Raw genomic sequence first — 912051 nt, forward strand, 5'->3', positions numbered from 1 at the left:
AATCTGGTTTGAAAAGATGCCTGATATTTTGGAAGTTGAATTCACAAAGCTTAGTGATTAATTGGATATAGATGGGGAAGAGGGGAATTAAAAATATATACAGGATGTATTAGTCATGGTTTTCCAGAAACAAAAGCACTAATAAGAGAGAGAGAGATTATAAGACATTGGCTTACACAATTGTGATGGCTGAAAAGTCACAGTGTCTGTAGCTGGCAAGCTAGAGGCCCAGGAGAGCTGATGTGTAGTTCTGGCCCAAGTCCAAAGTCCTGAGAACCAGGGGAGCAGATGGTCTAGTTTCAGTTTGAAAACCAGCAGGCTCAAGACCCAAGAAGAGCCAGTGTTTCAGTGTTAAGTCCAAAGGCCGGAAAAGAGCAATGTCCCAGCTGAAACAGTCAGGCAGAAGACATTTCCTCTTACTTGGTCTTTTTATTCCATTCAGGTCTTCGAATGATTAGATGAGACCCATCTGCATTATAGAGGGCAATCTGTTTTGTTTCCTATCAATTCAAATGTTAATCTTATGCAGATGCACCCTCATAGACACACCCAGAATAATGTTTGACAAATGTCTGGGCCCCCATGGCCCAGTCAGGCTGACCCATGAAATTGACCTTCACAGAGTGTTCTTTCATTTAACAAATATGCACTCAATGTGTTGAATCGCTACTCTATGCTTTAAATAAATCCTTCTTTCAACATCCTTGAAGAAATTAAATTTTCATCCTTCATCAAAAAAACTTAAAATGAAAGTAATCTTAGAAATTATACTTTCCTACTGCATCATTTATACAAATGAGAAAAATAAGGCTCTAAGCAACATACTTTTATTGGTAAAAGTAGAGGTAAGACTAGAGCCAAGGTCAAGAACAAATGTTCCTTCTATTATACTGCACAGTTCCACATCTCCTTCTAAGTATTTGATTTTAAATCCCAGTCCCAGAAGGAAAAAGAAATTAATAGATACACATCCATACATAAGCCTTGTGGGGTGTTTATCTTGTTACAAATACATACACATAAGCGTTTCTGAACATAGGGAGAGATAAAAGCTTTATTATAGCTTCCAAGCAATAGTAAAACACATTTTAGACATAAAAGACAAGATTCCTATAGATAAAAATGCATCCTTTCCAGTTTTTCATCCATTAGAGAGAAATATAATAAAACATCCAATTTCTTTTCTTGAATGAAGCATTTCAGAAGTTTAATTTTTCTTGCTAGCATCCAAGTAACCCAATGATGTTCATCTAAAAATGAGGCCAAAAGGTATTAAATTCATCAGCATATAAATGACTTTTCTAGGATGTGAAGATGGATCACGGCAAAAGACGTCCACAGTTTCAAATGTTATTACTTACCAAGGAAAATAAATAAAGTTAAGTTTTTCATACTATCATTACAGACTATTTCACTGAACTGTTCTTGATATTATCATATTCTGTTTTATAATATTCCCCCAGAGAAACTAAATATAAAATAATATACATAACTCAATATTCCTCAGAATCACATTTCTTTTTTCACTGTTTCCCTAAACAGTCCTGTTAGAAACAAAATATCATTGGTAATTGATCTACACCAATTGAACACAAGTGGCACCAGCTCAGAGTGAATTTCAAAATGGCTGCCATCTTGTTTCCATTCCACTGGAAATGCAACGCAATCATGAGAGAAATCATACTAGAGATAAACGTCAGTAAATGCTTATATATAATTTTATATGCTTTAATTTTAATACACAGAGAGTTCCAAACTATCATTTTATTATCTTAGGAGCTGTTAATAAAAATATGTTACCAGGCAAAATTATCTCTTATGAATTGACCATAGGTCAACTGTTTATTTATGCACTCATCTAATTATTTAACAAACATCTATTGTTAGGCTAACAAGGGTCAGATGCTGAATTTGGTACTATTAAAGCAGATATTTTAGAAGCTGAACTCACCAAACATACTGACTAATTGGATATGAGTAGAGAAGGAGAAATTATATGAATAAACTATGGCTCCTACCTTAAAATAGAGTACCGTGTGTGGGGAGGTCTAAGCAAATAATACAGTTCAAATATAATAATCTGTGGAAGGAAGGTGAGAAGACAACTATCAACCTGATGAAGACTCATATGACTACTTAAAGGTGATGACATTTGAAGCTTATCTTTATCCAGTAGTGAAGAAAGATGAGGCTATGACTGAGAGTATGAAAAAAAATTAAGGTATAGAGTTATAAAATAACAATATACTTTTTGTTTTAAAACTATAGTTTTAAATAGTAATGTTCAAAAAGAAAACAGTGTGCATGGGCTGGAAAAGTAGGCTGGGACTAATCTATATGCTATGTTGATACATTTAAATACATTTATTCAGCAATGGGGTTAACACTGAAAGTTTTTACACTGCAGTGTGATAAAACCAATTAAGAGTCCTAAAATCAGTAGAAGGAGGAGTGAAAGAGACCTGAGGCAATGATAACAGGCAACAATTATAATAATCTAGGAGACCATTATGAGCAACTGAAGTAAACAATGGAAATGAAGGGGCAGGACCCAGAAGTACAGCTAATTCTCACTACTTGCAAGGTCCATATTTGTAAGTTTGCTTACTCACTAAAATTTATTTGTAACCCCCAAAATGAACACTCATGGCGACTTTTGCAGTCATTTGCAGACATGCCCAGAGTGGTGAAAAATTTGAGTTGCCAAATATGTACATTCCAAGCCGAGGAGAGGAGTTTGTGAGGTTCATCTTCTGTGGTTATCTGGAAGTTTTAGGTAAAATGAATGCATTTCGTTATCAATGCCATCTAAAAAACTGGATTTAAATTACTATTTAAATTCTAAAAAAATTTTAATTGCTACAAATAAAGCTTAAATTGTTGTTTCATTCAACAAATTTTGCTGGGCACATATCATGTGTAAGGCATTATTCTAGACACTGGAGATACAGCAATGAAACATACAGACCCTAACTGCTATCCCCATAGAGATTACATTTTAGCATGCCATGTCTCCCAATAAAGGGAAATGGCATTATCCAAATAAATGTAGGTGAGTCTATGATGCATGAAAGTTAGATAATTAACAGAATGAAATATAAAATAATGAAGGGGTCTCCCAAAACCATGGTAGGGATAAGAAGAGTCTCCAAAAATCACAGTAAAGACTGGTGAGAATGAACTTACAAAAACAAATGAAAGTAACATGTAAGGAACACTTCTGGAAGTTTGTGGCGGATGGAATGGTAGGGAAGGTGGGATTCTACTTGCACATTTGAAAATTATACAAATTTTCAACTGGCATATAAGCCTTTTAAAGTATCAACTATGTATTATATCCCTTTAGCAAACCCTAATAATCCTAAAATAGAGATGAATCCATCTAATGAATTACCTCAAGGGCGTCCCTATATGCCCCTCAAGGATGGCTAAGTAACAAGACTCATAAAGGCTCTTATTTCAGAATCAGAGAGATTCAGTCATCCTAGAGTGGTATGGCCCTGGGGTTGAATTATAGTGTGAAACATGAAAATGCATCTTCAACCTTTAAACTGAGTGACAGCTGAGGATAGATACAAGACTGACAGAACTGTTAATGAATTTTGTAACATGGTTGAGTACCTAGAAATGGCATTATTAATAATATAATGCTATTTGGCAGTTATTGCAATGCATAATGATGGTAACTGATTTGTAGAAATTTATAGACACGTTGTCATGTATTTATGCACACACATGTATATATGTATGTGTGTATATGTATTATTTGATACACAATTTTGTTTGAATGCATTTAATTTTAATCCTGGGAATCTAAGAAGATCAAAGCACTATAAAACACTTTATTAGTTAATTTATAATCTGTTCATCATGAACTTTCAATGGATCAGAGAAAGGCTAAACAAAAGGAGAAATGACATACTAAGCAAATGCTAATATACGTGGTACTGCAAAGTTTATATTTAATTGACTGGAAAAAAAAATTTTCTTGATTGCCTTATTTTTATAAATCTTTAAATAATTAATGCATTATGAATTATTCTTATACATTTAATATAGCAAATTCCAAATAACCTTTACTTCACTTTACCTACAAACTGTGTAGCATATACTTGGAAGATATAAAACTAATTTTTTATAGCATTCAAACTTAACATTTACATGACTATTCTTAATTAATCTGAATTAGTAAGATTTGATGTCATTTCTATTTAGCTGCTAGTTGGCAGGGTTTAATTTTTCCACACATACTGGATACTATTGGATGAATAATTAACTTTTACTAGTCAGCTTCAATAATTTTACCCATTTGAGATACCAAACTATTTTGATTTTTCTTCTCTATAAAAACAGACTATCCAAATTACTTACATCAGAAAAGTAGTTGTCAAAATATTTCAAAAGCATTAAGCTAGATTTTTGATTCTGCAGAGATAGCTGTTAATTTATTCCTACTAAGATATTGAAATCTCAATGCTACCATTTACCTTTTGAAGTATTTGCCAGAAAAACAAAAGTCAAACCCAGAATGAAAATCCACTGTTTTATTTATGAATAAATAATGTGAAAGAAGAGTTTCTGTGTAAGTTAAAAGAAGAAGTTTAAGTTTCTGTGTAAGTTAAAAGAAGGGTTTTAAAAAATATCTCTGAACATCAACCTAATCAAAAGCAGAGACAGTTAGATATTTGAGATATAGACAAGTGAGAAGTCATTTCAAAAGTGATACCAATTAATCTGAGTAAATCTATGGTCTGAATGTTTTTGTACCCTCACAATTCACATGTTAAAAAGCCAGTCACCAAGATGATGGTATTACAAGGTGAGGCCTTTCAGATGTGATTAGGTCATGAGGGCTCCACCCATGTGAATGGGATTAATGAATGCCCTTATAGAAGAGGCATCAGAGTGGGCCGTTCCCCTTTTGCCTAGCGAGGCTCCAACATGGAGGTGCCATCTATGAGGAATCGGCCCTCACCAGACACCAAATCAGCTGGCACCTTGATCTTGGACTATCCAGACTCCAGAATCACAAGCAATAAATTCCGTTGATTATAAAGTACCTAGTCTCAGGTATTCTGTTATAGCAGCCTGAAAAGACTAAGACAGCTACACACTGACCAAAATAGCTAAAATGAAAAGACAGAAAAATACCAAAAGGGTAGGCTAGTGAAAATGTGAATAAATATCCATTTGCAGGTTTTCGTGTGGTCATAAGTTTTCATCTCCTTTTGGTAAATATCAATGAGTGTAGTCAGTGGGTCATATGGTAAGAATATGTCTATTTTTATAGAAAATTACTGAACTGTCTTCCAAAGTGGCTGTATCATTTTGTATTTCTATCAGCAATGAATGAGAGTTCCTGTTGCTCCACACCCTCACCAGCATTTGGCATTGTCATTGCTCTGAATTTTGGACACTCCAATAGATTCATAGTGATATCTCATTGCTATTTTAATATGCATTTCCTTGAGGACATATGATGTGGAGTATCTTTTCATATGCTTGTTTTCCATCTTCATGTCTTCATTGGTGAAGTGTTCATTAAGGTCTTTGGCCCATTTTTTAAATTGGGTTGTTTGTTATTTAATTGTTGAGTTTTAAGTGTTCTTCGTACATTGCGGATAACTGTGGTCTTATGGTTATGTCTTTCACAAATATTTTCTCTCAGTCTGTAGCTTGTCTCTTCATTCCCTTGAATCTATGTACTTTTCAGTGTTTGCATTACATCATTTACTTTGTATTTAGCTGTTTACCTTTTTTTATTGTGGTAAGCATGCATAATATAAAATTTGCCATTTTAACGATTTTTAAAATTTTTTGTTATTATACTTTAAGTTCTGGGGTGCATGTGCAGAATGTGCAGGTTTGTTACATAGGTATACACGTGTCATGGTGGTTTGTTGCACCCATCACCCTGTCATCTACATTAGGTATTTCTCCTAATGCTGTCCCTCCCCTAACACCCCACTCCCCAACAGGCCCCGGTGTGTGATGTTCCCTGCCATGTGTCCATGTGTTCTCATTGTTCAACTCCCACTTATGAGTGAGAACATGCAGTGTTTGGTTTTCTGTTCTTGTGTTAGTTTGCTGAGAACGATGGTTTCCAGCTTCATCCATGTCCCTGCAAAGGACATGAACTCATCCATTTTTATGGTTGCATAGTATTACATGGTGTATATGTGCCACATTTTCTTTATCCAGTCTATCATTGATGGGCATTTGGGTTGGTTCCAAGTCTTTGCTATTGGGAACAGTGCCACAATAAACATACGTGTGCATGTGTCTTTATAGTAGAATGATTTATAATCTTTTGGGTATATACCCAGTAATGGGATTGCTGGGTCAAATGGTATTTCTAGTTCTAGATCCCTGAGGAATCACCACACTGTCTTCCACAATGGTTGAACTAATTTACACTCCCACCAACAGTGTAAAAGCGTTCCTATTACTCTACATCCTCTCTAGCATCTGTTATTTCCTGACTTTGTAATGATCGCCATTCTAACTGGCATGATTTTAACGATTTTTAAACGTATAGTTTGGTGGCATTAAGTACTTTCCCATTGCTATGCAGCCATCACCACTAACCATCTCCAGAATGTTTTCATCATTCAAAACTGAAACTCTATACCCATTAAACAATAACTCCTCATTCACCCTTCTCACCTGGGCCCCTGGAACCACTATTCTACCTTGTGTGTCTATGAATTTGACTATTCTACCTATCTCATATAAGTGGAATCATACCACATTTGTTCTTTGTGTCTGACTTTTTTTATTTAGCATAATGTCTTGAAGGTTTATCCATATTGTAGCAAGTGTCAGAATTTCATTCCTCTTTTAGGCTGAATAATGTTTCATTGTATGCCATCAGTTTTAAATGTCATATAAATTGCCACTACATCAAATCCGTCAGGTCAGACATCCTTGACTAACTGATAACTTGTAAAATACCATAAGCAACCCAACATTCGCCAACAGATGTACAGATGAAGAAAATGTGGTACATATACATATACACAATGGAGTATTATTCAGGCATAAAAAGAATGAAATCCATTATTTGCAAAAACATGGATGAAACTGGAGATCATTATGTTAAGTGAAATAAGCCAGGCACCAAAAGACAAACATCGCATGTTCCCATTTACTTGTGGGGTCTAAAAATCAACATAATTGAACTCATGGACAGAGAAGAAAAGGATGGTTACCTGAGGCTGGGAAGGATAGTGGGGCTCAGGGGAAAGATTGGGATGGTTAATGGGAACAAAAAAAATAGAAAGACTGAATAAGACCTACTATTTGATAGAAGAACAGAGTGACTATAGTCAATAATAACTTAATTGTACATTTTAAATAATTTAAAGAGTATAATTGGATTGTTTGTAACTCAAAGGATAAGTGCTTGAGAGGATGGATACCCCATTCTCCATGATGTGCTTATATCTCATTGCATGCCTGTAATCAAAACATCTCATGTATGCCATAATATATACACCTATATTATTTACATAATCATTAATTATGTACCCACAAAAATTTTTAAAAGGCCAGGTGCGGTGGCTCACGTCTGTAATCCCAGCACTTTGGAAGGCTGAGGCGGGCAGATCATGAGGTCAGGAGATCAAGACCAGCCTGGCCAGCATGGTGAAACCCCATCTCTACTAAAAATACAAAACTTAGCTGGGTGTGGTGGCGCATGCCTGTAATCCCAGCTACTCAGGAGGCTGAGGCAGGAGAATCTCTTGAACCAGGGAGTCAGAGGTTGTAGTGAGCCGAGATCGCACCACTGCACTCCAGCCTTGGCAACAGAGCAAGACTCCGTCTCAAAAAACCAAACCAAAACAAAAAAATTAGAAAACACAACCAAATTGGCCAAAATCCTGTGTAAATAATGTATACCTTCATACTATTATTTAAGATAACTTAGAATGTTCCTTGCCCTCAAGGGTCTCCCTTCCTTACTTCCAACATGTAATTTATTCTACATAGACTATTTTTAAACTCAAATATTCCTGAGAAAGAGTAACCTATTTTAAAAAAAGCATCTTGAGGTGGTTTACATTTACTGCTTTCCTTTACAAGAGAGGCCTTAAGAGGAAGGGAAAGAAAACATTTCTTCTGTTTCTACTACTTTGTGTCATTTAATGCTCAAACCAGGTTAATAAAGTAGGACTGGTTATTTTCCTTTTGAACATGAGGAAACCGAGACAGGTTAAGCAACTGAGACCAGATGAACAACTTGTATGTGGGAAACTGGGTTTTGTTTTCAGGAATAATGCTTTCCTACTATACCATGCTGCCTACCAGGAAGAGACATAATTCATGAAAGAAGGAAAAGAAAGGTAATACGAAAGAACAACTAACTCTATTAACTTCCTAATTTTGTTCAAAACTACCCTGGGCTATCAGTGTAACTGATCTCTTTCACTGGAAATTGTTCTCGGGTGTGAAATGGCTGATGTAAAACATATCAAATCTAATTTAAATATTTAATCTATATTGAACTGTCCCTACCAAAAAAAAACATATATACTTACAGAAAAAAAAAAGCAACTGAATCCTTTTGTAACTGTACAACCATTATGGGAAAAGTGCCTAATTGATTCATCTGAAGAAATCCTCTGCCTCTAGCCATTATGCCCGCAGCACCTCCTATGGATGGGCTCTTTCCTATGAACAAGAGGAAAACAATACCCAGGCTTACGTTTCCTAAGTCATTTCAGTGTTTCAAATTCTTGCTGTCAGTAATTTCTTGTGCAGGCATTAAAAAAATTCATCTTGCTGGTCACTAGGAATGATTTTCAGAGTAGGGAGAGACTAACTGGCCACTATCCTTCAAATACTAGAAGATTCTCATTGAGCTTTCTTTCCCCAGGTGAAATAATTCTTTCATCCTATCTCCTAAAATAACCAGAATTTTCTTAGCATTTAGTAAGAAATGTCAGAAAGCAACAATTCATCTGAAACTATTTAGTATCAGCTCAGATTCATAATTGTCAAATAGATTTGCCAATATCAAACATAAACATAAAATTGGTTTTCTGAGTTTAGTGCAAATTAAGCTAAAATAACCCAAAGTGATATTTATTAAAATAGGAGAAGATGTAGCTATGTTACTCAGATTTTAAAACATATCTTATCATAGTATTTTAATTTTCTGGACTCACTTATAGAAGGAGAGATGCAGATAAAGATAGAGATAGGGAGAGCTAGAGGAAAAATAGAAAGGTGTAGATCATAAATTCAGGCTATTTCTGAAGAAAATATAAAACAGCTGCTAAAATTATTATATGTAGCTAGCACATAAAATATTCACTTGTCACTTATTTTATTGTGTTTTGGAGGTTACCTCATTTTTAACAGCTTTACTGATATATAATTTGCATACCATATAGTTCACCTGTTTAAAGTATATAATTTAATGGATTTTAGTATATTTATAGAGTTGTGCAATCATCACCATTAGCTAATTTTAGAACATTTTCATCACTCCATAAAGAAAATGCATGCCCTTTAGCAATCACTCTCTGTTTCCTCCCTTACTCCTCCATTCATTCCTAGGCAACACTGATCTACTTTCTGTCTCTGTAGATTAGCTTATTCTGAACACTTCTTATAAACGAAATCATGCAATAGTTGGTCTTTTGTGACTGACTTCTTTTACCTAGTGCACTGTTTTTGAGGTTCATTCATATTGTGGCAAATAACAGTATATTATTCTTTTTTATTGTAGAATAATATTCCCTTATATGGCTACATCACATTTTATTTTTCCACTCATCAAGTGATAAGCATTTTGGTTGTTACCACTTTTTTGGCTATTACAAATAATGCTGCTATTTATGTTTGTATATAGTTCTTTGTGTGAACATAAGCTCCCATTTTTCTTGGGTAGATATCTAGGAGTGGAATTGCTGGGTCATATGGTAACTCTATTCTTAACCTTTTGAGGAACTGCTAAACCATTTTCTAAAATGGCTTCGACTTTTATAACACCGTCACAATGTACAAGAGTTCCAGTTTCTCAAATTTTCACTAACAATTGTGTCTGTTTTTATTATAGCCATTCAGTTGATGTGAAGTGGTATCTCATTGGGGTTCTGACTTGCATTTCAGTAATGACTAATGATTTTGAGCATTACTTTGTGTGTTTATCATTTTTATATTTCTTTGGAGAACTGCCTATTCAAATGCTTTGCCCATTTTTAAATTGGTTTGCTTGTTCTATTATTGTAAGAATTCATATATTCTAGATTCAAGTCCCTTATCAGATACATGATGGGCAAATATTTTCTTTTATAGTGTGGGTTGTCTTTTCACCTTCTTGATGGTGCTCTTTGAAGCATAAAAGTCTTAATTTTGATGTTCAATTTACCAATTTTCTATTTTATCACCCATGCTTTGATTTCATTCCTAAGAAATCACTGCCTAACACAGAGATTTACTTTTATTTTAGTTGTAGGACTTACATTTAGGTCTGCAATCACTACTATGAGTTCATTTTTGTGTATGACATTATGTAGGACCCTAAATTCATCTTTTTGTAAATGGATAACCAGTTGTACCAGCACCATTTCTTGAAGAGTATTCTTTCCCCCATTGAATTGACTCACCCCTTTGCCAAAATTCAATTAACCAAAAATATTAGATTAATTTCTACATTATTAATTTTATTCCACTGATCTATGTATTTATCCTGTGTCAGTACCACACTGGCTTGATTATTGTAACTTACTATAGCAGGTTTTCAAGTTGGAAGTATAAGTCCTCCAAGTTCATACACCTTTTTCATGATTGTCTTGGCTAGTCTGATCCCTTGAATTTCCATATGAATTTTAAGATCAGGTTGTCAATTTCTCCAAAAAACAAATAACTAGATGGGATTTTGTTAGGGATTGCATTGAATCTGTAAGAGGTTAACTCTTTGATATCTTTTATTAGATATAAACTATCATGGTTATGATAAATGGCTAATTATTTTGAATTTGATAAAAAGTTAAAGAGATATGGTTGTACTTTATAAGTAGTTGGCAGCAATAACACAGCAATTTCAAAAACATTACAACAAAGTTACATTTAGCGTTTGTGATCATTTTAATATATTAAAAATTGCTTGAGATAAGACCTTCAAAAATCAAAAAAACCTATGGCCATTAAAGGTCTTAAAATTGGTCTGGAATCAACTGTAAAGGAATCACATAAATTCTCAACTCTATAGAATGAAATAAAGCCTTGTATGTGTTTCATTGAAATGTAAACAAGTCACACGATACCTTTGTTGTGGTCTGTTACTCAACAATATAGAAGTCAAGTAATATTAGATTATACAATAGTCTAAGAAAAACCACTTCCCTCTTTGACCTAGTTTCAAAAGCATTTTCTCTTGGCTTTGAAGATGAATAAATATGCTTGTTAAAGTATTAGGTCAGGCCATCCACTCTTAGTAATGGGTTCTATTAATTATCCTTTAGTCTGTGTTAAAGCAATTTTTAAATTTTAGTTGGAAAGAAGATGCTTTATTGTATAAGCCTTTTAATTTCTCATTTACTTACTAAATGATTATATATTGATTGTCCAGGGGATCTTTCAGTATCTTTAGCCTTTGATTATCCTTTTTAATATGAACAGTAACTTTACAGATAATCCCACAGCTAAACAAATATCATGCATTGAGATGCTTGAAAATAATTTTTTGTAGCCCCCCCTTGTTATTTCGTAAAGTTTAAAGACTGGAATGACCATTTTCTTCAATGAAGGCTTTTCAAAAAAATAAGCTATTATTATCCATTACATTTTTAAAGCACCATCATATTTATTATTTTAGCCAGATATAGAAGATAAATTTTTAAATTTTTGCCTTGTAACAGCTAAATGCAAAGTGTTAGCCAGGATCTTTAGTTCCATTAAGACAGAAAATATTGGCGGAGATATTGTGATTACTTTATTTTCAAATTGGTTGGATGATCCTAGCTCCAGATGCACTGGAACTGTTAAGCTGACTGGAGGAAATTAGTAATTTCATGTTCTTTGTCCAGAAAATTGTTCAGTGGTTCCTGAACATCTTAGTACTTGAACTATACCTTAAGTTGATGTGCTAATCTAATAATAAAAATTCTAAGATAAGAATACATTTGCAAATATAGCATACCCCTACTGATATTTTGTAAAATTTATAACTGGTTTTAGAAATGGTTAACTTATCAGTATCTAAAAGATTGTGCCTAAAGAAACTGGCAAGTTGTTTATTCTCTCAGTAGCTTAGTAATGATAATTTTTTTTAATTGAGTTTTATATACGAGGCAGTCGATAATGCTAGTATGAATATCCAAATCATATGTAAACTTATCAGATTATTCACAACTAAAATAAAAATACCAGAAAACTTCAATGACTATTAAAAATTACTTTCTTATGAAAGAGAGTAAATAAACATTTATTAGCATGTATCATTCTTTTGATATATTGTAGAATGAATGCTGTTTTACAAAATATTTAGGTTAGAGGAGTATTACTTCATTAAATTCAACAAAATATATCTTTAGCTTAAATAGTCAGTGATAATTTCTACAGTAATCTTTCAACCTGTTTCCCTCCCACTACTGTTACCTGTTTTTGTGAGTCTTTCACAACCTTATGAGTAAAGGGATGAGATGAGAACACCTATGTTTTAGAGAAGTTACGTAAGTTAATTGAAGTCACACTGCAAACAATGACAAATCCTTGATTCAAATTCAAATAGATCTAACTTAAAAATTACATGAATTTTTTTATTATACCATTACACTACAATTTTCTCTACAGCCAGTAGCAAAAGTGATAGTGGCTACTATCACTGCCACCATCACTACAATCTTGCCTCCTCATTTCTTGAGCTATACATCTAAAGCCTCCCATCAATGTAGCATGCATGTTCTAGGGCAATTTAAAGTAGAATTGGGGCTCCTAGGGGCCAGACCCTAACTTGAAAGTGACTTCAGATCTGTATATAAAAAAGCAATGGATGACAATGTCTGCTCTGTGTAATAAAAGCCTCTGAGAAACAGGAATAAGTCCAAGTAAAATGAACAGGTAAAGACGGTATGACCCAAATGTTCTCAAATGTACCAGCTTTGTGGTCCCTTTGTATCAAAGGTACCTCTGCATCTCATAACTTTTTTCTCATAATTTTTTTCTTATGTCTTAGTTCATTCAGACTGCTGTAACAAAAATTCCTAGTCTTGGTGGTGTATAAAAACAGAAATTTATTTCTCACAGTTCTGCAGGCTGAAAAACGCAAGATCAAGGCATTGGCAGATTAGGTGTCTGGTGAGGGCCTGCTTCCTGGTTCATAGATGGTGCCTTCTCACTGAGTTCTCACATGGTAAAAGGAACATAGGAACTCTCTAGGGTCTCCTTTTTAGGGGCACTAATTCCATTCATGAAGGTTCTGCCCACATAACCTAATCACCTCCCAAAAACCCCACCTCCTGACACCATCATATTGGGAGTTAGCCTTCAACATATGAATTTGGGGAAGACACAAAAATACAATCTGTGGCACCAAACACTCAATGCACATTTATGAGCAGTTCAGATTTTAGTGAAGATTCGGTAGGGAAGATGGAGGAAGACATTTAAATTGTATATTGCCCCAAAACTTTTAAATGCTCCCATTATTTGTCTTCTTTTCCAAATCACTATTAGGATTTTTCTTCTTATCGTCTTTTACCACATGCTACTCAATCTTGTCAATTCTTTTATTTTATCTTCCTAATTTTCCCAGAATCTTCATATACCTCTCCCCTTTAAATTGCTGAAGCTTTCAGCTCTGCCTCAAGAACCACTCCTAAATTGTACCTCAAACTTCATCATACTCACAACAATAAAAATCTTTTAATTTATATTATCCAACCTCCATAAGAGGCAATGAGAGATTATAGTATTTTTTTTTTCGAGATATAGTCTCACTCTGTCACCCAGGCTGGGGGGCAGTGGTGCAATCTCGGCTTACTGCAACCTCCGCCTCCTGGGTTCAAGTGATTCTCCTGCCTCAGCCTCCCAAGTAGCTGGGACTACAGGCACGTGCCACCACGCCCGGCTAATTTTTTTGTATTTCTAGTAGAGGCAGGGTTTCACCGTGTTAGTGACAATGGTCTCAGTCTGCTTGACCTTGTGATCCTCCCACCTCGGCCTCCCGAAGTGCTGGGATTATAGGCATGAGCCACCACGAATAACCTTAGCTATTCCTAATCACTGTGCCTGAACTTGATGTGAACCAACATTATTCCCTATACATGCTATGCCTGTCTCCATGTTAACTTTGGCTGCTTTCACCTCAGTCGGTCTCTCCCCCTCACTTTTTAAATTCTAAACCTCAAGTCTAACTTGACCAAAACTTAGAATAGACTTTGCTTCCAAAAATGCTTTTCAATAACAATCAGTAGAGCCCTATTTATTTAGCATTTCTTATGTACTGAGCAGTACAGTGAATACTTTAGAAATAATCACATTTAAACCTCCAAACAAGTCTGTGAAATGAATACTATTTTTACATCTGTCAATTGGCTTTTTCCTTGTCTTGAATTAAGACTCATGTTGGCGCTCATATCTTCTGGTGGGAAAGAGAGAGTGTGCTCACTAAGCAGCCAGGAACATGTTGCTGAACAACAGAAGAGATGTAGGTAACAATTACTCAAGGCCGACCTTGATCTCATATGGTTTAACGAGACAAAGAAAGTATCGTTGCGCCATATTTAAATTTAATTCGCCGAGGTTTATGCAGTGCCTAGTAACTTCTGCAATGGTGTTACCTGCATAATTATTCCCGATCTTCATAGCAACTCGGTCTGAGAAGCAAATATTGTTATGACCCCATTTTTACAGACAAGGAAAGGAGATGTGGAGAAACTAACCAAAAAACCTGCTCCAAATGTCAGATGTAAGAGGGAAATCTTTATTATATTCCTCCATGCATACTTCACACACTTTGAAGTATGTGAATATATATGCTGACATATATATTGACATGTCATATGTCATATGTCATATGACATATATATTGACATATATGCTGACATATATATTGACATATATGAAGCATGACTATATATATGGTGCATATGCAAACAGTACCACATGTGTATACACGTGTAATTGTGTGTGTCCCAAAGAAATGACGGCAACTGGCTTCTGAGGCTGATTTACTTGATACAGAGACTAATAGTAGCATAACAGTTGCCCCTTCAAAAAGTAAAAAAATCTGGTACAGTGAATTGAGCCAGAAATTTATAACCACAAAATGAAAAATATACTTAACTTCATCATTAAAACTCATATTTTTAGATATAAGCTAGCATTAGTTATGATTGGATTTTGTGTTATTTCAAAAAGTACAATTTTATTTTGATTTGTATGTGGGTAAGTATTGAGACTGTGAGTACCACAATCTTTTCAGAGATAAGGAACTCTAACATTTTTAACAGAGACCTATTAATATTGACTACGCCTCCAAGGTATATGGCAGTGAGAAAAGAAAAATAGGGTGGTAGGTAGTTAGGGAAAAAATGTAAGTAAAGAACAATCAGAATGGTTTGGAAAATTTATGCCAAGATAACATAACATATATTATATAGTTAGACATGTAGATATAGAACCAAGTAAATATGAACTACAAAGCACAGATCATATTTAAGATACAAAAGAACTTTTAATATGTGAGTGATGACAAGTATAACAATAGCTAAATTTAAAAAAAAAATACAATATGCAAAGCACTATATATGCATCATCTCATTTAATCCTTACATTTCTCCGTAAGTTATTATTATTATCATCTGCGTTTTAGAGATGAGAAACTAAGACTTAGGGAGGTTATAAGAATAGCCCAAAGTCACCTAGCTTGTAAGTGGTGTGGGCAGGATTTCCAAAGTATGGCCACCAGTAACAGCATTCTCTCAGACAGAAGGGAAAGTTGAGGGTGGAAGAAAGATTAAACATGAAGCTGCCAATTCAGATGATTTTACAAAGCAAATACATTAGTGTAATTTCAAGCTAAAAAGCTTTAAAGGCCGGGCACAGTGGCTCATGCCTGTAATCTTACCAATTTCAGAGGCCGAGGCGGGGGATCACCCAAGGTCAGGTGTTCGAGACCGGCCTGACCAACATTGAGAAACCCCGTTGCTACTAAAAATACAAAATTAGCCAGGCGTGGTGGCGCATGCCTGTAATCCCGCCTACTCAGGAGGCTGAGGCACGAGAATCTCTTGAATCTGGGAGGCAGAGGTTGCGGTGAGCCGAGATTACACCATTGCACCCCCAGCCTGGGCAACAAGGGCAAAACTCTGTCTCGAAAAAAAAAAAAAAAAAACTTTAAAAATAGAGTAACTTATGGCACCTCATACATTAAAAATTAAGACAGTTCTGTAGCAACAGAAGCAGCTTAGTAAAAAGAATAAAATTATTGACTGTGAAGCAGATAAAACATAATTTAACAAATTTAACAAGTGGTTCTTACGGAGCAAATTATGTGATGAGGATGGAAAGAGAAGGAGAGAGGAGGGGAGGTGCGGGCAGGGGAGAAAATAACTGAAAAATAGAAAAAGACGCTCATCTTAAGGATGGGGTATTGAATTGTCATGGTGAGCAATGAGAAAAAAAAACAGAGAAAGTTTAGATGTCATAAAAATCTTGAACATTTGGGACAGTATTTGAGTTAATTTATTGAGGTAAGGTTTGGAATTTGCTACCTAACCTCTTCTTAGAAAGAACAGAGGAACTTTTTGATGGGGTTGTTTTTTTCTTGTGAATTTGTTTAAGTTCTTTGTAGATTCTGGATATTAGTCCTTTGTCAGATGGGTAGATTGCAAACATTTTCTCCCATTCTGTAGTTTGCCTGTTCACTCTGATGATAGTTTCTTTTGCTGTGCAGAGGCTCTTTATTATTAGTTTAATTAGTTTAATTAGATCCCATTTGTCTATTTTGACTTTTGTTGCCATTGCTTTTGGTGTTTTAGTCATGAACTCTTTGCCCATTCCTATGTCCTGAGTGGTATTGCCTAGGTTTTCTTCTAGGGTTTTTATGGTGTTAGGTCTTACATTTAAGTCTTTAATCCATCTTGAGTTAATTTTTATATATGGTATAAGGAAGAGATCCAGTTTCAGCCTTCTATGTATAGCCAGCCAGTTTTCCCAGCACCATTTATTAAATAGGGAATCCTTTCCCCATTGCTTGTTTTTGTCAGGTTTGTCAAAGATTGGATGGTTCTAGTTGTGTGGTGTTATTTCTGAGGCCTCTGTTCTGTTCCATTGGTCTATATATCTGTTTTGGTACCAGTACCAGGCTGTTTTGGTTACTGTAGCCTTGTAGTATAGTTTGAGGTCAGGTAGTGTGATGCCTCCAGCTTTGTCCTTTTTGCTTAGATTGTCTTGGCTATGCAGGCTCTCTTTTTGTCAAAAAGTGGGCAAAAGACATGAACAGACACTTCTCAAAAGAAGACATTTATGCAGCCAACAGACATATGAAAAAATGCTCATCATCACTGGTCATCAGAGAAATGCAAATCAAAATTACTATGAGATACCATCTCATGCCATTTAGAATGGCGATCATTACAAAGTCAGGAAACAACAGATGCTGGAGAGGATGTGGAGAAATAGGAATGCTCTTACACTGTTGGTGGGAGTGTAAATTAGTTCAACCATTGTGGAAGACAGTGTGGTGATTCCTCAGGGATCTAGAACTAGAAATACCATTTGACCCAGGGATCCCATTACTGGGTATATACCCAAAGGATTATAAATCATGCTACTATAAAGACACATGCACACGTATGTTTATTGAGGCACTATTCACAATAGCAAAGACTTGGAACCAACCCAAATGTCCATCAATTATAGACTGGATTAAGAAAATGTGGCACATATACACCATGGAATACTACGCAGCCATAAAAAAGATGAGTTCATGTCCTTTGCAGGGACATAGATGAAGCTGAAAACCATCATTCTAAGCAAATTATCATTATCACAAGGACAGAAAACCGAACACCACATGTTCTCACTCATAGGTGGGAGCTGAACAACGAGAACACATGGACACAGGGCAGGGAACATCACACACTGGGGCCTGTCGGGGGTTTGGGGGCTGGGGGAGGGATAGCATTAGGAGAAATACCTAATGTAAGTGACGAATTAATGGGTGCATCAAACCAACATGGCACATGTATACCTACGTAGCAAACCTGCACTTTGTGCACATGTACCCTAGAACTTAAAGTATAATTAAAAAAAAAAAAGAAAAATAGAAGTAATGACAGTCAGAAAAAAAGAAAGAACAGAAGAACGTTAAGCAATTTGATCACAATCATTACAAAAGACTTACAGAGATGCTTCTATCACGTTCGCTGTTTCTCAGAGCCTCACCTAAAACTCTTGCTATGCACATCACTGTATTTGATTCCAGAATATTGAAGCCAAGAACTGTGCAATCATGAATAAATGGTAAACATGCTGTGGTGTGTTTGTTTTCCTTTACTCAGGGTTTTCTGTGTGGTGTACGTGGTAGGAGTTACATGATGCCTAGCCAATTGTATTCATTTCATCAGCTGATTACAGGCATCCGTCTCAGGAAAGCTTCCATCCCCTATAGGCTCAACTTTATTATCCAACTCTAAGGCTCAATGAAAAATTCATAAGGACCGTGACAGCACAGAGGTGTGAAATGCAAAATACCAGAGATAAGATAAAATGATTTTAATTCCTTGCTGAATCACAGTATGTCTTATACAATACTGTGTGGCAAGCTGCACACATGATCCAAAACACATCTTTACGGGCTGCGGCACCTCATACTTTAGTTATCACCTCTACAGATATGCAGAGGATAATACCTCACCTAGGCAGAATGCTGCTGACAGGCAGAAGATAATCATGCCTCTGAATAGCTAGTGCACATTCATGCCCAAAGCTCATGCCTAAAACTTTCGTATTTTACTCTGTGAAAAGTTTATTGGACCCTTACTCAGAACTTTTTTGCTGTTATTTTACATAGAATTCTACAAAATTTGGTACAGTGTAAGATTAATTTAAAACAAAATCACAGGTTTTTCCATATGTTAGCTCCCACATATTAATTGGCAAGACATTTAATATTTCCAAGTGTCCATTTTATGAACTGTAAAATGGGTATAAAATAGGTTTATTTTCACAGGGTAGATATGAGGATGTAATCAGCACATCTATGTAAAGTATAAACATAAAACAAGTACCCTAGAGTTTAAATATGGATATTTTTGATAGAAACTGATATCACATTGCAAGCCAACCACCTTATCTGAGACTCAACCAGAGAAAGAGCAATCTTTTTCAATGCCAAATTAAAACTGGCTGTGCTGGAATTATTAAGAGATTGTACATTGATCTCCACAGTGGAAACTTTCTAGGGAATTTTCAAGGGTAAGTCCAATTTATGAGATTGTCTTTTATTACTAGCATTAATATCTCCCAAAGAATTTTAAATGTATAACAATATGAACCTAGTCAGCACAGATATGAACAGCCCTTCTTAATCTTATTGCACTGCCTTATAGCGGAGTTCAAAAATCAGTGTTCTCAAAGATGAATTGAGTCATCAAGAAAGTTTAAGTATACATTCCCTAATGCTCAGACAAAGTAAACAGGAATGTTTAGAAAGAATCTCATCCAAAAAACTAAAAATTTTAAACAGTATTTGTAAAGGAAACTTACAGGTATAAACACTCAGCCAGTAAAACAAAACAAAAACTCAGTCATCCATAACAGAGCTAATTATAATGTCACTGGGTCCATATAGGACCACTCCCTACCCATTCACATATAAAGATGGCTGAATACCCTCTCTTCAGTACCTGGACTCAAGACTACCAAGGTCAGTTTTTGAGGTAGAGGGAGCTACCTAAATGTCTAGACCATTATTTACTCTACAAACTTGTTTTATATCTTCTTATTAATTTGTAAGAGCTCTTAAATATTAAGGATATTAGCCTTTGCTTACAAATTGTAAATACATTTCCAGAGTTTACCCTTTATTTTACACTCGATTTTAACCACACAGAGGTCTTCAATTTTAGTATAATCAAATGTAACAAACTTTTATTTTATGACCCTTGGGTTGCCATCATATGAAGAAAACCTGTTTCCAGCCCAAGATCATTAAAATATCTGCCTATACTTTCTTCTATCCCCTCTGTGGCTTTATTCTCACATTTAAGTCATTATTCCCATTGTCATATATATTTGTACATTATGCAAAGTAAATACATTTCCAATAAAACATTTTAATGTAATTCTTATATTTTTAATCCATGTAGATAAAAGCATGGATTTTCATACTATACCTGGGTAAAACAAATATTCATAATACACTTTCATGTTATTATAAATTATCAGTTGTTTATATCTGCTAAGACAAGTAACCAGTTTGGTATTATGACGAGAAGGAAAAGCAAACTAATACTTACAGAATGCCTACAATGTGCCAAGCACTGTTCTGAGTACATTGTACATGTCATTTTACTTAATCCTCAGGAAGCCATCATTCAGTGAGGATAATAACTTACCCTCAAAGTCACATAGCTGATAAAGTAGAACAATGATTCAAAACGAGTTTGTTCTGACTTCAAAACTCATGTTCTTTCTGCACAGAGACACAGAAGCCTTGCCACATGTCTAAGGGAAACGTGATTATATTTAGTGGTTAATGTTATTTTTTCCAAATGCTAAGTAGCCCATTTAATGCCTTGGATAACAGTTGTAATTATCATCATCATGTTGTATCTAAGTATAGACATTCAGGGAAGATGGTAATATGAATGGCCTTCAACTCCTGGGCAAGGTGAGGGCTAGAAAATGTATTATCCTATTTTTTTCTAATTCAGTTTCCTGAATTTCTAAACCAGAATTTAATAAAGAGGTGATCATGAACATCCACAATAGTTCTAGGCAGTTGGAGAATTTTTTAGTTCTAGTTATAGCTCCCAGTTTACATATACTCAACAGAATAATTAGGACCAAGGCACAAAATGCTTTGTAAAATAAAATAATCAAAGGATAAAGCCAATTCTGTTGCTTTCAAATATAGTCCAACAGAAATATTTATGTTACTGTTACATGCACTATTTCCTACTATTGCCATATCAGTACAAAAAGCTTATAACACTTTATTGCATAAAAAACTTGACCACACACATTGTCCCAGTGATTTCCACAATCATCACATAAGAAGAAAGCACAGCAAGCATTATTTCCCCTGTTTTTACAGGAGTGACAGAAATCACACTCCTTACTTAGATCCCAAACCAGAGAAATGAATGAGCGAATGAGCAGAGACAACTCAGTTTCATGCACTCCTAATTCAGTTTTCCTCGGCATGCAGCACTCCTTAAAAAAAAAAGAAAAAAGAAAAGAAAAAGAGAAGACAAAAAAAAATCTAAGTTTAATTTTAAAATCCAGTGAAAGTCTAATAAAATTAGGTTTTAAAATGATTCAGTTCATTAACATTTGATCGTAGACCTAGCCTATTATAAAAAGAGATATTATAATCTCTGATCCTAGAGCTATTTGACAAAGATCTGTCTCTGGGGCCTGAAAAAAGAATAGATAGATCAGAAAGTCTTCTGGATTCCATTCTAAGCCCAAAATTAAAATTCCTAAAAGACTTATGACTACTTTTCATATCTTCTTGGAAACTGTGTAATTCCACAAACGTTGAGTATGCCTACTAGGTGTAGGGCATTCTGAGGGGGTACTAAGAAAATATAGTGATTAAGTGGGATGCTTAAAAAAACCAATATTCACTATCGATGTCTCCGAGAGTGTGGGGCTAAGGGAATTTGGGAGGAACATACTTATTTCCAAATTTTTATGTAATTAACATGTACTCATTTTGGAATAAGAAATAAATAAAGCAAAATTTATGAAAAAAAGGCTATAGTATAATGTTTTATTTTCTTTAGAATAGGCCTCCCATGTTAAACACTATGCCGCCATGTTGAAAGAGAAGGGGAGCTCAATTGATTAGTTATCATGTGCTGGGCATTTTGTAGATGTTTTAAAACATAACCTTATTTACTTCTCAGCATAATTTTGGGAAGAAAATATTATTATCCTCATTTTACAGATCGAGAAACAAACTCTTATTGAAGTTGTATGATTTGCCTTTGGTCATGCAGCAAAGTTTCAGACCCCACATACAGTATTCTTTTCACATTACCATGATAATTTCCTTTTCAATCCTGCAGACAATATACTTTCTCCTTGCTGAGAATACCAGTCTGATTTATCACTAAAATAGATAATCATGTGAAGTCCCTAACAGCTCCACATTTACTTTTATTTGTGGTTCTCTAATATAGCAAATATCAATTCCTATTGTATTATCTCTAGTCCCAGTAAGCTATTGCACTAACTTCATTATATTCAATCAATTGGTTTGTTGACCAAGTTTTTTAATTTTTTCCATTGGATGAAATGGGAAAAAAATTCTCAACCACTTGTTTTAAACTAATGTAGTTCAAATAATTGCCCTGTATTCCATAATTTGTATTGACTACACACCTAACACAACACAGAAATTGTAGTTTTTATAGCCCAGGTTAAAAGAAGACCATGGAAAAAATGGAAACGAATCAGGCTGAACCTACAGAGTTGCACTCAATGGAAGAAAAATTGTAGAATTACAAATTAGCAAGAGGAAAGGGGTTTTTGTAAGTCAGGATTTAGTCAGGAAAAGTTCTTGATGAAGAATATTGAACTTCAAGATGCTGAAGAGTCCCATATCTGCAAAAAAAAAAAATCTTCTATTTACAGAAAATATAGGTCAAGTGATTAGATATTTATTAGAAATAAAAATGACTTTTATCCATCAGGAAAATGGTTTTGCTTAGAAAGGTTTAGTGATTAGAATTAGGAACAAGAGACAGTTCTGGGATGCCAAAGAGATTGTTTCTTCATGTTGGTACTAGTTACATGGTACGTTGAGTTTGTGTATTTTCTAATATTTCTAAGAAATGTTTTCTAAATTTCTAAATATTTCTAAGAAATGACTTATAACAGTGAAGACTAAAAACATCCTGAATGGTTTTTAAATGGAGGGTTTTTGCATATTTGCTGCACAGATTAAAAAAAGAGACATAATAAGAGTGTAGGTATAATGGATATATACTGTTTTGCAGAAGGAAAGCTCTTTAAATCATTTTGCAAAGAAGAAAAGAAGAGAAATTTCTCTTAGTCCTAGTATTCCATAAGGATTTGACCTGGGATAAGGAGTGATGTAAAGTTCTCATACACAACAGCCCCCTAGTTAACTCTCCTTTCTCCTACACATGCACATCCAGACACTCGCATTTCAAGCCATATCAACCATTCCCGAACACAATTCTTTGCCCCATAAAGAATCACTTTTGAACAAGACTCATGCACTGACATTTCTAAAGGTTAACTATAAGATCATTTTCATTAGCATCATAGCCAACAAGCCAAAAATGGTTTGTAAGGTTATTGCTGACCCATGAAATTATTATTTTTAAAGTTGACTATTTTAACCCCAATTCTATTTAATGCCTATCAGAAAATAATGAAAAATGGTACATTTCACTTTAACAGGAGCTAGTAGTTCTCAAACTGTAGAATTCATAAAGATCATCTTGAACGTTTGTTGAAAACATAGACTTTTGAACTTTACATTGGAGAATCTGATCCAACAGACGTAGAAGGATGGCCCCAGGAATCTATGCTTTTTACAAACATGCCAGGTAATTCTGAAACAGATGATCAGCAGATCACATCTTGAGAAACACTGCCACTATTAGAACCTCAAACAAAACAAGCTCCAGACAAACCTTGCATGGATTCAAAAAGATCACAATCCACACAGTGTGCTGGGACCTGAATAACCACATGGTTTTCATCCTGGAACTCTAACAATCAATGATTTAACTCCAGGCTAGAGTAAAGCAAGGGAAAAAGGCATAACAGGGACAGGTGATTTCACCATGTTCTTTAGTGAATTTTTACATGACATACCCTGGCTGAAGTTGTAAACATTTGTAAAATTTATTGCAGGGCTTTCACAAAGCTTGGTTTGTGAGATACGATGGCTTCTATGAAGAGAGAGGGTACAATTCAGCAAACTTATATAAGACCCTGACCCATCATTGGCTGAGACCCAACAAAGACTGGCTAACTAGCAGGCAAATCCTCAATTCTTAGAAAAGCCTCATCCATGGAAGCTGTGATTCAACCTGTCACAACAAGTGCGCACAAATTACATCTGGACCATCACAGGCTGTCGGTCACGAGGTGGCTTACTAATTTTTCTGAAACCCAAACATCATGCCAGAAGATGTAGCTACATTGTTTACACTCTTTCTTAGGCAATCTTTCTCTGCATTATCATTTTTATCATTAATGTGCTTAGGCTGACAGGAGCCAAAGAAAATTCAAACATAACCCAGAAACAACAGAAATGTGTCATCCTGGAATAGACATGTTGTCTGTCCAGCCTAGGCACCTGCTTCTCATAATGACTAATGCCAGATGTTTTAAGGAAAGATACAAGCTTCTATTACACATCTGCTTTATGCAATTGTGCAATGATATATCACAAGGGAGTTTTCTTTCTCTGACCCTGGGTTAGCCATCAGTTGCAGCCTAGTATTTCAAGATACCAGCTCTTGAACTCATTACCCCAGCATCCTTTACTAAACTATTTCATAACACACACACACACACACACACACACACACACACATATACACACAGAGTATTTGTCCAAAATGCTCCCTTATCAAGAACTCTGTACCAAAGCAATTATACTTGTTAACAACCTTTTCTGGTTTCCATTAAGGAGATGGCTGGACATTTGCTATACGGGCAATGTTTGTTGGTGGCAGTAGGAAAATGAGAACTAACTCATATTTGCTAATACTTGGAAATAAAACTTACTATACCAGTGATTATGAAAGTAGGTATTAGAAAGCCCCCTGAATTCTGGATAGTTAACTGAAAATATTCCAGGTAAAACTACAAAGAACTGGTAACAATTGCAAGATTTACAAACACTAACAAGTTATCTTGAATTATATACTCCTGAAAAAATTCAATAAGCAAGAAGCATATCTATGGTATGTTTGCTCTTTTGTTCAACAGATATTTATCAAATTCCTTTTCTGTGCCATTCCTTGTGTTAAGTGCTGGGGAAAGAGTCATGAGTCTTCCTCTTATATAGTCTTGGCCAATTGGTAGGGAAATAAATAGATAATATAATGGCAAATTGAGATAAATGATATGAAGGAAACCAACACGGTTGTGTTAGAGAAAAACTGCATGTACCTACTATAGAGTGGTCAGGTGAATTTTCTCCAAGAAGTGACTCTTAAACTGAGACTAAAGGATAAGAAAACTAAAATCGTGCCAAGAACTGATGACTGTTCTGGGTAGAGAAAATAATGAGAGTAAGTTTTACGGGTAGAACCAAGTTTGGCACGTTTAAGAACTGAAAGGAAGTCAGTAGGCCTGGAAGTAGGCAAGAATCAGATCTTAGAGGACTTTGTAGGTTATCATAAAAATGTGGGTCTTTATATAAGTGAGAAGGGAAGCCCTTAAAGGGCTTAAAGTGTAGAAATGATACAATTGTTTATACATTTTTAAAATAACACACTGGATGCAAAGAGGGGGAATGTAATGGAGGAGGCAAAGAGAGTGTGGGAGATCTGTTAGAAGAGCAATTCTCTAACTTTAAAGTGCACATGAACATCTGGGGGAATCTTATTAAAATGTATATGATTCTCTAGGTCCAAGGTGGAGCACAAGATTCCACATTTGTAACAAGCTCTCAGGTGATGCAGATGCTTCTGGTCCATGGACCACACTGAATAGCAAAGCATGGGGATCCATCTAAAGGAGTCCAGACTCTTCTCCTTCAAGGTGGTGGCTTGGGCTAGCATGGTAGGAAAGCAATTTGACATATATATTTGAAATATATTTCAGATTAGAAGTGGCAGATTCAATCTAGTTCGCCTCTTAACATTATAACAGTATATTAAGAAAACCTCTAAAACCGGCCAGGTACGGTGGTTCACACCTGTAATCCCAGCACTTTGGGAGGTTGAAGTGGTTGGATCACAAGGTCAGGAGTTCAAGACCAGCCTGACCAACATGGTGAAACCCTATCTCTACTAAAAATATAAAAATTAGCCGGGCGTGGTGGTGCACGCCTGTAATCCCAGCTACTCAGGAGGCTGAGGCAGGAGAATCACTTGAACCTGGGGGGCAGAGGTGGCAGTGAGCCAAAATTGCGCCGCTGCACTCCAGCCTGGGCAACACAGTGAGACTCCAAAAGACCTCTAAAACCAAAATTTCTGAAAATGAAAGGGAATCCTGGAAGTTCTTGTCTCAACATTGGAGACAAGATGGAGATAACAGTGAAAGAATTAAAGACAGAGGTCTTTAATTCCATGAGTAGGCCAGAACCCACATGGTCTCTAGATGGTGAGAGGATCAAGGTGCTGGAGAGGGAAGTAGAGATGGTGCCCAGGACTCTGCCTGTTTTCTGACAGCCGGGGAGTTAGCAGCAGATGCCAGTGAGAGCAGAAGTCCACAGATGGCACAGGAAAGAACCTTCAGCCTCAATGTCCAAAGCTTTAAGCCTTTAAGCCAAGTTCTGTCACATTTCAGCTGTGTGTCTCTGGGGGAAAAAAAATCACTAATCTCTTATGCCTGTTTCCTCATTTAAATAAAATATGATGTAATGAGATCATGCATATGAACACATTTAGCATGGGGCCTATTATAAGAAGGTATTGATAAATAGCAATCTAATCAAACTTACATGTCAATGGGGGATCATTTTCTGCTTCTTCTGAAGTTGTATAAGAATATTGTCTGTTAGATCTAGAAGGGAATGATTTTACATCCTGAATTGCCAGGCATAATAATTTCCTTTCAGTTCGCATCCTGAACTGTGCCCCCATGTAGCTTCAGATTATTTTTGCTTCTGTTAGAGATATTTCCTGACATGGAAGTTGAAAAGCCTGGAAGCAATCCATAAATATCACCTTTACATTCTACAATGGTCCATACTTTTTCCAATTCTACAAAGGTAATTCCCAATTAAATATAACATGGATAAAATGTATTAATATAGGACTTAAATGACTTATTCAGTCATTCTGCCACACCTGAAAGGATCCCTAAAAGGTATCAGACTTTCTTAGGAAAAGAAAAGTCTGGTATTGCCAAAGTAGACTTTTTTCAGGTTCTCACTACAGAGACAATCAAGATTTTTTTCTTGATGGTTTGGTATTAGTCTTCTGCTATTTATTTGTTTGTTATGTCACTTGTACTAAGAAAGAGGCTTACTGCCTTTATCTTTCCTAGTTCAATTTAAAGTCATTCGTCTTTGCCATACTCACAGAGAGCATAAAAAAGTAGCTAGTCCTCAGACTCTGTAACTCAGGTCTGACGTGAAGTTAGGCCACCTCAATTAAGCCTCTTTTGTAATTACCAGCAAATATTAGGTTGGTGCTAAAGTAATTACGGTTTTTGCCCTTTACAAGTGATGGCATTCAAGCAAAGTTCCAGAAGTACCCAAAAGCTGTTTGATCTCCATGTGGATAAAACATGACTCCCCATAAACATGCTCTACATCATTAATTCATAGTGATTGCTGTCTTCCCAGTGATGCAAAAACAATCTTCAGCCTTTCAAAATTATACTTTCAAAGCAATAAGCTGTTTTACTGTGTCATCTTAAAAGCCATGGACTTTATTGCTTTCCCAGGATAGGGAAGGATTTGCAGAGTACATCTTGTACAGCTCAATGAGATGGTTTACTTGTTCAACCCTGTGCCTGAAATGAACCACCAGGAACCTTCTACCAAAATACACTGTATCTACTCCAGTCAAGGCACATGTTATCTCTTTCTCTCTCTCTTCTAGAATAATTCTCGAATTCCAAAAGAAGTCCTCCAAAATTTTCCTTGGCAATTCACGCTGGTAGAAAAGAAGTACTTACTGTGCACACTCTCTTGAGCAACATCTAGGACTATGTCTAAAATATTACATCTACCAGTAATATTCCTCTATAAGAACTTTTCGCAAAATATTTCTGAGTAAGTCTACCCCTTAATGGCACAGAATTCCTCAAACTCACAGGGAATGTCCAGGCACTTTCCACCCCTGCAAGAGAGCACTGTTCTCTTTTACTCACAGCCAAGCCATATCATCAAATAACTGAACATTCTGCCACACAAATTATCCAGATCTTACAAATCATTCGTTCCCTGCACTTCATCACATGATAAATAATGCCAAGTACTTAGGTTTCAAGGATAAAAGATTCTTCAAAGGAATTAACAGTTAGGTATGCATCTCTCACCTGTACTTCTACAATGGCTGCAGGCCCTCCAGTCCAATTCGCTTAAATCCATCCTACATGCTGATCCCAAAGGGAGACTTCCAAGGTACAGATGTGACTATGATACTCAGGCAATGGGAGAGCTTGAAGAATTTAACACCTCAAACCCATTGATGTTCTTGTCTGACTCCCTCACAACCTGTAAAACATTTAAGGCAGAGAATAAATCACACTCATCCCATTAATCCTACAATCTAACAGGAGGCATGATGCTTCGATGCTTGTTGAATGAGTGCCTATTAGTTTTTCAGAGTCACAGATTCCCAAAAATGGTAATCAAGGAAGAAATCAGGGTAAACATAGTAAATGACATAGGTGCCAAGCTATAGACTTTCCGTTATACCCTCTTCCTGTTCCCCAGAGCAGCTGGAGTAATATCTGAAATAGTTTACATCACAACATCCTGCTGCCTCCGGAGCTTTTGAGGTCACCATCACATCCAAAGTGATATGCAGGGAAATCATGTTTCAGACCAACACATTATTACTGAAACAAGGAGAAATCATGCTCCAGGTTTTAAGTAAAATGGAATATTGCTTTCTGAACACAGTTTTACTAAAATGGATTTGAGTACATATCTTCCAGTAACGCTATCTCAACACCCACACTTGCCTCTCTATACCCACCGCACACAGGCACACGCATGTTTTTGATACTATAAATCTTACTCAGACATATGGGGGGTAAAGCTTACTCACCTTTAGTTGCCATTCCTCCTCAGCTACCCCTAACTGCATTATAATCATAGTCATTACTGCCATAATGATAGTAATAATGCTTTGTGCTTCTGCAGCACTTCTCAGATGATCTCAAAGCATGACTGCATCATGACTGTAAAAGTTGAGAACATTTGTCTCCTCTAGAGATAGTGTTTATAATAAGGGCAGGAGCTCACCGACTCACCTGACACCCACAAATCAAAATTATGAGGAAGCATGCACTGATTGTCTCTTTTATTTCACTAGGAAAGGGTGATTTTATTGATACACGTCAAGACAAGTCTCTGGAGGAGCCTATCAAAGAAGAAGACCTATTTCTTATCCAACACTCACTGACCTTATCAAATACATTTTATACTGACAAGGGGGAAGGAAAATTGTAATGCTTCCATGGTTTAAATCTGCAAAGTACCTTTCAAGTTGTGGCAACAAATTGATGGCTCTCCCATCCAGTCTTGGTCTCCAGCCTTAAGCTAAACCTGCTGTATGACTCAAATTTCTCCTCATCTCCATCTCATGTGGTGCTGCCACAGCTCCTCCATTATATCCCACCAAAAAATCTATGGCCATTATTACGAGTATTTTCCTATGATCCCAGAGAATCATTTAGGGAACTCTGAAAAACAGAAGGAACCCAATTCACCCTTCATGGGAACAGACTCATCTGTAAGAAGAGTCCTAAGCCCTGAGAGGCTGAGCTGTTTCTGCCCTAATCTAAATTAGACATTTCTTTCACCCACCCTTCCAGAATAAATTCAGTATCTATCAACGCAAAGCACTAGGAACATTTGTATGCAGAGGTATTGAGGAGCTCATATTCTTTGTAGGCTAATCATGAGAGGGGATAATGGGTCTCCTTGCTGCTATACTGTGACTGCCCACAAGAAGTTTCTTCTCTATGTGGTAGCAGAAAGATGGATTTTTAAATACAGATCAGATGATATTGCTCTCCTGCTCAAAATTCTTTGAGAGCTGCTCATCACACTTAGAAGGATATCTAAATTCTGACCACGGCCTGCACAGGGGTCTCTGGTTCTCTTGCTGCCTGCCTCTCCAATCTCATCTATCTCTCTTCCCTGTGATCCTTCCACTTATTGCATACTGACTTCCTTTCTGCTTCATTAAGACCCAACTCAAGTCTTCTGCACCTGCTGTTCCATCTTCTTGCAACACTCCCCCATACCTTCATATGACACCTCCCTCGTTTCACCCAGCTCTCTCTTCCACTATCATCTGCGCAGAGATGCCTTCCTTGGTGCTTCCTCTAAAACAGTCTCCCAATCCCTGTCAGGGGATCTTTATCTTTATCTTCTAAGCCTACTTTATATTTCTTCATCATATTTTCCCTATCTGACATTATCATACATGTTAGTCTGGTTAATTGATCGCCATTGGTCTTCACTAGAATGTAAGCTTTGTGCAGACTGGTATTTTGTTGTGTTCATCACTGTAACACAAGCACCTAGAAAAATACTTGGCACACAGTGTCTGGTCAATAAACATTTGTTGACAAGTAGTGGAGAGGCTTTCTATACCCACAGTTCATCTAATAATACCATAGGAACTCCTATTTGCTCCCAATACCAGGGATTTTTTCAAGTCTTAAAGATCAGAAAAGCTAAGGGGATGGGGCATACCTACCAAACTCAGGCAAATTGATGAGAACTACGGTTCCAAAGATCATTCCAGGAAACTAGGAGGATCTTTTTAACCCTTATGGAGGTTAAATACACTGTGTTCTATGTGCCTGTGTTTTGACTGCAACCTATTATATGAGGTTAGTTCTATGTGTCCACAGTCATCTTCTGCCCATAATCTCAGGTCTTTTAGACATTAAGCATTATAATTATGATGTTATCACTGGAGACTGGCTGTCCAGTCACCAGGACGCACCCTTTGTTGATGTGTGTTGTCCCATGAATATAGGCCCAGGAACTGTATCTCTTTGTCTCTACATCTGCTCCTTCTATTTCTTTTGAGTCATGCCTTCACATAGCCCAAGAAAGTTTCCCCATGGGAGCAATAACAGGAACTAGATTGTTTTCATAGGGTTTTGTGTCTATCTTGTTAGCCTCCAGGGGTCAAATTTTTGTATCCTGCTTCCTTACAGGGGATTTCAGACTATCAAAACAAGTTAGTGCAACCGAAGAGCTACTCGGTTCAATATGCTAATAGTTTGTATGCCTATCTACAAACACACATAATTCTGCATGTAAAATGTACATGGACAAAAGCTCAAGCCTACCAAAATGAACATGTAAAATTGTGAGATATGCTAAATTGGTGCCTTTGAAATTCTAATGGGTTCAAATAAGTCCTGGAATTTAAAGTCTCATTAATAATTGCCCCTAATTATGTATGAAGCTGTCCCTCCAACAAAGATCTCTCCTTCCTCACCTCATTGCCTGATAAGGACATTGGTTGCCATTGCCAGAAAGCACCACAGTGCCTACTTCATAGCATATGAGAAAACAGGCTGATGGCATAGTCTTTATACCTCTTTTGTACTTTAACAATCATTTAACAGTTGGTGCCATCTCATCGACTGACTATAATACTAATTCAGAAAATGCAGCTTCCAATCACACAAAACAAGCCCTGTTCTCTCTGCAATGTTTCATGTCATCATCTTTCTGAAAAATGAGATAAACTGCTGCACGTCTTACAAAAATGTTTAGCAAAAGTTGTGATTTGAGTTTTCTTTTAAAACTGGCTATGCTAAGTAGGATATCAAAAACTGCTTTTCCGTTTCTGAACCTAAAAATGTCTCCAGAGCCATATAGCCACACACTTATCTGTCTTTTATCTCTCCTCTAAAACATGCACTGAACATCTACTCCGGAGCAGATCCTGCTGGGAATGGAAATATAAGTACTGGTTGAGTATCCCTTACCCAAAATGCCTGGGACCAGAAGTATTTCGGATTTCGGAATTTTTCTGATTTTCAAATATTTGCATTCTCAACAACATCTTTATATTACAGAGCAGAGAATAAGCAAAAACAAAAAACAAACAAACAAAAAAAAAACACAGTGAGTAATGCATATAGGATGTCGTGGAAAACCTGCTGTTGATTGGCGATTCAGCCTGCACAAGTGCCATTTTATTACCCTTTGTAGGCATGCTTGCCTGGGGAATCTGGGCATGCGCAGAAAAGATATAGCGCAGCTGAAGGAAACTGGGAGGGTCTTTTTAACCCTTACGAATGTTAAATACACTGTGTGCTTGCTGTGCCCCTGTGTTTTGACTGCAACCTATTACATGAGGCTAGGTGTGTAATTTTCCATTTGTGGCATCGTTTCAGTGCTCAAAAGTTTTGTGTTTTGTTTTTGTTTTTGAGACGGAGTCTCCCTCTGTCGCCCAGGCTGGAGTGCAGCGGCACGATCTTGGCTCACGGCAACCTCCGCCTCCTGGGTTCAAGTGATTCTCCTGCCTCAGCCTCCCGAGTAGCTGGGACTACACTTGCGTGCCACCACACTCGCTAATTTCCTTGTATTTTTTTAGTACAGACGGGGTTTCGCCATGTTGGCCAGGCTGGTCTCAAACTCCTGACCTCAAGTGATGCGCCCGCCTCAGCCTCCCAAAGTGCTGGGATTACAGGTGTGAGCCACTGCACCCGGCCTGGAGCATTTTGGGTTTCAGATTTCAAGATTAAGTAGGCCCAACCTTTATTAATAAAACATGATCCTTGCCCTGAAGCAATTATCTACTGTAAACTGGAATTATTTGTCTTCAACATCAGCAATAGCTTTCAGGTCCAAAAATGTGTAGTCTATGTAACTTATCCCTATTAATTTCTCTTTTGTGACTCTCAACCAAACCTTTAAATAATGTTACATATTGGCCATGTGGGGTTCCTGCTGTTTCCTTGATCGTTTATTCATAGTCTGTAATTTACAAAGTACTTTTACAGCATTTCATTTAATCCTCACAACCACTTGTGGGGAAGATGTCATAAACCTCATTTTATAGCAGCAGAACCTCAAGGATGCTATGTTGCTTGCCCAAAGTTACACAAGGTCGTAAGGCCAGAAATGGACATTTCTGCCTCCATATCATTGCACTAAAGCTTCTAGTTATCAACTCCAGGATCTCCTTGTAGTCCTGTGATCCAACACTCGTTTAACAAATATTTATTGAGCCTCAATTATGTGCAAAATATTTTGCTACACAAGAATATTCAATCCTTGCCAACGTTCAAGAGAAGTTGTTCATTTTTGTGTTCCCTGAATCTAGAAATAGTCTTCTCTATAATTTCCAGCCAAATACTATTAAATACCATGTGTAGTCTTACTTCTCAAGTATATGCTCACCTCACGTCTGCAGAAAGGGTCACACCTTTCCTCCATACTGTATCAACTTTTAAATGCATTTCTTATTTTGCATAGTGATTATTAGCCATATTCCCTTTCCCCCATGCCACACCTAGAGAAATGAATCAGAGGAGAAAGGGGTAAGTAAAGGAGTAATTCTTTGGCAGTATTTCAGAAGCACAGGTGGATAATCAGCTAGATGCCCTTGGGTCCAGTGGCAAGTGTAGATGACAGGCCATGAATATAGATGGCTTTACTAAAGCCCAGGTTACACAGCTCCTCAATATCCCAGGGAAATAGTTTTGTAATTTCTGCCACTTCTTAGCCAAAGACACTCTCCTCATTATCTCCATCTCACAGTTGCTGTTTATTGAGCTACTTTAAACCCTAGTTCAGAAGGATGGTCCTTAAGATAAAAAAGATGTGAAATGAAAAGCAGATGCTTCAATGTGCTGGGGTCATGTCTGGGTCTGGAAATGGAAACAGAGACAGCAGGTTTTTATATTCTCTTGAGCAAACCCCAGGACATTCTTTAAAATGAAGCAGTCAAAAAATATAAATATTTCCATTAGTCAAAGGATACCAAACCAAGGTTTGTCAACTTAGTGACTGTGAGAACTTCTCCAAGTGGAAATATTTACCAGAAGACTGAGGCAATCATTGTTACCAAGAGCTTTTGTGAGCCATGTGCACCCTTTTCTCTCAATTTTCACACAGGCATATTGTGGCAAGGAAAGGTAAAGAAAACAAAAAAAGAATGAAGTGCGACAGGGGCTGAGAGGGAAAATTTAGGAAGGACGAAAAGGAATGAGCAGAGAGGGTGAGTGGTACAAAAAAGAGTAAGTTTTGAAGTCAGATGGGCATACATGTACATTCTGGCTTTGGGATAATTGATCTAATTGCCCAAAACCAAATGGTCTCACCTGTATAGTGAATATGGTTCTATTTACCTCGAGGGTAAGTGTGAAGAGTAAGCAAGCTGCTGCGAGAAAGATGCCAGCATGGTATGTGACAGAATGAACCTTAATAAAGAGAGGGGGTAGTGGTGATTTAAAGGAAATCTACATGGATATTCCAGAATCTTTTAAATTGACTATGAATTGACTATTAAATTAACTATTCATCCTGATAATTCTATAAAATGTAAATAGGTGAAGTGGCACAAAATAAAAATTAAATTATTTTGAATGCAGTGTGACTCTCAATCCTGGATGCTTATCAAAATCCCTTGTGGACCTTAAAAAAAATTCAGTTTCCGGGCCTCACCTGTACAAATTTGTTTTCAGTAACTCTGAGATAGGACTCAGACATTTGTGTTATATTAAGAGTTCAACATGTATTCCGATGCCCCAACAAGAGAACTGCTGCTATAGACACTACATAAGATGGAATATAAAACATCACTAAGGAAAGAAACACGCATTTCTCCACTTGCATGAATATAGCAACTTTCTAAATCATATTGAAACCTCTAGTTATAAGATCTTCTATTTTCTGCATCTATTTACTCAAACTTCTTCTGTGGTTATATCTACCTGTAAGACCAAGATGTGTCTCATAAGGAAGATCACGGACACAATAAACCCTTTCTCTAGAATGTGTTCCAGTTTCCAACCAATCCTTCGTGGGTCTATATAATATTTATAATCGAATGACTTCCATTTCAAATGTATGGAGAAGCACACCCCTAAGAATGGGGCAGTGACCACAGCATGTGATATCCTCAGGAGTGATGAGGGTAACATGTCACTTAACATTTTGCTTCAATTTATTTGACTGCCTCCATCTGTGCAAGCATTGATTGGTGTAAGAAGAATGAGTTACTTCACTTCAGATGGTTCATTAGGGAATCAAAACTATTGAATGAGAATTTCTTTGTGAATCAAGGCTAAATGATTAATAATGTATCAAACCCCAAAAGAAGACACTTTATTGTCCATGAATGCTTTTAGAATGCAATTTTCATTAAAGATTACAGCTGTGATTATTTAAAATACCCATCATTTCCACCACTCCAAAAAAGAAAACAGTTATAAAACACAAATCTTTTGTTGTTATATCATGAAGTTAAACATTTTGAAAAGCTGCACTTGAAAAACAGCTTATAATGCATTTGCTTTTAGATATGCAACAGAAAAATTGCTCCAAATAAATTTTAAAATGAAATGCCAGAAACTTGGAGAAACGTACTTAGTGGGCCAAGAAAACAAAAGAGTGGATGGTGATGTGAGTCTCCCTTCTCTTTCATCAGGTTTTACTTAGCTAAGATCAGGCATGCAATTGCAGATAAACAAACAAAGGAACTTACATTTAAACATGGCAGATTCCTAAAAGGACTTCTCCACATAAGGGAGAGAGCTCATCTCATCTCAGCGCCTCCCTATCTCTCCTGGATCAACCAGCTGCTCCTCATTGCTTGGGGAGCAAGTTGTGAAGAACGCTGGTTAATTATAATTAAAGTGAAGAAATTCCATTCAGATGTAATCATAAAGGGAAATGACAGAGACACAAAAGAAATGAAGAAATTAAAAAAAAAATTAAACCCACTAAAACCTTGAAGCCCTGAAGTAACCCCAGATTGCAAGAAAAACAGATTGGTCTTTAAAAAAAATCCTTCTGATAGAAAAGTCACATCAACTAAGAAGAATTCTGAGAAAAGAAGGTCACATTGGTAAGAAAACAACAGTCATTTTAAGAGCTTAACAATGTAGAGAAGCATGTGAAAAAAAAAAAGAAGTAAGAAGGATGGCTCTGCAATTCTCTAACATCTTACCTTCTTTAGTATACTGGGGGCTTTTACACAGGTTTTCTTTGACAGATAGTGTTAACAAATAAAAGGACAAGGTGAAATCTCTCTTTTGCTCTCTCTGTTTCTCCCTGTCTCTGTCTCGCTTTTTTTTTTTTAATAGGAAAGGTCCAATGTCTTTTTTACTATGTTCTTAAGACATCTAAATAGAAATATGATCTTCTGAAAGAGATTAATCGTTCATTGAAGTAGTCCTTCATAGATTTTTGACCCTGAAAGGAAATTACAGAAAACAGTCCAGCCCCCACAGGCATCATGATTCAGGCAAGGATGCCATCTAAAACATTTGTGTGGGCTGTGAGTTGAATTTGAGTTGAACTGGTATAATGTGAGTGTAAGGCAAAAGAGTGGCCTGAAGTGGAAACGGAGGAAAAAAAATTGAGGTATCCAAGATATTTGCACTTATTTTCTTGCCAAAGTTACCAAAGCACTGGCCTTCTGTAGGCAGAAGCAGAGACATCTGGGACCCTTCAGCTTCAGCTGTTGTATTCCCAGACCCAAGTCACTGTTTCTAAATTAACATGTGTTACTGGGGGGTAACTTTCTATCATAAATAGCTAGTTGTATTGTTTGGATACTTCAGAACCTAAAACAACATATTCAATGTACATTAGCTAATTAAAGATTAAGACTTTTTAAAACCAGATACCAGAAGTGACTTTTTTCTTTCTTTCTTTCTTTCTTTTTTAAGTGCCCATATAAGAAAAGATTCCAAGTAGGCCTTAATAATAGCATGTTCATGAGCCTCACTATTCAGAGGCCGCATAAAATACGGGAAAGCGCATGAACTTTAAAGTTAGAGAGACCCTACTCCACCACAAGCCATGTGACCTCGGAAATTTAAAAAGCTGACATTTATTGAAAATTTACTATTTGTCAGACACTGTTCTAAGCATCTGATGTATATTAAAACATGTAACCTACATAATAGCTCTAGGATTTAAATATTATTATTATCATAGATGTTAAAACAAAAATACACAGAGGTCATATGGCTAATGAGTGAAAAAGCTAATCTTTGAATCCAGAATGAAAGCTTGTTTTTCGATTCATGCACTCAACCACTATGTTACACCATTCCTCACCATTATTTAATTTCTCTACCTAAGGCTTAATTTTCCTTTTCTTGTCTTGTCTTTCTTTCTTTTTTATTTCAATAGGTTTTTGGGGAACAGGTCGTGTTTGGTTACCTGAATAAGTTTTTTAGTGGTGATTTCTGAGATTCTGAGGCACTCATCACCCGAGCAGTGTACACTGTACCCAATGTGTAGTCTTTTATCCATCACCCCCACCCTTCCTCTTCCAGTCCCCAAAGTCTATTGTATTACTCATGTCTTTGCATCCTCAGAGCTTAGCTCCCATTTATGAGTGAGAAACATATTTTAGGCTGGGCACAGTGGCTCACGCCTGTAATCCCAACACTTTGGGAAGCCGAGGCGGGCGGATCACAAGGTCAGGAGTTCAAGACCAGCCTGGCTAACATGGTGAAACCCCCTTTCTACTAAAAATACAAAAATTAGTTGGGCGTGGTGGGTGCCTGTAATCCCAGCTACTCAGGAGGCTGAGGCAGGAGAATCATTTGAACACGGTAGGCAGATGCTGCAGTGAGCCGAGATCGCACCATTGCACTCCAGCCTGGGCGAAAGGGCGAGACCCCGTCTCAAAAAACAAACAAACAAACAAAAAAACCACATATTTTATTCTTGAGTTACTTCACTTAGAATAATGGTCTCCAATTTCATCCAGGTTGCTGCAAATGCCATTATTTAGTTCCTTTTTATGGTTGAATAGTAGTCCATGGTATAACGCAATTTCTTTATCCACTCATTGATTGATGGGCATATGTGCTGGTTCCATATTTTTGCAACTGCAAATTCTTAAGCCTCAATTTTTCTAATATATGGGAATGGAATGATTGTGATAAAGATTATGTGTATATATATATATATATATCTTAATTGTTTATATAATGCTACTCTTAAGAGGACTTCTAATTCTAGTCATGATGAAACAGTGTAGACTAGATTTATCTTCCTACTTTAAGCAAGTAGAAAATGAGGAGGAAACTTGTGAAACTATGTTATTCAAATGTTTGGGAACTGGTAGCACAGGCCAGGTGATCTCTCAAAGAAGTGAAACAAATAAAGTGGCCCTCTTATTGCCCCCAGCTTACTGCCTGGAGAGTTTCCAGGATGTAGTGCAGAAGCAGAGAGCCAAAATAGAGCTAGAAGTTTTTCTGAATGCAGGAAACAGAGTTTGGAATTCAGGGAAGCTAAAGTAGCTAGAATTAGTGGGAGAAGAATATAGGAAAGGAGAAAGTTGCACAAAGAAAGCCCTCCAGAGATCTGAAGAGGGAGTTTCTGCGAGTTTTGGCTGAGTACTGATGTGCATATATGTAAAAGAAAACTATCCAAGGCCAGGGAATAAAGAAGGCAAACAATTTCAGAAGCTCACATGGGGCTGAAGAAAGTTCGGTTCCAGTTGAACTGAGTGGAAAGACTTTCTAATACATGGAGAATTGGGTAGAGTACTCAGTGTTGTATTGACTTAGAAGTGGGGCTAAATTAGTTTAGACTAAAGGTTGCCTTTAGATCTGCCCTAAAAAACTTAAAAGCAACTCTCAAAAGCATCAAACAAATGACAAGTAATTTATTGCAACCTAGAACAAAGCTAAACAGGATTTAAAGGATAAAACAAAATTTAGCACCCAAGTATGTAAGATTCATAATGTTGGCATCCAGTCAAAAATTACCAGGCATGCCAGTAAGTGAGAAATTATGACCCATTTTTAAGGAAAAAAAAATCTATCAATAAAAATAGACCCAGAAGTAGAAAGATGACAGAATTAGTAGATAAGAATATTGTAACAGCTACTATAAATATCCTCAATATGTTTAAGAAGGTAGAGGGAAAAAATGAGCACGGTGAGGAGAAAAAGGTAATATACAAAAATGACTTGAATCAAACAATTTCTGACATAAAACATGAACTGGATGAAATTAACAACAGATTTGACACTGCAGAAGAAAATATCAGTGAATTTGAAGGCATAGTAACAGAAGATATTCAAGATAAAACACGCAGAGATAAAAGACTAAAACAGTAATAGAGCATAAGTGAATTGTGGGACAAAATTAAGTGGTCTAACATGCAAGAAAGGGGAGGAAAAATATTTTTTAATAATGATAAAAAAAAATTCCACATTGTACTAATCTGTTCTCACACTGCTAATAAAGACATACCCAAGACTGGTTAATTTATAAAAGAAAGCAGTTTAATTGACTCACAGTTCCACATGGCTGGGGAAGCCTCACAAACATGGCAGAAGGAGAACGAGGAGTACAAGTCACTTCTTAGATGGCAGCAGGCAAAAGAGCATGTGTAAAGGAATTCCCCTTTATAAAACTATCAGTCTCTGAGATTTATTCATTATCACAAGAACAGCACTGGAAAGACCCACCCCCATGATTCAATTACTTCCTACTGGGTTCCTCCCACGACATGTGAGAATTATGGGAGCTGCAATTCAATATGAGATTTCAGTGGGGACACAGCCAAACTTTATCACACATTTAATGAAAACTACAAACCCCCAGATTCATGAAGCACAACACACTCCAAGCAAAATAATTATAAAGTCAGTCCAAGTCACATCATATTCAAATTACTGAAAACTGGTAATAAAAATCATCATTTAAAAATCCAGTGAGAAAGAAAATTACATATAGAAGACTGAAGGAAAGAATGGCAGCACACTCCCTTTGGGGAACTACGGAAGGTGAGAAGACAATGAAATGGCACCCTTAACATATTAAAACAAAAGCATTAGCTGGGTGAGGTGGCTCACGCCTGTAATCCCAGCACTTAGGGAGGCTGAGGTGGGCAGATCACAAGGTCAGGAGATCAAGACCATCCTGGCTAACACGGTGAAACTCCGTCTCTACTAAAAATACAAAAATATTAGCCAGGCATGGTGGCAGGCACCTGTAGTCCCAACTACTTAGGAGGCTGAGGCAGGGGAATGGCGTGAACCTGGGAGGCGGAGCTTGCAGTGAGCCGAGATTGTGCCACTGCACTCCAGCCTGGGCAACAGAGTGAGACTCCATCTCAGAAAAAAAAAAAAAAAGCATTGTCAACCAATAAGTCTATATCCAGCAAAAATATATATCAAAAATGAAGGTGAATTAAAGACTTTTTCAGACAACCAAAAGCTGAAATGATGTATTATCAGAAGTTTTTTATGTAGAAGGAAAATGGTGTATATAAATTTGAATCCACAAAAACAGGGAAGAGCACCAGAAATGGCAAAGATGTTAGTAAATATAAAAAACATTTTTTCGCATTTAAAAAATATCTTTGAATGATAATTGACTGTTTAGAATACAAGTAATAACAATATAGTATAGGTTCTATAATGTATGTGGAAATAAAATGTATGATAAGAATAATGTAAAAGGCAGAGGAAAGGGAGTATAGTACAGTAGAGTCTTCATGGTATTATATTATTTGAAGATAACTATGATAAACTAAAGATGTACATTATAAGCCCTAAGAAACAATTTTTTAAGTGTAGTTAATAAGTCAATAGTTGAGTTATTATGGAATTAGAAAACATATTTACTTAATCCCCAGAATGTAGGAAAAGGGAAAAAGAAGAAAGAATAGATAGAAAAGATATAAACTGTTTTCTACAGTTTCCAACAGAAATCAAATTGAAAGGTGGTAGATTTAAATCCAATTGTATCAATAATTATATTCATTATAAGTGGTCATAGTTCTGCCCTTGGGAAAGAAAGAAGCATTTTACTGACCAACAATCAGTGTTTCCATAATAAAGGCTACACGATCACATGATTATAAAATAAAAGTGCATTAAGGCATGCTGTTAACACTGATTTCCCTTTGAGGAAAAGATAGCCATGAGGCATTATATTTATAGACCTTCTCTCCTGAAGTTAGGATGACGTGCAAGTAGAAACATAGCCATACAGAGAGGAAGGTTAGAGGGTAAGCAAACTCTTAACCATGGTGAAATTCAGGCAGAGTGAGATTGTGGGGAGAGAAGAAAAGGGAAAAAAAGTGGGTGCTTGTTAAATGCAGATTTCCAAACCTCAGCATGAGTGATTGAGTCAGTAGATCTCGGATTGTACCTAAAAGTCTGCATCTTTAGCATGTACCTACAGGTAATTAGGTTGAATCACATGGGGGACACTGGTGGAGCAGTTTGGAGAATAGGACCACAGGTCTATGATCAGGCTGCCTTGACTGGACTCAGTTCTACCAATTACTTGCTTGGCACAAGTCACTCAATTTCTGTTTAATAATGAGTAAATAGTGGTATTTCTATTCATTGAGTTACTTTACTTAAAACACTTAGCACAGTGCCTAGCACACAGTCATATTCATGTTAACCATTATTGTTATTCTCATATTTCTGAATAATTTGGATTTTTATATGGATGATATTGTCGTATTATTCAGTGTTATTTCCAAGCCATGTTGGAAGTTGAGACAAAAGGAAAACACCAGTAATGTTGATCTTGTCTTTATTTTTTCATCTTGGACTTTTTTGTTAATTTGATTTTTTAAATATTATTTATTTGGGGGGGTTTTTTTAGAGCCTTGACTCTAGTGCCTCACTTGCCTCACCCTATTCTGGCCCTGTATCACTTGTGTAATTAAAAAATAGGTGGGGAACAGGCATATCTCTCTGATTACATAATTCACTAATCAAATTGAGAGAAACAGGTGTGATCCCACCCTCTGAACAAATGGGAGGCATTAATATCCTGACAGTGAGGATACTTTTTCACTATTCAAGTCATTTCTTTTTTTTTTTGAGATGGAGTCTCACTCTGTCACCCAGGTTGGAGTGCAGTGGCGTGATCTCGGCTCACTGCAAGCTCTGCCTACCAGGTTCACGCCATTCTCCTGCCTCAGCCTCCGGAGTAGCTGGGACTACAGGCGCCCACCACCACGCCCGGCTAATTTTTTTTGTATTTTTTTAGTAGAGACGAGGTTTCACCATGTTAGCCAGGATGGTCTGGATCTCCTGACCTCGTGATCCGCCCACCTCGGCCTCCCAAAGTGCTGGGATTACAGGCATGAGCCACCGCGCCCGGCCTATTCAAGTCATTTCTTATGCCTTCTTTCAAATACTTAGCTTTCCTAAGAGCATTTCTAGAAATAGTTTACTAAGAAATTATTTGCACAACTGTTTAAAAACATCTCACCTACAAAATGACCGCAAACAATAACAATATGGGAACTCATGTTGTACCCAGTTTGCATCAGGTATTGTTCTAAGCACTCCACATATGTGAAATGATTTAATTCTCTCAACAGTCCTACGAAATAAGTAGCATTTTTATCCCCACTTTACAGATGAAGAAACAAAGGTCCTTAGAGGTTATGTGAGTTTCCACAAATCACACAACTAAAAAGTGACAGAGTCAGGATGTAACACTAGGCTTTTTGATTTGATACCTTACTGCTGACCACTACACTGCATGGTCTTTCATCCCCAAACTAAGGAAACAGAGACCTAGGACCACATGACTTTAGTCAGCAGCAAAAACTTCTGGGACCCTTCAACTCCTATGGTTTATATTCCTAGCACTGAATTGCTGTTTCTTTCTTGACCAGTATCATGAGCAGGTAACCACATTAATAGCTGGTTCCACTGCCAAAATATTTGGGAATATAAAGGAATTTTATTCAGTGGTTTATAGTGGAATTGGCTGTTCATTGGCAGAAAGAGACACCCAACACACACACACATACATCCTTTAAGTGTGCATGGGAATTCATTCCACTTGTCAAGAGAGATTTATGTAGAAAGAAAGGACACTTGGATTGCTTAGGCATGGGTCCCTTTTACACATTGTGATATCTTTGCAGTCCTGAAGGCCTCTGACAGCATGTCAATGTGGAAAGCGGTATCTTGTTGAAAGCTTGATGAGTACATCTTATTTATAATGCTAACTAATTCTTGTTGCAGATAATCCTCTTTGAGTGATGTTTACATAGGATACAGAGAAATAACAGGATAAAAATAGTTACTATGAAATTCTCCACAGGCTATAAACAGTTTTAACTTTTGGCAAAAGGACCTTATTATTTACATACTCAGACAAATACAGGTCACACACTCGTCAGATTATTAATGTTCCTCTGCAAATAACTGACATACACAGTGTGTAAATATACCAGCTGAAACCCTTCCTGTGTCTTAATTAAATTCTACCAGTCTTGCTCAGAGTCCTGTGTATTTGGTTTATCTTATGATCATCATTTATATATATCAATAATACTGCAGTCAGAGATCTTTTTTTTGCCTTCTTTCTTCTAAAACAAATGCAGTCAGAAGTAATTTGTTTCTTATGAGAGACAATGCCTAACTCCAAAATCTCAGCATTTCAATTCCTCACCGTCCAAATGACCATAAACTCCAAATAACATCAACTCAAATACCACAATCCTAGTAGAGAACAAAGTGGCAGATTTTTTAACTGAAGTAAGGAGTGCACTTGTTTACATGAAAACAGTTATTTCTCTGTCAAATCCTCATGGTAAGAACAGAATCTCAGCTCAACTTTTTTAGGTCAAATGAAGCACCATATTTATAAATAAAGCTTTCATTCTCTTTTCTCTCTAAGCTGTAAATTCTTTGCAACCTCTGGCATTTGCAGTATGAACATTTGTCTGATTTAGTTGCAAGACAGGGACACTCTGTTATGGAACAAGAAGCACTGCTGCAGTCATCCATATTCCAAAACATTCCTAAAACATAGGTGTCTTATGGGATTTGTGGTAAGTGGAATAATGACTACCCAAAAATGTCCACATGCTCACCCCTGGAACCTGTGGCCATGTTACCTTACAAGGCAAAGGGAATTTTGCAGATGTGATTAGGGTTAAGGGCCTTCAGAAGGTGAGATTATCGTGGCTTATTCAGGTGGGCCCAATTAATCACATAGGTTTTTAAGATAGGAAAACTTTCACCCAGTGAGATTAGTCAGAGGGAGATGCTAACACAGAAGACTGGTCTGAAAAATGCAATGTTGCTGGCTTTAAAATGGGAGGAAGGGGTAGTTTCCCGAGTCTCTAAGGAATTTGTTTCCTTTGTTTGTCTAGTTTCTTTCTAGAAACAGAAAACTGTGAAATCACTTTCTAGAAACTAGACAAAGGAAACAAATTCCTTAGAGACCCCGGAAAGAACTGCAACCCTGCCAACACCTTGATTTTAGCCCAGTGACACCTGTGTCAGACTTCAACCTACAAAGGTGTAAGATTATAAATTGGTGTTGTTTTAGGTCATTGAATTTGTGGTAATTTATTGCAGCAGCAATAGGAAACTAATACAGAGTATTTTGCAGTTAATAGGCAACTCATTCAACTTCACAGGGCATATAACTCCATTTTTGCAAAACGTATTTTTTTAGCATTTATTTCTACCAAGAAAATGCACTGCCTTCTCTTTATAAAAAATCATGTATGCTATTAGAACATAAGGAGTTCATCCATCTTCTATTTTCCAGGAAATAAACTCAAGGAGTATTCTAAGGTACTGAAACCAAAACCACTGAACTTCCGTCCTCAAACTTCAATAATTTCCCATATTTCCTTAAGGTAAAAGATTCTCAGAATTTTATAACAATTAGTAATTTCTGATTTCTCTGAAATCTTGGATTCACCACCAAGTTACAAGGAAAGCAGGTGCAGTGTGGAAAGAGAGGGGAGTGACCCTAAGCCCAGCTCCCAGATGATTTCCTTAGATCCTGGAGTTTCACTCACACCTGGCAGATCACTTTATCATTTATTATTTTCTTATACAAATATTGATTGTGTGTCTATAATGTTCCGAACACTGTGCTGGGGATACAGTGGTGAACATAACAGACAGTGCTTCCATCGCAAGAGCTGGAATTTTTACAGAGTTCCAACAGAGCAATGAGAGTTTACAGAACCATGAGAACTTTCCAGCTAATGAGCACCTGGTAGGGACTCTTACTGTGCTGAGAATGAAGAGCAGTGACTTAGCAACTGTTAAAACTCACTTCAGGGCTGAGTGCAGTGGCTTACGCCTATAATGCCAACACTTTGGGAGGCTGAGGCAGGTGGATCTCTTGAGCCCAAGAGTTTGAGAACAGCCTGGGCAACATGGCAAGATCTCGTCTCTACAAAAAATTTAAAAATTAGCTGGAGCATGGTGGCATGCGCCCATAGTCCCAGCTACTCAGGAGGCTGAGGTAGCAGGATTGCTTGAACCCAGGAGACGGAGGCTGCAGTGAGCTGAGATGGTGCCACTGCACTCCAGCCTGGGAGACAGAGGGAGACCCTGTCTCAATAAGCAAACATACATACAAACAAAAAACAACTCACTTCACCCTCCTGGCAACTTACAGCTTTGTCTCTGACCCTATTCCTAATGGGCTAGAATTACAGAGGTCCTATAACTTTTTTTCTGTTCTCCACCCTACAACATGCCTTCTTTGTGTGCAAGCTCAGAAAGGCCTTTTGCCTAGTTATTCTCGAATTTTAGTGTGTACAAGAATAACCTGGAGTGTTTGTTTAAAATACAAGTCCCTGGACTGTCATCAAGATAGTCTGATTCCATGAGTGTGATGTGAGATCCAGGAGTCAGAATTGTTAAACAAACACTCCAGGTGAAATCTACTGAAATGGCTGCAGATTGCACCTTCACAAAAACTGATTTATGTGCTGAAGTGTTCATAAGCATACAACTAAGAATATTATTACTTTAAAAAAATAATTTTTTGTTTTATTCTGAATTTTTGAAATTTTTATTTATGAGGAGAAAAAATTATGCAACTAATAAATCATCTAGCATTCGAGAGATACTTAGAGATAATCACTGTTAACTTTTGTTCATTTTTTTCCAGTTTATTTTTCCTTATTTGAAGTCATACTGTAAAGGCCTGGGTCTTGCCAATTTCAAGTAAATATAAACAATTTCCCATTGAACTACATTCTTCTTTAAAAATGAGATAGCCTTTCATTAGTCTCCTTTTAGGTTCCTTAGTAAAGTTTATAAATTTTCTTTATGTAGATGATATACATTTCTTGATAACTTTATTCCTAGATATTTTCAAAACTTATTATTAATAACAATTGTTTCCTATTATGTTTTCACATTTTAAAAATACAAGTATGTATTAAACCCACTGATTTGTATACACTTAAGTTTTAACAGGCTACCTTGTTTCATTCTCTTGGTAGTTCTAACAGCTTTTAAGTCCATTCTCTTTAGTTTGCTATATGATCTGCAAATAATGACAATTTTTTCTCCTTCGCTCTAATATTTATGACTCACTGATTTTTTCCTATCTTCTTGCATGTGCTACAACTTTGAAGCAAACACTAAATAATTAATAATAATTAATGGCCTTACATTATTTCTGACTTTAAGGACATCGTTCCAGTCTTTTACCATTAAGTGTCATCTTTTCTACTAATATCAGACTGATCATTTCACTATGTTAAGGAAGTTTTCTACTATGAAAGTTATGAAGACTTTTAAGATCAAGATGAAGTGTTACATCTTATCAAATAATTTTTTGCATCTACTAAGAAAAGGATTTTTTTTCTTCTTGGTTTTAAATATTAATCCATTTCATAATGTTAAGCTACTGCTGTATTTCCAAAAGAGAAGCATTTACTCATTGATTAATTTTTTAGTATAGTTACAGTTTTTATGTGTTAATATTTTAATTAGAATTGCATTCATATTTATAAATGAGATTAATTTGTAGTTTTGCATGTGTATATGCAAATATCCACTACATCTGCAAGGTTTCTTATCAGGTTAATAAAGCAAATTGGGAAGATACTCATCTTATTCTAAGTTTTGTTCCAGAGCATAGATTTATTTACTTATTTATTTGGAGATTTTTTTTAATTGCACTTAAAATACTTTGAGCTTGGTATTTCTGAGAATTTGTTTTTGTTGCCATCTATGTGAACGATAGGTTAACTGAGTATAGAATTCTTAAATCACGTCTTATCCTTCAAAATCTGAAGACTGCCTCCTAGCATTTAATATTGTGAAATAGACATAATCCTTAAATAACTTGTTTCCTCTCCCTGAATGATTGCAGGTACTTTTCCTTTTTTTCTGAAGATTGAAGTATGTTGTAGGTTATGTCTGGGATAGTGTCTTTTTGTTTACTTTGCCTAATTTTATTTGATAAATATTTGTATGCTCAAAATTCTAGTGCTTATCTGAAGAAAATTTTCTTCTCATTTTATAATTATTGATCTGTACTGTTTCTACGATCTTCCTAGGTTGAATTGCTTGGGACTATTCTCCAGTTTTTTAAATATTTTCTCTTATAATGACTATTTAAATTTTTCCAGGAGTTTTGTCAGATTTATTAAACATAGCTGAAGATAGTCATAATAGTGAGTTTTGTTTGTGTGTTTTCACATTCGTTTTCCATGTTTGTTATGACAACTTGAAGTGAACTAGGAATGTGATCTTGTTTCTTATAACTGAAGTGACTGTTGCTACAAAGTTCCAGTTTCGGATGGGTCCCCACTTCATTCAGTAGGCTTTCACAAGCAAGGACAAGGTATAAGCGCCGTAACAGTAGCTCAAGGCATACATCTCAGAGATTTTACTGGAACTGAGATCTATGTAGCACTCCTCATACTTCCTGATTACCCCAGAGCTTAACTGTCCTGAGACAATACCACTCTGAGTGAAGGGCCAACCACCTTGTAAGTCACCATAAGCAATGAAAAGCCTGCTTGAAAAATCTCCTAATACTAACTAGCTTAATCAGCCTCTCTTTTGCCAAAATAAAAGAAAAATAATTATTTGAGGTTCATGGCATTTAAGGCCCCAATTTTCAGTTGTGACAAGGGTTTTTCCTTCTCATTATGGCCCTTTGTTAAATGGGAATGTGAACAGGGAATAAGTTAAATAAATGGATTCAGACCATGCCATCATATGAAAAGAACACTATCATTTTCATTAACACGTCAACACAAAGACAAAAAACAGTAGGAGGTAAAAACAGAGTACTGGAAATCTGTAGGGCAATATCAAATAGTCTAACATAAGTATTATTAAAGTCAAAGAAGGAAAGAAGGGAGAATACAGCATTAAAAATCTTCAAAAGCATGCATATAGCTAACAATGTTCCAAAATCAATGAAAGATAGATCTAATAAATCTACCTTTAGATTATGTTTTATAGTCATCCTGTGTAGAATTCTCTCAGCTTATTAGATCTGCTGAAAGAACAACAGCTCAGAGACTTCTACACAGGATATATATGAAACATAATCTACAACAATATGAAAAGACACACTTAGACACATCATGGTCAAAGTGATGAAAACCAAAGGAAAAAAAAATCCTGATGCAGCCACTGACAAAAATATATAGACATATGAAGGAACAAAGGTAAGAATTACAGTAAATATTTTGTTAGAAATTATGCAAGCTTAAAATTATTAGAGTTATAGCTTTAAAGGACTAAAAAATACAGAAGTAATAACAACAATAGCAAAAAATCTTGACCCAGAGTTTTATGCTCAGAGAAAATAGCTTTCAATAATAAAGGCTTTTTTAGACAAACCAAAGCTGAAATAATTGTAAACAGATGTGTGCTAAAAAATATTTGAGGAAAATAATTCTATCGAAAGGAGTACAATACCAGTTTGAAATATAAATCTACACCAAAAAATTAAAAGCAACAGAAACTCTTAAAGTGCTAATATTTTTGAATGTCCTTAAAAATAATCAACTGTTTTGGGCAAAGGATATGAACAGACACTTCTCAAAAGAAGACATATATGTGGCCAACATATGAAAAAAAAGCTCATCAACACTGGTCACTAGAGAAATGCAAATCAAAACCATAGTGAGATACCATCTCGTGACAGTTAGAATGGCGATCATTACAAAGTCAGGAAATAACAGATGCCGGAGAGGATGTGGAGAAATAGGAACAGTTTTACACTGTTGGTGGGAGTGTAAATTAGTTCAACCATGTTGGAAGACAGTGTGGCGACTCCTCAAGGATCTAGAACCAGAAACACCATTTGACCCACCAATCCCATTACTGGGTATATACCCAAAGGATTATAAATCATTCTACTATAAAGACTCATGCACATCTATGTTTATTCCAGCACTATACACAATAGCAAAGACTTGGAACCAACCCAGATGCCCATCAATGATAGACTGGGTAAAGAAAATGTGGCATATATACACCATGGAATACTATGCAGCCATAATAAAGGATGAGTTCATGTCCTCTGCAAGGACATGGATGAAGCTGGAAACCATCATTCTCAGCAAACTAACACAGGAACTGAAAAGCAAACACTGCATGTTCTCACTCATAAGTGGGAGTTGAACAATGAGAACTCATGGACACAGGGAAGGGAACATCACACACTGGGGCCTAGTGTGGGGTGGGGGGCTGGGGGAGTGATAGCATTAGGAGAAATACCTAATGTAGATGATGGGTTGATGAGTGCAGCAAACCGCCATGGCACATGTATAGCTATGTAACAAACTTGCACGTTCTGCACATGTATCCCAGAACTTAAAGTATAATAAAAAATAAAAATTAAAAAAAATCAACCGTTTAAAGCAAGAATAATGCCTTACAAGGTTCATAACATGCAGAAATAAAATGTATGAAAACAATATCATAAATTATGGGAGAGAAAATGAGGTATATCCTTTAAAGATTTTTACACTTTGTGTGAAATACTGTAATACCGTTTCTATGTGGACTATTATAAATTAAAGTTTATTCTTATCAGGTTTATATTTTAAACTCCAGAGCAATCTTGAAAAAAATTGAAAGAAGTATAAGTAATAAGGCCGATGGGGAGATAATATTGAATAAAAGCAAGGCAGAAAAAGAAGAAAGGGGAAACTAAGGACTAGAGGGGCAACTGGAAAATAACTAGAAGTATAGTAGACTTAAATGTAAACATGTCAGTAATTACATTAAATACAAATGATCTAAATCTAAATTAAAATGCAAAGATTGTTTTTTTTAAACAGCAAGATTAAATTATATTTTATCTATAAGACTCCACTTTATCTGGAAAGACATAGATAGATAAATAATAAAAGGTTGGGAAAGATTATACCATAAAGACATTAATCAAAAAAGTTGGAGTGGCTATAAATAATATCAGACAAAATATACTTTAGCACAAGGCATATTAAGGCAAATATAGGGACATTTTATAATGACATAACAATTATAAATGTGATTGCACCCAATAGCAGAGTTTCAAAATACATAAAACAGAACTGAAAGTACAAAAAGAACAAGGAAAATACACAATTTTACTTGGATATTTTTATGCTCTTCTTATAGTTACTGATAGAACAAGTAAACAGAAATCAGTAAAAATAAGACTTGAATGATACTGTCAACCAACTTGATCAAATTGACATTTATAGGATCCTCCATCCAACAACAGAATAGACATTATTTTCTAGTCACATGAAAAAATCACCTTGATAAACTATACCTTGGGCCTTAAAACAAATCTCAAAAAATTTAAAATAATTGAAATCATACAAAATATAGTTTTTAACCATCTGAAATTGAACCGTATCGATAACAGAAATGTATTTGTAAAATCTCCAAATATTTAAAAATTAAATAAAATTGGTTTCTTATAAGTCTCTCAAATTCATTCTTTTCCTCCTCAAACTTAAGTCTGTTTTGAGGTTGCTATCTCAGAAGATATCACCGTCTTCCCATTTCCAATGCATTAAACTTTTCTACTATTTTAGTTTCATAACCTCCCAATCCTATCCACTAAACACTGACTAATTCATGTGATTCTCCCTCTGAAATTCTTTAGTCCACAATCCTGCTACATTCCCAGTTTATCTTATCTCCTACAGTGGTTGTTCTATCAGCTTTCCAAGTAGCCTTCCTCTTTCATTCACTCCTTCAATCCAATATACTCGCTCAACAATTATTATCCTCCCAAATCAGGGTTTCCAATCAATTGTGTATAATGAAGATATACTATCAAAAATTTTTTTCTGTGGCCAAAAATATTTGGGAAACATAGCAGATTAGATCCACCTTTTTTAGCCTAACAATACATATTGACATATTAAAGTCTATTTAGATTACTGCAGTAAAAATCCTGTGTAACTGTTTAACCTAGCATGTCCCAAATTTATTTGAAATTAAGTTGGTTTTTTCCATAAAATATTTACCAATACCCTCCGAATAAGTGTTTAAAGGAATTTCCTTTGGTGAATACTTTCCTAAATTATTAACATGACTTTACTTTTCCTCTCCTTTAAAAATGTGATGGTTCAAAAATGGCTATGAAATGACATTCAAACTCCATGGTCTAGATGCAAAGACTTTTATGGTCTGGCTTCAACTTCCTTCTTAAGCCTTATCTTCCTTATACCCCTCATCTCTATTCCACCAAAGCCTCCATGACTCAGCCATTCTGGATCAGTGTCCATGACACAAAAATACCAAATACTCTCTACTTCTTTTCTTGCTTTTTCCTCTGTATTCACTTAATTCCACCTACCTGTCCAAATCCAGCCCAAATACAGCATGCCATTAATTTATTCAGTAAATATCAATTAAATATCTACTATGTAATAGGCATTGAGGTCTATTCCAAAAATGTCCCAGTTGGAAATAATCTTTTCCTTCACAATAATCCAATAGTGAGCTTTACCTATGTTACAACTTTGTTTATGTTTTATGTATTTTAAAGCACTTATCAAAAGCTGATTCTCAAATACAGAAGGCACTCTCTTGCCTAAAGCTGACATTTGCTTTACCCTCTCATGGATTACTCCTTCCCCAGATATCTGTGTTGTTCACTTTCTCATTGCTTTCACGTCCTGACTCAAATGGGAACTTCTCAATGAGGCCTTCCCTGACCAGTTTTAAAAATTATACTTTCTTTACTCCCTTTTTAATCTTATTTTTCTCCACAATATTTGCCATATGACATGATGTAAGTTTTATATAGTTTTCATAAACTTCTTAATCACAGGGATTTTAATCTATCTTGTTCATTGCTCTATCTCTAGTATCCAGAGCAAGGCCCACCACTTAGTAGATGTGCTGGCTGATTTTATGTGTCACCTAGGCTAGGCCATAGTAACCAGATATTTGGTCAAACATCAGTCTAGATGTTGCTATGAAGGTATTGAAGGTATTTCTAGATGAGATTAACATTTGTTAAATCAATGTATTTTTTAGTAAAGCAGATGACCCTCCATAATGTGAGTGGGCCTCATTCAATCAGGTGAAGGTCATAAGAGAAAAAGACTGAGGTCCCCTAAAAAAGAGGGAATTCTGCCTTCAGACTGCTTTTATATCCTAGCTGCATCAGCAACTCTTCCTTCGGTCTTCAGCCTGCCCTGTGGGTTTCAAACTTGCCAGCCCCAAAATCCCACTCTCCATATATACATAAAGAGAAGGAGAGAGATCCTATAAAGAGATCTATACAAAGAAAGAGAGAGAGAGGCCACAATCTCATTTGTTGTCTTTCTCTAGACAACCCTGACTAGTACAGTAGGCACTCAGGACATACTTGAATATGAGTAAATTTTATTTATCATTAGTTGTGTACAGCTCCAATTCCCTTTTTAGACTTTAAGCTCCATGAAGGGGCTATAACTTATCCATTTTTCTTTTTATTCAGTACTTAACACTACTATTCATTCATTTAGCATGTATTTGTTGATTATCTTCCCAGTACCAGGCATAGGACCCATGCTACACATATGCCTTGTACTTTCTTATCTCTCTGCCTTTGCTCTTTCTCCCCTCCCCCAAACATTTATTTTATTTCACTCATCTTTTAAAATCCAGCTGAAATATAACATCTATAAATAAGAAGCCATTCTTTCATTCAGAAAACTTTAATTGAAAGTCTATTATGGGTTTTGTTTGTTGAATAAACATACGAGCTTGTATTAGTCCATTTTCATGTTGCTGATATAGACATACCCGAGACTGGGAAGAAAAAGAGGTTTAATTGGACTTACAGTTCCACGTCGCTGGGGAGAACTCAGAATCATGGCGGGATGCAAAAGGCACTTCTTACGTGGCAGCAGCAAAAGAAAATGAGAAAGAAGCAAAAGTGGAAATCCCTGATAAACCCATCAGATCTTGTGAGACTTATTCACTATCACGAGAATAGCACAGGAAAGACCAGCTCCTATGATTTAATTACCTTCCCCTGGGTCCCTCCCACAACTCGTGGGAATCCTGGGAGATACAATTCAAGTTGAGATTTGGGTGGGGACACAGTCAAACTATATCATTCCACCCCTGGCCCCTCCAAATCTCAGGTCCTCATATTTCAAAACCAATCATGCCTTCCCAAAAGTCTCCCAAAGTCTTAACTCATCTCAGCATTAACTCAAAAGTCCACAGTCCAAAGTCTTATCTGAGACAAGGCAAGGCTTATCCACCTATGAGCCTGTAAAATCAAAATCAAGTTAGTTACTTCCTAGATATAATGGGAGTACAGGCATTGGGTAAATTTGGCCATTACACATGGAGGAAAATTGGCCGAAACAAAGGGGCTACCAGCCATACGCAAGTCCAAAATCCATCAGGGCAGTCAAACCTTAAAACTCCAAAATGATCTCCTTTGATGCCAGGTCTCACATCTGGGTCATGCTGATGCAAGAGGCGGGTTCCCATGGTCTTGGGCAGCTCCACCCCTGTGGCTTTGCAGGGTGCAGCCTCCTTCCTGGCTGCTTTCACAGGCTCGTATTGAGTATCTGCGGCTTCTCCAGGTGCACAGTGCAAGCTGTCGATGGATGTACCATTCTGGGATCTGGAGGACGGTGGCCCTCTTCTCACAGATCCACCAGACAGTGCCCCAGTAGGGACTCTGTGTGGGGGCTCTGACCCCACATTTCCCTTCTACACTGCCCTAGCAGAGGTTCTCCGTGAGGGCTCTGCCTCTGCAGCAAACTTTTGCCTGGGCATCCAGGCATTTCAATACATCTTCTGAAATCTAGGCAGAGGTCCCCAAACCTCAATTCTTGACTTCTGTGCACCCACAGGCTAAACACTACGTGGAAGCTGCCAAGGCTAGGGGTTTCCACCCTCTGAAGCCACAGCCTGAGCTGTATGTTGGCCCCTTTCAGCCATGGCTGGAGTGGCTGGGACACAGGGCACCAAGTCCCTAGGCTGCACACAGCATGGGGACCCTGGGCCTGGCCCACGAAACCACTTTTTCCTCCTGAGCTTCTGGGCGTGTGATGATAGGGGCTGCCACGAAGGTCTCTGACTTGGCCTGGAGGCATTTTCCCCATGGTCTAGGGGATTAACATTAGGCTCCTTGCTACTTATGCAAATTTCTGCATCTGCTTGAATTTCTCCTCAAAAAAAAAAATTGGTTTTTCTTTTCTACTGCATTGTCAGGCTGCAAATTTTCTGAACTTTTATGCTCTGTTTCCCTTTTAAAATAGAATGCTTTTAACAGCACCCAAGTCACCTTTTGAATGCTTTCCTGCTTAGAAATTTCTTCTGCCAGATACCCTAACTCATCTCTCTCAAGTTCAAAGTTCCACAAATCTCTAGGGCAGGGGCAAAATGTCACCAGTCTCTTTGCTAAAACATAACAACAGTCACCTCTGCTTCAGTTCCCAACAAGTTCCTCATCTCCATCTGAGACCACCTCAGCCTGGACCTAATTGTTCATATCACTATCAGCATTTTTGTCAAAGCCATTCAACAAGTCTCTAGGAAGTTTCAAACTTCCCCACATTTTCCTGTCTTCTTCTGAGCCCTCCAAACTGTTTCAACCTCTGCCTGTTACCCAGTTCCAAAGTCACTTCCATATTTTCAGGTATCTTTTTGCAACTCCCCATTCTACTGGTACCAATTTACTGTATTAATCCATTTTCATGCTGCTGATAAAGATATACCCAAGACGGGGAACAAAAAGATGTTTAATTGGACTTACAGTTCCACATCGCTGAGGAGGACCCAGAATCATGGCGGGAGGAGAAAGGAACTTCTCAAATGGCGGTGGCAAAAGAAAATGAGAAAGAAGCAAAAGCATAAACCCCTGACAAACCCATCAGATTTTGTTAGACTTATTCATTGTCAGGAGAATAGCACGGGAAAGACCAGCCCCATGATTCAATTACCTCCTCCTGGGTCCCTCCCACAACACGTGGGAATTCTGGAATATACAATTCAAGTTGAGATTTGGATGGGGACACAGCCAAACCATATCAGAGCTCCTCCACAGAAAAGGAGTTACATAAAGACAAAGATGGCATGATTCAGAGAAACAGATTCCTGAAAGTTCAACTTGTTAGGGAGTAAGTATGTTACTAGCAACACAAACACTAAAAATACACAGATCAATTGATTGGAATTGCTTTGGTCATCTCTAAAGTGTAATCATCTGTCAGCCAAAGGACCAGAGCATAGATTCATATGAAATCAAAAGATCAAGTAAATGTAGGCAGTGGGAAGTGCCTCAAATTCATGTCTCATAAGTCTCTTAAATTCATTATTTTCCTCCTCAAACTGAAGTCTATTCTTGGGTTGTTTATGAATTTAAATTCATTTATGAGTACAGCAGGTTGGGGGTAGTAAAGAAAGAAAATGACAAAGGGTTTTCAGAGGAACATTATTTTCACACCTCAACTATATTTTCATCATCCATTAAAGGTGATTAGTTGGCTGGGCACAGTGGCTCATGCCTGCAGTCCCAGCACTTTGGGAGGCTGAGGCGGGTGGATCGCCTGAGGTCAGGAGTTCAAGACCAGCCTGGCCAACATGGTGAAACCCCGTCTCCACTAAAAATACAAATATTAGCCTGGTGTGGTGGTGGGCACCTATAATCCCAGCTACTCAGGAGGCTGAGGCAGGAGAATCATTTGAACCCAGAAGGCAGAGGTTGCAGTGAGCCTAGATCACATCATTTCACTCCAGCCTGAGCAACAGAGCGAAACTCCATCCCAGAAAAAAAAAGTGATCAGTCTAGGTCAACTCCATCTCAAAAAGGAAAAAAGAAGAAAGTTGATTAGTCCAGGTCAAGTGTCAGCACTAAAAAGCTAAATCTTCGGGCATGAAGTGAAAAGGAGTCTTCTTGCCTTGCATTGAAATGATTTATGATGATAACAGATTGACAGACTGAAAAGGTCACTCGTCAGTCAGCCCACCAAACCTCATCTTTCTTCCATGTTGTAATAAACTTCACTTGCGGATCCTGTAGGATAATACATCCATATGCCTTGGATGCTCCAGGAGCTGAAAGGTCATTCTGGACCAGAATTCCTCTCAGTCATGTGTGGGTGCTCCTGGTCTCTCCTCACTTGCATATCACTATATTTAAAGCAACAAGCTGGTAAGTTTCATCTCTTGTTCAACCCGTCAGCCTAAGTCTGATTCATAAATTATATTTTTCCATTTAACAGTCAGAAAAATCTCCTCTTCTTCAATGATAATAAAATCGGTAGACCAGATTCTGCCCTTCACTACTAATGTACAAATCCTGCTGAAGTCAGCAGAACTTAAGGGCATGCAACTTTGGACAGAGTGTGTTCCAACTTTTTTTCCTTGCTGGATTTTTATTACCTGACATCTTTCTGATTCCTCTGGATTGCACAATAAGGGAAGGGTGGCCCAGTTTGGGTAAAATAAAAAATGACCCAAACCACTGACCTAAATCCTGCCTTTGAAATTTAAAATTACATTTACTAGGAAGGAAAACAGTTTTTTGAGTGTGGGTGGTTTTCTTTTTCAAAAACCATTTTCAAATGTTGACCTCCTGAATGTTTTCATACCAGTTTGGATTGGAAAACAGAAGGGTAGGTAAACATTTTTTTAAAGCTTGGTAGGGGGAGGTCATCCTTTTCTGAATTCATTATCTGTAAAGAAGCAGGAAATGCCAAGACCTTTTTTTTTTTTTTTTTTTTTTCAAAAGATTGCCTGGTCACATTGCCAGATTTGACTCCAAAAGCAAATTGTCCATTTTTGTGAAATATTGAGGCTTTTTGTCCTCCTTTCCTTCTAAGGTGAACTCAGGTAGCAGAGAAGTAGAGGTAGGAAAGTTTTGCTTGGGGCTGTGGGATGGAGTTGAGGACAGTTTGTCTTTTGCATAAATAAAGCGGCATATGCATTGTTGCCACATAAGGAACAGGCCACATGGTTTGATGTAATGAATGCTTCAAGACTATCCCATCATAAACCTCACAGCTCTTCTGTTGTACCTGAGATAACTACTTACATCAGTCTTCAGATAAGATGACACCTCTTGAGGCACTTTGAAGATTATCGGGATATGGGACTCTAGGACACTGTAACCTACACCCAATTATTTATCAATTCCCTATCTGAAATCACAGCCCTGACCAAATGGAACATGAAACAGGCAAATTTTAGTAAAGAGAGAGGAAAAAGGAGGAAGGAAAGATGTGAATCAATGCTCTAGAGGAATAAAAGCAGTTAGTCACTATGGGTTTGCCATACCTTTACAAATCTGTACATACATACTTACCCTACTGTGTTCTCATTCTTTGTACACATAGCTAGTCCTTGACCTAAACTGATCTCCTTAAAATTGGGCTCTTTGTCGCATTTACTTTTCTTTCACCACACCTGGCACAGGGCCTGCTAACATGGAAGGCAATATAACACAGTGCTTTGGCTTAAGTCCTTGGCTTGAGTTCAAATTCTGCCCTTCGCAAGCTATGTGACTTTGGGTGAGACACCGTACCTCATTAAGCCTAATCTGTAAAATGGGTATAATAATTTCTTCCTGCAAATTTCCTTCTGAGGATTAAGATATGTTTTAAAGTGTCTTTCACAGTACTTGGTACACAGTACACACTTTATAAAAATTCAATATTATTATACGCTCAAAAATTTTGTGGAATAAATGAATCAGTCAATCAACTAGGAATTAGCAAGGGTTCATCAGGACAGTCTGAGTGTTTGGTCATATGAAGAGTCAGGGAGGGAATGCTTAAAGAAGGCATTAAACAATTGACCACAACTTTTGTTTTTAGCACAATGTCAAAAATTCACTACATTTGGTGGGATATTCGAATACAGTAGAAGTCTCAAAACAGCACTAAAGTAGCAGTAATTTCTAAAGCAATCACTGCTCTAGAAGAGCTGCGTTTCACAATGCCAACATCATGCACTGGTCCCCTTTCAGCCCCTTGTTGCTGATGAAGCAAAACTGTATATGCGCTCTTAAATTTCTACAGAGCAGAGTTGCCCGGCATTCCAGCAAACATTTCCTACATGCTGACATAAAGTTACACCGGGCCTCTGACCTCATTCTGATCATGTCGTAACCTATGCTACTTCATAAAAGCTAGTATTTGTTGAGATCTTCCTATGTATTCAGCACATTTTTAAGCACTTTTACATGAATCGATGTACTTCATCCTTACAACCCTATGATGTACGTACTACCTACCATTACCATCATAATGAGGAAACTGAAGATGAGGAAACAGAGGCACATGGATTCAAACAACTTGGTTAAAGTCACAGAGATAGTAAGAGCTGAATCAGATATTTGAACCCAGAAAGGTGGACTCCAGAGTTCTTAACCACTATGTCATATGCACCACAAGATATACCAGCTCCACCTGCCTATTATGGACATTATCATACCAGTATTTGTATATTACATTGTAGCCAAATACACTTTACACATTGGTGAAAATATGGCTGTATACCTTGGGAGGATCTACACACACCGTGTGAGATCTGCTGGCAGAGACAGTGTCTTACAGGCAAATTCTGCTTAAGTCACAAATATGCCAACAAACCAAGCTGAGGATGTGGGGCAAAAATTGACCATGTCCTCAAGCTTAAAGTCCCAAATGAAATGTGGCCTCTTGAGATCTCAGCCACGATCTCTGTTTCTAGTAAGATGCTGTGGACAGTCTCTTCAACCCATTTTCTGAATTTCCTGCCAGTGGGGAAGGCCTACGAATAGCTTCTGGGCAATTGTGGGACACTGCCAGAGCTTCCTAAAGCCACCAGCTAAACTTGCAAATCTTTGGCAATTCCTTTCTCATGATAGACTTTACTTAAAAATGAAATTGAGCTTAACAGTCAATGAAAGAAAAGGCAGCAATTATTGAGCACAGTAAGCAACATGAGGAATATAAGATCTTCCTTTCAGTTTTTGTTCTAGACCCAGGCTTGTGCACCTGTGTACCCGTAGGTCTATTCAGTGCTGTCAAACACCTATTGTCCTCAGGAATTTTACTCACATACATTTTTATACCTGTGCATGAGCTGGTTTATACTGCTCCCAAATTTGGTTCATTGCTATTGGATTGATTATTTCTAGATGTTAAGATTCAGCAGCAATATCTATTATCCATTTTCTGACCCTGTACAATAGCAAGAGTCAGTAACTCCTATCTAACTGAAATTATAAAAACAGTTGCAATCTTACACTGTATTGCCTCCAAATAAAATGTTAGTTCTGTCCTGGAATAGACAGATTCAATTACATATGTATTAACATTTGGCAAACAGGCCAAGGACTCAACTTTATCTCCAGAATCTTTACTCTTGTAAGCTACCTCTCTCCTCAGCTGGAACAGTCGCGCCCAGTTATGAAGTTGTACATGCTTTGAGATTCACAGGTGAAAGGTTATTTAGTAGTCTTTAGAATATTTGTAATTTTGTATTGCGCCTTTCATCTCTACGCTGTCCCTGCTGACTCATTCATCCTCTCCTCCATTTCTAAATCAGATGAGACCATGGCCCTTAAAAGTGAGGAACATCTCCAATTGCAGATGAAGAACATGGACATCTTACTGGTTCTTCTTTAGTTACATCATCATATTCCAGAGAAACATGCAGCACCGGTAGGACTCATCTGATTATTGAAAAGTGCCAGTTCAAAAATTTCCACACCCTCATTGGGCTACCAGTTAAGGTAGATCTCATTAGGGTTATCAAATATACTGGGAACAGAACTTCCAGTAAAATACGTACCATAAAACTCTGGAATTGTCATTAATCTTCAACTATTCTTATTCTCATGCTGTACCCAAAGAATGGTGACTGGTAAGGAGGAATGTCCATAGACTGTTGCCCCTCCTACAGCTGTATACCCTTAACAAAAACCAGATGGAAAACTGGACCAGGTAAATAAAGACAAAGTCACCCCAAAAGAGGATAGCATTCATCCCAGTTACTGTCAGCTCTTATCTGGATGTTAGTAGTAGTTTCTCAGCTGCCATTCTTGCCCACGCCCAATTCTTTCTTTTCTCATAGACCATTGGTGTTTTTATGACTACTCTATCAGATCATATCCCTCCCCTGCTTAAAGATTTTCAATGGACTCCCCATTACATAAGGGAAGAAAATGCAAATTCTTTCACATGGCACACAAGATGCTTTAAAAGTAGCCTTATCCGAAGGATAAGGATAATGTCCGAAGACATTTCTCAAAAGAAGACTTTTACGCAGCAAACAAACATGTGAAAAAAGCTCATCATCACTGATAATTAGAGAAATGCAAATCAAAACCACAATGAGGTACCATCTCATGCCAGTTAGAATGGCAATCATTAAAAAGTCAGGAAATAACAGATGCTGGAGAGGATGTGGAGAAATAGTAATGCTTTTACACTGTTGGTGGGAGTGTAAATTAGTTCAACCACGGTGGAAGACAGTGTGGCAATTCCTCAAGGATCTAGAACCAGAAGTACAATTTGACCCAGCCATCCCATTACTGGGTATATACCCAAGGGATTATAAATCATTCTACTATAAAGACACATGAACACGTATGTTTACTTGCAGCATTTTTCACAATAGCAAAGACTTGGAACCAACCCAGATGCCCATCAATGATAGACTGGATAAAGAAAATGTGGCTTGTATACACCATGGAATACTATGCAGCCATAATAAAGGATGAGTTCATGTCCTCTGCAAGGACATGGATGAAGCTGGAAACCATCATTCTCAGCAAACTAACACAGGAAGAGAAAAGCAAACACCACATGTTCTCACTCATAAGTGGGAGTTGAACAATGAGAACACATGGACATGGGGAGGGAAATATCACACACTGGGGCCGATTCGGGGGTGGAGGGCTGGGGGAGGAATAGCATTAGGAGAAATACCTAATGTAGATGATGGGTTGATGGGTGCAGCAAACCACCATGGCACGTGTGTATCTATGTGACAAACCTGCATGTTCTGCACATGTATCCCAGAACTTGAAGTATAATTTTAAAAAAATTTTTTTAAAGAAGTAGCCTTATCTACCTCTCCACCTCGTTTGCAGTCTTTTTCCCCTTCCCTCACGTGTTCCAATCATACTCACTTCCTTTAACCTTCTGAATTATGCCCAACTCTTTCCCAAATCAGAATATATACTTCTCCCTCTTCCTAAAACACATCTCTCCCCCAACCCACCCCAACTTTTCTCATGGAAGGTGCCTTGATTTTCAGGATTCTCTTTATTGCCCCTCCTTAGAACAGGTCTTTATTATTATTATTATTTGAATAGTTTTTGGGGTACAGGTGGTTTTTGGTTACATGGATGAGTTCTATAGCGGTGAATTCTAAGATTTTATTTTAGTGCACCCGTGAAACAGGTCTTTTTAAATCTAAATCTCATCCACTTTTCCCTATCACAGCACTCTGTTAAATTTATTTGTTCATTCATTCAACAAATTTATTTTGTGCACTAAGTATGTTCTAAGAACCATTTTAAGCACCATGGATACAACAGTGAGCAAGAGTGAACATTTTAGTCAGAGAAGTAGACAATAAGCAAAATAAGTAGATTGAGTATCAAAAACATTTATAATTCTAGTTTAGAGTGGCCATGGAAAGTCTCACTGAGAGGGTGGCATATGAGAAAAGACGGCAAGGAGGAAAGGAGCCAGCCATATGACTATCTAGGGAGAGAGTATTCCAGGTGGAGGGAGAATCCAGTGCAAAGTCCTGAGGCAAGAGAATGCCTGGAGTGTTTGAGGAAGGCAAACAGCTACAGTGACTAAAGTGGACTGAGTTGGAGGACAATTGTAAGAGATGAGGCGGGAAAAGTGAGATTAGGGTTAGATGGAGTAGGGCCTTGGACACCATAGTAGGTCCTTCAGCTTTCACTCTAAGTGAAACAGGAAACCCTTGGAAGCTTTTGTGTTAAGGGTCATGTGATCTGCCTTGCATTACAGAAGGATCACTCCAGTTGTTCTTTGGGAAAACAATTTGAAGGGAAGAGTCATAGACTGAATGTTTTTGTAAATTCATATATTGAACTTTTAACCCGCAATGTGATCTCACAGAGCCTGTAAGGTGATAAAGGCTAAATGAGGTCAAAATGGTGAAGCCCTGATCTTAAGGACTGGCAGTACCATAAGACAAGGAAACAACATTGGAGCTCTCTTTCTCCCTGAACAACATGCACGGAGGAATGGCCATGTGAGGACAGACACAGCCAGAAGGCAGCCCTCTGCAAACCAGGAAAAGAGCCCTCACCAGAACAACCATTGCTAACACCCTGATCTAGGACTTCCAGCCCCCAGAAGTGTAAGAAAATTCACTTCTATTGTTTAAACCAACCAGTCTATAGTATTTTGTTATGACAGCTTGAACTGACTAAGACAGGGAAAAAGAATGGTAGACCATGTTATCTTCCTAGCATTTAAGCAAATTTATATTATACATATCTGTCATGGTGCATTTGTTTCAGATCTTATCCACTCAACTGTAAGCTCCACAAGACTAGGTTCTGGGTCCCTCTCATTCAGCACTCTGCCTCCAGTTCCTAGTACTGTACCCAGCAGGTCATGGATGCATAATAAATATTTCCTGAATGAGTAACTTGATGAATTTTGGATTTCTCTAAGATAGGCCCATCATTTAGAGCATTTACTTTTACATGAAAAACATTTTGGTTTTTGTTTAATTCGTTTGTTTCTATAGAGCTTTCTATGGATTGATACTATGATACTGTATATTAATCAACTTGCCTCCTTCATTCTTTCCTTCTGCAGCCAATTATTGAGTATCTGCTATAAACCTGGCATTGTGCTAGGGCTGGGATGCAAGAACGAATCCTACTTGCTTACATCAAGGTGTTAGCAGACTTTTGTATTTGTATTATTTAACGTCATACCATTTAATGAGAGCCCAATATGCAAAAGTAGAATATATTTTTATCAAATCCAAATGTCATAATTTCTGGAATATGTTTTACTGGGCTACTTAGCAATCATCTATTAGAACTCAGATGCCACCTATTCAGTATGTCACTTTTGTTGGTAATAGGCTACAGCTTTAAAATTTGCATCACTTTGATAGACTCCTACATTAGTTTTCTAGGGATGCTGTAACAAAGTGCCACAAACTGGGCACAAATTTATTGTCTTGGTTCTAGAGCTAGAAGTTCAAGATCAGGGTGTCAGCAAAGTTGATTTCTTCTAAGCCCAATGAGAAAGAATCTGTTTCTTGCCTCTTCCCAGCTTCTGGTAGCTTGTCTGCAATCTTCGGCCTTCCTCAGCTTATAGAAACACCACACTGATTCCTGCCTTCATCTTCAAATGGAGTTCTCCCTGCGTGTGTGTCTATGTCTTCATTTCCTCTTTTTGTAAAGACACCAGTCATGTTGGATTAGGGTTTTATCCTACTCTGGTATGACCTTATCTTAACTAACTACATTCGCAACAACCCTATTTCCAAAGAAGGTCACATTCTGAGGTACTGGCATTAGGACTTCAACATATGAACTTTTGAAGAAGGCAAACTTAAACTCATAACAACTCTTAATAAGGGAATAAATAAAAAGCTCTTCTCACCTTCAGCTCTTAATTACTACTTATCTTTGATAAGTGTTGGGGTTGAAAGTTGGAAAAAAAAAAGTGGAGTTCTAAATTTTACAACTTTCACCATGGTGTAGCCAAGAAAACACTTTAGTAAGACTCACAGAGCTCTGTCCTAGTCTTATGTATCTAAACGTCTAATTCAGCTATTACTAAGGATTATCAGTGAGTTTCTTTATATAAAGAGACAGGATCAACTTTCGTAACCACTAATGTCCTGACCTGTCCTAGAAGAAAAGAAAAAAGTGTTATTATTTATGATAGGCAGAATACTAAAATTAGCCCCATGATCTCCACTGCTGGTGTTAGTCCTATGATTATATTATGTTGCATGGCAAACAGGAATTTGGCAGTTGCAATTAAGGTTATCAATCTGTTGACTGTATTGTAGAGACCTTTTCCCAATGGGCTTAACCTAACCACATAAGCCCCATAAAGCTGAGAATTTTCTTCAATTGGTAGCTGAAAAGAAAATCAAAGAGATTCAAAGTGTGAGAGGGATTATTTCAGGGAGACATTGCTAGAATGGATTGGGCCACTCAGGCAAGAACTTGAGAATGGCCTCTAAGAACTGAGAAATGTACCCAGCCAACAGCCAGCAAGAAAACAGGGACCTCAGTCCTACAACTGCAAGGCACTCAGTTCTACCAACAACCTGAATGAGTTTGGAAGTGGATTCTTCTACAGAGCCACCAGGTAAGCACCCAGGCTTCTGAAACCTAAGCAGAGAATCCAATCAAATCCAACTACATTTCTGTCCTACAGAACTGTGAGAAAAGAATGGGTGTTGTTTTAAGCCAGTACGCTTATGGTAATATGTTATGCAGTGATAGAAAATTAACACACTATTACCCTGTGATGACAAAAAGAATGGTGAAACCAGGAAGAAATAAAAATGAGGACAGAATGGAGAAAGAGACTAGGTGAAAACTGAGTAGAACAGAGAAAGATAAAAGGAAACAGGCGAGGAAAGAAAGACAGAATGAGATAAGGTATATAAAGTTTTCTTTTAAAGATTTCTACTTGGCCACAGCCAAAATGTGCTTGTATTTGTTTGTTTGTTTGTTTGTTTGTTTGTTTTAGTGTCTGTGTGTTTGGGTGAAGTGGTGATACTAGATTTGACAATCAACCTCACGATACATTGTACAATTAAACTAAAATCTAGATTTATGTTACCAAAGATGATCTAATAAAAAAGAACGAAACAATGTGTACCTTTTGCACATGTGAGGAAAAGAGTAGAGAAAAAAAGGGAGGAAAAGAATAGAGAAAAAAAGGAAGGAAAAGAAAGGAAGAAGAAAGTCAGGGGGAGTAAGGAAAAGGAGAGGAGAAGAGAAGGAAACTACAAAGGAAAACGTTTTTAGATGAATATAAATTCCGTTTTGAAGACTGGACTAAGGTTGTGTGTCAGAGATGAGCACAGTGGTATCAAACTTCTCTTGATGTTCTCCAGAAGCAATAGAGAAATTGCCATTTCTGTTCTGCTTTTTCAGCCTTTTTGAGCTTGACTAGTTCCCTGGCCACCTAAACAGCCTTTAATTCCATCAAAGGAAGCAAAAGCTCCACTGCCATGACATTAAAAAAAAAATAAAAAAATCTTTACCTCATGTAGGTATTTCTGAATCCAATAATTATGAAAACACAAAATCACATCTGTTTGAAAGAGCTCAGTAAGCCAATAGCAATGTTAGACATTTCCAATAAAATTCAGTAATTGAAAATAAGTTTTATTAGGAAAACACCATTTCTGGAGTTTCACTCAGTAAGGCAGAGAAATTACTCAGACAGGGTCAAATCCCAAGGAGATTTTTTTCCCCTTGTGTCCTTAATGGATTTATGGATCCTTTATAGGATGTGGGGACATTTCACATGTCCAGTGACACAGACCGACATCAGCGTATTGAAACAAAAACACAAAGACCAACTTAGTGTAGAATTTATGGTAAAAAGCATACATGGCAGAGCCAAAGTGACTAGGCAATTAAATAGCAGGCACAAAAATATGAACAACTTCTGTGCACAGACTTCTGCAACTAGTTACATGTAAGAGCTTTTGTTTTTTAAAAAATGAGCTGTTAAACACTAAAAAACAAGAGATAAATACACAGGACAAAGATCAACTAACTATACAAGTTGACATCCAAATAATAAATAAGAAGAAAGCAGTTATTCATCTTGTAACTTCTGTTCTGGGCTCTGAAGAAATGCTGATTCTATTTTCTTTGTCTGTGACCAGTAATATTATTTGTAAAGCATTCTCACCAACTTGGTTAAATGAGATCTCTTCTCCAGCCAGAGCTGAAAGACCTCTAATCAAAGTGTGCTTTCAGTAGCTCCTCTTTCTGTGCTCGGGAAATTCTAAATGATTATTGCCATTATTTCCTACATAGATGACTGTTGTATAATTGTCTATTCTCTGTCTTGTGGCCTTGGGAAGACTACTAATGTGATAGTTGATGACCAGCCAAACCCCAAGATTGTAGAGTGGCCCAAAGAGTTGTTTATGCCAATCTTTGGGAGGAAACATGCTACATAATTACAAAATAACATATTTAGATCAGGGGTCAGCAAACTTTTTCTGTAAAGGGCCATAGAGTAAATAGTTTAGGCTTTGTGAGCCAGACAGTCTTCGTTGCAACTATTCAACTCTGCTTCTAGTGTGAAAGTAGCTACAGACAATACCTACATGAATGAGCATGGCTGTGTCCCAGTAAAACTTAAATTAGAACAAAAATTTAAATTTCTTATAATTTTCTTTTGTCAAAAAATATTACTCTGATTTAGGTCTCTTTAAACCACATAAAAATGTAAGAGCCATTCTTAGCTCAGATTCATACAAAAACAGATAGTGGGCTAAAATTGCCAGGAGGGCATAGTTGCCCGTCTCTGATTTAAACTATTTTATATGTTTCCAGAATATATCACATGATTATATTTCTAGATCTAATCCTTGATACAAACATAATAAAAGTTGGTTAAAGTTATATACAATAAATGCCAAATGCACAGTATTGAATTTTGTCAAATATTAATCGAAATTCACCTTTTCTAATATACTGTAATTTTATTTACTTGATGCTCTTAAAGCTTCCAGTCCATGAAGGAAATACAATGCAGAAAACCTAAAAAACCCATATAATTTGACTACCCATCTATTGCAATTGTTTGACACTGAAATACTGTGTACTCTCATAAAATCCTGAGGTTTTATTTTCTGCCAGACAGAAATTATCTCAGAGTTATTTGGTGTTATTTATTTGGCTGAGAAATTATCTCAGAGTTATTTGGTAATCTAGTCATGTACAATAACACAATTACATGTGACCTATAGTCAATAACTGCTCTGCCCTTGGTCCTCTGATATCAGTGATAGTATTAAATAAATAAATCCAAAGAATCTGGTTAAGGTTGATTCCAATTTCAGGCCCTGGGAATAGTTCAGTGGGAATTTTAATGTAGTTTCGCCATTATCCACACGCTATGATTCATGGTTCAAGGCAATACTAGCCATTCTTGACACAGCACTATATCTGTATGTGTGTAAGCTGTTCAGTGTGTATGGCTGCATATTCATCATACTAATGCAAACTAAGGTGATTACTACAGAGCTGTCAAACCCCATTCAATCCTATACATTCATCAACAAGTATTTGCCAACTCCATAATTTATCCAAAGCTTTACAAAATTCCCTTCATGTCTGCTTTCTCTTAACATATCACTACAAGTTCTCTCTTACTTACTGGTCAGTGGATCTGGCAATTACTTTCCCCAAATTATCATTGTTGTCTTACAACATTATTGATGTAAGTTTTCAGGACCTAGTTAGTCTCCAAAGCCAAAAGAGCATGGTTCAAGTGTTTTGTTTTGTTTTTTTAAGATAAATCCTAGCTCTTCAAGCCCTTCCATTCTCAACAATGACATGTACTTTCTTCATGGCTACACAGAACTAATGCTATCATCTTTTGTCTTTTCTCTAATTCATCTCTGATTTATTTATTCTCCCCTTCAACTCATCTTCATTGTCCTTTACTGTCTTGCCATGACTTTCTTTCTTTCATATTTCCCAACCTTTCTTCCTACAAACCCTGATTAGGTACCAGGCCCTTTCACTGCTACCAGAAAGATAAGAATGAATAAGACACAGTTGTATGAGACAGATGGTAACATAAGATGCACAAAGATATAATAAGATGTGGCATTGAGCTCAAAGTCTACTCCCTTCCCTATGCCTGGGATCCCATGATACTGCATTTTCCAGAGGCCCATGCTATATCCCTGTATTAGTCCATTTGCACACTGGTAATAAAGACATACCTGAGACTGGGTAATTTATAAATGAAAGAGGTTTAATTGACTCACAGCTCAGCATGACTGAGGAGGCCTCAGGAAACTTACAATCCTGATGGAAAGGGAAGCAAACACACCCTTCTTCATATCATGGCAGGAGAGAGAAGTGTGGAGCAAAAGGCAGGGAAAAGTCCCTTATAAAACCATCAGATCTTGTGAGAACTCACTCACTATCACGAGAACAGCAGGGAGGTAACCGGCCCCATGATTCAATTACCTCCCACTGGGTGCCTCCTACATCATGTGGGAATTATGGGAACTACAATTCAAGATGAGATTTGATTGGGGACACAGCCAAACCATATCAATCCCCAATCTCTCAAGAGACTTAAAATTCTCCCTTTTCCTTAGCACCTTCTAACTTCAAATATAGTTATGCTTCCCCAAATAAAAAATGGGTTTTACTTTCATTTTCAAGTTTTAATAAAATATATCTAATATTTATAAATATGGAGACAAGTAACAAGTCACTTATCACCTAAGTGAACAAATCTTATTTTATTTTATTCCGTTCAGACTTTAAAAAATAAAATAAAACATTCCAAGTGCCGTTAAAGTATTTTTTGTAGCTCTCCTTGGCCCCATATTTATCTAAAATCTTTGCCAACCCTTCCCCCCAACATGGAACCATTATTTTGAATCCTTTGCATTCAGTTTTTTCATACTTTTACTACATATGTATGGATCTATGTGGTTTTACTAAATGTGCGTGTCTTTAAAAATACAGTGTTTCAGGAGGCCAAGGTGGGCAGATCACTTGGGGCCAGGAGTTTGAGACCAGCCTGGCCAACATGGAAAAACCCTGTCTCTACTAAAAATACAAAAAATTAGCCAGGCATGGTGGTACAGGCCTGTAATTCCAGCTACTCGGGAGGCTGAGGCACAGAATTATTTGAACCTGGGAGGCAGAGGTTGCAGTGAGATCACATTGCTACACTCCAGCCTGGTTGACAGGGTGAGACTCTGTCTCAAAAAAACAGAAACAAAAGAAAACAAAAAATACAGTGTTTGCTTGAGTGCTTTTAAAAGTACATAATGATATCACACTACATGTTCCATTCTGAAACTTGTTTAAATTTGTGTACTAGTTATATATTTGAGATTTATCTATATTGATGCATATTGTTTTCATTCATTCATTTTACCTGGTGAGTATTATTCATCATATGAACACAGCACAAATTATTTCTCTTTCTTCTATTCATGGAGATTTATATTGCTTCTAATTTTCCCTACCAAATATAATATTAAATAGGCATTTCAGTATATGTTTCTTTGCGGACTTAGGTAAAAGTGGAATATCTGAGCCTCAGGCTATGTGCACTTTCAACATCACTAGATGTTGTATATAGTGCCAATTGCCTCTACAGAATAGTTGTCTCAATGTGCTCCCACTATTAGTGTATGAGGCTTTCCCACAGCCTTATAGCAATTGGTACTGTCAGATTTTTCCATTTTTTATTGTCTGATGGGTTTCAACTGTGTCTTATCACCGCTTTCCAATCTGGTTTCTATCCTCATTGAGCTATAAAAACTGTTCTTTCCGTGGAAATCTAATAATCACTTTCTTGCCAAATCACAAAGACTTCACTTGTACCCATCACTCTACTTGACCTCAATTGTATTTGGCATGCTCGTAACCACCAAGTCCAAACTTTTTCTTCCTTTATCTACCATTTCACAGTATTCTGGGGCAGAGGAGGCATTAAGCAAAATGTCCTCTTAGAAGTTCAGATGTGAATCTCATAGACAGATCAGAAAAGTTACTCTTCAAAGAAATGTATTTAATAATAAAGCTGCAAACTTGGAAAGTTAAAAAAAATACAGGTAGCTTTTATAATATGAAACACAGAAAATTAATTTCAAAACAAGTACTCCCCGGTTGTGGGGGTGCAAGAAACAGTGTGAGAACACATTCACGGTAAGCACAACATTTAACCCAACATATAACAAACATTCACAATTCTTTCTCAATTATGTTCAATGTAGTTTATGTATGTGATGCATATTATATTGATAAACTTACTGGTCATCAAAATACAATAAATGTGTTATGTTTTAAAAAATAAAATTTGAATCTATTATAATGTCGAAAGGGGGCTATCAGATTTCCGATGCATCTTTCCTTTCCTGTTTCATGAGCTATAGTTGCTTTTGACTATGCAAGCTAGAACACAAATTTAAAAAATAAAAACATATAGATCTGGACCAGGAACCTTTAAGTAGATCTAAATGGGTAGCCATATGTGAAAAATTATCTAAAATATTGTGTATTGGAACTTATGCACATCTGAAATAGCCATCTCCACTACTCATTTTCCCCCATTGACATCACTGATGACAATAAACAAATATTCATTTAAGGAATGCATTCAACATATACTTACTGAGCACTGACTCGTTGACTATACGAGGTCAGGAGATTGGGCAATGGCTAAGAAAGTCCCTTTCCTCAAACAGTTTAAATTCTAGATCTCTGGAAAAGTAATGCCAGACTCTGATTAGTACCTCCTGTTTTTATAAGTTTTTTGAGGTATGGAGCATTTCAGTTTTGGGAAAAGAGTGGAATAGCTGTCAACGATGGCAAAAATAAAACTCCAAAATGTGATAAGTCTGATATAAAGGAAAGGGTCACCAACATTGTAAACAGATAAGGTCTAGATCTCTCAGTATGGTCTGAGTTTAAAAATCCAGAGTAGTGACACCAACTAACCCTCATGAATAACGTTTTAGTAAAAATGTAAAAATCAGAAAAATCTTTCTTAAAAAGACTATTCTCTGTCCCACACATGTAGTTGACAATTATGAAAGTCTATAACCAAGAAACCTCAAGGGCTGTGATAATTTTATGTGAAATATCCCCTTTAACTGCAAAAAAGTAAAAACCTTACTTCTTTGGTGACTCTCATTAAAGACTGCATTCTGAATGTTTCCAAAACTTTTATTAAGGAAACACCATAGTGTTTCTGTTATAAACATTTGGGTAATTGCTGTGTCAATCTTTAAACAGACAACTCAGTAGAAGCTATGATAATTCAAGTTTGGCAAAAGATCAGTCATTACCTTTTATTTTATTTGGTATGACCTGTGATGATTCTACTAATGGGGGGGCTCTACTCAATTATTAGTTTATGCTGACTATTTAGCTAAATGCTCTATGAAACAAAAAAGCTCTTTTTCACAGGTTTTGACAATTACCACAGAGATGAAGTACCTTCATAGTTCTGTCAAAGTCACTCTAACCAAAGGAGCAGAATTGGGAATAGGGAGGATTACAATATGCTTTTGCTATTCTAGAAATATTGGATTGGTAATCTGGATTGCTGGCAAAACAAAACAAAATACTGACCCTATGCCATTTGCCCTCCAAAAATGATTTCCCAAATGCTGCCAAGTTCTCGAAGAGTAGATTTTGGTCTCACTACCAAGGTAATCTAGTATAAGAAAAACAGTTCATGAAACACCAGTTTTTTCCCTTTGTTTTGTGAGGATACATATATGGATCAAAAAATGCTTGTGTTCCATGTTGAGGTTCTTTGATTCTTAAAAGGAAATATGCTTGGCTAAATTTATGAGCTGAAAGACCAAGTAGCCTATTTTTGGAACACCAGAGAAAAGACCAACTGTGTCAAACCTGAAAAATTATAACTGTCAGTGGATCTTGGCTGTTTGGCAAATATACTTTAAGCATTGAGCATACTGAATCTGAAATTTCAAGAGAAAATTTCCAACTTCATTTCTCATTATAATAGATTTTAAGCATTTCTAGCCAAAACCCAGATATGGATACAGCATCTTAATGCCAAAAACTCTAATTATTGTCTCAACTTGACTTCAAGGACGCCTTGAAAATGATTTTAAAAAAGAAAGATTGAACGTCATCTACTCCTACTGTGAGAAAAATGTAGAGGTATTTTCTTGATGCTCTGGGTAAAAATTCCTTTTGGAAACTCAAGAAATATTTCCCAACATTGAACTATACACAACTAGCTCTGAATAGCTATTTAAAAAATTATGTTCAATTATGTTTCCAAAATTAATTTTTATATAGTCATGGTGGAGTAAAATGTCACTGCAGAGAAGTAAAAAGGCTTTCTTGTCACTATTCAGTGTTCATCAACACACACATGTGACATACATTTTCTTCACATTTAGCAAACAATGAAAATATCTGTACAATAGATTTTATACTTAAGCACGCTGTTAAGGTCTTCATTTTCCACATGAACTAACATAGAAAAGCTTGTAGTCATCAAGTATACTCAATTCTCACATAATCAAATATTTTAAATGATTGTTTCTTTATTAAGCAACCCTTTTTCTTCTAAAACTACCACTGAAAATGTTGTTTTTATCTGCCATTTTAAAACTTCACAAACTTTTTTTTTTAAGTTCTGGGGTACATATGTGCAGGATGTGCAGGTTAGTTGCACAGGTAAACGTGTGCCATGGTGGTTTGCCGCACCTATTAACCCATCACCTAGGTATTGAGCCCAGCATGCATTAGCTGTTTTTCCTGATGCTCTCCTCCCCCAACCTCCACCGACAGGCCTCAGTGTGTGTGTTCCCCTCCCTGTGCCCATGTGTTCACATTGTTCAGTTCCCACTTATAAGTGAGAACATGCAGTGTTTGGTTTTCTGTTCCTGCGTTTAAAACTTCAGAAACTTTATGCATCAAAGCTACTATCCTTCTGATCTACATCATTTCTTTTGTGGGTTGTTTGTCTTGTTACACTTCCTTAATTAAAGATTTTTCCGGCCGGGCGTGGTGGCCCACAACTGTAATTCCAGCACTTTGGGAGGCCGAGGCGGGTGGATCACAAGGTCAGGAGATCAAGACCATCTTGGCTAACATGGTGAAACCCCATCTCTACTAAAAATGCAAAAAATTAGCCGGGCGCAGTGGCGAGCGCCTATAGTCCCAGCTACTCGGGAGGCTGAGGCAGGAGAATGGCGTGAACCCGGGAGGCGGAGCTTGCAGTTAGCCAAGATCGGGCCACTGCACTCCAGCCTGGGCAACAGAGCGAGACTCCGTCTCGAAAAAAAAAAAAAAGAAGATTTTTCCAATACTTGGTCATTTTCTTCCTATTTGGTGACACTCTTAGGAAACTTATCATTTCTCACAATCTTAACTATGATCTCCATGCAAAGGACTTCCAAATACATGTTGTTGACCTTTAATCAAATCTTCATTATTACATATTTCTTTCTTCAAGCCATTCACCTAATGTGTTCAGGGCACTTAGTGTGCACAATTCCCACCACAGGCGCCAGAGACACAAGACAGCACAAAGCAGTGTGGGTCCCTTCAGAACTGTGTGCCAGATGATCTCCTTCCATCCCTCTCAACGCGTTGCAACATTCGTTGTTTAAAACTTATGCTTTTCCATTTCTACTAGCTCTATTTATTCATTAAAGTTTTTGTGAACACTACAATCACTCTCCTATTCATCCAGATGTATAACTGTGTAGTTAACTCAAATATTGGGGAAAATTAGAAGAGAGGACATTTCAGTCTCTACTTCACACATATCTATTCTTTATTTCATATCTGTTCTTTCTTATCATTTGCTAATTGACCCTCCAGCATTCACGGTCTTTACCTCCTAATCTACTCTGTATATAGTTGGCACATTAATTTTAGAATGTCATCTGCATAATGTCACATCCCTGTGCAAAACCCAACATAGAAAACCTTCAGTGGTTCACCATCTATGGCATAAAATCTAAACCTGTCATTTTAGCATTCAAGATACCTTCCAATTTTATATTCCATGAATCGCCATGTACTTCGCGCTATAGCCAGACCACTGTTCTCAAAACATTTTAGTATTTCCACCTTGATATTCAGCACCTACCGAGAATGCCTCTCACCATCTTTTATAGCTGCCTAGGTTTCACTCAATGTAAGATATACCTGTAGTTCCACCTCCCCCTGGATTTTTTCCTTAACTCTTCCAACTAATATTCAACTCTCTCAGAAAGCATGAACTGTTTTTTGTCTTGGCATTCATCATGTTTTAATGATATAGCTTTTTAAAAAAGAATATATTATCTCTGAAATGAAATTCAATTTCCTTAAGGTTAGGACCTTTATATATATTTATATGTATATATACATATAAATATATATATACATGTATATACGGGTATATATGTATATATACATATAAATTTATGTATATATACATATAAATATATATAAATTTATATTATATATAAATTTATATACATATGTAAAATATATGTATATGTTTATATAATATATATTTAACTTACTTTCTCTTACAGTTTCCAATGTTGTGATTTTATTTGTCTAAAGGTTTACATTACAGAATGGCTTGGGCTTTTACAGGTGAAGATGTACCACAGCCTAATCACATCTCCTAAAAGCTGTACGCAAGTGAAGTGTTACACAAGATGTTCAGCTTTTTATGACACAAGTGTTGCTGATAGCAGTGTTTTAATGGGCTCTCCTGCCTGGCAGTATCCCTTCTGTTTGTATTAGGTCTCAAATCAAATAATATAACTCAGTGCCTCCATATGTATCATTCGTGATGACCTAATCAGTAGGCTTTTATGTCAGTTGTAGAAAATTAGGCGTTATTTTCCATCTTTCAGGTTACAGGAAAATTGGCAAGAATTGCATTTTGATTTATGTTCTCTTTGTGAACTACACTTAGACATTTGATTCTATTAACTGAATTAGTATGTGGAAAGCCTTGTGAAAGATTGGCTATTCAGACAAGTTTATAAACATCACTTGCTCCCTGCACAAAGGAGGGCTGGCAAGAGTTATAGCTTAAGGAAAAAAATATCAGATGCATTTACTGTGACTAACGGCACTAACATGGCCCATTCTTGCTCCATTACTGTTTATTGTCTGCTTTCCAACAGTGCTTTGCATTTTCTCTAAAGATTCTGATTCAGGGATGAGCAGAGTGTTCTTCAAACAAGAACATGCTCAATCTGCAGCATGTTGATAGCAAAGTGCTGATGGACATTATTCAAGAATTCTGATATGTCAGGAACTGTACCCCTGTGGCTCATAATGGGAATGAAGCGAGGTTATTAGACTGATTTGCAAGGCCGCACTTCAGTTTTGTCTGACTGACCGTGCCAGGAAAGACAGAGGTCCTCATCCTGTGCCTCGCAATTAATGTGTTTACTATTCCTGTCATTCTGTTAAGCAGCTTGTGCCTGAAAGTCACCGATAATTTTGTGGTCTGAGTACCCTCATCTCCCCGCTACCCTCCATCTTTCCAAGGAAAATCGGTGTTCAGTTGGCCAGGAATGCTTTTGTTTTTGTTTTTGTTTTGCTTTGTTTTCAGATTTGCCCATTATTTTTAATTTTTATTATTTTATTGAAAAGAATGAGACCATGTCCTTTGCAGGGACATGGGTGAAGCTGGAAGACATTACCCTCAACAAACTAACACAGGAACAGAAAACCAAACACCACTTGTTCTCACTTATAAGTGGAAGCCGAACAATGAGAACACAGGGACACAGGGAGGGGAACAATACTCACAGGGGCCTATCCATGGGAGGGTGTGGCAGGGAGAGCATTAGGGAAAAGAGCTAATGCATGCTGGACTTAATACCTAGGTGGTGGGTTGATAGGTGGAGCAAATCACCATGTCACACGTTTGTCTATGTAACAAACCTGCACATCCTGCACATATACTGCAAAACAGGAATGCTTTTGAATGGACGCCAAAGGATTTGTGAAAAGATCACAGTGTTAAGGTCAGCATAATTCTTTAAAAGAAGAGAAATCTAGGCTGGACCAGAACAAAGACAGTTTCTTAGATACGGGTTTTCATCAGTCTTTCATTAATGAAGAACAAGAAACTTTATTAGAAGTTCATTTTTATAGCTTTATTGAGGTATAATTTATATAGCATAAATTCTCCCATTGCAAGTGTACAACTGAATGATTTTTAGAAAATTTATAGAGTTACATACCCATCACTACAATACAGTTTTAGAACATTTCCATTACCCCCAAAAGTCCCTTTGTGCACCTCACTTGCAGCTAATCCTTGTTCCCACCCTGGCCCCCAGTGGCCACTGATCTGCTTTCTGCCTCTATACCTTTGTCTTTTCTGGATATATTATATACATGTAATTCTGTAATACAGAGTCTTATGCATTAGGATTCTTTCACTAAAGAAACTGTGTTACAGCTCACCAGTAATTCACTCCTTTATATTGCTGAGCAGTATTTAATTGTATGTTTACACATTTACCAATTGATAGTCATTTAGATTATTTATAGTTTTCAGCTCTGATGAATAATGCTGCGATGGACATTCATATATATGTCTTGTCTTTATGAGGCTTTTTCACTGAAAATAAGAGTAAAGTTTACCCCAGAAAATTAGTTCTTTTCCTAAATGTCATAATTCTAAACTCTACTGGAATGGTAAAAATCTACAGAAAATAGCAACACCAGAAAGATTTTAAAAGAATGGAAAGTCTGACCTGATTTATAACAATCTGCTGAATTCTTTACCTGACTTTTCTCAACTTTATTCTGGGTCCAGGTTAACTGTATACAGAGAAATGACACAAGGTCAAGTCAAAATGCTAGAAAAGATAGCCTTTATCAAGGGTTATATACTTTTTTCATTCCAGTTTACAATAGTCCAAAGAACACAAAAACTTCTCTGGCATTGACTCATTCAATGCCGTGGATTTCTTGAGACGAACACAACAACAAATTCCCTATTCAGACTTGATTCGCAGTTTAAATGTTTGTTCTAAAAAAAGCTTACTCTATCCTTTTTCATCTCAAAACTGAAGGCTTTTACTACCAATTTATAGATATGGAAATAGTTTCATAGCAGGGAGACTATCCCTGTTATGGAGTGAATGTTGTGTCCCCTCCAAATTTATATGATGAAGCTCTAACCTCCACTGTAATGGTATTAGGACATGGGGCCTTCAGGAGGAAAATAGGCTTAGATGCAGTCAGGAGGGTAGAGTCCACATGATGTGATTAGTGCCCTTATAAGAAGAGACCAGAGAGCTGTTGCTCTCTCTCCAGCAGATGAGAATATAGCAAGAAGACAGCCATCTGCAAGCCAGGAAGACAGCCTTCACCTGATAGCACCTGGCAGTACTGGCACCCTGATCCCAGACTTTCAGTCTCCAGACTGTGAGAAATAAATATCTGCTGTTTGTAAAGACACCCAGTCTATGGTATTTTGTTACAGCAGCCAAAACTGACTTAATGGTCTTCACCCCACTCTTTCTTTCTCAAAACCAAGCTAATGAAATTGTGGAAATTAAAATAAATATCATTTTGTCATTTATTTGTTTCTAGTGTAAATTCTTATCTTGGAAGTGTATAAAATTAAGGAAGATCAAGCAAGGCATTTCACTTGTTTCTGATGGTTTACAAATAATTTTTCAGAGGCTCTTCTTTTGTAATAAACATACTACTGCAGAGTTTTTCACATTAAAGAATGATTTTAATTGCTTCAGTGCCAACATTTTTAATGAGGGCAAACATCCCAGAAATTACAATGTAAATCACTGGGGAAATGTAGTTATCTCTACAAGATGTGTTCAGGGTGATCCCTGAGTGGCAGAGCACTTGGTAAATCGGGGTGCCTCCACAATGCACATAAGTATTCCGGTGTATGCAGCCTTAACTGAGGTCTCTGATAAATCTCTCTTGTTTAATTGGCAGAAGGTGCGTGAGGAAAGAATACACCATGACCACACGGTTTCTGGAACACTCATGAGCACAAACTGTGCTAACCATTGTAACCACAGCAATGACTTTGTCATAAACACTTGTTGTGATAAAATAGAGAAGTATATCAAAAATTCTATACAACCAAATAAAAGCACATAGAATATTATCAAGAGGATTTGTCTCTGGGGCAATCAGTAAACAACCTTAGACTGTGGGAATACCTTTTGTAAAGGCATATGGTCAGAGAGAAAGGATACTAGACAGCATCAGCCATAACCCAGACAAATACCTTTCCAAAAAGTGATTCTAATTACAAAAGACTAATGTCTGTCTACGTTTTAAAAATATTTATCTGAGAAATACAGCTTTTTAAAGGAATTAAATTTTGCTTCCTTTACCACCTTCTTGGTTTTCAGGACAAAATAAATGGTGGCCAGATGCAGTGGCTTAGGCCTGTAATCCTAGCACTTTGGGAGGCCGAAGTGGAAGAATTGCTTGAGTCCAGGAGTTCAAGACCAGCCTGGACAACACGGTGAAACCGTGTCTCTACAAAAAATACAAAAACATTAGCCGGGCATAGTGGCATGTGCCTGAAGTCTCAGCTACCCGGGAGGCTGAGGAGGAAGGATCACCTGACACCTGGAGGTTAAGACTACATTGAGCCATGATCACACCAGCACTCCAGCCTGGGTGCAAAGTAAGACCTCATCTCAAAAATATAAATTTAATAAATAAATGCATGGCATTCTTTTTATGCTCTGCTGATATAGGAACAACAGTTGTTTAGGGCATATTGAATATGAAGTGCCCATGGAATGTCAACTATAAGTATGATATAGTTGGAAATACCAGTGTGGAGCCCAGAAGAAAGATCTGGCTATAGATATACAATGGTAATTCATTCCCACACAGATGCCAAATAAAGTCATGATAGTGTATAAACCGGTAAAAGGATAATTTGCAGATGGAACAGAAAGCTAGGCGAAAATTCTCCTAAATTTGCAAGATAAAAAAACTGCAGAGGAAGAGGAATCTGCGAAGGTTGATAGGATGTTACAGAAGCCAAAGGAAATGAGTGTATAAAGTGAATAGAGGAGGAGGGAGTGGGGCATGAGCAGTGCCAAATGCTACAGAGAGGTCAGGTATGGGAAATCCTAAAATGTCCATTTGATTTAACAGTCAAGAGGTTATTAGTACTCTTTTATTTTTGGTCTACATTTAAGGAGTACAAGTGCAATTTTGTTATGTGGATATATTGCGTGGTGGTGAAGTCTGGGCTTTTAATGTATCCATCACTTGGATAATGGACATTATATTCATTAAGTAATTTCTCATCATCTACCCCAATCCCAGCGCCCACTTTTCCAAGTCCCCAGTGTATATTAGTCCATACTCTATGTCTATATGTTACACCAAAAACATACCTGCACTCATATGTTTATCGCAACATTATTCACAATAGCAAAAATACGGAATTAACCTAAGTGTCCAGCAACGAATTACTGGATAAAGAAAACATGGTGTGTGAGTGTGTGTGTGTGTGATTTCATATATATATATATGATTTTTATATATGTATATGTGTGTGAGATTTCATATATATAAGATTTTTACATATGTGTGTGTGAGATTTCATATATATATGATGTGTGTGTGTGTGTGTGTGTGTGTGTGTGTGCTGGCCAGGCACAGTGGCTCATGCCTATACTCCCAGCACTTTGGGAAGCCAAGGTGGAAGGATTGCTTGAATCCTGGAGCTCAAGACCAGCCTGGGCAACATGGCGAAACCCCATCTCTACAAAAAATACAAAAAAAAAATTAGCCAGGCATAGTGCCATGTGCCTGAAGTCTCAGCTACCCAGGAGGCTGAGAAGGAAAGATCACCTGAGCCCTGGAGGTTGAGACTGGCATTGAGCCATGATCACACCAATGGAATACTATTCAGCCATAAAAATGAAATCATGTCTTTTGCAGCAACACGGATGAAACTGGAGGCCATTATCTTAAGTGAAACAACTTAGAAAGAAAAATATTGCATGTTCTCTCTTATAAATGAGAGCTAAATAGTGTGTATATGTGGACATACAGTGTAGACTGATAGATATTGTTGGTAATCTTAACCAGACCACAGTAGACTGAAAGGTGGAGAGAACAAAGAGATACAACCATTGGGGACTATTCTTTCAAGATGTCTGTCTCTGAGAAGAGGGAAAGTGACAAGTCAATAGTGGGAAGAAGAGAATATATGAAGTTAAAGACACATAGAGTTAATTAGTTATTTAGGTAACTCAATATACTAAAAGAGGTTGGGGTTCTAATGAGAAAGAAGTTGGGGAGGAAACACGGAAGACATAGTTAGAAAAGGAAGTCTCATTGACATATGTTAGATATTCAGGCCATAACTTTAAGCACTAGTGCTCCAGTTCAACAGCTCTCTGTTTTAAGCATGAGGATCCTAGGGATTCTAGCCAGGATATCTAGCAGCTTTCCTTTACTGAGGCAGAGTTCTAACTTTCAAGACCCTCTCACCACAATTGTGTCTATTTCTGCTGTCACCACAATGTGCCTTGGAGCCTTGACTCTGCCCTGACATCTGTCTTTGTCATACTCTGAGGGCAGGGTTGCCAGATAAAATGTAGGATGACCAGTTAAACTCGAATTTCCAATAAACAATAAGTTTTTATTTAGTATAAATATGTCCCATTCAATACTCAAAACAGCTCATAACCCTCTTTCCATTAATCCAAGTATATACCGAGTGCATATGCAGAAGAGTGAGAGAAATGCATAGTGTTTAGTTTTTAAAAAAATGAAAAACACATTTTGCCCCAAGTATTTTTCCCCTTCATTTAAAAGTTAAGTTGTGTATTTCAAAGATAAATCCAAGCCATGTGTCTCAGCTCTTCCCTCTAATAGCAAACTGCTCTGAAAGAACTCACTGTCATATCAAGGACTTTCAGAATGTCATTTTTTATTCCAAACAAGAAAACTATATTTTTCCTAAACACACAAAAACAGTCAGTCTCAAAAATACACACATATGGCTCTAGCTCACTTCTCATGAAATAGAACAATAATCTATTCTCACTTGACTGATTTATATTCATTCTGAAGATACCCATCATCTGATCAGTGTCATCGGCAGCTTAACGTTTATTAAGAAACTATCATGTGCCAGGCACAAGGCTATGTACTTTATAAACGTTAGTTCTCATCTCAATCACCCTGATGTGAACACATTATTAACCCATTTAATAGACAAAGTCATCAAAGTCCCAAGAGGTTAAGTAACATGTGAAGCACATCAAAGGTTAACACAAATTCTGCCTAACACAGAGGCCCACACTCTTTCCATTTTCCTAGATGGTAGCATGTTCCCTTATAGTTAAGAGAAAGCTAAACCATCCCTATTGTCTCGAGGCTGAAGGTCTTAATGAAAGACATAGACAAAAACACAATGACACAGTGCTGAGTAACCCATGTTTAACTCAGTGGAGAACAAGGCACTAAGATGGTACAGGCAAGGATCTAAAAAAAAAAATCAATGTTTTACAAGAAAATAGTTTCTGCAACGTATTTAAAAATTACCCAGATTCTCTTTATTAAGATAACACTTAATACATCCTATCTCTAGTGTTCACAGCTTTTTTGGAGGAGTGGGAGTTCTATATGTCTTATAATTTTTGGATTATGAGGATATAAGAAAAGAAAAAGAGCATTTTGAAAGTATGCATTACAGAAAGTCCAAAGAAAAATGAATCAAAACACAGGTTCTGAATACAGACACTTTGGGTTCCAAACCAAGTTCCACTACTTACTTGCCGATTATTCAATTATGGTCTCTTTACTTTAACTACCCTGTACTTCAGTGTCTTCATCTACAAAATGGACATAATAATACCTATCTTATAGAAATGTTATAATAATTAAATGAGATTATATTTTGAAAATAGTTGGCCTCATTCCTGAGACATAATAAGCACCCCATAACCAATGGTTTTGGTTGTTGCAGAACAATCCAGTAGAACACTTTGACAGCCATCGTACAGTCATGGAGGCCAACGAGGCAACATTTTCAAATAATCACAGTCCATGAATAGGAAAAGGAGAAACCTAGCTAAGAACTTGGCCACACTGGGAAGAAGGGGGATGAAGAGTAACTGCTGGAATTGGCACATAAGGAGACACAAAAGGGCTAGGCAACAAACTGGCTATGTATAACAAAGAAAGACAGCTTACTTGTGTGTTTGTGTGTAATTTTCTGTCAAATATTTCATACAGGAAAAAATAAAGCACCAAAGAAATTATTTTCATTGGATTAGGAAAAATTTTAAATTAAGAGATTCAAAATTTATGTGGCTTTGCTTTAGAAATAACCATTAGTCCATGTACCTCTAGCCTGAAAGCAGCTATATTATTATTACTAATGGGAATCACACATTACAAATTTTTTAAAAGTGGAAAAGACAACTGATTGTCATTTTTTTGTTATTGTTTAATAATAATGGAACTCTTCCTTTGAGAAAAAAACAGCATATTTCTACTTTATTTTTCTGTTTTCTTAGAATAAGAGCCAGCAAACTACATAGCTTGCGACCAAATATGGCCCACTGTCTGTTTTCATAAACAAAGTTTTACTGGAACCTGGCCTCATTCATTTTTCTACATTCATTTTCTACACACTGCATTCATTTTCATGGCTACTTTCGTGCCAGAATCTCAGAGCAGAGCAAACGTAACAGAGGCTGTACAACCCACAAATCCTAAAATATTTAATTTATATGACCCTGCAGAGCAAAAGTGTGCCAACCCCTTTCATACAGTTATGAGGTATTTTGTATTACTATGCTCTGGCTACCGTAATAAAATACCATAGACTAGTTGTCTTAGACAACAGACACTTATTTTCTCCAGAGGCTCTCAGAACTCTCAGATGAGGTTGGCAGCATGGTCGGTTTCCAGTGAGGCCTCTGTTCCTAGCTTGTAGGCAGGGGTGGGGAAACATCTGGCCGTGTTCTCATGATGTGGGAGAGAGCTCTTTAGTGTATCTTCTTATAAGGACACTAATCCTATTGTATCAGGGCCTCATCCTATGACCTCATTTAACCTTAATTACCTCCTTATCGGCCCTAGTTACACTGGGGGTTAGGACTTTAATGTAAAGATTTGAGGAGGATGTAATTCAGTCCATAGCGCATTTCACACCTCCAAACTCTGATTTTAATCTGAAATATCCATGGCCTTTTATCCCCAAATGTACCTTCTAGTGTGCTTTTCTAAATATATCTAGAAAAAAGGTTGAAAAGAAAGTACAGTGGAAAATTTCTTTGTTGACTGTGACTAAAGAGACTATCTAGATACCTTGCCACAAATGGTACCCATACCAAAGCACTTGAACTTGGAGAAAAATAAAGATAAAATGACTTCTGGAAAGCAGGACAAATTTCTCCACTGCAAAACTGAAACACACCCATTAATCCATTCCGCAAATGGTAGTTTCCATCATATGGATGACCTTTTATTTTACTGGGCAAAAAAACAGCAGTAAAGTCCTTCAGGGTAATCTGTGATCAAGTGGGGTTTGAAGATTCAAATAAGCATTGATGGGTCAAAGTCAAATTGTGGGCCTCATCATTCTTGCGCTATTTACAAAAAGGATATAACTCTATTTCTCCAACAACCACGGAGTATTTTAAGAGACACTACCCCATTCATCTTCTGAGTGCTCCTTGAAGCAAAGCGTCCCACATTTTATTTCTATTTTACAAATGAGAAAACTAGGGCAGAGAGCAGTTATACGCTTCTCCCCAGAGAGTATCAATCTCTAGAAGAACTAAAGATATAATAATTTTAACTCCTTTTGTTCTCTATGAGTTCAACCACAAATTAGTATATTCCATACCTCTCCGTGAATAAAAAGGGTCTAATGCTCATTGGATAAAATATCATTCACACTGTAGTCATTGTGTATATTTCCTGCCATGTCAATATGGTGGATGACACTTTCACTTTGGTGCTTTTAAGGACTCCCTTCTTAATTATAGGTACAGAAACATGAACAACCATAAGAAAGAAATTATAAGCCAAATTAGATAATGGACAGAGCACCAAAAGTGTTGGTTTGAGATCCTAGCACCATACTGTCTTATGACATAGAAATAGGCACTAGCACCATCTAGTGAGAGACCAAAGTAACTCATGGATTATTAAGAGGGTTTGTCACCCAGGGGGTTCCTCTCATCGAGAGGTTTCAATTATTTCCAGATCAAAGTTTCTTTGGGCTTTATCTGACTCCTAAATAAGCAAGAATATCCTTATTAAAGTCACTGTAGGAGTGCAAGGGTTGAGCTTGGGTTGCTTGTTGTATTTTATTTTCCTGTGACAGAGTAAAAATGGCAAGGGCTAGAAGAGGTTGAGACCCAGTTGGAATCTATTCACCACCAGCTCTTTGGTTTTACACGAATTACCCAATCTCTCCAATTGTCTGTTTCTTCATCAATATAACGAAGATAATGCCCATTTCATGGGTACTTGGGAAGATTAACGTTATAAAATAAATTTATGTTTCTCTATATGTTGACTCTCAACAAATATTAGTTTTCTCTTTCTCGCAAAGGATTCCTGCGATTTTTTCACATAGCACTTGGTATGCCATAACAAAGCACAAGAGACTGGGTGACTTAAAAAAACACAGATATTTATCTTATCACAGTTCTGGAGGCTTGAAGTCTGAGGTCAAGGGGTCAGCAAGATAGCCTCTTTCTGAGGGCTATGAGGGAAAGATCTATTCCAGGACTGCCTCCTTGGTTTGTAAATGGCTGTCTTCTCCCCATGTCTTTTCACATCATCTTCCCTCTGTATGTACCTGTGTCCCAATGTCTTTTTCTTATAAGCACAACAGTCAAATGGGATTAGGGCCTACCTCATGACCTCATTTTAATTAAATTACCTCTTTAATGATGCTGTCTCAAAATACAGTTAAATTCTTAGGTACTGGGGGTTAGGATTTCAACATATACATTTGGGGGGATTTTGGGGGCACACAATTTAGCTCATAAGAAGCACAGTAAGCAGACATCCATACAGCAAGTTAATAGTAGAGGCAGGATACATCCCAGCCCTGGGCTAGGGTGACATAGCCATGCTGTCCCTGACAGAGGTAAACAGAAAAATAAAGTTTAATGGATCACATGGAATATCCCACTTATTTTTGTTTAAGTCAAACTATACCATCTTTTTCCTCCAGGAAAAAGGTTTCTGCGATTCTATAAGTACGACAATGTATTGTTAAGTACAGCAAGTTCTTAGGTTCCCCAGGTAACTTTGAAGGTGGAATCAAAACATTTGTGCTATCCTCTAAATTGACTGAATCCACCATTCCTCAGTTATTACGCTATTCACCAGTGCTAAACCAACTTTGAGGAACTTCATTTCACTGTTTAGCTGACTCAGGAAGGGCTTTTTGTAATGTCTAGCTAATCTACAGCACAGTTCAAAATCTTCAGCAGCTAAAAAACTGCACTCTCCAGCTTTTATTCTAAAAAAAAAAGTCTGCCAGCACTTTCAAAATGTATTTTGTGAGGTACACAAATGTTAATATAAGAATAGCAAAGATCGTCCACCTCGTTGCTCTCCTATTAAGCAGATTTCCCCTTTACAATCTCCCGCATAAGCAGCCTCTGCACTTGAGGTTTAGAGAAAACAGAACTGCATTGCTTTCTCTGCCTGCTGTACCGTAACTTCAACACCATCCTCCCCTTCCAATCTCCCCACCACAGCTATTCCCATGCCTGGCATCCAATTTTTCTCTGCCTGGACAAAACTTAAAACTCGTAATAAACACAAATAGGAGCTTCAGAATTGCTTATAATAGCACTCCCTAGTTATCATTATCATTATTACCTTCATTTATATTTTGAGTACCTATTTGAGATGTCTTCGGCCGGGCGCGGTGGCTCACGCCTGTAATCCCAGCACTTTGGGAGGCCGAGGCGGGCGGATCACGAGGTCAGGAGATCGAGACCATCCTGGCTAACATGGTGAAACCCCGTCTCTACTAAAAATACAAAAAATTAGCCGGGCGTGGTGGCGGGCGCCTGTAGTCCCAGCTACTCGGGAGGCTGAGGCAGGAGAATGGCGTGAACCCGGGAGGCGGAGCTTGCAGTGAGCTGAGATTGCGCCACTGCACTCCAGCCTGGGCGACAGAGCCAGACTCCGTCTCAAAAAAAAAAAAAAAAAAAAGAAAAAAAAAAAGAAAAAAGAAAAAAAAGAGATGTCTTCATCCACAGAAAGAAAACTCGGTGAAAAGATAGCAGGATCAAACAATACTCGATTGTGAGAATCCAAATAAAAGCGGGTCTGAAAGATCAGGTTTGAATTTTTCTAGTTAAATTGCATATCATATTCAATTTCAAAGCTGGCTTGTGGTATATTTACCCCAGTGTCTCATCCTCAATTTAAACTGTCCATGTTGTGCTGCCATGAACATTTAAGTACAGGGTTCCACATGGGCAACCCAGTAGTGCCATGTTTCAGCTCCAGCTTTGGCACCTCATTCAATCCTCAGTTACCACCTAACCCACTCCCTTAGTTCTCTCCTCTTTCTTCCACTACAAAGCTGATGCCTTGCTCTCCTTCAAGCTGACGTATTCCCATTATACAAATGTTACTGCTTTTACACCCAGCACCTGGATCTTGGTTTCTAATACCATTCTCCAACAATGGAACTGGGGCCGATTCTATGTCTGGAATACGGGGTATACAAGACGAGCCTAGGAGCATTCTGTAGTGTCAGAAAGTAAGGAAGTGCTAAAAATATTTAAAAATAAAAATATTTTTAAAAGGATAGTTTATGTAAAAGGAACTAACCTGAAAGAGCTACAATGGCCAAAGCTGAAACGCTTTTAACAACAAAATATAAAACATAGAATTAGATTATAGCACAAAGTATAAAATATACATGAGTCCATACTGATATAAATAAATGAGTGAATAAATACATGGAGGAAAAAAGACAAATCTTACATGAGGAAAAATTCTAAATAATACATGTAGACACTACATACAAACCTTTCCAGGAGGTGGAATTAACCACCCCCTGCTTTAAGGGTGAGAGCTGGATTTAGTGACTAGCTTACTGAGTATGAAAAGGCAAAAAACATAAACTTATAGTGGAGAAACCCAGAAAACACTAGCTAAAGGGAGTGATCAAGATTAACATCACCAATGAGCATTCATCTTGATACCATATACACACTAATATGACAAGCTGAGAAAGGCATATTACCTCTGTGGTATGTGGCCCTCATACTCATAACCCCAATATAATCATGAGAAAAACAACAGACAAACCCATATTGAAAAACATTCTATAAAATACCTGCACTTCTCTCTTCAAAATTATCAAGGTCACAGAAAGCAAGAAAAGAATGAGAAACTGTCACAGACCAGGGGATACTATAAAAATGTGACAACTAAATGCAACATGGTATCCTGGATTGACTCTGTGTACAGAAAAAGGACACTCTGATGACCAGTGATGATGAGCATTTTTTCATGTGTCTTTTAGCTGCATAAACGTCTTCTTTTGAGAAGTGTCTGTTCATATCCTTCACCCACTTTTTGATGGGGTTGTTTTTTTCTTGTAAATGTGTTTGAGTTCTTTGTAGATTCTGGATATTAGCCCTTTGTCAGATGAGTAGGTTGCAAAAATTTTCTCCCATTCTGTATGTTGCCTATTCACTCTGATGGTAGTTTATTTTGCTGTGCAGAAGCTCTTTAGTTTAATGAGATCCCATTTGTCAATTTTGGCTTTTGTTGCCATTGCTTTTGGTGCTTTAGACATGAAGTCCTTGCCCGTGCCTATGTCCTGAATGGTATTGCCTAGGTTTTCTTCTAGGGTTTTTATGGTTTTAGGTCTAACATTTAAGTCTTTAATCCATCTTGAATTAATTTTTGTATAAGGTGTAAGGAAGGGATCCAGTGTCAGCTTTCTACATATGGCTAGCCAGTTGTCCCAGCACCATTTATTAAATAGGGAATCCTTTCCCCATTGCTTGTTTTTCTCAGGTTTGTCAAAGATCAGATAGTTGTACATATGTGGCATTATTTCTGAGGGCTCTGTTCTGTTCCATTGGTCTATATCTCTGTTTTGGTACCAGTACCATGCTGTTTTAGTTACTGTAGCCTTGTAGTATAATTTGAAGTCAGGTAGTGTGATGTCTCCAGCTTTGTTCTTTTGGCTTACGATTGACTTGGCAATGCGGGCTCTTTTTTGGTTCCATATGAACTTTAAAGTAGTTTTTTCCAGTTCTGTGAAGAAAGTCATTGGTAGCTTGATGGGGATGGCATTGAATCTATAAATTACCTTGGGCAGTATGGCCATTTTCACGATATTGATTCTTCCTACCCATAAGCATGGAATGTTCTTCCATTTATTTGTATCCTCTTTTATTTCATTGAGCAGTGGTCTGTAGTTCTCCTTGAAGAGGTCCTTTGCATCCCTTGTAAGTTGGATTCCTAGGTATTTTATTCTCTTTGAAGCAATTGTGAATAGGAGTTCACTCATGATTTGGCTCTCTGTTTGTCTGTTGTTGGTGTATAAGAATGCTTGTGATTTTTGCACATTGATTTTGTATCCTGAGACTTTGCTGAAGTTGCTTATCAGCTTAAGGAGGTTTTGGGCTGAGATGACAGGGTTTTCTAGATATACAATCATGTCATCTGCAAACAGGGACAATTTGACTTCTTCTTTTCCTAATTGAATACCCTTTATTTCTTTCTCCTGCCTGATTGCCCTGGCCAGAACTTCCAACACTATGTTGAATAGGAGTGTTGAGAGAGGGCATCCCTGTCTTGTGCCAGTTTTCAAAGGGAATGCTTCCAGTTTTTTCCCATTCAGTATGATATTGGCTGTGGGTTTGTCATAAATAGCTTTTATTATTTTGAGATACATCCCATCAATACCTAATTTATTGAGAGTTTTTAGCATGAAGCGTTATTGAATTTTGTCAAAGGCCTTTTCTGTATCTATTGAGATAATCATCATCACTGGCCATCAGAGAAATGCAAATCAAAACCACAATGAGATACCATCTCACACCAGTTAGAATGGCAATCATTAAAAAGTCAGGAAACAACAGGTGCTGGAGAGGATGTGGAGAAATAGGAACACTTTTACACTGTTGGTGGGACTGTAAACTAGTTCAACCCTTGTGGAAGTCAATGTGGTGATTCCTCAGGGATCTAGAACTAGAAATACCATTTGACCCAGCCATCCCATTACTGGGTATATATCCAAAGGATTATAACTCATTCTACTATAAAGACACATGCACACGCATGTTTATTGAGGCACTATTCACAATAGCAAAGACTTGGAACCAACCGAAATGTCCATCAATGATAGACTGGATTAAGAAAATGTGGCACATATACACCATGGAATACTATGCAGCCATAAAAAATGAGGAGTTCATGTCCTTTGTAGGGACACGGATGAAGCTGGAAACCATCATTCTCAGCAAACTATCACAAGGACAAAAAACAAACACTGCATGTTCTCACTCACAGGTGGGAATCGAACAATGAGAACACATGGTCACAGGAAGGGGAACATCACACACCAGGGCCTGTTGTGGGGTGTGGGGTGTGGGGAGGGGGGAGGGATAGCATTAGGAGATATACCTAATGTTAAATGATGAGTTAATGGGTGCAGCACACCAACATGGCACATGTATACATATGTAACAGACCTGCACATTGTGCACATGTACCCTGAAACTTAAAGTATAATAAAAAAAAAAAAAGAAAAAGGACACTCATGGAAAAATTGATACATTCTTAATAAAGGCTGGAGTTTAATTAATAATAATATACAAATGTTAATTTCTTATTTTCAGTCACATGGTTATACAAGATGCTGACATTAGAAGAAAATGAGTGAAGGAAACATAGGATTTCTTTGTACTACCTTTGCAAACTTTCTGTAAGCCTAAGATTACTATAAATGAAAAAGACAATTTTTTAAGAACTTATATGTTACTTTTGCTGCTTAAAATTTTGTTCCCCTAAGACTTTAGTTTACCACTATAGAGTCTCCCTTTATGAAAAGGGTAGTGAAAAGGTAGAAAAAGGAAGAACATTACTAAAATGAAGACACAACCTTGGGGGATAGAAGTATGCTCATCTCTGTATGTTTTATTATAAATAGATAAATAGATGTAGGTCTAGCTGATCATATACCACAAAATTGATACATTTAAAGTATAAAATTTATGGACAAAAACCAATGTTATACTTTTATTATGTATCATAAGATGATACACCATAAAATAGCATAAAATCAACATTTTTAATGTATACAATTCATTGGTTTTTAGTATATTCACAAAGTTGTGCAACCATTACCACTATAATTCCAGAACATCTTTATCATCCCCCCTCAAAAAAAAAAAACAAAAAACCATGCCCATTAGCAGTTAATCCCATTCCCTTTCCCATGGCCTCTCACAATCACTAATCTATTTCCTGTACTGTGGATTTACCTATTCTAAACATTTCATAAAAATGAAATCATACAATATGCTGCCTTATGTGTCCAGCTTCATTCATTTAGCATAACATTTTTAAGAGTCATCCATCTTGAAGCATGAGTCAGTATTTCATTTCTTTTTTTGGCTTAGGAATATTCTATTCTATGGATATACCACAATTTGTTTATCCATTCATCAGTTGATGGGCATTTGGGTGTTTTCTACCTTTTGGAAATTATGAATAATGTTGCAGTGAACATTCTTGTACAAGTTTTTGCGTGAATATATGCTTCCCTTCTCTAGGGTATATTCCTAGGAGTAGGATTACTACATCATATGTTAACTTTATGTTTAAGCTTTTGAGGAACTGCCAAACTGTTTTTCAAAGTGCCTGTACCATTAATGTTCTCAGCAATGCCTTAGGGTTCTCAGCAATGCCTTAGGGTTCCAATTTTTCCATAGCCTTGCTAATACTCTTTTATCTGTCTTTTTTATTATATCTATCCTAGTGAGTGTTAAGTGGTATTTCACTGTGGTTTTGATTTGCACTTCCCTGATGGCTAATAACAGTGAACATCTTTTCATGTACTTACTGGCAATTTCTCCATCTTCTTTAAAGAAATGTCTGTTCAAATCCTTTGTCTGTTCAAATCCTTTTTTAGTTGGGTTGTCTTTTTATTGTCGAATTATAACAGTTCTTTATATATTCCGGATACTAGATCTTTATGAAATATATAATTTGTGAATATTTTCTCATATTCTGTAAGTCCTCTTTTGACTTTCTAGGTAGTGTCCTTTGATGCACAAAAGTTTTTAATTTCAATGAAGTTGAATTTATCTGTTCTTTGATTTCTTGTACTTTTGGCATTATATTTAAGAAATTATTGCCTAATCCAAAGTCATATAGATTTACATCTATGTTTTTTTCCTAATACTTTTATAGTTCTAGCTCTTACATTTAGGGCTCTGATCCATTTTGAATTAAATTTTGTAAATGAGGCTTCTCTACATGGGGTTTCTCTCCATGGTATGTTTCGTTTTCTTTATGTGACATCATGAACAATGATCGAACTTAGAATAAAAATTTCAGGGCTGACATATCTGTGCCACCAGTGTAAGATGGTTCCCCTTCTTTGATTTTCATTTTCTCCCCAGTAATGTGAAGGAGCTGAATATTCTCAGTGGAGACTGTTTCAGTTCTATCTGAGATTTTACAACCTCTAAAATTTGAGGTTAAATTTAAGCAAATGAATCCCTGTTTCCTAAAGTTAAATGCCAAAATTTTGTAGATGAAAAGATATAATGAATTTGCAAAATGAAAAATTAGGTGAGAGAGAGTAGTGGTATAGTTAGACAAAATAGGATTGGCCATAAATGGCCAACTGCAAAGTACATATGGGTTCATTACCCTACTCTGTTTTTTCAAAATAAGTTCCCAAAAAATTTCAATAAAAGAAACTGTTGTTCACTATTGCCACAATTTTGGGTTGCCAAGTAAAAACATTTTTTAAAAAAAAACTGCCATCTATTATCATTATCATTTCATAAAAGTTTGATCTATACCAAATAATAGGAGCAATATTATCTTTATATAAAGAAAATATCCTTAATTTGGGAAAAAATTAGCTTTATGCAAAACCTATTTCCTTGTTCTTGTAATTTTCCCTTGGTCATGAACCAGTACTGTTTCCCAACCTGATGTTTGGGAAGCACTGAATCAGATCATAACTCTGAGGCATTAGAACCACATAGGCTCAGGCGTATGATTTAGTCTACATTTTGATAAACATAAAGAACAATAGCAAGGGTGGGAGGAACTAGGTGTTCTCAGATGGAATCTTGTTGATGCCAAGCTTTCTTACAATAAGCCAGAGGGTGTTGGGCTGTAGGACACCAAGTAAAGCTCCACCTTTATTCACAATTTGTTAATAGCAAATTTTTCATGAAGCACCCATGACTATAGACTAAGTCAAAGTAACTATGAGAGAAGGGAAAAGTAAGAAGAAAAATTATCATATTCTTTTTTGAGCTTTTGTTAGATTTTTTAATTTGAAATTATACATGGGCTTAGATGCATTGTAGTAAGTTTTAATTATATGTCTTTAATTGAAAATTAATAAAAATTGTAGTAATAGACAAAAAATAAAGTACTTTAATGACTTAATGATTAATAGTGATTAATAACTAATGATTTTTTTTCTAATAATAGAAAATAAAGCCTATAAATGATCTCAGTAGAGGTCATTTATAAGATCCAATGTGCTGGAATTGCTCATGTTAGAAACCTCCATGGTATGATAATGTTGGTCTTACAAATGTATTGAGGGAAGGAGAAAAAATTAAAATTGTCAAATCAAAAATTTAAAAAGAAATTAGATTTTTTCTTTTCTTTGACCTCCTAATGATCTCTAGCCAAAGCAAGTCAGTGTCTCCACTGACTCAATAAATTTGAGCGCTTTTTTCTAAGCAAGGTGAACAGATTCATAAATTCTATAAAAGTGAAATTGAACATCTGTTATATAGCATTTTGTACTCAAGAATGAAATGAGCATTATATCAGTACAACTTTGAGCTAATCCTAAATTTCTTTATATTGTTAGCATTTAGTATCAGTTGTTATACATCTTCTGGGTGGTCCTCTGACCTCTCTTCTTCTTATTATTATTCTCTCCTGTATCACCTTTTTGGAATATCAGGTTCTCATGATCTTAACTCACAAAATTTGAATTTACAAAGTACTTATTTTTGAATCATCATGCAGTGTAATCCTGTAAAGTAGATCCTTTGTAACACATACATTTTATAGCCTAGAATTCTGAAATACTGATATATTAATGAGCTTCTTTTTTTTAACTTCCTTCCTTTTTTTCTATCCCCACACATCTTTTGCAGCCAGCTCTCCTCTATTAGAGTTTGGAAGACTTTCAACCAATCAGTCATTCAGAAAATAATACTGGATACCTACTAAGTTCAAGGCATTGTTTGCGCTATATGAACACAGCAATGAACAACAATAATAACAATAAATAAACAAAAACTCATCTATACTCATGGAGTTTACAGTCAAGGGGCCAAGAGAGAAAATTAAGAAATAAAATGAATGTAAGTATATGTTGTGAAGTGTGTGAGAAATGTTACATGCTATATATGGGAAATAAGAAAAGACTGATAATGTGGAGATTAACTGGAAGAGAAATACAACTTAATAATGGGTAGTCAAAGAAGGCCTCCTGGAGAAAAAGGTATTTGAGCCAGTACTTGAATGTCAAGAACAAGAGAGTCAATTGAAGGTCTAGAAAAGGCAGAGGCATCTGCAAGTGCAAGGCCTTGGAACCGGGAGGAGCTCAGCATGTTTAATGAAAAGGGAAAAAGCCATTTTAGCTGAAGTAAGTGGAAGGGGCTGAGGTCAGATGGTTGTCAGGGCCGGATCACAGAGAAGTTTGCAATGGGAAGTCATGGAAGGTTATAAGTCAGAAAAGAGAACCAATCTATCTTTTTAAAAATAGAGACAGCATCTTACTGTGTTGCCCAGGCTGGTCTTGAACTCCTGGGCTCAAGCAGTCCTCCACCTCAGCCTCCCAGAGTGCTGGGATTATAGGCATGAGCGTTTATGCCTGGCTGAACCAACCTATATTTAATGGAATACAAAGAGTTTTAATGTAGTGACATAAAAATCAACACTAATTTAGCCTTCTGATTAGCCCTACTGTGACTTTTATATCCTATATTTGGTTCACAAGCTTTTCTCTTGTACCCAATTCACATCTTGCACCCTGACAACTAGCTTCTCAGGCATGGTCAGGAAGGAAGGATCCCATGAAGAATATTTTCCAGTATTTCCAAAAATATTGCATGAAGGACAGTCTCACTCTCATTTCTTTCTTTATTTTTTTTAGACAGAGTTTCATTCTTGTTGCCCAGGTTGGAGTGCAATGGCATGATCTCGGCTCACCACAACCTCTGCCTCCCGGGTTCGAGTGATTCTCCTGCCTCAGCCTCCCGAGTAGCTGGGATTACAGGCACGCGCCACCACACCCTGCTAATTTTGTATTTTTAGCAGAGACGGGGTTTCTCCATGTTGGTCAGGCTAGTCTCAAACTCCTGACCTCAGGTGATCTGCCTGCCTTGGCCTCCCAAAGTGCTGGGATTACAGGCATGAGCCACACCACACCCGGCACTCTCATTTCTTTCATGCAATATTTTTAAATATGGAATCCGTCCTTAATTTTTTAAACCTTTCAAAGGCTGGAGTCATGCTAACTAAATCCCTATCATTCAGCTCGTGTCCCATACATATTGTGAAGATCCTGACGTGCTGACCAATTCGACACTGACGGGCAGTAGAACTGTCATGATGTTGTACAACTACCATGTTCCCTTGTGAGGCTGGACATCTTTCTCAGCTGTTTAGAGTAGTGCCAAAATACCCACCTCCTCACCCCTCTATCTATTCACATGAGTGAGCAGGTCAAGGAGTTTGGACTTCTGAGCTGACTCCATTTTCTTGGTGCCTAACCCTCCTGGTCTGGCTGTCAGGCTGCTCCCTGAGCTCAAAATTTCCCTTACAAACATAACACACACCTACAGGCACAGGCGAAATCCAGACAGATGACCATTCCAAACTCAAGAATCCCTGATATAAACTGAGTTACTGATCCACTTGCCTTTTCCAAAGTTTATAACAGTCTGCCCTATAAATTTAGCATTATCTGAGTAAATGGTTATTAGAACTTTCCACTATTATGACATAGAAGTAATGACTATATTTTAATTATTTTGTTGCATTAAATTTGAACATGCGACAAAATAGTATTTTATTCAATAGATTTTACAGTATTCAAAAGAGAAGCGTTCCCTAAATTTAGGAACCTGAGAGCAAATATCAGAGTAGTAATTCAATAACAGTGGCCTCGTCAGTCAGAGGGGGTTTCTTTGAGGTCAAGGTTGAGATATTTTGGCAGCAAATGGTATTCAGATGGGTCCACAGATCATAACCTCCTTGACCGTGCTACAGTCACCCTGGATAAAATACTAAAAGTGTGGGGGATGGGACACATATGTAATTATGATACTAGAATGAGCTAATCAGCCTCATCGCAGTTTGTCTTTTTGGGAGAAAGGAACAACTTACTTAACTTCTGAAACATGGTAAGATGGGAGACTTCCACATAATCCAAATGTTTGTCAGAAAATATAAGCATTTGTCTTTTATTTAGCCTCCCACATCCACCCTCCCTTCCCCATTCATACTTTTGCTGAAGCAACAAGTGTCCTTGACCCATACTAAGGCCACTAATATGGCATTGGTTACAGAAATGCAGACAGAAACTATAAGGATAACAGGACCAGTGTTCTTCAAAGCGTGACGAATCCCTTTAGAATCCCATTTGTGACGTGGTGCCCAAATGTCATATGAGACCAACTGAGTCAATCAGAATTTCTGGAGATGGATCCAGGAAGGCTGGGGGAGCATAGGGTTCAGGAAGTTAACCTTACTGACTCTAACAATAGTAAAGTTTGAGAAGTATTAATAGTGGATACTGGCCGGGCGCGGTGGCTCATGCCTGTAATCCCAGCACTTTGGGAGGCCGAGGCGGGCGGATCACGAGGTCAAGAGATCGAGACCATCCTGGCTAACACGGTGAAAACCCGTCTCTACTAAAAATACAAAAAATTAGCCGGGCGTGGTGGCGGGCGCCTATAGTCCCAGCTACTCGGGAGGCTGAGGCAGGAGAATGGCGTGAACCTGGGAGGCAGAGCTTGCAGTGAGCCGAGATTGCGCCACTGCACTCCAGCCTGGGTGACAAAGCGAGACTCCGTCTCAAAAAAAAAAAATAGTGGATACTTTAGCAAAGACAGAGAGAGCCCCAGAGGTGAAGCTGATGTTGGCAGAAGGTGACGAATCTTGGCACAGAAAAAGAATTCAGGTGGCTGGGCACGGTGGCTCACACCTGTAATCCCAGCACTTTGGGAGGCCAAGGAGGGCAGATCGCCTGAGGTCAGGAGTTCAAGACCAGCCTGACCAACATGGAGAAACCCCATCTCTACTAAAAATACAAAATTAGCTGGGTGTGGTGGCACATGCCTGTAATCCCAGCTACTTGGGAAGCTGAGGCCAGAGAATCACTGGAGGTTGTGGTGAGCCAAGATCATGCCATTGCACTCCAGCCTGGGCAACAAGAGCAAAACTCCATAAAAAAATAAAAAAATAAATAAATAAATAAAAAAGAATTCAGGAAGAATTTGGTGTTTGAACTGAGAGGAAAAAATACTAATTTATATCATCTTTTGTTGTGGAAAAGGTCCTTTCCTCACACATGCTTCAGAGCCTGAAGGAGCAACGTATAAGCTGCTAGAGACATGGCCCTTGACTTAGGGCCATGACTTAGGGTCACTCTCACCTTGAGGACTAGAGTTAAATTAGATTCGTACATGCCACAAAAATAGTATTTTAGTCAACAAGTTATGCAATATTCAAAAGAAAAGTTTTCCCTAAATTTAAGAATCTAAGAGCAAATATCAGAATCATAAATCAATAGTAGTTGCCTCATCAATTACAGATGGGTTTCCCTGAGGTCAGGGTTCTCAATAGCAGTGGCCGCATCAATCACAGATGGGTTTTTTTGAGTTCAGGGTTCTCTGTTCCCAAGGTTAGAGTGACTGGAGGAGCATAGGTTAGAAGAGGCATGATGAGCAAAGAAAGACAGAAGAGAAAGAAGGGTAATCTGATAAAAATGAGATGTGTTCTTCTGTGGCCATAAAATGAATAGCTAAGGGGTGCAGGACAGGCTTACATGACACCAATGCACAAAACTACACAGAAAGACTCCTGCCATATGATCAACAAGCACAAAAAATAAAGATACTTTCTCCACTCTAGGGGAGGTAAAAACCAGGTAGAATGACTTTGCTCGGCATAACCATACTGCCTAAAATGAAGGATCTATTTGTTTTGAAAGCAGAAACTATAGCAAGGAAACCCCATGTATCTACAGCAGTGATAATGCCCATCATATAGACGAGGTGAATGAATGTGAGGAGTTTAATTTTTCAGTGTGTATTAATAATTAACCTGCTCATTAGCTTTATTAGACAGAATTAGTCCTGCACTGAAGCAGAGCAACCGCAAGGCAAATTATTAAAATAACTGATGAAACTTTCCTTCTTGACTTTAAAAGATGAAGTTTGGCAGCTCCAGATATTTATGTGTCTAGTATGAGAAAAGAATAGAGTGTTTTTGTCTTGAAGAACTGGAAAGGATGACTGATGCATTAAAATAAAGATGGGATTATTGGAATACAGAAGTAGGGTTTAATTTGGACACTATGAAGAAAAAATATTTTAAAAATAGATACGTTATTTAGCATTGATGGAACAAGTATTCTACCTGGAACATGAGGCCACCACATTGCTGGTCACTACTGTTTTATGCTACATTTGGTAAGAAGACTACAGCAGTGTATGTGTGTGTGAATACATTTATGCAAATTAACATTTTGAAAACTATATTTGACAGGGCTTTAGTCTCCTGAGTCTTACAGATTTAATAAATGAATGAGGCTATCTTTCAAAAAATCAATACTTGAAATTTGACACAAGGAAATTGAGGAAGAATAAAGTTTGCCAAATATAAAAATAAGTGATATTAAAGAGGATTGCATGTAATATTTTATCTTACCTTTTCACTCCCACCCTAAACATATTATCAAATACTTTTAAGGTATTATGAACAATGGCCCAGCTCCTTTTTGATTCTGGGTTATCTTTGCTGATTTACGCCCTGGAATATTAGAGATTAAAAAAATCAAAATATCTCTTTGAAAAATGCCTGGCTCCATTGATTTTGTGGAGAGGCTCTTGCTTGTCTGAATTTAATTTAAATGTAGTTCTTTGTTATTGCTTCAAGAGGACGACAGTCATTTCTAACAAGCACAAATTATTCAGAGCATGACCCCAAATGCTGTATTTCAAATAGCAAAAGAAAACAAGCTATCCTCTAACCTACTTCACATTTCAGGAAGAGAAGCTGTGTGAAAAGAGAGCTGCAAAAGGACAACTTGACCCAGAGAGAGTCACCCTCACCAGGGCCCTCCTCCCGGCTTCACTGGGTCTCTGGATGGGCCAGTTGCACAAATACAAGAAGATCAGGCCAGCATCCTGGAAGTGGGGAGGGGACTTGGTATCACCCTCCTTGGATAGGTGTTTGCCAAGTTCTAGTTAACCCAGTTACAGTAAAGCCATTGTGGACTCTTTAGTGGAGCAAGCCTCAAATCTACATGGCATTCACGATTTTTCGATGGCCCTGGCCACAGCCAGTAACTGCAATTTAGTGGCTTACACATTACCATGAAAGGGGGTGGGCAAAGGCTCAAGAGCAATGGATTTTTACGGCAATAGGAAATAGAACACATTTTGTGCAGTCGCCAACTCCTTTGCATTTCTGAGGATGAAATGCCCCCTAGATCAAAGTGACAAAGTGGTTAGGATATTCACGGGACAGAAGACAAAAGGAGTTCGTTCACTGCCAAAAAGAAAAAAAAAAAGCCTTCTGTTAAGTATTTAGAAGTTTAATAACAGTACTTACATGAGAAGCAGAATGCAAGAGGGCAACCTGAAAGTGTGCACAGTTAAACAGGAGCTAGCCATTTTCCTTCACACAGGCAGGAAGCTTACCTTCATTCACTCGTTCATTCCCCAATATACATTGAGCACCTACTATATGGGACACTGCATTTGGTATTATAAGAAGTACAAATGTGCATAAGTAGAGGCTTTGTTATGCACATTTGTACTTTAAGCCTCTACTCTTAAGAAGATGGTGGACATTCAGGGAAGCTAATGAAGTATATGCACAAATCAAGGTGTCAGACCAACTATATAGCACTTGCAAAGGAGATAGGCAAAAACTGGTTTTGCAATCTTAGCCCAACACAAGCCTCAAGAGGGTAAAAGAGGTTACAGAGGCAAGAAAAGAGACAATTTCTTTGGAGGGATTTGCTAGAATTCTGTGCATTTCACTCTTCACTTGCCCCTACTTTGCAATGGAAAAGTTGAGGGCTACTCCCTCCTTACTTCATGCCAAGTGAAAGATGCTTTAAGAGAACCACTTGGGGAGCTTGGTCTGTTTCTCTTTAGAGTCTGTGGTGGATATGGGTCAAATGCAAGACCTACAATTGAAAAAATCTCCAGGCAAGAAGCTGGATGAAGCTGCTCTGCTCATAGTGTCCAATTTGAAAGCTGTATAGACAGTAAACTGTGCTTCCACTGATGAAAAAAAAAAAAAAAAAACGAGGACACATACATGTTTCTGAATTCTACATGTGGTCCATAGCATATGGGAAACACCTGCCCTAGAGTTGCTGAACAGATAATTTACCCAAGAGGGCTACCTACAGAGAAAATGGATTTAAAAGGAATGGAAAAGGATTAAAGGAATGGAAAACGTAGAAGCCTTCTGCCTGTATTTTAAGGAGATCAGCACACTTAATTCAGTAGTTATAGTATATTAAGGTAGAAAGTCTAAAACTCATTCAGATATGTAAATATACAGTGTTATGAGGGAAAGGTTTTTTTAAGATCACCTAAGACTTGTTAAACACTACTAATGCGTGGCTAAATAAAGTCTGGGCCTAAAGAGGTCCTGTCTATAAGTCCAAGAAGTCAAATGAAAAGTGCAATTTTAAGTTGTCATCCAGATATTTAGATTTCAAGACTCCAGGATTTTGGAAACTTGCAGATTTTGGAAGTTTGAGAAACTATAATTTTTATCTACACATCTAAAATATTAAGAGATGACATGAAGAAAAAAATGCAGACTGAGACTTAATCTAAACAGATTTGGTTCTTTACCATGAAAAACCCTTAGAGTGACACCCTTAAAGAGTGATTCCTACAGGGAATTATAGAAGTCTTTTGTCCTCGGCCTGGCGTGGTGGCTCACACCTGTAATCCCAGCACTTTGGGAGGCAAAGGAGGGCGAATCATTTGAGGTCAGGAGTTTGAGACCAGCCTGGCTAACATGGCGAAACCCGGTCTGTACTAAAAATACAAAAATTAGCTAGGTGTGGCAGTGGCGTGCACCTGTAATCCCAGCTACTTGGGAAGCTGAGGCAGGAGAATTGCTTGAACCCAGGAGGCAGTGGTTGCAGTGAGCCAAGATTGTGCCACTGCACTCCAGCCTGGGTGACAGAGCAAGATTTTTTCTCAAAAAAAAAAAAAAAGAAGAAGTTTCGGTCCTCTTTTTTGGAGTTGCTGAGATGAGATAGAAGAGGGAGCAATTAAGGCATCTTCTCTAGTCTTAGTTCCCCTTCTTAGAATGGAGAGGGGAGGATATTCAGGAAGCAAAGGCCAAACCCTGGCTCCATACCCCAGCTCTGCTTCTTCTTTACCCTTTAGGAAATTCCCCTCCCCACTGTCTTGCTTCTCTACCCCTGCTTGGCCAAACAGGCAATGGCCCCAGGAGTCCTCTCCAGGCTGACGCCACAGTTTGCTGCAGTCCACAGGTAGATAAGGTATAATTCAGAGGTTGTATAGTCTATCCCCCTCTGTTCTGAGGCCCAGAGAAGTTAAGTAGCCCAAATATCTTAGCATACTGGTCAGAGACTGACAGGAGAGTTCTGATCTTCTGCTTCTCCAGCAGAACTCTTTGACTATACTACCTTAAATGGAAGGTATGTAGGAAGGGCCGTGGGGTCACATGTAGCCACAAACACACACACACAGAATAGGTAAACATGCACCTTCCCCATCCCGGATGGTAGTTAGGGGCCACTGTTTCAAGCAATTTTATTTGGTATTAGACAGCACCCCCTGTCCACCCCCCCCACCACACACACAAGTAATTTGGAAACATCAAAGAAAATTACAGAATCATTTCATATATTATAAATCTGTACCATGTGTCATGAATCAAACAATTGATTAAATAAACTGGGAATGTCATGAAAGTCTCATTAACACTCATGTCATCTCTGCCTAGAAAAAAATCAAGTACATTCTAGAAATAAAACATATTTTCTATAATCCCCAATCATCTGCGATTCTTAGTGTACAAATGTATACAATTTATGCAATTACTTGCACACTCAAGACAAATATGTCAGGCAAAGGGCCACGAGATTTTCTGTAGAGGCTGCATCAGAGTTAATTTTGTTCCCTGTGGGGTTCCCATTCCTATAATGGTGCACGAGTCCATGTCTTTCCAGGAACCATTCTGAAATAAGTTTTAAGAGCAGCAAAGTCCTTGCTCTGCAATGTTATTATAATCTCACACCAGTACCTGCAGGCCTTTAGAGACAGGGTCCTTGATCTAAAAACAAAACACTGAACAGGACTGGCTACTAAAGGAGTCTCCTACACTTGTGGGGGGCTGGACTCCTTAACCCATTTATGTCTAGTGTTCCATTACTGGAACGCTAAGCTTGTGGGAGTTACTTATATCCTACTGCTCAAGGTCATTGCCATGGTCTGATTTTTCACACACACAAAAAAATTTGCAACCTCCAGCACAAATGGGTTAATTTGATCACAGAGATTAAACCAAACAGCTCAAACAAAACACCTGGTTCTCTCTCTCTGCTAATTGTTCTTTCAATGGCAAAAAAGCAATTTTTTCCATAACATGAATAATAAAAAAAAATGTACTAATGAGATTTACGTAATATTGGAAAGAAGGATTATGAATAGGTAATTACACTTTTAGGAGATTTACAGATTTCAACCAGTTAAGCCCTGGGGCATGATTATCTCACTAGTCTTGTGCACTGAGAATAAATATAGAATAGAATGGGTGTGACCAGTGAACACTACTTTTTGCCAAAAACTTGTAAAGAACAAGCTGTGGATTCAGAAGGGTATGTACCAAAGGTTGCCTAAATGGATTTCACGCTTATGAAAGGCAAGCGGCCCCTGGCACAGTAAGCTCCCCATGTCAGAGCCATTTGCATTACCTGCCACGTTGCCAGGCTCCCAAACAAACCACATTGTCTCATCCCTGTCCCTGGCCTCCACTTCTCAGAGTACTTCATGTTCTTTCTATTTCACACTGAATCTACTGACCTACCTTTCCCTTGGGCTGCCTCTGTGGCTTGTTCCTTAGCTGTCCCTGGAAATAGATTTAATCTCATCTACTTTCACATGAGCAAAGGGATCCTTCCTGGTCCATGGAAGATTAAACCCACTATCTTGGCTTCAATTACATTGCTCCAAAAGAGAGAGAGAGAGCTAGAAAGGGCACGGGGCACTGCTTGGGAGGAGCACTCATTGAGCAAGAAGAGTGAAAAAAGGAGCAATTGGTCAGGAAGAACCCTTTCATCAACAATGACTAACACTGAATGGGCCCCCACTAAATGCAAGGCTCTATTCTAAGAGCTTTACCTTTATCAACTTATCTAATTCTCTCAACAACCTCATGAGATAGACCCTACTAGAATCCTCATTTGATAGAGTAGGCAATAGAAGTACAGAGAAATAAAGTCAATTATTCCAGATTCGGATGTTGGAGCCAGGATTAGAATGCAGACAGTCCTGCTCAATAATCATGATAAAGCCAATTGAATACTTAATTAGTTCAATTTGTGTTAGTTATGCACCAAGCATTGTATTATAGAGTTATATGTATGATCTCATTTAATCTCTACAACGCCATGAAGTTGGTACTAATATGATGTCCATTGATACATCGTTTTTATTTAACCTCCAAAGTTCAAAACTGTTAAGCAATGGAGCCAGGATCCCAACCAGGGTTAGAATAAAGAAACTATTTTTTCTCCTATTACCAGCTAGTCGCTAGAGATGGAGTGAGATGCTTAAAAAGACATGGAATGCCCTACTATGGGAGATGGTCAAGGAGGCACCAGGCATTTACTCAAATGAGATACCCTTTTAAAGTTATTTCCATATTTCCATACAGCTAGGAATGCATGCTTTACATTCATTTGCATTGGTTTTCATGTCTTTTCTGCACCCTTTTCCTACCAGGTTTCTATTTACTCACCCTGAGGCTGAAAACTACTGGGTTTTCTTTTTCCCTGTTTATTCTCTCACCATATGTAGATGCCATGTTCAATAATTCTTTCTGCTGCTATTGCTGCTACAGCTGAGAAGTTTGAGATGATGGAAGGCCCTGAAAAACAAGTCTGAATTGTCTTCTTACAAAACAGACATTTCCTTGCTTAGTGTTTTCTGCCCAGAGTGAGGAACATGTTGTTCAGACTTGTAATGAACTGGGTGCTCCTATAACAGTAGAACTGCCGCACCCAAGCATCACATCAGGGCTGTTTTCCTGCTCTTCAGATCTGGATCTATAGGGTAATGTGAGGTTCTGGCATACCTGGAACCTTGTGTTCAGTCATAAATTAAGAAGAAATATATTCCACACTGATGAAAAGTCATCAGATTCTAAATCCATTATTGCAATAGAGTCAGTTTCTTTATGAGGGACGACATCATAACAAGTAGAGTGATAATTATTACCTAATATTTATTAAGCATTTACTATGTGCCACTCTACTCAGCACTTTACATTTCTTTCATTTAATTCTCATACACAAAAGAAAATCCAAATATGTACTGAGAACCATCACCAGGTTACAGATGAGGAAATTGAAACTTAGGAGGGTTAAATAACTTGTTGAGAGTAACATAGCTGTGAGGGGTGAAACCAGTACTTAGAAACAACCACTGGACTCTAACAAGCCTCTTAACCACTGTCGCACATGGCCTCCCACCATCTCAATGTGATCAATTAACATAGCATTGCAAAACATGGTGTCTTAGTCCTTTTGAGCTGCTATTACAAGATATCATAAACTGAATGCCTTATATACAAAAAACATTTCTTTCTATTTTTTTTTTTTTTCTTGAGACAGAGTTTTGCTCTTGTTGCCCAGGCTGGAGTGCAGTGGCATGATATAGGCTCACCACAACTTCTGCCTCCCGGGTTCAAGCTATTCTCCTGCCTCAGCCTCCTGAGTAGCTGGGATTACAGGCGCCCACCACCATGCCCGGCTAATTTTTTGTACTTTTAGTAGAGACGGGGGGGTTCACCATGTTGGCCCAGGCTAGTCTTGAACTCCTGACCCAGGTGATCCACCCGCCTCAGCCTCCTAAAGTGGTGGGATTACAGGCATGAGCCACTGTGCCTGGCCAACAGACATTTATTTCTTACAGATCTAGAGGCCGGGCAGTCAAAGGTCAAGGCACTGACATATTCGGTGTCTGTTTCCTGGCTCATAGAAGGTGCCTTATTGCTATGTCCTCACATGGTGGAAGGGTGAACTAGCTCTCTGGGGTCCCTTTTATAAGGGCACTAATTCCATTTAGGAGGTCTCAGTCCTCATAATGTAATTACTTCCTAAAGGTACCACCTCCCAATGCTATCACCTTAGGGGCCAGGATTTCAACACATGAATCTTGGGAGGACGCAAACATTCAGTCCACTGCCATCTCCAAATGCCATCTGAGGTATCTGAATCCATAGCATTTGTCTTGAAGCCCATCTTTCATAGGAACCTCTTCTCTCTTCATATGCTTATTTAATTACAGCTAATCATCCTCAGGAGTACAGTTTGAAGAACTGGAGGCAGGATCTTATTTAAAGTGCAAGAGGTCTTGCTTTAGAACACATTGATTTTGTTGTTGTTTTTGTTAGGAGGAGGCAGTTCAATTTTGTTTTATGTCATTGAGGCTAATCTTGTTAAGGTCTTAGTTTCAGAAACATGGCAAAATTTTTTTTTTAATTTTAGCCACTTTCTTTTTGCATAAAAGTTTTAGGTTTTTTTATGATACTGACACCCAAGACCATGGAAGTAAAATATTTTAAATATTATATATAAAAGGACAAGAGTACATTAGATGAAAGTTTATCCATAAAATTTAAGACTATAAAGACAGATCCAGCTAAATAAAGATGTATACAATCCAGACACAAGACTGACGTAAAATGAAAATACTATGGAAATATTATCCTAAAACTTCCTTAGAAATGAGTTTTCCCATTACTCTTGTTTCCACATGAAAAAAGATAAGGCCCACCGTGTGGAAGTAACTTGTTTAGGATAACATTAGTAATCGGGGCCTGATTTTGTCATCCAGTGTCATGCTTGTTACTTCTTCTCCTCTTGCATTTTTTGTTTCCTATTTAGTTTTCTCCCTGACCCTCTTTCCTCATTCTCTTCACCAAATGCAATCTTTCATTAAAGAGCATGCTGGCTCATTCGGCAAAAGATCTACATTCAAGTTCCACCTCTGCCACAAGCTCCCTGTGGAACAAAGCATCTGCCCTGGTGCTGCCTTGCTGTAACTTTGCTCAGCTGCCTCTCTCTCTCTCATTGATCCCCAAACAAGGGCAATGCCTGCACTGCTGATGGATGTACCCTAGAGCACAGTCTGCATCAACAGGGACAACTGACTCTCTCTCTGAATTTCACAATTCGGGAAGCCCTTGTCTCTCAGCTAGTTACTTTTTTAAGCACCTGGAAATCACAGGCAAGTGATGCAAAATGTTCTCTCGATAACAAGCCAGAGACAAGATTAAATATTGGTCTTTCTCATGAACATTCAGCCAAAAGTCAAACATTACTTTCCCCCTTTACTATGGTGAAGTAAAATATTTGTGTCAGATGTCTCCAGGGCATTTCCTCACTTTAGTTCTTTCTTTACATAGGAAATCCTCAATCTGAACAGATCAATGGTGTTCATCAACCAATGTCATGATTTGAGCAGCCAATACCAGGTACGACCCTAGAAGCTTCTTTTGCCTTCTTCACACACTGGAAGGGCAAAGGGAACTTCTTTGCAAGTACCAGTGAGGAAGAAGGGGGGTTTTGTGCCTTCTGCAGCTATTGGAAGTCTTCTTATACTATCTCAGGCAGTGCCTGCTTCATCCACATCATGTCCCTAACTGCCACTTGGGATGGCATCTGCCAGCAGTTCTCTGAAACAGGTTCAACTAGTAAAATCAGTTAATTGCCAAGCACAGATTGTCATGACCCTGATGCTTCCATTAGAAAAAGGTCAAAACCCTGCCACTGAAAAGAGGTGTCAGAAAACACAGGGAGGTGGTTCTGGTGCAATGATTCCAGCAGCAGACAAGTCTTTTGTTCAACAATTATAGCTTACTTGTCCATGTTATGGATTGGATTGTGTTTGCCCAATATTTGTATGTTGAAATCCTAACCCCCAGCACCTCAGAAAGTGACCTAATTTGGATGGGGTTGTTGCAGATGTAATTAGTTCAGATGAGGTCATACCGGAGTAGGATCAGCCCCAATACAATATGACTGGTGTTCTCACAAGAAGACACAGACACAGGGAGAATGCCATTGCAAAGGGGAAGGTAGAGATCAAAGTGATGCTTCTACAGGCCAAGGAATGCTAAAGAGTGCCAGGAACCACCAGAAGCTAGGAGAGAGGCATGGAATCGATTTCTCCCTTACAGCCTACAAAAGGAACAAGCCCTGCTGACACCTTAATCTTGCACTTCCAGCTTCCAGGACTGTGAGACAATAAATTCATGTTGTTTAAGCCACCCAGTCTGTGGTACTTTGTTATGGGAACCCTGGAAAACGAATACAGACCATATTTCCAAAGTTTTGAGAGACTTAACATAAAGCTCTAGTTATCTGTATATTCCAGGAACACATTATTAGAATAGAAGAAGGTTTGTATAATTCATAATAGTGAATATTTCTCCTTACTGGGTGACACATTGTTTATCTATACCCAACAAATACCATCAATCAAATCTCTCAAAATAAACTAAAAAAAAAAACTCATTGATAAAATCCTGGGTTTTTCTGCACAATTCTTTCCAAAGCAATGTATCATTTCCAAAGTTTAGTTAGGACCAGCTCAGGACTTCCATGAGTCAACTGATATACCTGAGATGCATATTCCTTCCTTCTCCCAGCAAGTGTTACTGTGAATACACAGACAGGCAACAGGGATCCAATAGTGGGCAAAGCAGGTAGCCATTGTCTTCACAATGGCTTATGTTTACCAAGGAAGACAGAAATTGATCAAACAATCACTCACATACATAGAACTATTAACTGTGACAAGTGCAATGAAGAAGTAGCATCATACTTTGCAGGCAGTTACTTCCCCTTGGAACTGTGGGCAGGTACAGCTGGGCTTACTCTGTATTCTACATGTAAAGTTGCAGTACTGTGAGTTTTCTCCCATCAAAAGAAAACACTGAATATTATATTCAGGAACCAAACTACCTGTCAAAAATAATCATATGAATAAAACATGGGCCCATAAAGAAGGAGCTGAAAGGGGTAAAGAAGAGAAGCAGAAAGGCAAGTGGGACATGAAGACAGTTAAAGAAATAGGAAACTCAGGAGAAGACGCTGACATCAGGTTTCTGCACTCAGGATTCAAGAACAAGGGAGTGAGGACATGTTCCTAGTGCTGTGGGCATGGCAGTGGTGAAGGGCACGTGGTCAGGCATGAGACTTTGTGCAGTTAAAAGGCTCTTGCCCAAAATAAAAGCCTACCTTTGTTTGCAGCTCTGTCCTTTTAAACTGGAACATCACTGTTCAGCATGCTCTTTGCTCTATGCAATTGCAAGCACTTTAGCCTGCTGCCAAATGACGTAGCTGGTCACCAGAGAAGCTGCCGAATGCCGCTGAGCAGGGGGAAGAAAATCCATGGAATTAGTCCTGAACGTTGCAAAAGAAGCTGCCCCTCTCAGCTACTGTGTTAAGTCATATTATAATTGTCTCTCGGATCACATGTGAGCTTTTTCCACAGGTGGGATAGAGCCAGGCTTCCCAGTGCCAGCATGGCCCCCCAGGCCTCTACAAACTGGTCTGCAGCTGCTGTGTCACTTGCCCTTGGCAGAATTTAACAAGATAAACTGCTTCCTTGGCATTTAGTTTTACACTTAGCATGGGTTATATTTATACTTTTTGCCTATTGGTGATGACCAACTTGGATGACCCACTTTGAGGTCACCCAAACAACCTAGGCATAACTGATTCAAAAATATCTTTAAAACAATAAATACATCACTGTATGAAAACATGAGCACTTCTATTTTCTGAAACAACTATTTAGAGAACACCTTTACTGATAGCTAGAGGCTATGTGGATGAGAAAATTATACCAGTGGGGTGGAGAGCTCCATCATGAAACAAAAATAAGCTTGCATCACAAAACAGAATTCTACGGCCCTTGATTCAGCCGTGTCTGCTTGAGTTTGCATGATTCAAAATGTAGATGTGGTAGTTAATGTCAAACCATCCTTAGGTAACTAGATGTATCCCTACACTGCCCAGGTGAATAACCTGAGATGAAAGCTAGATATTTGTAATGCTTTTATGTTCAATGGAAGGCTGAAGCATGTTTAGCACATTTAGCATCATGTGTAAAAGTGAGGAGAAGGAATATGATCTGCACAGAAACAAATTATCTGTGAATAAAAGAAAAGTGGAATGTCCTGGGTGTGGAGGTTGGCGGCTGGTTCTCAGAGTCTGGGCCTGGGACCAGCAGCATCAGCCATACCTGGGAACTATTTAGAAAAACAAATTCTCAGGTCTCACACCAGACTTACTGAACGAGAAACTCTCTTGAGGGAGCTCAACAACCCATAGTTTAACAAGCTTTCTAGCGATTCTGATGCACACTCATGTTTGAAAGCATCTGAACTAGGACATGAAGACCCAAGCACAAGCGACAGAAAAGCAAGACAGAGCGCACCGTCTTCCCCTAAGCAGGATTACGAGGGCAGAACTTCAATGTCTCTAAGGAAAGAAACCCTAATCCTGGAGTCTGTAAATTATTAGAGTCTAACAATCTAAACAATTCTGATAAAGAGATGAAAAGTCATTAAAGTAAACTTAAATTGTTTTTCAACTGAATGGGTGACAGACATGATCCCTGTCCTTGTGACATTTGCAGAATTGCTACAAGTTCACTGTAAACAGTGTTTTCATCCCCAAATTCTTAAGTGACTGAAATCAGCCTTAAGCCCAGGCAGCTGAAGTTTTTGTGGTCTGGCAAGTATTTGGTATGACTCTCTTCACCTGAATCTGAGCATTTTCCCTCTGAATCATTCACTGAGTGAGAAGAATTCGAAAAGGAGTTAATAAAATACATTCTTTGTGGTTGGAAATTATAATATCTTCTGATCATAGACTGGCTAAGTCTGTACAAGCAAATGAGATGCAGATAAGAAACATACAACACTTCTACATTGTGTTGTCTTTCTAATTATTGTACATATCTAGAGAAATTTCTAGCAGAGGTCACTGGTCAAAGGGCATGTTGAAGACATTAAAAATTCAAAAAGGGAAAAATGTACTATAATAAAATAAGCTTGAGTATAGAGTGAATGTGGTTTGTCCAACCTAAAGCTAAGTGCCAGAGAGATTTCTTCATCCTCCTTCCCACCCGAAATATTACAAGCAACTCTGAGATATTAACAAGAAAGAGTTTTATGTGACTGGAAGTTTCCTTTTTCTTTTAAACTCTTTCATTTAGCATAGACTAAAATGGCACTGTGTGTTTATAAAAGTGACATCTATTTGCTAGTTCAGTTCCCCCAGGCTAGGAAAGTAAATGGATGTTCTGGCAAAAAGTCGTAACTAACCCTCAAAGTTGGTATGCCAGCCATGCTTGAGAAACACTTTATTTAGTCAGTGTTTCCTATTATGGAAGACGGTGCAAGATTACATTTTGAAAAGACTGGGAATATTCTAATAAAATTTCTTTTTTTGATATGCCTAACTGGTTTTTAAATATTGTTGTGAACCTCATATCTCTCCCACAAATAGACATTTCTAAAGATCCTTCAAAAAAGACAAACAAGGCCAGGCATGGTGGCTCACGCCTGTAATCCCAGCACTTTGGGAGGCCAAGGTGGGCAGATAACGAGGTCAGGAGATCGAGACCATCCTGGCTAACACAGTGAAACCCCATCTCTATTAAAAATACAAAAAATCAGCCAGGTGTGGTGGTGGGCACCTGTAGTCCCAGCTACTCAGGAGGCTGAGGCAGGAGAACGGCTTGAACCCGGGAGGCGGAGCTTGCAGTGAGCCGAGATCGCACCACTGCACTCCAGCCCGGGGGACAGAGTGAGACTCTGTCAAAAAAAAAAAAAAGACAACCAAAGATGTTAGCTTCAGAGCCATCAGATCAATTTAGTTCCAGCATATAGAAATTATTTCACTGAAAAACTAACATTTGCTCAGCCAGGCCCAAGAACCTATGAGTCCATATTCAATTTTCTCTGTACATTCTCCTTCCTTCCTTCATTTCTTCCTTCCCTCTTTCCTTCCTTCTTACCATCCTTCCAAGGATGGCAGGCTATGCTCATATATCTGCCAAAATTTTTGAGGGCATTGAAAAGAAATATACAAAATTAACAATCTAATATTTTCAACCTGCAGCTATAATCCTCCTTTAGTATTGTTCTTATGCTGGCAAAACACAGATAATGCTTTAGATGAGCCTAAATTTTGTAACTTTCCCTACCATCTTATACTCACCACCAAGAATAGACAAAATTGTTCATCACTTGTTTTAAGATAATGCAGTTTTACTCTGGGGTGCCATGTCATTTCTACAGATCATCAACCAAAGTTCTAGTGTAGTTCATTCCCCAGTGCTCTTCAAAGCTATATAATATGGTATGGAAACTAGTTCAGACCTTGCTAGCCTCATAACTGCTACTGATGAGAAGATCTCTAAGAAGCATCAGCCCAGAGGGCTGCTCAGAGGAATTCAAGAATGTGGCTGAAGCTAAATTTCCTCGGGGACTTAAAAAGTTGCTGTTATTTGAGCTGGCACATAGCCACTTTGTTGTGCTCTGCAGCAAGTAGCTTTGCGTAGGGTTAAGAAAGTCAAATTCCTCAAACAGAGGAGGACCCCGGTACCCAGTGAGTCAAGACTACGTCACACACAAACACAGACATATACAGTCTGGAAACCCTGCATTCCTGTAGCACAGTATGTCTCCACCTCAAAAGCATGGTGCTCTTTTGTTTTGTTCTCTTTCTTTCCTTTTCAGCTAAATGGGTTTTGACAGTGATGAGAGCCATGTGGGTGGTTGTCCTTCAGGTTTTGTCAATTGTATAAAACTGACTTGCCATTGTTCACCTTCTTCTAAATTTGCACTTTTCACTATAGGTATGATGTATGTCAAACCTCATTACAATGAAAACCTTTGAAAGATAGACATTTTCATACCTCTTAACTATGATTATGGGTTTTTTTTTTATTTAGGCAATACACAATACAATAGGTTTTCCTTTTAACAAAAGTATCTGGACAATCCTTGGGAGGTAATCTGAAAGAAATTGGTAACTATAAGTAAGGACAAATAATTTTAGAAGAAACCAAGTCTTGTCATTGACATAGCACTTATTTTCTCAATATTATCCCAGAAGTTCTGCTTATCATTTACTGATTTATGTGGAGAAACAACATATGGGAATGTTTCCACGTGAACCTCAATTTGCTTTCTATACCATCTCCTGGTTCCATCTTTTATTTAAACAAATTATTTTACTTGGATAAACTACTTGTTATTCTTATTTTGTTTTGTTTTTACATGAAACGGATAGATTGTCTCTTAATTTCTTTGGCTAATGGGACCCAAATTAATAACACATTCTTCTGAACTTGAAGATATCTATAGCGTCAACAGCATGAGGCCAAATTGGCCAACTGACTCCCTCATGTAAAATGAGGCAGTTGGCCTTTCTGTTCACTATACCCTAAAATCTCTGATCCCCTAAAATTGCTGATACTCCTCTAAGAGGATCAAATATTCACATTTTCCAATATATTTCATGAGTTTTTTCTATAAGGTTCAAACTACTCCATTTAATTCTGTTTAAACCAATTGATTTGTTGACTTAGTTAACAAATACATATTGAGCATTTGTATGTTCCAGGCATTTTGCTAGATGCTGCCCTTAAGAAGTTCATAGTCTATAATTTTACATATTTTATATCTGATACAAATTTATGCTTTTAAAAGCTCCATATACTCTCATGTAGCAATTTCTCCATTTTGTTTATGTGTGTTAGTGTAGACACGCCCAACTAGGTCTAACACCCTTGAAACTACAGATATCTTCAAGTTCAAAAGAACGTTTTATCAATTTTAGACCTATTAGACAAAGAGATTAAGAGACTGTTTCACATAAAAACAAATAAATCAATAATAAAAAATAATTTATCCAAGCACATTAAGGGAATACTATAGCTATTTTTATCACATTTTTCAGGTAAGGTAGAAATCAGTAATTTAAGTGCCTGATTGTGAGTGAAGATGGGTGGAATGAAATCCAAATGAGATGGGAGAAACATATTTTCCTGCAAATTCTTTCTCACTAATTCTTAACCGTATTTGCCTGGAAGTGCTATGTCACAAATCTTTAACCATTACCAATCATTACTTAAATTTGTACAGAAATCTAGTATAAAGTTAGATCAATCAGGCAAATAAATTCAGATTTCATTTCTGATTATATTTTTATCAAATTCGAATAGGCTTCAAACTCCATTAGCTAGATTTACAATTTTTAATCCAATTCCTGTAAGACCCTATAAAATGACCTATGAGTTACCAGTATTTCTAAGTATGCTAGAATATTATATTATCATTGCTTTCTATCCTGTATCTTAGAAAACACAAAGCTATTCATAGGCATAGACATTTTAACTACATCAGATTTAAGAAACACTAGACACATCACCATGCCTCTGAATATCTCCCCAACTGACAGAAAATCATCTTCTGAATTTCTCTATTAAAGATGCCTTTCTTGGGTTTCAGATGCACAGTCATCAAGAATGGCCTGATTACAATAACGATAGCTATTCATTCAGCATCTAGGCTGTTATAGATATTGTGATTTCCCTGTATGTATCTAAAACATCCTTATAAAGTATTATCTCATTTTTTCTAAGATAAAGGAAGTGAAATGAGGGTGGTCACCTAGATGGGATGCAGTGGAGCCAGCATTTAAACCCTATGCTCTTTCACTATGACATCCTGGGTCACTCTATTCAGCCATCATCAGCTTTCAGTAGTCCATTGTAGAATATTTTATTAGATTATTCTTCAAGATGTTTGGAAATAATGCCAGAAATATTTTTAATAGTAGAAAAAAAAACCCAAGTGATGCATCTGGGAAATGGGGCATTTCTCAAGGTGATAATAACTGAGCTTGGTTCTCTAAATAAAGTTATTAGCTAGAAAAAGACACACAACACAAGACTACAAGATTTGGAGAAAAAAATACAATAATAATAGCTAGCATTCACTGAAAACTTACCATGTGCATCCACTGTCCTAAATGCTACCCATATCTTAACTCATTTAAGCCTTTAAGATCAGAGAAATATACCAAATTTGGAGAAATCTCAGGGAAACAAGTAGACAGGAAAATAAGAACATGCCAAGCAAACTCTTCCTACTTCAGGGACACTCCTTTGCCTAGACAGATACCTTGAAAAGTGACCCTGTAACTATCTGGACACATCACACTCTTCTAACCAAGAACCTAGAACCTTAAATAAAGTATATTACCTATATAAGAAGCAGAGACAAATCCAGGTTTGCTGGGCTTAACAGTTATGCAATTTGGGAGTCCCCTCTCTATGAAAAAGAGTACAAAATTGTGGATGCAAAAGTGCTTGTGAAAATACACTGTGTTCATAACTGATTGCTAGTATTTTATGTTTATTTAATTTTACAAGAACATATGATCACATCAATGCACCTCAAGAGCTCCTGTTGAGACTTGGAAGGGGCCCGAGCAAGTGAGGAGTCTAAAGCTTGAGTTTCATTTACTTCACAGTATATCTGCCTCTGACAACAAGCAAGACTGAAGTTAATTCATTTAGCATGATGATGAAAATGAAGTCATCAATGAAGTTGCAAGCTTAGGATATCCTTCACATTAACCACCAGTAGCCCAACTATTTAACTAAAGGAACTTTGTAATATCTGGACTCAGAAACTGAGATAAATGCCATAACCAATCATCCAACCGGAGACTGAGGTACATGTAATCAGGTTCAAAAGTGACTCTAAAGGTACTTGCCTGGCAGCATGACAAAGCGGCATATTATTACACTCCTTATACACTTTCTGAGAAGCAGCAATCACCTCTCCCTCCTAAATGTATCCAAACACATCAGAGCATTAGACAAACAACTCAGACATTTACATTTCCATTCTTGTATATTGACCCAAGGGATAGGGAGGGACAAGGCTTGGTGAGGCAGAGAGCATCCTGTTACACATAACCCACCCAAAAGTACAGAATTCATTTCTTGAATTGCTATGACACCCTGGGCCCCTTTGTTTCTCAATAATAGATGGACTCATTTTTCCTTCCACCTTATAAAAATTCCCTTAGAAGGAATTTAAATGCAGTCTGTGAGCATTAAAACATTCTTTAGTGGGACCACCCATTCATAATGCTACCCTAGAAAAGATAAAGAAAAATGAAATCTAGATATAAGAACCAAAGGGATCAGGTGAACAGGATCTTAATCACTTCCACAGAGAATAAGCTAGTGAAATGATCTAGCATGGTTTTCCCTTCAAAAGCAATCCTGAAATGAAAGAAAAATGTCTTATGTTGGGTGAAACATACATTTTTAGATGGTAGACACAAACTGAATTATTTGCACCCTTAGATTTTTTGAAGGCCAGAGAGATCAAACATTTCCCTGCTGTTTGTTTGATTTGGTCTGAGGTGAAGCCAAGAGATGTGGTGATGGAAGCTTGGAAAAACAATTAAAAAGAAATGTATGCAGTGGTTTTTCTGGGATCCTAATTAACTGGCCCATTTCTAGGTAACATTAGGGAAGTTGTGGGCTGTGATTATTATCTCTTTAAAGTCCTAATTAAAATGTCAAACTGTAAGGTAGAATGTCTTCAAAGCTGCATGTAATTTGATTGTGTTGGCTTATTGGAAAAATGGCCTTGGAAATACAAATAAACCAGCCACTAAAAAGATCCCAGAAGTCCAGGCTTTTTTCCAGAAGTATAATCTGTTGAACCAATAGCATTTTATAACTAACCACTCACCAAGTGGTAGACATCCAAATGTCAAAGCCTGTTTCATAACATGGTAACACATAACATGCTGCAGAAGAATGCCTCTCCATTGCATATTTCGGTTTGAAAAGGGTGTTTGGGGTTAGTTCACCTACAAATGCCTATGTGCTTATCACCCAGACTTAAATGTTCTTACTTGGTGAGCCTCAGAAGTTGCCGGCACCCTACCCACTTTCCAAATTAGTCTGCTAGAGTTTTGTAGCTCTAAAAGAATCCCTGCATACTGTGGCAGACTTCTGTTATTCTGAAGTATCAAAATCTCAGCAGAATGAATTCCCTATCACATCTGTGCATGGGTATTAGAGAAGCTGCCCCTCACTTATAAAACTCAGGCAGATATGACACGTTGAGATGTTAGTAAGAAAAAAAAAGCTGATCAAAAACTGGCTTAAACAACAAAGACACTGGTTGTCACATAGCAAGTACAGCAGTGAATACAATATCTCAATGACATCAAATGACCTACTTTCTTTTGATTTTTCCACATTGCCATTCTCAGACAGTCAGCTGCTCCTCTCATCACACTGTGGTTACATCAGTTCTACGCATCGTCTCCTCATAACCATTTTGAAAGGGAGGAAAACAGGAATGTTGCCTCCCATGCATGTCCTTTTATCCTTTCCTAGAAACCCTTCAGCACACTTGCCACCACACTTCATTCTCCATAGTTGTATCATATGCCCATGCCTAAACCAATCATGTTCTTTCAACGGCAATTACTGTGACTAGAGAGCTAATCAAGACTCATCTCCACTCCCACAGCTAAGGAGGGATTCAGTCTCCCCTGATGTACATGCATGTCATACTGATATTGAAAAACAAATTATAAGTGTATTTGCAAGAAAAAAATGGAAGAAACGCTGGGTAGGACACCAACATTGCCCACCCCAGTAAGTGGTAGATCTACTGCATCAGTGTCAGTAGGTTCCAGGCGTGGGCAGATTTGTATTGACATGTTGATCACAGTCTCTCTTCTATCTCCACTCATGGCAACATGTTTATAAAATACCTAGTCAAGGCCTTTGGCCATGAATAAAAGAAAAAATTATTTCCACCTTGAAATTCCTCTATTCATTCACTTGTTTATTCACAAATATAGATTGAGCAGGCCCTGTACTAGACATAACAAGAACAAGCAAGACATGATCTGTAATAGGAGTCAGCTTATAGTCCAGTGGAGAGACTACATAAAGGCAAATGGGCAGTGTCATATCCCCTTTGATGGGGAATGTACAGTACTCTAAAGTACTTTAATAGTAAAGTATCATAAATGCTTTGATAGCAAAAGTCCTGGGGAACAATATAGATGCACATAGATGTACTTTATCCAGTCTCCTAGATGAAGAGATCACTGAGGTAAGAAACGAAGATACAAGGGTGAGTTGTAAGTAGAAAGACTTAAAAGGAGACTAAAGGAACCCTCCAACCTTGGTGCTTCTCTAATTAACTTCGACTAATTTAGCTAACTTCTCAAGAATACCTATACTGCTAAAACAGGGATTCTTAAATTGGAGTACATGAATGTAATTCAGAAGATGAGTAAACTTAAAGAATAAAAAAAATACATCCTTGTTTTATTAACGCAACTGAAATTTAAGATTTTTTTTTCAATGATAAAAATATTGGCAAATAATCAATCTGTACTACAGGGTCCCAGACTTAGGATTTTACTTATACCGGACTTGTGATTTTTCAACTTTACAATGGTGCAAAAGCAATTTGCATTCAGTAGAAACTATACTTCAGATTTTGAATTTTGATTTTTTCCCCCAGGCTAGCAATACATAGTATGATACTCTGTCATGATTTTGAGCAGCGGTAGCGAGCCTCAGATTCCAGTTGGCCACATGACCATAAGGGTAACCAACTGATACTCTACCATGTACTATGTTCCCAGATGATTTTGCCCAACTGTAGGCTAAGGTAAATATTCACAGCATGTTTAAGGTAGGCTACGCTAAGCTATGATGTTCTGTAGTCTGTCGCATTAAATGCATCTTAAACTTAAGATATTCAAATTATTATGGGTTTATTGGGATATAACCCCATCGTAAGTCAAGGAGCATTTGTATTATCATTACCCATGACTTTGTCAACAATAGAAATCATAGATATTTCATATTAAATTATAGTTGGTGCAGACATGTCAAAAAATATTCAAATGTATTTCCCTTATAAGACTTACCACTAGATATTGTTCTTTAAACCATTAATGTAAATAACATGCTTTTTTAAACATTCGGTTACTGTATTCCAATATAATTGGTTTCATATTTTATTTTCTATTTCTATATATTTTATTTAATTTTATTTTATGCATCTAAAGCAATAGTCAGAGAAGGGGTTGATAGCTCTCAGCAGACTGTTAGGGATGCATTTTTCCCTCAGATCAGACATGAGGGATTTGGAAAAGGTATAAATTTGCTTCTGTTATAATGAACCTGCCCAATTAAATTTTGTGTTTGATTTTCAGCACTGTTAGCTGATGTGGTTTGGCAGTGTCCCCACCCAAATCTCATCTTGAATTGTAGCTCCCATAATTCCCACATGTTGTGTGAGGGGCCTGGTGGGAGGTAATTGAATCCTGGGAGCAGGTCTTCCCCATGGTGTTCTCTTGATAGTGAATAAGTCTTATGAGATCTGATGGTTTTTTAAACGGGAGTTCCCCTACATAAGCTCTCTTGCCTGCCACCATGTAAGATGTGCCTTTGCTTCTCCTTTGCCTTCTGCCATGATTGTGAGGCCTCCCCATCCATGTGGAACTGTGAGTTCATTAAACCTCTTTCCTTTATAAATTATTCAGTCTTGGGTCTGTCTTTATTAGCAGCATGAAAATGAACTAATACCTTATCCCTGTGGAAATAAAATATTCTTTTAGGGAAGCAGTAGAAGCTCTCTGAGTCTGAGTTTGTCATTTTCTTTTTATAAGAGATTCAGTGCTATCAGAAAACCCATTCCACACCAAAGTTCTTATAATCATTGTTACTGCCATAATGGTCAAGTTCAGCAGCTTCTTAGGCAGTTGTCTCAGCAGGCACTTCATCACAATCACTAATAGTGGTAATTTGATTGAATGAATTGCTACTAAATGCCATAGATTACTAGTATATAATTTCAGCATTGTGTTCAAACCCAAGAACATGAAGAAACCAATTTTCAAATCCCATTTTGGAGTGTCTGTTACCTGAGATCACTTGTGGAATCAATTTCTGTATCAGTCAGGGTCCAAGCAGGAGACAGAAACTATATCAGTTATTTGAACTGAAGGAATTTAATATTTAACAAATTAGTTCAGTATAAACTTGTTAACTAACACGGCAAGAATAGAACACTGAGTTATTGTTCAGTAAACTTTGAAACAAAGTACTGTTAGCAAATATTTTACTATATTATTGATAGTAAATATTTTCAACTTTGCAGTCATGTGATGTCAAGTACTGAAAAAGGTCTGCAAAAATATCTCAAGCACTGATCTTAAGTTTTACAACAGTGATGTTATCCCTAGAAGCAATCTGGGGAGGTTCAGAATCTTGCAGCCTCTGGCTACATGACTCCTAAACTGTAATAATCTTGTGGCAAATTTGTTAGTCCTATAAAGACAATGTAGTCCCCAGATAGGAAATGGGTTTGTTTTGGGAAAGGGCTATTATCTTTGCTTCAAAGGTAAACTATAAACGAAGTTCCTCCCAAAATAAGTTTGGCCCACCATCAATGAACAAGGACAGCATGGAGGTTAGAAGCAAGACGGAGTCAGTTAGGTCAGGTATCTTTCACTGTAATACTTGACTCAGTTATAATTTTTGCAAAGGCAGTTTCAGGATAACCCAACTCTGCAAGGGTTGAAAAAACAAAAACAACAAATGACTTCAGCTGTTGTTATGGGAAGGTATTGCTGCTGCAAATGTGAAGTATTGCACAGTGGGAAGACCATGAAAAACAAACAGGAAGAAGAAAATTCCTTCTCCCTTTTCCAGCCTTGCCATCTTCCTGTAGTGTCCCCTTTTGGTAGAACCTAGCAGGGGCTAGCTGGCCATGCTGAAATGTAGTTTACAAAGTCCTAGCCCCAGCATCACAACATGGAGTTTAGACAGGTTGGCTTGGAGCTGAGAAACAACAGCTTTATAACTGGCACACAAGTGGTTCAGGCACTTCACTAAGCTACCAAAGGATACTTAGTGAATAAAAACAAGCCAAGAATGAACTTGCTCAACTTTTTCATGAACTCTGATTACTGAATAACCCCATTAAATAGTCTTCATGAACTGTTCACTTCAGTATAGTTCATTTTTGACTGACCTATGTCCTAAAAGAGTATTGAAAGTATAGTCTCCTTTCTTACCAGTTTAAAAGAAAGTAACTATAACTACTCAGTAAAAGCAATGGTCCCGTTTGGGCCACTTTTGAAAGAGAAAAGGCCACCAAGTCTGAGGCAGGTTCTCCTAGTATTATTATTATCACTTCTGGGCATACACAGATGGTTCCATAATCTCTTCAAAGTCTCCCGGGAAATTAAAAGGAATACTAAATTAATTTAGCATTTTAAATAAAATAGTAATGTTTTTTAATGAAGTGCTTCATTGCTTTGGGTGGCAGAAATGGACTTGAGATGGAAGAGATGATAATTAGTAAGATCTTTTATTTATGGAAACTGGTCCCTCGTCAGAAGGACCACACATTCTTTGCCCTTGGATGATCTCCACTATTAATAATTACAGGGATTCTGAGAAATAAAAGAAAATACAGCACACTCCAGGTTAACACACCATAGTTGGAGGGTTCATCAAATATTCCAAGTTCCAGTTTCCCTAGGATGTTTGCACCAAACAACACAGTGGGCCACATAATATCCGGAATTTTTCTTTCCTGTTCCTGGCATTCTTAGCCTTTGAAAAGCAAAGACACAAAAACCTTTGCGAAACTATATTACCTTGTTTAGAAACTGTCTGACTAGTGCCATTCAATTCCTGATCATTTCCCTATACATTGCATGGTTGTGACATTTTATCTTATTCAATATGGCTTCCTCTGTCAACAAGCATGTACTATGGGTTACTGCTTGGTGCCCAGTGGCTACCATTGTCAAAATGATTACAATATGATTAGGAAAGCAGAATGGAAATATATGAAATACTGGATTTAACAGAATGTTATATGAGATCAATTCTTTCTCAGAATCCTACTTAATAGACTTATTCCTGGAATGAGAGACTAGACTACATCACTCCAAAAGATGACTATCGGTGACCTAAATATGCTATTCCAAAACAGTGCTCTCAAAATATTTTGTGCTAATTATTTTGAGAAACTTATTTTGAGAAGCTCTGAAAACAGAATACAAGTTTCCCTTTTGAAAAGAAATGTATATCTATAAAGGAAATCTCCATGTGTAAGGGTGTCTCTCTCGCTGTACCAAGAGAAGGATGACTTTAAATTATTAGAAACTAATGTCAACAGAGAAGGCACCAACAAAAATCTGTGTAACAAACCTTACCCTTGTTCACCAAGCTTTTCCTGATCATCTCCTCACTACAGCGTCCCCAAATATCCTCCTTTGTTTCAGTTGAAGATGGTATTTCAGCCCGAACTCAAAGCCACTTCTTTAAGATTGACTTATTTTCCCTGAGTATCACCCATGTATAAATGAGGTATACACTCTAACAACCTTCTATAGGCTTTTTCCTTGTTAATCTGTCTTTTGTTACAGGATCTCATTCCAACTAAGAACTCAGAAGGGTAGAGAGAAAATTATTTTTGTCTTCCCCACACTAACAAACAGAAAAAGAAAAATAAGCAGTCACAAGCTGAAGTATGTAGCCCAAGGTTTCCAGTTAAAAATAGAATGTGTAATCTGTCACCGGAATAATTTTTTAATATTTTTTAAAATTGACTTTTTAAAAATAGAATTTAGACTGGGCCTTGAAGAATAAGTAGAATCTAATTCAAGGGAAGTGGGGCTAAGAAAACAGCTGAGCAAAAGCACATAAGCAAAACTAAAAATTCTGACCTAGGTGAGGCAAGGTCTAAATATTTGAGAAAAGAACTGTTAAACTGGTCACGGTGGCTCATGCCTGTAATCCCAGCACTTAGGGAGGCCGAGACAGGCAAATCACTAGGTCAGGAGATCGAGACCATTCTGGACAACATGGAGAAACCCTGTCTCTACTAAAAATATAAAAATTAGCTGGGCATGGTGCTGCATGCTTTTAATCCCAGAGATTTGGGAGGCTGAGGCAGGAGAATCACTTGAACACGGGAGGCAGTGGTTGCAGTGAGCCGAGCTTGTGCCACTGCACTCCAGCCTGGGTGACAGAGTGAGACTCTGTCTCAAAAATAAAAATAAAAATAAAAATAAAATAAATAAATAATAAAAACAAAAAATAAAAAAAAAACTGTTAGCTGCGGAATATACCTGAGACATGGCACTAAAGTATGTTACCAGCAACGAATCTGTGTGGGTCTGTGGCAACCTCAATTCTTGCCTCCTCAGAAGAAACAATTCAACTGAGGGGCATAAGACAGAAGGAGAGACTGAGGCAAGTTTTTACAGAAGGAGTGAAAGTTTATTAAAAAGCTTTCGAGCAGGAATGCAAGGAAGTGAAGTACACTTGGAAGAGGGCCAAGCAGGTGACTTGAGAGAGTCAAGGGCACTGTTTGACCTTTTAACTTGGGGTTTTATATGTTGGCATATTTTGGGGTCTGGCATCCGTTCTCCCCTGATTCTTCCCCTGGGGTGGGCTGTCTGCATGTGCAGTGGCCTGCCAGCACTTGGGAGGTAAGCGTGTGCAGTGTGTTTACTGGAGTTGTACACAGGCTCACTTGAGGTATTCTTCCCTTACCTGTCGAATGTCCCTGCAAGTTCATATACCGGTTAAACTCCACCATGTTTCCTCTTAGTGTGCATGCTTGGGCCCACTCACCCACCTTTTGGGATCTTATCAGGAAGCTACTGATCACCAGTTTCAGGTGTTTCTATTGGGAGATGACCCTTCCCTGGCACCAGTTGTTACCAATTATTATTTTAGAGAGACACATGACAACTGCCTGACCATCACCTGATGGTTGCCTGACATCCCTGGTGAGGTGTGGGGAGCCCTCTTCTGCCCTGTTCATGCCTCATTAGCTACCCACTGTAACAGAACTGTATGAAATAATGTTCATAACAATTCATGAAAGAGTTTGAAGAATTATTTATGTAGGGGCAAAAGGAATTTTTCCTCCCGCTCTGAAGGTTCCAGGCTGCTGAAATGAATCAACTGGCAGATTTACAGGAGAAAAGGCATACACATTTATTATTATGTGTAAGCATAGAAGCCACACAAAATGAGACTCAAAGAAGGGACAGATCGTTGAGTCTTCATGGTGGAGAGGGAAATGGGGGATGTAGACAATTGTGAGGAGTATTTAATGATTTTCAGGGGAAATGAATGGGCCCCAAAAGAAGACAATAGTTTGTAAATGATTCCCTTAGGAACCTTAATGGAACCTACAAATTATAGAATGAGGAGGGACAGAACTGCATTGTTGTTGCAGGACAAAGGTTGTCCTACCATACCGATAAAGTCTCTTGGTTAATCTCTTAGAACTGCCTTCAGAAGAATAGATGAAAAGTCTGTCTGGGCATGGTGATGACTAGTTAATCTTTCCTGGATTTTTAATGAGATTCTTAAGGAGGGTATTTAAGACAATTGCATTTCTTTTGGATAAAATTTCCCCCATCAGATAAGGAAATTCCAGGGAGACAGCCCCTCCCTGCATTAGGCAGGGAGAGGAACAAGAGGTTAGAAGTCCATGGTTCTGAGGCAGCTTCTAAGGTCTTTCAATTTCTTTTAATTCAAAGTGTTCTGCAGGCCAAAGCACCATACTTTTGGATATCATTTGCTAAATCCCAATGTTGGTAAAGCATGAACTTGAAGTGGAACTTCAAAGAGGCAGAGTCAGCCAAGCCGAAAGTGAGGTTTGCCAAGATTGATCATTGATGTGAAAAGATTAATCATAAGTGGTAAGAGGGCAGGCCCTGTAAGGGTTACCACATAGGGGTCTAGTGTAGTGGCCCAAGCATGGGTAGATAATAATCCTACTAGAATAGCAGCCACAGAAATAAAGAGGGAGACTTTGTGAATTGAACAATTGAGGTCACAATGGAAATGACACACCTGTAGTTGATTACTTTAATAACATGTTTCTCAGCATCCTGGATCCCCTTGAGAGACAGGACTAGCTGGATTTCCTAGGCCGACTAAGAATTCCTAAGCCTAGCTGGGGAAGGTGACTGCACCCACCTTTAAACACGGGGCTTGTAACTCAGCTCACACCTGACCACGCAGGTAGTAAAGAGAGCTCACTAAAATACCAATTAGGCTAAAAGCAGGAGGTAAAGAAATAGTCAATCATCTGTCACCTGAGAGCACAGAGGGAGGGACAATGATCAGGATATATAAACCCAGGCATTCGAGCTGGCAGTGGCAACCCCCTTTGGGTCCCCTTCCGTTGTATGGGAGCTCTGTTTTCACTCTATTAAATCTTGCAACTGCACGCTCTTCTGGTCCGTGTTTGTTCCCGCTCCAGCTGAGCTTTCGCTCGCCGTCCACCACTGCTGATCGCTGCTGTCGCAGACCCTCCACTGACTTCCATCCCTCTGGATCCAGCAGGGTGTCCACTGCGCTTCTGATCCAGCAAGGCGTCCACTGCCGCTCCCAATTGGGCTAGAAGCTCGCTATTGTTTCTGCACGGCTAAGTGCCCGGGTTCTGTCCTAATCAAGCTGAACACTAGTCGCAGGGTTCCACGGTTCTCTTCCATGACCCACAGCTTCTAATAGAGCTATAACACTCACTGCATAGCCCACAGTTCCATTCCTTGGAATCTGTGAGGCCAAGAACCCCAGGTCAGAGAACAAAAGGCTTGCCACCATCTTGGGAGCTCCAAGAACAAAGACCCGCCAGTAATACCCTTCTAGTTCATCCAGCTTTGGCACGTCCCTTCCCAGCCTTATATGTGGATGGTGTCAGGATCCAAACAAAGATAGCACCATGCCCCTAGAAGAGGAGGATGAACTCTTTTGAATGTTCCACTGATCCTGCTGATCCATAGGTTTTAGCATTTTTTTCATTATATTCCTATACTGCAAGAATTTTTAATTTTCTGTATATTATGATGTTTTGACATCTTAAAAAAATATATTGGGTGGAGAAGAGGCTGCTTTTTTTCTGGGCCAGCCAACTCAGGAATATAACAAAGGACCCAGCTGGGAGAGTGTCTTTGATATACAAACTAAGCAGTTCAGAGCCACATCTTCTCTATCTAGCCCATACACTCTAGGAGACAACATTCCTCTGTCTTAATCATGCTAGGGCCAGGTGCTAGGTAACTAGGGACCCCTCCTGTAGTTTAGAGCTCACTGAAATTATTCAAAGGAGCCAATCCTAAACTGTTGGCTCTGCCCTGCCCTCCCTTTCCCTTGGAAACCTAAGACTGTGGCCTAAGGACTCCCACTGCGCCTGTTTTCTGCCTCCTTACCACCCTGGTGTTTTTCCCACGTGGCTTTCTGTGGCATATCATACTACTTGTCTCTAGGACCTGTGAGCATAATAAAAAGTAATTCCCCCTGAGCTTGTCCTCTATCTCCCTGTGGCTGCACCTAACTTACCATATCACAAAATAATACAAAACCGTTCCCCCACCCAGTACATATACAGACCTAGCATCTCCTAAAATCTTCCTCTCTTTCTCGTGAACTGAGGAAATGAATATAACTGCTGCTTTATAATTTGATGGGGGAAAAGGGGGCATCTGAAATCATGTCTGACCACTTCATGCTTTCTTCTCAAGCCCCCATCTCATTCAGAATCTTTGGCTCCTTGCACAACAGAACATATTCTTACTTTATCTGACTCCTCTAGTCACTGTGCCTGCAGCTCCTCAAAAACATCTCCACAGATTATATAGATATTCAATGTTTTGGATTTGTCTTGGTCTTAAGCAGTTTGGATATATAAGGCTGCATAATAGATATTTATACTATATCACTATAACCTTGTTTTATTATATTTTTATCTCACTACTTGAAATCTAAAATCTCCAAGGACAAGGACTCCAAGCACTGCATCCAACACAATATTACCATTTTGCATCTCAATAAAAATTACCAAATGAGCTAATCTGTTGCATGTTTATATTCCTTGCTAAGGAGCTGGAGATACACATGTAGACGTCTTGATAAGAAACTCTGAAATCTCTGAACTTTAAAAGGCATGGACTTTGCTAACAGTTGAGTGAAATTTCATAAAAGAGGTTATCTCGTTAACATATGCTAAGAGATAAATTGTATATACACATAAAGTCCGTGGCTTTGAAATAGCACATCTAGAAACAGCTCTAACAGATTTCCTTGAAACACAACTTTGAAGTCAAACAGCGTCCAGTATGAGAAAGATTTCACTCTTTTTTTTAAACAAAATGTCATTTGTTCTTTAGCACAGTAATACCCAAATAGCAATGTATAAGATAGTAAACTCTCATAGGACAAACGCTCAGATTCTTCACATTTAATAGCCATTATCTTTTCCTGTTTGTTTAACCTGGCACAGATCTCCGTGAATTTTCTTTTGGGTCCTTTCATATTATTTCACATGTCTCCTCCCCTGTCATTCTTTAACTCATCTTGTTCCTGATGTCTGCTGCCTCTGCAAACTGCCTACTAAACATACCCAATTTCTCAATTTGTGTGTATTTAGCTGCAAAATTTTATTGTTACTACCTGTGATGATTGTTTAGACAAGCTGAAGATATTAACTCAGTCTGGCTATTAATGTAAAAGCAGCTAAAATTTTTACTAACTTTATTCACCAAACACCCATACTTCTCTGTCTCTAATAAAAAGAAGAAAAAGAAAGACTTGAAATACCTTTGATAATCAGACACTTATAGAAATAATAACTATAAAATAAAATTGGATAAAGTATATCAAAAATGTTTAATTTTATCAAAAGGTATATGTGTGCGTGTGTCATTTTATATCACAAAAACACAAAAAAAGAACAGTTGGAATATCTTAGATATAATGAGGGATGTTTAAGAATAAATAATTTGTTGACAAAAAAAAAAATTCCTGTCCTTTAAATATTTTCCCTAAGCACCTTCAGGTGAATGGCCCTGTGTAGGTCTTATGGAAGATACCCAAAAGTAAAATTCAGGTTCTACCCTAAAGAAGCTGACAATTCAGTGAGAGAAACAAAATAAGCAGAATAAAAATTAAATGAATATGAAAATCTATCACATGGTACATACCTTTTGACTCAGATATGCTACTTCTCAGATATGAACCTAAGTAAAAAGCTATGGATATAACTACAAGGGATTATAGAATAATTTTTGGAATTACTAAACTTAGAAAAACAATGAAAGAATTAATTTTAAAGGGTGGTCACGTACAATAGACTGGCATGTGGCCATTAAAGTGATGTAGAAAATACTGTTTAATAGCATGGAGAAATGTTTGTGGTATAATGGGGGAAAATCAGGCTAAAAATTAGTAAGCTTGATATGATCCTTTTGGTGTCAAAAAATAGATACAAAAGGTCGTATATTAAACTCACAGCATCGCATTTAATAGTGAATATCAGAAACAAAACAGAGATGTCTGCTTTTGTCATTTCTATTCAACATTGTATTAGCAATTCTAGCCAGGGAAAATAGGCAACAAAATTAAATAAAAGGCATCCACATTGAAAAGGAAGGAGGAAAGCTATCTCTATTTTTAGATGACGTGATCTTGTATATAGAAAATCCTCTAGGAATCTACTAAAAACTATTAAAACTAGTCAATTAGTTCAGCAAGTTTCCAAGATACCATGAATATTATTTGTATTTCTATATAGTAGTAATGAATAAGTCAAAAATAAAATCAAGAAAATAATTTGACTTAAAATTGCATCAAAAAGAATAAAATACAAATAACCTTATCAAAGGAAGTGTAAAACTCATGTACTGAAAACCCCAAAACATTATTGAAACAAGTTAAAGGCATAGCTCAATAGAAAAACATTTCATGTTCATGGCTCAGAACATTTAATAGTGTTACAATGGCAATAATACCAAAATTGATCTACAGATTCAATGCAATTCCAATAAAAATACCAGCTGACTTCTTTGCAGAAATTGAAAGCTAATTCTAAAACACATATGGAAAGGCAAGGGTTGCAGAATAGTCAAAACTCTCAAACAAAATTGGAGGATACACACTTCCCAATTTCAAAACTTACAAAGCTACGGTAATTAAGACAGTGTGTTACCAGCGTAGGTGGAATAGAATTTAAAATCCTGAAATAAGTCCTTATATTTATGGCCAATTGATTTTCCAAAAACATGCCAGGGGTTGGAATCCTCCCTCACACCATACACAAAAATTAATTAAAAATGGATCCAAGAAAGACTTAAATGTAAAAGCCTAAACGATAAAGCTCTTAGAGGAAATCATAGATGTAAATCTTCATGACCTTGGATTAGACAATAATTCCATACATAGATATGATACCAAAAGCACAAGCAACAATAAAAAAATAAATAAATTAGATATCTACTCTTTGATTTTTTGTTTGTTTGTTTTCTGTTGTTCTCTCTGTTTCATCTGCCTTATTTTCCTATATATTTTTTAACAGGTTTTAGAATTCCATTTTTTGGATTCAGTTGCGCTGAGTTGAAAGAATAGGGAAAAATACAGCTACTGCATCTTCCCAGAAGCAGAAGTTCTATATATAAGTTTTATTGGGACATCTTTAAAAAGTACCTGAGCTTTTAAAAAATTTTCTGAGGCTCTACTGTAAGCCAGAAATTCTTCCTCACTTTTGGCTGCTACTGCACATTTTTGTGCCTATTTTTGGGTAGAAGGTCTCTTCTCACTTAGAATTATCTGATAGGGGTCTTCATATTCCACCATGTGTCTTAGAGCTGTGGTTTTCTGCCACACTAGAAAAATGCTGTACTCCAATAGGTAATAGAAGCTGTTACCACAGTGATTCTCAAAGTGTGTGTGGGGGGTGGGAAGTAGAAAGTGTGTCTGCAGCACACACTGCAAATAGTGCTTTTTATTTTATTTTATATTATTTTATGTTATTTTATTTTATTTTTTTGAGACAGCATCTGGCTGTTACCTAGGCTGGAGTACAGTGGCACAATTAAGGCTCACTGTAGCCTCGATCTCCTGGGCTCAAGCAATCCTCCCAGCTCAGCCTCTCCAGTAACTGGGACTACAGGTATAAACCACCATGCCCAGCTTATTTTTGTATTTTTCGCAGAGACTGGATTTTGCCATGTTGCTCAGGATGGTCTTAAACTCCTGGACTCAAACAATCCACCTGCCTCAGCCTCCCAAAGTGCTGGGATTACAGGTGTGAGCCACTGCACACAGCCAATAGTGCTTTTTAAAATGAGCCTCTGTATAGTTGGACAAAGCCTTTTGTCTGATCATAATCGTGTCCTAGGATGTTGGCATAGCCCCTGATTAAGATACACTATAAGTTTTTGTCTTGTGGAAGAACCTGGTGGCCCATGTCTATTATCATGAAGTCATGCCCATCCACTTCCTTTGGCCATTGCCTTGAGTCGGGTTATATTGAAGAACCTAAAGCAAAAGTTTGAATTTGGTGTGGAGAGGAAGGAGGGCTGGCAATGGCTTCATGATGGGCAAGTTGAGTCTGGACTTGGTTCAAAGGCATCTAACCTTGGTTAAGATTCCCAGGCCCTGAGAGTTGCGTGGGAAAGTGCAACAGCACCTGTGGACTTTTAAGGATCATGGCCTTCTTAGCAGAAACCAGAATGAAGCCCACATCCCAGAAAAGCCTACTTTGCTAAAGATTCCTTGTATGACATTTGTAATAGGGAAGGAGTCCCAATAATAACTGAGACGGAATTTGCCACCATATCTGTGGTATTGGAACTTGGAATCAAATTTATTTAATGAAAATAAAGCAAAATGTGTCTTGCCCACTTAGCTTTGTAAAATACAATTGAAACCCCTTATAATAGTTTTAAAAACTTTTTTTAACCTAATTCTAGCAAAAGAACAGGAACTCTTGATTCCAGAACAATTATACTTATCCCTTCCCTTTTTTTGTTCTAATTTTTTCGTTTAATTCTAGATCACTATAGTCTTCCATGATAACGATATGCTTATCATTTTAAAAAAACATCTAGCATAAGTCAGCTTTTCTTACAGAGGTAGTATTACACACTGGAACTACATTTAGCCTGGGCCCCAGTGTTCAAAGAAAGTTTATCAAAAGAAACATGAAATTCAAGTGTGATGTTTCCTTCACCTTGCACTGGAATGTCATCGTGACTTTAAAGGTAAAACTTTCTCCTTTTATACACTCTATTCCTTCTGTGGTTTAGGAAATACAGATAAGGTGAAGCTACCTTTATAGTTTCACAAAAACAGTGAACATTATTTGTTCTACCTAAGATTTCTGGCGTACCATGTATTCTTCCTAAGGCAGCATTTTCTATTGCTTTTTGCAGTGTCCTCCTGAGACCTCCTTCCTCCTTTTCCTCTTAAACTGCTTTTTAAGCTATTCTTTCTTGCATTTTCTCCAATTATTTTCTGTTTTTAATTTATAAAACTGTTGGATGCCCAGTAGATACCACAGCTATAAATGCACTCTTGACTTTCAGATCTTTAACTCCAGGCTAAGTCTATCTCTTTAATGTCAAACCTGTATAACTTCTACTACATATGGGAATCTTCCCTAGGATGTATATGTCAGAATTTACTGAGTTCTAAAATGGTCATTTTCCAAGTGAGCCAGCAGCTTAAGCATCACCTGGGGATTTGTTAGAAATTCAAATTCTGGAGCCCCACCCCACACCTAGAGAGTCAGAAACTCTAGGGGTGGTGGCCATCAATCTGTCTATTAAGATCTCCAAGTGACTCTGAGGCACACTAAAGCTTGGGAGAAACTGTTCTAAAGCAATGGTTCTCAAAACTTTGCTGCACATGAGAATCACTTAGGGGGTGTGATGTCAGTATCCCCCAAAATAAATATGTTGAAGCATTAATCCCCAATGCAATGGTATTTGGAGGTGGCCTCTGAAAGGTTATTAGGTTTAGATGAGGTCTCAAGGTTAGAGACCTCATAATGGTATTAGTGTCATCAGAAGAGAGAGACCAGAGCTCTCTCTCTCTCTCTCTCTCTCTCTCTCTCTCTGCTTGTCATATGAGGACACAGAAAGAAGGGAGCTGTCTACAAGCCAGGAAGGGGCCCCTCACCAGGAACTGAATCTTCTGGCACCTTGATCTTGGACTTCCCAGCCTCCAGAATTGTGAAAAATAATGTATGTTGTTTAAGCCACCTAGTGTATGGCATTTTGTTACAGCAGTCTGAGCAGACTAACACAGTGTGTGTGTACATATATACAGAGACACATACATTTATCTACATATAAATACATATATAGCAATCCTTGGTCTATCCTCAGAGATCCTGATTTAATTTCCACTGCACAAACACTGGCTTTTCTTGGTACTTGGAATGCTTGAGTCCACGTCTCAGAACTCCTAGGTTTTCTCATTGGAAGGAGCAGGTCTGTGTTCTGAAACTCACAGATTTTACTGTCCCTCAGAGCAGTATATTACTGTTCATCTCTGCCCCTTATCCTTCACTTTTTTATTTTGAAGGAAGGATGGCTGGAATAAAAAGAATATGGACTTTGAAACCAGACTCCCACATCCTGCTTATATCCCTTGCAAGCTCTACCACTTGCTGGCTTTGTGAGCTTGAACAAGTCACCCAGCCTTCCTTAGCCTCAGTGGCTCATCCAATAAAAGAAAAGAAAAAGACAAAAGAAGAGATAATATCTACACTCTGGATAAGACTAGAATTAATTTTAATTAAATTACAATGAGATATAAAATCCTAGCATGGCACATATAGTTAAGCACATGCCAGTTATCTTTTAAAATAAATAGGCATTTCTCTTAAAGATTATATTGCAGACTTAAAGGTTTCCCCAAACTTTATAATACTAACAAAATAAAACAAGGTAGCTTTTGTCATTTCTGACGCGCATATTGAAGCAATAGAACACAGGGCATTTTTTGTTTTAGAGAATATACTCTTCTCAGTGACACAACGCACAGAATTATCTTCATATTCACTAACACATGATGTTAATCTTGACATCCCAATTACAAAATACCAAGTGAAACAAAACCTAAGGTGATATTTTTAATAAAGAGTTTTAATAAGACGACATGATTGTATATCTAGAAAACCCCATTGTCTCAGCCCAAAATCTCCTTAAGCTGATAAGCAACTTCAGCAAAGTCTCAGGATACAAAATCAATGTACAAAAATCACAAGCATTCTTATACACCAACAACAGACAAACAGAGAGCCAAATCATGAGTGAACTCACATTCACAATTGCTTCAAAGAGAATAAAATACCTAGGAATCCAACTTACAAGGGATGTGAAGGACCTCTTCAAGGAGAACTACAAACCACTGCTCAAGGAAATAAAAGAGGATACAAACAAATGGAAGAACATTCCATGCTCATGGGTAGGAAGAATCAATATCATGAAAATGGCCATACTGCCCAAGGTAATTTACAGATTCAATGCCATCCCCATCAAGCTACCAGTGCCTTTCTTCATAGAATTGGAAAAAACTACTTCAAACTTCATATGGAACCAAAAAAGAGCCCGCATCGCCAAGTCAATCCTAAGCCAAAAGAACAAAGCTGGAGGCATCACACTACCTGACTTCAAACTATACTACAAGGCTACAGTAACCAAAACAGCATGGTACTGGTACCAAAACAGAGATATAGATCAATGGAACAGAACAGAGCCCTCAGAAATAACGCCGCATATCTACAACTATCTGATCTTTGACAAACCTGAGAAAAACAAGCAATGGGGAAAGATTCCCTATTTAATAAATGGTGCTGGGAAAACTGGCTAGCCATATGTAGAAAGCTGAAACTGGATCCCTTCCTTACACCTTATACAAAAATTAATTCAAGATGGATTAAAGACTTAAATGTTAGACCTAAAACCATAAAAACCCTAGAAGAAAACCTAGGCATTACCATTCAGGACATAGGCATGGGCAAGGACTTCATGTCTGAAACACCAAAAGCAATGGCAACAAAAGACAAAATTGACAAATGGGATCTAATCAAACTAAAGAGCTTCTGCACAGCAAAAGAAACTACCATCAGAGTAAACAGGCAACCCACAAAATGGGAGAAAATTTTCACAACCTACTCATCTGACAAAGGGCTAATATCCAGAATCTACAATGAACTCCAACAAATTTACAAGAAAAAAACAAACAACCCCATCAAAAAGTGGGTGAAGGACATGAACAGACACTTCTCAAAAGAAAACATTTATGCAGCCAAAAAACACATGAAAAAATGCTCACCATCACTGGCCATCAGAGAAATGCAAATCAAAACCACAATGAGATATCATCTCACACCAGTTAGAATGGCAATCATTAAAAAGTCAGGAAACAACAGGTGCTGGAGAGGATGTGGAGAAATAGGAACACTTTTACACTGTTGGTGGGACTGTAAACTAGTTCAACCATTGTGGAAGTCAGTGTGGCGATTCCTCAGGGATCTAGAACTAGAAATACCATTTGACCCAGCCATCCCATTACTGGGTATATACCCAAAGGACTATAAATCATGCTGCTATAAAGACACATGCACACGTATGTTTATTGTGGCATTATTCACAATAGCAAAGACCTGGAACCAACCCAAATGTCCAACAATGATAGACTGGATTAAGAAAATGTGGCACATATACACCATGGAATACTATGCAGCCATAAAAAATGATGAGTTCATGTCCTTTGTAGGGACATGGATGAAACTGGAAATCATCATTCTCAGTAAACTATCGCAAGAACAAAAAACCAAACACCACATATTCTCACTCATAGGTGGGAATTGAACAATGAGATCACATGGACACAGGAAGGGGAATATCACACTCTGGGGACTGTTGTGGGGTGGCGGGAGTGGGGAGGGATAGCATTGGGAGATATACCTAATGCTAGATGACGAATTAGTGGGTGCAGCGCACCAGCATGGCACATGTATACATATGTAACTAACCTGCACAATGTGCACATGTACCCTAAAACTTAAAGTATAATAATAAAAAAAAAAGAAAAAAAAAGTCTGAGACATGTTTCAAAAACAAAGCAAAAAATCATGCTTTAAGATAGTCTTGCTCCCTTGGTGAATGGTCCCAAGAAATTATAACTTGTGTTTATATTTCCCCTAAGCTAAGGACAATTTTGAGTCATATTCACTTTCATTTTGCCTTCTCACTTTGCCTCCTCAGAAAGGGACCAGAGATGTGAGGCTACACTTTTAGTAAAAGTATAAATTACTCTCACTTTTATGAAAGACAATTGAGTTTTCTTTTGTAAATTTTTAACAATCAGCTTCTTTGAAGTATAATTTACATACCATAAGATTCATACTATAAGATTCACCAGTTTTAAGTGAGCAATTTGATGAGTTTGGATAAATGTCCACAGTTGTGTAAATACCATACAATCTGGCCAGGCATGGTGGCTCATGCCTATAATCCCAGCATTTTGGGAGGCTTACGCAGAAGGAGCATTTGAGGCCAGGAGTTTGAGACCAGCCTGGACAACATAGATAGACCCCATCCTTATGAAAAATTGTAAAATTAGCTGGATGTAGTGGTGCATGCCTGTAGTCCCAGCTGCCTAGGAGGCTGAGGCAGGAGGATCACGGGATGCCAGAAGTTCAAGGTTACAGTGAGCTGTGATTGTGCCACTGTACTCTAGCCTAGGCAAGAGTAAGATCCAGCCTCAAAAAAAAAGAAAAAATCACACAATCATGATACAGAATATTTCCACTACATAAAAAAGCTTTCTTTCTCCTTCCCAGTTAAACCTCTCCCCCAAACTCCAGACCTCAAAACCCTAGATCTGTTTTCTATCACTACGTCGTTGCCTTTTCTAGAATTTCATATAAATAGAATCATACAGTCTTCTTTGTCTGGCTTTTTCTAGCATAATGCTTTTGAGGACATTTGGTTTGTCTTCAGGTTTTGGCTATCAAGGGTGAAGTTTCTATGAATATTCCTGTACAATTTATTCTGTAGACATATGTTTCTATTTATTTGGACATATAGGACTGGGATTGCTAGATCATATGGTGGGTACATGTTTAACTTTATAAGAAACTGCCAAACTGCTAGCCAAAATTGCTGTGCTGTTTTGATTCTCACCAGGAATATATGAGAATTTCAGTTATTCCATATCCTCACCAACACTTGGTGTTATCAGTATCTTTTATTTTAGTCATTATACTGTACGTGTATAGTATCTAGTTGTGGTTTTATTTTACCTTTCTCTGATGACCAATAATTCATTCACAAGATATGGTATCTCTCCCTTTACTTAGATATTCTTTAATATTTTTCAGTTTAAAGCATATAGGACTGGTGTATTTTATAAATTCATCCCAAAGTATTTATTTTTTTTATACTATTATAAATCATACTACTTGTATGTCTCAATTTCCAATTGCTTATTACTCATAGATTGAAATATAATTTATTTTTGTGTATAGACCAGATATCTATCCTGCAACTTTGCTAAATTCATATTAGTCACTAATATTATTGGATTTTTCCTTAAGGTTTTCTACATAAACAACCATGTAATCTGAAAATAAAGGCAACTTTACTTCTTTCTTCTCACAGCCACACCTAAAAGTCATGTGAACACTTACATAATAACTTCATTTAGCAACTTTTGAAGTTATATCACATTTTAGACAATGTTTTATCAGATTTTTTCCCTGAAAATTAACTAAATATACAATAGAAAGTGGTATTTTTGACATTATACACTCACAAATTTCTTTGACATGACAATTTCTAGTCAAGGAATGGAAATAAATTTATGTCCCTAATTTATATGATCTCCAAATGTTTTGCTTGAATACGTCCACATACATACAAATGTTTTGCTTTTGCATATGCACACAAAGTGAGAGGGATGGAAAGGGAGCATCTTCTACTACTCTTGTCTATACATATTGGGCATGTACTATTTTCACTTGTTTTTCAGTATTTAATCTTTATTTTGCCCTAACAATAGTTTTCTATGCTATAACTTTTCAAAATGTAGTTTGATTGCAAAATAAGCTTGAGCACCAAAGTATTGCAAATTGTTTGCTTCCTACCTGTTCCTGTTCCTATGAGCATTCCCCTAGCAATGCGTTTATCTTGGTAACAGCAGTTACTTCCTGTAACAGAAGTTGCATCCAGTTTTCAGTTTTTCCAATACTTGTAGAGCTAACCTCATCACCCATCACCACCAGCTAAGCAGAGCCCCCTCATTAGAATTCTTAGTTTCAATACTACGGGTCCCTCCTTCCAGCTTCTAGGTTTTACAATTTCCAACTTCCATGCTTTGTTCCCCCAGTCCTAACAATGGTGGCTGCTTCCTGCAGCTGCTACCTCCACGCACCTTCATGTTCTCATTTTTTTCTTTTTCTTTTACACAAGTAATACATTTAGACATAGTTAATAATTCCATAAGTTAAATCATTTCTCTTTAAAAAAAAACTGATGTGCTTTTTTTTTGATGGACTCTGACTGATAAATATTTTCATATTAGGAGATAGATGACCATCATACACAGTAATTGAAGGTTAATTTGGTCATTTCTTTGGCTTACCTGAATGTTGAGCTACTTGCCAATGAGAAATGGATTAATCATGCACTGGCTTATGATTAATCATGTATCATTTGGAGTTGATTGTGGTGAAATGCCAACTGACGCAGGTCCTGAGGAGATCAAGCAGCTGCTGCTCTTCAGCACTATGGGAATAAAGATGACAACAAAGACTGCAGTGTGGAGAGGATTCTCTAAGTACACTGGAACACTCACAGAGTGAAAATGAGGAACACCGTGAATGGATTCTAAGGGTGTTAGACCAAGCAGGCTGCAAAATAATTCAGAAAAGGGTCAAATGTATTGATGAAGCACTTATGAGTGTTTTCATATTTAATGTGTTAGCTGGAAATGGTTCCAACAGTTTACTTTGGTTGAGTGACACTTGGACTCTTTGACAATCTACATTTAATGAGATTAAGATGCTGTAACGTCCCTAGTAAAATGTGGAAGAGCAGACCTAAAGGCTTAAGAAGGTAAGAATGATGGAGTCGATTTATCATTTGTGGCCTTCATTCCCTCCTCCCAACACTCTTCACCCAGCTACATTCACTGAAGAGCTCAAAGGACACTCCCTTTGTATTGATGAGGACAAAACCAAAATCTTGAAAAAGCTCTCTGTTTGCTGTCCTGCGTAAGCTAGTTATGAAAGTGGGAGATGCTGCCATTAAAGATGGACTTCCTGATTTCAGTTGGATCCTGCAGTTGCAGATTTTCACAGGCCAAGTGACATATCAGAACTTAACTGACAAAGACAGTGTGGACATATCACCAGCTTATTCCTTCTGTCCATCATGGTAGAAGGAATGAACTGGTAATATGTTGACATTGTCTTTGTAACCATAACAGGCAGAAGGAATAAACTGGTAACCGGTATATTTTACTGCCATATTATATCACCTGCAGATATCTTTAGGAGGTAAATTGATTACAGTGTATCTCGGAATGAAATACACAGACAGCTTACTAAAAATGTTACTTGATGTATAATAAGAAAAAGTTCAGGTCTGCTAGAAACCGAATGTTAGCTGACACAATGTATTGTCATAGCCTTTCACCTAGTTTTCACATATAAGCCTGGAACCCCTTGATTGAAGGCGAGAGGTTAGGTCCATTTGAGGATAGAGACTGATACATTGCTACATATATATGCTATAAACTTTCCTTCAAGCCTTTTTCAATATGACCTGTAGCCATTTATTAGTTTGATTGTGCTATGGGAAAAAAGAAAAGCCCAGATCTTTTAGGAACTATTAGGCACTGGCTTAACTTCTAGGAACCCTAAGTACCAGTTGGTCCACCTGTCATATTAGAGGTTTAAGGCTGCCATGTCATCGGTGAGTTAAAAGTGGTGTGCTGCAGAAAGATGTAAGTTGGAGATATAAATTTGGATATATATCCTAATGGCTCTAAATACTATCTATATACTAATGGTACTTAGAGCCCTGGTACTCGATGACATCACCAAAAAGTGGTATAGATACAGAAAAGAAGTTCAAGCATTAAGCAAGGAGACATTTCAAATTTTAGGTATTGACAATATGAGAAGGAACTATAAAAAAAGAGATTGAGAGGCAGTGGCCAGAAATACAGTAGGGATAACAGGTGAAGGCGATGTCCGGGAAGCCATGGAAAGAAACGTGTTTCTAAAGGGTGAATAAGCAGCTGTGTGTCACATGCTGCTGATCAGGCAAGTCCAAAAAGGGCTAAGAAATGACAACTGGATTTTAGCAAATTGGTGACCAGGAGTAAAGGCATTTCAGAACAGTGACTAGTGTAGAAGCCTGATTAGAGTAGGTTCAAAGAAATGAGAGGATACATTCAAAACGGCAAGTACAGACAACTTTTTAAAAGAGTTATGCCATAGAGGAAAAAAGAAATAAGGCAACAGCTAGGAGAAGAAGTAGGGTTGAGAGAAGGTTGTTTGTTGTTATTGTTGTAATATGGTAGACATAATAACCTTTTTTTATGCTAAGGAAAATGTTCCAAAAACAAGGGGGGAATATGATAATGCAGAGAGGAGTACTGTTTGACAATAGTTTTGAGTAGGAGAAAGGAATAAAATTTAATGCACAAATAAAAGGGTAAGACTTAGCTTGGAGCACAGAGTTTATCCACAGAAATAGGAGAGATGATAGAAAATATTAGTACAGATTTAGGATATATAAAATTTTAAAAATCTACAAACAAAATTTTTTGTTCCACTGGACACAGTGGTACGTGTTTGTAATCCCATCTACTGCAGAGGCCAAGGCAAAAGGATCACTTGAGCCCAGGGATTTAAGATCAGCCTGGGCGACAGAGAGAGAACTCATCCCCTCCCATCCCCACCTCCAAAAGGTTTGGTTCCTTGAAAATACTTAACTAATAAAACACTGGCAAAGTTTACCAACTGAAGAAAAATAATTATATAACAAGCAAAATTAGGAATACAATAGGGGACATAATTTCTTTAAAAGGCTGCAGAGATTTCCAAGATAATAAAAGAATATCACAACCAACTTTCTGCCAATAAATTTTAAAATAAATTATAGAAAAATGTAACTTAGCAAAATTTTCTAATAAAGAAACAGAACATTAATAGTTCTATAACTGTTTTTTAAAAGTGAATCTGCATTTTAAAATCTTTCCTACTAAATACACTCATACTTAGTGATGAAGTAATTAAACCATTTCCTTTCAGATTAGGAATGAGAGTAAGAAAATAAACTATCACATTTCTATTTATCATTGTACTGGTGAACCTAGCCAAAGCAGTAAGGCAAAAGAAAGAAACAAAAGTTATGAGAATCAGAAAGGAAGTACACATAAATACTTCCAATACCCTGAGAAGCTATTATTGCCTACATGGATAATCTAAACAGAATAAACAGAATATAAAATAATTAATAAGAGGTTACTGGATTTATAAATGAATATACAAAAGTCAATTTCAGTTTTACAATCAGCAGTTAAAAACATTAATTTTTTTAAAAAAATTACTCTAATAGTAACAAAATTATAAATACTTAGAAATGTACAAGACCTGTATGGAGAAAATTGTAACATACTTGAAAGACAGTAAAGACTTCAATAAATAAAGATATACTATATTCATGGTTCAGGAGACTCAATGTCATAAAGATATCTTTTGTTTCCAAATTAATGTACAGTTTCAGTGCAACTTATCAAAATCTCAATGGGTTAGCATGTATATTTGAGTGCGGTGGGGGTGAATGTGCAGCCATGTATATATAATTGAAACCTGATAGCTATTTCAAACATCAGTGTAGAAGTGCAAGGTATAATACCCAAATAGTCTTAAAGAAAAGGACAATAATTGATGATAGATATTAAAGAAAAGATAATAAAAGTTACAACTTTAAAAAATCTTCTAAAGTATTCCACAAGATTTTTTAAAACAACTTTATTGAGGTATCATCGAAGTACAAAAAATGATACATATTTGAAGTGTACAATTGGTTAAATTTTGACATAAGTTTATACTTGTGAAACCACTGCCTTCCAAAAATCTTTTTGTACCCCTTAGTAATGCTTCCTCACCCCATTTCCAGGCACTCGCTCGATCGCTTTGTGTCACTATAGATTTATTTTCATTTTTCTAGAATTTTAAATGAATGGAATTGTACATAATGTTGTGTTTCTGTCTGGCTTTTTTCACTGGAGATATATATATATATATATATTTTTTTTTTGGAATGGAATCTTTTTTTTTTTTAATGGAATCTTGCTCTGTTGCCCAGGCTGGAGTGCAATGGCATAATCAGAGGTCACTGCAGCCTTGAACTCCCGGGCTTAAGCCATCCCCCTGCCTCAGCTTCCTAAGTAGCTAGGACTACAGATGCGTACCACCACACCCAGCTAATTTTTAAATTTTTTGCAGAGACAGGGTCTCACTATGTTGCCCAGGCTGGTCTTGAACTCCTGGCTTCAAGTGTGGATATAATTATTTTAAAACTATCCACATCATAGCAGGTATCAATAGTTCTTTCCTTTTTGTTGTTGAGTAATATTCCCACATCAGATTTAAAATGGCAATCTCCTGAAAATACAGGAAAGCAAAGACCAGGAGGATGACCTCCCATCTTGGAAATTCTCATACCAATGGACCTTCATGAATTTTCCTATGTTGGTCCTGATTTTGCTGCCCTACTTTGGAAAGTTGTGGTTCTAATGAACCATATTCTTCTCAAAGAACCTGTTGCTGAAAACCTTCTTTCCTTTTCACAGATTTTGATTATTTAGCTGAAAAGAGTACATTGTTACAAAACTGTAGCTATGAATGTATTTTCCCTATGGGACATTTAGGCTTTGCTTTATTCTATTTTTATAGATTGTACCCCTGTGCACCAGCTAGCTGATATGAGATGTTGAAGACAATTAAGAGGTTGTGGGTAGGTCAGCTCTTGGTCAAGCTACTACAAGAAATGTAGTTCAAGGGCAAGTTGGCTGATTTTCAGGAAAACAACAAAAGTAGTAAAAATTTCTAATATATATAATTTAATGTGCTCAGAAGCAGTAATTACAGTAACTAAAATTCACTTGAATATTTTCTATGTACTTGGCATTGTTATGAGCTTTACATGTATTGTCTCATTTAATCTTTAAATCCCAATGAGATTGATGGTATTAATTATTCTTATTTTACACAGAGAAAACTGAGGCATGGAGACAGTAAGGTCAGAGAATAAATGTCATAACAGAGCAAAGCCTAGAGACAAAATGACCAAGACATACATATCTTGGTGTGAATTCCAGCCCTGCCACTTAGTAGCGCCTGGTTTCTGTTCCAGTTAAGTAGGTCTCTGTAAAATAAATTTCATAAACTAACAGTACCAGCTCATACGGTTGTCGTATGGCTTAAGTGGTATAATAATGCTTGCAAAGTACTTAGCACAAAGTCAGTAATAAACAGTAGCTGTAATAATAATAATTATTATTATTACAATGCCCAAGCAGTAATGCCTTCAACCATTATTACCCCGAGTCAATTACTCAAAAGTAAATTGTTTTTAAACCTAATAATCAAAAATGAGCTTACATCATTTCTAAATATTGCACATTTTGAAAGCACGGGAATTACTATTAATTCAAATGCACACTGATTTTCTACCAAAAGTGTTGATTTATACTGTATCGCTAAGTGTGTTTCCTGACAACATATTAAGACAACTCCTAATTTTCTTTAAAACACATCCAAAGAGAAACACACCTAATATTTTAATCCAGTGACAAATGTGTTTGCCACATGGGTATTATCTGAGAGTTAGCAATTAAACTCCTTGGTCAACAATCCCTGCTTTACTTTGCTTCGTTCAGCCAACTCCCATTTCTTTCATTTTCCTCAGCACATAATGTGATAAATGTTCCCAATGCAACGTGCTTCACAGGGTAGCTGTGGGGTTGCCAAGGTACACACACAAAAAGTCTCACCAGGCAGAGATGAAAAGGAGTGTAATATAGCAAGGCCGCCTATGACATTCTGGAATTCTTTATGGCTAGGGAAAGCTTGAGGGCTTGCTCTTGAATATGCAGTTAACCTCATTGTGATTTTTAGTGTGTGTCCCTCCCCATATATCTTATCACAACCAAAAATTATAGACTCTTATCTTAGAGAAGTTGGGGACCACCGACTTGCCACATGCCCTTGCATGCCACATGACAAAATTCACCTTGCCAATGCATCTCTCTCCATCCCCATGCCAGCTCAGGATTAGTGCAATGACCTTTCCTAATTAGATGGCACAAATTCCTATCTGGAGTCTTATTCCGAATTGTAGTTACCAGTCATATGACTGTAAGAAAATACTCCAGGCTGTTATCACCAGGCAGCTGGGGGAGAAAACCAAGGTAGCAATCCTGGCTCTACAAAGCCGTCCTTGGCTCTTTGTAGCGCAACAGAACTGGAAATACTGTCTGGCCTTGAGGGAAAATAAAGACAAGAGCTTGGCTGTTACAGTTGTAGTCATCGAGTCCTTCTGAAATACCTATATGGAAGATTATTTTACTGATTTTGTTCTCTTCTTGGAAACAAGCAAGAGTTGGAAGGGGCCTTAGTCTAGACTTACCACTAGTTTGCATTAGGTTCATCATCCCAGTGATCTGCATTTTGGATCCATTGCATCATTTGCCTATCTCTCCTTCAGTAATACCCCCTCCTGCACACACAAACACCAAGACCCCAATACCATCTAACAATACCGTGAGGACCCTTTTGTTTTCCATTCATCATAAGAAGTGTGCTCAACTCTGTACTCCCCTTAAATCTCTAGTTTCCCCATTCGCCCTCCCCTCCCCTTGCACTGAATCCTTTTCACTTAATGACCTTATCCTTCTACTCCACAGAGAAAATCGAAGACTTCCCAATGGAAATCCTACAAAGTTTGTACATTGACGTATATTGTATCCTTCCACGATGAGAAATAGATGGTCTTTATTTGAACGGATAATCCCTCCACCTGTACTATGGATCCGCTAAAAGTCCAGCTTTTTGAAGAACCTAACCTCATGAATTTCCCCATCTCTTTATTTTGTCTTTTTGTCTTCAACCTTTTTTTTTCTCCTGTAACCTCCTTGGCATCAACATTTAAACATCCTCAAGTTTCCCTTCCTCTAAAAAGAAAAAAATCTCCTTCGACTCTTTTTCTCCTATAAGCTACGTCTTTCTACATTTTTAATTCACTGGTACTACTTCTATTGTTGTCTTTCTCTCTTTTTCATTAGCTCCTTGCCTCACCACAAATCCCGTGAAACAGCTCTTGTAATGTCACCAATGACTTCTATGTTATCAAATATAATTGGCTTAGCTCTGCTTACCTGGCTTCTCTATGGTATTCAGCATATTCCTTCCTGCTTGAAACATGCTCTAGTCTTGATTCCAGGAAACTGGTCTGATTTCCTCCTACCGCAGACATTTCCACCTCTTCTCAACTTTCCCAATTCTTTCTGCTCTATCTGACCAGTATATGATGAGTTTTCCAAAACTTAGTTCTAGGTTCTCTTTTCATGTCAAACTCTCCCTAAATGATTTCAACTATTCTACACAACTTCATTTACCAGAAATATGCTAATAAATACAAATTAACTTTGCTGCTAGCCTTCTATGAGGCCCAGAAGTATACTTTCAACTGCACATTCATCTTTATTCACCTTTATTCCAAAGGCATCTTGACTCTAACTTGCCAAACCAATGGGGAAATCTCACTCAATTCTCCAAAAGTGGCTCTTCCAAGTGTTCTGTATCTAAAAGCACTAGTACCTACCCGTTTGTTCATACAAGAAACTAGGGAATTATTCTTGAGACTTTCTTCTCCCTTAACTGCCACATTCAACCAGCCACTGGGTTCTCTCTAATAGGAAGAATCCCTATTTCCCTCCGGTAGTGTTGTCCAAAAGGAACTTCTGGCCCTAGGAGAAAATAATATTGAAATAACACTTCTAGTTTTCATTCCATCAGTCCTCTCCATATCCTCCTCTTTTATGGGGAAAGGGAAGGTATTACCTTATTGGGGAGTTTAGAAGGAGCCTGGCCATTATGTGTTCTCCCTCTTTCTCGGTTCATTCTCCAACAGTCCTGAAAAAGTGTCTCTACAGACTGAGATCTTCCCTTAGAAGTTCATTTTGCATCCTAGGCTTGGACAAAAGGCATTAGGAAAAAATTGGCCACACACTTAAGCTTCCCTGGAAGGATATTGTTCATAGGTCTACTTTTTTCAATTGATTCCAAACTCAAAGGTTAGAGAAAGAAGATAAATTACTGCCCACAGAAGCTCACAGCATTGCTTTTGTCTTCTGGACACCTCTCATGAACACCAATAGTAAAAACCATCTTTACTGTCACTATCTCACTCCAAGCCTGCATCATGGCTCAATAACATTATTAAAATGGCTAGACTGCAAATTTTCTCTTCTCTTCTTCTAGTCCATTCTCTTAGATGCAGCCGGAGTGGCCTTATTAAAACACAAGTGACATCATGTCACTCCCCTGATTAAACCTTCACTTTGTTTCCTATTGCTGTTGGGATGAAAGTTTTAAATGTCCTGCATACAATGCCACATGTCATGCGCCATTTGAAACATTCTTCCTGTTGTTCATTGCAGACTGCTCAAGCGCCGCTTTTTTTGCTAGTTGGTCACCCTTTTCCCTCACTCTTGACCAGGATGATCCCAGCATAGCCCAACAATCTCAGATTAAGCTTCATTTCTCAGAGCTCCAATTAAAAGCAAGAAACCTGTTAACATTATGTACATTTTCTTTAGCGTCTTGTCCTTTTTCTTTGAGGTACTCATCACTATTTTATTTAATGTTAGTATTAATATTATTCATTGCTTCCAATCCCAACTGGTACATTACCGCAGCATTACCATTGCATGAGAGAAAGTAACTGAGGCTCCACTGTGCCAGGCAGCCTTATTCCTACCAGAACAACTCCATGATAACTAAAGGAGAAATGCACCCTGGGAAAAGTGACACAGTTCATTTGGTATCAGTTGTCCGGTGGTGGAATTAATGGACAAAATAGGACTATGCACATACGTATAAAAACAGATCAAAAGTAAGCTTATGAAAAATAGCCATATCATAGAAGTTAACATTTTAATGATATATCTTGTGATATAATAATAAACGATCCATTTATTTTTAATGATTGGAACACTGAGTTGAAAGGGACTTCGAGATACTGCTAATTTTTAAAAGTGATTTATATGGAAGTAATTTATATGGAAATAATTTATAAATAAGCAGCATAGACAATGAAAGAATCTTTAAATTTGACTCCTGGCCCAGTGCGGTGGCTCATGCCTGTAATTCCAGCACTTTGGGAGGCCAGGCAGGTGGATCACCTGAGGTCAGAAGTTTGAGACCAGCATGGCTAACATGGTGAAACCCCGTCTCTACTAATAATACAAAAACTTAGCCGGCATTGTGGCGCACACCTGTAATCCCAGCTACTCGGGAGGCTGTGGCAGGAGAATCACTTGAACCCAGGAAGCAGAGATTGCAGTGAGCCAAGATCATGCCATTGCACTCCAGCCTGGGTGACAAGAGTGAAACTCCGGTTCAAAAAACAAAACAAAACTTTGACTCCTGACTACACCACCTGCTAGCTGTGTGATCTTAGGTAAATTGTTTAACCTCTTTCCTCCTCTATCTCTTTATTTGTTTTAAAGTGATAATAATAACTCAATGTTTGTGAAGAGTAAGAGTAAATTATATTTGTGATGCAACCAGCACAGATGAATATTAAACACAGTAATTTCTAGGTTTGTGAATTACATGAAGTATTTTTATAAATGATAATGCATATTACATTAAACACATAATTTTAATTATATTCAACACACATATAATTGATTTAGGTAATATACACATTCAAATATGTATTCAAAGTACACATGTAATTGATTTAGATATTCAATATATATTCAAGTACAACAAAATTGATCTAGGTAAGACACAGGGATACGATGTTGCTTATTTTGTCAAATATTATGAGAAAATCCATAGAACACTATTACTTTATAAAAAGAAAAGACAGATTAACAGCAAAGAAGTAGATCTTTACATTTAAATTGAATACATTGAGCTTTATGTTATGCATTTCTCCATGGAAGTATGAAAACCTGATCTCAGACTATTACTAGTTTGTGAGCTGCACTTGGAGACTCACAATTAAAGTAGCTATTTAATAAATATTACTTGAATCTAAACCTGTGCCCTAATATCAGAAAATTGAGTGACTAAATCATTGAGGACCAATTCTCGCCTGGGCTCCTTTGTGGGGGAAGTGCGGGGATGGAGTCTCACTCTGTCCCCAGGCTGGAGCGCAGTGGCGCAATCTCGGCTCACTGCAACCTCTGCCTCCCGTGTTCAAGGGATTCTCCTGCCTCAGCCTCCCACGTAGCTACAGGCACAAACCACTACACCAAGCTAATTTTTGTATTTTAAGTAGAGACGGGGTTTCGCCGTGTTGGCCAGGATGGTCTTGAACTTCTGACCTCGTGATCCGCCCGCCTCAGCCTCCCAAAGTGCTGGGATTACAGGCATGAGCCACCGCGCCCGGCCTGCCTGGGCTCTTTAAGGTCTCAAGAGAAGACTCTCCTGTGCTTCATGGTACGTGCAAATCCATAGGCTTAACCTTTCAAGTAAACTGATGCTCATTTTTTTTTTTTTTCTCAGAGTTTCTCTCTTGTTGCCCAGGCTGGAGTGCAATGGCGCAATCTTGGCTCACGGCAACCTCCACCTCCCAGGGTCAAGCTATTCTCCTGCCTCAGCTTCCTGAGTAGCTGGCATTACAGCCACGTGCCACCATGCCTGGCCAATTTTGTATTTTTAGTAGAGATGGAGTTTCTCCATGTTGGTCAGGCTGGTCTGGAACTCCCGACCTCAGGTGATCCGCCCACCTTGGCCTCCCAAAGTGCTGGGATTACAGGTGTTAGCCACCGCGCCTGGCCTGCTCATTGATTTTGATGGTAGAAAAGTATGATTTTCTTTTTATTTGATAAATAATAGTCAGTTTTTCAGTTGTTTGGGAAAATTATAGCTAGGATATTTTATTCTGCCCGACTTTAAAAAATGGTTTGAAGGACTTTTAAAAATATGTATTAAGGTCCTATGTAGTAAAACTGTAAATCTACCTACAGAATGGCTGAATTTCACGACATTTTTTAAAAAACGGCCTGGTGCAGTGGCTCACGCCGGTAATCCCAGCACTTTGAGAGGCTGAGGTGGGCAGATCACAAGGTCAGGAGTTCAAGACCAGCCTGAGCAATATGGTGAAACCCCATCTCTACTAAATATACAAAAATTAGCCAGGCATGGTGGTGCACACCTGTAGTCCCAGCTACTCAGGAGGCTGAGGCAGGAGAATCGCTTGAACCCGGGAGAAGGAGGTTGAGATTGCGCCACTGCCCTCCAGCCTGGGCGACAGAGCGAGACTGTCTCAAACAAACAAACAAAAGGCTCTTTAGTGCTCTCATGGAATATAAATTGTATGACTTTTTGGAAAACAAGCTGGCAATAACACAGTAAAAATTTTAAATTATTTACACTTTCCAAACCATTCTGTCTTTTCATATTTCATATTCCATATTTCAAATATGAAATTTAAATTCCAATGCCCATAAATAAAGTTTTATTAGAACATAGCCGAGCTTATTTATTTATGTATTTTCTACAGTTGCTTTGGTGCTGCAACTGCACACTTAAGTAGCTGTGGCAGAAATTTTGTGGCCCACAGAGCCTAAAATACAGTGCTCTCTCCTTGTCCATCCTTATCCATAGTGGATATGTTCAAAGTCCCCCAGTGGATGCCTGAAACCATGGATAGATAGTACCAAACCCTATATACCCTATTTTTTTCCACACATTCATACTTATAATAAAGTTTAAGTTATAGATCAGGCACAGTAAAAGATTAACAACAATAACTAATAATAAAATAGAACAGTTACAACAATATACTGTAATAAAAGTTAGGTGAATGTGGTCTCTCTCAACATATTTTATCATACTATACTTACCCTTCTTGTGATGATGTGAGTTGATAAAATGCCTGTATGATGAGATGAAGCGAGTGAATGACACAGGCATTTGATATGAGTGGAAACTTCCAGAAATGATTCATAAGATTTAATTTGCATGTTGCTCTAAGTAGTGTGATGTAATCTTGTTCCACCCCACTCTGTCCTGCTGGGATTGCCATTAGTCACTTAGTATCCCTCTAGGTTATCAGATGATTGACCATCATGGCATCCCAGTGTTTGTGTTCAAGTAACCCTTATTTTACTTAATAATGGCCCCAAAGTGCAAGAATTGTGATGTAATATTTTTGGACGTTAGTTGACTGTGGGTCACTGAAACCGCAGAAAGCCTAACTGCAGATAAGAGGCGACTACTGCATTTACTATGTGGCCTTTTACGAAAAAAAATTTTTTTGCTGACCCCTGTCCTAGAAAATAGGGCTATTTCAGGGTGGTCTGCTCAAAAGTTCCTTGCTCCATGCCATGTTGCCCCTCATGTGTATATGGGAAGAAGGTGAAAGGCAACATATAAAAATGTTAACAGAGGAAAATTATCCTTGAGAGAACAGCACCTAGCCCATTTACTTAATATTTTTTGAGTGAGTGAATGCATATGTGACTACTAATGGATATAGAGGGACTCATATGGAATGTTCTTAAGAAGTCCTGTGTCATCTCTCCCTTGCCATTATCTATGGAGAGGTAGCCACTCAATGAAGAAGCCAACAATCACTTGAAGGGGCCTTTGGGTTCTTTACTGTGAGAGAATAATCCTGGCTTAACAATTTCTAGAGTCATGGAATCACAGAGAAAGAATCTTCTCCTATTGCTCTCTGGTTTCTGAGAAGGCTGTCCTGATGCTACTGTGTTAGATAAGCCAGTATGGCCATTGGAATGAACCACGCTCAGGCCAAGGGCCATGAAATAGGAACTTCTGGTATATTAACTTGTGTCTAGACTGGTGCCACTAGTCACATGTGGCTATTTACATTTATTCAAAATAATTAAAATTATGTAAGATTAAAATGTTAACTCTTCAGATAGAACAGACACATTTCAGGTATTCAATAGAACAAGTGACTGGTGCCTTCTATTTTAGACGGGATAGAATACAACATTTTCATCATCATAGAAACTTCTATTGGGCAATGCTGCTCTAGACACTGGCACAACTCTTTCACGCAACTGATGTTGTAGTGCAGGAGTTGAGCATTTTTGCCTTAAGTCATATGTGTGATTCATCAAATTCACTTCCTAACCCAGTATTTTACATCACAGTACATCTCTGAATTTAGAAATCACTGATAGGAGATTGGGCTTCCAAAATTTTATTTTCTAAATTTCAAAAATCTGTGTGTACCTCTCTTGCTTAGGTTTGAGATCCAAAGATGAGGTGCACCTCCATGCCTCACATTAAAAAGACAAGTGGTGATTTTTCATAGAATATAATTCTTATTGTGTAATTTGATATACGAAGGCCTGTGGATGCACATGGCGATCATTTCTTTCTCTACTTCTCTGCAATGTGTTTAAAGCTTTTTGGCTATGAATCAAGTAACTGATGAATGTGTACTGGCTTGCAACTTTATTTATAAGACCGTTCTCTACTCACAGGGCCTTTTATCCAAACCTGAGAGTACTTTACATCTCCTTACTCATTAGAACATCTCATTCTTCTGGATGGGTGACAGGAATTAAATCTGTTCACAGATGGGGAGACCAAGGGGAAAAGTATTACAAGGTCACTTTCTGACATTGGCCATTCTAAGAACTGGATTTACTAAACCAATAATAACTGACCCAGTGCTAATAATGATGCTTTGAACTTTGAAGAACATTCCTCATCTAAACTTTTTATAGGATTTTTTTTCCTGAAACTATTTTCTGAATCTGTAGAAAAGAGTAACTTTTCTTTCTTTTCTTTTTCCCTTCTTTTTCTTTCTTTACTTCGTAATTGTAAAAGTAGTAAATGCTAATTTGAAAACATTTAACAAGTGTAAAGAAGAAAAACTATCCAGGAAACAATTGTTTATTACTTCATTTTTTCATCCAAGTAATATTTGTTGAATGCTTACTACCTGCCAAGTATCACTCTACTTGAAGACAACTTTCTCCTCTGGACCCTCTTGGTACTTACGTTTTTCCCAGTATATAAATCAGAAAGGTAGAACATAGCAGTGGAAAAGCCATGCCCATCAGCATCACACCAACCTGGGTTCAAATTCTGGCTCTGACCCTTACTTGCTGTGTGACTTTGGGTAAGTTACTTAAACACCCTGAGCACAGCGGCTTGGTTCACGCCTGTAATCCCAGCACTTCGGGAGGCCAAGGTGGGCAGATCACCAGTTCAAGACCAACCTGGTCAACATGGTGAAACTCTGTCTCCACTAAAATTACAAAATTAGCCGGGCTTGGTGGCACATGCCTGTAATCCCAGCTATTCGGGAGGCTGAGGCAGGAGAATCGCTTGAACCTGGGAGGTAGAGGTTGCAGTGAGCCGAGATCACGCCATTGCACTCCAGCCTGAGCAACAAGCGTGAAACTCTGGCTCAATAAATAAATAAACTCCCTGAGTTCCACTTTCTTATATGTAAAATCAGTATAGTAATAGCAGATCTACAGGTTTCCTAAAAGAATTCAAATAATCTCTGCTCCACTGGGAAGTATGTAAGTTATTTGGGACACGAGCCCAAGAGCATGAGGTCTTAGCACAGTACCAATGTGGAGCAATACAAATGAGTAGGTTTACTTATTATTACTTTTTTTAAATCATGAAAGGAAGGAAGGCAGGACCAGTGAATTAGGGGATATGGGCCACTGGACTTGGGGCCAAGTTTTTCCAAGATCGAAAAAGGGAAGGCAGATATTTTCTTTCCCAGGCTAAACTTGTAAATTCCCAAGTGTATCACCAACTATAAAGTACTCCACGTTAACACCATTCAGAGCAATGATTGTTAGGTTTTCAAGCAAACTTGTAGACTCAACACAGAAGAAGAGGTATGCAGGGCAAGTAGGGCTGTGTAATCTTAAATTATAGTGAGTTAAATGGGAGCCTTTGAGAAATGACTATGTTTATCCATAGTATTTGCAGGTCTCTCTTGCCAGCTTACATACGGCTGTCACAATGGGAATGAAGGAATCATGGAAGCTTCCATACAGCCTTGCCAATTCTCTTTTTTAGTAGGAAGCTGATTATTCAGTTTGGAAATAAACCCAGATTCCTTGTTTCTCTTTCTGCCTATTTTCCTCCAGTACTTTCTGATCATGTCACTTACAGAAGCTTTGCCAGAGGATAGAAAGGAACACGTTCAGGAAGTATTTAGTCAATGTTTCATTGTTTTCTGGTAACACAGATAAAAGTTATTTGGAAGACTATATTCCAAGACTATCCCTTACTCTTGATAATGCAAATTAGAGATCAATCAAAGCTCCGGTAAGATTATCTTGTTTTCTATGCCAATACTCCACTTTTTAGAAGTGGACATTCAAGGACTAACCATCTCCTTTTTTCCTCATTACCATGGGCAAATTAAAATCCAAATGCAACAAAATTCTCTCAGAGGTTTTATATTTATTTTTAGCTCTACACATTGATCCCAAACTAGTTTAAAAAAAAATAAATTTAACCTTTGAACCGATGAGAACAATTTACAACATATTGAGCAACTTAAGAGTTTTCATTGTGTAAGTCAACAATTAATATATGGTTTAGTTTCCTGCCTTACTAGATTTTATAAAAAGTATAGTTGCTTGAAAATTTTTAAGAACATTATTTTCTAACCACCTTGCCACTATGCAATATTTATTGTTACTGTGGAGATTTTCTTTCCCCCTTAGCCTCAGCTTGAGATCATTTTATGCCCTAAAGCACATCACAGTATGCCCTGGAGCACATCTTGGGAATCAGAAGTGAATCTTTAAATCACCTGATTTCACATCTCAGCAGCTTTGGTTTGGTCAACATCAGTGAAGAGTATACATTGAGGCAGAGGTTAAAAACACAAAGACAAAACTCCAAACTGAATGGAATAAATAACTTGCCTTCAAGTGGAAAAAGTCTATAATTTTGTTGATTGTCTTTCATAAAACCTTTCTCAAAAAAGATGGGCACTTTTATATCCACAAAACAACACCCTCCTCCCACCAAAGTGTTTTTTAAATAATTAGGTACTGTCTTTTTTACATGTGATTTGTCAAATAGAAGAGGTATGCTTCTGGAATCAGCTTCTAAGTGATTTATCATTTCTGCTCTTTATTTGTTCAATGTGAAGATTGCTCAATGCTTTGCATACTGCATGTGAGCCCTTCGGAATCCTTTTAAAAGGCTCAAATATGCAGGTCCAACTGTGGCTAAATATATTTTCATTTTATTCTTAAAATTATAGAAGAATGTATATGACCTTTGGAGAATGACAAAAATTGCTATGTGATCTTCATTATCAGATTAATTAGGAACAGCTTTTTCTGTAAAATGGATTTAGAAATACCCACTCCATAGGATGGTTGTGAAGTCTAACGCGGTTCTCCTATGTACACTTCCCAGAATATTGCAGTTCACGTAAGAGACACTCAAATATTCACTCTGTAAGCAAAATTGAAGTTAGGTGAAGTTAGGTGCCTCTGAGGGAAAGATCTCAAGTTTTTCTGAGGTGTCCAGAAAATGTTGTTTGGTTTTGGTTTTGGTTTTGGTTTGAGGTTCTGCTATATAGCACACATTAGGCTAGGTATTGAGTATTTAATTCTCTCTAGACTACAGCAATAGGGGCTGACTCCCAATTATCTGTTCTACCCACAAATAATTGGCCCAAGCACATAATGATAAATCCAAACATCCTGTCTGTAATGGGTTCAGGAATAACCAATTCTGGCTAAAGACGTATAGAGAAAATTTAGACAAGAGGACACTTGTTAAGAGATTGCCACATGATACAATAATTTTCCTCATACCTCCAGACTTGGCCATTTGGGGGCATAAAGGTTAGCACTAAAGCAACTATCTTGCTACTAGCATGAAATAAAACTCACAAATGGCAGAGGGCACATCCTGATGACATCATTTAATTGCTGAAACAACCAATCCTGGAGTACACCCTACTACTGGCCTTCTTAGGTATAAAATAATAAATGTCCTTGTTTAAGTCAGCTGGTGTTATTTTTATATTACTTGGACTTAACAACAACAAGCAGACAGAAACAAAAACACCATTCTACCTAAAAAGAGTAGCTTCCAAACTATCTCTTTACTTCTACTCTTGCTTCTCATAGTCTATTTTCAGCACAACAGCCAAAGATCCTTTACACTCTTATCTTCCCCTGACTCAAAACCATGTAGTGGCCACCAATAAACCTTAGAATATAATCCAAAATTATTATCAAGGCTTACAGCATCCAATATGATCTGAACCTTTTCACTACGCCAGCATCACCTCTTTCCAGTCTGACCCTCTATAGCTCAGCTAATGTCCACAAAGGTCTTCTTTCTCCTCCTTGAACAGCCATTTCTCATCTCAAAGACTTCATTCTTCTCTCTGCCTGAAATGTGCTTCTCTTAGTTTTATTTCATTCTATTCTCAGTTCAGTTATCTTCTCAGAGGCCTTAATCATCCTATCAACAAAATAGCATGCACGCTCACCTAAACCCAGCTTTTTATTTCATTTGCTACATTATTTACTTTATAGCATATATTACTTCTGCAATTGAATTGAAAGTAATGGCAAAAACCACAATTACTCTTGCACCAAACTAATATGTATTTGTTTACTTGATTTTATCTGTTGTCCACACTAAAATGAAAACTACATGAGAGCAGAGACCCTGTCTACTTTGTTCACCCTTGTGTCTCCAGGGCCTTGTACAGTGTCTGGTGATGTAGTTTGGCTCCATGTCTCCACCCAAATCTCATCTCAAATTGTATTTCCCATGTGTCAGGGAAGGGGCCTAGTGCGAGATAATTAGGTCATGGGGACGGATTTCCCTCTTGCTGTTCTCATAGTAGCGAGTTCTCACAAAATCTGATGGTTTAAAACTGTGTGGCTTCTTCGTGCTCTCTCTCTCCTGCTCTGCCATGGTAAATATGTGTTTGCCTCCCCTTTGCCTTCCACCATGATTGTAAGTTTCCTGAGGCCTCCCAGCCATGCTTCCTGTTAAGCCTGTGGAACTCTGAGTGAACTAAATCTCTTTTCTTTAAAAATTACGCAGTCTCAGGTAGTTCTTTACAGCAGTGTGAAATGGACTAACGCACCTGGCATGTAGTAAATACTCAATCAGTATTTGTTTAATGAATGGAAGGTAGAACTACTGTAGGAATAGGAGTACCTCAAAGCCTGAGATAAATAGAAAAAGGCTGTAAGAAGGAAAGCAGATAGAAAAACAAGACATTCAAAAGAAGCCTTGATGACATAATTAAAAATGGAAAAAGTACAAATAGAAACATGTAATACAAAACAAATGGCTATTAATATCGATGACCAGAGGTCTAGGCCTGAGAAAATAAAAACTAATGGCTATTGCTTTGGTATAACAACAAATCTGAATATAAAGAGGAACATGTGAAACCTAGTAAGCTAGTCTTCATCTTGGTCCAGTGGAGAAGTAAGCTCCACTGGCCCAGGAAGTCAAGAAGACCTGAAAGATCCACAAATGTGAATTTAACTGTAGATAATAAAAAATAAATGTTTGAAATTGCATATGCCATCACTTCTCTCTGGAAGAAAAATATGAAAGTGATATTAACTTCACCTCTAGTAAGCTGCTGAAATTTTAGAGAAGCTTCAAAACATAGCAGAAGCACAACCTCTAAAAAGTACCTCTTTATATACTATTAGGATGATATGTTATTTGGAATAAACATAGAAAAAAATCTGCAAATCCAAAACATAAATAGGATATACAAGGAAAGAGATACGGAGCCACATGAAATGTAAAAAGCAATATTTTCTGTTCACATGACAATATAGCTGAAATTGAGTCTTCAAAAACTTAGAAATTAGTTGTATGGCAGTGAAAAAAAGTGTTAGCTATGACAGGAAGTAGCTAAAACTTGCTTGAAGGGAGTAACAAGATGCCAGAACTTAGAAACACGTATTAAAAATATGTACAAAAAAGGTGTCGAGGAAGAGGTAAATTCAAAAGCTTACAACATTGCAAGATTCCATTGAAATGAGTGGCTGGCAAGAAAAAAGACAAAAGTAAAATTCTCGTGGACTTCAAGCAATATGAAAAAACTAAAGTTGGTTTTAAGGAATTTTTCAATAGTCTTTCTGAAGAGTTGGTGCTCCCAACCAGAGCTCATAATCTATGACTCCACAGTTACATAAAAGTTTACCATTAAATCAAGGACAGCAGTATGATTATAAAGAGATCAAGAGGGGAAATGTATTAAGAATAGTATCTTCAAAAACAAACAAATAAACCTTAGAAAAATGATATTTACCTGCCAGACTCAAGATGAGGGAAAATAATAAAGCCATCTATGCTGACTGAAGGTTCCTTAACTCAATCACTTGGTGCAGAGATCCTGGTTATCCTGGTTAGCCACAAGATTGGAGAATGAATTGTGAACAAAAGATAAGGAAGGCATTGCCAAAGGTAGTGCAGTACTGAAAATTCTAATCTCTTTCTTCCAGTAAGACATTTAAAGTTATTCTGACCCAAATAATAATAATGGCTAACATTTTTGGAGGGCATACTGTCTACCAGACACTGTCTTAAGGATATTACATAAAGCATTTTATCTAACTCTTATAATGACATTATGTTAGTCTCAATAGGATCCTTCAGAAAAACAACAAAATGACAACAGGAATAATTGCATAAAAATGCACCAGAAATCTCAAGTGGCTGTAATAATGTCTAACATGACAGACAGGCTGTAAAAACACACAAGGACAGTCATTTGGGAATGCGTTGCATATACCTGGGGCATAGCTTAGACAGACAAGAGAAATAATTCAGCCTACTAGAAAAGATGGGAATTCTATAACTGGAGATACAAATGATAGTTTTTTCAAGGTAAGTATAATATTTTTTTAAAAGGAAAATAAAAGAAATACTAACAAACATTCGTGATCCGTGTTGTATTTACATTGACTACTAGATATTCCATGGTATATGATTCTGCTCTGAAGGAAGTATCAAAAATTAAGGTAAAGCTAAGCTTACTAAAGCATGCTTTTTCTCTTCTTTGGAAATTTGTATAAACATTAACAAGAAATATAACCTATTTTGTGTATGCTTGTTCTGGAATAAAGGATCATTCTAATCAGGACTTTGGTCTAATGAAGCAACTCTTTGCTGCAAGAGCTGGCAAAACTGAAATGCAACATTACTTCCCAATGATACACAGGAAAATAATACACAGGGTAACACAGGCTTTCAAACTGTGCTAAAAAGGGTACAGAATGTAACCAGGTAGAGACTGGAGGATCATACCTCTGAACACTTGGTAATATGTTGAAAAGACAGTTGTTAAGACCATGATTTAAAAAAAAATTGTATGTATTAAGAAAAGCATAAGGGAGGAGGAAGTGGAGCAAGATTGCTGAATAGAATCCTCCAGTGATTGTCCCTTACTGCATGAACACCAAACTTAACAACTATCCACACAAGAAAGCACCCTCATATGAATAAAAAAAAATCAGGTGAGTAATTACAGTACCTGGTTTTAACATTATATCAGGAAAAAACGGCACTGAAGAGGGTCTTGAATTGCCTACACCACTCCTCCCATATCCGCTGGCATCACAGCATGACATGGAGAGAGAATCTGTGTGCTTGGGGGAGGCAGTGAAGAGACTGTGAGACTTTACATTGCAACTCAGTACTGCCCTGTCCCAGCGGAAAGCAACACAGGGCAGGATTCCACCAGTTCCCATGGAGAGAGCATTTAGACAAATCCTAGCTGGAGGGGAATTATCCATCCCAGAGGTCAGAACCTGAGTTTCCCCTAGCCCCACCACCATGGGCTAAAGTGCTCTGGGGTTCTAAATAAACTGGAAAGACAATCTAGGCAAAAAGGACTGCAATTCCTGGGCAAGTCCTGGTGCTGTGCTGAGCTTAGAGCCGGTGAACTTGGGATGCAGGTGACCCAGTGACACACCAGCTGGGGCAGCCACAGGAGTGCTTGCATCATCCCTGCACCAACTCCAGGTAACTCAGCTTGCAGTTCCAGGAGGAGATGGAAGAGTAAAGACTTTGTCTTGCAACTTGGATACCAATTCAGCCACAATAAAATAAAAGCACCAAGTAGAGTCCTGAAGACCCCATGCTAAGCCATAGCTCCAGGATGACATTTCTAGACCAACCCTGGGCCAGAAGAGAACCAACTGCCCTGAAGGGAAGGACTCAGTCCTGGCAGAGTTCATCACCTGCTGACTAAGAATTCACTACCTGCTGACTAAAAAGCCTTTGGGTCTTGAATAAACATCAGTGGTAGCCAGGCAACAGTCACCATGGGCCTTGGGCAAGACCTAAAACCTGGCTGGCTTTATGTATGACCCAGCATTTTTCCAGCTGTGGTGGCTGTAACCCCTTCTGCTTAGGGAAAGGAGAGGGAAGAATTAAAAAGCCTTTGTCTTGCAGTTTGGGTACCAGCTCAGCCAAAGTAAAATAAAGCACCAAGCAGACACCCAAAGTTTCCAGTTCTAGGCCGTGGCTCCTGGAGGGCATTTCTAGACCCACCTTGGGCCAGAAGGGTATGTGTTATCCTTGTAGGAAAGACCCAGGTCAGGCAAGACTCACCACCTTCTGACTAAAGAGCCCTTGTGCCTTGAATAAACATCAGTGATAACCAGGCAATACTCACCACAGACCTGGGGTGGTGGTGGCCATGGAGAAAGACTCCTGCTTAAGAAAAGGATAGGGAAAAGTAAAGAGGACTCTAGCAACATGGATACCAGTTCCACCCCAGCAAAATAAAGCACTAAGCAGATTCCTAAAGCCCCCAGTCACTGGCCATAGCTCCTGAATGGCATTTCTAAACTCACTTTGGGCCAGAAGGAAACCTGCTGCACTGAAGGAAAAGACTAACTTTTGGCTGAATTAATCACCTGTTGATTAAAGAGCCCTTGGGCCTTGAATAAACATCAGTGGTAGCCAGAAAATAGTCACCACAGGCCTTGGGTGATACTCAGTACTGTGCTGGACTCAGGTGTGACCCAGCATAGTCCTGGTGTTGGTGGCCACAAGGGTGCTTGTTTCACAGCTCCCCCAGATGCAGGCAGCTCAGCATGGAGAGAAAGACTCCATTCACTTGTGAAAAAGTAAGGGAAGAGAATAAGAGACTCTGCCACATAATCTAGGGAATTCTCATGGATCTTACCTAAGACAATCAAGGCACTACCTCTATAAGTCTCCAAGAGTCACGGTGTTACTGGGCTTGGGGTGCCCCCTAATGCGCTTATGGCAATTCCCTTTGAATAGTTGGAAAGTCTTCTCAAGAAAGATGGGTACAAACAACCCCAGACTTTCAAGACTACAATAAACACCTAACCCTTCAGTGCCCAGACACCACTGAACACCCAAAAGCATCAAGACCATTTAGGAAAATATGACAACACCAAACATACTAAAAAAGGCAACTGCAACCAATCCCAAAGTGACAGAGATATGTGACCTTTCAGAAAATTCAGAATGGCTGTTTTGAGGATGCTCAATGAAATCCAAGATAACACAGGGAAGATATTGTCCTATCAGATAAACTTCACAAAGAGATTGCAATAATTAACAAGAATCAAGCAGAAATTTAGAAGCTGAAAAATTCATCTGACAAACTAAAGAATACATTGAGTCACTCAACAGCAGAATTGATCAAGCAAAAGGAAGAATTAGTGAGTTTGAAGACAGGCTATTTGAAAAATATACAGTCAGAGGAGCCAACAGAAAAAGAAAAAAAATATAATGAAGCATGCCTTCAGGCTCTAGAAAATAGCCTCATAGAGGCAAATATGAGTTACTTGCATTAAAGAGGCAGTAGAGAGAGAGAGATCAGGGTAGAAAGTTAATACAAAGAGATAATAATAGAGAACTTTTCAAACCTAGAGAAAGATATCAATATTGAAGTATAAGAAGTTTATGGAATACCAAAAAGATTTAACACAAATAAGACCACCTCAAGACACTTAATAATCAAATTCCCAAGGCTAAGAATAAAGAAAGGATCCTAAAAGCAGCAGGAGAAAATTAAAAAAATATATATATAAAGGACCTCCATCCAATATGTCTGGTAGCAGATTTCTCAATGGAAACCTTACAGGCCATGAGAGAAGTGCATGATGTATTTAAAGTGCTGAAGGAAAAAAACTTTTATCATAGAATAATATATCCATTGAAGATATGCTTCAAACATGAAGGAAAAATAAAGGCTTTCCCAGACAAAAGCTGAGGAATTTTGTCAACACCAGATCTGACCTACAAGAAATGCTAAAGTGAACTATTCAATCTGAAAGCAAAGAACATTAATGAGGACTAAGAAATAATCTGAAAGTACAAAATTTACTGGTAATACTAAGTACACAGACAAATACAGAATATGATAACACTTTAATTGTAATATATAAATTACTCATATCTTGAATAGGAAGTCTAAAAGACAAACCTATCAAAAAATGATAGCTACAACAAATTATAAAGACATATTCAGTATAATAAGATATAAACATAAACAACAAAAAGTTAAAAACTGGGGAGGATGAAGTTAAACTGTAGAGCTTTCATTAGTTTTCTTTTTGCTTGCTTGTTTGTTTTGCAATTAGAGTTGTCATCCATTTAAAATAATGGGTTATAAGATGTTATTTGCAAGCCTCATGGTAACCTCAAATTGAAAAGCCTGCCAAAAAAAAAATTAAAAAGCAAGAAATTAAAACATACCACCAAAAGAAGGAGCTTTCATTAAAAAAAGACAGAAAGAAGGAAGAAGGAAGAAAAGACAACAGAACAACAAGAAAACAAATAACAAAATGATGGGAGTCAGTCCTTACTGATCAATAATAACATAGAATATAAATGATCTAAACTCTCCAAGCAAAAACATAGAGTGGCTAAATGGATAAAGAAATAGGACCCAATGAACTGTTGCCTACAAGAAACACACTTCATATATAAAGACACATATAGATTGAAAATGAAAGGATGAAAAAAGATATTCCATTCAAATGGAAGCCAAAAAGAGCAGGAGTTGCTATACTTACATCAAACAAAACAGACTTCGAGACAGAAACTGTAAGAAGAGACAAGGAAGGTCATTATATAATGGTAATGGGGTGAATTCAGCAAGAGGATGTAACAATCCCAACACTGGAACACCCAGATGTATAAAGCAAATATTATTAGAGCTAAAGAAAGAGGTAGACCTCAATACAATAATAGGTGGATACTTCAGCACCTTGCTTTCAGCATTGGACAGGTTATCCAGACAGAAAGATCAACAAAGAACATTGGACCTAATCCGCAATATTGACCAAATGGATCTAGTAGATATTTACAGAACATTTCATCCAATGGCTGCAGAACACAGATTCTTCTACTTAACACATGAATCATTCTCAAGGATAGAGCATATGTTAGGCCACAAAACAAGTCTTATAACATTTTTTAAAAATTGAAAATATCAATAATATAGTTTAGATATTTGTCACTGCCCAAATCTCATGTTGAATTGTAATTCCTAATGTTGGAGGTGGGGCCTGATGGGAGGTGTTTGGATCATGGGGGCAGATCCCTCATGAATGGCTTGGGCCACCCCCTTGGTGATAAGTGAACTCTTATTCTAAGTTCACATGAGATCTGGTTGTTTTAAAATGTATGGCACTTTCCCACCCACTCTCTCTCTCTCTTGCTTCTGCTTTTGCCATATGATGAACCTGCTCCCCCTCTGCCTTCTGCCAAGATTATAAGCATCCTAAGGTCCCCACCAGAAACTGAGCAGATGCTGGTGCCATGCTTCCTGTATAGCCTGCAGAATCATGGGCTAATTAAACCTCTTTTCTTATAAATTACCCAGTCTTGGGTATTTCTTTATAGCAATGCAAGAATGGCCTAATACAATCAAGTATATTTTCTGACCGCAATAGAACAAAAGTAGAAATCAGTAACAAAAGGAACTTTGGAAACAATATGAACACATGGAAATAAAACAATATACTCCAGAATGACCAGTAAGTCAATGAAGAAATTAAGAGGGAAATTTAAAAATTACTTGAAACAAATAAAAATAGAAACACAACCTACCAAAACTCATGGAATACAGTAAAAGTAGTACTAAGAGGAAAGTTTGTAGCAATAAGTGCCTCCATCAAAAAAGCAATAAAAATTCAAATAAACAACTTAACAATGCATGGTAAATAACTTTAAGTAAAGATTCAGAGCCAAGATGGCTGACTAGACGCAGCCAGGAAGAATATCTCCCACTGAGAGACCAGGACATTGGGAAGATTGACATATTCTAAACATATCTTTGGAGGGAAGGCATCGAGAGTGGACAGAGAGAGGACACAGACCCTAGACTGAAGGGGGGAGGAAGCTGGAAACCCTGCACCCAGCTGCCAAGCACTGAGATTTATTCCTGGTTCCCAACAGCTCCTGGGTGAAGGGGTGAGTTAAGCAGGTAAGAAGTGGCCCACTTATGTCACAGTCCTCCAGAATCCTAGCTACAGGAAACCCCTCACCCTTCATGGACACTTGAGCTGGCAAGCAGAGCTGCTTGAAGAGGAATCAGAACCTCAATCAGAAAGAAAAGCACGTTAGTGAGCAATAATAAATCATCTGAAGGTACAAAACTCACTGGTAACAGCAAGCACACAGAAAAGCACAGAATATTATACCACTGGAATAGTAGTGTGTAAATTACTCTTATCTTAAATAGAAAGACAAAACAATGAACCAATAAAAAATAATAACTATAACTTTTCAAGGTACAGACAACACAAAAAGACAAGGTGAAACAACAAAAAGGTTTAAAGCAGGGTGAAAAGGTGAGAGTTGTTATTGGTTTTCTTTTTCCTTGTTTGTTTGTTTAGGCAATCAGTGTTAAGTTGTCATCAGTTTAAAATAATAGGTTATAAGATGTTATTTGCAAGCCTCATGGTAACCTCAAATCAAAAAGCCTGTAATAGAAAAAAATTAAAAGCAAGAAATTAAAACATACCACCAGAGGAAATAGCTTTTACGAAAAGGAAGACAGGAAGGAAGGAAAGAAGGAAGAAAAGACCACAGAACAACAAGAAAACAAATAACAAAATGACAGGAGTCAGTCCTTACTTATCAATAATAACATTGAATGTAAATGAACTAAATTCTTCCATGAAAAGACACAGAGTGGCTAAATGGATAAAGAAACAAGACCCAGTGATCTGTTGCCTATAAGAAACACACTTCACATACACAGACACATATAGACTAAAAATAAAAGGATGAAAAAAATATATTCCATTCCAATGGAAGCCATAAAACAGCAGGAGTAGCTATAATTATATCAAACAAAATAGACTTTGAGACAAAAACTGTAAGAAGAGACAAAGTAGGTCATCATGTAGTAATAAAGGAGTCAATTCAACAAGAGGATTATTAGAGCCAATGATACATATAGACCATCAATACAGTAATAGCTGGAGGCTTCAACACCTTGCTTTCAGCATTGGACAGATTATCCAGACAGGAAATCAACAAAGAAACACTGGACTTAATCTGCACTATAGAAAAAATAAACCTAATAGATATTTACAGACCAATTCATCCAATGGTTGCAGAATACATTCTTCCCCTAATCACATGGATCATTCTCGAGGATAGACCATATGTTAGGTCACAAAACAAGTCTTAAAACATTCAAAACAACTGAAATAATATCAAGCGTCTTCTCTGACCACAATAAAATTTATAAATCAATAACGAGGAATTTTGAAAACTATACAAACATATGGAATTTAAGCAATATGCTCCTGAATGACCAGTAGGTAAAGGAAGAAATTAAGAGGGAAATACAAAAATTACTTGAAACAAATGAAATATTAAATACAACATATCAAAACTTATGGGGTACAGCAAAAGCAGTACTAAAAGGGAAATTTATAGGTATAAGTGCCTACATCTAAAAATAAGAAAAACTTCAAATAAATAACCTAATGATGCACCTAAAAGAACTACAAAAGCAAGAGCAAACCAAACCCCAAACTAGTAGAAGAAAAGAAGTATTTAAGATTAAAGCACAAATAAATATTATTGAAATGAAGAAAACAATAAAAAATCAATGTAAATGTTTATTTGGAAGGTAAATGAAATTGATAAACCTTTAGCCAGACTAACTAAGAAAAAAACAGAGATGACCCAAATAAATAAAATCAGAGATGAAAAAGGAGACATTACAATGGATGCCCCAGGAATTCAAAGGACCATTAGTGGCTACTATGAGAAACTATCTGCCAATAAATTGGAAAATATAGAGGAAATGAATACGTTCCTAGGCACATACAAACCTACCAAGATTGAACCATGAAGAACTCCATAACCTGATCAGACCAAAAACAAGTAAAGAAATCAAAGCCATAATAAAAATCCAGTAAAGAAAAGCCCCACATGTGGCTGGGTATGGTGTATCATGCCTACAATCTTAGCACTTTGGGAGGCCAAGGTGGATGGATCATTTGAGCCCAGGAATTCTAGACCAGTGTGGGCAACATGTCAAAACTCTGTCTCTACTAAAAATACAAAAACAGCCAGGTGTGGTGACGTGCACCAGTAGTCCCAGCTACTTAGGAGGCTGAGGTGGAAGGATCGCCTGAGCTTGGGTAAATGAGGCTGCAGTGAGCTAAGATCATGTCACTGCACTCCAGCCTGGGCAATGAGATGATCTGAAAAAAAAAAAAAAAAATGAAAGAAAGAAAGAAAAAGAAAAAAAAGAAAAGCCCATGATACAATGGCTTCACTTCTGAATTCTACCAAACATTCAAAGAAATAATACCAACCCTACTCAAATTACTCCTAAAAATAAAGGAGAAGGGAATACTCCCAAACGCATTCTATGAGGCCAGTGTTACCCTGATACCAAAACCAGATAAACACAAAACAACAAAAGAAAACTATAGGCCAACATCTCTGATCAATATTGATGCAAAAATTTTCCACAGAATACTAGGAAACTGAATTCAATAACACATTTTTTAAAAGTCATTCATCATGACCAAGTAAGAGTAATCACAGGACACAAGGATGGTTTAACAAACACAGATCAATCAATGTGATAGACCATATCAACAGAATGAAGAATAAAACCATATGATCATTTCAATTGATGCTAAAAATCATTTGATAAAATTCAACATCCCTTCATGATTAAAAAAAACCCTAAGATTAGAAGGAACATACCTCAATACCATAAAAGCCATAAACAAGAGACCCACAGCTAATATTACACTGAATGAGGAAAATCTGAAAACCTTTCCTCTAAGATCTGGAACATGACAAGGATGTCAACTTTCACCACTGTTATTCAACACATAGTAGTGGATGTCCTACCTAGAGCCATCCGAAAAAAGAAAGAAAGAAAAAGCACCCCAATTGGAAAGGAAGAAGGCAAATTATTCCTGTTTGTAGATAATATGATCTTCTATTTGGAAAAACCTAAAGACTCCACCAAAAAGCTGTTAGACTGATAAACAAATTCAGTAAGTTTGCAGGATACAAATTTAACATACAAAAATCAGCAGCATTTCTATATGCCAACAGTGGACAATGTGAAAAAGAAATAAAAAATGTAATCCCATTTACAATAACTGCAAATAAAATAAGATACATAGGAATAAACTTCTTCAAAGAAGTGAAAGATCTCTGCCATGAAAACTACAAAACATCGATTCAAGAAATTGAAGAGGACAACAACAACAAAAAAAATGGAAAGGCATTTTACAGTCATGGATTGTAAGAATTCAATACTGCTAAAATGTCCACACTACCCAAAGCAACCTACAGATTCAATGCAATCGCTATAAAAATGCCAATAACATTTTTCACATAAATAGAAAAAAAATACAAAAATTTATATAGACCCACAAAAGACCCAGTATAGCCAAAGCCATCTAGAGCAAAAATAACTAAACTGGAGAAATCACTTTACCTGACTTCAAATTATTCTACAGTGCTACAGTAACCAAAACAGCATGGTAGTGACATAAAGACAGACACACAGACCAATGGGACAGAATAAAGAACCCAGAAACGAATCCATATGTCTATTCTGTTGAACTTATTTTCAACAAAGGTACCAAGAACATACATTGGAGTAAAGACAGTCTCTTCAATAAATGGTGCTGGGAAAACTGAATATTCATATGCAGAAGAATGAAACTAGACCCCTATACCATGTACAAAAATCAAATCAAAACGGATTAAAGACTTAAACCTAGGACTTCAAACTATGAAACTATTACATGAAAACTGTGAAGAAACTCTCCAGGACATTGATCTGGGCAAAGACGTCTTGAGAAATACAAGCACAGGCAAACAAAACAAAAATGGACAAATGGGATCATATCAAATCAAAAGGATTCTGCATAGCAAAAGAAACAATCAACAATGTGAAGAGACAACCCATAGAATGAGAGAAAATTTTTGCAAACTATCCATCTGACAAGGGATTAATAACCAGAATATATAAGGTGCTCAAACAAATCTATAGAAAAAAAATCTAATAATCTGATTAAAAAATGGGCAAAAGATACGAATAGACATTACTCAAAAGAAGACATAGAATGGCAAACACGTATATGAAAAGGTGCTCTACATCACTGATCATCAGAGAAATGCAAATCAAAACTACAATGAGATATCTCACCCCAGTTAAAATGGCTTTCATCCAAAAGATAGGCAATAACAAATGCTGATAAGGATGTGGGGAAAGGGGAACTCTTGTATACTGCCGGAGGAAATGTAAAGCAGTAGTACAGCCACTGTGAAGCACAGTATAGATGTTTCTCAAAAAGATAAAAACAGAGCTACTATATTATCCAGCAATCCCACTGCTACGTCTATACCCCAAAGAAAGGAAATCAGTGTATCAAAGCGATATCTGTGCTTCCATGTTTATTGCAGCACTATTCACAATAGCTACGATTTGGAAGCAACTTAAGTGACCATCAACAGATGAAAGGATAAAGAACATGTGGTACATATATACAATAGAGCACTCAGCCATAAAAACGAAAGAGATCTTGTCATTTGCAACAACATGGGTTAACCTGGAGGAAGCTATGTTTATTGAAAAAAGCCAGGCACAAAAAGACAAACTTTGCATGTTTTTACTTATTTGTGGGAAATAAAAATTAAAACAATTGAACTCAGGGAGATAGAGAATAGAATGATGATTACCAGAGGTTGGGAAGGGTAGTAGGAAGTGGTGTGAAATGGGGATGGTTAATGGGTACAAAATTATAGTTAGATAGAATGAGAAAGACCTGGAACTTGATAGCACAACAGGGTGACTACAGTTAGCTATAATTTTTTGTACATTTCAGAATAACTGCAGGAGTAAAATTGGATTGTTCATAACCAGAAAGAAATGATGAATGCTGGAGGTGACTGAAACACCATCTGCCCTGATGTGATTATTACACATTATATGCCAGTGTTAATATATCTCATGCACCCCATAAGTATATACACCTATTATGTACCCATAAAAATTTTAAATGTTAAAATTTTTAAAAAGAAAAAAAGAACAGCACAAGGACTATGAGATATATTCAGAAATTTGTCAGAGTGGCACCTACCTCTCTATCCATAGGCTAGATCCACCTAAAATGAGCACTAAAATTAGCACTGGCTGATGGTCTATGTGAGTTTGGACTGACTGGATGACTAGCTGTGTAACCCGGGGCAATTTATATAACCTCTCTGGAATTCAGTTTTCTCATCTATATAAGCTAGGAATTACATTGCTTGATCAGAGATGCTGCTTCCCATTCAGAAAACAATTCTGAATTGACTTTCAGCAAGAACTGGAAGAGTAACCATTGCAGGAAAGACCATGAAGTAACCAATAGGGGCAAATCTCAGTGAAAAAGTCCAACTGCTGCAAAGATAGACAATTTCAGGACAAAAACTTCTGTGCCACATGGTAGTCCTTTGCAAAAGTGACTTGCTGAATTTCAGAAATTCACTTCAAAAACTATTATGAGATTATATTAGTCAGGGCTCTCTAAAGGGATAGAACTAACAGGATACATGTACATATGAAGGGGAGTTTACTAGGAGAACTGACTCACATATCACAAGGTGAAGTCCCACAATAGGCCGTCTGCAAGCTGAGGAGCAAGGAAGCCAGTCTGAGTCCCAGAACCTCACAAGTAGGGAAGCCAACAGTGCAGCCTTCAGTCCATGGCCAAAGGCCCAAGATCCCCTGGCAAACCACTGGTGTAAGTCCAAGAGTCCAAAAGCTGAAGAACTTGTAGTCTGATGTTTGAGGGCAGGAAGCATCCAGCATGGGAGAAAGATGAAGTCTGGAAGACTCAGCAAGTCTCTCTTTCCAACCTCCCCTGCCTGCTTTATTCTAGCCACACTGGCAGCTGAATAGACGGTACCCACCCAGATTGAGGTTGGGTCTGCCTTGCCCAGTCCACTGACTCAAATGTTAATCTCCTTTGGCAACACTCTCACAGACACACCCAGGAACAATACTTTGCATCCTTCAATCCAATCAAGTTGACACTCAATATTAACCATCACTGAGATGATGAATGTCACAGTCATAGTTTTGAGTACCTGTGAATTTTATGTGTTTATCAGTTTTAAGAATTATCCTCCAAGCCCTAGGATAGTCTTCCCTTAGCCTTAGGTTACCATGATGATATAGCAGCTTGAGCCACCAGTTCTTCTCACAGCAATAACAAGATCTATCCAAGCTTTAACTGTTTTCACACACACCACTGTTTTGGCCTTGAGGTTTACATGTGCACATTATATAGTTTGGATATTTGTCCCTCCAAATCTCATGCTGAAATTTGATCCCCATTGTTGGAGGTGGGGCCTAAAGGGAAGTATTTGGGTTATGAGGGTGAATCCCTCATGAATACCCTGGAGCCATCCTCATTGTAATGAGTGAGCTCTCACTCCGTGAGTTCCTGCAAGAGTTTCCCCCTACCTTTCCAGAGAGCTGGTTGTTGAAAAGAGCCTGGCACCTCCGCCTGCTCTCTCTTACCATGTGATCTCTGCATAGTGTGGCTCCCCTTCTCCTTCTGCAATGAGTGGATGCAGCCTGAAGTCCTCACAACAAGTGGATGCTGGTGCCATGCTTCTTGTACAGTCTAAAGAACCAAATAAACTTTCTTTCTTTATAAATCACCTAGCCTCAGGTATTCCATTATGCAACACAAAGGGTCTAAGATACATGAGATAGGGTCTATCAGCTCCAATCAACTAGATGGCTGAAGAGCAGCTCTAACAAGAAGAATGCTTCCCTGGATAGGTATTGTTTCTGTTTGCCCAACATCCTTTCATTACAGCATCATTTATCTCTAATGGCATGAGGTTGTGAAGTGGCTTCAATGGCAGAACGCTGCTCCCTTAACTTCAGAGTTCATTATTTTTTTTTCTTCTGGGAATTTGAATCTTTATCGCAAACATGCAGTTGCACAAGGCAGTTAAAAGAAGTCCTTCAATTGAGTGCCCTGGAAGGAAATACACAAACTTTCTCTTTGGTTTTCCAGCTCTTCCTTGACTCTATGAGCTACTTTGTGCCTAAGCTAAACAGGGTCAGTTTCACTTGCTTCCAGACAAAGAATCCTGATGCCAAAATGCAAAAGTGGTGGTCTTTCCAATCAAGTTTCGTGAAGGGAAATGTCAAGATTGTGTTGCATTCCCCAGTCATTTGCTAAGGGGGAGAAAAGAGTGACTCAGAACTAGAACAGAAACCATCTGGCTTAACAAATTTTCCTAATGAGAAAACAATTCCAAAAAGAAGAGACTGACTAGAGATCACACAATTAGTAATTGATAGACCCAGATTCAAAACACCTGATGCTTAAGTCTAGTGCTTTTCTCCAACTATCAACATTTTTAATGGATAATCCACAAAAATGAGTAATTATCTAGTAATTGCAGACTCTATTTCTAATATTTTAATATATATATAAAAAACAGTGGTTACTTTGTTTTTCAATGTTTTAACACATTCGTGCAGTTTAAAAATGTATTTTTTTAAATGCAGTGTATGTAGATCTTTCTCCCACACCTGCCCCACCTGTCCTGTCCCTTTCTATCCTAAGGTAACAACATTTATTCATTTCTTGTGTATGCTTCCAGGGTTTTATTATGCAAGTACAAATATATATGTTTCCTTCTTTTTTTTTTTTTCTTCCAAGTCAGGGTCTCATTCTGTTGCCCTGGCTAGAATGCAGTGGTGCAAACATGGCTCACAGCCGCCTCAACCTCCCAGGCTCAAGCAATCCTCCTGCCTCAGCCTTTTGAGTAGCTGGGACCACAGGTATGTGCCACTACACCTGACTACTCTCACTTTGGCCTTCTAAAGTGCTGGGATTACAGGCCTGAGCCACCATGCCCGACCTGTTTCCTCCTTCCTTACACCAAAAGGAGTATACCCTACATACCTTTATGCACCTTACTTTTTTAACAAGAATTTTTATAAATTTTCCACATCATTACATGAAGAACAATCTTACTTTTACAGGTGCATTATTTCCCACTATATGGACATATATTAATTTAAGCCCTCCCCAGTTGATGGATATTTAGGTTATTTTCAGACTTTTGCTGTTCAAACAATACCCTTGTAAATAACATCAGTTCATAGCTAAGCAGTATTTCTGTGGAACAAATTTCCAGAAGTGTATTTCCTGAGTCAAAGCAGATGTATGAATTTAAAATTTTGATAGATACTAACTAAATGCCTGCATAAGGGTTCATGTAGGTTTGTATGCTACACCCATGAATCATCAGACCTGTTTCCCCACAGTTTTGCTAACAGTATGTTAAAAAAAAACAGTAATTGTTCAGTTCAGCTATTTAAGGAAAAGTAATTTAGAAGAGTTAATTTTTTTTAAGTAGTAAAAAAAAAAAATTCTTTAAAGCGGCTTACCTGTAGATTTTCTACCTTGACCATATAACAAAGAGAGTGTAATAAAAAGCTATCCTCTGAAATGACTCGTTGCAGTTAAGAGATGTGTTCTCGGCCGGGCACGGTGGCTCACGCCTGTAATCCCAGCACTTTGGGAGGCCAAGGCGGGCAGATCACGAGGTCAGGAGATGGAGACCATCCTGGCTAACACAGTGAAACCCTGTCTCTACTAAAAATACAAAAAACAATTAGCCGGGCGTGGTGGCGGGCACCTGTAGTCCCAGCTACTCGGGAGGCTGAGGCAGGAGAATGGCGTGAACCCAGGAGGCAGAGATTGTAGTGAGCGGAGATTGTGCTACTGCACTCCAGTCTGGGTGACAGAATGAGACTCCGTCTCAAAAAAACAAAAAAAAAACAAAACAGAGAGAGATTGATGTGGTCTCAGGAAAGGAAGCAGGATGCATTAGGTTAGCTGCAGAAAGCGTTCACCAAACAATAATCTCATTTATGTTTAAGCTGACCAAGTTGAAACTGCTCAATAAACTGGATTATTCAAATATTGGCTCTTCCACTTCCAACTGTTGACCTTAGGCAAGTCATTTAAACTCCTTTTGCCCTATCTTCAAAATGAAGATTCTTGAGATAAAAATATACAAATCACATAAAACAATGTCTGAACACATAAGTGTTCAGTTCATACAGCTATTGTCATATAATTTGCATATCTCTCGGTCATCTTTAATGTGCCTGGGGATATGTGGTAATGAGATTGCCAGGGAGCATAATCTCAAATGCATTTGAAGGTATGGAGGATGAAAAACGAGAAGCAGATAACGTAAGGAACAGGAGGATGTATGATCTGTCCACTGCATTCAAATTCAAATTTAAAAAAAACTATCTTGGCCAAACAAAATAATTCTGCATGCTAATTCTGCCTTGGAGATTGCAATATCAAAAATAATTTCAAGATCCCATTTAGCTTTATCATTCCATGGTTACTGAAATAGTCATTTTAGCCAGTAGTGTCAGCATTCAACCTGGGCTTCACCAGTTAGTCAGCTTTGACTCCCTTCTCCCTTGCTGCCTGTTTATGTGATCGTTCTTTTTTTTTTTTTTTTTTTTTTTTTTTTGAGACAGAGTCTCACTCTGTCACCATGCTGGAGTGCAGCGGCACGATCTCGGCTCACTGCCAAGTTCCGCCTCCCGGGTTCACGTCATTCTCCTGCCTCAGCCTCCGGAGTAGCTGGGACTACAGGCACCCGCCACCACGCCCGGCTAATTTTTTGTATTTTTAGGAGAGATGGGGTTTCACCATGTTATCCAGGATGGTCTTGATCTCCTGACCTTGTGATCCGCCCACCTCGACCTCCCAAAGGGCTGGGATTACAGGTGTGAGCCACTGCGCCCGGCTTATGTGATCGTTCTTATATTCTGTTCATGCCTCCATTCAATGAGTCCTTAGCCCTCTTTCCAACATAACTTCTGGATGCTCCATGTCTCTGCCCACTTCCACATCTGTATTAGTCAAATATTGCTGCAAACCTAGAGTTTTACAACAGTAAAGCTATAATTTTCTTGCTCCCTAGTTTGAGGGTCAGCCAGGGAAGGATCTGCTTCAGTTTGTAGTTGGCTGGGCTGCGGCCTTTGAATCACAGTGCAATTTACATTACACGTCTCTCTTTCTCCCTGTACCAGCAAAAGACAGGAGCACAAGAGAGTGGACAGAAAAATACAATGTCTCTTGGGGTCTGATATCATTTGGATTTGCATCCCTGCCCAAATATCATGTCAAATTGTAATTCTCATTGTTGGAGAAGGGGACTGGTGGGAGGTAATTAAATCCTAGGGGCAGATTGCCCCCTTGCTGTTCCCATGATAGTGAGTTCTCATGAGATCTGATGGTTTAAAAGTATGTGGCACTTCCACCTTTACTCTTTCTCCTGCTGCCATTTGAAGAAGGCTCTTGCTTCCCCCTCACCTTTGGCCATGATTGTAAGTTTAATGAGGCCTCCCAGTCAAGCTTCCTGTTAAGCATGTAGAACTGTGAGTCAATTAAACCCGTTTTCTCCATAAACTACCCAGTTTCAGGTAGTTCTTTACAGCACTGTGAGAACTGATACAGAAAATTGGTACCAGAAGAGTGGGACATTGCTGTAAATACACCTGAAAATGTGGAAGTGACTTTGGAACTGGGTAACAAGCAGAGGGGAACACTTTTGAGGGCTCAGAAGAAGAAAGGAGAATGTGGGAAAGTCTGAAACTTCCTAGAGACCTATTGCATGGTTTTGACCAAAATGCTGACAGTGATATGGACAATGAAGTCCAGGCTGTGGTGGTCTCAGATGGCGATGAGGAACTCACTGGGAACTGGAGTAAAGGCGACCCTTGCTATGTTTTAGCAAAGAGACCGGTCACATTTTGCCCCTGCCCTAGAGATCTGTGGAACTTTGAACTTGAGAGAGATGATTTAGTATACCCAGTAGCAGAAATTTCTAAGCAGCAAAGCATTCAAGAAGTAACCTGGCTGTTTCTAAAATTGTATGCCTTGTATGCCCATATGTGTGAACAAAGAGATGATCTGAAACTGGAACTTATATTTAAAGGGAAGCAGAGCATAAAATTGCAGAAAGTTTGCAGCCCAGCCAAGAGGTAGAAAAGAATAACACATTTCCTTGGAAGAAATTCAAGCCTGCTGCAGAAATTTGCACAAACAATGAGGATCCGAATGTTAATACCCAAGACAATGGGGAAAATGTCTCCAGGGCATGTCAGAGATCCTCACAACAGACCTTTCCATCACAGCCCCAGGGCTTAGTAGGAAAAAAATGGTTTTGAGGGCCAGGCCCAGGGCACAGCTCTTCTGTGCAGCTTCGGGATATGGTGCCCTGGGTCCTAACCTCTCCAGCCCCAGCCATGGCTAAAAGGGGCCAAGGTACAGCTTCAGAGGGTGCAAGCCCCAAGTCTTGGCAGCTCCCACATGGTGTTGGGCCTGCAGGTGGACATAAAACAAGAGTTGATGTTTAGAAATCTCTGCCTAGATTTTGGAGGATGTATGGAAACACCTGGATGTCAAGGCGGAAGTTTGCTGCAGTGGTGGAGTCCTCATGGAGAACCCCTACTAGGGCAGTGTGGATGGGAAATGTGGGGTTGGAGCCCCCACACGGAGTCCCCACTGGGACACTGACTAGTGGAGCTGTGAGAAGAGGGCCACAGTCCTTCAGACCCTAGAATGGTAGGTCTGACACCGTGGACCTGGAAAAGCCACAGGCACTCAACACTAGCCCATGAAAGCAGCCAAAGGGGCTGTAGAGCCACAGGGTTGGAGCTGCCCAAGGCCTTGGGAGCTCACCTCTGGCATCAGTGTGCCCTGGATGTGAGACATAGAGTCAAAGGAGAATATTTTGGAGCTTTAAGATTTAATAACTTCCCTGCTGGGTTTTGAACTTTCATGGTGCCTGTGGGTCCTTCGTTTTCGCCAATTTCTCCTATTTAGAATGTAAGCATCTGCCCAAATGCCTATACCCCCATTATATCTTGGAAGTAACTAACTTGTTTTTGATTTTACAGTCTCATAGGTGGAAGGAACTTACCTTGTTTCAGATGAGACTTTGCATTATGGACTTTTGAATTAATGCTGAAATGAGTTAAGACTGGGGAACTGTTGATAAGAGATAACTGTATTTTGCAATGTGAGAAGGACATAAGACTTGGGAGGGGCCAGGTGTAGAATGATATGGTTAAGATTTGTGTCCCCACCCAAAATCTCATGTCAAATTGTAATTCCAAATGTTGGAGGAGGGGCCTGGTGGAAGGTGATTGCATCATGGGGGAAGATTTTCCCACTTGCTGTTTTCATAATAGTGAGTGAGTTTTCATGAAATCTAATGGTTTAAAAGTGTGTGGCACTTCCTCCTTTGCTCGCTCTTTCTCTCTGTCCTGTTGCCATGGGAAGAAGGTGTTTGCCTCCCCTTCTGCCATGATTGTAAGTTTCCTGAGGCCTCCCTGTCATGCTTCCTGTTAAGCCTGTGGAACTGGGAGTCAATTAAACCTCTTTTCTTCATAAATTACCCAGTCTCAGGTAGTTCTTTATATCAATGTGAGAACAAACTAATACAAGGTGATAGCCTGAAACTGGAACATTGTGACTTCTACCTCTATTTCACTGGTCAAATCAAATCACATGGCCAATTCCAACATCAGTGGGGCTAGGAAACATACTCTATTTATTTTAGAGAAAGGTATTACAAAACCATATGGCAAAAGTTGCAAATATATAATTTGAATGAAAGGGGGACATGAATAATTGTGAACAATGAATGAATCAATATGCCACAGCATATTCTCTTGATTATAATTGTTCCTGTACTTCCCACATCCAAAATACACTTATCCCCTCCCCGAGACATCAACCACAAGGATGGAGAGATGTGGAGTAGACCTAAACCCGAACATAACCCAGAGTCAACCCTAACTCTCAGGTGACCTGCAGCCCGAAATAGTCACTTGGCTAAGCCAGCCTAAATCAGCAGATTTACAAGTGTGAAATAAGTGTTTGTTGTTATAAGACACTGAGTTTGTTACATTACCTAACTAATAAAATGCATTTTCTCATATTTGTTTCTATATTCTTGACATGACTTTATCACTTCCTTAATTTTCTCAAATCCTTCCTATGTCTCAGATTGATCCAAATATTCTTTCAGTGCCTGTTTCTTCATCTCATCTTCATTAATATATACAGAGGCTATGTCACTCATTTTGTGCTTTCAACATTGATCCTCTATATGTTTTTTTTTTGAAAACTTACTATTCAATCATCTTTTAACAAAGACTTTTGAACACCTACTACGTGCCAGAAGCAATAACAGGAACTTTAAAAACAATAATGAAAAGATAATCCATCCTCAAGGATTCTAGAGTTTAATAGGTATAAACAAGGAACAATTAAGAAGCGACATAAATGCTCTAATTTCCAAATTATTACTCTTAGCTCCTTAATTAAATTTGAAGCTAGGGTAAAGAGTTACAGGCAAAGATTATTTTATTCTTTTTTAAAAATTTATTTTTTAATTTATGCATTATAGATGCACATAATTTCAGAGGACATGTGATAATTTAATACATTCATATAATCTGTAAAAATCAAATTAATGTACCTGTGATATCTATCACATTAAATATTTGTCTTTTCTTTATGCTAAAAACATTCGAATTATTCTCTTCTAACTATTTTTAAATGTACAATAGATTATTGAAAACTATGGTCACCCTACTGATCTATCTAACATTTAGGTCTTATTTCTTCTATCAAACTGTGTATTTGTATCCATTAATAAACTTCTCTTCATACACTCCTCCCCACTACCCTTCCCAGTCTCCCATTCTTTCTTGATCCTTTCATAGTACCAAGCACAATGACTTGTCTAGAGTAAGTGTTTAATAAAGAGTTGACTTGTTTTGTTGTTAAATGGCATCACAACCCAATGCATGGCCTTTGTGCTATGTCTAGCAACTGAGTATTTAGTCTATTGTTCCCAATAAACATTTGCATAGTGTGCCAAGCATTGTGCAAGGCCAAGGTGTTCCTGGTTGTCAAGCAGAGCATAGTCTGGGTAAGACAGGCATGTAATTATGACAGCACTTACTGCGCTATATTAAGATTCACGAGAGTACACTATGGGACCAAAGAAGGGTGGCCAACTTCATTTGGGGAAGCAACTTTACAACTTCATAATTATAATTGCAGCTTTAAAACACATAGATATTTTCCAGGCAGAAAAAAGTGGGAAAGACTACTCTAGGTAACAAGAACATCATGTACAAAAGTACAGAGTCAGGAAAAAGCAGATGGGTTTGAAGATTAGCAAAGCATTAAGTATGGATAGAATTTAGGTTGGTTAGGAGTTGGGTGATAAGAGATGAAGCTGCAGCTGAATTGAGAGGATCCTTGTATGAAGCCTAGAGGAGCCGATGAACTGAGATATTATTCTGAGGAGATCAAGAAACAAGTGGGAGTTTTTAAGCCTGGGCGAATTGTAATTGGATATTTTATTTGAGGGTGGCCATCTCATGACAGTGAGGAGATTAGAATAAGGAAAAATAATTTGATTATAGAAAGACCACTTAGGAAACAGTTGAAATGATTCAAGTCCAAAATGATAAAGTCCTGGCTATGATGGGCCTGGCTATGATGGGCCTGGCTATGATGAGGGCTGGACTGGAAAGACATTTTTGCAATAGAGTTCATAGGACCTGCTAAGTCAGTGGATGGAAAATGTAGAGGGGATGAAGATAAAGCAAGTCTGCACTTTGCCTAAGCTGGGAGCCCAATGGGAGTGGTGACCTAAAATAGGAGAAAAGGCAGGTTCCATCTGCAAAGGACAGGGCTCTGAACTTGAGCCTTGCCTGTTCCACCCATTGCTCTGCAATCCTGAGTGAGATACTTCACCTTTCTGAAACACAGTTACACCATCTATAAAATGGAAAAATACTATCTACTTCATGGGATTGTTTTGAGGTTAAACAGAAGTAAAAGATAAAAATGTCTAGCTTACTGCCTGGCCCATAGAAGCTGTTTGATAAATATATTTTGAATAAAGCAAACAGAGAAATAGAATGAATAGCAGAGACTGCGGTTTAAATCTAGCTGGTTATATAACGTTGAGTGTGTTACCTAAACTCCTTGACATTCTGTTTCTTCATTTGTAAAATAGTGAAAATTTGAGCTGCCTCATTGGGTTGTTGGGAAGATTAAACCTGAACACATATGCAGAGCCTGATGTACACTGACAGATCATAGCCACTCAATCAATTTGTATTGAATAGAAGTATGAATTAATTCATATGAGCTTAGTAATCTTGTTTAAAGAAGCAGAAAAATATACACCCCCTTTAGTAAATATTACATACACATGCATACACCTACTCATAAAAGAGGATGTTAAATCTCTTTAAGTGGTAAGTTTCCATTATTTGTAAAGTCAAGTTACTTAGAAAAGGTTATTCTTCAATAATGTAAAAAAAAAATGGCATGCTTCGCTAATCTAATTGTATTGCAAGAAAAACAAAGTCAAGTACACAACGAGATCTTCCTGCAGAGTACAGGTGATCTGCATAACCTTTACCACAAAGAAGTGGTACACAGACTGAAAAAACTTGAGAACCATGATTTTTAAAGAACCCAAGTGCTACCAGCATTGATTGTCTGATTGTGTGTCTTTAATTTGTTGCTGATACTATTCTTGCTTGAATAAATGCATTTTATTTTGTATAATGTGGCTACTGTAGATACTGCTAGCTGCACCACACTCCTGTCTATTCTACTCTCTTTTAGTAATTGAGTCAATTTGTATCCACTCTCCATCATTTCCCCCACCTCCCCACTTTTAGGAACATGGCCTCCCAGCTACAGACTACATTTACCAGCATCCCTTGAAGCTAACTAAGTATGTTCATGTGATGAGATTCTGGGCAACGGAGGAGAAGTGGAATTTATATGTCACTTCCTTGAAGACACCTGCCCTGAACTCTTTCTCCAGCAGCGCTGAGGAGTGCGACATTCAGGAAATGGCAATGCTGCAGTAAGGAAGGAATCTGTACCCTTTAATGACCTAGAGGAGTAGATCCACTTCGCCACCTGGACCGGCCAGACTAATGTGAGAAATACACTTCTATCTATGTAAGCCAGTACATTTGGGGGTTTCTTTGTAATAGCATCTCAACCTCTATCCATGGAATGCAAGGTTTTGTCTTATTTTTCAAGAAAAACAAGTTGTTTCAATGGTAAACTTTGCCTTTAGGACTTCTAGGACAGATGGATTTTTAAATGACACAGTCTGATGTGTCAGGCTGAACTTCCCAAATACCCATTATCATACCAAGGTTATTACCAAGGACCTTTCTGTCATCTTTTATTTGATAATGGTATTTTGATTTTGAATGGCAAGTTCTTATGTGCCAACTGGGTTGATTTTCATTATGATTGTTTTTTGTAATGAAGTAGCAGTTTTTCAATTTCTTTTACTAACCTTGCCAGTGAATGCTTGTCGAATAATACAAAGACTGTTCAAGTTGCCTTATCTCTGTTTTTGGACTTCACCATAAATTAGATTTTAAAAAATGGAGGGTCTCAGAAGAGAATGTCTAAAAAAATAAGAAATGGTTCATCAATTTTTAACTTTGAAATAACAGTATCCATTTTGTATACCATAATTACCAATTTCCATCTGAAAATTTGTTTTGACTAACAGGCAGAATTGGAAATAGAATTTTGTTATATTGTTTTGCCACTCTTGGCAATTGGGAAAAAATAGGATTCAAGATTCTAGTTCCACATACCTTTTGTAATAGGGTACCCTGCATCAGAACTTTTATTGTTGGTGTAATGAGGAGCTATGAGATTGTTTAGATGTCAAAAATAAAGTCAATAAAAAGACATGTAACATAAAAGAATGAGAACACCAGACGATGGTGGAATATAACATAATATAGACAGAACATTTCAAAGTTATCATACATGACCACTTACACAACTTATCTAACCATAGATAGAACTGTCCTGGATCAACTGGCCTGGAAAATAACTACACTGCTAATATTTCAGTCACTACAATTCTCAAATTCAGAGAAGCCAAATCAGTTTCTTCCCCTGGCTTTCCCAGTAACCACTGACAGCTGTTGTGGTGGAAAGAACTCCTGGCTATGACTCAGGAAACTTTATTGCTAGTCCTGGCTTTACCATTTACTAAGCATGAATTTGGACAGGTCAAGTAACGTCTGTGCAGAGTGATTATGAACTTCAGAATAAGATAATCTATGGGAAGTATTTCGGAAAATAAGAATAAGATAATACATGGGAAGTATTTAGGAACTAAAAAGTTTTATGCAAATATACGTGTGTGTGTGTGTGTGTGTGCATGCAAAATAACTCACACTGTAAATTCAAAGCCAAGTATATATTCCTATCTGCTTATATATGAAAATATATACATATGATATATATACATATGAACACAAATATACATATATATACATGACCACATGTGTGTGTGTGTGTGTGTGTGTGTGTGTGTGTAAAAACATATTACCCAAATTAAAAACTTTTACTCCTCAGGATTTATGCCCTGGCTGCTTCTAAAATGACTCGAGGCAGCAGTTATAGATTAACATGCAATGCAAAAGTGCAATGAGAAGCTCTAAAACAAAACAGAGTCTATGTAGATGACATTTAAGGAGTAAGTACTTTTTAGTGGAGCCCTCCTGCTCTTTTTTGATGGCTAAAATCCAAGCATAAAGGGACTTCTATAGTGATAAAATAACAGTTAACTAATAACATATTTGTCACCTGTGAACTCTCACCTTCGCCTCCCCAAATAAAAACTAGAATCATGACAATGACCTATATCTCAGCCTATGGTTTCACCCATATCCCATTCCTCTGTCTCTTGTTCCCTGGGTAATAAAGTTAATAATCCAGTTCCACTAGAGTATTCAGGAAGTACAATCTGGGTGGTAAGTCCCCGAGTGGAATAAAAGGCACACATTATGCTTGCACCCTAAAGTCAGTAGGATTGTTACAAGCAACATTTTATTGACTTTTTTTTCTCAGTGATCATTAATCAAGAGATTAAAGAACAAGATGACAGTAATGAGAATAATCTGTCTTTCCTTTACTGAGGTCCCAATAATTTTCCCTCCTAAAATAATTTTAAGTAAGCTACGTTTTTAAAATACACGTAAGTAAATTAGGAATTAACGTCTTGGTGGGGTGGAGAGTAATACATATACCTTTGATTCATTAGCTCAGATAATAGCATTCTGTTCTGAAAACATCTCTCAATTTCCTTTGATCTTTATTTTAAAACAAACAAATGGAAAGCATTGCATTTTATGACCTTAGTTCTCAACTTGAACACCAAATATATTAGACTATATTTTTACTGGACAGTTTAGTATTGACAAAGCATATTAAGATAACTCTCTATTTCAATTTAAAACTTGCAATCACTAGATTTACATTTGCACTAGCAAAGAATGGCATTTAAGAGATTTGCCTCTCCCCTATCTCTTTCTAAAATGATAATATAAAATGTATTAACAATCTCTGCAAAGATAGCTTGGAAATAAAGAACAAGAGCTGATCACTGAATACCATTCCCATACATTGTTCTAATGCTGTTGTCGTCCTCATCACTTAACCACAGCATCACTCCAGGAGCCCATGCATCTCCAGGCATTAGAAAATGCTCACAACTGAGACACAGGTCTTTCAAAAGCTGAAATGTATTCTCCAGACTAACGTTTCTGTTTTCTAAACTTTACAAGAAAATGGTTTCTAGAGAAGACTGTATTTAATGTTTGCCACCTTAGAACCATAATGTGCCTTTCTTCCAAGGGAAACCTCCAAAAGCAGTCTCTCATTTAGTATTAGATAGTATACTTGCCAAATAGGCTGCAAAGAATGCCAGCCCTGTTTTACAAATGGAGGCCTAAGTGTCATGAGTCCCAGCCTCTCCCCATGCAGAGAGAGCAAGAGGAAGCAGTGGACCCACACTGAAAGCCACACATTCCACCCGTTTCTTAAATGTGCATTTGTGAACTCACATGTCAATAGCAGACTCTTTAAACACGTGGAAACAAATAGAATACATTGGGAACACTGGTCATTGTGATAAGAATTTAACCTGTTTCTCAGAGCAACTGCAACGGGACAAATTGTATGCAAGTAAAAACCATCTCATTGACCCCAGACTCACCTGACCCCTCTTGTCCTCTTGAAGTTCTAAATACCTGCCCAGATTGACGGAAGTCTGCTAGAACAGACTGTGGAGACAGAAGCCCCAAACCCTTAGTCTTTATATGCCCCTCTTCATCTGTTCAGACATCTCTTTTCACTCTGATTGGCTTGTGGTTCTCTCTCACTGCTCCTTGCCTTTGAAATCTTCTCTGGTCAGCAGTTCTTAGGGTTAATCTCTGCAACTTCCCCAGAGCTTCTACGCACATCCTGGGCATGTATGTGTATTTCCAGTGGCCTAAAGTGACAGTCTGTGGTAGATAGCTTCTTCCAACTCCTTTTCCTGGAGACTTGCTTCTCCCTTGTGTGGCTTGTCTTGGCTCTTCTAACAGGCTAAGGGTGGTGATCTATTCTCTTTACCTGCAACTTATAAATCACAATGTGGTTCTGCTTTAGAGGGGTGGTCTGCATGATTGGCATATTAACTGCCAGAAAGAAATCTCAGGTTCCATATTTGAACCTCTACCTCATCTTCTAAGTGAAGTACTACCAAAAAAATATGATTTATATTATTGCCTTTTCTCTTTGTCACCTTCCTACCCAGATTAGCAATATTTTCCTTTCTGAATCTGATTTTTTGTTCCTTTTTTCTTTTGGGTCTTACATAGTTTCCTTTAACACAGTTCACACTATGGGTTGTTTTTTTGAAAAAAAAATTCTTTTATTCTTCATTTCCCACACCATATAGGTTCATATTACAGAATGAGCTTATATGATTTCCAAGGAGTAATAACTAGAATAATTTTGTCATTTCTGCTTCACTTCTTAAGTTCACAAATGAATGCTTAGGTCAGATTCTGTCATAAAAGGCAAAAGGAGTTTCCAAGTTCCTTTCTTTGTGTGAAATTTTATTTATCCATTATTGGGTAAAAGCAAGAGAGGAGGTTAGGAAATCTTCAGCTATGCAAAGAGTTTGCTGTTACAGGATTGTTGAAGTGGTAGATATCCCATATGCCATTTTTGAATGTCACCATGACCATTTCTGATCACCAGAATGAGATAGCATTATTACTTAACATGTAATTGAGATTTACAGCCTTGGTCTATACACAGAGATGGCAAGAACATCTTTCTAAAACCATGTTTAATTGAACTTAACAGATTTCTGCCTAACAGCTAAATATCAGTTTCCCTGAAGTTCTTCGTTTTTGTGAAATTCAATTAGTGATGAGATTTAACATTTTCAGCAATAAATTCATTATATCCTAGGTTTAATCTGTTGAAATCTTGAAACAGACGAATTCATCCCTCCTTCCCAATTTCTCTGGATGGAGGTGTAGTGAATGTCCTCTCAGAATTCTCAAACACTGAGTTATTTTTGAGGCAGAACATTTCCACTGGTTGCCCTTGGGTAGATATGCAGTATTATCACATTACCTTTGAAATCTCTCTAGACTGTGACCCACATTCTCAGCAAGGCAACTGTATATGAACACCTTGTTCTCCATCAACTTTTTTTTTTATTTTTAATGACATCTCCCTTGAGTATCTGGTCACTTTGTAAGGTCTCCTCCATTGAGTTGAGTACATGTGATACATATGTCTGTAAACTGGATGGATATTTTCTTTGCTCAATTTAGAAGTACCAAGAACTTTATTAATATATCCCCATATATTTCAATTGTAAAGTTCACAATATTGTCCTAGAGAATTACATTTATCAGTATTTCTTGTATTTTTTTCTTCTTCCTCCGTACCCCAGTTATACATATGTATATGTGTTTATACATTTATAGTTAAAAATATATTTTCTATCTATCTCTCTAACTCACAATTCAGGCTTTGATAAAAGAAATGCTTCACTTAAATACAAGATCTTGAAATTCCTCATTGCTCTCTGTGGACACAGATCTTGGTGTGCTATCTTTCTTTGTTTTTTTTGTTTTTTTTTTTTTTTTTGAGATAGAATTTCACTCTTGTTGCCCAGGCTGGACTGCAATGGTGCTGTCTCAGTTCACTGCAGCCTCAGCCTCCTGGATTCAAGTGATTCTCCTGCCTTGGTCTCCCAAGTAGCTGGGATTACAGGCATGTGTCACCACGTCCAGCGAATTTATTGTATTTTAAGTAGAGTCGGGGTTTCACCGTGTTAGGCATGATGGTCTCGATCTTCTGACCTCAGATGATATGCCCACCTCAGCCTCCCAAAGTGCTGGCATTACAGGCGTGAGCCACCATGCCCGGCCCAATCTTTCATAATAATATTTTTCACATGGGCTGTCTGAAAAAAATCTTAAGAAGTCATTGTCTCATTGTCTTGTCCTACGATCTCCAGATGCCCAAACCAGTCTTCAGAAGTGAACTTAGCTAATAAAGCCTTCAAATGTTTTGTCTACCCCAAGATACCTTCATTTTAATCAAGAATAAAACTTAATACATTTCTAAATGGCAGGTTTCCAGATACCCTTGATGGGGGTAGGGATACCCTTGATGGGGGTGGGGAAATTGAGGTAGAAATATTGCCAGTGCTTTGAAAGGGACACAATGAAAGAGGCAAAATACTTGCAACTTTAATGACTGAAATTATTCCAATTAGTAATTGTACTTTCATATATTTTTTCTAATATTTACCCTACAAGGTGGGTATTGTTCACAGATAAGGAAGCTGAAGCTCCCAGTTATTATGTGACTTGCTCAGGGTGACAGGGCACAGAAGTGGCTGAGCCAGGTCTGTCAATGCCCATGCCTGACCACCTGTTCCTGCACAAAGACCCTGTTGGAAGGTGTTAAGGAAAAGATAAGTGAAAGCTAAAAATTTCCAAGTATCAGCTACAAGTAATTTGAGATTTTTATAGGAAAAGAAGTTTGGACCAGAAAATGTATCTGGAGAACCTAAAATCTCCCCTCTCAACACTTTCCTAAAATCTGAAAAAAGTGAAAGAGTAAAACAGAAAGAGCAGGGGCTTAAAGTCAGAAAGCACCGGGTCAAAGTCTGCTACTGCCTCTTACACTGCGCCTCATACCTTGAGTAAAAATACATAGTTTTGTATCCATGTTCTCCTATTGAGTAAAAGAATATAATGTCAACTCCATAGGGCTACTATGAGGATTAAATGATGTAACTTAAATGAAAGTCTCAGGATAAGTGTTCTGTTTATAGTGTAAACTCAATAAATGGTCTTTACTTCTCCTTTCATCCATTGTTATAATTTATTTACAACATTTTATTTTATTTTATTTTTTTGAGACAGGGTCTCACTCTGTCACTTAGGCTGGAGTGCAGTGGAATAATCATGGCACACTGTAGCCTCAAACTCCTGGGCTCAAGTCTTAGCCTTAGCCTCCCAAGTAGCTAGGACTACAGGCATGCATCACCATGCCCTACTAATTAAAAAAAATTGTAGGCTCACGCCTGTAATCCCAGCACTTTGGGAGGCAGAGGTGGGTGGATCACGACGTCAGGAAATCGAGACCATCCTGGCTAATATGGTGAAACCCCATCTCTACTAAAAATACAAAAAATTAGCCGGGCGTGGTGGCATGTGCCTGTAGTCCCAGCTACCCAGGAGGCAAAGGCAGGAGAATCACTTGAACCCGGGAGGTGGAGGTTGCAGTGAGCCGATATCACATCACTGCACTCCAGCCTAAGCGACAGAGTGAGACTCTGTCTCAAAAACAAAACAAAACAAAACAAAAACCAAAAAACACATTTATAGACATGGTGTCTCATTTTGCCACCCAGGCAGGTCTCAAACTCACAGCCTCAAGATATACTCCTAATTCAGCCTCCCAAAGCACTGGGATTTGAGGTGTTAGCCACTGCTCCCAGCCTGCAACCTTTAAATAGCTGCAAAGGAAGAGGCTTTTCAAGTCTGTAACTACATATACTTAAATGAGTGCTAGACAACAGCTGTACTACCTTGGTTAAGAGCATCAGTTCTAAATTGTAACTGCTAGTTCAGATCCTGGCTCTTCTCTTTACGAATTTTGTGATCTTGGCCCACTGGCTCAACACTACTGTGTGTCAATATCCTTAGGGAAAATACTGACACTTACTTTGTGAGATTTTCTGAGATTCAATCAAATTCATTAATGAAAGTTAAGTGCTTACTATAGTAGCCAGAACTCAGTAAGTGCTCCATAAATGCTAGCTGTTATTACTAACCAAGCACATAATAGATTTAGAAGAATCATTCTCAACAGGGTTGATCTTGCTCCCAGAGGACATTGAACAATATCTAGAGACATTTTTGGTTGTTACAACTCAGTAGGAAGCTGCTCCTGGAATCTAGATAGTAGAGGTCAGGGATGCTGCTAAACATTGTAAAATATAAAAGACAGCCTACCCCACAAGGAATTATTCAGTCCAAAATGTCAATAAAGCTGAGGCAGAGAAATAATGAGCTAGAAAAATCACCTTTAGTCAACAAAGATCCTGAGATGTTTTCTCCATAGGGCATTAGATACCACTAACCAAATATTGCTGGCAAACAAAATAACCCTATGAAACTGCACCCCATCCAATACCAAGTAAGCTAATGCTGGAAAAAGTCAAAATGATAATTGGATATATGGAAGTATAACACTCTAGTATGTCTTAGAGTTATTTAAAAATACTCCTTTGAAAGAGTAATCTTTATTTCTAATTAGAATCACTTTTCTAAAATTTATTGAATAGAATTCTGAGAGTGATGAGCAAGGATATAAAAAAGCTTTAGAGACTACAGATCCCATCAAAATTAATGCCTGCAAATTATCTAGATTTCTTCTCCCATAGGACCCAGCAAGAAAAAATGGTGTACTTACAATGGATACTGGGTAGGAGAGAAAGTGGCCATGAATTTTCATGCTTCTTTATATTTTCATCCTCCTCAACCTAGCCTAGATAATTTTTGGATGGTGGGATTATTTAAAGAAAGCTAAATGAGAAGGGCTCAAAGTATCTTTTTCCTTGCAGTCCTGATCTCTTAAATTTAGCCAGAGCTCTAGCTGAGAGGATTTCTTATCCATCCTTCCTATGAGCTTCTCTGTATCTCCTCCAGCTTGTGTTGAAGGGAGTATATTGTCCACTTGAAACAAAACCTACTAAGACTAACAGAAACACTTTCTTCATAAAAAAAATAGCCTCTTAAGTCTGAAGAGCCTCTGAAGTCTGAAGTTCCTTAAGGAACACACCATTGACCCTGAACTTCATTACTTGGGAACTGATGGTTGGTTCTCAGGGAACTGCTAAGTAACAGTGAGATCCCTTTCCTTCTTCAGTCCTTGGTATGGAGGTACTGCTCAAACACAGAACAGCGTTCCAGTGATGATACATGAAAAGGTATGACTCCTTTCTTATGCTTGCAGGTGAGACTCACAACAGAGGCTTATACATATACACAGAATGTGCTCACTGTTGTCTGCCATAATGTTAAAGGAGGACTCTGTAATATTCCAATTATAGTGGGCTTAATAACGGTGCCTAAAGAAATCATTCCTGTATTAGTCCATTCTCACACTTCTACAAAGATACTACCCAAGATGGGATAATTTATAAAGAAAAGAGGTTTAATTGACTCACAGTCCCACATAGCTAGGGAGGCCTCAGGAAACTTACAATCATGGTGGAAGGAAAAGTAGGCACTTTCTTCTCAAGGCAGCAGGAAAGAGTATGCGTGTGTGAGCACAGGAAAAACTATCATTTATAAAACCATCAGATCTCGTGAGAATTCACTCACTATTAAGAGAACAGCATGGGGAAACCACCCCCATAATCCAATCACTTCCCTTCCCTGACACTTGGGGATTATAGGTCCCTCCCTCTACATGTGGGGATTACAATTTGAGTTGAGATTTGGGTGTGGACACTGCTAAACCATATCATTCTGCCCCCGGCCCCTCCAAATCTCATGTCCCTTATACATTTCAAAACCAATCATGCCTTCTCAACAGTCCCCCAGTGTCTTAGCTTGTGGGAGTTCAGTCAGGCTGGTGGGAAAAATTTTAAAGATAGTTATAAGAAAAAGACACAAACCTTCTGGAAGGCCAGGGGGGGTTGCATAAGTTCCAGTAATAGATCAGGCTGAAGGCAGTGTAATCCTTACCTTAAGTTAATTGCTTAGGGTGTAGAGTAGTTTATCTAAATAGCTTGTTTACTCCTGTGGTCCTAAAACCATCCTTTGATAACTGCTGGTGCATAACTGCTCTCTGCTTGGGAGGTCAGCAATGTCAATTACCCTCTAGTGGTGTTTACTCAAGACCTTTGTCATTTATGCTGAATAAAGGCGAGGTTCGCTGGCTGATTGGCCGGCCTGTGGCTGCAACTGTTTACAGCACTCTCCTTGGTGTCTGTAGGTGGCCCAGACTCTCAGCTGGACTGACAGGCAAAATATCTGTGTCCGTGTACCTTATTCATCTGTCACTGGGTCAAGGTCTGCGGGACAGACCCCTACAGCTGGTGCTCCGTGTGAGGAATGCTGCGAAGGATCACGACGGGCCCCCCAAAAATGAAGGTGAAAAGGACCACATAGTCAGTGAGTCAGTAAGTCAGTGGTGCCTGCTTGGAATTTCCTAGTTCAGGGGTGGGGGATTGTTCAGGCTGAGGTTTCATCATGGGACAACAGTTATCAGTGCAACAGAAATAGTATATAAAAGTATTGAAACCGCTGCTTAAGGCTAGTGGAGCCAGGGTTTCGCAGGCTCAATTAAGGGACCTAATGAAAACCGTTGTAACCCATAATCCATGGTTCCCAAAAGAAGGCACACTAGATGTAGAGCTCTGGGAACAAGTGGAAACAAATCTTAAACAACATCAGGCATAAGGTCTATGGGTCCCAGTATCATCTTTAACGTAGGGGCCTTAGTAAGGGCGGCTTTGGTCCCACTATACACAGAAGAGCTTAAAAAGGCGAAGGAGGAGGAACTGTCACATACTTTACCACCCCCGAGTCCCTCAGCCCTGCTATCACGGGGGAAAAATAACAAAGAGGAAACAGAGGTCTTGCCTGAACCTCCTCCTCCAATAAATAGGAAAAAAGACAAGAGACACACTCCAGCTATGGGACCTTGCCTTAAGCAAGCGGCATTAGAAGGGGAGCTTTCAGCCTGCCTGGTAGTGCAAGACTGACAAGGCAATCAGCAACATGAAACCATTTCTTTTAACGCTTATAAAGAGCTAAGACAAAGCATTAAAGAAAATGGAGCCACTAGCCCATTTTACAAAAGGAATAATTGAGGACTTGGCAGACAACTTCCGTATGACCCCATGGGACTGGTCAATGCTAGCTAAAACAACTTTGGACCCTAGCCAATACCTCCTTTGGAAGGCAGAATATGATGAGTTGTGCGAAAAACAAGCCAACCAGAATCAGGCAGACAGGCAAGACATAACAGCTGCTATGCTCCAGGGGAGGGGTCCCCATGCCGATGTACAACAACAACTAGATTTTGATCCCCAGGCCTATGCTCAAGTGTCTTTGTGCGCTCTCAGGGCTTGGGACCGAATTCCCAAAAGCGGAGTTCAACAGGGATCTTTTATAAATGTTCGACAAGGGCCTCAGGAGCCATGTGTTGACTTTATCAATCGGTTAACCAAGGCAAATAAGAGACAAATTAGTCACGCCCAGGCCACTGATATCTTATTGGTGCAATCGGCTTTTGAAAATGCTAATGTGGATCGCCAGCAAGCAATGCAGGCAATCAGAGGAAAGGCAGCCACAGTCGGGGAACTTACACAAGCATGTCAGCTGGTGGGAACTGAGACACACAAAGCCAAAATATTGGCTATGGCATTAAGGCCTCCTAAAGTAAAAAGGGAGAGAAGCCAAAATTATTTTCTATGCAGAAAGCCAGGTCATATGAACAAGGAATGCCCCCATAGTAGAGACCAAAGTAACTCAGGAAAGAACCCCCTTCTATATGCCCCCAATGTAAAAAGGGGAAACATTAGGCAAATCAATGCAGGTCAAAATTTGAAAAAAACGGAAACCCCATAAGTAACCAGGTAGGAAACTTCTTGAGGCCCCGCTACAATGGGCAATGCCAGCAGCTTTCCTTGGTCAGATGGAAAGTCCACAGTCCTCTCTCTCAGAGCAGGCACCACTGGGAATGCAGGACTGGACTTGCTCTGCCCCAGTGAATTAGTGCTTAAAGAAGAAGACCCTAAAAGGGTTACAACCGGGATCTGGGGCCCGCTGCCTCTGGGAACAGTGGGATTAGTCCTAGGGTGGTCTAGCCTATCTGGTAAAGGAATTAATGTGCTCACTGGGTAATTGATAGTGATTACCAAGGTGAGATATAGGTTAAGATGGAATGTAAAGGTCTGCATATTCTTCCCCCTGGATCAAAGATAGCTCAGTTACTGATTTTACCATACCAGGTCCCCAAAGCCCACAGAAAGGAAAGGGGAAGGGAAGTTTGGGAAGCACAGGAGACACAGGAGTATATTGGAATCAATTAATCACTGACCAGAGACCCATGATTACCTTAGAAATTAGAAATAAGAATTTTACTGGCTTATTGGACACAAGGGCAGACATTTCAATTATTAGTGATCAAAACTGGCCAGACACTTGGGCTTGGGTCACTCAGAAACAAAAAATTGTCGGCATGGGGGAAGTGCACACAGCCAAGCAGAGAACGTGCCCCCTAACATGTTGCAATTCAGAAGGAAGAAAGGCAATTATGCCACCTCTAATCATGCCCATCCCTGTTAATCTTTGGGGATGGGACCCATTAGCCCAATGGGGGTCACTCTGCAGACCCCTTTCTAACAAGGGCCACTGTTATCATTCTTCCCCTACCCCGATGTGGCTCTCTCAAGATCCTATTTGGGTAGAACAGTGGCCTCTGAAGGGAGAGAAATTACAGAGGGTCCATGAATTAGTTGAAGAGCAATTAAAAGCTGGACATGTGGAACCCTCTAATAGTCCTTGGAATTCGCCCATTTTCCTCATTCCCAAAAAGTCTGGGAAATGGAGACTTTTGCATGACTTACGTGCTGTTAATGTCAATTTGCAACATATGGGACCCCTTCAGCAGGGGCTCCTTTCCCCCATGGTGATTCCTCAAGATTGGCCTACAATCATTATTGACTTATAGGACTGTTTTATATATATATATATATATATATATATATATTCATTATACTTTAAGTTCTAGAGTACATGTGCACAACATGGTTTGACACATAGGTATACATGTGCCACGTTGGTTTGCTGTACCCATCAACTCGTCATTTACATTAGGTATTTCTTCTAATGCTATCCCTCTCCCAGCCCTCCATACCCCAAGAGGCCCTGGTGTGTGATGTTCCCTGCCCTGTGTCCAAGTGATCTCATTGTTCAATTCCCACTTGTGAGTGAGAACATACAGTGTTTGGTTTTCTGTCCTTGAAGGACTGTTTTTATATGATTCCCTTAGCAGAACAGGACAGAGAAAAATTTGCGTTTACAATACCAGCTATCAATAATGAAAGGCCAGCTTGTCAATTTCATTGGAAAGTGCTTCCTCAAGGAATGCTAAATAGTCCTACCATGTGTCAGTATCATGTATATCAAGCTTTGCTACCCAGTAGAAAAGAATTTCCTGATTGCAAGGTTATTCATTTATGGATGATATTCTACTAGCAGCCCCAATGGAGCCAATGCTTTTAAATGTATTTACCTCTGTCATAAAGAATACACAGCTAAAAGGTTTAATCATTGCACCTGAGAAAGTATAGATGTCTTCTCCTTGGAAATATCGTGGGTACATACTAACTTCCCAGTCAGTGAGACCTCAAAATGTTAAATTAAATATTAGCAACTTACACACCTTAAATGATGATCAGAAATTGCTAGGTGATATCAACTAGCTCTGCCCTACTCTGGGTATATCTACAGATAAGCTGCAAAACCTATTTTCTATCTTAAAGGGCAATACAGCCCTAGATTTTCCCAGATATTTAACCCCTGCAGCAAAAAGGGAAATTGAGGAAATAGAACAAACCATCTCTCAGAGGCACCTAGATAGCATAGATCCAGGCTACTCAATTCAACTGTTTATCTTTCCCACCAAACACTCCCCTACAGGGTTAACCACAGACCCCAGGACTGCACTTTCTAGAACGGTTTTTTTGTTTTTGCTCACATACCAGGACTAAAACACTAGTTCCCTATATCCAGTTACTTAGTAAAGTCATCTATTCAGGCCGCAAATGATGCAGTCAGTTGCTAGGTTATGATCCTAACATCATCAGGATTCCTTTAAGTAAAAAGCAGTTAGAAGCAGTATTGCCCTTATCAATGGACTTGCAAATAGCACTCTCTGATTACACAGAACAAATAGACCATGTCCTTCCTGCTGACAAACTCCTTCATTTCTTATCTTGTACTCCTGTGATCTTGCCTACACAAATAGTTCACTCCCCCATACCTAATGCTTTAACACTGTTTACTGATGGATCTGGTAAACATGGAAAGGCGGCAGTCTTTTGGAGACTACATAATTCACTCACTTGATCTGGATTTACTAGCACTCAAAGAGCTGAGACTGGGGCCCTGATATTGGCCTTGGAAACTTTTTCCGCTCAGCCCATCAATATTGTTAGCGACTCTGCCTACTCTATTTATTGCAGAACCTTGCAACAGCCCTAATTAAGTCCACTCTGGAGCCCACCCTGTGTGCTCTTTTTCTTCGACTTCAGCAATTGCTAGATCAATGTATACATCCTATTTTTATCACACATTTTTGAGCCCAGAGTTCATTGGCCTATTGGCTTACGGCAATGATCAAGCAGACCTTCAGGTTATGACATCACTGCTTGACCAAGCCACCCAATCGCATCAATTTTTCCACCAAAATTGGAGAAACTTTTCTAAACAATTTCAACTTACCCAGAGACTAGCTAAACAAATTATCCTGCAATGCCCAGCTCACAGGCGCATCCCCACCTTCAACACGTGTTAACCCTAGAGGACTAGAACCTAATCAGTTATGGTAAACAGATGTTACACACATCCCTGAATTTGGAAAACTAAATACCTACATGTATCCATTGATACCAATTCTCAATTAGTGCCTATGCTTTGCCTGGAGATTCCACCCGATATGTCATTAAACATCTTTTAACTTTTGCATTTACGGGATGGCCCACAAAAATTAAAACTGATAATGGTCCAGTTTATGTCAGCTCACAATTTCAACAATTTTGTCACACGTGGGATATCCAACATTCCACAGGCATCCCATATGACCCCCAAGGACAGGCCATAGTAGAAAGTGCCCACTCCACCCTTAAAAATATGCTCAAAAACAGAAGAGGGGGAGTATGGGTAAAGACCGTGCAACGCGACTAGCGCAAGCCTTATTTACCCTTAATTTTTAAAATTTAGATGACAAATTTCAATCAGCTATAGAAAAGCACTTTGCTAAAACCTCTCAAGACATAAAACCTGCAGTTTTATGGAAACATGTAAACAGTAATATACGGTGTGGTCCAAATGAATTACTAACTTGGGGAAGAGGGTACACTTCTGTCCACACCCCCTCAGGTCCTCTTTAGATTCCAGCATGATGCATCAAACCATACCATGGCATGGCTAGGACCCAACCCGGTACCAGAAATGAAGGAACTGACCTTACAGGACCCACAGCCCTGGATGATGTGGCTTCTGTGGACGACAAAAGCCCCGGACATTACCTGGGGTATGCTGAAGAGGACAACTCAGGAGGCTAAATGAATCCCGCTCCAGACACAGACACCATTCACTTCAGATAATTTGTTCCTTGCTATGCTGTCTGTTGTACATTGCAATTCACATAGGGTATTGTTCCTTTTTAGGCCCTTGCTTTGTCTGCAACCTGTACCTGCTACACTCTATTGGGCTCATACCTTAGATCCGCCTTTCTTTAGTCCTGTCACCTAGGCAGACACCCCCTTCCCAGGCTTTAATAACGTGACTGCTTGGCTAGGAGGGATAGATTTACCCCCAGTGGGGTCCCTCATTAATGGCACACATTGGACTAAGATGCCAGATAACACTAAGTATCACTCTAATATCCTCCCACTATGTGTTAAGTTATAAAGGTTCTAACCCTTACTGTGTACCTGCTCAAACACAAATATGGCTACATCATGGCAAAATAAATGCCTTAACAGTCTTAGTTGCAGGTAGCCTCAAACCGGGTAATTCAATCAATGTTGCTTTCCCAAACATTCCTTCCTGTGCTAAAGAACAAAGCCAGGGACGTAATGAATTCCACTTTAGCTGGGAGGTCTGTCACAGGGGACAAGCCCGTAGCCTCCAGTTACGCAATTATAACATCTTAGACTGGAACTCTCATGGCCATTTGCAGGACAGCCTTACTGATGTCCACATCCATCATGGCATCAATCACAGTTTCATAGCCTTGTTCCATCCCCCTGTGATTTGGGCCAATGGGGGGATGGGATATCCCAGACCCCAAGTAAAGTCCATCCCACCTCAAGACACTTTATGGTGCCTGGGACATCTTAGTACCTCCTTTGACACCTGGCATGGGACATATCATAATTCCAGTAACAACTATACTATAACCTTTATTCATAATCACACTGATCAGTGCCTATTTTGCACTACCCATCCATATGTTTTCCTTATGGGAACTAATATTTCCATTACACCCCAAAACTCTGCATTTGTGACCCAGGTGCAGGAACAGGCTTGGTTTGTCTCATGTATCACTAATTATAATATATCTAATTTAAATATTACTAGTGCCATGGTATTAAGGAGACAATCTGAGGCATTCCTATCAGTCAATTTGACACACGACTGGCAAGGTTCCTCTGCCCTTGCCACCTTAGAATGTACCCTATCCCAGGTCAGACCCAAAAGATTCATAGGCACACTTACAGCCTTTATAGTCTCAGCCATAGTTATCCTAGCAACTGCTAGTGTGGCTGTAGCATCTATTACTGAAACAGTACAAATGCTGTTTTTGTAGATAATTTGGCCAAAAATGTGTCTAATGAACTTCTCTTACAGCAGGGTACAGATCAAAAGATTCCTGCACATCTGCAAGCCCTTGAGGCTGTCTTGGAATATGTGGGGGAGTGACAAGATGCACTGGCATTCTGTCAACCATTAAACTGCGACTGGGAGCATAAACATATCTATGTCAGTTCTCTACCATGGAATCAATCAATGCATAGTTGGGATGAGGTGAAACAATACCTCTGGGGAACCTTTCATTACAATTTAACAGCAGACGTAAAGCAACTTACGATTAAAATTTTAGAATCCCTTCACATGATACATCTACACACCCAACAAACAGCCATATGGAAGAGCATGCAAGATCATCTCTCCTGGTTAGACCCCCGCTCCTGGGGGTCACTCTTTGACTGGAAAAGAATGTTGCTAATTATACTCATGATTGTCTTATGTTATTTGCTAATTCTAGGATACAAAGCTGGAATAAGAGGAAAGACCACTTCGTCTGACAGACCTGTTGCTGCACACATCTGTACCCTTCGGTCAACAGAACCCGATGCAAAGAACAGAAAAGGGAGAGATGTGGGAGTTCAGACAGGCTGGTGGTGTGTCCAGAATTTATTCCTTCTGGTGGGTTCTTGGTCTCGCTGACTTCAAGAATGAAGCCGTGGACCTTTGCTGTGAGTGTTACAGCTCTTAAAGGTGGTGTGGACCCAAAGACTGAGCAGCAGCAAGATTTTTTATGAAGAGCAAAAGAACAAAGCTTCCACAGCATGGAAGAGGACCTGAGCAGGCTACCGCTGCAGGCTGGGATAGCCAGTTTTTATTCCCTTATTTGTCCCCACCCACATCCCGCTGATTGGTCCATTTTACAGAGTGCTGATTGGTGCATTTACAATCCTTTAGCTAGACACAGAGCGCTGATTGGTGAGTTTTTACAGAGTGCCGATTGGTGCATTTACAATCCTTTAGCTAGACACAGAGTGCTGATTGGTGCGTTTTTACAGAGTGCTGATTGGTGCATTTACAATCCTTTAGCTATACACAGAGTGCTGACTGGTGCATTTTTACAGGGTGCTGATTGGTGCATTTACAATCCTTTAGCTAGATAGAAAAGTTCTCCAAGTCCACACCCTACCCAGGAAGTCCAGCTGGCTTCACCTCTCAGTGGGAAAAATTTTAAAGATAGTTATAAGAAAAAGACACAAACCTTCTTGGAAGGCTGGTTGGGGGTTGGTTTGCATAAGCTCCAGTAATAGATCAGGCTGAAGGCAGCCTAATCCTTACCTTGAGTTAATAGTTTAGGGCACAGATACAAAGGAATGTAGAGCATTTATCTAAATAGCTTCTTTACTCATGTGGTCCTAAAATCAACCTTTGATCAACCACAGGTGCATAATTGCTTCTACTCTGGAGGTGGGCAGTGTCAATTACCCTCTAGTGGTGTTTACTCAAGACCTTTGTCATTTAATCTATACTGAATAAATGTGAGGTTTGCTGGCTGATTGGGGCCACAGCTGCAACTCTACAGCACCCTCCTTGGTGTCTGTAGGTGGCCTGGACCCTCAGCTGGACTGACAGGCAAAATATCTGTGTCAGTGTAAGTTATTCATCCATCATTGGGTCAGATCTGCAGGACAGACCCCCACATTAACTCATTCAGCATTAACTCAAAAGTCCAAGTCCAAAGTCTCATCTGAGACAAGGCAAGTCCCTTTAACCTATGAGTCTGTAAAATCAAATACAAGTTAGTTACTTCCAAGATACAGTGGAGGTACACGCGTTGGAAAAATGCTCCCATTCCAAATGGGAAAAATTAGCCAAAACAAAGGAGCTACAGGCCCCATGCAAGTCTGAAATCCAGCAGGGGGCAGTCATTACAACTTAAAGCTCCTAAAAAATCTCTGTTGACTTCATGTCTCACATCCAGGGCATGCTGATGCAAGTGGTAGGCTCCCACAGTCTTGTGCAGCTCCATCCCTGTGGAATATACAGCCCCCCTCCCAGTTACTTTGATGGGCTGGCATTGAGTGTCTGTGGCTTATCCAGGTGCACAGTGCAAGCTGTCAGTGAATCTACCATTCTGGGGCCTGAGGGACTGTGGCCCTCTTCTCACAGCTCCACTAAGCAGTGCCCCAGTGGGGACACTGTGTGGGTGCTCCGACCCCACGTTTCCCTTTCCACACTGCCCTAGCAGAGGTTTACCATGAGGGCTCAACCCCTGCAGCAAACTTCTGCCTGGACTTCTGTAGCAGGTGTTTTCATACATCCTCTGAAATCTAGGCAGAAGTTCCAAAACTTCAATTCTTGACTTCTGTGTACCTGCAGGCCCAACACCATGTGGAAACTGCCAAGGCTTGGGGGTTGCATTCTCTGAAGCAACAGCCTGAGGTGTACATTGTCCCCTTCTAGCCACGGCTGGGATGCAGGGCACCAAGTCCCAAGACTGTACAAAGTAGCAAGGTGCTGTGCCCAGCCCATGAAATCATTTTTCCCACTAGGACTCCAGGCCTGTGATGGGAGGGGCTGCTGCGAAGGTCTCTGACATGCCCTGGAGACATTTTTCCCCATTGTCTTGGCAATTCACATTTGGCTCCTAGTTACTTATGCAAATTACTACAGCAGGCTTGAATTTCTCCCCAGAAAATGGGTTTTTCTTTTCTATCTCATTGTCAGGCTGCAAATTTTCCAAACTGCTATGCTCTGCTTCCATTTTAAACATAAGTTCCAATTTCAGATCATCTCTCTCAAGTTCAAAGTTCCACAGATCTCTAGGGCAGGGGCGAAACGCTGCCAATCTCTTTGCTAAAGCATAGCAAGGGTCACCTTTGCTCCAGTTCCCAATAAGTTCCTCATCTCCATCTGAGACCACCTCAGCCTGGACTTCATTGTCCGTATTACTATCAGCATTTTGTCAAAATCATTCAACAAGTCTCTAGGAAGTTCCAAACTTTCCCACATCTTCTTGTCTTCTTCTGAGCCCTCCAAACTGTTCCAGCCTGTCTGCTACCCAATTCCAAAGTCGCTTCCACATTTTCCAGTATCTTTATAGCAGTGCCCCATTCGTAGTACCAACTTACTGTATTAGTCCATTCTCACACTTCTATAAAGATACTATCCAAGACTAGGTAATTTATAAAGAAAAGAGGTTTAATTGACTCACAGTTCCGCATGGCTGGGCAGGCCTCAGGAAACTTACAATCATGGCAGAAGGAGAAGCAAACACCTTCTTCGCAAGGCAGCAGGAGAGAGTGTACATGTGTAAGCACAAAAAAACCTGCCATTTATAAAACCATCAGATCTTGTGAGAATTCACTATCATGAGAACAACATGGGGGAAGTTGCTTCCATAATCCAATCACTTCCCTTTCCCTTCCTTGAAACATGGGAATTGCAGGTCCCCCACTTGACATGTGTGGATTACAAATTGAGATGAAATTTGGGTGGGACATAGAGCCATACCATATCAATTCTCTAATCCCTGGAACCTGTAAATGTTAACTTATTTGAAAAAAAGGATCTTTGTAGGTATGATTAAGTTAAGGATCTTGAGATTTAGGGCATTATCTTGGATTATCTGTCTGGACCCTAAATAGCATCATAAATGTCCTTGTAAGAGGGGGATCTGACACACAGAGAAGAGTAGAAGGCCATGTGACCACAGAGGCAGAGATGGGAGTAATGCAGCCATAAACCAAAGCTGGCAGCCACCAGAACTTGGAAGAGGCAAGAGGTCGATTCTTCTGTGGAGGTGATAACCTTCATTTCTGTTTGGTGAAACTGATTTTGGACTTCTGGCCTCCAGAACTGTGACAGAATACATTTCTGTGTTTTAACTCATCTAGTTTGTAATTTGTTTCAGAGGCCACAGGATGACTAATACAGTATATTGTTTACGACTGTGGATTCTCTTCTCACAGGCCTATATCACCCAAACCTGAAAAGGGAAAGAAGGACGTGAAGAAAATAATATAGGAGGAAGAAGAATGAAGAAACAGCGGGCAAGAAAAAGAAGAAGACTAGAAAGAGAAGATGAAGCAGGATAAAGTGGAGGAGAAATCACTTTACTGAATGGTAGGTCATATACAAATTATACTGGGGAAAAGTGAAATTTGGCCCCTAAATTCCACATCTACCTACACGGTGAACATTGAGGGTATGCCTAGGTCCTAAGAGGAATTTGTCTTCAATAATCTTCATGAATCATTTAAGAATTTTAATGGTAACTGATGAGAAAAATTTCAGTAAGCTATATTAAAACTGTTAAATGATTTATTTAACAGTTTTGGTCAAAACAGTGACCCCTTATTCATCAAGCACTTAGGGTTGATTTGGCAACACTAAACATCCTTTAAGATTCTGTTCATAACCTACTTCCTCTATAAAATCTTCTTTGACCTCTGTTCTTTCCATTTTCTGAATTTGTATTCCACGTACAGGAAGTATGTCTGTTATTTCTGCTCTTCCAACAACAATAACAACAACAAAAAGCCCAAGGATGCTGCTAAATATCTTAAAAGGTACAAGCAAATAGTTATGATAGTTTTATATCTCCTTCAGCAGTCTGCACAGGGAAGGACTATAATAGAGTCCTTGTGGTGACTGACGGACTAACCACTATTCTGAGGCCAATAATACAGATGGTCTCATCTGTTTCATCTTCTATCTTCTACCTGTGTATCATATTGTGCAATGGTGATTGATATTGAGAATTATATCCCTGAGGCTTGCCAGGTCTAAATCAGAAAAAATAGACTGATAAAATTTATTGTCTTGCTAGTTGAGAAAATCTACTCATACATTTTAGGAAGATTTCCAACTGGAAGAATTAAAGCCAGAATGCATTTCTCATCATCCTAATTTAATGCAATTAACTGCAACCCTCAAGTCCCAAGTATTCAAAGCATCAGAAGAATTGCTTTATTAACCAAAGATTCATAGGTTTAGCCTATAAATATACCTGAAGGTACCTACTTTCTGTTATTTATTTCCCACTGTGTGGCAAGTCTTAGCATAAACGTGGTATAAAACAAGCTTATTTTTTAGTTGATTATACATTACTGGCTTAAAATTGCCCAGAGGAAAGTCTGCATTCATGGGCTTGTTTATATTTTTTATTTTGCTCATTTATATCCAGTGTAACTGAAATTGAAGTTCAGTTCTGTAAACTATCCCACAGTAAGTACTCAGATAACTGCCCACATGCAAAACATTAGGTACACACAGGGCTAAAGAATTTAGTCAAGAGGGCAGGCACAGTGGCTCATGCCTGAATCCCAGCACTTTGGGAGGCCAAGGCAGGCGGACTACTTGAGGTCAGGAGTTCAATACCAGCCTGGCCAACATGGTGAAACCCCATCTCTACTAAAAATACAAAAATTAGACGGGTGTGGTGACACGTGCCTGTAATTCCAGCTACTCGGGAGGCTGAGGTGGGAGAATCGGTTGAACTCAGGAGGTGGAGGTTGCAGTGAGCCCAGATGGTGCCACTGTACTCCAGCCTGGGTGACAGAGTGAGTCTCTGTCTCAAAAAAAAATTTTAGTCAAGGACATACAACTGTTTGTAAGAATCCTTCATGATTTTACATTTAATGTTTATTTTTTTTTTATTTTTTAAGCATAAGAAAACCAAAGGCACATTGTTGGCATTCCTATCACGTCAAAACAATGAATATAAACCACATCATACAATTAAGAATCAGAAATATAGAGAATGGGAATAAATTAACCAAGGAACTCATTAATACACCTCCAAACAGAAAACTAGGACCTAAAATAATGTAAACCTTAGTGAAACAACAGCTGCTCTTATGAAAATCCATATATTCTAATAGTACAGTATTACTGCCTTTCCTACCTTGGAAAAATTACATTATAGTTATGTGGCCCATATTAAGGTTTCTTTGGGCTTTTATAAGTATAAAAGTATTTCAAAAGGATAAGCTTTTGAAACTGGACATTTAGCTATCCACTAAGTCAAGTCCCTTGAGAAAAAGTTCCATTTTTTTCCTCTGGCTCTTTTAGAATGTTCCAAAAGAATGATTCAGAGAAACCATAAATAAAAGAATTATGAACAAAGTCTTAAAATGTAAAGCACCTCCCCGTGTTATCTATATATCTAAACCACGACGCAGTCATGTCAGTCACCCGTCCCATGCATTTCTATTTTGATGACCTGAATTAGACCTGAATAATGAGTGGAACTAAAAGGCCCACACAACATGGAAAGCTTAGCAAGTTCTAAGGAGGGGGAAAGGTCCTTGCTTTGGCTGATTTTACCAGATTCCTTTTTTCTACTTTCCAAAATGAATCCAGTAGGTTGTAGTCTGTTTTTCTGTCTGTTAATGATAGCGTGCTTAAAGTTCTACTAGCACTTTCTGGAACTCTTTAACCTCACTGTCGTCCTGAGAGAACTCTGCCCCTGAAGGGGAAAATAATTTTTCTTCACCCAGGGCCTTTTTCCTTGTATTAATATTAACATCCCATGAGAATATTAGCTCTGGAGGAAAGAATTTGGTGGCAAAATTCCATATTTACTCATGAAATCCACCCCCAACTTCCACTCACACATTTTAATAGGACACTCAAAAGAAAAGCTCCCCATTCCTCCCTCTCTTCCTGGGTACTTCCCTTCAGCTTCATCTGACACCCACAGTTTTTCCCCCCCTTTTTTCTGCTTGAATCAAAAAACACTTTTTACTAGCAGAGCGTTCTTTCAGTAGTGTGTACCCTGTATTTGATAGGGCAGAAAAGTATTTAAATTTTTAAAAAATCACTTGGCACTGGCTGGAGTGTAGAAACAGAAAATGGAGTCAGTTATTGCTTAAGCCCCCAACATCTAACCCCACCTGGCTGCTCTTTGTTCCCTCTCTTGGGTTGCAGAGAAGATAGGCATAGCAAAACCTGACACACCATCATGGCTCCACGAGATTTAAGCAGTGTAGTGTGGTTGACAGCAGCCTTCCAGCCTTCCTTTCCTGGAAATGCTATTTAAAACACCCTCTACGAGAGAGAGAAAAAAACTCATTGGTGTCATTGATTCTTTAAAATAATTTTTAAATGACACTTTGCATATGTAGCTGAGTGACAAAACATACGGATTCTGGAGCAACATATACTGTCTGCATTCAAATTTGGGCCCGATGCTTACCAGTATGTGATCTTGGGTAAGTTACTCAATCTCACTGTCCTGCAATTTCCTCATATAAGATACATTCTTGAATGAGAATGATAATAATACTAACCTCATAGGGTTGTTGTGAGGATTGCGTTAAAATATTTAAAGCTCTTCTGAATACTGTTTGCATATAGCAGATGATACATGTTAGGTACAGAGTATCAACATCCCCTTCTCTGATACATAGGTAGATTTGAAGATATGCTTATAACAATATATCTCTTTCTATGTATCTGAACTGGCATTCAGTAAATATTTGATAAATTAATGCAATCTAACAGAATAAATATGCTAATTCCAGAGTCCAGTTAGCTTTGTCACTCATTGTTCTACAGCTTCTGTGATTTGTTGCTGATTAATAAATAGAGATAGAACCTCAGAGTTTATGGATGAAGTGAATCAGGCCCAGATAGTAAGAAACATTTATGATGAGCCTCTGTGTGCCAGGTTCTGAGGTTGACACTTTTCATGAGCCATTACATATAAGTCTCCTAACAGCTCTTTTAAGGCAGATGCAATTCATTCCTTTATAGAAATAAGAAAAATGAAGCTCAGAAATGTTAAGTAAATTACCCCAAATCGCACAATTCGTAAGTTGTGCAAGAGGTAGGATTCTAATCTTACGCTATTTTTAAGCAAAATATAACATGTAAAAAGGAGGTGGAGGGTGGATTATGCAAGTAAAATGATTTTACAGACAGTTCATTATTGAATAAAACATTGAAAAACAAGGGTATTTTCAAACTGCTGATGAAGACACACCTGAAACTGGGAACAAAAAGAGGTTTAATTGGACTCGTAGTTCCACATGGCTGGAGAGGCCTCAGAATCATGGCGGGAGGTGAAAGGCACTTCTTACATGGTAGCAGCAAGAGAAAAATAAGGAAGAAGCAAAAGCGGAAACCCCTGATAAACCCATTCCGATCTCATGAGACTTATTCACTATCATGAGAATATCACGGGAAAGATAGGCCCCCATGATTGAATTACCTTCCACTGGGTCCCTCCCACAACATGTGGGAATTCTGGGAGGTAGAATACAAGTTGAGATTTTGGTGGGGACACAGCCAAACCGTATCATTCTGCCCCTCGTCCCTCCAAACCTAATACCCTCACATTTCAAAACCAATCATGCCTTCCCAACAGTCCCTGAAAGTCTTAACTCATTTCAGCATTAACCCAAAAGTCCACAGTCCAAAGTCTCATCTGACATAAGGCAAGCCCCTTACACGTATGAGCCTGTAAAATTAAAAGGAAGCTAGTTACTTCCTAGATACAATAGGGGTTCAGGTATTGGGTAAATACAGCCATTGCAAGTCTTAAATCCAGTGGGGCAGTCAAATGTTAAAGCTCCAAAATGATCTCCTTTGACTCCAGGTCTCACATCCAGGTCTCACATCCAGGTCATGCTGATGCAAGAGGTGGGTTGCCATGGTCTTGGGCAGCTCCACTCTGTGGCTTTGCAGGGTACAGCCTCCCTCCTGGCTGCTTTCATGGGCTGGTGTTGAGTGTCTGTGGCTTTTCCAGGCACATGGTGCAAGCTGTTGGTGAAATCTATTATTCTGGATTTTGGAGGATGGTGGCCCTCTTCTCACAGCTCCACTGGACAGTGCCCCAGTAAGGACTCTGTGCGGGGGCTCTGACCCCACATTTCTCTTCTGCACTGCCCTAGCAGAGGTTCTCCATGAGAATCTTGCCCCTGCAGCAAACTTTTGCCTGGGCATCCAGGTGTTTCCACACATCTTCTGAAATCTAGGCAGAGGTTCTCAAACCTCAATTCCTGACTTCTATGTACCCGCAGACTCAACACCACGTGGAAGCTGCCAAGGCTTGGGGCTTCCACCCTCTGAAGCCATAGCCCAACCTGTACACTGGCCCCTTTCAGCCATGGCTGGAGTGGCTGAGACCCAGGGCATCAAGTCCCTAGGCTGCACACAACAAAGGGACCCTGGACCTGGCCCAGGAAACCATATTTTCCTCCTGGGCCTGCAGGCCTGTGATGGGAGGGGCTGCCGAGAAGGTCTCTGACATGGCCTGGAGACATTTTCCCCAGAAAATAGGTTTTTCTTTTCTATTGCATAGTAAGGCTGCAAATTTTCCAAACTTCATGTTCTGCTTCCCTTATAAAACTGCATGACTTTAACAGTACCCAAGTCACCTCTTGAATGCTTTGCTGCTTAGAAATCTCTTCTGCCAGATATCCTGAATCATCTTTCTCAAGTTCAAAGTTCCACAGATCTCTAGGACAGGGGCAAAATGCAGCCAGTCTCTTTGCTAAAACATAACAAGCGTCACCTTTACTCCAGTTCCCAACAAGTTCCTCATCTTCACCTGAGACCACCTCAGCCTGGACCTTTATTGTTCAAATTGCTATCATCATTTTGGGCAAAGCCATTCAACAAGTCTCTAGGAAGTTCTAAACTTTCCCACATTTTCCTGTTTCCTTCTGAGCCCTCCAAACTGTTCCAACCTCTGCCTGTTACCCAGTTCCAAAGTCGCTTCCACATTTTCGGGTATGTTTTCAGCAACTGCCCACTCTACTGGTACCAATTTACTGTATTAGCCCATTTTCATGCTGCTGCTAAAGACATACCCGAGACAGGGAAGAAAAAGAGGTTTAACTGGACTTACAGTTCTGCATGGCTGGGGAGGCCTCAGAATCATGGCAGGAGGCAAAAGGCACTTCTTACATGGCAGCAGCAAGAGAAAAATGAGAAAGAAGCAAAAGCAGAAACCCCTGATAAACCCATTAGCTCTCGTAAGACTTATTCGCTATCAGGAGAACAGCATGGGAAAGACCAGCCCCCATGGTTGAATTACCTCTCCCTGGGTCCCTCCTACAACATGTGGCAGTTCTCAGAGATACAATTCAAGTTAAGATTTCAGTGGGGACACAGCCAAACCGTATCACAAGGCTTATACTTCAAAGATGCTTTGGTCTCTCTTAGCATTAGCTTTGCAGTAGAGATTCAGACTATATATTGTCCACTTTAATCCAGTGCAGAATGTTATCGTATACCGCAACAGTATATTCATAAACTATAGAAATGGAAAGTGACCCAGTTATTCAACTTCCTCAGTTAACAGCAAAGAGGCATGAGAGGTAAATGGCAGGCTCAATGTCACATGGCAAACAGTGACAGACACAGCCAGGATTTCTCTGGACCTAACACTAATCCCCTTACAATAGTCACGATAGCCAACCAGACACTGTGGTTTTAAATCCATCCATTTAGATGTATGTGATCCTAGTTCACCTTAAATAGCCCAATTCCTACTTTAGTATCTAAACCTAAAAAGAGTATTAGTCTAATTCTTAATATTATCTGGGATGACAAAATAAATAAGATTATTCTCTAGCAGTAAAATAGGTAGACTTAATACCTAGGAACTTCTATTTTTAAAATCTGACCAAAATTCCGGTATAGCTGTACCTTGTCAAGGGACAAAGAGAGTTAAATATAGTTTGGGTGGGAGAATAGCTTTTTAAAGAAAAAGTGCTGCTCCTTTTTTTATGAAGACAGGAGTTAAAAGAATCTTATTTTTTTTCTGTTAGATTGCATTCATTCACTAAATATTGACATTTACCCAAACAACTATAATAGCAGAAATGCTACTTCCTTTGCATATTTCCGAGTATTTATTACAGAGCTGGGCTTTTAGTAGTCACCGATTGGTGGTGTCTTTTCCTATGTTTAGTACGTTGGATAACTTCAAAACAAAAGTCACTGATGTTATATCAGCTACTACTGATGTACTGCTATAGAGACAAAGAAGCATATGGTTCTTGACTATTCCAATGCTTGTGTTGTCCAGAACCATGCAGTGTAGTATGCACTTTCTTAGTTATAATGTCATCAGTAACATGAAGTCCAAAGGCATACAGTTTCTTTCATTGTGCATGCACCAGAAGCTTAGAATCAATAGCACTCTTATCAGGCTGACAAGCATCAAGTCGCATTATGGTATCTATACTAAAAAACTGGCACCATCTAACTGTAGCATAGGGCCTAGGAAGCTTTGTTAATATGAGTGACAAGACACATGAAAAGCACATTATCCACTGCTTCAGCAACACTGCATCACCAGACATATCAGCTGAAAAAGCCGAACCTTGGGAAGCTCAAACTTTATGACCTAAACTTCAAAATGTGCCAAACATCACTTTAGTAGAAAGGGTTGTGAATTGCAACGGCAATGTGGAGAGAGAGGAAATAGTAAAGGTAAAGAAACAAAAAGGGACAGAAGTACACAATTCTAAGTGATTTTTATAGCAGACACTTAGCCCAAGTAAGAAAATAAATCGCTAAATGACAAGAAATTGGCATGTGAGCTAAGCAAGTTTCTCAAGCCAAATATCTTAAAATAAAGGATCACTGGTGGGATGAATAGGCAACCAAACCACAATCGGCTTGTACCTTAGCCAAATATTGGCAGGTCGAGAAAGCTCAGCAAAGATTGACCTGCCATATCCTATAGGGGGTGAAGCACAACTTACTGAGGATGATATTGAAAAGTCAACAATCAGGGAACAATTGATGTTATTTATCATTATGAGTCTCTCCACCTTCCCTAAAAACCCACATTGCAAAACCAACTTAGAATTTAAGGGAGCAACGTTACAATCTCAAGGATTTTGTTCCACATTAACCATCCAGTGGATAGTCCTGGGGAAGCATGTGATGATGACAGATATAATCCACAAATATGATGGCCAACACACACTCAGGCCTTCAGCTGTAGACTCGCACAAACACAAAAGAAATAATGGATGCAATGACAGCACAGATACTCTACTAATATCTTTTAAGGCAAAATCAGCATATTTCATGCTCAGTAAATTAGTTGCTAATAGTGGTGACATAGGGATGTTATCTGATTGGTGTGGTTTTCATGCCATTCATGGCACTGAAGGCATGATTTCAACTATCAGGCAGAAGTTCCAACAACAACACGGCGATGTGAATTTAAATGAATACAGTCAAGCTAGCGGTTCTGTGAAGTGCTGAAAGACTGCAAATTTGGCTACCAAAACCAGTTAATAAACACTCTTTGCTCACTGTGGTAAGGAAAGATGGTTGAGAGTATAGATGGAGTTAGCTCAGTTAGTAAATGTATTTTGAACACTTATTGTATGTCAGCCACAGTACTAGGCAAAAGACAATGCCTTTCTTCAAAGAGGTTACTGTCTAGTGAAACATTTTATAATTTAGAAATACAGTAATCATGTTTGTAGCAGCTATACATAATTTAACAAATAAGCTGCTTTCTAGGTACCATTAGTTATGTCTGGCGATTTTCTATGTAGCTTTTAAAGCTTCTGATTCTGGATAAAATATTGATGGAAAGTTAAGATGTTTAACAGGTGATGGTATCAAAATGATAAAACCCCTCATCTTGATTTTGTTTTCTTTTTTTTCTCTGAGACAGGGTCCCACTCTGTTGCCTAGGCTAGAGTGCAGTGGCACAATCACAGCTCACTGCAGCCTTGACCTCCAGGGCTCAAGCGATCCTCTCACCTCAGCTTCTCAAGCAGATGGGACTACAGGCGTGCACCACCATGCCCAACTAATTTTTGTATTTTTTATAGAGATGGAGTTTTTACCAAGTTTCCTGGGCTGGTCTCAAACTCCTGAGCTCAAGCAATCTGCCTCCCTCGGCCTCCCAAAATGCTGGAATTATAGGCGTGAGCCACTGCACTCAGCCAATCTTGGTTCTTATTTATACAAATTTTTCTATATGCTAGACCTCTGGCTACTAATTATAAAATGCATGGCAAATATCAAAGTGGTGATGATTTACCTTGGTCAGACCTTACCAAGACCTACTTGGGTTATCAATGTTACCACATGGGTCCTCACACAAATTATAGGTAACTTGGGAATTAGCTCCCATGATGCTATCAACCGACAGTAATTATTCTGTTGGTAAAAGGCAGTATTGCTTTTGTTAAATTGATCAAACATTTATGTAAAGTCATGGTATTGAGATCAGTATCAGAATGAACAGGGATCTCACTCTGGTGATTGCCACTTTGATAGGCATCAGTTATCACCTTAGGAAAGCAGGTAATTTCATACACATTTGAAAGGACAAAAGAAGATACCTCTCACATCCATGCTTTCAACACTAGGGTTACAGACCACAGGGAGATTTTAACTTATTCTCCTTTAGATTCCTTCTTTTTTTCCAGTTCACTTGTAATGACTCTCCAAGAAGAGCAATAGACACTGGAAAGGTATTGAACATTTAGCCTGAACATCTACTGGCATGAATGTTGCACGGGAAAGTTTTTCTATATCTGCTCTGTGGTACCAGTGTCTACAACTGCACTTTCCTCTAAGAAATACAGTCCCAAAAGGGAAAGGGTAGAGAAATCTGACGTCAATTGTGGGCATTAGTGTGAGAAATAACACATTGTCTACAGCTCAAAAGCAGTGGAATCAAGGTAGCATCAGACAGAAGACGGCAGCCATTGTGGACAGCTGTCTCTCAGTGGCTCCAGAACTGCATTGTTCTCACATAAGATTTGCCTATGAGAAGTTCAGCCCATATCCAGTAACGGTTCTGAGAATCTGAATATCATCTTCATTTAATACCCAACAAATGATACATTTTCACACACATACACACAAGATCTTTGCTTCTGGACAGGAAAGGTTGCCCAAAAACAAAACAAGAATCATTTTGGGGTTGTATGGCTTCACCTTTAGTATTTATCTCAAAAGGGGTCAAGGATAATGCAAGGGTCTTGGCTCTCTTATTTGATATTATCTCAACATATACAACTTTTAGATCCCTCTTCCTTTCCAAAAGTCCAATTTCATTCCTTTTTCTGAGAAGAGCAATAAACAGTGAAATATGAATGAGTAATGAAAGTTTAGCATAGTCAAGTCTAGTCGTACCAACTTCAAATTGTGTATAACTATTATCATTGCTAATTAGGAATTATGAAGTATATGCATACTGAAACATATAGGTCTAGCTAACCAACTTTATCAGCGTACCAAGCAAAGAAATTATACTGAAATTCTTAAAAATCACAAGGTTAAGACTGGTAATATATACTAGAGACTTTTTTAGCCAATTAAATAAGATTTGGCACATAATAGGTCCACAAGAATTTAGCAATGAATGAATAAATGGATAGATGATTGAATTAAGGGAAATAATGCTTTCTTGAGTGGAAGGCCACTAGTGCTGAGGAAACGTAGGAATTGAAGTATGTAATTGTTGGCGTATGTGCCTGTTCAATGATGGGAAGTTTTTCCAAAGTAGGTAACAGCAGGTGGAATAAAATGCATGTGTATATTCATGTAGGCTGTTTTTAAAAGACATTATCTACATTACCACTTGGTACAAATTCCAAACCATAAAATCACTGAAGACACTGTAAACACAGTTTGAGGAGTTATGCTGTTTGCTCCATTTACTTGGTTTTGTTATTTATGCAAGACCTGTACATTTTAGTACTTTAACTGTTGCAATTAGCTGGAAGGGTGGGGAATCCTTAGCAAAGCTTCTAAATGGGACCTATTGCATTGTAGTTACTCAATAAATAAGTACTCTTTCAAAGAAACACCTCCTCTGAAGTCCTTAAAGGAGCTAATGGAGCTGAAAGCCAAGGCTCAAGAACTAGGTGAAGAATGCAGAAGCCTCAGGAGCCGATGCGATCAACTGGAAGAAAGGGTATCAGTGATGGAAGACAAAATGAATGAAATGAAGCGAGAAGGGAAGTTTAGAGAAAAAAGAATAAAAAGAAACAAACAAAGCCTCCAAGAAATATGGGACTATGTGAAAAGACCAAATCTACGTCTGACTGGTGTACCTGAAAGTGACAGGGAGAATGGAACCAAGTTGGAAAACACTCTGCAGGATATTATCCAGGAGAACTTCCCCAATCTAGCAAGGCAGGCCAACGTTCAGATTCAGGAAATACAGAGAACGCAACAAAGATACTCCTCGAGAATAGCAACTCCAAGACACATAATTGTCAGATTCACCAAAGTTGAAATGAAGGGAAAAATGTTAAGGGCAGCCAGAGAGAAACGTCGGGTTACCCACAAAGGGAAGCCCATCAGACTAACAGCGGATCTCTCAGCAGAAACTTTACAAGCCAGAAGAGAGTGGTGGCCAATATTCAACATTCTTAAAGAAAAGAATTTTCAATCCAGAATTTCATATCCAGCCAAACTAAGCTTCATAAGTGAAGGAGAAATAAAATACTTTACAGAGCAAAGTAAAGCAAATGCTGAGAGATTTTGTCACCACCAGGCCTGCCCTAAATAGCTCCTGAAGGAAGCACTAAACATGGAAAGGAACAACCGGTACCGGCCACTGCAAAAACATGCCAAAATGTAAAGACCATTAAGGCTAGGAAGAAACTGCATCAACTAATGAGCAAAATAACCAGCTAACATCATAATGACAGGACCAAATACATACATAATAATATTAATTTTAAATGTAAATGGACTAAATGCTCCAATTAAAAGACACAAACTGGCAAATTGGATAAAGAGTCAAAACCCATCAGTGTGCTGTATTCAGGAAACCCATCTCACGTGCAGAGACACACATAGGCTCAAAATAAAGGGATGGAGGAAGATCTACCAAGCAAATGGAAAACAAAAAAAGGCAGGGGTTGCAATCTTCGTCTCTGATAAAACAGACTTTAAACCAACAAAGATCAAAAGAGACAAAGAAAGCCATTACATAATGGTAAAGGGATCAATTCAACAAGAAGAGCTAACTATCCTAAATATATATGCACCCAATACAGGAGCACCCAGATTCATAAAGCAAGTCCTGAGTGACCTACAAAGAGACTTAGACTCCCAAACAATAGTAATGGGAGACTTTAACACCCCACTGTCAACATTAGACAGATTGAGACAGAAAGTTAACAAGGATACCCAGGAATTGAACTCAGCTCTGCACCAAGCGGACCTAATAGACATCTGCAGAACTCTCCACCCCAAATCAACAGAATATACATTCTTTTCAGCACCACACCAAACCTACTCCAAAACTGACCACATAGTTGGAAGTAAAGCACTCCTCAGCAAATGTAAAAAGAACAGAAATTATAACAAACTGTCTCTCAGACCACAGTGCAATCAAACTAGAACTCAGGACTAAGAAACTCACTCAAAACTGCTCAACTACATGGAAACTGAACAACCTGCTCCTGAATGACTACTGGGTACACAACGAATTGAAGGCAGAAATAAAGATGTTTTTTGAAACCAACAAGAACAAAGACACAACATACCAGAATCTCTGGGACACATTCAAAGCAGTGTGTAGAGGGAAATTTATAGCACTAAATGCCCACAAGAGAAAGCAGGAAAGATCCAAAATTGACACCCTAACGTCACAATTAAAAGAACTAGAAAAGCAAGAGCAAACACATTCAAAAGCTAGCAGAAGGCAAGAAATAACTAAAATCAGAGCACAACTGAAGGAAATAGAGACACAAAAAACCCTTCAAAAATTAATGAATCCAGGAGCTGGTTTTTTGAAAAGATCAACAAAATCAATAGATAGCTAGCAAGACTAATAAAGAAGAAAAGAGAGAAGAATCAAATAGATGCAATAAAAAATGATAAAGGGGATATCACCACTGATCCCACAGAAATACAAACTACCATCAGAGAATACTACAAACACCTCTACGCAAATAAACTAGAAAATCTAGAAGAAATGGGTAAATTCCTTAACACATACACCCTCCCAAGACTAAATCAGGAAGAAGTTGAATCTCTGAATAGACCAATAACAGGCTCTGAAATTGTGGCAATAATCAATAGCTTACCAACCAAAAAAAGTCCAGGACCAGATGGATTCACAGCCGAATTCTACCAGAGGTACAAGGAGGAACTGGTACCATTCCTTCTGAAACTATTCCAATCAATAGAAAAAGAGGGAATCCTCCCTAACTCATTTTATGAGGCCAGCATCATCCTGATACCAAAGCCTGGCAGAGACACAACAAAAAAAGAGAATTTTAGACCACTATCCTTGATGAACATCGATGCAAAAATCCTCAAAAAAACACTGGCAAACCGAATCCAGCAGCACATCAAAAAGCTTATCCACCATGATCAAGTGGGCTTCATCCCTGGGATGCAAGGCTGGTTCAACATATGCAAATCAATAAATGTAATCCAGCATATAAACAGAACCAAAGACAAAAACCACATGATTATCTCAATAGATGCAGAAAAGGCCTTTGACAAAATTCAACAACCCTTCATGCTAAAAACTTTCAATAAATTAGGTATTGATGGGACATATCTCAAAATAAGAAGAGCTATCTATGACAAACCCACAGCCAATATCATACTAAATGGGCAAAAACTGGAAGCATTCCCTTTGAAAACTGGCACAAGACAGGGATGCCCTCTCTCACCACTCCTATTCAACATAGTGTTAGAAGTTCTGGCCAGGGCAATCAGGCAGGAGAAGGAAATAAAGGGTATTCAATTAGGAAAAGAGGAAGTCAAATTGTCCCTGCTTGCAGATGACATGATTGTATATCTAGAAAACCCCACTGTCTCAGCCCAAAATCTCCTTAAGCTGATAAGCAACTTCAGCAAAGTCTCAGGATACAAAATCAATGTGCAAAAATCACAAGCATTCTTATACGCCAATAACAGACAAACAGAGAGCCAAATCATGAGTGAACTCACATTCACAATTGCTTCAAAGAGAATAAAATACCTTGGAATCCAACTTACAAGGGATGTGAAGGACCTCTTCAAGGAGAACTATAAACCACTGCTCAATGAAATAAAAGAGGATAAAAACAAATGGAAGAACATTCCATGCTCATGGGTAGGAAGAATCAATATTGAGAAAATGGCCATACTGCCCAAGGTAATTTATAGATTCAATGCCATCCCCATCAAGCTACCAATGACTTTCTTCACAGAATTGGAAAAAACTACTTTAAAGTTCATATGGAATCAAAAAAGAGCCCGCATCGCCAAGTCAATCCTAAGCCAAAAGAACAAAGCTGGAGGCATCATGCTACCTGACTTCAAACTATACTACAAGGCTACAGTAACCAAAACAGCATGGTACTGGTACCAAAACAGAGATATAGATCAATGGAACAGAACAGAGCCCTCAGAAATAATGCCGCATATCTACAACCATCTGATCTTTGACAAACCTGAGAAAAACAAGCAATGGGGAAAGGATTCCCTATTTAATAAATGGTGCTGGGAAAACTGGCTAGCCATATGTAGAAAGCTGAAACTGGATCCCTTCCTACACCTTATACAGAAATCAATTCAAGATGGATTAAAGACTTACACATTAGACCTAAAACCATAAAAACCCTAGAAGAAAACCTAGGCATTACCATTCAGGACATAGGCACGGGCAAGGACTTCATGTCTAAAACACCAAAAGCAATGGCAACAAAAGCCAAAATTCACAAATGGGATCTAATTAAACTAAAGAGCTTCTGCACAGCAAAAGAAACTACTATCAGAGTAAACAGGCAACCCACAAAATGGGAGAAAATTTTCACAACCTACTCATCTGACAAAGGGCTAATATCCAGAATCTACAATGAACTCAAACAAATTTACAAGGAAAAAACAAACAACCCCATCAAAAAGTGGGCAAAGGACATGAACAGACACTTCTCAAAAGAAGACATTTATGCATCCAAGAAACACATGAAAAAATGGCCATCATCACTGGCCATCAGAGAATTGCAAATCAAAACCACAATGAGATACCATCTCACACCAGTTAGAATGGCGATCCTTAAAAAGTCAGGAAACAACAGGTGCTAGAGAGGATGTGGAGAAATAGGAACACTTTTACACTGTTGGTGGGACTGTAAACTAGTTCAACCATTGTGGAAGTCAGTGTGGTGATTCCTCAGGGATCTAGAACTAGAAATACAGTTTGACCCAGCCATCCCATTACTGGGTATATACCCAAAGGATTATAAATCATGTTGCTATAAAGACACATGCACACGTATGTTCATTGTGGCACTATTCAAAATAGCAAAGACTTGGAACCAACCCAAATGTCCAACAATGATAGTCTGGATTAAGAAAATGTGGCACATACACACCATGGAATACTATGCAGCCATAAAAAAGGATGAGTTCATGTCCTTTGTAGGGACATGGATGAAACTGGAAATCATCATTCTCAGCAAACTATCGCAAGGACAAAAAACCAAACACCGCATGTTCTCACTCATAGGTGGGAATTGAACAATGAGAACACACAGACACAGGAAGGGGAACATCACACTCCGGGGACTGTTGTGGGGTGGGGGGAGGGGGGAGGGAAAGCATTAGGAGATATACCTAATGCTAAATGATGAGTTAATGGGTGCAGCACACCAAGATGGCACATGTATACATATGTAACAAACCTGCACATTGTGCACATGTACCCTAAAAGTTAAAGTATAATAATAAAAAAAAAGAGAGAGAGAGAGAAGATGCAAATAAAACACCAAGCAAAACAAGAGGGAAAGAATATTTTCCCCTAGTAAAAGTAAACTTTCAAACCTAGCTGAAATAAACTTACGGTTAAATATTGTAAAAGCTAAAAAAAAAAAAAAAAAAAAGAAGTCACACACCAAGTGTCTGTGGTCTAATAGTGTAAGACATTATTGATAATTGCAAGAATTGCATTACGAAAAGGATAATAACACAGAGCCCCTTCTAACTGGCACACACCCTTCTGAACACTCTCTATGGATTAACTCTAATGAGCACTCTGAGGTAGGTAATATTATAATTTCTTTTTTCCTGATGAGGAGATTAAACAGCAAGGTAAAAAAGTCTCTAAAGGTAGAAGCTGGACTCAACCCCAGCAGACTCCCCCAGAGTCTGGGATCTTCATACCCTATTGCCTTAGTATCATGATTTGGCTCAACTTGCTGCTCTAAAGGAATTGGTGCTAGCTTTCATTAAAAGTCAAGAGTACCAACCACATGTGGCCTCTTTGAATGTGACTGAGGGGAAAGTGAATCAGCCAGATAAGAAGCTGCTCTCTGGTCTCCTTAAAGCATCAGAGTACAATGTGACCAACAATCAGAGCGGGATGTGACATCTCCAGTGGAAGTGGGAAAAGACAATTGTTTAGGAGCATTTACCACACTTACCACCTCCTGACCAGGGTATCTTGTAGGGATTCAGTATGTATTTCTTTGTATCTGACATTTGACATAAAAGGTTTTATCACCAAAAAAAAAAAAAAATAAACACCTCTGAGTATGACGGAGTGAATTATTTAGTTTGTCAGAAATCAAGAGGAGTTCTTGAAAATATTTAGACATTTTAGAATAGGAAAATTCTGGGTAGGTTTTCATTTAGTCCGTTCCTAAACAATAAGGGGGAGGGGCATCAACTTGATTTCAAACAAATATTTCATATTATCAATTATATTTAAGGGGGGTACCACTGTAAGATAAAAGGCCAAGGTGAGTCATATATGGCTATCAGTTAGTTATCAGTCTTTCAGGGACAACAAGATGGAAAGGTAGAAAAAATCCCTGATCTCAATGTCGAATTGAGGTAAAGCTGGAAGAGATTGAAATGTCAAGGAATCATCAAATTAAAATCTCCCTTCATATGACAATGTCAAAATCTGGAAATGTTACTCTGAAACACAGTGGTTGACTGTGAGCCACTGGTATAGAGAAGAAAAAATGAAATTGCATGTGAAATGTTAATGTGGAATCAATGCCCCAAATCAGGTTGCTCTGAAGTTCCTGGGAGTGAGAGAAAACAGAATTACAACTTGACTCTAAAGACATTTGCAACTTTTATAATCAAATACTATTCTGTCCTTCAAGCCAAACAGAAGAACTATACTATAGGCCCTGATTTAACTGGATGTCTTGATGATGATCCTGATGAATGGGCAGAGTCCTGGCATAGTCTGTTAGAAGGAGGAGGTGGGAAGTAACCTTTAGAAGTTAATCAAGCATCTTTGGAAACGGCTTTAAGACCTTCACTTGGGTGAGCCTCAGGACTGACTCACAGCTCGGATACCTGGGAGAACACATGATATTGGAAACCAAGTTAAAAAAAAATACTCTAGTACTTCACCTGGAAAATAGCCACTTTCATATTTTTGTTTTGGGATAGGCACTAAAACTCAGAGAAGGCTGTTATAAAATGAATGTCAAGGCAGGGTTCTTGAACTTGACCATCGATCAGAATCATCTGGAGGACTTGTTGTAACACGGATCGTTGGAGCCATCACCAAAGTTTCTGAATCGATAGGTCTAGGGATAGCTAGAGAATATGTAATTCTAACAAGCACCCAGATGATACTGCTGCTGCAGGTTTTGAGATCACCCTTTGTGAACCATTGCTTTCAGGAATCGTTGAACAAAAGGATGTGTATCTTCCTCACAAAACTATGATTTACCCTCAGTGGAATCTAGTCCGTGAGTTTACATGCATTTAAAATTAAGAAATGAGCAATGACCACCACTGTTAATTTGGAACAGTCAAACTAACCTCACAAAAGACTTCTCCAATGGAAAAAAATGGGAAACTCTTTCCACGGTACACACTGGCTTTATTGGCTGTGGTCTTGGTCAAAGCACAGAATGAACCTTGGCCAGCAGCATGAGGTCTCTCAAGCTGCAGCTGTTGGGCGGAGGCTGCTCTGCCAGTGACTCTGGGCAGGAAGTGCCTCGTTAGAACTGTTGCATCTATTTTACTCAGGCCAGGGGGCGGAAAAAAGAAAGAAAGAAAAAATCCCTAGGTTTCTCCAAACCTCTCTTAATGCCACCTTCCTAAAGCCACCGTGTTAGATGGCTTTGCTACCCATCACTGTTTCACTTCTGGTAACTAACAGCTTGGGGTTCATTATGATGGGAAGTTTCAAATATGCTAAGTATTATAAATCAAGCCTGTATCTTCACTCACAGTGGAATTAATGACAGCATAAATAAAATGAAAATCCAAAATGACAGACAAGCACAGGGCACCCCGGCTGAAAAACATCAGAAAGCCGATCACTTTGCACCCAGATCCAAACTGCTAGCCAGCAGTCTATAAAGAACATGAAGGATTAGTGCAACGTTCATCAGAAATGTGACTTTATAGTGAACATCAAGTTCAACAGGACTTCTCACAATGCCTCTTTCCAGGACCCTGCATCACATAAAGGATGAAGTGCTACCACAGTTTTTTCCTTCCAGTAAACAGTTTAAAATGTGTGTTATTAAAGGCAACCCAGCTTCCTCTGTGTTCATATCATTTTACAGAACTCCTGCCATCCTTCATTCCCTTATCCAGCTAAGTGCTGAGCAACAATGGACAAACAAAATCTAAACTAGCATAACCACTACCCTAGGGATAACACTGAATAAGAGTTATGCAGTATGATCTGATAATAGCTGGCTTCAAGAGCTAAGAAGAAAAGGGGGGAAAAGCTTGTAAAGGGGATATATTTGAAATTGAAATTTTAAAACAAATGTGCAACTGGACACACATTTTGGGAACTGCTCTTTTGGCTATAAGGTGATGAAGGTGATATGAATAGGTTCTCTGATATATGAAGTACATATAAATACTGTATTAAAAATAGCTGTGTATTATCACACAAGGATGAAGAATAATGATCTCATTTTACCAAGAGAAGCCTTTCACACCTGGTTAATAGACCAGGTCACACCTTAAGAAAAATAACAAAAGTGTTTCATGTATTAATCTCACTAACTCCGCTTGCGACTATCCTGTTATCTTAAAATACATGCACAGGACAAGTGAGCACGACTCTAGCCCACAGGCTGGCCCTAATAAAGGACAGAAAGTTGCTTCTAAAGATCACTGAGGAGAGGACTGGATACCAGAGAAGGATATCAAAGAGAGAGAGACTGGGAGAGATGAAATATTTCCGATAGAAATATAGTATCTCAAGGACAAAGAGATGTACTGTTTCGAAGTACAAATTTTCACACTATTGGCGTAGTGTCTTGTACTTTTGAAAGCCATTTGAATGCTTGGTGGCTTCAAATGATTCACAAGTACACCTGACTCTCAATTTAAAAATTTGTAAGAAAAAAATCAAAAGGAAACTGTGTAATTTAATGGAAAACCTCATATTATCAAAATTAAACTTGGCATTTTTTCAAGCAAGTATGATTTTAAGAAAATATTAAATCGTTATGTAAAGAAGATTGTAAGCTAGTGACTAAGGAACATTTATCCTACTTTCCCTCAGAATATTTTTTTTACTTTTAGATTGTAACATCTGAATTTTTGGTAGTTCAGTATCCACTAGTTTTCTTTTAAAAATATATATATATTGCTTCAAGCCAGTATTCCGATCTTTATTTCCAATTAAGTATACAGCTAAGATGACACAGAGCTCCAATATCTAAGGATAAATTGTAACTTTAATTTTATTTAAATAATACCAGTCAAACTGCTTCACTAAAAGAATAAAAAATGAGAGGGCGACAAGTTGTGGGGTCCTATGGGGCTACAAAAGATAGACTCTGCAGGACAGTCTAGCATATGCCTGTTTGAGAAAAAGAGAGCATTCGTCCAGAGAATGGCAATTGGCAATTGTGTAACTTCAGTTTCCCGAAACATTGCAAGTTATCCTTGTAAGTACAGGTGATAAATATTGCAAGGCTCTGTTTTGACTACAGTAGCATTTCCCACCCCCCAACATTCTCATTTATGTGCTCAAAGACATTAGGTTCTACACTGTAAAAGCTGGAGGCCATCAGATGATACATTGTTTCAAACGTCTTCCTGAAAGGAAGTTAACACGTAGCTATGTTTAGAAATCCACTATATTCCTGTAGAGAGCAAGGTCAAGTTCACATCCACAATCATCACAGGGCTTTGCACCCACGTCAGAATCCAGCTATGTTAGAGAAGATGCCCAACCACAGAAGTATCCCTAGGGTTTTAGCCATAAGAATGGCCAAAGACATATGCAATATAAATCATTTCCTAATTGGCTGCCCCTGAAAAGAAATTCAGGGGCTACAAACCCTAGACTTGGCCCTTACAGTGTGGGTCGAACACTTACTAGACTTCAGCGGTCAACAATAGGGGCTATCCTGGTAAAACACTAAGGATGACTTGTGCTGGGCTTGAATTTAGGTAGGATATGGTCATAGGCATAGCTATAGCAGGAGAAGCCAATAGGGGCAGATGAGGGCCAGATGAGGTTAGAACTAGAAGGTGCAGCTGGTTTCACCAAAGAGCAGATTGGTTTACTTTGTTACTAATCAAAAGCTACGGTGACTTTTCTGAAATTTGCTTGGGGGCTTGGAACCTAAAGTTCTGCTTTTCCATGTAAGCATTTCTTCCAGCCTTAAATTAGACGTGTCGTGTTTTGTAAGGAAATGAAACTAAATGGAATCTTTCGTGGTTTAAATTTCTTTTGTCAAATAGGGATAAGTTGATATGTTTCTATTGCTAAACATTTGAGAACTTAAAAGCTGAAAGATGGAACTATTTTCATATCAAATTTTGGTGCATGAAATGCCTTTATATACAAACTTTCCAAAATTTCCTTTCCAGCTAAGGTTCATAATTTAGTTTTGATCCAAGAAAACCAGATGCTTTCGTGAGAACAGCTTCCTCATTTGAAGGCCATGAAAATCACAAATTTTGTTTTGTTTTAAATTGAGAGAAAACACTGGAACAGTTTGTCTGGGGAGGGGGTGTAAGACTCTTGGAAAATTACTCAAAGATCATTCACATTCTTGGCTACCATAGGATGTGTAGTTGCATTTATAGTAAGAACAAATCCTGAGTAAAACAATTTGAGGTATTTATCTCTTCCTAAAAAAAGAGTTTGCTAAGTAAATGTGCCATCTCCTTATATGTAAGAATTTGGTCCCATTTTAAACACAATGTGTTATCTAACTACAAAATTCAATACAGATTAGAGAAAATGTTAACAACTACTAAATGGCTCTACATGTACTTTGCATATCACTGAACTGAGACTCAAAATGAAAAATGCATTTACCATACTTGAAAGGAGAAAAATGAAGAAAAGTAGCTTCATTTTCCTAGTTAAGTAGGTAGGCATTTTTTATACATGTAAACTTTAAATGCTGTATGCATACTATTTTATTAAGCTATAGATTTTAGCTCTTAAAATAGGTAGGTAAACTATAACAATAAGAAAAGTTAGTGGTTCTGGGAAACTGGGTGCATAAAACGTTATATAACCAACTGGTTTTCAATCTTCCAGTCAGACACTAGTCAAAGAAATAATATGACCTTAGCCAATGGGAAAAACATTAAGCCAGATTTCTCCCAGCTGTGTTTCTCCCCCTGTAGCCTTCAGCAACTTCAATGGAAGTTTAGTGTGTTTAGGGAGAAAGATGGCCAGAAGAATCAAAATTATTAAACCAAAAAGGTCAACCTTCAAATTAAGTATTGGACCAGGCTTACTGCAGAATAAAGTTTATCCTTCCCAATATCCCAGTGCTACAAGCAATATGGTGCACCAGCTACTATTCAAACAGGGCTGATATCACATGTAATTGAGGCTAACCTGCCAAAGGGGTGAGTAAAGGAAAGAAGTTGTTGGCTTTAAAATGCACAAATCAAGCTATTAATGTTTCCTTAGCATTCTTTTTGATTTCCAACTTAAGGGTAGGGTAACTGCAAGAGATAGGAAAAATCCTCAGAGGAGACAGGTCCCTGGATTTAATTCTATATAAACAGGAGGCCAAGGAATTTTGACAAAATTGTTGTTCACAAAAAGTTGACTTTGCCTTTGAAGTTCTAGTGTGTTCCATATTTAAGTCAGACACCTTCATTCATCCAACAGTAGCACAGAGCATTCAATAACATGATATATGGCTTTTTTTTTTTAGATTTAAAAAGTTACTTCATAAGATTCCTCTCCATTCTGTTATAAAATCACTGGCTACTATGTTTTCAAGCATTTCTCAAGTAAATAATTTGAGTTACTTTACATTTTCAGGTCTAATTGGTTTGGTGCAATTTTTTTTAAATGACCATAGATGCACTAATAATGGTTTAGATCAGTTCTTATTGAAGAGAATGGACTGCATGAAGGCCCTACTAATACATAAAAGAAAAAGTTATTTAACTAACATTTATCCATAGGATTTAAATAAAACCTGTTGATTTTCCCTCATATTTTCTTCTCTGCTGGTTATTTAGGACCAAGGAGATAACACACTTTGATGTTGGTCAAACCATCAATGGAAATAAATTCTCAATACTTTAAATATTACCATAGAGTGGTATAGTTTATATGGATCACCAGGACTGTGAGTCACACCACATGGGATACTCCCAATAAATCCTCATAATGCTCATTACTACATTACATTGCTCTGAGAATTCCTGAAGTTAGACAGAAGAAAACCAAATCTGTTGTCTAACCCCAAATTTCTCCAGCTAGCCTGAACAAATCACTCCTGTTTTCATGTAATTCCTAATGCCAAACAAACTTTGCGACATGCATACCTGTTGTTGTATCTCATTTTTTCCTCCTAGCACAATGACTGGCATATAGTAAGCACTCGATAAAAGATTTTTGAAATGCATACATGATAAAAATGCATAGCTATACTCTCAGGTTACATAGCTTGTGTTACACAATTTTTGGATGTCTTCATGTTCTAAAGGAAGAGTTGCATTCAAGTTCATGGAAAGAGGCTGCCATTTTTTTCTTCAGTACCATCAAATATGGTAAGTTAGGACAACATACCTTGAGCGGAAGCATCTTTATGAAATGTGAGAACTCTTAATGAGCAAGTGTACTTTAACAAACACAAAATGTAATGCATATTACAAAGGTATTGCTTTATTGCCCTTGTCTATGCAGAATCCATGACCCAATAGGATTCAGTTCCTGAAAGTTTACTATTACTTAGCATTTAATATAAATCCTTCTCCACTAGGAGATCAGCGTGTAAAGGGAATACGTTCTTAGATACTTTGATGAAAAAAGTTGGGATGGTAGAAGCAGATAGTACTAAATTATACAAGATTATATATAAATCTCATGGACAAAGGAGTTTGGTGCTATGATTTTAGTCACAGTAAACCAAAGATGGTCCAGGATATGACTGAAGTGATCACAGTAGGATATTTGGCCACAAAAAAGACAAATAAATAAATTGTGCTATGAATTCTTTACAGTGCTCTACAGTTCAGATATCATTTATGAATTCTTTATTGCTATTAAAAATGGATGATTGGAAATAATTTTCAGCTACTGTATGTAGTTGTGGACTGTTAAGATGATAGATATAAAAGTCCTGAGCATTTATAAAGTGGACTGTCTAATGTTATATATGCACATCTCTACGACATGTTATAACACATGATAATTTATTAGGGAGAAAGCATTTTTTAAAAAATCAGTTGTATATAAATGCTCCCTGAATCTAAAGTGCTGGCAACTTTTGCCTCAAGGGAAACTCATTTTCCTTCTTTTTAGCCAGTAATTTTTAAAAGGCCTCAATTAGAAATCCAAATTTTGGTTGGGAAAATGTGACTGACCACACTTGAAAAAGGAAAATACAAAGTGAAAAAATATCATTCTTTCTGTGCTAGTATAAGTTGCAAATAAATTAGCTGCACATCATTCATGAGCTGATATTATTTGGATTGGTTTACCATTCACAAGGACCAACAGTATTGTCACTTTTGTCAATGTTTGGCAATACCAAAGAGCCAAAGCTGCAGGTATGTCTGTTAGATAATCTGGGCCAAATTGCTGTAAGAATAGAGATGTTATTATTTGTAACACACTCATGTAAAATAACAGATTACATTTGCTTTTTTAGCTCTCATATTCCTCTTTTTTGGGTTGTGAACTTGTTCCATTCATTGTGGCATCTTCCTTGTTTGAAGCTGAATCTGGAGCAACAGTTCTTTTGGTAAATGCTGGCAAGGTAAGAAGAAAAAGAAAAATAAACCTAGGTGAATATAAAACTGGCCTAAAAAATTAATTTTGCAGAAGGTAGTTAATGTATCATGGTATTTGATCGAGTTTTCTATAATTAAACTTCACATGGACTAACAGACCTCCAACCTAAGAATAAATACACTCAATTTATGACATTTAAAAAAAACACATGAGAATTAAACTTTTTATTTGATTTGAAGAATACCTGAGAGTAAAAAGTGTGTGCTTCGTCAGGATACAATGATATAAACCACACCGGCGTGCACGTGCACACGCACACACACGTGCACACTCGCAAAGAATTTTAGAGGCAGAAATCTTAAGGGCTCCTTTTTATGGAATCCTCTTTATTACAACTTCTAGTCTATTGAAAGTAGACCTGGAGTCTGTGTTTACTGTTCTTTTACTATCTCCTACCCCTCGTCTGAGCTATAGATGCCTATATCCAACTGTCTGTGTGAAATCTTCTCTCCTTATCTCTACTCTCTGATGCCTGCTCATTCCTTACTCTTCTCCAACTTGAAAAATGATATACCCGTCTGCCCAGTTTCTCAAACCATGGTTCCTCTCTTCCTTTGTCCTGTCTGATCCATCCATTCCGTTTAAGAGCGAGCTCTAATGACTCTCCCTATCAATTTCACCTGAGTCCTGATTCACACCATCCCCATTACTCTCATCTCAGCCCCCAAGTCACCATTGTCTCCCTTTCTGTTTTCTTCTTGCTCCCTTACGATCCTTTCTCCACACCACAACCACAGTTACCCTTCTGAAAAGTCAATCAAATTATGTCATTCTCCTGCATGACTCCCTCATCCTGCCCTTAATGGTCGCCCAGTGAACTCAGAATAAAATCCACACATCTGACTGTGGCTGCACCCTCTCACTCACTCGCTCAGTAGCCCCTATCTCTAGGAGACCATAGCCCTTTCTTCTCCGGAGCTTTTGTACTTTTTGCCCCTATCAGGAAGATGCTTCCCATCCAATTTCAACTCAGCTGCTGCTTCTTGCCATTCAGGTTTCAGCTGTAACCTCCTCAGGGAGGCAGATCCTGATCACCAATCTAAAGGAGTGCTCCTGTTCCTGGTACCTTCTATCATTTCACCTTGACAGCACCAATCACCATTTTAAATGATTTGTTTATTTGCTCGCTATTTGTTTCTCCATGACATCACTTTGCCTGTCCTGTTTACTGCTGTATACTCCAGAACTGAACACTGGACATGGTACACAGCCTCCTAGTAAATACTGGTTGAATACAGTTGAGGGATTTTAAGATGACAGCCAACTGGGGATTTTCTAGCTGCTTTCTGGAGCGCCTCTAGAGAGTACCTTGTCAACTTGCAAAAATCAGAATTCAATTATTTAAAAATATCCGGCGTTTAACCGATCAGTAAAAAATACCTGAACCACTGTCACATAAAATAAACCTGTAATCACATAAAATAAACCTGTAAAATGAGAGAGACAGAGAGACTGCACTTTCATAGAATTAAATCCTTTAATGGACAAGAAACAATTTTATTGCCTTTATCAGTGTCCTAGTGTTTTCATTGCCATTAATCTTTGGCATTTTACTCTATAAGGCTGAGGACGGGTTACATACGAAGCATCTTTTCACAGTTAGCTGGGTAGACCTTGAAGTATAACACAGAAGTGAAAACAGTGTGCTATTCTTGCTGTGGATAAATTATTTTCCACCCCACGGACTTAAACTACCATTAGAGGCACCTCAAAACACAAAGTAAGAATACTAACTTTTCTTTTTATAGCAATGTAAACTGAGGTAAGAAAGTGAAATAGTATTTTTAAGCATCTTTCATTAATTTGCTTTTCTAAGAATATCAAATTATCTGTAAGATTCCAACTCCTATACTAATCCTTAGATAACATATTTTCCCCATGAAGAATAACAATTCCTTCCTTTTGGGCTTATTTATTTTAACAAACATTATGTTTTGGAACAGTTTTAGATTTACAGGAAATTTACAATCTGCATTTATTTTTAAAATCTGGTTTGGAGACACCAACTCCACAAAGATGAAACATTTTAGTCTTAAACAACTAGAGATTTCTAGAAGTCATCAGATTACTAGGGACCTCAGTGAAATCTGGTCTGGTCCCAGTCCTGGGATGTGATGGCTGTATCCTGGAGTTGTGTTCCTTTAGTCTAAAAGGAGCTATACATAGTGACTAGTGGTCAGTTACCACTTTTGAAAAGCAAAAATGACAGTTTCAAAAGCTGACATTATGAGTCTCTTACTAAGCCCCCACTGTCTACAGGCTGAAGGTAATGGAATCCAAGTCTTCTAAAAGAGTGTCCTGACTCACGGCCATAACTTCCAGCAAGCCAGGATAAATTTGGTAGTGATCATGCCTTTAAATAATGGATTTCTGTGTTCCTATTTCCAATGGCAATATAAACTTACAATTTATACATTTCTTCCCTTCTTCCTGGCAGAAGGAATCTACCTTTTCTTGAATTGACCTGAACTACACAAAGCTGACATAAATTACTTCTTAAAACAAACTTTCATTAATGCTGGATCACTTCAGAGACCACAAATTATGCAGTATTTTCCCATTTCCTTTGTTTTTTCCATGGTCAATGATTCTATGCTTTAGTTTGGTCACAGTTTGACAGGGCATCTAAGTCAGCAGAATGAATGCCTTAGCATCTGCAGCTTCAACGAAAGGGCCTCACTCAGTACAAACTCTGACTAGAGTAAGGAGCTGACTGTTCTGTGGGCCCAGAAACTCATGTCTGCCTAAGGACCTATGCCTATCCACTCCCTATATCTCTATACAGATCTAAACTGCTCCAAACTCCAAACCCCAGCTTTCATGTTCCACCTGAGACTTAACAAAAAAATTAGACATTTACTAGTCAGACATAAAAGCTGGGGTTTTCTCAGTAACACTTGTCTTTGTAAGAATCATTTTTAGCCAAAGTGTATATACACATATCAAATAATACCAAAGGGTAACATAGAAAAACAGGAGTTTCTTGTCCTACCTCTCTGAATTCCACAATCCTACTCCCCAGAGTCAGCTATGATCACTTCTTCTAGTTTTATTTTCTGTATTTATTTCATTTTTGTAAAACATGGAGAAGCCTATATTGCTATTTTCTGATTTATATTTTTAGACATTATCCACACCCACCCCCTTCTCCTCACCCCATACTCCCAGTATAGTTACATATGAGCTTTTAGTTCTATGACTGTTTACATTATTATGACTAAATATGGCTCATGAAAACATAGTAAGGATACTATGACAACATTTCTCTTCTTGTTCATTTTTTCCTCCTGGGTTTATAAATTGACTCTTGTTTTATTTCTTTTTATTTGCTCTTTCTCTGTGACCATCTTGCTTCTAAGTGCTCAGTTAGATCTGCCATATGTCCACTAGTAGTCTTTTTTAAGTGTTCAATTGTATCAGATATCTATCAGCTTTTTGTTTGTTTCCTGCAAATTTTCTGGATAGAATCTTTCCTTTCTTCCTTCAGTGTGGCAGAATTGAAAAACACGAGTGTCCAGATAAAAAGTAGCTAGAAGAATAAATAAAACAAGACCCACACTGAGGCACATCATCACAAACTCACTGGGGTGAAAGAGAAGATCCTAAAAGTTCCTGGAGTGAGGAGTAGAAAGGATGTGGTAGGGTAGGAAGGGGGTGCAGAAGATGACTTCAAAGGAGTGACAGTCTTTATCTACGAATGAAGGATTTTTTCAACAACAACATTGGATTTTGGAGGATAATTGTTCAATGACTTCAGAGAGAAAATCATTTTCAACTAGAATTTTATATAATGGAATAAATCTACTTTTAGAAATACAAACACTAAAAATATTTACCTCCTTTTCTTTCTTTTTCTTTTTCTTTTTTTTTTTTTTTTTTTTTGTAATGGAGTCTCGCTCTGTCACCCAGGCTGGAGTGCAGTGGCGTGATCTTGGCTCACTGCAACCTCCGCCTCCCGGGTTCAAGCGATTCTCTTGCCTCAGCCTCCCGGGTAGCTAGGACTACAGGCACCCACCACCACGCCCGGCTTATTTTTTGTGTTTTTAGTACAGATGGGGTTTCACCGTGTTAGCCAGGATGGTCTCGATCTCCAGACCTCGCGATCCGCCCACCTCAGCCTCCCACCTCCTTTTCTTTGATGTGCTCTTGAGGTAGGAGGTGGGACTAGACTCCAAGGGCAGGGCTTGGACACCTGCCCAAATTGAGGACTAGCTAAAACGGGTCTCAAGCAGAAGCACCTCCCCATAAGACACGCCCACAAGTGTGCCTGTCAGTTTATCATTGCCACGGCAACACGACACACCTGTCGCCATTTTCCTGGCGACAACCCAACAACCTGGAAGTTACCACCCTCATCCTAGAAATTTCTGCATAAGCTGCTCTTTAATTTGCATATAATTAAAAGTGGTTATAATTATGAGTGCAGAACTGCTTCTGAGCTGCTGCTCTGGGCACACTGCCTATAGGGTAGGCCTGTTTTGCAAGGAGCAGGACCTCTGCTGCTGCTGTACACTGCCGCTTCAATAAAAACTGCTGCTAACACCACCGGCTTGCCCTTGAATTCTTCCCTGGGTGAAGCCAAGGACTAAGCCTCAATTTTGGGGCTTGCTTGTCCTGTATCACTCTCATAAAAGAAAGGAGTGAAACAAGGAAGAGGAAGGTATAGGATATGGGCACACGGGCATCAATATAGGAAAAGAGTGAAGGACAATCTCAGGATGGCCGCTGTGCAGTGGGTGTTTGTTGGGTGGGCCTGGCCACTCCTGGCCTCTTGTTCTGTTTTCTCTGTTCTCTCAAGACTCACATTAATCATCTATTGCCCCTCCTGAATTATTTTCTAAAAAGTTTCTTTTCTATTGTCCCATTCTTTTTCTTTTTCTTCTCCTTTCTTTGTGGTTATTTCACATTGTTTTCCACCTTTCTGATTTTCTTTTCTCTTTATGGCAATCATATTTTAAAATTCTGACACCGCTTAGTCTGTGTCCCTTTTTCATAGTATTTTGCTCTTGTTAAATTTAGTGGATTTAATATTTTCTCTTATCTCTCAAAGGGTATTAATATTAATGATATTCTTTAAAACATCCTCTGTTCCCTGTATTACTCATTTGCCGTAAGTTCTGTTTTCCTCTTTGTTGGTCCCGGCATCTCTTCTTTTTAATTTTTCAATTTAAAGGGAGATTAAAGAAAAATTACAGGACAATTTCTATAACTGAGCTGAAATTTTGCTACAAAAAATGAAGTATTCAGGGTAATCCTAATGTTTCTCACTGCTAATGTGCCCCATTATTAAAAGCAGAAAACTTAAGGCTTATTAGAAAAGCAAATAAGAATGTTTTCTAGAAATAATTATAATTCAATTACTTGAAAGTAATTAATGATAAGGTAGCTATGATTAAATTTTTAAAAGTATTTTTGAAAATATGGGGATAGATCTGGGAAGAAAATCATAAAACAAACTTGTACACGAGAAGAATAGTAAAACATAAGACTTCGGATTAATCAATTAATTAATTTATTTACTAATTAATTAAACTAATGAAGAGTTTTACTTTTTAGGTTAAATTTTTCAGTTAGATTTTACAATATAAACTATAATAAATGTTTTCTTTTTCAAATTATGCTCTTGATGATATTTTTTCCTATTTAACTTTATTTCCTTTTCAGCCAGTGTATATCTATAGAAACCTATAGTTGCTTGTGAGAAATATATCTTAGAGAAATGACCACAATTGGTCATGAAATGCTAGTGTTGAAACCTAAATACAGGTTCTTTCACTGCCTATCATAGTACTAAATACAATTCCAAAAATCTTGATGTTTTCCATTTAATGTCTTCTAACCACTTGCGTCTAGGTGCCTTTCTAGGAAGGCTTATGAAGGTCATAATGGCAAAAGTAACAGCAGTATAACAAAGACCTCTGTTTTCACATCATGGTGCTGTTTATCTCCAGGCTCTTGAATGTCTGACTAATTGGGACACTGTGATGTTTCATGGTGTGAAGTCCCTACTTCCACCTCCATGCTTGTTTATATTAGAAGGACTTGGAGAAAGTTTTCCATTGCTAAATATGAAAGAAAAAAAATTTGGCCTATGTGTATATCAAATTCTGAGGTGCCATAACCAACTTGAGGTCCATATTGAAGGGTGGTTCTTGGCTTATGTAGATACAAAATCACTTGGGAAAATGACTAGGACAGGAAGACAAAATGCTCAGCATTTAGACTAAAATAATCATGAAATAATGAAAAACCACACCACTTATCAGAAATCGATAAATATTTATTCAATGAATCCATGAATATAAACCAGCAAAAATAAGAGTTATCACCTTTGGATTTGACCTACTTCCTAGTAGCTTATTTTGGTATTTTATTTTACAGCAATATAGCTATTTTAAATGACAGAATTATCAAATTTAATGTATAACCCTACAGGCCCATGGTAAACTGAAGAGCAAAATTATTACCTAAATAAAAATCCATTAAATAACATTTGGATCGCAATAGTTTAGATAAATGTGGACTTAACAAAAACAACTTATATGTATATTAATTGAATATTAGTTGAGTATTTACTATTTGCCAACTACTATATAGAGTGCCAAGGAAACAGTGGTGAACAAAACAGGCACTGCTCCTATCCTCAAGGTATAAAGAAAAATTGTAGCACACTGTGGGTGCTCATAACAGAGACTACACTTCAAACTGTGAAGCTTCTTTAAGGAAATTACATATAAGCTGAAACTTGAAGACCACATATAGGAAGGAAGGGAGACGGCAGGGATCGTGGCAGATGGCATTTTGGGCCAATGGACTCATACCTTGTTGATATTGATGATGACATTTATCAAGATTTACGAAATATTCACAGAGTGAAATCTAGCAGTAATAGTATTCTTACTCTTTGTACAAGATTACATATTTCTCAACATTTATATGCAAAGAACTTCAATTTTTTGATAATTTGAATTTTATTATAAAATAACTTTCTTTACTCATTCATCCATAGTTACTGGCAATCTCCAAACGAAAAATTTGCCTAATTAAGATTTTCACCTTGGGTGGTTATTTAAGTTATTCTGAGAAGCGTAAAGTCTAAAAAGGAGGGATTCTACATATTTTTAGTAAACTGTATACTATTATGAATATCCTTGAACATTTTTTGTATGATTCATGAGGATTTTCTCAGACTTATGAATATTACTATCATGTACTGGCCTTAAACTAATTTTCCCATGTGTTGCATTTTCTTAAATCTAACTTAAAAATGGGTACAAGACTTCATTACTTACAGTTCATGTATGAAAATCTTGGACTAGACAGGAAGCGACTGTGATCCTGCCAAGAGGATGAGTGATCTAACCCATGAGTGTGGGAACCTTCCAGAAAGGTTCTGTCACCCTAAGGAAAAAAAGGCACAGCATTTCAATGATTACACAAGGTATGGACCAAGACTCATTTAAATGTACTGAAGCTGAAATTAAATCTTAATATACAAGCTATGTTGTACATGCACAATTTAATATAATTATAATCACTGTAAAAATAAAATATGTGCGTGTTAAGGATAATTTGGAAAAAAGAAGAAATCACCCATTGCTATAGCAACATGACATATTTCTTTCCAGTCTTTTTCCCCCATGAATAGAATTTATAAAACTTTGTGTTTAACTTAAACTTATGCTACAAACATTTTTGAAGTCATTATTTATCCTAACCTTTAGCTTATGAGTTACTCTTATACTATCTAGTGGATATACTATGTTTTACTCAGCCATATTTTATTGGCATTTAGGTGGCTTCCAATGTTTTACTCATATACATAACACTGTGAGAAATATCTTTAAACATATAACCTTTTCCATATTTAGGAGTATTCCTTGTGACAAATTCTTATGAAAAAATACTGGGTCAATAAAAATAATTGGATGTTTTAAAATACATTTAGCTAGACTGCTTTCTAGATTATATTCATCTTCTCACTCATTTAATAAATATTTACTAAATGAAAATGAACCCAGAAAAGGTCCTTCTCCTCATGTATTATATGAATGTGTCCTTCTCCACTTCTTTCAGCTATAACTTTAAATAATTTTACTAATAAAATAGATTTAAAATACGTGTTTAATATACTTTCCTTTGATAAACAGTAAAACTGCACTTTCTTCCCATGAACGCTTCCTACTTATTTACCGTACTTGTGTTTTTTTCCCTTCTTTCACTCATTCATTCATTCACAATAATTTATTGGACACCTACTATGTGCTAGGCTAAGAGAAAGCAAGACACTTGGGTCTACAGTCAGAAAGCCTTCAGGCTTGGAGAAGAGAAAGGTATTAAACAAATACATGATATAATAAAAACTATAAGTGCTACAAAAACAGGTAATAACAGGAAGAACCAAGTTTAGATTTAGGATTCAGATAAGACCTCTCTGGGAGGTGACAGTTAAGGCAATATTTGAAGGTTGAATATGAATACACGAAATCAGCCAGGTGAAAATGTATTGGTGGGGCATGAGAAAGCGGAAGGTGAGGAGAAGGATCAGGGAGGGCAGTCAGGGAATGATGTTCCAGACTCAAGTAAGTGTGGAGGTGAGAAAGAGTTTGGTGTGTCTGAAGAACTGGAGGAAGACCCCACAGCTTAGGTACACTGAGCCTGGGGGAAGCGATTACAGTGAGGACCAGGGCCATGCTCAGGATTTGAAACTCTTTTTTTTTTTTTCTATTTAAGTACAATCAGAAGGCAATCAGGAGTTTAAAGGAGAAGGATGACAAGTTTTGATTTATTTTTATTTTTTTCAAAGATTACTTGGGCCTCTGTTTGGAGAATGAATTGAAGCAGCACAGGATTGAAGGATGAATATCAGTTAAGACCATAACTGAGGATAACAGCAGGGTTCTAGGGAGATGAAAGAATCAAGAAATGTTGGCAAAAATTCCATATCTGTGGGTTAGGTGGCCCAGAAAGGTTTCTCCAAATATGGTCCCAACATGGAGTAAGGCCTCGTGTAACATGACCATCTGATGAATTAGCCATCCTTCTCTATACCAAGTACCGACTTTATATTTTATTTCTGTGTCACATACAATGTACGTAAGTGCAAAAGAAAGGGCAAACATTTTAAAAATATTTTCAACAGGTCCATATATTTTGAGACAAAGGCACGAACATAATTCTCAGGTGGTTCAAGATCACTAGCCTTCATGTTCCAAAGGGAGATGATATAGTTAGGGTATTTTCCCATGCCCCAATCTCATGTTGAAGTGTACTCCCTGGTGTTGGAGATGGGGCCTGCTGGGAGGTGGCTGGGTCATGGAGGCGGATCCCTCATGGCTTGGTGCCATCCTTGCAATAGTGAGGGAGCAACCAGGGAGATCTGGTTGTTTAAGTGTGTGGCACCTCCCCTCACCTCTTGCTGCTGCTTTTGCCATGTGAAGTGCCTGTGCCCGCTTCACCTTCTGCCATGAGTAAAAGTTCCCTGAGGCCTCCCCAAAGCCAAGCAGATGCCGGTACCATGCCTGTACAGCCTGCAGAACCGTGAGCCAATTTCTTTGTAAATTACCCAGGCTCAGGTATTTCTTTACAGCAACACAACATCAGACTAATACAGGAGGTTAGCTAGATTTAAGATGAAGACCCTGAAGTTTTTAACCAAGGGATTTTCAATTTCACTAATTATGGGAATTTCATAAGAAACTCGAAGTCATTCACTGCAGGATCTCTGGAAAGGAAAGGATATACATTATGCCCCAAATGTATTCCAACAACTACTTTAGAATGAGCTGACATTGGGCACCTAGAGGCAGGTAAACTAGCTACTGTAGTTCAGATGTGACATACTACAGGTGTGGCTGAAATTGCAAGATGTATAGATGGAGAAGAGGGTTATGATTTCAACCAATGCTAGAAATCTCCACTGAATCATGGTTTTGATATAAGTCATGGTTTTGAAAGAGAAAAGCATAATAAATGGTTTCCCACTAAAAGATGCTTTGATGATTAGAGGCCAATAAGGGGAAAGCAAACACACACTTTTACTCACTAACACCACACTGAGAAAGACAGTGAGAGGACAGGAGTAGAGACACAGGTTTGAGTATCTTGTTGAAACAGATGGTGTAATGGTGGCCTCAAAATGCGCCTACCAGAGGAAGGATGAATTAAACAAAGATATTTAAATACTATTCATTCTTCCTAAAAGGCATGGTATTAAATTTCTAAAAAAAAGTCAACTGGCATCAAAGCATTGGTTATATATTTTCTATTTAGGGAAAAATAATAATTTAATTTTTTTTTTGTTTATTTTTGAGACACAGTCTCGCTCTGTTGCCCAGGCTGGAGTGCAGTGGCACGATCTTGGCTCACTGCAACCTCTGCCTCCCAGGTTCAAGCGATCCTCCTGCCTCAGCCCCTGCTAGTAGCTGGGATTACAGGCATGTGCCACCATGCCTGGCTAATTTTTGTATTTTTAGTAGAGACGGGGTTTCGCCACGTTGACCAGGCTGGTCTCGAACTCCTGACCTCAGGTGATCCACCTGCCTTGGCCCCCCAAAGTGCTGGGATTACAGGCGTGAGCCACGGCGCCTGGCCTAATTTAAATTTTTAATGATGAAGCCAGTTACTTGGCATATGACAGTCAAAACATGGCACTGACATATTTCATTCTAGCAAATTTAAAAACTATGGAAAAATTCAGGAGAAAAATTATTCAACAAATATTTTAAAATAAAAACTTATTAGCATAATTTAAGGATACAATTTCCCAGGTCTTACTTATAAATATTTGTTTGTATGGAGATCATCTTCGTTGATGATTTTGTTTCCTATTTTTTCATGGGAATTTTCTCTATCATGATCATCATTATCATTATTAGAGTTATATAGTATTTTATTTTACTAATTTCCCATTGTTCAAAATTTACAATTGATTCCAGTATTCTCTGTTATAAATAATCATTTGGTAAACATCTTGGTACAAAAACTTTTGTCCATATTTTTATGTATTTAACATAAATTCCTAGAATTGAAATTACTGAATGATACATTTTAAGGCTTTTAAAAATATCATTTTCATTTCAGTTGAAAAATTTACTGGTAGAGTAATTCATAACATTTACTAAACATATGTTGTTAAAAATTATTTAAAAACTTTTTATGGGTACAGCACAGTTGTATATATTTATGGAGTACATGAGGTATTTTGATACAGGCATACAGAGTGCAATAATCCTGTATTAGTCTGATTTCACACTGTGATAAAGAACTACTGGAGACTGGGTAGTTTATGAAGAAAAAGGGTTTAATTGACTCACTGTTCCGGATGGCTGGGGAGGTGTCAGAAAACTTACGATCATGGCGGAAGGAGAAGGGGAAGTAAGGACCTACTTCACAGGGCACCAGGAGAGAGCGAGCATGGGAAACTGCCACTTTGAAAACCATCAGATCTTGTGAGAACTCCCTCACTATCACAAGAACAGCATGGGGAAAACAACCCCCATGATCCAATTGACCTCCCATTTGGTCCCCGTATACCTAGAAGTGGGATACCTAGCTGGATCATATGGTAGTTCCATTTTTAGTTTTTTGAAACTCCTCCATACTGTTCTCTACAGTGGCTGTACTAATATACATTCCAATCAACAGTGTATGGGGGTTCCCCTTTCTCCACATCCTTGCTAGCATTTGTTATTGCCTGTCTTTTGGGTTAAAAGCCACTTTAACTGAGGTGAGATGATATCTCAGAGTTGTGATTTACATTTCTCAATGATCTTGAGCCCATTTCCTACACCTGTTTGCCATTTGTATATCTTCTTTTGAGAAATGACTACCCAGATCTTTTTCCTGTTTTAAAATCAAATTATTAGATTTTTTTCCCTATGGAGTTGAGTTCCTTATGTATTACAGTTATTAATCCCTTATTAGATGGATAGTTTGCAAAAATTTTCCCCCATTCTGTGGGTTGTCTTTTCATGTGGCTGATTGTTTTTTTTAATGTGCAGAATCTTTTTAACTTTATGTGATCCCAGCTCTCCAGCTTTGGTTGCCTGCACTTCTGGGGTATTCCTCAAAGTCTTTGCACAATCCAATATCCTGGAGAGTTTCTTTATTCTTATAGTAGTTTCATAATTTGAGGTCATCTATGTCTTTAATCCATTTTGATTTGAATTTTATATATGATAAGAGGTATACATTCTAGTTTCATTTGTCTCCACATGAATATTCAGTTTTTACAGTAATATTTATCAAAGAGACTGTCTTTTCCCCAATGTATGTTCTTGGAAACTGTCAAAAATAAGTTCACTGTAAATGTACAGATTTTTTTCTGGGCTCTCTATTCTGTTCCATTGGTCTATGTGTCTGTTTTTATGCCAGCAACATGCTCTTTTGGTTACTATAGCTCTGTAGTATAATTTGAAGTCAGGTAATGTGATTCCTCCAGCTTGGTTCTTTTTGCTCAGGATGGCTTTGGCTATTCTGGGTCTTGTGGTTCTATAAAAATTTTTGGATAGTTTTTTCTATTTCCATGAAGAATGTCATTGATCTTTTCATAGTGATTGCACTGAATTTTTAGATTGCTTTGGGTAGTATGGACATTTTAACAATATTCTTACAATCCATGACCATAAAATATCTTTCCATTTTTTTGTGTGTGTCCTCTTCAATTTCTTATATCAATGTTTTATAGTTTTCATTGTAGAGCTCTTTCACTTCTTTGGTTATGTCTATTCCTGGGTATCTTCTTTGCGGGTATTGTAAATAGGATTCCTTTTTTTGATTTCTTTTTCACATCGTCCACTGTTTGCATATAAAAATGCTACTAATTTTTGTATGTAGATTTTGTATCCTTCAAATTTACTGAATTGGTTTATCAGTTCTAATAGCTTCTCAGTACAAGTAGAAGATCATATCATCAGCAAACAAGAATAATTGACTTCTTCCTTTCCAATTTGGATGCCCCTTATTTCTTTCTCTTCTCTGATTGCTCTAACTAGGACTTCCAAGGCTATGTTTAATAGCTAGTGAAAGCGGGCATCCTTGTCTTGTTACAGATCTTAGAGGAAGGATTTTCAGTTATTCCTCACTCAGTATGATACTAGCTGTGGGCCTGTCATATATAACTTTTATGGTGTTGAGATATGTTCCTTTTAAAATCCCTCTAAAACCTGAGTTTTTTGAGGGTTTTTTTTTTTATCATGAAGGATGTTTATCAAATGCTTTTTCAATATCAATTGAAATGATCATATGGATTTTGTCCTTCATTCTATTGGTATGATGTATGACACTGGTGGATGCGTGTATGTTAAACCATGTTTGCATCCCTGGGCTATTATGAATAATCTTTTTAACAGATTATTGATTTTGGTTTGCTGGTATTTTGTTGAAGATTTTTTTCATCAATGTTCATCAGAGATATTGGCCTGTGGGGTTTTTTTTTTTTTCCTTTTTTTTTAATGTGTCTTCTTCTGGATTTGGTATCAGGGTAATACTGGCCTCATAGAATGAGTTTGGAAGTATTCCCTCCTCCTCTATTCTTTGAAATAGGTTGAGTAAGATTGGTATTAGTTCTTTAAGTGTTTGATAGAATTCAGCAGTGAAGCCATCAGGTCCCAGGCTTTTCTTTGCTGGGAACCTTTTTATTATGGCTTCGATCTCATTACTTGTTACTGGCCTATTCAGGTTTTGGATTATTTTCCATGGTTCAATCTTAGTAGGTTGTATGTATCTAGAATGTATCCATTTTATCTAAGCTTTCCTATTTATTGGCATATAATCACTCATTGAAGTCTCTGATGATCCTCTCTGCAGTATCAGGTGTAAATTAGCCTCCATTTTCCTCTCAGATTTTATTTATTTGGGTCTTTTCTCTGTTTTTCTTATTCTGGGTAAAGGTTTGTCAATTTCATCTTTTTCAAAAAAACAACTTTTTGTTTAGTTGATATTTTGTATTTTTTTCATTTCACTTTCATTTATATCTACTCTGATCTTATTTTTCTTCTACTAATTTTGAGTTTAGTTTTCTCTTGCTTTCTGTTTCTTTAAGATGCATCACTCAGTTTTTCATTTGAAGTTCTTCTGCTTTTTTGATGTAGGCGTTTATTGCTATAAACTTTCCTCTTCGTACTGCTTTTGCTGTACCCCAGAGGTTTTGATATGCTATGCTTCCATTTTCATTTGTTTCAAGTAATTTTTAAATTTCTCTTAGTTTCTTTATTGATCCACTGGTCATTCAAGAGCATACTGTTTAATTTCCATGTGTTTGTATAGCTTCCAAATTGATTTCTAGTTTTATTCCCTTGCAGTCAGAGAAGATACTTGGTTTTTCAATTTTTTTGAATTTTTAAAGAACTGTTTTGTGCCAAAATATGGTCTATCCTTATCAATGATCCATGTGCTGAGGAGAAGAATGTCTTCTGCAACCACTGGATGAAATGTTCTGTACATAACTATTAGGTTCATCTGGTCTATACTACAGATTAAGTCTTATGCTTCTTTGTTGATTTTCTATCTGGACAATCTGTCCAAAGCTGAAAGTGGGCTGTTGAAGTCTTCAGCTTTTATTGTATTGGTATCTTTCTCTCTCTTTAGCTCCAATAATATTGGCTTTATATATCTGGGTATTCCAGTGTTGGGTGCATATATTTTTACAATTGTTATATCCTCTTCCTGAATGCACCCCTTTATCATTATATGATAACCTTGTCTTTTATAGATTTTTGTTTAGAGATCTATTTTTTCTGATATAAGTATAGCTACTCCTGCTGTTTTGGGTTTCTGTTTGCATGAAGTATCTTTTTCCATCCCTTTATTTTTAGTCTACATATGTCTTTATAGGTGAAGTGTGTTTCTTGTAGGCAACAGACCATTGGGTCTTGTTTCCTTTTTCAATCCATTCAGTCATTCTGTGTCTTCTGATTGGAGAATTTAGTCTATTTACATTCACTGTTATTATTGATAAGCAAGAACTTACTCCTGTCATTTTGTTATTCATTTTATGTTTGTTTCCTGGTCTTCTTCTTCCTTTCTGTCTTCCTTTTTGTAAAACTCTGGTAGTATGTTTTAATTTCTTGCTTTTTATTTTTTGTGTATCTGTTGTAGGTTTTTTGATTTAAGGTTATCATGAGGTTTGCAAATAACATAACATGTTATTTTAAACTAATGATAACACTTCAAGAACAAGCAAACTAACAAACAAGCAAAGAGAAAACTAATAAAAACACTTTAACTTCATCCCTCCCACTTTTAAATTTTTGTTGTCTCTATTTTTATCTTACGCCATTTATGCCCTGAAAAGATGTATTTATTTTTATTTTTGATTGGCTTATCTTTTAGTCTTCCTACTGAAGGTATGAGTACTTTATACACTGTAATTACAGTGTTATAATGTTCAGATTTTTCTGTGTACTTACCATTACCAGTGAGTTTTGTACCTTCAGATGATACAGTATTGCTTGTTAATCTCCTTTTACGTCAGATTGAAGGATTCCCATTAGCATTTGTTATAGGACAGGTCTAGTGTTGATAAATACCCTCAGCTTTTGTTTGTCTGGGAAAGTCTTCATTTCCCCTTCACATTTGAAGGATATTTTTCCTGGATATACGATTCTAGCATAAAAGTTGTATTCCTTCAGCAATTTAAATATGTCATGCCTGCCTCTCCTGGCCTGTAAGATTTCCACTGAAAAGTCTGCTGACAGATGTATGGGAGCTATTTGAATGTTATTTGTTTATTTAATCTTGTTGCTTTTAATTTTTTCTCCTAATACTTGACCTTTGGGAGTTATATGTTTTGAGGTAGTCTTATTTGGGTTAAATTTACTTGGTGTTCTATAACCTTCCTGTACTTAAATATTTATATCTTTCGGTAGTTTTGGAAAGTTCTCTGTTATTATTTCTTTGAAAGACTTTCTACTCTAATCTCTCTCTCTCTAGCTCCTCTTTAAGGCCAAAAACTCTTGTGTCTGTCCTTTTGAGGAGAAGACTAAGCTCTATTTTTTAATCTTGCCCAAATTCCTGTCTAAGGGGTCTGGAGAGTTGTGCCCTACAAACTATACATTCTCATCAGATGGGTTTTATTTAATTCTATATATCGTGACTTACTTTCCAATCTGACTCTGGCATAACACTACAATTCAAGGATGAAAATCAAAATATTTTACCCCAAAACATGTTTTTCTGCCATATCTTGAAATGGCCCTGCAAAGCCATCCTTTGTGTGGGAAAATCTGCGTCTGTGAAGAATCTCTATTAACATAGCTAGATCTTTTTCTTCCAGGCCCTCCCAATCCTGAAGAGATTAACTAAAAGCCTAGCACCTTTTAACGACCTGAATAGGAAATACTTGTCATCTATTGTCTCTAAGGGCAGCCACTATAAGACTTCAAAAAGACCTTGGTCTCCACAATCTTTTATCTTTACCTGAATATTTCCTTTCTATTGATCCCAAATCTTTAGATAAACTCAATCAATTGTCAACCAGAAAATGTTTAAATTTACCTATAGCCTGGAAGCACCTGCTTTGAGTTGTCCCACCTTTCTGAACCAAACCAATGTATTTGATTGATGTCTCATGCCTCCCTAAAATACATATACCAAGCTGTACCCCTACCACCTTGGGCACATGTTCTGAGGACCCTCCTAAGGGCTGTGTCATGGGCCATGGCCACTCATATTTGGCTCAGAATAAATCTCTTCAAATATTTTACAAAGTCTGACTCTTTTCATCAACAGAGGCTACTTTCTAGATCTTATAGGTGTACTTCATTTTGTTTTGTCTCCTCTGACTGTATATTTTCAAATAGCCTGTCTTTAAACCCACTAATTGTATCTTCTGCTTGAGCAATTCTGCTTTTGAGTCACTCTGATGCATTCTTCAGTATGTCAATTAAATTTTTTAGCTCCAAAACTTCTGCTTGATTTTTTAATATTATTTCAATCTCTTTGTTAAGTTTATCTAATAGGATTCTAAATTCCTTCTCTGTGTTATCTTGAATTTTGTGGTGCTATTTAAACAGCTATTTTGAATTCTCTGAAAGGTCACATATTTTTGTCACTCCAGTATTGGTCCCTGGTGTGTTATTTAGTTTGTCTGGTGAGAGCATATTTTCATGGATGGTTCTGATGCTGGGGGATATTTGTCGATGTCTGAGCCCTGAAGAGTTGGGTATTTATTGTAGTCTCGGCAGTCTAGGCTTGTTTGGATCCATCCTTTCTGAGAAGGGTTTCCAAGTATTCAAAGGGAATTGAGTGTTGTGATCTCAGTCTTTGGTCCCTGCAGCCATGTCTGCATTAAAGGGCACCTGAAGCCCAGTATCACTGTGACTCTTGCAGACTCATAGAGGTATTGCCTGGTGGTCTTGAATAAGATCCATGAGAATTCCCTGGGTTACCAGGCGGAGTCTCTTTTTCTCTTCCCCTAATTTCTGCCAAATGAATGAAATCTCTCTCTCTCCATGATAAGCTGCCTGGAGATGAGGGAGGGGTGACAGAAACATCCCTGTGATCATCACCACTAGGACTCTGCTGGGTCCATGATGACTAATGCCTGGCTGCTGGTCATGTTCACTCAAGGCCTGTAGCTTCTTCAGTTAGCAGGTGGTGAATCCAGCCATGCTTGTGGCCTTTCCTTCAGAGTGGTGAGCTCTGCCCCAGCCCAGGGCAGATCCAGAAATGCTATCCAGGAGCCAGGGCCCAGAGTTGGAAACTTTATGAATCTACTTGGTGCTCTGTTCTACTGAGGCTGAGCTGACACACAAGCCACAAGACAAAGTTCTTCCTACTTTTCACTCTCCTTTCCTCATGCAGAAAGAGTCTCTCTCTGTGACCACCATAGCCCCAGGCCCATGATAAGTACTGCCTGACTACTACCGATGTTCACTCAAACAACTGTCAACCAGATAATGTTGGGGGCTCTTCATTCAGGTTGCGGTGAATGCTGCTAGGCCTGGGCCTCTCCCTTCAGGGCAACAGGCTCCTACCTGGTCTAGGACTGGTCCAGAAATGTTGTCCAGAAGCCAAGATCTGGAATCAGGGTCCCCACTGTGCCTGAGCTGTTGCCCAAGCTGCAAGACAAAGTCCCCTTTACTCTTCTCTCTCCTTTCCTCAAGCAGGAAAAGTCTTTCCCTGTGACACCTACAGCTGAGAATGTGCTGGGTCACACCTGAAGCTAGCACAGGCCTGGGTCTTACCTAAGACCCATGGCGAGTACTGCCTGGGTACCACTTACGTTTTTTCTTTCTGAGATGGAGTTTCACTTTTGTTGCCCAAGCTGGAGTGCAATGGTGCGACTGCGGCTCACTGCAACTACCACCTCCCGGGTTCAAGCAATTCTGCCTTAGCCTCCTGAGTAGCTGTGATTACAGGTGCACACCACCACACCTGGTTAACTTTTTTGTATTTTTAGTAGAAACAGGGTTTCATCATGTCAGCCAGGCTGGTCTTGAATTCCTGACCTCAGGTGATTTGCACACCTCAGCCTCCCAAAGTGCTGGTATTACAGGTGTGCAAGACCTACGGGCTCTTTAGTCAGCAGGTGATAAATCTTGTCATGACTGGGTCCTTCCTTCAATAAAGCGGGTTCTCTTCTGACCCAGGATCTGTCTAGAAATGTTATCTGGGAGCTATGTCATGGAATGAGGGCTTCAGGACTGTGCCTGGTGCCCTATTCTACTATGGCTAAGCTGGTATCCAAGTTGCAAAACAAAGTCCTCTTTACTCTCCTCCTTTCCCCAACTAAATCTGAAGGAAGGAGTGTCTCCTGGAGCTGCGAGCTGTATTGCCTCAGTTGGGGGAAAGGTGATGCTAGCACTCCCTTGACAGCCCTGGCTGTTGTCTTACTAGGTCACTCCAATGGCTCCAAGCCCAGCATAGTACCAGGCTTGTCCTTGTGGGCTAAACTGCCTCTCAAGTTTATTGAGGATCCCAGAGTGCTTTAGTCCATGGTGATGGGTCTAGCTAGAATTCAGATTCCAACTATCAGGATGCATGATTCCCTTCTGGCTAGTGCTTGTCTAAATGCTCCCTCCATGGGCATGACTAAATTCTGCCTTGTGTTGCTTTCCACTGTGGCAGGGTGGCACTGAGTTCCCATGCAAAGTTCCACAATCACTGTTCTCTCTCTCCCGAAAACACACAGATTCTCTCTCCCACCACATGGCTGCTGCCAGAAGTTGGGGGAGGAGTGGGGAAGTGTAGGCAATTTAAGATAGTCTTTCCTACCCTCTTCAGTGTCTTTTTCCTTGATATGATGTTAGAACCAGGTACTGTGATTGCTCGCCTTAATTTTGATTCATATAGGAGTGCTTTTTTGTCTTGATAGTTGTTCAATTTGGTTTTCCTGAGAGACAGGGGGACAATTGCTGGAGGGTTCTATTTGACCATCTTGCTCTGCCTCCTCCCCCTAATTATTCTTTTAATATCATTAGGAGCTGTAGTAATGTTCTTCTTTCATTCCTAATATTGGCCATTTGTATCTTCTCTTTTTTTTTTCCTAATCAGTCTGGCAAGAGGTTTTTAATTCTTATTGGTTTTTTCAAAGAACCTGCTTTTAGGTAATTTATTTATTTTTTTAATTTCATTGATCTTAAATTTACTATATCCTTGCTTTGACTTACTTTGGGTTTAATTTGCTCTTGGTCTTCTAGTTTTCTACAATGGAAGCATAGACTATTCATTTGAAACATTTTTTCTTTTGTAATATACCCATTTCATGTTACAGATCTCTCTCTGAGCACTTTTTAGATGATCTCACAAATCTGCATAAATTCTGTATTAATTTTTATATAGGTAAAATATTTTCTAATTTTTCTTTTGATTTATTTCTTGACATATCCATGGATTATTTGAAGTATCATGTTTAACTTCTAAATATTTGGGAAATTTTTAGGTATCTTTCTGTTATTAATTTCTAATTTCATTCTGTTGTGGATAGACAATATATATTGTATAATTTCAATCATTTTAACTTTACTGAAATTTGTTTTATTGTTACTGGGGGTCCTTGTTCTTAGAGCTCCCAAGATGGAGGCAAGCCTCTTGTTCTCTGACCTGGGGTTCTTGGCCTCACAGATTCCAAGGAATGGATTCTTGGGCCATGCAGTGAGTGTTATAGCTCTACTAGAAGCCGTGGGTCATGGAAGAGAACCGTGGAACCCAGCAACTAGTGTTCAGCTTGATTAGGATGAACCTGGGCACTGAGCCGTGCAGGAACAATGGCGAGCCTTTATCCCGACTGGGAGTGGCAATGGGCGCCTCTGGATCAGGAGGAGCACAGTGGACACCTTGCCAGATCCAGAGGGGTGGAAGTCAGTGGCAGGTCTGTGACAGCAGCAAACAGCAGTGGTGGACGGTGAGCGAAAGCTCAGCTCGAGCTGTAACAAACACGGACCAGAAGGGCGTGCAGTTGCAAGATTTAATAGAGTGAAAACAGAACTCCCATACAATGGGAGGGGACCCAAAGGGGGTTGCTGTTGCCATCTAGAATGCCTGGGTTTATATCCTGATCATGGTCCCTCCCTCTGTGCTCTCAGGTGATAGACGACTGACTATTTCTTTACTTCCTGCTTTTAGCCTAATTGGTATTTTAGTGAGCTCTCTTTACTACCTGACTGGTCGGGTGTGAGCTAAGTTGCAAGCCCCGTATTTAAAGGTGGATGCGGTCACCTTCCCAGCTAGGCTTAGGGATTCTTAGTCGCCCTAGGAAATCCAGCTAGCCCTGTCTCTCATTATGACTCAGAATATAGTCTACCTTGGGAAATATTCAATGTGTACATGAAAAATATGTGTAATTAGCTGTTGTTGGGGAAGTATTCTATAAATGTCAATTAAATTTACTTGGTTAATAGTATTGTTCAAGTCTTCTGTATCTTTACTGACTTTCTGCCTACTGTTTTATGAATTGCTGAAAAAGGAATGTTGAAATCTCCAACTGTAATTATGGATTTGTCTATTTTTCCTTACAATTCTATCAGTTTTTTCTTCATATATTTTGACACTGTTAATAGGTGAACACACATTTATGACTGTTATTCCTTCCCTTTACAATTGTTGACTTATTCATGATTCAACCACTCACATTTATTTCTTTCACTTTTGGAAAATGAGGAGGTTTAACTCTATTATATCTTTAAGTTCTAATATAAGTCTTCAAAATATTGTCAGAATTTATTATGTTGCCTTGAAACAAAACTAGCCAAGTTAACCCTAAAAGACTACCCTAAAATAAAAATATTTCAAAATGCTTTGAACAATCAACATAACAGAATATGAAAAAAATACTGTCATCTCCTCTAATTCTATACTGATAATTAATTTGTGGAACTTCTATAAAAGTAAATTTTATAAGGTGACCATAAAATGAATGTTTGCGATTCCTAGCTATCTTTGCACCAAAAGCTTAAGTATTAAAAAGGAAATACTTGTTAAAAAGGAACATTCTTTGCAATTCTAATAATCCCAGCTTTTGCTTCTTACCAATTCTTACACACTTAGCACAAGGACCTATTCTCATTGCTGTCCTAAGTCTCAACAAGCTAGTTAGCCAGAATTCTCTGCAAAAGTTCCACTGGGTGAAGGGACTTGCATTTTCTAATATTTTTCCTGGGCTTCTTCCACTTCTCTTTCATAACCCACATTGTAATTGGTTTTTAAAAAGCTGTTCCAACCTGACTAAATGTCTTTGCTAAACTGATCTCTAATGATGAATATTTAATGACACCCACCAAGTATTTTTCTCTCTGGAATATTATAAGTTCAAAGTGTATGAGACAAATGATACATTTAATTTTTTAAAATTTTAATTTGTCCAGCCCTTCCCCTGGAGAGAAGGAACAAACACGTATGTATTTCAGATTCCCTGGCAAAATATTTTCCTGAATTTGTCTCTAGCCTAATAATGCACTGTCCCTCCATTTCTGCCCTATTCTGAATTCCCAATTCTCTATCAGTGCTCAAGAAAACTTAATCTCTTCCTCAGTAAACTACTTTATTCCTATCTGAAAGTTTAATCTGGGCAGATGTTTTACTTAAAGTCTGCCCTCCATGTCTCCAACTGTGTGGCTGCTATTTTACATTTTAACCTCCAAGAGGGTGAGGCTATGATTGTCTCCATCTACCCATCTTTCCATCTACTCATTTTTCCATCTACCCATCCAAATACTCCACAATTTAGCACTGTGCCATCTACACTAAAGAACTCAATAAATGGTCATATGACGATCATTTCTTGACCAAAGTGCAGAAATTAAAGTTTGCTGTGGTGGAAGCTGGGAAACAGGAGATTATTGTTCTCACATTCTCAGTTTCTTGATGTAAAAAAATTATGGGGCTGCACCAGATCATCTCTAAGTCCTCTCAGCACTAACATTTTATGATTCTAATCTATCCAGACAGAAACAGTGAACAACCAGTACTTCTAACTATGCAAACTATGCAAATTTACCATTGGGAATCCAAATTGATAGAACAATATTAAAAACCCAAAGCAGGCCAGACTCAGTGGCTCACACCTGTAATCCCAGCACTTTGAGCGGTGGAAGCTCGCGGATCACCTGAGGTCAGGGGTTGGGGACCAGCCTGGCCAACATGGTGAAACCCCATCTCCACTAAAAATACAAAAATTAGCCAGGCATAGTGGTGCATGCCTGTGATCCCAGCTACTTGGGAGGCTGAGGCAGGAAACTTGCTTGAACCCAGGAGGCAGAGGTTGCAGTGAGCTGAGACTGTGCCACTGCACTCCAGCCTGGGTGACAGAGCGAGATTCCATCTAAAAAAACAAACAAACAAACAAACAAAAAAACCCAACATTCACTTACCCTATTAACAGATTTATGAAAATACTATTCTAGATAAATCCATTTGAATCTTTTTGACTAGTTTTCATAGTAGGACTAATAGCTAATTGATATTTTATTGTATAAAATTATATATTCCTAGTGTGTCAATAATGAAAAGATTTTACTCAATTTTTTTTTCTTTTTACTTACTTCAGACTTGGCTTCACATGACTTTAATCCATTTTCAGAAACCAAATCCACTCATAGTAGATAAAAATTTGCCATAAACAAGCATACTCAAAAAAATGTGCCATTGACATAAGAAATAAAGGCAGGGATGCAAAGATGTTTTTAATGATGGTTCATAGGAATCAGTGCTTAGTTTCTTAGAGTGACTTTATTTATTTATTTTTTTTTTTGAGATGGAGTCTTGCTCTGTCACCCAGGCTGGAGTGCAGTGGCACGATCTCGGCTCACTGCAAGCTCTGCCTCCCAGGTTCACCCCATTCTCCTGCCTCAGCTTCCCAAGTAGCTAGGACTACAGGCGCCCGCCACCAAGCCCAGCTAATTTACTTATTTATTTATTTATTTTTTTGTAATTTTCGTACAGAAAGGGTTTCACCATGTTAGCCAGGATGGTCTCGATCTCCTGACCTCATGATCCACCCACCTCAGCCTCCCGAAGTGCTGGGATTACAGGCATGAGCCACCACACCCGGCCTTAAAGTGACTATTTTAAAGGGAAGAATCATTGTTTGGATGAATATATTATGATGTTTGTTAAAAACTAATAAATTTAATTGGTATTTCTTTTGTTTTTAGTACCTAGAATTTTGAATTAGAGATTATTAAAAATGGCTTCTATAGCTAAATTTCTTCACAATCTTTCTTTTCTTAATATTCTTATTGAGTAAATTATTTGGAAGGGTAAAAGCATGTGGCTTGCTGAAGGAATTGGGTTTGATAAAGTGCAGCTCTAATAGGTTAAAATATTAATTATACTCATCAAAGTACCCAGGTTGATTTCTGAATAAGCACTTTAGATCCATTACAATTTTCAGATTTTATAACAAAGAAAAAAATACCAATTCAACTGGCAACCTTTCGTTTAATTTTTGAAGAGCAGGATGAAATTGACTAGTTAAATATGGCTTGCAGGTTAGTCTTGATCACTTCAAGAGAATAAACATATCTTCATATTTCAGCATGATTTGATTGCCCGTAAGGTTTTAAATGTGTCATGTAAGCATTACTGGAAAAATAACAATTAAATTTTTGTTAGAATTTTAGAAAGGCTGAAACTAGAAAATGATTTTTTAAGAAGTTTTTAAAATCACCAGTTTAACATGTATTGTACACTCACTGTGTGTTCTGGAGTCAAGGCAGTGCTTGCCTTCAAAAGCCCATACAATCTAGTAGAAGAGCATTTCCCAAACATCGGTGTTCACCTATAGTTTTACTACTGTTTTCTCTTACATTTACTTGTTAACCTTGCACTCTAAATCTCTGTATAGGGGAGGCTTAAAAGATGGAGAGAAGCACAGAGCTGTATTTGCATATTAGTTTACATATGACTTCTTATCAAAGCATGGAGTAGTTATTATAAATGAGATAATTGGAGTATTGTAGAGTTAAAGCTCTCTCAAATCCTCCCATGGTTGCCACTATTATTCCTAAGCAATATCTGTAAAAATCAACGTAATAATCCATTAGTCATATATATTTTCAGTCATTAAAATAAAAATGTTTATGCATCACCTACAAACTTGAATTGTACCAGGAATTATACACAGCATGCTTTAGAAGCTACTGTTGTAGAAGATTTAAGATATGTACAGAAATAGCTGACTTGAACAGCCATTAATTGCTGTGAGCAAGGTATAAACAAATCACAAAGATTCAATGAGAGAGAAATGAGTTCAAGGAACAAAACATGTACTTATATCACACACATGCTTACATTGAACAAATATGACAGGGCTTTGGCAAACTGCTTCTGTAGACTCTGCTGAAAGCCATTATTAATGCTTCCTCACCTACCTCATCTTATCCCGTAAAACATCTGTTTGTTTAAAAAGAAACTGTATACTAACTCTTCAACTACAAGTTAAAAATCATGACTTTTCTTTCAAGGGGAAGAAGGATGGGGAATAAACATGCCTTCTGCAATTTTACTAAAAAATTCCAATGTTAATTAAAACCATATATTTAGTATGGGTAAAGGTAATAAATGGGGATGTCTTGGACAAAACCATGCTCCTCTGTGAATTCAAATTAGCAATGCTGTGTTACTGGCTGACTTTTGAACATTCTGTTCTATTTGAAACAGCTGAGACAGGAAGGAAGCCTGTATGTCCTACAGAAACCCAATTAGGCTTGATGAAAGAGAGGCCATGAAATGCTTCTCTTGTCTACCAAGACAGAGAAAATGTTGTGTTAGATTCAGCTTTGAAATGAATTCTAAATATAAGCGTTTAGATCAGGCGTTGTCCAGTTAGCTTGGTCAACTTAAGACAATATTACATTATGCTCTCACAATTGTGGATGTTGGTCCTGCTCAAAATCTTGACAGGCTTCTAGAAAGCTGATCCTTTTTGTCCTGGTGATTGCCACAGGAATAAACAGAGGAGATGGCTCTAGCCTTGGATTGACTGAAAGAGAACCTGACTTGCTCACTTCCTGCTAACCCTTCTTTACACCAGCAGTGTGGTCATGTTGGATGTTTCAGTGCCTTCTTACAACAGCAACAACATAAGAGAAGCCAGCTGCCAACATGGTCTGCTATTCCAACAGTTATTTGTCTGTCAACAGTAATATAGTCAGAATCTACAACTGAAATCCTAATAGTGATCCTCTCCCAAGCTGAGATGTGGATAAATGTTTTCTTGTGCTTTGTCCTTACAAACCTCTTTTCAAAAGACTCCTGAGCATCTTTCTTTCCTCTGAACCCCCAATGCAGTTTATTGGGGCCACTTTTTTGGGGCCACCTTTATAGCATTTAGCCCTTTTCATTTTTGTACCACAGTAATTTGTATGAAGGATTTAAATTCCTAAGGGTTGGTAATGTTTTTTCTTATGATGCCATTCTCCTGAGCTCCTAGCACAGTGCCTTGGTTTGCATTAGAAATCCAATAAATGTTTGATTAATGCTGTGTTTAGAAAAACAACAACAAAAACATGAACATCCTCCAACTACAACAAAAAAGGCAGATATTTTTGTTTCATTTTGTTCACTGATGTGAGTCCCATGCACCTAGAAAGTTCCTGGCACACAGCTGACACTCAATAAATATTTGTTGAATGAATAAGTATTATGACTTTCCAAAGAGCTTGGAGAGTATCTATTTGATTGGCAAATACAGAAAAGGAAACATGTCATATAATGTGTAAAGGAAGAAGTAGATTAGTAATTTCTTCTTCCTCTAGACCAGAGGTTGGAAAACTTTTTCTATAGAGGGCCAGATGGTAAATACTTTAGTCTTTGTGGGCCATATGGTTTCTGTAGCAACTATTCAACTCTACTGTTCAGTGCAAAAGCAGCCAAAGACAATATGTGAATAAATGAGTGTGGTTGTATTCCAATAAAACTTTATTTACAAAAACAGTTCGCAGGCAAGATTGGACCCATAAGCAGTTTGCCAACCTCTGCTCTAGAGCACCTGTGTCTGTTAGAAGTAAGGTAACTAGGTAACTATTCTCTTCTTTAATACCATGCTTTCTGCATCTTTATACATTTGTTCCCCAACCCCACACCCACAGGTACTGTGTTTTGCAACATGGTAGCTGTACAGTATGTTTGTTGCACTAAACTGAGTCTTACACTGATTTCCTGGAACTGTAGTTTTCAGTAGAACCAGTGAACTCAAGTCCCTGTAATTTGCCTTTTCTTTGAATTCTGTCTTAGCAAAGGTGGGTAAAGTTAATAGCTACTGAAATAATGTCTTCTGAAACTGATGGAGTAAGGGGCACATTCTCTCTTGAGTTCCTATTTCTCTTATCTGAAGCATTTTCTTCAGGATGTCAGTGATGTATCAGAGCTGGCTCTTCTGATTATCCATGAAGACAAGAAATGACTAACACAACTTTCTCACTACTCATTTAAGCTCACTCTTCTTTTAAAGCTGCCTCCTCTCTCAGTCTTTTGTAAAAAACTTATTTTAATGAAAGGAATATGAGAAAACGACCATTGGTATCTACAATTGGCAAAAATGTTTTCCTACATTTTCCTTTCCAATGACTACCAAAAATGTTATATTCCCGTGAGTTTTATGTTAAATAACTATATTATTTCAGAACAGGAATCTGTGACATATGGTGATAGTCAATAAATGCATTGCTAAAATGTATCTGTTTTAAAATATTTAAGTAGTATTAATGTGGAACAACACCATCATAAAATGTGTTCTGCAGCTCTATTCTATACTTGCACTATCTACTTGCAAAATTTTCAAATTTGTTTTTCATTTTGCTAAGTGCTGGCCCCTCTTATGAACTAGGCCTGATTCCCTCTTCAGCTGCAAATGTAATTTTAAACAGAACTCCGATGAGATTACTTGCTGAACATGTTAAACATTCATAGCTTTGCCATATGCTGTTATGGAAACTGCATTGATTTATAGCAATTTGGGTGCCACTAGATAGCACTGATTCACCTGATACCAACTCTAAGTGTATTGGGAAATAATGTTTTAAATATTTCATTTGCATCTAGACCTCTGTTGAACTAAGAGGCATGTACTATGTTTATGTATTTTTGGAGAACACTAATTTTTACACATTGAAAATTATTCCTGCATTTGGTGACTTCTAGAAAAAATTAGGTATATAAGCTCTAAATTTATACTGTAATGGCACAGTGGTCAATGACATAAATTACTAAAGCCAGGCAGACTTAGGTTTTCATCCCGATTCAACCATTTAATTATTACTCTACAGCCTTGCTTTCTTCAATGGCATAAGAAGGAAAATAATCACGCCTATCTGAGAGGATTTCTGTGAATCTTAAATATGATAAGGTATATAAGGCATGTAACACCTACAAAAAGAAATGTCTTGTGGTTTGTTCTAAAATATGCTCAATAATCATTAGCTCTCATAGCCTAAACTTTGTATTTCTGTATAGGTTAGTGGCACTCCTTTACATGGTGCAGAAATGCTTGAGTTTGTAGGACCTGACTGGGAATGTTGGAAGATGATTTAGGGAACTTAAAAATTGCCATACGAGACAAGGTCACTACTATAGTGAATTTACGGATCTATTAAAAACAAAGGTAAAAAGGAACAAAGTCACAGGATGCTCTCTTCACAGTAAGGGTATCAATAACCTGTCCTAATTGTGTTAATTTTTATTTGGAAGGGAGGAAGTATAATACTCATTTTAAGCATGCTAAGAAGGAGTTATGGAAATGAACACTGTCTTTATATCCACTGAGCATTCTATCCAATTACATTCAGAGGAGGAAAGACACTTCTTAGAATTAATTATATTTCACTGTAATAAGTGAATATATACAGTGTAATGAATATTCATACATATTCAAGTTTGTAAGAATATAAAAAAGCCAGAAAACCTTTAGCTTTTTTTTAATTGACTTGGAGTGCACGTTTGAATATAGATGGACTCTCTCTGGGTCAGCATTCTCAACAGGGGGCATCTTTGCCCTCCAGGGGACATTTGACAATGTCAGGAGACATTTTTCGATGTTACAACTTGAGATGGGAGATGTTACTGGCATCTAGTGCGTACATTTTAGGGATGCAACTAAATATACTGCAATGCATAAGACTACCTCTACCACAATGAATTAACTGGCCCCAAATATCAAGAATGCCAAGGCTGAGAAACTCTGCTCTAAACTGAGAGCTGCTCAAGGTCAAATGGATTTAAAATCACCCAGATCCCAGATGGATATTGGGTAGGCTCTAGAGAATGTACGCTTTTTGTTAATACGGTTAAGTCTTCCCAGCATCCTGTGCTGGCTCCACGGTAATAAACCAAAAGCTGAAGTATTAATATGGAGTTCATATCCCCTCTAGAAGAAAATGACTAGAATTCCAAAGTACAATATATTATCTGACCTACTGCAGACTTCAGTGTGGAGAGCAGCTAGACTTATACATAGAAGAAGGTGACCATCACACTAAGATTTTGACCAACCAAGTGACCAGGGGTTTCTTGGTTCTTAAGCAGCACCAGTTCCCGTAAACAAGTAACATATCAAGCAGTGATGGCATAGACTTAAGGCTTACTTCCCAGACAAAATGTGATAGGCACAAACTCTGGATTTTTATTCTCCATTTCCACACAATTGAAAGTCTATTTAATATATCAAGGAAAATATTTTCTTTCACAAGTGCCCTTACACAAACACTGCAGAGGCTGCTTAAGAGGTTGTAGCCTTAAACATGGATACTACTTAAAGACTAAAAAAGTATATAAAGAAAATTACTTTGAAACTTTTGGTTCTGTACTTGGTGTCATCTTGGTGATGCTGAAGAGAATTTCTGCGAACCCTGTATTTGGAATATCTTCCATCAGTTCTCTCAGATGAACTGCAGGAATCCTGGAAAAAAAAAAAAAAGCAAAGGGTCTGAACTGGTAGATGAAAGAAAATCAGTGCTTGAAATTAGAGTAAGAAAGAGTCTATATGTAGATAAAAATGAAAATAAATAATTACAAAAATTTAGAGATATATAGGAGAATCACAGGCCACCATAGAGAAAGAAGAAGGCTACACACAGTGGCTCAAACCTGTAATCCCAGCACTTTAGAAGGCCAAGGTGGGAGGATAGCTCTAGTCCAGGAGTTCGAGACCAGCCTGGGCAACATGGTGAAACCTCACCTCTACAAAAAAATACAAAAACTAGTCAGATATGGTGGTGCATGGCTGTAGTCCCAGCTACTCAGGAGGCTGAGGTGGGAGAATGAGGATTGCTTGAGCCCAGGAGGCAGAGGTTGCAGTGAGATTGTGCTACTGCACTACAGCCTGGGTGAAAGAGCAAGGCTCTGTCTAAAAAAAAAAAAAAAAAAAAAAGAAAAAGAAGAAAATTGTCACTGTGGATAAAACCATAAAAATACAATGCATCCTACAGTGGTTACCCGAATTCTTTTAACAACTAGTCCCTATGCCCATCTACAGTGACTGACACCCTTTAGAACAAGGTTCAAATAGCAATGAACTGTCCAAAGATGTCATTAATGACACATGCCACATTTGGATGCTGTGTACTATCACTTGCTTTGGTACTTAGCATCAATATATTCTTGTTTTAAAAAATTGCTACCTGTAAAACTAGAGCCCTTTTACTTCACTTATCCATAAACAACATCCCACCTTTTAACTATTACGTCGCATAGATTTTTAAACTGGAGGATAGCTCCTTTGCTTTTAAAAACATAAAAAGATTCAGGTAATAAAAAAAATCAAGAAAACAAAAATTTCCAGGCCTGCCTTTTTTCTTTTTTTTCCTCTTCATTTCTTGGGGGAAGAAGGAACACAGCAAACAGTCACTATAGACAATTATTTAGACATTTCTATTATTATTTAGGGAGAAATTAGAAAAACAATGAGGACAACTGATTTTGGTATGTAAAAAAAAACACGTACGGATTTAGTGTCCCTCAAAGTCCCAAGAAACCTTAAACTTACTGAGTGTTCAAGCTAGAAGGGGTATTATAATTCCAAAGTTCTCATGCTTAGTACAAAAACAAAACAAAACAAAAACCTCTAAAAAACTAGAGCCCAGGGAAGTTAAGAATGATTTGCCCAGGGCTGGACAATTTGTGGCAGATTGGACTTGGAACTCAATGCTATTCCCTTTCTACCTAATCAAAAATGTAATGTTTAAATATGGAATTATAGAGCTGAAACAATTCTTTTTTATTTTTGAGACGGAGTCTCACTCTGTCACCCAGGCTGGAGTGCAATGGCGCGATCTCAGTGCACTGCAACCTCCGCCGCCCTGGTTCAAGCAATTCTCCTGCCCCAGCCTCCTGAGTATCTGGGATTACAGGCATGTGCCATCACGCCCAGCTTATTTTGTGTTTTTAGTAGAGACGGGCTTTCGCCATGCTGGTCAGGCTGGTCTTGAACTCCTGACCTCAGGTTGTCAGCCCACCTCAGCCTCCCAAAGTGCTGAGATTACAGGCGTGAGCCACTGCGCCCAGCCAACAATTCTTTCAAAATAAATATGACCGCATTTAAACAAGAATAAAGTCAGGCCTATCTAAATAAGATGAGGTCCGTACTCACACTTAAAAGTCATAGGCTATGGTACTATCAAGAAATACGTATATAGGAACCCAGAGATAATATTGTTCAGGTGCCTCATCACATGAATGTGGACATATCTCCTGAGGCATTAGGTGATTTTTGTCTGGTGCATGACTTTGGACCAGAACTTAGGTCTTTGTATTCTTGTTCACGCCACACTGATTTTTAGAAAGTTTAAAGGATTTGAATAAATATAATCCACATCTAATAATCTCAAGGCTTTATGTATTTTCATTTAAGGCTATATCTAGTCATTTTTATTAACTTGATTAAAATCAGCTCTTTTTAATCACATAGAGGGCTTTAGAGTACATGTAGAACGGATTTTAAGCTAAAAGCAGCAGGGCGAAGCAGATGGGCTCTGCTGTTTTACACAGAATTAGATCCCACCTCCAGCTAGTTTATGGGCTCCAAGCTTCAGTGTCCTCATCTATAAAATGGGTGAAAATAACACCCATCTATAGGGTATCTCTGAAGATTAGGAAACATGTACCATAAAGTACTTAGCACCTGCTAAGTATCATGCACTGTGTGCGTAACACTTGCTAATTAACTCTTTCCCTTTTCAAGCTAAACGTTTCAATTTCAATATATTGGGAAGTACAATGCTGAACTCTGAAAAAGACTCTCCCAAAAAATTTTACTATTTAGGCATCTTCATATGTGAGTCTGTATGTATATGAGCTAGACTTGTAGATGATCACTAGCTCATAGGATTAAAAATAATAATAATGAGCCTTTTGGTAATAGTAGAGAATACAACTTTTAAATTGTACTTATGGACATTCTGTTCGTTGTAGACAACTGGGGAAAAAGTGATCTGTCACTGGAGGTTAAAATTTATATTTTTATGCTGGTATAAGACAGGTATCTATTTCTCAGTGACAAGTGCCACCTGTTTCCCATATTTTCTCTTGTCTGCCCTTCATTTACTTGGATAATTTCCGTTAGTTACGAGAAAAAAATGAAAATAATATGGGCATAACATATTGCCTCCTATCACATTGGGTTGTTTAAGAGTAAACAGAAATTGCATTGTTTTGGATACCGGTTTCATAATTCTTTGATAGATATTTAAACTGCAAATATATAATCAAATCTTGAGAAAGAATCAAAACTTAGTAAAACATATTTGAAACACTTGGTTTTGTTCAATTTGGGATAGTCTAGCTTTCTAGATTTGTCAGCTAAACTGGATCTCACTCAAAAATGTTAGTTACTGAACTACCAAAAGATGCTTAATGCAAGGTAATTTTAAGACAGTGTAGACCTTGGGAACCACATTATATCAATGCTTCCAATAAATCAATATGGCATGATCTGGCCATTTTCCTATCCACTGTATCTTCAAATAATATGTCAGATCTAAACAGAACCTAAATATAACATAAGTTATATTTTAAGGCCAATGTGAAATATGATTACGTGGTTGCCAAAAAAAATCCTTCCCATTGTTAGCTTCAGCTATACGAGGTCAATAAATTATAAATCATTAAAATTTTACATTGCATCTGCAGCCCTAAGGCTATATATGACGTTCTCGGGACCAGACCTTGTCTGGCAGGACTGGCAGCAGAGATATTTGTTTTGCATATCTCTTCTATGAGGAATTAAAAAAATTACACAACGTAAATTAACACATGTAACTAATTGGCTTGATAATGAAATGCTTTGTGGTTAGAGGTCTATCAATAAATGGCCATGAAATATGAAATGTGAAATTTACGTGGATTTGAGTTCATATGTCATAGTATAAAGATAAGTTGGGAACTACCATATCTCTAAAACAAACAGTACCCAAATAATTCACAAATTAAAATTGCTAACCAAAAAAGTTATCTATTGTCAGTGTAATGTGTAACTCCCTTTAATTCTTAGGCTTTTCTAAATTATCATTAAAGTTTTAGGGGCCCGACTGAGCTTCTAGTAGTACAGTGAAAGTCTCTATCTTCCTATCTTGTGCTAATACATAAGTTGCATTGTTTTCAATTCTAACTTCACAAATGTCAATAAACCCTGATAAGGTGGTATGTTAAAAGTTCCCAATGTTTTTTGGTCCTTCTTCCTTTTCTATACTTTTCTTTGCACATCAGGAAGATGTCAAGTGTTCTCACTCAGATAAAATACTGAAAGAGACAAGCCAACTCTTTCTCACTCTGAAGTCTTTGAAATCTTCTAGTAGGCTCAGTTTCTCAGGCACAGACTCCAGATGGTCCAAGGCCACTCGGGTACTCTGAAATAGAAAACATAAGGAAACCAAACATTATAAAAAATTGATTAATACTCTCAGAATCCACATACTAAAAATCAGATGCACCACTGTAAGAAGCAGTTCAAACTGTAGATTTAGACAGTCAAATAAGAACATATATAATAGTATTTTCAAGATAAATGTATCTTTTGAAATCAGAAGAATTATTTCCTTTTAAAAAGTATATGAGATGCATTTGCAAGACTGACTCAGATACAAAAATTCTTCCTGGATAATTGCTTTCAACTGATATGCTATGAAACTTTCTATAGACTATTTCATATTAATATTAATTTACAAACCTGCTTCAGTGAACATCAGAAATAGACTATGAGGTAATACTGAGAAATAGATGAATCTGCAGTTACTTATCTATGGAGTATATTAGAAATTCTTAAATGTTGCCATTATAAAGAAGAAAAGAGTTCTCAGCAATTATTTCAGTTAAAAGGGAAAGAGGAGTGGTTCTCAAGATTTGGGAGAAATATCTGAAATTAAACATTTGCTTCAGCGACACAAGATCCTGTTGATCATAAGTCAATAACTTATTACACAGTCTTTAATTAGCTGATCACTGTTACACCCACCTGTGAACATTAAGTGAGAATGATCTGAAAATTATTTCAAAGCAAACATAAAATAAAAAGTTAAATGGTAAAATAATCTTGAGACTAGAGACTGCATATATATTATAGGCATCTCTGTATCCTCAGCTCTGTCACAATGCCAGACATATTAGGTGGGTAACAGGTGCTAGCTCTTAAATTTAAAATGGATTTTAATTGTTCAATGAAATAAACAATAAACCCTATGGTTGACGCATGGGAAGTAAGTGAAGTGTACTGCAAGAACCTAGACATAAATTTGCACAAAGTTGCAGGGAAGTTAGTGGCCCCTCAATATTCCATGTGCTTCCCTACTTCTCCCCTGTGAAAGGTTCTGAACAATGGACTCTGAGAGTGTCACTTCTGGAATGAGACAGTTGAACCTGAGCGTTCCCCCTTCAATCCCAGCCCCTACCATGAGGACCCTGATGGCCACATGCTCCGGAAGGCATAACTACAAGATTAAGATGAGAACTGCCCACCATATTGGATTTCACATGAGTCACACAATAACCTCTACTGTGTTAAGCCATAAGATTTCAGGGTTAGTTATCGATGCATCATATACCATTAATTATCATATATAATACCTACCCTGAGAATTAAATAATGAAATTGTAAGCTAAATAAGTAGTCAACTGGCTCATTTTGTGGAATGGGGAATCTCTCAATTATGAGTATATAAAGATTTTTTTTTTTTCTGAGACAGGGTCTCGCTCTGTTGTCCAGGCTAGAGTGCAAAGGCACATTCACAGCTCACTGCAGTCTCAACCTCCTAGGCTCAAGGGATCCTCTGACCTCAGCCTCTGAGGACCTGGGACTACAGGCACACACTACCACACCCAGCTAATTTTTGTATAATTTTTTGTCAGGAGGAGTTCATTATTTTCTCAGTTAACTTTCCTATTTGAAATCTCCCATCTCCCTGAACAGAGAGATGCTGTTCTCTGCCTGGCATATCCAATCCAGAGCCTCACTGATGCAGTTTCCCCCACAGCATATACTTTATGTCTTTCACGGGGTTCAGGGGTAGAGGCACATATGGAGACAGAGGGCTGACGGTCTAACCCTTCCTTACAGACACTTTCAATGTACCCATCCACCCCCTCCTTCCACAGTAACTGTGCTAATTACTCCAATGCAAAAGGCTTTCCAGAATTCTGCAGGGTGAATGATATTTGATTGCTTTCTATTGCTATCCCCTTGGCAGATCCTTGAGTTTCACCTTTTCTGTTCTGAGTCATTTTACTACTTTTCAATGTTCTGTGACATGGAGTTACAGATGTCTTCTAGTTTTGACAAGCGTAAATCAGTTTTTCTATTTCTTCACATCCTTATTTTTGTAATGAGATTTTTGAGAAGGGCAGAAATACCTTTACTCTGCCATTCCGAAAAGGAAGTCTACGTGCTGTTTCTTCAAGTTCATAAAGTTCTCTTTTTCAAGTTCCACTGAAAGGATTTAGTAGTTTGTTCCTTCTGCTTAACATTTATATTATTGTTAGTCTTTAAGCCACATGTACTCACTTACACTGCCATGCATTTTAAATGACTTCATTTAATTTTTTCATGTGTAGGAAAGATTCATCAAAATGATGTGTTTCTTACTATAAGCCACAACATGTAGGCTTAGGAGGTTGCAGTTTTAGCCACCATATATGCTATATTCATTTAAATAATAAAATTATAGGTTTTCTCAGGAATTATATTGACTCTTGAACAATAAAATACAAAGCAATGCCCTGATGATTTTACATCAAAATTTTATGCATTGCATAAAATCCTCTTCATAAACACGCTCCAATAATATCTGTAGTATTAAAACTTTATTTCCTTTTTTTGTCCCGTAATTTTTCTCATTTTGAAGTGATCTTCTGAACCAAGGTTAAGTAAGTATGTAAAACTCATTTTGTCCTCAAAATAAGTAAATGATCTCTTGCCCTACTGTAAAATGCAGCATGTTAAGTAAATAGTTTTGCTTAAAATTTTCAATCAACCAGGTGACTACATGAAACCACTCTTTTCCTTGCATGTGTTTACATACTATTTTTGACAATTATATTATGGTTTTGGATGTATATTCAAATGGCTATGTTTTTGTGAGTGAATTTTGAAAAACTCCTTGACTCCTTCTTTTCTCAGTGCAGTTATTTTTATTCTCCCCTCCCTTGCCATCCCCCACTGCCCCCATCTCCCTTACCCAATCTTTATACTTTCTCACTATTTATTTCACTTGTGGCTTATTTTATATTCCATTTATGCATTGCTTATAAATATCTTCCTCAATATCAGAAACACTTTCTGGTACACATACCTTTCTTTTCATCCTTATATTCTAGTCAATTAACAACAAATATGTATCTTGGATATCATAGAAAGATCCACAAACATAGATGGCATACTTCCTGTTCTTCAGGAGCATTTAGCTTACCCAGGGGAACAAAAGATGTAATAATTACACAAAGAAAAAAGTTATTTGTACTTACTTTAAGGGAATTGCATGCACAAATGCTGAACTAACTAGGGCATTTGCAACAACAAGATGTGAAGTAATGAAGACAATGAGTCCAATCTTACAGGCGTCTCAGGTCTCATAATTTCATGATTAAGTGATATTTTTTGGGAGAAAAATATATTTTCTGGCTCTTCTCTCTCTCTCTGCATGTATGTGAGTGTACTTAAAACTGCCACTTTGGCATACAAACTCAAGAACATGAATAACATTGCAACTTTTTTTTTTTTTAATTTAAGATTGGCTGGGATTCTGTGATTAGAATCTTGTCACATTACTTAAGATTTCAAAATTATTTTCACCCCAAAGCTCATAGCCAGAGAGACAAGATCCATTAGCAGATGAATAGTTTAAAATAAGAAACTTGCTGTATTTCAGAGATGTCATGAGGACCTATGTCATGTTAATTCCCAGGGCGAAATACTTTGTGCAGAGTCAGGGAAACATTTTGTTTTCTAAGTTGGTTAATTTTTTTCTGGCTTACATTATCTCATGCCTTAAAGGGCATGGACAAGTCCCCACTGTTCAGGGAGCAGGGCCGGACGTGGTGGCTCACGCCTGTAATCCCAACACTTTGGGAGTCCGAGGCGGGCGGATCATGAGGTCAGGAGATTGAGACCATCCTGGTGAACACGGTGAAACCCCGTCTCTACTAAAAATACAAAAAATTAGCTGGGCACGATGGCGGGCGCCTGTAGTCCCAGCTACTTGGGAGGCTGAGGCAGGAGAATGGAGTGAACCTGGGAGGTGGAGCTTGCAGTGAGCCCAGATCACGCCACTGCACTCCAGCCTGGGCGACAGAGCAAGACTCCGTCTCAAAAACAAAAAAAAGGGAGCAAAGTTTATTTCAATAATGTCACCAGCATATGACATGTGCTTAATTTGTCTTTAGTTGTTTTCAAGAATAAATAAATCAGATGCTTACAAAGGGGTTTAAAATTAGAAAACAAAGACAAGTTCACAATTAAGATTCCACTTCATAAAGGGCCAGTACATTGTGTATATTTGGTTTATCTCAGAGGCTAGAAGAGCTGGACTTCCAGGGGCCTAGAAGTGGGGTCAAAGCAGATGATCAGTTAATCTTAATCCTGTTTAGTAGCAAAATGAAAGACTGAACCATGAACACATAATTCAAATCTGAATACACTTCCTAATCCCTCACACCACCATAAGAGATAGGTATGTATTATTGTTATCATCATTATACAGATAAGGCAATTGAGGACCGGAGAGTGTAAATAACTTCCTTGCAGTCAGATGGTGGCAAAGCTGGGATGCAAATCCAAGCAGTCTGAATGCAGAAATGGCAAGGTTCTTATTAGGAAAATATTTTCATGGCAAATTGCCAGCTAAAACGGAGTACATTGCAACTAGAAGCTAAATAGTGAGTGCTTTATGTAAATTCCTAACTTCCCTCTAGCTATCAACTCTTAGCAGCTAGATTTTGAAGATGTGTCCTTGATAGGCTTATTTCTGGAAGAAAAGTTTTAAGATGAAACCATAAAGAATGTCATTTCACTGGTGCTAAAGAGTCTGTACTCAGGACCATGTGTCTAAACACACTTGTGTGCACACACGCGCAAGCACACACGCACACACTCACACACACACACTCACACACACATGGGGTCTGGATAGTGTTTCTGTTGATTATAGGATGTTAAATGTCAGAGGAGTTTTATGACACTAACACTGCCTTTTCTTTTTTTCATAACATTTAACACTAGTGAAGCATACTACCTGGCTACTAAGAGGTGTTTCAAATAAATGTTGGCTGAATGCAGAAAAAGGTAGACTTACCACGTTCTAATAAACCCACTGAATCTTGACCTCTTTATTAAAACCCCAGAAGCACAAGTTTGATGTTTTATGTATTTCCTCTAGACTAAGGGCAAGATCAAGTGGTAGAAGCAATAGTGAAATTCAGAAATCTTCTCTAATAGGCCCTGTGGCTTTTGCACCTACAGATGTGTTTGGCTATCTGTTGACAAGGGCAAAGAGTAAGCTGTCAGTTTTGCCATTCTGAAATCTTCAACAACACCAAACTCATATGAAGTTCAGCTGTCTGTACTGTTCCACAGAACATTTTTCCTTAGTAGTTCCTTTATTTCTGATTGCAGGGAAACCAAATAATATAGTATGACAACATAAGTAGCAGCAATTAGGAATTAAAAGGGGGGAATGCATTGCAATTCTTAGATTCCTGTCTCCTGTAGAGAAAACTTAAGGAACAGATTTAACCATAAATATATTTTAGTATTTATACTGCTCTTTGAAAAAAAAATGCACATTTATTTTCTTATTAACATGTAACAACTACTATTTTCTTATAGTGTTATTGAAATCATATGTGTTTTGAGGTTTAGATGATGAATAAATTAAAGGAGATGATATCTACATTTTTATTTTAAAAATAAATGTGTGAGTTTTTGGCACTGCACACATGTTAAATAAATAAGGCTATGAAGCAGTTTATTTGGGTTCAAAAATGCAATTCTATTTCATTTGGAAACAGATCCACTGCAAAACTTTCCTGACAAATGGCTGAAAGGTGGTAAAAGGACCTGAGTAAACACGTTTCTGGGAGAGGAAGGGTGAGATCATAAAATGGATAGACTGTATGCCTTTTCACTTGCGGTAACTCGATCCAGCACAGCTGTATTGGCTTCATAGGGCCCTGTTTTCCAAACTGTATAAGACACTCACTGGAACCACACCAAACAGTAGCAGAGAATAGGCCACCGAAGTTATGGTGTTGATGCACATTCTTTATGAGCCCCAGTGTTCAAAGTTGTGTGTATTTCTTGGGATATCAGAGGAGTCCTCTATTTCTAGACTGTATTTTATGAGCGGTCTAAAAAATCAGATGCCCACGTAGAAGTGTTTACATGTGTATTGGGGTAAGAGGGTACATAAGGCTTGTTAAGTAAAAATGCTTGTTAAGTTAACATGGCACTATGACATCAGTGTCTACATTTGGGCTAACATCTAAAAGAGTTTTTGTCAACAACAAATTCTATTTGTCTTCATATAACACTATTGTAGTCAAAAGTGGTAGATCTCCTTTAAAAAGCAATGATAAAATTTGAGAACAGGTAACATATCTTCTCTGAAAACTGAGATACAGAAGGCTTTCTAGGTATTTTCCAACTCCTATTCACAGTATTTTTTTTTAAGAGAGGAACTATATGAAATCCAGAACCTGCCATTTCAGATTACTGCTTTCTTATTTCTACATATAACTGAATTATGTTACAGTCAACCCATTATCTTACTATTAGCTTAAAAAGATGTAGTATTTTCTCCAAATGAGTGATTTGGGTTTTTTTTTTTTCCTTTCAATAAGAAAACACCAAGAATGATTTGATGGAGAAGGGAAGACAGAGGAAATAAAGAATCATCTCTTTCCCAGAGGATTCTTGAAATTGTCTTCTTTCATATCATTCTTGCCACTCCCTGATATACAGAAAAAATAACATGCAAAGACAAATGAGGACTAGTTTAATGTTCTCTGTGTGCTGAACAATAAACTAGGCACTTACAACTGTTTTACAAGAAGGAGGGTCTTGAGATCTACAATCTACTTAATTGTAATCACTTCATTTCTTAAAACTGAACATAAAATGTACTCACAAGGGAAAGAAATTTCAGAGCGTTTGCAAAAAAACAATTTTTTTTAAGTGATTGCATGTTAAAATATGAACAAACAGTATAAGCCAAGGTTTCCTGGAAGATACTGTGTTTAGCAATTTTTGCTATGGTGACAGGTAAAGAAACTATGCTTCTAGATACACAGGTCCCAAACACGTGTAACCAGCTGAATGATGAACAGAGGTGGAATATATGCTGCATTGGAAATCAGCATCCCTAATTTGTGGATATTCATAGTTCCAGTAATGTTACTTACTTGTGTTTTGTGATTTTGGGAATATGACTTTGCCCTGCCTTCTAAGCTTCTGTATCTTATTTGCAAAATGGGGATCAATATTAATGGTCTTTATTATTCTACGCCCACAGAACAATACATTCACATTCACTCTCTTACTTGTGACTATCAAGTACTTACTTGTGATAGGCACAAGTAGGAGAGTGAATGTGAATGTGAACTGAAAAGTGTCAAGTACTTTTCAAACAGCAGATTTTTTTTTTAAAGCTGAATCTCTGAGGTACCATCAACTCCAGTAACTTCTAAAAGGTGAAGAGGTCAGTGACCATCTAAAATTAGAGCTAATAAAAACTAGTCAACAGAGCACAAAGCAGAAAAAAGCCAAACTTAATTAAAACTATATCTAACATTTAGAAATGCATTTACTATTCTACAAACATCATCTAAGATGTTAAAGTAATAGAAGTGTAATAGCACAAAAATTACTTTTGTACATACTGTGCCTTCCATGGAGAATGTTCCTTCCAATTTCCTTATCTGGTTAACACTTTTCCCCACAATGCTATGAGCATCTTCAAGCATACAGGAAATGTGAAAGAAATTTACAGAGCTAACCCATATACCCACCACCTAGATTCAACTATTATGTTTTATATTTGCTTTATCATATATCAATCCATCTATCCATCACTCTGTCTATCCTTCGATCTAACTTATTTTTGGGGTGCATTTCGAAGTACATTGCATACATTAATACACATTCCCTCACCTAATTCAGCATGCATATCATCAACTCCACTTCATTATTTTTTTAAATGTAGAATTTGCATGTAACGAAAAGCACAAATCCTAAGTGAACTGGTTAACTTTTACTTTCTTTCGTATGTCAGCTTAGTCATCACTTCCTCAGGGAAGGCTCCCCGGCTTTCTCTGATACTGTGAAACAATCTCTCCATTGGGTCATGAGCCTCACGTTGGCAACACTTACTGGAGCACTAATATAATATTAATTTGTGTGACCTATTAATGCTTGCATTAGCAGTGGGCAATAAGCGTCATGAGAGTAGGGAATATATGTCCCCAGCATTCCACGGAAGTGCCTGACCCAGGAGAGCTATTCAGCAAATGCTACATAAACAAATGAATGAATACTATTTGATGAAGGAAAGCTTTTCACATTTATTCAGTCTGCAAATATTTACTGAATGCCTCAGACACTGTTCTAGAGGTGAAAAGGCAACTCTCTGTCCTCAGGAACAGAAATGGGAGAGAAACTAACATGTTCATAAAATGTGATGTCATAAACACTCTGAAGAAGTGTAAAGCAGGGTAAAGTGGTAGTGAGTGATAGGGTTTCTATTTTAGACACAGGGGTCTGTGACAGCCTCTCTGATGCAATGGTTTTGGAGCAGACTGAGTCATGAGCATTGCCAGAGGAAAGCGACGGGGACAGGATATGTTGCGGGAAGTCAGGGACCTCAAACAGAGGGACCGGCTGGAGCCGTGGCAGAGGAACATAACTTGTGAAGATTTCAAGGACATTTATCAGTTCCCAAATAATACTTTTATAATTCATTACGCCTATCTTTACTTTAATCTCTTAATCCCATTAACTTCGTAAGCTGAGGATGTACGTCACCTCAGGACCACTGTGATAATTGTGTTAACTGTACAAATTGATTGTAAAACATGTGTGTTTGAACAATATGAAATCAGTGCACCTTGAAAGAGAACAGAACAGCAGCAATTTTTAGGGAACAAGGGAAGACAATCATAAGGTCTGACTGCCTGCGGGGTCAGGCAAAACAGCCATATTTTTCTTCTTGCAGAGAGCCTATAAACAGATGTGCAAGTAGGAGAGATATCGCCAAGTTCTTTTCCTAGCAAGGAATATTAATATTAATACCTCGGGGAAGGAATGCATTCCTGGGGGGAGGTCTATAAACGGCCGCTCTGGGAATGTCTGTCTTATGTGGTTGAGATAAGGACTGAGATACGCCCTGGTCTCCTGCAGTATCCTCAGGCTTACTAGAGTGGGGAAAAACTCCACCCTGGTACATTTGTGGTCAGACCGGTTCTCTGCTCTCAAACTCTGTTTTCTGTTGTTTGTTTATCAAGACAATACATGCACCATGCACCGCTGAACATAGACCCTTATCAATGGTTCTGCTTTTTCCCTTTGTCCTGTTCCCTCAGAAGCATGTGATCTTTGTTAGACCCTTATTAGTAGTTCTGCTTTTTGCCCTTTGAAGCATGTGATCTTCGTACCTACTCCCTGTTCTTACACCCCCTCCCCTTTTGAAACCCTTAATAAAAACCTGCTGGTCTGAGACTCAGGGAGCATCACAGTCCTACTGATATGTGATATCACCCCTGGCGGCCCAGCTGTAAAATTTCTCTCTTTGTACTGTCTCTCTTTATTTCTCAGCCGGCTGACACTTATGGAAAATAGAAAGAACCTACTTTGAAATATTGGGGATGGGTTCCCCCAATAAGGATAAACTCAGGGCCAAGGCCCTAAGGAGGGCACCTGTGTGGCACTTTGCAGGAATGAATAGTGAAGAGCCTGGTGTGGCCAGGTAGGAGCTCGCAGCCAGGTGAGGCTAAAGATGTCTGGAGCAAGAGGTTTTAGAGCCTTTTAGGCCACAGTTAAAATTCTGTATTTAATTCTTAATGAGATGGAAGGTCTTTTGAGGGTTTGAGCAGAGGAGTGACATCCTCTCATTTACTCTCTAAATAAATATGAGGATGTCATTTGGAGAGCAGACTGCTAGCCCCTCACCCCTAACCAGGAGAAGGTCTTGTGGAGTTTGGGAGTGCTGTGTGAGGGGAAGATGGGCATCTTACTCCTAGGCTGGGGACTTGCTGAACAGTAGCAGAAACTCTGAGACCCACCTCAGGGTGTCCTTTGCATAGAGCTCTGCGAAAAATTTACAGGGAGAATAGGCCGAATCCCCAGAAGGCCAATGGTACCATACCAAATGCTCCTGATTTACCCCAAACACTCTCTCACCCCAAGAACATGCATTTTGGCTGTAAACTTCTGAAAATGTCATATATGTCCACAAAATGTTTTCTCTAATCATATTTTTATTTGTGGTAACCTTCTGATTAAGGACAGGCAGCAAGACATAGTAAAAAAGATCATTGATAAGAAGAAATCAGGAGATACAAGGTTATAGCTCAGCTTTGACATTACCACTTGTATGAACTTGGGCAAACAATTTAACCCATGGTTCTCAGTGTCTAAGTCAGGAAAATGGGAAAACAGTATCTGAACATCTCTAATAACCTGTTTGGCACTAGCCGTAGTCCACTGTAGCATTAACTTCTTCCTATAGCAGGTTAGGATCTGCTTTTTAAGCTTAAAAGGCTGGAAAGAGTATGGAGAAAAAAAGATTTTATAAAGAAAAAGCAAACTAAGGAAAAAAGTAGATATGGGGTTCTTGGAGTTAATATTTACCCAAGAATACCTATGGAGTGGAAAAACCTTCACTCTTCTATGGCAGAAAGTGAAGCTAATGACTGTGTTAAAAAAAAAAAAAAACAGGAAAAAAGACATTTTTGTTTCCTTGGGTGTTTACCCCATGAAATTACCAACTCCAAATATTTGTCATGGTGTATTTTTAGAAAAGATGCTTCCAAAAGCAGGCAATGAACTTGCTTTTCATTTTTTTCACCTTATAACTGGCCTAACTTAAAAAAAAAATCTCACAATTTTACCCTTATCTAAATACTGCTAATTAACTTCTGGTTTTATTGCCACAAATCTTACTCCATACTTTTGCTTCTCTCCTGAAAGCTTCTATGCCATCATGACTTTATACATGAAGGTCTATCTGTCTGAAATGTTCTCCACACATTGCTTAAATGAGCTCACTGATTCTCCTGCAAGATTGGGCTTGGTCAATACCTCCTGTAACATGACAGTTAAGAGCTTGGGCTCTTGAGGCAGTCTACCTGAGTTTAAACCCTGGGTTAGTCACCTACTGGCTATGTGTCTATAGAAAAGTTCCTGACCCCTCTACACTGGGACTCAGTTTCCTAATTTTGCAGAGCTGTCGTAAGGATCAAATACATTAACACGTGTAAAGTGCTTAGAGCAGGGCTTGGCATGCGGTAAGCACTCAATAAATGTTAGCTATTACTACAATGATAACACTAGTTATTATTCTCTGAGCCTTTCCTCTAAACTCTGGGTTAAGTGCCCATCCTTAGTATTTCCTATGTGTATATGTACCTCCCATCCTGTGTGTAATTATTTTCTAATGTGTGTTTACTTGTCTCTTTCATTACACTGCAAATTCCTTAAAGGCAGGATGATATTTTTACCTATATTTCCAGTGGTGAGTACTTGGTATCACAGATGAATACATTTCAATTTTATTAAATAAAACCTTCTTATCATAAACATACACAAAGATACATTTAGAACTTAGAAATATTGTGGCAAGAAAAATATTGCAAGATTATATTTTAAATGTAGAATTTAAAAATCGACTATCTTTGAGGGACAGAGAATATTTCTCAACAGACTCAAAATTAAAGAAATAATAAAAACAAAAAACAGAACTGAAAGAAGAATGAGAGGATGGTAAAGTTCAGCTAGACAGTATAGACCGAGTTAAAGAGAGGAAGATGAGAACCAAGTCTTCTGTGGACCTAATGACATGGCACAGGAGTGAGTGCTCTGAAGAGCAACATGTTTCCTATGGATGAGTCTATAGGAGCTTGGCCCTGCTGGACAATGATGGGGACACCCAACACAGGGCAGATTCTGAGAAATGCTAATCATTTCCCTGAATCCTGCAAAGCCCTGGCCCCAAGTCCTCAAGACACCCTCAAGTAGGTAATCACATTTGTCTCTTCCATATTTAACCTAGAGCAGAGGGTCCTGATAGAGAGCTCTGATTAGGAATGATCATTGTTCTGGCTAAGGTAGGGTCTAGGTTGATTTATTTAAAAGTGCCTTGGTGAGGTAAACATAATTAATCTTCTCTGTCCTCAAAATAAAGGGCTATTTTCTTTTTTAGAGATGTCCTGTGTTCTCAAAGGGAATGACAAAATAAATTAATCATTTTCCATTACTCCACACACAGCACTTGGATGTCGAAAGACCATGTGAACAGCTAATCCTCCTATATGGATGAATTTCTTGTGACAGGCAGATCAGATCTAAACAGAAATCCGGCAAGGTATTTTATTTTTACCATTGTGGCATTGAGATTTATTTCAAAAATAAGTGAGATCAACTATGCCTATATTTTTAAAGTTTACTTTCATAATTAATCCTTTTTTGAACACTTAGAAACACTCTACTGGCTCTTGTAGCAAAGTGTTTCCCTGACGACTGCTGCCAAAGCAGACAGAAGCAGAGACTATCAGGTATATTTTAAAACCTTCAAAAATCCAGCTGCACTGTCTCAAAGAATCCTCACTGCCAAACCATACTTAGTTAAAAGTACCAATAATCTGAAGTTAGAGCAATATATTTTGACAATTTATCTAAACAGCTAATGTTAAAGGTTAAGTTTAAGTATGTTTGAGATGCTCTATTAGGCTAAATGGCTGAACAAAAAGTATTAAGAGGGTACATATGCAGTACATGTGAGCACAAGTATATATTTTTGAAGTTGGCCTGATGCTGAATCTTCAACCACTGGCTGAGAAAAATGGATCATGAAAACCAGTGGATACAATACAGCTGACAATGTTATTTGGTGAACACATTCATCTAAGATTTGCCACAACCAATTGTTTTCTTGAAACTCCAATAGCTAGAAAGTCCTTCCCTTCCCTGCCCAAATGAAAGCCATGCATTCATTCAAATGGACAACAATGAAGCTTTGTGGCTGGTAGCAAATAGGAAAAAGAGCTGGTCTTGCCAAAACAATTTGAAGTTTTGAACTCAGGCCCCCTCCCCTACTTCATTTTACATATTCAACTAAAATGAATAAGTCCTGCAGCCTTTACCAGACACATTAGTAACTAAAAGTAGCCAAAACCACACAACTTTGGACATTTCAAGTGTGCTATGAAAACTCTAGAAAACATGCAATACTCTGAAAATTAGGCAGGATTTCACAAAAGCTTATTAATAGAACTGGATACAGCATCCAGTCTTTCCTGTACTCAACAAGCATTTACTAGCACCTACTATGTGCAAATCAAATCTACGACATCACTATACCAGACTTTATTCTGCTAAAGCTGACCAGATTCAGCTCAAGAACATTCTTTGGGTTTCTGAATGAAAATAGGTCAATAGAGATAAACGTGTACACTATATCATAATTTTTCATTAGCCATCTTTTTTTCCCATTAAATTGAAAACTCTTAAACATAGGGACTCTCTTAGTTTGGCTGCTAAGTAATAAAATAAGTAATAAAAATACCATAAAGTGGGTAGCTTAAACAACAAACATTTAGTTCTCACAATTCTGGAGGCTGGGAACTCCAAGACCAAGGCTCCAGCAGATCTTGTGTCTGGTGAGGACCTGCTTCCTAGCTTATGTAGACAGCCCCCTTTTTGAGGTGTCCTCACATAGCCAGGAGAGAGATCATCTCTCTAGTATCTTTTGCTTCTTATATGGGCACTAATTCCATCATGCAGGCTCCAACCTCATGACCTCATGACCTAATAATCTGCCAAAGGGCCTACCTACCTTGCCGGCTTGCAAGTTGTGCAAAATATCAGACTCCTCACAGACATACTTTGGGCCATATAATTTAAAAAATGAAGTATTACGTAATAGTGATTATTTAGTTCTTTGATTCTAACATCCTTCTATGTGATTCCATCATTCCTCTATTTTCATATTATTTTAGTTCTTTCTAGCACAGTTAGAAACAATTGATGAATAATGATAAAATAATTTCCAGAATGATAAAATAGCAAAATACTTCAAGAATATGAGATCACCAAGATCTATTATGTATCTGCAAGACAGAATGGGACTTACTATATTTTAAAAATAAGGAAAATCTCTATTTGTGTCTTCATAGAAGATCTTTTTAAAAGGGATAAAAGTTTTTTATTTGATTTTAAGAAAATCAATACTTAAAAAAATTTTAAAACCAAGATTGGGTTCAGTTGACCCTGATAGTAGACTGAGAAGTAAACCACCCTTGAAAAGCTCTCAACCTTTTACCATCATTCTCAGAATCCTCTTCATCCTCTTAGTCTCAAGTTTCTCCTCCCTGTGAGCCTACTCAAACCACTTCTGTGGAGTCTGATAGGACTTCAAACAAGAAGTACTTGTCCCATGCCACCCTCCAGTGCAGTGCCTATAAGAAGGAACCATGCTTCCTACTCAATCCATTGCCTGGAGGAGTTGGTTATCACATGCTGAATGGAGAAATGAATGAAAGGCAATGAGTGTGATGCAACAAAGGATTAACACAAGAGTAGTAAGAGGAAAAATTAGAAAAGGAAGATGAGAGAGCCAGTTTACATAATCTTAATCAATATACCAGCAATTACACTGATTTACCATAAAAATAAACAATAACCACTAATTTGTTTTTAACCGTTTATATAGTTTCCAAAGATAATGGTTTTGTAAATCAGTCAATTTGTTGTAATTTGTTAAAATAAGAGAATTGGTCATTTGGCAAGTTCATGACTGAGCAAACTGGTCCTTGAAGTTAGATCAGACAAATTTTAATGTTAACAAAAGGCTAAAATGAAGCTCCCTTGATCCTTGGACAGTTATGGAAAATAATGTGTGAGAAAGAATCTTACAACTGTTGTTTCAATAGATTAAAAAGAAAAAATACTGGGGAGAGAAGACATGATGCTATCAGTAGAAAAGACATGAAATTAAGTCCGTGTTAATGAGTAGGACAAAATCCAGGAAAGCAGAGTAACACCAGGTTTTAGGGGACACACTAAAGGCACATTCTTGAAGGACATGTTGAAGATGGCATAAATCAGTGATTCTCAACCACAGCTGTACATTACAATCATCTGGCAAGCTTTAAAAAATACTGGGTCCTACCCCGGGTCAACTGAATCTGGGGGTGAGGGTGTGTTGAACTAAAATTACTGGGGTTATTAAATAAGAACTCTAAATCTAAATTTCTTAGAGCCTACATGTAAAATAACTGAGCTGAATTTTGGAGGTAAAATTAACATAACACAGAGTGCTAAGGCACATAACCAGAGTGGCAATACTAGGACAGAATGCAAATGTCCTGATTAATGGGCCAAACCTTTCCAGTCCACACACTGCTGTTGTGGCTGGTAAAGGTAATGCATACACCAGGGATGATTATTTTTAAAATTTAGAAAAGGACTTTCCCATCCATTATCTCATTTGACCTGCTGAGCAAAACTGTCACAAATGCAGGATAAGAATTAGTCCCATTTCCTAGATGATAGGAAACAGGCTTGGAGAGGTTAAGTGAGTCGCCCATGTGAAAAAGCCAGAATTCACAATCAGGTCTTCTAACTCCCATCCAACAGAGTTGGAGAGTATCAGGCTTTTACCTTACCCTGTCACTTAATTCCTACACTTCTGGAACAAACGTACTCTTCTTCAAGCAAAAACTAATGTAGAAGTAGGAGCTTTGAAGTATTTCACAGAAAAATGAGGTTTGAGTTAGAAATGAAAGGGATAAAATGAAAATCAGAAGTTCTTGGAAAAGAAGATGTAAAGGGAGTACTTCATAGAATCCACATATTTTAAGTCAGCGAGTCTATCTATGTTTCAGTGGCTTTCTAAAGCCACTATATAGTTAATGCCTGATAGCAATCAACCAACCATGTCAAGGCCTCTGCTGTGATAGAAAGCATAGGTAGCAGCGAGATGCTAGGAGAGAAAAACATCGCAAAAGCTCCAGAAAATCATTTATGGAAGACCAGCTAGCAAAATAATTAAGAAGTGAGCCTAAAGAGAATAACAATGGACAGGCTATTTTGACAGTTTGGCCTTTTACTGTTTGATGTTCAAATATAATGTAATTGGGGCATATGATAGGATGAAATCATATATTAGTGTTAAATAATTAACAAGAGACCACTTTGGGTATTTATACTAATAGTGCTAATAGAACAAGTTATACTCTCTCCAGCCTTTCATCTGAGATCAAAGTTTAATAAAAGCTCTAAACAAACTTTATAAAATCTTGTGTAAGTGGTATTACAGCTGTTATGCAGATGCATAAAAAAAGGTCAACTGAGGTGTTTAATATCACTGACAAAGCTCAAGATAGAACTAGTAATGCAATCTAGGGGCAGGCCAACTCTTCAACATTCAAAAGGAGGAAAACTAGATCAAAGTTGTTGTATGAAACTCCATTTACCAATGAGCTTAGGGCATATTATAACAATCTTAAATATGGTCCAAAAATGACCATACCCTATTTCTTCTTACCCTGCTCAAGGTAAATATGAGATTTGATTGCAAATTTTCCTCCTCTTCACTTTGTATCATTTACTAGATACTTGCAAAGCGTTCTTTACGCATATCTTCATTACTCTCACCAGTCACAAGTGAAGGATGTGGAATAGAAAGAATGCTGTGTTGCTAATCAGGACATCTGAATTTTAGCCCTAGTTTTGTCACATTTAGAAATTCATAAACTCCTCTGGCCTCTAGACTTCTCTTGAATAGGGTGAGGGGTATTGACAAGGATTTCTAGCATCAAGTTCTAACCTTATCTAAAATGTGAGAACCATGGCAGCAGGAACCTCATCTGCTGTATGCTTTATGACAGTGTTGAGACATGGTAGGGACGTCATAAATATCTCATACATAATATAATATGATTAAACTAGGGTAAGTTGTTTGATAGTAACTACTGGCAACATAGAAATTTTGTGAACACCCCAGATTTTTAATTCCTCCTATATTAGACAAAAGCCTACTAGGGAGAGGAATTTTTCTTTTTTTTTTTGAGACGGAGCTTCGCTCTTTTTGCCCAAGCTAGAGTGCAATGGCACGATCTCGGCTCACTGCAACCTCCGCCTCTCGGGTTCAAGCAATTCTCCTGCCTCAGCCTCCCAAGTAGCTGGAATTACAGGCACACGCCACCACGCCCAGCTAATTTTTTGTATTTTTAGTAGAAACGGGGTTTCACCATGTTAGCCAGGCTAGTCTCGAACTCCTGACCTCAGGTGATCCACCCTCCTCAGCCTCCCAAAGTGCTGGGATTACAGGTGTGAGCCACTGCGCCCAGCTGGGAGAGGAACTTTTAAAGATGATCTAGTCCAGCCCAATCATGAAAAAATAATAATAATAATTGAAATTCAGAGAGGTTAAATAATTTGGCCAGGGTCATGTGCCTGGCTATGGTGAAGACATGACCAGACTCTAGATTTTCTGACTATTAATCAGATACTATTTTTTCTCATATCACTTTCCATCATTTAAAACTAGTCATATAATAATTTTCAGCTAAAGATTGAAGGTAATTTGTTAAAACTAGATGCACAAAATGAAAATTCTCCATATCAGTTTTTCATTAAAGACTATTTAAAATGTGTATAAAATACACTATTCCCCCCACTATATATTGTGAGTGTAATACAAATATCTTATTTTATGGTTAAGTTAGGATCTTAAAAAAATATCAAATATACTATCATTACTCTGAGCTTTCACCCAGATAGGCTCTCTTAAAGAGAGCAGAAAGCATTTCTTATATGTGTTGTATTTTACAGAAAGATACTGCCATTGTGCTTTACAATATACATTCATATTATCTTCACAATATAAAGCAAGAGCTTTTACCCAGAGAATGTGCTGTTCTTAATATTGTTTAGAACAGGCCTATAAAACACATTATCAACCAAGGAAGTTAGAAAGGCAGTATGACTACTTATCGGCATCAAATACAACACTGTCAGTCTGACCTCCAAACACTGAGCCATTCAATAATACTAAATTCATCTGCTGGTGAAGTTGCATTCATTATGCAATTTCTCAGTGATACCTTTCCTATGTTATCATGTTTATGAAAAATTTGACAGGGCTGTAGAAAACAATTTTTATAGGCTGAAAGAAACCTCACATTTTTTAAATTCGTCATCACCTTTTGCCACAACGTTGTACCTCTGCATAAACAGCCCACTTTTTTAGCAGTATTTTCTACATTTGACCATAAACAGTCATGTTTCAGAAGCTTAACCCTTTGAAGATATCCCCATTGTTGGAAAACGTACATAGCTTAATACTAACATAGAATACAGGCTGTGTATTTTGGGACAAGGTGGAGAAAGGAGAATGTCTAGATTGTTTCACCCAAGATCCCTCATGAGAGATTCATGAGGATATTTCCGTTTGCCCTCGATGCGAATATACAGAAGGTAGACTAACATTAGAGCAGTGGGAAACTTGGCAGAACGGGCTAGGACTGGGTTTGTGCAAAACCTTTTTCCGGTTTCAGTTTGAATGGGTTCCCAGGAAGTGTCAAGTCTGAACAAATCCAAAATTTTACAATGTAGCTCAGCCAAAACTGCTGGGATTCACCTGATTCTGGGTCAAAACTGTAACAGAGCACACTGCGTTTTATTTGGTGTAAAGCCAATTGGACTGAACCTTTCAGGCAACTTCAATGAGAGGCTCATAGCCTTGGCAAAACCAAAAATGAACCTAGCTTGATCTTTGGTTTTAAAACAGCAAGTTCTGGCTTTGTAAAGAGATAAACGCAAGTTTTCCTTAGCGTCAAGATTCTTACAAATACTTAGGAGAAGTATTGCAAATAATTAACAGTTATTTGGCCAGATTTACATTATCAAGTCAGTTGTTTCCTGAGTTGTACAGTGGCACTTTAGTAAGTACTCTAACTCATTTGGGTCTATATATTCTTAAGTGCCCTAGAGCACAATTTAGTGTCCTAACAAAGAGTGATGGCTCTTCTTCAGCTTCGGTGCCTGTAGAGTGATTTGCACATGCAGTAGGATGAAGCACAATTAGTGTTAGATCCAGGGTAAAAAGGAAAAATAATTACAAATAAAAACCCCAACAGCAATTGTCTACTCCAACACAGACAGGTGCACTAAGTGTCCATGACATTACTTAGTATGTAATTTCCATAGAGACACATGGGCATCTTCTCACAATCTTGGACACCAAATCTTGAAGTTCAACTAGTGTGTATAGTTCAATGACTCTTTCAGAGATATGCTTCAGACTTCACAGTGTTTTTAAAAGAAAAATCATATTTCTAAGAGTTTTCCAGTGTTTTGTAATATTTCTCAATATAGGCATTTGAGTATATATTTTTCTCTATACAGCTTTAGGTTAGGATTTACCCCATTTTAAGTTGTGTTAGCTCTGTAAGTATGTTTTGAAAATAAGGGAGATAAGATTTTTTAAGTATTTGGGAAGCTGATTAAATGCCAACTAATTGCAACTACTAATTACACATTTGCTCTAATTCAATGGTTTTCAAAATTAAGTTTTAAAGCTATGTATCTCTCTCACACAGATTTTAAGTTATCTAAATGTTTTTAATCATAAGCTTAAGTAGTTGCAAAGGATGACATTTTCTCACAATATTGTAAAGAATGACATTTTCAAATAAAACTCATTCATATAAATAATATAAACTTATCCAGTAAACTTTAAATAACTCAGTAATTTGTCGCCACCATTTATCCACTTATAAAATAAATATGACCCTCGTTAAAAGACAGATTTTTTCTTGTTCCTTTTTTCCCTTTAGTTTATCCTAATATAAAATATACTCATGTTCATAAGTGTTTTTATCATTTTGCCATACTTCATCCTTCTCTGTAATAATGTATATATATGAATATCGAGAAAAATTGGTTTTTAAAATTCCCTGTGACCATAAAGCTCTGTGTTACACATTTTTATAGACTGGATTAGCATTACAATTAATATTAGGTATATTATAAATTTTGAGAAAAATTATTAAATGTGAAATGTAAAAAAAAAAAAAATCCAAAGCTTCCAAAAAGTATATCTCTTAATGGAATGAATATAGCTTCCTCTTCTCCCACACTGAATTAGTTCACATAATCATAGCTAAATGCTAATTTTTGTTTGAATAAGACAGGGTTTCATTTCATTTCTATTCCCATTATTTCTATAGATTTAATCACAAATCTTGTTCACATAAAAAGTACATGAGAATGAAAGTTTTGTTATAACAATGTTACTCAATTCTTGAATGTTTTCCTACTCTTATGGTAAATATTACATAGTGATCTGTCATCAAAATTAATTTTAATAATCTATCAGCCCTACAAAGTTCTCTTTTGACTTTGTTGAAAGCAAAGAACGAGAAACCACCTGACTTACCAAAGGACTATAATGTAGTTATTTAGACCATTTACTTCCTATTTCTGGAAGGCATGCCAAAAAGGCTTTATTTGTCAAGATTTATCATGTAACTGTTTTTCTTTTGTTTAACTCAACATATACAGAAAGGGTTGAGACAAATAAAAATCTTGCTAACTTTAACACTATTCGATTACTGTAATATTTTTGATATATTTATCTTAGCATTAAATATGTTTCCATATAAACCCCAGACCTACAGATTGGCAAAGCCAGTCCTTACTGTCAAACCAATCAGACAAATCACGCTTGCTTTATGGTATAAAAAGAGTCTGACTTCCTTTCTCAATTCAGTGGAATGGTGTTAATGTGTGTCCCTGTGAAAACTGTCTCACTTTTGAATCATAATTCTAAAACAGATACATAGGTAAGGCATGGAGCTCTGCTAGAGTTTGTCACCTGGATGAAATAAAATACTGCTGCCTTTAATGATTTCTTATCTACACTCTCTTAGCTTTGATTTCTGGAGCTATACACTCTTTGATTATAGTAGAGTAGTGGAAGAGGTGAGGTTATTAAATAAAAATGTCTTCACCTCCCTCCCCAATCAACAGTATACATCTAATTCAGAGCACTTCAACCCCAGTATCCCATATATCAAATACAGCTCTTTGTTCTTAACAAAAATATATGTGCAACTAAGAAGGACAAGAAGGCTTACCTCAGGGCCTTTATTAAAGAAGGCCAGCAGGCACAAAAATCTTAAATTACTCCTTTGCTTGGCACCTTAAAGTGCCTGGGAAAATTTGCCTCATGGAACTCGGGATGGGTGAGAAGTAGGCCTGTTTTTGTTGTTGTTGTTGTTGTTTGTGGGAGAGAGTCAATTATGAAAGGTGGGAGAGAGTCAATTATGAAAGGTAAGATGTCATTTCAAAGCAGAGTCATTTTAGGAGAAAGTGTATCTAGAAACTGAAGCTACAAAAACCAATTCTCAGTTAGCTGGGCATGGTGGTGGGCACCTGTAATCCCAGCTACTTGGGAGGCTGAGGCAGGAGAATCACTTGAATGCGGGAGATGGAGGTTGCAGTGAGCTGAGATGGCACTACTGCACCTCCAGCCTGGGTGACAGAGTGAAACTCCATCTCAAAAAAAAAAAAAACACAAATAAAAACAAAACAAAACAAAAATATAAACCAATTCTCTTAAAACTATTTGTGCCTGACTACCTCTTGGAAGATCTTTGTATACTCCCAGGGGCATGCTACCCTAGTTAGAACATGCTGTAATTTACCAGCTCTCTTTGAACATTACTGTTGGGGTCAGGATTAATCATTTTGCAGTAAAAAGCTTTTAAAAAGTTCTACTAACATATTTCAATTCCCTTTAGTTTTTTAATTTTTTTTGGTGAAATATGTCATTGATACAAAATTTTAAGTAAAATATATACATACAGTTTAAAGAAAATGACAATCTGCGGTTTTAATTAGTGCCTCCCTGATTGCTAATGAAAAATGTCTTCTCACATGTTTCTTTTTCAATAGAGATGCTTGCTTATGCCCTTTGCCCTTCTTTTGTCCCTTTTAAAAGCTTGGATACCTTTTTCTAATTGCTTTTTAGGCAATAAGATTTGGACACAAATTAGTAGTCAGTTATATCTGCTACAAATATATCCTATGTGTGGCTCTTCTTTTCACTCTTTTTATGTTGTATTTTTATTTGGTTTACAGAAGTTCTTAATTTTAACATGGTAACTTGAGTCACTTCTTTTATATGACCCATTATTCCAATGCCTTGTTTGCCTTTTTTTTTCTCTTCAGAAATCTCCTTCGGTTCCAGGGTTATGAAAATATTCAACAATTTTTTTGTTCTAAAAATCTTAGGGTTTACCATTCACATTTCGGTTTTCTTTCTTTCTTTCTTTCTTTTTTTAATTATACTTTAAGGTCTGGGGTACATGTGCAGAATATGCAGATTTGTTAACATAGGTACACATGTGCTGTGGTGGTTTGCTGCACCCACCAATCTGTCATTTAGGTTTTAAGCCCCACATGCATTAGATATTTGTCCTAATGCTCTCCCTCCCTTACCCACAACCGACATGCCCTGGTGTGTGATGTTCGCTCCCTGTGTCCATGTGTTCTCATGTTCAACTCCCACTTATGAGTGAGAACAATACATTTTTGCATCTGATATGAGACAGAGGTTCAGTTTAATATTTTTAATACCATCTATGGAAAAGTTCATCCTTACTCCACTGGTATGTGATGCCATTTGTGTCAAACATCAAGTTTTCATATGTACGTATTTCCGTTTCTGGGTTCTCTATTTGATTACACTGACCGACTTATATATTCCTGTGCCAAGACAACACCATTTTAATTTCCATAGCTTTAATACGTTTTGATACATGTTTAAGAAAACTCCCCTTACCTTGTTCTTCTTCAGAAGTTTCTTGGCTAGAGTGTCTTCTCTATAAAGCACTTGTAATTCTTTTTAAAGTTTTTTCTCTTATGTACTTTGAATTTTTTGTTACTTTTGCATTGGTATAGTTTTAATTACATTTTCTCAGTAATTGTTGCTTGGAGTTAGAAGTAAAATATCCTGTTTTTTATCAAAGAAATTGCTAAACTCTGTATTTTTCCATAATTTAACTATGAATTCCTTGGGCATTTTATATAAACAAGAACAGTATTTGCAAATATCAATTTTACTGCACCGGCTAGGACCTTCTGCACAGTGTCTAACAGAAGTTGTGGAATAGCACATCCTTTGTTCCTGGTCATAGAGGAGGACGTCAGCATTTCAGTGCTAAGGTGATTTACCCATAGACTTTTTTCCATATGACCTTTATCAGATTAAGAAAGTTTCCCTCTATTCTTAGTTTAATAGAAGGTTTATGATGATGATGATGGTGGTGGTGGAATCAATGCTTCTTATTCATTTATGGGGATGGTCTTTTCAAATTGTATTTCTCTCTAATCTGTCACTCTGCTACAAATTACATTGATTAATTTTCTAATGTTAAACCAACTTGTTTAACTGAACTGAACTGCTGGAACGAACTCAACTTGTTCATGATGAATTATTCTTTTTAAACATTCCTAAATTTACTTTGCTAATCTTTCGTATACATTTTTGCATTCGTGTTAATGACTAAGGGTCTAAATCCCCTTACTTACTCTCATGCTTGGTTTTAGCATAAACTCTATGCTGACTCAGGATATAAAATGGGCATGTTCCCTCTTTATCTAGTCTCTGGAAGAGTTTTATAAAACTGAAATTATCTGCCCCTAGAACATTCGGTAGAACTTATGTATAAAATTATTTGGGCTTGGTAGCCCTTTTCTGATTAAATTTCAATTGACTAAAAATAGTTGATTAAAATTATTTATTTAAAATTTAGTCATGCTATTTCTTCTTAGTTTTTGAAAATTATATTTTTCTAAGAATTTGTTTATTTCTTCTAATTTATAATTAGAAAATTATTCAGAACACTTTGCTATGTGGTTAAATTCTCCAAGACCTGTAGCTATATCCTTTTCTTCAACCATAATGGACAATGGTCTTTTTTATTATGATTCGTTGGTCAAACAACAGACTTTACTTTGTTAGCCCTATTGCATGTTTTTTTCTATTTCATTAATTTTCAGTCTTTATTTTTCCCTTCTTTTGTTTTCTTTAGGTTTTACTCTTTTAATTTCCTTTTAATATCTTATGTTGGGTGAGAAGCTTATTAATTTTTATCCCTTGATTTTTAACACAGCACTTAAGCCTTTACATTTCATCATAGATAACACTACTGCTATATCTCATACATTTTAACATATTAATATTTTAATCATTCAGTTCCATATATTTTAAAATTTACACTACATTTTTTGACCTGTGAATTGTTTAGAAGTTTGCTTTGTAATTTCTAAAAGCCTATGGTCTATATGGTTATTTTTTGGAATCTTAGAGCTAGATATGACTATGTCACGAAGTTCTGGTCCACGGATATGAACAGAAATGGTATGTGCAACTTCCAGTTTCCACTATTTTCAGTTTCCGCTACAGGGGAGTTACATGCCCTCTCGTTCTTGCATTCTTCTAGTTAGTATGCAAATATAAGGGCAAGAAGTGGCATAGGCATTGGATAATGAGGACAGAGCAACAACATATTGAGGATCATGGTGCAAAAGACAGAAGGAACAAAAAGCTGGAAGGAATATAGAGTTCTAACACCATGGGGACACCACCTGCCAATGGATAGCTTATGTTTGGATTAGCACATGAGATAAATTAATTTTTATGTTACTTAACCCACTCTTATTTTGGGTGTTTCTCCAACTTTAACTAATACAAGGGTATGAGAATCGACATTATCATGCTATTAATGGAAATGAAAATAAAGACAGATTTAAAGGGTGATATGAAAAACTGAATTTATATCACCAAAGTGAATTGCCCTACAATCCCTTTCACTTCTTGAAAGGACCCTTACTGTAGTATATATATTTTCTTTTCTTCCATGACCTCCCACTTACTAAGTTTGCTAGTTCCCTTCTCTACACAAGGGCATGCATTTTGCCTTTGCATGCACTCTGCCTTCTGGCACCAAACTGCCCCTACTCCTAATTTTCCAAGCACATTTCTAAGGTTGGATTCCCTCCAATGTGCACTTTCCCTCTTCCTGCTTGCAGTCTCTTACTACTCCACACCATCCCGCACATTGTCACTACATTTATAGACCCCATCCACTGCACCACGATCCCTCATTAAAAGCCACCAATGGCACCCTATTGGTGTAATACCTGTGCTCCCACTTTCTACCTCCCAACCTTGTAATGCAGATGGCAGAAAATGTAAGGTGATCACAACACTCTTTCTGAAAGAGCAACGAGAAAAAAATCCTTCCCAACAGAATGTTTCAGTAACTAGTACTGACCAGTATGAACTAACATTTGGGAAGGACCTATTTAGATCCTGATATAAAAGATCCCTGATGTAAAAGATATAAAACCCTGATATAAAAAAATCAAGTCTAAACTGCTTGGTTTGTATTTCAGAACGCCAGAATGACTCCTCTTACTCTCTCAAACTGTTATCTATCTCTCTATACATTATCTCCTATGAACCGACAGGGGGAAAAAATGTGAAAAGGCTTTGAAATGGAACAAAAACTTACTAGGTATCTTCAGTGAAGACCTAGTTTTTGCCTAGCACATCTGTCTGGGCTTCCTGATTCTGTGGGATCTCTGTGCTCTTATTGTCTTTCAGTTTTTATAAGTTTATGAGTTGCAGACAACTGATAACAAAAATGCAAATAATTTTTGTTCTCAGACAATAAATTTTGTCTGGTAGGATTCCATTGATCTGCCTTCCTCATTGTAGAAGAAGCCAATTTTGCCTTTATTTAAAATACATTTCAGCACTCTGTAGTGCCTATATATGTGTGGTTCTTTAAACACTCCTTTAAGTCATTTGTAACTTCTTGTTCATTCCCTCATTAATTAATGAGTTAAATAAACACATTTGTCACAAGTTAATTTTATATGTGTATGGGAGTCATGATTTTACCTTAAAAAATCCTTTTAACAAACCCTTTTGTTCAATACTGCCTTAGACTTCGATTACATCTCCAATATGAAAGGGCTTCTGGGGCTCTTTCTACCTCACTACTGATTCTTCATATTTCAGAAATAAATTTAAGCTCCTCTTCATGTCCTCAAACTGCAAAATCTATCATTTTCACAATGAACCCAGATCACAATGATGCAATGATGCCTCAATTCTCTTTACAATGATCTTTTCTTCAAAATAGCTTCTGAAAATGCATTATCTTTTTCATTCATGGACTGTATTTGTTTGGTTTTTATCTTTCATCATTAATTCATTTAAATGAATGTGTCTTCTTTACTCAAATAGAGTACAAATTCCTTGAAGGCATTGATCACAATTTACTTTCCTTTTTTCTTCCTTGGTGTCAACACAATGCCTCATATTGAGCCCAATAAATTTCCACTGCTGAGTCCCATCCTTGGCCCATGAGCAGGGGCTCTCAATCAAAGTTTTTTCCCATGTAATCACTTAGCTTTATTTAGGGAATCAACCCATTCTATTTTGGCTGAAGGTGGTTCCATCCCAGGAAAATTTACATTAACATTTAGTGAAGATGGTTAGAGCTTCTGTGAAACACCAAATAGCATATAGCACTGACCAGGAATTCTAGGAAATAAAGAATACATTGCTGTGCTTCTGGGGAATTTCTCACAACTATTGGACTAATGCTATTTATTCCTGAGCACAGTCTTATGTGAGGTTGAGATACACGCAGTTTGACAGTCATTCTTTCATTCTACAAATGTTTATTGATTGTCTACTATATATCAAACATTTCTGACAGACCCTGGCAACGCATTTGCAAATAAAATGCAGTTTCTAATCCAAGGAGCTTACCTGCTATTAAAGAAAGAGAGGGAAAAGTTGAGGAAGACGGGGAAAAATGGGCATGTGACTGTGACCTAAGCAGATAGATAATTGGTGGCAAGCTAAATCAAGTTTCTTATTATGATGAAAAGGTGATCTTCTTTTCAGGTATTATAACTACTGCACTGCTAAAATCAATCTACTGTAAATACTCCTAATGGAATGGTGAAATTTCAAACATTTGCAGATTGATAGCACCATGATATATGCTCTACATGCAACACCTTCTGTACTGTTAATAACAACTCAACCAAATATGGACCAACAATATTTTTCTAAGTTTTAAGCACTGACTTGGGAGAGAATAATAAATGATCTTGAGATAGCTTTCAGCATATTTGATTTTATGAACTATAAAGTACTTTATCAGTTGAAGAGTCTACCAATTTCATTAAAATCTGTCCCTTAAAATGTCATATGAAATCAAAGGACTTCATAATATTTGATCATTAGCATTATTACCGAGCATTTTAATTTTTATGGTTTTATTTATAATCATTTCAAATTGAAACTATCAAAACACTACTGCTGTTTAAAATCTAGTCCTTTTAATCAATTTTATTTTTCCCATGGTGACTTTTTATTTTTACCTTTATTCTTACGGGAACCTTTAGGTTAGGACATTTATGATTCTATTCCTCTGTACTTTGTTAGTGAAGAGATTAGATAAAAACAATTAACAAATACAAATAATCATTGTTGCTGATATAATTTTCAGTTTTGCATAGTATATAGGTAGAATTCAAATGATTAAATAAGAAGTAACAAGCAATCATGGTAACGATAACATTTGTTTGGTCCTAAATATTTTCACGTGTATTTTCTCTCTTAATTCTTAGAGCAAAATGATAAAATAATTTTAATCACAACCATTTTACAGATGAAGGAAACAAGAAAGAAGTCATTTGCTAAATGTTGCATAAGCGGCATTTTGTACACCAAATCCAGGTCTTCAAACTCAAAAATTACGTTTTTGTCCAGATTTTTTAAAAAAGTATTTAATTCACAGGCCAAATTCTGTTGGCAAGACACTTTCTAAGGGTAAGTAAAATATATGTGGAAGAACACTAAACATTTTATTCACCAACAATGTCATCATACTGAAACTGAGAATAGTGTACTTTCTAAATGGCCCAGTGAAATCTCAGGAAGAAGTTATTTATCCATAGGGTCTGGACATCGTCAATCAAAATCACTTGCTTGCATATTACTAAAATGTGGTCTGTAACCATCTTTCCTCTCTTCATACTCACAAATAAACATTTCATTTTTTATTAACCTTATTATCTAAAGATTTTTTTCCTGCTTGTTAAAAATATAAAAAGAAAAAAAATCACTACGACTAAGATACTTCTAATATTTTATGTATTTTCTTAGCCTTTTTAAATGTAAAATATGCATATTTAATATTTTTATCACTCTTTATATATCTTTATATATCACTTTTTCATATATTAGCACGGCAATATTTACTTTTTTGAAAACCTGGCTGTTTATGGCTGCATAGTATTTCATCAAATACTTGAGAAACAGAAAGGAATAAAATTAAAATCTATAATTCTTATGTAACTGATCACTGTTGTGAGTTTTGCTTACTCTCTTCTGTTCTTTTTTTATATGCCTATATGTCATCATTAAAGTACACACCATTTTATATCTTGAAATTTTTCCATTTAATATTATAAGCCTTTGTATAACCACTGTGGCATGTTGGGTGAAAATTCCATACTCTACAAAACCATAATTTTATTGACAGTAAGTTGGTTTTCTTTTACTTTTTTTTTTGAGACAGAGTCTTGCACTGTTGCACTGGAGTGCAGTGGCATGATCTCGGCTCACGGCAACCTCTGCCTCCCAGGTTCAAGCAATTCTCCTGCTTTAGCCTCCCAAGTAGCTGAGATTACAGGCTCTCACCCCCACACCCGGCTAATTTTTTTAATTTTTAGTAAAGACGGGGTTTTACCATGTTAGCCAGGATGGTCTCGATCTCCTGACCTCATGATCCACCCACCTCGGCCTCCCAAAGTGCTGGGATTACAGGCGTGAGCCACTGTGCCTGGCCAATTTTTGTATTTTTAGTAGAGACAGCGTTTTACCACGTTGGCCAGGCTGGTCTCGAACTCCTGACCTCAAATGATCCACCTGCCTCGGCCTCCCAAAGTGCTGGGATTACAGGCGTGAGCCACCGCTCCTGGCCAAAGATAATTTTTCAATGAATATTGTATGCATGTAGTCTTTACATCTATGAGCTTGAAAAATTATTTCTTAATAGCACATTCCTACAAGTAAGATTATTCAGAAAAAGCTGGCATGCTTGTATTATTCTTTTTGTGACACTGGTGAAAATAATGTTTATAAAAACAATGAATGTTAAAATCTTAGACTTGAAAGAATAAATAGCAACCTGATCTCAGTTTCTTATCAACCAATCCTTTTAGTGATTGTGAAATACAGTAGAAACACCAAGTATTGACTATATTTAATATATTTTTCATAAATTAGTACATCTTGACATCAGAAATACTGAGAGATGTGACCACTTAAGTACGCTCACATTTTTATTTAATTTTTTTTCATTTTAAAGTCTATATCCACATACCTTTTAGATACAGTTTAGCTTGTTTTCCTCTTTGACATCTTAGATGTAGTTTTAGAAATGATTTCTGAAACTGTTTCCTTTGGTGTGCTGTGAAATCCACATCAGGAGACAGCAGTAATTCTGATAAAAGGAGAAAGAAAATGCCCCAACTTACCGTTTCTAATGCAATTACACGGTCCTGCAAAGAAAGCATAATATATAATTATAAAACGAAGGCTGTTTAAAATTGTTTCAAGTTTACTTAATTTACAAGTATTCTATTTACCATCTATTATTAATAATTCATTTTCAAAATGTAAAAATTGAGAACTATTCAGAATGATCTCTAGAACAGAAAAATAGTCATCAAAGAATGACTGTATCTTTTTTCATCTCATTTAGTGCTAGGACTATAGAGTTTAAGAGTAAATGCTACAGTTCTAGTACAGTTAATGAAAGGAATAGAACCTACCATTTTTGTAATGGTAAGATTATTTATAAGATGCAAAATGTTAGATTTGATTATATGAGTCACAACTAGACAAGAGTAGTGATACAGACAAGGAATTAAGCACATATTCTAGCTCTTAATTAGGTTTACAGTGAAAAATGTGGTCTCCACAACAAGGTGAAATTCAGACATATCTTCATCAATTAAAATAAATGAGTAAATCATTATTGAAAACAAAGCAGGAAAATAAATGAGAAAGATATGGCACATGCAGCCAATCCTGAGCCCAGATAGGCCTTCATTGTCTACAGCATCTTAGAATGTTTATAGAAGGACTGGCTTTAAAAGGGGTCATTGATAACGATGCATCAGAAGCTAAATGATTAAGAAAATGTTTGTATTCTCAACTCCATAGTTGTATTCTCAAGTCTTTCCAGAGGTGACATCTATAAACAGGAAGTCTTTACCAAATAAAGACTGACTCTGAGACAAAGCAGAGTGTGAAGATCTAAGAAAATGAAAAACCATCCTTTTTGAGGTGGACCGAGGCCATTTGCCTTTGTTTTCTCTTATTTTAAGAACTGGAGGAGGTCAGGTGCAATGGCTCATGCCTGTAATCCCAGCACTTTGGGAGGCTCAGGTAGACAGATCACATGAGGCCAGGAGTTCGAGACCAGCCTGGCCAACCTGGCAAAACCCTGTCTCTACTAAAAATTAAAAAGTAGCCAGGTGCGGTGCCGCGTGCCCGTAATCCCACCTACTCAGGAGGCTGAGACAGGAGAATCGCTTGAACCCAGGAATCAGAGGTTGCAGTGAACTGAGATCATGCCACTGCACTCCAACCTGGGCAACAGAGCAAGACTACACCTCAAAAAAATAAAAATAAAATAAAAGAACTAGAGGAAATATGTGGAATCTGGATTTTTAAAAATAAAATTAATTAATCATCTAAAGAAGTGTAAAGGTAAATACTGAGTGTCAACTTGACTGTATACACGGATGCAGGGTGTTGATCCTGGGTGTGTCTGTGGGGTGTTACCAAAGGAGATTAGCATTTTAGTCAGTGGGCTGAGGAAGGCAGACCCACCGTTAATCTGGTGGGCACAATCTAATCAGCTGCCAGTGAATATAAAGCAGGCAGAGAAATGTGAAAGGGGAGACTGGCCTAGCCTCCCAGCCTACATCTTTCTCCCGTGCTGGATGCTTCCTGCCGTTGAACACTGTACGTCACGTTCTTCAGTTTTGGGGCTTGGACTGGCTCTCCTTGCTCCTCAGCTTGCAGACAGCCTATTGTGGGACCTTGTGATTGTGCAAGTTAATACTGAATAACTACCCTTTATATATATATAAATATATATATCCTACTAATTCTGTCCCTCTAAGAGAACCCTGACTAATACAAGAAATAAAGAGAGAAAAATGGCGCACAGAATGACTCAGCCCAGGTCTCTTGTGGTCCTGCAGGGACCCACATAGACCTATGACACTTAGAAGCAGAATGAACTTGGCCCCTACTGCATTCTCTCAGTATCACATGAAATAGAGGGCTCACTTATAAAGACTTCTGCAAACTAACTTCCAGCAGTCAGACTGGGAAACAGTTGCACATTTCCACCCTGTAAACATTTGGCTATGTGGGCATGAGTTAAATGAATACATTATGCAAAATTAGCCCAAAGCAGACTGTTTCTAGCAATATAATCTGTTTAATTGCATTTTGTTGGCATAGTTAAGAGGGCCTCACCCTTACCCTCATAATTTTCATAAAATAACTGCTATTTTGTTGGTGACTTGTATATTGTCACATTTGAGCACTTCATAATAAATGCGTATGATGCCTCAAGGGGGCTTTGATCTATTGTTGCCAGGCATCTTATTCATTGTGCATCTGGGACAAAAACCATTCAGCAATACTTTAATATCCTTTGCAGAATGAACAGAACGTCATTAGATGCCTTATACAGACAGAAACAGCCTTTGGGCAGTATCATATTTATATGAACCATCTTGGAAGACTGAAAATATTTACAGCCCTATTTGGGCCTTAAGTTTTCCCTATACCATGGGTTTGTGGGTTGCTATTAGTTAAGATTAACGTATTTTAAAAGCATACCTAGAACTGACTTGAAATAGGCGATTTCATATAATGTCAAAACAGAACAGAATTAAACTGTCTGTCCTAATTCATATCTTAGTGTTTAGCAGAGATAAACTGATAGCATTATAAGTTGTGTATGAGTACCTTCATTTTACTTTTTTATTTTAAAGGAAATACGTGAGTAGTTTATGTGACTATTGACTCAAATGGTCAAGACAACTCCATTTTGTTGAAATACGAAGGTCTATATATATATTTACATTTGTTTTGTTTTGTTTTTGTTTTTGTTTTTTTGGGACAGAGTCTCACTCTGTTGCCCAGGCTGGAGTGCAGTGGCATGATCTCGACTCACTGCAAGCTCCGCCTCCCGAGTTCACACCATTCTCCTGCCTCATCCTCCTGAGTAGCTGGGACTACAGGTGCCCGCCACCACGTCCAGCTAATTTTTTTTATTTTTAGTAGAGACAGGGTTTCACCATGTTAGCCAGGATGGTCTCGATCTCCTGACCTCATGATCCACCCGCCTCAGCCTCCCAAAGTGCAATAAATAAATATATTTGAATCCACTTTAGTTATGTTTGTTTGCCTATAACCTACTCTATTCCAAAATGGTACTGAGACAGCTTTCAATAAAAAAAACTGTATGTCAAAAAAAATGAGGAAATTAGAGAAATAGAAAATTTAGTTCATTAACCTGACTTTCAGTAATTCAATATGCCAATCAACAATAGCTAATAAGATACTAGCCATTGTAGTCAATTACTGATTTTGTCTAAATTATAGTTTTCTGTCTCAATTGTAGGCTGTAAATAAAGAGAAATTACTAGTCTTCATGAACTTCTTATTTGATTTTAAAATTTAAGAAATGCATTTTGAAAACTTAAGTGGTTATGGTTGACACTGTTTTTGGTAAACAAAGTTAGATATATATCTTTATATAAAAAATTATGCTACTGTGTATCATTATTCTCAATGGAAAATAAGCCAACAACAGTGTAGCTTTTCTTTTCTTTTTTTTGGAGACAGGGTCTCCCTCTATCATTCAGGCTACAGCGCAGTGTCACAATCAGAGCTTACTGCAGCCTATACCTTCCATGCTCAATTGATTTTCCCACCTCAGCCTCCCAAGTAGCTGGGAGTATAGGTGTGCACCACCACACCCAGCTAAATTTTTTTTTTACTTTTTGTAGAGATGGGATCTCACTATGTTACCCAGGGTGGTCTTGTACTCCTGGGCTCAAGCAATCCTCCTGCCTCGGCCTCCCCAAATGCTGGGATTACAGGCATGAACCACCACACCTGGGCCAATATTGTCAAAGCTTTGATATGCTTCATGATTAAAAAAGAAAAAGCCAGTATATGTCCTAGAATGAACACATAATTACAACAAAATAAATTATATCTCCATAACCTCTCCCACTTTACCCAGAGCTGCCTTTGTAATTTTTTCCCTTTTTCTTTAATCTATAATTTTCATTTAAACAGATTTAAGTTCAACCTGCAGGTTCATTACTCCACCCAGCCCTCCAAACCACCAATCCCTGAACCCCACTCTCAACACACTCCCAGGGCTTAATCCTGAAAAGAAAAGTAAGCATTGCTAGAACAATGAAAGGGCATTAGGAGGTAGGAGAAGTAGACAAGGGAAGACCACTCCCAGGAAGTAAAGAAGATTACTTCCATGCTATTTCAGATGGTTTTAATAAATCAGTGGCTCTTATTTTTGTAGTAATAGACTTTGAGAGTCTAATAAAACTTGACATTCTCCCTAGGAAAATGTACATTATATGCAACACACATATGTAATTTTATATATACTTTTTGGGGTAATGCAGACTCTCTGAAGCCTACCCATGGGACTCCAAGTCTTTTTTTTTTTGAGATGGAGTCTCACTCTTGTCGCCCAGGCTGGAGTGCAGTGGCACAATCTCGGCTCACTGCAACCTCCACCTCTTGGATTTAAGTGATTCTCCTGTCTCAGGCTCCCGAGTAGCTGGGACTACAAGGCGCGTGCCACCACACCCAGCTAATTTTTTTGTATTTTTAGTAGAGACAGGGTTTCACTGTGTTAGCAAAGATGGTCTTGATCTCCTGACCTCGTGATCTGCCTGCCTCGGCCTCCCAAAGTGCTGGGATTACAGGCGTGAGTCACTGTGCCCAGCCCAAGTCTTTTTACTCCAAATAAAAACACCTAAAATAAGACATAAGAATATCATAAAAATAAATTATTGTATTACACTAAATGTATTTATTTCCTCTTTATGAAACATGTCTAGATAAATAACCTCAGTAACAAAGAAATAAACAATTATAACTATAACTAAGGGCTCTTATAGGGCAGAAGTAAAAATGTAAAATTCTAAGTGGGAGTGAAGGGTTAAACAAAAAACAAAAGAAAATTTTTCTTCAGATACTTGGAAGAAAAGAGTTTTCTGGGAAAAAGCCTGTTTTGTTGCTACTGTTTATATGTGATTGGATAGTCCCTTTTCTATTATTCTTTAGTCCTAAGAAAGGGAAAGTTTATGAAACACCTAAATTGACATAAATATTTTTAAAAATGTTTACTCTTAATGACTGTACATGTAGTCACTGCATAGATATTGAATTACAATGGAGCGGTGCTAATAGCTGTTCTTACCAATAAGTGAATATTACACTTTCTAAGTAAAAATAATGTGGCTAGACATCATGTTTTAATTTGTTCTGGGTTTGAGAGATCAGGTAAGGAGAAGCCATATGATATAGGCTTCCCTCAATATACAAATTATTTTGGGGGAAGCCTAAAGCATGTATACAATAAAAAGATGTAGTTTAACTTTTGAGGTTAATGAGGTTTTGAAACTGCCTTTGCAAAATTATAACTGAGGAAATTATGACAGTGACAGAAATTAAACCTAATTGACTCTATCTTGCTTTTTTCTACCCCTGAAGCTGTCCTTGTTCATTCCTGGGTGTAGGCTGAACTAACTTTGGGAAGGAATTCAGTTCATGGTTTGACTCTGAAACAAAATTGATAATCGCCCTTTCCCGAAAAGACCTGCTTCTTGCCTGGGGTCCAGTCTGCCTTTGCAGGACTAACAAATTAGCTACAAGATTAGAAATTTAGGGCAGGCGCAGTGGCTCACGCCTGTAATTCCAGCACTTTGGGAGGCTGAGGTGGGTGGATCACCTGAGATCAGGAGTCTGAGACGAGCCTGGCTAACATGGTGAAACCCCGTCCCTACTAAAAATACACAAATTAGTCAGGCGTGGTGGCAGGCACCTGTAATCCCAGCTACTAGGGAGGCTGAGGCGGGAGAATCGCTTGAACCCAGGAGGTGGAGGTTGCACTGAGTCGAGATCACACCACTGCACTCCAGCCTGGGCAAAAGGAGTGAAACTCCGTCTCAAAAAAAAAAAAAGAAAAGAAAAGAAAAGAAAAAAGGAAATTACAATTTAGAGGTCATGCAGCCTCTGGCTTCCAGAGTTTGAACCTCCCCAAATTGTTCCTGGTGATAACATCATTATTGCAAAACCTAAGGTCAGTGCTTGAGATAGTTTGCAGACCCTGCACTGGATGGATCAGCTGACACTACCCACACCAGTAATCTGGCCCAACTAGTTCTGCCATCCCACCCAAAAACAGAAGACGTTAAGATAACCTAACTGTAACCCCCTATGATTCCATCTCCAACCTGACCAATCCGCACTCCCCACTTCCCAAGATTTTAAAGGTAATTTGGCAAGCACCTGCTTGCCAAATTATCTTTAAAAACTCTGGTCCCCAAATGCTTGGGGAGACTGATTTGAGTAATAAAACTCCAGTCTCCTGCAGAGCCAGCTCTGCGTGAATTACTCTTTCGCCATCGCAATTCCCCTGTCTTGATAAATAGGCTCTATCTAAGCAGCTGGCAAGGTGAACCCATTGGGTGGATACAGTTTGTAACTAGCCTTAAGCTGTATATATTCATTTGCTATCACAATGAAGTGTATTTTAGAATTGAGGAATGGACCAAGGCAAATTCATTAGTATCACTGGAGATGAGCAAATATTTGTAGGCTGTTAGGAAATGAGCATTAAATGGATCATTTGTTATCAGAATATCTAATCATTAAAAGTTTATTTGATTCAGCTGAGCTAATCAGCCACATCGATTCATCCATCACATCTCAGAGATGAATTAGAAACTTATAGGTCTAAATAATAATAATTCTTCTGCCTCTGGTGAGTACAGTTGAAAAGTGTAGTGACTTTATTTTATCATAATAATGCAGCATTTTCCAAGAATGCTTTAAATATATCATTAGCATATGAAAAAGCATAACACTGGCATAAAAACGTAACAAGAGTCTTCTATCTTTTCCACATCTTAGAAGCTTGAGGAGTATAGAATAATTCTGGCAACTTCTCTGGGACTTAGGGACCATGATGGACATATACTTTTCAAAAAGAAAAACCCACATTGAGGACTCCCTACCATCACTATTGTAAAATACAATGCCTGTCTTCTGGAAGAAAAATCCACTCAGCTTCACCCAAAGAGACCACTGCATGGCGTTCTTCCTTCCAATGTCAACACTGTTTAATCCACACTCACAGTTTACCTGCTACTTCCTAAATAAACCCTATAGAATGAAATACATATATATATATTTTTTCTCCTCAGCATTTCCCCATGACAATCCATTACGTTTTAAAAATTTGTCAGTCATTTTAAATAATTAAAAGAGCTAGAAGTCATTTTATTTGAAATTATTTGAATACATTTAAAATAGTATTCTTTGCCAAACTTTAAGATAATGAAAAGGGAAAGGCTTTGATTAATCATCACACACAAAAGGTCAGCATTTCATACAGTGATTTAAAAAAAAATTCAAACAAAATCAAGATAAAAATCACTATCTCAGTGTAGCAACATCAAACAAAGCTTTAAAATATAGCATAAGTTGGCTTTGAACACACCAAATGCATCTGTGATCTATATATAAAATTGTATGCTATCTATTAAAAGTCAGTGAAAGAAGTTAGTCTATACATCAAATACTCCAGGACGGGTGGCATTGGAGCAGCTTGCACTGGTTTCCCAATCATCCTGTGTTCACTGTAACCATCATTAGATACCTGTAGTCAATTTCTGTTCATTCATTTCACTGGCTGCTTATGTGCCTTTTCAAACAACCTACTTCAGCGTCTAAAATAACACAACACACATATTGAAGAAGAAAAAGAAAAACAGCGAGGCTTAAAGATTTTGTCTGAAAAGTTGTCAAGGAAAAAAAAAAAAACCAACATTTTGACTTAGGAAGAAAAGCCAATTTAAAGTGATATGTCATGTTCTAGCCTACAGGGAAGCCCAGTAATGGTCCTTATTCCCTGATTTTCAACCTGGGTGTGGCAAATCTCTGATAGAACCAGAAGCAGAAACAATCACAGGATTTAAAAACAGACTCAAGGTGGTTGATCCACATTTCCAATATGTTCTGTCATTTACTACCATTGCCTTGACAGAGACCTGAGGGCAGCCAGTTGTTCTTCTGTAGCTTTCTTCTGCTGTGTTCTCTGGTGGGTGTTTTAGTTTGTGGTTTTATTATGAGGAGATTACTGACCATTATACTTCAGTTTTGACATTGTTCAGGAAAGGCTGCGGTTGTATTTATATTGAAGTGGGGTATGTGTATGGGTTTGTGGGGTGAAGAATACAAGTGGGGAAAAGAAAGAAGATGAAGAGAAAGATACAGAAATGGGGGTCTATTGGTTTGTTGGGACAGATTTCAGACTGGAAAATGCAGCCTGAGAGGCAAGGTAGGGTTTTATTTAAAATCCCTATACATACTTCTAGGTAGCTATATGAAACTGACACCAAAAATTCTGAGACTACCCTTTAAATTTCAAATCACGAAGCAAAGCTATGAGCTTTCTTTTCCTTATTTTCCTTTAAAATAATCATTTCAAGATTCTTCCTTTAAAGCACAACGTAATGTGGTACATAGGTGTGTGCTACAGAATATCACTACAGACAAAATGAAGGGCAAGAGACAGAATTACCTTTCTCCAGGGACTGTCAAATCCTCCAGCAGTGAAACTGCTCGTAACAGGTAACAAAGGTGAGTGACATCTGGACTGGAGAACAACTAAAGATTATTTGCAGATAAAATAAAGACTATGATGGTGGCTAGGGGCAATGCAAAGGACAACCAGTGCAATTTCAGTTGCTGACTGTCCCACAAAGAGATGGAGAAAGAGGAATTGAGGAGTACCAGGAGAAGGCCAATAACTCAGAAACCAGCACGCCATATATTTTTCAAGGATTTACATTAAAAAAAAAAAGGACACGACACCAGTTGTGAGGTTAGTCATATATCAATGGAATATGCCCTGAACTCCTATGCAAATCATATTGCAAGAATGATTATGGCATAATTTATGAGCAGGCTTGTGTCATGCAGAACTTGTGGAAAATAAGAGGGTATGCTTTCATTTTCAGGTACACAAAGGGTTGTGTATCTGACTGCCACTGAATATAGTTGGTCTAATGAGACTCCCTGAGGCTGACATCTCCTTTGTTTCCCCGAAGGGCACATATCTCCTAGGCTACTAGGTGAAAAAGTTTACAGAGAAACCCATATAACCACAGAATCCTTCCTCCCACGCCGTGTTCTCCTGAGTCTTTAAATTACAGCACTGGATTGTTGACTATTATGCATGTCACACAGCTGAGTCATTAAATGCTACAAGTAAATAGTCCACCTTTGGAATTAATGACTTACCTTTGGGCCATTCCAGTAATCCACATCATAATTTACATGCAGAGTCATTTACAGGAACTAATGCACAAGGAACATTGTAATGGAGACTCTTTCTTGCCCGCCACTCCCATATTCTTTCTGTGTGCTTCTGTGTTCAGTTACCCCTCAGCATTCTACACTAGAGGGGCTGCTGATGAGGATGATCAACATCGAAGCAGAAAGTCTTAAACTAATACAATGGCGGAGATGGGGTAGCTTTTTCTTGCTTCTTAATTCAGTTTGACTGAGATTAAAACTATTATTAATCTCCATTTCCCAACACACACGCGCAGGTAAGAAGGGAAATGTAGCTAAACAATTTAAAGTAACCAGATTATCTGCCCTCTGATTATCATTGGTACACTCTTCTTTATAAGAACAACGAGGGGAAAAAAAACCCAACAACTAAGTTTTTAGCTGCACTTCTGGGAAGCATACATGAAGGCTGACTTATCCTATATGCACTAAAATAAAGCAGATGTATGTTAACTGTTCAGTCCCAAATATCCTAAATATTCCTACCTATGAAATACTTAACTGCTTTTTCTTCATATTGAGCTTCACTCTGATTTCTCACTGCAGTCTGACTAGCATCTTCCCAAGGTGGAAGTTTAAACAGTAGCTTCGGCTGTTTGAGAGAGATGTGAGTTATGAAAAAGAGTTGGAAAGCTCTATTATCTTAAAGTAATTGAAAATGTTATAAATAGTAATAGCTATAAAAACAGCACTAATTTGACTATAATAATTTCAAACAAATTTCTAAATTTCTGCATTTAGAGAAAATGATATGATGTAGTACTTTTAAAATGGTCCCCCAAATAATTCCTTACCCAAATTAAAGTCACAAATTTTAGGGACATTATTACTTTAAATCTAAAAGATTTTACTTTTCAGGACTATAAATAAAGAGTAGTGATTTAGCTCAAAGCGTCCTCAACCGTATTGCTTTCAAAATCATCCCTGGAAGTAAGTGATCTTAAATTCCAAAGTCTATGAAATGAAGGAATAAATTGGATGAGAGTCTGTTAATAGCCTCACCTGGGCAGTTTTCGCTGGTAATGACAGCTACTCACAACCTTACCTGTGGATAATGGAATGCTGATACAGTGTGGCTGTAGGAGTTCAGAAAAGTCTGATTACTCAAAATTATACTTTCTTTCCATTTACCAAATTATTTCAAATTCTACCAACAGAAATTTATTCTTTGAGGAAAAACTCAAAAAATTATTCTTATTAGACTCTCCCTATGCCAGTTAACAGTTAAACTAGTTCATTCTAAAGCAGGGGTAAGCAAAGTCCAGGCAGGCACCTGTTTTTATAGGCCCATGAACTGAAAGTGGTCTTTACATGTTTATTTGGTTGAAACCAATCAAAACAAGGATAATATTGCATAACATAAAAATACTCTAGACAGGTTGGTCAGCTTACATTCCTATGAAGAGGTAACATTTGAGCTGAAACCTAAAAGAAGGAAATGAGCCAGCCACTGAAAGAGCTAAAAGAAAAGTATTACCGAGAGAGGCAGATGCAGAGATCCTGGGATAGGAATGGGTTTCCTTAATTTTAAGAACAAAAGAGACACTGGTATGTGTTATGGCTATTAATGAAAACATCCCTTTATATTACTAGTACCATAAAAATCAAAACTATTTATTGTAAGTTTAATTGCCAACACTGCATTGGGTACTTTTAACATATTTTCTTTTTATTTATTTATTTGAGATGAAGTCTTGCTCTGTTGCCCAGGCTGGAATGCAGTGGCACAACCTTGGCTCACTGCAACCTCCGCCTCCTGGGTTCAAGCGATTCCCCTGCCTCAGCCTCCTGAGTAGCTGGGACTACAGATGCACATCACCACGCCCGGCTAATTTTTTGTGTTTTAGTAGAGATGAGGTTTTACCATGTTGGCCAGGATGGTCTTGATCTCCTGACCTGGGGATCCACCCTGACCTGTAATCCCAAACTGCTGGGATTACAGGCGTGAGTCATCGTGCCCGGCCCATATGTTCTTATTTTTAATGTTCATGAAAACTTCCAGTAGGAGGATATCATTAATTTCACTCATTTAAAGTCAGGAACATAGACTTCAAACACATTAAGTGTGTTGAAGTCCACGCTGTGATTAAATGTAGGGGGTGGGGGAGGCTCGTCTGTAATCCAGCTCCATCTGACTCAAAACAGTCTATACTAACCACAAAAACAAATTAAAAATTGTGAGAGTGTGCGTGTGTGTATTTTTTCTACTTAACAGCCCAGCAAAATGGAACTAATGGAAATATCATATGCATACAGTGAGGTTTTACGAGCAAATAGACAATAAATTCTTTTTTTTATTAGCATCGGGGTGACTTTGTGGTTTTGCATGGTAGAGGTTAGGGGATGCACTGGGTAACCGCCCTGGAGCCTTTTCCTTAAAGTATGCCAAAACAGACTTCCAGAACCTCATTTTTAACGGGCATTAGGTAACAGTGTAATAAAACATATTATATCAATAAAATTTAATGCCCAAATAAAAAAACATTATTTGTATACATTTTTATATTTATTTCACTATATAATAAAGGGGCTATTATATTGTTGCCATATGTCTTTTCTAAGTAAGTTGCAACTCCTTACTTATTCTGGGTCTGACATCAGGGCAGCTGAGGCACATGGCAGTCAATACCACTGGGGAAACAGCACAAGAAAGGATTGAGGAAAGCAAAGACCTGAACTTAATTAGCTGTAATATTGTGCAGCTAAATAACACCTATATTGTGCTGCTCCCTTAGATTTTTTGGATTTGGACCGCAGGGGTTAGATTCATCACTGAGATCATATCTGGCCTCTGTGCTTCAATCCCTGTTTCAGTCGTGACCAATGTATTGGTTCTTTTCTCACAGTGAAATAAGAACTAGGGATTTCTATTACAACCAGAATGTAGTAAAGGCATGGAATCTCTTGTAGGTACTATTTTCTATTTTACTTTATGGGCAAATACAGAAATATTACTAACAGACATTACATGTTATTTATTAACATGCTAATAAGCCTTCACACATTTAAAAGTAAACATTAAACTTCTAACAAATTAAATCTAGAATAGTACGTGTAATGCAGAGACACTGGAAAAGGAATGCACTTTAGAATCAATTTTTAAAAAGTAAAATAATCAACTGATTATAATAAAAGTAAAAAGTATAAGAGGAGATGCTTATTAGTCATTTTTCCAGCTCATTTTAGTTTTATCACTTTTTGCACAATTTAAAATTTATGGAAAAGTTCTAATGTTGCCTTTAATTTTTTTGCCAGAATATTTTGAACTTGGTTGAAAACTGAAATTGACGAAGAAGGAAAAAAAATGGAAGAAATTGAAAGAAAAAGAGGCCAGGATCCTAAATAAATCAGAACAACAAAAAAAAGAAAGGTGAAGAGATTCTGTTTTTCATTGCTCTTGAGTTAAGTATAGTAGTATAGAAGCCAAGCAAGTTCAAAAACAAGTACTAGTTCTCTCACCGGCTGAGGAAGTATGAGTCTCAGCGACATTATCCATACAATTACAATAGTAGTTACGTACCTTGGAGGATTGTTGCGAGTAATAATTTACATAGATTTAGCAGTTTTACCACAGTGTATGACACAAAGAATTGCTTGGTTTCATGTGTGACTTTTTCCCTCTCCTTTGACACACAGAGCATCACCCTTTGGGCTGATTTAGCACAATCCTGACGGGAATTAGCAAGTGCTAAATATGTATTTGTTAGTAGACTGAAGCATAAAATAAGTGAGTTTTTAAGATCCCAGACTGGGGAAATCCTCTGCAGTGTTTCTGTATATTCTGGAAAATCAGCTAGAGATTGGGTGGGGAGATGGCCTTAGAAGTGAGAACTACAGTTTCTTTTAATCATGTATTATTAGTACTTAGGATCTCAGAGATTTGTTTCATGAGTCAATGAAAATGTGTTTCAACCAGAAAGGTATTATTGCTGAGCATTTATTTCCAAATCTGTTGCACGCTATAGTCATTACTCAGAATATTGCTTTTCACAATTCTCATTGTTATCCAGAGATAGACAATAAAATGGATTAACATAGATATTTGCCCAAAGTTTGAGGTCTGTCTAGGGATGTGCTGTGAGAGGTATAAGCAATATACTGTAAAATATTAAGGGGAATGATCTTGAAGTGATCACTTATGTTCTGCAACACAAATGAGATTGCCCCAAATTACAGGGTGCCCACTGACTCGAGACTGGCAAAAACTCCCAGATAAACTTAAGATTGAAACATCATAATGTGTTGAGATTTGAAAACAACAAAAAAAAAACACAAGAAAACATATACTGCTATCTACATAAGCCCCAATGCCCATGGAGCCCAGAGCTCAGACTCTTGACAGTTGAACCAAGGTATGTTTTCTGGAAGCGTTGCTTTTCCCAAAGTCAACTGTAAAGGGGATAGTTATGAAGATGAGTCTAATCATCTTCCCCCGGTGGGAGGAATTTACCTATTCTGTAAAACACACCCAGGTCACTGTTTTTTTTTTTGTTTTTTTTTTGTTTTTTTTTTTGATGGAGTCTTGCTCTGTTGGCCAGGCTAGAGTGCAATGGCGCAATCTCGGCTCACTGCAACCTCTGCCTCTCAGGTTCAAGCGATTCTCCTGGCTCAGCCTCCCAAGTAGCTGGGATTACAGGTGTGGGCTACCACGCCTGACTAATTTTTTTTTTTTTTTTTCAGTAGAGACGGGGTTTCACCATGTTGGTCAGGCTGGTCTCAAACTCCTGACCTCAGGTGATCCACCCACCTAGGCCTCTCAAAGTGCTGGGATTACAGGCATAAGCCACCTCGCCCAGCCTTTTTTACTACTAACTTTTTAAATTAACTTTCTGTCACAGAGAAATATTTGGGCTTTTGAGCTCAAAGACTATGCTTTGATTTTGCATTTTAACAATGTTTCCAAATGATGTGTGTGTTTTTAGAAGCTTTTTTAGAAGCTTGATTCAAGGAGACTGCTGAGTCTTGAAGTCTTGTGCTTTTCATCCCATTGGATAAACAGAACCAGGCATGTTTTTATATTTCTTTTATTCTCAAACGAAAATGACCTAGTCAATCAACTTCGATATATTCAGACACAAGAATACTTCTTTCGTAGGGTATTCTATTTTCAAGTTTTATACTGTCATAAATTTGGGATTAATATTAAGTTGCAAATTTCAGGTAAAACAGAGTGACAAGGTTTAATGATCACTACAATTTCAGTGGAATCCTTTTTACTGAGAGTGGGTCCCTACTCTCATGAGGTCTCTTGATGTAGTAAATTAAAGTGTGTAAACCTAATTGGCTGAGAACCTGTTTGACCCCAAGGCGGACTGCTAATGCGTTCTTTCTGGTGTAACTTTGTACCAGATTTAAGGTTGGTAAGCCTGTTCACCTTTTGAGAAAATAGAGATTTTAATGAGCTGTTAAGTTACCTCTGCCTGAAAGTGGCAAAGGGTGGCCCAACCTTCCATCCCCACAACACTGTATTTTGTTTTGTTTATGCCATTGCTTAGAACAATTATTTTTAAATGACATTTCAGAAGAAGACATAGAGATACGTAGTTATTTGCCTAAGCTTTGAGGAATGCACCTTGAGAAGAATACATGGGTATGCATTACATTTTGGTTTCCAGAATAATAAAAATTCTGTTATAACTCTCACAAGTCATCTTAGGGATAAGTAGGGACTGTATTACTTTCTAGTTTAATGAAACCTTAAACAGTTAATCCTAATTTATCAATTTATTCAAATTGAGATTTCTAAAAATGTACTTTAGTATCTCCCAAGAAAATGGGAATCTCTGGGGAAATGAATTGCTTCAGTTCTTTCTGAGATCCAGTGAGAGAGCAGAGCATTCCCTGTCACCCTCATCCTTCTAAAGCAATTCCGAGGGAACTCTAAAACGGACTCGCGGCTGCCCCACCCTGCATTTCTACCTGCAATCTCTAAAAGTACTGGTTATGGGCATTCTACAGTTCGGCAGAAAAGACTGACAGCAAAACCACAGAAATTATCCAGCTGGTCGATCAATAGCCCAGTTTCTCACATGGTTTCCTTACCAGGAGGATTAGCCATCTACTGGGTATTGAGAGGTTCATGTACTATCTTGCCAGCTTCCAGGAGGGTAATTTATTTGCTAATGACAGTCACATTCTTTGGTGGCTTTTCCTGCCCGGTTTATCTCCAACAGTTGTGCCTGACAACTCTACACTGGCATTCTTTATATTATAATACCCTAATATTAATATTTACTACACTTGTTCCAAAAGAACCAAGAAGGTATATTCTATTTTTTTCCTCGAAAGACTGTGTTGCCATAGGCTACTCCATAAGTAGCTGAAGTAAATAATGGCTGGGGAAAAGATTATTTTCCCCTTACTGCTCATTTCAAATGCTTTTGCCTAAGCACTATTGAGGTGACAAAAACAAAATCTAACACCTGTCCCTCCACCCCTAAAACAGTACTAAAAAGAAAATCGAACCCTTCAAGTGGGAGATTCCAGACTATTTTTCAAAGCCAACTGATAGAGAAGTTAAAAATGATTATGGGTCATCTGAAAAACAGCATGGCACTAATGATATTTAATATCCTTCAGGTAGAGCTTCTGGAATGTCTCAGAAAAAATCAGTCACTTAAATATATATATTCAAGATTGTACATATTTTTATATATTTTATTATAGATTTATATAATACAATATTATATATAAATCTGTAATTAAAATATATTATATAGTATATGAAATATTCATATACATGTATATATACAAAATCTGTAAACCCACTGTTAGAAATTAACAAGATTGAAAAGGATTCAGTTCATTTCTAATAAAATTTCTAATAATACCAAATAATGTGTTCAAAAATACTTGTGACAACATTTAGATTACAGATCCTACAACTAAAATGCTTCCTTTCTCCTCCTAAAATAATGAGATTGATATTCATATGTAGCCCAATAATCAATTAATTATTGCCACATCATGACTTTTTTTCGATTTTTCATTATATTTAGCAGCTGGCCAAAGACATAATACTACTTTCTTCAGCATAATCTGATGAAAATATGAATTTAAATTTCAGAGTTGATCATGGCAGGGGGGAAGGTAAGAGAAAGGGCAAGGGTAGAAGGTGGCGGAAGAGGGAAGGAGAGGCCCGATGGGGGCAGAGACCTCTGACTTGTTTATTGCTTTATCCCTAAGCATGCAGCATCATGTCTGACACATAGTAGGTGTAAACAGTCACTGTGTGGAATTAATATTTATTGCAACCTGTCAGGCACCAAAGTTTTCACATTTCTTATGGTAGCTAATCCTCTCAAGAGTCCTATGAAATCAGTATTATTATTATCCTTAATTTACAATTTCTATATATTGTGCTGACACAAAGTAACCTACCAATGGCTTAGTATGAAAGGAAAATGAATAGTAAAAATTATGTTCATAATCATCTAGTTTTAACTCATTTCAAATAACATGAAGAGAGATGACTGGAAGTTATCGCATGACTCATTTCAAATAAAATGAAAAGAGAGATGACCAGTAAGTTATCATATGAGTAAGGGCACATGAGTTTTGCAGATACTCTGTTCAGTGACTGTCATAGGTAACACTGTGAAGCTTTCATAACTAAGCATGATACTAACTCTCGGTGTGTGCTGCATTTTAGGATTCAGAAAGCAACATGGGGAAAGGTGAACCAGGTAGACTGGTATTTAAAAAAATAAAAACACTAAACAGCAGCAACACCTACCGCTATTAGCCATCACCAGCAAGGCGTCAAGTCACTGAATGCAATTCAACTAAACTGAGGAAAAATGGATTACCTTGTGTGTCTATTTTAAAGTTTCAGCTGATCTTGAGAGGAATGAAAAAGGGATTTGCTTGTTTCAATGTATCTCAAACTCATATGCAAATAAAACTCTGATACTGCACTACACATTTATAGTCAAAGACAATACTTTAAGAGGAGTAGCACACAATGCAACTGCAAATGAATGTCACACACACACAAAAATAAGGCAGACAATGTTAAGCTCCAATGAAGGATTTTGGTAATTACAAGCTGTATTGTTAAAAATCACTGTCAAATATGTTTGTCTCCATTGTTTGTGATTCCTCTTAAGATTGAAAACGCTCTCCTCCCTGAGGCTCCACTCCCCCTGCCGTTTTATCCTTTTCCACTGCTACTACCACTCATGTGAAATTACTCCTGCGTGTGTGTGTGTGTGTGTGTGTCTGTGTCTGTGTCTATACAGGAATGGCAGAATTTCAATGTCTCTCCCCAAAACATTAAAACAAAAAATGAACTCTAGGACAGGACAGGGATTGGTGTTGTTTTTTAATGGGTGGATCTTGAGGAGACCCAGGAATAGGGGCTATATAAATAAGAGACCAGTAGGGTGGCATTCGTTTGTTTATTTAGTAAACAAAAAATTACTGAGTACCCACTAAGATGAGGCACTGTGCTAAGTAGAGGACATCCGGAAAAGTGAAAGACATGAGAGTTGATTGACAGGTATGACAGGAAATTACAGTTCGTTGAAAGGTAAATTTTTGTTTTGAAACCTAAACCCCATAGCTAAATGGATCCAAGAATTTAACAAATATTTGTTCAGTTCTGTTGATGATCTTTCCCTTGAAATATTATTTTGCTAAACTTCATAACACTATGTGTTCCTGAAATTATTTCCTTTATGTCTTAGATTCCTTTGCAAGATTTTCATCCTTAGCCTGTTGTTTAAATGTTGGTGTTTCCTAGGGTTCTGGCCTAGGATTTCATTTCTCCTCATTCTAAATACTTCCCCTGGGAATTCACATTCGCTATATGACTTTTAGTATCATTCTTATGATATGGACAACAGACATGATGGCATCAAATCCTGCATGTTCAGATCAAACACCTTCTGAGCTCCAGACTCAAATGAACCTCCCTTAACATTACCACCTGGACATTTCAAAATACCAAAAATTGAACTGATCAACTTCCTCCTATATCACTGAAGAGCACAACTATCTGTGAAGCTGCCGAATCGAGAAACCCAAGAATCATTCTTAACTCCTTCCTTTTTACTTCCTAACAACCAATCTCAAAGTTCCATGGACTTTATATTCTAAAACATATTAAGAAGTCACCCACTCCTCTTCATGCTCTCTGCTGCCACCCAATCCAGGTCACCATCATCTCTTGCCGAGAGTCTCACAAATGTCTGCTTAATTGGTCTCCCTGATTTCAATCTTGCCTGCCTCTAATTATTTTTCACGTTACAGCCAGGTATCTATTTAAAATGCAGATGTACCATATTGTTCTCTTATTTCAAACCCTTTTCCAATTTCTCATATACCGAAGGTAAAGTCCAAACTCCTCCACGAGGTCCTTTAGATCTCTGTTTACTTAAAAAATTCTCGTTTTGCTGCCCCTCTCTCAGATGCTACATTCCAACATACTGAACTTTCAGTTCCTTAAACATGAAACTGTGCTCTTTTATCCTAGGCCTTCCCCTATTCTTTCCACTGCTAACTCCTAGTTATCATTCCAACATTGGCTTTCTTTGGGAAGCCTACTTGGATTGCCACCCCACTCCAGTTTAACCTACCTCAATCGTACTTAATTCCCTGTCAGTTCCGCCAACCTACCCTTACCTATGACAAACAAGGACAGATGTTCTTATATGTACCCATAGTCACTTATACTTTTCCTTTAATATGAATTTTGAGGATTTTATTATAAACACTGATTTTTATAGTCTTCACTAATTATAATATAGAGGGTAAGAAGCCATCTAGTACACACAGCTTGCCTTTGTATCCCTAGCACCTAGTACAGTGGTGTGCACAGAATTGGTGCTTGATAAGCGTTTTTTCAATGAGTAAATGGAGTACCTCATTTATAGGAAATTGGAAAGGGTTTAGAGCTCAATAAAACACCCCTTACCCCTAAGGAGAATGACATAAAATGCAGAATGTCTGTTATACATAATTATAAGATGATAATAAGTAAATAAAATTGACTCCAATTTGGATACATGAGGATGTGCTAACACTGTAAATTGGAATTAAATATTTAGCTCTCCCTTCTGGGATCATCTAATCCACACTAAACACTTCTGGAAGACAGTTTTATGATTTTCTATTACAGATGAGAAAATAGGCACAGCAAAGTTAATTGAGTTATCCAAGGTTACCCAGTGAATCAGAAACACAGCCAGGTACTACTGTGTCATTGTAGGATTTCAGCCTATATACTTGAATAGTATTCTTCAAACTATCACCTCTGATAATCATATGTGAATACAGAAACTCAGGAATACAGGCACTTTTCCAAGGATTTTCCTCTAGCCTTTAAAATTAAAGGCTTTCTGTGATATGCTTCTGTACTCTTGTGTATTCCGAGAGTTCCTTCTTTATTCATAATAGAGTGTTAATATCAGGCACTAGTTACCATTACAAAGTGTCAACATTTAACTCTTCTGCTCTGGGACATCATATTACACATTCTCCAACTATAAATGTCCATAGCTAGTTGGTTGGTGCATTCTATTGCACTGGATGGACATTTCAGTAGAAAATGCTGCCAGTATTTAATAAACATTTGAGAAGCAACATAGGCTATTAAAATTAATGAGATTACTAGTTCCAACATTTGCACTGTGAAAGAAAAAACTACTTGTGCTGCCATTTCAAAAGGCCAGACATATACTCAATCAGTATGTTTATGTATGTTATTCTGGGTAAACACAACACACAACCACAATGCCTAAAAAAGACTTTCTCAATATACACATTTAGTGTACAAAGAGCTATGCTTTTTATAACAACAAGCATTGCTGATATTAGTTTCACAGAGATAGGCAGGTCAAGTATACACTTGAGATTCTTCCTCGCCCCAGACTGGACTAACCAATGCTCTTTTTTTTTTTTATACCTGAATATAGTACAAGATGTTAAAATAATCTAATCTGTACAAAACTGCAGCTAACAGGTACCACTTTTACTGGATGTATAAACTATGCTTCCTTTGCATTTTCAGATCAATTATACAATTTTCTCTTAATGGGTATACCATCAGGTAGAAGAATCCCCAATCACAGAACACTTCCCTTGCTCTTTAGACTTTACGTGGCCTATCTTTCATTTGCCAAAAGCAAACATCTTTACCCGTAAAGCACTCAAACCAGCTCATGACATCACTCTCCAGTCTTGCCTTGTAGCTCCAGGCCCATGAAGAACTCTAAATGTCCAAAGTATTTACTGTTCTTAGTCCCCAACCTGACATTAAGTGAATTGGTTCTATCATGGGAATATAACTGATTTATGTTTCCCCTAATAAAGACAGACACTTGAGTTACCCATTTGTAAGTTAGCCCAATGTGAAAAGAAGAGAGAACTTCTGTCAGATGCCAACTTCACATCCATTGCTCATATCACAGAAATGTCAACTAAAATTCGAGTGGAATCTTTCTAACACCATTTTCCAGCCCAACAAATGTGAATAAACCTATAGTGAATTGAGAGGCTGTACAAGGCAATCTTAAGCTCTATTTATGTGTTAATTGTTGGTTATTGGTAGATGACACCCATGGGGTCAGAATACTTTTGACTTTCACTTGAAAATGTAGATTCCATGAATTCATCCTCATTCATCAGCCCTGTTTTGAGGGAAATGACTATGAAAGGATACCGCCTTCATTTCCTAATGCTGCAGTTCCTATTATGCTATACCAAGGAATAAAATTTCCTATTAAAAGTAGCATAGAGGCTGATTTGGCTTCCTGCTTTAGATCAGTGCTCTCAGAGACTTCTAAAGGAAGCAAATTCCAACTTTATAGTTCTGACATTGTCCTTGTCACCCTATTTGCTATACCAGTGTGAATGTGACAATAATAAAGGATAAAAGAGTAAAAAACAAATGTTTTCATACCAAGCATGCTTGCCCTATTTACGAATTTACCTGCAGAGATCCCATTTCTTCATCTTTTCTTTGGGTCTCTTCCAGTAGATCTGTAATAAGAAAGTAAAATACCCATCAAAATACAATGTAAAAAGGAGTTGCCTCTTATCATCAAATGCAATTCAGCCAGTAGCTTGTATAAACTGTTGCCTGAGAAGAGAATTTAATGTTTAAGTGTGAGAAGCCATGTAAAAGAAACACCCTCTGATCCCAACTGATGACATGGCAGAGCACTGGAGCCTGCCAACTCTAAGCTAGCCAAGAAGCCCCGGGATGTCTCTCAGCTTTACCTGACACACCAAAGGATGATATCAAATCAATTAAAAATCTGTAATCATACCAATATTTTAAGAATTTGGTCTCATGCTTATATAACTCAATGCAACACAAAATTTCCTTTAGAAAAAAAGAAAAGCCTTTTTCTTTTGAAAGAAAAATTAAAAACAAACCATTTGCCCTTAAAATAAGCTCCCAAGCCAAGTTCCACCCCTACAGTCAATTTTTATAACCAAATTAAAACACCCTGGAATAATAGGTGTTATTAACTGGAAGTGGAACACCACCTCATCCATAAAGTCTTATTAATTATCATTTCACACTGAGAGGGTGGGATGCATTGAAGCTACATTTGACTAAGAGTTTGGCACCATCCCAGAGAAATTAGTGGTTGGAAGGGAAGGTCGTCAACTGAAGAGAGCTCTGTCTTAATGCATGTATACAGCCATGGTGTCTCAGTGCCCTAAATTAATTTATGAACTTGCTATTAAGAAAACATATTTTCTGACTGCAGCTATACCACCCTGTGCTATGATCTTATTATATCTCACAAACCTAAAGAGGACTAGGCTGAGTCAGAACTTGGATGAAAAAAACACCTACAGCAGTGTATATTAATATGAGTATTTCCTTACTCTCTCATTGATATAGCTTACCAAGAGAGTATGTCACATAAAAGGAAAATATAAGTTACAGAAGTCTAATATGTATCCCAGAAAGGCAAACTCAAACGTTTTACCAAGTGCTATATTAGATATAGCAGGAAACAGTCATATAGTAGAGTGACAAAGTCATGCTGGTGTGTTGTAACTGGGCAGGCAATACACCAAAATTTCAGGAGACCTGGCAGATGACAGAACTGATGGTGATGACCCTTTGAGGCCGCACAGCTAAGAGGGTTACAGATGAGTGGTAAGCAATCTCCTGAAGACACAACATGCTGGGATTAAGGATAAGACATTGTTTCTATTCTGTATGCTATAGAGGAACTGACTTTGGCTCCCAAAACCTCCCTTAATCAGGTACGTCAAAAAAGTAAAAAGAGCAGGCCGGTGTTTTCGGGTGTATTTTTAAAGGGGTTTTGATTGACATATCAGGTTCTTTAGCTATAAGATACAGAAACCAACTTGGTGTGTGGAAGATTGTTTAAGTGCCCTCAATCATTCCTCTTCCTGCATCCTCACTCATTTGCATTGTGGCATTGTAGCTACTTCCATCAAGAGGCCATGCACATCTGCTTCACTTCTTGCATCTGGGCTGGCCTCCTGACTTGATTTGGTGAATAGAATATAGCTGAAGTAACTCTGTTTCAGTCCAGACTGAGGCTTTAAGAGGCCTCACACATTTCCACTTTTTCACTTGGAACCCTGTCACTGACACCAACCTGCTAGATGACAACAGACACATGGTCTAGGACTCTTCCCACTTCTGTCACCCTGCAGGTTGCCCCAGCTGCCAGCCAGCAAATGCCCAGAAGCAGAGTTGCCCAGTTGATCTGAGGATGACTACAGATGACTGAGATGGGAGCCCAACTAAGACCAGACAAACTACCCAGCTGAGCCCAGTGTCAACTCCAATTCACAGAACCAGGAGCTAAATAAATGGAATTTTGGAGTGGTTTGGTACCCGGGACTTGCCAACTGATAGCAATGAGATGCTATTTGAATAACATGTATTTAGAACTTATTAGAAGGATATAGAGGTAACTAATAGATGCACTGGAAAAGAGGATCCCAAATCTGAAGGGAATAACAACTAGAGCAGGTCTGGACGGGTCGAGATGTAGGTAGCATGAGCTAATGAACATTTTATTCTGGGCTCCTCTAAACTTTATGTCATTCCACTCAAGATGAAACTTCATTAAGAGAACAGCTACTGAGCCTAGCTTAGATCTCTTGCCTACTGCTTGGCTAAGGGAAAGTATGGAGTACTTTCATTGTTAATCCCAAAAGGATTGGACTAAGAATAGAAAGAATAGTTTCCAAATGCAAAATTAGGGTTAGAGAAGGAAGGATGGACATCAGACAGGCCAAAACAACAGATTTCTACACCATCTGGTTTCAGTAAACTGTGTCCTTACCCCAATTCTCTTCAATATTGGTGAGATATAAGATCACTGCTGTGTTCCTATGAGGATGTGGCTACTTAGCTCCATTACTTCTGCATATTAGGAGGTTCTCAGAGCTGGGCACTTTGTAATGAATTAGATTGTTTAATGGTGCAGTGTAACTGGAGTGATACATAGTGGGGTTCATCAACCACAAAAGAAAACTAATCTTGTTCCTCCAGAGTCAACTTAGTATGGCAAGTCCAAACACCTTAGATAAAACTTACTGGATCAATAATGAGTGTCAGATCTTTTATGCAGCCAAACACAACTCACTCATCTGATAAAATATAGATGGAAAGAAGTCCAGTCTACTTACAGAACTTCATAAAATTATAGGAACTTAAAAATTATGTTCTCAGTTTTCTCCAAATACATACGGTTCATACTACTCTTCCAACAAATCTGATGCCAATGACAATGCTTGACTTGGGATGGCTGAATAAAAACAACCAAAGAATTCCTAGAATTTTAAATTTTAAATAAATATTCTCCCTGCTGACCATCTTGTATAAAGGGTATAAGCAGACACCTGTTTTGGTTTTTATTTTTTTTTTCTTTGTGCCACATATCTTCCCTTTGAGAACTCCTGTTCCTCTTTTCCACATGATTTCCATGAAACTTTTGGTCAAGAGGCCTAACTAACCTTTCCTGCTGCAGAAGCAGGTCATGGCCCAGGCTAGCAAGTCAGAGCATCTTATCCCCCTGAGCATACGAGCTAAGCAACACCAGAGGTGTCCTTTTAGAGGATTAATGTGGATGCCAGGAAATAAATTTTCTCCTTCTGAGGCCACAGCTTATATTAGCCTGGTGTTTCGAAGTCTGTATTTTCTACTATGTTGAAGAAACTTATTAAGCAATGAGGCTGGCAAAGAAGAAATGAGAGCCAAGAAAGAGAGAATTGCTTGAGGACTACATCCACCCTTGACTGAAGCCTACAAACCTCCTGGACTTCCAATACATAATTCTTCTTCTATTCTTTTTCTTAAATTAGCTTTTGTTGGATTACTGCCATTTTTAAAAGTCTCCAGGGATGTGGTTGTATTGAACCTTCTTATCTCTATTCAGAAACCTAGAAGAACTTTCTAGTCCACCTTAAAATGTTTCATCCTACAACAAATATATGAAGACATGAGACTCAAAGAAATGCAAATGGTTTGGCTGAGATCACCTAGTTAGTACAAAGCCACTTCTAGAGCTTTGCTCTCCTATCATCCTGCTCTGTCTAATCATGCTCTCATTTGTACCTCTCAATACTTAATTGCACCCTTCTTCATACTGATTTAAAAATAAAATACACACTTGTCTGTATTCTTCTGACCTGCTTTAAAAGTTCCCTGATGTCAACAATCAGGGCGTCCGTGACATTTTTTTTTTTTTTTGTTAAGACAGCGTCTCATCCAATGCCCAGACTGGACTGCAGTGGCACGATCTCGGCTCACTGAAACCTCCACCTCCTGGGTTCAAGCGATTCTCCTGCCTCAGCCTCCTGAGTAGCTGGATTACAGGTGCCAGCCAGCACGCCTGGCTACTTTTTACATTTTCAGTAGAGACGGGGTTTTACCATGTTAGACGGGCTGGTCTTGAACTCCTGACCTCAAGTGATCCGCCCGCCTCGGCCTCCCAAAGTGCTGAGATTACAGGTGTGAGCCACTGCCTCTGGCCCATCCATATTTTACATCCATGTTCTCCTTAACTACTGCCTTTCTATCTTTGATATTTAACTTATATCCCCAAAATTGCTCACTCCACCTACACCATTGCTGTATGCCACTGCTCACTCATTAGGTGCATTGTTCAAGCACATGCATTTGGAATGATGAACAGGGTTATTAACCTGTGCTGATGAAATATGGCTACTGGGCATCGCTGAGAAGCACCACTCTATGCAAACAGACAAAACACAAGAGAATATAGGTGAGACCCCTAGATAGTTAAAGTGACTTAATACTGTGATAACAGTGTGATTAGTATCCTTCATTATAATGAACAATCTTGTTGTTTGTTGTTATCAGCATGGAAAGAGCTGAAGGGCTGCTCTGCTCTTCTTATCAGCATCGAAAGAGCTGAAGGGCTGCTCTACTCTTCTTATCAGCACGGAAAGAGCTGAAGGGCTGCTCTGCTCCCTTGCTCACCACTGACATGTTCGTGTTTTCTTTTATTACTCTCTGGTTTGCTGTTCCATACAAATAGCAACTCAACTACCATGTAAATTGCTGTGGTGAAATTTGCTTCCATCAACATTAGTTAATGAAAGATCTTTGGTAAAAAGGGCAGCAGCCCTGTGTATTTTCCTTGGATTGGTTCCAATTTTTTAAATGAGCTGATACTCACTCATTATGACATAAAGTCATTAGAGGGAGAAAAAGCCATATAAAAAAGCAGAACATCATGGATGAGAATTGGATGATCCAGCTGTCCTGTTTTGTTTTGTTTCTGCTTTACATTTCTCTGGCACACTTAGGGTTAATATATCACGACCAAGTTTTTGGCTAAGATAGTTTTATATCTCTTCCTCTGCAGTCTTTGCAATCAGTGATCTGGCTGTTTAAGGAGGTTTGACACTTTTTAATGTTGATTTTGGTTTCTGGTAGCCAAGAAGCAGATAGATTGTTTGTTTATTTTTAAAAGGTGAGTCATGTCCAGGTGTGTATGAGCAATTACACCCATCTAGTAACTTGAACCTTCCTAGGGAGACTGAAGATCAAATTGAGAAATGACTATATTTTTCTTTAACCATTCCTATAAAATGCCTCATCCATATTACAACTAAGCCCAACTGATAATGGAGAGAAAGTATAGAAACAGAGGCTTCTGACACAGCAACATTTATAACAACAGCACTGGACAGAGTAACATTGGCAGCAGAATATGTTGAGTTACTGATTGCAGTTTAGAAAAAAGCATTTAGCTCTGGCTCTTGTAACTTACTATAATTCAGTGCTCCTGTCCAGTGTTACTCTATGTGTCTCGACATTTACCAAACACAATAGATAATGCGAATTCTCAAAATAATTCAATATTTTATTAAAAAGTAAATTTATGATATTTCTATTTGTGAACAGATTCATATATTTAAATATATTCATATATTTGATTCATAATTTCATATAACAAAATTCATCAGATAAAGCAGCACATTACAACCCTTACGAGCCTATAAATGATGGACTTAGCCTTCTATTATTCCATTCCAGATACTCAAGACATTAGCTACATGCCAGAGATAATGGGTCAGTTTCTCTTTTTCTTCCTTAGCTACCCAGTTATTGGAATCATTGACATTTTAGAGACAAGAGAACACAGAAATAATCTAATCCTAGGGTTGCTTTTTTTTTTTCCTAAAGAAGTACAATTCTGTCTTATAAGGGAAATCATATATACTTTCTAATGTAAATTATAAATAGGTAATTTTAAAAGCTGAGAAGGAGCTGCTTTTAAGGAAACAGAAGTGGAGGGCCTGGGGGCCAGCCCACCAAGCTCCTTCCTATCCTTGGGCAGACCCCTGTGGTGGCATGGTGTAGCTGCAAAGCTCCAAATTATCCTCACTGAGAGCTACTGATCTAATCTAGTGTCCTGGGGTTACACAGTGGAGGACTGAGTTCCGAGATCAAATGCCTCTGTCAATGTCACATAGCTAGTTAATGGTGTATCAATCTGAGCCCAGGGCTTTTGAATTGGACCAGGGTCCAGTACTTTTTTTTTCTTTACACAAAAGTGACTGCCCTGCTTTGACTTTCAAGATTTGTATTGAAATGACACAGTATTCCAATGCCTATATATTTTCTAATGCCTCTCCAAACAGAAACAAAAGAAAACTTCATTAAAGCACTTGTGTAACATCGACAATCTGTGGGAAGACCCACAGTTACCAACTGTCCACGTTAAAATTCCTCAGTTTTGGGAGATGACATCCAAAAATATGGCTATGACGGAAAGCAAATACCTAGACACTTGAGAAGGCAGTTGTTTCAGCAAGATATATTCAATATACAGCACACAGAAGATTTCACCAAATCAAACAGCAACACAAAATCTGTTTCAATGAATGACAGTTAGTTTCTCAGCTTAATATAACATTTACCAGCAAACATTTTTCCTATTTTATTATACTAGTAAAGAAAAATTGAATAAAGGTATAACAGTATAACTATATTAGCTCAAATACCCAAACAACAATCAAATGTGTTGGGCTTTCAGTTAATATATGTAAAACATTTAAAATAGTGCTTGGTATATAAGAAGCATTATATACGTATTAGCTCTCAGTATTTTTTTTTTAAATCACCCTTAAATATCTCTGCTAAAATCAGGAAAATGTGCAAAACAAACAGTTGTAATTTAAAACAAACAAGCAAAAAAGGCCTATTAGTAAACTGCTTTTAGACATCATCCATTCTAAGTAGCTACATTATTTAGAACTCTGCCATATCTACTGCCACCCACTGGTACATATCTGGATATACCGCAATGAGTTAAGAGTTTTCTCATCCGGCCTTACCACAGAAAACACACAGGTTAAAATGAAGAACAACATTCAAAAAGTATGGCTATCCCTTGTGGTTTGTGTCAGACACTGAAACAACATGCTGGTCTACAGATGGAGCCCATTTGGTCCAATAAATGAAAGGTTTACAGTTCACTGTCTGTCTTGGGTATGTGGTAAAACATCCAAATACAGGTACTCATGTTTTTCTTTGATGTTAATTCATTTCTGGTGAAACTTTCCACTTCGACAACCTTAGAGATTTAAAACCACTTGCCACAAAACTGTTACAGTACAGAAAATAGCATAATAATCTACCCCATTCCACCTCATTCTTGAGTCTGGCACTGAGAAACATCCTGATATAGAATGAAAGTTCTGACTCAGTCAACTATTAAGTTTTTTGTCATTTCTATTGGTAACATGAGCAGAGAAAGTAAGAACATATTCAGTAGGAAACACATCACTGTTCTAAATTGGCCTATGGGCTGTCTTGGCCAAAATGAGCAAGAGAAGTTTATGATCCATTGTAAACATTATTTCAAGAATAAGTTTCACATGCTGAAATCCAGGCATACAATCATTTTTCTCCCCACATGTACTCTGCATTACATTCACATAATGGGAAGTTTGCTTTCATTTAAATTAATTGGGCTGGGAAAAAGTTTATCCTATGCTCTGTTCTTGTTCTAGACTCATAAGGTCAACTGGGTATACATTTTGGGGCTCAGAGAAGTGCTGGGTATTTGACTTACTCTTTGATCACGTCTTCTTTACAGAAGCTACAAAAGTTTGTGCTGGTTTCTTGAGGTACCTACTACTGAACCAGATCTACGCTTCTCAGGCCTTGTAGATTCCTGGGTCTACTCTAGATCAAAATGAAATTTGAAATTTTTAGTGAATTTTTTTTTCTAGTTTCTGCAATTCTTACATTCTAAGAGTAAAACAGACCTCAGAAGTGGAATAATGGTATGATATAGATCAGTGATGTGCACTTAGTTACAGAGTACAGCTCAATGTCAAACACCAACTGTTTCCTCTGTCAATCCACACACAGACAGTATGTACCCATGTATTTATATCTGGTACATCACAATGTAAATATATCCTGGGCTTAAATAGAGACATTTTATTTCAACTTATTCCTCATAAATATCAGTATTTCCTACCAAATTTGGCCTAGTATATTGATATATTCTCTCAGGGAAGTAAATGATTAGAGATAGTTTTAAGGTATATACGATATACATACAAAACTTTTGACAGTAAAGGAGATACAACTGAAAATTTTGAAAATTTTTGAAATTTAAATCTTCAGTTTTAAACTTGATTGGTCAACAAATCTTAAGCTACTAAAAGAAGTCCAAGTTCAGACATATGGTGTTTAATTGTTGCCCCATCCCCTCCCCACTTTGAGGCCATTTTAAAGATGAATTATTACAGCTCAGCTCTATTCAAAGTGTTTGCATCTTACAAATCCTTTCCTTAAAAACTTAATGTTAAGATTTTTACATAAAAACATTATGTTTTCATTCAGTGAGCTTTTAAAAAAAGCATGGGACTTTCACTAAATTTTAGAAATATTTTTGCTAAACCTCCAGGTGGGCAAATGGCTTAAATCCTCTTTGTCTCAGTCTCCTCATCCACAAAGCTTCAAACATTGAGTGTTATCTCACTTCATGAAGTAGCCATGAGGAAGAAAATGGGATAAGAAAGTGGGAATTAAGGTAGTTAATCAGATATCTGTAATATAAAGATTATCCTTAAATACCCGTGGGTCCAATGTAATCAGAAGACACTGTGAAAAAGACTCAAGTGGTCCTTACTGATTTTGAATATAGAGGAAGGGGAGCATGAGCCAAGGGATGAAGGAAACCTCTAGAAGCTGGAAAAGGCAAGAAAACAGACTCTTCAAGAGCCTTCAGAGAATAAGGCAGCCCAGCTGACATCTTGATTTTAGCACAGTGAGATCCATTTTGATTCCTGACCTCCAGAGGTATGTTATTTTAAGCCACTAAATTTGTGGTAATTCTTTATAGAATTAATAGAAAACTAACACACCTTAGAACTTTCATTAAGTAATAAATTCAACTCTAAGAAAATTTAAGGGTTCATAACATCTACCCTCAATTCTGGTATCTGGTAATCAAAATGTACTATACATGGTATATGGCATGCCACATTCAATGAAAGCCTTGTGAAGAAACCTGTGATTAGGTAGGAACAGTGAAGAGGAGGTCTTTCATGGCAAAACTTGAATGTAACATGTCATAAGCTGTGACTCCAAAATTGTTAGTTTCCTCAGTGAAAGAGTCATGCACACCTGCATTTAGCTCCTCAAAAATTTCTTACTGAGCTGCCTAAAATTATCCCCACTTCTGCACCTATGCTGGAGTGTAATTATGTAGACCAACCTATAAAGTTTAGTCATCCCTATAAAAGGCATGTGCTGATATTAACATTCAAGGTACAGTTTGGTATGTAATACCCCAAGGGTAAGAATTGTTTACCACTATATCCTCAGTGCCTGGCAAATACTATTTCTCTAAGTATTTTTAAAATAATGACAACATCTATAAGAAACTAGTTAATAACTCTCTGACATGCAATATGATGTCATTTACCAGAATGTAGATGCCAATAAATTAGTTTAATATTATACCTTATTAAATTTTTTTCTGGACTGAATTTGAAAATTCAGGTAACAAGCATTTTACAATTCTCCTTCACACAGTGGAAAAGAATGCCAATTCAGGAATCTGCTTCACATATAAAGAGCAAGTCCAGAAAGATACCCAGTGAGTAGGCAGTAATGAGACACAAGAATGATCACCCGCAGCATGGCTTAGAGTAAATCTGTGTTGTACTGAAACAAGGACATGAATCCTCACAGAACTGGGTATTCATCTTGAAATGGTAAGCATGTGTTTACACACCTGAAAATTTCCAAATTTTGATAAGAGACGTAACTCTTGGATTGAAGAACCTATGTGAACCCAAAAGAAGATAAATATAAGGAAATCCACATGAAGATACTTCACAGAGTTCTAAAAACCAAAGGCAAAGAACAAGTCTTGAAAGCAGTAAGACAGAAACAATATCTTACTTATAGAGGGAAACAATTAGAATAATAATAAAATTCTCATTAGAAACCACACAGGCCATTTAAAAAGTCACATTTTTAAAAAATGCTAAAAAACAAAACTGACAACCCAGAATCCTATATCTAGTGAAAATACTGTTTAGGAATAAAGATGAAGGCGAGACATTCCTACGAAGGAAAATTAAGATAATTTATTGTCAGCAGACCTATCCTAAAGAATGACTAAAAGAAATTCTCTAAAAAGAAAGGACATAAGAGAAAGAATATTAGAAGAGGAGAAAAAAAAGAAAGAATACAAACAAAAATACAGGTACATACAATAGATATCTTTTGAATTTTTTAGACTATGTTTGATGGTTGAAGCAAAAATTGTAACAATATCTTATGTGCTCCTAAAAGTATTTAGAGGGAACATTTAAGACTAACAGCAGATCTCTTGGCAGAAACCCTACAAGCCAGAAGAAAGTGGGGGCCAATATTCAACATTCTTAAAGAAAAGAATTTTCAACCCAGAATTTCATATCCAGCCAAACTAAGCTTCATAAGTGAAGGAGAAATAAAATCCTTTACAGACAAACAAATGCTGAGAGATTCTGTCACCACCAGGCCAGCCTTGCAAGAGCTCCTGAAGGAAGCACTAAATATGGAAAGGAAAAACCAGTACCAGCCACTGCAAAAACATACCAAATAGTAAAGACCATCGACACTAGGAAGAAACTGCATCAACTAACAGGCAAAACAAACAGCTAGCATCATAATGACAGGATCAAATTCACACATCACAATATTAACCTTAAATGTAAATGGGCTAAATGTCCCAATTAAAAGACACAGACTGGAAAATTGGATAAAGAGTCAAGACCCATCAGTGTGCTGTATTCAGGAGACCCATCTCACGTACAAAGACACATGTAAGTTCAAAATAAAGGGATGGAGGAATATTTACCAAGCAAATGGAAAGAAAAAAAAAGAGCAGGGGTTGCAATCCTAGTCTCTGATAAAATAGACTTTAAACTAACAAAGATCAAAAAAGACAAAGAAGGGCATTACATAATGGTAAGGGAATCAATGCAACAAGAGCTAATTATCCTAATTATATATGTACCCAATATAGGAGCACCCAGATCCATAAAGCAAATTCTTAGAGACCTACAAAGAGACATAGACTCCCACACAACAGTAGTGGGAGACTTTAACACCCCACTGTCAATACTAGACAGATCAATGAGACAGAAAATTAACAAGGATATTCAGGACTTGAATTCAGCTCTGGACCAAGCAGACCTTACAGACATCTACATAACTCTCCACTCCAAATCAACAGAATGTACATTCTTCTTGGTACCACATCACACTATTTCTAAAACTGACCACATAATTGGAAGTAAAACACTCATCAGCAAATGCAAAATAATGGAAATCATAACAAACAGTGTCTCAAACCACAGTGCAATCAAATTAGAACTCAGGATTAAGAAACTCACTCAAAACCGTACAACTACATGGAAACTAAACAACTTGCTCCTGAATGACTACTGGGTAAATAATGAAATTAAGGCTGAAATAAATAAGTTGTTTGAAACCAATGAGAACAAAGACACAATATACCAGAATCTCTGGGACACAGATAAGCAATGTTTAGAGGGAAATTTATAGCACTAAATGCCCACAAGAGAAAGCAGGAAAGATCTAAAATTGACACCCTAAGATCACAATTAAAAGAACTAGAGAAGCTGGAGCAAACAAATTCAAAAGCTAGCAGAAGGCAAGAAATAACTAAGATCAGAGCAGAACTGAAGGAGATAGAGATATGAAAAACCCTTCAAAAAAAATCAATGAATCCAGGAGCTGGTTTTTTGAAAATACTAACAAAATAGGCCACTATCCAGATTAATAAGGTAGAAAACAGGGGAGAATCAAATAGACACAATAAAAAACAGTGAAGGGGATATCACCACTGATCCCACAGAAATGCAAACTACCATCAGAGAATACTATAAACACCTCTACACAAATAAACTAGAAAATCTACAAGAAATGGATAAATTCCTGGACACATACACCCTCCCAAGACTAAACTAGGAAGAAGCTGAATCCCTGAATAGGCCAATAACAAGTTCTCAAATTGAGGTAGTAGTAGCCTACCAACCAAAAAAAGCCCAGGACCAGACGGATTCACAGCCGAATTCTACCAGAGGTACAAAGAGGAGCTGGTACCATTCCTTCTGAAACTATTCCAAACAACAGAAAAAGAGGGAACCCTCCGTAACTTATTTTATGAGGCCAGCACCATCCTGATACGAAAACCAGGCGGAGACACAACAAAAAAATAAAATTTCAGGCAAATATCCCTGATGAACATTGCAAAAATCCTAAATAAAATAAATACTGGCAAACCGAATCCAGCAGCACATCAATAAGCTTATCCATAATGATCCAGTCTGCTTCATCCCTGGGATGCAAGGCTGGTTCAGCATACACAAATCAATAAATGTAATCATTATGTAAATAGAACCAACAACAAAAGCCACATGATTATCTCAATAGATGCAGAAAAGGCCTTCGACAAAATTCAACAGTGCTTCATGCTAAAAACTCTCAATAAACTAGGTATTGAGAGAACGCATCTCAAAATAATAAGAACGATTTATGACAAACCCACAGCCAATATCATACCGAATGGGCAAAAACTGGAAGCATTCCCTTTGAAAACTGGCACAAGAGAAGGATGCCCTCTCTCACCACTCCTATTCAACATAGTATTGGAAGTTCTGGCCAGGGCAATCAGGCAAGAGAATACCAGAAATACATGGTATTCAAACAGGGAGAGAGGAAGTCAAATTGTCTCTGTTTGCAGATGATATGATTGTTTATTTAAAAAAACCCTGTTGTCGGCCGGGTGAGGTGGCTCATACCTGTAATCCCGGCACTCTGGGAGGCTGAGGAGGGCAGATCACAAGGTCAGGAGATCGAGACCATCTTGGCTAACATGGTGAAACCCCATCTCTACTAAAGATAATACAAAAAAATTAGCCAGGCATGGTGGAGGGCGCCTGTAGTCCCAGCTACTCGGGTGGCTGAGGCAGGAAAATGGTGTGAACCCAGGAGGCGGAGCTTGCAGTGAGCCCAGATCATGCCACTCCACTTGCACTCCAGCCTGGGCGACAGAGCAAGACTCCATCTCGAAAAAAAGAAAAAAGAAAACCCCATCTTCTCAGCCCCAAATCTCCTTAAGCTGATAAGCAACTTCAGCAAAGTCTCAGGATACAAAATCAATGTGCAAAAATCACAAGCATTCCTATACACCAATAATAGACAAACAGAGAGCCAAATCATGAGAGAACTCTCATTCACAATTGCTACAAAGAGAATAAAATATCTAAGAATACAACTTACAAGGGATGTGAAGGACCTCTTCAAGGAGAACCACAAACCACTGCTCAAGGAAATAAGAGAGGACACAAACAAATGGAGAAACATTCCATGCTCATGAATAGGAAGAATCAATATTGTGAAAATGGCCATACTGCCTGAATTAATTTATAGATTCAATGCTATCCCCATCATGCTACCATTGACTTTCTTCACAGAGTTAGAAAAACTACTTTAAATTTCATATGGAACCAAAATATAACTCATATAGCCAAGACAATCCTAAGCAAAAAGAACAAAGTGGGAGGCATCACGCTACCTGACTTCAAACTATACTACAAGGCTACATTAACCAAAACAACATGGTACTGGTACCAACACAGATATATAGACCAATGGAACAGAACAGAGGCCTCAGAAATAACTCTACACATCTACAACCATTTCACCTTTGACAAATAGGACAAAAACAGGCATTGGGGAAAGGATTTCCTATTTAATAAATGGTGTTGGGGTAACTGGCTAGCCATATGCAGAAAACTGAAACTGGACCCCTTCCTTACATATTATACAAAAATTAACTCCAGATGAATTAAAGACTTAAACATAAGACCTAAAACCATAAAAACCCTAGAAGAAAACCTAGGCAATACCATTCAGGACATAGGCATGGGCAAAGACTTCATGACTAAAACACCAAAAGCAATGGCAACAAAAGCCAAAATTGATAAATGGGATCTAATTAAACTAAAGAGCTTCTGCATGGCAAAAGGAACTATCATCAGAGTGAACAGGCAACATACAGAATGGGAGAACATTTTTGCAATCTCTCCATCTGACAAAGGGCTAGTATCCAGAATCTACAAGGAACTTAAACAAATTTATAAGAAAAAAACAAACAACCCCATCAAAAAGTGGGTGAAGGATATGAACAGACACTTCTCAAAGGAAGACATTTATGCAGCCAACAAACATATGAAAAAAAGCTCATCATCACTGGTCATTAGAGAAATGCAAATCAAAACCACAATGAGATACCCATCTCACACCAGTTAGAATGGCAATCATCAAAAAGTCAGGAAACAACAGATCCTGGAGAGGATGTGCAGAAATAGGAACACTTTTACACTGTTGGTGGGAGTGTAAATCTAGTTCAACCATTGTGGAAGACAGTGTGGCAATTCCTCAAGGATCTAGAACCAGAAATATCATTTGACCCAGCAATCCCATTACTGGGTATAAACTCAAAGGATTATAAATCATTCTACTGTTAAGACACATGCACACGTGTTTATTGCAGCACTATTCACAATAGCAAAGACTTGGAACCAACCCAAATGCCCATCAATGATAGACTAGATAAAGAAAATGTGGCACATACACACATGGAATACTATGCAGCCATAAAAAGGATGAGTTCATGTCTTTGCAGGGACATGGATGAAGTGGGAAACTATCATTCTCAGCAAACTAACACAGGAATGGAAAACCAAACACCGTGTGTTCTCACTCATAAGTTGGAATTGAACAATGAGAACACATGGACACAGAGAGGGAAACATCACATACTGGGGCCTGTCAGGGGGTGGGAGGACTAGGGGAAGGATAGCATTAGGAGAAATAACTAATGCAGATGATGGGTTGATGGGTGCAGCAAACCACCATGGCACCTGTATACCTATATAACAAACCTGCATGTTCTTCACATGTATCCCAGAATTTAAAGTACAATTAAAAAAATTAATAAACAGGAAGGGTAAAAAAATATAAACAGAGAAAGTTTCTGTTTCAATTTGATGATATTGTGGTATCACATAGACTGTGATAAGCCAGGTGTATATAATACCCAGAGGAACTACTGAAAGCTTACACAAAGAGTTTTACTCAAAAACACATGATAAATCAAAATGTAATTCTAAAGACTATTCAAATAACCCAAAGGAAGGAAGGTATATTAGTCTGTTCTCACACTGCTAATAAATACATACCTGAGACTGGGTAATTTATAAAGAAAGAGGTTTAATGAACTCACAGTTCCACATGGCTGGGGAGGCCTCACAATCATGGCAGAAGGCAAGGAGGAGCAAAGTCACGTCTTACATGGCAGCAGACAAGAGAGCTTGTGTAGGGGAAGTCCCCTTATAAAACCATCGGATCTCATGAGACTTATTCACTATCACCAGAACAGCATGGGAAAGACCTGTCCCCATGATTTAATTATCTCTCACCGTGTCCCTCCTAGGACAAATGGAAATTATGGAAGCTACAATTCAAGGTGAGAGTTGGGTGGGGACAGAGCCAAACCATATCAGCAGGGAAAAAAAAAAAAAAGAGGCAGAGGAGAGAAAATACAGAACATAGACAGAAAAAAAGGCAGACTTAAATCCTAACACATCAGTAATTATATTATATAAAAATGGTTTAAATATACCAATTAAAAGACGGAGATTGTTAGAGTGAATTAAAGAACATGGCCCGATGTTATGCTATCTACAGAAAACTCACCTAAAGTGTAATGATATAGGTATTATATCATGAAAGTAAAAATATATCATGCAAATATTAGATCAAATTCAAAATTAGAGTTAGAAATCCCAATATTACTCTCTCAAAAACTGACAGAAAAACTTGACAGAAAACCATCAAGAATATGTAGAAGCATAAATATAACAAAAAACCTATAAATAGAAACTAAATAAACCCTTCTAAATAATCCATGAGTCAAAGAAAAGTTTTCAAGGGAGGTTTAAAAATACCAGGAATTGGATAAAAATGAAAACAGCTAGGCGCAGTGGCTCATGCCTGTGATCCCAGAGCTTTGGGAGGCTGAGGCAAGAGGATCACTTGAGCCCGGAAGGTTGAGACCAGCCTGGGAAACACAGTGAGATCCCTTCTCTATAAAAATTTGTAAAAATGATTAGCTGGGTGTAGTGGCTTGCACCTACAGTCCTAGCTACTTGGGAGGCTGAGGCAGAAGGATCACTTGAGCCCAGGAGTTGGTGGCTATGATTCTCAGTGAGCTGGTTGGGCCATTGCACTCTAGTCTGAGTAACAGTGAGACACTGTTACAAAAAAAAAAAAAGGGGGGGCGAAGGAAAAGAAAAAGAAAATATCACAAAAATGTCACATATCAAAATCTGTAGGACAAAGCTGATGCAGTTCTGAGAGGAAAATTTATGAAACTAAATGCATGCATTTGAAAAGAGGAAAAGTCTCAAATGAATACCCTATGCTCCCACCTCAAGAACCTTAAAAAAAAACAAAAAACCTGCAAGCAGAAGTAATAAAGATAAGAACAAAAATCAACGAAATTGAGAACAGGAGACAATAGAGAACAAGAGGAAAAAAGTCAATGAAACAATGAACTGGTTCCTTATAAAGTTCAATAAAATTGACAAACCTTTACCAAGATTGACAGAGAAAGAGAGACGGGGCAGGGAACAAGGGAGGGTGAAGAGAAAACACAATTACCAACATTAGGAATGAAGATATTCCTATAGGTCCTGCTGATATGAGAAGGATTTTAAGGGAAGACTGCAAACAACTTTACAAACATAAATTTGATAATTTAGGAGATATGGAACATAAAGTACCATAACTTACCCAATGTAAAATACCTAATTTAAATAGCCTTGTAACTATTCAGAACAATAGATGTGTAATTTTAAAACTTGCAGAACAAAAATCTCCAGGTCCAATGGTTTCACTAATAACTTTTACCAAATGTTCAAAGAAGAATTGGTACCAGTTTATACAATTTCTTTCAGAAAACAGAAGAAAATGAAATATTTCCCATTTATTTTATTTAGCCTATTTCAATACCAAAAACAATAGACAATTGTCCCTCAAAAAAACAAAGAAAGAAAGAAAAGAAAGAAAAGAAAAAAACCGCAGCTTTCTCCTGAGCATAGAAAAAACATCTTTTTTCAATAATTAGCAAATAGAATTTAGCAACTTATAATAAGAATTATGTAACATGACCATGTTGCACTTATTCTAGGGATACAAAGTTGGTTCAGTATTTGAAAATCAATGTAATCCATCATCTTAACAGGCTGAAGATAAACAAAAATCACAGGATCGTATCAATCAATGAATAACAAGTATTTGACAAAATTCATTGACCATTTATGATAAAAATAAACTCAGAAAAAGGAACTAGAAGGGAATTCCTCAGCTATAAAAAAAAAAACCCCTATGGCTAGCATTATGCTAAATGGTGAAAGACTGAAATGTTTTCCACTTAAGATGAGAAATAAGGCAAGAATACCTACTCTCACAATTCTTATTCATCATAGTACAGGAAGTTCTATAATATAATGAAGGAAAGAAAATAAAGGCATAGAGATTGGAAGCAAAGAAAAAAAGTGTCTGTATTTGCAGATAGCATGGTTGTCATCATGAAAAAAAATCCCAAATAATCTACAAAACAAAACAACAATAAAAGCTCACCTCAAACAACCAACAAGTGAGTTCAGCAAGGTCACAAAATACAAGATAAACATACAAAAATCTATTATATTTCTATACATTAGGAGTGAATGTGTAGACATCAAAATTTAAAATTATTATACCATTTAAAATCACTCCATTTGAAAAGACTCAAAAATGAAATAAGTATAAATTTAACAAAACATGTAAAGAATTTGTTTGCAGAAAACAAAACACTGTCATGAAAGAAATTAAAGGAGACATAAACAAATTATAAGACATACTGTATTCATGGATTAGAAGACTCACATAGTAAAGACGTCAGTTCTCTCCAAATTAATATGCAAGTTCCATACAATTTCTATCAAAATACCAGCAATAATTTTTTGTAGCTAACAACAAGATTATTCTTAAGTCTATATGGAAAGGAAAAGGAACTCAAATAAATAAAACAATTTTTTTAAAATTAAGAATAAATTGGAAGAAATAAGTATACCCAATTTCTAGAGTTATTATGGAGTTAGAGTATCAAGACTGTGGTTTTGGTGGAGGGATATGCTCATAGCTCAATAGAACAGAACAGAAAAGTAATTGAACAGAATAGAAAATCCAAATTATAGAAATGGAGAACAGATCAGTGACTGCCAGGGTTTAAGAATGGAATGAGGGTGGAAGAGAAGTGGATGTGGCTATAAAAAATATAAAAACATAGTAGATCTTCATGTTGATGGAAATGTTCTATATCTTGACAATATCAGTGTCAATACCCTGGTTGTGATAATGTACAATGATTTTATAAGATATTTCCACTGAAGGAGAATAGGTAAAATGATCTTTATGTATTATACGATCTCTCTTATTATTTCTTACTTCATGTGAATCTAACAATAACATCACAAGTTTAATTAAAAAATTCAGAAGTATTTTGGGCACAATGACAGATAATGGATCTTAAATTTTAATTGGTTAATTAATTACTCTTTGAGGTTAACACCTCAACACTTGCCCTTCCTTGTGCAGTTCACTGCAACTACCCTAGTACACAGTCATATTCTTTTTTTTTTTGTTTTTTTTTTTTTTTGAGACGGAGTCTCGCTCTGTCACCCAGGCTGGAGTGCAGTGGCTTGATCTCGGCTCACCGCAAGCTCTGCCTCCCAGGTTCACGCCATTCTCCTGCCTCAGCCTCCTGAGTAGCTGGGATGACAGGCACCCGCCACCACGCCCGGCTAATTTTTTTTGTATTTTTTAGTAGAGACGGGGTTCCACCATGTTAGCCAGGATGGTCTCAATCTCCTGACCTCGTGATCCACCCGCCTTAGCCTCCCAAAGTGCTGGGATTACAGGCATGAGCCACTGCGCCCGGCTGAGTCATATTCTTTCTTCTAGACTACTGCAGTTATCCATATTTCTAAAGCAAAGTATATAGTTAGACACTGTACTACTTTAAAAAAGAAAGAAAAAAAAACTTGGTCATACTAGAAAGCCCCGATGTTAGAATTAATACTCAAACACCTTAAATAATTTATTTTAAATATGTACAAAAAAACCTAAAGGAAATCATACCCAAAGAACTGAGGAAAAGTATGAGAATGATGTCTTGCAAAATGGAAAATTTTAATAAAGAGATCTAAAAAATAACCAAGTAGAAATACTGGATTGAAAAGTAGAGAAACTGAAATTTAAAAATAATTAAAGAGGCTCAGTAGCAGATTTGAGCAGGCAGAAGAAAAAGCCTGAAGATATTTGTGTTTTCTTTCACATACCATGAAATATAGAGGTAGGAGCTACAGGGGTGGAGCAGAGGCTCTACGATGTCATCAGCACCCCAGATTCATTCTTTTTTGTTATCATGTCATCCTCAGAAGACAAGAGACTGAAGAAAAATGAACAGAGACTTAGAGAGCAGTGGGACACCTTGAAGTATACCAACATATGCAAAATGACGCTCCCATAAGGAGAGGAAAAAGAAAGTGGGGAAGAAACATATTTGAAAAGATAATTCCCAAATGAATTATTTGAAACGTAAAAATTCCCAAATTTGATTAAAAACATTAATTTGCACAACTGATAAGTTCAATGAACTTCAAATAGGATAAATTCAAAGACATTCACACCTAGATACATCATAATCAAATTCTCAAAAGCTAGAGAAAAAGAGATAATCTTGAAAGCAGTGAGAGAGAAGTGACTTATCACATAGAAGGGTTTTGTATCAGAAATCAAGGCTAGAAGGCAGTGGATTACATATTCGAAGGGATAAACAGAAAAAAGAGAGGAAAAGAAACTGTCAGTGAAGAACTTTACATGCAGCAAAACTGTCATTCAAAATCACAGAGATATTAACACATTCCCAGGGTCTTTCATGGTGAAATGAAAGTACAGTAGACAATAAGTCAAGTCCACACAAATAAATAAATAGTATCAGTAAAGGTAACTATATAGATAAATATTTTAAAAACAGTATAAATGTATTTTTTCTTTGCTTATTTTAGATATTTACAAATATCTAAACATAGACAAAAGTGTATTTTTTCTTTGTAACTCCTTTTATTTCCCTACCTGATTTACAAGCCAACTATTTAAAGCAATAATTATAAGTCTGAGTTGATACATATACAGTATATGACATAATCTGTATCACAATAACAATACAAAGGAAATGTAAGGTAATAGAATTACAGAAGAGCAAAAAAATTGTATGCTATTGAAATTAACTTGATATTAATCCAAACTAGAATTTTATACATGAAGAAGAAAACTGAAGAATATACATGAAGATGATATATGAAGAAGATTATACATGAAGAAGAAAAATCATTAAGGCAATCCTAGGGCAATCATTAAGAAAAAACTCAAAAATAAAAAAAAAAGACAATACTATGCTGGGAAATCTCTATTAAATATTTACATACTTAATACCTAAATATGTATTTAACAAAAGAGAAGGCAATTATAAAGCAATTGAGGGAAAAAAGACATAAAACAAATACAAACAACTAGCAAAATGGCAGATGTGTTTCCTTGTAAGTATATAAGTCGTGCAATGTTTAATGATAGGGATGTGTTCTGAGAAGTGTGGTGTTCTAAGAAATGTGGTGTTCTGAGAAATGCACTTTTAGGCAATTTCCTCATTTTGCAAACATCGTAGAGCAGGGGTGGCCAATCTTTTGGCTTCCCTGGGCCACACTGGAAGAAGAATTTTCGTGGGCCACACATAAAATTAACACTAATGACAGCTGAAACAAAACAAAAATCACAAAAAAATCTCATAATGTTTTAAGAAAGTTTACAAATTTTGGGGGGACCACATTTAAAGATGTCCTGGGCCACAGGTTGGACAAGATTGTCATAGAGTATATTTACACAAACCTAGATGGTATAGCCTACTGTACAACTAGGCTATACAGTACAGCCTATTGTTCCTAGGCAATGAACATGTTTGTACAGCACGTTACTGTACAGCATGTTACTATATTGAATACCATAAGCAAATGTAACACAATGCTAAGTATTTGTATATTTACAAATATCTAAACATAGACAAGATAATGCATTGTGCTATGACATTATGATGGCTATGACATCACTAGGCAATAGAAATTTTTCAACTCTGTTATTACCTTATGGGAACACTGTCATATATGCAGTCTGTCATTAACCAAAATGTTCTTCAGTGGCACATAACTGTAATTACATTAAATATAAACTCTCCAGTTAAAAAGTGGAGATCGGCAGATTTATAAATGCATATAATTCAACTTTATGCTATCTATAAGAGAAATAGTTTAGATTCGAAGACAAAAGTAGGTTAAAAAAGGATGAAAACAGTAACCAAAGAGAGCTAGAATAGTTATACTAATATCAAACAATACAGACTTTTAGACAAAACTTGTTCTGAGACAAAGGACATAAAATAATAAAAGGGTCAATCAATCAAGACTATATAACAATTATAAGTATATATGCAAATAGCAACAGAGTCTCAAAACACATGACAGAAAAATGGACAGAATTGAGGGTAAAGAACACAACAATAATAGTTGGAGACTGTAACAATACCCCACCTTCAATAATACCCAACTTTCAATATAGGGTAGAACAAATAAACATTTGAAGAAAGATCAGCAAGTAATGAGAAGGCCTGAACAACAGTCTAAACCAACTAGACCTAATAGTCATCTATAGAACACTTTACTCAGCAACAGCAGAATACACATTCTCCCCAAAGGCATACATTCTCCAAGACAAACCATATGATAGGCCATCAATAATGTCTAAATAAATTAAAAGGAGGCTGGGCGTGGTGGCTTATGCTGTAATCCCAGCACTTTGGGAGGCCGAGGTAGGTGGATCACAAGATCAGGAGATTGAGACCATCCTGGCTAACACCATGAAACTCCGTCTCTTCTAAAAATACAAAAAAAATTAGCCAGGCATGGTGGCATGCACCTGTAGTCCTAGCTACTCAGGAGGCTGAGGCAGGAGAATTGCTTGAACCAGGAGACAGAGGTTGCAGTGAGCCGAGATCGTACCACTGCATTCCAGCCTGGGTGACAGAGCAAGACTCCGTCTCAAAAAATAAAAATAAAATAAAATAAATTAAAAGGAATGAAATTATACAAAATATGTCCTCAACACAACAAAATGATTTTAGAAAGTAGTAACAGAAGGAAATTTGGGGAATTCACAAATGCATAGAAACTAAAAAACATACTCCTAAAAATCCTATGGTCAAAGAAGACATCAAAAGTGAAATTAGAACATACTTTGAGAAAAATGAAAACAAAAACACGACATACTAAAATGTATGGGATACAGTGTGCTTATTAAGGAGGACCAGAAACTTCACTTTCCAAAGGGCTTTTAAACTTAATGGGAGGAAGCAATTCTGCCATTTCTGAATGAGGCCTTTCATTTGTCCTGGCTCTGGAGTGTGGCCTCAGCAAATGAGACAATGGCCTTTCTGGCCAGCAGCATTATTCATGATAGCTGAAAGATGGAAACAACCCAACTGTCCATCAAATGATGAATAGATAAACAAAATGTGGTATTTCCATACTATATTGTATCATTTTATTATATGAAATGGTCAGAACAGGCAAATCCATAGAGACAAAAAGTAGATTTGTGGTTGCCAGAGGCTGGAGGGAGGGATATGGGAGTAACTGTTAATAATTATGAGGTTTCTTTCAGGGCTGATAAAAATGTTCTGGAATTAGATACTGATAGCTGCATGACCTTGTGAATGAATACACTAAAATGTACACTTTAAAAAGCTGAATTTTATTTTATGTAAATCGTATCCCAGTTTATTTAGAAAACATGGGAAGACCACTATTCCGTTTATAAATGGAATACGGAGCATGGACTCTGGGATCAGTCACATGGGTCTACAATCTTGTCCATCTACTCCTCCTTCCTCCACTCTAAAATAGACACAATTAATAGCAATCTCTCAATTAATAGCAATTTTCATCATTATTATTTCATCATGCCTGTAAAAAGATACTGCAATTATTATCAATTATGAATATAAATTATGTGTTGGTGATTAGAGAGCCCTGCTTGCCAAGAGAGAAAATAATTGAGTAGAATCCCATACTGCTAGGATAAAGACCAGCAATATTCTCTCAGGCATTGTATTCTGTTCCAAAAAGTGAGATTCTATAGTAATATTGCTTCTCCCTCCCCATACCTTGTAAAGTGGAAATTAAGTCCTTTCTTGCTAATTTGAGTATTTAGGAATCAATTCAGTGAAATGTTGTGAAACGATGAAGCTTTTGTTACATCTCAAAATGAATGTTACAGGTGAAAACAAAAAGTTATTACTAAAACTTTCAAAAAAGCAATATTTTCTAGTTCTATACATTCTACTTCTAAAACATCTCCTGAAATTCTCCCCCAAATTATTATAACAGCATCCTGTTGGTGTTTCCTACCAATGTTTCCCTTACAGTGCCCAGAGTCATGAATCTAAAATAGATATGCTCATGTCCCTCTTTGTTCAAAGACATCCTCTGACTGTGAACTGCTTACAGAAATAGATTCCACCTGTGTTGATACAAGTGATTGATTGGTCATGGTTTGCTGAAGTGTATATGGTCAAGTATTCTAGGGATATGCCTGAGCTGAATGAAAAGACATTCTTGAATTCAGTTTTAATATCCTCGATGGATATGGGAATAGAGGAGAAGAATGAAATGTGGCTAGTGTTTCCCATGCTGAGATAAAGGTCAAACTCCTTAGTACATGCTTTATAAAGGATCTGTCAACAAATTTACTTCCAAGAGTATTATCTTCAGTTATCATTGCAACATCTCCTAGCATTATCTGCAATATCCTTCCTGACCTTCACTACATAGACAATATATAACATTATTCGAATCTCAGCTTAAAACGTATCCTCGGTTAGCTTTTACAAACCATCCCGTGCCCAAACACCACTCATATTCCTGGAGATATTGCTGCTGCTTCTATGTTTCCAGATCGCTTTGTTCCTACTTTTATTATAGTATTTATTCTACTATAGTTCATTGTTATGCATTTGGATCTACCACTATATTCAAACTCTTTGGTAAGTACCATATTCAGGAGATTCTAGTTCAGAATATTGTATATACTTTTTCTGAAAGGTTAGGACTTCTGTTTCAAAAGTAGTTATCTTCTGGCAAAAGTCAGAAGACTCTAGACAGATCTGAAATTCAGATTAAGTTGACAATTAGGACAAAAAAGACAAAACTCATGGCTACACAAACCAGTCAGTAATACTCAAGTTTCTGGACAAGTTTCTACCAAGCCCATTCAAAGTATGCAATATGGTGAAAAACTATCAGAATGGAAGTCAGGAGACCTGGGTTCTCATTCTTTCTCTGCTATTAGTTAGCTAAGTAGATTTTCAAAGATGGAAACTTAATCTTTCTTGGCCATAACGATCATATCAATAAAAAGTGAGGTTCTATTATCTGCTAAATTATTGTAAAGATCTCTGCAGCTCTGAAATTTTAGGCACTGTATCTTTGTAGGTTGCTGCATGGTCTCTAAGTGTTAGCCGTTGTCTCCTAGTTGAATGGCTCAATGTGTATGAGTAATAATTATTCAGAATTAATACACATAACAATTATCTCCCTAAAACTTTTTAGGAATCCAAACAGATTCTTAGTTTAAATAATTATTTTTGTTGTTAGGACTGTTTATAGATAATAAAGACATGTGACAAATTCATTCTCGTTCACCTCGAATATCTATCTGTTTTCTTCTACACCCAGGATAAATACACTTTAGATAATTGCAAATCTTCCCTTTTTGTTCTTCAAATCCTCACAATTACAGTAATTCTTCTATATCTTCTTATTCAGACTCTTTTTAAATTCCAAGAACAAATTAAATTACTCTATCATCTGAAAGCAGAAAAAAGAACAAAGTGGATTTTTTCACAAATGGATTACATAACATGAATATTTTCATTTGTCAGATCACTTTCTTTCCTGTCAGTGTCAAGGCAAAAAAAGGCCAAGAATGTCTTCCAAAAGACAGTTTTCCCCCAAACCAGACATCAGACAGACCTTCCAAAGGGCAGTCAAGCATACTAAATCCAGTTCATGAATATGAAGGTTTGGGATTTTAGTGGTTTTAGTCCCTTTCTATTAATGAGAAGTAAAAATGTGTGTCTCATTTAAACAGAAGGGATTCAAAAACTACCCAACTGGTAATAGAAAAATAAAAGTAAACCAAAACAGTTTCCAATAAAATATTATAGTATAAACTTTAAAAAATTATTTATTTTATTTTTATTATAATTTTATCTTTATAAACTATGAAAATTTTTAAATTAGTGTTTTCTTTGGTGTTGTGTTCCAATAGCAAATGGTTTTCATGGATAATCTCACAGGTCATTGCTTCTTTTAATTAGTAGCTTTTGCTAAACATAAAAAAATCCTCAAGTACTTTTTAACACTGATTACAACTGCCTAGTTCATTAACAAATTGTCATATTAACACTGGCCACATTGTACAGCCTATCTTTAAAGGCTGCTTGTTTCATTTTCATAGATTTTAATTAACTTTTCCTTTCCTATTAGAGTTGACCATTAAGCAGCAACAAAGGTATTTTGCCTTTTTTTGCTTCTGGATATGCAGATTTTGACTGAAAAAGAGATCTGGAAAATGCAAAAAATATAGATACCAAATTAGATGGTGGTGAGACTTGTAGATAGAATCAAAGAAGCCAGGCTCTGTAAACACTACCAGCACATTGATTGAATCAATTTCATGTTGCCACAATACTTCTGGAAGTCTGTAAAATTTCCATCAACAGCTTCTCTTATTTGCATTAGCTGGGAACAGTACATATAATCATAACTGACAGGCTAGAGGGAGTTTAGGCTTATGAAACAGAGAAAGGAAAGGAAAATGCTCATTGTTTAGATTCCCTAAAGTAGAAAATGTTATCTTTGTTTGGGAAACAGAATGTACTGTACTTGCAGTCTAATCCCTAAGGTTTAGGAAGGTCTACAAGTTTAGAACAGACCTCAAAGGTTCTCTCAAACAATGACCTATTTTCCCAACACTTTCATATGTGTGCGTGTGTGTAGAGAGCAGAAAAGCCTGGATCCTGAACACCATGTTATATCATATATAGGTAATGTATATAATATCTGCTCAAATATCACTCTATCCAAAAGGACTTCCCTGATCTAAAATGATCTAAAACAAGACACATACTCTTCCCTTTCATTATTACTCTCTAAACTCTTACCTTGTTTTGATACACACATATATACATATATATACATACTTGTACATATATTTTAATACATATATTTATATAACATATATACGATACACATATATACATATATGTACATATATGTGTGCATCGAATATATGTGTTATATAAATATATGTATGAAAATGAGCTACATGTGTTTATCTTTAGAGAAAGCCTTTGATATTGTTAAATGTGTTATGTACATATTTACGTAAATCTATATCATATAGACATATCTAAAGACAAATACATATAACTCATTTTCAAAATAAGTATGTACTCTAAATAGGTATAAATTGATAAAGACTGAAGCTACATAATAAATATGACCAATTAGTGGGTAACCAAAATACACAAAAAAAGAGAGAGGAAGGAGATGGAGTGAGAAACAAAAGCGAATGTAAAATTAGTAAGAATAATTCAAAAGAAAATATAGGCTGAATTCCAAGAGAAAGACCCCTTTTGGACACAATTTATAACCCTTCATCTTTCAAGGGAAGACTTTAAAGTGTTCACATGCACAAAGCTGGACTGACCATCTACCCTAGGTGTGTTACAATAAATGTAAAAGTCTTGCAAGTTCCTTCACCAAATTCTACATGGATCAAGATACTGTTAATCTTTCAGAGAAGCATTCTGCAACTTAACAAAGTTGGGCATAGTTCCAAAAAGCTTTCAGGAACTTCAGAGTAAGAACACTTAGGTCTAGTACGGCAGGAGCAGGCAAGTTTGAAAAGAAAGGAAGACTCTTTCACAGGCCTAGCCTCTTCTCAAATTTACCAGTAGAAAAGGCTATGGAGCATCAACTAACTTTTTAACTAATAGACTTTCAACACCATTACTTTTTATAGATTATACAATAGCTTCCCCCACCTTCTCCTAAAGTCGATTTCAGTTTTAAGTCCTACCCTCAGATATCCAACCAATCTTTCCACACCACCAGAAGTACTCTCTCTGCTGTCACCTATTACAACTCTCGTCCACGCAGTCTCAGCTCCAGTCCTGCTGGCTTTCTGCTCTTCAAAGAGCCTGTCATTAACATCGCCTCAGGGCCTTTGCTGCAACGAGTTCTTCTGCCTAGAACACACTTTTCATTTAATCTTTCACTTCATTTATGTATCTGCTCAAAGGCCATCTATCAGAAAGGACTTCCTTGATCTAAAACGATGTAAAGTCAGCACCAGCACCCACATGTGTCCCTTCTACCTTACTCTGCTTTGATTTTCTTCATAGTACTTTTTGACATGAAGAACATTATCTATATATTTGTTTAATTGTTTTGTCTTTTCACCTCCACTAGGATGTAAGCACCATAATGTTCTTGAGATACTTGTTCAGGAACTAAATATCTCAGGCACCTAGAAAAGTGCTGGGCACATAGGAAGTGCTCAGTAATACATGCTGAATAAATGACTCAAATTCTATTCTTCCTGCTAATGTAAAATTGAACTTTATACAACACAGACAACATCTCATTTTACACTCTTACTGTCCTCTAACACCAAGCTAGTCTTGCTTAAAATCAATCATTTCCCATTGCTTTTAGACTATAATCTACATTCCCGGCAGGACCCAAAAAGCTTCTCATGGATTCAACTCTGTTTAATTTTCCAGTCTCACCTTTCACCATCCCTTTCCATATTCTAAATTCTGATCACACTAAACTATTTGCAGCTCTTAAATGTATCATGCTCTCTTGAACCTCTAAATCTACATCTGTTTCTTCTGCCTGGAATGCCCTGCCTACCCTGTTTACCCTGGCTAACTCTTACTTGTCCTTCAGGATCCAGCAAAGCTTTCCCACGTGGGGTTAGATACTGTTAGTAATTGCTCTCACAGTCAGTACCCTGTGCCTTGCTTTAACACAGCACTGTCACATTATTTCTAAAAATAATAATGGTTTTCTTATTTACCTGATCTCCCTCCCCTATTAATTGAGAGCTCTTTGGGAACCACCAGGCATCTCTTTGCACTTATTCAACACAGTACCTGGAACCAGTAAACACTTAATAAATATTGACTATAGGAATGCATATTAAAAATGTATATTGAAGATTGAAGTATATTACATTTTTTGAGATTTGAGAGATTTCTGAACTATGACTTGGGACTATTAGAGACATACTAATGATACTGCAAAGACTAAGATTATAAATTTCTACAGTAGAGCTTTCATTTTCAATAAACCACATAATCAAATATTTGTTATATGTAATTTCAAATATAAAGCTGAGATATTTTAAACTCAGTAAAAGCATTTGGATAAGTAAATATTATGTAATTGGGAAGGGCTAGGCATGACTCATTTTTTTTTTCCAAAAAGTAACCTTGGTTAATATTTCAAGATTTGCCTATAAACTGAGCTTCCTTGTCTGTGACTGACTTTGAACCTTTTAAAACCAAAACATTAAGTTAGATATCTTGAAGTTTACTGCATATATATAAGCAATTTTATATTATTAAGATGTGAATTTAGGGATCCCATTATTATGGTTCCCTCTGGCCCCCACCCCCATTCACTGGGTATTTGGGTGTCCATTTTCCCACATGGTGATGGATTTGCACTTTGCTTCATCAGGTCTCCCTTGGGCCAAGAACACATTTTAGCCATAATTATTGGAGCAGTCTGTGGCAGTGGAAAACCAAAGTTAACTGAACCACATGGAAATAAAACCCATGTCATTGGTGTCATTACCAGTACACCCTAACCAACAGAGTTAACCTCAATGTAAACAGCAGGCAAAAATAGCAAAACACTCCATCTTTTGGAGAAATCAGTCCGTTTGGAAAGAATGCAATAAGAAGGAAACACCTGAACTCATTTTTTTTGGACTAAAAGGAGATACAAGTACTGATTTCTTTTTTTTTCTAATTATATATGTATGTGAGTCAAAAAAAAATCACACAGTTGGAAAAAAAAATGTTCACAGTGAAAAACATTCTTCACTCTCCAGTACTCAACACTGACTGCCCATCTCTCAGGTACCCTCAAGAGTCAACTTCTATTACCACTGTCTAAATTTTATTTCCATCTCAGTGTACTTGTTTATGATTATGCTATGTGTGTGTGCATGCATGCAGTCATCTCCCTTTCTTTTAACAAATGGTAGCACGTTATATACCCGTTTTTAAAAATAATATATAAAACTTTCATCTGAAATTTATTCTGCTGAAAGCAGCGCAGTATGAATCATACTTTATCTTTTTTTTTTCCAAATAAATGTCTATTGGTCAAAACCATGTATAGAATTATCAATCTTTCCCCCACTTATTCGAAATAAAATCTTACTGGGAACTAAGCTCTGTATATGTTTGAGTATATATCTAGGAATGCTACTGTTTTTATCATCTGTCTGATTATTTACTACTATCACTAATTTAACATTGTTTTATGTTTTGATAACTTAGAAGAGGTATAAACAGTAACATATCATGTAGTAAGAGACATAGATTGCTAAGTGTGGTACTGTTTTATAAATACTAAAAACTATAATTCATGGAATATTTTCATCAATATTGAACCTTAAATATTAACACATAATATGAGGATCAAACCTTTGGTTTAACAATCAAGTAAAAAGCATGAACACAATATTGGTATTATATGGGAAAACATATTTTCATTCACTCTTAGTAAGAGCATAAATCAGTACCTTATGGGAGAACATGACACAAACCCTACCAAAATTAACAATCCATGTACTCTTTGACTTACCAATTCTACTTCTAGGAATTTATTCCACAGCCATACTTTCACTAGTGCAAAATGACTTACGCATGTTATTATTCACTGCAGTGTTACAGCAAAAACTGAAGGCATCTTAAATTTAAATCAGTAGGGAAACTTGTTAAATAAATTATATTCATACGATGGAGTTTCTACATAGTTATTAAAAAAGAACGAGGAAGTTCATTATACATTAATATAGAGAAATCTCCAAGAAATGGTAAGTAAAAAGCAAGATACTGAACAGCGGGTGGTATGCCATCATCTAGGTAAAAATGAATAGAAAAAAATGCATTCTTATTTACTCATATATGTATAAGTTATGCCTGGAAGGATACATATAAAAATAGGAGCATGCAACAGTGCAGCAAAGGAATAGAACTGAGAGTTCTATGTATTTTTCAGTAAATCTTTTAATGTATCATTTTAGTTTTAAATCTTGGGATTAATGGTAAAACATATTTATTGAGAACCTATTATGTTTGAAAAACTATAAGATAAGGAGTTTTCACTTTTGTTTTAAATTATTCAATTAAGCTTTATTAAACATTCAAAGATTAAAGAGAAAATATTAAGAACCTTACATTGCCATGAATTATTAAAGAAAAAAAAAAGCAAACTAGATGCCAGCATCAAATAACAAAAAAAGGAGATTAAAAAAAATCTAAGGTCATTTTGAGTTTGGAATGAGGAAAAATAATTCATGTACTATAGATTATGGCCAACTTGAAATCAGCAGTAAAATCTAGCAAGATACCTCAATGAACTACATAGATAATTCAATTTAACACAAATGTGTTAAAATATTGTAAATACCACAAATCTTAGATTATGGCTATTTGAAAGTAAAAGAGATGAAAAGGATAGGAGGGAACTCTAGAGAGTATCATCACACAAGCCAAAGAAAAGGGTAAGCCTCCAGTATAGGAATGTGGATAGCAGTGTCAAAGGCTACAGAGATCTTCTTAAATTTAAATCAGTAAGATTAAAAATTATAGCTTCACTCCAAGTATTCCCAAAGTTAAATGATAAAGAATATTAAACATGTTAAACATAAGAGAAACCAGTAAATACTGTTCTTAAAAACTTAGATAGGCCGGGTGTGGTGGCTTACACCTGTAATCCCAGCAGTTTGGGAGGCCAAGGAAGGAAGATCATGAGGTCAGGAGTTCAAGACTAGCCTGGCCAACATGGTGAGACCCTGTCACTACTAAAAATACAAAAATAAGCCAGGCATGGTGGCCCGCGCCTGTAATCCCACCTACTCAGAAGGCTGAGGCAGGAGAATTGCTTGAATCCAGGAGGCTGAAGTTGCAGTGAGCAGAGATCACACCACTGCACTCCAGCCTGAGTGGCAGAGCGAGACTCTGTCTCAAAAAAATAAATAAATAAATAAATAAAAAACCTTAGATATACGAGTACCCGGTAATAGGATAGCAATGCTGTAACAGTAAAGCATGTATGTAGTACGAGCCACAAAAATGTAGTTTGCCTTTTAATTATTCTGAAACATGGTGTTTTTTGTCAAATATTCTTGATAGATTAAGCGTTCTTTCATTGTCTCTGAAGAAATTATGTTAAAAGCATCTCAGAAACCTCAAAATGATTTGGTAAAAGGGGTGAAAGAGAAATGAATGTAGATAGATACACAATGAAAGGATGAAAATGAAGGATTCCAATTCTACTCTAATATTAGGAATAGTATGAACAAATACAATGATCGTGTTAATCTGATCAACATTCTTATATAGAGTCCTTGTTTATTCCATTAGATCTTACCAGATCAGAACATTATAATTCTTATTCACTTGAAAGTGCCATGAATTTTCCATTCAAAGTTAACCAGAATTTCAATTCAAGAATATCAAAGGATAATCACATTATTTGAGAGTACATGAATTACTTAATAATACTACACATCTTGGTAACTGAAAGAAAACAGGTGTATCAAAATGCTAGTAATCAAAACTAATCTGAAGAGGGAAAATAGAGTTAGCAATACTATTAGTGAAATTTAAAATAACATCACATCCTGAGTTGTAGTTGACAATATTGAATTAAACTGAATCCTCCAGGCTAAACCTCCAATAGGTCCAATTACATTTTAAAGTAATTTCTAAAATCCGTAAAGATCTCAGAAACCAGAAAGTGTTTGTTTTTGTTTTTGTTTGTTTTTGTTTTTGTTTTTGTTTTTTTTTCATCTCGCTCTGTCGCCAGGCTGGAGTGCAGTGGCACTATCTCGGCTCACTGCAACCTCCACCTCCCGGGTTCAAGCAATTCTCCTGCCTCAGCCTCCCGAGTAGCTGGGACTACAGGTGCACGCCGCCACACCCGGCTAATTTTTTTTTTTTTTTTGTATTTTAGTAGAGACGGGGGGTTTCACCATGTTCTCCAGGCTGCTCTCGAACTCCTGAGCTCAGGCAATCCGCCCACCTCGGCCTCCCAAAGTGCTAGGATTACAGGCATGAGCCACCACGCCCGGCCCATTGCTCTTCCAAAAGTTTAGAAATAAAAGTACTTGTTAAGTAATGATGGTTTTGATCCCATAGTTATGTTATTTAAATCACTAGGACAAATATACAACAACTGCCGTCCGCTCAAAACTCAAACAATGGAGAGCATTTTTTTTTTTTTTTTTTTTTTTTTTTTTTTGAGACGGAGTCTCGCTCTGTCGCCCAGGCTGGAGTGCAGTGGCGCGATCTCGGCTCACTGCAAGCTCCACCTCCTGGGTTCATGCCATTCTCCCACCTCAGCCTCTCGAGTAGTTGGGACTACAGGCGCCCGCCACCATGGCTGGCTAATTTTTTTTTTTTTTTTGTATTTATGGTAGAGACGGGGTTTCACCATGTTAGCCAGGATGGTCTCGATCTCCTGACCTTGTGATCCACCTGCCTCGGCCTCTCAAAGGGCTGGGATTACAGGCGTGACCCACCGCGCCTGGCCGGAGAACATTTTTAAAATGTAAAATTATTTTTCCAAAATTATTATCCAAATGACGCTTTATAAGAGATGGCCTTTTCTCCATCTCCCTATATGTACATATGCTATTTATACTTCTAAATGTAAATTCTAACTTTGATTCTAATTTTGATGAAGACTCATTATGAACTAAGATAGCAAGCTACCAAGAGATAAGACTAAAGTGAAACAAGGGGCAGAAGACAGCAAATAGGGCTTTCAGGAAACAGAGTTCTTTATGATGGGCAGGTTATATGGAAATATAAATATGTCTATTTACTCACCATAATAAGGAAATTGTAAAGGAAGACATTTAATGATTTATGTAAAAAGATAAATACCATTTAATAAAGAATAGGTGATTACAAAAATATTTTATGCATAATTTTGCATAATAAAATTATCTTTTTCTTATTTGACAAGACTAGATTTTTAAATAACAGAGGGGAAAGAGTCAAGGACAAGGAGAATGACATATAAAAATTAACAAGCAAGATACAAAAAATACACATAAAATTGGAAGAAAAAAATTGAGGTGGTTAAAAAAGAATGAAAAAAAGGGCACCAACTTCCAAATGATAAAATGACTTAGAAGTATTATAGCTCATTTTGTTTCACAGAATTATATTATCATTATCATTACATAACTTCCATATTGTTGAAGCCAGTGGACACTCTTCTATTTGTGTCTTATTTGGGATCTCTGCAGCATTTGATACTGCTGACTACATTCCTATACGCCAGGCTTACCCCCTTCCTTTGGCTCATGTGACAACACTCTCTAGAAGTCCCTCCTATTCTTTTTTATCATTCCTTCTCAGTGTCGTTTGAGAATTCCCCTTCTATGGCTAAATCTCAAATATTACTATTAATATATCTTGGGTTCTGTCCTTTAACTTTTCATTTTAACATCTAGGGTCTCTGTAGATCTGGTTTCAGAATATAATTTGCCTAATTTCTGCTCTCATGTCCTACCTCCAACCATAAAAAACCCTGTCCCACCCAGGTAGCCTGCTTTATGAGACTCTATTTTCATAGTGCTGCTCTTTCTTTCCTGAATGTCTTTGTTCACCTAGATACCTTCTACTAAACCTTTGAAAGTCAAATATCGTGTTATCTCCTCTAAATATTTTTTAATAAATCCCTAGTGTACAATGACTTTTCTCTGTGCTTCTCCAGAAATCTGCTCATGTAATAGCATTCGTCTTGCTTTGAAATCACTAATTTACATGTCTGCTTTCATACTAGACTATAACTCCAGGTCAGACCACATCTTCTTCTTTCCCTAAGAATTATAAAATGCATATAGCAAAGGTTATCAAATGTACAGCTCAATGAATTATCACCAAATATATACCTGTGCAACTATTCCCAGAAAGATTACATCTTATTTGACTTTGTATCATCAGTGACTCACATATAATAAACACTTAATAAATACATGACAAATAGTAACAAATGGTATTGATTGGGTTTGGAGTATGTTAATCATTGCAAGAAATCAGTTCAGTGCTATGATCCAAAAACCAGATTTTAGACACCAAGATCAAATATCACTTATAATGGGGAAACTCTATAGTCACACAAACTAGTAACAGTATAGAAATGAAATTTGCAATAAAAAAATGACATTAAATAACAATCTTGCTAGGAAACCAAAAACATAGAGAGCTTGGCATTAATATCCAGAGAATGATAAGGGTCCACTATGTGATATTAATTTTGCCAGCAGATGATCCTCTTGGCTAGCCAGGTAAATGAGATAGCCGTAGAGTATCTCCAAAAGTAAAACCCAGAGACAGGCAGTCTATCAGCAGCTAAGCAACTCAGCTTCTTAGCAGTGAACATGCGAAAAGGATTGATGCAAATAGAACAGCTACAAATCTGCCTCATGGTGAATGGTTGTGGAAGACTGTAATCCAGAGGGGGCAGGGAAAAGGCTACAAGGCCACAGACAACACAACTCCAAGAATAAATTGCTAAGAAGTGACGGCATTGGGAGGCCAAGGTGGGTGGATCACCTGAGGTCGGAGTTCAAGACCAGCCTGACCAATATAATGAAACCCCGTCTCTACTAAAAATACAAAAATTAGCCAGGCATGGTGGCATGCGCCTATAATCCAAGATACTCGGGAGGCTGAGACAGGAGAATCACTTGAACCCGGGAGGCAGAGTTGCACTGAGCCAAGATGGCGCCATTGCACTCCAGCCTGGGCAACAAGAGTAAAACTCCATCTCAAAAAAATAAACAAATAAATAAATAAGTGACAGCAGCAGAAAGGCCCACCAGTGTACAAGATTGAGAAATAGATTGTCTCGATTTATATCAGCACAGTCTGTGGCCTGGGAGGCTAAACAGCAGAAGCTCAAATACAGAAAGACTATCTAAGCAATAGCAGCAGCTGCTAACCAATGAAACTAAAACCACATCTGTGCTTTACTTAGAAAAGAGTAAAGGTCGCCGGTGGCCTGTTCAATTTCACTCTTGCTGATAGACAGCTGCGTCTCTCATATAATTATTTAACAAAACTTAAAAATTTGCATTCAATTTCAGTATTACATTTTTACTTGCTTGATAGTTCATTCAGTAAGAGCTACAATACAAAGGAAAGATCCTTAAGAGGAATCATCATAGTGACAATGACAATAATAACAGCTAAAATGTATGAGTGCTCACTGTACCTCCAGTCACTGTGCTAAAGGTGTTCTTGCATTTTCTCATTTAATCTTCATGTCATTATATAGAGATGATTATTTTACCCATTTTACAGGGGAGGAGACAAGTTGGGAGAGACTGTTTTTACCACTGGGAAATAGCAAAGTTGGACATCTAATTCAGGTCTCACTTCAGAACCTGCACTTTTCTTGGTTATGCTAAATTACCCAAATTCAACTATTTTTTTTGATATGTGAATTTTTTAAAATCAAGTGTTCCCATTTCTAGTCATGATGAAGGATGTTAACAAGATTCTTAAGACGCAAATAGCAGAAGGGTCACGGAATATGTCCAAATTTACTTTAGTTCTCCCAATATCAGCTGTGATGTTTCAAATTTACCTTGCCATACCTCAGAAAGTACTATACGGAGTCTCAATCCAGGAAAAGTAGAAAATTTAGAATCATCAAGGTGTAACTGTAGTTTTAAAAAATAAACCATTATGACTACTGGTTTTGAATTAGAATAGCAGAGCTATAAGGGCATTTAGAGATCATGTAGTTTAAAAACAAAAAAAGAGAAAGCAGAAATGCAGGGAACAGAAATGATATAATAAAAGTCCCCACTGTCTAGTCTATCACAGAGCAAAGACTAGTGATATTAAGCAGACCATAAGCCAATGATTCTTTCTGTTACATCATATGGTCCCAGTGGAAATCACTCAGTCCTCTAAAGAAAAAAACTTCTGATAGTTGGGCTAGTAATTCTGCAAGCAATAAATTGTATTATAACCACAGAGGAAAACATTTGGAACTAAGTAAACCAGCCCAGTTGCCATATAAAGGATGATTTGGCAATTTGCAGACTTGGGCTCAAGTTCTACTCTCTGATCCATTGGGGCAAATCACTTAACCTATGTGAATATCACCTTTTTTTTTTTTTTTTTTTTTTTTGAGACGGAGTGTTGCTCTGTCACCCAGGCTGGAGTGCAGTGGTGCCGTCTTGGCTCACTGCAAGCTCCACCTCCCGGGTTCACGCCATTCTCCTGCCTCAGCCTCCCCAGCAGCTGGGACTACAGGCGCACGCCGCCACGCCTGGCTAATTTTTCTTTTTGCATTTTTAGTAGAGACGGGGTTTCACCATCTTAGCCAGAATGGTCTCGATCTCCTGACCTCATGATCCGCCGGCCTCGGCCTCCCAAAGTGCTGGGATTACAGGCATGAGCCACCGCGCCCGGCCGTGAATATCATCTTTTAAAGAACATAAGGCGGGGGGTGGACTGGTAATAACTACTCACAAGATTGTTGTAAGCATTAAGTGGAAAATAGGTGAAAGTGCCTAGTGTGACACAAAGTGCTTGTTTTTGGCTGGGAGCATTGGCTCACGCCTGTAACCCAGCACGTGGGGAGACCGAGGCGGATGGATCTCTTGAGCCCAGGAGTCGGAGACCAGCCTGGGCAACATGGTGAGACCCGCCTGGGCAACATGGCGAGACCCTGTCTCCACAAAAATAAAAAATAAACAAACAAACAAAAAGCTTGTTTTCCTTTTCTAAAAGTAAGCATGTAGTGTATTTGGTTAAACTATTAGCTCTATCGGGCTGCATGGGTTCAAATCCCACTTCACTTAATAACCATGTAAGTTAGGGAATTAGTTACCTTCTCTGCACTCTAGCTTTTTCATCTATAAAATGGGGATGGACTATTTTAAAGGATTTAATTAGATAATGCATGTAAAACACTTGGCTTACATCCTAAGACATGGTAAGCATTCTTGAGGAGAATTATCTTGATTCCATTCTGTAACATGCAATAAAGATAAGTATGCAACATTCCCATTTATATCTGTATAAGATACTATGTCAATACTTTTGCTTCAATTTTTTTTCGTTCAATTACCTTTCCATCAATTTTATTCCATATCATTTTTTGAAGATTTAAAGAACGTGTGATCATCAAGCAATTATGATGTTACAACAAACAATCTATTATAACATAAAGAAAACAGAGAGCTACGCATCGTTCTTGATCTTATTTTCGAATTTAAAACAAATCTGAATGTACATTCACCATTCAAGATAATATCAACACACAACATGAACAATTTAGCTAAGGCCTTCTGGCAACAAGATGGCTCTAGCTATGCTAGAAGCCTTCTTACAGTATACGTCTTGAAATGTGGGATAAAACAAATACATAGTTGAATTCACAAGAAGAAAGGAGGTTCCTGGATGCTCAAACAGTCAAATGAAAATGCACAAACAAGTTATTGCTGCAGTAGACTATGAATGGAAACAGGACTGGGGAAGAGCTCCATGAAATGTAAAGATAGGCCGTAACTGCTGGAGTTTTAGATTTTAATATCCACTAAGTGACAGAAAATAAGGGCTTGCATCCATTTTGAATGAGACAGGACACCGGAACTGAGATTCTTATATGAAGCTGGGACCCTCTCTAAAGCCATAGTACCCACACTTTAGCAACCATAACAATCACTTGGAGGGCCTGTTAAAACCCAGGTTCCTCAATCCAGCCCCAGAGATTCTGGTCCAGCAGACCTGGGTATTTGTATCTCTAGTACATTCCCAGGTAATGCTGATGCTACTGGTCGATAAACCAAACTGTGAATAGTGTTGCGCTAGCTAAAGGCTGCATCATTAGTGAAAAGGGTCCTAAAAATTATCTTCCCTGATCCAGGGAGATGATAAGAAACATATTTCTGACAAGGACTCCTCCACTGTGTACTGGTTAAGTGTAAAAATGAACACTGCCCGCATAGCATATGAATGGTAGCCTAAGGAATTAAAACTGAAAAATTGGCCTTGGGTTGGAGATTCCTCTGAGGCATATGGAAAATGTAAACAAAAGACTGTTCTGCAGGAAAACTTTCACAACCCAAATTATGTGAAATCCCCATTTAGATAACTCAAAACCAATAATTAAAAAACACTCAAGGAAATGTTTATGAGCAAGAGTCTACAAAAATAATAGAAAGACTGGTACAACCAAAACTTAAGATAACAGAACAATTGAAAGCACTTATAAAATGTTTTAAATGATTTAAAGACACACAGACACACACATACACACACACACACACACACACACACACACACAAATAGAAAACAGGCCTGGCATGGTGGCTGATGTCTGTAATCCCAGCATTTTGGGAGACTGAAGTGGGTGGATCACCTGAGGTTAGGAGTTCGAGACCAGTCCGGCCACCATGGTGAAACCTCATCTCTACTAAAAATACAAAAAATTAGCCAGGTGTGGTGGTGGGTGCCTATAGTCCCAGCTACTCAGGAGGCTGAGGCAGGAGAATCACTTGAACCTGGGAGGCAGAGGTTGCAGCGAGCTGAGATCATACCACTGCACTCCAGCCTGGGCAACAAGAGCAAAACTCTGTCTCAAGTTAAAAAAAAAAAAAAAAGAAAGAAAATGGAAAACATAAAAAATAACTTCTGGAAATAAAAAATAATAGTCTTAAAAAATAATAGCCTTTGCTACAAAATTTCAATAGGCAGGTTTTAGGTGAGGCATAGGTGGAGAAAAGAATGAGTAGGCCAGGTATGGTGGCTCACGCCTGTAATCCCAGCACTTTGGGAAGTCGAGGCGTGTGGATCACCTGAGGTCAGGAGTTCAAGACCAGCCTAGCCAACGTGGTGAAACCCCATCTCTGCTAAAAATACAAAAATTAGCCGGGCATGGTGGTGGGCTCCTGTAACCCCAGCTATTCGGGAGGGTGAGGAAGAAGAATCACTTGAACTCGGGAGGCGGAGGTTGCAGTGAGCCGAGATCGCACCATTGCACTCCAGCCTGGGTGACAAGAGCAAAACTCCGTCTTAAAAAAACAAAAAACAAAACAAAACAAAAACAAGTGCACTGGGAGAGCAGACCAGGGAAATCAAAGAGAATGCAGTGCAGAGGATGAAAAGATAAAAGGTACTAAAAAGCTATGAAGTTACATTAAGGACAGGATGAGAAATTCCAACAGGTTAGCCACAGTTTTAGTGGTTGACTAAGGAGACAACAGAGAGAAGCAATTTGAGATGCTACATAATGACTAAAAAATCTTCTAGAACTGGAATCCTAGGAATAAAGAATCACAAAGAGAACCAAGCAGAATAAGTAAATAAGTCTATACCAAATACATAAAATAGTAAGACTGCAGAATACCATGGGCAAAAAGATCTTAGGGAAAATAAAAAAGAAAAGATAAGACAATTTATTTGTAAGGGAATTAGAATTTGGCTGACAGAAGATAGCAGCAACAAGAGACTCTAAGATAATAAAGTATCTTTCAAGTGTTAATAAAACGCAACTGTAGTCTTAGGATTCTCTACCCAGGTAAACAATTATGTAATACTGAAGAGAAAATGAAGACATTTCCAAGACAGAGAGTTTACCACTCATTGAAAGAACCAGGAAATGATTTTCAGTCCAAAGGAAACTGATCCTAAGATCCTCTTAATATCTGAGGGTAGAAATATTGAGGCATTGTACACTTTAAGTCAGGTAGATATGCTATAGTTTTAAGAGTGTCTACTAAAATCATACAAATAGTATGTACTTTCGAACATGTAGCAATGTACATACAAATAGTATGTACTTCCAAACACGTAGAGATGAAAAGTGTGCAGAAAATTCAAACAAGTTATTGGTACATACACAAATAGTAAAAGTATAAACACACACAGCATGATATATACCAAATTCAGGATAATTGTCACATCTAAAGTCTGAGGGAAAGGAAAGGAATGTGCTTAGGATCCTAGCAATACACGACACCAACATTTTCATGCAAATAAGGCAAAATGTTACCATCTGCTAAATCTGAGTGGCGCATATATGACCTTCCATCATTTGATTTCTGTATATGTTTAAAATATCTCATAATTTTTTTAAGTTAAGAAGGCAAATAAGTTTAGCTAAGCCAACATAAGAAAAGCTTAGTTAGTTGGAAAATTACTTACCATGAATTCATTTTCCAAAAGAAGTCAAGAGCAGGCTAAATTAGTCAGGTAGCAGGCCCAATAATAGCCAGGTTTAAAAAATGTCTAATATGTATTGTCTTTCCTCTTGAATCTGTTCTATTTGGTTTGTCTAAGATGCTTTGATTGTGTAAGAACTTAAGACAAAAGCTATATATAACAAAACATTGTGTTCTTATACTAATGATAATTGTATCAGTGGTTCAAAAATGGAGGCTAATGAATAAGGGATGATATTAAGTGAGATTTAACACAAATTCTACAGATAGGGCAAAACGTTGTAAAATTATTTGAAGAGCTACAGTAATATACTAACCAGCTTAAAATATACACATTAGAAAATCAGAAAGACTAAAAAGGGGGTACGGTCTAGATTAGTCTTTGAAAATCATTAGCTTTCTTTTTCTCACATGTCAAGCTCCAAATCAGCTATGATATATTTTTGGCTTTGGCTTCAAAGGATCTCTCTAACCTCACCATTTTTTACCGATAACTCAAGTCCACTCCGTTTGTAAGGGGTTTCTTGTTTCTTTTTCCACTCATCAGATGAAAATCATGCTTGTTTTTAGTGACTCATACCTTACCGTATGTTGTTTATTAATTGCAAAACAATTCCTGTTAGTGACTGTTATGATAGCCCCAAGAGAATGAAGGCTAAAATTAGACCTTTTGGCTTTTGGTTTGTTTATGAGCAGGTATATGCAGGCTGTGACCTATCCCCTTTACATCTGCTCATTTCTTATAAAGCAGCAGCATAAGGGCAGGAGTCAGAGAAATGGAATTGCCTCCTTAACTTTTAGAATTGAAGCAGACAGGTATAATGAAGTAAAAGAAAAACATAAATGCACAGATGTGGGATAGGCTTTGTGGAGCTGTTTTTAGCATTCTTTATGTGGCTAAAAATAGGTATATGTACTGGAGTGTTTTTGTTTTCTATGTTTTTTATTTTTAGACAAAAATGGCATCTTCAAAAGTTTTATTTTTCATTGAGATGAACCTCTAAGCTGTCCTCTCCCCTGCCACCCTCCTTTAATTCAAGATGGATTAAAGACTTAAATGTTAGACCTAAAACCTTAAAAACCCTAGAAGAAAACCTAGGCAATACCATTCAGGACATAGGCATGGGCAAGGACTTCATGTCTAAAACACCAAAAGCAATGGCAACAAAAGCCAAAATTCACAAATGGGATCTAATTAAACTAAAGAGCTTCTGCACAGCAAAAGAAACTACCATCAGAGTGAACAGGCAACCTACAAAATGGGAGAAAATTTTCGCAACCTATTCATCTGACAAAGGGCTAATATCCAGAATCTACAATGAACTCAAACAAATTTACAATAAAAAACTAACAACCCCATCAAAAAGTGGGCGAAGGACATGAACAGACACTTCTCAAAAGAAGACATTTATGCAGCCAAAAAACACATGAAAAAAATGCTCACCATCACTGGCCATCAGAGAAATGCAAATCAAAACCACAATGAGATACCATCTCACACCAGTTAGAATGGCGATCATTAAAAAGTCAGGAAACAACAGGTTCTGGAGAGCATGTGGAGAAATAGGAACACTTTTACACTGTTGGTGGGACTGTAAACTAGTTCAACCATTGTGGAAGTCAGTGTGGCGATTCCTCAGGGATCTAGAACTAGAAATACCGTTTGACCCAGCCATCCCATTGCTGGATATATACCCAAAGGACTATAAATCATGCTGCTATAAAGACACATGCACACGTATGTTTATTGCGGCACTATTCACAATAACAAAGACTTGGAACCAACCCAAATGTCCAACAATGACAGACTGGATTAAGAAAATGTGGCACATATACACCATGGAATACTATGCAGCCATAAAAATGATGAGTTCATGTTCTTTGTAGGGACATGGATGAAACTGGAAATCATCATTCTCAGTAAACTATCGCAAGGACAAAAAACCAAACACCGCATGTTCTCACTCATAGGTGGGAATTGAACAATGAGAACACATGGACACAGGAAGGGGAACATCACACTCTGGGGACTGTTGTGGGGTGGGGGAAGGGGGGAGGGATAGCATTGGGAGATATACCTAATGCTAAATGACGAGTTAATGGGTGCAGCACACCAGCATGGCACATGTATACATATGTAACTAACCTGCACATTGTGCACATGTACCCTAAAACTTAAAGTGTAATAATAATAAAATAAATAAATAAACAAACTGAAAACCGAAAAATAAAAAAAAAATTTAAAGCATGGTTTCAGGTTTCATCAGCTCTGGTCAGAAGTATAAATGTTATACCTTATATTTATATTTTACATAAAAATATATATTTGCCAATGTCATAAAGCAAAAAAAAAGGAAATAGGTCCAATTACTATTCCTTTGAATCTTCAATATGTAAAAGCAGTATCATTAAAAAAAGCAAATAACTTAAAATCTTGATACTCTAATTAGCACAAAGTGGATTTTTTAATGTAAAAAAAGTCATTTCCTTCCAGAAGTAGATTTTTCCTTTTATTTTCAGTTGAAATGTAATAATTGTACACACTTATGGGATACAGAGTGATATTTTGATACATGTACACAATATGTAATGAGCAAATCAGGGTAATTTTTGATACATGTACACAATATGTAATGAGCAAATCAGGGTAATTAACATATCCATCATCTTCGACATTTATCCTTTCTTTTTGTGGTGAGCATTCAAAATCCTCTCTTCTAGCTTTTTTGAAAATATACAGTAAGTTATTGTTAAACATATTGACCTGACACTGCTACAGTACTTTACAATTTATTCTTCCCATCTAGCTGTAGCTTTGTCTGTTAACCAACCTCTCCCTATCATCCCCTCCCTCAATCTTCACAGTACCTAATAACCACTATTCTACACACCTACAAACTCAGTTTTTTTTTAGTTCTCACATATGAGTGAGAAGACGCAGTCTTTATCTTTCTGTGCTTGACTTAGTTCATTTAACATAAAGTCCTCTAGGCTCATCCATGTTGCCAGGACTGGCAGGATTTCATTCTTTTTCATGGCTTCTTTTTTATCCCATTGTGCATATATAACACATTTTCTTTATCCATTCATCTGTTGATGGACATTTAGGTTGATTCCATGTCTTAGCTATTATGAATAGAACTGAAATAAACATTGGGGTGCAGGTACCTCTTCGATATACTAATTTTTTCTCCTCTGGATAAATACTCAGTAGTGGGATTGCTTGACTGTAAGGTGGTTCAATTTTTAGTTTTTTTGTGGAACTTCCGTTCTGTTTTCCATAATGGAGGTATTAATTTACATTCCCACTAAGAGTGTACAATAGTTGCCTTTTCTCCACATCCTTGCCAGCATTTGTTATTTTCTGCCTTTTGATGATAAACATTCTAACTGGGATGAGATATTTCACTGTGGTTTTGATTTGCATTTCTCTGATGATTAGTGATGTTGAGCATTTTTTCATGTACTTATTGGCTTCTTGTGTGTCTTCTTTAGAGAAATGTCTACTCAGACCCTTTGCCCATTTTTTAATGATTATTTGTTTTCTGTTGAGTTGTCTGAGTTCTTTACATATTCTGAATATTAGTCCTTGTCAGATAAATGGTTTGCAAATATTTTCTGCCATTCCACAGATTATGTCTTCACTCTGTTGATTATTTCCTTTGCTATGCAGAAAATTTTCAGTTTGATATAGTCCGTTTTGTCTATTTCTGTTTTTGTTGTCTATAGTTTTGAAGTCTTACCCATGAAATCTTTGCCTAGACCAAACTCCTGAAGTATATTCCCTAGGTTTTCTTTCCCTGTAGTAATTTTATAGTTTCAGGCCTTATGTTAAGTCTTTAATCCATTTTGAGTCAATATGTTTTGTATATGGTTAGAGACAGAGGTCTGGTTTTATTCTTTCACATATGGATACCCAGTTTCCCAGAACTCTTTATTAACGAGGCACTTTTGTTAACACTTTATTAACGAGACACATTGTGGAATGTATGTTCTTGGCAACTTTGTTGAAAATCAGTTAGTTGTAAATGTGTGAATTCATTTCCAGTTCTCTATTCTGTTCCATTGGTCTGGGTATTGGTTTTTATACCAATATCACATTATTTTGGTTAATGTAGCTTTGTGGTATATTTTGAAGACAGGGAGTGTTATGCCTCGAGCTTTGTTCTTCTTGCTCAGTAATGCTTTGGCTATTTGAGGTTTTTGGGTTGTTTATGCTTCTATATGAATTTCAGGATTTTTTTTCTATTTTTATGAAGAATATCATTAGTATTTTAATAGGTGTTGCACTGCATCTGTAGATTGCTTTGGGTGGTAAGGTCATTTAAAAATATCAATTCTTGCAATCCATGAGCTTGGGATGTCATTCCATTTTTTGTGTCCTCTTCAATTTCTTTCGTCAGTGTTTTGTAGTTTTGTTATCGAGATCTTTTATCTCCTTGGTTAAATTTATTCCTATAATCTTTCTTTCTTCCGTCCTCTCCTTCCCCTTCCCCTTTTCCTTCCTTCCTTCCTTCTTTCGTTTCTCTTTCTTTCCCTCTCCTTCCTCTCTTTTCCTTCCTTCCTCTTTTTCTTTTTTCTTCCTTCTTTCTTTTTTCTCTTTCTTTCTTTCCTTTCTTTCTCTCTTTCTTCTTTCTTTTTGTTACTCTTGTACAGAAGAAATTTTTACCGTATCAGATTAGTTCTCTCATTCATGCCAATATCAAGTGAGCCTGTATTACTCTTTAAAAAGTCATAAAATACTAAATAGTAACACTGGTATATTGAATAATCAGCCCCAAAGATAGTCAGGTTCTAATTCCTGGAATATGTGAATACATAACTTTACAAGGCAAAAGAGACTTTGCAGATTTTAAGGATCTTGAGATGAAAAAATTAGCATGGGTTATTCAGGAGATCCCTAAATGTAATCACAATTGTCCTTATTAAGAGTGAGACAGGGGAGACTTGACCACATAGAGGAAAATGCAATGTAGTGACAGAAGCAGAGATTGGAGTGAGAATGGAGGAAGGGGCCACAATCCAAGGAACACAGACAACCACTAGAAGCTGAAAAGGGCAGGAGAAAGAATTCTCCCCTCAGAGCTTTCAGAAGCAACCAATCCTGCCAACATCTTAACTTTAGGCCGGTGAAGCCAATTTCAGATTCCTGACTTCAAGAAAATAAACCTAGACCGAGATGGTGAAACTCCGTCTCTACTAAAAGTACAAAAATTAGCTGGATGTGGTGGCGGGCACCTATAATCCCAGCTCCTTGGGAGGCTGAGGCAGGAGAATCACTTGAACCCAGGAGGCAGAGGTTGCAGTGAGCCAAGATGGTGCCACTGCACTCCAGCCTGGGCAACAGAGCAGGACTTCGTCCCCCCATCACCACCCCCAAAATCAAGCATACATTTTATCCACAGTTGAAACCCTCAGGATTTTCTCAGAGATTAATGACTTTTCTTTTATATTCCATACAGTCCTGACAAGATACTTATTAGACCCACAGCGTATTTAGAAAAATAAGTTACACGTGGGTACATGGAGATTCTGGGAAACTGGTAACAGAAAATGCCCTGATTTTTACAAGAAGCAATATCTCAGAATAAGGAAGGGAAGAGACACAGAAAATATTAGAACATAATAGCTTAGAATCAATTGTGCAAGAGCAAACAGTGCTGTATTTCCAGTTAATGGTGAGGACAATTATTGCATTACAGTACAATCATCAAGATTGAGCACAACTGTCCCAAGTCATTAAATAAATGCTCAGCATATTCTGCTTAAGAATGTAAGTGAAAATAAAGAAATGTAAGAACCTTGTTGAAAGACTCTTAGACATGATTAAAATAAATATTCATGCTCAAAGATGTAAGCACGCATCACATGAAGTGTCCACCTATGTACAGTACCTCATTACTAATGCTGTTGGCAGGACATTGTAAGGCCCATTGTAGATGTTCAATTAACATTTGGTGGCTAATTTCATGAATGAATAATACATTAAATATCATTTGTTGTAGATATACTGGTAATAAGGTCAGTAAGTTATATGTTTATTTAGATTGTACACAAGAGAAATATTTAGAAATTATCTATTCACAGGCAGGTTTGGAAGAAGAATAAAATGAGATATTAAAACACTCAGAAAAGCAATTTAGAAAGTTCATTTTTATTTTTAATTAATCATTATTTTCTTTTTTTTTTTTTGGCTCAGAAGGTAGAAAGTCCATTTTTAAAAAGCCTACTTAATGAAGTAAAAACCATGTCTGCTCACTGAGGTTTTTGGTGTTAGATGTAATAGAGCTAGAGCAATAACCTCATTGGGCTATAAAATGAAAGTCCCATACCAGAGATTGTATTCTAATTCCCTTAAAAGTTTTTCAAGTGACCTAACCCATTTATCTCACTCAGGCTGTGTGTGTGTGTATAAAACAGTTTGAAATATCCTCAGCACAGCTCTCTTGAAGGCAGTCTAGCTTCAGGAGTAAGCATACTAGTGAAAAAGCTTAAATTGCAAGAACAGAAAATTCAGAGAACTTTATACTATTACAAACCCATATGGTGGTTTGACAGATCAAACTAACCTCCAAAGGGAAATTTCCATTTGAATAGTAAGTAGATGATTTCAGATATGTGCTTGAAGTTTTATTTAGAAACACAGACTAATGCATCTGTTATCCTAAATAGTGAAATGTGACAAAAAGTCTTTCCTTTCCTATTCTTAGAAACATCCCATATAGCCATTTGTTTATCAGTTTCCTCACTTTTTAAAACACTACTGTACATTTTATTAGCTTGACTGGCATGTCTTTAGATAGAGTGTCAAGTATCAAATTAGAAAATGGACTTTGCAAAATTGGTTACATGCAGTAAAAGCTAAAGAAATGAGAGTGTCTTTTATCATATTTAAACGAATTTCAAACTATGAACTGACATGACTTTAACAAGCCAAATTCCCAACATAATACATAGCTAGAATGGACATCTGCTGTTTTTGCCTGTCCATTTCCCCCTTTCTCCTAAAAAGCGTCCGCACAACTACCCTTCTCCCTCTCTCTCAATATGAAGTTATTATAGGGCTAACTACGCTGTCTTTTTTAGCTTTGGACAAATGACTGAAACCTGGTCAATGAGAGTAACACAATCTTTTGACAACAGGGAATGGTTTAAGGGTAACATACATGATTAGGTAAGTCAAGCAGCAACAGCCCTGGACTTTCACTGGAGCTACTGATAAGTAAGCTCTTGCTAGCTAAGATAGTAGGATGTGAGCCTATAGCTCACATATATATGTATGGGGCCATGTAGTCACTTCTTACAGGCAGCATGGGTGAAAATGAAGTTTAAGTCAAGGGAAGCTTTGAATATAAAAGGGCTGACAGATGGTGGGGTAAGCGTTTTAGATGTTACAAATGAATTTTCTTGTGCCACAGTTAGACTACATTTGTATTTTTAGTTCCTAAGTGAATAAATACCTCCCTTACTCTCCCTTTTTAAACTCAAGCCTGTTTAAGAAAAAAAAAAAAACAGGTTTAACTCACTTCAATCAAGATTTCAGGCCAATACAATAGTTTCTACAATTCACTACTTTCTTTCCAAATGACTTTGCCATTTTATTATTTAGCAACAATTGAAAAAATGGAGCTGTGTCTTCTCAGTAAGGGCTTGATTCTGATACTAGAGATCAGCGATGTGAGTTGTGTGGTCTTTGACAAACTCAGTCTTCTGAGACTGGTTTCTTTATCTGTAAAATATATATAAGAATTTGTATCTTGCAGAGTTGTAGTGAAGATTAACAGTGTGTTAAACATCTAGCAGGTGAACACTTGATAAATTGCATTTTCTTTTCCTTTTTGGAGAAATAGAGGGCTTTTATGTATTTATTTATATTTCACAGGTATGAAAATGACAAAAAGTTCCTCTGAGAAGGAGTTCTCAAATTCAAAAGTTAAAAGTAATCCTTAACACTCCAGTAATATATATTTTTTTCTTTTTAAGGTAGGAATACCCTCTGTTGGGAAACTGATAAACAAAATTTTAGAAATCGGTCACTAATAAAGGATCTAAGTAAAATTATTTCACAAAGTAAAGCCTTTTAAATGTACATTAATATAAGGTGTAGTCTCTATAGGCCTAGGGTTTGCACTGAAGTTTTTCTATGTGGTTTTTATTGTTTGTTGATTTTAATTGGTTTGAGGTTTTTGGCCCTTGTTTTCATCTTTTCTTTTCCATCAGTGACTTACTCAATCTGATTTTCTGTAACTTTTGAGTCACATATTTCTGGGATACTATAGTCCTAGGAATAACATGAGAACTAGGTGCCCTGGTAACAAAACATTTTGAATTGGTTTTAAGTAGAAAAATCTATTTAAGAGAGAATTGAATGTATATAAGTCATGTGGTTTGCTATCCACTGATCCAATAAACTCCATGATGAATTCATGTAGCTTGTAAGTTCCTAAAATCATGCCATCTAACATAAAATTTTAGGATATTTTAATTTTTCTTTTTCCCTTGAAACCCAATCTAGATGACATTATCATATAACCGTTATTTACCCTTCTGCTTTGTTCAATTTTGTTCTAGTAGTGGTCAATGTAGACATATCGGTTATACTAGTGGTTTAAAAGTAGATAAAAATCAACTATCACTGAAATATTCACATACTTTTACAAACTAAGGTGGATACTTCTCTTATGTGGCATTAGAAAAGTAATGAATGAAAATTACAGTCTATAAACTCAAAGCAATTCATTGTAAATTAACCCACTATTTTTAAGAAATCATAAAATTCTGTAAGTAAATTGAATTGAATACTTGTTATCAAGATTAAGTAGTATGATGATGTGGCATAATATTTCATATTTAAAATTTTATAGGCATTAGAGTTTACACTTAGATGTGAGGTAAATTCATTAAAATAGTATTTATGGGTAGTCAGTGTAATGGTTTACATTATGAAAGATTCTTTAGCAGAAAAAGAAGCTCTAAAAAAATACCCCAAAGTCTGCCTTGGCAAGAAATTAAGTCATATGGAAAAAACCACAAGTTACAATAAAAATTCACTTGATACAGTAATATACATTATTCCTTCTGAATTGTATAGGCAAAAAAACTCCAGCTCCCTAAGCCAACAACCAAATATTTCTGTTAAGTTCATATGATTTGTTTTCAGGGCAGAACCTCTGCAAGTTTTTATAGTGTAAGGACTGACCAATATAATGAAAATTAGTTATCCAATCTAGATGCAAAAAGACAAAGCCATATCTCTGTTGTAATACAGAATCACAAAAGTCACCATCAGCGCGCATTGTAATATGTTACCTTATGTAATATGAACAGAAGGTAAACTTACAAACGCTGTCAAAATAATTGTCCATAACATGTTTTATTTGGGCTTCTATTTTTTACCCATGGGCAACTGTAAAAGAAAACATGCAGTGCCTACTTTCTCAAAGGGTAATTTTTATCTTTGTATTAAGAAACTAAAAAATACTCATGCTTTTTCGAGTCAATAATTCCACTTGGAGGAATGTAATCAGAAATGTATAAAATCATATATATGCAAAGACTGTCATTCTATTGTTATTCATAATAACATGATTTTTAAAAGAATTTAAAGCTCATCAACAAATTAGTCACCATCTCCATTGAGAATCTGATGAACACTAAGTAGAGTCTTTAGCCCAGAAATATCCACCTATGCCTATCCACACACATAGGCACAATATAAACATGATATAAAAATTACATTGCCATCTAACTTTGAAAACTATTACGAGACTCAGCAATTGCATGATATATAGGAATAGCTTTTAGAATGATGGAAGGAAGAGAATGCAGTTTTCAGAGAAGTAAAAAAATGCTGTACACTTACTACTGAAATTAAAATGACTGGTCTAAAGAACTTAGCGAGATAGCAGATAAAATTCAAATATTACAGGCTACAAAGAGTCTTACATACCATTAATATGCTTATTTCCATTCTTTATATTCAAAGATAACACTACTACTGTTTGTTTCTATATGTGATTCAGTATCTGCAAAGATCAATGAGTAAAGAAGTGCTAGAAGTCTAATCTTTGATTTGATGTTGTAACTGACTGACAAAGCCTGAAGCAATTTGTATTTTCTCTTGTTCTATCAAAGTGCAAAGTACCAGTCATTTATTCACGTAATACAATTCAATTTCATAAACATTCTCATCAATTCAATTCCATAAACATATCTACTTTGTGCCAGACTTAGGTGTCAGATATTAAAAAGATGAATAAAACACAGAAACTGTATTCCAGGGACCTCACCATATTAAGGACAATTCTTAAGAATTTATTTTCAATAGTTAGAATGTATACTGCATGAAGACACCTTTTTTCCCCCTCAGTGATATATCCAAAGTACCTAGAACAATTACATAATTACTAAGAGAGAGGAAGAATCTGAACTAAGGTTGATCTGACTCTAAAGTCCATATTACTAGCTGATGTGTTATTCAGCTCTTCTGTACTCTGAATTCTTACCAGTCACCTGATTAAAAAGGTGCTGCTTCTATAATGTATAAAATTATATACCTGAAAAGCAATAGCAAGCATATTCCATAATAATTAACACAGAAGAGTCACAAGATAGCTAAATACTATGACAACTATCCTTCAGTATTTTTCTTTTTAGTTTTCTATGTATGCACACATCACTAAATAATACATTGTTTCATTTTCCTGTCTTTTAGTATTGTATACATAGAATTATACTATATGTGTACTTTGTTGACTTGCTATTTACATTCAACATAATACTATTGAGACTTTACCATGTTAGTGAGTTTATATATACTAAGTATATATATTATATAATATACTCTGTATATACTGCATATAGTATATATGTTATATAATATGGTACATATATATCAGTATATTATTGTATATTATATATATGATATATACTATACATTCTAGTGTATTATACAGATTACATATATAATGAAAATTACAATGTTATCCTTGGAGTCCATTATATTATATATAATATATAAAATCTATTATCTATATAATATAACATGCTATATATATTATAGTGCATTCACTATAACAGTTTTTTAGTATTCTGCTCTGTGAATATATCCTAGTTTTTCTATTCTTCCATGAATGGGCATGTGGGTCATTTCCAATTACTCTGCAATTACAAATGGTGACTACTTATGTGCATATCTCCTAGTTCGGGTGTGTAAGCTTCTCACGGGTGTATGTCTGGGAGTGGAATTGCTGAGTCAAGTGGCAAGTGCATACATTCAATTTTTAAAATGATGTGAGTTATTTTCCAATATTCATGCACCAGTTTATAAATACGCACTAAGAATGAGTGAAAGGGCTATTGTTTTAGTGCTTACTACATGTGCATTTAAAAATTAAAAATAGGATGGGGTTTGGGATTCACACCTGTAATCCAGTACTTTGGGAGGCTGGGGTGGGAGGACTGCTTGAGCCCAGGAGTGCAAGAGCAGCCTGGGCAACATAGTGGGACTCCGTTTCTACAAAAAAATAAAAAATTAGCTGGGTATGGTGATGTGTGTCTGTAGTCCCAGCTATTCTGGAGGCTGAGGCAGGAGGATCACGTGAGCCCAGAAGGTCAAGGTTGCCTTGAGCCGTGACTGCCACCACTACACTCCAATCTGGGTGCCAGAGTTAGACCCTGCCTAGAAACAAACAAACTAACAAACAAAAACAAAACAAAACAAACTAGCTTCTTTTGAAACTTTCCTCAAGAGAGATAATATACATTGGCACAGGGGTCCGATATGTCAATAGTAATACTTCCCGTTGTAAATATTTAATATCTCTGTCCTGCTTAAAGCATAAAAGTTGTCACTCACAGTGGCCCCATGATCAAGTTAATACCCCTTGTAGAGCTCACAAGCTCTCCTGTTTCTGTTATGGCCTGCCTTCTTCTCCAGTGTCTTCTGCCACCTCTCTCTGTCTCTCTCTATTGCTTTCCTCCATCTCTCTCATATATGCCAGGGCCAAACTGAAGTTCTTTCATTTCTCCAACAAGATTTCTAATCTTAACAATCAGTTCATCTGCCTCTTGCATCCCTATTCCCACACCTAGGACAAGCAAGACTTCCCACTACGTATTCCCATCCACAGTTTGGACTATGGATTTTAAAAAGTGGGGATCAGACTTATCTCATTCACCACTGTATCTTCTTTGCATAGCTCATTGTCTGGTTCAAACCAGGTCCTCAATAAATAATTAAATAAATGACTACCTGTTTCTAGTTAAAATAAACGTGTGCCCATGGGAGGTGTCCCATCCATTCTTGGTATTAAAAAAATGTGAATCCCTATGTCTAAGTATCAAACCCTGGACCACAATGAATTCATCAAGAGCTATGTACAGGGCCCTCTTGGACCATGGAGTCTTTCCTGGGTATTCATGCCTAAGGTAGGAAGTACCTAAGCCATGCATATCTTCCTTAATATTTGAAATATCAACAATTTCCCACGACTGGAAAGCCATATATGAAGGAGATGAGGCTAGAAATTTGGGTCACTAGGGATCCTGCCTGCTGCGTTACTAAGTTTAGATTACATCCTACAGAAAATGAGAATTGCTATAAGATTTAAGTTTAGGCAAGTCATGATTAATTGGTGTTTAAGATGTACTTGTTAGATTGCTTTCAGAGGAATAACTGCTGAGAAACAAAGATTCTTGCTGGAAAGCCATAATGCCAACTTTGACTTTACACTCACTACATTCTAATAGATGAGTGAGTCTTTAATGTTTTCCTCTTGACAACATTTTTTGGATTGATGCCAGATTCCCGAAGGGCATTTCTGGATGGAAAGTTTTAAAGCAATAAAAATGTTCTCCAAGGACATAAGACTATTTTTAAAAGTTTTGAAAGTGGTACTAATATCAATATAGATGTTTATTGGAGACACAGGTAGAAAACAAGAAAAGCAAAGTAATATTTTGAATATATTTTTCAATATTTTGTATTTCACAATTGGTGAGTTACGCTTAGTAGGTATTTTTTCCAGGTTGTATAAATAAGAAAATGTAACTAACATGTTATTCTCCCTTTATCCTGCTAGTCATTTTTTCCCAACTTCTAATTTGGAGAAGCCAACCTCGCAAGTTTAGTTAATTTTATCTCTGTGTTTTGCCCCCACTTTTCCCTATTCTCCTACAATTGTCACTCACGTGTCTTTTTTTCCATTTCCACAGGTACCACTTCAGCTTACCTCCCGATGCCTGAATTGTAACAAAAGCCTTCCAACAGTTTCCTTCTCTACATTTTCTCTCCTCTCTGGTATATTCCCAACACAGATGTCAGGATAACTTCCCTTATATAATTTTCATCACATTTTCTCTTTCAGATAAGAACCACCAGTTGCTTCCCACTGCCTGGTTTATCAGTGTGCGTTCACCATAATGTTTGTGGTAGGCCACTAATATATGACCTTGCTCCCAGACGACCAGGCCTCCAAATTTATAACTTAGTACAGTGTCTTCTAAAATATCTCCTCTTTTCATAGAAGCCAGTTCTCTCTGATCAATCCCTTTATTTGGCCTGCTCATTCTAGCTACCTATAATGCCTGCTTCTCAAGAGCCTTATAGAAATGTTTCTGGCTTTATCTCATACACCTCTGATCACTTCCGCAATCTGTCCGTGAAAATTCATTGCAATGTTCTCCTTGGAGTCCATACTCAATTATAGATGAGACACTTGCTAAGTGAATTTCTCTTTGATTTTGAATTAGAATAGACCCCACACACAGAATTCAATGCACAGTACATTATAAGATGAATTGACATCATCACTATCACGCAGTCCCAATGCATCCAAATGCCAACTCCACTGGGGGTAAAAAAAGAACAAAAAAAAACCCCAAATAAACAAAAAACTAGGTCCTTCTAGTGTCATCCCAGAACTGAAACATGACCGGGTTATTGCATTTGTTAACTTGTTATATAGTCCTTGAGGCTAAAATTTACGCTGCAAGAACAGTTTCTTCTTGTGTAGAGGATACAGCGCCACACAATAACAATGACTGACATTAGTAGGTTTTCAATAAATTAATCAATCCATCCAGTTAATAAGGAGTATACATTATGTGTCAGGTATTGTCTTATGTAAAGCAGATTTATCAGCGAACAAAGGAACTTAATTCTGGTGACTTGTCAGTTCCCTCCTAAAGGTTGAGCTTCCCTACTGTGAACATTTGAAATCCAAAACACCCTAAAATCTGAACCTTTTTGAACACTGACATGATGCCACAGCGGAAAATTCCACACCTGACTTCGTGATAGGCTGCAGTCAAAATGCAGGTGCACAACACACCGTTTATTCAGTGTCCTCAAGGGAAAAATATAGCTATCTTCAGGCTATGTGTATAAGGTGTATATGAAACATAAATGAATTTTGTGTTTAGATTTGGGTCCCATCCCTGAGATTTCTCATTATGTATATGCAAATATTCCAAAATCCAATTTAAAAAAAAATCCCAAATCTGAAACGCTTCTGGTCCCAAGCATTTTGGTTCAGGGATACTCAAGTGTACTTATTGCTACTTATTTGTTCACTTGTTTTCTGAAATATTCTATGGCTATGACTACATCTTACACTTTTTTGATATTACTCCACAGAATGGGAGCTGTTTGCATACATGGTAGTCAGTGACTATTTGCTAAATAGTTGCATGGAATGTTAGAAAACTAATGACTTAGTAAAACTTATAAATAAGTGAGACTACTGCCCCCTAGCCTAAAATTCATTCCCTGCGCTCACTCAACATCATAGTTCTTTAGGAAGACAAGTTGTTCTATAGCATAAAGATACAACCTATTTAGATAGTCTAAAGATTCTCCTCTGTTTCTCAAATACAGTCAGTTATGCAGCTCTTACTCCAAAATGCCTCTCATTTTCCTGCTTTTTTTTCTTCTACTATTGTTGCCTCCAGGCTTTGCAGAAACACATGTTATTCTCCCCCTAAAATCTGTTCCTCTTCTAGTTTTCTCTCTGCCAGCAATGGCACCACACAGTCTTTTGGTTTTGCACCAGAGAATTAGAGATGAACCCCTCATCTCTAATCTATCACAAGTTTCCTCAGATTTAAACTCTCAAATCAAGATGTTTCTCACCATTTCCATTACTATTGTCCCCAGCTAATATTATATTCTTCCTGGGACTGGAATTAGTCTCCTAAATGGCCTCCCCATTTCCATTTTTCCCCCCAACTCTTCTCCACATTACTGAATTTTCCATTGAAAATACAAATTTGTCCAGGCACGGTGGCTCACACATGTAATCCCAGCACTTTGGGAGGCCAACACGGGCAGATCACCTGAGGTCGGGAGTTCGAGACCAGCCTGACCAACATGGAGAAACCCTGTCTCTACTAAAAATACAAAATTAGCCAGGCGTGGTGGCACATGCCTGTAATCCCAGCTACTAGGAAGGCTAAGGCAGGAGAATCGCTTGAACCCAGGAGGCGGAGGTTGTGGTGAGCCAAGATCGGGCCATTGTACTCCAGCCTGGACATCAAGAGCGAAACTCCGTCTTTAAAAAAAAAAAAAAAAAAGAAAATACAAATCTGTCCATGTATTCCCAGCCTGCTTAAAACCCTGCAATCAGAGCTCTTAGAATAAAACTAAAATTTTTAACATGGTCCATTCTACCCATGGTAAGCAGAATTTTGGCCCCCAAAGATACCCATATCCCTGGAGCCATGTTATGCAAGGGGATATTAAGGTTGTGAATCAGTTGACCTCCAGATATGGCAATTTGTCCTGGATTACCGAGGATGACCTAATGTAATCAGGAAAATCCTTAAAAGTAGAAAGGAGAAGTAGAAGAGCCAGAGAAGGAGATGCGAGGACAGAAAAAAGATGAGACCTTGAAAGGAGAATTCAATCCATCTCATTTTCTCAACTTTCATCTCATTTATAAATTCTATAAAGTTAAGGGCTGCGTTTGCTTTTTTGCCTACCAATGTATCCATTGCAGACACTCAGTAAATAGTTTCTAAATGCATAAAGAAACTATTTGTGATAAGAACTCTTATATTTTTATCAGATAAATTACTGTATTACTTAAATATGCTTATCTTCTTTATAAAAACTGAATGGTGCCCCTAAAAAGAGACCAGGTCTTAAACCGTGAAACCTGTGAATGTTATCCTATCAGTAACATCTTTGCAGATGTGATTAAATTAAGGCCCTTGAAATGAGGTTATCCTGGATTATCCAGTTGGGCACCATATGTCATCCCAAGTGTCCTTATAAAAGAAAAAGAGAGAGAGATGAGACACAGAAAAGAACACAGTGTAACAAGAGAGGCGGGTATGTAGATGTGGCCACAAGTCAAGACATGCCAGCAGTCACCAGATGCTGGAAGAGGCAAGAAAAGAGTTCTCCCTTAGGGTTTTCAGAGGGAGTCAGGTCCTGCTGACACTTTGATTTTGGCTCAGCAAAACTGATTTCAGACTTCTGGCCTCCAAAACCTATGACAGGATACATTTCTGTTCTTTTAAGCCAATATGTTTTTGATAATTTGTTACCACAGCCACAGGAACTAAACGAATACACTCTCCTTTGGATTTCTAATCATCTCTTTCCTTTCTGGAATGCCCTTCCTCCTTCTCTTCATATTTCAATAAATGTTTACTAAATAAAGAACAATGAATGGCCAAATCTTATAGTTCCTCCAAGTGCCATTTCTTTCATAAAGCAATCTCTGAATACTTTAGGCCACGGAAAACTCTCCCATCTGTGTGCAAAGATAATACATGTTATATAATTTTGCAATCTGGGACTTGTAAACCCACTGGTATATTTTTCTTATTATCCCAAAGAAGCAATGCTGTGTTTAATTTTTCCTGGTGTCCCTCAAACTGTGCACAAAGCCCAATCTATGGGCACAGAGGACCTGGAATGCTCTTCCCCCGATGTGCGTAGGGCTCTGTAGTTCACTTCCTTCAGATGCTTGCTCCATTGTCAACTTATCAGAGAGGCCTTTGCTGACCCCTCATCCCTCTACTTTCTTACCGTACTGTATTCTACTCTAGAACACTTTTCATACCACCTGATTTATTTTTTATATACAATGTCTTTTACCCTTCTACAATGAGACAGCGAATTCCAACACGGTAGGGGCAGTGACTAGCATATAGTAGGAATTCAGTAAATGTTTATTGGGTGAATTACTGAATATAAGGAAATGCCTAAATCTTTCTATTGCCATCAGTTGACTAAGTAGTCTGAACACAGGTCATTAAAATGGTAGCTCCTAACATTTCAAATACTATCTCTGAATTTGATCAAGACTCAGAATTTCAACTCCAGTAGCCCCTTTATTAGGTTTTAGAAGTCAATGACTCATTACAAAACCACTTAGGTTAAAAAAAGAAGTCTTTTTCTTTCATTTGGTTACAAGGAAGTATTGAAAGTTGAGATGAGAAGAATAAATTATGGAATGCAGCTCCCTGTCTAATATTTGTATTATTATGTTTCAGACATACATTGCTTAATACAATGTTAAGCAATAACAAATCAACGGTGGAGTGAACTAAAAAAATGGTATTTAACCAAAAAAAATCTGTATTAATATTATATTCTTTATTCTATTTCCACAAATGAGATTCAAATTCATTTTACTTTCAAATAACTAAAATGTTTGATTGTGAAGCTATTGTACAAAAATAATTCAGATAACCCTCATTCTAGCAGATACATACAAGATGTAGCTCAGAAGCTGAGTTCAGACAAAACAATTTTATGCAAAGGCTAACAAACATATGGGATAAGTTACCAAAAGAGAATTGCTGAAACAAGAAACACCAATATGTTCTACTGAGAACAAGGCGGGTATTTACATATGATCCAAATGAGGGGTGTGGAAGAAGAGTAAAATAAAAATTTAAGACCACTGGAATTCTCCCCAGCAATGTGTGCCTGAAGTAAACTCATTGTCTTTACTATAATTAAAAGACAATAAAGTATTCTACGACCTTCTTAAATATGTTTATTGTTGACATTTGTTAGATCCCTTATAATGAAATCTGTGGACCACCCAAATCCTGTTATTCTAATATAATTTGTCTAAAGTTAACACATTATTGAAAATCATATTCTTAGTTTGTACATCTTAGAAACAGCTGATTACCCTCTTTCTGTGATGACTAGTCTTTACCTTGTGGGGTAAAAAAGAGAAATTGAGGAGATAATTCAAACTTCCCCACTCCTTTGAGCAGAATTATAATCTTAAATGGAGCAACAGTTTGTTTTGATGAAGGAGTAAGAAGGTTGACTAGCAATTATTTCACGCTGTCAAATTTGAAGAACAAACAACCAAGTTAAACACAGTCTCTCCAAAAACAAAGGCAAATAACACATAATCAAATTCTTTCTTATAGAAAGTGACTTTTCCATGAACTGAGACCAAAGAAAGCACTCACTGAATGAAATTTATAGTAACCAGAATAACAAAGCATTGTCTCAAACTTTCATCCTTTGGAATATGGAAAAATTCTTATTATTTGACTTTGAAAGAATATTCAGTAATGGAACTTTATTGTAAATGTGAAAGATCTCTCTGTGATTAGTTAGTTCAGCTAGCTAGATCAAAACGCAAATAAGTCTGAATCAGGTATATAGGACACACTCTCATCTTTCTTTTCTAGCACATAAAATATGTCATTAGTGATAGGTAGGACCAAACCAGAGATAAAGGGAAAGCTATTTTTTAATCCATCATCATTATTGCTAAAACAAACAAAATAAAAAGTTCATGATCTATTAATAATGGGTGGATACTACTTCATTCAAATATTATTTTGACTGTCTCATTTTCTATTAATTCTTCAAGCTATTATAAAAGGGCTCTCATTTATTCTTAAAAGCACCATTTCCCTGCCAACTTTTGAGTCCAATGGACATTTTAAATTGCTTCCTAACTTGACCTGTCTGCTACACAGAATACTATGAACCATATCCTCAATTTTTCTATTTTTTCCACAGCAACATCCTCTCCTTTTACCTCTCCAATACCTCATTTCTCTATATGCTTTTCTGATTCTACTTCTTTTACCATCCCCTTCAATGTGAATCCTCTCCAGGGTTCTATCTAAAACTCTCTTCTTATTCTAGACTTAACCTCTAAACAACAACAAATATGAAAACGGCTCTGACAAGTACCCATATAAAAAGAACTCCCAAATTGGCCCTCCCAAAAGAAACCACCCTTTTGCTGATTTTACGATCAAAATTCCAATAGTTTATTAGAAAACTTGGCCCACATATCTTAAGGGTACTTCAAAAACAGCATCTAAATCTAAACTTGTTATTGTCTTCTATTTTCCCAGAGATTGAAGAGCATGAGCTTTGAAGCCAGATAAATATCCAGCTCTGTCACCACCTAGTTACACAGCTTTAATTAATGCATTTACATTCCTTGAGAATTGCTTCCTAGCTACTTTGAAGGGCCATTATTATGAGAATTAAATTTGGTTATATAATGGCCCTTCACAAACATGTTCCCGAGTTTAGTTTTCTCTTTTTTGTAGACCCTCTCCGAGGACCTTACAGTCATTCCAGAAATTTCTACTTCTCTCTGCATCCACAACCAATAGTAACACAATCTAAACCATTAACCATCTTCATATCTCCAGCATTTACCCCTTCTGTATAACTACTGCTCTCATTTTAGGTGGACGCCTCCTCATTCTCTAATGCAACTGCCCATGTATATCCCTGCTTCTAACTGAATCTTTAAACCACTCCTCTGAAATAAAAAATACTGTGACTTCTTGATGTTCCAAGGGCTAATGTTTTATGTTCTTAACATAGGGCCAGCGTGCCCTTTCCACTTGGCCTCCACCTGCCTTTTTCAAGTTTTATCAAGTACCAGTTTCCCTGGTACCATATGCTACAGTCACCAACTACTGATGTTGTATGGCCTGTGCCCTATCAAAGGTACAGAACCTGTCTTTGCGCCTTTTTCCTAGAATCGGATACAGTGCCTGGTAGAAAGTATGCACAGAACAAATGCTTGTTGAATTAAAAGTTTCTACGGCTTAATACTGATTTTTAAAGTATTTATGGCTGCTGAAAGAGTGCTTTCTCAGACCTAATGTGAATGTAATATTAAAATGTCAAGAAAGGATTTTTTTCTCCTTACTCAAGACTAATTATCCCAACAGTGAAAGAAAACTCTATTATAAGTAATTAAAATAGCCGTACCAGAACAGCTTAGTAATACAATTCAATTAAATTAAGCAATATATGTTAGGGACAGACAAAATATTACACAAAGAGAGAGAGAAGGCCGAGGCGGGCGGATCATGAGGTCAGGAGATCGAGACCATCCTGGCTAACATGGTGAAACCCCGTCTCTACTAAAAAATACAAAAAATTAGCCAGGCGTGGTGGCGGGCACCTGTAGTCCCAGCTACTCGGGAGGCTGAGGCAGAAGAATGACGTGAACCCGGGAGGCGGAGCTTGCAGTGAGCCAAGATAGTGCCACTGCACTCCAGCCTGGGCGACAGAGTGAGGCTCCGTTTCAAAAAAAACAAAAAAAAGAAGAGAGAGACAGCCCTACCTTAAACATAAGCTACAAACTGCTATGATTCCATCAGCCTACAGACATTTGAGCAGTAGTTACAGAGGGGACTGACAAGAAGCAGTTTGTCTGAAAGATGGAGGAGACACCTAGAAACACCTCATTCTAAGAAAAGAGGGGATCAAGTTTTGTCCAGTAATACAGCTTTAGCATTAACGAAAATGAATAATTCTTAGTAGAACATGGGATGTGTAATTAGGATTCATTGCCAGTCCAAAGATAAAGGAGAGATATCAGTGACTTAAGAACGAGAGAGACAAGGCTGGTGCTGTGGCTCTCACCTGAAACCCCAGACTTTGAGAGGCCAACGCAGGAAGACTGCTTGAGGCCAGGAATTCAGGACCAGCCTAGGTAACATAGTGAGACCCTGCTTCTGTAAAAAATAAAAAGGCTAGCCAGGCATAGGGGTGCATGCTTGTGGTCCCAACTGTTTGGGAGGCTGAGGCAAGAGGACTGCTTGAGCCCAGAAAGTCAAAGTTGCAGTAAGCCTGGGCAACAGGTGAGACTCCATCTCTAAAACAAACAAACAAACAAAGAAAAAGAGAGAGAGAGAGATGTGAAATAAACTTGAAAGAAATGTTTCATTAAAAGAATTAAAAAGTTATTAGAAAACTTGACCCCCTTTTTTTTTTTTTGAGACAGAGTCTTGCTCTGTCACCCAGGCTGGAATGCGGCAGCACGACCTCAGCTCACTACAACCTCAGCCTCCCAGTTCAGGCAATTCTCCTGCCTCAGCCTCCCGAGTAGCTGGGACTACAGGCACGTGCCACCACGCCTGGCTAATTTTTTGTATTTTTAGTAGAGGCAGGGTTTCACCGTGTTAGCCAGGATGGTCTGGATCTCCTGACCTCGTGATCTGCCTGCCTCAGCCTCCCAAAGTGCTGGGATTACAGGCGTGAGCCACCGCGCCCGGCTGACCCACATATATTAAGGGTACCTCAAAAACAGCATCTAAATCTAAACTTGTTATCCCCTATTATTTTCCCAAAGATCGAAGAGCATGAGTTCAAATCAATCCTCAATCTTTTTAAATCATCAGGAAAATCAGGTGGCAAAAAACAGTGCCTTAAAACCTAATTTAACTGGATAAACCCAAAGAATGCCATGTGGTTCCTTAAGTTTCTAATGCATCAGCAGTGGCACCAGTGAGGAGTACACAGCCCTGTGGGAGATGGTGGCCACACCCATCAATAATGGAGGCCAGCGGCACCACAGCAGTCAGCAGGGACAGCTGGGAGGCCTCTGCAAATGTGGGGTGCAGCACAGCTAAGCAATGAGGCTTAAGAATTGTGGTGGCTGGCCAGGTGCGGTGGTTCACACCTGTAATCCCAACACTTTGGGAGGCCAAGATGGGTGGATCATGAGGTCAGGAGATCAAGACCAGTCTGGCCAACAGGGTGAAACCCCATCTCTACTAAAAATACAAAAATCAGTCGGGTGCAGCGGTGAGTGCCTGTAATCCCAGCTACTCCGGAGGCTCAGGCAGGAGAATCACTTGAACCTGGGAAGCGAAGGTTACAGTGAGCTGAGATCGCGCCACTGCACTCTAACCTGGGCATTAGAGCAAGACTCCATCTCAAAAAAAAAAAAAAAATCGTGGTGGTACATGGAATACACAGCAATATACAGCCAAAAAGGCATTGGTATCCAACAGAGGCAGCAAAACTTGGTGGCAGAAATAAACATACTCCAAGCAAGGATCAGATAGTTCAGCTCACACTAAGTAAAAACAGTGACTAGTGAACTCCCAAATTTCATGTCTATCTGGAATCTCAAAATGGGACTTTATTTGGAGATAGCGTGAGTCAAGGATTTGAAGATGAAATCAGCCTAGATGTAGGGTGAGTCCTAATCCAGGACTGGTGTCCTCACATGAGAAAAGAGAGAGATTTAGATGCAAAGACACAGACATACAGAGAAGAAGGCCATGTGAAGACAAAGGAAGAGAATAGAGTGCTGCAGCTGCAAGCCAAGTAACGCTAAAGATTGCCAGCCACCACCAAAAGCTGAGACAAAGAAGCACTCTTCCCTACAGCCTGCAGAGCAAGCATGGTCCTGCCAACACCTTGATTTCTGAGTTCTAGGCTCCAGAACTGTGAGAGAATAAACTTCTGTTGTTCTAAACCACTCCGTTTGTGGCGCTTTGTTATGGTAGCCCTGGGAAACTGACATACGATGTTTTTTTGCTGATTAGGCACCTGTCATATGCACATTGGAGATAAACGTTTAGGACTCCCCTAAAATACTTGCAGTGGCAGGAGAAAATACTGCTGAATAAGTGGGGCCTGCAAAAGCAAGGAAGGACACAAGCCAGTAAGACATGGGTGTTACACTATCAGGAGAAATATATTCCACTGAGATTTGTCTGCATTTTTCTTCTAATACTTGTTTCTGTTATTTCAAAAAGAAGATAGTGTTGATTTTCTCAGAAATTCCACTGATACGGAATAATCAGAAATCAAAACTCAAATATCAAAAAAGTGATTAGTAATAACCATCATTAATATTAGGCTTTTCTGTTAATATTCAATTCAATGCAACAACAAAATGCATATTAATATAACACTTTTCTTTTAAGGTAATAATTTAACTACTCTATATTTCTATAAAATTAAGTTCATTGGAAAGTAAAAGAATTTGAGTCATGACAACTGGCCTTAATGTTTAATGTGGATTAGTTAGATAATAAAGATACAAAAAAGGCACAATAGCATACATTGCTCATGTTATTTTAATGAAAAAGAACATATTCAACAATATGTTCTGAAATTACTAATTTGCATTTTCTAGGAAAAGAATCCACTCTCATGGAACAAATGAATCATATCTCATTCAATAAAAATGAGAGAAAAATAGCACAGTTTTGAGGAAAGACTACAAACGTTGATAAATGAGACATACTTAATTCTATGTGACCTGGGCCAGATTATCAAAACATTCTGCATCCCAGATTTTTCATCGACAAGTTGAAAGGTCAAGTAGGTTCCTTTTGACTCTAACAAGTCATAACCACGTAAGCTAACTAAATATAATATATAATACTATTTTACCCACTATACAGTAAAACTGAAGAAATAGAAATATACTAAGGGTACATTACCAAATGGTTTTACTTTTTAAAACGGTTTTCATTTCAAAACATAATCACATGTTTTCCATCCAATACATGTTACTGTTTATATTTGATGGAAATGTATTAAGGTATTATACCTGGTGTAGAAGAATGGCTCCTTTCATCAAAAGGTTAATGTTCTAATAGGAGAAATAAGACTCAAAGTTAGCAGCATACATTAAGTCTAAGTGAATGGTAAAAATGAAGATAATTATTATATGGAGTAGGGAAGTATTACTACTTAATGTGTTATGACAATATTATATAAGATGCAGCATCTGAATAGGATATGTAAAATGGAAAGGAATTAAAATAAGCAAAAATCACAGCACCAAAAGCTGGTGAGGATGTGGAGCAAAAGGAACTCTCATTGACTGCTGGTAACAATACAAGGTGATATAGCCATTTTGAAAGATAGTTTGTCAGTTTCTTACAAAATTAAACATATTTTTACCATACAATCCAGCAATCACACTCCTTGATATTTACCCAAATGAACTGAACATTTATGTCTGCACAAAAATCTGCACATGAATGTTTATAGCAGCTTTATTCATAATTGCCCAAACTTGGAAGCAACCAAGGTGTCTTTCACTAGGTGAGTGGATAAATACACTGTGGTAAATCCAGACAATGGAATATGATTCAGCACTAAAAGAATGAGCTATAAAGCCATGAAAAGACATAGAGAAAACTTAAGTGCATATTACTACGTGAAAGAAACTAATGTGAAAAAGGTACATTGTATGATATTTGGAAAAGGCAAAAGTATGGAGACGGTAAAAAGATCAGTGGTTGCCAGGAGTTAGTGGGGAAGGAGGGATAAATAGGTAGAGCTCACAGGATTTTTAGGGCAGTGAAACTATTCTGTAGAATATTATAATGGTAAATGCTTCATTACATATCTGTCAAAACCTACAGAACGTAAAATGCCAAGAATGAACCCTAATGTAAACTATGAACTTTGGATGATGTGTCAATATAGGTTAATCGATTGTAACTAATGTACCACTTTGGTGGGGGATACTGATAATGGGAGAGGCTGTGCTTGTGTGAAGGGAAGTCTCTGTACCTTTCACTTAATTTTATTATGAATGCCCTGAAAAATGAAGTCATTTTTTTTTTTTGAAAAAGCAAAGCTTAGTGGAACAACTTGGGAGAAAATGTATGCTAGGGAAATACAAAGCTATAAACAAAAGCATGGAGTTAGAAAAGGATCATAACTATTAAGGATTCAAGTGAAGTTCAGATTGGGCAAAACATGCAGTTCTGAATCAATAATATAATCTATCTTTAATGAATAGTATGATAAATGATTTGCCTAAATCTGTATATACAACATGTATATGTACACAAACGTTATACATACTTACAAAATGAGATCATACTATACATTCAATACTACATACAATACGTAACTTTTAAAAAATGTGAGTATCTACTCTTAGCATTAACTAATCCTTAATGTTATCGTTAAAAATGGATATACACAAATTTCCATTAAATATATTCATGAATGTATTCAACAAACTTACTGAGTATCTACTGTGTCCAGGGATGCTTTAGATGCACCATAAATTATTTAGCACTCTTATTCTCTACTATGGCCAATTATGTTAATTTTACTTGATTATTATCATAAAACTGAAATGAACATTCAGATATATAAATCTTTCACACTTAAAAAATGTGTTTTTCAAAGAGCAATTTTTTAGAAGTAGAATGCTAGGCCAAAAGGTGCTTTTATTTATAAGAAATATATATATATGTGTGTGTGTGTGTGTGTCTGTGTGTGTATGTGTGTGTGCGTATATATATACACCCTTATAAATACACACACACACACACACACACACACACACACACACACACACACACTGCATTCTAGAAACACTGTATGGAATGCTTAAGAATGCTTATGTCACCACCTCTTACAAACACAATATATTATCACCTTAAAAAATTCCTGTGCCCAAGTTTCTTGCAATCTGCTTTTTTTCTACCTTTTCACTCCATTTTGCTGTTTTGTTCACTTAGCCTGTTTTCTCTATAAGACTTTCTAATCCCATTCTCTAATCCCTCTCATCTGAGGCCTTGCATTCTGTTGAGTACTTCAAATAGTCTAATAATTTTTTTTCTCAGAACCTTACGTACATACATGGTTTTGAAAGCTGTGCTTTTCCTCTGAGTTTTCAGGTAACAGTTTCTTTCCCTGAACTCTAATATTTTTAAAATAGACTCTATATTGACTTTTTTTTTCTTCTTTCTTGATGTTTAAATAAGGCAATGGCTATCAAGACTCAATCATCTAACTTTTGAGACCTACTGTTGCAGTGGTCTCCAACAGGGGAGATTTGACAAGGTGTGAAGACATTTCTGATTGTCACGACTGGGGAGGGGAGGTCGTCTGGTGAATAGCGACCAGGCATGTGGCTAAATAGCCTACAACGTGCAGTATAGCCCCACAAAAACAAGGAACTATACAGCTCAAAATATCAATGGTGCTGAGGCTGAAAAACTGTGTTAAAGGACTAGGTTAGTTGATATTCACTGCTTCACAGCGAATTCACAACATTTTGCCTGCATTAACACAATGCAGTTCTACTGGGGGAGATATTATGCCTGATCACACTGCTTGGTTCTTAGACCCTATAAATAAGCAGAGTATATGGAAAATTATATTTCCCAACTTCCTATTTTCCAAACTTAATTCCGAGCTTCTTCTAGGCTTTACTGTAGATAATATAGCTTAAAATAAGCACATTGTCACAACCAGTTCACCCCTTTGGTCCTGATGAATTATTTTCTACAAATTATTGCTTATAAATTGACAGAGAAATATGGCTATCTCAAAAATCAGCAGCAACTTTGTGGAATGAAAGCTTACCAGTGTAATGTTTTTTTCAGAACTTGGGTCTCTGAGTCAGGAGAGCAGTTGGAGTTTAAGCAAAAGTATCTTTCTACCTCTTTTCTGGGGATCTCTGATTAATGAAGTAAATCCTGATTTGATTTTCCTCAATTCAGTTTCACCTGCCTTATGCAATATCTATCAAGTGGCTTGATAGATATTTTGGTAGAATATTGAGAAAGGCTTCATTAGTGGCTGCAACTAATCTACAATTACAAATCATAGCCTAAACTATGGTTTTCAGTTATCAATAATAATGAATGCACTTAACTAAACTAATATTACTAGCCCTCCTTTGGTACACTTCACTTCTTTATTAAATTAACTTCTACTCCAACCTTTCCCTAAAGGAAAGCATAAGATGGGCAGATAAAAATAAAAGTATACTAATAAAAATAGCATTAATTTTAATTAATAAAGGAAGTCTGTAGAAGAATATCTACATATTTGTAAACTTTTGAAATTGTGAAGGACATAAGAGTGGTAGAAGTTCACCTGTTTATTCATTTTTTCATTCATTAATTCATTCATTCATCCAACTTGAAATTAATTAAACACTAGTTTAAAAAGCAAAGTGTACCAAACACTAATAAATCAACATAAAATGGACACCATACTGCTTGCCTCTGTGACCTTATAATTTTTGTGGGGAGAAAAGGTAACACCTAATTTCAGCAACTAGGGAACAATGTTAAAGTAAAATATAAGCAGGTTTACAGTAAAGTATAGATAGTATCAAATGGGTTTCCCTCATAGATTAGAACTTCTAAAAAAGAATTAAAAGAATTTGAGATCAAAGGCGCCGAGGTAATCTAACTGATGTAAGAAATTACAAAATACTGACCTTAATTATATTAACTGCAACAAATAATGAGTAGAAAAGGTTAAGATTTATATAAACTTGTAGAAGAAGAGGCCTGGCAAGCAGGCAAGATGCTGCAGTTGTTTCCTGAACATGAACAGGAGTGGGGAGAAGAAAATGGGGTGTGCTCCAAAGGCAAGCATAAAGGACTGTGTTTCAAATTGGACCCTTCAATTTTATACCTTCATCCTCCTCCCCACCCCTCCTTAATTTGTGGGGGTACACAAAGAAGTGCATGTGCTACATTTGTCTTCTGAGGTCACTCACAATCTCACTTGTTAAAGAATGCCATATCTAGAGAGCGTGAAAAAATTACAGTTACCTAAAAAATGAAACCTGAAAAAAATAGATACTAATGCAACGGAGAAAATTGCTTGGTGAAAAGAATGCTGAGTGAATAAAAGAGAAAAAAGAGATAAAAAAGGACAAAAAGCAGGAGTCCCTGGAACAGCATTAAGAAAGATGATGCCAGAGCATGACATTCAGGTCACTTACATGGGGATTACTTGCAGGACTTGTTAAACAGTTGATTGATTCTATTGCACCATCTTGGAATAACAAACTCAGAATCTCTTAGGGATGGGGTAAAAAAAAGTCTGCATTTTAAGAAGTCCCCCAAATATTTTATTAACAGTTGGAAACCACTGGAATTGAGGATGGATCTAGTCCTGATGGAAAAGCAATTTTCTGAGGCCTCTGTTCTGGTCCATTGATCTATATATCTGTTCTGGTACCAGTACCATGTTGTTTTGGTTACTGTAGCCTTATAGTATAGTTTGAAGTCAGGTAGCGTGGTGCCTCTAGCTTTGTTCTTTTTACTTAGGATTGTCTTGGCTATGCGGGCTCCTATATGATTCCGTATGAAATTTGAAGTAGTTTTTTCTAATTCTGTGAAGAAAGTCAATGGTAGCTGGATGGGGATAGCATTGAATCTATAAATTACTTTGGGCAGTATGGCCATTTTCATGATATTGATTCTTCCTACCCATGAGCATGGAATGTTTTTCCATTTGTTTGTGTCCTCTCTTATTTCCTTGAGCTGTGATTTGTAGTTCTCCTTGAAGAGGTCCTTTACATCCCCTGTAAGTTGTATTCCTAGCTATTTTATTCTCTTTGTAGCAATTGTGAATAGGAGTTCACTCATGATCTGGCTCTCTGTTTGTCTATTATTGGTGTATAGGAATGCTTGTGATTTTTGCACATTGATTTTGTATCCTGAGATTTTGCTGAAGTTGCTTATCAGCTTAAGGAAAGTTTGGGCTGAGACGATGGGGTTTTCTTAATATACAATCATGTCATCTGCAAACAGAGACAAATTAACTTGCTTTCTTACTATTTGAACACCCTTTATTTCTTTCTCTTGCCTGATTGCCCTGGCCAGAACTTCCAAAACTATGTTGAATACGAGTGGTGAGAAGAGGGCATCCTTGTCTTTTGCCAATTTTCAAAGGAAATGCTTCTAGTTTTTGCCCATTCAGTATGACATTGGTTGCGGGTGTGTCATAAATAGCTCTTATTATTTTGAGACATGTTCCATCAATACCTAGTTTATTAAGAGTTTTTAGCATGAAGCTGTGCTGAATTTTATCAAGGGCCTTTTCTGCATCTATTGAGGAAATTATGTGGATTTTGTCATTGGTTCTGTTTATGTGATGGATTACGTTTATTGATTTGCATATGTTGAGTCAGCCTTGCATGCCAGGGATGAAGCCTGCTTGATCATGGTGGATAAGCTTTTAGATGTGCTGCTGGATTTGGTTTGCCAGTATTTTATTTAGGATTTTTGCATAGATGTTCATCAGGGATACTGGCCTGAAATTTTCTTTTTTTGTTGTGTCTCTGTCAGGTTTTGGTATCAGGATAATGCTGGCCTCATAAAACGAGTTAGGGAGGAGTCCTTCTTTTTCTATTGTTTGGAATAGTTTCACAAGGAATAGTACCAGCTCCTCTTTGTACCTCTGGTAGAATTCAGCTGTGAATCCACCTGGTCCTGGACTTTTTTTGGTTGGTAGGCTGTTAATTACTGCCTCGATTTGAGAATTTGTTATTGGTCTATTCAGGGATTCCACTTCTTCCTGGTTTAGAATTAGGAGGGTGTATATGTCCAGGAATTTTTCCATTTCTTCTAGATTTTCTAGTTTATTTGCATAGAAGTGTTTACAGTACTCTCTGATGGTAGTTTGTATTTTTGTGGGATCAGTGGTGATATCCCCTTTATCATTTTTACTGCATCTATATGATTCTTCTCTCTTCTTTATTAATCTGGCTAGCAGTCTATCAATTTTGGTGATCTTTTCAAAAAACCAGCTCCTGGATTCATTGATTTTTTGAAGAGTTTTCCATGTCTCTATCTCCTTCAGTTCCGCTCTGATCTCAGTTATTTCTTGTCTTCTGCTAGCTTTTGAATTTGTTTGCTCTTGCTTCTCTAGTTCTTTTAATTGTGATGTTACAGTGTCAATTTTAGATCTTTCCAGCTTTCTCTTGTGGGCATTTAGTGCTATAAATTTCCCTCTAAACACTGCTTTAGCTGTGTCCCAGAGATTCTGGTACATCGTGTCTTTGTTCTCATTGGTTTCAAATAACTTAATTATTTCTGCCTTAATTTAGTTATTTACCTAGTAGCCATTCAGGAGCAGGTTGTTCAGTTTCCATATAGTTGTGTTGTTTTGAGTGAGCTTCTTAATCCTGAGTTCTAATTTGATTGCACTGCGGTATGAGACACTGTTTGTTATGATTTCCATTCTTTTGCATTGGCTGAGGAGTGTCTTACTTCCAATTATGCGGTCAATTTTAGAATAAGTGTGATGTGGTGCTGAGAAGAATGTATATTCTATTGATTTGGGGTGGAGAGTTCTGTAGATATCTATTAGGTCTGCTTGGTCCATAACTGAGTTCAAGTCCTGAATATCCTTGTTAATTTTCTGTCTTGTTGATCTAATATTGACAGTGGGGTGTTAAAGTCTCCCACTATTATGGTGTGGGAGCCTGACCATCGGATCTTTGACAAAGCTGACAAAAACAAGCAACGGGGAAAGGATTCCCTGTTTAATAAATGGTGGTGGGAGAACTGGCTAGCCATACGCAGAAAACTGAAACTGGACCCCTTCCTTACACCCTATAAAAAAAATTAAATCAGGCTGGATTAAAGACTTAAATGTAAGACCTAAAACCATAAAAACCCTAGAAGAAAACCTAGTCAATACCATTCAGGACACAGGCATGGGCAAGGACTTCATGACTAAAATACCAAAAGCAATGGCAACAAAAGCCAAAATTGACAAATGGGATCTAATTTAACTAAAGAGCTTCTGCACAGCAAAAGAAACTATCATCAGAGTGAACAGGCAACCTACAGAATAAAAGAACAATTTTTGTAATCTATCCATCTGACAAAGGGCTAATACCCAGAATCTACAAGAAACTTAAACAAATTTACAAGAAAAAAACAACCTCATCAAAAAGTGGGCGAAGGATATGAACAGACATTTCTCAAAAGAAGACATTTATGCAGCCAACAAACATGAAAAAAAGCTAATCATCACAGGTCATTACAGAAATGTAAATCAATACCACAATGAGATACCATCTCACGCCAGGTAGAATTGTCAATCATTAAGAAGTCAGGAAACAACAGATGCTGGAGAGGATGTAGAGAAATAGAAATGCTTTTACAATGTTGGTGGGAGTGTAAATTTATTCAACCATTGTGGAAGACAGTGTGACGATTCCTCAAGGATCTAGAATTAGAAATACCATTTGACCCAGCAATCCCATTACTGGGTATAAACCCAAAGGATTAGAAATCATTCTACTATAAAGACACATGCACACGTATGTTTATTGCAGCACTGTTCATAACAGCAAAGACTTGGAACCAACCCAAATGCCCATCAATGATAGACTGGATTAACAAAATGTGGCACATATACACCATGGAATACTATGCAGCCATAAAAAAGAGGAGTTCATGTCCTTTGCAGAAACATGGATGAAGCTGGAAACCATCATTCTCAGCAAACTAACACAAGAACAGAAAACCTAACATCACACGTTCTCACTCATAAGTGGGAGTTGAACAATGAGAACACATGGACACAAGGGGAACATCACACACCAGGGCCTGTCGGGAGGTGGGTGGTAAGGGAGGGATAGCATTAGGAGAAATACCTAATGTAGATGATGGGTTGATGGGTACAGCAAATCACCATGGCACGTTTATACCTATGTAACAAACCTGCACATTCTGCACATGCACCCCAGAACTTAAAGTTTAATAATAAAAAAAAAAGTTGGAAGGTAGCAGAGGTCAGTTGAAGAGATTTCAGAAAAGAAGTGGTCTCTATAATACAAAAATGCAAGGTGAAGATCAAGTACCAATTGAGAATCTGCAGCAAGTTATCCAGAAGATCTAGCTAAGATAAGTGGTAAGGGTGGCTACACTAAACAGATTTTCTATACAGGCATATAGCCTTATGTTGAAAGAAGATGCCATCTAGGACTTTCATTGCTAGAAAGGAGAAGTCGATGCTTGTCTTCAAAGTTTTAAAGGACAGGCTATCTTGAGAGGGGCTAATGCAGTTGGTGACTTTAAGTTGAAGCCAGTGCTTATTTTCCATTACAAAAATTATAGGGCCCTTAAGAATTATGCTAAATCTCCTCTGCCCATGTCTATAAATTAAAAAACAAACAAAAAAAGCAATTTTCCAAATCTCATCTAAAGAGTGTTTCAAATTGTGAGATATGACCCATTAGGATCATTATATCAATTTAGTGTGTTCAGAAAGTTTCTTCATTTTGTAATGAAACAGAACAGCGAATATAGTATTAAAAGATTATATCCTGGCATTAAGGAAACTATTGTTTCATGAAACCTTTGGGTCAGTCATAAATATGTGTGCAGTGTGTGTGTGTATCCATTGCTACTCACATGTACTAGATAATGACGTATAATGTATTTCTTACAGAAGGTCATGGTCAAAAAAATGTGAAAGCCCCTGCTTTATAGAACATGAATGAACATTCATGGGCAGTAGGAGGCTTGAGGAATTCAGTTTTGACCTCAGGAGGAAGAGATAGGCATTTGTGACTCGTGAATCCCTGCTGGGTGTTATATAGGCTTGCCATGACAAACCAGAAAGTGTCATATTATATGTGACTTGATAGCTTATAAAATCCACTGGCTGGTACTTATTATTTCTGATTCATGTGGCCACGAAGAATACAGTCAGGAAAAAATGGAATATATCTATAGTGACTCTGAAGACCAAGATAGGAAGATGAAGGGCTTGGGAGATACAGTTTTTATTTTGTCGTTTAGCTGAAATTCAGGACATTTAAACAGAGAGGGGGATATGGGAAGTAAAGAACTAGCTACACAGATAATATAGGACAAGAACGACTTAGTTTTCTGAACCAAGGATACAAAGCCAAAATGGATTTCTGGCAGGGAAAAGAAATTTTCTCATCAATCTTGAAAGAGTAAGTAGCACTTGATGGTCCTACTTCCTTCACTTATTCAATTCCTGTAGTTTGGCTTGAAATGGTGTCTCCAATATCATTAGTGACCTAACTGCCAACTGCAATGTCCTTTCTTTTCTCTTAATCTTCATCTTTAACGTTCTTGAAGTATTTTACAAAAACATTGTCTCTTTTCTTGTTCAAACTCCTTTTTGCCTTTTTCTCTTTCTACTCCCCTCCTCCACTTGTTGGCTTCTTTTTTCCTGCTTTCATTCATTCCTACTATGTGAATTAACTCAAATCTCTAATCTTCATCTAAATCTTCATGGGCTTTAACACATCCTTTATAGGCTACAACTGCTCTTCCAGACTTCAGTGTCACAGTGTAGCCACTGTTCTAACTGTTCTGAGAATGGAACTGGTATAAACAATCATGTACCTGACACCAAATCATATATTTTCTCAAAGTATCATAACTCTCAGTCACCGTTTACATGTCTCTTTTTTTTTCTCTCACCCTCTTTAGTTAGATGCCAATTCCTTTTAATTCTTTGTTCACATTGGCTCACATCCAATCCCTTAGGTAATGTAATGTTTCTACCCCTCTTTAAGCTCTTATTGTTTCATATTTCATATCTAGACTCTGACTGTCAAACCCAGGCAGTGGAATGGAGGATACAAGACATTATACAGTGGAATTCAGGAATAAAATATTAAAACTTCCTTATTTATATTTATATAAATTATATTTATATCTCCATCCCTATCTATTTATATCTATCCATCCAATCTCTTCATGTTGCTACCAGAGTGACCTTACTAAAATATAAATTTACTATTGTCACACCCTATGTACATCCATTAATTATGTCTTTTATGGTAATGTGCAGAATCCTTAGCTACATGAATTCATAATCTGGTTACTTTTCTCCACTAATAGCCTAGCCAATCACCATGTGCCATTCTCTATAAGCATATGTATTCCTGTATAATTCTCCTACTCTCTTCCTCTCTGTCCCCTTTCTTTGTCTGCCTAGCATCCTCTTTAGGGGATCCAGTGGGTGAGTATATGACCCAGGCCTTGCCATTCAGAGAACAACCACCTCTGGCCAGAGTGATTGGTTCCCAGGAAGAAAGCTGATAGAAGCTGAGTTAAGGAGAAGTATCCAGGTGACTTCTGTTACAAATTCAGGAAAGAGGCACCTACCCTTTGGGATTGTTTCGCTGGTAGAAAGATAGATGGGTGCTGGTGGTGGTTATCTTTGCCACTACTTGGGAGGAATCTGTCTGAGGAAACACAAAAGAAAATGGAAAAGAGATAAAGCCAGATCCCTGTTTAAAAACCTCTGCTGGCCTTTTGAGTTACACGAGCCAAAGGAAGTAAAGGAAGTCCTTTTTTTTGTTTGTTTTTTGTTTTGCTTCGTTTAGGCTAGTTTGAGTTTATCTTCTTTTTATTGCAACTAAAAGTGACCTACTAATAAGACCTACTCTAGGAAGGCTTTGCTGACCTTCTAGTCAGCTTTACTAAACATCCTTCCACGTTGCATATTGTTGCTCCTCCACTCCCAGCATTCTGGATCTGGTCACAGAGATAGATGAAAACTGTCCTATCAAAAGCCTATCAAACAACAGAGGAAAAACTGTACATCTTTGGCAAAGTCCAAAGTTAATTTTCTATAAGGATGTTCTCCATCAAATTCAATGAGTTACATAGAAGAAAAAAAGGTCAATTGAAAGTGAAGGATCCTCAAGTATTTCTCAATAAACCTAAGTTTATATATATATATCAATAAAAAAAACAACTAATTCAAGCCGACAGCTCCCCTGCTTTCAACATTCTTCTTCCTATAGCTTGAGTTACAGGTTGCTTTAGGCCAACTTCACTGAAAGCAAGGGCATGCCACCAGCATAGAATATGAGAGCCGTGAGTAAAAACAATTAGGACTGAAAAGATTGAACTCCGTTTTGTTTTCTCCACCTGAAAAGTTTATACCCCTCTTAACTATGGTGTTAACTGGAAACTAAATGTAGAAAGTTCTAAGTGGCCTCTGGAGAATATTAAATTTAGCTCTAGTCTATCTAAATCTAATGAGAAGTTTGTGAATAAGCATTCTTAAAACAAAATCAAAAGAAGACCAAATATAAATTTACCATTTTATGAGCAAGAAACAGACCAGAATCAATATTTTTGATTAGTTACTAAATTTCCCTCCTCTAGTCATCACCTGAAATCCAAGATCGCAGTTTTTGCTGGTTGTGGGTACAACTAAGTCACCTGTACAGACCTTTCTTATCCTGGCCTAACCCTAATATGATATAAACAGAGCTGAACCAGATATACTAACAGAATATCTAGTCAGGTTTGACTAGTTGGAAGTCCATTCATTTTCTTAGAATAAATTGCACTTTAAAAAATGGTGGCATGGTGGCCGGGCAGGGTGACTCATCACTATAATCCCAGCACTTTGGGAAGCCAAGGTGGGTGGATCACGAAGTCAGGTTTTCAAGACCAGCCTGGCCAAGATGGTGAAACCCCGTCACTACTAAAAATACAAAAATTAGCCATGCATGGTGGTGGGTGCCTGTAATCCCAGCTACTTGGGAGGCTGAGGCAGGGAACTGCTTGAACCGGGGAGGCAAAAGTTGCAGTGAGCCGAGATTATGCCACTGCGCTCCAGCCTGGGCAATAGAGCCAGACTCTATCTCAAAAAAAAAAATGAAAAAAAAAAATGGTGGCTTGTCATTTTTCCTAAAAGGAAGAAATCTATTTTGGCCTCATATTTAGTCACCACTAGTAAATGGAGATTAAAACTTCTCAGGGGGCTGAGCACGGTGGCTCACGCTTGTAATCCCAGCACTTTGGGAGGCCAAGGTGGGCAGATCACCTAAGGTCAGGAGTTCAAGACATCCTGGTCAACATGGCGAAACTCTGTCTCTACTAAAAATACAAAAATTAGCCAGAAGTGGTGGTGCGCGCCTGTAATCCCAGGTACTCGGGAGGATGAGTGAGGAAAATCGCTTGAACCCAGAGGTAAGAGGTCGTGGCGAGCAGAAATCACACCACTGCACTCCAGCCTGGGCAACAGAGTGAGACTCTGTCTCAAAAACGAAAACAGAAACCACCTCTCAGGGGGATAACATAAAGAAGTAGCTGTATTTAGTGTGTGATTTATACATGTAATTCCCATTAATACTAGAGAACAAACATGTAAAAAGCTTTATAGAAGGAAGAGAGGAGAAAATTTTTGAAAGTTTTTACTAAGGCAACCAAAGATCAATTTTGAACAAGAAAAAGAAATCCTTTGTAACCAAAAAGACTAACAAGGTAACATGTACTGATGTTAGCAGGACACTAAAATGTACCTTTAAAAACCTTTTTTGAAGGCAAGAACTCTTACGTAAACCAAGTTTAAATTCAAGGCTCCATTGAATATCTATCCTACTTCTGTGACAGCGTTAAAAAAAAAGTATAAATAGTAACAGGAGACCTGTGTTACTGTTTATAGTTTTTTTCTAATGCTACTACAGTAAAGTACTTTAGATTGATAATTTAGATCTTCCAGAAACATGAAAAAAATTAAGAGTTAATTGGTTTTTAATTCACCTAGTACAAGTTTTAAAAAGGTAATTTGTCATTTCTGATCTGACATCACTTATGGGCATGGCAACTATGGAAGAATTATGGTAGGGGATATAGAAAATGATAGGGAGAAGAAATTGGTTTTGAGTCTCCTTAGATTGTACATCAACATTCTTTTGTTGTTGTTGTTTGCAGGCTTCACTGCCCTATTCACATTTATGCTTGTCAGCAAATTTCCCTTGGCTACATTCAAAAGGCAGCTGTTCATCCACACTCCTCAATGAATAAATATATCAAAGCCAATTCTTGGCCTGGGGACATGATCTGATTTCTAGAAGAGTTGCCAGCTTCCTTCTTTTAAGAGACTCAGTATACCACTTGGACCCCGGCAGCTTACATACTTATTTATTTTTGAGTTAACTATTACTATATTCCAAAAACAATACTACAAAAGTAGGGTAATCAATGTTGAGATGCCAAGGCTCAAAGAAACAAGTAATGCAATTAGTTAACATCTTAAAATAAGAATGATGCAGATTCCTTCCTAAAAGTTTGTAACAGGTAAAATAAATGTGGTACCTTTATGAGAAGAAGTCTGGTTAATCAAGAATTTGAAACAGGCACAAGCAACTAGCAGAACCTGTCTCATGAGGTCCATCAGTGCTATTTTGAGAAGGGAACACCATGGACAAAATCATATTAGCTACGAAGCTTTTCTACCACCCTAGATGAACAGTTAGCTCTCACAGCAATGCTTAAAGTTACATAATGAGACTGCTGACAGGGGACAGGGAGTAACCAGACTGCACAATGCAACTTTTGTTTCAATGTTAACTGACCCACATGAGCAGAAAGTATAATAAACATGGCCTGTGAATACTAGAGGAAACAAATTTAGAGACATGTTTAGAAAGACAGTAGAAAGAGTATTGTGACAAGTGGTAAAATGTTTTCAAAGGACAAAGTTATTGAAAAATCTAACTTCCCATCAAGGAAGTGGCAAACCTTTTACTAGAAAATAAAATTTGCTAGTTAAGATAAAATTGTAAGGTACAAATAGGTCATAGTTCAGTTGGAGAAGAACATTCTAGAGAGAAAAGTGGCAAGATTTGGTAATAATTTTTTCCTACAGCAGGAAAGCAGTCAAAAAAAAAAACACAGTTTCTAAAATGGCCCTCTCTGTCTCAAAGTAATTTATCTTAACATGCATTAAAATTCATCCTTATTACCTGCTTAAAGGTCTGGGTTTCCAATTGAAGTGTATGTTTCCTGAGTACATGGAGCTTGGCACATAACAAGGGCACCATATATATTTGTTAAATGAATAAAGACATGCATGCATTGGTATGCAAGTAGAAAATCACAGCATTAATGCCATCATTTATGGCTTTCCTTCACTTAACATGCCTTACTGACATCTATAACTCCGTGGTCTACTCAGTTGAGAGTTCGCCCACTTTAAAAGTTTGAAGTTATTACACCAACTAAAATGAAAAGCACTTACTAATCCAAACAATTATGGTATTACTATAAAACCTTAACAATGCATTTATATTTTAACCAATAGCAGAGGCCAGTACCAATCGGTTACAGTGAAAACTAGTGACTCAGGTGTGTACTATTAGCAGCATTTGCTTTTTAAGAATTTCTGTAAAACAATTCTAAATAATGATGACACCCAATTTCCAAGTCAGATGTGCAATTATATGACATACCACCCATACTTACAATTTCTCAATTATTGTGACAGATTTTGTCTACCCATGCCCCCTTATCAGGGGGTTTGGGAGGTCTTTTACTGAAGTACAACCCTAGACTTTCCTGGAATCAAAGGTCATTTAACTGAAATGTTCTCAGAACTGAACAGTATGTGGTAAAGCCTGTGTTGACCAGGGATTGCAGATCTGATGGCATGTGGTAAATGGTTACAAATGGATAGGGAGGTCTTCTGTGTACGCAAAGGTATTAACATTGAATTAGCTAGGTTATACCATCATAAGTTTATTATATCCCCTCTTCCTTTCTTTACCCATATACTCTAAATCTCTCAAAGACAGAACAGAACCTGACTTTGAGATATGAAAAGATTTAAATAACAGGACAGAGCTCACTGCACTTCAAACACGTCACTGTATTTTGTCTCTGTAAAATTTAAAGCCTTTGGCTTCTACATATTACATGAATGAACATGTCAGTGTATATGTTAAAATATTTTTTGCTTATTGTATTATGAGTTCTGAGATATAAATACCATAGGTGATATCAATCTTGAGAAAGTCGTGCCATTTTCTACATGAGACACTTGTCAATGATAAAAAATATAAAGTTAGATCTCTTATCAGATCTTACAACTGCAGTGATAAATCTGGAAGAGTTTATAACTAATATAAATACAGCCTACATCATATTTAGGTACAGACAGACACATGCTAAACAGCAACTCAAAAGAACTACCAGATCATTACCTTGTTGACTGAAAAGCTTCAATGACAACATTGATTACATATGATTTTCAGGTACTATGCTAAGCACAGCCAATTCTCACAATAGTCTTATAAGGTATTGAATGTTATTTTCCATGTTTTATGCATGAGAGGAAACTGAGGGTTAGAAATGTTACTAATATGTAACATTCTCAAAGTCACATAGCAAGTGCTACACTGATTCGGCTATCTTAGCCATTTGGCTATCCTGTCTCTTCAGCACATTCTTCTTATACATACACCCTGAGACATTCAGCAATATTTTATCTACACTACCAATTTTACTCTAAAAAAATTCTACTCAATAGCATTAGCTGAGTCACTGCTTTGTCATAAAAACAAAATTCATATTCTTATCTACTGCCTTACACAGGTCTTTCCACAGACCCTTCAACACATGTACCAGAGGAATCCCATAAAAGCCAATACAGTGCTACATAGTAACCCAGCATCACTGAAGACGTCATTGCTGAATAAAAGTTCATTTGCTTGAAGTTGGGCGTGGCTACTCAATGAAATAGAAATATGGGATTAAGCAATGGAACTAGTAAGCTTTCTGAAAGGAATAGTTTAAAATAAAACGTGCTCCCCCCCCACAGAAAAATCAATAGCATCCATCTTTCCTCCTCTTCTGCTCCATTTTCAACAATGCCATGGCATTATTTGAATGTTTAAAACTAAAAAAATCTACTGGTTTGTTGTACTATTAATTTCATTGCTGGATCACCCCTAGATCTTAAAGCCATCATCAATATACTTCAAGAGTACTTTAAAGATACAGGAGGTCCTGGCAACCACAGTGGAAGCAGGAAGTTGCTCTTAGGTAATGAATCTTTTTAACTGGAGATACAGTTCTGATTGCGATAGAGCCTAAACTGAAGTCTCCCTCTTAAGAATAAAAACAACAAAAATAGTGGAAATTGTTTTCAACGAGAATATTTGTATAGCTGAGATGTCAAATTATTTGTAAGAACTTCAGATGCACATTTTACCTAGACACAATATAAATAAACTGTGCATACAGGTTAGCACTGCCCTTTATACAAATATTCTGAAATTATAATTCTTATCTTTTCATTAAAGCAGGTTTTTGCTAGGCAGTTGGACTTCAAATAAATATATGTATTAAGCAATATAAGTACTTTTTCCTAGAGTGCTTTATGCTTTATAATTCAAAATTTTCATTAATGTTGCCTCTCAACTTCAATTAATGAGATTTTAAAAATGATCAGAATAACCGACAAAATATGAATGCAAAGTGTGTTGTGGAGGGTGAATAAAATTGCTTAATGGACTAAAAAACATCAATTGCTTAATTATACAGAATACATTGAGCTGAAACAATATCACTCAGTTTCTATTAAATCTTCCATCAGCAGAGATAGAAGCTTCCTGGCTGCTTGGAGAAACATTTTTTCCAGATCTAGGAGGACTACACGATTTTCAGATACGAGCAACATGATCTCAGCTGAATGCGTGGGAAACATAGCACTGAGAAAATTTCAAATGACCCTGTATCAGAGTACATTTGTTGAAACACTGATGAAAAATGGGTATGTACATCATTTGTGAGCACAAAAATATTTAGGAAAGTTAGTCTAATTAGTTTATGCCATGAAAAGTGGCTGATTTACATGTTTTATAGTGGCAAATCTGCTTGTTTCTGTTTAGAATAGAAAATATTAAGCACACTTTTAAACCTTTAACTTTAAAGTCTAAAATTGAGTTTATGCCTAAGAAATAACATTGCAGTCTCTAGAGACAGTAATTTACTATCCTTCTTAATTATTGGCTAACTGCAATTTTTTAAAATCAACTATGTTTGAAGAATTATTACTCACTGTGACCTTAGTCTTTGCAAGAGTGAAGACAGACTATCAAAGCCAATCTCTACCTTGTTCACTCAACAATATAAGCCATGTATCCAGCCTTTAATTTGACAGTGTGCAGTTAAATAGAGGATTTGCAACACTGCAAATCAAGAAAAATGGAAAATAAAGAGTTGTCTATGTAACTATATTCTGTAGCTTATAATATAATGATTATTTTTCCATACATAATAATTAGATGGCAGACAATGGGATAACATATCTTTTTTAAAACTGAGGGAGGAAAAATAACACATTAGACATGCTCCTTGAGGTAAAAGTAATCTCATGTAGGTCTTAGGGACCACATTAATATTAGTACTAGCACTTTACAATAGAACTTTCTGCAATGATAGAAATGTCCTATATCTGAGCTACCAAATACAAGAATCATTAAACAAATATGGCTACCAAGTACCTGAAATGTGGCCAGTGCAACTGAGGCACCAAAATTTTCATTTTATTTAACAAATAGTCACACATGGCCAGTTGCTTGTATACTGGAAAAGCAGTTCTAAACTTCTGTTTGTACCATCCTTGACAATGACAGTGTTGAATAATTCTATCACTGTATTATGTTTTGTTACAGTAATAAACAACCCCAATGTGTAATTAGAAATTATTTTTCACCATGCTCCTTGCAGTCTTCACTACAGGCCCCAGGCTGAGAGAGCAGCCTCTCTAGGATATTGTCAGCCTCATGTCAGAGGCAAAGAAAAGAGAAACTGCAGGCTGCAACTGGCTTTAAACATTTCTGTTTAAAGGTAATTCATGTCATGTCCACAAATATTTTATTGGTTAAAACTAGCATGACCTCTCTTGATTTCAATAGGATGGAGGCTAATGTCACATAGCAAAACTGATGTCAACGGGACCAGGCAATATGATCCACCTCCAGGGAGAAGTAGCAAAAGTTTTCAAAACAGTACAATCTACCATAAGAATAAAATTTTGATTTCAGTCAATGAACATATGCTTTGCTTCAAACTGTTTGCCAGATAGGATATAAAATGACCCTAGATCTGATAATTTGCTATTTTCCAGCCACCTTCCAATAATAATAATAACCACAATGATATCAATCACAATAAAAACAGCAGTAACAGAAATTAGAAGAGGAACAATAGCACTAGCACTGACTGAGCCTCTTCTCTGTGCGAGGCACTACCAAAGATGTTATACATAGATGACTGCACTGAATTCTCACAACTCCATGAGGTTGGCATCGTTTCCCTTACCCCCCTACAAGGGAGGAAGCTGAGGCTCAGGCCTGCAGCCAGAGAGCTAGGAAACTGCAGAGCCCAATTATAATCACAGATGGTTCACATAGGATTGGCCTCAAGTCTTGTTCTTGTTCCACAATACAGCACTGGTACCCCAATGCCTGGCATCAGGGTTGCTCTTTATTAATTGTTATACCAGTATTTAGAGGCAGCTCCAGTGCCAAATTTATCTGCTAACTCTTACCCTAAACTGCCCACCCCCTACATCTCTACACTTCCAAAATTCTTAGCAACCCCCAATATAAATATCACCCATATCTGCCCCTGGCAGGAAGATACTAAATCAATTTTCTCACCACCTTTCTTGGAGAATGTGCACTTCTAGGGCTCATTTGCCACCTCACATTGCGGTTCAGCCTAGAATATGGGTTGACATTAATTATGGACAATAATCTAGGTAATACCTAAAAATCAGAAATAGGAGATGCTCTCTGATCTAGATGTCCTAAAAAAGATGGTGAGGGCCTCAAGAAAAGAAAAGAAGGCCTCAAGGCCTTCTGGCAGCGGGTGTCAGAAGCAATAGACAGAGTTCAGGTCAAACTCAACCCTTTGCAGGGCTTGAAAACAACCAAACTCACAGATTCTAAGGAAACCAGTGCATCAGAGAGTTTAGCAAATTAGCTATTTTAACAGTGAGCAAGCTGAGAAAGAGCTATCAGAGGGACATAGCCAGCAAGCTGATATTCTGACTAAAAAAGAGGTCACAAAGCAGAGATAGAATATGAGGGCAAAAAAAAAAAATACTGTATTAATTATTGACCACATAGGACCCTGGCTGAACAACTACTTACAATAGCTCTAAGAGGTGGACATTATTTATCTCCATTTTGCAAATGAGGAAACTGTGGCCATGGAAGGATAAATTGATTGTCCTGGTCACAAAGTGGTAGAGAAAGGATTCAATCAAAGCTAGGTCTATCTGACTTCAGGAATGAATGCTTGACTATACTCCATCACTTGACTACAGTGTGACTGCAGGATACCTCAGTATATCTTAACATTATCAGTGACTCACCCAAACCTTAAAGGAGGTTTACTTTAACAACCGGAAACCAATGAGCAAACACTTCTGCCAGAAGCAAAGGTCTAAAACCTGAGAACACAGTGAAAATCTACAATCCTACAATGGATTTGCTCTAATAGCGTAAACTTTACAAAAAGTCAACTCAAAATAGATTTTAGGTCACTTTAGATCATATCCTGCCACAACAGGATATCCTACTGATCTTTACAAATGCTTGAGTTGACTCCTTTCAACTTTAATTATTAAACATTCTATGTGGAAATAAAGAAAATTTTGAATTTCTGATCCAGAATGCTGATTCTAAGAATTATTTAGGTGTCAAGTGCTTGAAGAAATTTGTCCCCATTTTAACGTGTCATATAGAATACACCTACATTGTGCAAGTAGATTGGGAGCAGTGCTGCTTTACATGACTCGGGGACAGTGGGGTATGTGAAACCTGGCCATAATTTAGAACAGATACACAAGAATTTCCCGATAGCACCAACAGTCAAAACTACCAATATGAGACCCCCTAGGCTAAAGCAAAACAAAATCTAATTAATTGGTGATGGCTAAGAGACATGGAAGTGAATTAACTTGGGAGAAAAGGCATAAGGCAGAGACTGAAAGGGAAAAGAGGAATGCTGGATTTAATTGACTATCCCAGCTTCAGCTCTAACCTCTTTATTGTCAGGCACTTTGGCTTGTGATAGGGGTATAATCAAACTCATGCTACCACACATACATTTTTAGCCTTATGTGGCAAGCAGCAAAAGTAAAAGTTTCAAACTCCATAAAAAGAAAAAGGGGATAATTCACAGGTTAAACATGATGAAAACACGGTAGTAAAGCCGTCTTCCAAATGACCTGAATCACTGTCTAAACAACTGCTCTTTATTCCCTAATCTCTCAGGGAGAAATTTATAGAGACAGGCAGATATAGAAAGATCCTTTTCTGAAAAAAAAATTGTTTTAATTAAGTGGGAGAATTGAATCAAGATGGCTAAGAAAATGCACATTTCTCTGCTTCAGGTCTAAACTCAAAAAATGACAGTTGTGAAATGAAATAAGTTAAAAAAAAATACAGCTATACCAGCACTAGAAACCAGAAAGGACGCCATAGAATGACCAAAGTGTGAAAGATTATTACAACTTTCAAAGCAGATGGAATTATGGAGAAAGAAGGGAGGAGTAAACATTATCCAAAAGAGAGAAGAGAAAATTACCTTTGAGGTATGAGTAATTCCAGGGCTTTTCCAATTGCAAAGTCAAACAGTTATTTAAAAATCAGGAGAGGACAACCACCAGGGTAGTTAATTTTACAACTCTATTAAGCTGGTTCAATCAAGTTTAGTTAAAATGAGCTGCAGAAGGATGTTATGTGGCCCCAGGATAAACCCCTAAGGAATCCTTTTAAATAAAACAATAGTATGAAAAGAATAAAGAAGGTCAAGCATAGATTAGATATCCAAATTCTGCTGACACTGGAAGAAGAAACAAAGATAGGGAAGTGCCTGACTCTAGCCTGTGGGCCAGGACAAAGCCTGAAGCTGCCTTGTGCGAATTGGAGTTCTAACACCAGAGAAACACACTTTCTATGAAACAAAATAAGGCAGGCCTTCCTAATGTCTGTCCTTTAAGAAGTAGGAAAGGACTTGATTCCCAGGAAATCAACAACACTCACAGGCCTCTGGTCATGGGCCCCTTCCCCAGTCAGAACCACTATTTCTTGAAGAATTATCACATCATATTCTGAAATACACATCAAACAGAAATCCAAAAATGATGAGTCAACTTGGGACAAAAACACCATCACTCATTCATTGATTCTACAGATGTCTGTTGAGAGCCTATTGCATAAATAATGGAAACTTTCTTTGGAAGATGTTAGGGATATTGCAATGAACAAAGTACTGTCCTCACAAAGCATATATTCAAGCAGGAAAAGAGAGAGACAAAAAAAAAAAAAAAGACCAAACGCATAAAAACAATAAACCATGAGTCCAAGGAGAAAACTAAAGCAGGGTAAGAGGGACAGAAAGTAACAAATGACGAAGAACAAAATTAACTTCACAAAAGACGGAAGAGGAGAAATAAAATAGAAAAAAGTAAGCACTAATAAACTTCCAGTCAGAATGGCATAGTAAGTTCAGGCTTTGACTGTCCGTCTTTGTTTCAAAAACACACCAAGAATAAGTACTATATAAAAACAAGAAGCCAGAAAGCCATTTCCAGGACCCCAAACAAAGCAAACATCTGCATGAACACAAACCCTCACAGACCTCCAAAGATAAGCATGGCTGGACCTGCTTGGTTCCAGATTCTGACGCAGTGGACAGAGCTTTCAGCTCCCACAAGATATGGAGACCCAAAATGCTCGTTCCAGTAGAGAAAGGGACACAGGACCTTTGGTTAAAGCCAGGAGCTTCAGGTAAGGGTACAGACATTAGAAGGCAGGCTGATGAAAAATGCTGCCTGAGACCATGAGGCTGACTGAAGCTGAAAGGCAGCTACACACCTTAAAAATGGGAACAACAGTGTGACCCACTTATAATAATTGGGCTTAATAATTGGATGTGAATCCAGCCAATAAATTCTCCAAAGAAAGCCAGAGTCAACTATAAAAAATGATTTAGAAATGTGGGATAGAAGTAACTATAAAATTGTTAGGGAGTGGGGAATCCAGAGTAAGAAGGTGAAAACCCAATAGCAATAACTAAACAATAAAAATGAGTTTTTGAACCCAAATTCTAAAATAAAATTTAAAAAATGCTAAAAAGTCAGCCAACAAATCAATACTCAGAAATGAATTTCCTTGAGGCCGGGTGCGGTGGCTCACGCCTGTAATCCCAGCACTTTGGGAGGCCAAGGCAGGAGGATCACGAGGTCAGGAGATCGAGACCATCCTGGCTAACACGGTGAAACCCCGTCTCTACTAAAAATACAAAAAATTAGCTGGGTGTGGTGGTGGGCGCCTGTAGTCCCAGCTACTCGGGAGGCTGAGGCAGGAGAATGGCGTGAACCCAGGAGGCAGAGCTTACAGTGAGCCTAGATTGCACCACTGCACTCCAGCCTGGGCAACAGAGCGAGACTCCATCTCAAAAAAAAAAAAAAAAAAAAGGAAATGAATTTCCTTCAAATTAAAATGAATTTTATATGGTGCTATGACAAAGACTTTTAAAAATAGTATCCCACCCAAAGTATTGATAATGATAATGACACTGATGATGAAAACAACAGTGATGCTGATGATGGTGTCAGTCCTGATGATAATAGTAAACAGTATTTAAAAACTTACTATGTGCCCAACATTATTCTAAGCATTTTATGTGAAGTAACACACTTATTCCTTGCACAATCCCCACAACAGTCTGTGAGGTAAATGTTTAAATGAGTCTGATTCTATCACTGAGGAAACAAAGGCACAGTCAAGTTAAATAATAGTCTAAAGAAACACAGCCACTATGTGAAGAGCTGGAATTCAAACCTAGGCAGGATTACACCAGAGCCTGTAAATTTATCTCTCTGAAAGAAGAAAGAAAATTTGCTAAACATTATGAAAGAATAAGAAATTGTAAAACACAGAGGCATATATAAAACAAAAATTTTTTGGATAAAAGAGAAATATTAGAAAATGAAATAGAAAACTATTGAAATAAAAATATGTGTAACAAATTCTTGGCTGAAGAGTAAATTACAGAATTAGAAAATGACAAGGTTGGGGGATTCATTTTGAATATAGAACAGAAAAGAGAGATTGTTAAAAATAACATGAAACATCAATTATGTCACATGAAGAATAGATTGAGAGGTCCCAATAATTGTACATTAGGAGTCCCTGAGGAAGAGAATAAAGGAAATGCTTGACACAATACAGGTTGAAATAATGGATGAGAATTTTAAAAATTACAGAAAATTTTGAGTTCTCAGATCCCAAGCTGGCCTGAAATAGAAGGTGGGTGATATGGTTTGGCTGTGTCCCCACCCAAAACTCATCTTGAATTTTAGCTCCCATAATTCCCACGTCATGGGAGGGACCCGTGGGAGGTAATTGAATCATAGGGGTGAGCCCTTCCTGTGCTGTTCTCATGATAATGAATAAGTCTCACAAGATGATGCTTTTATAAAAGGAAGTTCCCCTGCACAAGCTCTCTTGCCTGCCACCATGTAAGACATGCCTTCATCCTTCCTCTTCTACCATGATTGTGAGGCCTCCCAGCCATGCAGAACTGTGAGTCAATTAAACCTCTTTTCTTTATAAATTACCCAGTCTAGGGTATGTCTTTATTAGCAGCATGAGAACAGACCAATATCCTGGGAAAATTGGATATCCATATGCAAAAGAGTGAAATGGTATGGAGATTTCTCAAATAACTCGTATGTCTCACCACATACAAAAATTAACTCAAGATGGATCAAAGACTTAAATATAAGACCTGAAAATAAAAATACTAGAAGAAAATCCAGGGAAAACTCTTCTGGACATGGGTCTAGGCAAAGAATTCATGACTAAAACCTCAAAAGTATAAACAACAAAAACAAAAATAGACAAATGGGACTTAATCTATAAGCTTCTGTACAGCATAAGAAAAATCAAAATAGTAAGTAGACAACCTGCAGAATGGGAAAAAATACCTGTAAACTATGCATCTGACAAGGGACTGATTGCCAGATTTACATGAAAGTCAAACAGCTCAACAGAAGAAAAAAAAACAGAAATAACCTCATTAAAAGGGGGCAATGGACATGAATACAGTTTTTAAAAGAAGACATACAAATGGCCAACAAGCATATGAGAAAATGTTCAACAGCACTAATAATCAGAGAATGCAAATTAAAACCACAATAACATACCATCTTACAGTAGTCTGTACGGCTAATTATTAAAAAGTCAAAAAATAGCAATGTTGGCAAGGATGTAGAGAAAAAGGAGCTTTTGGTAGGAATGTAACATAGTACAATCTCTATGAAAAATGGTATGGAGATTTCTCAAAGAACTAAAAATAAGTATGCCATTTGATCCAGCAATTCCATGAGTAGGTATCTATCTGTATGCCATTCTTGCACAGCTACAAAGAAACACCTCAGACTGGATATTTCATAAGAAAAGAAGTTTAACTGGCTCACAGTTCTGCAGGCTGTACAGGAAGCACAGTTCTGCAGGCTATACAGGCATCTGCTTCTGGGGAGGCCTCAGGAAGCTTCTAATCATGACATAAGGTGAAGGGGGAGCTGGCACATTCATGCCAAAAGCAGGAGCAAGAGACAGGAGGGGAGATGCCACATATTTTGAAACCATCAGATCTGGTAAGAACTCACTGACTATCATGAGGATGGCATCAACAGGATGGCACTAAACCATTCATGAGAAATCCACCCCCATGATACAATCACCTCCTACCAGGACTCGCCTCAAACACTGGGGATTACATTTCAACATGAGATTTAAGCAGGGCAAATATCAAAACTATATTACTATCCAAAAGAATCATTATATAAAAAAGATACCTTTACTCATGTGTTTAATTGCTGCACTATTCACAATAGCAAAGATGTGGATTCAACCTGTATCCATCAATGGATGATTGAATAAAGACACAGTGATCTGTCTGTCTGTCTGTCTACCTACTTGCCTATCTACCTACCTACCTATTTATATACATACACACAGGAATACTACTCTGCCGTAAAGAAAAATGAAATCATGTCTTTTGCAGAAACATGGATGGAATGGGAGGCCATTATCTTAAGTGAAATAACTCAGAAACAAAAAGTCAAATACTACATGTTCTCACTTATAAGTGGGAGCTAAATAATGTGTACACATGGACACAGAGTGTGGAATAATAGATACTGGAGATTAGAAAGAGTGTGAGGGGGGTGAGAGATGAGAAATTACTTAATGGATACAATTGTGTATTATTTGGGTGATGGTAACACTAAAGACCCAGAGTCCACTACAGATTATACAGCCATGTAACAAAACTGTACTTATAAATTTATGTACATTTTAAATTTACATAAATTTACATAAATTTTAAAAAGAAATAAAAATAAATGTTGAATCTATTTTAGTACACAAAAAAGGAAAAATGAAATAAGTCATGGAATGTAAGAAATGGAGGATTTTTTATCAGTGAGAGAGATTTTACACATACTTTGTATTCTTTATATAAATTTGATTCAATAGTACTAATTGTTACCTTGATCTGTAAGAAAAGTATCACATTCACTTGTTTTTCTTTCTTTCTTTTAACTTCTGCTAAACCAGAGAATCCTTACTTAAATCAAATGGTCATCAGGGGAATGAGTACAGTCATTTGGTGAGTCTCTAGGACGTTGTAGATAAGTAGATCAAACAGAGATCCAGAAAGAATGCAGGGATATGCTATAGATAAGGACCTTCAGCATTTTGTCAGATGGTAAGTTATCAGATATAACACATTAAAAGCTAGAAAGCTAAACATTTCCACTAAATAAATAAAAGCAAATAGATTTATTAAAGGTAGCCTATTAAATTGATTAAGTCTTTTTGAAATAAATATAGGGAATAAGGCTGACAGGTTTCCTCTTTATAGTTAAAAGGCCTTGGATTGTAGGTAAGATACTAGTGGTGTCAGACAATTTATGTTCTCTGACAGACTTCCTCATCAGTTATACATGTGTCATCATTAATAAAAATATCACAAGACAGACATCTAGGGAAGAGTATCAGGCTAAGATCAATTCAGTCATTCTCAAACCTTGTCTCATATCAAACCATTACATAACATAAACTCATAGACTCTTCTATTCTTTATAAACAATTAAAAGTTAAAATCTCTTTTCTCTGTCAAGGACAAGCCATGGGGAATGAACAGAAATAAACAGGCAATCTACTAATAACAGACACAAAAAATTTAGATATGTGTACAATTCAAACTGAAATTCACCACTCTTTTTGCAAGCTGGGTAAATTGGATGCTTTCCTTTAATGAGCCATGGAGAAAGACTGATTGATTACAGAGGATGTTGCTTTATGGTTTACTGTTCACAATTCACTGATCTCCTTATTGTATTGTCTATATATAGTAATCCGTTTTCTCCTTCTTGGGTTTTTTGTGTATGAGGGGGTGGGGGGTAGTGGGGAACGTAGAGGGGACAGGTGGGGTAGAATTTTATGTCTTCAAAATTATCCTCACATATCAAAACTGACAGGCCTCTGAAGTTTAAAAGCACCTTTCACAATTCCAATTCGGTAAAAGCAAAAACAGAGATTTACACCAAAGAGATGACACATATAAATTCTGACCTTGAAGACTGGGGCCTGCCAATTATAAATTACAGGTTTCTAGGCCTATTTTTCTTGCAATATCAATAGGACATAAAAGCTAGCTACTGGATGTAAAGTAAACAAATCTATACAATTCATTACAAATAAATAAACTCAAGCAAGCTGGGCAAAAATATTTTTAGAAAGTCTTCAGAAGAAGCATAGAAGTCTTCTCTTGTTTCTCTCTGAAATTTACATTATCATTAAACAAATTTTGAGATACCTAACAAGCCAAAAAAAAAAAAAGGTGAACTTAAAGTGAACAGAAAAATGTCTTTTTTTTAAAAAAAATCACAGAATTGCTGATGCTATATTCAGTATATTAAAATACTAGTTGAAATAATCTAATTTCTATAAAATGCAGCCAAAAAGTTAACCAATCAACAAACAAAAGCAACATAGCTAAGTCTGTTTAGGTAGAATATTCAGTTACAACGTGCATGTGTGCGCATGTGTGTGTAGGAATGGAAGCCATAATAATTTTGACCCAAATATATCTTAAAGTTTTGATGTTTTTAACACTTTTCTAGGTCCCTTGATTTTCACTGTCAAATACAGACACATATTCATGCCTATTAGATAAAGACACATATACATATGGTTTATTGTCCCATTTCTTTGAAAATTTCTTTGACTTCTAAATGAGTTGGTTAGGTTTGTTTCATCAGAACAGCCTGTGCTTTCTAAATAACAAATATTTATTTTCTAATTTAAAACTACTATAGCATCTGGGGATAATAATATATTTACATAAAAAATAAGCAAAAGTCGAAAGATAATAGTTTTAAGCATAATCATCCCATTAAAATTTGTGAAATTGAATTAAGTAAAAATTGTCAATGGCAATTTAATTCCAATCTTTTTATAAAAATAATTCATTCTCAAACTTAAGGTTTCAAACTTTTGTCTCTAAGATTTACAACGTTAAGAAAAGTATGTGATGGTTAGAAATCACCTTAGAAAAGACAAGTAAACATTTATGTATAGTAAGACCTATATAAGAGTACTTTCTCATATTTAGAGAGCTTTCTTCCCTGAAATGTATTTTAGGACCGTTAGTAACAATAACAGGAAAATTTATTGTCTTAGCAAAAATGAGAACATTTATATAATTGTAAAGCATTTTAAAACAATTCCATTCTGAAATCATAAAATACGTCTTTGCGGTATTTGTTTGCACTATTAAAGCAAGCCACAGTATTTATTAAAAGAAATATATTATCATTTCTTGCCTCAGTAAAACTATTGTTTCATTAGAGTTGATGAGCATTTTTAAAATGCACTAAAGCAAAGGGATATCACACTCAGAAACGTAAAACCGCTTACAACCTATAATCCTGGTCTACCTTTGGCTTTCTTGAAGGAGATATGAACGCCTTTTCTTTTCTCTTTCTCTCTCTCTCTTTTTTTTTAGCATCAGAATGCTACAAAGATAAGCTTTCATAAAGTCCCAACAATTAATTAATTCAAGAATACGCTATCTTCACTGCAGAAATAATAAATAATGGATTTTGAATCATTGGTCCTTTATAGGAAATTGTACCTCTGATTGGCAAATTTCGAAGCAGCTCAGCAGAGAAAACAAAATAAACAAAAAGAAATAGGCTTCTGAGAAAAAGGCCAATCACCTTTCGTTTCTTAGACAAAAGAATTTTTCAGAGTTTCTTGCATAATAATTCATAGTTTTTTTTTTCATTTGGGAAAATGCACATATTTTTGGTACGGAGAACTGGTAATGAGCAAAGTTTTAATCTGAATACCCGGGTTCCAATGTTGGCTTTGACAAACAACAATTATGTGATCTCTGAACCCAAAGAGATAACAACAAAATAAAGGACAATTTAAAGGATTACTAACAGCAATGGACACTATGCTTAGAGTACAATAAGCAGTCCATGAATAATGTTAATATAATAAATATTCCTGCAAGTATTCACTATCATCATCATTCTTATTATAGAGATTTTAGAGATCACATTATTATAGTGCTTTTCCATTTCTGCTTACTAACAAGTGATCCTTCAGTGTTAAAACTCTGTGACATATCCTGTGATTTCTGCAAAACATATTATGAGGTTCTGAACATATTCAAGGTCAAATGCAAAACATATTTTAAAACAGGTAAGAGAAAATGTGTAAGGGATTTTCTTCTCCTTATAAGAACATTTCTTTATTGAGTTTTAGAAAACCTCTCTACAGTCTTAAATGAAGAAAAATGTGCCTCAAAAATATGTTTATATACACATATATATGCATATGTATATATGTATGTATAACAGTACATGTGTTAATGAAATAGAAAAAAGACCACATTTCAGCCCATCTAACTTGTTTTTACTTTATTTACACCATATATACCGCCACGGAACTAACTCTATTACAGAGAAGACATTAAGGTAAAACAGCTACAAATGGCTTAACCACTAGAGATCTTAATTCATATTTTTCTCTATAAAATAACCCATACATCTTGCTCCAATGCATAAACGCAGCATACAGCTACATTCCATTAAAACCACCTGGATAAACTTATAGGGATCCTACTCTCTATAGCACATTACTTGCATCTTGTTTAAAGTAAGGACCTGTTTCAAGGGTCTAATGGAAATTCTATTCCTATGTAAATAAACTATTAAGAATAGCCATTTTGCTTTAATTGCACAATCACCTCATCCTTTTTAACCTCTCCTATTCCCACACATGAACCTTTTAATTTCAATCATTCATTCTTGATTTCTCTTTTACAGAAAATGTCAAACATATACAAAAGTAGACAATATAATATAAGGCCTTGCTATTCAAAGTGTGTTGATGTACATTTGAGTTCTTTTCTGATTCTTGTTATTATCAACGTTGATTCTAAGAATATTCTTGTACATACCACTGTTAGATGCATGCAACAGATTTTCTTGGGTAAAAACCTAAAAGTAGTATTACTGGAACACACAGTATGTGAGTATTCAACTTTATAAGATGTTTTTTAAGAGAAGTCACAAAAATTGATGCTACGCCAATTCATGAAACCCTGGTGATCCATAACGCTTCAAACACTTGATGCTATAAGATTTAAATCTATACTAACTTGGTGTAAAAATGGGATTTTATTGAATTACTAACTTGAGATTATGTCACATTTCTTCCTAAGATTATTGGGTCTATGTGTCTTCTATGAAATGTCTTTAGCTCATTTTTGATTGAATTTTCATCTTATTGATTTGTAGGAATTCATTTGTTCTTGATAATAATCATAAGTAGGTTATATTTTAGAATTAATATCTGTAATTGGTCTCTTTCCTTTTTTGTTTTTGAAACACATTTTGATGAACAGAAATATTTAATTTTAAGATAGTCAAATCTTTCCATGGGTGAGGCATACTTTTAAATATTTTCCCATATGGATAAAATTTTTCCCTACCCACTTACTGAATAGCCCCTCTATTCCCCCCTCAATGTTCAATGGAAATTGTTATATTTCAGGCCTTTACATCTATTCCTGTGTTGCCAGGATTGTTACTGAATTGTTCATCCATGAACCAATGCCACACTAGTCTTGATAACTAAAACTTCACAAACAGCCATGACATTTATTAGCATGAAATGCTATCTTTGTTCACTTCAGAATTTCTCTAGGCTACTTGTTAATCTACACATTCCTAAATATTTTAGAATCAGTTTGTCAAGTTCTATAATAAGTGTTGCTGGTATTTTTATTAGAAATTTGTATTACTGCTTCTATAGGCTCATTTTCAAAGAGCTGAACATCTCTATGATATACAGTCCTTCTATTCATAAACACAAGGTAGATCACCCTTTATTTACTTTATATTTAAAGTATTTTAAATATTTCAGTAAAGTTTTGTGTAGGTGCACATTACACGTCTTTTGGTAAATAGCTTCCATGGTACTTTATCATGTTTTCCTTTCTGAAGATGGAATTTTTAAACTTACATTTCCTAATTGTCTACTGCTAGTGAACATGTTTTATTGATTTCATATATTGAGTTTTACATTCAGAAACTTGCTAACTTTCATTATTTCTATTAATTTGTAAATTCTTTTTTTTAAAACAAATAATCAGATCATCTCCAAAGCAGGCAGTTTTATTTCCTCCATCCCAATGTTTATACCATAAATATCTTCATCTTAGTTTATTGCACTAGCTGGCAGCTAAGACTAGTGTATGGTTGAATAAAAGTGGTGATAATGAGTACAGCTCCTCAGTTCCTTTTACTTAATTTTTTAAATGCTAGTATCCTCCTATTTAAAAGGATGTTTCAAAGATTTTTTTCCCACAGATATATCACATTTAAAAATTCCCTTAATTTATTAAGATTTTTTGTAACACAAATTTGTGTTGGAATTAATCAGATGTTTTATGCAATTATTACCATAATCATGTGCTGTTTCTCACTTAATTAATTAATGTGGTAAATAACATCAGTTTTCTGATATTAAAATATATTTGCAGATCTGGGACAAAGCCAACCTGACCATTTTACATAATTTTTATACAAGATTAGATATTTACATTTATGATTATGAATGAAATGAGCCTAAAATGCTCACTTCTTGTACTCCTTTTCTGATTTTGGTATCAGAATTATATTGGCCTCACATTTTAGACTATGGGGAGCAAAACTGAAAAAGCATTACATCTAATGGAAGGCTTTTAAAGAAATGCAGTAGATCTATCATCCCATGATGTATAAAAAGTTTACTTCAATATTTCTTCAAACTTGGAGTGTATGTGTAAGGAGTGGAGTACATGCACGTTTCCATCTGCTTCTTGTCTTCATAACCTGTGTCTTATCTACAGATATATTACAGGTAAAAAGGCCAGGCGCAGTGGCTGACACCTGTAATCCCAGCACTTTGAGAGGCTGAGGTGGGCAGACCACCTGAGGTCATTAGGAGTTCAAGACCAGCCTGGCCAACATGGTGAAATGCCGTATCTGCTAAAAAACAAAATTAGCCAGGTGTGGTGGTGAGTGCCTGTGGTGCCAACCTACTCAGGAGGCTGAGGCAGGAGAATCACTTGAACACAGTAGGTGGAGGTGGCAGTGAGCCCAGATGGCGCCACTGCACTCCAGCCTGGGCGACAGAGCAAGACTCCGTCTCAAAAAAAAAAAAAAAAACCAATTAGAAAACTCTTCTCCCACCCAGGTGGTTTTAATAGAATATAGTAAAGTTTAGTGGAAAATATTCAATAAAGAGTGAAAGACAAGTAATGCTACTTAGTTAAAAAAAAAATCACTTAAGGAAGTTGTGAGTTAAAAAGTCATCACCTAGACTTGGCGAAATGTATACCTTACGGTATTAGTTCCAGGTTTTATTATACCTTACGAAAGTGTGTTTCAGCCTAGTGAAAAGGGACTGATCTAGAAATAAATTAAAAGAAAAACATAGCAATATTATTTATCTTATAATAAAGCCAAAAAAACCTCAATTGTAATTGGAGTATTAGATTGGCATTAAAACAAGACATTTAGGACTGTGTGCATAAAAAAAGTTTGAATGTTCAAAAACATGTTTAAGAGACATCTTTCACATGTTTTAGAATTATAGTCCTGAGTACAGAAAACTGCAATAAACTAATTTATACTTTTCAGACTTTCTTGGCTTAAGAAAAGGTTATTTATCACTTCCTATCCAATCTCTACTTTCAACATGGACAGTTGCTCTGTTTTATATATATATATATATATATATATATGCTCAAGGAAACATGACACAGTAGCTGAAGTTAGGAAGAACTGCCCATCTGTTATGCATGAATTCCTGAAGGTAAGCTGAGAGCCCTCATTTCAATTAAAATGAAATGTGAAATGGAACCACATGTATACGGTAGATCCAAACTTTCTATTACTTTTTTCTTACATGTAGCCATTGGGGATAGTCCAAATCTCACTGAAAAAGAAATTCAAAAGCTACCTTAATATAAAAGATCATCTATCAAAAATATCAAACACAGCTTGACATTGCTTAATCTAAAATGTTCTCACTCCATTCCAAAAAAAAAAAGGACCCTAAATCTGTATCAGAATAATCAATTACTTGTTTGGTTTTCTCCCCCCACAAAATGGCAGATTAGAGGCTTTTAGCATGCCTTGGCCACTTGGAAACAGCAAGATAGTGCATAAAGATCAACTATGTGCGCTTTAATTCCAGAAGGAAAATGGGAATCCACTGGAATCCTAAAGGATACCCCAGATCCAGGGGAGAAGAATGCAGACAAACAGCCCCTGTGACTCAAACAGCTGGTAACAGTGAATGAAGTGCCAATACATGAAAAACTTCCCTCTGTGACTCATCTTTCCACTGGGGTCAATGGAGAGCACTTTGTTTCTCCCAAGCCCTGGAGTTAACATGGTGAGAGGCTTAAAGACACTGAGAGGGAAAGACACCTGGAAAAGCTGCAGGCATTTTCCAAGACTCAGGACCAAGAGCACAATGCAATTTTTAATTTGGGTCCATGTTGCGGGAAGTCAGGGACCCCAAACGGAGGGACCGGCTGGAACCGTGGCAGAGGAACATAAATTGTGAAGATTTCATTTTAATATGGACATATATCAGTTCCCAAAATTAATACTTTTATAATTTCTTACACCTGTCTTTACTGCCATCTCTGAACATAAATTGTGAAGATTTCATTTTAATATGGACATTTATCACTTTCCAAATAATACTCTTATAATTTCTTACACCTGTCTTATTTTGATCTCTTAATCTTGTTATATTCATAAGCTGAGGATATATGTCACCTCAGGACCACTGTGATAATTGTATCTAACTGTACAAATTGATTGTAGAACATGTGTGTTTGAACAATATAAAATCGGTGCACCTTGAAAACTAACAGAATAACAGCGATTTTAGGGAACAAGAGAAGACAACCATAAGGTCTGACTGCCTGTGGGGTCAGACAGAATAGAGCCACATTTTTCTTCTTGCAGAGCGCCTATAAACAGACATGCAAGTAGGGAAGATATTGCTAAATTCTTTTCCCAGCAAGGAATATTAATATTTAATACTTTGGGGAAGGAATACATTCCTGGGGGAAGGTCTATAAACAACCGCTCTGGGAGTGACTGTCTTACGCGGCTGAGATAAGGACTGAAATACGCCCTGGTCTCCTGCAGTACCCTCAGGCTTACTAGGGTGGGGAAAAATCCCACCCTGGTGAATTTGAGGTCAAACCGGCTCTCTTCTCTCAAACCCTGTTTTCTGTTAAGATGCTTATCAAGGCAATACATGCACAGCTAAACATAGACCCTTATCAGGAGTTTTTGATTTTGCCTTTTGCCTTATGATCTTTGCTTTGCACTTTGCCTTGTGATCTTTGCTTTGCCCTTTGCCTTGTGACTTTATTGGCCTCAGAAGCATGTGATATTCGTTCTCCTTTTTGCCCTTTGAAGCAGGTGATCTTTGTGAACTACTCCCTGTTTACACCCCCTCCCCTTTTGAAGTCCTTAATAAAAACCTGCTGGTTTTGCAGCTCAGGTGGGCAACACAGTCCTACCAATATGTGATGTCACCCCCAGAGGCCCAGCTGTAAAATTCATCTCTTTGTACTCTTTCTCTTTATTTCTCAGCTAGCCGACACTTAGGGAAAATAGAAAGAACCTACGTTGAAATATTGGGGGTGGGTTCCCCCGATAGGTCCATACAAAGTCAGCCAGTCTGTGTGGCAGCGTAGTTGCACATGCATTTTAGTCTTGAGCCAGAGATTGGAATGCCTGCTCTGGAGCTAGGTAGGAGCCTTCACAGGGAGAACAGAAGTGTGGAAAGTGCCTCAGTAGCAAGCGCTGGAATTCTGCTCTCCCCTGCAGCAGGCTTAGGGATGGGATGAGAGCTGCTACAGCTGTGGTTTCTCCTAGGTGACAAGACTTGCAGGCAGAGCCAGCTTGGGGACCTGGAACTAATCTGCATGTGCCATTGCTAGGTGCCCAAGTATGCTCCCCTCAGATCATGGTAAAGTGATCCACCCTGAAGCAGAAAGCCAGGTATTTGGAGCACCCACTTGCCTAGACCAGCATCCCACCCTTCATGGATATAGATCCTGGTGAGCACGGCCCTCTGCGCTCCATGCCCAGGAAGATCTCCAGGTATTCAGAGTACTCGCTCACCTGGTTCAGCAGCCAGTGCAGCCCCATCCTTCCTGGACATATATCGTAGTATATGAAGACCCTCTCTGCTCCACACGCAGACAAATATCCAGGCATTTCGAGCACCCATTCACCAGGATTAGCAGCTTGAACTGTCCTACCCACACTGTGCAGAAATTGTGGTACAGTAGGACCCTCTGCAGTCCATATCCACACGTATCTCCAAGAATCTGAAGGATGTACTCTCCTAGATTAGAAGTGTAGGCCACCCATCAACACCCCATCACCATGCAGGGAAATTGGGGCTGAGGTTTCCCAGCTTTAACACTAGGCACACCTCTAGTTGCTTGGTGACCAGACAGTGGATTCTCTCCTAGCACTGGTGCTTGTGCTTACCACTGGGGGACCTGTATGCAGGCATACCCAGTGTGGCTCTGTCAATCATGCCCAACAACCCCCACCAGTGCTGAGCAGGGAGCTCAGACCACTGTGCACCCCACGGATCAGCCCATTGCCTGAGACAACAGAGACCCTCTCCCAATAAACAAGAATCAAGTATATACTATATGTATATACCATGCTAGCTACATACAATGCTGGCTATAGTCGGCTCTTGCTCATAAATGCCAAATACTACCTTGTAGGTCAAACTGCACAGCCCAATATAAAATCTGCCAAAAGAAGTACATAGCACTATAAAAGCAAAGCCAAGAGACCCTACCCATGATCCTCTGCATCCACACTCCCTAGTAAGGAAAGGAAAAGGTAAAAAGAAAGAAAAAAAATATTATAGGGCAAGGGAAAAACAGAAAAAAATCCTACCTGCACAAAAATAATTACAAAAAGTAGAACTCTCAGCATCTCCAGATGAGAAAGAACCAGTGAAGGAATACTGGCACCACAAAAAATCTGAATGCAGCGACACCACCAATAGATCACATTAGCTCTCCAGCAATGGTACCTAACCAAAATGGAAACTCAGAAATAACAGATAAGAAAATTCAAAGGCCAGGCATGGTGAGTGATATGGTTTGGCTGTGTCCCACCCAAATCTCAAACTGAATTGTAGTTCCCATAATCCCCACATGTTGTGGGAGGGAGCAGGTGGGAGGTAATTGAATCATGGGGGTGGTTTCCCCCATGTTGTTCTCATGATAGTGAGTGAGTTCTCATGAGGTGATGGTTTTATAAGCATTGTCGTTTCCTCTTCTGGCGTTCATTCTCTTCTCCCTGCCGCCTTATGAAGAAGGTTTCCCCTTTGCCTTCCGCCGTGATTGTAAGTTTCCTGAGGCCTATCCAGCCATGCTGAACTGTGAGTCAATTAAATCTCTTTTCTTTATAAAGTACACAGTCTCAGGCAGTTCTTTATAGCAACAAGAGAACAGTCTAATACAGTGAGTCATCTCTATAATCCCAGCACCCTGGGAGGCCAAGGTGGAAGGATTGCTTGAGGGCAGGATTTTGAGACCAGTCTGGGCAACATAGCAAGGCCCTGTCTCTATGAAAAAAATAAACAAAAATAAGCCAGGCAGGGTGGTGCACACCTGTAGTCCTAGCTACTCAGGAGGCTTAGACAGAAGGATCACTTGAACCTAGGAGATCAAACACACAGTTAGCTATGATCATGCCACTGCACTGCAGCCTGGTTGACAGAGTAAGATCCTCTCCCCCCACAAAAAAATAAAAAAGAAAAAAAGAAAAATAATTCAAAGCATGGATTGCAAGGAAGCTCAAGGAGATCCAAGAAAAGTTTGAAAACCAAACCCAGAAACTTCTAAAGCAATCCAGTAAGTGAAGAAAAAGATAAGCAACTTAAAAAACAATCAGAACTTCTGGAATTGAAAAACTCAAAGAATTTCAAAATGAAAGCTTTATTAATAAACCAGCTGAAGCAGAAGAAAAAAATCACAGCTTGAAAATTGGTGTTTTGAACTAACCCAGTCAGACCAACATAAGGAAAAATGAATTTTAAAACATGAATTAATTCTTTGAGAAATATGGAATTATGTAAAGTGACCAAACCTAGGAATTATTGGCATTCCTGAGTGAAGGAGAAAAAGTAAATAACCTGAGAAACGTATTTGAGGGAATAATTCAACAAACTGTCCCTGTTCTTGCTAGAGAAATATTCACATACAGAAAACCTAGAGAACACTTGAAAGATACTATACAAAATGAATATCATCAAGGAATATAGTCAGCAGGATGTCCAACATTAATGCTAAAGAAAAAGTCTTAAAGGCAGCTAGAGCAAAAGGGCAGATCATGTACAAAGGGAACTCAATCAGGCTAACAGAGGACATCTCAGCAGAAGACTTACAAGCCAGGAGATATTGGGGCCTATGTTCGGCACTCGCAGAGAAAATAAATTCCAGAAAAGAATTTCATTTTCTGCCAAACTAAGTTTCATATGCAAAGGACAAATAATATCTTTTCCAGACAATCAAGTGCTAAGGGAATTTGTTACCACTAGACCAGCCTTTCAAGAGAACCTTGAGGGAGTTCTAAACATGGAAACAAAAGAATGATAGCTAGTTCCCCACCACCTCCACACCAAACACACATGTATACACACAAACACACTCACTTAAGTACATAGCTCACAGACCCTATACAGCAACCATACAATAGAAACTACAAAGCATCCAGCTAACAACTTCACAACAGGATCAAAACCTCAAATATCAATATTAACCTTGAATATAAGTGATCTAAATATCCAACTTTAAAGGCACAGAGTGGCAAGCTGAACAGGACCATCCATCTGCTCTTTTCAAGAGACCCATCTCACAAGTAACAACACCCCTGAGCACAAAATAAAGGACTGGAGAAATAATATTATTTTGCAAATGGAAAACAAAAGAGAGCAGGGATCACAATTCTTATATTAGATGAAAGAGACTTTAAACCAACAGTGTTAAAATGACAAAGAAGGGTGGTACATAAAGACAAAGGGCTCCTTCCAACAAGAAGACTTACCTATCCTATATATATACACACCACCCAACATTGAAGCATCAAGATTAATAAAACAAATATTTCTAGACCTAAGAAAAGACTAAGATAGCCACACAATAATAGTGGTGGACTTCCACAACATGCTGACAGCATTAGACAGATCATCAAAGCAAAAAACTAACAAATTCTAGACTTAAATTCAACACTACCAATTAGACTTAACAGACATCTACAGAATAATACACCTATAAACACACAATACACATTCCTCTCTTCTGCACATGAAACACACTCCAACACTGACCATACGCTCAGCCCTAAAGGAAGTCTCAATAAATTCAAAAAGATTAAAATTATATCAACCATACTCTCTGACCATAGTGGAATAAAAATAGAAATCAATACAAAGAAAATCTCTCAAAACCACACAATTATACGAAAATGAAAAAACTTGCTCCTGAACGACTTTTGGGTAAAAAACAAAATTAAGGTAGAAATAAATAAATTCTTTGAAATAAATAAAAACAGAGACATAACATACCAAAACCTCTGAGATGTAGCAAAAGTAGCATTAAGAGGAAAGTTTATAGTACTAAACACCTACCTCAAAAAGTTAGAAAGATCTCAAATTAACAATCTCACTTCACACCTAGAGGAGCTGGAAAAACAAGAACTAAACCCAAAGCCAGCAGAGAAAAAGAAGTAACTGAAATCAGAACGGAACTGAATGAAATTGAGACCCAAATATCCATACAAAGAACCAACGAAATGAAAAGTTGGTTTTTTGAAAGGATACACAAGATCGGTAGACCACTAACTAGATTAACAAAGGGGAAAAAAATAGAAGATGCAAATAAGCACAATTGGAAAGGACAAAGGTGATATTACAGCCATTCTCACAGAAATACAGAAGATCTTCAGAGAGTATTACAAACACCTCTATGCACGCAAATCAGAAAATCTAGAAGCAAATGAATAAATTCTTGAAAATACAAAATCTCCCAAGATTTAATCAGGAATAAATTGAAACCCTGAACAGAACCATATCGAGTTCCAAAACTGAATCAGTAATGAAAAGTCTACCAACCAAAACAGCCCTGGACCAGATGGATTCACAGGCAAATTCTACCAGATGTACAAGGAAGAGCTGGTACCAGTTCTACTAAAACTATTCTGAAAAATCAAGGAGGAGTAACTCCTTCCTAATGCATTCTACAAAGCCAGCATAGCATCATTCTAATACCAAAACCTGGCAAAGACACAACAAAAAAAATAACTGCAAGTCAATATCTCTGAGAAACACACAGCCAAAAATCCTCAAAAAAATAAAAGCAAACTGAATCCAGGAGCACACCAAAAAGTTAACTCACCAAGAAAAAGAAAGCTTCATTCCTAGGACACAAGGTTCGTTCAACATATGTAAATCAGTAAATGTTATTCACACATAAACAGAATTTTAAAAAAATACGATCATCTCAATAAATGTGGAAAATACTTTCGATGTAATCCAATATCGCTTCATGATAAAAAACCCTCAACAAACTAGGCATCGAAGGAACATACCTCAAAATAGTAAGAACCATTTATGCCAAACTCACAGTCAACATCGTGCAGAATGGGCAAAAATTGGCAGCATTACCTTTTAGAACTGGAACAAGACAAGGATGCCCACTCTCACCACTCCTATTCAACATAGTAATAGAAGTTCTAGCCAAAGCAGTCAGGCAAGAGAAGGAAAGAAAAACCAACCAATTACCAAAAGAGAAAGTCAAACTATGTCTCTTCACTGAGGATTTGATTCTATCCCTAGAAAACTCTAAAGACTTGGCAAAAGGCTACTGGGACTGATAAACCACTTGAGTAAAGTTTTGGGATACAAAACCAATGTGCAAAAATAAGTGGCATTTCTATAATCCAACAACATTCAAGCTGAGAGCCAAATCAAGAACCTAATCCCATTTACAACAGCCATGAAAAAAAAATACCTTGAAATAAATCTAACCAAAGAAGTAAAATATTTCCACAAACAGAACCACAAAACACTGCTGAAATAAATTACAGATGACACAAACCAATGGAAAAACATTCCATGCTCATGAATTGAAAGAATCAATATCATTAAAATGGCCATACTGCCCAAATCAATCTACAGATTCAACGTCATTCCTCTATCAAGCTACCAGTGTCACTTGTTCACATAACTAAAAAAAATTAAATATAAAAAAAATTCTAAAACGCATATGGAACCAAAGCGAAGCCCAAATAGCAAAAATAATCCTAAGCAAAAAGAACAAAGCTGGAGATAGCACATTACCCTATGTCAAACTATACTATAAGGCTGCAGTAACCAAAATAGCATGACACTGGTACAAAACCAGACACATGGAACAATAGAACAGAATAGAAAACCCAGAAATAAAACTGCACTCCTAGCACTATCTAATCTTCAACAAAGTCAACAAAAATTATTAATAGGGAAGAACCCCTATTCAATAAACGATGCTGGAATAGCTAGCTAGGCCATATGCAGAATAATTAACTTGGACTCCTACGTAACATTATATACAAAAATTACCTCAAGATGTATTGAATATTAAAGCATAAGACCTTAAACTATGAGAATCCTAGAAGAAAACCTAGGAAACACGATTCTGAACGTCAACCTTGGGAAGGAATTTATTAGAAGCCCTCAAAAGAAATTGCAACAAAAACAAAATTGATTGGGGACTAAATGAATCAACTTTTGTGCAGCAAAAAGCTATCAACAGATTAAACAGACAATCTATAGAATGGGAGAAGATATTTGCAAACTACGCATCCAACAAAAGTATAATATTCAAACAGCAGACCCCTCAGCAGAAACCCCACAAGCAAAAAGAGACTGGGGGCCAATGTTCAACATTCTTAAAGAAAATAATTTCCAATCCAAAATTTCATATCCAGCCAAACTAAGCTTCATAAGGAGAAATAAAATCATTTTTAGACAAGAAAATGCTTGGGGAATTTGTCACCACTGGCCTGCCTTGCAAGAGCTCCTGAAGGAAGCACTAAATATGGAAAGGAAAAACCATTACCAGTCTCTACAAAAACGTACTGAAGTACACAGACCAATGACACTATGAAGCAACTACACCAACAAGTCTGTAAAATAACCAGCTAGCATCATGATGATAGAATCAAATTCACATATAACAATATTAACCTTAAACGTAAATGGGCTAAATGCTCCAATTAAAAGACACAGAATTGCAAGCTGGATAAACAGTTAAGACCCATTGGTGTGCTCTATTCAAGAGACCCATCTCATGTGCAAAGACACACCTATGCCCAAAATTTAAAAACAAAGGAAAATCTACCAAGCAAATGGAAAACAGAAAAAAGCAAATGTTGCAATCCTAGTTTCTGACAAAACAACCAACAAAGATTCTTGTTTAAACCAACAAAGATTTAAAAAGACAAAGAAGGATATTATATAATGGTAAAGGGTTCAATTCAACAAAAAGATCTAACTAACCTAAATATATCTGCACCCAATGCAGGAGCACCCAGATTCATAAAACAAGTACTTAGAGACCTCCAATGAAACTTAGACTCCAACACAATAATAGTGGGAGATTTTAACACCCCACTGTCAATATTAGACAGATCATCAAGATAGAATTAACAAAGATATTCAGGAGTTGAACCCAGCCATGGATCAAAGGGACCTGATTCTCCACCCAAAAACAACAGAATAAAAGTTCTTCTCAGTACCACATGGTACTTACTCTAAAATCAATCACATAATTGGAAGTAAAGCACTCCTCAGCAAATGCAAAAGAACTGAAATCATAACAAACACTCTCTCAGACCACAGCACAATCAACAAATGGTTCTACCAAGAAGATTTATATGCTCATATGTTCATCACAGGACAATTCACAATAGCAATGACATTGAATCAACCTAGGAGCCTATCAATAGTGGACTGGATAAAGAAAACGAGGTACATACATCCCATGGAATACTATGCAGCCATAAAGAACGAATAATGAAATCATGCCCTTTGAAGCAACATGGAAGTAGCTAAAGGCCATTATCCTAAGCATATGAGTGCAGTAACAGAAAACCAAATACCTCATATTCCCACTTGTAAGTGGGAGCTAAACCATTGTTATTCATGGACATAAAGATGGTAGCAATAGACACTGGAGACTACTCAAGGAGAAAGGAAGGGGAGAAGGGTTGAAAACCTTACTTTTGGGTAGTATGCTCACTACTTTGGTTACAAGATCTATCATATCCCAAACGTCAGCATCATGCAATATAGCCATGCAATAAAAGGGCATATATAACCCTGAATCTAAAATAAAATTTAAAAGAAAAAATAACCAGTCAGAAGTCGAAAAGGTAATACTGAACTCTCCCTCAAAATGAGACTGCACTCATGCATGAAAATAAACAACTGACTACTGAATGCCTAATCTTACCTGATAAAACATCTTACTCTTTAAAAACATAAAAACGTATTAGATTTTTTCCAGGTGCCAAAAATAAAATATATAGTCTGGGAATTAATAACAATTTTTATCCCTCCATTAAAAGCATTAAGTCATTTATTTACTTCTTCTCCTTTTTTCTGATAGTTGCTTCATGTTAATCTGGCTTGACTTTTAACAGAACAAGTTTCCATCTGATTACCTAAGTCTAAATCTCCCTTAGCTCTTTTAGAAGATACATCCTTGCTATGGTCCCAATTTAATATCATTATTCAATATCTATCCTCCACCAAACTGCCTGAGTCTCTAAACTCTATGTAGGATAGAAAAAAATTAAATATTTTATTAATTTTACTTAAAATAGCAACAAAAAATGTTCCCAGATGATAGTAACTCCTTAGTCAGGTCTCAATAATTTCTTCCAACAATTATGCTGACTGGTTTTTGTAGTCTGGTCCAGAATCCATACCGACCTTAACGCTCTGCTCCCTGCTGCATTGTCTTCATTTTGGAAACAGCCTTGCCAACAAGTATAAAGAATGCATAAATTCAGTTATTCACTAGCCTATTCCATGTCCACATAACAAACAAAAATACATGAAATGAACATCCTTTATTCTGACTTATTAAATAGCATGAAGTTTAGCAAGAAGCTCATTGCAATAGTTCCCAAACCTAGATAACTAATGTTATACTAAAACAAATTTTCATGTCTGTTGCATAATTTTCCCCAATTGTTATAACAGATTAAGGCATCACCTAAAAATCTCCTGGAAACCCACATTCACTTTGCTGTGAGTTGATGCCAGCTATTTCAAAACATGGGTCAAAGTTAATTAGAAATAATAACAATGTTACCGTTCTGTCTCTATTTACAGAAAAATAAGTGAGAGGAATCTTTGCTTGCCTCATAGTGCATTTGAATAAATAAATCAGAGAACATTAGTAAATTTATTAGAACTATCTGAAAAGTGTTACTTTGTTATAATTTCACCTATACATTCCCTTACCATCAAGTCTGAATTACACCAAATCCTTTTGGGGGCAGACATTAAATTGGGTACAGGAAAAGAAACCAAGACATAAAGATGAGGGAATCAAATAGTTAAGTTTTTCTAAGCAAACCTAATTAACCCAAATCTGCATCAGGAAACTCTTACATTACCTCACAATACAATATGCACTGGAGATACAATGATGGATAAGAAATGTATCTTTATGGCTAGGCGCAGTGGCACCCAGCACTTTGAGAGGCCGAGGTGGGTGGATCACTTGAGATCAGGAATTCAAGACCAGCCTGGCCAAACATGGTGAAACCCTTATCTACTAAAAATACAAAAAAAAATTAGCAGGGAGGCAGAGGTTGCAGGGAGCTAAGAGTGACCCACTGAAATGCAGCCTGCATGACACAGCGAGATTCCGTCTCAAAAAAAAGAGAAATGCATCTTTATCCTCAAGGAGCTTATAGTCTAAATAGGAGGAGATCAAGCTACATCAAGCTAAAATTGGAAGGAACTGTTAGAAGGAATTGAGAACATGAACCTAAAGAGACCATAAATAGGAAACAAAAGAAGCTGGAGACAAAGAGAGCAAGAACAGTGGCAGGAATTCTAGGTTACCAGAACTACTAGCATTAATATTTTCAAATTAAATTCCACTCAGCTATACAGAAGATACAACTGTATTTAAATAATAAAATTGCTTGAAAATATGCTGAATATATGTTAGACTCAAAATATACACATTAAAAAGACATTAGGTTTTGAAGAGTTTAAACAATACTGTTGTACTCTGTGTGTGTGTGTGTATGTGTATACATATATACATAGACGCACATGTATATTTACAAAATTTGTGTATAACAGGCTTATTATATTAGAGGCCAGGGAAGTTCTTTTTTAATGGATATTACATTAAAATATTTCAAAATAAAATGTATTCTTAATTTATACATCCATGAATTAAAACATATATAATTATACAGTCAATAGATTATCAATTAATTTTAATGATTCACAAACTAATATCTCTTATGGAAACAATATAATAACTTGAGAAAAGGACAATAGAGGGAAAACTACCAAAGTAAATAAGTAGATCTGTGAGTCCCTGCAATACTGGATATAAGGCATGGCAATCTTGAAAATATCAACCATCCATCCTGTTCTAACCCCTTCCACTTGCTATTGTGTTAGGAATGTGGTCTTGTTACTAAGTTGTTCCAAGCTTAGTTACTCAAGAAGACAGTCTGGGCAGGGCGTGGTGGCTCACGCCTGTAATCTCAGCCCTTTGGGAGGCTGAGGTGGGCGGATCACCTGAGGTCAGCAGTTCGAGACCAGCCTGACCAACACGGAGAAACCCTGTCTCTACTTAAAAAAAAAAAAAAAAAAAAAAAAAAAATTAGCTGGGCATGGTGGCACATGCCTGTAATCTCAGCTACTCAGGAGGCAGAGGCAGAAGAATCACTTGAACCAGGAAGACGGAGGTTGCAGTGAGTTGTGATCGCATCATTGTACTCCAGCCTAGGCAAAAACAGTGAAACTCCATCTCAAAAAAAAAAAAAAAGTTTGATACTAACTAGCTAAGAATTTGATGTTAAGTGTAATAGCTTAGAGTTCTCACAATGATAGGTGCTGGCGTGGATAAATTGTCACAAACGCACTTATCCAGGATATTTAAAGAGAAATATAACAACAACAACAAAATCTACATCACGCCATACAGCTGTGTGACAAGAAAATATATTTCTTTTCATATGTATGAAATTTCAAAATGGTGTATAAAGACTCACTTCAAATTTGCTAACAATGAATCCAACTAACTATTTCATATTTAATACCTCATTAAACAACTACTACTTAGTGGCTTCCCCACTCCCTTTACTGAATGACATCTCTTCAGCAAGCATCAACTTTGGAACTCAAAATCATTTCATTATATATGAAAAATCCTAAATAAGATGATTTAATATCTTAGAAAGGTTTTTTCTTCATTAAAAATAAATACCCAATGTTAGAAATATAAATTTAGTTTAAATATTTGCCACGTAAGTTAAAAACACATCAAAAAACACAAACATACTCTTAATAATATCTGTGATAAAATGACAATATTGTAATGTTTTTCCTATTCCTCCATCACAACACAAATCTACCCTAAAAGGTATTAAATAACCTTACAAATTTTTGTATAGTCAATTAGAGCATGCATTGTAACCTATAAATACTTGAAGTAGAATCACATTTTGAAACCAGTATGTTAATTGTATGCTAAAATCCACAGACCAATAAATATAGTTATAAATAATTCTTATGTTCCTGGCCTTTCCAATACATTACAAATAACTTTATTTTCTTTTTCTAAATGTAGCAAAATTTACTTTAAAATTACTACAAACTGACAAAAACAAATGATATTAATCAGAAGTCAATTATCCTTTTAGCGAGAATAATAATGTGGTGATGGGGGGATGGTATCTGGAAAGAAGAGAATGGGTAATCCCAAATTTCAGTTACACCACAATCTTCTCCCCGCTATTGGGGTTAGACTTTCAGGGGAGGATTAATCTCTGAAGTGAGAGAGAGACCTAGGACTATCACCTTACCAGCAGGTCTCAGCAACTAGTCAACAGTTGATTGGGGCTGACTGTTAGGCAGGGAGAGAAAGAAAGAAAGAAAGAAAAGCAAACTGGCTTCTTCTCTCACAAACAATCTAGAATTTCCTAGATTTATAAAATTTCAGCTTTAAAAATATCCAAGTAAAGAAGAATGAAAAGTAACTTATTTACTAAATTTTCATGAATAAAGGGCCAATGGACTAACTGCACACCTCTAGACTTGAACCAAATGAAATTGCAGATTTTGGAGATCAAACAATTCAACCGAAGTTACAAGAAGCTTAAAAATTAGAAGATGATAATTAAAACTAAATAAGTTTTTAAATATCTTATATTTATTACTGAGATATATTAAAATTGTAAAGTGTTCCACACCTACAAATATTTAATAAAATTTTGTAACCATCTTGAATCAGGGAATATCATCCAAAATTACAAAGATATTTTGATAGGATGAAAAGCAAAGAAAATATGCAACACAAATCAAGTAAGCAGGACACTCCCCTCTTGCACACGGACAGGCTGGATGCAAGGGGCACTCCCAAAAATTGTTACACCTGATTACCCAGTTAGATGGATTTTGGGGCAGAAGGTAGAAATTGAGTTTGAGGATTTGACAGTTTGCTGACACAGAAAAATTGTGACTAGTTGTCAGGAAAGGTCAGCATCCAAATCCAGCCAGAAAGATGGATCAGCATATTGTTAAACTGAAAAGAATAATAAAATATTTATAAGAGTTGGTGGAGTGAGCAAAGCAGTAAATGCAGAAGTTTAGTTGGGTAAAACATTTTGCAAGAGTTATATAAAGATCATGGCTCTAAATCATATCCAGAAATCAACTTCCATTGGTCATCTCTATATTAGCTTACCTAAAAATTAAATTAACATGCTGAGTTCAATTATTGAATGGAATGGCTATCATGTTAGATGACATCAAAGGAAGGATGTATACTGTGAATGTTAAAAATACAAGCAGATATAATTAGCATGAAAACTGGAGGTAACAGCAGATTTAGAAGAAGTGCCAAATGGTGTGGTAAATATTGAATGTGGGGAACAGGTAAAATTAAGAATATGCATGGAATGTCCTCCATTATATCTCCTTAGTCAGTGGCATTAATTATTCTTGACTATTTTAAGCAGATTGCAATCTCAGCCAACAACAAATTTTATTCAATAAATATTTAATTTTACTGTTGGGGGCCTTAGGTTTCTAATTATAAAAAGATAGAGTTGGAATAGATCATCTCTAAGAATCCTGCTACATTTACAACATGATTCTTCACAGCAAGACTCCACAGTTTTCTCCAGACCAGCTCACTCTGCACTGGTTTTCCTTTAGATAGAGAAAGTTTGTACATGTGGTGCTTTGGAATTCCCCTGAATCTGTTTTACATAAAGGTTTTGCATCTTTCTCCAGTTAGGGAACATTATATCCCCCGGTCTAAGTCAGTGCTTCTCATACTTTAATGTGCATTTAATTCCACTTAGAAATCTTGTTAAAATGTAGATTCTAATTCAGGAAATCTGAGATGAGACCTGAGAGTCTACATTTCTAAAAAGCTCTCAAGTGACACAAATGCTACTGGCCCATGGACCACACTTTTGAGTAGCAAAGGTCAAAGATATGCTGGAAGTATCAGTGGCTTTGAAAAAAGCAGCATCAGTCTACACAAGCTTTCCTAAAGCCTACAGACCAATACCTTGACTCACATTATAGACAATATCGAGAGGATATTTACCAGTTTCAACCTGTTTTCAAGTCCCCTGTAAAAAGGTATGATTTCCTTTCTACTGCTAGTATTTCAATTTATGGCCATAATTTCATGTATCTCCTGGAAAGAAAATGACATCTACATGTTATTTGTGCAGTAGTTCTGAGAGAACAAAGGTTGTAAACAGGTATGTTCGATTCCAGAAGTGATCGTATTGTATTTGGGATTCACAAAAAATTGACTTTATTCTTTAATGAGACATAGAGTGATCTTTCAAATCTCAATCAAAATCTAATTTTTCCTATATTAAACTTAATTTGAAAATTAAAAATAAACTGCCATAACTATTTGCTTGAAAAAATAAGTCATCAAATATCTTAAAGATATTTCATGAAGCAAGAATTAGAGGCCATACTTCTTTATTTTAAAAAAGAGAACAAAGAAGTTTCCAATACTAAGTTATCTAAAAATAAAAAAGTATCATAAAGAGGCAGTTCCCTATATATGGATATGTTTAAGTGTATCTATAAGTCAGTTGTTTGAAATTCAGAACACAATTTCCCAGTTAATAATGACGCTGTCTCTTAGCTAGATCACCGTGAATAATCAAACTTATAATTTGGTTGAAACTTATGTTTGCCTTGTCGAAACAGATACACATCTGAAAAACTCACCAGTAACTTAAAAGAAAAATACTGCAATTGAATAAGAAACCATTTTCAATTTATCTTGGATGTTAATCCTTCAAAAAGGATGTTTACAATGAGGATGAGTAGGGATAGAGAAGAAAGTTCCATGTTTTCCGTCAAAAGTGTTTTAGGTTCTTCCTGATACATGACATCAGTTTAAAACTTCATCCAAATTTACAAGAACAAAACAAACCCATCAAAAAATGGGTGAAGGATATGAACAGACACTTCTCAAAACAAGACATTTATGTGGCCAACAAACATACGAAAAAAAGCTCATCAACACTGGCCATTAGAGAAATGCAAATCAAAACCACAGTGAGATACCATTTCACGTCAGTTAGAATGGCGATTACTAAAAAGTCAGGAAACAACAGATGCTGGAGAGGATGTGGAGAAATTTTTACGCTGTAGGTGGGAGTGTAAATTAGTTCAACCTTTGTGGAGGACAGTGTGGCAACTCCTCAAGGATCTAGAACCAGGAATACAATTTGACCCACCAATCCCATTATTGGGTATATACCCAAAGGATTATAAATCATTCTACTATAAAGACACATGCACATATATGTTTACTGCAGCACTATTTACAATAGCAAAGACCTGGAACCAACCCAAATGCCCATCAATGATAGACTGGATAAATAAAATGTGGCACATATACACCATGGAATATATGCAGCCATAAAAAAGATTGAGTTCATGTCCTTTGCAGGGACATGGATGGAGCTGGAAGCCATCATTCTCAGCAAACTAACACAGGAACAGAAAACTAAACACTGCATGTTCTCACTCATAAGTGGAAGTTGAACAATGAGAACACATGGACTCAGGGAGGGGAACATCACACACTGGGGCCTGTCAGGGGGTAGGCGGCAAGGGGAAGGAGAGCATTTCATAAATACCTAATGCATGTGGGGCTTCAAACCTAAATGATGGGTTGATAGGTACAGCAAACCATCATGGCACACGTATACCTATGTAACGAACCTGCAGGTTCTGCACATGTATCCCAGAACTCAAAGTAAAATTTAAAAAAAAAAAAAAACTTGTTTTCCTTAAAACAAGAGATTTAGGTTCCATGATTTCTGCACATTAACCATAAATAAGAATACTTTGTTGCTTAAATTATTAAGGTGATCTTATTAGTAATAGCTTATGAATGAGAAGGAAAGAAAAGAAACTACAGTGGAGATGTTTCCAAGAGAAAAACCTGGAATAGAAAAGAAAAAATAAATTTTTTGCAGGGATTGCATTTGTGCCTACGAAAAAGAAGTTGCCCATCATGGGAAAATGTGGAATGAAAGAAATAGAAAAGAAAAAAAAAAAAAAAAAAAACTTTGTTCCATAAAGGAGAAGATATGTTTTGGGAAACATCTGCTCAGAAATTTCTCCATTGGTCTAGAGAGAGTGGTTGGAAACCAAGCAATGTTTCAGAAAGTAGGTATACATTGAGTTTTGAGAAATAATTAGTTTACCATCAGTTGAAGATGAAATGTGAAGCAGAGGAAAAGCACTTCCAAAGAGTCAAGATATGAAATTGCAGGGTGTGGCCAGGCATGGTGGCTCACGCCTGTAATCCCAGCACTTTGGGAGGCCAAGGCAGGCAGATCACTTGAGGTCAGGAGTTTGACCCTAGCCTGGCCAACATGGTGAAACCCCATCTCTACTAAAGATATAAAAAATTAGCCGGGCGTGGTGGTGCACACCTGTAATCCCGGCTACTCGGGAGGCTGAGGCAGGAGAATCGCTTGAACCCAGGAGGCGGAGGTCGCATTGAGCCAAGATCACACCATTGCACTCCAGCCTGGGCAACAAGAGACTCCATCTCAAAAAAAAAAAAAAAGAAAGAAATTGCAGGGTATGTTCAGGTAATATCAAGTAGTTTGGCATTGCTGGTGGTCAAAGTGCCTAGGAAAGTAGCAGTATTAATAGACTTTCAATGGTCCATAAAAGACTTAAAGGTATATATAACATTACCTCTTATGCATCAAAAAAAATTTTTTTGAAATAATTTTATGGAAATATTTTAAGCAGGGGTAAACATCTTCCAATTTCTTTATGAATTAAACTCAAACACACACTCTGGCATCATAGAGAACAGACTGGGTGACAGTAAGACTGGAAACAAGAAATGTGCCCTTCATGGAATGCAGAAAGTCTGAACCTCCGTCCAGTAGCAACTGGAAAAGAAACTAAAAAGCGGTAGAGGAGGTGCATTTTCAAGATTTTCAAGCTATAAGGAAGGTAAATTAGGACCAATTAGTGACTGTTTGGTTACTGGGATGAGAGGGCTGTTAGAAGGAGACCGGAAAGACCTGCAAGTGTCTAGATTGGTTGAGTGAGTAAACAAGGAATAACATAAGACAAGTAGTATATAAAATAAATAATAGACTAAAACACAATACATTTGAGTGACTTATAGGATATCCAAGCAAACATATTTGAGAGACAGTAAGATCTCCAAATCTGAATTCTGAGGAAGAGGTTTCAGAGGTCATAAGCATTTGGATGATACTTAAAACATCAGGGTAGATTAAGTCTCCCAGGGAGAACATGAGATATGAAAAGATAAAGGGGTCTGAAATCTCTTTTTAGGAAACACCAAAATTTAAGGAATAGCGTACAAAGAGCTGATAAAGGAGGTTGGAAAATCTTTAGAAATGCACTTAGTAAGTAGAAAAGAGTGTTGTCAAGAGAGTTCAATGAGAAGAAAGCAGCCATGGCTATCAAGTGTTACAGAGAAACAAAACAGCAAGTGGACTGAAAAGTGACCTTTGTATTTGACAACTAGGATATCATCACTGATCTCAGTGAGAGTAGTTTCATAAAAGCAGTAAAATGACACGTCAGATTTCAGCAGGTTGAAGAAAGAATGGGAGAGTTTAAACAAACAAACAAAAAATGGTGATCAAGATGGTTCTTCAGAGACCTTTAAACAGGAATAAAATAAAGTAGAACCTAGATGGAATATAAAATTCACAGAGCGTTGTTTGTTTGTATTTGCTTGTCTGTGTTGTGACAGAACAGACTTGAGCGTATTAATATGCTGAAGAAAACAGAAGTGTTAAGAACATGAGTGTAAAGGAACAAGTTTCCAGAGGAGGTTAAGAGATAATGCTTAACAGCAAAGATTAAAGATCAGCCTTCAAGTGAAATCCTGTTAGTAGACGGTGTACATCATCTGGATTCAACCTACAGCCTTACTCCTTGATATTAGCAGTTTCTTTGAACTTAAATCATATCAAACTATTAAATGTTAGCAACTGAAATTTAAGAAATTAAAAAAAAAGTTTTCTAAACATTAAAACTAAAGACTTTATAAATCAATGTGGCCTCTCAGAGATATAAAATTTCCTTCTCTGATTTTAGCTTTAATAGAAAACATCTTATCCATGAATTAAAACTATAATGGTTGTTCTCCTTACACAATACAAAGAATTTACAGGTTCTAAAGGGCAGGTAATGGATTTTCTATTTTCATGCCATGATTATGTATCCCAAAATATATCTAACAGTCATTCAATCGAGCACCTCAAACATATCTTTAGAAATATCTGAAATTGGGAATTCTTAATAAAATACTGTTGCCTGCTTTTCATTATTTAAAATCATTATTATTGAAATCACATTTGAGAAACCTCACAATTGATTTTATTCTTAAAATAAGAAGTCATAGCAATTTCTTTATTGTCTATATGTACATTTTGTTTTTAATAACTCAGGCTAATTTTAAAAATGCTGAATAGAAAACAGGCTAACAATTTTAAATAGAAAAATAGAAGATGTTACACTGTAACATCTGTTCCATCTGCTTACCTCAAAATGTGAAGATATGTTAAATCAGATTTTGTATGTCCTTTGTTTTATTTTATTAAACCAGAAGTTTAGGAAAGATTACAAGAAAATTCACTGAACAATGGGTTGATAAGCCAAATGCTGAAAACCAGATACACTTCAACATTTTGGGAGCTATCATTATGGCACTGAGCATAAATATATGTATGTGTGTATATGCACACATATATATAGATACATATATAAACCAGCTTATAAGAAATCTGGGCCCTAAAAATTCTTTCAGAAATTTTTCTTTGACTCTTTTATCCTAGCTTGGCAATATAAATATAAAATATAGACCTTAAAGTTAATGATACCCCATCTTTGGAACTGTGACTTTGTATTATATTAAATTTATCAGCAAATTTCCATTAAATTCTTAAAAATGTTTTAGGAATCATTATTTTTTGCTATTTTAAAAATACTTTATTTCAGTTATTTTATTTTACATTGTTGGACTGGACATAGTACCTACCTCTGAGAGTTAGTGAGAGTAGTTTCTTCTTTCATCCTTTAAACATTGAACAGAGTGTACTACTCCTAGTAGGAATTAGACAGATCCATATTTAAGAAACTATTTACCTAACTATCTAAATATCACCAAGTAGAATCCCTAAACAAATAATATCAAAAAATACATTGTATGTTCCCAAATAGGGAAGATGCCTACCATTTCCCAAGCCCTATGAAGAACATATGAAATTCTTTAAATTAATACTGATCATAATAACCCTCAGAGGTAGGTACTATGTCCATTTTAGAAATGTTTAAGAAACAAACTTAAAGAAGTTAACTTACCCTATAGTATGCAGCAGAACCAATTATCAACCTCATCTACTGAACTCAAAAGACTACGAAAAATGCAAATGCATAGATATTAATCACTGACTTCTTCATTCAGCACTCCTTCAAAAATTAAGGGAGTCATTTGAATGCAGCCTAGTTTTCCTAATGCACGTCTGTTTTCTGTGGCGCATATGGGAAATTTATAATAAAGGTGATTTCTAAGATTAATAGAGATAAATTTAGACCTATCTATATTACCCAAACCCCATTCTGAAAAAAAGTAAATACTAAAGTATCAACGACATTTAAGTTAAGCATTATATAATTTTTCATTTTCTCTTTTGTAAAAATAAAATTTTATTCAAACAATAAGCTGAAATCCTAATGTCATTTCATTCCCATTCTAGATTACTAGAGTAGCAGTAGACCTGAATAGCCTCAAAACAATGCCTAAATTACTCTCAAAGAAAGGTGATAATTGCCATAAAAGGCTTTTAATATTGGATATGGAATCTTGGGAAGAGAATGAGAGGGAGAGAAATAATGTCAGAGCTCTACTTGTGAACATAAAATCCGATAGACCTGATACTCAAACGGAAATTACTTTCTGTCAGAGTACACATTCCTGTCAGAGTACACATTCAGTACAATGCCTTAGGGATACGTCAGCCTCTGCCACAATTTAATCTGTAAGTATCTAAGAATCTCGCCATTCCTTGTCAGCCATGCTGCCAAGATGTGCAGAGCATGAAGTAGTGGGTTCCCTAGGCCCATCTCCAACTCCTCCTATCTCTATTCAAATAAAAAATAGTATCTCCCATTACCACCCATGTACTACAGGCCATGGCCATGAAAGCATTTTCCAAGACGGTGTGTAAAGCCCTACCTTTAAACCATTGCTTAATGTCCTTACTTTAAACCAGGGAGTTTCTTTTTGACTCTCCCAAGGACACAAGTACTGCAAGGGGAGATATATTCATTTCTACTAAAGTATTTCAACTCTTTTCTCTAAATTATGAACAAAATTATTGACATTGTAACTTCATTTAGTATATGCCACCATTTAACATAGGTTTGTATTAATCAGATTATTAGAACCACACCTAGCACCTTAGGCGAGCATGCTACATCACTGATAATACATAGAGAGATTAAACCTGAACAAACGTTTATTTCTACCTCCTTAGTTAAGATGTCTAGAAATCTACAACTTCCCAGATTGCTATCATAGGTGAAGAGAAATTCTGTGATTTATCTGGAAGGTAAACCTTCTTCTACAAGACTGGACTTTCGAATTTTCTCCCAGGAAATGCTAAAATCTAACTCTACTTGAAGGCCTAAAAGAATGGGGGTAGTTCCAAGCAGGGTACTAACTTATGCCTGCAGCGTGTCTCCCTTAGGCAAGGAAGTAGTATATCTTCAAGCAAAGAGATAACAACCTCTACTACAGGGACCAGTAGTACTACAGGGACAGGTAGGTGCTTCTAAGAACACGGAGGGCTTTAAGTGGGGAAGGATGGAAGTGATACTGAAACCTAAGTCCTCCCACAGATTCTTCCAATTCTTGGGTATACGTGGCTTTATCATTCAATACTATAACGCTAGTGAAAGGGAAAGTGTCAAGTTGTGAACTTGAATAATGACATGCTTCAGCAGGCACAGGATCAGACTTTCTGAGTTTAGTCTTTGGGACCACTGCCAAAATAATGCTGAAGGAAAAGTGTATTTCATGAGCCACCCCTACCCCTACTCTCTAATGAGTCCCATATCTCCATATTTACTCACTCAGATGCAAGGTTTTTGGACTAAGCTGATGATTAGCTGGGCTGGTCACTTAGCTTGCAGGAAAGACTCATGGTTCCTGCAACTGTCATAGTACAGGGTGGCAGGGAAGATGCGCGTCATTAATAGGTAATTATCCAATAAACAAGACTAAACTGCAAATAGGAAAGGGGGGATGGTAGAAAATAAATCAAAGAATGATACACATCTATCACGTTATTCATTAACCCCCCCAAGAAAAGCCATATTTCAGAGACCATATATGTTATGCTTAAATATTTTTAAATCAGTAACTTTTCCTTTTGTCTTTCTGAGTAAATGGGCTTAGTCCTAGTCATTCCAACTACCTATCTGAATGGGAATTATGTGATTAGTAACTAAGAGTTTTGTTCTGGGTTAGCAATATAGGATTTTGTGACATAAGGAATTCAAAGAGAAAGAGCAATGTAATATTCAGCTTCTGGTATGCAAAATAGGATTTATCAAGCACAATAGGCTTGTAAACCAGATTATCAACTTCAGAAAATAATATTGTTTCTTTATATCCCATTTTAGCAAATCAAGAGACAAGCTTGTTTAACTGACCATACAGATTTAATATAACGGATACCCAAACAGGAATAGGATATCACATATAGGAGAGTCTGCTCCTTTCAGTCTCAAAGGAGGGCAGGGAAGAGGGAGCAGAACAAGATTGTTTGGCATGTGAATTGATTTTCCCTTCTCTGTGCTCTGCGTGGAGAGGAAGAAGCTCATCAGATTAGCCAGGGTAAAACTGAAGGCAGAGCAGGGGTCTAGCTTCTTGGCCCTTGTTCTAGACTCAGAAAAGAGATTGTCTCTCAGGCTGCTCCTGATGACAAAGTCCTATCACCTTGGCAGGAAGGAAGAAGACTCAAGACTTAATCTGTGGATGAGTCTTTGGTTCCTGTGTAGCCTGCAAGGGAAGTAGAGGCAGCTGAGAGTGTAGCTGGGGCACCTACCAGAGAGGCTGCCGTAACTCTGCTGTGAGGGTATGGAACAGACTCTCCTGAGGAATCACACTGGACACACACCCAGGTCTCAGAAGAGTGAAGATCAAGCTGGCCAGTGCTACAGGGAAGCGCTGCCCAAGATGAAAGGCAGCAGATGTCACTTTATAGTGGCTGCAGACCACAACCAGACAAATGCCAACAGAACAACCAACAACCAAATGGATGGACCTCACTCAGTGGCAGAGGAGCCAGAGGACCCAAATGTTCTCTCCTGCCTCAAAGATGCATAAGCTGTCCTCTTCCTGGGCATCAAGGAGGTTATTTAAGAAACTAAGCTTTCTTGGCCCAAGACAGACTAAAAGAGACCGCTTGAAATTTTAAACTAATTCCAACGTTTAGTTCACTTTTTCCTACTAATTTTCTTTCCTACTCTATCAGTCTTCCCATCTTAAACATGGGACTTCTACGTTTCAATTGTTCAGGCAGAAGCTTTGCCATCATCTTTGACTCTTTTCTTTCTCTCAAACCCCAAAACTACACTCCTCTTGGCTCACCCTGTTCCAGCCACACTGGCTTCCTTGTGGTTCAGCAAACAGGCCGGATACATTGCAGCCACGATGCCTTTGCATGGGTGCTTCTCTCTGGATGGGATGTTCTTCTCCAAGATGTGCACATGAATACATTCTGGTGCTCACATTCTTTCATTCTTGGCTCCCATGGCACTCCCTGAATGGAACCCACTCTGATCTTATTTAAAATTACACTTTGCTTTCACTGGCAGCTCAGCCCCCAAAAGCTCCTTCCCTGTTTTCTCAACATGGCAATTATTACCTTCTAACATACTCTATAATTTATGTATTTGTTTTTGTTTATTGTCTGTCTCCTGCCAATAGAATGTAAGAAACACAGCTACAGGGATTTTTGTGTATTTTATTCACGGTCATATTTCTAGTTTCGAAAATAGAGCCTGACATTGTAGTAGGCACTAAACAAATATTTCTTGAAGGAAAGATTAATCAAAGGTTCAAGGTTTAGGAGGAAAATCAGATTTGTTATAGACCAAATTAAAGAAATTACATTTTCCCTATACATCCATTTGCCCTTGACATTATAGCTGCTCAAAGAGGATTTATTGGTTCCTTGTGTGTGCATTCCTCACCATATTCTTATTGTCACCCTTCCCAGTTTCCCAGTTCAGGCCCTGGACTGAGTGATGTCTAATGAGAGTAAAACCAAAATGATGACATTTGTATAAAAATAGCAGTTAACATTTACTGAATACTTCCTAGATACTATTCAATCACTTTACATGTATCAGTTCATTTGATACAACCACTTACCAGGTAATATTATCAACCTGCAAGAATAAATGAGGCAACTAAAGCACAGAGAGGTTGAGAAAGTTACCCAAGTTGGTATTATGATAGAACTAGGACTCAAATCTAGGCAATGTGACTTTAAAGTGCATGTTTTTAACTTCACCCTGAGGTTTGTGTGTTTCCAGTAGTTGCTTGGATACCTTGCAGCAACTGCCTGCTTATTTTGTGAACTCTGCTATATTAAGAGCTACTTCATAATCAGGAAAAAAAATTCAAGACGTAAGAAACACAAATATATAAAGCAAAACACTAAACAAAATACCTAAGCATAGTAGGGTTTTAAAAATCACATAAATGGCACCAACTAAAAATGTATGCTATAAAAAGATTATGTATGTATATATGTATGTATGTACGTATGTATTTAACCTATTTTTATGGTAAATTTGGAGAGAATGGAATTAATGAAAAATAACAACTTCTAAAGATAGAAAGTAAAAGTACACAGATTGGCAGATGAGGTAGGAAAAAGAAGGCCAGAGATAAAAGGTAGGCAAAATCACTCTTGTGTTAAAAAATGGTAGAACCTTGGAAAAATCACTTAACCTTTCTGGGTCCAATTCTTCATTTGTAATGAGGTTGTTAAGAACAAATAAGTTATAAAAGGACCCTTCTCAGCTCTAAAAACTACGTCTCTAAGTCCAAATTAAGTATTGTCCATAAATTCTATAGCATCTTCCATCAGACTGCATTATCTTTAATACTCCATCCAGTTAACAAGCCTTCAGTTATTTAAGACTTTTAGCAAAATTTATGTTTTCATGGCACATTTAAAGGACTCTCTGCAAAACAATATGTTTTTAAGAACTCATTCAAGTTCTACTCTAATTTAAAATTTTAAAAATCCAAAAGCTTTTAGCTTTTGGAGAAATTAGAATAAAAAAGTGTTTACTATTTTAACTATGTTTCCTATCTGATTTTCTTATAATAGTAATTTCCAATTCAAAAATATTAAAACCAATGTCACTTTTTAAGCTTATTATTGTGAGATAATAAGAAATAATAGAGATCACTTCTATCTTTTGCTCACTTTCTCCCAATGGTGCCATTTTGTTTAACTGCCATTGGATATCACGACTAGAAAATTGTCATTAATACAATCCGCTGGCATTATCTGAATTTCACTAGTTTTTACCCACACTTGTGTGTGTGTATATGTGTATGTGTGTGTGTATTTAGTTTCATGCAATTCTATCATTTTATCACATGTACTGTGAACTCCAACAGAGTCAAAACAACAGTTTCATCACAAAGATCCCTCATCCAACTAATTTATAGCCACAGTTACCTCCCTTCCTCCCTATTTTTCTTTAAAATAAAAGAGAAGCAAAGAAAATTATCTGGGCAATAGCATCTTAATTTAGATTCAACCCACAAAATGGTTATTGATAAAACTTTAAACCACTAGAATTAAGAAACTATTTAGATTAACAAGAAAGATACTTATGTAATGAGAAAAACACACTAGAAATAACATCATTATCTGTTCCTTACCACACAATTAAATTTAGAATGAAAGCATCTCTGGGAAATAATTTCAATTATGTACTCCTAGATCATTAGAAGATTTTACTAAGATTAAATTGGGACTTAAGCAGCCAGTATTCATTTGGAGAGCAACAAAAACCACAGAGTAAACACTCTAGCCAAAGAGTTAATTCTAGCCAAAAGAATATTCAAACTAAATTTTCTAAAAGAAGAAAAGATGCAACATATTGTATATAAAATGGAGGATTTAGTTATTTTTTTAAAAAAGTTTGTGAGTATAAAATAAATGAAATGTCAAAGAGGAAGACGTATACACATTTTCATATTTTCTATATATAAACATGTGTGTAGAATACGTACACATTAGAATTTTAAGGCTCTAATGCAAGTTTTTATGTTTCTTCCACCACATCTGTATGTTAACAAATGCAAAAGAATGTATTTTAACGGAGATTATCAGGACTATTTGTCATAATTGAAAAAATACAGAACTACTTTAGGCCTACATTTTTATGCTTGAAACATGAAGAGGTGTGTTGACTATAATTTTTTTATAAAATTAGGATGGTAATGATATTGATGTCAAAATTTAGCCTAAACTGATTCTGTCTCTCCTTCCTTCAGCCCTTTCCTCCTTCCCTTCTTCCTTATTGCCTTCTTCTTTCTTTCTACCTTTCTCCCTCTTGCCTCGTTTTTTTCCTTTTTTAAACTCTTTTATTGTAGAAATTTTCAAGCCTATTCAAAAACAGAGTAGATCAGTATAATGAGCTGATATATACATTACTCCAATCATCATCAATGCATGACCAATCTTTTTCACCTGTATCCAAAGCCACTTAACCACCCCACTCCAATAAGTCTGAAGCAAATATCAAACCATATCATCCCATCTGTAAATATTTCAGTATATATTTCTAAAATAAAATTATTCTTATATTGTAAACATAACTATAATGCCTTTATCCCACCAAAAAAAAAATCCTTAATAGCATATCATGAAAGAAGTAATCAGTATTCCTATTTCCCAAAATTTTTTAAAGTTTGTCTGTTTGGATTGGAATCATGCAATGCAATTTCATGCACTGAATTGCTTGATAGGCCTCTTAAATCCCTTTTAATCTAGAGTCTCCCTCTAGCTCCTTTTATTCCACTTGTGTGTGTGTGTGTGCTTGTTTTTTGTTTTTTTTTTTTTAGTGGAAAACAGACCTTTGTCATGCAAACTTTTCCAGTCTAAATAGTGACTGAAATGATTCCTATGTATTCGTGAAACCCAGAGCTTTGGTCATATACAGGTTCAGTTTTGTGTGTATAGGTGAGAGAGAATTAGTCAGACTAATTCATAAAGAATGTGGTGGTTTTACAAACATTTGAAAATCTTCAACACTTCCTCCATCAAGAGTTTGAAGAAAAGTGGGGCTGGGAATGGGGGATTCTGAGGAGACCAGTCCTTTCCCCCTGAATGTGGGTAGGCTTTTGACTATTTTGTAACCAATAGAATGCAAGGAAGGGATGTTGTGTGACTTCCCAGGCTAGGTTAGAAAAGGCAATGAGATTTTGCACTGTTACCTGGGACACTTGTGCTTGGAGCCCTGGGGCAGCCATCCTGTGAGGAAGTGGTAACTTACAGAGAGCCATATGTGGATTCTCTTGTAGGCAATGCTAGTCTTCTAGTCATCCCTAGATAAATTCCAGATGGGTGAGTCAATAAATTCTCAGACGAATCAGTTTTTCAGGTGTAGAGTCAGCCCCAGCCTTCAAATCTTCCAAATTTATAGTAATAAAATGGTTAAGTCCTTAAGTTCTGTGATAATTTTTGGTAACAATAATGACAGGTACAGGGATGTTGTGTTGTACCACAAGCAGGTATATATCATCTACATGCTTCTATTTTTGCATTAGCAGCCACTGATGACCATTAGTAAATTAACAAATAAGGAGTTGCAAAATAATGATATTCTGTTTCTATCATAAACTGTTCACTTACTTATTAGTTGGAACTTCTAGAAGAAGAAACTTTCCCTCATCAACTCTTTGGTTACTATAAGACAAAAAAAATCATATAGAAAAAGCAAGACAAATGATTTTTAGTCTTAATCTACCCGTTTTCAAAATAATAAGCTGGTTCCATACCATCTTTCAAGAATGAAGAATGAAATCCTACAAAGAGATCCCTGTACACTTTGCCCAGTTTTCCACAATGGCAATATTTTGCAGATATATTTACAATATCACAATCAGGATATCAACATTGATATGATTCACTGATCTTATTAAGTATTCCTCAGTTTTACTTGTACTCGCGTGTGTGTGTGTGTGTGTGTGTGTGTGTGTGTGTGTAAGTTCTATACAGTGTATCACCTGTGAAGCCTAGGCCTCCATGATTTCAGATAAGAAATCTCCTGTCATTCAAATTGCTGTTGCCCTATTAGTAAGCTGTCATTTATCTCTGCTGTCAATATTTTTTCTGTATCTCCAGTATTCAAAAGTTTAATTATGATGTGGGTCTTTTAGGGTTCATTCAGCTTGGGGTTCACTCAGCTTCTATGATCTCTAGTTTTGTGTCTTCTACCAAAGTTGGAGCTTTCAATCATAATGTCCTCAAATATTCTTTCAGCACAACCTTCTCCTCTCCTTCTGTGAATCTGATGATATAAACATTGAGTCTTTTGTTATTGTCCCTGAGGCTCTGTTCTTTTTTCTTCTTCTTTTTCAATTTATTTTCTCCCTATTGTTCAAATGAGGTGAATTCTTTCCTCCAGTTTGTTGATTCTATCTTCTGTTATCTCATTCTACTACTCAACCCATCCGTGATATTTTTCTTTCTGTTGTTGTATTTCTCATTTCCATAACATCCATTTGGTACTTTTGAATAACTTTTATTTCTTTGTTAAGATTATCCATTTGTGATAGAGATTGCTCAGGAATTTTTATGATTCCTTCTTTAAATCCTTGTTGATATTTCCAGTACCCGATTTATTTCAATGTTGGTGGCAGATGTTTGTTTTATTTATTCTCATGATTCTTGGTACGGCAAGTGATTTTTAAAATCATATTCTAGACATTGTCTGTTATGTTATGAGACTGTGGGTTCTATTTAAATGTTTTATTTAAGCAGGCAATCACTCTGGTTAGGTTTATCATGTGGGTCTTCACCTACCTTTGTAGGCTATGGTTCTAATGATAGTTTAATTTTCAGAGCCCTTGTAGTGCTGTTTTGTTCAGCTTGGTTTATCTGCTGGATATCCCACTGGCCCGTGCTAGAGCTGCCTGAGGAGGGTGAGCCTAGTTTTTGATAGCTTCCTTGGCTTCTGAAATACTAAGACTTTCCAAGTTTACCACGTAAATATTTATACCTGATCAGAACCAACCAATTCTCCAAGGAGTTTTGGGGATTTTTTTCATGGCAAATGGTATTTAAATATCATAATCTTGGTGCTATAGATACACTCATTGATAACTGCACTGGTCTCTGTTTGTGAAGCTGTACATACACATCCAACCCAAAATTTGTTTAAGATAAAATCCAACATGAGGTCATACTGATACAATTCCAATTTACTACTACATGATTTTTACTTAACCTTAGTAATCTATCCATAAATCTCAGTTTTCAATAATACCTATATAATTAATCATTTGATTTATTCCTCAAGACAAACATAATCGTCTAAAATACCACCAATACCACAAGAAAATATGCTTTTTTAAAAATCCAATTTTTTTGCAATCCTTTTTGTCATTAAGGTATAACCCACTAAGGATATATAGCTATCTTGAAATTTCTTCTGTTCAACATTAACTTTGTTTGAAAATTACATAAAATATTTACATTGTTCTAAAGTCAAAAATAGGTATAGTCCCCTCATTTCTTAAATAGTAGCATATAAGTCATTTATCTTATATTATGGTATATCCTGTAGATTAATGTGCCATTTGATGTAGAAATATTTGCATTCCTTTTCATTGCTGCATACTACTACATATTCTGGATGTACCATTTTTTTTCTTCACGTCCCCTAACGATGGACATTTGGGTTATTTCCAGTATTTGCTATTAAAGATAGTGCCGCATAAGAAGCGTTATTTACTGGAATTTTGTATTGTTTCCACTGTATCTTTTGATATACATTCCTAAAAGGAGAATTGAAGAGTCAAAAAAATGCTTATGAAAATTAACTAGATTCTGAGTCACTTTCAGAGGATTGTACCATTTTTACATTCCTACAAGCAATGTTTGAAAGGGTCTATTTCCTCACAGTCCCCAGCCTCACAGACATTGTCATGCATTTGGATTTTTTAATAAGTTGTTTATATATTAGGGATATGGGAATATCACCTCTTGTCTGTGCTAAGACTTGCAAATACTGTTTCCATTTTTTTCGATTATTTTCCATTTTTATTTTATTTTATTATTATTATACTTTAAGTTTTAGGGTACATGTGCACAATGTGCAGGTTAGTTACATATGTATACATGTGCCATGCTGGTGTGCTGCACCCATTATTTGTTTTTTATTTTGCTTATGGTGAAAATTTTTTGCCATTTTAAAAAACTGCTATGCAATCAAATTAGTCAATCCTTACTCCCTGATTGCCTCTGAATTTTAGCTAGTAGTCACGTAAATTTTATCTGTAGCCACATTATAAAAGCATTTGCTTCCTATAGTATTTGAATAATTAAAGTTTTTACATTAAACTTCTGGCCCATTTAAAATTATACTGATGAATGGTGTCAGAATAGATCTAATTTTTATATTTTTCCATATAAATATCCAGTTGTTACAGCACATTTATTAAAAGGTATATCCATCTCCACTGATTTCAAATTCTAGCTTCATTGTAAACTAAATTTCCTTCAGTATTTGGGCCTATTTGGGGAGATTTTCTATTCTGTTCTAGTAGTCCTTCTAGTCAATTTTTTTAAAATTATAAGTTTTAGGCTGGGTGTGGTAGCTCACGCCTGTAATAAAAAAATAAATATAAATAAATAAAATAATAAAATAAAACTCTAAGTTTTATATTATTACTATTATTTTTAGGGTTTTTTTTTTTTGAGACGGAGTTTCGCTCTTGTCATCCAGGCTGACGTGCAATGGCATGACCTCAGCCACTGCAAACTCTGCTTCCCGGGTTCAAGTGATTCTCCTGTCTCAGCCTCCCGAGTAGCTGGGATTACAGGTGCCTGCCACCATGCCCAGCTAATTTTGTATTTTTAGTACAGATGGGGTTTCACTATGTTGGCCAGGCTGGTCTTGAACTCCTGACCTCAGGTGATCCATCTGCCTCAGGCTCCCAAAGTGGTGGGATTACAGGCATGAGCCACTGCACCCAGCCAGTTTTATATTATGTTTTAATATCTGGTAGCATTAACGTTTTCACTTGCTCTTCTTTTTCAGCATTTTGCTGGCTATTCTTGCCTTTTCATTCTTCCAAACGAATTTTATAATCAGCTTTTCAAGATACATTTAATACAAAAAAATCTGACTGTATGTGCATTAAGACTGCTTTACATATAAAAAATAACTTAGAAATAAATGATATTTTATGATGTTTGAGTCTTCCTATTCAAGGAAATAATATGCCTTTCATTTCTTCCAGTATACTTCTATATCTTTCACATGTGTATTTCAGTTTTCCTCATATGGGTTTTGACATTTCTTGTTAAGGCTAATTACACCTAGGTAGTTTATTTTCTTTATCAATAAATGAATGGGGTCTTCTTTTGCATATTATCAGTAGGTTTTTTTCTGATTGGTTCAGTTTTCATTATTAACAGTTTTGATAGTTTGCTTATGAAATGGCATATGAGTAAATTATTGTATTAATATAACAAATCTAAAAACTAGGAGAAAAATTAAGAACAAGAGAGTAGCCAGAAAAGGAATTGTCTTAAAAAAAAAAAAAAAGCCAGCACAACAATTTGTTTTGTACCCTGCTTTTGTACCCTGGACCTTTTGAGGATATGAGGATAGAAACAGATATTCTATACCTACAACTATTTGCAAAATACTGCTATTTGTTAAGGACATGTATTAACAATCTAATAATGAAATCATGCCATAAATTGGTGCAAACATAATTCCCATTACCAAAGGGTATAGAACAGAGGCCAAACAGTTATCTGTTATCCACATCTCCCTTACTAGATATATGTTACTAGATAAGAGATCTTATTGACTGTTTTCTCATGAGAAATATCACAATTACAGTACGATATATTGAGTATAGGAGAGAAGAAAAGTTAAGAAATTCAGATTAAACTCTTGAAAAAGAAACATATTTATTTGCATCTACTTTGCAGCTGACTTTGGTGTCAACTGAATTCATACACGTCTCACCACCTATGAAAATGATAATAACTAAAATATATTGTGAAAACATAACAGTAACTTATCAAATTCATAAAACATAATTTCTTAAATTCTTCCACAAGTTACTCTGGATATTTATAAGTATTAAAGAAATAGATTTACTTTATTTAAATACTTTCATTAAGTACTATACAACTGAATATAAAATAAAGCAAGTGACTTATAATTTAAAGTTCTCCTAAAAAATGACAATCAAATTAACCCCTTGTTGTTTGATCCTACATCAACCTGTCCAAATGGTCTACTAACTGGTCAGGAATTTTATAGTATGTGCATTCTATTGACTTTAATTGGATATTTTCTTGAACAGAATAAAAAAATCAAACGTGATTTTGAATAACAAGAACTGACAATGTGCAAACTCCAGCAAAACATTAACCCAAAACAATTTCAAGACCATAATATGATTTTGGAAATAAACCATCTGATATTCAAATTGTCCAACAGTTTCCTCTAAAGTGATACAAAAAATTATCATCTGAAATCATTAACTTGCACACTCTGGAACATTAAAGTAAATCTTGATAACTTATCAAATACAATGAACATCCATCCTCTTCAGAGAAACAGTATAGCAGCTAAAAACAAAGCAGCTTTTTGGCTTATATGAGAAGCTATCTAATTTTGTTTGTTTTTCTGTTCTCAAGAAATGGTTTTCATTGTTTCTATAGATTGAGTTAAATGTTGGACTGAGGCAATATAACACAATGAATCCACTTAGGAGACCTTTCCAGTAACTACTCTAAAACAATCCTGTATTACTTGCCCTTTTTCTTCCCAATGAAGAAAAAAACCACTCCCTTTAGAATATGGTCTGAAGACTGACATATAAGACTATGTTGTGTGTGTGTGTGTGTGTGTGTGTGTGTGTGTGTGTCTATGTGTCTGTGTGTGCGTGTAACCACACTAATATGATACTTACATAGCATGAATTAACATCATAATAACAATCACTTCCCCTTCAAACATACATAAGAGGCTAGCTTATAAGAGATAATATATGTAAAATTACAGTCGTAACATCTTTATTATTCGCAGTAGTAAATAGCAGTGAGAACTCATGTAGATAGAGAGCACAAGGATGGTTACCAGAGGCTAGAAAGAGCAGTGCAGGGGTTGCAGGGAAAGTGGGAATAGCTAATAGGTACAAAAATATATATTTAGAAAGAATAAGACCTAGTATTTAATAGCACAACAGGGTGACTATAATCAATAATTTAAGTACACATTTAAAAATAACTAAAAGATTATAATTGAATTATCTATAACACAAAGGATAAATGCTTGAAGAAATGGATACCCCATTTACCATAATGCGATTATTGTTTATTATATGCTTGTATCAAAGTATCTCATGTACCCCATAAATATATACACCTACTATGTACCTAAAAATTTTTTTAAATTAAAAAGAATGTAAAAAATAAAAAATTCAAGTGAAAATAATTTCAATGGTGTTTATTGAACTATTTGCATGCCAATTCACTCTTCATTATCTTTTTCTGCTACAAACATAAGTATACGAACTTAATTTGTTCCTTGTAATCTAATTTCAATGACTACATGTGGCTATCCTAGGGAATTAGTACTTAATATCATAATTTAATAATTATCTTTAGAAATAAATTTTCAATTTGAAATTTTAAGAAATTAATATAAGAGGGTAGGAAGATTTGACAATATGAACACTAATGTTCGGATCTGCCTGTAACACAATAAGAAGTTTGAGATGGTAAACTGTAAGAAAAAGGAATACATTCATTCTCTAAAGAGTTCTGTACTGGAGCTTCTTAATCATTTCAATTTGTGCACTCTCAAACAAAAGTATTACATCGAGGCAGGCTGTCCTTAATATTGTCAGGGTACAACTGACAACCTGTGGCCTTCTCATCTCACCCCAGGCTCCATTCAGCACCCTATGTGGCTCAAGCATTGAGTCCAGAAACACTGTACACATCCAACCCCTATTACTCCCTCAGACAACTACACTTCAGCTACCACTTGGGCCCAGAGAGGTGTTCACACTGTCCCTGGAAGGATTGACCTATGGAAGGGTCACAAATATTTCCTGCACGTGGGCTCTGGCAGCTAGGTCGGGGTATTCTGGGGTCCTGGGTACCCAGAGCATGGTTTAGAAAAGAGAGACTGTGGCTATCAGTTGGTAGCCATGTATCCGTAGACCCAGCTATTTATTCCATTTGTAGAAGGGTGCTCTGAAGTGGGAGATCCAAAGCAAGCACTCTGGCAGCCTCATCAAAGGCAGCTGGAGATGACAGTAGTCATCTCGAAGTTCTGCCAATAAGCCTATCTCTTTCAGAAACACATCAGCTATTTTACTGTTAATATAGTGAAACGAGAAATAACCAAGTCAGTAGCTGTGGATGCACTTTTCCTGAGGCTTGCATTTCCCCATTATAACCAGCTTAGGCTGGACCAGAAGCCTCTTCCAAATGCCATAAGCCAACTAACTCTAATCTGTAAAATACTAGGTTCAATCAACCCCATCCTTAGATAATACCCTGACTGATCTGGAAAAGAAAAACCAAAAGTTGAATCTAATCATATCATAGACAATCAAGATAGACACAAGCAGACTACCAAGCTGAATAGCTCCTTGTTACCAATAACAATAAAATAGTTATCAAGAAGGGCACTTTACGTGGGAGGCATTGCAGGTAAAAAGCAGCCTCCCCATTGCTCCTAGCATTATCCTACAAATAAAATGAAACACCACACTTACTCACTGGAAAACATCTGGTAGTTAATATAAAAGACTCTTTATAATCTAATACCAGACCACATTTTCCGCGGTGATCTTTTCTTATTCTTCCTCTCCTGCTTCTAATTTGTTGAAATATACTACGACTTCTGTCTTTGGAAACAATGTTTTATTCTTGCCTCCCTGAATTTCTTCCTATCTCCTGGTCAAGCATGGCCTTTTCAAAGCTCTATGACTTTGTGTGTAGGCTGTTTGTTTGTCTACTTCTTCACCTGGCAAACTCCTATTTAACCCTCAGAGTCCAACTTAAATATTATCTCTTAGTTCCCTGACCCACCCAAGCAGAGATGGTGCCTCCATTATCTGTATATATAGCAATTCATTAATATATATAGCAACACATACAAAGCTGTATTAAAGTAAGTATCTACACTAGTGGACTGTAGCATATTCTAAGAGAGGGACAAGGTCTTATTGTTCTTTAATCTCCCCTGTTTTGCACATAGTAGATTGATTGTTGTGTATCCACTTAAAGCATAACTTTTTAAAAAATAGAATAACTTCTGTTCAGCATTACTTACACGTACTGAGTAAAAAAGAAGGTTGGAAACAATGATAGTGATTTTGTTTTTAATTTTATATAAATTTTATTTATCATTCTGCAACTAGCCTATTTGCACAAAGAATCAAGAGTCAGCAGCATGAAAAATCTTGGTTATTAGAAACTATGTAAAAGCAACTGGAGCCTAGCCATCCAATGCTGCAGTTTCCTATGTTATTTTTCAGTATCTAGTGTTTCTCTCTCGCGCTCTGCTGAGTAGTGAAAAGTTAGGATAATCCAATTCTTTAAATATTATTGATGCACAGGGGATCCAATTTTAATATTTGGAGAAGATAAATCTACTTGGAAGAATATACTGAATATTGTATTCTTTTTCACTATAGCAGAAGTGAGCAGTTATTAAAATGTAAATTTCAGACATCTAATTGTACAATATACCACTCACTAAACAAGGCCATGTTTTCATTAAAGCTTGGATTAAAATTCCAATTGTGCATACACTTGGAATTTTAAAATTTCCTCATGAGTCCACATAGGTTGCATCACCCATTCAAGGCAAAACACACACACACACACACACACACACACACACACATACACACACACACTTAAGGCTACTTTTCTCATTTAGGGTATAAACACCACCATTCTGAGCTGGGAAAGACAGAAGAAAAGTAACAGAAGGGAGGCTGTGGCTAAAAGGCCATTATGTACATAGAGCAGAAAGGTGTGTTTTTGTGTATACGTGAATATACACATGAGTGCATGTATGTGTTTGTCCAACTAATGAAAAGAAGGCATGACTGACGCTGCAAAATTTCTCACTGCCAACCAAAAATCACCTAATATCAGACAAGAACGGATCTAGAAAATTACCCAAGCTCTCTAACAGGCAAACCTCAAACTTCCCACATTGTCTCCACGCTAACGGCAGCTATATTATTTCAAAGCCCCCATGAAACCAACAACCAAGAACTACTCTCCCCATCCATCATACTCTCTGCCCACATCCCATACCCGACAATAATAAAACCACATCCTAAAAGCAGCAGATCAAGACTTAAAGAAAAAAGAAAAAATTTAAGAATAACAGTATTGCCCACTCAAATATCATCTTATCAAAAAAGCAATTTCCACCCTAAACCAACCGAAAGGCACCACAACACTTAGAAAGACATCAATCACATGGAATTATTTTATTTTTATAAAAGTAATTATAGGCCAGGCATGTCTGTAATCCCAGCACTTTGGGAGGCCGTGGTGGGCGGATCACTTGAGCCCAGCAGTCTGGGACTGGCCTGGGCAACATGGTGAAACTCCACATCTGCAAAAAATACAAAAATTAGCTGGAAGTGGTGGTGTGCACCCATGGTCCAAGCTACTCGGAAGGCTGAGATGGGAGGATCAACTGAGCCTGTCAGGTCAAGGCTGCAGTGAGCTGTGACCATACCACTTCCCTTGAGCCTGGGTGACAGAACAAGATCCTGCCTCAGAAAAAAAAAAGGAATTATAATAAAATCTGAAAAACATGAAATTGTGTTTACAATGAATCTTTAGTCAAGACATACAAATAGTCTTCCTACTCTGAAAATAGACCTCAACCATAATTTGAAAAATATATAAAATCTTATTCTCCCATAAGTCAGTAAGGTAGTAAACAAGTGTTTTCTCGAGCTCCTGCTATTTGCTAGGCATTGTTCTATTAGGCCGTGGGTGAACGCATATGCAATTAAAATTTTTAAGATAATTTCAAACACTAATAAATGTAATGAAGAAGTATGAAAATGTGAGAGCAAGTTCAAGTTATTGAAGAAGGCCTCCTTGTGGAGGTGACACAGAAGCCAAGAAAGATGAGAAGGAAAAAAAGCATTTCAAACAGAAGGAGCAAGTGCAAAAGACCCACGGCAAAAAATGAGCCTGATTGAATGGAAATTAGTAAAAAGGAGGGAAAAGGAGTAAGTCATTAGAGATCTTCAAGCAAAAGTGTGCCTTGATCTGCTTTATGTAACAGCCACTTACATGTTAAGTGATCTTGGATGAATTACTAATCTCACTGTACCTGAGTTTCTTCATCTATAAAATGGGGATAGTAATAGCACCTACCTCATAGAGTTGTGATAAGGACTGAATAAGTTAGCATGTTATAGCACTTAGAACAATGCTTGGCAAAAGAAATTGTGAAATGAGTGTTAACCACTTTTTCATTAGCATTAATATCTTCTGTATCATCACCAGTAAAAAATAATCACCTGCTGGCAGATGAAATAAATAATTGGATGAATATAAGAGTGGAGACAGAGAGACCAGCAGCTACCAGGCCACTGCATTAATGTCTGGGCAAATGATGATTTTAAACCAAGATTACAGAATGGGACAGATTCAAAATATATTTCATTAAGTTGATAGGATTATTCAATGAATTAAATATGCAAAGTGAACCAAATAAATTAAATGAGACTCCTAGTTTTTAACAACTTAATTGAGATAAAATTCACACACCATATAATTCATCCATTTAAAGTGTACAACCTGATGGCTTCTGGTATATTCACAGAGGTGTACAACCATCACCACAATCAATTTTAAAACATGTTGTTACCCCAAAAAGAAATACCATATCACCCATCACGTTGACTCTCGTAGTCATGCAGTTATTTATTTCATCTACCAGCCAGAATCACTATTTCTTAATGATGATATAGATAGTACAACCACCAGTATCTAAAGATTTAACTGTTCAGGACATTTCATATAAACAGAACCACATAATATGTGTTCCCTTATGATTGACTTTTCATATGCGTAAAGTTTTCAAGGTGCATCCATGTAGTAAAATTTATTAATACTGCATTTCTTAGTGCTAAATAATAGTCCACTGTATGACTATACCATATTTTATTTATCCATTCGTCAGCTGATGGACATTTGGGTTGTTTATCCTTAAGGCTATTGCAAACATTTGGCTGCTATGTACATGTGTGTACAGGTTTTTGCTTGGCAAATGTTTTCATTTCTCTTGGGCATATTTCTAGGTTATATGTAACTCTATGTTAAACTTTTTAAGTAACTGACAGACTGTTTTCCAAAGTGGCTGCACCATTTCATATTCTCACCAGAAGTGTATACAGGTTCCAATTTCTCTATATCTTCGCCAGCAGTTGTTACTATCTTTTTTATTATAGCTGTCCTGGTGAGTATAAAGTAGTATCTCTTTGAGGCTTTGCTTTCCATTTCGCTGACGGCTAATGTGTTCATTTTCATGTGCTCATTAGCCATTTTACATCTACTATGGAGAACTGTCTATTCAGACCTTTATCCATTTTTTTAATTGGGTTGTTTGTCATTTCATTATTGAGTTACAGGGGCAAAGCAAAGCACCTTAGGCAAAGGCAAGGTTAATTTAGAAAGAAATAATTATCCAATCTAATAGGTATGGTAGTGCACACAAGTTGTTAGCTCTTAAAGGCAGAGACTCTGCTATAATTTACTTTAAATAATATAGTTGTCCCTTTCACGGCACCTAGCAGAATTGAAATCAAATATTTTGAAGAACATATGAAAATACTGGAATACTCCCAAAAAAAGAAGTTCTTCAGTTCTAATAGAAGGCTATAACATTTAAAACTAATTTCCTGTAGAGATTAACAAACGAATTTCACTTCATGGGTCAATTCAAATCAGTTGGCAGAGACTACTTAGAACAGTGTTTTCAGAGTGATAATGAAGCTGTAGCTGACTTAGAACAAATTAAATATAGTAACATCTTCCATGAGCATCAGAAGGGGTAAATGGGGGCATTTGTGATAGAGCACCATCCCAAAGAAGGTTTATATATTTTGAAAATGTAAAAGCAATTAAAGAAGATTGTTAAGGTGCAAAGGTTAAAAAAAAAACTTAAGAGATATTTAGAGTACACATTTAATATCAGAAAATGATCAAATAAAATGCAAAGACTGTGCTTCTACCAAAATATTTACTTGGTGCCACTTTCAGAATCAGAATATTAGAACAAATAGATCATTGATCTAACTCAGTATGTCATTTCACACATACCCAGAGCCTCTATCTACTAATCCCCTTTTTCTTTTTTTTGCTTTTGTTTTGAGACAAGGTCTCACTTTATTGCCCAGGCTGGAGTGCAGTGGCACAATCATGGCTAACTGCAGCCTCGACCTCTCAGGCTCAATGGATTCTCCCACTTCAGCTTCCCTAGTAGCTCTGACTATAGGCATGCACCATCACACTCAGCTAACTTGTGTGTGTGTGTGTGTATGTGTATGTGTGTGTGTATATACGTTTTGTTTGTTTGTTTTGGGTTTTTTGAAGAGATGAAGTTTTTCCATGTTGCCAAGGCTGGTGATCCTCATTTTCATATAACTCAACAAAGACAAAATGGTGAGACTTACTTTTTCATGTAGTTGAAGGTGTGAATGACATGAGGTGTGAATAATATCACCAACAAGTCTTACACGATTCAGTAGTAATGAAAGTCTGTATAAATTATCAATGTCAATTCATTAACTCTAATATAGAGATGATTTCACATTATAGGTATATACATCACATTTCATCTTTTCAGCAAAAGTAAAGTTGCATAACATTTGCTTCTAAATACTACTTTCAAAATGGTGACTCAGAGAAAAATTTAAACAACTAGTTTTAATGACAGACCTCAAATATATATGGCATAAAAAGACAACAGTTTTAGTAATTAAATCATACAGTCTACAAGTTTACAACCATTTTGTATTATACACATATCACATATAGATATTTTACCTCTCTAGGTTTTCAGAAACCGAAAGGACAGTGAGAATTTGGAATACAGAATACACAGTAGCTGCAGGAGTGGAGCCACCATCTCCAAACTACACAAACTTAGTTTCACGTGATCTTGTAGTGATACTGAGTATTTTTTAATTTATCACAGGAAAACAAAAGGATTCTGACAGTCTCTTCTGTGTGAAGTTAGGGATGTGATTGAGAACATTAATCTGTCAGGACTCTGTTTGTGAGGAGAGACAGCAAAGTCCAACAGTTTAAACCAAAACAAGAGGGCATGAAAAGCTGTATCTGATCAAGAAGGGCACTGGCATAAAGCAGGCTAAATGGGTACATGGGCTTAACACCAGCAAACCTCTCATTTGCTTCACGTCTTTGTTTTTTTCTGAGTGTTGGCTTAGTTCTCTGCTATCACTGACAGTTTTCTCTTCTTCACATGAAATACGGTTTCTGACAGAAAAGTTTTATAACCTTTTGATGAAGGAGATGGGCAGGACTTGTTTTCTGGACTTGTTACTCTGTCAGGATTTGGTAAACTGAGGCAATCAGCAGGAACCGGCAGATGGCAATGAAAGTGATTCCTAGGTGCCCTCATTGCTCATTGGCATAAGACATTCCCACCAGTGCAATGACAGTTTACAAATGCCATAGCAATGACCCAGAAGCTACCACCCCATTCCATGGCAACAATGCGGAAGTTACTGCCCCTTTCCTTGGAAGTTCTAAATAACCTGCCCCTTAATTTGCATGTAATTGAAAGTGCCTTTAAATGAGTATAAATACAGTTGTCAAGAGCCCATTCTTTGGACTCATGGTGCAATGCCTATAACTTAGCCCTGTACCCCAAGCAGTAACATTTAATAAAAGACTGCTAACACCTCCAGCTCAGCTAGTCCTAGAATTATTTCCCAGGGAATGCTAAGAACCCTTTTGGGCTAAGCCCCAATTTTAGGGCTCACCTATCCTGTATCAGTTTCAGTGCCATGACCAAAGCTTTAAAAAGATTATCTTTCCTATTTTGAGTTTGAAATTTTTTATCAAGGAGGGACAAGGAAAGGCCCAGACTAGATCACATCTCTTAAACAATCCCTGTGGTAAAATGAGTACTGGGCCAGATGAAGCCTGATTGTAGCTATCCATGTGGGTAACGAAACAGAATTCACTAGAAGAAAGAGGGGACACAGGACTAAAAAGTCACCCCAATGAGTATTTATTACAATTTGCCAATATTAGCATATGAAACAGAGAAGTGAGAAAATGAAGCCAGGAAGAACAATTTGGAATGAAATTATGGCAATCCAGGAACTAAAAGACAAGTATTTGTTTTCAACACATAGTAACTGTGCACCACCACAGCAAGGATAACAGATATGGTCCCTGGCCTTAGAGAATTTAGAGTCTAATGGGAAAGATGGAAAATACATAAATAAATCCATAAGCATATATATGCAAATAAAATTATAGTGCTGTGAAGTAAATTAATAGGTTGCAAAGACAGAAACACAGAAAAGGACCTACTTAGATTGGGTAATGGAGCAAGATCCCTCTGAGGAGGTGACATTTCAACTGAGACCTAAAGGAAGAGGCCAAAGCTATGTGCATAGGGAGGTGGGGGCTACAGGGTAAATGAGATGGGGGCAAAAAAACTACTGTGACACCTGTGAGGCAGAAATCGCCTCAGCATATAAGAGAAACAAAAATAAGGCCAGCATAAAATGTGTCAGAACATAATACTCAAGTTGAAGGGGGAGAATGGGTGAAGCTGGAGAATGGGCAGAAGGGATATTGCAAATCATGGTAAAAAACTGGGATGTTTCCCTAAGTGCATGGTCCATTGAAAGGTTGAAGGACAGTAGTTGAGTGTCACAAAATGAATACTGCAAGCTGCTGAGAGGTGAATGACAGGAAAGGGCCATGATTAAATGTGGATAAGGAGATATTGTGTCATTCCCTGCATTCCCAGCCAAGCCACATTCTACAAAGAAATATCTTCATTATCTATGGATCCAAGGCTTGTTACTTTAACTCTGTAAGTATCAACTTCCCCCTTAATAAAGCAGGAATAAAAATATCTACATCAAACGGAAGATTATCTGAGAAATTATGTAACGCAAGTCTTGGTATATGGTAGGTACTCAGAAAATATTAGGTCTCTTCTCACTTACTTCCTGTGTAGCTAATAAAAGTTCTTCCAAATTCATCAGCAGGTGCTAAGTTTTGAAAAATAAAAAACTAGACCCAGACAACTTGGTCTAGGCAGCGGAAACGAAGTATCTAAGCAATGCAGACAACCTAGTCTGAGTGGAATATAACCTTGACTTGATCAGAATATTTACTAGCCTCTATATTCTAAACCAAAAATCTGAACTATGAATTTAAGAATAAACTCTAAATTCAACAACCATCCAAATTCTCTACCACAATCTATACAACACAGAGAAAACCTAAGTATGAAGGTAAATAAATATCCTTGAATTGTTCATCTTTCTGATTTGCTCGTTATCCTTATCTGTTACCCAGGCCCATAATCGTGTTATTCCCTACCTTTTTAAAAAGTTACGTAGAAAATTTAAGAATTCAAAGAATCTATGAAAAAATTTCTATACATCTTTAATTTCCCTTCTTACATATTGGTATTATGGCTATAAATTGTCTATATTGTAAGATCCCTTAAATAATTTTTACATATAAAAGATTTTTTCATAAATAGGATTAATATTAGAGAATATGAGCTTCAGGTTACATTCATCATCTTGGACTTCCCAAAGAGATCTCGACAACCCTGGCAATCATACTACAGATGATTCTCTTATAAAAAGAATAAGACCAAAAAATGGCCAGTATAAATGATCATCTAGGGCTATTCTGTTCAATATGTTAGCCATGAGCCACATATGACTATTAAACATTTGAAATGTGGCTGGTTGGAATTCAGGTGTGCTCTAAGGGTAAAATACATGCCAGATTTTGGCATCTCAGTTGAAAAACAAAATGTAAAGTATGTCAATAATTTTTCTTATTGATTATATGTTGAAGTGATCATATTTAGGATACAATGGGTTACATAAATACATGATTAAAATTAATTTCACTTTCTTTTTACCTTTTTAATATTTTATTATCAGAAAATTTAAAACTATACATGTAGCTCATGTTTGTCTTGTTATATTTCTTTTATACAGCACAGCTCCATAATGATGTACATTTTAAATTAAATCAACTCTGCATAAATCTGTTATCGAACAAGTCAGGATATAAATAAATAAACAGGTGAATTCATGAATAAGTGGATAAAGTTCATGATATGATATCTCTGGTTAAATGATTTCAAAACGTTGCTTAATAATTGTTTGAGGAAAGTGATAAGCATAAATAATTAGGCAAGTGTTTAAGTTAGTATTACATTTTGTCTGATGAACAAACATGAATTAAATTAAATGATTATGGGTCACATACTGTGCTAGTCATGGAACACCTATATATTTAAGACAAGGCTACTGCTGTCATGTGGTGTATAGTTTTATGGAAGGATATAAACAGTAAAACAAATAAATGCATTAAAATGTTTTTGGTGCTGTGAGAAAGGCATTTAGTAGTTCTCTAAAAGAAATGTAAGAGGGCATTTTTCTTGTTTCAGAGCATGGACACTAATATCCATTTTATCCTTTGGAGCCGAAGATAGCCAAATGTCCTTCAGTGTGTGGGGGTGGCCTGAACCATCAAGGACGTTCAGTTCAAATTATTCACAGTGTCACTAATGAGAAACACCCAGCGTCATGCCATGCTATGAACAGGATCACCACTGTAGAACACAACACAAATATCATAAGTATTTTCTGATGCTGGTTCCTGAACACTGTGGTGACTCCAGAGACTGGCTAAATATTGTGAGACCCCATTCTAAAAATGTAATCAACATAAGATTACACAAAATCATCTCTGTTCTTTGGTGTGTAAAATCCATACACATATACACTAACATATGTATAAGTGATACATGTATACATATTTACATATTACAGACACACACATATAAGTATATATAATATATATATAAATGTAACATGTATCATTAATATATTTTGCCATTTTCAAGCTAAGAAAAAATGTTTATTGAAGCATTTAACAGCTATAAAACAGAATGTTCATATATAAGCTTCTCTTTAAACTTTTTCCTTTACAAATAATTTTGTCACTAAGACAGGAATACCAATTTTGCCATTCTCATCTGATACCCAATTGACAATTAAGCAAACAGAGATGAAGAAGACAAGGAGGAGAAGGAGGAGGACAGCATTCTGTCATCTGGTAGCAGAGGTTACTCTTTATCTTTTTTTTTTTTTTTTTTTTTTTGAGACGGGAGTCTTGCTCTGTCGCCCAGGCTGGAGTGCAATGGCGCGATCTCGGCTCACTGCAAGCTCCGCCTCCCGGGTTCACGCCATTCTCCTGCCTCAGCCTCCCAAGTAGCTGGGACTACAGGCACCCGCCACCATACCTGGCTAATTTTTTGTATTTTTAGTAGAGACGGGGTTTCACCGTGTTAGCCAGGATGGTCTTAATCTCCTGACCTTGTGAGCCGCCCGCCTCGGCCTCCCAAAGTGCTGGGATTACAGGCCTGAGCCACCGCGCCCGGCGCTCTTTATCTTTTAAACATTACTAAGAGTATTGCCAATCTAGAATGGTAGAGTGAGCAAAAGACAGTCCCCATGCAATATAAAAATGCCAGAATCCTTAAAGGTGAAATGAGTCAAACTACTACCAATAGACATTAAGGTAATCACTATTTGATAACAACAACTTTCAAATATGTATGAAACCTATAAACGTGTCATACTTCACTGTCAAACCTGCTCATCGCTTTCACCCAAATCAAAGAAAGATCCTTTAAAGAACTCACATTCTAGAATCGCATTCAGGCTGGAGACAACAGAAATGTTTCAATCAATGCATAAATCTAGGGTAGTGAAGTTATTTGCCTCAAAAATAACAGTGTAGTACCCTTTTCAAAATGTCTTACTACATAAACTTAATTGGCTCTATAAGAAGTGAAAACTTTGAACCATAAATTATAGAGGGAAATCTAGCATAATGGTAGAACAGTGTCCAAAAAGTGATACCCTTTTTGCATTAAAATATTCAGGGCTAATTATGATTTTAGCACTTGTTTTTATCCTTGCTTTGTTCATTGGCCAAACTTAAACACTTCTCATCTCCTTCAATGAAAAGTGGTGCTATTATGTTCCTGGAAGCATGAGCAGGGTTCCTCAAAGCCTAATTTTAAGGTCTTAATTGGCTGAGGCAATGGGAGACCATACAAAGCCCACTTCACAGAGAAGGGCAAGATTGCCAGGTCACTTGAGAACAGACGAAGAGCTAACTGGAAGCTATTGCTGAAACCTTACACAGTGTCCTGGGAAGTTTCAGCAAATAGTAACTTTCGCAGAGTGGAACACAATCATCCATCATCATAAAACAGAACCCAGAGGGGTTGAAGTTAGCTTGTAGAAACAGAACAGTTAAAAGATTAAAACTGTTATCCTCATTTAATAATTGAGTACCATAACAAACCAGACAAGCCTTATGGAGATTGGGTACTGTGATTGGTTCTGTGGTATGCTATTGCTTTCAAATATTTGGCTTCCTCCTGACCCTTAAGTCTCAGGAACCATGTGCTCACAATTAAAGAGGGTTGCTATTTACTAACACTTTTGTTCATTTGGTATTACTAGATCCAAAGTCTACTTTAAAATTTGGAATGCTGAAGAATAATTCATTCATCCATCTGTTTATCCACCCAACATTTGTGGTGTGTTATGGAATAAAAGACACTTAAGACGTTGAATAAAATCATCTCAGCCCTCAATCAGTTCAATACTTAATAATATAATAATAATTAATAATTTATCCAAATAGATACATTATAAGAACAGCCGATCTGGAATTGTTTTAAGTAAGTTACTTCCTTTTTCATCACTCCTAATTACTGGTGACAGCTTCCCAAAACAAACGAAACAGAGAAGACCAAATTTTATTTGTGAAATTCAAGACTCTATAGAAAAAGAAAAGGTAAAAATCTTGAATTAACCTCTGAAAAGCTTTTAGATTATTCTATGTTTACCTTAACGATAAAGACACATACTAGAAAAAGATATCCAATAATAATTTACACATTTGGGGTTGACAGTAGGACTTACTACTGATTTCTATACACTGTCTAGCGTTCAACTGAAAGCTCAGACACTCTTCTTGAAATTTCAGTAAGATGTTTATAAATGTGTTTTACCTTGCTATTACAAAAATATATGAGAGGCTTAATGTTTTTTTCTTTTTCAGGATAGTCCCTATGCTACTTCTGACTGTATACTCTAGCCTCCTTCCCTTGTTGTTTGCTCCTTTGTTCATTCACTCATTACTTAACTAAACAACTATTTATTGGGCACCTACTATATATATATATATATATCATACATTTATATATCATATATATCATATATACATATATCATACATATATATCATACATATATATATATATATATATATATATATATATATATATGTCAGTGTTTGAAAAGAACAAGGAAAACCTCCATCTGCCCCTATTACACACCATGGGTGTCTTATTTCTCAGTTTTTTTCCTCTACTGGCAACTGGAATTCAATTCTCGAGTTTAGGTTTACTCTTTGTCATTCTTGTTTTCCCAATTTTTTTTTTTTTTTTTTGATACAGAGTTTCACTATTGTCACCCAGGCTGTAGTGCAGTGGCACAATCTCGGCTCACTGCAACCTTCACCTCCCAGGTTGAAGTGATTCTCGTGCCTCAGCCTCCCAAGTAGCTGGGATTACAAGTGCCCACCATGACGCCCGGCTAATTTTTGTAGTTTTGTAGAGACGGGGTTTTACCATGTTGGCCAGGCCGGTCTCGAACTCCTGACCTAAAGTGATCTGCCTGCCTCAGCCTCCCACAGTGCTGGGATTACAGAGGTGAGGCACTGCGCCCAGCCCCCAATGCTTTTTCCTGCAGATAATTTACTCCACCTTTACCTCTATTAACTATTCCAGAACACAAGTTCCCTCTATTTCACATTATCCCCAACAAGAATGACCCACAACTGATGAAAATTTAATATCCAAGCAGGAAAAGTTTTCTGACTCCAAGAATTGTAATATGCTAGAATTTTGGTAGAAGAGGAAGTTCATGCTAATTAGAGAAGATTGTAATTCACAAAGTTAAAATCCTGAAAGAAAAATCTCCCTCCGGAAGAAATATGCAGCAGAAAAGATCTCAAACTCTTAAATAACATTAACTCTAATTAATTTATTTATATGGAATAATAAGGCTTTGGTATTTTTCAGCTACACTGGTAGATCTTTCAGAAATCACAAATTGAACAAATGAGATCTGAAAATGCTTTTGTTTCCCAAAACCACATCTTCCCCAGTAAATGCTCTAACCATTCAATTACATTCCTTTACCTTGAATAAGGAACAAGTAGTATAAGGTACTATCTATAAAAACAAATAAGTAACTTTTATAAGATCCTTTTTGTAGGCAACCAGAATATGTCTCACCCTTTCCTTCCCAATATCCAAATCCCCCAAAACAGAGGTACTTGTTACCTTCTCTTGTGGTTTAGAAACCAACAGACATCTCCTATGTCTGATGACCATGACAGCCATGATGTGTCTGATTTAGCCAAGGCTTCAGGAGCTTATAACCTTGTATTAATAGGGAAAATTCCTAACACCAAAAAGCACGAAGAAAATCTTTTCTTGATGACTGATCCCATAACCTGTAATTTATATTCCCTCAGAGTATTTATAGCATTTCATAGTCATGAAAGACAGAAGGCAAGATCCCTTAAGTGGTTGCTTCTTTGAAAGCACCAAACCTACATAAGAAAAGAACTGTAGAACCAACTAGAGCTACTCCATCAACAACCCCTCCCTTTTAAAAAACATGCACCCACATCTATACACTCCTTTTCATAGCTTTATATGTAAATTTTTGTGTAAATTGTCTTTTATCTGAATTAACATTTTAAATTCCGTAAAAGCAGAGAGTGTCCTCTTTCATATATGGAATTCAATGGCATCACACACTCCAAAGACACTAACAGGTAGTCTTTGAAAATAAGTTGCTTTTGGGTTGCCTATGGGTTGCCTGTGCAAGACAAGTGCTTGAATCAGCACCAACTGAACTTAAGGAGAAAAATGTAAGCCATCAAGCCCAATGTGCATTATATAGTCATGGATCTCATTTAATACTTCTGCCTAGCTAATAATATAAATAAGTGGATATTTCAAGGAAAAAGAATTTTAAAAGAAAGAGAATATAGTTTAATGAGTACATAATTATTAATATTTTACAAAATAAACTTTGGAAGTGAGTTGCTGGAAGGTGAACAAAATATTTGAGAACTGGAAATTTTAAAAGGTGGTGGCAATTTCTAAGCGCTCCTGATAGAAAACTGATCTGAGAAAAGATTGCATACAAAATTGTTAATGAAAAATAAACTACATATTTGGGTGGAATTAGAGCTGTGGAAAAGAAATAAGATGATTAGTCACCTGAACATGGTTATGGAGGCATGGAAACTGAAAGACAAGTACAGTACCGCTGTGAAAGAGTTCTGATTGCTTTACACAGAGAAACGTTCCTGAGGCCAAACAACAGTTACCCCTTGTCTAACATCGACCTTATACCAGGACTTCAACAAAAATAAGGTAACAATTCTACCTAGCAGAGAGGGGAATCATGAGGAAGTAGTAGAGTATCTCGCTTTAACGTGAAATAAAGATCAATTTACAATAAAGTAAAAAAAATTAATAAATTTTAAAATTTTGCATTTAGAAGCCTCAGGAAGCTTAGATATCCATGTCACCTCACTCCAGAAGTCAGAGGGAGTTACAGAAGTGGAGAGGCCAAATCTTAATGCAATATTTTGCCAGAAAATATGAAACCAAAAAAGAGACCGAATAACCAAGGCGAAGATTGCATGAGGAAGTCTCCAAAAGCAATTGCAATGAAAACAAACATTGACAAGTTGGACCTAATTAAACTAAAGAGCTTGTGCACAACAAAAGAAACTATCAACAACAGACAAGCTACAGAATAAAAGAAAATATTTGTAAATTATGCATCCAACAAACGTCCAATATCCACAATCTGTAAGGAACTTAAATCAACAAGCAAAAATAAACAACCCCATTAAAAATGGGCAAAGGACATTAACAGATACTTCTCAAAGGAAGACATGCAGCCAACAAGCACATGAAAAAAGTTCAACATCACCAATCATTAAAGAAATGGAAATCAAAACCACAATTAGATACCATCTCACACCAGTCAGAATGTCTATTAAAAAATCAAAAAATAACAGATGTTGGCATGGTTGCAGAGAAAAGAGAATGCTTATACACTGCTGGTGGGAATATCAATTAGCTCAGCCACTGTGGTAAGCAGGCAATTTCTAAAAAAACTTAAAACTACCATTCAACACAGCAATCCCATTACTGGGTACATACCCAAAGGAATATAAATTATTCTACCAAAAGACACATGCATACGTATGTTCACTGCAGCACTATTTACAATAGTAGACATGGAATCAACCTAGATACACATCAGTGGTGGACTGGATCAAAAAAAAAAAAATGTGATAGGTATACACCATGGAATACTATGCAGCCATAAGAAGGAATGAAATCATGTCCTTTGCAGCAACATGTATGCAGCTAGAGGCTGTAATCCTAAATTATCCTAAGATAATTAATGCAGGAACACAAAACCAAATATCACATGTTCCCACTTATTAGTGAGACCTGAACATGGGTACACATGGACACAAAGATGGGCAACAGTAGACACTGGGGCCTACATGAGGGTGGAGGATGGGAGAGGGGTGAGGCTGGAAAAACTACCTATTGGATACTATGTTCACTATCGTGGTAATGAAATCATTTGTATACTAAACCCCAGTGGCACGCTATTTAGTCATATAACAAATCTGCACATGTACCCCTGAACCTAAAAGTTGAAAAAGAAAAAAAAAAGTACATTTTAAATGTTTGCTCCACAAATTCCAAAAGGAGGAGGAAAAGGGTATGCATTGCTATGGGATCTCTGTAAAAAGCATTTTTATTTAATTTGAACCTGAGAAGTTGGAAGATATTCCAAATTCTTATTTATTGATTCTTATTGTTAACGTATTTCAGCCAAAACTTTTTTATTCTCTCTTAATAGATTATGTCTCTGTCTGGATTAAGCGAAGGACCAAAAAAGTGATCATTTGTAGCAGTAATAACTATATATGCAGATATCAATATTGTAGAACATTATAAATATACTAGACCAAAGTTGCATTTTCTAACTAGATGTAACCACATATTAAATAGCTATATTTTTCCTCTTTTAACAGTTTTGTCACTTCCATGCTGCCAACGCGGAGTCACAGAATCTGCAGGTTCACGCTGAGCCCTTTTGGTTAAATGCATCACTGAGGCAATCAGAATCTCCTTTTGCTGCCCTTTAACTGGGAACAGCAAGTTCTGCCCTAGTCCCAGGCTGGGCTGGTGTGTGTGTGTGTGTGTGTGTGTGTGTGTGTGTGTGTGTGTGTGTGTGTGTGTGTGTACCCAGTGTTTAGTCTTTTATCCCTCACCCCCCTCCCATGCTTCTCCCCAAGTCCCCAAAGTCCACTGTATCATTCTTATGCCTTTGTGTCCTCATAGTTTGGCTCCCACTTATAAGTGAGAACATACAATGTTTGCTTTTCCATTCCTGAGTTACTTCACTTAGAATAATGGTCTCCAACACCATCCAGGGTTGCTGTGAATGCCATTATTTCATTGCTTTTTTATGGTTGAGTAGTATTCTATGGTATACATATATATATATATATACCACATTTTCCTTATCCACTCGTTGATTGGTGGTTATTTGGGCTGGTTCTACATTTTTGCAATTGCAAATTGTGCTGCTATAAACATGCATGTGCAAGAGTCTTTTTTTATATAATTTCATAATTTTCATAAATTCCCTCTGGATAGATGCCCCGTAGTAAGACTGCTAGATCAAATCGTAAATCTACTTCTAGTTCTTTAGGTAATATCCGTATTGTTTTTTATTGTGGTTGTACTAGTTTACATTCCCACCAGCAGTATAAAAGTGTTCTCTTTTCATCACATCCGTGCCAACATCTATTTTCTTTTTGATTTTTTAATTATGGCCATTCTTGCAGGAGAAGCTATCACCAAATTTTGCATGAAGAATATTTGCTTGAAGATAGGTATTTAATTGAAATTACATTTACTTCTCCTTTCCTCCCTTAACAAACACCATTATGATAAACACATTTGGTGAAATATTTATGAGGATTGGTGTGTTTAGGGAATATCTCAGAAGACACAGTACATACTGCAGCCATTTTCTTTTCCTTGAACTGTCAAGCTAAACTCAGCATGAACAAAGACAGAAATATTAACGAGTACCCAACAGAGGCCTCACTGATGTGAAATAAGAGATGGTATTACTTAGATATATACCTCTTTGGAGTGTACACATTGAATAGCCACAGTCACAGCAGGCTTGGAAAATAAGAGCAGTCTCTTATTTCAATATGAGCTTACAATTGCACCTTAAGAAAAAATAAGAAAATTAATTTCTGTATTTGTTCATAATCATTGGCATTTCATTGCAACGAAATCATACTATATAGAGGTCTCCCCTTCTAAATATCTTTTAAGAAAGGAATCCTTCCAACTATCATAAACATTTTACTGTCTATTAACCTCATAGTTTCAAAGTATGCATTCTTACACCTTAGCTACATCTTCCCAACTGTAATTTATATCTCTCTTCTCAAGACTGAAAGTGCTTCTTAGTTAAGTTATATTGGGTCATTCTATACTCAGAATGGAAGAGGGTAAAGAGAAATGTTTAATGTAAGGGCAACTCTTGTACCACTGACAGACCCAGCTGAACTTCTAGCTGGAGACATGACTGTTTTAACAGGGAAAAGGAGGAAGAAACTGTGGATCATAAATTATATGTATACCTCTTCTGGCCCCAGTGAACTTTGAAAGCTTTGTAGAGAGACAAATATTTCATGACCACAAAAGTGTAAGTTAGTCAGATGGAATAGTTCTTGGAAATAGTTGTTTCGTGGAATTTATGTAGATGACTACAAAAACTAATTTGTGCTTTTGAAAACTACAGTGTCCATTAATCACTGTGAATTTCAAAAACAATAGAAAGGTGTGGTCTTGAGTGACTGGTTAGAAAGTAGTTATCACTTTCATAGTGGAGGCACAAGAAATGAAAGGTTTGATCTTAGTTTCCTCTTTATGGGAGAGAAAGGTTGCATCCAATAATATTAGAATTAAATTCATTAATTGGACCTTGAGGCTTGATGTTCCTGTGAGCTATTCAAAAAATTATAGGTTATCAAATGATGTGAAAGAAAATTTTAGAAATATTACAGCTATCACAACAAAGGAGTTAATGTCTAACAGTAAAACTATTGTTTCTGGATAAGCATTTCTAATGGTATAGTCATTAAGACAGCCTAAAGGCTTTGAAATTTTGACAATTCTATTTTCTTTCAAACATTCTTAACAAAAAAACTTGATCTCTTTAAAAGTTCAGGGAAGAGGTCCCAACAAAGTGAGGAAAGCCAGGTTGGTTTCAATTTAGAAGGCTCATTGAGGTTGACAGAGTATTGCTGGTTTATTTTGATATGCTATATAGCAGTGCAAACACAAAATCGAGTTTCACAAAGTCTGCTCCCATCTGTAACTGCCTGTCAATCCTGGAGAAATAACCTGCCCCCACTTCCCTCCCAGCCTAAGCTGCCTCAACTATTAAATGGGATTAATAACCTCAGAAGTTTATTTTAAGAGTTACATAAGATAATACATTTAAAACCTGCACATTACCAAACCCTCAAGAAATATTAGGTTCCTTCATTTCCCTAATGGTCATCTCAAGGAATGAAGTAAGTAGTTGAACATTAAGATCTAATGTCACTTGTATAGGACTGTGGGTAGCGACCTTGTCAAAATGTGATATAACTAAAAAATTACTTTAAAATACAGGAACAACAGGGTCAATAGTCTCAATAGGGGAAAAAAAGCAAATCTATAATTTCTCATGGTTAATGTGATGGAACTGTTTATCTGATCTACGAAGGAGAGCATGCACATCAAAATCTCGGTAAATACTATGAGGGAGAACTTCAAGGGCTTTACACTGGACAGATAAAAAGGGAAAAGATTCTTTTGTTGCAAAATATACTAGTTTCAAAAAATCCACTGAAGACAGCTAAGCTAATAAAAAAACATTATCAGACCAGTTTGGTGATAATTTGGAGTTATTCAATTCTTCATATTTGGTCTTGTGTTTTGAAGAAGCAGAAATAAGAATAAATCAATAAGGCTATGTTTTCTTTTTGATTGAAAGAACAGACCTAAGTGTCTAGTTAGAAATTATAGGGGAGTGTAGCTTCTGTTGAAGATACCATAATAAATGGAAAAAAAGAGGTAGGAGGGAAATCTGTGCCATCCATTTATCCATCCACCCATCTATCTACCTGCCCCCACACACAAACATCCATTACATGTTTACTTTCTGTTAAATATAAAACATGGTACCAGATGCAATGAGGAAACAAGAAATTAAAACCTAGTATTAAATAATATATATGCAGATAACCAGAGGAAACAGCAATAAGTGGCAAATGTCACGAAATCCCACCTGAAAGTTTTAACTGCAATGGAGTGGTAAAACAAAAAAATTGCACTAGCAAACATGATAAAAAGGGCTAGAGTTTACATAGAAAGAGAAGAGGAAAAAAATGGTAGGACTTTTGTAACAAAATTGAACTTTATTTGTTTAGCAGTGGGAAAACCACTGAGGTTTCTAAGCTGGAGAGTCATGGGATCAAAGCTGTGTTAAATGAAAATTCATCTGGCAGAACTGATTAAGCAGGTGTGTGTGTGTGTGTGTGTGTGTGTGTGTGTGTGTGTGTGTGGTTTCTCCAATAAAACCTGTTAGGTAGAGGTCAATTGTGGATGTGTTGTAAGTAATTTATCACAAAAAACACAAAACCAAAATCGGTGATTTACTTTTTTGTATTAATTTGAGAGTATTCCAGGTTATTTCTGTAAGATGTCACTCTTACCAAATGCTGTACTAAACAGCAGATTAATGAATGCAGAAACAAATAGCTGGAGCCCAGGGCACAGTGTGACCATGAAACACCAACAAGAGTGTTCCTGCTTGGAAAAATAATCTGTGTTGGACTTTAGCAGGCATATAGGTGAGGACAAGTCCAGCAGAAGACACAGACTACAGGTCAGGAAGATCATTCAAGTAAGATGCTTCTGTAATCCTTGTAGGTACGAAGCAATAAAGAGCTAAATAAGACAAAGGTGGTATCAAGGTTAATTTTATATGTCAACTTGACTGAGCCACAGGGTGCCCAGATATTTGGTTAAAATTTGGAGTACGTCTGTGAGGATGTTTCTAAATGAGATTAACATTTGAATCAGTAGACCGAAAAAAAGCATATTGCCTCCACAATATGAGTGGGCCTCATCTAATCCACTGAAGGTCCCAACAGAGCAAAAACACTGAGCAAAAATCACTCTCCCTCTGCATGAACATCTTCAAACTAGGACATCAATTCTCTCTTGCCTTAAGCTTGAACTCAGACTGGAACTTACACCATCACCTGTCTTGGTTCTTATAGCACTGGACTAAGACTGGAACTATACCATAGGTGCTCTTGGGTCTCTGGCTTGCTGACCACAGATCTTGGGACTTCTCAGTCTTCATAACCACATGGGTCATATGTGTGTGTGTGTGTGTGTGTGTGTGTATTTGTGTGTCTGTGAACATACATAGAAACACACCCTATTGCTACTGTTTCTGGAGAACCCAGACTAATACAGGTGGTCTAAACAGAAAGAAAGGAATGAATATATGACAAACAGCTAAGAAAAACTTTGTAAAGTCACCAGTTGTAGTGGACAAGGAAATGGGAGAATGTATTCTTTTTTTCAAATCATAAATATAAGAGAGATTTTAAACACTTACAGGAAAACTTTCAAGTTAATAAATGTTTTAAAAATTCCCTGAAGATTCAAATGGAAATTTCATGGCTATAAGGCATATATAAGTTTTACATAGAATATGTTGATGTCCTGTATTTTTAAATATTTCCATTTTATATTTCATGACATGCATATGTTTATTTTCAGCAACTACATCTATTATGTAAACCATTCTGGACTCCAGTGTAATCAATAACAAAGAATAATCAAACTTCAAATACTTAAAATTCAATCATAAATTGAAGTTTAGAACCTACTAAAGGTACACTAGGCATCTGAAAATTCAGTCTGTTAGAGGACATAGATAATTTTATTAAATTTACTAAGTGCAGTAACAACATTTTTGTTTGCCCTTTAGTTCCCTTATTTCATGTTTCAGCCAAGTTCTTTCCCACTTCAACGCTTCATAAATGCTGTTCCCTCTGCTGGAATGGCCATGCTCATCATCCCTTACGTGGCTAAGGTCAGGCATCACTTTCTAAGGAAACCCTGACTTCAACATCTCCCTCACCCACAATCTGTGAAGTTAGATCCTCCATATACTCTTAGAGCATAATCTATACTGTTACAAAGGCCAACTACTCTAGTAGACACAGTGTCGATGGCCAACATGAAAATGTTTTAATGTATTTTAAAACAGGAAAAAAGAATATAATAATGAATACAGAATAATAAAACTAGCCTGCGTTGTGTCTTCATACTAACATAATCAAGTTTAATTTTTTAAGGGAGGAAGGGGCCCACGAAAGCGAAAGTCTTTAGGGTCCACAAAAGCCATAATATGTCCCTAGTTACTTTGCATTATTGCTAAGAAATGACACCCTGACTTTTTTTTTAAGCTGGATGATAGTACCTACCTAGGAATTAAATAAAATTATAAATTACTTAAAGCACTTAAACAGTGTCTGGCACATAGCAATAAATGTTAGATGTTATTACTGTTTAAAACAATAACTGAGGGCTGGGCACGGTGGCTCACACCTGTAATCCCAGCACTTTGGGAGGCCGAGGCGGGCAGATCATGAGGTCAAGAGATCGAGACCATCCTGGCCAACATGGTAAAACCCCATCTCTACTAAAAATACAAAACTTAACTGGGTATGGTGGTACACACCTGTAATCCCAGCTACTTGGGAGGGTGAGGCAAGAGAATCACTTGAACGCAGGAGGCAGAGGTTGCAATGAGCTGAGATCGCACCACTGCACTCCAGCCTGGTGACACAGCAAGACCCCATCTCAAAAAAAAAAAAAAAGGAAAAACAGTAACTGAAAACACTATTCATTACATTACATTCAAGAGAATACATTCCTCTTGAATTTAGTTTTCAAAATAAGTTTGCTTCTCCCAAGCAGTTTCTGTGCTCCATTTAAGATAATACGAACCATATGACCTAACAGGTATCCCTCCCAGATGTCAGAAAACTGAGAGCTAAATAAAGTGATAAACCAAAACAACTTCTTCTTGGTGCCTAGGACACTATTTCTCTGTTTCTTATTTTTTTTCCTGTGATTTTATTTTTAGATTTCCATCTATGTCCATTTTAACACTATAGTACAGATTTTAACACTATAGTACAAGTCAAAATAAAAGGATAAAATTTGAAAATATGACTACGTAATATCAAGGGCCTTACAACAGCTTAAGCCAATAAGGACTGTCTCCATTTCGGGTTCACTCATAATCCATGTAACTTCTTTGAATTTTCATAGTATATTTGAAGAAAGAATATCAAATACGTATACATAGGCATAAGGAAATCATACTCATTTTGAAAATACCACGTTTCGCACATTTCCAGAACTATCTCAATATATTTCAAGGTTAATACAGTAAAAGTAATTTATGAATATTCCTAATTTACTGATAAATGTCCAAAAGTGGGTGCACATTTCCAAAGAGGGTCAAGCAGGCTGGAAAATTTCTTGATATACAGGGAATCAAGTAGCAGAGAACGTATTACAGATCTCTAATTTCATTACTTTATTGGTATATTAGTTTTTCATAGATGCTGTAACAAATTCCCACAAACTTAGTGCCTTAAAATGATGCAAATTTATTATGTTACAGTTCTGTACGTTAGAAGTTCAATACGTCTTACTGGGCTAAATCAAGTGTTAGCAAGGGTACCTTCCTTTCTGGAGGCTCTGGGGAAGAATCCATTTCCTTGTCTTTTCCAGGATCTAGAGGCTGCTCATATCCCTTGGTTCATGGTCCCCCTCTTCCATCTTCAATAAGCAATCTTCAGCTGAGTCTTTCTCATATTGAATCCTACTCTGCTTCCCTCTTTCACTTTTAAGGACCATGGGATTATATTGTGTCCCAGATAATACAGGATAATCTCATCTCTAGAACCTTAATTTTTTCCAGCTATAAAATCCCTTTTGCCATGTAAGGTAACATATTCACAGATTCAACCCAGTATCCAACCCTGTTAGGTTGCAGACATCTTTTGGCAGAGGAGGGAGGGAATAGGCAGGCATTATCATTTTGTATGCAACACTATAGAAAAGACAGATAGTACTCATTACAACACACCATCAAAGCAGAAACGCCCTCCCAGAAATCCATATTTGCAACAACAAATAGTCAAAATGTACAGAGTTTCCATCTGCATTTGTTTTAAGGTAGCTCTAATAAAAGGTTTAAAAAAACACACACACAGCAAATACATGCTTTGAATTTAATGAAAGCTACTTAGTAACCTAAAAGCTCAAATCAAATCTATTTTAGCACAAGGAGCTTTGCCTTACTCATCTCAAGTGTGCTCATGATTCAAGTTTAAGGAAGAACAGCTTTGCTACACAAATAATCTATAAAGTGAAGAAACAAGAAAATCTAAGAATTCACATAATATATTTAACATTTCTGAATTTTCCAGAATATATTTCAGAATACACACACATACACACACACACACACACACACACACTGTCTCTCCCCTCAATATTTTGGAAGAGGAAAAATACAAACTTTAAATATTTAAACTCCCCACTCAATCAATACTGGTCTGTTGCCAACTGAATACACATTACTGGAAATATTGAAAATCTTTATCTCTAAAATTAAGTTCATCCAATAGAAGTGTTATAAATTTTAGGCCCATTACACAGAAGTGAAAAAGGGAGGGCTCAGAGATATTTACAGTTAACTAAAGAATAATGAATCATAAGTTTCCACTGCCCATTTACTGACTAAAGACATGAATGTTGATTTCGCATTCAATCACAGTTGACATCTGCACAGATCTGTGTATAGCATCCCTAGGCATATCGTTAATTTAATTCTGGTTCTAGGAATATTTAGCCAATGTAGTTTATCTTCAATCCCTGTTGACCTAGGCTGGATTTCAATTCATAACAGAAAACATATGAGAAACAAAATTACTGTAATGAAACATCTATAAGCAAAAGAAACTAAGAATAAAACATATTTCTTAAAAAATTATGATTTGACTCTAAGAGTGGGCATAATTTTTTAAAAACTATTCTTTCTCAATTGGTTGATAAAAACAATTATAGGCTGGGTGCAGTGGCTCATGCCTGTAATCCCAGCACTTTGGGAGGCCGAGGCGGGTGGATCACAAGGTCAGGCATTTGAGACCAGCCTGGCCAGTATGGTGAAACTCCTTCTCTTCTAATAATACAAAAATTAGCCAGGTGTGGTGGCGCACACCTGTAGTCCCAGCTACTCGGGAGGCTGAGGCAGGAGAATTGCTTGAACCTAGGAGGCGGAGGTTACAGTGAGCCAAGATTGTGCCACCACACTCCAGCCTGGGCGACAGAGCAAGACTCTGTCTGAAAAAAGAAAAAAGAAAAAAAATTATAAAGAAAGCAACAAGAAAATAAAAGAAGGGGTAACTTCATGTTAAATAACTGATGAGTTTTAATAATGTTCTCAATTTATCAATTAAAATCACTGTTATTTTAATTATCTCTAATGATCTACACCATTGAACTTCTGAACAAGCTGGTCACAATGTAAAAATAAGATGCTAAGGCCAGGTGCACTGTTTCATGCCTGTAATCCCAGTAACTCAGGAAAACAAGGTCTAGGATTATTTAAGTCCAGGAGTTTGAGACCAGCCTGGGTAACCTACCAAGACCTCATCTCTATACAAAAATTAAAAAATAAAAACATTAGCCAGGCATGGTGGCATGCACCTGTAATCCCAGCTACTCAGGAGTCTGAGATGGGAGGACTGCTTGAGCCTGAGGGGTCAAGGCCGCGGTGAGCCAAGATGGCGCCACTGCACTCCAGCCTGGGTGACAGAGTGAGACCCCATCTCAATCAATCAATCCGATGATAAATTCAATTTTAAAAAATTAACCAGAGTCCAAATAAATAAATGATATTACATTTAGAAATCATCCCATAAGTTACTTCAGAATGTTTAAATATTACACTCCAATATGGAATAGAAAAAACTTGCTTCTTCCTGTTTTGGGACTAAAGGACACTTCTATGAATATCACGATTCTAAATTATTTCTTCAATAAGACAAATCTGAAAAACTGTGAAATGATTTGCAGAATAAGTGATAGACGAATGAGTGACTGGATGACTAGAAAAATAAACCAATATATAAATAATGTATAAGCACAACATAAAGTCTAAACTACATGTTAGAAAAGATACCTACAGTTCGAGAGTCCCTCCGTTACTTCTGTCCCACAAATAAATTATAAGACATTATCCTCTGTTAACAGCAATTGACCACCAACTGTACAAGCAGCATAGAAATTCGAAGGATGAGCAGGGAAAAGCAGAAAAACCAGTTGAAAAGTTTCTCAGAACACTGGGAATGATGAAACCAAAGGAATAAACCATTAAAAAGTTGAGAACACTATTGATAGATCCAAAATCTATCACATTAGATTAAAATCAGATTTTTAGATAGAAAAAATCTAAGTCATACAGTAGTCTCCCCCCTATTTTTAGATAGAAAAAATCTAAGTCATACAGTTTCAATTTGGTTTCAATCACTGCCTGTCAACTGCAGTCCGAAAATAGGTAAGTACAGTATAATAAGACACCTAGTGACAGAGATCACATTCGAGTACCTTTTATTATACTATATTGTTATAATTGTTCTATTTTATTAATTATTACTAATGTTTTATTGTTTATAATTTATAAATTAAGCTTTATCATAGGTATGTATGTATAGGAAAAAACAGTGCATATAGGGATTGGTACTACCTGCAGTTTCAGGCATCCACTAGGGTGCCTAAGTCCCCACACATAAGAGGAGTCTACTGCATCTCTTTATGCTCACAGCCATGTATATGGCCAGAATAATCAGTGTATAGTGGGCCAGATTCGCCACTAAGGTGGCTCTAATGCTTCGGATATCCATCATATGACAAGTTTTATGCTTTGGAAGCAGGTTGCCAAAAATACTGATTTGGCAATCTGGCTTAAACCACTCCTAAGACTTCTACCAACGCAGGTCATGCCAAAGTTTTACACTGCAAATCCAGCGGCTACTTCTCATCCCTTCTCTCCTTTTCTCCAAATACTCATCCTTTCTTTGAGCATATACAAGGGATAGGGAGATAATGTATCTTTCCTCTACTGCCTACTTCTAGACTATGTATATGTTCATCCTTTTTTTGAGCTTATATAACGCAAAGATTAGACCCAATTACAGATGCTAAGAAGCTACACATCAAAATAAGAAAACCACTACAAAAATTATTGTGATAAGTGAATCTGCCAAATATACTAGCATATTCAAAACACTAAAAAGATCTTAAATGAAGAAATCCCTAACTCTTTTGCCCTTGTTCTTTCCAACACTCACTTCTCTACCTTTACTTTTGACCTCATCCACTCATATCTTCCAGGATCCTGCTATACCAGCTAAACTTCCACCTGTTCAACCTCTCCCATCAACAGCCCCTTCTACTCAACATACATAATCAGGCTCAAGCTTTTCTATGACTAGTAGTACATACAGAATCATACTCTAAAAGTTATAGTCATTCTACTCTTAAAGACTGAGACTATTTTAGACACAAAGTTTTAATATTCTTTTTTTTTGGTATTTTGGTATTTTGAATTTTGTTCACACGTTACATTAGAGACTTAAATTGTAGTATACGATGGGGCTAGAATTAATACTAACAATGTTATTGTGTCCCTAAATGAATCAGGAAGCTCTTAGAGGATACCGTCACGAAATGAATAAAATATAAACTATTTAAATATTGCTACCATAAAATGTAATACATAACTGAAATATTAGAAAAGACAAATACTGTTACCTAATTCCAGAGTGTCATAAACAATATGTAAACCACTCTAATTAAATTACTTAATCAACTTCTGCCAAATATTTGCTGATTTTTATTTTGGTTATACAGAGTTTAATAAGTATCCAATAAATTTCAAAACAGGGAAAAATAAATAAATTTGGGCCAATGGCAAGATATCATCTCTGTCTTTCTAAATCTAAACTTTGGGGAAAAACTATGCTTTCTTTTGGAACAGCGATTTTTTTTTCACTAAATATTAGTATTATGGCTCCCCTATTAACTGTGCTCCTTTAGTGTTCTTTCATTACTTCCCTCATTCATTCAGTTGTGCAACAAATATTTCACACGTCTACTGTGCACCAGGCTCTTTCTAGGCACTGGAGACATAGCATTCAGCAAAACATTAAAAAAGCACTGCCTTCATAGAAACTCTATGCTAGGTGATACATAAAACAAAACACATTTCTCAATTGTGTGCCTGTCAAAAATTCATTAAGGCAAGAAATAAAGTATCTTTGGGCCAGGACAGGCCACACCCACAGCCATTACTAGGGTGAAACTTAAAACTAGTAAAATGTATATACACATACACACACACACACAGATTCATATCTGTATCTGGATAGATGGATAGATAGATAGATAGATAGATAGACAGATAGATAGATAGATAGATAATGATGCATATTTCTTTCACTGTCTACTTTTTGGCTAACACACAGGTGTTAACCAAAAATAATCTGGCATTTGTTCTCTGCTGCAAAGGGCATTATTTTCTGAAGAGCTGGAAGACCATTTTCTTTTTTCTACATCCTCTTACCTGTAGTACTTTCCCTTTTATAACTATTCAGAAAAGATGACTCCCTAACAAAGAAACTTTGACAATGGCTTATTTCACCCTTAGATGTGTATTCTAACAAATGACACATGACAGCAAGGGACAGATTCAGGAAGCCTTGGTACAGTACACGCTGCTGGGAATGACTATTTTCTATACATTGTACTTACAGCATGGGGGCAGTGAGGAATTGGTGAAGGTCCCACCTAATAAAACAAAGCCAGAAGAGTATAGCACCTACCCCAAACTGGAAATACTAAGTAAATCAAATTTTATCTTTAAGGTAAAGGAATTTCAGGCCATGCCAATTTCTAATTATTCCAAGAAGGAAAGCCATGTACACATAATAGCCAAAACTACAACCACCCAGTGCCTGGAAAGCAAGATCAGTCACCTGTTTAAAAAAGAGTCACTATTTCAGTTTCAGGAAAAAATAAGAAAATTGCCTTCTATATTTGTTCATATTCACTAGCATTTTGTACAGCAAGAATACAACTACACTGTAGAAATGTCTCTCCTTCTGAAAACTTTTGAAAAATTCTTTGCAATTTCCACATAAATTTTAGGTTTTAGTAAACCTGATAGTTTCAACATATTCTTATACCTAAATCCTCCCAGCTGAAGTTTGCAGCTCTTTACGCTTGTCTTTGTTACCCCTTATAACTGAAGAATTTCTCAGCGAATAATTACTAAACTTCTAAGAGGTTCCTGACATTAACCCCTTAATAAATTTCCTCTTCTACAGGAATTTCCAAATTCCAAATTTCCAGACTTACAGGCCCAGAATACCCCAAAAGTGTATGACAACTCGGATCTATGAATATAGCAGCACTCAGTGGTGGAAACTCCTTCTCCCAGGGCCTCAGTTAACCTGGCAAACGTCACTTACTATGACATTAAATCACACCAAAAAATATTAACTCTGAGATGGCATTAATTCTAGCAAACAGAAAGTTTATCTGTCATATTTCACTTATAGATAGGTTAACTTTGTTCTACTTAATAGGTAAGTTTCTAAGATGGTAAAGAGAATCACATATAAATTTGTATTAACAATTAACTTTGATGTGTCAGAAATATCTAAACTTAATCAGTAGTTTTGCTGCCTTTCACCTTCTCTATGTGTACCATTATAAAAAAAAAAAAAAGTTTAAATCACTATGCAGATAAATTCTGCAGAAAATCTCTCTTCCTCGTATGTTCCTTATGGAAATCTTGCTTTGTTTTTAAGATCCAAATAAAGTGACATGCCCTAAAAATGTCCCCACAGGGACCTCAGCAGAAGTAATCAAAACTCTTTTTACCAAGAGCATGTTGCTTATATTTCTAGTAATTATTTATAAGTCCTCAACTTTAACAGCATTTGCTTGGTAGCAGATTAAAGTGTTCATTACGTCCAAATCCACCAGGCAGTACTGTTACAATATTTTTCACACACCAGACAAAAGATTAAAATATCTTTTGTGACAAAAGTTTGGGCCTTCACAATACTTCTTTTTTCTTACATTTTTTATTTTAAGAATTAGGTAAAAATGCATACCCTCTTTTTCTCCCACCAAATCAACTAGTTCCTGACTTTCCTCTTTCTCACAATGGCAAAACCACTGAGACCTTCGAATCTCCTGTGAGTCCTCTCTCTTCCTCACCTTGGGCTGGTCCTCCACAATGTCTTTTGCATTTGTTGCCTGTTTTCCAATTCCACTACCAAGGCCCTTCTTCAGTCCCTCTTTTCCTTTTATAGAGAACATATCAATAGGCCTCTAACTGGACACATTGCCATAATCAATGCTAAGAATTTAATAACAGAGCTCCAAAATATGTGAAGCCAAATTCCCCTTACTCTACTGTTTCCACCACTATGATTACAACATTCTAATATATTATATAATGTACCTATTTGTAATATGTATGTCTCCACCCAATAAAACATAAGCTAAATAAGGGTAGGGTTTTCCCCCCCTGCTTTATTCACTGATATATCCTCTGTACCTAGAATAGTGTGTACTTGAAAATGGGCACAAAATATGTATTGAATGAACTAAGGAGTATTTTACTGAAGTAAATGTAAACATCAGCATTTTACTAAGACAGAAGCAGTATGTCTTATCAATTAATTCCTGCACACAGCCAGTAAATGCAGGTATCATATACACAGGAGGAATGCTGTGGCTGAAGAATTTTCTCTTCTCGTCCCAGAAATGAAGAAAAATAAGAAGACAAAGACAAGAAAAGGAGATGGGCTTGGAAATAGTCCAAACTGGATGCAACAGAAGTAGGTTTTTTTCCAATCCTAGGATTAGGATTCCATAAATATAAACAAAGAAAAATGAAAGAACAACACACCTCTCTTCTCACGATGTATTTCATCCAGAAGCTGCTCCTGCCTTTCTATCTGTTGAAAGAGACACTGCAACTCAGATTCCTTGTTTTCAGTCAAATTCCTGAGTTGTTGTCTGCAGAGCATCAGCTGGTGTCGCAGATTTTTCTCTCTGTTTTCTCTCTCTTTCAGTTCCTCACAGAGCCACTGAAGTTTAGTCTAAAAAAATAACATTTATATCTAATGGTTAAAGAAACTCAGAAAAGAGTAGCATTTCAAAACATGAAGAAAAAAATAAGTAACATAATTTGAACAAAATGTAGATAATTACCAAATTTTTGCAAAATTTTAAAATATCCATGTTTAATCTGCATAATGGTCTATAGCAAGTAAAAGTTGGTTCAGAAATTAAGCCATGATATTCGTAGATTTTTAAAAACTATTTTGTGTCATCTTTAGAAACACAAAGTTTGGCCTATTAAACTTTCAATAATATTATGGGTAATCCTCTGATTTGATATACGGGGCAGTCTAGTATAGGAATTTAAAAAACAAATACATCCCAGAATAGAACTACAGACTTTTTATAAAAGAAGTATTCCTTCAGAGAATTTTTTAAAAGATAAAATTCCTAGCATGACTTCTAAAAATGCATATCCCCACTGATCTAGCTAATTAGGCATGAGGAGAGATTCTTTATTGACTAGAAGATATAGAGTTAATGTTTATGCTTCTAAGACACAAGGAAAGTGAATTCTCGCAACTCTACTTCACAGATTCTAACCTCACCTACCTTTTTTCTTTCTTTCTTTCTCTCTCTTACTTTTTTTTTTTTTTTTTTTTGAGACATAATCTCACTCTGTCGCCCAGGATAGAGTACAGTGGCACGATCTTGGCTCACTGTAGCCTTGACCTCCTGGGCTCAAGCAATCCTCCTGCTCAGCCTCCTCAGTAGCTGGGACTACAGGTACACACCACCATGTCTGGCTAACTGTTTTTTGTATTTTTTGTAGAGTTGGGGTTTCGCCATGTTGCCCAGGCTGGTCTCAAACTCCTGAGCTCAAGAAATCCACCTGTCTCAGCCTCCCGAAGTACTAGAACTACTGGCATGAGTGACCACACCCAGCCCTCACCTATCTTTAATATTTAGATATTTAAAACAAGAATAGGAAAAGAAATATTTCTTTCACCTTCAATACAGCAGGATTTCAGTCAAGTCTTAGGACCTTCCTAAGTCAGGCTACCCTCCAATTCCTAGTTATATATGAAATGTATTGTCCGTAGGAAAATCATGCTTTTGAAGATAAAACCTGTATCATAATTATTAATATAAAGTCTCATCAAAAACAAAAGGGGGCCATCATAACAGTTCTTCTTCTGGAATGATGATATATAGAGTTCTGTAGAAACGGTCCCCAGTGAAATAACCATAAGTGCTAAAAATATTTTTTTAAAAATTAATGTTTCTAAATATTGTCCTGTAGCCATACAGCAAATGAAGAAACATTTATTCAAGAAACTCTATTTAACCTCATTAAAGTGGCACTTGAGGCATAACTGACTCCCTCCTTCTACCCTCAGTGTGATAAAAGCTCCACTCCTCATTTCAGAAAAACACTGCCAAGAAAACAGGGTTTTCTCCTTCTCCAGTTCACAGTCAAGGTACATGATAGCATACTGGATGGGCAGATCACCAGGATTTTTCAGCCTTGCAGCTCTGATTTGCATAGGCTAAAATCCTGGCCAAGTGCAGCAGGATGTTGAGAATCCCTTGCTCCCCCAATGTCCCACTGATAGGATGGTTACCCTACCCCAAGCACAGCAGGCTGAGAATACTGGGGTCCCAACTGCCATTTCCCTAGGTCACTTATAACAAAGCTGTATTTATGAATATGCCTGATGAATACAGATTTTCTTGAAATCCTCGAGAAAATACTAGCAAACGGAATCCAGCAACCTATAAAATGAACATCATGATTAATATGGTTTGGCTCTGTGTCTCCACCCAAATCTCATGTCGAATTATAATTTCCAATGTTGGGGGAGGGACCCAGTGGGAGGTGACTGGATCATGTGGGCAGTTTCCCCCTTGCTGTCCTCATGATAGTCAGTGAGTTCTCAGGAGATCTGGTCGTTTAAAGGTGTGTAGCACTTCATCCTTTGCTCTCTCTCTCTTGCCACCATGTGAAGACAAGACATGCTTGCTTCCCTTTCACCCTTCCACCATGATTGTAAGTCTCCTAAGGCCTCCCAAACCAAGCCTCCTGCACAGCCTATAGAACTGTGTGTCAATTAAACCTCTCTTCTTTATAAATTACCCAGTCTCAGGTAGTTCTTTATAACAGTGTGAGAACAAACTAATACAATGATCAAGTGGAAGTTGTCCCAAGAATGCAAGGTTTAAGATAGGAAAATCATTAATGTAATATACCATATTAATACAATTAGGGACAAACGCCATATGATTATATCAAAAGACACAGAAAATGCATATAATAAAGTCAAACATTCCTTCATAATAAAGACACTCAAAAAACTACAAATAGAAGAGAACCTCCTTAATATGATTTTTTAAATATCTATGGAAAACCCACAACTATTATCATACTTAATAGTAAAAGTCTGAATGCTTTCTCACTAAGACCAGAAGCAAGAAAAGGATAACAGCTCTCACCACTGCTATCTAACATTGTATTAGAGGGTTATGAAAAGGCAATTATACAAAAAACAAAAAGAAATAAAAAATATCCAGATTGAAAAGGAAGAAGTGAACATATCTCTATTTGTAGGTAACAGGCTTATGTGTAGGAAAATCCTAGTAATTCCATTAAAAAAACTATTAGAACAAAAAAGTCCAGCATATTGTAATACATAAAATCAATACAAAAATTAATTATATTTCTATATATTAATATTTGCAACGAGCAATCCAAAAATAACATTAAGATAATCATATTTACAATAGCATCAACAAATGAAGTCTTTAGTGATAAACATAAAACTGCAAAACTTATATCTAAAAACTACAAAATGCTTTTTAAAAAACTGAAGTGGGAAGATATCCTACGTAAATGGATTGAAAGCGAATATTATTAAAATAGCAATACATCCCACCTAATCTACAGATTCAACAGGATCCCTTTCAGAATCCCATCTGGCTTCTTTAAAGGAATAGATGAGTTGATCCTATGTTTCATATGGGAATTCAAGGCAAATTTCCAAAATAGCCAAAAAAAGATATTGGAAAAGAAGAATATAGTTGGAGGATTCATACTTATCCATTCCAAAGCTTACTACAAAGCTACAGTAGTCAAGATGGTGTGGTATTGGCATAAGGACAGATATACAGACCGATGGAACAGAAGTGAGAGTCTAGAAATAAACCCATATATAAATGTCAATTGATTTTCAACAAAAGATCCAAAACAATTTCATAGAGAAAAGAATAGTCTTACCAACAAATGGTGCTAGGACTACTAAATATACAAATACAAAAGAATTCATTTATACCCCCTACTTCACACCATATACAAAAATTAACTCAAAAAGGATCACAGATCTAAATGTTAAAGAGCTGAAACTATAAGATTATTGAAAGAAAACACAGGCATAAATCGTTGTGACCTTGGCTTGGCAATAGCTTCCTAGGTGTAACACCAAAAGCAGAAGCCATCAAAGAAAAAAGCTGACAAATTGAACTTCTTTGAAATTAAAATGCTGTGCTTTAAAGGCCACTACCAACAAAGAGAAGAGACAACCTGCTAAGTGGCAGAAAATATTTGCAACTCAATGTCCAATAAGGGAATTGCATGTCAGATTCATAAAGAAGTCAGTAATAAAAAGACAAATGATGCCATTTTTAAAACGTACAAAGGATGTAAATAGATATTTCTCCAACGAAGATATACAAATAGCCAATAAGCACATGAAAAGATGCTGAACATCATTAGCCATCAGGAAAATGTAAATCAAAACCACAGTGAGACTCTACTTCACACCCAGCAGGGTAGCTAAAATCAAAAAGACAGATAATAACAATTGTTTGTGTAGATGTGGAGAAACTGGAACTCTGACATACTGCCGGTGGGAATGCACAGCAGTGCAATTGCTTTAGAAAATAATCTGACAGTTACTTTATGGGTTAAACATAGAGGTACCATATAACCCAGCAGTTCTACTCCCAGGTAAGTATCTAAGAGAAATGAAAAACAAATATCCATGCAAAAACTCAGATAGAAATTACTCGTAGCAGCATTATAATAACAGCCAAAAAATTGAAACAATCCAAATTTCCGTCAAATGATAAACAGATTTAAAAAGTGGAGTATATCCAAACGATGAAATATTATTTGGCCATAAAAAAGTGAGGTCATGATACATGCTAAAATGGATGTATCATAATATGGATGAAACTTGAAAACATTCTGCTAAATGAAAGAAGTCAATCACAAAAGACCACATATTATATGGTTATATTTATGGCCAGGGGCAATGGCTCACGCCTGTAATCCCAGCACTTTGGGAGGCCGAGGTGGGCGGATTACAAGGTCAGGAGTTCGAGACCAGCCTGACCAACATAATGAAACCCTGTCTCTACTAAAAACACAAAAATTGGCCAGGCGTGGTGGAACACGCCTATAATTCCAGCTACTCAGGAGGCTGAGGCAGGAGAATTGCTTGAACCCAGGAGGCAGAGGTTGCAGTGAGCCAAAATCACACCATTGCGCTCCAGCCTAGGCAACAGAGCAAGACTCCATCTCAAATGTCCTGAATAGACAAATCTACAGGGACAGAAAGATTAGTGGCAGACTAGAACCGGTGGTTGGATTTATAGGTGATGGCTAAGGCGTCCTGATTTTCTACTTGAGGTGATGAAAGTGTTCTCAAATTAAATGTGGTGATGACTGCACAATTCTGTAAATACACTAAAAAGCATTAAATGGTGCATTCTAAATTAACGAATTGTACGATATATGAATTATATCTCAATTAAGCTGTTAGTTAAATGGTAGAGAGTAAGTCAAGGCAGAAAAACAAAGCTAAAATTACACCTCTATGAATAAACGAGACCTGGCTACGCAATTTATAGGCCTCTGTCTTGTCTGGATGTCACTGGCTAAATGTAGGAAATCTGCAAATTAAATTGGGCTGTGCACTTCCAATTATGATTGCAGAAATTTAACAAAGCCTACTTCGCTTCTCAATACTCCCTTTGAAACTTTCATGTGAATACAGAACAATAAAAAGCTTCCATAGGACAGAAACCAGGAAACAGGGTCAACTCTTTGCCAGATAAAATATGTACTTTCTATTATAATATTCTACTGAAGCACTAACAAAGAATACAGGAAAAATATGAGATGGTATACCACCATCCTCCTATGACAGTCAAGGCGGCAAATGGGGCTGTTCTCTAGAAAGTGTTTTCTACGTAGAGTATGAAACACCTGCTGAAGGCTGGAAATCAAGAGGTTGTTACAATACTCCAAGCAAGTGAAAATGCAAAGGGAAGAACCAAAGTGTACAATTTTGAGATATGATAGTTCCTCACATGTTATGGTTAAACTAGAGAGAGGAATCAGTAATGGTCAAGACGTATAACCCATAATAGCCAAGTTTCTAACTTACAAAACTGTGAGACAGGCTTTAGGTGTTACCCTGTGTACTCTCAGCTGAGGTGGGCACAAAGAGATACACCTTCTCCTTAACCAAAGGAGAGGGAAGAGTAAAAGGGACTTTGTCTTTCAACATGGGTACCAACTCAAGCCACAGTAAAATAAAGCACCAAGTAGACTCCTAAAGTTCCTGACTCCAGGCCCTAGCTCCCAGGGAGCATTTCTACACTCACCCTAGGCCAGAAAGAAACATGTTGCCCAGAAGAGAAACACACAAGCATGGCTGGCTTCACCTGACTAGAGAGCCCTTGGATCTTTAATAAACATCAGGAGTAGTCAGACAATAGTCACCATAAGCCCTGGGAGAGACTCAGTACTGTGCTGGCTTCAGGTCTGCCCCACCATAGTCCCAGTGGTTGTGGACACAGAGGTGCTTGTTTCAAATCTCCTCCACCTCCAGGCAGTTCAGCACTGAGAGAAACACTGCGTTTGTTTTGATGGAAAGTAGGGAAGAGAAAAAAAGACTCTGCCTGGTAACCCAAGCACTTCGGAGAACATATGGAGGTTCCTCAAAAAACTAAAAATAGAGCTACCATACAATCCAGCAATCCCGTTGCTAGGTGTATACCCAAAAGAAAGGAAATCAGGATAGCGATGTCTGCACTCCCACATTTGTTGTGGCACTAATCACAACGGCCAAGATTTGGATGCAACCTAATTGTCCATCGACAGACAAATGGATAAAGAAAATGTGGTGCATATACACAATGGAGTACTATTCAGCCACACAAAAGGTGAAAACCTGTCATCTGCAACAACATTTATGGAACTTGAGACATTATGTGAAGTGAAATGAGCCAGAAAAAGAAAGACGAACTTCACATGTCTCCCTCATTTCCGGGAACTAAAGATTAAAACAATTGAACTCACTGAGATAGAAAGTAGAATGATGGTTACTAGAGACTGGGAAGGGTAGTGGGAGAGCGAGGCAGTGCATATGGTTAATGAGTATATATAGAATGAGTAATATCTAGTATTTGATATCACAACAGGGTGGTTACAATGAACAATAATTTATCATGCATTTTTAAATAATTAAAAGAATATAATTGGAATATTTGAAACACATAAGAAACAAGTGCTTAAGGTGATAGATATCCCTTTTACAATGATGTGATCATTATACATTGCATGCCTATAGCAAAATATCAACTTTTAGCAGATTACAAATTAAACAACTTTGGCAAACAAAAGAAATATATAAGCAGAGGATAAAATTTAGAAGAGATAAATCTGAAGGAATACATTTTAAAAAATAGTAAAATGAACATGGACTGATAAAAGATATGACATTTACAGTTGACCACAGACTCCACAGGAGTGAAAAAGAAGACAGTTTTTCAACCTCCTGTCAATAGAAAGACAACCTGTTCTAGGAACTAGTCACTATTAGACAACATAGTAGGATTTAATCTGGTTGGTATGCATCATTGATGGCAAATGTGAGTAGTCACAAGCGTAAGGTAGAAAACATCAATAAAAGAAGTGGACAGAAAATATGGAAATGTATATGTTACTCTTAAATCTACTCTAAGAAAATTAACAGTGCAAGCATAATAATAAAATGCAACACTTTTCCCCCATGTTGGAAATGAATAAAGAATGGAGTGGACTGTGTCAAATCATAGTGTAGTTGCCCCTGCTAATGTGGTCAGGTCCATGGTTTTTCTCATCTCCAACTGTTTTCTGCCATATGGGAATGAAACTCTACTTTTTTTTTTATCAGATCTTCTGATGCTTCCCACATAAAACTTCGATATTGTCTTTATGCAATTGTCTGAGTTTTCAAATGTTTGCTACTAATTCAATTTTTAATAACCCATGTGGTCCAAACAAAATCGGTCCCAGCATGATCCTCCAGTAATCTCTTCTAACCCAGTGATTTAACTGCAAATTTAAAAAATCACTTCACGTCTCCTTTTCTCCAATGCTTTTCCACCTACTCCATCCCAGTCTTTCACCTTTGTGTAATTACTACCTATGGTCACTGCTACTCCTAAGAGATGGTAATGGAGAAACAATAAATCTGTTTTGTCCTAACAATAATGCTAATGGTTCTGGGGGAAAAAAAAAAAACAATAACAACAACAACAAAAAATCCCTCACAAAGTATTAGTCAGGTTTGATATGTGTTATGGATTACATTCTGTCCCCTCAGACTTCATATGTTGAAGCTCTCACCCCAAGTGTGACTGTATTTGGAGACGGGGCCTTTAGGGAGAAAATTAAGGTTAAATAAGGTCATAAGAGTGGACTCTATCTGACAGGAATCCTGTCCTTATAAGAAGAGATAGCAGAACTCTCTTTCTCTTCCAGCCTCACAGAAGGAAGGTCACATAAGCACACAAAGAGAAGGTGGCCATCTATGAGCCAGGAAGAGAGGTCTCACCAGAAACCAAACCTGGCACCTTGATCTTGAACTTACAGCCTCCAGAACTGTGAGAAAATAAATTACTGTTCAAATCATTCATTGTGTGGTATTTCGTTATGGCAGCCTGAACAGATTAATATAATATGAACTATGGCTTCAGTCTATTCTTACGAAGACTTTATTCCATTGTCAAACAAAATTTATAGTTAACTATAGTTAGATTTTTTTTTATGAATTGAATCTGTATGCAGAATATATTATTAATCCTACAAAATAAAATATCAACCTATGGAAATTTAATCAATCAATAATCAATTATGAGAATTTCTGTTTGTTGGATAAATACCCAACATCTTCATTAAGTGTCTTGAGGAAGCAGCTTGGAACACAATAAAGAAATAACTTTAACAATTCCCAATAATAATTAGCTGACAAGGCTATTAATCACAGAGCAAAAACCATTCTATTAACCACTCACAGGAGTATTTTACAGATTACATAATAGGATCATTTATTTAACTACATCAACAAGTATTGCTAAATAAACCAAAATAGAGAATAAATTTGTAAATATGTCTTTTTTTTTTTTTTTTTTGAGATGGAGTCTCACTCTGCCGCCCAGGCTGGAGTGCAATGGCACAATCTAGGCTCACTACAACCTTTGCCTCCTGGGTTCAAGTGATTCTTCTGCCTCAGCAACCAAAGTAGCTGGGATTACAGGCTCCCGCTACCACACCTGGCTAATTTTTGTATTTTCAGTAGAGATGGTGGTTTCGTCATGTTGGTCAGGCTGGTCTCGAACTCCCAACCTCAGATGAACTATCCACCTCGGCCTCTCAAAGTGCTGGGATTACAAGTGTGAGCCACCACACCCAGGTAATGGCATTTTTTAAACCTTCGCAGTTGAGTAGTTGATAGCTTCCAATTAGGTGGGAATATTCATAAGTATCTAGTAAAACTACCAAGATGATCTTTCTAATCTGTGAGAATCCTCTACTGAGTCCTAGGGTAATGATATACTAAAGCCACTAAGAAATGACTCAAAGCTAAAAATCAAGGACCACAGAAAATGTAAATAAAAAGATTATAGCTTATAAAGGTAGCAATAATATTAGGACCCAGAATTTTGCTCCTTTAATTACTATGCTTCTTTTCCCAAACCTCTAGAAACAATTTTGAAAGAAAATGTTTGTATAAGAAACAGAGATAAAGAGGATGGCAATTTTTTAGAATGTGGTCAGCCATCTAAACAAGAATTAAATTAGAAATGCAAAAGTCAAATACAAGTCAACCTATAAATATGTAATTTTTTCAGTAATACTTTCTCTACCTTTTCACTAAGTTATAAATATAATCAAGAAAAAAGCAAAATAATCTCCACAGCAATACATATACTTTTGCTCAATTAACTGAATATATTCCATGTAAATAATCTAAAGTGTATTTCCAACAAGTCAGTCAAGATACTGAGTACAGTATTTTCCATTCTATATCAGAAGGATAAAATATTAGATATTTATCCACATCTATCAATAAGAATTAAGTACACTGGGCCTAATACTTCTCACACAATGTTTTAAAAAATCCACATCAATAAAAAAGACAATATTCATAAATGTAAGGTTTATATTCAAGTGTGGATTACACAACCAAGGGAGACAAATGATGGAACAGAGTTCCGAGACCTGAGGTCTAAGCCCTTCGCAGTAACTAATTAGTTTTATGTCCTTAGGTAAAACTAAAAACATCTTGGGCCTCAGTTTCTTCAATCTACAAAATGAGGCAGTCAAACTATGTAATCTCTAAAGCTACATCAGTTAAACAGTGTGGAAAAGCAAATGCTTGTCAATGCCCAGAATATACTATACTATAAAAAGTGTAACTCTTTGGGGTGATATCAAACAACACAATATAAACAAATCTTCTCCCTAAATTTGGAAGTGTATTTCTTACCCATCTAATCTCCAAGTTTATAGCTATTATCAAATAAAACCAGTACTTGGGAATTAATATATTCACTGAAATCTCATCTGCTTGTTGCTTATTTTTCTATAATATTTAAGTTGAGGAAGTGCCTCAACTGGGAAAATGCAGCATGCCCAATATAATTACTCTTTTAAAAAATATTTATTGAACATTTAGCCAGGCATTGTGATAAGTGCTAAAGATGTAATAAGGAACAGGATAAGCACAGATCTTCCCTAGTAACATTTACAGACTAAAGACACAGAAGCGGCCGGGCGCGGTGGCTCACGCCTGTAATCCCAGCACTTTTGGAGGCCGAGGCGGGTGGATCACGAGGTCAGGAGATCGAGACCATCCTGGCTAACACGGTGAAACCCCGTCTCTACTAAAAATACTAAAAATTAGCCGGGCGTGGTGGCGGGTGCCTGTAGTCCCAGCTACTCGGGAGGCTGAGGCAGGAGAATGGCGTGAACCCAGGAGGCGGAGCTTGCAGTGAGCCGAGATCGCGCCACTGCACTCCAGCCTGGGCGACAGAGCGAGACTCCGCCTCAAAAAAAAAAAAAAAAAAAAGACACAGAAGCAAACGGGGAATTTCAATACAATGGGGCAAAGGCCAAGAAGAAAAAGTATAGCTTTATACCATCAAAAAAGTATATAAATTCACCTTTCTGTCTCTTAAGGGAATAAATACTAGATCCAGGAATTAAATGTGTTCTCCTATGAACAACAGTGCACTCAGGATCCTGCCTGATGTGGAAGCACAGCTAATATCAGCTTTTCTTTATTCTCTGTCACAAAACAATAATGTAACATGTGGGCTCAACAGTGATTATCTCTAGTATGTGAGTCCATCCTGAGAGTGCTGGCCTGTGCTAGATTTGACATGTTATCCCTACCGTCTCAATGTGAATATCTTTGGTACTTCTCACTTCTTGCCATGATGTGAACAAAAACTGTGATCTGTGTCTTTGTCCTTGCTTCTCTTGGGGCCTTCCTGTCCAAATAGAAGTTTCTGACTATCAATCTCTCTGGTGGAAACTCTTTCAATACTGCCACGAATTTGCCTATCTGGGACACTACATGATCATTTATTCAGATACCAATCCCTGACTACTTTTGCTAGAAAATCCTGGAAATCTCTTTCTCCATTACCCTAGAATATAACATCTCTCATCACATGTATGCTGTCAACAAAATTACTCCAGTCTGTCCTTTCCTCTGAATGTTTGAACAATTTTCTTAATTCAGACTCTCACTCTATCTCACTGTATGGGAAAAGCTTCTTAACTGGTTTCTCTACCTCAAATCTTACCAACTCTAATCTACCTTTCACCTCACTACCAAAATATAAATATAAGCATGCCATTCTCCTGTTCAAAACTCCTTTGTGATTCTCCATGCAATGTAGGTCTGAATCCAGGATCCTCAAAACGGCAAATAATGCTCTACTGGATGAACTTAATCCCTCTGGAGCCCCATGCCCTGCCATTCTCTGTGTCATACCTTCATATTTTACTATTGGTAAATCATTTGAGTGTTCTTTGCATTCATCAAATTGCTTCTGTACTGTGCCTTTCCTAGAACTTTGTTCTTTGCATGTTTGCTCTTTGCTCTTTACCTGGATGGTTTCAATATTTATCTGGGAAATCAGCCTCCATGGCAGCTTCTGCATACTTCTACTACAGCTCCTACTTGTAAGACTGAAATTATCTGCATATTGTCTGTCTTTCCTAAAGACCAGGACAACGTCCTGTTCTTTTTTTTTTTTTTTTTTTTTTTTTTTGAGATGGAGTCTTGCTCTGTCATCAGGCTGGAGTGCAGTGGCGCAATCTTGGCTCACTGCAACCTCTGCCTCCTGGGTTCAAGCAATTTGCCTGCCTCAGCCTCCCGAGTAGCTGGGACTGCAGGCATGTGCCACCATGACTGGCTAATTTTTTGTATTTTTAGTAGAGACAGGGGTTCACCGTGTTAGCTAGAATGGTCTCAATCTCCTGACCTCATGATTCCCCCCACCTCGGCCTCCAAAAGTGCTGGAATTACAGGCGTTAGCCACTGTGCCCGGACATCTTGTTCATTTTTTATTTCCACAGCATGTAACAGCATCTGAGACATAGTAGTTTCTCAGTAAATTCCATTAAGCTGAAGAAAACATGGCCTTACCATACCTTGTTAGAACTTGTTACAAAAACATACCCCTAATCTACGGAAACTGCTTACCTGGCATTCCTTAATGACCATGTGATGGTTAACACTGAGTGCCAAATTGATTAGACTGAAGGATACAAAGTATTGAGCCTGGGTGTGTCTGTGAGGGTGTTTCCAAAGGAGATTAACATTTGAGTCAGTGGGCTGGAAAAGGCAGACTCACCCTTAATCTGGGTGGGCACAATCTAATCAGCTGCCAGTGTGGCTCAAATAAAAGCAGGCAGAAAAATATGAAAAGGCAGACTGGTCGAGCCTCCCAGCCTACATTTTTCTCCCATGCTGTATCCTTCCTGCCCTTGAACATTGGACTCCAAGTTTTTCAGTTTTGTAACTTGGACTGGCTCTCCTTGCTCCTCAGCCTGCAGATGGCCTATTGTGGAACCTTGTGATCATGTGAGTAAATACTTGTAAACTCCCCTTTAAAAATAGATCTATTCCATTAGTTCTGTCCCACTGGAGAACCCTGACTAATACAGACCATCTCAACCCTCTTCCTTCCTGTAATTTCTTATTATTACCATTCATTAGCTATTTTACCTGTAAGTATAGTCCAACTCTCAATTGGACTTCACATTTTTATTATGCCACCAGTGCCAACAAAGCAACTGTGTGCAATCCCCACCCAATCCTTGTTTTCTAGAATTAACACTAACAGAACAAATTCATTTGGTAGATTTATGAAAACAATTACTGAATGCCCTCAGAGGTCCTTCTAATACTGCAAGACGTCAGAATGGACTATCTGAAGAGCAATTCTACTTTCCACATAGTTTTTTGTCCTCTGATTTCAGATCTTATCTTCAATACTTATAGAGCTGTCCAGCTATAGTTCATGGGAATTACAGTATTGTAGCCCATCAATAACCTAACCCATCTTTCTAGCAAATAGATTCAATTCCCCCTTAGTCAGTTGGTCAGTGTGGTATTTTTTATCACAACCCGTTTACACTGTAGAAGGAACAGTTGTCTCATGCAGTATTAGAACGGGTCTGATCAGAAGTTCAGTCCCATTAAATGATAAGGGAAAACTGCTCACAAGCTCCCAAATTAAAGAGCTATGATTAAGAATCATCTCTGGCTCTCATAGTTTAACTGAACTACTGCAGTGAAAGCTTTCTGTTCAGAAATGATAAAGATTTTAACTTGAAAGAAAATTCTAAGTACATTGCTCTTGTCAGAATTGTAAAGCTGAGGAAAAGAAAAATGAGAAATGCAATATTAATGCACAACAGAAATTTCTGGCCAAAACATTCTGAGACAGCAAAACGTGTATTCTAAATTCCCTATTCAGGTGGCATAAATACAAATTTGTATTTGTTTCTATCAAAAATGGCTAGAAATGCACAGGTTCACTGTTGTTAAAGTCTAATGCTCAATCACTATACTTTCATTTTCTTGTTAAGAATGCTTTGTTTTAGGAGGCTTCTCTAATGCATAGTTGGCCTTCAAAGGTAAACTTTATCTTTCCATCACCTCCCACCCATGTCTTACTCACCAATCTCAGGGCATTATCTGTGGTTACTCAAATATTCTCATCTTCATGTCATTGTTCTACCCATAACTAACTAACTGGAGAACTACATATTTTTGCAAGGCCAAGTTTAAATATTGCTTTTTTCCAGAAGCTGGCTATGACATGCTGGTAGCATCATACCCTCCCTTTCTCCCAGCACAAACAATAGAATTAGCTCTTCCTTCTTCTGTGTTCCTTTGTCAATGTTCACATATATCTATAATCTGGTTCTCAATATTTCAACAGTTTTACTTTCCTTTATTCTCTCTTTCTAGGCCTACATATTTAAGTTTAAAATGTTAAAATAAGAAACATGGAGATTCCCTAAGTGGACTGCAGTGATATCTTCCCCTGCAATTAAGCATTATAGCTTCATATGTTCAGTTACATAACAAAATAAATAGCTAAACCAAATAGGATGGCTTAAAGATCATAAATATTACAATAACTTTAGGATTCAAAGATTAATTACCTTGCTTTCTGCTAACCAGCGATGTGGGTCATAATGTATATCAGGAACAGATGAAAAAACCTACAAAAGAGAAAACAGTCGATTAGAAATACATTTTTCTCTGACATAAACATATATAAATGAAATTCTTCACCACAGCATCCAAAAGTTTAGTTCCCCAATTTAAGGATTTAAAAAGAAAAATGTTTAACCCAAATACTCAACCTGTTCCAAACTAGCATTCATTTATATGCCTTTTTATGTATGTATTCATTTATTTATGTATTGGCAATAAATATTTTGATGGAAAAATCAACTATCAAGTGCTATCATTGCTAGGATATGTGGAGGCTGATTCTATGGAGTTACATATGGCAAACAGCTTCAATTAAAGTCAGTTTATTTCATTTCTGTTTGTTTCCTCTCCTCAGTCTTGTTCTACATAATGTACTTCAAAGAGGGTTATATGTGATTACATGGAAACAATTCTCTCTCATTTATCCTTCTTTAATAGTAAAAGGGCCATTTTGTCTTATCAATGATTGTCAATAGACACAAACTCATCAACATGACTTCACGCAAACATTGCCTTGTATTTCAATAGTTCATCTACGCTAGCTGCTTTGACTTCCTTCACGCCAACTCATTTATAAAATCCCCTGCATCTGGTTTTGTTATATTACTAAAGTAAAACTGTACTCAAAGTTGGCAATGACTTTATAATTGTAAATACAAAAGTTTTTTCTCAATTTGTACTTTTGTTGAACTCTGTGCTACAAATAATATTTTTGAAGACCTCTTTCTCAAATTTGCCTGTTTAAAAATATCCTCTCTCTCTACAAGGAGAAGTCTATTCCTCTTCTCAAATACCTCCATACCTCCTGAGCTGTGTGCACATTGCTTCTTTGTCAGGAATATCATTAGTTAACTCATTTAGACAAATGCTGAAAGCATACTGAGTGCCCACCACATACCACATATGTGAATATTGTATTCTTATATCCAGTTTTCTCTCATCCACCTTTCTATCTAAATCTCACCCAATTCTCATATCCTCCCTGCCTTTTCAAGGAAATTTTCCCTAATCACCCGAGTTCACAGTATTTTCTTCCTCTTCCAGTTCTCTACTACATTGCTGAATATTTGCATACATCCATTTGTCATTGATTAGAATACACTTTTATTATTTTCTTTTTCATTCATGAATGTCATACATGTCAATTAAATCTTCTGTGGCCTAATAAGGATATTAATGTTTAATATCAAAGTATAAGATAATTGGGTAAAAGTACAAGTAATGTTCACATTTTATTATTTGCTTTACAGATTTACCTATAGCTACATGTTTAAGAAGATAGCCTTAACCTGCCAGGCATGGTGGCTCACACCTGTAATTCCAGCACTTTGGGAGGCCGAGGCTGGTGGATCACCTGAGGTCAGGAGTACAAGACCAGCCTGGCCAACATGGTGAAACTCCGTCTCTACTAAAAATACAAAAATTAGCCGGGCGTGGTGGCGCATGCCTGTAATCCCAGCTACTCGGGAGGCTGAGGCAAGAGAATTGCTTGAACCCAGGACGCGGAGGTTGCAGTGAGCAGAGATCGTGCCATTGCACTCCAGTCTGGGGGACAAGAGAGAGACTTTGTCTCAAAAAAAAAAAAAAAAAAACCATTTAACGAACGGTGTCAGCACAGTGTCTGGGACAGAGAACACAATAAACCACTGCTACTGCATATCAAGATGTCACTGTTAATAAATAGGCTTCAAGGCCTATTATGAAAAAAGCACTATAACAGGCATTTGTCATTAAAAATATAAAGAAAGAGAAGCCATATGTATTTGTGAACATATTACTAAAAAAGGCAATACAAAATAATGATAGGTAACATTACTTGAGTATCCACTAAGCGCAAGATATTTGACCCTATAATATGCACCTTCTATATCTTACCTCACTTTATCTTCTCAATGAGCCAACTTATAACTGGGGACATGAACTCTTAGAGAGGAAAGAGCTTACATAACTTATCCAAGGTCATATATTAGAAATTTGCAGTGACTTCCAATATGAACCTATACCTGTCTTGATCCAAAGCCCATCGTCTTCATGCTCTAAAACTGAATGAATACTCAGACCAAGTGTTATGGAAAGAGAGAGACTAAAATAAGTGCAGTGCAGAACCAATCTATTTACTTGAGCTCTTGAATTATCAAAAACTGGCCTGTGAGAATGATACATCTTAATTCAGACACTTTCCTAATTGTTTTACAACTGTAGTGTATGTCTGTCCTTCATTGTCAAACACATACATTAACTAAAGTGGAATAAGTAACAAATACACTGACTTGAAAAAGAAAAATGTAACTAAAAATAACATCAACATTCCCAGGACTTTTCTCAAACTCATTTATTACATATCTATTTTCTAATTTATTCCATAGCACTGTTACTCTTTACATACAATGGCTGAAAATCTCATCAGCAATATTTCAAGAATCAATAAATGACTAAGTGGAATTATTCCTTTTTTGAAAACATTTTACATGATTCTTCCACACTCTCTCAGAACTATAAACTACAAAACAAACATAAATTTTATCTTTACCACACCCCTGGGTGGTTTCTTGAGTATGTTTCTTGAGTGCTATGTTCTTGAGCATTCCATTTCTTTTTCCCAGGTTTACAGCAATAAAACAACAGAAGTTACTAATGAAAAGAGGCCCACAATGAAAAAAATGTAGACTCTTAAAAAATTAATAGAATTTCCTTTCTTTTAGATTTATTTTCCACCCAAGACTTGGATTGAATTAGTCTTTCTCTAGGGGAAGAAGCGTAAAACCCATTACCACAGTCACTCCATGTCTGAAAGCCTATAAAAAATTGGATGCTTCTTGGAATATATTGGAAGGATAATTTGTGACTCATAAAGAAATAAAATATTTAAGCAATCTGCTATCTGTACATCATGTATTTGCCTGCAATTGCCCATAACAAACTGTGTATATATATGCACATATGTGAGTGCATATATATGTGTGTGTGTGCGTGTGTGTGTGTATATATATATATATCTTACAACATGATCCAAATGTTTCCATTTTACCTTCCCACATGACTGAAAACAAACCATGCTGTTACAAATATTTAAATATAGAATAAATATTGCATTGCTAATATATACTTCTTCTAGATAAAAATTAGGATTTTCAAGGCTCCACATTCATTAAATAAACGCAAATATGACAAGTCTTAAATTTAAAAAGCAGCATTAGGAAAAAAAGAAAAGTTAGAATTATCATAGGCCCTACAATAGTTCTAAAAGAGTTAGTTTTCCCCCTAAAGCCAATTATTTCTCATATTAGACTCATAGTCTTTTCAAAGTAACACTTGAACTTAAAAAAAAATTGTAAATGGGAATACATATTGTAAAAATTCCATCAACTCTACCAAATTTTATTAGTTAAAATATTTCCATTAAAGACAAATTCTAAAAATGCCTTGACTGCAAGAGAATTAGTTATATTTTCCTTTAAACACAATTTAAGATAGAAAAAAAGGCAGAGAGAAAGAGCAAGAAAAAAGAGGGGAACATAGTAGTATGAGAAAGGAAGGTCATTCTAGAAGAGGAAAAAGACTAATAAATGTCAAAATCAATAGTAGAAACTCCTGAAAAATAAAAAGCATTTCAGCATAATATCACAATGTGAGTGCCATCATATCACCAAATGCAGTAAACAGAGGGGTAAATGATGCCAAACTGTAACGTATTATGGTTACACATATCAAAGCAATGTAATGTTCTCTGTATGTAAAATAGCAGCAAAACCTAGAGCTGACAGAAGTGCTTACCAGCAAGGAATTCAGAGCATCCATGATCACTTCTGTGTTTATTTATCATTTTACTATGACTCTAAATTGTGTAGCAGTATTCCATTTGTTAAAATAGAAAAGCTAAATTAAATATAGTTGGTTTAAACAGGGAAGGCGGATAACATAGTGGTTACTAATTTAGGTTCCAGAGTTAGACTCCATAGGTTTGAAGCCCTAGTTTAGCATTTAACCAGATGTACAGCCAAGGGCAAGTTACTTAAACCATCTAAACCTCCCTTTCTCTTAAGTGGGTTTAATCAGAGTAACTAAAAGATAGGGTTGTTTCAGAGGATAATGGAGAGACTAAAGCACCATGCATACTACAGTACCTATACTATAGTACTCAATAGATGTTAGCCGGTAATATACCAACAACAACAAAAATAGCCTGCGATAGTGAAAACTCAAATTCCAGGCCTCTTGACTCCAAGGGCTACCTCTCTTATAAGATTTTTCTTTTTTTTTTTTTACAGAGTGAGACACAGCCAATTCAATGAAATAACATCATTCGTTCTCTCATCACAACTGTGCAATAGATCCAGCGCCTTGTTCTAAAAAATGCAAAATGTTTTGTTTTATAAAATTTTCCATAATAATAATCTGACTACCACACATTAAAATCCTATTACAATTATATATTAGGAAACTAACTGAAAATATAAGGTGCAATGAGAATTCATAATTACTTTTAATTTCTCCACTGAGTCCTTGGAGAATGTTTTACAAGCTGCATCAATTTCCTTTCCTATCACACCAAGAATGGATTCCTGTTCAGTCTCCAAGCAAAGAAGTTGATCCTTGAGCTGCAATCTGGCCTCTTCGATCCTCCTTAAGTGCTCCTCTTCAATGCTTATATGTTTTTCCTAAGGCATTGAAAGAAATTAAACAAGGTGATTACTATTAAGTGGAGGCAAGAAAATACTTGTAATATCTGTTCAACCAACTAGAAGTGGATTTGAAAAGAAATCTGATTCCATCAGTCCCCTTACTTTACCAAAATAAAACACTTTAATCTACTCATTAACTGAGGTAAAATTATAAAGTTCCATCGTAGGGCAGTTTGGGAACTGGTGAGCAGATATCTGGCAAACAAAATTATAATAAGTCCCTAACCAAAAGAAAAAAAGAAGTAGAAAAAAGAACCTTTTCCCATTTTAATAACATATTCTCAGTAATGAATGAGAGTAAAAGATGATGTCAGACACTGACTTCAAGCTTTCACTGAACATTAGTAAAACACCAGAAAATATAAACTGCTAAATATGATGCTAGTTTCTTCATTTGAGGAAAAAAATAAGTGTTACCACCTTTATCTCATCAAAACATAGCTTTAGAAAAATTCTAAGTTTCAAATGCAATTGCATTTACCACATAAATGCTTTTGAGTCATGAAAATTTGATAAAAGAAAGATGAAGGTACTTTTCATCTTGTCATTATATACTTAAAGAAAAGGGAGCCCTTTCAGAGATTACAAGTACTTGGGGACCCACTCTAGGCAAAAACAATTCTAAATCATTATGATTACACAGTTACATTACTAGAGAAATTCCAAATGCATAGGGCTTGTAATAAAATAACAAAATCACTAGAATTGTATGTCTAAATGGTGGACCAAATCCATGATGGCTAGCTATGACACCTTCAGTCATCACACTGTAACCTAACCATCTTCAACTGGCCTGCTAACTACAACAAAACCAGGAAAATTATGTGAGCCACAAACCCAACCTCAATTGAAAAAAAATAACAAGGAGATCCACTCATTAAGAATTAATCATGAAAGCTAGAATGATATTTTACTAAAAGAAACATAAATGATACTTCCTTTCAATTCAACTTACTTTAAAAACAAATGAAACATCCTCTGCCAGAAAAGACAGACCCTTTCATAATCTATCTTCTGCACTTCTCTCATGCCTTATCTTCCTCCTTTCCACTCTATTGGAATTTGATTACTTACAGCACCTTAAATCTGCCTACATATGTCTCCCCAGACCACATCTGACTTGTACAACTCTGCTTGAAGTTGTGCTACTTCAAAATGGGGCTGGTAGCCAAGAGACATTTATCTCCAGGAGTTCATCTTAGTCCATCATCTGGGTCTGGATCTCAGCTTTGTAAACCTAGGAACTGGAATTTCTTTTTGGTACTCAGAGAGGTACTTTCAGCAGCAGAATAACATTAAGCTCACAAGAGATTAATGTGTATGAACTAGAAAGCCACTCAATTAACTACATTCATTTACGATGAGACCCATAACTACCATATGAATCAGAATGTCCATGTCAGCATAACCAGTACATTTTCTCCCTATAGACAGATCTAGATGGGAAGGCAAACTATAATCAGACTATAGGTTAACGAATAGGAAATTAGAGCAAGGGGAGTTTGTTTTATGAAACAATGTTCAAATGGCATCCGGCCAATGAAAGTCCAGCATGTTCACCACACATCAGGAATTTACAAACCACAATAACATGAGCTCCATTCTTCTAGGTAGTATTTGCATGGAGGGTGATGAGGTGTATCTCCCTAACTTTCTTGTTTTTCCACATTGAGTTTCTGTCCAAACTCTCCCTACCAATTAATACATCATTTCTTTAGATTGATTAATATTCTCCCAAGTCTTGCTCACAACTAGGAGTTTTCTGAAAAATTAACACCCCAGCTCTGAACAGTATTTGATAATTGTATCATTTACTCATCAGAAAGCAACATTATTACTAAGTCTCTAGGTGATATTTGCCTCCCTACTGTTCCTGTGTATCTACCACCTATACCTTCTTATCCTTCAAAGTTTATCCTTTAAGATGCTGCATTCTTTCTTCCTGAACTCCTGAAGCAAATCATTCCCATAGTATATTAGGTATATCATAATTTTTTAATTTTTTTCAAATTGTAATATAATTATTTGCTTGTGCACCTATCTCCCCAAATAAACTGCTAATTTCAGGAGTCCACAAAACATGTTTGTAATCATCTTTAAACTCCTCCACTTTGCTGAATAAATGATTTAAACATTTTTTGAAGACTCAAATTCAATATGTTAAAGATGATTTCATCAATTACCATGCAGAGCTTATAACCTTGGAGGCTACTGAGGTGTCCTAGGAGGTTTCTCCCCACACGTACATAAGGCCTCCTGATGGTGCAGTATTTTCATGGTCTGATAGTAATAAAGAAAATAAATACCCTATCAGAGACTACCGATGTATTAGAAGACTGCCCATATTTTACATCTAAGCAATTCAAAATAATGTTATAATTGATCTTTCTTTTCTCACTTCCCTCAAAGCCAACTCTCTTTCATCCACTACTACTTTTCTGTGGTCTCCATTACTTGTCTCTTATTAATAAGAAGACAAAACTACTTCAATCTTTTGATATTCTTGAGAATGTTGATATTGTCAGAAAAATCTCTATAAGTTCGGTCTCTTTAGAAAACATAGAAAATTTCATTATCCACTTCACTATCCTCTGTGGGACAGTTGTATGCTACGTCCAAGCTCTCTTTGAAGTAAAAGCTGTAGGACTATGGGCTCACATGGATCTTAAAGATCAGTAAATTCAACTACTTGCTCCTTCAGGATTCCCTTATTTGGCATTTTTGACAGCTGAGTCATCCAACCACAAAATGAACACAAGTGTCAAGGAACAGAGTACCTGACAAAGCTGTAAACTCTCTCCATCAGTGTCCAAGCTATATGCAACAATTAAACTAAACAAACAAATCCTTCACCCCCACTAAGCCTTCTAAACTTCCAGGTAAAGATTTATGTTCCTTTCCCCTGTTTTTTATTTGATTAGGTTTCAGACACATAGTGGTCTCCATTGTCTGCATGTACTCCAAGATCCTAAATCCAAGAGTTAAGTAAGCTCTTCCACACCATACTTCAGCAGTTATATTTCATTCATTCATTCATTCATTCATTCATTCATCCCCCTCATCCAACAAATATTTACCTAAGTCCTATTCTAGACAAGACATTCTCATGCCCACTACAGATGGAGTAAGTGATTGCTTCTCGGCCTTCTGGCTAAGATCGAGTGTGGAGATAGAGTAAACGACACAGACAGGCAGGCTCCTACTCTCATAGAGTCAACAAATATTTGCATGAAATGTCATTACTTTTGTCCCATTCATCTGGTTTGGGCATATTTATTTGAACACTAATTATGGTACCCAATGAATTAGCGCTTTCTCCCAGTTTCATGTTTTAGAAATAGATGTGCTGACTAAGCAAGCACAGCTAATTCTGGGGGAGGGTTGGGGCTGGAAATTGGCTGAAGTTAATCCAAGTATCCTGTTAGATTCAGAGGCATTCAAATAAGTAAGGGCAGATGATAATATTTAGGCACTATTAAGGCTATTCCCTGGTCTTTCAGTCAATTCAGAGGGGGCAATATCCCCTGATTCTACAAGATTAACAAAAAGTTACCAAATTTCTAGAGAATCAGAGGCAAAATGTGGTATTTTAGAGAATGATTAGAAATATGGAAGACACAATCTAACTTCAATGTTTCAGGGTGAAAGGACACAGATGCCTGGAGCTAGGGAATGTAGGTAACTTCTTTTGGAGGGTAGGGAGGAAGGCAGATGAAGCTGACTACAGCAGTCTATGAGATCCAAGAAGAAAGATATCCTAGATAATGGCTGAATTTGAGAAAGAACCTCAGAGAATAAACCAACCCCTAATTTTACATTTTAGGTAACCAAAGCTCAGACAGACTACATAACTTGACTAAAGTGAAAGAACCTATTAAATACAACCCCATAACCTGAGCCCCTGACTAGTATTCTCTCTTAAAATGCTAGAAAGGCTGAGGCCTTAACATTAGAATTTAGAAAAACAATGTGAAAAATTTAGAAAAGTTTTCAGCAAGTTATATGAGGACTAATGTCCTAAAGTAGAAAGGAGAAATCAAAAATTAAATTCTGAATGAGCCTTATTATAAATGAAAATATATGACATATTGACATATTCAGAATAGACCACAAAATCAAAAGCACACTGAACATGCATAATATCCCAAACTTTTAAAGGGGCTATCCATCTGCGCTGAAGAAGTACCTGTGTACACATAAAATCTGCTTTAGTCCAATTTTCAAAAGTGTGCTAATCACACACTGAACAAGGTATAGTTCCATCATCAAGACAGGAAAGGTTTTATGAAGCTTCTATTTTAGGACAAGAAAGGCTCATATTGTTGACACTTAAGTATAAAGAAAACGTAAAATAAAACTGCTGACAATCTCATGATAAACACACACACACACTCTGTTAACTGGTTTGATGAACTGTCCTATAATTCAAAAGATAAGAAATGCTGTTGTAATTATAGATTTATGTTTCAGCATGCTCTTTACAACTCAGAGCATTCACTTTCTCAGAGGCTCTAAAGATTATAAGGAGATAGATCTTATCAGAAATATAAAAGCTTCAATAACACAAGAGCATGTCCAAAATAGTATCTCTTTGGTAAAAGGTTATGAGATTCCTTCAATGTCTTAAGACTTCCAGAAATGCCACTTTATTTAGAATATGGCTATTACATGAAGTAAAAACAGTTCATCAAACACCTTAAACAGAAATATTACGTTAAATAAAGTACACTGACATGACTAAATAAATCATTAATTTACAAAGGTAATTAATGGTTTTCCTTCACTGAAAACTAACCTGAGTCAGCAAATGTGACAATATTTCAGTCCCAAGGCCATCTTTACATGCGTCAACAAAGGGTAGGGGGAGATAGGATAAAAGATAGAGAAAGAGAGAAATCAAATAATATTAAAGGCTGAAATAAAAACGAATGCAATTTAAGCAAAGTTACTGGAAATACAGCTTGTTGAACCTACCGACATGCACACATCCCCTAAAAAGTTTTGAGGAAGAATATTTTCATAACTCAAGATAACTGTTATGCCTAAGCTTTAAATCCAGGACACTAGCATTACAAGGCAAATTATGAAACTATCCTGAACAAAAATTGGATCTGTCTGGAAACCATTTATCTGACTCTCTAAAGAAGGCCCACATTTTTATACCAACAGTTGACTCAGCTGCAAAGAAGTTAGGATACAACATAAAATGTCAACCAGGGCAGCAACTACAAGGGCAACTAAAAGAGAAGATATCTGCGACGGATACTATAGGAAACTTGGAAATAATTTAAGCTGGAAAATTACCACACAGCAGTTTCAACTGTCTTACAAAATGACCAAAAAAGAAAAAATAACACATCAAGTGCTGGTCACATCATAACCACTTTTTTCAAGCTTATTTCTCAAAACTAGATTTTTACGTAATGGAGAGCTCCTTAAACTCAAAACTTGTCTATATATGAAATATCTAGACTGATATCAAAAAATAAACAAGACAAAGCAAAAATAACTCTAAAATCAAGAGTTCAGATGAGTTTGAGAAATCTCCGTGGATTTACCCTACATATATCATTTGCCCTCTGGGAAACCAACTCTTCTCAGGAATATACAGGAAAAGGAAGGTGAATTCCTAACTCATTATAAAAGTCCAATAACACACCCCTCCTTCCTCACCCACATGGTTGTTAGAACAGTGAAAGATTACCTGAGTTCTTGCACAGGAATATTAGGTGTCCCTTCTCTGTGCTACCATAAGAAGTTATGATTAATAGTGCATTAAGAGCATGTGAGAGCCTTAGTAAAACAATAGAGCTAATAGAAAAAAGGAATGGCAAATGGGAACACTGGCCATATGATTTGATGCAGGTTAAAACTTAGGTATGACAGGCTTTGCAATCTATAACCTCTAAAATTTAAATTTCTGCTCTGCCACTCACTACTCTGTGTCTTCTATGTCTGTCTCCTCATCAGACTGTGAGTACCTCTAATGTGAAGATCTTATCCTTCTTTATTTACATATCCCAGCCCCTACTAGACTGTCTCACATAGCAGTCATTTGATAAATCTTGCTAAAACATAAATAAGCTTTTATGTTCTACTCATTGACAAGCATTTTTGAGCATATTAAATGTGTCAAGCATACAACCAATACAACAATTTTTAAAAATTATAAACAAGAAAAAAATTTTAATCTCTGAACTCAAATAACTTCTCATGCTACAGTAAGTTAGTCCTCTTTTGTTGCCACAGTTAATTACTTAATTCATTAAGGACAATCACCTTGTCAGTAGCGAGGCTATTGTAGCTATCAAGACAAGACGATATCACAATAGTGAGAGCCGTGGAAGTGGTAAGAAGTATTCAGATGCAGAATCAATTTTAAAGTAGAGTCAATAAGATCAGCTGATGAACTAAATATGGGTCCATGTGTGAGAGAATGAGCTGATTCTTTACATGTATTTAACAAGCAAAGGAACACTATGATTTCTACTCTAAGATTGGTTTCTAAAACAAAAATGCTACCATTTCGTGGGTTAGATACACTCTCTTCCTTCTCCTCTGATAAGTAGAGGATTGCTTTATATTATTTCCTCCAAAAGAGGGGAAGAAGTTACGATTAATAGCATTAAGAGTATGCAAGAGCCTTAGTAAAACAATGGAGCTAATAGAAAAACGGGATGGCATATCAAAACACTGGCTTTAAGATTTGATGCAGGTTAAAACTTGGGTGTGAATGACTTTCCAATCTATAACCTGGTCTTAGGCAGGCTTACAAAAGTTTGTTTCCATAAACCAGAATCAAAAAAATGGAAATTCTAATTCAAACTTTTAACCACATTTAAAGAAATTATTCTGCCTCAGGCTTTTCATTGTCTTTTTCTAGGAAAGTATTGAGCAATACAAGGACGATGAACAGCATAATCAGAACGTGTTAGGATATGTATTGGATATGTTCCTAGAAATTAATATTCAAAGTTGAAATAACAAATACCTTCTAAATGATACTTTATGCATTCATTAAGTTTTATTCTTATTACATATTTCTCTCAAGACAAATGCCTGGAAATAGAAATAACATCCATAATTTAAAAATCAGCCAATTTTGATGCATTTCTATTTCTGAAATGAAATATTGACAAGGGAAAAAACAACTAGAGTTTCAAATTATGCATTTGGAACGAACATTGTTTAATTTTCAAAAGAAAAAAATTATCATTCATCTTGAGAGAAATGTTTATAAGGTTACAGTGTCTTTAATAACCATCAAGATTTCTTCCTCTTTTTTTTTTCTTAAAGGATACTGAATTTTATTCTGAGTTGTTTTTTTTTTTAATTATACTTTAAGTTCTAGGGTACATGTGCACAACGTGCAGGTTTGTTACATATGTATACATGTGCCATTGGTGTGATGTACCCATTAACTCGTCATTTACATTAGGTATATCTCCTAATGCTATCCCTCCCCACTCCCCCCACCCCACGACAGGCCCCGGTGTGCGATGTTCCCATTGTTCAATTCCCACCTATGAGTGAGAACATGCGGTGTTTGGTTTTTTGTCCTTGCAATAGTTTGCTGAGAATGATGGTTTCCAGCTTCATCCATGTCCCTACAAAGGACATGAACGCATCCTTTTTTATGGCTGCATAGTATTCCATGGTGTATATGTGCCACATTTTCTTAATCCAGTCTATCATTAATACTTTTCTTATGAAAGAATATTTTTTAAACTTAAAAATGAAAGTCCAAATAAAATAACCTGTATATAACAAGCACCTCTTAGGTGTTTTTCCTAAAATTTATTGATTATTGCTTGTTCAACATTAAACAACAAAATGAATTGAGTCAATAAACAATTTAAATGCTGATGAAAGAAAAACTCAATGAAAACAAACCCAGACATTCACTTTATGTTCCCTTTTAGGGTCAACCAAAGCCAGCTAAGATTGCTTAACTGAAACAGATACGATACAGAACTTTCATGTTGCCTATTCCATCGGCTTTTTTCACCTCAACCAATGGTATACACCATTATTTAGCCTGATACCCACACTACAGGGATCACTCACAACTGTGGAAGTAAATGAAATCAAGCTAATAGTAAAGGATTTTAATGGAAAGTGCAGAACATGTTTGCCTTCTCCTCTAGACCCTTGTAGTTATCAACCCCTCAGTGAGTTAAGGATTTAATAGCAGGCCTCTCAATCAAGTCCAAGTCAGGAGTGGGTACAACTGGTAAACTTTGACTTTACTCCTATAACTCACTTAAAATCAACCTCTTTGATTGTAAATAGTTGGTAGGAAAGTCATTGCCAATTGAGTAATTTCAAAATGGCTTCATCATAGCTGTGTTCTAATTCAGAAAGTAGAAACCAGAAGTACTTCTATCCACCTTTATTTTTTTCCCTTCTCTTTGCCACAGCTGCACATATAAATGCATCCTCTCCCTTCCCATTGTATATTCACTTCATTTTTGCATTCTATACTGTTTTCTTAACATCTGACATTACATTTCATAAATGGGAAGCACTCTGTTATTTCAGCCTATTCTCTGTTAAAGGCAAGGAGTACTCCGGGCTTAATGGTTACATGTGATTCAATTAAACATACTTTAAATGAAAACTCCTAAAAATGTATCATTTGCCTTCAACCATTTTATTATTTTTATTATTGTTTTTATTAAGAAGATGGGAATCTAACAGGAAATTACTCATAACATCCTAGTTAGTGTTTACTTAGAGTATCTGGTTTAAATTTGCTTCTAAATTAATGTGTGGTGACTACAACTTTATTCTACTCACACAACTTAAAATATCTGTAGCACCAAAAAAAAAGACCACAAGCTGCCTAAAAATGGCCTAAAGTGTAAACATTAAAGTAAATGCTAGAAGTCAACAGCTCATTTGCTTCTATTTTTCTGATTTCTCTAGAAAAATCTGAAGTCAGAAAATTCTGCCTACCATCAAATACCTCTTAGTCAAAAATGTGACAATGTGACTTTGCAAAGTAGTGAATACTTCATAGAACAGACATCTGAAAATCATATATATTTTTCCCCATCATCAAAAAATAGCAATCCTAAACAGATGGTTAAATTAGAACTGAAACACAAAGTTTAAAAACACTGATTCACTGTTTCCTCTCACAGATATGTTTTATGTGGAAAGTTCAGGTTTTAATTAGATTTTTCTAACAAAATCATTGACGACTCACATTCCAAAATTTGTCAGACCAAAAAATAAGAGTATATGGTAATTTGTTGAATGCAATAACCCTAAATTTAAATTCAATGCTAAGAGTTCAATGAAAAGAGAGTCATTTTGCTGGCAATAAATAAAGGAGAAGAACACAAGGACTGTATGCTCATATCCTGTTTCTACCATGTTTCTATGCAATGTTGAGCAAGTCACCATATTCTCCCAACTTCAGTTTCTACCATCTGTAGAAATGGGCACCATAAATACACTTGCAAATGTGAATTATAACTACCATTTTTTAAAGATCCATATGTTGTATAAGAAAACGATTTCAAGTGTTTTTATCCAACATAATGACAGCTTTAAAATGTTACTAGGTGTCACTTTATAGATGACTTAAATAAATCTTTTCATGGGAAGGAACAAAAATGCATTTCTATGCATCCTCATCTATTCAACACAAGTTCCTATCAATTGCTATAGCCTTAGATGTCTCATAATTTGTGGTCTTAAAGTATCTCTTAATTGTTTCATTGAAGTTTTTCTCATCTTCTGAAAGAATTAATAGCAGAAAATAAGGTCCTCTAAAGAGAACTAAGCATAGCTATTGAAACAAGTAAGTATTAAATGAGATAGCTCAGTGTCTCCAATTAACACTGGCCAGAAATGGTTCTTACCGATTCTGATCAATGGAAAGAACAGGACTGGTAACCCTGAGTCCTATTTCCATTTCTACCCAAGGATAGCTGGGAGCTCTTAGGTAAGTCAGTTAACTCTTTGGGCCAGAACCTCATCTATAAAATAAGGTATTGGGAGCTGACTTTCTGTTTAAGATTATGTTTAAGCTGACCTTCTGTTTAAAATTCTTATAAACTTTAACACTGATACCAAATGTTTTTTGGAATTACTGATATGGACAGTACACACGGAAATGTGGGGTAGAAGAGGGGCAGCTGCCCACAAAGGCTGCACCCTCAAGGCTGGAAACCCACGGCCCTAAATGAGAACAAAAATTCCTGTTTTTGTGCCCAAAAGTTGCCTTTTGGCCCACCCATCCATCTATCTGGTACCCATATAAACCCCAACCCCCTGGCTCCATGAGCAGAAAAGATGATGAACAGAAGGGCAGAAGAATGGCAGAATGGTGTGACAGACAAAAGAGAGGAGCATCTGAACATCGAGAGGAGTTACACTGGGGATGGTTGGAGAGGAGATCGGCTGCTGGATGGCCAAACTCCAGGGGAAGATCATCTTCCCACTCCATCCCCCCTCCAGCTCCCCATCCATCCTGCTGACAGCCACCTCCAACACTCAATAAAACCGTGCATTCATCCTTCAAGTCCATGCGTGAATTGATTCTTCCTGGATGCCGGACAGGACCTGGGTACCAAGAGAGCACTGAGCTGTTTAACACTTAAGCCATCTGCAGATGGCAAGGCTAAAAGAGTGCACTGTGACACATGCCTACTAGGGCCTCAGGAGTCACAGACACCCACGCCTGGACGCTACTGTGGGGCTGGATCCCAGAGGTAGTTGCCCCAACTCCTGCACCTGCCAATCTGTGTGCTCCCCCTCCCATAAGAGGTTTCAGTGTGCATGCAGCCCAACAGACAAGCCACAACCCTGTCGCACATCCTGCAAGGGGGGTCAGGGAACTCTCTCCTCTCATTACCAGCTTTGTCTCAGTAGTCCAGTGCTACCGTGTAAACTCTGAGACAATGCTTGTTAAACAAAAGGTAATACATAGATTTTTCAGGGGCAGAAAGACTGAAAAACTCCTGACGAACTTGCAACATTGTCAAGGCTAGCTAACTAAAGGGGTAAGACAGCATCTTTTGTAACAGGAAGCTCCATGTACGGAGGTGATTATGGGTGGATTAAAGGAGAAAAGTAAAATGAGGGTGGCAGGTATCTCTGAATTCCTCCAGGTTTGGGTACCTAGTAACAAGAAACATATTCTCATAATTCTGCCTAGAATATCCAAGAACAAGATATTCTATATACCTATAATTTCTCAGATTCTTGTATATATAAAATGAAAATCATCAGTAAAATTAAATTATTCCTTCACTAATACTGGAAAATAAATGTCTTTATGGTGTTTGTGTTAGACTTAGGAAAACAATCTCATAATATTGCTATCATTTTCTTTACAAATTTTTCTCATTGTATATAAATACATCTGCACAAAATATTGTATATATTCTTTGATAAAACAGCCACATTTATAAAACATAAGGATGAAGAAAACATATGCAGTATATAAAAAATAATTTATAAAATAATGTCAATTTTCAGTGTCAGCCATTTTAAAAATATACAAACATATTCAAAATTAAAATCAATTTTTTAAACATATCTAATACCAAGCTACTTGACTTTACAAAGACAGCTGATGTCATTTATAAACTCATAACTATTTGCAAATGAATTTTTTTAATTACATAGGGTGAAGATCCATATAGATCAGGCATTTAAAACCTTCATTACGTAAACTTTAATGCTGACTGGCTGAAAAAAAATGATTCAATTATGCACTAACACTTGTTGATTCACAGATTCCAGTGAAACTAATAAAAATATATTTGATAAACAGGTAAATGTCATGAAAATCAAAAGATTAATATCAATAAGATTCTTCTGAAACAAAAGAAGAATCAAATATTTCACCGTAAAATGTAAGCAAAAGGAACAATAAATTTTAATGATACTAGGGATGGGAGAAAATTCTTTCTATAATATTTCAGGGTAGCTTTTTTGCCCTGGTTAGAAGCTAGTAATAAAAGTACCAAATGAATATGTAAAAATCTGTGGGTTGCATAACACTCGTTCTCTTTGTCATGTAAAACTGAAAAATAACATTTGATAAAGCAAAATCAGATGTTAGAAAAAATGCATTTTAATACCATATATCACCACTGAATACATGAGGAAAATATGCTAAAGTCAGTTATTCTGTGGATATTTAGCAACGGCAGTGTTCTCCCACTGATTAATGCTACCACTGATGCTAATGGTTTATATGAATTTTGATGCAGTTTTAATATTTCTTAGCTTACCAGGTAATAATAACATGACAAGAAACACAATCTAAAACCACACAGTCAAAATAAAAGCAAGGCTTTAAAAAAAAGGCTGTGTGTATTGGTAGCCTCAGTAACATCACACATTGATGTTGAGGATGGGCATGCAAAAATACCACCTTGTCAAGCAAATTAGAAAGCGTCCACCCCTTTTGATTGTAGCAGAGCTGTCCCTTCAACCCATAAGGCCTCATTTATCAAATTCATTGCATTGCTTACATGGTAATCTTCAGGCTACTAATCACTGGGTTTTCCTTCATTGAAAACATATTTTTATTTTATTTTCTTGCTTTTATCTGCCCCAGACTGGCCACCTTATACATGTGTGTATGTGTATCCATATTTCTTTACATATATACATATGTGTGTGTGTGTGTGTGTGTGCGTGTGTGTGTATACACACATACCTCTTTGTCCATAAGTTACTTATAAATTACCTACTATGTGTCAGGCTCTGTGCCTGGTCTTGGAGATGGAAATATGACCAAGGTGTAATTCATCTCCTCAAATATCAAGCATAATTATAAAAGTGCCCACCTGTTTGGTTTGCTTAACACATGTGCCTTCAATATCACTTGCTGATGAACCGGCCAGCTCTTTTCACATGTGTGCCTCCTCTGTTTCAAATGATTCAACATAGTCTGGTTCTAAACTTCCCATCAGCAAAGTTCTGTGGCTTTATGATTAGGTAAATCATAGGCACATTATTTTTATTACTAACACATCATTAGGCTGACCGTAGGCAGTCATTCCATATATGCCAATTGGTTGACTGCTTGGTTGAACCAGTAGTCAGCATATATTTGGAAACATAACAATAACAAAATAATGGCAGCTACCATTAACTGATATCTTATTAGATACCAGATACTATGCCAAGCACTTTACATACATCCTCACACTTAATCCTAACAAAGGTATTATTATGCCCATTTGAAGGATGATAAAACTGAGGCTTTGAGTTTTAAATAACTTGCCTGAAGCCACACAGATAGGAAAGAATTCAAAGTTTTACGCATAATCATTATTGCTATACTATCTCTCAAAGAGAAAGTCCCTATCTGTAGTTGGCTCAATCCAACAAAATTTTGATTCATAGCTAACTATAAATGGATCAACACAAACAGCTAAGTTAACCTAAAGTACATAGCAATCATGTACATGAAAACTAAATATTAAAGATTAGAAAGCATATAAACTACATATATATAAGCATGTTTGCGTGTGTATCGTTAAGATTATATGCCATTTTAGGATACAGAGACCATCTTTTCTCTGCGTTAGCACCCATTGTCAGGACTTGACTACATAGTTTTAACAACTGAAAGAGATTTTGTTTTTAAAAATCCCACTATGTGTTAGCCAACAACAAACATGTATCTTATCTCTGTCCTATCCTCAACATCCAGCACAATGCCTGCCATATAGCAGATGCTCAATACATAGCAATATTAAAACAAAATCATTAATTCTTCAAGTTCTGTTCTAAAGCGAATGCTGCACTTATATGAATGCGTGATAACACACGCATCTGAAATATCATAAGCAGAATCTGTGAAGCAGCATGTATTTTTTATTTTTTTATTTTTTTTTGAGATGGAGTCTCGCGCTGTCGCCCAGGCTGGAGTGCAGTGGCGCGATCTCGGCTCGCTGCAACTTTCCGCCCCCGGGGTTCAAGTGATTCTCCTGCCTCAGCCACCTGAATAGCTGGGATTACAGGTGCTCGCCACCACACCCGGCTAATTTTTGTATTTTTAGCAGAGACTGGGCTTCACCACGTTGGCCAGGCTGGTCTCAAATTCCTAACCTCAGGTGATCCACCCACCTCAGCTTCTCAAAGTGCTGGGATTAAAGGCATGGGCTACCATGCCCAGCTGACATTTTCAACATATCAAATTTTTCACCACTATTTCTTAAATGCAGCTATGGAAATATAAAACACATTAATGCAATCTTCTGGCTAACTTCATAATTTCATAAATTAGAATTTTATTATGAAAAAGTTGAAAAATTTAGCATTATCACCAGAACTGCAACCTGCCAATAGATACATTAAATACATGTGAACATTAGACACAAAACAAAGCATGACATAGAACTAAATGACAGCTGTTTTCAAGACTGTAGGCCTAAATTTAGCAACATAAGCACATTTAATCATAAATTCCTAACTAACTTACATTTTATTTCCTTGCTTTACCAATTACTAGAGAATTTATATATATATTTAATTTTATATTTATAAGTAATTTACTACTCTATATATTAATATATATTAATTATATATATTATATATAAATAGTAGCAACATTTTATACACAACAAAAAGCGGAAATGTAAGCAAAGCACTAAGAAAGTTTCTTCCTAGAAGTTTATGAGTAGTTTTATGACAACCCACCCAGTGCTAATTCCTTTCGTCATAGATTTAAGTAACCCTGATTGAGCACATACGTGCATTCATTTGGCCCATGTATATAGTGTCTCATCCTATTAACCATACTTTGATGGTCATTTTTTACATTTGACTTATATTACCTTCAATTTCAAACCCTTTTAGGAAGTGGGTGAAAGAGAAAACAAATTTAAATATTCTGTTATCTATTCTTAGTTGACTTTTTGCCACAAGAGAACCTCAAAAGTAGTGACTTCTAAAAATATTTATTATTCTATCCAACACGATATATGAAGTCACTCAATAATTTTACACATCTACTCAAAGGAAAGCAGTGAGCCTGGTGGGGATGTACCAAAGTTACAACCTTCTTACCATGAGAATTAATAGTTACAGTGCCTACCACATAAGTGAACACTTAACCATTAGGTAATTTGAACCTCAGTTTTGTCACTCAAAAGGGAGCAATAAAACCTAATTGCTACAGACTGAATGTGTGTACCCCAAAATTCATAGTTGAAACTGAATCTACAATGTGATGATAATTGAGGGTGGGAGGTGATTTGGGAGGTGATTAGGTCATAAGGGTAGAACCCTTATGAATAGGATTAATGCCCTTATAAAAGAGACCCCAGAGAGCTCTCTCTCCACTTCTGTTATGTGAAGACACAGCAAGAAGAAGCATCTGTGAACCAGAAAGCATGCCCTCACCAGACACTGATTCTGCCAGCACCTTGATCTTGGACTTCCCAGCCTCCAGAACCATGAGAAATAAATTTGTTGTTTTTCTTCTATCCAGTCTACAGCATTCTGTTATAGCAGCTGAAACAGACTAAAACACTAACCCAAAGAGTTGTAAGACTTAAATGATGGATAGACATAGGTAAATCAGTTGGCATAAATATCTGACTTATAGTAGATCCTCAATAAACCATCATTCCTTTTTTTTCTACTTCATTTCTAAATTTCTATTTTAAGACAGAAAAAATTTAAAATAAAATTTTTACCCTTCAAATGTATTAGAAGCTGAATGGGTGGTTGAAAGAATAAAAATCACAGCATTCTAATAAACTGTCTTTTTTGGGGGGCACCAATACAACTTTCCTGTGAAGGACTACAATTATCATTTGTTGATATATAAAATATGTTCTAGAGGAAATTAAAATTGAAATTAGAATTCACTCATATTTTTACCCTTTCTTCTAGTTGATCCTTCAAACATTGATATTTTAGCTTCAGTTTTTTGTTCTCATTTTCATTCTGGGTTAATTCCTCTGTCAGTCTGTCACACTGTGATTTCAACTTCTCCAGCTGACCACGATGAACTTTAGCCATATTCTTCTCTTCTAAACTTTCAGCCTGAGAAAAAGAGAAGGAAAAAAGAGAAAGTCCACTAGCCATAGCCAAAATACACCAAACACATTACACATTTTATCAGTGGAAAAACACTGCAAGATTTCAGCTCGTTCAAAGCATTCATATATAAATATTAAAATAAACATAAAGGAAATGTTCTTTGCATTTATTCAATCGCTCATCAGTATTTACCAAGCATTTACGAAGTGGTAGATACTGGACTAGATGCTAAAGATAACAGATATGAATAGTAAGAGAGTCAGATGCAACAATCTATTTGACAACACTGAAAGAGAAGTGCTTATTAAAGGTGTAAGCTGGATATTTTGGAAATCCAAAGAAGAGATACCAGCTCTGCTAAGGGGGGAAGGAGTTATTAGAGAAGTGTCCCAAAAGGGAAATACTATGAGATGTTACTAACTGATAAGTTCCCTCGTCTATAGATGGGGCTTAACATTCCTGTTCACCTTCACTCCTGGTTTCTATGAAATAATTGTGTACTTTTTATGTAAGTCATTATCAATACTACTCTTATGGGGCTAAAAAAATTATGAAGTATAACAACCAAGAAACTACAAACTTAATATGAAAAAGTTTACCAGTTATTTTTTCAACATCAGTAGTGTAGTACAATATCTATTTATTGATCTTTATTTAGGGTATAACCAGAACCACCTTTTAAAAAATAAACTTTGGAAATAATCTATTCTATATAGGAAATTCAGTAAAGATTTGTCAGGTATGTGAACTTAAAGAATTTTAAAATAACAATAATGTAAACACTATGTGCCGGACACTGCTCTAAGACCTTTCTGTATACAGTTTTTCCTCATTTCATCCTCGCAACAACCTGTGAGAATGAAATAAGGTATTATGATTGTCCTTATTCCAATAATAATGAGAAAGAAAAGCAAGCTAATCACTTGCCCAAAGATACACAGTGAGTAAATGCAGAGTCAGGATTTGAACCCAGGAATTCTTTCTAATGTCCCTGCTTTCAACTACGCCACACTTCCTCCCCAAAGGTACAATATCATCAGGTTTTAAAAACCAACTGGGTGCAACTAGAAATGCTAACAAAACACACCTACCAGTTGCTGACAGTCTGTAAGCAATCACATTTAATCTGTTTAAAATATATGCTTTAATGCCTAAAATACATGTTTCTTTTATTTTTATAAGTTTATTATATGAGTTTAATTAGGTATATAGGAACACAATCAATGGAAACAATTTCCTGAAAGAAAGAAGTTTTGTGAGTTTTAAACAAAATCTTTATTTTATTTACCCCACAAAATTTACCTGAGAGCTGATGCCACATTAAATTAACGAAGAAATTGATTTTTTATGAGCAATCCTATATTCACAGCCCAAAATAAATTTACAAAATAAAATCTCTCATCAGGAAAATTGTTCAATTATGATTTTAAGTTTCAGTAGAATGCTTTTACTTTTCTTTATGTCCTAACAAAAGCATAGGTAAATACAAAGAATTCCCCCTAAAGTCTGTAGTGTGCTGCAGCCAGCTCATAGAAACTGTCAAAGCCAACTGGGCTCTTCTCTTCCCAGCTTCACCCCTCCCCAATAATGTCTCATTTGATAGCTTGAAATCAGCCAAGAAAGGGGTATTCAGAACCACCAAACTTGGCAAATGCTATAAATCAAGGGTTTTCCACCCACCAGAAGCCTGTTTTCGAATATTTACCAGCACACCAATGCTGAAGCTTGACTAACAACTTACTTATTGTTGTGGTTTTTATTACGTTTATATTTCATTTCAGAATTTACAAAGTGATGTTTGTGCACAACAACCCAGTGATATAGAAGGACATTATTCCTATTTTAACAGTGAGGCATAAAAAGGTGAAATAACTTGACCAAGATCAAATGGTCAGCAAATGGCAAAAACACATAACTCTAATCCTGCATCTTCTGAATCCAAAAAAAGGCTCTACAAAATGATTTTGTTGAAATTGCAATGAGGTAATAGACCAATAACCTGAAAATATTAATAGCAGATACAGCATGTCATTAAAACATTTTAAATTTAAATTTAAAAATAGGTATGAGAGGGGTGATTCTAGAAGGAGGAAAAAAATAGAACTAATTTGTACAGAGAAAAAATATGGATGGCTTATCAGAGCTTATTAGACTCAAAAATGTAATAAGTTCAAATGAAGCTGAAAGACACAGAAATACAACATTTATAGAGCTACTTGTCTAAAACTCCATTGTGTGCATAATTCAGTATATTACATCTCCTGTGATGGCCTTTGCTATCAACTCATTTTAATTAATATAAATAAGTAAAAAAGTATGGATATATTAATAAAATAGCATGAAGTGGTGATTTTTCCTTAAGGGTAAATTGTTTGGTTTCAAAGGAAACTGCTGGGCTCCTACAATCTCTGGCCATTCTTCCAACTCTAGAGCAACTTCAATACCACATTAGGGAATAGCTTTAACACCCCTCCCAGATCTCAAGCTTTCAAATTAAAAAAAAAAAAAAAAAAGTCCAAAGGTTTCAGAAGATCCGCAGAATGCTTATAAATTCTAAATTCTTTACACATAGGGAATTTACTAAAGCTTTGTTATCATCTCACAACAAATGAACTCAAAGCACTTCCTCAAAAAAAATGAGGAAATCAATTTTCCCACATTACATGGAAAAATCCAAACCAAACAGATCACAGAGCAAGTTAGGAGCAAATGCTCTGATTTCTAGCTTTTTCAACATTTCAACTTATATCCACTGAGCATCTTCTGCATGTCTGGAACATTATGCTAGACACCATAAGAGGATACAAAATAGCTTAGATCTAATGCCTGTCCCTCTGGAGACTTATGAACATGCAACAAATCAAAATACAAGGCAGCCTAAATGTGCTGTACCTGGGGCACCAATAAAAGACCTATGGAAATACAGAAGACCAAGAGATTAGCCCCACCTCAATTGAGATTTATTCCAACTTCAGTGGATCCATAAAAGAAGTATAAAATTGGGCCTCAAAGGATTTGGCAGAATTTTTCTTCCTGCAGACTAGGAGGCCAATTCAGATAGAGAATGAGCAGTCAAAAGTATGCACAGTAATCTATATTTGTATGAGGAATGTTGGAGAGCATAAAAGGTAATGAATGGGCCAGGCAGTGGCTCATGCCTGTAATTCCAGCATTTTGGGAGGCCGAGGCGGGGGGATCATGAGGTCAAGAGATCGAAACCATCCTGGCCAACATTGTGAAACCCCATCTCTACTAAAAATACAAAAATTAGCTGGGCGTGGTGGTGCGCACCTGTAGTCCCAGCTACTTGGGAGGCTGAGGCAGGAGAATCGCTTGAACCCGGGAGGCGGAAGCTGCAATGAGCTGAGATTGCACCACTGCACTCCAGCCTGGTGACAGAGCGAGACTCCGTCTCAAAAAAAAAAAAAAAAAAAAAGTAATGAATGTACGTGAGTAAGGTAGAATCATTTCAAGGGGGGCTGGGCTGGAGTGGAGACTTTATTACAGAGACAGTAAATAATTAACGAAGGTTTTTCAGTAGAAAGTGACACACTCAGATATATATTTTGGGAAAGGAAATCAGAGAGTATCTGGGGGGCTAAAGGAAGGGGTTGCAGGTAGAGAAAGGAACTAGAGGGAAGTAGGGAGGTTACTTAGAAGTATGGTTACATTGCAAGTTAGCAGTCTGCATTCTGTTTTCTAGTATGACATATGATATATTGTCCATATGCCAATGTATCCATGAGAAAATGCAGTTACTATTTCTCACTGAAGAATGCATATCTGAATGTGAGAATTATGGCCTTACAGAGATGATCTGGAACGTGCTCTAACTGAAAAAATTATTACTAACTCCTGACCATTGTGTTGATTATTCTACAACCTAAATAATGGTGATAAGACATAAGTACTAGTGAGAAGGAAGGTTCTAGTTTCAACAACACTCTCAAGAAAACTGCAAGCTTCTTAAAACAAACCATTTCTCTATGCCATGCCAGTTTCTCCTAACAAATAATTACATGCTTGTCCTCATGCAAAAACCCTGCCTTCCTTTCACATCACACTATTTCTCATCAACTCCCTCTACCTTGTTGGCAACAGCTGACTGACCAGTCACCCTCTTCACTGTGGTTTTTGGCATGTGACCAATCAATGCCTTCACAATAATATCTTAAATAGCCAAGTGTCCATCCCACAAGTTAACTTCAAAGTTATTTGACCTGTTCTTTCCCAACTACCTTCACCAACATCGCACAACAGCAACCACCGCATGACCACACCTTAGACCTTAACTCTGAAAATTCTTATATTGCACTTCCTGACCAAATCAGCAACCTCTGACTGCAGATTTTTATCCTTCAGCTTTCTCATTCCTTTGCCCACAATCTTTGTTCTTCAATGTTAGCCACATGGAAGTACTCTACATGCTCCTAGACTAGTCTCAGTCAGTTTGTACCAGTCTTCATACCAGTTTTCATCTTCACTGCTCCTAATTTCTTGGTGCACTACTGTCCTATTCTACTTCAGAGAGAAGAAAGCCTATCAGTCAAGATTCACATCAGTTTCCCCAGATCATCCCTACCAACTTACCCAGTCTTACTGGTTTCCTCCAAATCCTTCAGAGGAAAGATGCCTTGTCTCCTGTTGAATGCTATATACTCTTATTTTTTATCAAATCCCCTCACATCTCCTCATGTACTTTCTCCATCAACCTCTGTTGAATGGAATAAAGGCTTTTTATACTTCTTCTTTCAGCTTGCCTGTCACATTTATCACTCTTGATTATAACTTTCTTAAAATGTCTTACCTGGGTTTCCAAGACATCATTCTCTTCTGATTCTCCTCCTATCTGTCATATGGCCTTTTATTTTTATTTGCTAGGCCCTTTTAGTAAATTCTTTCCTTAAAACATTAGTGGTTGAGCGTCTCATCCTCTTTTTATTCCCTGCACAATCTCATCCAAATCCCATATGAACTACCACCCAAGAGTTAACTGGCTCCGAAATATTTCACTCTAGCCTCAATTTCTCCCTCAACTCTTGACCCTACTAATTATTATGTACTAATTATGTACTAATCTGTTCCACCTAGACTTTCTTGGTTAAGCTTAAAGTCCCTCCCCCTAACACAATATGCTAAAAAACAACAACAACAAAAACAAACTAGATTTACCACTGTTCTCTTCAAATCTTCTATTCTGTCTGTATTCTCTATGTTGGCAATAGCATCATTATCCTCCTAATTCCCCAAAGTCATTACCTACCTGTCCTTGAGTCTAAACTTTTTTCCAGACTAGCAAAGCAGTTAAGAACACAGTTAATTACCTGAGTTCAAATCCTTTCCCTACCACTCTCCTGCTGTAAGACCGTGGGCAAATTACTTAACCTTCTGTGTCCCAATTTCCTCATCAGGGAGAAAATAATACCACACAATCTGCAAGGTGAGGTGGGTATTAAATGATTAACACTTGTAAAGTTCTTAGAGCAGTGACCGGCACAAAATGTTGAAAAACTGATTGCTGGTAGTATTGTTATTGTCACAGCCAATCAATCAACATGTAATATATATTTTATTTTCTACAAGATCAGCTCTTCTCCATATCCCTAATTCTACTTTATATATTCATCAACTCTAAAAGATTACTATTCCATAGTTCATCAACATTAAAATGTGTATCTTCCACATTTGACCATCTCTGACCTGGGAGTTCTTACACATGATAGCATTATCATGGTTTCATAGGCAGGAGGCAGCATTTTTATTTCTTAGGAGCATATGCATCTAGTAATAACAGCAATGATGCATCTTATAAGGTGTCTTAGGTTTAATGAAATATAGTAAGGGTCTTTTACCTATTTTAGCCTCCATTCTGACCCGCCAATCCCAACTGAAGACCCCAAATCCACTAATGCCAGAAGGCTATCTAGGACTGGGGAAGGACTCATAGAATAGCTATATCATTTTACAGATGTCAACTATTTCAATATCATTTCATCTTAAATCATAAGCATTTTGAAAGTAGTAGTTGCATTTCAAAGACTTTTGAAAAACATTATAATAATTAACCTTCAAAGATTTATCCATTCATTCATTCACCTATTCAATAGATATTTACAATGTTCCAAAAAACTGTTGTAGGCACTGGGGATATAGCTAGAAGCAAAACAGACTAAAATCCCTATCCTCAGAGAGTCTTCATTTCAATAAAGGGAGATTAAAAAATAAATAATATGGAATCTATATCATATGACACGTGTTATGAAAAAAAAAAAGACAGGAAGAGGAACAGATTAATCACACTCCTGACAATCATGTTATAAAATGATTGCCCTGCATGGTGATAATGCTAACAACATTAGACCTTAGAAACATTTCCTCAAATGCAAGATCCCAATTAGGCATTTACCCAGGCAACTTTGATTTGGAAAAGAAGGAGTAAATCTCGAAAGCCTTGGGTTTACACAGCCCATAAGCTGATCCACTTTAGTTACCATACTAATAAGGACTGTGGTTATAGCTTCTCTGGCCTTGACGAGTCTTTGCCTTTTATATTTTAGGAGGTCATAAATGTTGAATGAGGGCACATTTCAGGTCCATGACTTACTGCCACCTCTGCCTTTCCTGAACTCCCCAAACAGCTAAACGTTCTTTATAAAGGGCTTCAATGCTCTGAAATAGGTGCTCCCAGGTGGCTGTTATAACTCATTTCAACCTGGCCGAACAGGCATGAATAAGCCTCTTTATTGTTGGTTTTATCTTCCCTTCAGTGCTTGGGAATACAGAATGATCTCTAAAAGTTTACGCTTGATTAACTTCATGAGCCACCAGAAAAATTCCTTCAGTATCATCAGGATAATTCAGCAGAGGTACCTTCAGAGTCCTGATATGATTCTCAGCCTCACTCTTTTCTTTCTTAAAGTGCTTCATAAGCTCCTGGATATTCTGTTCATGTTTTGTTTTCACACTCTGCAATGATGATGTGAGATCTTTCAGCTCCCTCTGGTGCACATCTCGTTCCAGCTTTAACTGTGTGATGATTGTAGCTGTTTCTTCATCCCTGGATTTTGCCTGTGCAGTGAGGTGAGAAAGGTCCTTAAGCACTGCTTTCTTGGCTCTCTCTTCCTCGGCCAATTTATTAGCAAGATCTGCTCGGATGGCACTCAGGTCCTTGATGGACTCTTGCATCTCAAGAAGTTTAGCTTTGTCCTGGGCCTGGCTCTTCTTGAGCTCTGCAATTTCTTCCTCCAAGTGAGCTTTCTCAACTTTCATCTGGCTTTGGATCTTACTCTGCTTTTTCAATTCGCCTTCCAGTCTATGGACGGTATCCAGGGAATTCTTAACTTCCAATTCAAGGTCAGCTTGATGAGACTTAATATCACGTAATTTCTCCTCCTTGGAATGAAGCTCCTCCTCCTGAAGGGCACGCTTTGTTAGGACATCATTCAATTCCTTTCGAAGATTCTCTATTTGTTGTAATGCTGCATACAGCTGGGTTTTCAATTCATCCTTTTCTTTTAAAATCTATCAGGTTAAGAACATGAAGCAAAAGAAAAAAATAAAAGTTACTGTAAAATTCACCATAGACTCTGCCAGTCAGCAAAACAATGTTTAACCCACAAGGAGAAAAAAAATTCATCAAATAATCTTTGTATTTTTCCCATTTTGTAATAAAAATACTTTTAGGCCAGAAAGGTGGGAGGGGAATATATAATTGTCCTGAAATAGCAACACACTGAAATATGTATTTAAAATTTTCATCACCAAAACTTATTTCAATCCATGGTCACAAATAATTATTTAAATGTAAGATAAAATTGAGCAAACAAATGGAGAAAGCAAAGACTCCCATTATAAAGAAAACTTACTAGAGGTTGAAATAATACACTATTACCTAAAATAATACTGATGTACATTCCAATGATACACTTTTAAAAAGGAGAAACCCCAAAACAGAGATGGAAAATAATATAGGGAAGCATGCAGATACAATATAAGAAAGTTTACGGTGCATTCAGCCATTATTTTTAAAATATCAATGGTGATGAAAACTCACCAATATGCAACTGGGAGCCTGGAAGCCCACAAAGAAATGAGATTAAGTCAGGAAAGGTTGGGAAAGGGCTCAAGAGAAAAGTCAACGGCCTAGAAGTCCATCATTCTATGTCAGCCTCTCTACGATTTACATGGAAAGACAGAGGCCAAGGGTTAACCCTTCTGGCCTCTAATTCTCACCACCTAATCACTGCAAATAAAATAATGGGCAGCCAAGGGAGCCAAGATTGTTTTCTATACAACACTGACACCAAAGATAATCTCCGTGAAACAGGAGGGAAAAAAAGGAACCAATTAAGACTCATTTCAGAATTACAAATAATGAGTTAAAATGCAAATATTTGCAAGACATTTCTACACTTCACATTTTATACTTCAGTGTAAAACAATTTATGACAAAAATTTAATGAGTCAATCAATCCAAAAAAAAGTTTCCCCAATCCTGCTCAGTTTTAACTGAAAGAAAGAAAGAGCACAAAGATAACATGAGAACTAACAAAAGGAGATGAATAAGCAGTTGAGCTCTGACCAGAAAGAAGTGGATATGATTTTCAGTTCAATCACGGGCAATTCTATGGCCTCAGGGAAATCATTTCTCTTACTAGAGAAAATAATAATAGCTATTTCATAAGACTGTGATGAAGATTAGTGAGAAAGGGGAAACAAAAAGTTGGAGTAGAATTTAAGTTCAAGGAGGTACTAGGGTCCCAGGGAGGTGTTTATGCAAGGTAGTGATCAAAACTGTAAAAAGAGCCAGGCCCAGTGGCACACACCTATAATCCCAGCTATTTGGAAGGCTCAGGCGGGAAGATAGCTTCGGCTCAGGAGTTCGAGACCAGCCTGGGCAACATAGCAAGACCCCATCTCTACTGTGAAAAGACGGGATAACTGAGGAGAAGGAACTCTGGAACACAGATGAAGGAGTTCACTTCCGAAAGAATGTAAGGTAGGAGAAATACAGATGAGCCTAAGGGTAGATATATTATTTTTCTATTGCTTCATAACAATTTCCAACAGACTTAGTAGCTTAAAACAATACACATTTTTTATCTCACTGCTTCCAATAGGTTGAAAGGCCAAGCAAGGTATTCAGCTTAAGGTCTCCTAAGACTAAAATCAAGGTATCAGCTGGCCAGGGTGCTTGTCTGGAGGTTCTGAGGAGAACCCATGTCCAAGCTCATTCAGGTTTCTGATACAACTTGTTTCCATACAGTTGTAGGACTTTGGGTCCCCATTTCCTTGCTAGCTTTTGGTCAGCGATTATTCTCAACTTCTAGAAGCCAACCTTGTTCCTTGGCTCATGGACTCTGCCATCTTCAAAGCTTGAACAGCTTGATGAATCCTTCCCAAGCTCCAACTCTCTCTGATGTCCCCTTCTCTCAATAGCCAGAAAAAAAAAAAAAAAAAAAACCTTCTATTGAGGGCTCATGTGATATTAGGCCCACCCAGATAATGCGATCACAGGAGTAATGTCTTATCATATTCATGGGTTCCAGAAATTAGGGTGACTTCTTTGGGGAGGGTCATTCTACTTATCAAACTAGAGAACACAAAAACTGATAGAATCAAATTTGGGCTGTAAAGATAGCATGGGAGGGACTGAGCGAGGGTAGGGACCTTCAATATAGTGATATATGTTTGAAGCAGATAACTTAGCCCCCTTGGCATGAGTTGAGAGACTTATAGGCAGTGCTGAGGATTAAAATCACATTTTCATAATGAAGTCATACCATGTAAAGTGTCTTTAATTATGAAATATTATATCTTCCTGAAGTTGGATTAAAAAGCAAAGATATTTCTTTTTCACACATAACAGTAAGTCCAGAGATAGGATGGTTCAAGAAGAATCCCTCAAAGCTCAGGCTCTGCTACTCTATAACTCTCCATCTTTTGCTGTCTTTGCAGTGTTCCAAGCTTCACATCAATTCCTGACAAGGGTGACAGCCAGAGGGCAGACAGTCACAGACCATGTGGCTCAAGTTTGGAATTTCTTTGGCAATACAGATACTAAAAACTAAGCTCTGTCGATCTGATTCTGGTTAATTGCTTGCCTAGTAGCCACAGCTTAAGATTCTGTCTAGGCATTTTCTCTGAGTCTGAAAATGTCAGTGTCTTTACTGTCATCTCAATACCCTGGACATACCCAGGGCCCTCAAATGAATAGCCTTTATCTTGAGGCAAATCAAAAGAGTGGAATTGGGTTCTCTTTGTCTGGCCAGGATCTTTTTTTTGTTTTTTGTTTTTTGTTTTTTCTGTTTCCTGACTCCCTCTTGTGCTTGCACTAATTTCAGTTTGGATAAATAATTCGGCTTTTCCAAACCTAAGGGGTTCCAAATTATCAGACTCATAGGCAATTTGGATTATAGATTGCAGACTTCAGACTCCCCACCTTAAACAAACAGAAACGAACAAAACTCTCTGCTTTTAGACAGACCAGTTTCAACCTAAACTTGTCTTTCTCTTGTAAGACCTTACTGAAGGCTGAAATATGTACACAACATACTCCAACATCCTAAAGTTTTCCTACCAGTCACTTAATAGTATCCTCTTATTCACAGCATCAATGCCCCTAAATATGATTTCTGTTTAAACCAATTGCTTCCAACCACATAGCAAGGTTTACCAACTTTCCCTTTAGAACAATATGATCCTCTCTTGCCCCTTACCCTACTTCTCCTCTCAGTCAATCCTACAATTTAGGTTATTTTACTTATAGCTCCTTATTTCTAGAACTCAAAGTTTCCATAAACTTGAATTTTTTCTGCTGAGGGTAAGAGAAAATCCCAATCCGAAATGGCTTAACCCACAAGAAAATCATTCCAGGCAGAACTGCTCCAGACACAGTATGTCAAAGCTCTGGCTCCAGCTCTCTGCAATTTTGCACCTAGTGATGGTCTTACATTAATTATTGAATGGAATGGATAGGGGGAAGCAGGAGGTAACCATGAATACTATGGAACCCAACTGATATTTCTATGGAAGTTTTGCTGTTACTGTTAAGGAGAAGGAATGGAAAAAGTGGAAAGTCGGGTTGACTCCAGATTAGAAATTGGTAAAATGTATGAGGGAGAAGAAAGAAATTGAAGATGTGATGAGAACAACATCAAAGTAGCTTTCAATGAAGTCCAATGTGACAGGAAAAAAACTGAATCCAGAAACTGGCTAGTAAACCAGAGGAATGTAGAAAGATCAAAATTGGGTATGAATAGTTAAAAAAGCTAGGGTGTAGGGAATAGAAGAATTATGAAAGATCAGAGACTGAGCTTCGGAACTGAAGGCTTGGACATGAAACAATTACAGATGAAGATAAAATTTAAACACAGAAATTAGACGCTGAAGTAGAATTATTTCAGTGACGGTCACTATAAAATAAGACATTAGTGAATTATAAGGATACAGACTTCAGTAGGTTGCAGACTTGAACTTTGAAGTTACTAAGGATGATGGCAAGAATTAATGTCATAAAACAGGTTGATGCAAAGCCAAGTGCTAAAATCCTTGAGAAATGTAGGGGCATAAATGAAAAATAGCCAGCAGTCAAGAGCAAAAATGGGGAAAGAATGCTCTAACCAGCCAAACCAAGCTTCCAAAGAAGGGGCAAAAGAAAAGATTACTGAAAGAAGGCCTGAAAATAGCTGTGCGAAGCCAAAAGAATGATACTATCTAAAACCATGGCAATTATAGAAACAGAAGCCAACTCCTCAAAGACGTGAACACAAAGTATTATATACACAGTTTGGTTTTTTTTTTTTTTAATTAACTAAAAGGTAGATGAGGGGCTTGCTCAATGTTTTTTGTTGTTGTTGTTTTGTTTTGTTTCGTTTTTTACCTGCATGTGAGGGAAAATGCAGGCAGATGGCTGGATTATACTAATACATACTCTAGCATTTCTTGAACTGTATGTGATAGGACTGCATATGCATTCAAAAAATCATACACTTTGGCACTGATCCTTCTTACTTTCAACCATTCAAAAATTCAGATTTTACAAGACAGCATATATTACATATAACTCTTTTTTTCTGTCAGCAGGAAGGAAATACACAGAAGGAATAGATGGTAATTTAAGATTCTTGAAGTCAAATACTATCAAGCAAAAAGCTCAATACATAAGCAAGCCAATTATTCTGCCAATTAAGCAGGGGAAACAAAACAAAACAAAACAACAACAACAACAAAAATCCCAAGAAGTATTCCCATTATACATATTAAAAAAGAATATGAAAAAAATGGAAACATTCAGAAAAGCATATACTATGATTGGAGTCCAATTTTTTCCTTTATCGTTTTCAAAGCACCATTACAAACCAATGATTTCAAACGTATCTTAAAAGAAAAAGAGAAGCAAAAATACCACAACTTACGACTAGATTATTTGTATCTATAAAGTTTTCAGTCTCCTAATATGTGTTACCTACATATCCCTGAAGTACACCACAATTCCCTGATGTAAATATCCATTGCATTGTCTTTGAGGAAAGTGTACAATTTGATCCGTCTGGGTTTTTTTTTTTTCCCTGCAGTGATACGTGATTTGATATTACACATCCTTCAGTAATGAAGTAGTTTTGTAACATGATATATATCTGATAATCTTACTAAGATTCCAGAAATGTAAAAAGCAGGAAAAAGGAAATAAATCAGAGAAATTTTTAAGAGAAAAAATTTTGCCGTTTTGTATATTTTTTAAGTAACAAATCTTAAAGCAGAAAATAAATTATGCTAGAAAAAGAGAACTGGTGGTAGACACAGAACCATACTGCAAATATGAGGAGAGCATCATATGAGCATATAAAATGACTCAGTAAGGCTACTTATTAAGTAATTTATTCTTTAAGCCACAATATGTTATATTTGTAAATCAGTATAATTTTTAATACACCCTTCCAAAATACCTTGCAGTCACTTTTTGAAAATAATTAGCCCTAAAAATCAAAAAGAAAGTAGCTGTATTACAAATGTGCTAAGGTGGCTTTGTGATTTTATTAAGAATTAAATATCCCTTTGAAATAATATTCAGTAATACATTTTTAAATTTTTTTTCCAAAATTATTTACCATGTATTTCCACATCACAGATTTACTGAGCACATTTCTTACTCTTTTTCCTTGAAAAACCATTGCTCTAACTGCAACATGCTGCATTAATTTTTAAGGCTTTTAAAGGAGAAATTACAATGCCTGCTGTGATAATTGTGATACGACCCTAACTGTGGCAATCACTTTAAAACTGCTTCTTTGCTTATCATTAGTAATGCTAAGTGATAAAAATAATTGGAAGTATTCTGGGAAATGATTGTTAAACAATTTTTAATATTCCGAAAACTCAACCTAGAAAAGTCTCAGCACCATGGACTGGAATTACTGTATGATAACATGGACCCTTCTAAATCTCTTCTAATTAAGTAAAACCTCCAGATGAGATTTTCAATCAATCAATTCTCTCAACCACTCCTCTCGCTAGCTACCTACCTACCTTACAGTCAGGCTCATTGAGCCAGTTGCCAGATCAGGCTGACAACAGAATAATCAAGATAGAGCAATTTCCTGGGATCAGATCAGTTCAGACACAAGTCTGAAAGCTTCAGAACTGCTTTACTTCAGGGCAACCAGCCACCCAGTATGTGTCAGATGGGTTAAAATGAAAAGCAATCCACAGTGAGTGCAAAATGATCATTTCTTTCATCTTCTATATGTCCGAGAAATTCATATGTAAAAGATAAAGCATCTTTTCCATGACAGCTCATCTGAAATAAGCATCTGTCACTCTTAAATGCTGAAAACTGATTTTATAAATATAATGCCCTATATTTTGTTTTCTTTTCAAAGAAAGTCAACTTATCCAAATGATTATTCTTTTGGAATGTACAGAGTTCTCGACAAGTGACAAATGACAAAGCACAAATGATAAACCAAGAATAAACATGGATAAAAAAATCAATCACGACTTTCCTGCTTATTATCTTATAAACATCTGGGTTTAATTCAACCCAAAGATATATCAGATGAGAATCAACATAGGAGCATAAAATCCATTTAAAGTAACTGATTATACAAGAGAAAAGACAATGTGAAATGCATACATATATCAGTGAAATGCGTTTTGTTGCTATCAAAAGGGCATAAAAGCAAAGTCTTGAAGAGGGTTGTGATCCCATAACACTGCTCAGTCAGTGAGATCCCCAGTGTCACTCATTTAAGTAAGCCCATCACAGTTGCTGCCAGTAAATGGCCCTAGTAACTACTGCATTTTTTAAATGCTTCTTTCTAACCAATACCTAGTTGAAAATATATAAATAAATGAGATTTTAAAATAAATGCATTGGGAGGAAAGTTGTGTGAAAATAACAAAGATTTAGTCATTTTCTTTTTCCATTGGAATATTAGAAGATTAAACAATAATTCAATTTAGGAAACTTACACCTAAACTGGGGCAAGGGGTACATCTATTTATGGGCCAACTCTGAAAAGCCACATAATATTAAACTATGAAAAGGCTTAAGCAAAAAATATTTAAAAATTAACTTTTGTACTTTGAAACAGCCAAGACATAAGGATTCGTCTATCAAGGACATATTGATTATATGTACAGTATGGCACTCAAGTGTTTTTTCAAAGGATAGATGAATGAATGGTTGAATCACATTGAAAACCGTTCCTTAGGAATGTGGCTTTTATACCTGATTATTCTTGCCTGTCAGTTCATCAACAGTTTCAGATTGTTTCTCCAACGCTCGCTCTAACTTCTTATGCTTAAGCTTCCACTGCCTAATGGATTCTTGAGCTTTCAGTTTCAGGTCTTCCCTCCTCTTCTCCGCCTCCTCTTTCAGAGCCTCTGACTGCTGGAGCTCACTGAGGTACCGCTCAGCCTGCTTGGTTGCATCCTCCGCATGGCGAGTCAGCTCTGAGATCTGAAGGTCAGCATGCTTACGCTCGGCCTCACATGTGTCAAAGTGATTCTGGATCTCCTTAAGTCGATCCAACATCTGCAGTTGCTGTTTTTCCCCATTCTCCAGTTCACGTGTTAAATTCTAGGAATAAAGTATGCGAAACATTAGGAACAAATTCTTGTCTAAATTGGGTGTGTAGCATATCTTCAAACAAGAATCTCTAATGTCACTGAAGTGGAAATCATCTGTATTAAAATTCATTAGCAATCAATTTAGAAATCATGAGTCTTTTTCTTTGTATTTTATAACCACATTAGTTGGGAATAATTTTTTATATAAATATTCCCTCTTTCTTGGACTATTTTATTATCCAAAAAGGGAAAATATGTGTTTCCAATTGACTGTCACTAAAATAGAAGGCACTTTTGAAGCGAACAATGTGCATTATTTTAGTAACAACCTAGTGTTTTGTCCAGCTGAAGAAATATCGATGTTTTAAAATCTGTCAGGTTATCAGAGAACTATTAGTAGCAATCATATATAACATTTTGCCTTCTGGCAGCAAAACAAAATTATAATAAAAAATAAAAATAAGTAACAATAGAGTGACAGAAACATCAGCATAGATAACATTATATTAGGTTCCCAATAAAGTGTTTATACATTATTTCCAGGTAAACCAACATAATATTATACATTGAGGCACTTATCTCAAGCTGATATGAATCACTATAGTACAGATTTATAAATACACTTAATTTAACTTTATTTTGAATATTTCTCTAATCAAGAAAAAAACCTTCAGTCTAGCTTCCCTAAAGCCAGGATGGTGATTATATATTTGGAAATTACACTAAATCATCATGATTAATACATATTTTAAGAATAAGTAAATATCTATTTTAAGTTTAAAAATGAGAAGATATTGTTTTATGCAAGTTTATACAAATAAAATAATCATTAACATTAAGCCATTAAAGAATCACTAACATTAAGCCACTTTTGTAAAGCTTTGTAAGAAAGTGATAAATTCAGAAATAAAGCACTTAAAATGAGTCACATAAGCTGCCCCTCCTAAGCCTTAGTTTCCAAATACTTAGTGGCAACAAAAATAATATAAAAAGGTCATGTGTCCAAATAAGAATGGGTTCCAGGGGTTGGAATGAGGCTGTGAGTTGGATAAACAATAAATAACATCTCCACTGTACTAAGGTCCGGACAAATGAAACTAGAAACATTTACCAAGCTCCTTTGGCCCCAACAGCAGAGTTTCCAGGTCCAGATTCTATGATCTATGGCTCAAATAAGGTTAAATGTAATTTCCCTCATGATTAAAATCATGGTTTGACATTATGGCAAACATTTTTTTAAATGCCTCAAAAACAAACTCCATTTTCTGGGCAACAGGTTTGCATTTGTCCAGTTTGCTAAATTCAATGCAGCCTGGAAGACGTTTCATTCACCCAAATGGTAAATCGAGAACTGTGTACTTGTGTGTGTAGAAAATTCTAAAATAAGATGAGAAAACCCTTGTAATTGTGGTTTACCTTTTGCTCTTATTCTAAAAGTTTTACCAATATGCTAGAAATCAACTTGATTAACAAGCAGCAATCAAGTGATTCCTGATCAAAAGAGAAATGGAACTGATTTTTCCTTTCAACAAATACTTGGAAAGAAAGTGGTTATACTTCCTGTTCATCAAGCATATGGTTTATAGAAATATTAATAGGACATAGTTTTAATACCAGAGAAGCTAACTCTAATTAGGGAGGTATTCTCACTAACCACTAAATTATACTAGATAGTCCTAGGTGCTAAAACATGATGGAGAATTACCTAAAGGGGTCTATAGACTACAATGTGGCTGCAGAGAGTCTCCCATAGGAGGTGATGCATAAGCTGAGATTTAAAAGGAAAGAAGCTAGCAATAATAATCAAATAACTATGACTGTGACTGAAATGCATTGAGTACTCGAGTTATACCAAAGATTGAATGCTGTATATGAATTACCTCATTCAATCCCAACACAAATCTAAAATGAGACAATATTATCCCCATTTCAGTGAAAAGTAACCAACATTTGCTGGAGTTAATAACTTGCTCAAGATCACACAGCTAATAAGTGAGGGCATAGGCATTTGGACCTGGATAGTCTGCTTCTAGAGCCCATGTTATCAACCTATTGCTAAACTTCCAGATTCTCAGATGACCCCAACTCCAGGCCTCTTCAGTCACCCACTGCCATGGTTTTATCTTGGTGTTTTTATCAGAACTGCCACCTTTAAAGCAAGGGGTTCCTCACTCCACCCTCTTCCCATAACTCTGCATTTAATTACCAATCTAATCAGCTATTACGCCCTCTTCCTTCTGTGTTATCTGTGCTTCATTGTCAAGGAGATGACCACTCCCTTGAGATTTCTTTTGCTAGCTTTAAATCCTGGCTCTCTAACCCAAACACTATATTTTTTCACTTTAGCCAATCTCTTGCTTACACCTAGACTCCCTCTCTAAACTGTTCATTCACTGAACATAAACAACAAAACCACCAACTCTAGGTGAACTTAAAAAGTTCCTAATTCCTACATCAGGTTGAGTCCTGTAAGAAAAATCACACAGGACTATCAGTTGATGTGACCACATAGAGAGTCAACTCATTGGCACCCAGAAAGTCTTCCACATGCCTCAACCCAGCTCACACAAGGGCCATTATGACAAAAAGTCTCATCTCTGACCCTATCATTTTTACCCTTGGTTTTAGTATGTACTATAGCTCCTCCTTCAGAAGTAAAATTGGGCAGGCAGTTAATGCAGGATACCCCAAATATGTCCTACCTGTAGTATTTTAAAATTTACCTATGGTCAATTTCTTCTCTTTTCCAGCCTCCAAGGAAAGGGGATTCTTCCTTAGACAAATAGCCTATCTCTGCGATTTTCCTACTTGACTATTCTGCTTTACTTCTCTCATCTCAAAAACTAACAGTAAAGATTTTAAAAAATAAAGAAAAGAAAAACAACACCAACAAAAGCACTTTCCTCAATCCTACATTATCTTCTACCCAGTACCATGTACTCATCTTCCTCTTAAGCCAAGATCCTGGAAAGAGTGGTCCATACTTGATGCCCCCACAACCTTATTTCAGTTCACTTGGTTCACTACATCTGGTGTCCATCATACTATGAAAACAGCTCTCATCAAGATCCCCAAAGATCACCTACAGCCAAATACAATAACTCTTTAAAAATCTTACTTTGGGAGGCCGAGGTGGGTGGATCACTTGAGCCCAGGAGTTCGAGACTAGCCTGGGCAACATAGCGAAACTCCTGTCTCTACTAAAAACACAAAAATTAGCTGGGTATGGTGGCACACGCCTGTAATCCCAGCTACTCAGGAGGCTGAGGCATAAGAACAGCTTGAACCCAGGAGGTGGAGTTTGCAGTGAACTGAGCTTCCGCCACTGCACTACAGCCTAGGCCACACAGCGAGATTCAGTCCAAAAAAAAAAAAAAAAAATTTCCTTCACCTAGTTTCCTTGTAGCATGTGACACTGTTAATAACCCCTCGCTCATTCTAACTCTCTGCTTCCTTAACTTTCACCATACTACTTCTCACTAGTTCTCTATCTTCTTATTCTTCTTCTTTCATAATCTCCTTTCCTGAGTCTCTTCTACCATTTAGCCTCTTAAATCTAAATAACTCTATAAAGTTCCAGTATTATGCATGTTCCCACCTACACAATACCCTCGGTAGATGAGTATTTAGGTAGACAGATATTAGTAGGTATTAGTGAGTCCTACATTCAGAAGCCATACTAACCCGTCATCTCCAGACTTTCAAATATCTAATGGCTTCATAACTTTCTACACTTAGAAATCTCATAGGCATCTTAAATTTAGCAAGTCAAGAAGTAAACTTATCTGAGGACCAACTCCTAACAAAAAGGTGGTCCTACTAAAATGGCAGGAAAGTGGCTCTCTGATGAGGGAGGATGGAAATGAGCTGAATTGTGTATTTTAATAGTGAGCAGATCTGAAATAATCACTGTAGGAAAAGAGGAAATGAACAACTGATAGATGTCTAAAAGATAACAAACAGAAATAAGGTTCTAGTTAGATAATCTCAAATTTATAATGGGCCCAAGAGTATACCAAATTCTTTGGATTTCTCCAGCAACTCACTTGAACCCAGAAGCAAAGTAAGTTCAGGGTTATTTAATCTTCTGTAATTACAGAGCAACAACAGGGAGCACAGGATTAACATATTCAAGCCCAGAGCTTACGCAGGCAAACTCTTTTGTTCTCACATTTAAAAACTGCGGACTCTTATATTAATATGCTACATGCAATAATTCACTTTGAATAATATTTGAAAAGATCATGTCATTGATTGGGTATGTGAGTGTAAATGAACAGAAAAGGGTATGGATCTTCTTGTAAATAATTGTGGTTTTCACTACTCAAGAGAAAGCAGGTTTGAATTTGTCCTGGATGAACACCTCTTCTAACTGCCCTAAGTCTGGAAACTATCAGTAGCTACTGCTTTGCTATCAGCCTGTGTTATGTTTCAGGTAAAATTCATCATATAGGTCCTTCCTATATTGTCCTAAGGATCCTATTCAGCCATTGTTTCGGCATTTCTTTAATCCATTTTCCTCAAATAACCAATCAGAAAAATCTAACTGTAATAACTATTTATCCCACATCAATCAAAGGACTATACTACAGAACCCTCATATCAATTCCCAACACACATACACTCTCACTCACATACATATGAACATATACATAGAGCACATAAGTGTACAAACACATAATAAATCCATGCATAAATGCTTTCAGGGTATTTATAGTAAATATTAAGGCACAAGTAGTAAATATTATTTTCCTAATGCACTACATGAAATGCTAAATGAAAAGCATTTTACTTATTTATTCCATTATAATGATTTTCAGCTCTATTATTACTATTATATATTCCTGGAGGCATCTTCTACACTGAGGAACTTTTTACATTTAGATTGTGTGAAATTATCTCAGCCACTAAAGCAGAATGGTTAAATTTCATATCACTTAATTAAGTCCATGTTTATTTCTTGCTATATAAGTAGTGTCAAAAAAAGGAACAACTCAAAAACAGAATTATCCATATTACCATAAATTCTTGCCCATACATTGCCAAAAGGCTTAAAAAAGCTCCATCTAAATCTTAAACTTTATACCTTTCAATTCTCCTTCTTTTCTCTTTCTTTCTTCAACAGGGAAAAAATGGTGATGAGTAGTTGGGTTGAAGGTCTCAGGTTTGCTGGTAGTTGGAAGGATTTATAGGACTCAGCATATTACAGTCATAATTATGTTAAGATTTATTAAAGAGGAAAGAAAGAAGGCAAAATTAGCAAAGAGAAAAAGGCACATGAAGTGAAGTCCAGTGGAAACTAAGAGTCCACTTCCAGTGAAATTACATAAGACATGTTCAATTTCTCCAGCAGTGAATTCTAACAACACATATAAAGTGTTACCTATGAGGAAAGCTCATTGTGTCCAAAGTTTTAATTAGGGGCTGGTCACTTGGGCACCATCTACCTGTACGGAGCAAAATTTCAGACTCTCAGAAACCAGGTGGTCAAAATAAACTATACGTTTTGTAGTCTAGACACAGTGAATTCTCATTATTATTATTTAAGTAAAACTTTATTTCAGCGTAGAAAACTACTTATCATCCAAGTTCTCAAATGCCAGAAAAGAACTGCCAAGCCTGCATTTAAAACATTTTCCATGAGGGTTTAAGAGACATAAAGTAGACTACCACACAGGTGGCAACAATAACTACTCATTTGTTCACTGATGGAACGAACGTATAATATAATATAGTGCAATTTTTCCTCTACTCACACTTGACAGTGAACACACACAAGAGATTGGGCACTTTGGTGAACATTTAAAAACATATATTGAAAATGGAAAATCTACCCCTAAATAAACCAGGATAAACAATGCATATTTTAAATAATCATTTGCATTTATAGTATTTATGTGCTTTGTATAGAAACTTGTAAGGATAAGTGAGAAAACTGCCAGACTGTAATGACTCAAAAGTCACATCTCTAGGAAGACAGTGGCATATCATGGAAACAGAATGAGTCACTCAGGCTCACGTTCAAATCCCAGCTCTGCTATCCTGTGACCTTAGAAGGGTGCTTACCCTTCGTGAACCAAAGCAACGTTGTTGCAGGAAGTCAGGGATCCCAAATGGAGGGACTGGCTGGAGCCGTGGCAGGGGAACATAAATTGTGAAGATTTCATGGACATTTATCAGTTCCCAAATAATAATTTAATAATTTCTTATGCCTGTCTTTACTTTAATCTCTTAATCCTGTTATCTTCGTAAGCTGAGGATGTATGTATGACCTCAGGATCACTGTGATAATTGTGTTAAGCGTACAAATTGATTGTAAAACATGTGTGTTTGAACAATATGAAATCAGTGCACCTTGAAAAAGAAGAGAGTAACAGCGATTTTTAGGGAACAAAGGAAGACAACCATAAGGTCTGACTGCCTGCAGGGTCAGGCAAAGAGCCATATTTTTCTTCTTGCAGAGAGCCTATAAACGGACATGCAAGTAGGGAAGATATCGCTAAATTCTTTTCCTAGCAAGGAATATTAATATTAATACCCTGGGGAAGGAATGCATTCCTAGGGGGAGGTCTATAAACGGCCGCTCTGGGAATGTCTGTCTTGTGCAGTTGAGATGAGGACTGAGATACGCCCTGGTCTCCTGCAGTACCCTCAGGCTTACTAGGGTGGGGAAAAACTCTGCCCCTGGTAAATTTGTGGTCAGACTGGTTCTCTGCTCTCAAACCCTGTTTTCTGTTATTTAAGATGTTTATCAAGACAATAAGTGCACCGCTGAACATAGACCCTTATCAGTAGTTCTGCTTTTACCCTTTGCCCTGTGATCTTTGTTGGACCCTTATCAGTGGTTCTGCTTTTTCCCTTTGTCCGGTTCTCTCAGAAGCATGTGATCTTTGTTAGACCCTTATTAGCAGTTCTGCTTTTTGCCTTTTGAAGCATGTGATCTTTGTACCTACTCCCTGTTTTACACCCCCTCCCCTTTTGAAACCCTTAATAAAAAGCTTGCTAGTTTGAGGCTCAGGTGGGCATCACAGTCCTACCGATATGTGATGTCACCCCCAGTGGCCCAGCTGTAAAATTCCTCTCTTTGTACTCTTTATTTCTTATGGAAAATAGAAAGAACCTACACTGAAATACTGGGGACAGGTTCCCCCGATACAATGTCACTTATAAAATGCACTTAATAACACCAACTTCCAGATGAATGATAACCTACATGAAGATAAAGCACCCAAAAGAGTAACTGACACATTTTAGGAACTTGATAAAGAGAATTTTTATATCTTGCTAGCAACAATGTTAGAATTAGTGACATAATCCAATGTCTATATTTTACAGATCAGGAAATTGAGGCACAGGAAGAGTGATCAATCCAAGAAAAGGCAGATAGTTTTTGGCAGAGAAAGGACTAAACACAGGTCCCTAATATTCAATCCAATATTGATTCCACTTCACCATGATAATGATTTGGATACTATTCAAATGACCCCTTTAATAACTAAGTTGCCATGTTCCTTCCAGACAAGAGGAACTCCTGAATAGGAATCATACGATCTTGATGCAGAGGTGTTTCCTAAATGTTTGTGAACTGAGAAAAAAAAAATCACAGGATAAGGTTGACTTGTGCTAAAACTAAACCAGGCATCGACTAGCTATTTATTCCTTTCTACGTTAAAGACACTAGGTTAGGCACTAAGGAAGTACTTCAGTATAAGTACTGATTGGGGTGCATATGAATGAGCAGGAGAGAACAGACATTGCTGTTAACTAGTAGAAACCAGATTTAAGTTAGTAGGTTTCAAGAGAAACTACTCTGTTCAGCAAGACCTCAGAAAGAAGAGAAATGAAACATGAGAAAGAAGGCAAACTAAAATGTGAAGAAGAGAAAAGATTGGGTCACTTATGGAAAGGAAACGAACATTCACTACCAAAAAACATATGGGCAACAAATTTCACCACTGGTAGCTGATTATGACAATAGCTTGAGAGGGCTAAAGAGAGATTAAAAAATAAGGTCAGCTTGCTTATGAGTTCAAGGACTTTTTTGGCTGAGATGATGGGGTTTTCTAAATATAAAATCATTTCATCTGCAAACAGAGACAATTTGACTTCCTCTCTTCCTATTTGAATGCCTTTATTTGTTTCTCTTACCTGATTGTCTTGGCCAGAACTTCCAATACTATATTGAATAGGAGTGGTGAGAGAGGGCATCCTTGTCTTGTACCGGTTTTCAAAGGGAATGCTTCCAGCTTTTGCCCATTCAATATGATATTGGCTGTGGGTTTGTCATAAACATCCCTTACTATTTTGACATACGTCCCATCAATACCTAGTTTATTGAGAGTTTTTAACATGAAGAGATGCTGAATTTTATCAAAGGCCTTTTCTGCATTTATTGAGAGGGAACTTAAACATATTTAGAAGAAAAACAAACAAACAACCACATCAAAAAGTGGGCAAAGGATATGAACAGACACTTCTCAAAAGACGACATTTATGTGGCAAACAAACATAAGAAAAAACAACTCAACATCGGTCGGATGTGGTGGCTCACACTGTAATTCCAGGACTTTAGGAGGTCGAGGCAGGCAGATCACAAGGTCAGGAGTTTGAGATCAGCCTAGCCAACATAGTGAAACCCTGTCTCTACCAAAAATACAAAAAATTAGCTGGGCACAGTGGTGGGTGCCTGTAGTCCCAGCTACTTGGGAGGCTGAGGCAGGAGAATCGCTTGAACCCAGGAGGCGGAGGTTGCAGTAAGCCAAGATTGTGCCACTGCACTCTAGCCTGGGTGACAGTGTGAGACTCTGTCTCCACAAAAAAAAAAAAAAAAAAGCTCAACATCCCTGATCATGAGAGAAATGCAAATCAAAACCACAATGAGATACCGTCTCATGGTAGTCAGAATGGCAATTATTAAAAAGTCAGGAAATAATAGATGTTGGTGAGGCTGTGGAGATACAAGAACACTTTTACACTGTTGGTAGGAATGTAAATTAGTTCAACCATTGTGGAAGACAGTAGGGTGATTCCTCAAGAATCTAGAACCAGAAATACCATTTCACCCAGCAATCCCACGACTGGATATATACTCAAAGGAATATAAATCATTCTATTATAAAGATATATGCACACGTATGTTTATTGCACCACTATTTACAATAGCAAAGACATGGAATCAACCCAAATTCCCATCAATGATAGACTGGATAAAGAAAATATGGTATATATACATCATGGAATACTATGCAGCCATAAAAAGGAATGAGATCGTGTCCTCTGCAGGGATCTGGATGAAGCTGGAAGCCATCCTCCTCAGCAAACTAACACAGGAACAGAAAACCAAACACCACATGCTCTCACTCATAAGTGGGAGTTGAACATTGAGAACACACGGACACAGAAAGAGGAACAACATACACCAGGGGGGCCTGTTGGGGAGTGGGGGGTGAGGGGAGGGAACTTAGAGTATGAGTCAATAGGTACAGCAAACCACCATGGCACACATATAACCTATGTAACAAACCTCCATGTTCTGCACATGTATCCCGTTTTTATTTTTTAGTAGAAATAAAGAAAAAAAAACAAAAGTAAGGTCAGAAATTGACTTGGATACTGAAATCCAGTTTAAGCTTTCAAAGGTTTTCTAGCAGGAGAATAACATGATTAGGTATGTGCTTGAGAAAGATTAATCACCAAAAGACTTTATGCTAACACTAGGACATTAAATATTATGGAAACATTAAAAATAATTGAACATAATCCTTTTAAACAGGAATGGACTTTTAGAACCAATTCTTTTCTCATCTGAATTGAATTTCAGCAACCAAATCCAATGGAGCTGGCTTATCATACATAAGAACAAACTGTGGCATTTGAAAGACTGAAAAAGAAAAGTACGCATCTGTCAGTTTTTCTGAAGACAATACACGTTTTCATTCAATTCAATAAATATTTACTGCACTCAGCAATATCCTAGTTGCTGAGACATGAAGATGAATAACATAGCATATTTCTGTGTTCTATTGCTCCAGAGAACCACAGGGCATAGTAGGCAAGACAGACATCTAACAGTTATTTTTAATAAATGTGATATATATGAGCCATTCTTTGTGCTCTATTTCAAACCTTGCCTCTCTTCCAAATTTATGCTGCCTAGTATATGCTAACACCTCATTCCTGAGTGCCTTTATCTGATTTTATGGTGAAGAAAGAAATGATACTTTCTTCAAAACAACAGCCCTATGTTAAAAAAAAAATAGGTAGTGGCTAAGGAAACAAAAGAAGTTAATTTAACAGTTACTACTAAAAGTATTAAAAAGAAAAAGAGTGGGCAGTGGGGAAAAAAGAGACAGAAACAGAGGTGGAGGAAATAAAATGAATTCCCATGCCAGCCAATCCCGGAAGTCACACAGCTCCCAACACCACTCATGCCAAAGTATGCCTAGCACTATCTTCTTTCAGAATCAAAGTTCCCTTAACACCAGTGTGAGTAAAGGAGAGGAAAATGGGGAAGAGAAAAAAGATCAACATGTGAATCTGATCAACAAGACACCGCTCCCAAATATTCACAAGTAAAGCTTTTTGTAAGACTGCAAATTAATTTGACTCTACAACATTTAAAAAGAATGACCCCAAGATAAGGGACAGGACAAATGGAAAATCAATTATTTGTAAAGCCTCTATATCATCCTGAATAATTAGTGAAGAAAAAAAGCCACCTGTTCAATTTATTCCTTTTTCCCAGTTTTATGATATCTGAGAAAACCTCTTCTAAATTTTAGGACAAAAAAATTAACTATAAATTATTAATGTTTATACTAGCTAAACTGTCAGTTATTGGTATACCATATACATGACACAATAGTTGTAGATTTATAGTTACATTTTTATATATTTACATATATATAAAACAAACTTTTTAGTATACTAGAATAAACACGTGTACTGCAAAATTATGTGGATGTTTACATTATACTCATTTTACAGAACATAAAGAATAATTTTAAAATTTTAATCATTTTTAAATAATTAAAAGTTTTTATAACTTTGAATTAATGAAAAACTCATTTTAATATGTGTTTTGTTTATAAAACTTTGGTATGCACACAATTAATTACAATATTTCTTATATAAAAACACACAAACCAAACTGCAATGATGTGTTTCATAATACAGTTTCCAGAAGCACAGTACAGTGAAAAGTAGCAATTGCCTAAATGTATCAAAATCATATACTGCAATGATAATGATATTTCAAACACAGGCATATAAAGTTCCATTCTCTCCAAGGGAAATGCAGTAACATTAAAGCTAATAGGTGGTAGACAAGCCAATGATAGAACGCCACTTGAAATATAATTCAATTAATTATCTATAATACTGACCCTATGAACAAAAATTAAACTAATCCCTGTCCAAAATATGACTTCTTTAAAATAGGGACAAAATGAAAATATTGAATGAATATAAATGCTGCATCTAAATGGAATACAAATACCACAGTGAGAAAAATAGCTGACTCAAGTGTAAAAACATATATATACATATATATATATAAATTGTATTCCTATTTTGTATTTATTGAAATTAGACTGAGTTCTAGCTTGTTGGAACATTTTACAGTTTCCTTGTGACCAGTTAATTGCATTTAGAGATGATTTAGTTTTAACTAAACTAAAATGGAGTAGATGCTTTAAAAAATCTTCAAAGAAATTGCATATTGCATATAACATTATTGATGTGTGTATATGTATTTATAAATGTGATATTAAGATTAACATGAATTCAACCGACATTCACTTGGGTGCCAACTATGGACACAAGGCTACTCAAGGGCAATGAAAAATACAAGGCAAGTTCCTGTTCTTCAACTAAAAGAAAACCTGATTACTGGCACTGTCGTGTACAACCCAACAGCAATCAGCCCCCATTGCCACCTCCCTCTAACATCTTCTCCTATCATATGGAAATCCCAAAACTGAAAACTCAGCACTCTCTTGAGGTTTTGGGATAAACCTCAAGGTTTATCCCAAACCTTGATAACCTAGATAAATCTAGGAGATTTAACCTAGATAAATCTCTAGGTTTTGGGATAAAAATTAGGATCTGTCAATTAGTTGCAATGTTTAGAGATTTGGAATGTGGAAATGAGGCAGGGACCATATTCTTGCTAATTTGGGCATACCAGTCATACAGTATAGTCATACTGTATGCTACTAGTCATACAGACATTATTTATTTTGTTCTGTAGTGGATCTCGCCCTTTGTCCTAGCTAAGAGGCCTTTGCAGCAGCAGCTTCCCAATCCCTGGAAGCCTAAGCAGGGCCAAGTCTGCCAATGATATTACAAACACTTACTAATAGAACACTAGAGCAGTTCTATTTCCAGTCCTAACCCCTAACTGATATTATAAAGTTTTGCTTTTATTGAATAAACTAAAGAATTAACAAATTTAATGGAGTTTCACCTGAAATTTTCAGATTCTCAATCAAGCCATCCCCTACTCATCTCTATTGGGAAATTAGTTTGACATATGCTTGCATGTGTTGATGAACTGAATTTATTCATTTCAGTATAATTTGAGTGTTTCATGAACTGATACTGACAGCACAACTAATCAATTTTCCACAGTCAGAACTAAGGCAAGTCTCTTTGAATAAAAGAACTCCAATCAATCAAAGGAAGTCTGGGAGCCCTGAACTATACCTACATGAAGCTAAATTAGGCTGCCATTCATTGAGACCATACCATTTCAAATGGTGTTTTTTAAAGTAGTGATTGGTTGAAAGTAGAATACTATATTTAAATTTTAGTCAATTCTTTTCAACTCAAGCAAAACTACTAACAATCTTTAAAACTTGATTCAAATTCTTAATGAGTGAATTAGCAGACAAATAAAACATCAGGGGCCATGGTAATAACAATATCCCATATATTATTCCTTTAAAATATAGCCTACTGTCTTCTCTATCATTCTAATTTTGACCACATATGCCATTATCATTTTTTTTTTGCCAAATGGAGCAGAAACACACAAACAATATCAATCCCAAATAATAGGTTCTTCAGTCTTCGTGATTAAAAATAGTTATTTCCAAACAAATCCTACGAGAGGCTTCATACAACCTCTTTGTACTTTTTAATAAAACATGATACTAAACCTAAGCAAACTACAGAAAATCATGTTCTATTAATTAAATACACTCATCTCTTTGGGAAGAAATAAAATATTAACTTCTCTTTCATTCACTAGATGTTCACTACATGGAAGATTTTAAATACACATTTCTTCAGAGTGTTTAACTTAAAACACAAGGGACATGTAATTAACATCTAGGCCTCAGTAACGCACGAGGGAAATTCTGACCCTGGAACACATATCTCAAAGTACATTTCTGTTTTTTTAATTTATCTCACACCCTATTAGACTGATAATTTCAATACTGCAACTCCGATGTTTAAAGTAGGCACTTTGGGAGAAGAAAATTTTAATAAAAATAGGATAAAACTCTTCTGCTTAAAGTAGATTGGTATTTGAGACTGCTTTTGATTGAGGTAGAACAACTTGGTTATACATTTGCTATGAAATGCGATAGGCCAAAGCAAGTATCAATAAAAGACATACACCTATATCTCACCAATATTAATGTGGCAGCAGAGAAGACTAAGAGAAATTACACAGATCAATTTAAAAAAAAGTTATTCTGAAATATAAAACAAATATTGAGGGAGAGAAACTAAATATAACATAACACCTAATATTATTGCCTTACATCATTATAGAGCATTATGGTTTATTTGAAAGAGAATAGACACATTATCTCACATAATACAGTAACTTTGTGCACTTGGAAGAAAGCAATTTTTCTATTTTAAACATGAGGAGGAAACAGAAACTAAGGAAAACTATATAGATGAGAGACTTTGTTTTTCAAAAATAAATATTGTTTCAAATAAATATAATAATCTTTTTTTGATTCAAGTAGACATGGAAAGGGGTGGCTTTGGGCGATTTTTCTTTAATCAGGCCCTCAATAAAATGCATCAACACCTTCCCCATAAAGCCACCCAATATTCAAATAATTAAAGTAAAATCAGGGTACTTTCTATGCCACTAAGAATTCAAGACATGGCTCCTAACCCAATTTCACACCATCCAGTCACATTGCCACCTATTAATTTCTACTTACGTTTAAATTAAGTAAAATTAACTATTAAAGTTAAAAATTTAGGTCAATTTGAATTCAAGATGACTAACTAGAGACACAGACACCCGCTCTCTGCAGAAGCAAGAACCAAAATTACAAATAGATTCTCATACCTCAAATAGAACATCGAGGAGAGAACACTAGAGTTTAACAGAGAAGTCTCAGGAAACACCAGGGGCAAACAAGGTACAGGAAGTAAGAGACCAGCTCAACTGGGATCAGCTGAAGACCCAGCGGGGCTAGGTTTTACAGAAAAAGGGTAAGTGAGAGAACTTCAGCTGTTCACATTCCCACCACAAACTGCTGCAATCTGAAACACTGGAGAGCTCCTTTATCCACATGAACCCTAACACTAGCAAGGACAGAGATCTCAACATCCCATAAGGGCCCTGCACCAGACGGGAACTTGTGCTAGGTTACTCACCCCAACACAGAGACCTAAGCAGCTACAGCTGGGTGCCACTGTGAGAGCACAGCCATCATAGGTCTACATCCTGCCCTGGAACGACAGTCCCAACATCTACACATCCTGGGTGCCCACGGACATCTCCCTGTGTCCCCCAGAAGGCTAGAGCAGCACAGAACTGGCTGAACCCAAAGGTAGTGCAGGGTCCCCAGTACTCTAGCACACAGGAAGTATGTCCCAGGGAAAGAAGGATAGAGCACATCAAAAAAGCAGCCCCTGAAACAAAGGATACCAAGGCAAGCACCTTCCAGAGCCCAAGAACTCATTGTCTGGGACCAGGAGAAGTGATCCCACCACCAGTAGTGGCACAAACTCTATGCTTGGCCTCACAAGCAGAGAGTGAGATCCCCTCCCACTGGCAGTGGTCTCTGTGCTCAGACTCACAAATAGAAAAGTGAGACACCTTTTGCCCTTCTGCAAACTGCTGCAGGCACAGCCAATACAGTAGCCAGATGTCTTCCTGTATGGGGCTGTGCATGGCAACTATGCCCCACTGGCAGCATAACCTCTGTGCCCAGGCTTGTGTAAGGTCAGGATCCCTCCCCACCTCTGCATGACTCTGCAGTGCTGTTGCCATAGAAAGCAGGAGAGCCTGAGAGCTGCATGTCTGGGCTGTGTGTGGGAACCCTGTACTGTACCTACCAACAACACCAGCATACACCTGTTGGAACCCAGAGGGTCATCTCACCACTGCTACTGCCATCACTCATACCGCAGCACCTGCTTAGGGATCTGAGAACACAATCACCAACCTGGACCACCGCTACCACTACCTGCATGCAAGCAAGCCATATGAAGATCCAAAATCTGCCCTGGAGCCCAAGATCAGGCATGCTCGGCCCACCATGGCCACTATGAAGACCCAAAGACTTACCTACCTGACACCTCTATCACCAGGAAAAATTCACCACAGCCTCCACTAATAACTGTACCCTAAACCACCAAGAAAACAATGGATACCACTGATGCTGTTTACAGCTGAAGAAATCATACAGAGACTATGCTATGACATGCACCCAGAATAAAAGCCAAAGGGCCCTTCCCAACCAACACCACTAATGTGTCTTCAGGAAACATTCCTCCCCTATGAAAGCAAATTCAAAAAGTTGGAAAAAAACAACTATTATGACAGATATACAGATATCAATGTAAGAACACAGAAAGCATGAAAAAGCAAGGAAATACAACACCTTCAAAGGAAAACAGTAATTCCCTAGCAAACTATCTTAATCAAAAGGAAATTCACAAAATTCTGAAAACACAATTCAAAATTGTGAAACTAAAGAAGCTCAGTGAAAGACAAAAAAATTACAAACAAATAATAGAATGAAGTCAGAAAAACAACTTGGGATATAAATGAGAAACGTATGAATGATACAGATATCATAAAAAAGAACCAGACAAGAATTCTGGAACTGAAGAATTCCTTGAATGAAATACAAAACACACTTGAAGTCGTCAATAACAGACTAGACCAAGCTGAAGAGAGAATCTCAGAAATTGAAGACCAGTCCTTTAAAATGATTCAATCAGAATTTTAAAAAAAAAGAACAAACAGAGCATACATGATATATGAGATACCAAAAAGTGACCAAATATATGAATTATCAGTACACCTAAGGTGAGGAGGAAAGAAAGTGATTCGAAAACCTACTTAACAAAATAATAGATAAAAACTTCTCAAGTCTTGAGAAACATTTAGACAACAAGATACAGATGGCCCAGGGATCCCCAATAAGATACAATACAAAAAGATATTCTCCATGGCACATTATAGTCAAACTGTCTAAAGTGAATCCCAAAGAGGAAATTCTAAAACCAGCAAGAGGAAAGCATCTAATCACTTATAAATGAGCCCACATCAGACTAACGGTGAACTTCTCAGCAGAAACTTTATATACCAAGAGGGAATGGGAAGATATATTTGAGGTACAAAAGCGGGGGGAAAAGCATAACCAATAATATTATTTTTCATATATAAAAAAAAATTGTCTCACAGACAAGCCAAACCTAGGGAATTCAAAACCACTACACCACTATTGCAAGAAATGCTCAAGGGAGTCTTAAACCTGAAAGTGAAAGGACAGCAGTTACCACAATGAAAACACATGAAAATATAAAACTCACTGAAAAAGCAAACAAAAAAAAACAAAAAAGACTCAAATTGGTACCACCACAGAAAATCAGCAAACCACAAGGACAACAACAAGGACAATAAGCGAAAAGGAAAGCAATAAAGAATATACAAAACAGGCCAGGCGCAGTGGCTCATGCCTGTAATCCCAGCACTTTGGGAGGCCAAGCTGGGAGGATCACGAGGTCAGGAGATCGAGATCGTCTTGGCTAACACAGTGAAACCCCGTCTTTACTAAAAATACAAAAAATTAGCCGGGCATGGTTGTAGACGCCTGTAGTCCCAACTACTCGGGAGGCTGAGGCAGGAGAATGGCCTGAACCTGGGAGGCGGAGCTTGCAGTGAGCCGAGATCGCGCCATTGCACTCCAGCCTGGGCGACAGAGCGAGACTCCATCTCAAAAAAAAAAAAAGAATATACAAAACAGCCAGAAAACAATGAACAATTCGACAAGAAAAAAAACTCACATATCAATAATATACCTGAATGTAATTAAATTAAATTCTCATATTAAAAGATATAGATTGACTGAATGGATTTTTAAAAACGTGACCTAACTATATGCTTCCTACAAGAAATGAATGGATTTGATTTCCTTGTATTTTGTTGAGGTTTTTTTCTTTCCCATCTATGTTCATCAGGAATGTTGGCCTGTAGTTTTCTTTTTAGGTTATGTCCATGTCTGGTTTTGGTAACAGAGTAATGTTGGCCTTGTACAATGCATTAGTGATAATTGCCTCCTCTTCGGTTTCTAAAAATACTTTGGGAAGATTGGTATTAGTTCTCTATACACCTGGTAGAATTCCACAGTGAACCCATCTGATCCTGGGCTTTTCTTTGATGAAAGAATTTCTATTTATTTTAAGTTCTGAGATACATGTGTAGGATGTGCAGGTATGTTACATAGGTAAATGGGTGCCATGGTGGTTTGCTGCACCTATCAACCCATCACCTAGGTATTAAGTTTAGCATGCATTAGCTATTTTTCCTGATGCTCTCCCTCCCCTAATGCCCCCCACAGACCCCAGTGTGTGTTGTTCCCTTCCCTGTGTCCATGTGTTCTCCTTGTTTAGTTCCCAATCATAAGTGAGAATGTGCGATGTTTGGTTTTTTGTTCCTGTGTTAGTTTGCTGAGGTTAATGGTTTCCAGCTCCATCCACGTCCCTGCAAAGGACATGATCTCACTCCTTTTTATGGCTGCATCATATTCCATGGTATATATGTACAACATTTTCTTTATCCAGCCTATCATTGATGGGCATTTGGGTTGATTCCATGTCTTTGCTATTGTGCTGCAATGAACATACATGTGCATGAATCTTTATAATAGAATGATTTTTATTGCTTTGGTATATACCCTGTAATGGGATTACTGGGTCAAATGGTATTTCTGGTTCTAGGTCGTTGAGGAATTGCCACTCTGTCTTCCAGAATGGTTGAATTAATTTACATTCCCACCAATAGTGTAAAAATGACTCCACAGCCTCACCAGCATCTCTTGGTTTTCGATTTTTGTTTGTTTCTTTTGAGATTAAGTCTCCATCTCATTCTTTTTATTAAGAGTTTCTCTAACTAATGGATGTTGAATTTTCACAAGTGCTTTATTGGTACCTGTTGCTTTATTTTAAAAAGTTATTTTAAAATCATTCAGAAAATGGCATATATATACATATAGGCAGAAGAGAGACTAGGGCAGAAACCCTAGTTTGTGTGTTTGTGTGTGTGTGTGTGTGTACAGACATATGTGTGTGTGTGTGTGTGTGTGTGTGTTTGAGAGTGTGGGTGTGTTTGTATGTATGTATTATCCAGATAGACAGGTAACAGTCCTTTGGTTATTATCTCTCTTCTGCGTGTGTGTGTGTGTGTGTGTGTGTGTGTGTGTGTGTGTGTGTGTGTGCGTGCACGCATGTATTATCTAGATAGATAGATAGATAGATAGATAGATAGATAGATAGATAGATAGATGATAACAGTCCTTTGGTACCTTGCATAAAGCAAAAACTTTATCTTTTTGATTTTCCACAAGATTTATGTTTTTAAATTTTTTCCAATTTTTATTTTAGGTTCGGGGGCACATGTGCAGGTTTGTTACATGGGTAAATTGCATGTCATGGGGATTTACATAGTACCCAATACATAGTTTTAGTTTTTCAGTCCTCACTCTACTATCACCCTCCACCCTCCAGTAGGCCACAGTGTCTATTGTTCCTTTCTTTGAGCCCATGTGTACTCACTGTTTAGCTCCCACTTATAAGACAGAACATGCAGTATTTGGTTTTCTGTTCCTGAGTTAATTGGCTCAGGATAATGGCCTCCAGTCGCTCCAACTATGTGGCTGCAAAGGGCATGATTTCATTAGTTTTATGGCTGTGTAGTATTCCATGGTGTATATGTACCACACTTTATTTATCCAGTCCACTGTTGATGGGGATGTAGGTTGATTCCATTTCTTTGCTATTGTGAATAGTGTTGCAATGAACATAGACACGTATGTGTCTTTATGGTAGAAAGCCTCATATTCCTTTGGGTATATACCCAGTAATGGGATTTCTGGGTATAATGGTAGCTCTGTTCTAAGCTCTTTGAGAAATCTAGAAACTGCTTTCCACAGTGGGTAAACTAATCTACACTGCAATCAGCAATGGATAAGCGTTCCCTTTCTCCATAACCTTGCCTCTGGTTGTTGTTGTTGTTGTTTGTTTTTGAGACAGAATCTCGCTCTGTCGCCCAGGCTGGAGTGCAATGGCACGATCTCGGCTCACTGCAACCTCCATCTCCTGGGTTCAAGCGATTGTCCTGCCTCAGCTTCCTGAGTAGCTGGGATTACAGGCACGTGCCACCACACCCGGCTAATTTTTGTATTTTTAGTAGAGACGGGGTTTCACCATGTTGGTCAGGCTGGTCTGGAACTCCTGACCTCGTGATCCGCCAACCTCAGCCTCCCAAAGTGCTGGGATTACAAGCGTGAGCCACCGCGCCCGGCCTGTTTTTGTTTGTTTTTTTAACTTTTCATTAACGGCCATTCTGACTGGTGTGAGGAGGTATCTCCTTGTGTGTTTGATTTGCATTTCTCTAATGGTTAGTAATGTTGAGCATCTTTTCATATGCTTGTTGGCCATGTGCATGTCTTCTTTTGAGAAGTGTCTTTTCATGTCCTTTGCATATTTTTTAATGGGGTTGTTTGTTTTTGCTCATTAATTTATTTAAGTTTCTTACACAATCTGCATATTAGACATTTGTATATGTCTAATATGTATATTAGACTTGTAACTATTTTCTCCCATTCTGTAGGTTGTCTGTTTACTCTGTTGATAGTTTCTTTTGCTGTGTAGAAGTTCTTTAGTTAGATGTCACTTGCCAGTTGTTGTTTTTGTTGCAATTGCTTTTGGAGTCTTTGTCATGAAGTCTTTGCCAGGGCTTATGTACATGATTGCATTTCCTAGGTTTTCTTCCAGGGTTTTCACAGTTTTACATTTTACATTTAAGTCCTTAATCCATCTTGAGTTGATTTTTGTATATTTGAAATTTGTTAAAGTCTAGTTTATAATTTTTTTTCAATTATGATTCATGCTTTTGGTGTCCTAAGAAATCACTGTTCATCCAAATGTTGTGAAGATTTTCTTTGTTTTCATGTAGAAACAATTACTTTTTTAAATTGTTTTATTTTCTCCTGTGTATGAGCTTGGAAAGTATATATTCATTATTCTTATTTTAGTGATACACTAAAAATTACTATATACATCCTTGATTTGTTAACATATAAATTTGTAATTTTAAAACTTTCTTCACTTTAGAATTGAGAACTTTAAACCATATTAACACAATACACACTTTCCAAAATTAAGCAGTATCATTGATGCAATTCTAGTTTTATAAATAATCTAAATAAGAGTATTACTGTTTTCTAGGTCTATATTCATCTAGACTTTTCCCAAACTTTTATCCTATATATTGAACTTCATTAACTGCTACATCTTTGTTCTTTGTTTCTCCTTGAGAAAAAATTTTTATATACTTTCCTTAGTGCTGTACTGCTGAAATTCAATTAATCAGTTTTTGTTGCGCAGAAATTACTTTCTACTTTTTAAAGAGAACTTCACTGGATATGAGCCTAGGTTGGCAATTATTTTCTTGCAGCACTTTGAAATATGTTTCTATTCTTCTTGTTTCCAATTTGATCTTTTAAGGTAACACGTCTCCCTTGCCCCTTGCTGCATTTGAGATTCTGCACATTCAAGTTGGTTTTACTAATTTCACAAAAACATGTCTAGATGTGATTTTCATTGCATTCATTTTACCTGGGGTTCTTAGAGCTTCTAAAATATGTGAATTGATGTATTTTCTCTTCAAATATTGCTTCTGCCCTAGTCTCTCTCTCTGTCTTTAGGACTCCAATTATCTATATCTATATTAGAATTTCAGACCTATTTACTATGCCCCATATATCTCTTATGAACTTTTCTGTATTTTCTATCATTTTGTCCCCTTATTATTCAGAGTAAATATTTTCTTCTATTACACTATTTCTCTCAAAGAGAAGGACTTCCAGAAAGATAGTTTAAAGAGCTCACCAGATCCTCTTCCTAGCACAACCCGCCATTATTTGGTTAAAAAAAAAAAAAAATTATTGGTAAAAAAAAGAAAAAATAATTTATTGTATCTGGAAACTGTCCTAAGGGCCAGGGCAAATAAAAATGTATTTATTCCATTATCTCTCACCATATACAAAAATCAACTCAAGGTAAGTCTTTAAATGTTAGACCTGAAGCTATAAAAATACTAGAAGAAAACCTATGAAAAATCCTTCTGGGCGTTGGTCTAAGCAAAGAAATTATAATTAAGATCTCAAAAGTACAAGCAACAAAAACAAAACAGACAAATGGGACTTAATTGAATTCAAAAGCTTCTGGGCCAGGCGCGGTGGCTCATGCCTGTAATCCCAGCACTTTGGGAGGCTGAGACAGGCAAATCACGAGGTCAGGAGTTCGAGACCAACCTGATCAACATGGTGAAACCCCATCTCTACTAAAAATACAAAAAATTAGCCAGAAGTGGTGGCGCACACCTGTAATCCCTGCTACTCAGGAGGCTGAGGCAGGAGAATTGCTTGAACCTGGGAGGCAGAGATTGTAGTAAGCCGAGATTGTGCCACTGCACTCCAGCCTTGGCAACAGAGCGAGACTCCGTCTCAAAAAGGCAAAAAGAAACAAACAAACAAAAAACTTCCGCACAGCAAAAGAAAAAAATCAACAGAGTGAACAGACAACCTGCTGAATAGGAGAAAATATTTGTAAACTATACATCTGACTGATAAACAGAATTTACAAGGAACTCTAACATCTCAACGAAATAACAATAATAATAATAAGTTCATTAAAAAGTGGACAAAGAACAAGAACAATCATTTTTCAAAAGAAGACATACATGGCCAACAAGCATACGAAAAAATGCCCAACATCACTAATCATCAGAGAAATGCAAATTAAAACCACAATGAGATATCACCTTACACCAGTCAGAATGGTTATTATTAAAACATCAAAAAATAACAGATGTTGATGAGGTTGTGGAGGAAAAGGCGATGCTGGTACACTGTTGATGGAAATGTAAATTAGTACAACCTTATGGATTGTAGTATGGAGATTTCAAAAATAACTAAAAAATAGAACTACTGTTCAAGCCAGCAATCACACTACTGAGAATCAACATGAAAGAAAAGAAATCATTATATTAAAAAGACACCTGCACTTGTATGTTTATTGCAGCACTATTCACAATGGCAAAGATAAGGAATCAGTGTACATGTCCATCACTGGATGAATGGATTTTTGAAAATGTGGTGTGTATACACACACACACACACACACACACAATGGAATACTATTCAGCCATAAAAAGAGGGAAATCATGTCTTTTGCAACAACATGGATGGGACTGGGGTCCATTATGATTAAGTGAAACAACTCAAAAACAGAAAGTCAAATACTGCGTGTTCTCATTTATACGTGGAAGGTAAATAATGAGTACACATGGACATAGAGTGTGGAATAATAGCTACTGGAGACCCATGTGGAATAATAGATACTGGAGACCCAGAGGGTGGGAGGGAAGTTTGAGATAAGAAGTTTCTTAATGGGTACAATGTGTATTACTCCCATGATGGTAACACAAAAAAAAAAAACCCAGACTTCACCATTATGCAATATATCCATGTAAGAAAACTACACTTATACCCCTTAAATTTGTATACATTTTTTAAAGAAATACTTATTTAAGACAATCTATTAAAAATCTTGATAAGAATAATCAGTATCTATGGCATCTGAGTCACAAGCTATTCCCATCCTGTCCCCTCCCAACTTAGTTGTCTGAATCTCCACTCTAGACAGGCATAGTCAAAAAGACACAGTTTCCTCTCACCCTTGCTCTCAGTATAGGGCTACAGACTCACCCACAGAGCGGCAGGCCCCTAGCTTGGTATTGCAGAGGCTCTATTCCAGGAAAACAGAGCTAAAAGACTGGGGCTTCCTTCCCCCAGTCAGCCCCAACTTGTAGAGCAGAAGGTGTGGCAGGCCAAGAATGGGAGACCCAATTACCCATAATCCAATTCACTCAAACAGTGAATGTTCTACAACAGAAGAGGCAAGCTGAGATGATCAGGGGCTACCATGCCCAGCCAGCACCCTACTTGCTAAGTAGGGGTACCATTCTGGCAGGAAGCAGACTATAGTCTCTACCACAAGCTCCACTACAGTTGTGCAAGATTGTGCTGAGAGGGAGAGGCCTTATGAACAGAGAGTTCAAAAGCTCTACCTAAGGATACTGACTTTATCTGGAACAAGGCACGAGGAAATTGACGGCTAAGGACACTGTCAAAAACAATGGAGATCTGGAGAGTGATCAGCTAAGAGAATCGTAATTTTGTAAGACTGGTAGCAACAAGTAAAACAATGGATCAGCTAGCAAAAAAATCAAACAAAGAGACAGCTAAGAGCCCTCTTGGGAGTCTGAGAATGCCCCAAAGATTGGCAAAACCCTAATCCTGCTAAGAGGTCAACTTTAATTAAGTTAGACTATGGCACAATGTATGTGCTACATTATTGTTTAAAAAAAAAAAAAGGAACAACTAGGTAGCAATCAGTGAATTAGCAGAGGCTAAAAATTGAGTGAGATATCAACAGAATTAGACCAACCAAAGCTTAATGAGATCAGGGAACTAGACAATCAAAGAGAACCCAGTTAAAGCTATAGTTATCCCAGACAGCAATAGAGACTACACACATGATGGAGAAGTGACATCAGTGGCTACACGCTGCAGGGAAAATAGGTTTCACTGAACTATTCCAGCCAATTCACTAAACTACTAAAAAAAACCCAAGACAGAAAAACCCAAAAGGTAGAGAACGAATCAGTATTCAAAGTTAATACAAAAATTATCTAAAATGTCCAATCTCAAAAAAAGTTACAAGACATGCAAGGAAATAGGAAAGTGTGACTTATACAAATGAAAAAGAGGATACAATAGAAAACAGCCTTTGAATGGGCCCACATGTCAAACGTAGGGGACAACGATTTCAAATCAGCTAGTAAAAATATGTTCAAAATACTAAAGAAAAACATTTTTTTTAAATGTAAGATAATGTCTCATCTAACAGCAATATCAGTAAAGAGATGGAAATTATTTTTGAAAAACAAAAATTCTGGAATTGAAATGTATAATAACTATAATAAAAAGCTTACTTGAGGCCGGGCGCAGTGGCTCACGCCTGTAATCCCAGCACTTTGGGAGGCCGAGGCAGACGGATCACGAGGTCAGGAGATCAAGGCCATCCTGGCCAACATGATGAAACCCCATCTCTACTAAAATACAAAAAATTAGCCAGGTGTGGTGGCACGCGCCTGTAGTCCTGGCTACTCGGGAGGCTGAGACAGGGGAATCACTTGAACCTGGGAGGCGGAGGTTGCAGTGAGTGGAGATCACGCCACTACACTCCAGCCTGGTGACAGAGAAGGAAAAAAAAAAAAGAAAGAATAACTCACTTGAAAGCCCCAAAAGTGAAATTTGAGTTGGCAGAAGAAAGAATCCACAAACTTGAAGATAATCGATAGATAGGATGCAATCTGATGAAGAGAGAGATAAAAGAATAAAGGTAAACACCAACTCAGAGAAATGACTAGAAATGACTCAGACATGTAAAGCTAAGAACAGGCTAAGTGCAGTGGTGTGATCACAGCCCACTGCGGCCTCAACCTCCTGGGCTCAAGTGATCCTCTCGCCTCAGTCTCCTGAGTAGCTGGGACTACAGGCATGTACCACCATGCCTGGCTGAATTTTGCTTTTACGTAGAGACAGGGTCTTACTATGTTGCCCAGGTTGGTCTTGAACTCCTGGACTCAAGCGATCCTCCCACCTCCACCTCCCAAAGTGCTAGGATTACAGGCACAAGCCACCGTGCCCAGTCTACTAAATTCTTATATCCAGCAAAACTATCCTTTAAAAATAAAGCTGAAATAAAGACATGCCCAGATAAACAAAAACTCAGAGAATCTGTTGCTAGTAGATTAGCCTTACAAGGAATACCAAAAGAAGTTCTTCAGGCAAAAAGCAATTGCTACGCAATCATATTTCAACACAGCCCTGTGACTCCAATCCCTGGCCACAGATGGCTAGACCAGTGGATTAATAACTGAACCAAAGACAGCCATCTAGAGGTAGCTCAAGTTTACAGTCTTTGCAATTAACAGTCTTAATGATGACCCAGGTCATGTGTAGTAAAATGTATGAAATTTGCTTTCTCCCTGAAGCCCAGCAGGGAATCTTCCAAGATAGTTTCTTGCTTCCTTTAAATTAAACACCCATCTGAGTGTCTCCATTACTTGCAACCTAGAAGGAACAAATATACCTGAAGAATGCTATATGATAATAAACACGTGAAACTACAAAACCACTCTTTCAGATTTTCAACCAGAAAATATCAATTTCTATTTAAAGATATTTCAGCTACTTTGTCTTCTGAGTCTCTGCTTTTAAATATATTATTCTGTCCTTGAAGGACAGGAGCCATCCTTTTGCAATAGGAATGGAAGAGCCCCAGGCCTACTTCTTAAGATTTAGAGTTCCCACTGTCCTAATCCTAATTTCAAGTCTCACTATGATTATGCCTGTAGTTCAAGATGCTTTAACAAAGCAGCACAGACTGGGTGGCTTATAAACAACAAAAATGTATTTCTCACAGTCCTGGAAGCTGGAAATCAAAGATCTGAATACTATCTTGCATGGTCAGATTCTGGTGCGGACCTTCTTTGAGCTGTAGACCGACAACTTTCTTTATATCCCCATATGGAGGAAAAGCAGCAAGCCAGCTCTCCGGCATCTTCCTTTTTATTTTTTATTTTATTTTTTTTTTTTTTGAGATGGAGTCTCACTCTGTCACCCAGGCTGGAGTGCAGTGGCACGATCTCGGCTCACTGCAAGCTCCGTCTCCCGGGTTCATGCCATTCTCCTGCCTCAGCCTCCTGAGTAGCTGGGACTACAGGTGCTTGCCACCACGCCCCACTAATTTTTTGTAATTTTAGTAGAGACGGGGTTTCACTGTGTTAGCCAGGATGGTTTCGATCTCCTGACATTGTCATCCGCCCGCCTCGGCCTCCCAAAGTGCTGGGATTACAGGCGTGAGCCATTGCACCCAGCCTCTCTGGCCTCTTCTTATAAGAGCACTAATCTCATTCATGAAGACAGCCTCATGACCTTATTACCTCCCCAAGTCCCTACCTCTAAATGTCATTACTTTGGGGATTAGATTTGAAATTTTGAATTTTGGCGGAACACAATACTCAGTCAATAATACTGTCCATCCATGCTGAAAGGGCCTGGTTGTTCTAGGAAAACCAACACTTCAGTGCTGAGTGTGAGTTCAATGACTGTCACTTTATTGAGAGCAAGGATTGTGTGGATTTGTGTACTCCTAGAGCCTAGCACCAGACTCAATTCTTAACAGGCCTTTAATCAAAATGTATTCAGTAAAATACTGAATAATTTTTTTCATTGCCAAGTAGAAGATAGGAAAAACAGAACATAAAACCTGAAACCAAACTACATATGAAATTATATAATCTAATCATACACAAAGATGGAGACCTCATAAAATACTTGAGTAATAATTTTAAAAATGCGTCTACTATTCTCTTAAACTCTACCTACATAACTATCCAGCTCTTAATTTCAATTATATTTTGGATGTAGGATTTGTAGTTGATTCTTTTTATAACTTCCTGACCTCTGTAAGAATTAAATATATGATCTAATTTCACAATATATTAACAATCATTATTTTGAAGTTGTTTTTGATAACTCCAATATCTGAAGACTCTATATGCCTATTGACATTTCTTGTTTTTTCTCGTGCCTTTTGGTAGAACAGATTTGTTTCCTGATATGCCAGTTAGTTTGATTGAATGCTAGACACTGTATATGACAAATTATAGAAATCATACAAACCTCTGAATGATCATATATTCCTCCCTAAAACATTTACTTTTGTCTTGATGGGAAGTTAGGACAGGGGCAGACCCAAAGCTATGTTACAATGCTACAGTCTTTGTGAGTAGAGAAAGTGTATTTTGAGTTCATTTAGACTCCTAGGGGCTTAGTCCTCTGAGCATCCCAATCGTGAAATCTTTACCAGAGCTCTTCCTCTTCAGTGGGCCTTTAAGCTCTGCTTATGAATCAGAAAACATTTCAGGAGAAAAGTAGCGGCAAATGTCAGAATTGCCATTCTGAACTTGCCTCCCCAACAAAATACTTGAACCCTCCTGTCCTTGCTGCCTAGAGATAGTTCTCTGAAACCTTCAAATATATTTTTAAAAATATGTCCTAGCCAGCTTTTCTAAATTGTACCAGTATAAGGTTTACTCTACAAAACACTAGTCCATCACTCACAAAAGCAGAAACTGTTTCTCTTCCTTTAATGAGAATTGCCACAAGTTTGCCAAATTTATTAATCTTCTCTAAGGAAGAGCAAAATACAATCTAACATTTTATCATTATAGGTTCCCACAAAATAAGATATTCTATGATACAAACACATTCTTCACCCAAGTAAAGTACTAGAAATTAAAAACATTTAATGTGCTTGAAAAAAAATCTTCCTAATGTTGACCATTGTTTATATTAGTCATATGTTATGTATTAGGAACTAAAAGAATGTTTTCTCAGTGCATATGAATAAGTTAGCTTTACTTTTTACAAAGATAATTTGTACTATTTGAACATTTTGAAGAGCATAATAGACCTGTTGAATTTTGTTACTGTTTAAGGCTGAGTGCAATCTCATTTCCTTATGCCCTTAGAGAGAACTACCTGAAAGCAAATAACTAAAAAACAATTTAATTTGCTACTTAAAATGATATGCTATCAAGTTGAAATCACTCTAAAGATAAGGAAACTATAAAGACTACAGGAATAATGTATGAACAGTTAAAATTGGCTCATTATAAAGAATACTAACCCTCTTTCAATGGTATTTGAGGTAGACAAGCATTGAATAACTCTTAATTACTTACTCAAGGAACATTACCTCATTTGTTTAGTGCCACCCATTTTTCCATAGCAAGTCCTCAAATAATTATTCCCAAAGCTGTATTTTATCTTCCAAATTGCTTTAAATTTTCAATAGATCCATAGATAATAAAAAGTTATCAATACTTCATATTTTCTGAGGAACTGAAGTTATATGTCACACACATACACACATACATACACACACACACACACACACACACACAAACATGCACACAAAGCTAAGAATCACAAGTCCCCATTTAACTTTTTTTTTTTTTTAAGAGATGAAGTCTTGCTCTTCCACCCAGACTGGAGTGAAGTGGTGTGAACATGGCTCACTGCAGCCTCGGCCTCCCAGACTCCAGTGATTCTCCTGTCTCAGCCCCCTGTAATACTCCATTCTCACACTGCAGATAAAGACATACCCGAGACTGGGCAATTTACAAAAGAAAGAGGTTTAAAGGACTTACAGTTCCACATGGCTGGGAAAGCCTCACAATCATGGCGGAAGGTGACAGGCACGTCTGACATGGTGGCAGACAAGAGAAAGGAGCTTGTGCAGGGAAACTCTGCTTTACAAAACCATCAGATCTCATGAGACTTATTCATGATCATGAGACGAGCACAGGAAAGACCTGCCCCCGTGATTCAAATACCTTCCACCAGGTCCCTCCCACAACACATGGGGATCCAAGATGAGATCTGGGTGGGGACAGAGCCAAACCATATCATTCCGCCCCTGGCCCCTCCAAATCTCATGTCTTCACATTTCAAAACCAATCATGCCTTCCCAACAGTCCCCCAAAGTCTTAACTCAAAAGTCCATACTCCAAAGTCTCATCTGAGACAAGGCAAGTCTCTTCCGCCCATGAGCCCGTAAAAGCAAAAGCAAGTTAGTTACTTCCTAGATACAATGGGGGTACAGGCATTGAGTAAATACAGCCATTCCATATGAAAGAAGTTGGCCAAAACAAAGGGGCTACTGGCCCCATGCAAGTCCAAAATCCAACAGGGAAGTCTAATCTTAACACTTCAAAATGGGAGCAGTGTGAAGAAGAGGCGAGAACGAACCCCTGACCAACCAAAGCCCATGCACCACTGCATCCCGCATCCAGCGCCTACATCCTGCCGCCACCATGCCCAAGAGAAAGGCTGAAGGGGATGCTAAAGGAGATAAAGCCAAGGTGAAGGACGAATCACACAGAAGATCCATGAGGTTGTCAGCTAAACCTGCTCCTCCAGAGCCAGAACCCAAGCCTAAAAAGGCGCCTGCAAAGAAGGGAGAGAAAGTACCCAAAGGGAAAAAGGGAAAAGCTGATGCTGGCAAGGAGGGGAATAGCCCTGTAGAAAATGGAGATGCCAAAACAGACCAGGCACATAAAACTGAAGGTGCTGGAGACGCCAAGTGAAGTGTGTGCATTTTTGATAACTGTGTAAACTTCTGGTGACTGCACAGTTTGAAATACTATTTTTTATCAAGTTTTATAAAACTGCATAATTTTACTTTTTTTTAAGCTATGTTGTTAGCACACAGAACACTTCATTGTTGTTTTTGGGGGAAGGGGCATACGTCACTAACAGAATGTCTCCAAAGCTGGACCGATGTGGGGAAAACACCTTTCCCTTCTGGTTTTGAGAGACTTCCTCTTGGCTCCCAGGAGGAGGGATTCCCTGACTTTGACACACATGGCCACCTCGGCACAAAAGCCTTGTGCTATGGAAAAACAAATTCATTTCTATGTCCTCTTCTCCCTTTCCATCTTTCAGCAAAGACTTACCTCCCTTAAACCCAGACCACTACTGGGACCTGACCCCTAGTCATTGGTTACCAGTGTGTCAGGCAATCTGGACTTTCCAGTGATGCCACTGAGATGGCACCTGTCAAAAGAGCAGTGGTTCCATTTCGAGATTGCAGATCTTCAGATAAATTCTGCCACTTTCATTTCACTTCCTGAAAGTCAGGGTCAGCTTGTGAAAAGTTGTTAAACAACATGCTAAATGTGAAATGTCAACCCTCACTCTAAACTTTCCCTGTTCAGAGCATCAGATGAAGACTTCATTGGGTTTTATAGTGGCTTTCTGATTTTTGGCAGTCCATTGAAGAAGGGAGTTTGAAAGTTGTTGTATACTGTTAACGATTGTCTGCCCTTGTCCTGCCTGAAATACCATGATTGTTTATGGAAAGTATCTTTAATAAAGCTGGATACAGTTTGGCTTGGGAAAAAAAAAACTCCAAAATGATCTCCTTTGATTCCATGTCTCACAACCAGGTCATGCTTGCAAGAGGTGGGCTCCCACCGCCCTGCGCAGCTTCCACCCCTGTGGCTTTGTAGGGTAGAGCTCCCCTCATGGCTGCTTTCACGGACTGGCATTGAGTGTCTGAGGCTTTTCCAGGTACACAGTGCAAGCTGTTCATGGATCTACCATGCTGGGATCTGGAGGAAGTGGTCCTCTTCTCACAGTTCCACTAGGCAGTGCCCCAGTAGGGACAATGTGCGGGGATTCCAACCCCACATTTCCCTTCCACATTGCCCTAGCAGAGGTTCTCCATGATGGCCCTGCCTCTGCAGCAAGCTTCTGCCTAGGCATCCAGGCATTTGCATACATCCTCTGAAATCTAGGTGGAGGCTCCCAAACCTCAATTCTTGACTTCTGTGCACCCGTACACTCAAAACCACATGGAAGCTGCCAAGGCCTGGGGCTTGCACCCTCTAAAGCCACAGCCTGAGCTCTACATTGGCCCCTTTCAGCCACGGCTGGAGCAGCTGGGATGCAGGGCACTAAGTCCCTAGGCTGCACACCACATGGGGACCCTGGGCCCAGCCCATGAAACCACTTTTTCCTCCTAGGCCACTGGGCTTGTGATGGGAGGGGCTACTGCAAAAGTCTCTGACATGCCCTGGAGACATTTTCCCCATTGTTTTGGGGGTTAACATTTGGCTCCTCAATACTTATGCAAATTTCTGCAGCCAGCTTGAATTTCTCCTCAGAAAAATGGGATTTTCTTTCCTTTTGCATTGTCAGGCTGCAAATTCTTCATACTTTTATGCTCTACTTCCCTTATAAAACTGAATGCCTTTAACAGCACCCAAGTCACCTCTTGAATGCTTTGCTGCTTAAAAATTTCTTCTGAACAGATATCCTAAAACATCTCTCTCAAGTTCAAAATTCCACAAATCTCAAGTGGAGGAGCAATATGCCACCTGTCTCTTTGCTAAAACTTAACAAGAGTCACCTTTGCTCCAGTTCCCAACAAGTTGCTCATTTCCATCTGGGACCACCTCACCCTGGACTTTATTGTCCATAATGCTATCAGCATTTTGGGCAAAGCCATTCAACAAGTCTATAGAGAGTTCCAAACGTTCCCACATTTTCATGTATTCTTTTGAGTCTTCCAAACTGTTCCAACCCCTGCCTGTTACCCAGTTCCAAAGTTGCTTCAACATTTTTGTGTATCTATAGCAGCTCTCCACTCCTGGTACCAATTTGGTGTATTATTCTGTTTTCATGTTGCTGATAAAGACACACCCGAGACTGGGCAATTTACAAAAGAAAGAAGTTTAATGGACTTACAGGTTCACATGGCTGGGGGGGCTTCAGAGTCATCGTGGAAGGTGAAAGGCATGTCTTACATGGTGGCAGATAAGAGAAGAGAGCTTGTGCGGGGAAACTGCTTTATAAAACCATCAGATCTCATGAGACTTATTCACTACCATAAGAACAGTACAGGAAAGACCTGCCCCCATGATTCAATAATTACCTCCAACCGGGTCCCTCCCACAACGGTGGGGATTCAAGATGAGATTTCGGTGGGGACACAGCCAAACCATATCACCCCCCAAGTAACTGGTATTAGAGGCACATGCTACCACACCCAGCTATTTTTTGTACTTTTTTGTAGATATGGGGTTTCACTATGTTGCCTAGGCTGGTCTTGAACTTCTAAGCTCAGGCCATCCTCCAGCCTTAGCCTCACACAGTGCTGCGATTACAGGCGTGAGCCATCATGCCCAGCCCTATTTAATTTATATGTAAAAAACATGAGGCAGAAATTATTATGGTTTCAGAAAACGAAGAAACTTGAAAATAGATATTTTATTTCTAAACTGTTTTACTGACCACATTCAAATGACAAACTAATGTATTAGTAATAAATACAAACTATTAGTAATTAGTAATAAATACAAACTAATTAGTAATTAGTAATAAATACAAGCTAATGTATTAGTAATACATTCAAGAAAAAATTAAAATATTCAGTCCACTTCTGCTTTCTGCAACTCAGAGAGTTAAAGAAAACAGAAAAACCACCTTTCCTCATAACTCCCAAAATTCATTTTTTCAAACAGATGAAAGATCTGAGAATTAAACCAAGTCTTCTAATAGGTATAAAGGCTTATTTAGTTATAGGGATTTTACTTGCAGAACATCTCAGCCGGGCATGGTGGCTCACTCCTGTAATCCCAGCACTTTGGAAGGCCAAGACGGGCGGATCATGAGGTCAGGAGTTCGAGACCAGCTTCGCCAACATGGTGAAACCCCGTCTCTATTAAAAATACAAAAATTAGCCAGGCCTGGTGGCACACGCCTGTAATCCCAGCTACTCAGGATGCTGAAGCAGGAGAATCACTTGAACCCAGGAGGCGGAGGTTGCAGTGAGCCGAGATCACACCACTGCACTCCAGCCTGGGTGACAGAGCGAGATTCTGTCTCAAAAAAAAAAAAAAAAAAAAAAAAAAAAACAGCTCTGCCAATAGTCATCTTTGTGAAAAATACAGACGTATAGGGCATTCAGTAATGTGCCCACAAATCAGAGTAAATTTGGTTAATAACAGAAGCAGACCTCCTTTCCACTAGATACAATAACTTTATTAATAGCTTCTCTCTACAAAGTTGTGGCCAATGTTTGTTTTCTTTATAATCTCTAGTCTAGGTATTAAAAATTACTTGCTATTCAGGTAATAGCATATTTTACAATATGCACTTAGATAAGGAAGAAATTAAGATTTTAGAAATGAAGTAGAACATGAAATTACAACCAGCATAATTAAGGTCTCTAAGACCTTCGGTCTCCAAAAAGGGTTTAATCTCATTATTAAAAGTAATATTAAAGCGGGCATATAGTAAAATGGTCAGCTTTATGAAAGAAATGCATGAATCAAGAGTTTATGGTAAAAGAAACAACCTTCCTTCTATTTGTATTGTACTAATCATAAAAATAAGCTATTATTGATTATCCTTTCCTTTTTATACCATCCTCTTTTTAAAAAAAATTAAAATCTCCCATTATAGTCCCAAGTTTCTGCTAATGAATTATCATGTCAGTTGTCACTCAATTATCACTTTCAACATTTAATCTAAATTATGTTCAGCACCTTGTTTTTTTCTTTCTTTGAAGTTCTTTCTTGAATTTAAAAGTCAAATTTTTTTTCAAGAAGACTAAGTTGATGGAAGATGGAGGCAAAGATTAAATCAGGGGAAATAACTGATCAAGGATGCTTAGAATTCTTATGAATACAAATAGGCTGTCAAGGTTAATGAGGTTCAACTTGAGTTTAGAAGAAGGGAAAAGTGTACTTAGTATTTTCTATGCATATACAGATTTAAGATCTTAGGTACAATTTAAAAGGTAAATTATGCAAACTCAAATGTAGCTTCCTTCCATTGTTTTTATTTAAGAGCCATTTTTACTGTTTTTCTCTAATGTAAAACAACTGCTTGAAACATATATTCTGGATCAACAAAAACTAATGCGATTAGTAAGATATAGCAAAGGTCCCCTTAAATACTGACAAATCTTCCAGAAATGGATGTGCTTTTAAGAAATGACTAGATAGCAAATATTAGTTTAAAAAGAAAAAACATAAATTTTTTACAACATATTATTTCATTCAACAAATACTAATTAAGCACCTAGTATAGGTAAGACTGTGTGGAAACACATAGGGACACACAAATAAAACTTGGTTCTTAACCCATTTATAATCTCAACAGGAATAGAAGCTTTAAATTCATAAGTGGCTCCCAGAATGCCACAACTCTGAATTATAACATCAGTGCATACTAGTAAGTGGCCCAGAGCAAAATCCGTGCACAGCAACATATCAAAAGAAAAATTAAACGTAAGACTGAGCATCAGAGCGAAAGCATAGAAGATTGCTGGAATGAGAAGAGATGTCAGTTCAACACACTCCAGGAATAAAGACATAGAATCTAGCTGAAGTGTACAGTATATCTGGTTGTAAGGACTCTGTAAAAAGGGAGGTGGGAGGTTGAGAACTTCTACTATAATTATGAACAAACAACCCTTAAGACATCATTATTCTCTGATTCTGTGTTCATTAAGCAATTTTTTGGTTACTAATTCTAAAGCCAGAAGATTAGGAGATTGGTGCCCTGCATAAGAGAATAATGTTTTCATATCTGTATAGGGCTCCCACAGGGTAAATCAGTGAAGTGGTACTCTTTTGTATATTAGGTTGGTACAAAAGTAATCTCAGCTTTTGCAATTACTTTTGCATTGACCCATACTTCTCTCTTCTGAGTTTCACTGTTAATATGAGCCAGTCTCCTGGGTCACACACAGAAAACTCAAGTTTCCAGATGTGAGGACAAGACCTTGAAACATGATGTCTCCACCAACGTAAGGGCACCAAAGTTCACTCTTTCTTGGTGACAGAGCAGCTGGCTTTTTCCTGAGTCTCTTTTTCTACTTTATTTTGGCCTGCTTTGCTTCTTTTTTTTTTTTTTTTTTTGAGATGGAGTCTCACTCTGTCGCCCATTCTGGAGTGCAGTGGTGCGATCTCAGCTCACTGCAACCTCCGCCCCCAGGTTCAAGCAATTCTCCTGCCTCAGCCTCCCAAGTAGCTAGGATTACAGGCACCTGCCACCACACCCAGCTAATTTTTGTATCTTTAGTAGAGATGTGGTTTCACCATGTTGGCCAGGCTGGTTTCGAACTCCTGACCTCAAGTGATCCACCTGCCTTGGCCTCCCAAAGTGCTGGGATTACAGGCGTGAGCCACTGTGCCTGGCCCCACTTTGAAATTTTTAACAAAACATACCCAGATTACTTCAAGAGAGTGTGAGAAAGGGGCCATAAGAATATTAGTGATATGGACAAAAGGATTATTCAGAAAGAAGAAGGATCACTGACAGCTGATATAATCCAATTCCACTTTTACATGGTGGAAAAAGTTTAGGATTTCCACAAAAAGAAAGAAAAGACATTCAAAGTTGTTCACAGAAACAGTGAACAACTGGCACAAAGGAAAAAATGATGGAGCTGAGTAGGGAAGTTTAAGAAAAAAGGAATTATTTGACAAGACCACATATGAGGTTCTGTAGGAGAGGTGTCAGAAAGTGAAGGTTAAAAAGAAACACATTAATGATTGAATAAATCATAAGAACTGTTAGTATATATATGTTCTTGGGCCTGACCAATGATCTCATTTTGTGCATCTTTTTTATTCATATTTGGTCTCTGAAAAGCAACTAAAGAAGATTAATCTCTCTTTTTTAATAGAATGTATAAGGCAACAGCTTCATACTACCCAATATTTTCTAAAAATAAAGCAGAGACTAAATTTCAAGAAAATTCTCAATTGTTAGAGGTTACAATTGAGTAATCTATGACCTAATATCTCACAAAGTCTGCACGAGACATCACTTTGTGAACAGCTTGGGAACAAAGATATTCAAATGGCCTCCAAAAGGTGCCATAAGAACATTAGTGATACAGACAATAAACTTGTTTTAACTTAATAGTTCTTTTACAATGAAAAATAAAGGAAAATCAGAAGTGTCACTAAATCAGAAACAGCTGCAAATTTAATTAACTATTTTATTGTTCAAAATAAGAAAATCAGAAAAAATAAAACTAATTACTGCTAATGTCTTACAGGGATAAACACTGTCTTTGTGATGTCCTTTGCAATGGCAACTGGAAAAAAAAAATTCATTCTCAAAAAGAAATTTATTCTTAGAAGCAAGACAAACTCAAAGACTTTCTGCATCAATTTTATTTTTATTTACTTATTTTTTAGAGACAGAGTCTTACTATGTTGCCTAGGCTGGAGTGCAGTGGCACAATCACAGCTCGCTGCAGCCTTGAACTCCTGGCTCAAGCAATCCTCTCACCTCATCCTCTTGAGTAGCCGAGACTACAGGCACAAGCCACTGCTCCCAGCCTGCATCAATTTTAGATCCACTGTGAGAAACAAGGCATCGGCTGCATTTGTATTCTTTGCTATGTTGCCAGCACCTAGAACAGTGGCTGGCATGTAACAGGCAGTCAATAATATTTGCTGTGTTGTAAAAACCTTTCCTCCAATTGTTTTTCACACCCAAACTCTATACAACCAAACCAAACTAACCCAAGAGGACTCAAATTCTTCCCCTAACCCATATGAAATTGTAAAATAACTACTAAGTTAGGACAAGGGGAAAGCCAGGAATCTTGAATAAAAGCATTATTAGGCTATTACAAATAAGTTTTTTAGTTCTCACATATTTGAGATTTTTTTCCAATGTATACCATGATGGCAAGTGAAAAGAAACAATGTGAAGGAAAGAAGGGAGGGAGGACCAACGTGTGGTTATGAACATAGAGCAAAGGGATTTTTCTACCTTTTAGATCTATCCAGCATACTTTCTTTTTAAATACGTGACTTCAGCAAAATAATCATATTTTAGCATTTTCATCAGCAGGATCAAGGGCTAAAATAATACCCATGAAGCAAACTTTAAAAGTTGTATAATTACCATTGCTCTGAGACAATTTCAAGTAAGTCTTTATTAAACATGTAGAGGGCTTTGTAAAGAGTATGTCAATATTTCATTATCTTTACAATCCGAATCTTGAACCAAATTTAAAAGACATTTTCTATTGATGTGCTGACAAGATGAAAGAGAAACACAGACAAGTAACATTAAATATTTCCTTTGGGTTATATAAAATTAGGTGCTTTTAACACTAATTTTCTACCTTTCATTTTAATTTTGGAAATACTTGAAATTAGAACACAACTTCACTTACAAAAACAGATACAGGGAGGATTGATACATATGTATTTCCAAATGTGTCATCCATGTTTAATCTAATTTGCATAATTGTAATTTCAATTAAACCATTTCCTTTTACGAGGTCCTTTCCTTTGATTTTTAATATATACTGATAATTACCTCATCTATGCTAGATAAAAGCAGGAAATGGTAGCTGCCTAGTTATACTCCATTCACGGTTACCATATCATCCATGATTGCTACACAACTCTAAATTAATGGAGGCATTGCAATTCCACCTCATGCAGAACAACTAGAGGTCTGAAAACCTTTATGGTTCCAAAGAAGAATTATTGGTAACACCTTTTCACTATGCATTCTGCCAGTTTCACCCGCAAAATAAATAATAATTCACTGTTCTCTCAAACAAAAAAGGTCCCTTCTGTCTGTAGAAAGGGTTCAATTGCTATTAGAACAAAAATATTTTCAAATTTAAAAATAGTAAAGGATTTCTCTGTAAAATAATAAAGGACAATCACCCAGGTTCCTGGCTTTGGGGTCCTGAATGAAAGAGAAATGAACCCATAGGAATTTCTACATATAAGTAAATCAGTCATTAATATAACTTTATATTATCAATGCTCACACTAGAGTTCATAACACATCTTTATATTAAAATTTCATTAAGCAATTCCATGAGATAAAATTAAAATATTTCGAATATGACTTAAAAAGAGCAAAGTCACCTCTACTTGTGATGCCAAATGTGCTTTCTCCTTGTCTTTTCTCTCCATGCACCGTTTCACTTCCTCTAACTCAGATGCCATTGCACTGAAGTTCAGCTGCACTCTCAAATCTGACATTTGCTTCTCCAGGTCCTGTTTTTCCCGCTCAACCCCTTAAAAGATAAAATGTAAGGCTCAAGGGTTGTTCTTTATTCACAGAAGAATGTACTTTCAAGTAGTACTGAGCCCTAATGTTTCAATATTCTAGCTATCATAATCCATTTATTGACACTGTTACTCAACAGACTTTGCCAGCCTGTTGTTTCAAGTTTTATAGCTTTCAAAAACATATATATTGCCATATCATCACATATCATTCCAGTTTGATACTAAAACTTAAAATGTTACCTGATTTCTACTGCAATTTATTTCAAGAAAATCATACACATTTTTAAATTTTCCTCACATCTCTACACTGTCTCCAAACAGTAAAAAAAAAAAAAAAAAAATACAAAAAGTTTTCAAATAAGCTACTTCATCTACAAAATATATTTTTGGAACATAAACAACAAATGATGCTATTAAATCTCTGATTGTGTATGACCAACCAATTTACTAATCCTTACTCATCTGGAGATTATTACCTGAAATTAATATATCATTTAACAATATAAATTGACTTAGTATTTAAATCAACATTAAATACTTGACCTATGCTACACAGGGGACTATAATACTTCTTCTAATATAAGGACAAATAACAAAACTTCATCCTCAATGAGCTGACATCCTGATGTGGTTTGGCTCTGCCCCACCCAAATCTCATCTTGAACTGTAGCTCCCATAATTCCCACATGTTGTGGGAGGGAACAAGTGGGAGGTAATTGAATCATGGGGGCAGCCCTTTCCATGCTGTTCTCATGATAGTGAATAAGTCCCATGAGATCTGATGGTTTTATAAAGGAGAGTTCCCCTACACAAGCTCTATTCCCTGCCACCATGTAAGACATGCCTTTGCTTTTCCTTTGCCTTCCATCATGATTGTGAGGCCTCCCCGGCCACATGGAACTGTGAGTCCATTAAACCTCTTTCCTTTATAAATTACCCAGTCTCAAGTACGTCTTTATTAGCAGTGTGAGAACAGAATAATACACATCCCAAGAATAGAGACAAAATATAAAGTACTCTATGGAGTCTAAAATGTCAACAATTGGAACATATACTGTCTGTCATTTTAAAACTACTGTCTTTCTAGTGGTTTCCTTTCCAGAAAAAAAAAAGAGGGAATGAAAGAAGAAAACACTAACAAATTAAATTTATACATCATTCATAAAATACATTCCAACTTCAGAATATTAGTGTTCAAAATTGTACATATTAGAATGGAAGACATATGGGCATTTCAATAGGATGATAAGAGCGCTGATAGATACATGTGGATTATACAGAAACAGTACAAACAGTAAAAGGGATTAGCTCTGTCTCAGTGAGGAACTAAAGTAGGAAGAACTGAGAACTAAGTCAGACTTAAAGAATGAATACAAAATTTCACCAAGCAAAGGAGAAGGAGTTGGGGTGTTTTTAGGGAAAGCACATACCATAAAGCATACAGGTACAAAACTGAATTTAACATTCAGGTAATTGCACACACAGCAGTTTCAAGTAGCTAATACATCTCATATGTTACAAGGGTGGGAGGAGGGAGTGTCAACAGAGTTTATGTGTTGCTAGGAAACTTAGAAGAATTTATCCTACAAACCAAGCATCAGCACACATTTTCTATAAAGGATCAGATAATAAATATCCTAGCAATATGATTTCTGTCATAACTACTCAATTCAACCACTGTATTGCAAAAGTAGCCTAGATATCGCATAAATGAATGGGAGTAGCTGTGTTCCAATAAAGTTTATTTACAAAAACAGGTGGCAGTCTGGATTTGGCCCATGAGCCCTACTTTCCCTACTTCTGATAGGTATCCAACCTGAAAATGTACATATTTATCTATTTGTAAATGTATTTATTTTATAAATATATGTATTTTATTTTATATATGTGTATATTTGTGTTCATATAACATGTCTCAATAATATGTATATATTGATACGTTTCTTGATATATACACATGGATGTAACATTAGAATGAATATATATTATATAAAATATGAAGGCATGTATGTATACATATATGTATACTTTATGAAACATATATATTTGATATGGAGATATATTTTGGTATGTTTACATATATATATATATACTAGTAAAGATAAATATACACACACATCTATACATACATACACATGTAGTATATGTAATGAACCATTTCCCAAAAAAGTTAAAATATTTAAAACAAAAAGTATAAAATATAAACAGCATTACAAACGCTCCATTTTGGAGAATGCTTGGTCAGTATAGGACAGTAGTTAAGATCTCAAGTTTGGGGAAAAAAAAAATTGGAGTCTGCTACTTCCCTCATGTGTGATCTTGGGCAAGTAACTCAACCTCTTTATTCTTGGGTCCTTTTTATAATCATTAATATAGAAATAAGAAATAAGAATAGTGCCCTTTAGTAGTAGAAAAGAAAATAGATTACAGAGAAGCCAGAATAGGTAAGACAAGAGAGTACTGCATGTCCTATACTGACCAAAGCATGCTTAAGCTGGGGCAGTGGGAATAAGAAAGAGAATGTTGCAAATTCAGGAGGTATCAGGATGTACAAATAGGCATGAGGTAGAAACTAATTATATGGAGGAGAGAATAAATAATTTCTATGTTCTTTGCATTTTAGGCTTCGATGTCTGGATGGAGGATGATGCCACACACTGAGACAGGAAAGAAAAACATGTTTAGAGGAGACGATGAATTCAGCTGTGTATCAACATGCATTCTGAGGAACAGCATATGGAGATATCCAATGAGCAACTCCATCTGGAGGGCCAATGGTTAGGAGAGCAAATAGAGCTAGATTTAGGAATTATCACCTCTAGGTGATAATTTTTAATCAATTCCCAGGCAGAAATACTAAGTAACAAAAGCCATAAATAGGATAGTAGGCAAAACCAACATTTAGAAGACAAACTGTGAACACAGCAAAAAGATTCAAATACAAAGAATGTAAATAAGACAGAAGAATTAGGAAAGGCAAGGGGCATAGAAGTCACAGGAAGAGTTTCAAGAAGGAAGAAGAAATAAGCAGGTAACACTAAAATAAGTAATGCAACGACATCCTTGGAATTGACAGAGGAGATTGCTAGCAAATCATGCAAAGTCAATTTTACAAATAGAGGTGGAACCCATTTTGCAGTGGGCAGTGGAAGAAATACCAGCTGAAAATGTGATAAGCATGATTTCTAATGTAGAACTGTCTTTAAATTATGTAAGTATTCTATAAAGATGAAAAACTCTACAATTGTTAAAAGGTTAAGAAGTCCATTATCACATATATAAAAAAACTTCCAAAATTTTTTTCATACCTGATAAGTAGCTAAGAAAAGCTCAATATTTTTAGTCCTCAAAGACTTACAACAGAAATAATTACATTTTATGAGGTATCAAAACATAACAAATGTGTTGGTCTTTGTTCCAACAATCCCTGCGTGCATCTTTATGAAGTTTGATGAAGAAGCTAACAGCTTAGGATTGTTTAAAAACAAGTGATATTCTGGGTCAAATGATACTTAAATTATATCACATGAAACTTAATGAAACTTAATGGCATACAAATAAAAATATGCTAAGGCTTGGATATAGTTTATTTGTCCTCACCAAATCTCATGGTGACATTTTATCCCCACTATGGCTGTTAGGAGATGGGGCCTACTGGGAGGTGTTTGGGTCACGTAGACAGGTCCCTCATGAACGGCTTGGTGTCCTTCTTGTAGCAGGAGTGAGTTCTTGCTCTCCTGAGGCTGGATTGGTTCTCAAGGGAACTGATTAGTTCAGACAAGAGTGGGTTGTCAGAACGCCAGGACATCCCTTGAATTTGGTCCCCCTTTACACATCCCCACTCCCCATTTGACCTCTTTTGCATTGTTTGGATGGAGCACAAAACTCCTCCCCAGAATTCCAGCAGATGCTAGAGCCATGCTTCTGGTACAGCCTACAGAACTGCGATCTAAATAAAGCTTTTTTCTTTGTAAACTATCCAGCCTCAGGTATTCCTTTAGTGTAACACAAAACAGACTAAGAAAATATATTAGAAGAGCTTTGTCGAAATTTGTCATCCATTGAAGATTTTCTGGCAATGTGGAAATTCTAGCTTAGGCAACATATGGAGGTGTATTTGGAAAGCCTGGGGCAATGTTTACCTTCCCTGAATTTAACAGTACATCCAACACTTATAAAAATTTCACCAATACTTTGAGCATTTGAGTAGGAAGCCTCATTATTGGGATAATACAGAAGCTGAGCAATGTGAACTCACCTAATAGAAACAATTATATAATCTCAATATTATCATTATTAAACCTGAACATACATCCAGTCATTAAATTCCATAATTTAAATTAACACCTCCTCTGAGAAGGTATCCTAATATTTTTCAAACACAAAGTATTCCTAATCCACATAAAAAGCCAGTGATACAGCTCATGACCACTCCTGAGTTGTGATTAATTTTTGTCACCAACTCCAGATGACAAAAAAGATAGGGTAGTGACTTTAATTTCTCTTATATTGAAAATTGAGATAAGAGAATGTGAAAGACAGAGCAACACTTACAATTTAAGTACAAAGACTGGTACACACTTACACATATGCACGTATATTTGGGCATGGGAATCGGAGGCTGGAAAAACTACTGCTTTTGCAGGCTGTTTCTAAGAGAAAGCCCCATGGTTAAGTAGGTCTAATAACCCAAATGGGTTTGAACCAAGCAGGGAAGATATTAAAATGGGATGATGCTGAATTATTATCAACTTATCAGAAACTTTTTAATAGATCAAGAAATAGTATGACATAAGCATCACAAAGGAATGCAATTCTGAGGATGAAAAGTATTTTCTAAGAAAAACCAAAAAGCCCCCACACAAATTATCACATTATTAGGTAAAAATCTACTTTTACCTCTCCTAAATCTCCAGTCCTCCCCTTGTTCATCCTGATAGCTTGACTGTTGCTTGGAAATCTGAGATACTTGATGCTGTAAACCCTGTCGATCACCTTCTGCTTTCGTAAGTTGTGTACGCAGTTCTTCTACCTAAACACATGGTCAAAAATCAAACATCGGTTTTCACAATCAGAGAAAGACCTACTTCAAATGGGCTATTGTAAACACAAGTTGAATCCAGGTTAATCTCCTTCCAAGCATAGTGGAACGGTTTCCTGCTCCATTTCCTCATTCCTCTCATCTCTTCCACAAAGAATAAATGAACGGTTTTTCCTTCTCTGTGTCCACTGAGGCAAAGAATGGAATGTGACTAGATTTTTTTTAATCATTTATTTTGTCCTCAGTCTACTCCATTACTATTAACCCAAATCAACTTCAATTAAGTATTATACTTCTTATATTTTTCAATTTTCACCCATTTGCTTTCATGTGAACATGGTCTATTGGTTGTTAAATTCAAGATAAATGATCATGATTTAGCATATTTTGATACTAAAATCATGCTCAAAATTAGTATGTAATAGATGCTGTTGAATAAACTCTAAACTCCTTGAAGTCAGAAACTGATTTGTTTATCTTTCTATCCTTAGACTGCCAAATTACCTAGCACATAGCAGGTACTTCCAAATGAACATTAAACAAGTTAACAGTGGCAAAAAGATTCAGCTAAAATCACAATGACAATCTAAACAAAGAAATCTCTTGCCTCCATAACTGAAACTGGAGATTATAAGTTAGAGTTCCAAACAAATCAGAATGGAATTAAATACAAATATAAACTTCCAAAAAGGAAAGTTTGAACTCTGACAAAATTAATTCCATGTGACCACTGGCTGCAGAACAAAGTCAGCGAATATTTTCAAAGGTTTTGTAAAACAGGTGCTATCTTGTATTTTCAGCACCAATTGTCAGAATGTAATACTCCTTCTGAACATCTATAATGCTTGACATCTTTGCCTACCCTTAGCATATTCTGAAGGTGTGTTATATAACATACACTTCAAAACCGAGAAAGTATAATTGCAGTTTGTATTAAACACAGACAGGCAGTTAGAAACCCATATGCCCTTATCCAATGTATGTATGTAAGATGGTTATTTAAAGTTACTGAACTTTAAACATCAGAAGCGCCAAACTCCCATTATGGGCTGATGGAATGCAAAATGTTATACTTTAAAATTAAGCCTTATCGGCCGGGCGTGGTGGCTCACACCTATAATCCCAGCACTTTGGGAGGCCGAGGTGGGGAATCACGAAGTCAGGAGACCGAGAACATCCTGGCCAACATGGTGAAACCCCATCTCTACTAAAAAAACAAAACATTAGCCAGGTGTGGTGGCGCATGCCTGTAATCCCAGCTACTGGGAGGCTGAGGCAGGAGAATCGCTTGAACCCGGGAGGCTGAGGTTTTGGTGAACCGAGATTGCGCCACTGCACTCCAGCCTGGCAACAGAGCGAGACTGCGTCCCAAAAAAAATAAAATAAAATTAGCCTTATCTTTGGTTTAAAAGGGTCAAGTAGTATCTTGAAAACATGAATTAAAGACAATGACGTTATTCAAAGTAACCTAAACATGCAAAGGTCTGTTGCATGTAGTTTACTTCTTCCTTTACTTCCCAGTGCCTCCTGGAATAAAATTAAGCTCCTGGAAAAATTTTATCTTATACATTCAGTCTTACTTTTACACTGCTCATGCTAAGAGAGATAAGTAGTAAGTTGTAGCAGCAATCAGCAAGATACACCATCACAGTGGGGAGTTTGGCTGGTGTTTGTACTAGCTTTCTCTGAATTTCCCTGAAAGAATTTTATCCTTTGCTTAGGTGTGCTAATATACATTCCTTAGGAAAACATTTTTTCTAGACCTAGTTTTTTTTTTCCTTTCACAAAGACATTTCAATAGAGCTACTCAATCCTCGATTTAATGTAAAAGTATATTATAATAACTTGCATAGACTTACCTGATGCAAAAGTGTTTCTCGGCTGCCTTCTGATTGATTCAATAACCTTCGAGATAGCTCCAATTCCTGTTCAAGCTAGAGTTTCAACAAAGGATAAAGAAAAATGTCCAATGGAGCAGAAGATAACTAAATTATTATGGGCACAGTTTAAAAGGACAAAAGTGGAAAAGTTTTCAGAAGACATTCACAGCTAATATAAAAGAATAAATATCTCACTATGAACATATATCAATACTTCCATTAAAATAATGTGAATCTTATAACATAAAGTGAACTAGACCAGGCCTCAGGAAGTCTGGGATCTAGTAAGTTTCATCTCAACTGTGAGCCAGTCCAAGTCTCTTCTCCTCTGGCCTCCATTCTATCATCTCTAAAATAAGTATTTTATATTAAACAGTCTCCAAGATCCCTTCCAGTTCTAAATCTCTTTAATCTAAATTCTAAGGCAATTTTTTTCTTTAAATTAGAATATACAGTGTCAAATTAACTAAAGTAGAATAAAAACTGCAGGGACCCAATAACTCAAAAGTTTCATCTAATTGGTGATTTCCTACATTCCTAATATTTCTAATATTTATAAGACATTCCTTAAATTTTTAAATGTCTAAATTCAGAATGAGACATTTAAAATTTCCTTAATGATACTGCCATTAGATAAATATCGATAAAAAATGTGACCAGTTCAGGAGATCAAGACCATCCTGGCTAACACGGTGAAACCCCATCTCTACTAAAAATACAAAAAAATTAGCCAGGCATGGTGGCAGACACCCGTAATCCCAGCTACTCGGGAGGCTGAGGCAGAAGAATGGCGTGAACCTGGGAGGCGGAGCTTGCAGTGAGCCAAAATCGCGCCACTGCACTCCAGCCTGGGCAACAGAGCGAGACTCCGTCTCAAAAAAATGTGACCAGTTAAGTGACTAAATATTCTACAAACTCCTAACATGCCTAGATGATTTCAAGTTGAAATATGTAATAGGATAGAACACAAGTTTCTTGACAATTTAGAGCTTATATGTGCTAGACTTGTTTGCATTCTGTAACAGTAAGATAGTTTTATAAAAATCATACATTTATATTAAGACGCTTGTAAGTGCTTAGATTTGTAATACTTATCCTAAATTATCATTTCAGTTGAACAACTGCTATCTGTATATTAATCATTTAATAACTGTACATGTGGTAGGTGTGCCTATGAAAGAACATGAGGGAGCCTTGTGGTGATGGAACAGTTCTGTATCCTGATGGTGGTACTGGTAACAAGAATCTATACAAGATAAAAATGGATTGAACTTCACACAAACACACACACACACACACAAATACAAATGAGTTATATATATAAAGCTGGTGAAATCTGTATAAACTAAGTAGATTGTACCAACACCAATTTCCTGGTTTTGATATTGAATGGCAATTATGCAAAATGTTACCATTGAGGCAAATTGGGTGCATGGGACCTCTCTGTGCATCTTCTTTTACAATATCCTATAAATCTATAATTATTTCAAAATATATCTTTAAATCCCAATATATAACTTTTTAAAAATTATACATGTGGCTCATAAAACAAATGTCATATTAAAAAAAGTAAAGTATAAGTGGGGATCACAGAATCCACATAAAATACTGTCCTGTTCTTCAGTCTCTATGGAGAAATAGAGTGAAGAAATCATACTTGAAGCAAAATGACTTTGAACTCAACCAAAGCCCATATTGATCATAATCCCTGTGTAATTTCAACATAGCAACTCCCAAAGGGCAAATTTGATGGCCTAACATACTTCGCTTACCCTAAAAGCAGCAGGGAAGCTGCCTTTACATGAGTTGGTGAAATAAAATAAAGGAGGCAATGGTAGGTAGAAAAAAGCAATACGGAGTAAAGAACAGGGCAAATTTTCACTTTATCATTCATTACTTTGAGCTCATCCTTAAATCTACTTACTTGCAAATTAAGGAAGAGTTGTTTGGCCTCTGAATTCCTTTCTAACTCTAAAGTGCTAAGCTCTACGTGTTCATAGAAATGAACACACAGTTCATAAACATGAACATATGTCAAAGATCATTGATATTTAATAGAAATAGAGAATGTTTTCAGAACTGGCTGCTTACTATATCTGTCCACTATAATGAAAATGCATATAACCAAAATATTCAGTCTCCAAATGACAGGTCTTTTCTAACCCTGCAACAAAGTCAAGTTCTTTCAATGTTTCCAACAAGAAAAAGTAAAGTTTAATTCACCTCTCAGAAAGGAGAATGGTCATAGATGACAAGGTAGCAAACAACTTGCTTATCTGTTTCCAAGAGCAAGTCCTAGCAAGTAGAAGAGCCGTTGAACCAATTGACTCCACATAGAAAGATAAAGAACTCACAATGTTCTAAATGATCCTGGGGACACTTTTCAAGGCACTCAACAAATACCATTGGCCCCAAACCACTTTATTCTTTGAAAGATAACTTTTAAAATCTTACTTGATTCTTCTCAGTTTCAGTTTGTCTTAACTTATTTTTTATTGCCCCCTCATGCTCATCTGCTTTAGCTTCTTGTTTCTTTAGTGCCTGGAATGAAAGAGGTGGAAAAAAAATTATCCCAAAATATGTACAAAACTGAAAGTCACTACTAGAATTTATTGTGTATTAGGGCTGAAGAAGACATGGATATGAGTTACACAAAATCTATAAATTACAGTCTGCTCATAAGAACACTTCAGTGAGGATAAAATATAAACAATTCCTGATCATCCTAATTAATATTCACTTTGTTTCCTTTTTTTCCCCATCTTTCGGAATTTTACTACATTATTTAGAGGGCCTAGATAGCCAACAGTTTTCTTGGAAACAAATATTCTTTTCTACAGATTCCCCTCTTTAATAAAATGAGGAAAAAGAAAGTTAAGAAAATACACATTTCAAAAGTTAACTATAAAAGTGTTTGCTTTGGTTTGTTTCTATGTTAGAACAAAATTAAACTTAAAGGGGAAAATTATACTTGGAACTGTCTTTCATAATATCTGAAACGCATTCCATTTGTTTAAAAAATATTTTTAACAATTTTAGTGTTTAGACTTAGCAAGGTGTATGTGTAAAGTCCATACAGCTTGTGAAAAGCCAACTGCCAGAAGCTTTTTCCAACAAGATCAACAGAAAAACAATTTTTAGGCAAACAGCAAAATATGTTAAAAACTGCTTTGATGCAAGTATACTCAATCAATTTCAGCTCCCTCTGCCATAATTCCTACTCTCAAATAGAAATTGAGTAAAGAGGCAGAGAGGCATCAACAAAATGAAAAATAATTTTGATTTGAGAATAACAATATTATCATACTTTTATAGTGTTTAGTATGTCCAGGCATTCTTCTTCTTACATATAATAAATAAATATATTACATATATTCAAAATATACATTTACTCCTCATGATGATTCTATGAATTATTATTATTCCAAGCCCATTTTATTAAAGGGGAAATTGGAGCACAAGGAGTTGGATCATTTGCCTAACGTCACTCACCTACTTAGTGACAGAGACAGGATACAGATTCTGGCTGCCTGCCTCTTAACAACTGAGGGCACTGCTTCTTCATATTGAAATAATAATACCAAACTTATAGGGTAGTGGTGAAAACTAAATGGTTTGATATCTGTAGAGCACATAAAGCAATGTCTGGCTCCTAGCAAATGTGCAATAAAATGCAACTATTGTTATTGGTAATAATAGCCTGGGTAACAGAGTGAGACCCTCAAAAAAATGAAATAAAAAAATCCAAATTTCTATGTTTAAGTTGGTTGAATAAAAGAAACTCTAATTCTCTTGGATACTTAGAAATTTGCTAAAATAATATTGTGCTACTCCTTTCTTCCTTACTTTCCCCTTAGAACATCTGATAAGTTGTTTATAATATTGATTTTCCAAAATAATGTACTTTTCTATTATAGCTCTACTTGCTGCCTAAAACTTTATTTAAGTCTCCTTTTTTCAATTTCTCCTTTTACTCTAAGTATATGTAAGTCTTAAAAAATTTTTATCAATGATAACTTAAATTATATTGTTTTCAATAAGAAGTAAAAGTGAGATACTAAGGAACAATCCAAGGCAAATTACTACATTTCCACTATATCATCTAGAAATGCCATTAAGGTTGAACACTAGCTCTGCTTTCTACATACCATGAGTCAGTCAACAAGTAAACACAAATGCAATATTCTAGCCTAGAATATTGAACCAGTTTTTCTACATTATCTAGTTTAAAATGAAAGACAAAGAAGGAAAATCTAACACTTAAGACCCATTAAATATATCAATGATGCACCTGTAAACACTGAAAACACAGATAATACTCAAAGAGAGATATTTTTAAATCAACCAAATCAAAATTACAAGCCATTTCTTCAAACCTTAATAATAAACGTAAACTAATTTACTACCTTTTTTTAAGGGTGTAAGCCTGCACTGGATTTCTTTTCCATTTGACTTAAGTCAAGCAACTTAGACTTATATTAAAATGGACCCAGTAAAAGCAGTTATAAAAGAAGAAAAAAAATCACATGCCAATGAATTTCAATAATTACGTTATTTTGTCCTTTAAAGCTTGTTTGTCTCCTAAGAGCAGTTTAGCTAAAAACTATCATGTGCCCTGCTCCAGGATTTAGACTGTCTTTTACACGTTTAAGATCACAGCAACAACAATGAGCCTTAATAGAGGGTCCCCGGGGCACATTTAAATCTTTAATAACAACAATTTTTCTTCTTTCCCTTAAGTGTGTCATATCGTATATTGTACTACTGCATTTCCTTAGAGGTAGGTGATTCTAAACTCTCATAGTTACATATAATAAAAAAAAAAGGTAGCTTTTCCTTTCAGAGAGTAGTAAAAAGGGGAAAAGAAAAATGTTTGTAGACCTCTCACTTAACCATAAAAATCTCTACAACATCGACAACAAGCATGTTTATCAAGAGGCTCTAACAGATAACACACTCCAAGATGTAGATCAAATAGGGAATTAAAGGCCCTTTGTCTGCTTTAAATGGACCAGCAAGCTTGGTTAAGAATGATGGCATGGGAATGAAATAAAAATTACATGTTAATTCCCACACAGGCCAATGAAATTTCCAGAGAAAAATTATAAACATAACCTATCCCAAGTTCTCCTAATCATTCAGCAGTGCTACAATTGCACGCCTTTGGTCACAAGGGCAAGAACATGTAGATCATTCACTGATAAACTAACAACACTATAGAAAAACAAGTCTGTGCTCATATTAAACAGTCAGCATCATTTACTTGAAGGTACAAACTATCAAATCAGATTTTTTTTCCAGTAACAATAAAGAATGAAAAAGTTATATCACTGAAAACTAGAAAATCATTGGTCTTACTATATTTTGTAATTAAATTCTTCACATGGGTAGAAAATAAAAGCCAGTGAAAAAATATTTTAAGCTTAACAGAATATAATGTGATTCCAATCCAAATTAGACCACACGAGCTATAAATTGAAGTTACAAGTTGTTTATATTTATGTATATTAAAAATTTGAGGTAGCTTTAGGGACATTTTCAATCAAGCAAAAACTCAATATTAAGTACTGAGTATGTATAAAACACTATCATGGAAACTTTATTTAATTAAAATTTTTTTAAGATGGAAATCTGATGTCTATCTCTAAAATTCTTTTTGGACGCTTAAACACAGCTCCAAAGCCATCAAACATCAATAAAATAATACATATTTTTAAAAGGACTCTATATGCATAATACAGCAGTATTTTATTGCTCAGAACATGTACTACTCATTTATATTAACACATACTTTTTTTGTCATGTTCTTTGAATTTCTAAATTATGCTTTTTCTCAAATCAAATTAGAGATTCCTCCCCCATGAGAACTAGCTAAAGTAATGGAAAATTTTAGCCTTTAAGTTCATCCAGTTGAGGATTATCTGTGCCAACAAAAACCAAAACAAAAAAAAATTAAGTTTCTTTTCAAGGCAAAAAAAACAAAACAACGCATTCACATTCTAAATCCCTGAACCAATATCTAATTTAAAAATAGCTAGGTAGGTATTACTTAAATTGTTCAAAGAAATTTATTTTTCAGTCATGACCAAGGAAAGGAAATTCTATACCAACAACTACAACTTAAAAAATAAAAAATAAAACAAACCACACACACCACACACTTTGGTAGGTGAAAAGTAGAAATGCTTGATAAAAGTCCAAAAGGAATTCAATATTGATACTATTATGATACCATACATACTTGAGGGATATCAAAGTAAGGGAGAAATTCAAAAAACTTGGTACGAATTGAAGTGTGTGTATTTTCCCGATGGAAATGGTAAACACATAAAAGTCAAGTCACAAAATACAACAATTCCTCTTTTTCAAAAGGTAATATCCAACATCACGTAGTTAAGTAGCATTGTTCATATGTTAAATACTATTTCTAATAGTAACAGTAATCCTTAATAACATTCCTTAAAGATATCTATGGTATTTAAATATAAAGCTCAAGGTTTTATTTTAAAATTGGCCTAGATGTGTTTTTTGTTTTTTTCATTTTTCTCTTCTTATAAGATGTTTATTATTTCAAGAATCCCAAGAATCCACAAGGGCTCTTATAGGAATTATCTTGGTGGAAGAGATGGATGCTTTTTCTGACCTATTTTCTCCAATGAACAAACAAACTTCTTGGTTCCACTATGCCCATACCTATGGAATCCACCACTGTTTAGGGCATCCAGTGCCAATGAACCCAAACAAGGTCATGAGTTTAATCACCAATTCCCTTTGCTCTGTTTCGTGGACACAATCTTTACCCTAAACCTAGCCAAGGGCCTCACAGAAAGCTAATTAGACCAGAGACTATGAATGAACCAGCAAAAATTCAATACCATGACTACAAAAATAACTCAAAGGTAAACCCCTGTTGACAAGTGTCAGGATTTCATTCTTCAAATGTTATAAATTTGCCAATCTGCAAAACAAAACCTTAATTACTTCATAAAAAAGCCAGTATGCTAAAAAGACATACAAGTCTTTTAACTTGTTTAATTCAAAAGCAACAATGGTAATGAGTATTATTCCCTAACATGCCATTGCTTTTACTGGAACAGATTATATTTTTATGCAATCTTTTACTTAATAAAATCTTGCAAGTAAAGTTAAATGCGAGCCCAACAAGTGCACTTTCCAGGATTTCCTTCAAAATCAAAAAACAAATGCTCCTAGCAGAAGGTCTGTTTTTATCCGAGTAGTTTCCTCTCAAAAAGAGATGCATAGTTTTATTAGAAATCCAGAGTAATATAATACTTCATTTGACTTTCTAAATGCAGGACCACTGAGTTAGGATTGTTGACAAATAGAAGATCATAGATAATTATGGAAATTTAATTTAGAATTTCTCAAGTTGTATATCTTTGAACAGAAAGCTCTGTAAATATACAACATCTTCCAGTGTCCAGAGTTAAAGGATGTTATTTTATGCCTTTGGGTTTAGAAGGTTTTTTTTTGTTTTTCACTATTTTCTAATAAAAATAAAACAGTACTAAGCCAATGAATAAGTCTATCTGTAGCAAAACGGTTTTTGTTTGTACAATATTACTATGCACTCAGTAGTTGCCCAATAAATATTAATTGATAATGATGGAAATGGGCTTTATAAACAGATGGCCCAGCATAAATTCACTGAAAACATAGATAGAAACATTCCACTCTTCAAGAAAAGCATAACATAGAAATTGACCAAGTCCTGCACACAGAAAATCTCAGTCTATTGTCAGGCAGCTGTTCAGTCAACAGGGGCAGCAGACATTTTTCATCATCGTCATAGCATTAACAGCATTCAATGTCTATTTGCATACGGTGCTGCACAAAGTGACTCACACAGATTCATGCTAGCCTTATTTGTTATAATTTACAATGACAATATTGGCAAGAACATATAAGTACACATAGCAAAGTAAAAGTGATTAAGCATAATTTGAGATCTAGTAATAGTTGGCATGAACATAAAATATGTGTCAGGCTTAAACACAACTCACAGTAGCAATCAGAGTATTTATTTAACATATAAACTTCTACTATTCCCCAATAGAATTACAGATGCTTTACAAGAACGCTTACACATATGCTGAAAGATTAAGTAGAATAAAGAAAGAAGTCAGAGTCCCTAAAAGAATAAGTAATGACTCTTCAAGAACCTAGAAAGTGAATATAATCTCAGTAGTTACCAGTGGGGAAAGAAGAGATAAAAGAAGAACAAAAAAGTCATATGGGCACTAGCTCACGGTTAGTAGGATAGTAGGATCAAGGAAGCTATAAGCAAATTGATCAACCCAGGAAGGCACCCTGAAAAGCACACACTTTACAAAAATACTTAAATAAGAAAGTGTAAGATAACATACATGGTAGAATTTTGGAGAAAGACAGTTAAAATGAGGAACTGAATGGAGCAGAAAGTACATTGCAAGCATTTAATAATTAATAGCCTTTAGTATTATTTTCTTAATAAAGTAAAAAGCTTCAGAAGACATGACATAAATGTTAATTATATAGAAATCAGATTACAAGAATTTCATGACAGCTTACATTTATACATCATCTCGTAAAACTGCACCCTTCAATGAATCCAAAAGCTAACAGCTGGCATGCTACTACTTCTGTGATGTAGAATACATTTCTAAACTTTCAACTTTTGTTTTATCACTATTCAATACTAGGCCACTGAAATATATTATCAAACTGGAATATTCTTTAATCCATCCAACTATTTTCCAATACCAGAAAGATAATACAGCTTGTAGAGACTGTCTACAATATCTAAGCAGCTAGCTCTGTAAATGGAAATTCAAGTATCAAGTACAAGGTTGAAAGAGACACCCTCCAAGGTCTCTTCAGAATTCTCTGCTATAGAAGCTTTGGGGGAAAAAATATCTTTCACTGAAAAAAATATCAAAAGTGTTTTAGTGTCATCTGTAAGAGGCTGAATAAGAGGGCAAGGAGGGAAATCAAGAAAAAGACTAAAGAAGGTGACTGAAAAGCATGATGTATCTCAGACCTGCATGTTTCAAGCTGTGCCAAATAGTGTTCAAATGCCTTTGAAAACTAAATCCTATAATAGTCAATCATTCTTCACCATCCATTTTCTTTTTATCAGCATGTTGACATTAATGGTTCTCTCACAGTCTTATAGAGAACAATGTTTATTTCATCTTTGCAAAGAAAAAATTTGTTATTTGTTACCACAAGTAACAAATATAAAGAAGAAAATAGTATGGTGTATGATGATAGGATAAAGAGCAATGGTATGGATAAAAATGATAGTAGGTCAAAATTTATATAAGTGTTTCAGCCATTGACTGGTAAAGTGCTTGACATGTCAACAACAAGCAGTGGGGCAGAATCACATTCATGAAGAATTTCCTAAAATAATGTGAAAATACAGTCTTAGCAAAAATGCCACCTCTCTCACCCAAACTTCCCCCAAGCGGCCATAAAGAGGTAATTATTTCCCCTCTGAGATATGCTGTAGACTACACAAATGTGGAATAATGCCCTTACTGCATTGCAAAGATAGTTAACATCTCTATTTCCTCAACTAAACTAGGGGTCCCTAAAAGGTGAGATAGTATTTTAGGTATCTTTAAATCCCTAGTCCCCAGCACAGTACCTGAATTATATTAGGTACATGATAGTATTGGCCAAATGAATATTTTACTGAATGAATAGTTACTATACAGTATGCAATATTTATTCGTTCATTCCTTCAAGAAACACTTACTGGGCCCCTACTCTATGCCAAGCACTGGTCTTGGTACTGGGGATGCAGCAACAAGCAAAGCAGGTAAGTCCCTGCCTTCATAAAGCCTGCATTCTGCTCAAGGGGACAGACGGTTGACAAATAATGAAAGTGTTAAGAAAACATACAACAGTGCAAGGGGCTCAGGAGTGAAGGAGTGTTTTATCTATGATAGTCAATAAGGGCTTTCTGAAGTAGAGTTCTGAACATGAGGGCACAAACCGTACAACTGTTTCAGAGCTGAAAATTCCTAGCTGTGGGAACAGAAAGTGCAAATGCCCAGGAGCAGGAGGTACCTGGTATATCCATGGAAAGGCAAGACGGCCAGGATGGTTGGCCTAGAGTTGGCAAGAAGAACAACAACAGAAAATTAGGGGTTGGGCATGGTGGCTCGTGCCTTTAATCCCAGCACTTTGGGAGGCCAAGGTGGGAGGATCACTTGAGGCCAGGAGTTTGAGACCAGCCTGGTCAACATGATGAAACTCCATCTCTACTTAAATTACAAAAAATTAGCTGGGTGTCTTGGCACATGCCTGTAATTCCAACTATTCAGGAGGCTGAGGCAGAGAATCACTTGAACCTGGGAGTCAGAGGCTGCAGTGAGCCAAGATTGTGCCACTGCACTCCAGCCTGGGAGACAGAGTAAGACTACATTTCAAAAAAAAAAAAGAAGAAGAAAGAAAAGAAAGAAAGAAAGAAAATTAGGGTGAGAGGAATTCAGAAACCAGATCAGAGGGGCTCTGTTGTCTATAAATAAACCATTGATTAGCCGGACGTGGTGGGACATGCCTGTAATCCCAGATACTCGGGAGGCTGAGGCATAAGAATCACTTGAACCCAGGAGGTGGTGGCTGCAGTGAACCAACATCATGCCACTGCACTCTAGCCTGGGCAACAGAGTGAGACTATCTCAAAAAAAAGAAAAGAAACCATTGAAGGGTCTTGAAGAAAGATGTGACATTATCTGATTCTGTAAAAGACCACAAGGAGGTAAGAATGGAAGCAAGGAGGCTACAGCAATAGCCCCAGCAAAAGAGGAGATGTAGTGATAGGAAATGAACAGTTTCCAATTTAAAAAAATATTTTTTAAATAGAGCTGACAAAATTTAATGATAGACTTGGTGTAAAGAACAGGAGAAAAGGAGAGGCAAGGACATAAAGGAAACATATAAAGGTTTTAAAATATAAAACAAATTATTTTATCAAGATGGTTATCTATCTGTTTAAGAAGAAACATTATAAGCTACTTATTTCAATGAACCACACAAAAAGGGTAAGATTTTGCACCTTCCAAACAAGTTCACAGGTCAGGAGGAGAAAGAACTGGAAACTGGGAGCTCCAGAGACCCAAGTTCGCCCACACTTTGTGGCTTTGAATCACAGCATCACTGTAACTTGATTCCCCATCCAAGACTAACACTGGCGAGGAAAGCTTCAGGATCTCATTCTCAGATAATAAACATAAAACTGTAACTTTTTTCTCACAACCATACAAAATCCATTAAACGATGAAATAATGAGGTTATAGTTCTAAATACTATCCTAATACTTGACCACAGTATGGACAAAGATATATATAAGAAATAACAGCTTTTCATTTTTTGAGCAATAAATAATTAATACCACAACTTTAATATTTTTTAAAAAGGGATTTGGGGTACTTAATAGAAATACAAATTAACTAGAAATACAATGAGTCATGAGAGCTATAAAAAATGCTTTTCCAACAACTAAAGAAAAAATAGGCAAAGGATAATCTAACTGTTGGATAAACTATCCAACAGAACACCAATAGGAAATAAATATAACTGGGTAGATGGACAACAGTGTACAAAAGGAAATCACCACCAAAAAGAAGAAAATAACAATTAGGAGAAAGAGGTTTAGGTCTATATAAGATGAATATTTAGAGAAAGTATCTTTGGGAAAATTCTGCATGCACAGCTTCGAAATATTAAAAGTGGAAAAGGGAATGGGAATATATGATTCCCGCGAAAAAAAAATGCTCATATCAAATTATAATCTGTTTTACTAGATATAAATAGTTTCTTCCATAGAGGGAGGGAGGGAAGGAGGAAGGAAGAAGGGAAAAACCTGTAATCCTGAAGAGGAAGCATGAAACTATAATACAAAGGCACAGAAATGACAGTTTTCATGATAAATACAGCAGGTGTCTTCATATAAAATACACACTGTGTCATACTTTTTAACAGTAGAGGGTAACACCATTTCAAATTTAAATTTGTAATAACAGTTAATTAGATTTTTTTCATTTGTGAGGCTAGTGCCAAGTACACTTTCAGAAAGTCCTAAGAGCTGAGAGTGTACACACTATAAATAATTGTTTTTCAATAAACTTGGCCAACTTTAATAAACAGTGTCTACTACTTCACAATTAATGGTTCAATACTGACGACTAGTGGTCAAAACTTGTAGTAATTCCCTATCAAGTATTCTATGACCTTTATCAATTTATTTAAAACATTTAATGCAAATTATGTGAAAATCTAAATTAAAAGATCTTGCCCTCACAAACATTCAGAAAAACACAAAGAAAAGGAATTGTATCTACAAAGTCTCTTTAAAAATTCTTTCTGTCCATTATTTGCAGTATCTCAAAACAAAAGTCAATCAGCATTTGCTGTCAGCTCACAAAGGAAACAGTTCCATGAAATGTCACTTTATTCACGCTCACACAGCTATGTTAACATTCTTCATAAATCCATAATTAATATTTCAAAGAGGTCTACATTTAGAATGCATGTATCTGGGCATCTCCATTCTAAATTTCTTTTTCAAACTTTGTTAAACACAAAGATATCAAAAATCCAGCTGTCTTTATTAAGTTGTCAGTATAGTTTGAAAACCAGCAACCCACTATAAGAAAGTCTTATTTTTATAGAGTTGAATTATGTTTAATTTAACTATGATTGAATTCTTGAAGAATGTTTATGGAATTTTGAATATATCATTGTAACTACTATATAAACTTCAAATAAGTTAAAATTGTTTAACTTTTACTTTCTGTCTTCAGGAATGAGAGCAGTAGAGTAACACAAGGTATAAAAATCTTGGAGTAAAATTTACCAAGAATGTTATATGCAGCTGAACAATCACTTACATTTGGAAACGTAAATTTCTTTAGCACCTGTTCAGTGAGTTCTGTGTGATAAACACTGTACTACATGTCCCAGAAACAAGGGTAAACGAGATGCACAAAGCCCCTCCAATGGAGTCTACATTCTTTGGCAAAAGGCATATAACAGCATAAACAAACAAACAATAATTATAGTTTGTGTTAAATGCTATTTTTAAAAATAGAGTAATATGATACATGACAGTGAGCAACGGAACTGAAGGGGCAATTTTAGAAGGCAAGGAGGAACGGGAAAGTTTTCCCTAAAGAGGTGACAATTGAGCCTGAGGAACGAGAAGGGAGAAGTTATACCGAGTCAGAAGAAAAATGTTCCAGTAAGACACTGAGAAGAATCCAATATAGCTGGAACATAGATATCTTAGACTAATAAGTACTGTATGTTTAAAATTTTAGAACAGCTATCAAAAGAACAGAAATATAATCTACAGCTCCAAAGCAAACAGAAAGTATAAAAATGAATATATAATATACTCCACTCCAAATAGAAATGGGAAAAAGAAACAAAAAGAGAAGTTAAAAAAAAAACAAGATGATAAAAACACTTTAAAATATTCCAATAATCGCAGTAAGTATAAAATGACTAATGCAACCATTAATTTATAAAATAAAGTTATTTTTAACAAGCTATAAGGTGTTTTGTAAGAAACATGGAAAAATGTTTGAAATACTAAGGAAAGATTAAAGAGGGAAAATGATATGCCATGAATAAAGTAATCTTAAGAATGTTAAAATCAAGAGGCACACTAGGTAATATTTTTTAAATAATTGACCAAGAAGTAATTTAATTATACATAAGATACCACATGCACAAAACAGATAAAAGAAAACTGACACAAATCACACGGAGAAACTGATAATCTCTATAATAATGAGAAGCTTTAGATACATGTACTAAGAAAACAGAAGAATAGAACAAAATTCACAAATGACCTATTAAATTTATATATGTGTGTGTGTATGTATGCATGTATGACATGCACAAGCACATAAAATTCTGCATCCAAAACACAGAAAAATATTTGTTTCTTACTCTGGAGTACTTACAAAAAATTGGTCATAGAATTAGGTCAAAATGGAAGTTTCAACAACTTTCAAAGGAGTTAAATTAAAAACAATAAAGAGTTTAAAAATAAGCATACATACATCTCTGAAAATACCAAAAGACATTCCTAAATAAGTTTTGAGTTATAGAGAAAATTGTAACAAATTATAAAAGATTTTGAAAAAAAACTACCATAAAAGTATAACAAAGCATATGGTACTTTGGTTAAATTTTCATTATTCATTTTAAAAAAGCAGAAAAATCAATCAAGCATTCAATTTTCAAGCCTAAAAAATAAAACAGAATAATCCTTTAAATGAAGAGAAAGAGACAGTAACAGAGTTAAGAGCAGAAGTTAATGAAGCAATAAACAAAGCCGGTCAAAAAGAAAACTAATAAAATAATACTATTTCTAGCAAGACTTTAAACATGAATTACCAAATTGACTTAATAAACAGGCTATACAAGCCAATAAACATTAAAAAAAATTAGTAATCTGCAGCACCAAAAAGATATTAGACACAAATTGTTTTATGGGTAAGTTTCAACAAACATTCAAGAGATAGACAATCCCTCTCTTACACAAAACTAAACCACGAAATAGGAAAAGAAGGAATCCACCTAATTCATTTTATGACACTAATGTAACCATGCTTCTAAAACCAAAAACGTCAGTGCAAGGAAAACTAATCTCCATCATAAACACAAATATAAAAATCCTAAGAAAAAAATAGCAAGTTAATTCAGCAATGTATAAAAAAATTATAATCAAATAAAGTTCTCAGGAATGCAAGGAGGGCTCAACATCTATTGATGGAATCAACCATATTTAAATCAATATATTTAAATATCCAAAGTTAAGTGCACAGCAAGAATATTTGATAAATTTCACAACCCATTCATGATTTTTAAAATAAATAAATAACAGCAAACATCTCTTGGCAACCTAGGAATAGAAGGCAATGTTCTTAATGCGACAAAGGTTAGCACTAAAAAGTAGGGGCAAACACCATACAACAACATTTAACACTTACGAATCATACAAATATAGAAGTAACACAAGAATTCTTGCTATCTTTGCTTCTATTTAATATTAGACTTCAGGTTCTAACCAGTGCAATAAGATTAAAAAAAAAGAAAAGAATTATAAAGAGACTAAATTGCCTTTAATTTCAAATGATATGATTATCTATACACTAAGATAGTATGTCAGTAAAGCTATTAAGAAATTATAAGGACTAATAAGGGCATTGAGCAAAATTGTTGGATACAAGAACCATATATGAAGCCAGTTGCAACCCTGTATACTAAAAATAACCAATTAGAGATGCAATTTTAAAAAAAAAATCCCATTCCAGATAGAAAGAAAAACCATAAGGTACCTAAAAATAAGTCTAACAAAAGAGGTCTAAGACATTTATACAGACAATTATAAAACATTATTGGAAAACATTAGAAAAGACCTTCTCTTTAAATTAGTCTGTACTTAATACAATTGCAATAAAAATGCCAGCATCATTTTTCATGGAATAGGACAAGAGATTTTCATTATCATTTACCAAAAGATAATAAAACCTATAATAATTAAGAAAGAATTATATTAGTATAGGGCTACACAAGCAAATCAATGGCAAAGCATATAGAGGTCAGATAGATATTGTAGGAAACTAGATATACAACAGATGTGGCATTTAAATTAGAGTGGAAAGAACCAATTTTTATTCAAAAATTATGCTGAAGCAACTGATGAGTCATATAAAAAGCAAATTAGATCCTTTCCTCTCTCCTATTAAAAAAAAAAAATCCCCGGGGGAAAGAGAGAAATCCCAAATAATCCAATATTTTTAAATGAGCAAAAGTCATACATAGGCACTCTATGTAAGCACAAATGCAAACTGCCAAGAGATGTGTGAATAGATGCTCAAATTCACTATTAGAGAAAAGTGAAGAAACATAAAAATGAGTTAACACTTTATACTGATCAGGTGGCAAAAACTTAAAGAATTATAACCACTACTTCTGGTAAGAATGTGGGGGAAAGAGCTACACTCAACCATTGCTGGCAGAACAACGTGCAGTTTCAGAACCTCTGGAAAAATAAGATCTACCAACGGCAATATAAGATTACATTGGAACCATGTCAGCTAGTTGGATGAACTTCCAGAAAGCATTGGCGAAAAAAACGAAAAAACAAGCAGCAGAAATGTATACAAAATGTGATCTCATTTTCTAAAAACGAATACATGACCAAAAAGTCCCCATATACGCAAAGGTGTATATATAGTCTATATACATCAGTCCAGGTAATTAAAAGCAAACAGAAAAATATAAAGGGATACCTTCCAGGCCGTCAACATGAGTTCCTTTTTTTAGGGGTAAGAGAAGTGGTTCATGATGAAAGAACAGAGTTGGAAGAGATGTAGGAAAAAAATCAGCCATGTAAATAAATAAATAAGCCTGTATTGTAAGAGAATGTTTGAATATTTCATATGATCACATTTAGTTACATTAAAAAATGCTTTTTGTACTAAATATTTAATAATGAAATGTTAAAAGAACTACATGAGAAATAAACCTAGTTAAACACAGGACCAAAACAGTGTATTAATGTGGTCACTACTTAACATATTAAACAAATATTTAGTAAGTATTATCTTCAAATACTAGGAATGCAAAGTGTTCAAAATAGGTAAAATTAAAAGAGAGAACATATCAAGAATCAGTAACATAAATAATCGGGGACAAAGCTCTCACATATGTATTACCAGAAACTGGACAGTGAAAGAAAAAAAAATGCCATCTTTTCAGAAGAAGAAAAATAGTCAATGGGATTAAAGCTGGTTAAAAGAATAAAAAGTGTGGCTCAAAATAAGCCCTGATTTATACTATACACACAACTTTACCCCGTGAAGAATAAACACTGGAGTAGGAGTTTTAGGATTTTCACTTGCTACACGCATTCTCCAACAAAGTAGTACATGTGTGGTTGTCCTGTTGTGATAGTGCCTTCAGCCTCTTGGTGGTTTGAGGGCTCTGACACCCTGCCTGTGTTACTCTCTGCTTACCGAACCCCATGGGGCTCACACAGTCCTGTCCAAGGACTCAATTCCAGGGCTTATGTCCTAACAATGAGAAAAATAAAGTACATCCTCTGAGTTTTCCTCCTGCTTTCCACAGGATTGTGTTTGACTTTTAAACTTTCATTCACATGTAAACTCTATTGGTCCTTCTCAAAGATTAGAGAGGCTGCTGGGATGATCAATGTGAGGGTGATTTTAATGGGCATTTATAACATCTAACAATATCATAGGGAAAGGAAAACTTATGAATAACTCTTCAAAATATGAATATGAATAACTGTATGCAAAAATGTACGAGATGACTACAAAAAAAAGGGGCATTGGTTATGGAAACAAGAGGGAGGCAAAGTGAATGATCAAACAAAAGTTTTACAATTGAACCTTGAAAAGGTAAGCAAAGGTGAGTCCAAGATCTGCCAGCCTTGGAAAGGCCTCCATGACTCCAAACAAAGTAGGGGAGTCTGGAAAGGAAGTGCAGGAAAAGGGGTTAATGAAGCCAGGTTAGAATATTTGCCTGACTAGGTTATCCCCTGCTGTGCGATACTCGAAATATCACAGAAGCCTCAAGGGAGACGCAAAAGCTATTAAGAACGCATTAGAAAAACATCCTAGGTTTCATGGAAGCTTCTCCCTTAATGAGTACAAACTAAATACATTAATAAAGGGTACCCGAGGCTTTTCTTATGTGGTATCTGTATTACTCAGCATCTCTGGGGCCATAATTACATTTCTGGACAAAAATGAATAGCTACTTCTTCATTAGGTTTTTCCAAAAAAATGAAGAAAAATGTTGGAAAAAAAGTATCGATTACTTTAATTTTTCTTCATATGGCCTCAGTTTATTGATGAGCTTCACATAACCTGGTTGTCCCTCAGAACAGACTAAAAGCCACTGAGCTGAGCTCCCATCTTAAACACTTAATTTCTCACTTAAACTTCACCATCGTCTATTAAGATTCTATGCCCTTGCCTATCCCACAGACTTCCCCATGAAACATCTTTTAATTTTAAGGCATCTATATCATACGTAAGCATAGAATATTGTTGACACAGATAAGGGAGAAACTACTGACTTAATATGCTATAAAATGCTCTGAAGAGGGCCAGGCATGGTGGCTCACACCTGTAATCCCAGCAAGTTGGAAGGCTGAGACAGGCAGATCACTTGAGTCCGGAGTCTGAGACCACTCTAGGCAACATGGCGAAACCTGTCTTTACAAAAAATACAAAAATTAGCTGGGTGTAATGGTGTGCCCCTGTAGTTCCAGCTGCTTGGGAAGCTGAGGTAGAAGGATCGCTTGAGCCTGGGAGGTTGAGACTGAGTGGGCCATGATCACACCACTGCACTCCAGGGTGGGCGAGTGTGACCCTGCCTCAAAAAAATGTTCTGGAGTGTGCCTGCATGTGTGTGTGTGTGCGTGTGTGTGTGTGTCCAGCATTTATCTCATGGTTTTCTTTTCTTTTTTTTTTTTTTTTTTTTTTTTTTGAGACAGGGTCTCAATCTGTCACCCAGGCTGGAGTGCCGTGGTACAATTCCAGCTCCCTACAACCTCTGCCTCCCGAGTTAAAGCTATTCTCGTGCCTCAGACTCCCAGGTGGCTGGGATTACAGGTGTGCACCACCACACTAATTTTTTTGTTGCTGTTGTTTGTTTTTTGTATTTTTAGTAGAGACGGGGTTTCACCATGTTGGCCAGGCTGGTCTCAAACTCCTGATCTCGAGTGACCTGCCCACCTCAGCCTCCCAAAGTGCTGGAATTACAGGCGTGAGTCACCATACCCAGCCATGTTTTTCATTTTAAGTAATTCAGCTGAAGATGAAGAAATAATATTCAATGTATATGAAATAGCCAGTAAAAAATGAGTCAGGAGTTTCCAGGATGCAAACCAGAAGTTTACATTTTTATCTAGGATTTTATGTAAATATTGAACCTGCAAAAAAGTGGTTTTGGCTTTTTTTTTTTTTTACAGTTTTTTTTTTTGTTGTGTGTTTACAGTCCACATACCTCTTTCCCAACACTACAACCTACCAAGCCTACCCCCACTCCACTAAATTAACCAAAGTTATTATACTATCAAGCACCTCATCAAAAGGAGTTTATAGTATGATAATTTACCTCAATGTTATATACTTGACTGTGTACACAGAAAAGGCTGATGGGTATAGGCTTAACAACACTTGAATTTAGGTCGGGCGTGGTGGCTCCCTCCCGTAATCCCAGCACTTTGGGAGGCCAAGGCGGGCAAATCACTTGAGGTCAGGAGTTTGAGACCAGCCTGGGCAATATGGTAAAACCCAATCTCTACCAAAAATACAACAAAAAAAAAAATCAGCTGGGCATGGTGACACCTGCCTGTAGTTCCAGCTACAAGGGAGGCTGAGGTGGCAGAATCTCTTGAACCCAGGAATTCGAGGCTGTAGTGAGCCGAGATCATGCTGCTGCACTCCTGGGCAACAGAGTGACCCCGTCTCAAAAAAAAAAAAAAAAAAACAACAACAACAACAAAAAAAACACGAATTGAATTAGTAAAGTTCAAAGTATCATCTACAATTTAAGAAAGATAATATTAAAAGAATATTGTCATACAACCCATATAAAATACTCATCTCTCTTAAAGAAGAGACTTCCATGAGATAACCAAACCAGGTTGTTTAAAATACAATGTATGAAGGTCCTTATCAAATAAAGAAAATCTGGCCATACTGCCCAAGGTAATTTATAGATTCAATGCCATCCCCATCAAGCTACCAATGACTTTCTTCACAGAATTGGAAAAAACTACTTTAAAGTTCATATGGAACCAAAAAAGAGCCCACATCGCCAAGTCAATCCTAAGCCAAAAGAACAAAGCTGGAGGCATCACACTACCTGAATTCAAACTATACTACAAGACTACAGTAACCAAAACAGCATGGTACTGGTACCAAAACAGAGATATAGATCAATGGAACAGAACAGAGCCCTCAGAAATAACGCCACATATCTACAACTATCTGATCTTTGACAAACCTGAGAAAAACAAGCAATGGGGAAAGGATTCCCTATTTAATGAATGGTGCTGGGAAAACTGGCTAGCCATATGTAGGAAGCTGAAACTGGATCCCTTCCTTACACCTTATACAAAAATCAATTCAAGATGGATTAAAGACTTAAACGTTAGACCTAAAACCATAAAAACCCTAGAAGAAAACCTAGGCATTACCATTCAGGACATAGGCATGGGCAAGGACTTCATGTCTAAAACACCAAAAGCAATGGCAACAAAAGCCAAAACTGACAAATGGGATCTAATTAAACTAAAGAGCTTCTGCACAGCAAAAGAAACTACCATCAGAGTGAACAGGCAACCTACAAAATGGGAGAAAATTTTCGCAACCCACTCATCTGACAAAGGGCTAATATCCAGAATCTACAATGAACTGCAACAAATTTACAAGAAAAAAACAAACAACCCCATCAAAAAGTGGGCGAAGGACATGAATAGACACTTCTCAAAAGAAGACATTTATGCAGCCAAAAAACACATGAAAAAATGCTCACCATCACTGGCCATCAGAGAAATGCAAATCAAAACCACAATGAGATACCATCTCACACCAGTTAGAATGGCAATCATTAAAAAGTCAGGAAACAACAGATGCTGGAGAGGATGTGGAGAAATAGGAACACTTTTACACTGTTGGTGGGACTGTAAACTAGTTCAACCATTGTGGAAGTCAGTGTGGCGATTCCTCAGGGATCTAGAACTAGAAATACCGTTTGACCCAGCCATCCCATTACTGGGTATATACCCAAAGGACTATAAATCATGCTGCTATAAAGACACATGCACACGTATGTTTATTGCGGCATTATTCACAATAGCAAAGACTTGGAACCAACCCAAATGTCCAACAATGATAGACTGGATTAAGAAAATGTGGCACATATACACCATGGAATACTATGCAGCCATAAAAAATGATGAGTTCATGTCCTTTGTAGGGACATGGATGAAATTGGAAATCATCATTCTCAGTAAACTATCGCAAGAACAAAAAACCAAACACCACATATTCTCACTCATAGGTGGGAACTGAACAATGAGAACACATGGACACAGGAAGGGGAACATCACACTCTGGGGACTGTTGTGGAGTGGGGGGAAGGGGGAGGGATAGCATTGGGAGATATACCTAATGCTAGATGATGAGTTAGTGGGTGCAGCGCACCAGCATGGCACATGTATACATATGTAACTAACCTGCACATTGTGCACATGTACCCTAAAACTTAAAGTACAATAATAATAATAAATTAATTAATTAAAAAAAAAAGAAAGAAAATCTGGCATTCATGTGACTTAGATAGCACATGAGTAGCTGAGGCTCAAAAAAGGAAGTGGATTCCTGGGCGTGCATGGCCCTTTTGTTCAAATCAGGACAAGAAACAGAAATGAGTGAACAATTCTTTAAAACCCCTACAGAGAAGGAAAATGGCTTTCCCTTGACCAATTTCCAATGATTAACACTGCTTTTTCATTAAATGGGAATAGGTAAAGCTCTGAGGACCTAAGGACCTGTGAGATAACTAAACAGCAGCAGATTTTAGCCAAAACCACAGAATGCCTCCCTGTAATATATTATACCTTCAAATCTCTGCATCCTGTAATTTCAAATAAAAACTCTTAATGTCTTAAGTTTTAAATGTCATATTTTTCATTAACATTGAAAGATACATTTTAAGAAGGCAAAAGAGCACAGTGACTAGAAGTTCAGGCCCACCTGCTCAATTATGGATTTAATTTTTCACCATAAACAGGAAAAAAATGCATCAATTACTATTATCATATGGTATAGGAATTTCCATAAGTATTTTTAACAAAAAGAAGGGAAAGTGTTTCCTCTCCTTAAACATGACCTTTCCGGAACAGTTTAAGCCATTTAACATGGGAGCAGGAAAATACATCAGCTTAATCTTTCCTAGCTTCCACTACTCTGTTTATAATCTAAAACCACTTTTTAAAAACGTATAGGTCACTGCTTATATTAAAGTGACAAAATATGAAATTAAATAGTTCTTATCAATAGTGATCTCCTATTGTATTGTCAGAGATGGAATTCCAAATCACAGCTGAAGCTTTTAGTCAAATTGACAATTTCAATGCAAATACCCAGGCTCTGGTATCTTAAGAAAAGGGGTGGGAAGCAATCTTTTTCTCCCTCTTTCTTTGTAATTTTGTGCATTCTGCAAAGAGAGAAGAAAATAAGTACAGAAAATTTCTCTAATTTTCTCTTGCAGAAAAGAACAATTGTCTCTTTAGTACTATTCTTATGCTCACCAGATGTAATTTGCTTTGAGAACAAATGTATAAAAATCAAGGTTAAAAAAAAAAAAGCCTACCCACATGCTGTATCTAATTATTCAACAACATATCCTCTTCAAAGTAATTACCAACTTACAAGGGTATGCCTTCTTTTGTGAAATGGAAGGAAATGGAATTTCAGAAAACAAAAGCAGATTTTTCTATCAGCTTACATTAAATTTCAGTGTTGCAATTTTTGTTCCTAATTTTCAATTAACAGTGAAAAAAACTTTAAAAAATCTGTCGATTGATAAAGATTAATGATCTACAAGCACACATAAGTGTATTTTTAGAACTCTTAGAAAAATCATTTCATAAATGAAAAGAATTCCCATTTATTTTGAATCTTTTGTGTTTCTTGTTGTTTCTACTTTTTATATTTTATGTATAGACCAAAGAAACACTTAAAGGGAATTTCAACAATATTCTAAAATGATAGTAACAAAATATAACCAATATAATAAAATAAAAATCCATGAGTGCACATAACAAAAAGTTCTTTCTTATAGTAGGATTCTATAAATGTAGAAGGAATCATAAAAAAATTTTTAAATCACTATCTGGCACTACTTATAGTAGTGATTGTTTCATATGAGTCAATAATAGATGCTAAAATTAGTGAGCAAAAGTACAATAGAAATTTACAATAGAAAGTACAATAGAAAAGTACAACAGGATATGTTCAAGTCCCAAAGATAATTTTATTTTATAGGATAACTTAAATTTAAATAACTTAAAATTATTTAAATAATTTTAAGAGAATAATTGTAACTTTACAGTGGATAAATCCACCCGGTAGGCAACACAATAATCAAGTGTTCAGTTTTCACCAGTAATGTAACAAATCAACATTATATGACTCCTGATATGATACTATGGGAAGGACATAACTCCAATTATCTGAGTCTCAAGCCAAAAGTCCATAACCTGAATCTAGTCATGAAGAAACATCAAGAAACCCAAAATGAAAGCCATTCTACGAAATAAATTGTTTACACCCTGAGAAGTCATCACTCATGATGACTGAAAAACTGTTCCAGATTAAAGGAAACTAAAGAGACATGACAACTAAATGCTACGTGTGAACCTATATTTTATCCTGGATCAGGAAAGGACACTACTGTAGTAGCAAAATTTGAATAAAACGTATAGATTAAGCCACAGTATTTTACTGATTTTAATTTCCTAATTTTGATTGTTATACGGTAACTATAAAAGAAAACATACATATCAAATTATTTAGATGAAAAATGATTTATTTTTTAATCAGTTGACTTTAAGATTCACAGATAAGTATGTATATCATGTCTGCAAATTAAAAATGTTTCACAAAAAATTACATATATGTGGATGTATCTAGAATAAATGAAGCAAGTCTGGTAAAATATGAATAATAAGAGAATCTAGGTAAATGTTATACAGAAATTCTTTATTCTAAATTTTCAACTTTATCTATGTCTGCAATTTCAAATTAAAAAGAGTACCTTAAGGGTAAGTATTCTCCATTTTAAATTGGTTTGATAATAACCTAATTCAGGAGTTGTCAGACTTTTTCTGTAAAGGGCCAAACTGCCAATACTTTAAACTCCATGGGCCATATATACTTGTGGGCTACAACTACTCAACTCTGCCACTGTGTCACAAAAGCACCCACAGACAATCTATCAATGAATAGGAGTGGTTGTGCTCCAATAAAACTACTTACAAAAATAGACAATGGGCCAGCTTTGACTTGTGAGCCATAGTTTGATGACCCCTGGTCTAGTCTATGCCCAGAAAAATTAATCAGAATAATTATACTTTCAGTTAACATTTTCCAAGCATATGACAAACAGTATGTTAAGAGCTGTATTGGCATTAATTCATTTATCCTTGCACTAATCTAATTAGGTTAATACTATTATTATTTCCATTTTCCACAGACAAAACTAGCGCCTAGAGAAGTTAAGAAACTTGCCCAACTAACGTCACATGGACAGCAAGTATGAAACCAGGGAGGTCTGATTCTATACACTGAACTATAACCAATATGTGATATTAATACTTCTCAGATGGGTTGAATTATACTGTCACATGCAATAACCATTTTAACATGGCTAAATAAACATCCAAATTCAAGATTTACATTCCATGAAAGTGTTTTTCACAAACCTCCTGTAGCTGCAGGGACATGAGTCCCAGTTGACCCTGGCGTCTTTCCACGAGCTCCCTTTCTGTGCGCATCTCTCTCTCTAGTTCCTGAAGCCGCCGCTCCACCCGATCTGAAACCTTAATAAGAATTCAGAGAAACAGCAGCATTATAGAGCTAGCAAGCAAAACAGACTAAATTGAGAAGATAGTTTTATAGCAGATACACTACTGCTTAAAGCATTTAAGATTGTTTTGTTTGCAAAGCCCTTTCTAATGACGCTAACATGAAATAGCTGGCCAAAAAACTTACTGAAAGTTACAAAAGAAAGTCATCACTGATCTCCAAATAATCTACACCTGGATCCCAATAAATGCCTCAAATTTTTTGAGGTATGATATAATAATTCAGTAGATCAGAGTTAAAAGTAATACACTAGAAAAGAGTGCCCTCTGGTGAGTTAGAATGAAAATACCAATTTTGCTAAAAATTGCATTTGTTAGCCAATTAATGATAAATTGTTCGACCTAATTAGTTCTTTTCTATTTTTATTATCCATGAGCATGACCTGCCTACGAAGGTATTGATGTTTATTTGTAGTAAATAATTAAGAGGGCTTTATATTAACTTATCAATCTTTTCTACTGCAATCTGCTAAAAATAAAACAAGCTATAAAAGATCAAAAACTAAAGTCAAACTGAAAATGTTTAATCGGGACTCTAAACATGAAAGAATTTTTCTCTCTGACACAAAATTCTCCTTACTAAAAGTTGCATAAATTCAAACATATCTCATGTATTTCATTATACAGCCCACTAAATAAAATTTACAGTATTGACAATGTCTATATTTGGTACAGAAGGACACAGAAGACATTTGTATTCATATAAGAGAAGCAATAAACACAGCTCTGTTATAAGAAATCTTTTGTCACCAATTATTTATATGACAAAGAATCAAGAAAAGTCCTGATAAGGAACCTTATTGGGGTCGTGTAAATGTTCTAAACTGAATTAGGGAGGTAGCTGGATAACTCAGTAAATGTATGGAAAAAAAAAAGTTAATGAATTGTACACTTAAAGCATTAATTTTACGGTGCATTATAGCTCAATCAAGTTTTAAAAAAATAAATAAACATAAGTTTACTTAGGCAGAGCAAAAGTTTACTTTACTCTTGAACAACAGGGATTTTAACTGCAAAGGTCTACTTATAAGTGGATTTTCTTCTGCCACTACCACTGCTGAGATAGCAAGACCAATTCTTCCTCAGCCTACTCAACTTGAAGGCGGAAGACCTTTATGATGATCAACTTCCACTTAATGAATGGTAAATATATTTTCTCTTCCTTATAATTTTCTTAATAACTGTTTCCTTTAGCTTACTTTATTATAAGAATACAATATATAATACATATGCAAAATATGTGTTAATTGAGTATGTTATTGTCAAGGCTTCCTGTAACCAGTAGGCTATTAGTAGTTAAGTTCTGGGGGAGTCCAAATTTATACTGTATCCCCAGACTCTGCCTTCAAATAGCTTGCTATCTATTGAAGACTGACAATGAATGAGTAGTTAAAATTTCTCTGATTAAATTCAATAAGTTGAATGACTTCTATATTTCAGAAAAGAAGGCTGCTCTTATTAGAATCCTATCAAAATTAAACCAGTCCAAGTAACCACATACTGAAATCAATATCCAAAATTATTTAGACATCAGCAACTTTGTCACCATAGCTAATACATATGATGATACAGAGTTACTATACTTGGAAGATTGTTTCTCAATTTTTTTTTTTTTTTTGAGACAGTCTCACTCTGTCACCCAGGCTGGAGTGCAGTGGCGTGATCTCTGCTCACTGCAACATCTGCCTCCTGAGTTCAAGTGATTCCCCCGCCTCAGTCTCCCTAGTACCAGGGATTACAGGCACCTGCCAACACGCCTGGCTAATTTTTGCATTTTTAGGAGAGATGTTGTTTCACCATAGGATGGTCTTGAATTCCTGACCTCAAGTGATCCACCCGCCTTGGCCTCCCAAAATGCTGGGATTACAGGCGTGAGCCACCACGCCCGGCCTTTGATTTCTTCTAAGTAAAAGTTTTTTTGAAACATAATTTCATGTATTAATATACATATACATTGTGAAATAACTAATCAAGCTAATTAACATATCTATCACTTTACTTAGCTAACATTATTTTTGCCAATACTATAGTCACCATTTTGTACATTAGCTCTCTAGAACTTATTCATCCTACATAAGGGAAACTTTGTACTACATATCCCCATTTTCCTGACCCCTCCCAACCCTGCCCTGCCCCTAGCAACCACCATTCCACTCTCTGCTTCTATGAACTAGACTTTTTGGAGTCCACATTTAAGTAAGATAATGCAGTATTTATATTTTTGTATCTGCCTTACTTCATTTAGCATAATGTCTTTCAGGTTCATCCATTTGTTGCTGCAAATGACAGGATTTCCTTCTTTTTAAACATTGAACAATATTCCATTGGGTGTATATACGTGTGTATGTGTATTTCTTTATCTGCTCTTTGGTCAATAGATACTTAAATTGTTTCCATATCTTGACTATTGTGAATAATGCTGCAATGAACATGGGGTGTATAGATGTCTCTTCAAGACACTGATTTCCTTTGGATATGTATCCAGAAGTGGGATGGCTGGATCATTTGGTAGTTTTATTCTTAATTTTGATATTAACATTTCTCTTACACAACTTCTGACATAGGTCCCAATGATCCATGCTTCCTGGTATTCATGCACTTGTGTAATCCTCTACCCTTGAGTGTAGGCTAGCCCTAGGGACTTTCTTCTAATAGAGAGGACACTGCAGAAGTGATGGGATGTCACTTCCATTATTAGATTGCAAAAAACTGACTTCCAATTTGCTAGCATATTCTCTCTTGCCAGTCATCTTCTTGTCTGCTTGTTCTAATAAAGCAGGCTGCCATGTTATGAGATGCTCTACGGAGACGCCACATGTCAAAGAAACAAAAGAAGCCTTTTAACAGGTCATGACAAACTGAAGTCTCAAATCCAGTAACCTACAGGGAACTGAATCCTGACAATGGCTTGTCATTCCAGTCAAGCCTTGAGAAAAATGCAGCCTGCAAGTGACCCAGAGCCAAAGGACCCAGCAAAGCCACACCTGTCTCTCAACCCACTGAAACTGCCAAATGAAATGCTGTTTTCGGCCAGCAAGTTAGGGGAAATATGTTACATTAAATGCTAATTGTACATACCCAGACACCACGACCATCCCTATGGACCCAGTATACAGGTCAGCCCCCACAGACGCAGGCATCAGGCCCACCTCCAGGAACTCAGGTTCCAGATGCACCTCAGTACTAGACTGGCCCCTGTAAGCACAGGCTTTGGGCCTTCCCCCATGGGCCCAGGTACCAGGCCCATCCCAGCACCAGGCAGACCCCAATAGACTTAGGCTCTAGTCTCACCACAGTGCCAGACCAGCTCCTATGGGCATAAGCTCCAAGCCTATCCCTAAGAACCCAGGCACTAGGGACACCCCCTGCAGACCCAATCAACTTGCCCCACACCAGTAGACCCTTGTGCCAGGCCAGCCCCAGAGGAGCCAGGATCCAGGCCCCCCACAGAAGACCCAAAGTCAATGTCTGCCCCAGTGAATACAGGCTCCAGGCTCAAACTCATAAACCCAGACAACAGGCTAGCCTCTGGGACCCAGATACCAGCTCAGGCCATCTGCTGACCCAGTCACAAGGCCAGCTCCCAAAAAGATACCAGCAGCAAAGCTCATTAATGAGCCCTGCTAGAGAGCCTACCAAAAATCTCTGCATAGACTCATTAAGTAAAGGGAGTCCCCTGCCAAAGCCAGTCTATAAAGTCTGGAAGAAGTGCCTGCTTCTTCAAATGCACAGAAACTAAGGCCATAAGGATCATAAATGATCAGGGAAACATGGTATCACTAAGAGAATAAAATAAAGCACCAGCAAGCAATCCCAAAGAAATGGAGATCTTCAAACTGCCTAACAAAGAGTACAAAATAATCATCTTAAATAAGTTCAGTGAGCTACAAGAGAATACAGTAGTCCCATTTTACTCATGCAGGATACACTGCACAATCCCCAGCAGATGCCTGAAACCGAGGATAGTATCAAACCCTATATATACCATGAACAATTTTTCCCTTCATAATTTCACAGACAGTAAATTTGTTCATATCACAGAAATTAAAAATCTCAGTATACATTTTTTTCTTTCCTTACTAAGTTGAGAGTTTCACATTTTCAATTAGAAGAAACACTTTATGGCTTCTCTTTGGCATTGCCAAACTGTCAACCTCACTACTCTGCACTTTGAAGCCATTATTTAGTAAAATAAGGGTTACTTGAACAAAAGCACTATCAGGTTACTGAGACAGTGAACCTGATAACTGACATGACTGCTAAGCAACTAATGGGTGAGTTGTGTCTATGGCATGGATATAATGAATAAAGGGATGATTCATGTGCCAAGAGGGATGAAGTGAGACTACTGAAGATTTCATTGCTCTACTCAGAATGGCATGCAATTTAAATCTTATGAATTATTAATGGAATTTTTCATTTACTATTTTTATATTGCAATTGACCACAGGAAGCTGAAACCATAGAGAGCAAAACTATGGGAAAGGACAAGCTTCTGTACAGACAACAAAATCAGAAAATTGTTGCATGAACAAAATTAGAAATTCAGCAGAGATAGAAACCATCAAAAAGAACAAAACGGAAATTCTTAATCTAAACAACACAATGACTGAATTGAATAATTCCAGAGCAATCTTGAAGCAAACTAGATCATGAGCTCAAAGACAGGTCATTTGAAATTGCCCACTCAGAGAAACAAAAAAAACAAGAAAGAAAAAGAATTAAGAGAGACTATGGAATTTATGAGATACTATCAAGTAAAGAAATTTACTCATAATGGAAGTCCCAGAAGGAGCAAAGAAAGAGAAGGAGATGAGAGGAGTTTACTTAAAGAAATAATAGCAGAAAATTTCCTATATCTGGAAAAAGAACAGCCAGATCCTTGAAGATCAAATAACTACAAATAGATTAAATATAAAGAGATCTTACTGAAACGCACAATAATCAAATTCTCAAAAGGCAAAAACAAAGAGAAAATGCCAAAAGCAGCATGAGAGAAACAACTCATCACATACAAGGGAACCCTTATGAGACTATCAGTGAATTTCTCAGCAGAAACCAGGAGAGAATGAGATGATAAATTCAAAGTCCTGGCAGGGGGTGGGGGGAGGCGGGTGCTGCCAACCAAGAATATCATAACCATTAATTTGCCTTACAAGAAATATAAAAGGGAGTTCTTCAAGACAAAATGAAAGAATGCCAATAACGTAAAAGCATATGAAAGCATAAAATTCACTATAAAAGTATGAATATACTCAAATTATAATACTCTAATACTTATAATGGTAGTGTTTAAGTTCCTTTTAACTCTAGTTTAAAAGACGAAAGTATTAAGAATATAGCTGCTATAATTTTAATGGATACACAATATTTAAAGAGGTAAACTGTAACATCAATAATGTAAAATGGGAGGGGAAGTTAAGTGTAGACTCTGTATGCAGTCAAAGTTAAGTTGTCATCAGCTTAAAATAGATTGTTACTAGATATTTTATGTAATTACCATGGTAACCACAAAGAAAAAAACTTGTGCATATTTAAAAGACAGAGAAAGCAGTCAAAGCATACCACTACAGAAAATTATCAAATCACAAAGGAAGACAGAGAGAAAAAAATAAATGAAGAAACTATAAAACATTCAGAAAACAATTAAGAAAATGGCAGTAGCAAGTTCCTACCTATAAATAAATGTTTTAAATGTAGACAAATTAAATTCTCCAATCAAAAGACACAGAGTAGCTACATAGACTTTTTCTAATGACCCAACTGTATGCTACCTAAAGAGACTCATAAATAGACTTTAGAGACACAAATAGACTGAAAAATGAAGGGATGGAAAAAGGTATTCTACACAAACGGAAACTAGAAGAAAACAGAGGTAGCTATACTTACATCAGAGAAAATACACTATAAGTCAAAAAACGTAAAAAGAAACAAGCTCATTAAATAATTATAAAGGAGTCAATTCATCAAGAGGATATAATAATTGTAAATGTATATGCACCCAATCAGAGCACCTAAATATATACAGCAAATCTTAATAGATCTGAAGAAAAAGATTAAACAGAAATACAATAGTAGTTTTGTGGACAATGGACATATCATCCAGACGGAAAGTCTATAGAGAAACATTAGACTTGATCTACACTTTAGAACAAGTGGACCTAACAAACATATACAGAACATTCCATCAAACAGCAGCAGAATACACATTCTTCTCAAGCATGCACAGAACATTCTCCAGGATAGATCATGTTACGCCACAAAACGAGTCTTAACATATTTAAGAAAGTAAGTGTCTCTTTAGATCATAGTGGTATAAAACTAGATATAAATGAATAGGAAAATTCACTAATACGTGGAAATTAAACTACACAATTCTGAACAATCAATGGGTCAAATAAAAAATTTAAAAGAAAATGAAAAAATTCCTTGATACAAATGTGAACAGAAATACAACACACCAAAACTTATGGGATGCAAAAAAGCAGTTCTAAGAGGGAGTTTTATGGCAATAAATGCCTACATTTAGAAAAAGATCTCAAATAAATAACCTAACTATACCTCAAGAAACTAAAAAACAAAATTAAACTAAACTAAGCCACTGTCAGTAGAAGAAAGGAAATCACAAAGATTGCAGCAAAAATAAATGAAACAGACTAGAAAAACAATAGAAAAGATCCATGAAACTAACAGTTGTTTGGGTAAACTTTTACTTTAGGTTCAGGGGTACATGTGCAGGTTTGTTACATAGGTAAACTTGTGTCACAGACGTTTGTTGTACAGATTATTTCTTCACCCAGGTATTAAGCCTAGTACCCAGGAGTTATTTTTTTCTGCTTAAAGTTAGTTTTTTGAAAAGATAAAGAAAACTGACAAAATGCTAGCTAGACTGAATAAGGAAAAAAACAGTAATGACTCAAGTAAATAAAATCAAAAGTAAAAGAGGAGACATTACAAATGATACCACAAAAATACAAAGTCTTATAAGAAAATACTATCAACAATTTTATGCCAACAAATTGGATAACCTAGGAGAAATGGGTAAATTCCTAAAAACCTACAACTTACCAAGACTGAGTCACAAAGAAACAGAAAATCCAAACAAACCAATAATGAGTAAGGTGATTGAATCAGTAATCAAAGACCTCCCAACAAAGAAAAGCCCAGAACCTGATTACTTCACAGGTAAAATCTACCAAACATGTAAAGAAAAGCTAATGCCAATCCTTCTCAAGCTCTTCCAAAAAACTGAAGATAAGAGAACATGTCCAACCTCATCCTATGAGGCCAGCAGTACCCTGAGACCAAAGACACTACTAAAAAAGATAATTACAAGCCAATATCCCCGATGAACACAGATGTAAAAATCCTCTGCAAAATACTAGCAAACCAAATTCAGTAGCACATTAAAAGAATCATTACACCAATCATTACACCATGATCACTTAGTATTTATCCCCAGAATACAAAGCTGCAAATCAATAAGTATAATATACCACATTAACGGAATAAAGAATAAAAATCATACAGTCTTCTCAATAGATGCAGAAAAAGCATTTAATATAATTCAACATCCTTTCATGATAAAAAGAGAAACTTCCAATAAATTAGACATAGAATGAATTTATTTTAGCATAATAAAGGCCATACACAACAAGCTAACAGCTAACATAGTACTCAACAGTAAAAATCTAAAAGCTTTTTCCCTAAGATCAGAAAAAGCCACGGATGCCCAGTATGAACACTTCCATTCAACGTAGTACTGAAGGTCCTGGCCAAAGCAAGTATGCAAGAAAAAGAAATAAAAGGCATCTAATGAGGAAGGAAGAAGTCAAATTGTCCCTGTTTTCAGATGACATGATCTTATATATAGAAAGCCCTAAAAAGGCCCCTAAAAAAAACTGTTAGAATAAACAAATTCAGTAAAGTTACAGAAATCAAAATTCAACATACAAGAATCAGCAGCATTTCTATACATAACAACTCAAAAAAAAGTCCTGTTCACTATAGCACCCAAAAAATACGAAGAAATAAATTTACCTAAGATGATTAAAGATTTGTACTCTGAAAATAAAAAAATATTAAGAAAGAGGAAGTCAGCAATGTAAAATCTTGGTAAAAGAAAACAGCCAGTGGAAAAAAAAATCAAGATATACAGAGAAAGCCACATAATGTAGGCACTATAGACCATGGTAAAGAATTTGGAACAAAAGAAACCCAGGTAGTATTTTTAAACCTGGAGGAATAATTAAACATAATGACAATTTAAAAAAATAATTTGCCTGCAGTGAGAAGCACAGATAAAGGCAGGTATGGGAGCAGAGGGACCAACTTCATTGGATGCCACTGCAGTAAACCCACTGAGAAGAGATGGTAGCTTGAAAAGTAGTATTAGAAGTAGATGGAATTGAGCAAGATTTCAGAAATTAAAGGGACAGGATTTTGTAATGGATTGGAAGTATGGTGTAAAGAAATGGATCTAGATGAATCCTTGGCGACCAACTTAACGTGCTGGATGGAATATGATGCCATTTCCTGAGACAGTGAAGACCAAAGTAAGTAAAAACAGCCCTAAATGAAGGTTGTGGACCTTAACCTAAAGACATATATTTATAGCTTTTGAGTGATGACATAATTCCTAATAATAAGAATTATTTTAAAGAAAGTATATTTTAGAACTTCTTTATTTTTTCTTTCTCTGAGACCTAAGGGAAAAATATTAGAAATGTAATCCAATACTAAAAAATTCGTATTTACCAGAATACCATTATCAACTAAGTTTAAGACTAGAATACCAAAAATTCCTAAATCTCCATATTTGGTTATAAAAATAGCAAAATAACAAGAATAAAAATTAGAATGGCTTTTAAGATTAGTATTTAATGAAAGGTCAAACAAAAGAAAAAGCATTCTGTTTAAAAGATGGTATTCTCGCTTTTCAATATGTTGATTCCTCAGATCTTTAACAATACCTGGTGCTTCAAAGTCCACTTAAATAAATATGTTATAGATCCTGCTGCTGTGATCTATGCAATAATCCTGTTATTCTAAATGCAGTATTGACAGAATTCTTAGAAACTCTATTAATGGTCAACCCTTCCAGAAACAGCTGGATCCATGTTTACATTTTTATTTTTAATAGTGATCCTCCTATAGAAAACTAAAATAGAATTGACTTTTTCCTCCAAAAATAATCAAATAACATGCAGTCATATCACACTCAGCTCAATAAAATCTAGACAACTAATAAACTGAAATTTCCCGTATGGTATAAGGCCTATGTAATATTGACTGCACATCACCACAATTAAGTGTTAATAGAAAATGTTTTCCATGACATCATACTATAAACAATAACTCTTCCCTTCCAATGGACAATTGACATTAGCAAAAAATATTTATGATTCACAAAAGATTAACACATCAAATACTGACATATATGACAGCAACCAAAACTTTTTGTCTCTCAAAGAAAAATGTGTTCCATAAGCTTTCAAGATATATTTTAGTCACTGAGAAAATGCATGATAAACAACTGTAGCCTCAGAATAATACATAATAAATGTGATTAACAGTGCTTACCACTAGAAAGTGAAATTGGCAAGAAATACGGGCAGCCATTTATTTTCACTTTATGTATGTATAATATTTAAGTTTGCCACAGTGAAGGTGCATCATTTTGGTAATTTTATTTTAAACTTAAATCTGAAGCGGGGGAAACAGCTGCAGTCTCTGAGAAGCTTAACACTCAAATAATGAAACCATCTTCTCTGACAGCAGGTTATGAATTCACAAATACAACACAATACATCGACCAGTTATAAAACATAAATGTTGACTTCAATTGGAATGTGTCACAAAGTCTATATTAAGCCCTGGAAACAAACATCATGTGGCCTTCAGAAGACCTTCTTAATTCCAACAATGTTATTATTAAGTTTCACTTTGGACATTTTTTTCTTAATCAGGACTATACACACCCATAAGAAACTTGAGATGCCCTTCGTGCAATTATGAGACAATCTTACTTTGACAGCAAATTACACAAAGCACAAAACAAGGTGTAACATCACAACTTGATGTAAGGAACTGGCACATGAACAATTCAACTGAGTGTACAATTATGTGGGCACAATTTTCTGGGTTTAGACAATATAAAAGGCTGTGTCCTCATGAGCTGGGCAGAGGGGATAGCTGGGTAAACTAGCATGTTTTATACAGCAATTACACCAATGAGCTGGGCACCAGTGAGGAGTGACATCCAGTTGCACTTTATGTGATATGGAGTCATTCTTGATGCATGGCAATAATTATGTGAAAGAGTTTGAGCTCTCTCTGAATTCAGCTAACTGCTAACTTTTTACTCAGTGGCTACATTTTAAATACAAAGTAAAACTGTAGACTATATATAGATAATACTTACTAGTTTTATTTGCTATGTGAAAGAAATCCAAACAAAATTATAACTGTTTATTATGGGTTCTCTTGTCACGTGGTGAAAGGTGAAACAATAAATGTAATGTGCACTATGCAAATTAGTACTATTAAACCCCAAATTGAAACCGTCCTAACTATCTAATAGTTTCAAAAAACAGCATGACAGTACAGCTGGATATGACCATGGCTCACTCAGCTTTACAGGGACCTCAGTAGAATATTAAGGATATCTGAATTTAGATCAAATCCTGTTTAGAAGTAATATAATTTGGTGGTGTCCCCACCCAGATCTCATCTTGAATTGTAACTCCCACAATTCCCACATGTCATGGGAGAAACCCAGTGGCAGGTGATTGAATTATGGGGGTGGGTCTTTCCTGCACTATTCCCGTGATATTTTTAACATCACGAATATTTTAAATAAAATATTTTAAATAAAATAAGAATATTTTAAATAAAATTGTTTTAGAAACGGGAGTTTCCCTGCACAAGCTCTCTCTTTTTGCCTGCTGTCATCCATGTAAGACGTGGCTTGCTCCTCCTTGCCTTCCATCATGACTGTGAGGCCTCCCCAGCCATGTGGAACTGTAAGTCCATTAAACCTCTTTCTTTTGTAAATTGCCCAGTTCGTATGTCCTTATCAGCAGCATAAAAACAAACTAATACAACAAGCATGTTCACAAGATGTATATCTATATAGCAAGTGAAAGAAGCCTCAGGCAACAGTTGAAAAACTTAGTCAAATCTTGTGCATTAGAAAACATACCCTGGGTGCAGTGGGGTGGCTCACACCTGTAATCCCAGCACTTTGGGAAGCTGAGGCAGGCTGACCATCCGAGGTCAGGAGTTTGAGACCAGCCTGGCCAACATCGCGAAACCCTGTCTCTATTAAAAATACAAAAATTAGCCAAGTGTCATGGCGTACAACTGTAATCCCAGTTACTCAGGAGGCTGATGCAGGAGAATCACTTGAATCCAGGAGGTGGAGGTTGCAGCAAGCTGAGATCACACCACTGCACCCCAGCCTGGGTGACAGAGTGAGACTCTGTCTCTGTCTCCAAAAAAAAAAAAAAGAAAGAAAGAAAGAAAGGAAATAGGAAACATAGTAATGACATCGGATATATAAAAGAGATTAAAGGAGTTTCACTTCCAGAAATAGCAGACTAGATAATTCAGTTGAAAGTAACTAGAAAGCTAGAAAGAATATTTTAAATGTAGTTTGTTTGTTTGTTTCTGAGACGGAGTCTCGCTCTGTTGCCCAGGCTGGAGTGCAGTGGCACCATCTTGGCTCACTGCAAGCTCCACCTCCCGGGTTCACGCCGTTCTCCCACCTCAGCCTCCTGAGTAGCTGGGACTACAGGCGCCCACCGCCATGCCCGGCTAATTTTTTTGTATTTTTAGAGAGACGGGATTTCACTGTGTTAGCCAGGATGGTCTCGATCTCCTGACCTCGTGATCTGCCTGCCTCGGCCTCCCAAAGTGCTGGGATTACAGGCGTGAGCCATCACGCCTGGCCAAATATAACTGTTTTTTAAAACACTGGGAAGTTAAAAAGTAATAAGGAAATATAAGAATAACATGCAGAAGAAAGAAACCCGGAGAGAATGGTCTATCCTTTAGAACGACTTTTTCCCCTGAAATATCAGCTCATTTCAGAAAAGGCAGCTGAGACACTGAGAAGCTGAACAAAGTTTTTACCAGATTCTTAAAGTTAAATGAGAAAAAGGGTTGAGTTGAGAGACTTGCAAGTAATGGGTCCCTGATTAATCACTCTCTTAGCCTTTGGACTGGAATCCTGAAGGGCTATACACAAGTAGTAAGGGTGAACCAGAAATACTTAAGACCCAGTACCAAAGTTTATTAAGTATCTCAACAACAAGTAATAAGATAATCCAAGATTGCTACTGACCCTAGTCTATAACAAAAAGTAAATGTCTATATTCTCATACGTAATAATGTCCTAAGCCTCAAATTATCTATTCAAATTTTGTTGGCAGAAAATAAAATAGGCTTTCTGTCATCAAACAAAAATAACTAGAGAATCAAAAATAAACAATAGGACAAAACAATTTGATCAAAGTTCAAGAAAAGCAAAGGATAACAGACAATCGAAACAGACACATTGAAGATCTAGATAATGAAGCTATGAGACACAGATAAACAGACTGATGATTCTGGAAAACAATTACAAAGTTAAAAACAATCAAATGAAAATTCTAGTGCTGAAACTTGCAATGACTTAAAATGAAAATCAGTGAGTGGGTTTAATAGGCTTGCCTCAGTTGAAGAGAGATTAAGTTACTAAATACAAAAATAAAAATTTCCTTTCTAAAGGAAATTCTAGATGGGATACTTTCAGGTACATGCACACTCGCCCTAACGGGAATTTTAAAATATGTTCTTAAGGTAGATGTGCAATCTGAAAAATGCAGGAAGGACTGAAGAACAAAAGACAGTAAATCTAAGGGTAAACCTAAATAAACCATTATTGCATAAAATAATAGTAATGTCTTCTAAGGCTCAATTAAATACAAAATTAAATAACAAAATAGCATAAAAGTGAAAAGCGGGGTTTATGGAGTTGAGGTGCTATATAGAAGAAAATATTCAAAAGAAAGAAAGAAGAAAGAATTAAAACTGACAGAAATGAGCATAAGAGACAAAGGGGATGAAGTCAAAAGTTCAAGATTATATGAAATGTGAAGTCCTAAAAGATGAGACAAAGAATAAAAGTAATTTTTGAAGAGATAATGGTACTATAAGCAGCAAGCAACAAGTCAAAACACACACGCACACGCACACACAACTAAGCTTATCACAGTAAAACTATAAATAAAAACAAAGACAAAGAAGAAAAACCCAAAAGCAATTAGAGAAAAAAATCTATTACACCTTAAAAAAAAAGCATCAGGCCGGGCGCAGTGGCTCATGCCTGTAATCCCAGCACTTTGGGAGGCCAAGGAGGGTGGATCACAAGGTCAGGAGGTCGAGACCATCCTGGCTAACATGATGAAACCCCATCTCTACTAAAAATACAAAAAATTAGCTGGACATGGTGGCACACGCCTGTAGTCCCAGCTACTTGGGAGGCTGAGGCAAGAGAATCGCTTGAAGCTGGGAGGCAAAGGTTGCAGTGAGTCGAGATCGTGCCACTGCACTCCAGCCTGGGTGTCAGAGCAAGACTCCCATTTCAAAAAAAAAAAAAAGCATCAATAAGACAAGTGTCTGGTTTCTCAATAGAAGCAATAAAACCCCCAAATGATTAAATTTCTTTAAAATACAGAATAGAGGGAAAATGGCCCATCTAGAATTTTATATCCAGTGAAAATTTTTCAACATAGAAAGTGAAAGAAATTTTCAGACACATACAGAGAAGATTTTTCACCAAAGCACACGCTCTAAAGGAAATTCTAGACGGGATACTTTCAGGCATATGCACACTCACCCTAAAGGAAATCTTAAAATATGTTCTTAAGGTAGATGTGCAATCTGAAAAATGCAGAAAGGACTGAAGAAAAAAAAACAGTAAATCTAAGGGTAAACCTAAATAAACCATTATTGCATAAAATAATAGTCATGCCTTCTAAGGCTCAATTAAATACAAAATTAAATAACAAAATAGCATAAAAGTGAAAAGCGGGGTTTATGGAGTTGAAGTGCTATAAGATCTTTGCATTTTCTGGAAAGAGCTAAAAGAATTAATTTATATTAGTTTTGATATTTTAAAGACACATGTTGTAATCCCTAGGTTAACAAAGGAATAAAAAGATATAATTAGAAAGCTAATAGATGTGGAATACAGAAAACTGAAAACTAATAAAAACGAAAAAAAACACACAAAAAAATGGAAATATAGTAAGTGGGTACAAGAGAAAGCAAATAGTAAGATGGTAGATTTAAATAAATGAAATCAACACTTACATTAAATGTAATACAGCAAATCCTCCAAATCAAAACAGTGTTACACTGACCTTTAAAAAAATATTTAATGATACCCTATAAAATAGCATGAAAGATATCAAATTCAAGAAATAAGTTGTAAAAAAAATGTATAAGATATAAAACTTCTTCAAGTGACATCAGCAAGCTGGCCAACTAAAAGCTCCTAGCACTTTTCTCCACCACAAGAAAAGGCACGCACGCAAAAAACACATTTTGAACCAAAATAACTACAGGAGAGCAATGAGAACAGCAAGGTAGCCACAGAAATTCTATAGGGCACAAAAAGCCAGAATGGCTGCACAGGGAAGGAAAGGAATCACCTTGCCTCCACCATCTCATCCCCCCAGTTGGGGTCAGCCCTACCCACCTAGGGACAAGCTACTTCAGTCACTGCATATCCCCATCTCAGTCACTGCTATATCCTCACCTTAAGACCAAGCTGAAGGGATGCCCCACTCCCAGGGACCCAGAGCCTTAAAGTGCTAGAACAGTCTCACAACAGTTGCCACAGACAAGACAATACCCACCCCCCACCGCAGGTACCTCAGGCCTCTGGCATACTGGAGAATTTATGCCTCTGGAGCCAGAGCAGATGTGGCACCCTACCGCCTGGGTACCTCAGACCTCCTACATACCAGAGAAGTGGCACCCCGCATGGCACAGCCGAGGTAGTGCTCTGTCACACAGGGACCTCTGGCCTCCTACACACCGGAGAAGTCTCCTTCAACACCATGCCATTGGTGAGGCAGCAGCCCCTCCCCCAGCAGGGACCCTGGTCCTCCAGCATATTAGAGCAGTTGCGCCTTCCAGCACACAGGTGACATGACACCATATACCCAGGAATCCAGAGGCTCTACTGACTCACGTAGCTGCACTTTTAGCAGTGCCTCACATCCCAGGGAATAAGAGCCATGGCTGAGCTGTGCCACTCCACCCTCCATGCCCAAGAACCAGAAAACACCCCATCTGCCTGGAACTAGATTAGCCCTCTACTGTCTAAGCTACTCAGGCACCTCACCTCTTCAAGGAATGGAGTCATCTCTGTGCTTCTCTCCACCACTTGAGACCCAAGCCACAGTGGTATATTGCCATTCCTCAGTCCTTGCTGCTGTTGCACCTGGCCTCTTAAAACTTAGGTTACTACCATATCCCACCATCTTAGAGTACAGAGTCACCACTGCATGGTTCCTCATAACCTGGAGTCCAGCCTTCTACTGTGCCCTGTTGGTTCTAGGTCCCAAATTGCAGTTGTGCCCAACCCCAGGGCCTGAGCCTCTGGAGCACCCCTTCCTCGTTGGAGCCATACAAGTGTGGTGCCTGCTCCCATGGGAAAGAACCACAGCTGCTTCCCAACCCCCTGGGCCTGAGCTACCAGGTTGTCCCTTAGAGCAACAAACCTTAGCTTACTGGAAGAACTGCATCCACTCATGCCTTGGAGAGTGATTCTGTGCCTCAAGTCCCAGGTGCTACAAGTTTCAGAAGACAATGTGTGCAAGAGCCTGACCTCACCACCACTCTGAGCATCTGTGCTGTGGATCCTAGTGCCACTGTAGCTGCCTGTGAACCACATCAGATCCAACTTCAAGAGAGATCCTCTCAGCTAAGAATCCCCACTCTAAGGAAGACAAAAACAGGAGAATCCCTAAAACCCTTGCTCTAATAACCTACACAGTCACTGTCACTACCACAAATTCCTTCAGCCTAGACCACTGAGGCTCTGCAGGTATCACTAACATTGATCACAACTGAAAAAACTTCACAGAGACTACAACACTGCACTAACACAGAAGCAGAGCCACCACACTCTGCCATGCCAGGACCCTCAGGCCCATCTGCAGCTAAATGTTTTCCCTTATAAAAGCCACTCCATGAAGTTTGGAAGGAGTGACCGTACCACCAGATAGGCAGAAATTAACACAGGGACACACAAAAAAATGATAAAGCAAGGAAATATGACACCACCAAAGGACCACAATAATTATACAGTAACTGATCCCAAAGAAACAAAAATTTATAAATTGCCCCAAAGGAATTTCAAAATCATACTCTAAAAACTCCAATGAGATGCAAGAAAATACAAATAGACAATTCAGTAAAAACAGGAAAACAATTCATGATCTGAATGAGAAATTCAGCAAAGAGATACATGTCATTAAAAAAAGAACCAATCATAAATCTTGGAGCTGAAGAATTCAATCAATGAGACAAGAATAAAATTGAGAGCTGCAACAGCAGACTAGATCAAACAGGAGAGACAGTTTGTGAATTTGAAGATGAGTATTTTGAAATGACTCAACCAGAGGGGAAAAAAGAACGAAAAAGAGTAAAGACTTATAAAAAACCATCAAGCAAACAAATGTTCACATTATGGGAATTTCATAAAGAGAAAAGACAAAGAAAACAATGTTTACTTAATGAAATAATTGCTGAAAACCCCCCAAGTCTTGGAAAAGATACAGATATCCAGATCTATGAAGCTCAAATGTTCCCAAACAGATTCAATTCAAAGAGATCCTCTTCAAGTCATATTATAATCACGCTGTCAAAAATCAAAGACAGTTAAGAGTAGTAAGAATATCAAAATTTCTTACACTCTTCCAAAAAATGGAGCTAGAAGAACTACATCAAAACACATTTTATGAAGGATTATCACTTTGAAACCTAAGCCAGATAAAGACATCACAAGAGAAGAAAGCTATGACAATCTTTCTGATGAACACTGATGGAAATCTTCAATAAAATATTTGCAAACCAAAGCCAACAACACATCAAAAAAATTATACACCATGACCAGATAAGATTTATTCCTGGCATGCAAGGCTGACTAAACATATGCAAATTGATGTCATACATCATATTAACAGGACAAAAGATAAAAACCACATTATAATCTCAATTGATAAGAAAAAAAAAAGCATTTATCGAAGTCCAACATACTTTCTTGATAAAAACTGTCAACAGTTTAGGCATATAAGGAAAGTTCCTCAACATAATAAAAGCCATTTATGAAAAGCCCATGGTGGACATTATAAAAATGAAGAAAAACTGGAAGCTTTTCCATTACAATCCAGAACAAGGCAAGGATGCCCCCCTCCTTCTATTCAACATACTACTAAAAGCAACAGCAAGAACAATCAGACAAAAAAAGAAATAAAATGCATCCAATTTGAAAAGAAATAAAGTTATCACTATTTGCAGAGGAAATGGTCCTACACATCAAAAACCCCAAAGATTCCACACAAAAAAACTATTAAAAATAATAAGATTCATTGGGAGGCCAAGGTGGGCGGATCACGAGGTCAGGAGATCAAGACCATCCTGGCTAACACAGTGAAACCCCCTCTCTACTATACAAAAAATTAGCTGGGCATGGTGGTGGACGCCTGTAGTCCCAGCTACTCGGGAGGCTGAGGCAGGAGAATGGCGTGAATCTCGGAGGTGGAGGTTGCAGTGAGCCAAGATCTCGCCACTGCACTCCAGCCTGGGCGACAGAGCAAGACTCCATCTCAAAAATAATAATAATAATAATAAGTTCAGTAAACGATACAAAATCAACACATAGAAATTACTACATTTTTATACACAATTATCTAACTGAAAAAGAAATCAGGAAAACAGTTCCATTTATGATAGCATTAAAAAAAAACTGAAGCAAGAATAAACCAAACCCAAAATTAGTAGAAAAAATAATAAAGATCAGAGTAGAAATAAATGAAATTGAAATTAAGAAAATACAAAAGATCAATGAAATGAAAAGTTGGTTTTTTGAAAAGATAAATAAAACTGACAAACCTTTAGTCAAACTAACTAAGAAAAAAATAGAGAAGATCCAAATAAATAAAATCAGAGGTGAAAATGGAGACATTACAACTGCTACTGCAGAAATTCAAAGGATCATTAGTGGCTACTATGAGTAACTATATGCCAATATATTGGAAAATCTAAAACACATCTAGAAGAAAACTCCTAGACAGACACAACCTACAAAGATTGAACCACGAGAAAATCCAAAAGCTAAACAGACCAATAACAAGTAAAGAGATAAAAGACGTAACATGTCTTCTAGCAAAGAAAACCCTGAAACCCAATGGCTTCGTTATTGAATTCTACCAAACATGTAAAGAACTAATACTTACCCTATTCAACCTATTCCAAAAAATAGAGTAAGAAGAGTAATAGAGTAATATTGGCCATTTTACAAGAGCAGTATTATCTTAATACCAAAACCAGATAAAGACACATCAAAAAAGGAAACTACAAGCCAATATCCCTGATGAATACTGATGCAAAAACCCTCAACAAAATACTAGCAAGATGAATTCAATAACACATTGAAAAAAGGTCATCAATACCAAGTGGGATTTAGCCCAGAAATGCAAGGATGGCTTAACACATGCAAATTAATCAATGAGATACATCATATAAACAGAATGCAGGACAAAACCATATGATCATTTCAATTGATGCTAAAAAGACATTTGATAAAATTCAACACCCTTCAATGATAAAAAAAAAAAACCTTCAAAAAAACTGAGTACCCAAGGAACATACCTCAACATAAGAAAAGCCATATACAACAGACTCACAGCAACTATCATCCCAAATGAGGAAACACTGAAAGCCTTTCCTCTAAGATCTGGAGCAAGACAAGAATGCCCACTTTCACCACCATTACTCAACATAGCACTAGAAGTCCTAGCTAGAATAATAAGACAAGATAAAGAAAGGGCATCCAAACAAGCACAGGCAATCAGAGCAAAAATGAACAAATGGTATCACATCAAGTTAAAAAGCTTCTGTACAGCAAAGGAAACAATCAACAAAATGAAGAGACAACCCACAGAATGACAAAAAATATTCATCTGACAATAAATTAATAATCAGAATATATAAGAAGATCAAACAACTCTATCAGAAAAAAAATCTCATAATCCAATTTAAAATGGGCAAAATAGCTCAATAGACATTTCTCAAAAGAAGGCATATAAATGGCAAGCAGGCATACAAAAAGGTCATCACTGATCATCAGAGAAACACAAATCAAAACTGCAAGGAGATGTCATCTTACCCCAGTTAAAATGATTTATATCCAAAAGACAGACAATAACAAATGCTGGTGAGGGTATGGAAAAAAAGAGAACCCTCCTACACTGTTGGTAGGAATGTAAATTAGTACAAGTACTATGGAGAATGGTATGAAGGGTCCTCAAAAAACTAAAAACAGAGCTACCACATGATCCAGCAATTCCACTGCTAGGTATAAACCCAAAACAAAGGTAATCAGTGTATCAGACATCTGCACTCCCATGTTTGTTGCAGCACTATTCACAATAGCCAAAATTTGGAAGTAATCTAAGTGTCCATCAACAGATGAATGGATAAAGAAAATGTACTTATACACGACGGAGTACTATTCAGCCATAAAAAGAATGGGATTCTGTCATTTCCAACAACATGGATGGAACTGGAGGTCATTATGCTAAGTGAAATTAGCCAACACAGAGAGGCAAACATCACATGTTCTCACTTATTTGTGGGATCTAAAAATAAAAACAATTGATCTCATGGAGATAGAGAGTACAAGGATAGTTACCAGAGGCTGAAAGGGTAGTGGGAGGATGGGTAAGAGGAAGGGAAATTTAATGCGTATAAAAAAAATACAGTGAATAAGACCTGGTGTTTGATAGCACAAAAAGGTGACTACGGTCAATAAGAATTTAATTGTACATTTTAAAATAACTAAAAGAGTATAATTGGATTGTTTGTAACACTAAGGATAAACACTTGAGGTAATGGATACTCCATTTACTCTGATGTGATTATTACACATTGCATGCCTATATCAAAACATCTCATGTACCTGTAAGTATATACATGCCTACTACCTACCCGCAAAATTTTAAATAAAAAATTTTTTTAAATAAAATAAAATAAAGGCTGAATCTTTGAGAGTGGGAAAAAACAAAATAAAGGGCATCCAAATTGAAAAGGAAGAAGTCAAATTAATTATCTTTGTTTGCAGATGATATGATCATCTATTTGAAAAAATCCATAAAGACTCCATCAAAAAACTGCTAGAACTGATAAACTCAGTAAAGTTGCAGGATACAAAATCAACATACAAAACTCAGTAGCATTTCTATATGTCAACAGCAAACAAACTGGAAAATAAATCAAGAAGGTAATCCAATTTACAATAGCTAAAGATAAAAATTAAATACTTAGGAATTAACCAAAAAAGTGAAAGATCTCTACAGTGAAAACTATATAAGATTGATGCAAGGAATTAAAGAGAAACCATTAAAAAATGGAAAGATATTCTATGTTAATAGACTAGAAGAATCAATATTGTTAAAATGTCCATACTACCCAAAGCAATCTACAGATTCAATGCAATACCAATGACATTCTTCACTGAAATAGAAAAAAAATCCTAAAATTAATATTGAATTACAAAAGACCCATAATATTCAAAGCTATCCTGAGCAAAAAGAACAAAACTGGAGGAACCACATCACCTGACTTCAAATTATACTACACAGCTATAGTAACCAAAACAGCATAGAACTGGCATAGAAACAGAAACATAGACCAATGAAACAGAATAGAAAACCCAGAAGCACATCCATACAATCACAGCAAACTCATTCTAGACCAAGTTGCAAAGAACCTGTATTGGGAAAAGGAACATCTCTTAAATGGTGCTGGGAAAACTGGATATTCATATGCAGAAGTATGAAACTAGATCCCTATCTCTTGACATATACAAAAATCAAATCACATAGATTAAAGACTTAAATCTAAGACCTCACACTATGAAACTATTACAAGGAAACACTGGGGACCAAACTCCCCAGGACATTGGAGTAAGTAAAGATTTCTTGAGTAATAATCCAAAAAGCACAGGCAGCCAAAGCAGAAACGGACAAATGGGATCACATCAAGTTAAAAAGCTTGCACACAGCAAAGTTAGCAATCAACAAAATGAAGAGACAACCCAGAAAATGACAGAAAACTTCGCAAACTATCAACCTGACAAGGGATTAATAACCATTATACAGAGAGCTGTCAAGATGGCTGAATAAGAACAGCTCCAGTCGGCAACTCCCAGAAAGACCAACACAGAAGGTGGGAGAGTTCTTCATTTCCAACTGAGGTATCAAGTTCATCTCATTGGGACTGGCTAGACAGTGGGTGCAGCCCACAGTGGATGAGCAGAAGTAGGGTGGGGCATTGCCTCACCGGGGAAGTGCAAGGGACTGGCGAACTCCCTCCCCTAGCCAAGAGAAGCCGTGAGGGACTGTGCTGTGAGGGACTGTGCTATCCGGCCCAGACACTATGCTTTTCCCATGGTTTTTGCAGCCCACAGACCAGGAGATTCTCTTGTGTGCCTCCGCCACCAGGGCCCTGGGTTTCAAGCACAAAACTAGGCGGCTGTTTGGGCAGACACCGAGCTAGCTGCTGGAGATTTTCTTTTGTAGCCCAGTGGTGCCTGCAACCCCAGCGAGACAGAACTGTTCACTCCCCTAAAAGGGGGCTGAAGCCAGGGAGCCAAGTAGTCTCACTCAGCGGGTCCCACTCCCACAAAGCCCAGCAAGCTAAGAACCACTGGCTTGAAATTCTTGCTGCCAGCATAGCAGTCTGAAGTCGAACTTGGTGGTGGGAGGGTCATCGCCATTACTGAGGCTAGAGTAGGCAGTTTTCCCCTCATAGTGTTAATCCTGACTGTGAGTAACACCACAGCATGGCAAAGTACCTGGGGCCAGACTGCCTCTCTAGATTCCTCCTCACTGGGCAGGACATCTCTGAAAGAAAGGCAGCAGCCCCAGTCAGGGGCTTATAGATAAAACTCCCATCTCCCTGAGACACAGCACCTGGGGAAAGGGGTGGCTGTGGGCACAGCTTCAGCAGACTTAAACGTTCCTGCCTGCTGGCTCTGAAGAGAGCAGCATATCTCCTAGAAAAGCACTCGAGCTCTGCTAAGGGACAGACTGCCTCCTCAAGTGGATGCCTGACCCCCATGCCCTCTGACTGGGAGTCACCTCTCAGCAGGGGTCAACAGACACCTCATACAGGAGAGCTCCGGCTGGCATCAGGTGGGTGTCCCTCTGGAACGAAGTTTCCAGAGGAAGAAGCAGGCAACAATATTTGCTGTTCTGCAGCCTCCGCTGGTGATACCCAGGAAATAGGGTCTAGAGTGGACCTCCAGCAAACTCCAGCAGACCTGCAGAAGAGGGGTCTGACTGTGAGAAGGAAAACTAACAAACAGAAAGCAGTAACATCAACGTAACAAAAAGGATGCCCACAGAAAAGCCCCATCCAAAGGCCATCAGCATCAAAGATCAAAGGTAGATAAATCCATGAAGATGAGGAAAAACCAGTGCAAAAATACTGAAAATTCCAAAAACCAGAATGACTCTTGTCCTCCAAATGATCGCAACTCCTCTCCAGCAACGGCACAAAATTGGACAGAGAATGAGTTTGACAAATTGACGGAAGTAGGCTTCAGAAGGTGGGTAACAACAAATTCCTCTAAGCTAAAGGAGAATGTTCTAACCCAATGCAAGGAAGCTAAGAACCTTGATAAAAGGTTATAGGAACTGCTTACTAGAATAACCAGTTTAGAGAAGAACATAAATGACCTGATGGAGCTGAAGAACACAGCATGAGAACTTCGCAAAGCATAGACAAGTATCAATAGCCAAATCAATCAAGCGGAAGAAAGGATATCAGAGATTGAAGATCAACTAAATAAAATAAAGCATGAAGACAAGATTAGAGAAAAAAGAATGAAAAGGAACAAACAAAGCCTCCAAGCAATATGGGACTATGTGAAAAGACCAAACCTATGTTTCATTGGTGTACCTGAAAGTGATGGGGAGAATGAAACCAAGTTGGGAAACGCTCTTCAGGATATTATCCAGGAGAACTTCCCCGACCTAGCAAGACGGCCAACATTCAGATTCAGAAAATACAGAGAATACCACTAAGATACTCCTCGAGAAGAGCAACCCCAAGACACAAAATTGTCAGATTCTCCAAGGTTGAAATGAAGGAAAAAATGCTAAGAGCAGCCAGAGAGAAAGGTCAAGTTACCTACAAAGGGAAGCCCATCAGACTACAGCAGATCTCTCAGCAGAAACCCTACAAGCCAAAAGAGAGTGGGGGCCAATATTCAACATTCTTAAAGAAAAGAATTTTCAATCCAGAATTTCATATCCAGCCAAACTAAGCTTCATAAGTGAAGGAGAAATAAAATCCTTTACAAACAAGCAAATGCTGAGGGATTTTGTCACCAACAGGTCTGCCTTACAAGAGCTCCTGAAGGAAGCACTAAATATGGAAAGGAAAAACCAGTACCAGCCACTGCAAAAACATACCAAGTTGTAAAGACCATTGACAATAGGAAGAAAACACATTAACTAACAGGCAAAATAACCAGCTAGCATCATAATGACAGGATCAAATTCACACATAACAATATTAACCTTAAATGTAAATGGGCTAAATGCCCCAATTAAAAGACACAGACTGGCAAATTGGAAAAAGAGTCAAGACCCACTGGTGTACTGCATTCAGGAGACCCATCTCACATGCAAAGACACACATAGGCTCAAAATAAAGGGATGAAGGAATATTTACTAAGCAAACGGAAAGCAAAAAATAAAGCAAGGGTTGCAATCCTAGTCTCTGATAAAACAGACTTTAAAACAAAAAGATCAAAAAAGACAAAGGGCATTACATAAAGGTAAAGGAATCAATGCAACAAGAAGAGCTAACTACCCTAAATACATATGCGCCCGATACAGGAGCATCTAGATTCATAAAGCAAGTACTTAGAGATCTACAAAGAGACTTCGATTCCCACACAATAATAGTGGGAGGCTTTAACATCCCACTGTCTACATTAGACAGATCAATGAAACAGAAAATTAACAAGGATATTCAGGACTTGAACTCAGCTCTGGACCAAGTAGACCTAATAGATATCTACAGAACTCTCCACCCTAAATCAACAGAATATACATTCTTCTTAGCACTGCATAGCACTTATTATAAAATTGACCACATCATAGGAAGTGAAACACTCCTCAGCAAATGCAAAAGAATGGAAATCATAACAAACAGTCTCTCAGACCACAGTGCAATCACATTAGAACTCAGGATTAAGAAATTCTCTCAAAACTGCACAACTACATGCAAACTGAACAATCTACTCCTGAATGACTACTGGGTAAATAACAAAATTAAGGCAGAAATCAAGAAGTTCTTTGAAACCAATGAGAACAAAGACACAACGTACCAGAATGTCTGGGATACAGCTAAAGCAGTGTTTAGAGGGAAATTTAAAGCACTAAATGCCCACATCAGAAAGTGTGAAAGACCTAAAATCAATACCCTAACATCATAATTAAAAGAACTAGAGAAGTAAGGGCAAAAGAATTCAAAAGCTAGCAGAAGACAAGAAATAACTAAGATCAGAGCAGAACTGAAGGAGATAGAGACACAAAAAAACCTTCGAAAAATCAAGGAATTCAGGAGCTGGTTTTTTGAAAAAATTAGCAAAACAGGTAGACTGCTAGCCAGACTAATAAAGAAGAAAAGAGAGATGAATCAAATAGACACAATAAGAAATGATAAAAGGGGTATCACCACTGATCCCACAGAAATACACACTACCATCAGAGAATACTATAAATACCTCTATGTAAATATACTAGAAAATCTAGAAGAAATGGATAAATTCCTGGACACAAACACCCTCCCAAGACTAAACCAGGAAGAAGTTGAATCCCTGAATAGACCAATAACAAGTTTGGAAATTGAAGCAGTAATTAATAGCCTACCAACCAAAAAAAGCCCAGGACCAGACCGATTTACAGTCGAATTCTACCAGAGGTACAAAGAGGAGCTGGTATCATTCCTTCTGAAACTATTCCAAACAATAGAAAAAAGGGGGACTCCTTCCTAACTCATTTTATGAGGCCAGCATCATCCTGATACCAAAACCTGGCAGAAACACAACAAAAAAAGAAAATTTCAGGCCAATATCCCTGATGAACGTTGATGCAAAAATCCTCAGTAAAATACTGGCAAACCAAACCCAGCAGCACATCAAAATGCTTATCCACCACGATCAAGTTGGCTTCATCCCTGGAATGCAAGGCTGGTTCAACATACGCAAATCAATAAACATAATCCATCACATAAACAAAACCAACGACAAAAACACATGATTATCTCAATAGATACAGAAAAGGCCTTAAAATTTAACAGCGCTTCATGTTAAAAACACTCAAGAAACTAGGTATTGAGGGAACATATCTCAAAATAATAAGACCTATTTATGACAAACCCATACCCAATATCACACTGAATTGGCAAAAGCTGGTAGCATTCCCTTTGAAAACCAGCACAAGACAAGGATGCCCTCTCTCTCCACTCCTATTCAACATAGTATTGGAAGTTCTGGCCAGGGCAGTCAGGCAAGAGAAATAAATAAAGGGCATTCAAATAGGAAGAGAGGAAGTCAAACTGTCTCCGTTTGCAGAGGACATGATTTTATATTTAGAAAACCCCATTTTCTCAGCCCCAAAATTCCTTAAGCTGATAAGCAACTTCAGCAAAGTCTCAGGATACAAAATCAATGGGCAAAAATCACAAGCATTCCTATACACCAATAATAGACAAACAGGGAGCCAAATCATGAGTGAACTCCCATTCACCTGTGCTACAAAAGAAAATAAAATACCTAGGAATACAACTTATAAGGGACATGAAGAACCTCTTCAAGGAGAGCTACACCCACTGCTCAAGGAAATAAGAGAGGACACAAACAAATGGATAAACATTCCATCCTCATGGACATGAAGAATCAATATCATGAAAATGGCAACACTGCCCAAAGTAATTTATAGATTCAATGCTATTCCCATCAAGCTACCATTGACTTTCTTCACAGAATTAGAAAAACTACTTTAAATTTCATATGGAACCAAAAAAGAGCCTGCATAGCCAAACAATCCTAAGCAAAAAAAACAAAGCTGGAGGCATCACTCTACCTGACTTCAAACTATACTACAAGGCTACAGTAACCAAAACAGCATGGTACTGGTACCAAAACAGATATACAGACCAATGGAACAGAACAGAGGCTGCAGGAATAACACCACACATCTACAACCATCTGATCTTTAACAAATCTGACAAAAACAAGCAATGGAGAAAGGATTTCCTATTTAATAAATGGTGCTGGGAAAACTGGCTACCATATGCAGAAAACTAAAACTGAACCCCTTCCTTACACCTTATATAAAAATTAACTCAAGATGGATTAAAGACTTAAACATAAATCCTAAAATCAAAAAACCCTGGGAGAAAACACAGCCAATACCTTTCAGGACTTAGGCATGGGCAAAGACTTCATGACTAAAACACCAAAAGCAATGGCAACAAAAGCCAAAATAGACAAATAGGATCTAATTAAACTAAAGAGCTTCTGCACAGTAAGAGAAGTTATCATCAGAGTGAACAGGCAACCTACAGAATGGGAGAAAATTTTTGCAGTCTATCCATCTGACAAAGGGCTAATGTCCAGAATCTACAAGGAACTTAAACAAATTTACAAGAAAAAAACAAACAACCCCACCAAAAAACTGGGCAAAGGATATGAACAGACATTTCTCAAAAGAAGGCATTTATGTGGTCAACAATCATGTGAAAAAAAGCTCACCATCACTGGTCATTAGAGAATGCAAAGCAAAACCACAGTGAGATACTATCTCACGCCAGTTAGAATGGTGATCATTAAAAGGTCAGGAAATAACAGATGCTGGCAAGTATGTGGAGAAATAGGAACACTTTTACACTGTTGGTGGGAGTGTAAATTAGTTCAACCATTGTGGAAGACAGTGTGGCAATTCCTCAAGGATCTAGAACCAGAAATAACATTTGACCCAGCAACCCCATTACTGGGTGTATACCCAAAGGACTATAAATCATGCTCCTATAAAGACACATGCACATGTATGTTTATTGCAGCACTATTCACAATAGCAAAGACTTGGAACCAACCCAAATGCCCATCAATGATAGACTGGATAAAGAAAATGTGGCACATATACACCATGGAATACTATCCAGTCATTAAAAAAAATGAGTTATTGTCCTTTGCAGAGACATGGATGAAGCTGGAAACCATCATTCTCAGCAAACTAACACAGGAACAGAAAACCAAACACCATATGTTCTCACTCATAAGTAGGAGCTGAACAATGAGAACACATGGACACAGAGAGGAGAACATCACACACTGGGGCCTGTTGCGGGGTGAGGGGCAAGCAGAGGGAGAGCATTAGGACAAATACCTAATGCATGCGGGGCTTAAAACCTAGATGATGGGTTGATGGGTGCAGCAAACCACCATGGCGCATGTATACCTATGTAACAAACCTGCACGTTCTGCACATGTATCACAGATCTTAAAGTTTAATTAAAAATAAAAACAAAAACAAAATAACCATTATTCATAAGGAGCTCAAACAACTCTATAGGAAAAGATCTAATAATCTTATTTTTAAATCGGCAAAAGAAACAGGCATTTCTCAGAAGGAGACACACAAATGGCAAACAGGTATACAAAAAGGTGCTCAAGATCAATGAGCATCAGAGAAATGCAAATCAAAACTACAATGAGACATCACTTCACCCCAGTTAAAATAGCTTTTATCCAAAAGACAGGCAATAAGTAACAAATGTTGGCAAGGGTGTGGAAAAAAGAGAACCCTCCCACACTGTTGATGGGAGTGTAAATTAGTGTAAGCACTATTTTGAGAACAGTATGGAGGGTCCTCAAAAAACTAAAAACAGAGCTACCACATGATCCAGCAATCCCACTGCTAGGTATATACCCAAAACAAAGGAAGTCAGCATATTAAAAATATATCTGCACCCCCACATTTATTGCAGCACTATCCACAATAGCCAAGATTTGGAAACAATCTAAGTGTCCATCGACAGAAGAATAAAGAAAGAAAATGTGGTGTTTATACACAATGGAGTACTATTCAGCCAAAAAAAAGATGAGGTCCTGTGATTTGCAAAAACATGAATAGAACTTGAGGCCGTTATGTTAAGTGAAATAAGCCAGGCACAGAAAGAAAAACAATACATGTAGGAGCTAAAAATTAAGACAGTCAAATTCACAGAGAGTACAAGGATTGATTACCAAAGGCTGAGAAGGATAGTTGAAGGGTGAGGAGGAGATGGAATGGTTACTAGGTGCAAAAAAAAAAAAAAAATAGCTGGAAAGAATGAATAAAACCAAGTATTTGACAGCACTACCATAGTCAATATGAATTTAATTATACATTTTAAAATAACTAAAAGAGTATAATTGAATTGTTTGTAACAAAGGATGCTTGAGGTGATAGATACTCCCATTTACCCTGATGTGATTATTATATATTGCATGCCTGAATAAAAATATTTCATGAAATATGTATATTTCATGTTTTAAAAATTAAAAAACAGCTGAAGAATAAATTTAACAAAGGTGAAAATCCTGTACACAGAAAACTATAAGACACTGATGAAAGAAATTGAAGACAAAATAATGAAAAAATAAATGAAAAGATATTCCATCCTCATGAATCAGAAGAATTAATATTCTTAAATTATCCATACTACCCAAAGCAAAATATAGGTTTGACATAATCTGTATCAAAATCCTAATGGCATTCCTCACAGGAAAAAAAAAAATCCTAAAATTTGTATGGAAACATAAAGACCCTAAAACAATTCCAAGAATGAAAAACAAAGTTGGAGGAATTATACTTCCTGATTTAAAATTATATAACAAAGCTATAGTAATCAAAACAGTGTGGTACTGGCATAAAAACAGACACATACACCAATAGAACAGAACAGAAAACCTAGAAACAAACCCAAACAGATATGGTCAACTAATTTTTGACAGGGGCACCAATAGGATACAATGAGGAAAGAAGAGTTTCTTCAATAAATGGTGCTAAGAAAACTGGAATTTCACACACAAAAGAATCTGAACCTTATACCATACATAAAGATAAGTTCAAAATGGATAAAAGACCTAAATGTAAGACCAGGAACTATAAAACTCCTATAAGAGAACATAGTGGAAAATCTCCTGGACACTGACATTGGCAATGATTTTTGGGTATCAAACCAAAAGCTCAGGCCACAAAAGCAAAAATAAATAAATGGCAGTACTTCAAACTAAAAAGGCTCTATACAGCAAAAGATATAATCAACAAAATGAAATAGCAGCCTACAAATTGAGACAAATATTGGCAAACAATATATCTGATGAGGTTAATACCCAAAATTTACAAAGAACTCATACAACTCAATAGTAGAAAAACAAATAATCCAATTTTTTTTAAACAGGCAAAGAATCTAAATAGACATTTCTCCATAGAAGACAAAAATCACCAACAGCTATATCAAAAGGTATTTAACATAATTAATCATCAGGGAAATGCAAATCAAAACCACTATGAGATACCACATCACAGCTGCAAAGGTGGCTATTATTTTAAAAAGTCAAAAAATAACAAATGTTGACAAGAGTATACAGAAAGAGTAATTAAAAATAGAACTACCATATGACCCAGTGATCCCTCTGCTAAGCATATACCCAAAGGAAATAAAATCATCACCTTGTAAAGATTCTGCATTCCTATGTTCATTGCATCATTACTCACAATAGCCAAGATATGGAAACAACCTAAATGTCTGTTGATAGACAAATGAATAAAGAAACTGTGGTACATATATACAATGAAATATTACTCAGCCTTAAAAAAGAATGAGATCTTTTCATTTACCACAACATGGCTGGGTCTGGAGGACATTATGCTAAGTGAAATAAGCCAGACACAGAAAGAAAAATATTGCATGATCTCACTAATTAAATATGGAATCTACAAAAAGAAATCAAATATACAGAGATAGAGAACAAAACAGTGGTTACCAGGGACAGAGGGGGTAGAGGGGATGAAATGGGAAGATGCAGGTCAGAGGATACGAAGTAGCTGATATGTAGGATGAACAAGTCTAGAGATCTAAAGTACAACATGAGAACTATAGATAATAAAACTGTACTATATATGGGATTCATGCTAAATAAGTACATTTTAGCTGTTCTTGCCACAAACCAAAACAAAAAAAAAAAATGGGTAACTGTGAAATGACAGATATGTTAATTTACTTCAATGTAATAATCTTTATACTATCTACATATATCCCATAACATCATGTTGCATAGCTTAAATGCACAAAATAAAATTTACAAAACAAAAAAAGTATAGTTACATTTAAACTTGAGTTTTAGGGGCAAGGAAAGGGCAAATCAGGACAGGGTGGGTAAGAAATTTTGGGGGTGATGGATGTGTCCTTATCTTGGAGTTACTCTATCCCTATCACAACTAAATATAAAGCAACAGTAATCAAGATAGTGGAATACTGGCACTTGGATAGACAAATAAACTAGGGGATTAAAGAGTCCAGAAACAGATGTTTGTGTATATGAACATTTGATTTATGACAAAGATCTGACTGTAAAGTAGTGGGGAAAGAGTAGTCCTTTTAATAAATGGAAGTAAATCAATTAAACATTCATATGAAATGTATTCCTTCTAATTCATACCACAAATACCAATTTCAAGTAAATATCACATCTAAATGTGAAAGGTAGAACCATAAGCTTCTAAATGATTACGTAAGAGAACATCTTCGTGATCTAAGTATAGGGAATGACTTCTTAGGTCAAAAAAGTACTAACCACAAAAGAAAAGATGGAAAATTAAACCGGATTAAAATTCAATAGATGGTCCCATTAAGAACATTATAAAAATGAAAAGAAACAAGAAAAAAAGAAGATAGAACTTCAGCAGTTTCCTTTGTCAAGTAACAGGTTCCACTCTAGAATTTATGAGAAGAGACAGCATATTACTTAGTAAGTTAAAGAGGACCTTAGAGCAACATTCTTAAATGTGTACTTCAGCTCTTGATTGGTATGTAAATCAGGCAATAGCACAGATTTCGTACTGTGTGAACTATTGCAATTAACTAAGAAAAGCACCAATCTGTTAATCTCAGAAAAGTCCTTTTTTTTGAAGTATGTGATGTTTTAGATATTTTAGACTGGTACAATGTAAATTGAAGGTGCCCTTGGTACATCCGAAAAAATCTAGAACTTTATGCAAAAAAAAAAATATATCTTGATATTACACATTAGATACCACATTGCCACACATTAATTGGAAAGATGTTGTCTACTTCAGCAGAAGACAGGCATTGTATCTTCACCTTTCCAAGGCTCTTCACAAAAAACTTAATACCAAAAACACAAAAGAAAAGTATTTTTATGTAGCCAAGTGTTTATTCATATTTTTAAAATAAGCAAATTTCACTACAAGAGAAATTTTCAAATACCCTATTTTCAAAAAGATCAACTTAGTTGATCTTTTTATCTCCTAGCACATTCAGCCAATAAATTCAAACTCCAAAATGAACTCAACATATCCATGTAAGGAACTGTAAACAAATTAACAACTGGAGAAAAATTATCTACTTTTACTAGTAAACTTTCAATTTGGATAAAATATATTAAGAAAAAATCTTGCTAACTTTCCTTGAAAAAAAGGTATTATGAGAAATAAATAAATGAATAAATACATTCCTGAAGTTGACAAATTTGCAACAGTTTAGTGACCATTAACGGTTTCCTCCTAAAAAGAAAAACAATAAAAAGAAATGAACACTATATAGACTGTATTTTTTTACCTTAATTCCACCAAGGATAGTGATTTAATAAAAATAAATCACTGAACAGTGAGTGTCAACAATATGACTTTGAGATAATAAAGATTGGGAATTACGAGTATTTTCAAGTGGAACCATATCAGACAAAAACAGACAGCAAAGAGGTCTTTGTAGCAATTGTAATTACACACATGTGAGATGACCTGAAAATGGGGAGTGCTACAAAACCACTGTGAAAGAATTCTTTACTTCTCAAATATTATTTCATTAAAAACTACAGAAAAATCAGAGCCAGGAAAAGTTAAATTATCTTTCAAATAGTCATCAGAAACTCTAACCTAGTTAAAACAAATGTTGACTCTAATATGCTAATACTGTAATATAAATCCCTAAATATAAATACCAGATAAATATACCTAAATATAAATATACCAAATATAAGTACCCAAAATTCATGAACATTTTATAAGAGCTACAAGAACACACTTTTAGACAAAATGGGACATACCACCCAAAAGGTTAAACTCTACTAAACTTCACTGTGATTATGACCAGCCCACCCATCCTCTACATGTGAAATAAAACTTTTTATTAAAAAAGAGGTCTCACCACTTCTTGTTTCTGGGCTTCATTAAGTTTTTCAGTCAATTCTTCCAAAGCCCTTTTTGTTTCGGCATCTGACCTAGGAAGAAAAAAAAAAAAGATTTAAATTTGGATATTTAGAAAATACACAGAATGAGTGAAATGTATAACATGATAATTATGTTATTACAAAATATTCTACTTTAGTGGTCCTCAAATGTTATAAATATCTGAAACACGTGGAAGGCTTGTTAAAACACAGACTGCTGGATCCCCCCCCCCCCCCCCCCCCCCAGATTTCAAATCAGCAAATCTGAGATGAGGCCCAAGAATGTGCCTTTCTAAAATTCCTAAGTGATGCAGGAACAGAGGTCTGCAGGTCTGGAGACCAAACTTTGAGAACCGCTGCTACACTGGAACATCACTCTCAATAAACACACATGTTGCAATATCTCCCATTTTAAATTAAGAAAAAAGAGAGAAAGGGACAAAAGAAAACAAAAACTCTTGATCTTACACCCTCTTTCTAGCAATTCATAAAGAAAAGTGTGCTGTACAAACTATCCTCACTAACCGACCTCCCATTACCTTGTTTCTCATCAAATTAATAACATACATGATAAACAAACAAATCATACAGAAAGATTTACAACGAAAAGAAAAAGCCCTTCTGTCTTGCACTGTCTTACTTCTGGCTGCACTTCCCTCTGTGAATCATGTACAACCATTTCCATTATTAATTATTTTGCTGGTTGCCTTCATCATGTTCAACTCGAGACATTTTCGATTGGCTGTTTTGAAATATTTAGCTCTTTCTCTAATTTCAGATTATGTTATTACCATTTTTAGTTCTACTTGTTACCTGTACAGTTTTATGTAATATATTTATACATCTTATGAATTTTATGAATTATTCCATCCTATGAAATTGATGGAATTGATGCTTTGTGCTCACATTCTATTAGGCTCACATTTTAGTCAGCTTCACACTTGGATCATAACTTTCCTGTGTTCTTGTTTTTTCCAAGCTTTCTCATTATCTTTTGGCTTTATATGGGCCTTACTTATCACATCATTGATATTTTCCTCCCACTTCTTACTGAATGGTCAACAAACCATCTATTTCACTCTTTTTGATGACCTTCTTCTCAAAGGACACTTACTTTCCTGCTCTAATTTAGAGTGAATACTTCCTGGGCCTGCTCCATGATTGTCATTCCAGGGCTACTTTCACTGAATCCCCAGGTTAATTTTACTGTTTCTTAATATCTTTATCTTTCTATTTCTTGGTTACAATCTTATTTAACTTATATATCCTTAGGTAATTTCCTCAAAAAGAAGTTACCTTAAAAAGATAAATTTTCAAAGACTTTAAACCCCTGAAAATGTCTTTCTGTATGTATGTATAGAATGTTAAAATACATTGCTGTATATCCACACAGTGGAATACCAAAGAATAATAAAAATGAGCAAACTGCAAGAACCTGACACAACACCCATAAATATTAGAGCCCCTTTCTTGGCTTTTGTGGTTCTATGCTGTCTAGAATTTCCCCCATCTCACTAGCTATTCCATCTCAGCTCAGCTCCTTCTATCATAAGATTCCTAAATATTATAACTCCTTGCAACTCAGTCCTGTCCTTGATATCCTCCCTATAGTTTCTCTCTTGGTATTACCCATTCCCATGGTTCCAAATGACACTTCTCCATGCTGACCACTCTTAAATTTTACCTCAACAGAGACTTTTCCTTTGAGCTCCATAGTAAATATCCAGCTGAATATTTTACTTTCCATTTGAATGTCTCACAGGCATCTTAAACATAACATATCCAAGGCCAAACTCTCTACACCTCACCTACCCACACCAGTCTTCCATATCTCAGGAAGTGGAATTACCATCTACCTAGTTATTCAAATTGAAAATCTTAGAGTCATCCTTAGTTTATTCTCCCTCACCCACCATTACCAAATCCTGTCTCTTTGATTTCCAAAAACAGTATCTTCAAACACACCCCTGTCCATCTCTTTCCTGCTATAATCCTGAGTCAGGCCATCATCAACTCTCATATACTAGTGCAACAGACTTCTATCTCGCCCTCCTCAAATCAATTTTTTTTTCCTTTGTGACAGGTTTCACTCTGATACCCAGGCAGGAGTGCAGTGACTCATCTCAGCTCAATGCAGCTTCAACCTCCTGGGCTCAAGCAATCCTCCCACCTTAGCCTCCCAAGTAGCTGGGACCACAGGCATGTGCCACCACTCCAGGTTAATTGTTTTGTATTTTTAGTAGAGATGGGGTTTCACCATGTTGCCCTGACTGGTCTCAAACTCCTGAGCTCAAATGATCCACCTGCCTCGGCCTCCCAAAATGTTGGGATTATGGGCCTGAGCCACTGTGCCTGGCCCAAATCAATTCTTCATATGGCATCCAAAGTAGGTGATTTCTGAATTAAACTTTACTTAATCCTTTCTAAAAGCTTGCTTCCCAGTGTACTTTTATTATTCAATGTATGTTTTGTAATAAATGTCAAAAGTGAAAAATCAGTAATTAAATGAGAATACCAACCTTTCAACATCAAATAGAAAGTTAAACTTCTTAACTTCCTGTCCATTATTTTTATAAACATGAAGTAAGAATCTGTAGTACAAGTAAAGCAGAACGGCATCCAGAAATTTTACACATTCACAAAGGTAAGCCACCTCATTTCCCAAGAAACCTAACTCCTATTTTGGGTAAAACAAAGTTTTCTGCCTCAAACATGCCTCTAGGTCACAAAGACTATTACCAGATCTTACCAGCCTAGAGATCACAAAAACTATTACCAGATACTAACAGCCCAGTCCAATATTGGTTACTCAAATGAACATTTAAACTAATCAACTAAATCATCCCTGCAACTTCGCCTGAATCTTCTTACAAGACAACTATTCCCTATAACTCATGTTCCCAGTGCTTAATGTATACCCTTCCTTGAAATGGATAATGGTCATGTAATAAAGCCATTCCTACAATACATTAAAGTGTTAATGTCATTTTGTTAATTTTATCAGCTTGTAAAAAAAAATAATAATAACCTAAATATTAAATTAACTAAGTCTTACCAGTTTAAAAGGTTAGCAATATAGCTCAATAATATATCTCACAATCCAGGAATTCAAATGCTTTATTCATATCAGCCACATGTGAAAATGATTTTGAACCACCATATACTGTAAGTGATAAAGAACAGAGGCTTTGGGGCCTTACTGCCTAGATTTTAATTCTGACTCCACTACAACCCTCCTGTTTGATTTCTAGAGAACTGAGTTATTTCATCTCTCTGTGCCCATTTCCTCATCCATAAAATAGAGAAAAAAATAATGATTACCTCAAAGGGTAGTTACTAGAATTAAAGTTAAATCACGAAATAAGGGCTCAATAATATTAGCTAATAGAACTAGTAATAATGGTAGAATCTTTCATTCTCATTACAGCCTATACTTGATATTCATAGATTTAACATTTATAGTTTTGACTATCTTTGTTGCAGCAACACAGAACTGGTGTGTGGTATGATTTAGACAGCTGGAGTTAGCAAGCAAATATGGTAAACAAATTTCAATTCAGCTTTATTGTTCCTCATATTTGCTGTATATGGATTGTAATTCTTAAGAAGGCATAAAAATCTTTGTTTTTCAGCAAAACATGGCCTCCAAAAGAAAGCCACCTGCCACTGGTGATGACAAAAATGAAAAGACAGTAAAGAAGTTTTAAATTAAGTAACAGCTCTTGGGGACTATCCAGAATTGACAAAATTGCGAAGATGGGGCAGATGTTAACCAATGACCCTCAAAGATTTCGACTAAAAGCTAAAGTATTGGATTCTACAATGGCTTATGTCCACTGACAAACTCCATGTTACACTTCTTTTTTGGTGTGTGCAATGCCAAAAGTCAGTCAGCTAGCGAGTCAGTCTTTGTGTCTCTCTCTCTCCAATGTATTTGCAAATCTACCTCTTTGCAAAAGTCTCACAATGTATCCCTCCATAATATCAGCATTCCATTGTATTAAGTTAAAGTGTTTTTAGAAAAAGGAAATTAATTTGTCTAACATTGAGTCATGATATATTCTAAATTCAAAGGGCTGTAAACTGTTCTGTTAATAAATTTTAAGATACTGTATACAAACACAGCATTTTTTAAAAATCTAGATAAATACGTCAATTACAGAAGCTAATTTATTCTCCTCATAATTTATCCCTCTCATAAAAACCATAGGCTGCTCTTACCGGCTCCTTCTGGAAAGCTCCCTGTTGAAATCATCTCCAAGACGAATTTGTTCACTGCTGAGGTCTCGAAGAGACTGATGAAAACCATGAAGCTAGCAAAGGCAAAACACAGTTATCCATTTAGAATTCTGTTGAATTCTTCCATGAAGATTCACCAAAGGTAAGAATAAGATCTTGTTCCTTGCAATAATAACCAGATTCCATAATATTATTATGAAAGAAAACACCTACTCTGAAAGAAAAAAATTTTCCAAGAAAAACAAATTTTTAAAAGCCGTATATAACATTTACCAACACATTTTCTACAGTACAATTCTACTCCTCCAGAATTCTACCCCTCTAGAAGGGGTCTGCTTCTTCCTTAATCAGAGTAAAAGAAAAAGAAAAAAGAGAGAGCAAGAAAGAAGGAGAAAACCGGTCTGCCAATTTTTCTGTAAAGGGCCCAATAGCGACTATTCCAGGATTACAAGCTATATGGTCTCTGTCACAGTTAATCTTGCCACTGCAGTGCAAAAGTAACTGTAAACAAATAAGCATGGCTGAATTACAATAAAATTTTATTCTATCAGCCTATAATGCCTTAGTTTGCCAACTCCTTCTGTACAGAAACTCTTCCTCACGTACACTTGGAACCATGTACAAGAAAGTATGGTGCAGCATTATTCATAATGAGAACATGAGAAACCAAATGTACACCAAGATAAATAAATGGTGGTATATTCCTCCACTGGAGTATGATATAGCAGTGAAAATGAAACAATCATAGATACCTACGCATTAGCGAAGCTGAATGTCAAAAACATAACATCAAGTAAAATAAGCAAGTTACAAAAGATTACAGTAGTATCCCATAAATAAGATGTAGGTAGTAAAAATTTAAAAAGTAAAAAAATTGTTTTTTAAAGCAGAAACAGTGTCAGGATATGTATGAAGTCAGGACAGTGGATACCCCTTGGGAAAAGATGGAGTATAAAAGAGGCTTGGGGGTATGATAATGCTTTATTTAGTGGCCTGGGTGAGGGTTATATGGTGTTCATTCTCATTATTGTAACTTTAACTGTAAATATATATGCTGAATATAAATAGTATGATTTATAATAAAACTACGTTAAACAGACTTGCAGAAACAACAAATTGATTCATTTCAACAAAATGCACATTAAGCAATTTATTAGTGCCAGCTACTGAGAAGTGGCTCAAAATCTGATATGAGAGCCAGATATGTAAACAAACCACAAATTCTTTACGGGGGCATTAAGAAAGTACACAGTCAAGCGGAGCTAAGGGTAACCTTGAGAATGAACTTAATGAGGAAGAACCATAAAAAGAAAGGAGTGAAGTAGTATAGTGAATGAAAAACTTAAGTTTTGCCATCATGATTTTCCAATTTAGCAAACCAGAATCCGGGGATGCATCCTTGACACCTCCTTTTCACTCATTCCTACCTTCCCCACATGGCTATCTAATTTTCAAGACCTTTCCATTTTATCCACTAAAATGCTTTTAATTCTACCTCCTTCTCTCCAACTCCACCTATCCTAATCCAAGTGACCATCAATTCACATCCAGAACACAGTAACATCCTTCTAATTGGTTCACCCACATTGAATCCATTTTCCACACTACAGCCAGAGTGATCTTTTCAAAATAATTTTGTCAGCCCTGTTACACGGCTCTACATAATCTCAGCCCTTCACACTTCTTTAGCCTCGTGGGCCTTCTTTAAATTGCTCATAGGGGCTATCTTCCCTCCTGCCAAGCTATTTGTTCTACCTGGAATGACTCTTACTCAACTTTCAGATCTCAGCTCAGTCAGACTTTCTTCAGGAAGCCCTCCTTAACTGGGGCATGTCCTCTACCACACAGTTCTGTAGCCCTATGCATCTTTCCACTATCGAATGCATCTCAGTTCATAAATAAGGTTGTATTTATGTATTTATTTAATATCTAGCTCCTCCTCTAGAATATAAACTTATTAAAAGACAAGGTTTCTGCTCATCACTGTTTCCAAGTGTAAGCATTATCCCAATGACAGAGACATTTAATAAACAGAAGGAAAGAGTAAATGAATAATGTTAAGATATTGTTCTCTGTTCTGGGCTTCATCACATAGTCCATGCTAGCAAGGTGCAACTATCAAAAAAATAACATAGTCAAGGAAAAGTTTCCACAGGGTGTTTCCTAATGCATTTGATTTTGTTGTCTCGTTATGCAGTAACAAGTGACAGCTACAGATGAGTATCTTAAGATACACTTTGAGTACCTAATCCTAAAACTACCAAAACAAAGAGGTCAAAGTGCAGAACTCCCCCAGCCCTTTTCTATTTAATTTAGCTACTTAAGACAACAAAAGGAAAAATTACAGCTCTGCAGAGAACTTTAAAGAAGCAGAAAAAGATTTCCACACAACTAATACTTCAGAAATCTTTAGTGAATAAAGTATGGAATTTCTTACTTAGTAGAAAATGGCTGTATCAATGATTCAACCATCAGAAAAAAACACTAATGGTAGAAAAATCAGTAGATCAATCACACAAAGATTAACTTGTTCATACTAAACCAAACTTAGTAAAATAGAAAGTAGCTGACTTAGCAGGGCTTACAGAAAAATGTGCTGAACAAGAAAGGAAACAAAACACGTCCAATTAAGCTCACTTTTAAATGTTCTGCAAGATATAATCCTCCATAACAAAACTCAAAACAAAGGAAAGATAATTTGTACATTGAAAATAAACTAGTTTATTTGAAAAATCCCATATTAACAATCTTACATTCATATACAATGACAAAAGACCCCATATAGCCAAAACAATCCTGAGCTAAAAAGAACAAAGCTGGAGGCAGCATACTCCCTAATTTCAAAACACTATAAAGCAATTGTAATCAAAACAGCATGGTACTAGAAAAAAACAGATGCATCAACCTACGAACAGAGGAGAAAACGCAGAAATAAACCCACACATTTGCGGTCAACTGATTTTTTATGAAGATGCCAAGAACACACAATGGGGAAAGGATAGTGTCCTCAATAAATTGTGTGGACAAAACTGCATATACATGCTAAATAATGAAATTAGGCCCTTATAACACACAAAAAAGTCAACTCAAAATGGAGAAACACTTAAATACAAGACCTAAAACTGTAAAACCACTAGAAGAAAACGTAGGCGAAAAGCTCCATGACTTTGGTTTAGGCAATGATTTCTTGGATATGACCCCAAAAGCACAAGCAACAAAAGCAAAAAACAGGCAAATGAGATCACATCAAAATATAAAGCTTCTGCATAGCAAAAGAAACAATTAATAAAGTGAAGAGACAATCCACAGGATGGGAGAAATATCTGCAAACCATATGTCTGACAAGGCATTAATATCCAAAATATATAAAGAACTCAAACAACTCAATAGCGAAAAAAAAAAAAATTTAAAATGGGCAAAGGACCTGAACAGACATTTCTCAAAAGAAGACATACAATGGTCAATAGGTACATTTTTAAAAATATTCAGCAAAAGTAAACTTTAGGAAAATCCAAGTTAAAACCACAGTGAGATATCACCTCACACCTGTTAAAATGGCTTTTATCAAAAAGATGAAAGATAAGTGTTGGACATGACATGAAGGAAAGGGACCCCTTGTACCCTATTGGGAACATAAATTAGTACAGCCATTATGGAAAACTGTATGGAGGGTCTTCAAAAACTAAAAATAAGACTACTATATGACCCATTAATCCCATTTCTGGATATATACCCAAAGCTACTGAAATCAGTATGTCAAAGGGATATCTGCACTCTCATGTTCATTGCAGCATTATTCACAACAGCCAAGATCGGCAAACAACCTAAGTGTCTATCAGTGAATGAATGGATACAGAAAATGTAGTATATATACACAATGCAATACTATTCAGCCTTTAAAAAGGGAGAAATCCTGTCATTTGCAAAAACATGGATGAATCTGAAGACATTATGTTAAGTAAAAAAGGCCAGGCACAGAAAGACAAACACTATATGATCCCACTTGTGTATGAACTCTAATAAAGTTTAACTCATAGAAAGATAGAGTAATAATGGTTACCAGAGGGTGGCGGGGAGAGGGAGTGAAGAGGGAGAGAAAGGGGAGTTGTTGATCAAACAGTCCAAAGTTTCAGACAGACAGGAGGAATAGCTTTTGAGATGTACTGCACATCAGGATGACCAATGTCAATAATAATGTATTATATATTTCAAAATAACTGAGAGAATAAATTTCAAATGTCTCACCATAAAAAATGATAAGCAAGGTGATAGATGTTAATTAACTTGATTTGATCATGCCACCTTGCATATGTATATTAAAACATCATATTATACCCCATAAATGTATACAACTATGATTTTTCAGCAAGAAAACAATAATAAAAAGTAAAAGTCGTTTACTTGGTTCCAAAAAAAGGGATCAGTATAAAGTTACTAATGATCAAATTCTTGGTTAAAATATAGCCTTAAAGTTCAAGCATTAGTCATTTATATACAATAGAAGCATAAGGAAATACTGCACACAAATTACAGAATGGTACAAAGTACCTGAGTCATATCATCAGTCTCTTGAACAAACCGGACACCAGTTCTTGATCTCATTCGTTTAATACCCTGTGGATCCCCATAGTCCTTGAGAGGTGAGGTAGGTGGAAAACGATGGATCTCTTCACAAGTGAAAGAAAAGGGAAGGTATTAAAATACTGCATGAGAAGAGACAATCTAAAATTTTACTCAGTACAAACATGGCAGACATGGATATACATATATTCATGTCCCTAACCCAGACTATTTCCCAAGTATCTTGCTATGGCCATAAAGTTCCACCAAATTAGCACTAATCATGCTCTTAAAGCAGATAAAATGAACAACAGAAATAACCTGGAAATAAAACACTCAAAAGTTTCAATTTGTTATACTTTCCAAAGAAGCAACATATTTTCTCATACAAAAATAATAAATTTCTAAATAAAAAACTCATATGACCCCTTAATATAACTTAATACTAAAAAAAACAACTTTTCAAACTACATAGTCTACAATCTGAACAGCATATAAAAATAAAAACTAACTACATGAAAAAATAGTGCCCAATTTTTAATCATCGTTACCATAATCAACAGTAATATTAACAATGTAAGGTACCAATGTTCAATTATCTAAATCACCTTCCTTCACTGCAGGCTTTTCGATTCAAACATGAATCTCAGTGCTATACAAAAGTGTAAGTAAGATTAATTAAGACAAACTGTCATAAGCTTTAAGCTAGCCATTCATATCTACCTGCATGCCAAGACTAAAATTCACCTGGTCTTAACAAGCATCACAGGGTATTTCATAAAACATGTGAAAATCTATTACGCTAGGACAAGATACCTAACCTAAAAAGTGTATCACATAGCGAATTTATGTATTTGTTTTGATTCTTTGGCAGCAGACAATTAAATCTAAGTTTTTGTCAGGTAAAGCTCTAATGTGGTCTACAGAGTCTGAGAAAAAAAAAAAACAATATAACAACAAAGACCCTTCAATATATTTCAAAGCATGTACTATAAAATCCTTGACAACTACATGTACTATCATCCAATCTGCATGAAGTTATGTGTGGGTCATATTTCTCCAAAAATTAAATGTATTCAATATCTACTTCAAAAATATTTTTAATGTTTTTCAGAACATTTGAAGTGTTTACCTGACCCAGTGCCACCATCAAGGTCACTTGCACTCAAACTTGTAACAGAAATACTTCTCCCTCCTGAGTTTCTCAATAAACGTTGACTCCGGAGTTGGTCGATTGATTGTTCCAAGCTTTCTTTTAACTAATTTAAAGAATATAATGAATGAAGCATTATTCTTCTTAAACAACTTCCAAATACAAATAGACCACAGATTTTCAAAGCTATTTCTGAAATATCTGGATTCCCCCCAAAAAAAGTATCAGAAAATTTTAAACTAAGTTATGTTTAAAATATAAAAATAGTAAATACAAATATTTTAAGAACCAATGCTAAAATCTGGTTTTAAAAGGCATCTGTCACTACCTATTCCATTTTTTATTGCCAGATGTGGAAGAGATGTGTACTGTGTAAGGGCTTACAAAACCAAATTGAAATGTCTAATTGGTGCACCACTCATGCGAAGAAACAAAACAAGGTCAACACTACTGAAAGAAGACAGAAAGCTTTCCTCCCTTCTAAACATTCCTTCAGAAACTCCAGGTCTACAACAAATAGGAAACTAAACAGCTGTCACAGTGACAGCTGCTACTGAAACAATGTACACTGTCCAAATTTATCAGAGTACCTCTTTCAGTCATTCAAAGACTTCAAATCCCAGAAAATGATTGGGTCAGATATCAGACTGCCAGTACACACTAAGAACTACAGTTGTCCAAATGCTTTATTCAGTTTATTAAGGACTCAGCCAACAGGGGACATATAAAAACATATCTTTAGACTTAAAGAGCTACATTAAATAAAAACATGCTAAATACTGAGAATAATGTCCAGAGCTGTACACAACTACAGGCCTGAGAAGAGGATTCGACTAAGACCCAAGGGAAAAAAAATTAAAGCTGAAGAAAATCCATACACCCTGAATTGCTGGGAAACTTCGGGTCTAGATATCTTATTCAAGGATGAATAGAAAGTAATAATTTTAAGCATAATGCATGGATCCATGGAACAAGTCATCTATAACTCTTTAAGTAGAATGTCAAAACAAAACGATTAGTTGAGAAGACAAGGTTTCCTAAATTCAGCCAGCGTTAAAAGGTAGAACACCATTTACGGGGAGAACAAGTTGCTTTACTTGGGGAAATGAGCAGAAAGAAAGGAGCCTCAACCGAAGGAAAAGAACAGATGAAACACAATGTGAGTCACAAATGAAGCAAACCCTTTTTCAGTCTGGCTATTTGGATTTGGCTGCTCTAATTGAAACAATCTGTATTAAAAGAAGTAGAGTTAGAATTTCAGGAAGCTGCTTCTTTTGTCCCTCTCATTTCTGAAAGAAAAGAGGAGTTTCCACATCCCTCTGTCTCCTCCTTACCTAAACTGGGATATGTACAATACCATCCTGCCTTGAGTATTCGCCAGCCAGCTATAAGACGCAGCATCGGCCGGGTGCGGTTGCTCGCACCTGTAATCCCTGCAGTTTGGGAGGCTGAGGCGGCTGGATCACTAGGTCAGGAGTTCAAGACCGGCCTGGCAAACATGGTGAAACCTCATCTCTCCTAAAATACAAAAAATTAGCCAGGCGTGATGGCTGGTGCCTGTAATCCCAACTACTCAGGAGGCTGAGGCAGAAGAACTGCCTGGGAGGCAAAGGTTGCAGTCAGCTGAGATCGTACCACTGCACTCCAGCCTGGGCGGCAGAGCGAGACTGTTTCAAAAAAAAAAAAAAAAAAAAAAAAAACCTCAGCATCAATCCACAAAACATACTATGAGGCCCAGGAAAACCAAGGTTTACCTTGAGAGTAATTTACACATAAGTAAAATAACATATAAGTAGACCAGAGGTCTTAAGCAGTGATCACAAAGTAGTATATCAGTAATCTATGACAAAATTATCAGAATAAAACTAAACAATATTAAAGCTAAAAAGCTCAAATTCAAACTGTAACATGAGAAACAGACTAGAAAAGTCACTACAGTGACTTTAGATCACAAAAATTAGCGTCAGAAATAAAACGTAAAATCAGCTCTCTTAACTTTTGCTGTGTTTATTATTTCCATCTTTCAAGCTAAACTCAATTTCAGTATCCTTTTGAAAGCAGAGTCAGCTATCATTTCTTACTACTGCTTCTTTTTGAAGGTAATCTGCCTTTTTAGCTCTGGCTATTTTTAAGATTTTCTCTTTACTTTTGTCAGTGATTTTATTATGTATCACTATGTACAATTTTATTTGTATTTATCCCATTTCCAACCCACAGAGATCACAAAATCCATAGCTTAACAAATTTCATATGTTGTAAATTCTCAGGCATCATCTTTTCAAACATTGTTTTTGCCTCATTCTCTCTCCCCTCTCCTTCTGGAAATGCAACTGCATTTTAGTTATACCTTTTTACCAAATGCTGTTATGTCTTCTTTTCTCTTCTATATTTTTTCAATCTTTCATTCTTCCATTCTTTTTTGGATATCTTATGCTGGTTTATCTTTCAATTCATGAATTCTCTTTCAACTATACACAAGCTGTTGTTCACTCTATTCATTAAAGGTCAGTTGGTTATTTATTTATCTTATTTTTCAGTTTCTGAAATTTTCATTTGGTTCCTTTTAGTTTTCAATTATTTTCCAAAACTCTTAATCTATTCTTCTAATTTCTTGAACATGTTATTCATGGTTACCTTATAGTCCCATATATGTTTCTATTGTCTGCTTCTTCCCTTGGTTTTCAGACACCTTTTATATTCTCTTATGCCTGTGTATTCTTTATCATGTGATAGACATTTTATATGAGAAGTTGTAGAAATAATTTAAAGTTCTAGAGGATGACATCTTTCTTCAGAAAAATCTGGTTCTGCTTCTAATAGAAAGTCAGGTTAGGGTCACTAGCAATCTCAAATCACCTTAACCCAGTTAGGAACTGAAGTGGTTAAAGGACTGGCTTCTGTCACCGTGAAGGCTGGTCTATTTTCAGTTTATCACTTCTCATTTCCAATTCACCACTTTGCCTATACTATCACCCTTTGGGGTCTCCATTAAAGCTAAAGGCTTCCTGAACTCCAGCTTTGGTCTTCCTAGCCTCTTAAGTTAATTGATAACTCTGATCCTAGCCTCTCTGCTTTTAATCCACCTCTTTAGGAATCAGCTATCATCTTGAAGGAGGAAGAAAGTCCCAAATATAAGACTTACTCTTCTGGACTTAAGTTTTTTGCCAGATTCTGACTACATAATTCCTCACTGCCTTAGTAGTTCTTTGATGGATTCATAATATTATTTTTTACTTTTTTTTCATGTTTCTAGTTGTTCTCAGTAGAAGAGTTGATCTGAAATAATCTTACCTACCAATGCCAAAAGCAGATCTTGCCAGCATCCTTTTTATGTAGGCTTATTTGCTAACAAATCCTAAGCTGTAACTAAAAGCTCAGAAATAAAGTGAATTTTCACACACACACACACACACGCAAACTCCCTGCCACCAAAAGAAAAAAAGTTACCATGGGACATACAGAAGAACATTAAAGAACAAGAGAAGTGAAACACTTCCCCAAAATCTAATCTATCAACCCCATTTTAAAACTCTAAAAAGATATATCCGAAGCCATTGAAGATCAACAGGATGATTTTTAAGGTCCAAAAAATAAAATTACGTTATGTAAAGGGAGATGAATGAAATAAAGGCGATTTTAAATTACTCTTCCAAGCATTATGGCAAAAACAATTTTTGCACCTAAAACATAAAACTAAAAATGTAATAGAATTAAAATCTACACTTTAAGTAGTCACAACACAACACAACGGACACTGCACAAAATTTAGTGATGTATGGAGCCAATTTGATAACTCCTAAAACACAAAAACCAAGAAATAAAGAGAGAAAGTATGAAGTCATAAAAATTGTTTTAAACTCTTTTGGATTATAACATCTTACTAGGTGTAATGCCAAACCAAACAAAATTAAATAAAAACAAAATAACATTAATAAAACTCAATCTAACATTTTCTATGATGGATGATGTTATTTTCCTAAAACTAATCAATCTTACCAAAGACTGTGGTACTAACTACAATGTTATAAATTCTTTTGAGTCTAGTAGGACTACCTCACCAGATACCAAATGATGATCCTATTTTCCCCCACTTTCCCCTATATGAAATACTGTAAAATGGACATCATAGAACATAATATAATGTATATTAATACCTCACTTGATATAAATGCATGATTTAAAGATTAGGTCTATTCTTTTACCTCTGTTCTTTTGATATTAGACTGAAACAATGGAAACTACTGTGCACCAGTATAAATGCAAATAAAATTTGGGCACTGGAATTGAATGGCTATGATCTGGATCTGTGTCCTCACCGAATTCTCATGTTCAATTATAATTCCCAGTGTTGGAAGTGGAGCCTGGTGAGAGGTCACTGGATCATGGGGGCAGAGTTCTTATGAATAGTCTAGCACCATCCCCGCTTGGTACTGTATAGTGAGTGAGTTATCATGAGATCTGGTTGTTTAAAAGTGTGTAGCACCTCCCCACTCCTTCCCATGCTCCTACTCCGGCCATGTGATGTGTGTGCTTCCCCTTTGCCTTCCGTCATGATTGTACCTTTCCTGAGTCCTCCTAGAAGCTGAGCAGACACCAACATCATGCTTCCTGTACAGCCTGTGGAACGGTGAGCCAATTAAACCTCTTTTCTTTATAAATTACCCAGTCTCAGGTAGTTCTTTATAGCAACGCAAGAATGGACTAACACAGGTAGTTTATCCAAATCATCAAGACATGCTTTTTCTGACTTAAGCATGTAGTAGGCTCCCTCTAGCCAAAGATAAAACAATTTGAGCATAAATAAAAATATTAACTGCAATGGACTAAAACACTTTAAATATGCATATAATTGTAAGTTAATAATGATACTCAAGGGGTAAAAAAAGTCATTGGTCACCACAAGAAGAGGTAGGAAACCAATTATTTTGGAAACTGATATATAAATGAACTGAAAAATAACTGTAGATGCTTTTAGATTACCATGAAAATAAAATAACTAAATTTTAAAATTCTCATAGAGATCTCTGAAAGCCTTTTGATGTCTCTATTTGGAAAAACTCTGATTAGAAACAAAATGTAACTCAAGGTTAACGAACTGAAAAAGAATGCATATAAAACGCAAAAGGATTGACTACACTCCAACCTAAATCTATGAAAGGAGATCATCTGGGCAACAATGGGTAATGCAAATAACAGAAGTGATCATTTAAAACATAATTCAGGCCGGGTATGGTAGCTCACGCCTATAATCCCAGCACTTTGGGAGGCCAAGGCAGAAGGATCACTTGGGCCCTGGAGTTCAAGACCAGCCTGGCCAACATGGTAAGATCCCATCCCTACTAAAAAAGTAAAAAATAAAAAGTAGCCAGGTGTGGTGGTACACAACTGTAGTCTCAGCTACTCAGGAGGCTGAGGTAGGAGAATTGCTTTAGCCCAGTAGTTCTTGTACCACTGCACTCCAGCCTGGATAACACAGTAAGACTCTGTCTCAAAATAAGTAAACAAATAAAATTTTAAAAATAGAAATATGTGATTCAGAAGGACCAAAGAAAAGCTTCATTTGCTTTCTTCAGCTGTACTACTTTTACTTCTGCCCCTGCTCTTGTCTGCATCTTTCACACCCCATCAGATAACTTTCTAACTTTCTTACATGTTTTATTTTGTGGATGAAATAAGATGATCTATGTAAAATAATTAGAACGATGCCTGAGGTAGATTTGGTTGTTCAGTAAATGATACTTTTTATCATTATGATTAAAGGCAATGACAATAAAAGTAAAAAATAAATAGAATGATGAAATAGAATGCTTTAATCTGGAGAAGCTATTTTAAAGAGTTTGTCATTCCCTAAAAATGTATTTACAACTCAGATGGAAATATCTGTTGAATTTATTTACTTCCCATTTATAAAACCACTCCTGGGCAGGGCACGGTGGCTCATGCCTGTAATCCCAGCACTTTGGGAGGCCAAGGCAGGCAGTTCACAAGGTCAGGAGATCGAGACCATCCTGACCAACATGGTGAAACCCCATCTCTACTAAAAATAGAAAAATTAACTGGGCTTAGTGGCATGCGCCTGTTGTCCCAGCTACTCGGGAGGCTGAGGCAGGAGAATCGCTTAAACCTGGGAGGCGGAGGTTGCAGTGAGCTGAGATCGCGCCACTGCATTCCAATCTGGTGACAGAGCGAGACTCCATCTCAAAAAAAAAAAAACTACTCCCTCAGAAAGTTTAGCATTATTCAACTCTAGGCTTACCACAGAGACTTGATAACAATGGATCCCTCATTGAAAACTGCTTTCTTAACATTACAATATTTACTGCTATGGAATATATCATACCTAAAATTGGGTATACATAATTTAATTTCCCAACTGCCCAATTAAAAGGAAATTTGCTACCCTAAGTAGGGATCTAATATTCAACTTTACAAAGTAGGACTATACTCTACTAATGGTTAATAATAATGTTTTCAATTTTTCACTAATAAATTAAAAAGCAAAGACTCAATTCCCATTATTAATAAGGTAATGAATCTGAAACATTTCATGAACTGCCCAAATACAACAAAGTCTATAGAGCTCCATTGGTCAAGTACATCATAAATCATAAAAATCCTGTAAATACAAGGATGTCCAAACTCATTTTCTAAACAAAAATAGTAGAAACCCTGATGAGAGAAGATATGTTTCCCTGCGCCCATTAGCTTGCAATTACAAGTGATTAATGACAACTATACCTTTACTTATAAAAAAATAATAATAATAACAAGCCGTCAATTACAACTTGGGAGTTACGTGACAATTCAATACAACACAGATATGTATAAAACAGTCATTATTCCTTCATGTTTCCAATGATAGGTACACATACAATGTGATTTTAGTGTTTTCATCACACTGTATATATACCCCTCATTAGAAACATGAAGGAATAAATTTAATTGGTTTTCCAAGAGTTTACAGGATAGGAGTAAGCAATTCCAAAGGAAAGAAAAGTAGAAGATAGAATTAGTAACACATTAATTAAAAATACATTATTAACTTTATTCCAGAACTCTGGAGTACATTTCTTTCTTACATCCCCATGTAAAGTAAGTATAAACTGGAACATCCTTGAAAGGGCAATTTTGAAATATCCAGCAAATTTTTAAGTGCATATATCCTTTAACCCTGCAATTCTACTTCCAGCAATCCTACAGGATTACAAAAACATATATATGTGTGTGTACAATAATGGTCACTGTTATAATGTTTATAATAAAAAGAAAAACTAGATACATTCATACTATGGAATATGGTATAACTGTTCATAACAATGAAGTAGTGCTACACAAAGTTATATGGAAAGTGATATACATTATTAAATTTTAAAACGTTGTATAACATTATATTTAATATGATTCCATTTTTAAAGCAAATCGCACATATGCTTGTAAATACATAGAAAATGTTTGGAAACAAGCTCTCAAAATTGTTACCTCTTTTGAGTGAGGCTCAAAGGGAGGTTGGATAGAATTGGAGGCCATTATCCTAAGTGAAGTAACTAAGGAATGAAAAACCAAATACCACTTCTTCTCGCTTATAAATGAGAGCTAAGCTATGTGTACGTAAAGGTGTACAGAGTGGTATAATGGACATTGGAGACTCAGAAGGGACGCAAAGGTATACAGAGTGGTATAAGGGACATTGGAGACTCAGACGGGAGGAGGCTGGGAGCGGGGTAAAAGATGAAAACCTATCTATTGGGTACATTGTACACTATTTGGATGACAGGTGCACTAAAATCCCAGACTTCATCACTATACAATTCATCCATGAAACTAAAAAGCCACTTGTTCCACTACAGCAATAGAAATTTTAAAAAATTAAAAAGGGGCTTCGAGAGAGGATTTTTTCATTTTTTGTTTTAACAATGAACACGTATTACTTTAAAATAAACCATCCTTAAAATTCTTAACTCTACATAAGGGGTCTCTCCATGGCCCAAGTTTACCAAGTCTCCATTAAATTCATGTCTTGAATTCTACTCTCTCTGATGTAAAGCCTTCAAATTCAATAGAATCTAATTTATATAAGCTAGTTAGCAATCCATCTGACAAGCTAACCTAAATTTAAACTATAAAATAATAAATTAGTTTAAAATCTAAAGCACTTCACAATGGTTATTTCCTTTAGCTCACAGCCCCATTCCCCAAAACACTTCATTCCCAAAAAGGTGGGTAGGAGAAAATGCAAACAAATGTAGTTTCTCACATGTTCTATCGCACCCGCCTGTCCATTACTGTATTCTCGGTATCGTCCAAGCATCTGGTCCACTTGTCGCAGGTTCCGACTGGTATCCTTGAGAAAGAAAATGGACTGAATTAATTATTCCAAATACTTTTTTTTCCTAATCAATCTTAGTAGTATGTCAATCAACTAAGTCAACAGTTTGTAAAATGTACAACTTTTATTATGGCTGAGTTGAATATCAATGTACTTCATACATATTAAGTAAATCTTAACACCACTGAGAGAAACTCAAATCCAACTGCAATTTACTTGTGTAAAATCTGAAGCACATAATGTAAATCCGTATTCAAGATTCCCTAGTAAGTCAGCAACAAAACCATAAATTCTCAGAATAATTTTCAATTTGTGCCCCTCAACCAATTCACACCCTCTTTATAGAAAAGGAATTCTGAAAGAGCAAATCTAGGAGACTGTGTACAAGAGAAGAAAATCATTAAGATCAATGTGATTTTGACTATTCTTTCACCTCAGAACTTGAGGAGAAGAAAAACGACAAATTTAATTTTCATCACAAAAGAAATGGTTCTCATCTAAATATTCTAGATTTCACCTGGGAGATTAATCAAGGTATTTCTTTCAAAAATATATACTTATTAACGTGTCTCATTGTTGGGAAAGCACAAGAATTCATACTACAAAATTGCATTGTTATCTTACTTTACTTACTTACATTTTACTTACTTTACTTACTTACTTACTTACTTATTGATGAGAAAGGGTCTTGCTCTGCCACCCAGGCTGGAGCGAAGTGGCATGATCATGGCTCACTGCAGCCTTAGCTTCCCGGGCTCAAGGAATTTTACACCACTATGCCCAGCTAAATTTTTTTTTTTTTCCTAATTTGTGTATAGACAGAGTCTAAGTATGTTGCCTAGGCTGGTCTCAAACTCCTGGCTCAAGTGATCCTCCCACCTCAGCCTCCCAAAGTGCTAGGATTACAGGCATGAGCCACCATGCCCAGCCCATTATGTTACTTTAAATGAGTTTAAAAAGGATAAGTCCTCTGGTTTTCAAATCAATGCATGGCTTCACCACCAGAAATTACCCTCTTCTTATCTAAGCATATTAATCCAAAGCAATTAAAAGCCAAACTCCATTCTTAGCCAGGTTAAGGCAAAGGTAAGGGACTAATGGGTAGGAAATACATTATATTTCTGAGTTTTCTTTTTTTCCCCTATAGCTGTGTTACACTTACCCCACCTCTTTTCTAAAGCCCTTTCTAAGAAAAGGAAGCAAAATGCCTCAACTCAAACCTCCAAATACTAGCAAAAATTAGCCTCTAAATTAAAATGGCATCTCTTTATTTTCACCCACAAATAATCTACCTCACCAAAACATGAGTAATTTCTCTAAAGGCACATGCCCATGAGAAGCTAAACTACAATCATTTCTACTGGTTTCACTCTCACGATATTTTATTTGGAAATACTGCTTTACCCTAAAACACTCTCCACCACCTATCACATATTTCAAATATCTTTACCAACTGTCATAGGCAGAATAATGGCCCTCAAAGATATCCAAGTCCTAATCCCTGCAACCTGTGTATGTATACCTTACACGGCAAAAGGGATTTTGCAAATGTGATTACATTGAAGACTTTTAGATGGAGAGATTCTCCTGGATTATTGGGTGGACCCAATGAAATCATAAACATCCATAAAAGAGGAGAAGGGAGGCAGGAGAAGTAAAGTCATAGGATGTGAGAAGGGCTTGACCCCTCCCTGCTGGCTTTGAAGATGAGGGAAGGCAGCCACAAGGTAAGAAATGTTGGCAGCCTCTAGAAACCAGAGAAGGCAAGGCAATACATTTTTCCCTTAGAGCCTCCAGAGAGGAACACATCCCTACCAACACTTTGAGACCCAGTGAGACCAGTGTTGACTTCTGATGTACAAAACTTTAAGATAATAAATTTGTGTTGTTTTAAGACACTAGCTTTGCAGTAATTTGTTACAGCAGCAAGAAAACTAATCCACTGACTGAAACTATTAAGCAGCTCAAACTATTTAAATTCTATTAAATGCAACCATTGTTAAACTAACCTGTAAAGTACTTGTTATAGTGTTGACCTTCTCGGTAACTTCTACTGTAGGAAGACTTCGAGTTCCCCTGTGCGTTGATCTGGCAGCCCATGGACTCAATCGGTCACGACAGCGGAAGTGATCTGATTCGCTGGATGATTCTGCCATTGAAGTACACAAATCCTTTTAAATAAATATAGGTCAAAGTTAATGAAACAGTAAAAAGCATGGAAATAAAAGACTAATACAACAGTTTACTTTTGATCTCTTTTCTATGTTTAATACATTAGTAATTTTGCACACTGTAATTTCTACATACATAGCTTAAAAACACAAGAAGTCACTTCCCCATGTAATTCTCCCTCCTCCATTGTCTCTGCTTTAAGGGAGCGATTCCTCAGATATGATTTTGGTCATGTTTACAACTCCAGTGATAATAATCCCTTAGATTCATGCAATGCTTCCAAATTTTAAAAGTATTGTCACATTTAGTACCTCACTTAATCCTACCAACAACACCGTAAGGTAGATGAGAAAAACACAGATATTCTCTAAAGTTAGGACCAGCAAGTATCTTAATATTCATCTAATGTCCATTATACTACAAGAACACAGGTAAAGGCACACAGCATGACCTACAATAAGGCAGTCTCATTCAGTGTACATTGACAACTCTCATGTAACTTGATTTCAAATAGAGTAGAATTAAACAAATGCTGTAATACAGGTACAAATTCTACAATAACAGATACGTGAGAAGTTGGCATCTTCAACATCTCCACCAAAATAGAAAGCCAGACATCCTAAGTATATGCATCAGTAGATAATTCTCTAAACATGCTTTTCTTCCATCCTTACCTCAGTTTTCTATTTAATACATTTAAAAAAATTATTTCATGCAAAGGAATCTCAAAAGTTTCAGGAAACCTTTTAATAGAAGTTGAAGAAACTAAGTAAGTTCAGAACAAAGAGGCATCAGAGAAACTCAACTGATAAAAAGTGAAAGTATATTGAGTATCCCAATAATTTCATTTTCTACTTACTGGTGGGTTAACATTATTTTAAGATTAATTGCTAGAATCTTCCTAAAATCTATATGGCCATTTTGCTGGCTGATTAAATATAGTGTGATAAAAACATTTCTTTTTTGTTTTGTTTTCTTTTGTTTTTTGAGACGGAATCTCACTCTGTCACCCAGGCTGGAGTGCAGTGGCGCGATCTCAGCTTGGCTCACTGCAACCTCCGCCTCCCAGGTTCAAGCAATTGTCCTGCCTCAGCCTCCCGAGAAAACATTTCTTGAATGACAAGAGTATCTTAGACTTCCAAGATCTTTATTCTGAATGCATCTGGAAGTACATTGATCATACATTTAAGGAGACAATAAAGAGAATGTGCTAAATGTATACATGTCCTAAAGCATTTAATGAAAGCAACTGTGTTTTTAAAATATTGGATGAAACATAACTAAACAAATAAACAACAACTCTTGCCATAAGGTTAGGTTTTTTAAAATGAAATACAGTCTGTTACTGCTGTATCAAAAAAAGAATCAATGAAATAGCCAACTTCTTCACACTAACTAAGACAGGGTTAGAGAACATCCTGTTGAACACCCATGCTTCTCCTCTGCCCAGGGCTCTTAACTTCCTTCTGCACCTATCTTCTCTGGTTCTTGCCTGTCTTCTCCCATGTATAATTACAAAGGTATAGTACCCATGATGTCACTCCCTCCCACCATAAGGAAACATGAACAAGAAATTAAGACTGAAGCAATTGTTTGGCTTTGCTTTTCCTGGCTCACAATTGCTTAAGTCCAAAGGAAAAAAGTATTTTCTTTAGAAGACAAGACATCTTACATATAACATCTTACATATAATGTTCACCTTTTAAACTTTGGAAATCACTTGTAGGCATCTCATAAATCTATGCCACATAACATAACATCTTTTACTCTAAGTTACAATACTTCCCATCAAGCATTTTCCATTAGTGAAAGCAGGAAAAATCAACATTTTCTAAGACCCTGCTATTCTGCCAAGTACTATGCAGATGCTTACATAAGACAACCCAATTTAATTCTCATAACAACTTATTAAAGTGAACACTATTAACCCCTAATTCATAGAGGATGCTACTGCTAGAAGATATTAAATAATATCCAACTCCATACAGTAATTATAAGTAGAATGCAAACCCAAGATTCAGCTGGCTTTCTCTGTCCTCAACAGTATGTTCTTCCCACTGTGTTCTGCTCTCCATTTATCCTGAGAGTTAACAATCTTAACAATTAACAAAAAGTGCTAAAGAGATCAGGTGCAGGCCAGAGCCTACATGTGTGTATAATCTTCTCAACTCCCTCTCATTTCATGTCAGCATAAAAATATCAAGAAAAAAGGGAAATATAAAATAATAATATAAAATCTTAACTAGGCACCAGGAAAAAAACTAAGTGACATGTCTATACTAATGCATTTAATAAAAAGCCCTGAAACAAATCAATCCACTGGTCCCAGATTAAGGGGTTTTTGTTTCCTTATTCCTTTTATCTCTTATATAAGAGAAAATAATAATTATGCCTGACATCTGTCTCTTTCATATCAAAATTCTATAGCTTAAAGCATAATAATTTTCATTTTAACAAGTCATAATTCTGGAAACTTGATTGAAGTTAAGAAATCACTGAAGTTAAGAAATCAGGCAGAATAAAAAGTTAATATTGAAAAAGACAATGTGCTTACTATAATAGTTGTTAATGAGAACAAGGAACAAAATAACTGTCTTTGAGATAACTTGATATTTCTAAGAGTATCAAAATTTTAATAATAATCAGTTATCTGAAGACAACTTCACCAGATATAAATGGCATGTCAGACACTTCTAATACGTAGACAATTTGAGTTTCAACATGACTAAAAATAACTATAACTGAAATTTGGGGATGATATTTAAGATACAAAATAGTACAGACTAATAAACATGCATGTATCTACCACCAAGAACTAATAAACATTATCATTCTGACATATGTACCTTTGAGAGTTTTTAGTAAAATATTTAGAACACTGTAAATAAAGTCTTAGTACCTTCCAACCACCCCTCCTTCACCCAGTACTACTCCTGCCCCATTTTCCCAGGGATAATCACTAGCATGATTTCATGTATAACTCTCCAGGCTATGTTTTTATACTGTTCCCATAGGCATGGGTACTTCAAAGTCTTTTTTTATAAAACACACACTGCACTGAATTGATAAATATTAATAAGTAAAGATACGGGGGCATCTGAATTTAACTCTAAAGCAGAAAATCTTACTGGTATTAAATAAAATTAAGAACAACATAAACTAAATTATCTCCAATCGTCATACAATACAAGAAAAAAGAATGATCTCTCACTTACCACCACTAGGATTACATACTTTTACTAAGACAGAATCACACGTTCCGGCATGAGTTTCACTAGTACACACACACAAAGACTTCAGCTATAAAGTTAAGTTACTGTGAGCAATAAAAGATGTTCAGACTCCTGCATCTAATGGAACTCCTGCAGAGACATCAAGATTTAAGGTGAGATATATCTGAGAAATTTGCATGGCTTTTTTTAAGCATATGAAACATTCAGCAACTATCTAAGGACTTTAATTACCTAAGTTTCATAAACGTTAAACTAAGTAAAATTTTTAAATCTCATTATAATAAAAAATAAAAGTTAGATTATTTACATTGTTGATAAAAATCTGGCATTTTCTTCCACTCTTACTGACAACACAAGGTCATACATGATTCCCATAGCTAACTAACAGAGCACCTACCTAACCATTTGTGCCACAACACAGAAGGCAGCTATAGTGGCAGAAATCCATCCTTACCAAGAATCTCCAATCTATCATCAGCCAACACCACTACGCCCCAGACACAGGACTGATGGAGGGAGAAACAGATGAGAATGGAGTGGCCGCTGAAGTTGGCAAGAGGCTCACACCACATAATCAGAACCTACAGTAGAATGCATGGAGGGCCATGAAAATTCTGAGAGCCTCTTAATATAACTGACTCAAAAAGAAAAGTACAAAGCAATATGCGTCAATTATATACTCTTCTTTTGTCATTAACAATGTATTATTTTATACTATAATTAAAAATTAATTTTATAAAAGAATGGTAAATAGTAATATCATTGGCATTAATGAAAACTGACCAGGCCTCTGAAAATATTTTCCTCAATTAAGGTTTACCTATTATTTCATTCCATGTTAATAACAACATATTGAGAGTCATCGCATAAGGAAACAAATATTCAGGGCCATGAGAAAACATTTAACCTAATAATCTAAGAAATATAATTTAAACAATAAGATGCTTTTCTAGACTATGTAATTGTTTTCTTTTAAACGGTAATGTCTATGGTTAGTGAGGTTGTAGGGGAAGGAGCACTCCTACACTTTCCTAATGGGAACATGTAAATTTGAATAACTTGTCTGGATGTCAGCAGGTAATAAGTATCAAGAAGAGCTTATACCTTTGCCCTGGTAATTACATTTCCAAAAATTTCTCCTAATAAAATCATTTAGAATACATACAAAAATTTATATACAAGAATATTTACTGTAATAGAGGCAAAATAAAAACAACTCAAATTTCAAAATACAAGAATGGTTAAACTATGGTACATCTATACAATGAACACAGACATTAAAAAATTTGTTTCTGAAGAACATTTAATGACAAAGCACGGGATAAAAGCATGAATTCCAATTTCATAATAAATGTTATCTGTATGTGTATATAAATTACCAGTTCTATGGTTTGAATGTCCCCTCCAAAATTCACGTTGAAATTTAATCCCCAGTGAGGCAGTATAGAGAGGTGGGACCTTTAAAAGGTGATTGGGTCATGAAGGCTCCTCCCTTATGAATGGATTAATCTATTCATGGAGTAATGGATTAGTGGGCACTGGTGGTTTTACAAGAAGAAGAGAGACCAAATAAGTATGCTTGACCCCCTCACCAGGTGATACCCTGGACTCTGCAGACAGTCCTCACCAGTAAGAAGGTTCTCACTAGATACAGCCCCTCAACCTTGGACTTCTCAGCCTCCGTAACTGAAAGAAATAAAATCCTTTTCTTTATAAATTACCCAGTTTCAGGTATTCTCTTATAAACAACAGAAAATGAGCTAAGACAACCAATATATAAATTTAGAGGTGTGGGGAAAGGCAGAGGTAAAGAGGGAGTGGGGAGAAACAGAACAAAAATAGCTTTACTATCCAGAGGTTATAGCTGATTTGTTTTTTCAATAACAGTCCGGCCGGGCGCAGTGGCTCATGCCTGTTATCTTAGCACTTTGGGAGGCCAAGGCAGGCGGACTGCCTGAGCTCAGGAGTTTGAGACCAGCCTGGACAACACGGTGAAACCCCATCTCTACTAAAATACGAAAATTAGCTGGGCATGGCGGCGTGCGCCTGTAATCCCAGCCACTCAGGAGGCTGAGACAGGAGAATCACTTGAACCCGGGAGGCGGAGGCTGCAGTGAGCCGAGATCACGCCACTGCACTCCAGCTGAGGCGACAACCGAGACTCCATCCCAAAAAAAAAAAAAATTCCTACATTCCATGAATTTTCTACAATGATTTGCATTAATATACATTAATGCAAATGGAGTATAATCAGAAAGAAAACTATAACGTGTACTTAAAAGAAACAAAAACAAATTTAAAGACCTCTTCAGAGATAGCCGGTTAAGAGGCTGACAGCAGATTAACAAGCTGTCGACCTGGAAAATTTGATTAAATAAAAGCTCTATATTCAGAACTTCCATTTTCTTGGTAACTGTGTCCTTTTCCTCCCTGGCAACTCCCTGACCTTATTTCCTAGTCCCCTGGCATCTACCTAGGTAGGGCCATGCCACTAGTTCTCACCAACTGATGAGCTGAAGAAACGGGATCACAGTGCCAATCTTTACTATTTCATACTGAAGAGCATTCACTGACCAAACGAAACACTTATCATGCCTTATGAACTGAAAGAAAATTTATTTTAATTGTATATTATTTTCGCTTTGTAGTTTTACTGAAGTGCAGTTACTAGATTCAAAGATGACTCACTTAAAGAAACATTCTAAACTACTAGAATGAACATAAAAATTGGAGGATATAAAAATCTATTAATGTGTACCAACATCACTTATGCATCAAAATCTACTTTGGAGAACAAATTAAAAATGGTTCACAAGTTATGTTTAATCACTATTATAATTTGAAGCGCAAAGAAGAATTATTAAGAGTAGAAGAAGAAAAACATTTCCGTATGCTCAAGGAAAATCTTCATTATTGTCTTTAAAGATTTAAAAGAAAAAAGTTAAATTAGATAAGAAATTTACCCTCATTATCATAAGAAATTTCAGCATGACACATTGATGAAAGAAAAGGAAGAACTGCTAAATTTGAAGAATGACCAAACTCTTGAATAACAATTTAAAGAAACAGAAATATCTAAATTCTGGTTAAAGCTGAGAAAGGTATTTCTTTCAATTGGAGAAAAAGCAGTAAACACTCTTCTGCAGCTTACTACCACCTGCTGGTGCAACAAAATTTCTTATTAACAAGAAAGCAACAATATTTGTGCCGTCTGCTTTTCAGACGTGAGCTTTTTCCAAATCTCTAGAGAAGACTGAGATGGGTGACCTTGAGAGAAAGTCTCTGGAATCTTAGAGCAAGCTCTGGGTCTGATATTACAATTCTTAGAATAGCTTATTTAGCTGCTTCCAACAAATCAGTATTTAAAGGCATAAATATTGTTGCTTCTGTCTTAATGAACCTTATAAAGAAGAAATACAGCCACCAGAGCAAATAACAAATCCTCATCAATTCACTCCCACTGAGGATCTATCCATCTAAAACAAATGCCCATATGCAAACTTGAATACTGCAACTAGAGAGTAAAACTGAATTCAACCTTTGTAATAAGAGGATTGGCAATGAGCCTTTACAAACTCAAGTCCACCTCTTTTGTTATTTGACCTAAAGAGCCATCAGATTGTCTTCACTATAATGATGCACATTTGTATGTATGAGAGCTGTAATTTATTGATTCTCAAATCTCTTTTCCTCTGAGCCAGTTTAAAACAATTAGGATTTGCAAGCTGTTCCATAAAAGATAAGCACCCAGCATCAGGGGTGATATTTCACAAAGACTGACTAGTGCATGTTAAGTAGGTGATTGCCTCTGTGGCCTCCAAGTGCCTCAGCTGTCCCTGTCCAAGGTAATCATCCTCAAAGAAGATGCTCAAGGTAATTGTGTTGATATTTAGGGGGGTAAGGGAAAATTGGGAGTGTACTTTACACTTAATCATTAACAAAATTCAAATTTTATGTATTTCTCACTGTTTCTGATATGGTTAGGCTTTGTGTCCCCACACAAATCTCATCTTAAATTGTAATCCCCATAATCCCCACGCATTTAGTGAGAGACCTGATGGGAGGTGACAGGATCACGGAGGCAGTTTCCTCCATGCTGTTCTCATGATAGTGAGTTCTCACAAGATCTGATGGTTTTAAAAGGGGCTCTTCCCTCTTCGCTCCTCACTCTTCTCTCTCCTGCCACCATATGAGAAGGTCCAAGCTTGCTTCCCCTTCACCTTCCACCATGATTGTAAGTTTCCTGAGGTCTCCCCAGTCATGCGGAACTGTGAGTCAATTAAACCTCTTTGTTTATAAATTACCCAATCTCATGTCATATCTTTATAGCAGTGTGAAAATGGACTAAGAGTTTCAATAGCTGTAGGACTTGAGAGCTTTGCCTTATCCTTCAAGTGAAAAAGTTAATAAGCCAGGAGACATTACCATGTAGAAACAATTAACAATTGTACCTGTCTTCTTTACATCAGTGCTCTCCTGTAACTTCATCTCCTCAAAGTCTTTTGGTAAATTTATAAAAGATCAAAATCAACTGTCCAGTCTACCAGTCAGTTGTGTTATGTTAGTGAACATAATACATTAGGAAACAGAATCAGATACTTGAATTGATTTTTCATCATTTAATGAGTTGTCACTGCATTAGAAATGAAAGACGAAAGTGAATAAATAAGTCATAGTCTTGATGGGAGAGAAGGACATTTAAGTGTATTATAAACGGTGAGCTAAGTAATACAACAAAATCCTTGGGGAGTCAGGTTAGGATTTTTCCACTCATCTTGAAGGATGCACATAAGTTTGACAGGTGGATGAGACAAGGAAATAGGATCCACTTAAAACCTGTCTAGAGAAAAGTAGACAGGATCCAAATAAGCTGAGCTCTTGCATCCTTCTACCAGGGAAGTTCTGCCCTCGTCTGATTTTCATTCTACGGTTTCACGGGGGTTTTTTTTAATGATTCTACTATTTTCAAAAGAAAATAAAAACATTTGAAAGCCACTACTATAACTAAAGAAAAAAACTGAAGGATCCTGAGTGGGGAGTGACATGTTAATAAGCACATCAACAGTAGAACAGCTGGGAGGCTGTTGCAATCTATTAGGTAATGAATGGTGAGCACCTAAGACAATGGCAGTGGAGATGAAGTATATAGCAGGGATGAATTAACTCTGAGGGCAAGGTAAAAGAGTAAAAGATGAATCACAAGTTTCTGGTTTTGGTAGCTGGATGGATCCTGAACTATTAAACTGAGCAAAGAAATCAATGAAAAGAAAGAGCTTTTAGGAGAACATATGTTCTAAATTGAACTTGTCTAAGCTTCACTTAGAAAGAAGATCAATTTGTGTTTCATGGGAGGAAATATCAAACTAAAGATGTCTAATACGCAAATGGATATGTGAGTCTAAGGAAATATTTGATAGTCATCAGTATAGGGGTGGATAAGACCACCAAGAAAAAAATGCACAGTGAGAAAAGAAGTAGAACCAAAGAAAACCCCGCAAGAACTCCAACATACAAAAGGCAGACAGAGGAGGTGGCCAATGAGATTGAGAAGAAACATGAGAAGTAGGTGAAAAACTAGGGAAATTGTACAACGGAAGTTATGAAAAGAAGCGTTTCAAAAAAGTGATAAAAAAACTGTTACAATTTCCCAGTAATCAATGAATTGCCTTTCAACTCCAAATCCATCCTTCATTGTCTGCTCTTTGCAAACAGAGCTGAGGCCTTTAAATATTTCTCCTTTGTAGCTAGCATGATGTTAAACTTTGTCATAGAAAGTGTTGGAAGGGTTTTTTGTTTTTTTGGTTTTTTTTTCTCCAAGATGGTGGAATGGAGGCATTATTGGCATGCCTCTCCCACTGGGATAAACAAAATAGTGTGTAGAAAGTCATGCTATGAACTTTCTTCCAAGAAGCAACACAGGAACTTAAAAACACTGAAAGAAACCACAAACACTTTGAAAGAAGCAGTGGGCAGTAGTCTACACGATAAACCAGGAGGAAAACTGGGAGTTGCCAGAGCATGAGTGGGGAGAAGAGACTGCCTCCATGATACACTCTCCCACTGGGGAGCCGAGCAATCCAGGCCACAGGGGAACACCTTAACCCTACCTAGCGCTGGTGCTGACTTAGTGAGCAGTGAGGTTTTATGAAAAGGAGCAGCATCGAACCGTGTTTACTCCCAGAACCAAGCAGGGACAGAGGGAAGCCATTCCTGATCCTACCTCACAGGGGACCTCACCTGAAGTCTGCTGGTTAACTGAGGCAGTGGTCACAGGTTGAGAGAAGCTCCCAACTGAGACCTGTGATATAATCTTTAGTGGGGACAAATGCCCTTGGTCAGAACCGAGGGGTGGGCAGAAAGTGTGCTATAGCCGCAGGCACAGGACCTGGGTGCCTCTACTTCACGGGCTGACCAGGAGGGGCACGACCTAAAAGCTGGTTTCTGTGTCAGTTGGGAACACTTATGGCTTGGGACAGTTTTGAGGGCTGCCTGGAACCCAGCTAGCTACTGCCAGCACAACACTGTGGGTATGAGACCTGCCTTGCCAAGTTCATGGGAGCTGAGTGGGGCTTACTGCCACCCGCTACCACACCCTTCCCCCTGTGGATTCTTCTGTGCAGCAGACGTAGCTGTGCTCCTCCCTGGAACATTACCCCTGTGACCAGGGAACTGCCCTCTAATCCCCATTGGAGCCACTATTTGCACTCAAACGTGGGGAGCCAGAGTGTGGACTTGCCTGACCCAGCCCCAACTAGCTTTGCCCATCCACCTACTCTGGTAGCCTAACAGAACAGACAGAGACTTTTGCATGCTCCACGGCCCCACCCATTGCCTGAGACACTAGAATACCTCCCCTGGGTAACATAAGGCAAGCACAAATCCCACCACTGATACTGCAACTGTTGCTCTTTTGCAAGCACCACCTCCAGGCTGGAAGCAAACCAGCACAGCCCATTACAATATCTGCAGGCACATCACAGTGCTTAGGAAGGAGAAAACTTTTTGCATGACCTCAGCTACCACCATTGCCTGCATCACCCTGGTTAACCAGGAGGCCTTGAGTCTGTCCACAGCCCCAGTACATTACTACTACAGCTGGCATTTGAGAAAGCCAACACACTAAGGCTATTTATAACCAAGGAAATCTCACAGAGTCTATGTCACTCTCCTCTCACCCCCATCAGAGCCATGCTAGTACTCACTGTTGGGAAACTGGAGGACAGTTTACAGCAGTGGATCCCTTTTAGACATTCTCCAGCTCCAGCCCAGAGTGCGGCAGCCCCACTAGGTGGCTAGACCCAGAGCAGCAGCAAGATACACAGTGGTCTGGCCCTCAGAAACTGCTACTCCTAGGGTAAGGGGGCGTGTACCACATTAAGAGGGCAGACACCCCGTCAGACAAAAGAAACCGGACTGCAGGCTCTGAGTCCCTGAACCTTCCACTTGTGGGAAGTTTCTTTCAGCAGAGGCACAGGTGCAGTGCTGGGCTCAGTAGGAAAAGTATGTGGCTCTACCCCAATTGTCAGGCAGCCCTGGCGCTCATGAAGGATCTTGGAAAAGGGGACTATTTCTCCCCCTCACTCAGCACTGCAGACACAGCTGGGGCTCCTCCCACAGGAGCATGGCATGGGTGCATCTGTAGACAGCCTTTCCATAACACTTCAGGGTGACTGCACCCCCACAAGAGGAATGTCCTCCAGGTTCAGGCTTGCAAGACAGCTAGAGTCACAATCCGCCTCTACATGCATGAAAAGAGGTGCCTGTCTGATCTGAATAGCCAGAGCACTTCGTGCAGAGTGTGACTGGGAGATGGATTGCTTTCCCAGTGGCCCAGAAGGGAGGCTGTGGTGGCTCCCTCCCTTGCCCACCAAAAAGACCTCAGTGCATTTCACTGAGAGCTTCCCCAGCCATCTCTGTCGAGGCTGTGACCTCTGCCCACCACTGGGATACTGCATTTACCCAGCTGCTTTAGTTGTAGCTGTTTTTCACCATGGGCACCTCCTACTGGCCTGAAGCCTGAACTGTTCAACCCAGTAAATAAAACAACAGGAAAATAAAATTTTAAGTGCATACCTCTGAGGAATGAGATAAGCTTCATAAGATTTCTACCATTCCAGCCCCACAGGAGAGAGTAAACCTGCTCACACACCCAGCACATCGCTACTACAACCAGCATCAGAGAAAGCCATCACACAAAGATTTTCTATAACCAGGAAACTCACACAGAGTCTTTGCCATTGAAAGTACCCAAAGCCAAAACTAGGTGACAATCAACTATAAACATTAAAGTTACATCCTCAAGGCGGGGCAGCGGGGAGAAGAAAGTTTTTAAAAATCCCTGTCCAATCAAAAACAAATTCAAAAATAATTAGAAGAAACAGTCTACCCAAATAAGAAGGAAACTAGAAAAATAATTCTGGCAATATGAAAAAACAGAGTTCTATATATAACACTCCCAAAAGACCACACTACCTCTCCAGCAATGGATCCAAACCAAGATGAAATTTTTGAAATACCAGATAAAAAATTCAAAAGGTTGATTATTAAATTATTCAAGGAGATAAAAAGGAAAGGTGAAAACCAACATAAAGAAATTAATGAAACAATTCAGGACACGAATGAAAAATGTTCTAAAGAGACAGACATTGTAAAGAAAAACAAACCAGAACTTTTGGAAGTGAAAGACACATTTAGGGAACTACAAAATGCAGTGAAAAATCTTAACAGTAGACTAGACCAAGAAGAAAAAAGAATTTCAGAGCTCAAAAACAAGGCTTTCTAAGTAACCCAATCAGACAAAAATAAAGAAAGAAGAATGAATAGATATGAAGAAAATCTCCAAGAAATACGGAATTATGTAAAATGGCCAAACCTAAGAATCACAGATGTTCCTGAGAAAGAAGGTAGATCCCTGTCACTCTCCATATACATAATTAACTCGAGATGGATTAAAGATTTAAATCTAAGACCTAAACCTATAAAAAATTTAAGAAGAAAACCTAGGAAAAACTCTTCTGGACATTGGCCTAGGCAACAAATTTATGACTAAGACCACAAATGCAAATGCAACAAAAACAAAAATAAATGGGACCTAATTAAACTAAAAAGTTTCTGCACAGCAAAAGAGATAATCATCAGAGCAAACAACCTACAGGATGGGAGAAAATACTTGCAAATTATATATCCAACAAAGGGCTAATATCCAGAATCTACAAGGAACTCAAACATATCAGAAAAAAAAAAGTAATCCTATTAAAAAGTGGGCAAATGACATAAATAGACAGTTCTAAAAAGAAGATATACAAATGGCCAACAAACATGAAAAAAATGATCAACATCACTAATCAGAGAAATCCAAATGAAAACCACAATAAGATACCATCTTATCCCAGCAGAATGGCCATTATTAAAATGTCAAACAACAATAGATATTGGTGTGGATGTAATGAAATGAGAATGCTTATACACTACTGATGAAAATGTAAATCAGTACAACCTCTATGGAAAATAGTATGGAGATTTCTCAAAGAACTAAAAGTAGATCTATCATTTGAATCACGAATCCCACTACAGGGTATCTACCCAAAGGAAAATAAGTCACTATGTCAAAAAGACATCTGCACATCTATGTTTATCACAGCACAATTCACAATTGCAACGATATGGAATCAACCTAAGTGCCCATCAACTGATGAGTGCATAAGGAAAATGTGGTATATATGTATACCATGGAATACTACTCAGCCATAAAGAAGAACAAAATAATGTATTTTGCAGCAACTTGGTTAGAACTGGAGACTATTATTCTAAGTAACTCAGAAATCAAAAGCCAAATATTTCATGTTCTCACTTACAAGTGGGAGCTAAGCTATGAATACACAAAGACATACAGAGTGGTAGAGTGCACACTGGAGACTTGGAAGGGGGCAGTGTGAGAGGGGGTTGAGGGATGAAAAACTACTTATTGGGTACAATGTACACTACTCAGGTGACAGGTGCCTAAAATCCCAGACTTCACCACTATACGATTCATCCATGTAACCAAAAACCACTTATACCCTAAAGCAGGGGTCTCCAGCCATGAGCCAAGGACCACTACCAGTCCATGGCCTGTTAGGAACCGGGATGCACAGCAGCAGGTGAGCAGCGGGTGGGTGAGCAAAGTTTCATCTGTATTTACAGCCGCCCCCTTCACTTGCATTACCACCTGAGCTCCACTTTCTGTCAGATCAGCGGTGGCATTAGATTGTCCTAGGAGCACAAGCTCTACTGTGAACTGTACATGCAAGGGATCTAGGTTGTGTGTTCCTTATGAGAATCTAATGTCTGATGACTTGAGGTGGAGCTGAGGTGGTGATTCTAGTGCTAGGGAGCAGCTACAAATACAAATTAACATTAGCAGAGAGGTTTGACTGCCCGGAGACCATAGCAAATCTACTGCTTGCAGACTCATATCAAAACCCTATCAGTGAGTGGCAAGTGACAAGCTGCATCTGGCGGCAGGCTTTAAGTCAGGATCCGATACTTCAGTCCGCACACGGCCCGCCCATTATTTTATTTACCACTTCTGTCCATACCTCTTTCCTGCACTATGCACTTGTCTCAGTCACTGTTTTGGTAAGCCCGCAAGCTACCCCTAGCCAAAATGAGTAAAAAACAAATGTCACTGGAGAGCTTCTTTGAAAAGGGGGAAAGATCCAATGATGGGACAGCAGAAGATGCTAAAAGTGCCAACAAAAAGAAAACTACATTTAAAAAAATTACCAAGAGTCCTCCTTAAATTAAGAGTTCATTGCAACAGGTGATTCACCTTCTCCAAGCCTGCTTTGTATATGTGATGACCAGCTATGCAAAAAAGCCACGAAACCTTCAAAACTGCTTCACCACATGGAGACCATGCACACTGCATTAAAAGACAAGCCTTTGGAGTTTTTCAAAAGAAAAAAACATGAACACAAAGAACAGAAGCAATTATTGAAGGCCACCAATTCATCAAATGCATCTGCATTGCGAGCATCATTCTTAGTGGCTAAACACATTGCTAAAGCTAAGAAGTCCTTTACTATTGGTGAAGAGTTGACCTGCTTGCTGCTAAGGACATTTGTCATGAACTTTTAGGAGAGGTTGCAGTTCAAAAGGTGGCACGTGTTCCTCTTTTGGCTAGCACTATAACTAGATGAATGATGAAATAACAGAGGATAGCGAGGTACAACTGTTAAAGAGGATTAATGAGTCATCGTGGTATGCAATCCAGGTTGATGAGCCTATCAATGTTGACGATAAGGCAAGAATGCTTGTTTTTATGCAATATATTTTTCAGGAGGATGTGCATGAGGATACGATATGCGTACTTTTGTTGCCAACCAACACCACAGCTGCAGAACTATTAAAGTCTTTGAATGATTACCTATCAGGAAAACCACACTGGTCATTTTGTGTTGGTATGTGCACAGACGAAGCAGCTGCCATGACTGAACGGCTTGCTGGTTTCACTACTCAAGTCAAAGACGGTGCTTCTGAATATGAGTCTATGCACTGTGTCATCCATGGAGAAATGCTGGGTAGCTGAACAATGTCACCTGAACTTAACAACCTTTTACAGGATGTGATTAAAATTATCAGCCACATTAAAGTACATGCCCTTAACTCATGTCTGTTCTTGCAGCTCTGTGAGGAGATGCGGAATACACACGTCATCTCTTATACACAGAAGTGAGATGGCTTTCTAAAGGTAGATCACTGGCCAGAGATTTTGAGTTACAACAGCCGCTCCAGAGAGTTCTTTTAGAAATACAGTCACTACTGGCAGCACATTTCAGTGACACGGAATGGGTTGTAAAACTTGTTTACTTGTGTGACATATTCAAATTCAACCTGCTCCACAAACTCAACCTGTCACTTCATGGGAAAACGACAACTGTGTTCAAGTCAGCAGATAAAGTGGATGCATTCAAAGCCAAACTAGAATTATGGGGGCAACCAGTGAACATTGGGATTTTTGACATGTTTCAAATATTAGCAGAGATTTTGAAAGAGACTGAGCCAGGGCCTTCTTTCTCCCAGCTGGTGTATGACCACCTATCTCAGCTTTCAAAGGAGTTTGAGTATTACTTCCTAATATGGTCTGGCTGTGTCCCCACCCAAATCTCATCTTGAATTGTAGTTCTCGTAATCCCCATGTGTCGTGGGAGAGACTGGTGGGAGGTAACTGACTCATGGGGGCAGTTACCCCCATGCTGTTCTCATGATAGTAGTGAGTTCTCACAAGATCTGATGGTTTTATAAGGGGCTTTTCCTCCTTCACCTGGCACTTCTCTCTCCTGATGCCATGTGAAGAAGGAGGTGTTTGCATCCCTTCCACCACGATTGTAGGTTTCCTGAGGCCTCTGCAGCCATGCGGAACTATGGGTCAATTAAACCTCTTTCCTTTATAAATTACCCAGTCTCGGGTGTTTCTTCATAGCAGCATGAGAATGGACCAACATACTTCTCAACCACCAAAGATTCCCAAATTGGGAAGAAACGGTTCCGCAACCCACTTGTAAATAAATCAGGTGAATCAACTTTGTCCATGCTAGAAGAGGATCAACTTCCTGAGATTGCAAATGACTCTGGCTTTAAAAGTATGTCTGAGACAACGTCAAACCTCTATATGTTCTGGATTTAAGTCAAGGCAAAATATCCTGAGATTGCCTTGTGCACCAAAAAGCCTGCTTCCATTTCCAACATCTTATCTTTGTGAAGCAGGGTTTTCTGCAGTGACAGCAACAAAAATGAGACTACAGAGTAGAATGGATGCAAGCAATACACTTTGGGCGTCACTGTCTCCCATCACCCCAAGATGGGACTGTCTAGTTGCAGGAAAAAAAAGCTCAGGGCTCCCACTGACTCTATGGTGAGTTGCATAATTATTCCTTTATATATTACAGTGTAATAATAACAGAAATAAAGTACACAATAAATGTAATGCACTTGAATCATCCCAAAACCATCCTTCTCTCTGCCTCCCAGTCTGTGAAAAAATTGTCCTCCATGAAAAGTGCCTCTGGTGCCAAAAAGGTTGGGGACCCCTGCCCTAAAGCTACTGAAACCAAAAAATAATAATAATAATAATAATGATTTTTTAAAAGGACACTGCAGAAGGAAGGGGCTTCTCTTTCTGGTTCCATGTTTTCCATTTGTTGCATTTTCATTTCAGCATCCTGTGTGAGGATATCCAGTGGTACTCAACTCCATCAAGTTTCAGCAGTACCCACATTGGGCAGCTTCCCATCAAGTTTCAGTAGCCCCACCCCCTACTCAGATTCTTACTGAATCTGACAGACACCCTCACAGTCAATCCCCCAGCTTCACCCTACCAGCATCCTGGAGAGGTGTTTCCTGCCCATCATTCGTGGTGTGGTTCCCTGCCTTCCAGCATCACTCTGCCTTTAATTAGGAACAGTGTCCCCTCCTTGCCCAGCAACTGTGGATCAGCTATGGCCCCAGTAACTCAGTAAGTCTCTGCACCATTCAGGGAGCTATAGCCACACCTTCTCCAACAAGGTATGAATCCCAGCCTTGCAGAGAGCCCCCTCCAAGTTTATATCTCCTTTGGGCACTGTCTGTCAGCCCAGGGGATTCTTTAGAGTCATCTCTGTCCTTTCACAGATAATCCCCTTATAGTTAATTATATCAGGAGTCAGCAAATTTTTTTTCTCTGCCCAACTGTGAGCCTCTGCTAGCTGTAGCACAAAAGCACAGACAATTATAAATGAATGGGGTAGCTTGATTTGACCTGTGGTAAGCTAAATTTAGCCCATGGGATATGGCTTATCAACCTCTGCTGTATGTTAAACTTTCCCTGTTAAAATTACTATGGGACATCTGTCTCATCTGTTTAGGGGCAAATGCTGAGTGAACTCTGAGGGACAAATGCAACAAATACGTCAAGTAGGAAAAGGAATAGAAAGTATCCTTTGGAAGTTCTAGTGACTGTATCAAAAGCAGTCTCAGTAAAATGGCTTAGGTGAGGACGATGCCAGGTTGTGGAGTAAATAGGAGGTGAAAAAGCAGAAGCACTGTGTATAAATCATTCTTTTAGGAAGTCTGCATATGTGAAGAAAGAGATTAGTAGCTAGAAAGGAATATTTATGTGTGGGAAATAAGCCTTAGATTGCAAAATATTTGAGACTGTGATGCCAGGGATGTCCAATATACAAGAAATAAGATGGCAGACTTCAGACAAGCCTGACCTGCCATTAGGATCCAGGCAAGCAAGTCACTTAGTGTGGAGAGTCCTATGCAACCACCGGCTGAGGATGTGCTACACATCTTTCCTGCAAACACTGTGACACACTTCCCCCACCCTCTGCAGTTAATTCCCAGCTTTCAAGCCTCCTGTCTTAATAAGTTACACAAATAATGGCCTTCATCCTAAAACTGCTTTGCAGTACCAGATAGTTCAGCAAACTATGGCACAGCCAATTTTAAGGGTCAGGAAGAAGATAATGATTTCTTGTCAAGAACTCAAAGACCATCCTTTGGCAAAAGTTTATTGAGCAGACCTTAAAATTAAAGGTCAATGGGAAATGTTTTTTAAAACATCGATAAAGTAGAAACATACTGGATTTAACGACTGGAGCACATAGCTGGAAATCAGAACATCAGAGGTACAAACGCGAGAACCACCATTTACTGAGCACCTAGGTATGACAGATACTTTGCATACAGTAAAGTATCTCTGCAAAGCTTGGCTTAACCTCGGGCCAATCTTACAAGGCAGGATTTCTAACCTCCCTGAGGGCATATACTAGCTCTTGTTCATCTATTCCCAGGTCCCAGCATAGTGTCTGAGTGTCCGGCACATTCAATATTTACTTCTTAAATGAACAAAGTAGTCCCTTTTTTTTTTGCAAATGAAGAACTACTAACGCTCCCAGTAGTTAAGTAGCTAGAAAAGCCTGGATTCAAACCATAATCTTAAAGCAACCTTCTAAATAAATAGGAGACCCCATAACTGGAAACATATATAAACCAAGACAAAAAAGAATATTTGTTTTAATTTTTTTTCTGTAAAATTATGAAATTATAACTGGTATATTACTTGCTTACATTTATACAAAGGCATAATAATGTTCAACTTCATTGAAATAATAATAGCTATTGATTTACAGTTTTCTATGGACTAATTTCTGTACTAAGTGCTTTATGTATGCTCTCTCATTTGATCCTCATAACATTATTATTATCATCCCCATTTTATAGAAAACAGAACTAAGGCTTAAAGAAGCAAAGTAACTTAAGTGGCAGAGCCAGGATTCAAATCCAGGCAAGAAGACTATTTCCGAAACCCAACTTTTTAATCAGTACACTTGTTACATGTAAATGGCAGTGGTGAGAAAGCAAAAAACAAAAACAAACAAACAAACAAAAAACAGGTACACCAGTGAGTAAAGGTACTCTTCCCTAAAAGCAAAATAAGCTGATAAGAATAAAGTGCTTGGCTCATACCTATAATCCCAGCACTTTGGGAGGCCAAGGTGGGTGGATCACTTGAGGTCAGGAGTTCAAGACCAGCCTGGCCAGCATGGTGAAACCCCGCCTCTACTAAAACTACAATAATTAGCTGGGTGTGGTGCTGAGCACCTGTAATCCCTGCTATTTGAGAGGCTGAGGCAGGAGAATTGTTTGAACCAGAAGGCAGAGGTTGCAGTGAGCCGAGATTGCACCACTGCACTCCAGCCTTCTGGAGTAAGACAGAGTAAGACTCTGTCTCAAAAAATAAATAAATAAATAAATAAATAAATAAATAAATAAATAAATAAAAATAAAGTACTTGTTGTATTCAAGCTATGAGTCCCCCCACCAAAAAAAAAAAAAAACAGAACACACATGAGCTAGCTTAAGTGAAACAGAAATTAATCGTTTTTAAAGAATACAATAATGATGGTAGTGGTGGTGGTGGTCATCATGGTAGAAGCCAAAATAAGCAATAATACTAATAACTCAACAATTAAATGGCCCTTTTCTGTGCCAGGCTCTGTTCTAAGCACTTTACTTGTATTAACTAATGTAACCCCAACAATAGCCCTAGAGTAAACATAGCTGTAATCAATATCACAGGTAAGGAAACAACTTCCAAAAGTTAACTTGCCCAAACTCAAAAAAGTAGAAAGGTTTCTTACACTCAGACATCTCTATTCCACAACCAAAACCTAGCAGGCTCAGTTCCAGGCTGTATTTTTGCTCTAATTTCATCAGGAGTCCACCCTGCTCCAGCACCTCAGAGCAGGAGGCAGAATCAAATGGACCAGTGCCTGGGAAGTAGAGAATTAAAGCTCATCCATTCATCCATGAGCACATTCATTCACAAGTACTTATTCATCCATTCACGAGCACCTGTTTCACAGCAAACCCTGTATGCAGAGTAGATTCTAAATGTTTATCAGGTCAGGCACAGTGGCTCATGCCTGCAATCACAGCACTTTGACAGGCCAAAGTGGGAGGATCACTTGAACCTGGGAGGTCGAGGCTGCAGTGATCCAAGATCACACCACTGCACTCCAGCATGAGTTACAGAACAAGACTTCATCTCAAAAGAAAGAGAGAAAGAGAGGAAGGAAGGAAGGGAGGGAAGGAGGGAGGGAGGGATGGGAAAATGTTTATCAGAATGAATTAAATGGATTCATGTAACCACAAATACTCCCATCTCCCAAATACTCCAAGCACCAGCATTACAGAAATTTCAGAGAGGTGTGCATATCCGATAAAGGCCTGATAAGTCCCTGAGTCATTCATAATTAGTGATAACAAGATACCAGAAACAAGCTTTAAAAACTAAAAGAAAAACTCACAAAAATATTTGCATTATATGGGAACCAAACGGTTAATCAGCTCTTTCAAAAACACAAGAAAAAGAACAGTCCAGTTGTAAAAGACTCAAAAGATACATAAACAGACAATTCACAGAAATCAAATGACCCTAACAAATGTTATTTGCTATTTCACTAAATAATTACAAATTAAAATAATAAAATGATATTCTTGTCTATCTGTTTTATACAGATGAAAAAACCTCTCACTCACAGGGTTAGCAAGGTTATACCTTGTTGTAAGAGTATTAACTATAAAAACTACATTAGCATGTATATCTACTATGTACCCACAAAAATTAAAAATTAAAAAAAAAAAACACATTAGCTTTTCTGGAGAACAACCTGGCAATACAAGTAAAAATAAATAATACGGGCCAGGCGCAGTGGCCCATGCCTGTAATCACAGTATTTTGGGAGGCCAAGGTAGGAGGATTGCTTGAGCCCAAGTGTTCGAGATGAGCCTGGGCAACACAGTGAGACCTTGTCTCTACAAAAAAATAAAACAAAATTAGCCAGGTGTGGTAGTGCACACCTGCAGTCCTAACTACTCGGGAGGCTGATGTGAGAGGATTTCTCAAACCTGGGAGGTAGCGGCTACAGTGAGCCAAGATAGCACCACTGCACTTCAGCCTGGGTGACAGAGTAAGACCCTGTCTCAATCAATCAATCTGTAATATACATAGACGTTGACCCAGAAAATCTATTTCTATGACTATTAACCTAGGAAGATAAAAGAAGATATTTATATATATATATATTTCATGTATAGACATATGCATAAGAATTTCAGTGTAGAAATTCTTCAGAAATTTTAATTCACTCATCCATTCATCCATGAGCACATTCATTAACTCCAGCCTGGGCAACAGAGTGAATGAATTTTTTTACAGTTGTAAAAGAATAAGAAAAAAATATAAATCCACTGGATAAGCATACAATAAATGTATCTAATCACTGGGATACTATGTATCTGTTAAAAGAGACAAGGTTGAATGGTAAGTGCTGACCTGTAACAATACATTTTACAAAAAAAGAAAAACATACTATACAATAGTATGAATGTATTGAAACTACTTTATATCAGAATCAACCCAGAGACATTACATGGATAGTGTATTCTATAATATACATGCTAATATAGTTTTTAATAACCTAGTAAATCTAGATTATTTTTATATTATTTCCAAAATTTCTGGACCAGATTATCCCAATAGGTCCCCCATCCAGCTCTAAAATTCTTTAATCCTAAGAATTTTTTTTTTTTTTTTTTTTTGAGACAGCATCTTACTCTGTCACCCAGGCTGGCGTGTAGTAGTGTGATCACAGCTCACTGCAGCCTCGACCTTCTGGGCTCAAGTGATCATTCCACCTCAGCCTCCCGAGTAGCAGGGACCAAAGGCACATGCCACCATGCCTGGCTAATTTTTTGATTTTTTTGTAGAGACGGGGTCTTGCTATGTTGCCCAAGGTGTTCTAAAACTCCTGGGCTCAAGCGATCCTCCTGCCTTGGCCTCCCAAAGTGTGGGATTACAGGCATGAGTCAATGCACCTGGCCTAATCCTATAAATTTTGTACACCACTGATCTTATACACAGTGTTAGTATTTTTTTTTTTTTTTGAGACAGAGTCTTGCTCTGTCGCCCAGGCTAGAGTGCAGTGGTGTGATCTCCGCTCATTGCAAGCTCTGCCTCCTGGGTTCATGCCATTCTCCTGCCTCAGCCTCCCAAGTAGCTGGGACTACAGGCGCCTGCCACCACGCCTGGTAATTTTTTTGTATTTTTTAGTAGAGACAGGGTTTCACCATGTTAGCCAGGATAGTCTCGATCTCCCGACCTCGTGATCTGCCTGCCTCGGCCTCCTAAAGTACTGGGATTACAGGCGTGAGCCACCGCGCCCGGCCACACAGTATTAGTACTGCAAGTCCGCAGTGTGTCTCCCCTCTATGTTTCAGAGCCTTTTATCTATCGAGCACAATATGAAATCCAAAAAAAGGTCCAGAATTTTTACATCTATGTTGTAAATTTAAACTTTAAACATTACACCCTTAATTATCAATGATAATTCATGTTGAATTTATTTATTGAAATCACAAATTATAATGATCTCTTACCTCAATAATAATATAAGGACCACTATATTTTTTTTAAAAAACTAAGAAAGATAATAGAACTTTTTGAACACTGAAAGAGATGAATAACTGCACACTGTGCCATATATGGTCCACTTAATCCAAAAATGTTGAGTGTGAATCAAATTCTATTAGAGGGCACTTATAAACAGCAATGAAGCCCCTTGGCAGTGGGTGGGACTGAAATTTGGAGTCAGAAGACCTGGGAACAATGATCACTCTTTTGGCTCCAGAATCCCAAGCAAATTAAATAACCTGAGACTCAACTGCCTCCTTTGTAAAAGATAAGCATGGTAAAGGAATTATATAATGCCTGTAAAAGGCATCTGACAGAATGCCTGAGACAAAGCAGGTTCTCAATTCCTTGCTTAATAGAAACAGGTACATCACTGTTGCTTTTGTTAAGGTTATAAAGGATATCTCAACTTATCTACTTTGTTCATCTGAATTTTTGCAACACTGCATACACAATCATTCGATATTTTATTTTCAAACTATATATTAGAAGGGGCTTCTTGCTCCCAAAACTCTATTTCTTGGCATAGTCTTTTCTACCACAAATATGCAAAAAATGTGTTATCTCAGAAACTCAGGGAGAAAGCATACTTACGAAGCACACCCCCAAAACTCCGAGTTGCTCTTCTCTGAGCTCAACGCTCTTTTTAGGCACATATGTCTGCCTCCTATCATTTCTTCATGAGGTTCAGGGCAAAGGGCCTAGTCAAGCAGATGATCTTTGGTTGCCCCTACACTTTCCCCAAACCACCTACAAATAAATAAAACAAGGGGGTAAGACATACCTACAACTTTAAACATTTTTAAATAATGAAATATGAAAATTAAGTCCCTATGTACAGACTATGGCATAACACAGAATAGAGAAAATGCTCCTAGAATGATTCAAAAGCCCAAGAGACCTCACTACAATTCTTCACATCCAAGTGCCCAGCCCACATATTGTCACTGGTGACTTCCATCCATGCCTGGGCATCCCTGGGGCTTGCCAGAGAGTTCATGCTCCAGTGTGAACCGCAGCCCAAGTCTAGCCAAAAAGTACTATGTATGAGCACGTCTAAAAGTTGGTAACTAAGTCAGGTAATACAGTTAACATGTTACTGCTGAATGTGGTGACCCAATTATACTTCCAAGCCAGTCTAACACTCCTAAAGGAAATATTTTATAAGATGCCCAGTTCTTCCCATACTCAGTGCTACAATTAAATAAATAAGAATAAAATGCCTTTGGTTATAGAAAAGAGCTGTGGACAGAAATATTTTCAATTAATTGTGACTGCTTTCAAAGCAATCTGTAAGAATCCACAGGAAGTGATCCAGAGAACTGGGAGTTGTCTACATAAAAGGTAGATCTGGGAATACATCTATAAACCATTTCAAGAAAAAAAAAGGTATTCTGAAAAAGTTAATCAAAATAAACTGTCAAGAAACAGTTCAAAGAGACCCAGGTTATGCAATGGCAGACAAGATACGCTGAGAGAACATAGGCACAGTGCACACTTCACTCTTCTAACAAAACAGCCACCATCACCCATGAAATGAGTCATAGGCACAACCAAATTTATGTGTGCCAATGTGAAACTGCCAAAGTTTTAACCTTATCTCTGTGCTGTCCAGTACAGCAGTCACTAGACACATGGCTACTGAGCTCTAGCTCTTGCCAGGTCAAACTGACATGTGCTATACATGTAAAATACACAAGACATTTTGATGACTTAAAATATTTTTTTTTAAATGTATAGCCAGGCATGGTGGCGAGTGCCTGTAATCCCAGCTACTCCGGAGGCTGAGACAGGAGAATCGCTTGAACCCAGGAGGTGGAGGTTGCAGTGAGCCCAGACCGCGCCACTGCAGTCCAGCCTGGGCGACAGAGCCAGACTCCTTCTCAAAAAAAAAAAAAGTAAAAATCTCAATAAGTTTTATATTTACTCCATTGAAAACATTTTTCTATATTGCGCTAAATAAACTATTATTTAATTTCACCAGTTTCTTTTTACTTTTTTAATGTGGGTACTACAAAATTTAAATTCACCTGAGTGGCTCACACTGTATTTGTATTAGACAACACTAATCTGCATAATTAATAAAAAATAAACAACAAATGCTGAGCACTTGCAGGGTGCCAGGCACTGTGCTAGATACTTTACATAATACTCAAATCAATGCTGCAATTAATGGTAAGGTTTTACCAGACGCCTACATAACAGATTGGCTCCATCAAACCAATAAAAGATGCAGCTGGGATTCAATGTCAGGTATTTTTAGGAAATAATTCAATTAAGGGACTGCTAACAGCTAAGGCTGGAGCAAATCCTATGATGGCACGGGAAAGAGAGGTCACTAATACAGCGTTCCCGAGAGTAGCACGCTTTCTGTGACTACAAAACAGGTATTTAAAAAAAAATCAAATTTGCTTGCAGGCCAGGCAAGCAAATGTCAGACGGTCCTCTGGAGGACCTACCGAATGAGTCCAATCTCCTGTCCCTTAAAGCTTCACAGATGCTAGCGGTAGAGCAAGCTGCTCCCAAAGGAAGGACAATGTAGTCCAGATTCGCTGGGTAACCTGGCCAGGACCTGACCGCGGACACCCCTGCCGAGGGAGGGAGGCCTCGGGATGACAGGCGCGCCGTCTCCCCTCACCTCTGCACACACTCCACCCATCCACGGCCCCACCCCAGATCCCGCGCCGCTCTGAGGTCCCCACCCCTGGGACGAGGGGAAGTGGGACTAAAACGTCTACAGTAAGACGGGGAAGTGGTCGAAAAAGGGCAAGGGGGAGGTGGGGGCAGGTACCTGAGACGGAGGATGATCCCCGCTCCTTAATGCCGGATCATCGCCTAGGCCCCACCCAGCTCCCGCGGCTACCAGTGACCCAGAAGGTGCAACTGACCAAACGCAGCGACTCAACCGACTCTGCTCTCCCCAGACTCGCAGCTATGGCAACTTGAACTAGCCGCCCAGCCACAGCGAGAGTACAGGACCCCGCTGCCGCCGCTTGGCCCTCTGGGAGTTGTAGTCCATCTCGGCCTCATGATCAAGGAATTACCAAGGGAGAGCGTCCCGAAAAGGAACTGCAAATCCCAGGATGCCATATAGCTGGCCTTCGGGTAACTTTCCCGGAAAAAAGCCTGATCCCTCGGCCGCGCCCTCTTGCCCTGCTCTATTTTTTTTTTTTTTTAAAGGACCAGCCTCCTTTGTAGGAGGCAAACTCCAGTCAGAAAGTGAATAAAAATGCTTCCTTGGCCTTGACTGTAATTTTACTCCTTGGGGGACAAAAGGAGTCCCCCAGGACTACGGTAAGATGGGGAAGTAGAAAAAGGGCAAGGGAGCGGTGCGAGGACAGGGAAAGACAATTTCTAGCACTGAAATGTAAAAATCCCCTTAATACCAGGGTCCCGTATATTGTTCCAAAGACTCACAAATTCGTAGAAGCGGACGGGAACAGAGAAGATTATGTAGTCCAACCTGTTTGGCCTGGAAAGAGTAAGGGACTTGCCTAAGATCATATGGCTTATGCATGGCACACCAAAAGTAGATGTGAGGCTGTCAGCTCATTACTGCTGCTACTTCAGTCTAGGTGTCATCTCCTCACTCTAGAACATAAAAGAAATGTTTTCCACTCAGGGGAGTTGGTTTCAGTCACGAAGAGAATGAAAACCTCAATAAAAAACTGAACTTTGGAAAGCTAAGAAGTAACAATTAAATTAGTCATATGAATTGCCCTTCTTCTCTGCCAAAAAGACCACTTCCCCTTCCTTCTTTGAGGCTAAACTCAAATATTACCCGATCTGTGAAAGCTTTCCTGGCTACGTGAAGAAGAGCTAGATCATGTTTAATAACAAGGGTTCCTTAATCTAATAATTCTGTGCTCTATAATCCATTTCCCAGTTGGTCCCCTCTATTAGCCCTTCAAAGGGACCTAACCTTTTTTGTACATTTTTATCTTTCTTCTCACCCTTTCCTCACTTGCCCTTCTCCGTTCATATCCCTCTCTCTCTTTCTTTCTCTCTCTCCCCCTTTCTCTCCTTCCATCCCTCCTTACCCCTCCTCCCTCCCAACAGGCAGAGTCATAAATAATTAGCACATAAATTTGATATAGTCGTATTATTCAAATTTTTTTTCTGGCCAACACTGAGACATAAAACTATCTCATATTGGTTTGAACATAAAATAATTCTTCCAAAGACCTCCTATGCATTTGCAACTGTCTTCAAGCTGCTTACTTGAAATTGTTCCTCAAGAATACACTCCACCAGACAGAGTTTAAGATAATTCAGAACGGCCATAAAATTGCCCCATATACATGCAGAAGCATAATAATAACTGTTTATTTGTAAACATTTTAACTTTCAAAACAATTCTATTCATTCATGTAATTCAGCAAATGTATGTTGTATATTTCTAGTATCCAGACATTGTTTTAGACACTGAAGGTGCAGTGAAAATAAACAACATAGACCTTGCTTTCAAATTGCTCAGAGCCATGTGAGAGAAAAAGACAATAAATGATTACAAATCTCTGTGTAATAGAATACTGCATAGGTTTGTATGGAAAGACACAAAAGAGAAACTTTCTGAAGAAGTGATAATCAGATCAACTGCAGGAGAAATGTCTACCAAAAGAGCTAATGTAATCACAAGCTACATTAATAAAAACTGATTGTCCACAGCTTTTCCTCCCTGGTTCAACCATATTTAGAGAATTGGATTCTATTCTATAGGCCTTATTTTTCAAAGTGATATTAACCAAATAAATCAAACATTACAGGACACAACTGGGACCAAAGAGTTAAAAATCAGATATTTTAGTTCATTTTGATCAAGAAATGCTTAAATATGTTACTAAATTCATAGCAGCTGTTTGTCAGCTGTGGTGTGCTCTCAGTCAACAGATGTGGCATCCCAAAAAAATGTAGTGAAGTCAGGCCAGGGGTGCTGACTCACGCCTGTAATCCCAGCGCTTTGGGAGGCTGAGGTGGGTGGATCACGTGAGGTCAGGAGTTCGAGACCAGCCTGGCCAACATGGCGAAACCCCATCTCTACTAAAAATACAAAAATTAACCAGGTGTGGTGGTGGGCACCTGTAATCCCAGCTATTCGGCAGGCTGAAGCAGGAGAATCATTTGAACCCGGGAGGCGGAGGTTGCAGTGAGCTGAGATGGTGCCACTGCACTCCAGCCTTGGTGACAGAGTAAGACTCCATCTCAAAAAAAAAAAAAAAAAACAAAGTAGTGAAGTCACATCACTGAATCTTCCTTTTTTATGTCTTAACAAAATAGACAAAATGAGTTAAAGCCAACAAAATAGATTTTACATGAAATTGTCTCATAACTCCCAAAGATATGTATTACTTTTAATCAATATGGCCAACACACATTATACAAACACAATACCATACTCAAGCAGAATCATCTGAGCTTAGATTTGGAAAAACCCACAAAGAGTATTGATATGGTCTGGCTCTGTGTCCTCACCCAAATCTCTTGAATTGTAATCCCCACATGTTGGGGGAGGAAACTTGTGAGAGGTGATTAGGTCATGGGGCAGTTCCCCCACGCTGTTCTCATGATAGTGAGTGAGTTCTCAGGAGATCTGATGGTTTTATAAGAGGATTTTGCCCACTTCTCTCTCCTGCCACCATGTGAAGAAGGAAGTGTTTGCTACCCCTTCTGCCATGATTGTAAGTTTCCTGAGGCTTCCCCAGCCATGCAGAACTGTAAGTCAATCAAACCACTTTCCTTTGCCAGGTGCGGTGGCTCACGCCTGTAATCCCAGCACTTTGGGAGGCCGAGGCGGGCGGATCACGAGGTCAGGAGATCGAGACCATCCTAGCTAACATGGTGAAACTCCGTCTCTACTAAAAATACAAAAAATTAGCCAGGCGTGGCGGCGGGTGCCTATAGTCCCAGCTACTCGGGAGGCTGAGGCAGGAGAACGGCGTAAACCCGGAAGGCAGAGCTTGCAGTGAGCCGAGATCGTGCCACTGCACTCCAGCCTGGGCGACAGAGTCAAGAAAGAGTCTGTCTCAAAAAAACAAAACAAAACAAAACAAAAAAAACAGAAAAACAGAACAAAACAAAAAAAAAAAACCACTTTCCTTTATAAATCACCCAGTCACAGGTAGTTCTTCATAGCAGGGTGAAAACAAACCAATACAAGTATCATTTGCAGTACCCTTCTTTTGCAAACCATGTATTATAGATAGGGGCACACAGAGGTTACATGATGTATTAGTTTACTAGGGATTTGATTAAATACCACAGAATGGGTGACTTAAACAACAAAAATTTATTTCCCACAGTTCTGAAGGCTGCAAGTCCGAGATCAAGGTGTCAGCAAGTTTAGGTTCTCCTAAGGTCTCTGTCTTTGGCTTGCAGAGATCCATCTTTTCTCTGTATCCTCAGATAGGCTTTTCCCTGTATGAGCACATACATAGTTTCTCTCTCTTCTTGTAATGACACCCGTTATCTTGAATTAGAACCTTATACTATAGCGTAATTTAAACTTAACTACCTCCTGAAAAGTCCCATTTTCAAAAACAGTAACATGGGGGGTTAAGATTTCAACATGTTTTCCCCAAAACTGTACCTATTCAGGATTAGTGTCATCAATGATCTCATTACGTAATACCTTGATTGAGGTAGATGCGGGAGATATTTTTGATATGCCTCACCCACATCACCCCTTAACTGGGAATGATTCTACCCACAGTGTTGGGCCCCTATAGCCTTGTTTATGTTATACAAAGCCCCTACCTGTCTCACCATGGCTGATTAGACAAGGAGTAGAGAGACACCTGAGACAATTTGGGTCAATCAGGCTCTTTATCCTTTGAGAATTTAAAATGGGGACTCAAGCTCCCAATTGGTTGCTAGAATAGTCTTGATGTACAGGTAAGAGCTGAGGCCGCCATGGAGAGGTGACCATCTTCACCTGTGTTCAAGAAGCAGCTGATAATGCTAACCTGCAGAGACAGAGAGAAGTGAGTAAAGCAGTGAAAGGAAATAAACTACACAACCACAAGGAAATGAGCCCAAGAGAATACAGCCCCCATTCCTGACAACTTCCAAGTTCCTGGATCCAAGCCTTGTTATTCCCATTTGTATTTCCTGTACTTGTTTTCCATAATACACTAGTGGCAACTAGAGGTGGTTAAATGCACAGATTCTGGACCCAAACCACTTGGATTCAAGTCCGTTATAATGCCTATCAGCAATGTTACTTCAAACAAGTTACTTAATCATTCCGTGCCTTCATTTCTTCCTCTTCTAAATGTGGACAATAAAAATAGCACTTCATGTGTAGAGGTGTTTGGGGGATAAAATAAATTAATGTGTGTAAAGCACTAAGCCTAGTGTCTAATTCATGGTAAGCATTATTGAACGTAAGCTGACATTATATGTAAGCTGACAAATACTATGACATCCTAAAAATGTTAGTTCCATGAATATTGGTACTCTATTATTTTGTTCTAGACACTTAGAACAAAGAATTTATTAATACCTTGATGCCTCATGATGCATCATGATGATGCCTCATGATGATTTCCCTTTTGAAGCCTAAGATTAGTTCTGTTGATTGAAATCTAAAGAGCCTTGACTAAGATTATACTAATGAGATCACCAGCCTGTAAGATCCAAGATGCTAATTCTAGATCTAGTTTCTTGAGCAGTTTCATCAGAAACACTTTTGAACCATACGAAACATTAAATACCTAGATGAACTAATCAATAAAAAGGTTCTGGAATGGGGCTAGTCTAAAAGCATTGACATGACCGTCCTAACCCAACTCATCTAGAATGAATAAATGTAGAGAAGGGAAGACAACTATTATGTAAGAAGCTGTGGGTGGCAGACAGAGGTAGTGCTGTTTCAAGGAGAAGGGACACAAGTTGTATTTCACCAATAACTTCCAAATTTATACAACTATGAAACAACAACAGCTGATATGGCTTGGTTCCGTGTCCCCACCCAAATGTCACGTGGAATTGCAATCCCTAATGTTGGGGGTGGGACGTGGTGGGAGGTGATTGGATCACAGCAGTGGATTTCCCCCTTGCGGTTCTCATAATAGTGAGTGAGTTATCACAAGAACTGTTGTTTAAAAGTGTGTAGCACTTCCCCCTTCACTCTCCCTTTCTCCCACTCTGCCATGTGAAAAAGGTGCTTGCTTCCTCCTCACCCTTCAAAGCACCATGATTGTAAGTTTCCTGAGGCCTCCCTAACCATGCTTCCTGTACAGCCTATAGAACTATGAGTCAATTAAACCTCTTTTTTTCACAAATTACAGTCTCGGGTGGTTCTTTATAGCAGTGTGAGAATGGATTAATACAATAGCACACTAACTATGTCCATGTGACACAAAAATGTATTTGAAATACCAAAATTTTCCTCAAATGTTTATTTTTTTCACCTTGGCTCTCTCCTTATCTCCATTTCTGTCAGCTACACTGTTCTGCACTCATGGCCTTAGAGATGGGGGGTGACAACAGAAAGCAGAAAGGGAGGGGAGTGGAGAAAGAAAAAGAAGAAGAAAATGAAGCATTTTCTTCCTGGATTTTGCATATTAAACACAAACATTCTCAGATAGCACAGGATGTGTAATTTGTTGTAGGACCCTGTGAAAAAGGAATATGCTAAGCCCTTTTGCAAAACCTATTAAGATGTCAAAATGGCAACAACACAGCATTAAACTAAGCACTGGGCCTTTCTGAATACAGGGCCCTGAGTGATTGCACAGGTCACAAACCCATGAAGTCAACCCTGCTGTCACAAAGGAGTCATGCTATAAACAAATGATTTGGAAGGAAATACCATGAACAAAAGAAAAGAGATTCCCCCCAAAAGAAAAGAGATTCCTGACTGGGAATGTGGTAACAGAGAAGAAGGGGGTCCTGGAAAGAGAGGAATAGGAGGTTGGGGAGGCAGACCTGTAGGCATAGGGAGAAAGTCTATGTTGACAGAGTGCCCAGCCTCCACTCAAGCAAGCACTATTCATAGCTTGAACCTACCTGTTCTGCCCATAGGCATCAAAGGAGGATGTTACTTCAAATGTAGCCTGCATTGTTCTTGGTGACTGTCCAGTACAAGCGATGACCACCTACATCATTGGATTTTGCTTTGCTCCCTCTAGCCAACACAGATGGTCAAGCTCCCTTATAGTATCACTGCACAGTTATAAGTCATAAGACAGAAGACACCAAGTATGATGTTATAGGTAAGTAAAAGGGAAATCCCCCAAATCTTGATTAGGTGGGACTAAATGGAGCTACTCAAAATTCTCTCTCAATCAAGTCAGTGGTGAAATTCACTCTCTTTACATCAGCAGAAAACAATCATAAATGGTTGTTGACTTTTTCTACATCAAGTTTGCAAGTTACCTTCAAGTTTAAGAAGAGTCAAGATAAAAAAACAAGGTATTGCAGGGATAACATTGCCTACTACTCAAAGAATCATCTTTAGCCATTCATTGTGCTGAAGCCCTGTTGATCCCATGAAGTTCTTTTCAGCCACACACTTACTAATTATAGGTAATTATCACTGCCAAGAGCATCACAGATATAAAACACAGTAATTCATATGCATTTAGGTCAAAGTGAGCCACTATTAGTGTACTAAACCAAAATTGCAAAACATTTCTGTAGTTAAGCAATATAACTAATCAATAAAGAGGTTATGGAAAGGGGCTAGTGGAATGCTCCACCTTAATGGGGACTTTTTGAAAAAAGATAAAACACACAGAGGCATAAATTGCCAAACACCACTTTCTAATATTTGAACCATGCTAATAATTCCTCTACAAGAAGGAAAAAGTAGTGTTCTACAGCCATTCTCATTCATTTGTTACATTTAAAAGGATTTTGTGCGTGTGTTTAAGGGACCTGAGTGCACTTTTCTCTTTATTTAACCTGATCACAAAGATTGGTCATCATCTTATCTCATGTGTTTATTTGCCCCATTTTAAAAGTTATGCTAAGGAAAGAAAATTGTCTTATTAATTGTCATAGCAATTTGTTGAGCAATTTGTTGAGCAGACTACTAGAACATGGGTAGCCCTAAGGCATGTTCCAATTTGCTGAACTGAAACTGCAGGCATAAGAGTTTTTGCCTACATTATAACTGCCACTAAGCCAATTTCATGCTGTCTAAATCTTGATATAAAATGTTATAGGTTTCAGCATACCACTTTTGTTCCCAGCAAAGGTGGAGTAACAGAGACCAGATTTACCCTCCCACCAGAATTATACCAAAAAAACAGGGAAGATATACGAAGCAATGCTTTTCAAGGCAGTGGCTATCATACCAAGAAAGACCATGATCCCTGAAAGACAGGAAACAAATAAAGCAACCCTTATGATTGCCACAACTTACTGCCTTGAGAGAGTTTCCAAGTCATGGTGCAAGGAGAGGGGAGCCAGGCAGAGTCCAGTGGATTCTTTAATTGGGGAGACAAAGCTGAGAGTTTGGGAAGATGCAGGTAGGTGGAGTTTGCAGGACAAACTACGGGAGGTAGAGAGCTATGTAGAGAGAAAACTTCCGAGAACTATAAAGGGTCTCCATGGAAGATTCAGCAGAGTACTAATCATTACACACACGTGAAAAAAATGAGGCTGGAGAAAAAAGCAACTAGCAAGATTGGAGGTAAAATTGTCTGTTGCTCACAGGGGACCAGGAACAGTGACTCTTCCCACCAGCCAGATTTGAAATCCTCATAATTCATGGAACACTGGATAGAGTAATCAGAAGGGTATTGCCTCGGGAATGAGGAATAATTAGCCCTAGATTATATGCTGTGCTAGTCCCACCTAATAAAGCTTAAAACCAAGATCCACAAATCCCAAATTGTTTCAAAGTAATTTACATCTGACAACAAATCTCAAGAATATTTACATGAATGCAATAATTCCAGTGCCAAAAAGGGTAATATTTACAATATCTGCCATCCAAACAAAAATTATCAGGCATACAAAGAATAGAAAATGCAACCCATTTTCAGGAGAAAAATCAACCAATCTAAACTGACCCAGAATTGACAAAAATATATATATATTCGAATTATCAAACAAGGACACTGTTGTATGTTGAGTTTTGTTCCCCAGAAAGATATCTTGAAATTCTAATGCCCAGTATCTGTGAATGTGACCTTATTTGGGAATAGCATCTTTAACGATATTTAAATTAAGTTGAGGTTATAATGGATTAGCATGGACCCAAATACAATGACTGATGTCCTTGCAGGAAGAGGGAAATTTGGACACAGAGACACACAAAGAGAACACCTGATGATGACAGAGGAGAGATTGCAGTGATATAACCCAAAAGATGTCAAGGATTCCCAGCGACCACTAGAAGCTAGGAACAGTCAAGGAAACATCCACCCACAGAACTCTCAGAGGAAGTATGCCCCACCAACACCTTGACTTTAGACTTCTAGCCTCCAGAACTGTGAACAAATTAATTTATCTTGTTTTAAGCCATCAAGTTTGTGGTACTTTGTTACAGCAGCCCTAGGAAACTAAGATAGATATCAAGGCAATTATTGTATTTTAGATGTTCAAAAAGTATTATACAAAGAGACATGGAAAATATGAAAAAAGCCCCAAGTTGAACTTCTGGAGATGGAAATCCATTTTATGAGATAAAAAAGATGTTGGATGGGATTAGTGGCCAATTAAATATTACGGGAGGACAAAAAAGAATACTGAATTTGAAGACATAGCAAAAGAAACAATCCATAATCAAAGACAAAAAGAAAAATAATTTTTTACTGAGAAAAGCATCAATATTCTCTTTGTGAGACAATTTCAATGAGCCTAATAAGTGCAATAATTGGAATGCTCAAAGGAGAGGAAAGTGATAAGCGGGAAAATCATATATGCAGAAATGGAGAAACAATGGCTAAAAATTTTCCAAGTCTGATGAAAACCATAAACACACAAATCCAAGAATCTCAAAATACCCCAAGCACAGGAAACTTGAAGAAAAGTACATCAAGGCACATTACAGTCAAATTTCTCTCAACCAGTGACAAAATCTGAAAAGCACCCCGAGTAAGAAAAAAAAAGAAAAAGCAGATTATAAAGGAGCAAAGAAAACTTTGACATAAGATTTGTCCTTGTAAACAATGCAAGCAACAAGAAAATGAAGCAATGTTTTTAAAGTACTGAAAGTTAAAAATAATGTCAATCTATGATTCTATACCTAGTGATGATATCCTTTTTTAAAAAGAAGACAAAAGTAATACTTTTTCAGACACAGAAAAGCTGGAATAATTTATAACCAGCAGATATGTATGACAAAAAAATTAATGAATGTCATTCAAGCAAAAGGAAAGTGACAGCAGTGAAAAATATGGATCAATACTAAGTAATGAGAAAGACCAGAAGGGGTAACTGTCTTATTATTTGAATCCCTTTAAAAGATAATAACACTGTATTATGGGATTTATAACCTATGTATGAGTAAAATGTATGGCGACGGAAGCATAAAGGTTAGGCAGGAGAGGAGAAATGGAGTAGAAACAAGCATTCAATAAGTATAGTGTTGAAGTATTCTTTTAAACCAAGTATAAATTGGTATAATATCAACTGAATGTGGACTATGATAACTTAAACATACATGCTATAAACCTTAAAGCAATGAGTAAAATAACCAGAGTTATAGCTAAGATTCAGCAAAGAAGATAAAACGGAATCATAAAAATTCCTTAATGACTCCAAACATATGTTTAAAATAAAAGGAGAATTGGATCAAATAACAATGGAGAAATAGAAAACTAATAGCAAGATTATTCACTTAAACGTAATGTGAATAATAACATTAAATGTAAATGATCTATACAAACCAAACAAAAGGCAGAGATGGTGAGACTGAAAGCAAGACCCAACTCTATGCTATTTATAAGAACTGCACATTTAATATAAAAACTCAAAGAGGTTAAAGTATGAAAAAATCATACCATGATAACGCTGATCAAAAGAAAGTTGGATTGGCTCTACCAATAACAGAAAAGTAGATTGAAAAGCAAAGGATATCACAAGGTATAAAGAAGGCCATTTAATAACAATGAAGGGAACAAGAAAATAATAGTCCCAAACACGTATTTACCTAATAATAGAACTTCAAAATACATGAACTTTAAATTGCATGAAGAAAAACCTGATAGAAATGCAATGAGGGGGAAAAAAAACAAATCCCCAATTGTAGTAAAAAATTTCAGTAACCATGTCTCAACAATTGATATGACAAGTAGACTTTAAAATTAGCAAAAATACAAAAGACTTAAACAATACTATCAACAACGTGACCTAATCACATTTGTAGAACACACAACTCCACAAAAGCTGATCACTTATTTTTTTTTCAAGTACACACTGAACATTTTACCAAGATTGACCATATTCTGAATCATAAAATGAGTCTCACTAAATTTAAAAGTGTTCAAGTTATACAAACTATTTCCCCTGTGTATAATAGAATTAATTTGCAAATTAACAACAGAATATCTGAGAATTCCTCAAATATTTGGAAACTAAACAACATGCTTCTAAAGAATCAAGGAAGAAATCTAAAAGAAAAACTAAAAAGTATTTTAAACTGAATAAAAATGAAATTACAAGATATCGAAACCTGTGGGATGTCTCTAAAGTAGTATAGGGAAAGTCTACAGCACTACGCACATACAATATTATAAAAGAAAAATGGCCTCAAATCAGTGACCTCAGTCTTAAGAAACCTCACCTTAAGAAATAAAGAAGAGCCAATTAAACCCCAAGTAGGCAGAGTAATAAAATAATAAAGATCAGAGCATATATCAATGAAATAGAGCACAAAAAAATAGAGAATCTAAGAAACAAAAATTTGCTTCTTTGAGAATATGAATAAAATTGACAAACCTCTGGATAAAGTACTTAGGCAAAAAAAAGAAGATGCAAATTATCAATATCAGGTATGACAGAGTTGACGTTAGAATAGATTATATAAATATAAGAGGATAAGAGAATATTATGAACAAACTCATGCCAATAAATTCAACAATTTAGATGAAATAGACAATTCATTATGTGACACAAACTGCCCAGGCTACCTCAAGAAGAATTATATGACTTGAATAGCCCTAAATCTATGTTTAGAAACTGGATTTATAGTTAAAAACCTTCCAATAAGGAAAATGCAAGGTTCCAACAGCTTCACTGGAGAATTCCACCAAATAAGTAAGAAAGGAATGATATCAGTTCTACACAAACTCCTACAGAAATTTAAAGAGGAAGGAATATTTCCCAACTTATTCTGTGATGGAAGAATTAATTGCCCTCATACCAAAATTTGACAAAGAAGTTACAGAAAAGGAAATAACAGACTACTATCCCTTGTGAACCTCTATGTAAAACTTTTAAACAGAATTTTAGCAAATCCAATGAATGAGTATATTAAAAAGATGATAAACACGGCCGGGCACGGTGGCGCATGCCTGTAATCCCAGCACTTTGGGAGGCTGGGGCGGGCGGATCACGAGATCAGGAGTTCCAGACCAGCCTGGCCAACATGGTGAAACCCCGTCTCCACTAAAGATACAAAAAATTAACCGGGCGTGGTGGCGGGCGCCTGTAATCCCAGCTACTCTGGAGGCTGAGGCAGGAGAATCCCTTGAGCCCGGGAGGCGGAGGTTGCAGTGAGCCAAGATCGTGCCATTGCACTCCAGCCTGGGCGACAGGGCGAGACTCCGTCTCAAACAAACAAACAAAAAAAGGGTAAATACATCATGATCAAGTGAGATTTATCCCTGCAATTCAAGGTGGGTTTAACATTCGAAAATCGATCCCTATGATTCACCACATTAATAAACTACCATGGAACCACCACCACAAACAAGATTTAAAACAGTTTTATTACCCACAAAATTCTCTGGTGTTCATTTGTAGTCAGCCCTACCCTAGGCCTTTGCAACCGCTCATCTTTTTCCTGTCCCTATAGTTTTGCCTTTTTGAGAAAGCTATATAAATGAATCATTAATATGAATAATTACATATAAATACGTAATATTTTGAGTTTGGCTTTTTTCACTTAACATTATGCATTCAAGATTCGTTCCATAACAATACCATGGTGATTTTTTAAAAAAACAACAACAAAAGCCCGGGTGCGGTGGCTCAAGCCTGTAATCCCAGCACTTTGGGAGGCCGAGGCGGGCGGATCACGAGGTCAGGAGATCGAGACCAGCCTGACTAACACGGTGAAACCCCGTCTCTACTAAAATTACGAAAAAATTAGCCGGGCGGGGTGGCGGGCGCCTGTAGTCCCAGCTACTCGGGAGGCTGAGACAGCAGAATTGCTTGAACCTCGGAGGCAAAGGTTGCAGTGAGCCGAGATCGCGCCATTGCACTCCAGCCTGGGCGACGGAGCAAGACTCCGTTTCAAAAGAAAAAAAAAGAAAAGAAAATTTGTGCACGTTGTATCAGCAGTTCACTCATTTTTATTGCAGAATAGTATTCCAAAGTGGAGGTATCAGAGTTTGTTTATCCATTATCTAGTCGCGAGACACTTGGTTCGTTTAGTGGTTATGAATAAAGCTTCCGTAAAATTTGGAATACACGTATTTTAAATGTACGGTTTAATGAATTTTGATAAATGTATACATCCACTTAACCTCCAGCCTAATTAAGATATGGAAACCCTGTGTGTTCCCTCCTGTCTTTTTCTAGTCAATCTTTCTTAACCTTTATTCTGATTCCCATAACCACAACTTTTTCCTTCCTGTCCTAGCCAAGTTCATATAAAAGGAATTATGCAGTATAGAAGGAATTCACATTCCTTTTATCCCAAGAGGAATAAGTGATTGAAGACTTTTAAGAAGGAAATAGGCACAATCTGATTTATGTTTGTAATGATCTTTTTGGCTACTGTGCGAAGAATGGTGAGTATGCCACTTAAGTATTATTTTTCTTCCCATCTTCCAGGGGGAATATGACTCAATAAAATTCTTGGGTCGACCAGAATTTCCATACTGGACCCATTAAGGGAACCTGGCATTATTTCTGCCATTCCCGATTCTTCCCAGCAGATGGCCCCAAAGTTCAGTTCCTGAATTGCCTCGCGGAGCCGCGGGCTGCAACGTGAGGCGGCCGCTGCCAGTCGACTCAAGCGCTGGAGTGGCCCCTGCAGTTGGATAGCAACAAGAATCCTCCAGGGGTGCAGGGCGACGGCTTCGGCCGCACCGCGGGCTAGCCAGGGCTGCGTGCCCGCCTCTGACCCTCAGCAGAGGTGTCTCTGGCCAGGAGGAGCTGAAGTTCTGCAGGACATTGGTCCGCCCGCGGACAGTCCACTCCGCGGGGACTTTCTCTGGATAAGGAGTGCGTGCGAGTGGCTCCCAGGCAGACAGGGTGTCTAGAAGGCTACACGCGAGGGAAGGTGGCTCCTTGGATTTAAAGAGGAGGAAAGGAGGGGGCATCTAAACTAGGCTTGGAGAGAACTAATGGGAGGGGCGTCCGGGGGTGGGGGGCGGGCTGGAAAACAGAGGGGACAGCCAGGACTGGTGTTGGGTGTCAGGGAACAGACGGAGCGGACTGCGTGGGTCCAGCCAAGGAAAGTGAAGCAAGCAGGCTTGTTTGGGTCAAGGTTTCCTAGGGAAGCGGAGCACTTAAGTGCCTCTTTTTCCCCTTCTCCAGCCTCCTCCACAGTGGTGAGGTCACAGCCCCTTGGAGCCCTCCCTCTTCCCACCCCTCCCGCTCCCGGGTCTCCTTTGGCCTGGGGTAACCCGAGGTGCAGAGAGCTGAGAATGAGGCGATTTCGGAGGATGGAGAAATAGCCCCGAGTCCCGTGGAAAATGAGGCCGGCGGACTTGCTGCAGCTGGTGCTGCTGCTCGCCCTGCCCGGGGACGTGGGCGGAATGGGGTGTTCGTCTCCACCCTGCGAGTGCCATCAGGAGGAGGACTTCAGAGTCACCTGCAAGGATATTCAACGCATCCCCAGCTTACCGCCCAGTACGCAGACTCTGTGAGTACCCGGGAGAGATCAGGGTAGGACCCAGAGACCAAGGGCATCTGCGGCGGTGGCCCGAAGTGCACAAAAGCAGCTCAATAACAGCCCGAAGTAGTGTGTGTGAGTGTGTGTATGTGTGAGTGAATGTGTGTGTGTAGATGTGTGTGTGTGCTAAAAACTTAATCGCCCACACTTGGGAAGGTATCATTGTTGACATCCTCATTCCCAACACAGGAAAATGTTACAAAACTTTGGTGTACAATGACCGTGAGAGCTGTTCTTTCCAACAAGCTGCTGTTCAGCACTTTGCCTAACCCTGGTTGAATCTGTTTTATTTGAATTAATAAGGATAATGGCATCTCAGGAACTGACCTTTTTGATCTTACCTTGGGTAATAAAAAATTGCAAAAATATGTATTTCTCCTTTTTGTTTCTCTAGATGGGAGGTTATCTTAGCAGTTCTGCTGATTCATCAAATTGTTGACAAAGGTTTAAGCAGGGGCCCTTTTTAAAATGAACTGTCTATACAGTATCTGTAAGTTACTTACTCAAATGTGAACTGCCAGTGAAATAGTACGTCCAGAACCCTGCTTTGTGATAGAGGTATAAAGAAATGAAATTTCATAAAAGTATAGTACATTTATCTGCATGTTAAATGTCACCAAATTAGAAACCTGATGTTAAATAAGATTATACACACACAACCTGTTTCTTAACAGCAAGTTAAATCAGTGATCATTGAAACTGTAGACAAAACCAAGGGAATAAAGTCTCTCTTGATTGGTTAAAAATAGAACAGAAATAAAGGATAGTAAAACAACCTAGGCTGGTTAAATCCAGTTAAGATAAGAAAATGCAGGTTATTAAAGAAAATGTTGATAGATGAAAAGAAATGGGAAAGTTGCACCTCTAGATTTTCTCAAGAATTTAGCTCATGAAGACTATTTAACAGTAGATGAATATTTCAGCACAGAGATATATTTCTGTGTTCAGAGATATCCTAGTGTCTTAGCACACCTGAATTAATTAGTTCAATAATCTCCATACAGTGTGGTAGTCATTCTCCATGCTGCCACCACAGAATAAAATGTGTAAAAGGTGTAATGGCCTCTTGATTACACCCCTACATAGGTTGCTTGTCATCTCTAGAATAAAATTCTTTTGTGCAGCCTACCAGATCTCTCAAGACCTAGTCAAGTCTTTCCAACCTCATTGCTCCTCATTTTTCTAATTTCCCCCTCCTGCTGAGAAGAACTTCTGGCGCTTCCCCAAAGGTCCCTGCTGTTACAGCTGCCCTTGCCTTTCTTCCCACTTTCTGGCCCCTCTGCCTAAAGCACATTTCCCCCATTTCTTCACCCAGCTAATGCTTACTCCCAGATCCAGATCCTGGATCAACCCTGCAGGAAGCTTCTCCTGACCCATGACCTTTAGGCTGGGTAAGCTATACCCCCTTTCCCAACAGCGTTCTGTGCATGAACCTAACCCTAGCCCTTAGATATTGTCTACTTTCTTGTAACTTGTTATTTATTTGCATGCCCACTCAAGCAGGACACAACCTTCTCTAACATAGGGACACTGCCATTCAACCCCGAATTCCTGAAACCCTGGAACTACTTAGACACTCAAAAAAAAAAAAAAAAAAAAAGCTTAAGTGAATAAATAAACAAATGAATATGCCAGGTCTCTGAATGTCCACTGTATGTTGGGGAGAAAGAAATCCAAAGACATCACTTCTTCAGAGACTTCTTTAACAGTGGCAGAAATTCAAGTCATTGAAGAGAGATGTGGCTCTGACAGTGAAAAGGAACTCGTAGTCATCCTGTTTAAAATTCCACCAAAAGTTGAGAAAGAAAGGGTAATGGAGAATGAGCAATGGAACAGGAGTCAGGAAACCAGCATTCTCTTCAGCCCTTCTTTACTAACCATGAAATTGTGTAAGATGACTGATTTGGAAGGAGCCAAATTTCCTTCTGGGTAAAAGAGAATGTTCAACTAGGTGCTTTCTAGGTGATGACATGATGCTGATGAGACTAGTCTGAGGGAAGGCACTGAATGACAAGAAAAAGACATAAAGACAGTGGCAAGGAGGATCTGCCCTTGAGAATAATGGAGAGGGAGGTAGTAAGTCCTGAAGAATAAAGTTATTCTGAGATCGAAAAGAGAAACCTGATGAAAAGTGTGGGTAAAACAAAATGGTAGTCTCCTTTGAACAATGGCTACGACCATCTGCAACAGTAGAAAAATGATTTTTAAATCTTTTGGGGGCAGTAGAACTCTTCTGTTGAAGGAAAGCATATGACAGAAGTAAAACATGTAAAGCTAACAATTATATTGTGTTTACTTACGGGGGGGAGTCCTGTTCTCAGCACTTTGTAGGAACTCACCCAGTGAATCCTCACCAAATCCAGTTAAGTAGATGGTGTTATTATCCTCACTTTATAGATGAGGACCTTGAGGCACAAAAATAAAATGAAGTAATTTGCTCAATGTTGCACAGCTTGTAAGTGGTAAAGTCAGGATTTGAATATCATATCATCAACTATGGAGCCTGCACCCTTAAGCCACCACTCTCAGATGAGAAGTGTGTCTCACCATACCAGTGTTCCCCTGATGGTCATAGGCTTTGGAGAAAAAAGTCTGAAAACAAGTCACATTCAATAAACCGACTGATAACCTCGGGGGCTATTCGTCAGATGCAAGAACTCAGAAAGCAGGAGGTTAGCAGGGAAAGGAAAGAAGAAGGAACGAAGAAAGAGAGAGTGGAAGAGAGGCAAGGAGGACAAGAAAGACTAAGTTAGTCTTTCTTGACAAGAAAATCTAGATCTTTGTTTAGATCTTTCTAGACAAGAAAGATCTAAGTTATGGAAGGTATTCCTTGCTGAAATAAACTAAGTTTTTGTCATTAAAAAGCCGTTCTGGGTGGTGACCTCTTTTTGGAATCTACTTAAATTATACAGGATCTACCACTGAGGCATGTTCTCTCACAAGTTTTATATTATTCAGAATGTACCTCTTTTTAAAGTTTTTGAAGAGCTGACACTGGTTTAAAATGTAAGGTATTTTGTTCTTGTAGAGTTATTTGCATTACTTCTGCAACCTTCATCAAGATGCTGTATAACCACTTCTTAGACATTTTACAAATTATGATGGTGCCGAGAACAACTCTTTCTAAACTTTATCTTCTACTCATAGATTATTGTTCTGAAAGGTAAACAGCTCTCTTGCCCTACTACCCATATCGCAGCCCTGTGGTCTTATGGATGCAGGGGAGAGAGTTACGGACTGTGGCCCTCACTGAAGAAGTGATGCTGTATCTTTTCCTCACTCCTCCCCTCCAGAAGGGTATGATGCTTTACCTGAGTGGAAGGTGAGGGAGAGCTGGGATTCCTACTTCCCCCACTGCCAGTGGAACATTCTAGAATCTTTGATGTGTAGGTAGTTTGAAAAAAATCACTCTCTTCCATTGAAAATTACTGATTTAAGGAAACTTAAATGAAGCAAGAGAATAAAATTAAAAATTTAAATGTTGGCATATAATTATAGATCATATATCTCAAAACCAAGGATAACAAGATTGACCCATCACCCTCTCTTACTCAGAAAGTTGCCATTTGTTGCCTCTGTGCATGAGAAGATCCTTCCTTCTCTGAATAAGGAGGTAGAAAGGATTTGACAACCATTCTGCACCATTCTATGTATTTGTGTGGATTCTTCCTCCAGAAGGTGCTGGCACGCCTTACTATGTTGTTTTAACCCTGCTTTCAGTTTCATTATGACAGTAACTGCTACCTCTGCCTTCTCCAACCCCACTGCCATCTGTGGTCTTGGGTTTCGACGAAGTAAGTGGTTTGGACACCTGTGTGCCTTCAGATATGTTTCTGAAGGAGCTGTTGTTTTCAGGTTCTGTTTTTACTCATTTGCATTCTGCATCTGTGGCTCTAATTGAGGGACTCTCCTACTGTTTACTAAACTGAAGACAATCATTCATCATCTTTGGCATTTGTACCCTGTGTTCCATCTGTGCTGTTATTTACTCAGTATTTTTAAATTGACTCGCTTCTCTAACTGAAATTTATTTAGAAAGGTTACAAGTGGAAAATTAGCATGACTTCGTACAAATAAGAGGTAACCAGAAAACTAAAGACAGCAAAAACAAAAATATAATTAAATTCTAGCTACAGACTATTGTCTGTGAATACACTGAGCCTACAGCTGCCTTCTCATTGTTAAAAAGGAAGCGAAGTAAGTGTTAATAAGTATTAAAGAGATAACAATCTGGCACGGTGTCCTTGGTAGTATCGAAAGGATGGAAAGACAATAGAAAAAGGAATTACTTTCTCACTGTGTGATTCACTGTTATTTAATGCCAGGTGGGCACTCCACCTAAAATAATCTCATGTACCTCCAAGTCATCTTTGTTCCACGCTTAAAGAAATGTGGATGTTTTGTATATTTCGCAATGGTTTTAGTCACAATCAGTGGGTGTAATCCGAATAACAATTGTTTCCAAGCTAAAGAGAAGCCCCCTGCTTCAACACCCACGTGCTCCCCAAATACAGCCCCACACATATAAAGGTGAATTCATTTCATATATCCAGGCTCTGTGAATTATTCTTTTCCATTCTCTCTCTCCTCTCCCATACATATGAAACACTGTTCTAAGAGGAGTGAAGAATTCTGACCTCAAAGTTAAAGGGATTTGATTTATTCACTTGGAATGAACATAATAATGAACAATAAAATGTGTCCATCGTATATATATGAGAGAGAATATATAGAGAGAGGGAATATATCTGTATACCTATATGTATATATATTTAGACAGATATATATGTGTGTATTTAAATCAGTCAAGGTTTCTGATGATAAGTAACAGAAAACCAACTCTGTTTAGGTTAAGGAAGAAAAAAAATATTTTGAAAGAACATGTAATTTACAGAATTACTGTAGGACCAGGCTTTGAAAATAGGCCAAGGCCTACTGTGGGCAAGGAACTGGAGCCACAGTGAATCATCTGTTTAGGACAATTCCATGCGCAATATAGAAACCACAGCCACTGGACATCTGCGGTCTTGTAGCGGCCAGACTGTCTATGTGCTGCCATCAATAATTTCCCAACTGTCCCTGTCTCTTTAAATATCCTACCTGGGAGTGGTATCCTGTATGGGAGCATTTGATTGGCTGGCAAGCCATAGCTGCTGGAGGTAGGAAGAGGAAGGAGGTCACCGGCCCACTTTTGGCGTCTGAAATAGGAGACGCAGAACTGGGTCCTTCTAATATTCCACACAACAGGGGATTCCCCACTGAAGAGGGGCCATATGCCCTCTACATTACTTATTACTTCCTTCATTCTGCAAATCTTTGCTAAGGACTAACTATATCCCAGACACTGTGTCACACTCTGGATTTAATGGAGAACACCACCAACATGTCCCTGTCTGCAGGGATCTTACAGTCTAGTGTGGGAGCTGCATATTAATCAAATAATTACATAAACACAGAGTTATAATTGTATAAGTGTGCTTGAGTATGCTCTTTGTAGGGGTGAGGGATATTTACTTAAACTGCGGTTCAGCAAAGGCTTTGAGCTACCTCCTGAAAAACCAGTAGGAGTTGAGTGTAAGAAGTTTCAGTGGAGCAGGTAGAAGGTGGAGATGTGGTGTTCCAAGAGCTTTGAAGAATTCTGACCTGAAAGCTGAAGGGGTTTGATTTATTCACTTGGGATGAACATATTAATGGACAATAAAATTTGTTACTACTCCCTTCATAACTCAGTACAGGTTGAGGTGAATTCTGATGTCCTTGGGAGCAGTTTCTATGCACACACACAAAAAAACAGTTAATGGGGGTAGCTGGCTTCATAAATTAATATTTGGTTTGTTAAAGAAATAAATGTAAAACCTAGTTCTTTATTGAGTTTTCTATGTATTTATTATTTTGTTTGGAAATCTAATTGTAACAATTACTTTGAGGAGTATTTTATCATTTAATATTTTAATAACTGATTTCCCATATAGTTTAATCAAATAATAAATAATTTAAATGAAAACAAATTTAATGTATTTTATTTTAAAGTACTTGAATGCTTGATGAAACTTTCCCAATCCTTAGAAAATTTGAAAACATCTATTATATTAAACTTTATAAGTACCAGGAATCCTATGTTTTTAGATTGCCAAACTCTGGAGTGAGATCCTCCGGGTTGAATGCCTTGGTCTGCTATTTCCTAAATACGCTTTGGGAACATTGCTTAGTTCCTCTGGGCCTCAGTTTCTCCATCTATAAAAAAAGAGTAATAATAGTCCCTGACTCACCAGATTCCTGGGTGGTATGAATGAGTTAATACTGTCAACAGATAATTTTCAAAGAAAGGAAAAATTATAACTCTCATACACCTATAAATTGAACACATGTTAAAGATTTTAATGAACTCATTGATGAGTGTATATGAATTGCCTAAGATTGCCATAACAAAGTACCACAAACTGAGTGGCTTAAAACAACAGAAATTTACTCTCTCACAGTTCTGGAAGCTAAAAGTTGGAAATCAAGGTATTGGCAGGGTCATGCTTCCTCTGAAGGCTCTTGGGACAAATCCTTTCTGGTTCTTCGTAGGGGCTGGTTGCTGTTGGCAATCCATGGCATTCCCTGCATCACTCCAATTATTGGTTTTAGGCTCACCCTCATTCACTATGGACTCAACTTAACTCATTACATCTACAAACATCGTATTTCCAAGTAAAGTCACATTTTGTGGTTCCAGGTAGATATGAATTTTGGGGGCATGCTTTAACCCACCATAATGAAGAACCTGGTAAGATATTACAACTGGTTTAAAGGATAGCCCACCAACTAGACATATTTATAGATTAGGAATATCAGAGTGACTATGCAGATGGAGGCCAAACTAGCTTCTTCCCTAGTCGGGAAGGGAAGTTCATAGAAGCTCTTCCATACGGGACAGAATTTACAATCCGTAGACAAAATTGTTTTGCGTTGCTACAATTATCTACAATCTAGAAAGGTGTAAAATAATTCCCATAGAATCAGACTGAGAAACTTGGAAGGGTGTGCTCTAGTCAATACACAGCTTTTCATTGAAACACATTTTTCCCTAGTAATACATGCAAAATTATAGAAAAGTTACCACCTCCCAGTGAGCACTATACAAGTAAACTTATTAAAACCTCTAATTTCCTTTTCAACTTAAATCACAAGTCAAAATAAATTACTCAATTATACATTTTAAATTGGAATAGCAAGACCAATCTATTAGATATCCCAACTAGGTCAACAACTTCTGTTAATACAAATACTCAAAATACCAAATATATATTGATTATTCTTAAACTCAACACAAACATATTAATACTATGGGTCTGATTTAGATTCTCATTTCTATTGTTAACTCTAAATTTTCCCAAGCTAAAAAATGTTTATTAATTTTAAAAATTGACCTTCGTCCCCTAATGAACTCCAGATTCTTTATGGAACCATCCACTGGTTTCCAGGTTCCATATAGTTAGGGTTGCCCTATCCAAATGGACCCTCCTCTTACACCTGTAAGGCAGAAAATATCTTTTCTTTACCCATCACATGCTGCATGGCTGAGACCCTACAACAACAACAAAAAACAGATTGACAATAAAAAAACATTAAACAACTATTAAATATAAGTTTTACATGACACAGGAGGCTTCAGTAATAAAGACCCAAAGGAACAGAGAAAACTGTATCTTTTTATGGACAGTCATACAGATTAGAGGACAAAAGGATATGATCGAATGGTAATAAACTGTGGTCTGTGGGGCAGATCTTAGCAAGTCTTATTTGTTCAAATTCATCTTGGTGTCTTTGTGTCTTCATTCCTTTTCTCCTGGTGTAGGGAGAGCCCCTCTGAAATGAGGGTCTTAAGACCTACTTTAGAGGAAGACCAGAGAATTGTCTTATGACCTGATTCAGGGGAGAAGGGCAGGAAAAAGTCAGAGAGACCTTCTGCTTCTGTTGTTTTCTCAAATGCCAAGGTGTCACATTTGGGGATAGAATGTCTTGAACCCCATTACATCTGTCATTCAAGTGTAGTTAATAGCATTCCTTTCACTCTCAAAGATGTACCAATTTGGGGGATAAATTGCTAATACTAATAGATCTTCCTATTAGACCATGAAGTCCAGAGGCCCGTGGAACATGCTCAGCCTTGTGTTTCATTGCCGTAGGTGGGAGTCTATCACTTAAAAGAAGGTTGGTCTCAGCCAGGTGGGGTGGCTCACGCCTGTAATCTCAGCACTTTGAGAGGCAGAGCGGGGGCGGATCACGAGGTCAGGAGATCGAGACCATCCTGGCTAACACAGTGAAACCCCATGTTTAAAAGTCCAACCTCAACAATCAGATCAGTTTTGATGAGGCCAAGACCATTCAGACATGATATCAGAGGCCTAGATACAGAATGTCCAGTTATTTTCATCTGTGTGAACAAATTAGCTATCCTGGGGCCTAAGTCTATTCTCTTAGATCACCTCTGATGAAGTAGTAAGCATACAAAACTAATTCGTAATACATAAAACATATTGTTAAATGAATTAGTTTTGTCTGAATTTATCAGTCAATTTACTAGAGTAGTAGTTTTTTGTCCAGAGCTGAGAAATTAAGTTGAATTGATCTATTTGATTATTTCAGTGTTTCCTGGTTATACAAAGTGTGTTTGTTACCCTTCAGACTAAGGTTTATTAGACAAAAGTTCATGGGCCTCCAGGAGTTCGTGGTTGTGCTCTTAGGAATCTGTGGTTGTGTGAAAATTTGTCCCCATCAGTGCATTTCTGAGACTCTATAACTTTCCTTAGATCTTCAAAGGTGTCCTTGACCCCTCACAAGTTAAGAAATTCTGCTTTGGAATAATTTGGCATTTTGTAAGTGTACTCACTATGACTCAATCTTTTTATTATATTACAAACAACCCTAACAGACATATTTTAACAATAAGTGAAAATCGCCTGACCTTTGTGTGGCAAGCTGTCACAGTTAGTTACTACTTGAGACTGTCATTTTGACAGTTACTACTGTTACTACTTGAGACCGTCACTAGGACAGTTACTACTGTTACTACTTGAGACCGTCATTGTGAGAATGAACAAAGGAATGAACGTAGAAATGAAAAAGTAAGACGAAACTGTTTTAAAGAAAGTGTCCAGGGGAAGAAGAAGAGAGCTCCCTGCTTCTAGTGAGCAAAGGCAGCCCCTGAGCTTCCACAGCCCTTTGTATTTATTGGGTAGCAAGGGCAGGGAGGAGGAGGTAACGATTGGTCGGCTGCTTAATTGATCATGGGTTCATATTGTTACTAACAGGCTTCAGATGTACCTAATTACAAGAAACACTGCGCTTGGGGTGTGACTGCCCTCAGCATTCCTTCTGGGTGGAGGACGCACTTCTGTCAGTTTGCCAACATTCTGCATTTATGAGAACAGTTTGCTGTTTACTCATAGAGCCTCCAGTGGTATAGTGAGTTGATCACGACCCTCACTCTTTCAGCCTGCAACACCTTTGAATGTCATGGTTTTCCTTCTGAATATGTTATTGTGGTGATTACTTTCTTTATGGCTCACACTTAGCCTGTCCCTTGATAGGCTCTTCACACAGAAGTTCACTGAATGTTGCCACTTTTTCAAGTCAATAGTTGACAGATTTTTTCAAGTTTCTAATGCCTCCTACATGATGTTAAATTCTTCATACTGACTCTGTTTCCATTTTTACTGAAGCTGGTCAACATACTTAATTACTCTCTTTCATTACATTAATTAAAAAATAGCATTTGAAAATTTTAAGAATGAGCAAAATGGTCCCATTTGTTCAAAATTATAGATTGAGTTTTAAAGTGTTCCATTTAGATATCAGACCCTACTTACTTGGCTTCATTTCTGTATGAACCTTTAAGACTAGGGTATTCCAGAAATTTTCAAAATAATTTTTTAATTACAAAGTTGGCACTTGTGATTTTTAAGACATCTTATAAATATTGTTCTCTTAAATGTGGTGACAGGCATATGTGCTCTGGATTTTTATGGCACAGTCCCATTGAAAAGACTGCCATCAGAATGTTCCAGAAATTCAAATATTTCATCATCCTTTTAATCTAAACTTCCCACATCACTTGCGCACCTGGAAAGAGCTTCCTTATGTCCAAATTTTTCTTTCAGAAAACATGATCTCTGTATTTATATGACACATGAAGCTTTTGGCTTATATTTTGTAGGCATTAACTTAATCTTACCCATGCCTGTGTGTTCTCATAATTATGCAACTCCAGCGAGGAGACTGAAATTGTTTCCTCTTATTGCCAGGTACTGTCACTTTATATTTTGTTATTTCAATCTTTTTTTAAGCCAAGAAACTAGAAGGCTACTTTTAGGAAAGGGCTCTGTGCATGAAAATAAAGAGGATCTAAGGACGGGCATAAATGAGATACTCTTCCATGAGGAAGTCTTTAGTGGGCTTTGAGATGGCAGTATTTCCATCTCAACACCCTTGGCAGTTATTTCTGGGTTTGTGGACATGGTCCAAAGATTTGAGATGACCAGAAATACTACCTCTATACAGGTAGCATTTTATTGTAAAATGTTCTTCCTTCTTTCCTTTTTTATATTTTAAATAAATATGTATTGATCACCTATCATACACTAGTACTATTCTAGGCATTGATATATAATAAACGACCTCATTGATTTTACATCCTAACAGGAGAAAATAGCAAAAAAAATAAAAATTTAAAAATTTAAAAAAGTAAAACAGAGAATGTCAGATGGTGAAAAGTATAATGGAGAAATATAAATGAAGGAAGAGGGAGAAGGAATACTGGAAGTTGCATTTTAAATAGTCAGCAAGGTGTCTTAGTTTGGGCTCCTCTAACAGAATACCACAGACTGAGTTGCTTACACAATAACCATTTACTTCTCACAGTTCTGGAGACTGGAAATCCAAGATCAGGGTGCCGGCAGATCTGTTGTCTTGTGAGGGCTGCTTCCTGGTTTGCACTTGACCATCTTCTCATTGTATCTTCACATAGCAAAAAGCCAAGCTCACCTCTCTTGTGTTTTTTATTATAAGGGCACTAATTTCATCATAAGGGTTCCACACTCATAAACGAATTTCCTCCCAAAAGCCCCATCTTCTAATACTATCACATCAGAGATTAGGATTTCAGCATATGAATTTGGGGGACATACAAACATTCAGTCCATAACAGAAGCCCTCACTGAGAAAATGACATTTGAATAAGGACCTGAAGAAGCTAAAAAAGGAATCCAGGCTAATATCTGGAGGAGAAAAAAAAAATTATATATATATATGTATGTGTGTGTGTGTGTATATATATATATATATATGCTTATTTTTGGAATGAGATAAGAAACTATTAAGGGTTTTGAGCCACACACACACACACAAGCAAGACCTGACTTACATTTTTTTTTTTTTTGAGACAGAGTCTCACTCTGTTGCCCAGGCTACAGTGCAGTGGTGTGATCTCGACTCTCTGCAACCTGCACCTCCGGGTTCAAGCAGTTCTCCTGCCTCAGCCTCCCTAGAAGCTGGGATTACAAGCATGTGCCACCATACCTGGATTATTTTTGTATTTTTAGTATAGATGGGTTTTCACCATGTTGGTCAGGCTGATCTTGAACTCCTGACCTCAGGGGATCTGGCTGCCTCAGCCTCCCAAAATGCTGGGATTACAAGTGTAAGCCACCCCGCCCGGCCCTGACCTGACTTACATTTTAGTAGGATCACCCTAGCTGCTATGTTTCCTAATCGGGTGAGAGATGATACTGGCTTGAACCAGCTTAATTGCAGGGAATGTGGTAAGAAATTTCCTGGGCTTATTTTGGAGGTGAATCCAACAGGATTTTCTAGCGGACTATGTGGACTTTGAGTAAAAGAGAGGAGTCAGTGATATCTTAGTCTGAATTCTCCAGAAAGCAGAGCCCATGTGAGAATTCTTGTTGCGGAGTATGATCCCAGGAGCAGAAGGTAGGATGGGGAAGTGAAGCAGGGAGAGAGGGAGAGTTTGCTGCTGCTAGAAACAAATGGTTGCTGAAACCCCTGAGACCACCTGAGAATTCAGATGACTTGCATCTCAGGACCCTTGCTTTAGGAAGGAGGAAAGGTAAAACATCTATCCATCAGTTCTTGGCTCCCATGAGTCAGGGATTTAATTCTACTGACCTTCCAGGTTTCCTGTGCCTGGGTGATGAAAGAATTTCCTGATATTAACAAAAAAGTCCCCGGGTGGGAGATGAGAGGTGTGTGGTACAGGGCTGAGATGCAGTACTGTCGAGTTGTACCTGGCTGAAGCTAGTCAGAGCTCATACAGAACTGGTAGCCACAGCAGGGCTAGCATAAGAGGCAAGCTGAGAGAATCTAAAATGATGTAAAACAGGTACCCAGGGTTGGTTAGCCTTTGCACAACTCAGACCTGCCCAAGCTTTTCATTATGTCTAGCTCCCATAAGAAAATATAGGGCCTCCGATTTTGTAAGAATGAGATGTCCTTACTTTTTTTTTTTATTCTTACAAGAAAGGGGGATACAAGCCCCATCTTCCACAGATTCCTTCAAGATGCAGTCCTTGCAAAGACATAATGCAAGAGGGTTTGTGAAATAAACTAGTCTGCCCTGCTGCAGCTGATCTTAAGGATGCCATTGATAGTCCTTATCTCTCTTTGACTCCAATCCTAGATTTGTCTCACCCTTGCCCAGCACTCTGACTGGCTGAGTTGATTGCCTGATGGAAAGACCCAGTCTTCAGCTCCAAGGGTTCTGAAAGCTTAGTTGCCTTGTTCTTGTCATATATAGCTGCTGTATTTTCTCCTTCACCATTATCTGTGGGCTCAGAAGAACCAAGAGATGCCCCAGTGAATTCCCTGCATTCTAGACACACTCCTCACTCTTCCAAATGTGTAGTAGCTGCCCTAGCTTCTCATGGTAAAGAGGGCCTAATATTTCTCAATAGAGAAACTCCTTTATTTACCTATTTGTCCTCTAGCATGAGAAGCTCAAATGACCAGGTGGTCATTATAGTATCAACCTCCCTGTATTGGAGGAGGAAGAAGTAATCTTTCTCCTCAGGAACTAGTACCATTAATTGGGCAGGAATACAGACAGGAAGCTCAAAATCTGAATGTTAGGTTACTAGGGTGATGGTGAGATGAGCTGATTCTATCATTGCCCCCTGGTTTTCAGACATGTGTATCCTAGCTACATAGAACACAATAGCATATGTTGGCTATTGATTCAGCTCATATCCTTTCTTAGGTCAGATCCCCAATCCTGCAGGGCTTTGTCCCCAAGATGGCACCTTAGCTGAGTCTTTAATTCATTCCACCATTCTCGTAGGCAGTCTGGTTCTTCATGACAGGGCACATAGTGAGACTAGTGGATATAGTGTTCATATGCCCTTTGTTGCACCTTCTTTGCCATGAAATGCATCCCTTGGTTGAGGCAATGCTGTACACGTTTTCGTACTGGTAGATCAGGTATTTTATAAACCCTTAAATGGTGGTGCCGGTGGAGGCATTGAAGTCAGAGAAGGCCAAATCCAAAGTAATCCCATGAGGTTTTAAATGAATTACTATTTCTTGCAGGGTGAAAATGGTCCAGTATAATCAAACTGCCACCAAATGTCTGGCTGTTCTCTTTAAAGAAACGTGCCTTACCAAGGGTGCAGCAATGGGCTATACTGCTGAAAGGTTGGTCATTTACAGGAGAAGTATCTTGATTAGACTTGATGAAAAGGAGCCCAAGCCATTGGGTCCATGCTTGGCTTCCATTCCTGTCACCATGACCACTTCATTCATGTTCATTTCCCCAAAACTGGATGGCACTTATAAAATGAGTCATCTAGTCTACCTGGGTGTTGAGATTCACCGCAAACCAGAGTAATCAGTGGATACTCTCTGATGAGCATTAACGTGAGACACAAAGGTCCACAGAATTTGTTCCCACTCCCATAGATATAGCCATATTTGTTTCCTAGACTTTCTTGTTCTCTGTTTTCCAATAGTATTCTTCCTAGGCCAGTGGTCAACCAGGTAAATTACTTGCTACTTCTTGGTATTCCATGTATACCCTTGCCACGGTTCTTTCTCCCTTCATACAAAAAGAATGATTGCTATAATGCTCACAGATGAACTGACTGTGAAGATTTCCCTTCACCACTATCCTTTAGGGCCACCCTTGAGTGGGGCTGTAATGCAGCAGTAGTTCATTTTTTTTGGCTGGCATTAGCTTGTGCCAATCTGTAAAGCAGACACCAACCTATGAACTCCATCAAGTGGTCATATGGAGCTCTCCATGAAGTCAATTTCAGTGAGAGTGCAGCAGAAATAAGTGAAGTGGGAGTCTAGGCCACCTATTCATGAATTTACCTTCCCTTTCTAGACTTTCTTGATCCAGAATGTAAAATTTCTATCATAAAATCAATTGCTGCTGTGCTCACCTTATTTTATGTAGTAGAACTGGCAATACCCAATTCACAATGGGCAGCTGTAGTCACAGAGTCACTTAGTGTCCCATTGAAGAGATCTCAGTCTCTACTAGGGCAGAATAGCATGTCAGGAATTATTTTCCTCATAAAGGGTATTTCTGTCCTTCAGAAGGCAGATACTTGCTCCAAAACTTTAAGAGCCTGAGCTTTCATTCTCTTCTTGGGACCTGCTGGCGAATCCACAGAATATCCTTGTCCAGGATGGATATCTGTAGTGTTGTAAGACCTGCTGGGCTGGGCTGTGTGGCCCACATGGCAGGGAAGCTGGCATTTCAGCCTGAATCTGTTATAGACTCTTGTAGGTCCTACCTGAAACTGGCAGCCTTCTGAGTTATCTGATAAATGGGAAAATGGGTTACACTGCTGCCAAAAGCCAAGACGCCCAGCAAGTGCTGTACTTCTTTGTAAAAGGTAGAAAGGGCAAGATACAACTATATGTCCTATACCTTAGAAGGGATTTTTTTGTGAGACAGGGTCTCACTCTGTCACCCAGACTGCAGTGCAGCAGTAGTTCATTTTTTGGCTGGCATTAGCTTGGCTTGTGGCAACCTCTGCCTCCAAGGCCCAAGCAATTACCCTGCCTCAGCCTCCCAAGTAGCTGGGATTACAGGCACGTGCCACTACTGCCCGGCTAATTTTTGTATTTTTAGTAGAGACAGGTGGCCAGGTTGGTCTTGAACTCCTGACCTCGAATGACCCACCCACCTCGGCCTCCCAAAGTGCTGGGATTACAAGTGTGAGCCACCATACCCGGCCAGAAGGGATTTTTTAGAATGCCGCAGACTAAGCATGTTGCTAATGGAAGAGGTCCCTGAATCTTTGTGGGATTTATCTGCTGCCCCCAACCTTCAGATTTCTTACTAGACTAGCTAGGCTTCTTTCTACTTTTTGCCCACCAACTCTAATTAGCATATCATCAGGTAGCAGACCAGTATGATGATGTGCGTGATGTCCAGATTATCCGTCCCCACAAACTCTTATGAAGTGGAACCCCTTGGGCAAAGCAGTGAATTGGTATTGCTATTGTTCCTAGATAAAGGTTTACTACTTTTGATTCTCTCTATTGATAGGAATCAAGAAGAGAACACATTCACCAGATTGATAATCACATATAAAGTGCTACAGGCTGTGCTGATGTGTTCCAGTGAAGACATATCTGGCACAGCAGCTATGATAGAACCTACCTATTGGTTAAGTTTGTTAAAGTGCATTGTCATTCACCTTAATCTATTTGCTTGGGGTTTTTGTTGGTTTTGTTTCTTACAGGGGGCAGATAGGTGAATTGAAAGGATATGAAGCGCCACCATTCTGCATCCTTTAAGTCTTTCAAGTTGACACTAATATCTGCAATTCATCCTGGGACATACTCCTATCAGTATAAGCTCAAACCTTGTATCCAATGATCTTCAAGAAGTCTTGGATTTCTGTTTACCAGTTGACAGTTACTTTGGCAACTGGCCACAGGTCCCTTTTAGGAACGATTGGGGGACAGTCACCAATAATACTTGTAGTGGTATACACTTTCCCTACACTTCCCTAGGGGGATCCAGCAACACTTTTAATCAGTGAATTCCTGGTTCCTGAGACATTAAAGTTTTAAAATATGTGCCTCTTAAGATGATGAAATATAGTAACTTGATGTGGTTACTATACACAGTACTAGAGGGAAGAATTTTCCATAACACAAATGTTTAGATTTAAATTCATGCCTTGAAGCCAGATAAATGAAGTATAAGCTATAATTACAAAACACCTAGTTCTTCAGTGTTTGGATTTATGAAAATTGCCATGATTGCTATCTATTGTGAGTTATTAATCCAGTTACTTTTATTACATTTTAACAGTTTTAGCTATAACATAAATTCCATGGGTTTTCGTTTTTGTTTTTTGTACTACCTTAAAAAAACCTATCATTGTTCTGTGGGGTTTTTTTTGCTCAGTTATGTGTTTGTATCAGCTTTATGCCCAGACCCATACTATATGTCTTCACATATAATATCTCAGTGCTCACAGTGGTCTTCCTTGGGAGGTGTTTGACTCTCATTTAGATGCAAAACTGAGACCCAGAAATGTCATCTTTTTTGACTTTTATGTCACAGCTGGTAAGTGAAAGAGTCAGAATTCAAATTCATGTCTCCTAACTCTAAACCCAAAGCTCCTTCTACTATTCCATAGCTATCTTCCTAAATCTGGTCTATTTTCTCTCCCTCTCCCTCCCCTCCTCCTCTGTCAGTTGATGTGAAATTCACACAGTATAAAATTAACCATTTTCAAGTATACCTGCCATTCAGTGGCATTTAGTACATTCACAATAGTGTACAGCCAGCACCTGTATCTGGTTCCAAAATATTTTCATCATCTCAAAGGGGAGCTCGTGCCGATTAAGCAGTCATTCCCCATTCCCCACTCCTCCCAGCCCCTGGAAACCAGGAATCTGCTCTCCATCCACATGGGTCTACCTATTCTGGATATTTTGTGTAAATGGAATCCTACCATATGTGACCTTTGTATCTGACTTCTTTCACTTAGCATAATGCTTTCAAGTTTCATCTACATTGTAGGGTGACAAAGAGTATGGGCAATCAGACAAGTGACCCAAAGGGAAAACAGATGTAAACAGGCCTGGCTAAAGCTTGCAGCAATTTTTGGACAGGTTCATTTCTAACACATCAATGTAGATAGCAGCCCCATTCCATGCTGTAATACCTTATACCTTAGATACAAAAATCTGAACATCAAAAAAATCTGCGTACTTGGCCGGGCGCGGTGGCTCACGCCTGTAATCCCAGCACTTTGGGAGGCCGAGGCGGGCGGATCACGAGGTCAGGAGATCGAGACCGTTCTGGCTAACACAGTGAAACCCCGTCTCTACTAAAAATACAAAAAATTAGCCGGGCGAGGTGGCGGGTGCCTATAGTCCCAGCTACTCGGGAGGCTGAGGCAGGAGAATGGCGTGAACCCCGGGAGGCGGAGCCTGCAGTGAGCCGAGATCGCGCCACTGCACTCCCGCCCGGGCGACAGCGAGACGCTGTCTCAAAAAAAAAAAAAAAAAAAATCTGTGTACTTATTCTCAGAGGCTTAGAGCTACCAAACATACTTTCCCGTGTCGAAAGGTTTTAAGAGTTCCCATCTTGTGAAGGAGGCTGTTTCTAGCCAGTTGGCAGAGGAACACTATGCATTTATCCCTTCTGGATCTCATGGCAATCTTAGGCAACATTTCTAGAAAGCGGCGACTTAATAGCAATGCATGAAGCCATTATTCACAACTCTTTTATGAGTCAATATTCATGCAAAGGGCTTTTCTCTGTTATAAGGAAGCTGAAGAACAATTCTAACAATATCCTATTTCTATCGATGTTTCTTATAATATTGGCTTCTATATCTTTTTTTTAAAATCTCCATTAACAAATTTAACCAATGTGCCAAGGAAGAAAATTTGCTGTGAATTGGAAAATGTTTAAATGAGAGACATAAATTATTCTTCACCTTATGTTTACCAGAGCTTACTTCTCGGTTATTTTTCCCCAACCTGCTTTAGATGTGGAGGCAGAAGAGGTGTGGTATCATTCTTATCTCCCACCATCACCCTGGGTGGGAGATTCTATTTACTCAATTCACAGGATGAACAAACTAGTAAGATCTGTAAAATCTGCTCTCCCCACAATGAGTGATTATACGGAGCTCATGAGCTAATGCTGGTAGCATGATGTAACAGAATACGCCTTGATCACAGGTTAGCTATTATTACTAATGCGGTGGTAGGTCTGAGAGCCTGTCAGATGTGGCCTGATTTAACCCTCGGTGTGAGCATTATATCAATTTGTGGAGGGCAAGCTTCCATGCAGGGACCATCCAGCAGCTGTTTGGCATCAGGGTTGCACAGCTTTATTAGGAAGAGTAACACTTGTCTACTTTTCAAAGGGGACATTTTAAAGACTTCCAAGAGTTCTTATCTTCTTCCAGATATATTCATTCCCAGTAGGGTAAAGGGACTGAAATTCTAACTAGGGGGTCTCTGTGCCAATAGAGCACATAAATCTGTAAGAAGGATTTATCTGTTCTGTGTCAGAGTTTGGCTGAAAATCCTGTTAGTACTGCCAAACCCTCCAGATGCCCATATTTAATGCTTGGTTGGCCTTATGTAGCATAACCATATTGCCATTTCACAACCACCCTCAATCCCTGGAATCTAAAACAACAAAGCCAGAAGCTCTGAAATGTGCTTTACGAAGCATGAAAGAATCTTTTAAGGCTCTGTCTGATTCAGTTCTGTGTGATGATAGAAGGTCTAATGTACTTGTGAAGGATTCCTTTTACTCATAAGAAACTTGGCACTTTACAGAAAGTATGTATTTCATGACCAAAAAAATAGGGTGGCTTGGAGGGATTGTACTTTCTTTTTGTATTGTATCCAATATATTCAGTATCAACAGCAGCAAAATAGAGAGGAAAAATATCTGGTACAAAGCTATGTCAGCTAAAAGTCATGGTGAAGAGCAGAGGACAGTTTTCCACTGAATTCAGGGAAATTATTGCGTGACTATGTGAAAGGACTACTTACACAGTAAGAGTGGTAAGTAGAAATGGACAGTGGAAGTCAGGAGACCTTCCATAAGTCCTAACAATCTTAGCAAGGCACTTAATCATTCTGTGTCTTACCTTTTGTATCTATTAAAGGAAAACCATATGATGGTCATGTCCTATTTCAGAGAACTGTTAGGAAGACCAAGGACATCATTGTTCAAATGTTCATGGAGCTCTTCCTATTCAGGGACAATCTTCCCCATTCAGCAGAGTAAGACTATGGCAGGTTATTGTTTGTCACATATTTTGAAGAACACAAATGTATTATGCAGGGATTCTGAAAGAACTTGACTATTAAAACAAAGCAACACAAATGAAGTATTTCATTTAAAAGAATCTACACCCATCCTTTTCTTCTCCACTTTTGTAGCAATACAAAATGAGTCCCTCCACCTACATCCATGTTCTTTTGGTTTCCTCACCCTATTTTGACTTTTTCCTCCCTCTCCTACTCTCTCAGATGCTTTTCACAGCTATCTAAACACACTCAAGTATCTTTCCTCTAAAAAAATTTCACTCCATAGTTCTCACATTTGTGTCCACCTACCACTCCTTCCCTGCCTCTATCCTTCCCTTTACAGCTAAATGTTCATAAGGAGCTTTCTCATGTTGCTCTTCTGATTTTTTTACTCCCCATTCACCATTTAGCTTGGTGCAATCTGGCTTTTGCCCCCATTACTTAATTGAAAAAGGTCTTGCCAAAGTCATATTAACAACCTTTGTTGCAAAATCCAAAGGACATTTCCTAAGTTGAATGCTCAGTAGCTTTTGTCACTGCTGACTGCTTCCCTTGGTTTTCTCCACATCATACTCCTTGATTGCCTGGTGCCTTACTTCGGGTCTTCTGAGCAGCACAGGAGGCAGGGCTGCTGTTGCATAATGGGGAGGATACTGAGCTGGTTAGGTGTGCCAACTGCACTCCTTGCAGCTTAACAGCAAATGCATTTTTTTTTTTTTTTGAGATGGAGTCTCACTCTGTTGCCCAGGCTGGAGTGCAGTGGCACGATCTTGGCTCACTGCAAGCTCCGCCTCCCGGGTTCACACCATTCTCCTGCCTCAGCCTCCCGAGTAGCTGGGACTACAGGCACCCGCAACCACGCCCGGCTAATTTTTTGTATTTTTACTAGAGACGGGGTTTCACCATGTTAGCCAGGATGGTCTCAATCTCCTGACCTTGTGATCCGCCCGCCTCGGCCTCCCAAAGTGCTGGGATTACAGGCGTGAGCAAGTACATTCTTAAACGAAGCCTTCACTTCCACAACAGCCACAGCCCACCCCTTGCAAGATATAGATCTGCTTCTCCACATACCTTTGGGGAACAGATTATCCAGGATTCCAGTGGGCCTGTCTTCCTGAGGAGAAGCTTAAAAGAGGTAACTTAGGGAGTAGTCTGACCCCTGTTGCAGCAGTTGGTCTGTCTGGGATCACAATTGGTACTTATCATCTCTCTTCCACTGTTCATTTTAAATTCCCCCTCGGCTTTCACCTCTGCTGGTCTTGATGACTTATCTGCTGATATGATCAAAGCCTTCATTTTTGAGGGCCTGAACCCATAGTAACCATACTTTTCTTAGGCTGGGGTTATTGCACTTGTTTGTCTATAGTCACAATTGAGCAAGTATGTCCAACTGGATCATCTGAGTTCCAAATATATTTCTCCCTGTCCTCATTGTGTAACAGCAGCCCTGCTTCTTCCTCCTGATCAGGGTCAGTTACTCCTAACAAGATATTGACTTCTCCTTCAGCCTGCTGGTCTCTGTATACAAGAAGTCCTGAATGCCCAAGTGGCAGTCATAGCCTGAGTTCTCCACAGAGCCTAGTATTATAGGAAGAGGAAACACAGACTCTTTCAGCGAATCATTGAATGTGATAAGTGGACTCTCTCCTGCTTCTGCCCAATGGTTCCCAGACCAATATATTCTTCCTAATTGGGATAACATCCATATAGAGGTTTGTGATGCAGTGTCTAGCCTGCATGATGATACACCACCATGGCAGATGCCATGATGTAGGCAATTGCCTACAAATTGGCATTCCAGTTGTGTCTTTGGTAGGCTCTTGCATTGCTCTATAGAGCTACCTTTCTCTGGATTATGTGATATGTGATAAAACCAGAGGATCCCATGGTCACAGGCTCATTCGTCTCCTCCTCTGTGAAGTGTGTCTCTCATGGTCGGATGCTGTGTTATATGGAATTCTATGTCTGTGGATCACTTTCAAATCCTCCAGCTAGTAGTGCTGCCTGGGACTTTGTAGGTAAGAAAGGCAAACAGTTATCTAGAATAAATGTTTACTACCATGACAATAATTCACAGGTCCTTCCAGGAAGAAATGGCTCAATGTGTCATAAAGTGGCCATGTGATCCCTGTTGTACTGCTCAGGTTTGATACCTGGTATACCACTTTCCACTAGACAAATTGCTGCTGAGTCTGCCTGACATTCTGACTTAATGTATTTTACAGAGCTCAGCTCACAAGGGGCAGTTTAGAATGCATAGCTACTGGCTTCCATGGTCAAATATTCAGTCTCAAACAGGGCTCAGTAGCACCCCAAGAGATGTTTTTCTGCACTGCAGATGGTGTGGCCTCACTCTAGAAATCCAGAGTACTGTATTTTGATTCTTCTATGAAGGCTTGCCATAAACTCCACACCACACTACCTCTTTTTTCACTTTTCACTCTTCCAACACAATAGAGTCTATGAGATCATATGGCCCAAGAGGCAGGGCTGCTTGTACCACAGCCTGGTGCTGCCAAGTCCTGCTCAGGCACTATTCCAAGTTGCCAGACTTACATGTTAACTGATACATGGGCGAAGCAATCTTTCTACAGTATTCAATTCAATGAATAAATCACAGCTTATTTGTCCATTTTCTTAGATATAAACAAAAGTATAACTCTTAACTGTAGGTTCCGAGTTTAGTCTTCAGCTCTTTCTAATATCCCCTTGCACCAGATATAGGCCTTCTCATACAGTGTTCAATTGCTTGTCAGTTGCTGTCAACTTCATCTCAGCATTAGCTGTCTGTAGTAGCTTCAAACTTAACAAAAATCCAGCTAATTCCTTCATCCTTGTATTCATTGCTTTCCTTCATCTTCCTTGCCTCCTCCTCAACAACATCCCTCCAACACACACACACACACACACACACACACGCACGTGCACTTTTCTAAAGCATGAACATTGCACAGGCCAGGAAAGTTCTCTCACAGAACTTTCTTCCAAGCCATCATTGATTAAAGTTTTTAGTAATTGGGCTGCCACCCTGTGCCAGAGACTATCTGTGCCCCCTGTGCCACCCAGAATGGGATCCTCATCACCAGCTTGCAGGAAGTGATCTGCTCCCAAAACCTCATTTTACCTCCTGCTTTCTCAGACCAATTCCAGTACCAACTGTATCAGTTCAGTTATTCTGGGAAGCAGATGCTGAGACAGCATTAGGAGTGCAAGTGGTTCACTGAAAGATAACATCTGTGAAAGATAAAGGGGGAGAGCCCCAGACTGTGCTACAGAGCTGACAAAGTCTTGGTCAAACCAATGGGGAGCTCTAGAGCAAAGACTGCCTGTTAGAGGGACTCACATTAGGCATAGAAGCCAGGCTCTAGCACCACTGCCATGCTCAGCCCTGGGCTGTGGGCTTCCCGGGAAGAGTAGAGCCTTGGTTAAAACACTGTGACAGTTCCTGCAGGTGCTGCAGATGGAGGCTGGCAGCTAACTGCCTCCTGACAGTTACACAGAAAGCTGTTTCCTGGAGGGAGATCTGAGTGGTGCATCTCTGTGGCTGCCATACCCATTTTCTTTTTCATCTTCTCTGTTTGCACATCTGCCTTTCTGTACCAGCTTCTCTTTCTTCCTCTACCTATCATTTAAATGATGCTGGATGGTTTTGAGGTTCTTATCTCATGCCACACTTCTCCAGCCTCACCTACTCCCATTCATACATCTAATGAGATTCTAATGAATTTGAATTTCAGATCTGTAAGCCAGGTCTCTTTTCTGAGCACTAAACTTATTTCATCCAATTGCTCACTAAAATATCATACAGTGTCCTCATATTTAACATTTCCAAAGGTGACATTATTATCTTCTTGGCCAAAACTATCTGTATACCCATCTCAGTGAATGGATCCATCAGTTACCGGATGCTCAAAACAGCATAGTCATCTGCAACAACATGGATGAACCTGGAGGATATCATGTTAAGTGAAATTGGCCAGACACAGAAAGACAAGTGGTGCATGATCTCATGCATACGTGGAGTCTAACGACATTGATCTCATAGAAGCATCATGCATATGTGGAGTCTAACATCATGCATATGTGGAGTCTAATAACATTGATCTCTTAGAAGCAGAGAGTAGGATAGTGGTTACCAAAGGCTGTGCAGAGGGTAGGGGGAGGAAGAAATGAGGAGAGGTTGGTCAACAGGTATAAAGTTACAGTTAGGTAGGAGGAATAAATTCTGATGTTCTATTGCACAGTAGGGTGACTATGTTAACAATAATGTATTGTATATTTCCAAATAGCTAGAAGAGATGATGTTGAATGTTCTCACCACAAAGAAATGATAAATGTTTGAGGTGATGGATTTGCAAATTACTCTGATTTCATCATTATACAATGTATACATGTATCAAAACAGCATACCGTATTCCAAAAATATGTGCTAATTAAAAATAAGAGAAAACTAAAAACATAAAATCAGTATTTAAAGACAAAGAAAAACAGACACATAGGATTATTCTTGATACTTTCTTCTCACTCATCCCTAATATCAAATCCATTATTAATTATTACTAGTCTAAATATATCTTGAATCTGTCTCCATTTCATTTGTTTTCATCCGAGTTCTCACCACTAACATTTTTTTCCACCTGAATGGAAATGGAGTTTCTTTTGTTCTTGCTAAACACAGCAGTCAGGGTGATCAGCCTGTACTGCGGATGGGGTCTCAGTCTCTTGAGTAAAATACGCTATTGGCTTCCATTGCTCTTCAGAAAATTTCAGACTCTTCACATGGTTTATGAAGTCCCCGTGATCTGGCCCTGCTTGCTTCTCTTTGCAGGCAGATCTTTTACTAGTTTCCCTCCACGTCAGTCACTTCTATTATTTCAGCCACTTTGAACTATTTTTATATTCTAGAATTTTATTTCAGCCACTTCGAACTATTTTTACATCCTAGAATGTGTCATTCACTCTGCTGCTCTTATTGCTTGCACAAGCTATTCATTTTTATGGGAACATTCTTTATTTCCACTCTTTTTTTTCTATAATTAACCCTTTTCCATCTTTAATGCATATGAAAGCACAAAAATAGCAACACAGATAACTATGTGCTATCATCAAAATTAACCAGAAGTTAACAATTGGCTTTAACTTAGCTTTCTCTTTTATTTTTTAAATAAATAAAATGTTACAGCACAACTAAAGCTCTGCCACTATCCACTTTTTCCTTCTCTCCCCACGCAGGGATTAAGATAGAATTTTACTGTTTTTGTACCCTCTCTTGCCACCAGAAGAAATCTGCCACCAGCTCAGTTATCTTTCTCTTGATGCTTTCATCTTTGACTTTTATTTGCTTTTAAGGTCTCTTTGTCTTTAATGTTTAACAGTTTTCCTGTAATATGTGTAGATATTGATGAATTTTTATTTACCCTGCTTTGAATTCATTGTTCTATTTTGAATGAGAAGTTCTTAGCCATTATCTCTTTAATATTGTCTGTCCTCATTTTCTCTATTCTTTTCTCATGTGAGTCCTATTAGATGTAAGTTGGATCATCCATCTTTCATTCTTGCCTTTTAACTTCTCTTTTGTGTTTTCTAATATGATATCTCTCTGTGCTACATTTTATCTGGGTTCTTAGCTTTACATACATTTCCAGGCCACTATTCTTCAGCTAACTGCTCTTCTGTCTAATCCATTTCTGTTATATTTCGGTTGTCTGTTCTGTTTCATATATCTGTTCATTTTTGTGGTTTTGATCATGTCTTTTACGTCCTGAATCATTTTTTAAAAAAACTTATTTTATAATCACTTTGAAATCATTCTATTCTCTGTAATTCTTGGGGGTGTCAGTTTGAAAACTGTGAGATCTTAATGGCTCTTTCATGGTGAATTGTTACCTTTTTATTTTATAATTTAGGATTATAAACTCATTTATCATTGAGAAAATGGCTCAAGGGGAGTTCCACAATTGTTTCCAACAGCAACATCAGGGATTTCACTGCTCAGGGATGTATTTTATGATAGTCTCTCAGCTTGGGAGGTGTCTCAGCCATCCAGTAGTTTAAATGCCAACCAAAACACACAAGTTTATGGGCAAGGGCATGGTTCCAGATTCTCAAGAAGGTTTTTTTAAAAATAGAATATTGAGTTTGATGCAGTGGCGTCGGGAGCAGGACGCCTCTTTGCCATTCAGATCATGGGGAAAGCAGTGGGAATCCAAGTGAGGAGCAGCCAGAGGACAACAGAGGAGAGGATGGGAGGCTGATGACCTGGGCCCTGGGCCTGTGAAGGCTGTGACTCTTCTCTAGCTAGAGGACTCTTCTTTTTTGGGAAGGATAGCATCTTCTGAGGACCCCTGCTATGTGAGCAGGCTGACATAGGTGGTGATGAGGTCTATTCCTTTCTAGGTTCCTGTAGAGATCTGTAGGTAGCTGTTCACTAGGAAGTTAACTAAGAAAGAGAACAAAAACTATTCATTTGGATCCAAGGTCCATCACCGCTGGTAGCTGTGGTGGCTTTGGATTGTCGGACGACCATCAGCTTCAGCAGGTCTGCACTAGGGAACAATCATTCTTCCCTAGCCCAAGCGTGCCTCTGCCCTCTGTATCGTTGACAGAGGCTGCATGTTTGGCAAGAGAACATAGTGACTGCTGAACTGAAAGTTGACTCTAACTCTCGCTACCAAGTTTTTCCCTGACACAGTGAAAGAGTATTAAGACATCAGCCTAGGACACGTTGAGAACCAAGGACAAGATGGACAGGGCCAAGTAACTGGGCTTCAACCATGACTGGGACTAAGAATAAGACAAGAGCCCAGGCCAAAGCAGAAAAGAGGCTGCTATACAAGCTAAAGCTGGAGAAGAGAGGGAGGCTACGGGTGTGGTTAGGCCTGTAGCCAATACCTGGGCCAAAGCAAAAGACAAGCCAGGGTCTCTGACAGATGCAGTGGCAGAGATGAAGGCAGTGTCTAAGAACAAGGTCGGTGCTGAGATGAAGGAAGGAGCCCCTGTCAGAGCCTAAGGCTCTGGGCAAAGCCACTGGAGATTTCAGTCCCGAGGCTGGGAATGAGTCCACCAGCTCCACATGTAAAAATGGGGCTGGTATTGATGCCTGGGTCTGGGCTGAGGAAGAGGCCACTATCAATTCCTGGTTCTGAAATGGAGAAGAGGCTGGTAATCATTCCGGTGCTAAGAATGATAAACCTGAAATTGGTGCCCAGGTCTGTGCTGAGGAGTTGGAGCCTGTGACTGGGGCCAGTTGCAAACCTAGGTCTGGGGCTGAGGAAGAGGAGGAAGAGAATGTCATTGGGAACTGGTTTTGGGAAGGAGATGATGCTAGTTTTGACCCTAACCCTAAATCTGTGAGTAGGATAGTTAGATCTCAGCCTGTGGATGAAATTAATGAAAAAAAAAAAAAAAAAGGCCCAAGGACTGGTCTGAGGTAACTATCTGGCCCAAAGCCCCTGCTGTAACTCCAGCAGTATTTGGATTAGATCCCAGGCATCTAAGGCAAGGCCTCCTTCATATATTGTTTTGGCCTCAGCTGAAGAAAATGCCTATTCTTTGCCTGTGGCAACAGCCTGCCCTTCCAGGAACACTAACTCATGCTCACAGCCTATCCCTGAGTGTCCTTTTGGTTCCAACCCTTGCATCCAGACCATAGATGGGATTAGACACCAAATCAGGATTAGGGAGGTAAATGGGATTAAGCCATTTGCTTACCCTTGCAAAATGGAATGCTATGTGGACTCTGAGGAATTTGAACAACTTGTTAACTTACTTAAGTCAACTACTGATCCTCTTGTTCATAAAAGAGCACAGATTGCAATGGGTATCCATAACGTTCACCCATTTGCCCAAGAGTTTATTAATGAAATGGTATAATGATGCTTATTGAAAGCTTGCTCAGTTTTCCTTCCCCAGAAATGAGAAAATTACTAATTTTCTTATGAGTAATTACTCTGAATCCTCCTTCTGGGGATGAAAGACAATGCAAAATTGAATTACATGTTAAGCATATGTGTAAAGACACCATGTCATTTCCTTTGAACTCACCTGGACAGCAATCTGGATTAAAGATACTAGGGCAACTGACTACTGATTTTGTCCATCACTACATTGTTGCCAGTGACTTTTCAGAGCTTTTTCATTTGCCATCCTTGAGAAAGTACAAAACCAGACACCTTGTTTTGAAAGTAATTTTAAATATATCTGAAAATCCAACTGCAGCCAGAGACATGATCAATATGAAGGCACTGGCAGCATCAAAACTCATCTTTAACCATAAAGAGGCAAAAGCCAGTCTTGTTAGTGGTGTGGCCATATTTATTAACATAAAGGAGCATATCAGAAAGGGCTCAATTGTAGTTGTTGATCACTTGAGTTATAATACACTCATGGGCATTCTCAGGGAAGTTAAAGGGATTATTGAAGCAATGTAAAATGAGCCAGAGATAGAACACTTTGAACCATCTCCAAACTCTAGCAGGCTGTACATTCCCAAAGAGCCTTGTATCATGTTTGGTTATTATGGTGTACAAGTTATACATTGCATCTTTAACACATAGTTACCTGTGACAAGCTCTAGGTTTGAGCTAAACTATTTTGGGGGTATCAGATGAATATCATATCACTGGCTGAAAATGTTTGTTGATTTTTATCTTGTTTAGATTGGCATATTTTTAACATTTTATTTAAGATAGCGAACGAGTTCATTGTAAGTGAGCTAACTTGTTCATTAGTATCTCCTTAGATCCATCTGTGGCTTAAAATGGCAAAAAAGAAAACTTCCTTGAATTTGTAATCTAGTTATAGAAGTAAGGCATACACACACACAAAGATAACTAACAGTACCTAGAGAGAGAGTGAGTGTATGTGTGTGTGTGTGAGTGTGCACGTGTATACCCATGACCAAATGTGCACTCTCTACATAAAGGAGGCAGGGGTTGCTATAGGCTGTTTAATGTAAGAGAAACTACTATTTTTCTCCTATTCCAGCTGTATCAGATACTCATTCCACAACACAGAAAGATCCAGAATTTCAGACAAAATGTATTATTTGTTCAATTTTAATTTTGCTTCTACATCTATAACTCTTAAATTGTCAGGCTGTTTCATTTATGTCAAAGTCATCTCACAAAAGAGAAGGTGGAAACATTTTGTGAGTGCCTATTCTATGTCAGACACTAAGTTGGCACCATATTTTGCAAGTTTATTTTTTTCCTGTACTCACAGTGATCCTGTAAACTAGGTACTCGTATTTTTATTAGAACTCATTAGTCTGGGTACCCTCCAATGAGAATTAGAGAGGGTAAATACTTTTTCCTAGATTCCCACAGCAGGTAGGTGGCATAGCTGTTTTATCTGACACCAGAACCCATCTCACCATACTCCTTTACAGTCCCCCTGAAGGACATTTTGAGGTGACGGCCTTCAAAGCTCAGAGACTGGTTTTAACGTTTAATTTTGCAATGGACGATGTCCATGCCAGGTTACAATTCTTAACTTCCTCCACATGCATGTGTCCATTAGACATTTGACTGCATCTGGCTGGAGGTCAGCTGAAAAGTCTGAGATGAATAGATGGATTTTATCTGGCAGTGTCAGAAAAATAGTAGGTGCCCCAAACTTTGTTCAGTGAGTAAGATGGAGATTTGGAGTCATCAGCAAGGGGAACTTGTTAGATGTCCTTTGCATCTTTTTCTATCCATTTGTACTTTATCTTCCCCAAAGAGCTGAAATCATCCTGTACATTGTTTTATATCCTGAATTAAAAAGTTAATTGCTTTTGGCCGGGCGCGGTGGCTCAAGCCTGTAATCCCAGCACTTTGGGAAGCCGAGGCGGGTGGATCACGAGGTCAGGAGATCGAGACCATCCTGGCTAACACGGTGAAACCCCGTCTCTAGTAAAAATACAAAAAATTAGCCGGGCGTGGTGGCGGGCGCCTGTAGTCCCAGCTACTCAGGAGGCTGAGGCAGGAGAATGGCGTGAACCCGGGAGGCGGAGCTTGCAGTGGGCGGAGATCGCGCCACTGCACTCCAGCCTGGGCGACAGAGCGAGACTCCGTCTCAAAAAACAAACCAAAAAGAAAAAGGTAATTGCTTTTTTCCTCCTTGCAAAATCATGCCTTAATTTTTTTTTATCATTTGTGATTTATTCTCCTATGTGTCCTATGAAAGGCCAAAGGGCTTTATCTTTTACTAGTAGGCAAGCCTGGGCATTTCTGCATTTGTACCGGCTAACACGACAGAATAAATGTAATCGGAGAAATTTAGATCCAGAATTGCAGCTTCAGCAATACAAAACAGCAAAGCTACAAGAGGCTGCTGTGCCAATCTACAAGACAGTGATTCTTAGTCGTTGGTATGGACCAGAAAGCATGCCCAGGACGTTTAGGTTATGGCTGAATTCTCTAAGACTCATGGTGGGAATTATAATCCCTAGTCTGAGCTGAAACGGAAGTTTCTATGTGTGAAAATATGGGGTAATATGCTTTGAGGTTTTCTGACAGTTAAGAAACTAAAACAAGATCATACTGTAAATATGTATGGAACTTGCTTCCCCCCAGTTGTGTATTGTAAACATCTTTGCATGTCAATAAATATGCCTCTATAACAACAACAACAACAAAATAGAATATATACAAGGGATATGCAAACTTTGGTCAGTGGGAAGATCTTTGCTGACTCACATTTTCATTAAGTGTATAGCACTTTGACATCCCTCATTTTGTAGCAATATCTTAATTCCAACTCTTCCTGTCACATGTGCTGACATCTCTTCTTACCTAGTGTCAGCATTAAAATCCAAACTCTCAGCATCCTGAGGCTGGCGATTCCTTCCCCACGATCATCTTTCTACTTCTTGAGCATTCACAGAGCTTGTTACTCTGTTTTCAGTTCTTTCATAATATCTGGGGAGTTCCTGGATTTCTAGAGAGTTCAGCTATTCGTTTGAAATAATCGTTATGTTTTATCTAACATTTATCAGTGGTCATAGTGGGAAGGTTTGGGGATTATGTAGACTTCCAGGAAGTCTTCATCTTTCAGTTCCTAGATTATTCATTGCCCAGATATTTATTGTCTTGGGGACTATATTGGGTATTGAAGAGAGTTGGTAAAAAATACAGATAGAGAGAGATAGCTAAAGATAGAGATAGATCCTACACTATTAACTTTACAATAAAATTAGACATCAGTTTCTCCAGGAGGCTTTCTCTAACTTTTCTCAAATCTCAAAATTAGCTATTATACGTAGCTAACTCACTGTATATTTCCTCATTCTGTCATTCTTTTTTTTTTTGTTTTTTGTTTGTTTGTTTTTTGAGACAGAGTTTCGCTCTTGTTGCCTAGGCTGGAGTGTAATGGCGCAGTCTTCCTCACTGTAACCTCTCCCTCCTGGGTCCAGGTGATTCTCCTGTCTCAGCCTTCCAAGTAGCTGAGATTACAGGCGCCCACCACCACTTCCTGCTAATTTTTGTATTTTTAGTAGAGATGGGGTTTCATCGTGTTGGCCAGGCTGGTCTCAAACACTTGACCTCAGGTGATCTGCCCGCCTTGGCGTCCCAAAGTGCTGGGATTACAGGCGTGAGCCACTGCTCCCGGCCTCATTCTATCATTCTATCACACTATTTTAATTATATGTTAATTTGTCTGTATCATCTTCAAGATTATAAGTTCTGAGAAAATGGTAAAGCATGTCCTTCTGATTAGTTATTCCACAGTGTCTTGCACAAAGTCCACCACATTGCAGAAACAAGATTATTATTGCTGAACACAGTTGCTTCAGAAAGTACTTGAGAATTTTCAGTATCTTTTAAGAAAATTCAATTAGCCTGTTTTTCCCAACATTCATGCACTATCGACCCTTCCTTTTTCTCAAGTTTGTTCTTCTCTGTATGTAAATTATCTCAAGCCTCCTGTATCCTTAAAAACAAAGAAAAAAAGGAAACAGTAATACCTTCCCCAGTTTCCTGGATCTAAGGATTGTATTCTGTATCTCCTTCTGTCAAATATTACACAGTTTACCATTCCTGCATTTATAAGCTCTTTTAAAAGCCAGCCAAAGCAATCCTGGTGCTTCCCAGATGCCAGTTCCACAGGAATATTGGTCCCCCATGAGGCAATTTGCTAAAGCACTCTGGCTCTTTCCTGATGTCTGCACTTATGACTCATGGCTGATTTGATTACTTCCCAGTGACTCCCTGAATACTTTGCTTGTTTCTATACTTCAACGCTAGTTCAATTTTCTTACATTAATTATGTTTTAAGCATTAATTATGTTTTAGGCTTGACTCAAGTCTTATGCTGCATCCCACACTTTTTAAAAAATTAAAAAACAAAACCTTTTTATTGCATCCCATGCTTTTAATTGACAGCTCAATTCACCTGGGATTTCTCCAGCAGGTCACGCAGCTCTGAAAGCTCTCTATTGCCCCCTTCTGGTAGCTGGCAGACTAGCTCCTCAATCAGCTTACATCGTCAATGCTAACCTTGTTGCTTGATGTTGCTATGCCTCAGATACTAGTATCTTCCTTTCTTTCTTATATTCTTCACTGCCGCTGTTTCTTCATCATCTATTTATTCCTCATTCCTTTCAGACTGACTTCTGCTGCCTCCAGCCTTCTACCAAAACTTGCCATCCCATTGATACAAGGCCCTCTCAAGTCTTCTGGATGATCTCTGTATATGAAAATATTGCCCTTCCCTTTCCTACTTTGCCCCCACACTTTATTCTAAGAACTTGAAATTCTATTAGAAATTATCTACTCTAGGAGTCTTCAAATTTGACAACAGATTAAAATCGCCAGGACAACTTAAAAATACTGTTTCCTGGGCCCCCTTCCTGAAAATTCTCACCTTTTAGGTCTGAGGTAGAGGTCTCTTTTGACCTATTGTCAGCATTAAAATCCAAATTCCCATTTGAACCTTAATTTAAATGTATTTATTTAGTTAGGTAAATCATGCATTGGGTAAAAATTTAAACAATACTTAAATCCACCCTTCCTGTATAAGTGTTCTTACAAGCTATAGAGAATACCTGAGACTGGGTAATTGATAAAGAAAAGAGGTGTATTTGGCACAGAGTTATGCAACCTGTACAGGAAGCATGATGCTGGCATCTACTTGGCTTCTGGGGAAGCCTCAGGAAACTTACAGTTATGGCAGAAGGTGAAGGGGAAGTAGGCGTGGAGGAAGGGGGTGGGGAAGTGCCACACACTTTTAAATGACCAGATCTCATGAGTGCTCACTCACTATCATGAGAACAGCACGGCAGGGGATATCTACCCACCATGATCTAATCACCTCCCACCAGGCCCCACCTCCAACATTGAGGATTACAATTTGACCTGAGATTTGGACAGGGACACAGATCCAAACCATATCACTTCCCCTTAGTTTCCTTACATTTCCTCTCCTAAGGCAATCCTTGTTAACAGTTTCTTAAGGATCCATGTAGGCACAAATTCCATATTCTAAAGACATGTCCCAACTGATTTGGATGCATTTGGTCCACTAAACTTGAGGAGCCTCTGATTTAATTCACCCCTCTCATCTTCCTTGAAATTCTTTCATCCTTCAACATCCTTTATGCTGATTGTCGAACATCTCTGATAGTTTGATTCTGTCTTCTTGGTCCACACCTCCTACTTTTTCTGACTGTTTAATGTGGGCATTCCCCCAAACTACTCCCCTTGATCTTCTTTTCTGTCTATGTTTTCTTTCTTGACACATCTCTCCAGACCTATGAGTCACTCACAGAATATACTCATATCACTTGCGCCATCATCTCAAGCTAGCCACACACCAGTATTTTTTCTACCAGTTAGACATTTCTGTCTAGTTGTCTGGGAGCACCTCAAATTCAGCACCCAAAATGAACTCATCTTTCTGTTAACAAAACTACTTATGCTTCTCTTTTCCCCATTGTCCTTACTTCTGTTATCATTGACTCTTCCTCGGCCTCTTTTATGTTAATTGCACCTTGAAATGACCCACATTTCCTTTCCCTCCACTTCAGTTTCGTTTGTTACAGCATTTTTTACACTAGCTTCACTTGTGGTTACCACTTCCCTGCCCACTGCTCGTAAGCCCCTTGAGGATTCTTCAGGGCAGCAACTATAGTTTCTTTATTTCTATGTTCCCGGCACCTCACTCATTCTCTCATAGTAGGTGTTCCATAGATATGTTGGGTCAATGAATATCCGTTAAAGCTCAAATTTTTAACATGGCCGTCGACATCTTCCATTTCTGATTTACCAACCTCTTTAATTTAGATAACTTAATATACACCTTGCCACAACCAAACTGAACTATTCACAGCTCTCCTGAATGCACATTGCAATCTTCCTTTTGCACTTCTTTGTTTATGCTTTTCTTTCTGCTTGAAATTCTCATCTGTTCCCTGCCTATCAAAATCCTACAAATCCTTCAAGTCTCAGATCAAATGCCTTATTCTTCCCAAAGCCTTCCCAAATCCTTAAGTCCTGGGTTCCCACAGCGTGTGGATTGCACTTTAGTCTCACTTCTATTCGACTAAATTTATAAAATCATCGGATTTTAGTTGTGGAAGACACTTTAGAGGTTACCTAAGACAACCCTGTATTTTACAGCTAAGGGAACTGAGACCCAGAAAGAGTAAATGTCTTGCTCAAGATTAAATATCAGCCAGCGACCAATGGAGCCAGACCTAGAACCCAGCTCTCCTGAATTGTTTTCCAGAGCTATGCTGCCTATGCAATTGTTTTAGCTTCTCTTCCAGACCATTAGTGCCAAAAGTCAAGGATTAAATTTTATTCAGCTTTAATTCCTTATAATATCCAATATAGCACCTTTCATATAGTAGGTTCACAAAAGCTATACTGGATTGAAATGAACATTTAATGTACTGGTTAACAGATATTTTTAGCCAGAGTTCCCTGGAAAACAGAGTGTGAGGCAGAGATTACTTGCTGATATGAGAGTAAGGAGAAAGAAAAGGCAGGAAGGGCTAAGGGACAATGCAGTGACTACTGCTTCCCAGTGAACCTGGAAACCCAGCAAGGAATGTGGCAAGTGGTCTGTACATCCAAGCAAGCTTTCTGTGGCCAGGCTGTATGGACCCATGCCTTGGGGCAGTTCATAATAAGCAACTTACTGTCCCCATATCGTCTCATATCTTTTTTCCCACCAATCAAAGTTACTCCCCTGCACTTCCAGTTCTGTCATCTGGCCCCTTTGATGGCTCTTTGGAAAGCCAGATTCCATGCCCTGCGGGAAGGTTCCTCGGTTGAGTCCAGAGTGGAAGAGGATGCAAATAAGATATGTCCAATAAAAAAAGTTTTGAACCTACACCTGTTACTTAACCCTGTTACTTGAGATTGTTCCTATCTTGGTTTTTGAAATCCATTGATGTTGGAAACACAAAACTGGTGATGGCTTTCTTTAAGAGACAGGCTGAAACAGAAATTTTTTTTGTTTACACGGAGTTTCGCTCTTGTTGCCCAGGCTGGAGCGCAATGGCACAGTCTCGGCTTACTGCAACCTCCGCCTCCTGGGTTCAAGCGATTCTCCTGCCTCAGCCTTCCCAGTAGCTGGGATTACAGGTGCCCACCACCACTCCTGGCTAATTTTTGTATTGTTAGTAGAGACGGGTTTCACCATGTTGGCCAGGCTGGTCTCGAACTCCTGACCTCAGGTGATCCACCCACCTCGGCCTCCCAAAATGCTGAGATTACAGGCATGAGCCACTGCGCCTGGCTGAAACAGATAATTTTTAAATGTTTTGTGCAAGTTAACAGTGACATTCATGAAGAGAATGATTAAAGTACAGCTTGAATAAGTTCTGATTTTTCTCTCTTAAGAATTATGTGCAAATCCATATATGACTTTTAAAAATCATCAGATTTCAATGTTTTCTCATATGATGTTATGATTCTACATTAAAAGAACTATAAACTCTTCTAATTAAATTACTCAAGATAGTGCAAAAGAATCCATGACTCTTTGTCCTCAGATATAACTCATACCCTAAAAGCAAGTTGTTCACCAGTGCACGTGACAAAAAACACCTAAGTAGGGGGAAGAATTCTTTCTTTCAGACAAGTGGTTTTACCTACTTAAAAAAAGCCTTGAAAACTTGGACACCCTTCAAGAGCCTCTGAATATTTCTCTTCAGCAGAAATTCCAGCCCAGATGTTCAATAACTCAGGTTTGTTTTAAAAGAGGAAATAGAGAGACAAATTTTTGTAAAGGGCAAAATTTGAAAGCAATTAATGGTGACATGTCCAAGAATTTTGCTTCATTTTATTATGAACGCAACCATTCTTTCCAAATTTTGTTGTCAGATATTGGAGAAGAGAGAGGAAAAAAGTCTGGGAATTGGAGATAAAATTCAACATTAAAGGAGATATTTTAAATCCCCGTCAAGAGGAAAGGAAGAGTTGATGGCTAAGCTGACTGCCAAAAGACATTGTAAAGTTACCACATAACAACAAGCAATAATAGAAGGGCCTAGGGAAGTTCTGCTCATAGACTTCAAACTTGGAAAGGTGTCCTGCAGACCAAAACCTGCTGACCTAGCAGTGGCAAAGTTGCCTTAAATGAATTCACACCGACAAGCCTGGAGGGATTGTCTCTTGATGCTAAAGTGATTCGGTCATACATATCTGAGGGCACTAGGTGAAATTTCTGGAGAATCTTGGAAAATAAGTGCGGGACCAGAAAGATAGGATCACTTTGTTCTGGTTTACTTTAAAAGGATAAAAGGTGCTTTTCATTTGCTGGATCACTTAAATGCTCTAAGCCTCTGGTTCTCCTATAAAATGGGGACTATTTGCTAGCCCCATTTATCTACCAGAATTTTTCGATAATTTAAAAAAAAGATATGCAAGCTGATCACAAATTCTAAATCAATACAAAAATGGGCATGGTGGCTCACGCCTACAATCCTAGCACTTTGGGAGGCCGAGGCGGGCAGATCACGAGGTCAAGAGATCGAAACCCTCCTGGCCAACATGGTGAAACCCTGTCTCTACTAAAAATACAAAAATTAGCTGGGCGTGGTGGCACATGCCAGTAGTCCCAGCTACTTGGGAGGCTGAGTCAGGAGAATCCCTTGAACCCGGGAGGCAGAGGTTGCAGTGAACTGAGATCATGCCACTGCACTCCAGCCTGGCGACAGAGAGACTCTGTCTCAAAAAAAAAAAAAAAAAAAGATAGTGAGTGACTATTTAAGTCTCTTTCTTCTTTGCATTTTCATTGCACTTTACACATACTACTGTTGTAGATCTTACTGTGTTGCATGATGGAGAGGTTTATGTCCAGTTTCCCAACTGGAATGTGAGATACTCAAGAGGACAGACGTCAACTTATTTTTCATATGACCCCCCCCCAACCCAAAACAAGGATTAGCATTTAATGAGTGCTTAACAAATACTTGCTGAATGCAGCAAGATTAAAAAATAATCTCAGCAGACTGTGCTGCAAAACAGAATTGCAAGATGATACCTAACTAAGATAAATATAAACCCTACATTTGACTCTAAATAATAAATTGCACAATTATTGGATTGTAAAGTCCTAGTCCAGAGGTCACGGTAAAAACATCTGGGAGCTGCAGTTAACTATAAAAAGAGACAAGAGACCGATGAAGTTTCTAAAAATATTAACTTATTAATACTAGCATAGAATCATGGGAAATGATGGGAACCAAGAGAAATGATAGTCTCACTGCGTTCCTTGTGGGTCAAATCACATTTTAAGAGGAATTGATAAACTAGAGTAAATTCAGGTGACTCCATCTAATAAGATAGACAGTACCCCATGCTATACCAAAACGAGTTAAAAGAGCTCAAGTAGGGCTCTGGGGAAGAGAAAAATAAAATATAGATTTGAGCTGTCTTCAGTTATTTAAAGGAGATCCAGTGTTGTCCCAGTAGGCAAAACTTAGACCAAAAAAATTGTACTCCCAAATTTGATTATCATATATCAGATTTGGATTCAGTAAGAAGAACTGTTCTAAAGATCACAGCTGTTCAACAATGGAATGGACTCCTCTGGACGGTAGAGAGATTGTGTCACACAATACCTGGGGCTTAGACATTTCTTGTAATCCGTCTGTACTTAGCATAGCTCTGGACACACAATCCATAGTCACTAAATATTTTTCACAGATTGATACCAGGGAAAATAATAATATTTAACTATGAGTATATGCCTACTCTGCCCAGTAATGTTTAGTATTGAACCAGAGATCTAGATTAGTGATCTCCAGATTTAATTCATTATATACTCCTATCAGTAAAGTTTTTGAACAGGCACTCCTAATATATACATATATTTATAAATTCTATACTATACTACTCTACTAATCGTCATATCGAATACATGTTTATAAAATACAAATAATGTAAGGGCAAAAATATGAGATAAAGAAAAATAAACGTTAATGTGTTTTCTTTCTGCACACCAATGGATCATCATGGCCACCCCACTTTGCAGAGAACTGGTCTATAATTAAGGGACTTAACATCTGCCTCAAATACCTGGATATTTTAGGCCCTTCTGAGTCTGAATGATCTACATATCAATCTTAATTTTTTCATTTCTCTTTTCCCATGTAGACAAAAACAGGATTAAAAAAAAAAGGTTAAGCGATGTTCTACCATTTCTATACAGTTGACCCTTGAGCAACACAAGTTTGAACTTCACAGGCCCACTTATATGAGGATTTTTTTTTCAATAAAAGTAACACTGAGTATGCTGCCTCTTCTGCATCCCCTTGCACATCCTCCATCTCTTCCATCTCTGACACAGTGAGACAGCAAGACCAACCCCTCCTCTTCCTTTTCCTCCTTAGCCTACTCAACATGAAGATAACAAGGATGGGGACCTTTATGATGAGTCACTTCCACTTAATGAATAGTAAATATAGTTTCTCTTCCTTATGATTTTCTTAATAACGTTTTCTTTTTTTTCTAGCTTACTTTATTGTAAAAGTACAGTTTGCAATACATATGCAAAAAAAAAGTCTTCACTGTTTATGTTATCAGTAAGGTCTCTAGTCAGCAGTAGGCTATTAGTAATCACTTTAAAAAGCCACTTATAGATTCAATGCTATTCCCATTAAACTACTTTTGACATTCTTCACAGAACTAGTGAAAAAAAACTATTTAAAAATTTATATGAAACCATAGAAGAGACCAAATAGCCAAGGCAATCATAAGTAAAAAGAACAAAGCTGGAAGCATCACGCTACCCAACTTCAAACTATACTACAGGGTTACAGTAACCAAAACAGCCTGATATTTGTAAAAGAACCAACACATAGACCAATGGAACAGAATAAAGAACCTAGAAATAAGACCACACACATACAACTATTTGATCTTTGACAAACCAAGCAAAAGCAAGCAATGAAGAAAGGATTCCCTGTTCAATAAATGGTGCTGAGATATCTGGCTAGCCATATGCAGAAGATTGAAACTGAACCCTCTCCTTACACCATATACAAAAATTAACTCAAGATGGATTAAAGACTTAAATGTAAAACCCAAAACTATAAAAACCTTGGAAGACAACCTAGCCAGTACCATGCAGGACATAGGCACGGGCAAAGATTTCATGACAAACATGCCAAAAGCAATTGCAACAAAAGCGAAAATTGACAAATAGAATCTAATTAAACTAATGTGCTTCAATTTACTTTGTGGAGAGTATAGAAAACACTATCAACAGAGTAAACAGGCAACCTACAGAATGGGAGAAAAAATTCCCAAACTATGCATCTGACAAAGGTCTAATATCCAGCATCTATAATGGACTTAAATTTACAAAGAAAAAATAAATAACCCCATTAACAGGTGGGCAAGGGACATGAAGACATACATGTGGCCAAAAATCGCATGAAAAAAAGTGCCACATCACTGATTATTGGAGAAATGCAAATCAAAACCACAATGAGGTACCATCCCATGCCGGTCAGAATGGCTATTAAAAGTTAAAAGAAATGCTTTTACCCTGTTGGGAGTATAAATTAATTCAGCCATTGTGGAAGACAACGTGGTGATTCCTCAAAGACCTAAAGACAGAAATACCATTCAACCCAGCAATCCCATTACTGGATATATACCCACAGGAATATAAACAATTCTATTATAAAGACGCATGCGTATGTTTATTTCAGCACTATTCAGAATAGCAAAGACATGGAGTCAACTTAAATGTCCATCAGTGATAGACTAGATTAGGAAAATGTGGTACATATACACTATGGAATACTATGCAGCCATAAAAAAGAATGAGATCATGTTCTTTGCAGGGACATGGATGGAGCCGGAGGTCATTATCCTCAGCAAACCAACACAGGAACAGAAAATCAAATCCCATATATTCTCACTTATAAGTGGGAGTTAAATTATGAGAACACATGGATGCATAGAGGGAACAGTACACATTGGGGCATTTTAGAGGCTGGAGGATGGGAGGAGGGAGAGGATTAGGAAAAACGACTAATGGGTACTAGGCTTCATACCTGGGTGATGAAATAATCTGTACAACAAACTCCCATGACACAAGTTTACCTGTGTAACAAACCTGCACTTGTACCCCTGAACTTAAAATAAAAGTTAAAAAAAAAAAAAGAATAAAGGGTAGCAAACACACCTTCTTGCTACAAAAGAAAAAAACAGTAGGCTATTGGTAGTTAAGTTTTGGGGTAGTCCAAAGTTATGTGCAAATTTTTGATTATGCCATTGTCGACACTCCTAAACCCCTCCATTGTCAAGGGTGAACTGTATATGTTTTTGTAAGTCTTTTATGAAAATATTTTTAAATGTCAGTTTTTTGTTGACCCTGCATGATTGTGATAGAATTTTTCTACCTCGTGTCTCCAAAACAGATGTTGTTCCCTTATAATTATAATACATTTTACAAAATCGCAACTGCAGAGTGTTTTGTTGAAGTGATCATCTTAAACGAATGCATGAGCAGTAACCGGATCAATCATTCTTACTCCTGTCAAGCTTTCAATTACATTCTGGAGTCCCAACACAAACCTAGCAGCTTGTTGGAACATCTAGATGCCCTTTGCTTCTAGATCCTCCCTCTTTCCTCCCAGATTTGGATTACCTTTAAATGAGCTATTATCTGATATGATGCCACAGTTTCCATGATTCGTATTCATTTTTTTTTAAACTTTCGTCTATGATCTAGTAAGTGACGATGACTGGTTTATTGCAAAATTTTCTGAATCACTTTGCTCTGTCAGATTAAGCTTTCAGCTAACCAGCAGAGGGAGCACAAAGAGACACACTAGTTTCATCTCAGTGCACAGGGAGTCTAGTTACTAAGTGGACGAAGAACTCCCGCACATTCAGATCTGGTCCTCAATGGCAAGAAGCACTGTTCGAGCAATCAGGAAAATCTGGGCTTTAAGCAGTGGCACCACTACGAATTTATTCTCTTGCCTAAGATTACTTGGAATTCCTATAGTAGTGGGGGAGGGGGGACTCTCTTTTGTACTAGTTCCTCCTTAAATTTTAAAGAAATTGAGCCCGTGGACTGAGGTGGGTGCGGATGGTGGGATGCAGAGGAAACAAAAATTTCTTCTCATCTAGCTTCCACTCCAAATCTGTTTCTCCCAGAGAAAATACAAGACTTAGGAGTGCTGTATGAAGTCTCTTGCTACTCTATTCTCTAGGAAACCTAATATGAAATCATTAAGCTACTGAATGTCAGTTTCTTCAACCGTAAAGAAGACACATTATTATTGCTGTTATTATTACTACTACTACTACCACCACCACCACTACCACCATTACTATCCATTTAGTGACTTCTGTTTTCTCTACTTAATCTCACTTATTCAGCATATAGGCCCTAAGAGGCAGATTTTATTGCTCCCATTTTATAGATGAGGAACTGGAGGCTTAAAGAGGTTGAAGAACTCAACCAATGTCAAGCAACTAGAAAGGAAACTTGAACAAGGTGTCTCTGATTCCAAAGCTCCATGCTTTTCATCTGTGTTGGTAATAAAAAGAATAATACCATATCACAGTTATATTGTACATTACAAAGCACTTTAACCTTTATCATCCCCACCTCAGGATAATTCTGTGAGCTAAACACGGACAAATAGTAACATTCACCCCTACCTATCTCTCTTTACCTCTTTAGCTCCTATTTTTAAAAAACAAGCAATTAAGGGAACTAAAGCTTACAAAATGTAAAGGATTTTTCTAAGGTCATATAGATGAAAAATTGATTTGGGATTAAATGGGTTTTATTCCTGTAGTTGCCACATCACACTGCTTTGCCACATAGAGAGGAAGAGACCCAGCTTTGCCTCCAACTAGCTCTTTTACCCTAAAATGATCATTTAAACCCTGGAGTTCTTGCATATTCAAAATAGATGGGAGTAACAATAATAATTAATACTTATGTTAACAACCTCACGGTATTCACAAAGATCAAATGAAATACGGAGATAGTTATGAAATAAGTAAATAATATACAGACAAATATAGTTCTATTGTAAGATTATCCTGGGTGTTAGAAACTAGGTTATGTCTGACTTCTGGCAAAATTACAGGACAGGGCAGGTTAGTGTCTAATCTGCCTACTTCCCAATCCCCAGGTAGCTGTTGCCTGAAAAGGCATCGGAAGATACTTAAGAGATAGGAGATTGTTCATATTTACTTAATTTTTTGGATGAGACTGTTTGTCTGGACTGTCCCATGAGATGGTATTTACCTACTTCGGGAGCTCATTCTCCCATTTGGGACTTGGAAGCATTCTCATTGTACAACAGTGAGAGCTGGAATGCCATTACATCATTATGAACCCCCCAGTGCCCATCTGATATAGTTAATAACAAGGATTAATGAAGTAATTTAAAAGGAGGAAATAGAATCCTTGCCCTGATCCAAGACAAAGGGACCAAAAAACTTTCTTTCTGAAATTTGAGGGAAAAAATATTGGTTGCTTCTATTCTTTTAAGAAACTGCCTGAGAAAAGTCACAGTGTGTGTGTTATGTGGGAAATAAGAGTATTGGGGCAGGCAATCATTCATATGTTAGATTTCTTTGTTCAAATTAATATTGTTTGAGTGCTAACACTGTGCTAGGTGCTGGAAATCGAATGCTGAACAGAACAGATGAGTTGCCCACACTTTCATGGAATTTACATTTTAGACAGACAGCCAACAATGATCAAATAATTACATGTTTGGTGGGTGTTACAAAGGAGAAAAACAGACTTCCATTATGACCTCTTATGTAATCACACTGCAATATCTCGAAGTTATTACTTATAAAAATCAAGCAGAAGCTACTGCTGCATACTAGAGAACTTTAAATGATTTCCAACATCGAGAAACTTGAATTTCTTAAGGAGTAGTTATTATAAAAAGAAACTGGAATGGCTAATCTTGGCTGTCTCTCTAAAGCCAATATAAAGAAAATGAGTGATACCCAACATTATCTTGACCTCACTGACAACTAGATAGCCTAAGAAACAGTGTGTGCAATAGAGTAGAAGGAAGAATCAAAGGACGTATTTTATAAGGATAATGAGTTCTGCTTTCTTTTCCTCTTCTGGGCTATAATAATTTTGTCTCTTTTGTAATCATACCCTCTTGGAAAGCCACTGGCTTGGACTGATTTATGCCTACTACAGATTTTTCCTTCCAAAAGTACATCTCCATGACTAAGGAAATGGGCTGTCTCAGGTTGGCTGGTTCCATCAAGAACACTTAAAACTTGATTGCACAATTGTAAAACCAACTGGGGTCTTAGCATCAACTTGCATTTTCTCATTGGCATCCAATTTTGAGGATATCATATTGCTTGGAGAAAAAAGAGGCAGTAGTTATTATAATTTCCATGGACTTACAGAGTTTTAGAGACTTGGATATCGTGTACTTTAACCTCACACCCAGTGTGAGAATCTCCTATACCTGATTCATGATATTCATCTCTTGAATACATAGGGTAAAAAGAGCTTCCTGTCTTATTTTTGAAGAATTCTGTTATTCTTTTTTATATTGGAGAAAATCTACCACCATTAGTCTTAGATATGTTCACCAGAGCCATCATGGACCAAATCAGAAGTAATCATTTCTACTTAAAGACTTTCTTCCTCTTCACCACTAACAAGTCTTTTCTCTTCTAGGCTAAACATTCCAGGTTTTTCCTCCATTCTGTATACAACATGATCCTCCAAATTGCTCCCATTTCGGATGATGGAGCTTGAGGAGGTGGAAGATCAAAATGTTAGTGTGTGTTATCTAACATATTTGCTCTTTCTCTCAGTTTTGTAACATTGGCAGGTTTGATCAATATTTCACCTGTGCTGCAATTCACATGGATAATTAAACTATACAGAGTTGCTTTAATTATAAAGCTAAAAGTGGATTTTTTTCCATTAACATTGCCAGATAGAATGATTTGCCAACTCGTTCTCTGGGTCTAGAAAATGCCCAGTGAAGTCATATTGACTCCAAAATCAAGCTCTGGATGTGAAGATGCTGCCATGCTGTTGAGTCAAAAGAATATATTATTTTTGATTTCTGTTAGACCAGTAATTTTAGTAACTTTGGCAAAAGGAATATAAAAAACAAGCAATCTCCAATTTATAGGGCTGCACTGTAGAAGTCAGTTGTTTGGAATGTATTTCACATGAGTATTAAATTTTTCGGGAAGACTACCAAATTTTTTTTCTTTTTTTTTGAGACAGAGTCTTGCTCTGTCACCCAGGCTGGAGTGCAGTGGCATGATCTTGGCTCACTGCAACTTCCGCCTCCCGGGTTCAAGCGATTCTCCAGCCTCAGACTCCCGAGTAGCTGGGACTACAGGCGCATGCCACCACACCTGGCTAATTTTTTGTATTTTAGTAGAGACAGGGTTTCACCATGTTGCCCAGGCTGGTCTCGAACTCCTGAGCTCAGGCAATCCGCCCGCCTTGGCCTCTCAAAGTGCTGGGGTTACAGGCGTGAGCCACCACACCCGGCCAAAACTTTTAACTCCTAAGACAACTGACATTGTAATACCACCCCAGAAATCTGTTGCAAACCAGAATGTCATTTCAGGTTCTTTAACTTAACATGTACCATAAGCACCACTAGAAATATTTTGACATCTAGCACGATGTTTAACAACGTTTTTCTGGATTCGGATGACCAGGATCACTGCTGGGAACACCAGGAATATTTTCATGCTTTTATTCTCCTATCCAATTGAGTTAAGGATCCCCGGCCCCACATCTGCTGAATAAAGAAAACTGGGATCCTTGTGGCCTGAATCTGGTGGTGGCTGGGAAGGTAAGATGCAGTGATAGATGCTACAGAGCTTCTGGAAGAAAGCCTGCCTACCATTGGGGTATACTCCTCAGTCTTCATGGGTCCCAGTCAGACTCCCACTCTCTCTTTCCCTCCACCTGATTCATAGCCTCTTCATACTCATTCTCTCTCTCTCCTCCTATTCTCTCTTCCTCAGGGGTCATGACAAAATCTTCCGGTTTTGTTTCACTTATCCCTTAAGCACTCTCCAATGCTTTAACAGTTTTCTAAGGTTTGTTTTTCCCCTGCTGAGTAGCTAATGAATTAATTAAGAGGGGAATATTGCTAGTTGCAAAAGGGAAGTGGGGTCTATAGAGGATCTCTCCAGTGGCAGCCTCTGTCTCTCAATCTCTCTCCCATTCTGTCTCACAGCTGGCAGGGAGAGGCAGAATCACCTGCAGATGCTACTTGTGGGCTGAGTAAAATGCACCAACTTTTCAAGGAAAAGCAAGGACAGGCGATTCTAGGCCTTAAGGGAAAGATGGTGAGGTAGGTCTGACATCTGGCCTTTGATGAGAACACAGAACAGTACTTCTCTGTGGGAGTTGGGAGTGAGAAGCTGGGAACTAACTTTTATTTTTTTTTAACTCTTAATTGCATTTATTTTATGCTGAATTTGTTCCCATGCCATAAGTTTTTGTTTCTTCAGTTTCTTTTGAGATATCTTTTTTTCCTTATTTACAACAGAAATATCATATGTTGCAGAAATATCAGCACAAAAGAAACTTACTGAACCCTTACTGAAAAGGAATAGATTGTTCCAGATTACTTCTCTTCAGGTTTAGGAAAAATTTGTTCCTTTTCAGTAAGGATCATCTTGATGTGGCAGGGAGAGTACATGCATGGGTTAATCCGACCATGAGCTCTATAAGGCCAGTAGCAAATCTTAGGTGCTTTATTTACCTCGGTATGCTCAATGACCTGAGAATCTACATCCACACCCTTAAGTTCGGCATTTCTCTCAGCATTTATAAACATGTGCAGCAAAAATTCAGCACTCATTTTGGGCCACCAACCCTGTGTCCAGCCCCACTGCTTGGCCTGGGCACTACCAACTCCCCCATTGTAACGTCAGAATGGTACACACTGTTTCTGTGAAGTGACATCTTTCAGATACTTGGTGGCTTTTCGTATAGGCACACCCTTGTTGGCCTGGGCAGTTTCACGAGTGTTCTTACAGGAAACACAACTATTTGAAACTCTTGATTTGCCTGATTTTGAGGGGTTTTCTGGGTCCAGTGAATAGAAAACTATTTTCACAGATCACCTCAGGCCACTTAGGGGAAGAGTGGGACTAACTTTCTTGATCTTGCTTTTGCCTGCCTTCTCTTTTCACAAAGGAACAGATGTTCCTTTCACCAATCTTTCACCGTCATTCATTTTTCTTCCTCCCCTTCTAAGACACACTTGGCTGTTGCAGAAACACAGTCCCTTAAACACAAGTCCAAAATTCAAACAGCTCTGAACATTGAAAGTTTTTGGCAACCTACATTGCAGCAGAATTTGGCCCAAACTGACACGAGGTGATATCATCTTTATTTACTCACATATTTACTACAAAAATATCAATTATCAATGTGATTGTTTCAAAGTACAGCCCCAGTTCCTGCTTGAGTATAATCAAACATATGTATATTACCTTTCTAAAATCTGAAAATTTTTGAATTCTGAAATACATCTGGCCCCAAAAGTTTCTGGGTAAGGGATTATAGCCCTTTATTTCCTGTTTTCCTACATCTTTCTCTTTCCAGCTAAGTGTAAAAGAGCATAGACTCTGGTAACCCAAGCTGAATTCAAATCCTATCTCTAATATCAGTTGTGTGTGATTTTGCTCTGTTTACTTAACCAGTCTGTGCTTCAGTTTCCCCATTTGTAAAATAAGGATAATAGTATTACCTATCTCAATGTTGTTGTGAAGATTTAATTGAGTTAATCTATGTAAAGTGCTTAGAGTAATCTCTAGCACATAGTAAGCACTATAGGTTTGCTATTATCATCAACCTTTATCCTTCACTCTACCCAAAAATATTACCTAATGTCCCAATTATAAATCCCTGCTCTTCGCCCTATTCCCTCCATAGTTAACCCTCTACCCATTTTCTTCCACTCATGCCATAAACAGAAAACCGTTTGTCATTAGTTACCATTGACTACTCTTCAACTGGCTGAAATCTGGTTTGCTATCCTATTTCTCAACTCCATGGTAATTTCTCTCATTAAGGTCCCTAATGCCTCTTAACTGCCAGTTTAAAAGACTGCTGTTTAGTTTCTTTTGTGCTGTTATTTCTGCAACATATAATATTTCTGTGACAAATAGACTCGGTTCTCCTTCTACTTCATTTTCATTCTACTGCTCCGGTGACTCGCTCATTAAAGGTTGACCTCCCCACGTGTTTCATCCTTTGTCCTTTTTGTACAGCACACATGCTCCTTAGAAAAATCTCATCCAATTTAAAGTGTCAGCTATCACCTGGATAATAATGACTGCCACATTTTATCATTAGCCCTGACCTCTTCCTTGTGCTTCAGACTACATTTCTTATTTGCCTCCTGTGTCCAGCCCCATCACTTGACCTGGGCACTACCAATTCCCCCATTGTAATGTCAGAATGGTGCACGCTGTTTTTGTGAAGTGACATCTTTCGGATACTTGGTGGCTTTTCATATATGCACACCCTTGATGGCCTGGGCAGTTTCACAAGTGTTCTTAAAGGAAACACAAATATTTGAAACTCTTGATTTGCCTGATTTTGAGGGGTTTTCTGGGTCGAGTGAATAGCAAACCATTTTCACAGATCCATCTCCACTTGGATGACCTGCAGGAATCTCAAATGTAATATATCCCAACAAAATGTATGATCTTCTCCCTGACATCCTGCCCCTAACCCCCATTCCAGCCCCAAAGTAATCTCACAACATGTGTGTTTTTTCATTTTTAATCTCAGTTTTAATGGCTTTGCACACTTCACCTACTAGCTTAGGCCAGAAATGTTGAATCTTCATTCGTCTTTAACTTCCACATTCAATCAGTCACTAAATCCCGCCAATTTGTTTTTAGTAGCATCGCCAGAACCTGCCTACTGATTTACTAAGGGCTTGTACTAACTATCATGTAGACCAGTGGCTTGACCTTTTTGCCCATAACCCGTGGTATAAAATATATTTTACATTGTGCCCTGGGATATAGACATGTTTTTGTACATCTGTGCTCTATTTTATTTCATTTCACTTTTCTAAAATTATGGTTATGATACCCTAAATTGATTTTACAATCTACCAATGGGTTACAATTTGCAGTTTAAAACACCCTGACCTCAAATAATAGCACTTTACTCGTCTCCCCTCTCCCGACCCCGGTGGGTCAACAGATAGCACTTCAGAGGTTGTGTACCAAAACCCTTAAAGGCGGGGATTGTAATCTGCCAAAGAAAATGCTCCCAAGAAGGGGATTCTGATATCTCCTATATGTTCTACTCACTTATCAAGACAATACTGAATATTTCTTAGACATGTACTATACATAAAGCACACAGCTGTGGCTCAAATAAGCATGGTTCACTGATTTGGCACTCACATTTACATGAACTTGGAACCCTCAAAAGCCCTTAATGCTCCATGTATTTTCACACCTCCATTGACACTGCACATACTATTCCCCTTGCCTGGAGTGTCCTCCATACTCCCTTTCATCAGGCAAATGCCCATCTGTAGCAATGTATACAAAAATCTATTTCTTTACCAAAGACAGTTAGGTAGCGGAGGGGTAGTAGTGGTACTGGGCCCAGTTTATGTCCCTCTCCACTTACTCTGTTTCCTGGTCACAATGGTCCCAGCAACCGTCATGGTCATTGCTGCCAGCTCACTCCACAAAGTCTGTCACAATAGCCTGCCCCTCACTCTTTGATTTGCTGACTCAGAAATACTGGAAGTGACATTCATGGTTTATTTAAACAAGGAAAAACATATGTATGAGCAGGATGCCCCACGGGTGTTAACAACCACATGGCCTTCTGATTAAGAAAGTTTCCATCCTTGGATACTCATGGTTTTCTCCCCATTTCTCTCCTACCTAGGAAATATAATATGAGGAAGGCACTGTTAGGATCCCCACCTTAAGGGTGAGGGAACTGGGGCATAAAGAGATTGAGTGATTATTGCAAGGCACTTAACCAATATGCAGCAGAGCCTATAGTTTGAAAACATCTCTGGAGATGAAAATATGCTCCTTTTCTCTCCTATAATATTTAAGGGAAAAAGACTGCAAATCCAATTTGTACTTGTCTATGCACTGGTCCTGTTTCTCCTGCCTTCTCATGAAGGGGACTCAAGCCTTTGTGTGTGTGTGTGTGTGTGTGTGTGTGTGTGTGTGTGTGTGTGTGTGTGTGTGCATGCGCGCACGCACATGTAACTCTGTGTGTACTCTCAATCAGCACTCTAAAATATATTGGCACTCTGAAATATATGTGTATTTATGCATGTTTTATAGGCACATATTACTGTATAATATACCATGCAAATTATAAAACGAACACACAAAAACACAAATTCAAAAAGCATGAATTTTTAAAATTATAAGAGAAAGTTCTCATATTTTTTCTGCACCCCCCAGTGTATTACCTTGGATACTGTATTTTGGAGACCTGCCATAAAGTATCATACTTAGTAGAAAAACATATTTTCTTTCATATACAGGAAAAATATTGATCCACAATCAATATTGTTCACAGGGTTGCTTCTCAAGCTGTGGTGTTGTCTGAATGTCATATCCCCCAGGATGCCACTCAAGACAAGCATTTGCAGTTTTGAGATGGCTAATTCTAATTAGGAAAGCAGACTGCCACCACAGGTTATAATCTGACTAATGTGTTCTTGGAACCGCGGAGCTACTGAAGTTTTCGGGTATGACGTCAGTAAGGAGTGATGAAAGGAGGACTGGATTAACAGCAGATAAAAGTTCTAAATAATTTGACCTCTGCTTAAAATAGCGATGGGCCTAGAACAAAACATTTAATAGTAACGGGTCCTTTGATAAAATTGCTTTTGCATGTATTTAATATTAATTCCACTGATATGATACTAACCCTATGAAATAAGCATGGCTGATACTAGCCCTTAATTTTATATCATAAATGAGCAAAATCTTAAAGAGAGTAAATGACTTGCCCACACAGTAAGAGGCATAACTGGGCTTCACAATGGTATTTTTGACTCATGTATTATCTTACCTTGCTTAACCTCTTTGGGCTTCATGCCTTTAAAATAAACTTTCTGTTTTAGAACAGTTTTAGGTTTTAAAAAAAGTTGTGAAGATGGTCCAGGTAGTTCCCATATACTTTACACGCATTTTCCCCTATGTATTCACTTGCTAGTGCTGCTGTCACAAAGCCCCACAGACTGGGTGGCTTAAACAACAACAGTTTATTTTCTCTCAGTTCTGGAGGCTATTAGTCCAAGATCAAGAGGCTTTTCTGGGGCATCTCTCCTTGTCTTGCCCATGGCCTCCTTCTTGCTGTGTTCTCACATGGTTTTGTCTCTGTCCTGATCTCCTCTTCTTATCAAGGACACGAGTCAATTTGGATTAGGGCCCACCCCAATGACCTCATTTTAACTAAACTACCTCTTTCAGGGCCCTATTTCCAAATATAGTCAATTTTTTTTTTTTTTAATCTGAGTCTTGCTCTGTCACCAGGCTAGAGTGCAGTGGTGCAATCTTGGCTCACTGCAACCTCCGACTCCCTGGTTCAAGCAATTCTCCTGCCTCAGCCTCCCGAATAGCTGGGATTACAGGCACGCACCACCATGCCCAGCTAATTTTTGTATTTTTTTAGTAGAAATGGGGTTTCACCATGTTGGCCAGGATGGTCTCCATCTCCTGACCTCGTGATCTGCCCGCCTCGGTCTCCCAAGGTGCTGGGATTACAGGCGTGAGTTAACATTCCTGGCCCCAAATATAGTCACTTTCTGAGGTACTGGGGTTAGGACTCCAATATATAAATTTGGATGGGGACACAAGTTAGCCCCTAACACCTTATTATTAATGCTTTACATTAGTATATTTATCACAATCAATAAACAAATATTGATACATTATTATTAACTGAAGTCCATATCTTATTTAGATTTCCTTCATTTTCACCTAACAAACTTTTTCAGTCCCAGATGCTATCCAGGATACCACATTACATTTTGTCACTGTTACGTATTTAAATGTTTGCGTCCTCTCAAAATTCATGTTGAAGTTCTAACCCTAATGTGATGCTATTTGGAGATGGGGTCTTTGGAGGGAATTAGATTTATATGAGGTCATGAGGATTAGTGTCCTATAAGAAGAGGAAGAGAAACCAGAGCTTGATTTATACTGACACCTTGACCTTAGACTGTCCAACCTCCAAAACTGTAAGAAATAAATGTCTGCTGCTTAAGCCATTCAGTCTGTGGTATTTTGCTGTGCCAGTAGACTAAGATAGTCATCAGGTCTCCCTGAGCAACTCTTGACACTGACGGTCTTACAGTTTTCTTGTTTTTGATGGCCCTGAGAATTTTGAGAGTACTGGCCAGATATTTTGTAGAATGTCCCTCAATTGGGATTTGTCTCTTTTTTTCTCATTAATAGACTGGGGTTATGAGTTTTAGAGAGGAAGACCAGCAAGGTGAAATGTCATTCTCATCACTTCATATCAAGGGTTCATACTGTCCACATGTCCTATCACTGATGTCGTTGACATTGATCACCTGGCTGAGATGCTGTTTATCAGGTTTCTCCACTTTCTCCCATAACACTACACTTTTCTCCTTCTTTCCATACTGTATTCTCACTTACAGAATGGGAAGTTTAGGACTTCACATGTTATTTGTAAAACAGCAGGACCGGATTAGTCCATTTCTAAGTCATCTCTAGTTTGTTCCTTATAATCAATGAGAAGTACTGTCCTGATTGAAAAGGAAATCTGTATTCACAGAACAGGGTGAGAGAGCAGGATCACTTAGGTTCAAACCCTTAGTTTTAACCATCTTAGCGCTCTTTCTGAACAGAGGGACTACAAAAAACCATTGTGAACGTAGCAATTTAATGATCTACTTTTTTGCAAGTTGGCACCATATTATGTATTGATCAGCCTTGGACAGATCACTGTGTCCAGACTCAATTCTGAAAACTTATGGAGGGTTGGAGAGTAGGGGTATGTCTATTCTTCACCTAACAACACTGATGATGATGACACTGTTGGTCATAAAGCAATACTCAATAATTTTGTTGATTGCTGATCAGTTACTTCAAACACAAACTTGTAGACCATTTTCTTTCTTTCTTCTTTTTTTTTTTGAGATGGAGTCTCGCTCTGTCACCCAGGCTGGAGTGCAGTGGCATGATTTCGGCTCACTGCAAGCTCCGTTTCCCGGGTTCACGCCATTCTTCTGCCTCAGCCTCCCAATTAGCTGGGACTACAGGCGCCCCCCACCACGCCCGGCTAATTTTTTGTATTTTTAGTAGAGACGGAGTTTCACCTTGTTAGCCAGGATGGTCTCCATCTCCTGACTTCATGATCTGCCCACCTTGGCCTCTCAAAGTGCCGGGATTACAGGCGTGAGCCACTGCGCCTGGCTTTGTAGACCATTTTCTAGAACCAACAGGTAAAATTTACTAGAAATTTTATCTTGGACGTGAACTCTAGGTAGTTTACATTTCTTATTCTAGCATATAGTGCATGCATTGAGATTCTACCAATATAAATATGTAAAATAAGGCAAAATAAATGAATTTCAAAAGGAAATTAAGGTCTTTAAGCTTTATCTATGTGAATTATCCTTAAAATGTGAAGAATTGCTAGCTGTTTTTTATCCAACTTCTTATTTCCTGCACCAGTTTGAAACATACTCTCCTTAAGAAATTCTTAAAAGTTTCCAATTACTGTATGAATAATGGAAATTTTTCTCTTTAAATAACCAGAACATTAATTTGTTGTTCTTTAACAGGATTTCCTTTTTAATGAGTATAAAAGCTCATCTGTCCATGATATATAGCAATGTACCCATACAATATGAAATTGTATTTTACCCATAAACAGTCTTCAAACAAGACACACAATTTTCTTGCTTACTGGCTAATTAAAATAAAATTCAAACCCACATTAAACTTGATTACATTGTCAAAACACCCACATTTTTAAAGGAGAGGCCTACAGTGTTAATTCAGAGAGAGTGATTCTTTACTCTTCAGCTAATAATCGCTTCAGTATTAATAATAACTTCAGCTAAAAATAGCTTCAGTAGTCTCAGATTTTTAAAATCATGTCAATGTAATCATGCTTTTATGTCCTCTTCATTTGTGGAAAAGGAAACAAATGATTTGTCCTATGTATAAGAAGATCTTTTAAAATGAAGTTTCTAGGGTTTCCAAGTTGGCGAAACGTTTGTCAGTATCATCATTTGGTTTGTAGACCACATTGATTCATATACTGGCTACACTGCATATTAATTGCAGTTTCTTTATTATGGAATATTTAAAATGCACAAAGATACACAGTGTACTATAATAAATACCCCTATGCGCCCACCTCCAGGAAAAGTAATCATTGTGTTTTTTAAAAATAAAACATCATACTAGAGTTCCTCTTTGTTTCATGTTCATTCTCTTTCTTCCTCGGGAGTTACCAGTGTGCTGCAGTTGATATGCATTTTACTCTTCGTTTTATCATATCTGCCCACAACCACAAATGCCATAGGACTGTGTTTTGTATTTCAACATTTTATTTAAACTGTATCATATTTTCTGTATCATTCTATAGCTTACTTTCTTGACTCCATATGTGAATTCAAGAGAAATTAATGTTGATGCATGTAGTCTAGTTTATATTTTTGGCTATCTAGTATTTTGTCATGTAAATAAATCAGAATTTGTTTATCCATTTCCCCTATGATGAGCTTTAAGTTGTTCCACAAAGTTGAGTCTTGCAAAGGTTGCTAGACTGAACATCCTTGTGTATTCTTGTGTACGTCAACTGTGCCAGTTGTGGGGGGAGAATATACCTAGATGAGGACTTGTTGGGTTGGAAGACATAGTTAACTTCAATTTTACCAGATAGTTCCAAATTACTCTTTGCAGTGATTGTAGCAGAATTCACTCCCGAGTAAACGAAAATTTCTATCTCCAAATATCCTCACCATATCCTCAGACATTTTAAATATTTACCAATCTGATAAGTATTCTTCTTGCTCTCATTTTCCTGATGACTACTGAGATTGAGCATTTTTCATGCTTTTTCTTGTTTCACTTTACCTTCTTTTTCTATAAATTATTTATTGCCTTATCTTTTTATTGCTTCATAAGAGTTCTTTATATATCTTGGGTATTAATGCTTTGGTATGCAACTAGTAAATATCTCTTCCCAGTTTATCACTTGCCTTTTAATTTAATTTTTTAAATATGTATTGACTAAGAAGTTAGATACTAGTCATTTAACTTTGTTTATGTAATTTTTTATTCTATAGATAATTTAAATTTCGGAACAGCCATATATATGTCTAGTTTCTTTTCATTTTGTCTTTCAATCAGCTCTAATAATTTTCTCAACTGAGATCTTGTATGAGTTTCATTTATTTTTAACTATATTATAGTTTTTGTTTTTCCTTTTTAATGAGCTTTTTAAATTTACACTTTCTAAATGATTTTTTGCTGGTATATATGAGCACTATGGATGGTTGTACACTAATCTTTATATGCAACAACATTGCTTAACTCTCTTGCTTTTTCCTACAGGAAAATATATAAAAAAACCATTTTTTTCTCCCTTTTCAAAATTAATTCCTATTTTTTGTCTTATTGCATTCATTAGAAACCCCAGTACAATGTTGAATAGCAACATTCTGTCTTCTTAACCTTAAAGACAATACTTCTAGAGTTTCCCTATTAAATATGAAATTTGCTATATTTTTGGTATATGGCCAAAAGATGTACATGTAAGATGTATCAGTCAATATTTAGATTTGGACATAACAGAAACTCACCACAACTATCTTAAACTGAAGTTGGGTAAATCTGATTCTTCAGGTCGCTGCTGAGAACTCCATTACGGACATCACTGCTTCTTGGTACTCAGCACTAATTCCATCATGTTCTCATTTTCATAGCTACCAGAAAAACTTCTCCACTGTTCTTATATCTTACTGTCGCTCTCTTGAGAGTCAAAGGCCTAGATGACAGCATTCAATTAGCTGGAGCTAGGAACTAACATGATTGAGTTGGGTTTTTCCTTTCTTGTACTATCCAGGCCCAGTTTTAGTGTCAAGATTGTAGTATCTTCATAAAATGAATTGAAACACTTTTCTTTTCCTTCCCTTCCTTCCTCTCTTTTCTTCTTTCTTTTTTTTTCTGAAATTGATTAAGAAAAAAAGTATCAGGTTTTTGAAAGTTTGGTAAATTGTAAAACCATTCTGACTAGTGCATTTTTAGGGACAGGGAAAAAAGATAGACAAAAATAATAATTTATTCAGTTATTAGTTGTCTGTTCAGGCTTTGCTATTTCTATTTTGGTCATTTATATTTTTTAGATACATCAGTTTCTTTTAATTTTTAAAAGCTTTGAAGATAAAGCTATTCACAGTATTCTTTTAAGTTATTTTTTCAAATTTGTACAGTATTTATAGTTGTCGCTTCTTTTTCATTCCCAGTACAATTATGTATCATGCTTTCTCTTTTCTTTTGCTTGACCAATTTTGCTACGTGTTTATCTATTTTATTAGTTTTTTCAAACCAGTTTTTATACTAGTTCATCAGGTTCTAAAAATTATGCTGCAATATTTATGGCCTAAAAGGAATAGTAATTATAATTTTTAGTCATATGTAGTAACTACTAGGAAAAAGATTATTTTTCTGTTTTAATTACATTAAAAAGTCCCCTGGAAAATATGAGTTAAGTGTTTTCTCCTGCGGAGATTGCAGTGAGCCGAGATCGCGCCACTGCACTCCAGACTGGCGACAGAGGGAGACTCTGTCTCAAAATAAATAAATAAATAAATAAAAGCTTTTTCCTATCTAGTTTTTACAAGGAAAATCTTTTTTATTGATTGATTGATTGATTTGTTATTATAACACTTTAAGTTTTACGGTACATGTGCACAATGTGCAGGTTAGTTATATATGTATACATGTGCCATGCTGTGCTGCACCCACAAACTCGTCATCTAGCATTAGGTATATCTCCCATTGCTATCCCTCCCCCTTCCCCCCACCCCACAACAGTCCCCAGAGTGTGATGTTCCCCTTCCTGTGTCCATATGTTCTCATTGTTCAATTCCCACCTATGAGTGAGAATATGAGGTGTTTGGTTTTTTGTTCTTGCCACAGTTTACTAAGAATGATGATTTCCAATTTCATCCATGTCCCTACAAAGGACATGAACTCATCATTTTTTATGGCTGCATAGTATTCCGTGGTGTATATGTGCCACATTTTCTTAATCCAGTCTATCATTGTTCGACATTTAGGTTGGTTCCAAGTCTTTGCTATTGTGAATAATGCTGCAATAAACATACGTGTGCATGTGTCTTTATAGCAGCATGATTTATAGTCCTTTGGGTATATACCCAGTAATGGGATGGCTGGGTCAAATGGTATTTCTAGTTCTAGATCCCTGAGGAATCGCCACACTGACTTCCACAATGGTTGAACCAGTTTACAGTCCTACCAACAGTGTAAAAGTGGTCCTATTTCTTCACATCCTCTCCAGGACTTGTTGTTTCCTGACTTTTTAATGATTGCCATTCTAACTGGTGTGAGATGGTATCTCATTGTGGTTTTGATTTGCATTTCTCTGATGGCCAGTGATGATGAACATTTTTTCATGTGTTTTTTGGCTGCATAAATGTCTTCTTTTGAGAAGTGTCTGTTCATGTCCTTCGCCCACTTTTTGATGGGGTTGTTTGTTTTTTTCTTGTAAATTTGTTGGAGTTCATTGTAGATTCTGGATATTAGCCCTTTGTCAGATGAGTGGGTTGTGAAAATTTTCTCCCATTTTATAGGCTGCCTGTTCACTCTGATGGTAGTTTCTTTTGCTGTGCAGAAGCTCTTTAGTTTAATTAGATCCCATTTGTCAATTTTGTCTTTTGTTGCCATTGCTTTTGGTGTTTTAGACATGAAGTCCTTGCCCATGCCTATGTCCTGAATGGTAATGCCTAGGTTTTCTTCTAGGGTTTTTATGGTTTTAGGTCTAACGTTTAAGTCTTTAATCCATCTTGAATTGATTTTTGTATAAGGTGTAAGGAAGGGATCCAGTTTCAGCTTTCTACATATGGCTAGCCCGTTTTCCCAGCACCATTTATTAAATAGGGAATCCTTTCCCCATTGCTTGTTTTTCTCAGGTTTGTCAAAGATCAGATAGTTGTAGATACGCGGCGTTATTTCTGAGGGCTCTGTTCTGTTCCATTGATCTGTATCTCTGTTTTGGTGCCAGTACCATGCTGTTTTGGTTACTGTAGCCTTGTAGTATAGTTTGAAGTCAGGTAGTGTGATGCCTCCAGCTTTGTTCTTTTGGCTTAGGATTGACTTGGCGATACAAGGAAAATCTTAACAGATGTACAAAATTTTTGAGACATATAAGTAGGTTTTTTCTCCAATAAACAGATGTTTATAAAGGATTTGTACATGCCATTATGATAAACTACAAAGATAATTACACATGCTCTGTTCTCTAAGAGTTTTCCAGCCAATAAAAATTTACAGCTACTCTTTATTGTCCACCATACTCTGTTATGAGCCATGGGCTTTAGTAAGTTCTCATGACATTGGGCACTGACTTCCTGGGAGTGTAAGTGACTCACCTGGACCCCACAGCCAGTGAGCATTAGTGCTTATATTCCATCCTCCAAAGCTCTTTCTTCATACCAGACCACACATGTGGCCCAAGGAGGGATATTTACTCTGCACTTTTAGAGATCTAGAAAACATTGTTTAGTGGTCTGGCATCATCTATATTTACTTGGCTTGATTTGGGATAGAGTATAATCCTAGTCCTCAACGAAAGGATTTTGATGAGTTAGCCTTATGGGGTGATGGGATTTATGGGATTATTTCCACCCTTAAAATGATTTGTGGGAAAAAAAAAGTGCACTAATCCCTAATTTAGGATTAAGACAGATATACCTATGAGATATGGGTCTATAAAATCCATCATAATTTGAGAAATGCAACAAATAATCACCTCTAAAATATCTTGTTGGTTCAGTTATTTTAGTCCAAAAGCCAGTTGGAGATCTGTTCTGTATCAAGGGCTCCAGCCCTCTTGTGAGAGGGAGCTGTTTTTCATTCGCTTGTAGTCTTGAAGTAAAAACAATGTCAGGGACGGTCTCCTCAGAACCCTAGAGGGTCTGCCTTTTAGGAAGTGTTTGTCCCCTCAGAAACGAGAAACCAGATGAGCTGAGTTTAGGGGTCAGACCAGAGGAAATGGCTGGAAATTAGTGGTCTCCTGGCTAATTCACATGATGCCAAATAACAGTCTTTCTGTTGGGTGTCAGAATCCAGAATGGTGGGAAATTTGTATCTAGGGGATATAAAAGAAAATGAATGAGATAATATATGCAAACAGATGAGTAGAGTGCCTGAAATGTACTAATAGCCTTCAGTAGATTCCTTCTCCAATTTCACCCCTTTTCCATCTCAGGTTTGGCTTTCCCCTGGACCTGTCAATACAAACCCTGAGAGTTTGATTGAACAATGGCACTGTATGGTCAATGCTACCAGACTCTTTAACATGCCTTGTTTGCCACAATTTCATTGAATGGGAGCAGAATGGCAACCAAATCAAGGCTAACAGACTTTGTCCTAGAATTCCCACACCAAGTAGGAAGCATAAAATAACTTAGAGACTTGACTATAGTTCCTGCAGCTATTAGTCATGGTGTGTTAGCAGAACACAGTCTCAGAAAGTTATTTCCTAAATGCCCTCCAAAGCCTTGGTTCTTCACGCAGATAGTTTTGGCCAACTGTAATGGCAGTGAGAAACTCAAGAGTGTCCAGAAGAACAGAATTTATGCTTTAAGTTTAACTTTGTTTTGGATTGAATGTTCCTTAAAAATAAACCTTCACCTGATTCTTATTTTCATTTCAATTCCATGGGCTGGTGATTTGAGTGTCAGGGATAGAGTTCTTAGAATCTGTTTATGTGGTGTGAATACAGAAATGGTCTGATTCTGAGTATTAGGATCATGATCAGAGTTTTGATATAAACTCAAAACTTCACTAAGCCACGTGTTATTTTTTGAAGCATAGAAATTGGACTTTGCAAACAACCGAAATCCTTTTGTTTGAGAAACTCTAAATAAGCATTGAGTTTTCTTGCCATGAAGTTTTACACTGTATCTAGAAAGTTTCTTTGAAAAATTCCTCTGTAAACCTAAGGCTGACAAAGAAGTTGGCTAGTTGAAGGGAAAATGATAATTATGTTTTGTGGCAAGGGGGAACAAAAGGAGAGGGAAAAGTAATTACTGTCCACTTAACATTTTATATTAAATTTCTAATGCATAATTTTCAAGACGGGCAAGAGTCTTGGTTTGTTTTAACCAAATACAGTTACAATATTAAATACGTGTTCTAAATCCAGCATGTGAATATCACTTCTTTAAAAAATTTTTAATTTTTTACATTGACAAATAAATATATGTATTTATGGTGTACAACGTGATGCTTTGAAATATGTATATATCGTAGAATAGCTAAATGATGCTAATTTACATATGCATTACCTTACATATTCATCTTTTTTTTGTGGTGAGAGCACTTAAAATCTGCTGCCTTAGAAATTTACAAGTACACAATGTTATTAACTACAGTTACCGTGTTGTACAATAGATATCTTAAACTTATTCCTCCTGTCTAACTGAAATTTTGTATCCTTTCACCAACATTTCCCCAACCCCTCATCCCCCCACTCCCCACCAGTAACCATCATTCTACTCTCTGCTTCTGTAGTTCAATTTTTTTAGATTCTACATGTAAGTGAGATCATGCTGTATTTGTCTTTGTGTACCTGGCCAATTTCACTTAACATAACATCCTCCAGTTTCATCCATGTTGTTGCAAATGACAGGATTTCTTTCTTTTTTAAGGCTGGGTAGTATTCTATTGTGTATATGTGCCACTTTAAAAAAATCCATTCATGTGTAGATGGACACTTTGGCTGATTCCAAATCTTGACTATTGTGAATAATGCTGCAATGAACATGGTTATGCAGATATCTCTTTGACATACTGATTTCATTTCTTTGAATATATGCCCATAAGAGGGATTGCTGAATCATATGGTGGCTCTATTTTTAAGTTTTTCAGGGGCTTCCATGCTGCTTTCCATAGTGGCTGTACCAATTTGCAATCCTACCAACAGTCCACAAGTGTTCCATTTTCTCCACACCTTCACCAACATTTATCTCTTGTCTTTGTGTTGATAAGCATCCTAACAGATGTGAGGTGATCTCTCACTACGGTTTTGATTTGTGTTTCCCTGTTGATTAATGATGTTGAGCATTTTTAAATGTTTCTGTTGGCTATTTGTATTTCTGTATGTCTTCTTTTGAGGAGTGTTTCCAGGTCCTTTGCCCATTTTTAATGGGTTATTTGTTTTCTTGCTATTGAGTTGAGTTTCTTATATATACTGGATATTAGCCCCTCACCAGATACATAGTCCACAAATATTTTCTCCTTGTCCATGAGCTGCCTTTTCATTGTGTTGTTTCCCTTGCTATGTAGAAGCTTTTTAATTTGATGTAATTCCACCTTTTGTTTGCTTCCTTTTATTGCCTGTGCTTTGGGGGTCATATCTAAAAATATTATTAACGAGCAGCTTTTCCCCATTGTTTTCTTCAAGATCAATGTTAAAGAGGTTTTCCTTTCTGTTTTCTTCTAGTCTGAGGACTTATGTTTGGATTTTTAATCCATTTTGAGTTGATTTTTGTGTCTAGTATAGGGGTCTAGTTTCATTTTTGGGTATGTGGATATACAGTTTTCCTAACACCACTTATTGAAAAGACTATCAATTTATTAAAGAAAAGTTTTGATTTGTTTTATCCAAACACAGTTACAATGTTAGATGTGTGTTGGAAACCAGCATGTGAATGTCACCTCAACAAATTTTAACAACAGAAGGGAAGGGAACAGCAAGGGGATGAGGAAATAAACAGAACATAGGATTTAACAATCAATGGGATATTAACACATTTATGCCTGAGGTTGCAATTTTTTGCATTTTTGCAATCAGACCTTGCAATGACCTTGAGCAGTAAGATATAATAACTCCCATGCTTAGCGTTCCAATAATGGAACACTAGGCATAAATGGGTTTAAGGGCACTTGGGGTCACAGATGTAAGCTTAGAAGGGGAATAAATGTGGCCAATGCCTTGCTTTTGCCCATTTAAAAAATTTCAACTAATTCTGATGTTGTTCTAACATTCTGTGATTACAGGATGGTAAGTTTGCATGGTGGAAGATCAGATTGGGCACCAGGATAATGGCCACAGGGACCTCAGTAGAGCTCCCAGTAACTCAAGGGCACCAGGAGTATGTAAGGAGTGGAGAGAGTGCACGAAGAAAAACTTGACTCACTTCATAATTTAAGCTAATGTCAATCCGCCTGGCACTTCAGAGTCTTATTTCTCAAAACGTGGCCCCAGAACAGCTTGTACCCAAATGCCCTGTGGGTCTGTTAAAAATTTGAGTTCCCAGAAGACACTCTAAACCAGTGGAATCAGAACACTGGGAATGGGGTGTGAGAAGATACATTCCAAACAAATAGCCTAGGCAATTCTTAGGTACTCTCGTGATTGAGCCTCTGCACCAAAGAGGGAAAAGTGTAAGTTAGAAAGGAATTTATAAGCACCATACACAAAAATAGCCATGACTCAGGCCTCCACATCTCATTTGTGCTGTCACTTCCCCTGGGAAGCCTGATCACCCCAAATGCCGCATTGTATAATCTTTTTTTTTTTTTTTTTTTTTTTTTTTTTTGAGCTGGAGTGTCGCTCTGTCGCCCAGGCTGGAGTACAATGGCATGATCTCGGCTCATTGCAAGCTCCGCCTCCTGGGTTCAAGTGATTCTCCTGCCTCAGCCTCCTGAGTAGCTGGGATTACAGGTACCTACCACCACGCCTGGCTAATTTTTTGTATTGTTAGTAGAGATGAGGTTTCATCATGTTGGCCAGGCTGGTCTCAAACTCCTGACCTCAAATGATCCACCTACCTCGGCCTCCCAAAGTGCAGGAATTACAATAATACTTAACACACTCTATCGAATTGCTGGCTTTTCTTTCTCTTTAGCCCATGTAATCCAGTGTCATTCATCTCCTCTGCTTAACAAAGAGCTTAGTTCATGAAAGCCGCCCAATAAATGTTCTTTAAATTAATAAATGACCTCATGTCTTGCTGTTCCAAAATATACTCCTTAACCTGCCTGAATACTTTCACTTCACTTTGCCTATTATTTCATCTGGTATATCTGAGAATTTTAGTTTAAATAATGAAATCAGTCAGTTATCCAGTAGGGTCAATTAATTCCACTTTCGCTTTCCCAAAGATTGTAGAGCAACCACACACAGAGAATGAGGAAGCAGTGATGCAAATAATTTTGAAACACAGTTTTAGAGTTAAATTGTTTCTGGATGCAGGCATACAATAAATGGGTAAGTGCTGTGTGGGGGACACAGAGCACCGCAGAGTTGGAGGGAAAGCCCCAGGGAGTTATGAAAGGGAGTACAGGGAACAGGGAAGAAAAGGAAGATGTAACCTACTTATCTAAAACTTTTACCTAGAAATGAACCTGCATTCAGGGTCATGGTGGGAGAAAACACTCCTCCTCCTTTGATGGCTGTGACCTCCTCATAGTTCCTGAACATAGCACTCAAGCTGGCCCTAATCCCACTACCTGAATAAGTGAAATCGGCTTTGAGAAACTAGTCTGAAAAGTTGATCACCCTATGAAAAAATGCATGCAAAATCCCAGAAAACATTTCAAAACTTTTGAAATCCAACCAACTCAGAAATTGAGCAAAGCCAAGATTAGATTTGTCTTGCAGATCAACTTAGTGAAAGCAGATGTTACTCGTGAAGACAAAGGTCAGGACCCTAGAGACATAACAATAAATATTTTATGAGAAGGAAACTTGATGTGGATTGAAAGGCAGAAGAAATGAAAAGAAAAAGGCACATGAACATTTTTAAGCAATTGTAACAGAATGACCAAATTTCCTGAACCCCAGACATATGATAAATCATATAACATGAATAGGCCCCCTTCAAATTGGTGGCATGCAACATGGCAAAACCCATCTCTACTAAAAATACAAAAATCAGCTGGGCTTGGTGGCAGACACCTGTAGTCCCAACTACTCAGGAGGCAGAGACCGGAGAATCGCTTGAACCCAGGAGGCAGAGGTTGCAGTGAGCCAAGATCATGTCACTGCACTTCAGCCTGGGTGACACAGCAAGACTTTATCTCAAAAAAAAAAAAAAAAAGGTTGCATGAGCAATATATAGTGATGGTGACTCCAGTTTTGCCAAGATATAAGCAAGATTGAACGGGCCAGAAAATGTGGATATGTTAGTGCAAGCAAATCATCAATTCTTTTTTTTTTTTTTTTTTTTTTTTTGTATTTTAAGTTCTGAGGTACATGTGCGGAATGTGGAGGTTTGTTACATAGGTATACATGTGCCATGGCTGTTTGCTGCACCCATCAACCCGTCATCTACATTAGGTATTTCTCCTAATGCTATCCCTCCCCTAGCCTCCCACCCCCCGACAGGCCCGGTGTGTGATGTTCCCCTCCTTGTGTCCATGTGTTCTTATTGTTCAACTCCCACTTATGAGTGAGAACATGCAGTGTTTGATGTTCTGTTCTGGTGTTAGTTTGCTGAGAATGATGGTTTCCACCTTCAGCCATGTCCCCACAAAGGACATGAACTCATCCTTTTTTATGGATGCATAGTATTCTATGGTGTATATGTGCCACATTTTCTTTATTCAGTCTATCATTGATGGGCATTTGGGTTGGTTCCAAGTCTTTACTCTTGTGAACAGTGCTGCAGTAAACATACATGTGCATGTGTCTTTATAGTAGAATGACTTATAATCCTTTAGGTATATACCCAGAAATGGGATTGCTGGGTCAAATGGTATTTCTAGTTCTAGATCCTTGAGGAATCGCCACACTGTCTTCCACAATGGTTGAACTAATTTACACTCCTACCAACAGTGTAAAACAAAATAACATACATTTATTAAACATATGTGTCTCTGTGTGTGTTACACTTAGACACATAAAAGATATTTAACAAACATTGTTGAATGGATAAATGACTGAATGAGCAGCTACTATGTGTCAGGTGCTAGAAATAGCCAAAATGTTCTAAAAGACTGTGGGGAATTAGCAATTCCTTTTAGAACAGGGGTCCCCAACCCTGGGGCCATGAACCAGTACCTGTCCGTGGTCTGTTAGAAACCAGGCCACATAGAGGACGTGAGTGGCAGGTGAGCGAGCTAAGCTTCATCTGTATTTTACAGCTGCTCCCCATCCCTCACATTACCACCTGAGCTCTGCCTCCTGTCAGATCAGCAGTGGCATTAGATTCTTATAGGAAAGTGAACCCTATTGTGAACTGCACATGCGAGGGACCTAGATTGCGTGTTCCTTATGAGAATCTAATGCCTGATGATCTGAGGTGGAACAGAGGCAGCGATGCTAGCACTCAGGAGCAGCTGCAAATACAGGTTAACATTGGCAGAGAGGCTTGACTGCATAGAAACCATAATAAATCAATTGCTTGCAGACTCATATCAAAACCCTAAAAGTGAGTGACATGTGACAAGTAAGCTGCATCTGGTGGCAAGCTTTATAGTGGCAAGTGAGTTGATGTACTTCAATTGTACAGCTGCATCTGGTATCCTTAAAAGTATGTTTCAGACAATTTCAAATCTCCATATGTTCTGGATTGAAGTCAAGGCAGAATATCCTGAGATGATTACAAAAGCTCTGAAAAGCCTGCTTCCGTTTCCAACATCCTATCTTTGTGAAGCAGGGTTTTCTGCAGTGACAGCAACCAAAATGAGACTACAGAGTAGACTGGACATAAGCAACACACTTTGGGTGTCACTGTCTCCCATCACCCACACATGGGACCATCTAGTTGCAGGAAAACAAGCTCGGGGCTCCCACTGACTCCACATTATGGTGAGTTGCATAATTATTTCATTATATATTACCATGTAATAATAATAGAAATAACATGCACAATACATGTAATATGCTTGATTCATCCCAGAACCATCCCCCCGACCCTGCCAGTCTGCGGAAAAATTGTCTTCCATGAAACTGGTCCCTGGTACCAAAAAGGTTGGGAACCGCTGCTCTAGAATGTTCCCCTTGGCTGAGGAGTCCCTGATCAACCACTGAGGCTCTGCTTAAGTGTTCCCTCCCCTGCAAAGTCTACTATCACCCTAATTAATTACTATTCCATTGAAAAGCTCATCCCACCATCTTACACTGGTTAGATGTTTTACCTGCTTGTCTTCATCACTAGGATAAGGGGGAAAAAAGATTCTGGGTTTGTTCCATATTTGTTTTCCCCAAATCTACTGTTTGTAATAGGGAAAGGGAGAAAGGAAAGGTATAAGAAAGAGAAGAGAGGACAGTAGGCAGGGAAAGAAGGAGAGCAAGGTGAGGTAAATCATGTTCTTTTGCCCCTAAGGAAATTATGTTACATGGTAGGTTTGTTGTTAGATACTGAGACCCTGATTCTACCTTATATTCAATGGACATTGTTTAATTACATTTATTGCTTTACCACTCTGGAAAGAAATGTATTAATTTAAAATGTTTTGGATCAATTATTTCTTTTTATTACAGTTCTTACGGCTTATTGAAACCACTCAGCACACTTTTAAATATGTAAAATGTATGATCTGAGTCATGATAAAAAAGAAATTTCATAGGTAACAGCATCAGTAAATATGTGGCTGCACTTTCAGTGCTGACCTACCTATATTCTTTTCTGAGTTCACAACCTCAGTTATCAACAACTGACATTACTCAATAGTTGGCACATGGCATCCAATGCATGGACTTGAAAGTAGGCTTTAAAATTACAGTAATCGGCTGCGTGCAGTGGCTCATGCCTGTAATCCCAGCACTTTGGGAGGCAGAAGCGGGCAGATCACGAGGTCAGGAGATCAAAACCATCCTGGCTAACATGGTGAAACCCCGTCTCTACTAAAAATACAAAAAAAAAAAAAAAAAAAAGCCAGGCGTGGTGGCGGGTGCCTGTAGTCCCAGCTATTTGGGAGGCTGAGGCAAGAGAATGGCGTGAACCCAAGAGGCGGAACTTGCAGTGAGCCGAGATAGTGCCACTGCACTCCAGCCTGGGCAACAAAGCGAGACTCCATCTCAAAAACAAAAACAAAACAAACAACAAAAAAATTACAGTAATTACTGTGGGCATGATAATTGTATGTGTCAACTTGTGTTGTGCACCACAGTGTTTCCAGATATTTGGTCAAAGAGTTTTCTGTGTGGCTGAGGGGGTGTCTTCGATGAGATTAACATTTGCATCAGCAGACTGGGTGCTGTGATTTGAATGTTTGTGTCCTCCTCTCCCCAGAATTCATTTATTGAAACTAACCCTTAATATGGTGGTATTAAGATATGGGGTGTTTGGGGCCGGGCACGGTGACTCACACCTGTAATACCAGCACTGTGGGAGGCTGAGGCAGGTGGATTACGAGGTCAGGAGATCGAGACCATCCTGGCCAACATGGTGAAACCCCATCTCTACTAAAAATACAAAAATTATCCCGGCATGGTGGCACATACCTGTAGTCCCAGCTACTTGGGAGGCTGAGGCACAAGAATCGCTTGAACCCAGGAGGCAGAGGTTGCAGGGAGCCAAGATCACGCCACTGCACTCCAGCCCAGGTGACAAAGCAAGACTTCATCTCAAAAGAACAAAAAAAAAGATGTGGGGCGTTTGGGAGGTGATTGGGTCATGAAGGTGGAGCACTCATTAATGAGATTATTAAGGAGATTACTGCCCTTAGAAAACAGCCCAAGAAGTCTATGTGCTCCTTCTGCCATCTAAGGACACGGCTAGAAGGCACCAAAGAGCAAGTCCCCACCAGACACTCAGTTTGCTGTGTGCATGTGGAGATCTCTTGGTGCCTTGATCTTGGGCTTCCCAGTTTCTAGAAGGTGAGAAATAAATTTCAATTGTCCATAAATTACTCAGTTTAACATATTCTGTTATAGCAGCCCAATGGACTAAGACACTGAGTAAAGCAGATTGATCTGAATAGGCTATAAATGGAAAGGAAAACTCTTCCTGCCTGACTGCTTGATCTGGGACATCAGTCTTTATCTGTCTTCTGACTCAAACTAAAACATCAGCCCTTTGGGGAGTCTCAAGCCTACTCGCTTGAGATAAGGGGAAAGACCCACCCCCATGATTCAATTACCTTCCACTGAGTCCCTCCCACAGCACATGGGAATTCAAGATAAATTTGGGTGGGGACACAGACAAACCACATCATCAGGGTTTTCTTACATAGTGTTGATAATCCTTTCCAGGGTACTGGGTGTAATGAGCCTTAAAGGTCTTTAGGACCCTGATGTAAAGACTAAATTAAAGATGTGTGTTTGGAGGCAAGTAGACCACTTCAGCACCTCCAGTGTTGAACTCATGGAGTTCTGGGTGGCCAGGGGCATTGTTCAATATCAAAAGAACCTTAAATGGCAGTCCCTTACTGGCAAGGTACCTCCTGACTTGAGGGACAAAGCATAAATGGAGTCAATCCAGAAAAAGAGTTCTCATTGTACAGGCCTTCTTGTACAACCAAAAGATTGGCAGGTGGTGTTTAACTTTTCCCTTCAAGGCTCAGGGGTTAGCTGCTTTATAGATAAGGGCAGTCCTTATCATAAACCGAACTGCATTTGCACAAAACAGTAGAGGTAGCCCATCTCTTCCTGCCTTAAATCCTGGTGCTCACTTCTTTTTCTTACTAATAAATGTCCTTCATGGCATTTTTTTGCAGAACAGGGCACCTTTATTTGCATTAAAAACCTATTTAGTACACCTACTACGTACCCCCTAAAATTTTAAAAAATTAAAATCTATTTAGGCAGATATTCTTCTCAGTGATTGTCTTAATGGTGCCTGGGAACTCATCTGTTGCCTGTTGGTTGGCAAAACCTGATTCTCCTGTTATCGTCACATTTTTAAAACCAAACATCTTTCTAAAACTATCACACCATCTTTTGCTGGCATGAAATTCTTCAGCCTTAGTTCCTTTAACTTCCTTTTACTTTAAGTTGTTATATGACTTCATCTTTTTTTCAAATAATAATAGAGTATTTAGGCATGTTTTTTGTTTGTTTTTTTTTTTTTTTTTTTAGATGGAGTCTTGCTCTGTCACCAGTCTGGAGTGCAGTGGCGCAATCTCGGCTCACTGCAACCTCCACCTTCCGGGTTCAAGCGATTCTTCTGCCTCAGCCTCCCGAGCAGCTGGGACTACAGGTGCACGCCACCATGCCTGGCTAATTTTTTGTATTTTTGTAGAGACAGAGCTTCACCATTTTGGCCAGGATGGTCTCGATCTCCTGACCTCATGATCTGCCCACCTCGGCCTCCCAAAGTGCTGGGATTACAGGCTTGGGCCACCGTGCCTGGCCAGGTATGCCTTTCTTATAGCAATTCTGCACCGACATAAAAGCTCCATTTTCAATATGAGATAAAAAGGTATTTTGCAAAAAGTATAAGTTTTTATACCTGCTGGTGTAGCTGCAGTAACAGCCTCATGAATTTTCTTTCTTTTTTAACAATGGGCCTTGCACTAGATTCATTTATCTTGAAATGGCAGGCAATCGCAGCTGCAGACCTTAATCTATGGTAAACATCAAGCAGTTCAACTTTTTCTTGTCATGATTTTTCTCTGCTTCTTGGGAGCACTTTCAGCAACACTAATGGCACTTTGTATAGATCCCATGGTGTTATTCAAGGTTTACAGTATTGCACTAAATATAATGAAAAATATGTGAGAACAGTGAGAGGTCACTTTTTACTGTCATATGGAATTTACTGGAGACACAAACTGCTTATACAGAGATAATTAGTGACATGAAATTTTAAGCAGATACTTGCAACACCTGAGCTTAGCACAAAAGCAACAGGAGCTGGCTATGACATTTTTGCAGTAGTACAGTATGTACAGTTCATTGTATGCAGTAATGATTTAATACTTTATGTTTGCTCACATTTCTCTTGACTGTGAATGGTACATGTGAAGTCTGTATTTGGGTTTGAAAGTTTTCATAACTTTTAACTTTTTATAATAGATTTGTATGTATTTTATCATAATGTATGATCAAATAGATGAGTATCTCCCTAGCTTTTTTCTTAATTTCTTTTTATATTTCCAGGTCATATGGTTCAACTGCAAGTTTTTAAAAATTGTTGCAAATCTCCAAAAAAGGATTCAATATGTTTATTTTTTAAAACTGTGTATAATTAAACTTGCAATTCAAAGATAGACTTGAACCCTAATTATTCCAATGGATAAATCAGTATAAATATGTAGTTTTTTTTTTAACATGAGAAGAGATGGGAAGTTGGTTTTGGACAAATCTGAGGCTGTTTCTATGATATTCTATAATATTGATTTGTTTCCTTGATATTTATGTATCTTTCACATAAAAATAAAATATAATAGACAATACATTAAACTGGGAGCCCAGAAACTTTGGTTCTAGGATTGAATTATATGTGAGACATTCAATAAATCACTGAACCTTCTAGGCTTGAGTTCCTTCATTTTGAAAGTGAAAGGATGAAATATTTAGTTTCAGGATACTAAAGACATCTTAATCCCTAAACTGCTTTCTGGAAAAAAGCCAAAAGCAACAAGGAAATTTAGCAATACACACTCCCATCTGGCATTATTAGAAAATCTTCATTAACTTCAACCATAATATATATGAAGAAAGGCTGGCAAGTATAGTGAATTTGGACCAGAGAGAGGCAAGAAACTGAAAGAAGATGGTTACTGGAGCTCAAAGGATGACAGTGCAGAGGTCTTTGAAGTAGGTGATACACATCAAGGGGTAAGACATGATAGAACAAGATGGATGGCCTCAAGGAGCTCCTGAAACCCCACAAGAAACCCCTCCAATGCAGGGGATGTGATGACAAATGAAGACACATGCAGACAAGCTAACTCTGCAAGAAACTATCTGTTTGGAAGACCAGATGAGAAACTGAATGATAAGCAGCTTGAGGCTGTCAATCTTTATCCGCCATTGAATGTAAACTCCAGGGAGGCAGAAATTTTTTTTCTGATTTATCTATTGCTATATTCTCCAAACCTAGAGCAGTACCTGGCACAAAGTAGGTGCACAATAAATATTTGTATGATGGATGGATGAGTAAAGAAAGATTACAGCTAAACCACACAATCGACATATTTGTGTGTATGTGTGTGTGTATGCACACGCATGCAAACATGCAAACATGCAAACATTACCCTGTCACCTCTAGAGAAAAATCCCTTCATTATTGAAAAGGAATTAACATAGGATTTATGCAAAAATAACCCTATTTACATAAAGAAGAAAGGCAACAAAACAAATAAAAATCATAAAAAGGGCAACCAGCAAAAATATTTTTATTGCCCTAGAGAAGGTAAAACTTGTGACCAAAGTTTTCTGTGAGTTCATAAAACTTAATGAATAAGGTGACCTTTCTGTGTTAGGACTCCAGAGTGAAGATAAGAAGTCTCAAATTTAAAAAAAGGTGAGGCAATAAAAAATGTTAAAAAAGGTATTTGGTAGATCTTGGGATAGAAGTAAAAGAGCAACATAAAAGCATCAAAGAAATAAAAGCTTTGGGCCAGGCACAGTGGCTCACACCTGTAATCCCAGCACTTTGGAAGGTAGAGGCAGGCAGATCACCTGAGGTCAGGAGTTCAAGACCAGCCTGGCCAACACAGTGAAACCCCGTCTCTACTAAAAATACAAAAATTAGCTGGGTGTGGTGGTGGGCACCTATAATCCCGCTATTTGGGAGGCTGAGGCAGGGGAATCACTTGAACCTGGGAGGCGGAGGTTGCAGTGAGCCGAGATCACGCCACTGCACTCCAGCCTGGGCAACAAGAGTGAAACTCCACCTCAAAAAAAAAAAAAAAAAAAAGAAAGGCTTTAATGGGAACAGCAATGTTGCCCATGTTGAAAATATAAGTGAAGACATTCATGACATCTTGAGAAAGTGGAGCAAAATGAAATAGAAAAGAATAAAGACTAGAGTAGGAAAAAATTGTAGATCGAGAACACAGGGGAAATTGAACAGGTACAACATATTGGATTTTTATTAGAAATTATATGTAAAACATTCAACATTCTTGTTTTTAAAGACAAAATCAGAAAAAAATGGAGAACAAAAATATCCAAAGTTATATCAAAAAACTCCTGAAATAAGTGATTTGAATCTGTAGAATTAAAGGACACACAATATTCCGGCAAACATAAATATCTATTAATTTCCATGCATAATCTAGTAAAGTTAAGGAACTTCAAAGAAAAATAAAGAACCCAAGAGTATCTAAAAAAGGTGAGGGCATAAATGTCTTATCTGAAAAGCAAAAGAATTAAGCTAGCTTCAAATTTCTCTCCGTTCAGTGCTAGGAATAATGAAATCATCAAGTTCTCAGGTAACAAAGTATGACCCCTAAATTATATACCCAGACACACCAGGCTTGTTTCTTCTGTCCATCTGTGCAATAACTTTTTCAAATGTGTAAAACATAGGGGAAAAAAACCTACATGAGCTTTAAAAAAGCTGTTAGCCAACTAGGTCAACCAAGATATAAATGATGAGCTATGAGCATTAAGTCATTTTAAATTTAAAACTAAGGTTAAAATGACTTCAGGAAATTAGGGTGTGCAGAACAGAATAGAAATGTAATAAGTTATCCCTTTATAAAAGTAATATAACTAACAAAAATCAGGAGCAAGAGGGAAATGAAAATGGGAGATAATTTAAGTACCAATCTTCTCATTTTTAAATATATTGTTTAAGGCTGATCTGAGACTAAGGCTGATCTGAGATTAAGCACATAACTAACCAAAATGAGTGTAGCAGAAAAGAAAAGCAAGAAGATGGAAGTAACTGGACATATTCTAAAAGCATCATTCATAGTGAGAAATTAATAGGTACTGTTTAAAGGAAGAGAGACCTTACGATATTACATAAAGTTATATCTTACAAAGTAACAAATTACTAGAGGAACTCAAGTAGATCATAAGCCTTTCATATTATGAAAAATTGACCTTAGAAATCACAGACCAATGGTAAAATATTAAAAACAAAGTGTAATGAACTTATCCTTCCAGGAATGCTGGTTTACATCACATAAACCACTCCTGGTAAGAAAAATTAGCAAAGCAGGATTAAAACAATTTAATCACAAAATAGTAAACAATTATGAAACAAAGAGGAGAAAAAGGGAAATCAGAGAGGTAAATCCTAGGAATGTGATTTAAGGAATAGTTGAGCAGAGGTTTGGCAGCACTATAGGGCTAGACAGTAAGAAAAAAAAATCTATCAAGAAGGGATCTCTGATAAACCCCCTACATTGAGTTGGGATCCCAAAGGGCTCCATCTAGTAGTAAGGGGTAGCTGGAAAAAAAACTTGGGACAGAAGTCCAGTTTTCAACCATCTTAGTTCCTCTAATTGGATTATGGTAATATAAGATTGCTAGTCCCCCTAACCAACTGCCATGAGCAAATGGAAATCCTACCAGGAAATACAATTTTAGGCTTCAAATGATTTCAACACTTTTTGTATACAACATCTTGCACACAATAAAAAGTAACCAGACAAATGAGAAGAGAAGATGATGTAATAAAAAATTGAGAGAAACACCAGCAACAGAAATGAATGCACAGGAGATTCAGAATATGAATAATCAGACATTTTACAATTTTTAATAGAGAAAATTTTTTTAAACCCAAAATGGATTCTTTGAAAAGACTAATAAAATTGATAAACCTTTGGTAAGGTTGATTGAGGAAATAAAGAATCAGAAATAAAAAAGGAGTCTATTATCACAGAGCCTATAGATATTTTTAAATTATATTATTTAAATATATTAACTTTGTCTCTAAATTTGAAATTTTTAATAAAATGGATATATTTCTATAAAAAACAATTTACCAAAACTGACACATGAAGAAATAGAAAATATGAATCATTCTGTAACCTTTAAAAGAATTAAAAACCATAACAAAGGCCATCATGATTTCCCCAGAGTTATTTAACTCCCTTTTCCCATGTAAAATTTACTTCCAAATCTTTGAGAAGGCATTCCTTACTTCAGCAATAGGAATCTTCAGGGTTTTTTTTAATTATGAGGACATATTTTCCATTCCTCATCTTATTTAACTCAGTGTTATAAAACTGTTCTATGATTTACTTTTGAGGATTATATATATTAGCTTCTCATATATTTCATACCCTAGGAGTTTAGATCATATAGCATGATAGTGAAGGGAGAAAGGGAGAAAAGTGGGAGACATGGAAGGGGAGCGAAAAGAGAGTTGTCCTGATTTGAATTGTTACAGTTCCATATCTGCACCCCCAGCAGTTTATTTATGATGGAGAGAAAATAAGTAAAAATATATGTGACTTGATTTTCAGTTTGAAAATGTGTTAATGAGAAAAAAACCCAAATCAATCTAATTATTTATGCTTACTTTATGGAAATAAAAAATTTCTGTACTATGTGGTAGAAATGAGTGTGAGCCATTCTGGGAAACTGTTCTTCAGACTACCTGGTGACCTATCAGTTAATCAAAGCATTTGACATTTTTTCTAAAGAAAAGAGGGTGAAATAATAACTTGGCCTTTCTTAAAAAAATATACCCATGGATTCTGCATCCTTGCCAGTTGTCTATTACATAGTTTGTTGAGACTGCCCAACGTTGTCTGGAATTTCCAAGCCTCAGCACTATAAAAATAATTCACTAGAACTGCCTCAAAATAATTTATATTGTGTAATTACTTAACACTGCACTTTGGACTACAGTATGGAATGGATATGCTAGGAATTATGCTGGGTTCAGTGAGAGTTCTGCACAAAGGCCTCTTTTGCCATAACTACCAGGCTCTTGATGTTTAAGGAATTGTGTTGATAGGCCCTAGAAACTTAGGACCTACAATTACTGGACCATATTTATTGCAGCACAGAAGAGAGTTGATGGTGGCTGATACAATATTGGTATAAACAAGGTCACTAGTGTTCCAGTATGAACATTCAAGAGCCCTTAGGGAAAACAAAGAAGTCACTTTCACAAAGAACTTTCAATTGCCTGCTCTCTGATACTAAAACAGAATTTAAAAATGAACCTAGTTCATTTTTTTTCTTGTCTCTTGGCTAAAAGACCACAGAAAACTGATCCTTCACTTAATCTCAAGCAAAAATTGTATTGTTTTGGTGAAATCCATTTTTTACCTCAAGGATTGAGCCTAAGGTTATCACATCAAAATATATTTTCTTTAAAAATCTGAAGTTTGGCCTTGAATTTTAAAGGAAATTCTGCTTGAATTATTATATGGGATGAAATATTTAAATATTAATCTTTTTTTCTCTCTTTCAATGAATTAAGACAAATACAAGCACCTTTTAAAAATCAGGCAGGGAAATATATGTGAATTAAATTCTCTTACCAGTAGTTTTTCATTTTGTGAAACACACTTTTCTAGATTGGATAGACTTTACTGACGAGTGTTTTTGATAATGCTGAATGGAATTGAGTATGACCTCCCAGATACAGATGCATTTGGACTTCTCATCCACTTAGTCTTTTTCATTCAAACTGGAAAATCATGTGGTTTCATTTTTATTATTTTTTTAATTGAGAGGATTGTCAGGAGAAAATATGTATGTGGCTTTATTTTTATTTTAACCAATAAGATTGTCAGTAGGAAATGCATTCTGAATATAGCACACATGGAGCAAATGTTCCTTTTTGGTCATGACATTTTTTCATTATAATGGGGGTTTGCCAGGGCATATACCATGTTTTAATGCCTTTTACATATAAAATCACAACAAGATAAGACTTTAGACCTCTCTGTAAAAGCTGAGGTATAATGGGAACTAGCATGCTCTGACTGGTTGCCTCAATTAATAAAACAATCAGGAAATCTCGAGGGTTTCCTTCCACTAATTTGAGTATCCCTTGGTGACCTGCATAAACCCTAGTTCTTATAAATCTGTTCACTCTCCTGCACCGGAGGAAGGGGAGATGGAAAGCTGGCCTGTTGGTGACATACACAGCATTATGCTTAGAAAAGTATGGGTTTCTTCCATGCTACCATCCTACTCTTGGCAAGAAATTATACTTTGTGATCCTACAGTCATACATTTGAAGGAACTACACACATAGGAGACAGCGTGACCCTAGGCTCTGACTGGGTATCTTTGTTTATATTTTGATAAAGAAGTTTATGGAAAAAGTTATTTTTAATTGAACAATAATTTGAGGCATGGTAAAAACATATGTATTGTCTAGGAATTATTATTTAATATTTAGAAAAAAACATGAGGCTTTAACTTGAAGAAATAAATATATTTTCAGGGAAAATCTATGTTGTTTCTTATTTATTTGCACTTTGGTACTCTAGAACACCATTAGGATGTCTTGTTTCAGATTTTAAAGGTAGGTATTATCCCTGTGATCCTTCGTGTGCAAACTAGCTTAGCAACCTGCCCCCAGGAGAGTAACCACAGAGCCAGTGGATCTATCCCACGATCCCTTGCATGAACCAGCCTGGCACTTTGCCCACAGGGAAGCAGCGCCAGAACCAGCAAACTAGCCACACAAACTCTAGCAGCCTAGGTCACAGAGGCACTTATAGGCATCACTGACATTGACTATAGAAACTTCAGAGAGGCTACACTACTGTCCTCACCCAGAACCAAAGCCAATGCACTCTACCCAACTGACTCCCTAGGACACACCTTCAGGTGAAAGTCTTCCCCTCTGGAAGCTACTGTATAAAACTGGAAGAGGCAATTCTTCCACCAGATGCGCAGGTATCAAAAGAGGGACACAAGAAACACGACACTGCCAAATAAGCACAGTGATTCTCCAGTTACTTAACACAAAGAAATAGAAATTTATGAATCTTAAGGAAACTCAGATACAAGAGAACACAGATAGACATTTCAAATACATGGGGAAAATAATTTATGATCTGTATGAGAAATTGAACAAAGAGATAGATATCATTAAAAAGAACCAAACAAACTTCCACTTGAGCAGCCTGAGACATCCATGGGTGGGGGTATTTTCTCCCTCAACTGTTCCTACCACAGCCTTTCTGAGGTTTTTCCTAGTGAGGCCAAGAGGGTCTTTGAGGAAAACTGCATCCAGACATGCCTTGAGGGAAGGTGTCAAATGCAGGAGCATGGAAAAGAGTTACAATTTGGATATGAAACCATTTTTCTAGCCCACCTTAGAGAAGACTCTTGACACACTGGTCAAAATGGTTCCAATCGCCAACCTTGCAAGACACTTCAGGTTCAAAGAATTTCCCTTGTAAAAGCAACAAGGGAGGTGTCAGAGTTTTCCATTTAGATAAACAAATTCAAGTTCTTACCATGGAAAATTCAGAGAAGACTATAGTGGTTCTCCTTGCTTGTGGCTCCTTCAATCCTGTCACCAACATGCACCTCAGGTTGTTTGAACTAGCCAAGGACTGCATGAATTGAACAGGAAGATAGAGAGTTGTCAAAGGCATAATCTCTCCTGTTGGTGATGCATACAAGAAGAAGGGACTCATGCCTGCCCATCACCAGGTCATCATGGCAGAACTTGCCACCAAGAATTCCAAATTGGTGGAAGTTGATACATGGAAAAATTTTCAGAAGGAGTGGATAGAGACTGTTAAGATGCTAAGACACTATCAAGATAAACTGGAGGCTAGTGACTGTGATCAACAGCAGAACTCACCTACATTAGAAAGGCCTGGATGAAAGAGGAATTCCATGAGCGGAACAAAGACAAGATTCTAGTCAAAAGAGATCCCTAGAGCCAAAAACAAAAGGTGCGCCAAAAGTCAAGCTGCTGTGTGGGGCAGATTTACTGGAGTCCTTTGGTGTTCCCAATTTCTGGAAGAGTGAAGACATCACCCAAATCATGGCAGACTATGGGCTTATATGCATTACTCAAGCTGGAAATGCTGCTCAGAAATTCATCTATGAATCTGATGTGCTATGGAAACACTGGAGCAACATTCATGTGGTGAATGAATGGATCACTAATGATATCTCATCCACAAAAATCTGAAGAGCCCTCAGAAGGGGCCAGAGCATCCACTACTTGGTACTAGATCTTGTCCAAGAATACATCGAAAAGCATAATTTGTACAGCTCCAAGAGTGAAGACACTCCGAGAGTGAAGACACTCCGAGAGTGAAGACAGTGAAGACAGCTCCGAAAGTAAATGACAGGGGCCATCCTGGCCACTTTACAGAGAAACACTGCAGAAGCTAAGGCATAGAAATTCTGCAGCATGATGTTTTGCACTTTCCTTTCAGGGTTTGAAACAATCTGGGTGTTAATAACTGGGAAAAGAAATTGTGGTCCTGTTGCATAAACTAAAGATTAAAAGTTTAGTAAAAATCAGTGGTAAGTTAAAATCAGGGTTGTTTTTTTTTTCTTTTTATCAGAAGTTGCTAAGATGAATGTTTTCCATATGGTCTTTTTCTAAAAAAAAAAAAATATATACAATTCTCTTTATCTTTAAACCAAGAGATTAGCAGCACACAAAAACCAGAAGAATTTTCAGTGCAACTAGCTACAAATAAGAAATCAAAAAGTACAGCCTAGCTCTACCACATAAAAGAAGCAAAGTGTGAAAAGCAAAAGTTCACTTAAAATTCTAATTTAGGTTATGAAGAGAATTGACATTTTATGCATGCCTGCTGTGGGTAATCTGCAGCTAGGGTAGACAAAGGAAGGAATTCTTATAGTGGTGATCTTGTAAAATGCACCATTGATAAATCATCTCCAGTTATGCAAAATAAAGGTTGTGCATATGCCTGGCAGAAACATTGTACCAATAGTTAGTTCTCTGTGGCACACATCACAATTGCTGACTAAAGTTTGGCAAGACCTATCTGCCTGGAGCTTCCTCTTTAGAAGTAGGAAGTGAAGTCCAAGCCCTCATATGTTTAGAAAAGTATGCAAGTTTTCTGATGCCTACCAGAGGTAGAGACCTGCTGCCTTATACTTTACACACAGTTACTTTTCCTTGTTATGGGTCATGCTCTAGCCTTGGTCATCCACCCTCTCTTTATCTTCAGAAACAATTTCAGAGTTGACATCATGCTACCTTGAATTGAGAGAACCATGGAGAATGAGAAGTCTATTCAAGGATTTTATGTCTGAATGCTCTTAGCCTTTATTGATAGCTTAATCAGAAGATCTAAGTGGGGTGCAGTGGCACATGCTCTGTAGTCCCATCTACCTGAGAGGCTGGAGCAGAAGGATCGCTTGAGTCCAGGAGTTTGACACCAGCCTGGGCAAAATAGTGAGAACTCATTTTTTAAAACTCTGAAGTTTCTGAAGGGCCCTGCTGTTTCTGTTCCAGCCAACTGTGAATCTGCCATTTGTGAATTTCAGCAGAAAAAGGGTCTGTTTTCTCATATTTTTTTCTTCTTGTCCTTTTGTATGAAGTTTAACCTAAAGTAGTATTCTCAAATAATTAGTCATAGCTTCACGTTAAAAACACATGCTTGTTACATGGTTTTCCACTGATTAAAATTTTGCGGAAATTTCACCAATTGCTAAAGCAGAAAGACCAGAAATAGCTTTTTATAGAATCGTTTTGGGGTTTGCGAAAATTGTCCTATGATAGAAACAGGACTAAAGTTAAATTTCTAATGAAAATATAATAATTTGCCTTTTTGCAATTTCTATTTCATTCCTACACCAACCCAGATGAAGGGTTTGTAACTCCAGAAGAAAAAAAATACTTAGATATGTGCAATTGTATAGTCAGATCTGAATCTACAGTTTAAAAAATAAAAATGTTAAATAAAGTTAAGCAAATATATGTGCTTCAACTCCCAACTTACTCTTACTAAAGCCTGTGGACCAATTCCCAAAAACAGGGAGGGTGCAAAGCCTGGCACCTAGCAGCTTTCAGGATCCATCTGCCAAGTGAATGAAAGGTTGGAATCTCAAATCCTACAGATAAGAGTCAGTTTTCTCCTCCTTAGCTTCTTGGAGTTTAAGAGTTGAAGCGGCCCTGAAAAGTAATGATTGAGCATGAAGAAGCTATAAGAATTGAACTTTGATACCTTATGGGCAATAATACACAGTTTATCTGAAGTGTTGTGTAAACTGCAGAAAGGTTCCAATGCTAGAAAATTCTCTCATACTGTCATGCCTTCCCACTTAGAAGTGCCCACGCCCTGCTCAGCTGTGACTGTACTGACCTCAGGACCTCACTGGACAAGGCATGTGGTAACCCTTGCAGGAGACCTGATAATGGTGAAATGATTCTATTGTTATATTATTTATGGAGAAACAACTTTGTACAGAGAACGAGCTGCTTGGCTTTTTCTTCCAATGCTGAGGATGCTGCTGATGCTGCCATGTAACAGCATACTTTTGGGTGTCCTCAAGGATAGAACTTCCCCTCTGAATAATGGAAATTAGAACAATGAACTTCACAGGGGAATAAATATTAATGACTGAGTGAAGAAAATATTCCATTGTTTATTCCCTACCACATCATTTCCATAATTGGCTGTTGTACTGTGAATTTGGAGAAAATGGGTAATGCTTTTGTTTTGTTTTGCTTGTTTGTTTGATGCTGGGGGTTTTATGTGTTGTACACTTTACCCCTTACATTGCATAATTTGAATGCAGCAAACAAACCCACAATAAAAGTCATTTATTGGCATCTTCATTCAGATGAATGGAGAGCCTTTGTGGTAGTGTCAAAAAAAATAAAAATAATAAAAATAAAAAGAACCAAACAGAAATTTTGGAGCTGAAAAATTTAACTAATAAAATGAAGAAATACAATTCAGAGCTTCAATAGCAGACTAAATTAAGCAGAAGACAAAAATTTGTGAACTTAAAGACAGGTCTTTTCAAATAACCTAGTCAGAGATCCAAAAGAAAAAAGAATAAAAAGAACAACCAAGGCCAGCTGGACTTCTGGGACACCAACTAAGCAAACAAATATTTGCATTATGGGATTTCCATAGGACAAAAGATGAAGAGAGACACAGAAAGGTTACTTAAAAAAACAATAGTTAAAAACTTCCCAAGTCTTTGGAGAGATATGTACATCCAGCTCCATGAAGCACAAAGGATCCCAAACAGATTCAACCCAAAGAGGTTCTCTCCAAAGCACATTTTAATCAAATCATCAAAAGTTAAAGACAGAATTCCAAAAGCAGCAAGAGAAGAGAATCAAGTTACATATAAGGGAATCCCCACTAGACTATCAGCAGATTTCTCAACAAAAACTGCAGGCCAAGAAAGAACCAGATAATAAATTCAAAGTGCTTAAAGAGGTGAGGTGGGGGTGCAGGGGAACTGTCCACCTGGAATACTACACCCAGAAAATCTATGCTTCAGAAATAGTGCTTCTAGGCAAGAGAAAGCTGAGGGAATCCATCACTGCTAGACCAGCCATATAAGAAATGCTAGAGAGAATGCTTCACCCGGATGTATTAAGAAAATAATTACTAGTATGAAAAAAAGAAAGTATAATCTCATTGGTAGGAGTAAATTTATTATCAAATTTAGAATACTCCATTACTGTAATGGTGGTATATAAACTTTCAGTTGTCTAGTTTGAAGATTAAAAGTCAAAATGGTCAATGATTACTATAGCTACAACAAGTTGTTAAAACACGTACAGGATAGGAAAAGATACAAAGTAAGCAACAAAGTTATAAATTTGGTCGGGGAGGCCAGGTGCAGTAGCTCATGCCTATAATCCCAACACTTTGGGAGGCCGAGGTGGGTGGATCACCTGAGGTCAGGAGTTTGAGACCAGCCTGGCCAAAATGGTGAAACTCCATCTCTACTAAAAATACAAAAATTAGCTGGGTGTGGTGGTGTGTGCCTGCAGTCCCAGGTACTCAGGAGGCTGAGGCAGGAGAATTGCTTGAACCCGGGAGATGGAGGTTGCAGTGAGCCAAGATTGCACCATTGTACTCTAGCCCAGGCAACAAAGCAAGACTCTGTCTCAAAAAAAAATGTTTTTAATAAAAAATAAACAAATTTGGGAGGTAGAAGGTAAGTCTAGAATACTTGTATGTAGCCAAAGTTAAGTTATTATCAACTTAAATTGTCTATTATAACTACACAGTTTTTAAAATGTAAGCCCCATGGTAACCACAAAGAAAAAATTTACAGCAGATATACAATGAAAAAGAAAAAAAAATCAAAGTTTATCACTACAAAAAAAAATCACCAAACCACACAGGTAAACTATAAGAGAGGGAAAAAGGAACAAAGGAAATACAAAAAAAAAAAAAAATGATTTAACAAAATGTCAAGAGTAAGTTCTTACCTATCAATAATAACCTTGAATGTAAATGAATTAAATTTTCCAATTAAAAGATATAGAGTGGCTGAATGGGTAGAAGACAAAACCCAACTATATGCTACCTACAAGAGATTTACTTTACCTATAAGGACACAAATAGACTGAAAGCGAAGGGATGAAAAATGATATTCAATGCAAATGGAAGCCAAAAGACTACAAGAGTAGCTATACTTAGATAACGGATAATTCAAAAATTGAAAGGGGAGACAAAGAAGGTAAATCTATAATAAAGGGGTCAATTAGCAACCAATTATAACAATTCTAAATAGATATGCACCCAACACTGGAGCATATATAAAGCAAATATTATAACATCTAAAGAGTGATACAGACTGCAATACAATAATAGCAGGAGATTTCAACACCCTACTTTCAGCAATAGATAGATCATCCAAACTGAAAATCAGCAAAAAAAAAAAAAAACACTGGATTTATACTGTACTCTAGACCAAATGGACCTAACAGATATTTGCAGAACATTTCACCCACCAGCAACCTACAGAATACACATTTTTCTCAAAAGTACATTGAATTTTCTCCAGGATAGATTATATGTTAGGCCACAAAACAAGTCTCGACAAATTTTTAAAAATCAAAAGCATATTAAGTATTTTTCTGATCACAATGGAATAAAATTAGAAACTGATAACAGGAAGAATTTTGGAAATCGTGCAAATACATGGAAATTAAACAACATGCTCCTGGAACAACCAATGGGCCAATCAAAATATTTAAAATGAAAATTTAAAATTTCTTGAAACAAATGAAAATGGAAACACAACACACCTCAATCTATGGGATATAGCAACAGCAGTTCTAAGAGGGAAGTTTATAGCAATAAACGCCTACATCAAAAAAATAGAAAGATATCAAATAAACAACCTAACATTGTACCTCAAGGAAGTAAAAAAAGAAAAAAAAAGAACAAGCTAAATTTAAAATTAAGAATGAAGGGAATAATAAAGATCAGTGCAGAAATAAGTGAAATAGGGACTAAAAAATAGAAAACATCAATGAAACAAAGAATTATTTTTTAAAAAGATAAACTATATTGACAAACCTTCAGCTAGACAAAGAAAAAAGAGATAAGACACAGATAAATAAAATCAGAGATTAAAAAGAAGCCATTACACCTGATACCACAGAAATACAGAGAATCATAAGAGACAATTATGTTGTGCACATGTACCCTAGAACTTAAAGTATAATAAAAAAATAAATATATATATAAAATAAATAAATTAATTAATTAAAAGAAATAGAAAAAATTAAAAAAAGAAAATCTAGAAGACATGGATATTTTCCTGGACACATATAACCTACCAAAATTGATAATAGAAAATATGAACAGATCAATAATGAGTAACAAGATTCAATCAGTAATAAAAATTTCCGATCACAGAAAAGCATGGGACCTGATGGCTTCATTGCTGAATTCTACTGAATATTTAAAGAATAATTAATACCAATTCTTTTGAAACTATTCCAAAAAACTGAAGAGGAGATAAATTCATCTAAATTCATTCTATGAGGCCAGCATTACCCTGATACAAAAACAAGACAAGGACACAACAAAGAAAGAAAACTACAGGCAAAAATCCTCAACAAAATACAAGCAAACCAAATTCAACAGCAAATTAAAAAGAGAGTTCACCATGACCAACTGGAAGATGGAAGGATGATTCATCATATGCAAATCAATATGCATCATACATCACATTAATAAGATCAATGACAAAACTGATGCAAAAAAAAGCATTTGATAAAATTTAAAATTCCCTCAGGATAAAATCTCTCAACAAATTAGGTATAGAAGGAACACACCTTAACATGATAAAGGCCAAATATGATAATTCCACAGCTAACATCATACTGAACACGGAAAAGTTCAAAGCTTCTCCTCTAAGATCTGGAACAAGACAAGCATGCCCACTTTCAACACTTTCATCTACCTAGAGCAATTAGGAAAGAGAAAGAAATAAAGGGTATCCAAATGGAAAAGGAGGAACTCAAACTGTCCCTGTTTTCATATAACATAATTTTATATATTAAAAAAAACCCTAAAGACTCCACCATAAAACTATTAGAACTAATAAACAAATTTAGTAAAGTTGCAGGATACAAAATCAACATACAAAAATCAGTAGCACTTCTATGTGCCAATAAAAAACTATCTGAAAAATAAACCAAAAAAGCAATCCCATTTACAACAGTTACAAGAAAAAAAATACTTAGGAATAAATTCAACCAAGAAGGTGAAAAATTTCTACCATGGAAATTATAAAATGTTGATGATGAAATTGAAGAGGACACAAGTAAATGGATAAAGATATCTTGAGTTCATTGATTAGAAGAATTAATATTAAAATGTCCATACTACTCCCAAAAGATCTACAGATTCAATGAAATCCTTATCAAAATTCCAATGACAGTTTTTCAAAGAAATAGAAAAAAAATCCTAAATTCATATGAAACCACAAAACATCTTGAATATCCAAAGCAATTTTGAGTAAAAAGAACAAAGCTGACAGCATCATACTAGCTGACTTCAAGATAAACTACAAAGCTATAGTAACCAAAACCGCATGGTACTGGCATTAAAACAGACACATAGACCAATGGAACAGAAGAGAGATCACAGAAATAAATCCACGCACTTAAAGCCAATTGATTTTCAACAAACATGCCATGAATACACATTGGGGAAAGAAGAGTCTCTTCAAAAAATGGTTCTGGGAAAACTGGATATCCACAAGCAGAAGAATGAAAGTAGACCCCATCTTTCATCATATACAAAAAATCAAATCAATATTGACTAGAAGCTTAAGTCAACACTAACGATAAAATTACTAGAATAAAACATAGGGAAATCCCTTTATGACACTGGCCTAGGCAAAGATTTTTTTGATAACATCTGAAAAGCATAGGCAACAAAAGCGAAAATTGGTAAATGGGATTACATCAAACTAAAAACTTCTGCACAGCAAAGTCAACAATTAACAAAGTGGAGAGACGACAAACAGAATGGGAGAAAATATTTGCAAAGCATACATTTGATAAAGGGTTAATATACAGAATACAAAAGAAACCCAAACAACTCAGCAATAAAACAAATACAGTCATGTTCCACATAACATTTTGGTCAATGATAAATGGGATCTAAGTAAACTAAAGAGCTTTGGCACAGCAAAAGTAACTATCAACAGAGTAAACAGACAACCTACAGAATGGGAGAAAATTTTTGCAAATTATGTATCTGACAAAGGTCTAATATCCAGCATCTATAAGGAACTTAAACAAATTTACAGGAAAACAACAAACAACCTCATTAAAAAGTGGGCAAAGGACATGGACAAACACTTCTCAAAATAAGATACATCCAGCCAATGATCATATGAAAAAAGGCTCAACATCACTGATCATTAAAGAAATGGAAATTAAAACCACAATGAGATACCATCTCAGACCAGTCAGAATAGCTATTATTAAAAAGTAAAAAAATAACAGATGCTGGTGAGGTTGTAGAGAAAAAGGAATGCTTTTACACTGTTGGTGGGGGTGTAAATTAGTTCAGCCATTGTGGAAGAAGGCGTGGCGATTTCTCAAAAACCTAAAGACAGAAATACCATTCAACCCAGCAATCCCATTACTCATTACTAGGTATATACCCAAAGTAATATTAATTATTCTCTTATAAAGACATGGCACACATATGTTCATTGCAGCACTATTCACAATACCAAAGACATGGAATCAACCTAAATGTTCATCAATGATAGAATGGATAAAAAAATGTGTTACATATACACTATGGAATACTATGCAGCCATAAAAAAGAACGAGATCATGTCCTTTGCAGGGACATGGATGGAGCTAGGAGCAATTATCCTTAGCAAACAAATGCAGGTACAGAAAACCAAATACAGCATGTCCTCAGTTATAAGTGGGAACTAAATAATGAGAACACATGGACACACAGAGGGGAACAAAACACACTGGGGCCTATTGAAGGGTGGAAGGTGGGAGGAGGGAGAGGATCAGGAAAAACAACTAATGGATATTAGGCCTAATAACTGGGTGATGAAATAATCTGTACAACAAACCCCCAGGACACAAGTTTACCTATGGAACAAACCTGCACTTGTACCCCTGAACTTAAAAGTTAAAGAAAAATTTTGGTCAATGATAGCATATATAAAAGTGATCCAATAAGATCACAATATTGTATTTTTTGTGCCTTTTCTATGGTTAGATATGCTTAGATACACAGATATTTACCATCATGTTACAATTGTCTACAGTTTTCAGTACAGTAACATACTATACAGGTTTCTAGCCTAGGAGCAATAAGCTATACAATCTAGGTCTATGTAAGTACATTCTGTGATGTTCACACAATAACAACATTGCGTTACAATGCATTTTTCAGAATGTATTCCAACACTTAAGTGATGCATGACTGTAATCTGATTTTAAAATGGGCAAAAGACCTAAATAGACATTTCTGAAATGGCCAACAGGTATATGAAAATATGCTTAACATTAGCAATCATCAGAGGAATACAAATAAAAGTCACAATGAGATATCACCTTGCCCCAATTAGAATGGGTATTCTCAAAATACCAAAAAATGACAAATGCTAGTATAGATGTGGAGAAAAGAGAACTCTCATACACTTTTGGTGGTAAATTAGGACAGCCATTATGGAAAACAGTATGAAGTTTCCTCAAAAAATTAAAACTAGAACTATCATGTGATCCAGCAAGCTCACTATTGTGTATATGTTCAAAGGAAATGAAATCAGTATGTCAAAGAGATATCTGCATGCTCGTGTTTATTGCAGAACTATTCACAAAAGCCAAGATATGGAATCAGCCTAAGTGTTCATCAAGAGATGAATAAACAAAATGTCACAAATATACACAATGGAATGATATTTAGCCATAAAAAATGAATGAAATCTTGTCATTTGGGGTAATACGGATTAATCTAAAGGATGTGATGTTAAGTGAAATAAGACAGGAAGAGAAAAACAAATACTGTATGATCTTACTCATATGTGAAATCTAAAAAAGTTGACATCATAGAAGTAGAGTGTAGGGAAGTGGTGACCACAGGCAGAAGAGTGTAGGGGTAAGAGGAGGATGGGGAGAGATTAGTCAATGGGTAAAAAGTTACAGTTATATGGGAGAAATAAGTTCTGTGTTCTGTTGTACAGTAGGGTGACTATAGTTAACGACATTGCATTGTATATTTCAAAATAGCTAGGATAGAGTGTTTTCAATGTTCTCACAACAAAGAAATGATAAATGTATAAGGTAATTGATATGCTAAATGCCCTGATTTGGTCATTACACAACTATACATGTACTGAAACTTCACCCTGTACCTGATAAATATGTACAATTATAATGTCTCAGTAAAAAACAAAACAAACATAAGAGCCGTATATGAAAAACCCACAGCCAATATCATACTGAATGGGCAAAAGCTGGAAATAATTCCCTTGAAAACTGGCACAAGACAAGGATGCCCTCTCTCACCACTCCTATTCAACATAGTATTGGAAGTTCTAGGGCACACAGGCAAGAGAAAGAAATAAAGAGTATTCAGATTCAAAGAGAAGAAGTCAAATTATCTTTGTTTGTAGATAACATGATCCTATATCTAGAAAACCCCATAGTTTCAGCCCAAAAGCTTCTTAAGCTGATAAGCAACTTCAGCAAATTCTCAGGATATAAAATCAATATTCAAAAATCACTAGCATTCCTGCACACAAACAACAGGCAAGCAGAGAGCCAAATCACAAATGAACTCCCATTCACAACTGCTACAAAAAGAATAAAATACCTAAGAATACAGCTAACCAGGGAGGTGTAAAGTCTCTACAAGGAGAACTACAAACCACTGCTCAAAGAAATCATAAAGGACATAAACAAATGGAAAAACATTCCATGCTCATGGATAGAAAGAATCAATATTGTGAAAATGGTCATACTGCCCAATGTAATTTATAGATTCAATGCTATTCCCATTAAACTACCATTGACATGCTACACAGAATTAGAAAAAACTATTTTAAAATTAATATGAAACCAAACAGAGCCCAAATAGCCAAGACAATCCTAAGCAAAAAGAACAAAGCTGGAGGCATCATGCTACCTAACTTCAAACTACACAACAAGGCTACAGTAATGAAAACAGCATGGTACTGGGACAAGAACAGACACATAGACCAATGGAACAGAAAAAAAGAACTCGGAAATAAGTCCACACACTTACAACCATCTGATCTTCAACAAACTTGGCAAAAACAAGCAATGGGGAAATGATTCCCTATTTAATAAATGGTGCTGAGAGTCCTGGCTAGCCATATGCAGAAAACTGAAACTGGACCCCTTCCTTACACCACATACAAAAATTAACTCAAGATGGATTAAAGACTTAAATGTAAAATCCAAAACTATAAAAATCCTAGAAGAAAATCTAGGCAATACCATTCAGGACATATGCACAGGCAAAGATTTCATGATAAAAACACCAAAAGCAATTACAACAAAAGCAAAAATTGACAAATGGGATCTAATTAAAGTAAAGAGCTTCTGCACAGCAAAAGAAACTATCATCAGAGTGAACAGACAACCAACAGAATGGGAGAATAGTTTTGGAATGTATTCATCTGACAAAGGTCTAATATCCAGAATCTACAAGGAACTTAAATTTACAAAAAACAAACAACCTCATTAAAAAGTGGGCAAAGGACAGGAATGGACACTTCATAAAAGAAGACATACATGGGACCAACAATCATGAAAAAAAGGTCAACATCACTGACCATTAGAAAAACCTAAATCAAAACCATGATGAGGCCGGGACAGCGGCTCACACCCGTAATCCCAACACTTTGGGAGGCCGAGGTGGGCGGATCACGAGGTCAGGAGATTGAGACCATCCTGGCTAACACGGTGAAACCCCTTCTCTACTAAAAACACAAAAAATTAGCCAGGCGTGGTGGCATGTGCCTGCAGTCCCAGCTACTTGGGAGGCTGAGGCAGGAGACTTGCTTGAACCTGGGAGGCGGAGGTTGCAGTGAGCCGAGATTGCGCCACTGCACTCCAGCCTGGGCGACAGAGCAAGACTCTGTCTCAAAAAAAAACACACACACACACACACACACACACACACAATGAGATACCATCTTACACCAGTTCAGAATGGCTATTACTAAAAAGTCAAAAAACAACAGATGCTGACATGATTGCAGAGAAAAAAAGAATGCTATACACTGTTGGTGAGAGTGTTAGTTAGTTCAACTATTGTGGAAGACAGTGTGGTGATTCCTCAATGATGTAGAGGCAGGAACACTATTTGACCCAGCAATCCCATTACTTAGCTTATGCCCAAAGTAGTATAAATCATTCTATTATAAAGATATGCACACATATATTCACTACAGCACTATTCACAATAGCAAAGAGGTAGAATCAACCTAAATGCCCATCAATGACAGACTGAATAAAGAAAATGTGGTACATATACACCATGGAATACTATGTGGCCATAAAAAGGAATGAGATCATGTCCTTTGCAGGGACATGGATGGAGTTGGAAGATACTAACCTCATCAAACTGACTCAGGAAGAGAAAACCAAACACCACATGTTCTCACTTATAAGTGGGAGCTGAAAGATGAAGAAAGAGCTGGGCTTATGTCCATGTCTGGTTTTGGTAACTGAGTAATGTTGGCCTTGTACAATGCATTAGGGATAATTGCCACCTCTTCAATTTTTAGAAACACTTTGGGAAGATTGGTATTAGTTCTTTACACATTTGGTAGAATTCCACAGTGAACCCATCTGATCCTGGGCTTTTCTTCAATGAAAGAATTATTATTTATTTTAAGTTCTGGGATACAGGTGTAGAATATGCAGGTTTGTTGCATAGGTAAATGGGTGCCATGGTGGTTTGCTGCACCTATCAACCCATCAGCTAGGTATTAAGCCCAGCATCAATTAGCTATTCTTCCTCATGCTCTCCCTCCCATGGCCCCCAACAGGCTCCTGTGTACGTCGTTCCCCCTCACGTGTCCATGTGTTCTCATCATTCAGCTCCCACTTGGTTTTTTTTCATCATCACTGCTGTTTCAATGAAAACACAAATTCAAACCAATTTCACATTTACTGAATAATTATGGAAGCTAGAAACCCACAGGGTAATCACACAAATACAAAATACCTACCTAAATAATATCGGACATATACTGGGTATTTTGGTTACCTATAGCTACATAAGTATTTACTGTAAAATATAAAAGTTTAAAACAACTACCAATTTAACATCTCTAATGATAGTGTATATCAGGAATTCGGGTAAGAGATAGCTGAATCATTCTCATGGCATCATCAGAGTTTACTCACTGGTATTCAGATGACAAATGGGCTTTTCTGGAGAGCCCAAGATGGCATTATTCACTTGTCTGCTGCCTTGATAAGGATGGCTGAATGCTAGTCTCAGGTGGAACTTTGCTGCAAGGCTTCCTCTAATGTAACCTCAAAATTTCAGAACACACTTCTGCCACATTCTATAATCAAGCAAATGATCAAAGCCAGCCCAGATTCCCAAAGAGGGAAATTGGTGGCCATGTTTTTACTTCCATAATCAGGGAGAAGGGCAGGAAATATGATCCAGAACAAAGAGAAAAATGAGTTAGTAGCAGCAGACACAGAATGACAGAGATGGTGGAATTAACAAGAAATGACATTAAAACATCTGTTATAAGTCTTCTAAACAACCTCAAAAAAATAAAAGAATGCATAATCATAATGAGAAAAATGGAAGACATAAAGAAGACCTAAAAGAAACTTCTAAGTTAAAAATATATAAAATGAAAATAACTGGATGAGATTAACATCAATGAATACTACAGAAGAGGAAAAAATTAGAACTTAAAGACTTAGCAATAGAAACTAGCCAAAATTAAGCCCAGAGAGGGAAAAAATATATTAAAAAAAACAAAAAAATTGAGTGCATCAATTACCCATATGACAATATCAAGTGATCTATCTTGTGATCTATCTTATACATAATTGGAGTTCCAGAAGGAAATGAGAGAGAAAAAAACATGAAGAAAAATTTTAATGCAACAATAATCATATATTTTCCAAATTTGATAAAAACTCTAACCCCATAAATTCAAGAACCTCTCAATGAATCTCAGGAAGAATAAATATAAAGAAAATGATACCAGGACATATCATAATCAAATTGCTGAAAACAAGTGATAAAGAGAGTATTTTAAAAGTAGCCAGATTTAAAAAATACACATTACCTACAAAGGAATGAAGGTTAAAAGGGAAACAGGCTTATTGTCAGAAACTTCACAGGCTGGAATACAACAGAATAACATCATTAAAGTATTGGAAAAAAACCTGTCTACATAGAATGGTATATCCAGTAAAAGTGTCTTCCCATATTAAAAGTAAAAATACTTCCTCAGATAAGCAAAAGTTGAGTGAAGTCATTTCCACCAGACCTGTACTAAAAACAAAACACATTAAAGGAAGTTCTTCAAGACAGAAAGAAAATAGAAATTTGGATCTACATAAATGAAAGAAAGAAACAGGCATAGTGGGTAGAAAATATGTGGTTTTAAATCAATGTATAATAATTGAAACACACATACTGAAAGGAAAATTAATGCAGGAGTGTTGACACCTGAAATGCAGATCAAGAATGAGAAGAACTCACTTTTTGGCCATTTTTCAAATAAAATTACTTTTTTCCTCATAAACAACAGCACAAACAACCGACACAAATACACACACACACACCCCTCCCCCAAAATGTTTGACTATGGTATTCCATATGTCTGAGTAGAATATATAGGTGATAAACATATACATACTATTTTTGAATGCCTAGGCCATTGTTCTGACTGGATTGAAAATGCCTTAAGACAATTAGGTCTTTTCTCCTTGAATAAAATTCACTGACAACACTTTGAAATTGTAACGATAGATGGTGAATTTATGAACTGCCAAAAGGCATGTGAGAACCAAGAAAAAGAGTTACCCTGTGCCAAAGCCCACATTGCCATTTATTAAGGACAGCTGCTTTCCAGAACACTGGACAGATGACACATGTTTTTTCATTGGCTCTTTTTTTTTTTTTTTTTTTTTTTTGAGACAGTCTTGCTCTGTTGCCCAGGCTGGAGTGCAGTGGCACGATCTCGGCTCATTGCAAGCGCTGCCATTCTCCTGCCTCAGCCTCCCGAGTAGCTGGGACTACAGGTGCCCACCACCACACCCAGCTAATTTTTTGTATTTTTAGTTGAGACCGGGTTTCCCCGTGTTAGCCAGGATGGTCTTGATCTCCTGACCTCATGACCCACCCGCCTCAGCCTCCCAAAGTGCTGGGATTACAAGTGTGAGCCACCGCGCCCGGCCTGTTCATTGGCTTTTATATAGAAGTATTAACTGAATGCCTGCTATGTTTATGGACTACATTGTAGCTAAGACCCCATGTATTATAATTCCTGACATTCACTCAGGACTTTGCAATAGATAGCTCGCTTTTATATCTACCTTGCTTTCTCTTCATAACAATAAATGAGGAGGGTGGATATTATTATCCCTTTTTCAGTTGAGGTTAAGAAAGCCCTGACTCTCAACTCATCACCCTACTTCCTTCACTAAAGCTGTAATATCCTTTAGACTCTGTCATAAACAGAAGCCTTCAGGTCTCAGCTGAATTCAGTTTTTTCATAGGGACTTCTCATATACAGCAGATCTTCCAATAAGGTCGTTTTGTTATAATGTTGATGAAAAAAAACACTGATTCCTGGCCGGGATCACTGTCCATGGGAAGTTCACACATTCTTCCTATATCTACATGGGCTTTCTTCTGTTATTATTAATATGGTTTCCTTCCACATCCCAAAGATGAGCATACTAGGTTCATTGGCCTGTCTAAATGGTCTCAATCTGATGAGTGCAGGGGTGTATGTGCGAGTGCGTCCTGTAATGGAATGATGTCAAAGGCTGGTTCCTACTTTGCTCCAAGCTGCCAGGATGGGCTCTGGCCACCAGTGACCCTGAGCTGGAATAAGCAGGTTGGAAAATGAATGAATGAATAAATACAAGTTAGTATAAAATAAAAAATTTTTAAGTACATGATAATCATACAATAAACAATGCAGTATGAAAGCGCTTAGTGAGATTACTATATTTGTTGTTTGTTTCTGAACTGCGTGATGGTAGGAGGTGCTTCTGACAATGTTCATTTTGCAAACATGTATTCTTTGATTGAATCTACCACCATGATTGCCCTCACTCTCTGATTCACCGAAAATTGAGTAAATCATTATCTTGTTTTTATTTTTCTTTCTTAAATGTATATATAGTTCACATTTATTTCAATGTTTAATAGTATAAGTGTTTTGGTCTTTATTTAGAAGTTTGGTGATGTTTTTGTGACCAGAAATATGCCACAGGAATTTAACTCTTGTTTATATCCATTATCCTATGATAAAATTGGTTTTATTATACATCATTTTCTTAAAATTGTAGTTTCCAAGAACCTAATCAGGACATTAAGTGAGAATGTACTGTACTCACGTAGGTCTTGTATTATTTCTTCATAGCATATAGTTATTAAAGTGAGATTTTTAAAAAAATGTTTGGCTCCCACATTGGTCTCAGCTTCAGGCAGGCAGAAGCTTTGACTCTTTACCATAGCAACCCCAGCACTCTGAATAATGCCTGGAGCATGGTAGGCACTCAATATATGTGGTCTACTAAATGTGTGTTGGTTGCTGAAATGCTTCTAGATCAAAACTGCATAGCAAAGGAAGGAATCTGTCTATGGTTATGTAGTTTCAGAATACCATATCTATATGTACTTTATAATGAAAAGCTTGCAGGAAAATTGGCTATTATTACTTTATTAAATGAATTTGAGTCACTCATCCTTTCTTCAGATTATTCATCTATAAAATAACAATGTTTGAAAACCATATAGGTATTAAACAGTGCTCCTCAAAGCCCAGATGGTTCTGTGAGTGTTGAGGAAGAGCAAAGAGATACATTTAAATTTTTTTCTTTTATTTACATACCAAGTAAAAGCACTACACATATTAAATGGCAGTCCAAGGCTAGGTTTGGTTCTGTGTCCCTACCCAAGTCTCATCTTGAATTGTAATCCCCATGTGTCAAGGGAGAGATCTGGTGTGAGGTGATTGGATCACAGGGACGGTTTCCCCCATGCTATTCTTGGTATAGTGAGTTCTCACAAGAGCTGTTGGTTTTTAAAGTATTTGGCAGTTCACCCTTTGCTCTCTCTCTCCTGCTGCCATGAAGAAGGTGCTTGTTTGCCCTTCACCTTCTGCTACCTTCTGCCATGATTGTGTTTCCTGAGGCCTCCCAAGCCATGCAGAACTGTGAGTCGATTACCCAGTCTCAGGTATTTATTTATAGCAGTACAAAAACAGACTAACACAGTTTATAATAAAATGTTCCCAGTAATATTGAAGGAGCACTATAATGCTCCCTAAGAACTTAGAAACAAATGAAATCAAGTAAATTTTTAAAGTAACACACAATGGATCATAATAAACACATATAAAATCTCTTAAGGGAAACAGAATAACACACTACAATACGAAGAAAACATCCATCAGGCAGGAGATTGATCAGCAATAAAGGCAAAGGAAAAGTGGAGTCAGAGATGAGAACTCTGGAAATTCCCAACCGGTCTATGTCCAGGAGAAAGGAAACTTAAATCAGTGTTCAGACCTTCAGGCAAGGTCATTTTTTGTATGAAACAACAATACTATGCTCTCTTAGCCTGAGAACATTTTTTAAAATGGATTCATCTCCTGTTTTGATTGATTTCATGATTTCAGGCAAACTTCTGAATATTTCATGGTTCCCTAAAATAGTCTGCTGAGAAGAAAAATTGGTCATACCATCACGAATATTCAGACCCATGTGACAGTTGTATTTCTCATCATCAATAAATTGGCAAACTGATTTATATGTTTTTGTTTAAAACACCTAGTTAGTGTTCACTATGTTCCTAACATTGTTATAAGTGCTTCTAATAATAATTTATTACATCTTCATAGCAACTCCATGTGGTAGGTACAATCCTATAAAGATAATAATAGTAAAGTAATGCACTTTTTCTGTTAAAAACTATTTTTAATTGACAAATAATTATATCTATTTATGGGGTACAGTAGGATATTTTGATATATGCATACATTGTGGGATGATCAAATCAGGCTAATTAACATGTACACCACCTTACGTATTTCTTTGTGATGAGAACACTTAAAATCCACGCTTTTTTCAATTTTGAAAGATTTGGGAGATTTTATGGGTCCTTTCCAAGCCATCACAATAAAGTAAGTCGCACAATTTTATTTTGTTTTCTGGTGCATATAAAATTATGTTTACACTACATGGTGTAGTCTACCAGTGCTAAGATTTCTCTGTAGCATGCAATGCTGTTTGATAGCATTTTACATGCAATGGAACTTCTTTCAAAATTGGAGTCAATCTTCTCATACCCTGCTTCTGCTTTATCAACTAAGTTTATGTAATATTCTAAATTTCTTTGTTGTCATTTAAACAATATTCACAGCATCTTCACCTGGACTAGATTCCATTTCAAGAAACCACTTTCTTTGCTCATTCATAAGAAGCAACTCCTTATCGAATAAAGTTTCATGATGAGATTGCAGCAATTCAGTCACATTTCAGGCTCTACTTCTAACTCTAGTTCTCTTGCTATTTTCACCACATCCGTAGTTACCTCCTCCACTGAAGTTTTTAACCCCTCAAAATTATCCATAGAAGTTGGAATTAACTTCCTCCAAACTCCTGTTAATGTTGAAATTTTGACCTTCTCCCATGGATTACAAATGGTCTTAATGGTATCTAGAATGATGACTCTTTTCCAGAAAGCTTTAAATTTACCTTGTCTTGGTGACTGTGAATACTGCTGCAGTGAATGTGGAGTGCAGACGTTTCTTCAGCTTACTGATTTTTATTCCTTTGGGTGGCATAGCTGGATCATATGGTATTTCTACTTTTAGTTTTTTAAATAACCTTCATACTTTTTCCAAAATAGTTGTACTAATTCACATTTCCACAACACAGTGTGTGAAGGTTCCGTTTTCTCTAAATCCTTGCCAACACTAGCTAGCATTCACCTTTTTGATGACAGCCATTCTTACAGGTGCAGGGTGATGTCTCATTGTGGTTTAATTTGCATTTCCCTGTTGAGTAGTGATGTTGAGCATTTTTAACTATATCTGTTGGCCATTTATATGTCTTCTTCTGAGAAGTGTCTATCCATGTCATTTGCCCATTTTTAATAGGAGTATATGTTTTATTGAGTCATTTGAGTTCCTTATATATTTTTGATATGAGTCCCTTATCAAAATGAGGCCATTTGACAATATATTTGCAAATATTTTCTCCCAATCTGCAGGTTTTCTTTCCACTCTGTTGATGGCTTCCTTTCCCATGCAAAAGATTTTTTAGTTTGATGCAATCCCAATTGTCTAATTTTGCTTTTGTTGCCTGTGCTTTGGGGGACATACCCACGAAATAATTGCCCAGACCAATGTCAAGGAGCTTTTCTCCTATTCTTCTCCTATGAGTTTTACAGTTTCAGATCTTATATTTAAGAGTCTCACCCATCGTAAGTTGATTCTACTATCAAGGGAGAGATAAAGTTCCAATTTTATTTTTCTGCATGTGGATAGCCACTTTTTCTAACACCATTTATTGAAGAGACTGTTCTTTCCTCATTGTGTGTTCTTGGCACCTTTGTTGAAAATCAATTGACCATAGATATGTGCGTTTATCTGGGGACCCTCTACCCTATTCGATTCATTGATGTGTCTGTTTTTATAGCAGTACCCTGCGGTTTTGGTTACTATAACTTTGTGATGTATTTTGCAATCAGGTAGTTTAATGCCTTAACCTTTGTTATTTTTGCTCAAGATTGCTTTGGTTATTCAGGGTCTATTGTGGCTCCATACAAATTTTAAGGTTGTTCTATTTCTGTGAAAAATGACATTGGAATTTTGATAGGATTGCACTGAATCTGGACATCACTTTGGGTAGTATAGACATTTTAACAATATTAATTCTTCCAATTCATGAACACAGAATATCTTTCCATTTCTTTGTGTCTTCAATTTCTTTTATCAATGTTTTATAGTTTTCAGTGTATAGGTTCTTCTCCTCCTTGGTTAAATTTACTCCAGAGTATCTTATTTTTTATAGCTATTGCAAATGGAATTGTTTTCTTAATTTTTTTCAGATAGTTCATTGTTACCATATAGAAACACTACTAAATTTTGTATGTTGATTTTGTAACCTACTTTACTGAATTTTATTCATCAGTTCTAACAAATTTAGGAGGCTGAGGGAGGGGAGAGGGAGAGGGAGATAGATTTGTACTGTAAAGAATTGGTTCACCTGATTATGGAGGCTAAGAGGCTCAAGATAAGCAGCTGGAAAACTGAAGACCCAGGAGAGCCAAAGGTATAGTATCAATCAAAGTTGAAAGTCCTGAGAACCAAGAGAGCTGATGGTATAAATTCTTGTTTGAATCCAGTGGCCTGAGAACCAGGAGAGCCTGTGGTGTAGAACTTAGTCCTAGTCTGAAAGCAAAGAAAATTGATGTCCCAGCTTAAAGACAAGCAGAGATAAAGAATTTTTCTTTCTGAGCCTTCAATTGATTGGATGAGGCCCATTCACATTGGGAAGGGCAAGCTGCTTTATTGAGTTTACCAATTCAAATGTCAATCTCATCCAGAAACATCCTCACAGACACAACACGAAATAATGTTTAAGCAAATATCTTCATATCCCATGACCCAATCAAGCTAACACATAAAATTAAGCACTATACTCGTGTACACAAATAGACATTTTTAACTTAGCTGTGCATTTCTCCAAATCCTTTAGCAAATTACAAATACCAATCAAGAATGCTGATGGAAACATACCTACTTGTGTGACTACAAGTTAAAACACTGATAACACCAGGTGTTGGTGAGGATGTAGAGTTGACTGGAACTCCTATACATCACTGGCATGAGTGAACATGTTACAATCACTTTGGAAACTGGAAGTTTTTGTGATAGTTAAGTATACACTTACCTATGATCCATAAATCATATTCCTAGATATTTACCCAAGAGCAATGAGTATGTGTGTCCATAAAATGATTTGTACATGGATGTTCTTCACAGCAGCTTTCTTCATAATAGCCCCAAACTAGAAACAACCATCAACTGGAGAATGAACAAAAAAATGCATATTCATAATTAGCAATAAAAATCACTACTGATACATGTAATAACATAGATTTGTCTCAGAAACATTATGTTGAACAAAAGAAGCAAGGCAGAAAAGTGGCTAATTTTTGATTATTTATGTGAAGTTAATAAACAAGCAATCTGTGATGATAGAAGTCAGAATAGTAGTTATCCTAGAGAAGAGCAGGATTACTGATATAGTTTGACCATGTCCCCACTCAAATCTCATCTTGAATTCCCACATGTTGTGGGAGGGACCTGGTGGGAAATAATTGAGTCATGAGAGCAGGTCTTTCCTGTGCTGTCTTCATGATAGTGAATAAGTCTCACAAGATCTGATGGTTTTAAAAACAGGAGTTTCCCTTCACAAGTTGTCTCTCTTTGCCTGCTGCCATCCATGTAAGATGTGACTTGCTCCTCCTTGCCTTCCGCCATGATTGTGAGGCCTCTTCAGCCATGTGAACTGCAAGTCCATTAAACCTCTTTTTCTTCCCAGTCTTGGGTATGTCTTTATTAGCAGTGTGAAAATGGATTAATACAGTAAATTGGTACTGGGAATGGGTTGCTGCTGAAAAGATACCTGAAATGTAGAAGCGACTTTGGAACTGGGTAACAGGCAGAGGCTGGAGCAGTTTTGAGGGCTCAGAAGAAAACAGGAAAATGTGGGAAAGTTTGGAACTTCCTAGAGACTTGTTGAATGCTTTGACCAAAATGCTGACAATGATACGGACAATGAAATCTAGGCTGAGCTGGTCTCAGATGGAGATGAGGAACTTGTTGGGAACTGGAGCAAAGGTGACTCTTGTTATGTTTTAGCAAAGAGACTGGCAGCATTTTGCCCTTGCCCTAGAGATTTGTGGAACTTTGAACTTGAGAGAGATGATTAGGGTATATATATCTCTATATATCTGGTGGAAGAAATTTCTAAGCATCAAAGCATTCAAGATGTGACTTGGGTGCTGTTAAAGGCATTCAGTTTTAAAAAGGAAACTGAGCATAAAAGTTCAAAAAATTCACAGCCTGACAATGCAACAGAAAAGAAAATCCCATTTTCTGAGGAGAAATTCAAGCCAGCTGCAGAAAATTGCATAAGTAATGAGGAGCTGAATGTTAATCCCCAGGACAATGGGAAAAACGTCTCCAGGGCATGTCAGAGAACTTTGTGGCAGCCCCTTTCATCACAGACATAGAGGCCTAGGAGGAAAAAATGGCGTCATAGGCTGGGCCTAGGTTCCCTCTGCTGTGTGCACTCTAGGGACTTAGTACCCTGCATCCCAGCTGCTCCAGGGGCAGAGCTGTCCAACACCATGGGAACTCAACCCTTGCATCAGTGTGACCTGGATGTGAGACATGGAGTCAAAGGAGATCATTTTGGAGCTTTAACATTTGACTGTCCTGCTGTATTTCAGACTTGCTGACTTTTTGGACTTGTAGCCCCTTTGTTTTGGCCGATTTCTCCCATTTGTAATGGCTGTATTTACCCAATACTTGTATCTGCATTGTATCTAGGAAGTAACTAGCTTGCTTTTGATTTTACAGGCTCATAGGTTGAAGGGACTTGCCTTGTCTCAGATGAGACTTTGGACTGTGGACTTTTGAGTTAATGCTGACATGAGTTAAGACTTTGGGAGACTGTTGGGGAGGCATGATTGGTTTTGAAACATAAGGACATGAGATTTGGGAGGGGCCGGGGTGGAATGATATGGTTTGGCTGTGTCCCCGCCCAAATCTCGAGTTCCCACATGTTGTGGGAGGGACTCAGTGGGAGGGAATTGAATCATGCGAGCAAGTCTTTCCTGTGCTGTTATCATGATAGTGAATAAGCCTCATGAAATCTGATGATTTTAAAGATGGGAGTTTCCCTGCAAAAGCGCTCTCTCATTACCTGCTGCCATCCATGTAAGACATGACTTGCTCCTCCTTGACTTCTTGACTTCTGCCATGATTATGAGGCTTCCTTAGCCACATGGTACTGTAAGTCCATTAAACCTCTTTTTCTTCGCAGTCTCGGGTATGTCTTTATCAGTAGCGTGAAAATGAACTAATACAATTCCTGATTGGAAAACTACACAGGAAACTTCCAGGGTGATGGAGATATTTTATATTTTGATCCAGGCACTGGTCTCATGGGTTTATGTGTACATATATGCATACATATATGTAAAGTATAAGTATACTTATATACACCGAAGTATATAAATATGCATTGTAGACTTGTGCATCTCACTGGGTATAAACTATGCCTTAATAAAGAACTGTGAAAAAATAGTTTCAATACAAAAAATTATGCTAAATAATGAAATGAAACCAAATTTAATATTTTCAACAATTTGGAGACCTAAACCAATACTTGTGAATAGACAACTCTCTCCCAGATGGCCTAAGCTGAGCAATTTCCATAAGTCAAACTTATCAAGCTATTGCTTGAGTTTCTGGGGTTCAAATTGAACCCCAAATTGAAACTCTGTTTGACCCTACATAATAACTCACAAATCCACTTGGATTCTGGGCAGTATGCCATTCTATTTCAGCTGCAGTGTCACACCTTGCATTGTAGACATCATATCACCTGACATTTTTGTATCATTTGTAAATAATTTAGCAGCAACACTGACTAAAATTTACTATACCACCCAAAATACAAAACACAAGAGAATGACAAGTCAAAGTTATTTTATTTTAAAAAATAGTCTATACGCAAACAGTCCCAAGTGTTTAACTGCATGATCCTTGTGGGTCTACACCCCTGATTTTAAATCCTATGCTTGCTGTATTGTTTCACAGTTTGCCACAGAGTATTTTCTTAATGCACAACAGTAAAACAAATTCACCAATGAAAATTTATTCTTGGCTGGGTGCAGTGGCTCACACCTGTAATCCCAGCACTTTGGGAGGCCAAGGCAGGTGGATTACTTGAGGTCAGGAGTTTGAGACCAGCCTGGTCAACATGGTGAAACCCCATCTCTACTGAAAAAACAAAAATTAGCTGGGTGTGGTGGTGGGTGCCTGTAATACCAGCTACTCAGGAGGCTGAGGCAGGAGAATCGCTTGAACCCCAGAGGCAGAGGTTGCAGTGAGCCAAGATTGCACCACTGCGCTCCAGCCTGGGTGACAAGAGTGAAACTCCATCTCAAAAAGAAAAAAGAAAAGAAAAAAGGATTTATTCTCACCAAAATAAGAACACAAGGCAAGTGATAAATGTCACATTAAATTGTATTAATATTGCCTAATTTGTAATCCACAACTTCACAATATAAAAAATCTGGATTATTTTTACCAATTCCCTCTTTTTCTACTATGAATACTTTCTATACTCACATAGAATAGTTCAGTGAAATATACTTGGTACACCTCAGTGAAATACTGGCTGATTGATTGACACAGGTGGTTAATACAACAAGAGGCCCTTAAGATGAAGATGACATTGATATTAAACAAACATGCAGAATCACAAAATACTCTCAGCCTGTTTGCCGGGAGGCAAATAGGACACACAAGTGGGAAGTTCAGTGTTTCTGGACCACACAGTCTCTGCCACGGCAAAGAAGATCAGCCAGCCTCCTCAACTCAGTACAATTCAGACATGGTCATGAGGTAGGGGCTATAGTGAGAAATGTGTTAGAACCCACACCTACATATGCACATATGCAACACAAGCTATGTGTTTAAGATTCCAGAAACTGTGTAAGAAACAAGATGTTGGAATGTTGATTGGATTTACATGTTGATGAAATTTCAGTGAACTAAGCCTAGCATCATGCAAGATTACTGTGAAAAGTTTAATTGCACCAACTGCTCTTGTTTGGAACAAAGAACTGTCAGCTCTCTTTACATTAACCGTATTTCTCTCCCCCATTGCTACTGCAAGAACCAAAAAGAGAGTACTTAAAACTGGGTTCTACCTGCAAAATCTGCAAGTCAATCAGTCATGGTTTACATGCATGTCAATTTCTACATTATATTTTCCTAAGGCAAACATTTGACAGATATAAATCTTGCCTAAGCAAGGCCCAAAGGAAACATTTGTCATACCTCCAATGGTCATTCTTGATTAAAGAAATCACAGAAAAACAAATTGAAATTGCAAACTCAGCTTATATCTTTTCTCTCACATAATTTCTATATCTTGAAGCCAACTTCTTTAACCATAAAATGTGCATTCTCCACATAGGATACAAGACTATAGCTGTGAACTATTTTCCCAATAAGTTACATACGATGCCTTAATCATTAATAGTAAATAGATGTACTATTTGTATGAGGTGAGGTTTTTTTGTCATATTTTAGAAAGAATCATCATTGTCTTCTTATTGTGAATTATCAAAGGCAAATAAAAAACAGCCTCTTCAGTACCTAGCATATTTTCATTAGAAACAAATTCTATTGTGATGCAAATTCTTTGGACAAAAGTGAAGCACTTTGAAGATTTTCTAATATTTTTGTCAAAAGAATACACATGTAGATGTGTACTTTGCCTTTTCCATAAATATTCAAAATGTATTCTGAAATTAAAATAAAATATTTTGATAAAATAAACACATTCACTTGGTGTTTTTTCTTTCATTTGCATTTAAAGCAGTAATCACAATATCACAAGATTCTTTGAATAAAAGGCCTTCTCTTGAAAAGGTAGATAATAGAAAGAACATCCAGCCCCTTGCCCCTAGATGGAGGGATAAAAACAGATAGATGACAAACATTCTATAAATTAACTCTAGCCAGAAAACTACTGCAAATCAAAACAACCACAAAACCTCCACAAAGGTTATGTGCATGCCGGAGCACATGTGTCTGGGGGTCATGAGGCATCCACATATTACAGTAAATTTTCCCCACAACCCTTATTGTAAGGTTGAACTATCAGGCAAAAATGGAGCAGATGCTCTCTAAATAAATATGACGTCTTTATTTAATTTCCTAGATGCCATGCCCTCACTAATTATTTTTGTTCTTTATTTGAAGGGAAATAGATACCTTAGAAGAAAACTCCTTTTAAATGTTTTCATAAGCTCAATCAAACTAATCACATGTTAAAAGCCAGGAAAGAAATTAAAGGAGAGCTTAAGCTAATATGATGAATTTTAGAGAGGCAACCAAGGCAATTTATACCAAAAGTCAACAAAATTTACACAAACTCAATTATGTATTTTTTTAGATTATGCGCACATTACTATGAAAATATCCAGGCAAAATGTATGAACTGTTAAATTGCAATTGAATTTGGCAATCTATACAACTAGTTGTCATTCTAATAGTTCATTTAACATTATTGAAATCAGTATTTTGTCCCAGCATGTTATAATCATGATATTAACTGAATTTATTCAAAAAGGAGACATTATTTTTATCTCAGGCTGATTGCTAGCACCCTCAACTTCAATTTTGTTTGATTTACTGTGCATATTGTATTATTACTAAGACAGATGCTCTGAGACACACAGTCCTTATTGGTCTATATATATTGGTGAGCTTTCTTTGGTAAAAAAAATCTGACTGGGAAAAATATCTTGTTTGTGGAATTAAGCAAAACATTAGCATTTCAAATATTTTTGTCTTTTAAAACACCTTGTGCCACAACTAACTCAATAGTGGGAAAAAGATCTTTGTTCAGAACTGTATGTGTGTAAAAGAGAGAGAGAATTCAAGAAACAGGTATTATATATCCCAGAAACTCATACTTCAGGAAAGAATAGAAACATTATTTGAACCTTTAGCTCAAAGACTATCAAATTGCACTTAGATGCTATTTCTGTTCCAGGTTAATTTCTTAGAAACCATTGTAATCTTATTCTAGTTTCCTATTTAATTTTATATATGTTATTTACTTTTGAACACGGGCTAAACTCAAAAACTTTTAGTCAGTGAAAGTTACAGTTTAGACCCATATTGCCTACAATCTTACCGTAAGTATGCCCACAAAATGTTTGCCTTACGACAGCTCTATGAGTAAGACTATCTTTGAGCTTAAACTCAATCGCCTTGGGTGATACTCAACTGGTGGGTATCTTTTGTTTTCCTTTGGCATGGCCCAATTTTACACAGAGATTTTGGTGGAATGACTTGTTCTTCTCATATCTTTTTAGCTTCAGAATCCAGATAACTCAATTAAGGAAATATAAGTGGGAGACCTTCAAGGGAGAACAAGTAATTTATGGGACCTGAATTTCTGAAATAATATTAAGGCAACATTGGGCTTCATGGCAAAACACCAGAAGTTGGGAAGAGTTGCAGATTTACTCTTTTGACATTCACATCACCTCCCTCCCTCCATTTTAATAGATGCTTTTACCAACTAATTTGGTCTTTCTGATGCTTTGATTAGGCAAGTTACAGATATATTTTAATAGCTGCAAAAATGAATACTTCAAAGAAAGCATAGACCAAGGAAATATATTGTTGAAAAGTAAACCCTCAGCTTAGAGAAGAAAAAATACACCATGTTATTCTACTATCTATAAATGAGGTACTAACTGGATGATGTGTGATTACCAGTGTGATTAAATGGCAAAAACAGACACATGGAGAAGCTAAGTAGTATGCTAAGGCATTGTCTTTTTGCCAAGTTAATACACTATGTACACTGTTTTCCATACAAGATTCTCAAGTAGTAACTATAGTAAAGAGCATAACTCAAAAAATGGAGTGCCTAGGTGGAGAGGCATACTGGAATGCATGAAGGTGTTTCATTATGTATGATGAGAACAGTCTCCACCTTCTGAAGAGTCTCCAAAAAAGCAAGCTGGAGGAAAAGTCACACCTTTAAGGTGCAAATCCAACAAAGATGTCTTAAGATTCTGAGGAAGAATTTGCTCCTTGCCAGTCAGTTATTTCCAGACTGCAGCATGTAGATGATAAGATCAAGATATGATTGAAGAGACTTTTACTTGTGCAAGAAGGTAGTAACCATGCTACTATTTTTAATCCTGAAGATTTAAAACATGCATTTAATTCTTTTAAATATGTACTTAATGTATATTCTGATAGCATTCCAAGGCATTTCCATTGACAAGTACATGCTATAAATTCAGTAGTCTTAACATACTGATGAATATATTATGTTGTTCGCACGAATGTTCATTGTAGCACTTTTCACAATAGCAAAAACATGGAATCAACCTAAATGTCCATCAGTGACAGATTGGATAAAGAAAATGTGGTACATATATACCATGGAATATTATGCAGTCATAAAAAAGAACAAGATTATGTCCTTTTCAGGGACTTGGATGGAGCTGGAGGCCATTATCCTCAGCAAACTAACAGAGGAACAGAAAACCAAATACCACATGTTCTCACTTATAAGTGAGAGCTAAATGATGAGAACTCATGGACACAAAGAGAAGAAACAGACACTGCGGCCTGCTTGAAGGCAGAGGGTGGGAGGAGGGAAAGGAGCAGAAAAAAATAACTATTGGGTACTAGGCTTAGTACCTGAGTGATGAAATAATCAGTACAAAAAAAACCCTGACACCAGTTTACCTATATAACAAATCTGCATATGTATCCCCAAACCTAAATTAAAAGGTAAAATAATCATGTTTTTTCAATTTAATAAAAAGACCCCCCAAAAAATGTTGCCCTTCAGTTAACAAATAAAGTGTGATGCCAGGCAAGACATATTAGTTTACTGCTAATTCATAGATGAAGTCTGATGATTTACTTTCTGCATCTGAATCTAACAATTCTTATTGGGAGAAAAAAATGTGTACATATGGTTCTTTGGTATGTTTGTTGAGTATTATTTTTGTTCATTATGTGTAAGGAAACATATTGTGAAAACTGTCATGCTTTTTAATAATGTGTTTTTATAATTAAGGCGAATTATTAGAAAAGCCCAATGATTAAAACTCTAATTATGTAACTGTTATTTTCACAGGAAGCTTATTGAGACTCACCTGAGAACTATTCCAAGTCATGCATTTTCTAATCTGCCCAATATTTCCAGAATGTAAGTTTTTTTTAATATAAAGAAAAGTTTGCATTTGTGATATGTTATTCTCTAAACGTGTTCTATCAAGAAAAACACTTGGTATTATACTTGCATAAATCAATGGCAGTTACATTTTCAATGTATATGACAATTTTATGTACATGATTTTTATTTCATTTTGCTATATCTCTGCTCCTTAATTCCTACATGATTTTTTAAAACCTAAATCAAATTTAAATTCATTTGATTTTGAGCAGTTCATAATTCTCGATGTGTTTTAATATATCTTGGGATATGGCAAAACCTTAGCTGTAAATCTCTCCTATAAACATCCCGTAGTTTATAAGGTAAACATATATACAGATAGACAAACATCCATCTGTCCTAGTCACCAAGTCTTGAATCACCTTTCACTACTAATACAAATATTTACATTTTGTTATAAACGTAGCCAGTGGTTTCAGATCTCTCACATTAACAGAAAATTAAAAGTAATTCTAAACCTTAAAAATTGAATTGCTATCCACTTAGAGTAAGGAGAAAAGGGATTTTCCATATTGGGTTGACAAAGAGTGAATGAAATGAAGCAGGTCTTTATTTCATTTAATTGATTTTGACAGGCAATCCAGATAGTTCAGGCATGCGAAATAATATAACCAGGAGCAACCTGTACAGTTTTTGGCCAAATGTACTCACTCTGTGGCCATTTTGTTAGTGTTTCTGTCATTTCAGTAGTTCTCAACCACAGTCGACTCTACCCCTAGAAGCACTTAGCATTTTTGGTTGCTAAATGCCCACTAGAGAGGGGGCTGCTACTGGCACCTAGTGGGTAAAAGTGAAGGTTGCTGCTGAACATTCTACAGTTCATAGGACAGTCCCCACAACAGAATTATCTAGTCCAAAATGTCAGCAGTGTTGAGACTGACAGACCATCCTACTGAACATCTCTGCAGTTTTTTATGTTGCTAACAAGTCCTTCCTCTTTCAAACTCTTGCCTCTTTGTTTTCCTTGATATTCCTCTCTCATTCCTCTTCTTGTCTCACCTGGCTACTCTTCCTTAGTCTCCTTTTCTGACTTCCTATTTTATTTTTGCCAGCTACTTAATTACCAGCTCTTTCCTTGTATATTTTGTTCTAATTCCTCTATACCCCCACTCTCCTTGAGTAAACACTCCCATTCTTTGGGCTGCACTATTTCCTAATACAGCTAATTTCCAAATATTATCACTTGGATGTCCCACAGGCTCTTCAAAACCAGCATATCCAAAATAAACACATCATCTTCCTCCCAAGCTGTTCCTTCTCTTTTAACAGCACCACTGTAGCATCCTATAAGCTAAAAACCTTGAATTCTCCTTTAGCTTTTCCTTTTCCCTCATCTACCTTATACAACTGCCTATTTGGTGTCTCTGTTTGCATGTCTCAACAGCTTGGCCATTACTTCATTCATTCAACAGATATTTATTGAGCCCTACTTTGTGCCTGGCACTTTGCTAGGTGTTCCGTACACAACAGTAGACAAAACTCACAGCAGTTCAGTTTTATTCCTAAGAGAGTGACGAGTATCATGATGGGGTCAGTTATTGGGTGATATGGAAACTCACATAAGAGGTCTATTACCTACACAGGAGCAGGGAGAGGAGTTGGGGAAGACTTCCTGAAAAAAAAAATAGCACCTGACCTGTGATCTGCATTATATAGCAAAAAGCAGAAGGGAAAAGCCTGGGCTTTCTGAAGAATTGAAATATAATAAGTTTCTTGGAGGTAGAGCTTAGGCAGGGAGGTGAGCAGTAGAAAAAAATAAAACTTAGGTCTAAGTTAGTACAGGGTCTTGTAAATCACGTGAAGGAGTTTAAAAACTTCCCTAAGGGCTGAGCCATTCAATGGTTTTAAGCAGGCAAGTGAAATGGTCAGATTTTCATTTGAGAAACATTCCCTTGGCTATGTAGTGGAGTGAGGGGTGGAAGTGGAGCAAGGCTGTAGGCAGGAAGCTAGTGAAGAGGCTGATGCAGTGCCCAAAGTACAGGGGATGGCAAATTGCAGGATGATCATTGAGTGGGAATAATGAAAAAGGATAGAGACTTGAGACATAAATAAGGGAGGGCTGATCAAGTTTCTGATTAGGACATCTGTGTGGTTGATCGGCACATTCATTTAGGCAGAGAAGTGTTTTGTGTATTTGCTGTGGAGGGTCAGGGGGTGTGTTAGGAATTCAATTTGGGGCATATGGCATTTGAGGTGCAGTTATATTGAGTACACATCAGGACACAGACAGAATTTTTTCATTCATTTGATAAATATTTGTTCAGCCCCTACTATGTGCCAATCACTGCTCTGAGAGCTGGGGATACATCAGGGAACAAACAGACAAAGATCCATGTCCCCATGGAGTTTCCATTTGAATGGGAGTAAATAGACAATGAACCAAAAACACAATAAATAAGTAAATTAGATACTAATTTAGAAGGAAATAAGTACATGGGAAAAAAAGTAAATTAGAGTAAAGAGGATTGGGAGTTCTGGGTATATGGGGGCACTCAGGGGAGAGATTCAGGTACAGATTGAGAGTCACAAACAACTGGGTGTAACTGGGACCAGGAGGAGGCATCCGCAGGGAGGGAGAAGCTACAGAGAGAGAAGAAAGAACAATTTTGAGAGCATGTGGTCCCTGAAGAGGCAGGAGGGGATGAGATCCAAATAGAGGGATTGGCCTTCTAGAGGAAGATGGTCACTTTTTACATCATAACGAGGAAGTCATGTTGTAGGACTTTCTCCTTAGTTCACCTAAAAGCCAGGTTCTTGTCACATGGCCATAAAAGATTAGGCTCGCAGACACTTTGAAGGGTGATAAAAATAGAATTTATTGGGTGAAAGAGGAAAAGAGGGAAACAGGGACTCTCAGCAAAGCGAGAGTCCTCCTAGTCCACTTCCCGCCTCACAGATTGAATCCCAGGTACCACCCCACAACAGGAGAGGCCAGGCTCCTCCCCACTATAAATGAACTTCCCGAAGCTCCACCCCAGTACACACTTCTCCCAGGGCACAGGCAGTTGAAGGTTCTGCTAGGGAGCCCTTTTTTACTTAGCTGTCTCAGTTGTAGGAAAAGATGGGACAGATGCAGGTAAACTAATAGGCTTATTGGTGGGGAATTCAAGGCATTCTCGTGTTAAAGTTTCAAACATTTCTATGACTTATCAAATTACTAAAGGACATCTAAGAAGATGGAAGATGGAGGTGGCAGAGTTAGAAATTTGATGAGAAGATTTGAAATAAAAGTGGTGAGCAATAAGAAGAGGGTTGGTTGACTGAGATATAGGAGATACCCAGGCAGATCTGAAGGCTCCACTGAGGCTTCCCCCAGGGAGACTGCTGGATTCTCCAGTCTGGGTTAAGTGATAGGGGTCCCTGAACCCTATCAAGCATTTAACACCTTGTGTTAATTCCATTTACCTTGTACCTTAATCTGTATCTCTGAGTACTGTGAGTTCCTTGAAGGTAGGAACAGGCCTGTTTTGTCATTGTCCAGAAGGATGTCTGTCATACAATGAATGTTCAATACATATTTGTGGAATAAAAGCACATATACATACCTGAATAGTAATTAAAGATTTGATATATCTTGGGGAGAAGAAAGAGATCAATAGGATGATGGTAGGTTTGTCTGAGATGGTTCAAATTCCCACTTGGTATTCTGGCATAATTGTTAATGGCACCTTGCTTTAACTCACAAAACTATCCCAGTTTGAATGATAAGCCATGTGGTGACTGTAATGATTACATGATGTTTAAATGCAAAGAAGAAGTAGGATCTGATTTTTCCTAGTTATAAAAATGGGGTAAGTAAGCAGGGAATCACAATTTTTATCTCCCTGAATAAACGATTCCTGCCAGTTGTCTTCACAACTAAGCTATCACAGCCCTACAAAAAGGTGTCATTAGGTTGGAGAAACTGGAACTTCCATTTGATAATATGGGCCAAGTGACTATCCTTCTGGAACCATGAGAAAGACTCACACTTCTTAACTGAGAAATTCAGTAGAAGATTTGGAGCAATGGAAAAGATGCTTAGGGAAAAAAGTTGGCAGCCTTGAAAAATGAATCTTGCTCTGCTAGCTGGCTCAGCTTCATCCACAATAAATCCCCACAGTCTCTACACGGTAAATTAATTCCTTTCAATCTGTTCCATTGTTTCCTTTATGTTAGAAATATATTTGGATCAAAACAATTTATATAACGTTATTACCCACAAGAGGCAAAGGGTTAAGAGACTGGGTAAATCAAAGGATAATTACTTAGAGAACGGGTAATTCAAAATAGAAAGCACAGAGCCATTAGAATACTTGTAATAACCAAGATAAAAACTCAAAATGGAACAATCAGCACTCCTCTTGTAAACATTGCATCGATGAGGATATTTTACTGGCAGATTCAATTCAAACTATAGGTCAGTGGTTCTCAACATTGCCTACACATTAGAATCAGCTAAGAAGCTTTTGAAAAATAAAAGTACTTGACTCATCCCTCATAAACTCTGATTTAATTATCCTAGACCAGGTCTTGGACATCTGCGTATTTTAAAGCCCTTCAGGTAGTTTAATTGCATGTCCAGGGTTGAGAATCTCTGCCATGGCTATGGCTGGAAACCATCTGTCAATTGTTCATTTTCCCAAATGTCATAGAAATACCTCACAATAGAAAGTGGTCATTGAATTTGGCTGCATTAGTCATTCTCATTACAAGATGGAATTTGAGGAAACTATTTGAAATATTCCTTATATGTTCTTGACAAGTTGTATTTAGGAATTTCTCTGTTTTCCTTTTTCAGTACTTGAAGCTTTTATTTGAATTACTTTTTGCTTACAAAGTTTAAGATGGAGCTTGAATTTTCAGCTTCATTTAAAATCATGAAGAGAAGTCTTAAGGGAGTATGTCATCAACCTGTGGAATGTTCCACTAGAGAACTGCGGTTTTCTCTTCATCTTTGAAACTACATGTGTAATTCCATGTTATTAGACATTCCATTAAAAATGCTTCTTATTGACTCTAGCGTTCTTTTCTGATGCTCATGTTTTTTTGCTATTTTGAGGAACTCTTCTATTCATTCAGTTGTTTAATAAGAGTCGACAACATGCCAAGCACTCTGAAAGGCACTCGAGATTCAGTGGCCAAAAACAGGCACAGTTCTGCATTTCAGAGAACTTACAGTCTAGTGAGACAACATAAATATCACCCAAAGAACTGGAAATTTCCACTGTGATAATTAGTGAAAGGAGTTTATAGTTACATATATAGTGATATATCACTATATATAATCCCTATATATACACCATATATACATATATATGGCAGATTCAATTCAAACTATAGGTCAGTGGTTCTCAACATTGCCTACACATTAGAATCAGCTAAGAAGCTTTTGAAAAATAAAAGTACTTGACTCATCCCTCATAAACTCTGATTTAATTATCCTAGACCAGGTCTTGGACATCTGTGTATTTTAAAGGAAATAGAAGAGTTCCTTTAAAATGGAAAAGTTCCTCAAAATAGCAAAAAAAAAAAAAAAAAAAGCAAGCATCAGAAAAGAACACTAGAGTGAATAAGAAGCATTTTTAATGGAATGTCTAGTAACACAGAATTAGACACGTAGTTTCAAAGAAGATGAAGAGAAAACCTCAATTCTCTAGTGGAACATTCCACAGGGTGACACTATATATATATATATCTCGCTAAATATGCATATGGGAAATTTTAATCAGGGAGTTTGGGGAAAGTTTCTGAAGGAAGTGACAGTTAAATGATAATTTCAGATAAATAGGAGTTAATATACAGGAGGAATTCAGGTATCACAAGATCTGAAAAAAAAAAGTAGTAAGTAATTTTAACATAATTTGGCAGAATCCATGAGGGTTGTACATGTTGCATGATCTGGGAAGCGCATAACGAAAAGTTATGTCAAAAATAGTATGTTTGAAGTTTACAACCCTACTAACTTTCTACTTTGTCTTATATTTTTCTGACATTCAGCTACGTATCTATAGATGTGACTCTGCAGCAGCTGGAATCACACTCCTTCTACAATTTGAGTAAAGTGACTCACATGTAAGTACAAGGAAAAGTGCAGCATAGACCTAAGCCACAACCACTCTTGACTGATAATCTTGGGGCTCCAGATGGCAATGGGAGCTGGTTTCTAGATTGTGAGTCAAAACTTCTGTTTATGATTAAATTATTAACCTGCTCTCATTCTCAGTTTATGTTAATTCATCTTCATTACACCTCAATTCCACGGTTGGAAGTTAAAGACAACATTAAAAGTTCTGTTCTTGAACCACTATCTGTTCTATTACTACTGTGTCAGCATATTTTATTGATGTGAATATCAGTGAGACAATAAGTATTTACTGAGTAACTACTTGATTCTATGGTCTGTGCAAGATTCTACAAAGCTGGCATATTTTCCTTAATTCGGAAAGAGAAGAGTTGCTTAGTGAGATTAGAATAGTAGGGAATTTAATAACCCTAGTTCTGGAGTTGGTCAGAGTTGGATTCTAACACCGGCATCTCTGCCTACTCATTATCTACCCTTGGACAAGTCACATAATCTTTCCTAGTCTCATTTGCAAAATAAGTGTAATAAGAGCTGCAACTTCATGTTTATCATAAATATGGAATTATATAATATCTAGCACCTGAAAACCAGTCAATATACCAGTCAAAAATAGAATAATTTTTCTATTTCTCTAGTAGATTACAATCTATAAAAAGTGTTACATAAATAATCACATTGCATTATTTTAAGTAGCTATGTATTACTAATCATGAACTCTATTTTCTTGATGAAGAAACAAAAATACTTATCTACAAATACTTAGTATATCCTAACATTACATTAAACATTGTATGAACATTATTTGTTTGGTTATTATTTACCTCTTAAAACAACCCTGTGAAGTAAATACAATTATTTCCATTATTTATATAAGAAAAACATAAATGCAGAGAGACTAAATATGTTTTCCTTGGTCGCACAGTTACTAACGGACAGGGCCACAATCTTTATACCATAAATGTATGACTTAAAAATTCTTCCCTATCCACTACATTAAGATGCTTTCAAGAATACTGAGGTCCAAGATATTGCTTACAAGTATGGTAGGCTACCTTACATCAGATCAACTATTGGTCTGAGAATAACTTAAGGAGCTGAATTTTTAAAAAAATGTTTGAAAGTATCAGAGTGTTATGAAGACAGTAAGAACTCAGTGGGCAATAAGCAAATCCCAAAAACATCATTTGGTTATTTTCCCCTTGAGGTATTTCCTGAATTGTAAGCAAAAGCTTAAGGGCTAAGAAACTGACCAGAGGTTTAGGCATCTATTAGGGCTAGGAAAATAAAAATCTGAGTTCAGGGCTTGCTAAGAAGGATTGTTCCTAGTAAACAATCCAGGATTTTGGTTGAGATCACTAAAGAGCTTCATCCTAGAAGTATGGGAAAACTGTGAATAGATCAGCCCTTGCAAAGACTAAAGCCTAGCTTTGAATCAGTAAAAAATAACTCAAGTTTGTGGGGCAAAAAAATCAAGAGAAGAAAATAGACAATAGAAAATGATCCATAGGAAGTTCAAATATTGGTTATCAGACACAGACTTTAAAATAACTAGCATGTTCAAAAATTTAAATGGCAAGAGAAAATTTCAGAATAAAACTGAAAATGATAAGAAGGATCAGTTGTAAACTCTAGAATCTAAAAAGTCAATAAAAAATCTAAATACATGAGTTTCACAAGAGATTAGACATAGCTCAAAGGAGAATTAGTAATCTGGAAGATAGGTCAGAAGACTGTAATCAGTCTGAAGCATGGAGAGAAAGAGAAAATAAGAAATATACAGCACAATAAAAAATCTAGCATACCTATGACTAGATCCCAAGAAAAGAAAGAATGAGAAAAGCAATATTTGAAAGAAACTTTCCAAAACTCTTAAGAGACCTCAAGTCATGTATGTTAGAAGTACTGCAAACCCCAAAAGGATAAATACGAAGAAAGCTACATCAAGGCACATCATAGTAAAATTGCTAAAAACCAAAGACGAAAAGAAAATTATAAAAGCCAGCAAGTCTGGGCGTGGTGGCTCATGCCTGTAATCCCAGCATTTTAGGAGGCCAAGACAGGCGGATCACGAGGTTAGGAGATTGAGACCATCCAGGCCAACATGGTGAAACCTCATCTCTACTAAAAATACAAAAATTTGCCAGGCATGGTGGTGTGTCCCTGTAATCCCAGCTGCTCAGGAGGCTGAGGCAGGGAATCGCTTGAACCTGGGAGGCAGAGGTTGCAGTGAGCTGAGATCGTGCCACTACACTCCAGCCTGGGCAACAGAGTAAGATTCCATCTCAAAAAAAAAAAAAAAAAAAGCAGCAAGAAAATAATAAATAATACTTTCAAGGATGTAACAAGACTGACAGCTGACTTTTCAACAGAAATCATGGAACTTATAAAACAATAGAAAGATATTTGTGAACAGCAAAACAGCAAATATCTGCCAACCCAACCAAAAGATTATTTAAAATTAGAAAAAGATAGATACTTCAAGCAAACAAAAATTGAGAGAATTTATTACCATTAGGCTCATATTAAAGGAACTACTAATGGGAATTACTAAGACAAAAGGAAAGCCATTCCACATGCTAAGACATTTCTGTGCAGGAAGAAATGAAAAGCAACAGAAAAGGTCAATATATGGGTAAATATAAATGAACCTTAACTGCACAAAATGAAATAATGTCTTAGGGGATTTAAAATACTGTTCTTTGCTCTGCATGATAGTGTGGGATCATAAAATTTTGCAGACTGAAACTGTATTAAGCAGTCTTAATAATCAATAAGAAAAATTGTGTTGTGACTTCTAAAAGCTTTTATGAAAACATTAAAATTCCCCAGTCAGTTATAAACAGAAAGGAAAAAATAATAAAACTAATATTTCACATACTGTAATTGTCAACATTAGAAATACTTAGAAGTAAAATGCTTTATTGCTTTGTAAAAGCTTAGCAAGAGTAGCTTAGACAGTGCTTGACCTTTTATCTTTATTATATAAGTTACAAGAGAATATCTTTTCAATACCCTGGCAAATTGTCATACTTCTTTCTAAGTCTAGATTAGCTTCCATCATTTTATCCTTTGCTTTTTAAATATTATAAAATATTTTCAAGTGTTTCTTTAATGTAAAATTTTTTTACGATCATTTTTTCTTTTGGGACATCTTCATCCTTTGCATCCATTTTTCTCCCATCACTAAGTTCCTCTGATTAATATCTAGAGTTTCTCAGCCAGCCTGGACAACATAGTGAGATCTTGTCTCTACCAAAAAAATAATTCGCTGAGCATGGTAGTGCAAACCAGTGGTCCCAGCTACATGGGAGGCTGAGGTGAGAGGATTAATTAAGCCTAGGCATTCCAGGCTGCAGTGAGCTATGATCACACCACTGCACTCCAGCTTGGATGACAGAGAAAGAGCTGGTCTCTAAAATAAATAAATAAATAAATAAATAGTCTCAGATGGTGGTGGTATCAACATTTTCATGCCAGTGATTTATTCTATAACTCCATTTACATTTTGTTTGAATTTCCCTTTCAGTAACATTACATTTCATTTCTTGGCTTCATTTTCATCTTTATTGTTAAATTCACTCTTTCAATTAGCCATTTTTAGGAAATGTCCTATGAGGTGATTACTGGGAAACACATAGGAAACACAATGACATGCTTTATTGTTTGTGAATGAACTGAGCAAGAGATGCCCAGTGAGCAACCATCAATGACTTTGAAAGGAGTGATGTAGTTGGTCACCTATTATAATGTGCATCTGTTATTTACATAGTGATTCGTGGACTGAAGAGCTAGCAACAAAGTTTGTACTTTATTCAATGATTAATAGTTAATATACTATGGTAACTGAAACTTGAGGGATGTGTTGAGGACAGTTATTATTTATATTTGATTAAATCATGGTAACTGAACTTCATGTGTATTGGAGCCATGCAAAGTAGAACTGCTTGTATGCATAGAATTAAAATATGCAGTAGCTTTTAAAAAAAGTATAGGACATTATAAATAATGTTAAAGTGTTCTAAAGGTCTTTGAATTATCTGAGAAGTGGTAAAAGTACTAACTGAAATTAAACTTTAATAAATCATAAATAAATGTTTTAACTCACAGGGCAGCTACTGAAATGCTTGTAGAAGACTGGAAAACTAACAGGCTAATAGTAGTGGGGAATGGAATGAAATTAATTAATTAATACAAAAAAGCGAGAAATTGGAAGAAATAGAGAGTTTCTGGAATAAATAGTAGATTTAACTCCAAATAATCAGCATTTACATTAACTGCATTAAATGTAAAAGGACTAAATACTCTAAGTAAAATACAAAGATTGATTGGTGAATTTTTAATACTCGCTGTATGCTGCTTACAAGAGACATTTTAAACATTATACAGAAAGGTTGAAAGTGAAAAGATAAAAATATATAAAATGCACACAGTAACTAAAAGAAAACTGATGTAAATATACATACATATAAAGCATAAAGTCTTACTCTAAGGGACACTTCATAAAGATTAAAGGAATTACTATATAAGATATAGTGATTCTAAATGTAATGTCTATAAGAGCACAGCTTCAAACCATGTAAAGCAGAAATTGGTAGAACTAAAAAGATAAACAATAATTGGCAATCATAGTGAGAGCTTATTTTAATATAGTTTTATCAATTGATAGAACAAGCATACCAAAATAGTAAATATACTGATAAAAAGTTAATAAAAAGATTTGAACATAATTTACAAACTTGATCATATTGACTTATAAAAAATATTGTATCCAACAACTGCAGAGTATATATTCTTTTCAAAGACACATGGAACATTTACTAAAATTGACCACATGTGGGGCCATAAAAGCAAGTCTCAATAGATTACCAAAAAAATTAAAATCACCATGTTCTCTAACTAGTAAATAACCTAACTTCTAAATAACTCTGATTTCTAATTAACCATAGGATTAAGGAAGAAATCATAATAAACATTAGAAAATAATTTTAACTAAATGATAATAAAAATATGACATATCAAAACCTGTGGGATGTAGTCAAAGTCATACTTAGAAGAAAACATATAGCCTTAAGACAACATATATTAGAAAAGAAGGCTAAAAATAAATCATTTATGTATCCTTCATAAGAAGTTTATATAATAGAGCAGTACATTAAAACCAAAGAAAGTAAAAATAACACTGAGGCCCAGGAAGGCTGAGGATCCAGTACAGTAAAGACAACAACAGTCTTCAAAATTGAAAACCAAATCTTCTGACTCCAAATCTGATATCCATTTATCAAACCATTTTGCTTCTTTGCCCCTTCACCAAAAATAAAAGCAATTAATTTGTAGTGAAGTCCTATATAAACCCTATTGATCTGAAAAGCAGTCATTTTGTTTGTATTATGATCTTTTTCCTCACAAAGATTCCAGTTGTTATTTATAAGTTTTTTTAAGTAAATATTCAGTTCTCTACTCTGAGCAAAAGTGTTAACTTCCTAAACCGAAGGAAACTATTAAATACAGTAATTAAAAAGAGAATGAGTTTAAAAATAAATTATTAAGAGACAATTTGCTTATATGCTTGAGATATTGAGAGTCTAATATCTTAAAAATTTAAAGGATAATGCACCTTGTATTCTTCAAATGTTTCTAATATGTATCTGACATTATTATCTGCAAATGGTTTTGGTCAGCAGAAAAGATTAGTGAAGATTTTTGCATGCATGCCACCCAAATGTTTAATACATTTGTTTTATAATCATTTATTAAGCAGCGACTATATACAAAGCATTATAACTTGCACGAGAAAAATAGAGCTGAAAGATCACTCATCTTTGCTCAAGGAATTGAGAATGGTTTTGTGGGTATAAGGCATGAAACTGAGTATCGATATAGAATGATTTGTTTAATTTATATATCATATAAGTACCATCAACCAAACGTTCCTGGGATTCCTCAGTATAGAATTAAAGCCCTCTGATTTGTTTAGGAAAGAGGGCTCTTTATTGTGTTGGATTTGCTGCAAGGATAGATATGTAGATACTAAACTTATGAATACGCATTTCAAATGCCAATGCATATTGCCAGCATTTATTGAAAAGCTCCAATGAGGACTATAGCAGTAAAATAACATAATGTTATTCCGTTTCATAAGTGTGTTTTCTTTCTAAGCTGCCCTTCAAAACTGACTTTTTTTGGTCCTATGATTTGGTAAATAGAAAGATGAGCAGTTAGTTTACCATTGCCACTTCTAATTATCCCTGCCAGTACCTGTCCAGTCTTACAGAGCCCTATATACATTCTATGAGATGGCTTCCCAATTCATGTTTAGATTTTGTTCTGTGATATGAATTAGACTATTAGAACATAAGCACTCTTTAGCCTAAAGCTGCCTCCTTGTAAATTTGGCCTAAAGGCCTCTCTGTATGCAGTGAACTATAACCTAACTGGATATGTGAACAGACCACAGACCATAATTTACTTTTTTACCAATCACCAAGTTTCAGCCAGTCACAGGCGACCAATTGTTCAAACAGTGTTCAAATAAGGCAAATGCTAAGCTATAACCAATCTAGCTGCTTCTATACCTCACTTCTGTTTTCTGTATATCACCTTCTTTGCATCCCTCCCAGCTCCAGAAATTCTCTATCACACAGCAGCACCAAAGTCTCTCTGAACCTATTCTGGTTAGGGGGCTGCCCAATTAATGAATTATTCTTTGTTCAATTAAACTGTTAAATTTATGTAACATTTTCATCTTAACAGTACTGACATTGGGTCTGTGACCTGGAATTGTCATTCCCAAAACAAAAAGTTATTCATTCAATAAATACAGTATGTTTAACACAGTTAAACCTGTGACCATTGCATCTTTTTTTTTCTTTTATTATTATACTTTAAGTTTTAGGGTACATGTGCACATTGTGCAGGTTAGTTACATATGTATACATGTGCCATGCTGGTGTGCTGCACCCACTAACTCGTCATCTAGCATTAGGTATATCTCCCAATGCTATCCCTCCCCCCTCCCCCCACCCCACAATGTGGAGAAATAGGAACACTTTTACACTGTTGGTGGGACTGTAAACTAGTTCAACCATTGTGGAAGTCAGTGTGGCGATTCCTCAGGGATCTACAACTAGAAATACCATTTGACCCAGCCATCCCATTACTGGGTATATACCCAAAGGACTATAAATCATGCTGCTATAAAGACACATGCACACATATGTTTATTGCGACATTATTCACAATAGCAAAGACTTGGAACCAGCCCAAATGTCCAACAATGATAGACTGGATTAAGAAAATGTGGCACATATACACCATGGAATACTATGCAGCCATAAAAAATGATGAGTTCATGTCCTTTGTAGGGACATGGATGAAATTGGAAATCATCATTCTCAGTAAACTATCGCAAGAACAAAAAAACCAAACACCGCATATTCTCACTCATAGGCGGGAATTGAACAAGGAGATCACATGGACACAGGAAGGGGAACATCACACTCTGAGGACCATTGCATCTTAAAAGGCTATATGCAAGATTCAAAATAGTAGATCATTAACTATTAATCATTGAATAAAGTACAAACTTTGTTGCTAGCTCTTCAGTCCACAAATCACTATGTAAATAACAGATGCACATTATAATAGGTGACCAACTACATCACTCCTTTCAAAGTCATTGATGGTTGCTCACTGGGCATCTCTTGCTCAGTTCATTCACAAACAATAAAGCATGTCATTGCTTATTCATACCTCTTCCCTTGGCCTCTGTGATATCACAATCCTGGTTGGACTCCTATCATGCTGGTCAGTCTTTCCTATCATCTTTTGCTGGCTGCTTCCCCTTCCCCAGCTATAATTATTGGGCTTTCATATGGCCCAATCCTGTGTAGTCTTCTCTTTTCACTCTACCTTCTCCTGCTATGTGATCTTATCTAACAATTCCCAAATTTATATATCTAGTTCAGGCCCTCATTCTTAGTGTTGGTATATACCTATTGGTCTACTTGACCTCTCTTCCCAGACATCTTACACATATCTCACATTTTATATCCAAAACTGAAATCTTGATTGTCCTCCTGAAATCTACTACTCCTGTGTATGTTGAGCCAATAAATGCCAACTTCCTTCATCCTGATGCAAAACCCAAATACCTGAGAGGTATCACTATACCTTCTTTCCTCATCACCCACTTCTACTCCTTCACCATGTCCTGTTGATTCTACTACCCTAAGATACAGAAAATGTATCCTCTTCCTCTCCACTGCCACCACCCTTATTTAAGCCACCATCATCTCTTGTTTGAACTATGATAATTTTATATCTTAACTGGTATTTCCAATTGATTTCCTCTAATTCAGTATCTTCACAGCAGCCAGAATGATTTTTCTTGAATAAAATCCAAGTATCTTAACATAAACAGCCAGGCCCACAAGTTCAGCTGGTTCCTGCCCACCTCTGCATTCTCATCATGCTTCACTCCTGCACACCTGTGTTCTTTGGTTTTTTGAACAGTCCAAGATCTTTCTCACCTCAGGGTATTCACATGCTTTTGCCTCTGCCTAGAAATTTATTTCTCTCTCTCTCTCTTTGCCTAGTTAACTCTACTGATTATTTTTTCAGCCTAATTATGACCTACACAGAGACACATACCCTTCAGCCCACTTCTGCATCTAAGTTAGATCCCCATTTGAATCTATCCTTGAATGCTTTTTGGTTTAGAACTTACTAAAATTTAGTATGACAATGCAGATGTTTGATAATAATAGGTCTCTGTAAGGCAGGATGCTTTGTGTACCATTCACCTACACCAAACTGTGAGGAAATCAAACTAAAACAAAAAATGAAACAATGTATTCTGAACATGCATTTTAAAAATAATGGATTGGAAGAGTAGGCTAGTCTGAATTCATGAAAAATCTGATTGACAAAATGTTTAGTATATGTGTGTACACACACATATTCATACATATATGTTTAGCCAACCTTAATTGAGCATTTACCATATCCCAAGCACTACACTAATTGCTCAACATACATATACTCATTTAATCCTCACGACAATTCTCTAAAGTAGTTACTATCATTTTACAGCCAAAACAACTGAGATTCAATAACTACATCTTTATATTTAAAATGCATTTCATGTAAACATCACAGAATTGGATCTTGCTTTTATATCCAGCTTGAAAATCTCAGCCTTTTAATTGGAGTGTTTAATCCATGACATTTATTGTAATTATTGATATGGTTGGATTTCAGTCTACCATTTTCCTATTTGCCTTGTCTTCTCTGTTCTTTGTTCCTTATTTCTCCTTTGTCTTCTTTTGGATTAATCTAGTTGATTTTGCTTTTGTTTATTAATATTCTCTTCCATTGGCTTTTTAGTCCTTTGCAAATGTTTTGTGATTACTCAAGAAATTATGATATGCATCCTTAACTTATCACAGTCTACTTAGAAATAATATTATATTACTCCACATATCATGTAAGAACCTTTTGAAATTAAAATTCCATTTACCTTCTTCCATCTTTCATGCTATTGTTGTCATATATTTTATTCCTATATATGTTATAAACCTCATAATACATTATTATGTTAACTTTAAAGATTCAATTAACTTTTACATAATTTGAGTAAAGAAAAAAATAGTCATTTATATACATTCAACATATTTAATATTTCCAGTGTCCATGCCCTTCTGTAGGTCCAATTATTTCCCTTTAGCCCAAAAAACTCTTAGTATTTCACTGTGGTTCTACTGGCAGCAAATTTTCTGAGGTTTTATTTACTGAAAATTTATTTTACCTTAATATTTGAAAAACACTTCTGCTGAGTATAGAATTGTAGCAAAGCCATTTTTGTTTCAGCCTTTTGAAAATATCCTTCAATGTCTTCTGGCCTTCTTTTTTTCTGATGAGTAGTCATATCCGTGTTATTATTCTCCTGTAGGTAATGTGTTTTTTCCCCTCTGGTTACTTGTAAAACTTTTTCTATATCTTTGCTTTTCAACTGTTAAATCATAATATGCCTAGGTGAGTTTTTTTATATTTAATCTGCTTAAGGTTTGCTGAACTTCATGGATTTACGGATTGCTGGTTTTGTTAAATTTGGACATTTTTGTCTACTATTTCAATAGAGTATGTTAGAAGTGATACAATGCCAGTTCTAGTCCTAGTCTTTAAAAGAACTGGCAGCTTTTACTTTATATCTTTGGAACCCTGAACAACCATGTAAGACGTCCAACTGCACTGATGGAGAGACCGTGTGGGAAGATCCTGAGATCCTGGGATGGAGAAGAGCCTAGCTGAGCCTAACCTTCTAGCAATTCCCATCAAAAAGCCAGGCATGTAAGCACAGCCTTTTGGACCCTCCAAATTGTTCCAGACACCAGCTGAATAACACCCAGTGATCCTGGTGGAGGCTACATAGAGCAGAAGAATCACCCAGCTCAGCACTGTCTGGCATCCTGATCCACAAAATTGTGAGCTATAATAAAATGTTATTTTAACCACTTAATCTGGGGTAATTTGTTATGCAACAATAGGTAGCCAGAGGAAGTAGCAATTATATATCAGTTAACAATGGGTAAAGGCATTGAGGATTTGTAAGAAAAAAATACAAGAATGGTAGGCTCTCTGTGAGTTATTCAGGATCCTAAGTGGATACAAATCATTTCCCCTGGGTAGTAACTTCAGCGAGGATACTGTTTGGACCGAAAAGTATGCATGTAATATAGATTTATATCTGCAAAATGATGAAACACTGGACACTTCCATTTTCTATTGTACTTTCTCTATAAGAAAGTCAATAACATACAGATTGCTGCTGTTGTTACTCCTAATAATAATAGTGACCAAGTTCTGAATGCATTTGGCGGCCAGCACTCCACTAAAAGTACTTCACATACACTATCGCACTAGTTTTTACCAAGCGTTAGTTTCTGCTATGTCAAATGAAGATGGTAATTGCAGAGCTCTTGCCAAAGTTTTCTTAGCTAAGACATTTCAAAGTGAGAATTTGAACCCAAAAGTGTCTGCCTCCAAAACAACTGCAATGCCATAAAATCTCTTTAATTAAAATATCTGCAATAATTAAAGAAAATGCTGGCCAGGTGTGGTGGCCCACACCTATAATCCCAGCATTTTGGGAGACTGAGGCAGAAGGATGGCTTGAGCCTAGGAGTTTGAGACCAGCCTGGGTGGCAGAGTGAGACATCATCTCTATGAAAAATATTTTTTAAAATTAGCTGGGCACAATGGCACTTGCCTATAGTCCCAGCTGCTCAGGAAGTTGAGGCAGGAGAATCACTTGAGCCTATAAGGTCGAGGCTGTAGTGAGCCATGATTGTGCTACACACTCCAACCTGGGCAACAGAATGAGACCCCTATCTCAAAAGAAAAAAAAAAAAGCAAAGAAAAAGAAATGCTGCCCTCAGAAGAATGTTTTTACTTTTACGTGAGTTTTTGGGTTTTGTTCGTTTGTTTGTTTGTTTCTGAGACTGAGTCTTGCTCTGTCGCCCAGGCTGGAGTGCAGTGGTGCAATCTCAGCTCACTGCAACCTCTGCCTCCTGGGTTCAAGGGATTCTCCTGCCTCAGACTCCCAAGTAGCTAGGACTACAGGTGTGTGCCACCATGCCCAGCTAATTTTTTGTATTTTTAGTAGAGATGGGGTTTCACCATGTTAGCCAGGATGGTCTCAATCTCCTGACCTCGTGATCCTCCTGCCTCAGCCTCCCAAAGTCCTGGGATTATAGGTGTGAGCCACCGCACCTGGCCTATGTGAGTTTTTTAAATCAAAAATAAGTGAAAAATTTTACAACTGGGATAGGTGAAATGTGTGACTTATGCCTTATAGTATAATAAGACTATATTTTGCTGATCCACTAAGTTGAATCAAGTGGATGCATCAGAGGTTTCAAAATCACCAGCTTTAGCACCAATCCTTAAATAATCATGAAAGTAGCTGTATGCACCTGCCAGGCAATTTAGAGAATCACTTCTATAATGTTCTATTTTTAGTGGGAAATCTGCTGATAAATTTAAATTTTCTTCAATGCGCTTTAAAAATCTGAATACTGATAAACTCTCCTCAATATCTCTGATTTTTAATTTCTCAATACATTAAAAGATACATCAAATCATGAATATTGCCTTTTGGTTATAGATTATTTCTTTCCTCCAGTTACATATGGAATGTTAATAATAATTCATTAATAATTATCAAAGAATTAAGATTTCTCTCATTGAAAATCCTCGATAATGTAGGAAATAATTTATTCTGTGAACTTTCATATTATAGATTAATATGAAAAGTAAGTGCTAGTCTAACAATCAAGGCTTTAGAAACTAAGGTCTAATCTATACCAAGAGCTTTGACAGACTTTTAACTTTTGACCCAGGAATTCCACTTCTATAAATTTTCCCTAAGAAAATAGAGTAGTGAAAAAAAGTTAATGTAAAAAGCCATTTGTTTCAGAGTTAATTATTTATATTAGAGAGAATTTGGAAAGGACTTAAATGCTTAGCTAAGAAAATGGTCAAATATGAAATACTAAGCCAGGCGCAGAGGCACGAACCTTTAGTCCCAGCTACTCGGAGACTGAGGTGGGAGGATTGGTTGAGGTCAGGGATTTGAGGCTGTAGTGCACTATGACCCTGCCTGTGAATAGCCACTGCACTCCAGCGTGGGCAGCATAGCATGACCCTGACTTATAAAGAGAAAATCTGTTGCTATAGACAATTTAATCATGTAAGAAAAGCTTTTGTCATTATGTTATTTAAAATATATATGTATGTATGCATGTGTGTATATATATATATATATATATGCTTAACAGAACAAAATAGTTTTTCTCTGTATTATCAAATGATGGGAGTTTTTTTTTTTTACATTTACCAGCTTATTATAAAGGATATTACAAAAGATAGAGATGAAGATTGCATAGAGTGAAGTATGGGAGAGGGGCACAGAGCTTCCGCCCCCTCCCTTGGCACACCACCCTCCAGGAGGATGGTCAGCTGTCAGAAAGTTCATTTCCTTTTTGTATGAATGTGTTTCAAAGTTTTTTACAATAAATATGTATTACCTCTATAGTCAGATGAAATTAACTTTTTAAAGATCACTGTGCATTAAACTTGAAATTAAGACTTGATGTCAAGATACATCAGTAATGTATTATGTGATAGAACCCTGTCCTAAAATGTTACCTTAAAATTAATTTACCTGTTTATTAGTCTCAGGTTTCACCTAGGGATTGTATAGCACTTAAAAAATTTATAGTAACAAAATGATGGCTTGGGCAATATATACACATCTTATTTTTAAAATAAATAGTAACTATTTCCTTATACAACCCAGAGTATGCAGCAAAGTGCACCTAATAGATGTCCAGTAATTATTCACTTATACTCTAATTAATCTCTTCCCACTCTAACCACTTGAGTGAGCAAACCTAGTCAAAATCAAGGTGACTGCCTTCCATTTTTCTGAACTATAGGTGAGGTGGGAAATTAAAGAAAAATAAAATTAAAAAGAAAGAGAAATAAGCTTTCCTATATTAAGCTGACTTGTCCCAGAGGCAGCAACAGGCACAGCCCAGACCCAGGAAAAGTCTTGATAATACTATTTAATGTGCTCTGGAGACTCTCCCAGCACTCCCTCAACATAGGGAGAAGAAAAACAAATTTTCCTTTGTTTTATGGAATAAGTTTATAGATACTTGTTCTCTGTCACTAGTGACTTCAAGTATTCTGTTTTATCTAAGAAGTACAAAGAAAGTCATAAGAAGCCTGAGTAGGCCTGAACTACAGCTGCCTGGGCACCATAGTGAAGGTTATGAGATAAACCAGTGCAAGGCTCTTTAGAGCAAAACCTAGATAATGAACATCTAGGTTGCTTGGCAACGGTCATGTGCAATCCTGAGTTTGTTCTGCCTCTGTATCCCTGCTTTCACACCACTGTAAGCTTGCTTCAAGCTAGCCCACCCGTTTTGTGAAATGTGTATAAAAGTCAAGTGCTGTCTTTGTTCTAGGCCCAGTCTTTGGACATTGAGTCTGCTAAGTCCGAGTGCACTCAATAATAAAGATATCGTCCTGTATACACCCCAAGGTCTCTCTCTGGTCCTCCTGATCCCACAACACGGGCATTTAAAAGTAAACGGGAAAAAAATTGAAAATCAAATTGAAACAAGAGTTAAAAAGAAGCTGGGGACTGGTGGAGAGCTAGGCTTTTGGCTAATATTCTTGTTCAATTTATTGTTTTGGGTAACAATAAATTGGCTGTGGCAGCTTCTCTTCTGACATCATCTAACTGAGTCTTCTTGGTTTATGCTGGTCTGAAGTGTTCTCATCCCCATCTAATTTTGCAGATGAAATGCAAAGTCGGCTTTTTGATTGCCCTCAAATTGTTTCCTGGCTTGGCATGCTTCTCACTCATTAACTGGGCAGTTTAGGGTGTGGGGAAATATCTCCAAGGGTGAGGAGCACAGTCAAATGTCACGATCCAATGCCCATTGAATAATTGAGGTAGGAAGGGGGACACTAGGAAAATGGAAGGAAATTAGTGGTTGGAAAAAAAAAAGTCTTCCTTAACAGAAGACTTTAAGTCTTTTCCCCTTCTTCTGTTCCTCATTCCCTCACCTGAGAACTCCCTTCTCTCATCCTGCTGATTTCCCATATACTCTTTGAGGTGTGGACTCAGGGACTGAGTGCCTGCTGCAATGCTAGTCGTAACGGGAAAGCCAGTTGTCCTGTGCTACGCTTTTATTGAGAATTAATAAATGTTTCTTAGAGGAAGAAAAAAAACCCAGAATGTAGACATGTGATTAAGTGAACCTAACTGCATGCTGAATTATTGATCTGTTGATTTGTGAAAACTGCCATTGGACAGCAATGTTACACTTTTCATCTAAATGTTTATTTCATTTGAAATCTAATGAAGGAGAATTAGACAATGAATATTTACATATATTTTTAGTTCTGCTGGATGATTTCCTTGAAACCTCGTTTAAAAAAAAAAAAGGCTGTATTTGAAGTCATAAGTCCTAGATGAAGGCCCAGTGTTGCCTCTAAGTGTATAACAGGAGATTATTCACTTGCCCTTTCAAAACATGTCTCCATAGTTTTGTCTGCAAAATCAGGATGATCCTTACCTGCATCACATGAGTCAGTTATGTTGTTCCCTCACTAGGAGGAAATTCACACCCTCCCTCAGGTGAAAAAAAAGTACACTGTTTCTTTTTACCCTTTAATCTTCTGTATTAATTTGTATTCATGCTGCTATGAAGAAATACCTGAGACTGGGTAATTTATAAAGGAAAGAGGTTTAATTGACTCATGGTTCTGCATGGCTGGGGAGGCCTCAGGAAACTTACAATAATGACAGAAGCGGAAGCAAACGGGTTCTTTCTCACATGGCAGCAGGAAAGAGACATGCAGAGCAAAGTGGGGTAGAGCCCCTTATAAAACCAGCAGATCTCATGAGAACTCACTCACTATCACGAGAACAGCATGGGGGAAGCACCCTGTGATCTAATCACCTCCCACGAGGTCCCTCCCCCAACACGTGGGGATTACAATTTGGATTACAATTCAAGATGAGATTTATGTCCCTCTCCCAACACATGGGGATTACAACTTGGATTACAATTCAAGATGAGATTTGGGTGGGGACACAAAGCCAGACCATATCATCTTCCAAAGCTGAATTTTTCTAATCAATACGCTTTAAGAGCCTTGCATATTTCCCCAGCAAAGAAAAAGAGCCTCGCTCCACAAAACAGCATACTTAAGCAGCATATCTGGCACATATTTTAATGTTATTTTTTATAGAGAATATATAATAAAGCTTTACTTTTTTGTTTTTAAAGTTTGAGATTTTTTGCATCCTCTTTATTACTTTTTTTTGATTGAGATAAAATAAAAAGTGAAAATTCCACATTCCTTCTTTTTAAACCTATCTGCTAGACATGACCACTATTAACAGAGTACTCTATATTTTTGGAATTTTATTTATGCTTATTAGTTTGGGTAGGTGAATTACTATAAGAAATAGACAAAAATACAGACATGTAACAGCCCTTAGTGAGTGAGGTTTACTGCTTGCTCATGGGAGAGTACTGGATGGATGAGTGGGAGCGCAGAGCAGCCACCTTCAGGCAGTCACTCAGGGCCTCAGGTTGCTGGAGGCACAGCCATCTTCAGCTCTGGAGGGCATCTCCATTCCTAGTGTGCTGTATTACAAACAGCTTTTCTTTCTTCCAATGTCTCCAGCTTTCTGGCAGCATAGCTAGCCTCCTGCACACTCAGGCCATAATTGCTTAACTCAAAATGGTGTGATTCAAATTCACCCTCACAGGCATGCTTGAAGACATTCAAATTTGAACGCCTCTTTCACCCTTCTCTGATTAGATGTTCTTTTGTACTCACTTCTGCCCTTCCTTTCTTCCTATCTTTGAAAAGGTTTTACTAGTTGCATTTGCTTCTTATGTTACCTCTCTATTTAATGATTGATTGATTGATTGAGACAGAGTCTTGCTTTTTCGCCCAGGATGGAGTGCAGTGGCACAATCTCAGCTCACTGCAACCTCTGCCTCCTGCGTTCAAGTGATTCTCGTGTCTTGGCCTCCCAAATAGCTGGAATTACAGACATAAGCCACCACGCCCAGCTAATTTTTTTTGCATTTTTAGTAGAAACAGGGTTTCACCACGTTGCCCAGGCTGGTCTTGAACTCCTGACCTCAACTGATCCACCTGCCTCGGCCTCCCACCTGCCTCGGCCTCCCACCTGTCTCGGCCTCCCAAAGTGCTTACAGGCATGCGCCACCACACCCAGCTGTTATCTCTCACCATTTAGCTAAACTACTGGCAGTCTACGACCACTCCACCCCTTCTCTGCTTCAGGAGATACTTTTCAAAAGTCACTTGTGAGCAAGTGGTAAGCTGTTGCCTTACCTCAGAAAGCAGCTTCTTTTCCCTGCTGTTTTCTTGTGGGGTCTCTCATTCATCTTTCTCCTTTGTAGCTCTTACATTTCCTTCCAGAAATCTTCTCCTCTTTCATGTTTCCTTCTCTCTCCTTGCTGCCTCTCCCACATTTCTCCTCTTCCAGCCTCCATGTAAGTTGCCAGCCTCATTGAATCAACTGTTACTAGCAGCTGCATTTCATTTCCCTTTTATTCTCTACCTTTTCAGCTGACCCAGGTGGGCTGCATTTTCTTTCACTCTGACGTTCTCTTAGACCACTCACTCAGGACTACTCGTTCAACGACAGTCTCTTGTGGAGCAATTTTCCAGACTGCAAACCCTGCTCAATTTCCAAACTCCTGCATCTAGTTTACATCTGTTTGTCTCTGGCAGAAGTTCAAACCCTCCTCCCCCAATGGAAAGCTCTGGCAAGGAGTTTATTGCTCACCCTGGAAAGAGAGAACCACCTCAACAGAGATTGATAGTCTCTAGAGGGGCAAGGTGGGAAAATTATGAGATTTTGGAGTAGGGTGGCCAACTGTCACACTTTGCCCAAGACAGAGGGAATTCCAAGGATATGGGCTTTGCATTTTAAAGCCAGGACAAAAAATGAAAGATTGTATAAAGAGGATCTTTCCATGCAGGGTCTTGTTTAGGTAAAAATCATGACATAATAGTTTAGGATTAGCACAGTGAGGATTTGGAAGTGAGGAGTTCTAAGATCTTGGGGTATAAACTGTTGATGCTTTCTGTTGAAGCATTGATGGTTCTTTGTTTCAAAAACTCTCTGTAATGAACAATAAAGCAATTCGCCTGGGCAAGAGTCTCCTGGAATTGTAGTTATGTTAATGAGGACAATGGACCAGTACGGGTACATTATTATAGACAGTAAGCTGTGTGTTTAGGGAGGAGAGAGGTAGGTGATTTCTGTTCTCAGAGTTAACTCCATCCTCTCTTTTCCAAGGTCTGTTTCATATTCAGTGTTCTTAGTTGAAATACCGAGTTGAAAAAACCAGAGAGTTTTTTCTAATTTTGCAAGAATGTCACAACATCTCCAGTCCCAAGTCCCTGATGTCTCTTCTAGCTTTCATTGCACTTATGAAAATAACAATAATAAAAGCATTATTTATAGAGCCCTAACTATGTGGAGGCCAAACATAAAATCCCTCATGAATATTATTTAATCCTCACAAAAGCCCCACAAAAGAAGTGTTGTTAATTGTTCCTATTTTACAGACAGGAAAACTATGGCTCAAAGAGGCCAAGAAACTTGTCCAAGGTCATATAATCAGAAGTGGCAGAGCCAAGACTCTATCTCAAGTCCATCTGGGCTATTCAGAAATAAAAAGGAGTGAACTACTAATTCATGTTACAACATGGATGAACCTCACAGACATTATGCTAAATGAAAGAAGGCAGACACAAAAGACTGCCTGTTATATGATTCCATTTATATGAAATGTCCAGATAGGGCAAATTTATAAAGATAGAAAACTGATCAGTGGTTTCTAGGCATAAAGGAGCAAGTGGAGACTAACTGCAGATGGGCCTATGGTTACTTTTATCATTGATAGAAACGTTCTAACCTGTGATGATGGTTTCAAAATTATGTAATGTTACTAAAAATCATTGAACTGTATGCCTACATACAATGTTTGAAGTTTATGGAATGTAAATTCTTTTTCAATAAAACTTTAAAAATTACAGAGGTCACATTCTAAGCTTTCTGATTGGTACCACCACCGACTAGGTGCTGGTTCTTTTAGGTGCCACTCCTGAGGAGAAATGCTAAAGGTTTACTGGGTTCTTAGATACTTTTCATGTAAGCACAGGGAATGCCTTAAACTCTTTTAGCCAATCAACCTATGTTGAATATGTTTAATTTAACCAGTGAGAGTTCATTTCTAGCAGTTACTTATTTCTCTAATGCTAACTGTGCATTCTTGATCAGCATTTATATAAACATAAGTATGTAAGTTACTGACATGTATTGCACTATACATGCAGAAGTGTCTTCGATTGCTGGCATGACAAAATAAACCCAAGTGAACTGTGAAGACTTACCACTTCTGTACATCTGGTATGGCAATGACAGAGCCTTACTGTCCATCTTGCTGTGCTGTCATTCATCATAAAATTCCCTCATACTCCCACTCCAACACTCATTGTCTTGGCCAGAATACTTATAAATAATAAAGATATTTGTCTTCAACTCCTCACCAAATCATTGGAGGGATTTTTCTTTTTTCTCTAAATCTAAAAGAAAAAAAATTCTGATACTACAATTAAGAACAATGTAGCCCATAAATTAAAATGGACGGAAACCAAGCCAACAATGCAAAAGAGCTGAGCAGCCATTGGGTCCCTGTGAGGAGACAGGAGTAGTTTGTCGTTGATGGGACCCCTGGCAGCTACAGTCCCTGGGGTACCCTGTGGCATAAATGCATATTTTTCTCATGAACATTTGTTAAAACTGATTTATGTTGTTTTGTCTTTGATAAGAACAGATACGGATGTATTATAACTGTGTTCCTTGTAACTGTGTTCCTTGTAACTTATACAGAGAAATTCGGAATACCAGGAACTTAACTTACATAGACCCTGATGCCCTCAAAGAGCTCCCCCTCCTAAAGTTCCTGTAAGTATTAAATCCTCTCCCATCCTACTTTTTTGGGGGGAGGGGGTCAGATTTACTGCTGTGGTCTCCCAGGAATCTCCCTAGGATGATGTTGTCCAGGTTCATTTTAATGGTGTATAGCCTGGGTCAGGGCAAGGTATTGGGTGAAATGGTCCACATTTTTAAAACCTATTCAAAAGTCAGCACATAGTGCTGGAACCAGAGACCTGCTCCAAGAAACAGGGGGGAGAAAATGCTATCATGTATATGTGGTCCTTAAATGTAGTAGTTCAGAACAAAACAAAACAAAATTCTGAGAGCCAGTTGGACAATTTTGTTTGAAAATGGGTATCACAACAATATTATTAGAGTGGCTGTTGCACAGGAAAAAAAACCCACAAAGAGTAAAATACACTTCTGTGGGGAGTGGAGGGAAAACAGAAGGGACAACAGTTTCAACCTCCCACTCCAGCACTCAAATGTCCAGCACTCACTGCTTTGCTTTGAAAACACCTTATGAGCTGACCATAAGCTCCATGAATCCAGGGACCACAACATTTTTTTTCTCTGTTGAATCTTTACTGCCTAGTACAGAGTAGGCGCTCAGTAAAAATGTGTTCAGTGGATGTGTCTGTATGACCTCAGGCCCCCTGGATACCAGGTGGAAGAGTCCTTTTTCCTACTTGCATGCATTATAAAGATTAGAAAACAAAGAGTATGAAGAAGAAAATTGTTAAAAAAAACTTAATACCAAACCCCAAAATAAGCACCATTAACATTTCAGTTCACCTTCATCCAGACCTTCAAAACAAACTTATGTAATCATAGATATTTTATGAGATAAGCCCTTAAGGATGAATAGAGGGTATCTTGAACAAGAATGGGGAGATAGAAAAGAAATTTAGCTGGATAGAACAGCATGATAAAGACACAAAGGTAGGGAACCACGCAGCTTCTTTGGGGAACTAAAAATAATTGCTTTTTTTTTTTTTTTTGAGATAGAGTCTTGCTCTATTGCCCACGCTGGAGTGCAGTGGTGTGATCTTGGCTCACTGCAACTGCTGCTTCCTGCATTCAAGCGATTCTCCTGCCTCAGCCTCCCAAATAGCTGGGATTACAGGTGTGCACCACCACACCCAGCTAATTTTTGTATTTTTAGTAGAGATGGGGTTTCACCATGTTGGCCAGGCTGGTCTCGAACTCCTGACCTCAGGTGATCCACCCACCTCAGCCTCCCAAAGTGCTGGGACTACAGGCGTGAGCCACCATGCCTGGCCAATAGTTGTATATTGAAGAGGTGGGTGTGAGAGATGCCAGGGGAATGGAAGACACTGATGGGATATGAAGATGAAAGGATGTCTGGAAAGCCATGAAAGCTTATGGGACAAGACAATCGCTCTTCTTATGGACTCTGAGTTTCAAATAATATAATAACCCTTTGATGTGATGATCCCCCACTATATGCTCTGTGGGGAACATACAGGTTTCTAAGACATTGTCCTTGCCTGTAATCTAGTTGAGGAGATGTGTATGAAATTGCAAAGTGCCTCTCCTACAGAAGAATAATGGAAAGTGACGGAGGAGAGACATATACAGTGTTTGGGGGTTCAGGTAATTATTAGAGAAGACATCAGAAAGAAGACCCACAGGATGGTTTTAAGGGACTTGTTTGAGATTTTTGAATAGAAAGATCTTGATCCAAGTATATGGACCCCACTTGACTCTTGGACCTTTTTTCCTCCTACTGTTCTTCATGAGCACCTATTGCAATTGAACTAGTTTGTTTACTGTATTTCAAATATACCTTATGGAATCTCACCTCTCTCCTTTGTTATCTGGAATGTCCCTCCCATTTGCTGATTTTGAGACCTCTGGCTCCTGCTGCCTCTTCAAATCCTATGCCTTCTTCTCTAGAAGGAGTCAAGTCTGAATTTGCCTCAGAAGGTGTATCAATGGATATAGTTTTTCTACCAGAAGACCTTCTCTAGAGCTTTACTGAGTAGTGTCTAGATCTCACTCTATGCCATGCCAAATTCTCAAAAAAAAAATTCTAATTACATTCAAGTAGCTGCAACAAATGTTAAAACAACTAAATCTGGGAGGCATCAGGAGCCTGAGAATTCTTGTATTCATGGTGTTTTATGCATGTCTTTTAATCTTAACATTTTTCTGTAGATGATATAAACTACAGAAGGTAAAGACATTGTCTTTGATTGGTTTCCTTCCTTTTCTGGACACTGTCTTTTTTTGAGACAGAGTCTCCCTCTGTCACCCAGGCTGGAGTGCAGTGGCATGATCTCGGCTCACTGCAACCTCCACCTCCCAGGTTCAAGTGATTCTCATGCCTCAGCCTCCCAAGTAGCTGGGATTACAGGCGCATGCCAACACATGCAGCTAATTTTTGAATTTTTAGTAGAGACAGGGTTTCGCCATGTTAGTCAGGCTAGTCTTGAATTCCTGGACTCAAGTGATCCACCCACCTTGGCCTCCCAAAGTGTTAGGATTATAGGCGTGAGCCCCTGTGCCCGGCTCTCTGGACATATTTTTTTAAATGGTACTGTTATAATGGTACTCTCAGGTCACTGCTGTAGGAAAGCTATTCTTGGCAAAATAACAGCATAATACAATGTAGAGCTTGAAAGAGGAAGCTGGCTTAAAGTCATCATATCTTCCTGTCCCATCTTCTTCTTAGCCCTTCACTAACAAACACATAATTTTTTCCAATTAAACAAGAAAATCACACACACACACACACACACACGAAAACTGAATTTATATTTCTAGTAATCCCACTTGGTTGAAACAATCTCCAGAGCATTCTAAGCCGAGTAGATGTATTGACACCAGTGGACTGGATTAAATTATTATGCCTTGAGGGAATATCTCATCCAACCATCAGAACTTGCCCATAGTTACTCAGATATTTAGTGAAGGTGTTGGGAGTTTGACTACAGGCTGTCTTCAGAACCCATGCTTTCAGCTATTACATTATTCTCCTTCCTATGTGTTGATTTTTTTACCTAAATTCTATGCTTTTTTTTTCTCTTTTTTTCATTAATTTAGTGGCATTTTCAACACTGGACTTAAAATGTTCCCTGACCTGACCAAAGTTTATTCCACTGATATATTCTTTATACTGTAAGTACGCACACATGCCATGTTTGACAATATTTTGTCACTGACAAGAACTAGAATACAGTCATGGGGGTAGGTTGAAGCTAAGTAAAGCAATTGTTTCAAGGAGTAAGCAGTGATCAGGTGTGACTACACTGGCATGAAGTAAGTTAAGGACTGAGAAATAACCACTGGCTTTAGCAATGTGAGTTGTTGGTGACTCTGCCAAGAACAGTTCCAGTGGAGTGCTGGTTGGAGTGGGCTCAAGAGAGATTTGGGTAGAAAGAATTAGAAAGAGTTACCATAATTAACTCTTTTGAGAGGTTTTACTATTAAAAGGAGCAGAAAATAGCTCAGTAATTGCAAGATATTGAGTCAGGAGAAAAGATTTTGTTTGTGTGTTTTTGTTTTTAAATGGAAGAAATTATGCAATGTTTCTTTGCCAATGGGAATGGTTGAATAGAAAGAATATTTGATGATAACTATGATACCTTATTTTTCGTAGAGTTTTAATAGTTTTTTAAACACTTTCCCACACATGACATTTGCTCCTCTCAGCCACCTTATAAGGTGTAAAACAAAGTTACTGCTTTTCCATTTATGAATGAGGAAACTGAGGAATAGAAACCTCAAGTGATTTTGTCTGAGCAGTGTCTCAAGGAACAGTCAGGAGTGGTACCCAAATTACTGCCTGTGACCTTTGATTGGCACCCATGTGCCCTTTTTCAAAGCTGGTGACATGGGTCAGTTGTCTTACTAATTGTATAGGAATGAAAGGACGTAAGGCAGAGTGAATTACAAGTTGAGTTTGCATTAAAGAGTCAGCAAAATGTAGAATGATAAGCTTCAGACTCTTGGGGTTTTGCTAGAAAAAAAAATTGATCATACTTCTTTGTTGCAAAAGAGCTCAGTTCAAAATGTAAGCAATCTTCCAGAAACTAGAATGGCGTAGAAAGGTTCTCCAGGAGCCTGGCGAAGTTTGGCAAGTGAAGGACATTTTAGAAACACTCATTAAATGAAATCCTTTAATCCTTTTATCCTGACCTTCTTAAAGGTCCATGCATGTAGAAAACTCTAGTTGTTGTGGACAAAGTGTTGCAGATTCCGGAGAAGCCTCTCAAATCCATCTGCCTACCCCAAGATGAGGATTAAGTCAGGGACCTCCACCCACACCTAAAGCTCTCACTTACCCCACATTTGGGCTCCAGGTGCATGTCATCTAGGACAGCTCTCACCACCTCACCAGACCTCTGAACCACTAGCGGTTAAGAAGGGTCAGTGAAACTTAAAAAGAAATAAGATTAAGCTATATTGTGTCCTGTTATTTAAGTGCATATGTGCAGCAAGACCCCTGCTGCAGAAGGAAAGCATTTTTTCATTAAGTGTTTTTGTCCCTCTCTCTTGCAGTGAAATTACAGACAACCCCTACATGACATCAATCCCTGTGAATGCTTTTCAGGGACTATGCAATGAAACTTTGACACTGTGAGTATTACCAGTTCTACTCCCTCCATCAACTAAATTCTATTTTGAGCCATTTTCATATGTTTACAGACCATCCAAGAGCCATACTGCCTTATCATATATACTCTATAGAGTATAAAGTGTTTTACATAATTAAATAAGAGTATTGTCTTATGGGATGGTACTCTGTAGACTACAAAAGAGTTTAGGTAACAAGATAAGAGGATTCCATTACGGCAGTGGTTGGTACATTTTTCACGTGAAGAACCAGTTAGGCATTACAGACCATGCAACCTCTGTAGGAACTGGTCAACTCTGGCATTGTGGCAAAAACAGCCATACTCAATACATACACTAATGAGCATGTCTGTGTTCCAATAAAACTTTATTTATAGAAAGAGGCAGTGAACTAGATTTGGCCTTCAGGCCTTATGGAATAATCATCTGTATCCAAGTGTCCCCATTCTACAGAAGAAGAACTGGGGTTTAAGCAAATTGAAGTGACTTACCCAAGATCACTGAGTTGAAAAAAAGTGGTGCCACTAAGAACTTTATAAATTCTGCACTCACACTTTTACTCAGTAATCACAAACTGTTATTATGCTCCTATAAGGGGATATTACATAGAAAGCATAGTGCTGCTATAGGTCAGCATTTTTCCAGAGCTTGAATGGGGGCAAAGCCCTTTAGATGGTCAAAAGTAGATGCTTAATTAGGGATATTCACAAAATGTTCTAAAGGAGAAGATCTAATAGAGGTATAAAGGATAAGTTAATTCTCCAAGCTGGTAGAAAATTCCTCTCTCATTGTATAAGTCACAAAGTAGAGTTGGAGCTACCTCTGCAGGGTCTCCTCTCTATTTTCAGGACCACTGCCCAAGTTCAAGCCTGGTGAAGTTTTTGTCTGGATTGTCACCCCAGTTTCATTTCTCTGCTCACACTAAAGTTAGGGTGGAGGTCTTTATCAGATACAAACCTGATCAAATTACTCCCCAGAAAAATGGATCCAAGCTTCATATAGTTCTTCTAAGGAGCTATTTTCTGAGCCATTCCTAGTTTATCAGTTTGGGCCCAATGAAGTTACCTCAACTTCTGAGAGCAATGGAGCATTTCAGATGATCCTTCTCATCACAACCTGGTGAGCGGTCCCTTGAAAAGACAAAGGAGGCTCCTTCTCAGTCATAATTTCTTCTTACCATGCAGAAAAGGCCCAGGCTCTTAGCCTGCTCAGCTCCAAACTTCAAAGCCATTTACTCCCTCAGTAAAGCTTTCCATTGCGCCATATAGTGCTCATCATAAGGAAACTCCTACATGCTAAACTTCTTTATAGAATATTACCTCTACCCCTTGATACCATTTTTCTAAAACCCCCATATCTCAAGCACCCCCCTCAAGTGAAAGCTCATTGTCCCACACCCAGCATAGAGCCCAGCATGTGTTTCTAGAAACATCTGAGTGAGGGAAGCCCATATTTCCTAAAATATAGAGGAGAGGATGGCATGGATTATTCATGATCTTTTCAGATGATTATTTCTACATTTTGGCAAAAGTCCTTGCTTCTTCGAAGCTCAGGCTCAAAAAACTATCAACTTGAAAGGATACATGTTCCAACAACCGACTTTGTACCTGTATTCCTGGTAGGAGAAAGTTTCAGTCAAAGTTTGTAATTCTTTTGTCTTGCTTCACCATGTTCCCTTTTCAAGGCCGATTTGTTCATTAAGAATTCTGTTTAATATCTGAAATGCAATTCAAACAAGTATTTTTAATGTCCAGGACTCTCAACAAATTTAGGAAAATTAAAATGCCATATGCACAGTTCTCACATCTTCATAAAAGAGTTCTACTTTAGAAAAAATTTACTTATCCACAGAGTTTTCTCAGCCATTGTGCTTGTATTCCTGGGATATTGCAATCCTCACCGAGGACATGTTAGTAGCTGGAATTAAACTCGCTGTGTAATTATTTAAGATGAAACAAAAACAAACACATCAACAATGACAACAAAGCCACGAGAATCTTGCTCAGTTTCCCACAACTATATAGGATAAATCCAAGTTTTAGGATACTCCTTTTATTTATTTTTTTTAATTTTTTTTTTTTTTTTTTGAGACAGAGTCTCACTCTGTCACCCAGAGCTGGAGTGCAATGGTGCGACCTCGGCTTACTGCAACCTCCGCCTCCCAGGTTCAAGCAATTCTCCTGCCTCAGCCTCCCGAATAGCTCCTTTTAACATGGTCACCTAATAAGTGTTCCTCACTTTGTTAAATATATAGTTATTTGATCCTCTCTGCAACCTTTTGATTGGGCATTACATTTATGTACTAATTTATCACACTTTTAGAGATAAACTGAGGATAAGACAGGTTGAGAAATTCTCAGGATCATCCAGCTATTAAGTGGCAGAGCCAGGTCTAATTCCAAATTTGAACTTTCCTGTGTGCTTCTTAATGTGTTCCCAAGGTTCACATGTGGTAGATTACTGTACTTTTCAAGGTTCCCTTACAACTGCCACTAGGAGTTCTCACTAGCAGTGCCTGAGTGTGGTTACAGCTGTCTTCTCTTATCTTCATGCCAATAACCACCAATAACCTCTTGCATTCCCATATAGCCCAGAGCTCCCAAGGCTGGGGCTCCTTCTCCTGCAGAAAGGGGGGCTGCTTTTGGTAGGTGGAAATAATTATATTTGAGGTTGGCCAGGCACGGTGGCTCACGCCTGTAATCCCAGCACTTTGGGAGACCGAGGCAGGCAGATCACCTGAAGTCAAGAGTTTGAGACCAGCCTGGCCAACATGGTGAAACCCCCATCTCTACTGAAAAATACAAAAATTAGCCGGACCTGGTGGCAGGCGCCTGTAATCCCAGCTACTCAGGAGGCTGAGGCAGGAGAATTGCTTGAACCCGGGAGCAGAGGTTGCAGTGAGCAGAGATCACGCCACTGCACTTCAGCCTGGGCAACAGTGCCAGACTCCGTGTCAAAAAAAAAAATCATATTTGAAGTCAGGGATCCTAAGTCTCAACAGTCCTAGACCAATGTGTTTTTGGCAAGTCACCCTCATGTCTCAGTAACTTCAATAGGAAATAGAAGTAATAACATTTCAGACTGGCTCCCTGAATCATTAAATGAATTAATTAGTCATAGAAACACAGCAACAAGTTAAAACATTAACATTTCCAGCCCAGTGGCTCACACCTGTAATCCCCAGTGCTTCGGGAGGCTGAGGCAGGCGGATCACTTGAGCCCAGACTAGCCTGGGCAACATGGTGAAACCTCATCTCTACAACAAATACAAAAATTAGCCAGGCATGGTGGCACATGCCTGTAGTCCCAACTGTTTGAGAGGCTGAGGTGGGAGGATCGCTTAAGCCCAGGGACTCAAGGCTGCAGTGAGCCGTGATTGAGCCAGTGTACTCCAGCCTGGGTGACAGAGTGAGAGACCCTGTCTCAAAAAAAAAAAAAAAAAAAATTCGTAAGAGGACATGGTCTATCTACTTTCTTAGATTCATCCATGAGGTTTAATTTAATTCAGCCCATAACCCTTAAACATTTAATCTGTGATAAGCTCTGAGGATAAAAAGATGGATAAAATACAAAGGTGAAATAACATTTAAATATTAATAGAAAAATAAAAACATACGCATTTAGATGAATGTCTTTCAACATGTTTATCTTAAGAGACTGCAGTTGCTCCTCCACTATTGACATTGGGTTAACTATTACCTGAAATCCCTTTTTCTGAATGTATGTGGAATATTCTTTTAAAATCTTCAATGGTAACAAGTTTGTTACTCAAAGTAAATATGATTCTGAGAAACACCTTAAATTTACTAGGAGCTAAGTCAGGAGAATGGGCATTCAAACTGAGAAATATTATCTTGTTTCCAACAACTTGTACTGGAAAGTTTTCTTGTGGGATACATAATGTGGGACCTGAAAAACCTTTATGCACATTTATGACACTGAAGAAATATAGTCCAACTCTCCAGAAATAGGCCAGCACCACTTCTCACCAGTCACTGATTTCTCTTCTCTCTGTTGGTTGTAGGAAGCTGTACAACAACGGCTTTACTTCAGTCCAAGGATATGCTTTCAATGGGACAAAGCTGGATGCTGTGTAAGTCAAGGGTAGCCATGAAAACTGTCACTTTCCCTTACCCTAAGAACCATCCAGTGGGGCAGAATGCTGTTGAGAGATAGGTTCTACCAGAGCATCTTCCATGCCAGAGTTAGTGTGACCAACATGGAAATGAGGTCAAGGAACTTGGCAGGGGCCCACTTTAGTGGACGCTTACGTTAGCTCTAATGGTAAGTTCCAAAGCTTTTCTCCCTGGTGTGTGTGTGTGTGTGTGTGTGTGTGTGTGTGTGTGTAAATGTTCATCTATTATGTACATAAAGTAAAAGGATATCTTTAATGAAGCCCAAAGCTGTTCAGAAAATAAGGTGGTTTCTCTTTTAGTCCTTTCTGACATGTTTTTGGGAAAGATGTCAGTTTATATTTGATTCACTCAGAAATAGCTAAAAAATCATATCCAACTTTTGCCTTTTCAAAAAATAAATAGTGCTGGGAACAGCTGAAACAGCAAACAATAGACTTTGTGTTTGATGTGTTTTATAACACTTTTTGAGTATTTCTTTACAAATGATATATTTTTTCTATTTCACCTTTTTCTATTTGTTGTTTTTTTCAAATTTACCTGCTCATTTTTGCTAGTGTCTTGTTATGTATTCATTTTTGTAATTATATTATTTTTTTCACTTTAAACATTTCATACATAGTAATTTTATGTTCCAGAAATGATCCCTGCAAAATCTGAAGGCCTTATGACACAAAATCTGTTGCGTACGGGGCTTCTCAAACTTTCCTGGGCATCAGACCCTCTGAGACGTCTTATCAAAATACATAGTCTGATTCTGCAGCTCTGGATTTGGCCTCGGGATTCCATATTTCTAACAAACTCCCAGGTGATGCCGACACTGCTGTTCACAGACCACACTTTAAGTAGCAAGGGTGAGGTCAATAAGCTGTCTAACCCTATGCAGTGGCTCCGGATGGAGAAGAACACTCATGTAGATTATGTGATTTTGGTTGATGTTCTGGTTTAGGGGTTAGGTGGTAGGTTCTGGAACAATTCCATTTTTAAATGGTAAATGGTAAAAAGGTGTTTGAACTCATTACACTGAGGCAAGGCTCCCTGAGTTCTGTTTGAAGTGAAGTCTCACTCTTTGCTGGCTTTTGTGCTTCATACCAGTCTTTATGAAATGAAGAGTTACAGTACCATTCTCTCGATTGTCTGGTTGTGGAGTCATAATGGTTCATTTCCATTATTTTTTAATACATAATTATAGGCAAAGTCTAAAAAGACTCTATCGAGTAAGGTGATACTTACCCCCTCAAATTTATTTACAGAATTGGAGAGACCCTCCTTCCATCTTAACTTTATGATACTAACTTCTTACAATCTTTCATCTACTTTTCAACATATTTATTAGACACTTGCAATGTACCAGGCCCTGTGCCATTCACTGGGAAAACAAAGATGAACAGGAGCCATGTGCTCCCTGCCCACACTGAGCGTACATTCTGGTGGGGGTCAGCTCAAGGGCAGCAACATCAAAGGGCAAAGTACATTAGGGAGAAGTGTACCCAATCCAAAATATGCATCTCAGATAGAAAATAACTGAAGCCTAAATATCCAATAACATTGCTTTCCTTCTTTGGAGATACAAGCTAGATTTTTTCTAGGTTTATCCCATTGTTTTTTAAATCATTATTAAAATTAATGTTTTAGAAATGAATTATCCTATATTCCAGGTTTCAAGTTCTTTTTCTAATCCAGCATTCTGGAAAGGTGGCATTTGATTTTAATATTGTATGAATTTCACCAAATATTTTCCTCTTTGATTCAACTATTCCTAGAAAGCTATGACTCTAAGGGTAATGATCTTCAAATTCAAATTTTCTATGAATGGAGTATGGAGAGTTCTTAAAATAATGAAGATAGTTTGTAGGTACTTAGGGTATAAAGATTTCAGATGACTGTCACACAGTTCTAGACATAGAGTACACCAAAAGTTTAGTTAGCATTAAGGCAACAAACACTCACATTAGCAGGGGCAGGGATAGGAGATAGTAAGGAAATCTTCAACCAGGGAAACCAGAGCTGTTAATATGGCTCCTGAATTCAGTGTGTTCAGCTGACTCTTGCCTGAACTAGAACTGCCTTTCCAGAATGGTGGATTAGAGAAAGAACCTGAAACCTGGGATATAGGGTAATTGATTTCTAAAACATTAATTTTTCCACAAGCAAAAGATTTTGGAGCCCAAGATAAGAATCTATGCTTCAAATTAACTGCCTGTTTTCCCTGCCGTATTTAGTCATTGGAAGATATGACCCTCAGACACTATCAATTATCATTTATTCAAGATAGAGTATAAAATTCAGACCTTAAGGTCTACAGAGCAATAGTTCTCAACATTAGGGAGTTTTCAAAGCACTAATGCCTAGGTTTTGCCGTCAGACATTCTGGATGTAGCAGGATCATGGGGATTTAAAACTCTCTCCAAGTGAGTCCAATACAGAGCAAAAGTCAAGAACTACTGCTGTAAAATACATTATCAGTCTTCTTGTCCAATTGTCACGTTTTACATATGAAGGGAACGAAGCCCAACAAGAACACATGGCTTTTTTTTTTTAAAGTGGCTGTTTTAATTTGATAGAGCTTCCTAGTGGCCAAGTCAAAGCTGAGACCTGGGTCCCCTGGTTCAGAACTCTTTCCCTGCCCTCTGCTGGGATTCATCATGGCTGACTTACCAGCCATCACCAAGGTGTGGACATCCAACTCTGGCAAGTGCAGCTTGTTTCTTAGCCCTGAAGATTGCTTAGGCTTCTTAGCTCAATCTATTAAAGGCGCTGAACACAGAAGTTAAAATATCTTGATCCTGAAAAGAATGAGATCATGTGAGAGAAAGAAGGCAACTCAAAACTCAAGGCATAATCAGGAGAAGTTTCAGAGGACAATCACATCAAGAAACAGTGTCATTAGTCCATGAGAACCTGACTTTACCAATGCTGCAAAGCCATTCGTGAGCTTCCAGATGAAGTCTGGTCGACGATAACCTGACAAAAAGGCTGGGATGATAAAACGTTATTCAAGTCAAAGAATTGGTATTGAACTTAGTTTACGTATATTGACTATTTTCCTGCAAAACATCTCACTCCTCCTCATGATTGGCCTCCTGGTCGTGTTTAGAGAACTCTGCAAAGACTTCAAGAGATTTTCAAAAGAGGTCTTCTTCAATCAGGAAGTGTTAGTGTGCTAAGTGGATCTCAGTGTAGGTCTAGCAGCTTATTATCTTATGACCAGCCATAAAATTAGCCACAGAGTATCAAAGGAGTTTAGAGACATTTTCTATTGAAAGGATGGAAAAACGAACAAGTGAACAATAATTTCTCTTTGAGCTTCTCCTCAGCCTTTGTGATAAGAGAAGGGATGGGAGAGGGGGAGCTATGTTCCTTTAAACTATATTTCTTCAACTCTCTTTCCATAGTAAATTAATGGGTATTACTTTTTAAAAGAAATTTATGATCTTATAAAGTTAAACAAGATATATAAGTGGACTTTTCAGATCTTCTAATAAAATCATCTGAATTATTCATATCAAAGAGGGGACCTTAGTTTGCAGAGCTTCTCAAGCAGTTCTCAGTTACAGGAGCATCTCTGGTCTGGTGTTCTACAGACTTTTGAGGGGAATACCGCCTCTGATAGGTAGGAAAAAAATCAAGGTTGTTTTTCTACCATCACACACTCAATACAACAGTTTTGACACCAAGTGTTTGGAGGTGTTTCCCCCACACAGCAAGTAATCAATTCTCCAATGCACACCAGCTGGATGTCCTACAATTTAACTCAGTTCTGATACTCTACCTGGAGATAGCATCAGATCCACAGGTTAAGGGCTCAGTCCCACAAGACTGCCTGGTACTTCAGATGCCAGTCACAGCTCCCAGGTTGTGTCCTATGCTTCTGGGTTCCCACAGTCCCCTCCTCAGTTCAGTTAATTTGCTAAAGCAGCTCACAGAACTCAGCGAAACACTTTAAAGGATATTACAAAGGAGCAGCTGTGTGGAAAAGATGCATAGGGTGAGAGGTAGGAAGGAGTGCAGAGCTTCCATGCCCTCTCTGGGCACACACCCTCCCATCAGCTCCACATGTGCCTTGACCACCTTCCAGCTACCTGGAAGCTCATCCAAAGCCTCTCCTCTCTGGCTTTGTATGGAGGTTTCATCACATAGGCATGATTTATTACATCACTGGCCATTGGTGATCATCTCAATCTTTTCAGCCCCTGTCTCCTACCTGAAGGTGAGAAGGTGGAGCTGAAAGTCCAACCCTCTAATTATTTATTGATCTTTCTGGTGACCAGCCCTCATCCTGAAGCTATCTAGGGATTGACAGTCACCAGTCATCTCATCAGCATACAAAAGACACTTGTCACTCTGGAAATTCCAAGAGTTTTAGGAGCTGTGTGCCAGGAAACAGATAAGACCAAATACATATTTCACAATATTACACTACTTAAGAAGAATCTTTCGATATACCATCTGCTTGGGAAGCAGGTAAATTTAAGAAGGTTTATTCAAGAGATAGCTGTGGAGATTCTAAGAACTAGTAAAGATTTCAAATGATCAGATGGCCTTCTGAAATTAACCCTATGGAAGAAGTACACGAAGTCCTCACTTAGCATCCCAGATAGGGTCTTGAAAACTACAACTTTAAGTACAAACAATGTATAATGAAACCAACTTTACCATAGGCTAGTTGATATAAATAGGAGTTGAGTTTCTATAGCATATTTCTGGTCACAAAAACAACCAAACTTTTACATAAGGACCAAAATGCTTCTAATGTTAAATATGGAAACAAATATGAGCTATACATACATTTAAGGTAGGTTAATAAAAACAAGAGAATTATTTGCCCAATTATTCCAGTTCAAGGTCACAGGTGGCCACAGCCTATTCCAGCAGCTCAGGGCACAAGGTGGGAGCCAACCCTGAACAGGACGTCACCCCAACATGGGACACAATCACACACACCGCCACACTCACTTGAACTGGCACCATCTAGACACACCAAGGAACCTGATATGCACATCTTTGGGGTGTGGGAGGAAATTGGAATACCTGGAGAAAACCCACACAGACATGGGGAGTGTGTGCACACTTCACATAAACAGTAGCCCTGGCCTGGAAAGGATTTTATTCTCATTAAAACTAAGCAGGCCGGGTGCGGTGGCTCATGTCTGTAATCCCAGCACTTTGGGAGGCTGAGGCAGGTGGATTACAAAGTCAGGAGATCGAGACCATCCTGGCTAACACAGTGAAACCCGTCTCTACTAAAAATACAAAAAAATTAGCTGGACGTGGTGGCGGGCGACTGTAGTCCCAGCTACTCGGGAGGCTGAGGCAGGAGAATGGTGTGAACCGGGGAGGCGGAGCTTGCAGTGAGCCGAGATCGCACCACTGCACTCCAGCCTGGGCAACCGAGAGAGACTCCATCTCAGGAAAAAAAAAAAAAAAACTAAACAATAGTGAATGAAACAATATTATTAGAGGATCTGCTGTATATAGAGAGACTCTCTGTACCTTCACACCAGCTTTCTGCTGGATCTGCTGTATATATAGAGACTCTCTGTACCTTCACACCAGCTTTCTCCTCAGACCATATCATGGATTCTGTGGGAGGCTTAGCTGACGGCAGAGATATTCTGTCAGTGACAATGGATTTTCAATTCACTGGTGCCATGACTTACTGTCTAACTATCCCTTGAAACATAGGAAAGAAATCAGTGTACTATTTCACAATACTTTCTTGACATTTTTATGTTAAGTATTAAAGTTATTTGGAAGAGTTTAACAAATGTGGAAACTATTTCTTTGTTAAGAATCTTCTGTGTCTTGGTTTCTAAAAGTCTAGATCAGGGGTCAGCAAACTTTTTCTGGGAAGAGCCCAGATAGCAAATATTTGGGGCCTTATGGGACATATGGTCTTAGTTGCACTACTTAAGTCTGCCTTTGTAGTGTGAAAGCAGCCATAGACAATATATAAACAAATGAGCATGGTTATGTTCCAATAAAACTTTATTTACAAAAACAAGGGCAAGGTAGGATTTGACTGGAGGGTCATAGTTTGTAGACCTCTGGATAAAAGTATTCAGTGAGGATGACCATTGTGTGGCGAAATGTGTACTCTGTTTCTCTGAATTTCTGGTAAAGGTTAAAGGGCAAGCGTGGGATCAAGATAAAAAGTATCTGGATTAAAATATTTGGCGTTAGAAAGTACAGATACAATCATAATAGAAAACAAAATTTTTTAATCAGTATTTTGAATCCAAGCTGGAAACTGCTCCTGTTATAAAACAATGCTCCATCATTCTACCCTAAGTTTCTGATTCCTAGTCAATAGAAATTTATTCTTTCCTAGATTTAAGCACTTCAGTAAAAGGTATCATGTAAATCCAGTGTAAAATCAAAATGATGGTTGTGATAAGGAGTCCTGGGACTGGAGGAAGACAAGGATTGAGCTGTAGGTGAAGGAAAGAAAGGTCAAGGTTCCATGGTAATAATAAAATAGTATTCACATTGTGTTTTTAACATAGGGATGTTGCTTTTGGTCTCAATGCTAATTAAGATTTTAAACTAAGGCAAACACATCAATCTCCTGTAATTATCTTAATAGTGTTCAAGGATTTCACATGGCATGTTAGCAATTTGGTAATTTCTCCAGAAGTTTGTCCAGGTATCATTAGGTTCTCATTTAAACAATGTGTCATCCAAAAGAGGAATCATCCCCTATCATTCCACTTCATGACAATTTACTGAAATTAGCAGATCGACCTCATTTACACTCATTTTTTAAAATGTAACTGAATAATACAATTACAGCCAAGCTGGACAAATTCCACATCGAGTGCAAGTGCTGATGCCTCAGCAGCAGTCAAGTAATTAGTTAGGATTTCATGAAAATGATGGCAGATGTGTAAAAGCACATTGTCCTATGACTTCCTATGGCGCCAAGAACGTTGTCATCACTCAGAGGTGAAATTAATAATAATACAAGCATCCCTTGCTCAACAGAAGTTGAACTGTACTTGGTCACAAGTTAAGCCACACATTCATTGTTTGGAATCTCTTTTCCATCCTCTTTCCACGCAATCTGCGTGGGGATATGTTGCTTCTCACAGAACGTCTGATTCTCTGTATCACATTTCCTATTGTCAAACTCTAGTAACTAGCTACTATCTGACAGTAAACATTTAGGCAGGAATAAAAATACCATTTTGATATGCTAAGAGCCCACCAATACACTAATTATTATGAACAGAGTCAACACAATTAATGTGCTAATTAGCATCATGCATTAGCCGATTCGAAGTAAAACACCACATCTTGGCACACTGGGAAAAGACAATGATAGAGAATATTATAGGATTAAGGAGGCTATTATTTATCATGGGGTAAGTATTTGAACAGCTTGTAGGATATACTCTAAGGCTGACTTTTCCCTCTGCCTATTGAAAGCTTGAGTATTTTCTCACGGGTTACTATTTACAAACAGCTGTCCTGATTTCTGCTACAAAAGGATTTCCATAGAGCAATCCAGCTTCTCTTTAAACTAACATGAGAGGTAGGCAGGGGGTCCCTTTAATTCTCTGAATTAGCAACGCTGTGGGAGGAAAATATGGTTCCCCACAGAAGTGTTCCCATGAGAGTCTCACAACATAATGAGGGCCCAGCCCAAGTTCCCCATAAAGGGACTGTGGAGGCACAGGCTGAAATTCCATCTTGGAGCTGAAATGTATCCTAAAACTCCCCAGAGCGCCAAGTTCAGCAGCAATAGCAAATTCTCCTGCCACGACATCACACTCCTCTCTCTGGCATAGATCACGTCTTTCTAAACCTGGTATAGAGGGTGCCTCTTTCTAGGAGTCACCCAACAATCAGGCTTTCATTCCTTCCTCCAGCAAGTCTTTACTGAATGGCCGCTATGTGCCACGAGTGAGTCCAACAGAAAAGGGCGTACATAAACACACATATAGTACCCATAATACTGAGTTTGTCAATTGAATATTTTCCTCAGCTCATTCCTCACCACCTTCATTTTCCTGACTGCATTGGTCTTCCCTAACTGTGAACTATTCACAATCTTAAATCAGGGCAGGGCTTCTTAACTCCATGTATGGAAATCTGACATCTCTTTTCTCAGAAGAACTTCATTTCTTCCAACAGGTTCTCAAAGAGGAATAAGACCCCAAGTGGTGAAAAGCTGTTGAACACATAGAGATGTAGCCATGTCTATCTTATTTTTAAAGGAAACACCAGTTCTTTTCTCATAAGCCCTTTCCAGCATAGATATTTAGAAACCCTGACTTTCAAAAAGTATTTCCTTTCGTCTCTTACTACAAGCCTTTTGAGTCTCTTTTAAGCTACTTTATGTTCATCTTCTCCTTGCAAGGGATAGTTTTTATCACTCCCCTCTAAAATAATCATTTTCTAGAGTAGGTTAATCAGATAGCCTACCAAGATTTGTGACTGATTTATCCAAGCTGGTTACAAATGTGGATTTCAGAACAATCAAGGTAAGTCATGGTCAAGGAATCAGTTTAACTAGACTGATAATCCCAGGAAATGTCATGTGATAAATGAGGTTGATGGAAGCACTTTCCTGGATATCAAGGCTTCTGTATATGTATTTTCCCTCCCCACTGTCTTGACTTCAGATGGAAGGCAAGAGCAGCAAGCTGACGCAAGGTTGAAAAGCTAAATGAGGCAGCCCTCAGATCTGCTGAAGGCAGAGTGATGGTTTCACTTTTAAGCATCTAATTAACTCTAAGAGGTAAAGTACCCCAACAGCCGTGCTGGTTTTAGAGAACACAGTCTCCTGAAGTGTCAGTTCATCTCCGTTCAGCTTGGCCAGGGCTCCTCTGCATCCTCCTCCTCCCCTTCTGGACTCTGGCTGGCTTTTCCAGTCTGAAGTCTTCTGCAGAGTTTCTGGTAAACTGCAATGCTTATCAACCAGGCTCCTTATCCTCAGGAGTATATTAAATATCAGATGAAAACACTGCAGAATTGGACAAGCAATAATTTAGTTTTACAATAATTTCTAATGATTAGAAAGAACAAGCTGAATTTCACTTGCAGCAGTTAGAGATGAAGAGGAAAAACTGAGATGAGTTCACCGGCACTTACTTGATTTTCAACAGCCTGGGAACAGAATGTGATCTGCAAGCTGCATTGTCCAGAGAATACAAAAAGAGATGCAAGCCAGTGCAGCCCTTGTACTGAACTTAGTTGTCTTTTTACAAAATCATGCTGTTCAATATCTTCTCTGCAGTTGTTTTTTTTTTCAAGGTGGATTTTGCCCACTCTGGGTGTCACTGACCAAAGGAATTCCATGGACATAGTGGGTTAAAGGAGAGTCCAACAATTATCAAGTGGGGATTGTGATTGAAGCCACTGGGAAGGCACAGATTGGCTGCTTTAGCATCTTAGCCAGGTCTCTGAATGCATTTGAGATTTATTGACTCTCCCTGTGTCACACTTAACAATGCCCTGAATACTGGGTGTTCAGCCACTACCAGAAGAGGCCAAGTTTGGGCTATACCCTTGAGGTGTTTGTAAACCAGATGCCTCAAAAATCACTACCTCAACAAGAACAGTTGGTCAAATGCCACCACACCATAAGCCAAGTCTTCTATTTTTTCACTCTTCATGATTTTTTCTTTAAAGCAATCGTCTGTGTCACCCTAAGAGTTTAACACTGCGCACTTTACTGTCTTGATGAAAAAGTATGTTGATTTATTTTCTACTCATTCACACATTCATCCAACAAATAGTTACAGAGATGGTGAACTTGGCACTAGGTAGACATAGAACTTTCATTCTGGCTGGGGAGACAAACAATAAAGTAAACAAGTAAATAAGGTAATAATTATGGATTGTGATAAAGCTGTGAAAGAAATAGAGAGTGTATGGAGGCAAAATGGTAATGGCTACTTTAGATTAGCTAGTTCTCAATCTCTATTTAAGAAGAAAATTGGGCCGGCACGGTGGCTCATGCCTGTAATCCCAGCACTTTGGGAGGCCGAGTTGGGCAGATCAGTTGAGGTCAGGAGCTCGAAACCAGCCTGGCCAACATGGTGAAACCCTGTCTCTACTAAAAATACAAAAATTAGCCGGGCATGATGGCGATCGCCTGTAGTCCCAGTTACTCAGGAGGCTGAGGCAGGAGAATCGCTTGAACCCAGGAGGTTGCAATGAGCAGAGATCGTGCCACTGCATTCCATACTGGGCGACAGAGTGAGACTCCATCTCAAAAAAAAAAAAAAGAAGAAGAAGAAGAAAATTGAAAGACCCAAAAATATATACCAATTTATGACATGTCATTTTGTGGAGTCTCAGCACTTACTCGTCATTTAGTGATTCCCTCATCCTGCCCAGAAAGGAGATACTTCTTCAGCACTGGTGATTGGTAAAACTCTTCTTCCTCCCACGGTTCCAACGAAGACTCATGCCTGGGTCCAGTTAACCAGGAGAGAAGTTTCTCTGTGAGGGCTCTGGAGAAGAAATCCTTCTGACTGAAGGCTTAATATTATTATTAACCATTACCCTTAAAAATGTTCCACCATGAAGAGCAAACCCCGTAAGTAGAATAATGGAAGCATTAGCCATATCTAAGCAGACCTTCTGAGGGTCTCTGCTATATTCTTTTGCATCAACAGGTGGCCACTCACTAATGTTTAAGTGGACCAGGTTATATTGTGAGTTATTCTAAATGTGTAAATTGGGAGCATTTGTAACAAGGATATATATATGTGCTATGCTTCTTTTTAGATAATTTTATTGTGTAATAAAGTTATGGGGAAACAGCCAGTTTCAAAATCCTTGGAAGCTTTTATCCATTTGGAGGGAATTTTATTTCAAAATCACTTTGTAACTTAAATTGCTCCAAAAACATTTTACCCTCTAATGCCCAGTGTGTTTTTAAAATGGAATGGCCAATATGCCCACCAAACCTCTTCCATGGAAGGTTGATGAGATTACTCTGTAATCTCATCTGGCTAAACACTCCTCACACACACACTATTGGGTTGTCAGATCAAATACAGGCCACCCAACACAATTTGAATTTCAGATCAACAACAGACGACTTTTAATATAAATATTTTTTAAATTGCATGGGGAGTATTTTTACTAAAAAATTATTCATTGTTTATCTGAAACTCAAATTTAACTGGCATCTTGTATTTTTATTTGCTAAATCTGACAACTTTACCCAAATAAAACATCTGAATCTCTGACAGTCCTCAGCATCATTCACCACCCTCACCATCTTCATACCATTCCTAATTTAAGCCTAGTCTTCAAAGTTAAATTGGAATATAAATTAATATTAACAAACAAAATTTGGTATCACAGAGGATTGGCATTAAAGAGAATTAAAAAATACAGTTGCCACTGGCCTGAAAAATAGGGAATTAAAACAACTTTTAAGAAATTTAAGTACGCAAACTAGATCATAAACATGCTCATTTTCAAAAACTTCTGCCATAATTAATGTGTAAAACTTTATACAATTGAAACCTAGAATGTTTTAAGTGCTCAAGCCAGAAGAAGATAAAGTATCTTCTAAATTCTTGAAATCAGTCAATACTATGGTCACATTTTATTCTGATATTTGTACTAATTTGATGTGATTTCTTAAAATCACCTAATTCATTCTCTCTCTCTCTCTCTCTCTCTTTCTCTCTCTCCCTCTAGTTACCTAAACAAGAATAAATACCTGACAGTTATTGACAAAGATGCATTTGGAGGAGTATACAGTGGACCAAGCTTTCTGTGAGTAAGACATACAAAAGAATATTTTAGTCTTTTTTTTTTTTTTTTTTTTTTTTTTTTACTTTTTTGGAATAAATGGAGACATTAAGGGGAGAATCTTATGTTCAAGGGTAGAAAATGTTGCTGTCTCGAGTAAAGGCTTCTGCAAGTCCCTCTTTTCCTGGCTGTATAGGCTACCTCTTGGAAGAAAGTCCTTGTCCTTTGAGACTCAGAAGGCCCCAAGCTCCAGTATGCCATCATGATGCCTGCTAAGGCAGCCACCTTGGTGTACATGCTCACAGAGGCTCTGTTCATGGAGCAGCTGCTGTTTGAAAAATTTTGAAATGCAAGGTCCACAACTAGATGGAAGGCACTCTAGTCTTTGCAGAAAAAAATGTACCTGAATGTACATTGCACAATGCCTGGCACAAAGAAGGAAGAATATAAATGATAGTTCGACTCATCTGTGGAAGAACTTACAATCATGGGGAAAGATGGAATAAAAACATTTTTTAAACAGCATGAAAACATACCTATTTGTGCATTTCCTTTGATTTACACCCCCACATCCAATCAGTGATCAGGTTCTATTGATTCTGCTTCCCTGAAGCCTCTGTATCATTGCCACCTTCCTCATTCCCTTGGTTTTGCCTCAGTTTAGAATCTCGTCATTGAGCATCCACTCTAGTCCTTGCCAAAGTGGATCACAGGCCGGGCGCAGTGTCTCACGCCTGTAATCCCAGCACTTTGGGAGGCCGAGGCGGGCGGATCACGAGGTCAGGAGATCGAGACCATCCTGGCTAACATGGTGAAACCCTGTCTCCACTAAAAATACAAAAAATTAGCTGGGCGTAGTGGCGGGTGCCTGTAGTCCCAGCTACTTGGGAGGCCGAGGCAGGAGAATGGCATGAACCCAGGAGGAGGAGCTTGCAGTGAGCCCAGATCGTGCCACTGCACTCCAGCCTGGACGACAGAGCGAGAGTCTGTCTCAAAAAACAACAAAAACAAAAACAAAACAAAACAAAAAAACAAAGTGGAACACAGCACCCTAGAGATACACAAGATAATCTGTTAGGGGCGAGAGGAAATATTAGAGGTTCTAATTATACTTATTTTTAAATAAGAACAAATTAAGTTTTATTAATCTTTTATTTATAGATAGCCACTGTCCCTCAGGTGTCAGGCAGGGGTGGATGCCTCCTAGAGAAGGGTGAGTGATCCACAGTCCTGAGCACTGGATACCTTCACTCTTTCACCTTTAACAATGTTATTTCACTTTCAGATTGAATGCACCCAGTGCGTTTAAGGTCCTGTTCTCTTAACACATACGCTCCATCCAAATAAGAGGTCAGAGTGATCTTGAAAATCTGCTGTGCCACGTGGGGGTTCACTGCTAATTCATGGCAAAGTACTTAAAATTATTATGCATTTTTCTTTTTACAAGAAGACAAGTGGGGAAAAAATGTATTAACCTTTTCTGTGATAAAGTCCCTGTCAGTAATTTTTAACGTGGAAGATATTTTTCAATAACACTCTTATATCTGCTTCTTCAAGATTAAGGTACTATTTCGCCAAGTAATAAGAAAAGTCATTGCTTTTTCAAAGAAATATATGCTTTAGAGAAAGGCTTTAGAAACAGATATTTGGAAATATTCACATATTATGCGATTTTCCTGATAAAAAATTGTCAATGCCATAAAAATTCTGTTTGGTTCAAATCAGAAATAGAATTTTAACTTGTTTTTAAATCTTTCAAATTAAGTTTGTCATGAACTAAATTGTATCTGTCTTCCTAAATTCAAATGCTGAAGCCTTAACCTCTAGCATCTTAGTATGTGACTGTATTTGAAGATAGGGTCTGTAAAGAGGTAATTAAATTAAAATGAGGCTGTTAGGTGAGCCCTGATCCAATCTGACAGGTGGCCTCATAAGACAAGGAGATTGGGATACACAGAGAGACACCAGGGATGGGCACTCACAGAGGAAAGGCCACGTGAGGCCACAGCAAGAAGGTGGCCATCTGCAAGCCAGGGAGAGAGGCCTCAGGAGAAGCCAAACTTGCTGACACTTTGATCTTGGACTTGCAGCCTCCAGAACTGTAAGAAAATACATTTCTGTTGTTTAAACCAGCCAATCTGTGGTATTTTGTTACCATAGCTCTAGCAAAGTAATACAGAGTTGTAGCAGGTTTAAAATCCATGTGTATAAAATGTGAAAATGAAACACCTCCAGATCACCTTGCAAAAACAACTGATTGACATCAGAAAATATAAAATTTCATTAAAAACATGCATTTAATTACTGAATTAGATTGAAAAATGAGAATCTTAGTTTAATAAATGCAGTTAAGCCTGCTCTATTCTTGGTGAAACACCCATCTTTGGTAATTTTTTCAACTAGGACGGCCATTTAAACCAAAATCAAAATAAACTGAACCAAAAGCAGACTTTGAACAGCCATAGCCAAAAGGGTTAAAAATAATTTTCAAAACTAATTAAGCATATTTGATAACATTGCTTTTGCTTTTATGAAACTTTAAAAAATATATATTACTTATCTTCATTGCATTATTTTAAAATGTATGTTTAGTGTTTTATGGTATATATTATATAGTATTACAAAAATACATGTATAGGGTTCATGACTGTTCGTATGTTAGTGGTACATACTCAGATATTTTTTACTTATTAATATGTGAGATTGAAAGAATTTGAAGACCAATAGTGTAGACCAGAACCACTCAAAGTGAGTTCATTACAAGGTAAGTGGCTGTCCAGGATATACAGCAAAGCACAGCTTCTTTTTTGGAGAAAATCTTGTCATGAAAATGAAGTCATCCAAACTCAACAGTGTGTTTAGTTGAAGTAGCTGGCTTACATCCAGCATACGCTTCTTATCCTTGGAATGGTAAGAAGCTATTGGCCAATGGGCACCATACGTTGAGTAGCAGTAGTCTAGATGATTAGCGTCTCCAAATCTGGCTCCTGCCTTTATTTAGTCTTGGTTCCTCTCAAATCCACCCTCCCCAAACCTCTTTGGGTTCACATGCAAATAGAATCTTAAACCCAATACTGGCCTCCCATTCCCCTCAGGATAGAGGTCTTGGTGTGGCTTGCAAGGCATTGCCATAATCTTCAGCTTTGTCTTTTACACTACTTTACGCCTCTGATCAATGGTCCATCCATATCGAACCTCTTAGCTCCCTTAATTCTCCAACCTACTTACACTGTTATGCTAAACTCTTACTCTTCCTACTGTCTGGAAAACCCTGCTATAATCTTGTCTTTCTGATGAGCACCTGCTGGCATTTTAATTCTTCCTTAGAGGGCAGAATTGTATTTCCACAATTCTGGTTCATATTATAATGCCCGAAACACAGTATGAGCTTAATAAATATTTGTGAAATTAATATGGTACCCAATAAATAATTAAAGCACTGTTCTGTAAACACTATAGCACTTAAAGAGCAATCATATTTTAAAGATATTTTAGTCTGTTGTCCTCAAGGGAATGTGTCCATTTCTACTTCTTTGGAAGTGGTCAATTAAACTACCTGCTTGTACTGCCTCGAAGTTGTTTTTTATATTTATGGCAAGATTTTCTACAAGACTCTCCCACCAAGTTAAGAGGATTTGTGCAACTGCCTGAAAATGCTTTCCCTGCCTCTTGGTGGCATTCCAGGTTGTGGAAAGTGACAAAGATGAGGAGTTTTACCTGGAGTTGACTCCCAGCCCCATCACTTACTAACTGTAAGACCCAAGTCTCAGTTTTCTCATCTGTCAAAACAGGATAAAGTAAGCTAATAAAGTTTAAATAAGATAATAAAGTAACCAAATATATCCTCAATAATGTTAGACATTATTATGATTATTTTCACTTCTTCCTGAACTTTGACACTTCATTATTCCGATCTGTTCTAACCTCTCTGATCACTCCTTCCCCATTTCTCTCCTTAGCTCACTGCATCATTCCTCAAAATGGGGTTCCATCCTGGGTCCTGGCTCTTTTTCCTCTATATCTTCTCCTTTGGTTAAATCATCTGCTCACAAGTATCATGAGAATGTGAATGATTTCTAAGTTTAGGGCCTCATACCTTAGCTCTTATTTGGCCATTCACCCAGCTGAAATTCTTTTCTTGCTCCCTCTCATTCCTATCCAATCCCATCAATCTGGTTAAACTCTCCCTAGCCAGCCTTTGAAAATGTACAATAAGCATTTACTGATGAGAACTGGCTAAGCTTGGGATTCTTCACTGGGAACTACCAGTAGGGGAGGGTCACTACATTAAAGAACAGTGAGTGAAAAGCCTCATCAAGAAGGTGGCAATTCAGAAAATATCTGAAAGAAACAAAGGGGCAAGCCTGGGGACAATCTGAAGAAAGAGCATTTTAGACAAGCGCAAAGACCCCCAGCTGAGAATATACCTGGCACGTTTGAGGAATTGCAAGGAGGCCATTGCCGCTCAAACAGAGTGAAGTAAACAGGGGGGGAAAGTAAAAGCTGTGATCAAAAAGATGATAGGGTTGAGGAGCAACTTGCAGATGGTCTTAGAGGCCATCATCAGGTCTTTTGATTTGCTCTTTAGATAGAGGGGAAGCCATAGGAGCATTTTGAGCATAGGTGTGTCACAGTCTGACTCAAAGTTTCACAGGAACATGCCGGCTGTTGTGTTGAAAATAAACTGTAGGGAACCAAGTATGGAAGCAAGAAGACCACTTAGGAATATGCCAAAATAATATAGGCATGAGATGAAAGTAGTTTGCACTAAGACAGCAGCAGTAGAGATGATGAGAAATAATCTGATCCTGACTATATTTTTTAAGGTAAAGCCAACAGGACATGCTGATGGATCGGATATAGCAGATGATGAGAGAAACGAAGGAATCAAGGAGAACTGTAATTATTTTTGACTGAGCAGTTAGGAGAATGAGATCACTATTTCCTGAGATAGGGAAAGTTAGTTTGAGGTCCCATGATGCATGCAGGCAGGCAGTGATATATGTGGGTTCAAAAGTCACAATAGGGGTCAGGGCTAGAGATATATTTGAGACTCTTTGGCATGTAGGTGGTGATGAGGGGATACAGGTATAGAAGAAATCTCAAAAAATGAATAGAATTGAGACTTCTGAACTCTCCCCACCAATGTGATTTCCCTGATCTTTTTTTAAACAACATTCAAATGACAGTACTTCTGAGAAAATATAAATACATTAAAAAGCATGTATTTTTAATGACAAAGAGTAGGAAAGGTGATCATGTGAGTAAATGATGAGTGTCTTCAAAAACCAACAGAGAGCTGCACGCTAAGTACTTGCATGGGGGAAATCAATAAAATGCAAGCTAATTCAAATCACAAAATCTAGGAAATATTTTATCAATTAAATCTTAAGTGTTCTGCAAATGAGAATATAGGTGACACTGAAGCTGGTCGGTCTCATTCTGCACAGTCAAGCACTACTTCTTACTCATCCCAGAAAAAAGACTAGAATTTGCTTTCTGTTAAAATGTCATCACCAAGACTCAAGGAGAATAAGCACAGTTGGGGTTAGAAGGCAGGTACTATTCTGAAAACAGGATTATATGAAAATTTACATTCTAAAATGTAAGAATAACAATCCTCTTATCCACTCACTCAACTCATAGAATATTGGCAAAATGTATACCTTCCAAGTAAGAGATGAGAGTACTGAGGAAGCTGACAGGCCCAAGGAAAAGAAAAAAAAAAAAAAAAAAAACCTACAAAAAGAATCACTGGGGGGAGGAGCCAAGATGGCCGAATAGGAACAGCTCCGGTCTACAGCTCCCAGCGTGAGCGACGCAGAAGACGGGTGATTTCTGCACTTCCATCTGAGGTACCAGGTTCATCTCACTAGGGAGTGCCAGACAGTGGGCGCAGGTCAGTGGGTGCGTGCACCGTGCGCGAGCCGAAGCAGGGCGAGGCATTGCCTCACTCCGGAAGCGCAAGGGGTCAGGGAGTTCCCTTTCCTAGTCAAAGAAAGGGGTGACAGACAGCAACTGGAAAATCGGGTCGCTCCCACCCGAATACTGCGCTTTTCCGATGGGCTTAAAAAATGGCACACCACAAGATTATATCCCGCACCTGGCTCGGAGGGTCCTACGCCCACGGAGTCTCGCTGATTGCTAGCACAGCAGTCTGAGCTCAAACTGCAAGGCGGCAGCGAGGCTGGGGGAGGGGCGCCCACCATTGCCCAGGCTTGCTTAGGTAAACAAAGCAGCAGGGAAGCTCGAACTGGGTGGAGCCCACCACAGCTCAAGGAGGCCTGCCTGCCTCTGTAGGCTCCACCTCTGGGGGCAGGGCACAGACAAACTAAAAGACAGCAGTAACCTCTGCAGACTTAAATGTACCTGTCTGACAGCTTTGAAGAGAGCAGTGGTTCTCCCAGCACGCAGCTGGAGATCTGAGAACGGGCAGACTGCCTCCTCAAGTGGGTCCCTGACCCCTGACCCCCGAACAGCCTAACTGGGAGGCACCCCCCAGCGGGGGCACACTGACACCTCACACGGCAGGGTACTCCAACAGACCTGCAGCTGAGGGTCCTGTCTGTTAGAAGGAAAACTAACAAACAGAAAGGACATCCACACCAAAAACCCGTCTGTACATCACCATCATCAAAGACCAAAAGTAGATAAAACCACAAAGATGGGGGAAAAACAGAACAGAAAAACTGGAAACTCTAAAAAGCAGAGTGCCTCTCCTCCTCCAAAGGAACGCAGTTCCTCACCAGCAATGGAACAAAGCTGGACGGAGAATGAATTTGACGAGCTGAGAGAAGAAGGCTTCAGACTATCAAATTACTCTGAGCTACGGGAGGACATTCAAACCAAAGGCAAAGAAGTTGAAAACTTGAAAAAAATTTAGAAGAATGTATAACTAGAATAACCAATACAGAGAAGTGCTTAAAGGAGCTGATGGAGCTGAAGACCAAGGCTCGAGAACTACGTGAAGAATGCAGAAGCCTCAGGAGCCGATGCGATCAACTGGAAGAAAGGGTATCAGCAATGGAAGATGAAATGAATGAAATGAAGCGAGAAGGGAAGTTTAGAGAAAAAAGAATAAAAAGAAATGAGCAAAGACTCCAAGAAATATGGGACTATGTGAAAAGACCAAATCTACGTCTGATTGGTGTACCTGAAAGTGATGGGGAGAATGGAACCAAGTTGGAAAACACTCTGCAGGATATTATCCAGGAGAAATTCCCCAATATAGCAAGGCAGGCCACCGTTCAGATTCAGGAAATACAGAGAACGCCACAAAGATACTCCTCGAGAAGAGCAACTCCAAGACACATAATTATCAGATTCACCAAAGTTGAAATGAAGGAAAAAATGTGAAGGGCAGCCAGAGAGAAAGGTCAGGTTACCCTCAAAGGGAAGCCCATCAGACTAACAGCGGATCTCTCGGCAGAAACCCTACAAGCCAGAAGAGAGTGGGGGCCAATATTCAACATTCTTAAAGAATAGAATTTTCAACCCAGAATTTCATATCCAGCCAAACTAAGCTTCATAAGTGAAGGAGAAATAAAATGCTTTACAGACAAGCAAATGCTGAGAGATTTTGTCACCACCAGGCCTGCCCTAAAGGAGCTCCTGAAGGAAGCGCTAAACATGGAAAGGAACAACCGGTACCAGCCGCTGCAAAATCATGCCAAAATGTAAAGACCATCGAGACTAGGAACAAACTGCATCAACTAACGAGCAAAATAACCAGCTAACATCGTAATGACAGGATCAAATTCACACATAACAATATTAACTTTAAATGTAAATGGACTAAATGCTCCAATTAAAAGACACAGACTGGCAAATTGGATAAAGAGTCAAGACCCATCAGTGTGCTGTATTCAGGAAACCCATCTCACGTGCAGAGACACACATAGGCTCAAAATAAAAGGATGGAGGAAGATCTACCAAGCAAATGGAAAACAAAAAAAGGCAGGGGTTGCAATCCTAGTCTCTGATAAAACAGACTTTAAACCAACAAAGATCAAAAGAGACAAGGCCATTACATAATGGTAAAGGGATCAATTCAACAAGAAGAGCTAACTATCCTAAATATATATGCACCCAATACAGGAGCACCCAGATTCATAAAGCAAGTCCTGAGTGACCTACAAAGAGACTTAGACTCCCACACATTAATAATGGGAGACTTTAACACCCCACTGTCAACATTAGACAGATCAACGAGACAGAAAGTCAACAAGGATACCCAGGAATTGAACTCAGCTCTGCACCAAGCGGACCTGATAGACATCTACAGAACTCTCCACCCCAAACCAACAGAATATACATTTTTTTCAGCACCACACCACACCTATTCCAAAATTGACCACATACTTGGAAGTAAAGTTCTCCTCAGCAAATGTAAAAGAACACAAATTATAACAAACTATCTCTCAGACCACAGTGCAATCAAACTAGAACTCAGGATTAAGAATCTCACTCAAAACCACTCAACTACATGGAAACTGAACAACCTGCTCCTGAATGACTACTGGGTACACAATGAAATGAAGGCAGAAATAAAGATGTTCTTTGAAACCAATCAGAACAAAGACACAACATACCAGAATCTCTGGGACGCATTCAAAGCAGTGTGTAGAGGGAAATTTATAGCACTAAATGCCCACAAGAGAAAGCAGGAAAGATCCAAAATTGACACCCTAACATCACAATTAAAAGAACTAGAAAAGCAAGAGCAAACACATTCAAAAGCTAGCAGAAGGCAAGAAATAACTAAAATCAGAGCAGAACTGAAGGAAATAGAGACACAAAAAACCCTTCCAAAAATTAATGAATCCAGGAGCTGGTTTTTTGAAAGGATCAACAAAATAGATAGACCACTAGCAAGACTAATAAAGAAAAAAAGAGAGAAGAATCAAATAGACGCAATAAAAAATGATAAAGGGGATATCACCACCAATCCCACAGAAATACAAACTACCATCAGAGAATACTACAAACACCTCTATGCAAATAAACTAGAAAATCTAGAAGAAATGGATAAATTCCTCGACACATACACTCTCCCAAGACTAAACCAGGAAGAAGTTCAATCTCTGAATAGACCAATAACAGGATCTGAAATTGTGGCAATAATCAATAGCTTACCAACCAAAAAGAGTCCAGGACCAGATGGATTCACAGCCGAATTCTACCAGAGGTACAAGGAGGAAATGGTACCATTCCTTCTGAAACTATTCCAATCAGTAGAAAAAGAGGGAATCCTCCCTATCTCATTTTATGAGGCCAGCATCATTCTGATACCAAAGCTGGGCAGAGACACAACCAAAAAAGAGAATTTTAGACCAATATCCTTGATGAACATTGATGCAAAAATCCTCAATAAAATACTGGCAAAACGAATCCAGCAGCACATCAAAAAGCTTATCCACCATGATCAAGTGGGCTTCATCCCTGGGATGCAAGGCTGGTTCAATATACGCAAATCAATAAATGTAATCCAGCATATAAACAGAGCCAAAGACAAAAACCACATGATTATCTCAATAGATGCAGAAAAGGCCTTTGACAAAATTCAACAACCCTTCATGCTAAAAACTCTCAATAAATTAGGTATTGATGGGACGTATTTCAAAATACTAAGAGCTATCTATGACAAACCCACAGCCAATATCATACTGAATGGGCAAAAACTGGAAGCAATCCCTTTGAAAACTGGCACAAGACAGGGATGCCCTCTCTCACCACTCCTATTCAACATAGTGTTGGAAGTTCTGGCCAGGGCAATTAGGCAGGAGAAGGAAATAAAGGGTATTCAATTAGGAAAAGAGGAAGTCAAATTGTCCCTGTTTGCAGACGACATGATTGTATAGCTAGAAAACCCCATTGTCTCAGCCCCAAATCTCCTTAAGCTGATAAGCAACTTCAGCAAAGTCTCAGGATACCAAATCAATGTACAAAAATCACAAGCATTATTATACACCAACAACAGACAAACAGAGAGCCAAATCATGAGTGAACTCCCATTCACAATTGCTTCAAAGAGAATAAAATACCTAGGAATCCAACTTACAAGGGATGTGAAGGACCTCTTCAAGGAGAACTACAATCCACTGCTCAAGGAAATAAAAGAGGATACAAACAAATGGAAGAACATTCCATGCTCATGGGTAGGAAGAATCAGTATCGTGAAAATGGTCATACTGCCCAAGGTAATTTATAGATTCAATGCCATCCCCATCAAGCTACCAATGACTTTCGTCACAGAATTGGAAAAAAACTACTTAAAAGTTCATATGGAACCAAAAAAGAGCCCGCATCGCCAAGTCAATCCTAAGCCAAAAGAACAAAGCTGGAGGCATCACGCTACCTGACTTCAAACTATACTACAAGGCTATAGTAAGCAAAACAGCATGGTACTGGTACCAAAACAGAGATATAGATCAATGGAACAGAACAGAGCCCTCAGAAATAACACCGCATGTCTACAACTATCTGATCTTTGACAAACCTGAGAAAAACAAGCAATGGGGAAAGGATTCCCTATTTAATAAATGGTGCTGGGAAAACGGGCTAGCCATATGTAGAAAGCTGAAACTGGATCCCTTCCTTACACCTTATACAAAAATCAATTCAAGATGGATTAAAGACTTAAACATTAGACCTAAAACCATAAAAACCCTAGAAGAAAACCTAGGCATTACCATTCAGGACATAGGCATGGGCAAGGACTTCATGTCTAAAACACCAAAAGCAATGGCAACAAAAGCCAAAATTGACAAATGGGATCTAATTAAACTAAAGAGCTTCTGCACAGCAAAAGAAACTACCATCAGAGTGAACAGGCAACCTACAAAATGGGAGAAAATTTTCGCAACCCACTCATCTGACAAAGGGCTAATATCCAGAATCTACAATGAACTGCAACAAATTTACAAGAAAAAAACAAACAACCCCATCCAAAAGTGGGCGAAGGACATGAACAGACACTTCTCAAAAGAAGACATTTATGCAGCCAAAAAACACATGAAAAAATGCTCACCATCACTGGCCATCAGAGAAATGCAAATCAAAACCACAATGAGATACCATCTCACACCAGTTAGAATGGCAATCATTAAAAAGTCAGGAAACAACAGGTGCTGGAGAGGATGTGGAGAAACAGGAACACTTTTACACTGTTGGTGGGACTGTAAACTAGTTCAACCATTGTGGAAGTCAGTGTGGCGATTCCTCAGGGATCTAGAACTAGAAATACCATTTGACCCAGCCATCCCATTACTGGGTATATACCCAAAGGACTATAAATCATGCTGCTATAAAGACACATGCACACGTATGTTTATTGCGACATTATTCACAATAGCAAAGACTTGGAACCAACCCAAATGTCCAACAAGGATAGACTGGATTAAGAAAATGTGGCACATATACACCATGGAATACTATGCAGCCATAAAAAATGATGAGTTCATGTCCCTTGTAGGGACATGGATGAAATTGGAAACCATCATTCTCAGTAAACTATCGCAAGAACAAAAAACAAACACCGCATATTCTCACTCATAGGTGGGAATTGAACAACGAGATCACATGGACACAGGAACGGGAACATCACACTCTGGGGACTGTTGTGGGGTTGGGGGAGGGGGGAGGGATAGCATTGGGAGATATACCTAATGCTAGATGACGAGTTAGTGGGTGCAGCGCACCAGCATGGCACATGTATACATATGTAACTAACCTGCACAATGTGCACATGTACCCTAAAACTTAAAGTATAATAATAAAAAAAATAAAAAAATAAAAAGGAATCACTGATAGTCTCCCAAAGTCACCATAGTAATGCCCACCAGCCAATAAGCTTCCACACACAGAGCTTCCCATAGGCCTCCCTTACAAACAAGAACAGACATCCAAGAACCAGCAGACCTTTGAGGAAATCCATTGACATGAAAAACGTCAATGTCTTAGAGTTTTCAGTGTACAGATCTTTTACCTCCTTGGTTTAAATTTATTCCTATTTTTTGTTTTGTTTTGATGCCATTATAAATGGGATTGTTTTCTTTGTTTCTTTTTCTGATAGCTTATTGTTTGTTTATAGAAACACAACTGATTTTTGTAGGTTGACTTTGTATCCTGTAACTTTACTGAATTCATTTCTTAGTTCTAACAGGTTTTTGGTGGAGGCTTTCCGATTTTCTGTATAAGATAATGTCATCCGCACTCAGAAACAGTTTCTCTTCTTTCTTTAGGATTTGGACGCCTTTTATTTGTATTGCCTAATTGTTCTAACTAGGACTTCCAGTACTATGTTGAATAGATGTGGTGACATGAAAAACAAGGACTAGAATAAACAGAAAAAGGAACTTGGAAGGAACAGAAACAATGCAAGAACCAGAAGAAAACTTTCATGAAAGTTATAACAAATATCCTCAGAGAGACAATGTTTTACATGTGCAAAATAATTCCTCATACAGGAATATTCAGAAAACAATAAAAGAGCTTTTGAAAATTAAAAACATGAAAGCCAAAACCAAAAAAGTAAGCAGAAGTTGTTAAAGATAAAGGGAAAAATGGCACTCAGTAGAGACAGCAAAAAAATATGAAATAGAGGAAAGAAAAAACATGAACATTAGAAATTCAAGCCACGAGGTCCACAACCCAACTAACAAAAGTTTTAGCAAGAGAAAACAAAAACTGAAAAAGAAAATAGTGTAGCAGATTTCCCATTAATAAAGAAAATGAATTTTCAGAATAAAAAGACCCACAGAGAACCCATATGGCAAAAAAAAAAGGGTGGGGAGGCATGAAGGTACATCATAAAACATGAAATCAATGGGATAAAAATAATAAATTAAAGGCATCTAGACAGAGAAATCATGTGGCCTGTGCAGGTGGGAGAATCGGAATGCCATCAGCCTTCTCAATGGTGACATTGAAGAAGACCATAGATAGAATAACCTGTTGAATTCTGAAGGGAAAGTCATTTCCAAACTACCAATCAAGTATGATTGATAAAATAAAGATATTTTCTCACATGCAAAATCTCAAAACCTTGATTTCCTGTTCACCTTTTCTTGGAGAATAAACCAGGAAAAAGAAAAATGAGGACTTTGTTAAAACAGTGATCAACACAGGAAAGAAGCAAATAGAATCCCCAGGATGACCACAAAGGGAGGTCTGAGGAGTCTTGGGAACATGATGTCTACATCAGAGCTGAAGAATGGCGACTCCAAGAGGAAGGTCTTCTAGAAATAAAAGAGGGTTGGCTGGGCATGGTGTCTCATGCCTGTAATCCCAGCACTCTGGAAGACAGAGGCAGGTGGATCACTTGAGGTCGGGAGTTTGAGATTAGCTTAGCCAACATGGTGAAACTCCATCTCTACTAAAAATACAAAAATTAGCCAGGCATGTTGGTGCATAATTGTAGTCCCAGCTACTTGGGAGGCTGAGGTAGGAGAATCGTTTGAACCCAGGAGGCGGAGGCTGCAAGTGAGCCGAGATTGCACCACTGCACTCCAGCCTGGGAGACAGAGCAAGACTCTGTCTCAAAAAAATAAAAGGATTGATAGATTATTTGATGGAATTCATTGTGTGAAAAACTGGTTTGAGATGTGTTTTCTTTTCCTTTTTTTTTTTTTTTTTTTTGAGACGAAGTCTTGCTCTGTCACCCAGGCTGGAGTGCAATGGTGCGATCTCAGCTCACTGCAACCTCCACCTCCTGGGTTCAAGCAATTCTCCTGCCTCAGCCTCCCAAGTAGCTGGGATTACAGGTGCCAACACCATACCTGGCTAATTTTTGTATTTTTAGTAGAGATGGGGTTTCACCATGTTGGCCAGGCTGGTCTCGAACTCTTGACCTCAGGCGATCCACCTGCCTAGGCCTACCAAAGTTCTGGGATTATAGGTGTGAGCCACTGCTCCTGGCCTTGAGAGGTGTTTTAAAGAACATTGGAGCATGTAGAAAACTTAGCAAGAGGTTTGTTCAAACAAAGACACCCAAATAAAGAGAGACAGACGGACATCTTATGAAAAAAAAAACAAACAGTTACATGACAAAGGAAATGAAAGCGCAATATGCAAAGTTGGAATAACCACAGTACTGAATATGGGTTTAACCAAATATGTCACAAAACTATTTCAGGAGAGCAGAGGAGTGTGTCAGGAGAGGAAATGTGTAGGGGTGAGGGATGATAAAAGAAAGCCAAATCCTCATCTTCTATAGTAGAGAGTCAGCGGATAAAACCTAAAAACAATACATCAAGAAATACTTACACTTGTGGAAGGAAATACCAGAAGTTAAAAGGGGTTACTTCTGGGACATCAGACACCAGACTGCAGGGAAGGGCTGCCTCTTGTATTAACAAGCTTCCAGTATAATTTGCTTTTTAAAAATAGGTCCATGCATTATTTTAATAAAAATTAGGCTGGGCGTGGTGGCTCAGACCTGTAATCCCAGCACTTTGGGAGGCTGAGGGGGTGTGGATCACTTGAGGTCAGGAGTTCAAGGCCAGCCTGGCCTACATGGTGAAACGCCGTCTCTACTGAAAAATACAAAAATTAGCTAGGCGCGGTGGCAGGCGCCTGTAATCCCAACTACTCGGGAGGTTGAGGCACGAGAATCGCTTGAACCTGGGAAGCAGAGGTTGCAGTGAGCCGAGATTGCACCATTGTACTGTAGCCTGGGAGACAGAGCAAGACTCCGTCTAAGAAAAAAAAAATTAACACTTAATTTAATAACAAAGCCACAAAGCATAGGAAGAGAAGACAATGGAGATGTCAGCATGTGAGAGGTCAATAGGAGAAAAGTAAGAAATGAACAAGGAAGAGTCCAGTCTCATTCCTGAACTTCCAAGCATAGTTGTTGTCTGAAAATGAATTTGTTAACTAATCATACATAGACATGTGATGTCTCTTTAATTCTTGTCTTGATCTTTTGTCAAAATCTCCATTATTTTTTCCCACATAGCTTCTTTCCATAATTAGATTTTAAGATCCCAGAGGAAATAAGTGGTGTCTTATACTTTTTATAACCTTCCTGCATCAAAACAGAAGACAGAAAGTGCTCAATAAATATTGGATGAATTGTAACTAAATATCAAATAGCCATGATTTCATTGTCATTTGTTGTCAAAGCCAAACTTCGAAAATCGTAAACTCCATCTAAAGAAAAGAGAATCAGATGCCATATATATTTCTGCCTTATAAAGGTTTTTGAGGGAGAATACAGTCACGTCTAATAGTCTAAAAAATCAAACTTACCCACTTAATCATCGTTTTTCAAGGTCACTTCTCAAAAGATAATCTAATTTAAAGCAGGTGCAATATCTAGAGTCAGAGGATCTATTATCCAATATTTGCTGTTTTTCAAAAAGACTTATAAATTTAGTTTGGAAGTATAGTAAGGTTTTTTATTGATTGATTTTTAATCAAGATATGCAATCTCATTTTCCATTTTTATACTTTCTATTTTTGATTACCTTGTTTTCTTTTTATCTTATTTTGAAAGAGAAGTGCTTGGTGTTTTAAATCTCAGAGGAAAGAACACACTGAAATGCAATGCCTTTCACAATAATCAGAGTTCTCTAAATTCTAAATTATGTAACCCACTTTAATATAGCATTTAGCATATTGTTGAGTAAGTACCTCCTAAGAAGAGGAAATCTCTGTAATAATATCCTTGAGTTTTCATTACAGGTATCAGCATAAATAAACTTCAAAAACACACTTTTCTTGTTTTTAGCTGATCAAATTAATTCAAGGGTCATGGCACTGTCATATTTCTTTGGTTTCTTTTTTTTCTTTTTTTTTAAACTCTTCATGATCTTCACAAGATAATACTATTAGGTGGCTGAAAATTTGTGGCAGAGTCCTTACCGGCATGCCTGAAAGACACAGGTGAATACACGATTTTCTAGGATGATCCTGAGCAAACATATATTTTAAATATAATTTGCATACAATAACATACACAATTTTTAAAGTGTACAGGTTGATGCGATTCAACAAAACTATATTACTGTAGCCTGATTAAGACTTGGAACATTTTCATCATCCAGAAAGTTCCCTCATGCCTCACCCCACCTCCCATAGACATGCTATTTTTCTAATATAAAAATTTAGTAGTAAAATTAACAGGTAATAGGATAGATGTATATCTCTATATATATGTCTTTATGTATACTTTATAGGAAATACTGCTACGCTGTTTTCCAAAAGGGTTGTCTCATTTTCTATTCTCACCAGCAAGGTATGAGCATTTTATACTGGCCAATGCTTTTAATTGTCATTTTTTTTATTCTAGCCATTCTAATGGGTCTCTCATTGTGGTTTTAATTTGTGTTTCCCTGATTATTAATGATGTTGAGCATCTTTTTATGCACTTGTCAGCTATTTGTATATTTTCTTTTACCCAGTTTCTGTTCAAATTTTTTGCCCATTTTCATTGGATTTTTGTCTTTTTATTATTCAATTGTGTTCCAGGATAAAATTTTTGACCTAAATAAAATTTTGGTCCTGGCCACCAGCTCTCTGCCAACCCTACTGCAAATGGTCCATTTACTCACTTATTCCACAGGCATTTTACTAAGCACCTACTGAGCTCCAGTAGTTATAAGGATAAGACACAGCCTCTGCTTTAAAAAGGTTACAATCAAATTTAGGAGAAATGTGAATAAGTAACTGTAACATAAGTTTAATGTAAAAAGCCATAGGAGATATTTAGAGACTGAACATGCCATTTCTAGTTAGGGTGATCAGCGAAAGCTTTATTAAAGGAGATAGTATTTGAGATGGGCTTCAGGTGAGGGGCAGAATTGCAACAGACAGTGATAGAGTTATGAGAGAAAACAAAGGCACGTCTATAGGAAAATATGGGATGTGTTCAGAGGAAAAAAAATGACATAATTCAGGCAAAAGGATAGTGTTGGGATGTTGTGTTGAAATCATATTATGGACAACCTAATCTGACGCAGCAGGTAAAGATGGCCCCTGTGGAAGTAGTAGTAATAGTTGCATAACAGATTAAAGTTTGTGGCCCTCAACTCACCTCAGCCCTGACTATATTATTGCTGATACCTCTGTCACAGCCACTGAGCTGGGACTGCTAATCTGCACCTCCTGGCAATTTGACAGGGACTGGATCTCCCTCTGAGGGGAGGGAAATTGAGCCCCAAATACCTCATCAGCCTGGAGCTCCTTGACTTTCTTTCTGTGCTTACCAAGTGAAGCTCTTGGTACAGCTCCCTTGGAGAAGGGAACCTCCTGCAGATGCAAAGCCAGGGGAGGCTTGCATGCTAGGCTGCCCTGCTCACCGACTGTGAAATGAGTTGCAAACACAAGACAAACTGCCGTCTTGCACACCTAGCTTGGGCACCAAGCCAGACCCATGCCAAAGGAGCCAAGTTGTTGGGGAAGCAACTGAAGTAGGTCATCCCTCCTAAGTCATACGCTCACATCTCCAGAGGCACAGCAAAGGGTCTGCAAGGAAGATCATGAAAGAATTTGAAGAGAGAGAGAGTAGGAAATGATCTTTCCCGAATGGTGTGCATGCTGACTTCTTGACAAGAACAGGGAATGGTCTGCTTCAGCCCTAGGAATTTTCAGAACAGAAGAGTCACATTGACAACTCAGGATACTTGGTTTCCCCCAAAATCCTAATTTATTGATTGGTAGCATCTCCTACTACCATAGCCACTATTATGAGAAAAAAGAATTAATACATTAAATCACAGCAATCTATACTGGCAAGGTTACTTTCATAACTATTGAGAAATTGTTTGCAGAGCAGTCCCCAACTAGTTGGCTGCCTGCTGGTGGGAGAGGGATAAAGCAGTTAGTGCAAAGATCCTCAAAATCATACAAACTTTTGTCGCTCTTCAACTGACTAACAGTGCAACTACTATCATCCCCGAAAGATTTTTACTTTAAATAAAAGTTCTCCAAAACACCGGGAGCCACTGTCTAGAGCAATGGCCTCAAATGGTCATGCATTTTATATTAGGGGATTCAGTCTGAGTAAATGTTTCCTATCTATGCCAGGCCAAAAAGTAAACTAGAATAGCTTTTCTTCTCTAAAAATAATTTGCAAATTCATAAAATATTTCTTTAGCATGGTTTTGCTAAAGTTACTTATTTAAGTAAGGGCTTTTTACCTTGACAAAAACTGGTAGAACATAAAAGAATTTTTGCTGAGAATGAATACTAGGAAAACAACACTGCCAAAATGTTCTAAACCTTGTAAATTCTGAACCATTTTATTAACTAATTATCCCTCTTTAGCCAGGAGCTCGTAACAGTAAAGAATCTGAAGTTTGTTCTTTGTTGAGCAAGTAGGACGATAATTACTTCTTCACTGTTCCTTCTTTGCAATTTTATGTATAAATAACTCTACCTTTTAATGAGTGCCCATTAGGCTCTGGGCTATTTTTACATAAATTTGATTTCAGCCTTCCAACCCCAAAAGATTCTGACTTCTCCACACACTCTTCTCAATTTTGGGTGATTTTGCCCATTTCAAGTCTCAATTATCTGTATAATGAAAGAAGAGAAACAAGATTGCATAGGACCAAATAGTAAAGGCAAAAGCCATGTATACTATGTTCTATAGCAGGTTTTACTTGTGATTTTACAATTAATTGGAGGATGCTGGCAACAGGCTAAATAATGACAGGTATAAATCAACCTTGGATTAAATTTTTGAATAAATAACAGAAACACAAAAAACAGTTTTTAGCATGTAGAATTGGGCACACAGTTCTTCCCAAGTAAATGTGGATGGGTACTAAATGTTTTCACCTTTCTGGGAGTTTACTCCTAGATCAGGTGGGAGGAAATAATCAAGCATTGTCATCTGACACACTATCTCTGCCACGACATGGAAATCTATTTTGTTAATTACATTCTGCCTCTGAGTCTAAAAGAAATAAACACTTAAAAAAAAAAGTGGACCTTTTATCTCCCACAAGCAGCATTGAGCCTGACCCTTTTGCCAGTACGATGATGATCATTTTGGGTGTGTGTAGGGGTTGTGAGGTTGAGAAGGGAGGGGATTCAGCATTGAGGAGGAGGCTATGCTTGTGTTTCAGCTTCAGACTATTGGCAGTTGATATGGTTTGGCTGTGTCCCCACCCAAATCTCATCTTGAATTGTTGCTCCCACAATTCCCACATGTTGTGGGAGGGACCCAGTGGGAGATAATTGAATCATGGAGGCAGTTCCCCTATACTGTTCTCGTGGTAGTGAATAAGTCTCACAAAATCTGATAGTTTTATAAGGGGTTCCCCCTTTCACTTGGCTCTCATTCCCTCTCTTGCCTGCCGCCATGTAAGACATGCCTTTTGCCTTTTGCCATCTGCCATGATTGTGAGGCAGGAGGCAGCATGGAACTGTGAGTCCACATTGGGGAACTGTGTTGCCCAGCCACATGGAACTGTGAGTCCATTAAACCTCTTTTTCTTTATAAATTACCCAGTCTCTGGTATGTCTTTATCAGCAGCGTGAAAATGGACTAAAAATTGCCCTGGTTTCCTTTTGTCACTGTGTGGTAGAATGCTGACTCACCAACTTACAGGATACGGCAATTTTCCATTGCAGAATCCATTATGTTGCAATAGTAAACGCTGAAAGATTTCATAGATCATGGAAAGTACAGGCTTATAAGAAATGATTGTAGTAATATCTGAGTTATAAAGCAATTTTATTTGTACACATAGACTTTAAGAAAAGATTCATAATTTCTGATCAATTTTCTGAATAGTCAGACACGAATTTTCTTATTAATAATGTCATTTTTAAGCATTAGCTTTGTGCTGGGTTCTTTACAGATAGTCTATCACTTTGGGCCTAACTATTCAATAGAAAGTATTCTTATTCATATTTAACAAATAAGGAAACTGGTGCAGAGATATCAGGTAAGTCCCCCGAGGTCACCTGGCCATAAGGGAAATACTAGGATAGAAATTCAGTATTAACTAACTCCAAAACACGATCTCTTCCTGGTACATCAGGTCAACCCCTTTTATGTAAGATTATTCTTGCACCTGTTGTAATTCTGCAACTTTACTTGATCATATTCTTAAATTTCTGCTTAAAAGCCTCCAGTGGTGGTTTACCGTCTTCATTTTTAAAGAGACAAAGTCCTCACAAATAGCCTTCAAAGACCTATGCTGTTTGTCTCCCACCCATGCCACGTATTCTCTCATCCTACCTCCTATTTCTTTCCTCCTCATGGTTCTACCCCAGCCACACTGAATAGGACACATGGCATGTTCCCACCTTAGGGGTTGGGCACTAGTTGTTTTCTCTGCCAGAGAGCCCTCTCCCCAGATATCCATAGCTGTCTCCTTCGTCTGATACAAGTCTTTGCTTAAGGGTAAGTTTCTCATTGAGATCTTCCCTGAATGCCCTATTTAAGTTTGCAAACTGCCCACCACTCTTCATCCCACTTCCCTGTTTTATTTTTCCCCATGATGCTTATTACCATCTGACATTCTAGACATTTGCCTACAGTTGTACCCCCTTTACTCATGGAGGATATGCTCCGAGACCCACAGGGGATGACTGAAACAGAGGAGAGTCCCTAACCCTATATATAACATTTTTTTCCTCCAACACTGCTCCTGTCCTAACTTTGGTTATTTCAATATCCACATGGATTATCTTTCCTATACCTTGACCTCTGAGCTCCACTCCCCCAATAAGCCTGCCCTTCATTGTACTTCCAGGCTTCACTAGACCTGTCATGACCAATGACTACAAAGCCTCCATAACCTTAATCTTAAACATCCTGCTCTCTTTCTATCTCTTTCCTTAGAATACATTAATCCTTCAATTTTTTGGTTCTGCCAGGATCTACAGTCTGTTACTAACATTTCACTGTCTCTCACCTCCCTCATATCCTCACTCTTTCCTTATGCAGCTTAAATGCCATGTTCTGTCATTATAAACACTGACTTGTATACGCAGCCAACTAACTACCTTGCCTCTCTGTCTCATCAGCCTCTTCTGGCCAAGCCCAACCCTGGTTAGGTCTAACCACCCACCTGCTGCAGGCCTGGGCTTTTGCAGCTGAACATAGCAAGTGGTTTCACCTTAAATCATTCACCCCAAGCAGGCTCTACCTGCTGCACAGCAATCACATCCCACTTCCCCATTCCCTCTCCCACTCTGTTGGATGACCATGTCCTATGGCCTCCCCTCTCTTCAGTTCTCTAGTCCTCTCCCTCATTCTCATGTCCATTTGATCACCTTGATTTCCATTTCACTGAGCATAAAATCAATCCAAAGAGAACTCCTCATGTCCCACTACCACATCTACCCATCTTCCTGTGTCTATGCCCACATCCTTTCTCCTCTCTTCCGTATTTTAAGTCACTTTGTAAGGCTGGCCCCTTCACCAGGGCCCTAGATCCCATCCCCTCTCAAAAACTCAAGGACGTCACTTCAGCAATCCTCTCCCTTCTTCCCTAATCATCTGTATTCCCCTCCCTACTAAGTTATCTCCCATCAGTGTATAAACATGCTGTAGTTTCTTCCATCTTAAAACAATGTTTCGTGAATATGGATTAAAAGACACCTAAGAGACATCAATTGAATGCCATGTCTGGGTCTATTTGGATCTGACTTAAACAAGGTAAGAACTACCTTGCCTTTCTTGGAAAACTGATGATTGAATATTACACGGCCTTAGAGAGTTATTGTTTTAGATGTTATTTATTTTTAAAAGATTCCTTAATTCTTAGAAAATATTGAAATATTTATAATTTTAAAATATCCCTTCCTTCATATCTACTTCCACCTACTGCCCTATTTATCTGTGTCTTTTTGCAGCAACTATCCCAATTTCTGTTATGCTCACTCCAATCAGGTTTTCACTTCCCACAATGCCACTAAAACTCCCTTTACACGGTCAACAGTGACTTCCACAGTTGCTAAATCAAGTGGCCAATTAGTACTTATTTCAGAGGCATTTGACTCAGTTGCTGACTCCATCCTCCTTGGAATGTATTCTTCTTTTGGCTTCCAAATCACTACTCTCTCTTGGTTTTTCTCCATACCTCTGATTGTTCCTTCCTACTCTGTTTTTCTAGCTCTTCTTCTTCTTCTTCCTGATCTCTTAATGTTGGAGTGCCCCAGGGCTCCATCTTTGATATTCTTTTTATCTATATCTTCATTCACTTCCTTGGTGATCTTATCCACTTGTATGGATTTACCTAATGCCTATGATACCCAAATAGAAATCTCCAGTCCAGACAATTCTCCCAAATTCCACGCTTATAAAACACTGCTTGACTGCCGTCACCATCTGGATGTCCAATAGGCGTCTGAAACTTGACATGCCCAAAAGTGAACTTCTGATCATTCCCTCCAAACCTACCTCACCTGCAGCCTTCCCCATCTCAGGAAATGGCAACTTCATTCTCCCAGCTGCAGACTAGAAATCTTGGAGTCATTCTCAACCCTTCCCTTTCTCACATACCCCATATCCCATCCATCAGAAAGTCCCAATGGCTCTACTTTTCAAATATCTACAAACTCCAACCATTTTCGGTATCTCCACTGCTACCACCCTAGTCCAAAGCACCATCCTCTCTATTTTTGGTCTCCCTGTTTCCACCCCTTACTCACTTTGGTAACTTTCAAAGCAGCAGCCAGCATGATCCTTTTTAAATAAGTCAGATTATACCATTCCTCTGCAGCCTTTTGATCTCACTTCCATGAAAATGTAATGTTCCTTCGACAGCCTACAAGGCCACACATGATCTGGCTCCCAATACCTCCGCTGACTTCTCCCACATGTTCTATGCCCTCACCGTCTCAGCACCAGCAACACTGGCCTCCTTGCTTCCTCAAACATACCAGATGCACTCCTCACAGTCTTTACACTGCTGGTCCCTTGGCCTGCAATGCTTTTGCTCCAGATATCAGCTTGGCTGTCTCCCTCACCTCATTCAGACACCTCCTCAACTATCTCCTCAATGAGGCCTTCCCTGACACTGTCCCCTCATCTCTCATTGTGACCCACTCCTGGTCTCTGCCTTTTCTCTTCCCTGTTCTCCTTTTCCCCATAGTACTTATCATTATCATCTAACATACTGTATGTCTTCACTTTTTTAAGAAAAAATTACCTTTTTCTCCACTAGAATGTAAGCATGAGGAGAGCAGGAATTTCTGCCTGTTTAGTTTACTACTATAGCCCTAGCTTCTAGAACTATACTTGAGACATAGACAGCAATCAATACATTCTGTACTTGCTAAATAAATGCATATTGCATTTCTAAATTATTTAAACATATTAATAGACAAGCTCACTGTCTTGAATTTATACCTTTTAAACCTTTAACTTATTTTTCAATTCAATATTAATAAATTACATTGTATTTTAAACAGTAAATTAATCTTTCTGCTCTTAGATGCATTTCATTTACCAATTTACAGATGTAACTGCACATTTATAATGGAGCAGCTTCCACATATTGACCTTTGGGAAAACCTACTTTCATGACAAGCAAACAGAAAAGACACTTGCAATTGCTGTTGGAACACTGGCAAACCAATTAGTGCTTCTTTAATTTGCAATTGAATTTATCATAAATTAATCTTAAATAATAATCAATGACAAAATATCTCTCAAAAAATAAAAATAGTTCCAATGTTTGGGGATACTAGAGGGCATAATTGCTTTTGAGGTGCAATTTGCTCTTCCTATGACATTAAACGTAGTTAGCTCTTTTTTTTCCTGGCATCATTAAAATCTCATGATATTCCTCTCTGTATATAACACTGCAGGACTCACTCTCTCCAAATTCAGGTCCTGTTACTTTCATTAGACACTTAACTCGAGATTATTCCCACGACCTAGGCAATTAGACTTCAAACCATCTGCCAGACTCAGCTCAGCTGCATTCTGATTTGCGAGTAAATACTTGCTAGAGACAAATTCTCATGGAGTTCAATGCCCATTGCTTGATGAGCTCTTTGAAGAGAGTGCCAGAGTCAACAAAACAGAGGGAAGCCCTCCAGCTTGTAGCTTTCTATCCATATGGCTACATCCACAAGTGATTTCAGACCTCTTCGTCACCCATAACAACTCTTTATATTCTTCTTACTCAGAAAAAAAAAATTACTACATGTTGACAGGTTTATTTTAGGAAAGAAGGTACCCACTATTTAAAAATCCTGGATTTGAAGTAACCAAATAAAACTTTGGGTGAGTGGGAAAAAACACAGCCTCAAATAACTTAAAATGATTCCTGACTTGTTGAGTTTGAGGATCTCTTCAGACTGAGATTTATTCTCCGACAACTCCAGAACTGGGAGACTATCAAATGTGGCTCAGTACTCAACAAGTATTTGTTCCAAGCTCTTGCACAGTTCTGTGTGCTAAATACAGTAGTGATTAAAAGTTAAAGATGAAGCATTAAACCTAAGATTTTATTTTCTCTCCCTCCTGAGATCCCCTTAAAAAGATGAGAAAGGAGTTTTTCCTATTTATACATCCACCAGAATTTTTACTACGCATACATTCACAGAAGACAGGTGAGAGCCCATCCATGGTCTGAAGAGCTACAGAATTCAGAATGAAGAAAAATAGAGAAGAAGGAAGGCAAAACTCACAGTACTCAGGGGGAGCGTAGTCAGAGACTGCTGTCTTGCTCTGTAAAATCTCTGCGAGGAATAGGACTTAGAGGTGATGGGTATGGCATGTGGTAAGAATAAGACATGGGACTGAAAACAGAAAGGTTAACTGAAAGTTTATATCTGGAAGCATTAATCCTGTACTCTATTTATGCAAAATTCCAACAGCCAAGTACCTCCCCACTAAGCTGAAGAGGTTGAGAAATCCTAAAACAAAAAAGACATTCACATTCTGGCACTTTAGGGTCTACCAACCTAATGGCCAGCTCCCTACACAATTACCCTAAAGCAAAGTCTGCCAACAGAAACGCACCCTCTTAAATATGAATGTGTGCAACCAGAGATCTCCAGTCAAAGAATGCTCCTAACATGGAAGATCAAAACCAAGATACACAAATGGCGGGGAAATGAGCCTGGAGAAATCAAAGACATCACAGAAAAGAGAAAGGAACCTTTAACAAGGCAATAATTAAGGACCTGAGATAAATCTGAGAACACATTTCATCCCTATTACTATAACAATCATGATAATAATAATAAAAATAAGAGCTAATATTTATTGAGAACACACTAAGAGCTACTGTTCAACAAACTCAAGATAAGGAAACTGCAGCACACAAAGTTTAAGTGACTGATAGTAAGCACAGGAGCCAGGATTTAAGTCCAGATAGTGTGAATTTAAAACCCATGTTCCTAAACAAAGGGGTAGGCTTTCTCAAATATGCTGGTTTTATTTTATTTTGTTTTTTATTCTTTTTTATTTTTTATTTTTAGAAGGAGTTTCGCTCTTGTTGCCCAGGCTGGAGTGCAATGGTGCAATCTCGGCTCACCACGACCTTCACTTCCCGGGTTCAAGCGATTTTCTCCTACCTCAGCCTCCCGAGTAGCTAGGATTACAGGCATGTGCCACCATGCCCGGCTAATTTTGAATTTTTAGTAGATACTGGTTTCTCCATGTTGGTCAGGCTGGTCTCAAACTCCCAACCTCAGGTGATCCACCCGCCTCGGCCTCCCAAATTGCTGCGATTACAGATGTGAGCCACCGCACCCAACCAAATACGCTGTTTTTAAAAGGAACAGAACACAAGAAAGTGCTCTTAAAAAATCTATTCAGGTATTTGACAAGTATGTGTTTAGAGTCTTCTGTTGGCTAAACACCAGTCTAGGTACCAAAAATACGGCAATAAACAGAACAGGCAGTATTTCAGCTCTCATGAAGCTAAAATTAAAAATTTAGTAGAAGAGATGGAAGATGCACTCAAGGAATTTTACCAGGCAATTTAATAAAAGTAATAGGAGAAAATTCCAAGAAAAAATGGAGATATGTCTGATGGACCAGGAGGTGCCTTTTCCTCTTATTAAGAATTCCAGAGACAAAACAGATAAAATGAGAATAAGTTATCCCATAAGCAATACAAGAAAATTTCCTAGCGGTGAAGAACAAAGGTCTTCAGATTGAAGGGGCCTGTCTTCCCCCAGTGCCCATTATAATAAATGGAAAAAGAGTCCTATCAAGGTACACCTTCATGAAATGTCACACCAGGGATAAAGAGAAGGTCTGAGAAGCTTCCAGTAGTAATAACAAGTCAATGACCAAAGAATAAGAATTTGAATGAGGTCATACTTACCAAAAGCATCACTGGGTGCTAGAATATGATAAAGCCTTTAAAATTCTGAAGAAAGGTGATTTGCAACCTTAAATTTTATAGCCAGCTAAAGTACCAATTGAATATAAGGGTAGAAAAAAATAAGGTCATTTTCAGACATGCAAAGACTCAGAAAATATCTCCTTCACACGGCCTAAGAAATTACTTGAAAATGTGCTCTAGGAGAGAAAATCAAGAAAAAAGATGACACAAGATTCAGAAAGAGACTCCCATGGGGGAGAGGGGAAATAGTCTCCTAAGAAGCTTGAACTTCATTCTGTAGATATTAGAGGAGGCATGGATTTCAAGCTGGAAAGCAATATAAGATCTGTGTTTTAGAAAGGACATTCTTTCCTAAGTCTTTCCTAATGTCCTTTAGAAAAAACATTCTTTCCTAAGTTCCTAAAATCAGAATAGTGGAAGATTTCTGAGACCAGTCACAGTTTTTGCAAAACTCAGGTGAAATGTAGTTCAGACCTAAACTAAGGTGGTAGCAATGAGAACCATGAAATTGTAGATGTGCAACAGCTGGGCTCACATCTGATCGGGGGTGGGGGGTTCTTAGCACAATTTCATGTTGTTGTAAATATTCACGGCATGAACATAGGGCAAGGGCAAGAGAGACTCCACAAGGACATCGAAGCTTCAAGCCCTGGAAAGTGGTAGATGGAAGACAAGAAATAAAGACATTCCAGTAAGCTTCAAGGCAAGAATCATTCTATTTGAGACATTTTGAGTGGAGAGGCAGTGCTAGATCCATAGAGAAGTACAGAGGAGCTCCTACCTTTCTGTCTGATAGCAACCAGACTGTCTGATTAAAACTGCAGATCACTGCAAGGGTGGTTAAATCAAAAAAGAAAAAAGGCAGTTGTTCCCCCTGCTTGACCCTGAAAGTGCAGAGATAGTGTGGGTGGAGTGCACAGGAACACTTAAGGTGCAGCATGCCTAATGGATACTTAGAACGATGACAAGTGAGGATTAAGATGTCTTCAAGTATAATAGATTCTAATTTTGTCTGTAAGTGGCCTTAGAGCTCTGAGATGAGACTACAGAGGTAGTCCAGTGCTAGATCTGCAAGACCTTAAAGGGCATGGTAGGAAGCGTGGATGTTATTCATGGTACGTTGAGAAGTCACTGTAGGCCTTTAGGCAGGAAAGTGACATTACTCAATTCATATGTTATGATTACTCTGGCTACTATGTGAGGAATGGATTGAAAAAGAATAAAAGTGGACAGGAAAGATATTTCAGTAAGAGATAATGTTAGCTTGGACTAGAAAGCTTACACTGGAGATGCAAATACATGGATTTGAGATTCCTTTGGAGTTCAGAATCATAGGTGTTTTGCAAGATTAAATGTGGATGGGACAATGGTCTTGAGGAAATCCAACATGTTGTAGTGATTCCAAGGTTACTAATTTGAGCAATCAAGTGGATGAGAGTGTCAATTACCATGTTGGGGGGAAATAGAGGAGGAGCAGGTTGAGCTAAGGGCAAAGGATGAAAAGCTAAGTTTTGAAACGCCCTATTAAGTTGGAGATGCCTGTGAGGCATCCAGGTGGAGACATCAAATAAGCAGTTGGATATACAAGTTGAGGTCTGGACTGGAGCTGTATTTGCCAACTTCATTGCTTTTGGCTTCAGCTCAGATAAACTTCAAATTGGGACAAGGAGGAAATTAACAATTATTGAGCACCTACCATATGCCAAGCACCCACATTTCCCAACATCTACTTTCTCCTTGCCTGCCCAAGCACCCTCCCAGTTCAGCCCGAGTGGGACCTAACTTAGAGGCCATCTGGGATACGTCATTACATATACTCAGACAAACTTTGGAATCAAATCTTCCCTCCCAGATTCCTAATGAGTCCATGGAGAGCTACTGCACCTGGATCTGTGTTCAAAGACTCCAAAGACCTGAAAGTGAAGGCTAGCTCCTGGGACACTGAAGCTGAGAACTCCAGACCCAAATGATACTTATGTCTCCACCCTTGGTTCACTGTATCTTTTTGGACACAACATCCCTTATTTCTTTGTCTGAATTTTAGTATCTGCCCGCTTCATAAAAATGCTTTGAGAATTGAAACCAGCTTCTGAATCACCTGGAGAGCATCTTAAATAATGCAGATTCCCAGGCTCCACAAACAGAGATTATAATTCATTTGGTCTGGGATGTGTCTCAATCTGTATTACAGGTGATTCTGATGCTGGTCCAGAGTGATCCCTGGACTAGAAATGCTGATTTGCAGAGTGATAAACTGCCAGTTTTTCCCCAAATTATCTGCCTCAATGCTGTCTCCATCACTTAGAACATTAGGGCAGTTTTAAAAGAAGGCACCGAATTCTTTGACACTCTTCCCATTAAGAGGTGGACTGTATGTCCTCTGCCCTTGAATTTGATAGTTCTCTTAGAATCTGGCTGACATAATGTGGGAAGGTCAAGCCACATGGAGTAGCCACAGCCAACAGTTCCAGCTGAGCTCAGTCTTTGACTCACCTCAGCCCTGGCACCAGACATGCCAGTGAAGGAAATTGCAGATAATCCCAACCCCCAGGCATTGAGTCATCCCAGACTCCAGATCTTCCCAGCTGACGCCCCAGACATCACAGAACAGAGACAACCTATCCCCACCATTCCCTGTTCAAATTAATGATCCATAAAACCTATGCTCATAATAAAAAGATTGTTGATTTATGCCACTTAGTTTTGGGGTGTTTTGTCACGCAGTAACTGAAATAATTACTAACATGTTTTCTCAAGAAATATGTACTAAAATGCAAGCACATTACTTGGATGAACTCTTTCAGATGAACACACACAATCAGTGTATCTAGCAGACAACAAAGCAGGGAAATGAGCCATGAGATGCTCTCCCGTTTCACTGACGTGAAAGCATCACTGGGAAAGGCAACCTAAGATGCTTCCAGAAAGCTGGAATTGAAAGATGGCCACACCTTGAAGACAGCATGGCTAAAAGAGAAAGACATGCCTCAAAAAGGACGGATGAGGCAGGAGAGCAAACTCAGATTCATTTTCTTCACAACTGTGCTTAAGTCTGGCTCAAAAGTCCCTCCACTCTCTCACTAACCGCAAAGGTGTTTATTTATGCCACTTTATAAATGTCTAATGTTAAAAATCACCTGGGAATAATACAGGAACAAGTGCCAAGGGTAAATTTTCTTTTTTTTTTTTTTTTTTTTTTTTTGAGACAGAGTCTCACTTTGTCACCCAGGCTGGAGTACAATGGCATGGTCTCAGCTCACTGCAACTTCCGCCTCCCGGGTTGAAGTGATTCTCCCACCTCAGCCTCCTGAGTAGCTGGGACTACAGGCACGTGCCACCATACCCGGCTAATTTTTGTATTTTCAGTAGAGATAGGGTTTCACTATGTTGGCCACGCTGGTCTTGAACTCCTGACCTCGTGATCCGCCCGCCTCAGCCTACCAAAGTGCTGGGATTACAGGCGTGAGCTACCGCACCCGGCAGCACCAAGGGTAATTCTTACCAGCAGGCCAGTTTGGAAAATGCTAGATTATATATTTTTTTAATTAAATACAAAACAAAATAGCAACCGCACCAACCCTTTCCTCACAAGAGTCACAGTCCTGTGGTGAGAATGGGGTTAATACATGAGCTTTACGTTCTGATGGCCTTGAACCTTGAGAATGTAAACCCCAGCTAAGTCCAATTACAATGATGTGGGGGGAGGAAATGGAAAATAATGGAATTCACTAGCTAATTGGATACTATTAATTATATTAAATATTTTAAATGGAATTATCTTCTATGAGGAATATTTTAATTGACAAAATATAAAATAGGAGGGATATTAGGTTAAATATTCATGGCCTTATTCAAGCTATTAATGGTGCCAATAAAAATGATGGAGCAAGACATGGAACCTGGACTCTGTGGGATTCAGAAAAGAGCAGAGAATGCCACACTAATGCCATGAATTCATTCTATTTTAGTAACTAACACTGATGTCTACACTGTTCCCAGCCTGACCACCACCCCCCTCACCCCATTGTTCTCGGAAGTGATTTGAATCTGATTTCACATTGTTAATATCAACACTTGAGTTTTCTTTCCAAGAATCGATTTACAGTCTTCTAAAGACACTGGAGTGGCGGGGGAGGGGGGGAAACGTTGTCAGTCATGAATTCCCAGTGTAACTGGTTATGACTCTGAGGTCTGCATCATTATCAGATTTTCATGATACTGATGTTGATTCATATCAGTGAGCAGTTTATCAGTCCCCAAACTCTAGTCCCCACAGCAGCTGATAGCAAGGTAGGCCCCTTCGTCTCTGTTCTACTTTATTTCTCTTGCCTCTTGAGACCCTTTCATAGTCACATGGTGGCATGTTGCAGAGTAAAACTGACATCTCTCTCTGATTCCAAGAGTTTGCATGTATTGTGATGGATAGAATAAAATGACTGTGGAAATAGCATTTGTACTACTGGATACTGGAATTCCAAGGAGTTCCTGTAACACAGACTTAGAAGCCTAATATCCATCCCTCCTTAGACCAGAAGCTCAGCTTATGTACTCAGTAGAAGAAAGGAGCATATCATCCTCCAATTAACCTCAGGCCTGTTTGAGTTTCTGGCCAAGGCTGAGAAGGCCCTGGCTGCTCACTGCCTCTCTGCATTTTTCTGTTCTCTGCCTCCCAGGGACGTGTCTCAAACCAGTGTCACTGCCCTTCCATCCAAAGGCCTGGAGCACCTGAAGGAACTGATAGCAAGAAACACCTGGACTCTTAAGAAACTTCCACTTTCCTTGAGTTTCCTTCACCTCACACGGGCTGACCTTTCTTACCCAAGCCACTGCTGTGCTTTTAAGAATCAGAAGAAAATCAGAGGGTAAGTGGCAGGGACCCGGCATAAGTGACAAAAGACCTTGGTGGAAGTGGAATTCATTTCTTGGTTTTGGGGAAGATGCTTCCTGGTTTGAAAACCAGGTGGAGAGGAAATTGGAAGCATCCATATGAAACACGAAATCCATGGGACACAGTGACCCTGCGGACCCAAAGTGGGTACAGCTGAGAAATAAGGCAAATGTTGCTGGATAGCTGTAGAGCAGAGGAGGTGACAGATGGCACAGGACAGAGAAACACAACCAGATCTCATAGAATCTTGTAGAGGTTACGTAGACATGATGTCCGGTTTCCAGGTACAATTCAGAATTAGATACTGCAACACATATTAGACCCCAGACACCACAACCATGAGAACAGACTTATAAACAACACAAACAGTTGGGTTACCTGATTGGTTTGGGCCTTGCAAATGTCATAGCTCCCTGGTTACATGCCTGCAGGCTTTGGAGTCAGCTGGGTTTATACCGCAGCTCTGCCATTTTTCAAGCTGTGTTATCCCAGCCTAGTTACTTAACCACTCTGAGTCTTTGGGAATGGAGATCCTAATACTATCATTCATAGTAGTTTTGAGAAGATTAAATGAGAAACTGAATGGAAAACACTGGAATGGAATGGCCTGGAATATTATAAGATCTTCATTAATATTAACTATGATATACAGTATGTGCACATCAGGCTGCTTATGAGCCTGCAAAGGAGGAATTGCCTTCATTTTCTCTCCAGGCTTTCTCTGATTCTTTTACTTTTTTGCTTTTACTCTGCATGGTTTCCCCCATTGTGTCTTGTACAATCTCCTGTTCTCCTAATCCACCTTCATCATCTCTATTCAGTCCTCCTCAGCTTCTATGTATTTATTGATTGACTTACTACACACATAATTGCAGTCAGGAAAATATCAGATCTAGGTGTGAGGGCAGAAGCTAAAACAGCCATACAAAGAAGGCCAATATGGCGGCCGGGCATAGTGGCTCACGCCTGTAATCCCAGCACTTTGGGAGGCTGAGGCAGCCGGATCACCTGAGGTCAGGAGTTCGAGACCAGCCAGGCCAACATGGTGAAACCCCATCTCTACTAAAAATACAAAAAACAAAATTAGCCGGATGTGGTTGTGGGTGCCTGTAATCCCAGCTACTGGGGAGGCTGAGGCAGAAGAATTGCTTGAACCCGGTAGGCAGAGGTTGCAGTGAGCCGAGATCGTGCCAGTGCACTCCAGCCTGGGCAACAAAGCGAGATTCTGAGATTCTGTCACACACACACACGCACACACACACAAAGAAGGCCAATATGGGCATCATAACTGCAAAAAGCCAGGAGTGGGGTAGAGGATGGTGATAGTGGACTCTACACTGATGCCATGCGGCATTGAGAAGGACTGGACAAGGGCTGGGTGGGAGGCTTAAGTGGACCTCAGGGGCAGGGTCTAGATTTCTCCTTAGCCTCCAGTTGAGAAGAGCAAGTCCATTGGACATTTTAACCAGAACCCAAGAGATCACTCAAAATCTGCTCAGCAGCTGAGGCAAGTTAAAGAATCCCTTTTGTTGTGAGTCTGGTGAGCAAGGAAAAAACTAAATCTTATTTCCACAAGCATGCCTGTGTGGTAGTGTCCATTTGTTCATTTGTTAAACAGATATTTACTGAGCACCTTCTATGTGCCTGGCTGTTGTAAATAGAACAGACAAGAATTCCCTCTTGTATTTTGCTTACTGTCTAATGGAGGAAGTCAGAAAATAAACAGGCTGGCCGGGGGCAGTGGCTCACTTCTGTAATCCTAGCACTTTGGGAGGCCGAGGTGGGCGGATCACTTGAGATCAAGAGTTCAAGCCCAGCCTGGCCAACATGGTGAAACCCTGTATCTACTAAAAATACATAAATTTTTTATTTTTAAAATATTCAGTTTGAAACTAAATAATGATGAGTAGAGGCAGCCATGGGTTTTTCAGGCAATGGGAACATAGGGTTTTGGAGCTTTGAATAGGAATAATAATGATAGCAATAACCACCATATGGCATTCACAAAGCTACAGGTGCTATTGTAAGAGCCTTAAAAAGATAAATTCATTGAATCCTTTAATAACCCTATATGAAATAGTCACTCCCATTGTTCCATGTTACAAATGAGTTAACCAAACTTCATGGGCCTACCCAAGCTAGTCAATAATAGAGCCAGGTTCCCACCAAGGCGACTGGCTCCAGCATCCACATTTTTTTTCTTTTTTTTTATTTTTTATTGATCATTCTTGGGTGTTTCTTGCAGAGGGGGATTTGGCAGGGTCACAGGACAATAGTGGAGGGAAGGTCAGCAGATAAACAAGTGAACAAAGTTCTCTGGTTTTCCTAGGCAGAGGACCTTGCGGCCCTCCGCAGTGTTTGTGTCCCTGGGTACTTGAGATTAGGGAGTGGTGATGACTCTTAAGGAGCATGCTGCCTTCAAGCATCTGGTTAACAAAGCACATCTTGCACCGCCCTTAATCCATTCAACCCTGAGTGGATACAGCACATGTTTCAGAGAGCACAGGGTTGGGGGTAAGGTCACAGATCAACAGGATCCCAAGGCAGAAGAATTTTTCTTAGTACAGAACAAAATGAAGTCTCCCATGTCTGTCTACCTCTTTCTACACAGACACGGCAACCATCCGATTTCCCAATCTTTTCCCCACCTTTCTCCCCTTTCTATTCCACAAAACCGCCATTGTCTTCATGGCCCGTTCTCAATGAGCTGTTGGGTACACCTCCCAGACGGGGTGGTGGCCAGGCAGAGGGGCTCCTCACTTCCCAGTAGGGGCGGCCGGGCAGAGGCGCCCCTCACCTCCCGGACGGGGTGGCTGGCCGGGCGGGGGGCTGACCCCCCCCCCCACCTCCCTCCTGGACGGGGTGGCTGGCCGGGCGGGGTGCTGACCCCCCCACCTCCCTCCCGGACGGGGCGGCTGGCCGGGCGGGGTGCTGACCCCCCCACCTCCCTCCCGGACGGGGCGGCTGGCCGGGCGGGGGGCTGACCCCCCCCACCTCCCTCCCGGATGGGGCGGCTGGCTGGCCCGGCAGAGGGGCTCCTCACTTCCCAGTAGGGGCGGCCGGGCAGAGGCGCCCCTCACTTCCCCGACGGGGCGGCTGGCCGGGCGGGGGGCTGACCCCCCCACCTCCCTCCCGGAGGGGGCGGCTGGCTGGGCGGTGGGCTGACCCCCCCACCTCCCTCCCGGACGGGGCGGCTGGCCAGGCAGAGGGGCTCCTCACTTCCCAGTAGGGGCGGCCAGGCAGAGGCGCCCCTCACCTCCCGGACGGGGCAGCTGGCCGGGCAGGGGGCTGACCCCCCCACCTCCCTCCCAGACGGGTCGGCTGGCTGGGCGGGGGGCTGACCCCCCCACCTCCCTCCCGGACGGGGCGGCTGGCCCGGCGGGGGGCTGACCCCCCCACCTCCCTCCTGGACGAGGTGGCTGCCGGGCAGAGACACTCCCCACTTCCCAGACGGGGTGGCTGCTGGGTGGAGGGGCTCCTCACTTCTCAGACAGGGCGGCTGCCGGGCGGAGGGGCTGCTCACTTCTCAGATGGGGCAGTTGCCAGGCAGAGGGTCTCCTCACTTCTCAGATGGGGCCGCCGGGCAGAGACGCTCCTCACATCCCGGATGGGGCGGCAGGGCAGAGGTGCTCCCCACATCTCAGACGATGGGCAACCGGGCAGAGACGCTCCTCACTTCCCAGATGTGATGGCGGCCGGGAAGAGGCGCTCCTCACTTCCTAGATGGGATGGCGGCCGGGCAGAGACGCTCCTCACTTTCCAGACTGGGCAGCCAGGCAGAGGGGCTCCTCACATCCCAGACGATGGGCGGCCAGGCGGAGACGCTCCTCGCTTCCCAGACGGGGGGGGCGGCCGGGCAGAGGCTGCAATCTCGGCTCTTTGGGAGGCCAAGGCAGGCGGCTGGGAGGTGGTTGTAGCGAGCCGAGATCACGCCACTGCACTCCAGCCTGGGCGCCATTGAGCACTGAGTTAAGGAGACTACGTCTGCAATCCCGGCACCTCGGGAGGCCGAGGCTGGCAGATCACTCGCGGTTAGGAGCTGGAAACCAGCCCGGCCGACACAGCAAAACCCCGTCTCCACCAAAAAAATACGAAACCAGTCAGGTGTGGCGGCGCGCGCCTGCAATCGCAGGCACTCGGCAGGCTGAGGCAGGAGAATCAGGCAGGGAGGTTGCAGTGAGCTGAGATGGCAGCAGTACCGTCCAGCTTCGGCTCGGCATCAGAGGGAGACCGTGGAAAGAGAGGGAGAGGGAGACCGTGGGGAGAGGGAGACCGTGGGGAGAGGGAGACCGTGGGGAGAGGGAGAGGGAGAGGGAGGAGAGGGAGAGGGAGAGGGAGGAGAGGGAGAGGGAGAGGGAGCCACATTTTTTTTTTAAAACAAAGTCTCACTCTGTCGTCACTCAGGCTGGAATGCAGTGGTGCAATCTTGACTCACTGCAACCTCCACCTCCCAGGTTTAAGCGATTCTCCTGCCTCAGCCTCCCAAGTAGCTGGAATTACAGGCACGTGCCACTACGCCCGGCTAATTTTTGTATTTTCAGTAGAGATGGGGTTTCACCATGTTGGCCAGGCTGGTTCGAGCTCCTGACCTCAAGTGATTTGCCTGCCTCGGCCTCCCAAAGTGCTGGGACTGAGTCACCGCAGGTGTGAGCCAGCACACTTGGCCACTTTTTTTTTTTTTAATCACTGTTCTTGAAGTGGTTGCAGAAGAGAAATAAGACCAATGCCACTGGAGCACAGTAGGGGAGGGGAGGTCATAGGAATGATGTCACAGAAACAGGCCTGCCTGGATCCTGTAGAACCTTATAGAATGATGTACATCATAGTAAGTAGTTTGCACATTTTGGTAAATGTGGGAACCATTCGTGGGTTTTAAGCAAGCATTCTTTTTCTCTTTTTTTTTTTTTTTTTTTTTTTTGAGACAGGGTCTCACTCTGTCATCGAGGCTAGAGTATAGTGGCCTGATCTCACCTCACTGCAGCTTTGACCTCCCCAGGCTCAGGTGATTTTCCCACCTCAGCCTCCCGAGTAGCTACGACCACAGGCACATGCCACCATGCCCAGCCAATGTTTGCATTTTTTATAGAGATGGGATTTCACCATGTTGCCCAGGCTGGTCTCAAACTCCTAGGCTGAAGCAATCCACCTGCCTTGGCCTCCCAAAGTGCTGGGATTACAGTTATGAGCCACCGTGCCCAGCCTGGCACTGACTCTTTTCTGTTGCCTTGCAGAATCCTTGAGTCCTTGATGTGTAATGAGAGCAGTATGCAGAGCTTGCGCCAGAGAAAATCTGTGAATGCCTTGAATAGCCCCCTCCACCAGGAATATGAAGAGAATCTGGGTGACAGCATTGTTGGGTACAAGGAAAAGTCCAAGTTCCAGGATACTCGTAACAACGCTCATTATTACGTCTTCTTTGAAGAACAAGAGGATGAGATCATTGGTTTTGGCCAGGAGCTCAAAAACCCCCAGGAAGAGACTCTACAAGCTTTTGACAGCCATTATGACTACACCGTGTGTGGGGACAGTGAAGACATGGTGTGTACCCCCAAGTCCGATGAGTTCAACCCGTGTGAAGACATAATGGGCTACAAGTTCCTGAGAATTGTGGTGTGGTTCGTTAGTCTGCTGGCTCTCCTGGGCAATGTCTTTGTCCTGCTTATACTCCTCACCAGCCACTACAAACTGAACGTCCCCCGCTTTCTCATGTGCAACCTGGCCTTTGCGGATTTCTGCATGGGGATGTACCTGCTCCTCATCGCCTCTGTAGACCTCTACACTCACTCTGAGTACTACAACCATGCCATCGACTGGCAGACAGGCCCTGGGTGCAACACGGCTGGTTTCTTCACTGTCTTTGCGAGCGAGTTATCGGTGTATACACTGACGGTCATCACCCTGGAGCGCTGGTATGCCATCACCTTCGCCATGCGCCTGGACCGGAAGATCCGCCTCAGGCATGCATGTGCCATCATGGTTGGGGGCTGGGTTTGCTGCTTCCTTCTCGCCCTGCTTCCTTTGGTGGGAATAAGTAGCTATGCCAAAGTCAGTATCTGCCTGCCCATGGACACCGAGACCCCTCTTGCTCTGGCATATATTGTTTTTGTTCTGACACTCAACATAGTTGCCTTCGTCATCGTCTGCTGCTGTTATGTGAAGATCTACATCACAGTCCGAAATCCGCAGTACAACCCAGGGGACAAAGATACCAAAATTGCCAAGAGGATGGCTGTGTTGATCTTCACCGACTTCATGTGCATGGCCCCAATCTCATTCTATGCTCTGTCAGCAATTCTGAACAAGCCTCTCATCACTGTTAGCAACTCCAAAATCTTGCTGGTACTCTTCTATCCACTTAACTCCTGTGCCAATCCATTCCTCTATGCTATTTTCACCAAGGCCTTCCAGAGGGATGTGTTCATCCTACTCAGCAAGTTTGGCATCTGTAAACGCCAGGCTCAGGCATACCGGGGGCAGAGGGTTCCTCCAAAGAACAGCACTGATATTCAGGTTCAAAAGGTTACCCACGACATGAGGCAGGGTCTCCACAACATGCAAGATGTCTATGAACTGCTTGAAAACTCCCATCTAACCCCAAAGAAGCAAGGCCAAATCTCAGAAGAGTATATGCAAACGGTTTTGTAGGTTAACACTACACTACTCACAATGGTAGGGGAACTTACGAAATAATAGTTTCTTGAATATGCATTCCAATCCCATGACACCCCCAACACATAGCTGCCCTCACTCTTGTGCAGGCGATGTTTCAGTGTTTCATGGGGCAAGAGTTTATCTCTGGAGAGTGATTAGTATTAACCTAATCATTGCCCCCAAGAAGGAAGTTAGGCTACCAGCATATTTGAATGCCAGGTGAAATCAAAATAATCTATACTATCTAGAAGACTTTCTTGATGCCAAGTCGGCAGAGATGTCATTGTGTAGGATGTTCAGTAAATATTAACTGAGTTATGTCAATATAGAGCTTCTCAGTTTTGTATAACATTTCATACTAAAGATTCAGCAAATGGAAAATGCTATTAATTTGGTTGGTGACCACAAGATAAAATCAGTCCCACGTTGGCTCAGTTCAACTAGATGTTCCCTGATACAAAGAGAACTTGATTTCCTTAAAACTGAAAAGCCAAACACAGCTAGCTGTCGTACAAGAAACAGCTATTATGAGATATGAAGGAGGGTAAGAATTAGCTTTAAGTTTTGTTTTGCTTTGTTTTGTTTTTTAACTCAACCTATTAATCATCTCTTCACAAGAATCCACCTGATGTGACCAAGCTATTATGTGTTGCCTGGAAAAACTGGCAAGATTTCAGCTTATGTGGCCTAGCAAACTAAGAATTGCTCTTCTTGGCCAGCCTCATAGCATAAAAGATGTGAACTCTAGGAAGTCTTTCTGAGTAGGAATAAGTGGGAATTATGGGCAGAGCACACTCAATCCCCTGTTGATTAATAAAACTGGCTGGACACTAATTAACTATGGGACTTAAATCTGTAGAAATGAAGGAGTCCAATAGCTTCTTCCAATTTTAAAACTCTAGTACATCCCTTTCCCTCAAATATATATTTCTAAGATAAAGAGAAGAGCACTAAGTAAGTAGAATCTGTTTTTCCTATTTTGTAGGGCTGCTGACTCCTAGTCCTTGAAGCCTAGACATATGACCCAGGAAATTTTTCCTTTGTTTCACTTTTGATTATGATGTCTGAGCCAAAAATTCAATTAAGTAAACATACTCGCCTGGATCTGAATCATTCATTTAATTACTAGATCTACCCAGCTGTAATTATCAGGCCAAAAACAGATTCGTGTTTATATAAAAGAGTAAACGATGGTTGCAAATTTTGGCTATTTAGAGTTGCTACTTCACTATGAAGAGTCACTTCAAAACACTTCACTTGTCTTTAGGGATGATTTTTGCCATTTCCAGCCCACGGTATGATGCTAAAGCTGTCAAGAGAGGTTTCTTCTTTTCTGAAACTGCCAGCTCTTTCCAGCCCTGTTGATCACTGGACATAAAACTTCTTTTCCCCAATAATTCTTCTTTACTTAAAATAGTCAGGATCTTTATCTACAGATGTACTCTCCAGGTTACCTGTGATGATAGCCCCCTAATGTCCTGCTAGAAAAGTCTCCAAGCAGAGATGACATTACTTCTGAATGCTCATAAACCATACCATGAAATAAAAGCTCTTTGTTGTTTTAAGATTGTGAAGTGTGGTTAATGGGTCCCCACAGATGGTCCCTGCTGGACTCACCTGGAATCTCTCCACAGCCATACCCACTCATCACTATCATTGAGACCTGCACATCTTAATAGAAATATTATAAACATCGAAAATCATGACTTACCTAGAAGTTCGCTTGTAACTAATGAAATTAAACAAATGTGTTGCCTTTTGTCATGTGTTTCTCTCCTGTGACATTTCGAAATATCACATCTTGATAAATAATGTGTTTCATCTTGAATAGCTGAACTAATGCTTTGGAAACAGAGTCCTAGAAAAGTGACTTCAACAGAATTGTTACTAAAATTTGCATTCACGACATGAAATAAATTTTCTTCCTATGGAATAATCGTGCCAAGTCCTAGAGTGTTGTTCTTTTTTGTTAATCTGTGAGTTTCTTTGGGGGTTACTATTGTATGTGTTAAAACTGAAGACAAGAAAAATAATTGGCACATTTGCTAATGAATCCATATTAATAAATAAATTGTTGACTGTCAATTAATAATTTAAGTATAACATTGTGTCTTGATCATAAGTGGTCTTTATGTGGGAAAACTTACTCCTGGTGAACTGAATTATGATTAATTGACAGGGATCACTAAGAGAAAAAACAATAAAACCAAATATATCAAGCAAATGATTGGTATTGACACTAGAAATTTAAATAGTGTGCTAATGAAGACAATAAACCTCTAAGGCCTCAGAGGCCTTATTATTATTCAGAGCTCATGTTATCTAGCACCTTTCGATTATCTGAAGATAAACCCAAATCATTGAGGATAAATGGCCACAGACTAGTCGCAGTGGAGGTCACACAATTCATTCTCTAAAGCTCATGCATGTTTCTCAAAAGGCTGTCTCTTAAAACACCCCCAAAGTTTATTGACTCTTGCTTTAAGGATAATCTACTGCATCAAAGAAGCAGCCAATGAGGAGAGGGTCCTACAGGGCAGCACCATGAGAGTGGCAATAAAGTAAAAGTCAGGGCAAAAAGAAGAAAACTATAACCACAATACTTTTTTTAAAACAATAAAAGTTTGAGAACAAATGCTCCTACTTTAGGAGAAAACTGTTTCATAACATAATTGAGTGATTCTCATTCATTCTGAGTACCTAAAGGGTGCCATAGAAACTTGTTGGCATCACTGCATTCTGTTTTAAAAGCTATAAAAGTTCCAGCTCCAAGTGGTAGACTGACTTTCTTTCAAATCCCACTGACATGACAGGGAAGAAATTTAAAATGAGACCAAGCCAAAACTGCATGGTGAACAGGAGAAATAGAACCACCAGCAAAGCAAACGTGTTGATAGCTTTCTGAAAGATGGAAGGTGTATGGCCTTGAGTTGATGGTAACTAACTGTACAGGAGGTTACAGCCTAGAACACACTGACAGGATAAGGCTGCAGCTACGGAAGAATATACTTCCCTGCAGAGTCCCTGTGAGCCTGCCAAGCCTGAAGGTTACAGGACTGAGGGTTAATTAGGGCAATTAATTGAAAGTCTGTGTCACTTGGACCCTCCAATCTGCCATCACTCCATTCATAGACTAACTGACATATGCAGTGTTTGCTGCAATTAATATCTCAAAGAAAGTGAATGATTCCTGTAAACAAGGAACTCCTCCCACTGGCCCACTTCCTGCCCTCACACATAAGTGAAGCCTGATCATTGAGGCGTTACCGTCAGCACCCCCCACCACCCCCACCTGAAGTCAGGGAGAAACATCTTGGGGAAAATGATCTATACAATCTGCTGACATTAGCTATTCTCATTCTTCACTCAAAAATATAAACAAGACACAATAATTGCCAGACATTTGAGAGAAATAAACTGCACATCAATAGCACACAGACACAGACACACACACACACACACACACAAGGCCAGAATGAACAAAAGAACATTTCTCCAGAGAAAATAGATCATTCATAAACAGAATAGTGTTGTTTAATTTCACTTAATAACTTCAGAGAAATTGGAGAGAATATCAGACCCAAAAACAATCAAAATTACTATTAAAACAATAGTAGTAATCAAAAATTAGAAAGAGTTTTGGAAAATTTTAAATGAGATTGCCAAAGCAAGAGCTTTACCAGAAGGAGTGGAAGTTAAAGTGAGGAAATTTCTTGGGATGTTGAACAAGTAAACAAGGGTGTGAAATATAAGACAAAAGTTAAAAGATGCAGAGGATCCGTCTCCAGGCCAAACATCTGTCCAAGAGGAGTCCTAAGGAAAACATAAAAGGCATAATCATCAAGGAAACAGAAGGAGAAAATTTTCCAAAGCTGGTAAAGATTGATAGTGTCCACTTAGTGCAAAAGGTGATGAATGAAAAGGCACATGGGCAGAACAGCACTTATAAAATGTCAGAACACCAAAAGTAAAAGGCAAACCTTAAATGCTTGAGGGAGAATCAAGAAAGAAAAGTAGACATTGGAAAAGATATTAATAACAGTATAAACTAGAAGACAACAGAGTGACATCATCAATGCCTCCAGAATAAAAAAAAAAAAAAAAACTGGAGCTGAAGATCTGAATATAACCTTTCATCCCCCAGAAACTTAGCCACTAATAGCCTACTGATCACTAGAAGCCTTACCAATAACGTAAACAGTTGATTAACACATATTTTGTATATGTATAACATACTATGTTCTTACAATAAAGCGAGTTAGAGAAAAGAAAATGTTATTAAGAAAATCATAAGGACAGAAAATATATTTACTATTAATTAAATGGAAGTGGATCACCATAAAGGTCTTCATCGTCTTCACACTGAGCAGGTTGAGGAGGAGGAGGAAGAGGAGGGGTTGGTCTTGCTGTCTCAGGGGTAGCAGAGGTAGAAAAAAATCTGCCTGTAAGTAGACCCACGCAGTTCAAACCCGTATTGTTCAAAGGTCAGTTGTAATTTCCTAATCTTCATTATATGCAGCCAAAAGAAATGTCTAAATATTTATCATTCAGAAAACAAGTACATAAGTATATTATACAATTACAGTGACTAAAATCAGAAAATAGCTTGAAGTGGTTTTCTCTGGAATTTGGACTTAGGGATTGAGTGATATCAGGACTGAGTTATGTCTCCCCTAAATTTATATGCTGAAGCCCTAACTCCCAATGTGACTATATTTGGAGGTAGGGCCTTTAGGGAAGCAATTAAGGTTAAATGGTATCACAAGGGTGGGGCTTTAAACCAGTAGGGCTATCGCCCTTAAGAGGATGAATACCCCAATTACCCTGATGTGATTATTACACATTGCATGCCTGTATCAAAACATCGCATGTACCCCATAAATATATATATATATATGTTATGCACCCATAATAATTGAAAATAAAAATTTTTAAAAAAAGAAAGAAGAGCTGTCCCTCCTCCCCACTCCCATGCACACAGCAAGAAGGCAGATGTCTACAAGTCAAGAAGAGAAGTCTCCCCAGAAATCAACCCTCACAGGACATTGATCTTGAACTTCTAACTTCCAGAACTGTAAGAAAATATATTTCTGTTAAGTCACCCAGTCTGTGGTATTTTGTTATGGCAGCCCAAGCAGACTAATACAAGTAGAAACTTTTCAACTGGTACTCTTCTGTACTGCTGATTTTTAAATATGTACATACTTTTTAAAAATATTGGATTGGAAATTATCATAATAATATTATGCTTTAAATAATTAACAATAAAAGATGTGGCATTTAAAGAAATTCGCAGAATGGCTAATTGAGTTATTGTGTATTTAGAGCTATACTAGGGGAGTCAGATATCAGTGATGTGACATGAATAATAATCTAGCTTTTATGAAATTTACATTTTTTTAGGATGTGATAAATCTAAGCCTGTGAGTTGGGGTTTTTTCCCTGTAAGTTATTGGAGTACAGGTGGTATCTGTTTGCATGAATAAGTTCTTTAGTGGTGATTTGTGAAATTTTGGTGCAGCCACCACCCAAGCAGTATACACTGCACCATATTTGTAGTCTTTTTTCCCTCGCCCCCCTCCTACTCTTCTCCTCCAAGTCCCCAAAATCCATTGTATCACTCTTATGCCTCTGCGTCCTCACAGCTCGGCTCCCACGTATCAGTGAGAACACGTGATGTTTGATTTTCCATTCCTGAGTCACATCATTTAGAATAATAGTCTCCAATTTCATCCAGCTTACTGCAAGTGCTGTTAATTCATTCCTTTTTATGGCTGTGTAGTATTCCATCATATATATGTACCAGTTTCTTTATTCACTAGTTGATTGATGGGCTTTTGGTTTGGTTCCACAATTTTGCAATTTTGAATTGCACTTAAGCCAGTGAGTTTTAAAGTGCTTATTTTGTAGCAACATCTGGTAAGCTGAACACTAAGAAGGTGAAACCCCTGTATAATTTATTCCATTGGGCAGCATAATCATATTTTGTCAGAATACTTGTTTCCCATAAATGCATAGCTATAAGTTGCATAAGGAAAATTAAGCAACTAATTGTTGTTCTTCATATAAATTTAGTAAGTAAAAATCTTTCAACAGAATAGAGAAAAAGTTCTTTGTATAAGCAACTTCAAATCTGTCACCCTCAATCATTTAGTATAATTTTGAAATTTCTCCTGGAAATTTAGAAATATTTTGAAGTATTCTGTTTCATTTGTTGAAGTATTTTAGATGGAGAGGGTTTAAGAAGGTAATAGCCATCATTATTTAACAACATACAATTAAAAGTCTATATATATATATACATCAGTCCTATGCCTGTTAGTCTTAAAAAACAATAACATGGTTTTTTGTAATGAATTCTGAGGGAATTTAAGTCATGAAGCACTATAGAAATAGCTCCATGGTATGGAAACCACGTAATGATGTATTAATAATTCACCATAATGGGATTTTTATTCTCTATTTTATTTATTTATTTTTTGAGACAGAGTCTCACTCTGTGGCCCAGGCTGGAGTGCAGTGGTGCCATGTCTGCTCACTGCAGCCTCAACTTTCCTGGCTCAAGGGATCCCCTCACCTCAGCCTCCCAGGTATCTGGGAACACAGGTGCACAGCACCACTCCTGGCTTATTTTTGTAGAGACAGGGTTTCACCACGTTGCCCCAGGTTCAAGTGATCTGCCTGCCTCAGCCTACCAAAATGCTGGATTACAGGCATGAGCCACCCCGCCCAGCCTGTAATGGGATTTTTAAATTTTTATATTATTTTAATTGGAAAAATCATATTCAATTTACACAATACAATGTGATGTTTTGATGTATGTATACATGGGAAGTGGTTAAATCAAGCTAATAAACATATTCATCACTTCACTTATTTGACATTTTTTGTGTTGATACATTTGAAATTTACTCTTACTTATTTTGAAATATACAACGCTTTATCATTGACTATAGTTACCCTGCTGTGCAAGAGATAGCAAAACTTATTTCTCCTGCCTAGCTGAAACTTTGTACCCTTTGACTAGTAACTCCACATTCCCGCTCCCTCCGCCCTTTTCCCCCTAGCCTCTGGTAACCATCATTCTAGTCTCTACCTGTATCAATTCAAGTTTTTTCAGATTCCACATATAAGTGAGATCATGTACTATTTGTCTTTCTGTTCCTGGCTTATTTCACTTAGCATAATGTCTTCTAGATTTACCCATGTTATCCCAAGTGACAGGATTTTGCTCTTTTTTAAGCCTGAACAGTATTTCATTGTGTAAAGATTAAAGATAGCAAGTGTTGGTGAGGATACAGAGAAAAAGGAACCCTAGCACACTGTTGGTAGGAATCTAAATCAGTACAGTCATTATGGAAAATAGTATGGAGGTTCCTCAAAAAACTAAAAACAAAACTACCATATGATCCAGTAATCCCATTTCTGGAATATATTGGAAGGACTTGATATCAGCATATCAAAGGTGTATCTGCACTCCTATGTTCATTGCAGCATTATTTACAATAATGAGGTTTAAACACAGAATTCTAGTCATTAGGAAATTTGCTGTCAAGCCTGGGCTCAGTGGCTCATGCCTGTAATCCCAGCACTTTGGGAGGCTGAGGCAGACAGATCACTTGAGGTCAGGAGTTCAAGACCAGCCTGGCCAACATGGTAAAACCCCCGTCTCTACTAAAAATACAAAAAATTAGCCAAGCATGGTAGCACATGCCTATAATTCCACCTACTCAGGAGGCTGAGGCACAAGAATAGCTTGAACCTGGGAGGCAGAAGTTCCAGTGAGCCGAGATCATGCAACTGCACTCTAGCCTGGGTGACAGAGTGAGACTCCATCGGAATAAAAATAAAAATAATAAAAAATAAAAAGAAATTTGCTGTCAAGAGTAGCACGATCTATCGGCCTATTGGAAGGGAAATATTTTGACAAAAATCTCTTCATAACTTATTCCTTCCTGTGACTCAATTTTCTCTTTCACCATAGACACTGCAATTTAAAGATTGACCTCAAGGGCAGCTGCAAAAAGTCCAAGCCTCAATTCTCTAGGAGAATTTTCAAGTTGCTCAGCAAGAGCTATATTAAAGAAATGAGGTAAAAGTTTGAGAAAAACAAGACTAATACCACCTCTGTTTCTTTTTAGCAAATCCCAGGTTTAAATTTTATTACATTCCATTTCAGTTCCCCTGACATCATATGAAAAAGACTTCTCGAGTGATAGAGGACAAATGGAGACACTTACAAACTAGATATTGACACATGATTTGTAGATCTGTGGGAATATGGGACTCTTATGATTTGTTATTAACAACAAAGAGAACCATTTCACACTATTTGCTCTCAAATATTTTTCTGATTTCTCAAAGTGTTCTTCAAACACTCTGACAGGAAAGAAACTAGGGGAAGTATTAATAGCTTCAGCAAATGTTGGAGAAATGAGATTCCCTGAGCAATCAATGCCATGGTCTGGATGAAAGAGGAGATGCCTGACCTCATACCTGTTTTCATCATCTGCAGGCCAACTCTGTGAAAAGGAAAGAGTGAGCACACACCTTTGGCACTCAGAGGTCTTTCCAGACATCCAAGTTGCTACTTGATTTCATTTTAATTAGTACAGTTGAGCCACTCATGGGAGCAATACTTGGAGAAAGTTAAAGTATTTTCTCTTGCTTCTTTAACTATTTGCCCATCCAGCCTCTTTGATACCCATAAATTCTCTTCAAACCCACTCGCCCTGCAGCCACACCCTGTATTACATCTGGGAGAACTTCAACCTACACCAACCCCTCCATCTTATCCCAATTCCAATATACTTTGTCCAACCTATTCCATTCTGTCCCTGTCCAACTCCTAAAAAGTGTACTGTAGTTTCTATGCCCCCATTGCCAACATCAAAAGGGGGAAAAGGGCAAGTGGTGGTTGATGCTGCATCTAGGATATATTGAGAAATTTTTTAACAATCATCATCATAGATAGGACATGAAACAGAGAATAGGTGCAGAGTATAGTGGTAGGAAAGTTTGAGTGATTCAGGATTAGAGATGGTAATTACACAGAATGAGAAAGAAACCTGTGGCTGGTGCTGCTTTTCATCTGTCCCAGTCAGCTGAAAAGGAAATGTAGGGGCTAAGAATTTCATACTTACATAGCTAACTCTTAGAGCAATTGCTTAGTATTATCCACGAGTTCTAGAGAAAGGTTCTATAACTTTTTGGTAAGTTAACAACCACCACAACAAAATCAGTGGTTGAAAGAAATGTCCAGAAACATCCAATTCACTTATTTTCTTAAGTTTTTATTGAACAAACCTTCTCAAATATGCCTAAGGCAATCTTCACCTTTGTCTTATACAAAGTACTTTTATGTACATCTCTTAAGATGTCTTAAATTAAATAACAATTAATTGAAAAACAAAGCTGAAGTCATTCATTTATTCAAAATCTGAGCACAGAGAGATACCAGCAGGCTGGAAAATCAGTAGATTGTCTAATGTTGGTCTTAATTCCACAGGGATGTTTGGAAACGTCTTTTGAAAAGTCTGCTGAGAACCTGATTACTGTTTCTATGATTCTGTCTTTTCAATTACAAAGTCCTCTGAGAGCTGCCAACAAAAGGTTAAATTGAAAGTTGTAAGTTGAATGACTTATCAGCCACTGATTTGACTGGGTGTGGTGGCTCCTACCTGTAATCCCAGCACTTTAGAAGGCTGCAGCGGGCAGATTGCTTGAGTCCAGGAGTTTGAGACCAGCCTAGGCGACATGGCAAAACCCCATTTCTACAAAAAATAAAAATAAAAAGCCAGGTGTAGTGGCACTTACCTGTAGTCCCAACTACTAAGGAGGCTGAGGCAGAAGGGGATGCAGAGATTGCAGTGAGCCAAGATGGCACCACTGCACTCCAGCCTGGGCAACAAAGCAAGACCCTGTCTCTAAAAAAAATAAATAAATAAACCACCATTGATTTGTTTCCTTGTAACCTATATTTCCTCTGATTGTGCTTGCTCTAAATAAACTAAGAAGGAAGGAGGATGAAATGGAGAAACTGGTATTAGCGATACATACAGAAATATTTTTTAAGGCAAGAATCATTGTCAGCTTTTGTTGCTAATAAAATTATTGATAAGACTAATGATGATAGTTCTATGGTCAGTAAAATGATACTGAATGCCTCTGTTAGGGGGAAGTTTAATGAAAAGGAAAATCAAGTTATCAGGTCAGCTTCTTTAACAGAAATGGCTCATACAATCCATCATCAAAAAGGTCTTGTAAATTCTAAGGTGGCAAATAAAACTGTAAATTAAACATTAAAAACTTTTTATAGCTAGTCAGTCTAACTGGATTGGAGTATTTTTATGTTATGTGTATATAATATACCTGGTGTGATTATTGTAGACGTTGATGCCCATTTCCTAGTAAATGGAGTATAGATTTTCCTCTTTGAGTTATTATAAAATAATAAAGTTCCTGTATTTGGATTCTTCTTTTTTATTGGTACCCCTAATCAGCATACAAACGTTTTTCTCATGTTTAGAAAAAAATAATCTTGCTTGATTTCACTCTTCCCCCATTATTTCTTTGGCACCTTTGCAACAAAACTAGAAAAAAAAATGGGGTTATCTTTACTCACTTTTCCCGTTCTCTGTTAAACCAACTCTAACTAGTTTTTCAATCCCATAGCTCATGGAAAGTGATCTCGTTAAGGGCATCTGTGAATCCATATGGCTAAATCTAATGGTCAGTTTTCAGGTCTTATCTTACTTATCAGCAATACTTGATCCAATTGTTCACTCCCTCCTCATTGACATCCTTTCATCCCTTGGCTTTGAGGACACCACAGTATCCTGGCTTTCTAGTTACCTCACTGACCACTCCTCCTCAATGGCCTTTGCTGCTTTCTTCTCTTTGCATCAATCTAAAATACTCTGGGATTGAGTCCTTGGCTCTCTTTTGCCTTTTCTGTCAACACTTATTCCCTAGGTGATCTCATGCAACCACAAGACTTTGAATGCTATCTACATGCAATGCTTCCCAAATGTCTTATCTCCAGACCAGACCTTTCTCCAAACTCTAGGCTTATATATCCATCTGCCTCCTCACCAGCTCCACTTTAATATCTAATAGGAATCTCAAAATTAACACGTCCAAAACCAAACTCCTAATCTTCTACTCCAAAACCCACTTCGTCTACTGCCTTCTCCATCTTGGTCAATGGCAATACATCCTTCAAAGTGCTCAGACAAAAAATCTTGAAGTCTTCCTTGTTTCTTCTCTTTCTCTCACACTCCACATCCAAACCACCAACAAATCTTTTTGGCTTAACCTTCTATATATATTTAGAATATGGCCCCTTCTTACACAAGCACTGCCATTATCCTCGTCTGGATTACCACCATCTCTTTCCTTTGGATTACTAGTCTCCATTGTTCTCCTGTCCCCCTACAATCTATTCAAGGGGTTGACAAACTACTCCCCAGTGGCCAAATTGGGTTCACTGCTTGCTTTTGTACATCCTAAAAGCTAAGAATGATTTTATATTTTTAAACCAGTTGGAAAAAATCAAAATAAAAAATCTTTTGAGGGACATGACAATTATATAAAATTTCAGTGCTCATAAATAAAGTTTTAATGGAACACAACCATGCTCATTCATTTACATATTATGCATGGCTACTTTTGTGCTATAATCATTGAATAGTTGTGACAGAAACTGTATAGCCCACAGATCGTAAATGCTCTGGCCCTTTACAGAATAGTTTGCCAACCTCTAGTGTATTCTCAACAGATCAGTTACAGTGGTTCTCTTAAAACTTAAGGCAGATCAGGTCATTCCTCTGCTCTCCAGTTCTCTCATATCAAAAGTCAAAGTTGGCCGGGCATGGTGGCTCATGCCTGTTATCCCAGCACTTTGGGAGGTCAAGGCAGGCAGATCACTTGAGGTCAGGAGATCGACACCAGCCTGGCCAACATGGCAAAACCCCATCTCTACTAAAAATACAAAAATTAACTGGGCACGGTGGTGGGCACCTGTAGTCCCAGCTACTCAGGAGGCTGAGGCAGGGGAATCTCTTGAACACGGGAGGCGAAGGTTGCAGTGAGCCGAGATCATGCGACTGCACTCCAGCCTGAGTGACAAAGCAAGACTCTGTCTCAAAAAAAAAGAGCCAAAGTCTTTAAACAAGACCTGTATGATCTGGTCCAAATTGCCTCTCTTTTTTTTTTTTATCTCCTACACATCTTCTCCCTGCTGACTTCTTCTTGCTGCTCTGCCTTCCTGCTCTTCTTTGGTCATACCTATGAACTCCCCAACCAGACCCATGACATTGGCTCATCACTGTCTGGAATGCTTTTCTCCTGGATAGCTGTATGGAGAAATCCCTCACACCCATCAGGGCTTTATTCAAATGGCACCTTTTAGTGAGGCCTGTCCTGACCACCCTAACTTAAATGTGTTACTTGTTCCATGCTGTATTCCTGGTCCTCTCACCCTGCTCTATTTTCCTCTTTTTTTCTACTGTACTTACCACTTCCTAATATACTACTTTATTTATCATGTTATAATAAACATAATGAGACATAAGCTCCACAAAGGCAGACATTTTTGTCAGTTATATTCACTGGTGCATCCCAAGAGCCTAGAACAATCCCTGGCACATAGTATGTGCTCAATAAATACGTGCTGGATTTGAATTGAATTTCTGATATATTATTTTTCATGTCTATGAAATTTTTAATTGATGCTGAGCCCTTAAAAATGTATCCTCCCCCAAACCAAACATCATATGTTCTCACTTATAAGTGGGAGCTAAGCTATGAGGATGAAAGGCATGATAATGATATAATGAACTTTGGGGACTCAGGGGGAAGGGTTGGGAGGTGGGTGAGGGATTAAAGAGTACACACCAGGTACAGTGTACACTGCTTGAGTGACGGGTACACAAAGATCTCAGAAATCATCACTAAACAACTTTCCCATGAAATCACCACTAAACAACTTTTCCATGCAACCAAACACTACCTGTTCCCCAAAAACTATTGAAATTTTACAAAATGTATCCTCTCAAATATAATAGCTTATCCCTGGTAGAGCATGAACATTTGACAATTTTCTGTTTTATGATATAGTCATCCTCTGTAGTTAAAAATTAGACATGGCCTTATATAAATTCTTACCGATCATAAAAAAGAGTCCACTGTCCATCATTTTCTCTGTAAGAAGCCTATTCATTGAGCCATCTATCTTACAGTAAGGAAGCACTTGTGGTTACAAGCTAAAAACTCCTGCAATTCAGTAAAACTCAGTCTCAACTTCCCATTTAAAAGCCCAGAGAACTAGTCATCTACATGCAAGAAAGTGTTTGAATTGAGCATTTGTTTGACTTGTATTCATTTATTGAGTACCTTCTGCAAGCAGAGCATATACATCAGAATTTTTTTTAACTGCGTCCCAGACTTTAAAAAAACTTTGAATCTAGAGAGGAAGATATATGTGTCACCACAGTAAAAAAATTATTGCAGTTTCTGAATGTTACTATAGAGCAGTGTTACTCCATAGAAATCTATCCTAAGCAAAAAGAACAAAGCTGGAGGCATCACACTACCTGACTCCAAATTACACTGCAAGACTATTATAACCAAAACAGCATGGTACTGGTACATACATAGACACATAGATCAATGGAACAAAATAGAGAATCCAGAAATAAAGCCACATACCAACAATCCAACTTATCCTCAATAATGCTAACAAGAAGTTACACTGGGCAGAGGACTCTCTTTTCAATAAATGGTGCGGGAAAAATTGGATAACCACATGTGGAAGAATGAAACCTGGCCCCTATCTCTCACCCTATAAAAAAAATTAACTCAAGAAGGATTAAAGACTTAAACATAAAACCTGAAACCATAAAAATCCTAGAAGAACGCCTAAGAAAAACTCTTCTAGATATTGGCCTACGCAAAGAATTCATGACTAAGACGTCAAAAGCAAATGTAACAAAAACAGAAAAATGAAACTTAATTAAACTAAAAAGCTTCTGCACAACAAAAGAAATAATCAACAGAGTAAACAGTCTACAGAAAGGGAGAAAATATTTGCAAACTATGCATCCAACAAAGGACTGATACCCAGAACCTACAAGGAAAAACTTAATAAGAAAAAAAGCACTTGTATTACAAACCAAAAACCCCTGCCATTCACTAAAACTCAGTGTGAACTTTCCATTTAAAAGTTCAGAGGTCATTCACATGCAAGAAAAACTGTTAAATTAAGCTTTTTCATTTTTTTCTTTTTCTTTTTTTTTTTTTTTTTTTTTTTTGAGACAAGGACTCATTCTGTCACCCACTGCAACCTCCACCTCCCAAGTTTAAGCAATCCTCCCACCTCAACCTCCTGAGTAGCTGGGACTACAGGAGAGCACCATCATGCCCAGCTAATTTTTTGTACTTTTTTGTAGAATGGGGTTTCGCCATGTTGCCCAGGCTGGTCTCAGAACTCCTCGACTCAAGCGATCCGTCCGCAGCAGCCTCTCAAAGTGCTGGAATTACCGGCACGAGCCACCATGGCCTGCCTGAACTGAGCTTTTGTTTGGCTCAGTTCAACAAGAAAAAAACAAATAACTCCATTTAAAAGTGGGCAAAGGATGGCCAGAGACGGTGGCTCACGCCTGTAATCCCAGCACTTTGGGAGACCGAGGCAGGTGGATCACCTGAGGTCGGGAGTTCAAGACCAGCCTCGCCAATATGGTGAAACCCCGTCTCTACTAAAAATACAAAATTAGCCGGGCGTGATGGTGCACATCTGTAATCCCAGCTGCTCCGGAGGCTGAGGCAGGAGAATCTCTTAGAACCTGGGAGGTGGAGATTGCAGTGAGCCAAGATCACACCACTGCACTCCAACCTGGGCAACAAAGGAAGACGCTGTCTCAAAAAAAAAAAAAAAAAAAAAAAAAAAAGTGGGCAAAGGACATAAACAATGAACAGACATTTCTTCAGACATACAAGCAACCAACGAACATGAAAAATGTTCAACATCACTAATCATCAGAGAAATGCAAATTAAAGCCACAATGAGATACCATCTCACACCAGTCATAATGGCTATTAATCAAAAAATCAAAAAACAGCTGATGTTGCCAAGGATGTGGAGAAAAACAAATGCTTATACATTGTTGGTGGGAATACAGAAAAAGTATTCAGATGTCTCAAAGAACTAAAAGTAGAACTACCATTTGACCCACCAATCCCACTGAGTACCTACTCAAAGGAATAGAAATCATTCTATCAAAAAGATGCCTGCACTCTGTGTTTATCACAGCACTGTTCACAATAGCAAAGGCATGGAATCACCCTAACTGTCCATCAACAAATGATTGGAGAAAGAAAATATGGTATACATACATCATGGAATACTATGCTGCCCTAAAAAAGAATAAAAGCAGGTCTTTTGCAGCAATATGGATGGAGCCGGAGGCCACCATCCTAAGTGAAATAACTCAGAAACAGAAAGTCAAATATTACATGTTCTCACTTATAAGTGGGAGCTAAACAAGGGGTACACATGGACATATAGTGGGAAATAATAGATACTGGGGAGAGTCGGAGGGGGCAAAGGTCAAAAATTACCTATTGGGTACAATGTTCAGTATTCAGGTGATGGGTAGACTAGAAGTGCAAACCTCTAGTCATGTAACAAAACTGCACATGTACCTCCTGAATCTATAAGAATTTTAAAAAATTAAGGTTAAAAGAAAAAAGTGAAAGTCATTTTAATAATATACTTTAACCCACTATTATAATATCATTTTGACCCAAAATCAATATGAAAATTATTAATGAGATATTCTACATTCTCTTTTCTTCTAGCTCAGTCTTGAAAATACACTTAAAACACATGGCAATTTGGAACCTAAATTTTCTTCAGAAATACCGTAGCCACATTCAAAGTTTGTAAAATGTACACTTGAAAAAAAAAAAGACTTGCAAACCCAAATTGCTCTAAACACACTTAAAAGTTTTTCATAACTGAATTGAGTGCTGTTTTTTTTAAACTTGAAATTCAATTCATAAAAATGAAGTAAAATTGAAAATTCAGTTTCTCAGTCTCACTACCCACATTTCAAATGTGCCATAGCCACACATAGGTCATGGCTACCATAGTGAATAGCACAAGTTTAGAGCAGGGACTGTCAAATATATTCTGTAAAGGGCTAAAGAGTAAATATTTTGGCCTGGCACAGTGGCTCACACCTGTAATCCCAGGACTTTGGGAGGCCTATGGGGGTGGATTGCCTGAGTTCAGGAGTTCGCCACCAGCCTGGGCAACATGGTGAAACCCCGTCTCTACTAAAAAATACAAACAAAATTAGCTGGGCATGGTGGCATGTGTCTGTAGTCCCAGCTACTTGGGAGGCTGAGGTAGGAGAATTGCTTGAAACTGGGAGGCAGAGGTTGCAGTGAGCCTGTGCCACTGCACTCCAGCCTGGGTGACAGAGCGAGACTCCGTCTCAAAAAAAAAAAAAAAAAAAAAAAAAGTAAATATTTTAGGCTTTGCAAGCCATAGACGTCCCTGCCCTAGAGGATTCCGCTTGAGGGATCAAAGAAATCTTTAAGAAGGTCACCTCTAAGCTGGGATTTTAAAGATGAGTAGGATTTCAAATGTATAAATATAGGAGGGTGCAGGAAAGAGCATTCCATACAGAGGCCTAAGCATGAACAAAATGACAGAGGTGTGAAGGCTGTGGTACTGCTCAGAAAAGGAATCAGCATACAGAATGAGAGGGCTGGAAGGAGGGAAGGCAATATGCTAGTTACTCTCCCTGTAATTGACCCAATTACAGGCATTCCCCAACTTTTCTGCCCTGCAGGGACTGACCACTATAGACTGCATCGTGCATGCCCTTTTGTCCTCTGTGTTCCAATGGGTTTGGCCACAGGGGCTCTGGCTTGAGATCAGAGCACAAGGGCAGAGATACATGGGCATTTATCCCGGGTTCCCTCCCTGCTTCTTGACTACTAAGCCAGTGTTAGCTCCATAGTTACAGCTCCTGTCTTCTGTGACTCCAAGTTCACTCCGGGGTTCAGTATCATCCCCTGTTTTTTCTGTCCTTTCAGCCTTAGGAGTGGTAACTGCTTTGCTGTGGCTAATTCCTAAGTGTTTCACCATCCCTGATTGGTTCCTCTCACCCCACTCACCTCTCTTGTAAATAGTCTGTAAATTCTCCTCAGTTAAACTCTTTGAGGAGACCATTTGTTTTCTGCCAGCCTCTTCACTGACTCAGATAGACTGAAGCTGCATCATCCAGGATCTTACATGACAGGCTATCAAGTTTGACCTGTGTTCAGTAGACAGCACAGAGCATCAAGGCTCTTAGCACAGAGTTGTATGGGTTGTGCACTGCACAACTATGTATGGAAGCCCTGGCTCTTAATAAAGAGAGAGACAGAGGGAGAGAGAGAGATGATTAAAGAAAATAAAAAGGAGGAGGGCTTGGGAGGCAGTTCAAGGAGAGAATCAGCATAACCATGTCATCAGTAGCTGAGAGTATGTCATAGGCACACAGTGCCAGCACTGGGAGGAGTAAGAGTGGTCTGGTCCGTTTTGGAGACTATCACAGCTACTTAGCTCTGAGTTAAACAGATCATATTCTGTCCTATGTTCCAGAGCCACTCTTTGCAGCAACCAGTGCCCATTCACTGCAGGGTCCTCCATGACTTCTGGCTTAGAAGCCAGTTGTAGCTCAAAGTTCTTCAGCAAACATTTTCCCACTTCATCATTTTCTAATATTAGTGTGCTGGTTCTGGAAACCAGATAACCAAGTATAAGGAAGACCACACATTTCCTTCAAGATATCAAACCCAAGTCCTTTGTAAAGTAATATCTTATAGCAGTGCTCCCCAAATTTGTTCACATCATGGCATTCTGAGAATATAATCATATTGCACACACACTAGGTAAATGAACAAGGGTACTCCCAGCCAGAGGTGACCAGTACAGAGGCTCTGGCTTCCCCAGACCTTGACCAGCTTCCTCAAGGCACACTTGCAACACACTTGAGACTTAGAGTTCAAGGTGTGAAGGTCTGCCTTAGAGCTCCAACTCCATCTGCACAAGAGTCTCATCCTCGTGGGACTCTCTCATGAACTATCAATGACCTCAGGCAAGCCCTGGTCCCCCTTTAACATTTGACCCAAAGCCATCATGGTGGCTCATGCCTATAATCCTAATGCTTTGGAAGGCTGAGACTGGAGGACCACTTGAGGCCAGGAGTTCAAGGACCAGCCTGAACAAAACGGTAACACCCTATCTCTATTAAAAAAAAAAATTAATTTAAGAATTAGCCAGGTGTGGTGGCATGCCCCTATATCCCAGCTATTCAGGAGGCTAAGGCAGGAGGATCACTTGAGCCCAAGAGTTTGAGGCTGCAGTGAGCCATGATTGTGCCGCTACACTCCAGCCTGGGCCACAGAGGGAGACCCCCATATCTTTAAAAAAATTTAACAATCATATGACCCCATTATGGGCATATAACTCCTCTCTGATTCTCTGAAGTCATAGGTAGGGTCACAGCTAGCCCATATTGAACCTTTGCACAAATTAGAAAAAGGTACCCTTGCCCTGGATGGACATTGCCAAGCACCAGGGTACAAGAGCCACCAGCCATGATTAAGAATATTCAAAAACTCATGGGATTATAGAATAAAGAGGAAGTGACACCACTCAATACTTCGTCTTACAAAATACCCTTAGTCATGCTTGGGGCATTGGGGCCCACATCAAGGCTGCCTCCTTATCTTGCTGGGAACCTTTCTAGCTCTCCTGCGAGTCACTCTGTCCTCGTGACTCTTTAGCTGGGAAAGTGACTGTCCTGTCCTATTGTGATATGTTTCCAACCTCCAATGTTGTACTGGGAGACTTAACATCTGTCTTGGTGATACCCAATATCTTATGGAAGTTTGACAAGTTTTGTGATTTCTCTCTTGAAATTTCTACTCTTACTTCTGCATCTGGGCCACCATCAGCCAGTAGCCAGGTTAATCCCATGAATCCAACAGCACAACCCACTAACCATAATGTATAGTATCAGCGCCCTTATCAATGTCAATCCCTTGCCTTCAAAGGCTGGCAATAGAGAAGACCAGAAGGAGAAGACTAGAAGTTCAAGTTTTAAAGTTTAGGCACCTTTCTCTTTATGGAGTGTCTAGCTTCTTGGCCAACCTGAATCTGGGCCTGATTTTATTAGTAAATCAACAGATCATTTTAGTTTTCACTTTGTGTAAAGTAAGCATAAAAGGTTCTCCCAAGAGTCAAATACACATGTCTTCACACTAGGATTGAAGCTATTAACATGAATATTGGCCAGTTATGTGTTTTATTTACATACATCTATGTTCTCCCCTGTGACCTAGATAAGTCCAGTTATTGGGCTGCTGAGCTCTGCAGTAATGGCCCAAAATGGACAGAGCAGACTCATCCTCAAAGTCAAAACATGGCAAAGGGACGAACCTTTCTTTCAAATACGAGGAAGGTTAACATGACCTAAAAACAAAGCTCTTCTGTTCTTTGCCAGATAGAAATGACCTTTCTGTGAAGAATTTAAAAAAAAAAAAAAAGAAGAAGAAGAAGAATCTTAATGAAATACACCTGCGTCATTAGGTGCTTATTACAGACACTTAGTAAGTCTGTTAGGTCAGTGAGTGAGGCCAAGAACCTGCCAAACTGAAGGGTCATTGTCAACCAATGGAACAAAACAAATGGAGAAGAAGGAGGAGGAAAGATAAGCAGTTTTGATCTGGGACATGCGGCACAGACTCCCTGCTAGAGCTGCTTGAAAACCTATCTTTCTCCCTTTTCCTTTTGCCAGAGACTTAGGGCCCACTTGACATATTCACAGTTGGCTGATGCCGCACTCTAAATCCTTACCTGAGGAGCAGTGTCTCCCTCTACAGGCAGCACAGCTGAAACACAAGGAAGACCTCTCTCCACAGCAGTGCCTCTGTAACTGACATGTCCCTGTACCTCTCAGCCAGCACATTGTGATAATGACTCATTGCTCCACTGCCGATTCACAGACCACTGCCAGGCAATGTGTGGGCCTGGAACTTGGTCATGCTTCTTTACCTTTCTGCATTTATCTCTAACATAAGTAACATGTCATACCCATCCATGTTAGTGTGGCCCCCAGCACAACCAGAAAACACCAACTAATGGAATTTTCCACATTCTATGGGACCCAGCAGTACCTTCTTGTTTTAGTTAAAACTCTCCAATATTGCTTATCCCATTTGATGATCGTTAAATTGGAAAGTGGTAGGCCAACTGCAGTGGCTCACACCTGTAATCCCAGCACTTTGGGAGGCTAAGGTGGGTGGATCACCTGAGGTCAGGATTTTGAAACCAGCCTGGCCAATATGGTGAAACCTCGTCTCTACTGAAAATTTAAAAGTTAGCTGGGCATGGTGGCGGACGCCTGTAGTCCCAGCTACTCTGAAGGCTGAGGCAGGAGGATCACTTGAACCCAGGAGGCAGAGGTTGCAGTGACCTGAGATTGTGCCACTGCACTCCAGCCTGGGTGACAGAGTGAGATTCTGTCTCAAAAACAATTTTTTTTATTTTAAAAATTAAACAAGTAAAAAGTTGGAAAGTGATAGATTGTACTACCTCCCTGCCCTCACACCATTACAAACTACTCAGAGGATTGAAAACAAGCTTCCCTTTTCAAAAAGGATAGGGCAATCTGATTTCAAGTCACCTGTGAACAGTCAAGGAGCAGAAATAAATGTAAGGAAAGACACCAGATAGAAATGATTCTTGCAGCCTATTAACTTACATGTTTCATCAGACTTCCCAGGACAGTCTCTCCCTCGATTTCTCATAAGAATTCGTTAGATGAAGCCAGAACCAATGATTTAGCCTCCCTTTGACACCACTCTTCTTGTCCTGTATCTGTATACCGACCTCCTTTGCCCAACTGTTGTTAAATCCAAAGCAACGTTATTCCAGGAAGTGCTGTCACCACCTGTGAGAGTAGGCAGACATGAAGAGTTGCTCAACATCTGCTTTGCTGGATAGCTTTCTTCATTTATGAAAGCTCAAAGGCAGAATTCAAAGTTCATAGGTGGAAGAACTTAGTGCTGGCCAGCATCATCGTGCACTCCCCAGGCCACACGGAGGAGCATGAAGTGTTTGTAAATTGTTAGGTGTCTATTAAAGAATGTTATGTGTTTAAACACAGGGTTGAAGACGATACAAACTTATAGGTGAATTAAATTTAAAAGACAAAATGTTGACGAACTTCTTCAACTAAAATAATGTAACATTTATTCTCTTCTCATCACATAAATAAGAAGCAAGCTGCATATTAAAAATACATATATATGAGACCAGGCACAGTGGTTCACAGAGGCCTGTCATCTCAGTGCTTTGGGAGACCAAGGTGGAAGGATCACTTGAGGCCAGGAGTTCGAGACCAGCCTGGATAACATAGGGTGATCCCATCTCTACAAAACATAAAAAAATATGAATTGTTCAAACACATAAATAAATGAGATCATGTTTAGGCAATAGGGCTCATGCTGATAGCTATCAAGAAATCACAGAAGTAATTAACTTGGAAAAAATATCAACGATCAATTATAAATGTGACCATGCCTAATTTTATCATTCATGTTATCTTTTTCACACTTTTCATACTTGCAAAACAAAGTCATGATTAGCCCTCTTATAGCAAACACCAGCATGTATACTCACCAAACCCATTTTCCCTACATCCTGGACACACACCTACATACTCATTCCCCAGCTTCCCTTTCAAGGAGTGTCACATCCAGCCCTTAAGACTCCTAACACAATCCTCTTGTGCTTTCCGTCTCCATATCTGCCAGACAGATGCAAAGGATCCCAGAGAGAGGGAAAAAGAGTATCTGAAGCTGCAGGGAAAAATAAATCACTAGATGAAAGAAGCCTGTGTCTCTGAATTACTGCATGGAGAAGAGCCATCCATACCAACCAGCATTGTCCCGTGACATGCAGAAGAAGCAGACCTTTGTTGAGTTAAGCCACTGAAATCTTGAAGTTAAATAAACATTACTTAAGTTTACCTTCCTGAACTAATTCACAGTCTTACACTGCATTCTTTCCTTTTACTTTAGAAATTGAGCAACTATGGACAATTTATATTTATTTTTTCCACAGTTAGAGCATATTTTAGCTCTTCGTCAATGTTACTTGACTTTCTTCTGTGTCAAAACAATGTGACAGCAGATAAATAAGACAGAACTGTGCAATCATCTTTAATACAGTCCTTTAGGCAATCATGCTATCTCACAGTGCTAAAATGGAATAAAATACATAAAACCAAAATATTAAATCATTGAGAGAAATTTTTTAAATAGTCTTAGATTTCTTCTTTTTAATAATTCCTTGATGGCCGGGTGAGGTGGCACACACCTGTAATCCCAGCACTTTAGGAGGCCAAGGCGGGTGGCTCACTTGAGGCCAGGAGTTAGAGATCAGCATGGCCAACTTGCCGAAACCCCGTCTCCACTAAAGATGCAAAAATTAACCGGGCATGCTCATGCGAGGCTGTAATCCCAGCTACTCGGGGAGGCTGAGGTGGAAGAATTGCTTGAACCCGGGAGGCGGAGGCTGCAGTGAGTCGAGGTTGTGCCACTGCACTCCAGCCTGGACGACAGAGCAAGACTCTGTCTCAAAACAACAACAACAACAAAATAATAATAATTATAATTCTACGACAGCCATTTCATGAAAAAATAGAACTTATCTTCCCGTAATACACATTACTGTCAATAAACATTCCCAAATTACACAGGAAATCACTGTTAATGCCTAATGTATAAGAAAAGAAAATAAAGAAACCTTCACAACACTTTTTTCTTAAAAGAAATAATTCTGACATTTTTGACACCTGTATTAATGCTATCTAACTAATAAAATTATGGGAATTACCTGGACTAGTTCAGGCACGGTGGCCCACACCTATAATGCCAGCACTTTGGGAGGCCAAAGCTGGTGGATCACCTGAGGTCAGGAGACCAGCCTGGCCAACAGGGTGAAACCCCGTCTCTACTAAAAATACAAAAATATAAAATTAGCAGGGTGTGGTGGCACACGCCTGTAGTTCCAGCTACTCAGGAGGCTGACAGGAGAATCACTTAAACCCGGGAGGCGGAGGTTGCCGTGAGCCGAGGTTGCATTACTGCACTCACTCCAACCTAGGCAAGGTAGAGTGAGACTCCTTCTCAAGAAAAAAAAAAAAGAATTACCTAGACTAAATCAATGAATATAAGTGAAAATGCATAAAGAGATAGGAACACTGTCTTTGTCATCTTAGATTTCCACCAGTGCAAGGTAAAAAAACAAAAATGAAATAAGCAAAGTGTGCATTTTCCAAGTAGAATCAACTCGGGTTAGGAGAGTAATAATAGTGGCATCAACAAAACACATTTTTGGCATCATTATTTTATTCTCTGAGTTTTTGCTTTATCTTTATATGTAAGGAAGTTTTATTGGGCCATCCCTCTGAAGAGAGACAACTAAACTGAAATAAAAGCTTAAAGATGTCTTCGTTTCTTGAAAGGATCCTGGTATATTGTTATTACTGTGTGTTTGTGGTTTTACATATAGGTTTCCATCCATGTTCCTGGCTCATAACTCCAATAGCTCTTGGTATAATGCTGGAGCACTTTAGGGCTCAGAAGCAGGCCTGAGAAAACAGAATGTCTCTCCGCTCCTCTCCTGCCCTCCTTGCGCCTGCTCCTTTTTCTCTCCAAGTGAGGAATCTTCCTTGTTTTTCTATATTGGCGCTGGCCATAAAGGAATTCTCTGACCTACTTTGTCTGATTGTGGGACGTAAGACCCTCATTTCGGAAGTGATCTTGCCCCATACCCTAAAAGAAGGAGTCCTACACAGAGGGGCCAAAAGGAATCTGAACAGACAGGCCTTACAGGGTTTCCCCTCTCAGTCTATGAGTATTAGACCATACTCTTTTTGTCCAATCACATTTCTACACAGTTGTCAGTCATGCCTATTCAATAATGTTCCCATGAAAGCCTCAAGCAAGAGACCAAGGTTCAAAGAGTTTCTGGATAGCTGAACACATGGAGGTTCCTAAAGGGTGGCATATCCAGGGAGGTCACAGAAGCTCCATGCCCCTTCTCCCCTACCTTGCCTTTGCCTCTCTTCATATGTATCATTTCTAACATCTTTTATAACAAACCAGTAAGCATAAATGTTTCCCTGGGTTATTTGACCCACTCCAGCAAATTAATTGAACCCAGAGAGGGAGTTATGAAAACCCCAACTTGAAGCTGATTGGTCAGAAATTCTGGAGGCCTGGAGTTGCAACTGACATGTGAAGTAGGGGCAGTCTTGTGGGAATGAATCCTCAACATGTGGGATCTGATGCTATCTCCAGGTAAGCCACAACAGAATTGTAGAATTTGTTGCTTGCTTAGTAGCAGAAAGAACACCTCCACCCCAGTTTGGTCACAGACATCTTCTGTGTTGATTGTTGTTAAGAGAGAGAATAGAAAAAGCACTTTGAGTTTGAGTGTGGTTTTTTCCCACAGAAGTCTTTATTGTCTACAACTCATGAAGTAATTTAATGTTGTTATGCATTACATTTTTTCCACTTTCCTTTAAAACTTACCATTCTAATTTTTCTCTCACAGTCAATATTTTGACCTATTCATGCTTACCAATTTCTTTGTTTTCCATTTCTTCTTTCATCCTCTTTTGAATTTCTGTAATCTTTTTTCTAAAGTTTATTGTTTACTAGGTCTTTCTGCCTGGCTAGAACTTGTAAATAATAAACACTTTCAGTTTTTATTTTAAAATATCTTTATTTCATCCTGACTGAAATAATATTTTTAGCTGGGTCTAGGTTCCTAGATTGAATTATTTCCCCTTATACTCTGAATACACTAACAAGGTCTTTATCCTCGTTTTTAATGAGGAACCTGCTCTTAATGGGTAAGTAGTCATCTCCGAAGTCAGACTGGGTCCAACTTGACTCCACCACTCACTTGCTGTGTGACTTTGGGCAAAGTCTACAATCTCTCTGTACCTCACTGTTCCTATCTGTAAAATGGGGAGAAATCTAAAGCGTAGTGCATTGGGTTATTTAAAGATTCATACATGTGTAGTGTCTGAGACATAAAAAGCATTTGGCATTATTCCTATTTATTTGCTCAAGATGAGATGCCTTCTTGCGTTTGAATTGTTGTGTTACATTGCTCCCAGAAACATCTTGATTAGATGATTTTTCCCAGAAAAATAACAGATGCAGTCAATAAGTGCTGCTCCCACCGAGACACCAAAATATCCCGTAAACCAACATACTCTGAGCAGATCTTCGCAGTGAAAACGCTGAGTCCACAGAGCGGCCACACAGACACGAGGCTGAAGAAGAAGGAAGCTGGGAACCCTGCGCGGGGTGAGTGCCAGGACTAGTTCCAGGCCCAGAACGTTTCCTAGGGAAGGGTTGAGTAAAGTGACAGTGGGGCAGCCCACTCTCCTCAGGTATTTCTGGGATCCCAGCTATAAGAGATCCTATGACCCCTACAGACAGTTGAATTGGCAGGGGGATCTGCCCAAGGAGTAGGCAGAGACAGAGCTCCAGGTTGCAGGGAGCCCAGGGGGTTTTGTGAGCATGGCGGCTGCAGAGGAAGGTGGCTATAGGCGCCTATCCCCCAAGGGTCCCCATCTGACCTCAACTTACCAGTGAGCCAAGAGAGAGCAGGGCCGTCCTTCCTGCGGGACTGGGGCGCATATGTTCTGCGGGACCCCCTGCACGCAGCCCCTCCCAAAGCCCCTGTCTGGTTGTTCCTGCAGGAGTGTGTGCACCGTGCCGCCTCCGCTGCCCAGCCTGAGTTCTTGCTAGCGACCCCGCCTGAATGCTTTCCAGGCAGCTTGGGAGCACTTCGGATCCCCCAACACAGCAGGTGTCTGACCCCGAGGGGCCGAAAGACAGAGCCCAATGCCCCAAGGTTGCAGCACAGAGCTCAGGAGTGCCCAGCTGAGACCTGTGGCTGGTGCGCAAGCGCGGGGGAGGAGCCTCCACTCAGAACACTGAGAGGAGTGAGAAGCAGTTCGTGGGCCAGCGCGGGATGAGACTTGTCTCTCTCAGGGCCTTTCAGGGAAGGGTTGCGGCCTGTCTGCAAGCCTTAGCCTCTGCCGGAGAGAGCCCCCACAGCTCCGAACACCTAACAAAGGAAACGTAAGTGCAGCTCCAGTGATTGGAGGGGGCTCCTCTAAGGGCCAGGAGAGGACTTGGCAAAAGGATCATCTCTCTCCCCTGAACTGTGGAGCATGGCTGCGAATACAAAATACCAAAGAGCCAGCGCTGAGTCAGAGCCTGCCGGCAATTACTCTTAAGCGCCATCTACTGGTTTGCCGCCGAAATTACAATTTCAAAATATTCTGCTAGTATAGAGCGCCTGTAAAACCCAGAGCAAGAATCTAGCCACAAAGATCCCATACAGAGCCTTGGCCCTCTGAAAGTATCCAGAAATGAAGCCAATTGACTATACTCAACATATACCACAGTTAAGCCCTCAAGGTAAATGAATAATATAAAAACAAGACGACAAAGGAACACCAGCCCTCTCAAAAGAGTCAGCACAAGAACTCTGGCAATTCAAAACGTCAAATAAGCATACTAGCCCCTCAGCAAGGACTGAAATGTCCGGAATGACAGACATAGAATTCAGAATCTGGATACCAAAGAAGCTCGTCAAGATTCAAGAGGAAGTAGAAACCCAATCCAAGGAATCCAGTAAAAATGACCCAAAAATTGAAAGACAAAATAGCCATTTTTAAAAAGAACCAAACTGAACTGGAATTTAAAAATTCACTACAAAATTTTCATAATAGTGTTGGAAGCATTAACAGAGGAATAGATCAAGCTGTGGAATCTCAGAGCTCAAAAACTGATTCTTCAAATCAACTCAATCAGATAAAAATAAAGAAAAAAATTTTAAATATACAAATCTTCAGAGAGGTATGGCATAATATATGACTCATTGGCATTCCTAAGAGAGAAGGAGAGAGAGTAAGCAGCTTGGGAAATATATTTGAGGACATAGTCCATGGAAGGTTTCCCAGTCTCGCTAGAGAGGTTGAGATGCAAATTCAAGAAATACAGAGAACCCCTGTGAGATACAAGATGAACATCCCTAAGGCATGCTATCATATTCACCAAGGTCAGCATTAAAGAAAATATCTTAAAGGCAGCCAGAGAAAAGAGTCAGGTCACTTACAAAGGGAATCCCATCAGGCTAGCAGTGGACCTCTCAGCAGAAACATCACAAGCCAGATAAAACTGGGGACCTATTTTTATCATCCATAAACAAAAGAAATTCTAACCATGAATTTCATATCCTGCCAAACTAAGCTTCAGGAGCAAAAGAGAAATAAAATTATTTCCAGACAAGCAAATGCTAAAGGAATGCATTAGCACTAGACTAGCCTTACAAGAAGTCCTAGGGAGTGGTAAACATGGAAATGAAAGAACAACACCTGCTACCACAAAATCACACTTAAGCATATAACCCAAAGACACTATAAAGCCACTACACAATCAAGTCTACAAAACACCCAGCTAACAACACAATGACAGGATCAAAATCTAACATATCAGCTCTAACCTTGAATGTAAATGGTCTAAATGCCCCATCCAAAAGGCATAGACTGGCAAGTTGGAAAAAAGACAAGACTCAAATGTCTGTTGTCTTCAAGAGACTCATCTTCCATGTGATGACATTGAGAGGCTCAAAGTAAAGAGATGGAAAAAGATCTATCATGCAAATGGAAAACAAAAAAGGGCAGGAGTTGCTATTTTTATATCAGACAAAACAGACTTTAAAACAACAACAATCAAGAAGAAGAACAACGAAGAGCATTACATAATAATGAAGGGTTCAATTCAACAAGAAAACTTAACTATCCTAAACATATATGCACCCAGCATTGGAGCACACAGATTCATAAAACAAGATCTTCTTGACCTACAAAAAGACTTAGATGCCACACAATGATAGTGGGAGGCTTCAGCACCTTGCTGACAGCATTAGACAGATTATTGAGGCAGAAAACTAACAAAGAAATTCTGGACTTAAACTCAACACTTGAACAATTTGACCTAATAGACATCTACAGAATGCTCTACTATACAACTACAGAATATAAATTACTCATCTTCACATATAATATATTCTAAGATCAACCATGTGCTCAGCCATTAAGCAAGTCTCAATAAATTTTAAAAAAATTGAATTCATACCAACCATACTCTCTAACCACAGTGCAAGAAAAATAGAAATCAAGACCAAGAAGATCTTTCAAAACTACACAAATTACAGGAACAACTTTTTCTGAATGACTCTTGGGTGAAGAATGAAATTAAGGCAGAAATCAAAAAATATATATTTGAAACTAATTAAAACTTACCAAAATCTTTAGACTATGACTAAAGCAGTGTTAACAGGAAAGTTTATAGCCTCAAATGCCTACATCAATAAGTTAGAAAGATCTCAAATTAACAATCTAACATTGTACCTGGAGAAACTAGAACAAAAAAGAGCAAACCAACCCCAAATCTAGCAGAAGAAAAAAAATAACTAAATCCGAAAACAACTGAACAAAATTGAGGCACAAAAATGCATACGAAAGATCAATAAAAGCAAAAGTTGGTTTTTCAAAAGAATAAATGAGATCGATAGACTGTAACTAGATTAACGACAAAAAAAGAATCCAAAGAAACACAATCCAAAATGATAAAAATGACATTACAACTAATCCCACAGAAATATAAAAGATCCTCAGACTATTATGAACACCTCTATGCACACAAATTAGAAAATCTAGAGGAAATGTAAAAATTCCTGGAAACACACAACATCCCAAGATTGAACCAGGAAGAAAGCAAAAAACATGGACAGACCAATAACAAGTTCCAAAATTGAATCAGCAATAAAAAAAGTACCTACTAACAAAAATAAACAAACAAACAAAAAGCCCTGGATTAGATGGATTCACAACTGAATTCTACCAGCTGTACAAAGAACTGGTACCAATCCTACTGAAACTATTCCAAAAAATTGAGAAGGGCCTCCTCCTTAACTTATTCTACAAAGTCAGCATCATCCTGATACCAAAATCTGGCACAGATCCAACAACAAAAAAAGTAACTTCAGGCCAATATTCCTGATGAACACAGAAACAAAAATTCTCAGCAAAATACTAGTAAACCATATCCACCAGCACATCAAAAGTTAATTCACCACCACAAAGTAGGCTTTACTTCTGAGATGCAAGGCTGTTTCAACATATGCAAATCAATAAATGTGATTCACCACATAAAACCATATGATCACCTAAATAGATGGAAACAAAGCTTCTGATAAAATTCAATATCCCTTCATGATAAAAAAAAAAAACTCCTCAACAAACTTAGCATCAAATAAACATAATCCACAGCCAACATTATACTGAACAGGCAAAAGCTGAAGGCATTCCCCTTGAGAACCAGCATAAGATAAGGATGCCCACTCTCAAACACCTATTCAACATAGTTTTGGAAGTCCTAAGCAGAGCAATCAGGCAAGAGAAAAAAAATACAAGGCATCCAAATAGGAGAATAAAAAGCCAAACAATTTCTCTTCACTAACGATATGATTCTATACCTAGAAAACCCTAAAGACTCTGCCAAAAGGCCCCTGGAACTGATAAACAACTTCAGTACAGTTTCAGAACACATAATCAATGCACAAAAATTAGTAGCATTTATATACCAATAACATTCTAGCTGAGAACCAAATCAAGAACACAATCTCATTTACAATAGCCACACACAAAAAAGAAATGCCTAGGTATAAATCTACCCAAGGAGCTGAAAGATCTCTACAAGGAGAACTACAAAATACTGCTGAAAGAAATCAGAGATGACACAAATAAATGGAAAAACATTCCATGTTCAGGGGTTGGAACAATCAATATTATTAAAATGGCCATACTGCCCAACGCAATTTACAGATTCAATGTTATTTCTATCAAACTACCAATATCATTTTTCACAAAATTAGAAAAAACTATCCTAAGATTTATATAGAACCCAAAAAGAGCCTGAATAGCCAAAGCAATCCTAAGCAAAAAGAACAAAACCAGAGGCATCACATTGCTTGACTTCAAACTATACTACAAGGATACAGTAACCAAAACAGCATGACATTAGTACAAAAACACATAGACCAAAGGAACAGAATAGAGAACCCAGAAATAAAGCCACACACAACCACCAGATCTTCAACAAACTCAAAAAAATAAGCAATGAGGAAAAGACTCTATTTCAATAAATAGTGGGATACCGGCTATTATAATATAATATAAATAATAGTATATAATATATAATTATATATTATACATTAATAGTATATAATATATAATTATACATTATACATTAATAATATATAATTATACATTATACATTATACATTAATAATATATAATTATACATTATACATTAATAATATATAATTATACATTATACATTAATAATATATAATTATATATTATATATTAATAATATATAATTATATATTATTAAAATAATAATATAATATAATATTAATATAATAAAATATAATTATATTATTATTAATATAATCAATATTATGATATATTAATTTCTATATTATTATATTAATAATATATATTATATATTCTTTATAATATAAAGAATATATATTCTTTATAATATTAATATATATTATTTATAAATAATATATATTATATACAATATATTATGAATATTATAAATAATATATTATATACAATATATTATATATTATATATAATGTATTATAAATAATATATTACATACAATACATTATAGATTATATATAATGTATTATATATAATATATTATATATTATAAATAATATATTATATACAATATATTATATATTATAAATAATATATTATATACAATATATTATATATTATAAATAATATATTATATATAATATATTATATATTATAAATAATATATTATATATAATATATTATATATTATAAAATATATTATAAATAATATATTATATATTATAAAATATATTATAAATAATATATTATATATTATATGTATTTAAAATATATATGTATTAAATATATATATATTATATGTATTTAAAATATATATAATATATGTATTAAAAATATATATTATGAGTATTATAAATATATATAATATATTATGAGTATTAAAAATATTATATATAATATATTATGAGTATTAAAAATAATACATATAATCTATTATGAGTATTAAAAATAATACATATAATCTATTATGAGTATTAAAAATAATACATATAATCTATTATGAGTATTAAAAATAATATAATATATTATGAGTATTAAAAATATATATAATATAACATGAGTATTAAAAATAATATATATGAGTATTAAAAATATAAATAATATGAGTATTAAAAATATCATAATGTATTAAAAATATTATAAATAATGTATTAAAAATATAAATAATGTATTATAAATATTATAAATAATGTATTATAAATATTATAAATAATATATTATATATAATATATTATAAATATAAATAATATATTATATATATTAATTATATCATTATATATTAATTATAATATATTATAAATAATATATATTTATATATTATATATAATAATATAAATAATAATATAATATATTATATAATAATATATAATATATTATATAATAATAACATATTATATAAATATTATATAATAATAATATATTTATATTATATATTATATAATATATATTATATATTATTTATATTATATTATATATTATATAATATATATTATATTATATTATTTATATTATATTATATATTATTAATATGATATTAATAATATATATTATATATTATTAATATGATATTAATAATATATAATATATTATTAATATGATATTAATAATATATAATATATTATTAATATGATATTAATAATATATAATATATTATTAATATGATATTAATAATATATAATATATTATTAATATGATATTAATAATATATAATATATTATTAATATGATATTAATAATATATAATATATTATTAATATGATATTAATAATATATAATATATTATTAATATGATATTAATTATATATTATATATTATTAATATGATATTAATTATATATTATATATTATTAATATAATGTCAATAATATAAATAAAATAATATAATGTAAATAATAGAAATGTTGGGATACTGGCTATCCATATGCAGAAGAATGAAACTGGACTCCTACCTATCACTATATACAAAATTAAAAAGATTTAAATGTTAGACCTCAAAATCCTATAAAAACATCCTACAAGAAAACCTAGGAAATATCCTTGTTGACATTGGCCTTGGCAAAGAATGTGAGGCTAAGTCCCCAAAAGCAATTGCAACAAAAACTAATGTTGGTGAGACTTAATTAAACTAAAGAACTTCTGCACAACAAGAGGAACTACCAAAAATGTAAACAGATAACCTACAAAATGGGAGAAAATATTTGTAAACTATGCATCTGACCAAGGTCAAATATCCGGAATCTATAAGAAATTTAAACAATTGAACAAACAAAAAACAAATAAGCTCATTAGAATGTGGGCAAGGACATGAACAGAAACTTCTCAAAAGAAGACTTACAAGCAGCCAAGAAACATACGAAAAAATGGTCATCATTAATCATCAGAGAAATGCAAATCAAAACCACAATGAGATACCATCTCACAAAAGTCAGAATAGCTTTTGTTAAAAAGTCAAAAAATAACAGATGTTGGCGAAGCTGTTGGGGGCGCCGGGGAAGGGACATTTACATACTGTTGGAGGGAATGTAGATCGGCCCAGCCACTGCAGAGAGCAGTTTGGAGATTTCTCAAAGAACTAAAAGTTAAAAAACAAAAACTAAAAGCTGAGGTACCAGTCAACCTATCAATCCCATTACTCGGTGTATATGCAAAGAAAAACAAATTGTTTTACCGAAAGGATACCTATGTGTTCACTGCGGCACAACACAGAATAGAAAAAAACATGGAATCAACCCACGTGCCCACCAACAGTGCACTGGATAAAGAAAATGTGGTACATATACACCATGGAATACAACGCCGTGTTAAAAAAGAATGGAATCTGGCCGGGCGCGGTGGCTCACTCCTGTAATCCCAGCCCTTTGAGAGGCCGAGGCGGGCGGATGACGAGTTCAGGAGATTGAGACCATCCTGGCTAACACAGTGAAACCCCGTCTCTACTAAAACTACAAAAAAATTAGCTGGGCGTGGTGGCAAGCGCCTGTAGTCCCAGCTACTCCGGAGGCTGAGGCAGGAGAAAGGCGTGAACCCGGGAGGCGGAGCTTGCAGTGAGCCGAGATGGCATCACTGCACTCCAGCCTGGGTGACAGAGCGAGACTCCATCTCAAAAAAAAAAAAAAAAAAAAAAATGAAATCCTGTGAACTAATGCAGAAGCAGAAAACCAAATACCACGTTTTCTCACTTATAAGTGGGAGCTAAACATTGGGTACACGTGAACATAAAATGGGAACAACAGACACTGGGGATTACTAGAATGGGGAGAGAAGGACAGGGGCATGGGTTGAAAAACTACCTATTGGATACGCTTCTCATTACCAGGGTGATGGCTTCATTCATATCACAAATCTCAGCATCACACAATATAATACCTCTGTAACAACCCTGTACACGAACCTGATGATCCTAAAATAAAAGTTGAAAAAGTAAAAAGAAAAATCATGATTAATGTCTCTTCAAATATTGCCTTTCTTTCATCTTTTTCTATGGGAACTCCTAATTAATGTGTGATTGCCTTCCTCACTATAATCACTATGCAGCAATCTCTCCTATTTCTTATATCTTTAGTTATTTGTGCTGTATTTTAGGTAATTTCCTTAGGACTACTCTCAGTTCACTAATTCTTTTTTCAGTTATGAGTAATCTGTTGCTTAACCCAGGACTTTTTTTGTTGTTGATTTTAAAGATGTAGATTTTCAGGTCTTTATTAGTCAGGGTTCTCAGAGAAACAAAACTAATAGAATATACATATATGGAAATTAATTGAATAAGCAAAAAAAAAACAACCCCATTAAAAGGTGGGCAAAGGACATGGACATTTCTCAAAAGATTAACAAGAGGCCAGCGCACATATGAAAAGTGCTCATCATCACTCATCAGCAGAGAAATGCAAATAAAAACCACAATGAGATATTGCCTCACAACACTCGGAATGGCTTTTGTTAAGAAGTCAAAAAATAACAGACGTTGGTGAAGCTGTGGAGAAAAGGTACAGTTATACACTGCTGGGAGAAATGTAAATTGGTCCAGCCACTGGATCAATTATATATATAGACAGAAAGAGGGAGAGAAAGATAATAGGTTTATTATGAAAATTGGCTCATGCAATTATGGGGACTGAGAAGTCTCACAATATGTTGTCTGCAAGCTGGAGAACCAGGAAAGATAATGGTGGAATTGAGTCTGAGTCCAGAAGCCTGAAAACTGGATAAACCAATGGCATAATTCTCAGAGTCTGAAGGCTCAAGAACTGGGAGCTTTGATGTTCAGGGGCAGAAGATGGATATTTTAGCTCGAGATGAGAGAGAGAATTTGCCCCTCCTCCGTCTCTTTATTCTGTATGAGACCTCCTCCTCATCATTTAAGTTTCAGCTTAAATGTTATCTCCTCGGAAAAGACTTCCTCAGCCACATTTCCTGGAGTAGCACTCACTCCCCTGGACACTGTATATTTCATTGTCCTTTTCTGGTCTCAATTGCACTTATCATTTACGTATTTATCTACTTATTTAATTTTAAATTTCTACTTACTAATCATTTGTCTTTCCCAACTAGAATGTAAGCTCTGTGAGAGCAGGGGCTTGGTCTGTTATGCTCTCCACCATATCCCTAGCACCTGGAATAGTGTCTGTCACATTGTAGGCTCTTGGTTATTTGGATACACTGAATTAGCAAATGAATCAATGAATGAATAAAAGAAACTGCAACTACTTTTGCTTTACATGTTCTTTCCCTGATGTGGTCCTCATCAAGTTGACAACAATGGTGTGTACCCTGCCTTCTTTGGGTAGAGGTAGGCATGTGACCCAACTTGGGACAATTCTTGATATGGTTTGGCTCTATGTCCCCACCCAAATCTCATATGTAATTGTAATCCCCATGTGTCAGGAGAGGGGCCTGGTGGGAGGTGATTGGATCATGGGGGCGGATTTCCCCCTTGCTGTTCTCATGATAGTGAGTTCTCACGAGATCTGATGGTTTAAAAGTATGGCACAATCGACCCAAATGCCCATCAATGATTGCCTGGATAAAGCAAATGTGGTATATATATACCATAGAATACTATGCAGCCATAAAAAGGAACGAGATCATGTCCTTTGCAGGGACATGGATGAAGCTGGAAGCCATTATCCTCAGCAAACTAATGTGGGAACAGAAAACCAAACGCCGCATAGTCTCACTTATAAGAGGGAGCTGAACAATGAGAACACAGACATAGGAAAGGGAACAACACACACTGGGGCCTGCTGGGGGAAGGTGGGAGGGAGAGCATTAGGGAAAAGAGCTAATGCATGCTGGGCTCAATACCTAGGCAATGGGTTGATAGGTGCAGCAAACCACCATAGCACACGTTTACCTATGTAATAAACCTGCACATCCTGCACATGTACCCAGGAACTTAAAAATAAATAATAAAATAAGTGTGGCACTCCCCATTTTGCTCTTGCACTCTCCTTCTCCACCACAGTAAGATGCGCCTTGCTCGATTGTAAGTTTCCTGAGGCCTCCCCAGCCATGCAGAACTGTGGGTCAATTAAATCTCCTTTCTTTATAAATTACTCAGTCTCAGGTAGTTCTTTATAGTAGTGTGATAATGGACTAATACGATTATGAACCTACATTCTTTTGAATACAGTGATTAGTCCAAGGATTGTGCACAGGTTCCAGCCAGCTCAATTGGTGCACTTCTACAAAAGTTTCAAAATAGAAAATTAAAATAAGAAATTATCTTGGCTCACAAACTTTAAGGATATGTATGTAGGGCCATGGGTAGCCACCATCTTCTTTTGAAGCATAAGGAGTCTGTCAAGGATAGACAAACGTGAGATTAAAACTTAAAGTGAAGCTGGGCTAAGAGATGAAGCTAGAAAGAGCACTTTGATACCTTCAGTTAAACCTGGTTTCTAGTATTGCTTGAAGCTGGTATCACAGTTCAATGAGTCACTACATTTCTATTTTTGCTCGAGCCAGATTGAGTTGGGTTCCTGTACCATGCAACTAAGAGTCCTGACTATGAGTAGGTGCTTCGCACAGGTAACTCCCAAGCTTTCTGCTTCTCTCTGCCACATGAAAGACTAAAGTATAGCAACACCAAGCAACAGCCATGGCATTTGGCCCTACCATCCTGGAGTGCAGTTCAAAAATTGAGCTTGAGAGAGGACAGCTGCAAGTCTACTCCCTGTTTCTGAGCAGCTGCATGCTGTTTGAGAGGTCCTGCCACGGTTCCCTTTCTTTCACTCCTCATTAAGCAACAAGGAACAAGGTTGATGGTCCATGGAGGGTAACTTTTCTTTCTCCCACCCCAGGCCCACTCTGAAAAAGATCCTTTGTTCCAGATCAGATCATCAATAGCACTGGCAATGACTATGACCCTTCCTCCCTTTCCGCCAACCCCACTCCTCCTCCCAATGTCCAGGTCCAGATGAGAGGCAAATTGAAATCTTATGCCAAATCACAGAGCTGTGGCTGGCTTCCTTATTCTACTCCTTTATGAAAAGAAATAGCAATGATATCAGTAGGGTTAGTTGTGCCTGGTTGGTTGCAAAACAAAACCTTTTCTGCCAAGGCCAGAGTCAGAATGATTCACAATGGGTACTTTAAAGCTCAAAAGAAAAACTTAGCAAAAGGCAGCAAAATGTTCAGCAAAATTCATACAAGAGAGGTGAAGTCCTTATCTCTCCACTTAGCACTTGACTGGGCCACCTGGCTTCTCACTCTAATTCATCCTTTTCTTGAATATGCTTATAACCTGTCAGGGATCTATTCTTTCCCTTAAACTTCCTCGCTTAGGGACAGCATCTCCCTCCAGAGTTCTCACCTTCTCCCCATGTGTTCCCTTAAGTCCAGGGTTCATCAGAAAAAAAGGCCTCCTCATACGCAGTGACGCCATTCCCGTTGATATACTTTATTTCTATTACTAAGACCTAGGGGCAAGAAAATACTGAAATTGAGCAGCTTCTAAAGTCTAACCAGTTCTCAGAACCAAGTAGTGAAGAGAAGACAAAGAGCCAAAATTTATTCTGTTTTAAGTCACTCAGTTTGTGGTCATTTGTTATGGCAACCATAGGAAACTAATGCACTAGCCCACGCCATGCCCGCTCTGTGCTTAAACCTGTGCTGGGTGCTCTGCACTCCTTATTCATGGCAAAAACATCCTTACAAGGGAGGTACTGTTATCCTTGTTTAACAGACAAAGGGCTTAAATGCCTTGTCCAAGGTCTGCCGAGGAGAGAGTGGAGCCTGAATTCAAATTCAAGTCTATCCAATTCTGAAGCCCATGCTTTCTCCAGCATGCCAGTATTTCGGTAGTTAATAAAATGTTTGTTTTCAAATAATTAAAGAATACGATCTGGCCAGGCACGGTGGCTCATACCTGTAATCCCAGCACTTTGGGAGGCCGAGGTGGGTGGATCACTTAAGGTCAGGAGTTCGAGACCAGCCTGGCCAACATGGTGAAAACCTGTCTCTACTGAAAATACAAAAATTAGCCGGGCAAGGTGGTGGACACCGTAATCCCAACTACTCTGGAGGCTGAGCCAGGAGAATCACTTGAACTCAGGAGGTGGAGGTTTCAGGCAAAGGTTTCAGTGAATCTAGATGGCGCCACTGCACTGCAGCCTGGGTAACAGAGCGAGACTCTGTCTGAAACAAACAAACAAAAAAGAATAGGATCTGATTCTGATTGTCTGATTTCTAGTTTTTAGCATATTTGACATCCAGAACATTTCATTTCTTAACACGTCTTCCTCTCTTATATGACACAATTATTTTCAGTAATAATCATAAAATGAAATGAATGTATTTCAAGTATGGACTAAAATTTGCATTTACCAAACAAAATGATTGCACTTCACAGTCCACACGTTTCATTGTTTCATTATTAAGCAGAAATAAAAATTCCCAGTGGTCACATAGAAGGATATAATTGAAGAACTAAATTTTGTTTCTTTCCTTACAGCCATTGTGCTCTAACTCTTCCTTTTTATTCTACTGCTTAAACACAGAAATAGACACTACCACAAAAGTTGGAGGCATGAGCTGAGCCCTAAGTGAGTAGAAAGAATTCTAAACCTACAAGAATCTACTCTAGAAACAAACTAATGTGGCTGTGCCATGTTGGGGTCTGACTATATAACTGGGAGTTGTCTGAATTAACTTCCACACTGAACACAATGTTCACTAAAAAATAAGTAGGCCAGGCACAGTGGCTCACGCCTGTAATCCCAATACCTTTGGAGGCCGAGGTGGAAGGATCGCTTGACCCCAGGAGTTTGAGACTAGCCTGGGCAACATAGCAAGACCTAATCTCTACTAACAAATAAAGAATTAGCCAGGCATCGTGACATGTACTTGTAGTCCCAGCTACTCTGGGACTGAGGAAGTAGTCCCAGCTACTCTGGAGGCTGAGGAAGGAGTATCACTTGAGCCCGGAAGGTTGAGGCTGCAGTGAGCTATGATCATGCCACTGCATTGCAGTCTGGGCAACAGAGCAAGATGATGTCTCAAAAAATAATAATAATAAGCTTTTCTTTTTTTACTACTATAGTAAAAACAAAACACACACACACAACATAAAATTTACCATCTTAGCCAATTTTAACAGTACAGTTTAGTAAAGATCATTCACATAGTTGTACAACAGATCTCTAGAACTTTTTCATCTTGCAAAACTCAATCTGTATCCACTGAACAATTTCTCATTTCCTGCTTCCTCCAGTCCAGAGTAACCACCATTCTACTTTTTGTTTCTAAGAATTTGATCACTGTAGATAACCTCATTTAAGTGGAATTGTGTAGTATTTATCTTTTTGTGATTGGCTTATTTCATGTATGTGAAATGTAAAAAAAAAAAAATGAAGCTAACAAATATTTTATTAAAACTAAGCATTAATGTGTTTCATGCCACTGAACTGTACACTTAGCCATGGCTAAAATGGTAATCATATTTTATCACAGTAAAAAAAAATGGAAAAACACTCTCAACACTAACTGTAACACTAACTGTAACAATTAGACCAGTTAGAACAAAAAATTATTTCTTATGGGAAGGTGTTCTATCATTGACATAGTTTAGGATTGCTGGCACATGGTAATAATAAAAAGCACACTACATGTAATCAATTTAATAATGATTGTGTTTATGTTCTCGGCCAGCAGTTCACCTCCTTATTGCCCGTCCCCCAGGACTGACTGCCCCCCTCCCTGGGCACAACACTACTGCAAAATATGCCAACAGCAGGATTTGATAGCTTTACCATGAGGCTGTCCAGCAATGTGGGCTCCCATGCTCACATATTTAAAGTGGGGTTTTTCAGTAACTGTCTTAGTCTGTTCAGGTTGCTGTAACAAAATACCATGAAATTGGTAGTTTCTAAACAATTGGCATTTATGTCTCAGAGTTCTGGAGACTGAGAAGTCCCAGATCAAGGGGCCAGCAGACTTGGTGTCTGGTGACAGTCTGTTCCTTGTTGCACTCTCACATGGTGGAAAGGGCTAGCTAGTTCTCTGAGTCTCTTCCTAAGTGCATTATGCCCTCACTGCCGAAAGACACCCCGTCTAATACCATCACCTTGGGTTAGAATTGCAGCATATGAATTTGGGGGTGTAGAAACATTCAGACCATAACAATAACCACAGGACATTTGTCTCCAAGTTTCTATATTCCTGATGCATCCTGCCATGAAACCCGCAGAAGCCACGCCCACTTTAATTGCATTAGGGAGCTCTCTTAGGAATAAACTTATTTCACCATCAGATTCACCAGAAGGGAAGTGATATGAAGTAAGGCTAGACAGATCACCTTCAGGCAAACAAACATACTTTTTTTTTTTTCTGTGAAAACATTCTTTTCCTTTAACTCATTGAACTATTAGGAGAGGGCAAAAACAGAACTGACTACTTTGCCAACCCCCAAGTCTTCACTGAATGACTCTTCAGAAGGACTTTGCTGTCATGGTCCCAGCCAGTGTTTTTATTTGTCTCTCTGTCTTTTCAGAGTGGTGAGTACAGACAGTGGAGAGTGAAGAACTGTCCCCAGAATATCTCCTCTGAACAGAAACAAGAGACCAGGTTGGCTGCAAGGCCACAGCCTCTTATTAACAGGTGTAGCTAAGATGGAAACCATTTGTTCCTGGACACTGAGGTGACGAAAAGACCCATCCCATCCTAAGCTAGGGATGGAGTATCTTGACCTCACTCTGCCAATCTGCCCTAGCTTCAAACTATGGTCTCGCTGTGTGGCCTTAGGCAAATTACTTGGCCTCCACAAAGCTCCATCAACTCATTTGTAAAATGAAGATAAAAATAACCACCCTCAAGGCTACTGTATTTGAAAAAACAGGCAATGCATTTGTCACTCAAGAAGTATTTATTCCGAGTCCCCATCCCTGTTTTCTTCATACTTGCTGCATACTTCTAAACCAGTATTTCCAAACACTTCTCTCTGCTCCACAAAAGCTCTGTCTGCAAAATCTTTCAGTGTCCTTCTTCTACCTTTAATACCCTCCCTGAGAACAGGAACTCTTGGTTGTGGGAGACGAATTCTATGGAAAGGCTCCAGAACACATGGAGCATGTCAAAAAGAAGGCTTTAAGAACATGAAAATAACACTAAGTATATATATCACACACCCTCTTTATAACATAGAACTTAAAAGCTGAGTGCCATCTCAAGATAGAGCACAGGGTCCTTATACATTTCACACCAAGAAGGAGAGGAACTCTTGGGAAGTTGATCAGAGCAGATTTGTGCTAGAACAAGTTCAGGAAGATGTCAAGCACTTTGGAGTCTCTGTACTCTTTCAACTCCTACAAATGGACCTCCAGTGGCCTCATCCACTGAGGCCGATTGGCCCCCAGAGAGAGATGCTATGCAAGGGATGAAGAATCTTGAAGGGACTCTGCCAATTCTACCAATCAGTCACTTCATCAAGACTGTAGGGAGTTTGAATATGGGTTTAGTTGCCATGGTACACATAGTAGGTATTCAAGTATTTGCGGAATACATGAATGACACAAAATATAATGGGCTTAAATGTAACAAACTCCTTTATGTTTGAAGATAATCGGCCAACCACAATTGTGATGCTGGTATTACAAGTATTGCTATTTTGGTAATTCACTGAAGATTTTTGAATAGGATATTGAATGTCTAATGGGAAGAAGGGGCTAATTGGGAAGGCAAAAGACTCCTACAAGGGAAAGGTGATATCTTAAGACATACTTTGCCTGAATAATGCTTTTCTTTCTTGGTTGCAAACAACAGAAACAGACTTATTTTAAGCAGAAAAGGGATTGGAAGGGTACAGTAGTTTGCAGCCAAAGTCTGCTTAGGAGGTTGCCAATAGCACTCTTGCCCCAGTCAATATCACACCACCAGACCTGAACATATATAGGACCTCTGACTGATCCTGCAACTTTGTTTCATGCTCTTAAGACTCAAAGTCCTGAGTGTAAGCATCAGTCTGACCACCTCTCAGATTTTGGTCCCTGTTTCTGGATCCAGTGACAGGTGACTTCTTACTTGCTATTCTACTTCCATAAAGAGGTATATATTACCCTCCATTCTTCTTGGCATGAAGCAAAATAGGAAGGGTATTCTGACACTGAGAAGCCAAAACAACAAATGTCCCTTGTACATCCCTGCTGAAAGTAAACAGCTCTAAAGAGCTTTACTCTCAGCCGGGCGCAGTGGCTCACGCCTGTAATCCTAGCACTTTGGGAGGCCAACGCGGGTGGATCATGAGGTCAGGAGATTGAGACCATCCTAACATGATGAAACCCTGTCTCTACTAAAAATACAAA

The 912051-nt window shown here is 37.5% G+C and overlaps 3 protein-coding genes, 1 long non-coding RNA gene and 2 pseudogenes across 19 annotated transcripts; 4 read left to right on the plus strand and 2 right to left on the minus strand.

The window, feature by feature from the left end:
• Window positions 1-220766: 220766 nt before the first annotated feature.
• Window positions 220767-666852, minus strand: CEP128 (centrosomal protein 128). 16 transcript variants are annotated; one of them, XM_063698091.1, is made up of 27 exons: window positions 666773-666852; window positions 663950-664105; window positions 644338-644484; window positions 640960-641121; window positions 638879-638965; window positions 630604-630730; window positions 629460-629578; window positions 624894-624985; window positions 620651-620723; window positions 587696-587812; window positions 565594-565680; window positions 563119-563193; window positions 561118-561250; window positions 556072-556223; window positions 517615-517965; window positions 509754-510404; window positions 502722-502886; window positions 486657-486833; window positions 482121-482180; window positions 467946-468138; window positions 305797-305846; window positions 294367-294456; window positions 284690-284713; window positions 255120-255197; window positions 251141-251254; window positions 229212-229320; window positions 220767-221876 (listed from the first exon to the last, which is right to left on the minus strand). In XM_063698091.1, the coding sequence occupies exons 4-27, from the start codon at window positions 641104-641106 to the stop codon at window positions 221773-221775; spliced, it is 3375 nt and encodes a 1124-aa protein (XP_063554161.1). In that variant the 5' UTR covers window positions 641107-641121; window positions 644338-644484; window positions 663950-664105; window positions 666773-666852; the 3' UTR covers window positions 220767-221772. The 16 variants fall into 16 exon arrangements, 14 of the variants coding, with proteins under 14 accessions (XP_063554161.1, XP_055217808.2, XP_063554158.1 ...); XM_055361833.2 differs by lacking the exons at window positions 294367-294456; window positions 666773-666852 and adding exons at window positions 644810-644936; window positions 666147-666358; XM_063698088.1 differs by lacking the exon at window positions 666773-666852 and adding an exon at window positions 666147-666332.
• Window positions 547454-547800, plus strand: LOC101126607 (non-histone chromosomal protein HMG-17-like). Its single transcript, XM_055361840.2, has one exon. The coding sequence runs from the start codon at window positions 547459-547461 to the stop codon at window positions 547729-547731; it is 273 nt and encodes a 90-aa protein (XP_055217815.1). The 5' UTR covers window positions 547454-547458; the 3' UTR covers window positions 547732-547800.
• Window positions 666853-678539: 11687 nt separating the features above from the next.
• Window positions 678540-871796, plus strand: TSHR (thyroid stimulating hormone receptor). Its single transcript, XM_063698096.1, has 13 exons — window positions 678540-678585; window positions 679116-679266; window positions 679414-679760; window positions 680018-680345; window positions 785860-785931; window positions 791938-792012; window positions 811545-811619; window positions 814662-814736; window positions 816120-816197; window positions 820219-820287; window positions 831995-832072; window positions 862998-863186; window positions 868444-871796. The coding sequence occupies exons 4-13, from the start codon at window positions 680176-680178 to the stop codon at window positions 869855-869857; spliced, it is 2295 nt and encodes a 764-aa protein (XP_063554166.1). The 5' UTR covers window positions 678540-678585; window positions 679116-679266; window positions 679414-679760; window positions 680018-680175; the 3' UTR covers window positions 869858-871796.
• Window positions 706457-708112, plus strand: LOC109029524 (G protein-coupled receptor associated sorting protein 3-like; annotated as a pseudogene).
• Window positions 732955-832295, minus strand: LOC134757135 (uncharacterized). The gene is made up of 8 exons (XR_010130806.1): window positions 830643-832295; window positions 824100-830121; window positions 822986-823113; window positions 817778-817911; window positions 813418-813508; window positions 777139-777959; window positions 738180-738518; window positions 732955-735352 (listed from the first exon to the last, which is right to left on the minus strand). It is a non-coding gene; the product is annotated as an uncharacterized lncRNA (long non-coding RNA).
• On the plus strand, window positions 756666-757482 carry LOC109029526 (nicotinamide/nicotinic acid mononucleotide adenylyltransferase 1-like; annotated as a pseudogene).
• Window positions 871797-912051: the final 40255 nt, after the last annotated feature.

The sequence above is a fragment of the Gorilla gorilla genome, chromosome 15, assembly GCF_029281585.2.
Source record: "Gorilla gorilla gorilla isolate KB3781 chromosome 15, NHGRI_mGorGor1-v2.1_pri, whole genome shotgun sequence".
NCBI lineage: Eukaryota > Metazoa > Chordata > Mammalia > Primates > Hominidae > Gorilla > Gorilla gorilla.

Bases quoted from the DNA above. Each gene is read 5' to 3' on its own strand.
- LOC101126607 (XM_055361840.2), top strand. From the start codon at position 547,459: ATGCCCAAGAGAAAGGCTGAAGGGGATGCTAAAGGAGATAAAGCCAAG.
- TSHR (XM_063698096.1), top strand. From the start codon at position 680,176: ATGAGGCCGGCGGACTTGCTGCAGCTGGTGCTGCTGCTCGCCCTGCCC. The intron at 811,620-814,661 runs GTAAGTATTAAA...TCATTAATTTAG, and splicing joins CTCCCCCTCCTAAAGTTCCT to TGGCATTTTCAACACTGGAC. The intron at 820,288-831,994 runs GTAAGTCAAGGG...CTCTCCCTCTAG, and splicing joins GGGACAAAGCTGGATGCTGT to TTACCTAAACAAGAATAAAT.
- CEP128 (XM_063698091.1), bottom strand. From the start codon at position 641,106: ATGGCAGAATCATCCAGCGAATCAGATCACTTCCGCTGTCGTGACCGA. The intron at 630,731-638,878 runs GTGAGAAACTAC...TCTTTAAATTAG, and splicing joins AGGCGGGTGCGATAGAACAT to TTAAAAGAAAGCTTGGAACA. The intron at 561,251-563,118 runs GTAAGTCTATGC...CCATGTGTTTAG, and splicing joins GAGAAACACTTTTGCATCAG to GTAGAAGAACTGCGTACACA.